The sequence below is a fragment of the Lissotriton helveticus genome, chromosome 9 (genome assembly GCF_964261635.1).
Source record: "Lissotriton helveticus chromosome 9, aLisHel1.1, whole genome shotgun sequence".
Taxonomy (NCBI): Eukaryota; Metazoa; Chordata; class Amphibia; order Caudata; family Salamandridae; genus Lissotriton; species Lissotriton helveticus.
The window spans coordinates 429,012,522-430,165,954 of record NC_136070.1 but is presented as its reverse complement, the minus strand read 5'-3'; the positions used below and the strand labels follow the sequence as shown (position 1 = coordinate 430,165,954).

At 46.1% G+C, this 1,153,433-nt stretch overlaps 1 protein-coding gene and 1 pseudogene across 1 annotated transcript; both read left to right on the top strand.

Moving 5' to 3' along the window:
* Positions 1 to 143,145: 143,145 nt before the first annotated feature.
* On the top strand, positions 143,146 to 143,260 carry LOC144783525 (U2 spliceosomal RNA; annotated as a pseudogene).
* A 130,195-nt stretch (positions 143,261 to 273,455) lies between these two features.
* Positions 273,456 to 983,103, top strand: CDC42BPB (CDC42 binding protein kinase beta). The gene is made up of 37 exons (XM_078660224.1): positions 273,456 to 273,981; positions 373,753 to 373,844; positions 444,070 to 444,153; positions 461,706 to 461,801; positions 465,589 to 465,737; positions 470,949 to 471,042; positions 472,809 to 473,009; positions 506,540 to 506,788; positions 520,798 to 520,877; positions 539,064 to 539,230; positions 539,318 to 539,437; positions 564,032 to 564,165; positions 571,531 to 571,773; positions 585,181 to 585,291; positions 592,740 to 592,984; positions 593,114 to 593,219; positions 615,406 to 615,530; positions 622,201 to 622,306; positions 649,848 to 649,996; positions 667,467 to 667,561; positions 667,647 to 667,726; positions 765,704 to 765,796; positions 773,680 to 773,757; positions 774,024 to 774,129; positions 775,269 to 775,405; positions 783,882 to 784,021; positions 818,381 to 818,462; positions 821,920 to 822,136; positions 838,242 to 838,304; positions 839,530 to 840,126; positions 851,693 to 851,790; positions 851,886 to 851,970; positions 895,092 to 895,212; positions 932,411 to 932,528; positions 977,183 to 977,312; positions 977,407 to 977,474; positions 981,182 to 983,103. The coding sequence occupies exons 1-37, from the start codon at positions 273,804 to 273,806 to the stop codon at positions 981,311 to 981,313; spliced, it is 5,169 nt and encodes a 1,722-aa protein (XP_078516350.1). The 5' UTR covers positions 273,456 to 273,803; the 3' UTR covers positions 981,314 to 983,103.
* Positions 983,104 to 1,153,433: the final 170,330 nt, after the last annotated feature.

Here is a 1,153,433-nt window from a genome sequence, read left to right as displayed (position 1 = left end):
CGCAACCTGGGCTTCATCCTGGACTTCTCCCTCTCCATGACCAGACAAGTCAACGCCGTCTCCTCGTCGTGCTTCAACATCCTGCGCATGCTACGTAAGATCTTCCGGTGGATCCCCACCGAGACCAGGAAGACGGTCACCCAGGCCCTTGTCACCAGCCGTCTTGACTACGGCAACTCCCTCTACGCCGGAACCGCCGCCAAACTCCAGAAGAGACTCCAGCGGATCCAGAACGCCTCAGCACGACTCATCCTGGACATCCCCCGTCGCAGCCACATCTCCGGACACCTGAGAGACCTGCACTGGCTCCCGGTCAACAAGAGAATCACCTTCCGTCTCCTCACCCACGCACACAAAGCCCTACACAACCAAGGCCCAGGATACCTCAACAGCCGCCTCAACTTCTACACTCCCAAACGCCAGCTTCGATCGACCGGCCACGCCCTCGCCACCGTCCCCCGCATCCGAAGAGCCACCACAGGGGGACGGTCCTTCTCCTACCTCGCCGCCAAAACATGGAACTCCCTCCCGACCCACCTCCGCCTGACCCAGGACCACCTCGCCTTCAGGAAACAACTCAAGACCTGGCTGTTCGAGCAGTAGCGGACCCCCCTCCCCTAGCGCCTTGAGACCCTCTGGGTGAGTAGTGCGCTATATAAATGCCCTGATTGATTGATTGATTGATTGAAAGTGGTCTCTCCGATGTATTTATCGAAGGATAAACTTCCGACAGAATTGTCATTTCTTCCTGATACTCTTTGGGCTACTGGTCCTAATGATGTGGGTCTTTTGGAAATACCGCCATATGTTGTGACATTGAAAGCCAATGTTAAAATGCCACGCATTCCCCAATATAAGATTTCTAGTGAAGGTGAAAAAGCTTTGCTAGCGATCATTTACGATTTGATTGAAAAAGATGTAATTGAAGAGACAAGAGGCAACGTTTGCAATAGTCCTGTTCTGCCTGTTCTGAAGCGTACTGACCCTTCTCAGCCACCTGTTTACAGGTTTGTGATTGATCTTAGAGAGGTGAATAAAATCGTTGTGCCACAATTTCCAGTTGTTCCTGATATAACTGCCCTATTGACTATGATTCCAGCTTCCGCTACCTGGTTCTTGGTGATTGACTTGAAGAATGCTTTCTTCAGCATACCGATAGCCGAGGAGAGCAGAGATATTTTTGGCTTCAGTTTAGGAGGACGAAGCTTCCGCTTCAAACGCGCTCCCCAGGGCTACTGTGAAAGCCCATCAATATATAGTCAGGCTTTAAAGACACAGCTTGATACGATTGTTTTACCTGACGGCGCTACCCTTAATTAGTACGTCGACGATTTGCTAATTGCTGCAGATACTGAGGAAATTTGTAAAGAAGCCACGTTGTCATTGTTGAGTCATTTGTCTAATTTACATCACAAAGTGTCTCTTTCCAAGTTGCAATATTGTCGACAAGAGGTGACCTACTTAGGTCATCTCTTATCGAAGGAGGGAAGGAAACTGACCCCAGAAAGAATTCAGGCAATAGCGAAATTGAGTGTACCAAGGACACAGAGAGAAGTGCGTGCTTTCTTGGGTATTACATCATATTGCAGACAGTGGATATCGAATTTTTCTTTATTGGCCAAACCTTTGGTGGCATTAACTTGTAAAGATACACCAAATCCCCTTCCATGGTCTGAAGAGTGTCAGAAAAGTTTTTCCAAATTGCGCAATGCATTATGTTCGGCTCCTGTGTTGGGTACCCCCGACTACAGTAAGCCCTTTACATTGTATGTCCATGAGAAAGAAGGTTGTGGATTATCAGTGTTGACACAGTTGTTCGGAAACAGGCAGCGTCCATGTGCGTATTTTTCGTCGACTTTAGACCCGGTAGCTAAAGCGTTGCCGAGTTGCTTAAGAGCCACATCGGCAGCAGCTGTTTCTATTCGGCAGTCTGCTGGTTTAGTGATGAATAATACATTGATTGTGATGGTTCCACATGCAGTGGACACTTTGTTAAACAGGACCAAGACACAGCACTTAACTAGTGCTCGATTGTCAGGTTACGAGTTAACACTGTCAGCGAGTCATGTACACATAAAGAGATGCAACACGTTGAATCCAGCTACGTTGTTGCCGATTGTAACAGAGTTAGATACTTCTGAACAGCATGATTGTTTTCTCAGAACAGAAGAAGAAACGAAAGGGAGAATAGATCTTAGTGACACTCCTCTTGCAAAGTGTGATGGTACCTTATGGGTGGATGGTTCATACTTCAAGCTTCCGAATGGAGATACGACTGCGGCATACGCTGTTACGACTTTGCATACGATTGTTGAAGCTGCACGTATCCCACATAATTCAGCTCAAGCAGCAGAGCTGATTGCACTTACGAGAGCGTGTGTGTTGTCAAAAGGAATGAAAGTGAACATATATACCGACAGCCAGTATGCATTTGGTGTGGCTCACAGTTTTGGACGATTGTGGAAAGAACGTGGGTTTCTGACTTCGCATGGAGCTAAGATACAGCATGATCAATTGGTGAATGAGCTTCTTGAGTCACTTACCTTGCCGTTGCAAGTTGCGATTGTAAAATGCAATGCACACAAGAAGGTGACTGATGATGTTGGTCGTGGAAATGCATTTGCTGACGAAGTCGCAAAAGAAACAGCGAGGGATGTGATGAGTCGAATGTATGTTGCAGGCCCTGCAAGATGGATTGGTGACGTTGGAATGTGTGAAGACACAATAGAGAGCGTGAAGTCTATTCAAGCTGAAGCCACAGAGAAAGAGTTGAGTGTGTGGAGAGAGAAGTAAGGGTAAATTGGATGCCAATGGTTGTTGGGTTGAATTGTCAGAGCATCAGAGATGGCTGTTACCCGATGCGTACATGCTTGCAGTGGTTATGATGGCCCATGGAATGGCTCATATCAGTGTGAAAGGGATTTGTAAGTTGTTGGCTCCAGTATGGCAAAATGCTGGAATTCCTAAGTGTGCAGAGAATGTGGTCAAGAATTGCATGGTGTATCTGAAATACAATCCTGGTAAGGGAACCCCAACTCCAGCTGGTCATTTTGCGCCTCCAACGTATCCGTTTGAGGTTTTGCAGCTAGATTTCATCCACATGGAAAGGTGCAACAATTTGAAATACGTACTCGTTGTTGTTTGTGCCTTTTCAAGATTGGTAGAAGCATACCCCCTGAAAGACAACACTGCCTTATCCACAGCTAAAGCCCTTGTGAAAGAGTTTTTCCCTAGATTTGGAATGCCGAGAATGGTCTGGAGTGACAATGGGAGTGAATTTGTGGGTCAAGTGATGAAGAAAGTATGCGAAGGGCTAGGCATCCAACAGAAATTCCACGCTGCAAATCACCCCCAATCAGCTGGACTAGTAGAATGCTACAATGGCACGTTAAAACTAAAATTGGCCAAAATTCAAGCGAGTTCTGGTCTTAAATGGCCTGACGCTCTGACTTTGGCACTCCTATCAACCAGAATGACTGTGCATTCGCGAGTGGGACTTAGTCCGTACGAAATTGTGTTCGGCCGTCCGGCCAACATATGGGGAGTGCCAAGGCCGACAAAATTCAGTGAGATCGAACACCCTGTACTGCTTGATTATTTGTACGAATTGACGGCTAAATTGCATGTTTTACACCAACAGGTTCACGATACTCTGCCTCAGGTCTCTGAAGCTCCAGGACACACTCTCGATCCTGGCTCGTGGGTCTTGGTGAAAAATTTCCAGCGGATGAAAAACGATCAGCCCCGTTGGACAGGCCCTCACCTAGTCCTTCTCTCAACAAGATCAGCTGTTCGAGTGGAAGGGAAGAAGCACTGGATCCACGGTGCACACTGCAAGAGGGTGCCTCTGCCTCTGCCGTACGACCGGTGGGTCCAGGAGTGTGTCGCTGACTGAGAGACTGAAACTGTGCCTCGATTTCTGCCTTTCAGTGATGCACGTGTAAAAGGAACAATTTCTGAAAAAGAAAGTGACAATCTCTTGCAAGAAGCTGTGCCGCCGTCAATCCGATTGAACACTACAGAGCCTGAACTCCTGTTTCAAGACCAAACAGTACCTGGGAAGAAACGTTATAATCTGAGGCCGAGAACTATGGACAAATACATTTTTTTTCTTTTCTTTGCTCAAATTTGAAAGTGCAGCTCTCTCATCTGAGAAACTTTTTATTTTTGTTTTTCGAACCACCATCCGGGTTCAGCTGTAGGGTCGCGGTTGCCCAAGTTTTTGGGGTGCAGCCGAAGACGTTAGGTGGACGGTTCTGGTTGGTCTAAGGGAGTTGCCCTGGACTGACAGAAGCATCCCTTAGCATAGAACACCCTACCATCGATCGCGAGCAGCATTTTAGAGAGGATGGAGTTTTTCGAGATGGAGAGACCTGCCAAACAAATGAACTTTAAGACTATAATTTGCAGAATGATGACTAAGAAACGTTTTTTGCTATTATGTATTTTCATGTTGTTCAGTGTAATTATGTTTTTTATAGGATATGTTTTATTCTCTTTTCGAGTGACATTTGCACCCACTTCATCGCCCATACCTCCTCCTTCTACTATTTCCTCACATTCTTTTCAACCTCTTCCTGAACATGAATCCGCTAGGAGATTAGAGTTTATTAATAACTCCTTCGTTCAGCTTTTGCACCAACACCAACTAGTAATGAACACGACTAATTGTTGGGTGTGTGGTCTTATGCCTCACACAACGGATAAAGGTATCCCTTATCTGGTTCTGCCTTTCAGCCATAATGGTTCTGTGTGGGCATACAGAACAATGTTCATCTACGCACATGAGACCTACCCCCTACGTTCTGTGACAGACAATCCTAAGAATAGTGCTCTAGTCAAGGGTATAGTAGATATGATTAAGGAAGATATCTCCTATGAGACTATCCCGAGAGATGAGACACTAGTATATATAGGATGGAACGTGACAGGATATGGAGTTATTCTGAATGAGAAACAGCAAGCTAAGAGATCTTCCCCGATTTGGATTGTGCCCCATCAGGGTCACTTATGTCTGCAAGGTATTGGCAAGAATCCCAGAGCTCAGTTAGGGAAGAGTATCTGTACTGAGACGTATGTTTTTGCGTCCCAGACTTCCCCTTCAATCCTAGCAGCTAGGGGTACCTATTTCATCTGCCATGATAGAGCCTATACATGGTTGCCCCCTGACTTTTCGGGCACATGTTTTGTTTCGTTCCTGTTGCCTCCCACCTACACAGCTGCGGCAGATTACCATAAGACAAGGATAGTTAGAGGTGTCTTCAGTAAAGAGGACACTGCAGAACAAGAATTTGGAGACTTCGTGAGAGGTTTTCTGCCGTTCTGGGAACCCATGGTTAACAGCAGGAACATAAGGCAATTGACGAGGGTGGTTGAGTCCACCGTAGTTGAAACTGCCGGTGCCCTTAGTAACTTGACTGCTGAGCTCCAGTCGGATCGTCTTATGACCCTTCAGAACAGGGTCGCGTTAGACGTCATCCTTGCAGACCGAGGTGGGGTATGTAGAGTGATCCAATCGAGTTGCTGTGTTTTCATTCCAGATAACGCTCCAACAGTGTACCAGGCCATCTCCAAACTGCATAAGATTTCTGAATCTATTCATGTAGACAAAGGAGATTGGTTGTTAATGGGATGGTTCTGGGAACTGGTATCCGGCTGGGGATGGAAAATTATGATGGTCATTGGGATGGTCTTAGCCATCCTTTTCCTGTTCTGTCTGTGCGTACAGTGTGCTCCTGCTATATGTGGCCTCTGTGCTACATCGTGTGTAAGGAAGCCTGTATCGAGGGACGAGCTAAGTAATAGGATGATGCTACAGCAACATCTCAATGACTTTACGAATATAGACCTGGACTCAGATTAGCATGAGTATAGGTTATTGCCTATGTAAGGGCAAAAGGAGGGTCTGTAGTACTTGAATTTCTGGACCCATGATATAAACATCATTATATCATGACGATTTTGATATCAGAAGACCGAGAATGGCTAGTACACTATGCACAAGCATTTTAGTCATATTCGAGTGACGATTGCACCTTGAAATCGCAGTTTTTGTCCTGAACCCTCGGGTTCCATTTTCTGTACGGCAGCCATTTTGTGAGTTGCCCTCACATAGGCCAGTGATTAAGGCCAAACACGATCCTGAAGGACCCGAACACCTTTCCTGACTTCTCTGCGACCTGGGCAAGCTGACTCCACTGCCCAAGGCCAAACCTGTTCGGTCAGTTCCTCTCCCAGTGGCCGAAAGAGATAGTATCAAGGCACAACATGCCATAAACCTTTCATCGCACACAAACCCCGTCTAATCTTGCACATACCTGTCCCTGTTTCCTACTTTATGACTTGCTTTACGAGGAGGAGGTGCCCGTTTTTATTGGGGGTCTGTCGATATCTGATGAAAATACTGGGCCTTGCCGGATAATTGATTGTGGGCTGGACAAACTGAAAGATGGGCTTGTCATCATGACACTGCTTTTCCTTTGTAGTGGAAATATGTGAATGGTCAACCGTAAACTAAAGAATGTTTGCCTGAAGCATAATATTTTGTATAAAAAGAGAAGGCTGGCTTTGTAAGGGGAGCAGTCTCCTGAGAATATACACCGTGTTGTACTTCTAGGATACCTGTTACTTGGTTGCAGCCAATAAATTCGATCTTTGACTTCACCTAGAAGACTCTGTGTTTCTGTAGTCTGAAACAGGAAGGACTCGAAGTCTTAGGGTGTTGTCCCTGGCACCGCTGGGTTACCGGTTCAGTACCGGTTCTGAAAAACCCAGTACTTCAAGTTGAACCCACACAGGAGATCGATGAGGAACAGATGAGGCACCGAAACCAGAAGCTTGCCTAAGGAAACAAGCATTTGCAATGCAATAGGACTATCATTAATGCGAGACCTATTGCATTGGAAACGGGACGGGAAGGCACGAACGGGAGGGGGTAACAGGGGCAGAGAAGTCACAGACTGCGGGAGAGGGCAGGGGGGACACAGGGAAGAAAATAGTGTTTCGAGTAAAGGGGCCAGTAGCCATGGAAGGATACACATGACTGACATGGCTGTCATGGGGAGGGACTAACAAGCTTAAAACCAATTGGAAGGCAGTATTTTTAACCTAAGCCAATGAAGAAGATGGGCCGGAGAGTGGGCGAAGCTTCCTCGAAGCTTCCACACTATAGTGTATACTGCATGTCTCGCAAAGCGATGGCAGCTCATTCGCACTGCAACGCTACGCGAGGCCTAAAAAGGAGTTAAAGTACAGGACAACACCCACTCAATGCGGGCCATGCAACTGCAGATGCAGAGGGGTAAAGAAGGCGAGAGGACAAAAGAGAGCGTAGAGGAACACATAGCTCAACTGATACAAAGACCACCGCTAATTCCATGCTAAAGCAGAACCCTAAGTAGAGGAAAGCTTAGGACGGCCGGACCAGGGACCACCTCCCCCAGTCGACAAAGAAGCTGTACCCCAGCAACAATGTGGGCACCCAGAGAACCATCAACAGGGCTTGAAAAAGAACAGGAGGCCACCATAAAACCACCCAAAAATGGGAAGAGTGGACCCCACAAAATGCAAATAACCCACCAATGGAGTAAAAGTGTGGAGAACACTATGGGGCCGGACCTGAAGTGCAGGCCCCGTAATGGGTATTTGAAGCCCTGGACAATAAATCAAAGGAACAGCCAGTGAGACAAAAGAACCGGGACAAGGAAAGAGGCAGCCATTAAATCAATAGAGGACTGGAATCCGCCAACTGGAAGAGAGAAAAAATCGATTGGAGAAACACCAACCAGAATGGCACATGAGGGAGAAACCAAAGGATCCCCACAAGGACCAGAACAGGACGGAACACACCCAATGCCAACCGGCACCTTGGAGGAATGATGGCAGTCTAATGAAACTGCATGAAGCAAGACCTACCAGCAGAGAGTCAATCCACAACAAAGAGAGAAAAACTACTGCAAAAGTCCTCAGCGGAAACCAAGTAAACCAGTATCAGTGAATTCGGCACACTCTCAACACAAGAGACAACAAAAGCCAAATGATGAGCAAAGAATCAGGCCCCAACAACCGATACTACAGAGAAAAGGTACAGAGTCCACGCGGGAAACAAAAACTGGAAATGAGGGCCAATAGCAACAACATATGCTAGCCCAAAAGAACCCCCCCCCCTTAATACCACATCCGCAGGCGGTAATCTGGAGCAGCCAAACAGGAAGCCTCAGGAACAAATCAGTACCACAGTATGACCAGTGAAACTTGAAACCTCAGTAATTTTGGTAAGCACAATGACCTGAAGAGCCGGACAAACAAACTATGCCAGAGAAAAATGTAAATAATTCCTAATGAGGTACACATATGCCAGATTTCAGGTATTTAACTTGTGCAAAGGTACGGGCCACAATGAAATTACTCAGTGGCATGTACCTGACACAATTTCATGTTTACAGTTGAAAATACCTCAGTTAACCCCTTCCGTGCCGACGGGAGCACTCCCTCCCTGGTGCTGCAAACGACCGTTGCCCGTCGCAGCCCCGTCCACCCTTTAGAACGCCCGCACCGCAGTGGAATTGCCGCCGCGGTTAAGGCATTAATAAGTGCCTGGAATTCACAGAATATTTTTGTCAGGTGTAAATGGTTTGACTAACACAAATTCTCTGCAACAAATGTGAGGAGAAATCTGCAGTCCTAAGGTCCCTGCAAGACATAGGAAGTGAGAACTGCAAAGCATTGTTAGTCTTGTACATTTGTCAACATCCACAAACATGTATATTTGTGGGCATTCACAAACTACAATCCAACCCCTTCCCACTCTGGAAATGTTGGGAAAGCTACTCCTTCCAATTCTTAGTGTAACACTCTTTCCAGGATAGGAAAGGGAATGAATCGCATCTAGATTTGCTGTGGGTGAGGGGGTTGCTTTTTCCCCACCAGGAAAAAGGTTTATTCCCTGCGGTGGAAAAAAAACAAAAAGAAAAACGGAGTTTCCACAGGGGGTTTCTTTCAACCTATGCTTAAATCTTTGGAGATTAGCAGCCTATGAGGGCATCACATGGTATTCCCAGTAGTACCCCTAGAAACCTGTACCCGGAACAATTCTCCAGGCATACTACTGGCAATGTTTGTGAATTCCTAAGAGTAGTAAATCTACACAACAACATAGATGTACCAAATACAGGTGCAGACTGACTACTTTTTTCATGGATAGAGACATTAGGTTCCAAGCACTTAACACCATGACAGGGAGAAGTATATAAAGATGTACCAATATGAGACATTGTTTCACTTACTAGACAGATAAAGAGGTAGAAGCTAGAGGAAGGAATGTCTGCCTATTACACTTTACACCTGCACGCAGGTGAAGCACCTCTTTGAAGAGATGAGCTGCTGTCAGGGCCGAATTGGCCATACCGGGCATCTGGCATTTCCCCGGGAGGCTGGAAGGATGGAGGCTGGTTTTACTGCAATTTCGAACCCCAGTAACAAAAGCAGATGGCAAGCATTTAGAGCCTCCCGTGTCAGGCAGTACTTCCCTAGGAGCTGGTCCGAGAAAATTGCCAGGGCTGCTTTGGATTCCCAGTCCGGCTCTGGCTGCTGTTGAATCAAAGCTGCTTCCCTTCAGTGCACCCATGTAGTGTCTATTTGAAGCACAGATGAGCTCCAGTCGAGCATCAGCACACACGAATATAGGTACACGGCGCGGTGTCTATTGAGAAGTAATGCCCCGGTTACTTACCGGTAATCTTCATTACTCCGAGTCCTAGTCTTCCTCGCCACAGTAATTACTAATGAGCATCCTGCTCCCACAGAAACTCCAAGAAAAAGATAACATACTAGTCTCCCTATCCCTCAAACATGGCCTTCAGTGGCAACCACCAATCACATAAAAGGATACATGATCCACATCACGACCTGTAAACCAAAGCCGTATACATGAAGCCACAACAAAGGGCCGGGAGGGAAGGGAAACTATACTGTGGCGAGGAAGACTAGGACTCGGAGTAATGAAGATTACCGGTAAGTAACCGGGGCATTACCTCCCCGTCCGTCTTCCTCGCCATAGTAATTACTAATGAGCAGATACCAAAGCAATATCAGCTTCATGGACAGAAAATACAGCCCACACACAGAAGGCAGCACAACAAAAAGCGGCAGTGACAACAAAGGAGAGACATACACCTCAAGAAACCACTGAACACAGAACCAAAGAGGCAATGGCAACAGAAGCAACAACCTCAAGCCGGTAATGAGAAAAGAAGGGATGAGGGGAAGACCAAGAGGCCGACCCGCAAAACACCCATGGAAACAACCGGAAAGGCGGTCCATGAAACCGCAACAAAACTAGTAGAACGCCCCTGAAACGAACGAGAGGGAACCACCGACTTAAACAGACACCAAAAGGAGAGTCACCCAAATCCACCGATTGAGAGCGGAAGAGACGGCAACAGACCCCGATGGAGCAGCCAAACCACAAACAAGAGGCCACCACTGAAAAAGCAGCCATGCGAGACAAAGAAAGACCAAGGCACGCCACCCAACCAAAAATGTGCAAAGGAGTCAGCAGGAAGCATCACCTCCACTGACTGACTAAAAAGAGCACAAGCAGGCACAAAAGAAGGAAGAGCACGCAAGGGCACCGAAACCTTCATAATGCCAAAAACAGCAAGTCCCCCACCCCAATTGACCAACGGGAACCCTGTGCAATGCACCCAACAGCAACGGAAGGTACCACCGGTAGGAGATAACACAGGACAAGGGCGTAGAAGTGCCAGAGATGCAAAAGACGAGCCATCAAAAGGCCCCCCAGACACAAAAGGGAGACCAAGAAAAGCACCAAAGGTAGCCCTCACGAACATTGAGGGGAGAAAGGGCCAAGCCCAACCAACACCTACCCTCAAAAAATATCCAGGACCCGAACAGGAGCCAAACCATAGTGCAGACCCAAAAAGCAAAGGAGACCCAATGCGGAGTGAAAGACAACAAGCAGAGGGGCGCCCGCAACTCCAAAAGAACAATCATGCAGGAACAGGGAACACTGCACAAGAGCCAATCCAGAAGGAACACGAACCGGAACACTGGAAGAGGAACCAGAGGGCCCAACAAATGGATATGAAAGGAATGGCAACTTCCAACCCGGACGCAACGCCGCCACCAACAACAGAGGAAACCACGGGGCGAAGCCAACCCGGAACCACCAGAGGCACCAAAGCCCCCCACAACGAACACTCTGCACAATCACCGGAATCAAGGGGACCAGAGGCAGGCATACAACAGGCCCGTCAGCCACCAGCAGGACAACGCAATCATCCCCCAAGCCCATGGAAAAGTCATAAATACGCAGAAACAACGTAATGTAGCATGGACCGAAGACGCAGACAAGATCACCATTGGACACCCAAATCACCACCTGGAATATCATCCAGAACAGAGAAAAAGATTCCAAGGAGGGAAAGAACCTGTACAGACAGCCTGTTATCACATTCCCCCGGCACGGGTGAGAAACCGTAGACAGGGAGGCCAACCATGACCCCATCCAGGAACTAACGGAGGCGACAGAGGAAACAGAGGGAACGAACATCGCATCCCCCCCCCAAGGAGAGAAGCAGAACACTACAACATGAGAGTCCGTCCGGACACCAACACGGTGAACCTCCATCAAGGCAGTAAACGCCAAGCGACCCAACCGAACAGCCTTCAGCTCCCCGCAAACGGAGAAACAAGAAAGCAGAGCCACCGACCACCAGCCTCGGAACCAAGAACCGTCCAGAGTAGCACCCCCCTGGGCAACAGACAGGCACACGCAGTGACCATCCAAGAGGGAACAAACAGAAACGGATGACATCCGAACAGATGACTGAAACCCAGCCACCAACCTAGAACCACCCCACGAGGGCAAGCACAGGAACACCCAAATCGAAATCCAGACCTTAGGGGTGCCAATGAGAAAAACAATATAACACACCATAAGAAACAAAGGGAGAGGAGCCCAAAGCACCACCAACAAGTAGGCGGACAGGAAATCCGGACCCCCAACCAAAGTCACACTGGAGAGCAAGTCCCGACAACAGGGACTGAAAACAGACGTCAGAGGCAATGACAGTGCAAGATGTCCAAACACCAAACCCAACAGTGCCCCAAGGGAGCCCAATGTACATCCGATCCATAGAAGGAACAAGGAAGCAAGAGAATCCGTGACCCATGAGGGCCAGGCAACGCAAACGGACATGGAGCATTGCCGGGTTTGAAAATCTGCCACTGTAGGACACTTTCACAGCATAGTACAAAGAGGAAAGGGGTCCCAGTGTTCAATAACAATAGATATGACAAAATTTAAATAATAGTAGAAATGCAGTTCATGGGTCTACAAAGTTTAATTCACAGAGTAGACGCATCAGGATAAAGTATCCAACAATTCTCAATTATAAAACAGTTGATCAGTGCCCAGGAGAGGGGGAGGTGATAAAGTGAGGTCGGTGCAGGTAGGGAAAAGTGAGCTAAAAACAGACAGTTGTCTGTATCATTAACACATAAATTGAAATGTAACAAAAGAATAAATCAACTGGATAATTTATAGTATCACATGTCCCAAATAGTTCATAAATGTCACAATTGCGGGCAAAGGGACTGGAATGTAGAGACCGGTTGTCGACGTTTCGACCCACTATGGAGCAGGAATTAGTGGGACCCTTGCGGCGAGGTCTTCATCAGGACGGGAGAGGGGCTATCAACCTATCTGAATGGCTCTCGTCGTCTTAATTGAGACTTCTGGAATTAATCCATGAAGGGGGTTGAAAGTTCAAATTGTAGGCTGCCAATCACGTGGGGGCAGGAATCGATAAGGGCCCTGGGACGTACGTTGCTGGAGACTGGGGTTCAAGGGATGGTTCGCGTTGTTCCCGTGGGGTTGCTAGACGTTGCAAGTAAATCTATGGACGCCAGCGTGTGGAGTGAATCCGTTACGCGTAGAAGTCTCAATTAAGACGACGAGCGCCATTTACCCATGAACTGCATTTCTACTATTATTTAAATTTTGTCATATCTATTGTTATTGAACACTGGGACCCCTTTCCTCTTTGTACTGTATATGACCCAGGTCCCAGTGACTTTTGGGTAAACCCCGCCTTGCATATCCCACTTTCACAGCATAAGCAGGATTCGAACCCTCGTCCTGTCAGAACCGTAACCACCACAGGGACAAGACTTACCACTGAGCTACAGCTCATGGTTCAGAGAAAAAAGAAGCAGACCCAACCAAACAACCAGGGAAGGAAGAGCACAATCCCCCTCCCACGAAAAAGCCCAACCAGAGGTGCCAGAACCACAGCAAAGACACGAGGGGAGGAACACAGACCAAAGGGCAAACCAATACGAGAGGTCAAAAGGACAGGGGCATGGAGAGAAGCATGCCGCCAACTGAAGGAATCCAGAAACCCAATAAATGAGCAGAGGCAGGAACACCTGCAAGGACACCAACCGGAAGTAGACGGGATCAAAACATCAAACCAACCAAGGCAGATCCACCACCGGACATAGGCCTCCGTGAGATATCCCATCAAGGGGAGAGAGCAGGAAAACAAGGAGAAAACCTGTCAACACCACCAGGAGAGCCCAGTGGACAGACACAGTCCGCATCCAGTCGACCACAAAGAGAGACAGCCGACCTCCCACAGGATCCACACCTGTAGCAACCCGCGGAAGCAGAAGAGGAGGAAGAAGTGGCAGGCAATGGGGACCGGCCAGAGGAAGAAGTACCCCGGCCACGCCCAAGACCACAAAAGTCAGAGGAGCCCGCCCACGACGAGCAGGAGCAAGTGCAGAATCACAGATCAGAACCACCAAGTGAGCACCAAAAGGCGAACACCAGAAAGAGAAAGGCACAGAACCAAAACTCGCAGCGCAGCAACGGCCCACCAAGACCAGAACCACAACATGCGTCAGCTCCCAGCACCCGGCATCACCAGGTGGCCGCCCAACCAGGCACCAACCCGGAGCAACCGGCAAACTCCAAGAACAAACAAGAACAGGCGTGTAACACGTCAGAATGGGCACAGGCCCAAGGAGGCAAAGGAAACGAAAGAAAGAAACTGCCCCATCATCCTATCAGGTAGAGAGTGGGAAAACGACCACGGCCATTCAACATAAGCAGGAAAACCAACGGGAAAATCCTGCAAGGGAGAAGGGTTCCTCAGAACCAGGGGAAAACATGGCTAACAACACCAATCCATGTAGCCTCCAACACCTTCAAAACAGATGAGGAGAGAGGCAACTTCACAGGCCCCTTATGACGAAATGAAATGCGAAAAGAAAGGAGAGACCACCACATCCACCACCGACTCGAAAAACAACAGTTTGGAATGAAAGTGCAGAAGAAAATCACCAAGACCAGCCCCCCCTCCACAAAACGACCCATAAGACTCACATCCCCGCCCCAACAAGGCAAGGGAGAAACCAGGGTCACAAACGGTCGTAACAGAGGGAAGACCCAGGCCACACCATCCAAAACGGCAGCCACCACCGCAGAATGAAACAGTAGCCAGATCAAGGAAAGCGAAGGGGCCGCGTCCAGAGACCCAGAAGACCCCAGAGCGGCAGCAGAATCCAACGCAGCACCTGCCACCCAAACAAAGCACACACCAAAAATGGCATGCAAAACACCCACGGTACTCAAGAGAGCTGAAAAGGCGCATCATAGCCTGCAAAATATGAAACAGGACCACATTACCATTGTATGCCCGTCTGTCTGTGCTATGGGCGTGCCGATGGTCGGCCTCCGGCATTTAGTAGGAGCAGAGTATGCAAAAAGAGTACAATCGCACAAAGCCAGGAGCCTGAACAGGGACTCGAACCCCGGGACCTCAGAGCAAAAGATGGATGCCCTACCGACCGAGCAAACCAGGGACTTCCACGAACCCCTGCAACTGTGACGCAACCAATGCACCCATCTGCATCTAGAGGGCACAAAGCCACGCCCCCTCCCAGTCGACAAACGCGATCCCAGAGCGAAGCTGCTGAAGGCCCCCCGAACCCGGTAAGGCGAGTCCGCTAATGCAGGACATACTGCAAGACAGCGCGAAAGGCAACCCGTATGCACGTAGCGCGAATAGATGCCGGGTTAATGCAGGGGGCCGAATCAATAAACACGCCTGAGCCGCTGAGCAGGGCTGAGTGTGAAGCTAGCAACCATTAGCAAAAACAAAGGAGAAGACGCCGAGTCCGCTAGAGCAGGACTCGGCACATACAGCAGCTGCAAATCAAAAGGAAAAGACACTGAGTCCGACAGAACAGGATGCGGAGGCAAAACCAAAATGGCACAAACACCCCCAAGACCCCACAAGGCAGCTAGAGCATGACAGGGGATAAAGGAAAAAGTGCCAACCAAGGGGGGAGAACAAACAGTACAACAATGAAACTCTACCCCCCCTCAGAACGGGGCACAGGAGTCCGATATAGCAGGATCGCCGCCCCCAACTTACCTGATCAACAGGAACATGAACAGCACTCGGAGCAGTGCAGAAACAAAAAAATAGGTTGTGATGTGGATCTTGTATCCTTTTATGTGATTGGTGGTTGCCACTGGGGGCCATGTTGGAGGGATAGGGAGACTAGTATGTTAACTTTTGCTTGGAGTTTCTGTGGGAGCAGGATGCTCATTAGTAATTACTGTGGCGAGGAAGACGGACGAGGAGGTAATGTCAGCCATAGTCCAACTAGAATTGTAATCTCTATGCAGAAAAATATCACACTCCGGGTCTCCTAGTTTTAGGTCTGGACAAGAAACAGCATTATCTTTTCTACCTGCCTCATGTTTCCAAAACAATCACAATAATAATAATAATTATACAAACATACATAGATACATACGGACATGGGTTTACGCTCCACCTTAACCCACTGATCTGTTCATGTCTCATTCACGTTATGCTTCCGCCCACCACAGCATACAGCAAGCATGGGACAATGGACCAGCTCACTTACATCACTGGTTGCTTTGTACTGCAAGTGAGGGCATTTTTATTGATCACAAACTTACATAGCCACCTGAAAAGGAGTTCTCTTATGTGTCAGGGCTTCGTTGCATGGATTGCTGGGACACTCATGTCTTTTATAGTTTTTTTATTTTGTTGCTATTTTTTACATACGTTTGTAAAATATATTTTTTTAAGTATTGCCATGGCAAACCTATTGACTTTGCCGATGCTTGCAGTTTCGATGTTATGGAGTGCAACAGTTTGCTTTGTTCAATGCAGATTTACAAGTTCTTTCCACTCACCCGGGATAGACTGCCATGTCGTTTTAACACTAAAAACATCAATTACAGCTGTCAGGTTCCCTTCCCCTTGGTAAGGGCGGATACAAGTATTTGTTGTCCAGGTGACCTGACCACGTGATTACAGGCCTGCATGCTTCAGGGGCTTTGCAAAGCACAGGAACATGTTGCTTCACAGTATGACGAAGCAAAGTCTGAAAACAGACACGAGTTCAACGTGTACAGACATTTCCTATTTATGAGATATTTGATGAATGCATGCCATTCCTGGCGAATGAGAAACTCAAACAATTAGCATTGCTGTAGGTAACTATAACTTGTGACTGTTTTAAGGAACATAAAACATCTCATCCCACGTGCCCTGGCAGAAAAATGTAAAGGAAGTAATGAAATGAATAATGTTGTATTTATGTATTCATGAATAACCATAGGATTTTGGAATAATAGCTACATTGCACCACTTTGTGCTTAATAGATTTGCTCTGGATCAAAATAAGAGCTGATCTGAGCAACTCCCATGTACACAGACCCTTTTTACTGTAGCCAAAATCTTTGAGAAAATCTGCAGATACCTGAAAAATCTGTGAAATGCTCATGTGCAAACGGAATTTACAAATATTTCCCCAAGTGCATCTTAAAGATGGGGTAATGCTCTCCATCCCTAAGGCTGAGGTCTGTAATAGCTGGAGAGTAGTGAACAGGGTGGAGCTGAAACTGGTGCTGTGCAGAAAATATTGTGGAGACTGGGACAATACAGCCGGAATCAGGTCAAGACACTGTCCAGCAAGTGTTTCCAATGTCCTCTGTGGGATGAGAATAACAACAATCCTGAGGTGGTGACAAAGCAGACTGTGTCTATAGATTGGAACACTGCGGCCATCTTAGGCTACACTAAGGAACTGGAGAGGCATCTCAATGGCTGGAGCTTGGGCTTCTTCTGATGAAATGTATGACACTGACCCCATAAACCTTCCTGACATGTGCCAAGCAGACTAGTTCGCGCAACACCGGCCACGCACTTGTAGGTCATGTACCTTGCCTTTTAATTTTTAATAGGGGCTTTTGGGGGTGGGGGCACTGCTTGAGTAGCTCTTCATACCTTCTTCCAATCGACATATTGCGGAGGCATTGCAGCTGTAGATATTCAATCATATCATGCGGCAGCACATCTACAGATCCTCAATGAATGGTGGTATGGCTTCAAGAATGACCCATCAAATAGAGTGGATCAGTGGGTTATGGGAGACCCTTCCTTATACACATTTCTTTACAACAGATCCAACCCAAATGATCTTCCACCTGCAACAAGGTTAGTGATCCTAGTCTGGCGACAATCTCTCCGCCGGATTGGTTGGTGGGGCCGCATCACTAGAGAAACCCTATTGTGGCAAAACCGACTGCTCCCCCAAGTGGCAGACCTTCGGGGATTCACACACTGGGACCTAATAGGGATCTGACTCTTAGTAGACATGATGAAGGGCCCTGTCCTCAATTCCTCTCAAGACCTCTGAACAGAATTCTTCATGCCTCACAATCAATTCTATAAGTATTTACAACTAAGACATGCTTTATACCCACACATTAGAGACTTAAACACTATTTGCAAATTTAGCCCACTAGAGGGTAAGCTCCTGATAGGTGACCTCGGAGAACACAAAATCACGAAAATCTACCAATCCTTGATCACGAACAACCCCAGTACTCTAGATACCCTGCGTCACCAAGAGGGGCTGCAATTTCGACCCGCCTACGGCTCATACAATTCAAGTATCTTCAAAGCGCGTACTACACCCGATACAGACTATGGAGGATAATGCTGATTAGATCCCCACAGTGCCTATGCTGCCAACACGACAAAGGTACATTCCTAAATACGATGTGGTCTTGCACAGCATTAGATCCCTTCTGGCACGGTATGATGAGTTGCCTGGCAGATGTATTGGCATGGGATCTCCCTAGATCCCCAAAACTCCTACTATTACACTGCACATAGGGAATAGGGTGAAACAGATATAAACGTCATCTTCTATTTCTTGGCTTCACACTAGCCAAGTGTGATATCACTAGACAATGGAAAGCAGACATTCCACCCCGCATAGGATCCTGGAAAAAGGGCATGGACTTCAATATGGGACTGGGACTCCCAGTTTTCACGGCACGTGGATGCCCTCAGAAACACACCAACATATGACAAAGATGGGCAGAGTTCAGAGGCTTGATACTGGAACCACACACTACAATGGGCCAACAACTAGAAAACGAGATAATATCATCTGGGCAAGATCATAATAATACTAGACAGGTACCAGGGCCTCTAATTAAGGGGGATATCAGGAACAGAGTATGGAGCTCAGAGTAGGGATGCACAATGTTTTATATAGTTTTTGTTACTTCACGTTTTCGGTTTTGTTTATGTTTTTCCATGCATACCACAGCCATAGCCGGTGGGCAAATAGGAATTATTGTTGTATCTTAAAATGGATATGTATGCATCAATTTGTCTGGATCCTTCCTGTATATATGGTACACCATTTTCAAAGAAATATGTTGTGAAAAAAAGGGGCTTGTTGCACATTTGAACTTTTTTTTAGATGGTCTACTGTCGTCTATTATTGTGTGTATTTTGTTTATTTTGATACAGATCTTATCCAAACTAACTGTGTCACCATATTGGGAAGCGTGAGAGTGCTTCTCTGCATCATCTCTTACACAATAAACATTTAAACCTTTGCGTTTTACGATGCAATTAAGTTACCACGCTGTTTCAAAATGACATTACTGACATTTTTTGCATAAGGCAAATATCTGTCAGTCTAAATAATAATTATGATAATAACAGTTATTACCAATATTCAAAAAAATATAGGGACCAAGCCTAGTTTTGAACCGGTCTTGACAAATGGTCACACAAGGTAAAGTTCATAAACCTGTTTTGTTTTTATCATTTAGAGAAGCACATAGTGAGCAGTTGTCATTCTTTTAAAGTGTGACTTGTCAGTAGGAGTTTGTAAAAACTTGTCAACACAGTCATGTCTCTGTTGATACTTTCATGCTTTGCATATCTGTATTTATATTTCTGTGCTGTTTTAAGACAATGTTCGATTATTTTGAGTAGGTTTGATTTACGTGATATCAGTCTTTTTACATTGATTCATTTGTGTTTACAAATGTATTACCTCGAGAATTATTTTTTAGTACTTCATATCCAGGCACCTGTGGGGTTAATGGGTGCCTATTTGTGTTCAATACTTTTGAGAAGGAAAGCACGGGCAAGGGCTGTGATTTGCCTGGAATTAAACGGTGTAGTCAAGTGAGGAGGCCAGAATTAAAATTCAGGCCTCCTTATTCCGAAATATTTTCATTCTCTATCGTTTGTTTTTTTCAGAACAAGATTTTATTGTGTTGTTGAAAAATTGCATGACAATCCCAGCGCCCCGGAAACCGGAGAAGCTGTGAACACTAGAGTAATAATCACATTTACGCAATTCAAACAACAGTTTAAGAGAAAAGAACTGTCCTACGCCCCCCCCCCCCCTCCCCACTCCCTCCCACTCCCCCTACCCGGAACCTCCCTCCCGCCCCCTGCACAGCGTCTAGGTAGTCTTACAAACAAAAAGCATGTCAGGAAACATTCAGTGTGTACTCCTCATCACCGGGGATCAGTGTCCAAATGACTTTCTTCAGGTTCATCATGTGCTGGCGGTTCCAGCCACAGGCCTCTATAGTCTGCCCATCTCTTCCAAATATTATAACGCTTCCGGGGACAGCCCCTGGCTTCAAAGATCGGGCGCTCCAGTCCCATATAAAAGTCTAGTCCCCTTTTCCACACTCTCACTAGGGGGGCCCTGGGGTCTTTCCAGGCTCGGGCCACGTCTCTCTTGGCCACAGTGAGGCCCAACAGCAGCAAATGTCGTTTATAGATATTTCCCCCCACTTGTTCCAGGACATGGAGAAGACCCAACTGCGGCGAGGGGGGGAGCTCCCAGCCCAACACCTCAGACAGGCAGTCCCACACCCCCGACCAAAACCTCCGCAGCCTGTCACACGACCATACTGTATGTATAAAAGTGCCCACCTCTCTGCCACATCTCAAACAATCAGGGGACGCAATCATGCCCGCCCTCCACAGTCGTTCCCTGGTATAGTAGGCTCTATGTAGATACCGCAATGGCCGCTCCTCTTGGAGCCTCAAGCGCTTCTCTCCAGTCTTTCTCCTCAAGTGCACCCAAATCACTCTCCCATTTAGTCCGCAGAACGTCTAGGGAAGACGAACAATGTGTAACTAGCATTTGGTAAATAGTAGATATCTTTTTACTTTCCAATTCCCCCATAAATACCTTAGCCTCCAGTGGGCTAAACTCGGGCAATGAGTCCAGGCCTTTCAGGGTGGGTGTGATAGCATGACGGAACTGCAAATATCTAAAGAACTGGGTCTGGGGCATGTCATACTCCTCCCGCAGCTCCTGGAACGACTTGAGGGTTGTGCCCCTGACAACGTGGCCCAAGGCTGATATGCCAATCACGTCCCAGCCACGGAACCCCTGTAGGGACGTCAACGCCGGCAGTAACCCATTTTGCCACAATGGGGATTCCCTCGTTAGCCTATTCCACCACCCCATGCGGCGGAGTGCTCCGCGCCATATATGAAACACTATTTGAGTGACCACTAAGAGCCTCTTTCTCTTAATAGCCGAGTAAAGTATAGTATGTAGCGTGTCAGGGTCCATCAGATACCTCTCCAGGGCATAGGTCGGATCGCCCCGATCCCCATACCACCATTCATTCAGTATCAATAGGTGAGAAGCTTGATAATAGGACAGAATGTCTGACGTTGCTAGACCGCCACAATACGTGAAGAGGAAACATGTGCGGAGTGCTACTCTCGCCACTCCCCCGGCCCAAAGAAATTGGCTGAGTGTCGAATTGACTTGCTTGAACCACTGCTGTGAAATAGGATACGGGTGATTTTGTAGTTAGTGTGAGAAGTTGGCCTGATATATAATGTTCACTATTCTAGTGAGCACTTTGTATCAGTCCAAACAACCCTTATTGATGATTGGTTGTAAGTCAACCTTATAGACCAGCTATCCTAGTAGCATGGATACGAGCAGTCTAAGGCTAAGACTCTAGAGGGCGTGTTAAGCCAGCTGTTTTACCATCACATTACCCCTTGAACACCAAGTGAAAGGACACCACACAAGTTGTTATGAAAATAAACGTATATTTATTTATAACAAGTCTACCCTGAACTCTTTATGAGTCAGGGAGCTAAGCACACAACAAAACTCTTACGAAAATACTTTAAGTCGCACAATTTACACAAATGCCCTAGGGGCACGAAAAACCATATACACAGTAAGTGGAATGCGAACTTGCTAGCAGGTAAGTAATACTTTTCTAGACTCAGGAATCGCTAGGCCTACAATTCTAAACACTGGGATTAGATGCAGGAGGCCTGTGGACGTTGTGTGCAGAGTGGGAACTCTCACGCGTAAGGCGGGAAAAAGTCTATGGAGGCTAGCAGTTGCAAAGTTACTGTTCTCGGGCGAACCCGACTAGGTGGGTCGAAAACGGGGGTGGATCTGAACACTTAGGGTGTTGGACCATGCTGAAGCACCGGAGTACTTGGTTTACCTAGCCCAGGGGGTGCAGCTGCATAGGGTTGAAGTTGCGTCGGAAACCCACGTTGAAGAACCAGGAGCCTGAAGAAAGAGTTGCTGGCAGGCGGCCAGTGAAGAGAGTTCGTGGAGATCCAAGCCTGGATCAGGAAAGAAGAAACCTGTAAGCAGAGGGGACCAAGTTCTGAATCACTAGCCAGTGATTTGAGTGGGCACCAGGATGGCACCGGACGAAGTCACCTCAGCCAGGTGAGTGGGCGCTGCTGGGCTCTGCAGTCTCTCGGACCAGGAGGCGTTGTCGGCGACCAGGATGGAGGTGCGAGCTGTCCCACGAAGGTTCTTGCTGTCGACGTCGCTGGACCCAGGATTGGGCAACAAGTCTTGGCAAATGCAAGGCCCACGCGGTGGACCTAAAATGGCGTCTTGAGTGGACCAGGAGGGTCCAGGGTGCTCCTCTTTTGGAGGGGAGCAAGGGCTAGTCTGGAGCAACCAGACCAGCAGTAGTTGTCGTCGTGGAGCGTCGTGAAGGGGTCACTAGCCAAACGGGCAAGCGACCTGGACAACGCGGTTGGCAGCAGAGAGCAGAAGGGCCCCACGCAGATCTCGTGGATGCAGGGGGGCTGCACTTCGGTGCTGGAGCTGCTCAGGGTTGGGGCTTCTCTTACCCCAAAGCACTCAGACAAGCGTTGTGCAGTTCTGAAGATGGCCGGTCCCTCGAGGTCTCGTCGCACCCACGGATCACAGCTGGGCTGATAATGTAGGTTGAGGTCAGAGGTGCCAGGGAAGCCGGTTCTCGTCGTGCTGGAGCAGTCTTGATCCGAAGGAGAGACTGGCAACAAACCGCGATACTTGGTTGGTGCCTGCTGCTGCAGGGTGACTACTCCTTAGTCACAAGGGAGAATCTTGGGAAGAAGTCTTGAGTTCCTTTCGTGGAAAGTAGTTTCAGGATTCAAAGATGATCTGATTTGGAAGGGGGCCAGTTCCTACCTTTATCCTGAGAAAAGGGGCTGGCACGCGACTAAGTCCTGCCCTATGGGTGGGACTAGGAGGGGGGTGGTTACACCCCTCTCCTTTGGCGGGCTTTCCCCAGGCCAGGGGCTGGAGTGCCCCTGGAACTGGTTTCAGCCGGCCTATGCACAGTGAGCACCGGGGTGCCACTTGCAGTCACCTTCCTCTAAAGCCCTGCCTACCTAGGATACACAAAATCCTGTCTGGGACGGTGCTGGCACCGCCCCTGGCAGGAAACCCTTTGTCCTTGCCTCCTGGGCTGGGAGGGCTCCCAGCAGCAGGAGGGCAGACTTGTGTCTCGGTGGCAGCATCCATTTTGTGGAGCTAAGGCTCTGTCTGACTTTAACCGGGGTTACAGGTTACATACATGTCGTGTCCCTCTAGAAGGGTGGAATGCTAAACCGGTCGCCAGAATTGGCAAGGGGTTAGTATTCCAATTCGTATGACACCTTACTCGACATGTTTTGATAAAGCGATAACAGAGTTGGCATATAACCGCGAGGATTATAATGCACTTAAGAGTATATGGTATGCGATATCATTGAAACGGCTAAGGGATGGGTCCCGAAAGCCGCAGACAGGCCCAGCTCATGCCAGAGCACTATCTCACACGATTCCAAGCACTCTGCCTTCAGGATTGTCAAGGCCTGCCGTAGGAGTGACTGATAGGAGATCTGTGTGCCCATTTAGGTTTAGATATAGGAATACTATATCTAAAGCAAAGGGTGATTACACCACCTTGCCCCAGCTGTCGTGCAGCCAGTTGTGTCAGATTTGGATGGCCAGCCAGGGGTGGCATAATACATGCTGCAGCCCCTGGTAGGCCCTGGGTACACCTATGCCCTGGGTACCTAAGGTACACTGTACAGGGACTGATAAGGTGACTCAGTATCCAATTAGATATGTACCTAAGGTACATGGAATCCATTTTACAGAGAGAGCAGTAGGCCTGGGGTCCTGAATAGCAGGGCCCCAGGTCAACTAAGTCAGAAAACCAGCAAAACACCAGTTGGGGGCAACCATAGTCAGGGATCTACCTTCCTACATAACCCCCCCCCCCAAACGAAAGGAGATAAGGCTATCCTTGACAGGTAAGCCTATATTGCCTAAGTGGCCATATAAGGAAGTACCAGCACTGGCATGGTTACCCCCTATGTCATGGTCCACTAAGCAATCCCTCACCCTAAGGGTATCTGAGGGTCTCCACCATAGGGAATCTCTACCTGTGGTGTGTTTTGGCAAAGTAAAAGGCTGGTGCTGAAATGGAGTACTGAAGTGAGGCTCCACTAATTTTGGGCTCAGCTTCCTCCAATCATTTTCCACCATAGAGGCCTTTCTTTCCAAGACTGAGTTGTTTTGAGCTCTCAGGGTCAACCTCTGGCTACCTACAGCTGGAGGTTGGGTCCCTCTGTTTGGCTTACTGGAGGGACAGGTCAAGTTTGGGGCCCTTAGGTCCCAGGTTTGGCTGTGCCCAACAGTGTCCATCTGTGGGAGGTCCCTAACTAAATTTAAGGGGGATCCCTCAGGAGTTGGTTTTATTTTCACTTGGCTAGGACTACTAGCTTCAGTGCCCTTAATCTGCTGATAGGGGGTTTCTTTTGGACAGGGGGCCCTTTGGGGTCCAACACTGGCCTCCCTGACCTCTACAGCCCTGGGCTGACTGAGGCAGGGTAGAGAGGGGCAGGTTACCTGCTCCAGACTGGGTCCCACCTTGGAAGGGTCCACTGACATCAGGGGCTCTGCCAGGCTAGGCCTGACTACCTCTGGGGCAGTTCCTTCACAAGGGGTCAGATCAGTTCCCTGAGGAGGCTGATGCTTTCCTAGAGTCTGGTGGAAGGGAGATTTCTCTTCCTCCTCAATGCTCTCTGTCTGAGTGGAGTGATCCATAGTTTCAGGCTTCACAACACTATCATCTGTCTGAGTTTGAGCTGTGGCCATCACAACTCTCCCAACCTTTTCAGGAGGGGGCTCAGTTTGGGTGTGGGCTGTGACCATCACAGCCTTGACAACCTGTTCTGGGAAGGAAGTTGTCTGAGATTGGGCTGTGACTGGCACAGCCCTCCTGACCTGTTCAGGGAGGACATCTTGGACTGGGGCTGTGGCTATCACTGCCCCACTAACCTTACCATGGATGTTTACCATTCTAGAATGGGTTTCTTGCTCTACTTCAGCCCAGGCTGAGAGCTCTAAATCATTCCCCAGTAGGCAATCTACAGGCAAGTTTGGTGACACTGCCACTCTCTTGTGGCCAGTGACACCTCCCCAGCTGAGATTGACCACTGCCATGGGATGATCTCTCTGTACTCCATCAATATTGGTCACCTGGTATGTGGCACCAGGTAAAAGTTGCCTTGAGGGGACTAGACTCTCAGTCACCATAGTGATGCTAGCCCCTGTATCTCTATAGGCCTCAACTTTTATACCATTGATGAGGGGCTCCTGTCTGTACTTGCCCAAAGTGTTGGGACAAGTTGTGAAGTTGGCAAACCCCATGCCAGTCTCACAGACAAGAGTATCTAAGTTGGGGGACCTGGTTAGGCCAGAGTCCCCAGGAACTCCCAAAGTAAATGCACCCAAATTCTTGGGGGCACTCCCACCACCTGGGGGATTACTACTAGTAGTAACAGGAGGCTTGGGAATGTTACTTGGGGGTATGTTCTCCTTATTGTTGTTCTTTGGGCAACTGCTGTCAGTTTTCAAATGGCCCACCTGCTTACAGGGATAACAATAAGGTTTCTTCTGGTTATTAGAAGGATTCTGGGACCCACCCCCCTCAGAGGATTTTTGGGGCCCTGATGTGGTTTGGTCTGGAGATTTATTCCCACCCTTCTCTTGAGGCTTGGTTGATTCCTTTTTCTGGTCACCACCTTGGTTCTTGGGCCTAATCCTGGTTCTGACCCATTTGTCTGCCCTCTTACCCAATTCTTGTGGAGAGGTCAGATCAGAGTCTACCAGGTGCTGGTGTAATAACTGGTTCTGACAATTATTTAAGACTTGCTCTCTCATAATAAGATTATATAATCCTGTGAAGTCAGTAACCTTGCTACCCAGTAGCCAGCCTTCCAAAGCCTTAGTGGCACAATCAACAAAGTCAGACCAGTCCTGAGACTGAGTTTTCTGGGTGTCTCTGAACAGCAACCTGTACTGCTCAGTGGTTAAGCCAAACCCATCAACCAGTGCATTTTTCAGGACCTGGTAATTGTTAGCATCCTCAACTCTAGTAGTGAGGAGCTTATCTCTACCTTTGCCATCAAAGGAGAGCCACAGTATAGCTGCCCACTGACTTTGGGGAATGCACTGCACAGTGCAGGCCCTCTCCAAAGCAGCCATCCATTTCTGGATGTCATCCCCTTGTTTAAAGGGGGGCACTATCTTTGTCAGGTGTTTAGTATCTAAACCCTTCTCTTTTTCTCTTGGGAGATTGCTGCCACCAGTGGGAACTGTCCCACTCATCTGCTGTTCTCTAGCAAAGGCAAGCTTTTCTTTGGCCAGGGCAAGTTCTTCCCTTTCAATCCTCAGTTTAGCTTGTCTCATCCTTGCTTCATGCTCTCTTCTCTGAGGGGAAGTCAATCTCCTCTGGGGAGAGTTCCTTCTCCTCTGAGAAGAGGCATTAGAGTGCAGAGATCTATTGGAGTCCCTAGAAAGAGATCTATCTCTCCTAACTCCAAGGTTAGGCCTACTTAGGGTCAGTACTGGGGGTCCCCCAGATCCTAGCCCAAGCAAGTCTATGTTGGCCCTAGTTAGCCTTCTGACTACCTCAAGACCTTTGTCTACCTCATCCCCAGAGAGTTCCTCAGGATCCTCCTCCCCAACTGCATTTACAGTGTTGTGGAGGTCTGGATCCCCAGTGGTACCCTCTAAGGCTGGCATATTCCCATCTAGCTGAGAAATCTTTCTCGCATCATATGTCTCTAAGAGACCTATCAGAAAGGGAATGGTGGGGTTAGACCCCTGTTTCAGTTTCCTGGAGGTACACACCTGTCTCATCTCCTGGAAACTGAGAGCTGCATATCTTGAAGTGACCTGTGGAGGGTCAACTGCCACAAGGGGAGTCTCAGTAGACTCTCCCTGGGTAGACATGCTTTTCTAGTGAGGTGTAAGTGGTGCACTTACCTACACTATATGTTTGCCTACTGATCCCTTGCTAGAGTTGTAGTTTAGGGTGTGCTAGGCCCTAGGAGCTACAACAGCTGGTTCAGTAGAACTCAGAGTATTCTAAGCTAAGTTATATGTACCTTAGTACTTATGTGATCTTTCACAAGATATTCTTAGGATATGTGTGGTAAAACAACAGCAAGTTTAATCCCAACCGCTGCTCACCAATGTGAGAAGTTGGCCTGATATATAATGTTCACTATTCTAGTGAGCACTTTGTATCAGTCCAAACAACCCTTATTGATGATTGGTTGTAAGTCAACCTTATAGACCAGCTATCCTAGTAGCATGGATACGAGCAGTCTAAGGCTAAGACTCTAGAGGGCGTGTTAAGCCAGCTGTTTTACCATCACATTACCCCTTGAACACCAAGTGAAAGGACACCACACAAGTTGTTATGAAAATAAACGTATATTTATTTATAACAAGTCTACCCTGAACTCTTTATGAGTCAGGGAGCTAAGCACACAACAAAACTCTTACGAAAATACTTTAAGTCGCACAATTTACACAAATGCCCTAGGGGCACGAAAAACCATATACACAGTAAGTGGAATGCGAACTTGCTAGCAGGTAAGTAATACTTTTCTAGACTCAGGAATCGCTAGGCCTACAATTCTAAACACTGGGATTAGATGCAGGAGGCCTGTGGACGTCGTGTGCAGAGTGGGAACTCTCACGCGTAAGGCGGGAAAAAGTCTATGGAGGCTAGCAGTTGCAAAGTTACTGTTCTCGGGCGAACCCGACTAGGTGCGTCGAAAACGGGGGTGGATCCGAACACTTAGGGTGTTGTACTATGCTGAAGCACCGGAGTACTTGGTTTACCTAGCCCAGGGGCTGCGGCTGCATAGGGTTGAAGTTGCGTCGGAAACCCACGTTGAAGAACCAGGAGCCTGAAGAAAGAGTTGCTGGCAGGCGGCCAGTGAAGAGAGTTCGTGGAGATCCAAGCCTGGATCAGGAAAGAAGAAACCTGTAAGCAGAGGGGACCAAGTTCTGAATCACTAGCCAGTGATTTGAGTGGGCACCAGGATGGCACCGGACGAAGTCACCTCAGCCAGGTGAGTGGGCGCTGCTGGGCTCTGCAGTCTCTCGGACCAGGAGGCGTTGTCGGCGACCAGGATGGAGGTGCGAGCTGTCCCACGAAGGTTCTTGCTGTCGACGTCGCTGGACCCAGGATTGGGCAACAAGTCTTGGCAAATGCAAGGCCCACGCGGTGGACCTAAAATGGCGTCTTGAGTGGACCAGGAGGGTCCAGGGTGCTCCTCTTTTGGAGGGGAGCAAGGGCTAGTCTGGAGCAACCAGACCAGCAGTAGTTGTCGTCGTGGAGCGTCGTGAAGGGGTCACTAGCCAAACGGGCAAGCGACCTGGACAACGCGGTTGGCAGCAGAGAGCAGAAGGGCCCCACGCAGATCTCGTGGATGCAGGGGGGCTGAACTTCGGTGCTGGAGCTGCTCAGGGTCGGGGCTTCTCTTACCCCAAAGCACTCAGTCGAGGGTCACTCGGGAGTCGTGCTGGACAAGCGTCGTGCAGTTCTGAAGATGGCCGGTCCCTCGAGGTCTCGTCGCACCCACGGATCACAGCTGGGCTGATGATGTAGGTTGAGGTCAGAGGTGCCAGGGAAGCCGGTTCTCGTCGTGCTGGAGCAGTCTTGATCCGAAGGAGAGACTGGCAACAAACCGCAATACTTGGTTGGTGCCTGCTGCTGCAGGGTGACTACTCCTTAGTCACAAGGGAGAATCTTGGGAAGAAGTCTTGAGTTCCTTTCGTGGAAAGTAGTTTCAGGATTCAAAGATATTCTGATTTGGAAGGGGGCCAGTTCCTACCTCTATCCTGAGAAAAGGGGCTGGCACGCGACTAAGTCCTGCCCTATGGGTGGGACTAGGAGGGGGGTGGTTACACCCCTCTCCTTTGGCAGGCTTTCCCCAGGCCAGGGGCTGGAGTGCCCCTGGAACTTGTTTCAGCCGGCCTATGCACAGTGAGCACCGGGGTGCCACTTGCAGTCACCTTCCTCTAAAGCCCTGCCTACCTAGGATACACAAAATCCTGTCTGGGACGGTGCTGGCACCGCCCCTGGCAGGAAACCCTTTGTCCTTGCCTCCTGGGCTGGGAGGACTCCCAGCAGCAGGAGGGCAGACTTGTGTCTCGGTGGCAGCATCCATTTTGTGGAGCTAAGGCTCTGTCTGACTTTAACCGGGGTTACAGGTTACATACATGTCGTGTCCCTCTAGAAGGGTGGAATGCTAACCCCGTCGCCAGAATTAGCGAGGGGTTAGTATTCCAATTCGTATGACACCTTACTCGACATGTTTTGATAAAGCGATACCAGAGTTGGCATATAACCGCGAGGATTATAATGCACTTAAGAGTATATGGTATGCGATATCATGGAAACGGCTAAGGGATGGGTCCCGAAAGCCGCAGACAGGCTCAGCTCATGCCAGAGCACTATCTCACACGATTCCAAGCACTCTGCCTTCAGGATTGTCAAGGCCTGCAGTAGGAGTGACTGATAGGAGATCTGTGTGCCCATTTAGGTTTAGATATAGGAATACTATATCTAAAGCAAAGGGTGATTACACCACCTTGCCCCAGCTGTCGTGCAGCCAGTTATGTCAGATTTGGATGGCCAGCCAGGGGTGGCATAATACATGCTGCAGCCCCTGGTAGGCCCTGGGTACACCTATGCCCTGGGTACCTAAGGTACACTGTACAGGGACTGATAAGGTGACTCAGTATCCAATTAGATATGTACCTAATGTACCTGGAATCCATTTTACAGAGAGAGCAGTAGGCCTGGGGTCCTGAATAGCAGGGCCCCAGGTCAACTAAGTCAGAAAATCAGCAAAACACCAGGCAAAAAGTTGGGGGCAACCATAGTCAGGAATCTACCTTCCTACAGTTAGTATATTCTCTATCATTTTTTGTCATTGCTTCCAAGAAGTGTGATCTGTTCCACAACAGTCAAGGAGGTGGCCACTTTGAACGAGTCTTACAGTAGATACCGCATTCCTGACATACATTTTGTGTGCCTAAATTTTATCTTAAGGTCTGCTGCAAGAATTCAAGCGTCAGGGCCCGTGCAAGGACTTCTTTTCCTCCCATTGCAAGGGTCATTCTGACACACAAATGGGTATTTGTGACAATTTCACAAATAAAAGGGAACTGGCAAGGGGCATCCTCCTCTAATATGGGTGTCAATAGGACCGCAGCTATATAGCACCGAAGCTTTGCCGAGGTCTCCAGTTTAGAGTGAGCAGATGTCTACTGCCACTGAAGCATTACTGATTCTGTCCAAGGATGCTTTACCATGCTGGAGACATACTGCCCAAAGGAGAGATGCACTAGTAATAGGCGGAAGAGGAGACACGAAGAGAGGAGGAGAAGAAGGCTAAACGTTGGGGAGTGGAGGATACGAGAGAAACTTGGGGAAGAGAAAGAGAGAGAGTGAATGGAGAAATGTCTAGTCAAAGAACAGCTACCGATGAGGAAGAATGGAACTCAAACTGTAGAGAGATGGGAGGAGAAGACTGTGAACACCAGACATTGTTCAGAATGAGCTTATGGCAAGACGTTGGAGGAAGGATAGAGGGTTAGAATAAGAAAGACACTAGACATGAGTAGAGAAGAGAGACACTGAAGGGAGGTGAAACAAAACCAAACAATATTACGATGTAGAAATGAGGTGGAGAAAAACATTAGGTAAAATAGCAAAAGAGACACTAGACAGGGGAAAACGTGAGAGAGGCGTGCGACGGAGAAATACACTGGGGAGCAGAGAAAGAGAGAGACGTTTTACGAGAGATGAGTGAGGTAGAAGGAGAAAGAAGCAAGAGGATTTGGAGCGAGAGGGAGCAAAAAATAACCAGGGATTTAGAAACATACTGGGAAGAGGAAAGTGAAAAGTTAAGAGACACTAGTGATAAGAGAAGGAGACAGGTCACCGTATTCAAGTGGAAAGAGATATTGCAGATAGGTAAACGTTAAGCACCAGATAGTGGAGGAGAATAGATAGACAGACAGTGGAGAGATAGAAGAAAAATCGTAATTGTATATAGCAGGAGAAAGAAAGATGCTAGAGGGAGGTGGTGGACAAAGAGACATCATAAAGCAAAAGAAAACTGGACAGCCTGTAGAGAGAGGAGACAGAATGAGTGAGACACTGAATATTAGAGAAAAAAATCAAAACACAGTAAAGAAATAGTGGGACAAGGAAGCACACAGATTGGAGAGAGTGAAAAAAGAGACAGAGAGTGGTGAACAAGAAAATTGTGTGAAAGCGAAAGAAAGCAATCGTTAGGAGACAATTGAGAGGAGAATGAAAAGGAGGACCAGAAGACAAGAATCCACCTGGAAGAAAAATGTGAAGAGAAAAAGAAAAAAGGAATGCTGAGAATAAAAGTCATGAAAAATGAAAAGGATCAAAAAGAGAAAATAGAAAGTCTATAGAGCACTGTTGAGAAAGAGAAGACAACTGAGAGAGAATGCAAAACAGATCAACAATACTGAATAAGAGACAGCAACAAGAAAATAGAGGTGAATGAGCACTGATGAGAAAATGAGAGACCATTCGGATAAAAGAGTTAGAACTAAGTAAAAAATAGATAAGACACAGAGAACTAGATGGAGCCTGCTGAAAAAAGTAGATGCAAAAAGATGAGGGCGCACTAAGGAGAAACACACACTACCCTGTGGGAAAAATGGGCACTGAGGAAATGATAGGAGATAATATTGAAGAAAAGTGAAGGAGCTTTAATAAACAACATCCCCAAATATAAGAAAGGGAGAACTTAAAATACACTACCGTGAGGTGTAAATAGGAACAGGGATGAAAATCAAAAGACAACGTTCAGGAGATAGTAAATGTACAGGTGCTAGAAAGCACAGAGAAAAAATGAGTAAGAGCACTTATGAAAAAGGTCGAGTGATCAGTGAGGATAACAAAGCGAAAAAGAGAGAGGGAGGAAGATATAATAAGAGCACGGAGGCATCAAGAGAGGGAGCGCAGAAAAGAAGATTCTCTTTCTTTTTATTTGTTAGTTAAGACCAAGTGATTGTTTTTAAAAATGGAAGTTGCTCATTTGATGCAGCCCTTTGCCTAGAAGGCACCTTATGGGTGGGGCAGTTAAATCTAACAGTGTATATGTTGGGTGGGCTTGCGTTTGGGTGATGTACTTGGAGACATGATTATAGGAGACCATTTTGAAGAATATGCCACTTTGGTGAGAGATGTTCTTCAGTATGTAAGTCAGGTTGGAATAGATCCATAATGAGTAGTATTAGAAGGGGAATGTGTGTCTCTGTGTGTGTGTGTGTGTGTGGGTGTGTGTGTGTGTGGGTATGTGTGTGTGTGTGTGTGTGTGTGAGCCCGCCCACGCATGTGCACATAACTAAGGAGGTCTCCTCAATTTGAGCACTATGTACAATCTTGAAACATTTTGGATTATTACAGATCTTAAACAAAAATAAAGGTGGAAGCTTATAAATTAAACAATATTACATGGAGCTGCACTTGTCTCAGTTTGTCAGAAAATGTCACTCAGAAATAATATGAGTGACATAAAAAATACAGAACAAATACAAAAAAATTACTTAACCATCAATCCCAAACGGAGTTCACACATTGTCCTCATTGTTGTTCATGTGTGATCTTCACAAGTTACAATTTTCCACTTAGACACATTACTAAAGCAGATATCATAATATAAACATGTTGTTGTAGAATAAAACCCCTATATGTAAAAGAGATGTGCTATCCCTGCAGTATAGTGAATATAGCACATGACCTCCCAATGAACACAGCTTGCTCCAAACATACATCATTGATATCGATAAAGAGTATACCTATAATTGTGGATTTTGATCCAATGTAAGTTTAGTTATTCATCCTTTGATTCCATTAATATGGTAGTTTGGGTAATCAGTCACATGTGAATGTCACTAAAACACAATGTACATATATACAACATTATTTTAACAATCCTTTTTATTAATTCCATTTCAAAAGCAGATAGTAATAATCTTGTTAGTTAAGTCAAATGGCATACAATAGTACCATTTCAGTTTCGTACAGTACAATAAAATAAACTACAAATCATATTACATATGAAATCTACAATCAAATTTCCAAATAAAAAAACTGGAGTCATATTGGTCAGTATTGTGTAAAAGCTGCATTAATTCTTCCTGAGAACAATCTAGTCACTGATCCAAGTAACAATGGAATCATCTATATCATTGTAAGTGATGTATCTCTAAACCAACACTTGGACAACTTTTTATTTGTAAGCATAATTTTGTGACTGGGTACATCTAACTAACTTATGTTCAAGCCAACTCCATCCCTACTCAATAAACATAATCTCATTATCCCACTGTACCACAGATGCCTAAATGCCTGCATCCTATGCTGGAGACTAAAACACCTAGCATTATAGTCATGGTAAGGTGTTATCAATCCAAGGGGATTTGCCAAACATTACCTAATTACCCAAATATCTTCATCCCATGATTCATAGTAAAACATGAGCGCCATTTTTAAAAGTAAAATATCAACTGTCTATCGGTACAGATTCCAAATTCAAAGGGAAAGCTTGAATTCCTATTGTGAAGAGAAATATCCAATGTAACAGTTGTCTTGTGTCACGTGGATGCAAAAGTAAAAAACATGAGTTCCATTTTTCAATAATTGCTCGCCCAATTATGACATTAATCTTACTTACAGAAAAGTGGTGCAAGGTATTGCAATGAGGTGTTCCTGCTGCCTTTGGATACATTGAATATTGTGACATAATACGAGGGAATTTGTTAAAGGATTTCAATTTGCTAAAATGTTACCATCAAACAATCATAAAAGAAACTACAAGTAGGCCCAAACATTTCTTCCAATTGTTTCCTTAATGGAGCATGCATGCCATACTGGAAGAGAAGTGTGGGTATACCTTGTTGTAAACAGTATTAACAAGTCAGTCATAAAGCTTTATTCGAGTTGCATACTCATAAAAGCACAACATACATTTTAAAACAACACAATTAATAATTAAATTACATTTGATCAAATACATTTTTATAAACCAGTTGTGCAAGCTTTAAACAATATTAAAATGACATACAATGAAACAGTTATCAAATCAAATTAGTGGAAAGGACTCTCCGCCTAATAGACCAGGCCCACCCCAGATATTTAGCTATACCCATAACAATAGGCTCCTCAGTGGTGGTACAGATAATTCTCTGTGCCTCAGCAGCACTATTTGTCCCGAGGTTCTTGCAAACTGGAACTAACCAAACCCTTCTTGGGGTGGCGTAGGCATTACAAGCAAATAAGAAGTGACCCACACTTTCATTGGCTGTACCACATGCTGGGCAGCACAGGGTATTCAAACTCTTCCACCTGCCTGTTAAGTATCTCAGGGGGAGGGAGCCAGATCTTAGCTGGAAAAACAACTTCCTGTCCGTGGGGACAGTAATACTGTCCCAGTACTGTTCTAGCACAGGACACATTTTGATTTCCAAAAAGCGACCACCCATCGAGTCAGATTTAGCCCCCCTCCATAGCCTACCATCTATCCACTCCCAATATAAGGTTTTAAGTGTATTTTTGCTTGGGAAAACTTCCCCCGCAGGGTTGTTCCATAGGTTGGAAAGACCCAGTTCGCCTAGCATGACCCTTAAGTTTTTCAGCCATAATATTTTATGGAAGGTGTCAAGTTTAATTATTGCTAGAAACCCGTCCGCATAGTGCCTAATCTCGGGAGTAGACCAGAGTCGTCTCCAATATAGGATGGGACGCAGTCGAGCTCGATCACTAGCAGTTCTTCTCCCAAGATCAAGACTAAGCGGGATTAATGGGGTACTCTGGGGAAGTCCCGTAATTCCCCTAAGAAACCTGTTCTCTACTATCTGTAGGGAGGTGAGCTTCTCAAAGCCCCACAGTTCTGCCCCATATAGGGCTGACCCTATTGCCTTAGCATCATATACAGCAAGGACAGGTTTTATGGGCTTTGTTTTTGATCTTTTATGCTCCACCCGTAGAGCCCCCGAAATTTGCAGGTGTTTCAAAACCGCTTTTTCTATATGGCGAGACCAGCCCTGGTTAGTTGCTATTTGTACTCCTAAATAGGTGAACTCCCTAACTATCTCAAGCTCGATGTTATTCATACGTATCCTGGGTCGAGGTTTACGTCCTCGAGAAAAGGCCATCAACTTGGTCTTGCCTACATTAACTTCAAGACCATGCTCCAGGCAGAACTCATCAAAGATATTTAAGGCACGCTGTAGCCCTGCGGGGGTCTTAGACATTATTAACGTGTCGTCAGCGAACATCAGGATCAGAACCCTGAGGCCCGCTAACGAAGGAGCATCCACGCTGGCATCCAGGATCCTGCCCACTATCCCATTAATATATAATGTAAAAAGCAAGGGTGCCATTGCACAATCTTGACGAACCCCTCGTTCTACCGGGAAGTCGATGGAAGATTGGCCGTCCAACCCCCACTGAACTTTAGCCAAATTGCTCTCATGTAACCTCATGATTAGGGTGAGCAATTCTGCTGGAATACCTATCTTGTTTAAAACTGACCAGAGCTTGTTTCTTGGAACTAAGTCAAATGCAGCCCGCAAGTCGACAAAAGCGACATACAGGCTGCCCCTGCCAAGAAGTACCGTACCCCACTGCAACATAGTGAAACGAAACACCTGGTCAACAGTGCTGGTGGCCCTCCGGAAGCCTGCCTGAAAAGGGGAAAGAGAATTAGTCTCATCCACCCAATCCATAAGTTTGTTTACCACCATCTTCCCTATCACTTTTTGGATAGTGGCAATCAAACTTATTGGCCTATAATTGGCCGGAAGGGATCGATCTCCTTTTTTATATATCTGTATAATAATGGCTCCCTTCCATTGGTCTGGGACTGGCGCGCCTTTTGCAATGGCGTTCCCCAACAGGAACACATACCTGACCCACCTATTTTTATCGTATTTAAAAACATCCGAGGGTATCCCATCTATACCCGGAGCCCTACCCCCTTGTGCAGAACATATTGCTAGTTCAACTTCTTTGGCGGAAAACAAATTGTCTCTAGGGAATACAGCTGGAATTACTTCCCCCGCCACCTTCTCCTTTGTCTCTGCATATTGGGGCCTAAAATAGTTCACCCAAGCAGACTCTGGAACATTATTATCAGGTTTGTTTGGGATGCCACCTCTGCCCCACTTCACTAGCTTCCAAAAAAGCCTAGAATCCTTGGCTCCAGAGGCCTCCTTTAGATCATCCCAATACTTCTCGTCCCATATTTTGTTTGCCAAGGAGATACTTGAGTTATATTGCTTCCTTGCTGCCCTAATTGCAGCCCTATCCTTATTTCTGATAGCATTACCCAGGGTTAATCTAGCCGCCCTACACTGTTGATTAAACCACCTAGCTGGTTTAGGGGGTGCTGTACGATTTCCCTTGCATGCTCTCATAAAATGAGGTCTTAAAAGAGCAAAGAGGTTGTTGTGGATATCAGTGATTGCCCTGGATCCTGGGACTATAGAACTTGCTAATTCCATGGCGGCAAGAGCATTATCCACCTCCGAACCAATATAGTCCATAGATACTGCATTCACCAAGACACATGGCCATTTTAATCTGCGCATATCGTTTGACATATCCGGGGGCAAACCATCACTTGCCTTCAGAGGGAAATGGGCAGACTTCCACCATGTGTGGGACACACAGAGGGGGTTGTGATCACTTTCTATCCTGCCCTTGATTTCCATATCACAAACCCCCTGCCAGAGGTTAAGACTACATATGACATAATCTATCCTACTTCTATTGTGACCATTATCAAATGTACACACTCCCTCCTTATCTCCCTTTGTTCTCCCATTAAGAGCCCTCATCCCATGTTCCAAACACATAGCATTTAGGAGAAGTATATCCTTTGTCCAGCGTTTGACGGGGGCTAGGTTCAAAGAAGGGACTCCCCAAAGGTTATCTTCCTCCTGCCCCAAGGGATCTTCAGTACTGTCTAGGGGTTCAAAGGTCCTATTTAAATCCCCAGCTATATTACTCGATTTCCAAGGGACTTGGTTTGCAAAAAGGTGGATAAGGCCTCTAGAGTGGAGGAGCTCCCGATGTTGGAGCCTCTAGCGTAGACGTTATACAAATCTATCACCCCCACTCTACAGAGGTAATTCGCAACATTAAGATGTCTCTACAACCCAAATCCCACATTTTCATCGTAATATCCAAGCTCTGCCTAATCCAAACTGTGAGGCCTCCCATGGGTCTACCACTGGGACCTCTACTTGCTGGAATTGAGAAGTTTAAGTAACCTGGAAGGTAGATAGGGTCACAAGCCCATGTCTCCTGGAAGAAACACAATTCATACCCATTGATAAAATCAATCCAAGGTTGTAATGTCGACTTGCTCCCCAATCCTGCAATGTTCCAAGATATAAAACTCCCCGCAACGGGTCCATCCCTGCATACTGTTCTTATAGAGGTGGATATAGGGGGGTTCACAGGGCCATCAGCACGCTCTCCCCAGTTTTGATCATTGCCCCAAATGTTTTGCTCCACACCTTGAGAGTCATTGATACTTAATGCAGGTAGTTCCCTACTCCCCAGTTTTTGCCCTAGCTCCCCAATAGGTGCCACCTTAAATTCAGTCTCATCACCAACATCCGCTACATGTAGCACAACATTAACATTTAATTCAGGTACATCCAAGTTCCAACATGGGTTCCGACAAAATGTACCTCCCCAACTATTCCAGTAATCAAACTTTGGTCAGCAACCCCAACCCAAACATTGCATACCTTCCAAAGGGTTATAATTTGGGCCATTGCTATGGGTTTGCCATTGCAATGGAGTAATAGATGGAGCAACCCCCACCAGCGAAAAGTTATTGGAGCAGCTTAAGTTCCTAGGCGCACCTACTTGGGCACAGATTTGCCTTGGATAAAAAAACGTAAGGTCCACGATGACAATTCCACCACTACTTGTTCCCCAGCCCTGTCTCGTTATCCAACCAGCCACCCTGGGGTCTTGAAAGTTAATAACAATACAATCCCCCCCCCAAATTCTTGGAAGTATAACCAATCCAGTCAGTCCTTCTTACCCCTATTATCAGCCCATCCACTTCCCCTGGTAGCGGTCTGTTTACCCTTAACCAGTGCATTACCTTGTTTTTGAGCTTCTGGAAGGTTTCCCTCTGTCCAATTAAAAGAGGTGGTACATTTGTAAGGACCGTGACGTAGGGATAAGAATCCGGGGTAAGATTCATAGGGGGTATCTTTTGAGGAGGCTTCGCTGGATGGGATAAAGGTTGTATAATAGCTGGGACAACGGGACGAGATATAGAGATATTTGATGTTGGCTGGGGGTTAGTGGGTGGAGCATTACTTAGCCTGGAATCGTTGTTAGCCACTGCTCCAGCATTATGGTGGGGTTTAGGAATGCTTGGTGGGGGCTGGAGATTATTAGGAACAGGAGTACTACCTTGCAAGCATTCTTTGTTTTTGCCCTTGGGCACCAGGTCTGGGACCTTGTTTGTTTTTTCCCCTGAACTAATGACCGGGCAGGATAAAACTGTAGGATTAGTCAATTGGCTTGGTCCCTTTTTCTGGGACTCATTTGTAGTTCTGGCTATAGGAGACTTTATCTTGACAATAGGCGAGTTTTTTTCCTTTCCAATATTTCCCTGACACTTGCTATTCTTGTTTAACCTAAATTGGGATTTGATTAGAGACTTTGTAGAGAAAAAATTGTCAAGGGTGGCCTGCTCTAAATGATCCAAACGACTAATTATCTTATTAACTTGGTCCTCTATAGGTGCCAAAAGGGACCTTAATAGTTTTTCCAGCTCAGGTATCAGTGGATGTATCGAGGGAGCGTTCACAACCAACCCCTTCCCCTGGGGGTCATTAGTGGTAAGGCTTGGACTCACTACAAGAACATTTCCCCCCTCTTTTAGTGGGTCACCACTTTCACTGGCCTCACTATTCTCCTTTCGTGTGGGCAGGGAATTTTTTGCGACTTTCCTAACTTTAGTTGGGGGTTTAGAGGAGTAACATTTCCTCGGAGCGGTACTCCTCTTTCTTTTCGCGCATGATTTTGGAATAAGCGCACTGGTGGGCACACTAGATTCAGCTATACAAATTGGGGAGTCAATAAGATTTACAGAAGGAGTGATGGACAGAGTGGAGATCTCTGATCCCAAATTCAAACTACCCTCGGTCTCCAAGATTAGCGGAGATACATTAAGTACTTCAGACACAACAGGCAGGGTTATGGACGACAAGGGGGTAACCAATGCCGGGAAGGCTTGCGGTAAGCGTTTATCCGCAGAATTCTTAAGGATCTCAATAGACAGCCTGCGCTCGGCACGTTTCTCTGCTAGAGAAATTTCCTTATCAATATCCTGAGTAACACGGTTAAAAAACTTATCTAATGGGCCAAGGATGGTTAATCCACCCTCAGCCTGGGAGGGGACCAGGCTTGTACTATTTTGTGTTAAGGACATTATTTACAACCCCCCAGAGCGTTACAATTAGTACTTTATCACAATAAATCAATAAAACACAGATTGAAAATAAATCGGTACAATCCCACAAATTAACGAAGATAATTACTTAGCCCTAAACGTCAATAGGGTGGCCCAGCCCGGCCTCCTCCGGCCCCTGACGGCCACAGACGGCCCGCCCTTTGCCCGGGCTTAGCCCCGGGCGCTCCGCGTGCTCCCGCGTTGCGGTAGGCGTTGCTAAAGTTATAGGGAGGGTTATTCGTTGGGGGCGGGGCTAGCAGGGAGAGCGGGCCAGGTGTACACAATTGGCCGGGCAGGGACTCCTGGTACTTGGAGTCCCTGCAGTCGCTCGTAGCCCTGCAGCTCTTGCCTTTCGCTCCCAAACAGCAACTCCCAGGACACAGACCAGTCTCTCCCAGCAGTCCTCACCCGCGAAGCGGGACCCGCGCAGCGGGTCCTGCGAGGAGTGGCGGTTTTCGAGCAGCAGCAAAGTCCCAGGGCAAAGAACCACAAACAGAGTCCTTGCTAAGTAAAAGGGCAGTCCAGGTATGCAGAGCAAACCAACATTGATCTCCATAACAGAAAGGGAAAAGAGGGATGTGATATACCATTGCTTAACTAATAATTATGTATTTAATGTTATGATTCAAGGCATACCCAAGAAAAGAGTACGGATCGATCTATTTAATCCTGACCTCTAATTTCTAAGGTGACCATCACCACAATATTAGGAAAAGTTGAAAGTCCACTGCAGCAAAAACCAATAGATCATGCATCCTAATTCTAAAATGGATTTTAATAATTAGAACATTTGAATGTTGGGAGCTCCATTGAAGACAATGGAGTAGCCCATGGCTTGTATAAGCCTTCTGCTCCAACAATGAAAAGTTTCTCCCTTTTTAACTTGGAACATTCTACCTTTAGTGGGTGGAATGTTCTAATAGCATTTCTGCATCAGTCTATACTGGTTGTTAAAGGCTCTCTCCTTCATTATAGGCCTTCACCTGCAGCTCTCGCCTGCAAGTATGGTTCAGGGCCTTTACCAACCAATACAGTCCTCAGCAGTGAGCAATAAGTCTATAATGTAACTTTGTGTCTGTACTGTGACCCCATGTGGTAGCATGCCGTTTACATATACAGCATGCTTTATTTTTTATAAGTTTATTGTCCCTGCCTCCTCCTCTCATATCTAATGAGACATTTTAATTGCCATTAAACCCGAGTGTTTTGTCATCCGAATGTACTTTAGTTCTGATTGGCTATGGGATATCTGGCATCTTCATTTTTTTCTATTGTTCTAATATGCACCTGTATTCTACATTTTAAGCTATGAGTGTTACTCCCAACATATATCCTGCCCAAGGCCAATCAATCGCACATATCACTAAAAAAGTCTTACAGCTTATAAACTCACAGATCTGAAATGTCCTAAATTCGTTATGTAAAAATTCAATTTTTTTAATAATCCCAAAGCATACATCTGATTCCTCCTATGTGTAAAAACCTGTTGGTTGTTTGCTCAACCAATCTGCGGCTTTTGGCCTAGACACAATGTAACTGACCATAGATGATTATGTATGGTTTTTGCACAGCCTTAAAATATAGTAGGTATACTGCTAATTTCAGTTTCAAGAGCTGGCATCTCAATTAATAATTGACAGTTTTTCCTGCATAGCTTGAAAATCTCGCCACTAAGCACCTTATTTTGTGTGGTTCAGACTAGCTTACTTTTTGCTACGTTACTAGACTTTTTGACGTGTAATATGATGGCTCTATCTAGCCTTTTCATTTTCGCTTTGGCTTTTTTCAAACATTAAGTACTGTACCCCATAGCTTAAAATTCATTTTGTGGGCATCTACAATCTGCAGAAAGGTGTTCTGATGTATACAGTTTTGTCCCACACAGAACATTTCACCAAATGAGATATTTTCAATATCAACTTTTGGATGAGTGTTTTTTATGTGTAAGATACTGTTACAAGAAGTTAGTTTTTGTAGCCGTCAGAATCGCTATAGATCATAATCAGGATACAATAACATTTTGGGATTTAAAATTGTAAGTTGAAAATGGTAGAGTACATAGAACTGTCTTCAAAAAGTAACTTAACACTGTGCTTTCTGCACTGGTATACTATGCCTCTTGCTGGGGTATATCACTCAGGGGTGTGGTAGTGTACTGGTCTGTGGAGAAGTGTGGCTCACTGGTTAGAGGAGGCAGACCTGGAAGCAGAGGTCAGCCTGGGACCAGGGTTCAATTCCCGGCTCGGCGGGGTCTTGAGTCCTAAAATGTCCATGGACTCGACAATTCTCGCTCCGGTGCCTACTCGATTCACGGGTTCACACTCTGCGACTCTGGGCAATAGCTTGCTTAATCTCCACAACGGCCCCTCGTGGCGGGATGCCTGGCTTTCACCTTGTGGATACCCTGCCGGGGTTATCTCACAGGGGAATACCAGGACGGGTTCCCTAAGCAAGCGCTTAGAAACCGCTTGGTGATTTGCGCTATATAAATTCCTGTACATTTACATTTACATTTTAGAGTAATGGTGCAGTGTGCCTTCAGGATATAGTTGAATGTGCTGTAGGTGGTGGTGCACTGTTCTGTACATGGTAGTGTCCTGTGTTTTATATGGCGGTGAACTATGCCATTGGTGGAGGTACACTACTGGGGCATTGTCCATAGCATATAGTGCTCCACTGTTTGGCACATCCCTCGTATGATGATTGAGGATTGTATGTGTGGGATGTTTCAAATTATTGTCAGTTCTCTTTTCTCTCTCTCATTCATGTTTTTAGGTTTGGCTGTGTAATATTTCTTGCATCATTCATGGCAAACGTATTTTCCACTTACTCTAAGGGGCTTTGGTGCATTGATATACAGACACACTAACTTATTTATTTATTTATTTTATTTATTGCATTTGTAGAGCGCACTGTCACCTGTCAGGCATCCTGGCGCTAAAAAGTGAATGAGCTGGCCTACCTCCTTCAGGACCTCAACAACCCCTTAGATGTTAGGGAATAGCCATATTTTTTACTTCCTTCTGAATGACAGGAGATCATTAGTTTGTCTCAGCTCACCCGGAAGAGTGTTCCAAAGTTTCGCCGCAGCGACCTCAAAAGATCTGCCACCAGCTCTGACTTTTTTTAATCTAGGGATTCTTACCAGATTTGCCCCAGAGGAAGGCAATGTACGGACAGGAGCATACCACTCAAACTTACGCTGCAAGGAAATAGGACCAATTCCATGCAAGGCTTTGAATACCAGACAGAGTGATTTAAACTGGATCTTTTGTTTCACAGGCAACCAGTATAACTCTTCCGGAACCAAAGAGGCAGAGGACCTACTGGACCAGCCTAATGCTAGTTTAGCTGCGGTTGACTGTAACCTCTGCATCCTGGCCAGCAGGAACCTTGGGGACTCAAGGAAGAGGGCGTTGCAATAGTCAACTCTGCTAAGTATCGTGCTCCGAACTATCAGGGAGCGCGCCAGAGGTGGCAACAGTGGAAGGATCTTTCGAAGGGATCGAATGATAGCCAAAAACACCCTACTACCTTCGTCACATGCGTCTCCAAGGAGAGTTCACGGTCAAATGTCACCCCTAAGTTACGGACTGAGTTCACCGGCTGAACCACGTTAGGGGGGTCAGAGGGCCTCAAATGTGCTGTAACCATTTACTCTACATTTTGTCTCCTTCTCTGTCTCTGTATTATTACTACATATAAGCTGAAATCCATGTTTACCAACAGAGCAGTGGTTTGGGTATATCATTCAAGGAAGGAGGCAGAATCATGTGGGAACTATCAATTTGAAACTGTGAAACCCTTATGTCACACTTTGCAAATATTTGCTCGTTTTTAATCTCTAAGTCCAGTTACATACAAATGTTTGCTCAATACTGCCAATGCTGCTGTTTGTTATGCAAACCTAAGACCACAACTCTACTTTGACTAGTACTTGTGTCAGCAGTATATTTATTTACTGTTATATTATTATTGATTTGATTTGAATGTACTTTATTCGATAAAAACATTTATCATAAAAGTCTGTACATCCCTATACAATCGAAATTAAAATTCCATCAATCCATTGTACATACAAGCACACATAGACCATTTAAAAAACAGATAAAAAATATATATATACAATAAAACACATAGAAAATCTCATAGAAAATCTTATATAAGTATAAAACCTTTCTCAGTCCACAGTCAGAACTTTTTAAGGGGGGGTCGCTTTTAACAGCCTTAATCAAGTCTGCCAAGCGCTACCCAGAAACTTTGCTACCCCGCATTCTACCATCAGGGATGACGTGTTGGTGGTCAAGACACGTAAAGCCATCTTATGGCACCTGAGGCCCAACTCCTTACAGATTGGTTTTAACCAAGTTTTCCTAGCGGCCTTGTAAGCAGGACATGCAAAGAGAAAATGGGCCACAGACTCATTAGGGGCAAAGCATCCAGGGCAAGAAGAGACGGGGGAGCCTGACTTTTTCCAACCGGCGGTGATTGCGTTCACCGGGAGGATCCCAACCCTCAGCTTTAAGTAGAGAGATCTGTCCCTGGGGTTTTGTATAAAATCCAGGAATGGTTCCAAACTCCTCACAGGCTTATGTGACAGAAATTTCTCAGTGAGGGTCCCCCATTTACAGTTACATAGCTCTTCCTGCTGTACCAAGTTCCAATATATCCTCTTTAATATTTGTTTCGAGGGAGGACATTGGCTACCCCAGGCTTCACCCAGCCCAAGTTTCACGACCAACTGCCTGAGATTACCCAACCACTTGATCTTATTTCCAGTGTTGAGTTTGATTAATTCATCAAGGACAGTTGCGTAGTTTGCCAATTCTGGTGTTCGTCTGAGGCGAGCCCAGAAGAGTAGCGGGCGCAGGCAGACTATGTCTTTTAATGCTCGCTTCCCCATATCATGAAGCAAAGGTTTTACAGGCGTAGAAACGGGGAGTGAAACCAAGTCTCTTAAAGATTTATTTTCAGATCTTACTAGATCGACAGTGTTCTCCGACCCCCATAGCTCTGATCCATAGATTGCCGATGACAGTGCCTTCCCTGCATACATCTCAAGGGCAGGGGCTATAGGTTTACTCATAGACTCTCTATGTACCCTTAAAATTGCACCTGATGCTCTCTTATGGTTTTAAAGCATTTTGGCCATATGATCTTTCCAGTTCATCCGGCTGTTCACCCTTACCCCCAAATAATCAAAAGAATCTACCATCTCCAATGGAGTGCCATTGAGGGAGATGTTGTTCCTAAACCTCTTTGAGGGTGACATGGCCATCAGCTTCGTTTTAGAGGTGTTAATAGTAAGGCCATTCTCATCGCAGAATGAGCTAAATCGATCTAACAACTTTTGGAGGCCTGCTGGGGTTTTAGATAACAGGAGGGTATCGTCAGCAAAGAGCAGGGTGGGCATTTTCTCCCCCGCCAGGACTGGGGCGTCGGCCGAGATCTCCCTCAGATGGTCCACTACCCCGTTTACAAATAGGGAGAACAAGGTCGGCGCCATCACACAGCCCTGGCGGACCCCCCTGCTCACAGCTACCCTCTCTGTCAGCTGCCCATTATCCCCCCATCTAATCCTAGCATAATTCCCCTCATGCAATTTCACAATGAACTCAAGAAAGGCAATGGGGAAGCCAAGTTTTTGCAATACCTGCCATAGTTAATGGCGTGGCACCAAGTCAAAGGCCATCTTGAGGTCTATGAATGCCAAGTACAGGCTACCTCTACCTATCGTAACGATCTTCCAATACACAGCAAAAACTCTGAATACTTGGTCCATTGTACCCACCTTTTTCCTAAAACCCGCTTGGAAGTGGGAGAGAATACTCTTTTCTTCTATCCATGACCCCACCCTGGCGATAATGACCCTGCCAACCACCTTTTGGATCACGTCAATCAAACTGATCGGCCTGTAGTTAGCAGGGTCATTTCTCTCCCCCTTTTTAAATACTGTCACAACCTCTGCTCCCTTCCACGAGTCCGGGACTGGGTAGCCCCTTGTAATTAAATTAATTATTCGGGAGATGAGGTTTGCCCAGGTTTTGGGGTCATATAAAAGCAGGTCCCCCGGGAGACCATCAGGGCCTGCTGCCTTACCCGGGGCTAAGTTCTTTATAGCCACCTGCACCTCGGTAGTGGTAAATGGTTCCTCAGGAGCCTGGAGTTCTGACCCGGGATCAACACGGCTAGTCATCAGGGGGCCTGGTTCAGCTCCACCACAAGACAAGTCATGAAAATGTAAAAACCATTGCTGTTCTGTTATATGGTCAGAAATTGGGTTATTTCCCCTTCTCTTGGCCTTATTAATTAAATCCCAAAATAACGTGGAATCTTTCTTCTGGGATGCACATTTGAGATCCTGCCCGTGTTGTACCTCCCAGTCACGTTTTGCAAGCACTATTGCCCTGGCATAGTCCTTTCTTGCTGATCTTACTAAGGATGGATCTTTTTTAAGCAGTGCTGAGGTTAGCATCTTCCTCTTACCCTTACACTGGTCCGTGTACCAAGGAAAACTTGTTTTTTTGTGGGCACTGTTTCTGTTTACCATTACCCTCCACATAGAAACACCGGCCCAATTTCTCAATTATGTTGTTATAATCTTTGACAAATGTGTGACCCACGGGACAATCAATTGCCCCCTCATGTTGTTTGAACACATCAATGTACAGTGTTATATGTTCACTAATCATATCCAGAGTTCCTGCCTGGCATTTCACCCTGTTCCACTTCAACCGCCGGTTACAATTCGAGAGCACAACCTCCTTAGATAATTTTAGGGGGCTTATACTTCTATTTACATTAGTTGTTCCCCAATTTAATCTCATACATAAGGGGTTGTGATCGCTGTCTTGAGACGGTATCACTTCCATATCTAGTAAATTGTCCCAAAGGCGGGTGTCTATTAAGATATAGTCTATAAGAGATGGGCTATTGAGCCTATTGAATGTGTTAGCCCCGTCTTGGTCAGAGGTTGTTCTTCCATTTACCGCTCTTAAATTATATTCTAAGGTTAGGGCGTTGATCTGGATTGCCCTAGGAGACCATTTTTTAATAGGTGCCAGCGTCAAGGTGGGTATGGACCATTTAGCATCTTCCTCTGCTGTTCCTAGGAAGTCTTCCCCGCTTAAAGGTTCGTAGGTACAATTTAGATCCCCAGCCACAATGAATTTAGAGAGTGGGGAGCTATTAGCTAATTCCGACTCAAGGGCTGCTATTGTAGAAGACATTTGGGCCCCCGGGGATCCTCTCCCGTAGATATTATACAATTCTACATTGTTTGACTTCTGGTTCCCCTTAAAAGTAAGATGTAAAATGTCCTCTGACATGGAATTATTATTTATAATTGCCCAATTTAATGCTGTCCTAACCCAGATGTGGAGCCCCCCTGATGGTCGACCTTTCCCGGAGCTTGTTGCGGGTGTGTAGAAAGTGGAATACCCAGATTTATATATTGGGTAGGTACTCCAAGTCTTCTGGAACATGCAGACATCAAACTTTTCAATGAAAACGTTCCATTCAGGTATGGATTCATTTTTTTGTAGTCCTGCTATGTTCCAGGAGAGTATCTGCAAATCCCTTGGTATTATTTCCGGGGCAACTAAATGGACAGACTCTCTCCCGATCTTCCCCTCCCCTCTACAATAATTTGGTTCTGCACTATCTATAGATGGCATGCTCTCTCCCTCTTCCCTTTCTTGTGCGATTTCATCCAGTCAATCAATACTATTAAGGTCAGATATACTTTGTTCCCTGTCTGTAGACCATAGAGGTAGGCGTCTGATTTGAATGTCAGAATGTTTGGGGGGTGCGGTACGATATTCCAGGGCCACTAGGTTCTCTGCCAGTTCCACGTTAGACAACTCTAGTTCGATACAATCTGTACGTGAACTGAATAGAGAAACCATTTTTACCCTTACCATGTCCTCCCTGATAATGGACCTACAGCCCCTCACATACCGTAGCCAGTGTATTGCTTTATTGGTGATAGTCTCACTACTTTCATAGTTAGATTTGTTATCTAATTTGGGGACCTTAGTCATATAGACTACTGTTGCAGGATTTCTTAGCGGGGACCTGTTTTTAATTGCTCCTTGTTGAGCTCGAGCCCCAATGGATGATTTTGGCGAGTGAGAATAGAAGAACCTGGTCCTTGACTCTTAGCTCCAGTGTCCTCATCATTCCCTCTAGAGCCTATGTTCCTCCTATTTGTATCTTGTTTAACGGGTGACAGGCGGGGACCCTTGGGCGCATTACTAACCACCCTCGATCCACCCACCCCTTTCGCTAATATGGGCGTTGGGCAGACCTTAGGCGCTATGCCTATTTTAGCAGTTGGTAGTGGAGGGGAGACTATGTTTGTGTTTGTACCTCGAATTTGGTCCTTTTTCCTCAATAATTCTGCCAACATCTCTTTTATCAACTCATTATCCCTACCAAGCATGTCAACTCTATGCAGTCTAAGCGAGTTATTGTTCTCACAGCTGATACACCTTCGGGGGGTATCATTATTATCTTCTGTGGCCCTACTTACACTTGCTGGGACCTCTAACAACTCCCCTGATAGTTTTTCTAGAGCGCAAATCTATTTGAGCAGGGAATACCATCCATGATGCTATCTTCGATAGGGGCTAAGTTGGTGGCGCCCACGACTGCTTTATCAGGTATTACATTTGGGGGAATATTCTCCACTAATCCCTCTGCCGGCAAATGTACCTCACAGACCGGAGGGGAAGTAATTTTGTTACTAAACATGGCGGGAATCACCCTTTTCCCAGCAAGCCTTAAAGCCTCATTGTTATCATTGGTGACCGGTGTGCCGCTTACGCTACTCCCTCCTAATACTTCAACACAATCTTCTACAATTGCTTCTATTCTCGTGAGCACACAGTTGTTTGCAGAATGCGCTTTTGTTTTTGCCTTTTTCCCTTTTTTTGGAACAGTTGGCACCCCTCCCTCCATTAACTTCCTTTTCCCCATAGTTAACTACACACGACTAGCGCTCAAGTTTTCCACTTCCCGGAAGTCCAGTTTAACTCAATGAACAGTACCTTGAGCCCCTTTAAGGTGGGGAATGAAATGTTGGGGGGGTGGTCCGGCCCGGCCTCCTCTGGCCTCCGAGGGCCACAGAGGGCCCACCCTTTGCCCGGCTTAGCCCGGCGCAATCCTGCATGCGATCCCGCAACGCGGGGGCTGACCTCCTTTTAATGCGCCTCCTGGCGTGGCAAATACCAGTGGCTGCGGCTTCCGGTGCGGGTCGTCTGGGAAATGTAGTTCCCTCTTGGCCCCCTCCTCACTGCGGCCGCTGGCGGGAAAAAGCGGCGGCGGGAGGGGGGCCGAAAGCTGCTGCAACTTTGGAAAGTGGTGGAAAGTGGCAGCAGGTAAGGTCCAGGCAAACAATGGTCCCCCCGCTCCACCGGGGCTGACCTCCTTTTAATACGCCTCCTGGTGCGGCAAATACCGGTGGCTGCGGCTTCCGGTGCGGGGCCTCTGGGAAATGTAAATATTATTATTTGACTTACATAGATGTGTCCTTATTTTTATTTATTTTTTTAAAATCTGTTTTTATTTGACATTACACAAAAGAAATACCTCCAAATACCATGTCGTCGTTCAATATGCGATACAAAATCATAAGAGTGGTCAATCCTGTCATTTACAATAAAACATCTTATCCTATAAAGGTAGAATAGAGCCAATATATCACATAAAATTAGACTACAATGTACACAAATCGCAGTCAATACTGTCATCTGCAGGGTAGATCCACATGCGTACTTCATAGGTCAGTACATACAGTTCTCAGCATAACAGATTATTATGAAACTTAAAAAACAATTCTACAATTCCCATTTACCACCCCCCTTGGTACATTCGCAGTTAGTCGGTAATACGTATATGTCGGCTTGATATGTGGATTAATATACTGTGGTTCGCAGTGTAACAACAACGTGTGTGTCTTCCTGCATGTAGTAGTGTGTGCACAGCCCCAGTCATCTCCGAATCGTATCCTTTCCATGCACGCGTCGCTGCACTGCTACAGAATGGGTTAATAAAATTAAATTACCAATCTGGCCGCAGAGGTCAGGGTCCTCTATAAGGAGGATCCATTATTTTCGAAGTCCAACAACAGCGCCTGCCATTCTAACGATATTGGCGTCTTCCTCAACCCTCTATATTCCTCACGCTGTAACTCAGCCCCTCAGCCTTCCCGCATGGCACCTCGCTATGCCAATCTTCGGAGTTTGGAGGTCTAGCGGACTTCCATCGTGCTGTCAACGTCCTCTTAGCAAGGAGCAGGGCCAAGCTAATAAATCTATAGGATGAGTGTTTTTTCCGCTCTTTAGTACCCAGGCCCAATAGGCAGTATTCTGGGGTATCATAGGGTCGGCGCGGTACTATTGCAGTCAACACTCTACGGATCATGCCCCAGTAGTACCCCAGTTTAGGACAGGACCACAGCATGTGGAGTAAGCCCGCGTCGGAATCGCAGCATCTCGGGCACGTATCTACAGCATCCGGGTACATGATATGTAGTCGGCGCGGGGTAAGATACGCCCTGTGAAGGATCATTAGCTGTATACATTTGAATTTGGGATTGCGTGAAACCTGTCTGGGATACTTCAAAATTCGGATCCATTCCGCGTCAGTGAAGTTCTTATTCATGTCCCCTTCCCATTTAGTGCGTTGGGGCTGTAAAGTAACTGCCCGTTCGGTTCGTATACCATGCGCAAGCCATTTTGTCAAGCGCCCGCCGTTACCCATTAAGTATTGAAGTGTGAGTAGTGAGTTCGTGGGGGGTTCAGTTCCAGTACATGTCCAAGTAGTGCGTATGTAATGCACAACATGGGTGTTGTGTATGAATCACTCATAAAATAGGATTAAAGATGAGTTTATTCGTAGAAAAGGAAGCACCACCAGCTACACATCCTGCGGCACCGGTCAGCATACAACAACTGACTCAACCGTATGTCTACAACTGAACGGCATGATAACAGATCGTGCCGTGGCATGAGACATACACATTTGAATGAATACAACAGTAGATTGCACGAGAAATAGCACGTGAGAGAGGCGCATGTGGACATAACACACCTTCCTCCTTTTTAAAACAAAACAAATAAAAGAGAATAAATTTTAAAAAAATTTTAAAAAACATCAAATACAATTTCATATTAAGTTTCTAATTTTCCTTTGACATAAACAATAAAATCAGACATCCACTTAGGCTTTCTTGTTGTTCTTTTCTGCAAGATGACATCATTGTTAATAGCAGGCTGAATATTTACATTTTGACAAGAATCACCCTCTACTCCTGGACTACAGACTACTGTGTCATCTTCATTTCGATTTGCATCACCATCTAAATCATCATCTAAATAAGAATAATCTGAATGGTTCAAGTTAAAAGTCTTGTTATAAACTGTTTTATCAGCTTTAAGAATAGCAATCCTGCTGAGATTCCATACTTTATTATCCGACAACCTTACTGAATTTTTTAAAACTTCTATGACCTCAAAAGGACCCATAAACAAACTTTCTCCCTTTTTAACCTTCCATGTTTTTTTTACTTTAACCATCATGCCAACTTCTACTTTCGGATCAACTTTAGAGCCAAATTTCCTATCAAAGTATTTCTTATTAATACTATGAGTATGAGCAAGATTTTCTTTAACTTTCTCCAAATCTACACTTGAAGAGGTAGATTTAACTAACCATGATGGATTCACCTTGGTTCTAGGAAGTCTTCCCCTCATGATTTCAAATGGAGAACATCCAGTCATGGAATTCACTGTGGTTCTATACATCCATACTTTTTTAAGAACTTCCAGTTCCCATTTCTTGCCTTCATTTCCAACTGATTGTATTGCACTCTTGAGAACTCTATTAAATCTCTCTATAACCCCATTTCCACTGGGATTATATAGAGAAGTAGTGGAATGTATTATACCCAATCTTGTAAAGTAATCTTTAGCCTTGTTAGAATTGAATTGTACCCCATTGTCAGTTATGAGTCTAATAGGTAAACCATTTTCAGTAAAAACTCTATCTAAGAAACACAATACAGAGTCAGTATCTATTTTCTCAACAATTTTGATGACAGGCCATTTTGAAAAAATATCAATAGCTGCAATGATATACTTTGAGTCACAACCAATGGGACCCATAATGTCCATAGCAATGGTCTCCCACGGATTGTCAGGAATAATGTGTTCACCCATATTGGGTTTAAGCGTAGTCAAAGACTTGTCAGAATTTGCACAAATAACACAATCCCTGACTATACGTTCAATAAACAAGTCTATGCCCGGCCACCAAAATAAATTCTTAACTTGCTGTTTTAGTCCTGACAATACCACTATGGCCCTCATGACCTTGTAAAACAATGGTCTTTCTCACACCATCTGGTGGAACAATACGTTCACCTCTCTTGACGATATTGTCATCACATGAAAGCTCAGATCTCACTTCCCAGAAACTCTTAAGTTCTGAACTGATATGCTTTCTATCAGGCCAAACACCAGTAATGCAACTGCAACTTTTCTCAAAATCTCATCTTCCTCAAATTTATTTCGCCATAGAGTTTGATCAATTGATATAGGGCCTTCATCATGAACCATGGCAACCTGAAAATCATCCCACTCATTATACAGATCTTCCTGAATGGGTAAAGGCATCCTTGACAAGAAATCTGCAGAAACATTGTCTTTCCCTGGTACATATTGTATATCATAATTAAAATCCTGTAAACGCATAGACATATGAGCAATGCGTTCAGAAGCTCTTAACATGCCCTCCGTAGTAAGTAAGCGTACTAAAGGTTTATGGTCACTTCTCAATAGACACTCCTTACCCCATACGAACACACTAAAGTGCTCTAGTGCCCACACACATGCTAAGGTTTCCCTCTCAATCGTGGAATACTTCTCTTCAGAAGGAGTGAGAGCTCTTGAAGCATGTGCAATAATGAGTTCTTTACCACTTTTTGTTCTTTGTGCAAGTACTGCACCTAGCCCTTTTGAGCTTGCATCTGTGGTGATGATATTTTGCAAAGAAGGATCAAAATAAGAAAGAGCAGTAGCAGAACATATTGCATCTTTCACATCATTAAATTCTTTTTCACACTCCTCTGACCACAAAAAAATAACCCTGTTCTTGATCAGCTGTCTAATGTTAAATGTTCTACAAGAAAAATTTGGTACATATTTAGCATAGAACTCAACTAACCCTAAAAATGACCTCACATCATCTTTGGACTGGGGATGTGGTGCAGATTTAATGGCTTCCAAAAGATCAGATTTAGGTTTAATTCCCTCTTTACACAATTCATGGCCTAAATAATTTACCGAATGAACACCAAACTTACATTTTTCATGCTTGATGGTAAGACCATGTTGATTAAGTGCATTCAAGACATTCTCTAAAGCAGAAATATGTTTTTCTCTGTTGTCACTGAATATTAAAATATCGTCCTGAAAACAAACAGCTTCTTTGCAATTCTCTAAAATGTCTTGTATTACTCTTTGAAAAATAGCAGCTGCCGACGCCAACCCAAAAGGCATCCTGTTAAATCTGAAGCACCCAAATGGGGTGATAAATGCAGTGAGATCTTTACTCTTTTCATGTAGTTCTATCTGGTGGTAGGCAGCTGACAAGTCTATGGTTGAAAAGAACTTTGACCCACCAACAGATGATAGCAATTCTGAAATACGAGGAAGAGGAAATTGATCTATAACAATATTATTATTTAGATGGCGAAGGTCAATGCAAAGTCTGACCTTGCGGTTGGCCCATCTAGCAACCACAACGGGAGAAACCCATTCTGATGACTCAATTCTTTCTATTATACCCTCTTTAACTAAAGCATCCAACTCATTTTTTACTTCCTCTCGAACAGCAAAAGGAATATTCCGTGCTTTGTGTACTTTAGGGCACGCATTTTCCTTCAAACGAATTTCATGTTTAAAACTAGTTAACTTCCCAATGTTTTTTTTTTTAAAACATTCAGAAATTTGTCTAACATCATTGCAGAAATACCATTTTGTTCATCTACCAACATTACAGGATTAGGACTGTTAGGGTTTAAGATAATATCAAGTTTTCCCTGATCAAACCAACTAGGAACTGAAGGACCTTTTTTTGAAATATAAAGCTTTGCAATACATTTTCTATTCTTGAACCTGAAAACTAACGTTCTGAATCCTAAGATCTCTATTCTCCCACGTGAATATCCTTCAGGATTAATATCAGCCTTTTCTAAATGGCTACCTAATCTATTCACAAACGATTTTTTCCATACAGATTCACTAATAATGGAATATGGTGAACCTGAGTCAGCATACATGTTAATTTTGACACCCCCAATGACCATATCACACACTGTTTTTTTCTTAATGGTAGCACTATCAATATTTAAAACCAATGTTTTAGATTCTTTAACATTCAAAACAAACGAACAATTATTTGAGTCATTTGAATAAGCATCATCCTCACTGTTATCACTTTGCTCAATACATTTCACTTTTTGGTTGGTATTACTCCTTTTGCATGCAGAGGTAAAATGCCCTAACAAACCACAATTAGAACATTTTTGTTTCAAACCAGGACAACTTTTGTTATTAGCTAAATGAGATTTGCTATTGCATCTATAACACTTCAGATTCCTTTTAACTTCTTCAGTATTACTTTTTGAGTTAAAGACTTGTTTTTTTAAAGAAATCCTTACTCTTATTGTCTGATTTTGAGTTAATCTTGGATACAATTTCTTTACTAATAGAAACATCTTTACCCTTGACTTGTTGTGCACTTCTACAAGAAAGTTCTGCCTTTCTCACAATAGCTATTACAACATCTAAATTCTCATCTCCATTTATCCAAAGTCTCTCCTGGATGGTTTCATTACTTGAATGCATAACTACCTGATCTCTAATTAGATCTTCTTGCAAATTACCAAATTTACAATCTAAAGCCAAAGTCTTAAGAGCAGACACAAAATTGTCTACTGATTCTTCACTCAGTTGTTTTCTTTGGAAAAATGTATACCTTGAAATACCTATGCATACTTTCGGAGAACAATATTTATCAAAGTCATGCAATGCTTTGTCAAACACATTTAAATCACCACTGGCTTGTGACACAAGCAACTGATTGAAAGCTTTCAAACCTTCAGGTCCCAAACAATGTAAAAAATTCCTTTTTTTTCTGGAGGTTTCATTTTGCCATTTGCATCCAAAGTCTCAATGTAATTTAAAAAATAAGCTTTCCACTCTATCCATGGCATGCAAGGAGAACTGCCTGCAGCCCAATAGTTTTGAGGTGGAGAAAGCGTGTAACCTTGTACACACATAATGGTAAATGAGAAAAAGAAATATAGCCTTATGAAAATAAAATGTATACACACCTTGTTCAGAAAGAAATTCTTTAGCCTTGTGTACACTTAAATTACTTAACTATAACTTGTAAAATATTTTAAATGCTCTAAATTTACTTTAAATAAATATTGAATGTGCTCAAAATATAGCTTCCAGTCGTTGTGTCAGAAAATTCAAACTGTATCTTGTCGATGAACAGATGAACTCTGGGTAATCTACTGACGAATGAAAATTGTTGAAACAAAAGTTCTTCAGTGCATGGCCAATCGGCGTCAATGGTTTTAGTCACTTCCTCGGTTTCTATGTCAACAAAATGAAGTCTCAATTGAATGCCCAATCAGCATAGGCAAGTTTAGTCACTTCGTCAGTTTCAATGATGAGTGCAGGGGAGTAGCGTCCATTCACGAAGACAATCTACAATCCTCACACATAAGCAAAGGCTCGAAGTGCACCAAGACTTCATAGGAAAAGAAACGCTGGTGAGATTTAGAATTTCTACAACCTCAAGTGTTGTTTTTCAAATAAAGTGATTAATTCAAGAGGTAATCTTTACGTAGAAATTTTTGAAGAGTTTAATAAGTAGGCTTTGAAGTATATCTTGCCTTGAGTTAACTCAGCGGAATCCCGTGTAAAATTTCCGAGTCCGTAGGTCCGCGAAATAAATTTTTCGACGCTCGTCAAAATTCGAGTTTTTTATAGCCAGCAAAGTGCTTCCTTTATATGATCCGTCCCTCGTCGCCAACTTGTTGTGTATGAATCACTCATAAAATAGGATTAAAGATGAGTTTATTCGTAGAAAAGGAAGCACCACCAGCTACACATCCTGCGGCACCAGTCAGCATACAACAACTGACTCAACCGTATGTCTACAACTGAACGGCACGATAACAGATCGTGCCGTGGCATGAGACATACACATTTGAATGAATACAACAGTAGATTGCACGAGAAATAGCACGTGAGAAAGGTGCGTGTGGACATAACACAGGGCGTGCAATAAAAATGAGACGCCCGTGATGTGATGTAACTCCGCAAAGTCGGTGTGGGACATCAGCTGCCCGCCAGTAAAGAAGTCTCCTATCGTTCCGATTCCAGTGTCGGCCCAATGCTGTAGTGTGTGAGTATTAAGGACCCCGGATCTAGTGGGTAGTCCTAGTAGGGGCAAGGTAGGCGCATACGGTGATATTCCGCCTGTGTACCTCGTGGCGCTACGCCAACAGGCAATTGCCAGTCGTAGCAGATGTGGCATAGAGCGGGGTAAAGTAGTGTTGGGCAGCAATAATCTATGTATTAGTCCCCTGTCCCTGTCAGTCGGAGTCATATCAATTTCATGCAGATTATGTCCTGCTAACCAGTAAGCCAGCCATTGCAGCTGGCAAGCATAGCCATAGGCTCGCATATCAGGGACTCCCATGCCTCCCTGAGCAGTAGGTAGTTGTAGTTTAGTTAAGCCTACACGACGTCTCCCCGTTCCCCAAATAAGTCCTATAAGAAGGGTGTTAAGAAGTTGATAGGTGCGTATCGGGACAAGGATAGGGAGGTTCGTAAGCGCGGCAGAACTACCATTTTGGTTATAGCTATCCTCCCCGCTGCAGATAACGGTAAAGAAGTCCAAAATTGGGCTTGTGCTCTAAGAGAATGTATAGCGCGGCCTAAGTTACCATCCAAAATATCTTTATCTGTCCGGTATACATTGATTCCTAAGTATTTAAATGTATCCGGGGCTATGCGGATCGTGTGGGGAGTAAAACAAAGTTGGTCACCTCCTGCGTTAGCATCGAAGGGATAGCCATATGACCTAAGAGCGTTTATGCCCAGTCCCGAAATCGCACGAAAGGAGTCGAATATGATCGGCAAAGGGTCAAGTGCAGCAGACATATCATTGATGTACAAGACAATGTCGTCTGCATATGCCGAGACAACGTGGCAGACACCATTGCGCATTATACCTCTCGGGGAGGCAGATAATCTGATTCTGTGCAGCAGGGGTTCCAGTGCTAGAATAAATAGCAGTGGAGATAACGGGCATCCCTGCCGCGTGCCTCGTGCTATACCGAACGGAGCGGATATGCAGGTTCCCGTACGTGCATGTGCCGTCGGGTCTGTATACAATAATTTCACCCACGTCAGATATGCTGAGGGCAGACCGAAGCGCGACAGAGCAGTGAACATATAGTCCCATCGCAGGGAATCAAAATCTTGTTTCAGATCTAATGAGATGCACCCTTCCTTGCTGCCCACAGCTTCTATATCCAGCATTATCTGGTATAATCGTCGAAGATTAAGTGCTGTGCTCCTACCGGGAACAAACCCGCATTGATCTGTGTTTATAAGTTGCGGTATATATTTGTTTAGGCGTGTAGCTAGTAATTTGCTAAGGATCTTATAGTCAGAATTTGGAAGTGACAGTGGCCTGTAATTATGCATGTGAGTGGCCTCCCTTTCTGGTTTCAGAAAAGAAACCACTAGTGCCTGTAGCGTCGAGTGCGGGCACGTGCATGTCTCCAGCGATTCCTGGAATATCGTCAATAAGCGTGGGGCTAAAATGTAAATATAAGCAGCATAAAACTCCGCGGGGAGTCCATCAGTTCCTGGGGCCTTGTTACGGGGTAATGCTTTTATAGCGCAGCGTATCACTGCTAACGTAATGGGACGGGCCAGATCTTCTTTCTGATCATGTGTTAACTGCGGTAGTGGGAGACCCTCAAAAAAGGTATCTAGTTGGCCGTCTGTCATCGGAGGAGGCGGTCTGTAGAGCTGGGTATAATAAGCCTGAAATGCCGCGTTAATAGCTATCTGAGTAACGGCCTCCCTTCCAGTGCAATCCTGTATAATCATTATGGGTATGGGAGTCGGGGTGTCTCAAACAATACGTGCAAGCAATGGCCCTGATCTGTCAGCTTGAGTGTGTTGCCTAGCCGTGTACAGTCGTAAGTCAATGACGCGGAGGTCTTGTAGGAGTTCCGCATAGCACATATTGGCCTCTTGTAATTGTGTAAGGCGGTCAACAGTGCCTGCCGCTTCACCTTCTAGTAGTGCGAGCATACCCTCTATTTCTTTTAGCTGATCCAATACTGATCGACGCGCCCCAACCTTGGTACCGATAGCCACACCCCTTATCGTAACCTTGAATGCATCCCATTCAATTTGGCGAGTACTGGCCGTGCCGACGTTGCGCTCAAAGTATGTGTCAATCGCTTTCAGAAGTGCTGATTTGAAGACAGGGTCTTCAAGTGCATCCGGTTGCAGCCGCCATGTTGGGATTGGGGTCGGGATTTTTCCCCATTGTAATGTCATCTCTTCAGGGTTATGGTCGGACAGAGTTTTCCCCATATGTGTCACGGTACGGACAGTGCACAGAAGTGTAGCAGAGCAGAGAATACGGTCAATTCTAGTGTGCAATTTGTGCGGAGGTGAATAATAAGTGTATTCTTTATGACTGTCATGATTGCCTTCACCTACGGAAGTCAGCCGATGAGTGCGTGATCCTGCTGTACCAATCTGCGCCGCTGAGACCACAACTACCAGCATGCCTAGAGCGGATTCAGTGCGGAACCGACACGCCTACTTAAGCAGGTAGCAGCGAGGACGCAGCATCGGATATTTTGAATCCCTGCCGACATCGCGCTACAGCCGTCGGACCCGTTTCTAAGGAATCCCATAGCCGGAGAAGACCGTAGGAAGCCGAGGACAGATAGAGCGGACGCTCTCTGACCCCAGTGTTGAACCGGCCTCAACAGTAGCGGAGACGCACACCACGGAGGTGTTTGCCGTGTCTCGGCTAAGGAAGCCCGAAAGAGCACGGTGAGTGCTTTGAGCCTCTACAGTACAAGGGGGATTGAACGGCGGTTCTCTGCCCCCACCGCAGACCCTTTCAGCCGCTGTAGCTGAGACGCACACCGCGGAGGTGTTTGCCGCGTCTCAGCGGACCAGGTGTGTTGCCGCTGAAGGAAACCGGGCACGAGGAGCGGCTGCTCTCTGCCCACACACTCTTCCTGGATATTAATACATTGTTTAGAGTCACTGTTACAGAGACGCACCCCACGGAGGTGGTTGCCACGTCTATGTTGGATGCTCACTGATCCAGTAATTAACACGGGGAGTTAGCTCATAGAGTGGTGCAGGTTGAGCGGCTGTTCCCTGCTCATGAACACGAACGGAAGGTAGAGTGCCCGGCTGGGCATTCCCTCGTTCAGTGCTTGCCTATGAGCCCCGCTGAGGATCTGGAGCTGCTTCCCAATTAGCACACCCCTCACAGCATTCGAGCGGCATTGTTGGCCGCTACTTAGCACAGTGCCCTCCGTTGGAGAACACCGGGACCGGTGTTCATGCGGAGGACGGTGAGATCCTCCAGGTGCTGTGATTGGGTATCGTTTATGTTTCATATTTTCATGTACAGTATGTGTTGCATACGTCTTGCTTTGTTCTTTACCTTTGCTCATTAAATCGGTGAAGTACTTCATCCTTGTCTTTTGTCCTACGTATATTCGTGCTTTCCCCGATCCCGGGAACATCAGGTCGTTACAATGACTCACATTCTTGCATCTCCACACGTCACATAACTCCCAGCCTTGCACCCAGTTCATCAGTGCTTTCGCCTGCTTCCTACTGTCTGTTGCATGAAGTGGGGGATGCGATCGGTCTAGAGATATGTCTAGAACTGTGTTACAGTCTCCCCCTAGTATCCAGTGGCATCCTGCCCAGTCCGCCAGAGCTACACTAAGGGTTTCTAAAAAGCGCGCTTGATCTACATTAGGGGCATAAACACATCCCAGCACCACTTGCTGACCATCCAGCAGCCCTCGTAACAATACATATCGGCCCTCCTGGTCTATGCGCTGCTCCAACAAGTTAAAGGGGACTGTGCTTCTCAGCCAGATCGCTGCGCCTCTGGAAATAACAGAATACGTGGTAGCGAACAGTTGGCCTTTCCATTTCTTGTGGAGTTTAGTCATTTCAGCTGCGTTAAGATGGGTCTCTTGCAGGTACGCGATGGAGACCCTGCGTCTATTCAATTGCGCTAATACTCAATGGCGCTTATGTATCGAACCCAGTACATACGGTATAAACATTATGCATCGACATCACCACAATATCTTCTTGCCCAGAACTTGTAGACATTCAAGCCATACCAGGAAATTTCACTATTAGACAATGCGTTGTGTACCATGAAAACTGCCCAATACCAGGTTCCCTCCCAAGAACTAGAAGGGACCAAACGTAATTCTCCAACCCAACAGGGGTCAGTCAAAATAAACACAGTTCTGCTGTCGCACATGGGGGTACACAAGTGCCTGCACCTATACAATAAAGTACATTGCTAAGACTAATTAGCAGAGGTGCCCGATATGCATAAAACATTCTGAGAGTCAAAGTGCCTCAACAATATCCATTATCAAGTGTCTCATGCTATATGTTACCACCTGGGTTCGTCCCGCAGCAATATTTAAAAGTCATTCGCCATCTGAGCAGTGATGGTCGGGAACAGTAGTTGGCTGGCATCCGATGTAGAATATGCAGTTCTAACACTGGGTACTTGGGACACATGGGTACAACTTCTTGCATCATGAGCCGCTAAGGCCGCCGCTGTGAGGAGTGCATTGTCTTGCTCAGATGTCCGTTGTTTCGACACCGATGCGTGTGCTGTCGCGTTGTCCCTCGATGGAAGATCCTATCCAGATTCAGCCGCTCCCTCCACCAGGACCGGCCGGTTCAAGCGCGGGGAAGTCGGCGGGTTCTGCGTCGCGGCAGGCGGGAGAGTTATCTCCGCCCATTCAGCTGCCTCTTCCGGAGAGTCAAAAAAGTAGGATTTCTGGTCGTAGATAATCTTCAGTCTCGCTGGGAATAGAAGAGCGTATTTTATGTTGCGGTCTCTAAGGTGGCGTTTAACCCCCATAAAAGTTGCTCTAGCTCGCTGGACTGTTGGGGTGAAGTCCGGATAAAGCGACACCGTCCTGTTGTCATAAAGCACTGGCGCTTTTTCTCTCGCGGCTGTAAGTATCGCATCACGATCCTTGTAATTAAGGAGCCGTGCGATCAGGGTGCGTGGGGGCGCACCTGGTCAGGCGGCCTGGAAGGCACACGGTGGGCTCTCTCCACACTGTGAGGGCTTCGGGGGTACCACATTTCGAAGCCAGTCTTCTACAAATTGCGTAGGGTTGGTCCCTTCACTGCGTTCCGGAATGCCCAGTATTCGAACATTCTTGCGCCGAAGCCTCCCTCCCGCATCATCTGCACTTTCCTGTAGCCCCTTGACCTGACGCATTAAGTCTTCCAAACGCTTGGAGTGCTCTGTATGTTGGGGGATTAAATCATCCAGCGCCATTTTATGTGCCGTTACCTTTTCCGCCAGATTGCTGTGGTCGGCCTTCAAAAGGCTCAGTCCCGTGGACATAGCATCCATGCGTGATTCTAGCGCTTCACGTGTGGCTCTAATTTCTTGCAAAATGAGATCCAATTTAGCATCTCTTGGGTCCAGTCCTGTGGGTGGGATGACATCACTGCCCGTGGATCCCAGTGGCTCCTCCGAGTCGGTGGACTGCGCATTAGTCCCTGGTGGGGCATCTGCCGGCTTGGCCTTCGGACGCCCCATGCCGCTCCGTAGGGTCACCCCACGTCGCTGCTCCAGTTCGCTCTGGTGTAGTGTCACCGTTGTGTCACGTTTCTTCCGTGTGTGCGCAGCCGGTGGGGTTAACCAGCCACAGCGGGTGGTGAGTCAACACCTAGCTCGCCGCTAGGGGTGGAAGGGAAGTGGTAGTCCTTGTCTGGGGTCGCGTTACCCCCCGGCGCTGCAGTCAGCCGCAAAGACCTGTAATACAGAGTTCTAGGGATGTAGCGAGTGTGGTCGTATGAACTCCCGTGACGATCAGGCGAATTCCGGCACCGCACAGCGTCAGGGGGTAGCAAGTTACGATCCCGGGCTCTGTTTGAAATCACGTGCTGTCCGGTGGCATCAAAGGTTCATCGCATCCCAAGACAGGCATACACTGCACATGCATCACACATGCTCTTGGCTGGTTGTTTCCATCGCCTGGTTCCCTCTGCATATTTCTAGATGGGGCAGTGCAATGTTCTCTGTACCGCCTATCCCCCGGGGGCAATCACCAGTAAGCCGGCCACACGTGCGGGTCAATGTTCGCTGCTGCAGTGCTCCAGTATGTGCGTGCACTTCCCAGCAGGGCTGCGGGGGTGCAGGGCGACCTCCCAGGGTGTTCTCGCTGTTGGTCACCGCCCCACAAGTCTCAGGAGGTTCGCCTGCAATGGCGCGTTACTCCATTCCTATCGCCGCAGGGCTCCGCGAGCTCCTCACCTCATTCCTCACGCTGCAAGGGCCTCGGTTCAGCGATACCACGTAGCAGACAAGCGGCGGTCTTCTGCGTCCGCCTCCAGTCGCGTCCTGCAATTACTTGACTTTCAGCGGTGTTAGGCTCCATACATTGTGGACCCGCCCATCGGTTCTCTCCCACACTCCAGTCTGCCGTCTCAGCCGGTAGTACAGGCCAGGCTGCGTGGTCGGGGATTCTTGCTTGCAAACGCGATGCAGCCGCTCCCGATGCCAGCGGTAGCGTAGAGGGGACCTCCACCAGGTTCGCACGTCGTTTGGGGGACACTAGGGCTCACAGCCCTGCAGGATAATTAGCAAAGTGTCCGGGCGGCAGACAGAGCTCTTTCAGTTCACGTCCGCCATGTTCGGCGTCAAGCCACGTCCCCCCCAGATGTGTCCTTAAAACTAGCTTTTTGTCCAGAATTATTACAGGTCCTGCCCAGGATTTGCCTCTTCCTAGGATATACCCAGAGCCCATGTCCTTGACTTTTCCCGATCTCAAGATCGCATGAGTCAAGGCTGCTGCTCCCCCACAACTCCCAGTAGTTCTGAGATAACTCTCGACAGATATGTCTGACTCAATTGCTTCATGTATCTCAGAAAGCAATATTTGCTGAGAGTATATTAATTTCACAAGTTTTCAGAGGATCTGAGTACTCAGTTCTCAAATATATTTCCAAGATTCAATATTCCTTTTTCTTGACACATTTTGCATTAGATTGTGTGTCCTTCTCTTAACGGAAGAATGTTTATATTGATGAACCCAATCTTAAATGCATTCAAATGGGTCATAACATGTTTGATTTTTCTCTGACATTTATGATGTCACTAGAATTTAACCATATTTTCAATTGCTCCTATTAAGATGACTCTCTGTGGATTATTAAAAGATTTCAACATCTTAATTTGAAGGCCCATCCAAAGAGGTTTTTATTCCCCTTCCCTGTGTAAAAGTGGGGTTGGCACAGAAAACCTGTACCATTTCACAAAATTTCTCTGCCATTTTAATGATCTTTGGGAGTAAACTATCAAGAAATCTCACTGGGAAGAGGATAGCATCTCTTCATAGTAGTATTTCACTCTGATATTGCCAAAATGTAAGTCCACCAATCGCTTATACCACCCATCCACCAATATTGGTGTAGTTTACAGAGCTAGGATAAACCTTAGCAAGGAGAGAGGTCAATATATTCTTGTACCCCTTGAGACAGTGACATGTTTAAGAGAAAAGACCCTTTAGTTTAACCCTTTTTTATCGGATTTTAACCCATTAACAACAAACCGCAACGCAGCCCTGTTATCAAGGGTTACAGTTGAGTGTTAATTCAATCAGTTGCCAGGGAATCATCCTCCAAGGAGTCTCCCCCTAGGCCCAGAACCTATTACATAATACTCCCAAGGCTTCAAGATCAACAGGTCATTTATGATCCAAGAGGGTGTGACGCATCTGCTTTCCTCTGTCACTGCCCACTCAAAGACATCTTGAACCCGTGTGACCGGTGTGCAAATTTCTATTTTTTGGGTCGAACAAGATTGCCCATCAGACAAAACAGAGTTGTGGGTGGGCATTAAATGCAGTGGACTGACTCAACCTATTTACAATACCCCCCCCCCCCTCAAAAAACTCACTCACTTGTGGACAGGTCCACGCCATGTGCATAAAATCTGCGTCCATCACCCCACAACGGGGACACACAGGAGAGCGCTTTGGATAAATTCTCGTAAAACCTACGGGTGTCATGTATGTACGGTGTAAAACCTTAAAATGAATACATTTGAACTGGGCAGTGTTGGACACAGACTTTACCAGCTCGCAGATCATAGCCCAGTCCATTTCTGAGGATGCAACCCCGGCATCATGTGTCCCAGACCTGCCCCACCATTCGCAGTCCTACAATTGTGTCTGTCTGTAGCGCCTTATAGATCAATGAGATAATAAGATGACTTTCAGTCCCTAGCATCAGCAGCGCTCCCAGTGTTGCCGACATCGGCTGTGCCGCAGGAAAAGACTCACATACAGTTCTGACTACGTCTGTTATGCCCTCATGTTATTAAAAGTGTCCTGGACCCAGCTGGAACTGAGTCCGCGCATCCTCAAAGGATATATAAATGCCATTAGGATATAGGTCGCCTGTCAGCTTGCAGCCTCCCACAAGCCAAGATTGAAACATCATAACCTCCTCCATCTGTCAAAACAGAGTCAACACCTACAGAGGCAGCTCCCTATGGAAGGGTGCCCTTCTGATCACCACTGTATCCAACCTCTGCCACACCGCCACAGTCTGATGCACCACATGAGGGGCAGGAGGGGACGCTGTAGATCCAGCCAACAACAAAACGGGGAGCTCTGAGTGGGAAGAAAAAGTTTCCCTCTATGCGGATGACATCCTGCTATATGTGTTGTGGTTTCCACCCCCAGACTGCTCCATCTATTTCACTTATTTGGTACCAACTGAGGGTACACGATTAATTGGGGAAAGTCTCTTCTCTATCGCCCGATGGGCCTAATGGTGGAAACGGTGGGCTTTAAGTATCGGGCCTGTACACTCGGTCAATCTTTATTCTGTGCTAAATCGATTTAGAGCAGCTTTGGAGATTGCTCCTTCTGTCACTCCTTGGAAGATTGGAAATGTACAAAATGATTGTTTTACTGAAATTCCTTTATGTGCTGCAAAACACTCTGGATCGGGTACTTCCAACAGGTAAATATGATGGCTCGACAGCTTCTGTGGGCTGGGGGACCAGCCAAAAGAGTGATGACCAAACTCACGAGAGGGTGGCATTATGGGGGCATCACCCTCCATGAACTGGAAAAGTACTATTGGGCATCACAACTGATACTGGTCAATGAATGGGTTTCTACCCCTCTAACGGAGCCCTCCATCAGGGCTGACAGCTAGGCTATGGGCCCCAGAGGTTTCCCTCGGGCACTATACTCAAAGATGAGTTACATGTCTCTCCCAACTCTAATAAGGGTTACAGCCTCAGTATGGTGGATGGCAAATAGAAACCTGGGATGGCAGAGTTGGCCCACGGTGATGACCCCTCTGTGGGATAGGCACATACTGGCAGAGGTGGGGAAATTCAAATGGTTTAAGGGATGAAACCTGATAGGCATCTTGACACTGGGAGATGTGTGGAAAGGGGAGGACTTGATCACCTGGGAAGTGTTGCAAACAGAATATGTGATGGCTCCCAAGGAAATTTTCAGATATCCTGAGCTTTGGTACATAAAGAGATGGTCCAACTGCTGGAGGAAGCCTCACCACTGGAAAACAGACAGAAAAGCTCCTCAGAAAAGCGATATCCCCGACTGACAGCAAATTAACGAATAATGCCCCTAATCCCTTGCTGCAGTTAAAAGAGGCCAGGAAGGCAGACACTGGAGAGCTAGAAGAGGTGAGATGGGAGGAGGCACTCCGATCACCCAGAGAAGTGGCAGTAAGAACCCGATTCAGGCTGAGGCAACTCTGTATACTTCATAGGTCCTATTACATGAGAAATCTCTTACACTTACAGATCACTGCACCTGGAGCTGTGGCGTGCCAGAGGGTTCCGGCATACATTATGGGATTGCCCACGAATAGAGGGCGTCTGGAGAGAAGTAGGGAAGGTCTTCAAGTGGGAGCTGGTCCATCAACTGAGGTCTCACAAAAAGGATACTTTTCAACATCTGGGGGGAGGAACATCCCAGAAAGTATACTAGATTACTAACCACCCTGGGATTTGCGGTGGCTAAGAAAAATGTTTTTCTTCAGTGGGGAGCGGCCGAGGAGTGGAAATCGGACATGGAATGGTAAGAGTAGCATCCCACTTGAGACAAAGATTGGGATTTATAGGTGCTTTGTGTATAGGAGGGAGCTATAGGGGTGGGAAGGGTCCATACATGATATGACAGTAAAGATTGGTGAAGTATTCTGCACAGTGTTGCCATGGTTGTTTTGTTTGTGTGTAAATAACAATTGTTTCAAAAGAAAAAACACCGGAAGCTCACTCCACTCCACCATGTCCACCTGGAGAGTATTTTCCCAGTAGGTGCCCTCCACCATCCATTTCGCCACGTGTTGCATGTGAGAGGCATAATAATAGTACTCCAGATTCGTGACCCCCAGTTCTCCATTCTCATATCCACTCATTGGTGTTTGACCAGCCCCCCTGATGCACTTCTTCGCCCAAATAAGGAAGGTGAGGAGTGTATTCAGCTGACGAAACACACCCAAACACAGCGGGCACGTGGAATACTGGATCACATATAGGCAACTGGGTAGAAATACTATCTTGGACTCCTCGAGTCTGCCAATAAGTGATAGCGGGAAGGTTCTCTTAAACGGCACTGAGGTCTGCAAGGAGTCTGTCACACATTCAATACTGTGCTACAAATGCTGTTTTTGTGTATGTACCACAATAAGTCCCTAGTAGCGAAAATGAACAATCTCCCTTTTCAGGCCCAGTTCCGGTAACCACTCTACGGCCCGTATTCCGGGCACCCTAGCAAACGCCACCAACGGGAATAATAATGACTTCCGCAGATTAATTTTAAGACCAGATACCGCTCCAAAATTCCTATAGCAGTTCTAATCATACCTCAAGGGACATCCTGGGGGCTCCGAGGTAAAACAATGCATCATCTGCATGTAGGAAGACGACATGTCTAGTGTGGCCTAACTCTATCCCCCATTCATGCAAGACCCAACACACTTGAGGGCATATTTACAGCAAAGTGGTGAAGCGTGTCGTTAAGTCAAAAAGGCTAACAACATGCTTTGTCACTTTAGAAACGTAGGGTTGCACCATATTTAGTAGAATATGGTGCAGCCCTGCGTTTCTCCCTGCGCTGGCACTAACGTTAGCTTCCTAGCGCCAATGCAGGCACCCTTGCACCCAGGGTGCAAGGGTGCATGTGTTGAGGGAAAGATTGTTTATGTGCAGGAAGGTGTCCCTTCTTTAAATGCCACAGAAAAGTTGCAAAACGGCATTTAAAAAAAAATTATTGCATATGTGCAGGAAGGGGGACCTTCCTGCACGTCAACAATCATAGGCAATTTGCTGTTTCTATGTGTGCTGCACAGGGCAGCACAGATGGAAACAGCAACAACGAGGAGAAATAAAGCATTTCTCCTTGTTTCGCATGTTTAAGACCAGGGTTTCCTTGGTCTTAATTTTGGCGCTGCCTCCTATTTACGCTTCCCTTGCAAATAGGAGGCAGCATCAAAATCAATCGGTGTTGTGGTGGAACCCCACAGCAACACTCATTCCCCTTTCACGCTAAATACAGGTGGCGTTATTTACTAAGCAGCGTTAAGCCACATTAAGTGGCTAAACGCTGCTTTGTAAATAAGGCGAGGCCCCTATCACCATCACAACATCACTGAAAGTAAAGTTGTGGTGACGATAGGGGCTTGTGAATATGCCCCTTGATTAGCTAACATTTCCACAGCTGTGGCAAACAGCAGGGGTGACAGAGGGTACCCCTGCTGTTTGCCACGTTCTATGTCCCACCGCTCCGGCCTGTACTGTCCCACTCTCACCAGACCAACCAGGCCGGTGTCCAGGCTCTAAACTGGGGCCCAATACCCATGACCTTCTTCACCTCTAGTAAGTATCCCCAGTCCACTGTTTCAAAGGACTTTTCGATGTCGATAAAGGCCAAGACCATTTTCTAAGGACTGTCTTCAACCTTATGGAGCCCATGTGTAAACTACAGCGAATTCATGGTTGAATAAAGCCAAACTGGTCAACATGAACCAGCCCACTCACTAATGGACACATGCGATTGGTCAAAAGCTTACATAAAACTTTTATGTCAGAGCTTATTATCATAAGAGGACGATACGAAGCAGGATCAGAGTCGACCTCCCCGCTTAGGCATCATGCGTATAAGTCCTTTGCACATGCTTAGCGAGAGCACCCCAATTCCTTAGCTTCCACAATAATACCTCTCACAAGTGCTGTGTCAGTACAGCTGTAAACCTCAGGTAAAATTTCACCGGGAATCCATCCTGTATTTGTATTGCCCGTTGCAGCTGCCTACGTACGCTGCAGGTCAAACCTAGGCACTGCCCTCTCATCACTGCCTTCATAGCATCCCCTTCTACAGCACAGGTGCCGGTCGAGCCCTAATTAGATTGCAAGTATTCAGTCATGGTGGTCAGTTAACATAGCCCTGCCCACAACAGCTGCCAGAATATCAACTGGGGACTGTCAGTTTTGCGATCCGCCCCCATCCTAGGCCAAGCCACAGAGCACCAGGGTGTGACCCGATAAGAAATGGGCTAAATGCATTATGGTTTACAGGGTGTCTAGGACTATCAAGTCGACTGAACGTGTGGTGTGTAGGCGAGTAGCAGGTGAAGGCGCATCCAGCAGCCCCACACTAGACATTACCTCTCGCAGTGAGGAGGTCATTAGCATTTTCATGTCCGGCCTGGGGGCCATCCTATCCCTCACCCCATTCAATACACAGTTAAAATCACCCAGCCAAAAGGACAGAACATCCACTTCTGAGCCAATCACATCTTGCAGCCCATAGACGAAGTTCGAATCATCAACATTAGGCGCATATAGGTTAAGCAAGGATATAGCCTTCCCATCAAGCTTGCCCGGCAGAAAGACATGCCATCCCTCCACATCAGCCTGCACGTATGGGGGCACAAAGGGGGTCCCTAAGGCCACCCACACCAGCACTCCCCTGGTGTAGCTTGAATAGGATGTGTGATATAGCTGCCCTTTCCACTTTCTGACCATTTTATCACACTCTTTATTAAGATGTGTCTCCTCGAGACAAGCAATGTAAACCCTATGGCACTTCATAAAGGATAATACCCTGTACAGTTTAACATAAGTGCCCAGTCCCTGGACATTCCAATTAAGTATTTTGAAATTACCCCCATGTAGGTCATGCATCCCTGATCAGTGAGGATACTGTTGTGACATGTTGACAATGCTGCAAGTAAAATTGAGTAAACAAATGCAAAACACGAAAACAATCCCTCCCGCTCCAGGACAAACATAGTGTAACCATCATGCTCTGTAAGTCCACCTGTGTCATGTGCCAAGACAACACAATAACCCAATCCTATCTAACTGGGATAGCAACCCCAACACTGTGCCCCTACCCCCCCTCACCACCCCAGAACCCGCCCAATCCATAGCCCAAGTGTCCAGCAGCCGCCCAGTATTTGTGCGTACCGCTGCACACGTGAGGTTTGTCTGAATACCAGTAATTCAATTATGTGTTGAGCCAAGTAATACAAAAATTAGAGATGCACCCTCAGTGTTCACTACTACCACTTAGAAGGGTTTATAAAATACACTTTTCCATTTTAGAAATATCTTAGGCATCCCATATGGACTCAGCCACTCCAATATGTAAGACCCTTCAACTAAATTAAACACCGTATCTGCATCCTGTGTGAGAAGGCTGTCATGCCAAGCGTCTACAATGCACCAGTCATCTCTTGTGGTTAGGTAAATATCTGACACCAATTAATTCCTGTGAATCAACGTTTTACTGATTGCCTATACCATATCAGCAAGAAAGGATTTTGATGCAATCTTAAGATCTGGATTCAGCAGTGAGACGGATCTGTAACTCAGACATTCTGTTATATCTTTACTTGGTTTTGATATCATGAGTAGTTCTGCTTGTGTCATCATCTCTGGTAGTAGGCCTACTTGTAAGAGTCCACCTTAATTGGTTGTAAAACACAGGAGCAAGCATGCCAGTAATCAGATATTTTCTATTTTTCATTCTTTGATAGCATTGTTGATAATTTCCTCTGTAATAGTTTGATGTGGTAAATACTTTCTTCTTGCCCAAAGAAATTGAAGTGATAAACCACCCAACTGAAAGAAATAAGTGTAAATGAAACTATAACATTTTTCGTTAGTTAGTGCTTATGGGATGAACCTCTAAGTTCTAGAATATCCTACCCTCTGAAGCTGCTAGGACCTTATGGCTTACCGTGCAGCCACTATTTCTAACTGACTGTAAAACAAAGCCTAATGTAAACAGTTAGATCATTACGAACATGTGAGGCGCTGGGCATAGACAGGGAAAGGAAAAGAGAACCAGGAAGGCTAGAAATTGGGAGAGACTAGAACCTCTAACTACTGCTTGGGTTGGAACTGTCAAGAACATGGCTTCACTTCCAGGTCATAAATGGTAAAGCATTTTTCGGCACACTACTGGCAGCCCTCATTGTCCGGTAATAATTCATAGTTGCATTAGTTCCCCAAGTATGTTTAGTTCAATCCCCTGACTTTTGAGCCCCATTGCCACGTTTATTTAGTAGGTTCCTCTGTGCCTTGTTCATGTCGTATGTTTGTCATTCTTAACTCCATCCTGCTGCAGTTTTGTGTCTTCTGATCTCTGAGTAGCCTAGGGATCAGCGCCTGTATCCTGGTTATCGCCAGATCTCCTGTTTGTACTTTCCATCCTAGGTTCCTGTAAGCAGCCTGGTTTTGTAGTTCTACTTTTGAGTGTTGCTTACAAATTGACCTCGCCATCTTTCTTCTATCCAATCAGAGATAGGTTTTAATGCACCTGCGCATTCATTCTCAAGCACATGCTATTTCATCCAAAGTTCTGATAGCATTGCTCTATGACAGCAAGCACTCCTTCGTCCTGTCTCTCCGCCTCATTTTCCAATTCTTTCTCTTGTGAGGTTCTTGAGCTATCAGTATCTTCAGAGAGATTCAGAGACTGCTAGGCCTCACAGTGGATCTATATCCTCGGCTGAAGCTTGAGACTGACTAACCCTTATTGTATTTAAATAAAAACTGTCCTTTTTGTAAGTCATATCTCTACTGTAACATTGATGTTTTTATGAATGACTACTATGCCGTGCTGTACCTAAGTCCCCAATCTACCATCATCTCACCAGTGGCCTTCACTGCTCAATCTAGTCATTGCTGTATAGTCACCAGCACCAAGAGAGTAATATTATCCAACTGAGGTGCAATATAATATAGGATCCTTGGGCACCAGTGGTAAGCAGCAGAGCACACCACAGATATTTCCCAGTCACTGCTCCTGGGCCCAAGAATAAGCGACACACAGAGTAAATCATTTGAACGTAACTGATTTATTTATGTTGCTTTAGATGTTTTGGAATTTAGTTGGCTTCCAGGAATGATTGTGCATACCTAAATATAAGTTGGTGGATGGTGGGAGGAATGGGTGTGTTAAAATGTACCCGTAGGAGACAAAAAAGGGTAATTAAAAGGTTATAGATAATGATTAAAAAGCAAGTAAGATATGAACGGCCCACACCGTACCATGCAGATAACATATGCTTGGTCTTATTCCACACAATCGTTGTCCATTCCTATATCACAGCTTTGAAGAAAAGAAGGAAACTATGTTAACAGTTTTTACTGGGACATATTTGGAAGTGTGCTTGAATGGAATGGTGGTTCATCAGAGTGGTGCTATCATGAACAAACCTCTAATTATGGGCATAATCCCATATCATGTTGTCATCCTTTTTCTGGAGAACATGTGTCTAATAGCCAGGTAATACAAGGTGAGAAGACTAGAGAGACTATACACATAGAGTGAGGGACACAAGAATTAACAATGATGCACTTACTACCTCAATTTAGAATGCAAGATTTGATGGAGCCTCATGCATGGGATTATCACACCCATGCTTCAATTTACATGTGACAAGTCTATTGTATGATTCCACAGTCTCTGGTCACCCTTAAGAGAAGAAAAAGTATTTTCCAATTTTTACTGGGAACATGTTACGTGTGTTGAGTGGTGCTATTTTGAACAAGGCTCCTGTTCAAAAGTCCACTATGAATACAATCACACATTTCCTTCCGCCATCTTTTCTACAGGTCCTTGCCACCTGTGTTGACACCCTGAAGGGCAAGTTGATCACCTACATTCACATAAGCTTAAGGGCAAAGTAACAAGAGTTACTTGCAGCATTCAACTCTCTGGCGATAACATCTGGAATTGGATGGAACCTCATGTGTCTGAAACCCTATACATGTTTTCCAAGTATTGAATGATGTTGGTTTGCACTTGCTGGGAAGTCTGTACTCTTAACAGAGACAGCATAAATGCCTAGAGATGAACAGGATTGGGTTGACCAAGTTTTCATTGGCTAGGGCTAAAGCAAACAAAATTCCATGCCCATTTTTTTTAATATAATGAAGAATGTGCAACATTTGCATCATAATTCACCATATGCAACTTAGTACGCACATTTCAACCATACAAATGTGTTCCCAATTCTAGCAAATTAGACGTTTCTAAGAATTCTGCGGATGAAATGCAATGCAGCTCCACCACTTAGCAAGCGCTAAATAGTCACTATTTTTCATATATTTTCCTTAATATATATTTTAGGAGCTTCATATATTGTGCTCTTATTTCATTATTTTTGATATACAATAACCGATGTGTTTATTTTGATTACTCAGCAAAACAATGCAACAATATGTATTACAATGATCATGTGTTTTGATAGCATGCTTCTAGTTCATATATTATTATATTAATTTGACTGGCTTATACTTAGTGAAAAGCATTGTAGCTTTATGCTTTAACATAAGTGTGCTTGCTTACCAGGTGGTTTTTTTTCTCATAGTAAACGCCATAGATGATAGAAACAAGTTGTTGACAGCCCTCTCCATCAAAGATATTGAAACTTCGAAGATGTTCCAGACAGTACAGCAAGGAGCTTCCCAAAAGAGTCAGACCAAGGCCATCAGTACCATTTGCAACATAACATTTCTACTGCAGAGACACCATATGGCCTCTTTCTTAGAGACAAGCTCACAGACTGGAAATATACATGAAGATCAGGTATGCAAGTGTGTTGACTTAATCGAAATACTGAACCATCAATATAGCAAAACATTTGTTGTGTAAAGATTAGGCATGTAGGGATCCCTAGAAAATGACTGCATTATGTGTCATTTGGTTTCATATTTACATTCTGTATTTTTGCATTCCCTATGCTTTCAATGATTCCTACGGACACACTCTTGCAATTGTTCTTTAAAAAAATGGCTTGAAAGAATGCCTTTAAAAATAACAATTTGAATTTATTTTGTGCAGGCACTTTTGAGGAAGAATGCCAAACACTCAAGTTGGCAAGTTAGTCCAACCTGCATTTGTCTGAGGACTAAGCGGAATCTACTAGTTAGTGTTCACACAGTGTTTGCGAAAATGGAACATAATTACACGTTTCACAGTATTCTCAAAGCGCCTGCTACTTCAAGAGTGTAGTCAGAGTTCAATCACACATTTTTTGCATTATTTGTGTGATGTCTTGACTTTTATAGTTTTTTTCTAATCCCGAATTGTAGGAAGGTAGGATCTGCTTTCATGGTCGCCCCGCCCCCTTTTTTGCTATTGTCATTATGTTTTACTGACTAGTCTGACTGGTATCCAGCTAATCAGGATCCCTGTCTCTGTGCTTCTCCCCTAAATTGGACATGGTAGGTACTTAGGTACACTATAGTTTGGCTACTGGTGTACCCTGATAAGTCCCTAGTATATGGGACTAAGGTACCCAGGGCATAGATACATCAGGGGTCTCCCAGGCGCTGAAGCATGTATTATTCCACCCATGAGAGACAACTAGAATTGTGACTATGGGCCTGCCATTGCAGCCAGTGTAAGCTGGTGCTAGCACGACTTGCAACAGATATAAGTTTCCTTACATCTGGGGTCACTACACTCAAAATCTATTTGTCACCACTTAGGCAGGCCTTTCAATCCTGAAGGCTGTGTGCTCGGTTCTAAGTCTGAGGGTGCCCCTGCAGGAGAAGGACACCCCTATAACCTTCGGAGTCCATTCTCCTGAGTTGTAAGTGCATCAGCCATTAAGATACCTAGAGTGGCCATGCGTCATTACGCGATGACCATCTCTAAACTGGCTGTAACGAACCCTGTTTGGCATCAAACATGTTGGAATTATACCCACACTCTTTAAACGGTGTGGGAGGTATGATTCCATGCACTGTAATGCTCCACCGGGAGGTCCTCAGTGCTCACGGTACCAGTCTTCTAGACCATGACAGCAAACTATGGCTGCTGCTGACCAGAGACATGATTCTGCCCTCCTGGTGCTGAGCAAAGTTCGAGCAGAGGAGGGCCATTCAGACTGCTTGAAGGGCACATTTGGTGCCCTCATTGCATACTCCAGTCCAAACAAGTTCTTGGAGCCGTTGGCTCCAACCTGGCAGCAAACTGGATAAAGGACATGGGAGTATCCTCCCCACTGTCCAGCCCTTCCTCTAGGAGAGACCCCTGATTCGTTTCAACCCTTTCCATGGGATACTTAAGGGTTTACCTGTGGGTGGGTCCCTAGATTCGTTGTTGGGCAAGATTCAGATCACATACCACTTCAACTTCGACCGTCTGGGCACTCTGGACCTCGCTTGAATTTGCGTTGGGAACCGAGACTGCAACTGGGAAGACTCCTGCTGCTCCTGGTTTCGTCGTCCTGAAAATCTGCTGCAACTTCTGTGCCTGTGTTCCATACAGGTTCTTCACAGGGCGTGTGGACATCCAAGATACCTGAAGGAATTTCATTTAGAGAGAGAGAGTCACTCCCCTGCATCTGCAGGCACCGCAATGCAGACCGGTCTGCTGATCCTGGGTTCCCTCGGACTCCAAAGGCTCAGCAGCACAGGTAGTGGTTCTGCATTTCCCTTGAGGCCTGCACTGTCATCTCACAGAGTTTGAGGACAGTATCCCTCGTCGTAACTGCTGGAACAGAACCCCTGTGTACCGCGTCGACTTGCCCTTGCCAAGGATTGTTGGCTATCTACTCCAGAGACCTCCGGGCTCCATGAAGCCCCAACCTCAAGCATTTCATGCAGCCAAGATGTTTGCCTGCATTGCATCCTTTGCACTGTGGGCCTTCATCCTTTGGTGAGTAGCTCGAGGTCCTCTTGCGACTCCTGTGCCTTCGGCCCATGGGCCCTCTCAAGGGTCTTCTTTGGCTCCAGTGGGATCCCATGCTTGCTCAGGCCTGCTCTTTTATATTTTTATTTTTTATTTTTATATATTTTATATTATTAAAATGTTACCTGTTTCTGGTGAGTCACTTGGACCTTGCTGGTCCTGACACTGCACCTGTTTCTTCGACTACGTTGAATACCGTTGCCAAGGCTTGTTGGTGCCCCTGCCGGACACTGACCCCCTTGGCTCTTGACATGTGACATGGGACAGCTTGTGTACACCTCCTGGGCCTCCTCTGCATAATCTGGTCCATACAGCTGCAACTTCAAGGGCACTGTCAAGTCTCCTGCATCTCCAACATCGTTGGGCATTCTTCTTCCGTGCCCCCTGGTCACTCCTGAGTGGCATAGACTCTGTCCCCTCTGCTAGTAGGTACCTCTCACCTTGAAACCACCTTTGGGGTCCACCGGACACTTTCACCTTCTTCACCAACTGCCTCCTTTCCGTAGTCCTCCATTGTGGTCTATGGCGGTTTCCGAAGTCACATCACACCTATGCACCCGGCTTCCCTGGTGTAGGGATCCCAGTTCCTGGGGTATCCATGGATGGGGTGACTCTCCAACCTTCCATCTTCCACAGGGTTACTTCGAGGTCCACTGGGAAGAGTCCTTCTTCTTTAAAATTGCAACCGTGATTTACTGATTGACTAACATTGAGCATGCAGTTGTGTCCCACTCTGCACACGACCTCCGTGGGGGTCCTAGATACTCACCTTGGGTGGTTCCTTGGGTCCCCAGCTCTTCTACGTCTTCTGGGTCCATTGTCTACAAATGGTTCGCATTCCACTATTTTAGTATATGGTTTAGTCTCCCCCTGTGTATTCTGTGCTATTTACGTATTCTATTGACAAAGTATTGTGTGTATTGGGTTGTATCTCCAGGTAGGAAATAATAAATTGTGTTAGTGAGTGTTAATAATAAATACCTATTTTTATAACTACACTGTGTGGTTCTTTTTCACTTAACCTATACCATAAGACTGGTAAAAAAAAAAGCTGTGTTACACTGTTTCTGGACTGAACCTGAAGGCTGCTCTCCACAGTTACCACTTGGTGAGCTTTCTAAGGTTGTCTAAGACCACTAAAATCACCATACGGGTTGTCTGGAATAGTGCAGGGTGCTACACTTACATACGTGAGCATCATATACTAAGCCAGCCTCTCACAGGCATATACAATAAATACATATTGCACTATATTCCTCCGCAGGACAATTTATTCTTGGAAACAATGGTCTAAAGAGGAGCCACCCAATATGAACACAGACTAAACCAGAGTCTGAGCTCCATGATGCCAGTATTAAAGCATAACTCTGATGTTCAGAATGAAAGAGAAGCATCTTATATTACAAGAATTTTGCACATGTAGGCTTGAGCTCTGCTAATCGCATCATTGCACAGCTTACACATAAGCAATTTTATTCTGCAAGATAGAGAAAAAATATACTAAAAGAATTGTGGGCATAATTCCATGCCAGGCAAAAATCGTTACTTGTTGGGGATTAATCATTTGGAATATCATCTACTAAATGGACATTGTTTTCTTTCTTAAGAAAGCTCAGTATGTTCTAAAACATCTGGATCAATTTTGCACCCGCTTTTGCCTGAAATGATGTAAAAGCTAGATAATAAGACCACATTATTAGGCACCAGACTTGCATGTGGTTACAATGAAATGCTGCATGATTTGCCTTTTCTTTCCACATAATATAGACAAAGCTGTGTATAACTAAGCCCTACAGTAGATCATGATTCCAATGACACTTGGCTACTACCAAGGCATGGAAGTAGTTTTAAATGTCTAGTCAAGAGGAGCAACTCTCTCCTTGTCATCTGCATACAGAACTCAAGCAAAAGAGAGAAGCAAGTGACTGGTATGTTGACTGAGGAGTTACTTACCAACGACAGCCTAACTTTGTGGAAGTAAGTTCATTAGGCGAGTCCAGAAACATATATCAAGCTGTGTGATCTGAATGCCAAATGAACCCCAAGATAGAGATTGTTGTGGCTCTGATGTTGATTAAACTAAGGAGGAACATGATGCTTCTGGGGCAGTATTATTGATGTGCGCATTGTTACGTGGTGGTCCAGTGCAACTTAATTTGGTGCACACTATGACAGTGCACCCATTTACACTAAATGTGCTGTTCCCGATGCAGCCGCAATCTTCATTCCGAACTGACCATTAGTGAAATGCGGACCAGCTGTTTGAAGACACCAGTCTGCCTTTCACTGCAAGCAGGGATCTTGGCCTCAGTGGGAATGGGTTGGTAGGGATCCCCCTGCATGTAGGTGCAGTGATAAATTACACCCACAGTGATGTCTGGGTTTCTGGGTTTGGATCACCTCTTCTTCCTCCAAAGAAGAGATGATGTGGGGCACTGAAAGTGTGCACAATCAGTGCACCTCATGACAGCTGGCATCTGTATCGTGGTGCCGGTCCAGGGGAAAAGAGGTCCAGCATCTGAATGGGGCCACAGTTCTTTTCCATCGTACCTACATTTGAAATATGGAACGGGCCCATGACAAAGGATTCATGCACTGTGCAGAAGCGCACTCTCCCATACAATTGAGGCGACGCCCCCCTGGTGATCGAGCTGGAGCACATTTTGCACCAGCTAGATCCATATTACAGAAGGGTTGCATAAGAACCTGCGGTCCCTTCTTTAATAACAAAGTGCCCAGGGACACTGGTAATTTTACCGAAATTATGTCTGAAAGAGTTCAAATCTCAAATGCCATCCTAGTACCCCAAGTGTTAGAAATGGGGGTCTCTAGTTGGCAAGGGTTTGCACCTTTGTCCAAATAGGGACCCTTCTTTCTAGTCAGGATAAGGGAGTTACACTCCTAAAATAACCCCTGCTCACCCCCTTGGTAGCTTGGCACGAGCAGTCAGGCTTATCTTAGAGGCAGTGTGTAAAGCATTTGCACATAACCAACAGTAATACAGTGTAAGCACTACAAAAGGACACCACACCAGTTTAGAAAAATATCCAATATTTTAATATACTTAAGACAAGACCAAAAATTATAAAAATCTCACAATACAGTACTTCAAAATCTTCACTTATCAAAATATGCTTTAAAAATGGTTCCTTGATGTCGATAGCTCCGTCCGGGGCTATTACGGCGTCGTGAGCAATCATATACAAACAGTTCTGGCTGACCACAGCGTCGCAGGCCAGCTATGGTGTCGGGACGACACGCAAACAGTACCTTTTAGAAATGCCGGGCATCTGCAGGCGTCGGTTCCAGAGGTCGGTGCAGGAGTCGTCGGGGCCCTCAAAGTCACACGTGTTGCAGGTCGATCTCTTCACTGATGACATCAGGAGCACTGGCGTCGGCAGGCGTCATGTGCTGCGGTGCGAAGTGCAGCGGTGCGTCGTGCGGTGCCCTCAGGTCGCGGTGCGAGCAGCGGGTCAGTGGCGACATCAGATGGCGCCGTCGGTGAGACCTGGGTCGCGGTGCGAGATGATGGTGTGCTCGTCATGGTGCTGGCAGGTCACGGTGCAAGCAGTGGTGGCGTCCTTGCTGAAGCGTTGTCGTCGGCTGACGAACTGGAGTCGATGGCGCCGTTGTTGGTAGGCCAAGGCTGCGGTGCGGGATGAGGGCGATGCATCATTTAACTTTACGAGCGGTGCCCTCGAACCACGGTGCAAGCAGCAGCGTCGATTTGGGCATGGAGTGGCATCGTCGGGTGCACCAGGGCATCGTCGTGAAGCGAGGCAGTGCGGAGTGTGGAGCCCACAGGTCGCGGGGCGAGCAACGGCTTGGTGGCAGCACCAACAAGCGTTGTCAGTGAGACCAGGGTTGCAGTGCGGTGGTGCCCTCTTCGGTGCCACGGTGTCGTTGTGAAGCGAAGCGGTGCAGAGTGCGTTGCCCACAGGTCACGGTGCGAGCAGCGGCTCGGTGGCGGCATCAGCAGGCATCGTCGGTGAGACCAGGGTCGCAGTGCGGCATTACAGCGGTGCCTTCAGGACATGGAGTCGTCAGCGGTGTCATAGACGTCATTGAGTTGCTTTTCTTCTGTTGCAGCACAAAACACACAGTCCCCAGTACTGAGGGCAGAAGAGCTTAAAGTCTTTGCTGTTCCTGAGACTTCTTGAACAAGGGACGAGCTCTACCTCAAACCCTTGGAGAAACTCACAACAGTAGATTGCAGAAAGTTCAGTCCTGTCCTTTCACTGCCCAAGACAAGAGCAGCCACTGCAGGCCAACACAGCAAAGCACACAGCAAAGTGATAGTCCCTCCTCACAGCTTCTCCAGTGCTTCTTCTTGTCAGTCTTCTTGATCCAGAAGAGTTCTGAAGTTCAGGGGTCTGGACCCCAATATTTATATCCCAAAATCCTTTAATCTCTTAGGCAGAGAGTGTCTGTGCCCAGCCGGAACTAGTTCTGCCTTCTCTGGTGTGATATCCTGACAGGAGGTGGAGACGGCATAGTCAGAGGCAGACCAGGCCCTTTGAGGTGCAAGGAAATCTCCTCCCCCTTCCCCCATTGCAGCCCAGGTCTAGTCAGCCCTTTCCTGACCCTACCTAGACTATCTGTAGCCACTCCTGCTCCCCAGCCTTCTGTCATCCAAAACTCAGACAGGCAATCCACATTACAGCAGAGGCACACAGGACGACTGAGCAAGAAAATACCTACTTTCTAAAAGTGGTATTTTCAAACACAGAATGTAAGAATCACCTTCACTAAAAGATGCATCTTTAGATTCTGAGTTCAGGCATACTAAACTTTATTTTCCCATCTAGTTCTCAGGGCCAGTTATGTTTATAGGATGTTATAAACAAACTTCCGACTCTGTCCTATGGGGACCACGTAGCCTTGCCATAGTGAAAAACTAAATGAGCTATAATTCACTATCAGGACATGCCACACACACCAGGGCATGTCCTACCTGTCACATACACTGCACCCTGCCCACAGGGGTACCTTGGGCCTACCTTAGGGGTGACTGACATGTAGAAAAGGGAAGGATTATGGCTTGGCAAGTGGGTGCACTCACCAAGTTGACATGGCAGTTACAAACTGCACGCAGACTCTACAATGGCAGGTCTGAGTTACCTTTTTAGGGCTACTCATGTGGGTGGCACAATCAGTGCTGCAGGTCCACTAGTAGCATTTGATGTACAGGCCCTGGGCACACTCAGTGCACTTTACTAGGGACTAACAAGTAAATAAAATACCCAATCCTGGAAACACCAATCCATAACACAATTTACCACAGGAGCACTTGCACTTTACCACTGATCAGCAGTGAGAAAAGTGCGCAGAAACACTATGCCAGCAAAAACAGAGTCAAAACCAGGAGGGCAGAAAGCAAAAACTCTGCGGAAACACGCCAAAAGATGCCAAGTCTAACACCCAAGTACAGCATCTATGAGACCTTCTGAATGTATCAGCTATGGACTAAAAATCAGCCAATGTAAACACCCAGAAGTCTTGCAATCGAAGCATGTACTCCTCTACACTTCCTATGCAAGCTGGATACAAACAAACCTTCTCACCTGAAACTGAGGACTTGAGAAGGAGTTTGAACTTTCTCTAAACCGCTTCAGTGCCCTTAGTGGAGCACATAAATAATTGTCTGCAATGCAGTGTGAGCTGTTCTCGTGCAGCTGTTTCCACACGTTGGCCTGCACTAATGTGTGTTGGAGATGGCGGGGATCATAGGGTGAAGGTAGGCGGTACTTGGGCCCATTATTGGAGGTGTGAGATGTTTGGGGGCTGGCAATGGGGGAGGTTGAGCTGTACCGTGACTCACAATATGAAATCTTACTTAGTAAGTGTATTAAATCTTCCAACTTGCTTAGAATTTAATCTTAATCCCCAAAGAACTCTAAACAGCCGATACATAAAAACAATTTTTCATTTGCATAAAAGCAAATATTGATTTGTGCTGGCATAAAAATGAGACTTCTGATAACCCTCAATGGGTACACATCGGTGAGCATTCTAGCAATGCTCAACATGCACATGCATGCTTTCAAGTGGAAGAGCTGACAAACTGTCAAAAAGGAGCATACAGGTTAGGGTCTACATACAACATCAGTTTGAAGATAGGTAGCTGTCAAGTTTTCCATCTTAGGGTTCCAAGTGAAATCATAAACAGCTGGGGCTTCATTCATCTTCTCTATGATGTCACTGGGAACCCGTCATTTGAAAACAACTCTGTTATTCACAGCTACACATATATGGGTCCTATTAGGTAAAAAAAAGTAGAGATTGGAATCCATTTTGCCTGTGTTGAGTGCTCCGTGGAGGAGAACTGGATTCCGTAGGAATGGATTCCACTATGTAAATGAACAATTTTTTGTTTCTTTTTTTCTCCTGGTGAAAAATCTTTTCCCTGTGGAGAAATTGCTTCCTCTACTCCCCCACCAAATTTGGCGGTGATCCAGTCCCCTTCCAACTCTGAAAATGATTTATATGGGGCGGCTCCTCCGCTATGGCGGAGCAGCATCGCCCCATTGCTTATAAGCAGTGAGAAACATAACATGACAATAACTTAGAGTTATTGTCATTTTATGTTTCCTGTCCTGCTGCTTTGCGGTGGGCGGGTGGGTGGGCTACCTGGTCTTCTCTCCGAGCAGGGCAGGGGAAGAGTGGTTTACCCACTCCGAAGTGCGCAATGACTGTTTGGTCGGCCCTCTTAAGTAGCCCACACCATTGAAGCGCACTTCCATGTTCTCCTTGCAGGCTGCATTACAGCCTGCATGGAGAACATGCCCACCCCTCCAGCCCCTGGCTGAGCGCCGTGTCACAGCGTTCAGACCAATCACAACGCTGCCATTGCCGCGTTGTGCTTGGCTAAGGGAAGGGAGCCTGGCTGCCTGCTTCCTGTTCCTGCTGGAGGCAGGGGAGCAGGAGCGGGAAAGACGCAGGACCCGCACTAGAGATACATTTTTTAAATGTATTTGATTAATTACGGCCCCCCTCACACCCCACGCGTCACCTGCGGCCCCCCATTTCCCCCACACGTCACCCGTGCCCCATAGTGCCTATCCCCCACCCGCGAGCCATGCCGGCCGTGACTGGGATTTATGCCACCATTTGGCGGCCATTAAAATCAGAATCCTTTGCAGGCTGGAAGGCCGTGTGTGAAAGCTCACAAACACATGTTTGTGGCATTCAAAAGATCCCAAGGCTAACCACATCATGGAACACACAGAAACGCTCTAAATAGCAACCCTCGTGTGGAATTTAAGGGTGTGGAGATTTATGCACTCATGGTGGTGATCTCCACCCATAAGAGCTTACATCTGCCATTAATTCCTTTGTGAATTCCTGACAGGTGAAAATAAGGGAAAATCCATCATAAACGTACATAAGTTGACAACCAAACTTTCCTTTGTGAATAAGCCCCTATATTCATACATTTTGAACACCTGCTTCTTAAAGTGAAACGTGTGTCCCCTGTGTAATGTTGAAGTAGTATGGAACAATTTCTGACACCATCACCAACCAGTGAGCAAAATTAATTGAGATGCAAAGCAAAACAATTCACTGTCACGTTACCTTCTTCATTTCCTGTTTCTCTGCAATGTATTTCAACCTATTGTGTCTACACGCAGGGTATGATGCTGTCTGGCCTCAGGCTGATCTTGAAATAAATGTTCATCTGCTGGGCGTGACCCGTTGGGCAGGTTTCAAGAACAAAGAGGGAGGGAGTGTCATATGTGTGCTGGGTAGACAGCATTCTGATAGACACATCAGTCGGCATATATTTGTAAAGATGGGGGGCCTTATTTATAAGGATTGCTATAGGGCAGCACCGCAAGTCTTTTTGCTGCATTGCCTTGCGCCAATGTGAAAGGGCAGAAATACACCGTATTTGTGAAATACGATGCATTCCTGCCCTTTCCCCTGCACTGTCTCACAATTTGCTCACTGGCGGCATTGTAGGCACCCTTGTACCATTGTGCTAGGATGCCTCCGTTGCAGGCAGGATTGTTTTGGTGCAGTAAGGGGCACCTTCCAGCACCAAAACAATCCAGAGAGGCGTTTTCCTCTTTCAATATGTTCTGTAAAGAGGAAAAAATGGGGAGAAATAAAAATATTTCTCCTTGTTACGCCAGCTCTGGGAGGCGTAAGGTTTTGCCACTGCCCTGGGTTTACATGATTAAGTACATTTGGGGCAGCAACAAAATCCATGGGTGTTGCAGGGGAAAACCCACTGCAGTGCCCAGGGCTGTATGGGCCCCTGGGCAAACCAGTGCACTGGGCCCTGCCTACACAACCACTCAGGAATAAAAATGTTTAACGGAAAATTTGTGTTAAATTCTGGTCTGCATGGGGCCCCTATGCTCGTGGTGCCCCTGGGCAACTGCCCAACGTGCCCAAGCGTTAAGACGGCACTGGTGCCAGTGCCCATGGAACGCCTCTTTGACACAGAGTAAGGTAAGGCAGCAACTTGCGCTGTTTTGTCTCACCCCAGTGCTTAATTTGAGCTCAGCACCAGTACTTAATCATCAACACCAGCGCTCATAGTGCGAACCTGAAGCTGGAGCGCTTTTCATGAGCACCAGTTAAGGAGATGTTCATTTTCTGTAAACACAGGGAGATTAAGGGATTTCCCCAGAATCACAGGATGTTGAGCCTACATTGAGACCTGAACGTGGTTCCCCAGCTCCAGAGTCGTTACCTCTAGCTGTTATGCCACATCCTCTCACTACTTGTCGGTTTCATGGTTAGTAGTTAGTTCTGTTATAGGTGGTGCTAATAGAAGCTGGTGCAATGCTACCTCCAGACTAGAGCCATAGCAGTTATTTTTCACAAATAAACCACTATCTTACTCCATATCTTTGAGGCCATGCAAAGCAGCGCAGAGTGGCTTTGCGTCGCCTCATAGATATGCTTGAGAGGCTTGCGTCGCCAGAGCGTCAAAAAAAGTGACGTTCTGGTGGCGCATGCCCCTCATAAATAAGCCCAGGGTCTGGTGACAGGACTGAACAACAAATGTTTTTAGACATCAACGTTTTCCCTAAACCTACTCTTTCCTCTATTGACTTCCACGCCAAACATATCAACATCTATTCTTTGTCCCGGTGAAGGAAGACTCAGCATCTACAAAAAGAGCCAGAGTGCCACAGTTTGCCACCGTACGGCCCACCGGAAGAGCGGAAGAGAGGAACGACGTATGCGCAGGAAGTGAATGAGGTGAGACGTCAGCCAGGCAGCACGTGGCGTGGCGGGAAGTATTCGAGAGGAGCTGTAGCACAGGCCACAGCGTCATCGCCCTGTCACCATTATTACATTGTTCAGGGCTGTCAGCTCTGTCAAAAAATAATGAGGGCGCGTGATATTAAAGGGCGCAGTGTTATATATTCACATACTTGTTTCTCCTTGTCCTCTCGTGCTTGCAGGCACGAGAGATCTTCAATGTTGATTCTAGAATTCTTATGTTCAGTCTTGAGGATTCCTTGAACGTCACTTTGGACGTTGGCTTCCTCAAGACTGGACGGCTCTGGTTGTGGGTGTTTTACTGATTACTTAATACTGGAATAAACACAGAACTGAACCTACGCGAGTCTCCATGAGCATTACTTTAACATATTTGGCGACGATCGGGATTTCTCCACACCCACCGCCAGTCAAGACTCACCAACTCGACCACTGCTCGTCTTCCTCCTCTTCAATTGAACCTGCCTCCAGTCCAGCCATATCACAGGTCGTATACTACTTTTGGACACTAGCTCGTCCATCACCCGGCTCCCGGCGCAGATTTCCTTCATTTCTGGCATCTTTCCCGGCGCTGCTTATCTTGTCAGTTGCTGCCTCGCGCTCAGTCACGCGCGCAACGCTCCAACTTCCTGCTCGCGCTGCTTCACGCGCACTACGCATTCACCAGCAGACAAGCCCACCGCCTTTAGAAAATCACGTTGTCGTTGTCCTGTCACCTTGACAACGACGCCGGCGGCCATTTTCAGCGACCTTCGTCCAGCATTCAGCGTTAAACACATTTTACCGCTGTCAATTTCAGTTGCAACTACAGCGATAGGCACGCTTCATTGCCTACCATATTTATTTATTTCATCATTTCTTCAAAATCATTTACAACACAGCGATAGGCACGCTTCACAGCCTATCGTCCTCTTTGACATTTCATTATTACAAGTCTTCTAGTAACTACAGCGATAGGCACGCTTTACTGCCTACCATGTTCATTTGACATTTCATTGTCATTACAAGTTTTGAAGTAAATACAACGATAGACACGCTTTACTGCCTATCATATTTACTTCACCTTATTACTTTACACTTAGAGCCTTTTCATTTACCATAGTAATAAGACATTATTCATTGTCCTTCACAAACATTTTACCATGGCTTCTTCTCAACAGTTTCAAACACCAGCTCCTTTCCTGCAAACTCCTGGAAAACCTACTCTTGCTTGGCGCAATTGGTTCAAAAGTTTTGAGAACTATTTAGTGGCCATTGATGCTACCAAATATGATCCTCCTCGCAAGGTCGCTATTCTTTATGGATGTTTGGGAGTTGCTGCTCAACAAGTTTTTGAAAACTTACCCCATATTTCTGCTCCCACTGGTGAAGCAGGTGATGGCTGGAATGCTTATGAAGAAGCCATTGCTCGTCTCAATAAACAATACGACGATGAACCTAGTATTGTTTTAGAACGTCATAATTTCTTCAAACGTAAACAAAGTGTTGACGAAAGTGTAGAAGACTATATCGCTCAACTCAGAATCTTAGCTTCTACCTGCGAATTTGGTGCTAGTACAGATATCTACATCAGAGATCAATTTATCTTGGCTTGTTACTCGAAGAAAGTCCAAGAGCGTTTGTTAAGCTGCAAAAATCCTCCTTTATCCGAGACAATTGATATCGCAAAAGGGATTGAACGTGCAACTTATTCATCTAAAATTCTACAAGAAAGTCTATCTCAACCCTCCGTCCATTTAGTTGATCAAGCTTCTGGTTTCACTTCCATTGACCTTGTCAACAATTCCTCAAGACAACCAAACAAGAGACCACTCATTTGCTACAGATGTGGATCCAGGAATCATCTTGGCAATTCTCCTACGTGTCCTGCTTCTGGCAAAAAATGCTCTTCCTGCAAGAAGATTGGACATTTTCCCTCTGTTTGCAGAGGTCGCAAAAGATTCACTAGAGTCAATAATATTGAGTTTCAAGAAAATGTAGAGTCTTGTTCTACCAGACTCAATGATGTTATGTTATCCATTGAATGTGATTCTATCGAGTTTACTAAAATTAAGAGTCCCTTGTGTAAATTGTTGATAGGCACAATTACAATCCAGGTCAAAGCTGATTCTGGGTCCCCTATCACCATTTTATCCGACCTTACGTTTTATGCTAATTGGAGTCATGTTGTTCTTTCAGAGTCAGACGTCAATCCCAAGGCCTTTGGCGAAAAGGACATCGATATGTTAGGTTTCTTTTATTCTGACATTGCTTGCCTAGGCAGATACACATTTACTAAAGTCTATGTTGCCCTTAAGGGCAGGGATATTGTAGGTTGGTTCGACTTAGCCAGAATGGGTTTGATTCTCAAACCTGGATCTGATCAACCCATCGCCCTAGGCGACATTCCTGATGACTATTATATTAGTCATGATTCTGGGACCTTCAATATTTCAGATCTTTCCTTTCCCATAGTCAAAATGGACACCTTATTGAGTTCTTTTCCGAACTTATTTAAAAATAAGGTTGGCACAGTGCTTGGCTTTAAACATGAAATTCGACTTAAACCCAATGCTCAGCCGGTTGTTCATAAAGTTCGTCCTCTTCCCTTGAGCGCTAGAGATGAACTTAAGGGTGTCCTGAAAAGTCTCTGCAACGAAGGAATCATTGCCCCTTGTGACTCGTCTGAATGGGTGTCCCCCATCGTTTTAGTTCGCAAAAAGTCCGGAGAGGTAAGATTGTGTGCTGATTTACGCTCACTAAATAACAACATCATAGTGGATTGCCACCCCCTTCCCAAAATTCATGACCTTTTGGCTAATTTGGGTGAAGCTAAATTTTTCTCCCTCCTTGACCTCAGGTCTGCTTATCACCAGATTCCCTTATCCCCCACATCTCAAGAGTTAACAACGTTCATCACGCCCTTTGGTGCCTACAAGTACCTCAGACTCCCCTTTGGGTTGGCTTCGGCTGCCAGTATTTTCCAAAAACTAATGGACAATCTGTTTCAAGACATCCCTGGTGTACAAGCATACCAGGGTGACATCTTGGTCTATGCCAACGACTCTTTACAGCATAATCACACTCTTAATACTGTCTTACAAGTTTTGGAAAACGTTGGCATGACTGTTAGACACGACAAGTGTAAATTTGGTGTTCAAGAGTTAGATTACTTGGGCCACTCTCTTTCTCCCAATGGCATTAAACCCAAGTTCTCTTTAATCAAAGCCATTCGAGATGCTAAACCCCCCAAGGATCGTGATGCACTTCGCTCCTTCCTGGGCTTATCTGAATACTACGCCAGGTTTGTTCATGGCTACGCTCAGATTGTTGAACCTTTAAGAGCACTCTTGAGAAAAGGTGTTAAATTCATTTGGTCTCAAGACTTGCAGAAAATTTTTGACCAAGTCAAGAAGATCATCGAAGATTCTCCTGCCTTAAATCCTTTTTGTGACGGCTCCAAGTGTTTTATTACTGTAGATGCCAGTCTTACTGGTTTGGGTGCCGTTTTAGGACAATGGGTCGAGGGCAAAGAACACACAGTTGCCTTTGCCTCCAGAACTCTCCTTCCGGCCGAAACCAGGTACAGTACAATTAAAAGAGAAGCTCTGGCTTGTGTTTGGGCAATTCAGAAGTTCAAATCTTACATTTGGGGTCGGGAATTCGAGATTTACACAGACCACAAACCCCTTATGCATATGTTGTCTGACAGTACCTCCAATAGAGCTTCTGCCAGACTTGTTCGTCTTCTCTCCAAACTCCATGAGTTTCATTTTGTCATCAAACACATTCCCGGGGGTAAGAATTTCAGGGCCGATTGCCTATCAAGAATGTCTTTAACTGATGATTCAATTGTTAATGATGATATTGAGTGCGTTGTTGCCACAGTTGATGCAGTTGCCGAATGTCAACCCATTTCTGTAACACAATGGAATATGGCTTATAAGAATGATCTTGTTCTTTCCAAGGTTAAAGATTTCATTGTCAACAAATGGCCCGAAACTAGAACCCTTTCCCCTGAACTAAGAGGTTTTGCAAATGTTGCAGACGAACTCTCCTTAGTTAATGATATGGTCATGCGCAATGATTTATTTGTTCCTCCTCAGTCTGTTCGTGATCATATCATTCGTTCTGCCCATCAAGGTCACCTTGGTATTGTTAAAACCTGTCAACGCATCAAACAATTCTACTGGTGGCCTTCCATGGACTCTCACATTAGGAAAATGATTGAAAATTGCACACAGTGCATTCTTTCTGATAAGCACTGGAAAACTCTTTCCACTCCTTTATGTCCCGTTCCTTTACCGGCTGGCCCATGGGACAAGGTAGCCTTGGACTTTTCTGGTCCATATGATGTTTTACCTTTTGAACACAAGTTTCTTATCCTTCTTGTTGATTATTACTCCAAATGGCTCTATTATTCCTTTTGTAATTCTGCTTCTACTGACAATGCCATTAAATTTTTGCAGTCTATTTTTGATGTCGAAGGCTTTCCCAAATCCATCGTTACTGATAATGGTACTCATTTTGTCTCACTAAAAATGTGCTCTTTCCTCAAGTGTCACGATATTTCTCACTTCAAAGTTGCCTTGTATTCACCATCCTCCAATGGTCTAGTAGAGAGATGTAATCGCATTATTAAGGAGGGTGTTCAGACTGCTTTGTCTTCTAGGCTTGACCCTTTGGCTTTCGTTCATGACAAAGTGTGGGCCTACAATACCTCTCCACATTCTACCACTGGTGTCTCACCCTTTAGCCTGCTTCGTAAAAGAGGATTTCATTCTGCTCTCAATCCTAGTTGGTTACATAAGGATTGTGGTTTGTCTAATTCTTCTTTTTCTGTTCAAGATCGTGTGAGTGCTAAACAATTGTCAATGAAATCACGTTTTGACGAAGGCAAACATTCTGTTGATCAACCTTTGCAGAAAGGTGATATTGTTCTTGTTAAAAATCCCAAGAAGGTTTCCAAAGGAAGGTCTAAATTTTCTTCCCCAAATTTGGTTACACAAGTTAGTAAAACCTCAGCCCTTCTTGATGACAGTGGGTGGTGGAACAAGCGAGCTCTTGTTAAGATTTCTCCACTTCAAGCCCGTGTCATCAGGGAACATGCCACTTCAGATTCCGAGCATTGTGATTGGTTTGATTTCCTTTATGATCAAACACCTTCATCCAATCCAATTGCTGAATCTTCCTCCAATCCAGTTATTGAAATCCCAGATGCCCTGCCTTCCACCTCTGCCTTACCACCGACTTCTGTTTCTGCAGAGTTACCCGCATCACATGATTTGATTTCACAGGGAACTTCTGAAGTGGCAACAAAAAGGGCTTTTCGTTTGAAACAGTTATCATGCAGATTGAGAGACTATGTCTTAGAATAATTCTGCTTTATTTTGTAATTGCTCATGTTTACTCTCATGTGTTTTCTTTGTTTCCCTTCGTAGTGGGGAAGATGTTATATATTCACATACTTGTTTCTCCTTGTCCTCTCGTGCTTGCAGGCACGAGAGATCTTCAATGTTGATTCTAGAATTCTTATGTTCAGTCTTGAGGATTCCTTGAACGTCACTTTGGACGTTGGCTTCCTCAAGACTGGACGGCTCTGGTTGTGGGTGTTTTACTGATTACTTAATACTGGAATAAACACAGAACTGAACCTACGCGAGTCTCCATGAGCATTACTTTAACACGCAGTCTGACGAAATTATTTCAACCTTTGAATCTCTGCGGGAATGTTTGTTTGGTTGTTGGACACGCAGTGATTGATGGCACCATTTAAATACCCTTTTATACAACTAATACAATAAAGAAAATTGAAGAGGTTTGTTCTTATTATGTAGTAGGTTATTCATTATATGAGAAAAAGAGGTACTGACTGACCTGGTTACAAGTGGCCCCTTCAACTGCAGTCCATGAGCGAACACTCAGGGCCGGCCCTAGGCATGTGCAAAGTGTGCACCTGCACAGGGCCGCCAAACCCCAGGGGCCGCCACGACGAGGATCGGATCGGAAGGATCTGATACATCGTGGCACTGGCGGCCCCCTGGTGGCAGGATTTGGCGGCCTCTGGCTCCGTGGGGCCCCTCCGCGGCCGTGGAGCAGCTAGAAAGGCCGAAAGTGTAAAGGGGGTTCATTTTTGTGCAAAACCTAGGGACACACACAGGCACTATGAGGAGAGACAAAGTGCCATGAAGTTCGGAACTGGGGAGGGGAGGCACGGCATGGGGAGGAGCTGCGTGTTACAACTTGGCCATGGCGCCGGAAGGGGGGAGTGGGGACGTAAGGTCACGTCCTGCTGCCAGGGTTTTGAGAGAACCAACTGGGAAGTAGAGGCTGGCTGCAGGGCCGGCCCTAGGCATGTGCAAAGTGTGCACCTGCACAGGGCCGCCAAACCCCAGGGGCCGCCACGACGAGGATCGGATCGGAAGGATCTGATACATCGTGGCACTGGCGGCCCCCTGGTGGCAGGATTTGGCGGCCTCTGGCTCCGTGGGGCCCCTCCGCGGCCGTGGAGCAGCTAGAAAGGCCGAAAGTGTAAAGGGGGTTCATTTTTGTGCAAAACCTAGGGACACACACAGGCACTATGAGGAGAGACAAAGTGCCATGAAGTTCGGAACTGGGGAGGGGAGGCACGGCATGGGGAGGAGCTGCATGTTACAACTTGGCCATGGCGCCGGAAGGGGGGAGTGGGGACGTAAGGTCACGTCCTGCTGCCAGGGTTTTGAGAGAACCAACTGGGAAGTAGAGGCTGGCTGCAGAGCTCGCTGGTTTGCAGGCAGCAGTGCCACCGGAATCATGGTGCTCGGCTGGCTGGCACTGTGGCAGCACTACAGATCGGATTGCACCTTCTACCGGGCCGCCTGTTGCAGTGAGGCTAAAATATCTATGGCTGCCCCCTGCCAGCCAGTAAATAATTATTTCCGAGCTGGAGGGCCGGTCGAGGGAGAGTGCTGGAGCCTGTGTCTGACTGTGACGAGAGTGGGACGAGGTACAGGCAGAGTGAGGCTGCTTCTCATCGCAGCTGTACAGGTCTCCGCAGTAATAATGGGCCCTATTTTCTGTCATGTATACAGAGGAGCATTAAAAAAATTGAGTAAAGTCGAGACAACAGTGACCCTCAGAGAAGCAAAGAGCAGGACCACTAATGTCAGTCGTGCACATTTGCAGCGCAACAATTAAAAGTGCGCAATAAGTCGTGACCAGTAAAAAAAAAGACCGGAGCAGGTGCCTTGCTCTGTGGAAGGAAGGTAGGCCCAAGAGAAGCGGCTAGTACAGAGTGTTGCTGGGATTTTTGGAGCAGCAACTTAGACTGCACAAGGTAAGGCTGAGTGAGAGCAGATTTTTCTTGACGGATATGGCCTCTATCGAGAACACATGACTCAAAATTAATGTTTTCATATCAAAACAAACAGTGCAGCCTGGTGCGAGAGGGGGAGAGGGATAATGACAGAGAGGAGAGGGCTAGAGATTGAGCGCGTGAGAGAGGAGAGGGATACAAAGAGACAGAGAGGGGAGAGGGATAAAAGGCTAGAGAGGATAGAGAGGAGAGGGCTAAAAGGATAGAGAGGAGAGGGATAGAGAGAGAGCATGCGAGGGGAGAGAGGGATAAAAAGAGACAGAGAGGGATAGGGAGCGAGCGCATGAGAGAGAGGAGAAGAATAAAAAGAGACAGAGGAGAGGGATAAAAAGAGACAGGAGAGGGATAAAAGGATAGAGAGAGAGAGTGTGCAAGAGGGGGGAGGGGTAAAGACAGAGAGGAGAGGGCTAGAGAGCAAGCGTGTGAGAGAGAAGAGGGATAAAAAGAGACAGAGAGGGGAGAGGGATAAAAGGATAGAGAGGAGAGAGAGAGCGTGCGAGAGGGGGAGAGGGATACAAAGAGACAGAGAGGAGAGGGATAAAAGGTTAGAGAGGAGAGGGATAGAGAGAGAGAGCGTGCGAGAGGGGGAGAGGGATACAAAGAGACAGAGAGGAGAGGGATAAAAGGTTAGAGAGGAGAGGGATAGAGAGAAAGAGCGTGCGAGAGGGGGAGAGGGATACAAAGAGACAGAGAGGAGAGTGATAAAAGGTTAGAGAGGAGAGGGATAGAGAGAGAGTGCGTGCGAGAGGGGGAGAGGGATAATAACAGAGGAGAGGGATAGAGAGCGAGCGCGTGAGAGAGAGGAGAGGGATAAAAAGAGACAGAGAGGGATAGGGAGCGAGCGCATGAGAGAGAGGAGAAGAATAAAAAGAGACAGAGAGGAGAGGGATAAAAAGAGACAGGAGAGGGATAAAAGGATAGAGAGAGAGTGTGCAAGAGGGGGGAGGGGTAAAGACAGAGAGGAGAGGGCTAGAGAGCAAGCGTGTGAGAGAGGAGAGGGATAAAAAGAGACAGAGAGGGGAGAGGGATAAAAGGATAGAGAGGAGAGAGAGAGAGCGTGCGAGAGGGGGAGAGGGATACAAAGAGACAGAGAGGAGAGGGATAAAAGGTTAGAGAGGAGAGGGATAGAGAGAGAGTGCGTGCGAGAGGGGGAGAGGGATACAAAGAGACAGAGAGGAGAGTGATAAAAGGTTAGAGAGGAGAGGGATAGAGAGAACGAGAGGGGGAGAGGGATACAAAGAGACAGAGAGGGATAGGGAGCGAGCGCATGAGAGAGAGGAGAAGAATAAAAAGAGACAGAGAGGAGAGGAATAAAAAGAGACAGGAGAGGGATAAAAGGATAGAGAGAGAGCGTGCAAGAGGGGGGAGGGGTAAAGACAGAGAGGAGAGGGCTAGAGAGCAAGCGTGTGAGAGAGGAGAGGGATAAAAGAGACAGAGAGGGGAGAGGGATAAAAGGATAGAGAGGAGAGAGAGAGAGCGTGCGAGAGGGGGAGAGGGATACAAAGAGACAGAGAGGAGAGGGATAAAAGGTTAGAGAGGAGAGGGATAGAGAGAGTGCGTGCGAGAGGGGGAGAGGGATAATAACAGAGGAGAGGGATAGAGAGCGAGCGCGTGAGAGAGAGGAGAGGGATAAAAAGAGACAGAGGGGAGAGGGATAAAAAGAGACAGGAGAGGGATAAAAGGATAGAGAGGAGAGGGATAGAGAGAGCGAAAGCGTTGTGGTCCCACACAGAGGAAAGCTTGCATTGTGAGATATAGTTGCCGTAGTAGTTTATTCAAAAGACTGATGTGTTTCGATTGGAACGCTCTTTGTGGTGTTATTTCTGATATTTACATGTGTTGATCATCTTCATTGCTTAATTTTGCACGCAAGAAAGTGTCCCTCATAGTCATTGAAATGTCACTCATAATTACACTGAAATTATGAAAATGTCACGCATGGAAATCTGAAACCTTGGCAGCTATAAGGACGAGATGGGTGAGTCTTCCCCCGCCCCATCTCCACTCACAGGGCTACCAGCAGCATGTGTGCTGACCTCATTGTACCCCCTGTAGTTGTAGATATGATTATTTTTTTAATGAACATGCCTATTTGTTTAGCAATAACCCCCTCCCATTGCAGGCTCAGGCCTCCTGCATTTTTGTGGGGGTCCGGTGCCCCTGTCATGGCCCTGGCACTGCAGCTGTCTGTGCGCCCAGTCCCTCATGTCGTGTGTCACAATGCCCTCCTCCTCCTAAATTGTATCGTTCTGAGACGAATTCGGAAGGGTAGGAGCAGCCGCAGGTACTGGTCATCTAACGACTTTTCTGGACGTATTATTAAAACACCTTCCTGAGCTCCGCCCCGTCCGGACCCCCTCTTCCGGGGCCACCACCTACGCTCCCTGCACAGGGCCACCATGAGCCTAGAGCCGGCCCTGGAACACTTCTTTGGGCCAGGCTCGCTTTCCTTTTGTACAATGTTCATTTCACACATTAGTTATCGGAAGAAACATAGTTTACACCCTTAATTCAATTTAGACAGATCAAACCTTTAAGAGGAGAGAAAGGCCTGTTATTTGCTAGGGTAGCAGGCTTTACTGTGATAAGCACAACAATCTGCATGCTATTCTCCAAATTCTAAGAATAGGAGATTATTGTCACACTCAGTTCATTCCTAAAACCTCAATGGTCAGATTTTATCAAGTACAATAACTCTTTGGTAATAAGATTAATAAGACTCACTGAGCACACAATAAGGTTGTGAAACCCAACGTGAGTCCCGGAGGGCTAAATTTCAGATTTATGGGATAGCCACATAAAATAAATTTACATACAATGATTTAAAATAAAACGTACTGTTGAAGAGATTAGTCCTTCCTGAACATATAGTACACACCGTGCTATAAAGGCATCTCAAGATTTACCTAGCAGCAGGGTTCACAGCGTAACAGAACAGTTTAGTGTAGTCTTGTCACAAGATGGGGCACTGTAAATTGATACTTGTATAGCGCACTACTCACCCGCAAGGGTCTCAAGGCGCTTGTACGAATACCGCTGTGGAACCCATCCTGGCCTTCCCTGTGAGGTGTCCACTCCTGGGCACCCCCAAGGTGGAGGCCAGGCATCCTTAGCGTTGTGGGGGCTGTTGTGGAGATTAAGCAAGCTATTGCCCAGAGTTGCAGAGTGGGACTCCATGATTGGAATAGGCACAGAGGCGAGATTATCAGGTCCGTGGAATTTTGAGCCCAAGACCCGCCGAGGCGGGGAATTGAACCCTGGTCCCGGGCTAAACCTCTGCATCAGGGTCTGCCGCTCTAACCATTGAGCTCAACACTGCTGAAGTGAAACATTTGTGAGTATGCGGTATTGCGTTCTGTGTTTTTCAAGATATTTGTCTTAGTATATAGTCCCATTTTAAACATATGGCTCCTTAATTAGAATTTGGCAGATGGAATACTCCATAAAAACCTGACAAATATCCTGCACTCTCATTACAAATGTTGGTAACTCTAATGCACTTGTTATGTAGAGGATGGGACATCCTCCAGCCACATTTGTGACAGAGTAACCATTCCCCAGAGTCTAAATAAGCCAAAAACCAAAGTATGAAAAGTAATTTAAAAGTATGCATATATATTTTCTAAATAATTTATTGGTAAATGTACATTTATCTTAAAGTTGGGATTATTTGCAGATTGAGTTCAACTGCGAAATATTAGCATTTAGAGGAACACCATTCCATCCTTAAGATCCTTCCCCACTCCCTATTTTCCTGGCCTTTTGTCCCCTTCCCCTCTTTAACACCTTTCCTGTCCTTCCAACATATAGCATTTGTAGATGACCTTATGATGGGGTTAATTGTTGTTCAAATAAAGAACATTGCATAATATATTTTGGGAAAAAAGGAATTTAAATGTCATATTTGATTCCTTGCATGTGATCAGTAAAATGAGATGATGCAAAGGACAGGTCAAAGGTAACCATAACCCACTTCATCACTGAGATGAATTTAATCTCAGAGGTTGCAGTTAGATATATTTAATCTGAGGCTGTAGTTAGATATATTTATTCTCAGAGGCTGTGTGTTCTCTATTTAAAATACATTGATCAGCTCTAAGCCCCATGCTCTTCCTGTTGCACAACCAATCTCTACAGCGGGTATTACACCCAGAGCTCATTCCATGAAATGAGCACAGTTTTATGCCAGATATCCTACCTTTATGCCAGTGGCCCTTCATTGCCACTGAAAACAGCGTAAACAATCGGATTGTGATGCAGCACATTTGAGCAGCGTTGAGACATTCTTTTTTTAATTTTCCTCTTATAGTAAAGCATTATGCACTGCTACAAAGCTACCTCAGAGTGCTTTAAGAACGGGGAGAAAAGATTATATAAATTGAGATAAAATTGATCACATGAAATTTAGTGTGCGCAAGCCAGTGGTTTGGCTACCATAGATGACGGTGAAGGCTTTGTAGCAGTACTCAATCTGTAAAGTGCCAGTGCCCTAGTCAAGAGGGCACTGCAGCTTGCACCATCCTTTGCCCCTGCCAGCTCTGCCAATGACAGTACCAACACAACTACTAACCGTCACACTTTTACAAGTCTGACAATTCATATTATTCCAGGCCCCGAAGCTATAAGAATGGATTGGGCAGAAGTTATCAGTCAATGTTAATGTATATTGAATTAATAAACAGCTGTTGCTGTGTTCATGCCTAAGTAAGGCAGACATTGCAAACAGTGGCAGACTGTCATAAGCGCCACTGCTGACAGTTAAGTGCGAGTGCCGAGCACCGTAAACCACCGGCTCCAATTAAGCACTGCTTTGTAGTGCAAGGCCAACTGAAGACCTTTGTATTCTTTGGAGCTAGGAAAAGACCTTACTGGCAGACGAAGAATTTAAAAATAGTCCAACTGAGCGGTAATGAGTACGAAGTATAAGGTGTTGTTGTAGGGAATATACAAGAGAAGAATGCCACTTTCCATCTGCCACAGATGGTGGGATGTACTCATGATGGCACGGTTTATATGGGGAGTGAAGGAGAGGTCAGTGTCAAATATCACACCAAAGTGTGGACCAAACTCTAAGTGTTCTAATGGTGTCAGGCTAAGACAAAGGACCAAGTGTAGGAATTCATGGGACCTCTAAGAAAGATCTCTGTTTTTTTGGACTTCTTTCAAACACTGACGGGTCTATTCATAGAAGCAGTTATGCTTATAGGTACTGCTAATACAAGAGTTCTCTTTTTATATTCTCTTACATTTCTGTGAATCGTCCCTGAAATGACCAAATCCCAGTTTGTAAGAATACAAAGAAAGCAGAATCCTTTCTATCTTTACTAATTGCATATGGATATTCCCAGATTATTTCTATTTTATTTCCATTTTAGATGTTTTGAAGGCAAATCACGAAGTCATGTAAGAGTACATATAAACAGACTAAGGAGTACTACCATACATATTCCAAAATACATTTGTAAATAGGCCACTGTGCTTAGCTTTGAACCCCAGATCTCACTTTTAACCTGATGTACATCTTGGTTTGTGAGCATAATGGTGCCATTCAATCTTCTGGACTTCTGAAATGTCAGCCAGAGGGGCATCTTACATATTAAAGAGATTGACGACAGGGCCACACCTTGCAGGATGCTACAGTTGATGAGTTTGACACTGAATTGTGGCTCTTGAATTTCCTTAAAATGAATGTTTTTACACATGTAAGAAGGGCACCTTGTCACCTCTGTGCTTTTCTCTATTTCTGGGAAGGATACACTGACTAGGTAAGCTATGTCTGTGGTAGGAAGTACAGGAAGCAGCCTCAGTAAGGGTAAGGAAATGGGAAATCCTCCATTGGTAGGTTTTTTATTAAATTCACAAGAAGTGAAAACAAGATTTCTGCAAGCCACCCACCTAGAGAGAGATGCAACAGGTGCCCCACAGTCTAAATGAAAGCAAATGAATCAGGCACCTGCAGGCCAATGGCCTACCCCCAATAGGGACCTGAGGGTAAGAGGCGGTCCTACTTGATACAAAGAGAAGGGCATCCGACTCCATATTCCCCCAGAGTGAACACCCTATATAATTGTTTTAGAGAACGTCCTCAAGTTAGATCAACCCAAAATGAGCCACATACTTCTTCAGTGAATCAAGTTTAGAGAATAAAGTTTCTTTTTTGCTAAAGAAAAATTCTGGTGATTAAGCAATTTACCTAACAAAATCGTCACCAAAAGAAGAGTCTCATGGGTTGGATCATTTTCAAAGACATCACAGGGAAACTGCATTATTTTTAATTTGAGAGATACAGGCTTAACTGGTGCTTTATAGAGAAGTCTCCATAATATATCTCCACCTGCAGTGGGTACTAGAGCTCAGCCCTTAGTTTTTTTCTATTAGCCAAGTTGTTTATGTCCCTAGCTGCTCAAGAAGGACAGATGCAGTTAGGCTTCAGGCTGGATGAAGTAATGCTTTAATGTCAACCAAACTACCCGTTTACGTCCAACAGACTTGAGACACTGTCATCACTGCGACACCAAGACTGACAGCCACAGCTGTAGTTGGAAGAAGAAGCTGTATTTACCCAAAAACTCCCAATGATATTGATACCTACCCAAGACATTACAAATTCTAGGGTTACACAGGCAGAGTCTTTAAGTATTATTTCATGGACCGTGTCAGGCCTGCATACCAAGTTTGATAATCCAGATTAGAAAGTGCTGGTAGAAGAACACACTGTAATTTGTTGCCCAGAGACCTGTCTCAAGGATCCACCCTATATCGATGGGTATGCTTCTTATTCAGTTCCAGCTGCCCCCTATAAAATCATACAGGGCAAAGGGAGGTATGACCACCTTTATCTCTGTATCACTGGAGGATATAAAAGCACAAGAATTTATCTCAACACACTATTATCATTTGTTGCTAATTATTCTTTCAAAGTCCTTTGATTTACTGCTGATTCATTTTTATTATAATACATTTGATCATTCAGTAGCCAAGGTGATAGATGGGCTGGAAACACAATGAAACATAACACGGTTATAGGAAAGAACTCCAAATTATCTGGGTGGGAGATCTTAATATATAAACATGTGAGCTTAATGCGTCAATGACATGTGGTATATGTGATGAAGCTGATCAGTCCCTGACACATTTTAAACATAGCCCCTTTGGGGACTCCTTAAATAGAATCGTTATAGGCAGATACTTCATATTTACATAGGAATATCATTCAACTAGGGTTTGCAAACTCCAAACTATGTGGGACCACATTCAAACTCGAAAATATATCATATATTATTTACCAAAGATCTCTTTTCCCTCTGTAAGGGTGCAACGTTCTGATTAGAGGTTTGAGTGACCATAACCGAATATAACTGTCCTTTGGTTTAATCCTGAGGAAACAGCCAGAGAAAAACACCAATATAAGGTCCAGTATAACAAAAAATAAGGGTATAAACATCAAAGGGTGGGCTATTGATAAGGAGGCCTTTTTGAGAGACCTCATGATAGACAAACAGGAACAAATCGAGGTAACCCTAAAAGAGGATGCCGATCCGGAGGATATTATACATACTTTTACCTCTTTATATAAATACATAGAAAGCAAACTAACAAAATTCCCTGGGAAAACAACTGAAGCTCCAAGATGGTTTATCAGAACCTGTTCTTCAGCCCATAGATCACTAAAGCATGGGCTATGCTTACGCCTGAGAGACAGAGAGGGAATAGCCAAAGCTAGGAAATCCTACAAAGATATCACAGCGAAGAGGTAACTGGAATTAAAAGAAAAGGCCTGGGAAGACCTAAAAGCTCCATGCATGGTGTGCATTCTTGCAGATTGTAAATTCCACACCATTGTTTGGGGATGAGCCAACTAGGTTAGAAACAATTGTACCAGCCACGAATTGGATAAACTATTTTTCCAAAATGTTTTGTCATGCTCCACTGACTCCCAACCCTGACTCGGTAGCCCCTTTTGATAAGAAAATAGCCTTGACTCTAAGCTATTCAATTGAGGTAGAACATGTTGTTTTAGCCATAGAGTGCAGTCCCGCTGTGAAAGCTCAAGGGCCTGACAAAGTACCAATGGACTTTTAGACAAAAAGATCCTAGAGGCAACAAGAACAACTTATAATTGAGTAAAGGCAAACTTACCAGGCATGAACAGATGAAATGAGAGGTTATCTTTATAAATCAGATCCTTTATTTCATGTTGTTTGAAGAATTGTCAATACAGCCAACGCGTTTCACCCGTATCCAGGCTTCTTCAGGGCGTCCAAGAAGTAAAACTCCTCGGCATCAGTGTTAGTTTTGGTTTCATAAACCATTAAAAATACCCAGAAGCTGTAAAACAAGAGTATTTTGTATACACACTAATGATGCAGAGCCATAATCAGCATCTTTAGAATAAAACCGTGCCTGGTTCCGGCATCAAGGCAGCGTGGGAGGCAATTTTGCCTTTACTCAATTATAAGTTGTTCTTGTTGCCTCTCAAATCTTTTTGTCTGTTGCTTAATTATTTGTGGTTCTAGCTGGTGGCGAACCACTTCTTGAGGTGGGCAACTGTGAACTTGAGAGAGTCTTTGAATATTATAGCTACACATGATTGTGCGATAATCGGGTCCCCTAGCCATTGGGGCGTAGGGGCGTAGCCCCACCAGCCACCAGACCCGCATCGCGGCCGCCGGCCGCAATCCTAGTGTCACTAAGTATCTTCTAAAATACAGCCGCCGGCGGGAATTGCGCAGGGGGGGTTGCCTGCTGCAGCTTGAGTGACAGTCCACACTCAGGCTGCAGCAGACCGTAGTGCGCAGTGACAGTCCCGCTGGGGAACTTACAGTGCGCATGCTTGGGAAAGTTGGCAACTTTCTCAAGCATGCGCACTGTAAGTTCCCCAGCGGGACCCAGGGGTGCTTGTTTGTTGCCACAGCCCGGGTTTCCAAAGGGCGACAGGGCGAGCAGCAAATGTGCCCTCCTAGCCAATCCTGGCACTGCATGCAGCGCCAGGATTGGCTGGTCCACCACGCAGCATCCATCATTGGATGCCGCGCGTGGTGGGGGTGGGAGTGGACAGAATGAAATTTAAAACCAAGTCACTCACTCGAGTAAACCTGTGATCCGCAGCCTCCCGTCTCGCACAGATCTCTGTAGCAGGCGCATAATATTGACCCACCGATGTAAGTTTCTCTATCTTTTGATTGTGTCATTTGTATCCTGTTTACATACAGCACCCTCCGTGTGGTTTTGTGTTAACTGTTAATCTGCTGAGTGTTTCTGTTAGATATTTTGAATAGGTTTGTGCTCTTTCGTCATGCCTCGTGGCGGCGGTGATCCTCGAGTGACCTCATGCATGTGCGCAGGGCTCCTCGCATTATTGCAGCCAAAACCAATGAACAGCTAGTAATAAAAGCAATGCCTTGTTTACAGCACAGACCATCAAAGCCCCCCCCCAAACCTCCCCGGGGGACTCCCCACTCCACTGATGCCAGCAATAAACAGATTTTATCATCGGCTCTCCCCCGTTTTGTGTTTGTGGCGGCAGCGCTTGACAATGCTGATCCCAGGCGCTATCAGGGCCACCGCACCACAACAGAGGCACTTGTTTGTGGTCGCTATGGGGGCGGGGGCGTAGGGTCAGCTGTCTGAGACGAATGGGAAATCGAAAAGGGGCGTCTCTGTTCCAGTCATGAGACCGGCCCTGAGGGGCTTCACCTTTAATGTCGTAGATCGCTGTCACTGGTACATTCACCCTCTGTGACCTCCGTCGAGAGCCAATATCATCCTTTTAGCCCAAGACGTCACTAATAAGAGGCCCCATTCGCATGGATCTTTAACTTGTACATGTGGGACGAGCTTTCTTATGAATAAGAGACGTCCATGAGTGTAAGCAGCCTTCCAGGCGCTGTGAGCTGAGAGTACTTGCCTTCTGCCCTGGAAGGGCATTTCTTTTAAGAGACATTCTGTGAGTGAGTGGACTTCAGTTGCTGCATTCTTACATTGAGGCCTTGCTCCTTGAAACAGGCCTCATCTCGTGAGCAGCATCTCTTATCAACAGGCAGCACATGCAGCATCTGCTAGTGCTAACTTCACGTTAATCTGAGTGTTCAGCTTGAGACAGCATTTTGTTTCTGCGCTCTAACAAGATGTGGATATTGGATCCATGGGAGATAGTGGTACCTGGTTCATTTTTAGGTCTGGACTTTGACAGAGCTGCTATCAATTACATTATTTATTACAATATACAGAGTGACCTTTTTAGGCCTGGGTTTTGACAGGCAACTATTAACCTGACCTTTTGCTTACTATACACAGAGTGGATATTGGTTCCGGCTGTTGCCATTCAGTCTGTAATATTCTGCTTTTTCAGATTATAGTAAGATTGTGCAGGACCTATGAATAATGCAAATTTAGTGTACTAATGGGATAAATAACACTAATTAGTCTCATTGCCATGCGTCTGGATAATAGATTATCAATCAGTTTGTGGGACAGGTGTCCTGCTGTTCGTGTTGGTCACTAGATATAGTTACTCCAAAATTCCTATGCTTTGCGATGACCACCAGCATCTCTCCCTTATCAACCCACCACTTAGTGATGCTCTATGGACAAACCCTCAAGATACATCTCTTTTGTAATCCCAGGGGTACTCTTTCCTTTAAGCTCCCTAAACTCTCAGTTGACATCAGGTATTCTTTCCCCCAAATACCCTTTTTTTGTTGTTGTGTTTTTTTACATCCCTTATTCCTTACTTCAATTCTACTGAGCTTTGTGACAATCTCATAAAATCTCGAGGACTCACTGCCATATGTCAGCACTCCTTTGTAAGCCGGTCTCCTCTACCCACAAATCAGTAAGCCCTCTCCACCCCAACTCACACACTGGTTTTCTGACAGTCACTCTTTTTATGAATTAGTGTTTTCTAGTCATGACTATGAAAGAGGGGCGAGGAAAAGAGGGGTAAGGAGTGGAGTTCGAATGGAAAGGGAGCAAAGACTGACCGATTACAGCTAACAATGCTTTTTAAGAGCCAGATAGCGAGCCTACACTTTGTCTGCAGGATGATTTCAACTACGCAATGTCGTGCTCACTGCACTGCGTCTGCCCTCAGCTGCAGCCCCAGCATGCACTGCTCCACTCGCTGCACTCTCTCACCCAGCATCTCATCACTACCTTTGCCCTAACATCGTCACACTGGATTTACCCATACACACTACCCTTGAACCCAAAACACCCTTGCTCCAACCTAATAGCATTGCGTCTTCACCAGTTCATTCACTTACCTATTTATCCATCAGCCCATCCATGCATTTACTCGCACAGTTATCTGTGCATCCATGGGCTATGTTGTCCATCCATGCACTGGATCACCCATCCCTTCGCTGCTCCTGCCCCTTCCATTGCCCCTTCCTACACTGACACCCTCGTAGTTCTAGCTTTAATACCTCACTCTTTTTTGCCACTATTGCCTTGCCCCTCACATTGCTGTTGCCTCTCGCATTGCCGTTGCCAGCTACACACTGCCCTTCTTTTTAGGCTTTGAAGCACTTGCCCATTCATCTAGCCTTCCATTATGCACTCTCACACCTATTCAATCATTCATTCAATCACTGAAACATTCTTGTATCCACACACTCCACTGCCATCTTAGGCACACAGTTAACGAAGAGGCACTTTCACTTCTAAGCCGGGTCTAATGGCGCTTTCGGGGTTTACGTTTACACTCTGACAGAGAAGAGTTGCATAGCTTTGCTTTGGAATGGGAATGTAAGGAATAGATGACAGGCACTGCTGGAAATGAACCCCTTCCAATGGTGGGAATGAATCCCTATCCACGGTGGAAATTGAGAAGGGGACATCCTCAAAATGTAATAGGAGCATAGGACAGGAGGTTTCTCCTTGTCAAAAAGAAAAGTATTTTAAAGTATAAATGTGTGTTTCTAAGCAGTTAGAGCTGCATAGTGAAAGGTACGCCTTGTAAATGTATACGTTTAAATGCTTATGCACGCGAGCACATCTGAAAAGCGGATGAAGGCTCGAAGATGGGGTTACAAGTACAAACCGAGTGGTATGCGCATGGGGGAGTATGACGCAGTGGTAGACGGTGCACAGGGCATGGGTGCCATAGAGTGCAGGAGGGCAGAGAGTCCATCATAGCTCAGTGAAAGTGGGAAACGTTGCAGAGTGGGCGTTTTGTTTTGTTCTGCTTTAGAATATGCTTTAGAACCTTGCATGGTCAGTCTGTGGTTATACTGAATAAGCAGCTACCTATGTTATGCCATCTATTAATGTAATAACTGCACTTTCACAATTGCTTTATTAACCTTCCTGCTTTCTCAAATTTGCTTGAAAATGCACGATTTTTCTTCTTTTTTTTCAAAATTTTCTTGGGGGGACTAACCCCCGCAAACCCCCCTTTTGGGGTTCGGGCTCGCTCGCTGCGCTCGCTCGCTAGGGTGCTGTATGCAAATCACTTTGCGCCTCACCACTTTCAAATGTCACCCACCGCCCCTGGATTTTACCAATGGACTTTTATAAGCATCTTCCACAATTCAGGGCCCCGATAATAACCAATGTCATAAGAAGTGGAATAGTGGGACCCCTAGTTAAGACCTGGCAGGAAGCCATAATTGTGCCGATTTTTAAAAAGGGGAATAAGAGCCAACCACATTGCTACCGCCCCATCTCCCTTCTTGACAGCACAGTGAAAATATTGGGAAGGTTCATTGTAGGAGGCTGTCTTATTATATGTTGCTCACTTATGTAAGAGTAGCACCCTGCACTAATCCAGACAGCCCTCATGGTGATTTTAGTGGTCTTAGGCAACCTTAGAAAGCTCTCTAAGTGGTAGCTGTGGAGAGCATCCTTCAGGCTTAGTCCAGAAAGAGTGTAAAGCAGCTTGTTTTACCAGAACATAATCTTATTGGCATAGGTTAAGTGAAAAAGAACCACACAGTGTATTTTAGTATTTTTTTAAAATATGTATTTATTATAAGACACTCACTAACACATACAAATATCTCCTACCCGGAGATATACACAATGCACACAATACTTTGCAAAGAAAACAGGCAAGTAACACAAATACACAGTGGTCGCCAGGGGGAGACCAAATAATATACTAAAATAGTGGGATGCGAACCATGACTCAAGTCAAGACTATACCCAGAAGATGAAGAAGTGCTGGGGACCCAAGGAACCACCCAGATAAGTAACCAGGACCCCCACGGAGGCTGTGTGCAGAGTGGGAACACACCCACGTTCTCAATGGGTAAGTTGCGGTTGCAGTTTTAAAGAAGAAGGACCCTTCCCAGTGGACCCTGAAGAAATCCCGAAGAAGACAGAAGGTTGGAGAGCCACCCCACCCAAGGATACCCTAGGAACTAGGACATCTATACCAGGGAAGCTAGCTGCATAGGTGATAAGTGGCGACGGAAACCGTTGGTCAATTCAATGGAGGACTTCGGGAAGATGCAGCTGGCAAACAAGGTGAAAGTGTCCAGTGAAACCCAAAGGTGGATTCAGGAGGAGTAGTACCTGCAGGCAGAGGGGAGAGAGTCTATACCACTCAGGAGTGACCAGGAGGCACGGAAGACGAATGTCCACCGATGTCGGATGGTGCAGGAGAGTTGATAGTGACCTTGGAGCTGCAGCTGTGTGGACCAGGCGATGCTGTGGAACACCAGGATGATTCAGAAAAGGGGGTGGTGATGAACAGAGTGTCTGAATTAAGCAGACCACTCTTACCCAGTCCAAAGATCAGGGCTTGATCCATCACAGTTATTTAGCTCACTGCCCCATCCCAGCTCAGAACCTGGCTATATGCAAATTAGTCTGTCCCTGGCCCAGTGCATCATGGGAACAGGGCAGACCAAACTACCAAGCCAATTCTTCACCAGAAAGGAGACAAGCTTCCGGGGACCGGTTTCTGCCATTTCAGGCGTCGTCGGCCCGGCTTGCTTGAGTCCTGATGGAGCAGTGAGCAAGGGACTCATGTCTGAGTATACCCTTCCACGCTTATGGTGGACAAAATGATTCAGAAAAGGAGCCATTCACAAACTGTCCCACACCGGATGTCGAGAGTTGAGGGGTCAGTGTCCGTCAGGAGCACCATCAAGCCTTGGCAACTGAAACCAGAGTGGCAAGCAAAAAAGGTACAGTATCAGGAGCAGCAAGGTCCAGGCAACTCACCACACGCAGGGAAGTCAGAGTAGGGTTCGAGCAATCAGGGGAGCCCATGGAAGTTGAAGTAGACCCTCAAGAGAACCCACATGCTGGAGGCACAGGAGTCACAAGAGGACCACGAGCAGCTCACCAAAGATGCAGGCCCACAGTGCAAGAGATGTGGTGAGAACAAATATCTTGCTCACTTAAGATGCTTGAGGTTGGGGCTACTTGGAGCCCAAAGGTCTTGGAGGGAGAGAGTCAACAAGCCTTGGCAACTGCAAGTCGATGCACTGCACGGGGATTTGGGTCCGGCGATTCCGACAAAGGATACTGGCCTTAAACTTGATGAGAGGGCAGGGTAGGCCTTGAGGGAGTTGTAGAACCACCACCTGTGTTGCTGCGCCTTTCGGAGTCCGTGAGTGCCCAGGAACAGCAGACCAGTCAGCTTTGCTGCGGTGCCTGCAGATGCATGGAAGTGAGTCCTTCACTTCAAGGGAGATTCATTCAGGTGTCTTGGATATCCACAGGCCTTAGAAGGATCCTGTATGGAGCACAGGCACAGACGTTGCAGCAGATAAGCAGGACGGCAAGACCAGGAACAGCAGGAGTCTTCCCAGTTGCAGTCTCGGTGCCCAGAGCAGAGTCCAGCGAAGTCCAGAGTGCCCAGATGGTCGAAGATGAAGTGGTGTCTTGATATGAATCTTGTCCCACGACAAATCTAGGGCCCCACCCACAGGTAAGCCCTTAAATATCCTAAAGAAAGGGTCCCTCCCAGAGGAGGGGCTGGACAGTGGGGAGGATGCTCCCATGTCCTTTGTCCAGTTTCATGCCAGAGAGGGAGCCAACGGCTCCCTGAACTGGGTTGAACTGGAGTATGCAAGGAGAGCACCATGTGTGCCCTTCAAGCACTCTCAGTGGCAATGGCAGGTGCCCCCACCCAGCCTCCAATACACTAAACCCTGTCTGGGAGGTGGTCACACCTCCCTCTGACAGGATATGTATTGTTCTGCCTGCCTCCTCAAACTTGGCTCAGGAGGGCAGAATTGTGTCTCTGGTCGGCAGCAGCTCTACCTTGCTGTCTGGATCTGGGAGACTGGTACCGGGAGCGCTGAGGGCCCCCTGGAGGAAATTTACAGTGTATGGAATCATACCTCCCACACCAGCTACGTTGTATGTGGGTGTATGGTTCCAACATGTTTGCTACCAAACATGACAGGGTTTGTTACAGCCAGTTTAGAGATGGTCATCGCGTAATGGCGCATGGCCACTCTATATATCGTAATGGCTGATGCATTTACAACCCTGGAGAATGGATTGCAAAGGTTGTAGGGGTATCCTGCTCATGCAGTGGTACCCTAATGCTTAGAACGGAGCACCCTGCATTCAGGATTGAAAGGCCTGACTGGTGACTTATAGTTTTTAAGGGCAGTGACCTCAGATATAGGGAAACCTATGTCTGTTGTAAGTGGTGCTAGCACCAGCTTACACAGGCTGTAATGGCAGGACTGTAGTCACAGTTTGAGTGATCTACCATGGGTGGCATAATACATGCCTCAACCCATGGGTGACTCCTGGTGTACCTATGCCCTGGGTACCTCAGTACCATATAATAGGGACTTACAAGGGTGCGCCAGCAGCCAATCTGGGATGTACCTAAGTAATCACCATATATAATTTATGGGAGAAAGCATGAAGACTGGGGTCCTGATTAGCAGGATCCCAGTCAGACTAGTCGGAAACCATAACAACACCAGGCAAAACGTGGGTGGACCATGCAGAAGGATCCTACCTTCCTACAGTCATCTTGACCAAACTGAAATTATGGGCTACAGAGGCCAAAGCACTGTCAGCCTTCCTGTTTGGGTTCCGTTCGGGGCTGGGAACGGTAAACAGACCCTTAACCTCTTCTTAATAATCCAAAAGTATACAAAGGTGTCGAAAGGCTGTGTCCATCTAGCCTTCATGGACTTAACATGTGCCTTTGGTACAGTGGGTCTCCCTAAATGATGGGCACTCATGTCAAAGATGGAGGTCGAAGGAGCTATTATTACACCACTCACCAGGCTTCATGACCAAACATGAGTAAGAGTGTGTTATAGCAGGAGTGGTGACCTAACTGTAGAATTCCCTTCAAATGTTGGGGTCAGATAGGGGTGCGTGATGGCACCATTCTTCTTCTTGCTTTTTATAAATGGGCTTGGTGAGTATTTGTGTAAGAAGAAAAAGGATACATCGAGGATAAATGCATGTCGAATACCATTCGTTCAATATGCAGATGACACTGTCCTCAAAATGAGAACAGCAAATGGACTCCAATCCCTTCTTGAAGCCTTTAATATATTTATGACCGATCTGGGGCTTAAAACTAATCACACTAAATCATTTGTTGTGAAATGTGGCCCCAAAAAAGCCAAAACAAGGACGTTTATGCTAGGAGGGGAAGAAATTAGGAAAAAAATCACTTTTCGTCCTTGGGCGTGCCCTTTGACACGGATCATAATTGGAGTTTTTTAATGAGTGTTAGGGCAATGTAATTTCAAAGGTCTATAGAAGCCGTTTTTAGATTTTCTAAAAGAATTGGGCACAAGCCAATTAGGGAATTGCTCTATGTGTTTAAAAGCAAATGTCTGTCTGTTGTTTCTTTTGGTGCCGGTGCCGGGGGATATATAAACTGTAAAACATTGCAAAAAATAGAAGTCTAATTTATCAGGAGATTTTTTGCAGTGCCGCAAAGCACCTCTGTATCTTTTTGTCATAAGGAAGTTGGGCTGGGTCATCTTGAAGGATACTTTAAACTGCAACCCTTGTTGTTGTGGGCTAGAATTTGGGAAAAGACAGAAGCCCAATACTGCAGAGATATACTGACACTTAGAGGTGGTTTGTCAAGAGATCCATGGGCCCTGGGTGAAGGTGGTGCTTGTCTCTTGGGAAGTTCAGTCTCAAACGTTTGTGATGTGGACAGCGCACTCCTACTCCTTGTCAATTGCATCCTGGAGAACCTCATTGTAGCCTGGATTCTGCTGATATCCTTAATAAAAGTTACAAGCTATAATACAGAAATTGTTCTCCAAGAGTAGGCTTGTTATCTTGGGTAAAAGGATCAGCAAATTCTGGGGTTTTGGGGGACCTCAGGGTTGTAATTAAAGTTGCTAGAAATGTCTGTCAGCTATTTAAATCTATCATCAAAGACTGCAGAACTGACCTGGTTGGCTTTAACAAGGTCTATTCGAATTTCTAGGTAGTTATGATGAGCAAGATGTCAACAGAGTCCTGGCATGGAGGCAAGCCGTATAATGTCACTTGAAATTCTGGGACCATGTGAAGTTGTTGGACCCTTTTTTCTTTTTTTTCTTTTATTTCTGATTTGCCACAAATAAAGTTCTTACAGAGCAGAACACTGGCCTCCAAATAAAACATCAGAAAAGACAGCTATGGCCCACTATATCTCATAATATCATAACAATATGTATATTAATGATAAACATATTGAACGATACTGTGACATTCACTTAAAGGAAGATTGGAAATATATAATCAATAAAAGAGAAAGGAAGAACCCAGGGGGATAAGGTGTTGTGAAGTTGCGGAGTGCATCTCATATAAACATGGACCCGAAGTTGCAATCAGACATAATCTTAGCCCCTCTAAGATTTTTCATGGCTGCTTCTCGCTTATGATGTGTCAAGAATTCTTTCAAACGGTTTGAAACCTTATCCAATTTCTAGACTTCATGCAGAGAGATAGTTGCATTCCTCCCCTACTTTAGGAACATTGAAGAGAGATGCCATCACTGTTCATGCCAAATGGTTAAGGTTTTCAGATGACTAGTTGTAAATGCAAAAGCAGTATATAATATATAGGAAGTACATTTAGAATATGTGTGCCTGCAGATGCATACACTGCTCAACCATAGGCCAGGTTATTGGTACATCAGTGTTTAAAAGAGGCAAATTTTTGTCTAAAAAATGCAGGCCACTCATTTAAGTGGATCACGACACCCGTCAGACTAACATCACCAATGACAACCCCAATATGAGTGTTCGACAGTGTGTGGATGGTAAGCACATCATTTTGGTACCAGGTACGAAGATATCATAGTCAAGGTATTGCATGTCATAAATACTGTCTCCTCAATATAATTTTGAAAAATGTTGCCCCACTGAACTAAATTGCAGAAAAGTAACACCCAATGAGACGAAAGGTTTGTAAACGATATTTAGGACACAATATTTTTGTCAGGTTATGTTTCTGATTACATGTTCTGACACGCAAATAATTACAGTGCCAACAATGACACTGACAGTGTCAAATAACCTTAGGGATTTCTTAACCGAGTGTGACATCTCGATATTTTACTATATTAATGTTTCCATAAATACTCAACACAGCAGAAAATATTGTTATTAATATATTCACAGTGGACATGGGTTACAAATCCAAGAATGATATAAAACTAATAATAGTAGTGATCTAGGGGTGATACGATCTGCTCAGGCCCATCTATGGGTAGTAAACCACAGATACCCTGAGTGAAAACTGGATTACCTTCGTGGGTCCCCCTGACCAAGGTGTGTGAAATCTCAAAAACCCTCATCCAGACCACGGCCTCTCCCTTTGCTGCTGCCTTTCAGTTGTCTCCCCAAAGAACGCATCTTACATTGGCACAATCTTGTTGTGCGGGTTCTCCTTGCACTACAGAATACAGTACATTATCATTATATTTTATTTCAATCCATGTGCAAAACATTCTGCAAATTGCAGGAGGTTTCAGACTTGACCTTAACAATGATCTAAACCTCCTGGATGTTCTTGAATTTTGACTTTTGCTAATCTCTAAATAGCTTTTTCTGCTGCCACGCCTCAGCTTTGGAATCCTCTGCCTGCTGAAACATGCACTCTTTTGGTTCTTTTCTTTAGGAAAGCACTGAAAACATACATACCTCTTCGGGGTGGCTCTCCCCTCCTTTGGTCCCTGATATTTTTACGTCCTGTGCTATCAAACATTTTTTAATTTATTTAGCAGCTGTCACATTTCGATCAGAAAAAATGTTATACAACTTGAAGACTTTAAATAGGTCATGAGGTGGGATGGTTAATATAGTTGAGACAAATAACAGTTGTATTAGTTATGCCTGTTGTTAGACTGTGATTGTAGAAGACACACACACATCACTAGGAACCACGACATCTAAAACTAAAGTACAAATCTACACTAATAGACTAAAATGAGTCAATCTTTGTCACAATCCAATATTATTGTAACTGTGGCAGACACGTCACTCTTTACAAATAATGAACATGAGTCAAAATGTTTTGCAGCATTCAGCATAACTTTGCATCGGGCATTAATCTTTCATCTTCTGCTTTTGCGCACTTCACTGTTTGCAATTGTTTTTGAAAACTGTTAGGAACCGCACCATTTGTGATCTGAAGAATCTAGGGTCTTTTACCTCCTGCTAATACTATCTGTACGTTGTCTTTTGATTAATTTGATTTTATGTTGTATTTGTATTGTATGCATATTATTTTTGTTGCACCCAGTTGATTTTCTTTTTGTTGGCTAAAATAATATGTCTTGAACTGTATTCTGGGTTCTGGCGGATAATGATGTAGATGTCATTGTGTGATGGTTTTCCTACTCAACTTGTGCATTCCCCACCCGCTGGCAATTTGCAGATCCACTGTTGCAAAAGGAAAGATTGTGTAGTGAAGAGCGCGCAGATCACCCGACTATAATTTTACCATACTCACCTGGGCCCATATACAATAAACATATAACTTAATCAGGTAACCTTCTGTCGTGGTTTCAGACGTTGCCTCTGGAGTATCACGGAGTTGAAGCTTGACCCACAACTTCTCCTCCCAGGTTCACCATATGCCAGGAATATTAATACACCTGGAAGCACATGATGATGCCCGAAAGGGGAAACAGGGGAACAAAACAAGGGAAGGTGGGGGAAAAATAGAGTTTCTTCTTCTCTGAAGATAAGATGGTGATGTTCCAGAGAACCGGAAGGTCTTGGTTAGTGGTCACTGCAATCAAAATATAAGAACGTAATCATATGGTGTTCTTTATGCTTGAAGGATAAGAAAAAACATGTTAAACTTCAGACTAAATACCTGTCTTTAATTGCATAGGGTCTGAGTATTTTCTTCGTGAAATAAAATGTATCTGGAACCATATATGGAATCCTTGTTCTATGTGTAAGGAATAGGAATTAGCTATAATGTGGTTAAAGAAGGGCTTATTCTTAAATCACTCAAAAACGGTCTTCTACCTGAATGCTTTACCAGGAACGGATACCATAACACACTCTGGAACCAACTCTGTGTTAATATATCCCAGCTCTGTAATATAAAGAACAAAGATTACCTCTAATGTGAAGAGAGGGGACGCTTGTATAACCTACTCCCACCTAAACGTTACCTGTAGATTTCAGCAGGGAATCCTAAAAGGGAACACAATGTTTGGGCTACTGCTAAATAATAATAAGTGGAGTAACAAGTATCGTTATTCTGAAGAAGAGTTACACAACGACTCTTCTATTATAATCTACAAAGACAATGACCATTTAAAACGACCTATTTCACAAGTCCACTATAGACCATGCTTATTAGTGAAAACAAAATACCACGGAGTGCACATCCGTGCAAAAACTCCGTCCTGAAATAGTCTTTAAACACTCAAGGGAAAATGAGAGGGAACTCTCTATGTGGGCAATGAGGAACCAAACAATACACTGTTCAAAGGTCAATAAAGAAACCGGAGGCAAGAAAATACGAGACAGAATTCTCACATCTGGGGAAAGAGGCGGCCACAATATTCAGAGCAAGTCACGTACCGTCGCCCGCCGAAATCCCGACGCACCCGCATAAACGCCACCACCGTGTCCCGGCCAAAACCAGCAATACCCCGGAAGCGGAAGAACGCGAAGCGGAAGAACGCGAAGCGGAAGAACGCAAAGCGTTCACGGAGCCGCGGGGAGGATCAAATGCGGCCAGGTGTGTCTATGCGCATGCGCCAACCTTTGCACATGCGCTTATTTCATTAGCTGCCATGTTGCCAACCACCTGGGGACTCATATCTTGCCAACCAACTCTGCAGGCACGACACCTTCACTCTACTACCAGATATTTTTCCCTACTAGGTCCTGTACCATTAACTTACCAACCCTTGTTGCCGGTACCTGTAAACCTACTGGATCAGGGAGTTAGTTTTATAATAGGCAGCGAAAATTAACATTGCACTCATATAATAACCACAGAATCGGGAACATTTTAATTCTTCATCTAAGTTTTCTTAAATGGTCATGATCCAAAGATAAAACACCAAAAGACTTTCAAATATAAAGATCAGAATCAAAATGTAACTATGCAAAAGATGTATTAAACTAATTTCAATCATTTAACAATAGGGTGGGTAAAAAAATGGAACATGAAATACTATCAAAATGTTTAGGCATTTAACAAAAGGGGAGGGTAAAAAAGGGAACATGTCAAACTTTAACAGTAGGAAGGATAAAGAGAACGAACATGATATGCAAATATGCAGCAATTAAACATGTAGCGAATAGGAAGGGTAAGAGAGAGAACAAATCAATGACGAACCCACATGGATTTTATATTTACCTAGATTGGTGTGAAGAACTAACCCTGGCCACAGGTCAGTTTGAAGGACAGAACCCCGAAAGTTGCAGTCGCCAGTAGGCTAGCAGGTGCGGATCAGAATCAGGACAGGTAAAGCCAAATTGAATCAGGACAGGACCACCAAAGGTTAGGACTGGCACCCGCAGTTAAGTTGCAATGCCTGCGCCACTCCCTCTCTGCAGCTAACAGCCAGAACCCAGATTGGGTTATCGATTTGCCCCGACAAAGTGCTTCGCCAGCACTTCAGCTCCCAGAACACCGATTGAGTTATCGAATCTTCTGACAGAGTGCTCCACAGCCCTTTGTTCTTGGTCACCTATTGAGTGCGTTGGGTCAGTGACAGGTCAGCTATTCGGACAAATCGGACAAATTAACTAGCTAAGCCTACCCTAGTTATACTATTTTCCAGGTCAGTGTACCACCCCCAATGTTGCAAGTGTAAGGATCCCCAATTTTGATGGGACAAGGAATGAGGAGAGGTCATCACACCATACCAAATTGAAACTTTCTGCATCTCATATTTAAATTTTCGTTCCCACCCATCAATTTTATTTTCACATGACATCTTTATTCCACGCAACAATGAATGTTCTATTATTTGTTACATTTTAGTTCATATTAGAATTCTGTTTCCTCCGTGGAGTTCAGGAGGTGAGGTTCTCAAGCGCACCTTGGTCAAGACTGTCCCTGGCACTCATTCAATGCCATGACTCGATGGATTTTAGACTCTGGTGCACAGGCTCAAAGGTTTCAATATGGAGTTTAGCGACAGGCGTCAGGCCCAAAATGTATTTACATGGAAGAATAGAAAAGAAACAGTTTATATACCACTTATCTCTACTCTATTCCCATTACTTTATATTTAACTATTGCGTTAAGGTTAAGCAGAACGAACAGCTTAGCAAAAGCAGCAGCGCATGCATGCTGTAACACAGATCAGCCATTTTAATTCTAGTGCGCAGAAGCGAAAGTTTCCCTGCAAAGCAAAGAGTACGTCATGTCACATGAGTATGACAGACGCATGCGCAGTAGAAAATCCCGCGTAGCAGCAGCCATTTTAATGCAAGCAGATTATAGTTAGTAAAAGCACATATGCAAGCTTCCCTCGGATGTTGTGTAATGCAATATTAGTAATACAAACATGTTGGTTAGTTTATCAAAGTTATGTCGAGAGGACTGAATACAAGCAAGTCGCGTTACGTGCAAATCCTTGCTCCATCAGTAGTATCTTTGGCCTTGCCTGGTATTGTTGGTTACTTGTGCAGAATAGAGATAAAGATAAAAGCTTTGTGGTAGTGTAGGCTGCAATTCATGTTTGAACATTCTGGGTCTGGGTCTTCTGTAAAGTAGGTGCAGTATTGTCAGTAAAATTTTGGGAGTTGCATTTCCTGTCACTCAGAGTCATGGTTGAAACTTCTTGCACGTGGCTTCTTCTTGGTATGTAAGAGAAGTCTTATACTTGTTTGTCAGATTTATCAAGGTTTCTATCAATTCTATCATCAATGATCCATAGCCTGTGGTTCCGGCCGATCCCAATGGGCGACACTGAGGAAATCCGGATAAAACCTGTCCGCAAAGATGAAAAACTGTAAGATGACTTGAGAGCGTGGGCAGCCATGCTATCTGACTTGAAAGAACCTCTTACACAGGTTTCCCCTTGGTAACCGATGGAGTGTGAGTGTGGCTGAATGATGAGTCCACTTAGATACTATATGTAAATGCCACTGACTGAATCGTCCTTGTGTAGATATGTGCATTCTATTCTCTGGGAACCTTTGTGCAAGAGCAGGGTGGGTGTGGGGACGTTCGGATCGTTCACTTGGTATTGCATATTTATTCATACTGCCTGTAAAACAACTTTGATGCACTGATGTTTGCATCCTATGAAACCTCAATGAAATAATGTTTTTAAACTGTGTTTCTGGCCTAGAGAAAGTGAAGAATGTCCTCTTTCACACACCAGGGAGGGCGCCTTCAGGTGCACTCTTAGTTTGCTCATAAAGGAAAAGGGTCTGGAGATGTGAGAGAAGAAAGACTGCTTGCTGGTGTTATCTTAACAACCAGATAAGCTATCTTCAGGTCTTTCAAACCTCTAATTCTTCACACCTTTCAGTGGTGGTATGTTACTGGATAAAGCAACATAATCTTGATTCTACAACATTTTTGTACGAACTAAAGTCTAAATTATAAAGATAAATAAACAAACATATACAGGAACAGAAAAAATATATAGTTCATTTATTTCTTATCACACTATATTTACACATGCAATAATTCAATATATATATATATATATAGATATATATATGCACTGACATCAATTTCATGCAAAATTCCAATCTAGGTATTGACACCACCCAGTGCAGTTTTTCAGAATTCAACTCCCACATTCCATGAGTACCTAAATGTTGTCTTGCTTATATATTTTATCACAGTCAGAAGATTACCCCAGAGTTGATAAGGTTTATATTTTACAACCAACAGGTGTATCGCCTGATCTAATCCTTCTTTAGGGCTCTCATAGGGTCAACCATACAGAAAGAGCTGTTAGCAAAATTTCATATCCAGTTATTCCAGGTGTATGTAGAATACGATACATATTCAAACACCAGATACATTCCAATTAGATGTTCACAGCCCTTTATATTAGCTCAAATAGAACTTTATTTTTCTTCAGGCAGGGATATCAACCCATATCCTCTTGTTATATCATTTCAAATTTTAAATACTTCAGATGTGACGAATCTTTTAATTGGTATATCTCTATTCCCATGTGGCAGAGCCTTATTTTTCTAAAAATGCAATCAGCAGCTGCCAAACAGAAGAAACCCTTGCTTGGTCCCCAATGTTTATATGTTTTATCACTAACCCATGTTACAGCACCTTATCCCTCTTCAAACACAATCAACAGCTGCCGAACAATTAGTTCTGTACTAATTGATACTTAGGATTTTTCTCTGGAGGTTTGGAGCAGCCAGCACTATGTATGTTACAAATGAATATGTAGAAAACCTACACACTAAGGAGCTGATTATGATGTTGGGTGGAAACTTTCTGCCCGACTCAGACTCGGGACCAACCGACTCGCGGTCAGCGGTTCCACCTGCCCAATTACGATGCGACCAAACAATGTTCAGTCGGATTCCCGTTGTTCCCTATGGGAACTTGTGTTCTGACTGACAAAAATTGGTGTGTGTATATAAACCCCTGCACCCTGTTTTGGACACCCCACGGTGTCTGCCACACGGTGCAGGGTTTTACAGTGGGGTCCCTTAGGTAACCCCTTGGCCCCCATCTGGAGGCTGCACGATGAAGAGGGCCCTGCTAGGGGCCCCAAAAGTCACTTTCTGGCAGCCCCTTTGTGTCGGACAGGCCGACTCAGAAAGTCTGTTGGAAATTGACATTGTAATCGCAAGGTTGGAAACGCTGTACATAGTGGAGTATGGTGTGGTTCCCACCGACACATAATCTCCAAGAGCCAGTCTGCACCAATTCAAAATTACTGTGTGGTTTACCCTCCGACCGGGAACATCGTAATCAGTCTGGTAGATTGTAAACCGATTGAGTCTGTCAGAAGTATTCCGACACGGTCAAGGAGATTCCGACTGTCGGGAGGAGGCTTACCGCCTGACATTGTAATTGGCCCCTAAGTCGCTTGTAGTCAAGCACATGCTGATATCTATGTGAATTTATTAGGCACATGAAAAAAATTATATACTCAAATAAAGTATTATACATTTATTCAAAAATATCTTGGCTGTTTCAAGATGCTTTGTAGTATAAAAAGGATGTTGGAGGAAATGAAACTACAACTTGATATGGTTCGTTTTTAGCTGTACTACATATGTCATTCTAAAACATATATTTTAATATTTTTGTCGATTCTGATTGTTTTTGAAATGCATATTGGCCATGAGAAAGCGACAGGATTGTCGTGAAACATGTGTTGTCCATTCAGTTGAGATATAATGACAAAATAAAGGAAGTAGCGTGTTGTACAATATGAAAAAACATTTGTGTTCATAGGCTTACCGTAATCACTGGCAGAATGCCTCCACCCATCATTATCGCAAATCTATTCTTGAAGCAAAAGACTGCCAAAGTAATGACTGATAATATCCAGGAGGTATGCGGTATTTCAGGGACACCTCCTTGTATCAGTGCTTTAGCTGTCAGAAATCACAGTAAATGTGCACAGGAAACAATGACCAGTAACCCAATTAACAGGCCATTGTTCCTCTTCACAGTATTACCAGGAGGTTTCAAAATTCAAATTCTTGATTGTGCATTTTATACAATACTAATTAACAAATCTCATTTGCATGGACCTATTCCAGAACATCTCAAATGAGGCCTAAGAGAACGTTCATTGAGAAGCAGACCCACTTAAAAGAGCAGATCCCTAAAGGTGAAACTTTGAACCTATGGTACAGGAAGAGAATAGTATGCAAGTGTGTATGGTTAATATGTGGTCAACCCTATGGATCAATTTGCAAGCCAAAGTAAAAAACATTTGATAAAATCGCATCAGGCAGGACAACAGCCTTAACTGAGAGATGATGTCTTGGTGCATGCAGAATTAAATTAAATTAAGTGTTGGAGCACTTAGACCTGGTGAAATGATTTCCCTAGTTCTGCGGTGCACTTGTTAAGCATAGAAACATGTTGGCCACAGCACTCAGAAGCCAACAATAATCAATTGTCCCTTTGCTTCCTGAAAGGAGCTCCAACATAATGTTGAGGGGAAAATTGTACTAGTTTCAGTGTCCGCATGGATAATCGAGCGCAAACAAGCCTGCTCAAAAACGTTGTTCTTAGGAATACCAGAGTCCGTGTAGTGTATGAGCTTAGGACTCATATTGTGATTTCTAGGGATTAGATTAAATTAAACCCGACTCACCCTCTTTGGAGACTGGTGAGCACATTTGTGAAGTATAGGGTCTGCTTCAAAAGGCTAGTGACAACTGTGGGGGCTCTATTGGCATACATAGCTTGAAGCAACATGTTATTGAACTACTTTATATCTGTTTTCCAGTTTAGGGTGTATTGTAGTGTACAACAAACACAGACGCCCCCTTTTCCTTCTCAAAGTCTGTTTTTCTGTTTCTTAATGTACATTGACATTTACCTGTTTTTCCATTTTTCTTATTTCGTCCATTTTTCTGTTAATAAACTATGCAAGTTATTTTACATTATAATGCATTTGAAAACAATTGAACATAAATATATATATATATATATATATATATTTTTTATGGCACGCAGGTTCCACCATCCGCCGCTCCACACGACCACGGGTGCCTCTCTCGCACGGTGGATGCGTTCGTATTTCAAAACGAAAAACCTCCAGTCCTGGGTTCAATATTGAATTTGCTGAGGTTTCACGGAGAATAAAATGTGTGAATGAACCTACGCGATATCTGACTTGGAGTGCTCTCATTTGTAACTAAACCCAGGACTGGAGGTTTTTCGTTTTGAAATATATATATATATATATATATATATATATATATATATATATATATTATTATTATTTTTTTAAGAATATTGTATCTTTTTTTAGTAAAATTAGGTGTCAGGGACCATAGTCTTCTCTGGTATCTCGTTTATTCTCATTCTCCCTGGTCCACTTTAGGTGTGCCCAATAAATCACTTCCCTTGCAGGATTTGGAGATAAACCAGAAAGAGAGAACATTGAAAAAATGCTGAGCACCAAACAACGGTGCTTGCATGTTGTTGCTCCGTTGATATTCTGTTGATGTCTGCACTTTGTATCTGCATAAGTGACGTGTTCTTTCACTCCATGCCCTATTTTGTAAATGACTTGGTCCTCCTACTCATCATTCCTGACAATGACATGTATATCCAGGAGTGGAGGCCTCCACGTTTTATCACCAGTAGAGAGAGACTATCAGCCTTGGCATTTTAACAAAAAAAAAGAAAAGAAGAAAAAAAAAGAAAGTCTGGAGCATGCCATTGCTCACACACCTAAATGAATAAATGTGTAGGAAGAGCCACCATACCGTGATCAGTCTTAACAGTGCTCTTTTTTGATAGTGGTGTATACTGCACAAGATTATGAGTAGTCAAAGAGTCTGCTTGAAAATATTTAAGCTAAATATTGGGAGACCCTGTGAGAATGCTCATACCCAACCTCAACTTTAATATTAATTTCTGGAGAAATCCTTCAGTAATTTGTCTCCAACGAGAGACTTCTCTCAAATAGTTCCAGACACATTTTGAGCTTGTCAGTGTGATGTAGTGACACGCATTTTGAAAAGTGGCTAATACCAAACAACCTCCCTGATACGGCAAATAAAGGAAATGAGAAAAAGGTGTCGCAAAAACAGTACATTGCGAATGAGTATTGATAGATCAGCCACTTCCCACACTGTCACCAAGAAGCCAGTTATCGAGGTATTTTCACCCAGAGGTTAGTTGTTCTCTCTTTTTTCCTATCCGCTGATATAATTAAAAAATAATATTGGTTAAGTATATTATATGTTCTATTTAGTTATATTTTTAGGCACTTCGTTTGCTGTCAAAAATAAAAACTAAATGTGTAAAGGATTCTATCAATGAGATGCTGCCGGTGCATCCTGAGACAGAAATAAAGTAGGTGATGATACATAGAAGGAGCTAGGATACAGAGTGACATGGTTTAGGGCCTGATTGAGGGAAGGAGTGTAATAGGGGACCCGTGAAGAAAGGGGGGATTCTCCATCCATGCCTCCAGTGATCAATCTGCCCTATTTTCAGTTGCCTCTGTGGTGGGCGTCCTGCATGCAGAAACACCTGTGTCTCTTATCATGTTCACTGTGATGTGATGGCAACACCATGAAAGACATTGGTGGCTGTCCTTTGTCAGGACCACCACTATATCTGACAGAGTTAGCCCTATGAAAGACCACAATGGAAAATGTGGCGGAAAGTCATGGAAAGGAGAATATTGTGTTTATAAAGTGCTGGGAAAACACCCCTTGAACAATTAGGGAGATAAAATATGTGGGTATTGGGAATGTACTCCCACTTTGAGGGTAAGTTCTAGTGCAAGCAATGGGGTGGAAATGCCCTTATCCAAAACCCCACAAAATCTACTCCCCAAAGAGGCTTGTCCCATGATGGATAAAGAGAGTTTGAGGTAGAACGCGTTGAGCTTTCGGTAAAAGTAAAGTTCCACAGACAAAACCCTAAATCTTCCTCTTTGCCTTTATGGTCTATGCCCTAGTCATTTCATTATACCAACTAGATAAAAACTGTCATGAACAATTTACACCAGAGTACATTACTGTTTATCTTATTATATTCTATCTGCTTGACTCTGGATGAATGTATTGTTATTTTTTTACTTGGGTGTGTACGGTCGGAGCCATGCACTGGCTGCTCCTAATTGCGTAATTTCTGACCAGCCTGGCAGGTTGTCATTCATAGTGGTCCCTTGAGAAATGCCTACAGTGATGTTTGCTAGCAAGCGTGCGTATGTGGTACCCATTAGAAACAGGGTTCAGCACCATGTTCTCCTCCATTCACCAAGGTAGAATACTCTACCTCTTGACAGTCCATAAAATAATTGGAGTTTGGTAGCAGATCATTGCAATTTTGGGTGCAATTCTTTTCCGCCCCCCCCCCCAATCCAAAAGAATGTGATCTGACCCTCCCAGGTTAATTCTGTGTAGTCTTTCGTTGCGCCAGCCCCTCACTTCCCCCAACAAATGAGATGTAAGTTGTTAGTGCATTGTGATCTATGAGGGGTTAGCATTGCCATACATATGGGGGGAGGGGGGTAAGTGTGTTGCCACCACTGAAGATAGTTATGGACCTTTTTTGCATTTTGCTACCTGTCTTCACTTTGGCCTCTGCCCGCCCTAATTCTCCCGCCCTGCAAGGGGCACTGATTGTGGTGTGTCCGGGACAAAATCCACAAATGCTACAGTGGAGCAGAGGGTAGATCTCCATGCTTATCTCACCAGTTTTTTTTTTTTAAACAAGCTTTATTCGTCAATTTGCACAATAGGTGCATGGCTCTGTACCCCAGAGACCACTTCAGTATCTCGTTACACAATTACAAGGCAGCAATTGACTTTTTGGGAAAAACAACACAACTAGCATATTTAACAATAAGCATAATTTAAGATAACATCCCCCCTTGCCCCAACTATATCCCCCTCCCCCACCCCCCGAGTTGCGCAACCACCACCGAGACCCACCCGCACCCACACGCACCCCAAACCCCCACCAGGCCCAAACACTCCGTCCCTACCCTCAGTCCACAGGGATATCATCCGTTTCAACCGGAGGCTCCAACCACATGCCCCTATAGTCAGTCCACTGCTTCCAAATTTTGTAGTGCTTACGCGGGCACCCCGGGCCTCAAAGATTGGCGGCTCTAACCCATTGCAGAAGTCAAGGCCGCTTTTCCATGCGGCCACCGAAGGTGCCCCCACATCCATCCACATCTTAGCAATATCACGTTTCGCCAGCGTGAGACCCAGCTGTAATAGGTGCCTTTTATAGAGAATTCCCCCAATCCCCTCCATCACATGTAACAGGGCAAGCTGTGGCGTACGTGGAAGTGACCATCCCAGAACCTCGGAGAGGCAGGCGAATATCCCACTCCAAAAGCGGTCCAGCGACAGGCATTGCCAGACTGTATGCAGAAATGTGCTCTCCGTCACACCACATTTGAGACACTCCGGGGAGGCAATCAGTCCCGCCCGCCACAGTCGTACCCGAGTAAAATAGACCCGGTGAAGGTACTTAAATTGGATAAGGCAGAGACGCATTGAAATGGCTGCCCCCCGAGGTGCAGCTAGGGCCTCCCTCCAGTCTTCCTCCCCCAATGCCCCCACATCCTCCTCCCACGCGCCCCGTAATTTCTCCAGTAGGTACGCGCTATGAGTGACCAGGGTTCGGTATATTCGCGATATCTTCTTGGTCTCCAGGTCGCCCATAAAGACTATCACCTCCAGTGGGCTAAACTCGGGGATAGAGTTGAGGCCCTCCAGGCTGGGAGTGAGCGCGTGCCTGAACTGGAGGTACCGGAAGAATTGCGATTGGGGCATTTGAAATTCCACTTGCAGATCTCGGAACGATTTGAGGGAGCCATCGCGCACAACATCGCCCAGGGTGGAGATGCCAATGGCGTCCCAACCCCGAAAGCCCTGAAGGGCAGCCAGGGCCGGCAGGCGCTCATTATGTTATCTCACCAGTTTGATAATGGTCCAGCAGGGCAGCCTGTGACCTTCAAGGAGCAGACCCTTGTGAAAGGGAAAGCCAAGGGAATGACAGGGATCTGCTTTCAATTGAGACAAAAATATGTGCCGTGCGCCCATCCCATGTATCCTGTATTTAGCTCAAGAAGATGAGCTGCAGCCCAAGCAATAATCTCTGATTGGCTGGAGTGAATTTGCCTGCACAAAGAGTATTGTACAATGGCTCCCATCACCATTGGCTCTCCGATACTGCAGATATTATGGGATGCCTCATCATCATGGATGTGGAACATGCGCACAGAACACTACACCTAATTTTGTCTGACTCACTCTATATTTCCAAGGACAGTTGAGTAACTTTGGGATATAAGCTAGCGCTTAAGAACAGAAAATTAGTTGACCTTTTACTTCAGTAAATCTCTGTGCACCAGCACAAGGGAATGGCTGGACCAGAAGTGGAGTGGATACTGTTGTCCTTGGTTCTCTATTGGAGAGGGATTCCTGCTCTACCAGTAGCACTCTCAGTATATCAGTTGCTGTTCCATTGGGCTCTCAAGCAACAGAGACTCAACAAGGCTATTCACAGCTTAATAAGTACTCTTTTAAGTTTTGTACATTATAACAATTCCTGAAGAGACTTGTTCTGATTTTATTATATATTTATTCGTATACATTAAGGCTGGAGACTGATATAATACTTGTGACATCCATTTTTTTATATAAGATTGATTGCTAAAGTAAATAAAACACGTAATTATTTTCAAAATTAAGACAAAACTTACTGGTCACTCAAATTTTGGTTTAGAAACTGCTCCAGACAATAGTGACTAGTAGGTTATGGCTACTTCTCAATACTGGAAAATCAAAGAATCATCATCACACATTCCATGCACTAGTTTCAAACCTCTTCGCGGTGGATGACGGGTACTCATTCAAAACGTATTCGCAGTCAGCCGGATAGACTATATCCTAATGTCAGAAACACACACCCACCTCATAGACCACACGGAGATAGGCCCCAGATCAGTATCAGACCACTCGCACATAAGCCTAACCCTATCAGGCAGGCACAACGAAAAGCCAACACGCAGATGGCGATTCGATGACAGTCTACTCCAACACGCCTCAGCAAAGGCTGAGATAGAGGAGGCAATAAAGGAATACCTGCTAATAAATGACACATCAGAGACAAACAGGGAAGTACTATAGGACGCCCTAAAAGCCACCATCAGGGGTACTGTAATGACCATTAAGGGCAGGATGAACAAAGGAAGGAACAGGAGAATTGATGATCTAGAGAAGGAGATTAAAGAGCTGGAGAACAGCCACATAGCCAGAATGGAAGATAACAACACACTCACGAACCTCACCAGACGGAAGTACGAACTTAACAGAATACTGAGTGAGAGAGCAGGGACCTGGATTAATAAATACAAATCCATCAACCTCTGTACTGCAAACAAAGCGGGCAAAAATCTAGCGTCCTACCTTAAGGGGAAACAGAAACAGCACACGATAGAAGCAATCAAAGATAGACACAGCAAGTCCCAGACTGCAAACAAGGACATCCTGGAGGTCTTCAGAGCCTTCTATGAGGAACTGTATACCAAAGATGACACACTCATGGAGGTTGGGGGAAAGGAGCTGCTAGGAAGCATAACCACACCTACACTATCAGACCGAGAACGCGACATCTTAGAGCAGCCCATAACGGAGGATGAGATAGAGAAAGCCACGGCAAACCTCAAAGACAATAAGGCACCGGGCCGGATGGTTTCACAGCGGCCTTCTACAAGCAGTACATGCCCACTCTAAAACAGACACTGAAACAAGTATTCACTGAATGCGTCCAGACTGGACGCATGACTCCCTCAATGGCTGAAGCAAACATAATTGTCATACCTAAAGACGGGAAGGACACAAATGAGGCGAAGAATTTTAGACCGATCTCCCTAATAAACGTAGACGGCAAGATCTACGCAAAGATACTAGCCAATAGACTCAATGCGTACCTACCCAAACTGATACAGAACTCTCAGGTGGGCTGCATCAAAAACCGTATGTCCCATGACAACACGAGACTACTATGCCACATAATCAACCACTCCTCCCGAAGCAGCAACGCAGCTGTCATGATAGCCCTGGACGCTGAGAAAGCTTTCGACAGGGTTTCATGGCCCTTTTTAGACCAATGCATGGGGAAATTCGGGTTAGGACCAAACTACAGAGGGATGGTGATGCTCTGTACAACAACCCCAAAGCGCGGGTTGTGGTCAACGGAGGCACATCAGACATACTACACCTAGGCAGGGGAACAAGACAAGGCTGCCCACTCTCAGCAGCTCTCTTCCTATTAGCCATAGAACCGCTCCTCACAATGATAAGAACAAAAGAAGAGATAGCAGGGATACCAATAGGAGGAGAAACATTCAAACTAGCGGCATACGCCGATGACGTACTAATAGTCACAGAAGATCCAGAAAGATCAATCAAGGCACTGACGGACACTATCGGAAAATACGCGCAGGTATCAGGGTACAAACTCAATACAGACAAATCAGAGTGCAAACCTTTAAACATCCACACGACAAGAACAGTATTAGGAACTTCTGGACTAACCTCGCAACAGAAGCCCATAAAATACTTAGGCATCCTCTTTGAGAGAGACCTAAGAACGACACTGGAACATAACGAACAAGCAACAATGCAGAAAATCAAGGATAAAGTAGAAGGGTGGTCTCCCAGATTCACAACATGGTGGGGAAGAGTATAAGCGATAAAAATGATGCTCACACCGATGGTCAACTACATGCTAACCATGCTCCCACTCACCAGCACAGAAGACTTCCACAAGAGACTGGACAAAATACTGAACAACTTCTTGTGGAGCGGGAAAAAACCCAGAATAAGCCTGCACAAGCTTAGACTCTCAAAAGACCAAGGGGAGCTAAACATAACTAATTTCAAACGATTCCAGGTAGCCTGCATAGCCAGACAGGGGCTACACTGGCTAGACCCAAGACAGGAATACACCCCAGCATGGCTCACACTCGAGCGAGGACTACTAAAAGGCATGAACCCCATCGCCCTCCTCACCGCCACCCGACACCCAGCAGCCAAGGACAATCCAGTCCTAAGGAACACGAAATTAGCTCTCCTAAGTGTTGACAAACTCCTGACAACAAGCATCAAGGGAGGCCAATTAGAATCCATCTGGCATAACTCCAAGTTGAGATACAGGGATAGGGTTCTAGACATGCACGAATGGTACAAACATGGCATCTCTACTGCCCATGACTTTCAAAAGCAAGGCGAGTACACAACATTTGACACCCTCAAGGAAGCCCACAACCTACAAAGCATAGAGCTCTACAACTTCCTGAAAATAAAAGTGGCAATCAGGAAGGCGAACCTTAACAACCGGACACCATCACTCATACAACTGGCAGCTAGTCTCAACACACTAGGACACCAAGTAGCACACCTCTACAAAACACTCCGCCCCAAAAAGACCAAACTCAATGATAATCTAACAGATTTCTGGGGGGGCGCTGCAGGAAAGGAACTTAGCGAGACCGAGAAAGCAGAACTATGGAGATCAACTTCTAGGAAAAAAATAACTGCAACGCTAAACCAGACCAAATACTGGCTAGTACACAAGGCGTACTGGACACCAGCCCGCCTCGCCTCCTTAGGGATCCGAGAGAGCGATGCATGCTGGAACTGTGACAGAGAGAAGGGAGACCTAGAACACCTGCTTCTCAGCTGCCCTAAGATCAGGGGATTCTGGGACAGAATTGGGACACTTATCAAAGAGATCACAGGAGTAGCCATACACATAGATTTCCCAAGTCTAGTCCTAGGTTTTACATCCCCGGCCATCACAACAAAAGAGGAACGCGACCTCATTGACCTACTGCTGACGGCTGCAGTCAAAATAGTCCTAAGTAACTGGAAGGACACCTCAAAGGCTGCGCCCCAGGCATGGCTAAACTGGGTCACGTTCCTAAGGGGGGCAGACAACATCACAGCGAAACACACGCCGAAAACTCATAGGCAGTCGAACATGTGGGAACCCCTTGACCTCTACCTATCCTCGCAGAAACCCCCATAGGCAGGATTCTCGACCACCGCAGAGGGTCACACCCTGTGGATCCACGCGCCAACAAAAGGAAACCAATACGCAAGGCTCCTCCACTTTTTCACTCTCGACTCCTATCATCCGCTATCCTCTCTTTCGTCCGGGGCGTAGGTCAAAGACACCAACCGAGCTTCGCGTAGGGGGTGGCAGAGATGATGACAAGCTGGACTTGGAAACTGGACTTTGAAAACTGACATTTGAACAAAGCCACGGAACGACGGTGGCGAACACCCCCCCTCCCCCTCCTTCCTACCTCTCCCCCTGGGCGTCTTTCTCTTTTTCTTTCTTTTGCCTTCTTTCTCCTCCCTTTTTCCTCCACTCATGTATATTCCGTGCTCCATGTAAATATATATATATTTTTTTTATATACAATAAAAAATTACAGAAATAAAAAAGTGGATATTAAAAACGTATTCGCAGTGCCTCATGCGCGCTCATTCCCATCAGCCACTGCGAAGAGGTTTTGAATGAGCGCATCAAGCACTGCGCAATCTTTGGCTCAGTGCGTCAGTTGAGGGCTACCACGGGTCTTGTTTATCCCCTATAAAAACAAGCATTTGCAATGCAATAGGTCTCGCATTAGGAAAGTTTGACCTATTGGTATTGATAATGACAAATTTTGTATTTATGTGTTGGTTTTGAAAATAACGAAATTAATAGCTTTGTCATTTACAATGCCAATAGTTTTAACTTTCGCAAATGTGACACCTATAGCATTTGTAATGCAATATGTGTTGTATTTATAAGACTTAGATGTATTGATATTACAAATAACAATGGCTTTTATTTATTTTTAATAATGAATACTTAAATAAAAGTTATTGTAATTTATAATGGCAATCGCTTAAACTTTTGTAAATAACTTTTGTGAAGATTATGTTCAGTGTATTTTATTGTGACGAAAATCCAAGAACAGAAGTGAAATATTTACATCTTTTTGTGACATTTGTAATAAAGCTTGAAACATTGAGAGAACATATTTGAATCAGTTATTGTTGAATGGTTGCACAGATTGATGCAGTGGTGGCGTTCAGTGATGCTGTGGTCGCGCATAATGATGTTGTGGTGCCCCTGAGTGATGCTGTGGTGATGCAATAGATAGAGTGAGTGCGGGAGATAGATAGATAGATAGATAGATAGACAGATAGATAGAGTGAGGGCGACAGAGAGAGGGCGATAGATAGATAGAGGTGTAGAGAGAGGGGTGTAGAGAGAGAGAGGGGTGTAGAGAGAGAGAGGGGTGTAGAGAGAGAGGGGTGTAGAGAGAGAGGGGTGTAGAGAGAGAGAGAGGGGTGTAGAGAGGGGGGTATAGAGAGGGGGGTGTAGAGAGAGAGGGGTGTAGAGAGAGAGGGGCATAAAGAGAGGGGTGTAGAGACAGCGGTGTAGAGAGAGAGGGGTGTAGAGAGAGGGGTGTAGAGAGGAGGGTGTTGAGAGAGGGGTGTAGAGAGAGAGGGGTGTAGAGAGAGAGGGGTGTAGAGAGAGAGGGGTGTAGAGAGAGAGAGGTGTAGAGAGAGAGGGGTGTAGAGAGAGAGGGGTGTAGAGAGAGGGGTGTAGAGAGAGTTTGTTTATCCTACTCTCAGCTCCTGTTCCTTCTGTTATCGAATTACAACAATCCATTACTCAGTGAAATGATTTGTTTATCAGACTGACCGTTTGCATGAAGTGTTTTAATGACTCTAAATTTCCGGTGTATGATATACGATTTCACACAATTGTTCTGCGTTACGCAATTCTACATTGTGCTAAGAAGTACTCAATTCATAAAAAAATATAGTCACATCTCGAATCTGCTACCATTAGATTAATAAAAGAAAAAAATATATATTTTTGTTGGATGATTACAATAATGTTTTGCTTAGACAACTCAGCGTTTGAAAAAGAGCATTGAATGTTGAATTAAAAAGTGCGTCAGTTGCTTGATATGCACCACTTTCAACATTTCATAGTCTTTTCGTGGCTGTGTGCATCTTAGACTTAAAACGTCTTTGCCCACACTGATTGAACTTCACAGCAAAACGCGCCATTAATAGTACACTCCCGAACACGGGTCATTTATCAATACATTCACGACCCTTAGGGCAACCCATGTCATCGGGGAAGTAAGTCCCTCTTTCCATTTCACATTATTTACTTCATCTTGCAGTCACTCAGATTGTTTACAATTTACAGATGTCTTGTTTCTGTAGATTTTTCATGCTACGCATGACTCTTCCACAGAGCATGCACTGAACGGAACCTCTAGAAGTCTAGATGATGTCAGGTCATGAGTGAGTGTTCATCAAAGGCCCCCATTAAGCAAGGCGTGTTTCATGAAGGGATGCAGATTGCATGCTCATGCAATTATTGGCCTCTCAGAGCGATGTTCGATTGTGTGACACAGCGCGAGTCTGTTGCACGTGTTAGTCTTTGTGTGTGTGCTAGGGCATAGTGAAGGGGTGACACAGGTAAGAGTCTGAAAAAGGTCCGAGTGACCAGACCGTGATGAAGAAGAGGGAGCTGATGTGTGAAATAAGCAGGGGCGCATTTCAGCAAAATATGGATGCAACAGAAAGAGAGAATGCATGGAAAGAAGGAAGAACTGGAGTGAATGTTTACTCCTAATCTGCCTCTGACTTCCACAGAACTGTAAAATTCAGTGCAACTGAAACATCTTCTATTCTTGTTATTCACAACGTTGTGACTGGTGCTACTCATTCTATGATACTGACAGTAAGCATTGGTAAAGTCAATAGATCTGGCTTGTGTTAGGTGCAGGCCATTGTTGTGCGATATATATCTGATGCACTTAAAGAAAGCTCCGGTACTAAATCATGATCACGGGGCGCTCTGTCTCAAGAACAGGATTTGGGCTCAAATTTTTAAAGCTTTTTGGAAAGTAATTCTCGCTATGCTTTTTTTTGCCATGCCCCCTTTGGACACCCAGCCCTCACCTTTTTGATCCCTCTTAAAGCACTGAGAATGGGGTGGGGGGGCAGAGATCACTTAAAATTCTAAAAATACGTCTGTGGAAGAAGCCTTTACTTGTACATTTCTGGCTGGGCTCTATGTTGAGCAGGGTGCATGCAGCTGGGGGGCAGCAATGGCAGTGACTGCACACTGCATCACCAGGTCTCTGCGAGGCATTATATTACGGTTGGTAACTTTAGAAAAACAAGGAGCACCCACGCCAGTCAGTTAGCTGTTTTTAGTTAATTATGGGGCAATTACTCTTCATTTCCAAGTTTCCTTCTACCACCAATATGACAGCATAGCCTGCTTGCACATGGAAAGGGTAGTCAACAGTAGAGACAGCGAGTGTGGTTGCAAAAGCCAATGAGAAACAGGACGGTGAAAAGATCCCCTACCTACACATTGTAAAAAAAGATCAGTATGTGGGTCTGTGTGATAAATATCTAGTGGGAAGAGTCCTGACATGGGGCAACTTCAGAGTTTTCAACTTGATCAGTGGTCTCTCATGTGATTGTGGGGAATACTGTTTTGATATTCATACCGTAAACACAAAACGAAATTTCCCTAAAAGGAAATAAAATAAAACTGATGATTTTAACGCCGCACCACTTCTCTGCTTGCGATAAAGGATTACTCAAGCGTGCCACACCACGTGTCATGCAAACATCATACTAGGGGCAAACTTAAGTAATTTCACACATTTTGTGTCAGACAAGTAGTGAACTATGAATAGGCATGGGAACGATTACTGCACCCTGATGCCAAATTTAGCGCTTTGCTGATAGTATTTTAGAAACAACCCCAGGCAAGAAGCAGGATATTTTGTCCAGTGAAGCAAACACAATGAAAAAAAAACGTTAAAATAGGTCCCAGCACAAGACAATACACCCTAGACCACACGACTCTCCAGTCTTCCCCCACCCCATCACTACATTTATTAATGCTGTGTCCCTCCTCCATAACTTGCCATCGACAAGGGTAAGAAAAGCTTTGTGCTGTCACATTATTTTGAATACATCAGTGGTCTCCCTACCCCCACCCCCACCCCCACACTTCTAGACCTTCGCGTAACACTGGGCAGCGCAGTTCCGATATATCAACAGTCGAAAACCGCACCAGTGAAACCCTGCATCGTACATTACTGCTGCATGACCACTAACCTCTCTGAATCCAAAGTGTGCCCTCTGTTAATACTCACAGACTGCACTAATCACACGCGCCTCTTCCTCGACACCCGAACACTGACCCGCGGATCTACGAGGGGCCCGTCATAGAAACACAAGCCTGTGCAGCCGCCACCACCGTGGGACGAGAGGAGCCCGAGAGACCCGGTGAGTGGGGTGGGGGGGGGTGTAGGTGCGTGCGTGTGTGTGTGTGTGCACGCGTGAGCCCGTGAGTGGTGTGGGGTGGGGGGTGCGTGCGTGTGTGTCTGTGCGTGTGCGACCCGGGGAGTGGGGTGGGGGGGCTGTGGGTGTGCGCGTGAGCCCGTGAGTGGGGTGGGTGCGTGTGTGTGTGTGTGTGTGTGTGCGCGCGCACGCGTGTGTGTGTGTAATCTGCTTCCTGGCAATGTGGGACAGGAGACGTGCGCGCTCACATGGGGAAATCTCCTGCACCTGCACATCCCCTGTCTCACATTCCCGGCAAGCCGACAGCAATAGGTCTTTCGCTTGACAGCGAGACCTAATAAAAAGCACCAATCACATTAGTTCACAACAGCTGAACAGAAGCGCACACGAGAGTGTGCACACGGCCAGCAGAAGCGGCAGTGAGGCAGCTTTTTACATAACTTGTTGATTTTAAATAATTCCATAACATGAGAGCCCACCGTGGTTAAATAAAAATCACCAATCACATTAGTTCACAACAGCTGAACAGAAGCGCACAGGAGAGTGTGCACAGGGTCAGCAGAAGCGGCAGTGAGGCGGCTTTTTACATAATTTGTTGATTTTAATTAATTCCATAACATGAGAGCTATCGTAGAAATTATATATTGTAAGCCGTTCTTTTAACCGTAATGGTGTCAGCGACAAGAAGGGTTACGAAGTTTGAGACGTGGTAATGCTTTGGAATTTAAAAGCAACCATAGTCCCAGTGAGGCGGCTTTTAACGTACCTTTGCGGCTTCTAACACCGTGGTTAAATAAAAATCACCAAGCATATTAATTAACAACATCTGAACTGAAGCGCACAGGAGAGTCTGCACACGGCCAGCAGAAGCGCGTGCCACTTGCCTAAAATAATTAGAGACGCGGAAGTCATTAGGCGCGATCACAACAACAGATCTGCAGCGCCCTGGAGAGTCAAGCGCGTGCAACTTGCCTAAAACAAATAAGAGGCACGGAAGTCATTAGGTGCGATCACAACAACAGATCTGCAGCGCAGATCTGCAGCGCCCTGGAGAGTCTGCACACGTGATGCAAGCCCGACTGCAGAAGCACGTCCTCGAGATGAAATCGCCGAGGTGAAGCGCGTAACCACCCCCTGTGCCCCATTCCCGGCAAACCCACAACAATAGGTCTTTCGCTGGAGCAGCGCTTGCGCTGCTAACACCAGCGAGACCTAAAAAGTAGGACTTCAAGTCTCAGAAAACAAAGAAAAAAAATCTTGACTGGAGCAATTAGTCGATCATGGCCTGAGATAGAGCTATGACGTGTTTGGCTGTCATATAATGCGGCATGGGTGTAGCGGGAGCTCAGCTTGTTGCATTCCTTGTAACACCTCAGCGCCAACAGGTGAAGTTTCCAGAAAATCGGCCTGACCCACCTCGGGCGGTTGAATATAACTAATTACCTAGGCGCGTGATTGAGGCCACGGATTGCAAAATATGTGGCCAATTAAAATGAATGATTAACATTTCGAAGCACTGAATTGCCACAGTGTCATGCGCTATCTTTAAGTCTGCGGATCTGTGACAAACACGGCTGAATCGTGAAAGGCAACGCCACACTCCTCCAAATTCCGCACATTTTCCAAGTGACTTATCAGCTTCTAAAAACCAGACTTTGTGTGGTACACATTGTATGTACTTTTGCAACGTATGATGACGCCCTAAGTTAATATTTTTCAACCCAAACCTTCTATCTACACTTTTTTTTTTATAACGGTGTCTGTCAGTTAGCTCTCTACTACACAAATATACGTGTTCCTTCTCGCCTTTCCTGGCATCGTCACCGCTCTCTCTCCACCTTTCCTTTCACGAGCAGTCGCGCCTTTTCTGTCTGTTCTTTTTCTGTGAGGGACCATTCAGGGCCGTTCACTGTTGATTCAGAGCACGGGATCTGTGAAGCCTGCAGCTAGGTGCATATACTGTCAGTTTCTGCCAGAAAGATTAATGGCAGATGCTTGTAAGAGAATTTTTTATGAGCAATATGTTTATTTAATTTATTTAGTGTGATGGTCTTAAATATCCACGAATGGGTTTATACTTATGCTAGTGGAAATAAATGTGACTCAATATCTCATGTTATTTAGGGAATTGTACTGATATAACCCCTTTCACGTACATTATGTTACGAGAGTGCAAAGGTCCTCGCAGATGGCATGTTAGGCTGACCTACCATCATGGAAGTCAGTTCACCAAAATGCCAAGGGTAGCAGAAGTGACATCACACAACTCACCTTTGACACATTGGCATCATAGGAAGTGACATCATATAATCTGTTGGACTGCATCCTCCCAGGAACTGATGTATTGTATATATGTAAAATATGTGTTTGTTGGAATATAGTGCCACAAAAACAAAACACAACAATGGGAATCCAAATTACGTGTGCAGCTAACTGTCATGATTTATGTATCACTCATGCAAAGAACTGAGGTGAGATTTTTAGTCAAACATATTATTTTCTGTGTGTTGACAATTAGGAAAACAGCAACATCTCCTTTAAAATATATATTTGATTGTACTTATTACTTTTTGTTATTCTGAAGTCTATACATTGCACATCTGTTTTTTTAGATAATTGTGTCAACACCCCAGATCACAGACGGAGCTGTCGAAAGTAAATAGTGCATATGGTAGCACTCATTACCTTCTGTTCTTGGCCTTGCATTTGCCAATCACCAGGGATTGGCAAAGGCAGTGCCAGGGGTTGCAAAGAGCAAGCCAGAGGTTGCAGCTGCGATCCCTGGTGACACGTAAATAATGTCTGTGCTTACCACAGGGATACACCTCTGCTCATAGTCTTGAGGTTTCACTGCACAAAATTAATATTTCTTGCTAAAACAAATACACATGAAAATACTCCATGGCACAAATTATATATGCAGATGCTCAAAGTATGATATTCTATTTACTAGTTTTGTTGAGGGAAGTGAGTGGCAACTTGACCCGCTCCAGACTTTGCCTCTCTCAGGAGCCACTACCTCTCCACACACCATGTTGGTAAAAAACAAAAAAAAGGAATATTACACTATGCAAATCCTCACATATGTTTATTTATATTATGTGTAAAAATAAATATGGGTCAACAACACATGTTATTTAGAGTAATAATAAGCCTGGGAATATGGATTTCACCTTCCCCGGAGGAATTTCAGCGCTTGAATATTTAGGCACAACTGGTAAGGCTACGCAAGGACATTGCCCATTGGCGTCAAATCCCCATCACGCTAATGGGTTGGGCAGTACTATTTAAAATGATGGCCCTACCGCTGTTGCTCTACGTGATTCGGAATACGTCATATAAGCTACCTGATGCCTTCTTCCGTACCATTGAGGGCGAGCAACGCAACCTGCTCTCGGGGGGGGGTCAATGTGGAGTGCGCTCCGCAAACTCTAGAGAGGGGTATACGAAGGGGGACTGGCCATGCCAGATAAGAGGTGCTACTACTTAGCATCCCAACATATGAGTATTAATGGCTGGGTCTTTGCACCACAATCTGAACCCGCATACAGAGTGGACCGCCTAGCCATGGGACAGACCGCCTAGCCGGCAGGGCTTTACATGACAAAAGGGAGGAAGCTGCTCCCGATGCACACTCAGATGGTGGTGAGGGCTTGGGACAATGCCACTAATGCACTGGGGTGGAAGGATAAGCTGACCCAACGGACCCCACTTTGGCATAGCGATGGACTACGAGAGGTGGGTCGATTGAGGGGATTCCGTTGCTGGAGTCATATTGGTATTGACCATCTTGGGGGTATATGGAAACGGGATCAAATGAGTTCCTTTAGAGACCTCCAAGGAGAGTATCAACTGGCCGATATGGAGCAGTACAGGTACGTTCAACAGAAGCACGCATTACGATGCCACATTAAAGACGGCAAAACTCTACCCATGTATGCCCCATTAGAACATTAGAAGATCGACTGGTGTTGAATCCCATTACAGATAAAGCAATCTCCCTTACATATAAAAAGTTAATGAATAATCTACCTGACCCCATCGGCCCACTACGGGTGACTTGGGAAACGGACATCGGTCTATTGGAGGACGATGACTGGCAAGAGGCAATTCAGAGTCCCAGAGAGATCGCTACAAGGGCCAGATTCAGATTAATTCAGTTACGCATCCTGCACAGGGCATACTATTCCTGCACACTTCTACATAGGATCGGGCGGGCAGACTCGGATACCTGCCTTAGAGGCTGTGGGTTGCCCGGTACCTTTTTCATATTTTGTGGGAGTGCCCAGTAATACAACGGTATTAGGGAAAGGTAGCCGGGATAATGTCGGGGTGGTGGGAACTCACATCCAAGTGGAGGCAAGCTGGTTTTTGCTGGGTATCACTGGAGAGGAAAGAAGGCCCCCGCACACCAATACGAGGCTATTGCTGGCTGCCGGCATCGCTAAACATAACATAGCGCATCTGTGGGGTGCATGGATACCTCCCAAAGTAACTGACTGGAAAACAGACTTGGATTGGTGTCACTTAGCGTAGCTGGTGGTATATGAGAGCAGGGGATGCCCCAAGAAGTGGAAAATGATATGGGGTCCCTGGGAGAAATACAGATCCTAGATTGAGATGTAGACAGGAAGGTATGAATCCGGGCATATACAGGGAAACACGTTCACTAGGTGGGACTCTGTGAAATCCTTGCTCCCCATTGTATTGACCTGCATATACTCCAGTTACGCTGACGTTAGTAGATTGCATGACGAATTGTACTGTACTATGTATCTACCTGGAACTGTTGTATTGTTCAAGAAAAAGATTTACAAATAAAAAATATATATAAAAAAAAGTAATAATAAGCACACAGTCTACAGTGAAACGGTCAAATTCCATATTATTACCACAGTAGTGTTGCCAACATGAGAAGAAAATGTTTACTATTGCACAGAATGGTTGGTACAATTATGTGGCAGAGGAATATAAATCCTCTACTAATAAATTGCCTTATTAAGTGGGATTTTATCTCAAGAATTGTATTTAACCATTTATGTTGGTTCTATTAAAATACCATTATCCATAACCACTGCATATTATAAATGTTTAGTTGGTGTAGTGCCTTGAGCGAGTAAGCTAGTACATCAATGGATGAGCAGGTAAGTGTATGGATGGTTGGATAGAGCTTTCACAAACTCAAATTATAGCATCACAGAGCTATAATGATAATAATATATACTTGTTAAATCTTGCCAGGAGTGTCCACAATATAAAAATAAATGATCACCTTATTTCAATTGGAAGCATTAACCACAGTCTCTCTGCTTCTTGCCATCTCACAATACAATATGTACAACAAAACAATACTTTTAGTTATTCCTCCCAACTTTCAATTAGACATATGCAAAGGAGAGGTTCTGGTAATTCTGGGAAATTATCCTTAGTTGAACCCTTTCAGATGTTTACACCTTCAGGGAGACTAGCTGGAGAGACCTAGGACAAGCTACTAGTGACTGCAACAGTACTGGGTTTATTTATTCCAAGCAAATTATGTCAGCCTGAGAGCGCGTGATAACCAGCCAAGAGCAAACTCTCTTCTGTAGGGACACAGCGCTACCAACGGCTGGTACACCTCACAGCCTTTCATGGTATTTGCTGTTTCTACTCGTATCTTGCTTGGTATATCATTGCAAGCACACAACCTTTATTAGGGAAATAAATACTTTTTCACCACCCCAGGAGCAATGAAAGAAACACACAAAACTGCCGTTTTCTCAGGAACAAATGAATTGTATTTGTCTGTATTCATGCATACTTACTGACCAGCAAGAACTAAGTCAGGGCACTCACTGGTGCTCTCAGCCTGTCTCTTCCCTGAGGGACCGGTTTCTGGGTCCTCTATACGCTTAGTAATGCCACCCTTGCAGAACTTAAAGGGACATGGTGCCAACTCTGGTCAACAGAGAGATGCAAGATCGGCACTGTGCCAATTTTAATACAGACATACAGTGTAAGCAGAAATGAACAATGTGATGAGCAAGCTAATATGGTAGTGAGAAAGTAAAGTGACCTCTAAGTTGGTTCTGAACAGCTGTTGAAGCGTGTCTAGGCACGGTCAGATGTGTATTAAGTGCATACATACATAGGGAGATATATATTTTTCCTCAACAACCTCCTTCGCAAAAAAGTTTCAAGCATTCAAGGTATTTTATAAATGTAGCCGTCACTTTCTGTTGGGGTGTGCAGTACATCTGGAAAATAAAATGGATTTAATGTAGGGTCTACTCCCCCCCCCCCCTGAGAACCTGCAGCTGGGGGTCTGAGAGAGAGGGGGGTGGCTAGTGGTGGATGGGATGGGCAGTGGCCTCCACAGGTCTTAGAGGACTTCTAGGAGGTGAGAGAGGCCAATAGAGAACACCTCTTTCTGAGGACAAGCTATTTATTCAGTGAGTGAGATAACTATCTTTCCTCATTTAGATTACATCAGTTCAGTTTCCCCATGCAGTGTTACTCTGTGTGAAGGGATACACAAAAAGCTGTCTTCTGAGACTGAAATTCTCTAGCTGCATTGTTTACCTTCTCACCATTCTGCATTACACTGCTCATGAGGCCTAGAGGAAAACAGTAGGCCCATTCCATACCCTAGGAAGCCAACTGGGTGTCAGTGTAGCAGGGTGTCTGTCAGTCTTTCCCTGTAGGACCGTAGTCATTTCTATGCTCTGACTTCCCACTAGAGGAGTCTATTTAATCTGTGTCCCTCCGCTCCCCTCACTACGTCAGCTGGTGGTTCACACCATAGTGTAGCACGCAACTGTACTTTGGCATTAAGTCAGTACACATCAAAGGGCTCTTTATGACAATTGTTACTTGTACACTAAAACCACGCAGGCCAAAGAGTCATACCACTCTTTTAAATACTTTTATTGACATTTCCCATAGGAAAAAAACAGCATAGTGACTTTATGAGCACATATTGACCTTCATCAGAGGCAAGTAACAAATAATTGTTTCTGAAAATGTGTTTTGCTGTAGTCTCTCCCCTCCTTATCAGCAATATAACTACATGAGCTCAGACCTCATTAGCTTCAGGAATTACCCTTTTTTACCATGAGTCATAACGAAGGCCAGGTTTAGTGCTGGTGGCACCCAGAGCGAGACCAATAGTGCCCCGTATCTCTCCATAGACCCTCTTTCGGATGCATTTTATTTCTTATATTCATACCAGTGTTCGTGTCGGAGCACTCACATCACACACACATTATATGGAGACAAAGAATCATAAATGTGCAAATAAGTCTATAGGAAATGTTACATAACACGACGAGGAATACAAGGTGTAGGAATCACTTGTCATCCGTACTAGTAAGCAGTATATTTTAAGAGTGTTTTTTTCTGGAAAAGCACAAACTCAGGACCTGATTGACAAAGGGTCTCTGCACTCATGGCGGAGGGTGCGCAGTAGTGGGGGAATCCCTGCACTCAGGGCAAAATCTCTGCATCTCATAGTGGGGATTCCGCCTGAATGCGTAGATTCCCCCACGATTGTAGGGCCTCTGCCATGAGTGTGGAGGCCTTTTCTGAATCAGACCGTTAGTATTTAAACCGTACCACAGTGGTTGGGGTTGGCATTACGAATAAGAATGCATTTCCACCCAAACAAACCCTTTTTAGCAACATATAATAAGGAAAGACTACGGTAAAAAACATAACTTTTGTACCAATACCATTGCAATTTACTCTTTGATGACAGTTCATAGATCGTTGTGCTATATTAGGATTGTCACTTATGAACTGCAAGTAACGAAACATGTATGTGACAAAAGCCGTAACCCACTGAGCTAACCACATAAAATACACTTTTGTGGGTTGCATAGTACACGTTTTTCGTAGCAGGCAGGCATCCGCAGAAATGTTTCCGTGGGGGGAAAAATTTTAACTTCATCACCATCCTCCGACATGATTGAGCACAAGTATTAAATACATTTAATAAAAATCTAATAAGACAAAGAGTTTAAATAAACAAAGAAACCCATAGGGGGAACAGAAAAATCTTGTGAGGCGCCACAGCAGATGACCTGGCAACTACAATAAAACAGAGGGAAAAACTAAAAATGGCCAGAAAAACAAAAAAATTCTATATCAGGTTGATGTGGTTCTTGAGCATGGGTACGAACAAACTTTCTCTCGGGGGGGGGGGGGCAAATATACAGTGTGGTTTGTGGGCGAGGGCCGCACCCGTGGGGCGGGGTCAGAGGGGGAGGGGGTTGGGGCTAGAGCAACAAAGAAACTATGACCATGAGGTTGAACACATGCCCCTGCAGCGGACGCCTTCATCCACTGAGCCACCAGACCCAGCATACACACATCTCTCTCTCTCTCTCTTCTCCCTCTCACTCTCCTCCCTCTCTCTCCTCCCTCTCTCTCCTCCCTCTCTCTCTCTCTCCTCCCTCTCTCTCTCCTCCCTCTCCCTCTCTCTATCTCTCTCTCTCCCTCTCTGTCTCCCTTCCTCTCTCTCTCTCTCTCTGTCTCCCTCCCTCTATCTATCTCTCTTCTCTCCCTCTCTCTGTCTCCCTCACCCTCCCTCTCTCTGTCTCCCTCTCTCTACCTATCTCTCTTCTCTCCCTCTATCTATCTCTGTCTCCCTCGCTCTATCCATCTCTCTTCTCTCCCTCTCTCTGTCTCCCTCCCCATCTCTGTCTCCCTCCCTCCCTCTATCTATCTCTCTTCTCTCCCTCTCTCTGTCGCCCTCCCCCTCTCTCTCTGTCTCCCTCCCTCTATCTTCCCCCCTCACTCTCTGTCTCCCTCTCTCTCTGTCTCCCTCTCCCTCTCTCTCTGTCTCTCTGTCTCTCTCTCTCTCTCTCTGTCTTCCTCCCTCTCCCTCCCTCTATCACCCTCTGTCTCCCTCCCTCTCTAATTATCCCTCTGTCTCCGTCTCCCTCTCTGTCTGTCTTAGTCCCTGCCTCTATCTGTCTGTCCCTGTCCCTGTCTCTGTCTGTCCCTGTTTCCCTCCCTCTATCTCCCTCTCAGTCTCTCTCTGCCTGTCTGCCCCTGTCTCTGCCTCCATCTCTCCCTGTCTGTCTCTATCTCTCTCTGTCTCCCTCCCTCCCTCTCCCTGTCTCCCTCCCTCTGTCTCCCTCTCTCTCTCTCTCCCTCTGTCTCACTCACTCTGTCCGTCTCCCTCTGTCTCCCTCTCTCTGTCTCCCTCTGCCTCCCTCCCTCTGTCTCTCTCCCTCTGTCTTCCTCCCTGTCTCCCTCTCTGTCTCCCTCTCTCTCCGTCTCCCTCTCTTTCCCTCTCTCTCTGTCTCCCTCTTTGTCTCCCTCTTTGTCTGTCTATATCTCCCTCCCTCTGTCTCCCTCCCTCTATCTCCCTCTCTCTGTCTCCCTCTCTCTCTGTCTCCCTCTCCCTCTCTCTCTGTCTCTCTCTGTCTCTCTGTCTCTCTCTCTCTCTCTCTCTCTCTCTGTCTTCCTCCCTCTCCCTCCCTCTTTCACCCTCTGTCTCCCTCCCTCTCCCTGTCTCCCTCCGTCTCCCTCTCTGTCTGTCTTAGTCCCTGCCTCTATCTGTCTGTCCCTGTCCCTGTCTCTGTCTGTCCCTGTCTGTTCCTGTTTCCCTCCCTCTGTCTCCCTCTCAGTCTCTGTCTGCCTGTCTGCCCCTGTCTCTGCCTCCATCTCTCTCTGTCTGTCTCTATCTCTGTCTCCGTCCCTCCCTCTCCCTGTCTCCCTCTCCCTGTCTCCCTCCCTCTGTCTCCCTCTCTCTCTCTCTCTCCCTCTGTCTCACTCACTCTGTCCGTCTCCCTCTGTCTCCCTCTCTCTGTCTCCCTCCCTCTCTCTCCCTCTGTCTGTCTCCCTCCCTCTGCCTCCCTCCCTCTGTCTCTCTCCCTCTGTCTTCCTCCCTGTCTCCCTCTCTGTCTCCCTCTCTCTCAGTCTCTCTCTCTTTCCCTCTCTCTCTGTCTCCGTCCCTCTATCTGTCTCTCTCCCTTTGTCTCCCTCTATCTGTCTCCCTGTCTGACTCCCTCTGTCGCCCCCCTCCCTTTGTCTGTCGCCCTCTGTCTCCCAGTAAATCAACTGCAGCTCTGAAGCCCAATCAATCATTACACAGAAGCCATTTATTTCAGGATCTATTAATAAAATATGATCCTAGTACATTAATAAATCACTGGATGCATTTTTCATAATCCTTCACCTATCAAAGTGTTTAGCGCCAGGATGCCTGCAATGGTGACAGTCGCGCTTTACAAGTTCTTAAAATAAATAAATGATGTTAAAGAAGAGCAGATCTGATCAACAAATTGGTCTTTTTAATTAGTGAAAACGGCCCCGAAAGAACAAAAGGAAGGTGACTTGGCAGGCTCCGGCCTGCTTCTGTGTAAGGATGCTGTGCGGTCTGTGCATGGCCCACACCCCGAACCCATGTGGATGCTGCCATTGCAGTGAAGAATGCCAGTGAATCTCCCCTCCCCCCACCCCTTGCTGCAGGCACGTAACATGGCCACTTCAAGACTCGTCTGCAGCGTTCCCTTGTTCTATCAGGTCTGCGTTTCTGCACACTGCATCCTGCCACAGCACCATGGACGTCATTTAGGGGTCACCAGGGGCCGCGGCTGCGACCCCTGGTTCGTGCTTTTCAACCCATAACTCTGCCTTTGCGACACCTGGCCCAACAGATCACAAAGAGTGAGGGAGGGAGACAGACAGACAGGGAGTCTTTAAAATACCATTACCTCCTCGTTAGTCTTCCTCGCCACATGACTTACATAGTGAGCTTCAGCTCCACACCAGAACCCTCCAAAGCAAAAAGTTAGCCTCCCATGCCTCCCATCCCCTCCCAAGATGGCCGAGCCATTACCACCTGACCTCTATAAGAGGCGGGCCGGCCCAACCCATCAGCCTGTTTTTTTTGTTCTGTGCGTCATTCCTCTCCAGATGCGTCTTCAGGTAAGTGGCTCCTGCTGTAGCTGGAGCATGGGTCCTTGGTTGGTGGTCCTGCGCTAGCGGACTCTGGGACTGTTTGGACCTCCCCCCTTCCTTCCCCCGGTCCTTTTTCTTTTTTGGGGCCCGGTTAGGCCCTGCTTTAGCGGGCCGTGGGTCAATAGGGGGGGCGGGCAGGGTCTGGGGCTCCTGTTTATGCGCCCCTTTTCTGCCCTCGCCTCGCACAGTGTCGGAGTTATTGCTCTGTCTCACGCCCATCCCTTCGCTCACATTAGTGTTTGGGACCTCCCGGGATGTTGTGGCCTACTGTGTCCGTGCTGCCGGAATCCTTTCCGGGTTTGGTCCTACTCTGTCTTTCGTCCCACAGGTTTATGTGTCTGCTCCGGTGTTTATGCGAATACGCCTGTGCTGTTTCCCAAGGGCTGGCACATTGGTTTTGCCGAGTGCAGTTACACGCCTTGATGGCAGGGATTTCTGTGGGTCCGGTTTGGGGAGCGTTAGTTTGTAAGTCTCACGGTCCTCCGTTACCGGGTTTCTGCTTGTGGTCTCCTTTTTTGATATGCGAGTTCCCCTCTCCCCTGCGCTTCGGCGGCACGTATGCTATTACTCCGCCGGCGGCTCTGCTACCCTGTTGTGATGGTGTTCCCGCTCTCACGGCCTTACCTTAAGCGGCCTGGGGTTTCCGCACGGCGGGTGTTGGCTGCCCCCGGCTCCGTTTCCAGGGGGCGGCTGGGCTCAGTTTCTTGCCCCGCCATTTTCAGGGGCGCGGCCGTTGCTCTCCGGGCTGTGTGTCGGTCCGGGGGCGGGGCCGGGCACCTCCGGCTTCCTTCGGGATTGGCGGAGTCGGCTGGGTTTCCTCCAGCTGGATTCGGCCGTTGCCTGGGCGGGACGTGGTCAGGTATGTTGTCCTGTATGGAGTTTTGCTCCTGTGGGCTCGCACGGCGTATTGCTGATTCTTGATGTGCATGATGCCTGTACTGTTTTTTATGTATTCGTGTATTGCGCTGAGTGCTTCTTGCTTCTCGGCCTTTTGGCGCCGGTCAAGTGTAGTCTCTGTTCTTGTCTGTTTAATCTCTGACACGTCCTCTATCTGAGGCCCGTTTGTTGGATTTATTGTACGGCGCTCTAATGCCCGTTTGGGGTTGGCTTCGCGCTTTTAGGTAATTCTGGGTGTTTTTTCCTCCATTCACGGGTTTTTGAGTCACCTGATGATTGCGGCCGTTGCCTGAGCGGGGATTCGGCGTTGGGTGTGGTCGCTTGTGTGCTATTTCGGTGTTTTGTTTGACTTTTCTTGCGTACTGTATTGTCATGTTGCTTGTGCCTGTCTTCCTTCTAGGGTCGATTCTTCGACTGCTATGTCATCTGATTTGCTGGAATGGCCTGCGGCGCTGTTTTGGGCTCGCTCTCTTGGAGTCTTGGGTTCTTGTCACCCTTCTGTCTGATATTTCCCTGTTTGGTGCCTGTGGCCATGCCACCCTGGAGGCCCCTTTTTTCTCGTCTGCTCTTGGTGCGAGTCTGGAGGCTCAGTGGACTGATGCTTCTACTTCTGGTGCCTGCTTTCGGCCTCATGGTTCTGGGTTCATTCCCGGCGGGTCCACTCAGCCTTTCTTCCGTTGAGGTAAGTACACTTTTATTCCATTAGTTTGGTTTACATTGTACGTCTGTTATTTCAGCGGCCAAGTTGCCCCGTTGCTGGGGTGATTGTGTGCTTTATGTGGTTGGGCCTGTTTGGTGCCTGGATGGTGTCTGCCTGGGTATGCCTGGTGCTGTACGCTACCATGGTGCTGTGGCTCAGTGGGGTGCCTTGGGCCTCTGGTGACATAGTCCGCCTGGTATGTGAAATAACAATCCCAGGCATATATTAAAGCAACAACCAATAGATAGAACAAAACAAACTAGTGCAGTTTCAAAACATGTACATTTTTAATTTGATTAAAAAAGATTAAATATAAAACAGTGCATTGATCAGGATTAATAAAAAGATCTATAATGATACATTTGTATTCATAAGAAATTTTAGTTAAAAAAGGAGATTAGGTGGCATCCGGTCGACGCGTTTCGGCATAAACTATGCCTTCATCGGGACTTAAACCATCCAATTTCTAAGTTTGTACCGAAGTACAAGGCCAGTGCTGTTCTCTAATTATTTAAACTGCAGGACGGCTGTATATAAACTGTATCCACGGATATAAGGCTGGGTGCTTTATTTAAAATATTCTTTTACTTATATTTAGTCGTCATTCAGGATTTCCTTAGCCTAAGTTTCTTGTTAGAATATGGGCAGGTCACAATATCCCTCAGAGGATTATTTTATGTCCTTCTACTGGGGTCTTTTTAAGTAATTGTAGGTCAAATGATGAGGCCCTCCGGTGCGTAGAAACAGGTCCTAAATATTTATAGGTGATGTTATTGCGTGGTGCCAATTCAATCGCGTGAGTTGAGTACGAAACTTATTAGGGGCAAGGTCATCCTGTGTTCTTTTATGTTCTGTTTTTATAAATGATGTAGGCTCCTAATTTAAAGAAAGCCGCTAGATGCTACGTCGTGCGTTATTGCATTTGTAATTCAGTCCCGAGTATACGGCCGAGACATCATGATATTCCGCTTTAATGGGTCTCGAAATGCACGTAACTCCTTAAGTTTGCACAGGGACGCCGACAATTCCGGATACACCGCCAATGCGTCAGGTCTTTCAAAAAGAACGACCTGCCCATATTTTAACAAGAAACTTAGGCTAAGGAAATCCTGAATGACGACTAAATATAAGTAAAAGAATATTTTAAATAAAGCACCCAGCCTTATATCCGTGGATACAGTTTATATACAGCCGTCCTGCAGTTTAAATAATTAGAGAACAGCACTGGCCTTGTACTTCGGTACAAACTTAGAAATTGGATGGTTTAAGTCCCGATGAAGGCATAGTTTATGCCGAAACGCGTCGACCGGATGCCACCTAATCTCCTTTTTTAACTAAAATTTCTTATGAATACAAATGTATCATTATAGATCTTTTTATTAATCCTGATCAATGCACTGTTTTATATTTAATCTTTTTTAATCAAATTAAAAATGTACATGTTTTGAAACTGCACTAGTTTGTTTTGTTCTATCTATTGGTTGTTGCTTTAATATATGCCTGGGATTGTTATTTCACATATATTGCTTACCCTGCCCCAGGATAACTATCCGTATCAGGGGGTCCTTGTTTGTTAACATAGACATAGTCCGCCTGGGCCATGGGTTTTACTCCCAGCGTGTCCACTCTGCCCTTCTTCCGTCTTAGGTTGATAGGGTGTGTGCCTTTGTGTGGGGTCGCATCTTTCATCTGTTGTTCTGTGCCTGGATGCCCGTAGTGGTGCACGTGCGCTTTACGCTTCCACGTCTGGCCATTTTTTTGTTTTTTTGTTCGTGTTTTCTGGGTTTGTTTCTGCTCCGGTGATTACGCTGTGCGCGTGTTGGCGCATGTGGCGTTGGGTTGCGGGGCCTTGGCTTCTTGTTGCTGTATTGTCCCTGGCTCCTTCCTCCCCTTTGGTTTTTTTTGGGCCTCCGGGACTCCTGTTCCCGCCGTTGTGCTGTCCTGTTCGGTTCCCTGGTGGGGGGTTCCGGGTGCTGTGGGCTGGCACGTGTCTGGTGCGGGCTGCGGTTGGCGCCTGTCCGCCCGTCTCTGGGCTGCTTCGGTGGTACTCCCTGGTCGGGCGACTCCTGCTCCCCTGTCCAGTTGGTTTTCTGCTGTCCCATGCTTCTCGCCTCCTGGGGTCTGAGTTTGTTGTGGTCCTTCTGTCGCCTCCCCTCTCATCCTGTGTGGCGCAGTTCCTTGGCTCCTGCCCTCTGCCTGCCTGCTCTGGTGGTCGGTTCTGGGACTCCCCTGCTCCTGTCCTTGGGACTGTGGCTCTTTGGTTGCCCTGCTTGGTCGGGCCGGGGATTCGGCGTCCCCTTCTGGTGGGGTGGTTTTTGGCAGTCACGCTGGGCCTTCTGTGTCATGCTGCCTTGGTGGGTCCTTCCCCGGGTCGTGTTTTGGTCTGGCCCTTCCTTGTTTTTTTTTTGCCCCCAACCCTTTCCGCTCTGTCTCCTGGGTGGGCTGGGTTCCTCCTTCCCGTGTGTTGGTGTTGCCTTCCTAAGGGTCTGTGCTGGGTCGATGGGTTTCCCTGTGGGCGTTTTTCCTGTCTGGCTTCTGTTTACCATTCCTTGACTTCTCTTGGGTATGTTTTTCCCCCTGCCTTGCTGGGACTTGTTGGTTGCCTCGTACTCCCGGGTGTGTGCGGGGTTCGCCCCTGTTGGCTTTTGGCGCATTGGTGGTGTCCCTGCCTGGGTCGTTTTTTTTTGGTTCCGGCCATTCTGGCCCTGTTTGCTCATGTTCTCATCCGCTCTCCTTCGGTGTTTATGGGTCGGGCCTCTTTGGTGCCTGGTTCGGGGGTCTCCTAGGTCCGTCTGGTCCTGTCTGCTTCCTTTGGGTCACCTGTTTTGGCTCTTTGGCCTTCACGTCCGGGCTCCCGGCTTTCCACTTCCTGGGGTCCCTTTTTCCTCCTGCGTTTCTGGGCTTGTTTGGCCTGGCCAGGATTTTTTTGCCCTGTTTGTGGTGCCCCCCTGGGTGCGTCTCCGTCGGCTTCGGCGGTGGTTGCCTTGGACCCTGTTGCTCTTGGTCCTTGTTTTGCCTCTTGGGGCGCGGGTTTTGTGTCCTGCCCCTGCTTTTCTCTTCCCTTGCTGGTTTTTGTTTCTGGCAATGCTGTGGGGTATCTTGGTGGGGCCCTGCGCTTCCGGTGTGGATTGTGTCCTCGTTTTTCTTTTTCCCCTGGTTTTGGGGTCCCGGGTCCTGTTGGCTCCGGTGGCTCCCTGGGTGTCTTGTCTTGGCTCGGACTCGTCTTCGCCCTGCCCTTCTGTTCTTCACGCCTTCGGTGTGTTGCTACCACGCTCTTATGCCAGTCGGTTCTTCTTTGTCTCGCTGGGCTGGGCCTGGTTGTGGGCTGGCTGTCTGTTTGGCCGCCTGGGTGCTCTCTTCGGCGGCTCGCACCCTTCTTGTGTTTCTTCCTGGGCCGGTTTGCTTGGTCCCTGTGCGGGGTGTTTCCGTACCTGGCCGGTTGGCTGTTTCTGCCTCTTCTCCTCCCTTCTGGCCGTGGGCGGGCCTGGGGGTTTCTCTCCTTTGCCCGGTTGGTTCTCCTCCGGGTCTCTTCGGTGTCGTTTCCGGCTCCTTCCTGGGTTTGTTTTCCCTGGTGCCTGCCTGGATTCTCTTCTTGGAGGCGCGGTCCCTTCCGGGGGTCCTTTGTGTGGCGGGGGTTTGTCCCCCCTTCTGTTTCTTTTTGGCACCCTTTTCCATTTTTCCGGCTCTTGCCTGTCTGTTGGATGGCTCTGGTGCCGCTTCCCAGTTTTTTCTGGTTCGGCTCTCCCGCGGGTTGTGGTCGCCCTTGCGGTGTTGCTGTGTTGGACGGCCTGTTTGTCTCTTTCTGCTAGTGATTTTTTTTGTTGGGTCGCTGTGGTGGGGATGCCCTCTGTTCGTTCGGTTCCTCTCTTTGGACCTTTGCTCCCCTCTCGCTTTGTGCTGCCTGTTGGGCTGCCCTGGTGTGTTGGTCGGGCCTGCACTTTTATGTTCTGGCCCTGGTTGCTGTTGCCCTTTTTTTGGCTCCGTGCGGTCCAGTCCCGTGCCTATCTCTGCCTTCCTTCGGTTGGGGCGGTTTTCCTGGCGGCACTTGGTGTCTCTGGGGTCCGGTTTGTTTTTCGGCCTTCCCGGTGTCTTCGGTCCTGGGTTGGTTCTCCTACTCGTGGTTGCCTCTCTCCTGGGTGGTCCTTCCACTCGTTCTGGTCTGTTGGGTTTGCCCTCTTTCATGGGCATCCCCTTCTGGTCTGTTGGTTACTTGTGAGTTTTCCATGAAGCCGCTTGGCTTTGGTATGTGCTCACTATGTAAGTCATGTGGCGAGGAAGACTAACGAGGAGGTAATGCCCCGGTTACTTACCGGTAATCTTCATTACTCCGAGTATAGTCTTCCTCGCCACATGAGTTCCCATCCCTCCCTCCCTGTCTGGCTATCGGCTTCATGTTTGTGCTTGGTTGTTTCAGGCTGATGGGTTGGGCCGGCCCGCCTCTTATTGAGGTCAGGTGGTAATGGGTCGGCCATCTTGGGAGGGGATGGGAGGCATGGGAGGCTAACTTTTTGCTTTGGAGGGTTCTGGTGTGGAGCTGAAGCTCACTATGTAAGTCATGTGGCGAGGAAGACTATACTCGGAGTAATGAAGATTACCGGTAAGTAACCGGGGCATTTACTTGTTAATGAGACTAGGTTGTGAATCGCCCGGGCCCCATAGAGCAGAGTGTCTGGCCCCACTGCCGATTGGTGTTTGCAGACACTATTTGATTTTTGTTTTTTAAAACACAGGTAGGATGTCGGCAAGGCACCTTAAAGGCAGACGGCCCATTGTCATTCTTTATGTGATGATCAGCAGCAGACAGAATGACAATGGGCCACGCCACAGCCTGCACGAGATTCGGGAGGGGCTGCTGCAGCCTCTAGAGTTCAGAGAGAAGTACGAGAGGCCCCAAGTGAGAGAACTTTTCAACGCCTGGGGCTTCTCGCACGGGAACAGCACAGGCTGCTGTAATTACCACATTGTCACTGGGCCAGCACTGGACAGACCGGCGATCCATGGGGGGGCAAGCGACCCCCCTCGCCTCCCCTGCGGACGCCCATACATTAACCCTCTGTGCTACCTTGTGATGAGTCAACACTGCCACTAAACAGAACTCCGCTCTCTCTCCAGCAGGAACATTAATCACCAGAGTTATCTTCACATTTTACTTCTGCTAAAAACTGCTGAACACACACGGAACTGTGCAGCAGGTGCTTATAAACATATAAGTTATTTCTACACACAGTGCCCCCCAAGGTCAGCGCCAGGTACGGCTGCACTGGTCGCACCACCCTAAAGCTGGCCCTGGTCATAAACGAAGACCCACAGTTCTCTTAGTGCATCACAATAAAGAGACAAACTACACAGAGGCAGACGATGGGTGCCACGCTAATGTTGGTACCCCATCTCTCTACAGCCATCGATTATAAGCCAGGCTAGAAGCATATGTTGGGCACCGGCGCAGACTGTGCATAAGGAAGCCACTTCCCCTCCCCAGCCCACACCCCACATTCTCCTTCTTGTAACCTTTGAGAGGCAAAGCAGAATAATAGAGTATCATGGGAAAACCCAGTGAAGTATCAAAGTGCTTTGATAGTGATTGCGTAACTGGGAAACCTTTACGATATGCATATGCATACTTGGAAAGGTGTGTATTTGTTAAGCAGGTGATATGGTTGAGTGAGTTAAGCACTCAAGGACCTAATCACAAAGATGAACATACAGGTGTATCTTTGTTCACATTTATATTTACCAATACACCTACTTTTTTGGCTATTTACTGATTTCTCAAGTGTAGAATTGTACCTAAGAGTAGACTTAGATGTCTCAACTCTGTGGTGGATCCTTCTACCACTGAATTTATAAGGGTAAAGTTACCACTGGTAACTTTTCATAAGTAAGTGGAGTTCTCAGCCACTAGGATGAAGAACTCACTATGGGGACGTTTATGAAAATATATTAAAGTTTATTAATATGCATATTGTTTTTAATATAGATTAAATATATAAATGTAAAATATATTTATTATGAATGAAATGTGTATTAAAAGAATAATTTACTTTAATTAATTCTTTAGTGAATACTAGGACAGTCCTATCTGTTTATGTGCAGAGACTCCACAGTCATCAATATACTACTTGTAGAATACTTTTGTGAAAAGCAAACAATCATAAACTTACACAAAAGTTTAGTTTAGTTTTGTGAATAAGGTCCCAGGAGTTGATACAATATATTCCCAATACAATAGTAAGTCCAGACTCCAGCAAGTTCATTGTGTAACAATATGATTCTCTCCCTTTCACTATACACAGAATTGAAGTACTAATGATGTGTACGGTATTACAATGTTACAGGCTATGGTGACTCTGGACCATGCTGGGATTCCAGCACTGACTCTGCTGAAGGTAAATAAGTTGGAAGGTAGGTCATTGTTAGTGCAGATCAATAGATATGTACGAAAGGGTACCCTTATCCCTGCCTTCATTATTCCTATAGGAAAGTGTTGCAGTACCTGTGAGTATCCATGTATTGTGCATGACATACTGCATGGCTGGGCTGGAATACATTTACTACTGGTCTGACACCTTTAGGGCTGTATCAAATTTAGAAGTAGAGTCTATGAACAGCAATGGGCCTGCTCTTTTTTGTGAGGGTTGGTGTTTGAAGGGCCTGTCCCTCCCTAAACCCTTACTTATATTCCCTAATCCCTCCCCTTTTGTGATAGGTGTTCCCCATTTTCCAGCCACTCTCCATTTTAATTCCAACATTTACTACTAAAACACAAACATACATGTGGCGATTTCAAGCAGTCAGGCGAGGAGCGCCTGGCAGGGTGACAGCTGTTTCCATTTTCTAGCTGCTACCCTCTGGAACTCTCTACCACTGCCTTTAAGACAGTGTGAAGACCTTCTTACCTTTAGACGCTCTCTCAAGACGTGGTTATTCAGACAGGCTTACCCATAGAGCAGTGTGTTGTGTGTCCTATAGAGCATTGTGGTGTGTTTTCCACCCCGGTAGCGCCATGAAGCCCACGGGCGTACGAGCGCTTAAGAAATAAATATTAACATAACATACATAGCTCTTCGCCACTGTGGCAGAGATATCTGCATAGAAAAGGTAGGAAAGTCAAAGGCAGAGAGGGCTCCAGCCGTAAGTTAGTGAATATCTTGTAGTATGTGAGCAGGACTACTGTAGTACTACTTCACATACTACAAAATGCAATTTGTATACATGCCCTTCAGGGTGCAATCTTCAGGTCATACATGTAAATCTCTGCAAGACTCACTCACTAGTTCCTTCTAATGAGATAAATATAATGTGTCCCCTTAACGTGTGAAAGAGTAGCATCTCTTAATTACAGTGCTATCAAACTTCAGTAGCAAGTGGTACATAAAACTCGGGTTACATTAGTGTGCACACAGGGTGTTTTCAGTATGGTCTGCCAGTGCTCATGTTTTCTTTTCTTGTTTGTTTTTAACCTTGAAAGGAGCACTGGAGCTGCTGACCAGAGCCAATATTTGGCAGCCTGGCATGGAAGTCGACACAGTTTAAAGAACAGGCAGTTTTTTTAATAGTTGGCAGAATGTGAACCCTACAAAGGAACAAGCATTTAATTACAGTCTGGAGACTCATTAGCTTCTCAGTACAAAACACCCCCACATTCTTATCTTAAGTGCCCACTGACAGCACATCCTGGCGCGAGATAAGATCACAGCTGAGTATTCTCAAGGAGTACCATTAAAATGGATACCTAGTATTCCCTGTTATTTGCAGTTCTTAAAAACGTGGTATGAATATGAAGCACTACATAAAAAGCAAGTTTGTAGGATGATGATGATGATGATGACGCGAGCATTCTAACATCCGTACTCATCGGGGCTGGAAAGCCACATCAAGGGGCCGATTATGATGGAGGATTTTCCGCATCCTCCGGGCCGGCGGTGGCTTTCGCCGGCCCGGAGGATGCGGAAAATCCTCTGCAGACCCACCATAGACCCACCGCCACATTAGGATGGCTGGTGGGTCCTGGTTTCCGTCCGCAGCTTTTCCGCCGCGGTTGGCTTACAACCACGGCGGAAAAGCTCTAATATGGTGACAGTGTCTCTCAGACACCGTCAACCATATTAGGATGGGCTGTGCAAAATGCTTTTCCGCGGCGGGTTTTCCGCCGTGGAAAAGCATGTGTAACTTCACTGCGGGGGCCCGTTGCGGGCCCCCTGGGTGAAGGGTGGGTGGGGGTGCACATGGGGGGTACCTATGGTACCCCCTGCATTTGTATGCAGAAATCGGCAGGCACCGCACGGTGCCTGCCGCTTTCTGCATACAAATGCAATGTATGCATTTTTACCATTGCAGCGGATGCAGCTTGAAGCTGCACCCGCCGCAATGGTAAAAATAGAGGATGTGACCGCCAGGGTGGCGGTCACATCCTAATTGCACAGGAGGGAACTCCGCAGGGCATGCGGAGGTTCCCTCCTACTCTATGGTGGCGGACGGACTCAGGCCCGTCCGCCATCATAATCGGCCCCAAGTGTGGTAAATCTTCACCGCTGCTTGCGTGTGGGTAACCAGGGACCCACTATATCTCTGAAGCATGCTTATATGCTGTGAGAAGATTTCAGTAGGTAGGAAGCACATATGAAAAAGCATTGGTAACAGCAAACAGTCTTGCCTTGAGATCTAGGGCCAGATGTATGACCGTTTTTTGCGTGCGCAAATGTGTTTTAGACCAGTTTGCGCGCGCATAAAACCTGTGGCCCATGTACTAAGCCTATTTTGTAAGTCGATAATTAAATAGCGACTTGCAAAATAGGGTTAGCGACTCGCTATTAGGAAGGAGCGTTCCAAGGGCATCCCTTCCTAATAGCCAGCCCAACACCTATGTTAGATTGTTTTGCCACTGCAATTGCGGTGGCAAAACACTCGCAGTTTACCACCCTCTTCAAGAGTGTGGTAAACCATTAGCAAACGGGAAGGGGTCCCCAGGGGACTCCTTCCCCTTTGTGAATGGGTGCCAAATATGTTTTACATCACAGGCGGTGGTCACAGGGACCACTACCTGCCCTTAAAAAATGAAACAAAAACGTTAAAAAAACTTTTTTTTAAGTAAAGACCATTTTCCTTTAAGGAAAACGGGCTGCATTCATAAAAAAACTCTTTTATTTAAAAACAGTCCCATACATGGAGGTCTAATGACCCCAACAGGCCACCATCCCTGGGAGTGCCAGCCATTCTCAATGGGGTCCCAAATTGGGACAGCCTCATTAATATGCATGAGGCATGCAATTTGCATCCCCATTGGGAATCGTAAATAATGTCTCAGACACTGTTGTACATTGGAAATTGTGACTTGCAAACTGCGACTCTCAATTTGGCACAATTTGCGAGTCACAATTTCCAATTTCCAACACATCTGGCTCTTAGAGTTTTAAAAAACAAAATGTTTACATGTTTATGCAAATATATGCACTAGACATTAAGAGCCAGATGTACAAAGTTGTTAGAAATTGGGTTTCTGGTTGGTTAGGGTATGCACCCAATCCAGGCAGAACCCACCACTCTAGTCAGGGTAAGGGAGTTACACACCCAATATAACCCCTGCTCACCCCCTTGTTAGCTTGGCCAGAGCAGTCAGGCTTATCCCAGAGGCAATGTCTAAAGCGTTTGCGGTGCACACTTATACCAATAACACAATATATACACCAAAAAAGAGACTCCACACAGAGGTATATGAAAATATAATGTACATTGTACATAAATCACAGACCAAAAGGACATAAACCATAAATACTGTGCATCCTATGCAATCCTGAATCAGTACGTATTTTCCTAATAAGGCAAGAAATTAAATGACATACATTATAGTATCTGGGCATGAAATGCAACAGATTATACAGCACAAACACATGAATCATCAATGCGGTGCATACTTATACAAATCCTGACAATACAAGAATCAGAACGACTTCCGTGATGACCTTAGTGCGGGTACGGCAAAGTAAATTGGGGGTAAAATATGTAAATCACCCTGAACACACAGGGCAGTGTGTACCTGGGCTCCTATTCAGTTCCATATGGTAATTTATTTAGCCCCCATAGAGCACAGAAGCAGCTGCAATCCTACTATAGAAAATACAGTAATCGAGACCTCTGTAATATTAAATCCAATGCCCCCAGGTGTATCCTGTGAGGTAAAAAAGGCACAAAACTCATGGGCTGCGTGGGGATTACTGCTGGAATGGGCATGGGAAACCTCTCTTGCCCTCTCCTAGATGCCAGCGTTTAGCATAATCATAGGCAGCTGCCCGTGTTTTCCCGCACAGTAGCTGATCGTATGGAACCCCTCGGGGAGTTCTCAATCCCAGTAGGGCTTCCAGATTCACAAGATTGTTGGCACAGCAGGGGCCTACATCGCTAACTCCGCGGTCAAGTTGGGCGGTGTGAGGCATCACGGAAGTGCTCTCTGTACCCAGGTGACAGTGTCCTGGCAGGGACCCTCCCAGTCAGGGAACTCTTCTGGACCCAATAGATGTTGGTGGCCCTGGAAGAGGCCCCCTGTTGCCGGCTCCTTTGTAAAGTACACCTGTGGGAAGGTAGCGGCGAGGTTTTACAGACAATGGCCACAGGTGTCTCCTCCCCCGAGGCTCAGGGGAAAACAGTGCTGGTGTGTCTCCTCTGGTGGTAAGGCCCCACCCACCATATGTTGCAAGCAGAGTTCCCCCGGGCCATGAAAGCCCACTCCTTGGGGTTTCTTTCACTGGTGCAGCGCCTCTCCCCCGCTGGAGAGTGTGGCGCTGATTCCAAAAAGCAAGCACACCCCACACGCTTTACTGCAAAACGAGCTCGAGCCAGGGGCTCAGGCAAACCAAACAAAGTGATCAACATGTGCTAATTTTCTGAATCAGGAGGCAGAGCAGTGCTTCACCATGCTGAAAGTAGAGGCAGGAGCATAAACAATGCCCCCTGGAGAAGACCTGGGTGCACGAGCAGGAGCAGGCAGCAGACCAGCTCATAAGGCCAATTTGCAAGGTGGCATTCCTTTCTCCAGCCCAATAGTCAGAAGGCAGCAGACCAACACAACAAAGCAAGCAGTCCCAATGGAGGTCCATCCTGGCAGCACAGCAGTCCCTTGGAGAAGTATGTAGAGCCAGCAGCATCTGGTTACAAGTCCCATGCAGTGCCTAAAACATGGGGTCAGAACCCCTGTATTTATACTCAACATGTCTTTGATGTGGAGGTAACTTCAAAATATATCTTGGAAGTGTACAACACTCCCTTTCAACCCAGCTCTGGCTCCAGATGTACAATAGGGGGCAAACGAGCCTATACAAATGCAATTGAGCCCCGCCTCCCTCTCTCCCAGTTCAGGAAGACCGGTATGCAGATGTAACCCTTTTACCCCCCAACCTCCATGTGTGATGGCAGTCTGAAAAGTAAGCAGAAATCCTAGCTGTCACTCTACCCTAGACATGGATTGGAGTCAGGTTGCAAAGCACAAGATTCATAAGCACAGTGAAATGCCCACTTTCTAAAAATGGTATTTCTCCAATAGTAATGAAAAATCCACCTACACCAGTAAGCAGGATTTATCACCACTATTCCAAACACACCAAACATGGCAACGATACTCCTTTCAGATCAGAAATTACCACTTACAAACATTTAAGAGGATTCCCAATGTTAGCCTATGGAAGGAGCAGACCTCACAGTAGTGAGAAACAAAGTCATGTAGTTTGTCATTACCAGGACATGCCACACAATGAAGGTACATGGCCCGCCTTTTACCTACACTGCACCCTGCCCATAGGGCTACCTAGGGCCTCCCTTAGGGGTGACCAATATGTAGTAAAAGGGGAGTTTCAGGCTTGGCAAGTAACTTTAAATGCCAAGTCAATGAGTCAGTAAACTGCACACGCAGGTCCAGCTGCGGCAGACCTCAGACAGGTTTGAAAGGCTACTTCTGTGGGTGGCGCAATCTGTGCTGCACGCCTAGTAGTAGCATTTAATTTACAGGCACTGGGTATATGGGATTACAAGTAAATTAAATATGCCAAACATGTGTAGACAAATCATAACAAGTTTAAAGGAGATGGCACATGCACTTTAGCACTGACTAGCAGTGGTAAAGTACCCATAGTCTAAAAAGCCAACAAAAAGAGGTCATAGAAAATACAGGCTGTAGGCAAAAAGTATGGGGATAACCCAACAACAAAAAGTGTTTTTGTGTTTGCAAACGGGCTTTTTTGAAATGTACAAAACCCTATTTGAGATCTGGTAACCTATTACAGAATTGCAAATTGGGTTTGCGATTTGGTTTTAGGAAGGGGCGTGTTTAGGACGTCCCTTCCTAATACCGAATGTGGAATGTGTGAATATTTTGCTACCAAAATGCGGTTGGAAAACTTTTGCATTTTACGGCCTACTTCAAGTAGGCTTTAATCCATTTGCAAATGGGAAGGAGTCCCTGAGGGACCCCTTGCCCTATGTGAATGTTTGTTAAAAAAAATTTTAAGAACCAGCAGGCCACCATTCCTGTGATTTTTGCGCTTCCCAATGTGTCTCAAACCAAGACCTACCTCATTGATATTCATGAGGTAGGTCTGTTTGCATCTCACTGGGAATCACAAAATGTGTAGGACACACATTTGTACATCACTGTTTGCGATTACCGAATAGCGAATCACAAAAATTTGCTATTCAGTAATCGCGAACACTTACCTTAGTACATCTGTCCCTTCCATTCTACATGAGTCTGCTGGCCTGGTGCATATCAGTTCAGGAGCAGTAATGGTTTATGGATCACTGCAATGACCTTTACTCCCAGCCAGCCTGCCAGGTGTGATGCCCAACCCTCTTTAACACTGAAATCACCAGGCAGGCTTCAGCATTCCTGGTTGTTGATTTCCCTGAAATGGTGCCAAAACCCTGCAGTTTAAATTGATAACGCTAGCAAGTACAGTACATGCACTCCCAAACTATTTGTGGCTGATGACTCACAGTGCATCCTTCCTGAAGTAACATGGCTTCACAAATCTCTGCAGTAAGTTTTTGTTCCTAAGTAGTCTCTTAGTCTGGGTGCCCACTGCACGCCTCCTTTGATGGCACTTGGGGCACCGTGGCTCCTTTGCGCCAGCTCTCTGTGCAGGTTATGAGACTGGACACCTGACACTTCCAACCTCCATATAAAAACTCATAGGGCCCGATTCACAGAACTACCTTAAGACAAAATCTTATACTTACTACTGTTGGCATTCACAGAATGCACTTACTACTTTTGGTATACACAGAATACACTTACTACTTTTGGTATTCACAGAATGAACTTACTACTTTTGGTATTCACAGAATGAACGTACTACTTTTGGTATTCACAGAATGGATTTACGACTACTAACTTTATATCCACACTCGGCTGAAGTTCCGCACCCGGAGCGGGAATTTCGTTTACGGGTCGGAATCTCCGCTTTAGGGCTGGAATTTCCGCTTCCGGGTCAGAACTCCTGATTTTCTGCCGGAATACCACCATTTTGGCCTGATGAACGTTTCAAGTGCCTACCATCCCCCACCACGTTCCAGCTTAAGTCAATTAACACTAACTGCAAGACCAGCACCACCAAACATATAAAAGACCGCACTATAAAGACACTATTGTGGCTCCCCCCACACTTACCTGTGGCTGCGCAGGTCAGCAAGCACAGGAATCAATCACCAGCACCCCCCCCCGTGCTCTTAAGGACGCGGCGGGCCAGCATAGGCTAAGCCTAGCTACTCCACTGGCCATCTGAATTTTAGTGTCAGATTTATTCCACCCCCAAAGTCACCTAGACCACAAGTCATCATTTTGTAATGGTCCTTCGACTGAACATTTCAGATATCTCCATTTAAAAGTGACTATATTAATGTGAATCATTTGCTCCCCGTTATAACACTTCCTTCTCTGATGCTCCACCATGCCAAGTTATAATTCTCCACAAATCTCCATGCCTGGTGGTCACCTTCTCTAGTAATATAGCAATCTATATTGAACCAGTTACAAAGGCTTCCACAGGCCCAAATGCCTGCCCAGGCTCCTATGGTCCAAAACACCTTTACTCACACCGCCACACAGTATCACCAATGCATTCTTCTCAGTATCAGGTCAGCAATAAACGATAACCTTGATGTCCTTGATCTTGTGGTTTGCTGCACTTTAAAGCTGCTATGTACCAATAAAACCTGTCTTACAGATGACAGCAATTTGGCATTAGCAGAAATACTCTTTTCTGCCAATAGGATTTCATGCAAAGATTGAAAAATGTTCAGGGGTGAAGGGTTTAGTTTAAAACACATTCATTTAAAATCTTTTTTTACTCCTACTTCATAATACATTGTTAGCTTCCAGAAAATACTACATTGCTATCATTGGAGGCAATGTTGTCTACGCTATTTTACTTCTGCAATGTCCTAAATAATATTCAACTTCTGGACAGGTAAGAACACATAATCTTGTTTGGGTGAAAGTCACAGAGGTTCCTTTCTGTTCCATTACAAATATTCAGGCCAAGATGTTAGAGCTGAGAAGTGAACAATTTCACTGGAGATAACACAGTTGTATGTCAGTTCCAAGCTAATTAAAACTAAGACTGGGAAACTGCCCATTTCCAGAAAGAAATGCTTACCCCTGTCTCAGTTACGAGCCAAGCCGTGCTACTAGTTAGAAAGCTAGTTGATAACCGACTGGCTTGCATTCTATGGTAATGTGTGAGAATCTGATCCTGCCAATTTTCTGTTACTTATAAATTGTTTCACATGATTCTGGGGGCTCCAATCAATTCAAAAAAGTTTGTCTGTGGACCACATAGATTTTACACAGTAAAATTGGGCAGGTCTCATTATATTGTGAAGCATTCACAAATATCGGTTCCACAATGTGTGTCTCGCTCTAAAACTTTGACTATGGTGTATGTGGCTTATGTATTTGTCTGATACTCACATACTGTGTGTTGTAGAGTCATACTTTGGCAAGTTTTACTTGTTATTCATATAATTCCAAATTAAAGGTTTGCTCACAGGCCAGGTTCATTTACTGATCGTGTGGCCAAAATATTGTGTCAAGAATATCGAGGACCGGAAGATCATGGAGATAAGTTTCTACAGGTAAGCACCGGATATTTGTGGGAGGAGAATCAGATGCATTTTTTAAGCTTAATATAGGCCCGGTTTCTTCAGCAGCGACACTGTGGGCACCCAGTAAGCCCTCGTTATATGGACATCTGAAGGGGTACGCCCGCCGAGGCCCAGCGTCTCCTGTGGGTGACCGAACTAGAATGGCACTTACTGCGCATGGAGACTGCTGTGCACAGCTGAGCATCCGATGATGTTCACCGCTCCCTAACCATAGCTCGCACAGAACTGCGACAGGCCTCTCTCGCAGAGGCCAGGCAGGCAGTGCTAGCTAGCCTCCACACGGAATGTATATGCATCTGGCTACAAATCGGGCAAACTACTGTGCTGGCGGGTGACCCGTGGCATCTCCAACAGGTGGTACCAGCGATTCAGGACTCTTCGGGGCACCTCCGGGAAGAATTGAGAGAGCACCATTTACAGTGAAATTTGTAGGGGTGCAGCATATGTACAAGTAGTTAGCACCCGCATATATAAAGGACTTTTAATCGTGTTTAGACGCAATGTATGACAAGTACTCAAGTAAATTGGTATCAGAATGTGCGGAATCAACGTTACAAGGTGCAAATTCATATTTGCTGCAATGTAGAGCTGCTTTGAAATGAAATGTACTTTTACTACTTAGAAGAGTGTTTAATTGATTTACTGATGTGCCTTCAGATTTATTAACTGAAATATGATCATGCTTTATGTACTCAATGATTAGTCGAATATAGAGAAAATGCATTTGTCGTTAAGGTTGAAGGCCTAAGTGAACGCAGAGAATTGCTCATTTAAACGTAAGGCCTAAAGTTTAGCTGAGGCCTAGTTATGGAAATGGCGCAGGCCTGTATGAAAATGTTTTGCTTAAACATATAAACGGTAGAAATGTTTATGAAAGAGGCTTTAGAAAATGTTGCAACATTATTAGAATGTGAGCCTATGTGCGTATATTCTTTTGCAGGTGCATCACCCAGTAGATTGTAGAGTAGAAGGGCCCATTGTGTATGAGAGTTAGAAATGCTAGACTCAGACATGGAGGAGTAAACCAGGAATTTGAAGATGCAACTGGAAGCGACAGAGAGTCTGAGACCCAAGGACGTTTAACGGACAAGGATGGAAGAAGGCCAACGTGGAAAACTCCATGTAATTGACACCTTGGAGAGGGCGTACCTAAAGGCGTGTCAGTTGCATTTTGGGGTTTCGTATTAGGGACAGCACCCCGAGGGTGGAGGCAGAGCAGATGGGCTGAGGAGTCAGAGAGAGTGGTTGGTCTTGGTAAATAGCCTAGCTATGACAGATTCTCTAGACTTGGAGAGAAGTGAGTGAACTTCTTTGAAGTCACCACAGCTGACACCTTTGGTTAGGTTGGGCTATTGTTGAGTAGGGATTTTACTTAGAGTAGTGTAGGGACAGATTAACCTGGATTTATGTCTTTTATTCCAATGAGTACCAGAACCCAGGTTATAGCTATTTTGTTTAGTCTGATGGTCCTGGAATTGATCCTGGTGTTGTTCATCAGTCGCCTGAGACTTTTCCGTAGGATTATGTTTGTATTAGTGCCTGTTTACCTTCTGAACCTCTTGCTGAGGTGTTTGTACCTGCAGTTATTTTTGGTTATGTAATAAACATTTCAAACTGAGTTGGGTCAGTGGTTCTTGGGGAAAGCAATTGGGATTTCTAAATCGTTTATTTGTTATGACAGATTGCCTAATTCACTCTATGGCAGGTAAAAAGGTCTAGTCGACCAGTGACGGGATTCTGGAGAATGATAAGCAGACTCTAGAGTTAAAATCCCGCCTTTCCAGTTGGTAGCAGAGTAGGATGGTTTACCTTCTAGAGTGAGGGTAATCCAGAAGTAGGTTGAGATTTCCCCGAGGCCCATAGAACCAAGGATGAGTGTCCAGAGAATTGCGGAAGGAGGACGGCGTTCCACGAAAACTGACGGAGAGTGACAGTGCGGCAGAAAGCAGCAGGTCGAATGAGAGTGAGTATGAAAAGGGTCATGCGTTGCTAGATTGCGGTGTTATGTTGTATTGTGTGTTGTATTGTCTTGCGGAGTTGAATGCCTGTAGTGTGAAAGAGGAACAGGTTGTGAGCGCGCGCAACCAGTGAAAATCTTGGGTTCAGGGAGAGTCCAAGTGGTCCGGGTGTATCGAACACCCATAGTAATTGTCGACCATTGTTAAGGGGGTTATGAGGTACCATTAATCGCCCGCAGGACCGAGATAGGGGGAACGAATGTGTGAGTGCGTGGGTAACAGACGCTGGTCGGAAGTTGCCGTGAGTTTGTAACCTATCAGTGAGGCGATTGTCCGGTCGTTCGCGGACAGACATTTGCCAGTTCGGGTGACAATTGGCCGTACAGTCAAAGAAGTGGTTGCTTGGTCGGAAGTAATCATTTTCAGTGTATGATCAGTGTATGATTGGGACGCATGCGAGACCGCGAGAAGACCGCGAGAAGTACGGAGAAGTACGGAGAAAGGAGGGGAACTGCTGCGAAACGGAGGCGAGTGACGTCAGAAAGAGCCGCGCTGGGATTGGTCGGTTGGTGTGGAGCCACGCTGAGATAGGGTGGTTAGCGAGAAGCCGCACTGAGATTGGTGGATTGTCATCAGGAAGTAAACAAGGGCTGTGGAACAAGGAAACGTTTTGGGTTTTCATCATGAAATGTTTTAAGGTGTTGCGGAAATGTTTTAAAGGCGAAAATAAGATAGAACCTCGGGGTGGGGAGGAGGCTCCACCCGAGGATACTCCAGCTCATTACATGGCTACGAATGTTGGGTTGCATACCATATTGTGGCTTGATACCTGGTGTAAGATGACAGATGGAAATGAAGAGTTAACTTTCCCGAAATACGGGACGTTTAGACTAGAAGTGTTGTATCAGCTGAAAGCGATTCTGGCTGCGTTGCGACCTTTGCCCAGACCAACACAATTTGAAGCGTTAAATGCATGGATCAGGGCAGCCCATGACAGGGGCAGAGATAGGCGACAAGAAAGAGTGAAACAATCAGTTAAGGCAGTCCAAGATGCGAGATGGGATGCCATGGAAAAGAGATGGAGGGTACAGACTATAGAAGGAGATAGATTGTACCCGTTGCTAGATGCACAGAGGCGAAATACAGAAGACGAGGATGAGGATAGCGAGACAGACGATGGCCTGATAGAGAGGATGTTGGCAGGAGACCACCTCCATACAATCCCGAGTTGGGGGGAACGCCAATGTCAGCCAAATGCGGGGAACTTTCAGATGGGGATGGCGGGGTCAAAATGGTGAGTGATAAGAGCACCTCAGAGGATATATTTTATCCAGTGAAGGGAGAAAAGGCACCTCCACCTTCCCCAGTGACGAGAGTAGTGGGGCGATTTACAGTACAGAAGGTTCGGGTGGAAGAGGGTGTCCACTCACAGAAATTGCCAGATGCGCTTACGGTACCTGTTACCATAGGTCCCATAGTATCAGTGTACAACCCAGAGCAGAAACAAGTCGAGAATCCGTTGCAAAGGGGGAGTGAGAGATGCACCAGTGAGGACAGGAGCAATGGGACAGAAGAAGGGTGGAAGCAATTGCCAACGCCAGTAGACAGAAGTACACCTTTGGTGGCATCAGCAGACTCCTCGGAAAAACAGACGGGTTGGAGGGGACCAATGGATCTAAGGGGACCAAGGCCGAGGTCGATGAGAGAATTAAGGCCGGACTTGAGAACGTGGGAAACGGTTGTGGACACTCAGAGTGATAGATCCAGGAATGTCTTCGGGTCTGACCACCAGGAGGATAGGATGGTGTCCCACTGTGCGCCTAGTGAAAGTAGGCAGGAGTGGGACAGGGAAGGGGTGGGGAATAGGGGGGCGTCCCATCACACCTCTAGCGATAGTAGACAGGAGTGGGTTCGAGAAGGCTGGGAGAACCGAAGGGTTCCCCCGAACACACCTGAGGAAAACAGACGAGAAATTCAGGAGAGTGGCGGGAGAGGCTCTAATGGAAATACTAGCCAAGGTACATTGAGGGCTGTGATAAAGGCAAGAAGAATAGATGTGCTGAGGCTGAAAACAGAAGTGGAGGAAATAGTGGAAGGTACATTGCCACTAGAGAGAATTGAACTATACGAACCAGATGAGTTACTGTTTGTAGCGAAGGATGTTACACGGAGAGCTAGGGCTGCTCATGAGAAGCTCTCGGAATTGGCAAATAAATACAGCGTAGATTTGACAAAAACAAAAGCTTTGCAGAGTGGCCACCGATTACAGTATTCAGATCAAGATCTAGAAGAAAAGAGGGTGATCGGATTAAAAACTCACATCAGGGAGCTGATTGTGGGAATACGAACGTGGTCCCCTCTGGAGAAATGGGAGGAAAGGTGGTCAAAGAGAAAGAGTGTTAGAAGGAGCGTTCTTGAGACATCTCCGGGAGGAGGTTTGATGCATGCAGAGGCATACCCCTTATGGGAGGTGGCTCATGGAGGCTATGTACACGTACCCTGGAGTAGAGGAGATCTGGCTGCCTTTACGAACACATTCCCAAAGTTGAGGGAGAGTCCAGTGGAATGGTACAAACAGGTGGAGAGGTTTGTTAAAATCTCAAAGGTGCTGTGGATTGATTTGAACGCACTGTTTGACATTGTGGTCCCAAGTGACTTGTGGATAGCGTGCAAGGTTAGTGTTGAATGGCCCACCGCGGAGCCAGAACGAGATTCTGCCACGAATGGGCCATCACCTAGGGTAATGGCAAAGTATGAGCAGGCGATCACATGGTTGAAGACTAAGGTACCACCACAGGACATAGACTGGGTGAAAATAGATCGAACTAGGCAGGAACCAAAAGAGACAGTGCATGAATACTACGAGAGGTTATTGCTGATCTTTAAGCAGTACAGTGGATTAGATGTGATGGACCCAAAGGATATGGGACAGTTCGTATCCAAATTTGTCCTAGGACTAAGGCCCGATATTTGCCTTATGATACAGCAACATCTGATCTGTTGGCAAAATAAACCCCTAGATGAGATTTTGAGGTATGCGAGGTACTGCAGTGACGAGATAGACTCGAAGACAAAGAAGCTTAAGGACAAACTGATGTTGGTACAGATGCAAGCGGGAGGACAGGGTCAGGCAGGCAATGGCACCATGGGAAGGAGATCAGGGGGCCAGAAGAGGGACGGAGAGGAAGGTCCAAGACCTAGGATAGATATAGAGGCCCTGAAAAAGACGACCAGGTGTCATCAATGTCACGAGGTGGGGCATTGGAGATGCGAGTGTCCCCATAACCCTGACAATCAGGTACAGGAGGAGGAGGAGGAGGAGGAAGTACAAGCCCCCCCGGTACGGAAGGTGACAGTGACCAAATCCCAGACAACGAAAGGGGGGACGTCAGCCCCTAGGGCTCCAGTTCCCCAGGCATCGAAGATTTCAACAGGTAGCAAGGTATATAAGCAGATGCCTTTCATAGTGGAAGGGGACGAGTGTTACCAATTTGATCCAGTGACAGGATGGTATGTGGATGGGGAGGAGGGCTGTACTCTAGGAGCTGTACTAGAGGTGGATCAGAGAGGACCTTTTGTAGAGGCAGATGTAGATGGTCATCCCACCACATTTCTGGTTGACACTGGTGCCTCTCGGTCCACTGTGCGGTCTGCGGTAGTCCCCAATTTACCCCTTTCAGGACAGACCATCCAAGTTGTAGGAGTTGCAAACAGAAGAATGACTAACCCTCTGACTGAGCCAGTCCCTGTTAAGATTGGAAGTTTTAGTGACTGACACCAGTTCGTGGTGTGTGATTCCAGTCCTGTGTGCCTGTTAGGAAGAGATCTTTTGTGCAAACTTAATTGCACCGTCTGTTGTACCACAAAGGGAGTGGAATTACAGACTAACGATGATGATGCTGATTTTAAGGTTGCAAATACGCATACGTGCATTGAATTGTACCCTGCTATAACTGTGGAGGAACTCCCTTGGGACTTGAGAGACTCGGTCTCCCCAGAAGTCTGGGACTTCACAGGAGAGGAGATTGGACTGATTAAGGGGGTAGAGCCAGTCAGAATTCAGGTGAGGCAGAATGTTGAATTCCCTCGAACTCCCCAGTACAAGCTGACCCCAGAAACACTTGAAGGTATAAAACCTGTGATTGAGTCTATGATCAGACAGGGAATTCTGAAGGAGGTTATGGGAAGTCCCTGTAACTCTCCGATAATGGGGTAGCAGAAACCAAGTGGGAAGTTCAGGATTGTGCAAGATTTAAGAAAAATTAACAACATAGTTGTTCCATGCTGTCCAGTGGTACCGAATCCATCAGTGATACTTTTTCAGATACCGTTCCAAGCCAAATGGTTTTCTGTGATTGATTTGTGTCAGGCTTTCTTTTTTATCCCATTGCACGAAGAAAGCCAATTTCTTTTCGCATTTAAAATAGAGAGTTGCGTTTTAACATGGTGTCGTATCCCACAAGGGTATACAGAGAGTCCATCGATCTTTAATCAATTGCTGAAAAGGAATCTTGAGAGTCTAGTACTGCCACAGAACTCCGTTCTTGTGCAGTACATAGACGACCTCCTTGTTGCGTCAGACACCGAAGATGCTTGTAGGATTGATACCATTGCCTTGTTGAACCATCTGGGGAAGAATGGACACAAGGTATCTCCCAGTAAATTACAGTACTGCCTGCAAGAAGTGCAGTATCTGGGTCACAGAATAGAGAAGGGAAAGAGAAAGGTGTCACCGGACAGGATTGAGACTATCATGAGAATGGGCGTACCCTCGACTCAAAGAGAGGTCAGGATGTTCTTAGGCATGGTTGGCTACTGCCGACAGTGGATTGTTAACTTTTCTCTGAAGGCGAAACCATTGCAGAAACTGACGCACAAGGACGTGAGTGATCCGGTACCATGGGACACAGATTGTATGATGGCTTTCCTCGAACTGCGAGAGGACCTGTGTCGCGCTCCAGCTCTGGGAATGCCCGATTACACCAAATAATTTGCATTGTTCTGCTGCGAGAGGGAGGGGTGTGCATTGGCAGTCTTAGTGCAAGATCATGGAGGAGTCCGTAGACCAGTTGCATACTTCTCGGCTACCTTAGACCCAGTAGCCGCAGCGTTGCCCGGATGTCTCAAATCCGTTGCTGCAACGGGTGTCAGCATTGAAAGGTGTGAAAGTATTGTGATGGGATATCCACTGACAGTGCATGTACCTCATTCTGTGGAATTGTTGATGACCAGGACCAAGACGCAGCACCTGACAAACAACAGGCTCACACGCTACGAGCAGGTTATACTTGCTGCGGAGAATGTGACTCTCAGGAGGTGCTCTGTCTTGAATCCTGCTACTTTGTTACCATTACCGAATGATATAGAAGATGATTGGGAAGACCATGATTGTCTTGATGTAACTGAACTGTGCACCAAACCTAGACCGGATATTGTTGATGTGCCATTAACAGACCCTGATGAAATTTATTTTGTGGATGGCTCATGTGTAAGAGACAATACTGGTCAGTTGAGAGCAGCCTTTGCTGTCTGCACTATTTCTGGAGTAATTGAAGCAGCCTGCCTGGAAGGAGTACACTCTGCTCAGGTGGCTGAGATAATTGCATTGACGCGCGCCTGCTTAGCAGCCAATGGCATTAAGATCACCATATTCACGGACAGCCAGTACGGATTTGGGGTGGTTCATGACTTTGGCCAGTTGTGGTCCCAGAGGGGTTACATGACATCATCGGGCTCCCCAATCAGAAATGGTGAATTTATCAGGTTATTGCTGGAGGCCTTGCAAAGACCTGCAGAAATAGCTGTGGTAAAATGCACAGCACACACAAAGGGAACGGATTTTGTAACACAAGGGAACCGTTATGCTGATGAAGTTGCACGCTATTGTGCAGAGCAGGGATATTCCTTTACGGAACAAACAATTGAGGGACCAAGGGAAAGAACCGAACTAAGCATGATGCTTGAGGTGGCAGACACATGGGAAGAGCTGAGAGACATGCAAGGACAGACATCTGATTATGAAAAAAGGGTGTGGGAATTGGCTGGTTGTGTCAAGGGAGATTTGGACATGTGGGTTTCAGCTGATGGAAGAGCTGTGTTACCGAATGAGTTAGTGAGTGCAATGGCACAACAGATACATGGTCCTGTGCATCTGGGAAGGGATGCGATGGTGCGTGTGTTCAGGCAAACGTGGTATAACCCAAAATTTAGACAGGCCGCAGAAGCAGTATGTCAGAGATGTGTAACCTGTCAACAGCTGAATGTTGGGAAAAGAACACCTGTTACCTTGAGTCACATTGGGAGGTCTGGCGGACCTTTCTATAGGATGCAGATAGATTTCATCGAGATGCCGAGGTGCAATCGCCTCAGGTACGTCTTGGTGATTGTGTGTGTGTTTTCTAGATGGGTTGAGGCATATCCCACTCGTAGGTGCGATACACTCACAGTAGCAAAACTGTTGTTGAGGGAGCTAGTGCCACGATTCGGGGTTCCGACCTCTTTGGAATCGGACAGTGGAAAACACTTTAATAGCGAAGTTGTGAAGATGCTTTGCTCTGCCCTGAACATTGACCAGAGACTACATTGTAGCTATCGACCAGAGGCTTTTGGCATAGTAGAGCAAATCAATGGGACCTTGAAGGCTCGAATGGCAAAAGTGTGCTCATCCACGTCCCTGAAGTGGCCCGATGCCTTGCCATTGGTACTAATGAGCATGCGTAGTACCCCAGACAGAAGGACAGGGCTCTCGCCCCATGAAGTGCTGATGGGGAGGGCTATGAGACTGCCATCTATTCCTACAACTGCCTTGATGAATATCACAGATGATGTGATTCTTGACTATTGCAGAGGACTTTCTGATGTCATGCGTTCTGTGTCTCTTCAGGTGCAGGCTGCTGAAATTCCGGCTTCTAGCGACCTTTGTCACGACCTGTGCCCTGGTGACTGGGTCTTGGTGCGGAAGCACGTCAGGAAGAGCTGCCTGGACGTACGTTGGAGGGGACCTTTCCAAGTGATCCTAGTCACTACTACTGCTGTGAAGTACGGTGGATTGCCAAATTGGATTCATGCTTCTCACACCCGACGAGTTCCAGCACCCAAGGAGAGAACAGCTCCTCTCGTAGATGAAAATAATAACGAAGAAGAAGATCCATTAGAGGGAGCGAGTCAAGCTGTGGGGGTGCCTGTTGAACTTAGGGACTCCCCTGATCAAGCAGGAAACGGCCAAGACGAAACTGACACAGAATCTGCCTCAGAGGGAGGAAGTGGCGAAGAAGGCGATCTGAGCGCAGAAGAGGTCGACAGTGGAGACGACCAGGGTGTGCGAAGGAGAACAAGAAGGGCAAGAAGTGCAGAGGATCATTGGGCCGAGAGACGGAGGCGAATGAATGTGAGATTGGCTTCCGAAACAGATCTTGCTCCTGTGTCCGAAGAATCGGATCCTGAAGAGGGAGAACAAGGAGCTGAACAAGGGGGTCGGAGAAGGTCCAGGAGGGTGAGAGTACCTTGCCAAAGATACGCCGCCCCAGAGTGGACCTACCCTTTTACCTATGCTAGGAGTACCAATGCCGGGAGTACTGAGGTCCGGGAGGGTGAGGTCAGTAGCAGTGACCAGTACGATCCCAAACGTTAAGCTGGAAGTGATACTGTTGGTTCCTGGACTTGAAATCGAAGGTAAACTGACACTCACCATTCCCAATCCCCCTCTCCTAAGCAAGATACGTGATTTACTCCTGGATAGACTGATTTTTCCTACGTTTGTTCCCGACATGCCAGTATATGATGAAGTCGTGCTCCGCATGGAACTTTTAGATTATGTGTTGCAAGCAATCGGATCGAGCATAATCATAGACTATTGAGAACTTTGAACTTTGATTTTGCCTTGAAAGACTTTGAAAAGACTTTGTAAATAACTGTTGAACTTAACCTAGAGCCGAGTGGAAGAAGAATCAATTTAGGGACTTCCCACAGAGGACGGAGAAGGGTTAAGGTTGTCTGTTGATGAAACAAAAGAAGAACTGAAACGGGACTTTCCGCTTTTCAAGGTGGTTCGAGAGACTCAAATAGCACAGAAAGAGACTTTTGGGTGCTTTCCGAGAACGAGCTACCTTGTACTGAGACCATGGCGTCTGGAAACCCGAATCTTAGAGCCAAGTGCATAGTAGGCACTCTTTTAGGAGGAGTAATACTCCTTATAGCTATAGTAGTTTTAGTTTCTTATTTTGCACCACACGAACAAGTAGAGAAGGCTGTGGGGACACCGACACCTGCCACCCCTAGCCAGAAAGAAGAGAGAGAGCGAAGAGAGAAAGCCATACTGGCTGCAGAAAGTCGTAGGCTACACACTGATCTGTCTAAAGGAAATTTTGGGCAAAATGCTTATGCAAAGCTGTTGTATGAATACATTGAGGCGATGGATGCAAAGGACTGTTATGTGTGCATGCAACTACCGGCTTCAGTAGATGAGGGTATTAGATACCATCACCTTCCATTGACATATGGAATATCCTGTAGTTTGCTGATTAGTATCCTTTATGGGCGAAATCACTTTGAATATTTCTTTTCGAATTATGATGCTGTGTTGCCAGAAGTCCCAAATTATAAGCATTTGAACAAGTGGGACTATTATAAGTCAGAGGACAGACTTGGATAATTTTTCATTCCCACTCGAGAGTTAGACACCCCGTATGCGCATCGACACAACTTGACATGTTTGTTATCAGATACAGAAAAGAAGTTCATTGAACAAGTAGAAGATAGGTACACGAAACAGAAAAAGTTGCGAGATTCAGGGCAAGGAAAGGTAGATTGGACCGAAGAAGAGAAGCAGCATAAGTCAAGAGGGAGTTATGGCCCAATAGCTCTGGATGAAGTACAGAAAGGGAAGTTGTGTCTGCACAGACCACAGACGTATTATGAAAATGTGTATGTGGGTCAGACTACGTGTGACCACACCTTCACATTAGAATACTACACAAAGGACTTCTTGAAGAGCGTGGTTTAGGTGATTCCTACTGTGTATTTTGTCTGCGGAAAGAATGCGTATGTGAGATTGCCAGAGAAGTGGTATGGAACGTGCTATCTAGCAATTATTTTTCCCAAGATTTACCATACTGAGGATTTCGAACTCTTAGAGGGAGGGTCTCAAAGGAGGGTAAAGCGAGGGGAAAGTGCTGGAGCAATTGTGGGAGATGTGTTTGGAGCAGCAATACCTATGTTGGGTGTCATTTTGAATGACATAAAGATACGGCGGCTGGCAACTGTTGTGGATGAATTGTCAATGAATACTGCCAAGTCATTGGTGTTGGTTGAGGGTGAGATGTTGTCGATCAGGACGATGGTTTTACAGAACCGTCTTGCCCTTGACGTCATCCTAGCAAAAGAGGGCGGGGTCTGTAAACGTTTGAAGGTCCAAGAATGTTGCACTTATATACCAGACAACTCTAAGGATCTGGAGAAATATATAAGCAACATTACTGCAATCCATTATGAAATTGAGGACTTGACGCAAGAGAATGCGTGGGAGACGGTTGGCAAAGGATTTGGGAAAGTTGGAAGTTGGTTTGCCAACTTGGGAAAGAGTTTTCTTGGATTTGTACTGAAGCCCCTTATCATAGCAGTGGCATGTGTGATTGGATTGTGGGGTTTGGTAAGATTGTACAAGTGGTACAGGTCCAATAGGTTGGCAAGATCAATGAGAGCGCAAGAGATGCGAATGGAAAGGCTGCAGGATAGTCAATATCGCAGTCTGAGAGCGTTGGAATCGTTCAAGCGAGGGAAGATGGCCACAAGCTCAGTTTAGTCGGATCCTACCCTAAGGAAGATGTGTGGGTGGTGATGACACGGGTCATCAAAGGGGGGAACTGAGAGAGTGCCATTTACAGTGAAATTTGTAGGGGTGCAGCATATGTACAAGTAGTTAGCACCCGCATATATAAAGGACTTTTAATCATGTTTAGACGCAATGTATGACAAGTACTCAAGTAAATTGGTATCAGAGAATGTGCGGAATCAACGTTACAAGGTGCAAATTCATATTTGCTGCAATGTAGAGCTGCTTTGAAATGAAATGTACTTTTACTACTTAGAAGAGTGTTTAATTGATTTACTGATGTGCCTTCAGATTTATTAACTGAAATATGATCATGCTTTATGGACTCAATGATTAGTCGAATATAGAGAAAATGCATTTGTCGTTAAGGTTGAAGGCCTAAGTGAACGCAGAGAATTGCTCATTTAAACGTAAGGCCTAAAGTTTAGCTGTGGCCTAGTTATGGAAATGGCGCAGGCCTGTATGAAAATGTTTTGCTTAAACATATAAACGGTAGAAATGTTTATGAAAGAGGCTTTAGAAAATGTTGCAACATTATTAGAATGTGAGCCTATGTGCGTATATTCTTTTGCAGGTGCATCACCCAGTAGATTGTAGAGTAGAAGGGCCCATTGTGTATGAGAGTTAGAAATGCTAGACTCAGACATGGAGGAGTAAACCAGGAATTTGAAGATGCAACTGGAAGCGACAGAGAGTCTGAGACCCAAGGACGTTTAACGGACAAGGATGGAAGAAGGCCAACGTGGAAAACTCCATGTAATTGACACCTTGGAGAGGGCGTACCTAAAGGCGTGTCAGTTGCATTTTGGGGTTTCGTATTAGGGACAGCACCCCGAGGGTGGAGGCAGAGCAGATGGGCTGAGGAGTCAGAGAGAGTGGTTGGTCTTGGTAAATAGCCTAGCTATGACATATTCTCTAGACTTGGAGAGAAGTGAGTGAACTTCTTTGAAGTCACCACAGCTGACACCTTGGGTTAGGTTGGGCTATTGTTGAGTAGGGATGTCACTTAGAGTAGTGTAGGGACAGATTAACCTGGATTTATGTCTTTTATTCCAATGAGTACCAGAACCCAGGTTATAGCTATTTTGTTTAGTCTGATGGTCCTGGAATTGATCCTGGTGTTGTTCATCAGTCGCCTGAGAGTTTTCCGTAGGATTATGTCTGTATTAGTGCCTGTTTACCTTCTGAACCTCTTGCTGAGGTGTTTGTACCTGCAGTTATTTTTGGTTATGTAATAAACTTTTCAAACTGAGTTGGGTCAGTGGTTCTTGGGGAAAGCAATTGGGATTTCTAAATCGTTTATTTGTTATGACAGATTGCCTAATTCACTCTATGGCAGGTAAAAAGGTCTAGTCGACCAGTGACGGGATTCTGGAGAATGATAAGCAGACTCTAGAGTTAAAATCCCGCCTTTCCAGTATCATCTGCCATAGCCCAGACCTTCTACCGAAGGTTGTATTTACGACACACGCCGCCACCCACAAAAGTAGCGAACCTGCTCCTGAGGGACATACCGCTGCAATACACCTTGGTTCGGGAACAGGATCAGGGCCTGCAGCTTGAGGAGGTGCAGGCTGCGATGGCAGCGCTGCAATCAGGAAAGACAGCCGGCCCTGGCAGGTATCCCGTTGAATACTATACAAACTTTTGAACTTCTACACAGCTGAGGTGCAGTGCGGTGCGGTGCGGGTCCTTTCCACCCGATCTAGACTGTGGCCACAATTGTAGTCTTACCTAAAGAGGGCCTTCCTCGTGATCAGTGTTCGACCTACCCCTGATCTCCCTCACTAATACTGATATGAGCATCTATGCGAACGTGTTGTCGATGTGGCTGGCACGTGCCATACCACATCTAATCCATCCAGACCAATGTGGATTCATACTGAGTCGGAGCATGCGCCGCTGTATCAGGGGGACACACGCCGCTCTTTCTTAGTTGTTCCCTGGCTCTTCTGTTAATTCCCTTTACCAAGGCTTTCGACACAGTATCTTGGGATTTTCTGGACGGGGTCTGTAGGAGAGTAGGGTCTGCTTGTAAATGTAAATGTATTTGAGCTTGTAAAGCGCACTGCTACCCGTCAGGGGTTTCCTGGCGCTGTATAACTCTGGGGAACCCGTCCTGGCTTTCCCTGTGGGATGGTCCCCGCTGGGAGTTCCCAAGGTGGAGCCAGGCATCCCCGGAATTGATGGGGCCGTTGTGGAGATTAGGCAAGCTAATGCCCAGAGTTGCCGAGTGGAACCCCTGATTAGAGTAAGCACCGAAGCGAGAATTATCGAGTCCGCTGACCCAAGTCCACGACCCTGCCGCGTCGGGAATTGAACCCTGGTCTCGGGCCGACTTCTGCTCCCGGGTCTGCCTCCTCTAACCAGTGAGCCACACCACTCCATGCTTCCTATGGTCACCCCCACTTTTTGCTTTGCTTTACTGGTTTTCAACTTAGATGTGGCTGTGGGCCTGCTAATCAGACCCACAGCCCAGATGCACTCTCTCTAAATTTACACCATGTACTCTAGGTACATACACAATTGAGAATTGGTTCACCTTGTCAGCCCCTGTAGAAGTGTACCCTAGGTACTCAGGGCATAGGTGTAACCAAGGCCTACTAGGGGCTGCAGCATGCATTATGCCACCCCTGGCTGGCCACTCAGACTGACACAACTGGCTGATCACTCAGCTGGGGCAAGGTCGTGTAATCACCCCTTGCTTAGGTATAGTATTCCTATATCTACCCTTATATGTAGACACACAGTAACCTATAAGTCACTCCTATGGCAGGCCTTAACAATCCTGGAGGCAGAGTGCTTAGTTATGTGTGAGATGGTGCTGTAGCATGAGCTGAGCCTGTCTGCAGCTTTCGGAACCATGTCCTTATAGCTGTTCTATGATATTGCCATACCATATACTCTTAAGTGCATTATGAACCTCGCGGTTAAATGCTAACTTTGGTTTGGCTTTATCCAAACATGTCGTGTAAGGTGTCATACGCTTTGGAATATTACCCCCTCGCCAATTCTGCCGACGGGGTAGCATTCCACCCTTCTAGAGGGAGAAGACATGTTGTTGCTGACTATCCCGGTTAAAGTTAACCAGAGCCCCAGCGTCACAAAATGGACGCTGCTGCCACAGACACAAGTCTGACCTCCTGCTGCTGAGAGTCCTTCCAGTCACGGAGGTTTGGACAATAGGTTTCCTGCCTGGAGAGGTGCGAGCACCACCCCAGACAGGACTTTGTGTATTGGGACAGGGAGGGCTGAATAGATTGAGACACTGCCTGGAGCACCCTAGGTGCTCCATGCATACCCCGGTTCAAACCGGTTGCTGGGGCACTCCAACCCCAGCTCTGGCGCGAAACTGGACAAAGGAAAGGGGGTGTAACCACCCCCCTTCCTGGTCCCACCCATAGGAGGTACCTAGAAAGTAATCCAGCCCCTTTTAGTTGTATAAAGGTAGGAGCTGAGTCCTGAGACTTTAGATTAATCCTGAATCGAAACTTGACATGAAACTCTGGACCTTCAACATTCTGCTGAAGCTGAAGACTGCAGAATCTCCCTTGTGGCCAAGGAGTGACCACCCTGGGCAACCAGGCACCATCCAGCAAATCAACGGCTTGCTTTGTCGACGTAACCGCCGGAACCCGAGCACAGAGCCTAACAAGACCCAGACTTCCAGACCTCTCTGAGACCTCTCTTCACGTCTGCAGCATAGCTGAGATCCGTGGAGGCGACGAGACATGTGGGACCGGACATCTTGAAAAGCCTGCAACTTGCTAACTGTGCAGCTCCTGAGGCATCCTCGAAGCTGTGCACTGGAGATTGAGAAACCCCGAACCCGAGCTCCACCTGCACCGAAGATCAGCCCTCCACACTCCACGAGTTCTGCGTGGGGCCCTTCTGCTTGTGTTCTGTTTGACGCATTGTCCGGTTGCTGGCCCGTTGGCTAGTAGCCTCTGTGACGACAATCCTTTTTATCCACATCACTGGTCTGGTTGCTCCAGACTGGCCCTTGCTTCCCTGCAAAGGTGAAGCACCTCAGACCTGCTGATCTGCACCAGAAGCCTTTGTTGTATCCTGCGTGGGCTGCCTTTGCCAAGGCTTGTTGACTCCAATCCGGAAGTTGACTCCTCCATCTGCGAGAACCTTCTTGGTACAGCTTGACTCCAGCACCTGGTCATCGTCGACGCCTCCTGGTCCACGTGGCTGCAAAGACAAGCTTCAAGACAGCACCTGATTGTTCCTCGACATCGTCTGGTTCCATCCTGGTTCCACCCGGTCACTGGCTAGTGACCCAGACTCTGTCCCCTCTGCTTTCAGGTCCTCTTCATCTTCGATCCACCCTTGGATCCACCCAGACATCTTCCTCCTGGTCGCCTGCAGCATCTTTCTTCAAGGCTCCATAGGATTCAACGGCGAAACCCGACACATCTTCACACCTATGCACCCGCCGTCCATGGGTGAGGTAACGCGAGTACTTCGGTGCTCCCAAGGGTATTGACTATCCAAGTGTCTAGGTTTTTAGTTGTTTCCTCCTAGCTAAACCGGAAGTGTCCTAAATCCTTTTAAATCTAACTTCTAAGTTCCCATTGACTTTGCATTGATTCACGCGTGTGTGTAAAGACACTGCACGCGCCGCCTGTGGGCCTCCTACTTCTAAACTAAGGTTCAGATAGTGTAGCCCCAGCGATTCCCTAGGCCCTAGGCCTTTCCTTTTCTCGTGACGTGGTACTTATACCACTTTCTTAATATATGGTTTGCTTCGCCCCTAGGGCCTAACCGTAAATTGTGCAACTTAAAGTATTCTGACTAAGTATCTTGTTATGTGCTTTGGCCTCTGATCTCATAAAGAGTTCAGAGGAGTGTGTTAGTAAATAAATACATATATATTTTATATATATCCTATGTGGTGTCCTTTCATTTGATGTTCAAGTGGTTACCTATGGTAAAACAGCTGGCTTTACACGCCCTCAAGAGTCTTTTAGCCTAAGACTGTTCTGTCCACGCTACCACTAGGATAGCTGGTCTATAAGGTTGACTTACAACCATCACCATAAGGGTTGTTTGGACTGGTGCAAGGTGTTCACTAGAATAGTGAACATCATATACCAGGCCAACTTCTCACAGGGTCCTCCAGCGGGTTGGACTGGAGGAGGTGTTCCGGCGCATGGTACATATTCTCTATAGCGCCCCACCAACTCGGGTCTGGTAAACTGAGTCCTTTCTCCCCTATTGCCTATTGAACGTGGCACACGCCAGGGTTGTCCACTTTCTCCACTGCTCTTCGCCCTAGCAATAAAAACCCTGGCACGGCTCATCCGCTGCGATGCACAGACCTGGGGCTGGCAGTGGGGGAGTGGATTCGAGGACTGCATTGCGTTATACGTGGATGACATTCTTTTATTTTTGCAAACTCCGCAACGCTCTGGTCCCCGTTACCTATCCCTCCTTCAGTTAAATGGCACTGCGTCAGGCCTCCTGATCACAGAGGGGAAATTTTGCCTGGCGGAGGTGAGGGGAGATGCTCAAGGGTGGGTTGGTGCCCCAATATCCCTATCCAGCACAACGTCTTTAAATAAAGACCTGGTGTGAGATCTTGATTTCCAGGGTCTAACCCAAATGTTCTAGTGTGACCTAAGCCACTTTGCGACTCCAATCAAATACAAATACTTTATTTTGGCATACAGGCTCTTCCCTGTGGGGCGTACTGCCCTCTTTAAGATGGTGCATTTGCCGCGATAGTTATATGTCCTAGGTAACTATCCCCACCACATCCGATGCAAATTATTTTACTCCATGAACACCAAGATCACTAACTTTGTGTGGGCGGGTGGTAGGCCTAGAGTGGCTTTTCAGACACTGTACAATTCTACCTTTGATGGCAGCCTGGGGCCATCGGACATATGCCTTTACTATCTCGCAGCCCACCTGGTACCGATTAATGAATGGTTCACGGGTGGATGGGATGACCTAACATACCGCTTGTAGATTTGTTCACTGAGCTTGGATGGCATGCCGACCTCCTGTATGGGGCACATCTGCCCACTACACTGCCCTCTTGTATGTGGGTATCCCCTACCTGCTTGAGGGCTGCTCTTCGGCTCATAGGCTGGACCCGTCGGTTCACCGACAGCTGACTCCATTGTGGCGGGGCTCCTGGCTGTGTCAGCTCTGAATCTTGGCGTGCTTCGCCCCATGGGGCTGGATTGGGATCGATTACCTGGGAGATGTCTTTAGAGGGGACTGCCTCAAGGCGTTTCACGATTTGAGGTCTCAGTACTCCCTCCGTAAATCTGTTTTTTTTTGTATCTTCAACCACGCCACGCTTTACAGGCCCATGCTCTCTGAGACGCGTCAATACCTGAATACAGTCCACTAGAGGGACGGACCTATCGGTTGCTGGGCATCCACCTCCAGATGGCCTTGAATGTGCTAAGCAGCAATGGGAGGCGTGGGATGGAGACGTGGATGTAGATGAATGGAGTGAGGCTTGCATGGTGCCCCGAGAGTTGGTGATTTCAGCACGACTGCGTATTTTTCAATTCAACCATCTGCATGCCACATACTTCAGCCCCAAGCATTTGCAATGCTTCTCACCTGACGCCCCTGACGCAGGCTTGCGGTGTGCACACCCGGCAGTTGACTTTCTCCATATGGCCTGGGACTGTCCAGCACTGAGGCCCTACTGGGAGGGAGTAGGTCAGGAGCCTTCTTTTGTCCTGGACTGCAAAGTGGAACTCACCCCTCGTAATGTGCTGCTGGGGCTGGTGGAGGACTTTGAGGGCCGGCAGGAAGAGCAGGTCTTTCTGGGGCGGCGTGCCTGGTCGCCATGAGGGACGTAGCCCATGACTGGAAGCAGCAAGCTGCTCCGACTAACAGGTGCTGGCGTAAGAGTGTGGACTGGTCTGCGCAGCAGGAAGAGCTGGTCTTTGTGGCTCGTGACTGTCCTCAGAAGCAGGGATGAATATGGGGGAAATGGTGCACCTATTATGGACTATCATTGTAACTCTATGCACTTTGGCTATACTGATGTCAGTTCCTGCAATGTCATTGCCTGGATGTAATTTCTATTTTTGGAAAATGATATGCTTTGTTGTAAAACTTTCAATAAAATTGGTTACCAAAAAAAGGTTTCGATAGGCAAGCAAAGTTATAGTATCCTTAACTCCACATATATGTATTTTGACTATATACATAAATATCTTCAGGTACGCAGATGTAGAATTAAGAATAGTAAATCTATACTTACCTATGTGCATTTACCTACTCGATATTTTGATCCTCGATATTTTTGACACAATACTCTGTCCACACAATATTTTTGTCCTCAATATTCTGTTAGCGATCCTTACATACATGTTACAGAATCCACTGCAAGAAAAAACTGGTGATTTTAGTTTGTTTCATAGTGTATAAAACTCTCTCAGATTTGCATACATATGACACAGTATGTCAATTGGTTGAGTAGGCTAAATATCCTTTACAGGGATTGTCGCCTTACAAGCAGTTAGCACCGGCTTATATAAATAAAGAACCAACATTTTCCGTAGGAAACATCAGGTTTCACATTGTTTTACATCTTATCTTCCTCTTTTTGTGTATGGCTACGTGTGAAACGAAACCCAAGTCTTTTTGCAAAGATCCATGCCGCTTACAAATGCAGGTGAAATACACATCATCACCTGCATTAAATGTAGTATGTACCAATTCATTCAATATCCTCCTTTGCCCTCGACCCATCGATTTAACTTCTGTGGTCCCCCAATTAATCATCACAGGATCCCGAGGACCCTCAATGAATCATTATTTGAATCTGGGAACCCTCACTGAGTCATTACTCAAACCAATTCACCAAAAATACAGAAACATGTAATTATCAAACAAATATACAAATGATTAAATATTTAATTTAATTCACAAATATAAAAAATCTAAATTTAAATAGGACGGTTGGAGCTTATCAAAATTAAATAGAGGCCACTAATTATCCATACTGTATTCTGTTTAATGCACTTGCACTGCTCCCACAAATCAATCTGAGGATAATTACTTAATTTTTAGCCTCCAATTTCAAATTCTTTCACCTTTACAGATTGTTTTAAAAAAAAATTATACATGTTGCTTATTTATTCATATACACTTTATTATTCTGTTGATATTATGTAATTTTATAAGCCGTGGTAGATCCCCTGCGTAGGCTTTGCGAACCCCCAGCAGTCCCTGGCCTACTGGTATAGACCACTTCCAGCACATCCTGTTTTGTTTCCTGTCCGCGGGACTATGATCAAGCATTCATCACACCCTCCCCTTGAACACATAGGAAAGTATATATCTAGAGATGCTCTCCCTGAGTTATTCGCTCATATGAAAGGCAATATGGGGATTCCATCAGAAGAAGTGGAGGGATCCTCTAAAGATACCGTATTAATCAGATTAAAAAATCACATAGAGTTGGTGTGCAAATACACCAATATAGAATGGCTGTTGTGTTGAACGAGTGCAACGATCTGGACTGGATCAATCTCCCTAGATTCATGCAAAATTATATACATTGGAGGATATGGAGTATAAGTTGCCTGACACAGTATATGTCAACTCAGTTGAGGCCAGTCTTGTGGGGGGATGCCATAAATGGCTCTAAAAACATTCTAAGTCAACCTGCGGATTAGAAAGTAGATTCTGCTTCAAAGAAGGTGTAGTCTGATTCTCATTTGGCCCTTCACACTGGGCTTTGGGGGGATTTTCTGGCCTGTCACTGATATTAGATTTTTTAAAGCCTTTCAACCCCCTGCAAGATGGAATCCAGTGGTCTCATTTGCAGGAGCAAATGAAAAAGCAATCTGCTTTCCAATTCAAGAATACATCTTTAGACAACTGTTCGGAAGGCAGCAGAATATTGAAGGAGTTTCTTAATATCTGGGAGAAGGTTTTCCCTCCAAGTAGCAAAATAAGCAGAAGCAGGACCCCTCAAACCAGATTCAGCGGTCCTGATAATGCCAAAAACTAGCAAGTAAACTGGCTCACGTTCGAGGTTGGTGGCAGGATCTATTACTTTCTTGACATATGGAAAAATTCACCACGCATATGTGGCTGTTGAACACCATTTTCAGGTGTTACAGGACAGAGTTCCTGGTACCTCCAACATCCTCAGGGATCAGTCATATGCCATTGCCAAAATCCACAGAGAAGCAGAAGGCCTTGATGGAGGGAATTCAGTCTTGTTCCAGAAAAAGGCGATTATTCCAGTGCCAAAGGAAGAAGAGGGTCAACGGGTCTATTTAATCATCTTTCTGGTGGCTAAGCTGAAAGAAGGATTCCAGTGATAAACCTCGAAACCTTGAACTGATTTGTAATGAAAATTCCTTTTAAAAGAGAGTCTGCAGAGAATCATTCCATTGGTGAAGAAGGATTTCCTGCTAGCAACGTTGGACTTAAGAAATGCACATCTGCATGTGCCTTTGTTGAAACCTCACCAGACCTTCCTGAGGTTTTGTGTTCAAGGCCAACACTAGCAGTGCAGAGTCCTTCAGTTTGGTCTACGATCCTCACCAAGGGTGTTCACCAAAGTAGTGGCTTCAATTGTAGCCTATCTTCTTCTTGAGAGAATCTCAATATTTTCCTATCTGGATGACTAGCTACTCCAAGCACCATCGGAACAAATAATACTTCGACATTTGATGGAGATCATAACTACTCTAAACCAGCATGGTTTCTTGCTCAATATACGAAAGTGTCAATTACATCCAACAAACAAACTTTTCTTCATAGGAGCAAGATTCAATACTCACCAAGTCAGAGTATTTCTCCCAGAGAAAAGGATTAATCACATTTAGAGTCTAATAACGCTTTTCTTATCTACAAAGGAAGCTACACTCTCCAAAGGGATGGAACTTTAAGATAACATGGCTGCCTCAGTGTTCACAGTTCCTTGGGCAACACTACACTTATGACCAGTGCTATAGCATCTCCTTAAGTTTGGTTTGAAGCCTTACAGGCAGGGAGTCTGGAGCAAAAAATTCCCTTCATATCAGACATCAGGAAGGAGCTTCACTGATGGTTAAACACAACCAACTTACCCAGAAGAGTCTTGATGCATCCGTAACCACCCCAGATTCTCACAACAGTCTCCAGTACTCTGGAATGGGGTGCTGCACTAGGGTCACTCTCAGTTTAAGCAAGGTGGATTTGTGCAGAAGCCTTAAGGTCCTCAAAGTGAAGAAAAATAACTGCAATGGAAAGATCTTGGTGGTTCCTCCACTATGGCAGAGGAGCATCACACCAACTTCCATCTGCAAAAAAATTTAAAATAAAACAATAATAGCCCTTTTTTATTATTATTGTTTTATTTTTTGCCCTGGAGCTGAGGCTTGGGGACGGGGCCAGTGGGATAATAGACTGGTGGAGGAGTGTTTTGCACTGCTATTCAGTGTGCATGATGGACTGGCTGACCAAAATGGTGTGCGCACTGAAGCTCTCTCCAACCCGAGCTGCTTTGCCTTAGACTGGGAGCAGGTACTGGCTCACAGGCTAATTAGGATTGCAAATTATCGGCGCGCAGGCTAATCCTGACGCTGCTTTCAGTAACATGAAAGCAGCGTCACTATTGGCTGCAGTAAAGAGGGGCGTTGTTTAAAAAAAAAACAAATGATGTGTTTCTGTCATCCGTCCATCCGTCCTGCCCTTCACTCTTTCCACACACTGGCCGCTACTGGAAAGATCCTTTTGTCATTTTGGAATTCAACTTCCCCTCTCCAATGTGTTAGTAAGGTCAGACAATAACGTGACTGTGGCCTATATCAACCACCAAGGTTGCATTCATTCTTACCCTGAACAGCATTGCATGTTCTCTAGCATCTTGGTCAGCGAAGCACCTTCTGTCCATTGCAGATTGAGTCAGAACTTTCCTTCATCAACAAACCTGATGTTGTCCAGAACAGCATTTCAAGAAATTTGCAGGATATTCTGGACCCTGTCTAAGGACCTGTTTGCTTCCTGTACAAAATATTTTTCACCAAAGATTCTGCTTGAGGCATCCAGAAGAAATGCTTGGGTAGCAGATGCACTTTCCCTAAAGTAGCCGAAGAACTTCTGTTTGCTTTTCCTCCTTTCTCATTGATTCAAAAATTATTGTGGAAGATTCAACAAGAAAAGGCTCAAATTGTAGTGGTTCTCCCACTTTGGCCCAGGAGAACATGGTTCCCTCTTTTCATGCAACTGGCCCTTCAACCTTCCTAGGTTCTTCCTCACTGGCTATCCCCTCTGTGGTCATGAAGCCCTCAACTTCCTCTACCTCTCACCCTATTGGTCTGAAGGTGGAAAGAATGTCTAGAGTGGCAAGGTCTACCATTCAAAATTATTGATCTGGTTCAAGGATCAAGAAGGTCCTCTACCCTGATATCATATTCTAAACATTGGAGAACATTTTATACTTGATGTTGATCTCACAATCTGAATTCTCTGTCATGTACTGTCTTGGACATTCTTCAATTGTTACTAGATGGGTTTGATATCATCTAATCTTTGGTAGCTCTTAAGCTCTAATGTCCTGCTATGAAGACTTTTCAGGGCATTGAGTCTCTCGCCAAGCGGGCAAAACCTCCTATTTGCAGAATTATTCTTACTTCTCTCGTCCCATCTCTTACCACCATGGGATCTTACTTTAGTTTTAAATCACACACAGAATGCTCCATTTGAACATTCAAACACAATGGATCTGAAGTTTCTCACTTATTGGTGTACACATTTTGTTGGCAGTTACTTCTGGTTCGAAGGAGGGGGAATTTTCTGCTTTGTTATGACGTCCTCCCTTTCTGGCATTTTTGGATATTGCTGGGGTCTTAAGGTTGCATCCTTCTTTTATACCTAAAGTCTCTTCCAAATTTCACTCTTCTCAAGAGTTAGTTCTTCTAGTATTCTATCCATCTCCTTCATCTGATGAAGAACAGATGTTTAGGCTTTTGGATGTTAAGAGATGTTTATGTTTAATGTTAACCAGCTGAATCAGACTCGCTAATTGTGACATTTGGGCTTGCTGGAAGAGGTCGGAAAGCATCCTAGGTGAGCCGTTGGATAAAGGAGATCATTTATTTGGCTTATACAAATTCAAACCAAGTGGCTCCTCAAAATGTCATGGGAAGGTCAACAAAAAGTGTTACTGCTTCTTGGACAGAACTCAAGGTGTGTCTCTGCATGAACACTGCAGGGCAGGAACCTGGGTGTCAGAGCACAAATCAATGAAACATTATAGACTACAAAATGTTCAGAACTTGTGAAGGAATTTGGTGCAGGGTATTGCAGTCAGAAGATTCTTGATTAATTTCTCATGCTATGTGCACATAAATCTCAGGGGTTTCCCAGATGAAGAAGAGAGATGGTCGCAATACTTGATTGTAGTCAATGTATTCCTTTTATTTCGACGCACTTTATTCTTTTAAAACATCACACAATTGCTTGCCGCCAACGCGTTTCATCACTCATGGTACTTCTTCAGGCCTTATCAGGGCAAGCGAGGGAACCAGATTGCTGTTTTCACACAGAGGGTTACAGATTTTGCCCACAACTAACTGACAATATCACTGGTTGCTATTTTATTACTTGGATAGGATCTTACTAGGAAGGATATAACACACACAGATACAACGGTGACAATGCTGGATTTTTTAAATAATCTGGTTACCCTGCTACCTTCGAACCCTAATTCATCGATGTTCATGAACTTTTTTTAACGTATATTTCTACACATTGAAAAATACAGACTACGTGAACTGTGTCATCAATACACGGTTTCATCATCGTTGCTGTTTTTAAATGTGATACGAACCTTCGTTAATGACATCCACAGATACAAACTCTGATGAAGCCCTGAAGAAGTCCCATGAGGGATGAAACGCATTGGCTGCAAGCAATTGTGTGATGCTTTAAAAGAATAAAGTGCCTCTGAATAAAAGGAATAAATTGACTAGAATCAAGTATTGCGACCATCTGTCTTCTGGGTAGCTATATTATTAACATATTGTGTTTTTGCTTAAATATGATGTACTAGGACATCTATACGTAACATTAACTGTTGTTCTCGGGTGCGGGTTCACTCTTTTTTGTTTGGACAGGGGTGGTTTATAATCACCTCTTTTGGGATGTATGTGGGTCACATTCTAGACCCAATGCACAGGGATTTAGTGTAGATTTGATAGGCTCGCACTAATAGCGACATTTGGTGCTGGATTCTTAAAGCTCTGACCCCTTTCAGTGTTTGTTTATTATACATCACTGGGGTATTTACATTGAACACTGTTCTGTATTTTAGTTTTTGGGAATTGTCAAAGGCGTTTAGGCTTTGGTGTACTTTATAGGTAAATGACTGGGTCGAGGACCAAGAGGATGTGGGGGTAATGTCCCAATTACTTACCAGCAATCTCCATTACTCATGGTCCCTTCCTCCTCTACCCAGTGATTACAAAGTGTTCAGGGACTTTGACAGTGCTTTGGATTACAGGATGTGTTGGGGTGGTCTCTGCTATTATAGCACCCTGCTGAGGGTTGGTGGGGTTTGTGAAGCATTTCCTGTTCCGTTTAACGTCTCAGGATTGGGTAACATTCTTCATAGGTAAAAGACAGGGCAGAGGAACAGAGTACTAAGAGTAATGAAGATTATCAGTAAGTAATCGAGGCATTACCATAAAGCCGGATCACAATATGAGCAAATGTATTTTTGTAATTGGGCCCCTATGGTGGAAATCACTATTCCGAGTAACTCTAAAATGTCATGTTGAAACTCTTGTAAGTCAAACTATTAATGTACTATGGAATGTAACATGTGTAGTGAATCTTTGAGTAAGCATCCAATACATCAAATGTTTTTAATCAGAAATTGTGTTGTGCTCTTTAACTGATCGTCCTTTAACAATCAATTATTTGTAAATTCATCCATGTAATCACACTTTCTTGTGAAAACCAGTAATCGATGGGCTAAAAGACTAATGCACCTTCTCGGTCAAAAGAAAAATACGTTGCTGTGCTCCATCTTGTTATTAAGTTGAGCTTCATTTAAAATCAATATGTGCATTTAACAGTTACCACAAAAGTGAAGAAATTGTATGCAAAGAATATGTTTATTAACAAACATAACTCTATTTCATCCCTATATCCTTGGCCAAGAATATAATTTGTGTTAATGATCTCACCTTGTGTCAGTGAAGTGCCGGAGGAAGAAGCCGGCAAAATTAGCAGTAGGGATTGGCCATCATGGAAGATCCAAAAGTGATTCTGGCCATGGCAGTCAAGCAACATTTAGAAGCATTGACAATGATGTGTGACTGATGGTGGGCTAGAGAATTGAGCCCATTGTGAGGTTTATTACAATAGGAGAAAACAGTGGTTCACCTAAGGAGCCAGGGATATGGGGAGGACAGAAGGAAGAGCAATTGTGAGTAAAGAAAGCACAGTAAATAAATCTGCACTAATCACACATAAAGAGATTTTTACTCTGGCAGAGATTTACAAAGGATAAGGATAAGGGGAGCATAGAAAAAGTTATGAACTTAAGAAAAAGACAAAAAATGGGGATAACTGGCAGTAACCAATCATGTCAAAACGAAGGACACATATTTCTAAGGTCTAACTTAATAAGAAAGTGATTTATTCACATTTCTCTCAAGAACAACCTTTTTATTATGTAGATTCTTTTTAAGCATTATTTTAATTTTTAACATAGTCAAAGGTCAGTCAGCACTCGAGATACAACATTTGCCTGAAAGCATTAACTGCAGGACATAGACATTTAACATCCCTTCATCACAACCCTTCTTTGCATGCAAAATTACACAGATTACTCCCGCAGGTTCCGCGGGTGGACATCATAGAGCCTTGCATGCCACCCTCTGCATTATCATTTTGTGTTGTGTAAACATTCATCATACTAGCCTGTGACTGTTGCCATCTATTTTATTTATTTATTGTGTTTTATCAAGTGCAAACATGACCATTACTGTATCAGGGCGCTGTACATTGCGAGAGCTGGAGAGGTTTGCAGTGAATTAAAACAGCTGACACAATCAGGTATTCTGTAAAACAAGTTTTCATTTCAAGGTATTAATACAATAGGATACAACATCAAATAAAGAACCCTGTACGTAGAGTTCACAACCCAAGGCGTAGAACAATAGGATACAGTATAAAATAGGGTGAACAGTTTCAAAATAGTTCTCTTAAGACACATGATTTTCAAGTAGTATGGCTTTAACTTCCTTCTGAGGTATTTGCTCTTGTTGTTTTCTTTCTTTATCTTTTGTGTCCTCATATAACATCAATAAAGGTACTGAGAGCTTGAATTTAACAGATTAAGCAGGCAATCCCACCATTGTTTTCCTCTACCATAGGGAGAAATCTGTAATTGCACTCTTATTCAGGCTCCACGACCAACTTGCTAAGTCTTTGTTCGAAGTGAAACCTTCACTCTTGCAACTTAGCTATTGATATTTTAAATCAAGGACCAATTTCTTTTTCAACCTCTTTAGACTTGTGCTTCCAACTCATTTCTCTTCCCAGTTATCCCAGATTTCCCAAGATCTAGCCTTTTTACTTTTCTTCAGTGAACTCTTACTTTCTAGAGACCTTATTCTTTGAATTGATGATACCAATCTAATCTAGTTGGGGATACAGGCAATATCCATGTAATGCAAATCTTCCTCCCTTCCAACGATAATAGGATAAACAAAAATGATTTTTGGTTACTGGATCATTTACTCCTCTCTTCTATCCCAAAAATAATCATTTGGAGGCTTACCTTGATATCCTGACTTATCACCTCTTTAATCAGCATACCCACTTCCAGCCAGAAAAGATCAATCAGAGAGCACCACCTAAACATATGGACATCATCCGCCCTTACTTCTCCATATTTCAGGCACCTCTTTGGTTTTTGAGTCCCAAATTTAGACGGCTTCCATGGTGTCCAATACGCTCTGTGCACTGTGAAGAGATGTTTGTTCTTGAGAGATTTAACAGTGGACCAAAATGTATTCATTGATACTTGCCATATTTCTTGTAAATTAGGGGTGACGAGATCCCTCTTTCAGATCTCCTCCAGATTTAAGAAGGGTTCTTCCCCTGCCTCGATAATTACCCAGTACCACTTTGCATTTTCCTTTTCTGGGAAGGTATTAGTTGATGTTCTTTTTCAAAGTTCCCTTTATGCTCTCCTGTTTTCTTTAAACTTTTCGCCCAACTCAGCAGTTGATAGTACTTAAATTTAGCAAGATGCCTGTCTGTGGCTCTTTCTAGTACCTCCCAGGCTACTAACCTGTCTCTTGCAAAAGTTGACCCCATTTATTTATTCCAGCTTGTTTTAATGAGATTACCATTTTGTCTGCAAGACTTGCAGGGGGTCCCTGGGATTTCCTATATTGGGGCAGAAGCACAGTAGTAGGGTATCGCCAGTAGACGTCTGATTTGGTACCATAGACTGCACGCATCCTTCAAAACCTTTAATCTCACTTTTTTGTAGTATCTGGGATGACCAAACTTATATAAGAACAAATTTGCCATAATGTACTCTTCCATTGTTAATACACTTAAAAAGGGAGTATAGTAAGCATTTTCCAGAAGTAAAATTCTAAATGTTTTGAATTGGAAGGCACGTCAATAAGCAGTCAGGTCAGTACTAGCAATTCCAGCATAGATCTTCAACTTACATAGCTTTTTCCAAGCTATCCTGACCCCTTTATTTGCACAGATAAAATTACTCAAAGTCCCTTGTAGTTTCTTAATTGCGCCCAAATCATACCTCAATGGAATTGTGTCAAAAATAAACGTAACTTTTGGTAGAACAGACCTATTCAATAGGTTGGATCTATCTAAAAAGGATAATGGAAGGCTATTCCAAGTTTTCAGAAGATCAGTTGGTTTCTTTTTGACCTTTACAAAATTTAGGTGAGCCAAAACATTAAGATTATGAATCACCTGTACCCCAAAATCTGATCTCTTTCTTCGCTAAAGGATTACAACATTTAACATTCCACTCCATTATTTCAGTTTTTTGCTGGTTAACTAAATAGCCTGAAACTATACCAGAATCTGCCAAAGTTTTAATGATCTCGGGATAAGAAGTCTTCATATCACTAGTAATAATCATCAAGTCGTACGCGTACAAACCCAGCTTTTTCTCCCAATGTTTATATTTGAAAAGGATTATAATAGGGTTTGCTCTAAATTTCTCTGCCAAGGGTTCAATATATATGGTTGAAAAGCAACGGGGAGAGCGGCCATCATTGATGAGTCCCTCGTTTGATTTGTATCTGGTCTGTGAGATTCCCATTTACTAAGACTCTTGCTCTTGGCTTTTTATATCACTGCTCTTATAAAGTTCTCCCCCAATTCATTTTTCCTTATTACCATTGCATGAAAGGCCAGCTAACCCGGTCGAAAGCCTTAGCAGCATCAAAAGTAAGGATCGTCAGGGGCATTTTATTAGTTGCTGCTAAATCATTTGTGCTAATGAGCTCTTGTGTTGGATTGTGCAATTGTCTCCCTATTATCAAAGCCTTTTAGTCTGGGTGGATTTAGTGATCCACCACCCTCTCTAAGCGTTTTGACAGTATCTGGGTATATATTTTGTAATCTGAGTTTAAAAAAGAAATTTGTCTGCCTGACTCCCATAATTTAGAATTTGTATTTGATTTTAAAAGAATGCTGATAGTTGCCTCTCCCCACGAACACGGCAACTTGTCACCTTATAAAAAGATGTCATGTATAAGTCCACTCAAGCATGGGGCCAGTTCTTCTTTAAGAGCTTAATATAGCTCATTTGGGAGGCCATCTGGGCCTGCTGCTTTTCCCTTTTTTAATCTTCCCATTCCAAGTTCCACTTCCTCTTGAGTAATCTTTGCACAAGGGAGGGTCTGAGATGTAAGATTTAAACAAGGGAAGTTTGTTCCCTCTAAATACTTTTATATTAGCTCATACCATCATTTCTCCATTCTATAGATCTTTAAAAAATGAAGCAAAAGCTTCCCTTATCGCTTTATCTTCTTTGTGAGAACAGCCTGTTCTAATGTCCAAGATTTCAGAAATTTGATTTCTATTCACTTCTGTTTTAATTTTCCACTGCAACTATTTCCCACAGCCCACCCCATATTCATAATGGGAAATTTAACTTGTCTCCCATTTCTTTTTAGTTTCTTCATCTAAAATACTTGATAATCTATGCTTTGCTTCTTGTTCTTGTTGAGAGTGGCAGGGATTTCCATATTTTTAGGGCAGATCCAGCAAAGGTGCATTTGTGAGTTTTCCTTTTTTTGAATATGGGTGGTTCTAGTATTAGCATTCTAGCACTTCTTGAGCCTCTTCTGCCTCATGATAGCTTGATCCTATTCACCATGTATTGCAGACCACAGTCGTGAAAATCTTTGTGTGTTATGCAATCCACCGTCAGTTGGATCCCAGCTTCAATTGGGAGCCAGTTGAGGGTTCTGAGTGATGGGGAGATGCAGTCACACTGACGTGTGCCTGTTAACCGTCTTACTGCTGCATTTATTGGTGTTTTCATGGGGGGCTAGGCTGGCTTTTGGTAGACCTAAGAGTGTGGCATTCCCGTAGTCTAGTCTTGAGAGAACTAGCGATTGAACCGCCATTTTGAGGTCACCTAGCGGTCTGAAGGTTTTTGTGTTCTTAGCAGGTGCAAATGTGGGTTCGTGCTTTTGGTTACAGCTTGGATGTGAGTTTGCATATTTAACTTAGAGTCTAGTGTGATGGCTTGTCACAGATGGTTGGGGTGCAGTTTTGCGATTTCAGGTTAAGAGACAAGAGTTGCAGTTGAGGGGATCTAAGGGGTGAGGAGAAGAGAATGAATTCGATTTTTATCGGGTTGAGTTTTAGATGGTTGCGTGCCAGCCATTCCTTAGTTTTCTTCAGGGTGTCATCCAGTCTCCTGATATCCTCATGAGAGGAGAGTTTGATGTGTAGCTGAGTATCATCAGCATACATGTGGTATGCGATTTCCGATTGTTTAAGGATTTCAGTGAGTTGTTCCATGTTTAGATAGAAGAGTGTTGATGAAATTGTAGGTCCTTGCAAAGTGACCCTGTCAATGTCTGCTACATCAGAGATGGTGGTACCGATTTTGACTCTCTGTTGTCAGTTCTCCCAGAAGGAGGTGAACCAGTTAAGGATAGCTCCCGAGAGGTGCATTAGGAATTCACGATTTGATTGTTGTATTTTCTAATGAGAGCCCTCATGCACTACCCCTGGCCCAGCCTACCTCTGCATTACACATTTTCTGCACTTCCTGTACATCATTTGAATCCAAGCCACTTGTGCTCGATATAGGGCAGTTTATCTCCTCAGGCGTCACTAGATCTCAGGAGTCTCAGGCCATTCTAGTCAGCTCTCCTCTGCGTACCCCTCCATCCTCACTTCCCTCATGCTCATCTCCTCGGCCAATTCCTATTCACATATATCTGGTCCATACTGAAAATGTAGGACTAGTGGCAGACATCCATCTAATAGCAATCCATCTCTTGGCCAATAATAGCCCCAGATGTGTAAATCTGTATTGTACATTCTCATCTTTACGACATGGGATTTCTCTGAAAAAACAATGTTGTATAGTGATGTCTAGCGTAATACCGGTCACACAAATCCAAATCGTGCATAAATCTTGCACCCTACACCATACACCTGGGACACTCGTCCGAGCCCGCCGAATAAATCTTACAGAACCGTGCAGGTGATAAATAAGTATGGTGTAACATGTAAAAGTAAGCAATGCCAGACATTTCCCGTACCAATATGCAGGCCTTGTCCTAGTCCCCATCAGATAATGGTACCTGGAGGTCCACTTCACATTTAGATCTTGCAGGCAATGTAGTTTGAACTCTCCATCTAGCACGTGGTTCCTTGGATGCAGTACGGAAGCATGTCCAAATATCTCTTGCTTTTTTTGTCGGTTTAGTGAACTGCAGGAATTGCCCCGACCCTACACGAAAAATGTCTTCAGCTTCTTCAAAGGTAAAACAGCTATTGCCTGAAGAGAGATCCCCCAATCTCTCACATCTTCCTTCTCTCCACCCAATCATCAACATAATCCCCATCCCAACCCCACTCCTCTTGCCTGCCCAGATCAAGGATGTGCCTGTGTATCTTGCATTGTAAGTTCTGGAGGACATACAAACAGTGTGGGAGGAATACCATTTTTGCCACTAAAATCCATCCTGCCCACTGAAAGGGGCAATTGATTCCAAAGCCCCACTGAAGGCTTCAAACGTATTAGCACTCTGTCCATGTTGTAGGCATATTATTTATCTGACCTGTGTGTCATTTGATGAGCAAATGATGATAAACAAAAATGCACAAAGCACAACAGATGTTCCAAAGAGTTTTCCAGCACTAAGACTAAGGAACAGGAAGTTAAACCTGAACAAAAAGCAAGGTTTTCAACTTTTTCTTAAATACCTGTTCAGAAACTTCAAGAATGAGGTCAAGAGGAAGACTATTCCAAGCAGTAGTACCCAGAAATGAAAGAGAGTGCCCACCTTTCTTAGAGCGATTTATCCTTGGCATCACTGCCAAGGCAAGTTCAGAGAAATGAAGTTCCCTCGTCGGAGAGTAAAAATGTACTCTAGTTTCAAGATACTGAGGGCCTATGAGAGGGCCTATGAGATGTAAGGCTAAATAGGTTAGAACAAGCACAGTGAACAGGATCTGTTCCTTGACTGGGAGTCAGTGGAGAGAATAGAGATATGGGGAGACCGTAGATTTCAAAGGGTAGTTGAGGAAAACACGCGCCACCACATTTTGTACTATTTGAAGCCTTTTAATTAGGTAGTTTGACATGGCTAAGTAGAGAACATTAGCATAATCCAGTCTATATACAATTTAGTACTAGTTAATCAATAGGGAGGGACTAGGGATTGGAAGGTCTGTTTTATTCCCCAGGGTAAGTAGGTTATTTATCAAAGAGGAAACAGACACTTGTAACACTCAGGCCATGGGTTATATAAGTTTAGAGTAACCTCAAGAACCCAATGCAAATGTGGTAGGTGCGGTATATTTGATTCGTCCGCCCCGCATATGGGTAGTTGGCCGTTATCATTGGTTACTCCAAGTTAGTGATGTTGCCAGCCTCAACCCGAGGCACCTCTGGCCTGTCGTGCAGTGTCCAGAGAAAGAAAAAAGGAGTGTGTCAAATTAGAATCTCAAAAAAAAAAGGAAAGAAGGTTTAAAAACTGAAAAATCACCTTGATTGATTTTATTTATTAATGTGATTTTCAGATTGTTAAAAATAATCTGATACTACTCAATTGATCGAGTTACTAGATCAAAGTAGTTAGAAACACTTATTACACAAACGTCGACATGTTTCTGCTCTGTCGGCCCACAGGGGTCTATAGAGCATTCGTCAGGACTCACAACAAAACAAAAATTGAACGAAAATTGTACGTATTACTCACACCTTTTGTGCTGTATTATGTTAATAACCTGTGAAATTTTCAAGGATATTGACTCCTCCGGTTTCTGAAAAGAAATAGCGAGAGGACAAGAGAAAAACACACTCGTTGCAAACATCCCATTTTAGGCTAATGCATTGGTTAGAATAATAATTATTATTCATTCATTCCAGAATATCAATACTGGGAAGGGGGGTACTACGTACCAGGGTAGAGTTTAACGCTATAGACATAGTTATGGAGACTATCATTGAAGGGGACTGTAAAACGCACACTAAGCGGGGGTAAGTATTTACTGTTACGCGCTGGCTTTTCTGGGTGCACGCGTAAACAAACCTCCGAAGGAAGGTAGGCGGGTTATTTAAAAACGCAGCGCGTTATCATACCTTGTGACCGGGAAGTACTCGCTTGCATCGGGGGGCCCTCCGGACACAGAGCTGTATTTAGAACGTATCGTGTTAGTAAATAATACGCATGATCGCCTTACCGGGATTCAGTTGTTAATGTAACGAAACTCCGCCATTACCCGCGTGTGCTTGCAAACTCGTCTAGTGCTGACTCTGCCCCCGGAAGTTCGTAACTCCGGCTGGGCTGGCGTTTTTAAAGGGGACAGACACTTGAGCTTACGTATTGTGCGTGTAGCAAAGTTCCGTGTTTTTTTTATGCAGAAAAACTTTATTAGTCCATGGCTGATTATATTCATGAGATAGACAGTTTCTTATGTTCTTTATATTTTGGGTCATTAAACAAATTGGTGCCACGGAATAGAATCATTCAGGCCATCTTCATAAGTTTTGAGTCGTTCCACCCACCTCTGTTCTTTCTCAAATAATGTTCTTTCACATCTTTGGGACTTGTCGGTTAGCATTTCGATTACTGTCCAGTGGATTTCATCGCAAGAATGACCTGCCTGCACGAAATGGGAACAAAGCTTGGTGGTATTCTTCTTTAATCTAATATTGCTCCGATGTTCGCCAATTCTTGTTTTTATTTTTCGACATGTCATTCCGATATAACGTTTGCCACAGGGGCAGCTCACTGTGTAGATGACATGGGTCGAATTACAATTCGTATGTTGGCGCTGCTGCCAGAGGAGGGTATCGGAAAGTTGTAGTGTTTTGGTTGCAGTTGTCGTTTGCATGCTACGCAAGACCCACAAGGGTAATGTCCAGTTACAGGTGTCATGGTTATATCTCTGGGGAGGACTGCTTTCAGTTTTTTTGGTGGTCGGGTATGTACCACGGCGTCCTTGATGTTTTTTGATCTTCTATTGGCGAACCTTGGTCTCGGCCAATCAAAATGGCCTGTATGGAGAATATGCCAGTTTTTATTTACTAATTTCTTTACTTCATAAGAAACCTGGCTGAACGTTGTGACACAGGTAGTTAGATCAGGTGTCTTTTCTTTTCGAAATGTTTGGAGGAGGCATTCTCTCGGTTGGTTGTTGGCTCTTTTTTTACAGAGTCTGATGGTTTTCTCTGTGTAGTCTCTCTGTCTCAGTCTGTCGCTCAATTCATTGGCTTGCAATCTATAATCAGAGTTGTTACTACAGTTCCTCTTTAAACGCAAAAATTGACTGTAGGGAAGATTGTCCCTCAATGGTTTAGGGTGAAAACTTTTATAGGACAAGATGCTGTTTTTGGCCGTTGGTTTCCTGAACGTTTTTGTGTGTAACTCATTGTCCTTTACAAATATGGTGATATCCAGGAAATCCAGGTTACAACTGGTGGCTGTATGAGTGAACTTTAGCCATGGGTCAAGGTTGTTGAGCCAGTTCATGAAACACTGTAGATCCATTTTGTTGTCCCAGATCATAATGATATCATCAATATATCTCTTCCAGTATAAAATACTGGAAGAGAAGATGTTGACACCAGTGGTTATGTGGAGTTCTTCAAAATGACTGACATAGAGCCCGGCCACAGAGGGAGCGAAGGCGCTCCCCATGGAAGTTCCATGGATTTGAAGATATAAGTCTTCCCCATAGGCAAAGAAATTCTCCTTCAGCGCTAGCTTACAACACTCTAGGATGAAGTGTCTTGGTGTTTTAAATTGCCAGTCTTTCGAAAATAATACGTCTTCCAAAACTTGCATGGTATCATTTTGAGGCAGACTTGTGAAAAGGGCTTCCACATCTAGGCCCACAAGTAGCATCGTTTGAGGATTGAAAGGTTTTTTGTCTATTTGTACCAAAAGATCACGTGTATCCTTTAAATATGCCGGTGTTTGTTGGACCAGTGGCTTCAGATATTCATCGGCAAATTTAGAAAGCGGTTCTAATATTGAACCGATGCCCGAAACTATGGGACGACCTGGTGGTGGGTTTCTGTTTTTATGCGTTTTCGGCAAGGAATAAAATTGGGGAGTGATAGGTTCTTTTGTCATCAGAAAATCTGCCTCCCTCGATGTTATCCAGCCTTTAGTCTCTGCTTCGTTTACCATAATCGAAATGGTATTCCTGAGTCTTTCAGTGGGGTCTGAGTCGATCTTTTGATAGAACCTTATATCTGATAGTAGAGCTAAGCACTGTTGATCATATCCTTCCTTGCTCAAGATAACAGTTCCACCCCCCTTATCCGCTGGCTTGATCACAATTTCATCATTGGTTTTTAACGCTTCTAGGGCCAAGCGTTCCTTTTTACTCAGATTTTGGTAAGGTTTCTTATTTTTCAATTTGTCTACTCCATTTAGCAGTGCCTGCTCGAAGGTCTGTAATTCTGGGTGTACCGTTGAGGCCGGCGGATTAAAGGTGGATTTATTCCTCAAAGTAGTATCACCTTGTTCTGTCGTCCCCATGTTGGTATTCTGATTGGAGAAGAAGGCCTTCAATTTTAGTGTCCTGCAAAATTCTGCTAGTTCGCTCTTTAATTTAAATGTGTCAAGGCGGGGGGTAGGAACAAATCCCAATCCTTTGTTGAGGATTTCGATCTGGTCATGTGGTAATTCAATACCTGAGAGGTTTACTACGAGAGATTGGTTCGGCTGGTGGAGGGGTTGGATGCTGCCATACTGCGTGTTTGCACATTCCTCTGCTGATCTTGCCATCTCAGTGATTTTTTCTTTCCTCTTGGCTGGTTTTGGCCTCTCGATAAAAAATGAGGTTCTTTTTGGGTAGTGTGCATGGTGTGCCCCATCTGTTGGTCTCCCAAATTTGGCAATTGTTGCATACCCGGATTATATGGATCCATCCAGCCTCCATATGGTGGAACGAATGGCTGGTAATATGGCATATTGTACCCGTGGAAGAATGGTCTCTGCCATCTATTTCCTCTCCTCGGGCGGTTCTGTCTATAATTACTCCTGCCTCTCCTGGAGAACTGTTCGTCCGTGCTGTTGAAAGAATTATTTGAGGAGTTGTTAGATTCGTTATCTGATCCTGTATCCTGTGGGGAGTATTCTTCCGCAGTATACGGGTGCATCTTTTCTTGGTTAAATTTTTTTAGGTCTTTACCAAGTTTGTTCAGCTTGCTTTGTGTTAGAAATTCCGGGTTTTCCTCCAATTCTTTATTGATCTCGTCCAACCTCTGTTTGTAAACTGCGGGATTGATACCTTTCTTTAGCTCCTTCTCACAATCTTCTATCTCTTTTAAGAGCCTATCTGATAGTCTTTTAGCGGTTTTAACAATGAGTACTAAATAATCAAGAGTACACTTCCACGATATCGAGGACCAATCCCGTCGAAAGGCTAGGTCACTCAGAAAAATGCGTGGGGCGTTGTTGACCCAGAGGCCTCTGGGGGCTGCTTTCACTCTCAGATATTCTGTCATAATGATACCGTGTATAGATGTTCTCATCTGTTCTCTTTTCTTCTCCGTCAATTTATCCCAATCATCTGCTTGCGCTAATGCTTCCGTAAGTTCAGTGTTCTGTAGGAGTGATTGTCCTGCCAAGATTTCCTCTATGTCATTCGCGTCAAAACTCAAACCCAGGTTCCCCTCCATTTTGAGTTTCTGGGTGATATATATATATATACAGGATGTATATATAATATTTAATCCCGCTGCTGCACGCAGCTTAAGTACTAGTTAATCAATAGGGAGGGACTAGGGATTGGAAGGTCTGTTTCATTCCCCAGGGTAAGTAGGTTATTTATCAAAGAGGAAACAGACACTTGTAACACTCAGGCCATGGGTTATATAAGTTTAGAGTAACCTCAAGAACCCAATGCAAATGTGGTAGGTGCGGTATATTTGATTCGTCCGCCCCGCATATGGGTAGTTGGCCGTTATCATTGGTTACTCCAAGTTAGTGATGTTGCCAGCCTCAACCCGAGGCACCTCTGGCCTGTCGTGCAGTGTCCAGAGAAAGAAAAAAGGAGTGTGTCAAATTAGAATCTCAAAAAAAAAAGGAAAGAAGGTTTAAAAACTGAAAAATCACCTTGATTGATTTTATTTATTAATGTGATTTTCAGATTGTTAAAAATAATCTGATACTACTCAATTGATCGAGTTACTAGATCAAAGTAGTTAGAAACACTTATTACACAAACGTCGACATGTTTCTGCTCTGTCGGCCCACAGGGGTCTATAGAGCATTCGTCAGGACTCACAACAAAACAAAAATTGAACGAAAATTGTACGTATTACTCACACCTTTTGTGCTGTATTATGTTAATAACCTGTGAAATTTTCAAGGATATTGACTCCTCCGGTTTCTGAAAAGAAATAGCGAGAGGACAAGAGAAAAACACACTCGTTGCAAACATCCCATTTTAGGCTAATGCATTGGGTAGAATAATAATTATTATTCATTCATTCCAGAATATCAATACTGGGAAGGGGGGTACTACGTACCAGGGTAGAGTTTAACGCTATAGACATAGTTATGGAGACTATCATTGAAGGGGACTGTAAAACGCACACTAAGCGGGGGTAAGTATTTACTGTTACGCGCTGGCTTTTCTGGGTGCACGCGTAAACAAACCTCCGAAGGAAGGTAGGCGGGTTATTTAAAAACGCAGCGCGTTATCATACCTTGTGACCGGGAAGTACTCGCTTGCATCGGGGGGCCCTCCGGACACAGAGCTGTATTTAGAACGTATCGTGTTAGTAAATAATACGCATGATCGCCTTACCGGGATTCAGTTGTTAATGTAACGAAACTCCGCCATTACCCGCGTGTGCTTGCAAACTCGTCTAGTGCTGACTCTGCCCCCGGAAGTTCGTAACTCCGGCTGGGCTGGCGTTTTTAAAGGGGACAGACACTTGAGCTTACGTATTGTGCGTGTAGCAAAGTTCCGTGTTTTTTTTATGCAGAAAAACTTTATTAGTCCATGGCTGATTATATTCATGAGATAGACAGTTTCTTATGTTCTTTATATTTTGGGTCATTAAACAAATTGGTGCCACGGAATAGAATCATTCAGGCCATCTTCATAAGTTTTGAGTCGTTCCACCCACCTCTGTTCTTTCTCAAATAATGTTCTTTCACATCTTTGGGACTTGTCGGTTAGCATTTCGATTACTGTTCATGAACTGGCTCAACAACCTTGACCCATGGCTAAAGTTCACTCATACAGCCACCAGTTGTAACCTGGTTTTCCTGGATATCACCATATTTGTAAAGGACAATGAGTTACACACAAAAACGTTCAGGAAACCAACGGCCAAAAACAGCATCTTGTCCTATAAAAGTTTTCACCCTAAACCATTGAGGGACAATCTTCCCTACAGTCAATTTTTGCGTTTAAAGAGGAACTGTAGTAACAACTCTGATTATAGATTGCAAGCCAATGAATTGAGCGACAGACTGAGACAGAGAGACTGGCACCAATTTGTTTAATGACCCAAAATATAAAGAACATAAGAAACTGTCTATCTCATGAATATAATCAGCCATGGACTAATAAAGTTTTTCTGCATAAAAAAAACACGGAACTTTGCTACACGCACAATACGTAAGCTCAAGTGTCTGTCCCCTTTAAAAACGCCAGCCCAGCCGGAGTTACGAACTTCCGGGGGCAGAGTCAGCACTAGACGAGTTTGCAAGCACACGCGGGTAATGGCGGAGTTTCGTTACATTAACAACTGAATCCCGGTAAGGCGATCATGCGTATTATTTACTAACACGATACGTTCTAAATACAGCTCTGTGTCCGGAGGGCCCCCCGATGCAAGCGAGTACTTCCCGGTCACAAGGTATGATAACGCGCTGCGTTTTTAAATAACCCGCCTACCTTCCTTCGGAGGTTTGTTTACGCGTGCACCCAGAAAAGCCAGCGCGTAACAGTAAATACTTACCCCCGCTTAGTGTGCGTTTTACAGTCCCCTTCAATGATAGTCTCCATAACTATGTCTATAGCGTTAAACTCTACCCTGGTACGTAGTACCCCCCTTCCCAGTATTGATATTCTGGAATGAATGAATAATAATTATTATTCTACCCAATGCATTAGCCTAAAATGGGATGTTTGCAACGAGTGTGTTTTTCTCTTGTCCTCTCGCTATTTCTTTTCAGAAACCGGAGGAGTCAATATCCTTGAAAATTTCACAGGTTATTAACATAATACAGCACAAAAGGTGTGAGTAATACGTACAATTTTCGTTCAATTTTTGTTTTGTTGTGAGTCCTGACGAATGCTCTATAGACCCCTGTGGGCCGACAGAGCAGAAACATGTCGACGTTTGTGTAATAAGTGTTTCTAACTACTTTGATCTAGTAACTCGATCAATTGAGTAGTATCAGATTATTTTTAACAATCTGAAAATCACATTAATAAATAAAATCAATCAAGGTGATTTTTCAGTTTTTAAACCTTCTTTCCTTTTTTTTTTGAGATTCTAATTTGACACACTCCTTTTTTCTTTCTCTGGACACTGCACGACAGGCCAGAGGTGCCTCGGGTTGAGGCTGGCAACATCACTAACTTGGAGTAACCAATGATAACGGCCAACTACCCATATGCGGGGCGGACGAATCAAATATACCGCACCTACCACATTTGCATTGGGTTCTTGAGGTTACTCTAAACTTATATAACCCATGGCCTGAGTGTTACAAGTGTCTGTTTCCTCTTTGATAAATAACCTACTTACCCTGGGGAATGAAACAGACCTTCCAATCCCTAGTCCCTCCCTATTGATTAACTAGTACTTAAGCTGCGTGCAGCAGCGGGATTAAATATTATATATACATCCTGTATATATATATATATCACCCAGAAACTCAAAATGGAGGGGAACCTGGGTTTGAGTTTTGACGCGAATGACATAGAGGAAATCTTGGCAGGACAATCACTCCTACAGAACACTGAACTTACGGAAGCATTAGCGCAAGCAGATGATTGGGATAAATTGACGGAGAAGAAAAGAGAACAGATGAGAACATCTATACACGGTATCATTATGACAGAATATCTGAGAGTGAAAGCAGCCCCCAGAGGCCTCTGGGTCAACAACGCCCCACGCATTTTTCTGAGTGACCTAGCCTTTCGACGGGATTGGTCCTCGATATCGTGGAAGTGTACTCTTGATTATTTAGTACTCATTGTTAAAACCGCTAAAAGACTATCAGATAGGCTCTTAAAAGAGATAGAAGATTGTGAGAAGGAGCTAAAGAAAGGTATCAATCCCGCAGTTTACAAACAGAGGTTGGACGAGATCAATAAAGAATTGGAGGAAAACCGGGAATTTCTAACACAAAGCAAGCTGAACAAACTTGGTAAAGACCTAAAAAAATTTAACCAAGAAAAGATGCACCCGTATACTGCGGAAGAATACTCCCCACAGGATACAGGATCAGATAACGAATCTAACAACTCCTCAAATAATTCTTTCAACAGCACGGACGAACAGTTCTCCAGGAGAGGCAGGAGTAATTATAGACAGAACCGCCCGAGGAGAGGAAATAGATGGCAGAGACCATTCTTCCACGGGTACAATATGCCATATTACCAGCCATTCGTTCCACCATATGGAGGCTGGATGGATCCATATAATCCGGGTATGCAACAATTGCCAAATTTGGGAGACCAACAGATGGGGCACACCATGCACACTACCCAAAAAGAACCTCATTTTTTATCGAGAGGCCAAAACCAGCCAAGAGGAAAGAAAAAATCACTGAGATGGCAAGATCAGCAGAGGAATGTGCAAAAACGCAGTATGGCAGCATCCAACCCCTCCACCAGCCGAACCAATCTCTCGTAGTAAACCTCTCAGGTATTGAATTAACACATGACCAGATCGAAATCCTCAACAAAGGATTGGGATTTGTTCCTACCCCCCGCCTTGACACATTTAAATTAAAGAGCGAACTAGCAGAATTTTGCAGGACACTAAAATTGAAGGCCTTCTTCTCCAATCAGAATACCAACATGGGGACGACAGAACAAGGTGATACTACTTTGAGGAATAAATCCACCTTTAATCCGCCGGCCTCAACGGTACACCCAGAATTACAGACCTTCGAGCAGGCACTGCTAAATGGAGTAGACAAATTGAAAAATAAGAAACCTTACCAAAATCTGAGTAAAAAGGAACGCTTGGCCCTAGAAGCGTTAAAAACCAATGATGAAATTGTGATCAAGCCAGCGGATAAGGGGGGTGGAACTGTTATCTTGAGCAAGGAAGGATATGATCAACAGTGCTTAGCTCTACTATCAGATATAAGGTTCTATCAAAAGATCGACTCAGACCCCACTGAAAGACTCAGGAATACCATTTCGATTATGGTAAACGAAGCAGAGACTAAAGGCTGGATAACATCGAGGGAGGCAGATTTTCTGATGACAAAAGAACCTATCACTCCCCAATTTTATTCCTTGCCGAAAACGCATAAAAACAGAAACCCACCACCAGGTCGTCCCATAGTTTCGGGCATCGGTTCAATATTAGAACCGCTTTCTAAATTTGCCGATGAATATCTGAAGCCACTGGTCCAACAAACACCGGCATATTTAAAGGATACACGTGATCTTTTGGTACAAATAGACAAAAAACCTTTCAATCCTCAAACGATGCTACTTGTGGGCCTAGATGTGGAAGCCCTTTTCACAAGTCTGCCTCAAAATGATACCATGCAAGTTTTGGAAGACGTATTATTTTCGAAAGACTGGCAATTTAAAACACCAAGACACTTCATCCTAGAGTGTTGTAAGCTAGCGCTGAAGGAGAATTTCTTTGCCTATGGGGAAGACTTATATCTTCAAATCCATGGAACTTCCATGGGGAGCGCCTTCGCTCCCTCTGTGGCCGGGCTCTATGTCAGTCATTTTGAAGAACTCCACATAACCACTGGTGTCAACATCTTCTCTTCCAGTATTTTATACTGGAAGAGATATATTGATGATATCATTATGATCTGGGACAACAAAATGGATCTACAGTGTTTCATGAACTGGCTCAACAACCTTGACCCATGGCTAAAGTTCACTCATACAGCCACCAGTTGTAACCTGGATTTCCTGGATATCACCATATTTGTAAAGGACAATGAGTTACACACAAAAACGTTCAGGAAACCAACGGCCAAAAACAGCATCTTGTCCTATAAAAGTTTTCACCCTAAACCATTGAGGGACAATCTTCCCTACAGTCAATTTTTGCGTTTAAAGAGGAACTGTAGTAACAACTCTGATTATAGATTGCAAGCCAATGAATTGAGCGACAGACTGAGACAGAGAGACTACACAGAGAAAACCATCAGACTCTGTAAAAAAAGAGCCAACAACCAACCGAGAGAATGCCTCCTCCAAACATTTCGAAAAGAAAAGACACCTGATCTAACTACCTGTGTCACAACGTTCAGCCAGGTTTCTTATGAAGTAAAGAAATTAGTAAATAAAAACTGGCATATTCTCCATACAGGCCATTTTGATTGGCCGAGACCAAGGTTCGCCAATAGAAGATCAAAAAACATCAAGGACGCCGTGGTACATACCCGACCACCAAAAAAACTGAAAGCAGTCCTCCCCAGAGATATAACCATGACACCTGTAACTGGACATTACCCTTGTGGGTCTTGCGTAGCATGCAAAACGACAACTGCAACCAAAACACTACAACTTTCCGATACCCTCCTCTGGCAGCAGCGCCAACATACGAATTGTAATTCGACCCATGTCATCTACACAGTGAGCTGCCCCTGTGGCAAACGTTATATCGGAATGACATGTCGAAAAATAAAAACAAGAATTGGCGAACATCGGAGCAATATTAGATTAAAGAAGAATACCACCAAGCTTTGTTCCCATTTCGTGCAGGCAGGTCATTCTTGCGATGAAATCCACTGGACAGTAATCGAAATGCTAACCGACAAGTCCCAAAGATGTGAAAGAACATTATTTGAGAAAGAACAGAGGTGGGTGGAACGACTCAAAACTTATGAAGATGGCCTGAATGATTCTATTCCGTGGCACCAATTTGTTTAATGACCCAAAATATAAAGAACATAAGAAACTGTCTATCTCATGAATATAATCAGCCATGGACTAATAAAGTTTTTCTGCATAAAAAAAAAACACGGAACTTTGCTACACGCACAATACGTAAGCTCAAGTGTCTGTCCCCTTTAAAAACGCCAGCCCAGCCGGAGTTACGAACTTCCGGGGGCAGAGTCAGCACTAGACGAGTTTGCAAGCACACGCGGGTAATGGCGGAGTTTCGTTACATTAACAACTGAATCCCGGTAAGGCGATCATGCGTATTATTTACTAACACGATACGTTCTAAATACAGCTCTGTGTCCGGAGGGCCCCCCGATGCAAGCGAGTACTTCCCGGTCACAAGGTATGATAACGCGCTGCGTTTTTAAATAACCCGCCTACCTTCCTTCGGAGGTTTGTTTACGCGTGCACCCAGAAAAGCCAGCGCGTAACAGTAAATACTTACCCCCGCTTAGTGTGCGTTTTACAGTCCCCTTCAATGATAGTCTCCATAACTATGTCTATAGCGTTAAACTCTACCCTGGTACGTAGTACCCCCCTTCCCAGTATTGATATTCTGGAATGAATGAATAATAATTATTATTCTACCCAATGCATTAGCCTAAAATGGGATGTTTGCAACGAGTGTGTTTTTCTCTTGTCCTCTCGCTATTTCTTTTCAGAAACCGGAGGAGTCAATATCCTTGAAAATTTCACAGGTTATTAACATAATACAGCACAAAAGGTGTGAGTAATACGTACAATTTTCGTTCAATTTTTGTTTTGTTGTGAGTCCTGACGAATGCTCTATAGACCCCTGTGGGCCGACAGAGCAGAAACATGTCGACGTTTGTGTAATAAGTGTTTCTAACTACTTTGATCTAGTAACTCGATCAATTGAGTAGTATCAGATTATTTTTAACAATCTGAAAATCACATTAATAAATAAAATCAATCAAGGTGATTTTTCAGTTTTTAAACCTTCTTTCCTTTTTTTTTTGAGATTCTAATTTGACACACTCCTTTTTTCTTTCTCTGGACACTGCACGACAGGCCAGAGGTGCCTCGGGTTGAGGCTGGCAACATCACTAACTTGGAGTAACCAATGATAACGGCCAACTACCCATATGCGGGGCGGACGAATCAAATATACCGCACCTACCACATTTGCATTGGGTTCTTGAGGTTACTCTAAACTTATATAACCCATGGCCTGAGTGTTACAAGTGTCTGTTTCCTCTTTGATAAATAACCTATATACAATTTAGGCCTGAACCACTATTTTCCTGTCCGGTAAGGAAAGGAAATGCAAAAAATAAATGTATACGTGGAGAATTCCATATCAAGTCCACACCAGCGCCAACACTTGAAGTTGAAAAGAGACCTGATGTTCAAACTTAGCCCCCAAATTTCTGTCCACTAAAGATTGAGAGGACAGAGGGGGAGCACTTTCAGGCCTGCATACAGATCAATCAAAAGGAAGGTCACGGTAAAAAAAAAAGGACCGCCATGTTGTCTGCATTGCACATGAGCTGATTCTGATGCATCCAGATAAAAGCTGCTCCCAGGCATGGTTTGATAAAATCTGGGTCGATTCCTTCGCCATTATTAAAGGAGAAGAGCAGCTGTGTGTCATGAGCGTATGAAACTATCTTTCCTCCGATTATTCTGCAAGATGTGCCCGAGGGGTTAAATAAATATTAAAAGTGTAGGACTCATAACAGAACCTTGTGGCGCCCCCACTGCTAAAGCCTTTGAACCTGATGAAAAAGGGGGTCCAGACCTCTTGGCATATATTCTCCAGAAAGGATTCTATTCATCTCAACACTAAGACATTTAATCCATGGCCTGTAAGTGGAGGATGAGCAGAGAGTGTGGCACTGTAATGACAGCTGCGAAAAGATCTAATAATATCCCTGACACCTTTATCTAGAGTACCTTTGATGTGTTCTGTCAAATCTATAAGAGCAGTTTCTGTTCTCAGATTAGAAGAGCAGTTGCGGGTCTCAGATTAGACCAAAACCCAGACTGACTGGAGAGGAGGAGTCCATCGGTCTCTAAATAATAAGAAAGCTATCGCTTCACAAATTTCTCCAAAATCTTCGAGAACATGGTTAGTAATGAAGTAGGTCATTAGTTAGCCAGCATGCTAGGATCAGTCAAGGGTATTTTCAAAAGAGAGTCATTTTGCCCACTTTCAAGCTAAAGGTATGACAGCAGTGAGAAGTGAATCAAGAAGTAACTTGATCACCACCGGGATGATCTCAGAAAATCAGTGGGGTACGGGTTGGAAGGAGAACCAGATTTAAGGCCACAGTAATCAGCTTTGGAGTCTTCCAGGGAAGTGGGAATGAATGTAGGCAAAAAACATTGCATTTCCTCTACCATCACAGCTGGAGGAGACATGGTCTCGCCATTCAGAGAGGCCGTGGCAAAATTGGATTGTAAATTAAGAAGCTTATCTTGAAAAAATGTAGCTAATTTCTCACACCATTTTAGAGAAGGAGCAAGTTTCTATCACAAGCATTGGGTGCTCTGTGGCCTCAATTCTCTCACCAAAATGCCTTGGTGACCTTAACTAAAGCATGATATTTCCTTAGAGTTGCCCGATAGGCAACTCATTATAGTACTTGCACCAGCGTCTTTCAGATCTTTTGCAGAGTTTTTTTATACTGTTAAGGCCACTGAGAGCCAGGGCGCTGAGAGTCTACTTCTGCATGATTTATGCACTGTAATTGGGGTCAGCTTATTCACAGCCTGGCAAAGCCAATTGTCTACAGTATTAACATCAGTCTCAGCATTTCCTGATAACACTGGAGTGGTGGTCGACAGTGCATTGAGGTACTCGCCAGGCTTGATCCTGCTATACAGCCTAAACGAGATCAGGGGCTCCCTTACATGTTCGTCAGTAGACATTAAAACAGACCATCTCAACTTAATTAAAAAATGGTCTGTCCACAATAAGGGAAGTGGGTCCATCATCTCCAAGCGGGCATTTGAATAAACTAGATCAATTGGATGTGCTGCTGTATCCCCACGTATCAGAATTTCTCTATTTCTGCCGTCAATTCCACATTCAGAAGGTTCTCTAGAGATCAGCCATTCAGCCCTACAAGTGGAAATAGCAGACACTTCTCCTGGCTGACACAGGGGCGTGTGGTGTGGGGTCTCCCCAAGCTCCAGGAGGCACCCTCAGCACAGCACTCGGGCTGCAGAGCTCCTGATTGACCCCCTCTAGTTTCCATACGCCAGTGGGCTGAAATGGAGAGAAGAGGTGCTACCAAAGCGGTGCAGTTCCACCAATAACCTTGACGCTGAGGTCAGTGGTTGTTGCAGAAATATGAGAGCGTTATCTGCTTATCACAAGACAACATTTCCTTTGATCATGACTCAGATACACCAATGTTCCTTTTGAAGCCCGAAGATTAGTTTTAAGGACTCCATTGCATGAGCAAATAGGAGAAGGGAGAGTGGGCAGCCCTGTTTCGTAGCCCCCTAGATAACCCACCCATCTGATATATAACCTCCAGACCTCACCTAGACTGTGAGACTGGAGTATAGCAAGGAAAGCCATCTGAAAAAATTAGGTCCAAATCCCATCCTCTTCAGCACCTGTCACATATACTCCAAATGCAAGGTTTTGATCACCTTTTTAATATTCAAGGCAATCAGCATCCCTTCTAACTACGTGCCCTGAACTGCGTGCATTACATCTGTAAGCCTCTGGATAGTTCTGAGGGAATTTCTCTCTGGAATGAAGCCACATTGTTGTTCGTGATCCAAAGAATTAACCACCCTTCCACAGTTTAGCAGCCAGTGCCTTTGATAGAACTTTGACATCTACGTTAATCATTGACGAGAGCCTTTAATACCTTAACTGTGTGAGATCTTTATCAGGTTTTGGTAGCATAACTATAAGCGTTTCTTGCATTTATTTGGACACGTTTCTCTTGGTTCTTGCCATCTGGAATACCTGTAACAATTGTCTGTGAGTGCCTTCTGTATACCTGATAAAATTCAGAAGGAAGCCTCCTTGTAGCTGGAGTTTTATCTTTGGGCATGTCCTTCATAGCCTCCAGGAGTTCCTCTCTAGTAAGCTCCCTTTCCAGGTTTTTCGTCTGTTCCCTGTGAAGCCTGAGGAGTTCGACCCAGTATAGAAATTCTTCCCTATCAATATCTAGATGACATTATGGTAGCTTGTATAAGTCAGAATGGTGAAGATATAACGCTTTATTTATTGAGGCTTGAGTTACCACCATCTTTATTATTATAAATTTAGGCTTTTGTTTCAGGAGCCAAGCCAAAAGGCTGCCTGACATGTCCCCTTCTTTGTGCAGTTTGTTTGATACTCCTTTAGGGTGAACCTATACAACCTATCCAACAATTCTCCTATTCTACATTTCATTTCTAGAGTTTTCTCATCCACAGTAACAGCCCCATGTAAGTGTATCAGTTTTGATTCTTGACTCTGTAAGTCCTTTTGTAGTTGGCGATTAATTTCATACACTATGCTAAGTCGTTCCCCTCTGAGGACTACCTTCAACCAGTGTAAGTAATCTTCCCTAGTTGACGTTAAATTCCAATTACCTTCAAAATCATCCTTCAGAACCTCACCTATTTCTGCCCTAAAACAGGCCACCCCAAAGGTTACATATGTCCCCAGTGTGCATGATTTGAGCATTCTATCCAATCTACTATATATGTTGTGCATGAGTGAGAAAAATGTAAACTCTTTACCAGTGGAGTAAATGATCTCCAGACATCAATGCAGTCCACCCGAGCCATCACCTCTTCCAACACTTCAACCATGCCATGTAATACTTGTAGAGGGTGGCCTGTCTAAGTCCTCATCAAGAATTAATTTTAATTGCCTGCCTACAGGAGAGGAATACCCATCTATGGTACGAAGACATCCAGTACCTTCCAGTAGAAGGCTCTATCACCATTGTCAACAGTGTTGGGGCCGTATATATTCAAAAGACACATTTCCACCCCATCCAGGCGCCCATATATCAAAATATATCTACCCTCTACATCACCATGTGGCTCTCTATTTTGAAACGGTGCCATGGGGGCCACCAAATGTGCACCCCTCTCACATACATGGAATAAGTGGAGTAGTACATTCGTCCTCTTCATTTTCTTTGTAACTTATCGACTTCTACATCAACTAAGAGAGTTTCCTGAAGCATTGCTTTACCCACCTTGTAACACCTGAGGTAAGTAATAAATAAATAATTACGCACTTGTATAGCGCACGACTACCCGGAGGCATTTTGGCGCTTGTACGAATACCGCTGAGGAACCCTTCCTGGCCTTTCCTTGTGAGGTGCCCACTCCTGGGCACCCCCAAGGTGGAGCCAGGCATTCTAGCATTGTTGGGGCCGTTGTGGAGATTAAGCAAGCTATTGCCCAGAGTTGCAGAGTGGGACTCATGATTAGAATAGGCACCGAGGCGAGAATTATCAGGTCTGAGGAAATTGAGCCCGAGACCCGCTGAGGCGGGAATTGAACCCTGGTCCCGGACCAGACTTCTGCATCAAAGTCTGCCACTCTAACCATTGAGCCACACTTCTCCCAAGTATGTACTCGTTACCACTTAGTGTAGTCATGCAAGCCCCTAATGTTCCAGGACATAACCATTACTTCCCCCTCCACGGTTGACTGCCATTAGGGATGATGTCCATGTTCCCTGAAGTAGGTTAACAACACAAACCTCCACTCCTAGTTTGTCTTGTGACACTCGTTCACAGTTGAAGCCCCAATGGCAGTGTCATATTGTGTTACAAGTTGCTTTTGCACTGATGCCCTGCCTTGCTTTTTAGAGTAACATTCAATGATCAACAAGAACTCCCATAACTCCCCAACAATTATGTAGGCTTAAAGACAGCAACCAAACACAATCAAAGAACTGACATTACACCAGACCTTGAAGTCCACTCTCAAGCTAGGAGAGACAGTGTCAATAGGAATACAGGCTGCATAAAAAAGAAATTAGTAAAGAAGATTATGGACATTAGATTTGTTAGCATGGATAAATATTAGGGTAATAATGACTGAAACAAATGGTAAGGGACATTTTGAAGATGAACCTTATTCCATATCTTGAGAGGCAGTATGTGAAAACCAGTCCGAGAAGCCTGCAAGAAGCTGAGAGAAGATGAGAAGGGACAATTAGAAATGAAAGATCAAAGCATAAGTCTACTTTCCATTTCTCAAATGTAACTATGTAAAGCAAAAACCATAAGGACGTAAGAAAGACAGTAGTCGAGGGGACTCAGGTTAAATCAGAGCGGTACAAAAGATATAACTAAAAGAGAGTAGGGAACTGCAGAACTCTTTTGACAAAGTAGATCAAACTTCTAGTGAATAAGCAGGAAAAAAAACATAAAAAAGAGAATAAATAGAATGGATGACAATACGGAAATCTCTGAGGGATTGATAAAAAAGGATTGCAGATTGTTCAATCTGGAAGTAATACTGAAATGGAGGATGAAAAAGAAAAAAACAAGGAAACCCAACCTGCTATCAGCATAAGCGCAACTCCTTAAAATAGGTGACTTAGGGCCTCATGTATCAAAGGGATTTAGCCGTTCTGTGTCTACGGGGAAATGTGTTAGTGGAGATTAATGGGAATTAAGAATGAAAATGTGCTAAGTGACAACAGAAACTAAAAGAAGCTAATTAGTTGATAGCATTTCTAAGCTAGAATCCTCAAAACCAAGAATGTGAAGTTTCTAAGTTCATTCACAGGCAGTGAGCAAGGAAACTGTGATGTGAATGTTCCAAACACTCAAGATACTTGGATAAGCCAGAACTTTCGGTTGCTGTCGTCATTGGCGCACCTCCAATCTCTTCGGCGGTGAGTTGACCCCGAGGATCTATGTGGATGCTCCAACAGTACTGAAAACCTCAATCAATGCTGAGACCGAGACACCAAGAAACCATCCAGCCCGCCTGCTGAAGATTATTTCAAGATGCCTATACCCTTAGGGAACTACAGTGCTCCACTTTGAAGAGAGTCTGGAGCTAGATTTACTGGTGGTTTGGGGGACATCTCATTGCCAAGGTTGGATATTCTGCAGGAAATTCTGGTGCATGTGGCATAAGCAGATCCTTTTCTAGTTGTGCTGAGCGGAGGACCAGAGGTTAGTGGGGGAATGTGCACCATCCCTTGTGACAGTGGGTACTCTATATGGTGCTCGATGGTAGCCAGGCACCCGAGATGTGATGTTAAGTGGCGAGAGGTAAGGTGAGGCTTGTTAGCTTAGCGTGGGTGATCTATGGATAAGGAGAATTCTAGTTTGGTAAGACTCATATAAAATGGAGCACCATCTCTGAAAGCTAAGCATCCTAACATGAACCAAAAAGCTTACAAGTCTGAACTGATTATTAAAGTCATAAAGAAGAAGCAGCAGAAGGTCTCTGAAAAAGTAGAGGGGTATATGAGAGTTCTGGACAAGTTACAGAACAGGGTCAGGGGGAAACAGGGGTAGTGTTCTCTTTATTGCACAATGTACAAAGGCAGCCAGAGGTACGGATTTTGTGTAATTCACTTCTTTGGTGGCAGACCGTTACATGAAGGCAGCGGTGAGGAAAATCATTAGAAATCTTGAAGGAGCACAGAGCCTGAAAGGTCAGTGGGAGAGGCCTGGAAAGCAACTAATCCACTACAAAACACAGGTATGGTAAGCCTGAGATTTGTAAAAGGATGAATCTTCATCGTGTGCAACATCCTGCCAAAGTGAATATCTACTACCATGACAAATCAAATGTGTTTTCCCAGGAAGATGCTACTAATATCTTGTTGAAGGAAGTGAAATAGAGTACAGAGCGCCTATATAATTATATATAAATTGTACCTATATACCTGAGATCCTTTAAACAGGGTTGGTTGTATAGGTGTTCGGGGCGTCTGACAGGAGTCAGAGAGGACTATTTCAACATAGGGGGATTTATGTGGTAAGCACTGTGTTATTGCTAATAGTTTTATCAGTATTGTACAGTGGCGTAAGTCTCCTGGCCGCCGTGCTTTCCTTGCCAGGCCAAAAGACAATAAACAGGATTGTGCAAAGGTAGTGTTTTTATCTGATTCTATTGTTAAATAATCATTGTTTTTATGAAATTTCATAAAGCTATGATTCGATTTAGAGAATAGGTCACATGTACAAAGAACTCAATTAGCAACTTACTAATTTAGAGAAATTGCAAATCGCATTTTAAAAAAATCGCTTATCAGAATGTACAATAGTAGTTGTGTGGAAAATAGCAAACCTGGCCTCAATTAGCGACAGTCGCATTTTGGCTTTGCCTGATGAAATCACAACCAGGAATTGATGTTCTCTAAGAAAGATTAGATTGTGATCACTGGAGACTAAGGGCAATACCACACACCCACACAACCACTCACATATCCATTCACAGATCAATACAAGTACTCACGCAACCATTCACTCATCCATAGAGTCACTCACATACCCACTAACTTTTTAAAATTCTAAATGTACGCTCTATGGCCCCTCTGTTCTCCTAAGCACAAAACTGTAACAACGCTCACTCCATGTAGAAAAATTCAAATGAAGATTAATTAGCCACGGGCAAGGGGCAAAGCACCATCAATTACAAATAACAACTTAAATATTAGCACATCATACGCAAAATGCATATGGTACAAATTTAAAAAGTGAATTAAACTCAATTTCCCAACAAACATCTATCTTCATATTCTCCTCTTTGTAGCCTTGTGCCAATGCCACTGTGTTTTAACATTAATTACTCATGGGTGCTCCCTCAAAAGCATACTACAATAGGCGTTATGAAATTTTTAGCTTCACACACACGTATGTTTAATGAATATGTATTTTTCCTGTTTGCTGAATAAATACTGAATGTCAGATGGTAGGCAGAGTGGCACATGTGTCCCAGCTATACAGCCAATCACGTGTGAGAATTTGGCAAGCCTATTTAATTTATTATGGCTCCACAACCATTGAGAACATGGAGGACCTGAATATTTATATATTGTATGCACGAATGGGTGCAAAAAATCTATGGTGAATCTTACATAAAGTATTTTGAACATTGGATACCTGTGCTTTTTGGACTATAGTGCTCAACACATTGTGAATAAGCCTTGAGGAAGCCCGCATAGGGCGAAACACACGTCGGCTGTGGAACATTGTGTTTTAAAAGAAATAAAATCTGAATGGTCTACGCCACGTGAATTTCTTGGATTGAAAAAAAGTTATCCTGCAAGAATATTGATTGGAGAAGAGTGCTGATTGCACAAAGGATAAAAGTTACTCATATGTGATGTGCTCTGCTGTTTTTTTGTTATAATGCAATTTTGTATTCAGTACTACTTATGCATTGCAAGGAAAGTACATATGAACATTTAGGCACATTAGCATAGCATCCAGGAAGGCACAAAAACACCAAGACAAAGCACTCTGTGTCCCCTCCCCCACCAGTTGCAGCTAATACACCTTCATAACTACCTGAGGCTAAGAGATGCAAAAAACATAAAACCTGCACATGGGTGGGGATATAAATACTTAGCAGAGTTTTACTCAAGCTGTGGTTTTAAATCAGCTTTGAGCTGCAAAATTAAAAGAGCTACTTAGTCTGTACTTTTCAAACACTTCGTCATCAGTTTGTTAGAATAGAGTATACACATCCTCTCCTGTCTACTCCTCATTCTCTGCAAACCAGCCAGTATATGCATTCCTCTCATCACATATAAAGCTGCCATTGTTGAAGCTGCTGATATATGCTGGGACTGTTTTTCACAGTTTGCGAATGGTTACCACCTGATTCGAGTTAGTGATAATTTGCATGTGCTTAATGCTCTTTTTGCAAGTAATCACAATTTGTGGCTGCCTATAATATACGGATTGCGATTTCTAATACCGATTACCTCTTTGCGGCTCGCTATTATGCGTCACTAAAATTATCAAATCGGTAAATATTTGCATTGCTAAAAAACTGTGCGAATGACTCGTCCATACCAAAATGCATTTTTTGCGTAGCAGCTTGAATGCAGGAGTCACAGCGGAGTTGTGGGATACAGGTGTGGGAGTAGCTGAGATGCTGAGTATAGCAGGGGTGAGAGTAGGAGGTAATAGGGATATGCCTTACTTACTGCAGAGAGGTGTGTGTGTGTGTATATAAATGAATGTTCATATGGTGTGCATACATGCATGTCTGTGTGTGAGAATATGTCTTTCTATCTAGGGTGGTATTGCCCCCTGTCAAACAGTTACCTTTCCTGGCAGCAATCATTGGCAACTGGAACTATCAGTGGCATTTGGTGGTGCCCCAGCATATAGAGTTCATCTCTTGTATCATGGTGGTCATTTCTTTATGATGGTGGCTCTTACATAATGGTGATTCATTTGGGCATCATTGGCAAAATATGGACAACCCCCTGGCATAATGTCTATCCTTTACATATTGTGGGCATTTTTGGTATTGCTGCCCTGGTAAAATGGTAGGATGTCCTAATGGTGGCCGTTCTTGGTATATTGTGGGCATCCTTGGCCAAATCCTGGCCACTCTTGGCATGGCAATAGCCACACCTAACATAAAAGTGATCATGTTTTGGGTATCTTTAAGCTAACTGCTTCCACCCTTAGGTAACGGTGGCCATCCCTGGCATAACGACGACCTTTATTGGCATTTCAGTATCTAGCCCTGGCTTGATTCTGACCCTTGCATATTGGTGACCTTCACTGATCTATTGTGGGCATCCTTGATAATATGGTGGTCACTCCAAGGAAGAGATGGTGATACCTGAGCATGTGGGCAGAATCTGTCCATCTGAGGCGCTTGTACGTGTGAGTACTAAATGAAACAAGCATTTGCAATGCAATAGGTCTCATATTAGTTCAATTTAGAGCTATTGGCTTTGCAAATGAAAATGTTTATTAGATTTTTGTCCAAATTATCCGTGCAGTAGCATAGCTACAAAAATGAATAATTTTTTTTTTTAAGTTGTGCATCCGCTGTTTTATTTTCTATGTATTTACTTTTGTAGCTATCGCGGCATGCAGCATTTTAGCTTAAGATGTTTAAAAGTAAAGCGCGGCATGCCGAAATTGCTATCAAAGTAAATAATTGGAAAAAGAAATGCGGTGTCTGCCTGCCTTTGTTTTTCTATTTATTGACTTTTGTAGCAACGGTGGCACGCCGTTCTTTAGCTTTAGATGTTTAAAGGTAAAGTGCGGTGTGCCGCTATTGCCACAAAAGTCAATAAAAAGACAAAAAGACTGGCGAAGCACCATGCTTTCTCTTCACCTATTGTGGGGGCAGTGCAGCCGCCGATATACAGACATACTATGCAGCCTCCCATTCACAAGTTCTCAACGATTGCTCGTATTGCTCGAGAAATGAACCAGCATATACTCTAGAGAGATGGCTACTAGGGGATCTGTCGCTTTACAAATATTTGTACAGCCTCGTTAATACCCGTGTGCCGTGTCCTCCCTCCAGCTAATAATGTGGTGCTGGCTGTATGGCGAAGCACCATGCTTTCTCTTCACCTGTTGTGGGGGCAGTGCAGCTGCCGATATACAGACATACTATGCGGCCTCCCATTCACAAGTTCTCAACGATTGCTCGTATTGCTCGAGAAATGAACCAGCATATACTCTAGAGAGATGGCTACTAGGGGATCTGTCGCTTTACAAATATTTGTAGAGCCTCGTTAATACCCGTGTCCTCCCTCCAGCTAATAATGTGGTGCTGGCTGTATGGCGAAGCACCATGCTTTCTCTTCACCTATTGTGGGGGCAGTGCAGCCGCCGATATACAGACATACTATGCGGCCTCCCATTCACAAGTTCTCAACGATTGCTCGTATTGCTCGAGAAATGAACCAGCATATACTCTAGAGAGATGGCTACTAGGGGATCTGTCGCTTTACAAATATTTGTACAGCCTCGTTAATACCCGTGTGCCGTGTCCTCCCTCCAGCTAATAATGTGGTGCTGGCTGTATGGCGAAGCACCATGCTTTCTCTTCACCTGTTGTGGGGGCAGTGCAGCTGCCGATATACAGACATACTATGCGGCCTCCCATTCACAAGTTCTCAACGATTGCTCGTATTGCTCGAGAAATGAACCAGCATATACTCTAGAGAGATGGCTACTAGGGGATCTGTCGCTTTACAAATATTTGTAGAGCCTCGTTAATACCCGTGTCCTCCCTCCAGCTAATAATGTGGTGCTGGCTGTATGGCGAAGCACCATGCTTTCTCTTCACCTGTTGTGGGGGCAGTGCAGCTGCCGATATACAGACATACTATGCAGCCTCCCATTTACAAGTTCTCAACGATTGCTCATATTGCTCGAGAAATGAACCAGCATATTCTCTAGAGAGATGGCTACTAGGGGATATTTTTACAGCCGCGTTAATACCCGTGTCCTCCCTCCGGCTAATAATGTGGTGCTGGCTGTATGGCGGCAGTCTCTTTGACGTATTGGCTGGCAGAATTAGCTCACACGTGAGGCCCGCTGTGGTGTAATCGTTTGCTTCCACACTTGCAACCTCTACATGGTTTCCAGGGATGGGACCGGATTGGGAACTCAACAATGGGGGGATGTTCTTCAGGGTCTCACTATTAAATCCTTTTCAGACCTACTGGAAGAGTATTGTATGCCGCGCACCCAATTTTGCAAATACTTACAATTTTGCCATGCACTCTCCCCATATTTGAAGCACCTTACAGTCCTTCCCGAATTTAGCCCATTAGAGGGGAGCCTCCTTATTGGGGACCTGGAGGACCATAACATTTCTAAGATATACCAAACACTGTTCACACACAGTGCGTCAACACTTGAACCCTTCGGGATGTAGGAGAGTAGGGTCTGCTTCCTATGGTCACCCCCACTTTTTGCTGTGATTCTCTGGTTTTTTCGACATTAATGTGGCTGTGGGCCTGCTAATCAGACCCACAGCCCAGCTGTTCTCTCTCTAAATTCATACCATGTAGTTTAGGTACATACCAGATTGGTTACTGGGTCACTCTTGTGAGCCCCTGTATAGTGTACCCTAGTTACCCAGGGCATGGGTGCACCCTAGGCCTACCAGGGGCTGCAGCATGTATTGTGCCACCCCTGGTTTGCCTTCCAAACTGACACCACAGGTCTGTTCACACAGTCTGGGTAAGATGTAAGGTAGATATAGTTTACCTATATCTACCTTATATATAGACACATATGCACCTATAAGCCACTCCTAAGGTAGGCCTCGACAATCTTGGAGGCAGAGTGCTTGGTTTTATGTGAGAGGGTGCCCAAGCATGAGCTGAGCCCCTCTGGAGCTTTCGGAACCATCTCCTTATAGCTGTTCTGTGATATAGCCATACCATATACTCTTAAGTGCATTATAATCCCCGCGGTTAATGCTAACTTTGGTTTGGCTTTATCAAAACATGTCGTGTAAGGTGTCAAACACTTTGGAATACTACCCCCTGCGCCAATTCTGGTGGTGGGGGTAGCATTCCACCCGTCTAGAGGGAAAATACATGTATGTTACTGCTTTACCCAGTTAAAGTTAAACAGAGCCTCAGCATCACAAGATGGATGCTGCTGCCACAGACACAAGTCTGACCACCTGGTGCTGGGGGAAACTCCAGCAAGGGCGGCCTGGACAATAGGTTTCCTGTCCAGGGAGGTGCCAGCACCTCCCCAGACAGGGGTTTTGTGTATTGGGGCAGGGAGGGCTGCATTCAGTGAATGCATCTAGACACTGCCTGGGGCACACAAGGTGCTCCATGCATAGCCCGGTTCAAACCAGTTGCTGGGGCACTCCAGTCCCAGCTCTGGTGCGAAACTGGACAAAGGGAAAGGGGTGTAACCACCCTCTTCGCTTGTCCACCCATAGGAGGGACCTAGGCAGGTAATCCAGCCCCCATCCTTAGTATAAGTATAGGAGATGTGTCCCAAGAACTTTAGATTATCCTGGAACGAAACTTTGATACAGTACTCTTGGACCTTCAACATTCTATTCTGACTAGAAGACGGAAAACATCTCCCATGTGGTCAAGGAGTGACCACCCTGTTCAAACAGGCACCAACAGCAACTTTGCCGGTCTGCAGTTTCAAGGCTCCCGCCGGAACCCGAAGACTCTGTGACTCAATAACTGGACTTCCAGACTTCTCTGACCCCGACCCACATCCACAGCAAAGCTGAGACCTGTGGCGGACACAAGAGACGTGGGACCGGACATCTTGGACATCCTGCATTTTGCTACCTGCACTCCTTTTCTGAAGCCTCAGTAAGTTGTGCATTTGGGCACAAGAAGCCCCAGCCCCGGGCATCATTTGACCTGAAGAAAAAACAGCAATGGACCGCACACCGCTAGCCCCTCCTCTGGGTCGCCCCTAAGCACTCTGGTATGTGCAGTGCCTGAAGTTCGAAGAATTACTGAAAGTTTGTAAGTGGTTCACCTTTGTAGGAGCAAGTAGATACTTGTTGTTCCCCCGATCTCTAGACCCGGGACATGGCCCGGGTTTCGGGATATCTTCCCTCATCAGTAGAGAAAGTCAATAGGGGTGGAAGAGAAGGCCGCCTCTTAACCGTCACGGGCCTCGTTGCCCAGCACGTAGGTGCGTCGTCCAGAAGCTCGTCAGCTTGGGAGGCTCAAGGGAGCCCTTATGTAGAAAAAACAGCAATGGACCGCTAGCCCCTCCTCCGGGTCGCCCCTAAGCACTCTGGTATGTGCAGTGCCTGAAGTTCGAAGAATTACTGAAAGTTTGTAAGTGGTTCACCTATGTAGGTGCAAGTAGATACTTGTTGTTCCCCCGATCTCTAGACCCGGGACATGGCCCGGGTTTCGGGATATCTTCCCTCATCAGTAGAGAAAGTCAATAGGGGTGGAAGAGCAGGCCACCTCATAAACGTCACGGGCCTCGTTGCCCAGCACGCAGGTGCGTCGTCCAGAAGCTCGTCAGCTTGGGAGGCTCAAGGGAGCCCTTATGTAGAAAAAACAACAATGGACCGCACACCGCTAGCCACTCCTCCGGGTCGCCCCTAAGCACTCTGGTATGTGCAGTGCCTGAAGTTCGAAGAATTACTGAAAGTTTGTAAGTGGTTCACCTATGTAGATGCAAGTAGATACTTGTTGTTCCCCCGATCTCTAGACACGGGACATGGCCCGGGTTTCGGGATATCTTCCCTCATCAGTAGAGAAAGTCAATAGGGGTGGAAGAGAAGGCCGCCTCATAACCGTCACGGGCCTCGTTGCCCAGCACGCAGGTACGTCGTCCAGAAGCTCGTCAGCTTGGGAGGCTGAAGGGAGCCCTTATACAGAAAAAACAGCAATGGACCGCACACCGCTAGCCCCTCCTCCGGGTCGCCCCTAAGCACTCTGGTATGTGCAGTGCCTGAAGTTCGAAGAATTACTGAAAGTTTGTAAGTGGTTCACCTATGTAGGTGCAAGTATATACTTGTTGTTCCCCCGATCTCTAGACCCGGGACATGGCCCGGGTTTCGGGATATCTTCCCTCATCAGTAGAGAAAGTCAATAGGGGTGGAAGAGAAGGCCGCCTCATAACCGTCACGGGCCTCGTTGCCCAGCACGCAGGTGCGTCGCCCAGAAGCTCGTCAGCTTGGGAGGCTCAAGGGAGCCCTTATGTAGAAAAAACAGCAATGGACTGCACACCGCTAGCCCCTCCTCCGGGTCGCCCCTAAGCACTCTGGTATGTGCAGTGCCTGAAGTTCGAAGAATTACTGAAAGTTTGTAAGTGGTTCACCTATGTAGGTGCAAGTAGATACTTGTTGTTCCCCCGATCTCTAGACCCGGGACATGGCCCGGGTTTCGGGATATCTTCCTTCATCAGTAGAGAAAGTCAATAGGGGTGGAAGAGAAGGCCGCCTCATAACCGTCACGGGCCTCGTTGCCCAGCACGCAGGTGCATCGTCCAGAAGCTCGTCAGCTTGGGAGGCTCAAGGGAGCCCTTATGTAGAAAAAACAGCAATGGACCGCACACTGCTAGCCCCTCCTCCGGGTCGCCCCTAAGCACTCTGGTATGTGCAGTGCCTGAAGTTCGAAGAATTACTGAAAGTTTGTAAGTGGTTCACCTATGTAGGTGCAAGTAGATACTTGTTGTTCCCCCGATCTCTAGACCCGGGACATGGCCCGCGTTTCGGGATATCTTCCCTCATCAGTAGATGAGGGAAGTTATCCCGAAACCCGAGCCATGTCTCGGGCGATAGCCAAAAACCCGGGACATGTATCGGGACTAGACATCATCAGTTCAACAAGTACCTACTTGCACCCACTGGGGTGAACCACTCAAGAACTCCATGTACCAGAGTCCCTAGGGGCGATCCGGAGGAGGGGCTAGCGGTGTGCGGTCCATTGCGATTGCTTCTACAAATTGGCTCCCTTGCGCTTTGAGCCGACGGGCTCCTGGACGACGCACCTGCGTGCCGGTTCTGGCATCAAGGCCTTTGACGGTTGTTTAGCGGCCTTCCCTTCCACCCCTAACTATTTTCTCTACTGATGAGGGAAGTTATCCCGAAACCCGAGCCATGTCTCGGGCGATATCCAAAAACCCGGGATATGTATCGGGTCTAGAGATCATCAGTTCAACAAGTACCTACTTTCACCCACTGGGGTGAACCACTCAAGAACTCCATGTACCAGAGTCCCTAGGGGCGATCCGGAGGAGGGGCTAGCGGTGTGCGGTCCATTGCGATTGCTTCTACAAATTGGCTCCCTTGAGCTTTGAGCCGACGGGCTCCTGGACGACGCACCTGCGTGCTGGTTCTGGCATCGAGGCCTTTGACGGTTGTTTGGCGGCCTTCTCTTCCACCCCTAACTATTTTCTCTACTGATGAGGGAAGTTATCCCGAAACCCGAGCCATGTCTCGGGCGATATCCAAAAACCCGGGACATGTATCGGGTCTAGAGATCATCAGTTCAACAAGTACCTACTTGCACCCACTGGGGTGAACCACTCAAGAACTCCATGTACCAGAGTCCCTAGGGGCGATCCGGAGGAGAGGCTAGCGGTGTGCGGTCCATTGCGATTACTTCTACAAATTGGCTCCCTTGAGCTTTGAGCCGACGGGCTCCTGGACGACGCACCTGCGTGCCGGTTCTGGCATCGAGGCCTTTGACGGTTGTTTGGCGGCCTTCTCTTCAACCCCTAACTATTTTCTCTACTGATGAGTGAAGTTATCCCGAAACCCGAGCCATGTCTCGGGCAATATCCAAAATCCCGGGACATGTATCGGGTCTAGAGATCATCAGTTCAACAAGTACCTACTTGCACCCACTGGGGTGAACCACTCAAGAACTCCATGTAACAGAGTCCCTAGGGGCGATACGGAGGAGGGGCTAGCGGTGTGCGGTCCATTGCGATTGCTTCTACAAATTGGCTCCCTTGAGCTTTGAGCCGACGGGCTCCTGGACGACGCACCTGCGTGCTGGTTCTGGCATCGAGGCCTTTGACGGTTGTTTGGCGGCCTTCTCTTCCACCCCTAACTATTTTCTCTACTGATGAGGGAAGTTATCCCGAAAGCCGAGCCATGTTTCGGGCGATATCCAAAAACCCGGTATATGTATCGGGTCTAGAGATCATCAGTTCAACAAGTACCTACTTGCACCCACTGGGGTGAACCACTCAAGAACTCCATGTACCAGAGTCCCTAGGGGCGTTCCGGAGGAGGGGCTAGCGGTGTGCGGTCCATTGCGATTGCTTCAACAAATTGGCTCCCTTGAGCTTTGAGCCGACGGGCTCCTGGACGACGCACCTGCGTGCCGGTTCTGGCATCGAGGCCTTTGACGGTTGTTTGGCGGCCTTCTCTTCCACCCCTAACTATTTTCTCTACTGATGAGGGAAGTTATCCCGAAACCCGAGCCATGTCTCGGGCGATATCCAAAAACCCGGGACATGTATCGGGTCTAGAGATCATCAGTTCAACAAGTACCTACTTGCACCCACTGGGGTGAACCACTCAAGAACTCCATGTACCAGAGTCCCTAGGGGCGTTCCGGAGGAGGGGCTAGCGGTGTGCGGTCCATTGCGATTGCTTCAACAAATTGGCTCCCTTGAGCTTTGAGCCGACGGGCTCCTGGACGACGCACCTGCGTGCCGGTTCTGGCATCGAGGCCTTTGACGGTTGTTTGGCGGCCTTCTCTTCCACCCCTAACTATTTTCTCTACTGATGAGGGAAGTTATCCCGAAACCCGAGCCATGTCTCGGGCGATATCCAAAAACCCGGGACATGTATCGGGTCTAGAGATCATCAGTTCAACAAGTACCTACTTGCACCCACTGGGGTGAACCACTCAAGAACTCCATGTACCAGAGTCCCTAGGGGCGATCCGGAGGAGGAGCTAGCGGTGTGCGGTCCATTGCGATTGCTTCTACAAATTGGCTCCCTTCAGCTTTGAGCCGACAAGCTCCTAGACGACGCACCTGCGTGCCGGTTCTGGCATCGAGGCCTTTGACGGTTGTTTGGCGGCCTTCTCTTCCACCCCTAACTATTTTCTCTACTGATGAGGGAAGTTATCCCGAAACCCGAGCCATGTCTCGGGCGATATCCGAAAACCCGGGACATGTATCGGGTCTAGAGATCATCAGTTCAACAAGTACCTACTTGCACCCACTGGGGTGAACCACTCAAGAACTCCATGTACCAGAGTCCCTGGGGCGATCCGGAGGAGGGGCTAGCGGTGTGCGGTCCATTGCGATTGCTTCTACAAATTGGCTCCCTTGAGCTTTGAGCCGACGGGCTCCTGGACGACGCACCTGCGTGCTGGTTCTGGCATCGAGGCCTTTGACGGTTGTTTGGCGGCCTTCTCTTCCACCCCTAACTATTTTCTCTACTGATGAGGGAAGTTATCCCGAAACCCGAGCCATGTCTCGGGCGATATCCAAAAACCCGGGACATGTATCGGGTCTAGAGATCATCAGTTCAACAAGTACCTACTTGCACCCACTGGGGTGAACCACTCAAGAACTCCATGTACCAGAGTCCCTAGGGGCGATCCGGAGGAGAGGCTAGCGGTGTGCGGTCCATTGCGATTACTTCTACAAATTGGCTCCCTTGAGCTTTGAGACGACGGGCTCATGGACGACGCACCTGCGTGCCGGTTCTGGCATCGAGGCCTTTGACGGTTGTTTGGCGGCCTTCTCTTCCAACCCTAACTATTTTCTCTACTGATGAGGGAAGTTTTCCCGAAACCCGAGCCATGTCTCAGGTGATATCCAAAAACCCGGGACATGTATCGGGTCTAGAGATCATCAGTTCAACAAGTACCTACTTGCACCCACTGGGGTGAACCACTCAAGAACTCCATGTACCAGAGTCCCTAGGGGCGATCCGGAGGAGGGGCTAGCTGTGTGCGGTCCATTGCGATTGCTTCTACAAATTGGCTCTCTTGAGCTTTGAGCCGACGGGCTCCTGGACGACGCACCTGCGGGCTTGTTCTGGCATCGAGGCCTTTGACGGTTGTTTGGCGGCCTTCCCTTCCACCCCTAACTATTTTTTCTACTGATGAGAGAAGTTATCCCGAAACCCGAGCCATATCTCGGGCGATATCCAAAAACCCGGGACATGTATCGGGTCTAGAGATCATCAGTTCAACAAGTACCTACGTGCACCCACTGGGGTGAACCACTCAAGAACTCTATGTACCAGAGTCCCTAGGGACAATCCGGAGGAGGGGCTAGCGGTGTGCGGTCCATTGCGATTGCTTCTACAAATTGGCTCCCTTGAGCTTTGAGCCGACGGGCTCCTGGACGACGCACCTGCGTGCCGGTTCTGGCATCGAGGCCTTTGACGGTTGTTTGGGGGCCTTCTCTTCCACCCCTAACTATTTTCTCTGTTGATGAGGGAAGTTATCCCGAAACCCGAGCCATGTCTCGGGCGATAACCAAAAACCCGGGACATGTATCGGGTCTAGAGATCATCAGTTCAACAAGTACCTACTTGCACCCACTGGGGTGAACCACTCAAGAACTCCATGTACCAGAGTCCCTAGGGGCAATCCAGAGGAGGGGCTAGCGGTGTGCGGTCCATTGCGATTACTTTGACAAATTGGCTCCCTTGAGCTTTGAGCCAACGGGCTCCTGGACAACGCACCTGCGTGCCGGTTCTGGCATCGTGGCCTTTGACGGTTGTTTGGCGGCCTTCTCTTCCACCCCTAACTATTTTCTCTACTGATGAGGGAAGTTCTCCCGAAACCCGAGCCATGTCTCGGGTGATATTCAAAAACCCGGGACATGTATCGGGTCTAGAGATCATCAGTTCAACAAGTACCTACTTGCACCCACTGGGGTGAACCACTCAAGAACTCCATGTACCAGAGTCCCTAGGGGCGATCCGGAGGAGGGGCTAGCGGTGTGCGGTCCATTGCGATTGCTTCTACAAATTGGCTCTCTTGAGCTTTGAGCCGACGGGCTCCTGGACGACGCACCTGCGTGCTGGTTCTGGCATCAAGGCCTTTGACGGTTGTTTGGCGGCCTTCTCTTCCACCCCTAACTATTTTCTCTACTGATGAGGGAAGTTTTCCCGAAACCCGAGCCATGTCTCGGGCGATATCCAAAAACCCGGGACATGTATCGGGTCTAGAGATCATCAGTTCAACAATTACCTACTTGCACCCACTTGGGTGAACCACTCAAGAACTCTATGTACCAGAGTCCCTAGGGACGATCCGGAGGAGGGGCTAGCGGTGTGCGGTCCATTGCGATTGCTTCTACAAATTGGCTCCCTTGAGCTTTGAGCCGACGGGCTCCTAGACGACGCACCTGCGTGCCGGTTCTGGCATCGAGGCCTTTGACGGTTGTTTGGGGGCCTTCTCTTCCACCCCTAACTATTTTCTCTACTGATGAGGGAAGTTATCCCGAAACCCGAGCCATGTCTCGGGCGATATCCAAAAACCCGGGACATGTATCGGGTCTATAGATCATCAGTTCAACAAGTACCTACTTGCACCCACTGGGGTGAACCACTCAAGAACTCCATGTACCAGAGTCCCTAGGGGCGATCCGGAGGAGGGGCTAGCGGTGTGCGGTCCATTGCGATTACTTCTACAAATTGGCTCCCTTGAGCTTTGAGCCAACGGGCTCCTGGACGACGCACCTGCGTTCCGGTTCTGGCATCGAGGCCTTTGACGGTTGTTTGGCGGCCTTCTCTTCCACCCCTAACTATTTTCTCTACTGATGAGGGAAGTTATCCCGAAACCCGAGCCATGTCTCGGGCGATATCCAAAAACCCGGGACATATATCGGGTCTAGAGATCATCAGTTCAACAAGTACCTCTTTGCACCCACTCGGGTGAACCACTCAAGAACTCCATGTACTAGAGTCCCTAGGGACGATCCGGAGGAGGGGCTAGCGGTGTGCGGTCCATTGCGATTGCTTCTACAAATTGGCTCCCTTGAGCTTTGAGCCGACGGGCTCCTGGACGACGCACCTGCGTGCTGGTTCTGGCATCGAGGCCTTTGACGGTTGTTTGGCGGCCTTCTCTTCCACCCCTAACTATTTTCTCTACTGATGAGTGAAGTTATCCCGAAACCCGAGCCATGTCTCGGGCGATATCCCAAAACCCGGGACATGTATCGGGTCTAGAGATCATCAGTTCAACAAGTACCTACTTGCACCCACTGGAGTGAACCACTCAAGAACTCCATGTACCAGAGTCCCTAGGGGCGATCTGGAGGAGGGGCTAGCGGTGTGCGGTCCTTTGCGATTGCTTCTACAAATTTGCTCCCTTGAGCTTTGAGCCGACGGGCTCCTGGACGACGCACCTGCGTGCCGGTTTTGGCATCGAGGCCTTTGACGGTTGTTTGGCGGCCTTCTCTTCCACCCCTAACTATTTTCTCTACTGATGAGGGAAGTTATCCCAAAACCCGAGCCATGTCTCGGGCGATATCCAAAAACCCGGGACATGTACTGGGTCTAGAGATCATCAGTTCAACAAGTACCTACTTGCACCCACTGGGGTGAACCACTCAAGAACTCCATGTACCAGAGTCCCTAGGGGCGATCCGGAGGAGGGGCTAGCGGTGTGCGGTCCATTGCGATTGCTTCTATCATTTGACCTGAAGCCCAGGCCCCCACACTCCGCTAGTGTCCCGTGGGCCCCGCTTTTACAATGGTGCTCGACGCGTCTTCCCGGCTCCTTGCCCGTTGGCTAGTGAGCCCCCTGAAATCGCCATCTTGAATCTAACTTGCGATCCTGGTTGCTCCAGGCTCACCCCAGTTTCCCTACAAAGGAGAAGCGCCACAGACCTTGCTGGTCTGCAACAGAGCCAATCTTGACATCCTGCGTGGGTTGCCAAGGCTTGTTGGGTCCAATCCGGATACTGACGCTGCAGTCATCTAGATCCATCGTGGGACAGCTCGAATCCAGCTCCTGGTCATCGTCAATACCTCCTGGACCTCGTGGCTGAAAAGACAAACTCACCTTCTTCACCTTAAAGCAAACACAGGGGCGGGTTCCCATTGACTTTCTATGGAGTTCGTAAAAGTTACAAAGTTAAAAGTTTAGGACACTTTCAGATGGACTAGGATTGAACCCTTTTAAACTAGGACACTTCGAGAGTCAAGACTCATGGGAGCACCGGAGTACTCGTGTTTCCTCTCCCAGGGAAGCCGGGTGCATAGGTGTTTTTCTTGTTGGGTTTCGTCGTCGTTTCCTATAGAGATCTACAAAGAAGTGCTGCAGGCGACCAGAGGAAAAGTGTCCGGGTGGATCCAAGGGTGGATCGGTGATGTGAAGAACCTGAAAGCAGAGGGGACAGAGTCTGGGTCACTAGCCAGTGACCAGGAAGTAACCAGGATGGAACCAGGCGATGTTAGGTTTAGACACTGCATGCGGCCCCCGTGGGTCTCCTACTTCCTAACCTTTGGTCGTTTAGTGTAGCCCCAGCGATTCTACAGGCCCTATGCCTGCTTTCTAACTCTCACGTTGTACTTATACCACTTTCTTAGTATATGGTTAGTAAGGCCCCTAGGGCATAACGTATACTGTGCAACTTATTGTGTATTAACTATGTGACTTGTATTGTATTTTTACCTCTGACCTCATAAAGAGTGCAGATGGGTTGCGTTTAGATTAAATACATATATATTTGATATATACCTTGTGTGGTGTCCTTTCATTTGGTATTCAAGGGATTATATATGGTAAAACAACTTGCTTAGCTCGCCTACTGAAGTCTTAGCCTGAAGACTGCTGGTTCATGCTACTACTAGGATAGCTTTCTATAAGGTTGACTTTACAACCATCATCAATAAGGGTCGATTAGACTGGTGCAAGGTGCCCACTAGAACTAGTGGACATCAAATGCCAGGCTAACTTTTCACATGGGAGACCTGGCAAACAGATATAGGTCCCATCAATAATGATGGCTGGAGGGTGGCCATCTCCTCGCGCCTGCACCTGATACAGCTTTACCTACACTGTGGGGAGGAGGAAGCCACTTTAATCCACATAGTGTGGGCATGTCCGGTCCTGGACAGGTCTTGGAGGAGCATTTACAGATGTTTGGCTGAGGTGCTGGGGGGGACAATACACAGTACACCACGGCTTGCGTTACTACACACCACAGAGGACATCGTGGACAACAGATACAAACGTCATCTACTGGTTTTGGGTCTGACATGGGCCAAACGAGCTATAACCCAATCTTGGAAAGCACATTCCCCTTCCCTGTTAGGGGTTTGGAAGAGAGGACTAGATTTTTGCATGGGGTTGGAAGAGCCAGTATTTAGGGCCCGGGGTGCCCACAAAAACACAAATGCATATGGCAACGCTGGGCAGACTTTAGGGGAACTGTCCTGATCCCACCGACCCCACAGCACACATTGTTGGACCCAGGGTTTCTGCCTCATGTATAGTGTAACATTTGCAGGCACTGCCATCGAGTTGATGAAGTGGATGATTGCCGGGACAGCATCCAGGGACACGGTCATATCTTAAAGATATTACCCTTTTTTCCCACTGCTATCGCAGCTAGTTTTATTTTCTTTCTTTTTCTTTGGTTTATGTTATTAAAGTACAAAAGAGCTATTCTCCATATGTATGCCAATATTATGTCCTGTCTGACATGTATAATAAAAGGCTCCTGGAGCATGGTTTTGGCAGTGAAAAATCAATCAAATATGTTTATTACAAAAAGCCATTTCTTTTTCTATAAATGAATATAATATAGTAACCTGAAATTAATAAAGATTATGGAATTGCAAAATATGTAGAAGAACTACAACATTACCAAATTCTTCAGGAAAGTGAGGACAAATTAAGTGAGAGAATAACAATGGAGGAAATCAAGAACACGGTCAGAAATCTACAAATCTAGCAAACAACAGAGCTCCTGGACAAACAGAGTTATAAATTAATTTAACAGATGCATATTAGATGGAAGTAAGGCATTTTACATTTACCCTGTGCTACGCAGTGCCCGATTCCTCCTGGTCTAGCACTTGGTATCCTGTTGTAAACTGTCCTGGCTGTTCAAGTCAGTAATCTTGGCATTATCCTTGATTAATATTTGTCTTTTAAAACTCAAATCTCCATCCTAGCTTCTTCTTATATATTCATTTTCCATGCCCTTCGTAAAATTACACATATGCTTATAATTTATTAGTATATAATAGAAGCCCCGGGCAAACGTATAGGTACTAGCACATATACCAATTCTCAAACATGTTAGGTTATGGTACAAAAATAAAATAAAGACAGAAAGTCAGTTGTGCTCACTGTTGAAAAGAGAAAAGCGATAAGTTAATAAAATCTAATGTAAAATATTTGGGAGCTTGGATCTCTTAAACTTGACACACATGTATGAAATGGACCATGAATGAACCAGGACAAACATAGGAAATGGAGGCTAGCTGATAACCAAGCAGCACTTGAAAATCTTCTCTGATTCAGGTTAGAGGAGAAGAGGAAACTGTTATAACCCCTAGCAGATGTTCCTCAAACAAGTATCATAAACACTAATTTAAACATGACCTTAAACACTAATTTAAACATGACCTTAGAAAGATATGCCTCGTGACTAGGCAGGTTGATATGAAATGGAGACTGGATTATTCCCCTGAACTATACACCCAGTACAGGGCCAAGCAAAGACACCACAACGTATGCTTGCACACATCCCAAACTAACTTCAGTTTACCTCCAATCCTTTCCATTACTAACTTATTCTGGGATATTTTGAAGACTGTTTAGCTATTTACCTTGCCTGACTATTGTGTCTCTACCATCTTCCCAACTCCTTTGCTGGCGTCATTCTTTTCCAACATGCTAACAATTTTAAGAAATATGTTGCTCTGTTACCTATCACATTATTGCTACCTTTCTGTCTAATTTACAATTGTTTCACTCCTTTTTCAGCTGAATCAGTGTTACTGCTTGTGCTATTTTAATGAAAGAGAAGTGCCTAATTTTATTTTTTCAAAATCAAATAAAAGTATTAAATGCAAACATGTAGTAATGATAATAGCATTACTTAACAATCTGATTGAAGCCTCGCATGAGGAAAAAAGCAATTACTGCTGTACAAAACGGCGGGGACTAGTATAAATTTCACAGAGCAGCTCAGAGCTCTGTTTCAGGCAGATATCATTCATAGTTGGGCACATCTACACAAATAAAATATTTCTATAAATATCAAACATGTTACCATTTTCCACAGTGTGGTCCAATGCCACTTACAGTGCACACCTCTCACAGTGCATCCATCTTCATTGGGTCCAAGCTGAATGCCCTGCTGCCACCCACTGTATGCCAAATATGAAAATAAGTTCAAATTAAAAAGAACCCTAATGTCCATGTTAACATGGGTAACAAGTATTTAACTTGGTACAAGTGTTCACAAGGAACTCGTTTTTTAAAACAAAATATAATAATACAGGAAATCCTGTATAGACTTAATCTTACGAAGAACAGTAAAATGTTTGCAGAGAAGAAAGTATGGTCTGATTTAATCTTAAAGAAAAAACAACAGTTTTCAAAATAAATTCTATTCAGCTGAATCTAAGTTTATTACTTCATAGATAAAAAATCCCGAGTCAAAAAATTCAACAGTCAGCTGAGTAGTGAAGAGATATTATGCAAGAACTCCAAGTGATAGGAACCAAATCCATAAAAAAAAAGTGACAATGTGAGTAAACATACATGGTATATTGGTTATTACTTTGAAAGACAGCTAAAATGCATCACATATATTTTAAACACAGCGGTGTAGGATTCGAGTGTTAAATCACACAGGTATATGGTCGGTCTTTATTGGTGTCAAGAGCATTTCGACCCTTTATCAGATATCAGGGTCTCATCAGGAGAGAGATGAACATGGGGAGTGGTGGTATGATTGAGGTGCTCTTGTGCATTCACTAAAGCCACTGGACGACCAATGCTTAAGTTATGGCGGGGGAACGTATCTCAACCTGCCGCGTTGGACCCCACTAGTATGGGGTTGGTGGGGGCCATGTTGGGCAGGTTCCTGATGGGAGAACGTCTGCAGGAATGTTGTGCCAGCCTTATGGGCTGACCCCCGTAAATAAGGGATGGATGAGGGCTTGTTAGGGCGGACTACTGATCAGAGAACGCTTGCGGGGTGAAATGCACAAGAGCACCTCAATCATACCACCATTCCCCAGGTTCATCTCTGTCCTGATGAGACCCTGAATTCTGATAAACGGTCAAAACGCCATTGACACCAATAAAGACAGACCTTATTCCTGTGTGAATTAACACGGGGTTCCTACTCGCTGTGTTTAAAATATGTGATGCATTTAGCTGTCTTTCAAAGTAATAACCAATATAAAGTGTATGTTTGTTCCAAATGACATACTAAAGTTCTCATAGAAAGAATCAACATATTAAAGGTACATCACAACTAGAGACATAACATATTACATTGCCACTTTTTCTTTCTTTTATGGTTTTGGTTCCTATCACTTGGGGTTCTTGCATAATATCTCTTCACTACTCACCTGACTGTTGAATTTTTTGACCCAGGATTTATTATCTATGAAATAATATACTTTGATTCGGCTGAATTTTATTTATTTTGAATACTGTTTTTTTTTCTTTAAGATTACATCGGAACAGAATTTCTACTCTGAAAAAATATGACTGTTCTTTGTAAGATTAAGTCTATCCAGGATTTCCTGTATTATCATATTTTGATTTGTTTTAGAAAATTATTTCCATGTGAACACTTGTCAAAAGATAAAAATAACAGATCTCAGCTTCAGTGTCACTGTCTGATTTAGGATACATGTGTACCATACAATGGAGGAATGGTATGTTATTAGCTACCTCGTTGTAAACTGTTACATTTAATTTGAATAGAAGAAATTGTTCAAAATCTTCTCTCACTGAAAAGGGATTTGAGAACCGATCAGATCAGTATCAAGGTTTTTCAAACTGTGGTTTGGGATCCTGCAGAAGAACACAATTGAACGTTTAGCTACATATAGAGACACTAATAAGTAATGGGGAGTTTGAGATTTTGCTCTCATAAAGTTAACTCAAAAATACATTGACCCAGTGCCAATTTTTCTTCATGAGCAGATAGTTTTTCCTTCTCATCTGGAAGATGTGTTACTATTTATGACTAACCCACTGCTATAATTGGAAGCTCATTTTGATGCTCAATATATCAAATTTCAATCAAAACGCAAACTATAGGGCTGTGGTGTTCAATGTTGGGTATCATGGGCTCGATCCATGCAAGAATGATTTACTAAACATACAATTAAAGTAAATAACAATTACATAGTCAGTGATTACCTTGCATAGATCCAACCCTTGGAGCCAACATTCAACACCCCGCTTGTAGGAGAATGAAGAGTAGAAATCCAAAACTGGTCTCGGACAATCCATTAGGTATAAGGGGTACCATTACGATGGCGGGTGGACAAAGTCCGCCCGCCACCGTAACGGTATGCGGGACCGTCTGCCAGAGGTGCGGCGGTCCCGCACTTGCAATTAGGATGCCACCGCCACTGTGGTGGTGGCACCCCCCCATTCCAAGCATTGTGGCGGCTGGTGCTCACAGCACCGCCCGCCACAATGCTGGGAATTCACGTTGTGCATTGGCATGCACAAGGTGACAAGCACCGTGCAGTGCCTGCCACCTTGCCCATGACAATATAGGGGGGTACCCCCGTGTGCTCCCCCAACCCCCTAACATCCTGGGGGCCCGCTATGGGCCCCCAACAGTGAAAATCGCATGCCTTGCCAAGGCGGCAAAGGCGCCATGGAAAGGCTGCTCTTCGCCGGCATCCTGATATGGTTGGCGGTGTCTTACAGACACCGTCACCATATTGTGGCAGTTTTCCACCCGGTCGATGTGTCAACTGGCGGAAAGGCGGCGGACGGTCTTCCCATCCGCCGCGGACCCCCCAGCCATCCTAATGTGGCGGGGTCAATCATGGAAGGATGGTGGGCAGATTGCCCCCGTGGGCCGGCGGTGGCTACCGCCGGCCCGGCGGGGGCGAGCCGCCCACCATCCCAATAGACCCCAAGGTTATTTGTGAGTTAAAATTAGAGTTGGGTAGCAGAAACCATACCAATACCAACTGAAAAGATGCGATCATCAGATTATGAAAAACTCAAATAAAAGCGGTTCAGAGATTAATTCAATACCATATTTAGCTCTGAAATTGTTTACTGGTGTGTAACTGGCGTGAAGAAGGTGAGCTGCTTCAGCATGAAGTTTATTACTGCATCAGTGCACTTTTGACAGTTACCACAAGTGCCCATAGAATTCATTTCTGTTGACACAGACTGCAAGTTAAATGATAAAAGAATGTGTTTTTTTTTTTATTAACTTTCCTGTTTGTTTATTTCTTCTCCTGTGGCAGTCTTTTGCCTCGAAATGATGAAATGACCTCAGGTTATTGGTACTTCTCCAAATAACTGCTGAAATATCCGGACTGGACATGACCAAACACATCAAAAACTCTGCAAAGACTGTCTTCCTCAACCTGATGCTTCTCAACAAAATTAAACCATTCATCCCTACCAAAGACCTCAAACAAGCCACCCAAGCACTGGCCACCCAGACTTGACTATGATAACGCAACCTTAACCGGCACTGCAAAAACCCACCAAGCTCCCCTCAAAACAACCAACAACGCAGCAGCCAGAATGGTCAACGAATCAGGAAATACAACCACATTTCTCCTGCACTAAGAGAACTAAAATGGCTCCCAGTCGATCATCGGGCGTACTTCGGAACGGTTGTCTCACGCACACAGCCCTACACACAGGGAAACCGGACTATCTGGCCGCCAAGCTCAAGAGGGCAGGTCAGACAAGGAACCTCAGGAGCTCCAACTCCCTCCTTCTCATCCCCATGAAAGCACACAAACAAAAAACTGCTGCTAGGTCATTCGCGGGAAACGCGCTCAAAATCTGGAACTCTATCCCAGCAGACATCAGAACTATCCCGTCTTTCACAAAATTCAAAATGCACCTAAAAGCCCTCCTCTTCAACCGCTCCAACCCGAATGGATAACTGCCGCTCTCACACCAAAGCCTATCTCCGTTGCTCTTTGACTTTGCACCAACTGATCCACCTCAGCCTGCATCTAGTCAACTGTGCATAAAAAAAATCGAGGTTTCCTCAGGACTCTTGGACTACCTCAATAAAGCATTCAACAAGGCTACCGCAGGACTCTGCTACTACCTCAAGAATCCTCACCACTCTTGGATTTCCGAACTTTACGTTTAATACTGCTCTACTAAGTAACTCTTATGAAACACTGTTGTAAAGAGCTCCGATACCCCCGGGTCAGGTCGGCGCAATATAAAACTCCTAAAATAAATAAAAAAATAAATAAATAAAAAATGTATATGCCACCCTGTCTTTGGTGGAAAAGGTATGGCCTTTTCACAGGTCAACCACGCCAGTTTATACAGAAATTGGAACTTGAAAGCTCATTTTGAAAAGCTATTGGTGCCAGATAAATCTCTAAAGTGAAAGCAAAATTTAAATGTCACACTTTTGCCCAGTTGTTTAATTGTTTGCGATTATTCTCTGATTTGAACACACCAAAAAACGAGAAACCCTGAACGGCTCAAGTGAGCTGTCCAGCTTTAAGTGCCTTGTTGGATTTACAAATTGAACCATGAATTTTGACACATAAAATCTGTAATGTAGCAATACTGGCATAGAGCTTTACTATTTTATAGATTTACCCTAGAATTCGTTTTCTGGAAGACCCTGCGCCCAAATGCTCAACTCCCCTGCCCACATTTAGGGCCAGATCACGAAACATTTTTAGCTGATGTCATTACATGTCCTTGGTGCTAAGTTATGGCAGTTCTTGGCGAAAACATCATTTACCATTGAATTATGTAAGCAAATTTCTGGAGATGGTAATGTGTAACAAGATTGTACGTATTTGGGGGATGGCATTTCGTTGTGGTGATGATGTGTTATGTTGCTTTTTGTAATTAATGACCCACCTCATAAATATGAATGTGATAGGTCGGATGCAACCCACTCTGAATCCACTTTTTGGCAACTGACTTAGTCTTACAAAGGTCGAATAGCAAAAAAACATTTTGCCCGCAAAAATACTGATCTCCCATTGTGACTGGTATCAGGGTTATTTTAAGGATTTTGGGGGCCCTGGGCCAAACGTATTTTGGAGGCCACTTTTTAGAATAGCTTTGAATTTATGATCCAATTTCAGCTCTTTCATGCCATCTTTGTCCGAGTCACTGGCACACTCGTCCAAATTCTAAATATGTTTACATCTAATTTTCAGGGATTGTGATATGTGTTTTCAAAACTGTAACACAGCAGCGGCTCAATAGTATTACTGCAAATAATCTCTGTGACACCCTCCAATTTCTCATATAGCATGTCCTGTTTTGATCTAAAAAAAAAAAAGAAACACAACGGGCCCGATTCACAAAGGTAAAATGAGAAGAAAGTCTAACTTTACAACTTTCGGTATTCACAAAGGGCATTTACTGCTCGTAAATGTCTTTTGTGAATACCGAAAGTCGTAAAGTTTAACTTTTGGAATTCACAAAGGGCATTTACGAGTAGTAAATGCCCTTTGTGAGCACCAAAAGTCATAAAGTTAGACTTTATTCTAAGTTTACCTATGTGAATCGGGCCCAACATTTGTCTGCAAAATGTCTGAAATAGACTCTAACACTTTACCCACATTAAAATAAATTAAAGGTAAACTGTATTTAAAACGGTCTGTTTAAGAATTATTTAAAGTCACCAGAACAGAGCTTGCACTATCAAGGGGCCGCCTGAAAGGCTGGGGCCCTGGGCCAGAGCCCTCTTTGCCCATGCTTTAAAACGTCTCTGACTGGTATTTGCGAGAAGAAAGAACATACAGCTGGCTCACGTGGTACGGCCCCTAGTCAGAACTCCATCAACAGCCTGTGGTTGGGATTTTGCTCTCGCTCAGAGCCTCCCTGTATACTTGGAACTCCCTGCCCACTGCAGGCCTGCAGACATCCTGCCAGGCCCTCCCATCCCAGGGGATGTTAAACGAACAGGACTCTGTGCTCCTAATAGCAGTAACTGTGACATCAAGGGGACTTAACATTTGGAATTCTTAGCGAACACTCCTGCTTCCCTGGGACTGATGCATCATCATTGTGCGTGCTTCCTCTTGCCTGATCCTTCATTAATTTTGTTTCCGCCAAATGACACAACCTTAGCTCTCTCATTTCCTCCATATGCCAGCTCCATTGTATTTCAAGCTCTATTCTTGCCTCTCTGGAGTCGAATATATTGCTCAATACCAACCCTTTTGCTCTGTGTTGAGTGCATTTTGTCTGGTTTAATTTAGTTCATGTAAATTGCTAAAACCTTGTCTCATTGAAGGATTAACATGTTATCCTAAAAACACCAACAATATTTCAGGTACATGCTTACCAAGTTGTTGGGCAGCTCTCAGATTGAAACGTAAAGTTCATAAGCAGGAAACAGAAAGGGAGGGGGGCAATCCATGTAGGGCAGATATCAATTCGCAGGACACAAACAAGAACTCATTCCAAATTTAGTAAACCATGGCATGAACAGTCTAAAGAGTGATACGTGAGTACCCTGCCTTGGAAGAGGGTATGAATCACATGGATCTCCAACATGTAAAGCAGTGCTTTAAATGGGCCGGTACTGTCCGGTACTAAGAGGCCCCCCCCCCATCTAGGGGAGGGGGGCCTTTAGTGGCATTTCGTGCGAGAGGCGGCAAAAAGAGAGGCTGGACCAGTGCACAGGGTAGTGGGAGGGGCCAACAGGAGATATGAGGAGGTAGGGTAGGCTATTAGTGCGTCACCTAGGTGTGCAGGCTGCCCCCCACCCCCAGGGAAAGGATAAGAGTCCTGAACACGAGGGAGAAGCCCTCTTTGTCCTCTTGCCTCGGGCGCCGCGGTTCGTAGCTAGAAGCAAGTTGTAAGTTGCGGCGGTCACCGGGGTGAGGGGGCCTCACAGCGTAGCAAAACGGATAAGGTTGGTGTTTAGGGCTGTTTGTCGGCGCTTTAGAAATTTACTGTGATAATGAGTCGGGGTTTTTTAAAGCACGAAGTGCGCGCGGGTTTTGAAGGCCGCACCCGGCGTAGCTCACAGGCAGGGTCGGATTGGGATCACAATTTGGCCCGGGCACTGACGAAAAAAGTGGCCCACATTTGCGGGGCGTGGCCCACATTCAAGGGGTGTGGCCCACATTCAAGGGGCATGGCCAACATTCAAGACACGTGGCCCACATTCAAGGGGCGTGCCCAACATTCAAGGGGCGTGCCCTTTCATGAAATACCATTTGGCTACTCTTTGAGGTCTAATTTGTAGAGATATATTTAGTAAATTAAGCATTTTAAAGCTTACAGAGCCAGTAACATTGGTAAAGACTAGGAGCACTGCAGTTCTGAAAACCGAATACTTACTTGCAGTCTTAACACCCTGCACAATGTCGTTAGATAGTCTTTCCCAACCAGCTATGTCCTAGACTCTAATCATCACATAAATCAGAAATCCACAACATAAGAAAACCAGACCTGAGTTCTATTCCTGAGCACCAATTACAGTACTCAAGATCCGATTTTTTATTTAACCCCTTCAGCGCTGATGACAAAGCCAGCTCGTCATGGGCGTTACCTGCGCTACGCGCATGACGAGCTGGCTTTGTCACGTAACGCGTTTTTTTTTAAATCCAGCGCGCAGCGGGAAAACCCGCTAGCGCGCATGCGGTTAAGGGCCTGGGTGATGAAGTGATCTGCCCAGAATCACAGGGTGCTGAGCAGACGCTGGGACTCAAACATGATTCCCCATCTCTGCAACTCTGGCATCAGGCCATATATGCCTATGCACACACAAGGAATGTAAGTGGGAGGATACTGTTCTTGCAAAGGACACAGGGCCAAGGTGACAATGGCCTAAAAGCTGAGCAACTAATAAAACAGCAAGGCCCCTTTCTGTTGCAAAATTATTCTAGCCCTCAAGCACAGGGGCACCTGAAAAGCAGCGAGGACCCTGCTATTACTAAACTACTCGGTCTTCCCCAGCCCTACACTGCCTCAGGGCAATGTCCTGGCAGGGTAGCACAAAAAAGCTGCTGGGTCATCCATGGTAGCCAGGGGGAGGCTGAGGTGAAAATGTGCGAGTTCCAAACAGCACCTGGCCCCCACAGTGAGACCCATTTTTCCTCTCTTCCTCACCCACTATGCCCTGCATGTGAAGGGCTGTGGGCGAGGTGTTAAAACAAACACTGTGTCTGGGCTGAGTGGGCCCCAGGGGGGCCGATGTGAAAATGGCTCAAAGGCCTAAGCAACACCTGGCCCCTAGGGAGGCCGATTCTGGCAGACAATCACCCCTCCCTAGCCCACGCTCTGCGTGATTGCTGTGCAGCATATATATTATGAGGAAGGGGTCCCAAAGGGATAGAGAACACAAAATGAAACTTGATAAAGACAATAATCACGTAGACATTAAATCAAACCGCATTGTTTTAATCACAATGGGGATGCGTATTCAATAACATCAGTAATCAGGTGTTAAGTGAAAAGGTGGAGCAATGCCCCGGGGGGGGGGGGGGGGGGGGGAGGAAGTGCGTGATATTGTGAGGATACCGTGATAAGGAAGGGTAACAGGTGACAGAATAATCAGTACTTCAAAACAACTGGTTATAATGGTTACATACTATGTACAAGACAGAAACAAGAGAACTTAAATTTTGAATCAAGACATATCATACTCCACACAGTACAATATATGAACGGTTGTGACGTGGAGTTGATGATTAAAAACAGATAGTTGTCGACGTTTCGACCCTCTCGAATAGGCAGGTATTATTATATCCTTGCGGCGGGGTCTTCTTCAGGACAGGGGAGTAGGGGCAGACCACCTAGTTAATATATACAAATACCGTTATTATTTTACGAATTATAGCTAAAGGGAATCAATTACCTTAATTAGATTAGGAAAGCACAAGGCCCAGAGTAAATGGAAAGGGAATACATGCACGATTATAGAAAGCCATTCTATCTGTTGATCACAATGTGACCTCCTGATTATGGGGTACCATTATTCGAATTTCACATCACCGTGATTGGTGGGATATAATTAAGAAAGAGAGCGAGGGAAGCTAGTGATCCGTCACCTGGTGGTGTGTAGTTAGCATGGAATTTCCGACATGGTATAAACTGGAATATCTGTCATTACCTTGCTGGAGTCGGTTCAGGGGTTGAAAAGGTAGAGGACATCCGGTCTGATGTTCCTGCGGAGGAATGAATATACAGGGTCCGACATGTTGCTATTTGACTAGCCGGAGACAGGATGTAAAATTATTGTGACATACAGGCGGAGAGCACTGAGGAACTTACCCCGTCAGGCTAATTAGTCCGCGAGCAATGTTCAGAGGCGGGTTCGATTTCTGGATAGATCGTCAAACTGATCTGTGCAGTAGGTAAAAGGAGAGTAATTATGAGGGGCGCTGCCTCTAACGCTGAAAAAATGAACATGTGAGCCCAGAATGGTCGCACGTCAAGCTTACCGGAGGCCGAATGAATCTGGCGTGGGATCCGCTCGAGTTCGCAATAGCGAGGCTCGGTTCCTGATTCATTATGTTGCCATGGTAGTGGAGTCACGTGGTGACCCGCGTCAGTGTAGAGCTAGACAAAAGACTATGTTACTGTTTGACGGTTGCTAAGAAACCACGCAGGTAAATTATAAAAGAAATTTAGTAGCTTCAAATTACGGGTAAGAATAATTGTAGGGGAAACGTTAGTTTGGAAGGTAAAACCGGACTGTCGGTGATTGCTAAAGTAACAGAGACGTTCCGTGAAACCTCACAAAGGGAATGATCAGATTTAGCATGACGGTGACCCGGGAAAGATCAACCCGTATAGGCCAATAATTACGGTGACAACACGGTTCAATAGCATACATATTACCACAGTTAATTACAAAACCAGTATGTATGACATGTCAAGTGCCAGGTGGGGTGGTTACAGGGGCACCGTATACCTTATTGGCGTACCTCTCACATGCGGGTAACATAACAATTGCTATAACTGATATATATGACCTGACAAGTGCCTGGTGAAGTAGTACGAGGGGGCACCCTATCAGTAACTGGCGTACCTCTCACATGAGGGTAAAGGCCAATTGTAAGGCGTAGTATCCCACATCGAACGCACAGAAAAACAAAAAACAGGCTGGAGTTCATGTCAATATGATTGCAGAATGGCGTACCTCTTACACAAGGGTAAAGGCCATGGCGTCACACATTGAATAGACTACATATTCAGGGCAAAGTGGCCAGCTGAGAAAAGGAGCTATCATGCTCATTGAGACCTTTTTCAATGGAGGTAAAGAAAAACATCCACTTTAGTTCACGGGTATTTAAGATACTTGAGATATTCCCACCACGGGGTCCCAGAACAGCTCTTTCTATCACTACCCATCTGAGACTATCTGGTGGATGTGAGGCCGTGGTGAAATGTTCGACCAAGGGGGCTCCCTGTACCCCACACCTAATTCTGCTCATGTGTTGGAGAATGCGCACCTTGATTTTCTGTTGCGTTTGGCCTATGTATATCTGTTGGCACGGGCACAGTATCGCATAGATAACGTTCGAAGAATTGCAGTTGGTGTGTGCTTTTAGCTGAATTTTCAATTGACAATATTGGAATTCCTTTCCTTGGATGGTGGTCTCACAGGCTTTGCAGTTACCACACTTAGAGTGGCCAGTCACCGGAGGCAGGTTCCACAGAGTAGTAATGGTGGAATCCTGTGGTGTCGGTAAGAGGGATCTTACCACGAAATCTTTAACACTTTTTGCTTTTCTGAAAGCGTGTAGGGGTGTAGCAGGTTGATTGATATCATCCGATATCAATTTCATGTGGCGATTTATGATCCGTTTGATTTGGTTGCTTCTGGTATTGAATGTGGTGACACAAACGATCCTTGTTTCCTGTTGGTTCTTATTGGTGTTCGGAGAAAGTAGTTCCTCGCGGGGATAAAACCAAGCTCTTTTTCTGGATTTCTTGACTAAACGTCTGGGGTACCCTCTCGCCAGCAGTCGATTGGTGAGCTCCTCAGATTCCGTGAAATAATGTTCTCGGTTTGAGCAATTTCTGCGGATTCGGAGAAATTGCCCAAAGGGCAAATTGTCCAGGAGGGCTCTAGGATGATGACTGTCGTAATATAGCAAGGAATTCCTCTCTGCTGGTTTTCGATAGAGTGTCGTCAGTAGGATTCCTGCATTCTCATAGATAGTGAGATCTAGGAAGTTTATCATGTGATTGTCGGATTGAATTGTAAACTTCAGAAAGTCCGATTGATGATTTAGCCAGGTGAAAAAGGACAGTAATTCGTCTGGATTCCCATTCCAAATGATGAGGATATCATCAATATATCTCATCCAGAGACCAAGTTGGTCTCTGAATGGATTTACTGGATTAAGTATGGTGTCCTCCTCAAATGCGGCCATATAGAGAATGGCTACATCTGGAGCAAAGGGAGCCCCCATTGCTACACCAGACGTTTGGATGTAGAACTTGTTCTTAAAAATGAAAAAGTTTTTAGTCATTGCAATCCGGAGTAAGGACACGATGAACTCCGTGGGTACTTGCACCGGTGCCGGGCGGCGTTGTAGACAGCGTGTTATTACATTCAAGGCTTCTTGTTGCGGGATAGATGTATAGAGCGACACCACGTCGCATGTCGCCAATCTTTGGAGCTCTGGGTCGAAGGGAGAATTCTCCACAATATTGATCGTGTGCATGGTGTCACGTAGATAGGTGGGAGTGGATTCGGCCAACGGTTTTAAAAAGAAATCGATATACTTGCCTAGGGGCTCGAGTATGGAGCCACATCCAGACACAATCGGTCTACCTGGTGGGTTATCCATACTTTTATGGATCTTGGGTATGGTGTAGATAGTAGCCAACCGAGGATGTTTTTGGTTAAAAAAATTTAATTCCGATTCAGAGAGGAAACCCAACTCCAGTCCGGCTGGAGTTATTTCCAGGATTTCAAGGGCAATCGCTTTGGATGGGTCAGCTCGCAATAGTTGATAGCTAACTCCGTCGTTCAATTGACGAAAGATTTCGGATTCATATGAGGAAACGTCTTGGACAACAATGGCTCCCCCTTTGTCCGCCGGTTTGATAACCACTTGGTCATTATGGGCAAGTGATTGCAAGGCCGCCTTTTCTCCCTTGCTCGTGTTGTACCGGATGAATGATTTGGTACCTAGAAGTTGTTGAACATCACGCCATACTACCTCCTCAAACGCCAGAATCTTATGTGACATAGTACTGTTGTAAGGAACAAAAGTGGATGGAGGTCTAAGGCCAGTTACCGACAATTGAGTTCTTGGTTCTGAGTTTCGAAAAAAGTACTTCAGCCTGATCTTCCGAAAGAACTGGTAAAGTTCTGCGCGGATAGTGAAGTTGTCAGGGTTGTTTGTAGGAACGTATGATAGCCCTTTGTCCAATACTTTGATTTCATTCTCGCTGAGAGTTTGTTTGGATATGTTGACAACAGGGCTACTGGGCAAAGGGGGTGCACCACCCAGTAGTTTCATTTCAAACTGTCTCTCAGAGCCATTTACCATCTGTATGTTTTGTTTCGAGTTACTCGTTCTCCGTGTTGCTCCGATTGGAACTGTACCTGTTTTTGTGGTTGACCACGACCTTCATCCCAATTGCTTGCATTTGGTTGAAATCCACGTTGGTTGACTCTGGGCCAGTTGTTGCCCCTGCCTCGTGGTGGTCGCCATGACCATTGGCGTTGGCCCAAAAAAAGGATTATATTGGTGTTGTTGTTGCTGGTGTCCGTAGTCGGGGCAGTTGAATTGGTTGCTAGTGCCAGGCTGTTCCTGTTCTCCTTCGGAGCTATAGGAGGAATCAGAGAATGTCTGGTAGTTCCGTCTACCTCTGTAGGACCCTCGCCCCCGATTAGTAAAGCGGCCCTGAATTGCTGTGCAGGGCAGGGGGTGAAGGAGGCCACAGGTGATAATCGCTGCGGCCGACCAGCGAAGCTGCTCTCCTTTTTGTCTGGCTCGGTGCCATCTGTGGGCCGTTTTTGTTCTCCCCTTTCCCAGTCCACAGAGAGCTGGGAAAGGGGAGAAAAAAAACGGCCCACAGAGGGCACTGTGATACCGGCCCTTCGGCCAATGCCCGAGTGCCCGCAGTGCCAATCCGCCCCTGCTCACAGGGTAGGAGCAGGCGGTATCTCTTTAGTGATCAGGGGTTCGAGGCCAGGATCTGACCGGCTTCAAGGAAACAGAAAGGGAGGCGAGGCAATCCATGTAGGGCAGATATCAAGTCGCAGGACACAAACAAGAACTCATTCCAATTTAGTAAACCATGGCCTGAACAGTCTAAAGAGCGATACGTGTGTACCCTGCCTTGGAAGAGGGTATGATTCACATGGATCTCCAACATGTAAAGCAGTGCTTTAATGGGCCGGTGCTGTCCGGTACTGAGTACCAGCACTTTTTTATTTTGCGAGGGAGAGTACTGGCACTTCTCAAGAGAAATGTAATACTTTTAATTGGAGAGTACCAACACTTCTCAGAAACAAGCTGGTACTCTAGTACAGAGTACGTGACTTGCACTTCTATTTTTCCATTTCAAGCACTGATGTAAAGTGACATGTCAATGCAGACCCAAAAAAAGAATTCCTGATAATGCTTTGCTGCTTTGGGGAGCATTCAGGAGTGCCATCCCCTCCACCCTGCACCAACTACCACTGACAGCAGCTCCTCAAGTCATATGTAACACATAGAAAACCTTCTCTTCTCACGCCGTCTCCTCGAAACACGCGACCAGGCAAACATCAGTACCACCAATCCACCAACACTCCACTCTGATTACAACAACATGGGTACTGCGACTATCCACCAGCCCAACACCACACAAAAACCACAGCCAATTACCAATTCAAAGTGTAATTGTTTTTCTGCAGTATACCTTAAAGCAACCTTCAATGCATCTACTTTTAATGACAACTTAAGAAACCTGATTCATGTAATAATCAATATGCATTATTCTAAACAATGTCAGTAAATATGACACACTTTGAATTAAATCCATTAGTTTATCAGGATTATGAAAGAGTAATGTGCAGTAAAGCTGTTCCTTCCGAGTCTCACAATTAGCAGCAGTAAATTTACAAAAGTATACACTAGTTATAGATAACTGATTATTACAAACCTACACAATAGTTATACTAGTACTGCATTCAATGGGATCTTGCACTGCAACCCTGGAAACGTTGTCGTCTTTTCTGGCGGTCCATATATTGTAATATGATATCAGAAGGACTAATTAAGCAAACGTTTCTTTTTAAGTTGGTTAAGCAACGTGGCCTTAACTGGACATGGTTGAGAGAGTTCTTTTGTGTGGCCTTGAGCTCTGGAGAAGCAGAGAGAAAGAGAGAGTGGCAGGACATGGGGAGAGAGCAGGAGGGAACAGGGAATGAAGAAAGATGGCAGGAGGGCATGAGTGGTAAACAAATGGTGGTGAAGAGGTGGGGCAGGGAGTGAAGGAGTCATACGGTTAGCAACGAGGAGTAAAAGTCAATGGCAGACAAGCTACACAGTGATGTGGGGACAGAGTGGTAAGTAAGGGAATGATGTTGGGGACCAGGGAGCAACTGGGAGTGAAGAGTGATACAAACAGGCAGGGGCACAAAGTTACACTGTGTGCAGGGTAGATGCAGGGAGATAAATTAATCCTCATGCACTGCAATACAAGTTGTTGAAAGATGGCGGAAGGACACAAAATAAATGGAAGCGTGAGGTAAGAGAAATAATCACCTTTGGGCTGATCTAAGATGTGATTGACAACGTTTCAAGCCACTGGATGGAAGAGCAGAGTATAATTAGCCAATGGTTGACAATGGTTGACGCGAAGCCCCGCTTCCACAAATAATGGATCTGTTGACAACAGACAGTTAAAGCTGCCTGTAGTAAAACCTAAAAACATACTAAATAGGGAAAAGGATGAAAGTAACATACTTCTTAAGCTTTACATTTGGTACAATGAAGAATGCACTACTCTTCACTCTGATGACATCTGCTGTAGCCACCAGGCCATGTCACTCTTTTCTCTCTTCCTGCTGGGAGTCCAGGCCGCCTCCTTGGTATTTTTCCAGTGGACACTGCACATTTCCTGTACAATACCGTTTAAAGTCTGCATACAGACAACTTTAGCTGCCTTCCAAAGCTCATGTCATTAGTAGCAAACCATACACGGAGAGATGCTTTAGGTCAACCAGTGGTGGCTGGTGACATTTGAAAGTGGTGAGCGTAAAAGTTTGGTATGACTTTTATGTAGTGAGCAACGCGGGCAAGCTAAATGGACAAACGTGGGGTGCCGGCTGCATCCTCCTCCAGAGAAAAAAATTGAAAAAAGATTGGCGAATGGTGCATTTTAAAGCAAATTAATTTAGTGATAAAGCAGGCCTTATAAAGCAGTGCGAATTGATAGTTTTCAAATATTAAACACATAAAAAACTGCCCTATATTTTACTGCATTAATATGTTCAACAGTTACTGTAATGTGCAAATTGTAGAACGCATCAACTTCAGGCATTTAAAGTGTGTGCTTGCCCAGTGTCTTGCATTGCATGCAGCATCAACTTTGGCAGAAAATGCTCTAACCAGGCTTCGGGAAGGACCCACAGCTGCTGATTGCAATCAGTCATATAGAAACATGTGAAAACAGGTCTTTAAGTTGGATGAAAAACAAGTTGACTCTCTTAAAAGGGAACACGTAAAATACATTTCTGTGATTCCCATAGAGTGCTACCAGACAGGTATTTTGGTTTCTCTCTGAAATGTAATTGCTTCCCGATATATTTCACAACAACTGACCTAAAACCTGTCAGTACGATTGGCTTTACCAATTATTGTAGGAAAGTGGCCATTTTTGCATTGTTGCCCCCCACTTTTTGCCTAATGTAGATGTACTGTGACTGAGTGTGCCCTGGGTTCCTGCCAGCCAGGTACCCAGGGCCTATGTTCTTTCCCCAAACTGTACTTTTGCAAAGCCCATTTGCTAACTCTCTGGCTACATGTAAATCCATTGTAAAAGGTACCACATGTGCCAAGGGCACTGTGACAAGGGAATGCCTCTAGGGGCTGGAGCACTTTTGGTACCATTCTTAGAGGCCATGTTCCTTTACACACACACACACTGCCATTGCAGGCTGCATGTTTTGGTGCAGGACAAAGTGAAGACTCGACATAGCACACCTCCCTGTGTGCAATGCCTACAATCCACTGCGCTAGCATAGGTAACCCACCCCTCTAGCTGGGTGCACTATCCCAGTGGTAAGGGTACAGGTGCATGAGCCCTGTATCCCTACAGTGTCTAAATCAATTCTTATGCATTGTAAGTGCAGTAATGCCTTAAAGATTATATGGTCTGGGAGTTTGTCATTACGAACTTCACAGACCTATAATGGCTTTACTGAAAACTGGAAAGTTTGGTATCAAACTTCTCAGCACGTTAAACCCACAGTGATGCGAGTGTGGGATTTAATGAAAATTCACACAGAGGGCTTCTTAGAGATGCCCCCTGAAAAACGACCTAACTCTTGTGTCCTGGCTAAGGGGCTGCTTGCTAGTGGCCACCACCAGACATGTTTCTGTACCCCTGGGTTGAGAGCCTGCCGCTCTCTGACGCCTGAAACAAAGCACATCCTGGGTCGAGGTGCTAAGCCACCTCTCCCAGAATGGACTGGGTCCACGAAGGGAAAGCTTCAAAGGCTTGCCACCTTTGTGAGCTATCACAGCCATTTGCTGCTCCCAGCAATTCACCTCCACGGGTTCTGACTCCCACTTTGGGTGGGAGAATCAGCTCGAAAACAAAGTTAGGAGGAAAAGTGTGCCCTCCTTTGCCAGCCTCACCCCTCATGTGGAGGAGGCGAGGTGAAGCACAACTCTTGAAGATGGGCGGACCCAACCAACCAGAGTGAGGCTTATGCCCCCTCTCACTGGAGGGTGGCATTATAGTAGGTGTACTCACCCTAAGCAAGGGACTCATTGGTCCCAACCTGCCCCTACCTGTAACGCCCCTAAATTTAGTATTTAGGGGCAACCCTGAACCATGACTCATCAGACAGAAAGAAACAAGAAGAAGAAGGGCCAAAGAGCCATGCTGAAGGAGAAGAGGACATCAACTGACTTAGCCCCAGACCACAGAGAAATCCTGTCCTGCAGTCAGCAACCTCCAAAAACCCAGAGGAACTACCCTGCATTCCCAAACCAGACTTTGTCTCCCGTGAGCACCAGATTTGCTCACCTACAGACTCTGGCTCCTGCCAAATCCAAGAGTCTGCACCACTTTGCCACTGCCGCCTACAGCCCGAGTTTAAGTGGCCCAATACCACAAGGAGGTCTCCCCGGAGATCCTGATCTGGGCTCCAACCCGAGTCTGCAGCCCTTATCTGGAGGTCCCCCCAATCGTGACTAAAAACCACACCCCAACCGTCTCTTTGATCGAAGTGGTCCAATTAGCCCAACCGGGACCGCCCGATCGACTCCGTCTGCGAGTCACAAGGTTTCAACTCCCAAAGACCCCACTCGCCGACCCGGTCACTGAGCGCCTTCTAGGAATCCCCAACCGAATCTACCGCTTGGACCAAGACCAAAGGTCTCCACTGAGAAACCCTGGGATTCCCGTTAACCGCATCCTACACCCGGCCACCTCTGTACCGCTGGCGATGTAGTGCTTGTGATGGCCATTGGGGCCTTCAGTGCTAACCCCAGAGCTTTTTGTTCCATCAACAAGGTGGCCCGCTCGTCCGCACTCCCCAACCCAACGACCGTGCTTAGCCCGTTGGCTAACATGTGGTCCCTGCACTCTGCACCAGGTCGCCTCTGTGTTGCATAAATACTCATCATGAAATAGTAAGACAGTTACCTTTGTTGTTTCATGGGTGGGGGAAATTCAAGACTATAAATGTACAATTGCTCTTTAATGAGGATGTTCGTCCTATTGCTCAAAGACACGGACAAATTGCATTTCATTTACTGGAAGATATTGAAAAAATAACTTGAATCCTTACTCAAACATCATCATCATTGAGCGTTCCACCAAGGGCTTCTCCTATAGTGATAGTACACAAGGAACAGTGAAGGACCTGTACGCATCTGCGTGGATATGCATCAAGTGAACAAAGCAATTGAAGAGAACAACATCCAGGTCCGCACATTGCTCACATGATAGCAAAGGTATTCTCTCACCTTGATTTGAATAAAGGATATTATCAGTTGGAACTCGAGAAGAATTGCAGGTACATTACAACCTTTTCTACACATACTGGTCTGCTCCATTATAAGAGACTAGGTTTTGGTGTGCCATCAGCGGTAGAGCTTTTTCCAGATGTCATTTTATGTATCAAACAGCCTGTCATGAATGGTTTCAATTATAGCGATGACGTATTGGTTTTCGGAACTACAAAGAAGGAACACAATAAAGCTCACACGCAAGTGTATCGTTTGAACTACAAAGAAGGAACACAATAAAGCTCACACGCAAGTGTATTGTTTGCTCACTGTTGCAGGTTTAACTTTGTATGCTGGGAAATATTAATTTAAGACAAAGTTAAAATACTTAGCCCATATCTTTTTTGATGGGAGAATGACACCCAATCCAGCTAAAGTGCAAGCGTTGTCAACTGCCAGTTCCCCACAATATGTTTCTATGTTATGTTCATTTCTTGGCACAGCCAGCAACTCTTCAAGATACATACACAACTTTGCCACTGTGAGTGATTTGTTAAGAGACTGGACGTGAGCAAAGATTCAAGAAAATCAAACAAGCTATTGAGAACGCTGTTAAAATGGCATGCTTTTGTTGCTCAAAGTAAAATTCCTTCAAAAACAGAAGACAAGAGGCGTTTGGCAAAACTGGAACAGTGTGTTAAATTAAACAGTGTGGCTGGGAGAACAGTTATAGGCATTAGGTCTGAGGACTGTCTCAATTTACATTTGTACAATAGGTAATGCAAAGTTTCCGAAGTACCATATATGATGAGGAATGTTAGTTGCTGTTTTTAATCATAAATGAATGGTTAATCGCTACTATAGGTGGGTCTCGATCTTGCATCGACACAGTGTGGCCAGTGGTGAACATGTCCAGATATCCGGCATGGAGAGTGCATAACCACTACGTTTGGTAGGTCCTGATTGGCTATGTGTTCCTAACTAGTGTGGCATCTGACTTTATGGTGTTTTTAGGAGCGTTTGTATTCCCACCAGCCCTGTGTGCTTTCTTGGTACAAACTCTCCAGACCATTGTAAGGTTGATGCGCCTATCTGTGGGACTGACCAAGAGTTTCCTTCCCACGTGTTTGCCTGCCAGCAACAGCACATCCCCCTACCTGAGACCTATCAATCAGGGCTTAGGTCTCAGAGCCTGTCTAACTACATATTTGTGAGTCAAGGTTGATGTAGAGTTCACCACGGGCGACTCTGTTAATAAAGACGCTATTGTAATTGTATTTATATAGCGCTTACTACTACTGACGAGGCTTCAAAGTGCTTTTTGGGGAGTAGCACGCTACTTCGGAATCCAAACGATTAATAGTGGATTAGTACAGGGAAATATGAGTTCATTTGAGCAGTGGAAATCTGAGCCTGTTATTTAGATTGAATAGGATAATGGAGGGATAGAAGAGAGAAGAGTCTAGAAAGTGTTATTTGGGAGATCATGGCAGTAAGATGACGTTTGGGATGAGTAAAAAGGAGATGTGGGAGGGAAGAGTCTCTAGAAAGGGATTAGGGAGACCATAATAGTAAAAGACGTTTGGATGAGTCAAAGGAGGGATACATGAGGGAAGAATTTAGAAAGGGTTTTAGAATGAGGTTTGGGGTGAGCCTGGAGGGATAGAGAAGGAAAGATTCTAGAAAGGGTTATTTTGGAGCTGATAGTAGTAGAATGAGGTTTGGGATGAGTCACAGTGGAGGTAGAGGATATACTGAGAGAGGTATAGGGTGGGACAGAGTAGTGCTTTTTTTTCCTTTTCATATGGGCACGCCTCGTGTATAGGCAAATGGGAAGCAGGGCACAAGCGCTGGTAACACCAGCATCAATTAGAGATGGAAATAGATTAGACACACAGACGCAACCACACCGCAGATCTGCAACATGCAGAAAATAAAACACAACTGCAGCACCAGTGTGACAAACATTTATTAGCACAGACTGCAAGGAAGATGCTGCATGCTGCAACAACTGCACCATAGTCACAGACAAACAGCACAACATACAATAACTAGCAAACATAACAAAATGGAGTATGACACATCCAACAAAAATATTCAGCAGCAGATGTTGCGTTATGCCTTTGTTGACTAACACAACAATGTGCTTTACAACTGAACGTATTAAATGGTTATTTATAGGTACAGTAAAGCAAGCAATCTGTGCATAATTATTGCTAATTTGAGCCATGTTTAAGAAAGGCTGCTGTAAATGAATCACATTTAAACTACGTTAATATTGGAGGAATAATTGATACAATTTAAAACTAATTGTTCCTCACCTCGATTGTTTTTTTATTTACTAACAGAGGAACTTTCAAAGCACATTTAACCAAAGACACCTTTCAAGTAGCATTAGTTTCTAATGCAGAATGGGGTTTGGGCCTGGTATTCAAATCAGATTTAAACTTTACACATACATGCACCTGTGCCAGGCTCGCACACAGGCAGCAATGCACATTGTTCTCCATATCTACAATAGTCTTCAGACCCTGACCTGCTACAGTCCTGGAAATGTGCCCAAACACAGGCATGCAGCAATCCACTGATTTATCCAACACACAATAATGAAACCATGCACGCAACTGTTTCGTTTTCATGGTGCACTATAAGGCACTCATTTTTTTGGCTTTTACAGCGTTGCAATAATGCACACTTTCTGTCTTTTTTTAACCACTTCTTTTTAACCCTAGGACTCTACTAATACATAACTCATACTGCAAGTGCCACCCTATCCAGAAGGGAGGCTGGCCACTGGAAAACCTGCAACATACACATTCCTGCAGCAGGGGCATTGAACAAGATGATATATCTATGATTGCAGCCTGTAATGCAGGTGTAAAACATACAGCTCAGCAGCAGGTGCATTAACCCATCGGGCTTTGTGAATGGTTTTAGGACTGGTGACCTGCAGCCTATACATTTATGCCTGCAGTCAGTATATCAACCACTGAACTATTTCACCAGGGTAAGTGTCGGAGTGTGGTAGATTTCATTTCCGTCAATGTATACATTGTGTGACATATTAACATTTTGAACCAAAGCTTCATACCGAGGTTGTCGTTGATGCTTGAACCATCGAGTTAGGCACACTAATTGCACAGCACAGTGGACAACCAAGTGCTTGAAGACATATTATGGCATATGCAAGCAGAAGTTTGTCCCAAATTGAACGTGCTTATTCACAACCTGAGAAAGAAAGTGTAGCAGTGGTGTGCGCTTGTGAACATTTCCACGTATTCTTTTATGGGAAGTCTTTCTGACAGATCATCAAGCATTGTTGACCATCTTTGTCAATCAAAGACAAAGGTGCCTCATTGCATCCAACGTTGGGGCCTATGATTTCAAGAATACAACTACACCATTTTGCGCAGTCCAAAAAAGATCAAAATCCTGCAGACTTCTTCTGACGAATACCTCTACAGTGCCATTGTGCACCTTCCAAGACGGCTGAAGCATACATAAAGTTCATTGTGAAATCGAGCACATCAGCTGCCATTTCTTTAGAACAAATTGTCACTGCCATAAATCAAGATATTGACATGCTAAAACTAAAAGACATTATTACAAATCAGTCTTTGTACCAGCACCCTCGACCTCTTACCAGTGACAGTGAATATCGGAAGTTTAAAAATGCCAAAGATGAACTGTCCATTACTCAGGGAAGCATTATCCTAAGAGGTTTGAGAATTGTTATTCCAGAGAGTCTGCATCAACAGGTAATTGAAGTGGCCCATGAAGGACATTGTGGAATCGTTTCAGCAAAACGATCTCTCCGAGACTGTGTCTGGTTTCCAAACCTTGATGAAAGAGTTCAAAGAGAATTGAAGGCCTGTAATGTATGCAACTGCCTTTCATTTAAAACCACTCAACACACCTTAAACATGTCAGCATTGCCAAAGCATGTATGGGAAGAATTGCTGTTGACTTCTTTGGTCCACTTCACAATGGGGTGATTGTTCATGAATACTCACACTTTCATTGATAGAAAATCTCTCATCTATCACTCAAGAAAAAGTTATCAAGATTATAAACTGCATCTTTGCATAATGGGGTGTTCCTGCGATCTTAAAATCTGATTACAGCCCACCTTTCAACAGTCAAAAATCCAGAGACTTCCTAAGTCACCTTAATGTGAAGCATCAGAAGAGCACACCTCTTTGGCCACAGGCCAATAGCCTTGTCAAACGTTTCATGAGTACTCTTAAGAAAGCTGTTCAGCGTACTGTACTGGAAAAGATTGACATTAAAACTGTCTTGAATTCTACACTTCAAGCTTACCGTTCGATCCCTCACTCGACCACCATTGATAGCCCTGCAACCTTGATGTTCAGGAGAGCCATGACAAACAAGTCACCTCAATCGACCACCTGAAGATCAAGTACTGAGAAAGTAATTCATGTAAAAGACTTGGATCATAAAAGGAAAATGAAGGCCTTAGCAGACAAGCGTGACATGCAAAAGACGTTCTTTTCACTAGAGGAGATAGTGTGCTTGTCCGTCAGGCTGGAAAACGAAAATCTGATGTTCCCTTCGGTGCTGAGTTCCTTTATGTTGTGATCAGCAAAGGACACACGCTGATTGCCCAATGTCCTTGGAACTCCATTACATGAGATTCCCCGCATTATCGACATGTGGCTCATTGATCGTCAGTGACTGATGCCACTGTAGAGACTGGGTCTGAAAAGGATAAGTGAAAACCCCCTTACTACTGTTATTTCTACATCGCCAACACAGATCATGGACACTTCTACTGCCTGTCCCCAGGATCCGAAGACATGGTTAGGATGTGTGATCAAAGCACCATGAAGACTCAGAGTTTTTAACGAGCTATGAATGTGTTTATATTTCTATAAAATTGTCATTTTTAATTTGACAAAGGGGGAGATGTAGTGCTGTGTGAGTTAGCAATGACAGAACCCTTGTGGCTCTGTAGAACTGTGACATAAGCGACAGAGCGTAGCAAAGTGGATGTAGGTTTAGAATGTGCTGTGATGTGCTTTGGTCTCATGCGTGGAGTGCGGAGCACTGTGCCTAGTGCGTTCCATGTTCCACTCATGAGTCCGGGATTCCAGAGTGGGTAGTTGATGAATAGCTGGCCAGGGATGAGCTGCTCAGCCTCCGCAGGCTACAACTACATAATAAAGTTTACTTACCTTACCACATTGTTTCCTGAGTGGTACATCTAGAGCTTCCAAGATTTTGGCGACGTGTTGGCGAGCATCCCCTGCGGTGGTAGTGGCTACGGACCCGACCCGACTTGACACAAATTTGACCTTCTAGAGGACTGACGATTCCCTCCGTATCGAGCTTGTTGCAGCGACGCACCCTCCCGATGTGAAGAGTCTCCATTGTTCATTTTCCTGCTTTCTTCCTAAAGGCTAAAAGGTACTTTTGGGCTGGCTCAGGGAGGCTCCAGTGAAGGATGGCGCTCGAGACTCTGCTCAGGTGCACTCAACTTCATAGAAGTGCTCAAGGTCTTTCGCTCGCCTTCCTTGCGTCACGGCTATCTCAATTAACCCTATCGCCCAACGAAATTACGTCTGTACGACGTACCAGCGCGTTCACAGAATAAGCTTCACCACCTTCAGAAGCACGTTCACACCTCGTTGGCGGCCATTTCAAGTTTTTTTTTTTTTTTAATCGTCAACTTCATCAGGTCGCATTGAACCAGCTTATTCAACCGTTCATAACGGATTTCACCCGACGGAGCGCACGTGGGTCACATCATTATTAAGGTATTGTTCATTCTTGTTTTCGGTCACTGTTTTAGATTTTGGCACTGCAATTCTTCGATGATACACACAGCCTTACCAGTGTATCACAATTGTCATCTGAGCTTCAGATTTCTTCGTTGATACACACACCTACAATTGTGTGTCACTTTACCATGCGCTCAGACCTGTGTGTCATATTACTACTGGTACTACAAAGATTTAATTTGATACTATCATTTGCTTCATCAAATCTTCTGCACCGGGGCAAAATATGTATATTTTTTATAGTGTCTTTAGAAACATTCACAATGCAATCGCAGGGTGCAATTATTTCTCCTCCAATCTTCTTAGCTTCTCCAGGACCATTTGCCATCGAGTGGGAAGATTGGCTACCCATTTTTGAGAACTATCTGGAAGCTTTAGATGGCTCCAAGTTCAGCGCATCAAGGAAAAGAGGGCTTCTACTTAACAACTTGGGCAAAGAAGGCCAACGGATTTTCAAATACTTACCCACTGCTACCTCATCCAATGGAAATGCCATTGAAGATGTCTACATTGAAGCTAAACAAAGCCTGAGTGTAGATTCGCTAAGGAGATTAACATCGTCATGAACGGGTACAAGTTTTATACACACCATCAAGATGAGAATTAATCTATTGATGACTTTGTATTGAAACTCAGAGAGCTGTCAGTGAAGTGTAAATTTTGTGCAATGACAGATGAATTAGTTTGTGACCAGCTTATTGTCCATTGCAAATGCAAAAAGACACAAGAACATCTATGGGCTGCACAAAATCCACCCTTAAAGCATGCTATTGAGATTGCCAAAGTAGTCGAACAATCCCAACACAGCATACATGAACTGGACAAGAAAAATGATGGCAGCAGTGTATCGATAGTATCTAAAGAAGAGCTTGATGTGGCTACTGTGTTTAGATCTGGTAGACCCCCCACAAAGAAGCAGACAACAGTTTAGGTCATGTTATAGTTGTGGGAGCTCTTTTCATAATGCAGATTTCCGCAAATGTTCATTCAGCAGTTTACAAAATGTGTAAAAAAAAGTGGGGGTAAAGGTCACTTTGCCAATATGTGTAGACAATCTTTCAGAAGAAGGGTGGCTATGGTAGAAGATGATTCCAGAGCTATGTCTCATAACTTTAACACGTCCTACACAGAAACCGAAGTCCCATCCCATACAGATAAAATTTTAAGTGTAGATGACCCCTTCGATGACACTGGCAGAAAAAATAGACCCAAGGCTAATTTCATGATTAATGGCAAATCTATACAGTTAATGGTAAACTCATGATCGAGGTACACCATCATTCCCAAATCAGTTTTTAACATGTCATGGAGTGACAGTATATTGATGCCCAAGGACATTAACCCGAGCGGTTATCAAGGTGAAACTATCAACCTTCTTGGATACATGAATTGCACCATAGAGTTTGGAGGCAGATCAGTTCAGGGCAAAGTGTACGTAGCTACTGAGGGTCCACCCATACTTGGATGGATGCATCAGTATGACTTGTGTATCAAAGTTGACCCCAGGGCACCCACCCAAGTGATGGTAATGGAAAGTCTATCTCTAGAGAAAATACTAGATGAGGCAAAGAATGTGTTCAGGGATGAATTGGGTTGCCTAAAAGGTTACATGCACAAACTAATACTTAAATCAGATGCCCTCCCATTTCAACACAAAGTGCGTAGGATACCCCTTGTAGCTAAAGCGGCTGTGAAAGAAATGGTAACTCCAGGTGTCATTGAACCAGTGGAGAGCTCCATGTGGGTTTCTCCGGTTGTGATTACAGAAAAATCGGATGGCAAATTTAGATTTTGCATTGACATTAGATCACTAAATCATAATGTGGTAGTAGATACCTACCTGTTACTAAATATTAATGAGTTGATTTTGGCTTTGAGTGGTGGCAAATTCTTCTCCAAACTTGATTTAAAGAACGCTTACTATCAAATCAAGCATGTGATTGTCACCACATGAGTATTGTGTTTTTAAATGTATCTACAACCAGGCAGCACGTTTGGCGGGCATGTTTATACCTTTTAGGTTACAACCATGCTCTGATCCTGGACATCTGCACGCCCCATTATGGAGCACACCAGCATGGAAGTACATGACAATGGGAACCTACCTACTCGATTAGAGAAAGGGGGTTGTTCTCTAACCATCTCTTTTTACTATTACAGATACACTACGTGACACAGTGATCGTAAGTATAAACCACGCATGCTTTATTAGTTGCAGCGTTTTCTTGGTTTAATATTTCATTTCCATATTTAGGTTGAATAGGAGTGGCAAACCCAGGGCTGGTCCCTGTGTGGTCCTGTTGAAGAGCTAGGGGTAGGCTCGAAACATGTTGATCTTACACTGAACTACTACCCATGACAGTTAGGTTTTTTACGTGTAACACCCCCTTTTAGATGTACCAACCTAGGAGCGATAATAAAGTATTTAAGCCCACTAGCAAGGTATTTTTAATCACTTTCACCCACTCCACCACACTCTGCACTACACAGTATTCCACTTTAAGTTCTCCTACGTATTTTCCGCAAGTCTTAGCATGCCCCAGTTTGTAGAGAACTGGGATGGCCCCAATGATGAAGCAAGTCATCGTGGGGAAACCCTGGTGAGTGAGGGTACTCAAGAAATATTTTTTTCTTTCCTGAAGGCTATCCCTGATCAAACTGATTGGGAGCCTCTTCCTTTGACTAGGTCCCTAAACCTGTGGTTTTCTTTGTCTGTATAATTAAGATGGGGGGACCTAGCCGAATACCCTCTAACTCCCTCCCCTTTTGAGTACTGTTCATAGCAGCTGTACTGCTGTGGGAGTTCTTTCCCTTACCTTGCACAACATTGTGGCTGACTTCTGACACACACACCATTCAAACAGGGATCATAACTGAGTCGCAGCCTTAACCAACAATGGCGAAGATAACAGGTCTAACTTTTTCGGACGAAGAGGTGGACAGGGTCATTGCTTCCATGTTACCACTAACTGGAGCACCAAATAAAGACAACAATGTTGGGACGAGTTAACTGAATTAAAACGCAACCAAATTAAAACCTTAGTCCACAGAATAATGATGGCGGAATACCTTCGGCCAACATTGCCCCAAGGGGTTTGATTGTGAGAAAAGAACCCTTCATATTCCAAAAAGACAAGACCTTCAAAAAAGATTGGTCTCTACTCTCTTGGCACTGTACCAGAGATTGGCTTGTGTTGATAATAAAAAACTGCAGCATGCCTCTCAGAGGCAATGAAAGAGGACATCCACACACTTGAGATTCGTCTAAAATCATATCAGAGTACTACTGAGCTGAAAAAAAGATTAGAAGAGTTGAACAAAACCATGACCGAATTTGAGATAGGGCTGAAAGATACAAAATATGTGAAACTTAGGAAAGATCAGAAGGTATTCACACATGAGAAAACATATCCCTATACTAAGGATGACTATGTACCCAGTGGAAGGAACCCTGGTTACCACACTGACAGCGACGGAACGGATTCTGGCTCGGATAGTTCAGATTCATCTACCAACTACACCCGCAACAGCAACCAAGAGATCACGGGGAGGGCACGGAAGGCACCATAGGGGACAGAATTTTAACTGGCCCGCATAACCAGGCCCCCAATGTTACGGACCACCGCCACCATTCTTCTACGGACCACCCCAGTTCCCCCAAGCATACCACCAACAACAATACCAACACTGGGACCAAGGCCAGGACCAACAGAGCCAGTCTTTTTTAGGACGGGGCAAAGAGATGCAGAGAGGAAGAAACAGAAGAGGACAACAAGTCCAGTGGGCACAACCTTTGGAGACATCGAGGAGCCACACACGGAGCATGAGCCCACCAGACAATCCCACAACAAGCAACATCCCAGTTTAGTTGTGAATCTATCTGAAGTCACACTATCACCTACCCAACTTGCAGTTCTTGAAAAAGGACTGGGTTTTGTACCCACTCCCTCAATAGACAGGTTCAAACTCTGCTGTGAACTCAAAGAGGTACAAAAGGGGGTGGTGATGGACGGGGCATCTGAACCAATCAAACACCCACACCCAGTCAAAAGATCTGGGTTTAATCCATCACCGTTCTTTAGCCCACTCTGCCACCCCAGTTCAGACATGGCCATATGCAGTCAGTCTGACCCTGTGCCTCATGGGAACAGTCCAGCCCGAACTGCCAAGCCATGCCTTCCCTGGCCCGGAAACAAGCTTCCGAGGACCGGTTTCTGGCATTACAGCCGTCTTCAGCCCGGCTTGCTTGAATCCAGTGGCAAAGTGAGCAAGGGACTCACGTCTGAGCATACCCTGCCACACCTATGGCGGCCAAAGCGGTACAAAAGGGGGTGGTGATGGACGGAGCATCTGAACCAATCAAACACCCACACCCAGTCAAAAGATCTGGGTTTAATCCATCACCGTTCTTTAGCCCACCCTGCCACCCCAGTTCAGACATGGCCATATGCAAATCAGTCTGACCTTGTGCCTCATTGGAACAGTCCAGCCCGAACTGCCAAGCCATGCCTTCCCTGGACCGGAAACAAGCTTCCGTGGAACGGTTTCTGGCATTACAGCCGTCTTCAGCCCGGCTTGCTTGAATCCAGTGGTAAAGTGAGCAAGGGACTCACGTCTGAGCATACCCTGCCACACTTATGGCAGACAAAGCGGTACAAAAGGGTTCATTAGAAAAATCAAACTCGAAGTTTTCTTCAAGGACAAACCTCCAACCGAAGAAAAGAGGAGTGACATAGGTTTGAGGAAGAAATCAAACTTCACACAACCTGCAACTAACCTACCTGTGGAACTATTAGCCTTTGAAAAGGCAGTGATGAAGGAGGTCACAGAGCTGAAACCTAGAACCATCAAAGTGTTCTACAACACAAGCAACAGGGAGCAGGAGGCAATACAACAACTGTCCAATGACAAATCAATCACTATTAAACCAGCAGACAAAGGGGAGCCATTGTACTACTGAACACTAGACAACCGGAACGAATGTCTCCGTTTACTGGCGGACGAAAGGAACTACATTAATATTAATGAAGCCCCACGGAACGATTACGTGTTGACATTGTAACTCTCATTGAGGAATCACTGACTAATGACTGGTTGAGCAAGAAAGAAGCCAATTTTTTGGAGAACACCAACCCAACCACCCCCTGTTTTTACACTATTCCGCAATTCCATAAATCCCTGGAGAAACCACCTGGAAGACCTATAGTGTCAGGAATAGGCACCATCTTAGAACCTCTGTCCAAGTTTGCGGACGCATTTCTACGTCCCATAATGCAAAAAACTGACACCTATTTACAGGACACGAAGCGGTTCTCTGCCTACTGAAGGATCTCCATTTCGACCTCATATCCAGCATACTCATTGGCTTGGATGTGGAGAGTCTCTATACCAGCCTCCCGCACAAAGAAACATTGGAGATTCTAGAAGAGGTCCTATTTGAGAACGACTGGACCTATCACACCCCTGGACACATAGTCCTAGAATGCTGCAGACTAGCACTAACTGAAAATGTCTTCAGGTTTGAAGACAATCTGTACCGCCAACAACATGGCACCAGTATGGGGAGCACTTTTGCGCCGTGCTTGGCCGGCCTCTACGTGCACCATCTGGAGCGGCACAAGATACTAAACAACGATAACACCCACTTACGTCATGTCCAATTGTGGAAAAGGTACATAGACAACATACTGTTAATCTGGGAGGGCACTGAGACAGAAGCCCATGAATTCATGAGATGGCTGAACCTACAGGACCGCTATTTAAAATGTACCTACACCATGAGCACATCACATCTAGAACTCCTTGATCTAAACATTCTGGCACGACAGGGTACTCTAGCCACCACTACACATTTCAAACCCTCTTCCAGAAACTGCCTTCTTATTTACTACAGTTTCCATCCCCGGTATCTGAAACAAAACCTCCCCTTCGGGCAATTCTTACGCCTCAGAAGGAACTGCACTGACAAACAGGACTACAATTCCCAGGCTGAAGATCTTAGTGAGAAACTGCTGAGGTGCAACTACCCTAAACACCTAGTGTCAAAAGCGAAAAAGAGGGCCTTTAACAATAACAGAGAAGCTTTGCTTGAGCCCAAAGTTAACAACAGCACTGAAATCAAGAGATCCATCTGCATTACCACATTTAAAGTGACGTCTGATAAAGTGACTAAAATAGTCAAGAAACATTGGCGCACACTTAATAGTGGAGGTCTGAACATACCTACACCCATGTTCAGTCCCAAAGGTGGCATGAACCTGAAAAACCACTTAGTGCACACACGACCCAAAACCACGAGGGAAGAAGAAGGCAGTGTTCGAAGGTTACATCCACTACCCACAGGACACTACCCTTGTAGTAACTGAAGTGTCTGCCACCTCACTTCAGCCACCAAGGCAGTGACTTTGTACAACAAAACCAATTGGGAATTGAGACAATTCTCTAATTGTAACACGACAGGGGTAGTGTGCCTAATTACATGCACATGCAATCTTCACTACGTGGGGATGAACACTAGGAAAGTCAGCACCCGCATAGTTGAACACAGAAGTAACATAAGCTGCAAGAGCACCACTACTAGAATGACTAAACACTTCCTCGAGAAACAACACACACCGAATGATTTGAGGTGGGTTGTACTAGAACATATCAGTAGCAAAGAGAACCTAGAAAAGAAGTTACATGAGAGAGAGCAACGATGGGTGTTTAAACGCTGTACTGACACCCAGGGCCTTAACAATGACATCCCCTGGGGCCAGTTTTGCTGAGTGATTACCTCCAGCCAGTCTCTACCTAACCTACCATGATGTATAAAGTGTAGACCCTCCATCCAAGACAAGCAAAACACACACCTCCATGACAGGTGTTGCCCTTCATCAAAGAGGGTTTTTCTAATGCCACCACACTCCAAACCAGCCGTGAGTAATATATCACATGTTAATGGCCATGAATTCCCTGACTTACCTACATGACCACGTGCATTCGTTCTCCTATCCACACTAGCCATGTGTGTATATATCACATGGTTAAAGGTCATGAATGACTTACTTACAGCGTTTTCTTGATTTAATATTTCATTTCCATATTTAGGCTGAATAGGAATGACAAACACAGGGCTCGTCCCTGTGTGGTCCTGTTGAAGAGCTAGGGGTAGGCTCGAAACATTTTGATCTTACACTGAACTCCTACCCATTACAGTTAGGTTTTTTCCGTGTAACACCCCATTTTAGATATACCAACCTAGGAGCGATAATAAAGTATTTAAGCCCCCTAGCAAGGTATTTTTATTCACTTTCACCCACTCCACCACACTCTGCACTACACATAGTCTTCCACTTTAAGTGCTCCTACGTATTTTCCGCAAGTCGTAGCACGCCTCAGTTCGTAGAAAACTGGGATGGCCCCAATGATGAATCATGTCACCGTGGGGAAACCCTTGTGAGTGAGGGGACTCAAGATTTTTTTTTTCTTTCCTGAAGGCTATCCCTGATCAAACTGATTGGGAGCCTCTTCCTTTGACTAGGTCCATAAAACCCGTGACCTTGGGTTTTCTTTGTCTGTATAATTAAGGAGGGCGGACCTAGCCGAATATCCTCTACCTCCCTCCCCTTTTTTGTACCATGAAAGAACTGTAGCATTTGCATCCAGAACTCGCACCAATTCGGAGAGAAACTATCTGTAATAGAACGGGAAACATTAGCTGCTGCCTGGGGCTGTGAATATTTTAGGACCTATCTGTGGGGCTCTCAGTTCACATTGAAATCTGACCACAAACCCATGATCAAGGTACTATTACCAGATGGGACCACCAAATGTTCAGCAAGACTAATCAGGCTAGCCTCCCGCCTACAGGATTACTGCTACAATGTTGAATATATCCATGGTTGGAGAAACATCCAAGCGGATTGTTTATCCAGACTTTCTCTTGATTGGGAAACTGTTGACAAGTCATCTGTTTTAAAGAAGGAGGCAGAAGGTGCTGTAGCTTCAATCCAAGATGTTTTGTGCTTATCTGAAGCACAAGCCATAACTGAAGCTGAATGGATTAAAGAAATGTCTTCAGACAATTCCATGTCTGAGCTCAAATGCCTAATTGTACTCGGTGGCAGAAGAGAAAGTTCAATTTCTCCACCTATCAGACCCTTTGTCAATATTTTAGATGAATTGTCTGTTTGTTTTGACTTAGTGATTATGAGAGGCGAGTTATTTGTGCCTCCTTTAGCGTTGAGAAGCAATCTTATTAGATTAGCCCATGATGGACATTTAGGCCAGACCAGAACCAAAAAGCGGTTGAGAGCGAACTGGTGGTGGCCTGGAATGGACTCAGATGTTGATGCATGGGTGGAGAAATGCGAAGTCTGTAAAAAAAGTGACAAATGGCTCAGAGTGGGTGTGCAAGCCTCCTTGGGGCATATAACAGATCCAGGTCAATCATGGCACACCATTTGTCTGGACTTTATAGGTCCCATGAATGATCTCAGGAGCGACTTTCGCTTTGCTTTGGTAGTGGTAGATGTTATTACTAAATGGTTGATAGTCAAGTTCTTGAAAGACATCACCTACTGCAACTACTGTGCAGGCAAACCGCCTTGTCAAAGGCACTATACAAATGGCAATGTTGTGTGGGGGTGAGGTTGACCTGTTGGTGTCTGAAATGCTTTGGGCTTAGCGCTCAAGCTTACATAGTGTTACCGGCAAGTCACCATTTGAAATGATGCGAGGCAGATTACCCAATACCAAACTTGCCCCCACTTGGATCGAAGACCTGATATCCAAGAACACCTCTTTCAAAACCCCTCATCAAGATGTGAGCGTGCGAAAGAAGTTAAGCAAACGCATTTGCTCTGGTGATTGGGTGAAAGTGCGCAGTGGGAGAACCGGTGTGCGTTTATCCAAATTTTTAGGACCTTTCAAGGTAATGGGTGCCCTACCCCCCCCCCCGGTGAAATTCTTGACAATTGCGATAAATTGAACTATAGACTCATAGCTCTATATCAGAAGGGCGATTCCAGTCGCAGTGTTGTTCTAAATTCTCATGATCTATCTCCCTGCAATGTTTTTCTATCCATGTCTGACAATGACTTGACAGGTCCCTCTCACTCAAGTCTCAGCACTCGCAGGGTTTCGCAAGGAAGTGGTGATGCCCCCACTCCCTCTGAAGCTGAACACACTGTCCCTGTTGAAGTGGAAATGAGCTAATAAACAACAAACTTAGGGGTCTATTTTAGAAATCCAATAGTGATTCTATATTTCTGTGCCCATGTCAATTGTACATCAGGACAAACATAATTGAACTAACAGACCATATCACCAAAAGTGAAGCACCAGTAAACGTAAGTCACCCCTAGTTAAGGATTCCCATCAAAAGTCTTGTATGAATCAATATTCTCATTTGGTAATCCTTATCGGGTATTGTATCTCTTGATCATTGAGACCAGCGTACCCTGATAGCCAGTTCGGGGTAGCGACCCACAATCACTCGGTACTACCACATGATGTTGATATGATGGGAAAGTGCAGTGCAAAAACGAATAAGTGGTGATTAAAAAAGGATAGGAACTTAACAAGAACCGATTTTAATAAGAGTTAGCCCCTTCCTCTTTAAAAACAAGAACAGTATAACATCATCATCGCAGTCCACACAAATAGCTGCGGGGAGACCAACATGTTTCAGCCACAACGGGATGGTTACCTGGGCTTTCGTCAGGGTCTCTGTTCTATATATATGCTACTGATTCTAAGTGAAAAGTGTGAAAAACTATACAAAAAACACACAAGTGAACATCAGTAAAGGATATAGTATTCCTTCATCTGTGTAAACTCCTCTCTTCGGTACCTGGTTGACTTAATACCAGAGTACCCGGGGAGTGGACCTCACCTCTTCCTGGACCTGGCTCAGGATATGTGAGACCCCGCTCTGTCCATCATTGTCTCCGACTGTTACTGAATCAGGTTCAAAGAAGTGGAAATGAGGCCTATTAGAGGTCGACACCCTCCGGGTTATCCTCATGATTACATTTGTGATTAATCTTCAATGTGTCTACTACAATACAATGTGTTTTCTGTTTAATTTTTACTGTAGTGATTAAGATGCAATATGTTTCTCCCATGCAGTTTTTTTAATTAATTTATGTTTGACCTAGCCATGCAATTTTGTTGTCTCTGCTAACTCCATTCTTGTCTTAAACTTTCTCTTTCCTTCTCTCTCTCTCCCTTTGCCTTCCTTCCTTCTTTTTCACCCTTTTAAGGAAAGGGGATGTGTTGTGATGTGCTTTGGTCTTATGCACCGGTTCCCCTCAAAACCCTCCTCCATTCAGCAGCTCGCTTCATTTCAGGGTCCAAACAAAGTGACCACATCACTCCTATCCTGTCTTCTCTCCGATGGCTTCCCATCGAGGCTAGAGCTATTTACAAAACGGCTTGCATCACCCACAAAGCCTTGTACTCTTCCTCCCCTGGCTATCTGGCGAATAAACTGAAATTGTCTGGAGGCTTGAGACCTTCTTGGAATTCGGAAAAGCTCCTGCTTGAGCCCCCCTCCTTCAAAAGGGAAAAATTGATGGCTCAATCATTCTCAGGTAATGCGGTGAGAATCTGGAACTCGCTTCCTCCTTTGCTCCGTGCCACCACCTCCATCCGGATCTTCAAAGTGGACCTCAAATCTCTTCTATTCCAAAGACACTTGCAGAACTAATTCCTTCATTCTCAGACCCCGCCAGGAAGTTTGTTAGTCATTATAAATGTGTTATATGTATTTATTTTTTGTACATTCCTTGCTTGCTGTGTTTGATATTGTGTTCCTTTTGCCTGCTGTGTTTGATTCTGTATCCTGCTATTTTTGTATGTTCTATTTGTAACATTTCTCTCATGTAACGTAACTGGTTCTATTGTACAGCGTTCTGACACCTTTGGGTAAAGTCTGCGCTTTATAAAAATGCATGAAAGAGGGAAGAGGTGTGGCGCCGCGGCCAGGGCGACTGACTCCGGAAGCTGGGGATCACGTTCGATCCCTGGCACCGGCGGCAGATTAGCCCAGCACCATGTGACTCTGGGCAATAGCTTGCTTAATCTTCCCGACGGCCCCCAGTGCCTAGAGACCCTAACGGGTGATTGTGCGCTTTACAAATGTGGATTATTATTATTATTATTATTATTATGAAATAAATAAATATTTTTTTTTAATATGCGTGGAGTGCGGATCACTGTGCCTGGTGTGTTCCATGTTCCACTCATGAGTCCGGGGTTCCAGAGTGGGCAGTGCTGGCAGGGATGAGCTGCTCAACCTCCGTAGGCTACAACTACATGATAAAGTTTACTTACCTTAAAACATTGTTTGCTGAGTGGTATATCTAGAGCTTCCAAGAGAATGTTATTTATTTTTATTTTAGAGGTTTTCTATAGCGCTGGCCAGACCCGAGGGTATCAGAGCGCTTTACAACATGATGTAGAGAAGACAAATACAGGATAGTGGCAAGGTAGACAGATACAAAAGTGTTCAAAAATTACAGTTCTGCTGAACGTCAGAGGTGCGTGGTTGAGGTAGAGAGGTTGAGGGATCCGAGGTGTAAGATAGAGGCAAAGGGGTCAAGAGGTAGTCTTAAAGCCTAAGCTTCTTGTGTGGCAGTCATTGCGGGTACCCAGGCTGGGGTGGACGTTACAGGACCAAACCGTGTGAAGAAATCGGATTCAGGTGCGAAGCAGCGTTGGGCAGTCGGTCGAGGTGCATTTATTGGCCCTTATGAGACACACGGGGTGGTGTGCAAGTAATTAAGTTGGACCACTCTGAGGAGGGCCAGGATGGTTATATGGGAAGCCGATGCGGGCATCCCTCCAGTCTACCTCTTCTAGGATTCTGTTGTAAACTTATTGTGTTACTTTCCTCATGTTTTCTCTATGATCCTTTATCCTCTATATGTCTTGCCTTCATTCTAGAATTAGTATGCTAGCTTGTAGTACTCTGGTTCTGCTGTGACAGTTGGCAGACTGGTCAGCAGGCGTTGGGTCTACATCCTGCTGTGCTCCTCAACAAATCTTCTATACTACTACATCTAGTCTGGAGATCTACTTATTACATTTTGGCGACTTGTGCCTGCTGCCCAGTGAGTGTTGGTGCTGTGCCTGTGATTCTCATGAAGACAGGGGTAGTGGTTATATGCTTACTTCTCAAGAAGAATGTATCTCATTTTTTACTCCCTCTGACAGGATTTGTGATGGTGGTGGTGATGTCTCGGATTCTGGTTTTCCTAGTTTTCGAAGCACCATCATTGATTCTTCTTCTGCTTGGGAGTCTGGCTGGACCCCACCCTCGGCTTTCGGGTGCAAGCGCGTAATGTAGCAGCCACCTGCTACGCCTTAATGAGGGTGATAAGGAAGATCCTCAAGCTCCTCCCATTCAAAGCCAGGCGCCTTCTGGTGCAGGCTTTGATTTTATCCCAGCTAGATTATGCAAATGCAATCTATTTGGGAGCTCCACAGGGAACAATCAAGATCCTGCAGACGGTTCAAAACTGTGCGGCTAGGCTGCTGCTGGACTTGCCCCGGAGGAGTTCAGCTAAACCTGCAGTACGTCAACTGCATTGGCTACCGGTGCAACAAAGGATATGGTTCAAGGCAATGACAATTGCACACAAAGCGATGATAGCATCTGGAGCTATCGTGTTGCAACCCCTGTTCCAATCCTATCAGACCCTGAGGACCTTAAGGTCCAGCACTAGGAATCTTCTTATGGTGCCTAAGATAAAAAGAACCCGTTCAGGTGGCAGACGATTCTCCCTACAAGCAGCCAAATTCTGGAACCAGCTCCCTGATTCCTTACGGCTGGAAGCCAACCATCTGAAGTTCAGAACACTGCTAAAAACATTTTTGTTTTCATGAGCCGCTGAGGATTGACTGCGTTTGTCTGAAGCGCTGGGATGCTTACGGGTAGCCATGCGCTATACAAATGTGTAGTCATTTATTCATTCATTCCCCTCAAGTACCCTCCTCTCATCCCAGTCCTAAAATTCCAAGGGTATCGTAAACCGCCTGTTTATCTAAATTATTATATTTGCAATTAATGTTTTAATATTTATCCTCTCTATGTCTTGCCTTCATTCTAGAATTAGTATGCTAGCTTGTAGGACTCTGGTTCTGCTGGGACAGTTGGCAGACTGGTCAGCAGGCGTTGGGTCGACATCCTGCTGTGCTCCTCAATAAATCTTCTATACTACTACATCTCGTCTGGAGATCTAGTTACTACAGATTCTATTACAGGACCGGAGGCTTCAGATTATGCTTCTCAATCTTTACTGCATAAAACACAGCAGCCAATGAAAATGTATATTTTCAGTAAACATTAACCACAAAACTTCATTACCCATGAACACCCATGAGTATAGGCACGCCCCCACAGTCCATAAGAACCCCTTGCGTGCTCCCATCATCCTCTTTCTTTGCTGCTCACAAGCCAGAGTTAAGTGCACCTTCCCTGTTCCCTCACTCTGCTTGTTGGTCTGGGGGTGCTGTGGGAGATTATTGTGTTGTTGATGTTTATTAAGGTTGTTTTGAGATTGCTGCGGCTCAGTCCGCGCCCTGATTGAGGACATTGGTGTTTATTCTGGTTTGGTACATTTTGGGCATTATTTCTGGTAATTGCTATCACGCGCGTAGGGTTCTCTCACCTCGCGGTACATGTGGGGCCGTCTCGACACTGGGGCAGCTTCCGCTGGGGAGCGCACGCGTTTTAGCGCGTTTATCACGGTCTTTGACCGGCGAGGGGCCGCCGCGTCTCCCAGAGGGGCCCGTTACCGGCAGCCTGAGGGCGCGCAGGAGCTCCCTCATACGCCCTGCGTTCAGGCCGGGTGGCTCACGGCCGACGCGCGCGCCCAAAAACGCTGACCATTTGGGCTTCTTTTTAGTAGGATTTGGTAGCGTTTTGGGCGGCGCGCCTCGGCACGTCTCCAAGGCTGACAGGAACGCGCGTTTTGCGCGTTTGCACACACCGGCTTGCCTCTCGTCAATCCCCCGCTTCTGGTGGTGTAAAAACGAGGTCCTGAGTGGGCACACGCTCGGTGTATTTTGGACCTGGGTCATTGGCCCTATTGATTACAGCGTTGCTGAGGGGGTTTGGGTACAGTTTGACTTCTATATTGCTTGTGTGCAGTGGGCTGACCCCCCCCACCACCCCTAGTTCTGCCAGGGTTATTCCCTTGTGACTAGCAGTGTGGCACCATGGAAAATTGGGCTAAGTACCCAGATGAAGAACAGGCAGAAGGGGAGGATACATCAGAAGGGCAGCAGGAGGCTGTCCTAGAAGATAATATTGTAGAAGCCCTGGATGCCTCGGTCCAGGCTTCCGTGAATAGAGCCATGGACACGAAGGTCCCTCAGACTGTGCAGCAGGCACTAGCAGTGGCCCTGCGCCCCATTAAAAAACAATTAGAGGGTTTTGCTAAGCGCCACGGCTACGGCAAACACAAGAAACAAAAGCGGCCTAAACCCTCTACCTCGACAGCAGTTTTGGATGACCGCCATCTCTGGCCTCACGCTCAGTCCATGGCTTCCTTGCAGGATCGGGACGCTCCTACTCAGCCACGATCTGGTGGCAAGGCGAAGAGTAAGCGCCAAATAGTAGTGGACACGGATTCCACCACCTCCTACACTGATTCTAGTACAGGCACTGATTCATCGGAGGAGCAGCCTCCGCCCCCTAAGGAGGCTAAGTTGGCTCCCGCGGCCGCGGGGGACAAGGCACCCAAGGCTTTTCATTTTGACCCTTCGGACATAATTCACCCTCGGTCTTCGGACTGGGCCCCGCCAGCGGAGGTTTCGGAGTATATTCATGATCACCTCCGGAAGAGTTTCACGAGAGAGGTACGCAACCGGCTGAGGTCGGAGTGCCCGCGTCCAGAGATACCGGACAATGTCGCAGACACTCCGGAGATTGACGCCAGTATTTTGACCTTTTTGAAAAAGTTTTCTAAAGACCCCAAAAGGGGGCTTGACAGGGCCTGGCGGGGCTGTAACGACAAGAAGCTTGATGTTATTGGCCCCCTGGCCAAGATCTTAGAAATGGCCCTTGCGGCCAAGGAAGGGGCAACACCGGTGGATCCGGACATCTTGGCTGAATGGACTCAGCGCGCGATTTGCTTTCTAGGCAACGCGAATTGCGCCGTCTCTTCGGAGAGGCGCAAGTCCTTGCTGCTTCGAATGGACAGTAATTTAACAGAACTTGCGGAGGCGGAACCAGGTCCCCTGGCTGGGGGCTGTCTCTTCGGGGACCGTTTCGTTAAAGATGTCACCAAGTATGTTGGTACCTTCACCGCGTTGGACAAGGCCCAGAGCGGTATCAAGCGAGCACTCACACAGGGTGTTTTCAACAGGGCCGGGCGAGGCGGGGGTCGCTCGTCAGGCCGAGGCTTCCAGAGAGGCTCCCAGAGAGGTGATTTTGGACGAGGCCGGGGCAAGTGGGATTCGACCCGCGGCGGCACCTTCTATCCTTCTCGGAAAGGCTTCAACAGAGGACGTTTCCAGTCGGGAAACAACAGGGCGAGTTTCAAGGCCCATCAAAGTTCCGGTGAGTGTCACGAACTTATCTCTTCTTCCTTTGGGGGGTCGCACGCAGCATTGTCTTCTGCACTGGCAGGCGTTGACACAGGATGCTTGGGTTTTACAGACGGTTCAAGGGTTCCGGCTGGAATTCTATTCTCATCCTGCGCAAGCGTTACCCCCGCCACCTCTCCGTTTTTCCCAACTAGATCACAATTTCATAGACGCAGAGGTGGCAGACTTACTGACGAAGGGAGCGATCGCTCAGTGTCAGCGAAGCCCTCGCGGCTTCTCCAGCAATGTCTTCATAGTTCAAAAGAAAGGAGGTGGCAACAGACTTGTGCTCAACCTCAAAGATTTCAATCAGTATCTGGTATACAACCATTTCAAAATGGAGGGTATTCACATGCTGGCAGACTTATTACAAGAAGGGGATTGGATGGTTCGATTGGACTTGAAAGATGCTTATCTTTCTATTCCAATTTTTCCGCCACATCGCAGGTTCCTGCAATTTCTTTGGAACGGCCGTTGGTACGAGTACTTGGCTCTTCCTTTCGGTCTCTCCTCGGCCCCCTGGTGTTTCACCAAAGTCATGAAACCAGTGGTGGCCTACCTCAGAGAAAGGGGAGTGCGTCTGATCATTTATCTGGACGACGTCCTGATAATGGCACAGGACAGGTCGGTCCTACTGCAACAGCTGACCATGACTACTTCACTGTTGCAGCGCCTAGGATTTGTGATCAATCTGAAGAAGTCCGTGATGATCCCTTCTCAGGTGATAGATTTTCTGGGATTCACGATCAACTCCCTCACGGCGCAACTGTGTCTTCCGCGGGCGAAGTTGAGGGAGCTGAAGAAAGAGATCGTAAAGTTACTAGACAGTCAACTGGTCACGCTCAGAACTCTGGCCAGGATTGTAGGGATCCTGGCGTCGTCAGTTCAGGCGATATTCCCAGGCCCTTTACATTACAGGGCCCTCCAACGCCTCAAGATCAGGCATCTTCAGAAAGGTCTCTCGTATACGGACTCGGTCCCGCTTACGGACGAGGTTCGGCACGAACTCCAGTGGTGGCTAGGCACAGTCGCTTTCGCTTTATAAATAAATAAAAAAAACAGACCAAAGCGGGCGAACCCATTAACACAGACCCACCCTTTTTTTAAATCACGTGATCTCCATACGAGATCAAAATGCGACGTCGAATGGGGCGTGCAAACATTTTCCTACGACAGCGGTGATTGAAAAAACGCCACAAGACAGAGCACCGGGAACGCGAGCCGTGTGCATCCACTAGGTAAGGACAGCCAGGGAATGGGTGTTCAGACTAAAATAAACGAAGCCTCCGTTACCGAGCGGAACTTTTAGTGAAACTTTTTTAATCTTTTTGCATGCAGCCACGCGTATTAAAGTACCCGGTTGCTGAACAAGAACTCCAATTAAAGAACGGGAGTGCCGTATTCCGGGTAAGATCAAATACCGGAAGCGGAATGGGTGTTTAGACTCGAATATGCTAAACTTTCCTTTCTAAATTTACTCCTTAGTAAAACTCTCATTATTTGTTTTTTGCATGCAGCCCCGTGCATTATTTTAACCAGCAGCAAGATAACAGTCCCATTTATGGATAGAAACCCAACATAATTCGGGTAAGATGAAACACGTAACTTTGACACTTGGGTGATAAGTTAAACTACGCCCTGGATTTAAGCTGACGCAATGCGCCTTTTTCCGTTTTTGCAGCAATGAACAGCACCTGAAAATTCTATAAGACCTATAACTCCAAATAAAGATCGCATTGAGCGACTGTTAAGGTATTCCCCTGTTTAAATCTTGCAGAGATTAGAACAATAATCGTTAACTATATAGGGAATCATAATATGGTGTATTTCTGTTATAAATGCAGGATTGTTTAAAGCCTCCTCCTGATGAAAAATATCCCCTTTTTTTGAAAAAGACGAGTGTCATGATAAAAAACATCGTTCAAAATATGAAGGTGAATATAATTCTAATCTAGCACATTAGGGGATAAGCGAATAAATGTAAGTTTATACCTAATTTAATATTGCTCTAACTCATAGGTGGGGCAGGAAAGAAAAGCCAGGTGACTGTGACGGGAGCAAAATTGAGGATCATCAAACATTGGGTGACCTCTTTACGAAAATAACAATCATTCCGGTTAGTGTATTATCGCTGCCAGTGAGTATGATTGAAGTATGAATGTGGTATTTCTTGTAATAGAACGTGGATAACATGAACCAAAAGGCAAAAAGTTTTTATAGAAAGCGAAAAAGAACAAAGGTCTCTTATGTTGTAATTAGGTTTGAAAATGGATGGACATATGGTTTTAGATGTAAAGATGTGTGTTCTAACTGGGAACGTTTATGTGTAGTTATCCTGCTCTGATGTGTAGCCATTCTGTTGTTGTTTTTTAAAAAAATTAGGACCCCGTGTGGTAGATGCTAATCTCGCAGGGTGAAAACGCAATGGAAGCAGTGTGCAAAAAGAGGATCTAGACACACAAATTGGTTGTCAACCCGACATGTTATTTTGTGTTTATGTTACTTTTAAAAAATTTTTCCTATGAACGTAACTGGGTGTATAACCAACTCTGTGTAAGAGATGCTTAGTATCTAGTATCTCGCATGGCAATTATGTAAAAAACAAGGCCTCAATATTACTGAGAAACCCACAGGGATTATGAACTGTTGTTGCTGTTGTTATCGCCCTTATCGTGATTTATAAAATGAGCATAAACTTTGTGTGTAACCAAAATAGCAATGTCAAAAATAGTAATAAGTGTAAAATAGAAGAGGGTACTAATAGCCATATTTTATGTTATTTACACATTAGGTTGTCTATCAATTTGTGGAGAAAACGTATACAAATCGTCCTGAGGAAGGAAGCCCTTATCAATTCTTAAGCTTCCGAAACGCGTCGACGCCAACTCCGAAGTCATATTCGGCTTGCCAACATTCTAACTGAACGAAAGGAATATTTTTCCTCGTAGTGTTGACAAAAGAGGGCCTGAAATGACGGACTAATGACAGATTCAAGTGTCTCTTTAGATTAATTTTCTCCACGTCCACATTAGGTGGCTTTTTAACTGTGTATTCAATTGTGTTTTTTAAGTGTTCTTTTATCTTTTGATTTATCGATTAGTGTTGTATATTTTAGAATAAAGTGTACATTTTTTACTATATTTTTTACTGTATTATATTAGGTGGTTTTCCTTCTGGTGAGTGCTTTCCCGTTCCATAAAAATGAATGGTGTGAATGGTGTTTGAGAAGTTGAGCCCTGATCTATGAGCAGGAAATAGTATATCCCACTGGGAAATCTTTTGTTTTACTTTTCATAGGCCACGTAGATGCCTGGAACGGCAGGGCGATCTTCGGGTCGCGCCCGGACGTGTTCATAGAGTCGGACGCCAGCAGATGGGGCTGGGGCGCGCGCTGTGGAGATGTTTCCACAGGCGGCAGATGGTCATCACAGGATCTGGAACTCCACATAAATTGCTTGGAGCTACTGGCGGGATCCTTTGCGGTCCGCACGTTATCCCCGAAGCAGACGTCCTGTTGCATCCTCCTGCGGATGGACAATGTGTCCGCAGTAAGGTATATCAACAAGTTGGGCGGCACGAGGTCGTCTCTTCTTGTACAAATAGCCAGGGAGTTCTGGCACTACTGTCTGCAGAACCAGATATCTGTCATAGCGGAATACATCCCGGGTCAGGCCAACCAAGTGGCGGACTGGCATTCCAGGCACTTGAGGGATTACAGCGACTGGAAGCTGCTTCCCCAGGTCTTTCTCTGGTTGCAGGCGATTTGGGGTCCTTTTCAGACGGACTTGTTCGCCTCCAGGTTGACTTATCAACTTCCCCGGTTCTTCAGTTGGAGACCGGATCCGATGGCAGCGGCAACGGATGCCTTTCTCCAGGATTGGTCAGAGGGGATCCAGTATGCCTTTCCCCCCTTTCTGTTGATCCCCAGAGTGATGACTCAGGTGATACGGCAAGGGGCGGAAATTGTCATGGTGACGCCGTGGTGGACATCACAGGCGTGGTTTCCCAAACTGTTGCAGTGGAGCTGCGACCGCCCCCGGCTACTGCCGGATTTGAAGTGGTTGTTGCAGGGCCCTCGTCAGGAACAGCACCCGTTGCTGTTGGAGGGCAGGCTATCCCTGATGGCATGGAGGCTTTCAGGGAGCAATGGCAAATGCCGGGAATTTCGGACAAGACTGCTGACTTTATCCAACAGGCTTGGGCACCTTCCACCAGGAAGCGATACTCCGCTGCCTGGAAGAACTGGGTGGATTGGTGCGTGGGACGACATCTGGATCCCGTGGGGGCAGAGTTACCCCAAATTTTGAACTTTCTATCTGAGAAAGAGGCTGGAGGCCTAGCGTATCGTTCTGTCAACAATTTTCGCTCGGCCATCTCGGCGGGCCATGCCCGGATGGATGGTAAGCCAGTGGGCATGCATCCGGTAGTTTGTAAGTTGTTGAAAGGCATCAGGGTAGCCAACCCTCCCAAACCCAAGTATACGGGTTTGTGGGATGTCTCAGTTGTAATTTCATTGTTCAACAGATGGCCGGTTAATTCTCTCCTGTCCAGGAAGCAATTATGGGCTAAACTGGCCATGCTGCTTTGTTTATCGTCTTGCAGAAGATCTTCGGATGTCAGAGCACTCGACGTAACAGGTAGAGTGTTTACCCCGGAAGGGGTTTCTTTTCATATTACAGGTCGTACTAAAACATTGTCTAGACATATCTCTTATAATGCTTTTTCTGAAAATGAAAAACTGTGTGTGGTCCAATGTTTAAAGACCTACGAGGAATGTACGAAGGCCTTGCGGCCGCAGGGCTGTTCTCAATTGTTGATTGCTATTCAAAAGCCCTTTAAACCAGTGGCGGCTGCCACTATTGCTAGATGGCTTCGGTTCATTATGAAGGAAGCTGGTGTTGATACAAGCATCTTTGGTGCTCATTCAGTTAGAGGCGCTATGGCGTCTAAATCATATGGTTTAGGATCCAGTATCCAAGATATCATGCGTTGTGCAGATTGGTCCTCTGATTCAACGTTTAAGACGTTTTATTATAAGCCGGTGGGAGATATTACTTCAGTGGTATTTAATCAGCGTTAAACTAGCATAATCTGAAGCCTCCGGTCCTGTAATAGAATCAAAAATTTGCTAGCATTCGCGACAAGAATTTTCAATTCTATTAAGGACACGGAGGCGAGGATTATCCCACCCGGCTTAATGTACTGTATGTATTAAGCTTCCCACCCTTTGATGCAAGGATTACGGTGGTGTTATTTCCTTTATTTCAGGATCTGATAAGAAGTCGGATTGATCGGCTCCGGAGGTCAGGATGTTCCGCCTGATGATGTTCTTCCACGTTGGAGGATTGTGACCGTTCAAGTTTTGTTGGACTTGTTTCGCCTCAAAGAAAGAGGACGATGGGAGCACGCAAGGGGTTCTTATGGACTGTGGGGGCGTGCCTATACTCATGGGTGTTCATGGGTAATGAAGTTTTGTGGTTAATGTTTACTGAAAATATACATTTTCATTGGCTGCTGTGTTTTATGCAGTAAAGATTGAGAAGCATAATCCTCGCCTCCGTGTCCTTAATAGAATTGAAAATTCTTGTCGCGAATGCTAGCAAATTTTTGATTCCCACCCAGGATTACATCATATTGTAAGAGATAAACGTCTTCCAATGCGTGGTTTACGAGAAAAAACACTCTCTGTTCTGTTTCATTAGAATCAATTCAATCTGTACTATGATCAGGCGCATTAATGCGGCCGCAGCGTTCCTTCTATCCTCTGAGCCACCGGCAACGGCGCTCATCCTTTCCCTGAAACTCTATGGCTGTTCTTTTTCCCTAGCCTTCGGCCCTTTTCCCTGGTGCTGCTCTACCCCATTCCCTCAACACTCTATGGTTCTGGACAGAGCGTTCCTTTCAGAGCTGCTGGTGACCGGAGACAGCGCTCCCCACCCCTGTCAATCAACGCGTGACGTCTGTGCGACGCTCTGTCTGCTTCCGGTCTGGGGCCGGTGGCGGGCGGGGCTACAGCTTCCCGGCTAGTGGTGCTGCTGGTGCACGGCTTTGGAGTGGTTGTGGGACAGTGAACCTGGGACAGGGAACCCAGGACTAGGACACAGGACTAGGAGTAGGGTCCAGGAGTCGCCGATGGATCCGCCGGGCCCCTTGACAAGGCTTATCTGTGGGAACGACAGAAGAACCTAAAGGAAGGCGGACCCCTCCCTACCTTCACCGGGCCCGGCACCATGGCGGCCCCCGTGCGGCTGCGGAGGCTTGAGCAGCTGCTGGTGGATGGGCCGCGGGGGAGCGAAAACTGCCTGAGTGTGGAGACCCTGCTTGACATCCTGCTATGCCTATATAGCGAGTGCAGCGGCAGCTCCGCCCTGCGTAGGGACAAGTATGTCAGCGAGTTCCTCGAATGGGGTAAGTAAATATGGTCGAGCGTCTCCTACATCATCAGCAACAACCCAGTCCAGAAGCCCTTCTTGTACCGAACCGAACATGTACTCTGCTGAGCTTTGGTGTAGTTCCTTTATGCACAAGTTCCGGGTACATGCCCCCTTCTGTGAAGGGATGATTGCTTCCTAGCCAAGTTAGCTAATTAAAAACCCCAATGCATGCAGAGTCTTGAGGACCAGCACTGGTCATGATGCAAAACACCTGATTGGGTTCACCCTTATTGTGGAACGGAAATCACTGCCGTTCCTTTGTAAATTAAAGGGCGATGGGGCCCTTCATGGATCCAGAGCAGCGTCCCCTTGACCACTCCCCCTCGTCACCCTAGAACACATAAGCAGAGCATCGGTGATAGCACAAACCCCAAATGTCCTTCCAAAGCTGTGAGTTATGGCCTAAGCATCGCACCACGCTCCTATGAGTAAATAATGCTTCTTTCCAGTGAGATGACAATGGTAGAGAAATAGTAAACTGCTGCAGAAACAAGTTCACTAACTTCCATTTTCTGATGCAGCACCTTCTCAAGAGCATGGCCCACAGTCACTCTCAGCACTTGTATTACTTTGTGTGCCTTTCTGGGCAATACAAGGTCCATCAACAACGTTGCCCGTATATATAGGTGTATACACAGGCAGCACATTCCTTCTCACCACATCTGCACCTAAGCGACTAAGCATATGGCCAACTCCACAGGCCATTGGCGCATTGGTAACATTATACCAAACCGGCACATGGGTGCTACTGCAAACTGAGACTGCTTTTAAAGGCACTCCCTGCAGCAATCAGTGGAACTGTATCAAATACCAGGTACTGTGCTCTTTTAACAGAAATATCAATTTGAAAGAGTTGCTAGGGGACAATTTATAAATATTGACCACATTGAGTTATTCGACTGGCCTCCCTGCCAGAAGCTTCAAATGTTGACGAGTTCAGTATTATATACTCTCAGTAGTTATCTTTCAACATTGCACAAGTGTCTAAAGCAGCTCCGTTTTTTGAGAATAAACAGTATCTATCTTTCTCGCCTAATCCCCCAAAACTGACACCTAACCCCATAGTTCGTACGTTATTAACTGCAGGTACACAACAGTCATTCGAGAACCATATTTGTGACTTATTGTACATTCAACAACACTCTGTGCCCAACAATAACAAAACACACCATTGTTCCAGTCTTCAACAAAAAAATATGCACACTCAAACACAAAGAGATGATGGACGGAGTGCTGAAACTTTTCAGACACTCACCCTCAGTCACTATTAGAGCTGGGTTGAATCCATCATTGTTCTTTAGCTCACTTCATCAACCCAGTTCAGACCCAGTTATATGCAAATCAGTCTTGACACTGTTCCTCATGGGAACAGTCTAGCCCGAACTGCCAAGCCAGGTCTTCTCTGGACCAGAAACAAGCATCCTGCGACCGGTTTCGGGGCAACACTCCTCATCAGCCAGGCTAGCTTGAATCCAGTGGCAAAGTGAGCAATGTGACCCACATCTCGGCATACCCTGCCAACTTAGGGTGAACAAAGTAAACACACTCAAACACTGCTTGCTATATGGTACAGTGTTACTATCATGAGCTATATGGTTGTCTAAATCAACTGCATTATCATTCTATACAACTAGACAAAGCGTAGAACTACTCAGACAAAACTAGCAGAAACATAAAACAACATCAGTACCACAAGACATCAACCTTGTTTGTATTGCATTGCACTGAGGAATACAAAAAGACAATGGGTGAACCTAGAATTGGTTATGAAGGATTTCGATATTTCCTTTTATGGATTAATTGGTATATAAACTGCTGCTGTTATATAGTTATGATTTGTTTGTTTATAATGAACTCTTAGCTTAAATGAAGTGCTTTTTTTGAAATTTTATAATAACAACTGCTTATGTATTTAATCTTATTTACTGTGGTAAAGACCAAGCATGCAATTTTAACATGCTTATGGTGTAATAATTGTGTGTATATTTTTCTGTGAACTTCATTGGAGATCCAAATCTCAATAAATAAATTAAATTGAGCGATGGGTGGAATCCTGGAATTGATCTCAGTTACTAGTGGTTAGTCTCTGCCACATTCCAGCCCATTGTTTTTTTTTTTTTTACTCACTGGGCCACTCGAACCACTTGCATGCGAATCATGCTTAGTTATGCTCCAATAAAAACAGTCCAGCCCGAACTATCAGGCCGGGCCCCCCTCTGAACTCTAGATAAGTAGGACCAAGGCTGATTTGCATGTTAAGGATTTTGTGTGGAGTAGCAAGGTGAGAAAAACAATAAGCGTCTGGAATACGGCCCAGACGAGTGGCTGAGATTAAATCAAGCATTCCACTCATAACCTTTTGCTTTTCCTCATACGTAGAATGCAGAACGCTGTAGCTTAGTAAAGGGCAACAAACCCTGTTCCAGAAAAGTAGGCAAAGTCCTGTTCGCACCCATAAACAAAAAACAAAGATCTTCCTAGATCGAACTCCCTTTACTTTCTCAATAATACACACATGTCAACGTATGTGTGTATTTTTTTAGTATTTCTAAATGGCAAATCTAGCTGGCTAGCATTAGAGCGCTGTGCAGTGTGCATGTTACTTTGGGGATACATTAGGGGAGGGACAGAGACAGGAGGTAGAGCTAGTGGATTCTGAAATGAAAATAAACACTGAACACATTTTCTACAAACCACACAACACTTCTGAAGAAAGGGCCTCAGATCACAAGACACTGCTGTACCATAACAGTGGCTCTATTCATTATACAAGTGACAATAACATACCATTGGTAGGGGTAGGAGAACACTACAGCATATAGACAATACATAAGCAAGCCTTTATATTTATATATGTGTGTGTATGTGTGTGTGTATATATATATATATATATATATATATATATATGATTTTATTGTAAAGTCTGCTATTTATGCTACTTATATGATTGTAAGTAATCACAATACATCTTTGATATATTGCATGTTGTGGTACAGTAGGAAGGAGAGAGATGTATTCATATTTGCAAAGGTTAGGCCAATGGGAAAGCGTTGGGTATGCTGGGTTGCAGCTCTCTGCCTTAGCATTTGGGTACAAGGCTGCCTTAAATTCTGTGAAGGTATTTTCCCTGCCCTATCCAAACTACCCGTGGCTCCCTGTTTGAGCCGGAAATAACTTTTAGGTTACCTGCCACGTTTTCATTTTTTTCTTCCAAGAGACCGGTCAGCCTACTTCTATGACAAGATCACAGGCGACACCTAACACCCCCTCTGATATTAGAACCTGCTCGTTACTCCCCAGTCCAAATGAATTGTTAGAGGGAATTGGCATGTTGTACGTGACTAGAAACCCTCGAAGAGTCTCAAGCCCCATGCCAGATGAGCCAGGATTTCCTGAGCTACCTCTTTCCTAAAGCTGTCGTCTTAGTTATCCCCATCGGTATTAAGTTCCCTTCTACCCACTTGGTATATGCCCTGACCTCGCGGTTTCTTGTAAAGCAGTGACATATACTGTTCTCCGCAGAGAAGTCACTGCCGCACCAATGTGTAATAACAAACCGTTTACCTCAGTCACTTTCTGGCTGCCACGCCTTGGTTTGGTTCGGTCTGCACGATGTAAATTGCTATTAACGCCTTCACTGCCAAGGCTTCTAGGCTTTCATATAGATATATCGTGACATGCATACATCTTATGGGCAGTGAGAAAACACAATTAAGACATCTTTCGGTGGCCACTTTCTGATTTTTTTTAAAGAGTTTAAATCCTGTTAACCTAACAGGAAACGTGGAAAGAAATTACTATTTGACTGTTGCTTGCAAGTAGTAGTTCCTTTGGTCTTAAAATGCATGGCTCTAATTTAATCGGTCGTAGTATATTGAATTATCGAAGACTGTACACAAACATATTTACGTTATAAAATAACAAAGTACGTTTTCATTTTTTGGCTTCTCTCTTCCTTGTTGTACATGTGTCCGTTTTCATTTGTAAGACGCACATTCTGATAGCCTCTGTAAACTTTCAACTTGTTTCAGGATTTCTATTTCCTGTTTTCATATTCCATGGAGCAGATTAGGAGGAACATGGCTCGAGAGTGCTGCTCCCTGGTGGCGTTAAGCATAAAAGAGATCCGTCAGTCCAAGGGCTTCGGTCGAAATGTCAGAACGGGAGATGCGCACGTTTGAGTTCCCTGCGCTGTCACTTGGGATCAGGAGGGGACCATGCATGTGTTTATGTGCAGAGCGATTTCCAACTGAGCCTCCCTGAGCCAGCTGCCACTAGAAATATATTCAGAGCAGGATGCCTTGTTGTTGTTTTCGAGTAATTGACGTAAATACAAATTGCCTTTTTTAAAGGATACCTAACCAGCATTCAGTATTTAAAATCATAATAATTGACCGCAAAGAAGCACTAGTCAGTCCTTTACGTATACCGTGACTTCTCTTCACTCACAGATTATGTACCATGCCTAGTTCAGCACTTCCAGGCTGAAGAGAATAGTTCAGTTTTAATATGGCGCTTAATTCTGGATTTCTTCCTGTTCTTGAGCTGTTTACAGTTTGACAAATATTAGAACTCGGACAAGAAGACGTGGTGAATTGCCAAAGATCAAACAATGTATTGTTGGAGCTGGGATTAGAACAGGTTTCTGGCTCCTAGATCGGAGGTCGCCAGTTTAGCCTTTAGACCAGGTCTCATTGTATGCATGCCTTCCCCTGCTCGCTAAGACCCTTATCTAAAGACCATTTTGCCTTGAATGCTTAGACCATTTGCTCCGTCTAACATTCGGTTAATACAATAAAAGACAGCAGCCCCAGGCCAGGACCCTCACCTAAGTGCTTGAAAATGACGAAAACTGAGTATGGAAAAAAAAACACTTGCACCACATCCCCCCACGATCACATCGGACAACTCGATTGGCTGCCAGAGTGGGCTTGAAGGGACACACTCACGTGGCTGCTCTTGACCAACACTCCAGATGCCTTTCAGAAAAATCCTGCCAGTCACCTCCATCTGTTTGTTTTTAAAAGGGACTATTGGCCGCTCAAAAGGAAAAGCGTGAGCTAACATTTGTGGGACCGGAACACTTTTTTTTTGTGGCGTAGTTTGACGTAAATATTTTCGGGTTCTGTACGCTCCCCAGTGCATTTTGAGGTAAATCTGGTTACTGCGACTGCCCGCGAGGTGATTCCCTTGTCCGATATTTCCCTCAGAATGTGCCTCGCTTTCCGTGTGAATGCTTTCCGTGCTGTTTGACGTTCCGGCTGCTCCCGGAAGCGGTCATTGTTTAGTTCGGGATAGTCATTTTCGACCCGTCCCTTGATGTGAGGCAAATGACAGCCGAGGGCTTCTCGACCCTCGAGACAGATGGGCCTGCTTCCTTTCTGCAGGGAGCACCACTTATTGTTGCACAGGATAACGCACTAAGAGGATTCACTTCCTGGAGCCTTCCCGGCATCAATAATACCATTCCTTCGGAATAATTAACTGTTAGGTTCCTTGTCGCCGAAAGGCTAGCACAGGGTGTTTCCCTGTATGTGTTCTTTAGCGCGACCCTACCGTCTCACCTTAAATATTATTATGTCCAATTAGGAATGGTGGAGGCAGAATGCCAGATTTGTGTTTGGGATGCCTGCCACACTTCATTTACATCCCAGTACCAAACAGGCTCGGCTCTGATCAGAGCACAAGGGAAGCTGCATTTGGTTGTTTTCCCCTGGAGAAGCACGAATACTTCAGTGCGTATACCCTACACCCGCTTAGTTGTTGGACATGACGTTTGCTGTGATGTTTAGATCTGCAGCAAGTGAAATGCAAATCCCCTCGCTCGTTTAGTTGTCGATACACTAAGCACCGACAGTAGTAATCTTTTTGGACACTGATTTCAACGTGATCCTGAGAACAGCTAAAAAATGCATCTTCAAAATGGAGTTTGAAATAAAAGTAGAGCCGGCTGCCGAAAAGTCAACAAACTAAATGTTATGTGGAGGTTAAATTGGGCACATGTGGTCTGGAACACAAGTTCTTATTCATTTGCTTATTTTATACCTATGACGCTCATTTTATCTTAATTTGTGTCCATCATCAATTTTAAGGTTAATTTCAAAGTACTATATTTATGTCTAACGAGGCGTTGTGGTTTATCTATATGGTTTTATGGACTTTGGCTCTAAATAAACTATCTTTGAATAGGTGGCCATGGCCGATGCAGCCCTGGCCATTGAATGGTGATGTGGGTTAGTATGTTAGGATTGTCAGAAACTTTGTAACAATTAAATGTTTAAGCTTCTCCCCCTTTGCTCATTTAATTAAAACAAATAGTTTGGTCAATCCAGAGATCTAAGTATCAGACCTTAGTTTAACTTGCTATGTTTGCATCTTAAAAATGCGTTACAGCGATTGCATAGTGTCCAACATTCCTGCAGTGCAATTGTAACTCATGCAAGAAATGTATTTTACGTGGCTTCACAAAGCGTGTATCCTTTTCCAGTAGCTAATGACGGGAATTCAAATCTGAAAGGAACTGTAATGTTTGTTACAGACTCCTTCCTTTGCCCTGCTGATGTGGCAATAGTCTTGCAGATTTGTTACATGTTGGATAACTGGTATTAAAAATGGAAAACATTTTCCCAGAAAAATAAAACTTTGAAATGGTACCACCAGTGCTTCGAGCCTTCTAGAAAGCACATAGCCACACACTTGTTTGCACACAGTCAATGGATGAATGTCTTCACTGCAGATTGTGTGAACAAGGGAAAGTACACCCGTTATAGAACATTGATGTTATTTCTGTGAATGTTGGACTTGACCACATACGAAGTGGTTATTGTGGGTGCTTGTTTTGAGGAAATTGCACTTGGGTTCCTCTTTTTTTATTTCGTGGTTAGTCTGTTTGGTTAATGCACTTCCTGAATTTTGCGAGATCTGAAAGTCATAAAAACATATATTGTGCTTCATTCTTACACTTATCACTTATTTAAAAGCATTTGCCACAACGCTATTTCTAAATACGTTACTAGAATGCAACTGAGTTACAAAGTTTGTTATTCTCCATGGCAACACTTTAGCATTACCTGGATAGAAGCACTTCAAATTGCCATAGTTACATCTTTTTTTTTAATTCAGAATTTTCACCGTCGGTTTACTGTGATAAAATAAATATCTGTTACTTTGCTTTGATGCCTGCACCCCACGCAAATAATTTCCTTGACTTAGCAGGAGGTCTGACTACTCAGAGTAGACTAGTGAAAAAAGCCATGAAAAAGTTCAAGACGCGCAATGCTGAAAAGCTGTTGCTATGCATTAGGCACAGTTTCACCATTAAAGTTTGATATTCTCCCAATGCGTGTTTCATATTACCAAATGCTGTCTCACTGGGGGTTGTCTGCATTTGCCTCCGATACATGCTTTTTTGCATACTTGGGTCTTTCCTATAGATTGGTTAATCTTTGTCTTTAAGTTTCTTTGCATGTGTACCTTATTCTACTTGTTCATCTGGGTGCTTGGTAAGGCTTCCAAAAACGGTGCCTTTTCATAAGGTCTGATTTACAGACCGCTTTTGTTTTTTCTCCTGCCTTTTGTGATCTGCAAAAAATCCTAAGTAACAAATACGTATATAGGTAAAGGGGCTTTGGGTCTGCCGTTTCTGCCCATTCGTCAGTTTAGCCTTATGTATTAGCATTTATATATTAGGAACATACCAAGGAAGCAACAGAGCTCAGTACATAAGGGGGATGGGTTGGCAGACAATCTACAAGATCGCGTGCATCAAGTGGGGGGAAGTCATTCATAGTTTGCTTTGGTTCAAACCAGAGGAGTATTAATATCTCACATTGCACTGTTTGGTGTACTACTTCTATTGGAGTGCACAAGGGACTATTTTACATCTGAAACGTACACTAAATCACCACGCTGAGTCACCACGCTATTTGTCACATTCAGTATATCTCCTATGTGCAATATATACATGAAATCAATTTTTTTGTTTCTTTTTTTCCTCGGCATTGGCAAAGCTGGTAGGCTGGCTTTAATGTACTGAACAACATTTGTGCATTTAATGCATGTAAACAGCATTTGTGAATGCTCTGTTTGTGTATTGGCATATTAAAGCCAGACCTGTTTCTTTGCCAGTGATTATTTTAAGTCCCATTTGTGTGATTGAATTACGTTTTTAGCTTACAGCAATTCAACACCAATAGTACATTTTTTGTATCATTAAGAATCAATTTTACTCATCATGTACAAACAAAATCTCAGTTTTAGATGCAGCAGCCTGACAGAAAGCCACCATATAGTTTTATTAAAATTGAAGAACAGAGGTATTTTTTTTTTCTCGTTTAACATGGTTATTGCCAGCTTATGGGCGGTATATTTTCGCAGGGGCGTGATCTTTGTTTTTTATGTGGCATTGGCTTGTAGTAAAAGTGTAAGCATTACACCAGCTTACCTAAGTGAAACCTCTTGGCTTCACAGTCCATGCAGCAAGGACAGGCGAGATCAAACAAGGCTATTAGCAAACACTGGTCAAACCCATCACAGTACAAGGCAATGTCCTATGCAACTTGCTAAACCTGCTACAGAGAGCAATGGCTTGTTGATGTGTTTTGGTATGGCTGAGTCCAGGAAGGTGAAGTGCAAGGTAGTTAGGCCTATTTCTGAATCTGTTCCTTTCCTGGGCCCATTTAGGCACTGGAGCTTGAAATTGATTTTAGCTGTCTGCATTCGCAGCTGGCTTTTAACACATGTTCGACTTGTTGACTTTCCATTTTGGTGTACATCCTGCTTTATACTGGTATATAGTTTGCTTTCTACTACTTCTAGTTTTTCCAGATCAGACGGATGAGGTAACGCGATCTGTTAAGGACTGCACAGTGCTTTATAGAGGAGGAGCTGTGATAATAATCCAGGTTTTTTGTTCTGATTTAATACTGTTATGGTTTTCATCTTTGGATATTTCACAGTGAGTGTTGCAAACACATTGGACAGTTTGTTTTTTGGAACCCATGTGTGGCAACCTCTGGAATCTGACATTTGTGATCATTTGAGCAATACGAATAAGAATTGGCGTTACATGAGCTCTGGTGCCATTGAGAGAGGCCTGCTTCCAGTTAAAGTCTGCTTCTTTGAACTATGAATGCATACCCGAAACCGTCACCGGTATAAGGAATGACCAATAGAAGTGATAAATTCCACATCAGATGTTCCAGCCTTGAAATCTTGAGTAGAGTTGTATCAAAGGGTTTCACCTCCAATTCAACAGCTCAGAATTCTATGTAAGGAGAGCAGGGTTGCAGCATACATTGTCATGGAGGAGTGCATTCCTTCTACATCTATCTGATTGTAGCAACTAATTCCCCCCCAGATTTGCTTGCCTTTCTACATCTGCTTGTAGCAATTACTATTTCCACCAGATTTGCTTGCCATTTTGTTGTACTGAAAGATTTGAAGCACAGTGCTTGAAGTGTCCATTTGGGTATGTGGGCATGTGTATTTTAGCTGGATCCCTGATAAAATTTACTCTGTATGGTGGTTGACTATTTTATTCTACTCTATTCTTGACTTTTCTAGAGTGCATTGCTACCCAGTGGCCCTTCCAGCTCTTATTATCCTGGTACTTATTTTTCAGCAGTGGTTTACAACCAATACTAGATGTGAGTGTGTGTGTGTGTTTTCTTTTAGTTAAAAAAAATCCACCTGCCAAGTGCACAAAATCCTTCACAATGAATCTCTTCAATACAGTGCTGTCCGTTGTGGTACTTAAACTCCAAGACTCAAATTCTTAAGACACTTCCATCTTTGGTTCAATCCATCTCAGAGCACACCTCCAAAATATGGACCATGGCTTCCTCTGGAGTTCCGCCTGGGTGCTGTGACCATTGCTTAAAAAAACACTAAAAGAACAAATGTCATCTGTGGCCCTCATTGTCTTAAGGCCCTTAAGCTGAAGGTGTTCTACCTAACCTCCCATCCTGTTTGCTCTTTCATAACATTTTGTCCCAGAACACCTCTCCATGCATTACTTCCCAAGGTAACAGATATTGTTTTGAAATGGATTTTAAGAATTTAATTCCTGATTATTGTGCCTGCCTACGATCCCTCCTTATCGTTAGTTGACATTGTGTTAACACTTTTTCCTTATTGGAAGTTCTACCACTTCTGCTTTAGTGCCTTTTTTAGGTCTCGACTATTCTATCCCACAGGGATAAATAGACGAGAGTATAGTAGTTGAAACAAACTCTTTGACCAAGCGGATTCCTCCCAATGCATGTGATTTATTTAAGCGTGACGCTTCGCCAGCGCGTGCTTGGCCTCACTCACACCCCATATGCTGGTTCCCTCCCACTCGCTTGCTCCCCTGCTCCCCACCCGCCTCGCCCACCAGCAGAGCTCCTTCCCTCTCACTCGTCACACCCCATATGCTGGTTCCCTCCCACTGGCTCGCTCACCTGCTCCCCCGCCCCCCCACCCCCAACCGCCTCGCACACCAGCAGAGCTCCCCTCCACCTGCTGCTTTTTATTACACTCTCACCCTGAACCTCTTTCCACAATCACGTAAATCAAGCACATCTCACAGGTTTCCCGATTCTGTGCACAAGCAGCTCATAAACTTTCGGTTTTCCGCCGGTCTGAATGCCTCCCACAGAAAGTATGCTGCAACGTGACTTAATTTCTGCATCACGTAAATCAAGCACATCTCACAGGTTTCCCAATTCTGTGCACAAGCAGCTCATAAACTTTCGTTTTTTTTCCATCTGAAATTATAGTCCTGTTAACCCGGTTTTACAATGAAGAGTTTTCGAGTCTCTGTAGGCGAAGGACACAGATTATCCTAAACTCAGGACCAACTCCATCAGTTAACAATTTCAATACTTCTAAAGCTAGTCCAAGAACTTTCTTAAAAACAGTAAAGTGTTATCTACTAACAGTAGAGTGACATGTATGTAAATTTAATCTCAAGGTATCCTATGTTAGCAAACCAAACGGACTGCTCACCATAAATGTATTTGGCAAACTGTGCAATGTGGGTTAAACATTTTTTTATCTGCTTTCAGTGCCACAGCATTACTCAATGCCACAGCATCACTCAGCACCACTCAATGCCACAGCACCACTCAGCGCCACAGCACCACTCAGCGCCACAGCACCACTCAGCGCCACAGCACCACTCAGCGCCACAGCACCACTCAACGCCGCAGCACCACTCAACGCCGCAGCACCACTCCACGCCGCAGCATTACTCCACGCCGCAGCATTACTCCACGCCGCAGCATTACTCCACGCCGCAGCATTACTCCACGCCGCAGCATTACTCCACGCCGCAGCATTACTCCACGCCGCAGCATTACTCCACGCCGCAGCATTACTCCACGCCGCAGCATTACTCCACGCCGCAGCATTACTCCACGCCGCAGCATTACTCCACGCCGCAGGATTACTCCACGCCGCAGCATTACTCCACGCCGCAGCACCACTCCACGCCGCAGCACCACTCCACGCCGCAGCACCACTCGACGCCGCAGCACCACTCGACGCCGCAGCACCACTCGACGCCGCAGCACCACCCGACGCCGCAGCATCACCCGACGCCGCAGCATCACCCGACGCCGCAGCATCACCCGACGCCGCAGCATCACCCGACGCCGCAGCACCACCCGACGCCACAGCACCACCCGACGCCACAGCACCACCCGACGCCACAGCACCACCCGACGCCACAGCACCACCCGACGCCACAGCACCACCCGACGCCACAGCACCACCCGACGCCACAGCACCACCCGACGCCACAGCATCACCCGACGCCACAGCATCACCCGACGCCACAGCATCACCCGACGCCACAGCATCACCCGACGCCACAGCATCACCCGACGCCACAGCATCACCCGACGCCACAGCATCACCCGACGCCACAGCATCACCCGACGCCACAGCATCACTCTGCACCACTGAAGGCCACAGCATCACTCTGCACCACTGAAGGCCACAGCATCACTCTGCACCACTGAAGGCCACAGCATCACTCTGCACCACTGAAGGCCACAGCATCACTCTGCACCACTGAAGGCCACAGCATCACTCGGCACCACTGAAGGCCACAGCATCACTCGGCACCACTGAAGGCCACTGCATCACTCGGCACCACTGAAGGCCACTGCATCACTCGGCACCACTGAAGGCCACTGCATCACTCGGCACCACTGAAGGCCACTGCATCACTCGGCATCACTGAAGGCCACTGCATCACTCGGCACCACTGAAGGCCACTGCATCACTCTGTGCAACCATTCAACAACAACTGGCTCTAATATGTTCTCTCAATGTTTCAAGCTTTATTACGAATGACACAAAAAGATGTTAATATTTTACTTCTGTTCTTGGATTTTAATCACAATAAAATACACTGAACATAATCTTCCCAAAAGTTATTTACTAAAGTTTAAGCTATTGCCATTATAAATTACAATAACTTTTATTTAAGTATTAATTATTAAAAAAAATAAAAGCCAGTTATTTGTAATATTAATACATCTAAGTCATGTAAGTAGAACACATATTGCATTACAAATGCTATAGTTGTCACGTTTGCGAAAGTTAAAACTATTGGCATTGTAAATGACGTTTTTAATTTTGCTATTTTCAAAACCAACACATAAATAAAAAATGTTTCATTTACAATACCAATAGCTCAAACTTTCCTAATGCGAGACCTATTGCATTGCAAATGCTTGTTTTTTTTGTTGCCCATTAGTGTATTGCTTTGCCCTGCTCAATTATGAATTTATTCACTGTAAAGTGCTCAAATGCTCTCCTGGACAAGGATCACACCAAACAAGACCATAACTAACCCCATATCTGTTATTGGATGCGTTATTTGTATTAGTGTCATCATTCACTCCTTCTTAGTATTACTCATTTGGAGACTTACTATAGGCTCTACAAATTAAAAACAAAAACGAAGCCAAACTGTGCCATGATGTGTACATTTCTAATTCTGGCAGTAGGTCTTTTGTTTCATAAATGCTCATTTTCTCGAGATGATTGCGAGGAGAGATGCATCATTATTTGCTCTTTCAGAAGTGGTCGAGGCAGTAAATGCCGAGCAGGAACAACTTATTTTACAAAATGAACAGAACATCTTTTAAAAATGAAGTGGAACGATTAGCTGTTGGTGAGATGGAATGTTTACACATTTGGGGACATTCTGATACATTTAAGCCTTGATAATGCATAGCAGAAGTAATGAAGGAATATTGTCATTCTTGATACCTTCTAAGATGGGGAATGTGGCAATACTATTGAAAGACTGGTTTCTTATTATAGAATAGTCGTGCTGCAGCATGCGAAGCAAAAGGATGTAAATATGAAAGTAATTTAAGCACATTGCTTTGGGCACAATCCATATAGATAGTCCAATGTGTGTACAGTTCTTGGAAGAACATAGAAAAGCTATTTTAACAAAGAAGGACAAGCACAAACACTGGCCACCAATCTGATCAAGAGATAAGACCCTTATAAAGCAAAGTTTAAACAGGTGTCAGCAATTTTCCTTAGGAAAATCCTATTCTGGGCCATTGATTGACTATGGAACTGCACGAAAGTATCACAAAATGAATTGGTAGGAAACTTGCTTGGGGGAGAAATGGTGGTGTGCCATTGGTACCTGTTAAGGCTGAAAGAATAGCTGTTCAGACTCTGTAGTAATAAATGATCTTTACAGTGCAAACTGTGAATGCTATGGCTTGTTTTTCTGCTGAAATATTTTTCTGGATAATAAATGTTTTTTCTGGATAATAAACATTTTTAAACATATATTGAATAGGTTAATGGAGCAGCCACACCACTGGGGAATTAGGGTTTTACTCTCTAAACAGTAGTACTGGTTGATCCAAATGCACCATTTTCTTCTGACTCTGCTGGCACTACAATGGCACAGTGTCCTGCTGCACGGGCAGAGGTAGAACGCTGAACTAATTTCCATAGGATACTCCTATGCAATGAGTGACACCCATCCCGGTAATCCGCTGACAGGCATTACTGCTACCTTTTGCCTAAAGAGTGATACTCTACTGCATTGAGCTTAATTTTTCCACTAGGCAACTATAAACCACACCATCTCAAAGTGGAAATCTTCTATACCAATGGTTTGTCAGGGGGTTTAACCGGTACCAAAACCCTTGGTTACTACGAAAATCTGAGATTCCATATAACTAAATATCTATCTGTAGGCTTTAATATAGAGTAGGTACATTTCTTGTAAAAATTAGGCCTGGGTGTAGTTCGTAGAGTTTTGCTACGCAGAACTCCCTTAAAGTTATGAAAAAACTTTGCGAAGTTACGAAAAATCTCCACGAAGTTCAGCGAGTGGCGGAGTACAGTGCGAACTTAAGTTTGTGCTATTCCTGCCTCTCTAGTAGAAATTCTACCCGAGCAGGAGCTCGCACTCACGAACCTACCATTCGCGAGCGGGCGAAAAACTCAGTTGCACATCACGAAGCGGAGTTTTCCGCGCTCCGCGAGCAGTGCGGAGTGCAGAAAAGTCAGCGAACGGGGCAAAGTTCACCGCCCATGCCTATTAAAAATATTTTTTTTACTTAAACATATGCTTGACTTGGCGACAAGAATGGTGAAGGGCTCACAGATCTCTGTGCCCTGAACAGTCTGGTGGCAGGTGGTATTGTATTCCCACACAAAAAGAATACATAAGGCCACATGGGTGTCACCAGACCATTTAACTGAGAATTAGATCGGCCATGTCTACATTGCCAAGAAGTTCCAGAGGTCCCTGCATGATGTGAGAGTGATGAGAGGAACGTACATGGTGTCAGAACACCTCCTTGTCGTGGCCAGGCTAAAGTTAAAGATGAAGAAGGCATGGATGGAACCAATAAACCAATGCCAGCGTTAGAACACCACCCTCTTCATAGATGCATAGAAATGGGGTGAATACTAAGTCACCCTAAGTAATGTTTCAGGTCCTCCTAGAGGACGACAGAGACCAAGTAGAAAGCCAGTGGGAGAAGATGAAAGAACAGTGTTGGGTTTAACAGATGCTTTCACAATAAATAAGCTAGAAGAACTGCTTTTGTCATAACTTCTTGTCATAAACAGACCAGATCTATGACTTCTGTCATAATATTTTACTGTACTCATATTAAGCCTATTTCATTGGCTTGTCTCCATAACCAACAAATTACTGTGTAAACTTTCCCACAAGGTGGCCCTCAAGCATGCAGCAAAAAAATTTGCAAATAGGTAGAAAATTATAGTTGGCAAAATACTATCTCTCCTAAGTGAGCCTAATAAAGATTATCATAGTGCATATCTCTTATTGCCACAGATTGGGTAGACCACCAAACTCTTCCCTACTACGGTAATCTGTGAGATTCCATGTAATAAAATAGCTGCCTATAGGCTTTAACACAGAGTAATAGCAATCCATCCTTTGAAGTCTGTTGCCTTTAACACATGCTTTTCACAATAATTCGGTGAGACCTACTGGCTTTGTCATAATGTTTCATAATAAACAGATTATCCCTATAGAATCTGACAAGACTGTTCCCAATGAACAAATAAGGCTGATACCTCTAACAATTTGCTTTACATTCAGTCAAGTGTACATCAACTGGCAATGCTGACAGTTCTACCACTGCAAATATGTGGAAAAGTACAGTTTACAAAACATTATACAACCTCTCTCAATAGGGCCTAACAAGAATCATCACAGCAAAAATTCCCAGAGTTTGGTTTGCCTAGTACGCTAATCTGTGAGATTAGGTGTAACAAAACACCAATCTATAGTTTGGAACCAACTTTTAACCCCTTAAGTGCTGCCGTCGGCCAACGGTCGTCACGGGCACTACCTCCCCAGTGCTGCGTGCGACCGCTGGACGTCCAGTTCAGCACCGGATAATGGACAGCGCAGCACTGGGGAGGTTTGTTTACTAGCTCCCAAGTGGTTAAAGGCTTCCTGAATTTAACAAATGCTCCTCACGATAAATAAGCTATGTTTTGCCTTAACGTTTCATAATAATAATAATAAGAGAAGACCTGTGGCATAGAATTTAACCTTTCACAACGCACCACACAAGCCTTAACCAACTCATGACTCCAGTTTTGAGTGTAAGCTTTTCCACAAGGCAATCATCAGGCACCCAGTCATGACATTAGAAAGGTATACAAAATTGTAGTTGGGCAAACAAAGAGCTCTTTCTTAACCACATCGATGCTCGATGAGTTCCAGCCCTGTGCTGGAATATGCAAAAACCCATTATACATGACGAGCTGGGCTCGTCATGAGCGTGTGAGCAGGCTACTGCATGACGAGCCCAGCTCGTCATGAGTGTGGAAGGGGTTAAGTAGGTCTTGCAATCAAATGTATACCCATGGTTAGTCAGAGTTGGTAACCAACACAAAATCTGTCCCTACTACTCTACGAATTTCTTGTAGTAAAATGTCTATTTGTGGGCTTCAATATAGAGTAATAATAATCCTTCTTAAAAACGAATTGACTTATGCTTTTCACAATAAATAAGTCAGACCTACTGCCATTATAATAACGTTTCATAATTAACAACACAGTCCTGCTGTATTGAGTATAAGCTTGTCCACATGGCAACAAGTGCAACTCAAGCACTCCTTTTTTTTTTTTTTTGTGGAACTACATAATTTTGGTCCAATCAAATCCTGTACTCAGGGTAACCAGCATGTGGATTGGGCCTAAGGCCCTCTTTCATTAGTACTCTGAAAACTCTTTTTTGGTTGGTCACATAAGGTCAACGATAGCTGGTCCGACGAGCAAGACCTAAAAATCCAAGCATGTTAGTGTAGTTTTGGGAATCCGATGCAGCTTTCAGACACACAACTGCGCCCTGTAGTCTAAAGTTAATGATGGAAGTGATGGTTACAGGGACTGGAAAAGAGCAATGTATTCTTCAGGACTACCCTCCTTTCATCAGTGCTGCTGTCAGAGAGAAACAAATACTATAAATGATCTACTTCTTTAAAACACTTTACCATCATTACAGGTCAGTGTATCTTCTTCTCCCAGACGGTCAAGGAAAACACACTGCTGCTGGCTCTTCCAGCTGGGTAAACACACAAAATAATCACTGATGCATGAAAGGGAAGCACTTTATTCAGGAAAGGACACCAATTCTGTCTAATCAAAAAGTGCTTTTGTCCACCAACATGTGGGCAGAGCCCATCTCTGTACCTCTTTTTTAGATTGATCACAGAAGGTTTGGCACCAGCTGCACTGTCGAGCCAGACCTAAAAAAGAAAATGTCCAAAAAGACTGTTAACGAGAATACTTGTTTGTCTAGATTTAACTTAAATCTGAGCATTTTGAGTTTCATTTATCTAATTTTTTACCAAATGACCTTTGAAGAAGTATTAGAAAGTTTGGACTGCATCACAAGAACCCCCTTTCCTTTGCAGGAAAAAATATTTTTATGAAAATACATTTTTTTGATAGTTTGGAATTCCTGGGAACGGGTTTTGATTCAAATGGCTGCCATTTGTAGGGTTCTGATCCATCTCGGGGCACAACAAAACAAAAATATCAAATGTCTTACATTAACTAATCATTTACGAAACAGGATGACAACGCAGAACTACAAATGGCCAAAACAATTCTGCACGACCACTGCACAGAAATAACTTAAGAAACCAGTGCTAGATGTTAAACAGAAAGTAGAAAGCACCAATAATTCCTAAGAATTATTTGTAATTTTAAGGACCTTTTATATACATCCTAGACACTTCTAACTTTGGCGTTGACTAAGTATGCCAAGGGGCTGGATATTTTTTAAATGCTAATAGTGACGAAGCAATATGATTCTGTTTGAAAGCTACTCTCGTCATTCGGGAGATAATCACACATCCCATTACTCCTTGGCAATCAGGCAGTTTCAGTTGACTAACGAAGAAGAAATCAAGGTAAAAGTAACCATTAAACTCTTTACAGTGCCATTAAACTATGTTTTCATTGCTGACTGTCATTGTTTAAAGATGCAGTTTTGCAATTCCTAGTGCACTTAAAAAGTAACAATGTTAGAACCCAAATGTTTAACCTATTGCCTGTTTTAAGCTCTAATAATAGCCAATTTACTGTAAAAGTATGCAGTTGCAGCTCTGCCAGCACATCTAGATAATAACCTATTAGATCTGTTGCTGCATGTTGAGCCTGTTTGTGGAATGTTAGCAGCCTTGGTTAACATAGCTGAGGATACAAGAATAGTAACAGGTGGGTGCAGAGTTGCAAGTAGGGAACCACTGGCTGTGTTAACACCGCCGCACGACCATGTTCTCATAGGGGTCAATGAGCTCAGCTGAAAGTTCTGTAGAGACAGCCCTTCATTTCTACTTTCTCTTAAGTTCTGACGTTATCCACTACCTTTTGATTTGAGTAAATGTACGTATATAAAAATATTCTTAACTATAGGGGCTTTCAGCAATTGGTCTGTTGTCTTTCCCATTTTTCAAACTCCCACTCCAGCATACACCAAGTAGCAGTGGGTCAGCTTCTCTTTCACTAGCAGCACATCTGCGATGTCCTTGACCTAGTCGCACTGCTTAAACTGAAACAACTAAGAGCAATCCAATCTAAATCCTGGTTCAATCCTGAACTCAATAATGAAAGAAGACAACTTAGACTAGCTGAAAGAACATGGACACAACACCCCTCTCCTTCTCATTTTGCCCTCAGATCCGTAAGATCAATATACAAGAAACACATTTTCATGGAAAAAGCATCTTTGTTTCGTTCCCAACTGGATCGTGCTAAAAATAGGCCCAGAGAACTCTTTAACATTGTCAGAAGACACACTTCATCTGCCCCTTCTGAAATGACGGCCTCTAATGAAATATGTGAGGAAATTGCCAACTTGTTCACGGAAAAAAATTGCAAAAATTGGCCTTACCTAGCCCCCAAATTTCTCTTGACATTCTCCCCCTTTTTCCACATCAACCCACCCTCCTAATCCTTTCCTTCACCATTCTACTCCAACTGGTTCTGGAGATATCCTTTCCAAAATACAATTGAAAAATAACGCCACCATGACTAATTTCAAACCCATGACTGAGCTTGAAGTCTTTAATATCATTGCGAAATTAAAGCCGACCTCGCACACCAAAGACCCAATCCTGACAAAACTAGTACACAACCATAACCACATTAATGCCCCATGTTGGACAAAAATTATTAACACCTCCTTTGTCTCTGGGTGTGTCCCTGACTCCCTTCAACTCTGGCAAATCACTCCCATTCTTAAAAACCTAAAGGCAGACCCTAATGATCCTAACAACCTCCGTCCCATCTCTAACCTCCCACTCCTAGCCAAAACCATGGAGAAATGTGTCTTACTTCAACTCGACAGCCACATAAGCAAATACAACTTACTTGACTCCTTTTAATCTAGTTTCAGGAAAGGCTGTAGTACCGAAACCGCTATGCTGAGCATTGCCGACAACATTCATAGTTCTCTAGAGAATGGAGAGGCTTTCCTTCTTATCCTCCTCGACCTTTCAGCAGCCTTCGATACAGTCAATCATTGTTTCTTACTGGAAACTCTCAAGTCTCGCTCTGGCCTCAATGGCACAGTCCTCAACTGGTTCACTTCCTACCTCCAACACCGTACTCAACAAATAAAAATCAACTCCTGCCTCTCCAATCTTACACCTGTCTCCCTGGGTGTCCCCCAGTGTTCAATTCTGTCCCCCTCTCTCTTCAACCTCTTCATGGAACTCCTTACTATCATTCTGAAACAAGCCGGACTCAATTATCACCTTTACCCTGATGACACCCAACTCTACTACAAAATCCAATCGCACTGTGATGTCCCTCATCTAAACAATACTCTGAGCAAGATTCAATCCTGGTTTTACTCCAACCATCTTAAATTGAACCCTAACAAAACGGAAATAATTTTATTCTCTCCTAAAAGCAACCATCTCCCTTTCCAAGGCTGGATCTCTGACCTGAACACCCTCCACTGTCCGCTCACTCTATCCAACTCAGCAAAATCCCTAGGTTTCATCCTGGACAAAAATATGGCACTGAAGGACCGTATCAATAACATTGCCAAAGTATCACTTTTCACTCTTAAACACCTAAAAAAAAAAGGATATCCTTCATCCCTCAGGACGACTTTAAAGGGGTCGTTTAATCACTTGTCCTCTCTAAACTTGATTACGGCAACACTATTCTCACTGGAGCCCCTAAAGTTTACCGGGCCCCCCTCAGAGCTGTGCACAACATGGCTGCCAGGCTTATAACCGACTGCAAATGGTTTGATCATATCACGCCAGCCTTCCAATTCCTTAAATGGCCCCCTTATGAAGGAAGATGCATGTACTAGACCGCCTGCATCACCCACAATGCTCTTCACTCTCAATTGCCGGTTTACATAACAAATAAATTCAAAAGAGTGGGCAGCGACAGACTGATGAGATGCTCCAGTGCTCTTCTCCTCGTACCCCCACTACTAAAAAAGAAATCTACCCAGACTCGCTCCTTCTCAGGAAATGCGCCTAGTATCGGGAATGCACCTCCGAGGGACCTTCGCTGCAACCCCTCCTACCTTGGCTTCAAGAGCGACCTAAAACAACAACTCCTCCATAAATACTGTAGTCCAAAGGCTAGCAGGATCTGAAAAAATTAAGATCTCCTGTATCGGTCATCTTTCTGCTAACCTTTCGTTTTCCCTGTGTTCTCCTTATTGTTTACCCCTACCGTTGCTCTCTTTGAGCTCTCATGTATTTTGTCCGCTCCAACTACATTGCTGTAAGTTTCTTTTGTGACCGTCCTGAGCTTCTCAGAAGCGGTCGCTCCCCTCGCTGCTCCCTGCTTCCACCTGGTATCGTAGCGCTCTGATTGCCACGCATTGGACGCATTGCTCGCACTGCTAGAATTTGTTTGTCATCGTAGCGCTTATTGCCAGACTTGCTCGCACTGCTGAATATTAAATGATCGTAGCGCTTCACCATTAGACCGTGCTTTGCTATTTACTGTGCCATTGTTATTTACTGTGCCACTTGCTTTGCCTGCTCTGATAATTGTTGCCTGACTGTGCTGCCCAGTTCATAGCGCTTAATTAACTAAGGTCGTGCCCCAATCTCGTACTGTTTCGCTTTTGGCTTGCTGCCATTTTGTTGTTTGTTGTTGTGCCTCCCAGCCCGGCTCTCCACCCTGCTCCCGCCTCCCAGCTGCTCCTCCCTCGCCCCATCCCTCTCCACTAACGACAGATGCTTTTGCGCGCAGCGGTCGCGCCCCATGAGCGCCGAAGGTGCGCCAAAGGTAAGCTCGTCTACGCCCGACCGCGCCCAGCGCCAGACCCCCTGGCCCCCACAAAATCCACTCCGCCCGCATAACATACGACGCCGCAACCCTCTCAGCCCTTAACCCCGGCCGCCCACCAAACTGCTACCAAGCCGCCCCAGGACACACCCATGGACCCTTCACCTGCCACTCCTGCAAACTCGACTGCATCAGGACCCACACCAAATACAAAGACTCCAATCAGAGCTCCGACACTAACCACCTAAAGTGCATCCTGCTCAACACCCGCTCGGTCCACAGACACGCCATTGAACTCTGGAACCTCCTCGATACTACATCGCCGGATGTCGCCTTCCTTACAGAAACCTGGATGAACGCCTCATCAGCACCCGACATCGCCACAGCCATCCCGGACGGCTACAAGATCATCCGCAAGGACCGCACCAACCAAACAGGAGGAGGCATCGCCAGCGTCCATAAGAACACCATCCGCATCACGTCCAGTTCCGACGACTACCTCGCTACCGCCGAACACCTACACTTCCAGATCCAAACCGACCCCAAGACCACACTCGGAGGCACCCTCATCTACAGACCACCAGGACCCCGCACACAATTCAGCGATGACATCACTGACTTCATCAGCCCACACGCCCTTCCCTCCGAGGACTACATTCTACTGGAAGACCTCAACTACCACCTGGAAAAGAAAAACGACTGAACACCACCACCCTTCTGGCCAACCTGGCCAACCTGGCCAACCTCGGACTCGAACAACTTGTCAACACCCCCACCCAATATGCCGTACACACGCTCGACCCAATCTTCACCTCCAGCAAGCACATCTCCTTCAATCACACCACAGCTCTCCACTGGACGGACCACAGCTGCGTTCACTTCAACTACAAAAAGACCACGACCCACAACCCCCCACAACCTATTCCCCGAAGAAACTGGAACAAAATTACTACCGACCAGCTCTTCACATCGCTTCACCAAAACCCTCCAGCCAAATCATCGGACCCAAACCAAGCAGCCACCAACCTCACACAATGGATCACCCACAGCGCCGACGAACTAGCACCCCTGAAAAACCATCAAATCAAGCAAGTTAACAAAAAAGCCCTCTGGTTCAACGATAACCTTAAGAAATCCAAGAAGTTATGTCGCACCCTCGAGAAAGCCCGGAGAAAAAACCCAACCACTGACAACCTGACCACCTTGAAGAACGCCACCCGCAAACACCACCAACTGATCCGACCTGCCAAGAAATCAGCATTCAAGGATCGACTTGACAAGAACGCCCACAACAGCAAGGAACTATTCAACATCGTCAAAGAATTTACCAACCCCACCGCCGGCACCAACGACATCACTCCCTCCCAAGACCTCTGCGACTCCCTAGCCTCTTTCTTCTACAACAAAATCGCCGACATACATAACAGCTTTGAACACCAGTCCGGAGATCAGTCCACTCCACCCACCTCGGAACCAAAACCCCCCTCTATCAACCTTTGCGCCTGGAACCCAATCACCACTGAAGACACCATCCGCCTGATGAACTCCATCCACTCAGGATCGCCAACCGACCCATGTCCCCACCACATCTTCAACAAAGCAGACTCCATCATCGCACCCCATCTCCGAGACGTCATCAACTGCTCCCTCAACTCCGCTACCTTCCCGGAAAGCTGGAAACATGCCGAACTCAGCGCCCTTCTGAAGAAACCCACAGCAGACCCCACTGAACTTAAGAACTACCGCCCCATATCGCTCCTCCCATTCCCTGCCAAAGTTATTGAGAAAGCCGTCAACAGTTAGCTCACCGCCTTCCTCGAATCTAACAAATCCCTCGACCCCTCACAGTCCGGCTTCCGAGCCAAACACAGCACCGAAACCGCCCTCATCGCAGCAACAGACGACATTCGAACTCTACTGGACAACGGAGAAACAGCTGCCCCCATCCTACTAGACCTCTCCGCTGCCTTCGACACAGTCTGTCATAGCACCCTCATACAACGCCTAAGCAACGTCGGAATACAAGGAAAAGCATTGGACTGGATCATCTCGTTCCTCGCTGGAAGAACCCAGAGAGTCCGCTTCCCCCCTTTCAGATCAGAGGCCACCGAAGTCATCTGCGGCGTACCACAAGGATCATCACTCAGTCCTACCCTCTTCAACGTATACATGAGTCCCCTCGCATCCATCGCACGCCAACACAACCTCAACATCATCTCCTACGCAGACGACACCCAGCTGATCCTCTCCCTCACCAAAGACCCAAACACCGCCAAAACCAACTTACACGAAGGAATGAAAGAAGTAGCCGAATGGATGAAGAACAGCCGTCTAAAACTGAACTCTGACAAAACGGAAGTCCTCATCTTAGGATCATCCCCCTCCGCCTGGGACGACTCATGGTGGCCACCGGCCCTGGGAACCGCACCCATACCTACGGACCACGCACGTAACCTGGGCTTCATCCTGGACTCCTCCCTCTCGATGACCAAACAAGTCAACGCCGTATCATCCTCATGCTTAAACATCCTACGCATGCTCAAAAAAATCTTCCGCTGGATCCCCACCGAAACAAGAAAGACGGTCACCCACGCACTGGTCACAAGCCGACTGGATTACGGAAACACCCTTTACGCCGGAACCACAGCCAAACTACAGAAAAAACTCCAACGCATCCAAAACGCCTCAGCTAGACTCATTCTGGACATCCCCTGTCAAGCTCACATTTCCGGTCACCTGAAAGACCTCCACTGGCTCCCCGTCAACAAGAGAATAACGTTCCGTCTCCTCACCCACGCACACAAAGCCCTCTACGACCTAGGACCCGAATGCCTCAACACGCGACTGTCCTTCTACACCCCCACCCGCCAACTACGATCAACCAATCAAGCCCTCGCCGCAATTCCGCGCATCCATAGATCCACCATGGGGGGAAGAACCTTCTCCTACTTAGCGGCCAAAACCTGGAATTCCCTCCCCACCCACCTCCGCCTTGTACAGAACCACCTCTCCTTCAGAAAGCAACTAAAAACTTGGATATTCGATAAATAAAGTACCCCCCCTCCCCCAAGCGCCTTGAGACCCTATGGGTGAGTAGTGCGCTATACAAATTTCTGAACTTGAACTTGAACTTTTGGCGTTCTCCCCTGTTTTTGGGTTTCGCCTACCGATGGCTGCGCTCTGCGCAGCTTTTCGGCGCAGGTGAAATCCTTTGTTGACAATAAGGACTTCGGGAACGTCCCCCGGCTCTCATTGGCTAGCTCCATAAATGGAGGCTAGCCATTGGGTGCCGGATCTGTCTGTCAAGGCCGGACCAGATTCGGGGGCGTTCCCGAGATTTTTTCCCTGGGCGGAGTTTCGTTTTTTCCCGTTCCCTCCCCTCACTGAAAGTGATTTCAGATGCGCTGTCCATTCCCGCCCCCCTCCGTGTGCCTCCCCGCCCCCCCTCGTTGTCCTGTGCACGTTTCCCGCCTACCTCCCGCCGTCCGTGTCCTCTTCCGCCGTTCGTGTCCTCTTCCGCCGTTCGTGTCCTCTCCCGCCCCCCTCCCGCCGTCCGTGTCCTCTCCCGCCCCCCTCCCGCCGTCCGTGTCCTCTCCCGCCCCCCTCCCGCCGTCCGTGTCCTCTCCCGCCCCCCTCCCGCCGTTCGTGTCCTCTCCCGCCCCCGCCCTCAGAGCTGGGAAGGAGCTGTTCATGGCGGCTGTGCTTTGGACAGAGCAGCAGTTTCCAGTGTTTTTATTCTCCCACTTGGATCAACGTTACCCAATTCTGGAGCGGCGTAAGGGGGTCCGATCTCCCCTGGACACTGACATAAGCTTATTGGGGTGCTCCTTCAGTGGGATTTGATGTCAAAATCGCGTTTTTTCGATGCTAGTTTCCGTGCTCTGTGAGAAGACACGACGGAGAAGGGGAGAGCTCGTTGTTTTTCCCAGCTCGGAAGCCATGGCGCACCTCCATTTTTGTGCGCTTCGATGAAGAGCCCTTTCCATCTCGGGAATTCCCTTTGTGTCCATTGTTCCTCGCCTGTGCCCTCTGTTCAGTATGTTACTCAGTTTTATTTTTCCAATCCTAAAAATACTTCAAAACATTTGAATTTAAACGTTTTAGTGGATTTTAAGGTTTTCCCTTCCGTTGTCAACAAAAGATCTTATTAACATCGGCCGCGCATTAATTTGGTACGTAACAGTTGAATTTGTTTCCATAAACGTTTCCTCCCCGTGTCCAAACGAAGTGTGTAACTCCCCATGCTGGGGAAAGAAAGCTCCCAAATACATTTTTGTTACCGTACAGTCAGCCGATCACTTGACAGAGCAGGCATTAGTATAGATGTCTCAGGCTATTAACAGCATTTCACAGCCAGATGTATTCAATCTGTTTCTACGAACCTTTGAAAGGCTAGGGCATTTGACAGTAAAGCTTTTTAGGCTGCGTGTAACTGAGCACAGCAACATTTGCACTTCGCCCAAGATTGTAAGAAAGTCGAATTGCCCAGTACAGGGAATGCAGGAGCTGGAAGAGAGAGACATAGCGAGAGAAAGGTAGGAGATGCAAAGTCAGGGAAAGGCATGGGGAATAAGACGGGGACAGACCTGGAAGTAGAAAGAAAGTCAGGAAAAGAGGGAGAGGCAGAAAAAGGCAAGCAAAAGAACCATATAGATTTGGAGACACGGAAATGTAGGTAGAGAAAAAGAAAAGGAAGACGGCTTAAAGAGACGGAAAAACAGACTGGGAGAAAGAAACGCATATAAAGGGAGAGAAGAGACACGGAACAGAGAAACGGAGAAAAATAGGGAGGAAGAGAGGCAGAATAAGAGGAGGGACGAAGGAGAAAGACGGAGAGGAAAACCAACAAGAAAAAGGCAAGTAAAGATGGAGACAACCGACAGCTGGGAGGGAGTTAGGAAGAGATAAAGACAGACAAAATCAGTATCGCTGCCTCTATCTCTGCCACTATATCTATTTGCCTGTTGCTTCGTCTGTCACTGCATCTGTATTTCTCTTCCTTGTATGTCTGTCTCGATTGACTTCTGTGTCCCTTACTTCCGCTGTCACCTTGTATTCTTTCTCAATACAAGCACCGAGTTTGGCTGACAATCTTTTGCTGGGACTAGTGTTTTCTGGGCTCAGCCGCCTGACCTGTATCTGCTGGGCTGAAGTGCGATCAGGCCCAGGGCACAATCTGATCTTAAATCTACGGAGATAGCAGTCTTGACCTTTACTATATCTTTAGTAGTCAGTGGGTTTCGGGCCTTTTGCGTGTTTTACAAATAAATAAAAAAATCTTTAACACTTGGGTAATTTAAATAAATAATTGCCGACTTTCTGGGGAAAGTCCGGGGGTGTTAAATTGATATGACCTTTTTCCTTTCGGACACCACGGCATTGCACCATTTGTGTTTTTAAGCTTTTACATTTACTTATTAAAATGAAACCTGGCACATGTATTATAACCAGAATGCGGTAGTGATATCCACACAGTTTCATCTGTAAACGCCACTCCGGTTGCACAGAGCTTATATCATCATTTACAACTAGCTGACATATTTGTTTTAGATAGTGTGGTTTTGCACAAAGAGTATCTGCTTCTCCCCAGTGGAGCTTTGTTTTTGCCAGAGCTTGTTGTACATTGGTGCCGTGGATTTGTATTTCATATTGGCTAATTGCTTGAAGTTTTCCACCCACACAGGCAAGGGAATCTGTGGGCTACGTAAATACTTATTTAAAATATTGAATATTGTAAAGCTATCAAGGGGATTATTTTTTTATCCCAATGAATTAAAAAGAAGTCGCGGAGGACCAGTTACTATTTGCAAAACATTTTGTCAATTTGTAGTAACGCCTCTGCAATGGTCCAGACTAGTTTTGCCCTTTTATTTTCTCTGGTGTGACACTTATTTTTGCGGATCTGGTAACATGCATCCTGTTGCATTTCACGCTACCTTGTTCTAAGCAAGTTAGCGTTAGCTGTGGATGATGTTTTTGATTTGTTGGCATTACATATTTAATCAATAAAGAATGCGAAAGTAAAACGGTCTAGAAACTAAAATGACCTTTTAACAGTCCTAAGTATGATATAGGATCATACTATATATTATCTAATGGGATGTCTGCATTTGGGCGTCTATTGGAATCAATTAATGTGTTTTTCATATTTGTGTAGAAAGTTAATCAACGAGCATCTGAAGTAATAACTTGTTTCTTTGTGTGCAGGCTGTGTACAGCTGCATAGCATAAATGATTCTCCGCGTTCCGGTTGTCTTACCTCTTAACATTCAGGTCAAGTCTTTTCCATCCTTTGGAATCCAGTTGTTGGGCTGCTGTTATGTATAGCTATGTAGAGGCCAACAAAGTAAGTGCACAACAAGTGACCCGTCGCAAAATGCGTTTCTTACCTCATTTTTGGGTTTCGCCTGCCGAAGGCTGCGCTCTGCGCAGCTTTTCGGCGCAGGTGAAATCCTTTATTTACAATAAGGACTTCGGGAACGTCCCCCGGCTCTCATTGGCTAGCTCCATAAATGGAGGCCGGACCAGATTCGGGGGCGTTCCCGAGATTTTTTCCCTGGGCGGAGTTTAGTTTTTTCCCGTTCCCTCCCCTTTCACTGAAAGTGATTTCAGATGCGCTGTCCATTCCCGCCCCCCTCCGTGTGCCTCCCCGCCCCCGCCCCACCCTCCCTGTCCTGTGCACGTTTCCCGCCTCCCTCCCGCCGTCCGTGTCGCCTCCCGCCGTTCGTGTCCTCTCCCGCCCCCCTCCCGCCGTCCGTGTCCTCTCCCGCCGTCCGTGTCCTCTTCCGCCGTTCGTGTCCTCTCCCGCCCCCCTCCCGCCGTTCGTGTCCTCTCCCGCCCCCCTCCCGCCGTCCGTGTCCTCTCCCGCCCCCTGTGTCCTCGTAGGTGCTTGTTTTTGTGTGTGTACAGCATTTGCCAATCCCTGACAACATGCTTTCACCCAATCCATGACTGCGCTGTTCCCCAGGGGCGGGTTAAAGAACTCCAGCGGCGGTGCCTAGAAGCTGTGGCTGTGCACGCGCAGTCGTCTGTCTCCCCGAGGGTTGCCGTGGACTTGGTGGGCAGCATTCTCGTGCAGGGCAGTACGCGAGAGTAGCGCAGTCATTCCCCTGGTTTGAGCTTCTAGCTGTTTACGGTCAGTTTCACCCCATCTTTTGCTACTATTGTCAGGCTGCCAGATTAGCAAAGCGGCGCTGGGATTTTCCTTCTGTCGTAGAGACCACGTGTTCCACTGCACACTGTGCTCTTTTGTTTTTCAATTTTCGCTAATGCGTGTGAAACCAGAAAATAGTACCAGTGGCATTTCTGTTCTTGGGTATTCGTGCGACGAGCATTTGACAAGATGGGGCTAATGAGGTGGTGGCGTTATGGTGATCCAATATATTTTGTTTGTTGTTTTATTTTGGAGTAGGTTTGCTGGTGAAGGTTGAGCCCGTCACCCCTTCCTCCTGTGCACTCCCTACCACCCCATGCATTATGCTTGCTCACAACCGTCACCTCTACCCCATGTAACGCCACGTCTGCCTCTGCAATCTGCTCTCATCATGCATCACCTCTGTTCCCACTGTGAAGCGCTCCGACGCCACTGGGCAAAGTCCGCGCTACACAAAAATGCATAAACAATTAATAAACAAATAAATATTTAGAAACCAGTGAAGTGTCTTTTCTACCTGGCGTTCCTGCACCTTAATCGGCAGTGAATGAGTCATAGTTACGCGTTGACATCACTCTCTTCTTCTAATGCTGTTACCAACTTGTATAAACAGCACCCAATGCATCCGCATGAATCTCTCGCATGTCCATCCCCATCGCAACCCAACCTGCCCGCCCCATAAAAGACCACCCCTCCCCTGTCCTTCCAGGCCATGTGCCCGCCTATCCCCTGCTTCGCGCCTGATCTCCTTGTCATCGCCCCCTCCCCTCCTATTGATGTTGTGCTGAGCTCCGCGGCGCCCCCACACCATCCTGCCGCGCGCCACTGTCCCGCAAGACACTGCCTCGTCCCTTCACTTTCCGAAACCTTTGTTACCTCTTAATTACGAGCCCCCCCTCCCGCATCGGGTCAAGTCCGGGAGTGGATCCACTCCATTGTCAACTACGCGATGCCCCCTTGCCCGAGTGTGGCACGAGACCTCTTGCCCTCAGACAGCACCGCAACTCAGGCCACAAGGCCTTGCATTTCCTCGCATTCCTCCCTCCCCACCCGCCCTTAGGTCGCCCAGCAGGCACCCCCCACCAGCCCATGCCTGACCCCACCGTCCTGCGCCAGCAAAACGAGGACCCCCAGCAGCCCCCTGTCCCCAGAGGCCTCTTGTGCCGTCCATGGTCAGCTAATATTGCGGGAAGTGACTAACAAACTTCTTTTCCCTTCCGCCATCTCCCTTCTCAGTGTTTGCTCGGCCACCGACTCTTTTAACATTTTACTTGCATCGCCCACTCTGCTCGTTTGTCAAGGGTAAACTATTTATGGGTTTACAAATTACGTAATTAAGTTACAAGATTATTACAATTACTCTTAACACAAAGCAGCAGCTACATAAAAGTCGTGTCCAGCAGCAGCACTAGCACCACCACCAGAGGCTTGGGGCTCGCCCGCCCTGCTCTGCTGGGCCCTGCTGCTGCTCTGCGCCCCGGAGAGCTCCGCGCTGGCAGACTTCTCAGGTAAGACCCTCTCTGCTTCCCGGCCTGCCCTCTCGCGGCCTGCCCTCTCGCGGCCTGCCCACTCGCGGCCTGCCCTCTCCCGGCCTGTCCCCTCCCTGTCCACTTCCAGCCTGCCCTCTCCCAGCCTGTCCCCTCCCTGTCCACTTCCAGCCTGCCCTCTCCCAGCCTGTCCCCTCAATGCCCTTTCCTAGCCTGTCCACTTCCAGCCTGCCCTCTCCCAGCCTGCCCTCTCCCAGCCTGTCCCCTCCCTGCCCTCTCCCAGCCTGTCCTCTCCCTGCCTGTTGTAGTGTCCCGGCGGCAGCAGGCAGGAGCGTGCACTGCGTCCCCGAAGTAACAGCCCTAAAGCAAGCAAGAAGTACGCCCCCCTCCCACCAATCCCTGTTAGGTAGTGGAAACTGTCCAAACTGGGGTGCAGACAGCCCCTCTCACCTTTCGGCTTGGTACCACTGCACCAGCCGCACTACTTCCCTACTGACCGTTCTCCACTTCAGCCCCGTCTAAATTACAATTCCTGCTTGTGACCCTTTTGCCTGCTTGTGCTTGTTTTCGTGACCCTGTTGCCTGCTTGTGCCTCCGTGTGCCCCTGTTGCCTGCTTGTGCCTCCGTGTGCCCCTGTTGCCTGCTTGTGCCTCAGTTTTCGTGCCCCTGTCGCCTGCTTGTGCCTCAGTTTTCGTGCCCCTGTCGCCTGCTTGTGCCTCAGTTTTCGTGCCCCTGTCGCCTGCTTGTGCCTCCGTGTGCCCCTGTTGCCTGCTTGTGCCATGTGGGTGTGTGTGGAGGGCTCTGTGTGGCTGTGTGTGTGTGGAGGGCTCTGTGTGGCTGTGTGTGTGGAGAGCTTTGTGTGGCTGTGTGTGTGGGGGGCTCTGTGTGGGTGTGTGTGTGTGGGGGGGCTCTGTGTGTGTCATTTGCGAGAGATAAAGCTAGTGGCATTGTAAATGACAATGCCATTTATTTATGTTAAAAAAACATAAATAAAAATAATGTCAAGAGCAATGCCAATAGCTCTAACTTTAACAAAGGCGAAACCATTGCATTGTAAATGCTTGTTGTTTATTTGTCTTGACCTCCCTTCAGTTAATCCGTCCCTCTTACCCCTACACACGTTTCCTTGTTCTATTTTATTGTGTGGTCCTAGTTTATACCTCCCTCTATCTTAATTAACTTTATATAACCTTCAAATCCTAAGATTTTTACCTTTCTCCTGATTCAATGGTGAGATTTGCATGTTTTTGATTGTATTTTGCATGTAACTATTGTTTCCATTGATATTTGCCTTGCTCCTGCAAAGTGCTCTGATACCTCTGGGTCTAACCAGTGGTATATAAAACCTTAAATAAAATTAAAATAAACAGTAGTTCCCTTCACTGCCAGTGACTATTATAGCGGTGTGTGCTTTTTGAGACCAAAATATATTTTTGCATATTTGTTTATTTTTTTATTTTTTTTTATGTTAGCGAGACCGTGGCACCATGCTAAAATGACAACGCTGGCAGTTAATGCGAGGCTGAATGGCTTTGCCAGTGCTTGTTTACATGCCTCCAGAGAATAAAGGAGAAACTTAGCTGTTCAAGTTTAACTTCGCTTACCTGTGATTAATTGTTTTATTAAGATGGTAGGGAAAATAATGGATGGCGAGACTGTTGGATTCAGTATGCTGATGATTTAGGACACTATGTAGAAGTTTGTTATGCTGAGTACTGGTTTAGGAAAAGTTATATCTGTTGTATTACATTTTTTACATATCCGTGCAAGGAAAACCAGTGCCCAGTGTTAAAGCTGAACTGTAAATGCAAAGTCCAAATATAAGCATATTCCAGGGATGGACATTCAATACCCTTGTACTTTACAAAATATTAAACCTAGATCATAGCCCTTAATATATATACAAAACTCTAAATGCTATGCAGTAGGCCATTGAGAAGAGACGAAAACATGATTGTCTCCCCTTGCTGGCCCGTACCATCTTCAAAACCAGTTGTATCATTTAGAAGCCATCAGCACCCCCACTTACTGTGCAATGAAGCTCACCATCTTTTGTGGAATACAGCACACCTGGACACCATCAGACTGCAGAATAAGAAGTGTAACAAACAAAATAGCTGGCTTTTGTTACATCTGTGTACCCAGGATCTGACACAACATCCCCATTTAAAAAAGGACCAGAGTGCATTTTTATATAGCACAAAAATTCGACCCGAAGGTATTGGAGCGCTTTACATGAGCACCAGTTGCGTTACAGACGGACACATTCATTTTGTTAGACATGGGGGGGATTAAGTGATTTGCCCAGAATCACAGGATGTTGAGCGTCCCTGCCGATACTTGAACCCAGTTCCCCAGCTTCGCGGTGACCACTTTAGCCGTTAGGCCACATCCTCTTCATCTATTTCATCTTCTATTGCTTTTTGACTTTGTACTTGTCTTTGACTATATACAGTACCACTGCTTTTTTGCTAGCTTTGAGCTATGAAATAAAGTGTGTGTATGTATATGTATATGTATATATAGATATATCTCTAATGTTATGGTCATTTGTAAACCACTCATTATTATGCCATTTACAGCTGGTATCATTTTGTAGTGCCTTTTGCAATACAAAGACTTTACCAGGATAACCAACTATTTGGTGTACCTGTGCTATGATGCTTGTCTGTTAAAGGTTCTGTGCAATGTGTAGTATTAGATGTTAGTGTGTGGTGTGCCATGTATGGATTTCTGTCCCAAGGGCAGTGGTAGCCAAGTATATGGCTGGTCTGTGCTGTGTTCTAAAGTGGTGCTCTGTTGGAAGATCTGTGTGTTGACAAATGTACCATAGAATTCAGATGTCGCCTATTTACCCTAGTTGGAACAAGGGCATTTTTTTAGCACATGCTGTGTTCTAAGCCATTCTTATGCTTGTGAAGTCTCCTAAAGTCTCCTGCCTTACCTTAGCAAAATGACCGAGAGACATGTGAACACTCACCTGTCCAAGTATATCGAGGCAGCGGAGGGTCTAGACTCTTCTCAATCTGGGTTTAGGCCCAATCACAGCACCGAATCTGCCCTCCTCTCAGTGACCGATAACATCAGGATGTCACTGGATGGAGGGGACTCTATGATTCTGGTGCTGTTAGATTTATCCGCTGCCTTCGACACGGTGTCACATGAGATACTGCTCGGTCGTTTGAGGGAGATGGGTATAGGAGGCGTAGCTCTGTCCTGGTTGGAGAGCTTTCTTTCGGGCCGCTTACAAGGAGTCAGATTGGGCTCCCATCATTCCATCTTTAGGGAGCTCACCAAGGGAGTGCCACAGGGCTCATGCCTAAGCCCTACACTCTTTAATGTGTATGTGGCCCCCTTGGCAGACATCGTAAGAGCACATGGGTTCACCCCAGTGTCGTATGCTGACGACACTCAGCTTTTGTTCCCCTTTCGGACCCTCACGCCCGCAATAGAAAAATCTTTTGCGGACGGGATGAGGGCAGTATCGGACTGGATGGCATTAAATCGCCTCCAGTGCAATGTAGGCAAGACGGAGGTCATGCTGTTCGGAGAGGCCACCCTCTTGTGGTCTCCAGAATGGTGGCCCCTGGATTTGGGACCAGTACCGAGTCCCAAACAGACCGTAAAAAATCTCGGTGTGCGGCTTGATAAGGCACTTTTGTTTAAAGAACACACAAATCAAGTAGCAGGATCTTGTTTCCGTGTCATCGGACTGCTTCGACGTGTCTTTCCTTTCCTATCATACATCGATAGGAAAACACTTGTCCAGACGTTGGTAATTAGTAGGCTAGATTACTGCAATGGCCTGTTCATTTCGGCCAATGAGAAACAACTGCAAAGACTACAAGTAGTCCAGAACACCGCAGCGAGACTTGTTCTCAATGCCCAGCCTAGGACAGCTTCACGTCCTCTCCTGGGCAAACTTCACTGGCTGCCGGTTAGGCAGCGTGTACAATTTAAAATCTGCTGCACAATACACAAATGTCTGTTTGGTACTGGACCTAAATACCTGAAAGAAAAATTCAACCCCTATAGTCCTGGACGCACTCTGCGCTCTAGCAGTCAGCAACTGCTCCAGGTCCCAAGGATTAAAAAAGCTAGACAGGGAGGTCGTGCCCTTTCCTACAAAGGCCCCACTCTATGGAATTCACTCCCCTCAACCTTGAAACTAAACACTAACTTTCAGTCTTTTAAAAAGACTTTAAAAACCTATCTATTTCCGGCCTGCTAAGATATCAACACACTGACTCCCTCACAGTTCATGATCATAATTAGGTTATCTTGGTAAGAGCATAAGCGCGGAGATACCCCTTCGGGGGTCGAATCCTGCGCTGTACAAGAAAATAAATAAATTAAATAAATAAAAATAAAGGTGGAAGGTCTCTGGTCATGAGAGCCCTATTCTGTCTTAGTTCAACCCCTAGCCTGTACTTGGGAGGGTGAGGATCAGACCACTTGGCAGTTTGCTACCTTTACAGAACAAGACTGGTCCCACCCGTTCCATATTACTATTCTACAGAGGCGGCTTCTCCATTTGAGCGAAGGAGTGTCGCCTCAGAAGCCCCAGAGCTGAAAAATAAAACGACAATAAAGTTTATTTACTAGTTTTTTACTTTTAAGCAACCTGTCCCAAACTGTCAGGATGGGGCGGGGCCAGTGCTGGCGAGTGGCAGCAGCATAGAGCTGTGGACTTTAAAATGCACATGTCTTTTTGGCCGGCTGTTTTGGGCCAGCCAGCCTGACATGCATTTTAAAGTTCTCTAACCTAGCTGTCTTAGACAGCTAGGTTAGAGAAAGCGCAGGTCTCCAGTGCTCTTAGGTGCGCTGGGAGAACCTGCTCCATCTAATCCTCTCGCTGCTTTCATGCTGTGAAAGCAGCAGCAGGATTGGGTAGTGCAGTTTCCTGCACCGGGAGATTCCTGGAAGACACCCAATGGAGGAGAACATTGTTGCTGCGGAGGTAAGTGAAAACATTTTTTTTTTTTAATGTGCCCACGACCCTCGGTACAAGCCAGCCGCCAGTCTCATCCTGTCCTCACCCCTCCATCAATGTTTCAACATTTACCACTGCTACGAACCATCTAAAGGCTGCAAGTTAATAACTGTGTAATATTTGTTGGTTTCTTTTCACTTTTTCTGCAAGATCTTCCTCTCAATGCCAGGCATTGTCAAACCGCATAACATGACTTGTTATATTCATTGTCTTTCTGTTGGATTTTCTTGTCAAGGCTTTAATTGTAGCAACCAAACAAACTTCTGTCACCAGCAGGAAAAGTTAATGTAGGATTAGTGCACCGCTTGCATCTGAAGACACACTTTCAGTTGGTGCATAGCATTAAACTAATTGTATCATATAGTCGAGTCATGTGTAGACTTCTACAAAAACTTTGTTTTCTGATGGTAACAAGTATTCCTAAAGTGTTATCCACAGGCTATACATATCACAGGTTGGGCGTCCAGGTAGACCATGTATAACTGATTTCCGTAATTGTTTGCGTGAAGATAACATGGAGGGAACTAGTGCATGGGTTTTCTTGAAATACATTTCCTTTAATATTTAACTAAAAATCGCAACACAGAACCTGCTTCTCATGTCCCCAGAGTGCATGATAAAGCAGAAGTAACTTCAATGTGTGTACATTGTTCTCTTACCACGTTCGAAGTTCTTTGTCTGACTCTGTTCCTGTTGACAGAGTGCTGCGTAGATCTATTAAAACTCACACATATCTAAATCTAATAGCCTTTTCACCCAACTTAAAATACTCCACTTCGAAGTGCTGCTTCTAAAAGAAGGTAACTTTAACAAAAACCTTTGCCACGGTCAGTAGCTTTAGATTTTGTATATCAAAACAGTTTTTCAGTGCACTAATGAGGCCTTAGTGATTGACTGATAGAAACTTTGCTGCTAAAGATAGAGTTCTTGGCATATTAGTGGTCTACATGTCACACTTGTGCAAGTCACCTGATAATGGTCCATATCGAACATTCTGCTGAAATCTATTGTTATAGATAAGCTCTCATCATTTATAGAGTAATATTAATGTGATTAAAAATAGGCTAGGAGGGTCACTTAAAAGCTAAGATTGGAGGTTTCCAGTACTGCTTAATGTGAATAAAAATAGTCTAGGCCGCTAGACCCTAAATGAGGATCACTCAAGAACTAAGAATTAAGGTTTTCAACAATACCCCAATATTTTTTTCTACTAGTATGTGAACTAGAGGTATGGTTGGCCTGCGATGTCTGGTGCTCTGGCCCTTAAACGGCAAGGGTCAGAGCAAAAGTAGCCCTTGACTTTCAATAGTGAAACGAACAAAAGAGGGCTCAAATGGAGCATTCTCCCAGGAGAATATGGCGAAAGAAGTTGATTGAAGGAAACGTGATCTGAAGTTGGGGGAAGAGAAATAAATCCAGGTAGGTGTACGGTGTCAAACTTGAACAAGATTCACACAGAGGGTGGCAAGAGAGGAAGATCGAAGGAAATACAATTTAATGTAATGAGAAGGAGGGTTAGGTGGTGGTGATGTCAGTATTGAAGAAGTAGAGATGGAGAGCCAGGTAGTAAAAAGGATACTGTTTGATAATGGAGAAAAGGGAGGAGGCAAACAAGAGCGAAAATGGGTAGCAATACACTATGTGGATGGCAGGAAAAAGGAGAAACAATAGAAGAAGTGAGGCGGGAAAGGGAGCAGTCACAGGACAAGACCAAAAGATGCAAAAGGAGGCTAGAGAGGTCCAGATGTGGATTCATGAGTAGAAGACTAGAGCAAGGAGAATGAGCAAAAGGTGGAGAAAGAGAGAGGGCTTATAATTAGGGAGAATAAAAGAGAGAAATCAGTAGAATAGCATCACCTTTCACTGCTTAAGAAAGGTAAGCCCTTCATCATGTAGGAAGCCCTTAGAACTACAAGGCCATTTCAAATTCTCTTTCCACGAGGGTGACAACACCCTACTAAGTAGCCTTTCTGATCTCTTTGGATAGCAAGCTACAGGCTAACACGAAGCTCAGTAACCTTAACTTTGACATACATTAGTCCGCTTTCCAAGACCGCTTCAAGAGCACCTGCATTACATACAATGCAAGGCAGTAACAACTAGTACAGCATCTCAGTTGGCGGAGGAGCTAATCAACTGAAGAGGAGAATGCAAATCAAGCAGTAATGACCTTGCTCTGCTCATGAATAAAATCAAAATAGAAACAGAAGAAAAGCTTACTAAACCTTAGAGGTAGAGAAATTAATAACTCCCTCAGTACTCCAGGTCTGCAAAACATCTGCACTATACATCATAAGATAGCTGTAGCCCCATCTTGTTAAAGAGCACCCATGAATATCATTTACACTTCCAGGTCGCATGGTCAGATAAAGTCCACTTGTACCCAGGTAGCCCCATTTTCATCAATTTACGCAGTCCTGAATTGTTTCAGATTATCTGATTATTGAACTTATCTCCAATGCTCATGAGCTGGTTCTGAACTGTATAAACCCATGCATAATTCTGTATCTAAACCTCCAAAATGTCTGGATTGTAGCAGCAACATCAGTTACAGTTTCATTCAGATGCTAGGAAGGTGAACCAGACAGACCTTCGTGAAACACTTACATCTTAGCAAAGTGCCATTCTCACGACTCAATAGAGGGAACATACCTCCCTTGAGCACCTCTTAATCACTCATCTGTCTCCATGTTACACTGACTCTCCACATATGGGCCCACATCACCCCTCACCTAAAGAAACTCCAGTGGCTCCCCGTCCACAAAAGCTGGCAAGTGAAGATTCTGACTTACGCCTACAAAGCCCTACACAACACGGAGACTGCATACATCAACCACCACCTGGGATACCACAAACCCTCTAGACTCGTGTGATCCGCCTTCCTTTCCTTAACTCACACCCTTCGCCTTAGCCACAGTGGGGGGCTCTCCTTCTGCCACCTCGCCGCAAAGACCTGGAACATCCTCCCCCTCTTATCTCCGGACTTCACCCTCTCTTAAGGAGTTCAGAAGGCAATTCAGCTGACACCCCGACCAGCTTGAACCTTTACGCCTGGATACCCTCATGGGTCATTAGCCGCAGTTTATAAATCCTTTTTAGGTCCCGCGTGCCGATGCAGCGTCATGCGCTTCTCGCGTAAGCGCGACCTATTGTGGCCGAGTAGCTTAGCAAAGTGGCACAGGAGAGGTGCACGAGCTTGTAAACACATTGGAGACAATGGCTGTGACCGCGTGCTTTTGGAGACATGGGCTGTGAACGTGCGCCTCTTCTCGCGCCTGGACCTGCTGCGGAACTTGCTGACGGCACTGGTGCGGCACGAGCGCATACAGACAACCTGGGCTCGCGCCGATGAGCTGCGCTTCTAAGCCGAGCGGGTGAGCACGGGACTGGGCCGACGGATGGAAGCTACAGGGTAGTTGGGGTGAAAGGGGGGGTGGTAAATGAGTGATCGGTAAAATGAGTTATTGATGCACAAGCGGGTACAGGGTATCGTCTACCGAGCTTGGAGCAGAAAGGCGGAGGCATTTGTAAAAGGCGTTTCAGCGTGATGCACGTGTTTCGGTAAGGTAGATGGTTTAAGAGTGGTTGTGGTGTCGGGGAGGGGCATCGGGGGCGAATTTCACACAAGTTCCTAAAAGTGAATCTTATTGTTATCGATGTGCCGCACAGTAAAGTGAAGACTAAACTTTTCGGTAAGGTAGGTGGTTTAAGAGTGGTTGTGGTGTCGGGGAGGGGCATGGGGGGCGAATTGCATACGAGTTCCTAAAAGTGAATCTTATTGTTATTGATGTGCCGCACAGTAAAGTGAAGACTAAACTTAAGCTCGGTAAAGCTTCATTGACAGGAGAATCAGTCCCTGCCAGATAGCGGCAGACCTCGCTAACGTATGGCCCGATTTAGGTCAAGGATTTTCTGTTGGAAAGTTCCTAAGCCACTGCTTCTGTTGAGAGGTATGTTATAGATTGTTTCTTGTGGCCTTGTTTATTTTTCGGACGTCACGGTGCAGGGCTGGCTTTCACGCTTGCGGTGCTTGGTGTAACAATCATTTTTTGGGTTCGCAACCCTCCCCTTTTTCTTCTTCTGGAAGTGCTGGTACTTTAACCATGCCTGCCCCGCACTGCTGGGTGGGCGCAATTTCTATATGTGCCCACTCCTCCATTCACCGCCTCTGTGCACTGTCACTGCCCACATGCAGCATGCTACTTTCTTCCCCAGGCTTCTAAATGTGTTTTTCATTTCTGCTGTCCTGCGCCCAACCTATCGTTAATGCACAGCAACATCTAACATTTTTTGTTGCGTTCGGGCACCACACGGCAGGCTGACCTGATTGGGCCAGGCGGACTGCAATGGGCAGCATAACCTTACTGCCCAAACAAGTGGAGCCCCGCAACACAGCACATTCAGGACATGCCAGCCCCACGGTGACAGAAGAGTATTTTTTTTGCCTGGCCGCAGTGCTGAGTTTCACCGGTGCCCACCCGATTGCAGCCGCCATTGGCACCCAATGCTCTAAGATCGGTGTGCAGCTCGTCAACGCCACAGTGGAATTGCTCGAGAATTTCATCAGTAAGATCCAGTGGGGCCTGGCTGCAACGACGCACAGCCTTCTGACAGCAGCCAAGGTTAGTGCCCTTGCATTTCTGGTGCTTGCTTACAGCAGTTTTAATATCTTAGAGTTTCTTGTTGCTTAAATAGGTGTAATTTCTATTATTTATATGTTTCTGTTGTCTATATTGGTTGATTTTGCTCGTAGGATAGTGTCACTCATAATCTTTCATGCGTGCCCATTTAATGTTGGTGCTATATAAAAATGCACACATTCTACTTGCCACAGCTTATGGGGCAGTGGTTGTGTACAACGGGACAGTGTACTTCAGCTGTATCCACACATATAAATTATAGGACATTTAAAGGAGCACTTGTTTAGTGACCTACCTAATCCAGTGAGATATTTCCCTGAGCAGTTCAAAGCCTCAGCAGACATCACAAAATACTTCTACTATGTCTGTTGTTGGTGGTTGTTAGAGGTTGCGGACTGGGGAAACAGGGCTGTGTGTTTTTCTCTGCACTGGAAGCCCCTTTATATCTAGTGCTTCACAGACCGTGCATATATGTGTGCATTAATTGCTTATCCTAAAAAATATTATTTATGTATGGACGACATATTTTCAAAAGGGATTTTTTTGCATTACATTTGTTTAAGGTGTTTCTAATACAACATATGTTTTTAAGTTTGAAAAGCAGAAGCATCAATTGCTGTTCAGAGATCGAGTATTTTTGGTATTTACGAGTTTGAGCTATTGGTATTGTAAATGCCAATGCGTTTTATTTGGGTTTTTTTTAAAACATGGATAAAAGGCATTGTCATTTACAATGCCAAAGTTTAAGCTATTGGTATTGTAAATGACAATGCCATTTATCTGTTTTCAAAACCAACACATGGATGAAGGGTTTGTCATTTACAATGCCAATGGCTCAAACTTTTGCAAATGCGAGACCTATTGCATTGCAAATGTTTGTTGATTGATTGATGCAAGTATTGACTGCGAAGAATGCCTAAAAAAGACTCAAAAGATGTAAGAATCTTCAAATTAACTTTTTATTCCTTCGGAAAACAATAATTTACGTTTTTTGTTTGCCTGTGCTTAAATTCACGCTTCTTTATTTGTAGAATAAAACAATGCATCTCATGGTGCACATCAAAACGTTTATATTTTCTACACGTTTTTAGGTCTCGCCTGTCGATGCGCATGCGCATCGAGCTTGCGAGCCTATTGCGGCTTAAACAACCTTTAACTAACAAGCAAGGAATCGTGGCGGTTCCTTGCAGTGCCCGTGACTTTTAAGCTCAATGCGCATGTGCATTGAGCTTAAAAGCGCGTGCACATCAGTTCCCTCAGCCGCACTCCAGGCCCCTGCTGTTTTCACACCCTCTCCCCGCTCCGCTCCGCCCCCTCCCCGCCGTGTCGCATTTCTCCTCCCCCTCCCCTTATCTGCCTTTCCCTCCGTCTTGTTTTTTTTTTTACCCGCTCCGCCCCCTCCCCTGCCCGCCACCCCCTGCAGCATCAAAGGCTTTCACGGCCGGCCAGCCGTGCTTTCAGTTTCACGGCCGGCCTGCCGTGTGAAGTGCTGCTGTGTCGCATTTCTCCTCCCCCCTCCCCACATCAATGCCCTCCGTCTTGTTTCTCTCTCTCTCTTCAGCTCGTCGTGAACTAGAGGGGGCCAAGAAAATGGGTTAATTTGCTTCCCGAAAACACAGTGCCTGTGAACCGCACTCTCAAAAATTCTTTCTGTTGAACTCTTTTTCAGTCTCTGTTTTCACCTTAACGTCCACAATGAGGCTCTCCTCCTTTCAACTAAAACGGGACTTTATCGGGAAAGGCATAATTGCCTTTCATTTAGGGGACACTACCGTGTTTCATCTTTTAGTGTAAGGTCATGTGCTGCTGTGTAATGTTTTCGCTGACTCACTTCAGGCGGCTTCTCCCTCTCTCCCGCCCCCTCCTGACCTTTGACCTGGTGTCTTAGTCATCACCTTGCTGCTTCTGTGGGGATGTTTTTTGTTCTTCATCAAGCCGCGGTAATTTACAGCTCTAGCAGGCCGGCTTTCAGTGCTGCTAAAGCTCTAATGCTGTCATCATGTTATTAGCGTTGGAGTGGTTGTGCTGACGAATTTGGCTAATGCTGAAAGAATATCACATCAGGAGGCTGGGGTTTAAAATAGAAAAGCCTGTTTTAGCCAATTCTTTGCGTCTGCATGCCCGCTTGCGTTTGTGAGCACACAAATAAGCCTTGGTATCGAGAGCTAATTTTAGAAGCAGTGGATAGCAGATGGTCGTCACTGCCTCAGAGCACCCTTTTAATACTCAACTTTAAGCATCTGGTTTAATATATGTCTTCATAGTAAAAGGTCATTACTTCAAGTAAAACATTCTCTTTCATGTCATTAGCGCATAACAATGGAGGACATCTCAAGGCCTAGAAATGTGCCCGCATCAAAGTCAGACTAAAGACAGTTCATAGGTACTGAAAACACATTTCAAAGCCTGCTTCCGACTTTTAACCTCTGGCAAACCCTTGGCTTAAACAACAGATATAATTTGTACACTATTCAAAATGCTGATTTCCACGCGCCCTGCAGCCTCTTAAGCAAATACAACACAATTAAACAATTGGACCAGCAGCCATGCGCAAAACCTTTTTTTTTTTATTTTTTTTTTTAAACAAGCCACAACGGGGCCTTAAGATGTCTCTCCCCCCCCTCTCTCTCCTCTCTCTCTCTCTCTCTCCCCCTCTCTCTCTCTCTCCCTCTCCCTCTCTCTCTCTCTCCTATCTCTCTCTCTCTCTCCTCTCTCTCTCTCTCCTATCTCTCTCTCTCTCTCCTCTCTCTCTCTCCTCTCTCCTCTCTCTCTCTCCCCTCTCTTTCTCTCTCCTCTCTCTCTCCTCTCTCCTCTCTCCTCTCTTTCTCTCTCCTCTCTCTCTCCCTCTCTCCCTCTCTCTCTCTCTCTCTCTCTCTCTCTCCTCCCTCTCTCTCTCTCTCTCCCTCTCTCTCTCTCTCTCTCTCTCCTCTCTCTCCTCTCTCTCTCTCTCCCTCTCTCTCTCTCTCTCTCTCCCCCCTCTTTCTCTCTCTCTCTCTCTCTCTCTCTCTCCCTCTCTCTCTCTCTCCCTCTCTCTCTCCTCTTTCCTCTCTCTCTCCTCTCTCTCTCCTCTCTCTCTCCTCTCTCTCTCCTCTCTCTCTCCCCCCTCTCTCTCTCTCTCTCTCCTCTCTTTCTCTCTCCTCTCTCTCTCGCTCTTTCTCCCTCTCTCTCTCTCTCCCTCTCTCTCTCTCCCTCTCTCTCTCTCTCTCTCCCTCCACCACCACATCCACCACCACATCCACAACATCACCACCACACCCACCATCACCACCACATCCACCATCACATCCACCACCACCACCACATCCACCATCATCTCCACCATCACCTCCACATCCACCACCACATCCACCATCATCTCCACCATCACCTCCACATCCACCATGACATCCACCGCCACATCCACCACCGCCACATCCACCACCACCACATCCACCACCTCCACAACCACCACCACCGCATCCACCACCACCGCATGCACCACCACCACCACCACCGCATGCACCACCACCACCACACCCACCACCACTACATCCACCACCACATCCACTACCACCACCACCGCATCCACCACCGCATCCACCACCGCATCCACCACCGCATCCACCACCGCATCCACCACCGCATCCACCACCGCATCCACCACCGCATCCACCACCGCATCCACCATCACATCCACCATCACATCCACCACCACATCCACCACCACATCCAACATCACCTCCACATCCACCATGAAATCCACCACCACATCCACCACCGCCACATCCACCACCGCCGCATCCACCACCACCACATCCACCACCACATCCACCACCACCACCACATCCACCACCACCACATCCACCACCACTTCACGCAACGCCACTCATCCATTTGCAAAACGAAAAATGTAAAACTCTTCTATTGCGAGACCTATTGGCTATGCCAATGCTTGTTCCATTTGAAACAAATGGATAATAGGATGGATGGGAAGAGCGCTCAATAAGGTACTAAGCCACTATGAACCTTACAATTCAAGCAATTGCTTCTCACAACAGTATGTGATATTATCCCTAAAGTAATGCAGTGCATCGCAGAGTGCACATACATCCATAGGGCACATGGATGTTTTTTCACTTTGAAGTAAACATATATATTTGTTGGCACTAACAATGCCGACATAAGCCTTTCTCTTCCCCTAGGCAGGCACAAAAACATTCCTGTGGCATTTCAGTTTTATTTATACACTTTAGTGTGGTTGAAGCTAATATTTATTATATACAGTCCGTTCTTTCCCAGAAGAAATGCGTATGCTTGAAAACTTGTAGATCTGCACACAACAGGATCATTGCACAATACTTAAAATCAACCTGGAGTGCAGCATGAGGGAAGGAAAAAGGCTTTGTGGCAATTCTTCTTTAAACTTTATTTAGCATTTTCACATATCTTGAACAATTCCATGAAACGTGTATTTATCAAGTCACATAGCAAACTGTAAGCGGAAATGAAGTTTTCTACAAGCAGTCATGATAGGGCAATAAAGAAAAATACAATAAAAAGTCTCACAACATGTCTCCGCCTTATCCTCCGGTGGAGCCGCGTGTCCATGTGTGCAACCGTTCCAACTAATATGCCAATCGTGTATCATCAGACACAGTCCGCATCCCAACATGTATATCTTTTATTTCAAAAGTGGGGGAAGGCAAAGATATCAATGGTGCTTACCCAATACCTGTAGGGACCTCGCCATGCTCCAGCTGTGTAGTGCTGCGTGGCAAGATGAAGTCTAAACGGTGCCCATATGTCTTTAGGTCTAGACGTGGGAGGGGTAGTGGTTGCATACCATTCACTGTGCATGGAGCAGGAGGCTAAACTATTCAGCCAGCGCTTCAATGATGGAGTGGCTTTCCCACCCCAATAAATGGCAACTTCTCTTTTCGCCAATAACAGGCTAATGGCGACAAATCTGCGGACCTTGGGAGGAAACTGCACTACGTATCCCAGCAGAGCTATTTCAGGTAGAGGGCCTATTGGGATCTTCACCATAGTGCTTATTATGTTGAGGACTTGTACCCAGAATACTTGTATATTTGGACAGGTCCATGCCAGATAGGCGAAATCTGCTTCATGGGAGTTGCATTTGGGGCTGTGATGGGACCTAGACGGATCGATTCTGTGTACTCTTACTGGGGTAATGTAGACACTACGTAAAAATGTAAAATGTATTAGTTTGTGACGACTGTTAATCGATACATTCTTGGTGGCTGCACAGCAATAAGACCATTGCTTATCTGTGATTTGGGTACCTAGGTCTGTTTCCCATGCCGTACAAATTCTATCATCATTCATTGGGATGATAGCTGCGCAGGTTTTATAAAGTTTGGAGATTAAGTGCATCCCTTTCTTGCGTTCTATTACCATAGTTAGTGGAGTGAATGACGGAGGTTCAAGCTATGGCACGCATCGCGGGTCGCATTCTTAGAAGAACAAATTTATCCATGAACGTAGGTTCGGGGAATCTGGACTCATCTGTAGGGTCAAATATATAGCCTTCAGGGAATAAGTCACCTAGCTTAGCGATATTGAACTCAGCACATGTACGTTGTACAAGAATTTCACTCGTGATAGGAAGACATTTTCTATTCAGGAGTGGAAGTGCGGAGGAATTAAGAATAGTGGTGCAGGTGGTATGCCACAGCTTTTCCCATGTCCAGCATGTTGTTGATACTGTTTGGATGTCCTTAGGGTCTCTGGGAAAACCTGTAGGTAGGATAGCTGCCAATGTGTCCGGGCACAGATAGGGAATTCTAGCATCCGGGTGGTACCACGACAGAGCAAAGCTGCACTGAGCCACCAAACAATATAACTGTAGGTCTGGGACTCCAAACCCCCCCAGGGTAACGTCATGATTTGCCATTTAACCCAGACTCCCTTGTGGCCCCAAACTAAACGGATCAATTGGGAGCGTATAGTCAGAAAAAAACTATTTGGCAGGGGAATCGGAATGTTGTGAAATAAATATAAAAACTTGGAAAGCCCGGCCATTTTAATAAGAGCTACTCTGCCTGCTAAAGACAATGGAAGTTTGAGCCACCTGTGTTTCTAGGGCGGAAGCGGCTTGCCCATAGTTCAGCCTAATGATGTGTTCAGTGCCCAAATGGATATGTATGCCCAAATATTTAACAGATTCCTTACACCATTCCAATGGAAATTCTAAGTCTCATCTAACTGTGCCTGCCGTGAGGGGGAAAATCACGGATTTGCGCCAATTGATGCACAGTCCGGAATATGTACCAAAACACAAGATTTCCCTAAGGAGCAGGTCTAGGTTAATCTGTGGTTCTCGGATGTATAGTATTGTGTCGTCCGCATATAATGAAACCAACAACGGGCCCGTTTTGAACTGTAGTGCCCTGTGCAGGTGTTTTTCTTGAAAATGGCGTATCGATGGGTCCATTGCTAGGATAAATAACAGGGGAGACAGCGGCAACCCTGTCTTGTTCCCCGTGAAAGGGTGAATGGAGTAGACAGTGAGCCGTTGAATCGCAGTCTGGCCTTCAGTTGGCTGTATAGTAGCGCCGTTGTGGCTACAAAGCCAGCCGGCATCCCCATACGCTGCATAATAGATATTATAAAAGGCCATTCTAAAGAGTCAAATGCTTTTTCGGTGTCTAATAGGACTGCCGCATCTGGGATCTCCGGGTTTATTCTGTGTAGTGTATTGAACAAGGTACGCAAGTTGAAGGCTGTCGAACGATGGGGCATAAAGCCAGATTGTGCCGGTGACATTATGAATTCCACCAGTAGGGAAAGGCTGGTGGAGAGAACTTTAGCCAGTATTTTGTAATCTAGATTTGGAGTGGGTCTTTCCCAGGTTTGGGGAGAAGGATGGCTTTGCGGCAATTAATTTTTCTCCTTGCCCCACGTCTGTAATATCAATACTTTCCCCAGGTGTTGTGAAAGCATCAGTTATTACGATAAAGCATTGCCAGTACCAAATGTACTTCTCATACATCAGCCCTGCATGCTTCCCTTGAACATGCAGAACATGCATAGCTTAGGCAGCAAGATTCATTCATGCTTTTTCTTTTACATGCGGGCACACTGCAGCCAGTGTCCCTACACACACTCACCCAAGACCTCTGTAGGTGTGTCAGACCACTTCGGGAGGCACAGGGTTGACAGGGCGTACTGAAAATCAACTAAGGTGGTTGAGGTTGTTTGCCACAGGTGTCCATGGGCCTGTCCTACTATGGGTCCGTAAACTGGGCCACATACAAGCCTTTCCACTCTTGACTGTCAGGGTATAGAGAGCAAGCCGTCACCGGTTTCTCATTGAGGTAGCATTGGGGCATGAGCTCAGAACTTAACAATTAACCAACAAACACAATAACTTCACTGTCAGACCCAGTACGTGTCTGATAAGAACATAAAGTACCTTTTAAACACAGAACAATACTAAATGCTAAACAATTCACCTTAGTATACAGGGCAGTTATCCTGGTGATAATTGTACCTTTATGGTGTTAGATCTGCTGAGTTCCCTCTTGTTAATTTTCACTCGCCCATAGTAGCTGGGGTAATAGTATGAATCCGATTTGTCTGCAGTCTGTTTTCCCCAAAAGTGAAATGCACAGTCTGGTCACGTTTCTTTAAGGTCCTTAACCCTGGTCGTTTAGTGGGCATGCAAGTCTTTCCATGGTCTTCTGGAAAGAATTCACCAGCCTCGCTAACCTCCACAGGCAGGCAGGCAGTCAGATACAGCCAATGTCTCCACCCATTTACCCACCAGACTGAGTCCCATGGTGCTGATGCCCAGTTTCTTGAGCGTAGGCACGGCCTCCGCTCCTACAGTTCTGTCTGATCTCAGGATTGGTGTTAGCCTTGACTGGGCTAATCAGTTTCAGGCAGTTAAACCCTTGTTTGGGGTGATGCACACATGAATGCTTGAAACGTTTCCCACCGGGAGCCAGTTATGAGAGACGAGGGGACCCTGTGCAGAACTGGTCACTCCTAGTTTGCTCTCATGCAGTCAACTTCGTTTGATGTCCCTTAGTCCTTGGGCTTGCTGCATTTCTCCTGCTGGACAATCTCCACCCTCAGGACCAGGCATATTTTTGCCTCTCTCATAAGGCAAGCAGCCCCTCTAGATCCTCCAGGAGAAAGGCTCTTGAAGAACTTGTAACTGGAGCAAAATGAGGTGATTTTGGTTCAACGGTACATTTTCTAGATGGGAGGTGAAATCGCTGTATCAAATGTCAACACCAATTTGTGGTGGTTCTCTTCAAGTGTCCTTCTCAGGCTGCTCTCCGGACGTAGACTATGTGTACAGTAGTGCTTCTCACAGCAGGTAGCACTGGGGCTGTCTCCAGTCTGAGGCACCCACAACACAGACTCTCTGAAGCAGTAATAGAGGATAGACATACGTGGAGGCCTTCCCTAGAAACTTCCTCACCTTGCAGAAAAGGTACTGCAGTTCACCCGCTCTTCCCTAACATTTACCAGAGGTAGGGCTCACTAAGAATTAATCTGCAGCACCTTGCAAACAAAAGAACTCTATGAATTTGTAAAGGTTACTGTCTCCATCCTCCTCACTTTAGTGTCTGATCTCCACCTTCGAGCCTAAAAAATGCAGGCAATATACTTGCAATGTCTGGGGACACTGTCCTCATGCTCTATTTTTTGCCGTGTAGGACAGGGATACCAATAATGAATCCCATTGGTTTCAAGACTCGCACACAGTGTTGATACTGCACACATGCTAATCAAACACCACACATTCACTCGATATAGACACAGAATTCTTGTGCAATACTTTATAACAAATTCAGAGGGCATTGTTCTGTTGTAGGGTTGCATGAATGCAATGCGCCTTACCACCTGTAAAGTCCCTTTTCTGGCACATAATAACAATTTATTGATTGGTTCAGTGACATCATTGTGCTGACATATAGTGCCTGCAGTAACATTCATATATTTCAAAGTGAATAGGACAACAGTGGACTGAACAATCTAGGATTTTTACTTTTGATGCTGGAAGTGTTTTTATTTTGCTTCTCTGCGAAGCGTGCCACTCCATATAATGTGACTTCTGTGAACTTGAAAGATTTCCTCTTTGTTGCTTTTGTATATAAAAATGAGTCCATAGCCTGTTGATTATTTTGAAAGGATTAATCTTGAATGTGTGCAGTCCGTACCTTACTTGATGATTTGCTGGGTGATGAAGCCATTCTGCTTAAAGATAAATGCATGGGAGGTCCCTCCCCCGCACCCACCCAACTATGTCACCGACCCCTGGGAAGCAGAATGATGCACAAAATGGCTAACGGCATGAGATGAGAGAGTAATACTTATCTGGGTGAAGCCAATTTCTACTCTACGTATAGTTTAAAGAATTGGTAACAGTGCACTTTGCAGACACCTGCACTGATAAGCCAGGCATAAAATGGATTTATGCAAAATATATGAGCCCTGTAGTGTACAGCAGAATGTCATGGTGATTGAGGTGGTGTTAAGGAGTTTATATACTTCTCGGACCTCTGCTTACAATTCTTAGGGAGGGGTAAATAACTTAATTTAGTGAGTTAACGGATTAGAACATGCACACCGATTAGAACATGCACACTGTGTCCTTGGTGAGTGGGCCATTGATGCAAACATAGACTGTGATTGATGACATAAAAATCGATCCTTGCTAAACCACAGAACGGTGATATTCTACCACAAAGATCCAAAAGAAATATCTTCCTTTTGCCTTCTTAAATGCTTTTTTCCACCATTGAGTGGCTCTTTTATTCTGTGACCTGTTCATTGGGGGCATCACAAAAAAGGCAAGTGTTCTTGAAAAAGGCCATTTAGCCAGAACTCCTCGATCAAAATGGGTTGTGTAAGGAAAATCTGGACACAGTCAAGTTATTTAGATTTTAGCATCTAATTTTCATTTTCATAATTCTTAAATATGGAGGTCTAAAGCTTCTGTGAGGATGCACATGGCCTCCCCTAACCTTTGGGACACATATTGTGGCTTTTAAAACACATCCCAGTTACTACTATTAATTTTACATTTTGGGCATGAAGATGTGGACTCAAGGAGACCATTTCATCAAATATTTTGTACAATTTGTCAAACTGCGGGAACAAACCATTTCCATTGCACTGTTTATAAGTTATAAAGCACATTGAATTCTGCCATCATATTCATAATTGTAGAAGGTATAGTTAAATCTAGTACATGTTATCTACTAGAGTTGATTGGGTGATAGTTAAAGGTGTATACCCTCGTAGTCACATAACACTTGATATTTAGGTTGCTTTCCTTTCCTTGATTATGTTGATATTTTGAGACCATCTGTCTGACTTTTAGACTTCTTGACATTAGCTTTTCTCAGACCTGTTCACACCAACATACTGCTTGACTTCAGTGTTGATCAAGATGTCATTAATGCACTGTATAAAACTTCATCGTTCTTTTTCAATACTTGCTGAATCAACACAAACATAACCATCCTCAAATGCTCAAAATCATCAAAAGTCATTAATGATTCTTTCTCCAGAGATGACGATAGAGCTGCACTCTCTGCAAGTATATGCCACCTTCTGTTTCTTCTCAGAAAAGCATAAGGCGAAATCCTGGGCATGCCAGATTGTGAATGACTGACTTCAGTTCTCGTAGATGGTCCCACAGCGGATAGAGAACTAAGCATGCCATACTAATTCCAAAGCTGTGCAGGGGCATGTACGTACTGCATCTTAGAATGAACACACATGCCGTGTGAGTGTAACTGGGATAATATTCTGAGTGGGGCAGGTCCAACAAGGCAAAGCAACGTTTTCCAGGAGGTAGGGGAGTGGCTACCTGCTGAAAAGTACTCAGTTTGAGCCCAAAAACACCGCAATGTGTAACTTACGTTACAGACGGCCGTTGCCACCTGCACACTGTAGTCCCCTCCATGCTTGATTTCAGGGATGTATCGGTTGTAGTGGAGGCACAAGGACTATAGAATTACAGAGGTGCATTAAGTATGCTTGCTGGTTTGCATCACTGTAACCCTTTCATAGGACATTCTCAGACAATGCCCTACCAATTTAGAGAGTTGGGTGCTTTATTCCTGCCTGGCAGCCAACCAACAGAGAAACATACCCATCCTGGACTGTACTAGTGAGGGCTCGAAGGATCCAACAAATGGTACTAGTCCTGCAGGACTAGTACCTTTAAAAAATGTCCTTGACCTAACTGCAACCTACTTGACCTCCGTCTCTGAAAGCGGAGCTAATGTGACAAGATAACAAGATTTAAAGGCATCTTTATTGCTTATTAACTTTGTGAGCGATAAAAATGCCTTTAAATCTTGTTATCTTGTCACATTTGCTCCGTTTTCAAAGACAGGACAAAAGTTGGTTTGTTTTCCTACTCACCAGAAAGGGCGAGTAGGACCTAAAAACAGCTCGACTATGCGAGCGGTCGAGTGGAATTTTCGAGCCCTGCTAATGTGAAGGGGCATTCCCCAGTTATGCCCTCGATACATACAGAAAACCTCATAAGAAAGGTCCTTCATTCCTACAGTGGTGCAGGTCACTAGGGCCAGAGCGGACATGCGAGTTCCTGCATAGACGGTATAACATAAGTTGAGTGAGACAGTTAATACCAGGAACCGCTAAATGCAATAAAGAGAGAGTTTATATGACAACCAAGTTATGTGTGCTGGTATTGAAGGATCTGAGAGAGGTGTTTGGAGGTTCCTGCCTGGTTCAAACCAAAACCATTTAGTAGTACAGAGAACATTGCATGTTGTATTCCATAGCACCTGGAGACATGAATATAGGAAGCACCCAGAGAGTCCCACAGACATACATTTCACATTCTTCAAAACACACCAGGTATGAGGAATCGACGGCTCCGAGTGCAAGCTCCAAACTTTAAAAAAACATTTGTAAGTCCACTGTAACTTCAAAACAAGAGGGAGACCATATTAAAAAAACAGCCATGTGTGATGCCTACCATCTGGGGACCATAGACTGCGCTTTTCTTAATCTAACTCCTTTTTAACGAGTGGATACTTTACCATCTGGAAACTGACTTCTTGGCCTGTCCACACCTACTCGCACTACTTTCAAGCATTGTGTAAGAGAGCAAGCTCCTCTCTAGTCTGTGCATTGCATGTAAAGGTCAGAGTGTAGATTAAGCTAAATCTGAGTTCAGCTTAAAAAGAACACATTTTACAAAAACAATGGATTGCTCTTGTACAGGCTTTATAAAAGGGATGGAGAGTGACCATGGTGGTTCTTGTACTACTTCCACTCAAAGGAGTTTTCTGGTTGAAACTAAACAGTCTCAAAATGGAGATCATATGTTTTTAAAGCACAGGCTTTAGTTGGCGGAACACCCTTTTTTCTGTTGCTCTTTTAATCCCACTATTGTTTCACCTTAGAGTTGGGAAATTGCGCTTTCAGTAGTTTTGGACAGTGGAGTTTGGCAGTGCTAGCTCATCATTTGTATTTTACCGAGATAACCACATAATTTATAAATAAACAAAATTGTCAGTGCTTTAAAAAAAAAATGTTTGTAGGTAACTCAATATCCAGTGTTGTGTTAAAAGTAGTGCTTTCCTTACCTTTGCGCCAAATCAGGAAAAAGTGAATATAGTGACAGGTATTCCAAAGAACTTTTGTAAAATCGTGTGTGCTGTATTGAAAGTTTAAACCCTTGATGAAAAAAGATGAGTAATTAAGGAAAAAAAATCTCAGTCCTTTTGGGTCATGCCTACCGTACAGCGCAAGATGTCTGTTGGTGAAAAGACCGATCGCGTGGATCAAAACCAACCCATTGCGTACGATAGGTTAGCTTTGTTGTTACCCTCATTTGCTTGCTTTTTATTCATCAGCTTGCATTGGCTTTACTCCCTCTTTTTGTGTTTGTCCCTTCCCGCGATTACTTCTTTATTTATGGTTAAACACTCCATGAGAGTGTTTGTGTTTTCCACCTGTCTCCCTCGTGTTCTGCTCTCTCCTGTCTGCTGTGCTTTATGTTCCTCTCTCTGGTTGCTTCTCCCTCACCACCACCGTGGTCCGATCGCACTCTTATTCATCTCTTTGCGTAGCTTTTGCACCTGTATGATTTCCCCCCAACAGCTCAATGTGCTTTTGTCTAGCCAGTTTGCTTCTCTTTCCCCTTGTGCTCCACGTTCCTCTCTTGCTTGTGTTGCTTCCCCTACCCTCCTTATTGCTTCCACACGCTCTTCTGTGTTGCTGTTGCCCTCCAAGGTTTCTTTGCCCCTGCTGCTTCCATTTCCACCCATGCCCCTATGTTGCTTTACCCCCATTACTTTTTTCACCACCTGCGTCCTTTGTGTTGCTCCCCCTACCCTTTCTTTTATTATTTATTTGCTGATCGGCAAGTAAAAAGACAGAAAACGACTGCATCATTTTGTAGGCGTACACCTACAGAATGATTTGGGTGAATAAGTCATAGCGCTTTATTTGTTTACTCTATAGCCATGGTGCACAGCATCAGAGTTGCTGTACAGTATCTCTCAAAACCATTGACGGCATCAGTGTCAAGTCAAGTCAAGTCATGGATATTTATATGGCGCGCAAATCACTTCCAGGAAGTCTCATGGCGCCTGCAGCAGACTCTGACATCAGAAAACGGCACTAATTTGCAAATAACCAGGTCTTTAGTCCTTTGCGAAAACGGCCATGATCAGGGGAGTTACGGAGATGGAGCGGAATTTTGTTCCATGAGGCTGGGGCCAAATACGAGAATGCTCGGCCACCATTCCTGGAAGTACGTACTCTCAGAGGTGTTAGTAAAAATTCGTTCTTGGACCTGAGATTTCTTGATGGCTGATACTATTTGAGTTTTTTGGACCAGTATTTTGGACCCCTTCCGTACAGTTGTCTATGCACCAGACATAGTGTTTTGAAAAGGATACGCTTTTTTGCTGGCAGCCAATGTAGGCTCTTTAAACAAGCAGCAGAAGGTGTTTTTCTCGGGAGGTTAAGAACCAGCCGGGCTGCTGTGTTCTGAAGAACCTGGAGCCTCTTCAGATGGTGTTCATTTATAGAAAGCAGGAGAGCATTCCCGTAATCCATTCTGCTTATTATTAGGCCCTGGACCAAAGGTTTGCGGGCCTGAATGGGAATCCACTTAAAGATTTTTCTCAGGCTCCACATTAGTACAGAGCAGGTGCCAACTATCCAGTTTATTTGGCTGTTCATGGACAGTTTGTTATCTAATAAGAAACCCAAATTGCGGGTGTGATCCTTTAGTACTGGGCATACGCCCAACTTAGTTGGCCACCAGTCATCTGTCCAATATTCAGCCGCTTTGCCGAAGATCATAATCTCTGACTTACTGCCATTTAGTTGAAGGTGATTGATGGTCATCCACTCTTCAACTTGTACCAGGCAGTTTTTGAAACGTTGTTTGGTTTCAGTATAGTCAGAGTCTAGTGTGACAAGAATCTGCGTATCATCGGCATACGATAGAACATCAAAGCCATGATCTCTGATAATATTGGCCAAAGGGGTCATATAGATATTAAAAAGTGTTGGGCTCAATATAGAGCCCTGAGGGACACCCATTTTGACAGGTCTTTCATGTGCACTATGTTCTCCGATTTGGACCGTCGTAGTGAGGTTGGACAGATAGCTAACAAACCAGTTCAGGGCATTTCCTCTGACACCAATCTCCCACAGCCGGTGAATTAGAATACGGTGGGAGATGGTGTCAAATGCTGCCGATAAATCCAGCAGCACGAGGATGGCTGATCGGCGCTTATCTAGCACCAGTCACAAAGGTTAAACCTATTGCCTTTGCCAATTATTGTTTTCCATTGCTGCCACTTTACCTGCTCTAGCTGATTGTGAGGCATTTATGCTCATGGCACTCTATATGCACCTTCAAAGCGTTTAAGAGGGGATGTGACTTAGCTATTTAAGCTAGACTCCTCCTTCACATCAGTTTCAAGGCTGATTTGCACATACTTCCTCAACTGGTGTCATGGCACAAACATGTTAAATATAATGAGGTGCAGTCAGTTCCTGGAGTTGAGAATTTATATCCATCACAGTTTGGTTGTCACATTACATTACCTGCTCCAGACTTCAATCCTCAATGTACCTTATGCAGGTGTACAGTTCAAGAGTAGGTTACAGACCATACAACTTAACACTGCTCAGAGAGTGGTGGACAGTTGATGTCACGGGGGCACCGGTAGGCATAATGATGTATGAGGAACTGGAGAATCCAAAATCCCTTTGGACTAAGTCCAACCCACGACCATCAACAGGCGAAGAAGCAGGACACTACTTCCATTATGTTGGATGCTTGGCCGGCGCTTGTGTCAGCAGGATGCGGCTGGGTTGGGCACTCCAGCATTCAGAATTCCCGATGTTGGATTATGGCATCTTCTTTTCATCTCTACTTGACAAATAGCCATATCCCCCCCCCCTTCTGAATTAATGGGATCAAGATCTTGTTTTGTATTTTTGGCTGTCCCTCATAGTACCAAGAAGGAGGAGAAACTGTCCCCAAAAAAACCCTTCCTATAGCTATTTTGTGGGAACAGAGGTGCTGGAGCATTGACCAAGCCATCTTTATGGGCATATTTGTCATAAAAAACGAATGCATGCATTAAGTACCCTTTAAAACAATAGGCATTAATAAGCCTAAAATTTAGTCTTAACCGCTATTATCAACAGGCTGGACTGCTTTGGATTCTTGCCCTTTTTGTCCTGTTGATGGTGTCACTGCAAACCATAATGCATTAACTATGTTTCATTTTTCCTTTTCCAAATGTGCATGTGAGAATTGGTTCTGGAAATGCACAATTTCAGTAGCAGTGGCTGCTTTGCCTTGCTGTATCTTCTGTCACTCACCTCCACTAATAAGTCTTGCTGTGCAAGTGAAGTTTTTTAGTTTCAGCTTTGAGACCCATGAACACCTTCTCAGATACAGTTGTAATCTGTGTTAAGGCATATCATTGGCCCCTAAAGAATCCCAGCGAGGTTTGTACATCTAATTGATTAGATCAATGCACTGCTTAGTTTAGTCGGATTTTGTGTTACTTACTGAACAAAGTGTTCCTTTCTGACCGCAATTCAGCATTTTTAACGGTTGTGGATCGCAATTTCCTTTTACATATAATTTGAATTGAACTGATTTTTAAATAAACAAGGTAACATGAGCCTTTTTGCAGTACTATTTCTCAATCTGCAAAATAGACTTTCCATTGATGAAACTTTGGTTCTCTCTCTGAGTCACCAGTCTTACCTCTTGTCAATCTGCACTTTAAAGCTGCAATGTCATTCATATCCTGGCTCTGTGCAGAAATAGTCTGTTCTCTTCTGCGCTCAGAAACGTGCATTTTTTTTTTTTTTTAGTATAATCACTCCACTTTTGTATTTTGATATTTCATAGTTCCTGTGGGTGTTGGATGAATGAATGAATGAATACGCATTTATATAGCGCATGGCTACCCAAGGGCATCCCAGCGCATTGGTGACACCTAATCATTCTTCACTGATCAAGGAAAGAGAAAGGTTTTCAGCAGTTTCCTGAAACGGAGATAGTTCGGTTCCAGACGAATAGAGTCTGGGAGCTGGTTCCAAAATTTTGCAGCATGAAGTGAAAAACGTCGGCCACCCATCCGTGCCCGTTTAATCCTAGGGACTGTAAGAAGTTTTTTATGGTTAGATCTAAGAGTCCGGGAGACCTGGTATAATTGCAGCATAGGCTGAATCAGAGCGGGTCCGTTGTCGGTAATGGACTTATGAACAGAGCAGTGCACATGGCCTTAAACCAGAACCTTTGCTGCACTGGCAGCCAGTGCAACTGACAAAGTGCTGACTTAGCAGAATTCCGCTTTGGTACATTCATTAGAAGTCGGGCGGCGAAGTTCTGAACAATCTGCAGGATTTTAATGGTTCCATGAGGTGCGCCCAGGTAAACCGCATTAGCGTAATCTAACCGCGATAAAATAAGGGCTTGAACCAACAGACGTCTAGCTTCAAAAAGAAGAAGAGGCAGAATCTTCTTTATCAATCTAATCAGGCCATAACAGGTAGCAGCAACTTTACGTGATTGTACTAAGAAGCTAAGATTAGGGTCCAGCCATACGCCTAGACTCTTAATTTGTTTCTTAGGTGAAGGGGGAGGGACAAGGCAGCTATGCCACCAGGGATCTAAATTAATGGGGGCCATATGTCCTAGCATTATCATTTCCGTCTTGGAGCCATTAAGTTTAAGAAAAGACGAATCCATCCACTCAGATACCTTGCTCAGACAGGATGTAAGATTCTTGTCGCAAGTATCATGTCGGCTGAGGGACACCACCAGCTGAGTGTCATCAGTGTAGGTGACCAATTGGACCCCCCAGGGAAGCACCACGTCCGCCAGGGACCTCATGTAGATGTTAAACATGGTAGGGCTTAATGAGGATCCCTGGGGTACGCCATACTGCAGAGGAATCTGTTTCGAAAGAACATCCTCTTCAAACACAATGAAGGATCTGTCAGAGAGAAAGGACTGCAGCCACTTAAGGGCAGTCCCTGCTACACATACGTCCCTCAGTCTTTGAATCATGATAGAATGATTTACCGTGTCGAAGGCTGTGCTGAGATCTAACAAAATATTAGCAGCACAGTCTCCGGTATCCACGATTTTCCTGGCTTGTTTGACTACGGCAAGAAGGGCGGTCTCCGTGCCCTGCTTGCTTCTGAAGCCCGTCTGGGTGGGGTGCAGGCCTTTGTTATTCTCCACAAACGCTGCTAATATGGAATTAACATGTTTTTCAGCAAGTTTGCTAACACCTGGCAGTAAAGAGATGGGGCGATAATTCGCCCAGTCCTCCGGGTCTAAATTGGGTTTTTTCAGTAGAGCTTTAACGCTTGCTTGTTTCCATAAAGGCGGGACCAGCCCGGTTACAAGGGGGGAATTAATTACATCCCGAATAACTGGGGAAACAGTCTCCGAGACGAATTTAAGAATGGGAGGGGGCGCGGCGTCGGCCGGGGATCCCAAGATTCCCCAGGAGTCGCTGCAAATTGGATAGGGCAAGCGGAGCAAAGTCCTCCAGCCTAACTTGTTGAACGGGTGGAGGAAATTGTACTTCAGGCTCAGTTTGCTGAAACAGCGAATAGATGTTAGAGACCTTAGTGGCGAAAAAATGTGCTAATTCATCACAGCGTTTTTGAGCATTCACCGGTTCAGTCAGAGGACCGGGGGGATTGATCAGGGATTTAAAAATTTAAAAAATTTCCATGGGAGAATTGGAGGCAGAGACAATCTTCTCCTGATAATAGCTGGCTTGTGCAACTTTTATTTTACTTTTATAGAGCCTATGTTCAGTTCTGTAATTGGACTTACTGGCCTCCATTTCCGTTCAGACTGCTTGCATGATTGTTTAAGCAGTCTTAATTCGAGGGAGTACCACACTTTTTCATTAACGCCAACTCGATGGCAGAATTCTTTCTTAGGGAGGGTGAGGTCCAAAGAGTACTCCAGCCAGCTATTAAAATACTCATTCGCCCTAAAGGATTAGAGCAGAATGCAGGGGTAGAGTCGTTAAGGTTAGTTGCCCATTTTTCCGCTGAGAGTTTAGACCATGTGCGACCTAATTTTTTAGTCCTTATAAAAGGTTGTGACCGATCTAGGGGGGTCCAAACAAAGGATAACAAGAAATGGTCCGACCAAGGTACAATAATGGTCTCAGCCAAAATAATGTTATCAAGATTAGTGAAAAAATGGTCGAGAATATGGCCTAATTTGTGGGTAGGGCCAGTAACGATTTGTTTCAATTGAAAAGCTTCAAGGCCTGCCATGAGATCGTGCGAAGGGGAGGTGTCCGGTTCGTCGAGGTGAATGTTGAAATCACCCAGAACAGAAAAATTGGAGGTGAGACTGGCACAATTTATGGCAATGTCTGGCAGATCATTGCAGAAATTGGCATGTGCTCCTGGTGGGCGATATAAAAGAATTCCTGAGAAAGTACAAGTAGGAGAGAAGCCAATAGCAAAGGAAACACTCTCACAATCTGATAGAAGACACCTAGTTGATCTACAACTATAAGTATTTTTGTATATAAAGGCAATCCCCCCACCCCGGCCACTGTCTTGATCTTGTCTGATAATAGCGTAGTTCGGTGGGAGGGCCCGGACCACATTAGCATCCGAGGCCGTATTTGTCCATGTTTCAGTAAGAAAAAGAGCGTCAGGACTCCTCTTCTAAAAGCAGGCATATTTCACTTGCATGATTGGGAAGGGAACGGCAATTAAGAGGTAACAAAGAAAAAGATTTTACTTTCCCAGCTTCTAAAGGGGGGAACTCTAAAGGCTTAAATTTAAAATTACAGAGAGGACAGTAGTTACGTTCCTTCTCATAAGACATTGTATGTGTACATATATTCGTCTTCTCACCTCTGATCCTCAAAAGCTGCTCCCTGTTGTAGTAGGAATTACCGGGGGGAGTTTGAACAGGGGTTCCGGCCCCTAGCCCCGTCCTGGCGCAGACGGGCTTGCCTTTGGCGCGTCTCTGGCCGCAGGCGGCGCGCGTCCGCTGCGCGGGAGGTGGGACCTACTGTTTAAATAGGCAGGGGTGACTAGAGCGCTAACCTCCCTGACTCCGCCCCTCGCCAGCCGGCAGAGCAGCAATGGAGCCGCCTGCACCCTCCACACAATCGGTACAAACCGCGGTGGACCGGGGTGCGCGGCGGAAACCGGAGAAGATTAGGCAGGTAAGAGAAAAGTGCAAGTGGTAATAATAAAAGCACAACGATAAAGTATTTTTAAAATAACCCCCAACTAAGCCAACCATAATAATGGCCTTGACTCCGTCAACCCATGGTGAAACCAGATAAGTCTTTTCTAGTTGCTGAAAAAGTGCTGTTATTTTGTCTTTAAAAGGTTTGTTTGCTGGCATTGTTTCGGGCTCACTGGGATCCTCAGAAAATGTATCAACGTTGATGAAATAGCCAGAAGCAGTTCTGTCAATTGTTGGTATTGCATCCGGACAGTTATTCGTAGTATTGTTATTTTTCACCAATTTAATAGTGGATAGCCATTCAGATCAACATTTTGATAATGTGCACAGTAATAACTGACATTTTAAAATGAAATGCAGTAGAGGGCATTTTAAGTCCTTTTCTGGAGAGCAAGATAATTATGAATTTTGAGCTGACATATTCATTGAGCACCTACTAAAGTGTTTAGTTTGGTTTGTAAATGCTATGTTTTTAGAATGGTAAGCTGTTACCTGATTTGTGTTTGACCATTAGTAACCCAGTGTGAGACAGAGCTGCGCAAAGAGCCCTGCCCGTCTGGCTAAAGCAGCAGTCGGATCTGTTGTAATCACTCTTTTGTCTTATTTTCTTCCCACTGCTTTTAAATGTACTTCTCCCGAGCAGTGTGAATTGATGTGTGTGATACAGTGATGTGGGTCCTGGCGATCTAATGCTTGACATGGGCCTTGGTGTTCCAATGCTGTTCATTAATGACAGCTACTCCTAGCAGGCCTGATTCTCGGGCAGCCCTGCAAAGGGTTGTAAATCTGATCATCGACCGCATCATTACCGGAATTTAAGTAGCTTAAGTGATGCAAGTTATTATTTTAATATTTTTTAATGTTTATAAAGATAAGGTATTTACTCTCGAGGTCAACGCAGGTTTGTTGTTGGATGTAACAAGACCATGAAATGAGCTAATATGTTCTGGTTAATGGAGCTATTTATTCTTGTGTTAGGTTATTGCTTTTTTAGGTTTCGACTTTTGGCGAGGGGCGAAGCCCCTCCCAGTCGAAATCTTTTGTTTTTAGTAGTGAGGTTAGGACAGCCTCTGTTTCCAATTGGCTAGCTCCATAAATGGAGGCTAGCCATTGGGAGACAGAGGCTGTCAATCGCGCTTTCTCACGAAAACGCGATTCGGGGGCGTTTCTGGTGCTTTTTTTAAGCCCCGCCCCTTTGTCCCGGGCCGCGCTGCGATTGGCTGCCGGCCCGGGACACCCCCGTGACGTCATTCCCGGGCCGCGCTGTGATTGGCTGCCGGCCCGGGACACCCCCGTGACGTCAGCCAATCACAGCGCGGCCCGGGACCTGACTTGTTCTTTTATTCCATCCTCTTTTCATTCTTCTCTTTCTACATTTTATTTCCTTACTTGGTCCCTTCTTTAATGACACCCCCACCAAGTCGCCACTTCCCTTCTTTCCCACAACTCTCCTGAGTCCTACATCCCATTTGACTCCCTCGGCGCTTCCTGCTTACACATAAGCTCGTGCACACATACAAAAATGCCACTCAGACCATTTACATGATCTTTCGTTCGTACAATACGCTTTCTTGACGTCTGCCCTTGGCACACAGACACGTCTGCGCTTCTTCCACTTCACACTCTCTGTCGCACCAGCACTTGTGCCCTCACACAGCTGGCGCCTCGCTCCCGAGCACCCACCCTGCCAGGGTCGGTGCTAACCCCACAGTGCCCACCAGTTCTGAAGCCCCCTCCACCCCCCTTTCCGGACTCCAGATGGTGCTGCCGGCTGCCTTGTATGAGGGCTGCACAGGACAGCCTGCAGCCCCGGGCTGCAGCTCCCTGCTCGCATTCGTGCGTCTTCCTATTAATGCACAGGCATGGGGGGGGGGGGGGGGCTTAACAAGCCCCGCCTGGGGCGGCACATCTGAAGGCCCCGTCCCCGTGGACGTCTCTTCCCACTAGGCGCAGGCCGCGTCATTTAAATACACATTTGATTCATCGCTCTCAGCCTTCATAGGGTAATAAAATGTGTCCACCCCTGCCTCTGCGCTCACCCCGGGTGCAGAAAGTCCCTCCGGTTATTCTACGTGTAGACTGCGAGAGAAAACGTGCGTTTCCTACCTTTCTATTGACGATAACACAATGATGGGAACCGTGAACTTGCAGAAAACAGAGCACGAGGCCAGAGTTCAGCCAGACGAGAAAAATAATTCACCGTCTGAACAGTACATGACATTGCCAGGTGTACAAATAAATGTCATACCCCATGGAAAATAAACGTGAAGCAAGTGTGCATATTTACGAGGGAGATTTCTGCGTTACAACCACAGTGCCCGCTGGGTTGAGCCACGTGTATTTTTTCGGTTTGGCCTAAATACCTACGTTTTCTACGAATACAGGTAACAAAAATAACATACACTAAACCATGTATTCTTTTATTACCATTGCTCTGAGTGGGACGGGCGAAGACCCATGGGAGGAGGCGCCTCGTGTGTATCATGACGCTTACCTCCGCCCTCACAGATACAATTGGTGATATTTTATCCCACGGCATGAATGCAACCCTTGTATGTGGCTGCTCCACAAAACCCACACAGGAAACGACAGCATGGCAAAAAAACATATTATGACTTTAACATGCCTTGAGACTACACGTGAAGCAATAAAAGCTGCAGATTTTCACGGTAGGCATTGTCAAATATATTTTGCTGATTCGACATAAGTCACGTAATATAGAAAAGAGAATATATAAGTATATACAATTCAACCCTGTCCTTAAAATTTCAGTTAATCTATAAACGCCACAAAATAAAGGAAAACATTTTAGAATGCGAATAATAGTAAAAATGTGAAAACATGTCGAGTACTACTGTGGTAACATCCCCTTTGCCTTTTGAACTGCAGCAATACACATGGGAATGTGTTGTCATTAGTGCGCCAACTCCAAATCATGTGTTTATTGATTCACAGTTCATGTGACTGGCATGGTGAATATATGTATTCACACACGCACGGGCACATCCCCGCAGATTAATGCCTGACGCACATTGTTTCACCCTATTTCATCTACCCTTTACTGACCCTTATACGCTCTAAAATATCCTACAGACACATTAATACATCATTCACTTCGAAACAAATATTAAAATCATCATTAAAATATTAAAATCATCATTAAAATATTAAAATCATCATTTAATGTGTTTTCTACTAATTTCATACACGTGTTTCTACCCTCATTCACTTCCTCAAACGTCATTCTTTTCTAAATGGACTCTTTAAACCCCCGCACCGCCTCACACACATCGATCGCAATCGGTATAACAAGCATTTACAATGCAACGGTTTCGCCTTTGGAAAAGTTTGAGCTATTGGCATTGTAAATGACAACATTTGTATTTATGTGTTGGTTTTGAAAACAGATAAATAAATGGCATTGTCATTTACATTGCAAATAGCTTTAACATTTCCAAAGGCGAAACCGTTGCATTGTAAATGCTTGTTTTCTCTTTATTGTTCAGTTCATAGCATACAAGAAGACACAGAAAAAAAGCAAAAACAAGAGCAAAGAACAAAAAGCAGGGCAAAGAAATAAATTAACATGATTTCACAGCGACATTTCCAAATGTTGCAACATAGATTGCCAGATCTTCAACCCTAGTTGCTTTTCCTTCAGAGATTTAATACGATACAAATTAAATTCCAAATGAAATACATTATAAAACTTAGCTCGCCACATTTCATAAGCTTGCGCCTCTGGTTTTAGCCGCAGCGTGGCAATGCATAGTCGGGCAACAGCCATTGCCATAAAAATAACGATAAGGATAACAAATCTCTATAGTTTCTGTGTCATTACACACCCCAAAAACAACTCACGATTTATAGAGCAATGCACCTTAGTTGTTTGAAGCAGAAATTGTTCAAGACTTTGCTTAAAAATTGTCTAAGCACGTTACAATCAAAAAATACATGTACAATATGTGCTTCCTCAGTTTGACACCTAAAACATTTTCCATCATGGACATCGCCCCACTTCATCATTTTGACTGGCGTATGATATAAATTAAACACAGTTTTATAGTGCTGGGTGTGTAAATTTGTAGTAAAAAACACTTTGACCGCCATATCGATCGAATCTTGCAAGAATAAACCAGAGTTGCCCAATCGAATCTGCCATTTCACATCTTGAGCTGCTATATCATCACTTTGCTTTGAAAGTAGTATTTCATACAAAATCCCAATCTTTGCCGCTTTGAACACCGCTTCAAGAAATTCATTACTTAGAATAGTCTGTGGTCTGCAATGTTTATATAAGAAATCACGTAACTGTAAGTATTTAAAGAAATCATTCTTAGATATTGTATATTTTCCCATTAATTCCGTAAAGGAAACAAATGCTCCATTTTTAAAAATATCCCCTAATCGATGAACCCCCTTAGGTCTCCATATTTTCATTTTGGCATCCCAAAATACCAACGGAAATATTTCCATAGAGTCAAGGGGAGTATAGAAATTGATCCGTTTTATCGACAAAATCTTGCACAACCATTTCCAGCCCTTATGAGCTGCGATCATAACTTTAAATCTTGTGCGTTTAATGTAACTGGGCTCATAAAATTTAAGCAAAGCTTCACACGTCTCATCTGATAGATGTTAGGCGATTCAAACTGCCCTATTTCCCCCCCTATTACCAAATACTTCATATTTTGCATAAGACATACTAAATAATAAAAGACAAAATTCGGGACCCCCCAGCCACCACGTGCCAATGGTAATATCATATATTTTGAAGCTCGGCGGGCTTTCTTCCACCCCCAGATGAACCTATCCGTAATAGATTGAAGCAGCATTAATTGTACCCGCGTCAGCTCAAGAGGCACCATCCGAAAGTAATAAAGCACTTTGGGGAGTATACACATCTTTAACACATTCCGACGTCCAACCATTGTTAAATGCAAGCATTCAACTTTTTCTAGCTGTCTTTTAACTGACCCTAATAGATCATCCCAGTTTACATCGATTATCTCCTGAAGTGACATCCTGATTTTAATCCCCAGGTATTTAGCCTCTGATGTTACTCGTGGCTCACCTGGGCACAACTCCGCAGTACAAAGAACCTGAGTTTTGGAAATGTTCAATTTGTATCCAGCAACCTGGCCAAACTCTTGAGTCAAACGTTCAATCTCTCTTAATGCTTGTACAGGGTCCGATGTCACAACCGCAATGTCATCAGCATAAGCAAGAACTCGTACCTCATACCCACCCACTAACATTGATTGTATAGAGTTAGTGGACTCCAATAGCTGCAATAATGGCTCGATATAAATAGCAAACAGCAAGGGGGAGCATGGGCATCCCTGCCGTGTACCCCTAGTAATATTAACAAAAGATGATTCATGCCCCATAGTACAAATCTTAGCCCGAGGGCGCCGATACATAGTTTGTAGTGCCTGCAAAAATTTGGGTCCAAACCCCATCTTATGCATGATAAACCATAAAAAGGCCATATAACATGATCAAAAGCTTTTTCAGCATCTAAAAAAATAATTCCAATATCCTTATGAAGTGCGGTTGAATAATCAATTAGCGATATGACCCTATGCAGATGATTAACTGTGCTTCTGCCTGGAAGGAACCCGTGCTGATGTCGAGATACAAGTGGCGGAAGAACTTGTACAAGCCGAGTTGCCAAAATTTTAGAGTATACTTTTGCTTCGGCATTAATTAATGATATGGGCCGATATGACCCCGGAGATAGAGGGGGCTTGTCTTTCTTTTTAAAAACCACTATATTTGCATCGTCCCAGGACTCCGGGGGGTTTCCACATTGAGCAGCTATAAAAGTAGAAAGCATATCCTCCTTTATATTAGAGAATAACAGCCGATAGACCTCCAAAGGGAGTCTATCCGGGCCAGCTGCTTTCCCCAATGCTAAATCTTTGAATGCTGTCTGTAGTTCTTGCAGGGAAATTGGGGTCTCCAATGCTTCCCTCTCAGAAGGCCTCAGCATAGAAAAATCTAAATCCCGGAGATATTGTGCAATTTGATCCTGAGCAACAGGATCTTGAGTGTATAGGTCTTTATAATACATATGAAAAACCTCCATGATACCATCCATAGTTTCAACCACATCCCCTCTATCATTCTCTAGAATTTCAATACGTTGAGACGCCTGTCTACCCCGCATTCTTTGTGCTAGACATCTCCCCGTTGTTTCCCTGTACTCCTATCTTTGAGCCTCATGTATTTTAAACTGAATGGCTATGTCCTGATTCCAGACCCCATTAATCCTAGCTTTACAGCAAGCAATCATGGTTTGTGCAACTTTACAATCTACATAGGAACGAATTGCAGAAACAAGTTCGCACTCTGCCAGTCTAAGTTCCTCGAGCAAGCCCGCTATCAAAGCTTTCTGCTTCTTTTGTTTGGCCCACCCGTAACTGCAAGATTCGCCCCTAAGACCAGCTTTGAAGGAGTCCCAGACCATTAATTGAATAGCAGTGCCTCTATTATATTCTAAAAACTGCTTGCCCCATAGCTTAATATAGCTTATATATTCCTCGTCACTGACACGCTTTTTACTAAATGTAAATACGTGCTCTTCCCGCAAAGTATTAAGGCAAGTCAAGTCCAAAACCACCGGACTGTGATCGGAAGTAATACAAGGTATTACTTGCATCCTTGCACCAACAGTTAAAAACCGGGGTAAAAAATATAATCTAGCCTAACAAACTTGTGAAGAAGAGAAAAAAGTATACCCTGGATTGCCAGGATTTAATGTCGGCCACCCGTCAACTAGCCCGTGTTGAAGTATCAACTGATGCGGGGCCCTAAATACCTTTGGTTTACGTCCTTTATAATCCTTAAAATGGACATCCCATGTTTGAGGGTCTCCATGTATGTTAAAGTCCCCAAGTAATACCAAAGGGGTTGCCCACTGAGCTAGTTCAACATTCAAGAGCTCCAACATTTCTGCCTCATCTAAATTAGAGCCATACACTGTGCATATTGTTATCTTGGTGGCCCCTACAGTACATTCCGTAATTGCCCACCGCCCAAGGTTATCAGCCCGCACCCTACCTGTTACTGTGCGGCTACCCATAATGGCCACACCTCTATTCATTGTAGATTGCCTAGATGCAGATAGCAAAGTAAATCCTAACTCTGATAATATCCTATTATTAGACCAGGGTATATGTGTTTCCTGTAGGCACAACACGTCAGGGTTGATTAAACGCAGCTCATTAATCACATGTTTCCTTTTCAAAATATTATTCAGCCCACAAACATTAAAGGAGCAAATACGAAGACTCCTAACAGACATTAAAACTTCTATATTGCTGGTCGTTAACATATAAACAAAAAGATAGATCTAGCCAAAGATGCCTAACACGGATGCTATGAACTGACTTTTGCCCTTTTCTCCCCTTGCCCAAACCCCCATCCTACCCAATAACCCACCAGCGCCCCTAAACCACCCCCACATCCCCGCACCATACCCCCCCACCCGCCCAATGTGAGCCCCCCCCCCCCTAACTAAGGCAATAGGGCTGAACGCCCTTGTGATGCTCGGTGAGTGGCTCTCTAAATACTCAGCCCATCCGCAATCTTAAAAAAAAAAAATGTTTTCTCCCCCCCTCCCCTCCCCCAAGCTTGTAAGAAACAAAAAGAAGATCAGCGTTTTAAATAATAATAATACTCAATCAAAATGTCTCTAATAGAATTAGCAGCATCCGGATTAGTTTACCAATCCATCAATCCAAGGTATGGAGATAGTCTTTTGCAGCAGCCTCAGATGTGAAAAAGCGAGTCTGTCCCTTATTAACAATTTTTAAGGTTGCTGGCTGCAGCAGGAAAACTTGCAGACCCTTTGCTTGAAAAGGAGCTATTAGCTGCCGTAACTTCCATTGCATTTCAACTGTGAAATAACAATAGTCCAGCCGAACAAAAAACTGAATACCTTTTCTAGTTCTCTTCCTATCAGGTCTGGCCATGTCATACAGTACCTGCCTTGCCAAAAAATTGTTCAAGGAAATCAATATAGCCCGTGGTTGCTGGGGCCCTACTTGTCCGCTTCTTACCGGTCGTTGCCGAAATGGGAACCGATGGGCCCTCTGGATCTCGCGGACCCAGTTCCATTCTTTTACTTCAGGAAGTGCTTCTCGAACAACTCCTCTACAAATTTACGTATATCCTGTCCCTCAAGGCCCTCTAGAAGTCCAAGGATGCGTAAATTATTGCAACGAAGATGATTTTCCAGGTCGACAATCTTGTCATGTACGTCGTCTTTATGTGCCTTAATTTCAGCTAAATCAGCCTTTTGAGTCACCATCTGGTCTTCTAATGACGATATCCGGGCCTCAGCCTCCACCATCCGATCGGTAAAGTCATTGCATGTTTTGGCCAAGCGTCGGCCGGTGTTTTGCAGTTTCCTACATGCAGTGTGTGTTGTTATGCTCCGCTCGAGCCTCCAACCTATAATCGGTAATAGATCTATAGATCTCCTCCAACGACACTTGACTAGATGTCTCCACTACTATGCCCCCACTAGCTTGGCCTGATAAGTCCAGTCTTTCCAGCGATTGTGTTCAATCGGAGAGATCCCAGTCTGTCATCTCGGCAGTGGCCGATCCCACATTGCCTATCCTGTCTTTCTTCCGAATAGTAGAGGCCTGACCAAAGGTACCCCCAGATGAACCGTTTTGTTGTTGGCTGCCTTCCAGCGTAGTAGGAGTATTGTCACCATATCCATCTTCTGGTAGCGAAGAATCGCCTTCTAATTCTGATCCTTGTGAATGCTCCGAAAGTGAGTGAAACTCGCCGTCCTTGCTGCTTAATGGCTCATTGGCTTCTTCTTCACTAGCTATGCCGTCACCTTCCTCCAATTCACCCACATTATTAGCCCCTACCACAGTCTGAGCCGGAGTTTGTAGCATATCAGAATGCAGTATAGATACATCTGAAGGTGTTTGAGATGGATGGTGCTGTTCCGTGATGTTTCTTGCACTTCTTTCCTTGCTTCCTGCCACAAGGGCATCAAAACTAGAAGTAGAAGTACAGGCTTTTTTCCTTACTGCAGGTGGAAACATTTGTGGTATCCTGGGAGCACCTATAGCTGCACTGCCAATATCTCTGCTGCCCGACATCTCTTTAGATCTTGCAGCGAGTGCGGCACGTGTACCCACTGCGCCTTCCCCAACATGTCTTGTTTTCCCACCGCGAGCCACCTTAGGCGCCATAGTATGGCCAATTGCGAAGAAAAGAAAAGGATTTTTTTTTAAATAATAGCGCACAATATAGTCCTATACTAGTAGTCTCCCGGTTTGATAAACCGCCACAATAATCTTCCACACTGATTCTCCCCGTCCAAGGTCAGCACTCCTCAATCGAGCTGCGCGCCTCCCAGCTCCAGCAGCCATACCTGAAAGTCAATGTCCAAAAATCAGCACTCCTCCATCAAGCCGCTGCGCCTCCCAGCTCCAACAGCCACACCTGAGAGCCACTACAAGAGCCGACCGTCGCCTGCGTCGAAACCAGCGTTCTCCCGAGCCGAGCCGAGCCCCACTGGTTCCACCTCGGTTCCTGAAACTGTTCACTGGCGAGTACACGCCGCCGCAGCACTCAGCCTCGGACCGGCTCACAACAGCAGTCCGTAACTCTGCCTCCAAACCCAAGGTGCCGCAGGCTCCGCTCCCGAAACAAACCACAGGTGAGCGAGTACCGCCGCGGTACCAGCAGGGAGAAACGGCAAGTGAGTGTAGCAAACGCAGCCAAGCAGGTACAGGGCTCTGGGTAAGGGGAGTCCGCGTCTGTTTGCAGGTGGGACAAGTATCGAACAAGGAGCTCCTCACACACACGTCCGCAGTGCGGACGCCATCTTGCCTCTCCTGGTGTTCCAATGCTGCTCATTAATGACAGCTACTCCTAGCAGGACTGATTCTCGGGCAGCCCGGCAAAGGGCTGTAAATCTGATCATCGACCGCATCATCACTGGAATTTAAGTAGCTTAAGTGATGCAAGTTTTTATTTTAATATTTTTTAATGTTTATAAAGATAAGGCATTTACTCTCGAGGTCAACCCAGGTTTGTTGTTGGATGTAACAAGACCATGAAATTAGCTAATATGTTATGGTTAATGGAGCTATTTATTCTTGTGTTAGGTTATTGCTTTCTTTGTTAAATATATTTTTTATTAAAGTGTTAAAGCAAGATTAAAAAATATAAACAATAGCAATATAACAACAATATTGAATAACAAAGTAATGGAATTGCTCAGAATATATAATGAAGTTACTTAACAGTATAAATATATAATAGCTATATTTTTTTATAAAAAAAGAAAAAGACAAGGAGAGAAACAGAAATGAAAGATCAAATAAAAAAACAGAAGATATAAAGATATAATAATAATAATGGTAATAGATTAAGAGCTAAGGTATAGGTGAGTGAGAAGAATGATGTGTAGTAAAAGGTAACCAGAATAAATCCGATTTAAATTTCTGAGATAATGAAGACACAGTAGCTATCCTATATTCATTTCAAATAAAGTGACTCCATGTTAATATGGACAATTTAGAAGTATCTTTCCAACAAGAAAGTATCACCTTAAAAGCAAGAGCAATAAATAGATATAATAACAGATGTTCAGTGAAGGCCATAGCGGCGACTCCCCGTCTGTCTTGCTTTTAGGAAACAATACTTGCATACAACAAGTGACCCTGGCTGACACACTTACGAGATAGCAATTCCTGGCATTGTTCCACAACAGCTGTGATCATTCAACATTATGTAGCTCCCATTGGAAAGCTGCCTAAAAATTGGAACTATCACTGCTGCCAGAGAACCTGGCAGGTGGCAGAATAAGTTGGTCGAAGAGCCATCACAGGCTTCGGGTAAATTAATACCCTAACAAAAAAGGGTACCGCTTAGTGCGCTGTTACATTGTGTACCACTAAGAAATACTTATTTTCCCCCACTCCAACATTTGTGTGTGTATGGTAAATCCCAGGTTGACTATGTATTCTTTATCCAACCTTTCATACAGGCCTGCTGGTATGTGCTTCAAGCAATACTGAAACTGGAAAATCGTCACTGGCAATGTAATGGTGCCATGTATTATTCATTCTATGGCTGGTTTCTCAGAAACAGTCAATGGTTATCTTTCCAGTTTTCTATGCTCAGCACAGTATAGTCTGCTCCCCTTTGTGCCTGAGAGATTTGTTTATCTGTAAGGTTAAATCCAGTAAAATATGACGTGGTCTTGATTAGACGCCAAGGCACCTAGCCTGAACGAAGATGTTGTAACGTCCAGCCTAGCAGCATTATAGAACGCAATTAACACTGTCCATGTTGCAACATGAGCAGGTCCTGTTCCATTATGTCTATGGCAGAGGGTACAATGCTGTCCAAAGAATAAATTCTGGATGACAGAGTTGTTAACCCATTATCAACTACAGAGAGAGCGTTCTCTAAATTAATACGATCAATTTCTCGTATTCGTTCTGCAGTTTCCATTTGCATTACTTTCCAAGCTTCATTATAAGCAGCATAAATACCGGCGTATATGAAACGTTTATGACGTGGTTTATGAGGCCCTAGTAAGAAGTCTCTCAAATCAACGCCATCTTTAAGTAAAGTTAGGTGTTGTTTAACCTCTGTAAGTGTAGATTTTTGTAGCCATTCGAGGCATAGTTTTCCTACACTGTATGTTGTTACTATCCCTGGATGTTGTCTCTGGGCATATCTTGGGTCTGGCCTAGTTACTATAAACCCTTGTGTCTTGTTCATGAATCTATCTTGACAGTTATTCGTGTCTGTGGGCCAGATCAACCATTTTTTCCAATCTGGATCAGTTCTGTTTTTAAGTAAAATAGTTTATACTTCGATCCCTCCCTCTGAAGTGTTTTTTACTATCAGCTGTAGGCACAGGTATAGACGGTTTGTATACATCTTTTATCTTGGCTAGTCCAAGACAGGATGATTGTTGAACAGTGTCATTTAAAAACATTATTTGTTCAGGAATAATACAGGCTCGGAATAAGGCTTCTATTCCCTGTACTTGCCAGTCTTTTGAACCCCAGACAGTTTTTGTTTCTATGTTGTCACTCCAAAAGTCAAAGCCTAATGAGGACAGCTGGGCATAAAAGGCTGCTGAATAAATTTGCTTTGTGTTGGTTAACATACTTTTTATTCCTGTCTTATTAACATTTTTAAAGTAAAATGTTTCCGGAGTTGTGGTATTGAACCCTGAGAAGTATGGACATTTTTCATAAAATGTTTTCGAGCAACCCTTAGGTGGCGTTGGACAATGTTCCCATTGATTAAAAGTATACATTTCTTGGGTTTGCAGATTTGTGCAAGTAATGATGACCATAGTGATTGTAACAATACATTTGTTCATAATCTGATGAACCTTCTAAATATTCATGGTTTGTAAATTTTGCAGATGTCTCTAAATCTGACATCACATTATTAACAGTCTCATAGTCCCAATCATCAGAAAATGTGCTGGGTGAAACAAAGTCACTCAGGGAAACCTTAAATTGGTGTGACATCTTCAACAGCTCGTCAGGACCACAAATATCATAATCAGTTCTGTCTCATGCTATACCACCAGGTATAGGAATGGCTGTGATGTTCACTGATGACAGGTCTCTTTGTTCACGATGAGATGATTTGTGTGGTGTCAGGAGCACGTTGATATTCTTACTTGCTGTTTCCGTTTTACTATGTTTTCCATCGATCAGCTTTCCCAAAGTTAAAACAAGAATGAGCCAAAGCAGGAGAAAAAGTACACTTAACACAATCCAAAATTCAACCCATGGTGAAAGAAGATAAGTCTTTTCTAGTTGCTGAAAAAGTGCTGTTATTTTTTGTCTTTAAAAGTTTTGTTTGCTGGCATTGATCGGGCTCACTGAGATCCTCAGAAAATGTATCAAAGTTGATGAAATAGCCAGAGGCAGTTTTGTCAATTGTTGGTATTGCCTCCGGATTACTTGAAATCGCTGGAGCTGCTTGGTCCCTTGTCATATTCGTATAGTCCGCGGCTATATCATTGTAGACAGGAGTGTCTTGACGAACTGTTATTTGGATTTCAAGAGGCACAAGTTCCACAAGTTTCAAGAGGCGCAAGTTCCATAGCTTTATTGCTTAGTCCTTCTTTTCTTACTGCAGATTCTTCAAAGGTGATGAGTCTCTCCGTTTGAACCTCTTGGATAGTAGCAAGATTTGGTCGTCTGCTACATCTTTGGAGTCCACTGGGCCTACTACTTATTATCGGCCACATGGTGTGGTTTTACCAGGTCAATTGATACGAACCTAGCACAGGTACTGTGTTTATGTATGAAGGCCCAAATTCCTTTTTATCCGCAAGTTTTTCTCTGACTAGATCCCCAATCTTTGGAATCCAGACAGGCCTTGCTGGGACAGGTGTTTTTTCTTCAGTGGTCGTTGGCTTCTGTAACGTGTTGCTTAGACTTCTTCTTGTTTCATTTAAGTCCTGTAAAACAGCCAAACGGTCTTTGATATCAAAGGGTTTTTGTTCTTCCACTGAAGTATGATGATCGAGGTCTTTGACAATCATTCTAGTACCAAAAAGGATTTCATATGGATTCATTCTCCCCAGGGAATTTCTTGGCAGATTGTTTAAACTACGTTGGACACTTATTAGATGTTTGACCCACCCGTCACCCGAGCCTAATACCCTAGCTGTGATAGATTGCTTTAGGTCACAGTTTTTTCTTTCCACAACCGAATTTCCCTCAGGATGGAATGGACTTGAGTACCGCAATGCAATGCCCAGATTGAAAGCTCGAGAGCTAAACGCAGGACCCTGATCAGAATGTAGCGTGCCGATTGTGTATGTGCCGATAAAGACTCGCAAATCTTTTATAACAGTTCGGGCGTCAGCCGAGCGCTGAGGCCACATCCAAATGAATCTGTCCTAATAGTAGTGGGACCGCATTCGTCCATGTCGACATCTTCGTGTAGATAGTCCAATGGTGTCTGTACTGGGCTGGCGACACTGTAGTCCGGTATCTGGTGGTTTTCCCTGCTGCGATCTCTGTTGCAGTCAGGGCAATTAATTGCAAATTCGTAAATGTGGGCATTCATTCCTGGCCACCAGTATGTCTCTTTAAATTCTAGTATAGATTTAGAGATCCCTTGATGTATCAGACCTTCTCTCATATGTGCTTCTTGAATTAAAGCACCTCTCTGCCTCCTGTTTGGAATTACCCTATCCCCCACTCCAGGGATTCGAGCAAAAGGAATGGAGTTTGCATCAATTATGTATGAATATTCGAGTGGATAGTTCAGAGGTAACGATGCACTGCTGCCTTTGCTTGTGGCATTGACAGCTAGCATAGTTTCACCGTCCATTTTTGGTTTTGAATGAGTGATTGCAGCTACAGAAGCCGTTTGCACAGCTGCCTTCGCGGCTTCATCAGCCAATGAATTCCCTTCAACGTGTACGCCATCACGCTGATGACTCAGTGTATGGATCACATGAGTATTTTGTAGTTCTTTCTGTAATTGAACTACTTGTTCCCAAAGCAACTTATGCTTGATTGTGCCACCTTTTGCATCTTTGAAAGCCTGTAGTTGAGCTCGCTGAGCTGTACAGTCTCCTAGAGATTGAGTTTTTGTGACCATAGGTTTGAATTTACCATCGCGCCAACGACCTTTAACAATCGCGCACGCAGCACTATAAGCTTGTTTACCCCCAATTGTGCGTTGTGCTGACCCGTCTGTATAAATTATACATTCATACTGTTCTAGAGGCAGAATCTCAGTGGGCAGAGGACATTCTTGTTCGTATTGTAGAAATTCTTGAGTTTTCAAGTAGGGGTCAAAAAAGTATTCAACGTCTGTTGCAGCAAGAGAGTTAACCCATTGTATCCATCTCGGATGTAAAGCCTTTGCATTAGGGATGCTTGCTTTTGTCACTGCCTCTAAGGCAGGTACAGGAGTAACGACCTTTATGCGTTCACCCTGTGCGAGAGCGCTATTTTGCTACTGCAGTTTGAACCGCTGTCAGAATTTTTAGGTCGAGCGACCTGTCTCAATGCGCATACGCATTGAGCGGAGCGAGAGATAAAGGGGCTTAAACAGAGCTTACCGAGATCGGGAGATTCCATGCAGTGCCCGTGAAAAGGAGCTCAATGCGCAAGCGCATTGACATAGAAAAGCTCGTGCACAGGAAAGAGCCATCTGCCGCCAGCAGCTTCACTTCAAAGGGATCATTTCGCACTCTCAGGCATTTCTCCTCCCTAATTTATTCACTGCCGACGGCCAGCCGTACTTTCACTTTGACGGCGCCAGGCCGTCTCTTGTTCTGGTTGAACACTTTTGGTAGCCATTATGATCACGTTTACACTATCGGCCACGCAGTGAAGGTTAATAATAGATCTCACATGGGTGCATGTCTCATTGCTATCAGCACTGCACTACTGCCTATACTCTGCATAATCCTTGTCTGTTATTGACTTGACAACACGACATTAGATCACACAGATTTGGTTCTGCTCACTGTTTTTAAATTTTTGTTATAGTCCGCATTAATACACGAGATATTGCACAGACCGCTTGGTTTGGGTGGAGCACGCCTAGAATTATTGTTCTATCAAAGATTGGTCACAATGTATCGAAGCAGACTTTCTTTGACTTAGCCTTTGACCTTTCTGCAGCCCATGGTGTTAAGACACGGTATTGATGAAATATTCATGTAGTTACCTGCAGTCATTTGTATTGGTGCTCAATGTGCTTTCAGTCTCGTGTATATATGGGGCATTATTGCTTATTAGGACACAGCTTTTTTTTTTTTTTTCCTTCCTCCCCTACATTTTGAAATATGTGGATTGTAGGTTACAACCATTCAGAACGTGCAACATTGCCAACATTTGCTTAAGTGCCCATATATTAGTGTAGCAACACACTTACAAGGGCCAAAAGGCGAGACCTATTGGCAATGCCAATGCTTGTTTATGTTGAAGTAAATTTCATTTCAGCTTGTGTGTACAAGTGTGATTTGTAATCAATTGGTACTTTTTCACCTTCATTAAAGGTTAAGTACGTGAATCCGCATCTTCCTGGGATTATTCTGATTACAAGGTTGCATATGTTTATGCTTGTCTGTAAATGTGTTGTTGCTAACATGTCTGTTTGCACTGAACGCAAAATTTCTGTGTGTTTTTGAGTCCAATTAGTTGTTTTGAAATCAGGTTTGATTAATTTGTTGAGAGGTTTAACCCTTTCTGAGTAATTTAGAGTGTAAGTTCTTCCGAAATTCAGGAAACCTAGAATTGACTACGTTTTTCAGCGTTTTTGGGGGTTGGAGCAGCGCACATTTTTCTAAAAAGTTTGCTGCCAGGCTTTTGCCATCACTTGAAAGCTCGTATCCTAAAAATAGGACGTTGATGTGGGCAATTCTTGATTTTTAAAATTGAATTTGTACCCTTCCGATGCGAACCAAGTATTATGGTGTTCACTCTGTTCAAGTGCCTGTCCAAGTCATCGTCTGGTAGATAGATGTCATCGACATAAGATAATGCCTCATCATCATTCGTTTGTAGTAACTCTGTTACTCTGGCTGAAAATAACCCTGGACTATTCTTGAATCCCTGGGGGGGACGACAGAAGTGATGCTGTGTCCCCATAATTGAGAAAGCGGTCCAGTACCTACTTTCAGTTGCGATATTTTGACAGAAGAAACCGTTGCAACAAGAGTTTAAATGTCTGTAGTCCAAAACTAGGCAATATGTATTGTCTGGTTTGGAGACAGGAAACAAAGGATTGTTCATGGACGAGGTGCATGTTTCAATCACCCCTTGGTATTCAAGTTGATCTAACTCCCTGACCTGTTTTTTAGCTTCTTGCTTAACTGGATACTGCCTCTGAGCAGTTGGTTGATTTTTTTAACTGGATTTTACGGTGAGGCGAATCCTCATCCCATCCTACATAATTTTTATATAATGCTGCAGCCTGGGCTACAGCCCATTTTCTAGCATAAGTATATTTTTGATGAATCGGAATATGATTGGAGAAGGCTGGCATAATGTCTTTTTCAGCTAGAAGAATGTCATAACCCTTAGAGAGCTTCTCCCAAAAGAGTGCTCTTATTTTCCTAGGTATGTCGCCCTCCATCCGGAGTGTTACTTCATATAACCTATGGGGTACACTAACCCTGGCATCGGTAGTTTCAACTTGAATATACTCATTCAAGTCCACTGTCTCCAGATGATCCTTCAGGATCTTGCGAACTATGGTAACTTCTGCTGCACTGTCCAGCATTTACTGGGCCCACTCCCCGTTCTTGAGTTGTATCCTCAAGATCCTCGGCATGTCTGATTCTCAGACCTGCTACCTTCTTCTTGGTGAATTGGGTTTTCTTATTTTTTGGAACGTGTTGATAGTCTTTGGACTTCACACGTTCTTCCTTGTGTTCTGAACGTCCTCTTCTTTCTGATTTCTGTGAGGAAGTCTGAAAGGTACGAGAGGAACATGTATCAGTATCTTGATATCTATCAGGTTTTCTCAAATAATTCCCATTCCTGAGGTTATATCTTTTTTCAGAGGGGTCCTTTTGAGGAGACCTACCTCTGGATTGAGAACGCTTCTCTTTAGGAAGTGTCTGTCTAGTATTTTCCCACTTCTTTTTAGGAGTAGTGAGAGTGTTTGTAATAAGAACCGTTTCAGTATTTTTTGTTAGTTGGAGCTTTACTGGGTTCCCACCCACACTACCTCTACCTAGTTCTTCATTGGATTCTTCATTGATTCTGGCCAGTTCATATGGTTGCTCAGTTACATCAAGTTCTTTTAATTTTTGGCGGATTGCCTCGGATTCTGCTTCACCTTTAAGATTAGCTAATATTATAGCTGAGACCTGTTTGAAATCTTTAAGTAATTTCATACCCAGATTTAAAGCAGGCTCTGGCCCGTACTCATTTTGAATCTGTTCCAGGACATCTGTTATTACCGCCATAGACGGAACACCATGAATTTTTTTGTAGATTGCAGCAAAGACTGTACCCCAAGTGTCGCAGTCCTCCAAATGTGGTGCTATCTCCATTGGTAAACCATCTGGAAATACTGCCTCTATTTGAGTAATCTTTTGAGCTAACCAGAAAGGAATTTGTTCCCGTTTTGCGTGCAATTTACCAATGACTGATTGTATAGTCTGTGGTGTAATTTTATTTGTGTTTCCCTGATGAGGGGTTTGCTGTAGAATCCTGATAGTCGTTTGGACTGTTAGAGTCCGCATGACATATTGAACCAATTTTTATTAGTTGAACTAATAGTTCTGGACCTGACTTTTCTTCAATGGCAGGATGTGGTGTATGGCTGGCTAGTACCGGCCATGTTGCTCCTGGTCTAACTAGTGGACCGAGCCTGGTAATGTGATTTTGATGTTGTAGGGTGCCTTTAAACCAGAGCACATGCTCTTGGTAAGTTAGTGGAATTTCAATGTCCTCAAAAGGAACATATTCCGTTGGAGCTTCCTCTACTTTGTAGAAGTGGAACACATGTGTTACTAGATTTGCTTCAGTGAAGACAATCCATGAATAGAATACCTCTGTCTGCCGATATTCATGTTCCTCTATGACAAAGATGACCCTACCACCTCTTGATGATAGGCCATTTGTTATAAGCTTTATAGTGATGGTTTTCCTTAAATTTTCCGGGATGATTATAGCATCCGGGTCATGTTGTTGGAAACCTGTAACGTCTAAACCCGGTTGGGCTGCAGTTCTTGCAGCTCCACCGTTCTCGGTGTCGCTATCTGACATTTTGTTGACTGAAACTTTGCAGAGCAAGTTTCAAGGAAACAAAGATAAGGTGCACAATATTTTGGAACACTGTATCCTTCAACGTTGAATCAAACCAAAAACGAATACATAGGATTTTCGTCCTACTCCTTTAACCCACTCCAGACGTCTATTGGAGTATACTCTAGTATCTAGCGTTAAATTAGTGCCTTACCAAACGTTGGGCCCCATTTAGTGTAGTTCCTATATTCCCAATAGGCTCTGCGCATTGGAATAATATATCCTATAGATGTGACGTAGGACTTGGGTCGACTAGGTCTCTATCGAATATATTAGACTTAATTGTGAGTGCCAGCTAGCTCAGAGGTCACTAGAAACTTTCTCGAATAAACAAGAAGGGATTAGTTTCTGACAACCGCATAAACATGACAACTTTGTTTTCCCAAGATAAAACTGATCTTCAGAGTCGTAGAAACAATAGATAGATATTTTACTCAGTCAATCAGGCATGCTTCGTTTCATCAGAGGTGCAGAGAAAAAGAGAGACTGGCGTTTTCAATAAAAATATTTATTGAGCAGTCTTCTTTCTCATGCAGAAGAAATTAACTACTACAATCGTAATACTAGCTGTAAAGTATAATGCATACAGCAAGAAGAGTCTTATACAATAATACTGTAAAAGCATGGTATGGTTTCTAAACCATAAAATACATACATAAATAACAAAGACTAAAAGTACTCAACTGGGGCTTCTAAAATACGCCTACCCCGATGTACCTAAGAAAGGCAGCCTCTCTGTCAGTGCGTCAGCTGGAGGGTCGGCTACCTTCGGCACTTGCTGTAGCGAGCTGCGTCAGGCAAGTAGATAGTCGAACTGCTCCAAACCACTGTGTGTTTGCTAGGGCAAGTGTAGACATATTTATACCTTGAAGGTGCCTGGATTGACGTACGCTTGGAAATAATAACGTCACCAAAGAACAGTAGTTCTTTGAAAACGCCATGATTTCTAGGACAAATCAATATTTGAGAAAGGGGATGTCCCTGACTGCTGAAGCCGAGTTTTCCAAGAAATCGTTGTGGCTTTTTGGAACTAGTGGAAGTAGCCATGCCGTATTTGGACTGCATAGGCTATGTCTAAATGTGGGTATGATTTCTATGCCTATATAAGGGTAATGTGAATTATACCTATATAAGGGCATGCATCTGTAAAATTACACTAGGGTCATAAAACGCTATACAACAAATGGACCTCCCTGCTTGCCTACCCAAAGGGAGTCTCCTGTAACTCCCAACTCAAATTTGTGCAATATATGATAATTGAAAGAGAATGTCTCACCCCACATCAGTTGCATACCATGTTCCCCGCAGTGACAGTGAACTGTCCAAGATGTCCAGAGCAAGGCGCTGACCTACGACACATGTTTTGGTTCTGCCCTGCTCTCTCCACATACTGGACACAGATTGCGGCCAACCTGCGGGAGGTGGTTGGGGGGGTGCACATGGCACACAGCAGAAAGTTGTCTTCTGGGCCTGTACCCTCGCTTAAAAGGCTACACGGTTCAAGCGAAATATGCCCACTTAACGCTCATACATGCGAAATACCTTATAACTAGACACTGGAAGTCAGCGGTCCCGCCGACTTTGCTTGCCTGGAGGAAGAAGATGGAGAGGTGGCGCACTGCACAGGAAGTTACACTGCGGACTGCTGAAAAAGCCCTTCACCATGACCTGGGACCTCCTCGTGGAGTCCTTCAAAGCACTAGAGACGGTTGTAACCTAATCAAACGTAAGCTAGCCACAGGGATATTCATCTGGGCCCCTGCACGGATCCTGGCCCCACACTTGGCCGAAGCACAGACGACTTTACACACTTTAGCGTAGATGGTTATGGAGGTGGTTGATCTCTCCTGCCCATCCCCCAGTTACACATTCTAGTGGCCTTACTCACTTACATTCAGTACTCTCACTTAGTACAGACTGGATAACTTGCCCTTTTACTCCTATTCTTTTTTTATTTTTCACTACATTGTGTGCACCTGTTGGTTGGAAGGGTGGGGGGCAGGTGTTTGAAATTCAATTACATAGTAAGTAACACTGTCTTTTTAATAATGTTTTGTTATTAGGAAACACAATGCTAGATCCTCAAAACTTTGCATGATATCTCAACTTAGAAACAAATAGAAATGTGCACATGTACTTTACAACAGAGCAACTTGCCATCTCATTACGGAATTTAAATGCACTGTACTCATTGCTTGATACGTACCTTCATCTACAAAAACCCAATAAAATGTGGTTCAATGTGATTCAACCCAGAAAATATCTTACTGCTCACCATTGACTGGGTGGTGGTCAAATAACTTTCAGTCCCTCCTTTAGAACAACATAAGACTACAGATGTAAAGGAAAAGCCTCTCCAAGAAGTTAGTTTTATCTTAATTCATAGCCACTCTTTAGGACTCACCTGCCTTGTATAGACTAGAAGTGTTTTATCATAAAAGCCTAACAGTTTACCTTGAAATTAAGCAGAGCCCAGCCACTTCTTCTTAATGAGTGGGTCGACTTCCTCCTTACAATCTAATGTCCTTTATTGCCCCAAATAAGAGTTTACAGTTGCTTGTACCTTCTTTATCTCACCTATGTCAAATGAAGCGTGATGGCTTCAAAATCAACCCATCTTTGGGAAAATTAACATTTTTATTAAGGTCTCTCTAGGAAGGTAAGTGGGAGGCCTCTTTTTAAGTAAAGGTTTTCCTTCTTCTAAGATCCTCTTTAGGTTCAATTGGGCCAATTTTCTTAGTTTAGGTACTACAGTTGTCCCTAAATATCCTATTTTCTCCATAGCAGTAGTAACTGTACTAGTAGTATTTAACACCCTCATCAGATTTATCATTATAGATAGAAAAATTGAAATAATCAGTAACTATTTCTTGTAGCTTAATAATGCTGGTCTACGGACTGTATATAAAGACTACGAGGCCATCAAATACAATGCTACCTTTCTCAGAAACCATTTATACTGAAACAGAGCTTTTGGTGTATAGCCAACATTATGCGCTGTGTGATCGATATAAAGATCAAACTGTGTGGGAGACCGAGGGCAGCCCTGTCTAGTTCCTTACTTGGTCTGAATCGCCTGGGTTAGTTCATTGTTGACTACTGTTTTGCCTGTAGGGCTTTAGTACCCCTTTGGGTTGCATGGATAAATCTTGCTCTGAGCCTAATCTTTTTCCAAATGTCACATAATTTCTTCCAATCAAAAGCTTTGACCAAGTTTACTCTATGGCAAATGGTAATTCGTTAACCTCAGCTATATAAATGGTAGCTTTTAAGACGTGTTAAATCTCCCGAATGCCTTTTTTCAGTAAATCCTTTCTAATCTTCATGAATTAGATGCAGAATTGGTGCCCTGCTCACGTGTTTATAAGTCTTAGACAAAAGTCCATCAGGGTCCACAGCTTTCCTGTATTTCTGATCCCTTACGATTTTTACCTTAAGGTCTTGCCTAGATGTTTCACTTCTCCTTGTTTTAAGAGGGTGCTGTTAAGTCCTGCCATCCATCTATCTATATTTTCAACCTCAGATTCCACTTTCTTTACACAAAGCCTGATGGTATTGCTTAATTCCTCCCTTATTTTAGTACTAGATATAACACCCTTTACTGTCTTCAGCCCTGATAGCGTTATTGTTATTGCGGCCTCTGTCTACCTTGGTTTTCCTTGTGAAGATTACTTCTGTTCTCTCACCATATTCAAAATTTTTAACCTACAAGCTGGCCAATTATTGCTAATGATGGCATTCAATACTGCCTGAAAGTCTGCTTTATCCCTATTACATTGTTTTATAAAGCTTTCTTTTTCTTTGGCATCACTTTCCAAGATAGTAGAATGAAGCGGTTTTGCTTTTCCTCCTATGAAGCACTCCCTTAAACACCCAGACACAGCTCGGTTAAGCCTGCTCTGCGTGCACTACATTGACTACCGGTTCAGGAGAGGATAGGATTCAAGGCCATGTGTATGGCCCATAAATCCATCACTAACAACGGTCCTGATATTTTGTGCCCACTCATCTGCCCATATCGACCCTCTAGAACCCTCAGGTCGAGTGAACTTAATCTTTTGACAGTCCCAAGGATCAAAAGATCCCGAATGGGGGGACGGCTGTTTTCCTTGCAAACTGCTAAATTCTGGAACAGTCTTCCTGAGAGCATCCGACTTCAACCGAATCATCTCATGTTTCGGAAACAATTAAAGACCTTCCTTTTCCGATGAGTGGTGGTGACATGCTCTGGGTCAAAGCGCTGGGATGCCTTAGGGTAGCCATGCGCTATACCAAGTGTAACATTCATTCATTCAGTCAACCCAAAAATGGCGTCCCATTCTGGCCCCTAAAATGACCCCTCATGTGAGACTCTAATTATTGTGACTCAAGTCATTATTTTGGTGTTTTTTGCTAGTCTAATATCTCAAAAACTACAGAATGAATAAAAAAATTCCTAGCGGTTGTAATTGAAAGTTTCAATTCTATTAAGCATAGAGACAAGGATTATGCTAGTTTAAAGCTTATCCACCTCCAGTGATGCAATGCTGGGGACTGGTTTAAAGTAAAACCTCTCAAAGATAGAATATAAAGACCAGTCTGCCTCATTGAGGATATCTTCCAGTCTTTCCTCCATAGAGTGCCCTTTCTGACAGTATGAGCACCAAATGACTTAATATCAGTTCCCTCTTCGTGCACAGTCCATTTCACCCATCGAGTGATGGTAAAAGAGGAAACCACCTAATGCAGTTTCTTGAGGGAAATCAGAAGTTGGCATTCACCATGGGCGCGAATATCCGCTGTCTTTGCCTCACAGCTTTTAATGCTTCATACCACACAACTTTGGGGAATCTGGACAGGAAGGATAAGAAACCACACACAATTACATTTTGTTCTTCTTGAAATGTGAAACGTAACCCTGTCCGGGATGAATATTCTACCCGTTATGTCCAGCGCTCTAACAACCGGAACGCATCTACATGAGAGCAAAGAAAGAAGGGTAGTCAATTTGGCTGATGTCTCTTTCCTTGAAAGGTACTTATTGGATTGCCAGAACAAGAAAAGGTTCAGAACCTTGTTGACATCCCACAGTGTCAAGTATCTAGGTCCTGGAGGAAGGAATAACCGAATTCCTCGCATACATTTCTGTACCAGAGGGTGTTGACCCCATTATGATCACCCACCTGAGAATGGCCTGCCGATATCGCTCACCTCCTTATCGGTCTCCTCCATATGCTGGTTTGGTATGCAAACGCCGGACGCGAGTGAGGCAGTACGCAGGATCAAGACCAGCAGCATATGGAGGAGACCAAAAAACAGCCCAATTGAGACACATAAGGAATGAAAGACGACGTACCATTCAGGACCAACAGGCCGAGACATAAGGTCACAAATTGAACAGGAAAGGCAAAGAACAGAGCTGAAGAACAAATGTAAACAGGATAAGACTGAAAGCTATTCGATATCCCCTACAACAAATGGAAGGAGGGATAGGTATATTGACCTACGTATAAAATTTACCGCCCTGATGAAGACCTTCATATGAGAATTTGAGGTCAAGCACAGAAGGTCGAAACACGGTATTTTCCTATAACCATTTTTGTTTGAAGATCAGAGGACACAAGGATTTAATTTACATCCTTCGAGTGGGGTACTTAGATTGAACCAATGCTCAAAAGACACAAAGAGACTTAAGATTGTCCCTGATCCTAAGTAGACCTCTAGCAAAACCGTAGCAGAGAACCTAACAAGGAAAGGCTCCTGCAACATTGAAAGTAGCTGTGGGACTGATTCTATTTCTATGTAAATATGTATTTAATGTTTGTGGTGTGAATAGGAATGTGTATTGTTTTTCCTTTTAATGTTTTGTACTGAATATGTATAAGTATTGCAATATTACGTCAGCCATGTGGGTAGTTGAATCTATGTTTGTTTTCAAAAGATGTTTGGTTGAAAGAATCTGAAGAACGAAAAACAAATGATATAAGAAAAGTCTTAAATGCCATTAGTAAATAAAGATAACTAATGTTGCTGAAGTACTAGTTTGATTTATGGTCTATGGGGTACCCTATGTTTATTCATGCATGTTCCAGTGTCCCCTTTGTTGTTTACTGAAGGCATCGGACATCGGGGAGCCCGCTACGGAGCAGCTGTGTTGGCCTTTCCCAAGAAATGGGCCGTAAAGAAAGGTTTGGCACCGCCAAGCAAGGTCTGCCGGGCCACTTTCAGCCTGCCGACCGTACTTTGAGTAACACGTCTCTAGACTGTAACACAAAGGGAGCTGGGGTGTGACATTTGCATCCTGATGGCCCGTCACAAGGCTGATTGGCCTTCCTCAGGTAAATTGGGAAGGAGGAGCTGACACTTGCACCTGAATAGGGCTGTGCCTGTCCCCACACAAATAGCTTCATACCCCCTTGTTGTGAGGCTGGAGCCAAGGCAGGGTCCTTTTGATCTTCAAAGGCCTCCTATAAGTCTCCCCCACTGCAAAGGCACATTTGAGTATAAGTACTGAACGTCTGGCGCACCAAATCAGAACTTGGCTGGAACCAAGGACATTCTGCCTGGAAGAAGAGCTGCTGTGCTACAGAACGGACAGCCACTTAGCTACCTGCTGTGCTTTGTTGGCCTGCTGCTTCTTGCCTGGGAGTGAGAATGACCGGACCTGTTCTCTACATCCTTGAACCAAAGTTTCTCCAAGGGCTTGTTTGCTTTCCTTCTGTTCTCTGAAGTCTCGGGCCCACAAAATACTTCTTGCAACTCTGCTGGTGCCTTCTGTGGGTCCTACCCTTGCCTGAGGTGGCCTTACCAGTCCTGGGCCTCAGAAGTGGGTTATGCAGCAGTGTTCTGCTAAAATCGACGCCGTGACCCCTTTGTGGCGATGGAAACCAATGTAGTGCCCTTCAACTCCGACTTAGTGCTGATTCGGCGACGACACTGGTTTCAGCTGTGAGGTTCGGCGACACAGCTGATTCAAAGTCGCCGCTGTGAGGCTCGACTACCATGCAGCTCTGATCCTTTGCCACTGACTGTGAGGCTTGACTTTGACTCGTCTACCCGACTGAGTGAATCGGAGCTGGCGCATCGAGTCTTCGGCACCAATGCGTGCTCCATCCAGTGGGACCTGCGTGGGTCCTGTAGTTGGCTTGCCCTCCACCACGGTTGGCCAGAACTTTGGCTTCACCCTGGTCTAGCACGACTTCAAGTGACTTTTTAGCACTATTGACTTCTAAGCACTGTTTTTGGATTTAATCTTTAAAATTTAATTTCTCAAGACCTTCTTATTGGATGTTTGTCGTATTGGTTTTGTTTTACTCAGATACATATTCTCTATTTGTCTAAACTGGAGTGGAGTCTTTTTGTGGTGTTTTCACTATGTTACTGTAATCTAAGTGTTGTAGAAATACTTTACAAATTGGTACCTTGTCACAGAGCAGTCAGGCTTAACTGAGTCCGAGGGTGAGCACGGGTTAATTTAGGTTTTGTATCTGACTTACCCGTACTAGGATTTTGGTCCTTACTTGGACAGGGTGCAAACTTCTTGCAACTTCTGACACAACATCGTATGGTTTTGAATCATTTTACTAATTAAGACAAGTAGAGACAGTGAAATGTGTAAAAACGACAGTAGAGAAATGAGGTTTAACATTTTTTGTGATAGAAGAAAAGTAGATAAAATAAGGCTTCAGCAACACCTGGAAGGATCAACTTTTAGAAATCTGTTTTCTGGGTTTACGTAGAGGGTGATCTAAAAGAAATACTAGTGATTGGGACAATTGAAATAAGAAACACCTAGTTAGTAAATGTGGAATAATGTGCTAAATCAGTGTTTTAAATTGTTTCTTCTGTCTATCAGTGTCTTAGTAATAAGTTCCCCATATGTGCTAGAAACTTTGATGGTGTCCATGCTTATTTTTAACAACATCCATGCTAGAACGCACCGCAGAGAGAAAAGGGAGTGCTTCTAATATTCATCTCGCACCATTTTATTGTGTAATTCAAGCTCCAGGTACATATTGAGGAAGGAGACGGTAGAATGCAATGTTTCAACCTCTTAAAACGCGTTATGGTAAAAGAATAAAAATGTAAGGCCCGAATTGTTTTATATGTCCCTTTATAAGCCTGACAGCCAAGGAGAGATATAATTAGACAAGAGTGGTTGCAATAAGGTCTAACTTCAGATTTATATAAATACACAACCCTACCAGAATGGGTGTTTATCGGTGCTACCACCCTGGAAATTCGAAATCTACTTTTAAATGCAGTATCATTTTGGTCGGGAAGCACTGTCTGTCGTTTACAAGTCCTAAGTAGCCCATGCATATTGAGAGAAATTAAGTACATCTCCCCCGGCCTGCTTTTAAAAGTAAGAGTATTGTATTGGCGTCTGCTCAAGTGCACAGGGGTCACTTCTTGGTGTACTTAATGGAAATCTTATATCTTTGTTCTTAGCAATAGCTTTGATCTGTGTTAAGCCTTTCACCTTACTAGCATAGTTTGCACTTGGATACATGTCTGTTTATTTTAACAAAAGTATATGAGAGCTGAATGTAAAATACAGGCCTCAGACCACAACCTGTAATTACAAAACGATGTGCATCTGAAGTAGTAGTCTGCCGGTTCATACACTGTTGATAGGTTTCTTGGATTCGTGACTTAGCTGTGTAATCCTATCTTACATAGTTTGTGTTGAAAAAGCCAAAAATTATTATTGTTACACACAATTAAATGCCTATTTTTTTACTCTTGTTATTTATTTTCAGCATGCAGTTTAGTAGTGCATTCTGTTGCCTTTATTTATTTAATGGCTGTAGGCAGCTGACTCTGTGCGTGGTATAACCACCTAGTGGTATACCATATACAGAGTCCAGAGAGTCCCCCAGACGTGTACAGGGCTAAATGCAAACCCAAAGTTCTTTATTTGTGGATGTGTGGGTGAGCAGCCTTAGGCCTAACACAGAGGAGTGTAAGATATTTGTTCTGTACACAATGATCAATGAATGACACACGACTCAGAAAGGAGATTCACACCAATTTCATAAAAATAAGCATTGCTCAAGATTTATTTTAAGACCAAGCTCTTTGCAAAAAGGTAACTTCGTTTTTAAATAGGAATTCTTTTCAAATTCAAATTTGGACACATTGCAATTTTCAGTCTTTGCAATTTTAACCTATGGAGGAAGACACTAATGCGATTTTACAGGTAGGTGAACAACTTACAGATTTGGTGTTGGGGTTGCAGGGTCAGCAGAGGACAATTTTTAGGTAAGCACAAGCACTGCACCACCGGCACTGGGGCCGCTGGATGCTGAGGTCAAAGTTAAAGATCAGCCCTTATGTTACCCGATGGAGACTAACACACTGCTTGCAGGTCAGTAAAGCGTGTGCAGGGCTCAAGCTTTGGAGGTTTAGGCAAGCACATGGGGGGGCACAAGGGAGCCCCAAACATACATCACCAACGGCACAGGGGGAGCCGGGTGCAGGATGCAAATACAATGTGGGGTGCCCAATGAACTGCAATGGAGAAACTCCGTTTGGAAAACAGGCTGCAGGCGACAAACTGGATGCTGCATGAAGGAAACCAGCAACAGCTTGGGTAAGTTGGGATGCTGTAGGTCATAGGGACACAGTTGGCCATGCTCCTCAAGGCCCAGGGACTTCGAGTGCAGGGGTGTCCTTTGACGTCGGGTTTCTCTTACTGGAGCCAATTGTGGTTGGGTGGAACCTTTGGATTCACACTGCAGGAATTGTTGTAGAGTCCAAGAGGGGTCATACAATGTTAGACTTGGAATCAGGATTGCTGGGAAACCTTTTCTAGATCAGTGGGCCAGCTGGACACAGACCAGAGGCGTTTGGTGCAGAGTGGTCCGGGATCGCGGATCCAGAGGGCACTAGAGTCCTTTGGTTTGGTTTCCTGTGGACAAAGCCTCTGTCCTCTGGAGTTCTGCTCTTCTTCAAAGGCAGGCGGTCCTCCATGGGTCTGTGGAGGTCGCTGGCTGCAGGACAGGAGTTGTTCTTTTTGCACGGTCTTTGAAACTGCGGACAGGCAGTAGGGCTGAGTCCTAGTCCGTGGGCGTTGACAGTGTTCTCTGCGTGCCGTCTTCTTCGTCCTTTTTCTTAGGTAGGCAGAAACTAGTTTCAGGGTCTGGGGTAGCCACCTAAATACTAGATTTAGGGGCATGTTAAGGGAGTGACAGGTAGGGGCAATGGGCACCTTACCTGGGGTGTTTACACCCTCAATTATTGCACCCTCCTGTGAAAGGGGGCATAGTCCTAGCCCTGATTGGAGGAGTCACCCCATCTTCAAGATGGCGGGGACTGAAAGAAGTTCTTCACCGTGCCTCCTTCACCTTAGGGGTGTGGTTGGCATAGGTGGGCACACCTCCTATTCTTCCTAATTTATCCCGCCGGTTATCCCGCCAAAAGTGGGGGTGGCATTACAAGGGTGGCAGGGCTTTGAAGCTTTCCTCTCGAGCACTGTGCCCATCTTGGGGGAAGAGGTGTGACACTTTGCCCAGGATGTGCTTTGTTTCTGGTTCCAGAATGTCTGGCCTCTCGACCAAGGGCTCCAGAAACACGTCTGGTGGTGGCAGGAAGCCTAAAGCCAGTCTTTGACAACACCAGGGTTACTATGTTTGCGGGAGGCACCTCTGTGGTGCCCTCTGGGTATGTTTCAATAAATCCCACTTTGTCATCAGTGTGGGTTTATTGAGGGGAGTAGTTTGGTACCAAACACTCCTGGATTCAGAGAAGCCATTATGGTGCTGGGGAACTTGAGTTGGTGAGTTTGTAGTCCATGTACTCTCTATGGCTTCCCTGGCACTTACAATATCTAAGAATGGACTTCAATATTGTAGGGGCATGTCTGCTCATGCAGATATATCCACACCTGTGATATAGTGCACCCTGCCTTAAGGCTGTAAGGCCTGCTACAGAGGTGACTTACCTACACTGTAGGCTGTGCTAGTTGTTATGGCACACAGTCAATGTGCCATGCCGACTTTGTTGTTTTGTCTGGACTAGGCCATGCATGATGCAGTGGAAGTCTGCATGGCCTCGATGAAGGGTCCCTAGGGGACCTTCTTCAGTCCCAATGCCCTAGGTACCCAGGTACAATTTAATATGTTCTTGCAGGGGGCCTGAAGGGCCAATTGTGGAACAGTCTTAGGGAAGAAGCACTGGCACAGGAGACCGGTAGGCAGGGAGCCTGTGCACCACTATCAAAACCACATAATTTTCCAGGAAAAAGTTGGGGTTAACCACGTCAAAAGAGGCAGGCACTTTCTCGCAATGGCCTTCAAAACTTTCACCTAAAAACAGATCAACTAAAAAAATTAAAAAGTGTAGTAAAAGCTTGCTTAAAGAGAAGAGTTCAAAAGGTAATGTGTTGACATTAAACTAGGTTCGAATAAATGTTTGGAGCAATTTTTCAGGACCTAAATTGTAGACATACATAAGTAGCCACATATTATAAATTGGGTAAGACCCATCTTTACATGGTTATAAATTTTGCTGGACAAATTTATATTAACAAGTAGAGTTATTTTTCTACTGTGTATATTTACTTCTTCCCTAGTTAAGTGGCAGTCTAACTTAAAATCTCATGGTTTCAGAGTGTCCACAGTTTGTGGTTTTATATGTCTCCTGGTGATACATGTATCTTTTTCTAAAGCTACCTCATGTATCAATATGAAATCTTCAAGGTAATTTCAGATTGCTTTCGCTTCCAGAAAGTTGCCTTTTGTGGGAGTCATAGCTAGATCTTGTTTGCAAAGAAGGAACAGCATTGCAATTGTTGCATCTTTTACTCCTGTTTTTCTCACACAGACATTTTCTCATTTCTCTCATACCTTTACATAATGGGCATATCAAGGTACTTTCAAAATATTTTATGTTTTCTGACCACTTAAATATTTAAACAGTTGTACTTCCCTTCCCCTATTTCTAATTGTGTGATCAACAAGATTTCAATAAATGCCTTTAACATCTCTCCAAATACAACACCACACCATTAAATTTCACTAAATATCTAACAGTCTTCAAATAAATGCTCCAAATTTTCCAGACAGTTACTGTCGCCTGTTCTTATATGTATTGGTCGGAAGATCTTTTTTAGAGTTACTAGCAGTTGGAATATTTCTTCAACTCTTGATGTGTATCGCGAAACAGTTCTTTAAACTTTCACTTTTGTAACCCTGAAACTGGTGTCACTAAGTATTTTATTCAATGCCTAGTCTGTGATTAATTATCTGTAGCTCTTACTTTTTGCGTTGCTACTGTTTTAGAAACATTGCCCCCCATCTCACCCCATTTTTTATAGTTGTGCCTGAATAATATTTTGTTTTAAATGACCAACACCGGTGCTCTGCTTTACAAATGTACTCTCACACAAGATGACTATGCGACAGGCATATCATTTAGATACATTGCCATCTTTTTAAGATGAATATGACGTTTGGACGTCTTTCATTCTCAAGGCTCTCAAGTACAGAAACAATGAATTGTCTTGATAATATATTTTAAAGGTTGTTTTTTATTTTGAGAGAGACTGAGCTAGCCACTGCTTGAGCCAGTACTGCCTCCATCTTGTAAATTTCCTTTGTTATACCTGTTCAGATAAGGAATCTTCTTATTCTGCTAATTCGAAGTGAAACATCCTTACTATAACTTTGCTAAAAAAAAAGTTATGTAACTCTCTTTATGCCACAAAAATAAATATCAGCTACATTGGAACCGTCTGTGCACAAGACTAATTTCAAGAAAATTGTAAACAGTGACTTCAGATTTTTCTTAAAATTGGCATTTTGTTCTTGCATGATATGCCACTACTTCAACCATTACGATTAGTAGTACTGGGTTTCCTGACACGGAGAATTACCATAGGGTATTTAGTCTGCATGAATCTAGATTTTAGCTGCATGCTAAAAGTGATTCAGAACTTTCGAATAGGGTTCCATAGTTTAGAGGAACTATAAGCATGTTGCCAGCTGTTACGGTCAGAGTTCATCCTTGCTTTCTGTTTGCGGTTAAGACCACAAGCTCCTCATACTGTTTTATGTGTGCAAACCACAAGGTAAACCCCAGACTACTCATATTATGCTCAATTTGGGACAGTGTTGAAATGCTTTTTTCGTGTAAGAAATTTCATTGGTAAGAGGGGTTCAAAAAGATTAACCCATCATAAGCCAATGAATAAGCAATATTTCTTTGATATAGTTCCATGCTTCACTCTTGAACACCGATATCATTTTGCAGAAAACTTTAATGTCGTTTTTAGAAAACGTCTCTAAATAGGCTGGCTAAATTCTCAAAATAACAGGATTATTGACAAAGTCATCCAATTGTACAACATCAGCATCCAAATTATACAAACTCCACTTGAATGATTCAAAAGTAAAACTAATTTGTTGGAGCGAATAAAAACTCATTGTTTTAGATTGAAGACGAGATTATCTGTTCTCTTTGACAGCATTCTTGCAATTTGACATTTCCAATTTTATTTAGTTATACATACAAATTGTGTTAATCTGTAAAAATAAATTACACTTTTTAAAATCAGAACTCCAAAAATGAATTCTATAATATTGGGAAAGTGGGGGCAGTACTCCTAAACAATCGTAAGACTGTTGTCTTTATAAAAAAAGAATTCATACTTGACATATTCATTGATGTTCAAGTACAGCCAGTGTGAAAAAGTGCAGCATTTGGCATAGCCTTTCTCTCATTCACCGGCATGTGATCACGTCACTTTGATAGTCCTTGAACATTCATGAATACGCCACAAAATTAGTGTGGGGCCGATAAATAAATCGAAGGAACAAGTGCAATGCAAAGGAGTTTCTTTTTTATATTTTTAAAATTAGTATGGAGGACTTGTTGCTTGAGTCCATAATGATGTTGTAATCGGGCGCAACTGAAATCCAATGCTTTTCCGTGCTATAGGACCATGAAAGGACTTTTTGTACATTCGTCCCCATCAACTCAAATCAGGATATATAAGCGGCTGTAGTAGAAGGCACTAGTAATGATTGCTATAGATAACGTAAAATTGGGATGAGGGTGCATTAACACCTAGTCCTGAAAAAGCAGCTGTCAGAGTACATACCATTACTGCGAAAGAAGTGTTGACTGCATTCTTTAAGACTACAAAGTACTTTCGAGTCCAAATCCACAAAATTGTTATTTCTTGATTGAACATAAACATCGCGATTGACTTAATGTTTGAGAAATAGTTTGTTTATTGATGTAATGGACTCCAAATTAATTGACAAATGTGTGTATTATCATAAATGAATCAAATAAAGTATGAAATATTTTTTATAAAGACAACAGTCTCATGGTTGTTTGAGTATTGCTCTCCACCAAAATTCAGTTATTGAGTTCTGTTCTGTAGAGGGTGTAAGATATGAAAAGACGGTAGGGGTTTAGCAGTCTATGGCCTAGATGTAGGTAAATGTGATTTACCGATTCATAAATACCGAATTTTACCGATTCGGTATTCATGAATCGGTAAATCAAATGTAGGTAGAAATTTGGTAAAAAATACCGAATCTGTATGATTTGGTATTTACCGATTCGGTAATTACCGAATCGGTATTTGCCATTGATTCCTATGGGCATCAATGGCAAATACCGATTCGGTAATTACCGAATCGGTAAAAATACAGAATTGCCAAGGGGGACAGGGTGTCACTTTGACACCCTGTTGCACCCCTGTTTCTGGCTTGTGTGCCATGTGACACACAGACATGCCCTTAGGGCATGTCTGTGTGCCACATGGCACAGGTGTACATGCACAGATGTGCATGTACACAGGAAATCGTTATTTACCATTGAATAGTATTCAATGGTAAATAACGATTCGGTAAGGGCCTGTGGCACTGATTACAGTGCCACCTACATATTGATTTACAGAATCGGTAAATTTACCGATTCAGTATTTTACAGACTCTGTATATTTACCGAATCGGTACATTTACTGATTCTGTAAATCAATGGCCCCATACATTACAAATCCCAAATACTGGTCGGTAACGGCCAAAATCGGCCGTTACCGACCGGTATTTGCCTTCCTACATCTGGCCGTATGTGCCTTTCAGGTCTGGTCACTCTTGATTTTCCCTCCTAGGCTTTTTCCAGTTTGCTGGTTTCCCAGTGTGAAGCGGCAGGTCACACTTCCTTATCTTCCTGATGCGTTACCATGCACCTTCTTTCCATTTTTTTCTGGTGAGACCTATCAGTGCTTAAGTCTCGTCTCCTTCTGGGTGCAGCGGTGTGCACCTGCTCCGGGACTGGCAAACAGGGCCTCTTCAGTTGCTGACTGTCTTTGTAATCCGGCCATTTGTAATCCGGCCATCGGCCATGGGTGTTGGGATCCGGTTTGGTGGTGATCAGGATAGTTGCTGCTGTTCTCCTCGTCTTCATTGGTGTTTTGTAGTGCCTGACTATGCATTGTGTATTGCTGCTTACAGGACTTTCGTTGAGCTTCTATACTGTGGTGTTCCATCTTTCGGGAACTTCTTCCATGGGCAGTAGGGAGCTGTGGTTGTGCCTTTTTTCTTTGGGTACATAGGACTTGTGCATTGAGTAGTCTCTGTCATCAGGTAGTGCGTTTTAATTTTGTAGTCTAATTTTATTGGTTTTAATGTAAACATGTACATCAAACATAATGCTACAAAATTACATTGCATCCATCCCGCTACAGACCCACTGCAACTCTGCGTTTAAAGCACGGTCAGCTCATCAGTCCCTAATATTTCCTACCATCTTGCCCATATTGTGTGGTATTTCTTTGAACATATTCAGCCTGTATATAATGGGCTCCTCTTGTTTAGCACACACGTCCATCGCCTTTTTACACTCAGCCAAAGTCTGTGGATCCAAGAAAGCCCATTTGCGTGCAATGTCTTGTTTGACCATCCCAACTAGCGCACAAACCACTCAGGTACCGCCCACATCTTCCAGTAGGCCAAGAAGGGCTGCCTTAGGCAACAACTAACTGGTCTTTCCAGTATTCGCCTTAGGGTATGCGAGATCTGTTGCCAGTATGTAGCTATACTTGGGCACTTTCACACCATGTGAAAGAAGTCTTCCTTGGACTGCCTGCAGTGGGCGTATGTGGAGTCGACACGCAATCGAATCTCTCTCGAGCAGCTGTGGTGTGTAGTAAGTCATGTGCAGATAGTGTAGCTAGATCAACTGAAGGCGCGCATATATAAGCGATCTCACAGGGAGCCTTGCAGGCCTCCCGCCAGTCCGTGTCCTCAAAGATACTCACCCACCTCTCCCATCTGTGACGAAGATTCCCAAGTGTGGGGGTAGGGAGTTTGCAATTGACAACCGGTACAACTGAGTTATGCCGCCTTGCCACAAGCGACCCATGAGGAGTTTGGCCTCCATCTGACTGAAATCTGGTAGATCCGTCAATTCTGTGGAGTGATTTGCTAGTGCGTGCGAAGTTTGAGATATTTGTGAAATTGCGTATGTGAGAGCTTAAATTGCATCTGTAGCTCTTGGAAGGACAACATCTGAGACCCTCTCCAGACATCTCCTAAGGTGGCAATCCCTATTTTATCCTATTTCCGGAATCCTACTAGCTGAATGATTTGGTGTAGCCAATGGACGCTCCATAGGGGATTCTGCGGAGTCAGTTTCTCGTCCCGCCCTGTGAATCTGTCGGCGGTTCGCCAAATGAGGATCACGATCCTTGTGATCTCTAGGGTATGAGACGGACTGGGCCGGCCATATAATGTGCCCATCAGACTATCTAGTCTTAAAAGGACCAACTCAAGCTGGTACGTCGGATCACTCCAGCCACATGCAACCAATTGTTTATAACCAGGAGTTAGTACAAGTTTAACATCAACTGACCCTATACCCCCATCATAGCACAACCATTTGCGTTTATCATGGGCATTGTGTGGCGTCTAATCTCCCCCCTCCCCCCCCCCCCCCCTCCCCCCCAGATGAAAGAGTGAAGCAGTGCTGACACGTACGTAAACCACCAATTTGGAATAGGGAGTGGGAGATTTTGCCGCACATACAGAAAGCATGGAAGGACCATCATGTGACCAGGGCCATCTTGCCCAGGACATTCTGTGTACGTTTAGACCAACTATGAATGTCTGCTTTAGCCTTATTCAGGAGGCGGTTGAGGTTAAAATTTCGGGTAAGCTCTGGTAGTATTGATATTTGCACCCCCAGATATTTCAAACTGAGATGTCGAATAGGGATTCCTGACTGTCACATAGCAGTATCATGATCTCCCTTCAGGGGAACCAGAAGAGATTTCTTTCAATTTACTCAGAGTCCTGAGGCCTCTTCATATGGCTTCAGGAGTTGTAAGATTCTAGGCCACAACTCCTGAGGATTGAGAGAGAAAGAGGAGTATGTATAGCGCGATCTTGTCCTCCAGTGATTTCTCTCCGTTCCAACCCCTCACTCGGGTGTCGCATCATACCAACTTGGCCAGTGGCTCAATGGCGAGGGCAAATAGAATGGGAGACAACGGGCAACCCTTCTTCATGCCACTTTGGATCGGGAGTGTGGTGGACAGTACCCCATTTACGAGGACCTAAGACGCAGATTCATGATACAGGAGCTTGACATAACCCAGATATCTGGGCTTAAACCTATATGTCGGAGGACCTGATCTAAGTATCCCAAATCAACCGTCTCAAAGGCCTTCTCGAAGTCCATAAGCAAGAGCTCCAAAGGGCCGGAGAGAGCCCTAACTCTGGCTATAGCAGCACACACAGGCCATACACAGTGCTAAGTTCTCCGATTGGGCACGGAGCCACATTGATCAGAGTGGGCAAGGGTGTCAAGGACTCGTTGTAGTCAACATGCTAAGAGTTTTGTGAAGATGTTTATGTCTGTGTTAATCAGTAATATGGGGCTATAGGCCGAGCTGTCATCTGCAGGGTGACCTTCCTTTGGGAGAACCACTAGGGTGTCCAAATCTAGATCAGGTGGAAAGGTGCACCCTTATCAACTGCCTCTGTGTACAATTTCAGCTGATGAGGAGCAAGGATGTCCCGATCTTCATATAATATTCAAGGGGAAGGCAGTCCAGGTCTGATGTTTCACCTCCATGAAGATCTTGGATTGCCTCTCCAATCTGATCTATTGTGAGGGGAACATCTAGGTCTTATCTAGTGGGTGTGTTAGTCGATGAGGAAAACATGCCTCCGTGTGGAGCAGGTGAGATTGTTCCTGGATCGGTCGTGGTTTATGAGTATATAATTAAATAATGGGCAAATCCCTCCGTAGTTTCCGTGAATGTGTGTACTTGCTCTCCCACATGGTCCTTAAGGTAGGGAATCAGTGTAGATCTCCTCCCTCGAGTGGTGGGCCTGTGCAGAAGCTTTCTACTTGATCCCAGTATTCATAAATGTGCCTAGTAGTTGCCCGCCAGTACGGGTGGGTCTCCTCTAGCTCAGTGTGTCGTAGGGAGGTTTAGTCGAATACAAGCTGTTGTCGGAGGGTCTCCAAGCTGTCAGACAATCTTTTTGTTTCTGGTTCCAGGATCTGGCACTCAAGTTCAGTCATTCTGCCATGTTTAGCTCTGTTCACCCACTTTCATTTCGCCTTAGCCACACCGCAAATCAGAGCTTTTTTTTACCGCCCATAATGTAGCAGCCCACATCGTTTGTGTCAAAATGGGACTGCAGCTCCGTGGCTAATCGGTCCGCGAATTGGTCATCCACCAGAAACCAGGCGTTAAGACGCCACATCAGTCGATGGTGGTGTAGAGCAGCCTCTATGTGCAATGAGACAGTAGAGTTGTCAGCAATACCTCTGGTAAAAGTATGCGCTGTTGTATGGTGCATGCCTGTAGCTGGCACAAGCTGGTTTTAGCATAGTCTGGGATGTGGGTGTACATTAGTGTATGTGGATGCCAAGTTCTCCAGGTGTCACAGAGCCCCAAGATGCCTTCCAGGTCTGAGAGCCTTAGACGACTTCAGGCGATGTATAGAAGGAGGACCCATGGCATCTCACTCTGGATGAAGCACAGCATTAACGTCTCCCCCCAGTATCGTAATTACCAGGTCCCAGCCCCACAATCACATTAGTTAATGCTTCCAGGGTTTGTGTTTGTAGCAGTAGTGGTATATAAACACAAAGGATGTTATATCGTTTTTCCTCCAGCAACCCTTCGATCACCACATAACGACCATGTGGGTATCGAATGGCACGTCGCCACCAGTGGGAAGTACTTATGTAAGAGGATGGCTTTCCCCCTGGTGAACTCAACCTATCCAGATCTGCTTAAAGGGGCACTGTGAATTCAATGGATTAGTTTCCTGTAGTAGCAAGGCTGCAGGTGTGTTCCTTTTAGCGAACTGTAGAATTGCTGTGCGCTTAATGTGATTTAGGAGACCGTTGACATTCCAAGATAAAATCTAGAAGTCAGGCCATATAGTAGATGGTTTGGTGAGTCTTGAGAGTGCCCCGAGGGGTGCTCCACATCCTGTAGTGTGGTGTGGTGGTGCAGAGTATGCACATTGGGATGCATTAAGAGACACCATATCTTAACCTACTGCTACAAGCATGAACCGTAAACGGTACCATCCTCCCACCCACAATTGCACCCCAAAAGTATGTCGCCCCGAAAAAATACCATTTCAATAAGATGCATTACATGGCATTAGGGGCGGACCTCCTCTTAATCTCGAGCTCTTGCCTACATGCACCATAGTACTTCAGTCCCAAACAGTTTGCATATGTGTGCCACCACCCCTCAGCAGAACAGATGACGTCTTTTGTGTGCCAGTGCGCCCTGTACCCAGGAGAACATCAGCCTCGACAATCTCCCCAGATGAGGTGTTGTGCACGTTTGATCCAGTAGGCGTTGCAAAGGGACATCTTGTAGAGAACTACAGGAGTATAACCCTTAAACCACGTTGAGATTAGGGTGGGTAAATGAGAATTAATAAACAATATCTCAACTGGTATTATTCTTAAAGACAATTAAAAGTGTATGCATCAAGCATTACGTAAACAGACACAAGGAGACTAGATAGGTAAAGTTTAGGAATGTGCTCGAGGCATCATATAATTAAAGTAGGCAATATAGACAGTTGTATCAGCACTGTATATAATCAATTGTAAAACAACCCGAATTGCACTTCGTACTCAAAGTGTGTATGTGACACAAAAAGTGGCGACGCACGTGACAATAGTGATCAGCAGGGATGGCGCAAGGTGACAAAGTGTTTGTGTATTTACAGTGTATTAAATAAACAATATGGCTCAAAACAATAGTTTGACATTTCTTTTTTCATTTGTCGGAGGAATTTAGTAGAGCCACATTATGGAGTGCACCTTCAATTGCGCTGAACGGTCGACGGCGTTCCGATCCTCTTTATTCAGGATCATCTTCAGGACCGGGTTGATAATAAGGACGGTGCTGTTTGCGGTGGAAACCGGAAAATAATTAGGCAACGGTGATTAATGGAACCCGTAGACCGAGTGAAGCGGTTATCGGCGGGGGCGGGGGCACCAAGCAGGTATAGGCTCCGGAGTTGGTAGCCTGGGGCTGAGTCAATCAGCGGTAGTAGAGGCATGCCGCCGGTCATGCCATTTGACACGTGTTTTTGTCACATGCATATAAAAAGTCATAAGATGTATGCAACAGCGGAATGAAGTGACTGCCAGCAGCAATAGCATCATAATACTTATTTTTTTTTTGTTGCCAATGCTCATAACATTGGGACAAAACGCATTTCCTTTTCTCAGGTGCTGGATAGCATTGCCAAAAGACAGTGGTAAATCCAGTAGGTCCCAAAGGCGATACCTATTCATCATACCATTTCTGGTTTGTATTCCTTATAAATTCTCTGTCCTATTATATGAGAAAGGTACTTATAGACAGAATGTGTGAGGAATGTGGCAGGTTAAATGTTAGGGAGATAAATATCATTTAAATTACATTTGGGCTCTAGAGTGTACTACTAGGCTTTAACAATCACTGGCTTCTCGAGGAAAAGAAAGTCGGAGAGCAGTAGGTGGACTTCGCTTTTTAGCCTGGTGCAGTTTTGTGGTGAGTAGTTTGTTTGCATCAGTCTGAAAGTCCACCAGCTCCCACTGAGCTTATTTAATATTCAATTTAGCCCTTTGAATCGGAGTTTCAGTAGGTCAATGTTCCTATCTGCACTCGTACTTCGTTACTTGTTTTAATTGGCTACTCGTAGGAGATGCTTAAATCTCCACCTTCACTAGCTATTTTATTAGGTTTCCTTCAGAATTCTATTTTTTGCTATTTAATAGATTGCCTTATGTCGTTATCAGAAGTATGCTTCCATCCCATGAAATAATGTATTTGGTCTTAAAACGTTGAATCGCATATGCTATTTTTTATTATTTTTAAGAATGCTAAATGAAGGTTCATATCATTTGCAGCTCAATATACAGAATCAGTTATGGCTTGAAGGAAACTATTTAAACCTCTCTTATAGAAAAGATTATGTTACTATATAAAAATGGTAACTAAAGAGCAATTAATGTGGAATACTTGTTAACTCATACCAGGTAGTGCATGAGGACGAATACATTTGTAGAATTGTTCCTTGTAGTTCTCTATAAGAATATAGTTAATTATTTGCTTGATTCTGTAATTAAGCTAATGGAAGTGCTTTATTACTTTTGCAGCCAAACCATTTACAAATGTGGTGAAGGAAATGCAACTTCATCGAGAGGATTTTGAAATCATTAAGGTTATCGGGCGTGGAGCATTTGGAGAGGTAAGATATTCTTTAGCCAGTCATTCACAGCCCTTTTGTAAACAAACATTGTTGCGTGTTATAAACTATAGTCTAAACTGTGTCTCAAATGCCATCCTGTACTGATATTTTGGAACAAATGTTTTGAGGGGAATCTGTCCCCTTAAACAATTTTTTTAAATCGTACAAGAGAGGCCATTTCCGGACCTTCAGCCTGAACATTTTAAAGCACTAGACACATATGTCAGAGCTGTTGCACAACCACACAGCCACTCCATATTACAGAAAGAACCTGAAGGCTTTCACTTCCACAGCCGTGAAGAGGCATTATCACATCATTTTTAGGTCGAGCTGGAGAAAGCAATGCGAAGCATTGCATCCAGCTCGACAACTTATGTCGCCCGTCTCCTGGGAATCCGAGACTGTGGTCGGGCATGCACGGCGATTGGTGTCTGTGGACGCGCACGTCCAGGCCGGCGCCGTGCACATCCCCTGCCTCAGATTCCCTGAAGTGCGCAAACACACACACACACATGCACACGCAGGCAGGCACACACACACGCAGGTGGGCACACACACACGCTCCCCCCTATGGGCTCACGCGCACACAGCCACGCACGCACCCCCCCAGACCCACATATACACACGCACACAGTCACACATATACATACACACACACAGCTACACCCATACACGCGCACCCCCCCCAGCCGCCACCCCCACTACAACTAAGCCCCACTTACCGCATCGGCGCAACTCCGGACTTCAGGCACCACCGCAGGGCTCTCCCTCGGGCATGGGAGCGCCGCGTCACACTGCTCCTCTCATAGTCAGCCACTCCGTGGGCGCGAGCTTCCAGCAGGAAAACGGAAGTCCCGCCCCACGGCAGTTTTCGGCACGCGCACGTCTTGTTTTTACTGCAGATTAAACAGATGGTGAGTCGCGCTCTCGCCTCCTTTCTAACATGGCTGGTCTCTGCTGACTCGGAACTACAAAATGACAACGCCAGGTTGTTATGGTATATCTTTAACGGCCATCATGCAGTGGTAAATCTTGAAGCCTGGACAGCGCTATCTCAAAGCGATCTAAAACTATATTGCAGGAAGGCATAGAATTGGTATACCTTTACAAAAGACGTCAAAAATATGACAACATGCAGCAATGAAGCATTTTTTCATACTTTAACTGGAACGTTTATAGAGATCAATATTGTGTTTTGTAAAAGAAACTGAATAAAAACGTACTTGCGGGTCTACCCGAAAAGCGCTTAATCCTTCAATTGCCGTCTACTGTCTTCGGCCACAAACAGCACTTTGAAGCAGTAATGTTGGAACTGTTAGTCCCTCTTCAGTGTCTGTCACCTCGGGCGCCTCGGACGAGCCCGACGACCATGGCTCACACTCCATTGCATCCCAGATACTCATCACAGGTATTAACCAGTAGAGTAACAAATAAACCCTATATAACTCCTTGTCTCATAAAATATAGTCCCGAGCAATTATTGGCTCTGAGATCCCCTAGACAACTGTCCTGCTGTCTTTTTGAGTTAGACAGGGAGAATGTTTGCCACAATTGTACTCTTGCTATAATCTCTGTTGGGACGAAAATTATAGAGGATAGAATCAATAAGAAACATCCTAATCTTGATTCAGGATTATTTACATTTCTTAGCCTGAATTGCCGTTTCCTACCAAAACATAAGACTGAGATATTTAACCTACTATTAGATGAGGCTCCTGACGCCTTGTTCATAACTGAAACTTGGCTTCAGCTCTGGACCTGATGTTGTCATGGCTCTCCCGGATTCATATGCGATTACACGACTTGACCGGAAAAATAAGTTAGGAGGAGGCATAGCAATTATTTAAAAAAAAATCTACAACTGTGATTTTAAAAAACTCCCATGCGCCGGATGTGAAGGTGCCATTTTTAAAATTATACTTGCCCCAAATTTCACTTTTTCAGGAGCACTTATTTATCGACCGCCAGGTGCGGCATCAAACTGGATGATCAATATGTCAGAACTTATGGGCCCCTTAGTAATGAAGGCTGCTAACTTCACAGTTATTGGAGATTTGAATTTACATCTGGACAAAGAGGACTGCACAAATGCCACCGAACTTATTGCTGATCTTGCGTCTCTTAACCTAACTTTGAAAAACTCTGGTCCTACACACATCGCTGGTCACTTATTGGATCCAATTTTCTCCAATATTACTGATATGGACACTTTTCCTGCCTTGCCCATTCCTTGGTCAGACCATTTTCCCATTAAATTCTCATTTCGAGTACAACTGTCAAATAAGGACATAACACCGGCTCCAACCCATGTTGTTAGAAAATGGAAAAAATTAGATATTAATATTCTGAATACTTTTTTGGAATACACCTCACCCTGCACTAAATCAAGGGTGCAAAATCTTTCGACATCTGTCCAAACATGGCTTATGACAGCCATCGACTCTTGTTTGCCCAAACCAAAGTTAAAAGGTCATAATCAACGCCCCCCTGCTCCATGGTTCAATGAATCTCTAAAGCAAGAAAAAACCACATGTAAAAATGCTGAACGTCAGTGGAGGAAGACTTACTCCCTGGAAGCTAAGAAGGAATATAAAATAAAAATAACACACTATCAAATGATGTTCTAGCAAAGCTAAAGCAGAATTTGTATGTACCAAAATCACAGAGGCTTTAAATCAATCTAAAACACTTTTTAAAATAGTGAAAGAGCTGGCTGGCTCTAATACTTCACAAACCCCACCTGACCTCAATAAAACACAGTGTGACCAACTAGCTACTTTCTTTGTAAACAAAGTGGATAAAATATATCAGAGCATCGAACAAGCACAAAATGAATATAATAAAGTTAATATGGATGTTCATAACTCCTTCCCTGACAGACCGAGCAATCAAACCGGTATACTAGGCTCTAATGCCTGTGACATTCATACTGCCTCACTTGAAAACTGGCTCAACATTGATTCTGTTATTGACCTACTTAATACGATCAAATCAGGCTCACCAAGAGAGCCGTTACCATGCTCTGTCCTAAAACAACTTAGTAGGAAAGCTATGTCTATTATCACCGACCTTTTAAATACATCCCTGCAGGAGGAACATGTGCCAGATGAATGGAAACATGCAATGATTCACCCACTGTTGAAGAAAGCTGATGCTGATCCAAATCTACCCTCAAACTTCCGGCCAATCTCTCTTCTCCCCATTTTTGCTAAGATCCTGGAGAAGCACGTTCACCGATCTCTCACGGATTTTATAACCATGCACGACCTGCTGCCCTTCCATCAGTCAGGCTTTCGCTCAGGCTTCTCTACTGAGACTACCCTGTTAGGTGTTACAGAGAATATCCGAGCTTTGATAGACAGAGGCGAAACGGTGGCACTTGTGCTTCTTGACCTCAGTGCCGCATTTGATACGGTGTCACATGCGGTACTAATACGGATACTCCAATCGATAGGCATTTGTGGCGCTGCCTTAAATTGGATTAAATCATTGTTAGAGCATAGAACTTTCCAAGTCTTCTCTCAATCTGCCTGTTCAGATATCCTGACTTTTAAACACGGAGTACCGCAAGGCTCAATTTTAAGCCCGCTACTTTTTAACTTGTATATGAGTCCGCTCGCAAAAGTAGTAGAAGAGACTGGATTGCTGATGTTCTCCTATGCTGACGATTCTCAGCTTCTCTTCTCTTTCTTCCGCGGGAAGCGATAATCCCTCCTCCTTAAAACTAGGGTTGAAATAGATTGCAGGGTGGATGCAAGAAAACGTCCTCAAATTAAACGGTGATGAAACCGAATTAATTGTCCTGGGAAAAAATAAAGAACTTTGGGGACCCCAACATTGGCCATCAGAAATGGGTACCCCCCCCCCGATTCCAACTACACAGGCTCGTAATCTAGGATTCATTGTCGATGACTCGTTGAATATGCACCAGCAAGCTGTGAAAACATCGGCCACTTGTTTCGCAATTCTAAAATGGCTACCAGAACACACCAAAAAAACGGTCATCAATGCCTTAATAACATCCAGGCTTGATTACGCCAATGTGTTATATCTGGGGGCCAAAACCGCAACAATCCGCAGACTGCAAACAGTGCAGAACGCAGCGGCGAGACTGTTATGGAAAATCCCCATTTTCTCATCCACCTCCAAATACATCCGAGAGCTGCATTGGTTGAGAATAGAGAACCGGATCAAATTTAAATCCCTCTGCTTCATGCACAAGATCTCCACTAAAAAAGCCCCATAGTACTTACAAAATCTAGTCCGCCCTTACCTCCCTTCTCGGGCTTTGAGATCGACAACAGCCCACAATTTTGTTATCCCTAAAATAAAACTATCACGCATGGGTGGAAAATCCTTTGCTTTCCTTGGTCCCTCACTGTGGAATACTATGCCACTAGCACTGCGCTCTGAGGCAAGCTATATAAGATTCAGGAAGGCCTTAAAAACTTGGCTATTCAACATCTAAATTGCCGGTCCTGTTATTTACTACTGAATCAAAGCGCCGGGAAACCCTTTGTTGGGTAGCTGTTGCGCTATATAAGCTAAATAAATAAAATAAATATGTCTGGCTGGCCCCCTGCTTCATGGTTCCCACGCTGCATTTCTATGGACACCAGTGTCTCGGTAGACGCAGTGACGTTGCCCCCAACTGAATTGTAAGCAATCTTCTCGAAATCGGAGCCGCAGTGCAGCGAGAGAAGGGTGCTACGCTGCAGAACCGTTGCGCAGACTGGCATCCCAGTCACCGCTTTCGTATGCGAGTTCTGTGCTCAACTCAGTTTGCAGATGCGCATCGTGTCCAATCAAGTTGAAATATGAATGGATTCCTGCTTCCCTGGCAGAGGATGGAAGCGACGAGACGGAGGCGCTTGCTGCGGGTCCCGAACTACCCTCCCCTGGTCCCGGAGCGGGGCAGATTTGTTGTCTGCGGGAGGAGGGAGGAGAACGCTGCTGTCGTGTTGCAGGGAACGCAAGTTTTAGCAAGAGGATCCAGAAGAGCATGGCACAGAAGAAGGTCAAGATACAGCTGGACAAGAGCGTGAGTGCACAGATTTACACTGCAGCTAAATGCGCAAAACCAGAGCGCTGCCACCAGACACTGACCGTGAACGTACTGGTTTTCTCCCAGCCACCCAACACACTTCACAAGTACTACCAATGTCCACTGCAGTTTAGCCTCCTTCTAAAGCCCATCCTACAAACGGTACTCCGACTACCCCAGCAACACCGAAACAGCTACTCCCGGCGTCACTTCCATTTATAATTCTGCAACCAAAAAGTGTTGTTCATCATACACTCTGTGCCCAAGTAACTAATACTTCCCGACTAACATACAAATGCTGGCAAACTGCATTGGTTTCTAACCCAAAGCCACCAAGTGCCGTCCACCGCACCAGCCTGTTCACAGTGCCTTTCATCCTGTTACTGACAATTTACAAGTGCCTAAGTCAGAAGCAACATATATTACCCCACCTAAAAACAAGCCTACATCTGCTAACACTCAACCCTGAACACGCCACAACTATCAAATACTTGCCCAGCCCACAACCAGCAGGTTTGGAGTGACAACAATTACAATCATCTGTGTTCCCCACCCGACAGCTGACGATCTTGCAAAAAGTAGGAAGTACTGCCCAATCGAAATCCGCCGTCAGTTCTTCAGACCATATCTGATCAACCTGCAAACGGCAAGTGCTGCACAACCTAAAACCATTACGTAAACACACTGCCCAAACAAAGAATATCCTACAAAACAAGTATTGGGTAACCTTCAGTCAATGCACAAACCGTAAATAGCTATTTGCCAACCTATTTTTCCTACTCATTTTCCTACCCAAACTCGGCACATCTGTTTTGCCTGTCACTCAGTGCCTATTCCAAATGTGTACTGATTAACCCACCCACTCACTACCAAGAACTGCCTAGCCCAGGGGCCAACATGGGCTGGTCGGTCACCACAGGCCTCAGAGGTTTATTTATTCGTGTGCAATAACCCTTTTATGCCTTGAAATATTTAAAAGGAAGGTGCTTTTGCCTTAAACTGTCAGTTAGCAATTTACATTATATACAAATGTTAACAAAAAGATGGTAATATTTCACTTCTGTTCTTGGATTTTCGTCACAATAAAATACACTGAACATAATCTTCACAAAAGTTATTTACAAATCTTTAAGCTATTGCCATTATAAATTACAATAACTTTTATTTAAGTATTAATTTTTGAAAAAAATTAAAAGCCATTGTTATTTGTAATATCAATACATATAAGTCACGTAAATACAACACATATTGCATTACAAAGGCTGTTGGTGTCACATTTGCGAAAGTTATAACTATTGGCATTGTAAACGACAACGCTATTAATTTCGCTATTTTCAAAACAAAACATAAATAAAAAATGTGTCAGTTACAATACCAATAGCTCAAACTTTCCTAATGCGAGACCTATTGCATTGCAAATGCTTGTTAAGTTCCATAATCTAACACCCCTCCCATCATTTTGTTTGTGGTCACCTGTACTACATAGGTACTCTATTCGTACGTTCTACATGCACCAAACCTTAAATCAAAAGAAAGCTAATGTGAATACCAAATGTCTTGAAAATATATATAATTTTAATCGTATATAAATTGTATACATAACACACTAAAATATCATATACATCTAATATGGAGGCACATACTCCACATAACAATACAAGAAAGGGAAGATTAATCTGTTTTTGAACCTATACGCTTCTACCACTCATATCACTGAGAAGCCATAAACTTGATTTCTATTATAAACAAGTTTCGTCCACCAAGGTACCCTCAGAACTGTACTAGAAACGACCTCCCAGGTGGCATAGCTTGACAGTTCTGTGGTGATGAGAATGGTATCAAACAAATTAAGTGTGCATCCTATATGTATTTTGAGTACCAACAAGTGTTTGTTTGTCTGGATATTTTAAAAATCTTATACTTTGCTGTGCTTAACAAGGATGAGTGGTTTGGGTTTGGATTTGCACTTTTCTCATTTGTTATACTGGAGCCCACTGAACGTAGCTAATGGACCATTGAACAACACTGATTATTAGCCAAGATTCCCTTTTGAAATGGCAGACTCTGTATTGTTTTGACAGTCTGGTGCAAAACCTGGTAATATAGTGAGCTGGCAGCATAGTCCTTTCCTGTGAGCTCATTGTTGGAATCACCTTTTCCCTTAATTTGTGCTCATTAGCTCAGATATTTAGTTTTGTGCCACACCTCTGATATAATTTGAATAGTTAGAAGATGCATATAATTACATATTGGTAGGATATGGGACAACCTCCTTATATTCATGCCCGTATTACGAGATGGTATGAACCCACATTGATCCTGGTGGACCAAATTAGTCATATGAGGGGCCAGTCTAGTAGCCAGGACTCTACATATTATTTTCGCATCCGAGTGGATCATCGTGAGTGGTCGATATGCTAAAGGGTCCTGTATATCCGCAATTCCCCCCCTCGGGCATGGCAATTTCCCCCTCATGCATTGAGGGAGGCAACTCCCCCAATTCAAAGACTTTTTCGTACACCTGCAAAAGAGGCTGTATCAACTGCTCTGAGAATGCCTGCAAAAAAGTCATAGGAAACCCATCTGCACCTGGGTCCTTGGATCCCGGAAGAGCCTCCTGCATTTCCTCGACCGTAATCTGGGCATCTAACTCCTCTGCGCTCTCCGGCGGGTGCTGCTGAAGAGCCAAGTCTCCGACAGCTGGGATGTACCGATCTGCTGTTACTTCAGATCTGCTGTTACTTCAGGGTCTGCAGTGTAGTCGCGCTGTAGGTGCTGTTGGAACACCTCTAGAACACCAGCTCTGGTATGAACAAGTCTCCCTCCCTGAGCAGTTAGGGCGGTTGTCATCGTGGGAGCCTGCTCCCTTCGTAAGATCCAGGCCAACAATCAACTCGATTTGTCTCCCTCTGCATGTAACCACTTGCGATAATGCGTCGGGGTATATCTGTCCAACCTGTCCCAAATATCAGTCAAACACTTGCGCTGATCTCGCTCCCTCTTACTCGTTTCCAGGTCTGCTGGTTTTTCCGCTTGTATTGCAGCCAAAGCCTTCTCCTCCCTATCGAGATCCCCAAGCAATTGTCTCCCTACCCCACTTACAAGCCCCATGCCCACTCCAGGAGTTACTTCTTTTAGGGCCTCCCACTCAGTGACCCTTCCAGGCTCTTACCACCCCACCCCCACCCCCACCCCCCACAGTTAAATTCTAGATAATCTGTAATTGATTGTGATAAAGTAGTCCTCCCCACTTGATCTTCCAAAAGATCAGGCGGCAACCTCCATCACCTGGGGCCCAGGATAGGAGTCCCCCACCTCACCGTGCATCGCACCGGCAAGTGCTGAGACAAGAAACGTGCCAAATGAGTTACCTCTGCCTCAAGGAATGCCGGCGCACCAGACACCAGCGCTCTATCTAATCTACTCTGAGTTCCATGCGTCAGGTATTGGCAAGTAAACAATGGAAGTGTGGGATGAGTCTCCGTCCATATATCATGAGCTCTCAAATCCTGCATGACTCTACTGAGCATTTGCGTCATTCTCAGTTTTGTGTCAACCTTCGGGGGGGGATTTATCAAGTGCCGGGTGCATCTACTTCATTGGTAAGTAATTCCCGTGCGACCTGGAAAAAATTGGGTCATTATATAAAGGGAATACGAGTTCAGTATGACAATATCCCTGCCATCCAGGGCTCCATGCAGCAATACGTATCTACAACTCACATTCGACTCACTGTATGTCACCGTGAACGGGATGCCTGGGGCCACCCAAACCATGGTACCCCTAGCGTAGGTAGAATAGGAAGAATACAACATCTGGCCTCGCCACTTCTTAACTACTCTAGTTGGTCCGCACTCGTCCAGGTGCGTCTCCTGGAGGCAAGCAAACGAGACCTGGTGACTTTTGAGGAAAGTGAACACCCTGTGTCTCTTAGTACAAGTGCCCAGTCCCCGCACATTCCAGGTCAGAAATGTATATTCAGTACCCATTATGTAGTGTACAAACTTCAGGCACCGGTGCGGAATCCTGCCCAACCCCGCTGCTACAGTGCACACCTTCAAAACAAACCAACTCAAAGAACCACCCCCCCTCCATCCCACCCACTCACCCACTGACATTTTACATACAACAAACTGGTCACAAATGTCACCCCTAATGACGTGCCAGACCACAAACATCACCTTATATAGCCCAATGGGAGAAATCCCTCTCTAAAGAAATCTGGAAGCATCGTCCTCCCATTACATTTTTTTCCCGTCTTTGACAAGCTTAATTATGCCGCATCCTATCAATGTTCGCAGCCAGCTAAAAAAATGCATTCTTATTAGAGCCCTACCCCCTGCGCCCACTGCAAGTTTCTGACCTTCCAATGCCCAAACTCTTTCCCGCCTGCATGCATTTAGTTATCAATACTATGTTTCTGGATTCAACCAAATCACTGCAGCCCCTACAGTCTCCTCCCTCCGCCCACCCTCTGCATCAACCTCCTGCTTAAATAGCAGCTACAGGACCACATCCACTGATGCATTCGGCCACTCTGACGTTACGCCATTGTCTTGAGCCACATTGTCTTCTTCTGCTTCCAGGGCGAGAGGGAGTCCTCACTCATGTGCAAAGCTTAGTCGCTTCCAACCCCGTTCCTATTGTCTGAGCCAGAATCCTTGGCAGATGATCTCTCCCCGCGCCCCGACATGTGACCCCGATAAAGGTCTGGCTCCCCATTTCTAGGTGCTTGTGCTTCGTTCTCGTGGTGGGAGTGCATCCACCCATATCCCCAACCCCTCCCAAGCTTCCTCTGGAGTCTCGAAAAAGTACGCCTTTCCCTGCATTAGGACCATAAGCTTTGCAGGCTATAGGAGCATGTACTGCAGGTGGAGGTCTCTCAATATCCTCTTCACCCCTATGAATGATTTATGCTGCTCCTGTACATGCCTGGTGTAGTCAGGGTAGATAGATATCTTGTTATTTTTGAAGCCGAGATCTTGCCGTTCTCTTGCGGCCCGTAGAATGCAGTCTTTATCCCTGTAATTCATATTTTTTGCAGTAAACTCAAGCGGAGGAGCCGCAGAGGGCAGAGGAGGCATCAGCGCCCTGTGAGCTCTTTCAATGACGAACACATTTGATAAGCCCACCGGGCACAGCTGAATCTTGATCCATCGCTCCAAAAACAGCTCTACTGACCTCCCCTCTGCCCTTTCAGGGAAGCAGAGAATGTGACTATTGCTACGCCTGGCCTGGCCCTCCGCGATCTCTGCCTGGCGCCCCAGGGCTTTCGTTGTGGAGGAAAGTTGTGACACTTGTTTCTTCAGGGCAACCACTTCTCCCTTGAGGCCCGATACATCTTCTTCTACTACTGTGACGTTGTCCGCCACCTTGCGAAGGTCAGCCCGCAGTAGATTAACATCAAGAGAGACTGTGTCAAACTGGGCCTCCAGTGCTTTTCGGGAACCCTGTATGATAGTCAACTGCTCCGCCTCCCCTCCTCCTTTCTCTTCATCGGTACCAGCAGTCTGGTGTGTTAATAGCTGCAGGGGATGCCGTGGCGTAATGTATTGCGTAATGGTGTTCGATGCCCCTGCTTGGGTTGCTTTATCCTTACCCATGGTAACGTGAGACCAAAGCCACCCGCGTGCAGATTATGGGCCCCACTCTCTCTGTCTCACTGGCACTTTAAAAAGGTCCTGTTTGTGTTTCAGGTGCCCTACTCACGCCTCTTCTCAGCGGACCCCTTCAATCCAGCTGGCCCAGGGTCCCCAGTCCCTCTCCAACTTTTTGATTGGGCTCACCTTTGGAACTCCTTCGGTTATGTCTCCCCCCCTGGGTCATCCTGGACCCAGAGGATGTCCAGCCTCGGCTCCCAGTGTGCCAAACCTCACCAGTATCCCTCCAGTGCCCCTGCTGGAGCTCCAGGCGAGACCTCTCCTGAGGCCCGCAGCGGACAGTCCCCCTGGCCGCCAAGCGGCCTGTACAGCTCTCCCGATCAAACTGGCAATATGGTGCTCGGTGTCGAGTTTCCAAACGAGCCCGATCCGGTACCAGTCACCTTCGCTCGCACACACTGAGCTCACCTCACCTCGCTGCTGCACTGTCCACCACGCTTCCGCAGGCTTGGCATCCATGGGGAATCAGCTGCGAGTCTCTCTAACTCCGTTTTGAAGAAACAGTTACATAAATGAAACAGATGACTCAATTGCAGACCTCATGCAGGATCCTCTCATATAGGTTCTAATACAACTCGTGGTATTGAGCATAGAATTATAAGCAGAATCACTCCTAAAGAAATAGTCATATCAGCAATGTTAAGAATGAAATAATAAACAAAACATTGCATGCCAATATTATGGTGTGAAACTTTATACGACACTTATGGTCAAAAGTCTGTAGCAGTTCCGTCTAACCAATGACTGCTGTGCTGGCCCTTGATGATTTAATTTAGGTGCTCTGTGGTACTTAGTACAAACAACAAAAAACTCCATGCCACCCATAGTGCCCGTCTCGGCGCTAGCTACATGAACAGAATCCCTAGTAGTCATCCACTGGTCTGAATCAAACAGCGATAGTAGACACGTGGTAATACAATCTGGTATAAAGCACCAGTGCCTCACAGTAACCCCGCCCATGGGACTAGACCAATCCGCAATAGTAAAAATGCAGTTAAACAATCTAGGATGTAGTGTATAGCCCCAAGGTAGCCAGAACATCAAAAGTTGGGAGGAGGCAGATCGCGCAGCACCCATATGGTCATGCAGACATATCTCTTCATGGAGGTGCTGCAACTAGGAATCTAATAATGGCACCCTTACACTGGCGTCCTTTTGGGTACATAGTCCAAACCTAACACAGGGGCTCCTGTGACTAGGACGATTGCCCGCCACCATCAGCCCACACCTGATTACCCAAACCCTCTTACCCTACACCCTACCCTGAGAGCCAAGCCTCCACCTCCCAGGGCGTTTTCCCTACTGGAAGAGATGCAGCAAAGTTCATGTTTCGCTGCAGGCTTGACACAACTGAATCGCTATGCAGAGGACTTTCCCCGACAGTGGCCTTAGATGTCACGCCTGACTGAGAAAGACTAGGTTCTCAGAGATGTTCAGGCTTCCCGTCATGGACATGCACTTAGCTGTCACCCATCTCTTCGGAGAAGTATGTAGCTTCAGCGTTCAAACGCCTTAAGGATACTCGTGCTATGGCTAGGACCTTATGCCTCTCTACGGCCCCACATCCACCCCAATCTGACTTTTGCTTCTTTCATGGCTGGGGAATGGACTTCCAGTTGCACCAATTCCAGCCCAGCCTCTGCGTGGCCAAGGGCGCAGTACCCACACACCTTGTGGGTCAGATGGCCAGAGATCTGGTCAGTCCGCCACTCCCTCTGCTGCAACAGCCTCCAAGCCCTCCTAATCTGCCACTTTGCCACCATGGGCACCTAGTTGGTGACCGGATTCGCTATCACCTGCCCCACTGGAAGTCTATAAGATCAGACATATGGGTTTTGCAGATTGTCCAAAGGGGTACTCCTCCCCTTGGAGAGCAGCTCTCCCCCATGCCACCATGTCATAACTGACTGACAGAGGATCATCTGTCCCTTCTCTGCAAAGAGGTTCGGATCTCTTGGCCATGGAGAGGATTATGGTGCCAGAAGTAGGCTGTGGTTGTTCGTCCTGCTACTGTCTGGTTGCCAAGAAAGACAAGGGCCTTCACCCTATCCTCGATCCCGAACACTAAACCTCTTCCTTAAAAAGGAGAAATTCATAATGCTCATGTTAGGTCAGGTCTTGTCTGCCCTGGACCCAGGAGACCGGATGGTAGCATTGGGCTTGCAGGAGACTTATTTTTGTACTCCTGTTCTGCCTGCCAACCAATGCTATCTGTGGTTTAAGGTAGCCCATGAGCAATTTCAGTTCACCATTCTTCTGGCCTTACCATCGCCCCTCGAGTGTTCACCAAGGTGATGGCGGTGACTCTCCTGTGGAGGTCAGGGGTGTCAGTCTTCTCCTACCTCGACGACTGGCTGCTGAAGGCGGGCTCGTCCCAGGATGTCATCGCCCACTTCCAGACTACTTCGAACCTCCTACACTCGCTGGGGTTCACTATCAATGTGCCAAAGCCATACCCGACTCCCTCTCAGACGTTCCCTTTCAGACGTTCCCTTTCAATGGAGCTGTTCTGGACACAGTGAAGGTTTTGGTTTATTCTCCGAGCAGCAAATCCAGGCTTTTCATGCAATGATAATAATATTTTAGCCTCTGTTCTGGGCTTTGGTGAGACTGACTCTAAGGCTGCTAGGACTCATGGCCTCCTGCATCCTACTAGTGATATGCCAGAGGGCATAAGCAGGCTCTGCAGTGAGACCTGAAGGCGCAGCATCAGGGGAATCTCACCGACCTGGTCTAGATATCAGAGGGAACTGTGAATGATCTGCAGTGGTGACACAATTGGGTCAAAGGCAGGCCCCTCTCCCAACCAGATCTCACAGTAGTGACAGATGCGTCACTCCAGTGATGGGGCGGCCATCTGGGAGAGGTGGGGTTCAGAGAACTCTGGTTTCCGGCGGAATCCAGACTCCACATCAACGTCTGAACTCCGGGCGATCAGACTGGCATTAAAAGCAGAAAGGCCAGCTGGTACACTCAAGAACTCAGAACAGCGAAACAAGACATCAAACAGTTGAAGAGGAGAAGACACACCAGCTAAGACACCTCCGACAGGGCAGCCTTCTAGACCTCCCTAAACCTCTACCACTACTGCTGAGGGCAACAAAAAAACAGCCTGTACTGCACGCTCCAAACCAGCGCCAACTACACCAAGGAACTTTTTAACAGTGTTAAGGAATTCTCCACCCGGGCTTCCAGAGAAAATTACACCATATCCTCACAGGAGCTGTGCGACAACCTCGCCCACTTCTTTCACAACAAGATCGCAACCGTATACAGAAACTTCTTACCCCAACCCATTTCTACGGACTTCCTCAACAACACCATATCCTCACAGGAGCTGTGCGACAACCTCGCCCACTTCTTTCACAACAAGATCGCAACCGTATACAGAAACTTCTTACCCCAACCCATTCCTACGGACTTCCTCAACATAAACGCCATCAACATAACCAACACGAACCCCACACTGACCACCTAGAACATCGCCTCCACCATGAAATCCATCCACTCTGAAGCTCCCAAAGACCCATGCTTGCACCACATATTCAACCTCGGAAATCATAAGATCAGCCAGGAAACCACCACCCAACTCAACACCTCTATCACCACCGTAACATTTTCTGATGCCTGGAAACACGACTAAATCAGACCACTACTCAAAAAACCCTCTGCCGACCCCAGTGAACTCAAAATCCTACGAGCAATCTCCTGGCTCCCATTCCCAGTGAAGGAATTGGAAAAGATCATCAACAATCAACTCATGACAAACCTAGAGCAGAAGCAGCAACTCAACGTCTTCCAATCGGCTTCCACAGCAATCACAGCCCCAAAACTACCCTGATCGCAGACACCAACGACCTACGAATCCTCCTCGACCGAAGAGAGTTAGCAGCTTTGATCCTCCTCAAACTCTTGGCGGCCTTCAACACCATATCCTACCACATGCTGATCAAAAGATTCCACCACATTGGCATTCAAGAAGACGAGCTCAGATGGATCACCTCTTTCCTCACTGCAAGAACCCAGAGGATTCACGGCACCTTTCACCTCTGAAACCAAAGAGATCACCTGCGGTGTACCCACGCTCTTAAACGCATATATGACCCTGCTGCCCAACATAGTCAGACCTCACGGTCGTAACATAATTTACTACACAGACGACACCGAACTCATCCTTTCACTCACAGACAACCCCACCACCACCCTGAACCTTCTTCCACAGATGCATGACAAAAGTTGCTTACTGGATGAAGAACAAATGCCTACAGATGAACACAGAAAAGACAGTAGTACTGATCTTCAGGAATAGCAGCAACACATGGAACAACTCCAGCTGGCCATCGGACCTAGAACCTACACCCACTCCCTCCAACCACTCCAGAAACCTTGGCATCATCATTGACAACAAGCTCACCATTAAATCATAGATCAACACCGTTTCCTCCGCCTGTGTCTTCACTCTGTGCATGCTACGTAAGATCTTCAAGTGGTTACCCCCTACACACGAGATGCACCGTGACACAAGCCCTCATCACCAGTGGACTGGACTACGGTAATGCCGCACACCTCCTACAGAGACTTCAGGCCATACAGAAAGCTGCAGCCAGACTCATCCTCCGCCTTCCCCAACGAACCCACATCACACCCCACCTCCGGCAACTCCACTGGCTCCCCGTACAGAAGAGATACCAATTCAAGCTGCTGACTCATGCACACAAGGCTCTACACAACCAAGGACCCGCACACGTTTGCCACCACCTGAACTTCCACCAACCGTCGAAGACTATGCTCCTCCTCCCTTTCACTTGCCCATACTCCCAACATCTACTGAAGCAGCAGTGGAGGACGCTCCTTCTCCCACATTAGAGCAAAGACATGGAACAGCCTCCCCAAGCACCTCCGGACCTTCACCTCACTTCCGGAAATACGAATGGGCCTCAAGACCTGACTGTTCTAATAAGCCTCCGGGACCTGCAAGCGCCTGGATACCCTATTGGGTGATTAGCCACGCTTTATTCTTATTATTTAATCAGGAGAATATGGCAAACTATTTATCAACTTAGTATTATGTGGAGAACTTGAACTCCATACAGCCTTTACACATCGTCATCTAGGATGAGAGCACAATATCATCATTTCACACTCCTATGAGCCAAACTTAGAGTCCATAACTCCGGAACTAATATAGTAAAATAAAAACGCAAAGAAAGCAGCCGAGAAAGGGGGGCGGTTGACGGCCTCAGTTTACACTGTACAATCACTGCATCTCCAATGTCCATCAGCCTACTCCATTGTCATCAGGTTTGCTCACAAGCGGGGGGTGGGAGGGGTTGGGGTATTGGCTGTCATCCTGCGCTCGCAGCCGCAGGTAGGTTTATAAATCCTGATTGATAAATTGATTGAAAGCCTTTTTACCCTCCATCAAGGGAAGGCTGGTGCAGATGTTCACAGATAACACCACAGTCATGTGGTACTGCAACAACAAACCGGGTGGGATAGGGTCGTAGACCCTTTGTCAAGAGGCTGTGTGTCTCTGAACATGGCTGGAACATCAGGGCATTTATTCAAAATCTGGCAGGTTCTCTGAACACCAGAGCGGATGAACTCAGCTGAAGATGCTTAGCTGATCATGAATGGTGTCTCCATCAGGATGTGGTGCAAAGTGTTTTTCAGCACGAGAACCCGCAATGTCAGCTGTTCTGCGCACTGGAGTTTCTAAAGTGGCACGCATTGTAAGAAACTTTTCATCTCGAGTGGAGCTCATTCCCCCTGTATGTCTTTACGCACATACCACTCCTACCCAGAGGTCTCAAGAAGATCAAGAACGAGCAAGCCCAAGTCATCTTTGTGGCTCCGGACTGGGCACGAAAAGTCTGGTATCCGGAGCTTCTTAGCATGGCTATCGATAGTCCAATCAGACTGCCCCTTCGGGAGGATCATCTGTCGCAGCAACCTGGTTCTCCACCCGTACATGTGCACTCACTGCCTTCTTGCATAGAGATTGAGCAGCGGCAGTTGAGCTTTTGACCTTCCTCCCAAAATCTGTAATGTCATCTTGCCTGAGTGTTGTCATTCTACCTTGACCGTACACAGGAGTTCTGGGTAAACGACAAACTCTTGTGGGGTATGTTGGTGCAAAGAAAGGTCATGCTGTGCATAAGCGTACCATCTCCAGATAGGTTGTGGGCTGTATCAAAATGTGCTACGCACTTGACAAGAAGCAACATCCTGAAGGTTTGCCGTCTCATTCCACTAGAGCTAAAGCGACCACCACTGTGTTAGCACGTAGAGTTCCAGTCCTGGATATCTGCAAAGCCGCAATGTGGGCTTCCCTGCACATGTTCACCAAACATTACTGTCTAGACCGTACTGTACGGATGGATGGGCATTTTGCCCGTTCGGTACTGACTGGCAGAAGTGGGACAGCAAATGCAAATTCAGCCTCCAGGAATTTTAGGCAGGGAAAATGTAATCTTCTAAAAGTTACTTTTCCTCAATATTTGTAAAAAAAATTACATTTCACCATTGAATGATTTTTATTAACTACTGAAAATAGTATTTTTCTAGCTCATCCCATTATCGAGGTACAGTATTCTGACTTTTAATCTATACTCTGGTTTTTGTGCGTGAGATAGCTGGGCCTACCACAGAGAAAAATAACTTTTGGTGCTGTGTACTGTAAAGATATGTTAACATTAAATTTCTACTTGTTCTACTTAATTAATATTTAAAAGGCAGGTTTTGACCTGAAAAAAAATGTTTTTTGTGACCGGTCGAATTGCAGATTTTACACTGATACGGTCAGGCTTCGGGGGTAGGCCTGAATCCATGTTTACACTATCACTGTAGTGGGTTGTACAATAGCAGCCACTAGTTACAATTACCTTCCAGGCCCTGGGTACCCTTTGTACTAGGTACCTATAGCTAAGTTAAATATATCAATTAGGAATATAGCAATTCAAACACGTGTAAATGGGGAGCACAGGCACTCACTACGGGTTAGCAGGGTAAAAAGCACACAGTTATACAAGCAAAGGGTCCAGCAACAGGTGAAAAATCTGGGGTGACCACTCAGAAAAGGCAGATTTACTACATTGGGTTATTGACATGGTTGGAACAGATTTGGGGTTGGTGGTAGGAGAGAATCAACATTAGTTTCAGTCTCGCAGCTGTTAGCATTGAACCTTTAGCCCTTAACTCTAACTTTGCAAACTCGCAGTGCTGTCTGTAGGCTTTAACCCTCTCCCGCACTCTAGGGAGGAATAGCCTTGAACAAAGTCTGGTGACATATTGACATCATCTGAAAACAAGGTAGTTAGGTAGTACAAAGTCTCTCTCTGCCTCATGACCTTGTTCTCTCTTTATTGAAAGCTATTCCTGTACGGCATGAGAGTTTGATGCAGATAAAAATGTATTTTGGAAATGTTCGACCTCTTTTTTTGTGTGACCAGCTTCTGGTATTTTATATATGCCTGAACTGTGCACCAAAGCATTTTTTCCTACAAAGCCTTTTGTGGATAAACATGAGACTTGCAGAAACTATGATAGAGTAGTTGTGTCACTCTCTAGCACTATGTTGCTCATCCTTTCATAAGCCTCTGCCATCATTGTGCAATTAAAGCAAATGCACAGCTTTCAAATTGCTAGAATCTGTTGTATTACTGTGTCTGCATTGTTCTTTCGACTGCCGATAACTGATGATTGTGGTCTTCAACATAGTGATATCATTTGTTAACACCAGATACACCTTCTAATTCCATCAGGGGCATTCTCACTGCCCTTTGTGAAGTCCATGTCTGAAGGCTACCAAGCTGCATGCATACCTATGCCACATATGTTCCCCGCCATTTGCTGCTCTGGAGACCGGTTCACTGTGGCGTTCCTCTGGCTGCAATGGGCAGGGCCTTCTGTTGACTCGTATGATCTCCGCTGTGACTAAAGACAAGTACTGTTGAGCAACACGGCAATACCACAACATATGATAAAGATATGCCCCGTTGAGTCTACATGCATGCCATGATGTACAGTATAAATGATACTCAATCTGTCAGGCATCACATATTTACCATGGGATATATTAAACAGAATCTTGGGATTGTGGGCGTGGGGTACTCAGTCAGCCTTTTCAACACCTGTTATATTCGAGCTGCCAGGTAATATCATTCCAAATGATTGCCACCCTCTAAGGGTCTGCAAGTGTAACTTAGTCAATGCCATCCTATATCTATTATTCCAGATCAAACCTATAATGAAATAATGCAGTTCCTCACAGAAGGGAGTGCAAATAGGATCTTTGCAAAATAATGCAAACGTGGCAGCACAAGCACCATTTTCACTGCAGGTTTCCTGCTGACACCTGTAATTACTTCCGAAAGGCTACAGAATTACAAATTGCACTTTCATGTTGCCTTCAGTTAAATAATCCTCCTGTGTGATATACTCTGATCCCTAGGTATTTAAATGTGGTGGGTACCCCTTGCAATTGGCTGTAGTAAATTTCTAAATTCCTCCCACCTACAGCCTTACTAGAAAAAAAACAGTTGAACAGTAGGCCTGAATAACTGCCAAAAGTGTCCACTTCTGTCTTATCAGTGTAGGAAAGTATTTAGCTGGTTAACCAATCTGTGAAAATACATTGTCTGCGTACAGGAAGTTTTTATTGTATTATACCTAGGTGGCTGCAATGACAAGCCAGCTGCTGTATGACCAAGGCAACCGATATTCGGGACAGAAGGCATCCCTGCCTGGTGTTACATCCTATAGTAAACTTAGGTCAGATAGGCTGCCCCATCTTAACTGCAAAGCCAGTTAGCTCGTCCCATTGCCATTAGGTGGTCTCCTGTTGGAAAGAGAAATCTACATTCCACTGCTGCAATATAACCGTACCTTGTGTCCCTCAGAGGGGTTCCTAATCCTTCTGTATCAAGAAATTATATTTAATTTGTTGGGACAACTGTGAAAACCATTGGAAAGTGTTGCAAGATAACTCCGTGTATTTCTCTTGCAACTTCTCACTGAAGGGATTGCCCTAGAAAGTTACTACCATTTAAAAAAGCAGTACCATCTTCTCTGACCATTAATTGCTTCACCAGACCCTCCAACCAGGTTCTTGTGGAACACTTCTATGATTATTGCCAATTCCGCTTATCAGCGACTCCTCACTCACCACTGCACAACAAGTCCTGTCCTTAGCTGCCACTGTTTACCATTGTATGTAGTCAGAACAAAAATAGGTTAATGCGATTTGAAGGGGCTCGGGGCAGGAAAAGACCACTCTGTCCACAAGCACAGTGCAAGCAAACCTTCACATCACGCTATCCAAAGAGGAGAGGCAGAAGGTGTGAAGGCAAACGTAGTTTTTTCAATAAGACCACCACCCCCCACCCAAATTCTGCTGCTCCAAAGATTCAACTGATCCAGCAGTTGAGAAGGCAGCAAAACAGGTCCCACAATATCCATATCCATACTAATATTATAAAGAGAGAGCCCAAAGCTTTTAGGCGGGTAATCTCAGTAACCACAGCACCAATCACAACACCCAATACAGCGTTGGAAAGGGCAGTTGCAGCAGAAGGACATAGGCTATGCAGACGGCCACCGTATACATTTAAAAGGTAAAAGAACCGTGGCAGCAAAGTAGTCCCTTGTGGGCGTGTCTGCGTTGTGCTGTGGGCGTGGTCTGGGGGCGTGACTAACGCGGGGGCGTGTGGTACGGCCATCATATCGTGGGCTGTGGGCGTGTGCTGGAGGCGTGACAAACGCTGGGGGCGTAACAAACGCTGGGGGCGTGTGTCCGCCCATGATGCCATGTGAGTCGTACATACAAGCGCCAATTACTTTGCTGCGCAGCATCAAGGGGCACGCTGGGGGCGTGACACGCTGGGGGCGTGACACGCTGGGGGCATGAGAAACGCTGGGGGCGTGAGAAACGCTGGGGGCGTGAGAAACGCTGGGGGTGTGTGTCTGGCCTTCATGCCATGTGAACGCAATTGCGCCGCATCAAGGGGCACGTGTGCGAAACGCTGGGGGCCTGTGCTACGTTCCGCCCTTCATGCCACGTGGGTCGTACATTAATCAGAAGATCGTCTGCTGTGGCCATGTGCTGGGGGCGTGACAAACGCGTTCAGCTGGAGGCGTGGTAAGTAACGTTACTGCAGCCTCTCCTGGGCGCTGTTACTGAACTCTGTTATGTTATGTTAAAAGTCTCTTCTATAGCGCACGGCTGCCCCAAGGGGCGTCCCGGCGCTTTTGCAAAGAGACATACAGGCTAAGAGACACCATGCAACAGCCCCGGAGGTCCCGACAGAGAAATTATACCGAAAAAAGCCAGGTCTTCAGCTCCTTTCTGAAGACGAGAAGGTTGTTGGGCTTTCTTAAAGAGACAGGTAGCTCATTCCAGCAGCGCGGGACCAAGTATCGAAAGGCACGCCCTCTGATCCGGGCTAATTTAATCGGAGGGACGACAGCTTTGGCCAAAAAAGCCGACCGAAGCGACCTCCTCGGGACATAAAAGGCCAGGCGCTTCTCCAAATACTTAGGGCCAATAGAATGGAGGGCCTTGAATGCCAAGGTCAACACCTTAAAGGTAATTCTTTTGGCAATGGGCAGCCAATGCAATCTCCTAAGGAGTTCAGAGGCTTTCGCCCTGCGTGGGAGACCAAAAATGGCTCTAGCAGCCGAGTTCTGCACAATCTGCAATCGGGCCAGCAGATATTTAGTCAGCCCGATATACAGGGCGTTCGCATAATCTAATCGCGAGCCAATCAGAGACTGCACAATGATTGTTTTATGCTGCAAAGAAAGCAAGGGGAGAAATTTCCGAAGCATTTTCAAAATGCCGAAGCATTTCCCCGATAGACCGATGATTTGAGGTCTGAAAGAAAGGCTGTCATCACATTGCACCCCAAGGTTTTTAACTTTCACAGAGGCCTCAGCAGGCGGAGACATGTCCTGGGGCCACCAGGTCTTCCAGTTAGGGTCCGGCGGACAGCCATAGAAGAGCAGCTCCGACTTGTCGGAGTTGCACTTCAGCCCGTGCCGCCGAAACCAATCGAAGATCGCACCCAGACACGCCCCGATCAAACCACCATCAAAAGCCTCTCCCTTTTTGGATGTAAAAAGGAGCTGGGTGTCATCAGCGTAGGATATGATCCGGGCACCGAAGGACTCCGCTACCGCCGCCAGAGGGACCATATAGATATTGAAAAGGGTGGGGCTCAGGACGGACCCCTGAGGAACCCCCACCTCGAGCGGCGGCATTTCCGCAGAGAACGGAGGTGCCCAGACCACTTGTCGACGGCCGGCCAGAAAGGACTTAAGCCAGTTCCACACCGTCCCACGAAACCCGAACTCCCAGAGTCTAGAAAGGAGAGCGGCATGGGGGACGGTGTCAAACGCCGCCGACAAGTCCAGCATAACCAGAATTGCCTTCCCCCCCAGATCAAGCGTCTCCCTGATGGCATCGATGATCTCGAGCAAAGCTGTCTCCGTGCTATAATTAGCACGGAAGCCCGATTGGGAATCATGTAGAATGTTATTGCTCTCTATATAGTTGGAAATAGAGAGCTGGACATGTTTCTCGATCCCCTTTGCCAGAGCAGGGAGAAGGGAGATAGGCCTGTAGTTAGCATGGACTAAAGGATCCAGAGTGGGCTTTTTGAGCAGTGGCAAGATCAGGGCATGCTTCCAGGCTGACGGAACTTCGCCCGTAGTCAAGGAAAGATTCAACAGCGGATTAAGCATACTGTTGATTGCAGGTGCTAATTTTCCTAGACATTTCGCCGGGCAAGGATCATGTGGGGAGCCAGACTGGAGCCGAGAAAGAAGGTCGAGGGAAGAAGCTACAGATAGGAGAGGAAAGTTAGCAAGAACTGTGCCTCTATCTGCAATTGACGAGCAAACGTTGGCCCGATGACTGGAAGAGGGACCGAGGCCGGCGTCAGAGAGAGATTCCTGAATGGACTTAATTTTGTTGATAAAAAAGTCCCACAGCTGACTGATCCAGACCTCAGAATGAGAATGCGATGGGAAGTTCGACGAAGGGGAAATGAACTCCTTTACAATCGTAAAGAGCTCTTTGCTCCTATTTTCCGCCTCGTCGATTTTACGCTCGAAGAAGACCTTTTTTCCCTCGAGAATGTGCTTCCGATAGCTCCTAACTACCTCCCGGTATTTAGATTTATCATCCGGGGCGTATTTACGCCTCCACATTCTCTCTGCTTTCTTGCATTCCTGGCGCATTTTTCCCATAGAAGGAGTAACCATGGGGCCGAGGAAAGTCTGGCCCCAGATTTAGCTGGTCTCCTCGGGGCCAGCTCCTCAAATCTAGCAACCAGCCACTTTTGGACGGAATCTAAATCTTCCTCCAAACTGCCCGAAAGCCGACATGGATGGCAACGCAAAGCATCGGCCAACATTTCCACCGAGACCTGATGGAAAGGTTGCCCCGACCATTTCGCCTCTTTCTGAACTCTGGAACCAATCAGGGTGGAAGACAGAATGCAAATATCGATCAACAAAATGATCAGTCCAGAGCACAGGACGCGGCATAGAAACATCTAACATTCTCGTCGAGAAAATCTGGTCAATGGTATGGCCCTTGTTATGCGTGGGGCTAGTAATGTAGGAAATCAGCCCCAGAGGAGCCACAATCTCCTGTAATTTAATGGAGTCAGGATCCGCAACAATATCCATGTGGACATTCAAATCCCCCAGCAGGATACAGTGCTCCGATCTAAGGCAAGGCACCAATAATGCCGCCTGTAGATCGTCCAAGAAAGAGCCAAAAGGCCCAGGAGCTCTATAGACAAGAATCCCCGTGCACGTTTGACTGGGGGAAAGCCTAAGGGTGAAACCTAAGGCTTCACAGCCTGTGATATTCTCAACGGCGAAGATGGAGCAGGGAACCTTCTTGTCCACGATCAGAGCCACACCCCCGCCTCTACCTCCCACTCTGTACTTCCTGAAGATATTATAATTGGAAGGAATGGCATTTGCCAGGTCAGGACCTGAGCAATCCCCTAGCCAGGTTTCCGTAAGGAACAGGCAAGTTGTTCCAGAGCCATACAGCAGATTCCAGATGTCAACAGCATGTCTGCCTAGGGATCTGGTGTTAAGAAGAGAGCATTGATAGCGCGCGGGAGGGGGCATCGTGGCAGAAGCCTTCAAAATAGAGGCACGCCAGCCACAAGCCACGCAGCCCTTCCTGAGAGAGCAGCCACAAGGCAGAACATAGTGGCAGTGGGAGGACTGTCTGCGCAACGCAAACAGCTCCGAAGATGAATAAATTAGCATGTATATAAATACGAGCCCCTCAGCCAAACGAACCAACACTAGCGAGGTCCTACCTTGTCCGCCTCCGAGACGCTGACGAGCGCAGACGGGCAGGACTCTGGCACGACTCAGGCGCAGGGAAGGCGCTTCCGCTGCGCGTCACCGCTGCGCGCTAGGAGGCGAGCTTTAAATAGCCAGCTCTCAGCGTGGCTGGTCGCAGGGACGCTCCAAGATGGCGTCCGCTACTCCCTGCCCTGCCCAACCCAAGATGTCGCTCCCCACCACAAACCTCCCCGGAACCGGGCCCGCAAAAACTGCAGTGATCTTACAACAATTTATGGTGCAGGTAAGGGACCGGAGCTTTTTTTTTTAAAAACAGGGAAAACGCTAAAAGAAATCAAATCAGATAGGAAAAAACAGACTGTTTTAAAAAGTTACAAAGCAGCGCTCTAGGCGCACGAGACAAACAGCGAGGGGCCGCTGCGACTCTCACCCGCAGGACTCCTTAGCCAGACTGCCCCCTCAGCAAGCTCGCCCTAAATAGCCAGCTCTCAGCATGGCTGGACGCAGGGACGCTCCAAGATGGCGTCCGCTACTCCCTGCCCTGCCCAACCCAAGATGTCGCTCCCCACCACAAACCTCCCCGGAACCGGACCCGCAAAAACTGCGGTGATCTTACAACAATTTATGGTGCAGGTAAGGGACCAGAGCGCGTTTTTTAAAAACAGGGAAAACGCTAAAAGAAATCAAATCAGATAGGAAAAAACGGACTGTTTTAAAAAGTTACAAAGCAGCGCTCTAGGCACACGAGACAAACAGCGAGGGGCCGCTGCGACTCTCACACGCAGGACTACTTAGCCAGACTGCCCCCTCAGCAAGCTCGCCCTAAATAGCCAGCTCTCAGCGTGGCTGGACGCAGGGACGCTCCAAGATGGCGTCCGCTACTCCCTGCCCTGCCCAACCCAAGATGTCGCTCCCCACCACAAACCTCCCTGGAACCGGACCCGCAAAAACTGCGGTGATCTTACAACAATTTATGGTGCAGGTAAGGGACCAGAGTGCGTTTTTTTTAAAAACAGGGAAAACGCTAAAAGAAATCAAATCAGATAGGAAAAAACGGACTGTTTTAAAAAGTTACAAAGCAGCGCTCTAGGCGCACGAGACAAACAGCGAGGGGCTGCTGCGACTCTCACCCGCAGGACTCCTTAGCCACTCTCTCATTTTCTTTTTTTTTTTTTTATATTTATTGAAAAGGATTTGCAAACATAGTTTCATCATTATTTCCTAGATATACTTCTGTGATATGTAACATATTCAAAATAAATATCTTGGATCACAACAACAACGTTATATAATCTCAACATAAAAAGGCCGAAAGAAAGCGAAAGATAGAAAAATAAAGATAATAAATCGGGAGAAAAACACAGGCTGTGACATTATAATGGTCTGATCCACGATCCATCTTTATCTATGTGATAGCTAGCTCTGTAGGAATTGGATCGGCAATCCATCTTTTAAGCGGAGCCCAGATTACATTACCCCTTTTTCGGGCAGCCCGACCTTTACATTTATACAGTTCCTTTTCCAGATGATATATAGCCAGTAAACGGCTGATCCAAGCTTGAAATCGGGGGGGGGGTTATACATCTTTCCAGTAGGTTGAAATTAAGTCTCATTACCGCAGTTGCGATAAAGATAAATTTGCTCGCCTGATAGCCACATTGTACATTTTCATCATATTCTAATAACATTAAAGTAGCAGAAATTTTAATAGGATGTTCTACAGCTGCTGTCAAAAAAGATTCCAGTTGTTTCATTACTATATTCAGTTGCCTGCTGCTATAGAACATGTGTATTGTATCTGCAGGTCCTTGCCTACATCTAGGGCACTTATTATCATCTCTTTTCCCCCAACGATGTAATTTTTCAGGGGTAAAATAAAGATCGTAAAGTGTGTAATAATGTTGAGCCTTTAAATTCGCCACTAGAAAAATCTCTTTGGATAGATCCAACGACCTACAGACATCTATATCCTGATTCCCAGTCTATACAGTGCCGAACAAAGATTGCCTTTTCTGCAGCTTCAACAAAAGTACTGCTTATCGGATAACTCGCTTTATAAATATAATCAGATCACAAGCTACTTGAATAAAATTATAAGAAAGGGACTAGTGCTTCATAAGATACCTTTAATTGAGATTATCTCTAATCCGTTGACAAGAATTAAACATATATATAAAGTCCTAATGAATATACTTCCAGACGATCTGATAGCGGTTGAGGCTAAATGGGCTATGAACTCTCTCATTCAAAGAAATTACACGCGCCTGCTACCATCAACCAGGGCTCTAGCCGTGCTCAGGCGGCGGTTCAGTACACCAATTTCCCGCGCCTGATAACATCAACCAGGGCTGCCGCTGGGCCTCAAGCGGGGAACATGCGCCTGCTAACATCAAACAGGCCTGCATCTGGGCCTCAAGCGGGGGAACACGCAAATGAGCGTGTTTGCGGGGACAATTACTGCAGCCTCTCCTACTCGCTGTCATTCAACTCTCTCATTAAACGGATTTACCCGCGGCTGATAACTCTCATTCAACGACATTACACGCGCCTGCTAACATCAACCAGGGCTGTAGCCGGGCTCAGGCTGCGGATCACTACACCAATTACACGCGCCTGCTAACATCAACCAGGGCTGCAGCTGGGCATTCTCCGTCACGATTCTAATAAAACAAAAAATGTTGTCTACCGCGAGATTTTAAAATAAATTGCCCTTGCCAAATACACACATTACACACATTCTATTTCATACCCGGACAACGGGTTGCTAGTAGCAAATAAAGTCTCAGAAATTCGATGCCACATTTAAGATTTCCCCTTCCTTCCACTTCTCACTCACACCACAAGTGAGAAGCACAGAACCCCTAAAGGTAGAGCAACAAACACGATTGCGTGGCAATGTCTGACTGCTTTCTGGAAGGACGCCTTCCTCCTCTAGGACAATGTAGTCATTGCCTAGAAGGCCAAATCTTTCCAGACGGAGCAGTGAGGCCCAAGTGAAGAACAGCAATTTACCATTAGCACATATTCTTAGTTTTGTTGGCAACATGTGTTTTAGCTGGAACAACAGAACCGCCTCCTTATTTCCAGGAACAAGTTCCTCTGTTGCTGCATAGTTAATGTGTCGGCGTAGAAAATGTATATTTTTAACAGCCTAGTGGGCAAAAAATCTGGATTTTATTAAAGACACGGAGACTAAGATTATGCAAATCTCCTTTATTGCTCAGCTCACAGCAGGAACAGTTGAAGAGATCTAGAACTTCAAAAACATTCCAACAGAGTATATAGTTCCTCCACACATCGTCTTCTCCCTTCTTTGTCCAGCGAACAAGATAATTTAAACTTTCTTTTTTCAAAATGTTAATGTAGTCATCCGTTAGTTCTTTGAAAATTGTAATGTGAAAGAGAAAAAACATCCACTTTAGTCGTTTACCCAGGGTGGGTACTTAGTGGAGGGATAATCTTTGCCTCCGTATCTTTAATAAAATCCAGATTTTCTGCCAACAACGCTGTGAAGAATCTACATTTTATGACATGACACTGAGGCTAACATTATGCAAGTTTAAAGTGTGTTCAACACATTATTATTAGCATTTGTTAAAGGTTTGAAATAACAGCTTTTGAAGATACTTTCATTGGACCAGTCCGCAGCTCGAAGGATGTCTTGTAGACCTCCACCCAAAATAAAAGCTTTTGAAGCTGATGCCCCTCTAAGGGAGTGTGCGACAAATATGGATATATCTATTCCTGCTTTTCTCATAACCTCTTTCACCCATCTTGCTAAGGTGATTGAGTTAACGGCTCTATGGGGAGTCCTATGGGATAGTTAATTACGTGTACTACACCCGCCGAAACGGTATTGTAGTTCCGTTGGAGACACCAGCAAACCCATTTCTGCCAAGCCAGTCTATATGCTTTTCTTTTGACAGGTGCCCATGACTCTAATATGAGTCTGAAAGCATTTGTTGAAAGTCCTGGCATCTGCCACTGTCTCCTGAAATCCTCCGGGCCATCAATTATAGAAAGCCCTATTGTACAAGGGGGTGGCATTCTCACTGAGGACCTGTAATTATTTCCTCAATTGTTGGTTTAAGGAATGGTAGGTCTATTCTCATCTCCATCAGGATTGGGAACCATGCCTGAGATCTCCAGAGGGGTGTTATTACTACTGTTACCACTCTGTTCCTGAGAACTTGTAATAGCCTCAGTAGCATGACAAATGGAGGGAAAGTATAAGGTGTTAGTCCTCGCCAATTCTGAAGAAAGGCATCCACCCCCAAGGCCTGAGGGTCTGGCCTCCAGCTGAAAAAGTTCGGTAATTGAGTGTTCAGCCTGTCTGCAAATAAATCTACCCCAAAGGGTCCCAATATCGATTGAATGGTCAAGAAGATTTCCGAATCTAGCCTCTAGTTGCTGGAATCTCTGAAATTCCTGGAAAACCAGTCTGCAACTCCATTGTTCAGACCGGTAGTATGTTCAGCAATCACAGAGATGCCCTTGTTGAGGCAGTAGGCCCAGAAGTTCTTGGCTAGGTCCGACAGTCCTTTGGAGTGGGGTCCCCCCATTCTGTTAACGTATCTGACTGCAGATACATTGTCCATGCAAAGTATGACTGAACATTTCATTAGGTCCCTGGTGAAGCTGCAAATTGCAAAGGAGCCTGCCAATAGTTCCAGGAAGTTGATATATAACTCCTTCTGTCCAATGACCCCCTGTTGATGAGTCGCCACATCTTGCACCCCATCCCTCTAAGCTCGCTTCTGACTCTATTATTATCTCTGGTTCATCCCCAAAAATGGCGCTGCCGGTCCAAGCCTCTGCATTCCCCAACCACCAGAGTAGTTCTTTCTTTGAGTCCAAGTCCAAGGATATTGTCTGGGAATAGGATTGATTCTATCTCAAAGCTTTGGCCTTGAGTCTCTGTAGGGCTCGGTAGTGCAGAGGACCTGGATATATAGCCTGGATCATTAAGGACAAGAGGCCCAGTATCCTTGCTAATGTTCGCAGGTGGAATCCCTTTCTCTTTTGGGTTTCCTTAACTCTTTCCGAACTTTTCTTAATTTTTCACCAGCTAGTTTTAACTCTGCTTGAACTGTATTTATGTTAAAACCCAGGAACTGAGTGTCTTGGCTTGGAGTTAATGATGATGTTTTTCATGTTTATGACAAATCCTAGATGTTCTAAGAGTTTTATTGTGAGATCTGTGTGTTGAGATACCATCTCTCTGGATTGAGCCATAATTAGAATGTTGTCAAAGTACAATATCAGTCTCATCCCTCTTGCTGTTAGCCAGCCGGCTACCGGTGTAGGACCTTGGTGAAACACCCGTGGGCTGATGAAAGACCGAAGGGGAGGCTGCAAAACTGCCAGAGTCTGCCTTCCCACATGAACTGGAGAAATTTCTGATGTGGGGGCCAGATAGGGGTAGTGAGGTGTGCATCTTTTAGGTCTTTTAGGTCTAGACAAGTTAACCAATCCCCTTTCCTCAATACATTCCTGAGAAGGTGGATTCCCTCCATTTTGAAGTGGTGGTAAACCACCCATTTGTTAAAATCGTTTACGTTTATAACCGGTCTCATCCCTTTGTCTTTCCTCTCCACTAGAAAAACATTGCTGACGAAGCCTAATATTTTTCCCTCTCGTATTGCCCCTTTGGTGTACACGTCTTTTACCTCCTTTGCCACTAGGGCTGAATCTTGTTGTGAGAAGGATATCTCTTGGGTTAATCTCTTTTGTATTAGTAAGTCTATGAACTCTATCTTGTACCCTTTGACTGTATCCAGGACCCAAGGATCCTGGCTCACCAGATTCCAGTTCCCACCGAATTGGGCTAGTCTTCCTCCCACCTTTATAGGGGTATCTGAAGGGTCTTTCATAAGCCTTACCTGCTGAAAAGCCTCTTTATCTCCTTTCACACCTAAAGCCTCTGGCATGGAATCTCTGCTTCTGAGAGAAGGATGAATGGCCCGTAAATCCTGCCTGAGAGGATCTTGCCCCTCGTCCCACGTCGGGTCTTGATGAGCTCTGGCAATGGCCTGGGAAATGACCCTGTGTTCTCCCAGCCCTGCCAAAACCCCTATTGTGGAAGACTCTCTTTATTTCCTTTTTTTGATTTCTGTATAGAGTTAAATACTCCCACATATTTAGCCATTTCTTTGATAAATTCCTCCACAAAGAAAAGTCTTTGAGAGGCTGCTCCCCCTTCCTTGTTAGCTAGGTCCACTACCTTGGGGTTGATCTTTAATATAACACTCTTTCTTCTTTCATTTTAGAGTACCCTGTTAAGGTCGCCAAGTAGGCAAATGGCCCTTTGCGCCCACTGACCCAGCTCTCTGGTGTCAATGGGGTATTCTCAAGGTAGGCTCTTTAGGCTAATTCAAAAAAATGTGTTAGGGGGCCCGTAATATCCAAGAGTCTATCTTGGCAAGACTTCAGGCCCTTGTCAAGACTTTTCCTCGGGTCTCTCCAGCTCTTCGAGATGAACGCCTCTACTTTGTTGTCTAGATCTGGGGTTGAGGCCACCTTGTTTGAGAGGGATGGTTGAGGGCACTCGGATGTGAGGCGAGACCTCACCTCCTTTGGGATTTCTTTACGGAGCCAGAAGGAAATGTATTTGCCTACATGCTGGGAAGGGAACCACTCGGGGGAGAGAGGGTGTTTGATGAGGAGGGGGTCAAACATGCACTCACCAAAGGGGTCTACAAGCCCCATTTTTGACCCGGAGGCCTTAGATGCCTCACCAGATGCATCCATGTTCCTTATCTCACCCTCTTCCTCAGAGTCAAACTCGGAAGAGTATGAGAGATTGATCTCCTCCTCTGGACCATCGTCACTATTGACGGGGATGGGTAGTCCCGGGCCTTTCTCTTGCCCATCTATTGTGTCCAAGGCACAGTCCTTGTCACCGCCACAGCGTGAAGTCAATGGGTTGGAAGTCTTGGATTTTTAAGCACATTTAGGAAGGTTATCAGCTGTAGGCTTCCTTTGGCTTTTAATGGTCTCTGTGGCCTCCTCGGAGGGTCCAGTAGCTGGCCAACCTTTTTTTGATAGGACCTCCAATTTTTTTTGTTAAGGTGTCATCAAGTGACCCTATTACCCTATCTAGGGCTTTATTAATAAGACCCTCCAATTTATCCTCCATGGGTTTTACTGTTTGTGGGACTATTTTTATGGTCTGCTGTGCTGGTTTTAATGTGATTTCTCTGATATTAAAACAAGCATTTCCTGCAGCAAGCTCAAATCTATGCAGTCTTCCATACCTTTTATACAGCGTGCCCATATAAGATAGAAACTGCCCCAATTTCCAAACATGTGTGACTGTTTTTTAGCTATATAATTTAATAATTTGGGCCACTTTTATTTTAGTGCCAAAACACCAAAAGAAAAATGCAAAGAACCAGACTAATTCTATAATTTGCTTCGAACATAATTAAGAAATAATTGAACAGCCAGTCCATCAGAAAGAGAGTGAAGGAGTTTATTTCTTTTTTAGCCTTTGCTTTTCAGTTGAGAAAGTTCTTAAGCACCCAGAGGTGGTTTAGTAGCTAAGCCTGTAATATGTGCCTAATGAAAAATCAGCAGCCAAAGTGGTCTTTGTCACCCAGAATTCATATTAAAGTATTTCAGTTGTGAAGGATGCACCTCAGATCATGGGGATGACATCCCCCGTCTGCTGATTTTGCTCAATGTCTGTTAGCATTGATAGATTAAACCCTAATTTCCCCTTCAACACCTTCTCCTGAAGAATATACTTTGATGGTGTAGTCGTTCACTTCTTCGTATCCTACCAGATCAATACATCTAAGCTTTTCTGAATATGATTCCCAGGTCTGACACCATCTCTGCATCATAATGTAACCATAGTAACGCATATAGGGGACTCGTGCTCACTCAACTGCAATCGCCATCCCTCAAATCCTCGCGGGACCCTGCCTTCATTAACCCGTGCCCTGCGGGCGTGGAGCACCAAACACCGGAGGAGCCTCCAGCGCCAATCCAAGGAATTACATCAGCAAATGACGCCGCTCACTCTGTCTGACTCAAGTGCTGCTAGCACCATTCATTTCGTAGCTTGACTCGAAGAAAATATGGCGTTTGTTCATTTCTTCTGAAAACTTGTACAACAAACTGAAAGAAAGATAATGAAAATTGTAAAAGGCATGACAGCCGCAATCTGGAATTCTACGAGCTGGCTATGGCTCGCAGGAGGGCAGTTAAAACCTAGCGGCCCTTATAGCAAAATTAAGCTAGCACGGCCGCTAAAGTCAGCGGACCGCGCTCCAAATTAATTAAATAAATTAACAAAGCGCGGCCACTAAAGTCAGTGGACTGCGCTCCAAACTAATCAAATTAATAAACCAAGCGCGGCCGCTAAAGTCAGCGGGCCAGCTCCAAATTTATTAAATAAATAAACGTGCTCTGAAAGTGGCCTGCGCGGCAAATGCGCTTCAAATTAATTAGATAAATAAGCAAGCGCGGTGAAAGTGTCCCGCACAGCAAATCAATTAAATAAACAAGCGTGGTCCTGCAAATAACAAAAAAAAGTGCTCACCGATCTATGGAGGCCATGGGTGTAACGCCGCTAGCAAACGATCCAGTCCGGGTGGGCGGGGCAAAAAGTGAACAGGGCGGTAACCAGGAGGGACTGAGAAGCCTCCTTTTCAATCAGAAGCCAGCCTTTACCATGGAGGATGACGCCACCCAATCAAAAAGATGGGCGGGGCCTCACGTCCCCTTAACAAACCGTATTGATTACAAAAAGCCCTCACAGAGCGAGGAGCACATGCGCGCTCCAGCGTTAGGTCTGCGAGACCTAAAAGACTGGGCCTAAAACATCCTAGTGGCTCCAGACTGGACTAGGAGAATGTGGCACCCGAAACATCTGGCCATGAGCATTTGTCCATTGACCTGGCTGCCTATTCGAGTGGACTTCCTGTTGGAGCAACAGAGCCTGGTCTTGCTTCCAAGCCTGCATATATTGCATCTCCATGCATAGAGTTTGAGCAGTGACATTTGATGGCTCCCTTCCGAGGTTGTTGGGGTCATCTTGGAAGCAAGGCGTCCAACATAGTATACACAGAATGTTGGGCGAAGCTTGTTGCCTGGGTTTCCAACCCCCCCCCCCCCGCAACATCCAACCCTGATTGCGCAAATGTCTGACAGCTTTTCGTTTTGTCTGCCTTTAGCCCAGCAAGACCTTGCTTTGACAACAGTCAAGGGTCATCTTTCCTTTCAGTCTTTTTGCATTTGCCAGATCAGTCATCACTTTTCAAATAACCTGGAGTGATGCATTTCAGGGGTGACCCACATGCTCCTGACAACACTTTTTGTGATGCCGCAGTAGGACCTTAATTTGGCTCTCATTTGCCTGATGTGCCTTCCCTTTGAATCAATAAATAGCTATCCTCTAAGCTTGTTGACCATTAAGACTATGTTCCTCATCGCCATTACATCTGCAAGGTGAATGAGTGAACTCCAGGCCCTGTCCGTCCAACAGACTTACACAGCATTCTTCTCATACAAATTGGTACTCTGGACGAAAGAGGTATTCCTGCTGAAGGTAATTACACTCTTCCCCATTGGGCAATCTGTTACATTGCCATCCTTTTCTACTCTACCTCAGCCCTCTAAGGAGTAGGTACCTGTCCACCATCTTGACCCTAAGAGGGCTCTCAGTTTTTTACATGGATTGGACCAGAGACTATTGTTTGGATGATCGACTGTTTGTGGGCTTCTCTGGTACAGAAAAGGGGAAAGTGGTGCAAAAGATAACCATCCCGATGGATTGTGGTATGTATTATGATCTGTTGTGGACTAGCCAGACACCAGCCATGGTAGGCTTGCACACTTATTCTGTCATAACGAAGGCTGCTGCCACTGCTCTGATGTACGGTATGCCAGTCTTGGATATCAGCCAGGCTTCTAAGTGGGCATCTCTTCACATGTTCACAAAGCACTACTGACTGGATAGTCAGGTCCAGGGGATGGGCATTTTGCACAATCTGAAATGTACGATTTCCTGGTCTGAGCCATTCCACAGACCCACTACCTGGGGAAGTATTGCTCTGGTACCTATTATACAGGTGAAGAATTTGCGGTTATAAGTTGCTCAACACCCCACCCTCCTTCCTGTTTTGTGGAATGGACTCTTACAGTCCATTAGTGAGATGACAATCTAAAGATCTGCTCACTGACTTATACGGATTTCCATGAATTCCACGTCTAACGATGCTGAAAAAGTTGAGAAAGAAGCTGACAGTGCACGGAGATGATACAGATATAGTGACCTAACATCACATCTGAGGCAATATGACCCGACGTGGAGCCACATGGTAAACCTACTGACGCATGAGTGAATTGCTCTCAAAATTATCCATATCCAATCTGGGGCAATTCACAAGATGAAGAATCTATGGTTAAATAGTCTCTAACAAAAAAGACATTAGCGATGGTAAGAAACTTATTATTCTCGTTTCATGTATGCTGTACAATGCCAAAGCTTACGAAGATTCACCAGCTGAGCTACTCTCCACTTAGTTTTGAGTGACTGTCTCGTTTCTAGGCCGTCGTTACAGGATCCATTAATTGGGAGGAGTGTGGGTAACCCTCTTTCTCCTACCTACCTCAAGCCCGTGAGGCTCGACCACTACGCACTGTAGCTGTGGGTGATACCCTCTAGTTTACTTCAAAATCCAAATCCACTAAACTTACATTCGTTTAATTTCTTCAATGTTTACAAAACTTAATTTCGACGCTCAAAGAATTTTTTTTCCATCTGCTTTCAATTTACTTCACAATTATTTTATCTTTCAACAAAGAAACGTGTTTGAACAAAATATTGTTACACAGATAAACAAAATAAATTCAAAAACATGAGTTTGCTTTAGCTGTCTTCTTTAGCTGTCCGTTGCAGGCTCAATGCATTTCGGGCCGAAAGCTGGCCCTTCATCAGGAGCCTTAAATCTAAAAAATGATGCATAAACAATTTTCAGAATATTTTCCAAAGATCACATTTTAAACAACACAGAGAGCATCTTGTCATAGGGAATAAAACAATGTTCAATGGTAATGTTGCTGTCACCTTTCTAGTTTGAGAATGTAAAAGACCTTTCACCACACCGTGTTGTGTGCAATAACTTAAAAACAACTCGCCTTCGAGGTAGGTAGGTTTAATTTTAGGCACAGTCCAGACAAACGTGCTACCACTACAACACACAAGGTTAAAATCATTCCTGATACAGCAGGCAAATTTAGCAACATAAAAATTGACTAAAAATATTTTGTTTAAATTGGTTAAGTAGGAGTGCTTCTCCACTCAATTCATTATAGTTTGTTTGTCTATTGAGAGAAAGCACCCGAACATGGCAATCGACGCAATCACAAGCATAACAGACAATAGGGCTAACATTTTAGCATATACAGATGAACAAGCTACAGATATTTACGCATTAATCCACGAAGTGAAGGCATCAAATGTACAAGAGAATACAGTTCTCCAGCAACTTAAACAACTTGAATTTTTGGTGAAGAGAGAATTAAGTCAATAATTACACGCCTCAACGCTAATACAGTACCACAGAGCAAATCAATTCCGCGTGGTCCGAGAATGTCTATTAAACCAATGTTATACAGGTTACATCTAAACAAGGATTTCATGGAAAAATGGTATTTCATATTGAATAAATGTTCTCTAGATCTCATTTTATTGTTGGTGGAAGAATTAGCAAAAGTTATACATGAACTTTCCAATGAGATTGATAAAATTGAGCAGAATTTGGAAGAACGAATGGACAAGGATGATTGGGAAAAATCACTTGAGGATATAAACACACGATTAGACAAATACACAAAAGAACTTCAAGAAGGCAAGCTTCGGAAATATAAAAGGGACATGCTGGATTATAAACTAAATGAAGTTTACACGTGGGCGGACGTATATGCCCAACGACGTGTCTATCCAAAGAAAAAATCCACCACAACAGCTTCAGAGGAGAGCAGTGTATCAGACACTGATATACGTTTGAGCAGACCATCAGTTCAAGTACAGATTACAGATAAATCATCATCCAAAGAAGTTGCCAATAAAAATGGAACAGATTCCGCTGGTTCAAAAGATTTTTTATCCAAGGTCACGGACTCAAGTCAACCACCAGGGCCTTCGAAAGCAGGAGGAAAACAAGGAGAAGTTGTGGAAAAAGCTCGCACAAGGAGCCAGAGACAAACTTAGTAATCAACATATCAAAAATAGAACTCACAACTAACCAACGGAGAGTGTTGAACAAAGGTCTAGGCTTTGTTCCCACGTATGATACGAATTTGCTAGAAAGTGAAATAGCACTGTTCAAATTCATGAGAGTGCTTAGACTGAAACTTTTTTTCAACAATGTTTTGCCAAATCCACCTGAAAGAGAACCTACAGAGTTCCTTGAATTCCGACCCAAATCGAAATTTCAAGCTCCTGTGTGCCACAAAGTCTTAGTCGCCTTTGAGAAATCAGTACAAAAGGATTTACAACATTTAAACATGCGAAAGTCTTTCTTTTCAAGAAAGGCAGACATTGAGTTTATTACAAGCTAATGACCAACTAGTGATACAAAAGACAGATAAAGGAGGTGCTATCGTTGTAATGGATGCATCTTTCTACAGAAATAAGGTGAATGAACATGTTACAGATGAGTCAACATATTTACATTTGGAAATGGATCCCACAAACGAACTGAGAGCAACCCTTAAGTTGATTCTTGATGACGCCCTTGATAAGGGTCTCATCTCAACCTCTACTAAACATTTTCTAACAGTTGATTTCCCCAGACGACCACGTCTCTACATGCTTCCTAAGATACATAAGCACGTTCAGAACCCGCCTATGAGACCTATAGTGACGGGCTGCGGCACCATTTTCGAACCTATGGGTAACTATATTGACAGCTTCCTTAAACCATTTGTTCAACAATGGCCATCATATGTGAAGGATACCACAGACTTTTTGATAAAAATTGCAGGAGTAACTCCAACACAGAACATGATTTTATGCACAGTATGTTAGAGCTTTGTATACTTCTATTCCACATCAAGCTGGCATCGAAGCTGTAGAATGGGCTTTGCTGCGCCAACCAAACATCAGAGCTGAGAAAGTGTTCATTTTGGAAATTCTTCATTTATGTTTATACCACAGTTATTTTGCATGGGAAGACCAATTTTATCTACAACAGAAGGGAACATCCATGGGATTCGCTGGGGCTCCAGCGTACGCCAATACCTATATGGCAAAATTTGAATCAGATTTCATCTACAATGATCAGGAACGGCAAGAACATACAGCGCTATACTGTTCATAGATGACATTTTTATATTGTGGACAGATAGTCGACACATGATGGAGAAAAAGCTTCGGCAATTAAACAGTTTTGATGAGAACATTCAATTTACACATACGATCAGTGATTCTAAAATAGCATTTTTGGATGTGGCTATATTTTTGGAAGATATGCACTGAAGTTTTCAGAAAAGAAACGGACGTTAACAATGCTTTACAGTTACAAAGTTTTCACCCTCAGAGCTTGAAAAATAATCTCCCTTTTTCACAGTTTATGAGACTCAAAAGAATCTGTTCTGAACCTAATGATCTCAAACAACATTTGGATTTCCAACATCAGAAATATAACGAAAGGGGGTACACTCAAGAACTATTGGATCAGGCAATAACACGCATCCTAGCTTTGGATCGCAACCATCTGTTAACGCAGAAACCTAAAAAGAAATCGGACAGGCACGTGTTTGTGTCAAAATTTTCCACCAGTTCACCAAAAATGAAGAACATAATAATTTGTCATTGGGACTTACTTGAGAATGAGCCCGATTTTCAGGGTATTTTTCGATTAAAACCATTGTTTGCTTTTACCAGATCCAAGAACCTGAAGGAAATTCTTAAATTCTCATCGAAACAGAAACAACACAATATGTATAGAGGAATGAAAAAATGCACCAACTGTGTGCACTGCAACAACATGATTGTTGGAGCAAATATTCACCATCCACATACCGGACAAGTCATCAAACTATACCATAATTCGGATTGCAATTCAAGGAATTTAATTTACTACATAAAATGTCCATGTGGTAAATTGTATGTGGGGAAGTCTGAACGGAAATTGAAAGTAAGAATTTCTGAACACAGAAGCACAATCAGGAATCAAAACATCAAGAGTAGCTTAGCCACACATTGGATGGAGGCGAGGCACAGCATAGCACAGCTGCAGTTTTCAGTGCTAGAGCAGGTAAAGAATTTTGAAGGTACGGATCTAACAAGATCCCTCCTTCAAAGAGAGACATACTGGATAAAGAGGTTAGAAACCCAGGATCCCAAGGGTCTAAATGAAAGAATTGATTATGCATGTTTTTTGTAATGAATTTGAATAACATTTCTCTGTGACTGTATATACGTGTTATGCCCTGTAAATTATGTCCGAGGTTCAAAGTTGCTCTGGTGTAATGTTTTTTAAAAAAAAGTTGCATACCTTTCATTAGTATTCTATCCTATTTTCATTTTTCATTTCATTTACATTCTGGCACTTGTTCTTCTTGAGTCGGTATAATTGGTCATGTTTTAGAGTTGACTTGGATGACACGTCGAGGTAACATGGATTGATAAAACCCTTTGAGCGATTCCCTAGTAGTCAGTATTTTTGAACATGCATCCCCTAGGGTGTCTGCATAGAGCGTGGTTGTATCGATTGCCACTCAGGTAGCAAGTGAGAAGCATTATTGTTCCACTCAAAGATGGCTCCCCGGTTTACGCGAGTAGTGTGAATCGTCGATGTCCATTAGTTGCTAAGACGTACATTTGGGAGGACGGGCGGGCGACCAGCATGGAAGCCGCTCATTAGTCGGAGAACAGTTTGGTCAGGTCGCGGTTAGGAGTTACCGAGGAGAATAGAATTCCAACGGATTTAGCAGGTAGATGCTGTTCGCTTTCGAGAATATAGATTTGGATGTTTAATCAACGGTATTAGAGTTCTCGAGTATAACACGTCTTGTTTATCCATAGACGAGCACGGGCGTTTCATGAATTGTAGACCATGTAACACCTGGTGAATTATGATCTCCTTGACACTGTCTCCATAGGGGAGGCAAGATGTTGTCATTTCGTATATATGCAGGTTCTCTTAGAACACATTTGTTTATATATCTTAGCGGTTTTCGTTTGTTTGTGCAGAAGGGAGGTAGTCCTCAAAGATCGTAGGACTTTGTGAGTTGTTTTTAAGTTATCGCACACAACACGGTGTGGTAAAGGGTCTTTTACATTCTCAAACTAGAAAGGTGACAGCAACATTACCATTGAACATTGTTTTATTCCCTATGACAAGATGCCCTCTATTTGTGTTGTTTAAAATGTGATCTTTGGAAAATATTCTTAAAATTGTTTATGCATCATTTTTTAGATTTAAGGCTCCTGATGAAGGGCCAGCTTTCGGCCCGAAATGCATTGAGCCTGCAACGGACAGCTAAAGAAGACAGCTAAAGCAAACTCATGTTTTTAAATTTATTTTGTTTATCTATGTAACGATATTTTGTTCAAACACGTTTCTTTGTTGAAAGATAAAATAATTGTGAAGTAAATTGAAAGCTGATGGAAAAAATTTTCTTTGAGCGTCGAAATTAAGTTTTGTAAACATTGAAGAAATTAAACGAATGTAAGTTTAGTGGATTTGAATTTTGAAGTAAACTAGAGGGTATCGCCCACAACTACAGTGCATAGTAGTCGAGCCTCACGGGCTCGAGGTAGGTAGGAGAAAGAGGGTTACCCACACTCCTCCCAATTAATGGATCCTGTAGCGACGGCCTAGAAACGAGACAGTCACTGAAAACTAAGGTGGAGAGTAGCTCAGCTGGTGAATCTTCGTAGCTTTGGCATTGTACAGCATACATGAAACGAGAATAATAAGTTACTTACCATCACTAATGTCTTTTTTGGTAGAGACTATTTACAAAAAGATTCTTCATCTTGTGAATTGCCCCAGATTGGATATGGATAATTTTGAGAGCAATTCACTCGTGCGTCAGTAGGTTTACCATGTGGCTCCAGTGACTAAGTTTAGTGGATTGAATTTTGAAGTAAACTAGAGGGTATCACCCACAGCTACAGTGCGTAGTGGTCGAGCCTCACGGGCTCGAGGTAGGTAGGTTTAATTTTAGGCACGATCCAGACAAACGTGCTACCACTACAGCACGCAAGGTTAACATCATTCCTGATACAGCAGGCAAATTTAGCAACATAAAAATTGACTAAAAAAATGTGTTTAAATTGGTTAAGTAGGATTGCTTATCCACTCAATTCATTATAACCCTCTTTCTCCCCAGTTATGAAAGCTTCTCTGGGACTGATTGCACCACTGTTACCATTGTCTTTTCTCAGAATAACATCAGCATCACAGTGCATAGCTGCAAGCATTTGTCGTATGTTAATTCCTTAATTCAAAGGTGTGACAATGTTACTTTCTGTGCTCTGGAAAGCTCTTCCACACTTACTATATTTAACTGACCAAATACCATGTTAAGGGCCAAATTAGCGACTAGAGTGCTTGGTGCACAAACCTTCCAAAGAATTTGATTGGTCCATTACCAAGATTTAAACATTACGCTACCAGGTTGTGATCCGATCACACCAACATTGAAAGCACTCCATTGGCTCTGTGTAGTGCAGAATCTTGGCTAAAGATGCAATGCATCACATAAGGCCTACGAAAACCAGGGCACATCATGTCTACAAAAGCTAGCTCCACCCCATTACTTCCATCTCCTCCTATGAACCTGCGATTAACATCCCTGCAGTTGATCCTCAAAAGTCCATTCTTCGCACTGAAACATGGCAGCTTTTACTTAGAAGTGCAAGTCTTACACTTTGAAATTTTATTTATTTATTTATTGCCATTTATAAAGCGCGACAAATACCCGCAGGCGTCTTGGCGCTAGTCAATTTGCATAGATTAGATCGGTGTTATTTGCTCTGACAAGTTACCTTCGTTTCATAGGGACTATTGGGAGAACAACCAAGTCTTAAGTCTCTTACGAAACTGGATGAGTGTAGCGCTTGATCTGATGTCTTGGGGCAGGGTATTCCAAAGTTTTAGAGCAGCGACCAAGAAGCGACGATCACCCCATGACACTGTTTTCGAGCGGGGAATCACTAGGTGGTTACGATTAGCGGACCGAAGGTGACGGGAAGGTTGATATGGGACCAGTTGGTCTGTTAAAAAATGCGGACCTTGCTTATTTAGTGCTTTGCAGACTATACATAGTGACTTAAACTTGATCCTATTGTGGATCGTCAGCCAGTGAAGTTGTTTGATAGTGTCTGAAATGGCCGCAAATCTAGGAATTCCCGAAAGCAGGCGTGCTGCCGCATTTTGTATCGACTGCAACTTTCTCGTAACCCTAACCTGCGTGTTTAAAAATAGGCCGTTGCAGTAATCCAGTAATCCAGTGATGACAGGACCAAGGAACTAACCAAGGTTTTTATGGCGACTGCTGGTAAAAACGGACTGATTTTTCTGATCATGCGTAATTTATGGTGGGCGGTGGCGGCCACTTTGTTTGCATGATCCATGAAATTTAGACCGTTATCAAAGGTGACTCCCAAATTTCTAACCTTGTTTACTGGCTTTGGAAGTACTCCAAATGTGGAAGGCCACCAATGAGATGACCAGTCTGGTGAAAGAGGTCCAAAAATAACTACCTCAGTTTTTTTTTCTGAGTTGAGTTTCAGGCAATTTGTAGCCATCCACTCTCCTATCTCCGTCATTCCATTTTGGAAGCGCTGGACGACTTCCCCTCCGTCACCCTTAATGGCCAATACCAATTGCGTGTCGTCCGCATATGAGGTTAGGCTCATCCCATGTGCTTTGATGACATTAGCAAGGTCCGACACATAGATATTAAATAGTGTCTGACTCAGGGATGAGCCTTGAGGTACCCCACATGGTAACGAGAGCTTAGCAGATTGGTAAGGTCCAAGGGTAACGGCCTGGGTTCTGTCTGTGAGAAACGAGGCGAGCAGGTCTCTTGCTGTAAGGCAGATGCCCATCTTTTCAACACGGTCGACCAAGATCTTGTGGTCGACCGTGTCGAAAGCGGCTGATAGATCCAACAGTACCAGAACTGCTGTCCCACCCTGGTCTCGAATTAATCTCACATCATCGGAGGCTTTAATTAAGGCAGTTTCGGTTCCATGATATTTCCGAAATCCGAACTGAGTGTCGTCAAGCAGTCGATGTGTCTCGATGTGCTCCGATATTTGTATGTTCATGGCCTTTTCAACCACTTTGGCTATGAAAGGAAGGCTGGCAATTGGCCGGTAGTTTTTTAGCTCAGTCTTATCAAGACAAGGTTTCTTTAGAAGAGGTTTGAGCAGTGTGGTTTTTAATGACTTAGGATATATCCCGGAGCTCAAGATGGAATTGCATACTTGTGTGAGGACCGGGATAATCGAGTCCTTCACAGGAGGAAGGACCGAGAAAGGGCAAGGGTCCAATGCTGACCCACTTTTAATAGTGGAGACGATATTTAGTGTGTGATCATTAATTAGTGGTGTAAAACTGAAAAAAGCTGTAGCTGGAAGTGTGTTGGAGAAGGAGGGATCTGCTAAGGTGGATTTCGAAGTCGATTTGGAAGTGAAGGCTTGGTAAATGTCGTCCACTTTAGTATTTATTTATTTATTTATTCAAAGTTTTATATAGCGCGAACATGATCCTTACAGATATCAGAGCGCTTCACAGATACAAGGGTAGGGGCAGCAGGACTGAACAGATAATGGGAGCAGTATAATAGTCACTAACATAATAGGATAACAGTAACATACAGAAAACATATCAATATAAAATCAGGTAACAAGTAATATAAGAACGCACAAGTCATTGATCCCATTACAGTAGGGTTCAGGTCAACCTTAGATGTGTGGATGGCTTATACTAATTTCTTAGGATAGAGAGAACACGGGGTGGGGGCATGGGGAGGGTTATTCAATAAGCTAAAGTGTATCATATATTGGTCGGTAGTACGAGAGTAGCGTAGTAGTGTCACATTCAGGTAAGAGTATAATGCCCGGAGACAAGGTGATCAATGATACAAAGCGATGCAGAGTCTCTGATCCAGCGTCTAAAAAGTTCAGGAGATCTTGGCCAGAAGGATGGTTTTCACCTCTTTCTTGAAGAGTGCAGTGGAGGTGATAAGCCTGGTTTCAGGAGGGAGCGCATTCCAGATCCTGGGTGCCATTCCTGAGAAGGAGCGCTTGTATGTTTTTTCTTTCCGGAATCTACGAGGTTTCAGGAGTAAATTTTTTGTACTTCTATTGGATCTCGAACCTCCTGATATAGACAACTTTTGAGCGAGGTAGTTGGGTGCCTTGTGGTGCACGGCCGAATGTGTCATGACTGCGATTTTTAGCTGTATTCTGGCTTCAAAAGGCAGCCATTTTAGAGACTTTAAGTCTGGGGATATATGCGAATGTTTTCTTGAGCCAGTGATGAGCCTCGCGGCAGCGTTCAGGGTGGCTCTTAGGGGTGCTGTTGTGGATAGCGGGAGTCCGCTGAGGGCCACAATTCCGTAGTCTATGCGAGGGATGACTAAAGCTTGTACAGCAGTTTGGAAGTCTTTGGCAGGGAGGAAGGGTTTAAGTTTCCTCAGTGTGTTGATTTGGAAGTTGGCTCCTTTTGTGGCTTTGCTAACGTGCTGTTGCATGTTGAGCTTGTCGTCAAGTGTGATGCCTAGGGATTTCGCAGAATCCACGATGGTAGGTTTGACATTGAGTGCTGTTAGGTTATTGAGCCAGGTTTGGATGGTGGAAATTTTCGCCGGAGGTGAGATGAGTAGGAACTCAGTTTTCAGAGCATTTAGTTTGAGGTGATTATCGGCCAACCAAGATTGAGTGTTACTGAGTGTGGAATTCAGAAGTTTGATATCTTCCGGGGATTGTAACTTTAGGTAAAGTTGTGTGTCATCGGCGTACATATGGAATTTGAACATTGGATGCTTGGAGTAAGGTGGCGAGCGGTTCCATGACGAGGTTGAACAGTGTGGGGGAGAGGGAGGAACCTTGTGGAACACCTAGATCTGCAGGCACAGGTGTAGATAGCACATTGTCGATCTTGAACTTCTGAGACCGGTTATGAAGGAAGGAAGAAAACCATTTGAGAACAGTTCCCGATAGACCCATTCTAGTGCTTAGCAGCTCCAGTAAGTTCTCATGTTTGACCGTGTCAAATGCTGAAGAGAGGTCAAGAAGGATGAGGAGGCAGGACTCATTGCGATCAAGGATTTGGAGGGCATCATCAATTATGTGTGTCATAGCTGTTTCCGTGCTATGTTTCGCTCGGAAGCCTGATTGATGATGGTTGAGGAGGTCAAATTGGTCAATGCGTTTTGTTACCGTAGTTGGAGTTGGACACATTTTTCCAGCAGTTTGGCCAGGGTGGGGATATTGGTGATAGGGCGGTAATTGTTAAGGTCAGACGGGTCAGCTGTAGGTTTCTTGAGTATAGGCGTGACTTGCCCCACCTTGAGGGAGTCCGGAATGAGACCTTGTTGAAGGGAGCTGTTGATGATTTGGGTCCAAAGTGGGAGGAGCAGGGGGATGAAGTCTTTTACAGCATTAGCAGGTAGGGGGTCTATGAGGTGGTTAGAGGTCTTCAAGGTGCATAGCAGTTTGTGTATTGCTTCTTCCGAGTAGGTGTCGAAGTGCAGTCATGATGCCTTGTTTTTAGGTTGAGTGTTAGACATTCTGGTGTGGTTGGGGAATCGGCTTACATCCATGATGAGGTCATTTCTTATGTTGTCGGTTTTTAGCTTAAAGAAAGCAGAGCAGGCTTCACAGTGTGGGGTGTCGCTTGTTGTGCTGTTTGATTGTAAGGGTTGTGTCTTTGTTTGAGTCTTGATTAGTTCGAACAGCTTTCTTGGCCTGTTTTTGCTTGGTCCAACTGGCGGCTAAAGAAGTCCGACTTTGCGCGCTTTATTTTCCTAAAGTAGGCATTTCTCTTGTTCTTAAGCGTTTTTAGATGCAGTGATGAGGGGTCAGATCTCCAGGTACGCTCTGCCATTCGCATAGTACGCCTGTCATCATTGAGTCTGCCGTCATACCAGGGGTTAGAAATTTTGGTCGAGACTCTCTTCAGTTGCAGTGGGGCGACTTCATTGACTATTGAATTCATAGAGTCAAGGTAGTGATCGGTCAGTAATTGAACATCCGAGGCACCTGAAGGAGACTGCCGATGTGGGGAGGCAGGGTGGTGGGGTTAAGATTCCTCATGTCCCTTTTCCAAGTTTTGGATCTGATGGGTTGAGCCGGGTAAGATTTAACTTTTTAGTTGATAAAGAAGGTGATAATGTGGTGGTCTGACCAGTCGCAGGGTTGGATCGCCTCCAGTTGGGTGGAGTCATCTTTGGCGATGATGAGATAGAGTATCGAGCCTTTGTTGTGTGTTGGTCTATCGCATATTTGGGTGAGGTCAAGCGCATTAAGGAAAGTTTTGAGACTATTCACCACTGTGTCTTTCTGATCGTTCCAGTGGAGATTAAAGTCACCTAGATAGACTTGGGTGGACTGCCGACCGGCATTGGATGTGATCGTGTCCATGAGTTGTTGGGTGAATATGAGGTTGTCACCAGGCGGGTGATAGAAGAGATGTAAAGCACAAACTTGTTTGCCCTCGCTGGTGATATCGAGGCAGAGGAGTTCACAGGAAGTAAGGGAGGGTGAGGTGGCTTTAGTAACGGAGAGATTGCTCCTGAAAATGCATGCAATTCCCCCGCCCGTCTTGCCAGGCCTGTCCAGTCTAATGATGTGATAATTGGGGGGGACTAGTATGTCCATTATCGGGGTAGAGGCTTCAGTAAGCCACGTTTCAGTCAGAATGGCTAGGTCTAGATCCCTTGCTGAGACGAGATCAGCGATGTCGGAGGAGTGTCTCTGAGCCGATCTGCAGTTGAGTAGGATGCATTTGAGTTTGGGAGTGAGAAGGGTGGTCGAGCCTTCTAGGGAGAGGGGGACTTTTCTGAGGTTGTTAGGGACGGAACCTCTGTTGCTAAGGGTTGGGAGCCTCAGAGGATTTGTGAGAATTGTGGGTATGGGGATATGTGTGTTGGATATGTGTTTTACCGGACCTGGGCCATAAGAGCGTCGGAGGGAGCATAGGTCGCGGTCCGACAGTGAGTTGAGGACACGACGGGGGCGGTGGGAGTTATTGCGAGCGGGGATAGTCGGCCAGCTCGGAAGTCGTTGGAGGCGAGGGTATGTAGGGAGGGTCCGTCGTTTGTAGGGTAGTTGGTTAGTGGGAGGTAGACTGGGCTGTGAGAATAGAAGGTCTTTGATTGCGTGGAGATCTTTTTTGACTTGTAGGAGATCCTCTTTGACTTGTTGGAGGGTGGATAAAGTAAAGTCTAGAGGTGGATTGGGGATGGGGTTGGTGGTGAGGGCCATTGGTGAGTGGCTGAGTAGTGAGCTGGAAAGCGAACAGGGTATCGAGGGGGGGGATATGCTAGCGTTGTTGGAAGGTTCTACGGCGATAATGAGTGGGATGGCATTCGATGTGTGGGCGGATTTGTGGGCGAGGGGTGTGGGTGAGGTAGGGGGAGGGTGGGAGGCATAGGTAGTGCCGTCGGTGGGAGACGGTGCCGGTGAGTTGAAGAGTGAGTGAAGGCCGGAGACAATGGGGGTGGCAGGAAAGTAGTGGGGGCTGAGAATGGGAGGGGAGAGAGGGGGGATGCTACGGTAGGGGAGGCGGTATGTTCTTTGGGACTGGTTGGGAGGGTGGGGGTGTCGTGAGTGAGGGTGGGGAGGGGGCTGGGGAGGGAGAGTGATCTGCCGCGGAGTGGAGGGAAGGGGGGGGAGATGAACTCCGGACTGTGGTGTGTTCAGAGGCGTTCATGGGGGGTGTAGCGTGGGGGGAAGGGGGCGTGGGGGTATCGAGGATGTGGGTGTATCGAGGATGTATGGGGGTGTGTGTACTCACGTGGGGACTGAGAGAGGGGGAGAACAAAGGGTGGAATTTGTCATTGTGCGTGCCGTTCTGGTGCTGATCTAGGTAGGAGGTGTTGTGGGTGGGCGTTATGTCAGGGGAGAGAGGGAGGGGAGAGGTATGAGTGGGGGTCAAAGGGGTAGTGTTAGAGGGGCGGCTAGTGTATGAGTGGGAGAGATTTGTGACTGCGCTTGGAGAGTGTGGGGCGTTAACAGGCGGAGGGCGATAGACTAGGGTGCTGGGGGTAGAGGTGAGGTGCGTGTGGATCCGACGCTGACCTATGTTAGTAGTGTTGTGGGTGAGGGCTGCGACGTCAGGGGTGATAGTGCTGGTGGAGTTCTGGGTGGAGGTCCGTAGCTTGGACAGGTGCTCTTTGAACTTGGGGAACAGGTTGTCTAGTAGTTCCAGGTTCTTGTCTGTGGATTGAATTAGGACAATCCCGTTATTGTAAATAGTAATGGTGGTTCTGCCAGGGAAGAGTTGGGAAGGTGTGATAGAGAGGGTTAAGCCATGAGCTGTTTTCCTTGTGGTGGAGACGGTGAGTAGGGTTAGGAACGCTTTTCTCCATTGGGCTCTGCGTGATGTGTGGAAGATGATATCAATGTTCAGGGCTCCATTGCCCGGTGAGAAGTAGGTGTCGGCAAAGGGTGTTTCAGGGTGCGACCTCAAGAAGTTATGTTTAAAGCGTTTAGCGGCTTTTTTGGTGAGAGTGGGAGGGTAGTTGATTCTATATGTGTGCTTACCGATGAGATCCATGTTAGGATGGCTGTAGCGTTGGGAGTGGGAGGAAAGACGACAATAAAGCTGTCGGCCGTAGGTTACAGGGCACAGGAGTGACACTAGTGAGTGGCCAAAAGTAGCCAAAAATAAAATATAAGGGTAGCAGTCGGTGCAATCTAGGAACAAACACTGTGTAGGAGCAGCTTACAATAGCTCACAATGTACAATATATGAGAGGTAGCAATCAGCTTACACCATGTACAATATATGAGAGGTAGCAACCAGTTAGGTGGAACCATATTGACACATCATAGTGTAGGAGGTAGCAACGGTGAATTCCAGGTGTAGAAAGTGGCTGGGTGCAGCTAACAATATTAACGAAATATATGAGGTAATAATCAGTGCATCATAGTGATAGCAGTGAGATGGAAGCAGCTTACCAGACTGAAACAGCCGAATGAGGTAGCGATCATTGAATAATATGGATAAAAGTGAGATGGGTGCAGCTTGCAACATCAACAGTATACAAATATGAATAAAATACTAGTGAATTACTGGAGCCACTATACGAGCAAACAGATGGCTGCAATAAACAAACAAATATGACATTAGTAAGCAGCCTGTAGAATATGAGGTAGCAATCAGTGCACTGTCGGTGAGGACGAGTGGAAATAGGTGTAAGTTACATACAGTGTAAAAGTACCAGTAGTAAAATAATAGTATAATACTGCAATAAAAGGCAAACACTTAATCGCATAATGATTTGAGTACAGGGCTATGTAGAGTCTGTGGTACCGATAGTCAAGAGTAATCCGAAAGACTAGTCCATGATGGCCACCAATAAGAGAGGGAAGTCTAAATATGGCCGCCAAGTAAAGGGATCATTAGTCCTCTTTTGGTTGTTACTGTTTTCAGAGCAGGGAAGAGCAGTTTCAGATTCTATTCGGCCGGCTCAGGATCTTGCATACCATGGGGAGTCTTATCTCAGTTTTTTGTTATCTTAAGAGGAGCTGCTGAGGGGCCTCGTGGGCTCAGGCGGTACAGGAGGGGATTAGGTGCTCAGTTTATGACCCCCGCCATTTTGAGCAACAGAGGTTTTTGTAAAACAACACGAGTGGGGCAAAATGTGCACCTTTTCCAGAAAAACGCGTGGGGCAAAGCAAATACCTTTTTTAGCTGACACTTCGGCAAAGACGATCTTCGCTAGCGTTTGCAGATCAGTCGGTCTGTCTGTTCATGGTACAGCTGGGGGTTGGAAACAAAGGGGGGAGGGGGGGCAACGACCATCCACCCCACAGCAAGACGCCAGCTTCCTCTGGTGTCCTGGTGTCCTGACGGTGGCTGCAGGCAGGGGACGAGCAGCCAGGCAAACAGCTCACCCGGCAGGGCAGGGAGATCACTCCCGTCGTGAGTCGGACACCGGGTCTACTACCACCCAGTCAGTCCGGCGTATGCGACGGTGCTTTCAGGCGAGGGACCCTCCAGTAGTCCGCTACAGCTCCCCTCGCCTGCAGTCTCAGAATGCACCCGTCGTCGTCCACAGTGGGCGTCAAAGCCGATGTTTGCAGATGACTGAGAGCTACATGGTGCAACGGGCCGTGATGTGCTAGCTCCCAGCGCACAGCTCCCAGCGCGAGCAGGACACCGGGGGTCCCGGCAGCAACCACCAGCGGGCAGCGCCACTCCGCGACGATGTGTCCGTCGCCCTCCAGGTGCTAGCAGTGGTCAGGTCCCGGTCCAATTCAGCGACGTCCAGCCACATGTACAACGGGCCGTGATGTATTAGCTCCCAGCGCACAGCTCCTAGCGCGAGCAGGACTCCGGGGGTCCCGGCAGCAACCACCGCGACGATGTGCCTGTCGCACTCCAGGCGCTATCAGTGGTCCAGGTCCCGGTCTAATTCAGCGACGTCCAGCAAGGTACACCAGTCGTCCAAAGCTGGCTCTAGACAGCAGGCATCCGCGTCAGGTTCCGCAAATTCGTCGTCAACGGGGAGCAGCCCAAAGTCTGAGGAGGAGGCGGGAGAAGCTCGGCTTCTCCTGCTGGTCTTGGTCTCCAGTCGGGTCGGGGATCCTCAGCAAGTTTCATCCGCAGGTAAGAAATCCAGTTACTTGTATTAAACCTGTTACTTGTAACTCCAGTTACTTTTGCGTCGCGTTGCTCAAATTTAAAAATTAGCCAGTGCATCGCACATCACTTGGGATGGAGGTGGAGTCAAATCAGGAATGTTACCTGAAAGGGATTTGGTGATTTCATATAGCTTTTTGCTGGAATTCTTTGCCTGCTCAATTTGATCTGAATAAAAGGACTTTTTAGCCTTTACAATCATGGTTTTGTAAACGGCCAGTGATTCTTTATAGCGGGTCCTACTTACTAGGTCATAAGTTTTCCTCCAATGCCTTTCACAGTTCCTGTTTTGTTGTTTTTGCTTTTTTAATTCATCCGTATACCACGGAGCAGTTGGAGTGGACCTATTATTAGATATGGACTTAGTAGGGACCAGAAGATTAATAGCATGGCCCAACCAGTCCTGGAATTGTTGTGTTGCCATAATTGAATCAGAGGAGATCAACGGGCGTGTATTATCAAGCTGTTTTCTTAAGTCTGGCTGTTTAATATTGTTCCATGCTTTAAAAGAGCCGAGGCCTGAGGAGATGGTTGCCTTGTTCAAGGGTGTATTTATTGTCATAGTGCAGAATACAGCATGGTGGTCTGTCTATGGCATCGGTAAAATATCCGATACCCGTAAACCCACGACATTAGAAAAAATGCCGTCTAAGGTGTGCCCCGCCAGATGCGTGGCCGAGACGACCAGTTGTTTAAGCCCCAGGGTTTCCATATCTGAGATAAGGGCCAAGGTGTCTTTATTGTTAATGTCTTCTAGGTGGAAGTTCATATCACCCAGAACCGTGATGGAGACCTCAGTGGCGAGTGATTCCAGTATTGTGCTTAGGCTAGCTAGAAAGCCTGTCTTAGCTCCTGGGGTTCGATATATGAGTACCCCCTTGAAATTATAGAGAGCACTGAGCTTAATTGCAAACAGCAGGGCTTCACATGAGGTGTCCGGAATATGTGAGGTTGTGACAACAAACCTATCCCTGGCAATGATAGCAATTCCACCACCTTTTTTCCTAATTCTGTCCTGTCTGTAAACTTTATAACCATTGGGTGTGGCGATCACTAAATCCGTCTCTGAGGAATCATCGGTCCAAGTCTCCGTAATAAAAAGGATGTCCAGATTAAAATCGGTTATAAGGTCTGCTATTTCCTGACTATGTTTACATAGGGATCGCGCGTTAATAAGAGCCATAGCTATAGGGGTATCTGTGCACTTCATGTGCAACTTGGAATGCGTTCTATCAAGGTTGGATAATATCCCGCTATGACCGTGTGAACAATCCCATGCAGCTTCCTTTGGGGTCATAGTTAAATCTAGTGGTGTACAGCCCGGAACTATGGGCGGTCGGAAATCCATCAGGGAGGAGCGGGAATAGACCAGACGGCGGTTGGCATAAATTGGGCTAGAGTTCATGGCCCTAGGCCCGGTCCCGGCGCGGACGGGCGCGGACGGGCGCAGACGGGCTTGCCTTTGGCGTGCCGCCGGCGCGCCCGCTGCGCCCGCCCGCTGCGCGGACGGGGAGGTCTGGTGATTTTATACATGATTGAGAGGGATGGAGGAGGGTGGGAGGGTTCGAACAACTACAGCGCCAACCTTCCCCTCAGCAAGATGGCGGCTGAGGAGGGTCGGGTGAGGTCCCAGCGCCTAGTCGCAGCTGCGCTATGGCTGGACAAGTCAGTGGGCAGCCTCGGAGCGAAGCAGATCTCGCGCCGAGGTAGGGACAACAATTTAAAATTGTACAGGCTAAAATATATACAGTTTCTAAAACACGTTAATATTAGTCAATAACGCGCCAACAATCCAATATGCGGTAGGGCAAAGAGTAGAGCAAGATTCCCCCGGCTTCCGCCTCAGGGGAGAAAATATGCGAAAATATGCGAAATACCATTAATCTTCATCTTGGAAGACAACAAAATTACTGATTTTTAATTTGAAAAACTCTTAAAGTGAAATATTCTTAAGTTCCTTCGTGAACATAATGTTGGCTCTTTCCAGTACACCCGCTACTTGTTTGTATTGTTGCATTTGTCATTCTAATTATGCCTGCGTCTGTGTCGGGATTCGAGAGGTTACACCAGCTGCTTTAAATGCACTGAATTAAAAAAATATATATATGCATTTTGCCCTCCAAGCAAGTGCTAAAATGTTTGTCACTTTTCATAAGATATTTTCTAAAACCTAATTTAAATAATTGTTCCGAATTCTAACAATTTTGATCTTAACCGTGTTAACTTTACGATGAATAATGAGGCTTTTCCAATAAATAGGCACTCGTAAGAAATGGTTCAGACCATTTTTTCATTAAATCTTTTTTTTACTAAAATGAGGAATCCATTCTAAATAGGCAGCATGTAATTAATACACATTACAATAACTTGACTTCTTTGCTATATTCTACTTTGAAACCATATTCGGTCTGTGTGTGTTGTCCTTTAAGTGAAGACTTAATCCCCCCCAAGTGCCGTTTTTTTCCCCATTTCATAGGTAAGAAAATATCAGTTTCTTCAACACTGTAATCGCAACTAATAAATTGCCATTAATTTAATTATTTGTTTTAAAAGCACAATTTTAATATATATTTTTTTTAAACTAGATGAATTAAACGTGTGGTCAGCATTTAGCATAATGGAAGAGTATACATTGAAATGCGCATTAATTGTACTGTTTACATGAGAAAGAAAAGTGCAGTGATGCCGGAAATATTTTTTGTCCTAAGTACAGATTTGAGTTAGTGCAAGAATGTTTTGATCATGTTACCAGCTGCCTGATAAAGGCAATGAACCCCATGCAATAAATGTGTGCACACACTTACGAAGGCGTGGTCTACCGCGAACAAACTGTGCAGATTACTTTTTTGTGACAGTTATGCACGCACTCTGACCCTTTCAAGTTGGAAGGTTTCTTTTCTTCCACCTTGTATAAACACTTTTTGTTATAATCTTTTTTTTAATCAGTTTTTGTTTTGTATCTAACTGGTTTATTGTAGCCTTATAGCCCGCTGTAGAAGGCTATACTGGCTATTAAAGGCCCTCTCCAGCGTTAAAGGCCCGAGCTGAAGGCGAAGGCCTTTAACAAGGGAGATGGACTTTAATAGCCGGTATAGCCCAGCTACGAAGGGCTGTAGGGCTATTCGAACATTCTGCCATTAGAGGGCAGAATGTTCTATCAAAAAAGAACAAAGCCTTATGGGAGCGTGAGGGGATAGGAATCCCCTCAGGCTCCCTGAAGCCTTTGTTCACAGCCAGAGCTGTGAACAAAGAAACATTGGAATGTTGGAGCCCCAGGCTTATACCAGCCATTATAAGCCCGGAGCACTCCATTGTTTTCAGTGGAGCTCCCAACATTCCAATGTTCTATTATAGCCTTATAGCCCGCCGTAGCGGGCTATACCGGCTATTAGAACATTGGAATGTTGGGAGCTCCATTACAGACAATGGAGTGCTCCCTGCTTCTACGGGCCGGTAAAGGCCCGCAGAGCAACATTCCAATGTTCTACAAAGGCTTCTCGAAGTTCGAGGGGATTTATATCCCCTCGAGCTTCGAGAACCCTTTGTTTAATTAGTTAGAACATTCTGCCCTCTAGTGGCAGAATGTTCTAATAGCCTTATAGCCCTTCGTAGCAGGGCTATACGGCTATTAAAGTCCCGCTGTTTCGTTAAAGTCCCTCGCCTCCAGCTCGGGCCTTTAACGATTCATCGGGCCTTTAAAAGCCGATATAGCCCGCTACGGCGGGCTATTAGGCTATATTAAACTTTAGAGGCAATGAAAGAAAGCCTACATGCTTTCATTGCCAAGTGTAATGGTATTCCGTTTACCCAAATCGGGATGATGGAAATTCAAGTGTTTCTTGCTGGTATTCGAACTTGTGACCAGCCGATCAACTCATGCTTAAAGAGAAGCGTTCAGCGCACTGTAGAAGCATAATGTGTAACCTCAAGGTATTTGCTTTTGCACGCATTAGGAAAGCAAGCATTGCTTTATTGCAAATGATGTAAATGTGATTGCTATTTGGTTTGAGAGCAAGACTTGAACAAAATGCGGAAGTGAAATAAACACATACCTACTGCCGAATAACAAAAAAAAAACCTAACAAGCTGACCTGCTGTGTACTTCAAGCAGAGTTCCACCCACCTCTGTGTGTAGGGGGATAGGAGAGATGGGTAGATTTACAGATAGATGATGAAGGGGTAGAGAAGAAGGGGGGTGGCTTCTATAGTTAGATAAATGACTAGCTAGTTAATACAGATAGATGAACGGACGGATAGCCTCAAGGAGGGAGGAGTGACTGAAGGACGGAATAAAGGTTATGAAGCGAGTGACAAAAGAGAGAGTGTGACTACGGAGGACTGAGAGAGAACAAATAGAGTGCTAGAGATAGTAGAGAGAAATCAAGAGACAGACACAGAATGAAAGAGGGTGCAAAGAAGAGAAAGACAGCCCTAAAGAAATATGGATGTAGATAGAGATAAAACGACAGAAAGAGATACAAGCCAGATACTTGGAGATAGTCAATGGAAAGCAAAGAGACAAGAGACACAGAACACACCAGTAAACCAAAATGTCATGCCTGGTGTGTAATGGAACTAAACTGGATGTAATTGATAACATAAGAGCGAGAATAGATTGATAAACAAAGCAAGAGAGATGAAGCAAAATAGAAAGAAAGATGGAGAGTGAGAGTCAGAATGAGAGAGTGAGAGTGTGTGTGTGGGAGAGAGAAGCGATGGATTGTTAGAGAGAATGAGCGAGAGGGGGGTGAATCAGAGAGAGATTGAGCTAAACAGAGCCAGAATGAGAGAGTGTGGCAAAAAGAGAGAGGGGTATAACGAGTATGTTGAGTTAGAGAGAGAAAAAGAGTGACATAGGAAGTAAGACAGATATAGGTATGAGCATACGTACACAGTTATCTCTACTTTAATCACACACTGGAACAGACCATTGAATGTTGGAATGTAAAATATTGCCCCGCTTTGGGGGTAACTCAAAATTTTGTTTGCTACAGGAATTTTTAATTATGAGAGAATGTTAATTTGCTTTGGAAAGTCATGCATTGTAGACTGCACTTAGCCCACATGAAATGACATGTGGGATACCTGCTTTGGCAGTTAATTGGATCTGGAATTTCTGAGTTTGAGTTGCATTGTCAATATTTATGTGTCACTTTCATAGTTATTTAGACTGTGTTTCTGTTTTATACTGTTTCTGCCAATATGTTACCTTGAGCCTCAATTTTGGTTAATTTTGAATGCAATGGCTCAGTTTATTTGGTGATTCCAATCATGGGTAAAACATGGGTAAAACATGGCTTGTTGAACATAGATGAGATGTACTTGCAAATTGATGGATTGCGTATTGCATTTTAGGTTTTCAATTTGACCAATCTTTTGACTTCTTACCAATGAAATATGAGTGTCTTCCTGGTCGAGGAGGACCACACTGCTTTTTATCTTATCTGTCTTGTATCAAGACCCTGATGGACTATGGGGTGAAAGGAAAGCTTGAATAAGCAGCTATCTATGTTATATGACATCTCTTTATTAATGCAATAACTGCACTTTCACAAGTGCGTTATTAACCTTCCTGCTTTCTCAAATTTGCTTGAAAATGCATAATTCGTCCACTTTTTAAAAAATGTTCTCGGGTGAGAACCCCCCGAACCCTCCTAAGGTTGTTCGGGCTCGCGCGCTCGCTGCGGTGCACTATGAGAATCATTTTACGCTCACCACTTTCAAATGTCACCAGCCGCCACTGATCTATTCTGCATTTCAAGTAAGCTAGTTAAACTAGCACTGCTGTTTATTTCGTGACTGCTCATGGCAGTGGACATCCGTGTGTTTCTTCAAGTGAGTGGGCCTATTAATGTATATGTGCATTGCACTTTTTGTGAACACTACTGGGTGTTTACTTTGTCAAAGTGCATTCTAGAGCAGTGCGGAAACTGGATAATCCATGCAAACTAGGAGTATGCGGAAATTTCCAATTGTAACATAATCCAAGATGTCTATGCTGCATTCAAACATGTGAATCGCTATCCCACACACTGTTTATCGTGTCCCTTTGTGGTTTCTAACAGTCATTACAATTGTTTTGCATATGTTAGGGCCTGATGTTACTCTGGCATATGTTATGTTGCAATGTTGTGCTTGAATGTGTTAAGGTCTGATGTTTTCTTGTTGTTCACTTTATTCTTTGGAAAAACTTTAAATCTTGTCATCACAAGTAAGGCCCCTGGCAGCCAGAACTAGAGGTTGCAAAAACTATCATTGACAAACAATCGGATCACTTGGAGCAGCTCACAGACGGAATGTATGGCAGCAAACAAAGGATTACATTGAAGTAAAATGGCTGAAGATCTTCATCCTCTTAAAAGAAAAGAATCCTTTTTGCCTCTGGAAGTATATAAACAGCCTCAGCAACTCTGTTCAGACTAAGGAGAATGGTGTAGTGGAAGGGGCTTGGATCATTTATGTTAAGCAGTTATACATAACTGATCAGGCTGCAAAAATAACAGTTCCTCCACACTACACCACCTCTGTCCTCCCTGTTCAACAAACTTCTTCCATGAAAGAGACTTCAGTAACAGGCACAATCAAGAAAATGAGAAATGATGGCGCTCCAGGACCAAACTGGATTTCTTCCTCCATTTTTAAATCTCCAGAAGACATCTGGGTCATGATTCTTACTCCACTCATTTACCATGCTTTTGCCACTGCAATGATTCCAATTTCATGGAGAGGTTCTATTCTCTTCCCAGTTCATAAAAATGGAGACCGTCTAAATCCTTCAAATTACTGTTTCATCACTCTCCTCGATCTGGAAGCAAAAGGCCATGTCTGCATCCTTTTGGAAGAGCTGGAGACTTGAGCCACAGAAAAAAAGAATCCTCCCTTTCTTTTAATCCGGATTCAGGCCTGAAAGCTCTACAATGGACAATTTTATAGTATTGGCGTACCTATCAGACCGAGCTGCATGGAGCAAGCAACCTCCACTGTTCTGATGTTTCATTGACTACAGCACTGCTTTCGATTGGGTGTACCAGGGTAGGTTGTAAGTAAAAGTAACTGCATGGGGGATTCCCCCCCCCCCCCCGCTTCTCAAGGCGATAATATCCTTACATCAGGGGACCTGGGTCTGGATAAAAACAAGCCCCACCACAGCAACCATCAAGGTGTCAACTAAAAACGGGCTTAAACTGGGCTGCATGCTGGCCCCTCTCCTTTTTGACCCATTTACTGCTGACTTCATTGGAAGGCGCTAGTTTTATCACACCAAGGCTGGGTCGAGTGCACCTTCCAATATTGCATGATGAAGATGGCATGGCAAACATGGACAATTCCAGAGTTGGCCTACAGAGCCCTCAGCGCTCTCCATCGCTACAATCAGGCGAACAGAAGTGATAAAACTTTATGAAACTTTATTTATTATTTAAAAAAAATAATTTTCAACCTTGTTTCCAGGGAGTAACGCTCATTTTAGAAATATCAAAGATAGTATTTTACATCTTTTTATACGTTTTTAATAATAACTGCTGTTTACTGTGCTTATGCGAAACCATAGTGCATGGTTGTTTACATGTATTGATTTTAAGTAATCGGACATAAATAAAATGATTGATTTGTTCATGAAATATAAAGCTCAGTATCATTTTCAGTGTTCCTGTTCACTTCGTTTTGTAATTATAACCTTTGTGTTTTGGGCCACGAGCGCTTCATCAGATACCTATAATTGTATTTTTGTAATCCAGTCTTTATAAAATAAAGTGAAAGGGCAAACACCATTGTAATAGTTGATCCTCCGAGTGACACTTTATCGCATGGCCTATTTGTCAAAGCATCATCCTTTATTTTATCTAGAGGGATTGATTTTAGCACCATGTATTCTTTAAAGCTATAGATCCATATAGGCTGTTTACTGACCACAAATGCTAATTACAATTTGAGACCAGTATTTTTGTGACCAGTAATTCATTTTCCAAACTGACTTACATATTAATTAAGTTTGGAAATTTCAGATTCGGAGAGGGTCGCAATTAGACTTTTTTAGTTTGCTATATTAATTTTGACCCAGGGGCTACTGCCTACTCCCCAACAAACTTTTATTTTGACATACATAAATGGGAAAGGGTCCCAACCTTCCCTTTTGCGAATGGACTACCACCTAAACTTGGGGGTCAATAACGGTTTAGTGGCTTACGACCGCTGTTTCACTCCTAAACAATAGATTCATATGAGCTGGAATCGCTGTTTGTAAGGGACACCTACAGCAATACCCTTATAAATAGAGATTTCTTTTCCATGTCTAAACCCATTTCAGTAGTCCGAAAAAAGTTACAGACTCCTTAAAAGAGTTTAGTACTTTGCCAACTTTAAATTGGAGTGTGCGCAAAAACAAAACTGCTTTGTACATCTGGGCCCATGGTATCTTTGTTGTTCTGCTTTTAATCCCAGGTGCAGGTCAATGCATTGATAAGCATTGAACCCTCTAAAATTTTAAACATTAAGTTAATGGCAAAAAGTACTGTCCATTTAATGTAGCTTGTTTCTTTCCATAAGTCGTCAACAAACTTTAAATCCAGTTCTTACTTAGAGAACCTGATAAACCTTCAGACGTTGACAATTGCATTAGGATAATCTTACCTCAATTTTGTTGTCCTGCATGTATTGCATACACTGCTTCTGTGCATGCTTCAAGGTCTCTTTTTTTAACCTATTTTATTTGTGCAGAAGTTGTGCATCTTTCGTTAAAGAAAAATAAGTGTTCTGTCAAAGTATGAGTCTTATGATCATAAATTGTAAATCTTTGGCACGAGAATGTCTCCTGCATGATGTGCCGTAATTTTCCCTTGCCCTGAGTGCCTGCCTAGGTGTATCTGGTATCCTGATTCTTAATGCTGGCCATAGCCTCACTCTAATCTAGTGTTTGTGCAGAGGTCTAGAGCCGTCCCTTGGCCGGAGTGAGGGCCCCCATCTGTCCTGTGAGCTAGAGGAGTGCACCAAACGTGTCATGTTGACCCAACAGTGGCCTCTGTCATGGATTTAGTACATGAAGTGATGGTGGAGGCCTACTGTGTTTTGTGAATGCATTGTTGTGACCAGACCTTTCTATATGTCTCTGGAGTGGAGGTGTATTTGGCCTTCTCAGATAAACTTCAGCTTCTATATATTAATCCTTCAAAAAGCTGTGATCCCAAGTGAATGTTAAAAGAACTATTGATGAGCAGAATGCAGAGCAATGTCATACATTCAGCCCAGTACAGAGATCTGGGCCTAAATCCATCATTGTTTTGCTCACCATTTGAATGTTGTGTCTGTGTACTGGTGTGGTACATTGTAGGAAAGTAGGATCTACTTCTATGGATACCCCCACTTTTTGCCTGGTGCCTAGCTATATTTTGACTAGTCTGACTGGGGTCCTGCTAATTAGGACCCCAGTCTGCTTTCTCTCTAAATTGTTGTGTTGAGTACTCAGGTACACTCCAGATTGGATACTAGGGTACCCTTGTCAGTCCCTAGTATATGGTACTAAGGTACCCATGGCATAGGTACCCCAGAGGTCTCCCATGGGCTGAAGCAAGCATTATGCCACCCATGGGAGACAATGCAAAATGGAACTACAGGCCTGCCATTGCAGCCTGTGTAAGTTGGTGCATGCACTACTTACTAAAGATATAGGTTTACAATATCTAAGGGTCACTGCACTTAAAACCCAAAGTCACCTCTACAGCAGGCCTTTGCAATCTTGAAGGCAGGGTACTTGATTCTAAGTGAGAGGGTGCCCATGCATGAGCAGGACACCCCTGTAGCTTCCAGAGTCCATTCTCCTGGGTTGTCAGTGAAGCAGCCGTATACTATATAGAGGGGCACTGTGTAATTACGCGATGACCATCGCGGATACGGCTGCAACGAATCCAGTCATGTTTGGTATCAGACATGTTGGAATCATACCTCCCACACCATAACCGATGTGGGAGGTATGATTCCAAGCACTGGAAGAGCCCTCTGCTAGGATCTCAGTGTTCCCGGTATCTGCCTCCTGGACCCAGACAGCACAAAATGGTTGCTGCCAACCAGAGACACATTTCTGCCCTCCCACTGCTGAGCCAAGTTTGAGCAGAGGAAGGTGGAACAATAGGCATCCTGTCACAGGGAGGTGTGACCACCTTCAAGACAGCATTTACTGTATTGGGACCGGGTGGGTGCTCTTGCCAGCCCCAGAAAGTCTGCATGAGGGGCACACTTGGTGCCCCCTGCATAGTCCAGTTCAAACCAGTTTTGGGAGCCGTTGCCTCCGGCTCTTCTACCGTCTGGGCACTCTGGACTTTGTTTGGGCCTGACTTCGTCTCCCTTCCAGTCTGCTGAATTGTCTGTGCCTGTGCATCATTCAGGAACCTTCCAAGGCCTGTGAAGCATCAAAGACACCTGAAGTAATCTCCCTTGGAGTGAAGGAGTCACTCCCCTGCGCTTGCAGGCACCGCAACTAAGTCTTCCGGTCTGCATATCCTGAGCTCCTCCGGACTCCGTGGGCTCTGCAACACAGGTGGTGGTTTTACACAGCTCCTGAGGCCTGCCCTGCCCTCTCACCAAGTTTGAGGCCAGTATCCCTTGTGGGGTTGCAATAACCAAACCTCTGTGCACCTTTCCCAACTTGCAGTTGCAAAGACTGCTGACTTCTTTGCAAGAAGATTTTCGTGCTCCAAGTAGCCCCAACCTCGAGCACCTCCAGTGACCAGAATCTTCAGCCACACTGCATCGTGGCCTGCATCTTTTAGTGAGCTGCTTGACGTCCTCTGGAGACTCCATTGCCTCCAGCCTGTGGGCCCACTTGAAAGTCACGCTTGTTTCTTTTGGGCTCCCCTGATTGCTGGGGGCCTGCCCTGACTCCCCTGCCTTTGGTGAGTCCCCTGGAACTTGCTGGTCCCAAGGTTGCTCCTTCTTTGATTCCTGCACGGCTTGCCTTTTCCAAGGCTTGTTGATGCATCCGCCGGACACTGACCCCTCAGCACTCGACATCCTTGGTGGGACATCTTGTATACGGCGCCTGGTACTCCGCTGCTTTGCTTGGTCCTCACAGCTGCAGAGTCAAGGTCATTGTCTTCTGTCCTGCAACACCAGACATCGAAGGACATTCGTTTTCCAAGTCTCCTGTTCACCCCTGAGTGACAGAGACTCTGTCCCCCTCTGCTTGCCAGGTACCTCTCATCAAGAATCCATCCTTGGATTCCACTGGACACTTTCCTGAAGTCCTCCATTGGGTTCGATGGCGGTTTCCGACACCACACGTATGCACCCGGCTTCCTTGGTGTAGGTAACAGGGGTACTAGGGTATTCATGGGTAGGGTGGCTCTCCAACCTTCTGTCTTCCACGGGGTTTCTTCAGGGTCCACTAGGAAGGGTCCTTAATCTTAAAAAATCCAACTGTGACTTGCACATAGTTTTACGGAACATGCAGTTGTGTTTCCACACTGCACACGCTCTCCGTGGGGTCACCATCTACTCACCTTGGGTGATTCCTTGGGGTCCCATCACTTCTATATCCTCTCAACACTTTCTTGACTCGAGTCGTGGTTCTTATACCACTTTCTTAGTATATGTTTTGGTCTCCCACTGGGGCCTCTCTGTATTTCGTCTTATTTACTGTGTTTCTTTGCTAATGTATTGTGTGCTTTGTGTTTATTTTGGTCTTGGAGATATTGGAACGTACTAGAGTACTATATAAAAAATACATATTTTTATAAATACTTAGTGTGGTTCTTTTTCACTTTATACTGTAAGATTGCATTCTGGTAAAACAAGCTGCTTTACACTCCTGAACTAAGCCTGAAGGCTGCTCTCCACAGCTACCACTTGGAGAGCTTTCTAAGTTTGTCTAAAGACCTCTTAAATTACCATAAGGGTTGTCTGGACTGGTGCAAGGTGCCCACTTACATAAGTGGACATCATATACCAGGCCAGCTTCTCACATACATGCATAGTGCGTATATGAGTGAACCATAGTAATTGGGGCGTGCGGGATTCATTTTGGATGCCTCAAGTCTGACTTATGGAAAAAATATGGAGGTGAGGTTGTTTTCGCAGAACGTGCATTGCTGCCTTGCCTGAAGCTTAAGGGAGGAAGCAAGGCTCCTTTTAAAAACTTATTTGTGTTTTGTTGAGGAAGCAGCTATTAAGTATTCCTGATTTTGTAACAAAATGGTTGTGGGTCCTTATAAAGTTCTGCACTGAGACTGGAGTTTGAAACTTTTAATAGTGGTTAGTCCACAGCAGTCTTGTTAATTCTTTTACTCATACATACATGACAATGTAGTCCTTTAAGGTCAATGTCGTCACTTAGGAATGCTTTGCTTACAGTCAAAACATATTCACCGGACTCTTGTGCTGATGTGAACCTCAAATATTAAGGTTCAAAATGTGTGGGCCGAATTTCCCAAGGACAAGAAATGGACATGTTGATGGACTATGACAAATAACGGAACTTTTACACGTCCATATCCTTGGTTTATGTATTCAAAGTGGTGTCCTTCAGTATTTTAAAATACAACCTTCATTTGAAATCTCAGCTAGGTGAGCGGAAAATACATGGAACTGATGGCGTTTGATCTGCAGCAATTGTACATAGTGTGCTTGTTGTTTCTTATTTTTATGTATAGCATTCTCTCACAGGGATGTTTTTTTTAAATCTCATAGTACTTTTTGCACATTGATTTTCATATAATATCACCTTTCTGAATAGGAAATCCAAACCACGTCAATTTAAATCTGATGTCATGTGCTCCATGTTAGATGTGATAAAATTGAGTCAAAATGTAATAAATTACTGTGATGATTAATACATCACATACGATTTGATAAAGATTGCTTGTGTATGATTATCTGCTTTAGCTAATGAATAGCAGAAGTGGCACTTTTTGTTGTTTATATGTATATATATATTTTGTAAACTCTTTATTTAAACTCCAAGCTTATTGTACAAAGTATTGAAATCATGCATACAACTTTGCTCTCCAGAGTTTAGTCAAGGCGATATAATTAGGATGCCGCTTTTACAGCTGGTATACATTCCATAAAAAGTCTGAGGGCAAAGCACAATGGACATAAAGAGGACAGCATCACCAATTTGTCTTTTGCCCTCACCTTCGTTCATGATCCCCTATATGCACACCATGCTCTCCACACTATTTCCCACTTTCTGGGACATCCCCAACTCTGGTACACCACTCTGTCTGCCCTTTGGCACCAGTCAAGATCCATTTCCCAGTCTTTATTGCGAGGGGGGGTGGTGGTCTTATCCCAACAGCAGGCTACATTACGCTTTGCCACTCCTGCTGCTAATACCAGCCAGATCCTCTGATGCCTCGGCCATGTGTCCGCTCCATTGAGGATCTAAGGGGACTGTCAACGACAAGACTCCGGACATTACCTCAGCTACACTCCTCCAGAAGAGCTGGATCTGTGCGCGCTTCCATAGTATGTGGATAAATGTGCTCTCTTGATCACATCATGAAGACCTGATGGTGTGTCAGCTTTACCTATTTTATGTAGCAGGGACCTTAATTACGAAGAGCTATGAAGAATCCGGAGTTCCACCAGGCTGAACCTAGCTCTAATTGCTATGTCACGTGGGCTCTGTATCGCCTCTGTCCAGTCGTAATCATCCAAGTCACCCAAGTCAGCTGTCCACGCTATCCTCAGGGATTCCAGCGGGTCAGGGGAGTTATTAAGGAGTTTTGTTAGATCATGGATATCACTTTTTCAGGTATGGGGTGAAGAAGCAGACGGTCCTCCAGAGGCGTTGCCTCCTGTAGTAATTCCCCCTCACTGATAAGGCATCGCGGCGCAGGTCCCAGTCGGAGGTATTTATAATACTCCGTCCCTGCCATGTGATATTTCTGGTGAAGGGTTTTGTAACTTATTATATCATGTCCCCGCCAAATGTCACCCAAGTATTCCAGTTCTAGATCATTGCCCATCCCGCAAAACCGTCCGTGCTTTCGACTTCATGGGGTCCTACAAGATAGCTGGCCGCGCAGCCCAGGTGGCCCTGAGCCTCCCTCCATTCTCTGACCACTGATTTAGTATGCGTCGGTAAGCCGTGTTCCCTTGTCTTACAATTAAGCGCCTCCTCATACCCTTCAGTACCCTTGACCTCTCGAACAACACTACAAAAATTATAGTGTTTAGTTCTAGAGTACATGTAAGTACTTTTATTCTTGAAAGTAACACACTGGGTTGAGCCATCATTTATTTACTTGATGCGTGTTAGATTGTTGAGCTTGAGCACCCTCACATTACCTCCCTGAGAAACTCCTACCACTGACAGTCAAGTGTTGGAGGGGTTGTACTTGGCCCAGTTTGCAGAGCCATAGTAAGACTGAACCTGGGACATCAGAAGCAAGCCACCTCAACTCCAGCGGTTGAGGCCTGTTAACTTCTACTTGCCCCTTCGCTCCCAAATGGAGTCTTGCAAGTTTCATAGTATTTTTCCCCATGTCAGTTGTGTGGCCATCACTACAAAAAAGCACCTGAAGTGGTTCTTGGGTTCATGTAAGTGAAGGATTTAGTTGACCATCTACTGTTTTGTTTAGACATTTTGTGTTTTTAAACTAAATTGTGGAAATGTCTGTGTGTTTATATACCTAATCATTAGCCAACATCGTTTTATGTCCTTGTAAGGTTATATTGGTTTCAGAGGCGGAGTCATTGTTAATAGTATTATTTAAGGAAGGCAAATATATTTCTGTCTGGTTGTAATTTAATAAAGAAAGAGAGGCACATTCTAGTTTTGTGTTGTTCTTTTGTTGTGTAACCTGAAATGCATCTAATATATCATTAACGCCTCATCAACTGAAAAGCAAAGCTATTTCATTCATAATATTCTGCTCTATAACAAGTAGTTTTTGTTGTTGTGGTTGAGTGTACTATTTATCTCCTCTTATATTTGAAAACTGTGCTGGTTCATGTTGTGCCTTGCCTCTTTAAGTGGAAAACCACTGATATTTTTTTATTTTCAGTTCACATGCTGTTTGGATATTCAAGAGTCCTTCTTAACTTTCTTTTAGTTTTCCAACATTGATTAGCTCACAAACACATTTTAAAAGGGAGACACAATTTGCAGTCTTCAATGAGTCCTGGTGAAATACCTTGTTTAAAAAAAAAAATACTAGCGAAGTACATTTTCTCTTTAGTTAACTTCAATGTCATTGTAGCAGTTGTGGTGCGACAGTCTGCCTCTTCTCTTTCTTTGTATTGTTTTGTTGTGATGGTTCCTTTATATATTATCTCTCAAAGTTTTTGTGTGTGTGTACGATTTAGAAGCAAAACAATTACTTGAGTGTAATGATTGATCACCTTTCTCTCTGTCAGGTTAAGATCATTTGTATTTGCTGCATTTCTGAGGCATAAAAGGTTAAAGGTACAGTACAGACAATATGCAAAAACAAATACATCTTGCTCTGACTTTAATACAATCCAGAGAATATCACAGTGTTACATTTTCCTTACTATTAGTAATTGTCAGCGAAAAGATGTGACCATACAACAAATATGGGGACTGCTGAGTTTCTGTAAGAATATAAGATAACATTGGTAAAATGTAAGATTTTTAAGAATAGGCAAAAAAACACTTCTCATAGGAACTTGAGAAATAGAACAAAACAACGTAATATGTAGAGTTGACTTAACTGACCTCCCATCGCAGGGACAGAGACTCAAATCAGAAAAAGTAAAGCGTTTGGCAAGTAACCTAACCAACAAAGGTAAGAGTTTAAAACGAAACCTAGTAAGAACAAAACGCTGCTGTCTGTTTAAAATAAGAGAAATATGTGGTTGAAGGCCATCCTTTTTACAGACCAAATTATGAGAGCACACAGTAGGTTTTTAAGAGTCAATCCCATCTCAAGACAGCTTGGTCTTACAATAAAATAGCTGTTTTAGATTTATTTTACCAATAGAAAGGCACGACTCAGATGTTCACTTAATGCATGAATGTTGTTTCCTCTCTTCCTTGAATTTCAAGCACATTTGTTTTCCCCTTTGCTATTTTCTTGGTCATTTATTATTTGTTTTACTCTGATAAGTTGTGCAAATGTAAGATCTTTAAATGTTGGCCAACAGAAGCTTGCATAATGCAATACATTTTTGTGATCTGTATCTTTGGCCTCCAGGTCTGTTTTGATCGTTCCATTTTCAAGAGAGATTTTCACATTTAAAAAGTTGATAGGTGAATTGTTAAAATTGTGTTCAAAATGGATTTTGGTATTAGCTTTTTTCAGGGTTTCAATTTGAGTAAATTGCTCTGTGGGCTCCTGCAATATATGAATATATTATAAATGCATCATAAAATTATCATGAAGTTATCTGTCAAGTGCTGAGCTGGAAATCTGTGAATCTACCTATGTAGATGTTGGCTTAGCAGGGTACTAACATCAACTCATTAAGGTACTGACGATGAACACATTGACTGACGAACCCATTGAAGTAATGTTTAACTGTAGAAAAATCTTGTCGTATCATATGAAAAAGATGTGGTATTGAGGAAAATGGTGTTTTGTTCAGTTACATTTTTATTATTTGATTCATAACCTTAAAAGAGGTCGACAAACCGATAAATATAAATCTGTTGTACATAGCACATAAAACCAATCCACACTTTAAAACAAATTTAAAAATACCTTTTTAAAAGATAAAAAGACTACAATAGTCCATTGCATGTGTGGGATCTTTAATGTATAGCAGAGAATCTTTAGCAGCAGAGTTTTTGTTAGAGGTGAACGTACAGACTAAAAATCTGTGATTGCCATTTTCAGCATAGGACAGCTAAAGCGTACTTTGGTCAAACTAATTTTGGATCCTTTTGTTCACAGTAGTGGACTTATGCATTGCTCTTACATAAGCCTGTCTGACTAGTAACTAATTTTGAAGGTCAACACCCTGTATTTAGAAGAAATAAAAACCTTTGAATCTTCTTTTTAGTCTGCCTTCACATATTGTTAGGACTTTTCCAAATTCCCGATTCCAATAAGTTGTCTATAGTGTAAGGTTCTATACAACAGCCATGATTTGTTTCAAAAATTGCCTTTGCAATCCTGGATTTTTACGTGTGAAAGGCACCGCCAACTTAAAACTTTATTCTCTATGATAGTCCGTTATCGAAGAGCTAACAGTAAATTTCCTGTGAATTTCAAGCCAGTGGAGGCAGCCAGCAGCAATTAAATCAGTAGGTCGAAGTGTTTTCCATAGCTTGACAATATCCCCACAGGATTATTGCACCTAGACCTTTACTATAAGTGCTGATTATTCCACATTGATTACCTCTACTGGAGTTAATTTATTAAAATTCCATAGCTTTTTTAGAATTTTGCCTTGATCTAGTTAATGGATGCGAGGTGAGATTGTTTTCACCCCTTCATAACAAGATTGTAGGAGTTTTTGCATTAAATACCTTCAAAAGATAAAAGAAATGCCTTTTGCCATATGAATGGCAAAGTGATTGTATACTATCAATAACAAAAGGGGGAGAGAGAGAAAATAAATCGAAATGGATTTGTTCTCCCTAAACATATGTAAATAAACAAACAGAATCCACTCCTCGGGTATGGGGCGTATCCTCCACAGTCGGGGAGCACCTTCCTTGTTTTTGGGTCCCCTCACACACCAACAGGCCCCTTGGTGTCATGCTTCATCATCGGGGTCATCGTACCCCTCTACTGGGTACGGCGTGCTGCGACCTACGGATACGCGGGATCACTTGCTAGACTATGTGTGGTGTGGATGGGGGATTTTTATGTGAGTGTGTGGTGGGGTTTAAATCTAGGTGAAGGTTAAAAAGGACCTGGCTCGTGGGGTGACTAAAAAATATTTAATAAGCCCCCGGGCTGGTGCTATTAAAATTTAAGTGTGGGAGGTTATTACGCAGACAATGTGCATTACCTCCTCTCGGTGTGCGTCGACATGTTTCGGTGTAAAGACACCTTCTTCAGGACGGGGTACACAAATCCCCACCTTACTCACGTTTCTCTAACTCGTATCAGAATCTCCAATAAAAAGGGAGAACTACAGTGCAGGTAAAACAATGTACCTAACAAAAAACGTCGCTTTTTGGTTAACTGTTTTGATGTGGTTGAAAAGCTTCATGAGCCAAACGTCCGGGTCTGGTATGCTATTTAGCACGATTTCTGCGAGGAAATTCCTCCCGATCGACCCAGACCTGGATAAACAATAGACTGCCCTATTGGCAAAACTGTATCTTATTAAGTAAATATCTACCTCTCCCCATCAAAGCTTTGAGAGGGATTATGGGGGTTCTGTTCAAGCCACCAGCGTTTCAATAAAATGATAGGCAAATTGAACTGTAATAAGCTTGGCTCAGGAAGAAATATCCTTTCTTAATTGCAAAGGGCTGAGCAATCCAACTTTAAGCAAATGCAGATTTGCACAAATTGTCTGGTATATACCCCCTAGTAAGACTACATAGTTGGAACACAAATATTTCTTACCACTGCCCTATATGTCACGAGCTTGAAACACAGACCCATGTGAAATGGGGCTATCTGAAGCTAAGGGAATTATGAGAAAAGGTTATCTTATTTATTCTGCCCTCCTTTGGAGTGCCTGTGCTCCCAAATGTACAATCTGTTCTTCTCAGCAGCTCAAGACATCTGAGACTAGGAACAAGAGGCACCAGAACCTGATGGTTTATATAGATATTATTAATCCACTCTGTGATCAAGAATGACTGGAAACAAGTGAACTCCCATATTTTCAAATGTGACTTACTAAGTTTTACAAAAGTTACATTAAATAAAATCTGTATGCAAAAAGAGGGGAGGTGGAAAGAAGTATATTAAGATTTGGAGATACTTTATGCACTTTACAAATATGACTAATTGATTTCCTTTAATAAGGAACAGTATGAATTGAATACATTTTGAAATGGTTATCTGTCTAATTTTATAGTGTGTGTTACATTTTTAATTGGAATTTAATTTTCAGGAAACCAAGAAAATACAAATTAAAAAAAGAGAGATCCCTCAGCTCTTAGTCCCCTCTTTCCTGTAACATTATTTTAATCCTGTTTGGTTGTTACTGGCCCTTGTGTTCAGTCATACAATTGTGCCACAATTTTGTTTCTAATAATTAATTTGATGGGCATATATGACGTATATTGCTTGTACCAATGTTTTCAAATTCCAGAAGTTTTTGATCAGTGTTACTGACACATTGTACTATAATATTTGCATTATTTTCTCCCAAAAACATTTATTCAGAGAGAGCTCCGTAATAAACGTGTCTATGACAATGTGAGCTTCATTTGCTTTAAAGGTAGCAGTTTGGCACTCAGCATTTCAATACCTCATAGGTCCGTGCACAATCACCTTTAAATCCAATTCAGTGTCTACTAATAGTAAAATATGATTTAAAAATGCACATTGTACGTCTGTTTTTCAAATAATACTTACCTGAGAATCCAGTAAGATGCCCCACACTCAGTTTTTGTGCCCCGCAAACTTAGCTGGCAGCACTTCCTAAAAGTGCCACAACTGCAAAAATGCTTTTTAAATTTTTATGCAATGCTCCTTTGTCTAGGAGCATGACACCTCTATGCTTTTAAGGAACATGTTTTTAACCTATTCTGTTAACAAACCTAAGTCTTGTGTAATGGTGATCTCGAGTAATTTATAATTGTAAACAATTTTTTATTGTTTTTATATCATTTGTATTTAGTTTGCTCTTTTATAGCCCTCTAGACCGAAATAAAGATATTGACTGACTGACTGACTTGATAAAAACATCTTTCTTTTAACTGATGGCAACCAGCTCGTAGATTGTGGAATGCTATTTTTGCCTTTTTTTTCTTTCTTTGGATAGCTGAATGAGAATCTGCAGTGGCCTTTTTCCTTAAAAAGCATTTCTAAACATGGAACACCCTTCAATATGTGGCCAGCATTCATTTCTTGCCACCCGGTATCTTTTGGCTTGTCTTTGTGTGATGTTATTTCAAATATTTCTGCAGCGTCCGGGGGTGGTGTTGGTAAACTTAGAACGCCCTTGGAAAGTAGTTCTCTGTATTCTTGTTATGTTGCACTCGTCGAATTCGCCCCTTCCTCTTGAGTGGCTTCTTTTCCAGCTTTGTAAACCAGACTTTTGCATTTAGTTTTTCACGCGAGTCCTGTAGTATCCGAATTGTTAATTTAATATGAAAAAGACCCCCACAATGATATGTTTATAACACGCCACAGTTCTCCAGTACAGTTTGTTACAGCTTTCAGTATGTAAAAAATACTAATTATAATTCTGTCCCAGCATATCATTTAATATTGTCCTTTTTAATCCAAACATTTGTTTTCTAGGTTGCTGTCGTTAAAATGAAAAAGACAGAGCGTATTTATGCTATGAAAATCCTCAACAAATGGGAAATGCTGAAAAGGGCAGAGGTAAGACATTTATTTCCCTACTCTTCATCATTCTAGCACTGGCCTTCTTTCGTCACATATTTAGTATTATTGTTGTCATTTCTTGTCAACTGCATTACTGAAACCACCTCTAATTGGCCATTTCAGATTTCCTTCTCCAGTGAATGCGAAACACTGAAGCACGCCTTCTTACCAACACAGTCACATCTCCTTTGAAATTCAGTCCTTTGACTGGCTCCTAAGTGTCCGAGAAATCCAGTTCGATACAGTGTGTAGCCTCTCGCGTCAGTCATTCTTATTTCCCGAGCTCCAAGTTAACACATTGTTTTCCCAGTTGCCCTGTAAGATCTATGGACACTAGACCCCTGAAGAAAATCTCTAAATAAGGCCATGAATGGCGGCCAATTGTCCTACTACCCTGCAGCCACAAGATGAAACTCTGTAACCAGACCAGTAACCATTTGCACTTTTTGAAAAAACCATCCGGTTCTGACTGGTGTGAAAGCCCACATTAATCTACCCAGTCATTACATATTGTAGCTGCCTTCCTAAGACAATCTTTTTACCATGCATGCAACATAGAAATACTGCAGGCATACGCACTGTTTCAATTAAATTTGGTAAGCCACTAGCTGTGCATGTGCATGACCTATGCTCCTTCATGAATACACTTAACAAATGCACAATTTCATGGCCTAGCTGTATTTACATGTGTATGTTTAAAATTAGACAATACATTCTCTCTCTGTGGTTCTAAAGTTTGAGAGGGGTATGGATTCTGGGGTGGGAATGGAGAAGTAACATGTTTTCTAAGCAATACACTACTACTACTCTATTTGTCATCCTCCAGAAAGTCCATGTGATAGTGGACTAGATCACTCATTTGAAAGATTCTCAGTAAAGAACCAGCAGGACTTTTATAGTTCTATGCCAACTTAAAGATTGAAATTGAATCTATACAAGTATATTTTTTCCCGTTCTTTATGTACAACAGGTATGATGGGATATTTTAAACCACAAGACAGGAAAGCACGCCCAGGCAGTTGTGATTGAGATAGCAGTATTGAGCTGGAGATGATGGGGTGAATTACAAGAGGAGAGGATAGAAGTGTTGATTGACTTAAGGTAGAGCAGCGTTCTAGAGGTAATATAAACTGGAACAGAGAAGAAGCGGGTGAGAACAGGAGATGTGCTGACATAGTGGGGTGGTACAAAAGGGGGTGGTGATGGACGGAGCATCTGAACCAATCAAACACTCACACCCAGTCAAAAGATCTGGGTTTAATCCGTCACCGTTCTTTAGCCCACTCTGCCACCCCAGTTCAGACATGGCCATATGCAAATCAGTCTGACCCTGTGCCTCATGGGAACAGTCCAGCCCGAACTGCCAAGCCATGCCTTCCCTGGACCGGAAACAAGCATCCGAGGACCGGTTTCTGGCAATGAGGAAGGAGTTGGAGTGAGGAGAGAGAGAGCAAGGAGACAGAGAAAAGAAGTAAGGAGAAGGAAAGCTAGATGGGAGAGAAAAAGCAAGAGAGTGCATATTTCAACTGAAAGGAGCCCAGAACACGATGTTGTAAGAGTTTACTGCAAGTACTTTTAAGATTGTGCACCTACCTTGAGCAAGGTGTTTTTGAGAGTAATGGCAAAGAAAGAGTAAATGTTCCATAGAGACCGCTTTTTTGTAAGATTTCTAACATCTGTCCAAGTTCATTCTGACTATTTTGGTCATTCATTAGAAATTAATAAATAAAGAACAGATTGTTTGGTTGAGCACCTTATAGAACATATGAATGCTGTAGACCGTACATGATGCTAGGAATTGCTATGAAATCGGGATTTGGGGGTAAAGTTCCACAGCATCCTCATTATGCTACTGTCTTACTCAGTTTGCACATTTTTCGTGGCGCATGTACTGCAGATGTGTTATGATTAGCCATTGACAAAGTTATGATTGTCTGTAAATTTCATATATGTGGTGGCTATGGTTTTGTAGTTTTGATGTTATCGGTTTTATTAGTTATAATGTCTGTGGAGTAAGGCAGAGAATGAATGAATGTAAAGGACAATCAATTTAGCAGTGTGGCAAGTCATCCTCTCTGCAACACATTGAGACAGGACGCATCTGTTAAATCTTTGAACCTTCCCTAAATTTGGTTTTCCTTAACAGATGAGTGGATTTGAATGATTTTATTTGAAAGGGTTTTCAGACCAAGTAGATGTCTGGAATGCCTTGATTTGTACGGTTATTGGTAATGTTTTAAAGGCACTTTCAGTTTTGTCATAGTTCAAAATGTAATCATGTGCAAGATCATATGAAGAAATGTTATCAAAGGCTTATTATGGTAGTGGTAGGAAGAGAAGGAGGATTTAATCTGCATCTTTAGGCCATTAGTGACTCTAAAATTCCTAATAGAATCCAGGGCCTACATTTACCCATGTTACTTCAGTTGCTAACAGGATGCTGTTTTTGAATAACTAGTGTGTTGATTAGGAAAGCTAGTCTTTGCGCTTTTCTTTTAGTTTAATTATTATTATGTTATATTATTATTAAGATGTTTATTATTATTCAATTGTTATGAAAAATTAGATTTGGAGATTCAACATTAATTAAAGAAATAAGACTGAATATTTTGTGGGCTAGGCAGGCCTTTATCCTATTTTAAGAATGTGACACATAGCTTCTGATAAGCTGCCTGTTTAGCTACTTATATTGGGAAATGAAAATTTAGAAGCATGGATCATAGAGTATATTCTGAAACGAAATGTGAGAACATTTATTTAAGTTAGCAAAGATGTTGGCCTGAGATGTTAGAGCAAAAGGGACAGCGACACCCATTTCTATTCTCTGAATAAGGTTACAGTAAGCCATCTTTGACCTGAGGTTCACTTTTGTGAAGTTCATTATAGGAATTCTCCAAAAGGTGTGTATTCTATCCCTTGAACTGTTGAACATCTATTTTAGTCCTAGTAGATGAGATATTGGATCCTTCCATTTTGGTTCTAAGATGATTTACAAGCACTGTTCAAGATTAGCATCTGATGCCTTGCTATAATTTAAGGAGACAAATGGTCAGCCATGATGGTGCATCTTCAGTTGAAGTTGCAATCCAACTTTAGGAGCTTATTGGCAATGATAATCAGAGTTTGACTCTGTATTTGTTTCCTGGAGTATTGAACTTGAAAAGCCATGTTTTTGCTGCTTTATCAGTGATCTACTTTTTGTGGATTACCAATACTTTCTCCTTACAGTGTAACCTTTTATGCATTCTAATCTCTAGAGATCTCTATGGATCGGGACATGTATTTTCATAGAATTCAACCTTGAACTGAAGAAATCTGTTGTGTATCACTTGCATCTGGTGCATTCTCTAATGTTTGTAGAGATTAATCTTTAGATCGAAGGTGATGGAAAGAGCAACTTGATTTGTGAATGTAATTGATTTAAGTTTATCTATGTAGTACATCTGGTCTGTAAACAACTATTTGCAATACACAATACACAAATGTAAAATCTCTCTGGGTGTAAATCAAACGTTAATTCCTGTACTACGGTATGTGTATTTTAAAGTATGAGTTTTCAGAAAAGCTTTTCTAACTCTTAGAGTGGATATAGAGTGCTTTGGATTTCTGTCATCCTCTGTTGTGTAGTAAGTCTTCAAGCATCATCGTTTTTGTAGATAACCCAATACTGCTGGGGCTTTTTGCAAGCTATTATTCGTGATTATTTGCAACTAACCATGTAGAATGGGCATCTGTAGCTTTGCAGACAAATGATAAATCTGCTTTACTTTTTCACGTGTGGAAGGGTATTATCTTTGTTAATTGCATGATACTTTTTATGTCTGGCTTGAAAGCGCAGCTGTCCCCAATCATAAGGTGATCAACCTAAAAAACAAAAACTCTTCAGGAGTCCTATAGAGATGTGGGTTGGCTCTACCCACACTTTGGTAGCCAGAAGTCATGTTGATTGTTTTCATTTTTTTTCAATTCAATTATTTATTGGTTTTGATATGAGGTTAACATTGTCATAACATTTACAAACCTTGCAGAAAGTATGCCATATATATTGATAAATAAAAAAATGTCAATGAAACATATAAAATCTCAATTACATCTCAAGATGTTTAAAAACGTCTTTAAAAAGCCCTAGATTTCATAACAATCTGCACAGGTCTGTGGAACTTAGATCATCCTTTCATTTGATATATGCCATAAATTCATTAAATACTTTTACCTAATACAACATAGATATGTACAGAAAACAATAGCAAGATTGATTTCCTGTTATTCTGCTTTTTTTGCCAAGGGTTCAGAGTCTCTCCGCCTTTGGAATTTCAGACCAAGATCCCTGATTTATTTCGAAGAGTTGTTGCCTCAGTTCTCAGATGAGGAAAAACAACAATTCACCTTTTCATCCACCTAATCTGAAAGTTGTACTTGCATAGAGGCCACCTTCAAACTCTTATGAACTTGTTTAAGTCTATTTATTGGACTGGGGTGCATTTAATAATTTCTATCTACACATCTTGCACTATTTATTTGCTATTTTAGAATAGCCTAGAAAGAACCATGATGATTTCTTTTATTTACTATTGGCTCTCACCTTGCCCCACCCCCTGTGGGCCCAGAAAGGGCACCTGCAGTCACTTCACATCCTTTGAAGAGAATGCTACAGTGTTTGCCCAGATGTTCTGGGGTGGCAGTTGTTGAACTGATGTTATGCTAACTATATCTTATCTGAATGTTCAGATCGGGATGGGATAAAGAATCCTGAACAATCTCTTGCCCACATCCTGTCTTGCGCAGAATATGTATTGTTGCCCATCAGATATGTTCAAATCGAAGTAGCACATATCTTCAGGGAGAAGATGCTGCATTTTGGTGTTCATCTAACCCCTGACGTTTGCAATAGCTCTTCCTGTTATTCAGGTTATCTGCAGCTACTTTGGCTCCACAATCATGGATTTGTTTGCCTACTAGAACATACCATGTTACCTCTATTTTGTTGTAGGTTCCACGGACCAATGACTTTGAGGACAGTTGCCCTCTTTTTTTTTTTTAAACAATTTTTATTGAATAAGAAAAATACCAGGTACAGTGCATTGGTTACATAGTGTATAAGTCCATTGTGAAAGCACGCACCATACAGCCAATAAAGTGCATCATTTGCATAGATCATCACCACATGTCCTGTCAAAAACGGGAGGACCATATACAACAATGGCAACAGCTTATGTACGGACATAATGTTGATCTCGGCAGGGGCCCTCCCCTTTTTACTGCAGACAATAGGGCAATCCCACCGATACTTCAGGGTGAGAGCGTGTCCTCAAAGCCGGAGACCGCCAAGATGAGGCGTCGATCTCGCTGCAGTTCAATGGTACGGGACAAACACAGGTCGCCTCTATATTTGTTCCATCTCCCCCACTTATGATCCCATTTTTTGGGGCAGCCTCTATGCTTGAAGACGTCTTTCTCAGCGATCATTGCACTGTCCATATCGATTGCCCAGTCCCTGAGGTATGGTGCCGTCTCCACCCCCCATTTCTGAGCTATGTTTCGGTTAGCAATGGACCACCCAGTGGAAGCCCATGTCTGTTCTGCCTGTGTGGGATCCGTGGCTGCGCATATGTTAAGGAGACAGAGGTGGGGGGTAGCCTTCAGAGACTTGCCACACGCCCTCTCCATCTGCTGTGTAATTTTCCCTCAGTATGATTGCATTTTGGGGCACTCCCACAATATATGAAGGAAAGTGGCAGGCAAGTTACAACGCTGAAGGCACAAAGGGTCAGACCGTCTGCCCATCTTGAACAGTGTGTGTGCATCAAAGTAAACCCGGTGTAGGATTTTCAGTTGTACCAGGCAAAGGTGCTGTGGAATGGCCACCTCTCCAGGGGATGCAAGGGTATCGCACCAGTCCTCACCGTCAAGGTCCTCCCGACAGCGCTTATGCAATCGGGATATGGGGTCAGGTTGGTTGTTGAGTAGTTTTTTGTAAGTGAGAGATATGGCTTTTACATGCATTGGGTCGAGTAACAGTCTATCCTCCAGCTGGGTGGATGCGGTTAGAGGGCCTTCTCTGGGTAAGGCAGCAGTAATAGCGTGGCTAATCTGTAGGTACCTGTAAGCCTCCGTTTGAGCTAGGTGATGTGAGAAGTTAGCCTGGTATATGATGTCCACTATTCTAGTGGGCACCTTGCACCAGTCTAATCGACCCTTATTGATGGTAGGTTATAAAGTCAACCTTATAGAAAGCTATCCTAGGGGTAGCTGTGCAGAGCAGCCTTCAGGCTAAGACTTGGAGACGAGTTAAGCAAGTTGTTTTACCATTTATAATCTCTTGAGTACCAAATGAAAGCACACCACACAAGGTATATATCAAATATATATGTATTTATTCTAAACACAACCCCTCTGCACTCTTTATGAGGTCAGAGGTAAAAGTACAATACAAGGAACTTAATTAGCATACGATAGGTTGCACAGTACACATTTTGCCCTAGGGGCCTCACAAACCATATACTAACGTAGTGGCATAAGAACCACATGAGGAATAGAAAGCAGGCCTAGGGCCGGTGGAATCGCTGGGGCTACTCAGGACAACCGATGGTCAGGATGTAGGAGGCCCACGGGAGACGCGTGCAGTGTCTAAATACAGCCACGGGTTACCATTGACTTTCTATGAAAAACGAACAAGTTACAATTTTAAAGATTAGGGTACAAGGAGGTGAACTGCGATGGAACCCTTTTAGACTAGGACACTTGGAGAGTCAATACCCACAGGAGCAGAGGAGTACTCGTGTTACCTCACCCAGGGAAGCCGGGTGCATAGGTGTCTTTTCGTGTCGGGTTTCGTCGTCGATTCCAATGGTGAGCTGCGAAGAAGTTCTCCAGGCGACCAGAGGAAAAGTGTCCTGGTGGATCGGAGATGTGAAGAACCTGAAAGCAGAGGAGACAGAGTCTGGGCCACTAGCCAGTGACCAGGGCGGCGATAGGAAGATGCCACCAGATGTCGGGTGATTTCAGGTGAAAAGGTGAAGAACGTCTCTTCAGCCACGAGGACCAGGAGGCGTCGATGACGACCAGGAGCTGGATTCGAGCTGTCCCACGAAGGATCTAGTTGACTGCGGTGTCTGTATCCGGATTGGAACCAACAAGCCTTGGCAAACGCAATCCACACAGGATGTTGAGATTGGCTTCGGTGCAGACCAGGATGATCTGTGGAACTTCTTCTTTGCAGGGAAGTTGAAGCAAGCCTGGAGCAACCAGGAAAGCAAAGTAGTTTCAAGATTGGTCTTCCGGGGGGCTCACTAGCCAACGGACTAGGACCCGCAAAGATTCGTTGAGCTGAAATGCACAAAGCAGGCCCCCGGGACACTCGTTGAGTGTAGGCCTCTGAGCTTCGGTTCAAAAGGTCCTCGGGGCTTGGGTTTCAAGCACCCTATGCACAACTTCGGGATACCTCGGGAAGTCGATGCAGGTAGCAAAATGCAGGCTGTCCAGGAGTTTCGGTCCCACGTCTCTCGTGTCCGCCACAGGCCTCAGCTTTGCTGGGAGCGAAGTTCGGGGTCAGAGATGTCTGGAAGTCCATGTCCTGTGTCGCAGATTCTTCGGGGTAGGGCGGGAGCCTCAAAAATGCAGACCGGCAAAGATGCTGTTGGTGCCTGTTTGAACAGGGTGGTCACTCCTTGACCACAAGGGAGATTTCTTCCGCCTTCCAGTCGAAATGGGATGTCGAAGGACTCTGATATATGTTAGAGTTTCATCCAGGGTAATCTAAAGTCCTAGGGACTGGGGTTCTATACTTATTGTAAGTTTAGGGGTTGGACTAACTCTCTACCTCCTATGGGTGGACCTGGGGTGGGGTGGTTACACCCCTTCCCCTTTGTCCAGTTTCGTGCTAGAGCTGGGGCTCAGTGCCCCAGCAACCGGTTTGAACTGGGAAACGCATGGAGCACCTTGTGTGCCCCAGGCAGTGTCTGGAAAGCATTCACTGAATGCAGCCCTCCCTGCCCCAATACACTAAGAGCCTGTGTGGGGAGGTGCCAGCACATCCCTGGACAGGAAACCTATTGTCCAGGCCTCCCCTGCTGGAGTTTCTTCCAGAAGCAGGAGGGCAGACTCGTGTCTGTGGCAGCAGCATCCATTTTGTGATGCTGAGGCTCTGTTTAACTTTTCTTCTCCCTCTAGAAGGGTGAAATGCTACCCCCACCACCAGAATTGGTGGTGGGGTAGTATTCCAAAGTGTTTGACACCTAACACAACATGTTTTGATAAAGCCTAACCAAAGTTAGCATTAACCGCGAGGGTGATAATGCACTTAAGAGTATATGGTATGGCTATATCATAGAACAGCTATAAGGAGATGGTTCCGAAAGCTGCAGAGGGGCTCAGCTCATGCTAGGGCGCCCTCTCACATAATACCAAGCACTCTGCCTCCAGGATTGTCAAGGCCTGCCATAGGAGTGACTTATAGGTTACTATGTGTCTATATATAAGGTAGATATAGATATACTATATCTAAGTAAGGTGTGATTACACCACCTCACCCAGGCTGTAAGTACAGACCTGTGGTGTCAGTTTGGAAGGCAAACCAGGGGTGGCATGCTGCAGCCCCTGGTAGGCCTAGGGTGCACCTATGCCCTGGATACCTATGGTACACTATACAGGGGCTCACAAGGGTGACCCAGTAACCAATCTGGTACGTACCTAAAGTACATTATATCCATTTAGAAAGAGAACAGCTGGGCTGTGGGCCTGATTAGCAGGTCCACAGCCACACTAAAGTCGAAAAACCAGAGAATCACAGCAAAAAGTGGGGGTAACCATAGGAAGCAGACCCTGCTCTCCTACAGGTGATATTTAGTCTGCATGTCTTCGAACGTTGCCAATCTACCTTTCACCCACGTCTCCTACTGATGAGATTCCTATCATGTCCCACTCATCAAATCCGGGGCACCTGTAAGCTGACCCAGCATGTCGGGCTCCCAAAGTGGAGTGGCCTTTGTGAGGGTGTTATTCCAACCCTATTTTTGTTGACCCTCTGCCAAATCACCACTGTGCGCGCCGTAGGACCTGTAAGGTGGAGTTTGCGTGGGTTTGTGTAAAGTGCTCGTTTGTACCCACCCCGTCCCAAGAGCCAACGATCGGTGCGTAAGTTAGGGTCATCATGCTCCCCATGTGCCCATTTATTGACCGCGATAAGTTGAGAAGCTTGATAATATAGCTTTATGTCTGGTAACGCTATGCCTCCATCGTACCAACCCATCGTCAGTTTATGAAGGGCGATGCGTGGGGCACGTCCCCATAACAGTTCTCGTACAATGGCCTCCAACCCGGTGACATAAGCCTCAGGGATTGCGTTGGGGGGAGTTCTGCAACGCATAGAGAGAGCGCCGCAAAGCCAGCATTTTAAAAAGGGCAGCCCGTCCCAGAAGGACTAAAGGAAGAGCCTGCCAGTGTTTAACGTCAGAGCGAAGACGGGTCAAGGGTTTGAGCAAATTGAACTCGTGGAACAAGACCGGGTCTGGGGTGATAAAAATACCCAGGTATTTAAAGCCCCTGCGAGGCCACCGGAATGTTATACCCCCTCGGATTAAGCGGAGGATCCCCCCACAGGACATACATCTGCGACTTGGCCCAGTTAATCGTGTATCCGGAGTGGGCTAAAAATATGCAAAAAATATTTAAGACTTGACTAAGGGATCGCTTGGGCGAGGCTAAGTACAGGAGGATGAAGCGTATAAGGAATACGATCTTCGTGGTCATCAGTCCATTTCAGCCCTCTGATCAACAGGTCCCCCCTGATCCAAACTGCCAATGGCTCGAGCACCAACGCAAACAGAAGAGGTAACAGGTGGCATCCCTGTCTGGTGCCCCGTCGGAGTGGAAACATGCCCAACATATGGTTATTGACAACCACTTGCGCTGCTGGCTGCGAGTAAAAAATCTGACCCGTTTGATGAACTTGGGACCTAACCCCATATGTGTCAGGACCGCAAATAGAAATTCCCACTCAATGGTGTTGAAGGCCATTGTTGCGTCAAGTGACAGAAGGATTGCATCCTCCTTTATAGTGTCTATTCTGCCCAGGACCCCTTTTCTTTTAGATGGCGTTGGTTCAAGGCTGTGTTGCGCCCTGGCATAAACCCGGATTGGTCAGGGTGCACCAGGTCAGTCAGCTATGGGAGAATCCTGTTGGCCAGTAGCTTTGCCAGAATTTTTGCCTCTGCAGTAGGTAGGGAGATAGGACGGTAAGACTTGCAGTCCGCTGCCGGCTTACCCAGTTTATGTATAACCACTCTCAATGCCAGCCGGACTTCAGGGGGTAAAACCCCAATATCAAAACTCTGTATACATGTGTAATAAATGGGGCGAGAGCTTGGATGCCAGCGATTTAATAAAATTAGATTGGAAGCCCATTAGGTCCCATAGCGTTGCCGGACCCCAGATCTTGGATGGCCTTCTGGATTTCCAAGTCAGTGATGTCGCCCTCAAGAGATTCCCTATCGTCTGTAGTGAGGCAGACAACCTTAATGGTCGAAAGAAGTTCCGGAGCCATGGCGGACTGGGAGTCATCGCCCGGTGTATACACCGACGAGAAATATGCAACTAATGTGTCAGTAATGTCCTGGGGGTCTGTGAGCAGTTCCCCTTCTGCTCTGTGAAGCGAGTGTACACACCTAGATGCCCCCTCCTTTCTCTCCAACCATGCCAACAGCATGCTCGTACGCTCACCATGTTCGTATATTTTATGTCGGGTAGCGGTATGTCGGGCAGTGGCCGCTGCGGTCAGAAGCTGCCGATAGTCAAGCCTCACCATATCTAGTGAGTGTTGCACCTCTGCGTTAGGAGCCGTCGCCAGGGCCTGTTCTTTTGTGAGGATCACCTCCTCCAGTTCAACCACACGTCTGTTAAGTTTTCTTCTGTGTCCCACCATGAGTGACAGCGCTCTACATTTTATAACTGTGCCCAAAGCCCCCCAAAGCACAGATGGTGACGAGACCGACCCCACATTTTCATTGAAATAATAATCAGTGTCCTTAAGGAGAGCCTCCTAGATGTGGGGCACTTTAAGTGCCCAGGGGTTTATTTTGCGGGTGGATCGGCACCTGGGTTGTCCCTTAGTTAATGTTGTGATAATCGGGGAATGATCTGAAATTCCACGGGCAAGACATTTGGAATCTACGAAGGACTGAGTGTCCTGAGCGAGCATGAAAACGTGATCGATACGTGACTGACTATTGTGAGCTGCCGAATGAAAAGTAAATTGTGTGGTAGCAGGGTTAAGCCAACGCCACACATCCACCAGGCCCAGTGCAGACACAAATCCTGATAACTGGGAGCCCCCCAGGGGGTCGGTCCTGGAAGGAAGGTGATCCCTTGAGCCATCCATTGCGAGGTTGAAGTCGGCCCCCAATACTAATAAACCAATTGGGAGGTCCAGCAGGAGCACCCCGATATCCCGCAAGACAGGACGCTGCAGTCCAGGGGGGGGGGGCATAAGATTAATTACCTGCCCCTCCCAAGTGCCAGAGAGCGCGAAGTATCTGCCCTGGTCGTCTATTCAAGTCCTATCTATAATGTATGGGCAACCTTTGCGTATGAGCACACCCATACTGCATGAGCCCGTGTAAAACCTGAGTGACCAGCCATATGGAAACCCCATCTGTTCATGGCCCGCATGTAATGCCAACCAAATGCGTCTTCTGGAGCAGGACTATATCCAGAGCATGACGCTTTATGTACTGTAGAACCACCTCTCATTTATCTTGTCTCCCAGGCCATTAACATTCCATGTAAGTATATTCAGCGCCAGGTGTGGTCACATAGGCGTTGTGGAAAAAGGACACTGTCATGTCAAAGCTGGGGGGATGGACTCAAAAAACAGACGTTGTAGCTTAGTGATGAGAGCGAAGTATGGTGAGTGCGAGTATAAAAAGACCATGCACAGGGGACCACCCGCCAGGGAATAGGCGTCATCCCAAGGAAGAAAGTCAGTCTCCCCATCAATGAGGATGGAAACCAGTGACATAAATGGTGTGCTGCTGTGAAGTTGCAATATGGTAAGAATCCAGTGTACTCAGCTGCACAAGGACAAGCAACAGACAAAAATACACAGTTACCAAAAACCAAGCTAGAAAAACACCCCTCAATCACCCCCCCCACCCTCCTTCCCCCCCAACATCCTTCCCCCACCCAGCCTCCCTGCATAACGGGTATACAACCTCCCGCCTCCCACAACTTGCAGAGTGCCTGTCGCCCACCCGTAACAGATTGGGGATCGTGAAACAACCCCACTCCCTTAAGCAACCGTGAATGACCACTACAGTCACCCCGGCCAACCAACAGCATAATAAATGATTTAAACAATCACGATAAACCTGCGGTGATGACTGGAAGACTGAATCGATCCTCCCTGAGCAAGGCTGCTGATAATAGAAGATCAATATGCGCGCCACATGTAACAAGTTAAAACAATATAACGGATATTACAAATAGGGGCAAACTGTGTCAATGTGGGAGACTCTCAGGGGGTCCTCCACCACCATCGATTGGCGTTAATACTTGCAGTTCCATACAGTTCACCCTTCCGGACTCCGAGTGATCGTGTCGTCCCCGTGTGGTGATACATGCTGAGGTCCTCGCCCACTAGGCCCTCCAGAATTGCCTGAGGACTTGTGGGAGCGCTTGCCAATGGTTCTCCAACCCTCGAGCCAGTCCCAAGCGTCCTCTGGCCTAGTAAAGAATCAAGTTGCGCCGTTGCTTCTGTACACGCAGGGTGAAATCAGGAAAGAATGTAACCTTGCTATTATCGATGACTATTGGTGGAGCCGCTTCCGTCGTCTGTAAAATGGCATCCCTGTCACGGATGTTAAACACCCTTGACAGAAGAGGCCGGGGAGGCACCACGGGTCTAGGTCTGCCACAGGGGACGCGATGTGCATGCTCGATGGAGAAGCACTTGGAGAGGCCACGTGGCTGAAGCTGTTTAAGAACCAATTCCTCTACGAATAGATCAGCCGCCTACCCCTACGTTCGCTCCAGAGCACCTAGGATGCGAACGTAATTTCTTCGCATACAGCCTTCATAGTCGTAAAGCTGCAAGGTTAGGGCTTCCTGTGCGGTTTGAAGTTCGGATACTTGCCGCTTGACAAGATACGGGTCAGTTTTCAGCTCATTAGTGGCATCTTCGACCGGGCCAACTCGGTCCGACATTTTCCTCATGTCCGCTCTGATGAGGGCCACCTTTGTGGGCACTGTGGCGATGCTGGATTCGAAGGAGGTACGAACGTTTGTGGTGGCTGATAGGATGTTCTGCAGCATGGGCTCCGTCTGCTCCCTTTGGGGTTGTTGGTTGAAATGATCTCCCTCCTGGCTCTTCTGCCAAGCAAATTTATCTAGCTTGGCCTGGACGGCGCTGCGACCTGACGCCATTATGGTGGGTGGGGCCCCAAGTCGGTAAAGGGGGGTGGGAGATGAGTCCCGACTGGCTACTCGCCGCCACCTGCCGTGGGTATCAACCAACACCGGCCTGTAGGGTTCCGCCGGCTAGGTGCTCCCCCCTCTACTTGAGAAAGTCCGGGCATAGGCCTATCCACTTCAGATCACAGTCAATAGCACAGAGGGGAGGGGGGAAGAGGGCGACCCACCTTGAAATGGTAATGCACTGACTGGGCGCCAAAGGAGCACCTGGCGAGCATCCCTCCCTCCTGGAGTCCAAGGAAACACTGGCCTAAGCCTCCCGGGATCAGCAACACAAGGCCACCTCCAGTCCCAACCGCAGGCACAAAGCAAGGAGCATAATTGTTCTAGGGCCCAGGCAAAAAGCAGCTGATACGAACTAACCGCCAGTCATGTGTTGACTCTACGCCCCAGAGAGACATCGCGATGCTGAGTCGGCAGGCACACCAGGCCCCGGGCCTCGCTTCCCCGCTGTCCGCGTCCGCTGGAACAGCAGTGATTTATGGCCCAACAATTGAATGATTGCCTGCCCGCGTAGGGGGCGAGTTGTGTGGTCCGCTGAGGGTCAGGGGCTTGAGCGGTGACAGTCTCGGTGCGATCGCGTGGCAGAGCAAGACCGGACCGTCAGGCAGCGACCCCAGGGCTTCCGCACCACGCTGCGACCCTGGCGTTGAGTTCTGCGCGCGCCCAGGACGGAGAAGGGCATGTGGCGTGCAGCAGGAGCCCCTGCGGCAGATCGGCATCTGACCCGCCATGCTGGAGCCTCGGACAGCAGCAAACTGGACACGGACGTCTGGGCCGAGGACACGAGGCAGCTAGAGACCAAAGCAGGTGATGGTGGCAGGGCCACACTGGTATTACATGGAATTTACGGGAGTGGCGCGACGGAGCTCGGCTACTGTGTGCCCATCTCCCGTGGCAGTTGGCCACGCCCCAAGTAGTACATGTTTTGATTAGGCAGGTGATGTGTGCTTCTCCAGAAAACAATACTATCCATCCATGAAGATGTGATTATTGTGTTTGTTTATCCAGCTGCCTGAGCTTAAGGTTTCAGGGGCATATGCATGTTATTTTAATACTGTTAAAGTACCTTAGATAATCAGATAATAAAGCCTTATAGCCAGCTGATGTGGGGTATAACAGTTGATAATGGTCCCTGAACCAGAGTGTGGCTAGGGCTGAGGAAGAGTGTCTTAAATAACCGGTAGTGTCCAAGACCTAAGGACTGTAAGCTAAGCCTATTAGAAAATTCCATCTACTGAGGGCAGAATGTTCTAAAATAAAAAGCAGTGACAAGCTTTCGAATGTTTGAGCAGTAGGCTTAGACCAGCCATTATTAGCCCTGAGCCACGCTGTCTTCACTGGAGCTCTCAACATTTCAGTGTTAGAATTTATTGTGTTTGTTTTTCTCATGTATTGCAGTTCCAACATCTTGCTCTTCTACTATTAACATTAGACTTCAGAGTACAGATTTATGTATGAGAGTAGTGTTGGATGCCCAAGGCCACACTGTTCTCAGTGTTTTTTAGTTCTGGCTTGACGGGAATCCTTAAATCGCAAATGTCTGGTATAATCATTATACAAGCCCTGCCGCTACTCATATGGACCTTTTCCCATCGACGTAGAGTGAAATCTAGAATCAATCCTTTACGTACATTTACTTAAACGATGGAGACCAATGGGGCTCCACAGGAACCGACTAAGAGAATTGTAGTAACTTTAATTTATTTAACAAGATTAGGTAAGCTAAGTTCATTTATTCATTACGTTTTTTAGATTTTTTCTTTTTTTATTCTTACTGCAGGAAAATGCAATAAAACATTAACATTAAATTGCAACCATAGTAGCATCACAGCACAATCCTGAATCCACTGAAGTACAATAAGTCCTGAAACTCTTACCCCTCCGACCCTACGGCAAGACAACAGATCACATAGTTAAATGTATTTAGATTTAAGCATTATTATTACAGGTTTAATTGGTCCATAAGCTAATATTTCAAGATAAGGTCAAATAGAACATTAAGAAGAACTATGGAAAGGATACAAAATATACAAAATGTGTGATTCATTAAGGAAACCCCTATTCTAAATTATGTGGGTATAGGTTAAGAATTGTCATTTGGTTAGGCAAGGTGTCCTTTTCAGAAAACCAAATAAAGGTCTTTGATGAGAGAATGTGAATGCTCAGACATTAAGCCTTTGCATTTGGGAAATGGAGATCAGAAGGAACACACACTATTATTATTCAACAAGGCACTAGTTGCATTATTTAATCTTGTTCTCACTCTCAGGAACCAATCCTATTACTTCAGACTCTGGGAGCAGGTAAACTCCCCTCTTTCTCCGGGCAGCATAATTGGTCCATGCATTGCTATTACCTTGTGATGTTACACTGGGCAGACTGTTGTGTGTAATCAGCTTTTTCCACGAGTTGCACTTCCATCCTGGCATCATCTTCTGATGAGTACCTCACCGTCAGTTGTGCAATGCATAACAACAAACTATTCACTGACTAGAAAGGCAACTTGGAAAACACAGAATCTGCAGTGGAAAAACACATAACGTGCCAACACATGGAAATGGAATGTGCAGGCCTCTTAGCCATACACATGGATATAAGACATTCAAAATGCACTAGAAATGCTGTTAACTTAAGTTACATAGCATGTTTGCTCTGTTGCAGCTCATAATGACTAAATGCTGTCACCTACTACAAATTACATGATTAATATGCACAAGTTATTTAGCACCGTAAATCACTCTTTCCTAGCAAATGCATTTAATTATGCAAAGATAAAATTACGTCCTTCAATCCCCCCCTCTGATGACTAGAAAGCCATCACATCAAACACAAATGAATCTCAGGAGTGTACTAGAGAGAGAAGGGTCCTGATTGGTTCAAGGATTTCTTTTGGTGTCTTTTACAAAAAGAGAGTTATGGGTTACAAAACTGAAATGGGCCTAGGCCATTTTTCTGTTTTGTATTGATTTAAGCATTTTTTTTTAATGTACCGGGGATTCCCATCTCAACGACAGGGCATGATTCAAGCATGTGAATCTATGAAAGCTTCCAATACTGGAGAACTACAGTTACAGGTAAGTAACTTGTTTTTCTTATTTCAGCTGCAAGAGACCCAGGGCCGAATGTGCACTTTACAAATACAAGGTACATTAAAGTATGTTATGTTCAGGAAGTAGAGAATGAGATAAACCTGGGCATTATATTTATATTAGGCAAATCAAAATTCCAAAATCTTTCAGAGGTTTATCCATCCGTTAATTGTGGATATTAAAAAGAATGGGTACTTTATCGTGAAAAACATGAGACGGTCATGACATTGGAGAATACAGGTAACAGGAAGTTTTGATGACTGGATGTAAAACTGACAGGCACTCTAGGTATGAATGCCTGCTTTGTGACTATGGAGTTGCTTCATTATCCTAAATATGAAGTTTTTTCCTTTAAGCATAGTGCATGAAAGTCTGCCAGATATTAAAGTGCAACCCCATATAATTAATTGCAGGTAGGGAGGGGACCCTAAAAGAAACACCAAGCTCCACTAGATCTTTCGTTGCTAGATCCCACTGCAGCATACACCCTTTGTAGGATATGTCTGACAGATTTCCAAGCATGTAAGTCCCTTGTGGATGGGGTTGGAATAATTCCACCTAAAGCCAACAACACTTTGTCCCTCGTGCAAATTAAGAAGTACATGCTAATGTTCAACGGACACGGAAGGACTGGAATTGAATTCATGCAAGATACTGAACTTGAACTCTACAGAAGGCGGAGGTGGCAAATGGCGGGTTTCTTGGGAGTATTTTTGTAGGTTATAACCATCACTCCCCCATTTTGTTGGCTGGCTATGTTGAAATCACAGAGTATCAGTAGGAGGTATTGAAGTCCAGAAGACTTTAAGAAACCAGGTTTGGTGCCCAGGGATAAATGGTGTACCTTATTCTGCTTTTCTAATGTGAGCCATGTACATGTAATAACAGGTCAAATATTGCAGTATTTGCTTGTTGAAAATCGGAAAAATTCGAGAATTAAGGAGGATGTTATAATGCATGATATAAGAGGTTTTCTTTCTGATATCTCAACAGACTGCTTGCTTTCGTGAAGAAAGAAACGTTTTGGTGAATGGAGATTGTCAATGGATTACTACGTTGCACTACGCCTTCCAAGATGAAAATTATTTGGTATGTTTGTTATGCATGCTTTTTATATTGATTTGTAATATTTTTCAGTGCAGGTGAATGGTCTGCATCTTAAACATTATCTGTTAACAAAGAGTGTGTGTAAACATCTATGTAAAACTTGGATCAATAATTATGGGTTGGCAAACCTTGTCAGACAGAAAACATCGGGTGTCACTACAAGGCCCCCATGGTGAGCGTTATACCCAGTATTTACTAACACTTTCAACAAAATAAACCTTGCCCTTTAATCTGTAGGAGTATAGTCTGTAAACAAAGATGTTAAGACACTCAGCTTGATAAAATGCAAGTCTGTAGCAACGTTCGAAATAGAAGAAATATTTTTCTCAAGAGGAGGAAGCAATACGTTGAAAACGATGAACACAGGCTTTTCAAAAATAGTTTCAAAGTCCATAGAAGTGAAGGTTTAACAAGATTCTATGATGAAAATCTGGTATTAAACTCAAAAGAATAATCCACAGATGAATGTAACTTACTTTCCAAGTGTGCAGTTTTTAGTTTTTTTACTAGAGGTTGGTGGCAAGAGGTGTGTGGCAAACAGTGCCTACTGTCTCATCTTTCTGCATGCTTCCTCTGCGCTACTCCAAGAATCTTCCCTCCCTATGGAACTTATTGTGAAGCCAAGTTCATTTGCTTTACTGCTTATACGCATACACTGAATAAGGAAGTTAGAACCTTATGTTGCACTGCCCTTTGACTCAATCCAGTTTCTGCTAGTCAGTTTGTGATTTTGGTTGATTAACGCTGTCAACACCAGAAGGAAAGGAATGTTCCCGCTAAGTAGAGAGCTGGTCGGCCTGGGAGTTTGCAGCTACCCAGAGGCTGTGCCATGATGATTGGGCTTGCTGTGCAGTAATCTTCCCTCAATGTTGGTGCAAATGAGAGGCTGCTGTTACATCCATCACATCACCTGATCTGTGAGACCATTGTGCGAGTACCATGACGTCTCACCTGCGACCAGAGCAAAAAGACAGACACACACTGAACAGATGGAGAGCAAGATCTTGAACTTTTCTGCTCAAACTAAAACCTGGGGTAAAAACTATGTTACTAATTTGCACACCTAGACCATTGTCTGCTAATAGCAAAATATCTTCATCGGGCCTGATTCTTACCTCTGCCTTAGAATATTGGGGAATTAAGCTATACGGGTCACCCTGGTTGTGAGAGAATACTGTAAGGGTCAGTCTAATGCTTATTGAGATAGCAACCAGAAATTGAAATCCAACCCAGTATTCGCCAGTCTAATTTAATTGTGCAGTATTTAGTTCTGCTGTGTTATTTAAGACCAGCACTGGGTTAGACATTGTTATTTTGTCTGTTGGTTGACTGTTTATTTCTGAGCACATGACCTCCATGGAAGCCTGTAACCTCTCACCCTCATTAACGTCTCGTCGGATGCTGAGCGCGGCGAATAATTAAAAAATAAATAAAAATATTTTTAAAACAACTTTCTTCTGCTAACCATCTGCTAAGATTACTATTTAATATTGTGTGGCTGCTCCAGGAAGAAGGCGCTGGCCGCCGAAACGCGCGTAGAGATCGAACTTTCATGCCACCCATCTTATATAATTTTTAATGTTCATAAAGTATTAATTTATGTTTGTCAATTGCACCCTATGGAATTTTTGTATTTGTATTGTTATTTTAATGTGATATAATGAACTCTCATTTTTTATTTGTGTTAATTATTTAATAAAAACATGTTTTTTAAGCAGCTGTAGTCCATTGCTACATATCTTTTGATCCTATAGAGATTTATTGTGTTCAATTGCCTAGGCTGTTACTTCTCAAATATATAGAGAGGAATGTAGACATTGTATCAGTACATAATCTATATCAATGTGTTTAATATCAGAATAGCCAGTACCCGTTACCCCCCCCTCCTTCCCAGCTAACACCCTCCCTAAACAAAACTAAATCCAAACAAAGAAAACTGTTGCCGCTATGGTGACAGTACACCCTACCAGATGCTTCGTATCGGGTGATTGTCAGGTCCGAGATCACAGACCCTCTTGTCAACATAACCACTTAACTCCCCTACATGCCCCCCTCCCTCCTCTGTGTCTGAATGTCTACTTATAATCTTGGTTTGATTCCTGTTTACGGATCCACAGCAGTCCTACTCATTGCTCATCAGGCTGTGTTAGTCACTACTCTATTCTCTATGGATTGTTCCCAGTACCGGAAATCGGGGGCAAAGGAGCTCCAGATGGTTGTATTTCCCTTATGTATTTGATCATTGCCTTTCAGGCCCATACATCATCCTCAATGTTCTCATTGTGTCGTATTTGTTTCAATCGAACTGCCTCTGCTGTTGTTCATTCATAAACATCCTTCACCCACATTACCACTCTTGGCCGGGCATAACTCATCCAGGATATGGCTAAACAGAGCTTTGCAAGTACCAACCCTAACATCACAAATTTCCTACTCAGGTTTTGGTGTTTAGGAGTAGGGAGTAATCCCAACAGGACCATACAGACCTCCCCAGGGATCACCCATCCCGTGGCTTCTTTTAGTTTTGCTAAGATTTCTGTCCAGTAGGGGACCAAAGTTGAGCAATCCCAGGTCATATTTCTAAAATCTACATCTCTTTCACCATAGCGGGGACATTGCCCTGACTGATCTGGGTATATTCTATTTAGCGTTTTGGGGGTAAGGTAGGTTTGATGCACAAAGCTGTATTGTATTAGTTTAAACTGAGTATTCGAGCTCACTCATTTAACCCCCTCATGTATTTTGATCCAATCTTTTTCTGTTAAAGGAGCTTCCACTTCTGTTGCCCACTTTGACTGAAAGGGGAGTACCCGGATCATCTTATCATTAAGGGTCATTAAGGGTCTTGGTGTTATCTCATTTCTATGTACCATGGTCCAAAAGCCCTTTGACTGTTTTGTGTTAGTCTCGTAGTTTGGGCTGGTTATGAGGGTATCCTGACAGTGGTTAGAAATTCTAGGACTGTCAGCCTCGAGCATGCCTGTGTGCGAATTGCCTTGTTCTGCTTGACTGAGCAAATGTCTGTGCTGGTCCAATATGTTCTGTCCAACTACTGTTGGTATTTCATTTGCAGTGTTTATTTGATCTCATTTTCTATTTTCTACAGGTTCCTTGTACCCCTTATTGCTTAGTTTTGTTGTGGTTGTACAGTATACAGGATCTCCTTGAGGGGGCTGGTGTTGTGACTTACAATCAGTATTTGTGAATATGCTGAGGTGAGGTCTGTGTGTTGTGCCTATAGCATTGTTGTTGGATAGGGTGTCCTTATCATGTTAATGATACTCTCACATATGTTGTGTGTATGTTTTTGTAAGCTTCTTTTAGAGGACTTTACGGATCACTTGGGTGCCCTGTGCTCTGATTTCCATTCATAAGCAACAGAGCTATTGTAATTCTAGTCTGCTTCTAGTAATCTCTTTTGTAGTCATTGGGATTCATATGTGATTGTGTCAAACCATATTTTCTCTATTACTGAATGGATCTACATAATCTAGTAAATGTTGGCGGTCCATAGTTTGTAAAGACAAATTAATGTTCTTAACATCTAATTTTATCATGTATTGCAATATGCTTGTATGGGTTTCTTCACTACTACACCCACATTCATTTTGCTGTCTTCGTTCAGGTGTAATAGTTTACTTAATGAAGAGTTCCTCGCGGTTAGCAATAATTTATATTTTTCTTTTGGAGTGCATTTACTTTTGTTAAAAAACAAAAATCCAACTATGTGTGTTTTTCGTAACTTTTTTTTTGTACCTTCTTTGAACAGTACTTAGTGATGGACTATTATGTAGGTGGTGATTTGTTGACACTACTGAGCAAGTTTGAAGACCGGCTTCCTGAAGACATGGCGCGGTTTTACCTTGCTGAAATGGTGCTCGCTATTCATTCCATTCATCAGCTGCATTACGTCCACAGGTAAAAATGATTTTCTTAGTTATTTACTCGTTTAATGTGCATTGCCCGAAAAAGTTGTATCTATAACATCAGTTTGTTACTCGACCCAAGACATACGTGTGATCATTTTAGTCATGTAAAATCTTAATGTTGCTTGTTTTTTTTACGTGCTAGTTATGTAATGTTGCAGAATTGGCAGAAACCCTCTTTGTCAGCTGCTGGCGACCTGATCCAGGTAGTTTTTTTCTGCTTACCAGAAGGAACTGTGCCCTTTAATTTTATTCTCTCTTAGACCGAAATGAACCACTAGCCCCCTCCCCTGCGATATTTTGACCCTTTTTTCCACTTGTGTTTCTCTGGTTGATGATATTCGTACCTAATATCAGCCTACTAAAAACCCCTGTTTTTTGGACCACCTTTCCGACCACTTGGAGAAATGTTAGTTGTATCAGGCGAATCACTTGGATAGCACAAGCAGACCCAGTTGTTTCATGGCAGTAAGATGCTTCAGCCAGACCTAGACGTGAAAGAAGACCAGATACATGAATGATCCAAAGGTTGACACAGCTAAAGCGAGAGATTATTCCAAAGCGGTAGGCTTGCACCAGTATCACTTGGCCTCTGCTCCATTGTCTGCTACATCAGGGGTCAAAAGATCTTCATGGTCGAGGAGTATACGGCTCAGTGAGCAATACAGAAGGTTCTGGAAACCACACAAAGCCAAAATGCAAAGTCAGCGAAGAAATTTCTGAATGGCTGTAACTGAGTTCTACTTGTTGGCCTCAAGAAATTATCAGCCCACCATATACCGAAGTAGTTGAGGATGATGGAGCTGAAACGCGGTGTAACAAATGTATAGTAAAGTGCCGTTTTAAAACCTGTCTTCTCTCAGGACATCTGCTGATGTGAGGCTGCATGGGATCAGACACCCTAATACTTCAATGTGAGACCCTGAACTGATAAGAGCAAACATAGACCACTAAGTACCTATTGACCAGCCTGCATTCAACTTAACCCGATGTTTAGTCTCGCCATCAGAACTAGGGACTGTAGTTGCACCATTTCTGAAACTCTTCCATTCGGACCATCTTGAGTTGCCTAATTTTAACACCTTCTCAGAGTTTTCTTTTTCAGCAATATTGCTTCTGCCTTCTTCCACAGAACAGTGAACATTTGATTGAAGATCATATTTGCATGACCCTTTCAGTGTGTGTACCCCAGTTACTGGAATGATTAGTGAAAAGCCTGACTCTGGGACATTAAGTTAATTACCTTTATCACCATTTGCGTCAGGAATTAAATGTGCTTTTCTACACTGCATGTTCGCTCAGTTGCTTCTGTTTCATCGTGCTTTAAACGGCAGCTGCGAGTATTTCTTAGTTTACCTGTCCACGCTGTAACGAGCCCGAGAGGAAGAAAGGCTCTTCCTGGGTGTATGACGTGAACCCTGGAGTTCACCGCTGATATCAAGAGAGACCACTCACCCAACTTCTTCGCCGCTTTGCGTGTTTTTTAAAAAAAAAAACCCTCTACACTTCTTCTTTAGAAGCGATTTTGCAGAAATCAGCATGAGTTGAAGTTTCCATCACCCTTCTGCTGACTCTTTCTATGCCGCTGCCTCTAAGTTCTCTCTAACGCACTCAAATTAGGGTGTTAGGCGAAAACCAACGTAGGGTGTAAATCACCTCCATTTCTTCCAGTGCCACTTGAACTTCTTTTTAAGGGCAATGTAGGCTTCCGCTTATTTGTTAGTTAAAAAGAATTGTAGAACAAACGGAAACGCTCACAACTTGAGACTCGGGTCGGTTTCTTTTCTGTTTTCGTGCCAGGACACCTTTTTTTCATGAAAACAACACCGTGTAGTCAAATTTCAATTAATATCCTAACTTTTCTTGGCAGCCAATATTGTCAACATTAACATAAAAGATGAACGTTTAATTATTAAGCTCACGCATTTCTTGCTACAATTAAAATAAATGCGTGAACAGAAACAAAGTTGTTGTGCAATGCTGAGTGAAAATCCTTGCTGTGTTATTAATATTAAGCAAATACTGTTTGCAGGCTCGCTTAGAAAACAACCTTCCTTCCTTTCGTACAGTGGGAGGAAATTAGTCAGGAAGACGAAGAACACTGTGTGCAGATTTTTTTCACAGCTTTTCAAAAGTATGTGCCAAAAAAGACTTTGGTAAACAGCGCGGCGGTGACGCAGCAGTCCTGTATAACAAGCTCCTTCTTGAAGCCGCGGCTTTGGGCTGCATACCAGGCGTCTCAGGGTAGAGGCAGACCTGTTTAACCGGTCATCCCCCAGGTGGACGCAGGCAGGCTCCTACTTAGCTCGTAATTCCGAAATGGTCCCTCCTCTAGCAGCGGTTATACACAGGACATATATTTTTAGAGTAGCCCGAGTGAGACCTGTTTGTAATGGCATTATGCCCACCACAGAAGTTTATCTGCAAGTTGTCAACTTCTCAAGCCTACTTTCAAGCCAGATCAAGTGCTGAAAACACGTTACCACCACCGTTTTTCTTCCTCATTTCGGACCGCCTGTTGAGACCCTCATCCTTTGCTTCCCTTTAAAGTTGAACCGAATTTCAAATGGGATTCCTGTCTAGCCTATCACATAATTTGGACAGAATTGGCGCTTTTCACTTAGCTAGGCGAGCTACTTGCTTTTCTTTATTTTGATCAGGTTTGTTTAGTTGATGGTCTTTCATAGTTGCTTTATTCTCTTTACAGTAGTTAAACCCTCAGTTAAGTGTAATATATTGTGCTACCACACATAATTTGTTTGAGGGACAGTCACCACACACAGTTCCATTTGTAGATTTGGTTTGTTGGTGTCGAGCCTCAGCAATGAGTCTGTAAACCCCACACTTCTATCTTCTCATCACATGTTATAGATTGGGGAATTTTTCAGCCTTTTAGGAGGAAGTGGCCGATAAATGTGGGCTTGTTTTAGATGAGCAGAGAGTGTATTACGTGCTTTTCCAGTCCAAACATAAAATTGTATTTCCCCTTTTATTCATGAATTTTGTCAGTGAGGTTAGAAACCTCGCTATCTGTGTCATTTGAAGGCCTGCTTAAAGTAAAAGGGAGGTGAAGGGTAACTTCTAATTAAACTATGGTCACTCAGCTGAGCTAGTAGAAATTGCAGCAGAAAACTCTGGTGTTTTGTACTTGGGTGCTCATTACTCCATTTTCACCAGTCGGATCTGAATTTGACTACATCTTCATAAGCTGTAAAGAATTGAAATTCTATGTTTGTACTCTAAAGGGAAGAGTCAATTCAACTCAGATTTCCCTCTATCTGTATGAAAGAAGTTGCATGTTCCTAAGCTATGAAAACCTTGTTCATTAGTGGTTCAAATCAGATTTTAACCACAGGGAACTTAGCAGAGTTGAAACTCTTGCTAGAAATGGCCAAAATTACATGGAGTTACAACCCTTTGTCCCTATATCTAATATTGGACTAGAAAGATAGTCACTGATATCCATGATTTGGGAAGACTTGCTAGTAAAACCTGGGCCAGGTTAAGTATTTACTGAATAAAAGACTGGCTGTTGTATGTGCAGATCTGAAAGAGACAGTTATAGATGCCTTACCTTAGAATTTCCTCCAGGCGTCAGACTGGATCCGGAGAATTTTTTCTCAGTAGTACCCCTGCACGTTAGTAGGTGGTGTCGGTCGTCTCTGTGTCTGTCGTCGTGGTCGCCGGGATGACGTTGCGGTGCCTACTTATTCGCCACCCCTGCGCGCTGACATCAGTTCTTTCTTTTCTGCGCCAGCCTGGCGCACATCCGGAGAGAGTGCTACCGCTTTAGTCACTTTTTGACCAGTGCACCCACTGGATAGGGGGCAGAGAAGGTGCCACTTGTGGAACATTTTCAGCATTTAAGACCATTTCTTTAACTATGTTTTTCTACAGAAAGCAAACGCTTTACTTTTTCTGTTGACCATTTGTGTGCCGTAAGTTAGACTACTGAATGGATTGATACATTTCAGCCAAGGTCATAAAAAATAGTAGGAAAATAATTGATGTATGATACAACATCTGGTCCTTGTGCTGCTAACTTAAATAATTAGTGGGAAAAATGCTTGTGTGCCTTACCCTGACCATCTCATTTTAAAAACGTGAGCAATAAAAAAAAAAAGCAAATTATGTAGATACGTTATTTACTGCTTCATTTCTTGGTCAAAAACGCAGAGCACAACAGTGCTGTTTTTATTCGTTATTGGCATATGACCTGATGCCGTAACCTTGTGTAACCAGCATGTGGACATACATGATCAGGATAGAATTCATCACATGGGATTTGGTTCCCCAAAGCAATATGAATGTGCTGTAACGTGGGGGTTCTTATTCTCTTGACTTCTGTGAACACCCACTAAACCATTACTGGAATCCTAAGACCCCCACCGAGTCATTATTGGAAGCTAGTGACCACCAGACTAAGCAATTTCCATGATTTGAATCTCAAAACAATGCACAAAAATACAAAAACAGATATACACCAAGCAAATGCTCATATGTTTAAATATTGTATTTAATACACAATCAAATATAGAAAGTTTTCACCTTTTCAATTTTACTTCATTTGTATATTCTTTATTAATATTTATGCATCAATTTTAATAATATTTAATTTTGTAACACAGATTTCTTGAGTAGGTCTCACAGAGGTCCTTGGATCACCGGTTAAGAACTCACTGCTAAAAGTACATTTGATAACGAACCAGCAAAGAGCACAGGCGTTAAAAGTAACTTTGAAGATGATTTAGCATACATCTGCCACCCCACCAACCCAAAGATTTATTTTATATTGTGTCATTTACTCACTACAAACACACCAACTTGATGTAAGCTTGCGCCTAGTTTCTCAAACTGTTCCTACATAGCTGTACATAGGAATGTTCACTTGAAACTGTAGTAAGCAGGTGTCACACTGCCACTAACTGTCCACCCTCCTTGACTGACTGCTTGCTGATAATTCACTTACTGCTTATCGATTTGAAACCCCTTAGTGCAGCTTAGCGTGTGAATGTCTTGAAAGAGAACAATAGCTCATAAAAGCGAGATGTAAAATAAAAATATATTTTCCTTTGCTGAATGCATTTTGCTGTTGATATAATGCACGTACGTTATTCTCTACTCATTACTTATTAATTGCTATTGACTCTTGTTAGTCTCAATACACTCAAGTCATAAAGGCGTATCATGTTTTTAACTACAGGGACATAAAACCTGATAATGTTCTCCTGGACATGAATGGCCACATTCGCCTGGCTGACTTTGGATCGTGCTTGAAGATGAATGATGATGGCACGGTATGTATGACTCATTTGTCTCTGAAGTCTTATAAATCTTTTGCATCCTGTGTGAGCTACTAAAAAACAATATGGCAGCAACGTGTAGGCCAAAACGCAAATGGTATTGTGATGCGTACAATCTCTACTTTCCCAGGTGAAAAGAGAGAATATCACAAAATTTAAATTCTATCTGTACGGTCACCAGTGCCCTTAAGTCTACCTCTATAATTTAAACCATGGACAACTAATTTATTAGATAGATAAGGATTTTTCTATTGATGTTTATTTATTTTTTAACAAACACTTCATTCAAATAAGTGTAAAGACAGAATAAAAGGGCATGCAGCCTTCTTGCTACATCAGCCTTGGTGCTGGACATTCCAACGCCTGCAGTGCACTATGAACACACTCCAGCAATAGCAGCCAGCAAAATGTCAGGGGCAGCTGCACAAAGAAACAGAGATATGGTGAGGCATTACCCTAAGAAGCATGGGTGTGGGGCCCACTCCACTTGAAGGAAAAAAAGCAGGGGCACGGGGGTGGCCCCAGTAAAAAGAGAAAAAAGCAGTCTGCCCTCAAAAATTAAAACAGATGAAGCTTCTCTTCCAATGGGGCTTCTGAAGAGCAGCAGCAAAAAAAAAAATTTATTTGGTAAATCGTGGAGGTAACCATCAGGAGAGATGGAAGAATATTCACGCGACAAACACCGACCAGTTGTGTGTGTCTGTGTGAGTCCTGCAGCAAAATGTATGCAAAACGAATACAAGTGTGTCTGAACCATAACGCGAAGATAAGTGAAAGCGGTCTATGTAAAATTACATGTTTTTTTATTTTTATAGAAGATAGGTCAGAAGAAAGATATAAGCCAAGGAGATGGGACTTGGGGCAGGCACAAAAATAATTCTTTGCATTATTCTCCATATGTCATTAAGCATGGACCACTAATGTTCATATTTACCTTAGTTTCATTTTCTCTATCCTTGTGTTCATTCCGATTCATCTGAATCAATGTTAAACCATTGGGATTACCTTCAATTTCCAAATCCTAAGAGCTCTTCTCGTCCACCATGATTTGTTATAACCAAGGCGTTCACTCCATGTTCAGACCCAAACTGATAGGTGTAGCATTCAAAATTGACATAGATGATCAAGGATATTCAGCTTTTTTCTTCTTCCAGACTAATCCATTCAAAAACATCTTTCCATAACGGCACCACCTTGCTATTTACTCTGTGGATAAGGAATCTCAGAGCTTTCCGGCTCCAGCAACATATATTAGAATCACTCCACAATAGTTTAGTCATTTGTATGGGTTGATGTCTAATTGCTAAAGAAAGAAATTATTAATGAAATATTGTTTCTGCTTGAGGGAGGATTGCAATGTTTTTTGTTTAATTTGCTTTTGCAGAGTTATGCATATTTTAAAACGTGGATCTGCTCTAAATTGTCTGCTCTTATCATATTGGTTTGACTAAGATTATTTGCATTTTTGTTCATTCAAAAACTCCTCCACTTCTTTGTTTAAATACTTTCTGATGTTACGTACCTGTAGCAGGATGCATCATCTTACTATTAAACTTGGAATTTAAAACCGTTTCAGGGTTTAACTCGTACATTTAGCAGCAATGAATCTTTGTATCGAATGCTAGGTTAATTTTAGTTGTGGTTTGTTTGCTTTTCCTCCTTTGATACACAGGTGTTTCCTGCAGTCCCATGTGCCAGATGGCGAGTGTCATTAGGAATGTGACATCTAAGCTCCATTTACGTTTTCTCTTCCTCTGTAGGTACAGTCCTCTGTGGCAGTTGGCACACCTGATTACATCTCACCTGAGATTTTGCAAGCTATGGAGGATGGGATGGGCAGGTATGGCCCAGAATGTGATTGGTGGTCACTGGGTGTCTGCATGTATGAGATGATGTACGGGGAAACACCATTCTATGCAGAGTCCCTAGTGGAAACCTATGGGAAAATCATGAACCATGAGGTAAGGCATACTTATTTATTTTTTTAACACAAAAAAGTATGCAGGTCAGTAATAATGAATAATAAGGTTCTCTCTCTAATCTTGTACAAAAATATGTTCTATGCTTAATTTTGAGGTAACAGGACGAACAATGTAACTGTTTTATATAAAGTTGGTGTATCAGGTGAAGCAATTCTTCTGGTTTTTGTGAGGGGTCTTCACGTGCCATATATGTTGGATTGGTTATGTGCAGAAGGAAGCTGCACACTATTTAAAACAATATGAAATCGGATACGTTACCCACGCCTTATAGAGTGCTTTATTTTCATATTATTGCCACAAAATCTCATTAAGCATGGAAAACATGAGATGCCTGCCCAAACCTGAGACACATTTCGGTCCAAGTTCACAATTCAATTGTACAAGATGCATATATAGTCCCACACATGGTGGGGTTGGAAAGAGCCCCCCAATACCTGCCACTCCCTGACCAAGTTCCCACCTCCTGGGCATTTTCATAGCTGTTGGATACTCACACATTTATCCAGTATTGGGGTATCTTTCATAGATTCACATGCTTGAATCATTTCCCGTCGTCGAAGTGGGAGTCCCATGGTAATATAAATAAAGCAGCAATTAAAGAACTTCCATAGGCTATCACGGAGGCAACCATGCGTTTAATAGCCTATCTACCTCCTTTTCTTAAAAGGACCAAACTTAAATACAACCAATCAGTAACCAGCACCCACTAGAACCTTCCCCAAGAGAGTCTGAGTCCCTCTGATTTTCACCGCAAGTCGTGAGTGAATGGAGACTCCCTGAGCTCTGCTCCGTTTTTCAACATTTCTCTCAGATAAGTCTCATTTTTCTTACTGGACAATGTCTGATAGTAAAGGACTATTTCGCCCATAAGGAGTGCATCTATTGCCTCTATCCTCATCATGAGGCAAAACAATGTAGAATTTGCTGCACCTTTTCATCTAAGACTCTTTGAGATAGAGAGGGCAGACTTTTGTTGTGGCTAAAGAAGACACAAGGAGCGTCTTCTGATGAGGAGAGCGACACTTCATCTAAATCCCATAAGAGGCGCAGATCGCTTGAGGAGGTCGAAACACCCTAAAACCTATCATCTGACCAAAGAAGCTCGAAAAAAGGAAATATAACCTAAAGTCTCCTCAGTGCTAGTCTTGCCACATCCTTCTTGCATTTCTAAGAGAAAATTGGAATCTTCAGGACATTCCTGGCATAAATCCAGCCACAGATCCTTGTCGCCGACAGTTTCACCGTCGATGCCTGTTTCTTCAGCAACTCAGACGGCGACTACTCTCTCATTGTTGAGACCATCGAATGCGCCTATGACATCAACAGCGAGCATCAACGCCCCAATATCGTCAACACTATCCTTATTGGCGACGAAGACCTCAGCAACGAGGTTGCCATTGTCTGCGACGACGACACCATCACCGGCGATAACGGTTCCACTGTTGACTACGGCTCCACCGCTGGCGACCACATCGTTGACGGCTTCGATGACTACATCAGCGATTTTGCCGTCCACAAGAAAATTAGGGTCGCCGACAGTCCCATCGTCGACGGCCCCGTCAACGTCTCTCCCATCGACAAAGTCACTACAAATGCAGTCCACACCATCCAGACTGTCCAGAACATCGCTATGGTCTGGATTTCAGTCGCCAGGCAGGATTTTGCATTTACTCCCAAGTCACCTTCTAGACACAGAGGCAGCGGATGATGATGGTCCCTTAGGGACTACTCATAGTCCTTCTGAACTTAATGTCGAGGGTCAAGAGGAGGATGAGGACTATTATGGCGAGGAGCAGTACTACCAACACTATCCAGTTCCTCCTACACAATATCAGCATTTTAGATATTATGTTGATCCACCAAGGTAAGAACCTGCTCAATTACCTTCTTCTTTAATAGAAGACTTACAGGCCATGCTCACAGACTACAGAAAAGGTTCCCGCCCAAATAGGAACACATTACTGAGCCGCCGCTTCCATCAGCACCATCTGTAGCACCACTTAAACCAATACTGCCTCCCCCCTACTACTCCTGGGATGACACCACGTCCGATCATCCCTGTTCCTCCTAGAGAGGATCCATTCTCTTCTGAAGGAGGGCCTGAAGAGGGAGAAATTCACAATCCTCCTCCACCCACCGATAAATGGGATAACTATATTATACCTACACCATCTCTTCCTCCTTGTCATCCTTCTGACTCTCCTCCAGAGGACATTGGGGGTTTTCATAATCTGATGGACAGGGCTACGTCCAGATTTCATCTGCCCACAATAGTCAAGCAATCAGATTGTTTCCTTTATGACTTTAAAGAACAATCAAGGAAACTAGTAAGATATATACCCATTATAGACCATATCTGGCAAGAAGGACTTAAAGTAATTAAATCACCGGCCACTGTAGTGCCGGTACTGCCAAGATTAGATAAAAAATACGGGGCACCCGAGGATTCCCCCGCATGCCTTACGGGCCATCCCAAACCGGACTCAGTGATTTCCCAAGCAGCTCAGAGAAGATCAAAAAATCCTTCAACCCCCATCAAGTCTCCTCCGGACAAGGAAGGATGCCGTTTGGATTCCATTGGGAGGAGATTCTCGTCTTTGTCCGCAATCTCTGCCAGGGCTTTTAATACACTAGCCCTTCAGGGCCTCTACTAGTGGCAAATGTGGTCCAATATCGGAGCCATGCTGGAGTTTATACCGGAGGAAAATAAACAAGAATTTCGTAAGGTCCTTGCTGAGGGAGAGCGCACAGCGGCCAAAATGGTAGACTATGCTATGGACATAGCCGAAACAGGTTTTCGACAACTAGCTGGTACGGCTGTTTTAAGACGCCAAGGATGACTTAGGGCAACACCCTTCCGTCCAGAAGGGCCATCAAAAATACTGGACATGGCGTACGATGGAGCAGGTGTATTTGGAAAACATATAGACAAAGCTCTACTAGACATCAAAACTTATACAGACACAGCCAAAGTATTAGTTACCTGTCCTCGTGTCGTCCCCCCCCCCCCCCCCCCTTCTCGAGTGTGGTTGGTTGCCCAACCTCCACCTTCTCTCCGAAAGGAACACCAGAGTCTTGGGATATGATAGGGATAAGCCTTTATTTTGGGCTATTCAGGGTCTTGTGCTCGGCCTTTCCAAGCCTCTTTGTGGTTAAGTCACAATGGGTTTTTGTAGAAGCAAAAGAAATGAAATAAAAGGTGGGGGGAAGTAAACCAGGGGGTTGTAGGATATAGCAGCACCGCTAGATAGGGAGTACTTCTTTATGTCCTTAGTCCAAGGGGAAAGGGTCCTCCTGATGGTTGGGTGGTCCATGTCTAGTCAGTTTCACAAGGGCGCCTGTCTCTTACAGGGGAACCGGAACTCAAAAAAAAGAAAATAAGCAAGAAAAATTGTCAGATTTCTAAACAACAAGGTATGTTAGAGTAAGGAATATTGTGCTGCCGCCACCAGTCCTTAACGGTGAGGTGCCTATGTGAGGGAAGGGTATTTTTGGTACCCTATTGCTTTGTGCCCCGTATTCCCTCCCACCAACCCTGTAAAAGATCTCGGCATTTGCCTGAACCCACGACCCTCCTGGGCCATGGGGAGGGGAGTCACAGCCTCCACCTCCCCTGCTGGAGTACCGGACTCGAGGGCGATGCTCCCAGAGCTGTTATCCTCGTCGTTCGTCTCCTCCGGTAGGGGCTGGTCTTCCCGATGTGCTCCTGCCTCTGTCCTAGTATTCTGGAACTCTGGACACTCCTTCTCGTGTTCTCCCTCCGTCTTGTCCTCCGGCTCTCCTTCTCCTCCTTCCTCGATGGCGAGAGTCTTCCACAGCAAGTCGGCGTTTATAGGCCCTCCTCTGAGAGAGTTCACTTCCGTCCCTGGGGCTTTGGTTTGAGCGTCTAGACCGCTCATTCTACTTCGGGTTTGGAGTCCGGCGGCTGCCATGTTGGAGGGAGGCGCACCGCCCAACCGGGATGGGACACCATCACATTACCCTACAGTATCATAAAGTGCCCTTTTTGGGTGCACGAGGACGTGGATTTTCAGGCTATACAGGTACTTTATAGTGCACCCAAAACTATCAATACTTTCAGCTACAATATCGTCAGGGTTGCCAGCAGCAATCCTATTGACAGCCAACAACATCTAGTTTCTCCAGGCAAGGCTCACGCAGGAAACCAGCATCACAAGCACGCGACTCGGGTCGCAAGCAGTGACCACATCAGGGTACCAGTTACTACTCCCTGCCCCCCCAACCGGTGCAAAAGTTTCCAGTCATATCCATCAATGGCACAATATTACAACGGACAGATGGGTCTTGGATCTCATATCTTATGGCCACGCTCTAGAATTCATCTAGCGCCCACCAAACACTCCACCCAGGGCATCGCACCCCTCTTGTCTTCACTTACTCAAACAAGAAGCGAAGTCTATGCTACTGAAAGGGGGAATAGAGAGGGCTCCAGTAGCACAAAGTAGAAAAGGCTTTTACTCCCGCTTCTTCCTGATACACAAGAAATCAGGAGAGTGGAGACCTATTTTAGACCTCAGACAGTTGAACAAATTCCTCAAAAATCAGACCTTCAGAATGGTTACACTCGCTGACATCCTTCGACGCCTCAACAGCTTGGACTACATGATATCGCTAGATTTAAAGAATGCTTATTTCCATGTTCCTATCCACTCCAAACACACAAAGTTACTCCAATTCACAGTGGCTTGTACCCACTATCAGTTCCGAGTCCTACCTTTCGGCCTCAAATCTGCTCCTGGATTTTCACCAAGTTTCTGGCCCCAGTAGCAGCCACCTTGCGGAACCAGGGTCACCAAGTATTTCCATATTTGGACAATTGGCTCATGAAAGCTCCATCGGCTCGTCTAGCGGCTGCAGCTACAAGAGATTGCATAGATCTGGTCGCAAATTAGGCCTTTCTATAAACCAACAAAAATCATCAGTTTTTCCAAGTCAGACAATGACGTTCCTAGGAGCCGACTTGGATACCACTCAGAACAAAGCTTTCCTTTCGCAAGAAAGGCATGAACGGTTGCAAACCTTGGCTTTCAGACTATCAAAAAGAAAGTGCACTTCTGTGAGGACATACAAATCTCTACTGGGCATTCTCTCCTCAGCAATCGACCTAGTTCCACTAGCTCGTCTTCACATGTAGGCTTTGCACGAGGAACCCCACTGTCCATGGATTCAAACTACGGGATACTTCGACGTCGTGATAACTCTCACTCCAGGCATGAGAGAGGCGTTCGAATGGTGGACCTTGAAGTCACACCTCTCACAGGGCCTCTCCTTTCTGCCTTTGATCTTGAAATTCATAGTCCGCACCGATGCATCCATGGAAGTTTGGGGAGGTCATCTTCAAGGCCTTCAGATTCAGGAAAAATGGTCCCCATCCCAGATGCACATCAACATGCTAGAACTGAAGGCATTTTTCTCTCCCTGCAAGCTTTCCTCCCTCGGATAAAAGGTTCATCGGTGTTGGTCCGTATGGACAGCACCACAAGCATGTTTTATATCAACAAACAAGGAGGAACCAAATCTCCGACTCTCTCTCAGGGTGCCCAGCAGCCCTGGAGCTGGCTTGAATTTCATGGGATATCCCTATAAACGGAACATGTTCCAAGGCTTCTGAATACTCTTGCAGACACCCTCAGCAGGACCAAAGACAACTGCCACGAGTGGCAGCTCGGCAGCTCGAACAAGACCAACTGGACAGGATTTTTTCACATTGGGGGAAACCAGTGCTGGGCCTTCTTGCGGCCCACTCTAACTGCCGATTCTTTGCAAGCAGATTCCCTCTCCCAAACTCTCGGCGGAATGCCTTTTCAATGCATTGGTCAGGACTATATGCTTGCGCCTTTCCTCCCATTCCACTGATGCCCACGGTCCTGACAAATATGAAAATGGAGCACTGCCGCCGCCTTCTGACAGCCCCCAGATGGCTCAGACAGCACTGGTTCACGGAGCTTCTCCTCCTCTCGGAAGCCCAGCCCATCTGTCTGCTACCGACACCAACCTTGTTGACCAGGAACCTAGGTCAGATGTGTCACCTGGAAACAACATCTCTTCCATTGCATGCGTGGCTCCTGAATTCTTTGAATTTAAGGGTTTGTCAATTGTGCACGAATGTGTAAAGACATTATCGCGAGATCTTGTGCAGACAGCACCAACAAGACATACAGACTGAAATGGATATGGTTCTGCCTTTGGTGTCTGCAAAGCAAAGTACGTCCGTACCTCTCTGCTCCAGAGCACATCCTACCGTACTTACTATCTTTGGATAAAACTGGGCTGGTATACTCTTAAATTAAGGTTCACCTTGCAGCTCTCTCTCCATATAGACGGGCCCCAAAAACGTCTATCTCTCTGCTCAAGACCGTGGCAGCACAAGGGCAGAGGTAGCACAATTCACTAGTTGCGGGAGGGGGCAGTGGCACGCGCATGTTCATGAAAGGCATATTTCGTACTTATCCAATTGTTCAAGCCCCACCCCCTAAGTTGCACTTAAAAGTAGTCCGATCACAATTGATGAAGCAACCCTTTGAGACATGGAAAGTAGCCCTCTTACTCACCCTAACATCAACTACAAGGGTTAGCGAAATACAAGCTTTCACCATAAAACATAATTTCCTTCGTTCAGGACGAATCCCAAATTTATCCCTATGGTTCCTTTGCAGTTCTACTTAAACAAACCTGTCATTCTCAGGACTTTCTTCCCAGATCCTTCTACACCTGCGGAACGAACTCTACACACACTAGACGTCAAAAGGTGTCTAACATTTTACCTGCAAAAGAATAAGTCTATCCGCAAGACAGATCAATTGTTTGTAGCATATGGACATGGTCGTCAGGGCACTGCGGTTTCTAAAGCTACCATCGCAAGATGGATAGAAGCCACAATTCAGTTTTGCCACGATAAGGCAGGCAAACCTTTGTCAAGAACAGTGAAAGCGCACTCCATAAGAGCAGTCTCTACATCGGCTGCCAAATTGCTGGCGTTCCACTGGAAAAAATCTGCAAAGGTGCAACGTAGAAAACGACGCAACCGTTCACGCAGCACTGCTGCCTTAAGTCGACACAGCGTGCTGATGCAGCCGTGAGACAGGCAGTCCTACGTCATTTATTTCATTAGGGTGAGCCTCTCTAATTACAGGATTTATTTTCTGTTGTCAGTATTGGTGTGCATTTAAAAATGTATCTTCATTGGTTATAAAAGTTGATATACTTGTTTAAGTTGATAATAGAGATGTTTATTTCAAATGTCAACGCCTTTATATGCATTTATTTTTACACCAACACTTTCACAAGACACTCCTTTTGCGAATACATTTTGAAATATTATTGGCACTACCCACCATCCACTTAGGGGTCTTTTCCTATTTTACATTACTTCTTGCTATTCTGATTCAAGCATGTGATTCTATGAAAGACACCCAATACTGGCTAAGAAATAAATTACTTCCCTGTAACTACAGTTATCCAGTATTGGTTTCTTTCAGAGATTCGCATGCAACCCACACACCTCGCCGGAGCGGCTCCCCTTACACTCAAGTATTACTATCCATTCTTGTGCTGGAAAATCTGAGGGGCTCAGCCTCTCTTGGGGAAGGTTCTATAGGGTGCTGGTTATTGATTGGTTGTATTTGTTTGGTCCTTTTTAGAAAAAGAGTTGGATAGCCTATCAAATGCATGGTTGCCTCCATGATAGCTTATGGGAGTTCTTTAATTACTGCTTTACTTATATCACCGTGAGACTACCCCTTTGAAAATGGGGAATGATTTAAGCATGTGAATCTATGAAAGATACCTGAATACTGGATAACTGCAGTTACAGGTAAGTAGCTTATTTCTTTCTCCTTGCTAGTGCTATTGACCAATGGCTAATGGCTACAGCCATTTCATTTGTAAAATAACTATTTTGTAATAAGCGCTCCACTGCTCGCCCCAACCTCTCCCTGCGTTAAGTAGTTGTTATTGTTGCAGCCATTTGCTTCTCGTGACGTCCAAGCCCGTCCCTCCAATCACGCTCCCGCCTCCCAGCTGAGCCTGCCTCCCACAGATAGATTAGGCCGACCCCTCCCCTCCGAGAGCTGTGACCGTCCTGACTCGTGCAGATCCGGTTGCTCCCCTCTGTCCTCCTGGGTATCGTAGCGCTACTCCTACGCTGCTTGTGCTCTTTGCATTCTTCCAGCTGTATTTCCATTGCGCCGCATTGTATTGTATTTTAAAAGTGCTCTGACCTCAGCGCTGCTTTGCTGCTTTAATCATTGCACTGTGCTCAATCTCATAGCGCCGCCTGATACTTTTAATGTGCTGTGCTCATAGCGCTACTTTGTCTCAGCCATTTCATTTGTAAAATAACTATTTTGTAATAAGCGCTCCACTGCTCGCCCCAACCTCTCCCTGCGTTAAGTAGTTGTTATTGTTGCAGCCATTTGCTTCTTGTGACGTCCAAGCCCGTCCCTCCAATCACGCTCCCGCCTCCCAGCTGAGCCTGCCTCGCCCCTCCCCTTCCACTATCCACTTATGACAGAAGCTTTTGCGCGCAGCGGTCACGCGCAGCGGTCGCGCCCCAGTTGCGCCGAAGGTGCGCCAAAGGTAAGCCCGTCTGCGCCTGTCCGCGCCTGGACCGCACCCAGCGCCCGTCCCCCTGCTCTATGCCGCTCCCAACCCCCCAGAGTAACTTATGATGCCGCTACTCTCCTCACCCTCAACCCCGGACGCACCCCACTTTGCTGCGCAGCAACCCCAGGACGTACCCACGGCCCATTCTCTTGCCTCTCCTGTAAGTTCAACTGCTTCAGGACCCTCACCAAACACACTTCCTCCACACTCAGCTCCGAACCCAACGACTTGAAATGCATCCTACTGAACACCCGCTCGGTCCACAGACATGCAACCGAACTCTGGGACCTAATCGATACCGCGTCACCTGACATCGCTTTCCTCACTGAAACATGGATGAATGCATCCTCTGCCCCTGACATCGCCATAGCCATACCGGACTCTTACAAGATCATTCGGAAAGACCGCACCGATCAAACTGGAGGAGGCATCGCCATCGTCCATAGAAACACCATCAAAATTACAACCAGCTCTGACGACAATCTTGCATCCGCCGAACACCTCCACTTTCAGATCCACACCGACCCCAGGACCACACTTCGAGGAACCCTCATTTACAGACCCCCAGGCTCCCGATCTCAATTCAGCGACGTCATCACTGACTTCGTCACCCCGCACGCCCTCGCCGCAGAGAACTACATTCTTCTAGGAGACCTCAACTACCACCTTGACAACATTCTCGACAACAACACCACCACCCTTCTGGACAACATGGCCAATCTCGGACTCAAACAACTTGTTAACGCCCCCACTCACACAGCCGGACACACGCTCGACCCTATTTTCACCTCCAGCAAACACATCTCCTTCGATCACACTACAGCTCTCCACTGGACGGATCACAGCTGTGTTCACTTCAGCTACAAAACAACCCTGACCCACAACCGTCCACAACCCATTCCCCGAAGAAAATGGAACAAAATCACCACCGACCAACTCCTCACATCACTCAGCCTAAATACTCCCACCCCTGCAACGGACCCAGACCAAGCGGCCACCAACCTCAGGCAGTGGATTACCCACAGTGCAGACGAACTAGCACCCCTGAAAAAACACCAGTTGAAATCATCCAGCAAGAAGGCTCCCTGGTTCAATGATGACCTTAAAAAATCCAAGAAGACATGCCGCACCCTGGAGAAGAATTGGAGAAAAGAACCAACCTCAGACAACATGACCTCCCTCAAGACAGCCACCCTCAAACACCACCAACTGATTCGATCCGCCAAGAAATCAGCATTTAAGGACCGTCTCGACAACAACTCTCATAACAGCAAGGAACTCTTCAATATCGTCAAAGAATTCACCAACCCTCCCGCAGCATCCAACGACATCACTAACTCCCAAGTCCTCTGCGATGCGTTATCCTCCTTCTTCTACAACAAAATTGCCGACATCCACAACAGCTTCAAGAATACTCCCAATAAACAACTCATCCCACCCCCTTCAGATCCCACCCTTCCAACTAACTACCTTAACTCTTGGAACCCAGTCACCATTGAAGACACCATTCGCCTCATGAACTCAATCCACTCTGGCTCACCTTCTGACCCCTGCCCCCACTACATCTTCAACAAAGCTGACTCCATCATCGCCCCCCATCTCCGCGACGTCATCAACTGCTCCTTCAACTCCGCCACCTTTCCAGAAATATGGAAACACGCCGAACTCAGCGCCCTTCTGAAAAAACCAACAGCAGACCCCTCAGAACTGAAAACTACCGACCCATTTCCCTCCTCCCCTTCCCGGCCAAAGTCATCGAGAAAGCCGTCAATAGCCAACTCGCAGCCTTCCTTGAATCCAACAACTCCCTGGATCCCTCACAGAACGGCTTTCGAGCCAAACACAGCACCGAAACCGCCCTCATTGCGGCGACCGACGACATCCGAGCACTCCTGGACAACGGTGAAACAGTGGCCCTCATTCTACTCGACCTCTCCGCCGCCTTCGACACTGTCTGTCATAACACCCTCATACAACGCCTCAACAACATCGGCATTCAAGGTAAAGCCTTGGACTGGATCATCTCGTTCCTAGCCGGGAGAACCCAGAGAGTCCGACTCCCCCCTTTCTACTCAGAGCCCACCGAAGTCATCTGCGGCGTACCTCAAGGCTCCTCACTCAGTCCCACCCTCTTCAACGTCTACATGAGTCCCCTCGCCTCAATCGCACGTCAACACAACCTCAACATCATCTCCTACGCCGACGACACCCAGCTAATCCTTTCCCTCACCAAAGACCCCAACACCGCCAAAAACAACCTCCACGAAGGTATGAAAGAAGTAGCCGAATGGATGAAACAGAGCCGCTTAAAACTCAACTCAGACAAAACGGAGGTGCTCATCCTAGGATCCTCCCCCTCAGCTTGGGACGACTCCTGGTGGCCTTCCGCTTTGGGATCAGCGCCCTCACCCACAGACCATGCACGTAACCTTGGCTTCATTCTAGACTCCTCTCTCTCAATGTCCAGACAAGTCAACGCCTTATCGTCCTCCTGCTTTAACGTCCTTCGCATTCTCAAAAAGATCTTCCGCTGGATCCCCCTCGAAACGAGAAAAACTGTCACCCATGCACTGGTCACGAGCCGACTGGACTATGGCAACACACTCTACGCCGGAATTACAACAAAATTGCAGAAAAAGCTCCAGCGCATCCAAAACGCATCAGCGAGACTCATATTAGACATCCCGCGCCAAGAGCACATCACCGGTCACTTAAAAAACCTCCACTGGCTTCCCGTCAACAAAAGAATTACTTTCCGCCTTCTTACCCACGCACACAAGGCCCTTTATAATCTAGGACCCGAATGCCTCAACACCCGACTGTCCTTCTACTATCCCACCCGCCAACTAAGATCATCCAATCAAGCCCTCGCCGCAGTCCCGCGCATCCGAAAAACCACCATGGGTGGCAGATCCTTCTCCTTCCTGGCTGCCAAGACCTGGAACTCACTCCCCACCCACCTCCGCCTTACTCAGAATCACACCTCCTTCAGAAAAGAACTGAAAACATGGATATTCGACAAACAATAAACCCCTCCCTCTAGCGCCTTGAGACCCTCTGGGTGAGTAGTGCGCTTTATAAATGCCTGAACTTGAACTTGAACTCTGCACTTTTCCATTTCTCCTGTTTTCTTTTTATTTTACAGGAATGCTCAGGTAGACTGTAATTCTCTACGCGATGTATATTCCTCCCTTGATTTTCTTCTTTCCTTTGTATTTCAGTTATGAAATGATTCTTGTTTGTGATGTTTATGTATTTTTCTGAAGTAACCAATAAAGATTTTTTTTTTTTTAAAGCATGCGGAACTTGACTTTACCCAGTTGTACAAATTTTGTGTGCAATGCCTCTATCATCCTTGCACAAAAACGGATACACATAGCCTGATACGGAGTTAAAATTTCAATCCCTTTACAAACTTATTTTTGTGCTTTCTAAGGTCTATTGTAAACACTGCATCCTACAGATTTCAGCAAGTCAAACCTGCCTAGATTTATCAGGGCAAATCAAGCGGAATAACTCAACAAGGTATTCTGTGATTCAAGAACCTATTCTTGTAATTCCACATTTCCAAGTGAAAACTCTGAATATGAGTTATTTACCACACCAGGTAAATACTGCACCCTAATTCTTTATTTATCATGTGGGGTAAATACCCCACCCTTCACCAAAGCATTCATGGGTATACTTGCAGGAAGTGAGTTTGGTTAGCTTATTTAAATGTAAAGCAGTATTATACACCATATTATGTAGAGCGGTACACATCAAAGAAGTAGTTGCCGTATTAAGCTACTTATGCAACTGTGACCGTGCCAACAGGACATGCACCATTTTTTCAAACTTTCAGCTGCACCCCTGAGAATATCACATTTGATTGATCCACAGATAAAGCCACAAGCAAAAGCTGTGAATGTGTATTTTTAATGAAGAACACCCACTTGAACGTGCTGCCAATTTAAAGAAAAAGCGTAATTAAAGTCATATTTCAAACAAATTGTCATGTTAAACGTCACATTGGCCGAAAACATACATCTCTGTACAATGTTCAGTAATAACAGCTGCAGTCACCCTGTTCGGATTTCTTCAGTGTTTATTTCTGGCACCCTAGAATCTTGAACAGAAACTATGGGTCCGCAGTTAGCAGAACTAACCATCATTAGACATAAGTGTTCCTTGTATTCGTAGTCCCTCATTATGTTGCTCCTGCTTCAGTATAGGTGAAATGTCGACTCTTAGTTTAGAAAAGAAGGTCCTATAGAAAGTGGACCAAAAAAGAAGACTGGAAAGTGGTACAAAGACACGTTTATTTAAAAAAAAAAAAAAATCGGAAAGATTCCAGAGCCACAGAGGCATGTAGTGTTGCTATATCGGCTTATCCTAAATTTGGGTGAACTGTATTACGTAATGACTTCACCTTTCTAAAAAATCTCTAACGTTCTGAAATAAGAACAGAAGTGCATATGTATCTTGGTAAGAAGTGTTCAGTGGATTGAGCATGTATGGATACTTGGTCATTGATAAATTATGAAATGTAGTAGTTTCAAGTAGGTTATGCATTTACAGAGCATGGCATTCTTTTAGAGAAGCATGGGGGTTAATTTCTAATGTTCATGAATAAATGAGCCCTTCAACTGAGTAATGTGCAAGTAATATAGTCATTTAGTCAAAAATCTTTATTTCGGTACTTTTGAACCATAAAAGATACATATAAACACATATAGTTTCCATATACAGATAGTGCAGCAATGCCATTACAAATATTTATAGGTGGGGAAATACAAGGGAACGGGCTTGTGTATGACCTATCTCCACTATAACTAAGAACATAAATATATATATATATATATAAATATATTAAAATAGGCATCGATATAAAAGTGCAGTTAACACTAATAAAAAAAACTATTTCATCATCCCTTTGTTAGTGCTTTCATTCCTTAGATATTTAAAAAAACAGTAATAGTAGTTTCTGATTTATATAATGCACAATCAAGAGTCCCTTATTACCATTAGTATCTACATACACGGGCTGATTTCATTGTCAGTCCTGCTTTGGCCCGTAAAAAACTTACAGCTAATAAAAATGTACTTACACTAAATACTATTATTTGAGCTGTGCCAGTCTTTAGTATTCTTTCTGCCTCTTTACAGGATCTAATTCCCATGTTTATACAATGGGTTTGACCCATTTCTTCCTGGGCTTGACATATGCAGGACAAAAGAATAGTACATGCAAATCATTTTCCGTAGCCTTTTCTAGGCATAGAGAACACAACTCATTGTCTGTTCCAGCATGGTTAATGGTCCATCATGATGTAGTTGCATTTATATACAATATACTATATCTAAACTTCATGTATAAGGTTTTTGCCAATTGAGGACACACCTCATCAAGAAAGGGCTCAAAATGTGCTACATCCTTAAACAAGAGGAACCTAGCTGTGAGCATTCCATTAGGTAGGCCATATAACACACTATTTTGAATTTGGGCCCAAAAGGTAGATTTTAGCAGTTTCTTTGAGGCTAGGGACAGTGAAGTTGGGTCATCCCAAAAAATGGGACAGGCCACAGTTCCGGAACCATGAAAAAACATGTCTAAGCCACAGAATACTTCTATTCGGATCTAACTTCATAATCGCCTCTAGGCCTGTCTTATAGTATAACAGATCTTAGGTTGACCAGAGTCTTACCCAAAATATAAGTGGTCTTAATGCATAGTGGTCAGTGCGTTTAACTTTCAAATCTAAGGTAATTTGAATTAAGGGTGCTCGTACGGGGAGACTTATAAGCATTCTATAGAATTTGTTTTCCCCCGCTTCAAAGTTTTTTTTGCAGTAAGGCCCCCATATTTCGGCCCTATACAGTGCAGCTGTTTGGGCTTTATATTTGAACACCTCCAGGGCTGGCGAGACCACTTTGGAAACACTGCTCCTATACTTTTTCATTATGGGCAGAGAGTTTTGGAGCAGCGCTATCTTGCTTTTTTCCATTTGCGACTTCCATGATAGCTTTGTGAAAAGAGATATACCCAAATAGCTAAAACTCTGCACATACTCCAACGTTTGACTATTTATTGCTATGTTTAAAAAAAAAAAGATTTATGAGGATTTATGGCCATATACTTCGTTTTACCAGTGTATATTTCAAGGCCTTTCGTTTTGCAATACGTATGAAAGGAGTCAATTAGGCATTGCAATCCTTTTGGTGTTTGTGATATTAATATGGTGTCAGCGAATAGAAGTGCTGGTACCCAATCTCCCCCTAAATTAGGTGCATCATTCTTGCAACCATTCAATAATTTCTAATGTTCATGAATAAATGAGCCCTACAACTGAGTAATGTGCAAGTAATATAGTCGTTTGAATAGCACAGAAAGAGGATACCCCAGTAGTAATTCTACTTGTGATGCACTGTAAGAAATTGGGTTATGTGCAAAGGATTTGAGTCCTTCACAAGTAATAGATCAACATGTTCTCTTTATTAAGAACCAACTACCCTATTATCTCACTACTAGATGTTCTGAGGTTAGCGAAGTAGCAGTCCAAGGCCTACTCAGGGGAGGTGATGTCTAGCAATTTCAATTCGCTGGCATGCAGCAACACTCTATAATTTATTTTCCAAAGAGTGCTTACATTTTTTTAATTAAAAAAGGCAAAAATATCATTCTTATACTCACACTTCGAAATATTACTCCTTAAATTACGAATATTTAAATCTGGGACATGGAAATACCTTTGGTGACACCCTCATATCATTATACACCCTTCGTGTGCCCTGAACCCCAGAACCTCAATACACCCCAAAACCAAAATCAGAAATACCTATGGGCTTTTTTAAGAGTCAACATATTAGTACTGATTTATCATTGAAAGCAGAGGAGTCAATTACCATAATCAGATGCATTAATCAATAATACAAGCATTGCAATGTTAATTAATATTATTTGTCAGCAAAGTATTTGAAATAAAACATTCCTATTCAAAACAACCAAAATGTGTGTTTGAGTCTTTCTTTTACACCTCTCAGGCCATATATTGCAGCCATTGGACCAGCCACTAGGAGTCCCCATACCCCAAACCAAGGAGTAAAAATTCCCCAGCTCCAAGAGTGTTTGAAAATGTGATACCCTTGACTGGCGCTCGAAATTCGGTGACCCCAGACATTAAATAAAACTACCCCATGGGACCACTGTTACTTCTGCAACCCCAAAATCATGTACAAAGTTTGTTGGTGGTGCCCTGCTAACCTGAGTCCACCACAATCATATGCAAATAAAACCCTTGTTTGGCAATATGGGGCGCTTCAGACTGTGAGCTGTGATAAAAAATAAAGCGACTTGCTCTGCTCTTTTTCTTTAAGTTGTTGTCTTGCACCACCAACCTTTCCTTTGTTCTGGGTGCCTTGGTCCTGCCCGGGGAATCCACAGTCACTGGGCTGGTTGGTCAACATGGGGAGCCCACTTCAGGGCTGCCCTTCCCTCTCCTTGGAGCACGAGCGTGCATGAGTGGGCTGAATACTCTGAACAGCGGGTGGGAGCAGGATTATGTATGTCTCCCGCCCGCGCTGACCGTGGATGGGGGACTCAGAGTGGGGCACCCTAAACTCGCCAACAGGGGTCCAGAGCCCCCATTATGAATTGTTCTGCTCTCTGCAATCTTTTTGTCTCGTTGCATTGAATCCATGGTATATCTTTGTGTTGGGCCATTGAGGATGGGGTACATATTTCTGAAGATTTTTATATAATCTTCAAAAATATGTATCCTGGGGTCTAGTTGGGCCGATTTTGTGATCTATGGTTTGTTTTGTTCATGTTGGCTAGGGCTAGCCACTAGGTGCATTATTAACAGATCTCCTGGCATCCGAAATACATACACTCTGCAGGGAGTTGGATTTACTGGCTCCATGCAACACATTTTTCATCTGCCTGGCTCCCGGCGCTCCTCATTTGCTTTTGAGGACACCTTGTGCAGCCCCTCTACTGCCAGCCAACCAAACACCCTCCTTTCTGCACTCCCCAGGCACCGGAATCTCCCGGCTGTCTTGAAGGGCACTCGGGAGGACATTGGAGTCCAGGTCGTACCCCAACAAGTCCTCATGGGGCGTAAGGCGGCCAGCACCAGTGCCCCTGGAGAGATCCTTCCTAGTCCTGGGTCAGCTGGAGTTAGTCAGTAGTCTACCATAGTCCATCTTTGCAGGGCATCAGGTGGCTTTTCTTTTCAGCTGGTCATTCTTCCACTGTTGTAACCTCCCAAGTCCCAGACCGTTCTCAACTGTCTCTCCCATGTGCAGGGGATCTTCAGTAGGGGTGGAATGTTCTACATGCCAAAAACCTGTGATCAATCCGAGGATTGCAGATCATCCCTGTTCCAACCCTCCTACTCAGCTTCCTTGGGCAGTCCAACATGGTGCCATCAAGTTGTCTCTGAAAAGAGCTCCACTAAGGGCCTCATTTCTACTCCTAGCTGACATCACTACCTTATCCCTTCTCGGCAAAACTTCAAAGACGAGCTCCTTGTGTGTTGGCTCCAGATGTCAGTACTTCCTACCTTGTTCAGAGGGTGAGGGCTGACCCAGCCCATCCCAGGTAAAGTGTGAGAATCTAATTATTATGATGCAGATTTTCCTCCCTACCTCTTCCTTCCCAGGAACTGAGTCAGTCACATCCCCTTACCCTTCTTTCTTCCCTCACCCTTCTGAGGAGGAGGAGGAGAGACTTTATCGCCTGGTCCCCAAGAGGTCAGGGAGCTTCTACTTGGACAGGACCAAGGACTTCAGGCTGGATGGTCAACTCTTCATAGGATATGTGGGCAAGATGAAGGGCAAGGCTGTCGGCAAAAAAACCCTGTCCAGGTAGATAATCCTGTGCATCAAGATCTGCTACACCTTAGCCAAGGAGGAGCCTCCTGAAGGTATTTTTTCTCATTCTTCCAGAGAGAAGTCTTCTTCTTCGGCTAGAGGGGTCTCTGTGGTTGACATCTACAAAGCAGCAACTTGGGCCTACCTCCACACTTTTGCAAAGCACTATTGCTTGGATTCGCAAGTGATGAAGGATGGCAATTTTGCTCGTTCTGTGTGGCTGGAGTTCTTTTTATATAGTCAGGCAGGCACCCTCTCCAAGAGTGGGACTGCTTGGGGATTCAATTCAAAAGGTGAGGAAACCACAGGCAGATGTATCCAGATGTATCCAGAAGAATAAGTTACTTTTTTGCATGGAAAACTTGATGGGTCTGGGAAGTACGGACTGTGTGGGACACCGTAGAACTCTATCCGAAGCCCCCTGAATGGTCTGCAAAAACCAAGTATCTGAGTTAACAGAGCGCAAAATATGAACGAAATCTGTCAGTCGACCCCCCTCCCCCTCCAAAACTCGCAGTGATGAAGAAGGAATAACACTCAACGGAATTAGGTGCAGAGTGCGATCCTTTACCTCTGCCTCTAATGTGCTGACCCTGGGTAGGGTAGAAGGTGGCGTAACAGCTGTTGTCCTGGTAGACACCGCGCTTGGAGCCTTGTAATCGTGCGTATTGTGGAGAGCAACGCCGGACGAGTGTCTCCTATCTATCCCGGCCCCTGGAAAACTGGAGTGGAAGATCCGCTTCATCGAAGACTGGGCCTTATCTAGGGACGTAAAAGTGTTCACAAAATCCCCCAATTCTTTTATGAAGGGCTCTCCGAAGAGGCCCCTCTAAGCAACTGCACCGGCGTCAGAAACCACCAAATCCCCAGCATGGGGTCGACTTTGATGAGAAAAGAACGTCAGCGGTTCGCCGACAAAGCACAGTTAGCGTTGCCATGAAATATAGTGGTGCGCAGAAAGTACATCTGGGGAGATGATGGCGCTTGAGGATTTGTCATCCTTGGCCATGTCAAAGTTTTTTTTCAAGGGGCCAAGAGCTTCCAGGAGTTTATCCTGGCAAGACCGCCAGGACCTATTAATCCCCTTCCTGGGGTCCTTGATAAACTTGGCAAGGAAGGTGACCATGGTGGGTATCAAGTTCTGGGGTCATAGACACCTTCACTGTGGTCGCAACCCCACCTCCATGGGGTGTCTCCTTGGGAACAGGTCAAATTGCTGTGTCTACAGCCAAAATAAATCCAAAATAAATCTCATTCTTTACACCATTTCTTGCTTGAACTTGTTTCTTTTATTTCTTTGTTTCGTGTGCTTTCCAATTGGAACTTCAAATCCCAACATGCATCACATCTGCATTATATGATGCGATTTCTTTTCATTTCTCCCCTCCCTATGCATTTCGGCAAGTTGCCTTCTTCAGGGGAAAGTCTAGAAAAAGTAAAAAATAACGTTCTTTTAATCAGGGGTTTTTCCACCAAATAAACTATAACCACCATCATATCACTTGTGGTTTCTTAAAATGTGTCTCTACGTTTGTGCTGACTGTCAGCAACGTGGTAGATTACCGTGTGTTCTACTCGTCATGCACAACAAATCATGCGCACCGATCTCGATATGGCTGTGTAATCTTTTAGCATAGCGTGAAAGGTGCTTCTACGTTTGTGCTCACTCTCAGCACAACGTGTCTCCTACAAAACGTGCTTTAGAAATCATGCGCACCGTTCTCAATATGGTAGTGTTATCTTAAGCATGCCTATTAAAAGCTATGCGTTCCGTTGAATGCTCAGTCCACGTAATTATCGCAAACCTTCGGGGTAGCTTACAGCGACATTGTTCACCCTCCCCCTCCGTGCTCTACTTTATACAAAGTGCCTTACCATGCATGAAGCAACAAACTGCTGCCCCAATCGCTTACCGGTTAATCGTGATAACGCGCTCCTCTTTTCTGAAGCTGCTGCATGAGTGAGTTAGTGCGCGTCTGCCTGTTAAGTGTGCGTTACGTGAGGCGTCTTGACGTGATGTTGTAAACCTAGGAAGTGGACTGATCGGCGTGTGTGATGCGCGCTGCTGTGTTGATTGATAACGTTTTCACTCCTATGAAGTGGTTGTATTTAGCGGTCTGCGGTGTAGGTAGACAACTATTTCATACCTTATAACAAAACCTTATTGACATGCTGTAATACCCTGTAACCTCAAAGACTTTTACATATATAGAGCAGCCCAGATCATCACATTGTATTATCCTGTACTCTCTTAAAATACCACATATCATAATACATTACACTTCCTGGGTAATTAGTGCTGATGTTCACCCTATTGCCTATGGCTAGCAGTCAGATAAGTATGTACTCAATACAATAGCCATATGCAAAAATATACACATATATGCCTTTAAAGTCTCTTTTCAGTTCTTTGGTAGTTCGCCTGATCCATGATATTTATCATCTTCTGATTTAGAGATAACATTGAAACTCTATTCTTTCGTTCATTCCATTTGGCTTAAGGGTATTCAAATGGTAAATCCATTCGTTTTCCCTTTGGTGTAAGGTGTTCTTATTGTTTCTGCCTTCCGCCTTTTCTACAATCTTCAGTATGCAGGCTTTCAACTGGCTAATATGGTGTTGTGCTATGACAAAATGGGTAGCTACCGTGGATTTAATTAGTTTAGTCCTTATGTTACTTTTATGTTCATTCAATCGGGTTTTCAGTTTCTGTTCCGATTGTCCAATGTAGTCTTTCCCACATGGGCATTTGAGCATGTATATAATATTGGAAGTATCACACAAAGCATTTACTTGTAATTTGATTTTATGCCCTTTCATGGGGTGAGTGGGTTGTATGTTTTTTCAACGAACTCCGTTGTAACGCATGCCTTTACCACGCATGTGTTACCACGGAATACTATTTACACGCCTATCTTTCTCCACGTATATTTGCGTGGTGACGTCATACATAAAAAAAAACGGCCGTTTTCTTCCTCTGCGATGCCGATTGCCTGACATCTCGTCTAAAGGTAAGTGTTTTTTTGGGGGGGGGGGAACCCCCCCTAGCCCCCCTTTTTTATATATAACCTTTACCACACATGCCTTTACTACGTACCTCGTAGTAAAAGTATGCGTGGTAAAGGCTGTCGTTGTAACCACGCATGCGTTGTAATGCATGCGTGGTTAAGGTTTTCGTTGAAACGGCCTCGTTGTAGTGGCCATTTCCCGGGTGAGTGATGAAAGCTCCTCGGATGATATTATTACAATTATTACAGTTCCAACATGGGGTAGTTCCGCTGTATGGTATTTTGTCGCTGTTCTTTGTGGAGTGCCCGATAATTTCGCCGATGTTTTTGCCTCTAGCGTATGCAAATATTGGTTCTTTCTCAAAGATATTTCTAAAATCCTGCTCCATTTTTAAAAGGACCCAATGTTTCTTCACTATTTTCTTTTAATGTTGGCTTATGGTTAAATGTTTGCATTCACATGTCATTCTATCTTCCATCATTTTAGGTTGTACTTTTAATAGTTCTGATCTGCTTTTATTTTACACTCGATTAGACGCTTGTGTTAAGAGCTCTTCCGGATATCCGCTTTGTCTGAATCTTTGTATCATATTTTTAGACTGTTCCACTTCCTTGAAGGGGTCCGAGACTATCCTTTTTATCCTCAGTAATTGAGAGTATGGTAGATGCTGCTCGAATGGTTGCGGATGGAAGCTGTCATACACTAAGGTGATATTCCTATCCGTGAGCGGGGAGTGATTCCTAGGAGCACGGCTTAACAGCATTAAGCTGTTTTAAATTTCCGTGGTGCACGATCCAACCATTTAGAGATTAGTCATAGACACCTTCCCAGAGAGAGAAGGACGGGGGCAATCCACACGAAGGCGGCTAGGAGCCTCCTCCTTCAGAGGTTTGCAGATGTTCGCCGCCACATATGAGGCAACCTTCTCAGATGGGATCCACTCCTCCGACCTGGAATGAATGATGTTATTGGGATCCAATAGATCAGACCCAGGGGTCAGTATAGAGGGTTAAGCGGGGGGAGGGAGGTAAGAAGGGAGCCATGGTCTCGATGGACTCTGGTTATCATCGGTAACCCCAGGTATCTGTGGGTCTGGAGAATTGGAAGGGGGAGCAGTTCTCGGTCCAGGTGATTCCCATGAGGTGGATGGGGGAGGGTGCAGATTTATAAGGGCATGCTTGAGCCGCTCAAGAGTCATGGTCCACCCCCTCTTGCTTGCGGCGCTTAGCTGGGACCTCATCCCCATCAGAAGGTTGGACAGGGACCTGGGTCCCAGTGGGTGGTGTGACCAAACTTGCTAACCTTGCGCATTCACACGCTAGCTGCTGGGAGAGCCTCTGCCCCGTAGGCTCCATGGCCTCCACTACTGCCCTATACATTGAGGCATCCACTGCCTCGTAAAAGTCATCATCAAAAGGCAGGTATTCAAGTGGATCCCCCGTGAGTCATCAAATGCCTCCATAGTGCTTGCAGTAGGGGACGTGTTGGCCAAACTACGCGCTAGATGAACTAGTCAAGAGACACTCCAATGGAGGGCCAGGCAGATACAATACTACTTTCAGAAGGGTTGGGAGACAACCAGGCAAAGTTTAGGTGGGCAATGCTTCACTGCTGTGAACAAGCCTTGGAGGTGGTGTCCCTCGTGTGTAGCGCGCTGCTTTTGAAAACCACTTTAGCCCTCACGGGCTGTCAGCACTATGGCAGGAGGCCGGTCCACCAGAGCAAAAGTGGGGGAATACTGACCCTTACGAGGTGTCACACGCACGCAAATACTCTTAAATATACTGACTTGAGACACAGGCGCTCAATGCACATCACGTGGGCTTCGAACCCCAGAATTGTTGGGGTGGCTCTCTCCAGGTTGTCAAGGCTCCAAACACAGCGCGTGAGCTCAACCCGATTGCTACGGGATAGAGACCTTGTGTCGTGGACAGAGATGTGCCTCACAGGCACGACCTAGCAGGCGGAGGATCACACACCGTAAATTAGCAGCGTAGAGAGCACAGAGTGGTCCTGTGGTGCGTTAACCTAAAAAAGAAACAACACAGTGCAGAGCAAACGTCAAAACAAGATAGCACAATAGCATTAATCACAATCATGCAAGGCAAAAACCGAAACGAGCGCAGAGGCAAGGAAAGGGCGCTTAACTTGGCTGTGAGCAGTGAAGAAAGAGGACTGTGGGACTCTGATGATGGACTACATGACAATATGCTGTTGCTTTGAACTGTTTGCCTATTAGCTTAAACTGTTGTGATCTTTACCCAATACCCACGGTCTCACGGAATAGAAGTGTTTTTTATATGTTCGCAGAAATTGGCTGCTGTTAATTTTAAAATGAAGAGCATGCATCATTTTTGCCTCCGGATTCTGACATAGAATTGTGCTTGTGGCTGTTGTTGGGGGTGGGAATGAGATTGTTTGCTTAGAGAAATGTGGACTTTGAGATGTGTATCTGGGTTTTTTGTCGTGAGTCATGGTGCTGTAACTTCTGTGTTGTCTGGTAATTTGTGTATAGTGTGAAGGCTGTCCTCACTACTAGCAGTGTGTGTATGGAGTGCCAAATTGTGGGCAAGGTGTAAAGATCAAAGGACATTAAAAGTATTCTTCAAATAGTTTTATTTTCTTGCGACATCCCCAGCTGAGCTCCCAGCTCAACCGCTTCTTCAGTTCCACTGTCACATTCTCTCAAGCCTGACATCATAACATTCCATCATGTCAGCTTAGCATGTCGCCACACATCTCCCCCTTACATCACCTTGAAAAGAAATGTTATACTAATAAAAGATATATATATATAGACAGCGCTTTTAGCCATAACCGAACACCTGCGTACCATCTTTGACTCTGGTCAAACGGCGACACTGATCCTGTTGGATCTGAGTGCCGCCTTTGACACGGTCTCGCATGGTGTTCTGCTCCATCGTCTGGAAGAAGCGGGTGTCACGGGCCTGGCCTTGGAGTGGCTCAGATCCTTTCGCACCGGAAGATCCTTTCGGGTTTCCACTCCCCCGTTTCTATCCCAGGAACGACCTATTGAACGGGGGTTCCTCAGGGCTCGGCGCTCAGCCCCACTTTGTTCAATCTTTATGTTCAGCCACTGGCTGCGGTCGCCAAGCAATGGGAACTCTCAATTGTCTCATATGCGGACGACACGCAGCTTGTGGTTGCCTTGGCGGATGATTCCACTCTGAGCACCCCCAGGTTTAAGAATGGTCTGAAGGCTGTGGCAAACTGGATGACCGCCAATTACTTGCAGTTAAATGCGAATAAGACAGAAGTTCTGCTAGTGGGTAAGAACGCCAATCTTTGGGGTGAACAGTGGTGGCTGAATACATTAGGTAAAATCCCGGATCCCAAGACAGAAGTAAAAAATTTTGGGGTGTGAATAGATTCCTCCCTTAGCTTCTGCACCCATACTAAAATAATGGCAGGGACGTGCTTTGGGCTTGTACGGGGTCTTAGACCCATTTTGAAATTCTTTGACCCTCCGACCCGCCAGCTAATAGTGCAATCTACTATCCTCTCCCGCCTGGATTATGCTAGCTCCTTGCTCCTGGGGGATAACCAAGCAGAGATTAGGAGGATGCAGCGTATAGAAAATGCGGCAGCTAGAACTCTGGTAGGACTTCCACGTTTCCATCCTATTGCTGACACGATTAGCAAACTTCATTGGCTCCCTGTGGCAGAGCGGATCCAATTTAAATTTCTTTGTCTTTCTTTAAAGATCCTAAAGCTCGTCACTCCACCGATGCTTTGTACGCTATTGACGCCGTATGTATCCCTGCGAGCACTGCGCTCCTTAGGTCAGCACTTGGTAGCGGTCCCACTAGTGAAACGTTCCCGGATGGGCGGCCGCTCGTTCCGCTATCTTGCTGCTAAACTGTGGAACTCTTTGCCGACCAAAATTCATGGCTTAGAGGATCTGCTGACTTTTAGAAAGGCCATTAAGAACTATCTTTTTCCTTTAAAGTAAGCCTCAGATAACTGTTATGTTGAGTTTTGTGGTGTTCCTGTTGGGGCAGCCTGCCCTTCTTGCTAGTGACAGCGCCGGGACGCCCCTTGGCTGGGGCAGCTGAGCGCTTTATAAAACCATATAACATAACATATTGGAAGAACTATACAATATAATAATGGAACAAAATATCATATTACCACAGTCAAGGCAAATTAACAAAAACAGAACAGTTTAACTCATACCAAAGATGATGATGATGAAATTTTAAAGGATCGAAAGTTACCTCATCTTTTACAAAAATCACCCATACTCCTAGTTGTTCCATTTTCCAGAACTACAACATTTCGTTTGACTTCTTTCACTTTGCAACAATCAGAATATTTACTTTCACCTTTATGGAGAAAACCCTTCTTTCTCACAACAATCTCCAGACACCAACCGAGATTGTTTCACCCCCATCCTCTTATTGTAGTATGAAACATTCTTACTGTGTGTCTTCATCACATTCTTCTTTATTTCTTCACGATCCACAACAATTTCCACATCATCTTTCAACCATACTGGACACTCCTTAGTATTTGGCACCCTGCCATTGAGGGAAACAAACGGTGAAACACCAGTTACCGAATGAGGAGTGATTCTATGTGACCACATCATTCTCCTTAACTCCTTTTTCCATGACAATTGGTTGGCCAATGACAATTGTATATTTTCCATAATCAAACGATTCACTCTTTCCACTAGACCATTGGCTTGTAGACGGAAAAACGCTACTCTTTCATGGACAATTCCTAACCCAGTCAAATAAGACTCCATTTCCTTGGACACAAACTGTACCCCATTATCAGAAACAATGGTCTTCGGTAAGCCCTTATCCATAAAAATCTCTTCCATGAAATCAATAACCACTGATGTATTCGCCTCTGGCACAGTTTTGATCACAAACCATTTGGAATGGTAATCCACTAACGCAATAATACATTTGTTGGCAGTTCGTAACTTACCCACAGGTCCCAAAAAAATCAATTGCTACCTTTTCCCAAGGTTCACCAGGAAAGCTTGACACTTCTAAGGGAGGTTGTCTAATCACTTTAGTTTCATCACTGTTAGCACACGCCACACAATTCTTCACTCTTTCCTCCACATCATGATCAACACCCGGCCACCAAAACACCTCTTACTCTTCTCTTCGTAGCACTACGTCCAAGATGACCTTCGTGAATGATATCAAGAATTCTAGATCGAATTCTAAAGGGAGGAACAAACTGACTTATCCTTCTCAAATTACCACCAACAATGCTTACCTCATCTTTAACTTTGAAATATTCACGCATAGCCACTCTCTGAGCATCCCTATCATCCCATCCATGCACAATCTTTACCTCAACTTCTTTCATAACATAGTCATCTTCTCTGGCAATGGTCCATTCATCAGGAACAATAGATAATTCCCCTTCAATTGACAATACTTCACTATAGCCAATCTCAGAAACAATTTCTTCCACGGGCATCCTAGATAAGTAATCGGCAACTATATTATTACTGCCTTTCACAAATTCAATCTCAAAGTTGTATTCCAACACACTTAATAACCACCTCGTAATATGAGGTGTAACATTTCCTTCCAAACCTAGTTTGTGATCGGTTCTTAACCTAAAAGGAATTCCCCACACATAAAACCTGAAATGGTTAATTCCCCAACAACAGGCTAATCCTCCCTTTCGATCACAGAATAGCTAGTTTCAGCAACCTGTAATCTCCTAGACGCGAATCCAATTAGATTTTCAATTCCTTCATGAACTTGAGTAAGGACAGCACCAATCCCAACATTACTAGCATCAGTGGTAATGTATGTTTTTCTTGTCGCATCAAAATGACCTACGGTCGGGGCACATATTATAGATTTTTTTATATTGGTAAAAGAACATTCACACTCTACTGTCCAATCATACTCTGCTCCTTTTTTCATCAATCGTCTCACAGGTTCAACAATTTCCGTAATTTTTTGTACATACTTTTTTTTTTTTTTTTTCAAAAAACCTTTATTGGAGCAAGCATAGAAAAGTACAAGAATGGGCCTACAACCGCACGGGCTGGCCGCTAATAACAAGGCACAATGCATGAAATAGAAATGTACACCCGTGGTCAGGTACAGCTCGAGCACAAAGCATTACTCTACATATATCACAGAGCAACTTGAATTTTTTATTTTACAAAAGAAAAACAAACTCTAAAAGGCAAATGCACGATAATTAAGGTCAGCCCAAAGAACGGAGGGGACGGTCCACGATCAGGAGAACACACCCAGAGCCCGGAGGCTCCAATCAAGTCGGGAGGGGGGGAGGGGAGCAGCGGGGAGAACCGGAAATATAGAAAAAAAAACCCCGTATGGGAAGGTTCCGGGAACGCACGTCTAGGGAGATAGGACAATCTCAGCAGTGCCTACAAGGGGAGGGGTGCAAATATCCCCACGATAATCATTCCACTGGCCCCAAACCTTCGTCCACGCCCTGGGTCTGCCCCTGGCCACATAAACCGTCTTCTCACGAAACATGGACCAGTCCATGTTGTCTTCCCACTTCGAGACCTCAGGGGGCCTGGAAGCGCCCCAGAGTTGCGCAACATCCCGCTTCGCAATCATGTATCCCAGGGTAGCCCATCTGGTCTGGGCCACAGAGTAGTCAGTGGGCTCCCACACATTCAACAGACATCGTCGTGACTCCGGCCGCAGGGCAACACCAGTCACAGCAGTCATCACCTCAAGCACAGCAGTCCAGTAAGCCGCTACAACCGGGCACTCCCAAAGGATATGTAAAAAGGTCGCACTCAAACCACAACCACGCTTACATAGCCCATCCGAAGAAAAGCCCATCGTCACCAGACGCGGACCCGTGACATAAACTCGATGAAGAATCTTAAGTTGAACCAAACGGAGACGGGCAGGAATGGCCACCTCCTTGGGAGAAGAGAGTGCCGACTGCCAATCCTCGTCGTCCAGTTCCAACCCATCGCCAACCCAAGCCTCCCGAAGTCGGACCAATAAGTCCGCCCGATTATTGATCAATTTCTTGTAAATCAGAGAAATAGTACTATCGGGAAGATGCCCATCAAGGACACAGTCCTCGAGGGGGGAAGATTCAGGCAGGGCCTCATCAGGAACCAAAACTGAGGCGAGGGCGTGCCGGACCTGCAGGTAGCGAAAAAATTCTCTACCACTCAAACCATATTCCGCCTGGAGGGCCTGGAACGACTTCACACAACCGTTCGAGCACACATCACCCACCTTACAAATCCCAATCATATCCCAGCGGTCGAAACCCTTGGTAGACCAAAGTCCGCCCAAACGTTCCGAGGCATAAAGCGGCGTCGCCAACGTCAAACGATCCTCCCACCCCAAACTCACATTCGCAGCTCGCCATACAGTTACTGCGATCTTGGATGGGCCCACAAGATGGCGCCCGGCCGATCGAGAATAAAGTGCTCTAGTAAAGTCCCCACCCGGGAGCTGGAATCTGTCCATCTCGAATGCAGGATTACGACCCGGGGAAAACATCACGTGATTAATGGCAGACAACTGGGAAGCCCAGTAATATCGCTTGATATCGGGGAGCGCCATGCCCCCGTCATACCAAGGGATGGTGAACTTTGCGAGCGCGATACGCGGACGCCCATCCCATATCAATTGCCGTTGAAGACTCTCAATCTCTTGAAAATAGGTCTTAGGAATAGCGTCATAGGAGTTTTGGAGCGCGTAAAGGAATCGCGGCAAGGACATCAGTTTAAACAGAGCCGCCCTGCCCAGAGGAGACAAAGGAAGCTTACGCCAACGGGCCACATCCAGGCGCAATCTAAGCAACGGTGGGAGGAGATTACGCTCAAAGCGGAGCGTCGGGTCCAACGTAATAAAAATCCCTAAATACTTGAAACCCGAGTGGACCACCTGAATAGGAAGTCTGCTCGGCAAGGGGGGCAAAACCCCCGAAAGAACATATACACAGGACTTGGTCCAGTTAATAACAAGGCCCGAATTGGCTCCAAAGGAAGCAAGAACGTCAAACAGAACAGACAGAGATTTACGCGGGGAGGTGAGATATAAAAGGATATCGTCCGCGTAAAGCGAAACGCGGTCCTCAAAGTCCGGAGACCAGCGGATCCCCTTGAGGGAAGGTTCCCACCGAAGCCAAGCAGCCAATGGTTCCATGGCGAGCGCAAACAGTAACGGAGACAAGGGGCATCCCTGACGGGTACCCCTACCAAGGGTGAAAGGAGCCGAGACCCTACCATTCACCACTACTTGCGCCAGAGACAGTAACTGGACCCAACCAATAAACTCAGGCCCAAAACCAAATTTCTCAAGAGCCGCCCAAAGATAAGGCCACTCCACCGTGTCGAAGGCCATGGAAGCATCCAACGATGCCAAAATGGCCGGCTCCGTCAGAAGCCCCGCCCCCGCGACCGCGCCGTGAAGACGACGCAGGTTCAGAGCCGTGTTGCGATGCGGGATAGATCCAGATTGATCCGGATGGACCAAGTCACTAATGACCGTCAAGAGACGGGATGCCAGGAGTTTCGCCTATACCTTGGGTTCAACATTTAGCAGGGATATGGGCCTATAGGAGGAACAAAGATCACGTGGTTTACCCTCCTTGGGGATGACAACTATTGTGGCCAGTCTCTGATCATAAGGGAGAATACCCCGTTCCCGGGACTCCAGAAACATGGCGCGAAGATACGGAGCCACCCTATCGGGACGCAACTTGTACAATTCGATTGGCAACCCGTTCGGGCCCAACGCTTTGCCCGAACGGAGGGAACGGATGGCAGTAGCTATCTCATCAACCGTAAAGGGGGAGTCCAACGCCACACGGTCTAAATCGGAAACAATGGGCAGGGCTATATCACGCAACAAAAGGCGAGAGTCAACCACATCCCTCACAGACACAGGGGTATACACCACACGGAAGTAATCGGCAAACCGGTCAACTATTCCAATCGGGTCCGTTACACTCACACCACTCGCAGACTGAATCACGGGTACCACACGATTAGCTCTCTCCTTCTTATCCAGCCATGCCAGCAATTTACCCGCTTTGTCACCCACATCATACAAACGACCCTGTTGCTCCCGAAACATCACTTTGGCGGCATCTGTGACCATGGACTTATAAGCAAATTGTTTCAGACCCAGGGCATGGAGCTTCTCAGGTGTGACACCAGATTCCAAACCCTCCTCCAATGCAGAAATCTCCCCCTCAAGATCAACCACCTCTCTATTTCTCGCTCTCTTAGCCTCAACAATAAGGGAGAGGGCCTGCCCACGAATCACGGTCTTAAAGGCCTCCCATAGGGACACAGCAGAGGAAACCGACCCCTCGTTATCCAGAAAATACGAGTCCAAGGACTTAAGCAAAAGGGTGCGGGTCTCGGGGGAGGTGAGGTACCACGGATTAATGGGGGCCACCCGGCCCACTGCCTCCACCCCAACCTCAAAACGAAGCCAGAGCGGAGAGTGGTCAGAGATACCCCTGGGCAGGTGCACAATCTCACGCACCGCTGGGGACTTAGCCGCAGGCATCAGGAAATAATCCAGCCGAGACAGACTCCCATGGGCCCCAGAGTGAAAGGTGTACTGAAGCTGCGTAGGATGCAAAAGCCTCCAGCAATCCACCAGGCCAAAGGTATCCAAAAATCCACCCAACCACTGCTGAGCCGCAGGGGTATCCCTAGGGGGGTGGCGATCGTGGAGACCGGAGACTACCGAATTAAAATCACCAGCCAGAAAGAGAGTACTATCAGGGAGGTCCAACAAGACACGGCCCAAATCTGAAAAGGTAGAAGTCTGCAAGCCGGGGGGCACATAAACAGTTAATAAGGAGAGGGCACGGCCTTCATATCGACCCACAAGAACAGCATACCGTCCCCGGTCATCCTGAATAACATCATCAATAGCCAGGGGGAGGGAAGCCCGGACAAGGATACCCACACCCCTGGAACCCGAGGTAAACCCCGAATGCGCTACGAGGCGATAGCCCCACCTATTCATTGCATGACAAACATTGCCCATCAAATGAGTCTCCTGCAGGAAAACAATGTCAGGAGATAAACGTCGTATACATTTCAACACCACACTTCGTTTGATACGATCTCCCAGACCATTAACGTTCCACGAAACAAATCTCAACCCGCTACCCCCCATCCCACCCGAAAAAGCCCAAACCCCCCACCAATGAGCATGACCATAAAAAGCAGTCCAGATACAGAATAAAGTCGCCTTGAACACAGAACACACAAACAACGAACTTCCCAACCACCCACCCCCCAGGTAACAAGAAAACACCCCCCACCCTGCACCCCTGCAAAAAGCTAAAAAGCCACCCCAACCTGCAGTGTGCCTGTCGCCCAAGAACCCCTATTCTACACAAAGACCCCGGAGGAGGAAAGGCTCTGTCCCACCCGCCCCCCGATCAAACCAATGACGAGAAAAAGATCATACATCAAAACACATGTGAGGTAGAGGAACATAGGCTTACATCCCTGGAGAAGTTATACAAAACAAGGCATCAGTCAAAGATGAAATGTTCAGCTCTCTACGCCACCCTCAGCACCGCCCGGGTGGGCTTCGGACTCAGTCTCAGGAGGTCGATGAGGCAGGGAGTCTAGCCAGTCATTCACAGCATCTGGCCGATCAAAGAAGAAAGTTCGATCATTATACTCCACCCGCAGCCTGGTCGGAAAGAGCATTGCGTAACGCATCCCCATGTCCCTAAGACGCTTCTTGGCACCACGAAATCCCATACGCTGCTTCTGGACCTGTTGGGAAAAGTCCGGATAAAAGTTCACCGTGGCATTCTCAAAGGCCACCGGGCCCTTCACCCGCGAGGCCTGCAGGATAGCGTCCCGATCTCTATAGTGGAAAAGCTTTGCAACAATAGGTCTCGGCGGGGCGCCTGGCTTGCCCTGGCCCCCCGGAACACGATGTGCGCGCTCCACTGCGAAACATTTACTAAGGCCAGACGGAGAAAGGTGATTCTGGATGAGGTCTTCAACCAGGAGATCAACCGAGTGGGGTTCTGGATTCTCCGGCACACCAACCACGCGAACATTACAGCGACGTGCCCTGTTCTCAAAATCCTCCAAGCGCCGGGTCATGAAATCGTTCACCCTACGGAGATTGCCAATCTCCGTCTGAATATCAGAGACGTCCGTCGTGAGGCTGGATGATTTGATATCCAACGACTTCACCTTTTCGTTCGTCTTGGAGAGATCGGCTCGAATCAAATTCACCTCAATTGCCACAGTGTCAAGTTTGTGGGCCAAGGTTTCGTACTGTTGGCCTATGGATTCCCTCATGCCAGAAATGGCGCCCATGATGTCCTGCAAGGAGGGCTCCGTCGACGCATCCACTACTTGGTCGGACGCAATGGGACCGGGCAGGGCAGCTCCGGGGGACCCTTTAGAGTGGGTATAACGATCCATAACATTAGATTGAACCGGACCCCCGCGCAGAGGTGTCTTCGTCTTGCGCGTCTCTCGGTCCCCTCTGCCCGCCATTTTGAAGATGCGTCACGAGTAAAGCCACCAGGGTCGACGGACCGGGCACCAGAAATGGAGGCCCCGGGACCAAAGGACTACAAGAGGGGTATCACCAGGATAGAGGCAGCCCACTCCAGGAACAGTGCAGCCAAGGGCCAGACAACCTACTCGTGTCCCGGCCACAGCTCTGGCCCGACCCTCTCACCAGTGTCCCAGTCTGAGGCAGAAACGAAACCGAAACTTAAGAAGGGGACCCACAAGACCAATCCCCCTGCCGTTGTTGTTCAACTCCAAGACGGCCACCGAACCTCACCCAGTCCCGGGCGCACTTCGAGGGTGGAGCCCAAAAGTTCAATCGAACATAATTCAGGCACCCGATGTCCAAATCAGTTTCTGAAAGGTCCAGGTAGATCAGCCCAACGTCCTCTATATGAATCCTCGCAAAAATCAGGATTAAAGCAGGATATTAAGCCGGGAGCGGCGGGGGTCCGGGGAGCGCTGTGCTCACGCGGCCATCTCGGATGCCCGCCAAGCTCCTCCTCCTTTTGTACATACTTAAAGCAGTATTCCGCTAACCCTAAGAATGATTTCAATTCATCCTTAGTCAGGTCTGCGTGCATTTTCAACAGCTGCCAAAATACTTTTTTTGGGGACTAATTCCCTTGGCATTAATAGTATGACCTAAATACGTAACTTCTTCTTTCTAATTCGGCACTTTTCTTTCTTCACAGTTAGACCATACTTTTCTAATCGCAACATCACTTCCTCAAACAATTTGTCATGACTGTGGTTACTATCTCCCACAATGAGCACATCATCTTGGAAACATAATACATGCTTCAAGTCTCCAAAAATGTTCTTTATCACCCTTTGAAAAACAGCTGAAGCTGATGCTAGTCTGAAAGGCATCCTTTTATAACGAAAAGCTCCTAATGGAGTCACAAAAGATGTTAGATGGCGAGACTCATTGTGTAGATTGACTTGATGATAAGCGGAGGAAATGTCCAGAACACTGAAGACAACTCCTTTACCCTCCATAGTTAGCATTTCAGAAATGTTTGGTAATGGTTGTCTATACACCCAAATTCACTTGTTCAAATCGTGCAAGTCAGTACATAACAGGATCTTCCCATCTCCTTTGGGTGCCACCACAATGGGAGCCAACCATTCTGAGGCTTCTATTGGTTCAATGATCTGTTGTTCAAGCAACATATCTAGTTCCTCCTTCAAAGCTTGTTTGATCATGTTTGGCATGTTTATCCAACCCTCGTCGCCAGTGTAGGGATCAAACGACATTAAAAGTATTCTTCAAATAATTTACAATTATTTTAAAATCATGAAGTAGCTCATTCTGTGGCTGTTTTTTCTTCAAATCACAGTCCTATTTTATACTGCTGATGTACAGTAAGGCTCTTGATGGGGATGAAGTGGTAGTAGGAAAGCCAATATTGGACACAATCTGCGTTTATAGATTTTACTTTGTCTACATTGTGTAATGGCCGCACTGAAATAATTCTTTAAACTTGTGTTTTAGGAGCGTTTTCAGTTCCCATCGCATGTGCCAGACCTATCTGAAACAGCAAAAGATCTCATCCAGCGACTGATTTGTGGAAGGGAGCGCCGCCTGGGACAAAATGGAATTGATGATTTCAAGGCGCATCCTTTTTTTGATGGAATAAACTGGGAAAATATTCGAAATCTTGAAGCACCTTACATCCCAGATGTCAGCAGTCCGTCAGATACCTCAAACTTTGATGTAGATGATGATGTACTAAGGAATCCTGTAAGCTGTATTTTATATCATTAGAAAAAGAATGTCAAGTTTTTGTTCAGAGCAAATGTTAGTTCTAGGATTTTTGTATCTGTTCAGATCATTTCACAGCCTCCTTTTTCTTTTTAAATGTCATTTACTTATCACCTATCTCTAAAAGTATTTGTGTTATATTGTACTAAATTGGACACATAGTTTTTTTTTGTTTTCAGACATTGTGAGTCAAGGTGTCCTTGGTATGCAGATCTTGTCCTTTTTTCAGGTGGAGAATTGGTAATGAACCATAGACCTCCAGAATATTTACTTCCATATGCCTTTGTGAGTGCTAAAGAGAAGTAACCAGCTTATGTGATGGGAAAGATGTACTGCATGTTCATGATTCTCCATTTGGCCTGAGCTGCTCATCCAGTGTTTTTACAAAGGCTATGACAGTAGAAGGAGAGGACTTCATAACTAGCTCTGTGTACATGTATTGTTTGTCACATTTGTCCCTCCTCGGATATATCCAGGTGTTCTTGCAGCTAGTGACATCTATTCTTGAACGAAAGCCATTTTGTAAGTTTGACAACATTGCATTCAAACCCTTACCAAACGTTGTTCATAGGGGCACTACACTGCTGGATCTGATGGTGGTAGAAGATCAAATATACTACAGGTTGTGATATGCTATTTCGATGATCTATTTCACTATCACCATGGTGGTTTCAGAGAGCTGGTAGTCGCATGGTCTCTTGTAACCAGGTGGTGCCCTACACTTAACTGAATTGTTCCAAGTTGTTATGGAAACTCTGCATAAGCGCCTCCTTTCTATTCTAATGCCTGAGGTTTCATAACTTCATATTTCTCAAGTATTAGTTGGAGGGATGTTTTGCACAGGTCCTCTGTCAAGGTTAAGCTATTAAGTTTCAAATTCCTGTTTCAATATATTATATACTAAGAATCCATACATTGGTTTAGCAGTTCTTCTATCTTTTTAATTTCTTTTTATTGGAATCAAAAGATCATAAGAAGTATAACACAAGATACACATCGCATTGGTTACTTATAGTATTGGTAACTTTCTTGTCAATGGGATACACCCCCCCATTCCTAAAGGCCCTCTCCATCCCTTCCTAGGAGGCAGACACCCCACTAGGGCCCAGCGTTGAGGAGTGGTGGAGTCTATATTCTACCACAGGAGTCGTTCCATCTCCCCCAGATTTTGGTCCATTTCTTTGGGCATCCCCTGCTTATATTGTTCTACTTCGATCTTATCATTCCAGAGTCTTATGATTCCTTTGATACTCAATTTTTCCATTTGCACCCTTTGAAAGGACATATGTTTCTGATTGAATTGCTTGAAGATTGGCTTATTTAATCCACATTAGGGGCATTACTTTCAGGTGAATTGTAAGGGTTGGTCAGTACTTTTTCAACTTTCTCTTTGGGCGTGACATGGTGAAATAGAGTATGCACAACCTCATTAATAATCATTCTTGTTTCTTGAATTTGAGTTCATCTTGATATTTGAAAATAACTTATTATTTTTATTTGTTCTCGCAATTTAGTTTTTGTCTTTGTAAATTATTTCTATCAAGACTTGACATTTTTCCATCCAATCAGTTTTTTGCATTGGTCAGAAGTTAAGGTTGTGTTGAGGAAACAAGATGTGAGATGGCAAATCTATAACAAACAATACTTGGTATATGTTACAGAGCCACATAAAACAGATCAACTGAAAGTTCTTAACAAACCACTCTCACTAGCTTCTACTAACCACAGTTCATTGTGGTCGGATTCTCAAGAAAAGTGAAGCTAATATAATGGCAACATTTGTGGAGCTCATTTTAATGGTAACACCATTCGAAAGAATGGCAACCAAGGTAACAGAAATTAAACATATGTCATGGCTATAGAATTTTTTTCTTTGCTCCTCTAATTCAATATACTGATACAATATCTAAATGTTTAAATCTTCTTTTGTCCAAAGGAGATGCTAGTCAAGATAAATAAGTACATTTAATACGTACCTTTCAAATGCATACATCTACTTGCAGATTCCTCATATTTTGAATATTCCCCAGGTATCAGGCTAGATCCGGCAATGTTTTAGAAGTACTCCTGTTTTCTGGTAATTGGATATTGCTCCCTGTTAATATTGTTCCGCTTTGGAAGTGACCTCTTTTACACTGACGTCAGTTACTTTAATTCTGTCCCTCCAGACTGATCCAGAGCTACCCTTGTCTCTGATCGAGATAATGCTCTCCAAAGTTGTTACTAAAATGAGACCAGTGTGTAAGGGATTAGTCATACCCTAAAACTAAAGGGTGTAAGCCTTGTAGAGACTGTCGCAAGCAAATATCTTTGAAAGATCCCTTCATTTTCATTTTTGGTTTGCAGTGACTTTGCCCAGATGTACGCAAATGCCATATGGGACAGCGAGACAAAGCTTTACACCACCAAACACTAAAAAACTCCACTCCGTGACCAGTGGAAGCCAAGTGGAACGTCCCCTTCCCGCTTCAGAAGTCATTCCCTGCGGCAGCTCTTTGTTATGCTAGCAGTCATTAGGTAAGTCATAAAAGAAGTATAGGAACTCCCAAGTGGGACTCTGTTTCTTGCCACCACTTCCGAACTCATGAGAAGTCACGAGAAAGTAAACGTGCCTCTTGGTCTCACTCCCAAACTCAGTCGCCTTCCAAGCCATTTCAGGCACTTGGCCTTAGCCAACCCAAATTTCTGAGGCCATCTGTAGCACTGCAGCACATAGAGCACTTTTGCGAAACAATGCTGCTGACAAAGCATTTCGCAAGATGATATTGGTCGAAGTCGCTGTTTGACAACCCATCAGACTTAGAAACGTCCCTTTGGCACCCGCACAGCTTCCTCCGGTGCACCTTCGGGCCCCAGTGAACTGCACCCAGCAGCCTTTTGGCTACCCATGAGGCTTTGACATCCCTCCTTAAGATCAAGGATGGGCTCAGGTAATCCACAACCTTTTTGGGATGGATACAGGCAACAACCAACTTGAAGATGGGGATGGACATGTTCCTCACTAAACTGATGATAACTGGTGTGAGGACCTTCTAGATGCCAGTGGTCTGAACACTTATCTAGAAGCTAGCTTGGTCTTAAACCCGGGGCCTGCCACTGAAGAAAGTGCCTCCTTTGATGTGGTGATGCAGAGGTCTCTGACCTCCAGCTACTCCACATTGAGGTGAAAATAAATGTTTTCAAGCAGTTCACACAACCTAGTTAGACCCGCTAAGAGCCCCTTTTGCTTTCTAAAGAAGCCTTGACAAATACACTGCTTTGGGCATGGGCAAAGCCATGTTCCAAGGCATCCAGTAAACAGACAGCTAGCTCGTTGCCATTGCCCTGCTCCTAGTGACCCAACACTCTTGATGCACCATGAAATACCAGAAAGTCTAGTGGATCAAGCATCCACCAGGAATATAAACCTGAATATTTTCCCCATTACTCAACTGGACCATGCAACTCCTCAAAACCTTTGGCAACTGCATGGTCTCATCTGCTATCCTTGGCCTACTCTCGGTCCGTGCCAGCTGCTTGTTTGTCTACTACTTCAACAGGCGTAAGGACTCTGCCCAATTGCTGCCTACTATTCCCGAAGGCTTACGCACTTCTCTCAGACCATCCAAGACCGCATGATACTGCAACATTTGTCATTAGATGTGAGCTGGTCACTATGTACTGCCTAGGCTGAGCAATAGGTCCCAGTATGGCACTTAGACGTGCCTGGGTGAGCTCTATGGGCTGCTCCAGTAGTGTATCCAATATTCTTTCATGGACATGGTGTTGGGACAGAATAGTTCTCTGCATGATTGAAAAAGTCTACCCCTGTCATGAGTGCCAAACTGTACTGTTACTGATGTTGTTTTGTCATAGGCAGACATGGATCATGCATGGGCACTATGACATAGGACTGTCTCATGGATTTCGTTCTTGTTGGACTCGGAGGGGCGCCCAAAGTGCTACCCTGATAGGAGTGCAAGGCTACTGACTTTACCAGGACTGGAACTGTGTGAGGGCAGTGGTGGTGGCATACCTAGTAGTGATCAGTAGTAGTGAACAGGACCTTTTTACCCAATGTCACTGGAGTGAGGCCTAAAAGCTCACTGCCTTTCTTTAAGTTCCACTGTGTGTGCGTAACTCACCCTTGGCCTGCATCAGGTAGATATGCGGTGCTGCAGGGATAGAGCAGTACAGTGTTGTATGTTTGGTTCTCCAGTATTGTATCTTTTATAGATTCACATGCTTGAATCTTCCCCGTCCGCATGGTGGGAGTCCCACGGTAACAGTAAAATAGCAGTATTAAAGCTTAACATTGAAAAGCCCATAAGAATTCATTAACTTCTGTAACCAATAACCATTATTAAAAAACATATCAACTCCAGCCAATCAGATCGTAGACCATAGAATCTCCTTCCCCTGCAGGTCCACCGTACCCTGAGATATGTAAGCACACGTTGTGTGATAGGGAGTCTCCCTGAGCTTTGCTCAGTCACAGTGTTTCTACTGTTGCCATTTTGAACTCCAGCTAAATAATTATCTCTGTGTTCATTTTTCATCTGAGGTACCAGTCAGGAGAGGGAGTACCCATTTTTTCTTCATTATGTCATACTCAAAAAAGTGTTGTTTAGCCCTGTAAGACTTGTGGAAAGTCCAGACTTTATTCTGAGAACCCACATAAAGAATGCCTCTACTGTCTTTACCCAGATCATAAGCCCAGAGAATGGAAGTACTGTCATACTTTTTCCTCAAAAACCCTTAAGGACCATGAGGGTAGGCTGCTTCTCTGGCTGCAGAGGAAGAAATCAGCAAAAGACTCTGATTCTGAGGCTGAGGAGAAGCCCCATACCTCCTCCAAGAAGCGAAAAGAAGAAGGGTATTCTTCATCTCTTAAGGACCCCAAAAAGTCCAGATCTCATAGTAAGGAGAGAGTTGAGGAGAAAGGAGGTAAAAAAGCCAGTCTAGTCCCTCCTCATCATGTCAGAGGTCGGGTTCTGCCCCTCTGTCGACGCCTCTATCTCATCCCAGGGATTCTTCAACTGACAGAAAACTCCAGTCGACTGCGCAGTCAACAAAGAAATCACTGTCTGCGACCTCCGGCTCTGCTCCTGTGGGCGTTCCGTCGACAGTTTTGTCAGCGACACCTACTGTGTCGACTGTCAAGACGATGACGGCGGCCGCGTTGATGACAGCGGTGATGGTATCTCCGTCATTGACCGCACTTAAGCCATCTCCATCGACTAGAGTTTCACTGTCGTCGGCTCAACAGGTTCGTCCACCACCGACCGCTATCCTCCCGTCGACGGTGGTGAAGATTGGTCTGCTATTGAAACCGGCACCTTCCCTGATGCATTATTTCTCAAAGGTTTCTCCTCTGCCTCCTGCACGTCTCCTAGATTTTCAGGAGTCTGAAGATGGTAGACCCTTCGGGTCTGCTTACAGTCCTTCACAACTCAGAATGAAGTGCGAGGACTCAAGAGGATGAAGAGATAATGGAGGATCCATCCACTTATCTGGAAAGAGACTATTCTTTTTCAGATAGGGAACGTCCCACTTCTCATTGTTTGGACACTTTCCAAGAACACTATCCATATCAAGAACCCTTCTTTAATGTCCCCATTTCATTGGTGTCTGACTTCCGGCTAATGCTCAATGACTACTATAAAAGATTTCCGGAAGCAAATTCTGCTCCTCCTCCACCTCCCGCTCAGGATGTCACCCCTGCAGCATTGCGGGTGCTACCTCCACTGCAGAAGAGCAGCACTGTACCAACTCCTGCTCACGTTCCTGTGCAAAGTCAAGTTGATGATGACCTGCAGTTGGAGGAAGGGGAATTGCGTTTGGGCCAGGATATCCATAACGAGTGGGATGACTATGCGATCCCCACTCCACCGTCTCCACCCTCAGCTGACTCTCCACCCGCAGATATCGGCTGGTTTCACGATCTGCTAGAGTGCGTCTCCAGGCGCTTCGACCTTCCCATGCCCATTAAACAGAATAAGTGTTTTTTTATATGATTTAGGTCTACTACATAACGTTCCTCTCGTTGCGTCTCCATTGTGGACTTCTTGTGGCAAGAAGGCTTGAAATTAATGAAAACACCAGCTTCTATTCCTGCTGTAGTACCGCAGTTGGACAAGAAGTACAAGGCCCCTGAAGACTCTCCCGCATGCCTGATCAGGCATTCCCGGCCTGGTTCGGTCATTATGCAGGCAGCTCAAAGGTAGTCAAAGAATACTTCCTCTCCGTGCTCTACTCCCCTTGACAAGGAAGGGCGCAGTTTGGATAACATCGGCAAAAGGTTCTCCGCTTTGTTAGCCACTGCTATCCGAGCCTCCAACGCCTTGGCTCTCCTTGGGAGGTATGACCGCCAGATGTGGTCCGACATCTCAGCTTTGCTGGAATTCCTTCCAGAAGACAAGAAGGAAGCATGTGAGGTGCTATCGGAGGGTAAAAAGGCTTCCTCGGAAATGATTGACATGGCCATGGACATTTCGTCAACTGCCTTCAGACATATGGCAGGAGCAGTGGTACTGAGACTGCAAGATTAGCTAAAGGCTACTGCCTTTCGACCAGATGTTCAGGCAAAAATTCTTGACATGCCTTTCGATAGTGAGTTGCTTTTTGGGAAACGTGGCTAAAGCTTTGCAATCAATCAAAAAGGATAGGGAGAAAGCTAATTCCTTGGGAAACCTTCAGCAAAAAGCTTTTCTTCTTTCTGAGGCAGAGGTCAATATCTCTCTCTGTCAGCTTCAACAGCGTTTCTAGCCTTATCACCAACAGGGTTTTCGTACACAGTACACTTCTCAGCCCTTTCAGCAAACCTCAACATTGACCTACTCTAGACCAGCAGCACGTCCACGCCAACCATCAGGAGGTAGGGCTCACGATTTTAACAAGAGACATTGAGGTTTCACTGTTCCGCAGTCCCTCTTCAATTTGGCTTAATATGCTCCAAATTCTTCAAAAAATGGAAACTTCTATCTTCCGGGAAGTGGGTGTTAGACGTATTTCTCCATGATCACACCCTGGAACTTGTTCGACAGCCTCCGAACATGCCTTCACAAAGGACTTCTCATTGCCATCTCCGTATTCTCAAGAAGGAGGTCCAGTTGCTCTTAATCAAGCAGGCAATCGAAGAAATGGCGCCCGATCAACACAATCGGGGGTTTTATTCCCACTTCTTTTTGATAAAAAGAAAGACGAGAAAATGGAGGCAGTTGATGGACTTAAGATCACTGAACAAGTTCATCAAATCCCAACCTTTCAGAATTTTATTGTTTCAGGAAATTCTGCTTCTAATGGATACAGGCGATTATTTGTCTTAACTGGATCTTCTGGACGCATATTTTCACGTTCCCATTCATGCAAAACATCGTCAATTTCTGAGGTTCAAGGTGACAGGGTGCAATACCAATTTCAAGTACTTCATTTCAGGCTGAAATCGGCTCTGAGAGTCTTCACCAAGTGCTTGGCTCAAATGCCGGCCTTTCTACGGCGAAACGGTCATCAAGTATTCCCTTATCTAGACGACTGGTTGGTCAAAGCCCCATCGCTTCAAGCCGCCAAGAGATCGGCGTACGCCTGTGTCCAACTCTTTCGCTCCCTCGGACTCAATCAACTGGGAGAAGTCCTCCCTGGATCCCTCCAGGTCAGTAGTGTTTCTAGGAGCAACTCTGGACACTACACTCTAGAAAGCTTTTCCCACAAAAGAAAGAATCCTACGACTGCAAAGGACAGTCAGGGGTCCATCCGCAAAAAGGTGCGTTTCAGTAAGGAAATAAAAAACAATGCTTGGGATGATGTCACCCTGTATCCCGCTGATTACATATTGCCGCTTAAGGATGAGGCCTCTCCAGGAGGAGCTTGACGCTCAATGGAGGCAATCTCAAGGATCATTCGAGGACGTTATATAAATCACTTCAAGGATGGCCTCAGCAATATCCTGGTTGACGGTCAAAGACAATCTTTCTCAAGGTCTCTCTTTCCTCATGAAGAAACCAAGGTTGGTCATGACATCGGATGCTTACCTGGACGGATGGGGGGGGCTCACCTGCAAGGATTACAGGTCCACGTAAAATGGTCTTTTCAGGAAGCTCAGTGTCACATACATTTCTTGGAACTCAAAGCGGGCTTTCTGGGTCTTCAAGCATTCTGCCAAAGATTAGGAGATCATCCATCCTGATCCGTACGGACAACACCACCACCATGTTTTATCTGTTAAAGCAGGAGGGACAAGATCTCAGACCCTCTCAATCCTGGCTCAACAGATCTGGGAATGGCTGATAGCCAACGGCATATCGATTCAGGTCCACATGTGCCAGGAGTTAAGAAGGATTTGGCGGATTCACTCAGCAGAGACACAAGGCAGTGTCACAAGTGGGAACTAGACAACAAGCAGTTGCAAAATGTTTTTCACTACTGGGGATTAACAACCCTAGATCTGTTCGCTACATCTCTCAACAAAAAGTGCCGATCCTTCGCCAGCAGGTTCCCTCAACTAGGTTCTCTGGGAAATGTCTTCCACTTCTCATGGGAGGGAGCGTTGGCCTACGCATTTCTTCGTTTCCTCTAATTCTCAAAGATCAAACGGAAACCTTGCCATGTCATTCTAATAGCCCCGGCGTTGGCGCGGCAATACTGATTCACAGAGCTGTTTCACCGATCATGCATGTTTCCAAGGCCTACATACTGGATCCTTCCCCAAAAAGGGGAGAGGGAGTGCTTTGGCAAGGGGTGCCATACCATACCTCAGCTGTGAGTGGCTCCCTTGGCGCAGTGGAGTCTCTCAGCGGGTTCGCTGAGACTCCAGAGTATAAATATTGGATCTTTCCCCAACAAGGGGAGAAGGAGTGCTTAGTCAAAGGGCACAAAGGACAGGAGGCTAGGCAGAGTAGCAGGCAAGGGGAGAGATTCAGGGGAGAGAGGATAGGAGCTAGGGAAGTAGACCAAGAGAGAAAGAGTACTAAATGGGAACATATTTAATTAATGAGTTATTATATAACGCTGGCTAGACCCAAAGGAATCGGAGTGCTTTACATGAGGAACAATAATGTTGCAATTAACATCAGTTAAAAGTTACATAAGTATCAAGAAAAGCATTTAAAGAACATAGGGGACAAGGTGAATGCAGCAAGGAAGGGTAAGGGGATAGGGTAAAGGGGTAGGAGGAAGATAAGACGTAGAAACAAGGGAAAAATCTGCCCAAGGTCCGGCTGGGTAGGTGACGGGAAGGGGGGTGGGGGGAGTCCACAACCCATCTCCTCTTTAGCTATCTAGTATCTCCACTGGGCATTAGCCAAATCGCTTGGTCTCCACAGTCTGGGGTAAGTTCCGCAGGTTCCAAGTCCTGATGTGTAAGCAGGTTAGGGGATAGGTTCAAGGTCTGGTCAATGTCCAATTGATGTCCCAGGGAAGTAGAACTACGTGGAGTGGACCACTATGGCAGCCATCTTGGGGTCTGGCAGGGGACTGTACTGTACACTGGTGGCCATCCTAAGGGAAGGCATCTGGCAATTAGAGTCAGTATCCAGGACAGCGGCCGCCAGAGTAATAGTCCCAGCCCTAGAAGAGACACATGGGAAGGGGTGCCCAGCCTACAGTAGCTCCTGTGATCCCAAAGATGCAGTGACAGGATCAAGAAGAATGTAAACCTTACAGGAGTATAACCCATATACCAATACAGAACTGGGTAGGTAAGGTGCAACAAAGAAACAATTTCCTGAGAGGTAAAGATATATAGACAATTAAACATGCATGCATACAGCATTACTTGTAAGGAAAGAAGGAGAACAGTCATTGGTATGCGAAGAGATAGTTAATCATCTTTATAGTATAACATTAATTTCATGGTCGGACTTATATACAGTTAGAGGCAGCACTGCATAAACTGAATTAAAGACAACCATATAAAACTCGGTGCACAAGGTGTTCAAAGTGAAGGTGGCGACGCAAGTGAAGAAGTGAACAGCACGGGCGGCGCACTGTGAGCAAAAGTGCAAATATTTTACCGTGAGTGGCTCAAGACAACATGTGACAGAGTGATATCACAGTAATCAGTGGATCTTTCAATTCAATGTTGAGCCACGGAGAAGGGGTGTGCCTATTGTTGGGCTGTTAGGTCGACGGCGTTTCGATCCTCGTTGATTAGGATCGTCATCAGGACCGGGTTGTCTGATTAGGGGCGTGCTGTAAGGGAAGGAGAATGGGCGGTTTAAAAGGGGGGTACGGAAGGTAGGGAAAAGGGGGGGGAAGAAGGGTAGTGGGGCCGGGGCGGGGGCTTATGGTGTGGTAGGCGGACGGGTCGCGCACGGAATCAATTTACCTTGATAGTAGTCCGGAAAACCAGAAGGAGGGTGGCTAGTTAGCAACCCATCCAGGTAATGTGGGGCCACCTACGAAGCATGGGGCCAGTCCAGTCACCGGGTGTCTTGGACCTGCTTGTGGGCACTGTGGAAAGAAGGTAGGAAGGACTAGTAAACATCTATATGGCATTACTGGTCTGTTGCACGGGAAGATGTACATGTTTATTTAGCGCCCGGCAGGGGTTAAGGGGCTTAGAACCTGCAGGGGCTCTGGTCCTAGACTATAAATTTGGAGTGGACTGTGAACGTGATTGCTAGGGAGCATAATCGTCACATACCTGCTGTCTGTCTGTGCCTGGGTAGGCCGTCTGTAATCTGGCCGGTGTTCAGCACGTAATCTGTGGGTGAGTTGAAGTATTGGTTAAGAATTCGTTCTTCGGTACGAGCGCGAAATTCAAATCACGCGATCCCAAAGGAGGGGCCCTGGCGAGGCGGGCATTTACCTGAACGATTTGGTCTGTCTCTGCAGGAATAAATCTCCGCGCGTGAGAGACGGAATCAAGTTTCAGCGTTTGAAAGCCAGTGGCCGCCGGGTGTGTGTATGTAATACTTCCGTGTAGGGCGGAGTCAGAGGGGAGGCACGGGATGTGGGCGTATCAGAAGGCGTGTCTGATACGCCCACACCCCATGCCTCCCCTCTGACTCCGCCCTTCACGGAAGTATTACATACACACACCCGGCGGCCACCGGCTTTCAAACGCTGAAACTTGATTCCGTCTCTCACGCGCGGAGATTTATTCCTGCAGAGACAGACCAAATCGTTCAGGTAAATGCCCGCCTCGCCAGGCCCCCTCCTTTGGGATCGCGTGATTTGAATTTCGCGCTCGTACCGAAGAACAAATTCTTAACCAATACTTCAACTCACCCACAGATTACGTGCTGAACACCGGCCAGATTACAGACGGCCTACCCAGGCACAGACAGACAGCAGGTATGTGACGATTATGCTCCCTAGCAATCACGTTCACAGTCCACTCCAAATTTATAGTCTAAGACCAGAGCCCCTGCAGGTTCTAAGCCCCTTAACCCCTGCCGGGCGCTAAATAAACATGTACATCTTCCCGTGCAGCAGACCAGTAATGCCATATAGATGTTTACTAGTCCTTCCTTCCTTCTTTCCACAGTGCCCACAAGCAGGTCCAAGACACCCGGTGACTGGACTGGCCCCATGCTTCGCAGGTGGCCCCACATTACCTGGATGGGTTGCTAACTAGCCACCCTCCTTCTGGTTTTCCGGACTACTATCAAGGTAAATTGATTCCGTGCGCGACCCGTCCGCCTACCACACCATAAGCCCCTGCCCCAGCCCCACTACCCTTCTCCCCCCCTTTTCCCTACCTTCCGTACCCCCCTTTTAAACCGCCCATTCTCCTTCCCTTACAGCACGCCCCTAATCAGACAACCCAGTCCTGATGACGATCCTAATCAACGAGGATCGAAACGCCGTCGACCTAACAGCCCAACAATAGGCGCACCCCTTCTCCGTGGCTCAACATTGAATTGAAAGATCCACTGATTACTGTGATATCGCTCTGTCACATGTTGTCTTGAGCCACTCACTGTAAAATATTTGCACTTTTGCTCACAGTGCGCCGCCCATGCTGTTCACTTCTTCACTTGCGTCGCCACCTTCACTTTGAACACCTTGTGCACCGAGTTTTATATGGTTGTCTTTCAGTTTCTGCAGTGCTGCCTCTAACTGTATATAAGTCCGACCATAAAATTAATGTTATACTATAAAGATGATTAACTGTCTCTTCGCATACCAATGACTGTTCTCCTTCTTTCCTTACAAGTAATGCTGTATGCATGCATGTTTAACCCCTTCCACGCTCATGACGAGCTGGGCTCGTCATGCAGTAGCCTCCTGCTACGCTGATGACGAGCCCAGCTCGTCATGAATAATGGTGTTCATGAAGTTCCAGCACAGGAGAAAAATCCCCATAGCGTTCAAGGTATTAATTGTCTATATATCTTTACCTCTCTGGACATTGTTTCTTTGTTGCACAGGATCAAGAAGAAGGCAGCTCACAATGCGGTAAGCCCTGTGTCGCAGCCAGTGTTCTTCTGACCTTTTATGTGTGTTTCCTGTAGGGCTACCAAATCATGCCTTTGGTGTAATAGGTATTACCACAATTTCTGATGTTTGGCTGGTGAGTTAAGCCCCTTGGTATTCTACGTGAGTAGGGTGATAACCGTAGCTACCTTCAACATGACAGTGTTTGCTGTTGTGCCAGAGGAGTACAACTCCTGCATCTAGACCCCTCCACCTCCCCTCATCTGGTCATCCTGCCATGCAGTCCCCTCTCTGCTGCCTATGTATACCTTTTATGGAAATATAGTGTCCATGTACCTAGAACCAAAATAACAAAGAACCCCTGAATCTGAACATTTAGGGTTAACATACCCCCATAAACATTTCTCACATTACGAAAACACATTGTTGTAAACATATTGGTCCAAAGCTGCATGTGTCGAATCAGACAGAATCTAAAGGAGCCACTGTCTGGTATCCAATATCAGAAATCGTCAAGGAACAGCCCTCCACCCTGCCCGTCACAGATCACCTGCATTGCTGTTGAGTGAATTATCACAGTTTGGACGCAAGTCGACTCGTTATCTCCATACTTTACTTTCCGGTCTCCCACCCGCACCTTGTCCAAGAATGGCTGCCAGGAGCACCGCTTTGGACTCTGTTCAGCAGTTCAACTCGCTGTTCAGGCAGCATAGAAACTTCTCTGTACCCCTGGCTTATTTCTTCTTTTGCTGCCTCAGGCAGTTCTGTGTCAGCCACCGCCATTTTCTGCTGTCCTCTCTCCTGAACCATTCGGGACACTCTTGGTGGGCCAGTCACTAGGGAGCGGCAGGCCCAACACCCCTGCCGCTTCCGCGGATGTAGTGACATGGTAGTTTTTATTCTGGAAGCAGAAGGCCACTCCAAAGGGGTAGGTCCAGCAATATTTTACATTGTCTCGCCTCAGCTTCTCTCAAACTGGTCGGAACTGTTGTTTGTATGCCAGCGTTGTGGGGGCTGCATCCTGCACCCACGAGCACACGAACCCCTGGAATGAGACTTCCTCTCTTGACCTTGCCGCTTGCAGGAACACCTCCTTCATCATCACCCCCCGGGCCAGGAATCTCTGCGAACAGGCCCATGATGAACCTAACAGTAATTGCGATGTTGTGCAACAGCGTAGATAACCGAAACTATTCGAGCCACAGATATGAACAGAGAAAACGATGTAGACCGCCTCACCCATTTGGCCTTGCACCATGAGAGAGAGAGAGAGAGACCTGCTTATTGTTTGTTTATTCTTAAAGTCTAATGATGGCCTCTGATATCTGCACATTGGATGGAAAGTACTGGGCTGCATGTAGCAGACGCATAGCGTAATTGAGAGTTTTAAAGTGATAAAAGTTGTCTAGAATCCATGCCTAGCATTGGGTCTTGTGAAAGAACGTGGCGATAAAGAAGGTACTGAAGTTGAAGAAATCTGTGTTAAAGGTAAGTGTTATTTTTTTTCTTCATCTAATGAGCATTTTGTGGTTGTTATGCTGGTGTCAAATGCTGCTAATGCACCCTTACTAATCCCCTAGCATGAATCATAAATGAGCCATAACATGGTTTTCATTTTCTTTCTGCAGGAAATGGTTCCTCCTGGTTCCCACACAGGCTTTTCTGGGTTACATTTACCATTTGTTGGCTTTACCTACACTACAGACAGGTATGCAGCAAGTCTGCTTTGTACACTAGCTGCCAACAGTGTTGGGAAAGTATAACTAATAATCTTTACAGCTCTCTCACAATCTTCTATCTCTAATTGACTATTTTGCTGATGTGGAAATCTAGTCTGCTGATTTGTTTAATATACCAAATATTTTTAAGTGAAACATCTGCTTTTCTATAAATTTTCAAGATAGGAATTCAGCTCTGTAACAGTAGGAGATAGTGCTTACTTCTAGCAAGATAAGTCTGACCACAAACTGAAAACAACTTCTTTGAAATATATTTTTTTCACCACTGGAGTGTTTTTCTGAACAGCTATGATGCAGGTCATATGTCAGATGAATGGCCAGGGATTTCTAATGTGTACACAGCAATAGGGTGTCATCAGTATCCCTTCTTTCACTGGTGTAACTATTAAATACCTCATCACCTCATTTGCCCTGTTTTCTGCCATCCAATGCTTACTTCACTCACTTTCTGTCCACTTATTCAAACATATTTTTCTTTTCTCAGAGTCCTCTAATTCATGTTGCACACCTCCCCTTCATCATCTTTCTTTCATGACCAGCTTGGCCTGGTGTTAACAGTTGTCCTACTTTTCCACTCATCCTATCAACTGTTTCATCCATTCTATGTCAGGCCGCTTCACCATTTATCCACCTTGCCATTATTCTGTCCTTTGAGTGCCTGTGTCCTAAATCACTTTCACTTCGTCCAACACTTTTCCACCTCATATATCAAGGCAGAGAACAGGTTCTATGGGGGAATCTCCAAGAAATAGAGAAGGCACTACCTACTCTCAAATAGCAATTCAATAAATCACACAACAAAAGGGTACACCGAAGAGTATATATTTAACAGCAGATAACCGCACAGAGGCTAATGTCATTTTAGTATGCTGCAGATCAAGATTACCAGTCCGCTTTGGGCCTAAACTTTTCACAAAAAAGATGTATGTTTGTTCTAGAAATTAAGAAAAACTGTGGGCTACAAAGCTTTTATATGTACTGATACTTCTGTTGTGTCGTAATTCATCACTGTAAAATTTCGGTTTCAGTTAAGGGTTTAAAAAGTTTTTAAAAATATCTGCCTTTTCACTGCAGAGGGATTTTCATAGTCTCTTAAAAGATTTGATTCTCTGATATCAAGGGGGTGGATTCTGAATGTCGTCTTCTTCTTCAAAGACTCAGTCCCCATACTGGTTCAAGTCTTACTTTCTAAGCATAGGAGGAACAAGGAAACACATCTCATAGTTAATGGCTAAGGTTCTTATTTAAACCCGGAGTAGGCAACAGTCTGCCTCCTTTTGGAGTGTCCCACTGAACTTTCAACTATCAAGCATGCCTTTCCCTCTTCACTTTATTCCCTGTGATGCAGTTTTTTCTATGTGCCTCTCTTATAGAGGCCCATACTCTTGAATAATCTATCATATTTGTTATGGTGTTTCTGCATCCTCAAAGAAAAGGAAAAAGCTGGGACTGTGCTGAACGTTTTTTGGTCGATTTATCACTATTTGAAATAGGTAGGAGGTACCCAGGAAGTGACAGGTGTAGCAAAGCTTACAAAGAAGTCATGAAATCAGTCCATTGTGTTACTGCAAGCACAGAAAATGAAGCAATTTATTGTGGAAATCTAAAGGGAGCTTCAGGAGCAGCTATAATTTAGTGCAAATTAAGCCGAAAGAAGGAGCAGTATTCTGCTGGCTTAAGGAGTGGTAGAGTAGATGAGGGGAACTATGGTCGCAGCGTTGAATTTAGAGCAATTCATAGGATATCAGGATGCAACCAGCAGACCCTACTGGAATAGAGAGATAAGCAGGAAGGAGATTGGTGCACATTCCAAAGAGCAAAACTGGGGCTACCACCTGCAGAGGGAAGAGTGTGTTTGAGAAGAAGAAACAGGTCGTTAGCCACAGCCTCCCTCCACCCCCATAGTAATGCTCTCATGAGCATGACTGCAACAGTACAAAGTATGACAAGGCTATGTAATCACATCAGCAATTGTTCCATGTAATATACTACTTAATTCACAATGTGACCCAGCAGAATGAAATGGAAAGGAATATTCGTGTATCTCCAGGCATTATCATTGTGTACAATTCTAACCAGTATTTTATTAAATTCATCTTTCTCTTACTAATCATAATCAGAGGGGTGTCAAAGCCATTGGAGGTATGTTATCCTTGTATACTAAACACGAATTGAAGCTGAAGGTCCTTAGGATTCCTTCGCTGTTGCACCCAACAGACAGTACTCTCTCCTGCTGATCTCCAGTGATTCCAATAGTCCATATGATAAACTCTCCAACAGTCACCTCCAATTAGTTATGTATTGTCTGATTCATTTAAAGAACATTTGTTATGCATATTAATTATTCTTAACATTAACAGTTATTATTGGATGTATGACGTTACTCCGCATACCGTTACAACTACCTACCATTACAACGCGACCATTACAACGCATACCATTACAACGCATAGCGCTTTGGGGTGCTGGATAGTGGTAAGTATAATTTACTATTCTAACTCCAGTCCCCGTGGACCCTAGGGAAGGTGTTGGATAGTAAATTATACCATTCCCTATCCTATAGCGCCCCCCAGCGCAATGCGTTGTAATGGTATGCGTTATAAAAGTCACGTTGTAATGGTAGTGCGGAGTAACGAATGCGTTGTAACAGGTGCATACCGTTATTATTAGTTGTAGTGTTACAGGCACTATGATTTGTAATGGTTAAGTTATTAATTATTTAGTTATTTTAGCTAGGGGAGAGCATTTGTAGCTTGTGCTTTTGATTTCTGTTTCTGTTTGTCTTGAGCTACTGAAAATACATTGTCATTTTAGTGGTCAGAAATGTGTCTCGTCTCTTTTTGTGCTTGCGGGGTTGGGGGTGCCGGGGACAGAAAATTCACCATTTCCATTAGTGTGTTGATGATCCATATTTTTTCTCTTTGCCTGCTTGAGTGTGGTTGTGATTTATCTGCAATTTAGTTTTCTGATGTCTCAATGACTTTTGTTAATACTTTTGATTTCAGGTATTAACGCACTTTGTTTTGGTCTTGTTTTTTGTCCTGATGACTTCTCCCTTGCAGCCAATTTTCCAGCCATGCAATGCTGATGATCAAACCTTTATAGCCAATATTATGCTTCAAATTGATGCATGCTTCAATGTGAAAAACTCATTTAGAAGCAATAACATAGGCCTGGTGCATAAGTCAACTTCAGGCGTTTTGTGTGTTGGCACCACTCACAGCAGTTTACAAATACAGGGTGGTCCTTTGACCTCATTCCTCCTTGATTTGGAAAGTGCTGTCAGAGTCCCAGCTGAACAAAGAAATAATTCTTCAGATTTTCTTTCCACATCGCTGTGTGCCATCGACTGGGGACAAACTCCTGATCATGGACTAGAAGCGCAATGTGCTTTTTCTTGTTTGATTGAAGGGTTTCAGTTATCAGACTAGCGTTTTAGTAACCTTTAGGGTAATTAAATCAGTAAGCCGGTGATATGGCTGAGAATGCCAGAAGCGCAAGATTTTACATCACCACTTGTTATCACTATGTATAACCCATCTTCCCGCCGGTGGAAAGGCGTCCTCCAAAAGGGCTTTAGCATCGTCTGTGGCTTTCTCCAGCCATATGACAGTGAGAATCATAGTCTGGGTGTCTGCTTGGGCTACCGCATATGCATTCTGCTCTCCCTACACTGTGACTTTCTTAAGGAGTGACATGGACTGGCAGTTCTCTGTAACTTTTCACCGAGGTCTAATCTGCCTGCTGTTGCCTTCTTGTTCATTCTCCAGTTCCTTTTTTGTTGTCAGTTCTGTGTAATGTACCTACAAGCTGAGCGTGGAAGCGTACTTAAGACAATCAAATAACCTTTAAGATTACTCTGTTGCTCCTAGTCCATAGGCAGTTTCCCGTTCTTGCCACCCTCCCTCCAATCCCTCAAACTTTGCTCATAAACACATTCAAATTGACTCCTCCTTACAAATTTGAGTACTGGACTGTCCCACTTCCATAACTGAAAAGAAATGAAACCGGTCTTACTCCCAACTAAAACAAATGCCTAGTAACGTTGGGTTAAATTGATGCACTAATTTCCTACATCAAACCTAATAAAAACCACTGAAGTGAGGGAAAATAGATCCAGGAAGATCCCCAGTATGCCAAAGATGCAGAGCTATAGGGACAGACTTGATACACATTGTCTGGTCCTGACTGGTGGTGGAAAAGTCCTGAGTGTCAGCTCATCCTGTAAGAGGAGAAATTGCCACACCGACAGTAAAACAATGCTTTCTTAGGGTAATTATGTGCCCTAAATAAGTAGGATGAAATATATTTTTTTGTGCCATAAGGGCCTACACTGATAAAAGGATACATAATGATCCCCCTGGTTGCAACCAGGTTGGCAGTCAGTCCAATTATAGGAGATGAACTTGATAGAATGGGTAGATTCGGAGCTGGTTTGGCTAAAACTGGCTAGAAAAGTAAAAAAAATGTACTTAGGACAAGACAGATTAGTCAGTGATATTTCAGAAAATTTCAGACCATTTGAACACCGAGCCTCCCTGTGGAAGAACACTGACATCACCATTGCTAAAAAGCAAATGTGCTACGAAGAGATAAACAAGAATTCAGTTTGGCTAAGAAGCATAAAAGTCCTGATTTGGGAGATACTCAGTGGTTGCTTTATAAAAGTGTTTAAGATTGGGGACTATGGTAACAAGCACCAGGAAATAAGGAGGTCAAGCCAGTGCATGAGTATTGAGTTAAAGTTGGTGAAACCACCTTTAGTTCGCATAAGCGCATGGGTGAGACATGACGAATGCGATTTACACATGCTTTCCCAGTACTGGCACTTAAAAGCTGCTGGGCTCGTACTTAGCTTTGACAAGCTCTCCACTGTGCTACTTCAAATTTCAGCGGAGTGCTTTCATTGTTAAGACCTAGGTATTCAGTAAATTGTGATTACATATTTTGTTTTTCTTCAGAATGATGCTTTTTTGTTTTCTAATCAAGGCAACAGCCCAATTGCTATTCAACAATGGCATCCCACTACAATTTCATTGTCTCATCCAAAATACGTTATGAATAAGGAGCCTGCATATGAATAGAGTATCTGAACTAACAGAAGGGGATTTAGAGTAATTGTGCTTGAAAAGAATCCAAGCTAACCTACTACTAGGATTCTCAGTTCCCAAGAAGCCAGTGTCGTATTCATTTTTTTTAGAAATTTTATTGCATTGGATAGCAAAAGAATTTCTCATAGATACTTCTTTATTTTTTTTTCTTCAAACGATTTTATTAGAAAGAAATTTCTTTTACATAGTCGATACAGAGAGAATGAAGGCAGTACTGGTCATGTTATAACGCCGTTGGGGTTACAGTTGGCGTACATTCACTTTCCTAAGAGGGGCAGACAACATAACACGAAAACAATCACCAAAATGCAGCGCAAAGGGCAAGATGTGGCACTCCTTGGACAAATACCTGGGCTCGCTCATAGATACTTCTAACTGCAGATTCCTCACCTATCGAATATTCCCTAGGCTCCATACTGGATCTGTAAGTTTTCACTGCAATGCTCCAGCGCACCATTGGGTGGATCTGTGCATTAGTTTTGTCCTTGTTAGTTACACCACAGAAGTGATGGTGCAGAGCCTCAGATAAGCGCCTTCACTGTGGATCCGCAGCATTTTCTTTCCTTTTTTACCAGTTGACTATTTTCTCCAAACTGAGCTCCAATGTGCAAGGGGATAATGTTCAACTGAAGGCTATTGGGTTCAAACCTTGCTGTGACTGTAAGAAACAGATGTCTGAAATGGACACACACAAGGTGTGCCTCTGGTGTTTGGGCTTGCAATACAACACAAAGTCATATGAAGAATGTGCTCTTGTGTACCTCAAGGCGATCCAGGACTGGAAAGTGAAGCTATAAATTGTCAAACATGGAAAAAAAAGCCAGTCTTCACATAAATCCTACTCCACAGCGAGGCCACTGACCCTTTCTGGCTTTCAGACCTCTCCTGTTGCAGGTCTTCTTTGCAGTCGAAGAAGAAGCATAAGACATTGAAGTGGTAACTGACCCCATCCCACTGCTCTCTGTCTAAAAGAGATTGCGAGGGAATCCAAGTGCCAGTTGATCTCACTCCTAATCCCAGATTGAGGAGTCGATTCTACATCTGTCCCAATATACCCAAATTCACTGGGCCATCGGCAACACCGCAGCAGGTTGATGCCTTTTAAGGAGGCCATGCTGCATAATTTCGTGACTCTTCTACCAGCCCCTGGTGCACCTTCATCCCATGTTTCCCCCTGGGCCTGCATGCGTGTTAGAGCCACGGGTTCACCCTCGAGGCGTCTGTGCCACTCCAACCCACTTTGGGTTTCCACCGATGCTGACTTCCTCTCCAGTTTCAAGACTTGCACTGAACCTTCATTCATTGATCTAGTACGGAACCTTGCTGGTGCTGGAGAGGGACCTGCTGCTGGTTCCGATGTCTAACCTAGTGTTAAATCCTTCTCGAGCCCCCCCCCCCCCCCCCTTTCCCACAGAGTATGTGCTCAGACTCCACTTCAGCACATCCAGGACCAATACAGTCTGACTCATAACACACTTGCTCTACTGTGGAGCAATCCTCAGAGGCTCCTTCATCTTTTTGGTTCTGCTTCTCACCAGAGTTTGCCACCACCTGGAAATAACAATGGTGATGATGGAGATTATTTCCCCCACAGTATGATAACTGTTTATACATTGACTTACAGGAGGCCAATGGGCTTGGTACTTCCTTTGCTACAGGGCTGGTTTCACCCTTTTAACTCCCAATGGAAGAGAGTACTTTTTTGCTGTGGTAAATAGAAGAGCAGCTGAGTCCTTGACCTACAACTGCCTTCTATTGAAGTCAAAACAAATGTCCTTACTGAAGTAAGTTTTGCACCTTGGGCCAACCTCATCTGAGCTTTTACTTTCCTTCAATGAAGCCCTAACTGACACCAATGTAGACACTTTGTTTAAATCCTACTTTTGCCTGCCAGTGAACAGACCGGTGGCCAGATGCCACAGATCAGTGCCTGGTGGCCTGGATTTGCTTACATAGCACCTTACTCCTGAGAGTTTGGTGTTTCAGGCTGTGACCAGTAAAATAAATCCAGTTACATTCACCATGATGCCTCCAGACAGGGAGTTCAAAAAGATAGTCATTTGGGCTTTCTTTAGTCCAGTCTAGCCCTGAGGCCAGTCTGTGCAGTCTATTAGGCAGTTATATACCCACCCTCTGGGACATGGCCAGCAATACTTTGCTGGCTGTCCTGGAGGAGTTTAGGGATTTCTTGTCTCCATCCATTCAAGATGGTCAGGATGCAGCCAAATCTGTGATTTGAAATATACAAAAAGTGATTGGTGAAATGCTTGAATTAATCTCAGTCACAGGTAATTTCTCTAGGCCGCATCCCAGTCTATTTTAATTTTGCTCATCATTCCATATCAGTTTAGACCATTTCAGATCAGTCTTGACCCTGCTCCAATAGAAATAGTTTAGCCTGAGCAGCCAGGTCAGGTTCTATTTCCCAGGTGGAAAGGAATGAGGCCATTCTTAATTAACAGTGGTTGAGATTAATTCAAGCATTCCACCCATCAGTTTTTTGTGTATACTTCAAATATGTGAGTCTGGCTGGACTGGATACTACTAATTGCTGGGGGCGAGCAGTAGGCACTAGCGTGGTACTCAGTCGCCATGCAATCCACTGGCTTTTCTGAAGCTGTGCTGGCATGCCTTTTTAAGGACCTGCCTTATTAGCAAAAAGCCTGAGTCTCCACCCTCAAGCGCTTTAAGAAGTGTAGAGCCACAGCACTTTCCTTGAGTGTTTCCATCCCAGCCAGATAGTTTTCTCATCATTTTCGACCCTTCCAAGGCTACATCAGAGAGTTGGCTTATAGACCGCGCAAGCCCCCTCACACCAGCATTCACCCTAGTTTTTCTGTGGCGCAAACATACATCATACAGGTCACGAGGGACTCAGTTCTCCTCAGTCTCCCTTCACTGCTGCATCAGATTCCAAGCCACTTTAGTTTGCCCTTAGTGGTGCACGAACAGTCTGTGGGAGGCAGGTTCAAACGTTTTCTCCAAGGCTTGCAAACCATCACATCCAACAGATCCGCCCTCCGGATCATCTAACAGGACTATGCTTTTCCGTTCCTCTTTGACCGGACACAGAGTGCCTGTTAGAGGCACACCTATCTATCTTATTTCAAGAACTGCAAGCTCTCCTGTCCAAGAAGGCCATATAGAGGGTTCCAAACTCTAAAATAGGGATGGGAAGTTACTCCTGCTAGTTTCTTGTGCGGAAGAAGAATGGAGGCCTTTGTCTTATTCTAAATCTTCGCTCTCTCAAACACGTTTCTGAGGCAGGACAAATTCCAAATGTTTATATTAGTCCAGGTTCTGTCTGCCCTGGATCCGGGTTACTTGATGGTAGCCTTTGAACTCCAGGACATTACTTTCATGTGTCCATCCTGCAGTCACACATGTTACCAGCGGTTCACGGTGAGCCAGGAGTATTTTCAGTTTGCCATTCTCCCCTTCGGCCTTATCAGCACTTCTCAAGTGTTCGTAAAAGTGATGTCAGTGGTTGGCACACATCTTTGGAGGTTGGATACCAAGTTGCCTATCCTGACAATCAGCCATAGACCACATACAGACGACTGTGAACTTCTTGACATTGTTGGGGTACTTCAATCAAAGATCCGAAGTCACACCTGACCTTTCATAGAGACTTCCTTTTATAGGAGCTTTCTTAGACACAGTGCAGTTCAGGGCCTTTCCTCAGCCACAATGTGTCTGGGACATTTAGCTATGACTGTAATGTTTCAGATCTTGGTGAGAGCAGCCTTTAAGCTTCTTGACCTTTTGACCTCTTAACCTCATGCACCCTGCTTGTACACTTAGCCAGGTGGCATATGCGACCTCTGCATCAGTCTGACTCCCTGTACACTGGCAAGGTTCCGATGTCCCAGCTGATCCTGATGCACCCCACGTTTCCCATGACATCGATAACCTTGCAACAGATTGAGGCTTTTGGAGAGGCCTTGCTACACTCTTCCTGCTCCCTTTGGTGCACATTTAGGCCCAAGGGTCTGCAAAGGCCTCTTGTTGGGTTACTGCGGGTGGATCCATCCTCGGTGTCATCTGTGCCTTCCGAACCAGTCTCTGTATTCACTTGTTTCAGTGCCAACTTCCACTCCAGCACCCAAACCAATGCCAATCCCTTTCACATAGATGCTCAGCCGGACTACAGGGGCACTGAAGGAGGGCTCTCTGTGCTAGTAGTCATCTCTGCCTCAACCAAGGTCACATCCCGAATCTGCCCCAACGCATCTGTCCCTGCACAACCTAATTCATATATAACAATGTCTCTACCATGGAGCCGTCCTCCAGCGCTCCAACAACTTTTCGATTCTTGCTTTAACCAAAGTCAAAACAACCCCTCTCCCCTGCAGATCTCTCACTGCCCTCCCACCACCCTGTTCTGTGGAATGCTATTTTTTCCAATCTAAAAAGGTCCAAGTTTAGGAATCTGCACATTGATTCTTGTTGGGTGCAGACAGAGTCAAGAAAGTAACTGAGGTTGGTACGCAGGTTTGGCACTTATGTCCATCTCTGTTCAACACTTCTGGGGCGGAACAAAGTGAACCTACTGGCACACGGGAGCAATGCCATTTTTAAATCTTCAAAATTTAATCTGACAATTTGGGATATTCTAAAGGTGAGGAAACTGTGGTTAGATAAGTGTATCCTCCAGAAAAGCCCACCTTGGACTCATCTCCTCTCCCAGGGACATATTAATGGTTGCTACTGTGCGTCCACATTGAGTAGGTGCCTAGGCATAGCTCCCCCCTTCACTTACCTGAGAGTGGTCCACTGACAAGTCTAGAAACGTCCGAACCCGTCCTTCGCACCTCGAAGCCCCGCCTTGCTCTTGCGGCTTTATCTCTCTGGTCTCTCTTCTCTGGGCCCTCCCTCTCACAATTTCTCCCTTCTCTGCTTTTCTCTCACTTTTTCTCCACTGCGCTCACGTGTGCTTTTTCTATTCTGTGCTACTTTCTCTCTCTGTGCTCACTTTTAGCTCTCCTTGGCGTTTGCGTCATTTCCACTCGATTCTGCCACTTTCCAGTCTTCATTCTCATACTCCTGCCATCACCCCTTCGCAAGAACTCTGCAGCTATCTCTCAAACTTCTTCCAACCCTAAAGACATAATCGACCTGCTATCCACCACGACAAATTAGGACAAACACCTAACTAACAGGTACCCACTCGCCAGCGAAGACACTGCTGCGATCATGAAGTCAATCCACTCGGGAGCCATTACGGGCCCATGCTTTTACTACTACCTGTACAACCTAGGAGGAATAATGTTCAGCTCTGTGCTGACATCCATCATCAACACCTCCATCAAAACCTCAACATTCCCAGAAGTCATCACCCTCCTTAAGAGAACATCAGTCGACCCAATGCGAGCTCCTCAACTACCGGCCCACCTCACTACTACCATTCCCAGCCAGAATCCCGTAGAAGAGGATCAAGAAGCAAATCTCCTGCCACCTACAATTTCACCAACTTCCAGACAGCACACAATCTGGCTTCCAGGACAACCCCAGCTTTGCGTCCACAGACCACATCCGGACCATCCTTGACAGCGGAGACATCACAGCACTCGTCCTGCTTGTCCGATCTGCGGTTCAACAGTCTGTCACCACACGCTTGTCTCAAGACTACATCACATGGGAGTACAAGAACCAGCACTAAAATGGATAACCTCATTTCGTACAGGCTGAACCCATAGAGTAAGGCGCAAATCACTCATTGGAGCCCAAGAAACTCATCTGCGGGGGACACTGTTTGCCTGTTTGCCTAACCTGGACGGCGCTGCCAATTGCTGGAGGCTCTTCTGTCCTTGACCAACGCCTCGCGGTACCCGCTCCGCGGGTCCCGCTTCGGATTCTCCCGTCTTGTGGACGCTGCTGTGGGGTTGTGGAAAGCGGCAGGGCTGCGAGCGCAAAACCCGGGACTCACACTCCCAGGAGTCCCGGTGTGTGAGAGGCCGAGTCACCTGGCCCCGCTCTCCCTGACCGCCCCGCCCCACCTCGAACGTCTCTGCCCATTGGCCCAAGGACCTATAGAATCAGCTGTCCCTCGCTGCGCGGGAGCGCGCGCGTGAGCGACCGGGGCTAAGACCGGGCAAAGAGCGGGCCGTTTGAGGCCGTTCGAGGACTGAGCGGCTGGACTGGCCTACTCTCTTTCGCCCGCTACTTTCTACCACAGAGGTCCGCAAAGTTCGATCCACGCCCTTCTTTTCTAATATATATTTTGTTGGTTGGCCTTGCCCCTTGCTTAAGATATGTGCACTAGAATTACCAGGAGTAAGGCCTCCCAAGGTGGTCACCCAATTAGTGGTCCAATGGATGACTTCATTACCCGCACTAACTTCGCCATCGACCAGGAAATATCCAAGCTTCAGACTCGGGTATCTCTCGAGTTGGCAGCAGCCAGAAGACTGTCTGAAGTCTTTGCAACTTCCAAAAAATCCTCCTTGGGCTCTATAGCTGTGGCGGTCACTCCAGAGCGTCCTCCCATCCCCCACTGTATAATTTCCCAGGCTGAGGTTCACCAGACTCCTCCCCAACTCATCCCTTCCCCACACCACACCTCACAACCCAATCTACCGGAAGTGAGCGCGCCCGTCACTTCTTGCGTCCAGAATGCCATTCCTACCCTTCCCCCCCCAGTGGTCTTTAATGCCCCTAGTGCCCCTAGTGCCACCCAATTAAACCGGAAGGCGCGCTCTCGTTCCGCCTATTCACGGAAGAAGGCAAAAATCGCGGTGCCACTACACTTGACACCGACGAATGGCCCAACACCCACCATCAAAGTTGTTCGGCCGTTTGGGGAGCAGCCACCACTGGAGGAATTTGGGTTGGGGACATCCATGGAGCAATCACCTGCTTTCACCCCAGTGACTGAGGGTCCACAGATAGATGGTTTGGGTAATAATGATAGGGAATTTATAGATCTGGTCTGGGAATCCCTTAAAAAGCTTCTTTCCCCCTTAGACCTCAGACTTTCACGAATCGAAAATAATTTACTTGAGATGGAAAAGAGCATTATTGCTCTGGCCACTCTCGGTTTGAGAAGTCTTGAGAATCAGGGCCTCCCTGTAGCTGATGCTACTTCTCCAGCTTCCTTAGCGCAAACACATCAAAGCCAGTCTACTATACCCACGATTGTACGCCCGGTTCCTAAACCGAGGACTGTGAAGGTGGATCAAATATCTACTGTCACAATCCCTAAGGCCCCGAAGCGGACCCCAACCCACCTACCTGTCAATCCTAAAGCTGGGCTAACTCCAAAACTCCAGCCTGACAAGGTAACTATACCACCTACCCGGGACTTCCAGGTTAAGAACAATTTTAGAGGGGGCTATATTGACCTTCCCCCGGAAGCAAATGACTTTGTAGTCGTGTTGATGGGGGTTCCACAGATCAGCAACGGCCAATATGAGGACCATTGGTCCTTGACAAATAAAATAATCCATTGGCTTAATGTCAATAGACCTATCCCCAATGGCCGTAGAAGTAAAGTGCTGATGGTGCGCAGAACTTCCTGGGTGGGCCCAACCAGGAAAACAAATGCGGGGGATTGTATAGTTGTAACTTTCGATGACCCGCAAACAGCACAGCACATATGCTCGTGGCCTTGTAGTGAAGGGTCCTCTGTCATTCCAAAACCCTTGTCCTTCTTTTATCCCCCACGACCGATCCGCAATCAGACGGACAATTGGTCATTACTCCATCACCAACCAAGGAGTAACCATTTTAACCATCAAGTGGATCCCCTTTCACATTGGAATGGTTTCCCAATCTCAAACAGATTCGGAGGTTTGGAGGAAGTAGATTGACTCCCTAGGCACTCAGGTTCCCACACAGCGGGCAATGTACCATCCTTCCCAGCCCATGGGCGTTCTGGGTCCCTTTGTGCAGGCATCGAACCCTCAGCAACTGCACATCCTTTTGGCCTAGTTCGAACACCACACAGCTCAATTTTTGAGGGGGGTTTGATGGCTAAGTGTAGTGCAGATCAAGTCGAGCTGACTGTATTGGGAGCCTTTAGTCCACAAGGTGGGAATGCCCAGTCGGAATCCTCGCATATCCCACCAAAGGCCCCTGTACAGGCCACACCTTCATCTGTAGGTAGTCAGTCTGAGGGAATCATGGCCCCTACAACCTCCTACAAAATTTCCCAAGATGAGCCCCTTGACAGGTTACCCCTAGCGGCTGTGCCTATTTCAACTGCATTTGCTTACTCCCCCAGTCAACTTACCACAACTGCACCTCCGTTAAAGATTGTAAGCTGGAATGTGGCAGGGCTAAATCGGAACTTTGATAATCCCGAATGGAATGTGTTCATAGAGCCATTTGACATTTGCATTTTGCAAGAAACCTGGACCTTGGACCCAAAGTATAGAGTAGGATTTACTACCTACTTTGTCCCAGCACTCCAACAAAGGGGTTCCAAGGGTCGTCCGTCTGGAGGCCTTTTAATATGGATTAGAATTGCTTTGGGTTTAAAAGTGAGCCATCGGTCCACTCATTCTCCTGACTTGCAGAGGATCTCAGTACATTGCAAGGGGGGTAAGATGTTAGAGGTCTTCAACCTATATCTGAGGGGCGTCAGGTGCGGGACATCAAGTCTACCTCAGACAGGTCTTAGCAACGACCTAGCTGCTTGCAAGATTGACTCTTATATTCTCCTTGCAGGCGACTTCAACTGTTGTTTCGAACCGCTGGCAAAGGAGGATATTTTGAATTCTTTCGAAGAAGATGCAAGAAGGGGTATCCCGACCTTGTCCCTGGACCCGATTCCCAAATGGACACAAAGTGCGTTAGATATCAATGCACTCTGTTTGGAGCATAACTTGAGATCAGTGAATGGCCGCTCAAAATCGGACCTTATGGGAGCTCACACTTACAATAGAATGGGTTATTCTTCCAGAATCGATTTTATCATTCTGAATTATAATCTGTGGCCATTCCACATGGATATGGAGGTTGTAGCATCCTGCGACAGCGACCACAACCCCCTTTGCTTAACCCTCTCTCCAAATTGGCAAAAGAAGAAGTACAAGCAAGCATCCATTTGGAAGTCGTCCCATGAAATTGTTCCGTCTAATTGTGGTAGGCGCTTGAAGTGGGCAAAAGTTAAAGCTGATGAGGCAAGGATGGCGCAAGCCGGGTCCATCTTGTCAGTGGTGGAGCCTCGGCTTGACGCTACAAGCCCAGCCAGTACAAAAGTCTTACCACTCTTTATAGAGACCATTGCATCACTGAGTAAATTGTTTACTATTCAATATACTAAACCCAGGGTGGGTTCCAAATGTGATTCCAATGCTAGAGACAATTGGTACTCTCCTAAATGTCGCATTGCCAAGGGGGAGCTTATTGCTGCAGTAAAGAGTAGGGACAAGGTCGCCATTAGTTCCGTGAGGAAATCTTACAAAAAAACAGTGGTTGAGGCAAAGGAGGCTCGTGATTACCATTTTTGGTGTGACCTAACTGAAGCTAGTACCTTGAAGGATTCCAAACGGTTTTGGGATCTCCTAAGAGCAAGGAACAAGCCCATTGACCAACAAATAACCTGCAATATTCCGGGTGATGCTTGGTTTGCCCACTTCTCCAAGCTTTATTCTGTTGCACTGGACTTGTCACCTCTATGCCCGGGATCTTTGGTCAATACAATAGCTAATTCTCTTCCTATAGACTTCCCTTTCACTAGTCAGGAAGTAGAAGGGGCTATTAGAGGCATTGTCCCCAACAAGGCTCCAGGCCCTGATGGTATCCCAGGGGACTTACTTAAATCCTACCCGGTAGTATGGAGCAGATTAATTGCTTTACTTTTAAATGAGGCTCTGCTAGGGGGATCCTTCCCTGACTCTTGGAGGGGTGCAGAAGTTATTTATTTTTAAGAAAGGCAGTAGGGACGGCCCAGCAAACTACCGCCCCATAAGCTTGCTGGACTCAACCCAGAAGGTTGCGGGGAAAGTTGTTCTGGGTAGGATCCTCCAATGGGTCGACGAGGAAAAGATCCTGTCTGATTTTCAGGCAGGTTTTAGAACAGGGACAGGCACCATTGAGCAAACATTCCGCCTTCTGATGTTATATTGGAAGGTGGTGGTGCTGGGAGGGGGTACGTTATATCTAGTCTTTATAGACTTGAGAACGGCCTTCGACCTAGTTCCACGGGAACTACTATGGAACGTCCTCGATGGTCTAGGTCTACCTAACTACCTGTTGTTCTTGCTTAAAAAATTTCATGAAGGTAATTTCGCCCAGATCAGGTGGGGTGTCCAGGGAGAAAAAACATCTCGCATCCCAGTAGACAGGGGCGTCCGCCAGGGGTGTGTGCTTGCCCCCACTCTGTTTTCTTTATATGTCAACGGAGTGGTGGAGCATCTGCTGCAACACCCTGCAGATGCGCCTACCCTGGCGGGCAGAAAGATCCCAACGCTCCTGTTTGCGGATGACACCCTCCTGATCTCGAAATCTCCAGCAGGCATCCAGAAATTGCTTTCTAGCTTTAAATCCTTCTGTGATAGCAGGGGTTTAGCTATAAATATAAGCAAGACCAAATTCCTTGTCCTTAATCCCCCCAAGAAATCCGTCGCCCCACCTGTTTTAGACTCCACCCCCCTGGAGAGAGTCAAAGAATTTGACTACTTGGGAATTCGCTTGTGTGACTCAATGAGTTGGAAGGCACACCACCAAAAGATGTTCCTGATGCACAAAAGGGTCACGGGTGTTTTGCTCAAGGAACAACGAGCCTCCTCATTGAAACCAATCGGGGCAGTGCTAGATATCTACAGAGCAAGGGTTGTAAGCGCAGCATTATATGGCGCTGAACTGTGGGGTACGCAGAGAGTCGACACGTTGGCAAAGATGGAAAACAACTTCCATAAAGATCTGATGAGGCTACCCCACAGCACTCCTACAATCCCCCTCTTGCTGGATGCAGGCACTCGCCCAATTTGCGAGCAAGCAAAACTGCGCCCTCTGCTTCTTTGGTCCCGGGTATGGAATGTCCCAGAATTGTGTAGTTACGCTGACGCCCTGAAAGATCTGTTGTCCCTCCCAGGTTGTAACAAGATACCCTGGTTTAGGGAGGTAAAACGATTGCTCTATGAGCTGGGATTGGGAGATGCTTGGGCCAATAAAACAGCACCCCCCAAGCTGCTTCTAAAGAATGCCTACTGGCTGTGGGTAAAAAATAACAGAATGCGTAACTCCAACCTTTGCAAATCTGCTGCCCAATTTTTATTAGTTAAAGATTTCCCCTCCAGGGAACCTTATTTGGACCTAATCCACAGTTCTGGAGACAGATCACTCTACTTCAAATTTAGGGTGGGTGTTCTCCCCTTAGGATTGTTTACTTCCTCTTGGAATCCTCCCTTTCAAACGGTCCCATTTTGTCCATTTTGTGACTTAAGGGTTGAGTCTGACGCCCACCTTCTGTTTGAGTGTAGTGCTTATGCAGCCCCTAGATTGAAATGGTTAAAGCCCTTGTGCAGAAGTCTGGGAACAAGATCACACTTAGAAGCACTACGTATATTGCGCTCTGATGCTCGCCCATTTTTTGCATGCTGCATGGCAAAATTTCTTGGCTGGGCATGGCGCATAAGATCTGCAAAAAAGCTACTGATTCAATAATGTCTTCCCTTCTGTGACCTGTTTTTAGATACTAGTGTAAACATTTGCAAGGATTGTTTAAATGTGTATTTATGTATTAATGTCTATTATGATTCCCTACGGTATTTTATATTATGCACCTTTGTAATGATTTTACTTTTTGTACTGCTTTTATGATATGTACCGTATCGAAATAAAGCTATACTACTACTACTACTACATCTGCGTGGTCCGACAATGATCATTACTCAGTTCAGCTTTCATCAATATATACATGAAACCGTTCGCAAACATCAGAACCCATGGTAACAACATGATCTCCTACGCTGACGACATACCCTTTCCTGGACGGACAACACCAGCGCAACCACCACCAAGAACAGCTTCTCTAAACTGCATGACGTAGCGGACTGGTTGAAAGAGGACTGCCTGAAGCTCAACATCGGCAAAACGGAATTGCTGATCTTCGGGAACAAGAGCTTACCCTAAGATTCCTCCTGGTGGCCCATGGAAGTAGAATCCACATCTATCCCATCTGATCACGCCAGAAACCTAGGACTCATTCTGGTCAACAAACTCACCATGGCATTGCAGATCCACGCCATCACCTCCTCATGTTTCCTCATCCTTTGAATGTTGCTTAAGCTCTTCAAGTGGCTCACCCAGACCACCATACGCACTGTCACACCAGCCCTCATTAGCACACTCAACTATGACAACTCACTCTACACTTGAATCTCAACCCACCTCATACACAGACTCCAGACCATTGAAAAGGCTGCCAGACTGCTCTTTGTCTTCTTCGCTGTCCCCACATCTCGCCTCATCTCGGGGAGATTCATTGGCTCCCCATCCAGAGACGCAGTCAGTTCAAGCTTCTCACCCACACATTTAATTAAGGCTTTTCACAACATAGGACCTGTCTACATTAACCACCTCCTTCTACAAACCCACCAGACAACTGTGCTCAGCATCACTCTTACTCGCTCCCACCTCTGTCCTCCACCAGAGCTGAACTGGAGGTTGTTAATTTTCATAAGTCGCTGCTAAGACCTTGAACGACCTACTCCAACACATCAGGGCTTCCTCTTTGCTTCTCGAATTCCACAAGAAACTGAAGAGCTGGCTTTTTAACTAACCCCGCGGTACATCAAAGGTTCATCCGGGTATAGGCTTGTCTTACTCACCTGCTCAGCGCCTGGATATCCTCGCGGGTGATAAGTGCATTAAACAAACTAACATAGTATAACAAAAGGCACTAATGAAGGTAAGTAACTTGTTCATTTAGAGGTTTCATGAGAAATCATTTCAGCGATCATAGCTTTTCTATTGACATCTTGACATTTAAGAGTTACTTAAACCATTATGCAGTCTGAGTCCCAAGTAAAGAATGTTACATGTTGTTGCAGTTTAGGTACAGTGCTTAGAAATATGTTATTTCTTATTTTCCAGCTGTTTTTCTGATCGAGGGTCTTTACGGACTGTAGCACATTCAAAAGTTGGAACCCAAAATGAGGATGTCCAGCGAGGGTTGGAAAATAGTCTGCAGATAGAGGCTTATGAGCGGAGGATTCGAAGACTTGAGCAAGAAAAACTCGAGTTGAACCGAAAACTTCAGGGTAAGATATAGCATATACTTTAGCATCTTTCACCATGCACCTGTTGTTTATATTGCCAAATGTCATTCTGTTTACATTTATCCCTAGAATCCACACAGACCGTTCAATCTCTTCACGGCACTCCTCGCTCAACAGGAACTCTGACCCGGGATAAAGAGATGAAAAAGTTAACTGAGGAAATAGAGCGATTGAAGAACAAAATATCAGGTATTTTCTCTTCTTTTCAGAAACCTCTCTATCTCAATTAGATGCCCTCAACAAGCACCTTGGAAAGAAAATCCTTTTGTTGATGTTGAAAGCATAGTCTTGGACCCGATTTACCTGAACATACAAGACTTTGCAAACCTTCTGTACCTGAGACTTCTGAAGAATCATTTTGCCTTTAGGAAGAGAATCAATTATGGATGTATGACGTTACAACGCATGCATTCACAACGCATGCCATTACAACGCACCTTTTACCCCGCAGGTGCCATTACAACGCATTCCATTACAACGCATGGCATTACAACGTAGGTGCTTTTACAACGCATGCCATTACAACTAAGTATAGGTAAGGTAAGTATTTAATTTTTTTTAATATAAATTAATTTATTTTAAATAATTATAACATTTATAAATAATTTTAAGGTTTTTTTTAATTATAATTTAATTTTTTTAATTAATTTTTAATGTATTATATTTATTTTGGAATAGTAATTTTTACCCCTACTCTATCCAACACTTACCCCCCCGGAGTTTGAATGCGTTGTAATGGTACTTCGTCGTAAAAGTTGCGTTGTAAAGGTCGTTCCCCATCAATTATTTCAGCTTGCCTATTAGGACAATGACCTTTCAACCTCTTCCAGCCATGGCCACGTTAGTGACAGATGCCTCCACCCTAGGGTAGGGGGACTCACCTGATGTAATTGGAGATCCGAGGTCTATGGTCTGCAGAAAAGGAATGTCTCCACATTAACCTGCTCAAACTGAGGGCGATTTTCCTAGTGATCAGGCATTTCTCCCTTTTCTTCACTTCTGTTCAGAGCAGATTTTGACAGACAGTACGACTTTGATGTGATGTGATGTGATGTGTCCACAAGCAGGACCAAACGAGGGCATCAGAGTGCTCTCCACAAGAGCCAAGTCCTCAAAGTCTTACTTAGCTTGGGGGCGTGCCAGTAGGTGACATCTGCAGCGCAGCCACTGGTTATACTTTTTCATCTTTACCACACACCGTTGTCTTGATTCAGAGGTGAGGAGGGATAGGCATTTCACCAGATCTATACTAAAGGCCTTAATGGTATAACTATCATTCTAGGCCTGGGTATTCCTTGGGAATCTATTTAGGAGGTGAGGAATCTGCAGGTAGAAGTATCTATCTGAAGAAAAAGTAACATCTATTTGATAACAGTATTTCTGGTGGATACTCGATCTCCTTGCATATTTCTCACTGATGCCTCCAATCTCCAAGCTTGATGGATCATTATCCACCAACATAATAACGTTCAAAGTTGTGCACAACATACTTGGTCTGATGTCAGTCTCATCCCATCACCGGCATGTCACTCCCGGAGTCAAGCATGGCTAACACCCTGCTTCTGTCAGGGGTAAGGCCATGGAGATATGGAGGAAGGTTTTCTGGACCAGTCTGGGTCCGGGGAACTCAAGAGGTGGGGAATCTGCAGGAAGAGTATCCACCAAAAATATTTTTACAGAAAGTAAGTAACATTTTCTTTGGGTTCAGTCCTGTGTTATGCCTGATTGTTCTGAGGCTTTTTGGTCTCCTGGCCTAGTATCTCCTCATGATCTATGCCTTTTGTCACATACTGGCTATGTAGTAGATCATCGGTCTTCAATGTGCTCCTCGCATGGGATGCCTCACGGAGAACACCTGTGGGTTCGACGAGGTGGCTTAGCACCTCCAGTGGTAGAAGAAGGATTCCAACCTTACTTGTGGTAGGCCTTTTTCCCTACCCCAGTTGGAGCTCTGAGTGGTTATAGATGCATTAACTCTTGGCTATGGGTGGTCCTTAGATGAAGCCACTGATTGCCACTGGAACAGATGGTGACAGACCTGACAGCACAAACTGGATAGTGACATTATCACTTAAAACAAATGGGGTTCAAATAAAAATAGTCCTGATGAAAGCACACAACCCTGTTGGGGTAGTGAAGGACTACAACATCTCAACACAGTATTAGAGTACCTGGGTCGTAACCCTCCCCTTACATTCCCCAACTAATTAGCACACATTTTAATCCTACCAGTGGCACCCAAAATAAAGGGAAATCGGGCCGACCACTAGGTATTTTTTATTTTAATATTTGTAATCTCGATTAGTATTAGAACAATATTTAAAGGTGTCCCTGAGATATGGTTGAGCCCACCCTGGAGATATGAAAGAAACAGGTTAGTATTAGATTCCTTACCTTAGAATATCCCCAGGCGTCAGTCTGGATCCGGAAACTTTTGCGTAGCAGTACCCCTGCGCGTCGGTAGGCGTCGTCTGCAGGCGTCCCCTGCGGCTCCGCGTCCGTCGTTGGCGTCGTGCGCCGTGATGACGTCGCTGGAGTATATAGACGCCGCCTCCGCGCGCTGACGTCAGTTCTTCTTTTTTCCGCGCCAGTTAGCGCAGATCCGAAGAGCAGTACTCCGGTCTTTGACCAAAGTTTTTCTGTGAATCCTTGATTCTTCGTACGGTGCCGGTAGGATGCCCGGTTTTAAGAACTGTGACGACTGTGACCGCACGATGTCAGTCACGGATCATCACCGACTCTGCCTCCGGTGCCTGGGCCCCGACCACGCCGTGGACGACTGTGTCGATTGCCGGGCCTTGACGACTAAAGCTAGACGGGAGCGGTCCCGCAAGCTACTCGAGCTCCGGGTGTCGGCCCCGCGTCGAGAGCGGTCCCGGTCCGGACGGAGTTCTAGGGAGCGATCGAGGGAGCGGTCGCGGAGCCGTCACGAGCGCTCCGGGAGTCATCACCATTCCTCTGGTTCCTCAGGTAGGAAGCACAAGAAGTCGGGGCGTCGTCATCGTACCCCCGACTCCCCCCCGACGCGGCCCGGGGGTTCGGGTGGCCCCACCCCCGCGGCTCCGCGTGAGTCGCCGACGCGGACTGCTCCATATCCTGCGGTCCCTGGGCAGGGCGCGTCGCCCGAGGAGATAGAGGCGTTCCTCATGGCCATGAGGGCACTGTCTCCTCCGGCGGGGCCTACGGCGCCTGCGGGCCCGGTGGTCCCGTCCGGGGGTCCTAGCGGTCGGGTGCTCCTGCCTCGACGCCGTCGGGTGCTCCGGCCCCGACGGCTCCGGCCCCGGCGCCGCAGGGACCTTCAGGGTCGACGCCGGCTGGTCAACCGGCCTCTCCGGCGCCGATTCCATCGGGGCAACCCACGGCGCCGCCCCCGCCCCCGCGCCGGGTCTCCGACGCCGGCTCCGGGCGGCACCGCCCCCATTCCCTCTCTGACTCCGGCCGCGGAGTCGAACCGGCGTCGCCCGATGCCGAGTCCGACGCCGATGGGGCCTGTTGACCCCGGGGAGCCGGTCTACATTGTTGACTCCGAATATGGTGAGGATGTAGATTGCGGAGAGGAGTGGGAGGGGTCTGAGGACCCTCTGACCCGCGAGTGTCAGTACGATGTGGACTGGACAGGTGACTTGGGTGACGCCAGTGGTCTGGATGACTCCCCCAACCCTGGCTTTGTCTCGCCTCCTACCGTGGCTACGGAGGAGGGGGCAGCTTACTCAGTGGTGTTGATGAGGGCTGCCAAGGCCTTACACCTTGAGCTCCCCGTCGCGGCCGTGAGGACTAACATCCTCACTGAGGTACTCAAACCGCAGTCATGCCCACAGGAGCCACTGCTGCCGTTCAATGAGGCCTTAACTGACGTTCTTTTGGGCACGTGGTCCAGGCCCGCTTCAGGTTCGCCTGTTGATAGGAACGTGGCCAGACGCCACCGTCCGTGTACGGATGACCCAAAGTTCTTGTCCACCCATCCCACCCCTGGGAGCCTGGTGATCCAGGCCTCGACTTCCCAGACCGCATTCCCGTCGGCCCCGCCCGACCGGGAATCTAAGAGGTACGACCAGTATGGTAAGAAGGTCTTTTCGTCCCTGAGTCTGGGACTGCGGTCTTGCAAGACCGCGTGCCTCTTAGGCCGCTACACCCACTCTCTGTGGGATACGGTCGCGGAACTGCTGCCTGAATGCCCGCAGGAGGTACGGGCTAAGCTCGGCAAGGCTATGATTGAAGGCCGAGATGCAGCAAGATACTCCACACGGTGTGGTCTTGATACGACCGACTCTCTGGGCAGGGCGATGTCCACGACGGTGGCGATTCGTTGCCACGCCTGGCTGAGATCCGCCAATTTCTCGGCAGATGTCCAGTCTGCATTGATGGACATGCCGTTTGATGGCAGTCGCCTGTTTGGCGACAAAGCGGACCACGCGCTGGAACGCTTCAAGGACTCCAGGGTCACAGCCAAGTCCTTGGGTCTCTCGACCCAGCGCCAGCAAACAGGTTCGTTTCGCTCCTTTCGTGGCCACGGAAGGGGCGGTCCCACACGTGCTGCCAGCCACGCGCCGCAACAGACTTCTCAACGCGGCGGCGGCCGTGGGAACCGCCGTGGTGGCGGTCGGGGACAGCGGCGAAGTCAGACCACACCTCCCCCCGCAGCATCCGCCTCTAAATCCTCCTAGTCCGTGCTTTCAGGCCCATGTGACGCCGGTGGGCGGCAGGGTTCGCCATCACCTCTCCCACTGGCGCACGATAACATCGGACAGGTGGGTGCTGCAGCTCGTCCGAAGGGGCTACTCCCTCCCCTTCGAGACCACTCCTCCAGCCATGCCACCGCAGAACCACCGTGTGTCGGGGGACCACTTGACACTTCTGCAGGAGTAAGTTACGGCCCTCTTGGCCAAGGGGTCCATCGAGCGCGTTCCTGGGCCAGAAGTAGGATGTGGTTGCTATTCCCACTACTTTCTGGTGCCCAAGAAGGACAAAGGGGGCCTACGTCCTATCTTGGATCTACGGAACGTCAACGGCTTCCTCCGGAAGGAGAAGTTCAAGATGTTGACTTTGGCTCAGGTCTTGGCTGCTCTAGACCCGCTAGACTGGATGGTAGCGTTGGACTTGCAGGATGCGTATTTTCACATCCCCGTCCTGCCGGCCCACCGGCGTTACCTGCGGTTCACGGTAGGCCACGAGCACTTTCAGTTTATCGCGCTCCCATTCGGCCTTACCAGCGCCCCACGGGTTTTCACAAAGGTGTTGGCGGTGGTCGCAGCCCATCTGCGCCGGTTGGGGGTCTCAGTCTTCCCCTACCTGGACGACTGGTTGTTGAAGGCGGGCTCGCCCCAGACAGTCGTCCACCACCTTCAGATGATGGCAGACCTCTTGCACGAGCTGGGGTTTTCCATCAATGTGCCGAAATCACACCTGTGTCCCTCTCAAAAGCTCCTTTTCATCGGAGCGGTTCTCGACTCGGCGCAGTTTCGGGTTTATCCTCCGGAACGGCGAGTCCGGGATATACAGGCTTTGATTCCCATCTTTCAGCCGTTGTCCCGGGTTTCGGTCAGGTTGACGCTGCGGCTGCTGGGGCTGATGGCTTCCTGCATCCTTCTGGTGCATCACGCCCGGTGGCGGATGCGGGCTCTGCAGTGGGACCTGAAGTTTCAGTGGGCCCAGCATCAGGGCAACTTGTCCGACCATGTCTTGATCTCGGAGGGCACTGCGAGACAACTGCAGTGGTGGCTTACGGACCGCGATTGGGTCAGAGGCAGATTCCTCTCCCTTTCCCAACCGGAGCACGTGGTTGTGACGGACGCGTCCCTCCAGGGCTGGGGAGGCCACTTGGGAGAGGCGGAGATCAGAGGCATCTGGTCTCCGGCGGAGTCCCGGCTCCATATAAACCTGTTGGAGCTGCGGGCGATCCGTCTAGCACTGAAGGCATACCTCCCTTTTGTCAACGGGAGTGTGGTGCAGGTGTTCACGGACAACACCACCGCCATGTGGTACTGCAACAAGCAGGGCGGGGTGGGGTCGTGGACCCTTTGCCAGGAGGCTCTGCGTCTCTGGCAATGGCTGGAACGTCAGAGCGTGACTCTGGCGGTTCAACACCTGGCAGGTTCTCTGAACGCCAGGGCGGACGAACTCTGCCGTCGGTGCTCGGTGGATCACGAATGGCGTCTGAACTCGGACGTGGCGCAAGGCCTCATTCTGAAATGGGGAGAGCCTTGGTTAGATCTATTCGCCACAGAAGAGAACGCGCAATGTCATCAGTTCTGCGCATTGGAGTTTCCAAGACGGCACTCGCACGGCGACGCCTTTCGGCGCGCGTGGAGTTGCGGTCTGTTGTACGCCTTTCCGCCTATACCACTTCTGCCCAGAGTGCTGAAGAAGATCAGGCGCGACCGGGCCCAAGTTATCCTTGTGGCTCCGGACTGGGCTCGAAGGTACTGGTATCCCGAGCTACTCAGCATGTCAGTCGGTCCCTCGATCCGCCTGCCCCTTCGGGAGGACCTTCTGTCGCAGCAGCAGGGGACGGTCCTCCACCCGAACCTGTCCAGTCTCCACCTCCATGCGTGGAGATTGAGCGGCGACAGTTGAGGCCATTTGACTTGCCTCCTGAAGTTTGTGATGTGATTCTGGCAGCCAGGCGTCCCTCCACAAAGTCGGTATACGCCTGCCGGTGGAACAGATTTGTGGCATGGTGCACAGCAAAGGCTGTGGACCCTCTTTCTGCCCCTCTCTCCGAGGTTCTCCTCTTTCTTCTCTCTCTTGCCCAGCAGGGCTCTGCTCTGGGCACTATCAAGGGCTACTGCCCTTTCGGCCTTTCTAAGGCTGCCTGATCAACCTTCTTTTGTTCAAGTCCCCTATTGTAACGAGATTCTTGAAAGGCATCACGCACATGTATCCACCTGTTCCGTTTGTGATGCCTCAGTGGGACTTGAACCTGGTTCTGACCTTCTTGATGTGTGCTCCCTTTGAGCCACTTCATTCCTGTCCTCTCCGTCTCCTGACTTTAAAGACGGCCTTCCTGGTTGCCATCACCTCTGCCAGGAGAGTGAGTGAGCTCCAGGCTCTTCCTGTCAAACCTCCTTTCATGTCCATTCATCCAGACAAGGTGGTTCTGAGAACTAGACCTTCTTTCCTGCCCAAAGTAGTCTCTGCTTTTCACATCGGGCAGTCCATCACCTTACCCTCCTTCTTCCCGCCTCCGCATCCTTCAAAGGATGAAGAGCGGCTCCATCGTCTGGACCCAAAACGTGCACTTTCATTTTATATGGATCGCACTCGCCAGTTCCGGGTGGATGACCAACTGTTTGTTGGCTACGTGGGTGCGAAGAAGGGAAGGGCGGTGCATAAGCGGACCATCTCTCGGTGGGTCGTCCTGTGCATCAAAGCGTGCTACTCTTTGGCTCGGAAGGAGCCTCCTGTTGGGCTGAGGGCCCATTCCACTCGGGCCACGGCGGCTACTACTGCCCTGGGCCGAGGAGTCCCCTTGCAGGACATTTGTCAGGCAGCTACGTGGGCCTCGCTGCACACGTTTGCAAGGCACTACTGCCTGGACAGTCAAGTCCGGAGGGATGGCTTCTTTGGCCGTTCTGTCCTCCAGGACTTTCTGGTGTAAGCTGTATTGGTTCGCAGACCCACCACCGGGGTTGGTATTGCTGGGGTATCTATTCTAAGGTAAGGAATCTAATACTAACCTATTTCTTTCAGATGAACAAGTTACTTACCTTCGGTAACAATATATCTGTAAGAAACAGTAGTTAGTATTAGATTCCTTACCGCCCCACCCATCCTCCCCGTTCTGCGAACTGATACATAGGGTTAAGGTCATCCCCTTCAGGGCCCTAGTTTCGCATGGCACCAGTGTTGGTTCTTACATGGCTCTGCGTGTTCTGGCGCGGAAAAGCTGTGTGCAAAGAACTGACGTCAGCGCGCGGAGGCGGCGTCTATATACTCCAGCGACGTCATCACGGAGCACGACGCCAACGACGGACGCGGAGCCGCAGGGGACGCCTGCAGACGACGCCTACCGACGCGCAGGGGTACTGCTACGCAAAAGTTTCCGGATCCAGACTGACGCCTGGGGATATTCTAAGGTAAGGAATCTAATACTAACTACTGTTTCTTACAGATATATCGTTACCGAAGGTAAGTAACTTGTTCTTTAGGGACTAGGGTGCGGCCTGATATTGAAGCATGACACCAATAGGAAGTGTGAGGGTCACAATACAAATATTGAAAATTATTTCGAGGACAGGAGGATAAAGCTATATTAAAGCATTATAGGAAGGAAGGTAGGATCAATTTTTGTTAAGTGAATTCACCGGTTGGACCCCAGAAAGTTTCACAACTTTTATATCGATTGGACCAAGGAGCACCAAGTGCAAGGCTTACGTTTTGTGGGTCCTGTGGTGCTAAGAAAGGAAAAGAAGTCCAGAAATGGACCTTATTCAGATGGATCATTCTTTACATTAAGATGTGCTACGCCTTGGCCATCTGCCAGGCTACTACATGGGTGTCCGTTCACACCTTCACCATGCATTAATTATCTACAGATAGAGTATTACCAAATGTAAATATCTTGTTAATCTGGCACTAAATGGCCCACCTAGGTGTTAAGGGTATGCTTTCATACAAGAGCACACCTTACACCGTAGGAGAGGGATTATCCAAGGCTATTGATAATTGCTTGTAAAGATCGTGAGCTGTTTTTGCATCTGTAAAACCAATTGGTATGCTTCAACACAAGCTTACTCTGTTTTGGCCTGATTCACCTCTTACCTGGAGGGTAGATGACATTCGAGTCATGAGTTAACTAATGGGGAGTGAGGACACTCCATTGCTTGCAGAGGCCTAGCAGAAACAGGGGCCACAACCTCAAAATGATGGCTTAGAGGGGTTGCAAAAGGCATTTTATTTAAGCCCAGCTCCACAGCACACATTACCTTTGGTTAGAGATACAATAAATGTACTGTCATGACGATTGAGACCCCACTTCCCACACATGGTAGGGGTGAAAGACCTCTTATGCAGACCAGAGTGCCGCACATAATTGATCCTAAAATGAGTAGGAATGAGCCTTTGAGAAGGCCTTGTTGTGGTGCCCAGCCTAACGTAAAAAACAGGGAGCAACTGAAAACGAGAACAGGCATGAAGGCACGTCCCCACAACTCAGGTTCAAGAGCCAAGCATAGACCTGGGCAGGAGTTTCAACCCATATCCTCTGTAGCACTCTGGATCTGGGCGCTGGGCATAATCATCTGCATTGACCAAATAAGCTTCCTATCTCAGGATTATAAAGTCTTGAAAATGCAAGTCATTTTGGTGGTGGACATTCTGAAGACTCTGTGATTCCTTGCCAATTTGACCAAACAGACTCGGAGCCCAGGAGGACCTTGAAGCTCATAATCTTCTGCATATATTTGGTGTATGCAATCATGTAACTTACATAGTCAAAATTGAGTTAATCAAGGAGCTAATGAAGGTTCTGAAAAGCAGAACTGATGGAATTGCTCATCTGGCTTAAATATTGGGCTTGATTGGACCTTTCACTCAATTGATTATTTCAGGACCACTACATTATCAGCCCATAAGAGTTTAAAAATGCAGCACATTCAAAAGGACTCGGCTCAGCAGAGATAGACCTGCCTTATGGAGGTCAATTGGTGTTTAAAACACATGAAGGCCTAAAATAGTCATGCTATTTTTGAGTGTGCCCCAGATATGTTATAGTTAAATGCTTGCAGGTTAGACTGGTGTGTCTCCTCTGGTAATGTGTCTACAGAAGACAGATAGTTCTAAGATGAATTCCTATTGCTTACCAAATATCTGGCATTTTTGGGGTCGTTTGCGGTGTGGTACTTCCCAAAATGTGGACAGAAGTTGCAATCTGTTGAGGTTGGTCCAGGTCTTAGCGATGAAATAACATCCAATTAAGCTGCACAGCAGCCAAGCATTTCATACATCTGGTTAACTATTTTAGCACTTATGTCTGTACAGGGAGACTTTGGTGGCCACACAGTAACTACTAGGCTAGTTTATTGCAATTTCTGAATGCAGCTTTTAGTTTCTGAGAGACTTCAGTGACTGAGTGAGTGATCATCCAAAAGGACCATTGTGCTGTGAAACCCTTTGCATTGATGCTGAATGTTTGGTTCTCCAGTATTAGGGTGTCTTTCATAGATTCACATGCTTGAATATCCCCCGTCGTCGGAGTGGGAGTCCCACGGTAAATAAAATCGCAATAATATAATATATATATATATATAACAACATAAAACCTGAAATATGTAATAGAAAAATGGCATAAAAAGCCTACACACATTTCTACATAGGAATACATGGAAAAGGAAAAAACCATTTGCAGCCTATCATTGTCATTATGTTGGTCCAAACCACAGCCAATCAGGCGCCAGCAACCCTCTAGAACCTTCTCCTCAGAGCTCAGCACCTCAGATTTTCTACCGCACTTCGCGTGAAGGGAGTCTCCCTGAGCTCTGCTCAGTTTTCTTCAATTTTTTTCAATTTTCTTCAATTTTTTTCTTCTTAATTTCACAATTTTGTAATGTCTTCTTACATGAAGTCTACGTTCAGACCCTGTGTCACTTGTAGGAAGCTGTGACCTTTTCCTGTGAACCCTCATGAAGAGTATATGGAAACACTCTGCTTGTCTCTGACATGGTAAGAGGAGAAGGGGTTGTTCTTGTGCTTAGACTGTACCCCCCTTCTGATGTGGGAGGAATTTTTTTGTTTGTCCTGCTCATTAAGGTTTTAAGTAATGCTTCTCCTCTACTTCACCAGCTGAAGTAACATCACAATTAAGGGGTCTCTGGCCTTCTTTGAGTCTGCCTCCCACATTTACGCCCAGTAGATTTACTCTCGGGCGTCTAGACTCACTCTGCGCACTTTTCTACGCCAGCTTGTCGACGATATGGTCTATGTACCCTCTGACGACAATCTTTGCCGTCACTGTTGCTCTGCAACGACTACGCCTCCAGCATGCGTCAACGACAGTGAGGACAGTGCCCTCTTGTCGACTACAGGCTCGTAGCAGTTGGCCTCGTCGACGGTAGGCTCGTCAACAATAGGCCCGTCGACGGTAGGCGCGTCGACGGTAGGCGCGTCGACGGTAGGCGCGTCGACGGTAGGCGCGTCGACGGTAGGCGCGTCGACGGTAGGCGCGTCGACGGTGGCCGCGTCGACGGTGGCCTCGTCGACGGTGGCCTCGTCGACGGTGGCCTCGTCGACGGTGGCCTCGTCGACGGTAGGCACGTCGACGGTAGGCACGTCGACGGTAGGCATGTCGACGGTAGGCACGTCGACGGTGAGCTCCGTAGACGGTGAGCTCCGTAGACGCTGAGCTCCGTAGACGCTGAGCTCCGTAGACGCTGAGCTCCGTAGACGCTGAGCTCCGTAGACGCTGAGCTCCGTAGACGCTGAGCTCCGTAGACGCTGAGCTCCGTAGACGCTGAGCTCTGTAGACGCTGAGCTCTGTAGACGCTGAGCTCTGTAGACGCTGAGCTCTGTAGACGGTGAGCTCTGTAGACGGTGAGCTCTGTAGACGCTGAGCTCTGTCAACATTCAGCTTCGACGCCAGTTGACTTCGTTGACGGATGACCCTGTCAACTGTTGGATTCATCGACGATTGAGCCCGTCGACAGTTGGTTTCATACACTGTTGACTTTTATGCACAATGTGTTTTGGGTAGACGATTTATCTCGTCGACTGCAGCTTTCTGCTACATCCACGTGATGGCGTGATGGCTTTTTACTCCTGCCTTTATATCTTCTTCTAAAAACTGGAGCTCTATTGCATTCACCTCTGGTGAATATTGGAGGTTTTCCCCTCCTCATGAAGAGAGCGGCAAATCATTTTTCCCTTTTCCCCTCGTCCTGGGGAAACCACAGAAACAAGTTCGTTCAGTTCCTCTAATAGACTTTATTTAGCAAGAAGGTGTTAGACTCTTGCAGAGGCCAAACTCTGTGCCGGCGGTTTGTTTTCCCACGCCTCGACAAGAAATGTGAAGCTCCCCACTATTCAGCCTACCCTGACTCAGTCATTACTCAGGCGGCACAGCGATTATCTTGCAAGCCAGTTGGGCAGGTATGCCGCCAGATGTGTTCTGACATGTTGGCGCCAGTAGCACTTATTCCAGAATCCTCCAAGCCTCACGCTTTGAAGATCCTGCAGGAGTGAGAGAGAAGTGCATCAGAAATGATACACTGTGAAGCGGACATTGCGTGTACAGGTTGTCCACAGCTCGCTATAGAGGCAGTCGAGGAAAGACAATTTTGCTTCAATGCTACGTCTTTCGCAAGGAGGTTCAGACTTCAATACTTCACTTGTTCTTTTGATTGAGGATCCCTTCTGGCCAGCATGTTGATGAGGCACTGCAGACCATCTTAAAGGACACAGATACTGCCCGCACCTTCAGGATATAGAATCGCAGCCTTTTCGTGGTGCCGAGGACGTAGCTCCACGTCCTTTGTTTCAAGGGAGTTCCATCCAGTATTGGCTCCTACAATCAGAACCAACTGCGTTACTCAAATCAAACGCAGTCGCATAGGCACAGTACCAACAGGTCCTACATAGACAATCATCGTACAGCCGAGGCAACTCTTCTAAGAAACCATGGATTACCGGGAACACACCTTTATTCCCTCCAAAAACGTCAGAGATCTAATATCTCACTTTACTCCAATTGGTCAAAGGTGACAGAGGACCGTTGGGTTTTTAAACGTCATGCCCAAGGGCACACTTTAAAATTTGTCAAATTTCCCTCTTTCTACACCTCCAAAGGGACCTCCTCCTTCTAATCTACGGGTGTCGTTTGCACAAGTGTCTATATGGATAAAAACAGGGACTGTCGGAGTGGTTCCGGATCTCCAACAGCGTTTGGGTTTACTCTCAGTTCCTCATCAACAAGCAAATGAGGAAAGTAGCGCATGATTTTAGTTCTTTGCGCAAACTTTACAAATGTTGTCCCTCAACAAAATCCTAAAGTTCTTATGCCAGAACGACTTTATAACTACTCTCCACCTCCAGGATGTCTATTTTCATGTGCCAATCCTTCCTAAGTTAGGAAGTGGCTACGCTTTACAATAGGTACAGAACTTATTCAATTGAAGTCCTACCTCTTGGATTTAGGTCCGTTTCACGTGTCTTTACGTACATCCTGGCACCAGTGGCAGCCTATCTACGTCTGCAAGGCATAAAAATGTATCATTGCTGAGACAACTGTATAATAAGAGCTCGCTCTTATTTACAAGCAGTCCAGCACACCCAGACTTGTCAGTCACTGTTTCAAAACCTGATTTTCAATAAATCATGACAAGTCCCAACTAGTACTAGCTCAGATATCAACGTTTCTCGGAGCATCAATCAATACAAACCTAGCAAAGGTGTTTGTCTCTCACGAACGACGGGCCTGCATCTCCCACTTGGTGGTTCTTCTACGTTGGTTGCAGGTCTCCAGTTCCTTTGAAGATCTCATTCAAATCAATCCTCGGATGCAAGAGGCCTTTTTGTTTGGTGGGTCAAAGAAAGAAATTTGTAGAAGAGGTGTGCGTTATTCCTTCAAGAAGCGCCACATTACACAATCACCACAGACGCATCCCTTCGAGGGTTGGGGAGCATATCTTCAAGGGCTGAAGGTCAGCAGGGAATGGAACCCTCAACAAAAGGCTTGGCACATCAATCGGCTAGAGCTAGGTGCCATCTTCTTAGCCCTCAAATCACTTAAGGCTACTCCAAGAGATCCTGTTCTTATAAAATCTCTGAGACTTAAATACAAGACAGTCCTGGCAGCTCGGAAAAAAGAAGTGAAAGCAGGCATTTGGGAATCTCTATGCGACCCTGCAATTCTGGGTAATAGTTCTAAGTTTTGGGCTATCATAAACAAGCCTATGTTTGATGACCCTAGTAATCCTACGCTTGGAACTAACATTCCCGAGGAAGAGTGGATATCACATTACAGCACAATCTTTAAAAGTGATGTACCACAAGCGGACTTTGTTTTTAAAACTTCTGATGAAGATTTGTTGTGTTTTACAGTGGGGGAAGTAGAAAAGGGGATTAAGGGTTTAACTAGTAACAAAGCACCTGGCCCTGATGGCATACCGCCCGATTTATTTAAATCAAATACTCTTCTATGGGCACCAGTTATCACCGCAGTCATAAACGCTGGAATCATGATTGGTTGCCCAAAATCTTGGGGGTCCTCGACTATAGTCCCAGTATTTAAGAAGGGCGATCGTGGCAGTGCAACATGCTACAGACCCATATCACTGATCAACTCAGTTGCAAAGGTGGTGGGGGGCGTCATTTTAAACAGACTGATAGCATGGGCCAATGAAAACAACATACTGTCACCAATACAATACGGGTTCAGACCAGGCCACTCTACGATATCTCAATGTCTGAACCTGTATCTAATAAATAGTAAATACACCATAGCAAGAAAAGGGACCATCCATATGGCCTTTATGGATTTATCGTCCGCCTTTGACTGTGTAGACAGAGGCAGGCTATGGGAGGTCCTGCAAAAAATGGGAGTGGAGCAAAACTTGGTCAATTTTCTTGCTGACCTCCACTCGGACACTAGAGCAAATGTCCGTTATACCCATGATATGAAGGTCACCAGGGATTTCAGGATAAACCGGGGCGTTAGACAGGGGTGCATCCTAGCCCCCTTTCTTTTTAACCTCTACATTAATGAACTGGAGGAGCACCTACTAACAACTGGTATAGACTATCCGTATATCGGAAAGAAGGGCGTGCCCGTCCTGCTATACGCGGACGACGCCGTCTTAATATCTAGAACGGCGATCGGTCTCCAAACCTTGTTACTCTTTCTACATATTCATGAACTCCCGAGGCCTGAGCATCAATAACTCGAAATCCTTTACAATGATGACAGGTTTAACTCCCAAAAAGACATACTCTCACTCTGTCAATGGCGATAAAATACCGACTACCAAGACTTTTTCGTATCTTGGTGTCCTTTTTGACCATAAATTAACCTGGGCACCAGCAATTCAAAAGAAAAAGGGTGAGGTAGTGCGTGCAAATGCAGCAATATTGGATTTTTCCAAAAAAATGGGCAATAGCCCGGTGGCTGCTGTTCTGAAGCTATATCAAGCCAAAAGTACTGCCATCGCATGCTATGGGAGTGAAATATGGGGGTCAGAATCCCTAGATGCCCTTGAAGTTACTGAGAACAACTTTTTAAAGCAGGTCTTAAGGCTGCCTAGGGGATCAGCAAACTTCTCTGTTCATGAGGAACTTGGTACTCCATATCTAAGTGACAAGCTAGCTGTGAATCCCCTGTTATGCTGGCTAAATAGCTGGCTTAACACAGACATACCCCTTACTAGGAACATCCTTCAAGAGGCATTAGAGTGGGATGGGAGACTTAAGATCCCGTGGTTAAAATATGTTAGAAGATGGCTTTTTGAACTAGGTCGACCGGATCTCTTCCTAGCCCCTGAGAAAATAAACAAATCTGATGTAACATTTGTAAAGAACACCTTTATGTTATCCAGGTATATGGCGAGGGAGGAGAGTGAGCACAAGAAAAGTAGTGTGAGACAGTATGTTTTAACAAAAACCTGTCCACACATGGAACCTTACCTGGCTTGGCCTCTGTCTGGATATGATCGCTTCTTTCTAACAAGGTTTCGATTTAACATGTTCCATTTGTTGCTAGCTGTACCAAGTGGGGCACATAGAGGACAAGTGTTGCCAGCTTGCGGCTGCGACAATAAGTCTCCGCAAGACCTGGCACACTTTTTATTTTTTTGTCAGTATTATACACTCCCTCGTATTTTGTTTTTAAAACCTTTACTTAAACAGTTGAACTTTGTACAATTCAGACCTGCACTTTATCACCTCCAATTGCTAAACAGTGAATGTACTATGTTTGTATGTAGCTTTTTAAAACTTGCAGTCAAACATAGAAAAAGCATGGATGGTTAAACAATTGTTGCTGCTGAATGTACCTATATTTCTACTGCATTTTTATCTCTTTTAACCACAATTCTGTTTTTATGATAGTGTTATGTCCGCTATGATACCACCTTTTTTATTCCTCTTTTCTACTGTGTGGATAAATGTTTATGCAATGTACTTTTATGATTGTTTTATGTAAACAATCGAATAAAGATATCTTACTTACTTACTTACTTACAGAACTTATTCAATTGAAGTCCTACCTCTTGGATTTAGGTCAGTTTCACGTGTCTTTACGTACATCCTGGCACCAGTGGCAGCCTATCTACGTCTGCAAGGCATAAAAATGTATCATTGCTGAGACAACTGTATAATAAGAGCTCACTCTTATTTACAAGCAGTCCAGCACACCCAGACTTGTCAGTCACTGTTTCAAAACCTGATTTTCAATAAATCATGACAAGTCCCAACTAGTACTAGCTCAGATATCAACGTTTCTCGGAGCATCAATCAATACAAACCTAGCAAAGGTGTTTGTCTCTCACGAACGACGGGCCTGCATCTCCCACTTGGTGGTTCTTCTACGTTGGTTGCAGGTCTCCAGTTCCTTCGAAGATCTCATTCAAATCAATCCTCGGATGCAAGAGGCCTTTTTGTTTGGTGGGTCCAAGAAAGAAATTTGTAGAAGGGGTGTGCGTTATTCCTTCAAGAAGCGCCACATTACACAATCACCACAGACGCATCCCTTCGAGGGTTGGGGAGCATATCTTAGAGGGCTGAAGGTCAGCAGGGAATGGAACCCTCAACAAAAGGCTTGGCACATCAATCGGCTAGAGCTAGGTGCCATCTTCTTAGCCCTCAAATCCTTTCGTGTTATCATTCAAGGGGCCACAGTATTGGTTTGCACAGACAATACTTCAAGTATACCTTACTCAAGCAAACAGGGGAGAACGAGGTTGGTTCTTCTATCTCAGAAAGAGATATGGGCTTGGGCAATATGGCACAGGATCAAACTCTTGGCTGTTCGTGTGCCGGGAGTTGCTAATGTGCTGGCGGACACCCTCAGCAGGTCAACAGGTGTCCAACCACGAATAGGAACTGCGTCAGCCAACGGCGGATCGAATCTGCCAGCAGTGGGATCATCCCGATCTGGACCTCTTTGCGGAAAAAAAAAAAAACAGCTAATGCCTGTTTCTTTGCAAGCTGGCATCCCCACAGGGACTCACAGGGGAAGGTGTTTTTCGATAAACTGGTCTCAAATATATGCTTACGCCTTTCCTCCGATACCGTTGGTTCCGAGAGTTCTCCGTAAGATGAAGAACAAGCCGTGTCGTTTGATTCTCATCGCCCACAGGTGGCCTCGCCAATACTGGTTCTCCGAACTTCTCCTCTCAGAGTACGATCCAATACAGTTTCGACCAATTCCAAATCTCCTCTCCCTTCAGAATGTTCAAATTTGCCATCCGATCCGGCTATTCTAAAATTAGCAGCTTGGCGCCTGAGCACCTTGAATTAGCTCATCTGACTATCTCGGCGGATTGTAAGGAGGTACTGGCTTACGCGAGAGCACCTACTAAAATAAAGACTTCAGTCTTTAAAAAAAAAATCAAAAAAAAAAATCTGCATTTGGTGTTAATCTGCTGGGGTTCACCCATTTCTTGCAACGCCGGACCAGATATGACCTTTTTTCTTGCACCTGGCAAGATCAGGCTTATCTCATGCAACGTTGAAGGTCTTTTTGGCAGCCATTTCAAGGTAACGTCAGGATGGGTCCATCTCTCTTTATTCTTCAAGAATGCAACAGTTCTTTAAGGGACTACTCAGAATGTTTCCTCCTGTACGTCGTCCGCCTCCATCATGGCATTTTAATGTAGTATTAGCGCAGCTCATGCGCCACCCATTTGAGCCAATTTTCAGGATGTTTTTCAAATTCCTAACATCCAACGTTTTTTCTCTTTGCTAGCATTAACTTCATCTAGAACAGTCTGTGATGTTCAAGCTCTCACTGTCAATTCACCTTTCTTACAATTCACGTGCCAATTCTGTGGTGCTACGTACAAACCCAAAGTTTATGCCTAAGGTCCCTTCGGATTTTCACCTGAATGAACCACTTATCTTAAAGAAGTTTTTTCTTAATCCGCAATCCCCTGCGGAGAGGGCATTACTTGCCCTTGACATCAGAAGTTGTTTTAAAATTCTATTTGCAAAGGACCTCTGTCATTCTCAAATCCGATCAACTGTTTATTGCCTATGGAAATATACGGCAAGGACAAGCAGTGTCTAAACACACCATAGCTAGATGGATTTATGCAGCTGCTGACATTTGCCATCTTCATAGCTTATGGACGTTTCCACTAGGGCGTCCGGTTCCCAAACCTACAATTGCTCGTGGGGTTTCCTCGGCCATTGCTTTCTGTCATCAACAGGCAGGCAAGCCTCTACAGTCTTCAGTGAGGATCCATTCTACCAGGGCGATGTCGTCTTCAACTGCCCTGTTTGCCAGTGTGCCGCTGCATCAGATCTGCAGAGCAGCCATGTGGTCAAGTAGTACAAAAGGGGGTGGTGATGGACAGAGCATCTGAACCAATCAAACACTCACACCCAGTCAAAAGATCTGGGTTTGATCCATCACCGTTCTTTAGCCCACTCTGCTACCCCAGTTCAGACATGGCTATATGCAAATCAGTCTGACCCTGTGCCTCATGGGAACAGTCCAGCCCGAACTGCCAAGCCATGCCTTCCCTGGACCGGAAACAAGCTTCCGACGACCGGTTTCTGGCATTCCAGCCGTCTTCAGCCCGGCTTGCTTGAATCCAGTGGCAAAGTGAGCAAGGGACTCGCGTCTGAGCATACCCTGCCACACTTATGGCGGCCAAAGCGGTACAAAAGGGGGTGATGATGGACGGAGCATCTGAACCAATCAAACACTCACACCCAGTCAAAAGATCTTGGTTTGATCCATTACCGTTCTTTAGCCCACTCTGCCACCCCAGTTCAGACATGGCTATATGCAAATCAGTCTGACCCTGTGCCTCATGGGAACAGTCCAGCCCGAACTGCCAAGCCATGCCTTCCCTGGACCGGAAACAAGCTTCCGAGGACCGGTTTCTGACATTACAGCCGTCTTTAGCCCGGCTTGCTTGAATCCAGTGGCAAAGTGAGCAAGGGACTCACGTCTGAGCATACCCTGCCACACTTATGGCGGCCAAAGCGGTACAAAAAGGGGGTGGTGATGGACGGAGCATCTGAACCAATCAAACACTCACACCCAGTCAAAAGATCTGGGTTTGATCCATCACCACCCCCTTTTGTACCGATGTGGTCAAGTAGGCACATGTTTACGAAACACTACTGCCTGGGTACCATTAACAAAGCAGACACTGCAGTGGGACAGGCTATGCTTCGCTATCTTTTTCAATAAGGTGAGCCTCTGTCTTCCCTCCTCCATTATGGTTTACCTTATTACTGTATGTCTTGCATGACTATAGACATATTTGGTTTTATAAGTCTATGCATGTGTATCATGCTGGGAAGTTTTCTTCGGATATTACTGCTTTCTATTCTGTATTCAAGCATGTGAATCTATGAAAGACACCCTAATACTGGAGAAGAACAATTGTTACTTACCTGTAAACAGGTGGTTCTCCAGTATTGGTGTCTTTCATAGATTCACATGCGACCCACCCTCCTCCCCTCAGAGGCTCTCTTCTCCTCATAGACTCTGTGGTCACTCTTGTGCTACGAAAATCTGAGGTGCCGAGCTCTGAGGAGAAGGTTCTAGAGAGTTGCTGGCGCCTGATTGGCTGTGGTTTGGACCAACATAATGACAATGATAGGCTGCAAATGGTTTTTTCCTTTTCCTTTTCCATGCATTCCTATGTAGAAATATGTGTAGGCTTTTTATGCCTTTTTTCTATTACATATTTCAGGTTTTATGTTGGTACATATATATATATATATATATATATATAATTGCTATTTTATTTACCCTGAGACTCCCAAGAACCACCTGTTTACAGGTAAGTAACAATTGTTCTTAGCGACCCTCTTTAGTTAAGGACTAGATACAGAAGTAGCTCTATTGGATGCCATCTTTCAGGATTGGAGTGGAGAGTTCAGACATGCATTCCTTGTATTTATTATAATACATAATTTAGCAGCACAAGTTGGATGCTGCTAGAACTAATACTGAGGGTAAACTAACCTGTTGATACAAGCTGATGTGGTCTGACTCCTGGCGTGCTGAATCTCTGGTACTTGCCAACAACCCGGGAAATAATACAGCAGGCTTCATTCCTCATGGAGCATCATGACAGCACCATCAAGTGGTCCATTTATGCTAGGAAAAAATGCCATATTTGGTGTGGAAAAGTATATCAATCCCCTATTATCAGCCATAAACTTTTTTATAAAATCGTTGAATATTTTCCAACAAGGGTATAGCATGCCGGACAGTCGGGTTTTTCTAATTTAACTGATTTAGCAGGTCATCCGCCTTTGGCAGGAATTCCAGTGGAGAGAATCTACTGGTGTCTAAACTGATCAGGAGTATTAGATTCTCAGTTTGCCAGAGGCAGATATCTCAAATAAAATTATCTTCCTGATTTTAAAATGGATCCCAACTTAAGATCTTTCAAGAAAGTTGTTGTCTGGGAGAGCTAGCTATGCTCCCTTACCTGATTTCTTGTGAGTAGTATGACACACATGTGCTTTGGACTTAGATGGTATAATGTTGACACTGCTAGGGGGTAATATGAAGAATTACTTAGTCCAATAAATATGGTTTCCTGTCTATTTTCTGAATTGCCATATGCTGTATGCAATGGTTTGCCTTTCGATTATAAGGTGACCATAGAGTGGAGATCTTGCTTTTAGGAATCCTGTTGTACCATTTCTGCAACTGCCTCTGGCTAGGTGGATCATACAGGAAGAAGGTATAGATATTACTAAATTTGGTGCACATTTGGTCAGAGGGGCCATGACATTGAAAGAGATTTAATGCTAGGTAGCATGCTGAAAGACATCAAAAAGTACGTCAATTTTTTCTCACATTTTACTTTTAAGAAGTTTATTTTTTATCAGTGACATATGCATCCTCTCTGGTGGTGAGCAAGCTTTGGTAAAGCACAAATCCACACTTTCATTCCTGCCACAGAATGTAAAATTTGCTAGTTGTCATGAAAAATGTTTACATTCCAAGAAGGAAAGTATTATCCCACCTGGTTGATGAACATTTACTTACACTGTGATAGTTGATTTTGGATCCAGTGATATATTATTGCTACATAGGAAGGTGTAACATTTCTGCTAATTGTCTTCTTCTAAACAATTAGCCCTACTGGGGATGTATACTCTCTCAATAGTGCTTCATAAAGCTTAGTTGATTGGAGAATACCCGCTAAGTTTTGGGACAATTTTTTTTGTGACATATACGCATAAACTAACCCTGAGCACTGCCAACCAATCAGGGATGAAGTTGGCTGCCATCCTGGCCAGGTTCCTCAGCCATCACACTGTTCCTCACACATTGGATCCTGCTTCTCGGCGAGTTGCTGACATTAGATTTCTCTCATCACTACCTGGCACAAGCCTACATCTTAATACTTTTGACTTCGAAATAATCCATATACCTGCTCGGGTTCCTAGAGCTTAATATGTGCGACTCATACGGTCAACTTTTCCTCCTTAATCATCTCCGATTGGCTGTGCTCAGAACAAGCTGATCACAGGAAGAATGGAAGATACCTAATCCTATTAATTGTTCCATCGATTCCACCATCCAATTCAATCTTAACACAACAATCCATTTCGAGCAACTCCTTCTTTGCCTGTTAAAGTAACCCTCGCCTAAAGAAACAGTTTTACATGCACAGTTCATTTGGAAACATCTGAGTGCTGTTATCAGATACGCATATTTGTGCTTTTTTCCATCACCGGGTAGTTATAAAGGTGACTTTTATATCTTACATATTACTTTGCAGACGCAGGCTCAAGCAAAGAATCCATATTCATGACTTTGGATACTCTAGGTATCATCACGCACAACATTAATACGTTTCCATCTCTGCCACCCTTCAACCACAAATTCTTCCAGACATGCATGCATGCTCAGGCTTTCAACCAGCTGCAGCCCATCCTAAGGGATGTAGGGGCCACCCCCACTCACTTTTTTCCAACATGAATAGTGCCTGTCAGGCTGAGCAAAGGTCAGTATAACAAACACTCTTCTTGTTTAGGTCACAGCTAGGAGTTAGACATGCGCAGGAGCTGAACTCTGACGAGCTGAAGATGTCACAGCTCCTGTAGGTGTGTTCTCTTCAGCCTGGGAAAGCAACTTGAGGCTTTCTCACTCTTGGAGCGTCACTAATTGACTCAGACTTGGGCACTTCAGTTTTAAGTCCTGAAGTGCCCAGGGCAGAGTGTCAATCAGTGACACCTCATCACAGAGTGGAGTGGGGTCAGCAACTCTCACTGATCCCATCCCCCTCTGTGACAAGATAGGGACTGCTGCCTTCCCCCATTGGTTGACCTACGGTCAAGGCAATGAGAGAAGTCAGCAGTCCCAACGTTCCTGGGACCTCCGAGACAGAGCTGCAGCAGGTAGGTGTGATTTATTATATATATATATATATATATATATATATATATATATATATATACACAGACAGAGCTGCAGCAGGTAGGTGTGATTTATATATATATATATATATATATATATATATATATATATATATATAATAAATCACATCACACCTACCTGCTGCAGCTCTGTCTCGGAGGTCCCAGGACATACATACATACATACATATATATATATATATATATACATACATATATATATATATATATATATATATGTATATATATATATATATACACACACATACACATACATACTGACCGCCTCTGGTAGCGGTTTCAACAGGCGCAGACCTCCTCTCCAATAGTCAATGTTTTTCGAGTTGAAAACAGCAAACAAGCCATCACACTAATTCAAGTGCCAGCAATCCATATTTATTTAGCAACAGTGCAAGAGCAAGTGTCCTCCCTGACGCGTTTCGCTCCGCGGACGGAGCTTGATATATATATAGATATATATATATATATTTGTTATATTTTGTGCGTGTATGTTTGAATATGTGCAAGTGTTGTGAAGGGATGTGTTTGGTACGCACCAGTGTGAAGGCATTGATGTGAGTGAGTGTGTGTCCTGTCCACCCCCCTCCCTGCTAAAATTATCAGCCACCACTGCTCTCAACTAGTTGGACAAATTATAAAAAGGGCTGCATGACTACTGTTAGTCGAAGAGCAGTGCCCAAATGTCAATGACAAAACAGTACATCTTGCAAGTGATTACTGAGACCCCTTGAGAACACTTACAGGGTTATTTTCTTTTTCAACCAAGGCATCTTGATCACCATCAATACCACTGGAATTGCCGTTGTTTCATTGCTCAACGAGTTGTTGATGTCCTCCATTTTATTTTTAAAGAACTTTACTGCCATGAATCATTTCCCCGTGTCTACAGGGAACCTTGTTTAGAACGTGTATATTATGTTCTTCAGTGTTTTTCTAACTCCATGAGTTTGTTGAATGGGCATTATAGCTGTGTATCCGAGCTGTGGAAGAGTGTTCAGTTTGTAGTTAATAGATGTTTTCTGGAACGCATTGCTTTCAAATTTTTCAAAACTTGTGATTGTACTGATTCATCTTCTCTGACAGTGGCACCAAATCAAAGTCTCTTTCCCTTTGAGGTTATTTTGATAATTATCCTAGACTAGTCTGTTGACACTGGATTTGTTAATTCCTACAGTGAATGCGAAGAAGAATAATGGCATCTAAAATGTCCTTTTTTGGGGTTCCAGTCATTATTTCGACTTCCAATCCAAAAAGCTTTATTCAACAGTTTGCGTCATAAAAGCAGATCACAATAAAACAGCATGTTTTTCGACATTAACATACTGTGAATTGATAGGATAAAATGTTAAAATTTCATACAGCAAACTGATCCAAGTTAAGACAGTATCAAATTTAAAAGGAGAGCATATCATATAGATATTAAAAACCATTGTGGGTAAGAATAGCAGGGGGACTTATTTCAAACTTCACCACAGATATGTGACCTTAATAATAATAATATCCACATTTGTAAAGCGCACAATCACCCGTTAGGGTCTCTAGGCGCTGGGGGCCGTCGGGAAGATTAAGCAAGCTATTGCCCAGAGTCACATGGTGCTGGGCTAATCTGCCGCCGGCGCCGGGGATCGAACCGTGATCCCCAGATTCCGGAGTCAGTTGCCCTGGCCGCGGCGCCACACCTCTTCCACTAGCCACCTTAACACTTAGTCAGATCAAATTTAATGGTTTTTCATGACATCTGTAGAACGGGATCGAACTATGCACATCCAACTAAAGAACATTATTTCAACTTAATACACTTTAGCTTGCTTTAACCTTGTTGCTGATCCAATTATCGTATGGCAGGTATATTTTTAGCATTAAATGTCCAGCTAGGATGAAGCATTGGATGCAATCTTACAGGTACGTTTTATTTCCCTTTGCTCTGTGTATTCCACAATTTTAATCCCTAAGCCAAAATACAGTTTCTCATTTGATTGTGAGTTTCATTATGTGGTAATATCATTTCATTGGTGTTATTCGCCACAGTGCATTGTCGACAAGCCATAGTGCACCAAAATGTTATGCTTTAATCATGTGCAGTGCCAATTCGGAAACTCCTTCCTTGTCTGTGTAATTTGACAATTAAGAAACCCATTGAGTTTTTTATGAAACCTCACTCAGCTTTTGACTTTACTGAAATGCAGAGCAAATAAACTGTCTTTGTTTTCTCTTTAGATTCAAATAGATTAGAACGACAACTTGAAGACACAGTTTCCCTTAGGCAACAATATGAGGATTCAAGCACTAAACTTAAAGGTCTTGAAAAGCATTGCAAAACTCTGAAACAAGAAAAAGATGATATTCATAAGGTATGTTAAACATACGACTGTGAGCTAATGTTGTTAAGTTGACTATCATTAGTGACTGTCGTCCTTTCATAGGTCAGGTAAAAACAAAATGTTTTGCTGTATGGTAATACTTGCAGTCTGATCTTTTCTGTATGGCATCTTAGTGTATGCCCTACAAGCACACAGACCCTTACTGGTAGAAATACTTTCTAACCAAAAGAGAAGATAGCGTAGCTGAAAGTAAAGGTACAGAGCCAGTCAGTCACATGCGCTTTGAAATTGTCTTTTCCAAACAATAGATGTCTTTTTCAGGCTAGTCATTTTCACAACCTAGTTGCCACCCTATAACTAGAGATTGCCCAAGAGCAAGTCTAATACAACACCAGGCATAAAACCTTTCATCTATACATAATAGTACAGCCTCCGATGGACCTGAGCATTATTCAGCATGAAGCTGTGTCCTTTCTTGGTGTGTTCGGTTACAGAGGGCCCAGCCTCCTGGACTGGTGGGAGCTGGGAATATGCAGCGACCCATTCATGTCTGGCTAGACCAACTCCCAAAGTGATTCTCTTCAAATAATAATCCACATTTGTAAAGCGCGATCAATAACCCGTAAGGGTCTCTAGGCGCTGGGGGCCGTCGGGAAGATTAAGCAAGCTATTGCCCAAAATCACATGGTGCTGGGCTAATCTGCCGCCAGAGCCGGGGATCGAACCGTAAGCCCCCAGGGCCAGGGATCGAACCGTGAGCCCCCAGGTTCTGGAGTCAGTCACCCTGGCCACTGCGCCACACCTTTTCCAAATGGATATTGTCTCTTACTACTTGTGCTTTCCCTGTTTCCAGTCAGTTGTAGGCGACACAGTGACAACTCATCCTTTCCTAGCACTGCCCATATTAACCTTCATCTTGTATTGATGACAAGTTGTGAAGTAGAAATGTTACTAAAACACTCAGACGTCAGGAGAATTAACCCATTTGTTAGGGGCTTACAGAAGCGGACTGTAAAGTAGAACTTCTCATCTGTCTCCGCAAATGGCTGGTTAGTTGAGATTAGACATGCATTTGCAAAGTGGAAATGATAGGACTGAGATCTGGTATCTCCATTAGTAAGGTGCCTCACACCTTTTTATTAAATTCGATGGGACAGTTAATTGATATGCTAAATTAATTTGAGGCATCACAAATAAATATTCAGAGAAAAACAACCTACTGGACTCAGCAGTGCAAGTTAAAACAGTCAACGCTCCGTCCATCATCACCTTTGGGTTTTCTTAGTTAAAACAGGTCAGCAGCTTTCCCTTTTTCCACCTAAAATAGTGCAGTACAAAACATTCTGCCTGTTCACAGAAACTTTAGCATTTTGCTTTGAAATGCAGAAAGTTCTTAGCACTGTTAAGCGGTCATTGGTTTGTCACTTTAGTAGGTCGTTTCTCTGAGCTTGATGATTTGAAGATATGGTTTGTAAGTAGCTGCCATTAACAGAGCACTGCTTTTTTTAATTGTTTTTGACTGGAGCTTATATCTGATAGTTTTCTAGACGCACATCCCTTACCTTGGAATTATCCCAGGCATCAGACTGGATCCGTAAATTGTTTGGGAGCAATACCTTTGTGCCCAACCTATATATGCATCACCCAGATGTCAGTTATTTTCTTTCCGTGCCAGTCAGCGCAGATCCGGTCTGAGCTACACCCAGTCATTTTTTGACTCTCCTTTTTGCACCTTTTCTCACAAAGTTGCTTTTACATCTTCTTCAGGTGTGGCAGGAATGTCCACTAGGAAAGCTAGCTTCAAGCCCTGCTGCACCTGTCATGGACAGATGTCGGTGACGGACCCGCTTCTTGTTTGCCCCTGCTGCCTGGAACACGACCACAATGCGAAGATCTGCATCGACTGCTGTGCCATGCACCCCAAAGCCCTAAAGGAGTGGTCCCTCAAGCTCCTTTCTGCTCGACCTGTGAAGTCCTTGATCCTGATCGAGAGGAAGGTCCCAGGATAGGTTGTGGGGCCATCGATCCTAGGCAGTAGAAGTCGTTCAGGTGTTCGTGTAAGTCCCACAGAAAGAAGAAAAGTAAGAAGTCGAAAAGGTCTTCAACATCATCCTGTCCGTCAAAGTCATCCGACGAGACCAGGGAAGATTGTCATTCAATGCCTGGCTGGTTCCAGTGTTGAGCCTGTGCTTGGGTTGTCATTCAGTGCCTGGCTCTGCGGTTGAGCCTGCGCTTGGAATGGCTCAATGCCTCCCTGAGTTTTCCAAGAGCCGGAGTGACCCCTGCCGAACACTGGAAATTTTATGAGTCCATGCACCTCATATTTGGTCATCCCATCCCCACTGGCATGCCTTCAGGTCTTGTAGATTCAGGGAGGCGGGGGGGGGGTTTGGCGTAGTGGTGGGAGACTTATTACCCACCAGCAAGTCTACCCTCTGCACCATTCTGGTCCCTTGGAACAACAAGTGGATCCGGACCGGTGTCAGTCATACTATCTGGCCTTCCCCAAAGCCGGTCCCGATAGCCCCGCTCCCGGCGCTGTCCCCATTCTCATTCCCAACTCCATCACAGAGCCAGAAGAGCGTCTCGCGACTCTGGTGCCGACTGGAGCTTTGCCCTCCAGACCGAAGCCTGAGCCCTATTCTTACAGACTAGGACTTGGGAAGGTATGGGGGGGCACTGGACCTTGAGGAATAGCAGTCCCTAGACCCCAGCATAATCTGGTGTGAGGAATTGGCGGGCACCAGTGAAGTGGACACCTCTCCAGATATTGGACAGAGATGATCTATACCACCTCTATGTACAAACAGCCATATTCAAACAGAAGACACGTGTTTCGCCCCTTGTGGCTATTGAGCCTGGGGCTTTCTCAAGGGTCATTAGTAAAAGTTATCATTGTTCTGATATCATCTTCTTGGTATATGCCTTGTCTAATTGTATCTAGTCCTAGGTCAAATCCCTGTCTATGGTCCGCCCAAGGGTTGTGGTATTGGCGTTGTGCTATGTCGCAAACACCTGTCAGCTGTTTATATATGGCTGTTTGTACATCAAGTGGTAGATTTGATCTCTGTCATAACATTAAACTACCTATCCAAAAATAAAGGAATACATGCAAAACAATTAAAAAAAATGCATCTTGGTTTATTTTGAAAGTGAGGACACTCCTAACACTTTTTCAATTACCTCTTCAATTCTTCTCCTTGGAAGTCAATACCATTATACACGTTTCCATCATTTTTGTTTCATCATATGGTTTTACACAGAAGTTCCATTCTTATATTTGTTACACATTATTGGTATATTGTAGGGAGCAGACACTTATGTCGCCCTCCGCGTCGCTAGGTAGCCTGGGTCCTTTTCAAGGCTTCAGGATTGGAGAAAGCGTGGATATTGTTAATTAATTATCTTTCCAGACCAGTTTGTCCACCATCAAGCGTGAATTTTGATGTCAAATCCCACTATACCTATGGCTATGTATATATGATTTCCATTGCCATTAGTATGTGGTATGCATTGTCCACATGCATATATCCAAGCACTTAATGTGCAGTAATCTCAAAATATTTTAATAGTTCGGAGAGTCGAAAATATCTCAAGTGATAAACGTTGTGTGAGGTTAGCGCACTCAAAGATTTATTTTCATTTTATATTTTCTTATTGATTGTATGCAACTCTTTTGCTTAGGAAGCTGTTTTCTATTATTAACATTTGTTTGGTATTAGTGTAGCCCCACAATTCAGCTCCATGTGTTGCAGCAGCAACTACTTTGTTCTTGGTGATCTTTAGTAATACACCCAACGATTAGCTACCAATTTTATCTGTAAGACGTAATGCAGCATTAGATGTTCGTTTGAGAGTAAGTGCATACCTGTCTAAATGATCATGCCAGTTCAGTTTGTGGTTGAAACATATGCCCAAATAGTCGAGCATTGGTACGCTCTCAAGCACGTGGCCACTTACCACTAGTGACTTCCTTAGAGGGGATGACCGTTTCAGGGCTATTATCTTCTATTTTGAGGAACTGGTTTGGAGATCTTTAACTTTACAATACTTTTCGAAGTTAGCTACAGCCTATGCATGGCATTTAGCGTCAGCAATAGAATCACTGTCATCAACAAAATAAAGGATTACTATCTTTTTATAGCATATTTTCGGGATGTCAGGACTCTTTCACCAAATAGATTCCTACGTCATTTAATAGGAGGCAAAATAAAAGTGAAACCAAGGCACACCCCTGAAGAACGCCTGCAGGAACTGAGGAGTCACTGCATTCCATAGATGCTTCAAATTAGAAGCATAAATTAGTATCCATATGTAGACTTTCGATTTGCTGTAGCTGTGGTTTTCTTGATTCGTAATTTCTGGAGAACTTGCCACACTTTGGTTTGATAACATTGAAAGCCGATTTCAGGTGTATGAAGAATAAATACACAGGTACTTTAAGTATTTTAGTATTTTTGATGCCAGTCATATGCAACCCTATAACCTAGTCATTTGTTCAAATTGCTTTCTGGAACCTGGCTTGGGCATCAACAGGAGTGAAGTTTTTATCAACTCATCCCTGTAAAGTACTTTAGTAGTATTCCACCAAACACTTTGCCCACGCCTTCAAGGAGGGGTATTGGCCTGTAGTTAGTTGGTGACATTCTACTACCATTATAATGAAAGGTTACTATGATTGCAGGTCATCAGGATGCTGGAATAGAGTTTGAGGACATCACGGAGTTGAAAACTTTTACCCGTTACTCTGTCCACAGCCTTAGGCCGGCACATAACATGTCTGCAGGTATTAAATCTGGCCTTGTGCTTTAAGCTTCGAGGATAATCTAGCTCTCTCTTCCAGAGCGAAGGAAAGTTGAGCATACTGTTCTCTTTCTTTTCTCAATGATATCCCTCCTACGTATCTGTGCAAGTGTCATTTCGCCTGCCATCTTTCCAGCACAACATTATTTCTGTAAATGCTCGACTCATACATAAGCGCTAATGTGATGATACTACTTATTAATTCCACCTCTGCTTACTTCTCTGATTCAATTTCCAGAATATTTTTCTACAGTCCCCATTCTGAGAAAATTGCAGATTTCGTTTTTTCTCTATGCAATTCTTATATAGCCAATTGCGGTCTCTTTCATCTATAGGTATATTAATTGTCTTGATTTTCGTACACACAAGTGACTTTTGTAAGCCTGCACTAAAAATGAAAATGTCATACAATTGTCTAACAGTGTGATGGCTATAAAATTCTTCTTAGTTGAAAACAAAGTATAAATGGTTCCCAATGGTACGACAGTAAGACACATCTCGTTCCCAAATGCAGTGCCATTTGGGAGAGGTATCCTAACTTGGCAGTGCATTTGGAAGAAAAACATATTGCAAATACAATGCAGTTAGAAAATGTATATGTACTTTGAAATAGTTTCTCCCAAGCTTTTTATTTTAATTCCAGCCTCTGCCACTAACATAAATAAGGAGTTATTGTTCGTAGTTAACAAGTTAGAGACTATTTTTCCAACCAGGTAACATTTATCAGGCTGAAAAAAGTGCACAATCTGTTGACGATTTTGTGTTAAGATTCCAGGTTGAGTTCCTCAAGCCTTGGACATCCCCCGGCATTATGTGGTTCAAGTCCTGAATGGCGGTAGATGCTCCTTGACTTCATTACTGACGCCCTATATTCGTGGCTTTCTGCAACAGCAAGTTCTTTCCATTATTGTTGGCCCACAATCACGAATGAGACCTCTGAACTAATGATGAATTCACTCAATTAGCTATTTTAATTATCAGAATTGTCACCTTTTTGTCCCAAATTTTGCTTGCCAGTGTCTGAAAAGAAATCTATTTTTCTGTTAGATACTAGCTTTTCATTTTCGATAACAAAGACCAATATCCCCAAATAAAAACTTGACATACATACATGAAACCATTTTCAAGAGCAAAGCTATAATTCCAGCTTATCGTCTTCAGTAAATCCAGGTTTGTCACTTAGGCAGGTTCTGTCTTTCATTACCATTTTTAATCAAGTACTGGGCATTTCCATCTCAATTAAGCCATGGATATCCAGAAATCTTGAATGCCCAAAATATGTCCTTAATGGGCCTTTGTTCTATCAGAATGGCAGGAATGCTTTCAGGAAAGTCCACAATTTAAGAATTGGCAACTGTTATGCTAGGGGTAGCCACACTACTGCAAAGACTGCCCTTAATCTGTCAGATATTGGCCACTGTTATGAAGGTGATGGGCAAAATGTCATTTGAGAGCACCGTTAGGATTGTATTATCTTCTAGGCCTGCCATGACTAGCTAAGCTTTTATTCACACAACTGACACCCATTATCCAAGGACGATTTGCCTAGAACTAGCCAGATGGTCTCCGTATGCCAGGACCACCATTGGCCAGCAGTATCAGTCTTTCTCTTTGGAAGAGAAGAAACACACCCTCACTCTCTTTCTCATAGGTGCACACACAGTTTTCTCACTGGAGAGGGGATGGGGGTAAGGATACTGAGCTGAATTTACAGACAGTGGAAGTTGATTGGTCGCCCTTAGCCCAAAAAAAACTTTAGCTGGGCCTGCCTCACAGTTGCTCCACAGAAGCACACTTGGCATGCACAATTTGGGTGCTATTACAGGAGCCCACGATTGTTAGCTCAGAGTGTGGCTGTGCACTTCTTTGCTGCTTCAGCCTCAGCAGTAGGTTTAGAACAGACCACTCTGCCAGTTGCTTCCTCCTCCCACCTCCTGTACTGGTACGGCTCCTTCCCTGTGGGTGCACTGTCTGTGTGGGCAATATGGACCTTCATTAATATTCTACCTGGGCTAGGGAGAATTGGTTTGTCCAAGTTGCGAAGAAATGCATTTGCTGCAACCTAGTGCTGGGATAACTTCAAACAGCAGTCAGAACAAAGTATGTTGATTAAGCATACCATAGGTTTGCATTTCACATATGTACAGATTAATCAATATTTTGCCTGAAAACAGTGCAGACAAGCCAGAAATATAGCAGACCTTTGTGAGAACCAACAGAAATGTAATTGAGACTTGGACACGTGACCCAAGTATGTAATTCTGGGCACATTACCTTCCCACCAACGTCTCCGTTTCACTCTCTCCATTCAAAATCTGGCAAAGCTTGCAACACGTAACTCTCCAGTATAATGTAGTGTACAAACACAGGGCCCCAATAAGTTAGCTTGAAGAAGCCTTCACAAAAATATGGTTGTGATTACTTTAGTGCAATTGTTTTTAAAAACGAGCAGACATCAAAGTAAATGGCATCAGAAGATTGGCATGCACAGAATTTCACTAAGATTGCGATATCATAGCAGCTGCAAATATGTATTTCATATGATGTTCAAATGGAGTAATACAATAATAATTTCCATCTCTTTACTTCTAGCAATTTAATGAAGCTCTGGACAGGTTAAAATCTCAGACCAAAGAATTGAAGGATGCTCATCAGCAACGAAAACTTGCAATGCAAGAGTTTTCTGAGCTGAATGAGAGGATGGCAGACCTGCGCTCTCAAAAGCAAAAGCTTTCTCGACAGCTTCGTGACAAAGAGGAAGAGGTGGAGGTTGCCATGCAAAAGGTTGACGGGATGCGACAGGAAATCCGCAGATCTGAGAAAGCCAGAAAAGAGGTAAAAATGTGGGCAAACGTAGTAGAGCTATGTTGATTATTATAGCAATTATTAATATTTGATTGCTCTTAAAGATTTTAATTTCCCTGATAAAATAACCTTTCAAATTTGAAAGCAATGCAAGGATAAATTTGTTAGCCACTTAAAGTGCAATTAGCTTACACCTTTTCTGTCTTTTATTATCACTGCCTCCTTATTGAGTGAGTGAAAAAGAGATTGGGGAATCCAATAGACCCTTGGAGCTGTTTATAGTTATTGAGTGAGGCTGTCCATGCTCTATAAAAGGATATAATTGCTTGACACTTTGGAAATGGAAAATTGCTTAGTCTGTTTTCCAACTACTGTTAATGTGACAAACCCTCACCTTCTCTATGTGTATAGGAGTCAAGGTTGCTTAGTTATTTTATTATCTAGACAACATGTTGCCCGTAGTACAGAACATGAGGTATGGAATCAGTTTAAACAGAACCCAATCATCCTTGACAAAGGACAGAGTTGAATGTACATTTATTATCTGTGTATCATCTTTAAGGTCAGCTATTTCTGGTAACCGGCAGGGACTATACTCAATTGGCTCTGGCTTCACAGTTCTTGGAGAAAATGAAAATGCAAGTGGAGCCCAAGTTATGTTTGTCGTTCATTCTATTGTGGTAGCAGGGCTGCTCTTCTACTTTCCCAGGGAGTGAGTCTCATAAGAGCTGAGTATTCGGCTTAGAAAGGGCGATAAGTCCCTACTAAGAGATCATGGTGGCAAATAAATTTACTATGGAGGAGGCAGTTTAGGTGACCTGGAACCCCGTGGAGACTGTGTCAAGAGATTTCTTCTGCACATTGTGAAAGTTCAGTAACCAACAACACTTGAGTTAAATAATTTGGCCCTGATTGACAATGGTAAATGTACACTTTTGTGTTAGTTTATAATTTTTTTTGATGTTCACAAACTCGGAGTTTAATTTGACTAATTGTAATTATGTGACTGCAAAGACTCTGCACATAAAAAGATTGGCCTGTCCTATCTTTTATGTGCAGAGTTCTCCATCCCGCCTGGTGAGTCTTACAATTGTATTATTACTATTAGTAAAATGAAACATGGAGTTTGTGAATACCAGAAAATAGTAAACTTTGCTCATGAGTATACATTAATCTTAGTGAATCGTGCCCTTTTTGTACTGAAATACTACTGGGAAGAATGGCAACAGAGCTGCTATGCAGCGACACCTGGGCTTAATCACCCTGGTTGGGCAGAGTCGAATCTTGAGCCACTGAGAACTCTTTATTGAAGATTAGACACTTTGAGAGAGAGCCCCGTAAGGGTAGTACTGGTCCGTCTCATACCCTGGATCAACAGCCAACCCAATGCTGCAGCTGTGCAGAATGCAGGTACAAACATTTGTGCCTGCCTTATTGTTCTGTAACCCTGATCGATAGCAAACAAGTTATGTGAAATAATTATAGTAAGGGTTTTGGGTATCTTTTATTACAAATATCTTAATAAGAGAATTATTGTCTTGTTCTCTGGGCTGACATCGTCAGTGATTCATAAGCCTTTGGGTTATTGTTTACTTTAATGCTAGTAGTGCCTATATTGTTGTAGACCTTGTGTCGGCTGAGTTGTGCTGTTGAGCATAACTATTTGTTTTGTTGAAACTTTTTATTTCATTAACGGGACATTGTTTTTGAAGAAGATTCCCTCAGTCTTAGCAATTCATAGGGTATTATTACTTGGAAAGTTTGTCTGGTGAATGTTCTGTAGCCCCGTTTCAAGGTCTTTGAGGATATCACTTTTATAGAGGCTTACTTTACGAGCCCCATGGAAAGGCGGCGCTTGAAGTAATTCGGTTTCTTGACCCTAGAGCACAAATTAATAATATACAAACATACACGGGACAAACCCCTAAGGGTCCAGCTGGAAGCACATTGGAGAGACCTAGCAAAAGAGCAATATTGCACTGTAATAACGGAACCGGGATGGCCTATTAGTATTTATGAGTCAATCTCTATGCAACAGTTATACACCAATTAGGACAAAATAGTATATTTACCAAAGTACTAGGAGCTCAAGATGATTACAAGGTGAGCAACAGACAATTGCTCTAAGTTAACATGCATAGGTTAGGCAGAAGTAGAAATTGCAGTGCAGGACTAGCAACACAAAATATCAAAGCTGTAGACTAAAAAGCAGCCTTACAAGCACAAGGAGTCTAATATCTGTAGCAAGGTGAAGCTGAAGAATGAACAGAGCAGGACGAGTGCAAGGAGGCAAGAAGGTGTAACAAGCATTGGCATAGCCAATAGGTCTCGCCTTTGGGACCTTATAAGTAAAAAGCGAGACCTATTGGCTATGCCAATGCTTGTTTGTTCCAGTGGTTACTGAAATGAGCCTGACGTTCTACTCGTCTGCAGTTTGCCCTGAGCTGGCGTGGGGAGAAGTCACGCCTGACCATGAAGCTTAATAAAGCCTTTTAATTACAAGCTTATTAGTCCCAGAGCTTCATATTACAACATAATTTTGGCGACGACTTGCCGGCTCAATGACAAAGTCGCAGCGTGAACTTCAAGATCCTGCGAAAGCAGTCAGGAGAACAAACCCATGAAGGAAGGTTGAGAGGAGCACTTGACACCCCCATGAGGATTGTAAAAGACAGTCTGTGCATTTGGTGTCAATGCGCAAATGCAACAGTAAATGAATGTGGAGCGTCGCTGAAAGAAAGAGGAACTAGCGTGATATGCTGTAAAGTGAAAGAGACACCATGTTTAAGTGTAGCAGGAGGATTGTTTTTTAATTGCGGAAAAAAGCAAACTTGTGAAAGCGATTAGTTGAGGCGAGCGCAAGACATCACATCTCTAAAAGTAAATTTTTGATATAAAGACCACTGTCACATTGACGCAGTTCGTGTTGCAGCGGAGGCACAGCGCAAAGTAATCAGATACAGTGGGGGAGAGATAAAACAAGAGCGGCCGGGAAACTGAAAGTACGGCCGGCCAGCCATGATTAATTAGGGGAGGAGAAGCCGCAGAGCGCACGCTAGGCGAAGCCCTTTGATGTGCTGTGCGGCCGTGAAAAAATGCAATTAGGAGGGAGGGAGGGAGGCTGATGCGCTTGCTTGTTTGGTCACGTGATTCACGTGAACTCAAAGAAAACCGCAGCAAAAAGCCCTTGGTTTGACGAGCTTTTTGAGCACTTGAATTCTCGCTCCGCTCAATGCGCTTGCGCGCATTGATAGGTCGCGAGACCTAAAAAGCAAGGGAAAGCAAAGTGGCATGGTAAAGCAGGAGGTAAAATACTCCATGATTAGCTCAGAGAGCATAGTAGTTGTAAAATTCATTATGCATGGACTCTAGTTTAAACAAGAAACTGCAAGAGGGATCAAAATAGAATGGGCGATTAAAGCAAGGGGCAAAAAATTAGACTGAGGATCAGTTAAAGTGACTACAGGTAGACACAGCAAATTAAGTTGCAAAGGAGGTTTTCTAGTGAACGTTTTCCAGTCTGTGCTTAGTCCGTGCATAGTGCCTCCCAGAGACCGAGAGCTAATGAACAGGTTGCACAGGCTGCAGACCAAGGATTGTTAACATGCCGACTTTGAGCATAGATAGTAATCCAATAATAAGAGTTAATGAATTTTTCTCAATTTGAGGTTACCTTTGATTGGCAGGGTTCCTTGTCAGCATGTATATCCAGGGCAATAATTACATTTCTTGTTTGTATTCAGGTTCATTTCTAACCTGGCCTCTTTTATTGGTAAGAAACCCTTTGGCCCCACTCGTTTTAAAATGTTTTTTTTCTTCAAGTCTATAGGAAGAAATATCTCCCAGTTTTAACTTATGTTTCGAGCGAATGGGGCTACAAAAAGGTGCCTAGCCTCCAATGAGCCTAGCCTCCAAGGAGGTAAAAAGAATATGCAGAAGGCTTTAGGCCTCCCGCCAAATTGCCCACGTTTTATATTGCATGAGGAGCTTGGCCTGGAGTAAGTTGAGGATCACTTTAATCTGCCCCATTTCTACTGTGGTGCTCCGTTTTGAGCAATCCTTAAGCCCTGCTTAATAGGGATATAATTGAGGACTGTTTATCTTGTAGCACGAGTCTCCAAATTCTGTATCTGGCTTATGCCAAACAGATGTGTTGTTCATTGGGTAGGCCAAATTGCTTCCTTAGGCCGAAAGGGCTGCGCAAGGATGACAGATCCCAGTTGAAACAACTGTTTCTTGAAATGAGGCGACGAGAAAGGGAAACAGGAGAATTAGCCAAGTCAAGAATAAGGACTACATTTTAATCCAACCCACCACCCTATGGCTAGAGCCTTATCTGGGGTTTGTAACATAGCACTTGGGGCAGAGGTCTCTTAAGTAGATACAGGATTGGGTATATTATATGGCAGCTATGCTTTCCCCTTGGGCAATATGAATCCTCTTGCATCCTTGTTAGCCCAAGCAATGAAAGGTCTCCACAGAGCTTGGTGCATTTCGTGTTTCTCTCTAGATTTTACTCATTTTTCACAAGATGCTTTCTAATTCCAGTTCTGAATGGTCAGGGCTAACCAAATGAAGACCTGCGCTACTGTACTTATAGACACTGAGCTCATCACTGATTTGTTTTAGCGTTGGCTCATTTTCTCAAATGCACTCTTCATGTCAAGAGTCATATGGCCTTTTGTTATTAGGATGTAAATAAGGCCAGGAATTTAACACATTGTTTTAATGATTTTCTAATTAAGTGTGATTTTATGTATTTGCTTTTATGATCTTATTTATTGTTCTAATAAAGCTGTTGGATGGATTGATGGTTGCACATGTATTTGTCTCTGTCTCGGACTCTGCCAAAGCACAGCATTTGCTTGATTTTCTGTACTCTTAGCACGCAATACTTGGGCATTATGTGCACACATCTAGCACACCAATTTGTCATTTGGAGCTGCATTCCTCCCTCAAATACGTTTATGCCTTCTTGATCCTGCTCATTGAATGAAAGCAGTGGATAAAAACCCCAGTGAGGATTTGAAGCTTCAGGGGTCAGAGGAAGCAATTGGCTTTCCAGAGATCTCTTCCATTTCAAGACTCTTGTACCATAGCATATCAAGCTCTGCTGAACCAAAAAGTGGTAACTGAGAAATACTGCTTTGATAATGTTTGGAAATTTATAGTTTTTAGCATCAACAACGAAAATAGTGGTGCAACATTGCTATGTATGTTTTTTTCCTCTGCACTGGAGGATGAGACCAACAGTTTACAATGTGGGATAGAGGTTCCTTGGTCACGAAGGGACTTACTGTATGTGGAACACATGATGGTGAAACTAACATAACTCTGCTTCAAGTTGAGATCTTGCAGAGGACCAATGTCAAGGAGGATCGTGACTGCTCGATAAATGTCTGTACTCTTAAGACACTGGTTAACGCTAGGTAAAAAGCCAGTCACAGTACCGGATGCTATACTGTTTCACTCCAGATATAGTTGTGTCATTATCTTTCATCCACATACAAAATTAGAGAAACAACCTTACAGGAGGTTGGATTAGTAGATGAGGAGGATCAGGCCAGTCCTAATGAACGGCCTTTGCCTGCATAGGGTCATTAGGAAGAGGGCAGAAACATGTTGGTCTTAGACTATGGGGTTTGCATTTGTAAAGGCCCCACAGTTCATTATTTAACAAATGCAGTACAGAGGTTAATGAATAAACAGTTTGCACCACACACCATCCTCACATATTTTTTATCTGAATAGGTCCGAAACACCTCACCATTTTGGCGGTTTACAAACTCTAGAAGCCCTCTTAAGAGCTCCAGTGCCTGCTGTGGTTAAATCTGTAGAACATCAGTGATGAAGGGTCCATTGCTGAAGCATGGCACTTGTGAAGAACAAGGGCCACACCTTTCTTTAGGTAATACCTCCAGGAAGGGAGTAATAAGTGCAGTAAAAGACTCACTCCTGCTTCACACCTCTTGATATAAGAAGACACGTTACATCTTGTTAGTGTGTCACTGTATCTATGTGATGGATGTTGTCCTTCAGATGATATACCTTTTGAATATCTCTAACCTCTCACTCCCCCATGTAGTGAGTATCAACTTGGTCTCTGATAGAGACTGCCTCTGCAGTGGTCCGTCACAGCCAATTTCATTCTGGCAGAAAATGTTCTGCATAGTTCTCCACCAGTCCTTGAAGGACTCAACCATACTTTCCCACTTTTCCTCAGTGGACTCCCTCTTTGAGTTCCAAGGGCTTATCAGATAACCTTTCATACTGCTTCCCTGCTCCTAGATACTACTCAGAATGTTATACCCCCCCTGTAGTGAGGCATCCAGTTGGTATATATCTGCACTAATTACCACTCCCAAACACCTTGTTTATGACTGTCTTGCTCTTATGTAGGCGGCTTTGCAAACTGCTTCAAATCACTTCTCATATAGGTGCTCCACTTTTCAAAAAATGTACGGCATTCATTGTATCATACTGATTATTCAAATTTGAGCTCTGCAAGTTCCTAAGTTCTTTGGTTGATAGTTAACATAATTACTGTAAGCTGACAAGCACAAACAACCGAACAGTTTGAGGTAATTTGCTAGTTGTTGCAAAGGAAGTATGATTGCTCTCTGCATAGCATTTGAACTATTTCCAGAATATGATGAAAATATTTATATCTTTTGTTTAGGAGGATCTTAGTCATTCAGTGGCCCGTATTTTTGACAGTGGCATATTGCCGTATGAAATCCATAGCTTAACTTTGAGCTTAACTTTGATCATTTCAGAAATGTAGGTGATTCCACAAGAGTAAATCTGAAAAAAACATGTAGTGATAGATTCCTTACCTTATAATTACCCCAGGCGTCTGACTGGATCCGGAAAGGTTTCGTCAGCAGTACCCCTGCATGTCAGAAGATGGAGGTGTGCAGCTCCACGTCCGTTATTGGAGGTGTGCTTGCCGAGATGTCGCGGCAGCTACTTAGATGCCACCCTAGCACACTGATGTCAGTTCTTTCTTTTTCCACACCAGCAAGCGTAGATCCGGAGAGAGCGGTACACCCAGTCACTTTTTGACTGAGTTTTTCGAGCCCCTTTTGTCTCTATTTTTCGAGTCGCTCGACTGCTGGTGCAGCTAGAGCAATACATGCGGGTGGTGCTTCCCCCGCGGCTCCGGCGGAGAAAACGCAGTCGCCGCTGGCTTACTTGCCCTTCCTGGGTCCGTCGGCGACTCTGGCCTAGCTGCAGGAATTTCTGTCAGCCATGGCTCGCCTCTTTGGGCCGTCGGGCCCCGCCGGTGTGCCTTAGGGCCTCGAGGGCCCGACTTGGGGTCCTAGCTCTTTACTGCTGGCAGCTCCGGCATCGCTGTCTGATCTGGCACCGCAGGACTCCATGGATCCGAGCTCGGATCTCGGTCGACACCGGTTGACCTTGTGACACCTCCACCGACCCCACCGGCACCACCTCCGACGTCGCCCCCGGTTTCAGACCCGATGTGGATGCAGCGCTGGACCGGCGTCGCTCTATGCCGATTCTGACGCCAATGGGGGATTTCTATCCCTATGGCTATCCTCCGTATTTTCGGCCAGTTCATCAGCCTTCGGGAGGAAAGGGAGGACTGGGAGTGGTCTGAGGACCCTCTCACAGCACGATGTGAGCTTGACCCGGACAGGACAGAGGAGCTGGGGGATGCCAGTGGTCTTGATACCTCTCCTGACCTTGGCATGCTAACACCTCCTACCCTGGCTACGGAGGAGGGTGCAAGTTATGCAGTGGTGTTGGGTAGGGCGGCCGAGGCTCTCCGCCTCGACCTCCCTACAGTGGCCGTCAGGACTAACCTCCTGGTAGAAGTGCTTCAGCTGGCAGCTACCTCTGTGGAGCCACTGCTGCCTTTTATTGAAGCACTTTCGGATGTTCTTTTGGACATCTGGTCCAGGCCCACCACTTGTGGATAGGAATGTGGCACAACGCCATCGCCCGGCCTCGGGCGACGCCCTTTTACTTTCCCAACATTCCACTCCTGAGAGCTTGGTTGTCCAAGCCTCTACGTCCCAGAGCTTATTCCCTACCGCACCTACAGACAGGAAATCCAAGAAACTGGAGCAGTTTGGTAGGAATATTTTTTTCTTCCGCCAGTTCAGGGCTGCGGTCGGTGAATACCGCATGCCTCTTGGGCAGTTATTCCCACTCTGTGTGGGATACTGTGGCGCGCGTGCTGCCTCAATGTCCGGATAAGGCCCGGACAGTGCTCTCTCAAGCTATTGCTGAAGGGAGGGATGCAGCTATGTTCACTATCTGTTGTGGCCATGATACTGCCGACTCGCTGGGCAGAACGATTTCCACGACAGTGGCGCTCTGTCGCCACGCCTGGCTGAGGACAACTGTTTTTTCTGGGGATGTTTAGAACACTCTGACAGACATGCCCTTAGATGGCATTCGCCTTTTTGGCAGCAAAGCAGATAGTGCGATGGAGCGCTTTAAGGACTCGCAGGCTACGGCCTAGTCCTTGGGCCTTACCGCCACGCGCTCTCCTCCGCCTTCTGCTTTTCGCTCCTTTCGTGGTCACGGAAGGGTCGCCCGACACTTTTGCTTCAGAGCCACAGGCCTGCGCAGCAACATTCTCAGCGCAGACGTGGGCCCTGCCGAGCCGGGTCAGGGGGCCAGCGGGCGGGTCAGTCCACCTCCACCTCCGCCACTACTGCCTCCAAACCTTCCTAGTCTGGTTTTTCAGGCCCATCAAACGCCAGTGGGTGGCAGGATTCGCCATCACTCCCCCATTCGCGCACCATCACTTCGGACAGGTGGGTTTTACAAATAGTCCGAAGGGACAACTCCCTCCCCTTCGAGACTACCCCTCCAGCCATGCCATCCCAGTACCACCGCATGTCGGGGAATCACTTGGCACTTCAACAGGAAGTCATGGCCCTCTTGGCCAAGGGGGCTATCGAGCTCGTTCTTGCGCCAGAAGTCGGACGTGGTTGTTACTCCCACTACTTTCTGGTGCCCAAGAAGGACAAGGACATGTGTCCTATCTTGGACCTCAGGGACGTCAATCACTTCATCCGAAAGGAGAAGTTCAAGATGTTAACTCTGGCTCAGGTCTTGTCTGCCCTCGACCCTGGAGACTGGATAGTAGCGTTGGACCTGCAGGACGCATATTTCCACATTCCCGGCACACCGGCGGTTAATGATAGGCCACAAGCACTTTCAGTTTACCGTGCTTCCCTTTGGCCTTACCAGCGCCCCTCGGGTGTTCACAAAAGTGATTGCAGTGGTCGCATCTCATCTGCACAGACCAGGGGTTCCAGTCTTCCCCTATCTCGACGACTGGCTGTTGAAGGCGGGCTCGCCCCGGACAGTCTCCCACCTTCAGACTACGGCCGACCTCCTGCATTTGCTGGGGTTCTCCATCAATGTGCCAAAGTCGCACCTAATTCCCTCTCAGAGCTCCTCTTCATCGGTGCAGTTCTGGACAGTTTCGTGTCTACCCTCACAAACAGCAAGTCCGGGACATTCGGGCTATGCTTCCAATTTTTCAGCCTTGTCCCGGGTTTCGGTCAGAATGACCCTGAAGCTGCTGGGCCTCATGGCCTCCTGCATCCTGCTGATCAATCATGCCAGGTGGCATATGCGGGCTCTGCAGTGGGACTTGAAGTTCCAGTGGGCGCAGCATCAGGGGAACCTGTCCGACAATGTCCAGATCTCAGAGGGCACTGCACGACAATTGCAGTAGTGGCTCACAAACCGGCATTGGGTCAATGGCAGATCCCTCTCCCTTCCCCAACCGGAGCACACAGTGTTGATGGATGCGTCCCTCCTGGGATGGGGTGGCCACATGGGAGAGGCGGAGATCAGAGACATAGGGTCTCCGGCAGAGTTCAGGCTCCATATCAACCTTCTGGAGCTCTGGGCGATCCGACTTGCACAAAGGCATTCCTTCCCTCTGTCAAGGGGAGAGTAGTGCAGGTGTTCACAGACAACACCACCACCATGTGTTACTGCAACAAACAGAGCGGGGTGGGGTTGTGGACGCTATGTCAGGAGGCTCTGCCCCTCTGGACATGGCTGGAACATCGGGGCATTTTCCTGGTGGTTCAACACCTGGCAGGTTCACTGAACGCCAGGGCGGACAAACTCAGCCGCAGGTGCATGATGGATCACAAATGGCATCTTCACTTGGAGGTTAGATCTATTCGCCACCGAAGAGAACGCGCAATGTCAGCAGTTCTGTGCTTTGGAATTTCCAAAAAACACAGTTGATGGACAGAATGTAGAACAATGTCATACATTCACCCCAGTACAAGGATCTGGGCCTAAATCCATCGTTTTTTTGCACTCCACACCACCCTGGGTTAGACACTGGCTATATGCAAATCAGCTCTGACCCTGTGCCTCATGGGTCCAGTCCGAACTACCAAGCCATGTCTTTCCCAGACCGGAATCAAGCATCCAAGGACCGGTTTCTGGCTATCAGCCTTCATCAGCCTGGATAGCTTGTTTCCGGTCCAGGGAAGACATGGCTTGGCAGTTCGGGCTGGACTGTTCCCATGAGGCACAGGGTCAGACTGATTTGCATATAGCCATGTCTGAACTGGGGTGGCAGAGTGGGCTAAAGAACGGTGATGTATTAAACCCAGATCTTTGGACTGGGTGTGAGTGTTTGATTGATTCAGATGCTCCGTCCATCACCACCCCCTTTTGTACCGCTTGGAATTTCCAAGGCGGCACTCGCTAGGTGACGTTTTTCGTCACTAGTGGAGTTGCGGCCTGTTGTACGCCTTTCCGCCTATACCACTTCTGCCCAGACTGCAGGAGAAGATCAGGCACAACCGGGCCCAAGTTATTCTTGTGGCTCCGGACTGGGCTGGAAGAGTTTGGTATCTCGAGCTACTCAGTATGACCATGGATCCCCCGATCTATCTGCCTCTTCGGGAGGATCTTCTGTTGCAGCAGCAGGGGACGTTCCTCCACCCCAAAACTGTCCAGTCTCCACCTCTTTGCGTGGAGATTGAGCAGCGGCAGCTGATTCCTTTTCACTTGCCTCCTGAAGTCTGTGATGTCATTCTGTCAGCCAGGCATCCCTCCACTAAGTTGGTATACGCCTGCAGGTGGAACAAGTTTGTGGCATGGTGCGCAGCAAAGGCTGTGGATCCCCTTTCTGTCCCTCTTTCTGAAGTCCTACTGTTCCTTCTTTCTTTGGCCCAGCAGGACTATGCTCTGGGCACTATCATGGGCTTCCTTGCTGCTATATCAGCCTTTCTTAGGCTTCCTGATCAGCCCTCTTTTCAAGGCCCCTGTTCTAGATAGATTTCTCAAAGGCATTACTCATCTTTTCCCTCCTATTCCCTTTGAAATACCATAGTGGGACTTGAACCCGGTCTCACATACTTAATGCGCGCCACCTTTGAGCCTCTTCGCAACCGTAGAGCCGGCTGAGAAGGACGCCGGAGGTACCGACGGAAAGAGCGGTGCCTCTTTCACCCTGAGCTGTTGCCAGGTGGGGCGAGGTGATTTCTCCATACCCTTGAGATTTGTCCAAGGGGCGGGAAGACTGTCAACTGTGCGATTCGAGTCACAGTGTATCCTTTTTGGTCATTTTTATTGTTTAAAATTCACTTGTCTGCAGTAGCAACTATTTTTATAGAGGTCCTGACGAAAGCACTGGGCGCATCTCTGCCCATTGAAGTGCTGAAACATGTTGACCAATATATATTAGAGGACGGATATTTGTTGAAACCGTCCATTCGCACTGTTTTTAAGATTTGTTCGTAATGGACAAAGAATAAAGTTTTGGTCTCATTATGCAACAATTTTAATATTCACATCACACCTTTGTAGCACTGCAAATTTTTCCTTCCCATACTCTCGACATATTAACATTTTGCTCACATCTGTTTGGTACAAGAATCTTAAAACATCCTTGGGCGCCTCCATCACTAGGGTGGAGTGGTAGCCCTGTTAAAGGAGACCCAGATGATGAAGCATGTCACCGGAACTGGTGAGTGATGGGAATCCGTATAAATTTTGTAATATTTTGGTTAGTTTTGGTAATAATCAGTCTGCCTTTGTCTTTGCTGGATTGAGACTCCGGGATATGTTTGTGTTGTAATTGATCAAAGATCAAAAAAAAGGGAGGACTCCTTTGGTATCCAATTAGGGACAAGGAGAAATATGAAAAAAAACTGAGGGGGGGTCCCTGTATTTTTCAAAATTTTTTTTGAAAGACCTATTGTATATGACCCCTCATAACTCAAGATCCTAATTCTAAAGCAACCACATAATCAGTAAATATACAAAATAGACATGAAATTAAAACCAATATTTTTTTTTACAATTTATTACATTGAATATATTGTTTGATATCAAAAATACAATGCCATACAGTAAAGATTTAAAAATGTGACAATCCACATGAAGAACAATAAAATGCACTTGTATTTTAGTGCATTTTATTGTTCTTCATGTGGATTGTCACATTTTTTAATTTTGATATCAACATAAGTTGTAAAAAATGTTTAATATTGGTTTTAATTTCATGTCTATTTTGTATATTTACTGATTATGTGGTTGCTTTAGAATTAGGATCTTGAGTTATGAGGGGTTATATACAATAGGTCTTTCAAAAAAAATTGAAAAATACAGGGACCCCCTTCAGTTTTTTTCGTAATTGATCAAAGAACAACATCTAAATATCTGTTCTCACTGCATGCTTCTGATTAGTTTATATGGGGGGAAAATGCAAAGTTCAAAGTAGCGGGAAGCGTTTTGGCTCAGATCTTTATTTTATTGTATTGATTTCATTCAAATCATTGGTACAGGAATCCCTGGGAGACTCTGATGCCTAATCAGGCAGTCCACGACTACTTACAAAATTAAATAACACGGATAATAAAGTGTATGTGAATAAAGAAAGAAAATGTCAATTTGAAGGCTAAAAAGTCAGTTAGTATCCTCAGGTTGATTCGTGGTAGTAGTGCATGTGCATCAAACAGGATACAGTATGGACAATGGGTGGCCTCAATTGAATATAGAAAAGCTCCAATCTTCCAATTAATATATATATTTTTTAAATAGTTGTGAAGTAAATAAAATATTTCTGCATTTGTGAATGCTGGTTTCTGTATGTTTGTCTATTGTTTTGTGGTTCGGATTCTCAACAAAAAAAATGCTTAGGCCGGGGTCCCTGTAGTCAGTAATGACTAAGTGAGGGACCTCGGATTCCAATCAAAATTCAGTGGGGGGTCCAGTGGTTCCAGTAGTGATTACTTGGGGTACCACATAAGTAAAAAGGTTAAGAACCACTAGTTTAAATTATATCCCTTGTCAAAAGAATTTGATAGCAAAAATAAAATATAAAGATTACTTAAGACAAGCAGCCTGAACATTCAGAATAAATACTTGTGAGTTTTTAAAGAAGTGAATTAGCTGATCAAATTTTTCTTTTCTCAGTTGGAGTCTCAACTTGAGGAGATCACAGGAGAGGCTTCAAAAGAACGCAAACTGCGAGAGCACAGTGAAAATTTCTCCAAGCAACTGGAAAGTGAGGTGGAATCACTCAAGGTTAGAAAGTATTTGTAATGTTTAAGAATATATATCTGGCTTGCAGAGTTACTGTATTTAATGAGTGATATGTAAAAGTCTTTAGAAATGAGATTTCTTTGTCAGTTATGTTAGAAGTGTTTCTATTCCAAAGTTATCTCTAAAGTATCTAACCCATGTGTTTTTCTAACAAGATAAGCATTCTGTTTTTTTATTATATTTGTTAATGATTTTCTGCACATCTCTACAAAATTAATGCAACAAACTGATAGCACCGTAAGACGTATTAAGCAAACTAAGAAAAAAAGAACAGAACGCGGCGAGCCCATGATTTAATTCTACTTCCTCTGCTAAGAACAAAAATATAAAATCATTAAAAAATCAAAGATCCACTCATGAGCCAGCTGCCCCATTCATATCAACCAAATCCCACATTTGCTGTAAATATTTTCTTTCAGGATTCCTCAGAGCGAGGGACAGCTCTTGCCCATAAATATCTATGAACTGCTTATACCAACTGTCGGCCAATGGGGGATTTGGTTCGAGCCAATACTGTGCTACAAGGATCTGAGAAGTTACAATCATGAAAAATGTAATACATTTCAATTCTGAGGGAACTACACCAGAGGTACCAAGAATAATCAACCGGGCACAGGGATAAATAGGACTTTGAATGACCCTGGAGATCTCCTCAAAAACCCTCTTCCAGTATTAAGACATCGTCATCAAGAACAGAAAATGTGCACTGTATATGCAGCTGACTCACCACGCCGAGAAACATTCAGAGCTTGTCCGACAACCCGAATTAAATAGTCCTTTTGGTGTATAGAAATATCTTGAAGAACATTAAAGTGATGAGCTTTCAGCCTACATATATTCACAAACCGGTTATCCAAATAGATAGTTACTGATCATATCAACATATATTTATGTAGACAATTTGCAAGACCATTTAGAGGCAAAATATAGAAATGATCTGGTTGATCCGTAATTAGTAACTTGCCAAATTTACCGATCCTCCCATACCGTGAGTACCAAAAAAAAGTTCAATGCAAGGTTAACTATTCAGCCTTCCTGGGTCCTTAACTCGATTATAGAAAACGTTTTTAATATGCAGACATTTAAAGTAAACTAGATCTATTTTCTGGTTACCTTTGGGGTGGGTTGGGGGGAGGGTAAAATCTAATAATGGTTTATTTTTTTAGAAGGAAGAAACCCCATCAAGCTTTGCCATGATACCGCGACTGACATCATTAACAGAATGGCCATGCATATGTAATCGGTACACAATAAAACTAACCCATATGGGTGTAATTATAAAGCCACACTGGGCGCGGAAGGAGGTTCGGCCCTGTAGTTATACACTTTTGCTCAAAGGCCAATGCATGTAACATATGTGATACAAAAGTCAACAAAACAAATACACATAAATAAGACTATTGCTCATTTGCCATGTTTCGGGACCCTTGGGGACGTGAGTACTGGGACTCCGGGCCCCATCTACACACATGACGCTTCTCTCTTACCACGGTTCCTGAGACCAGCAACTTGTGCAATAGTGTAATTTGTGTGTGTACATTTGTTTTTTGTCTTTTGTGTCACGTATGTTGCATGCATTGCACATTTGAGCAACAGTATATGTCTACAAAGCCAAACCTAATGATGTCAGCAGCGCTACCAAAGCACACCTTAGGCTTTCTTCCTTTTTAAAAAAAAAACTCTACGCATGGTTTGCAGTGATCACTTAGAATACTTCCTCGCGCACGATTTCACATACTTCCCTTACAGTATTGCCTAACGGCACAGTTTTCTCAAGCGGAGGGTCTGTGGGAAGTTCTAGTGTTGATTTGCAGCCGTATACATCGCTCTCTCCAGTGGTGGAACATAAAAAGTCTTACTGGAATGTCCTTTTCTAGACCCAGTTCCACAGGAGATCATCAGGACGTCGCCTCGCTCACCAGATCGCGAGCACACTTACAAGAGCATACATTATAGGGCTTGTAGACGCCCACACAGCAGTCTTCACATCAGCCACTTGGACTTGCTGGCTATTCAGTTTGCTCTCCACTCATTCACAAAAAAGTTGTGTTATTCCAGATGGACAACACCATGACCATGTTTTACCTACAAAAGTAATGGGACACACACTCCCCCCAGCTGTCTGCTTTATCCCAGATCATCAGGCGGTGGGCGATACATCACAAAGTGCATCTTGTCATCCAGTACATTTCAGGTCAGGACAACGACTTGGCAGACCTACTCACCAGGACGCATCAGACAAGTGCACAATTGGGAACTCCACCACCAGACTCTACTCCCTTAGTTCCAGTGGTGTTTTTGTTTTTTTACTGATAGATCTGTTTGCCACTGCCGAAAATTCAACATGCCCAATCGTTGCCGCCAGGCTACCACACCCACAGTCATGGCCAGTGCACTATGGATGAACTAGTCTGGGATATTTGCCAACGTTTTTCCACCTCTGCCGCTCCTACCATTTTTATTCCGCAAGCGGAGGCAGACATCCTTTACTCTCATCTTAGTAGCCTCAACCTGGGCATGCACAGTAATCCACTCTCTTAGAGCTCTCTCTAGTTCCCCATGAGAAGCTCCCTAACAAGCCGAACCTACGCATGCAAAACTGTGGCACTATCCTCAGCTACTCAGCCTGCCATTTGGCTCCTGAGGTCTTAGAGTTTGGTTATCTCAATCTGTTTGAGGAGTGTATGCCTACTCTTTGAGACGCAAGAAGGCCTACTATTAGGGCCGGTTATGCAGTCAAATGGAAACATTGTGTACACTATTGTCTTCCCAGACATATCAATCCACTTACACCTTCGGTACAAGACATTTTTACCTTCTCCACCTTCAACAATCAGGCCTCACCAACACTTCTACTAGATTATATGTAGGTGCTGTGGCTGCTTACCCTGAACATATGCAACACACTTCGCTCTTCGCCACTCATTAAGACTTTCAGGGAAGGGCTTAAAAGGGTTATCCCGCCCCGGATACCGTCTACTCCGGTATGAAATCTTAACATCGTTCTTAATATGCTCAAGAGATCTCCTTTTGAGCCACTTCACTCTTGCCCATTGCTATTTCTATTGTGGAAAGTAGCTGTACGAGGCATATGAGCTGCAGATTGCACACTGTGCATAGATCGCCACCTAGTGTTGGGCCCGGATGTTTGCAGTTTGTTTTTGTCCTGAAAAATTGTTGGAAGTCACAAGATAGGTGACTCCTCCTTTGGACCATATTGCACATAGGCATTGGCTCCATCCCCAGATTGTTTTTTCCGCCACCAGGCTCGGATGTGTTTCCAGCGCTCCAGTTTGGAATCGGTTTCCTTCGGTGCGCAATCGTCACCATTTCGACGGTATTGTTTCGATCACGTCCCCTATCGGCGCGGTCCTTCTCCACTTCGAAGTCTTTGATTCCGGTCGTCGACTAAGGCCTTCGGGCCTAACTAGGCCTCACTCTCTGGCTCATGGAAAGGACGCCATTCAAGAGGTGTCCTCAATGTGGATCGAAGTTTCCCCACACCGATCTACATGAGGTGTGCAACCTGTGTCTCTCACCGGAGCACGAGGCCAGGGAGTCTAAGGCCTATTCTAGACCTCAAACCTCTAAACATATACATACAGTCAGACCATTTTCACATGGTCACACTCCAGCAAGTCCTTCCTCTCATGTTACAAGACGACTTCCTGGCTACTCTAGACCTCAAGGACGCATACTTCCATATTCCCATTCACAAATCTCACAGGAAGTATCTAAGATTTGTGCTAGACGGACAGCACTATCAATTCAAAGTACTCCCATTCGGAGTGACAACAGCACCAAGAGTATTCACCAAGTGCCTAGCAGTAGTGGCAGCACACTTATGAAGACAGCACATCCACGTCTTCCCATACCTCGACGACTGGCTCATAAAGGCCAGCTCATACAATCAGTGTGTGCAGCACGCGCATGCCACTATTCAACTGCTGCACAACTTGGGGTTCACAATAAACCACACCAAGTCCCCTCTACAGCCATCCAAGATACAACAGTACCTCTGTGCCACAATAAATGTCTCCAAAGCTCTAGCTTATCCCACTCCAGTAAGGATAGCCAGCATGCAAGCTCCTCTCACAAAATTTCAACCACAATACTCCCTGCCAGCACGAGTGTTCATGCAGCTCATAGGGATGATGGCCTCTTGCATTTTTATAGTGCCCCATGCAAGACTACAAATGCGTCCCCTCCAAGAGTGCTTAGCATGTCAATGGAACCAGGCTCAAGGCCAATTAACAGACCTAGTGTTGGTAGACGGTCGAACTCATCGCTCTCTGCAGTGGTGGAACACCAAAAACCTTTCCAAAGGACGACCGTTCCTAGAGAAAGTTCCTCAGATAGTCTTGACAGCGGACACATCGCTCTTCGGCTGGGGAGCCCACCTACTGCAACACACCATACAAGGCAGGTGGACACCACAACAACAACTACTCCATATCAGTCACCTGGAGTTACTTGCCATGTTCTTAGCACTGAAAGCTTTTCAAGAACATGTTTCAAACAAAGCTTTGTTAGTCCACACAGACAACATGACAGCCATGTATTACATACAAAAGCAGGGCGGAACACACTCCCTGCAACTCTCTCAACTAGCACAGAACATTTGGCGGTGGGCTATACCTGTTACAGGGCTATACCTGTTAAGTCGTGACGGGCTTACTCGGGCAGCTGCGGAAACTTGTGCCTCTCCTCTCTTCTTCTGCATTACAAGCCATTGTCTCCACCACTGTCATCTCTCGGCTGGATTACGGCAATGCCCTCTATTTGGGCATCTCCCAGAAGCTCCTTAGGAGACTGCAAGTTGTGCAAAATGATGCGGCTAGGCTCATTTTTAGACTCCCCAGGAGAACGAGAGCCACTCCATTACTACACAAATTGCACTGGCTGCCTGTTGAACAGCGTGTGCAATTTAAAAGTCTTTGTATAGCCCATAAGGCTATTTATGGGACTGCACCTAAATATATAAAAGATAGAGTGAAAAAGTACGTGCCCGGTAGAGCCTTACGCTCTTCCGAGGCCGTTAGACTGGCCTCTCCTAGGTATAATCTTAAAACCAAAGGGGGAAGAGCGTTCTCAGCTCTCCTTCCACAGATCTGGAATGATCTGCCAGAGCATCTGCGAAAGGAATCGGCTCTGCTCTCCTTCAGAACGTTTTTAAAGACTCACCTGTTCAGAGAAACATTAGTATTGGCGTAGTGCCGCCCCGCTGCCTTTAAGCCCGGTGACGCTAGTGATCTGTGCCTTTTCTGGAAAGCGCTTAGAGACCAGTGGTGATTTGCGCTATATAAAAATAAAATAACATAACATTGTCATCTATAAAGAAGAACATTATACTGGCGACGAGCAGGTTCGTGTTGTGGGACTGCCTGGAGCACTGCCGATGTGAAGAAAAGACATTGTGGCAGATCAGAGATTTGGTTGATACGCACACCAAATTCTGCTTATGCAAAGAAGGGAGTCCCCATTGCTGTTTAGAGGGAGGACTGGATCATCGGTACCGGTTGTGAGTACCAGAAACATATTTACATTTTATGCAAGCGAGGCTTGGGAATTTGAAGGTGCGCGTGTTGACTCTCGAGCGCCTACCTCATATCTTTTTCTCCACTCGTTCATCCCTGCGAGCCCAACAAAGCCTCTGCGGTGTCAGCGCGAGTCTCCAGCATTGTGGTTCGTCACCCTTGCGCTCTTGAAAGCCAAAATAGTGAACGCTGAGCATGAAGGTGCGCATTTCCTCGCGCTATCTCCTGGAAACTGTTTTACTGCGCGCACCTCCACGCGCTTCTGACAGGAGGTGATTACCATGTGCATTCTTGCACGTCCAGTAACAGTGTGATTGGCCTGATGTGTCTCCTGAATGGCTAGGCATAAAACAACACCATTGGAGGTAAAGAAGTATCGGTCAGCTACATCTTTGCCCTCCCTGTGGAAAAATAATCTAACTGGAGCAAAAGAAAATTGACCAAGCGACATCACACCTGGGCGGTAATAAACTCATACACAAAGCTAAAACCGCAACCCTACTTAGTGGCGCACTTTCGACTATCATTAAAAAGAAGGTTTATGTTGTACAGATTAGGTGACCATATTTCGAAGGATTTGGTCCCTACATGGAAAAGCAAACAGCAAGTTGAAAATTGCCGTCTGTGCGTATGCTTGTTTCCTGTCCAGGGAAGACATGGCTTGGCAGTTCGGGCTGAACTGTTTCCATGGGGCACAGGGTCAGACTGATTTGCATATGGCCATGTCTGAACTGGGGTGGCGGAGTGAGCTAAAGAATGGTGATGGATTAAAACCAGATCAGTTGGCTGGGGGTGAGTGAGTGATTTGCTCAAACGCTCCGTCCATCATCCCCTTTTGTATTGCTTTGTTCGCCCTAAGTTGGCAGGGTATGCTCAGACGTGAGTCCCTTGCTCACTTTGTCACTGGATTCAAGATAGCCTGGCTGATGAGGGTTATGAACCCGAAACCGGTCCCAGGATGCTTGTTTCCGGTCCAGGGAAGACATGGCTTGGCAGTTCGGGCTGGACTGTTCCCATGAGGCACAGGGTCAGACTGATTTGCATATGGCCTTGTCTGAACTGGGGTGGCGGAGTGAGCTAAAGAATGGTGATGGATTAAACCCAGATCAGTTGACTGGGGGTGAGTGTTTGATTTGCTCAAACGCTCCGTCCATCATCCCTTTTTGTATCACATTCAGGAAACAAAATTTTTTCTTTTTTCATCACCACTCCATGAGAGTTCATGAGTTCTGTTGCACTCTCCCTCTTGTACTGCTCCCTCTCCTCCACCACCAATTACCACCTTACACCCTCCACCCTCTATGTTGCTCCCTCCTTCCACCTCATCCATTGTTTCCCCACCCTGATAGTTTGTGTTTTTGTACTCCTTCCCTGCGTCAAACTTTTTCACTGGTTCCCGGTTCACCCACTCCTCTGTGGGCACCAAATCCCTCCAATCACAGTTCTCTGCAGTATTTATATATATTTGTAAAGTAGCTGGGCAGCACATGGAGCTGTCATTTGCTTCTGCACTACTCCATTTTGAAAATGCACTTTCCCGTATTTAATAATTGTTTTAATGTACCTCTCAAAGTAGCACCCACCATCTTGGACCAGTAAATAATGAAGGGGGAAAAATGGCGGCTGCCTGATAATGCATGCATGCATGCATGCATGTGTCTTCACGCTGGACGGCATATCGCTTTTGTGTATACACGCCCACTTGAAAGTTAGTGGCTAATTTATTGGAAATATATTCGTTTATATTGTGATTTCTTGAAAACTGCACTTTGAGTTACAGGCTGCTATATTACTTTTTTGTTTTTAATTTAAAGTTATTCTTAATTAATTGAAAATTTCTTACAGGTAATTAAAATGATTCTCCATTTTATTTATTTTTAAATTTTGTTTTAGTTAAAGCAGGGCGGCCGATCTGCCGGAGCCACTTTGGAGCATCAGCAGGAGATTTCCAAGATTAAATCAGAACTGGACAAGAAGATACTATTTTATGAAGAGGAACTTGTAAGGCGAGAGGCATCGCATATCATAGAACTAAAACAAGTAAAAAAGGGCATACACGATGGGGAAAGCCAACATTTAGCACTCCAGAAAGAAATCATGATGCTCAGAGACAAATTGGAGAAGGCGAAGCGCGAGCGGTGAGTTAATGAACAGATTTAATATTTACGTTTTTTTTCCCAGTTAGACAGTTAAGCACTTTATTTTGCAGTAATGATATTAGCTAGGGTGGGTAAATCTTAATCGAGTTACTGTCTGTTTTTCTTCAGGCAAAGTGAGATGGAGGAAGCTGTTGGGACGATCAAGGAGAAATATGAACGAGAAAGAACAATGCTACATGAAGAAAACAAAAAGTTATCTTCAGAAACGGAAAGGGTAAACATTCAATTTTTTAGTATTTATAATACTGTAACCCTCACTTTTCTTTTTTCAAGTATTTTCAGTACGTTTTGCAGTCCTCCTTTCACTTTGCTATTGCGCTGGACAGTTAGAAAGGGTTATTTACTGTTTTGTTATCATATTCTCAGATGCAACACTTCCATTGGTCTTTTGCCATGCACAAAATAGTTTTTGGAAACTCAAACAATAATAGCAACTGATATCAGTTTGTTTACTTTGTGTTTCTATCTTCTTTGTGATTGACAGTCCAGTGACCTGCAAGCAAACAATTAACCGTTAACACTTTTTAGGTCTCGCCTTGGCAGCGCTTGCGCTGTCACTTCGAGATATACTGTATTCAGGATATGGGCATAAAGCTCCACCCACTTTCCACCCATCTTTTTAATTGGCTCCTGTCCCTGTCCTTTGTAAATGGTAGTTTTTCATTGGTCAATAGGCTTAGTACTCCCTCCTTAGTACCACCTTGTCTCTTCTTGTAACCTCCCATGAGGACACCCCCTGATACATGTGTTGTTACTCCTTAGGTTTTAATTACAGCCTCAGAGCACTATTGTCTTAAAGGGCTTCAGGCAGGACACACGCTTGTTCCTAAGCAAGGTTGGCAGAGTTTTTACTTTACTCACTAGCACATCTCACATTTATATGAGACCACCTATAAATTTCCCTTCATCAGCTCCATACAGAGTACAACCTAATCCGGAATTAATATAATAATTCTTTTGTCACATTTCAAAGCTACTAATTGTATATATGGGCATAGCTGTTTGAATGTACTTGTGGTACTGTCTTGCATGCAATGCATTATTGGTAGGGTGGATTTATCATATCTTCTGCAGGGTGTGGTGCAGTACCGTATTGACCAAAAGAGGTCCCATGGCACCTCTTTTCGCCACATATGGTACTGCACACTTCAACATGGCTACGTAAAAAACATTGGCATCTATAATGCCAATAACTCCAACCCCAACATATGCAAGGTCTCACATTTGTTAAAGTTAGAGCTGTTGGTGTTGAAAATTACAATGTTTTTTACTTTTGCCTTTTTATACCATTGGCAATAGTGTTATGCAAATATAAAAACTCCACTGCAAATAATTTTGTTTTTTAAAAACATTTAGTTTCAACGCCAACAGCTCTAACTTTAACAAATGCAAGACCTATTGCATTGCAAATGCTTGTTATACAAAATCACTGTTACAATTCCTCTGCCACCTAGTGGTGACACTAGGACTAGATTACCAAAGTATCTAAATTCAGAGATCTGCATCCAAATACATACCTGGCTTGTCATCCCTCTTTCCAGGTGTGTAATGTCACCAGTTTCCCTTTTTCTAACGAGTGTTTTTCATACTTCACAATTCTGTGCTGTACGGCTTCTGCGTTGCAATATCCTTGTTCTTCTTGTGCCAAACCAGGCATTCTATGCCACAATGCTTGGGAGTTCAAGTCATGTGCCCAATGCTCGTAGCAACTTTCAAGAAGCTGGCTTGTATAATTTTAAAAAGTGTTCTCTTTGGAACAACTATAGGGTGCATGCCTGCACGTTTATTGACCATAGAAATACAGTCTCTGAAGAGCCATCTAGGATGTCTGCATAGCAGATCCCCTACCACAGGACACAAACTATCCCAATGTTCACTGTCACCCCCCTAAACACATTCATTGGTCTGATCATAAAATGGTAGATTTCTCCTTGCTACATTTACCTAATCCCACAAATCACCCCGCCACGTAGTCCACTAAACGCAGACCATGGCATAAAGTCACCCCTGCCAGGTTCACACAAACCTGGAAACAGCCAATACTCTTAAACTCAGATAACATCGAGACTGCTCTCTCAAAGTTCAACTCCACACTGACGGTAGCCATTGACATCCTGGCTCCCCAGAAAAATGTAAAAAAATCTACCATTGCTAAAAGGGAAGCATGGTACACTGAGGCCCTTAAAATAGAAAAGCAGGGATGTAGAAAGTTGGAGAAACTTTGGAGGCGGACAGGCAATGGGAAAGATAAGAATCGATACGTGGAGGCTATGACCACTTACTATAAAAATATAAAAAAAGCAAGGAAAATAAGCCTCACCTCCCAAATTGCAGAGGCGGGCAACTCTACAAGAGAACTATTTAAAATCATACAGACCTTCACTAATCCTGTGATGTGTGAGAGCCCAGATACTTTCACTCAAGATCTTTGTAATGAAATATCTAAGTTCTTCGAGGATAAAATAGAAGGGATATACAAGAAAATTATCTCAGTCTCAGGTCCCTTGGATGTCGAGGTCCTTGAAATCTCCCCAATGGTGACTTCTGGGAAAACCCTTCATGTAATCCCTGATATAACCATCAAAGATCTGACTGCTCTTATCAATCAAATGAAGACCGGCTCTCCTACTGACCTGATACCTGCTAAATTAATCTCCCCTCTGAGCGAGATATTAGGACCCTCCATTCAGAAATTGCTGAACCTCTCCTTTGCCGAGGGACAACTCCCACAATCCTGGAAGGAAGCGGTAGTGAACCCTATACGCAAAAATTCCACCTTGCCCTGGTCAGAACTCTCCAACCTTCGCCCAATTTCTCTCCTCCCTTTCATCAGCAAACTGGCAGAGAAACACGTTAATTCCATCATCTCCAGCTTTATCGAGGCGACAGGGGGCCTGGACCATTCTCAATCTGGGTTCAGGCCCAACCACAGCACTGAATCAGCCCTTCTCTCTGTGACAGATAAGATCAAAATGTCACAGGATAGAGGTGGTTCCATGATTCTAGTGCTGTTGGACCTGTCCGCAGCCTTTGATACCGTGTCCCATAATATCCTTCTCAGCCGTTTGCAGGGAGTAGGAATTGGAGGCTTAGCCTTATCATGGTTGGAGAGCTTTCTCTCCAGGAGATCACAATCTATCAGCTTGGGCCCCTTTCGTTCCATCTCAAGGGTGCTCACGAAGGGGGTGCCACAGGGCTCATGCCTTAGCCCTACATTGTTTAATGTATATGTGGCCCCCCTTGCTGAGATTGTGCGGAAGTATGGGTTCATACTGGTCTCCTACGCTGATGACACCCAGCTCCTCTACCCTTTCAGCTCCCTTGGCCCTAAAGTCAAGGAGAACTTTGCTGAGGGTATGAGGGCAGTGTCACATTGGATGGCTGTGAATTGCCTCCAATGCAATGTGGGAAAAACAGAGGTTATGCTCTTTGGCAAGGCGAGTCTCCCCTGGTCCCTAGACTGGTGGCCATTAGATTTGGGCCCAGTACCCACATCCAAACCTCATGTTAAGAATCTAGGGGTGAAGTTGGACCAAAAACTGACCTTAAAGGAACACACCAATTATATCGCTGGGCTGTGTTTCCACACCATCGGCCTTCTCAGACGTGTCTTCCCGTATCTCCCTGCCACCTATAGGAAGACACTTGTACAGGCCTTGGTCACCAGCCGCCTGGACTACTGCAACGGCCTGCTGACATTAGCAAATGCAGATGCAGTAGGTAGTTTGCAGGTAGTCCAGAATACAGCGGCTAGATTGGTCATGAGTGTACCGGCCAGGACTCCCTCTAGGCCCTTGTTGGAAGAGCTACATTGGCTCCCCATACGGCAGCGCATCAACTTTAAGATATGCTGTACGGTCCACAAGTGCCTATACGGAGCAAGCCCTAAATACCTGTCACAATCTCTTGAGCTGTATCAGCCTAGCAGGTCTCTCCGGTCAAGTAATCAGGCTCTCCTCAAACCCCCTGCTACAAAGAAATCCAGACAAGGAGACCGTGCTTTCTCCTCGGTTGGACCTGCCTTATGGAACAAGCTCCCCACCGATGTAAGAATGACCACTAACCACCTGTCTTTTAGAAAGACACTAAAGACTCTTCTTTATCAAGAAGCATTCCTGTCCTCTTAACTGTCACACTACCTGATGATCCTATGGCTGGCAAAGCGCGGAGATACCCTTACGGGATTGATTCCAGCGCTATATAAGAAATTAAATAAATAAATAAATAAATAAATAAAGCATTGTTGATAAGGGGAGTCAAGATGCAAACATTGTTTCTTGGAAACCTAATTTGTTGCCTGATATGTCTTGAGTCAGTAAGGGAGCAAGACTCCTTATTCAAAAGTTTTGCTTTTTCGATTTGAACTAACTGGTCAGATTTATTGCATGTTGGTAACTTGTGGATTAGCGAATGCATTGAGTTACACACCCATCCTTGACACAATCTTTTTGGACCCTCCCCTGACGACTTTCTCATGACCATTCATCTTTTCAAAGTTCATTTAGAGGGGTTTGCTGCACTAGAGATGACCACACTTAATGGTGCTCTGTTAAAACTGTTGCTCTATCAGGTCAATACCAACTTTCAATCAACATATATTATTTGCAGTCAAACTTTCACTGTGGGAAGAACTAGGGTTTGTTCTCTCACTTGGAAACAAAGGCAAAATGTTCAGAGTCCTATTATAAAAAGATGACATGGATTTGGAGCTCTCTTGCTCTGACATGCTAACACCAATATCATCCTGTTAAGCAAAGAAGCAAGAATTTAACAGTTAATCCATTTTATTCCAGGAGATGTGTAGGTTTATGCGTAGTCTGAGCGAAGAAGCTGCAGATGTCCTCACACCTCATTCTTTCTTTTAATAGAACATGTTTGTGGTCTCTCAATGTGCAGACAGATATGCCTGTAGTCTTTAGACCTAAGGGACTGTGGCCCAAGAAAACGTCATTGACCTCTCTTTCATCAGAAAAAAACAGGTGTAACCACAACAAATCAACGAGCACCATTCAAGCGGTACCAGCTATGTCATAGTCTTCTTTTCTGGCTACAAAGTCTTTTTAAAACTGAAGCACTCCGCACCTGTCCATAGATTTTACCACCCTACTCTGTGACCTCTCAGTAGACTTACTCCACTCCAATGATAAAACTTTCCCTTCATTGTCAACAACTGGATGATTATTACCATTGACACCTGGGCCCTCTCTCAGAAAAAGGCTTACGGTGTTACTACCACTACTTTCTTGTAGGAAGAATAGTGGACCACCCCATCTGATCCACAATCTGCGACCTTGACCAGTTCCTCTGTTTGTAAACATTCAATATGTTTAATCTGGCTAAGTAGAAATTTGAGGTGACAACTGTCCATGTTCTTTGGGTAGGACAATCACTTCAATGTACCCATCCTGGAGGAACAAAGGAAGTACCTATATACAGTGTCTTAGACTAAGGGGCGAGAGGCTTTCAGAGGCAGCTACTGCCAAGGCAGGGATGTCCATAAGTTAAGGCACTCTTTATATGGCACAACCTACAGCAGGGGTAGTTTGATGGCTGGCTCCATTATAGTCCCCATAGCACAAAAAGAGCCAATACTCCAGCTGCCATGGAGCCATCACCTGACAGAGATAGTAAGAGACTGGATATGCTGGGACGCAAGATGGAAATGTCAGTAGCCACTCAATGGTGCATTGCTAACTTGAGCGTGCTTCTTAGTAGGTATGGACATCAACAGTGGGAGGAGCTGATGCAGCACCTCCCAGAGCAGTACAGAAAGAGGTCAAAGGCTGTGATTCATGCCTGAAGTCAGCATTAGGCATGGCTGACACAAGCAGCTGGCATCTGTGCTCTGGTACAACCCTAAGAAGGCCCGATTGGCTCAGGGGTTCCTGCATCAAGCAGGAAATGCAAGCGGCGGTGATAAACGCACCCCTCAAAGAGGAGAGTCTCTTTGGAAATGCAATGGCCCCATCACTGCAAAGGGGTGAGAGGAGGCACCCCAAGGGAGGAGGGAGGTCAGGGGGGAGGTTGTGGCTCCAGCAAACATGGAATTTGCCAGTGGATCATTCCCCCTCCCCCACAATATGCAACACCAGTAAGGGGCTGGCTCAGAGGATTCACACAGAAGTGGAAAGCAGTCCCCTTTGACAAGTAGATCAAAATATCATCCAACATAGCTATTGTATAGTACTATTACAAAAACACCTGATGATCAGGCCAAAGATCTGCAGCACAGAAGATCTATTGTGCTTGTGACAGAAGGTTACAGATCAGTTAAACAAGAAGGAAAAAAGATAGTGCCAATAAGAGAAAGAAGTGAGGGAGTGTACTCAGTTTACTTCCTGATACCAAACATGAACAAGATACTTATGCCCAGCCTAGATCAATGGGCACTAAGCAAGTTCATCGAGACACAAAAGCTTAAGATGACTTCACTACAGGAGGTCTTTCCAACTCTGTGAAAAAGGGACTGTATGGCAATAATAAACCTCCAAAACGCATACCTGGACGTCTCGATGAACAGTAGACCGAAGAAGTTTCTGAGGTTTATCATAGACGAGTTATACTACCAGTTCAGGATATTGCCCTTTGGTATAAAATCTGTGCCATGGGTTTTCATAAAACGCCATGCTCTGAACTGGGGTGGCAGAGTGGGCTAAAGAACGGTGATGTATTAAACACAGATCTTTTGACTGGGTGTGAGTGTTTGATTGATTCAGATGCTCCGTCCATCACCACAACCCCTTTTGTAATGCTCTAATGGTGGCACACCTGAGGAGACTGGAGATACATGTATGCTCATATTTGCAATTGGCTGGCAAGGAACAAACTCAATCCGATAGTACCAGGACAGTATAGACCTAGTGATAAAGACACTAAACTGGCTGGTGTTTTTATGTTTCTCAAAGAAATGCTAAATTCCATGGATACCAAAGCTTTCCCAGTGGCTAAGAGGATCTAGGCACTGACACAGCAAACTCAGCTTTATCAGAATGGTCAATTTGTGGCCACAGAAGAGGCTTCCAGCCTCATCTGTACCCTCCCAGCCACGATGACGCACAAGCTTCCCAACCTCTGCGTGGCCGAGGACGCAGTACTCACAGACCAGACACCTTAAATCAGGCAGCCAGAGGTCGGGCCAGTCCACCAGCAGCATCCAAACCCTTATAGTTTGCCCTCTTACCATTATGGGCACTCAGTCGGAGGCAGGATATGCCATCACCTGCCCCAATGGAGGTCTATAACATCAGACTAATGGGCTCTTGAAATTGTCCAAAGGGGCTACTCCTTCCCCTTCATCACTACCCCTCCACCTGCTTTCAAACAGCTGACAGAGGACAATTTTACCTTGCTCCGCCAATAAGTGGTGGCTCTCTTGGCCATACAAATGGTGCTTCTGCCCTGAAGTAGGTCATAGTTGCTTTTCCCGGTATTCTGGCACCAGGGTGCATAAACTCAGCTGAAGATGCCTAGTGGGCACGAGTGGCATCTGCTTCCGGAGGTGGTGCAGGTCTCTTTCAGCAATGGGGAGAGCATTGAGTAGATCGGTTTGCTACCACTCGAGAACACGCAGTGTCAGCTATTTTGCGCATTAAAGTTTCCAAGACGGCTATCACTTGGAGACGTTTTTTGTCTCAGGTGGAGCTCAGGCCTCCTGTACACCTTTCTGTCCATACCACTCCTTGCTCAGGGTTCTTAAGAAGATCAGGAACGAGCGGGCTGAAGTCATCCTTGTGTCCCCAAACTGGTCTGGAAGAGTTTGGTATCCCGAGCTGCTTGCCATGGCCATTGGTCCTCCTATTAGACTGCCCCTTCTGGAGGATCTTCGGTGGCAGTTTCATACAGTTTCCACTTTTCAGTAGCAACTGTTCGTTTTTTGGACAACATAACAATAAAAAAAAAGTGATCACATCACCCCTGACCTACGGGCTCTAAATTTGCTGCCATTTGAGGCCAGGGTGCATCTCAAAATTGCTTGTATGACTAAAACGTTGCACCACAACACCCCTTCCTACCTGTCCCAGAAACTGACCCTTTCGGTGGGAACATATGCTCCAGAAATACGAGCTTCTTACTGCTGAAGAAAACCTACTACCGCTTCTTCTCTAGAATGGACCCTAATATCTGTAACTCTCTCCCCACTGAGATCGGATGTAACCCATCCTTATCCTGCTTCAAGAAAGAAGTCAAAGTTTTCACTGGAGACTTGGCCACACCCCCACTCCCTGTTTGACCCCACCCCCTATTCAGTCCACTGCCTTCCGTCACTCCGTAACTTGTCTGAGTTTTGGACCTATGTCTTAGTTTACCTCCTTGTTATACTACGCATCGCTGCCTCGGGCAAAACTGTGCCTCTAGTCCTCCCACCCTGCATCCTCCCCACTTAACTAGCTCAGTACTTTTATGTACACTGTTAATTGCACTCTTTTTTGTTCTACTGTATACTTGTACGGCTATTTACACTCCTATGTAACACGGGTACCGCTGCTATTTGCTTATATATCCCATTATTCCTGGTGTACTATTTATTTTTATTCTTCTCTCTCGGTACCTCGTGTTACTGATATTGTTCCTACTTTGTAGAGCGCCAAGTTGCCTTGAACATTAGTGCTAAGTTTCAATGTGCCTTCACTACCTCGGGCGAATCTATGCATCTACTCCCCCTTCCCTGGCAACTCTCTCTAATATGTACCTCAGGATTTTTTGCGCTCATGAATCCTACGGTCTTTTGGACTCTTCTTTTATACAATTATTGCTGTGCATTTTTATTAGTGCTCTATATAACCACAGTACGTTCTGCAATTTTGTTCCATATCCCGCTGTATACAGTTTACTTTATTACCATTCCTATATGTATTTTTATGTACCCTTTATGTACCTCATGTTTATTATTGGTGTACTTATTGTAGCCATTACTATACTTATCTCTATGCACCCGTTACACACCTCATGTTATTATTGTTTGTGCTTACTCTGTAAAGCGTTCAGATTGTACTATATAAAATTCATACATAAATAAACAAATACATTATGACTATAATCTTCTCCTTCAACATAATCACCTGTCTGGTGAACTGACAATGCAGGCACTGCTACCTCTATTTCCCCTCTGGGGCACCCCTATGCTTCATAACATACCTCGCCATAGGCAGTCATTTCATGTGAGGTCTTTTGATTCGCTGATCAAAATAATTCTTATGTATTGCGCTTGATGCCGTCCTTGGTCAGGAAGCAGGGAAGGATGTTGCATTGGGGTGGGTTTATACCAGATTGGGAATTGTTGAGGTTATTGGAACATTCATTCAGCCAATGATTACTATCACAAATACAACATCCTTGGTCTGATGGGGGTGTGGGCAGGGGTGCCTCTCTACCCCGTCCTTACCTCACCTACCCTGTCCTCGTCTCCTGAAGTCTCCTCCTCTTGGGGTCTTGATGCTTTCACGGAAACCTCTGCCCTGTCCCTTATTGGTGATATTAAGCTGCTATAACTGTTAAACCATCAACGTGGTTTTAGTATCCGTTCTTTGCTTCTCTTGTTGTTTCCCCTGTTGTTGTTGAAACTCAAAGCAATGTTGAGCATTAGCCAATATCTTATCAAGTGGTTCCACTGACCACCCTGGAATAACTGTCTCGATGTGTTTCTTAACACCGGGAAGTAGTCCTTGTATAAATGCATTCACTAAGGCAGAAGTAGAACCAGGTTCATCTACATTCATCCTACTATGGGCCTTAAAAGCCTTCCTCATATTCTCAATGATTGCAATGAACAGATTCATCCTCTTTTTGAACTAGCTGAAATATTTTATTCCTATCAATACATTTACAAGGTACCAATTCTTTGAGACATTTTAGAACCCTTTGTGGCAGGTCCAAAGTGTCCTGGGAAAAGGGAACTATTGTCTTATCTTTTTGGCTCTTCCTTTGGCAACTGCGGCGTTTGATCAGTTTTAACCCAAGCCCACAGTTCTGAAGGTTTAATTATGGAATACATAGTATCGAGGTTTTTTCAAGTCCGATCGCCTAATTTCAGTACCTGTTCTACCTTCGAATACCATGTGTCAGAACTTTCTCGTAAATTTAGGGTATTCTTTAGTAAAAGTGTACAGGTCCATCTTGGTCCATTGTGTATAAACATAATGATACTGCTCAGTAGCTGTTCCAGCAGAATTCCCTCATAGTAAGAGCCTTACTAGGGTTAGTGTCAGGCTCTAGAAGTCCCATCCCCAGACCGTGAGTTTTCTTTAACTGTCTGACCTGAAACCATGGATGTCATTTAAGAGGTAGTAAGGGGTGTAGTGAACTCTCGTTTGCTCCCTGCTTCTCTAGGCACTTCCTTTATGACCCCTAGCCTCCGAGGAGGCAACGGTTGTGCCCCCTCTGAGTCCAGGGATTGCAAAGGATTTGCCAGTAGTGGCAGGAAGCAAGCGAAAGGTCAAAGCTGCGACCCCTGACTTCCTCCAAATGATGTCCATGGTATTTGAATTTACATCTTTAATTCGTTTTCCTTTTGTTGTTTTTTTACCTTACTTTATCTCTTGTTCCCATTTATCTTCCTGATCCCTCCATTCCCATATCTTTGGATACAGTTTATCTATCCAACTTCTAGCTACTTCCCTATCCCATTTACCCAGCTCCATACAGTCATTTGTTAATTCAGTGTCCCATGGTGCTACTAACTGCTCCTTATCACTACGGTGCCGCTGAGCGAAGAAAAGAGCATTGCTATGTGCTCAATATCCCAAATCTCTCATCTCATGCACCACCCCATCTAGTGCTCTTGTCTCCAATATAACTAGTACTGAGCCATCTCCACTTTGTAGCAAATGCTGGGCTAACTTCCTCCATCTCTGAATCTTTTGGTGTGTCACTCTTTGACCTCTACGGCTCTGCTTTTTCCTGATCCTACATTTACCGTACTTTGACAACATTCGCTCTCCCTTCATCACCAGCCTAAGTCTAACTGTAGGGAGGAAGCCTTCTAACCAAAGTCCCTCTTTTATTGGATCAGCCTCCTTCTCCTGTTGCGGTGCCGAACGTTGTGCCACAAAAGCCTTACTTTCTGCCAGTGTCTTCACCCCAGTATTCATTACTCTTCTGATTACTCTTGGCATGTCTAAATTCCTGTAACTCTTGTTTAAATGTATTACATACTATGTCCTTCATCTGTCCAAGGTCACACAGTGGTCCCCCATAGATGCTAACTCAGGAAACCAGTCTTTTTTTTGAGGTGCACTTTTTCGGGATTTGTAGGAGTCCACGCTGGCCTCTACACCTTGGTGCTGAGAACTGACTGGGGTGTCCCCTGTTCATCCCCATAATGGCCACCAATTGTTAAGACTGAATTGAAAAAAGTCTTCAAATAACTGAGGAGTGGGTCCTGGGAATCTCCAGTATCATTTATTCTGGTTCTGCTGCTGCAGTGGAGCATTCACCAGAGAGTCTGCTCCAGCTTACAAATTACTCCGCTTCTATACATTTGTAGTCACATAGGAAATAGTGAAAAACCATGATCTCAACAAAAGATTATCATAAAACACAAAGGTCCTTGAGAAATGCAGCTGTAGCAGGAAGATTTCAGACAGCTTGCCATTTATCATTAACAACAGTTGATTGGTTTCTTTAATTTCTCACAATGTATGGTTAGACTTAAACAAACCATTGCTCACTGACCTTGACAACTCAATGGGGTGTTTGTAGTATTTATATCTAATCTTATGAGAACATCTGTACAGCATCAGCTCTAAATATGTTCCCAGGCCCCGATGACAGTTTACAAGACCAGGTGAGGGTAAACATTCTTTCCAACGCCTGCGTTACAACAGGTTGTAATGTAATGCGTTGAAAAAGATTTTGCAGAGTAAAAAATGTGGGGTAATGGCACGCGTTGTTAATGCGTGCAGAGTAAAGAGGCATATTCTAAGTGAGAGATGAACGCCTTCCTTTAGTGCTTTTTGAACAGGAAGGAAAACATTCTGCAGTTGAAACCTTTCCTTAGACACATAATTCAACTTAACTTTTCACTAACCCAGCTGCACTCCGCTAAACTAGATAAACATGGTTATCCCAGAAATAAGTTTATGTAAAGGATAAAGAAAAGAGAAAAATGCAGTATTTAAAAGGACGGATCTCTCTTACACTCAATTTCATTGCGAATGTGTACAAAAAGACCTTGGCATGGTGTGTATATAGCCTTCCATGCACACCTTCACAAAATATTACTGCATGGATATCCAAGCTAACACGGAAGCGCAGGTGGGGCAAAAAGTACTGAGACATCTGTTTGCAAACACACACTCATTTCAACCCAGCCTCCCAGCGAGGAGAATACTGCTACAAAATCAGAGCATAAAATGTGAATCCCAAAAAGATTCAGTCTGCAAAACGAAATGATTGCTTGCCTGTAGGAGTAGTTATGCAGTTGGAGAAAATATCTGGATGTGCATTCAACCCTCCTGCCTCCCCAGAAAAGAGGTGAATTGCAACAAAGGGAGGTAGGAGTGTGCATAGAAGAGGAAGACATACTTGCCAGTTTTAGTCCAAGAGGGAAAAAGAAACTAAACATGGCGACCATTTTGGGGTGCGTCGGTACATAGCACCAAATGGTGGTCGACTTGTCGATGCCCATAACAAAAAATAAAAGAATAGGGGAAGTGACTAAAAAGGGAATTCTTAACCCAACACTAATGCAGCATAAGTGCATTAGTGGCTGCTGCAAGGAGAGAGAGAAATAATTAGCATCATTGGGATATACTGGGGTGAAAGGGCAATCACATTTCTGATCAGGAACACATCCTTCTTCTTTTCCAACCCACTGTCTTTATTTGTTGTGCTTGTGCACTCTTTCTCTCTCTCTTCCTTCAAGTGCTGGGATGGCCTGAATATGTGGGCTGCGGTCACCCGTGTTGAATTGAGATACACGACATGTCATCCCCCATCAGACCTGCCTCCAATCTCCTGAAGAGTCTGCCACTCCACTCTGGAGTAACTTACCAAGTCTTTGCTCAGCAAATCTCAAGAGAGACTCCTGAGTAAGAAAATGACATGAGCCCAAGCCTTTTCTTGTTGTAATCCTTACCTATGGAAGTCCTTCCTTCGGCCACAAACCTATGATTTGACCGATCGTTGTAAAGAATTCACAAATGTAAGAATCATAATTTGCGAAGTCATTTATGGTGCCTAATCTTAGCTCCTGCCCCTCCAGCTGAAAGAAAAGTGAAATAATTTCAAATTCCTTCCTATTTTTACAACGTAGAGCATTGCCCTGAAGCATAACCTAAGTAGGAGATGTGGGGCAGGAAACAGGACTGTGATGAGGAAGATTGTTGCTCATGAAAATGAAGATTACTGGTAATTATCAGGTCATTACTTCCTCTTCCTAGTCCTTAACGAGCAAGGCTATATATATTTGCTCATAAATTCCTGCATGGCATTAAGAATCATAAAAATGGTGAGCAAAATTGAGCAGAAACAGCAATTTTAATGAACAGATAACACAAGTTGACTGCACTGAAAACATGCGTAGGAAAATCAGCTGAGAAAGAGTCTCCCTCCTGGCACTTTAAAATGTGACATTAATGTCTGAGGAGAGGACCATGTGACTGCACAGCAAATATTTTCGAGGGAATCACCTTTGAAAGAGCCCAGGATGTTGAGATGCCTATGGTTCAACGACCCTGGACTACCCGCAAAAAAGGAATTCCTTTAGTATCCTGCTCCAATAGGAGAGCAACAAACAAAATTGCATTTTGCAAGGAAGCAGTACTCTCCAAATAAATGTACAAGGATTTAAAGTGAATCTAGCAAATTCAAGCGTTTCTCTCCGTACAAAGTTGTATTGGGGAGAAAGAAAGTACAACAATGTCTTAGAAACATTGGATAATTTAAGTAACTTTTAGTAGAAACACTGGTGAGGGTAGAATTGCCACCTTGTGTGCAAAACAATGTAGGAAAAAGTTTCTTATCATTATAAAGCACCCAGTTTACTGACTCTTCAACCCTAACTTTTTTGTTTTTTTTGTTTTTGCAGAGTTTTATATAGCGCGAACTTGACCCAAACCGAATCGGGTATCGGAGCGCTTTACATAGCACCAATTACGTTACATGAGGACACACATTCATTTTTGTTAGGCACAGGGAGATTAAGTGATTTGCCCAGAATCACAGGATGTTTGGCGTTGTTACCGATACTCGAACCCCGATCCTCAGGTCCGAGGTCGAGCGCCCTAGCCGTTAAAGTTACAGATTTCACAGGTTCAATTTGTGGCTTTTGTAGAGCTGGGAGCACCATCACCTGATCTCGTGGTATGCATGAATAACTTTTTGCTTCAAAAAATGTATTTTAATAAACCGAAGAGCAAGGTCAGAGATAGGGGAAAAACCGTGTCCCCTGAACACCGCAATCACTACCTTTTGCCTTCTCAAGGTAGAGACTACTGAGCTCATTAAAAAACCATCATGTAGAAAATCTAGAATTTCCATAGGGTTGCAGAAGGAAGGTTGAAGCCATTTGGCAGAATACCAGATACAAAAATTTGTCCACTGTCTATCCTAGACCTTCAGGGTCTCAGGTCCATGGGACTGCTGCTGATTTTCCAGCTATACGAGCAAAACAACCTTGAGCTGCTAAGTTCTTCCTCTCAACTTCTAGACCCCCATTCTCTGCTTGCTGAGAAATAAGACTGGAAGGATTAGGCTCTGAAGAAGAGATAGATGTAAGGGCACGCTCCATGGGTCTTGAACTACTAGATGAACAAAAAAACAGGGGTGCCTAGTTCAACACAGTACAGCACATGATTCCGTTAGCCTTCAATTGTTTATCAACGGTTTTGAAATCAACTAAGTGAGGGTAAGCATACAGGAGAAACTGCGGCCAGGCTCAAGAAGGGGCATCACCTACCCTTGCTGTCAGATACTGTCTGAGAACAACATACTTGAGAATAGCTTTGGATTCCAAAAGTTTGGTCCAAAGCTTTAGTTGGTCGTACCAGCCTTGGACAACCAAAACAACTCATAATTTCCTGAAATAAAATTGAGGATAGATACAGATGAAGAAGATTAGAGTGTGTCCACCAATATACGCCCTAGGCTAACCATGCCAAAGTAGGGGATCTCAGGCTACCCTGTTGGTTGGTATTGGATCAGGCTGCATGATTGTCTGCTGGAACAAAGATGACCTTGGACAATATTAATGTAAGCGTACTCCTTACAATTTAAGTACTTTCTCCTCTCCTCTGAATTGATTAGTTGTTCATAATCCTTACACAAACCTGGAGAATGTCTTCTGTTACTGTGATCACAGAAGTTGGAAGGGCAAGATGTATGCCTCTGTCCAGACTTCCGAGAAGAAGCTGCCATCTCTGATGCTGTCATATCTAAGCAGTGCATTTTAGTCTACAGATCTACAACTCAGCTATGACAGAAGGTGCTGGAAAAGGAGCTGAAAGTGGCTGGGAGACGAAAAAAGCATTTCCACCGATACTCACTTTGCAACATTAACCATTCTCTGGCTGTTTGCCAGATCCTTTACAAGCAGAGACTTCACATGAGTAGTTAGTTAGGTATTTTCTTCACTTCCCGGATCAATCCCAAAGGAAACCTTGATAAACTGTAGATCTGTACTAGGTGAAGATGAGATATTTTCCAGTAGATTATCCATCCCAATGACTGGACTATTCTGCGGACCTCTTGGACATCTTGAAGACTCTTTGACCAAGAGGAGTCATCTGATTAAGCAGTCGTCAAGATCCGGAAATATATTGATGCCACTGGAATGCAAAACTCTTATCTATCTGGGCTAAGATTTGACAAATAGCTGTAGTGCTGAGGACAGGCCAAACAATAGGGAGGAAAACTGGAAATGATGGTTCATTATAAAAAGTGCAGGAACCTGTCGGTTTTTGGATCTGTTAAAACATGTAAACATACACCCTATAAATGCAGTGCTGCCAGACGGTCTCCAGGATTGATCATTGGAAGAATGGATCGGACAGTTGTCATTTTGAAAGGAGGTATATAAATATTGATATCCTTTAGGTATACTACTGGACAAAATTCCACCATTTCCTTATGAATCTGAAACAAGATGAAATAACCCTTCCTAACAAACCTTCCAAAGCCCTGCTCTTAGTACTTGAACAACAGCCTCTGTAGATCTCAAATCCTTCAACCCTTGCGGAAGAACATTTTGGTGTAGAGGTAATTGAGGAACAGGACTTGTTGGAAAGCACTCTGGACGAGTGTAAAAACTGAATCCTGTGGCCGACGCAGTTGGCTCAAATGCAAGCATCTGCAATCATATTGTTTCAAGCTGAAAAAAGCTTTTCTGGTGGCTTCCCACTGGGCCTCATTCTGAATGCACAACTGATATATAGTCTAGATTTTGCGCTGGGGTTGGTGGGTCCGTAGAGGCTGAAGCCAGTCTCTTACTGCTAGAAAAACCCAATAACCATATTAGTCATCTCCCCTCAACCCCCCCCCCCCCCCCCCCAACCAGGCCCCCACCCCTCCCCCAGGTTTCAAACTCTCCCTCTAAAGTGCTGGTGGTTTTGGCCATGGTACATGGAGGTGGACCATGTAGCACTTCTGGATCTACTACCCTTTCTGAAAAGGGATTCTTGGGCTCATCAGCATACGAGCTTCTGCTGACCTCTTTACTATCACTTCCAGTGGGGGACAAGAGAGCAAGATGAGTAGACTCATTAGGAGAGATTTCTGAGAACTATCTCCACTAGTGTCTATGAGCAGGTACAAAGGATCCTAAAGTAGCTGCTGCAGCCAAAGGCAATCAATTATGCCAGATAGCTCTTGGTGTACCATAAACGAAGAGGTAAACATACAGCCTAGTCCATGTTGCATAGAAATTACCCAATGTTGAAAATCCCAGAGTTGCAGTTGAAGAAAATGGGTGGTGTTGGTGTTAAATTGAACTGAAAAAATGAGAGCGTAATAGAAATACCTAAATCAACCCCTTGGATATAGAGCCCTCTCACTTCTGGTTCTTTATCAGGATCATCAACGTCTGGTTCCATTGGTCATCTCTGGTGTTTGGGCGCAGGAGTACTCTCTTGATAGTATTGCTACATCAACTGCAGTGTTAATCATTTCTTCCAGCTTAGACATATAGGGAAAGTCAGAGGAATTGGCATCAGTGTTCCCCTCACCCTCCTGCAGGATCAGAGTGCTTGTGCGTGGTGCTGAATTTTCTGACTTCCATGACTGCTCTACAACTATCCTCGCACAATAGCTGGAAACTTCCTGGTGAGATTGCCTCTCTGACCATGAGAGTCTTGCGGCCTCTGTGATCATGCAAGAATACTGAAAAATAGGCAGAAGCTGGATAACAGGATCACTGGACCCCGCATACTCATTAATCCCCTGTTGTTCGGCATAGTAACCAGCATGGCATGTGCACAATAAATAAGGGAATTGGACTGCTGTAGTGATTGTGTGGTCTCTTATCAGCTGCTGTCTAAAGTATAGCTGCCCTAGCGAAGGATCAAAGCAAAAATTAAAAATACCTCTAAAGCTGATTTTTTTACTTTGGTATTCCAACCCAGAAGAAAAACGTAAATTTAACTCACCAGATGGTATGAAAACCTATCCAACTCAGTGCTTAATCTGCAAAACAATAAGTGCCAGGGACCTCATCCGTCAGCCACCGCAGTTTGCTCCACCTAGTGCCCCTGCCAGCACTGCTGATGTCGGTACCAAAAGAACTACTAACCATCCCACCCTTTCCTGCAAGTGTGACTATTCAGACTATTCCAGCTATTGGAATGGCCTGGGCAGCAGGTAGTAGTCATTTTTATGTATATTATATGAATAATAAACTGTTGCTGTACTCGTCTCTAAATAAGACTGACCGCCCAGCATGTGGCGATTAAGTGCTGGTCCCGAGCACCAGGAACCACTGGCTCAAATTAAGCACTAATCTAACTAGGACATAGAAAGAACACGTCGAGCGCCCCCTCCCCCCACCAAAGCCCACGTCGTAAAGGGCAAAGAATATTTGAAGCTCAGTCAAGTCCATTCTCTGAGCCTTGGTAAAGCTCTAAACACATAGCCCTGCCCCTTTACCTGCGACATTGAAACAGTAGTAAAGGCATACATGCCAACATTTCTGAAAAAGATATTAAAGAGCATTATTATGCAGTTAGATATGGGAAGGTTGTTCCAAAAGGGGAGAAGAGAAGTGAAAAGTGTATAGTTGAAAGGTCAAGAAATGAAAGCATTTCAAAGAAAGGGAAAGTTTCAATGATTTGACATGGAAACTGGTTATAGTATTAACACCAGTTAGTTGAGACCTGTCCACATAAACATCATTCTTCTATTTAAGACTGTAAAACGTTGCAGAGAAATGCATCATCTGTTTGAAGGGGAAGATGGTGGTGTCATATGGTACAGGTCTTAAGTAGGTTGTAAAAGTCTACGCTTCAACCCTTCTGGGGCGTGAGGGTAATTTAAAACCTCCACATGCAGGTCTTCCTCATGACAGGAAAGAAGGGGGCAACCTAATTCAGGTGCCTGCCGTTGTGAGGCCCTGCTGCCAGTTTCCACGTGTGCATAATCCCCATCCCAAACGTGGATGTGGTAGGCTCAGCTGATGAGTGTTAACCTTAAAAACAGTTGTGCCAGTGGAGGCACTCTCCGGATATGTATTCCGGTTTTGGTGAACAAATCACCTTGTCTGACCTTGTTGAAGTGCTCAGGACGACCCACTGTGTGTTCATCTGAGAGAGCACATGGAGATCGTCCTGAGCACTTCCACAAGGTGAGACACGGTGATTTGCTCTTGACACTCAAGAATTTGAGATTTAAAGGGATCCCATGCTGAATGGGCAGACTGCTTTTTCCCTGGGGGTTGTCTAATGGGGTGGGGGGGTGAGGGGCAGTGGTGGCTTTCACATATTCCTGACCTTGATTTTGAAATTCTAAATATTGGATTGCCTACCTCCAGAAGTGGCACCTGCTCCCACCAGATTGAGCCTGTCACAGTCATGGATTGTGTCAGTCATTACACCCTTCCTAAAAGGTCCTTACTAACCAATATCAACTGACTTAGAGACCAGTGTCGTCATCTACAGGCATCTTGGATCCAAGCGAAAATCTGCAAAACTCCCATTTGGCCCTCTGGGGACTACAGAAAAAATATTATTAATCCTTCCTCACGGTCCGTCACCATCTACGAGGTCATCAAACGGCAGGTGATATGTCTGATGCAACTGTTCGGTTCTCCAATGTGCTCTACAGTCTGTTTAGATTTGAACTTAAGTTTAGACCGACTGATGCACAACACCCATGAGCCCATGGTGTTTTGTAATTTGAACCTTTTCTGTTGAACGATTTCCTTCTGGATGCCAAAACGTCCGTCAAGTGTGTCAAGGAATTTCAAGCAGTATGTGCCTCTATGCTATGCTCAATCTACCATCAGTACAGAGTTGTGCTCTTGTATCATCCCACCTTTGTTCAGAATGAATTGAATGACCTTCATTTGAATAGGAATATTTTTCACCAAAAAGTTCCCAGTGCTCCACTCTCCCCCCTCATTACCTTTCTATCCTCTGTGCTGTTGAATCTTGATACCAATTGTGAATGGGTGAGCCAGTTGTGAAATTAAGTTGCCTTTATTGTGATTCCAGACACTTTCTTCCATTATTAACATCATTCCACCTCCCTCTGTGCTATCAGATCAAACATGCACCATTTGTGTGCTTTATTTAAATGACAGGAACTGGCAGTGGTGTGTATCGAACCCCAAGGACGGGACAACATACAAAACACAACCACGTCAGCTGAAGCTCTCGATTCCACAACCTCACTTAGTAACACTGGGGAAACAGTTGTGAAGGCAACGGGGGCGGAAGTGCCGGCGGGTGGCGTAAAGATGGGTGATCCCGCAGAGCAGGTTACCAATATATTGCCCCTTATAGTCCAACAAGCCACTAACTCAGTAGAGACAGAAAGGGCGGCTAAAGAACTAGAACATGGTGCAGGGAGAATCGAAGAATTCGAGAGCGATGACACCCTTCAAGTCATACTTCTCAATATGAGGAAAGAGATCAGAAGTGGATTCGAGGAGTCAAAAAAATGCTTCGAGGAATCGAGACAAACCCAGTCAGAGATCCGCACAATGTGTGAGAGTCTGGGGACTAAAGTAGACCGACATTCTCTGAGAACTGGTTGTCTAGAAGACTCCGTCGGCGAACTTAAAGCAAAGCTGGAAAATGCTGAAACTAAGATTCAGACTCTACGACGAGAGGGTGAGGCTGTTAAAGAAAGGGTTGAGTCTCTTGAACATTTTTCAAGAAGAAACAACTTGAGGCTGCTAAAAATCCCGGAGGGGAAAGAGGGGGGCGAGTTAAAAAAACTTTGTGGCAACCATACTTAAAGACTCCCTTAATCTGGAAGAATCTTTGTCTGAAATAGAATCCGATATTCAGAGGGTACATCGGGACCCCTTCCGTCTCAACCCAAACAGAGTCAAACCAAGAAAGATCCTGGTGAACTTTCTAACATACTCATTGAAAGAGAAGATACTGAACCTAGCATTGAAAGTCAAGACCTTGAAAGCCTCAGACTTCCCTTTCGAAGTCAGATCTGACCTATCCAAAACAACGTTAGATAGGCAATGGGAATTAGGCCAGCGGATGGAGAAGTTCAGGAGTTTGGGAGCCACTGTCCAGATGCGATTCCCCGCCTTTCTAAGGATAATGTATAACAACAAAATGTATAACATCAAGTCTCCTTTCGAAGCTGACGAGCTATTAACTACTATTAGTGTACACGCAAACCCCCCTGGTCACTCGTAAAAGCTAGCAAATAACAAAGGGGAAATATAGGAGCAATAAAAAAGAGAGAAAAAAAAAAGAATTAAGTTGCCTTTATTGTGATTCCAGACACTTTCTTCCATTATTATCATTCCACCTCCATCTGTGCTATCAGATCAAACATGCACCATTTGTGTGCTTTATTTAAATGACAGGAACTGGCAGTGGTGTGTATCGAAGACCAATTTCCACAACTGCATGAAAAACTTCGCTGATTGAATGAAGACAAACTGTCTGAAGCTTAGCCCGGACAAGACCGAAGTGCTGATCTTTGGCAACAACGCCTTGCCTTGGAACGACACCTGGTGGCCCGCCATACTCTGACCCATTCCAGACCACAGCTGCAAGCTCAGCATCATCCTGGATAGCGAGCTCACCATAAAGCAACAGATCAAAGCAGCCTCCTCCTCCTGCTTTCATACCCTCCACATGCTCCAAAGAATCTTCAAATGGCTCTCCATAGGCACGCGAAGAACCATCACTCAAACCCTAGTCACCAGTAGGCTGGGCTACTACAATACACTGTACACAGGAACCACCACTGAACTCATAAAGAGACTACAGAAGATACGGAAATCAGCAGCCAGACTCATCCTCGATATGCCCAAACAGACCCACATCACCCACACCTTGGGAACCTCCATTGGCTCCCCATCCAGAAAAGATGCCAATTCAAGATATTGACATGACTACAAAACCCTCCACGACATAGGACCAGAATACATCAACCACCGCCTGAACTTTCACCAACTGCCAGGAGACCTTTGCTCTGCCACCCTCGCCGGGACACCCTACTTTCGCCGAAGCCACAGTGGAAGCCTTTCCTTCTCCTCCCTCGGCACAAAGTCCTAGAACGGCCTTCCCTTCCATCTCTGGACATCAGTCGTTGGATGAATTCAGGAAGAGACTTGACCTGGCTTTTCGACTGAGCCCTGCTACCTAGCGCCTGGATACCCTCACAGCTGATTAGCTGTGCTTTACAAATTGATTGGAGTGTGTACCTTTTTTCTGGGCTAGGGAGCAGTGCTACATCCAACAGATGGCCTTCTATGTGGTACTGTGGCCACAAAGCATGATGAATCAGCTGTAAAAGCTTTGCCCACATTATTGGAGATCCTGTGTGGTAGTAAGTATAGTCACCATAAAGATAACTTGAACATCTTTTTAATTAATTGCCAACCTGCCCACCCCTCCCCTATGTTAAAGGTATCTGTGACCTCACAGGCTTACATAATATAACAGTGGGACTGAGTCGGGCCATAAACTGTCACTATTTCCCTTTGCCACCACAGCTATGGTTTTATGTTAATAAAACAGATTTGATTTATAGTAGTTTTTGGTTTTCAAAGTTTTCCTTTTGCATCATCTGGAAATATCCTAAAATTTATGGGCGTGCAGCAAAACTGTATCCGTGTATCATTGTGTGCTGCATAAATAATACGTTATAATTACTACTAAAGATAAGCATGACAGAGCAAAGCAATTAACAGCAAATAATATTATCTCACAATAAATTAATGCATTTGTAACTTTCATGCATATTTTATGAAACCTAATTCTATCTTTGCATTCCAGCTTTGTTCTTTTGTTGAGAAACTGACAGCACAAAACACGCAGCTTGAAGATGAACTACAAGACCTGGCAGCAAAGAAGGAATCTGTAGCTCACTGGGAAGCTCAGATTGCAGAAATTATTCAGTGGTATGATATGTTCAAATGTTCACAGTACTTTTGAAACTTTTAATAGACAGCAATTTTAAAATCTTTATTACTATCACCATAGTTCACTCTACTTTGCATATGTTAATACAAGGCGCAAATTAATAGCCTTAAGCATTTTAGCAAGTAATCCCAGATATTCCAATATGGAGAGTTGGAACACTTGTGGTTTGTCCAGAATCACACAGTCGTCAAGCAAGGAAGCTCGAATAAGACACCTATCTTTTTGTTTCACAGTCAGCAGCTGGTGAACCAAATTACATCACTTACATTGTGTTAAGATAGGTTCAGACTGTTCTGTGTGACATTATAATTTCCCTCCTGCAATGCTAAGCCTTTCTAGCCTTAAATGTTCACAAGTAATGCTCTCATTGTGTGGGCTGGAGCACTTTTAGACAGTTTTATGGAGAAATCTGTAAGTAATGAGGGAGTGTTACTGCTTGGGTTGCAGACTGATTCTTTAAGAAAGGCTCTTCATCGTTAGCCTGGGTAATGAACTGCTAGCTTCAAGGCGTACTTGAAAGTTTTCTGAACACTGACCGAGAAGACCACCTTTGACAATATCTGAATCATCTGGCAGAAACCAAGTGACTGTTTCTTCTGTTATGCTAGCCGCCTTTTGAATTGTTTAAATCTTCTCAAGCGCCCATCATCACAAGTGTCTAACTGTCTTTGTTTATATGTACATGAAATTTAAGGGCAGAGCAGTATGAGTGGATCGTACATGTGAAGTACTTCCACTTATATGACATTTGCAAATTTCTACATGAGTCAAGTGGTAATTCGTAGAGAGGAGTATGTGTTTGTCTGCCCGTCCACTAGTATTTCTGTATGTCTTAGATAGGTAACAAGTTTATCTGAAAGAGACACGTTAGTGATAGATTCCTTACCTTAGAATGTCCCCAGGCGTCAGACTGGATCCGGAAAGTTTTGCTTAGCAGTACCCCTGCGCGTCAATAGGTGGTGTCCTGCGGCTCCGCGTCCGTCACTGGCGTCGTCAGCGCCGAGACGACGTCATGGAGGGTACTTAGGAGCCACTCAAGCGCGCTGACGTCAGTTCTTTCTTTTTCTGCGCCGAAAGCGCAGATCCGGATTGAGCACGTACCTCAGTCATTTTTTGACTACTCTTTTGAGACTGTTGTCTCCTCCTCTTGTCTCCAGGTGCACGTACGGATGCCCGGAATTAAGTCTTGTGGGTCGTGCCGCCGTAACCTGTCATTGGCGGACTCCCACGATGTGTGCCTCTTCTGCCTGGAGACTGGTCATGACTCCCGGGACTGTCGAGCCATGACCCGAAGGCCTTGCGGGAGCGGCACCGGAAATTGCTGGAGGTCTGGCATTCCTCTCACCGCCGCTCCGGGTCTAGGGGCCGTTCACGAGACTGCTCGCAGGACCGGAGCGGTCGCTCCTCGTGCTCTAAGTCTTCACCTTCCGATTCCGGTAAGCGACGCCATAAAAAGAAGTCGAAGAAGAGTGTTTGCTCTCCGACATCGCCCCGTCGCTCCCCGGAGGCAGACGAGGGGGATAGGGGCTCCGCCCCTGTGGTTCCTCTGGAGCCGGGGAGTCCCGCGGCCTAACCGCTATACCCGGGTCCGTCGGCGACTCCCGAATAGATGCAAGAGTTTCTTGCTGCCATGGACCGCTCCTTCGGGCCCCGCGGTCCCATGTCCAGATCCTGTTGGCCTGGCGTCTCCGCCACCGGTGCCAGCCCAGGCGCCACAGGATTCTGCGCTGCTGGCTCTGGCCCCAGCGCCACAAGGAGTAGCGCCGCCGGCTCAGGCCCCGGCGCCGCCCCAGGCGCCGCACTGCGTGCAGTTTATCCCACCCCTGCCTCGGTTCCCGGACCATTTTGTTCCTGCCTGGGGTCCGTATTGAGATGCGGCTCCGGCTCGGCCCCGGCCGGCGCCGCTTGTCCCTTCTCCGGCTCCGGCCCTGCCGCCGCGACCGGCTCCCTCTACACTGGAGCCGGACGAGGACTGGGACGAGTCCGAGGACCCCCTTGCCCGCTGTGTGACTCTGAGCAAGATTGGGTGGACGAACTTGAAGATGCGGGTGAACTTGATGTGTCTTCTGACCCGGGGTTTGTCTCTCCTCCACCTACTATGGAGGGGAGGGTGCTTCCTACACCATGGTTCTGCGTTGGGCTGCGGAGACTCTCAACCTCGACCACCCTACGGTAGCCCTTAAAACCAACCTCTTAACTGAGGTGCTCCAGACAGCGTCTGCGTCGTCGGAGCCGCTGCTCCCTTTCAATGAGGCCCTCACCGAAGTCCTCTTGGGCACTTGATTGCGACTGGCCACGGCGGTGCCGGTGGATAAAATCGTCGCTAGGCGTCATCGCCTGGTGCTCCCGCCTTCTTCACCATTCACCCCACGCCTGAGAGCCTGGTCATTCAGGCCTTGACATCGCAGAGTACCATTCCCATGGCTCCACCGGATAAGCACTCTAAAAGGCTAGAACAATTTGGCAAGAGGTTGTTCTCAGCCAGCTTAGGGCTGGGGTCGGTTAACACTGCCTGCTAATTGGGCCGTTACTCCCACGCAGTGTGGGATTCTGTGGCTCAGGTCTTGCCTTGGTGTTCTGAGGTGGTCCAGGCTGTCCTTTCCCAAGCGATTGCGGAGGGTAAGGATGCGGCGAAGTTTGCCATCCGGTGTGGTTTGGACACCGCTGATTCGTTGGTCAGGGCAATTTCCACGACTGTGGTGTTGCGGCGCCACGCCTGGTTGCGTTCCACTGGGTTCTCGCCCGATGTCCAGGGCTCGCACATGGACATGCCCTTTGATGGCTCCCGCCTCTTTGGCGATAAGGCTGACAATGCCTTGGAGCGCTTTAAAGATTCTCGGGCCACGGCCAAGTCTTTGGGTCTTTCCACAAAGAATCCTGCCACGCCTGGGTTTCGTTCCTTTTGTGGCCAGGTCAGGGGCATCCAACCATGCTCCTCCAGCAAGCCTGTGCAGAACCAGCCTCAGCGCGGCCTTGGCTTCTGCAGGGGCGGGTCTGGTAACCAGCACGCGGGTCAGTCCACATCCAACCCAACTGCTTCTGCCTCTAAGCCTTCTTAATCCGAGCTTCACGGAGCACCCCACGCCGGTGGGTGGCAGGGTCCACCGCCACCTCCACCACTGGCGCAAAATTACATTGGACAAGTGGGTGCTGCAGATAATCTGGCAAGGTTACTCACTTCCCTTTCTGTCCTCCCATCCGGCCATGCCTCCTCGGTACCACCACATGTCGGGGGATCATTTGGCTCTTCTCCGTCAGGAAGTCACGGGCCTCCTGGCCAAGGGGGCCATCGAGTGCGTTCCCGGTCAGGAAGTAGGGAGTGGTTGTTATTCCCACTACTTTCTGGTCTCCAGGAAGGACAAGGGGGGGCCTGCGCCCCATCTTGGACTTCCGGGACGTTAATCGCTTCCTCCGGAAGGAGAAGTTCAAGATGCTGACTCTGGTGCTGGCTGCCCTGGAGACTGGATAGTAGCGTTGGACTTGCAGGACTTTGATTTTCATATCCCCATCCTGCCGGCCCACCGGCGCTACCTGCGGTTCACGGTAGGTCAGGAGCATTTTTAGTTTGCTGTGCTCCTCTTTGCCCTTACCAGTGCCTTTCGGGTGTTCACGAAGGTGATGGTGTTGGCCGCAGCTCATCTGCGCAAGTCAGGTGTTTCAGTCTTCCCCTACCGCGACGACTGGCTGTTGAAGGCGGGCTTTCCCCAGGCAGTCGTCACTCACCTCCAGACTATGGCGGACCTCTTGTATTTGCTGGGATTCTCCATCAATGTGCCCAAGTCGCACCTGAGTCCCTCTCAGAAGCTCCCCTTCATCAGAGCGGTTCTGGATTTGACGCTGTTTCGGGTTTATCCTCCCCAGCAGCGGTTCCTGGATATTCAGGCTATGATACCGCTTTTTCAGCCTCTAACCCGGGCTTCTGTCAGGCTGACCCTCCAGCTTCTGGGCCGGATGGCCTCCTGCATCCTGCTGGTGACACATGCCAGATGGCATATGCGGACTCTGCAGTGGGACCTGAAGTTCCAGTGGGGACAGCTGCACGACAGTGTGGCTCACGAATCGCGATTGGGTCAGTGGCAGATCCCTCTCCCTTCCCAAACCGGAGCACATAGTGGTGACGGATGCGTCCCTCAAGGGATGGGGAGGCCACGTGTGAGAGGGGGAGATCAGATGCCTCTGGTCTCCGGGGGAGTCCCGGCTCCATATCAACCTTCTGGAGCTGCGGGCGATCCGGCTTGCACTGAAGGCATTCCTTCCCTCTGTCCGGGGAAGTGTAGTGCAGGTGTTCACGGATAACACCACCGCCATGTGGTATTGCAACAAACAGGGCGGGGTGGGGTCGTAGACCCTATGTCAGGAGGCTCTGCGCCTCTGGACATGGCTGGAACATCAAGGCATTACCTTGGTGGTTCAACACCTGGCACGTTCTCTGAACGCCAGGGTGGACGAACTCAGCCGCCGGTGCATGGTGGATCACGAATGGCGTCTGAACTCGAACGTGGTGCATGGGCTCTTTCTGCAGTGGGGAGAGCCTTGGTTAGATCTATTCGAAGAGAATGCGCAATGTCATCAGTTCTGCGCGTTGGACTTTCCAAGGCGGCACTCGCTCGGTGGCGCATTTCGTCGCGAGTGGAGCTGCGGTCTATTGTACGCCTTTCCGCTTATACCACTTCTGTCCAGAGTGCTGAAGAAGATCAGGCGCGACCGGGCCCAAGTGATTCTTGTGGCTCCGGACTGGGCTTGAAGAGTATTGGTATCCCGAGCTACTCAGTATGAGCATCGATCCCCCGATCAGTCTGCCTCTTCAGGAGGATCTTCTGTCACAGCAGCAGGGGACGGTCCTCCACCCGAACCTGTCCAGCCTCCACCTCCATGCCTGGAGATTGAGTGGCGACAGTTGACACCTTTCGATTTTCCTCCCGAAGTCTGTGATGTCATTCTGGCAGCCAGTCGTCCCCCCACCAAAACGGTATACGCCTGCAGGTGGAACAGATTTGTGGTATGGTGCACAGCGAAGGCTGTGGATCCCCTTTCTTCCCCCTCTTTCTGAAGTTCTTCTGTTCCTTCTCTCTTTGACCCAGCAGGGCTCTGCTCTGGGCAGTATCAAAGGTTATCTTTCGGCCATCTCTGCCTTTCTACGGCTTCCAGATCAGCCTTCTCTTTTTAAGTCCCTGGTTGTTAACCGTTTTCTTAAAGGCATTACGCATACGTTTCCACCTGTACCCTTCATAATGCCTCAGTGGGACTTATATCTTGTCTTGACTTTTCTGATGTGTGCTCCCTTTGAGCCCCTTCATAACTGTCCCTTACGTCTTCTCACTCTAAAGACTGCTTTCCTGGTTGCTATCACCTCTGCCAGAAGAGTGAGTGAGCTCCAGGCCCTTTCTTCCAAACCTCCTTTCCATTCTGTCCACCCGGACAAGGTGGTTTAAAGGACCCATCCTTCTTTTCTGCCAAAGGTTGTCACTCCCTTCCACAACGGGCAGACCATCACTTTGCCCATCTTCTTTCCGCCTCCGCATCCTTCAAGGGAAGAGGAGAAGCTCCATCGTCTGGACCCGAAACGTGCGCTCGCATTCTATCTGCAGCATACACAGCAGTTCCGGGTGGATGATCAGCTATTTGTTGACTACGTGGGCGCCAAAAAAGCTCGGGCTGTGCACAAACGGACCATCTCCAGGTGGGTCGTTCTGTGCATCAAAGCATGTTACTCCTTGGCCAAGAAGGAGCTTCGTGTGGGGCTGAGTGCCCATATGACCAGGGCAACTGCAGCCACTACTGCCTTGGGACGTGGCGTTCCTTTGCAGGACATTTGCCAGGCAGCTATGTGGGCCTCGCTGCACACGTTTACCAAGCACTACTGCCTTGACAGTCAGGTCTGGATAGACGGCTTCTTTGGCCGTTCGGTGCTCCGTGACGTTCTGGTGTAATCTTGTTCGCAGACCCACCACCGGGGTTGATATTGCTGGGGTATCTATTCTAAGGTAAGGAATCTATCACAAACGTGTCTCTTTCAGATGCACAAGTTACTACTTGTGTAGCGATATATCTGTAAGAGACATTAGTTAGTGATAGATTCCTCACCGCCCCACCCATCCTTCTCGTTCTGCGACTGATTACTAGGGTTAAGGTCATCCCCTTTTAGGGCCCTAGTTTTATGCACCAATGGTCAGTATCTTGCATGGCTCTGCGTTTCGGCGTGGAAAATCGTGTACAGAACTGATGTCAGCGTGCATGGGTGGCGCCTAATTACGACGCCGGTGGCGGGCGCGGAGCCGCAGGACGCCACCTACTGACGCTCAGGGGTACTGCTAAGCAAAACGTTCCCGATCCAGTCTGATGCCTGGCGATATTTTAAGGTAAGGAATCCATCACTAACTAATGTCTGTTACAGATATATCGTTAAACAAGTAGTAACTTGTGCTTTAAATCAAGTAGTAATGTGCTAATGAATGTGAGTGTAAATTCAGCCTCTCTTCTAGCAGCCATTAATTTAGAAATGTAATCCTTTCTGTAGAGAAAGAATAATGCTTTTAAAGAGGTTCTTGAGAGTGCAGAAGGCCCCCCATGTAAACAAATGATGCAAACGTGTTTTAGGGACATGTGTTCCTCATTAAGTGGTGTAACTGTGGTTGTGTGTGCTTCCAGGGTAAGTGATGAAAAGGATGCCCGTGGATACCTTCAGGCTTTGGCCTCAAAGATGACCGAAGAACTTGAGTCTTTAAGAAGCAACAGCTTAGGATCAAGAACTCTAGTAAGTCATCACCTAAATTTTATTTAATTTGTCTTGCATGGCTCTTTATATGTGCAGCCACATTCATACGGATTTTTAAATATTATTTTTTCATACGCTGAAACACTTGTTTGAAACAACTGCTCCTGTTATTTCTTAGTGTTCAGTCAAATTTCATTGCATCTTGAATTTCACTTCAAACAGTGCAGTTGGTTTCCCTAGCCCAGATTGGACATTTTCTTATGGGTCATTTTATTAATGCGTGCTCCATTTTGGCCTTCATGGTAATGATAGAATAGGTAAAGTTTTAATCTGAACGAAACACGTTAGTTATAGATTCATTACCTTAGAATTTCTCTCAGGGGTCAGACTGGATCTGGAAAGTTATTTCGTCAGCAGTACGTTGGAAGGTGGCGGTCGGCTCTGCGTCCGTCGTTGGCATTGTGGTCGTAGGGATGACGTTGCGGTAGCTACTTAAAGCCACCCTCGCGCGCTAATGTCAGTTCTGTCTTTTTCCGCGCCAGCCAGCGCTGATCCGGAGAGAGCGGTACCTCCAGTCACTTTTTGACTGACTTTTTGTCGCCTTTTGTCGACTTCATTTTTGAGTCCAACGACTCCTGGTGCACGAGGGATGCCCGGCTTGAAGGCATGCAGTTCCTGTAACCGACTGATGTCGGTTACGGAACCACACCGCATGTGTCTCTCTTGCCTGGAGCACGACCACGACCCCAAGTGGTGCTCCAATTGCTGGTTGATGGCGCCGAAGACTTTGCGGGAGCGGTACCGAAAGCTACTTGAGTGCATGCAGTCGGCTCCGTGCCGTTCGAGGTCCTGGTCGCCAGGGAGGTCGAGGGACTGGTCGCGGAGCCATCACCACTCGCCAAGTCATTGAAGTCTTCGCACTCGGGGTCAGGTAAGTCGAAGCACAAAAAGAAGTCAAAGAAGCATCGTCGGCTGACGCAACAAGGGATGCGGGCGGTGCCTCTCCCGCGGCTCTGCGCGCGGAGCCCGATGAGCCGACTCCGGGCTTCCCTCTCTTCCCAGGACCGAGTGACTCCTGCCCAACTTCATAAGTTTTACGAGGCGATGCATGCCATCTTTGGGCGGCCTGAACCCGCCAGCGCGCCTTCGGGCCCTGCGGACTCGGTTGGGGGGCCTAGATCTTCTCTGTCTGCTCCGGCCCTGGCGCCGGTTGACCTTATTACATCTCCACCAGCGCCGCTTCTCCGGCACCGCAATAGCAACCAATGCCGGTCGTGTCCCCGGTCGGCGTCGACTCCGGCCTCCATCCCGATGTGGACCCGGTGCTGGACCACCGTCGCCCGATGCTGTATCAGGCCAGACAGGGGGTTTTGTGCCCCTGTTCATTACTGGGGTCCCTTTTCGGCCAGATTGGCAACCTGAGGGTGAGGAGGAGAACTGGGAGGGATCAGGTGACCCTTTAACTGATCAGATGGAATCTGAGCAGGACTGGAGAGAGGAATTGGGGGATGCCAGTGGTCTTGACACATCTCCTGACCTGAGCATGTTGTTTCCTCCTACCGTGGCTACAGAGGAGGGAGAGTCATACGCAGTGGTGTTGCCTAGGGCAGTCGAGGCCCTCCCCCTCGAGCTTTCTACGGTGGTGGTCAGGACTGAGCTCCTGACAGAGGTGCTTCAGCCGGCAGCGAGCTCTTCGGAGCCCCTGCTGCCGTTTAATGAGGCCCTTACAGAGCCACAGGCCGCAGCAAGTTACCCAACCTTCGCGCGCCCGGGAACGTGGGAACCAACTCTGTGGTTCAGGGAGCCAGCGGGTGGGCCAGTCCACCAACCCCCCCTTCCCCCCCCCTGCAGCAGCCTCCAAACCCTCCTAGTCTGACCTTTCAGGCCCATCAAATGCCAGTGAGCGGCAGGATTCGCCATCACCTCCCCCACTGGTCCACCATCACGTCGGATAGGTGGGTTTTGCAAATAGTCTGGAGGGGCTACTCCCTCCCCTTCGCGGCTACCCCTCCAGCCATACGACATCAAACCACCTCATGTCGGAGGATCACTTGGCACTTCTCCAACAGGAAGTTTTGGCTCTCTTGGCCAAGGGAGCCATCGAGCGCGTTCCTGCCCCAGAAGTAGGTAGTGGTTGCTATTACCAATACTTTCTGGTACCCAAGAAGGACAAGGACCTACGTCCTATGTTGGATCTCAGGAACGTCAACTGCTTCCTCCGGAAGGAGAAGTTCAAGATGTTGACGTTCACTCAGGTCTTATCTGCCCTCGACCCTGGAGACTGGACGGCAGCTCTGGACTTGCAGGATGCTTATTTTCACATCCGCGTCCTGCCGGCCCACCGGCGTTACCTGCGGTTCGCGATAGGCCACGAGCATTTTCAGTTTACCGTGCTCTCCTTTGGCCTTACCAGCGCCCCTCGGGTGTTCACAGAATTGATGGTTGTGGTCGCAGCTCATCTGCGCAGATCAGGGGTTCCAGTCTTCCCCTATCTCGATGACTGGCTGTTGAAGGCGGGCTTGCCCTAGGCTGTCGTCTCCCACCACCAGACTATGGCCGACCTCCTGCATTCGCTGGGTTTCTCCATCAACGTGTCGAAGTCACACCTGACCCCCTCTAAGAATCTCCTCTTCTTCGGAGCAGTTCTGGACACGGCACAGTTTCTGGGTTATCCTGCCGAACGGCGAGTCCAGGATATTTGGACTATGAGTTTGATCTTTCAGCCTCTATCCCGGGTTTCAGTCCGGATGACCTTGAGGCTGCTGGGGCTCATGGCCTCCTGCATCCTGCTGGTTGATCATGCCAGGTGGCATATGCGGGCTCTGCAGTGAGACCTGAAGTTCCAGTGGGCGCAGCATCAGGGGAATTTGTCCGACAGTTGCAGTGGTGGCTCACAAACCAGGATTGTTCAACGGGTCAATGGCAGATCCCTCTCCCTTCCCCAACCGGTGCACACGGTGGTGACGGACGCATCCCTTCTGGGATGGGACGGCCACATGGGAGAGGCCGAAATCAGAGGCCTCTGGTCTCCGGCAGAGTCTGGGCTCCACAGCAACCTTCTGGAGCTTTGGGCGATTCGTCTTGCACTCAAGGCATTCTTTCCCTCTGTCTATGGAAGAGTAGTGCAGGTGTTCCCGGACAGCACCACCGACATGTGGTACTGCAACAAACAGGGCGGGGTGGGGTCGTGGACCCTATTTTAGGAGGCCCTCTGCTTCTGGACATGGGTGGAACATCGGGGCATATCCCTGGTGGTTCAACACCTGGCAGGTTCCCTAAACGCCAGGGCGGATGAACTCATGATGGTTCACGAATGGCGTCTTCACTTGAAGGTGGTGCAAGGTCTCTTTCGACAGTGGGGAGAGCCTTGGTTAGATCTATTCGCCACCGAAGAGAACGCGCAATGACAGCAATTCTGCACATTGGAATTTCCTAGGCGACGCTTTTCGTCGCGAGTGGAGTTGCGGTCTTTTGTACGCCTTTCCGCCTATACCACTTCTGCCCAGAGTGCTGAAGAAGATCAGGCTCGACCGGGGCCAAGTCATTCTTGTGGCTCCGGATTGGGCACGAAGAGTCTGGTATCCCGAGCTGCTCCACTTGGCCATCGATCCGCCGATCAGACGACCTCTTCGAGAGGATCTTCGGTCGCAGCTTCAGGGGACGGTCCTCCATCGGAACCTGTGCAGCCTCAACCTCCTTGCGTGGAGATTGAGCGGCGGAAGTTGACATCTTTTGACCTGCCGCCTCGAAGTTTGCAATGTAATCTTGGCAGCCAGGCGTCCCTCCACTAAGACGGTATACGCCTGTCGGTGGATCAAGTTTGTGGCATGGTGCACAGCAAAGGCTGTGGATCCTCTTTCTGAAGTTCTCTTGTTCCTTCTTTCTTTATCCCAGCAGGGCACTGCTCTGGGCACTATCAAAGGCTATCCTTCGGCCATCTCTGCCTTCCTTACGCTTCCCGATCAGCCTTCTATTTTCAAGTCCCCGGTTGTTAATCGTTTCTTGAAAGGCAAAACTCATCTCTTTCCTCATACCCCCTTTGTCATGCCTCAGTGGGACTTGAATCTAGTCTTAACATTTGTAATGTACGTTCCCTTTGAGCCGCTTCACAACTATCCTTTGAGGCTTCTGACGCTTAAAACTGATTTCCTGGTGGCCATCATATCTGCCAGATGGGTGAGTGAGCTCCAGGCCCTTTCCTCCAAGCCTCCTTTCCTGTCTGTCCATCCGGACAAGGTGGTTCTCAGGACTTGTCCATCCTTCCTACCAAAGGTTGTCTCTGCCTTTCACATCTGGTATCATTTTGGCTACCTTCTTTCCGCCTCCGCATCCTTCGAAAGAGGAGGAGATGCTCCACCGTCCGGACCGAAAACGTGCGCTCTCCTTTTATCTGGACTGCAAAAATCAGTTTCGGTGCATGACCAGCTCTTTGTTGGCTATGTAGGCGCCAAAAAAGGTCAGGCCTTACACAAGTGGACTATCTCCAGATGGGTCGTTTTGTGATCAAAAACTGTTATTCTCTGGCAAAGAAAGAGCCTCTAGTGGGGCTGCGCGCCCATTCCACCAGGGCGAAGGCAGCAACTACTGCCTTCGAACGTGGAGTTCCTCTGAATGACATTTGTCAGGCAGATACGTGGGCTTAGTTGCATGCCTTTACCAGACACTACTGCCTTGACAATCAATTCGGAGAGACGGCTTCTTTGGCTGTTCTGTTCTCCAGGACTTTCTGGTGTGATCTTGGTTGCAGACCCACCTCCGGGGTTGGTATTGCTGGGGTATCTATTCTAAGGTAAGGAATCTATAACTAACATGTTTCTTTCAGATGAACAAGTTACTTACCTTCGGTAACGATATATCTGTAAGGAACATTAGGTTCGAGGCATGTGGGCTGCTGAATTCATATCTATAGCATAGATCGCCGCCTAGTGTTGGGTCCGGATGATTGCACATTGTTGTCCTGGAAGAGTCTTCGAAGTATCACGAGATAGGTGGCTCCTCCCCTGGACTACAGTGCGCATGGGCATTGACTCCATCCCCAGATTGTTTTTTTCCGCCATTGGGTTCGGATGTATATTCGACATCTCCAGTTCGGAATCGATATAGACTTTTCTTACGGCCCGAAGGCCTTATCTTAACCGTCGGTATTGTTTGCGTTCGGTCCCAACTCTGTTCCGGCTCGGTTCCCGAGTGGGATGTCCAGAGGAGTCGCGTGGCTCTTCGGTACTCTGGGCCCAGTCGACGCAGCAAGACTTACGACAACATCATGGAACGGAGTCCGTTGAAGAACTGTCCCGTGTGCGGATCAAAGTACCCGCACATCGACGTCCACCCTGTGTGCAACAAGTGCCTGTCGCCGGACCACGATGAAGCCAACTGTATGGCTTGTTCCAGGTTTCGATCGAAGAAGACGATTCGACTTCGGCGCGTGGCGCGCCAGGAGGCCCGGCCATCGGCCCCGGCACCGGTGGATATCTTTGACAGAGAAGAAGCAGACGAGCAAGGGGTTCATCTGCAAGTTTCCCCTCCAACGGAGGAGATCGACTACGGATACGACGCAGACGTCGAGGTGGTTGAGGCAACAGAAGTCGTCGACGAGGTAAGAGACAACAATGAGGCCTACGGGGCCACGGAAGATAGCTCGTGTGAAGAGCTAGGCCCCGAACTATCAATTACTGCGGCTCAGGTCGAGGGAACGCCACGCGGCCTTACCCAAGACCTTCCACCCAGATCCACGACCTCGCCTATGGGCCCGGCTACGGACACTTCTGCGGAGCCGACGTTGGTCAAAACAAAACCGAAACCTTCGGTGTCGACGAAAGCGAAAGTAATTGAGACGCCATCGAAACTGAAGACGTCTGCCACCCCGGCCGCCTCCTCGTCTTCGGACACGTCGGGGCAGCCGAAGCCGAAGAAGGCTGTTGATCCGGGGAAGTCGGCCAAGGGCGCCGAACCGAAGTCGGTCAAGGGCGCCGAGTCGAAGTCGGTCAAGGCCGTCGACCCAAAATCGGCTAAGGGCGTCGAACCGAAGACTGGGGCCCCGCACCCCGTAGTCAAGGCTGCCGGCACGAAGCCGCCGACGCAGAAGGCCGTCGGACCGGCAGGGGGACGCAGCGCGCAGAAACACGCTGATCCGGTCCCGGATACACATAAGGCATCGACGCAAGAGTCTTCACTCGCTGGTGGACCGAAGACGTCTGTCGGATCGACAAAACCGTCCGCTTCCTTTACGAAGCAGGTGTTGGATTCTCTTCAACGCATCAGGAACAAGGCTTCCGCGTCCGCACCGAAGGATGCTTCCGCCGCGAAGCCAGCTGCCACGACGCCAAAGTCTTCGGCGCCTCTCCTGTTTACGTTGCCGCCAAAGGTGGCACCGAAGGCCTTCGCTCCACGGTCGGTCACCGAAGCGCTTGGAAGCTTGAAACCTCGACAACTCTCGGTGGAGGAGCAGTCGGAACACTATATCGACGCCGACACCGGGAAACTCACCCTCTACAAGAGGAAGATCACGGCAACCCAGCCTTTGGAGTCCTACACGATTCCTTTGAAGCGCAAGAAGCCTGCTGCGGACTCCCCTGTTCTGGTGGAGCCTCTTGCTACACCCTCACCCACTTATTCGGATGTGGAGGGTGGGGATGGTGATGACGAGGAGTATGGCTTTCCTGCCAACACTGATCCTGAGGATCACAACGACTCAAGGACAGTTGCAGGTGACCCAGGGGATCAGCATACTGCCCAGGACCCTCAAGTGTACGCTGTCAAGACCTCTGCTACCGAGGATTCAGCTGCATTCAATGCTCTAATTGAGAGGGCGGCTAAAAACCACGACGTGGACCTCCACACTGACCCTATCGAAGTGGACTTCCTTTTTGATACCTTTTCCACTGCAGAAAAGACTGTCAAGACTCTCCCCATGCTGAAGGGGGTTCTCAAACATGCTGCAGACATTTTTAAGGAACCCACACGGGCCAGGGTGGTCAACCCTAGGATTGAAAAAAAATATAGGCCGGCGCCTGGCGACCCCACCTACATCAGAGGCCAGTTGCCATTGGACTCTCTGGTCGTTTCTAATGCCCGGAAGAGGGCGAACTCACAAACCACTGATGATGCTCCTCCCCCCGACAAGGAGTCTAAAGTGCTGGAGGCATCAGGGAAGAGGGTGGTGGCTCAAGCGGCCAATATCTGGCGTATCTCTAACACTCAGGCGCTACTAGCCAGATATGACAGGGCGCACTATGACACGCTAGAGACCCTGTTGCAACATCTTCCAGATCAGTATAAAGAGGCAGCTGAGATGCTTATTCAGGAAGGGAAGCTTATCTCCAACGCTTCCATTAAGTGTGCACTGGACGTGGCGGACACCGCGGCCAGAGCCATTAACACCAGTGTCATGTTGAGACGTCCGGCCTGGCTCAGGATCTCCGGTTTCAAGCCGGAGATACAAACTACCATCCTCAATCAGCCAGTGAACCCCGATAGGTTATTTGGTCCTGAGGTGGATACAACCTTGGAAAAGATAAAAAAAAGTATACCGAAACTGCTAAATCCATGGGGGCTCTCCAGTCCCAGCAGTTTCGGGGCAGCACTTTTCGTCGCTCAGGCAATAGAGGTGTTTCCAGAGGCCAGATGTCCCAGCAAACGCAATACAATAAAGGTGGGGCGCAGTCCTCTTACACCAAGCAAAGTAGAGGCGGCTATCGGGGCAACAGTGCCAAAGGCAGAGGCCGTGGAAATAACTCCTGTTCCTCTGCCACCACCAAGCTGTGACGCCCTGCCCCTGCCCCCGACCACACAACACCTGTCGGGGGGAGACTCCAGCAGTTCCTGCCAGTCTGGAAATCCATCACCACAGACAGGTGGGTCAGGAAACTTATCCAGTTCGGTTATTGTCTAGAGTTAACGTCCACTCCACCCAACATGCCACCAAAACACTGTCCTATGTCCACAGAGCATTTGCACTTATTGCAGCAGGTGGTGCTTGTCATGCTGCAAAAAGGGGCAATCGAGCTCGTGCCGGTGGAGGAAGAAGGCACAGGAGTGTATTCCCTGTACTTCTTAATCCCAAAGAAGGACGGGTCCCTCAGACCCATTCTGGACCTCAGACCCCTAAACCAGTATATTCTCTCAGAACACTTTCACATGCTGACGCTGCAGCAAGTTCTTCCGTTGCTCAACCAGGGAGACTTCCTCGCAACCTTGGATCTCAAGGATGCATACTTTCACATTCCACTACATCCATCACACAGAAAATAACTCAGATTCACAATTCAGGGTCGGCATTATCAGTTCAAGGTCCTTCCTTTCGGAGTGACCACTGCGCCCAGGGTGTTCACAAAATGCCTGGCGACAGTGGCTGCGCACCTCAGGAGGCAGAACGTTCACGTTTACCCTTATCTGGACGACTGGCTTGTCCAAGCGAAGTCGGCCCAGCTGTGCGCCGCCAACATGTCCCACACCATTCACCTTCTTCACAGTCTGGGATTCTCACTCAATTATCCCAAATCGCACCTTCAGCCAGCCCGTGCGCGGCAGTATCTGGGCGCGACGATAGATACTCTGGCGGCCACGGCTCAGCCGAATTCTGTGAGGATCAACAGCATTCGGTCGCTCATCCAAACGTTCAGACCGCAACACTCGCTTCCAGCAAGAGTGTTCATGCAGTTGATAGGCATGATGGCCTCCTGCATCTTCATAGTCCCGCACGCGAGGCTACATATGCGTCCGGTTCAAGAGTGCCTGGCTCGTCAGTGGAATCAGGCTCACGGACAGTTAAAGGACCTAGTGTTGATGACCGGTCGGGCATACAACTCTCTGCATTGGTGGAATCCACACAACCTTTGCAAGGGCCGACCGTTCCAGGAGCCTGTGCCACAACTTATCCTGACAACGGACGCATCTCTCCAGGGTTGGGGAGCTCATGTACTCCACTACACAGTGCAGGGACTATGGACTACGCAGCAAAAGAAGATGCACATCAACCACCTAGAGCTGATGGCAATCTTCATGGCAATGAAGGCATTCAAAGTACATCTGTGCAACAAAGTCGTGTTGATCCGGACGGACAACATGACGGCCATGTACTACATTCAGAAGCAGGGAGGTACGCACTCTCCACAGTTGTCTCATCTGGCTCAGAGCATGTTGAAGTGGGCCATTCAGAGGAACATCTTCCTCATGGCGGAACACCTCCCGGGCAAGGACAATCAGATGGCGGATCTGCTCAGCAGGTACAGCCACCAAATGCACGAGTGGGAGATACATCCATCAGTACTCCACCCGTACTTCCAGCAGTGGGGTCATCCACAGATAGACCTGTTTGCCACAAGGGAAAACGCAAAATGCCAACACTTTGCCGCCAGGTTCCCTCACCCACAGTCGCAGGGCAATGCGATATGGATGAACTGGTCAGGCAGATTTGCGTACGCTTTTCCCCCAGCACCTCTCATACCACTGGTGGCACGAAAGCTAAAGCAACACTCGACGACACTCATCCTTGTTGCTCCAACGTGGGCACGCCAACCATGGTACACCACGTTTCTAGAACTCTCCGTGGTACCGCATCAAAGGCTGCACCTCACGCCCAGACTTTTGACGCAGAGCCATGGCGACATTCAGCACCCAGACCCGCAACAGCTCAACCTGGCGATCTGGCTCCTGAAGTCTTAGAATTTGGCTACCTTAACTTGCCTCCCGACTGCATGGATATCATACGGGAGGCAAGAAAGCCCACCACCAGAGCTTGCTATGCAGCAAAATGGAAGCGGTTTGTCATTTACTGTACAGAACATAACATCAACCCGCTAGATGCATCCACTCACAACATCATCTGTTATTTGTTCCATCTTTACAAATGCAAGCTGGCATATGCTTCCATTTGGATACACTTATCCTCCATAGCAGCTTATCTCCAAAACAGGCAGCATCTCTCAGTTTTCAGAGTGCCTGCCATTAAAGCCTTCCTAGAAGGACTGAAACGGGTCATCCCTCCCAGGACCCCGCCAGCTCCTGTATGGAACCTTAATGTGGTCCTCACCAGGCTGATGGGCCCACCTTTTGAACCTCTGCATTCATGCGAGGTTCAGTTTTTAACATGGAAAGTGGCTTTTCTAATAGCCATTACGTCTCTGCGCCGTGTTAGTGAGCTCCAAGCGCTCACTGTTCAAGAGCCATTCATACAAATTCACTCAAACAGGGTGGTGCTGCGCACTAACCCTAAATTTCTTCCTAAGGTGGTTTCAGAGTTCCATGTCAATCAGACCATTGAACTGCCCGCGTTCTTTCAAAACCCAGAGACTGTAGCCGAAAGAATGCTCCACACTCTTGACGTCAAACGAGCTTTGATGTACTACATCGATAGGACCAAGAATTTTAGGAAGACACAGCAACTCTTTGTTGCCTTTTCAGTCCAGCACAAAGGCAACCCCATTTCCAAAGCAGGTATAGCCAGGTGGATCGTTAAGTGTATTCAAATTTGCTATCACAAGGCTAAGCGCACTTTAACGGTCCCCCCCATAGCCCACTCCACCCGCAAGTTGGGGGCCTCCATGGCTTTCCTTGGTAATATCCCTTTGGAAGACATTTGTAGAGCAGCCACATGTTCTACACCACACACATTTACTAAACACTACTGTGTAGATGTGCACTCCAAGCAGCAGGCAGCTGTGGGGCAGGCTGTTCTTAAGACACTTTTTCAAACGTCTGCAGCTGGCACAGGCGGCCGCCGCTAATGGAGGGACTGCTATATATTCTATGCTATAGATATGAATTCAGCAGCCCACATGCCTCGAACTGAATATGCTACTTACCAGTATGCATCTGTTCTTGGCATGTAGGGCTGCTGACATTCATATCGCCCGCCCTCCTCCCTGGCGCCTGTAGCGGCTGCAGATTTTACACTTATTCTTAGCATGGTCATCGCTCACACTGTTACACTCCATCTTCGCCACAATGGCTAAAAACAATCTGGGGATGGAGGCGATGCCCATGCGCACTGTAGTCCAGGGGAGGAGCCACCTATCTCGTGATACTTCGAAGACTCTTCCAGGACAACAATGTGCAATCATCCGGACCCAACACTAGGCGGCGATCTATGCTATAGATATGAATGTCAGCAGCCCTACATGCCAAGAACAGATGCATACTGGTAAGTAGCATATTCATTACAGATTCCTTACCGCCCCACCCATCCTCCCCGTTCTGCGAACTGATTTCTAGGGTTAAGGTTATCCTATCAGTTTTGTGCACCAGTGGTCAGTGTCTTGCATGGCTCTGCGTTTCTGGCGTGGAAAGTTGTGTACAGAACAGACAGCGTGCGAGGGCGTCGTCTAAGTAGCTACTGCGACGTCTTCCCGGCGACCGCAGAGCTGACCGACGCAACCTTCCGACGTGCAGAGGTACTGCTGACAAAACTTTTCGGATCCAGTCTGACGCCTGGGGGTAATTCTAAGGTATGGAATCTATTACTAACTAATTTTTCTTACAGATATATCGTTACCGAAGGTAAGTAACTTGTTCTTTAAATCCGGTATGTGGCTGGATGCACCCTTCTTATCTTTATTGTGTGTGTGGTCGTTTTAAATTATTGCCTTACTTTTGTTTCAAAACGATTTTTTACTTTGGTAAAAATTATATTGTAAATTGATTCCGGAGTCTTGTATTTGAATACTCTTTATTTTTGCTGACTTTCACATGACATAAATGTAAACAGTTACGTTGCTGTAAATTGTGACAGGTGGTGAACATGCAACAATTGAAATAACAGACACTGATCTTCTACTGTCATCCTGCAAAAGATCCATCCTAACACCCTGAATTGCCAGCAAGGTTCCAGTGCCCTTTAAGGAGTGAAATATTGCCATTGCCTCCCCATAAACGCTTGATTTACCCTTTTGAAGGCACTTTGCCCGATTACAGTCATCCAACACAATTCTAAAAGAGTTCCCTGACTGATTTTCCCTGCATCAGGTAGCATGCATACACCACAGAGAAAGGGCCAACTGGAGAGGGTAAAATTCAGAAACAAATTAAGTGCACAATCATTCCTCTATCTAAAACTATAATATGTGGAACATCCTTTGCTCACGGTGTCTCTAGCTTTTCAATGTCTTCCATTTCATTTTAATTCTGTTATTAGTATGGCATTGTATCAGACGCTTCTCTAGAAGGGTGGTGAGCTCAAGATGTTCAAATTCAGGGCAAGTGGACTCCAGAACAGTCTAGGATGCATGTCAACTTCCTGGAGCTTAGACCAATCTTGCTGGCTTGCCAAGATTTCTTGCCAAGATCCAAAGTTCTGTCTCGGACTCAAGCTATCTGGCAATGGGCACTGCGTCATCTATTGATCAAAAGAGCAGAGCATCTTCCAGAAGTGCATAATTCTCTAGCAGATTCCTTGAGCAGAACGACCCAGAATTGTCACGAATGGGAACTGAACCAACTCATTTCTGGACGCCATAATTCAATGATGGAGCAAGTCCAAACTGAATATTTTCACATCTCAGGGGAACAAGAAATGGTGGTTTTACGCCAGCAGGTACCCTCAAAAGGGGTCCTTGGGGAATGCCTTTTTGTTGCAATGGTCTGTAATTTATGCCTAGGCTTTTTCCTGATCCATCTTGTTCTCAGTCTTCTCAGGAAAATGAAACGAGAACCATGCAGGTTGATACTCATCGCTCCACGATGCCCATGCAACACTGGGCTACTGAGCTTTTCATGTTGTCAGAGGACATTCCCATTCAACTGAAGCCCCAACGGGACTTGATGTCGATGAACAACAAGCAGATCCTTCATCCGTACTAGATTTCTCTGCATTTATCAACCTGGCCTTTGTGACAAAGCCCTTGAATGGATCTACTCCTTTAACAGCGGCCGAATATAGAGTGTCAAACTTCCATCGTTAAAATCAAAACCCACATAGATCAGCTGCGGGGTGCCTCGGGTATACTCCCTGAGCTCCACCCTCTTCAACATCTACATGGCCCCGCTTGCAGCCATCGCCAGAAGCCAAAAACTGAACATCATCTCCTATGCGGACGACACCCAGCTGATTCTCTCCCTCACAGACAAACCCACAGCCGTCAAGAGCAACTTTCACAACGGGATGAAGGCAGTCACCAACTGGATGAAGGAATCCTGTTCAAGCTTAACTCAGACAAGACCGAAGTCCTCATCCTGGGCTCCTCTTCTTCCCACTGAGACCACTCTTGGTGGCCCGCAGCGCTCGGCATCCCCCCAGACCCACGGACCACACACAAAACCTCTGCATCATCCTAGACACCTCGCTGTCAATGAACTGCCAAATTTTCCTGGACTCGATGGGAATCCACTTGCAGATCTTACGAAGGAGGCGGAGTGTGTAAAAGCAAGCAAACTTTTCAGGGGCCACTGCCGGGATCCTGACGCCTAACGCGATGGTTCAGTTTAGCGCTTGTTAGCGGTTATCTGGCCAACAGCCACCTATTGCAGATGACCCCTTAACTTTCCTGCCACCGTATTATGCGCATTAAGAATTATATCAAGCCGTTTACTTTTATCGCCTCCGCGTTGTCTCTATCGCGTTAGGCATCCGCATCCCGACAGTGGCCCCTGAGGAAGGGACAGGAGGCCCCGAAATGCATTGGGCCGAAATCCACCAATCGCCGCAAACGCTGTTATTTTGTTAACAATGTGATTATATGTATGTTATATCTATAAACAACAAAGAGTGTATTCTGAGAGTCATGAAGTAATGACCCACTTTACTGTAGTAGACTCATAAGTATGTAAAGCTACAGTTGATGTTCTAAACAATGAAGTATCATTGAAAAACGTACGTTTATTTGTGGTTGCGTTATTTTGCATCTAGCAGTTAACACGTTTGTCAATAATCTGCACATTTAGTCAGAATTTTTTTTGTGCATAGCTGTGCGCTTGGTCATTTCTAGACAGTTTGTCTTGAATCACTTGCTTCTAATCATGTTAACCTAGGGATTGGCAGCCTTTTGACACCGAGCAGCACATAGCAGATAGATTCAGTTTGATTAAGTAGTGTGTTAATTTTGATTAACCCCTGTACAGACAGGTGTGCTAGTGACCAAAACCCGTTTTCTCAACACATCTCTGTGTGCCATGCCTACAACCCACTGCCCTGGCATACGTCAGTCACCCCTCCAGCTGGGTGCACTATACCAGTGGTGAGGGTACAGGTGCATGAGCCCCGTACCCCTACAGTGTCTAAGCCCATTCTTAGACATTGCAAGTGCAGTGCTGCCATTAAGAGTATATGGTGCTGGGAGTTTGTCATTACGAACTCCAAAACACCATAATGGCTACATTAAAAACTGAGAAGTTTGTTATCAAATTTCTCGGCACATTAAACCCACACTGATGCCAGTGTGGGATTTAATGAAAAATGCATACAGAGGGCATCTTAGAGATGCCCCCTGAAAACTAACCTACCACTAGTGTTCAGGCTGAGTGGCTGCTTTCAGCTGCCACCACCAGACATGTTTCTGGACCCCTGGGTTGAGAGCCTGCTGCTCTCTGGGGCCTGAAACGATGCACATCCTGGGACGAGGTGCCAAGCCTCCTCCCACAGGATGGGCAGGGTTCACGAAGGGGAAGCTTCAAAGGCTTGCCGCCTTTGTGAGCTTCCCTAGGTCACTTGCTGCTCTCGGCAACTGGTTCTGACCCCCACTTTGGGCGGGAGAACCAGCGGAAAAAACGAGTGAGAGGTGTGCCCACCTCTGCCACCTCCACCCCTCAGGTGGGGAAGGGGAGGTGAAGCACAACTCTGTCCCGCCATCTTCCGGATGGGTGGACTCAGCCAACCTGGGACAGGCTCATGCCCCCCTCCCACTAAAGGGTGGCATAATAGAGGGTGTACCCACCACAGAGAAGGGACCCATAGGTCCCTACCTTTTACCTACCTGTAACCCCCCTAAATCTAGTATATAGGGGCGCCCCTGAACCTTGCTACCTCCGACAAGAAGAAACTACAAGAAGAAGAAGAAGGACTGAACTGCCGGGCAGCAGCTAACAAGAGGAAGACGCCCATTGACTTGGCCGCAGCCCTACCGTTCTGTTTCCACCTCGAACCAGCTCCTGCGAAATCCCGTTGTGTCCTGCAGCAAGCAACCTCGAAAACCCCGGAGGACCTGTCTGCCTTCAACCCCAAAGACTTTGTCTTGTTCAGTGATGCCACCCCTGCCCCGTCCGGAAACCGCAAATCTGCACCACTCTGCTCCCACCATCCACGGGCTGAGCTCGAGTGGGCAAACACCATGAGGAGGTCCCCCCGGTGATCCTGACCTGAGATCCGGCGACCCCTGACCTGCCTTGTGCCTCCAAGGACGCCTGAAGGTCTCCCCAGCCGCGACCTGGAGCTGGTAAGAAGATCCGACCCCAAAAGGCACCCCTTCACCCGATGCCCCATAGCCTTGGGTGGCCAAACCAACAGTGCCTAACCAACCCCCAACTTCCCTCGAAGTGGTGGTCACACCCAGAAGACCTGCGACCCGAGCCTGCAGTGCCTTTGCAAACCGGTGTTTCCCCATAGCAAACAACAGGGCATCCAACGTTGAAACAGCACCTTGCACCCGGCCGCCCCAGTGCCGCTGAGGGTGAACCTTTGGTGCTACTTTGTTTACCCATTTGCCCTGAGCAAAATTCCAGGAGCTTTGCTCCCACAGCCAAGTGACCTGCTAGTCAGCAGCCACCAACCGGAGGCCCCCTATCCCCCGTTGGATAACATTGGGCCTCAGCGCTCTGCACCCGGCCGCCCTAGTGCCGCTGAGGGTGCAACAAGAGTGCATCGCTGACCCTGGGGGACCCCTGAGACTACCCACAGACCCACAACTCCCACTACCAAATACTTACCTTAAAACCGATAACACTATTTTCCTCCATAGTATAACAATGACTGTATTTCTTCTAAACGTTTCTAAGTGTGGAGTTTGAAAACCTAAAGAAATTCTTTAAAATTACACTGTTTAACCAAAACGATTTTACTTACCTTTTTACAGGAAATGTCCTGGAGTAGTATCTAGGTACACTGCTTTTTGTAAGATAATTAATCCAAAAAGTAACTTACCTGGTATTTTACTGAAAAGCCCATTCAAGTCTATGTACTGTATTTACAAAGTATAGCATTTGTCGGAAGCCATATTGTAAGTGAAAACAAAGTGCCTTTACTATTACAAATCCAAACTGTATTACTACTGTATATTTACTGCAAAGTACGTATCACTTACCTGTGCCAGGCTTGCTTGGTTCTAGGAAATAAAATAACTAAAGAATATTTTTATACAAAAACAATTGGTCTGAAGTTCAAGTCTTTGAGTGTGTGAATTCATTTGCTCACTGAGTGTGTACAACACATGCTTAACACTGTCCTCTGATACTGCCTTACTGCTCGACCACACTCCCACAAATAGAGAGTGCGGTGCTATCTAACTTTACCTCTGCCTACCTTTGGGGTTCCATTGTACTCTGTGCACACTATACCTCAGTTTGGTATAGTATATACAGAGCCAGCTTCCTACAGCGAAGATAAGAGCTATGCCTGCCATTAGTGGCATCATAGTTCGGATCTATTGAACATAAAATGTTACTATTCGTCAATGATATCTTATTAACTTTCACCTCTCCGCAAGCCCACCTTACAACTTTGCAGGAAGAGCTACAACTCTTCGAGGAGGTAGTGGGTCTGCGCATCAACTTGACCAAGTCTTTCTTACTCAATCTGAAACTATCTGACACAGACATGGAAACGCTGGTGGCCTCATCCCCTTCAAGTGGATGAAAAAAGAGCTTACATACCTAGACAACTGAAGGGTGACCTCAGAAGAAGGGCCCCCATGTATATGTCATGGCTAGGCAGAATGCATGCGATCAAGATGACGAATCTACCAATCTTTTCAAAGTCTTGCCATTGACATAGTGTATCTACCACTATCCATCTTTGCGCTTTATTTGGCAGAATAAACGAACCCGCTTACTCTTCAAATTTCTTAGGGTGCCAAAAGACAAAGGAAGCCTAGCATTCCCGGATTTTCATCTTTAATATAAAGCAGCCCAACTACAAGTAATTTCTGAATGGTCCCTGCACAAGTGGGACAAACATTGGCTCCATATGGATAGGGTAATAGTGGGAGAGTCATTTGGGATGTTCTATGGAAACCAAAAACAGACTGTCCCCAAACTGCCTACTTAAGCACCCCACAAGACATGGTACGAGGTGATTAAGTTAACAGTCTGGACGACTTTACCTTTCCTGTTTAGCCCGGTTCACTTCAACTTGGCATTCCCTCCGGCTGCTCAGCCTGGCCCATTAGATGCTGGAGGGAGGGGGGCTGCCTCACCATGTCTGACGTTTTCCATAACTGGGACATATTGACCTTTGAACACTGTCTACAGGACTTTCGCCTCCCAAGCTCTGAACACTTCCACTAATTACAGCTAAAACACTGGGTGCTGCAACCTGAGGTCCGGGAAGCGGCAACTAAAGAACTCACACCAATTGAAAGCTCCATGAGTAGCGCGGGCACCTGTAAGGTTTCAATTTTCTTTTTGTATTCCTTGGTGATTCACACACTGCATTCCCCACAGCTACATTATATTAGTTTCTGGGAATACACTCTGCGACAGGAAATCACTGACAGACAGTGGAAGACACTTTGAAATTACATATCACAACACAGCCACTCATTAGGCGTACAAGAGGCCCACTATAAGGTATTATATGACCGGTACTGGTCTCCCACTAAACTAAAAAAAAAATCTTTCCTAACGGCTTTGACCTCTGTTGGAGGGATTGTGGGTTGCTGGGTGACTTTCGCCATAACCCAACAATTCGACCCTTTTGGTCTGAAAATATTTGCTCAAATTAAAGAGATGTTGGGATACCCGATTCCAGACTCTCCTAAATTTGCACTCTTAGGCCTACGAGATAATTGTCTGAAATATCAAACTAAAAGTGATAAATTCATAATATGGCTCTGCTTAGGGGTGGCGAAGATAGCGAAAGGTACTGCGTAGTAGTAGGCCCCTGCCTTGACTCAATGGCACACAGGTTTTTGGTAAGGCGGGCACAATAGAAAGGATTAGACATTTTTAGAGATTACTTAAAGTTCTTTAAATATTCCTGGGGTCCCCTGGTTAGCTATCTTTCCGAAGGGCTTCCGCTGCAAGCCAGCCCCTCTTGTGTGTGAGCATTACACTTATTCCAGTTCTGAAAAGCAGCACTACTTTCATAGTAAGTACTTGTAAAAAGAGCGCTATCCCTTTGTCTTACCTGAGTATCCTTTTATCTTTATTTATGTTAATTTATTTTACTGTTTAAAGGGGTGTCGGGAGTGGAAAACAGGACAAGAGGAGGGTTACAGTTGTGGTACGGCTGCATGATGTCTGTTTGGTTTCTAGAAATATCAATATTCAAATGTGAAATCCAACATGTGAAAAACCTTACGGACTATGGAACGCTGTGTTTTGATATGGCTTATTGATATGAGGTCTCTTATTGTGTGCACTGTTATATCTTGCTTTATGAAAATCCAGTGAAAATTGCTAGACTGAAAAACTGTTTACAGCTCTTATAGAAAGTTCAGTTAAAGGTGTGGATATTCTTCAAAAGAACAAGCTCTACCTGAATTGTTTGGTGGCTAAGGAAAATCAGCTGGCTAAGGAAAATTAGCTGTCTACCACTCAGGTTGGTAGGCTTGGTATATAGAGATTAATTCCCCTAAACAAAGAAATCAATAGGTTAATCAGAAGGCATTCATTCCTCTGTTATTCTTTGGTAAGAGGAAAGCTGATTGCCCTTTTAAAACGGATTAGAGCAAGATTATAGGTAACCCTAAAACAGCAACAAAGTCACCAGAAATTGATTGCCTTGAGAGAGGCCAAGCCCACTGAAAAGATGCCCGAAAAGTTTGGGAGAATTTCTGAGACCCTACGTCATATACATCTAATTACCCCACATATTACAACACTCATGACATGTTCTAAAACATCATTGATAACATCACTTCAGTATTTGAAATTATATCATTGACGACAAGACTATGCATGGCTGGGGCACGAGTTTAAGTTGCCTTAGGGCACGAGTTTGTCACTAGATAGAATTATAGCTGGTGAATTTCAGTGGTTTTGTTTTAGTTTAAAACATTACATTGGTACTGAAATTCCCACCTATCTATATTGTCACTTTAACCTTTGGATTTTTTCACTGACTATTTATATATATATATATATATATATATATATATATATATATATATATATATATATATATATATATATATATATATCTTGTGTGTGTGTGTGTGTATGTATATATATATATATATAAGATATAGCAGACTACGTGACAATGACACTGTAGTTATCTGTAATTCGGATAAAGGTGGAAATGTTGTGATTTGGCCACTGCAACATTATCTGAAAGGGGCCATGTCACAACTAAATGATCGCAAGTGCTATAGATTGGGTAACAAGCCAGCAATACTGACAGCTCAAAACAAATTGTGCACAAGACTCTTGGCCTGGAAAAGCGCTGGCTTAATCAATCAGGACGAATACAAACTTTATACCGAAGTTCCATAAAGATATCAGAAATCCACCGGGAAGGCTAATAATATCGGCCAAAGAAAGTCTACTAGAAAATGTGTCTGTATATTTTAACTTCTTCCTACAAAGCCTTGTGAAAACCCTGCCATCCTATGTTCAGGACACTACGGATTTTTAAAAACAGATACACAATGTCCAGTGGCAAAATGATTATGTACTACTGACATTGGATATATCTAACCTGTACACGTCGATCCATCACAGGGATGGCTTAAGGGCGGTGGATTACTTTTTAGGCTCCAGATTGATCCAGTATTACCAACACAACAAAATGTTGATCAGTCTGATTCAGTTTTGCCTAGATAATTACTTTTTATTCAACCAGCAGATTTACCAGCAAGTGAGGGGCGTAGCTATGGGGGGCAAACTTTCCCCCAAACCACGCCTGCCTCCTCATGGGGTGGTGGGAGAAAGCTGTACTAAACACCAAATATGCAGATTTTGGAGCAGACCATGTGGTTAAATGGATTCGTTATATCGACGATTTATTTATTATTGGGCGGGGTACCAAGTAGAGTGCAGAGGAGTTTGTTAAACAAATAAATGATAATGATCTAAACCTGCAATATAAGTAAAGAGTCAATCTGTTTTTTAGGTGTAGAGGTGTATGTAGAGCAGGAACAGTTACACACCATACTGCATCAAAAACCTACTGAAGGTAACACGATGCGCCATTCAACCACCTTCCACCCCAGAAACACCATTTGTATCATCCCATACGGGGAGATGCTCAGTATCCGCCGCATCTGTAGCAATGAGAAAGACCTTTTAGAGGCACAACAAGCAAGTAAAATGTGCTTCCTAGAGAGAGGATATGCAGAGCTAACAGTGGACATTGCCATGCAAAAGACTAGGGAGTTGTCCCAACATGACTTACTGTTTAAACCATCTCACAGCAAGACAAAACTGCGTACAGAAACGGGATCACATACAAATAACAATGACCTTAGACTTATCTTAACGTACAACAAACAAAAAGATAGTCTTAGCAAGATCATAATGAGTAATTGACATTTGATACTCGGTGATCTTCAGATGCGGGACGCAATACCAGCAAAGCCCACTATCACCTACAGGAAGGCCCTTCCACTTGTGACTTAATAGTCAGTAGCAGTCCAGAAGTAAGAACAGGGTCCGGTTGGTTATCAGGGCGAAATGGATTTGTTAGATGCTCTTCTTGCAAGGCCTGTAACAATGGCATAAGTAAGACAACTTTCCAGACACCTTTTGGGGATAAACCTGATAACCTGCAAAACGGAGTTTGCCTTCTACATGCTGGATTGCTCTTGTGGACTGCATTATGTGGGCAGCACAAAACTGCAGGTCCACAAGAGGATTCTCCAGCACTTACGGGCCATTACTAATTCGGATGCAACGTATCCAGTGGCCCGCCACTTAAGGGAGGTACATGGCAATGACCTACAACAACTAAAATATTATGCTATAGATACAATTCCCCTGTTAAGGCGAGGCGGAGATAGAGTGGCCCACCTAAGGAAACTTGAAACCAAATATATCTTGGAGCTGGACAGTAAAAGCCCTCACGGGTTCAATAGTACAGAGGATCTGTACATGTGGTTATAATGAGGCATAAAGTGGGTAACCCGTATCCTACAAAAACAGCATTATGCTGTAATATCTCTGTGGTGAAAGACATGCATTTAGGCATGAAGTGTAAGATCTCACTGCTTCCAAAATTCCTGCTTTTCCTTTTTAAAATAAGTGCTCTACCTTAAGTAAGAGTTTTAGCACTAAGCATTTTTAAATTAGCACTGTCACTTTAAGAAGCGTAACCAAACTTTTCAAGTTTTAGGTAACACTTTTTGCACTGGGCGTACACTTGCGTCATTTTGCACGACCATTTTTTGCACTTTAATTGTCATGTAGCAGCAGAGCCTAAAGCCCATTGGGATATGATGTTTCCACAATACCGTTGCAACTAAAACTCTGTCTGCCTAAAAATTGGAATTTAACATGTATTGAAACAGAGAATAACAAGCCTGGGGTTTTACACAAGGCATCTCCAATTGGAGTAAATCAGTTTTCATTTATTGTATTTATACAAACAAGTTGGATACATAATTTTGCAAATTGGGTTTTTAAATTGGTAATCAAAACAGGTATACATATACATTACCAATTGGAGGAATTAAGGTTTTAAACATGTCGTGTATGTTCATGTTATTTATTGTATTTATACAATTTTATATATGCATATTTGCACCTTGGGACATGAAAACGTTATTTAAATGTTGCATTTAGTATCTGATAGGGACATCTAGCTGCAGATTCCTTAACTTAGAATATCCCCAGGCGTGAGACTGGATACAGATTTTTTTTTTGCAGCAGCAGAACCTCTGCGCGCCGGGGGACGGTGCCACACGACCCCGTCCTCACGTCGTCCACGAACAGGACGTCAGCAAGATCATACAAGTCCCTACCTGCGCACTGATGTCAGTATTCCTTCTTTTCCGCTTGCAACACGGATCCGGAATGAGCTCCTCTGGCCTGTTTTTAGGCCTTATTTTCGACTCTTCGCGTCTGGAACAGTGTGCGATGCCTTCGGGCTTTAAGTCCTGTAATTCCTGTTCGCGGCAAATGTCTGCCACGGACCGGCATCTTATTTGTATGTGGTGTCTGGGAGAGCACCATGACTCCATGGACTGTGAAGCCTGCCAATGTCTGAAACCGAAGTCTCGGCGGGGGCGCCGTATGAGGCTTCTCTCAGCGCGACTGTCCCGGTCGGAGTCGTCTCACCCTAGCCGCCCCCCCGCCTCTTCGTCGACTGCAGGTCCCTCTACTGTTCGGTTCTGCCGTCGATCGCCCTCTGGGGTCCCGGGACGTTGTTCTCCACTTGGTAAGTCAAGGCGATTTTCGCCTAGGTCTTTGCCCTCACCTTCTTCTGTTATCAGGGGCACTGGTCCCCGGAACTTTCTGGACGTGCGCTCCCGACGGTCGTCCCCCCTGTATCCGCCCTATCCGGGTGTGGGGGCGACTTGGGCATAAATGGAGGCCTATGCTACGGCTTTGCAGGCCTCCCTTGGGTCCTCTCCCGTTCCTGGGACGTCCTTGGGACCCCCGCTTCTTGTGGAGTCTCCGAAGGACTCGCCGGTGGGCTCGCCCCCGGCACCAATTGAGCCTTTGCCTCCCAGGAACGTCGGAGATGTGATGTCAGGGCGCGGCCCGGCTGGGTCCCCCTCTATGCTCCACATGGTGTCATTAGGGCGCGGCCCTTCTGGGTCTCCCTCTATGACCCACGGCGCCTCTGCCGCCCCGCGAGGCTCCCTGTGGCGCCGCAGGTGGTTGCCGGTGCTCATAGTCCTGACTTGAGCACACCCCAGCCTTCTGGGCAGGTGGCCGCCTGTCCGGAGCCTGTGTCGGCGCCGTCACGGTGCCGGAGGCTCGGCTCCGCCTCAGCTCCTTTCTCTGGAATCAGAGCCTCTACTGGATGAGTCGGAGCTTGCGCCAGGGCAGCGCCGGAAGATTATCTCGCCGGCCCCGCGCCCTCTCTTTTTTCAGAGGGGGAGCTTGTCATAGTTTTGGCGCTGGACGGCGCCGACTTGACTCCAGATGCTGCTGAGTCGGCGTCTGACGAGGCACAATCAGCTCACACGCGTCGTTTTGGTACTGTGTCGACGGCGGGTTCTGGACTCTTCTATAGAGGCCTCTGGAGAGAGTTCAGTGCCGCCCTCCTGCCCGGCGTCACCGGAGCTAGTGTTACCAGTGCCCCCCTTGGAATCTGTGGAGCCTCCTAAGGAGCTCCCAGATCTGGCAGGCTGTTCGCCTCCCCAGGAGCCCTGTCAGGATCTTCATTCTTCCATGGGGCTCCCTTCCGTTGGGCATTGGGCGCACCCTCAGTGTCTTGGAAGGGTCAGCTTACAACCGTCCCCCACTGATGAACTGTTGTACTACAAACTCTGAAGGTGCTCGCGTTGATCTCCTTCACCTCATCCGGGATGGCCGCGACCTTGCCGAATTCACAATCCTTTCAGCCTTCGATACTGCGTATTCTTTGGGCCGAGCCATGGCGAGTTCTGTTGCCTTAAGGCGTCACACTTGGTTGCGAGATAGCATCTTCCCTGAAAATATCCGGGAGTGACTGGTTGGCTTACCCTTTGATGGGGATTTGCTCTTTGATGCTCACGTCGAGTCGGAGGTTCACCGGCTCCTGGCGGGCTTTCGTCCTCCCACTTAATTCCTTTTAGGCTTGTCTTCTGTGGAACATTATCATTTCGCATCCCTTAGATGCGCTCTGTGTTTAACATGGGCGGTGAGCCTTAAGTCTTCTTTTTCTGTGGTCGAGGGGGCTTACCCTTTTATTAGCATCACTTGGATGCGTTTTGCTTTCAGCTGCCTGTTGGCCTTCTGTGGCCAAGTTCCACAGGTTGCTGTGCCCTCTGACTGTGGTATTCAGCCGGTGGCTCAGCTCAGTAATGTCATTACGACTCGGAACTCAGTTCACGGGCTTGGTTTGTTACTGCACTCTTTTGACCTGGCGTATTGCCCTAAGAGGTGTTCCCCGTTGTTTGGGGTATACATACTCCATGTGGGGTATGCTATTATATAGCCTTGCTTATCTCACATGGGCCTGGAGATCCTGTGGGTTCCATGCATCGCTTGGTGGTCCGTTGTACGGTGTTCTATGTTTTTCCCTGCTGCTATCTGCTTACGCCATGGTCATCTACCTCCTTTGAGGGTTTCATGGTCTCCTCTTCAAGAATGGCTCCTACCTGCCCTTACTGTTATAGGTATGGTCCGATATGTGCATGTTCATGCTCCTGGCTAGTTCTGTCTCTACATAATTGTATGTTTATACATTTATGTCTACATGCCGGTGGCCTTGGTATCTTCTTCCTACGTCGTCACCTCTTGTTGAGACTGCGAGGTCTGGACTAATATCTCCTTGCTTCCGCTTACTGGAGTGATTTCCTAAAGTGACATATGCTCCCTTTGTTGTGTTCGACGCTGTACGTGTCTTTTCTGGAGTGTTGGTCTTGGATTCTGAGACTCTTCCCACCATTCGTTAACTTGGTGTTTTTGGCCACTTCCTTCGGATGTGCCTTTCTTCCAAATTATTGCTTACTATTGTCAAAGGGAAGCCTGCGGGACAGCTCTTCTGATGGCAGTGGTGTTTGACTACTGCCTGTAAGTCTATATTGTGGGTTGCTTCTCACTTTGGCTTCGTACTGCCCAGTCGGGCACTCTTATGCTTCTTGTGTGAGCCACTTTAAGGACTCTATGGCCGTTTGTCTGCAGCATATTTCTTTCGGCTTCAGCTGGTTTCAAATTGACGCTAATTGCCCTTAATTACCACTTTTTGGGATTCGGTGTGCACTTGAGGTGTTTCTTGTCCCGCCGGCTAATTCCAACGCATTGCTCAGGTTCTAGCCTTGCCTTTGGGATCTTAACGCCGGCTCCTTCGGCTTCCTTCTATAGGCTAGTCTGTTAGGCTCTGGTTGCATCTCTTCAAGTTCTTTTCGAACTTGGGTTGGTGTACTCATCGTGCGTCATTATGCAGAGAGTGGTCTCTCGCTCGCTCGCTCTCTCACTCTCTCTCTCTCTCTCACTCCTCTCACTCTCTCGCTCCCTCTCTCGCTCCCTCTCTCGCTCCCTCTCTCGCTCACTCTCTCGCTCTCTCTCTCTCTCTCTCTCGCTCCCTCTCTCGCTCCCTCTTGCTCTCTCGCTCACTCTCTCTCTCCTGTCATTTTCATACGGGTATGCCATAGCGCTATTCTGGCCATTTTAGGATATCGGCTAGCCTGTTATTTCTGCTCTTTGAAGCTGCTCGGGCTGCTGTCGGGTTGTTCCGCCACAGCTTTCCCCCGTTTAGCCGTCACTCTATTGCCGGATTGGATGCTTGGCACTTTCTGTTGTTCTGTCGCAGACCCTCCTCCCCTTTGGGGTATGGCTGTGGTATCTATTCTAAGTTAAGGAATCTGCTGCTAGATGTCTCTATCAGATAGACGAGTTACTTACCTTCGGTAACGATGTATCTGGTAGAGATGTTGTCTAGTCTCAGATTCCTTAACGCCCACCCAGCCTCCCCGCTCTGCGAGGACTTTGCCTAGTGGTGTTCTCCACTGGCCTCTTCAGTTGCCATTGGGTTATCTCCTAGGGGGGGTTCAGATTGTTGCACTACCCTGAGTTTTGCCATATGCAGTTAACTTCTGCTGAGGGGCTTCTTTCCTGTTATATGGTGCCTTTGATTCACAAGGAGGTTCGTTTTCCTCTCCAGTTCCCTTCTCTTCCTTCCATCTTCTCTACTACCTCGGGGTCCTGGTCTCTTCATGGTCATCCTCTTTGAGGGTCGGCTGTGCTTTGTTTTAAACCTCTGCTTTTAGAGGGGAAAGGCCAGTCTTTTCATACTTTCCTACAGTGGACTCTTGTTCTTTCTGTGTTCTGTTCTGAGTGGACGGCACACTTCTACATGGCACTATCAGTTGAGATGTTCTTCACTCGTTGCAGTCGGGGAAGGGTCTTCGCTTAGCTTGCGGGTCTCTTTCTCATAGCTTCCACTTATATGTGGGCAGTGTCTAATTCTGTCTTTTACGTTGGCGTCTTCCACCATCCTCCTTCTTTATTCACGGATTTTCATCCCTCGCACACTGTTCCCATACTTTCCCAGTTTCTTTGTTGGTGGCCCCGCGGTGTGCAGTGGAAAAGTTTCTCCGAAGAAAACTGATGTCAGCTCGCTGTGAGTGACTTATATGACCTCGCTGACGTCACGTACGTGTACGATGGCAGTGCGGGGTGGTGTGGCGCCGTCCCCTGGTGCACAGAGGTGCTGCTGCTGCAAAAAAAAATCCGGATCCAGTCTCACGCCTGGGGATATTCTAAGTTCAGGAATCTGCGGCTAGACAACGTCTCTACCAGATACATTGTTACCGAAGGTAAGCAACTTGTACATTACTCTACGGCCAAATGCCTCGAAGCAACCTTGGAACATGACAGTCTGTTGTTGATAACGATTGCATGCACTGGCACTTTAAAAATGCGGAAGTGTTGTCACCGCGGCATGTGATCAAGGCCCACATGGGCCGAAACGCGTCATGGCGGCACAGCGCAAAAGAAATTCAAAATAAATAATTGCACCAAAGAAGAGTAATCCGTTCCTTTTTTCCGATTCGTGAAGCAGTGAATCGTCAAGGAAAAGTTATATATATATATATATATATATATATATATATATATATATATATATATATATATATATCTATATATATATATATCTAGATAGATAGTAGGGAACCCTGGATAGTTTCCAAATTTTCGGTGGAGAGCATCTTTGTTGTATGAAGCACTCTGCAACACCACCGACACTCAAAATCCGCTCTCTGCAAAAGTGTGTTTTTCCAGGAGAGTTTTTAAGCATTTGATTAGCACAATTGTATCCACACCAAGGTAGGAAATTAACAAAGCCTTTTTCCATTTTTGCAGCAGTTTTTTTAAGCATAGGATTAGCTAGCCCTATACAGACAGAGCTGGAAATGACAAAAGCCTTCTACCATTTTAGGCAGAGTATTACAGTGTTGGATTAGTAAAATACCATCCAAGCCAACTTGGAAAGAATAAAAGCAGCTTCTGACAAGTCTTGATAGATTTTGTCACAGAACCTTTGACATGGAATAAATGTACAGCTTGCATTAAAACTGCGAATAGGCAAGGCATTAATGCTATCTGCTATTAAACAAAATGTTTGTATAATTGTTATTTCATCTGATGAAAATTCATTAAGCATATTGAGTTAAAAAAATTCTCAGTGTTAGCCTTTGCATTAAATGGCTGGTATTGTGTTATACTAATATATTTTGTCGACTTAGATGAGATGACGGCAGCTCCTATCAATCAAACTTCTATTACAGGATAATTTTGTACTTTTATTTGAAAATTAATGTTTCAGCATGATTGAAATAATACTCAGATTGTGTTGCCACGTTAAATGTTTTGCCACCGTTAACTCCTCAAATTTTGTTGACAGGATCCTCTTTGGAAAGTGAGACGAAGTCAGAAGTTGGATATGTCAGCTAGGCTGGAGTTGCAGTCTGCACTTGAAGCAGAAATACGTGCCAAACAATCTATCCAGGAAGAGCTGCGAAGGGTTAAAGATGGAAATCTATTGTTTGAAAGGTAGGCAATTAATGCGAATGCATTTGTTTTCGTTTAGCTTAAAGTTCGATTTCCTTGTTTTAGGAGCTTTTGGAATCATTGTTGATTTTAACACATTTGCATTGGCATATTTTGTTTGGATGTTTATATGCTATCCTTCAGGAGACACATGTTGCCAGTTACAGCGTCCTCAAATGCATTATATATGAATGTGATTTGGGGAAAGCCCGGAGCATATGGACCACTGCTCCTGAGATAGTAAATGTAAGTTGGTTTAAAAATGTCATCCTTTTATTTTAGAAACTTATTACACAGAATTTGTAAAGTGTAATTTCACTAATCTAAATTTAGCATTTGTCTCCAAGGTCATTTTTGTTTTCTCTGGTTGATTTCCTATCATTTGTAGGGTTGTCTGCTATGATTAAGTAGAACATAGGATATACAAAAATCTTTCCAGACCCAACCACCTTGTGTTTGAATAATTTACAAGATGTGAATCTAGAACGATTTCAAACTGCAAACATTAATTTCAGGTAAATATTATTCTGATGCATAATTCAAAACTGCAGATTCTTCACCATGTTAATATACCCAGGCATCAGACTGGATGTGTAAAATGAAAAAAGCAGTGCTACTGCATTCTGGTAGGTGGTGTTGTCCTTCATAGTGTCGACTCTGTTCCAGTCTGGAAGTGACTAGTGGAGTTGCATATAAGCACCACCCAAGCGCATTGATGTCGGTTCCTTTCTTTCCGTGCCTTGAGATGTGAATCCAGACCTCAGCTCCTTTTTCACTCTGTTAAGAGTTTTCTCCAATTTTTCCACTGTATAGATGAGCATATCACCCCTAAAACTACAGAGCTTAAACCTTGTAGGAACTATCTCAAACAGATGTATGTGACTGATCCACACAAGGTGTGCCTCTGGTGCTTGGGTTAAATGCACGAGTCCAAGGCCTGCTACAACTACTCCCGGATTAATCCAAAGGCAATCTGAAGTGAAGCTCTATGCGGCAAAGCATTGCAAAACTCAATACAGGTCCCTTTCGAGGTCAAAGTAGAGAGTGCTGACCAACTCCCATACCTGAAGTCGTCCCTGCTGCAGTCACGATCAAAGTTTTCGAGGAAGAAACAGAAGAAATCCAAGCAGGACTTGGCCCCCTTCCTGACAGTCTTATTTTCCAAAGAAGGCGCAAAGGCATAAGCGTGCCTGGAGATCTTGCTCCCATTCCACTGAGGAGCCGATTCCATCCTTAGTTCTGATGCAGCACCCTGATTTCCCAGATCCACCAGTGATGTTTCAGCAGAGTAAAGCATTTCAGTAGTCCATGCTGCACACCTTTGGTGCTCTTCTGGCAACTTCTGTGCTCAAGGATCCTCAGGGGCCATCATTGGCACCGTCTGTGCCCCTTTAACCTCCTTTGCGTCCTATACTGGCATTGTTGCTGACTTTGGGTTTGTCTCTTGAATATTGACTCTGATTCCTCACACATCAGTGTAGGAGCCAAACCCCATTGTGTTCTCTTCAGAACAGCCAAGTTTGTCTTGAGCCTGACTGAAGCTACACCCAGATTTAGATGTGGCACAGCCAATACTAAATCCATTGGACTTGAGCACTATTCCACTGGAGCATAGCCGTGCGTCGTCACTACACCAAATTTTTTAATCATACTCTGCCCAAATTTGAGATTACCCCCTGGACCAACAGCAGAGCAAAGCATGCCTTATGCAACTATGATGAAAAGGGCTACTGAGGTCCTTGGCCTACCACGTCCCTACTAGGGAAGTAAAAACAATTGTGCTTACAGGGTTCCTTTAACCTTGCCTGGCACTGAATTAACATCGCCTGCTCTTCAAATAGGCCCTTACTGACACTCTACTGGGCACTTGGCCTAAACCATGCACTGGCCACCAAGTCAGCCTCGCCATAGACCAGGCCCAGGTGAACTGGGTTTCTTAACCCAACATCCAACTCCTGGGAGTTTGGTGGTGCAGGCATCCACCTGCAGAGTGAACCCTAATGAGTACCCTATCCTAACAGAGTCCAAACATGTAGAAATCTTTGGCAAAAAATTGTTTCCTCTGCCAGCCTTTCCTTGAGGTAGGTCAGTGCTAGTTGCATTCTGTGGCACTTTGTCGGTGAAATCTTGCCAGTGGTCCAGGAAGACATAAGAGCTTCTTTGGCCAAACCATTCAGCCAAGTCCCACTCCCACCTAGACACCACAGACTGTCTTTGAAGGGCATTGGGGACGAGCGTGGTCCTCCAGCCCATACATGGATGAGATGTACAAGTTTCTCCGGGGATATTCAGTGATCCTTATTTGACATGCTTTTGCAATGATCCTGCCTGTCTGGTGAAAGGTGGCTCTGCTGGAGCATTTCAAGGAAAGCCTGGCCACAATAGTCAACAGGCCTCACAGCCCTTTTGAGGTCAGGGACATAGGCCCAGCAGAACACGACTAGGTCATAATGAGCTCTGTTTGTCCCAATACTCCTCCCATCTGTCACCAGCCTCAAAACCTCCTTGGTGAACCCTTAGCGGCATACAGCAATCTGTTAAGAGGCAGGGCTAGTCACTTCCTGCAGGGGTGGTAAACTATTACACTTGAGAGTTGGATCCTTCAAGTTATCCAATAGAGCTGTGCCCTGACATTCCTGTTCGAGGCACTGCACCTGCACCTACATCATAGCACTTTTTGAAGGACCATCTGTCTGTTTTGCTTCAGGAGGTGCAAGCTCTTTGGAGACAGCGGACAGCCCTGCCGGGTACCACGCCCAAGCGTAAAAACGCAAGACACCTTCCCATTGACTACCAGCTGAGCCAGGGGCACCTCGTAAAGGAGTTTCACCCAGGCGATGAAGACCGGCCCAAACTCGAACTTCGAGAGGGCCGCCCAAAGGTAAGGCCACTCGATGGTGTTGAATGCCATGGTAGCGTCAAGGGAAGCCAAAATGGCCGGTTCAGTGAGCGTCTCAGCTCTCGCGAGAACACCATGTAGTCTGCGAAGATTCAGGGCGGTATTGCGATGCGGGATAAAACCGGACTGATCTGGATGGATCAAGTCCCCGACCACAGTGACCAAGCGATTCGCCAATAATTTAGCCAAGATTTTAGGTTCGGCATTGAGTAAAGAGATAGGTCTGTACGAAGTACAACGATCCCGTGGCTTACCCTCCTTATGGATAACTACAATGGTAGCGAGTCATTGGTCCGCGGGGAGGGAGCCTGACTCCAAGGCCTCGAGGAACATGTCCTTCAAATAGGGCGCCTTTTTGTCGGGTCTCAGCTTGTACAATTCAATAGGCAAACCATCGGGGCCCATCGCCTTACCGGATCGGAGGGAACGTATAGCAACAGCAACCTCATCAACCATGAGCGGAGCATCCATGAGGTCCCTGTCAGTGTCAGAAAGGCTAGGCAGAGCGATATCTCGCTGCAACAAACAAGAGTCCTTCTCATCCCTACCACAAACCGAGGTATACACAGTCCTAAAGTGGTCCACGAAACACTGAACGATCCCAACTGGATCCACAACACATTCTCCATCAGGCCGTTCAATCACGGGAACAACATGAGTCACTCTCTCTTTCTTGTCCAACCACGCTAGCAATTTACCCGCCTTGTCTCCCACATCATACAACCTGCCCTGCTGCTCCCTGTACATCATTCTCGCAGCATCAGTCACAAGAGCCCTGTAATCAGCTTGTTTCAAGGCAAGGGAATGCAACTTTGCACTGGAGACGCCTGTCTCAAGATCGTCTTCAAGCACAGTTATCTCAGACTCCAATCGCACAACCTCCATGTTGGAAGCCCTCTTGGCGGCGGCAATCAGGGAAAGGGACTGCCCACGCACAACAGTCTTGAAAGCCTCCCACAACGAAACAGCAGAAGAAACAGACCCCACATTTTCATCAAAATAATTGTCAATAGCTTTCACAAGTTCGGAGCGGGTTTTAGGGTTCCGGAAATACCAGGTGTTGATAGGGGCGACCCTACCCTCACTGCCCGCCCTGACCTCATAACGAAGCCACAAGGGGGAATGATCGGAAATACCCCTAGGGATATGACGAATCTCTCTGATGGAGGAGGACTGGACCGCTGGCATTAAGAAGTAATCCAGTCTTGAAAGACTACCATGTGCCCCAGAGTGGAAAGTGTACTGTAGTTGTGTGGGGTGCAGTAATCTCCAGCCGTCTACCAGCCCAAAGGTTTCAAGCAGATCATTCAGCCACATGTGGGCCCTGGGCAAATCCCTGGGAGGATGATGATCAGAAGTGCCAGAGACAACCGAATTAAAATCCCCACCCAGGATCAGAAGGCCCTCAGGAAGCTCCAAAATGACCCTGCTGAGATCAGCGTAAGTCGAGGTCTGTAGACCCGGGGGGACATACACAGAGAGTATGGATAATGTCTTCCCCTCCCATCTACCAGTGAGCGCCGCGTAGCGCCCCATGTCATCAATCCTCACGTCATCCACTTCGAGAGGGCGAGAGGACCGGATAAGAATACCAGCCCCCCTGGAACCAGAAGTAAACCCAGAGTGGGCCACCAGTCGGTATCCGCGCCTATTCAAGGCCTGACACGCATTACCTATTAAATGCGTCTCCTGCAGAAGGACTATATCGGGCGTATGACGCCTAAGGAAGCGCAACACGATCCCTCGCTTTGTCCTGTCACCCAGGCCATTGACATTCCAGGATAGCAGTCTCAACTCGCCACCCCCCATCCCCAAGAGATAGGCAAAGCAGAACCCACACATAACCCAACGATCAGAGACAAGGAAGAAAACAATACGATGCCTTGTGAATAAAAGAAAACAGATACACACCCCCCTACACCCCCCAACTTGATCCTGTTACAACACCCCCCACCCTGCACCCCTGCGTACGACTCATAAGCCACCCGGACTTGCAGTGTGCCTGTCGCCCCATTATCAAACTAAGCTACGCAAAGAACCCAGGAGGAGGAAGAGTCCCCAGTCACCCCCCGCCACCCCCAGGCCAATCTAGACTGAAAAACAGAAAGATCAAAGTCCAGACTCAGCTGAAGAGCGGCAAAAGTTCAGACGCCAGAATCCACGACACCGCTTTCACTCTGGCGCACCGCCGACGGCACCTCCGGGGTGCCCAGTACGTTCGTCTCTTCTAGGCAGGGAGTCAAGCCAGTCACTAACATTTTCAGGGCGATCAAAGAAAAATGTACGGTCCCCATATTCAATCCGAAGCCTGGTCGGGAACAACATGGCGTACTTGAGGCCCAAGTCCCGCAGTCGTCTCTTTACTCCCTGGAAACTCTGTCTTTGTCTCTGAACAAACGGTGAAAAGTCAGGATAAAAGGAAACGGAGGCATTTTCAAATTTCACTGGGCCCTTATCCCGTGAGGTTTGAAGAATAGCATCCCGATCTCTAAAGTGGAACAATCTGGCAATAATGGGCCTCGGAGGAGCGCCCAACTTCGCCTTCCTGCCTGGGACTCGATGAGCGCGTTCAATCGCAAAGAACTTGCTAAGTCCTGCGGGAGCAAGATAGTTCGTGACCAGATCCTCCACCAAAAGATCAACCTCTAGTATCTCGGGATTCTCCGGAACACCGATAAGGCGAATATTATTGCGGCGAGCCCTGTTTTCGTAATCCTCGAGACGACGAGCCATCAGGTCGTGGGATGAACGCAGAATACCAATCTCCGTCTGGGCCTCCGAGACATCCGTAATGAGACTAGAGGTCTTCAGATCCAATGACTGGACCCTCTCATTAGTCTTCGCCAGATCCGCTCTAATCAGCGTGATGTCAACGGCCACCGTTTCGATCTTAGAGGCAAGGGCCTCGTATTGCTGTCCCATGGAGGCCTGCATGTTGGTAATGGCGCCCATAACGTCTTGTAAGGATACGTCCGAAGGCGTTGAAGAGACAACCTTAGGATCATCTGAAGTGCGAGTAGAACCGCCAGGGGACCCCTTTAACTGCGAATAGTGATCCATAATGTTCGTCTGGGTGTGGCCCCCACGGTGAGGTGTTTTGATCTTACGCCTCTCGGGAGCTGGTCCGGTGGCCATATTAGAAAAGGGACCCCGGAGGGGTCCTCGCGACCTGGTGAAAATGGCCGGTCGTGAAGTGTCCAAACAGACGACAAAGCCAGATCAGACGTACAGCGGCACCTAAAAGCTGGAGTGTGGTCACTCAGTAGGGCAGCACAAACAGCAAAGAGACACCAGGCCAGCCAAAGTTAGATAAGGGCTGCGCTTCCATCAGTCCGAGCCGGGAGTAGGAAACAAAACCGAAAGTCAGGAGGAGGGTCAACTCAAGGGGACCCCTTCGGCCGCTGTTGTTCAACTACTCCACGGCCTGCCAGGAAACTGAGCCCCCGGTCTGCCTCGGGGCGGACCGCAAAAAGCAGCAACGATGTAAAAGTGGACCCCCAGCGTCCGAATTCAATTTTTCGAAGGACAAAATGATCAGCAAGGATACACGAACAAAAGCCCGTCGTTAAAATCAGGATGTAGGCAGGATATCCGTGAAGGGCGGCGCGGGTCCGGGGAGCTCTGTGCTCACGCGATCGTCTTGGATGCCCGCGAAGCTCCTCCTATGTCGACTTCTTTTTAGAGTCGTTTGACTCCGGGAGCACAGGGATGTCACAGCGGTGGACCGGCTTCAAGCCTTATGGCTCCTGCCACATGCTGATGTCGGTGACGGACCCACATCTAGTGTGCCTCTGGTGTCTGGAGCGTGAAGACCGCCCCAAAGTCGTGCTCCGACTGTCTGGCCATGACCCCGAAGTCTTTACGGGAGCAGTCCTGAAAGCTTCTGGAGGCCCAGCAGTTGGCTCCATGCAGCTCAAGGTCCCGGTCGAGAGGACGTTCACGAGACCAGCCGCAGAGCCATTACCACCACTCCTCGTCGAAGTCTTTCAGGTAAGTCGAAGCACAGAAAGAAGGCAAAGAAGCACCATAGCTCTTCGCCTTCTCCCTGCCTGTCGGCCGACGCGACACGGGATGCGGATGGTAGTTATCCTTGCCCCCTGTGGAGCCTGTTGGGTCAGCTCCGAGCCTCCCTCCCTTTCCGGGAGCCGGAGCAACTCCTGTCCAACTTTGTAGCTTTTACGAAGCCCTCCACTCCATCTTTGGGCAGCCGACTCTGCCGGCACGCCTTCGGATCCCGCGGACTCAGCTGAGGGTTCTAGGTCCTCGAAGCCGGTGGCTTTGGCCCCTGTGCCGCAGGGCCCCCAGGGATCCAGGCCTAGATTCCGATCGGTGCCAGTCGACCTTACGACACCTCCTCCGGCGTCGAATCCATTAACGAAACCTCTGCCCCTTCCTATGTTTGGTTGTGTCCCCACCGACGTCGACCCCATCCTCCCCCTCGACATGGACACAGAGCCGGATCGACGTCGGGTCCGGCGCCAACCGGTACTTTTGTGCCCTTGTTCTATCCAGGTGTTCCCTACCGCCCTGAGTGGCAACCAGAGGAGGTTGAGGAGGACTGGGAGGGGTTTGTGGACCCTCCGGCAGACCAGTTGGAAGAACCGGACTGGAGAGAGGAGTTTGGTGAGGTTAGTGGTCTGGAACCTTCTCCAGACCTTGGCATGCTTTCTCCCCCTACTGTGGCTACGGAGGAGGGTGCATCATACGCAGTGGTGTTGCGTAGGCCGGCTGATGCCTTAAAACTCAAGCTTCCTACGGTGGCGGAAAGGACTGACCGAGATGCTTCAACCGGCAGCAGCCTCTTCAGAGCTCCTGCTGCTGCTCAATGAGGCCCTCATAGACATGCTTCTGGGCATTTGGTCCAAGCCCAGCACAGAGGCACCTGTGGATAGGATGATTGCCCCAAGCCACTGCCCGGCCCCGGGCGACCCCATTTTCCTCTCCCAACACCCTACCCCTGAGAGCTTGTTGGTCCAAGCCTCTACTTCCAAGGGAACATTCCCTAGCGCTCCACCTGATAGGGAATGCAAGAAGCTAGATCACCTTGGGAAGAAGAAGTTTTCTTTCACCAGCTTAGGACTGCGGTAGGTGAACACCGCATGTCTCTTGGGAAGTTACACTCACTCTGAGTGGGATACGTTTACACAGGTGCTGCCACAGTGCCCAGAGGAGACCCGGGCCGTTCTCTCCTGTGCAGTTGCTGAGGGTAGAGAGGCAGTGAAGTTCTCCATACGATATGGGCTTGACATCGCCGACTCGCCTGCCAGGACGTTTTCAACGTCAGTAGCCCTGAGACACTATGCCTGGCTGAGGTCCACTGGCTTTTTGGGCGATGTCCAATTGACTCTTTTGGACATGCCCTTTGATGGCCGTCGCTTGTTTGGCGACAAAGTGGACAACGTGCTCAAGCACTTAAAGGATTGTAGGGCTACAGCCAGATCCTTGGGCTTTGCTACCCCCTCTCGCCCCGCGCAGTCTGCTTTTCGCCCCTTTCGTGACTACGGAAGGGGTGCCCCACCACGTTCCACCCAGAACCCCAGGCCTGCGCAAACTGTTCAGCCTCTGCGCGACCGGTGACGTGGGACTCAGTGTCGCTGGTCAGGGGTCTAGCGGGTGGGCCAGTCCACCAGTGCCCCCTCTGCAGCAGCCTCCAGGGCCACCAGTTGCCAGTGGGAGGCAGGATTCGCCATCACCTCCCCCACTGGCAGAACATCGCGTCAGACGGGAGGGTTATGCATATAGTCCAAAGGGGCTACTCCCTCCCCTTCGAGACTACTCCTCCATCCATGCCACCTACATTACATGGCATGTCGGAGGATCACTTGGCCCTTCTCCGCCAGGAAGTCACGACTCTCTTGGCCAAGGGAGCCATTGAGCGCATCCCTGTGCCAGAAGTAGGTCGTGGTTGCTACTTTCTGGTGCTCAAGAAGGACAGAGGCCTACGTCTTATCTTGGGTCTCAGGGAAGTCAACTGCTTCTTCCGGAAGGAGAAGTTCAAGATGTTGACATTGGCTCAGGTTCTGTCTGCCCTCGACCCTGGAGTTTGGATGGTAGCATTGGACTTGGAGGACTCCTATTTCCACATCCCCGTCCTGCCGGTACACAGGCATTACCTATGGTTCACGGTAGGCCACAAGCATTTTCAGTTTATTGTGCTCCCCTTTGGCCTTATCGGGTGTTCACCAAAGTGATGGCGGTGGGCGCAGCTCATCTGCGCAGATCAGGGGTTACAGTCTTCCCCCTATCTCGACGACTGGCTGTTAAAGGCGGGCTCGCCCCAGGCTGTCGTCTCCTACCTCCTTCATTTGCTGGGGTTTAATATCAACGTGTCAAAATCACACCTGATTCCCTCTCAGAAGCTCTTTTTCATCACAATGCAGTTTCTGGCTTATCCTCAGCGAGACATGGCTGGAACATCAGGGCATATCCTTGGTGGTTCAACACCTGGCCGGTTCACTGAACACCTGGGCGGACAAACTCAGCCGCAGGTGCATGATGGATCACAAATGGCGTCTTCACTTGGAGGTGAAGCAAGGTCTCTTCCAGCAGTGGGGAGAGCCTTGGTTAGATCTATTTGTCACTGAAGAGAACGGCCAATGTCAGCAGTTCTGCATGTTGGAATTTCGAAGGCAGCACTCGCTAGGTAACGCTTTTCGTCGCAAGTGGTGTTGCGGTCTTCTATATGCCTTTCCGCCTATACCCCTTCTGCTCATAGTGCTGAAGAAGACCAAGCACGACCGGGCCGAAGTCATTCGTGTGGCTCCGGACTGGGACCGAAGAGTTTGGTATTCCGGACCCTTGAACATAGCCATTGATCTGATAAGACTGCCTCTTCGGGAGGATCTTCTGTCGCAGAAGCAGGGGACGGTCCTCCACCCAAACCTGTTCAGCCTCCACCTCCTTGCTTGTAGATTGAGCGGCGGAAGTTGACCGCTTTCGACCTTCCTCCCAAAGTCTGTAACGTTATCTTGGCAGTCAGGCGTCCGTCCACCTAAACAGTATACGCCTGTACATGGAACAAATTTGCGGCATGGTGCACAGCAAAGGCTGTGGATCTCCTTTCTGCCCCTCTTTCAGAGGTTCTCGTCTTCTTCCCAAGGTGATACAGCTTCTTGGATTCCCTATCAGGTGGAGCGGTAGGGAATACACCCTTGGAAGTAGAGGCTTGGACCACCAAGCTCTCGGGGGTAGGGTGTTGGGAGAGGAAAATGGGGGTGCACCGGGCTGGGTGGTGGCTTGATGCAATCAACCTATCCACAGGTGCCACTGTGCTGTGCTTGGACCAAGAGCCCAGAAGGATGTCTGTGAAGGCCTCATTGAGCGGCAGCAGGGGCTCTGAAGAGGCTGCTGCCGGTTGAAGCATCTCAGTCTGGACGTTAGTCCTTACTGCCACTGTAGGAAGCTTGAGGTTTAAGACCTCAGCGAGGCCATGTCGAGAGGAAGGGATGGGGTCGACATCGATAGGGGACACAACTAAACGTCAGAAGGGGTGGAGGTTTCGTCAATGGATTCGACGCCGGAGGAGGTGTCGTAAGGTCGACCGGCACCGATCCTGATCAAGGCCTGGATCCCTGGGGGCCCTGCGGCACAGGGGCCAAAGCCACCGGCATCGAGGGCCTAGAACCCCCAGCCGAGTCCGGGGCTATCTTTCGGCCATTTAGGCCTTTATTCGTCTCCCAGATCAACCTTCTCTTTTCAAGTCCCTATTGTAAATCATTTCCTTAAGGGCCTTACTCATTTGTTGCCTCCTATTCCTTTCGTAATGCCCCAGTGGGACTTGAATCTTGTTCTGACTTACCTTAGGTGCGCTTCTTTTGAACCACTACATAACTGTCCTCTCAGGCTTTTGACACTCAAAACTGCATTTTTGGTTGCCATCACCTTTGCTCGCAGGGTGGGTGAGCTTCAGGCTCTTTCTTCGAAACCTCCTTTCCTGGATGTTCATCCAGACAAGGTTGTCCTTCGCACTAGGCCTTTCTTTCTTCCCAAAGTGGTTACCTCTTTCCACATAGGACAGACCGTCACTTTGCCCACCTTCTTTCCGTCCCCGCATCCTTCTAAAGAGGAGAGGCTTCACGGCCTGGATCCAAATCGTGCTTTTTCCTTTCATTTGGATCGTACAAGACCATTCCGGGTGGATGATCAACTCTTTGTTGGCTATGTGGGCGGCAAGAAAGGTCGTGCAGTGCAAAAACGATGGGTCGTCCTTTGCATTAAAATATGCTATTTCTTGGCGAAAAAGGAGCCTCCAGTAGGGCTGCGCGCCCATTCCACCAGGGCGACAGCAGCCACTACTGCTTTGGGAAGTGGAGTCCCCCTCATTGACATCTGCCAGGCAACCACCTGGGCATCCCTGCACACATTCACTAAACATAACTGCCTGGACAGCCTTGTCTGGAGAGACAGCTTCTTTGGCCGTTCAGTTCTCCAGGATTTTCTGGTGTGAACTTTGTTCGCAGACCCACCTCCAGGGTTGGTATTGCTAGGGTATCAATTCCAGATTCAGGAATCCATGACTTTTAGCCTCTTTCAGATGAACAAGTTACTTACCTTCGGTAATAATATAGCTGTAAGAGACATATATTAGTTGTGGATTCCTCACTGCCCCACCCATCCTCCCCGTTCTGCGAACTAACTTCTAGGGTAAGGGACTCCCTTTCAGGGCCCTTGTTTTGTGCACCAGTGGTCAGTGACTTGCATGGCTCTGCGCTTCTGGCGTGGAATGTCGTGTAAAGAACTGACGTCAGGGTGCAGGGGCGGCGTCTAAGTAGATACTGCGACGTCATTCCTGTGATCACGACGCCAATGACTAATGCGGAGTTGACTGACGCCACCTACTGACGCGCAGGGGTAATGCCGAAGAAAAATTCTCTGGATCCAGTCTGACTGCTGGGGGTAATTCTAAGGTGAGGAGTCCAAAACTGATATATTTCTCTTACAGGTGTATCGTTACCCAAGGTAAGTAACTTGTTCTTCATTCCCATATGTCTTTTTATTGTCAATCATTAAAAACAATATCATTCCTTCTGTGTGAACAGGCGAGATCTCCTGAACATCAATATTACAGGTCAACAGAGACTCTGAAATCTAAAAGCTACATCATCATTCATATTTACATACATACCAACATTCGTAACTCTTACACGGCCACAGCAAAGTCATAAAATGATTTTCATATAGCAATATTCATCTCATACTAGGTCTTGTGTAATTTAATTGTTCATATCATTTCTTTTCATATTAAGACAGTCTTCAATATTTCGACCACAATTTGAAAAATAGGAGAATTCTAACAACATCTGCAGGTCATTATTTTTCATTTTCCACAATAGCTGTGGCTTCGCATAATCCTCGCAACAACTGATTATTATTATTTTTTTTTTACCAATGCTGTGCCTTGTGTTTGATATCTTCTGAACGCGCGTTTCGACATGACATGCCTTGTTCAGGAATGCCACATCATCATCAAGACCCCAATCATTTTAAAACTGACCTGCAAGCATAAGCAAAGACCCTACTGATCTGTACATTCAATTATATATTGATATTCAGCCTACATAAAATTCTTAATAAAACGGGGACTAGCAACTACTGCATGCTCCCACACCATAGGGGTGAACACCAGCACCATATACTGAAACATCACCAGTGAAACCAAATACTACAAACACAAAATTGGCATATTAAGAACCCTTCACCAACAACCACACCCTGTGCAGTCTGAACATGCTTCTTAGTCAAGTATCCATAATCAGTGTGCACTCTTCATACTCTTTGATAGTCATGCCTTTATAAATCTTAGCATGCACCTACCCCCTTCGGCCATCATGGGGATGCACAAGCCACTACAGAGCTCTGAAACGAGATGTGCAAGTGGGGGGGAAGGGAGAACCCTTATCTGGAGTCCAGGGCCCTAAATTACCTCGTTGCCTTACATTGGAATGGGATACAGTCTAACAGCCTATGGGAAGTTGTCCCTATATTATACCAACACCCACAAAACGTTCAGGCTACAAAACCTGAAAGTATATGCAGTAGGAACAGACTCTCCGCCTTTATTTCTGTTCTTTTCAACAGAAAAGGGCGTCTACCAATGGCATGATGCTCTGTGAGGCTGAAAATTAACACAGCAGTTCAGAGGAGATTTGATCTCTAATGTACACCCTTAAAGGTAGGTGCCACCAGAGGAGGTGGCATTGCCATGGCCATAAAATCTTGCTATCCTTGTATCTGGAAACCTATGGATATAGCTGGCTGTGAGTCTGCTTTATTTGCTGTTACTATTAACGACCACTTCACATTGACTGGGTTGGTGATATACCGACCACTAGGCAGTGATGTTTCATTTAGGAAAGCGCTTCCTGAGCTTGTAAGCTCCATGGCACTTACCTCAGCTAATTTCAGCATTATCGGGGATTTAAATCTCCATTTTGATGCTTCTAACACCCCAGCGATAAGTAGTATCCTTGCTGACCTAGAGGCTCTTCAGCTACCGCAGCTGATCCCCCACCCTACTCATGTGGGTGGTCATATTTTGGACCCTCTGTTTACCAATCTGACTATGGTCAAAGTCAGTTTGCCTAGACCTATAGCTTGGAGTGACCACCATCTTATCGAGTTTCAGGCTATCACTAAGGACCCTATGTATAAAATGTCAGACAAAACTATTCTCAGACGTCCTTGGAAAAAACGTAAACTTGCGGAATTCCATCATTACCTGGAATCTTTTCCTCTGACCTCTCCTGATGATGTTGAATCTGGCTATACTCTTTTTTGTGATTGGATCACTAAAGCCCTTGATGCTTTGATTCCTGCGATGTGGAGTAAGAGCCGTCGACCAGGATCAAGTCCATGGTATAATGATTCCTTACGGCTTCTGAAAGCTACCTGCAGACAAGCAGAGAGAGCCTGGCGTAAGACCTATGAAGTGGGACTGAAAACCCTCTATCTTGCCAAAGTTAAATTCTATCATCGTGCCGTTTGCAGGGCTCATGCAGCATACTATTCTCAGGAATTCACTATTAGCACCAACCCTACTAAATTGATTTTTAAAGCCTTAAAAGATCTAACTGCTAATAGATCTGCAGTGCCTGAGGTTTGCTCACCATCTCATTGCGAGGTTCTGGCTGCTTTCTTTGTGGATAAAGTGTCTAAGATCTACCGTTCCTTCCCTAATACTATGCTGACAAGTAGGGAGCAGGGGTCTACTCCTTGTAACAGCTTGACTCTCTTGACACTCCCAGCTCTCTCGGAGATGGAGATGGAGAAACTGGCTGTTAAAGTGAAATCTGGATCCCCTGCGGACCCACTCAGGCCAGCTCAATTTAAGGATTCAGCGGCTTTTTGCTTGCCACCTATGCGCCACCATATCAATCTATCCCTCTCTTCGGGCATAGTCCCTTTGAGATGGAAGGAAGCGTATGTCACCCCCATCCTGAAAAAACCCTCACTGGACCCTCTAAAACTCGAGAACTACCGGCCTATCTCCCTTTTGCCATGGGCTGCGAAGGTGACAGAAGCCCATGTAAACGGCATTCTGTCCAACCATCTTCAATCTGCCAACATTCTAGATCCCTCGCAGAACGGCTTTCGTGCTGGACATAGCACTGAAACAGCCCTCCTCTCCGTGGTTGAACATCTACGCGCTGTGTTGGATGCGGGTCAAACGGCGGCTCTGGTATTATTAGATCTCAGTGCTGCCTTTGACACTGTCTCCCATGCAATTCTTTTGCAGCGGCTGGGAGAGGCGGGCGTTAAGGGTATGGCGTTGGAATGGTTTCGATCGTTTCTCTCCGATCATACCTTCCGGGTCTCCACGCCTCCCTTTGAGTCTAAACCCCATGACATTGAACAGGGAGTTCCGCAGGGATCGGCATTGAGCCCCACGCTCTTCAATCTTTATGTGCAGCCGCTGGCTGCTGTCGCCAATCGCTGGGACCTTACAATGGTGTCTTACGCTGACGACACGCAGGTTGCGGTTGCACTTAGTGGGGACGATGATACTGCAGCGACGAGGTTTCGTGAGGGTCTCAGTGCGGTGGCTGGATGGATGACGGCCAATTACCTGCAACTCAATGCCAAAAAGACCGAAGTATTGATTGTGGGCAAGCAGAGCAGTCTCTGGGGTGACAAATGGTGGCCAGTTGATCTTGGCCCCACCCCGACTCCCGTTGAGGACGTGAAAAACCTAGGTGTGTGGCTAGATTCTACGCTCAGTTTCTCCTGTCATACTAAGAAAACAGCTGCGACCTGTTTTGGCTATCTACGGGGGATTAGACCGGTGTTGAAATTCTTTGACGCCCCGACTCGCCAATTGATTATTCAGGCAGTCATATTGTCTAGGCTAGATAATGCGAGCTCGCTGTTGCTCGGGGCCAATCAGGCGGAAATCATGAGACTGCAGCGCGTTCAGAACGCTGCAGCTAGGGCTTTAGTTGGTCTCCCTAGATTTTGCTCGGCTAGAAGCACTATTATCAAGCTTCATTGGCTGCCTGTATCTCAGAGGATAGAATTCAAGACTCTTTGTCTGTTTTTTAAGATATTAAAACTTGCCTCTCCCCAGATACTGGAACACCTTATTCTTCCTTATACCCCTCCCCGCCTGTTGAGATCTTGCGGTCAAAATTTAGCCGTGGTTCCTCATTTCTTAAGGAGTAGGTCTGGCGGTCGCTCTTTCAGAGTGCTTGCCCCTAAACTTTGGAACTCTCTCCCTGCCCATTTGCGTGCTCTTGATGACCTTTTGACATTCAGGAAAGCCGTAAAAACTCATATTTTTCCAAATAGTTGTTAATCCTTCCAGTTGGTTCTCTTTTGCTCGGTGTGTGTTGTTTTTTTTTTTTTCAGGCGCAGTAGTAGTAGTTTTCCCGAGTGTCGCAGTAGCAGGAGGGGGCTCCCCTATATTACTTCTCACTTCCCCACCTTAAAGGGTATCTGCTGTGCAGCTGTTGGACCGCCGCATGTATTACTGCAATCCAGCTGTAATCACTAAATATGTTGCCCACACGGTCCATAGTCAAACTTTCTATGGAGAGTGCCTTTCTATTCCTTGAGAGGAAATGTATATCCTGTTTCGTGCTCCTGTGGACTCCCACGAAAAGTGGATAGAGACACAGTCCCCGTCTATCTCTGATGGTGTATCCAGTGCATTGAAATTGTATGGCCCCTTTCCTTGCTGGTAAATATATGTGAGCTTGCCGAGTATGTCGGGACACCGGACCGAGCAAAATGTCTATCTCTAATTATGCAGCTAATGCGGTAGCAATGCACAGTTGTCCATTGCACATTCTAACCTTAAAAAGTCTTTCAGTTGCGATAACATCTGCACAACAGGTAAGTGTGCTTCTTGGTCCAGTTTCCATGTGCTACCTTTTTTTCCAAACAAACTGGTGTTAAAGATTCGAGCGGCGTTTCTTATCAAAGGTGGTGATTAAGCTTCTTCTAAACACCTAACTGTAGCATTACCTACTCCAAAGAGCCAAACCATTCTTCTGTTTGGCAAAAACGTTCAGCAAAGCCCTCAAAAGGTTTATAATTCTTCTTTCATCAAGCTGCTGTGCATCTAAAGTTGTTGTTAGGCAAAGGATTGGAATTCCATATTTAGCAAACAAATGCTACTTGTGAAGAAAAGCAGGATGGAGCAATGGAAAACAGAGGCCCTCTGTTTGCATGGTATTAACCAAAGTAGTCATTTCTGTAAACAGCAGCTTTAAAAGGCCACCTGCGAATCCTATAAGACTTACTTCTCAGAGGAACATCTGTGTAAGTTCTTGTACTGGTGGGTATATGATAAAAGAGCACAGTCAGACTTGCTTTAGGTTCCACTGATACGGACTTCTAACCTGAAGCTCTGCTACTGGCAGGCATCTTGAATGAGCTACATTTTGTGCAGTTGCAGATACTTGGACCTGGGTTATTAAGCACAAAAGTGCTCATTTCATTCATCTTTGGTTTTCTGGAAGGCATGTCTCAACTAAGGACCCCCTGACACAGCAACCTGTAGGAGGCCCAAGGCGCCCAACATATCATGTATAGCAGGTGAAAAGCAGGCCTAAACACGGGTGCATATGATGTTTAATGTGGACCATATGTTCTTTATTCTCCTATTTGTATTGCTGTTTGAGTAGTCCTATCCTTGGACCCCTCTAACATTTCCTGAATATGGCCTGTCTTTGAGCTAATCTACTTAAGGTAAAAAAAGAATCCCTGTAGCAAATTGCAAGTGTGTTGTGGATGTTCTCCCAAGTCAGATTGTTTAAATACAGCACATATACATGTTTGTGCCCACTCCACCTCACTGGAGATTTCTTTCAGGATTTAGATTTTCTTATTTAAAAAAAAACTTTACATGGTCAACTATCACTTTTCTTCTGTCTGCATAGCGTAAAGATAGTTAAACTACAGAGTGATTTTGATGGAAGGTCACAATAGAATCACTTTTTCTGTCCATGTGCAAATTTGTATGAAGACAAAAAGCTTAACACATTTAAGTATTATTATAAGGAGGAAATATTAAAGCTAAGTAGCACTGAATTCCGTAATGTTCCTGCTTCTTCAACATATTGCATTTTTCAACAGCAAACTTAGGGAGTCTGAGTTTAGAAATCGGGAGTTGCTGGAAGAAATGGAGAGTCTGAAAAAGAAACTTGAAGAAAAGCGCAGACCAGATAGTGGTGAGCCCAAGAAATTAACTTATTTTTAAATGAGATGCTTAGTAGTTTGACATGGATTCATCTAACATTTTATTTTTCTTTTGAGGTGTGAAACTTCCCGATTTTCAGGATTCCATATTTGAGTATTTCAACACTTCTCCACTTCCTCATGACCTGACATTTAGAGTAAGTTTACTTTTCATGTGACTTAACATTATTGCTCCATAAAAACAAAGCTCATCCAGATCACGTACATTGCATTTTGATGCGATTTCCGAGGACCGGACTCTGCATATTTTACATATATTGTATTTGCATTCAGAAATTGCCATCCTACAACCTAATTAATATATTACTGCCACTGTGAGTTAAAGGTGTTTCATGAAATCTTCCTCTGATGCTTTTGTGATACAATTTATTTTATATTCTAAAGAGATTGGGTTTTTTTGGGTCGCAGTTTAATACATTAATAAAATAACAGCAGACAACCTGTTAGTGTGAATTTATGAAAAACCAGACTAATATAAGAATACTGTTGTGACTGGATCGATAAGCACTGCAACGTATGGCTTAACTGAGTCTGCTACATTGCTTCCAATGGGATATGAGCCACAATGCTTTTTTAGTGTTGATATTTTGCTCTTTTCACTCTATTTTATTTTTAACAGTTTCCACTGGCCTAGGTTTGTGAAACCTGTAATCGTTACACGTTTTGTCTCAAAACAAAATCAAGTTTGTTTTTGGTTTTTAAGTTTGTGAGAATCATATTAAAGATTGTCCTTTTATATTTTTGTTTCTGTATCAAGGGAGTTGGATTAATTTTTATACTGGAAATGCACAAATCTTAAAACCGATCACAAGCTAACATTATTTTACAACTTCTAGTACATTTTTATAACTAAACATGGTGCAGTTTTCTGGCTATACATTCTATAGTGTCAAGTTCGTAATTGAAATTCTTCTATATATGCCAAAGTCTGTTGATCCTTTTAGCCACATTCACCATGCACCAAGCATTCCAGCATTTCGCTTCTACACAATTGAAACACAAAGATTTTGAGTACGCCTGTTGTGGGTGGAGTTAATCTGACACCACTTTTTGCTAAAAATGAAGTCTTCATGCGAATGGTCAGCACCTGTACCAAAGGTTAGTCTGAACATCTTTAGTAATTGCAGGTCCATTAGTTGATTCATGCCCTTGAATATATTACACCACAATGTTTTCTGGTTCCTGCACATGATCCACATATACATTCGATAAGGACCAGCTACATAACATCTAACACAATCTCCCTTACCCTACTCCTTACTGTTACAATAGAGAACATACAGCTGTCCTACTGCTGAACCTAATATTTGGCTGCCACTGCAATAGTCCTGTCTAGTAAGTAAGCAAGTAAACACCAAGGGTGAAATATGCAACTAGCCCACCTTGTCTACTTTTGAGTCTACTAGGAATCATCTTCTTAAGGGAAAATAAGCATTAAAAAATGGTAGTATTGGTGAACCTATTAACTCTGATCGTAATCAGCATATGAGAAAAGTTGATGTGTTTGTGCAGGTTTTGAAATAGTATAAAACATGTCAAATTATTCATGGACTTTCTTTTGTAACAGTTGGCAGAAATAATGATTTGTTGGTATGTTTTCAGTACTCTTTTGGCTAACCTCTTCTGATGCACTATTACTGTTACATAGTATATGTTTGAAATACCATGGCATACTTATTTACAAATGTTCAGGTCCATTTGAGGTGGCCATTTAGTACATGGTGCTTCTTTTTAAACCAGTAATCTGTAGTCACAAAAAGATTTGTATTAATCAACATTGTTCTTGGATACATATTTCAATACATAGGCCTACAATAGTTCTATTTTAACAAACTGGGACTTGTAAATTATCATAAGCACAGTATTTATATCTCTGTTACATGACATAACACATTTTTGTTTGGTTATTGAATGTGGTAAAACAGCAGGTTGTCAGATTTGTAATTGCTGCTGAATGTTTTGCCTGATAAGAAAGTTCATACGATTCTTTTTTCATGGTCAGTGAATAGCTTATGTTAACAGCTTTTACATCTCAGAAAGAAGCAGCTACTAAATGTAAAATGTTACAATTCTTTATTGTAGCCTAATTTGTTATAATAATAATAATAATAATCGCTTTATTGCATGATTAATTAAAACCTTCGCAAACAAGTAAAACATGTATTCACAAAAAGCGGCTTCATTAGATAATGCTAAAAGAGATTGCAGATGTGCAGTGATTCTATAAAATTGCGGTGGAATAAAAACTAATAGGTGAGGCAGTTCATCAAAACGCCTATTCTCGTGGTTAGTTGTGCCCCGTGAAGAAATGTATATGACATTTTTTTAGTTCGATGAACTGGTAGCAGGCCCAGGATGACTGCTGACAACGTAGGGACTGTGACAGTAGGCAGAGATCCGGTCAAAGTCCTAATGGACGGTGTAGTTGTACTTGTCTCATAAACCAATTGGCGTGGCCTGAAGACCGGTATCTTGTGGTCCTTCTAGGCTTAACTTTGCGTTAGCTTCTCTCATAAACCGTACAAGGCTGCAAGCAAGGCGGATGTTGCTGCCCTCAAAACAGGCCTTTACCGCCTCCCTGCATGATTGAACCTGGCTTGCGATCAGGAGCGGCTTTAGAAACTGCCTTCTTTCCGCTCCCAAGCCGTTGCAGATGCATAGTAGGTGTATTACATCTTCATTTTGGTCTCCACACAATCTGCAGCAGTTTGAAATGGCTGTTCGTTTCCACGGAGGGAGGTGGCACTTTGCTGGTAGAATTCCCAGCCTCCGATGTAGGAACCTTTCTTTTGTAATTCTTGAAAAACCTGTTCCTAGATATGATTGGGGATTTGTCGACAAGTAACTCTGGATTACAAACCAGCCGTGGGCCCTCCTACTTAGGGCAGCTTTGTCTTCTGCAAGATATGCAATCTTTACTGATTTGTTTACCAGGTCCTTGAATTTTTTTTTGGGATGAGCAGGAATCCCATAGGTCCTGTAAAGCTAACAGCCTGATTGCTGATTGAAGGTAACTCATAGCTGGACTATCGTTTTTCCTTGTGAATTCCAACCACAGGTGTGAGTTCAATGGGCCCGGCTCTGCGCCCTTTATTTTAAATCAGCACTTGGCGTAGGCCCCTTTCCGTGAGATTTGCTGCTTTTGAAGTCCAAACTCTAGCCTTATTTGGGCCGGTGAGGTAAATTGCAGTAGATTGAATATTATTCTTAACGCCTTGGCGACCACTTTGTCCAAGGTAACCTTGTCTCTTCCTCTCATTGATTCACTTCCATAAGTGATCGAAGGTAGCAGTCGCGCTCGAAGCACTTCTAATAATGGGAGAAGACTAGGGCCGGTTATTTTTTGCTTGATGTTTTTAAATGCAACTGCCAGTGCGATCCCTCTGCCTTTGATGGTTGCATTCTGTTTGGTGAACGAGCCGTTTCTCTCAAATATAACTCCCAAATACTTGTACTCCTCTGTTGGCACCAGCGTCCGGTCCCCCATTGACCATCGCGGGTGGCGTTTGTTTATTCTTTGATTTAATACCATTACTTTGGATTTTTCCAGGTTTATGATCAGCCCGTTCTTATCGGCGAAGATACTTGTGGTGTTTATCAAATGCTGGAGGCCGATTGGAGTACGGCTGATTAGTAGCAGGTCATCTGCGTACAAGAGGTTCAATAGGGTTAGGCCCCCCAAGTTTGGGGCGTGATGGTTGCACTTGTCCAGCTCAGTGGAGAGGTCTGAGACAAAAAGGTTGAACAGGGTTGGGGCCAGGACACAGCCCTGCTTCAGCCCTTTGGTGGTTGGTATTCTCCAAGACAGGGTGTCTCCCGCTCCGACTTTAATCTGGACCCACGTTTTAGAGTGGAGCAGAATTAGCTGGTTTAGAAGGTTTGTGGGAATTCCCCACCTTGCAAGTTTGGCCCAGAGTGTCCCCTATCGACGCTGTCAAAAGCAGCTTTGTAATCAATAAAGCAGACGAATAGCGGCTTGTTGATGTTTTTGGAGGCGTCTATCAAGAAAGAAAGGGCGAGAATGTTTGTTGTGGTCCCCAGACCTTCCTGAAAGCCAGTTTGGTTAATGGGAATTAGGGCTTTTTCCTGAGCCCAGACTTTGTTATGTTCTGAAGAGTGCTCTGAAAATAAAACTAGCAGCCCTACCAAATTAGGGTAACTGCTTCAATTGCACGACTATTCAAGGTTGTGTATCTATTGTGTGATTATTTAGCAATATTTGCAAATCGTAATGTACAGTTGTTTATTTTCTATACAAGAGCACCTCAGGATTTGCAGCACACTTGCCAACTCTGCCAGAAATGATATTACTTTATTGTACTTACATTTTCATTGACCATCTTCCAACATCTGAGCAGATGTGGTTTTAGGTGGTGAAGAAAGGAGTTAACATGCTTGCTTGTTGAATGCCTTGTTAAAAAGTGTGGAGGGTAAACAGGGAAATTAAAATGGGTGTATCACTACTTAAATTGAGGACTTGTGAAGTTTCAAATAGTGAAGCTTAGTTTATAACCAAGATTACTAAATCCTGGACAGCATTGATTTATCTTGGACCTCGAAGGCCAGGGTGCTGTCTCTTAGTTTTTAATGAAGGACTTGGGTACGGGGGGAGGCCAAGGGGGAAGGGGCCACCAGTGGTCTCTCCAAGAAGGGGTTTCTTTTCCCAAAATAAGAACTTTTACAATTAAAATTTTACAATATACAACTTCAGTTTTATTCACATACAGGCGAAAGCAATAGGTATTCATCCATTCTGTGAACGCTAACAGTCATCTTTGGTCATTTGACCAGTCCAGCATTGGGTTATCTGTAAAAGAGCACACAAGCCAAGTATCATCAGTGTAGGATTTCGTTGCAATCCCTGTATATTTGATAACCTGTGCCAATGGTTGAATGTAATCAATTAAGAGTCGTGGGGGACACCATGGGGTTAGGTATGCGACTAAGAGCTGTGGGTGGGTGAAATGACTTGGAAGGAGCGTTCTGATAGAAAAGACGCAGACCAAGACAGTACCACCCAACCTATACCAATGCTTTGTAAGCGCAGCAAAATAGGAATTTGTGAGAAGCGGTATCAAATGCAGTGCTCAAATACAATAGGATCAGGGCTGAAAATCAACCTTTGTCCAGGGCACTGCGGAGTTGCTTGGTTACTGCAAGGAACGCAGATACCATGCTATGCCCTGTCCTGAAACCATTTCGCGAAGTATCCAAGATGTGATTGTCATCCAGCAATTTGGTCATAATCCCATTAACATGTCCCTGTTACCTTCGCAAGGAACAGGAGAAGAGAAATAGGCCAAAAAGTTTTAGTTTTGGAGGAATCCAAGGAAGGTTTCTTCAAGAGAGGGGTTACATTGATGCGTTTCCAAGGACCAGATGAGAGCTGATGACAGGGAGAGATTAATCGCTTCTAAGCAAAGTGGAAGTAGATGGCCATGGAATTTGAGGAACAGATCAGGTTTGAGCTGATTTGCAGGAGAGCCGGATTTTACTTGCATACAAAGGTGAGCAGCTCAGGAAAAAAACAGAAGGGGAAACAAATTGTGTACCGGCAAAAGGCTGCTAACAACTGGCAGTGCTGTGGCAACTGGCGTCACGTAGGAACATCAGAGAGGAAGTGCTGATAGAAGTCCTCTATTTTGCCAGTGAAGTATTCCTCTAACTTCTCGCAATGTGTATTAGAGTTATTGATGGTGTTGACAAATAGTAGGTTTAATAAGGCTATTCGTTAGGTTGAAAATGTCCCTGGCGGGAATCTTATAATTTTCATTTTGCTAGCCAAATAATCAACCTTCGCTTTTCGAATCAGCTAACAATAGGATTTAATAGCTGTTCTGTGTTGAATGTTTTGCAAAGAATTGTAGGCTTTCCTCCAGGAATGTTCTAGGAACTTGCAGTGCTTTTTTGCCACAGTAAGACTCAGTAAACCAGGTGGCCTTTTTCTTCCTTTTGACAGACTGTCTGATAGGAATGAAAGCATCGAAGGCTGAGGTAAACCAAGAATGCAGAGTTGTATTAGCTGCCACTGCGTTCGAGGCAGGCTGAGGCTAGTTAGCCTGAATGAAATCCCCAAATTTCTGGTGGTCAAGTTTATGCTGAGGGCATTTCATAATCTGGTCTGAGGTGATTGTCAGCGTTTGATAGGGCAGGCGGAGAGTCAGGGGGATCGTAAATGATTTGGTCCATAGCATAGGAAGAGGGGCTACGGCCCAGAGGTTAGGAACAAAACTGATCTAAGAGGTGACCAGCAGATGTGTTGCACCAGATACCAATTGAGTTAATTGCAAAGCCGTGAAATCATCTATAAAATTAGCCATTTCACATTCATGAGTAGCATCCAAGTTAAGATTAAAATCACCCAGAATGTTAAATTTGGCTGATTTAATAATCAGTGGGGCGATATAATTAGTCAGTGCCTCTCTAAAAGCTTTGGAGGGGCTGGGTGGACGATAGATGAGAAGCCCTCAGTGTGAAATTGCAATTCAGGGAAATTTTGAAGAAAGCGCTTTCGCAATCTGGGATGGTGCAGTGGTGAAGGCTGCATGCCTATTGATCTCGATAAATAGAGGCAATGCCACCCCCTCTCCTGCTAATCCTGTTAATGTTCTTCATATGATAGCGGGAGGGAGCTCGAAGGCAGGTTCTCCTAAAAGATTTCTGTAAGTAACAGGACATCAATGGCATTGTCTTGAAATAAGTCGAAGACCTCGGTATGGTGTTTAAAGCGAATTAGATGTTCATTGTATTTTGTTTTCTGTATCAGTGCAAGAGGCATCCAGGAATTATTTGTTGGAAAATGATGCGAGTACGTCTGGTTTACCTTTGTATGTTGCATGGGTGCCTACAATTACAGTGGCAGTCACAAGAAATTAGTAGTAGTATGTCCGCTTGCTTACATAGACCCTGTGTTAAAAAGACAACTTGATGAAGCAGATCTATCCATTATCACTAGAGACAGAAAGGTTATCACAAAATCCTAATTGGCTTGACCTCATCAGTGCTTAATTTGTAAAATAAAACAATAAGTGCCAGGGCTCTAGTTAGGAGGGCTCTTCAGCTTGCACCACCCATTGCCACTGTTGTGGTTGCCAATGACAGTACCTGGACAACTACTAATCAGCACACTGCTACAAGTGTGACAATTCAGCCTATTCCAGGACCCCAAAGCCATAAAAAAAAAACCTTGGGGGCAGGTATTAGTTGTTTTTAATGCATTTTGAATTAATAAACTAGTGCTGTTCCGCTCATCTCTAAATTATACAAACCTGCGCCACCATGTGGCAGCTTTCATAAGTTCCAGTTTCAACAATTAAGTGCTGGTGTGAAAAATTAAGTGCCGGTGCTGACAATTAAGTACCGGCACGGAGCACCGGAAACCACAGGCTAAAATTAAGCACTGGACCTCATCCATGTAAGTGGAGCTAGGGACACATAATATTGGGAAGAAAAGTTAGTAAAGTGGGTGTATTCACTGTTAGTGCTGCACACTCACCTGGTCCTTTCAGCCTGTGACAATTGTGACGTTAAGTAGAAGAGTAGGACCACTTTAATCAACTATGGAGAAATACAGAGAAAGCAGAAACAAACTTTTTAAAAACAAAAGATGAGTTGGTAAAACATATAGCTGTAATGGATGTAAAATCCATTTTAATTACGACAAGGCATACATGGCTCTGAATACCTAGATTACAGTTGGATCTGCTAGCACAGATTGTGAACATATCCTGTTTGGGGTCTGTGTTCATCACATTTTGAATTATTAAGCACTTGTCACCTAGAAACAGTTTGATTTGTGGTGTTCACCGGATAATCTAAAGTAATAAAATGGATACGAAAATTAAACAATAAAAGTGAAAATGGCAGTTTAGATTTAACGAGTCATTCAGAAGATACGTCATTCGAACAGTATCAGAAAAGATCATAAAAGTGCATAATACAACAGTAAACTTTAAGTTACTCCCAAGGACAACGTACAGTAACAATTCATCATTTCTTAAAAATACTTATTTAAAAAGAAGATACAAAGTTCATTCTGAGTTTAAATATACGTACACAGATGCCAGATTAAATATGAGCTAAAATACAATATATAATTAAAAATGTATAGGGAGTTAAAACAGTAAATACCAGAAACAGTTATAATCCCAGAGATGTTCTTGCTTTCATGCAGGCCCATAGGAATGAGCCTACTGAGAAGCAGACTAGATGGCCGGGGAGTGATTTTAAAAAGAACAGTGCAACCCTACATTGTTTAAAATTATGCCTCTTTAAGACCAGTGCAATATACTCTTTTCTTTCTCTGTGATAGTATCCACAGAAAAATAGTAGATTGGGATCAGTTTGGGCAGAATTCATATCACAGGAGCAGATGGTCAATTCTGAATGATTAAACCTTTTTGCTGGGAACCCTAACATCAGTGGTATCAAATTTAAGTGGAACTGCAATAGTATAAATTTGTGTTGAGGTATTGAGACCTCCTCTAGGTAAAAATATCCTCCTTCTAACATAGATGGAAATGTTTGATGGGCAAGGACTGACTTTTTCCCCATAATTCTTCTCCCTACTTGTGGATTGAGCCTTCAGCATAAATATATCCACCAGGCTTTGTCTTGACATCAGCCTACAGGCCATTGGGTCCTTAAATAGATCTTTCAGCCCCATCGCAGTCCATTCTAATTTGACATAGTTTAGCCATCTAATTTTTTGTAATTTTCTAATCTCAGGCAGTCTCTTATTATGTTTTGGGTTAAAGGCACTGTGTCCCTTCGCCTAATGGAAAGCCACAAAAGGATTGGGGCCAGTTTAATTACATCCATAATGTAGGTTAAGCCCAGCTCCAGATGTAATATATAGTTTGAGGTAGACTGCAGAAGAGAGGCCAGGGATAAAAAAAAAATATTCTCATTGGATTGTAACATGAGCCATACCCCAAACACCCGCCCCATAAGTAGCTGCGCACCTAGTTTTTGCGTGATAGATGTGTTTAATACTAGTTAAAGGTTTTGCACCCATCCTAGACATAAATGCTTTTAGCGCTGTTAGGCTCCACTCCATACCCATCGCCCTTCTATCAGCTAGCCGTGACCAGGGTTGTTTTTTGTCAAAAAGTACCTTTAGGTAGGGGAAAGACTCGACCACCTCAATGTTCCCTGTTTCCATATGACGATGAGGCGGCGGTTTCTCTCGGACGTCTCCCCCAGCTATAATTACGAATGATTTTGTCTGGTAAACCTTCAGGTCCAGAGAGTCCATGAAGGCAGCATAGGTGGTAATTAGACGTTGCAGCCATATCCCTGTTCTGTCAATAAGGACTGCATCATCTGCATAAGCCAGAATTGGGAGCTGGGTGGAATCAGACACAGGGAGATCAGTGGTTGCGCCCAGGAGGGCCTTCTCCACGCCGTTCGTTTAGATGGAAAAAAGGAACGCCGCGAGGACACAGCCCTGCCTTAATCCCCTTAAAATCTTGAATGGCGAGTACATTCTCCATTTTTCCCATATCTGACCGGAGCAGTCCGTGTATAGTTGCCAGATAAAAGCAATTATTGGGAAGTCGATCCCCATGTCTTCCATTATATACCAGAGCTTGGAGTGGGAAACGCAGTCGAAGGCTGCTGAGAGATCCATGAAGGCAAGATAGATTTTCCCACCCTTACCCCTGGTATATTTGTCCATAATCCGTGAAATGTTCATACACTGATCTACGGTACCTTTTCCCCTGTTGAAATCCGTACTGAGACTGGAGTAATATTTCCTTATCTACCTCCCAAGCCTCTAGCCTAGATAAGAGTAGTCGGGCCATGAGTTTCGCTGTTGTATCTAAAAGTGAAATTGGCCTGTAATTTCTTGGCCTTCCCTTGTCTCCTTTTTGTGGATTTGTACAATTACGCTCCTTTTCCATGAAGGAGGTAATGAGTCATTCAACTGATCACCTTTGGTTATGGTTCCCGGAAAGCTAAACATAGGGATACATTCAATATTAATCTATTCAGAGATGTGTCAGCAATACATCTCAGGCATACATAGAATGGGGCACCAGTGATAGGGAAATGCATGACTTCCCCCCTCTAGAAAGTTTGTTATGTACTTAATATTGGGCTAGGTAATTATTAAGTTTCAAGAGCAATTGGTAACAAGCGAAAGAAAAGGCCAGGCAGAATCTTATACATACTAAAAGATGCCACATTTGCTCATAAAATGCTGCTTAAAAAGGGAATATGCTTTATCTAATACAAACTATGTGTTCAAGGCAAATGAGCTGCAGATTGTACACTATGCATAGATCGCCATCTGGTGTTGGGATCGGATGCTTGCACTTTGTTATTGTCTTGGAAGAGTCTTTTGTAGTCACGAGATAGGTGACTCCTCCTTTGGACGATAGTGCGCATGGGCATCGACTCCATCGTTATATTGTTTTTTTCCGCCATTGGGTTCGGATGTAACTTTTACGCTCCGGTTCGGTACCGTATTTTCTAAACCTTTTCGACGTCTAAACTATCTATAACTCAGCGGTATTGTTTTCGATCGAGAAATCTTCGACGCGCATCTCAACTATTCGATTCCAGTCGTCGACACAGGCCGCTGGGCCTATCGACGCCGTTCGGGCCTACAGCTCATGGAAATGACTCCATTCTAAAAATGCCCCCAGTGTGGAGCAAAGTTCCCACACAGTGATCATCACAAGGTCTGTAACCTGTATCTCTCGCCAGAGCACGACGAGAACAATTGCCAGGCCTGCGCCTCTTTTCGATGCAAGAAAACCATCCGTGATCGCCGGACCCAACCACACATCATGGCGCAGCGAGTAGCTCCGGCACCAGTGAACATCTTCGACGAAGGCCCTGATGTCCCAGAGCAGGATTCTGAGGACCTCGAAATCGTGTCCGAAGCAGACTAATCAGTCCTGGTCAACGAGTGTGTACAACTGCCCCTACCCCAAATCCACCCGAAAAAAAGAAGGCCCTGGTCAAGACTTAGCCTGCTGGCCCCAGTCATGACCGAAAACAAGCTTCAGAAGCCCCGCCGTTGGGCCCGGCTACGAAGATAAAGGACAAGCCTTCCGGTAGCTCGGGACCAAGCAAACCGCATATTAGTATTCTGCAGGTGCCTTCGGCACCGAAGACGGGAGAGCAACCTACTCCCAAAAAGAAGTCGGCACCGACCACCTCAATGCCAAAAGAAAAAGCATCGGATCAGAAGCCAAAGCCTAAGGAACCGAAAAAGATTTCCGGTTCCATAGCCAAGCCAAAGGACTCCAAACCTCCTCCTAAGGCCTCGGAGCACAAATCCAAACCCTGCTCGGACCCGAGGAAGTCTGCACCGAAAGCGGTCACCGAACAGGAAGAACTTTTTTGACCGGATCCTGTTGATACCAAGCAGACAAAACTCCACATAGACCCCAAAACAGGACATGTCGTTACTGTTCCACACAACAACAGGAAGCTGGACACACCAAACACTCCTGCAGTGCCTGTCAAGAAAAAAGACTGCCACTTCACCTATAAGACCCTCTTCTTCTGTTCTTCCTCCTGGGCCTGTTCTTCCTCCTAGACCTGTCACTCCTCCACAGCCTCCGCAACTCCCACCTCATTCACCACCACTACCACAAGATAATGATGATAAGTTAGGAGGTGGGGGGGCCAACCATGACCTTTTCACTGACCCTAATGATGACATGGACACACCACAGGATGATTGGGACAACTATGATGACCCAATAGATCCCCCAGACCTCCCTGATCCCTAGCCATATCCAACAAAACCATCTCCCCCAGATGACAATATTGGCTTTGGTCAGCTTGTAAATAGAGCTGCTGTCTACCATGGTGTTCACATGCATTCAGACCCTGCAGACGAGGACTTCTTTCTAGACACCTTCGAACAGTTACAGAAAACTGTCCAAACCCTGCCAATGCTAAAAGGGGTCATTAAACATGCCCCGACATATTCAAAGACCCGGTGAGAGCTAGAATTCTCAATCCCAAGATTGACAAAAAATATATACTTGCCCCAGATGATCCCACCTACATCAAAGGACAGCTACCCTTAGACTCACTAGTGGTAACTAACACTAAGAAATGTGCCAACTCTCAAACCTCTGGTGATCCACCACCTCCAGATAAAGAATCTAATTAATCAGATGCCTCTGGCAGGAGAGTTGCTGCCCAGGCAGCTAATCATTGGCGCATAGCCAACACCCAAGCATTACTTGCTAGGTCAGATAGGGCTCACTATGACTGACTAGACACCCTATTACAACATTTACCTGATCAATACAAAACCCAGGCAAATGATTTAATTCAAGAGGGCAAATTAATAACCAACGCATCACTCAAGTGTGCCTTTGATGCAAGAGACCCAGCCTCTAGGCCCATTAACACTAGTGTGCTACTCAGACGACATGCCTGGTTACACATTTCAGGCTTTAAACAGGAGGTACAAACCACTATCCTCAACCAGCCGTTCAATCAGGATCAACTTTTTGGACCGGCTATATACACCACTCTAGAAAAGATGAAAAAGGGCACGGAGACTGCCAAATCCATGAGAGCATTACAGTCTTCATCCACACGTGGGTCCTTTCGTCGCTCCTTCAATAGAGGAGCATCTAAACACATTGGAACAGACACCGCCTCCTCTTCCTACAAAAACACCATGCAAACATCTCCCAACAGAGGAGATTTTAGAGGCAGATACAGGGGAAATAACAACAAAGGTAGAGGCCGAGGTAACAACAACACTTGCGCCTCCCCCACTAATAAACAATGACTTCCCTCCAGACCATTCCACTCGGTCGGGGGAAGACTCTCACAGTTCCTACCTGTCTTTGAATTCCATCACAACAGACAAGTGGGTAAGACAAATTATCCAGTATTGTTACTGCCTGGAACTTACTGCAAACCCGGCCACCATACCACCAAACAGGGTCCAATGTCCACGGAACACCTCACGCTCTTAAAACAAGAGGTTTTCTGCTTCAAAAGCACGCAATAGAACCAGTTCTCTTACAGCGAATAAACCCCTGTTACATGATGTTGTATTTCCTAATCCCCAAAAAGGACGGGACCCTAAGGCCAATACTCTACCTCAGACCCCTCAATCTCTATATGCAGTCAGATCATTTTCATATGATCACTCTCCAACAGGTCCTCCCACTGCTGCAACAAGGTGCATTCCTTGCCACACTAGATCTCAAGGATGTCTATTTCCACATACCCATGCACCCTGCTCACAGAAAGTATCTAAGGTTCATAGTGGACGGACTACACTATCAGTTCAAAGTCCTTCCATTCAGTGTGACAACCGCACCCAGAGTGTTCACAAAGTGCCTTGCAGTGGTAGCAGCACATTTAAGAAGACAACAGATCCATGTCTTTCCGTATCTCGACGACTGGCTAATAAAAGCCAAGTCTTTCAACCAGTGTGTTCATCACCCTCATCAAACCATGCAGCTGCTACACCACTTGGGATTCACAGTAAACTACCCCAAGTCAAATCTTCAGCCCTCCCACATACATCAGTATTTAGGGGCCACAATAGACACCTCCAGAACTCTGGCATATCCCAATCTAGCCAGGATAGCAAGTATGCAAGCCCTAATCACCAAATTTCAACCATAGCACTCCCTCCCAGCAAGGGTATTCATGCAACTCACAGGAATGCATCTTATAGTACCTCATGCAAGACTTCAGATGAGCCCCTTACAGGAATGCATAGCACGTCAGTGGAACCAGACTCGAGGACAACTTACAGATCTGGTGTTAGTGGACAGCCGCACGAATCCCTCTCTGCAGTGGTGGAACACACAAAACCTGTCCAAAGGCCGGCCATTCCTCTAGCAAATTCCACAGATACTGCTAACAGCAGACACATCACTCACCGGTTGGAGAGCCCATCTCCTAAACCATACAATTTAAGGCAAATGGAGCACTCAACAACAAGTGCTCCATATCAATCACCTAGAATTACTGGCAATACTTCTAGCATTAAAATCATTCCAAGTACATCTGCAGCACAAGACTGTCCTAGTCCGGACAGACAACATGACAGCCATGTATTATATACAGAAACAAGGAGGCACACATTCTTTGCAGCTGTCCCAGCTCGCACAAAACATTTGGAGTGGATCCATTCCACAAAACATATACCTGATGGCAGAATATCTTCCAGGAGTTCACAATCCGATTACGAATCTCCTAAGTCGGCAGACGCAGCAGATAAACGAATGGGAACTTCATCTTCAAGTTCTTCAACCAATTTTCCTAATGTGGGGTCAACCAGACATAGATCTGTTGGCCACACACGCAAATGAAAAATGCCCATCCTTCGCCGCCAGGTTCCCACACCCGTTGTCCTAAGGCCATGCAATATGGATGAACTGGTCAGGCAGATTTGTGTACGCTTTTCCGCCACTCCCACTGATTCCCCTAGTAGTACGCAAGCTCAGACAACAGTTTCTCAAAATTATCCTGGTGGCTCCCACATGGGCACGCCAACCGTGGTTCGCAACACTACTGGAACTCTCCGTAGTTCCACACCAAAAACTAGGCCTCTCCCCAACATTGCTAACACAGAACCATGGAGAGATACGGCACCCCCATCCAGGTCAACTGAATCTAGCGATCTGGCTCCTGAAGTCCTAAAGTTCGGTTATCTTAACCTTCCACCGGACTGTATGAACATTACTAAAGAAGCCAGACACCCTACTACTAGAGCTTGCTATGCAGCAAAATGGAAAAGATTTGTCATCTATTGCAATAACAATAATATTGATCCACTGGATGCTTCCATCCAGGACATCATTTGCTACTTACTACACTTGCAAAGATGTAATCTAGCATATTCACCCACACGATTACATCTAGCAGCACTTGCTGCTTATTTACAAAACAGACAACACTTGTTACTATTTAGAGTACCTGCAATTACAGCCTTTTTGGAGGGCCTTAAAAGAATAATTCCTCCCAGACTACCACCCTCTCCGGTGTGGAATTTAAACATTGTTCTTACCAGGCTCTTGGGTCCCCCATTTGAACCTCTACATAAATGCGAACTTCAGTTCCTCACATGGAAAGTAGCTTTCCTTGTCTCAATTACCTCTCTCAGAAGGGTAAGTGAGATCCTGGCTTTAACCATACAAGCACCATTCTTACAAATACATCGTAACAAAGTGGTTCTCAGAACAATTCCAAAATTCCTTCCCAAAGTCATCTCTGCTTTTCATCTTAACCAATCAGTTGAGTTACTGGTGTTTTTCTAAAACCCAGACTCTGTGGCAGAGAGAGCTCTTCACACACTAGACGTCAAAAGAGCACTACTTTATTGCATTGACCGGCCTAAACCCTTTCGAAAAACAAAACAACAGTTTGTAGCCTTCTCCCCACCTCATAAAGGTAACCCCATCTCCAAAGCTGGGATCGCCAGGTGGATAGTAAAATGCATTCAAATATGCTACCAAAAGGCTAAACGCACATTAAAAATTCTCCCTCTAGCTCATTCATCACGCAAACTAGAGGCTTCCATGGCATTCTTAGGGAACGTTCCCTTAGATGACATATGTAAAGCAGCAACATGGTCTTCACCACACCCCTTCATCAAACACTATTGTGTTGACTTGCAGGCTACACAACAAGGTTATGTGGGCCAGACTGTTCTTAAAACACTGTTTCAAACCACTGCAACAGATACAGGTGACCACCGCTAGGAGAGACACTGCTGTACAGTCTATGCATAGTGTACAATCTGCAGCTCATATGCCTCGAACGGAAAATGCTATTTACCAGTATGCATCTGTTCTTGACATGTGGAGCTGCAGCGTTGTACACGTCCACCCAGAACCTGTATCTGTTCCAGTATTATCTTAATTAGATACATTCACATGGACATCTCTTACTTCTTACTGACTTCATTATTTCCCATCATGGCGAAAAACAATCTAACGATGGAGTCGATGCCCATGCGCACTATCGTCCAAAGGAGGAGTCACCTATCTTGTGACTACAAAAGACTCTTCCAAGACAACAAGAAAGTGCAAGCATCCGAGCCTAACACTAGATTGTGATCTATGCATAGTGTACAACTCTGCAGCTCTACATGCCAAGAACAGATGCATACTGGTAAGTAGCATTTTCCTTTCCAAGAAGACGGTGGGAGAATGTAGTATTATGTAGTGTGGCTGATTAGGCTACACTGTGTGATACTGTCACAATACCCCAAAGATGGTCCTTGGATTCACAATAATAAATCCTTAGCTCAGTCCTGGTAATGTGGCAATGTGGTAATGTGGCAACGAGCAGGCAGGCTTTACTAGAGGAGCATTTGTTAACATTTCAGAGTACCAACATAGACTATCAGTAATTGACATGACTAAATAGAAATCCAACACCAATTTATATAAATGAAGCAGATTTATATATTAATTTAGACACCAAAACAAAGACAATCGGATGCATATAACTGGAGTTATGGATTATGGAAGCTAAATTAAATCAGTTCAAAGCAATACTGAAAAACTTTATCATTGCAGTTAATGGGGAAAAAGCACTAGTGACAGTTCACTCGCAGGCTGAGTTGTGTGGAACCCAATGAGGGTAAAGGTGATGCAAGTCCAAGGACCAAACCACAACAGTCACTTTGATGGCCACTAACAAGCCTTGAAAGCAATAAGGTCAGCTAAAGGATACTTCAACATCCAGAGGAAAGCGGTAGCCGCCTGAAACATGCTGGAGTTCAAGACTACGTTTCCCACCATGTACGGGACTAGTGCCACTAGTTCAAGTGAGCCTGGAGTTGTGTTTGGCTGGAGTTGTGTTTGGCTCTGGAAGGAGTCCCTCTGTCTTGGGGAACCGATCTTTGGTCTGGAACGAGTTGCAGTAAGGTGCCAGGGGCGAAGGATACCGCATATTTGCTATGTGCAGGTCCTGATGTTGCAGACACAGGTCTCTTCTTTTTCCATAGTCAGATCAGAACTGAGGTTCTAGTGTCAAAGGTGCTTCTTAAATCCTACATTTTGGGGTATTAGGGGTGTGGCAGTCATTGGTCTTCTAGGACCAGTGGCTAATCCGCCCCTGAGGTGACCATATCCCAGGGGGGGGGGGGGTCACCTTTTCTACCCAGAACCCTCTATTCTACCACTTTTAAGAATGGCAGAAGTTTGTTTCTCAGCTGTACAGACCAGATAGCCCACCCTAGGTCCTATGTGTGTGGCCAGCCTTCTGAGGGTGTACACCTGTTGACTACATAATTTTACCACCTGTCCGGTTGCAAATGTGCCTGAGAGCAGGGTGAGGGCGTTTGACTCGTTTGGGAGGCAGTCTGGATGCATCAGAGGTGGTGAATGCTTTGAAGTTCATCACCTTGAGCAAAACCTGGGGTGGGGGAGACCATACAAGAAGGGTACATTCCTACAGAGACTTTTCTAGGAAAGTGTCAATACAGAGGGAGATGTTTTTAAGAATTGTATTTGTATTACATTTCAAACAGATAGGATTAAAAATGGCAGATGAAGTGAAACTGCTTCTGTACGCAGAAATATTGAAATATTGCTCTTGTTTTTGAAACCACAAAACCCACTGCTTGGAGTGCTCTATATTGTGTCACAATTAAGCATGTTCTCTGGGTATTAAATTTACTAGTACAACTGTGAAGCATTACCACAGAATCCCCATACTACAGCCTCCCCTATAATCAACATACCCTTCAAATGGTCTCCACTTTTGAGGAAATACTTGGAATATACATTGGTAAATATATGAAAGGCATAGTTCATAAAAATGTAGTCACTCTAATAAATAACAGTCCCTTACTTTACCCGGTGGTCAGCCTTCATTTGCCAATCTGTGGTAGAGTACAGGCGATTAAGACGGTGATAGGACCCATATTAGACTATATCTTCAGAATGCTTCCTCTCCCCTTCCCCAGAACTACATTACAACCAGTTGATAATATGGTTAAAACTATGTATGGAGCTCACTGTGGCCTCATCTAAGGGTCTCAAAATAGCAAGCAGGAACTTCATCTGGTGGCTTCCATTTGCCTCCTATGGACTTATCCTATTATGTACATCATTCATCTCATCCAGCCAATTTGTTTCCACAATCATGGAGACACTGGCCTGGGTCTGATCAGAGAACTATATGATGGGCACTGAATCAGGCCGTGGCTTGCTATACAAAGATGTGGCAACTTTGAAAGACCACTTAAACCCACTGCTATTTGAGACAACATGAATATGGACTAAGGCTAACAAACAGCTAAAAATACTTTGGTTTCTTCATGCACAAGAACCCTTCTTGAAGAATGTGTTGTTGCAGATAGACCATGCAGAAAGATCACCACATGATGCATTGGCAGGCATGGTCAAATAGTGGGATCAGCTACAAAGGCCACATAATAACCTTGTAAGGATGTAATGTGGATGACAAACACCAGTAGAGAGATGTACTGCTAAATAACCGGCTAGGGCAATCTATCTCAAATCTGGGGAACCAGGTTTGAGTCACCATCCTGTGATTCTGGGCAAATCACTTCATCTCTCCATGCCTAACACAAAAAAATGTGTTTGTGTAATGCAACTGGTGCTCATTTAAAATGTTCTGATACCTTGGGGTCAAGTTTGCGCTATATAAAACTATGGAAAAATAAAAACTGTATTCAATTAAAGCTTTCTGTGCTCAAAATGTTCGACACCAATCATCTATACTAATATATTTACATAGATGGAGCCACTGCAAGGTTATTATTTCTGTCTTTTTAATGTTTCAATTGAGGAAGTTCATTCCAAATAAGTTCAGTATCACATGAGAGAAATTGCAAGAGGTAGCAAATACCCAACTGCATCTCATGGCGCCGCACTAGATTGTTTTCCCAGCGCTATATATTTTTTTTCTTTGCATCTTACACTGGAACGTGCAAAACGTGTTACAAGAAAAAATCAGTAGATACTGCTTTGTAGTGGTCAGAATGTGCATCCTGAGACAGTGGAGACAATGCCATCCTTCTTTTCATACTGACTGGTTGCAAGATATGGCAAAGGCATGAAAGATTAATTTACCTGCGTTCATATCAAACACAAAACTAAAAGTCTAAATGGGCTCAATAGAAGTCATCCACTACAAGTGCGGGTGCCTGAATTCTCTAATGTGAAAGTCATTCATTGCTTTCCTCTCAGAACGGCCACCAAATGAGTCTCCCACACTGGTGGTCCTAGTGCCAATACATTTACTGACAACTTCCATTCCCTCTTATATATTTTCTGCACCAGCCCTAGAGGTAATGGTGCCGAGCTTGAAGGAACTCTTTAGCTAATGGAGTTATCTGATTAATGTTTTTTTAACCTCACATTCAATTGGGCACCCAAGCTCTTTTACAGGCTTTTGAGTTCCTCAGGTTCAATATCAAGTCAATCTCCGCACTCAGTAGCATACAGAAGCCAACTTCAGTGTTGGGAAAGTCGCCTGGGAACTGGTACCCTGGTTCTACAAGAAATACAGCCAATATCATCCCAGCACGGAACCCGGCAAGCATGATGGCTTACATAATATTTAAAGTGGCGTAAAGAGCCTAATAACGACAAGAGACATCTTGGCTACTTCTGGGAATTTGATACCTGAGTGCTAGACAGCAGTAAGTCATGTGGACCTCTCTCACCCCCCCAGTCAGTCAGTCAGCTTTATTCGATTCGAGTGAATCATAAAAGTTCACAGAAGAAAAAGTACACATTCAAGATTAAACATTTCTACACCAAAAAATGTAAATATACAGGACAACTTGCGGCCTGATCACATAACCCCTGTAAATTACTTTTACATTGCTTAATGTTTCCTTATTATAAAAACAGTTTTGATAAAACTAAGCACAGAGCTACAGATGGAAACAGTTGATAATGACCATAAATAATTAAAAACCTCCTTATAGGAGCAGGGACGAATTGTATTTAAAATCGGTTTAAGGAAGGTCTTTATATAATGTGCAAAAGAGCATAATGTGCATTGTACTTTGTTGTGCTAAGTTATTACATGGACAGGGGGGTAGTCTCTGACACCACCCTGCCTGTTTCGGAAAGGCTACAAGAAAGTGCAGGGTGCCTAGGCGAAATTTGGTCATTAAAAAACGTGAATGAGCTAGCTGACTAAAAGACAAATAAAATTGTTGCCGAATTGGGGGGAAACAGACCAATCTTTCCGTGTCCCGGTGTGATATTCTCAATTCAGATCGATATGCATCTTTTATAACCATTTTCATGTTCGGTCGTATGGTCTCTGGCTGGTCATAATAGTTTTCTTGTCTAATCTTGTAAAAAGTTTGTTTGACATATCATAACCACGGGACTGCCATTGCATTATCTAGATTCATACAATCTCTTAAAATGCATCGTGAGAAGGACAGTTCTTCTATAATCCAAATTTTCCCCCATAAAATCAGGGAGGCCATGTGTATGTTGTCTAAAATATAGCCCATGCCTACCTCAGAATGGCAAAATGATGTAGGGGAACTATTAGGGATAAGTAAAAGTCTCATTAAAAATGTATTCTCTGATGTTTGAATTTGTAGACTCTTATGGTATCGCCATACTGCCATCCCATAAGTGGCCTGACACAAGACCTGTTTTTGGAACTCGTCCGCACCCTCTCTACTACGACTTGTATCCTGAATGTCTTCCTGAATGTATTATATTTGATTTCTTTTGCACTGCTTTCTACTTGTTGTGAGGCGCTCCGATACCTTCCGGTCAGGCAAGCGCTATATAAAACTTCATGAATAATTTTTTTTAAAAAATTGGATTTGTACAAAGTTATCAACTCGGCTACAGGCTTATGGCCAAGTTTAGCAACAAAACGAAACAGCCCCTCAGTGACTCTACTCATATGTTGTACCCTGGATACTATAAGTTGGTCCCAATTTAAGTTATAGTTGAAAACATTCCCCAAATAGGATTTTTTTCCCACTTTGTCCATAACTTTTCCTTTGACTGTATATTTTCGAGTTTTCGTTGATTTTGGCCCAGAGACCATAATAAAAGATTTCTTAAAATTCACCTATAAGTCTAATGACAACATATATTCAGTAAAAGCGTCAGTCACCCCTGAAGGCCATTGGCTGTGAGAGCCATCAGGACTGTGTCGTCAGCATAAGACAGCAGAGGTACCTGTTTGCCTTCTATTTTCGGAAAATCCAGGTGTTGTTTTAGCAGGACCTGTTCGAGACCAAGGGTGTATACCAAAAGCAGAAAAGGAGCCAATATGCAGCCTTGTCGTACTCCCTATGTTGATGCAATGGGATTGGTCTTTTCTCCCCCCGACCCATAACGGATAACTACAGAGGTGGAAGCATGTAGACTACGTAGGAGGGTAACAAGTGATTCTTCAAAGCCCAGGTCTTCCATTAGTGACCACAGATTACCCCGGCACACTCTTTCGAAGGCGCTGGATAAGTCCATGAAGGCCAAGTGGATCGATGCCCCCCTGACCTTCATGTGCTTACCCATGATCATGGACAGACTGAGGCACTGCTCAGTTGTTCCCATTAACTTTCTAAACCCGTATTGTGTATATGAAGTATTTACCCATGACTCTCAACGTGCAAGGTTTACCCTTCCCATCACCTTGCACGTAGCATCTATTAAAGAGATTGGCCTGTAGCATGATGGGTCATTTCTGTTTCCCTTTTTAAAAATATGCACCACCACTACTTTTTTCCAAGATGGTGGAATTTGGCCCACTATGACTTCTCTAAAGACGTTTAGTATCAAGGGGCCCATATGACTGGGTTTCTTTTAAAGAAATCCAAAGGTGCACCATCTGGCCCTGGAGCTTTGGAATCAATACCCTTCCTCAGGGCCTCCTCCACTTCACCTAAAGATAGGGATGCACTTAGCTGCTGAGCAGATTCAAGATTAAAACATATGTCTGTCTGATATTCTTGGGATATAATACCCTTTGGGTTAAAAATCTTAGAGAAATGAGACTCCCAGACTGTCCCCATTATATTAGTTTCTACACTCCTAGTCTCATTAGGGCTCGGACTCCTCCCCACTGTAAGTGGGGGAGGAGTTTCGAGATCCTAATGTTAGAAGAAAAAAAAGAAGTATCTCCTAGGGCCTTGGCGAGAGGAATTCCACACATTCCTTAGCGTTTTCTGTCATCTGGCCAGTGATTCGTCTTCCTTGTGTTTTCGTTTTAATAGGCTTGAAGTGATAGGGTAAATGTAGTTTTGTTCCGCCATTTTGGGCATATTTCGTTCGTGCTCGCGCAAAGAAGTACATAAATTATAATTAGGAGCTGTCAGGGTGCCTCCGTTAGTGAATCCAGATGGCTGGGCGCGTTCACAATTCTGCAGCGCTCAGCGCGCAGCTTCCTTGTTCTTGTTTGTAGTTCGCGATCACTTGGTTGCCGCTGAAGGCCCGGCAAGCACTCTCAGCCCCCTACCAATTTTTCTACCATCCTCTCCTCCAGGGCACACAAGTAAAGTATCTGGAAGATTGTTCCGGGCGGCCAGGGAGTGCACCGCCCCTCACAGCCACCGTGAGCGGGGCACGCACGGAGGGTGGCTTTGTAGAGGACATGATGGGGCATTCACTAGCAGTTACTAAAGTGAATCCTGTTGTCTGCCTTGCCTCTGCCAGTCTCTGATGGGACGTGCAGGGGAGGGGGGCTCGTGTTACAGTGGAGGAGGGAGGGGTGCTGCACACTCGTAGGAGCAACCGCGGAGAGCAGGAAAAAGCATGGGTGTTTTTTTTTTAAAGCGCTGAGATGAAATCCAAAGCACGGAAACCCGCCACAGCACCCGTGCAGCCTCACTCGACAGGCACCCATGGGCATGGCATGGCAGCAGCGAGGGGCGGGGCAAGACTACAGGCACATATAGTTTGTTGTTGCAGGAAAGTGTCCCTGTGGCTGACTTTGTGCTGTAGGGGCAGATGTGTGATGCAGGTGTTTCGGGAGCCTACTTTCCTGTATACACTCTGTAAACTTTTGTCACCATCGGAAAGTATCCTCACCCCGTGTCTTGCAGTTGCGCAGATCAGCTGGGGGTTTGTGCAATGCACACTTACACTCCTGCACACTTGGTGTCAATGGCCCCAACATCACTGCCTTTGTATATTTTCCTGAAAATAAGGACACGGCACACAGATGCCAGTGCCTCAGAGTAAGGCTGACACTCTGACACTTGGTATACTTAACACGGCTGGGAGGAGGGAGGGTCGCCCCAGAGGCGCGTGAGATTTGATCAGGTGATCTTAATGGCGGATGACAGTGCGTGTGTAATGCTCGTGAGCGTTCGAAGTTTGTGAGTGACTACTTAGTACTTAAGAACTTGGGGATGTATGTGTTTGAGCTAGGGAGTGAGGTTGATATACTGTATAACTATGTTTATGCAGTCCCCTGTGTCTGGAGAATCCTCGCTGGGAACTGGGTCAATTAAACCATACATTTATTGGCTCCTGTGCACACAAGTCATCGAGCCTTTTCCACCAGATCATCCCCGTTCTACGCGCCTTTTCTGATCCCTCACATTGTTGGGGGTGGGTGGGTAAGGGTTGTGCCAGTGACAGCAGAGTGGCGGTGCAGAGTGGCGGTGCGGTGGTGCAGAGTGGCAGTGCAGAGTGGCAGTGCAGAGTGGCGGTGCAGAGTGGCGGTGCAGAGTGGCGGTGCAGAGTGGCGGTGCAGAGTGGCGGTGCAGAGTGGCGGTGCGGTGGTGCAGAGTGGCGGTGCGGTGGTGCAGAGTGGCGGTGCAGAGTTCAGAGTGGTGGTGCAGAGTGGCGGTGCAGAGTGGCGGTGCAGAGTGGCGGTGCAGAGTGGCGGTGCAGAGTGGCGGTGCAGAGTGGCGGTGCAGAGTGGCGGTGCAGAGTGGCGGTGCAGAGTGGCGGTGCAGAGTGGCGGTGCAGAGTGGCGGTGCAGAGTGGCGGTGCAGAGTGCAGAGTGGCGGTGCAGGGTGCAGAGTGGCGGTGCAGAGTGGCGGTGCAGAGTGGCGGTGCAGAGTGGCGGTGCAGAGTGGCGGTGCAGAGTGGCGGTGCAGAGTGGCGGTGCAGAGTGGCGGTGCAGAGTGGCGGTGCAGAGTGGCGGTGCAGAGTGGCGGTGCAGAGTGGCGGTGCAGAGTGGCGGTGCAGAGTGGCGGTGCAGAGTGGCGGTGCAGAGTGCAGAGTGGCGGTGCAGAGTGGCAGTTCAGAGTGCAGAGTGGCGGTGCAGAGTGGCAGTTCAGAGTGCAGAGTGGCGGTGCAGAGTGGCAGTTCAGAGTGCAGAGTGGCGGTGCAGAGTGGCAGTTCAGAGTGCAGAGTGGCGGTGCAGAGTGCAGAGTGGCGGTGCAGAGTGGCGGTGCAGAGTGGCGGTGCAGAGTGGCGGTGCAGAGTGAAAGAGTGGCGGTGCAGAGTGGCGGTGCAGGGTGGCGGTGCAGAGTGGCGGTGCAGAGTGGCGGTGCAGAGTGGCGGTGCAGGGTGGCGGTGCAGGGTGGCGGTGCAGGGTGGCGGTGCAGGGTGGCGGTGCAGGGTGGCGGTGCAGGGTGGCGGTGCAGGGTGGCGGTGCAGGGTGGCGGTGCAGGGTGGCGGTGCAGAGTGGCGGTGCAGAGTGGCGGTGCAGAGTGGAAGAGCGGCGGTGCAGAGTGGCGGTGCAGGGTGGCGGTGCAGAGTGCAGAGTGGCGGTGCAGAGTGGCGGTGCAGAGTGGCGGTGCAGAGTGGCGGTGCAGAGTGGCGGTGCAGAGTGGCGGTGCAGAGTGGCGGTGCAGAGTGGCGGTGCAGAGTGGCGGTGCAGAGTGGCGGTGCAGAGTGGCGGTGCAGAGTGGCGGTGCAGTGGTTCAGAGTGGCGGTGCAGAGTGGCGGTGCAGTGGTTCAGAGTGGCGGTGCAGAGTGGCAGTTCAGAGTGCAGAGTGGCGGTGCAGAGTGGCAGTTCAGAGTGCAGAGTGGCGGTGCAGAGTGGCAGTTCAGAGTGCAGAGTGGCGGTGCAGAGTGGCGGTGCAGAGTGGAAGAGTGGCGGTGCAGAGTGGCGGTGCAGGGTGGCGGTGCAGAGTGGCGGTGCAGGGTGGCGGTGCAGAGTGGCGGTGCAGAGTGGCGGTGCAGAGTGGCGGTGCAGGGTGGCGGTGCAGAGTGGCGGTGCAGGGTGGCGGTGCAGGGTGGCGGTGCAGGGTGGCGGTGCAGGGTGGCGGTGCAGGGTGGCGGTGCAGGGTGGCGGTGCAGGGTGGCGGTGCAGGGTGGCGGTGCAGGGTGGCGGTGCAGGGTGGCGGTGCAGGGTGGCGGTGCAGAGTGGCGGTGCAGAGTGGCGGTGCAGAGTGGAAGAGCGGCGGTGCAGAGTGGCGGTGCAGGGTGGCGGTGCAGAGTGCAGAGTGGCGGTGCAGAGTGCAGAGTGGCGGTGCAGAGTGGCGGTGCAGAGTGGCGGTGCAGAGTGGCGGTGCAGAGTGGCGGTGCAGAGTGGCGGTGCAGAGTGGCGGTGCAGAGTGGCGGTGCAGTGGTTCAGAGTGGCGGTGCAGAGTGGCGGTGCAGTGGTTCAGAGTGGCGGTGCAGAGTGGCGGTGCAGTGGTTCAGAGTGGCGGTGCAGAGTGGCGGTGCAGAGTGGCGGTGCAGTGGTTCAGAGTGGCGGTGCAGAGTGGCGGTGCAGTGGTTCAGAGTGGCGGTGCAGAGTGGCGGTGCAGTGGTGCAGAGTGGCGGTGCAGAGTGGCGGTGCAGAGTGGCGGTGCAGAGTGGCGGTGCAGAGTGGCGGTGCAGAGTGGCGGTGCAGAGTGGCGGTGCAGGGTGGCGGTGCAGAGTGGCGGTGCAGAGTGGCGGTGCAGGGTGGCGGTGCAGAGTGGCGGTGCAGAGTGGCGGTGCAGAGTGGCGGTGCAGAGTGGCGGTGCAGAGTGGCGGTGCAGAGTGGCGGTGCAGAGTGGCGGTGCAGAGTGGCGGTGCAGAGTGGCGGTGCAGAGTGGAAGAGCGGCGGTGCAGAGTGGTGGTGCAGAGTGGTGGTGCAGAGTGGTGGTGCAGAGTGGTGGTGCAGAGTGGTGGTGCAGAGTGGTGGAGCAGAGTGGCGGTGCAGAGTGGCGGTGCAGAGTGGCGGTGCAGTGGTGCAGAGTGGCGGTGCAGAGTGGCGGTGCAGTGGTTCAGAGTGGCGGTGCAGAGTGGCGGTGCAGAGTGGCGGTGCAGAGTGGCGGTGCAGAGTGGCGGTGCAGAGTGGCGGTGCGGCGGTGCAGTGCGGCGGTGCAGAGTGGCGGTGCAGAGTGGCGGTGCAGAGTGCAGAGTGGCGGTGCAGAGTGGCAGTTCAGAGTGCAGAGTGGCGGTGCAGAGTGGCAGTTCAGAGTGCAGAGTGGCGGTGCAGAGTGGCAGTTCAGAGTGCAGAGTGGCGGTGCAGAGTGGCGGTGCAGAGTGGCAGTGCAGAGTGGCGGTGCAGAGTGGCAGTGAGTGCAGAGTGGCGGTGCAGAGTGGCGGTGCAGAGTGGCGGTGCAGAGTGGCGGTGCAGAGTGGCGGTGCAGAGTGGCGGTGCAGAGTGGCGGTGCAGAGTGGCGGTGCAGAGTGGCGGTGCAGAGTGGCGGTGCAGAGTGGCGGTGCAGAGTGGCGGTGCAGAGTGGCAGAGTGGCGGTGCAGAGTGGCAGAGTGGCGGTGCAGAGTGGCGGTGCAGAGTGGCAGAGTGGCGGTGCAGAGTGGCGGTGCAGAGTGGCAGTTCAGAGTGCAGAGTGGCGGTGCAGAGTGGCGGTGCAGTGGTGCAGAGTGGCGGTGCAGAGTGGCGGTGCAGAGGTTCAGAGTGGCGGTGCAGAGTGGCGGTGCAGAGTGGCGGTGCAGAGTGGCGGTGCAGAGTGGCGGTGCAGAGTGGCGGTGCAGAGTGGCGGTGCAGAGTGGCGGTGCAGAGTGGCGGTGCAGAGTGGCGGTGCAGAGTGGCGGTGCAGAGTGGCGGTGCAGAGTGGCGGTGCAGAGTGGCGGTGCAGAGTGGCGGTGCAGAGTGGCGGTGCAGAGTGGCGGTGCAGAGTGGCGGTGCAGAGTGGCGGTGCAGAGTGGCGGTGCAGAGTGGCGGTGCAGAGTGGCAGTTCAGAGTGCAGAGTGGCGGTGCAGAGTGGCGGTGCAGAGTGGCGGTGCGGTGGTGCAGAGTGGCAGTGCAGAGTGGCGGTGCGGTGGTGCAGAGTGGCAGTGCAGAGTGGCGGAGTGGCGGTGCAGAGTGGCGGTGCAGGGTGGCGGTGCAGGGTGGCGGTGCAGGGTGGCGGTGCAGGGTGGCGGTGCAGGGTGGCGGTGCAGGGTGGCGGTGCAGGGTGGCGGTGCAGAGTGGCGGTGCAGAGTGGCGGTGCAGAGTGGCGGTGCAGAGTGGCGGTGCAGAGTGGCGGTGCAGAGTGGCGGTGCAGAGTGGCGGTGCAGAGTGGCGGTGCAGAGTGGCGGTGCAGAGTGGAAGAGCGGCGGTGCAGAGTGGAAGAGCGGCGGTGCAGAGTGGTGGTGCAGAGTGGTGGTGCAGAGTGGTGGTGCAGAGTGGTGGTGCAGAGTGGTGGTGCAGAGTGGTGGAGCAGAGTGGCGGTGCAGAGTGGCGGTGCAGAGTGGCGGTGCAGTGGTGCAGAGTGGCGGTGCAGAGTGGCGGTGCAGTGGTGCAGAGTGGCGGTGCAGAGTGGCGGTGCAGAGTGGCGGTGCAGAGTGGCGGTGCAGAGTGGCGGTGCAGAGTGGCGGTGCGGCGGTGCAGTGCGGCGGTGCAGAGTGGCGGTGCAGAGTGGCGGTGCAGAGTGCAGAGTGGCGGTGCAGAGTGGCAGTTCAGAGTGCAGAGTGGCGGTGCAGAGTGGCAGTTCAGAGTGCAGAGTGGCGGTGCAGAGTGGCGGTGCAGAGTGGCGGTGCAGAGTGGCGGTGCAGAGTGGCGGTGCAGAGTGGCGGTGCAGAGTGGCAGTGAGTGCAGAGTGGCGGTGCAGAGTGGCGGTGCAGAGTGGCGGTGCAGAGTGGCGGTGCAGAGTGGCGGTGCAGAGTGGCGGTGCAGAGTGGCGGTGCAGAGTGGCGGTGCAGAGTGGCGGTGCAGAGTGGCGGTGCAGAGTGGCGGTGCAGAGTGGCGGTGCAGAGTGGCACAGTGGCGGTGCAGAGTGGCAGAGTGGCGGTGCAGAGTGGCGGTGCAGAGTGGCAGTTCAGAGTGCAGAGTGGCGGTGCAGAGTGGCGGTGCAGTGGTGCAGAGTGGCGGTGCAGAGTGGCGGTGCAGTGGTTCAGAGTGGCGGTGCAGAGTGGCGGTGCAGAGTGGCGGTGCAGAGTGGCGGTGCAGAGTGGCGGTGCAGAGTGGCGGTGCAGAGTGGCGGTGCAGAGTGGCGGTGCAGAGTGGCGGTGCAGAGTGGCGGTGCAGAGTGCAGAGTGGCGGTGCAGAGTGCAGAGTGGCGGTGCAGAGTGGCGGTGCAGAGTGGCGGTGCAGAGTGGCGGTGCAGAGTGGCGGTGCAGAGTGGCGGTGCAGAGTGGCGGTGCAGAGTGGCGGTGCAGAGTGGCGGTGCAGAGTGGCGGTGCAGAGTGGCGGTGCAGAGTGGCGGTGCAGAGTGGCGGTGCAGAGTGGCGGTGCAGAGTGGCGGTGCAGAGTGGCGGTGCAGAGTGGCGGTGCAGAGTGGCGGTGCAGAGTGGCGGTGCAGAGTGGCAGTTCAGAGTGCAGGTGCAGAGTGCAGAGTGGCGGTGCAGAGTGGCGGTGCGGTGGTGCAGAGTGGCAGTGCAGAGTGGCAGAGTGGCGGTGCAGAGTGGCGGTGCAGAGTGGCGGTGCAGAGTGGCGGTGCAGAGTGGCGGTGCAGAGTGGCGGTGCGGTGGTGCAGAGTGGCGGTGCAGAGTGGCGGTGCAGAGTGGCGGTGCAGAGTGGCGGTGCAGAGTGCAGAGTGGCGGTGCAGAGTGGCGGTGCAGAGTGCAGAGTGGCGGTGCAGAGTGGTGGTGCAGAGTGGCGGTGCGGTGTCGGTGCAGAGTGGCGGTGCAGAGTGGCGGTGCAGAGTGGCGGTGCAGAGTGGCGGTGCAGAGTGGCGGTGCAGAGTGGCGGTGCAGAGTGGCGGTGCATAAGAAGGACATCACAGGCAAGTGGTGCAATATTCGCACATTCACAAGGAGATCACTAGCAGTACAGTACACACCACATGAACACACTCCATAACACATAGCAACAATACATTGGCATTTACAATGCCATTAGCTCAAACTCAAATAAATCCGAGCCCGATTGCATTTCTAATGCTTGTTTTTAAAAAGTGGTCGGTTTATCACCTCCCAGAAGCTCCTGGAATCTCTTAGGGGACTTGCTTTTTATAAATCATCCCAAGCCTGGCGTCTCAGTTCATCCTTTCTACATTCTATTGTCTTCCTATATGATTGTCTGGCTTCTTTTATCAAAGCCCTATCACCTGGAACTATGCTTAGTGCTTTCTTTAGAGCTTTATTTGCCGCTGAGCACTCCGTGTTAAACCATTTGAGTTCGGGGCAGTTATGTTTTTTCACTGATCTAAACAGGTTGTTGGCAACGTCTTTGCACATGGTTTCAAAACTCTGTATAATGGATTCTGGGGGGGCTAAGTAAGTTAGGCAGGTCATGACTTGAGTTAGGTTTGTCCTACTGATGTTCTCTTCAAAATTGGCATGGTCAATCATACTCCACTTTAACCGTACCCCTTGTGTTGGACTTTGGCCCTTAGGGCAGGTTCACCCCGAGACTTTTTGCTTGAAATGGTGACCTGGAGATGGTGATTTTTGGATTCTGCGCACTTTCACTGTGTCCCAGTGGAAAGTGCGTGCGCACTCTGAGTGCATGTGCTGAGCTAGGCCTGCCCGCCCATAGGAATGCATGGGGAATGTATGTGTCCCGGGTAGTTCCTGATGCATGGGGTGTACAGGCTTGAGTCTGGTATGTGTGAACTCGTGTGAGTGAATGCTGCGCAACGGTGTATGCAGCATGTATGTGTCTAGTAGCGAAGCGCCATTTCTAGACATGGCTGTACGTGTGCTGTGAGGGTGCTGGCGTGTGATTGGCTGGAGCTGGCTGGCATGCCAGGCTCCAGGAAGTCTGGATGGGTCTGCCCGGTGGTGAGTGGGAGATTAGCATGAGTGATGTGTGGGAGGAGTGTACCTGTGTCCTGGATGGGCTGGGTTTTCCCCACACAATGCTGGCTCCGCCCCCCTGTGGTGTGTCTAATGACCCAAGCCCTGCCAGTGAATAGAGAGGGTGGTTGAGGTAAACAGAGTACTCAAGAACCAGCTGCGACTGGTTCCGCCCCCACTCTGCACCTTCAGACAAAGGAATGCACTGTATAAAAATGGGGCTGTGTCCCCACAGAAGTTGTTCTCTTCCAGGATCCTGAGGGGGCTGTTGCTGCTGCTGCTGGGCCAGAGGACCGCCACTTGGGGTGTCTCCCTGCCTGGAGACCCAGTGTGCTGGCTCTGGGCCCAGCCTTGCCCCCTGCCTGCCCTGAAGGACTTTTGCTGGACTCTGTTGTCCCTAGCGCTGGTGAGCGCTTCCTGATTTTCCTAGCGCCTGGGAGCGCTTTGTTTTGCTTATAGCGCTGAGCGCGCTTTATTGCGACCCCCTAGCGCTGAGAGCGCGCTCTATTTCCTGCAAGCGCCTCGGGGCGCTTTATGGTTCAGAGCCGGTGCCCACCCGGCATTTGCCCCGGTCGCTACTGCATTCGCGAGTGCCACCTCGCTTATTTGGGATTAATTTGTCCCCTGGCAGGTGCCCACCCTGCCCGGGACATTGCCCCTCGAGATTCACCGCCGCAGCCCGGGGTGTTTAAAAACGTTGCCGGGCCGCTGCCAAGTGCGACCCGGAAGTGCCCGCCTCCCTGCGAGGAGCCGCGCTGCAATTGGCTGCCCGGCCGGAAGCCAGGCAACCTGTGGGCGGGACTGCGGGACAACCGGAAGCGGACGGGAGGCCACCCCGCGCTCCGGCAAGAGAATTTGCCCGCAACCGGCACCTTCCACGGGGCTCCCAGGAGTGAGGGAGAGCCCCGTGGTGACCGGCCTGAAGGAGAGGGAGCCCCCGAGGAGCGGGAGCTCCCGTGCAGAGCCGCCCAAAGCCGAGGAGCAGCCCCTGTGAGGAGAGCCCCGGACCTCCGCAGCCAGACAGCCGGTGAGTGGAGCTGACCGGGAGGGGGTGTGAGGCCGAAGCCCCGGTGAGGGCGGCCAAAGTAGAGAAGGGAGGGGCGCCGGGACACGTTGTCGGTGTCCGCCCCCCCCCCCCCCCCCCCCCCCAAGGAGCGCGATCTCGTGCTCATTGTTGTGGAGCCTGGCGAAAGGCTCCAGGGGCATTTTCTGCGTCTCGAGTCCCCCAGAGGGGGGGACTCCAACCAAGGCGGCACACTTGTTAGGAGCCCAGGAGAGGCTCTGGGGGCATTTTAGGCACAGCGAGTCTCCCGAGCGGGGCTCCGACCTAGCGTGGGCCATTGTCCTCGAGTCCCCCAGAGGGGGGACTACCACAAAAAGGTGCCACAGTTGTGTTTGAGCCTGAGAGGCTCAGAGGGGACATTTTCTGGCTTTAAGAGCCCAGAGAGGCTCTGAGAGGGCCATTCGTTTTGTGAGCCCAGAGAGGCTCTGCAGTGCCACAGTGGTGGTTCTTGAGTCAGAGAGGCTCCAAAGTTGCCCTAACTTTCCCTGCACCAGTTGCCCAGCACTTTGTGGGCAACTGCTACGTTTAGGCCCTGACATTGGGACACAGGGACAGTCACAGGTGGTGACTTACGTGAGTTGGCGCAATTGTTCATTTTGCTTACACCTCTGAATGTATTGTGATGCATCATGTGTTTTCCTCTTTACACCTCTGAATGAATGTTATGCATTGCATCATGTGTTTTCCTCTTACACCCCTACAGGTATTGTAATACATAGGTGGTTGTTTTCTCCCTAGTACAGGTGGTGCTAGTGAGGTCCTGTTACCAGTGATTACTGGTTGTGTGCTATTTTGTGCTATAGTCTATGTACTAAGTGCTATTTCTGAAAGTGCTACTTCTGATTCCTGACAGTGGTCCAGGTGGCCCTGTCTTGTACATATCCCCTGTAAATTCTGCCCGTGCCTCTGGCACATTGTAAAGTGTGTGTTTTATCTAATGTGTTTTGGTGTAATACAAAGGCTATTTTTATATAACCTTGTGTGGAGTTTCCTTTGTGGTGGGCCTTTGGTTGTTGTTGCTGGGGTGCGTGCGCAAATACTTAGCCTACATCGCCTCCAAGTTTAGCCTTGCTGCTCGCGCCACGTTACCTAGAGGGTGAGTAGGGGTTATCTTGGCGTGTAACTCCCTTGCCCTGACTTGGGTGTGGTGGTCTCTGACTGACTTTGGCGAAAGCCCTGGCCAGCCAGGGATCCCATTTCCAACACCTTGATTACAATTGTATTTTATTGGGCATTCCACAACCCTCCCCTTCTGAGCCATAACTTTTAAAGAGGCTGTTAGGGGATTATGGTCACTAGCCGAGTTTGGTTCGACCATGAAGCTGTCTATAAGGTACGAATACCTACTAGTGATCAGCACAAAGTCAATTGTACTAGTCCCCCTCCCCCCCGAAATGTCAGAAGAGACACCTCCACGCTGTCAACCAAATTGTTAACCAGGCATATATCGTTTACTACGATAATTGAGTTTAATGCGTCACCCTGGGGAGTATGTTTAAAGTGGGCTAAAGGTTGTTCATAGAAATCTAAGAGCCCACATACTTTCTCACCACTGTGCTGACATAAGGTGCAATTAAAGTCTACGACCCAGATGATACATAACGGGGAGAATTTTAATGCTATTTTCTCAATTTCCTCTTTAAGTGAGTTTATGATCCCAGAGCTTTGGGGGACAAAAATATTATAGTACCAATTGACTAATAATAGGGTTACCTGGATCAGATTAAAACACACAATTAACTGATACCAAGGGGGGGTCAATTACTTTTTCTGTTACTAGCCCCTCGTACTGTAACGATATCATGGTTACCAATCCACCCTTTGCCCTCCCTGACGAGGAAGGTTCAGCAAAGACATTTAGGGAAGAATATCCATCTAAGTTAACGTCCTTTCTACTCCATGATTCCTGGGTGTAGATAATATCAAATGATTTTACATACCGAACCCATACCTATTCTGTTAACTTTGAGGTAATCCCTGCAATGTTCCAAGAGAGCAAACGAAGTAGGTGACTGTTTTGGTGAGGGTTTGGTTCTTGCATAGCGTTCCCCTCAGAAATACTGAAATTCTGATCCATAAAAAGGGCGATTGAACCCGGCCCTACCGTGCTCAGGCTCATACTGTGTAACTGAGGTAGAGAAGATATTTCATGCCCACCAACCGCCCTCAAGGGGGATTCCCAGTTGTAACAGGAATATTGATAAAAATTATTAGAAAAATCATGTGAATTCTCCTCCGGGCTACTCCCTTTAATGGATAGTCAATCTAATTCTGCTAGATCGCTTAGTGATGCAAATCGATTTCTATGAAACCAGGGCTGAAGGTGCTGATTTGTCATCGTGCATCTCACTTCTTCCATATCACAAGTTACAGGTTTGGGTGGTGGATAAAAGAAACCCAGCGGTACTAAATAGATTGTGTGCTTGTTCACCAATTCATTAGCTGTCATGTCTAATATCGATTTTACCAGGCCTGGGGATCTAAAGGTCAGCACAACACAATCCCTTGCCAGGTTCTTATTAGTTGCGCCCACCCACCCAATCCTGCTGGCCATCTTGAATTCTGCGTATAAGAGTCTGTTATCAAACCCTGTTTTCTTATTTACTAAGTGCAGTGCCTTAGTTCTCAGAAAAGACCAGTGTTCCCACTGGCCAGGCAGTAACGGGGGAACATTGGCTAACACAATAACATAGTGTGTAGTTTGTGGGGGAAGGTGCAATTTAATATCAGTTCCACTTATAATTAAATCATCTATCTGCCGACTCCCAAAAGTACTTTGGCTTTGCGGTCTATTAACTGGTTTTACATATGCCTGACCAGCCGACTCCAAGTTAGAGTCTATGGACCGTGCCTCTTTTCGGAGTGGTCCCTTACTCTGCAATACGGGCTCACTGTCATACAAGTGAGCTCTCCTTTGGTCTAACCCTTCCTGTAACACCACATTTGGTGGGGGAATCCAGGTCCGCGCATCCCCTCCAGCGGCCCCATCCATGTTCCTAATTAGGCCATGCATTCGATTACTTGGTAATGGGGGTACGCTATTGGTTTTCTCTTCTAAACAGTGTAACCTGTTCTCTATGTCAGTCAGTTTTTGTAAGATGGGATTGAGATGTGCTGATATTAAAGCTTCCAATTTGACCCAAAAGGTCCCCCCATCCCTTGTTGGCACAGTCAGTGTTGATACCTCCTCTACTTGAACTGTGCACAAGTTAACTTCTGGACTTGGGTCATTATCTACCTAGTCATGCTCTTCACTCAGCGATTTAGACGGGAAATGATTCTGTTTTGATGATTTAGTTGCTGCCTGTCTCTTTTTTTCTTTTGCTGTGGTACCACACTTCCTCCACCCTTATTCTTAAGCCTCTGGCCTCTCGTTACGACATTTGGCCTAGCCTCTTTAGTGTTCTGTACCGTGCCATTATTTGGCAGTGGGCTTAGTGAATGTGGCACACTGGTTTGAGGTTGAGGTTGAAGTTGATGGTCACCCAAGCTTCCCTGTGAACCTACGGTGCAGAGATTAGTGCAGGCTGATTGAGTATGGGGATCCAAAGACAGTCTGCGCTCTGTTAACTCCATTTCGTGGATCAGCGCAGATTCCGCCCTTAGTAAGAACGCATCCAGCGTACCTACAAACCCTTGTCCATTTTACTTTTGACATGATTTAATACCCTCCTTTCTTTATGCCATAACCAATAAGTAAAGTCAGTAGGGTCAATAATGTCAATAACGCCACGAGTTCAAAAGGTACCTTTTGAGTTTAAGCGCTTATCAAAGGTGACCTCCTATGTGGGATGTGGGAGATGAAAATAATGGCCCTGCACGGCCTCCTTTGGGCTCTGACAGGCCCGCCCTTTGGTCCGAGTTGCGTCCCGCGCCACGGTGGGAGAGGCAGCGCTTTATGCGCGATCACCACGCCTCCCTCTCACTCGCGGCAGCTGTGATGGCAAAGCTGCTATCTGAGAGTTGCAGTCCTCTCCCAGGGTGATGGCTGTGAGTCTGTGGTAAATATCACGTAACCCTCGGGGGCCACGCCCCACCAAAAGGTTCCTCCTGTCTCTGCTATCAGCAGCAAAGCATGCCTGCACAGATTAGGCTTGTTCTTTACTGCACTTTACTCAGCCTTATTCAGCGCCACCAGAGGAGCTCCCCCTTTTTTTTTTTTTTTTAATCATGCAACAGCCTCTTTTGACCTGTTTAAAACATTAGCCTCAATGCCCTCGGTAGCAGTACCAGCCGCCGAGTAGATGAAGAGATGAAGAGGCGGTGGGTTGAAAACCACACTTCCATTCCTCGAAACACCAGTACCACCATCTGTACAATGGCTGTCAGTTGGTCGCCTGTCTTGTTATACCAGGAGGTGCAGGTTTATTTGGCCAAAAAAGCCATTGAATGGGTTTCAAAACCAGAAGTGGGTTGTGGCTGTTGCTAACGCTACTGTCTGGTGCTGAAAAAGCAATGAAGCCTCCGCCCTGTCCTAGATCTTTGTCTTCTCAACCCCTTTCTAAGAATGGACAGGTTCAAGATGCTCACCTTTGTACCAGTCCTGACTGACTTGAAACTTGGAGACTCTATGATAGTGCTGTACCTGCAAAATGCTTATTTTCGTGTTCCCGTCCTGCAAGCCTATGGGTACTACTTGTGGTTCACAGTGGGCTGCGAGCACTTCCAGTTTTCTGTGCCCCTGTTTGGCCTCATCAGTGCTCCACAAAAGTGATGGGGGTGGTTTCTGCTCATCTTTTAGACTGGGATGCCAGTCTTCCCCCCTACCTTGATGATTGGCTGTCAAAAGCAGACTCTCCCCAAGCAGCCGTTACCCACCTCCAAACTACTGTGAACCTTCTTCATTTGTTGGGGTTCACTAGCAATGTACCAGAGTCACATTTCACTCCTTCCTAAATTCTCCCGTTCATCAGAGCCATTCTGGACTCAGTACAGTTTTGCTCCTACCCTCCAGTGTGGAGAGTCAAGGACATTCTAGCCATGATCACAATGTTTCAGCCCAAAGCTGGATTTCGGCCAGGCTACTTAGTCTGATGGCCTAATGCATCCTGCTGGTGAAACACTCCAGATGGCATATGCGGGCTCTGCAGTGGTATCTGAAGTCCCAGTGGGTGCAACATCAGGGGAATCTCTCCAACCAGGTCCAGATTTTGGAAGACATTCCAACAGATTTGCAGTGGTGGCTATTGAATCGCGATCTTATCAGCTGACGACCTCTCTCCCTTCCCCTATCAGAGTTTACAGTGGTGACTTATGCATCGCTTCTGCAGTAGAATGGACACCTGGGAGAGTTGTAGAGCACAAGTCTATGGTTTCCGGTGGAAACCTGCCTACACAAGAACTTGGAATTGCTGGCCATCTGATTGACCTTGAAAGCCGTCCTGCCATCCATCAGAGGGAGGCCAGTTCACCAATGCAATGTGGGACTGCGAACAAGCAGGGTAGGGGTCGGGTTGTGGACTTTGCCAGAATGCCCTGCACCTCTGGATGTAGCTGGAATGTCAGGACATCTTCCTTGTTGTACAGCTCCTAGCAGGATCTCAGAACACCTGGGCAGACTAACTCAGCCAAACAAATTACTTACCTACGCTAACGCCTTATGTGGTAGCGTCTCTAACCGCCGTTTCTTACTGATGCTCCCTTCCTCCTGGCTCTGCGAACTGTACTTCCTCATATGGAAGGCCCTCTTAGATCCAGCACACTGCTCACAGTCATTATGACGTGGCTCTGCATCCAGGGATGCGGCATTTGTCACAAAAGAAACTGATATCTGCACGCTAGGGTGGCGCCTATATGGGCACTGTGCATATCTGAAAGAGATACGTTAGTGATTGATTCCTTACCTTAGAATATCCCCAGGCGTCAGACTGGATCCGGAAAATTTTGCGTAGCAATACCCCTGCGCGCCGGCAGGCGTCGTCCGCGGCTCCGCGTCCGTCGTCGGCGTCGTTAGCGCCGGAATGACGTTGTCGGAGTACTTAGACGCCGCCCATGGGCGCTGACGTCATTTCTTCTTTTTTCCGTGCCAGCTAGCGCAGATCCGGAGAAGCTCTACCCCTTAGTCATTTTTTGACTAAACTTTTTTGATCTTTTGATCATCTCTCTACTCGAGTCTTCGTCTTCGACGGTGCCGGTAGGGATGCCCGGGTTTAAACCCTGCTCCAAGTGCGACCGACTGATGTCGGTTACCGACCCCCATCGCCGGTGCCTCATGTGTTTAGGCCTCGACCACGACGACCGCACCTGCTCCGACTGCCGGGCCCTGACGTATAAAGCTAGGCAGGAGCGGTCCCGCAAGCGACTCGAGCTCCGGCAGCCAGCCCCGCGCCGCTCCAGGTCCCGGTCCCACAGGAGGTCGAGTGACCGGTCGCGGGGTCGGAGTCCTCGCAGCTCCGGGAGTGGACATCGGTCGTCAGGATCCAAGTCCTCAGGTAAGAGGCATGAGAGGTCGGAGAGACGTCATCGTTCCTCCAACCCACCCCGACGCTCACACGATGCGGCCGGGGGTTCGGGTGACACCACCCACGCGGCTCCGACGGAGTCGCAGGCGTCGCCGCCTGCCCCACACCTTCGGGTCCCTGGGCATGGTGCGACGCCAGAGGAGGTCGAGCAGTGCCTCATGGCCATGAGGTCCCTCCCTTCTCAGCCGGGTCCCGTGGCGCCTCCGGGCCCTACGTCCCCGGCTGGAGGGCCTAGCGGGTCGGGTGCTTCGGCTCCGACACCGTCGGGTACTTCGGCCCCGGTGCCGCCGGCGACTTCGGTCCCGGCGCCGCAGGCCCTCACTGGATCCGCTTCCGGATCCGGGTCGTCGCCGGTCGACCTCACCGGTGCCGGCCCTGCGGGTGTCGCCCCCGATGCCCACTATGGACGCCGTCCCCAATCCTCCCTTCGGTCCGGATCTGGTGCCGCTGGGCGCCGCTCCCGACGGCCTTTGGAGGTTTCTATTTCCATGAACTGGCCCCGTCTGTTGACCCTGTTCTGCAGGAGATGGGTGACGAGGGTGATTGGGAGGGGTCTGTGAACCCTCTGGCACAAGAGTGCCAGTCTCAACAGGACTGGACATATGAGCTTGGGAAGGCCAGTGGAATTGACACTTCGCCAGACACTGAATTTGTCTCCCCTCCCACCGTGGCTACGGAGGAGGGGGCTACTTACAGTGTAGTGTTGACGAGGGCGGCCAAGGCCTTACACCTTGAGCTTCCCGTCGCGGCCGTGAGGACTAACCTCCTCATTGAGGTCCTTAAACAGCAGGCAAGCTCCACTGGGCCTCTGCTGCTGTTTAATGAGGCCTTGTGTGACGTTCTTGTGGGCACTTGGTCCAAGCCCGCCACAGGTCCGCCTGTGGATAGGAACGTGGTCAGACGCTACCGCCCAGCCCCGGGCGACCTTTGCTTTTTGTCCCCCCATCCCACCCCCGAGAGCCTGGTCATCCAGGCCTCCACTTCCCAGACCGCATTCCCGACGGCTCCGCCCGATCGGGAATCCAAGAGGTATGAACCATTCGGGAAGAAAGTGTTCTCGTCCCTGAGTTTGGGACTGCGGTCTGTCAATACCGCATGCCTCTTGGGCTGCACAACCCACACCCTGTTGGACACGGTCGCGGACGTGCTGCCACAATGTCCGGAGGAGGTCTGGGCTAAACTCGCCCAAGCCCTTGTGGAGGGCCGAGATGCAGCACGATATTCCATCCGGTGTGGGCTGGATACCACAGACTCACTGGGCAGGGCTATGGCAACGACGGTGGCGGTTCGACGCCACGCCTGGTTCAGGCCTGCCAACTTTTCAGCCGATGTCCAGGCCACTTTTCTGGACATGCCGTTCGATGGCCGTCGCCTCTTTGGCGACAAGGCAGACCATGCGCTTGAGCATTTTAAGGACTCCAGGGCTACGGCCAAGTCCTTGGGCCTCTCGGCCACATGCCAGCAATCGGGTGCCTTTTGCTCCCGGATAGTGGCCACGGAAGGGGCCACCCACACGTGCTGCCAGCCACGCACCGCAGAATGTTCAACAGCGTGGTGGCGGCCGTGGAAACCGTCGTGGCGGTGGTCGGGGACAACAGAGAGGCCAGTCCACACCTCCCCCCGCAGCACCTGCCTCAAAACCTTCCTAGTCCGTGTTTTCAGGCCCATGTAACGCCTGTGGGGGGCAGGGTTCGCCATCACCTCTTCCACTGGCGCACTGTCTCGTCGGACTGGTGGGTGCTGCAAATCGTCCGAAGGGGATACTCCCTCCCCTTCGAGGCGACCCCTCCAGCCATGCCACCGCAATTCCACAGCGTGTCGGGGGATCACTTGCAACTTCTGCTAGAGGAAGTCACGGCCCTCTTGGCCAAGGGGGGCATCGAGCGCGTTCCTGGGCCAGAAGTAGGGTGTGGTTGTTACTCCCACAACTTTCTGGTACCCAAGAAGGGCAAAGGGGGCCTACGCCCTATCTTGGACCTACGGAACGTCAACGGCTTCCTCCGGAAGGAGAAGTTCAAGATGCTGACTTTGGCTCAGGTCTTAGCTGCCCTGGACCCTGGAGACTGGATGGAAGCATTGGACTTGCAGGACGCTTATTTTCACATCCCCGTCCTGCCGGCCCACCGGCATGACCTGCGGTTCACGGTAGGCCACGAGCACTTTCATACTGTTGCCAAGAGAACCTGTCTTAGATTTAAGCTAACTTCAGCACACTGGCTAATAAATATGGTTATTCTTTAGCTATGCTTAGCTTAGCATACATCCTTGAAACTGTCACATCTCTTGTATAATATGTTTTAGGGTGCTGGTGACCCACTAGTTGTTGCTATAAAGGTATGCTGCCTTTGGATTTGTTATTCAAGGAGAGGCAGTCTGGAAAGGGCCTTAGCCCTTTTCCTATACCCTGTTCTATGCACCAAATAAATATACATTCTAAAGGTCTCCCTGTTACATACAGAGGAGTGGGTTCCGATGAATGCCCTAGCAGTTATAGTGCCACAATGGTGTTGCAGTTAACAAACAGCTTCTCCTGTTCACCTATGACAGCACGTGCTGTATGCTTTCATGGGTGGACGTTCAGTGTGAATGCCACTCTAGCAGATCAGTTCCAAAAGGGAGATGACCCAAAGAGCCCCATATTTGTTTGTTTCAAATTGCAAATCCTCTACCCCGAAAGTTGGTCAAATTCATGAATTGGCTTTAAAACCATTTTTACTAAGGCAATGTTTGAGATTTATATCTCCTCCAATGTGCTGGGGGATTTTGGTGCTCCTTGCTAATTTGTAATATAAGTAGTGGAAGACCATACAAACTAAAATATGTTGAGAGTACAACTTGTGTAATCAGTAAACGAATCCTGGAATATATTAGAGCAAATCGAGACAGAAGTGAACAAGTTCTAGGGGGACCGAAACGTGTTGGGTTTGTCTGCAAACTTTTGATAAATAAAATGAAGCAATTCTCAGTCGTGAGTTTGACTCATGTTGCAAGGAGTAACAGTTCACTAGTTATAGTTAGCAGTGCTAACTATAACTTGTGCCCTGCTATGCACGGTTTATGACTTAACATATGACATCACTCATGACATGTTCTATGACATCATTTTGACATAGATGATCTCTCACATGAATGTGCAAGTTTGACTGTTTACATAGTGACTAGTAATTACTGTTTTAGTTCTACGTGATTTTGTACAGTTTGGGTGCAGCTAATGTGTGCTCCTAATGCATCATAGCTGTGTAGAGGTGCTGAACATGTTATAAATGTTTGCATTCAAGAGTAACTCTGTGTACAAGCAACAGTTGGCTTGTATTAATTATGCTCCACACAACATTTTGATTGTGATGAAAAAGTTTTGAACCGGAGTAAAATTCTACATAGTAGGTACTAACTTTTGTAAACAGTCTTGAGTTATTAGAGAGAATTGTGTCCACATGATGATTTATACTTAACCTGGAAGAGTGTTTTCGCCAGGAACTAACCTATGTATGGGTGCTTGTTTTGCTTTAGAAGAAGGGCTATCTTAAAGAGACACGTTAGTGATAGATTCCTTACCTTAGAATATCCCCAGGCGTCAGACTGGATCTGGAAATTTTTGCATAGCAATAACCATGCGTATCGGTAGGCGGCTCCGCGTCCGTCGTCGGCGCCGTGATGACGTCGTCGGAGTACTTAGACGCCGCCTCCGCGCGCTGACGTCAGTTCTTTTTTCCTCGCCAGCAAGTGCAAATCCGGAAAAAGTTGTACCCTAGTCAATTTTTGACTAACTTTTTACGATCCTTTTTGATCTACTTTCGAAGTCTCTCGACTCCGACGGTGCCGGTATGGTTCAAGCCCTGCGCCGACTGCAACCGAATGATGTCTGTTACCGCCCCCCATCACCGGTGCCTGCACTGTCTAGGCCCGGACCACGACGACAAGTCCTGCTCTGACTGCCGGGCCCTGACGTCTAAAGCTAGACGGAAGCGGTCCTGTAAGCGACTCGAGCTTCGGCAGTCAGCCCCGCGCCGCTCGAGGTCCCGGTCCGGAAGGAGGTCGAGGGACCGGTCGCGGGGCCGGAGTCACCACAGTTCCGGGAGTCGTCATCGGTTTTCGGGCTCAAAGTCCTCAGGTAAGAGGCACAAGAAGTCGAAGAGGCACCATCGCTCTTCTGACTCCCCCCGACGCTCACGCGACGCGGCCGGGGGATTCAGGCAACACCGCCCACGCGGCTCCGCCAGAACAGCAGGTGTCGCGGCCTGCTCCATACCCGCCGGTCCCTGGGCAGAACGCGACGCGGGGTAAGATGGATGACTTCCTCATGGCCATGAGGTCGCTCGCTCCTCCGTCGGGTTCCGCTGCGCCTTCGGGCCAAGCGGTCCCAACTGGGTCCCCATGCGGGCCGGGTGCTAAGGCCCCGGCGTCGTCGGGTGCTTAGGCCCCGACGCCGACTTCGGTCCCAACGCCGCAGGGCCCCACTGGATCCAGATCCGGGTCGCCACCGATCGACCTCATGACCTCGCCGGCCCTAAGGGTGTCGCCCCCAGCGCCGTCCCAGGACGACACCATCCCTGGTCCTGCCCTCGATTCGGGTCCGACGTCGGAGCGGCGCCGCTCGGCGCGGCATTCGACGCCCATGGGAGATTTTTACTTCTACGACCCGGCCCCATCCTTTGAGCCTGAGTACCAGGCGATGGGTGACGAGGGGGATTGGGAGGGGTCTGAGGACCCTCTGGCACATGAGTGTCAGTCTTCTGCGGACTGGACAGGAGAGCTTGGGGAGGCCAGTGGTCTGGATGCTTCGCCCGACACTGGTTTTGTCTCCCCTCCTAGCGTGGCTACGGAGGAGGGGGCTGCCTATAGCGTGGTGCTGATGAGGGCGGGCAAGGCCTTGGCCCTTGAGCTCCCCGTCGCGGCCGTGAGGACTAACCTCCTCATTGAGGTCCTTAAACCGCAGGCAAGCTCGGCCGAGCCTCTGCTGCCGTTTAATGAGGCCTTATCAGACGTTCTTCTGGGCACTTGGTCCAAGCCCGCTACAGGTCAGCCTGTGGATAGGAACGTGGCCAGGCCCCACTGCCCGGCTCCGGGCGACCCTTGCTTTCTGTCTACCCACCCCCACCCCCGAGAGCCTGGTCATCCAGGCCTCTAATTCCCAGACCGCATTTCCGTCAGCTCCCCCCAACCGGGAATCCAAGAGGTGCGAGCAATACGGAAAGAAAGTATTCTCCTCCCTGAGTTTAGGATTGCGGTCAATCAACACCGCATGCCTCTTGGGCCGCTACACCCACTCTCTGTGGGGTACGGTTGCGGACGTGCTGCCAGAATGCCCGGTGGAGGTCCGGGCTAAACTCGGCCATGCCCTTGTGGAGGGTCGAGATGCGGCGCGTTATTCCATCCGGTGTGGCTGGAAACTACTGACTCGCTAGGCAGAGCGATGGCAACGACGGTGGCGATTCGTCGCCACGCCTGATTGAGATCTGCCAACTTCTTGGCTGATGTCCAAAACACGCTTATGGACATGCCGTTCGATGGCCGCCGCCTCTCCGGCGACAAAGCAGACCATGCGCTCGAGTGCTTCAAGGACTCCAGGGCTACGGCCAAGTCCTCGGCCCCGCGCCAGCAAACGGCTGCTTGTCGCCCCTTTCGTGGCCAAGGAAGGGGCGCCCTCACACGTTTTGCCAGCCACGGGCCGCAGACTACCATTCAGCGCGGTGGTGGACGTGGATATGGCCGTGATGGCAGTCGGGGACAACGGCTAGGCCAGTCCACAACAGCCCCTGCAGCATCCGCCTCAAAACCTTCGTAGTCCGAGTTTTCAGGCCCATGTGACGCCAGTGGGGGGCAGGGTCCGCCATCACCACCACCACTGGCGCACTGTCACATCGGACAGGTGGGTGCTGCAAATCGTCAGAAGGGGCTACTCCCTCCCCTTCAAGGCGTCCCCTCCAGCCATGCCACCTCAGTACCCCCGCGTGTCGGAGGATCACTTGAAACTTCTGCAAGAGGAAGTTACGGCCCTCTTGGCCAAGGGGGCCATCGAGCGCGTTCCTGGGCCAGAAGTACGGTGTGGTTGTTACTTCCACTACTTTCTGGTACCCGAGAAGGGCAAAGGGGGCCTACGCCCTATCTTGGACCTACGGAACATCAACGGCTTCCTCCGGAAGGAGAAGTTCAAGATGCTGACTTTGGCTCAGGTCTTAGCTGCCCTGGACCCAGGAGACTGGATGGTAGCGTTGGACTTGCAGGACGCCTATTTCCACATCCCCGTCCTGCCGGCCCACCGGCGTTACCTGCGGTTCATGTTAGGCCACAAGCACTTTCAGTTTACCGTGCTCCCCTTCGGCCTTACCAGCGCCCTACGGGTGTTCACGAAAGTGATGGCGGTGGTCGCAGCTCATCTGCGCAGGTTGGGGGTTTCAGTCTTCCCCTACCTCGACGACTGGTTGTTGATGGCGGGCTCGCTCCAGACTGTCGTCAGCCACCTCCAGACTACGGCTGACCTCCTGCACCTGCTGGGGTTCTCCATCAATGTGCCGAAGTCACACCTGTGTCCCTCTCGGAAGCTCCTCTTCATCGGAGCGGTTCTAGACTCGGCGCAGTTTCGGGTTTATCCTCCCGAACAGCGGGTTCGGGATATTCAGGCTCTGATTCCGATCTTTCAGCCTTTATCCCGAGTCTCGGGCAGGTTGAGGCTGTGGCTTCTGGGGCTGATGGCCTCCTGCATCCTACTGGTGCATCACGCCCGGTGGCGGATGCGGGCTCTGCAGTGGGACCTGAAGTTTCAGTGGGCTCAGCATCAGGGCAACTTGTCCGACCATGCCTTGATCTCGGAGGGCCCTGCAAGACAGTTGCAGTGGTGGCTCACGGACCGCGATTGGGTCAGCGGCAGATCCCTCTCCCTACTCCACCAGGAGCACATAGTTGTGACGGACGCGTCACTCCAGGGCTGGGGGGGCCACATGGGAGAGGCGAGATCAGAGGCCTCTGGTCTCCGGCGGAGTCCCGGCTCCACATCAACCTTCTGGAGCTGCGGGCGATCCGGCTTGCACTGAAGGCATTCCTCCCTTCTGTCCGAGGGAGTGTAGTGCAGGTGTTCACAGACAACACCACCGCCATGTGGTACTGCAACAAACAGGGCGGGGTGCGGTCGTGAACCCTATGCCAGGAGACTCTGCGCCTCTGGCAGTGGCTGGAACATCAGGGCGTGACCCGGGTGGTTCAACATCTGGCAGGTTCCCTGAACGCAAGGGCGGACGAACTCAGCCGTTGGTGCATGATGGATCACGAATGGCGTCTGAACTCGGATGTGGCGCAAGGCCTCTTTCAGCAGTGGGGAGAGCCTTGGTTAGATCTATTCGCCACAGAAGAGAATGTGCAATGTCATCAGTTCTGCGCGTTGGAATTTCCAAGGCGGCACTCGCTCGGAGACGCTTTTCGTCGCGAGTAGAGTTGTGGTCTATTGTACGCCTTTATGCCTATACCACTTCTGCCCAGAGTGCTGAAGAAGATCAGGCGCGACCGGGCCCAGGTTATCCTTGTGGCTCCGGACTGGGCACGAAGATATTGGTATCCAGAGCTACTCAGCGTGTCTGTCGATCCCCCGATTCGTCTGCCTCTTCGGGAGGACCTTCTGTTGCAGCAGCAGGGGACCGTCCTCCACCAGAACCTGTCTAGTCTCCACCTCCATGCTTGGAGATTGAGCGGCGACAGTTGAGGCCATTTGACTTGCCTCCTGAAGTTTGTAATGTGATTCTGGCAGCCAGGCGTCCCTCCACAAATTCGGTATAGGCCTGCAGGTGGAACAGATTTGTGGCATGGTGCACAGCAAAGGCTGTGGATCCACTCTCTGCCCCCCTTTCTGAGGTTCTCCTCTTCCTTCTTTCTCTTGCCCAGCAGGGCTCTGCTCTGGGCACTATCAAGGGATACCTTTCTGCCCTTTCCGCCTTCTTGAGGCTTCCTGATCAGCCTTCTTTGTTCCCGATTGTTAACAGATTCTTAAAGGGAAGCACTCATATGGTCCCCCCTGTTCCTTTCGTGTTGCCCCATTGGGACTTGAACCTGGTTCTAACTTACCTGATGTGCTCTCCTTTTGAGCCGCTTCATACCTGTCCTCTCCGTCTTCTTACACTTAAGACTGCTTTCCTGGTTGCCATCACCTGCCAGGAGAGTGAGTGAGCTCCAGGCTCTTTCCTCTAAACCTCCTTTCCTTTCGGTCCATCCGGACAAGGTTGTGTTGAGCACAAGACCCTCTTTCCTGCCCAAGGTAGTCACAGCCTTCCACATCGGGCAGCTCATCACCTTGCCCACCTTCTTTCCGCATCCGCATCCCTCGAAAGAGGAAGACAGGCTCCACCGTCTGGACCCAAAACGTGCTCTCTCATACTATCTGGATCGCACACGCTAGTTCCAGGTGGATGACCAACTCTTTGTAGGTTACGTGAGCGCTAAGAAGGGACGGGCGGTGCACAAACGGACCATCTCTCGGTGGATCGTGTTGTGCATCCAGGCGTGCTACTCTTTGGCTAAAAAGGAACCTCCTGTTGGGCTGAGGGCCCATTCCACTCGGGCCACGGCGACTACTACTGCCCTGGGCCGGGGAGTCCCCTTGCAGGACACATGTCAGGCAGCTACCTGGGCCTGGCTGCACACGTTCGCAAGACACTACTGCCTGGACAGCCAATTCCGGAGGGATGGCTTCTTTGGCCGTTCCGTCTTCCAGGACTTTCTGGTGTGATTATTGGTTCGCAGACCCACCACCGGGGTTGGTATTGCTGGGGTATCTATTCTAAGGTAAGGAATCTATAACTAACGTGTCTCTTTCAGATGCACAAGTTACTACTTGTGTAACGGTTTATCTGTAAGAGACATTAGTTAGTGATAGATTCCTTACCGACCCACCCATCCTCCCCGTTCTGCGAACTGATATCTAGGGTTAAGGTCATCCCCTTTCAGGGCCCTAGTTTCATGGCACCAGTGTTGGTTTTTATCATGGCTCTGCGTTTCTGGCGCGGAAAAGCTGTGTATAAGAACTGATGTCAGCGCGCGGAGGCGACGTCTAAGTACTCCGACGACGTCATCACGACGCCGACGACGGACGCGGAGCCGCAGACAACGCCTACCGACGCGCATGGGTACTGCTACGCAAAAATTTCTGGATCCAGTCTGACGCCTGGGGATATTCTAAGGTAAGGAATCAAACACTAACTAATGTCTCTTACAGATATATCGTTACACAAGTAGTAACTTGTGCATCTGTAACGTTTTCACCACAGTAGGAAGTGTGCAGGTAGTATGAAATAGCACCTTCAGATCTTGGTTAATTTTTTGCAAATAGGGTCTTTTATGACAACCGGGGTATAGAATGTATACTGTTCTTAGTAGATTCTTTTGAATACTCTGTGGTGTATTTCTCATGTGAGTTTAAACTGTTTGGAAACTGTGCTAAGAAGGAATATCTGCATAGAGTAAAAACTGTTCACAATACTCAGTTCTCTACTGAAATCAACTTCATTTCTTTATGTAGGTTTGGTGTGTGTCAGCAGTTTGATATAGATAAAAGTTGTCGGTAGTAGCGCACTTGTTTTGGAATTGGCGTTCACTATTTTGGATTTGTCTGAACAGTTGTATACAGATTTTACACCATACTCAATGAGGTTTCCCATATATCTGTGGTTGATCATGTGAACTATGCTACCTGTAAAGTGTATACTATAGGGCCAATGCTGCTGATGCTTGTTTTCAACACCTAAAGGAGTTGTTTTAGTTTGTGGTAATGATGCCTGATCATCTCTCAATGGTATTTTGTACTTATTTCAGGCCTGTAATGCCATAGTAATTTATAGAGCAGTAGGCGGGAAAATTAAACTTGGATGGTGTCAACAGTGATGTAATTGATGTCATCAGTGAAGTCAAATGATGTCATAGAACATATTACAACTGATGTCATGTGAGGTCATAAGCTGTGCATGGCGGAGGTGCACGTTATAGTTAATGCTGCAAACTATAAATGGTGAATTTCTGTGGATTTTTTCTCTTCAAACGTTAATTGCCGGTAGGTGCAATCGTTTGGTTCTGCATGCGTCATCTTTTTTTTTTTTTTGCAGAGTTTTATATAGCGCGAACTAGACCCGAACCGAATCAGGTATCAGAGCGCTTTACATAGGACCAGTTACGTTACATGAGGACAGACACACATTCATTTTAGGCACGGGGAGATTAAGTGATTTGCTCACAGGAGGTTTTTTTGGCGTCGTTACCGAGACTCGAACCCAGATCCCCAGGTCCGAGGTCGAGCGCCCTAGCCGTTAGGCCAACTCATCTGTCCCTTCAACTCATCTGTGCCAGAAGCAACATCTGTGGCACCTATAAAGGTGCCACCCATGCTCACTGACCTCAGTTCTTTTCTTTTCCCACCAGCGAGCGCTTATCCGGAGAAGAGCTACACCATCACTGTTTGACTGCAGTTTATTGACGTTTTATCAACTCTTTTGAGGTAGGGATGTCCTCCAGGAAAATCAGGTTCAAGCCATCAATGTCGGAGATGTATCCACATTTTGTATGCCTTTAGTATCTCAAGTGCGACAACTACCCAAAGTCGTGCTACGGCTGCTGGGCAATAAAACCAAAGGCCTTGCAGGAGTGGTTCCTCAAGTTCATGGCTGCCCCAGAGACTCTCGAGGTCCCGGGAGCAGTTGCGGAGTCCGAGGCCTTCGTCCCATTCCAAATCCTCGGGACACTTGGCTAAGCCCCGTCAAAAGGAGGAGAATTTGGAATGGACTTAGACTTCTCTTTGTCTATCGGCCGACGAGATAAGGGAGCATCGCCATTCAAGGCCTGGCTCTGCGGTTGAGCCTGCACCTTAGCCAACTCTGCGGCTCCCCTACTTTCCAGGGGCCGGAGAACCACCACCAAACTTAAGAGTTTTGTATGGTCATGTGCCTCATATTTGGCCGGCCCGACCCCACCAGCACGGCTTTGACCCGCGTGGGGTTGAAAGGGGCCGCATCGGGTTCCGTGCTGGCGGATCCGGTCTGGCTCCAGTTAGACCTTAAGGATCTGTACTTGTGTCCATACTGGCACTGGTCGTACCATCTTGTCCTTTCTGGACGCTAGTACCAGAGCCAGCACCTCCGGCGCACACTGGCAGCGCCATCCCCATTCTCATCTCTGATACATTGCTGGAGGGACAATCTCCGGCACAGACCGGAACCTTTCCTCCTAGATCGGAGCCTATTCCCTTGGGTTAGAACTCTGGGAGGAATGGGAGGGGTTGCTGGACCCTCAGGAATACCAGCCATGCAAAGAAGACCCTAACGTGGACTGGGGTGAAGAACTTGGTGAAGCCTATGGACTGGCTACTTTTCCAGATACTGGTATGCTTTCTCCCCCTACCGTGGCTACTGAGGAGAGAGCTTCTTATGCAGTGGTGGTGCGGAGGCCAGCTGAGGTCCTTGATCTTCATTTGTCCTCGTTGGCAGTCAAGACTTGCGTCTTGACAGGCACTGCAACCATCAGTGTTCCCCTTGGAACCTCTAGTCCTGTTGAATGATGCCCTCACGGATGTCCTTTTGGGTACTTGGTCCAAATCCACACAGGGGCACCTGTGAATAGGACGATCGCCCACGGGGACCCAAACTTCCTCACCCAGCACCCTACCCCAGAGAGCTTGGTGGTCCAGGCCTGGACATCCCAAGGTGTATTCCCTACTGATGCCCCGAATGGGAATCCACTAAGCTGGACTCTGGGGAAGAGGTTTTCTTCCACCAGCCCAGCATTGCGGTCCATGAACACTGCATTCCTTTTAATTCCATTATTCCCATGCTCTATGGGATACGGTTGCGCAGGTGCTGCCCACAGTCCTGTTGGAGGTCCGGGCCGTACACTCTGGCTGTTGCCGATGGGAGAGATGCAGCGATATTCTCTGTCTGCAGTGGACTTAATATGACCGACTCTCTTGGCAGAGCGGTTTCCTCAACGGTGGCCTTGAGGCGCCATACCTGGTGAGGACATCTGCTTTTTTGGGGGATGTGCAATCCTCTCTTATGAACTTGCTTTTTGATGGCACCCGTCTCTCACGAGACACGGCGGATTTGGCACTGGAGCACTTCAAGGACAGTTGGGCTATGGCCAAGTCCTTGGATCTTTCTATGGCCTCACATCTGCCTCACATCTTCTTGTGGTGTGATATTCCACAAAATCTTAATTCATCATAAATGTTGTGTGCACTAGCTCAAATCAACTGTCCAACCTTTAAAAGGCATATTTAAAGGTTGGACAGTTGTTTGAGCTAGTGCACACATCATGTATAATGAAGTAGGATTTTGACCAGACCGATGTGGAACATCACACCTCAAGAAGATACCGGTCATTTGTGAGAATTAGCCAGTCCTATAATGCCCTGAAGAAGCCCGAATTGTGGTCAAAACGTGTTTGCAGTGCAGAATTTTCCATGTCTTATGACAAAGAATGAATCAAAGAAGTACAAGACTATAAAAAGAACAAAGACCTTTCACATCGTACTTATGTTATTGATAGCAACACTGACTGTGTTTATTGTTGGAAAGCTTCTTGTTAATTTCCTTGCTACTTTTGTAAATATATAGACTAATGAAAGGTCAATGATGGTGGCTGGCCTTTAGAGGTGGGCCTTTATCAGAGATTAAGTAAGTGATCTAGTGTTTTATTACATTCAACACATGTAGTGGATTGTCAGAGTGTCCATTGCTGCCATTTCCTGTACAGTGCTCCCTTATGTCCTTACAAGCGCCCCTCGAGGGTCCACCAAGATGATGGTGGGGGTCGCAGCTCCTCTGTGGAGAACAGGGATGCCAGTCTTCCCCCTATCTCGACAACTGGCTGTTAGAGGCAGGTTCACCCCAGAGTGTCTCCTCCAACCTCCAGACTACGGCAGACCTTCTGCGGATCACAAATGACTTTTTCATCCAGAGGTGGTGAAAGGTCTCTTTCAACAGTGAGGTGAACCTTGGTTGGATCTGTTTGCCTCCGCAGAGAACGCACAGTGTCAGCAGTTTTGCGCTCCTTGCTTAGGGGTGCTTTTGTTCTCGAGAGGAGCACAAGCCTTCTCTACGCCTTTCCGCCCATACTGCTCTTGCCTAGAGTTCTCAAGAAATTGAAGAACGACTGGGCCCAATTCATTCTTGTGGCTCTGAATTGGACACAGAGAGTCTGGTATCCCTAGCTACTGAGCATGGCCTTCGATCAGGCTGCCAGTTCTGAAGGATCAACTGTCGCAGCAGCAGGGGAGGGTTCCCCACCAGAACCAATCCAGTCTCCGCCTTCTTGCATGGAGGTTGAGTGGCGACAGTTGACAGCTCTTGACCTTCCTCCCAAAGCCTGCAACATCATCTTAGCAGCCAGGCGTCCCTCCACCAAGACTCTATACACCTGCCATTAGAAAAAAATTGTGGCATGGTGTGCTGAAAATTCCATTGATCTCTTTTCTGCCCCTCTTTATGAGGTTTCTTTCTGTTTCTCTTGCCCATCTGGGCTCTGCGCTAGGCACTTTTCATCTTTCAGATTTTTTGTGGTTACCTGACCAACCCTCCCGGTACAAATCCCCCAATGTGCATAGGTTTCTGAAAGGTTTTGTTCGTTTTTTCCCTCCTTCGCCATTTATCATGGCTTAATGGGACCTTAATGTGGTTTTAAACTTCTTGACGTGTGATCCTTTTGAGCCAATCCATGACTGGCCCCTCAGACTTCTTACGATCGACACAGCCTTTGTTGTAGCTATTACATCTGCCAGACGAGTGCATGAGCTGCAGGTCTTTCATCCCAGCTGCCTTACCTCTCAATCTATCCTGACAAACTGGTTCTTCACACAAGAGCCTCCTTTCTTCTGAAAGTGATCACTCCTTTTCACGTAGGCCAATCCATCAAAGTGCCTACTACAGTGCCTACTTTTTACGCTCTTCCACATCCCTCTAAAGAAGAGGAGCAACTCCACTGTCTGGACCCAAAAAGAGCATTGTTCTACCTTAACCACACACTAGAGATCCAGGTGAATGACCAACTCTTCTTGGGGTATGTTGGTGTGAAGAAATGTCGAACTGTGCAGAAGCGGACCATCTCCAGATGGGTTGTGCTCTGCATTAAAATCTGCTACACATTGGCTAAGATACCACTTCCTGAAGGCTTGCGAGCTCATTTCACCAGAGCTAAAGATGCAACTGCATTAGCCCATGGAGTTCTGGTCCTGGAGATCATTCAGGCAGCAGTGTGGGCCTCCTTGCACATGTTCACTAAACATTACTTCCTGGACAGTCAGGTCCATTGGGATGTGCATTTTGCTTGTTTGGTCCTGCAGGACGTCAGTGTATGAAATTGGTCCGCAGACCCACCGCTGGGGATGGTATTGCCGGGATATCTATTCTAAGGTAAGGAATCTGCAGCTACAAGTCTCTCTCAACAAGTTACTTAGCTTCGGTAACGCCTTATCTGGTCAAGACTATATCTAGCTGCAGATTCCTTACTGACCCACCCATCCTCCCAGCTCTGTGAACAGATTTCTAGGGCCCGGGTTTCTGCCGTTCAGGGCTGTAGTTTTACAGACCAGTTGTTGGTGTTCTTCATGGGTCCGCACTTTTGGCGTGGAAAGTCATGAAAAGAAACTGACGTCAGTGCCCCTTGGTCGTACTTTTATAGGTGCCGCAGATATCACTGCTGACAACACATGGGGAGCCGAACAATGTCGTCTACCGGCATGCAGGGGGTACTGCTCACGAAAAATCTTCCAGATCCAGTCTGACAGCTGGGAATTTCTTAGGTAAGGAATCTGCGGATAGATCTAGTTTCTACCAAATGAGGCGTTACAGAAGGTAAGTTGTTCATGTTGACTTTACTACCAGTTTTGCTGAAAGTTTCTTTTTTGTAGCCTTAATTTCGTGCAATAGAAAATTACAATTAATTTTCCCTTTCACTTGATCCTCCATAGCCCCAGAAATTATAGTCTTGTGTCCCAATATTGTTTTGTATCCAGGCTGTTTTCTTGAGTACTTTACTCTTCTTTTTTTCCTATTTCATTGACTTTCCATTTCTCAACACTTTTTCTTTTTGAATAATGCCACAGTATGTGGTGGAATTACTTTTACTTTGAACATTTGCAATGTCTCATTTTTTAAAGGAAAAACAGTTAAAGCCTAACATGGTATAGCTTATACAGTTTTTGTTTATGCATTTTTAACGGACAGTAGCCTATTTCTTGAATTCGGTAAAGAATCGGTGCACTTCTATAGAGGACGCATGAAGGAGCTAACATTCTCCTGTAGTATTGTGACATTAATTTTTGGCACAGTGTTTTTTTAAAGGGAAATGAACCTTTTTGTATCAGACATTCTATGCCAATCAGATTTATTGTCGTAATAGGTTTATGGCCTAAACTGATTATTAAACATGTTCTTTATTTCAAATACTCACTATTTAATTCCCAACTGTATATGTTGGTTACCCCTAGGGTTTAAACATCTGTTTCACAAGTTAAGAATTATTTCAAAACTTCTTTAAAAACAATCCCTCGAAAGTATTGTATGCTACATGAAGTGATGCTTTTTTATTCTTCGTATCTGTTCCATAAAAGGATTCAGTTTCCTCCTCGTCTACATCCTCTCTACTAGCCTTTTGGGAAGAAGTAAGTTCTTGACGTCAGCTTTGCTCCCAATCCCTAAGCCTCATTTACTTACAATACTCCCACCTATTGTGGGGAACCCTGCTTTCTATTAACACCTCCCTTTTACCTTTGCATAGTTCACTATAATCACTCAGTATCTAGTTTAGTAAATGTTTTGTCTAGATCTTTGTGTGCATAGTACTCCTTCCAATTTACTAGTTGTCATTTACAGAAATGCATCTCGTAACCTAGTTATTACATATATATTTGAGGATTGTGCTCCCACTTCTGAGTGTGACATAGAAAATTACAGTACTAGACTATATCTAACCTGATCCACGCAGGGATTTGCTTAACATTTAAACCACTTACTCATTTGTCATTTAAATGCCCAGTGGTCATTCCGTTCATTAATTTTAGTTGTTTATATTATTTCCAGTGCTCTTCTGCTAGCAGGTTACCCTATTAACCTTGGTTTCCGAAAACATACCTACCTAATAGCTTCTGTTCTGACATTTTAAAATGCAGTCCACCTCACTGTACCGCTGATAGCAACTAGTCCGAGTAAGTTCAGTACTAGTACATCACTAGACCATCATGAATAGCTTGTTAAGATACATGTATTTCATTCATTGTATTGTATCTCATTGCAGCATTTCTATAGATCTTCCCTGCTGCTTGTCAAGGTCCAACGTCCAACAGCAAATAATATCAATGGTTGTGATTCTGAATTACATGTATTCAAGAAGGTGTTGGTAGTGGTCCCATCTATTAGTGGTTAGTATTGGTGTTGTGTGTTATGCTTGGAGAATGCACTTGAAACTTGATTCTTGTGAGCGTGCTATTTTGTGTTTGGTGGTAAATAAGGAAGTGAGAGAATAGGTTCAGAGGCAAACAACACAAACCTGCAAGTCTAAGGTTTTGATTGTACATGTTTAGTTCTTAGTCTGTGGATCGCTCGATGTGGGAAGTAGAGTGCTTTGAAGGGGTTTCTCCTGGGAATTGGTAACCATTGTGGTGATTTGAGGTCTTGTGTAGTATGATCCCAAGTGTTTAAGTAGAGGACTTGTCTAGCTTCAGTGTTCTATGTTCTTTGCCTGTTGCTAATTGAGTTTTGGTAAGTGCGATGTAGAGTCCATTTGCATAACCCAGTCTCGATATATCTGAAAGAGACACGTTAGTGATAGATTCCTTACCTTAGAATATCCCCAGGCATCAGACTGGATCCGGAAATGTTTTGCGTAGCAGTACCCTTGCGCGTCGTCTGCGGCTCCACGTCCGTCGTCGGCGTCGTGGGCCCCGTGATGACGTTGTCGGAGTACTTAGACGCCGCCTCCGGGTGCTGAGGTCAGTTCTTCTTTTTTCCGCGCCAGCAGCGCAGATCCGGAAAAAGTGGTACCTTAGTCATTTTTTGACTAAAACTTTTTACAATCCTTTTTGATCTTTTCTTCGACTCCGAACGGTGCCGGTAGGGATGCCAGGGTTTAAGCCTTGTGAGGATTGCGACCGACTGATGTCGGTCACGGACCCTCACCGTCAGTGTCTCCACTGTCTCGGCGTCGATCACGATGACAAGACCTGCTCCGACTGCCGGGCCCTGACCTCGAAAGCTAGGCGGGAGCGGTCTCGCAAGCGACTCGAGCTCCGGCAGTCGGCACCGCGCCGTGAGAGGTCCCAGTCCGGACGGAGGTCGAGGGACCGGTCGCGGGAGCGGAGCCACCATAGCTCCGGGAGTCAACATCACTCCTCAGGGTCGAAGTCGTCCGGTAAGCGCAAGAAGTTGAGGAGACGTCATCGCTCTTCCGACACCCCCCCCCCGACGCTCGCGCGACGCGGCCGGGGTTCGTGTGACACCGCCCACGCGGCTCCGTCGGAGTCGCGGGCGTCGCGTCCGGCCCCATACCCGCCGGAGATGATCGAGCGGTTCCTCATAGCCATGAGGTCCCTCACCCCTCCGATGGGCTCTGTGGCGCCTTCAGGCCCAGCGGACCCGTCTGGGGGCCCTAGCGGGTCGGGGGCTTCAGCCCTGACGCCGTCGGGTGCTTCGGCCCGACGCCGCCGGTGCCTTCGGGCCCGGCGCCGCAGGGCCCCACTGGATCCGGGTCGTCGCCGGTTGACCCGACGACCTCACCGGCGCCGGTCCCTCAGGTGTCACCTCCGGCGCCGTCTTCGGGCGGCGGCGTCCCCGATGCCTCCCTCGATCCGGTTCCGGCGCCGCTCTCGACGCCGTTTGGAGAGTTCATCTTCCATGAGCCGGCCCCATCATTTGACACCCCTGAGTACCAGGAGATGGGTGATGAGGAGTGTTGGGAGGGGTCTGAGGACCCTCTGACACAGGAGTGTCAGTCCCAGGAGGACTGGACAGGTGGACTTGGGGACGCCAGTGGTCTGGACACCTCGCCAGACACTGGTTTTGTCTCATCTCCTACTGTGGCTACGGAGGAGGGGGCAACCTACAGTGTGGTGCTGACGCGGGCGGCCAAGGACTAACCTCCTCACTGAGGTCCTTAAACCGCAGTCAAGCTCGGCTGAGCCTCTGCTGCCGTTTAATGAGGCCTTGACCGACATTCTTTTGGGCACTTGGTCCAGGCCCGCTACAGGTTCGCCTGTAGATAGGAACGTGGCCAGACGCCACCGCCCGGCCCCGGGCGACTCTTGTTTCCTGTCCACCCACCCCACCCCTGAGAGCCTGGTGATCCAGGCCTCCAATTCCCAGACCGCATTCCCATCGGCTCCGCCTGACAGGGAATCCAAGAGGTATGAGCAATACGGCAAAAAGGTATTCTCTTCCCTGAGTCTGGGACTGCGGTCTTCAAACACCGCATGCCTCTTGGGCCGCTACACCCACTCTCTGTAGGATACGGTCGCGGACGTGCTGCCAGAATGCCCGTTGGAGGTACGGGCTAAACTCTGCCAAGCCCTTGTGGAGGGCAGAGATGCAGCGCGGTATTCTATCCGGTGTGGGCTGGATACCACCGACTCACTGGGCAGAGCGATGGTAACGACGGTGGCGATTCGTCGCCAAACCTGGATGAGGTCAGCCAACTTCTCGGCTGATGTCCAGAATACACTCATGGACATGCCGTTTGATGGCCGTCACCTTTTTGGCGACAAGGCAGACCATGCGCTTGAGCGCTTTAAGGACTCCAGGGCTACGGCTAGGTCCTTGGGCCTTTCGGCCTTGCGCTCCTTTCATGGCCACGGAAGGGGCGCCCCCACACGTGCGGCCAGCCACGCCCCGCAGACTAACATCCAACGTGGTGGCGGCCGTGGAAACCGCCGTGGAGGCGGTCGTTGACAACGGCGAGGCCAGTCCACACCCTCCCCCGCAGCATCCGCCTCAAAACCCTCCTAGTCCGTGCTTTCAGGCCCATGTGACACCATTGGGGGGCAGTGTTTGCCATCACCTCCTCCACTGGCGCACTGTCACATCGGACAGGTGGGTGCTGCAAATCGTCCGAAGGGGCTACTCCCTCCCTTTCGAGGCGACTCCTCCAGCCATGCCACCGCAATACCACCGCGTATCGGGGAATTATTTGCGACTTCTGCAGGAGGAAGTTACGACCCTCTTGGCCAAGGGGGCCATCGAGCGTGTTCCTGGGCCAGAAGTAGGGTGTGGTTGTTACTCCCACTACTTTCTGGTACCCAAGAAGGGCAAAGGGGGCCTACGCCCTATCTTGGACCTACGGAACGTCAACGGCTTCCTCCGGAAGGAGAAGTTCAAAATGCTGACACTAGCTCAGGTCGTAGCTGCCCTGGACCCAGAAGACTGGATGGTAGCGTTGGACTTGCAGGACGCTTATTTCCACATCCCCGTCCTGCCGGCCCACCGGCGCTACCTGCGGTTCACGGTTGGCCACGAGCACTTTCAGTTTACCGTGCTCCCCTTCGGCCTTACCAGCGACCCACGGGTGTTCACAAAGGTGATGGCGGTGGTCGCAGCTCATCTGCACAGGTTAGGGGTTTGTCTTCCCCTACCTCGACGACTGGTTGTTGAAGGCGGGCTCGCCCCAGACAGTCGTCAGCCACCTCCAGACGACGGCAGACCTCCTGCACCAGCTGGGGTTCTCCATCAATGTGCCGAAGTCACACCTGTGCCCCTCTCAAAAGCTCCTCTTCATCGGAGCGGTTCTCTACTCGGCGCAGTTTCGGGTTTACCCTCCGGAACAGCGGGTTTGGGATATTCAGGCTCTGATTCCACTCTTTCAGCCTTTATCCTGGGCCTCGGTCAGGTTGACGCTGCGGCTTCTGGGGCTGATGGCCTCCTGCATCCTTCTGGTGCATCACGCCCGGCGGCGGATGCGGGGTCTGCAGTGGGACCTGAAGTTTCAGTGGGTCCAGCATCAGGGCAACCTCTCCGACCATGTCCTGATCTCGGGGGGCACTGCGAGACAGCTGCAGTGGTGGCTCACGGACCGCGATTGGGTCAGCGGCAGATCCCTCTCCCTTCCCCAACCGGAGCACGTAGTTGTGACTGACGCATCCCTCCAGGGCTGGGGAGACCACATGGGAGAGGCGGAGATCAGAGGCCTCTGGTCTCTGGCAGAGTCCCGGCTCCATATCAACCTTTTGGAGCTGCGGGCGATTCGTCTAGCACTGAAGGCATTCCTCCCCTCTGTCCGGGGGAGTGTAGTGCAGGTGTTCACGGACAACACCACCGCCATGTGGTACTGCAACAAACGGGGTGGGGTCGTGGACCCTTTGCCAGGAGGCTCTGCGCCTCTGGCAGTGGCTGGAACATCAGGGCGTGACCCTGGTGGTTCAACACCTGGCAGGTTCTCTGAACGCCATGGCGGACGAACTCAGCCGTCCGTGCATGATGGATCCCGAATGGCGTCTGAACTCGGACGTGGCGCAAGGCCTCTTTCAGCAGTGGGGAGAGCCTTGGTTAGATCTATTCGCCACCGAAGAGAACGCGCAATGTCATCAGTTTTGCGCGTTGGAATTTCCAAGGCGGCACTCGCTCGGCGACGCTTTTCGTCGCGAGTGAAGTTGCGGTCTATTGTACGCCTTTCCGCCTATACCACTTCTGCCCAGAGTGCTGAAGATCAAGCGCGACCGGGCCCAAGTCATCCTTGTGGCTCCGGACTGGGCACGAAGGTACTGGTATCCCGAGCTACTCAGTATGTCAGTCGATCCCCCGATTCGTCTGCCTCTTCGGGAGGACCTTATGTCGCAGCAGCAGGGGACGGTCCTCCACCCGAACCTGTCCAGTCTCCACCTACAAGCTTGGAGATTGAGCGGCGACAGTTGAGGCCATTTGACTTGCCTGCTGAAGTCTGTAATGTCATTCTGGCAGCCAGGCGTCCCTCCACAAAGTCGGTATACGCCTGCAGGTGGAACATATTTGTGGCATGGTGCACAGCAAAGGCTGTGGATCCACTCTCTGCACCCCTTTCTGAGGTTCTCCTCTTCCTTCTTTCTCTTGCCCAGCAGGGTACCTTTCTGCCCTTTCTGCCTTCTTAAGGCTACCTGATCAGCCTTCTTTGTTCAAGTCCCCAATTGTAAATAGGTTTTTGAAGGGCATCACACACATGTTCCCTCCTGTTCCTTTCGTGATGCCCCAGTGGGGACTTGAACCTTGTTCTTACATACCTGATGTGTGCTCCCTTCGAGCCGCTCCATAACTGTCCTCTCCGTCTTCTTACTCTGAAGACTGCTTTCCTGGTTGCCATCACCTCTGCCAGGAGAGTGAGTGAGCTCCAGGCTCTTTCTTCCACACCTCCTTTCCTCTCTGTCCATCCGGACAAGGTTGCGGACAAGACCCTCTTTCCTGCCCAAGGTTGTCACGGCCTTCCACATCGGGCAGTCCATTACCTTGCCCACCTTCTTTCCGCCTCCGCATCCCTCGAAAGAGGAAGAGAGGCTCCACCGTCTGGACCCAAAACGTGCGCTGTCTTACTATCTGGATCGCACACGCCAGTTCCGGGTGGATGACCAACTCTTTGTTGGTTACATGGGCGCTAAGAAGGGAAAGGCGGTGCACAAGCGGACCATCTCTTGGTGGATCATCTTGTGTATCCAGGCATGTTACTCCTTGGCTAAGAAGGAGCCCCCTGTTGGATTGAGGGTTTATTCCACTCGGGCCACAGCGACTACCACTGCCCTGGGCCGGGGAGTGCCCTTGCAGGACATTTGCCAGGCAGCTACGTGGGTCTCGCTGCACACGCTTGCAAGACACTATTGCCTGAACAGTCAAGTCCGGAGGGATGGCTTCTTTGGCCGTTCCGTCCTCCAGGACTTTCTGGTGTGATTATTGGTTCGCAGACCCACCAACGGGGTTGGTATTGCTGGGGTATCTATTCTAAGGTAAGGAATCTATCACTAATGTGTCTCTTTCAGATGCACAAGTTACTACTTGTGTAACGATATATCTGTAAGAGACATTAGTTAGTGATAGATTCCTTACCAACCCACCCATCCTCCCCGTTCTGCGAACCGATATCTAGGGTTACGGTCATCCCCTTCAGGGCCCTAGTTTCAATGGCACCAGTGTTGGGTTTTAACATGGCTCTGCGTTTCTGGCGCGGAAAAGCTGTGTCTAAGAGCTGACGTCAGCACGCGGAGGCGGCGTCTAAGTACTCCGACGACGGACGCGGAGCCGCAGACGACGCCTACCGACGCACAAGGGTACTGCTACGCAAAAAATTTCCGGATCCAGTCTGACGCCTGGGGATATTCTAAGGTAAGGAATCTATCACTAACTAATGTCTCTTACAGATATATCGTTACACAAGTATTAACTTGTGCAACAAGCAGCCCGTGTGAGACCCCTTCTTATTGGTAAATGCACGTAGGATGCTCATCATGTGTAAAATGTCTCTTGTGGAGTTGTTGACATGGGATTGAGAGATTGGTTGAAGGCCATTATAACTAAAAGCTTTTTCACACCAGTTGAAATAGTAGGTGGCTGTCCCATTTCTTGAGGCCAAGATAGCTTGAGGTTCTAGATTTGCCTTGCTTCTTTCCAGTCTAAATCCATTCCGCCTGTCTGACAATAGATTATTTTCGAAGAAAGTTGCTAACCGAATGATAAGTCTGTTATGTAAGTTTACATAAAAAGGACCATTGGCTATTAATTTGTATTCCTCAGCGTTGTGGTGGTTGAGTCCCTGTTTATTTAGAATAAATTGAACATGTAATGCTTTCAGCTTATTTTGTAGTTCACCTGTTGCTAAGAAGTTGGTCATCTCTCTCACCAACATGACAGAAGATAACACAAGTAAGATTATTTGATGTTAATGGTGCAAGGATCTAATGGAAAACTAGCCAAGTTTAAGGCTGTAATTAGGTTGAGGTTTCTTTTTGTTCTAGTAATTTAAAAGAGCAAAGGATGGGTTATGGAGCAGAGTTGACCCGATCTAAAGGGGAAAGTACAACGAGAAACCTTTTTGGTAAAGAAGGAAAGAAACATACAAGGTTAACTGCTTTCTTGACAAAGTGGTTTACTGGCATATCATGAAGGTCCAGAGAGTGAAATTTTATAAGCCAGTGGTAGAGTTGTTGAACTTCGTAATCATACTGAAAAGTTATTTTGTTAGGGAAGTAGCATCTGTGATGGGTTTACATAGTGTGACCTCTTGTTGATTTTTGGTGGAGGTTCTATAAATTATATATTCTTTTTGGGTCACTTTATATCATTGAGGTTGAATGATTTCTTCCACTATCTTTCAAGAAATCTTTTTTTTCTGTTTGCGGAACAGTGCTAGCTCCTCCTCCAGTCTTCTGAAGTTTGGTAATTGTCAGTAACGGCTCTGTGTAGTTTGAGACCTGAATCTTACTAAGCCAGGTTGCAGTGATAATAAGGAGGTCAAAATTGAAATCCGAAAAAAAGTAATTGTTATGATTTATATGTTTGCTTAGGATTCTCAGATTGGTCAGCAAACATATGTTGTAGAAGTCGATGATTATGCCTGATTAAGGTTAGTGACTGTTTGAAACTTGTCGAGAGTTGAGCGTCTTGCAAGGGAAACTATTGGCCACATTCCTGGCAAATTTTATGGGGCACTTTGTTTCAGGACATAAGCACTGTCTTAACAATTCTTCAGATTGGTAATGGTGGAGCGCTTAGATGAGGGGTGTTTCACCGTTATGTACTGGAGAAGCAGATATTTTGGATTTCAGTACCATATTTTGGGATTTGTTTTGTAGTTTATATTATGTTGCTACTCCTTTTGCAGTTCCATGTTTCAGAACAGGTTGTAGTTCATGATGCAGCTCATGTCTATAGCCAGCCTGTGTGGCAGGGAAGGCATAGAGCATGATCTGTCTTTCCCTAATTATCCAGCTTCATTAGGCCAGTTAGTGACTTTAAAGAGTTTGGGGAGAAGGGAAAGAAATTCTGTATTAGGAATTCTTTAGTGGGAGATTCCTGTATGGTGTACTAGCCAGGGTGATGGAACCTCAGGGGCCAGCAGTGCTGTCCTCTTTGATTTTGAAATACCTTTGATTCTGTTCGTTGCCCCTTTATGTTCCAAGTGCTTTACAGAATTAAGTTTGTCCCTCTCTTTCTCAGCTGTAGGCCTGCACTGCAAAATTCCCAATGGGCTCAAGTGCGGATGTACTGTGTGCTTTTTATACCATTTATGTAGAGAGAGGAATGCATCAGATATGCCCACTTTACCCTCAATCATTGGCGCTGGTTATATAGCTTCAAGTGGAGTGGTTCATGAATGATGCTCAACTCACAGGCTTTTGAAGACGAGAGGGGGCCGAAGGCAAGGCCGGACTGGCTATACCATACATCTGGTGCTTCCCAGGGAAGCTATTCACCAGTTTTCAGGCAACAATAAAAGTGTTGTTAACTCTGGTGATAAAGTTACCTGCTGTAGAGAGGTGGGAGTTTTGTGTAACAGCAATTTTGACTCCTCTAAGGTAGCACAGAGGGTTAATATGCCTGCTGCAAAGAACATACCATGCATATCAAAGAACAATATTATATGTGCATAGCTAAGTGGTTTACTGCTTTTGTCACAGAGATTCTTTTGATTTGAAAGAGACATGTTAATGATAGATTCCCTTACCTTAGAATATCCCCAGGCATCAGACTGGATCCGGAAAGTTTTGCTTAGCAGTACCCCTGTGCGTCAGTAGGCGGCGTCGTGCGGCTCCGCGTCCGTCGCTGGTGTCATATGCGCCGAGATGTCACGGAGACTACTTAGGTGCCACCCATGTGCGCTGATGTCAGTTCTTTCTTTTTCCGCGCTGAAAGCCCAGATCCGGATTGAGCACGTACCTCATTCATTTTATGACTACTGCTGGACTTGGCCCTTCTGGCAGGTTCACCCCTAAACTTTTTGCTTTTTAATTGTGACCTGGTGATAGTGATTTTTGGTTTCTGCGCACACTACCACTGTGTCCCAGGGTAAAGGTTGTGCGTGTGGTAAGGTTGGCCTGCCCTGCCATAGGAATGTATGGGGAATGTATGTGTCCATGTTAGTTCCTGATGTGTGGGGAGTGCAGGCTCGAGTTTGGTATGTGTGGACTCGTGTTATTAAATGCTGCGCGATGATGTGTGCGGCGTGAATGTGTCTAGTGCGGAGGTGCCACTTCTAGAAGTTGGCATGTCTGTGTAATTTATGTGCATTGGCTGTTTGGCTGGAGCTGGCTGGTGTGCCAGGCTCCATGAGTCAGGATTCGTCTGCCCCGGTGATGAATGGGAGATCTGCATGTTAATGTGAGGGAGTGGTACACCTGGGACCTGAAAAGGGCTGGGCTTTCCCCACACAATGCTGGCTCCGCCCTCTGTGGTGCGACTGATGACCCTAGCCTGACTAGAGAATGGGAAGAGTGGTTGAGCACAACAGAGTGCTCCAAAACCAGCTGTGACTGGTTTTCCCCCCACCCTGCAGACACAGACAAAGGAATTTGGTGTATAAAAAGGGGCTGTAACCCCTTAGAAAATGTTCTTCTCCTGATCCTAATCTGGGGGGGGCCTGCTGCTGCTGCTGGGCGCCAGGAGGACCGCCACTGGGGACTGCGTCCCTGCCTGGAGGGCCATGTGAGCTGGCCTCTGGGCCCAGCCTTTGTCCCCCTGACTTTCTGAAGGCTTCTTTGCCCTGGAACCCTTGTGCTGGGCCTTTAAACCTTCCAGGGTCTGGTTGCCCCTTTCAGCTCCCAGGGAGCACTGTACCTGCCCTCCGTGTGCATCCTTGGAGTGGGAATCCCCTGGTGAGGGATTCCCCAGTGAAGGTGGTTGTTGCGGCGTGGGTGCCCACCCCGCTTATTTGTCGACTTTTGGTGCCTTAACGGGTGCCCACCCCGTTTCTACTTTTATTGTGGGTTTCGAGGGTGCTCACCCCTCATTTTGTATTAAAATCGCCGCCGCCGGCCCGGAGATCGTCTAGGAGGCGCTGTGCCTGCCTCCCTACCAAGGGCCGCGCTGCCATTGGCAGCCCTCAGTGGCAGGAAGCCAGGCACGAGACGCCCGGACTTAGGCGGGACCAGCCGATTCTTCCTTCCGCTTCCCCTGGTCTGGGGAAGCCAAGCAGAGGACCGGAACAGCAGCCCAGGAGGCCCGAGACAGAAGACCGGCAGCATACCGGAGCCGGTGAGTGGGGCCCGGGGTTGTTTGTTGCAGAGGTTGGCATCGGGGTACATTGCCGGTACCCGCCCTCCCCACCCCCAGTGTGCTCTCTCCATGTGAGGGCATTGCTTATTTAGAGCCTGTCGAGGCTCTCCCAACGACCGGGGGCATTCTTTTTTCGAGCCTGAGAGGCTCAGGGGTCGTTTGTTGACTTCGAGTCCCCAGAGGGGGGGACTCCAACGACGGGGCACATTTTCTTTAGAGCCCCGAGGGCTCCACCCGGGCGTAGTTTGCTCTCGAGTCCCCCGTGAGAGACTCCAACGTTGTCAGGAGGCTCCAGTGGGCACATTATTGTTTGAGCCCGAGAGGCTCCACAGGGGCATTTGTCTTGAGCCAGAAAGACTCCACAGTCACGGGGGCATATTTGTTTAAAGGCCTCGAGGCTCCACGCACATTGGGGCATTTCTAAGGGCAGAGCGGCCCGATTGACAGCGGGCCGCTGCCCCAGTGCAGAGGAGACCTACAGCTTCCCAACACTTAGTGGGCAGCTGCTTCATTTAGGTCCCCCAAGAACCCTTGCGCAATCTTCTTTGACTGCCTGCGCAGCCTTCCCTGACATTGTGGACACAGGGCGTTTCAGCCCCTGAGAGGCCAGTTGGCCTGGGGACAGTTCTGGTGTTGTGCCCTTGCTAGGAGTACATGTTTGGCCTCAAGTGATCTTTGCGCAATTGTGATACCTACCTGCCTAATGTCATTGCTGCATCATGTGTAATGTTTAATACCTCTGAATGTATTGTGGTGCTTAGGAGGTTGTTTTTCCTAGTATAAGGTTATGCTAGTGAGTTTATAATTCCCTGCGTGATATTTTCCTAAGGTGGTTAGGGTAGCGTAGGTGGTACTTACCTCCTACCAGTGGTTACTGGTTGTGTGCTCTATTTTCTACTTTGTGCTACAGTTATGATTGTTCTATGTTCTAAGCGCTATTCCTACAAGTATTATTATTCCTACAAAGTGCTAATTCTAACAAGTATTCTAGTTCTAAAAGTGCTTATTCCTGACAGTGGTCCATGTGGCCCTGTCCTGTACATACATCCCCTGTAAATTCTGCCCGTGCCTGTTGGCACATTGTAAAGTGTGTGTTTTTATCTAATGTGTTTGCTATAATACAAAGGCTATTTTTATATATAACCTTGTGTGGAGTTTCCTTTGTGGTGGGCCTTGGGTGTTGTTGCTGGGTGCGTGCGCAAATACTTAACTTGCATTGCCTCCAGGATAAGCCTTACTGCTCGCATCACATTGCCTAGAGGGTGAGCAGGGGTTAACTTTGGCGTGTAACTCCCTTGCCCTGACTAGAGTGGTGGTTTCTGCCTGACTTTGGCGCAAGCCTCTGCCAACCGTAAATCCCATTTCTAACAAACTACTTTTTGAGAATTTTGTCTCCTGGTGCACGCAGGGATGCCCGACTTTAAGTCTTGTGTGTCGTACCGCTGTAACATGTCGGTGGCGGACCCCCACGATGTGTGCCTCTACTGCCTGGAGACCGACCATGATTCCCGGGACTGTCGAGACTGTCGAGCCATGGCTGGAAGGCCTTGCGGGTGCAGCTACGGAAGTTGCTGGAGGTCTGGCACTCCACTCACCGCTGCTCCGGGTCTAGGGGCCACTCGTGGGACCGGAGCCATCGCTCCTCAGGCTCTAAGTCTTCGCCTTCAGATTCCAGTAAGCGACGCCATAAAAAGAAGTCGAAGAAGCGTGTTCGCTCTCCGACGTCCCCCTGTCGCTCCTTGGAGACGGACAAGGGGGACAGAGGCTCCGCCCCTGCGGCTCCTCCAGAGCCTGGGAGTCCCGTGGCCTACCCTCCATACCCGGGTCCGTCAGCGACTCCCAGACAGATGCAAGAGTTTATTGCTGCCATAGACTGCCTTTTTAGGCCTCAGGCTCCTGCTGGCGCGCCTGCGGGTCCCGCGGTCCCATGTCCAGATCCTGTTGGCCCGGCGGCAGCGCCACAGGATCCAGTGCCGTTGGCTCAGGCCCCGGAGCCACAAGGTGCAGCGCTGCTGGCTCCGGCCCCCGCGCCGCCCTTGCCTCCGGCCCCAGTGCTGTTTATCCCACCCCTGCCCCGGTTCTCCGACCATTTCGTTCCAACCTGGGCTCCGCATTGCGATGCGGCTCTGGGTCGGCCCCGGTCTGCGCTGTTTTCTGTGCCGTTTTCTGCGCCGCTTGCACCCTCTCCGGCTCCAGCCCTGCCACTGCGGCCGGCTCACTCTACTCCGGAGCCAGACGAGGACTGGGACGGCTCCGAGGACCCCCTTGCACGGCAGTGTGACTCTGAGCAGGATTGGGTAGACAACCTTCAAGATGCGGGCGAACTTGATGTGTCTTCTGACCCGCGGTTTGCCTCGCCTCCGCCTACTATGAAGGAGGGCGCTTCCTATACTATGGTGCTGCGTCGGGCTGTGGAGGCACTCCATCTCGACCTGCCTACGGTGGCCCTGAAGACCAACCTCCTTACGGAGGTGCTCCAAATGGCTTCTACGTCATCGGAGCCGCTGCTCCCTTTCAATGAGGCCCTTACCGAAGTTCTCTTGGGCACTTGGTTGCGGCCGGCCTCGGGGGCACAGCTCGGGGTCGCCCGGCACCTGGTGATCCTGCCTTTTTGACCACTCGCCCCATGCTTGAGAGCCTGGTCATTCAGTCCTCGAAGTCGCAGAGTGCCTTTCCCACGGCTCTGCCGGATAAGGACTCTAAGAGGCTGGGCCAATTTGGTTGTTCTCCTCAGCCAGCTTGGGGTTGCGGTCGTTTAACACCACCTGTGTCTTGGGCCGTTACTTCCACGCGGTGTGGGATTCGGTAGCCGAGATCTTGCCTCAGTGTTCTGAGGAGGTCCAGGCTTTCCTTTCCCAAGCGATTGTGGAAGGCAAGGATGCGGGGAAGTTTGCCATCAGGTGTGGTCTGGACACAGCTGATTCATTGGGCATGGCAATTTCCACGAATGTGGCGTTGCGGCATCATGCCTGGTTGCGGTCTACCAGGTTCTCGCCCGATGTCCAGGGCTCGCTCATGGACATGCCCTTTGATGGCTCCCGCCTCTTTGACGATAAGGCGGGCCATGGCCAAGTCTTTGGGTCTTTCCAAAAAGAACCCTGCCACGCCTGGGTTTCGTTCCTTTCGTGGCCAGGGCAAAGGTGCCTAAGCACGCTCCTCCACGAAGCCTGTGCAGAACCAGCCTCAGCGTGGCCGCTGACGTGGATTCCGCAGGGGCAGGTCTGGTAACCAGCAAGCGGGTCAGTCCACCTCCACCCTGCTTCCGCCTCTAAGCCTTCTTAATCCGAGCTTCAGGGAGCACCCCACACCGGTGGGTGGCAGGGTCCATCACCACCTCCACCACTGGCGCGAAATTACATCGGACAAGTGGACGCTGCAGATAATCTGCCACGGTTACTCACTCCCGTTTCTGTCCTCCCCTCCATCCATGCCACCTCGGTACCACTGCGTGTCAGGAGATCATTTGGCTCTTTTTTGTCATGAAGTCACGGCCCTCCTGGCCAAGGGGGCCATCAGATGCGTTCCCGGTCAGGAAGTAGGGAGTGGTTGTTTTTCCCACTACTTTCTGGTTCCCAAGAAGAACCCATCTTGGACCTCTGGGACGTCAATCGCTTCCTCCGGAAGGAGAAGTTCAAGATGCTGACTCTGGCTCAGGTTCTGACTGTCCTAGACCCTGGAGACTGGATGGTGGCGTTGGAGTTTCAGGGCGCTTATTTTCACATTCCCGTCCTGCCGACGCTACCTGCGGTTCTCGGTAGGCCAGGAGCATTTTCAATTTGCTGTGCTCCCCTTCGGCCTTACCAGCGCCCCTCGGGTATTCACGAAAGTGATGGCGGTGGTCGCAGCTCATCTGCGCCGGTCCGGAGTGTCAGTCTTCCCCTACCTCGACGACTGGTTGTTGAAGGCGGGCTCGCCCCAGGCAGTGGTCACCCACCTCCAGACTACGGCACACCTCCTGCATTTGCTGGGGTTCTCCATCAATGTGCCAAAGTCGCACATGAGTCCCTCTCAGAAGCTCCCCTCCTTCGGAGCGGTTCTGGATTCCACGCTGTTTCGGGTTTATCCTCCCGAGCAGGGAGTCCGTGGTATTCAGGCTATGATTCCACTCTTTCAGCCTCTATCCTGGGTTTCACTCAGAATGACCCTCCGGCTTCTAGGCCTGATGACCTCCTGCATCCTGCTGGTGACTCATGCCAGATGGCATATGCGGGCTCTGCAGTGGGACCTGAAGTTCCAGTGGGCACAGCATCAGGGCAATCTGTCCGATCACGTCCAGATCTCGGAGGGCACTGCACGACAGTTGCAGTGGTGGCTCACGAATCGCGATTGGGTCAGTGGCAGATCCCTCTCCCTTCCCCAACTGGAGCAGACAGTGGTGACGGATGCGTCCCTCCTGGGATGAGAAGGCCACATGGGAGAGGCGGAAATCGGAGGCATTTGGTCTCCGGCACAGCCCCGGCACCATATCAACCTTCTGGAGCTGCGGGCGATCCGACTTGCACTGAAGGCATTCCTTCCCTCTGTCCGGGGGAAGTGTAGTGCAGGTGTTCACGGACAACACCACCGCCATGTGGTATTGCAACAAACAGGGCATGGTGGGGTCAGGTCATGGACCCTATGTCAGGAGGCTCTGCGCCTCTGGACATGGCTGGAAGGTCAAGGCATTACCTTGGTGGTTCAACACCTGGCAGGTCCTCTGAATGCCAGGGCGGACGACCTCAGCCACTGGTGCATGGTGGATCACGAATGGCGTCTGAACTCAGAAGTGGCACGAGGTCTCTTTCTGCAGTGGGGAGAGCCTTGGTTAGATCTATTCGCCACCGAAGAGAACGCGCAGTGTCATCAGTTCTGCGCGTTGGAATTTCCAAGGTGGGGCTCGCTCAGAGACGCTTTTCGTCGTGAGTCGAGCTGCGGTCCATTTTACGCCTTTCTGCCTATACCACTTCTGCACAGAGTGCTGAAGAAGATCAGGCGCGGCCGGGCCCATGTGATTCTTGTGGCTACGGACTTGGCTCGAAGAGTATGGTATACTGAGATACTCAGTATGAGCATCGATCCCCTGATCCGTCTGCCTCTTCGGGAGGATCTTCTGTCGTAGCAGCAGGGGACGGTCCTCCACTCGAACCTGTCCATCAACCTCCATGCGTGGAGATTGAGCGGTGACAGGTGACAGCTTTCGATCTTCCTCCCGAAGTCTGTGATGTCATTCTGGCAGCCAGGCGTCCCTCCACTAAAACGGTATATGCCTGGAGGTGGAACAAGTTTGTGGCATGGTGCACAGCAAAGTCTGTGGATCCCCTTTCTGCCCCTCTTTCCGAAGTTCTTCTGTTCCTTCTTTCATTGGCCCAGCAGGGCTCTGCTCTGGGCACTATCAAAGGTTGTCTTTTGGCCATCTCCGCCTTTCTACGTCTTCCAGATCAGCCTTCTCTCATTAAGTCCCCGGTTGTTAACCGTTTCCCACCTGTGCCCTTCATAATGCCTCAGTGGGACTTGAATCTTGTCTTGACTTTTCTGATGTGTACTCATTTTGAGCCCCTTCATAACTGTCCTTTACGGCTTCTCCCCTTGAAAACGGCTTTCCTGGTAGCTATCACCTCTGCCAGAAGAGTGAGTGAGCTCCAGGCTCTTTCTTCCCAACCTCCTTTCCTTTCTGTTCATCCGGACAAGGTGGTTCTGAGGACCCGTCCTTCTTTCTTGCCAAAGGTTATCATGCCCTTTCACATCGATAAGACCATCACTTTGCCCACCTTCTTTCCGCATCCTTCCAGGGAAGAGGAGAGGCTCCACCATCTGGTTTCAAAACGTGCGCTCGCATTCTATCTGCAGCGTACGCAGCAGTTCCGGGTGGGTGATCAGCTTTTTGTTGGCTACGTTTGCGCCAAAAAAGGTTGGGGTGTGCACGAACGGACCATCTCCCGGTGGGTCGTTCTGTGCATCAAAGCATGTTACTCCTTGGCCAAGAAGGAGACCCCTGTGGGACTGGGTGCCCATTCAACCAGTGCAACTGCAGCCACTATTGCCTTGGGGCGCGGCGTTCCCTTGCAGGACATTTGTCAGGCAGCTACGTGGGCCTCGCTGCGCACGTTTACCATGCACTATTGCCTTGACAGTCAGGTCTGGATAGACGGCTTCTTTGGCCGTTCGGTGCTCCGTGACATTCTGGTGTAATCTTGTTCGCAGACCCACCACCGGGGTTGGTATTGCTGGGGTATCTATTCTAAGGATAAGAATCTATCACTAACGTGTCTCTTTCAGATGCACAAGTTACTACTTGTGTAACGATATATCTGTAAGAGACATCAGTTAGTGATAGATTGCTTACCGCCCCGCCCATCCTCCCCGTTCTGCAAACTGATTACATGGGTTAAGGTCATCCCCTTTTAGGGCCCTAGTTTTATGCACCAATGGTCAGTTTCTTGCATGGCTCTGCGTTTTGGCGCGGAAAATCGTGTACAGAACTGACGTCAGCACGCATGGGTGGCGCCTCAGTAGTCTCTGTGACGTCATCTCAGCGCATACGACGCCAGGGACGGACGTGGAGCCGCAGGACACCACCTACTGACGTGCAGGGGTACTGCTAAGCAAAACGTTCCGGATCCAGTCTGACGCCTGGGAATATTCTAAGGTAAGGAATCTATTATTAACTAATGTCTTTTACAGATATATCGTTACACAAGTAGTAACGTGTGCTTACTGTGCAGTTCATAATTTACATTCGTGATCTAGCACAGTGAGGCATGAACTACCATCAAAGAGCTGCATACAAGCTGCATGGCACAGGTTCGAATCTTATGTTTATCCCTCGTCTTTCATTATCCTGATACTGCTAAAAAGTTTTGTTTGGGTAGATATACATTTTTATTATTAAAGTTTACCCTAACCACTGTGTTATGTTGTAAATCCTGAGTTTGTGCTTCTCCAGATCAAGCACTCCTAAAAAGTACCTACCAGTACTGATGGCATGTGAATCCTACACCTTGTAGTCCCCTTTGCCTTTTGTAACATTTTCAATACACTGATTTACACTTGTATGATTTATTTTCTCTGTGTGTGTGTGTGTGTGTGTGTGTGTGATGTGAAGTGCTTCAACTGCCTACGCTGGTATCAAAGGCACTACAATACAAATAAAATACATGTGAGAGAGGGGCCGTGGAGAGATCAGAGGCCCTGTTGAAAAGTGATAGTGAGGAAATCATTGAAGCGCCCCAATAAAAACTGTGGTATCCGATGCACAGTAGGGTCATTTGATATGCTTTAAAAGCTAATACAATTGAATATATAATGACAAATGTGTTGTAGAATGCACTATTTTTCTCCAAATGTTCTTCGAGGGCAAACCCATACAAAACCATTTGCCAGGGCTACTTTGGGGTCATAAACCACCCCTTGCCTAAGGCAGGGTTTCCTTCTACACAGGCTGCATTTTGGTATATGTTCAGTTGCAGAAACCGCCCTGTCTCAGCTTGTCATAGATGTTGAAGATTTATGGGGACACCGCGGGCCAGCGAGAAAATAGGCACAAGTCGGCTTATGTCCAGGTTGCCAGCATCCTTCTGCTTTGCCTGAAAGGCTCTCAATTATATATTGCCATGGACCACTTTAAATGCTTAGATGTCATAGCGTACCTAGATCAGAAGAAATGCTGGGACCTAAACATTGCATTGATTCAGCGTACAAAGATGGAGCTGGAGGGGTGGTCCTATCTCCCTATTTCTGTCAAGGCCCAGTCACCCTGTTGAAAATCATAACCCTTCTGCGAATTCTCCACTCTGTAAGTTTACCCCTATATTATTCACACCAAATGTTTACAGGACTACGATCCATGATTACAAATTTATAGACTGGTAATCGCCTTAGAATTTCCTTCTTTAAATGTCCCCAACCTCAGCTTCAAGAAGGGCTGGGCACCACATACATTCACTTGTATTATTTGGTGTCCCCGATAATTCCCATTAGGGAATGGCTATTTGATGACAGACTGGGCAGAAGTACCTGGAGTTAAGAGTATGGAGGAGGAGGAGGCTGCTTTAGCATGGGTGGGTTGGTGGAGAGGGGAGGATGAGAAGGTGTGGAGGAGGTTTTTTTTCACCCCAGGGGCTGGTTTGGTAGTTCAGGCATGCATCTTTGATAATGGGCATGGCTGAGTGGGGGGCAGTTTGGAAGTCACTGAATAGGTGTTTTTTGGTGTTTGTCATGAGAGAACAAGAGTAGAGGATAGTTGAAAGAGGGGTGTAGGAAGCGGGCAAGAAAAGAGAGTATGGTGTGCAGAGGTAGGTTGGTTTGAAGGGCCAAGAGTATATAGAGGGGCAAGGTAGGGGAGGTCATACAAGGTCAACACATTGCCCTTAGGAAAGTTTGCAGATGTAGAGATATGAGATTGGTAAGGGAGTGGAAGGGGGGATGGGATGGACTGGATAATGGCAGGCACGAGGACAAAGTTCATGAGCAATGGACAGCTGGGGTGAATAGAGATGGCTCAAAGGTGTTACCTGTAGCAAGCTCCCTTGCAAAAATAATGATACTTCATTTTAGCAATTATATTTTTCTGATCTTAACATAAAGGATTAGAAAGGCCTATCCAAGGATTTACCCAAGTGGCCTGGGCGTCACTGAGTCTTCTCCAGTAGTGTGGAGCATTTGTGACCTATCATTGCATCTTTTACATCATTTTCTTCCCCATAGTTTTCTTTACCAGCACACATTACCAGAATTGGTAGAAGAAAATGTGAATTTCCATAGATTACTATTTCGACCAATTAATATTTTCTAGATAGACAGTGGTCTTTGATTTGTATTCATTCATTTGTAAAACGGCATTACTGATAGTTAGCTGTGACATATCTGTACATTATAAAAATCCGCTAACATCAATATAGGTCCAAATTCCATTAGTCGCAAGTTCATCTAACCCTAAAATGGATACTATCAAATACTGAACTTCCCAAATGTGAATCAAGAAAATACAGTAGTTGCTTCTGTAAGACGCCACAGAGAGTAACAGAAAATCACAAGTTAATTGCACATAGTGTTCAAGAAAGAATGGAGGCAGCACCAAGTTCAAAGTCAATCAACGGAACCAAAGTTTGTTCAAAAATCTTTTTTTTTTTTGTATTTTCTTATTTCTCAAAGTGCACAAGACAGCCAACGCGTTTCGCTCCCCAACCACGGGAGCTTCGTCAGGGCAATTGTGATGGGCGATTAGTCTTACAGTAGTACAGTCAAGTTGAGTGAAGACGATCTGGCCAATGTAATGGAAACAGATACTAGTACAAGTATTCCAGGCCGGGAATAAAGATCTATCGCGAAGTGTGGAGGGCCGTCGGGTAGTTCACACAAATTTCATAAACCGATTGTTCCAAGGGTATGTAATAATATCCTAGGTACACTAGATGTAGAGCGACGTTTGTGCAGTCCTTGATAAGCTGCCAATACACGTGCTGCGAGAAAATATTCGACACCGACAGCCCGCAGCGGATTCACTCGAGTGAATCCGCCGCGGGCCGTCGGTGTCGAATTGACTTTGAACTTGGTGCTGCCTCCATTCTTTCTTGAAATCTTCTGTCTGGGATTCCAGTGGGACCGAACCACAGCAGGTCCTGGAGGTTTACAGCACAACTATATGTAATATTTCATGGGACTTTGGAAATTTGAGGTGCTTGTGAGTCGATCCGCTGTGGGACATTTTTCTTTTAATTGCACATAGTGAACTTAACATTCAAGCATACAAGTCATATGTGGAATTGCAGCTGAGACTTTGGAGCCTGATGTGTTCTGAGATGAAAATTGCAGATGTCACAACAAAGCATTTAATTGAGCATTGGTGTCTTTCAAAGTTGTTGATTATTGTTGTACCAATCACTATTAAAATAAAATACCTCTGTGTTCCCTTAGATACGTACTAAAATATGAAAGGGCTTTCATGAATTTGTTTCTTTCAACATAGTGTTTGTTTTTAGTTAGTAGAATTGTGCTCATAACCCAGTTATTTTTGTCTATATAGAATTTCACATTTTGTTCACGGTATGGGTTATTCAGACACTCACTCCATATTCTTTCCTTTGTATAGTTATTCTCTTATCTTGTATTACATGTTCAGGCAAGCTGCCTCTTACGCAAAGACTTTGTGTAGCTGACTGTTTCACCAACCATAATTCAAAATTATTTGTATAGACTTATGGAACCCATCAGTGTTCTATTAAGCATTTTATATTAAGCTATTTTTTTTATAGATTTTGCACAAGTAAGACAAATATCTGCTTACAAAAAAATGATAAACAGGAAAACAAAACAAAAAGCAGATGGTAACACTTCCGCAGCCTCAACCTCCTCTCTCACAGCCCACCCCCAAACTGGATCCTGTTCAGCCATACCATGAGTTGGGTGATCATGTGTCTTGGCTGATCAATTAAAACTCATTTCAGCCATTTCTGCCATCTAACTTTATTCCATTTTTATCCGTGAAGCTGCCAATCGCAGCATTCCGAGGCATCTAGGACATGTAAGTTCTTTGAAAACCTGGGCCAGAAAGGAGAGTTGTTAGCCCATTGCCTTTACTATGTGCTCTATTGTCAGTTCCTTTTTAAAAAAAATATCTTTATTGGCATATATATAGGAAACAGCTTGTAGCAGGGAAAATACAACAAAAGGTACCATCCGAGAGTGAGTACTCAAACATGGCTCATCTCATATAGAGGACAGTACCCTGCAAGCCGATCACACAATGAAAACAAAGAAATGCGGCATGTGTCACATTAAAGATCAACCCACGGTGACTTACTGCACTAAAGAAATGAAATGAAAGAAGGCTTTATAAAGCGCATGGCTGCCCGTGAGCGTTCCAGCGCTAGTGGATGAGCTGACGAAATGAAAATATGGTATTATGGAAAAAGCCAAGTCGTCAGAAGCTTACGGAAAGCTAGAAGGTTGGGTTCGGAGCGCGGAGTCAGGGGCAGAGAGTTCCACAGCTTGGGGGCATTGTAGGAAAAGAAGCGGCCCCCTGTGCGAGCCTTTCTAATCCTGGGGACGTGGGCAAGGTGTAAGTGTGCAGATCGGAGGTTCCGGGAGACTTCGTGTGGTCTGACAAGATTTTTTAGGATGTGGGGTCCCTTGCCATGAAGGATTTTATGGGTGGTACAAAGGGTTTTGAAGTGTACTCTCTCCTGGACGGGCAGCCAGTGGAGCGATCTTAAGGCAGGTTTTACGGAGCTCCTATTGTTAGTGCCTGTTAGGAGCCTGGCTGCTGAGTTTTGAACCACTTGCAATATGGCAATGACTTTCTTAGGGGCTCCAAGATACAAAGCATTGCCATAGTCTAGTCTGGAGAGTAGGAGGCTCTGAATTAGGAGCTTCCTGGAGTCTTGGGGGAGGAGGGGGAGGATCTTGCGGGTGCTCCGGAGGATGCCGTAGCAGGCCCCTGCTGTTTTCCTGGCTTGTGTATTGAACGTGAGATCCTGGTCCAGCCACATACCCAGGCTCTTAATTTGCTGTTTTGGGGCCGGGGCGGGTCCCATACAGGGTAGCCACAGAGACTTGGGTATAAAGTGGGATTGGTTGCCCAGTACCAAAATCTCAGTTTTTTCGCTGTTGAGTTTGAGGTGAGAGCAATCCATCCAGTGGGATATGTCTTGAAGGCAAGTGAAAAGGTTGTCAGGGGGGCGGTCCTGCTGGCTGAGAGAGACGGCAAGCTGGGTGTCGTCAGCATAGGTCACGAGTTTAACACCATGGGGAGTGACTATTTCCTCCAAGGGAGACAAATAAATGTTAAAGAGAGTGGGGCTCCAGGAGGAGCCCTGGGGAACCCCACAATGTACAGGAGTAACGTGGGATCTGAAAGTTCCCTCGAGAACTTGAAAGGATCTGTTGTGGAGGAAAGATTTCAGCCAAGAAAGTGCGAGCCCAGCGATTCCCAGTCCCCTGAGCCGGTGAATTAGAGTGAGATGGTTCACAGTATCAAAGGTTGCACTAAGATCCAAGAGGATCACTGCCACTAATCCTCCTGAGTAGAGGATCTTTCTCGCCTCTTCTACTACCGCGATCATCGCGGTTTCCGTGCCCTGGCCCGGGCGAAAGCCCGTCTGGGAGGAGTGTAAGAGTCCACTGGCCTCCAGTAGGGCTGAAAGCTGCTGGTTGACAAATTTTTCAGCAATCTTGCTGACTCCGGGCAGTAGTGAGATGGGCCGGAAGTTACTCAGCTCAGCGGGATTGAGGTGGGGTTTTTTAAGAAGAGCTTTAACGATGGCCCTTTTCCAACTAGGGGGACGATACCTTGTGATAATGAGGTGTTGATAAGTTTGGCCATTGGGGGAAGGATGGTGGGGGCAACTAGTTTTAAAATGTTAGGGGGGGGCTGGGTCAAGTGGGGTGGCGCTTTTTATAGAGAGAAGAATGGGGAGGAGGGTGTCCTCGGTAATAGGAGAGAATACGTTTAGGCAGGACTCACTTTGTAACTGGGTACTAAAGGAGGGTTCTGGGAGGCCTTCTACTTTAGGAGGGGGAAGGAGCTTGAGGATGTTTTGAATTTTATTATTGAAGTATTCCGCAAGCTCATTGCAGCGATCCCCGGATGGATCCTCGGGGGAAGGGGGGTCTGGCATTTTGAGTTTATTTATTATGCGGAACGTTTCCCTAGATGAGCTAGAGGAGGCTCTGATTTTTTTCCTCAAAAAAGGCAGCTTGTGTAGTTTTAAGGGCCTTTTTGTAGATTAGAATTGAGTGGCTGTATTCTTTCTTTTTTTGTGGGGAAAACTCTTTCCTCCATGCTTTTTCAGTTTTTTTACAGCATTTTTTTAAGAGACGGAATTCGTGGTTGAACCAAGGGGATTTGGACTTTCCACCGAAGAGGTGGGCAGGTTTCTTGGGCAGAATTATGTTGAGAGAGTCCTCAATCCAGGCGGAAAACTTAGTGTCTGAGACGTGGGTAAGGGGGTCGTTTGGTGGAGTCGTCTCCAATCGTCAATGGGTAGTTTCGAACAGCGTTGTTCAAAAGTGCTAGGGGCGGGTTTAGTGCGGTGAGATACCGGCATGTGCCAGCTAAAAGAAATTAAGGAGTGGTCTGACCAAGGTAAAGGGACGGGGTTTTTGGACTTTGAGATCAGCAAGTTTCGAGAATAGGGGGTCCAGGAGGTGGCCCTTAATGTGAGTAGGTTAACAGTTCAAGAGATATAGGTGGCATGTGGCAAGATCGAGTGCCAACTCGGATGCCACCTTGTCGCCAGAGTTATCAAAGTGGAGGTTTAAATCTCCTAGGATCGTGAAATTTGGAGAGGTGCTAGCCAGGGCGAGCGAGGATTCCAGGAGGGAACTACAGAATTGCCCCGGAGTCCCTGGAGGGCGGTAGATGAGAATCCCAGACAGAGATTTCAAGGAGGAGACTTGGATGAGAAAAAAAAAGTGTTTTCGCAGTCTAAGATAGGGGTGTCGATGAGGCGGCACGACAAATGGTCCTTATAAATTATTGCTATTCCTCCCCCCTTCCCTGATGGTCTGTCCAGGCGCTGGATCAGGTAGCCTGGGGAAGGGCTCGAACAATGTCAGGGTTGGAGTCAGGTGAGAGCCAAGTTTCAGTAAGAAACAGCCCCTCAAGGTTTTAGTGTTGGAGGAGCATATGAATTTCGAGGGCGTGTTTAGGCAGGGACCTGCAATTAAGCAGGGCCATGCTGAGTGGGGCAAGTGTAGGGGGGCAGGGATCATGCCTCGCAAGTTTGTAGGGGCAGTAGCGACAGTGGCTGGAGGAGACCACCAAAGAGATGGAGTGGGCACAGGAAGCTTGAGGGGTCTGTCTAAGTTGGAGGAGGTAGTCCCTCGAATAAAAAGGGGGTCTGGGGGTTGTGGGGGAAGTAATCCTGGGCCCTGGGCCTGTTCTGGCGGGGACGGGCGCAGACGGGCTTGCCTTTGGCTCGCCAGTGGCACGCCCGCTGCGCGACTTGTAGGGCATCTGACTTATAGTGAGTGGGGCTGGCCACTAGGCGTGTCTGATTGGCGGATGGGCCCGGAAGTAGTAAATCACTACCGGGGCCCGAAATCTCGTCCCGCGTCCCTCCACTCATGCCAAATAATTGGTGGTGGACCGGGGACCATGGAACAGGTAAGTAGAGTGCAAAATACAATTTGAAGCAGCTAGTTGCCTATTAGAAAATGAGAGCAAACTAACAACAACCTTTTGGCTAATGCCGCTCAGAGGCAGCAGGTCAGGGAGCGTCAGGGGATTAATCAGGAGCTCTTTGCCAACACTGTGTGTTGACATGTCTATGCGAGTGGGTGAGCTCGGGATGGGAGGAATGAAACAACTAAGATGTATCTCCACATGGACCCCTTCCGGGATCTACATGGTCAACAGCGCCACCCAGCTCCCACACGTTCGATGAGACCCATGGCACCCAAAGCCCTTGGAGCATCTCCCGGTGGTAGTACATAGAACTCAATCACCTAGTTAGGGGGGTCATGTAGTTTCTCAAATAATTTAAGAACATATGTTTCCCAAAGCGTGGCAAGATCATAATGTTGTCTTATCAGCCACCGTGAATTTCTGAAGATTCCTGCAGTCTTGTGTATTAGCAGCCAAACAAATTACTTATCTACAGTAACACACTTTCTCACGGAATTCTACCTAACTGCAGATTCCTCATCTCTAGAATATTCCCCAGGTACTAGACTGGGCCCAGAGGTTTTCTCAGCAAATGCCTTTAGCTGGCAAAGTGTAACATATAAGCGTGCTGACATCAGTTTCTTGCTTGACTCTTTCTGTGCCCTGGAGATGGAGAGTAAAACAATTTTCAGTACCAGTGTCCAGATCTCTCAATTGGGACATTTGGATGGTAAGAAGAGACCACTCCACAAAACAAGGATTTGGGGGGGGTGGTGAGGAAACTGCAGTTGCAATACACAACAGAAAGCATGCTACCTAAGGTAGGTACCTTGTTCTTCTGATGAATGCTGTAAACCCCAGAACCCTCACTGTGGGGAGCTGGCTCTGTATATACTATACCAAAGTAAGGTATAGTTGCACAGAATCCAGTGGATCCCCAAAAGCTAATACCTTACTCTCTATTTGTGGGAGTGTGGGCGAGCAGTAAGGCTTTATCAGAGGGTAGTGTTAAGCATTTATTGTACACACTCAGACAAGAAATGATGTCACACACTCAAAGACTGAACTCAGACCAATTGTTTGTATAAAAATATTTCTTTGGTTGTATTTTATTTTTAGAACTAAGCAGGACTTGGTACAGGTAAGTAAAGTTGTACTTTCACAGACAGGTTGATAAGACTATGCAAGCTGAATGAATTGGACGTTGTTACAGGTTGGTAATACTTTTCAAAACAGTTGGAATTACTTTGTGATTACTTTCAATTCCTTTGTAATTACTTTTCAAATGACTTTTTCTACACAGTGTGATATGCCTAGATATCACATTGGTACATTTCCTAGACAGAGGTAAGTAAAATACTTTTGCATTTAAAACACAATTGCGTAGGTTCCCATACAAATCCCACTCAACACAAATCCTTTTCAGAGGAAAATAGTCAATGCAATCCTATGGAGAAAAATTAGTTTATTCGTTAGCAGGTAAGCAATTAGGCTTTGGGGTTAAGTTCCTGGGTTTAGAACAAGGGGTACCCCAGGGTCAAGGATGCACCCAAAGAGCACCCTCAGCGGCACTAGGGCCATCTGGTGCAGAGTGCTGAGGCCCAATGTTAGCCTATGGGGCAGTTGGTTGGGGGCTGCTCTTGGGCTAACCACGGGGTTGAGGGAGCAAAGCTTCTATGGTTAAGCTCAATGCAAAGAGGGATCCAAGTTAGCACACAAGATGCACCCACAGCGGCACACAGGCGGCTGGGTGCTGGCGACTGGGTTGGCTTTGGGTGCCCTGTTGTTTTCAATGGGAGATCTCCGTTCGGAACAAACACTGCAGGGTCGGGCAAGGAGGCTTCCTGAGGCGACTAGCGGTTGGAGAGGTAAGTTGAGATTCTGGGGGTAGCCTGGAAATGGTCGGGCCACCCAAGGCCGTGGAATGTCTGGTGCAGGGGTTTCCTTACAAGCGCCAGTCGCGGTCGAGGGGACTTTACAGATACAGGCTGCAGGCATCCTCGGGAGGCTTGAGGGTAGGTCAGGGATCAACAGATCCCACGTCAGGATTGCAGGGGGGACCTCCTTGTGGTGTTTGGCCACTCGAACTCAGGATGTGGGCGTCTGGTGCAGAGTGGTGCAGACTCACGAATTTGGCAGGAGCCAGATTCTGGTTCTTGAGCAAGTCCGGTGTTCACAGGAGACTCTGTCTTTGTAGGGGATACAGGGCAGGTCCTCCGGGTTCTGGGTGGCTGCTGACTGCAGGACACGCCAGGATTACCCTGTAGCAGGTCAGGACAGGCAGGTAGGGCTGGGGCCTAGGCAGTTGGTGTCCTCCTCCTCCATTAGCTAAGCTCTTCGGTTGTTCTTCTTGCTTGTCTGAGGAGGCAAGATTCGGGGTTGCCCCATAGGACTAAATTTAGGGGTGTTTCAGGTATGTATCAATCAGGGGATCAATCAATCAGGGGATTTATAGAGAGCGCTATTCACCCGTGAGGGTCTCAAGGCGCGGGGGGAGTGGGGTAGAGCAGCTCTGGGTCCGTCGAAGAGCCAGCTCTTGAGGCTCTTCCTGAAGGTGTGCTGAGTAGGGGAGCGTCTGATGTTGACTGGGAGCTTGCTCCAATCCTTTGCTGTGATGTAGGAGAAGGCTCTTCCGCCTTCTCTGTGGATCCGTGGGGTCTTTGTCAGGGCGAGGTCGGTGGAGCGGAGGTTCCTTTTGGGTATGTGGAAGGATACTCTCTTGTTGAGGTATTTGGGTCCGATGTTGTGGAGTGATTTGAAGGCGTGGGTGAGTAGCTTGAAGGTTACACTCTCCTCGACGGGGAGCCAGTGGAGGTCTCGTGGGTGCTGGATCATGTGCTCGTGTCATGGGGTTCCGAGGACGAGTGGCTGCGGTGTTCTGGATGGTTTGGAGCTTGTCATAGCAGGGTTCTGTTGATCCCGGCGTAGAGGGCATTGCCGTAGTCCAGTCTGCTGGTTATGAGTGCGTGGGTGATGGTCTTTCTGCATTCAGGGCCGATCCACTTGAAGGTCCTGCGGAGGGTGTTGAAGCAGGTGGAGGCGATGGCGTTGATCTGGCGGGTCATAGAGAGAGAGAGGGGAGTCTAGGATGATGCAGAGGTTTCGGGTGTGGTCTGTAGGAGTGGGAGGGTTTCCGAGGACGGAAGGCCACCAGGTGTTGTCCCAGGCGTTGGAGGAGGGTCCTAGGATGAGGACCTCTGTCTTCTCTGAGTTGTACAGGTCGGGACAAATGGGTCCCTTCGTGGACCCTGCCCATCCTGAAGAGGAATCTTGGCACCTCTGCCCAGGATGTGCTTTGTTTTAGGACCCCGAGAGCAGGAGGCTCTCGACCCAGGAGTCCAGAAACATGTCTAGGGTGGTAGCTAGCGAGCAGCCACTCAGCCAGGACACTAGAGTTAGGTTGTTTTTCAGGTGGCATCTAAGATGCCCTCTGAGTGCATTTGGCATTACATCCCACACTGGCATCAGTGAGGGTTTTAATGGGCTAAGAACTTTAATAGCAAACTTCTCAGAATACAGTAAAGCCATTATGGGGCTGTGGAGTTCGTAATGACAATCTCTAAGACCATATACTCTTTATGGCTTTACTGCATGAATGGACTTGAACACTGTAGAGGTACAGGGCTCATGTACCTGTACCCTCACCTGCAGCATAGTGCACCCAGATAGAGGGGTGTCTTCCCTATACCATAGGTAGTGGGTTGTAGATATGGCACACAGGTGTGTGTGCCACGTCGTCACTTCACTTTTCACTGCACCAAAACACGCAGCATGTAAGGGCAGTGTTGTTGTGTTAAGGTACAGGGCCTCTAAGGGTGTCAAAATATGTGCTGCATAGAGGCCTTCCCTGATCTCAGTGACCTTGGTCCCCATGGTACTTTTTACAAGGGACTTACACGTGGCCACAAAGGTGCCAATTGAGGGTTTAAAGATCCAGTATCTGATAGAGACATCTAGCCGCAGATTCCTTAATTTAGAATATCCCAAGGTGTCAGACTGGATCCGGAAAACTTTTCTGCAGCAGCACCTCTGCTCGCCTAGGATGGCGCTGCCCTGACGTCAACCATGGAAGTGGAGTCAGCGAGCCAAAAATGCCCCTCCCAGGGCACTGACGTAAGTTTTCTTCTTGTGACTCTGATCCTGGAAAACCAGCATTTCCTTGGCCTGTTTTTCGGGCCTTCTCGACACCTTCGGCGTCATGGAACAGTGTGCAATGCCTTCGGGCTTTAAGGCATGCGAGACCTGTGCGCGTCAGATGTCTGAATGGACCCGCACGCCATGTGTATGTGGTGCCTAGGAGTGCACCACGACTCCAATGAGTGCGACGCCTGTCAACTAATGAGTCCTTGAGGGAGCGTCGTATGAAATTGCTGGCCGCACGGCTGTCCGGTCCTGCACCTTCGCGTCGCCGCTCTCCCTCTCGGGATCGAGCCCATTCCTGAGGTCGTTTCCGCAGACGTCGTTCAGAGGCGGGTAAGCACAAGCATAAGTTGTGGAGGTCTTCCTCCCATACGCGTGATGCTGGTGCCCAAACCTCTTGCTCCCTGCCAGGTACAGGCGTCCGGCAGTCGTCTTCTCCGTACCCTCCCTTTCCAGGAGTCGGAGCGACGCGGGCCCAAATGGAGACTTATTCCAAAGCACTCCACTCACCCCCTCTCCCTGGTGCGCCTTCGCGTCCCACAGAGGTGGAAGGCACTCATGTCCGGTTCTTTCCGGCTAAATTTGTCCTCTGTGCCGGCTATGTGCATCGGCTCCGGTTCCGGAGCCGATACAACGCCGACGGGACACGGCCCAGAAGGGCCTCCCAGTCGCCCGTCCAGCCCACCCCTTCAGTCACCGCATAGGCCCTGCGCGGACGTCGGATGCGGCGCCGGGCTCGACGCCCTGTCGACGTATTTCCTCCCCACATATTGCGGTGGGGTCGACATCGGACGTCGCCCAGGGCGAGACCCCTTTGGAGGTCATCGTCATGGAGACTACTCCAACTCGGCTTTCACGCCTCCTCTTTTACATGAGGTTGGTGTTCCTCCCGACTCCTCGAACGTCGATGCGACTCACACAACGGGTCGGTCGACGCTGGTGCCGGTGCCTACGCCTCCTCTTTTGCAAGAGGTTGACGTTCCTCTGGACTACCCAGATCTGAGGTCGTTTCAGTCCATGGTGCAGGTATCAAGTGTTGCGTGGCCTTCGGATCAGCCTCCGGCTCCTCCACTTTTGCTGTCTAGTGGACGGGTTAGACTCCAACCGTCTCCTACCGATGGTTTATTGTCACCTCCCCAGATCGCAACTGAGCCTAGTGCTCCCTATGCACGGGTAATTCACAGGGCGGCAGCTATTCTTCGATTTCAGCCCCTGTGGTTTCCCTGCCTTCTGATCCTTTGCTGGATCTTCTCCACATGGAGCCTATTGAGGTGAAGCCTTTGCTGCCCCTTGGGGCATCTTTGTTTGACATCATACTTGGCACATGGGCGAGGCCTTCCTCTGGTGACCCTGTTGATCGGGCCATTGCTCGTCAACACCGTCCTGCCCCGGATGATCCACTCTGCCTGTTCCTTCACCCTAGAGCTCAGGGCCTAGTTGGTCAGGCGACTTTTGACTTGCAGTCATCCTCTGCCTTGCCATTGGAGTCTAGGTGGTTGGGCATGTGTGGTCGCCAGCTTTTCGCCTCTGCCAGTGCAGGTATCCGCGCATTAAATACGGCTTGTATGTTCGCATGCGTCCTCTGCCCTTTGGGACCTGGTCAAGAGCCTTCTCCCTTCTATTCCAGGAGGGCCGCCGGCAGAATTACTTCGCCTTCTGCTTGATGGCAGGGGAATGGCGCAATTTTCCCTCCGATCTTCCCTTGACACAACTGACTCAGTGGACAGGGTCTTGCTCGGTCTGTGGCTGTGCGCTGCCATGCATGGCTGTGCGACAGTAGTTTCCCAGACAATGTTCGGGATGCTCGAAATCTGCCATTCAATGGCGTGGACCTTTTTGATGTCCATGCAGATTCACCGGTCTCCCGCCTCTTGTCTGGGCTACCGTTAATCTTGTAGCACGACTTCCTGCCTTGTGAAATGTTTTTCTTCTGCATAGGCAATGTTGCCTTGTTGGTTTGATTTCCCCCCCAATAAAACCTGAGTACTTGCTTAAGTGCCTGGACAGTGTAAGTGGTTGTTCAGTCTTTTCAGTACGCAAGGCTTGTTCTGTCATCCTTCCACTCCTCTGAATGTGTGTTTTGCCCAAGAGGACCCCCCTCGCAGGGGTTGAGACTTACCTATGTGGGGTATTTGCTGGCTATTGGGTGACTGCCTTAGCTTTGGTACGCTCCTATGGAGACTTCCTCACGGACATCCTTCTGGGGGCAGGCTGTCCTATTTTTCTGCTGCGATCCTCACATTGACATTGCTCTATTGCAATTCCGTTGCAATTGACTCCAGTTGTCTGTAGTGCTTCTAGGCCTAGGCATGGGTTCCTTGCCGTGCGGCCTCTACCCCGCCTGCCTTGACAAGGTTTTTCAGTTCTTTCAGCGTTGCAGTGATCCTCTTATCTATGATGGCTACTCTTCTTTTGACAGCCACTGTCTTTCGGGGCCCTTGTTCCCTTCAGTTCAGGCGCAGTTCTTTCATGGCTGACGCCCTGTCCTCGTTTTGCGCCAAGGTCAAAAGCCGCTGTGCGGCACTCTTATTACTATTGGCGCAAACTTGGGTGCACTCTGGTATGTCTGGTATCATATGGTGTTTGCGTTGTTGCTTCTATGGTCAGCCCTTACTGGGCTTGTCTTTCAAGGTAGTAGATTTACCATGTCCGTCTCTGCTGTACATTGTCTTATGGCCTCGTTTTCTGGCCACTTTCCCAAAATCAGTTTTTTTCACATTCCCTGCTGGCTTCTCACAGGTGTTTTCCATGCTTCTGCTTTGGGTTCATACTGTGACACTCTTGAGGGAAGTGTTCTCTTCAGGATACTCGCTTCTTGGGTCCCGGGACCTTTAGGTTGGTCCTGACTGTTTCCACTATCGTGCCTAGCTCCATCTCCTCCTCTGTCTTGCGGGGGACCGTTGCTCCTCCGGGTGAGGGGCGGATGTCGGTTACGGCCCTGGACATTGTCCTGTCCACTTCTGCTTCCACATGTCTGTTGGTATTTTTCACGCGCTCTAGTCTATTATTGTGTTACGCTTCATTTTTGAGAGTCTTTCTACTTATTCGATGTCTGCTGTGCTCTTACACAGTGGAATCTTGTAGGCAACGTTCCTTCATGCGGTGTCCGTGGTCCTTGACCTGGTGTGCTTGTGCTACGAGCTCTTATATAGGTGTCTGGCTTGCCTGGTATCCTTTTTGCCAGTTACCTTCTTGCTATTGCGTCTCTCTCATCTGGACTGCTCACGCTACCCTACAGGAGGGTCTTTGCTATACTTCGTGTGGTTCTAGCATCCCCATGGTCTGCTTATGTACCTTCTGGTCTTCCGCTTGACTATCGTTCTTCCTGTAAGTCCTGTTTTCGGCTCTTCTGCTGGTTGCCGTCGGCCCTTTCACATGTCTCTGACAGACCGACTATGTACTGGCGTGTCTTCTGTTTCTAGTACCACCGGCACTTTCTGGCCGTAGGTTGGCATCCTGCCAATGCTGTCGCAAGTATTTTAACTGATGCAGGTTTCAACAGTGCTTCTTTCTGCTGTTGTGCATACTTTACCGGGGTGCGCTAACTCTGTCATACCAGTTGCCATCTCTCTGGGTCTTACTTACGGTCTGCACGCCGGAACCTGTGGATCTATCAGACCCTAAGTTCAGTTCCACTTCTTGCAAAGTCATGCACTTTCCTTTTCACACCTACATATCTAGTATGCGTTTTCTTTCTCTCACCCTGTATACATACAAGGGTTTTCATGCTGTTCTTGGACGGCTTGTGGTGCCTTTGCCGTCCCATGTTTTCCGCTCTTTTATGAGCTTCATGGTCTGGTGTGGCTGCGCTGACTTGCGGTTCCCAACGTGTTTCTTCACCTTGTTGACGGCTACGTTCCCTCAGGAACTTCACTGGGTTCAGTTGCAGACCCACCTCCTCGCTGGGTATGGCTTTGGTATCTTTTCTAAGTTAGGGAATCTGCAGCTAGATGTCTCTATCAGATGAACGAGTTACTTACCTTCGGTAACGATGTATCTGGCAGAGACACAGTCTAGCCGCAGATTTCTTAATGCCCGCCCGTTCTCCCCATTCTACGAGGACCTTTTCAGGTTGGGTTTCCTATTCTCGCCTCCCGCCAGGTGGCATGACCTTTCTACAGGGTGGCATTTTCACTTCACTCCGACACAAAATGCTCATTATGTTTTCATTGCTCTACTCCGCCCTTTCACGTGATTTGGCGGTATGCTCATGTCATGTGTCCTTTCCAACCCTGTGCCTGGATTGTACGGTGTGGGATCTGTTCAGGTTTTTTCCCACCCCGCTCTCCCCTTCTCCGCCGCCTTGTTGTCTCTTACCACCCCTGCAATCCATTGGTTCAAGTCTAAGGGCTCTGCAACATTCTATCAGTCTTTTATTGGGGTTACGACGTCTTTCTGTTGACGTCTTATGGTGAAATTGTCCTTGAGCCTATGTTCTGGACTTGTCCTTCATGGATATACATTATAGTTTCAGGCTTTCTGTTGTCTGCCATGCTGTTTTTTCACATCTTCATCTACCTCCACAGGTGATTTGGCCTTCGTATTTGTGGGGTTGCTTCTCAGAGCTTTGCTCTGCTCTTTCCTTTTACTTTTCAGGATATAGTGCCTGGAACTGTCCTTTATGATTCTATTTTTCTTCATTTTTGCACACTGTTCCCATGTTTTCAAAGTTTTTGGTGGTGGCTCCGCGTTGTGGTGTGGAAACGTTTCTCTGACGAAAACTGACGTCCGCGCGCCGGGAGGGGCATATATGGCTCCGCTAACGTCACGTCCGTGGACGACGTCAGGGCGGAGCAGTGCAGCGCCGCCCCCGGTGCGCAGAGGTGCTGCTGTGGAAAAGTTTTCCTGCTCCAGTCTGATTCCTGGGGCTATTCTAAGTTAAGGAATCTGCAGTTAGACTGTGTCTCTACCAGATACATTGTTACCGAAGGTAAGTAACTCGTTCTTTAGGGAAAGAACACAGGTCCTGGATACCTGGTTAGCACCAACCCAGGGCACACTTGATCAAAGAGCGTCAACATCAGGCAATAAATGGGGGGCAACCATGCAAAAAGGGGCACATTCCTACACTCACCTTTAAAATAGATACTGAAGCAATACCTCCCAAAAGTGGAGGGTCCATGTAGCTTGCAGTCAGACCAAAAAGTCCTGGAGGACTGAGTGGGTCAAATGTCCTTTCCTTCAGACCTGGTTTTCATGGCAGTAATCTTTCCTTACGTTCAAACTGATGCTTATGTCGCAGTTTTGCAGAGGTCAAGGACAAGCACTTGGTGCACCAACACAATGGTAGCAACCTTTACTGTGGTGGAATGGGCTCTCTATCTTTCTGGAGGCTGCTTTTTTGCCACTGCGAAGCAAATCTTAATGGATTGGACTAGCCACTTTGACCTGGTCCTCTTCTGCATAGCCTTCACCCATTAGTACCCCACTAAAATCTGATTGTCCACCCAGTGTCCCTTTTGGTATGATCAATGTAAAAGCATGAACACATTTTGGAGAGTCAAGAGGGGCAAATAATGCTTGAAGAGTTGATTACTTTTTGTTTTTGCCACCCGAAGATATGGATGTCATCTTTCCTGCCTTGCGCTCTTCCATGAAGTCCGTTTAAGCCGAGCGTTGGGAAAAATTAGAGGCCTGGTGTGGACTCTGATAGACAGACCTTTCACAAGCTAAACTGTTGGGTATTTTTCTTTGGCTCAGCAATGCTCTGCAGTGGACAGTATTTAAGGTTATTTGTCACCCCTTTTGGCTTTTTCCGCTCCCCAGACCAACCACATTGTCTATACCACCTGTTGTGATGCAGCTTAATAAAAGGTTCACACACGATTCCTCCCAGACCATTAGTGATGCCAAAGTGAAACCTTTACATGGTTTTGACAATTTTCATTGGGAAGTCTTCTGAAATGATGCACAGCTGCTTGTGGCGTCTTCCGACCTCAAAGACTCTCTTCTTCACTGTCATCACTTCAGCTTGTTGCGTGAGTGAACTTCAGTCACTATCTGTGAAATCGCCCTACACCACTTTTTCCAGACAAAACTGGCACGGAGGTTCAAGGGCGGCCATCTTGCCAAATGTTGTGACATCATTCCACACTGCAAAAACAACAGTTGATCGACAGAATGCAGAACAATGGATGATTGGTGATTTGCTCAAAAGCTCCATCCATCATCCCCTTTTGTATTGCATCATTCCACACTGGGCAATCCATCAGATGGCTGAATTTCAAAATCTGAAACCAGATAACCTGGAATTAATACCGGCTTCCCTTCTTCTCCTCCGTGTGTGATCCTAGGCAACCATTTTATATATGACCCTCCTTTTACTTTATTTTCACATATGAGAACACTTTTAAATTCTTGAGTTCAGGATATTCGCTATATAAGCACCGCCTAAGGTTGATTTTATAGATTATAATGTTGCTCCATCTACTATAAGAATCTTGGTCATGTTTAGGGTTTACATGACTACTTTAGAGTTTACATGAAGAACCTGGGGGCTATTCACAAACTGCATGTTGTAGTACCAATATAGCAGTACAAACTAGTACTGGTAAATTTTTGCACTGGTACTTTATAACTATAGTTTATGAATATCACTTTGTAGTACTATTGTAATAATACAAAACAGCCCCCAGGGTCTTCAATTTGATGGACACATGTAATTTACACTTTTGAGTAAATTTGGGGATTGTGTGAATAGCCAAAAAAGTAGTAAACTTACTCAAAACCTTAAATTACAACAGAGTGTAAATCAGCTTTGTGAATCAGTCCCACATAGTGACTGCTTTGCCCAAAAAAATAGCAAATGTGCACCCATGGAAGGTTTTCTTGAAAGGGTGCTAATGAAATACTTTTTGGAATTCACAAATATTGGAATTAGCAGACTTGCCCAGCTGCACCAGTCTTGGGTTTCCAGGCATACTACTGGCAATCAAGCACCCAAAAGGTGATTGGATGAATACTTGCAAACAGTTTAACCAAGGGCAATTGCTTGGATCAGTATTCCACCCCATCGCTTTTCACCGATAGTACCATTCTAGACAGGAGCCCACCTAACACACATCAGTACTGTGTGTTGCTTATAAGAACAGGCAGTTGGTCATCTCAACCCACCACCCTGCAGCCCACTGGTTTTTTTAGTTGGAAATTTGAGATTCACCGCCCAGAATGTCACTGACTAAGCAATGCCCCTGAGTATTCCTTTCTCTATTTAAAACCATGAACTTCTTCCTTTACCATAATTCAGGACTTAAAAGTTCTTAATTAATTTAACAATGTTTATTTTGATCCTCTTAAATTACAATTTCCATTTTTTTTATACTGTAAACACCTGGGATTTTGGGAAGCTGCCCCTTGGGAAAGGGCTTGTGCTCCCCCTACCTCATACCAGCTCAGTCTATCTGTCCCCACCCCTGAGGGGGTTAGATATCCCACTAGGCACCAGGATCGATTTGTTTACATAATATGTGACAGTCTTTCTGACCCCTCTGGAGGCCAGATGCCGTGTCCCCCCCCCCCTCCCCCCCAGGGGGCAAAGGGCCCAGGACACACCAGGATGTTTTTTTTAAAATATCTAAGTGAGGGCTGCCCATGGCCTAGCCCCCACCCCAAAATGAAGAAAGGCAGTCTTTCTGCCCCGCTTGAGAGGGTGGGGGGGCGCAAATAGGGGTACCCCCATCTGTCCCTCGGGGGGGGGGGGGGGGGTGGATTGGGTGAGGTAAGGAAGCACACTAGACACCATGGTCAAGATTTGAAATAACTATATGTCTGGGGGCTGCCCACTATGGAGCAACTATGATGACTTTCTACCAGTTTTTCCACTGCTCTTTAATTGCACTTACACATTTATGTTGTTTGGACACATTTCTTTAAAAGCTTGATGACTGCAGATGATGAGAACAGGGCTACACTGGTGAGTACCTACCAGGTTTCCCATTGGTGGTTCGCCTGTGAGGGGTCATCTTGCTTGCTCACATTTTTTCACAAGACACATTATTGATTATTGTCCATTAATCACGACTGTCTTACAAGGGATGGAGGCTTTTTAAATTTGGCATGGTAACGGTGTACTCGCTACCCCATAGACTTTTAAGAAAGGGGAGATAGTTGTAAATGATTGCAATGTGTTGTACATCCGTTGAAGAAGTATAAAACACTGCCTAAGTGGACCAGGTCATTGTTGTTTGAATGATTAATAAAAGGGAGCCAAACTGCTGTCTACCCTGGTATTGAACCATGCCCCCTCACCAGAAGGAGCGATAGTGTCTTTCTGTCACCCTGGGTGCAGATAGGAAGTTTACGCCCATTAGAGAGATTGCCCCAAATATGCCCTCCTTGGGTTTTAGAAATTCCACCTGACATCAGGTTTATTGGCGGCAAAAGAAAGCGATGCAGGTGTTACCCCTGGGGGCCACAAAAATGGTGTGGATCTGGCCATCCTAGAATGCACCCCACCTACACCCCTAAAGCCTCAAAAGTGTTTGTGCTCCCCTGCAGTCTAAGAAATCCTAACTGAACGGCAAATGAGAATGCATTTGACTCCTTTGGGTGGTGGTTTTACATCTGGGCCAGGAGAGTGGGGCTAATTCCCAGTATCGTTTGAGCTTAGGTATGCTACCACCTGGGAAAACCTATCAGACCCAGACAGTTACGAAAACTAGGCACCCGGGGGAGTCCAGGATGGTGATCCCACAACATTTTCTTACCCACAATGCCTTGCGAACCACAAACTTCATCTAAAAATACATACTTTTATTACATGTCTGTGAGGAAAACTTTGGAATTTGCAGGGAGCCACACATTTCCTACCACCCAGCAGTCCTCCAAATCTTCTGATAACATTGGTACTTCACTTGTGTAGCCAAAATCACACAGTTTCCTTACAGTTCTGTGATTACAACTTCTGGAATCCACAAGAATCCTACCACCCACTGCTACCCCACATGTGCCGATAAAAAGGCTGCGTCACTTGTGTGGCTGAGACTAGTGTACTCAACAGGAACGATCAAACAGAGGTCATTTAGAGTCCTTCCTCATGGGCTTCCATTGACTTAGATTTGATCTGGTATTGTTGGAGGCACTTTTATCCAAAGCACTTTTTACCTGTACTTCCCAAAAAGCTCCAAACATTTTTAGCTATATTTTGCCTATTTTCTCGGTCCTCTCCAGGGGAATCCACAAGCCCTGGGTACTTTTAGAATCCCCAGGATGTTGGGAAAAGGGGACACAAATTTGGCTTGGATTCCTCAAGTGGAAATATGTTATGGAGCCCTAAGGGCTAACTACCACAAATGGCCAAAAAAGGGCTCAGCACGGAGGGTGCGGGGGTCCAGCAGTTAATGTGTTAAAAATAATGGGATGGTAAATATTTACATCTAATATATAGTTTCCTGAGCAAAATTGTGAGTATATGCTTGTCTATGATATTTAATTTCCGATAAAGGAAATCTACCTCCGACATACTTGCAGCACTACTAAAGGTTGTATTGCCATTATTGTCATTCCATGCCCTCGCAACCTTTTGAGTTTTTTCTTCAGTACGATTCCAGATTACAAACAAACAATGCATATAACACAACAGCATGACTACGTTTGGATTGAACTCCTCCAGTCTACCTCTGCTAGACACCTGCTGTCCCACTAGCTAAAAAATATATAGACATAGGGTGGTGCGTTGAGGGATGTGTGCTTGTTTGTTCGTAACCTGCACAGCCATACAGTGCAGTTTCTGTAAGGGTCTCCTGTCTCAAGTAGTGCTTCAAGGTTCGAGGCATGTAGGCTGCTAAATTCATATCTATTGCATAGATCGCCGCCTAGTGTTGGGTCCGGATGATTGCACATTGTTGTCCTGGAAGAGTCTTCGAAGTATCACGAGATAGGTGGCTCCTCCCCTGGACTACAGTGCGCATGGGCATCGACTCCATCCCCAGATTGTTTTTTTCCGCCATTGGGTTCGGATGTGATTTCGACGTCTCCTGTTCGGAATCGAAAAACTACTTCTTTAAGGCCAAAAGGCTTTCGTTACCTCGTCGGTATTGTTCGCGTTCGGTCTCGTGTTTCTTCCGACTCTAAGAGTCGGTCTTCTGCGGAGTCGAGTAACTCTTCGGACATCGAGGCCCTGTCGTCGCAGCAAGACCCCGACGATACTACGATGGAACGGATCCCGTTCAAGTACTGCCCTGTGTGTGGTTCAAAGTACCCACACATCGACGTGCATCCAGTTTGTAACAAATGCCTCTCGCCGGACCACAACGAGGCCAACTGTATGGCCTGTTCGAAGTTCCGGTCGAAGAAGACGCTCAAGCTTCGGCGCGCCTTGAGGCCCGGCGAGCGGCTCCAGCACCAGTCGACATCTTCAACGACCCCGAAGCAGAAGGCCCAAGCCATCATCTGCAGATTTCACCACCATCGACGGAGGTCGAGGCCGACTCCGGAGAACCCATCGAGGGCCAGGACCTAGAGGAAAACGTCGAGGAGGTAGGGGACGTCCAAGAAATTTATGGGGCCACGGAAGATAGCTTGGAGGAAGAGCTATGCCCCGACTGTAACATGACTCAGACTCGGGTCACGGGATCGCCACTCGGCCTTACCCACGACCCTACGCCGCGATCCACGGCCCCGCCTTCTGGCCCGGCTACGGACACGACAGCGGAGCCGCCATTGTGCGTATCGTAACCGAAACCTTCGGATTCGACAACAACAAAGATGGCCGCCGTACCATCGAAACTGAAGACGCCTGCGACGTCATCAACGCCGTCGACTTCAGTGGCTCCGAAGCCGAAGAAGGCTGTCGAGCCTGCTCCGCTACGCACGGTGGCCACGGAGCCAAGCTCGAAGAAGGTCGTCAAGCACGTGTCGAGCACGGTGGCTCAATCGAAGCCCAGGAACACTGTCGACCCACCAACAAATACAACTACGGCGCCAACAGGCAAATGCCCGGTTGAATCGCAGTCGACAAAGGGCCCTGACCTGACGTCCGGAGGCCCTGCCCAAAGACACAAGACTGCCGGTCCAAAGCCGACCGCCTCGGCGCCTACGGCTGGGAGGACCATTGGGGTCAAGGATGCGTCTGAGTCTCCGACACGCACGGACACCTCGTCGACGCTGGGGTCCTCACATGGTAACGGACAGAGGTCATCGGTCGGGTCGACTAAACCCTCCGCTTCATTCACTAAACAAGTCACCGACTCCCTCAAGAGAAATCGGGAGAAGAGTTTGCCATCGACAACTCACAAGCCGTCGGTTACTAAATTAGTAGAGGCACCGAGGAAGACTTCAACGCCGATCATCTACACTCTGCCGCCCAAGGTGGCACCAAAGGCTTTTACACCCCGATCGGTGCCAAAGAACACTAATGCTTCGGAACTATCGATGCAAAGTGAACGTTTGGGTCGACAACAAGCGTCAGAAGAGCAATCTGAGCAGTATATCGACGCCGACACGGGAAAATTGACGCTCTATAAGCGAAAAATTACTTCCCAGGCCTTGGAATCGTATGTGATGCCTTTGAAGAAGAAGAAACCGGCACAGGACTTTCCTGCCCTTGTTGAACCTCTTCATCCACAACCAAGGAGAAGCCCAACGCCTTCACCATATGCTTCAGGGGGAGATGAAGCTGACCAGGATGAACAGTACAACTTCCCAGATAACAATGACCCTGATGAGCAGCGGGACTCATGGGTGGACACTGGTGACCAGGGGGACCAACAAGTGGTACAGGACCCGCAGGTTTATGGTGTACGGACATCCCCAACTGAAGACTCAGCGGCATTTAATGCCTTAATTGAACGGGCGGCTGCTAATCATAAAGTGGACATGCATGCCGACCCTGTGGAAGAAGACTTTCTGTTTGACACTTTCTCTGCCGCAGAAAAGACTGTGAAAACACTTCCAATGCTAAAAGGGGTCCTAAAGCATGCCGCTGACATCTTCAAGGAACCCACTAGGGCACGGGTGGTCAACCCACGAATAGAAAAAAAATACAGACCGGCACCTGGGGGCCCAGCATACATACGGGGCCAGCTGCCTCTGGACTCTTTGGTGGTCGCCAATGCCCGCAAGAGGGCGAACTCACAGTCAACGGGTGAAGCTCCTCCCCCAGACAAAGAGTCAAAAGTGCTGGAGGCATCGGGGAAAAGGGTGGCTGCACAGGCAGCCAATATCTGGCGCATCTCGAACACACAGGCCCTCTTGGCACGATATGATAGGGCGCATTACGACACCCTAGAGCAGCTCCTACAACACCTTCCGGATGAGTTTAAGGAGGCAGCTGAGATGCTAATACAAGAGGGCAAGCTTATTTCAAACGCTGCAATCAAGTGTGCGCTTGACGTTGCAGATACAGCAGCTAGAGCGATTAACACTAGCGTGATGTTGAGGCGTCAAGCATGGCTTCGCATCTCAGGGTTCAAGCCTGACATACAAACAACAATACTCAACCAGCCCGTTAATCCCGACAGACTGTTTGGCCCAGACGTTGACACCACCCTCGAGAAAATCAAAAAAGACAATGAGACAGCTAAATCTATGGGGGCGCTTCAGTCTCAGCAATTCAGAGGGAGCACTTTTCGTCGCTCAGGTGCCCGTGGTGTTAACAGAGGACACTTGCCACAGCAGACGCAATTCACTAGAGGTGGTGCACAATCCTCGTACCCCAAGCAGGGTAGAGGGGGTTACAGAGGAAACAGTGCCAAGGGTAGAGGCAGGGGCAACAACAACTCCCGTTCCTCTGCCACCAACAAACAGTGACTCTCTGTTACTGCCCCCCGACCATCCAACACCTGTCGGGGGGAGACTCCAGCAGTTCCTGCCAGTCTGGACGACCATCACCACAGACAGGTGGGTGAGGAGACTTATCCAGTACGGTTATTGTTTGGAGTTGACGTCCACTCCACCCAACATACCCCCAAGACAACGTCCTATGTCAGCAGAGCACTTGCACTTATTGCAGCAAGAGGTTCTTGTGATGCTGCAAAAAGGCGCAATAGAGCTCGTACCAGTGGAGGAGGAAGGAACAGGGGTTTATTCCCTATACTTCCTCATCCCAAAAAAGGACGGATCCCTCAGACCCATTCTGGATCTACGCCCCCTCAACCTGTATATCCTCTCAGAACATTTTCATATGCTAACACTGCAGCAAATTCTCCCACTGTTGAACCAAGGGGACTTCCTAGCAACCTTGGACCTCAAGGATGCTTATTTTCACATACCACTCCACCCCTCCCACAGAAAGTACCTCAGGTTCACGATACAAAACAGGCATTATCAGTTCAAAGTCCTACCCTTCGGAGTGACCACTGCCCCCAGCGGCGCACCTCAGGAGACAGAACATACATGTCTACCCTTACCTAGACGACTGGCTCGTTCAAGCAAAGTCGGAACAGCAGTGCGCCGCGGACATGTCCCACACCATTCACCTCCTTCACAGTCTGGGGTTCTCGCTGAACTACCCCAAGTCGCACCTTCAGCCGGCCCATGTGCGGCAATATCTGGGCGCGACGATCAATACCCTCACTGCTATGGTGCAGCCAAACTCGGTGAGGATCGACAACATTCAGTCGCTCATCCGACGGTTCAGACCACAACACTCCCTACCGGCGAGAGTGTTCATGCAGTTGATAGGCATGATGGCCTCCTGCATCTCCATTGTCCCGCACGCACGGTTGCATATGCGTCCGCTCCAAGAATGCTTGGCGAATCAGTGGAAACAGGCTCAAGGACAACTGACAGACCTAGTGTTGGTGACCGGTCGGGCATACAACTCTCTGCATTGGTGGACTCCACACAACCTTTGCAAGGGCCGACCGTTCCAGGAGCCTGTGCCGCAAGTCATCATGACAACGGACGCCTCTCTCCAGGGATGGGGAGCTCATGTGCTCCACTACACGGTGCATGGACTATGGTCGACGCAGCAACAGAGGATGCACATCAACTACCTAGAGTTGCTGGCGATCTTCATGGTGCTCAAATCCTTCAAAGTACATCTGTGCAACAAAGTCGTGTTGATCCGGACGGACAACATGACAGCCATGTACTACATCCAGAAACAGGGAGGTACGCACTCTCCACAGCTGTCTCATCTGGCTCAGAGCATGTGGAAGTGGGCCATTTAGAGGAACATCTTCCTCATGGCGGAACACCTCCCGGGCAAGGACAATCAGATGGCGGATCTGCTCAGCAGGTACAGCCATCAAATGCACGAGTGGGAAATACATCCATCAGTACTCCGCCCGTACTTCCAGCAGTGGGGTCATCCAGAGATCGACCTGTTTGCCACAAGGGAAAACGCAAAATGCCAAAACTTTGCCGCCAGGTTCCCTCACCCACAGTCGCAGGGCAATGCGATATGGATGAACTGGTCAAGCAGATTTGCGTACGCTTTTCCCCCAGCACCTCTCATACCGCTGGTGGCAAGAAAGCTAAAGCAACACTCAATGACCCTCATCCTGGTTGCTCCAACGTGGGCACGCCAACCATGGTACACCACGTTTCTAGAACTTTCCGTGGTACCGCATCAAAAGCTGCATCTCACACCCAGGCTCTTGACGCAGAACCATGGCGACATTCAGCATCCGGATCCGCAACAGCTCAATCTGGCGATCTGGCTCCTGAGGTCTTAGAGTTTGGCTACCTCAACCTGCCTCCTGAATGCATGGACATTATAAGGGAGGCCAGGAAGCCCACTACAAGAGCTTGCTATGCTGCAAAGTGGAAGCGGTTTGTCATTTACTGTACAACACATCACATTAACCCGCTAGATGCATCCATTCCTAACATCATCTGCTATTTGTTACATCTTTACAAATGCAATCTAGCTTACGCTTCCATTCGGATACACTTATCCGCCATAGCGGCTTATCTCCAGAACAGGCAGCATCTCTCGGTTTTCAGGGTGCCTGCCATTAAAGCCTTCCTGGAGGGACTGAAGCGAGTCATTCCTCCCAGAACACCACCAGCTCCTGTGTGGAACCTCAATGTGGTTCTCACTAGACTGATGGGCCCACCTTTTGAGCCTCTACATTCCTGTGAGATTCAGTTCTTAACATGGAAAGTGGCTTTTCTCATTGCTATTACATCTCTCAGGATTGTTAGTGAGCTGCAGGCGCTCACAATTCAAGAGCCATTTATACAAATGTATTCAAACAGGGTGGTGCTCTGCACTAACCCTAAGTTCCTTCCAAAGGTGGTGTCACAGTTTCATGTCAATCAAACTATTGAACTGCCCGCATTCTTTCAGAACCCACAGACTGTAGCAGAAAGAATGCTCCATACATTAGACGTAAAAAGGGCATTGATGTACTACATTGACAGAACACAACAATTTAGAAAGACACAGCAACTTTTTGTTGCCTTCTCAGCCCAGCACAAAGGCAACCCTATTTCCAAAGCAGGAATAGCCAGGTGGATCGTTAAATGTATTCAGATCTGTTATCAAAAAGCTAAACGTACTTTAACGATCCCCCCAAGGGCACACTCCACACGCAAGTTGGGAGCCTCTATGGCTTTCCTAGGGAACATTCCTTTGGAGGACATTTGTAGAGCAGCCACATGGTCTACACCACACACGTTTACCAAGCATTACTGTGTAGATGTGCACTCAAAACAGCAAGCAGCTGTTGGACAGGCTGTTCTCAAAACTCTTTTTCAGACTTCTGCAGCTGGCACGGGCGGCCGCCGTTAATTGAGGGACTGCTATGTATTCTATGCAATAGATATGAATTTAGCAGCCCACATGCCTCGAACTGAATATGCTACTTACCAGTATGCATCTGTTCTTGGCATGTAGGGCTGCTAACATTCATATCGCCCGCCCTCCTCCCCGGTGCCCGTAGCAGCTGCAGACATTTTCATGCATTCAATCATTAGCATGGACATCATTTACACTATTTCACTCCATCTCTGCCACAATGGCTAAAAACAATCTGGGGATGGAGTCGATGCCCATGCGCACTGTAGTCCAGGGGAGGAGCCACCTATCTCGTGATACTTTGAAGACTCTTCCAGGACAACAATGTGCAATCATCCGGACCCAACACTAGGCGGCGATCTATGCAATAGATATGAATGTTAGCAGCCCTACATGCCAAGAACAGATGCATACTGGTAAGTAGCATATTCATTGTGCTCTATTTTAAGAGCAAGTTACTGCAATGAAGGTGGTCCATGACGCTTTTCTAGAAATTAATGTGTGCAGGATTAACTGCCCTTGTCTTTTTTCACCTCCTATAGACCAGTTCCATTAGTGAACAAGAAATTTCAGGTTCGAAGCCAGACTTCTCTTCATCTCTTTCAGTTTCCATAACTCCAGAACAGCAATCCGAGGTAAAGAAGGCAGCATCTTATTCATGTAACCTATTATTATTTATAAACATGTAACGCAAGTGCAAGATCTACTTATAGATGAGTACATGTATACATTTGTACTATTGTGAATATTATTGTTTTGTCATCTATAACACTAAAAACTTAAAGAAATTGAAGAAATGGTTCATGACATGGTACATACCTTTTGTCTTTAATCCAGCTTCCTCTGCATGTGGACTGTACGGTAAATCTGAAAGAAACAGGTTAGTGTTAGATTCTTTACCTTAGAATATCCCCAGGCGTCAGGCTGAATCGGAAAAGTTTTGGTCAGCAGTACCCTTGCGCGCGGTAGGCATTGTCTTCGGCTCCACGTCCGTCGACGGCGTTGTGATCGCCGGGATGACGTCGTCGGAGTACTTAGACACCGCCCTCGCGCGCTGACGTCAGTTCTTCTTTTTTCCGCGCCAGCTAGCGCAGATCCGGGAAGAGCAGTACTTTTAGTCTTTTTTGACTAACTTTTTGGTCTATTTTGGATCTCTTTTTCGAGTCGACTTCGACTCTTGGTGCCGTAGGGATACCTGGCTTCAAGCCGTGTTACGCCTGTCACCGCCTGATGTCGGTGACCGACCCCCACCGCCGGTGTCTCTACTACCTCGGGCCGACCGCGACGAGAAGTCGTGCCCCGACTGCCCAGCCTTGACCTCCAAGGCTAGGCGGGAGCAGTCCCGCAAGCTACTCAAGATCCGGCAGTCGGCTCCGCGCCGCTCGAGGTCCCGGTCGAGGAGGAAGCCAAGGGACCGGTCGCGGAGCCGCAGTCGTGGCTCGTCAAGTCATCACCATCACTCGTCAGGCTCCAAGTCCTCCTCCGGTAAGTCGAGGCATTCAAAGAAAAAGTCAAAGAGGGGTCATCGCTCTTCAGACGCCCCTCGCCGCTCATGCAACGTGGCTGAGGGTTCGGGCAACACTGCCGGCGCGGCTCCATCGGAGCCGCAGGCGCCGCTCCCAGGCCCATACCCTATGGTCCCTGGCCTGCGAGCGACACCGGAGGAGATTCGTGATTTCCTCAGAGCCATGAGGACTCACTTCCCTCCGTCGGGGCCTGCCGGCGCGCCTTCGGGCCCCGCAGACCCGACTTGGGGTCTTGGCGGGCCGGTGGCTCAGGCGCCGTCGGGTGCTTCGGCCCCGGCGCAGACGTAGTCTTCAGTCCCGACGCCGACGGCCCCCGTAGGATCCGTGCCTGGATCCCCGTCGACGCCAGTTGACCTTCCGACTCCTCTGCTGGCGCTGAACCCAATGGTGTCGCTTCCGGTGCCGTCCTCGACCCCAGTTTCAGTCCGGGTCCGGCGTCGGAATGGCGCCGTCTCCTGCGTCGATGGGTGAGGCCTTCACCTACGACCTGGCTCCGTCATTCCAGCCTGTTTACCAGGACACGGATGAAGGGGAGGACTGGGAGGGGTCTGAGGACCCTCTGGCACAGTAGTGCCAGTTTAGCCAGGACTGGGCAGATGAGCATGGGGAAGCCAGTGGTTTGGACACATCACCCGACTCTGGATTCATCTCTCCTCCCTCCTTGGCTACGGAGGAGGGTGCTACGTATGGTGTGGTATTGCGCAGGGCAGCCAAGGCCTTGGCTCTTGAGCTCCCTGCTGCGGCCGTGAGGACTAACCTCCTCACTGAGGTGCTTCAGCCGCCAGTAAGCTCCTCGGAGCCTCTACTGCCGTTCAATGAGGCCCTCACGGACGTTCTGATGGGCACCTGCTCCAAGCCCTCAACAGTGCCCCCATGGATCGGAATGTGGCCCGACGCCACCGCCCGGCTTCGGGTGACCCTAGCTTTCTGTCCGTGCACCCCACCCCCGAGAGCCTGGTGATCCAGGCATCTACGTCCCAGACCGCATACCCGACCGCTCCCCCGGATTGGGAGTCCAAAAGGTTTGATCAGTTTGGGAAGAAACTGTTCTCCTAATTGAGTTTGGGGTTGCGGTCTATCAACACCGCTTGCCTTTGGGGCCGTTATACCCACACTTTGTGGGATACGGTTGCGGACGTGCTGCCCCAGTTTCCGGAGGGGCGGGATGCGGTGCGTTACTCCATCAGGTGTGGACTGTATACTCGGGCGATGTCCAGGCCACGCTCATGGACATGCCCTTCGATGGCCGTCGCCTCTTTAGCGACAAAGCAGACAGTGCGCTTGAGCGTTTCAAGGACTCCAGGGCTACGGCCAAGTCCTTGGGCCTGTCTGGCCAGCGCCAGCAAACTTCTGTTTTTTGCCCCTTTCGTGGCCAAGGAAGGGGCACCCCCACACGTCCTGCCAGCCACAGGCCGCAGAACCAGCCTCAACGCTGACGTGATAACCGCTGTGGCGTTGCCGGGGGACAACGGCAAAGTCAGTCCACATCCGCTCCCGCAGCATCTGCCTCAAAGCCTTCCTAGTCCGAGATTTCTGGCCCATTCGATGCCAGTGGGGGTCAGGGTCCGCCATCACTTCCTCCACTGGCACTCCATCACGTCGGACAGGTGGGTGCTGCAAATCGTCCGAAGGGGCTACTCCCTCCCCTTCGAGGCGACCCCCTCCAGCCATGCCACTGCAGTACCACCGCATGTCGGGGGATCACTTGCGACTTCTGCAGGAGGAAGTTATGGCCCTCTTGGCCAAGGGGGCCATCGAGCGCGTTCCTGGGCCAGAAGTAGGATGTGGTTGCTACTCCCACTACTTTCTGGTACCCAAGAAGGGCAAAGGAGGCCTACGCCCTATCTTGGACCTCCGGAGTGTCAACGGCTTCCTCTCAAAGGAGAATTTCAAGATGCTGACTTTAGCTCTGGTCCTAACTGCCCTAGACCCTGGAGACTGGATGGTAGCGTTGGACTTGCAGGATGCATATTTCCACATCCCCGTCCTGCTGGCCCACCGGTGCTACCTGCAGTTCACGGTAGGCCACGAGCACTTTCAGTTTACCATGCTCCCCTTCGGCCTTACCAGCGCCCCTCGAGTGTTCACGAAAGTGATGGCGGTGGTCGCAGCTCATCCGCGCAGATCAGGGATTTCAGTCTTCCCCTATCTCGACGACTGGTTGTTGAAGGCGGGCTCGCCCCAAACAGTCGTCTCCCACCTCCAGACTACGGCCGACCTCCTGCACTCACTGGGGTTCTCCATCAACGTGCCGAAGTCGCACCTGTGCCCCTCTCAGAAGCTCCTTTTCATCGGAGTGGTTCTGGACTCTGCGCAGTTTTGGGTTTTTCCCCCGAACAGCGGGTTCGGGATATTCAGGCTCTGATTCTGATCTTTCAGCCTTTATCCCGAGTTCCGGTCAGGTTGACGCTGCGACTCCTGGGGCTGATGGCCTCCTGCATCCTTCTGGGGCTGATGGCTTCCTGCATCCTTCTGGTGCATCACGCCAGGTGGCAGATGGGGGCTCTGCAGTGGGACCTGAAGTTTCAGTGGGCACAGCATCAGGGCAACCTGTCCGACCATGTCCTGATCTCGGAGGGCACTGCGAATCAGTTGCCGTGGTGGCTCACGAACCGCGATTGGGTCAGATTGGAGGCCTCTGGTCTCCAGCTGAGTCTCGGCTCCATATCAACCTTCTGGAGCTGCGGGCGATCCGTCTTGCACTGAAGGCATTCCTTCCCTCTGTCCGGGGAAGTGTAGTGCAGGTGTTCACGGACAACACCACCACCATGTGGTACTGCAACAAACAAGGCCGGGTGGGGTCGTGGACCCTTTGTCAGGAGGCTCTGCGCCTTTGGACATGGCTGCAACACCAGGGCGTCACCCTGGTGCTTCAACACCTGGCAGGTTACCTGAACACCAGGGCGAACGAACTCAGCCGCCGGTGCATGATGGATCACGAATGGCGTCTCAACTCGGACATGGCACAAGGTCTCTTTCGGCGGTGGGGACAGCCTTGGTTAGATCTATTCGCCACCAAAGAGAAAGCGCAATGTCATCAGTTCTGCGCATTGGAATTTGGCACTCGCTCAGAGACGCTTTTCATCGCGAGTGGAGCTGCGGCCTGTTGTACTCCTTTCCGCCTATACCACTTCTGCCCAGAGTGCTGAAGAAGATCAGTCGAGACCTGGCCCAAGTCATCCTTGTGGCTCCGGACTGGGCACGAAGATACTGGTATCCCAAGCTACTCAGCATGTCAGTCGATCCCCCGATTCGTCTGCCTCTTCAGGAGGATCTTCTGTCGGAAAAGCCGGGGACGGTCCTCCACCCGAACCTGTCCAGTGTCCACCTACATGCGTGGAGATTGAGCGTCGACAGTTGAGGCCATTTGACTTGCCTCCTGAAGTCTGTGATGTGATTCTGGCAGCCAGGCGTCCCTCCACAAAATCGGTATACGCCTGCAGGTGGAACAAATTTGTGGCATGGTGCACAGCAAAGGCTGTGGATCCACTCTCTGCCCCCGTTTCAGAGGTTCTCCTCTTTCATCTTTCTCTTGCCCAGCAGGGCTCTGCTCTGGGCACTATCAAAGGCTACCTCTCGAAAATTTCAGCCTTCTTGAGTCTTCCTGATCAGCCTTCTCTTTTCAGGTCCCCTGTTGTAAATAGATGCTTGAAAGTTGAAAGGCATCACACACATGTTTCCTCATGTTCCTTTTGTGATGCCTCAGTGGGGCTTGCACCTTGTACTGATTTATCTGATGTGCGCTCCCTTTGAGACACTTCATAACTGTCTTCTACGTCTTCTAACTCCTAAAACTCCATTCCTGGTTGCCATCACCTCTGCCAGGAGAGTGAGTGAGCGAGCTCCAGCCTCTATCTTCTAAACCTCCTTTCTTCGCTATCCATCCGGACAAGGTTGTTCTGAGGACTCGTCCTTCTTTCCTGCCCAAGGTGGTTACAGCCTTTCATATCGGGCAGTCCATCACCTTGCCCACCTTCTTTCCACCTCCACCTCCCTCGAAAGAGGAAGAGAGGCTCCACCGTCTGGTCCCAAAACTTGTGCTCTCCTTCTATCTAGACCGCACACGCCAGTTCCGGGTGGACGACCAGCTTTTTGTTGGTTACGTGGGCGCTAAGAAGGGATTGGCGGTGCACAAGTGGACCATCTCTCGGTGGGTCGTTTTGTGCATCAAGGTTTGCTACTCCGTGGCGAAGAAGGAGCCTCCTGTGGGGCTGCACGCCCATTCCACTCGGGCCACGGCGGCTTCTACTGCCCTGGTCGGGGAGTCCCCTTGCAGGACATCTGTCAGGCAGCTACGTGAGCCTCGCTGCACACATTTGCTAAGCACTACTGCCTGGACAGCCAAGTCCAGAGAGATGGCTTTTTCGGCCCTTCTGTTTTCCAGGACTGTCTGGTGTCATCTTGGCTCGCAGACCCACCACCGGGGTTGGTATTGCTGGGGTATCTATTCTAAGGTAAGGAATCTAACACAAACTTGTTTCTTTCAGATGCACAAGTTACTTACCTTCGGTAATGATATATCTGTAAGAAACAGTAGTTAGTGTTAGACTCCTTACAGCCCCACCCAACCTCCCCGTTCTGCGAACCGATATCTAGGGTTAAGGTCATCCCTTTTCAGGGCCCTAGTTTCATGTCACCAGTGTCGGTCTCTTGCATGGCTCTGCGTCTAAGTACTCCGACATCATCCCGGCGATCACGACACCGACGACTGACGCGGAGACGCAGACGACGCCTACCGACGCGCAAGCGTACTGCTGACGAAAACTTTCCGGATCCAGCCTGACGCCTGGGGATATTCTAAGGTAAGGAATCTAACACTAACTACTGTTTCTTACAGATATATCGTTACAGAAGGTAAGTAACTTGTGCTTTAATTCACACGAACGATCATAAATTGTTTTTTCCAAAATATTGTTTGCTATATGCAGGTTTCGTTCTGCATGTCTTGTGTTTCTAAAATGGCATTTTACAGCGTAGGTTTCTGTCAAGTAAAACTATGCCTCCTTACAAATAGTTAGAAGCTTCCTGTGATGGGCTATGGATGGTGGTAACAACATAGGAAGATCTTTCTTACTTGTCAAATAGTGGGCCCCAATGCTGCTCCAAGTTAGAAAAGAGTTGAATACAGACCGCCTTAAAAAAACATTACACCACAAAAATTAACCATCCACAACCCAGGTTTCTCCTGGGTTGTGGATGACTTTGTTGACGTTATGCTTGCCTTTCAGCACGGACAGCATGCTGCTGCATTTTGGCTAGGTTTGTGCTATTAAAATACCATGTACATACATACATACATACATACAGAGACATAGGCAACTGCTTTCTCCCCTTTCTTTGTCACATTGACATTCTAGATTTAGCAGGGCAGTGTCAGGACTATTTCACTTGCCAAGTAACGTCTTTTAGTCTCACATGAAGAAGCAGGTGCACTTTGACATTGCTTTGGTAGCTAGATACATAGATGTCTTAGTTGAGAGAATAAAGTCCACGTTCAACTTTATCCACTTATCAAAATTCGCACTCTCCTGTAAGCAAGCTTTATTTAAACCCTTGTTACAAAAATAATGTGTGTTCTAAAGAAGACAAACCATATCCTACTCACGTTTTGCCACATATTGCTACCTAAACAACCCCAGTAACAAAGCAGCAATACTTTTTCTAGCTACATGCTAGTAAAAACCTTGTCTGACAATTCATTCAACTGACCTTGCAGATTATACCAAAGGATCAAACTTCCCTCCTCACTGAATGGTGCCTAGCCACATCTTAGTCCAATGCATAGCGACAATATGACCAGATCCACTTTCTCCTCAGTGAGTTGTCGCAAGTGGCACAGACTTGCTCAAAAGTGAGTGATCGCACTGCTTATTATGTTGCTGTAGATAGAACATTGAGGTGGCGGTAGGAGCCATGTTGTTGTATAGGGAGCGTCTATCAAGTTTGTGAAGATTTTCAGGTACATGCATCATTGTTGCCGTTTGCGATTCCTTAATTGCGAAAATTAAGGAATTGCAATTAAGGAATCGCAAACGGAAATGCATCAAAACACCGCAATTTTTTTAGCGATTCCTTATTTTTCCTTAATTGCGATTCACAAATTGCGAATCGCAATTAAGGAATCCCTTCCCATTGATTCCTATGGGCCAAAAGGCCCATAGGAATGAATGGGAAGACAATCTCAATTTACGATTCGCAATTTGCTAATCGCAAATTGAGATTGTGATTTCAAGGGTGCAGGGGTGTCCAAAGGACACCCTGTTGCACCCCTGAAATCAATCTATGCACATATGTTGTGCACACACATGCCCTAAGGGCATGTGTGTGCACAACATGACAGTTTGAAAAATGCACAAAATTGCATTTTTCCGTTTTTTCGCAAATTACCATGAGGTCCAACCTCATGGTAATTTTTTCCTCCTAATTGCGAATTCGCAATTTGTTTTAGGTGTCATGCATTGCATTTAAGGAATCGCTAATTGCGATTCCTTAAATGCAATCGCATTTTTAGAAATCGCTAAAAATAGCGATTTATTGAATTTTAGATTGATGCATCCCAAATAGTGATTTAGGAATCGCAAACGGCCGTTTTTTGAGATTCGCACCGTTTGCGATTCCTAAATCGCTTGATGCATGTGGCTGTAAGTCCTTTATTCCTACCTTCTATTTCCCTTCTTTTAGCTCTCCTGATATGTTCGGTATGCTTTGTCTTTCTTTCTTGTATGGGGTTACATACGAGAAAGGTACGATTTCATAGAAGACTTTTATGCCATCCGAAGTAAGTCCTATGAAGTGCTGTGTTGGGGGGGATTAATAACTTGTGGTTAGCTTGATGGTTCTGTGCATTGCTGATATGCTTGTCTATAAAATGCTGAACTCTGTTACTAATGTTTAGTGCATATGTAAACATTCAAATTATCAGTAACTGACTAATGTACATACTCTCTTGTGAGAAATTAGTGTTCTGATCTATCATTTATTTTACGATTCAGGATCCCATCAGGAACCAGCCACGGGTATCTACAGCTCCCTCCCCCACTCTTCCTTCTATTTCCCTCTCAGCTCCAAAGGTAACTTTTGTTCCCCTGCTCTTTCTTTGCATAGCTTTTAAAGTGTGGGTTTTCAAATAAGCATCTTTTGTCTTTCATCATCTGTTTAAGCAAATATTTGCTCGATGACCAATGTTGTCTGTAAAATCAGCAAATCTGTTGTATCTTGTGTGAGATTAATTTCATTGAAATTTACTAGAAAGATTAACATACAGTATCTCTTCTTGCGTGGGTGATAGGTCTCTGTGCACTCTGCTTTGTGCCTTACTCTTTTTTTCTTTTTACAGCCTAAAGCTCACAATCTGAGTATAAAGTCATTTACTAGTCCTACGCAATGTACTCACTGCACTTCGCTCATGGTGGGCTTGGTTCGACAAGGCTACGCCTGTGAAGGTGAGGCACAGCAGCACCAACTGTTTTCAGTTTTCTGTTGTTTAAACATTCTGAAGTTCAGTTGCTTTCTGGTCACTTTCGTAGCGACAGTGTGAAGCTGCAGGAATTATAAAAGGTTTACACACTTTCACTCCCTTTCAAATAAATTGAATGACTCAATACTGTTTTTCATAGTTTATTAAAACATTATTCCCATGTTGATATTTACATTTGATGGTGCATTTCTGAAATTGATTGGTCATTTCTGTTTTGTTACTCAAACTTGTGTTTTCCCCGGTGAACTCTGACAAAGCGGTGTTCCTCAGTGTTTCTAAATGTGCTCTTCATTGAAAAAGTGATTATTTGATTTCATGTCTGAATTCTACAAGTTTGAAAATCCAATCATTTTACCTTCATTTTGATATTTCCCACTTAACATCGTTTTTATATACAGCGTAGACTAGTTTGTTCAACATATTAAGCAATGTTGCTGAATCAGTTTTAAGTATTGTGTGTTATCCATTTGTATTGTCCTGAGATTCCCATTTCTGAGTAAAGATATCCTGAGACTTGATATGCCCAAAGTGAATAGAGACCAAACACAATATGAAGGTTTTCAGCCACTGCCTAGTATTCAGTTTAACACATCCTTTTTAGGTCTCTGCTACGGACAACTTCAGTTGTCTATCGGCACGACCTTCTGATTCTAGTGCACTACATGTATTTAGAGTGGGCTTTGGTTCTCTCCTTGCTCGTGAATGGTTGGCTTTGTTGTCACTCACTTCCTTGGTTCAGTGGCTTTCCTCACTGTTCTTGCCTTTGTGATACCTAGGAGCATTTTCATGCCCCTAGTGCTCTGCTTACACGAAGTACTGTCCCACTGCTTATGTCAAACCTTGTTTTACAGTGTCTTGGAGAGACTATTTTCTCCTCTACGTCTACTGCATATCTCTGTCTTCCATCTTGCTACTTCTGTTTTGCCCCGGGTTGCACTTTAGGCAGTTGGTTGTTTAAAACCTTTTCTTGACCATTTCAAGATGGCCCATCCACTTGTCACAGATGCGTGTTTGGTGTCTATGTTTGACTGCATCTTGGTTTATTTTAACAAATTACATTTAACAATGGCGGCCACTGATTAATTCATGTAATGTGTCTTGTAGTGTGTCCATTCGCCTGCCATGCTTTCTGCAAGGACAGTGCTCCTCAAGTGTGCCCTATTCCCCCGGAGCAAGCCAAAAGACCTCTTGGAGTTGATGTTCAAAGAGGAATTGGAACGGCCTACAAAGGCTTTGTGAAGGTAAGTCGCTGTTAATCTGGGAAAGCATAACTCCATATTGCTGACACTTAGGATATTTTTTCAAACATTTAATATTAACCTTTCACAATGAGCATGCAGTGAAGGTAAGTAACAGACATTTGATCCGTGCTTCTCATTCCATGAAGTGATACCAAAACCCACCGTTCACAGTGCATTGTATAATCACTAGCACTATGATTGCTTTAATAAGGTCACAGAAAACTGAAGCAATTTAGTGTCTTTTTATTCGAATCCAGGGTGGCCATTTGCTCCTTTTATTTGATGAAGGTTAGTATAAATCCCTTCCCTAAATCTTGGTTCTTTGCAAGCAGTTGACTTTCTAATTTTGTTCAGTCACGCATTTTTTAATTTTCTGATTTTGATTTCATTATTTTTGGTTGTTTTCTAGGACGGTTTTATATTGTTTCCCTCAGATGGGTGCATGATATGCTTGAGGTGTTCAGAGGCATACAGCCACTGTACTGTATCCTGTGACAGACAGCAGGCTCATCCATTTGTGTTAGCGAACAGTCGGTTGATAGAGACCTGAGTTTTTCCAAGCACTGCTTACAATGAAATAAAAGTCTTATCTCCCTATCACTTGAGAGGCAGGTACCAGTTCTTAATTATGAGGGGATTATGAATCAAAGCATGCAATCAATTTCTTGGTTAGTTCTTTCATTCTAAGCAGGTTATAATGTAAAAACTCAGATGGAATACAATAATTAAATGAAGTTTGAAAAGATATTAGTGCATCCCATATATTATTTGCAGGTAATTACCATGCCAAAAACTCTGTTGGTGTGACATGATTGTTACCTGTTTTCACCCTTCAAGTAACGTAAACTGAAAATGCCTCACTTATAAAGCACGCAGTACCTCAGAGAAGGGTTCACCTAATAGTTTAGAATGGATATGTTTTTAGAGCTGGTCTAAGTGACAGTAGCCAAATAGAATGGGAATTCCAAAGCTGGTCAGTAAGATAGCCAAAAGCTCTACTACCTGTGAAATTCAAAGAGAGGGATTTTCATAAGGCCAAATACACTGTTCTGCAAATATTTTACAGGAACATTGCAATGAATTTTATCTTCAAGGTACTCAGCGCTGAGAATTCCCTTATTTAGAGGGGGACTTTTTATATTGTGACCTTGTTGTATGGAAGATCTGAAAGAGACACGTTAGTGATAGATTCCTTACCTTAGAATATCCCCATGCGTCAGACTGGATCTGGAAAGGTTTCGCTAGCAGTACCTCTGCGCGTCAGTAGGTGGCGTCATGGGGCTCTGCGTCCGTCGCTGGTGTTGTAAGCGCCGAGATTACATCACGGAGACTACTCAAATGCCATCCATGCGCGCTGACGTCAGTTCTTTCTTTTTCCGCGCCAGTAAGCGCAGATCCGGTTAGAGCACGTACCTTAGTCACTTTTTTACTATCGTTTTGTGACTTTTTGTCTCCTGTAAGTCTGAGTATACTCTGGTGCACGTAGGGGTGCCTGGTTTTAAGTCTTGTGGGACCTGCCGTCGCAATATGTCGGTAGCGGACCCCTACGACGGCTGGCTCTACTGCCTGGAGACCAATCATGACTCCCGGTCCTGTTTGGATTGTCGGGCCATGGCCCCGAAGGCCTTGAGTGAGCGACGCTGAAAGCTTCTGAAGGTTCGATACTCGTCCCAGCGCCGATCACGTCCAGGGGCCGCTTCAGAGAACGCACGCGGGGCCCCCGTTATTGCTCCTCGGGCTCCAAGTCTTCACCCTCGGATTCGGGTAAGAGACAACACAAAAAGAAGTCGAAGAAGCGTTGTCGCTCTCTGACGTCCCCCCGTCGGTCCCCGGATGAGGGTGACAGGGGTTCTGCCCCTGCGGCTCCTTCGAAGCCCGGGAGTCCCGCGGCCTACCCACCTTATCAGGATCCGTCGGCGACTCTCGCACAGGTGCAAGAATTTCTTGCTACCATGGACTGCCTGTTTAGGCCTCGGGCTCCCGCCGGCTCGCTGTAGGGCTCGCGGTCCCGTGTCAGGATCCTGTCTGCACCGCCGGCGGATCCAGCTCCGGCGCCGCTGGATCCTGCGCCGCTGGCTCCGGTCACGGCGCCACAAGGTCCAACGCTGCTGGCTCTGGCCTCAGCGTCACCGTCGGCTCTGCCTTCGGCGCCGCAGTGGGTGCAATTTGTCCCATCCCTGCCCAGGTTCCAGGACAATTTTGTTCCTACCTGGGATCCTCATTGGGACACGGCAGCGGTTCGGCCCGGTCCACCGCTGCTCCCGGCGCCGTTTCTTCCTTCTCCGGCCCCTGCCGCCACGGTCTGTACCACAAGCGGCGGAGGTGAAGGGCCCTCTTGCTCATCAGTGGGACTCTGAGCAGGACTGGGCAGACGAATTAGAGGACGCCGGTGACCTTAATGTCTCCTCTGACCCGAGGTTTGCCTCTCCCCGACTACCGTGGAGGAGGGCGCTTCTTACACGATGGTGATCCGTCGGGCAGCTGAGGTCCTTAACCTTGATCTCCCTACAGTGGCCCTAAAAACTAAACTCCTCACTGAGGTGCTCCTGACGGCGTCCACTTTGTCGGAGCCCCTGCTGCCATTTAATGACGCCCTCACCGACGTCTTGTTGGGTACTTGGTCACGGCCGGCCACAGGGGCCCCTATGGATAAGAAAGTCGCCAGGTGTCATCGCCTGGCGCCTGGGGACCCTGCTTTTCTGACCACTCATCCTACGCCCGAGAGCCTGGTCAAACAAGCTTCGACGTCCCAGAGTGCCTTTCCCACGGCTCTGCCAGATAAGGACTCTAAGAAGATGCAGCAGTTCAGCAAGCAATTGTTCTCCTCGGTCAGCTTAGGGCTGCAGTCGGTGAACACCTCATGCCTCTTGGGCCGCTATTCCCACGCAGTGTGGGATACAGTTGCACAGGTGTTGCCTCAGTGTCCTGAGGAGATCCAAGCTGTGCTGTCCCAGGCTGTGGCCGAGGGTAAGGATGCAGCTAAGTTCGCCATTTGGTGTGGGCTGGACAGTGTGGACTCTTAAGGGAGAGCAATCTCCACAACAGTGGCCCTGTGTCGTCATGCTTGGCTGCGGTCCACCGGGTTTTCGGGAAATGTCCAGAGTTCCCTTATGGACATGCCCTTTGATGGTACTCGCCTCTTTGGCGATAAGGCGGACAGTGCGCTGGAGCATTTCAAGGACTCTCGGGCTACGGCCAAGTCCTTAGGTCTCTCCACCACACGCCCGGCCACGTCTGCCTTTCGTTCCTTTCGTGGCCACGGAAGGGACGCCCCTGCACGCTCGTTCAGCCAGAAGCCTGCGCCGACCCAAAATCAGTGCGGGCGTGGAGGTCCCGGTGGTGGCACAGGGGGACAGCGGCGGGTCAGTCAACCTCCGCTCCTGCAGCATCAGCCTCAAAGCCTTCCTAGTCCGAGCTTTTGGGTGCACCCCACGCCTGTAGGAGGCAGGATTCAACATCACCTCCCCCATTGGTGTTACGGCCCTCCTGGCCAAGGGGGCCATCGTGCGCTTTCCTGGGCCAGAAGTAAGAAGTGGTTGTTATTCCCACTACTTTCTGGTCCCCAAGAAGGACAAAGAGGGCCTGCGTCTCATTTTGGACCTCAGGAACGTCTTCCTCCGGAAGGAGAAGTTCAGGATGTTGACTCTGGCTCAGGTCTTGGCTGCCATCGACCCTGGAGACTGGATGGTAGCGTTGGATATGCAGGATGCATATTTTCACATCCCCATCCTGCCGGCCCACCAACGCTCCCTGTGGTTCACGGTAGGCCAGGACCATTTTCAGTTTTCCATGCTCCCCTTTGGCCTTACCAGCGCCCCTCGGGTGTTCACGAAGGTGATGGCAGTGGTTGCAGCTCATCTGCGCAGGTCACAGGTGTCAGTCTTCCCCTACCTCGACGACTGGTTTTTGAAAGTGGGCTCGCCCCAAACAGTCGTCAGCCACCTTCAGACTATGGCCGACCTCCTGCATCTGCTGGGGGCACCCGAGTCCCTCTCAGAAGCTCCCCTTCATCGGAGCGGTTCTGGATTCGACGCGGTTTCGGGTATATCCTCCTGAACCGTGAGTCTGGGATATTCAGGCTATGATTCCGATCTTTCAGCCTCTTTCCCGGGTTTCAGTCAGGCTGACCCTCCAGCTCCTGGGCCTGATGGCCTCCTGCATCCTGCGAGTGCAACATGCCAGATGGCATATGCGGGCTCTGCAGTGGGATCTTAAGTTTCAGTGGGCACAGCATCAGGACAACCTGTCCGATCACGTCCAGATCTCGGAGGGCACTGCACGTCAATTGCAGTGGTGGCTCACGAATCACGATTGGATCAGTGGCCGATCCCTCTCCCTTCCCCAACCGAAGCACACAGTGGTGACTGATGCGCCCCTCCTGGGATGGGGGGGCCACTTGGGAGAGGCGGAGATCAGACTCCTCTGCTCTCCGGCGGAGTCCCAGCTCCATATCAATGTTTTGGAGCTTCGTGTGATCCGGCTTGCACTGAAGGCATTCCTTCCCTCTGTCCGGGGGACTGTAGTGCAGGTATCCACGGAAAACACCACCGCCATGTGGTATTGCAACAAAAAGGGCGGGTGGGGTCGTGCACCCTATGTCAGGAAGCTCTGTGCCTCTGGACATGGCTGGAACATCAAGGCATTACCTTGGTGGTTCAACACCTGGCAGGTTCTCTGAACGCCAGAACGGACAAACTCAGCTGCCGGTGCTTGATGGATCACGAATGGCGTCTGAACTCCGATGTGGCGCAAGGTCTCTTTCAGCAGTGGGGAGAGCCTTGGTTAGATTCGCTACCCAAGAGAACGCGCAATGTCAGCAATTCTGCGTCTTGGAAATTCGTCGCGAATGGAGTTGCGGTCTGTTGTACGCCTTTCCACCTATACCACTTCTGCCCAGAGTGCTGAAGAAGATTCAGCGTGATGGGCCCAAGTCATTCTTATGGCTCCGGGTTGAGCACGAAGATACTGGTATCCCGAGCTACTCAACATGGCGATCGATCCCCGATCCGACTGCCTCTTCCGTAGGATCTTCTGTTGCAGCAGCAGGGGACGGTCCTCTACCCGCACCTGTCCAGCCTCTACCTCCATGCATGGGGATTGAGCGGCGACAGTTGACAGCTTTTGATCTTCCTCACGAAGTCTGTGATGTCATTCTGGCAGCCAGGCGGCCCTCCACTACAACGGTATACGCCTGCAGGTGGAACAAGTTTGTGGCATGGTGCACAGCAAAGGCTGTGGATCCCCTTTCTGCCCCTCTTTCCGAAGTCCTTCTGTTCTTTCTTTCTTTGGCCCAGCAGGGCTCTGCTCTGGGCACTATCAACGGTTATCTTTTGGCCATCTCCGCCTTTCTAGGGCTTCCAGATCAGCCTTCCCCTTTTAAGTCCCCAGTTGTTAACCGTTTTCTTATTGGCATTACGCACACGCTTCCTTCTGTGCCGTTCATCATGCCTCAATGGGATTTAAACCTTGTCTTGACATATCTGATGTGCGCTCCCTTCGAGACCCTTCATAACTGTCCTTTGCGTCTTCTTACTCTCAAGACGGCTTTCCTGGTAGCTATCACCTCTGCCAGAAGAGTGAGTGAGCTCCAGGCTCTTTCGTCTAAACCTCCATTCTGTTTATCCGGACAAGGTGGTTTTAAGGACCCGTCCTTCTTTTTTGCCAAAGATTGTCACGCCCTTCCACGTTGGGCAGACCATCACTTAGCCCACCTTCTTTCCGTCTCTTCATCCTTCAAAAGAGGAAGAGAGGCTCAACCGTCTGGACCCAAAGCGTGCGCTCTCTTTCTATCTGAAGCGCCCACAACAGTTCCGGGTGGATGATCAGCTTTTTGTTGGCTACGTGGGTGTTAAAAAATGTCGGGCCGTGCACAAACGGACCATCTCTCGGTGGGTCGTTTTCTGCATCAAAGCCTGTTACTCTTTGGCTAAGAAGGAGCCTCCTGGAGGGCTGCATGCCCATTCTACCAGGGCAACAGCAGCCACTACTGCCTTGAGACGCGGCGTTCCCTTGCAGGACATTTGTCAGGCAGATACGTGGGCCTTGCTGCACCCGTTTACCAAGCATTACTGCCTTGACAGTCCAGTCCGGAGAGACAGTTTCTTTGGCCTTTCTGTTCTCCGTGACTTTCTGGTGTCATTCTGTTCGCAGACCCAACTCCAGGGTTGGTATTGCTGGGGTATCTTTTCTAAGGTAAGGAATCTTATCACTAATGTGTCTCTTTCAGATGCACAAGTTACTACTTGTGTAGCGGTATATCTGTAAGGGACATTCGTTGGTGATAGATTCCTTACCGCCCCACGCATCCTCCCCGTTCTGCGAACTGATTTCTAGGGTTAAGGTCATCCCATTCAGGGCCCTAGTTTCATGGCACCAGGGTCAGTTTCTTGCATGGCTCTGCGTTCCTGGCGCTGAAAGTTGTGTACAGAACTGACGTCATTAGTCTCCTTGACGTCATCTCGGTGCTTACGACGCCAGCAACGGACGCAGAACCGTACAATGCCACCTACCTACCTACGCGCAGGGGTACTGCTGACGAAAAACTTTCCGGATCCAGTCTGACGCCTGGGGATATTCTAAGGTAAGGAATCTATCACGAACTAATGTCTCTTACAGATATATCGTTACACAAGTAGTAACTTGTGCATTAAGATCTACATTAAAGCTCAAGCCAGACTAGCTGAATGGATACTGTGATTTTTATTTTTTTTGTTTCAGGCAAGCGCAAAGCTCTATGCCTAATGCTGATCTGAGGAGATAACATTTGTTTTTATGTGTGTTTATCTAAAAGTAATTACCATGTTTACAGATTTGCTGTGTTTGGAAAAAATATATATTTTTTAAAAATACTTAGAAACTCTTCTGATACTGTTCGAGCAAGACCCCACTGAAGTGACTTTTTCCAGAGGTGGTGTGCTTTTCTTCAGACTTTTGACCAGACGACTCACAGCATTTGCCACTCTTTGCAGCCTACTGATCTTGTATCAAGATAGATCCTGTAAGAAATAACAGTGGTCTAGTCGTAATATGATTGTGCCACCCAGTGCTTAATTTGAAAAATGAGTGCCGATGCCCAATTTTCTGTTCAGCAGCCCATAGCCGGTGTGGCTAAATGTAATCCGGCTAAATACCAAGACGGTGTATTCTTGAATTCACCTCATGTTTCTTTAATCCGTTGCCAGACATTGCCTCCCCCTTTATCTCACTCTTGCAGGTTCCTGCTTCCACCCTTTAGGAGGGTTTCTCAGTCTTTCTCCTACTCCATCTTTCTGCTTAGTTTATTTTTCCCTCTCTTGGAATTACAAATCTCTACCCATGTGTAAACGGGGGGATTTAAAATGATTGCAACTATTGTACAGATAAGCTAGCATGAAAAAGCCCAAAAATGTAACTTTCTTGGTAGCCTAAACCGTATGCCCAAGGTTTTCTGGAATTGGGAACGAGTCCATGTTCAATGTCTTATTACACCAAATGATAATAAGGCCAGTGTTTAGGTTGTTGTACAGAAGGCTCGTGATTGCCATCTATTTGTCAATTCTTGGAAGGATTGATTAGAAGACTTGCCCCTATCTTTGCAGAATTTGATATTCATCTAAACATCTTTGGGGTAGGATTGAATGTGAACAGGGTGGCTGGAAAATATTCTAGTAGGGCAAGATAGATGTAAAAACAAAAAAAAGAATAGGCAACAGTATACAGATCCTTGAGGGACTGCAGTTGTATCAGCTATTCCTTTAGAAGTGTTCTGGCCCAGGAGAACTTTTTGTGTCAATTTTTCTAGTAAACGCTAAACCAGGTTAAGGTATTCTGATTGACAGACAGCACATTGAGTAACGTAATAGTACAATTTGATTCATAGGGTCAGCAACTGCTGAGAAGTCTCTCATAAGCAACAAATATCTGTACCTTATGCCGCCAGCCTTAGTCTTCCCAAAAGGCTACAGCTGCAATTTTAGATCCATGATTGGGTTTGAACTCTTACTGGATAAGAAGACGAGATTATGTTCAAAAAGGCTTATAGTTGTAAAGCCACTATTTCCTCAACAGTTTTGTCTGAGCAGATGATTGTGTGATGAGTCTAAAGTTGGATAGAATGGAGCGTCTAAATTGTATTTTATCAATAATGGTCCATGTACTTGTCCTAGTTTGAATGTTTCTGGGCTACATATGCCACTGTCTGACCTGTTCATCCGAGTTGCTTCTAAGCTGCTGCGAAATCTTTAATGTGCAGGCTGATGCAGGATCTTTTGGGAGATCCCAGATTGTCCTGAATCAATATAAGAGTGCAGTGCACAAGGAAAAAGACTGTGTCTGTCGCCGAAACAGAGGAGAAAGTTTTTTCATTGTTGTTAATTTTATTCAAATTAATCCATCATTTTTAGTCCTGTGCTGCTCATGTTTATCTGAATACTTTTCTAAAATAAAAGATTGTTTGATGTTCTTCTCTGTCTGTGTGGCTCCTCCACGATGTTTGCAGATTCCGAAGCCAACAGGAGTGAAGAAAGGCTGGCAGAGGGCATACGCCGTGGTCTGTGATTGTAAACTGTTCCTTTATGAAGTGCCTGAAGGAAAATCCAACCAACCTGGAGTAGTTGCAAGTCAAGTATTGGATCTCAGGTTTGTTATTACGAGGAGCTTAGTTTATAAATACCTTGTGTCATGATTGGCGTTCATAACATCACAAAATGATGTGGCCTAAGACATCTTACTTAAATTCACTAATGTACCATTACATATGAAATGGCAAGGATATACAAAGTTGAAGTGCTACTGATTGTTCTGACTGTCCTTGCTTCACTTTTATTCAGCAAAGATATCACATAAAACCTATTCAGTAAACAAAGCATGTTCTACCATTTACATGACCATTGTCACAGTATTATGTAGGCAAATCGCTGCACTGTTGAAACATCAAAGTTATCATTTTCAAATATTGAAATACTTAGCATTATGATGATATTTCTGAACACAGGCTGCCACATTCTAGGTATGTAATAATGTTTCTGATGGATACTTCTAACGCAGATTCCTGTCCTTGTTAACGTCCCCAGTCACCAGATTGGATCCAGAAACTCAAAAAGCAATGTTCCCCTGTGCTGGTAGGTGGCACTGTGCAACTCTGCACCGACTTTGTTCTACCCCGAAGGTTATGAACAAAGCTGCATATAAGCGCCACCCATGTGGTTTACATCAGTTTCTTTCTCCCTGCACCCTCAGATGCTGGTGTGGAGCTCCACTGTGTTTCTTCGTCTCTTGACAAGATAGTTATTTGACAATTTTATCTCCAAATCTACAAGTGTGCAAAGGAACATGTCACCTCTCAAAACGTCAGGGGTTAAACCTTGTAGGGACTGTTGCACACAAATGTCTGTGTTTGGGCTCAGAACATGACTCCAAGGCTTTCACCCAAATGAACCCGAAGGCCATCGCAGAACACAAGTTGAAGCTCTACGTAGCAAAACAATGCTCCTGATGTTGTTCCTGACACAGTCTAAAAGTTTCCAGGTATGTTGAGGTACATGAAAAAGCATTTGAATTCCAAGTGAGACTCACTCAATTGTTCGAGAAGGTGCAACAGCGTTGCTGTGCTACTCTGTCTCCTTCCCATTCCACTGAGGAGCCGATCCCAGACCTGGTCCCAATGCACTAAGACTTACTGGTTACCTTTAGGGAGGTCATGCTGCTCAGCTTCAGATTGCTTTCAGCTCCCTCCGCATTGGCAGATCTGTCCTCAACACCATCTCTGCCCCTCAAACCCACTGAAATTATACACTGACATTGGTGTCGACTTCAGTTCCAGCCCAAAATTTATATCAGTCCCTTCGATGTTGATTACCCTGCTGGAGGAGCTCCCACCTATCGTGGTGTCCTACTCCCAAGTCCAAATGTATGGAGATGTTTGGGAAAGTAATGTTTTCATCAGCCAGTCTTGCCTTGGGGTCGGTCAATGCCAGCTGCCTCATGGGGTCAATTACACCCATGCTCTCTGGGTCATAGTTGATGAGATCTTACCGGTGGCCCAGAATACTTACGGGCTTCCTTTTCCCAAACCATTGAAGATGGTCAGCGCACTTGGAAATATTTGTCATTTGATTAGGCATGGACCACACTGATTGTTTAGGACAGGTAGTTGGTACAAGTGTGGTGCTTCGGCACCACGTGTGTGTGTGTGGTCCAAGGCTTCTCTGGGGACATCCAGGCATCCCTAATTGACATTGCTTAATTGACATGGCTTGTGGTGAAATCTGCCTATTCGGCAAATTGCACACTCTGTGCTGAAGCATTTTTAGGTGAGCTGTGGCACGGGCCTTTGAGCACCAGTTCAGCAATCTCCCCCACAGTTTAATCTATTTTGAAGATATGCCAAAGCCTTAGCGCATCGACAGCACATTCTCTAACACCCGCACAGTAGGTCTCGAAGATCCTTTTAAGGTCGGTCCTGAACATACACCACTCAGACCATCAGTGGGAGCCCCCGTCTCAGCCCTCCACCCCTTTGGCAACGACGACAAAACCTGTTTAGACACCGTTAGTGGTACTTAACCTCCGTGTAGAAAGTAGGAACCGCCACGTCCTCCAGGATTTGCGGAACATCACTTCTAACAAATGCCTCCTTCTAGTCATCCAAAGAGGGCAATGCCCTGCAATTCCTTTTCAACCAGCCGCACCTACCACCTAATTCAGAGCAGCTTTCAGAGACCAATCATGCATTTGGCATCTGAAGGTATAGGGATTTTTATCCAAAGAAGCCATAGATAGGGTGCTAGCCTCAGAAGTGGGGGCTGGATTTTATTCGCACTACCTGCTTTTGCTGAAGAAGGACGGAGCCCTTTACCTGTTTTGGATCTTTGCCCTCTAATCGGCTTGCAGCTGAAGGACAAATTCCAGATTCTCACACTAGCCCAGGTTCTGTCTGCTCTGGATCCAGGGGCTGGATTGTGACATTGGACCTACAGGACACTTTTTTTCCTGTAACTGTCCGGCATGGTCTACCTGTAGATCACAATAGACCAGGAGCATTTTCAGTTTCTCATGCTCCCCTTTGGCCTCACCAGTGCCGCTCAGGTGTTCACAAATGCGTTGGCTATCGCTGCAGATCTTGGGAGGACGTGTATACTAGTCTTCCCCTACCTCGACAACTGGTTGTTGAAGGCGGGCTCGCCCCAGTCAGTTGTAAACCACCTCCAGACAGCGGTGAACTTTGTGACATCATTGGGGTTCACTATCAACATATCGAAGTCACACCTGACTCCTTTGTAGAGGCTCCTGTTTACTGGGGCTATTCAGGATGGTTTTGTGGCTTTCCCACAGAGCAGAGCGCCCATGCAAGGCATTTGTACTATGGTCCCAAAGTTTCAGCCTCTGTCCTGGTTCTCAGTGAGTATTGCTCTGAGGCTTCTTGACCTACTGGCCTGCTGCACTCTGATGGTTGATCATGCCAGATTGCATATGTGGGCTCTGCAGTGGAATCTGATATCACAGTGGCCTTAGCATTTAGGGAATCTGTCAGACTCCATACAGATTTTGGACAAGGCTGGAAAGGTGGTTAGTCAGCTGTAATTGGACCAGTGGAAGACCCCTCTCCCTACCACACTGAGAGCTGATTGTGGTGACATATGCATCACTGCTAGGTTGGTAAGTTCATCTGGGAGAGGGGGAGGTAAGAGGACTCTGCTCTGGTCCAGCGGAGACCCTCCCCCTTATGCATTTCCCCCCACTGGAGTTGCTGGCAATTCACTTGCCATTGAAAGCCTTCCTGTTGATTATCAAAGGGAGGATGGTGCTGATTTTACAGACATCACCACCACCACCATGTGGTACTGCTGCGCATGGTGGGGTGCAGGTCCTGGTACCTTCTGGAGGCTCTGTGCCTCTGGAACGGCTGAGTTGTCAGGACATCTGCCTGGTCGTGTACAACCTGGCAGGGTCTTTGCATGCCAGGACAGACAAATTCTGATGGCAACGCCTGCTGAATCTGAAATGGTTATTACACCACAATGTGGTACAGGGCATCTCCGGCAATGGGGAGAATCATGGCTTGATATATTTACCACTACCAAGAATGCACAATGTCAGCACTTTTGCATGTTGGATTTCCTAAGAAGGTGCTCTCTCTGAGACTCGTTCTGCCTAGAGTGGAGAACAGGACTCCTGAATGCCTTTCCCATCTCTGCCTATCCTACCCGAGGACGATTAGAAACAACCTGGCCCAAGTCATCTTAGTGGCTCTGGATTGGGCCAGGTAAGTGTGGTATCCTGAAATTCTGGGTTGCCCATCTGTCCTCTGATCAGGCTGCCACTTCACTAGGGCCTTCTTTCACCGCTGCAGGGCAGGGTTTTATACCCAGGTCTGCACAATCTGCACGTCCATGCGTGGAGATTAAGCGGCAGAAGTTAACTTCCTTTGATCTTGCTCCAAGGTCGATTATGTGTTCTTGGCTGCCAGGTGCCATTCCCCAAAATTGGTGCATGCTGAACGTCGAGATCAGTTTGTGGTTCGGTGTCACACAAGCAGATGTAGGTGTTGGAAGCTAAACTGTCAGATATGGTGGTGTTTGTTTTATCTTTGGCCAAGCAAGGAGTTGCAGTCGGCACTGTTAGTGGTTACTTGCCAGCCCTTTCAGCCTTTTTATGTTTTCCAGGCTAGCCATCCTTGTCATTTCACCAGTTCTGGTCAGATTTCTTAAAGGTTTGTAATATGTTTCCTCAAAATCTTTTTATAAGTCCACAGTGGGACTTAAATTTGGTTCTCGCTTTCTTCATGTGTACCCCTTTTAATCAATGCACATTTTGTTGATTACGCCATTTGACCTTGAAATCTGTCTTTCTTGTTGCGATAGCATCAGCTCGTCATGTGAGTGAGCTACAGGCCCTTTTCGTCCGACTGCCTTTTACCACCTTTTTTCTGGACAAACTAGTGTTGAGAACCTTAGCTGCATTCTTGCCAAAGGTAGTGAAACCATTTCATGTGAGACAAACTATCGCTTCTAATATTCTTTGCTCTGCTTCACCCCTCGAAAGAGGAGGAGAGACTTTATCTACTGGATCCCAAAAGAGCACCTTTTTAATATTGATTAACTATAGTGAAGGATCAGCTCTTTGTGAAATTCGCAGAAGCAAAGAAAGGACCATCTCAAAATGGATAGTCTTTTATATTACGATCTGCTATGCATGTGGCTAAGAAGCAGCCTCCAGAAGGTTTCACCATAGCCCAGGCTCCTACCACTGCATAGACGCTCTGAGTGCCTGTCCTGAATGACTATCAAGCAGCTACGTGGGCATCAATACACACATTCACAAAGGACTTTTAGCTTGACAGTCAGGTCAGTCTGGATGGGCATTTTGCCTCTTTTGTCATGCAGGACTTTTTGATCAGAGCCATTTCAGGTCCTCATGCCAGGACCCACTGTGACATTTCTCCTGTCTAGCTTGCAGTCCACTTCCATCTGCTTCCTGTCTACCTGTAGCCCTCTGCACCTCCTCTGCTTGTTTCATGCTCTATTTTGCCTTTTCTGCTCGTTTTCTGCTTTCTGTTTTGCCTTTTCTGCTCATTTTCTGCTCTGTTTTGCTTTTTTCTGCATGTTTTTGCCCTGTTTTGCTTGTTCTGTTCATTTCGTCCCTCCTCCCTCCACACAGTGCCCCGCTCTCCCCAAAGGGCCTACTTAATGGAGGCCGCATGGCGACCCCATTGAGCAGGACCTTCTGCCAGCTTCCTCTGAAAAAGTTCTCCTGTTAGGCTTTTATGCAGGTCACTACCCTCTTCTACCTGTCTACTTGATGCCCTTTGTTTGTGCCGCCTCTGCTTGTTCCTTGCTTTGTTTTGCCGCCTTCTGCTAGTATTTCTGCCCTGTTTGGCCTTTTCTACTCTTTTTGTGCCCACTGTTTTGCCACCTTCTGCTCGTTTTTCTGCCCTTTATTTTGCCTTTTCTGCTTGCTCGTATTTCTGCCCTTTGTATTGCCTTTTTCTGCTTCCTTCTTCCCGTCGTTTCCTCTAGATTTGGCTTTTTCCCTAGAGACACCTCGATCTCCGGCGCCCAGACACCCCCAGGGGTGACAGTGTCGCTCTCTACAAATGCGGATTGATTTCACAGAACCACCATATTGGGAAGTAACTGTTTGTTACGTTTGTTTCTTTCTGTAGCAATTTTTCTGGAAGATACTTTATCTAACCGCAGATTCCTCATCGCTCAGCCTCCTTCCTATTCTATCGTCTACAATTACACTCTGGGCCTTCCACTTTGCTTATGGGCCCCACATTTAGGGTGCAGATAAGCCTAAGAAATAAATTGATGTTAGTGTGCATGGGTGGCTCATGTATAGGCGACTCTGTTATTTCCGCGGCAAAACAATGTTTGTGTGTAGTTTTATCGAGCCACCTACTGGCATGTACGAGTACTGCATTTAAAGTTACCAGATCTAGTCCGGCGCCTGGAGATATATTCACAAGGTGAGGAACCTGTAGTTAGATAACTGCTAGAAAAAGCATTAACGAAGGTAAGTAACTTGCTCTGTTGTGATATATTTAAAGAACAGCAAAAGATATTATGCTGTATTGAAATAATTTGAGTGTGCATCTCAATGTGACCTTACTATTAGGACATTAAATATTTTTTTTTGGTTGCAGAATAATAACGTATTTTGGCACATAGGATATTTAGATTACATATATTAATATTTGCAAAGACATCTAGTAACACTTAATTGCACGGCCTTTCTCCTCTGCTGGTACCAGTTGCCAGGATGTCTAGTTATGGTGGTTTGAACTGCTGCCTTGCTTGCAGAGACATAGAGTAACTACGAGTAAGTGGTGCTGTGCCATTGCTTCTATAACTAAAACAACTGTTTGAACATATTGTAATGATCTATTTTACTGCAACTGTTTGTTTTAGTTAAGACACAAGTTTATTTATAACCACTTTACTATTAGGAGAACACCAGTTGATGCATTGTGTTGCAGCAGCTTCTTTTCTCTTTATTATCTTTTTTTTTTTTAACATCTTTTTATTACATAAACAGACTCCATACATTCGCACAGTAGTCCGCAGCAGTAGGATAGTGATACAGAAAGGACAGTGCTCCATAGTGTAACACATCAACAATTCAGCATGCATTGGTAAATCAAACCCCCATTCCACCCCCTCACCCCCCGCACTGGCAGTGGACCCGCCGGCCACCATCACTGTGGAACCACCATCGGCGGACATTTCGGCCACTTCCACCCCGCCCCCCTTCCTTCCGTCTCAGAATGTGGAGCATCAAGCAAACATTTTCTCGCAACTAATCAGACTCAGACATGTCCTGGGTATCCACCAACTCTCCTCTATATTGCCTCCACGTTGCCCACACCTTCTCCCACTTTTTAGGGCACCCTCTACTTTTATAAATGACTCTCTCGGCCCTCTGGCACCAATCCAGGTCCCTCTCCCAGTCTTCCACTGTTGGCACCACCTCACTCCCCCATAGTCTCGCTATGTTCCGTTTTGCAACCAGGCTAGCTAATGTCAACCAGATCTTGTCTCCTTCCGGCCATGTGATATCGCTCGTAACTCCCAAGATGTGCCATCGAGCTTCCAGGGGGACCTCCGACCCCACTACCTCCGCCATGATATCTGATAATCTGGACCAGTAGGCCCTGATCTTGGTGCAGTCCCATATATATGGAAAAACGTGCCCTCCTCCCCACAGCCCCTCAGGCAGAACTTCGAATCCACATAGCCTATTCTATACTGCGTCGTGCGTGGGGTGTATGAGCAATGTAGAATATGGAGCTGGATGAGTCGAAACCTAGCTCTAATTGCTACCTCGCGCTGGCCTTGTAGTGCCTCCCTCCAGTTGTCGTCATCATCCAATAACCCTACGTCTGATTCCCATTTCTCCCTCAGGGGACCCAGGGGATCAGTCACGTTGTTAATAAGCTTTTTGTATGTCAGGGAGATTGCCTTGTCTACCATTGGGTCCATTAACAGTCTATCTTCCAGTGGGGCATATTCCGGGAGTTGTTCCCCGGCCGGCAGATGTTCATGAATGGCGTGTCTGAGCTGCTGATAGTGTAAGAATTCACCGCTCCTCATTTGGAATTCCGCCTGTAGGGACGCGAAGTTCACCATATCCCCCCTCCTCCAGAGGCCCTCATGTCTATCAATGCCTATGAGGCTCCATGCACGGAGGTCCTTTAACTTTGCCACTGCTTGAAGCTAGTTCCCGGCCCACAATGGGGTCTGAGCTGTGAGTTTCGCCCCCAACCCCAACAACTTCATTGCACGTTTCCAAACCCCTACCACTGCAGCAGTTTGAGGTGGGAGAGACTGGTGGCCTCTACCCCGGATGTATGACGTTACAACGCATACTTTTACAACGCATACCGTTACAACGCATTTTTTACAACGCAAAAACTTTTACAACGCATACCATTACAACGCATGATTTTACAACGCAAGTACTTTTACAACGCATGCCATTACAACGTAAGTATTGGTAAGTATATAATATTTTTTTTTAAATTAATTGTAATTAATAAAATTTAATTTAATTTAATTTATTTAATTTAATTTTTTTTACCTTGTACCCCTGTCCCCCAAAAACCCAAATTAACCCAGAAACCTAAAAATACCCTGTACCCCAAAAACCCAAAACTGTCCCTAAACCCTAAAAATACCCCTGTACCCCATAAACCCAAAACTGTCCCTGAACCCTAAAAATACCCCTGTAACTGAAAACTGACCCTGAACCCTAAAAATATCCCTTTACCCAAAAACTGAAAATTTTCCCTGAACCCTAAAAATACCCCTTTACCCCTAAACTGAAAACTGACCCTGAACCCTAAAAATACCCCTTTACCCAAAAACTGAAAACTGACCCTGAACCCTAAAAATACCCCTGTACCCAAAAACTGAAAACTGACCCTGAACCCTATAAATACCCCTTTACCCAAAAACTGAAAACTGACCCTAAATCCTAAAAATATCCCTTTACCCGAAAACTGACCCTGAACCCTAAAAATACCCCTTTACCCAAAAACTGAAAACTGACCCTAAACCCTAAAAATACCCCTTTATCCAAAAACTGAAAACTGACCCTAAACCCTAAAAATACCCCTTTACCCAAAAACTGAAAACTGACCCTGAACCCTAAAAATACCCCTTTACCCATAAACTGAAAACTGACCCTAAACCCTTAAAATACCCCTTTACCCAAAAACTGAAAACGTAAAAAAAAAAAAACATATAAAATATTAAATATAATTATATACTTACCAATACTTACGTTGTAATGGCATGCGTTGTAAAAGTACTAGCGTTGTAAAAACATGCGTTGTAATGGTATGCGTTGTAAAAGTTTTTGCGTTGTAAAAAATGCGTTGTAATGGTAGTGCGTTGTAAAAATTGCGTTGTAAGTGATGTTTACCCTCTACCCCTGTTGTAGAGGGCTGCCAAATAGGTGCAAGTCCCGAGGACCATGCGGTCCACCAGATACGCCGGCTCCTCCAAAGGAGCAAACACACAGCCATTAACGTTGACCAGCTGTGTCGCCCAGTAATACAGCCGGACATCTGGGACTGCAAGCCCGCCTTCGTACATTCCCCTCTGTAATTTCCTCAGAGCGATCCTCAGGCAACCCCTACTCCACAGCAAAGAGCGCTGCTCCGACTCAATCGTTCGAAAGAATTGTTCCGGTACCATGAATGGTGTGCTCTGTAGCACATAGATGATTCATAAAGGGGGTGGTGATGGACAGAGTATCTGAATTAAGCAGAATACTCCTACCCAGTCAAAAGATCAGGGCTTGATCCATCACCGTTTTTTAGCTCACTGCACCATCCCAGCTCAGAACCTGGCTACATGCAAATTAGTCTGACCCTGGCCCAGTGCATCGTGGGAACAGGGCAGACCAAACTACCAAGCCAATTCTTTACTGGAAAGGAAACAAGCTTCCGGGGACCGGTTTCTGGCATTACAGCCGTCTTCGGCCCGGCTTGCTTGAATCCTGATGGTGCAGTGAGCAAGGGACTCACATCTGAGCATACCCTTCCACACTTGTGGTGGCCAAAACGATTCATAAAGGGGGTGGTGATGGACAGAGTATCTGAATTAAGCAGAATACTCCTACCCAGTCAAAAGATCAGGGCTTGATCCATCACCGTTTTTTAGCTCACTGCACCATCCCAGCTCAGAACCTGGCTACATGCAAATTAGTCTGACCCTGGCCCAGTGCATCGTGGGAACAGGGCAGACCAAACTACCAAGCCAATTCTTTACTGGAAAGGAAACAAGCTTCCGGGGACCGGTTTCTGGCATTACAGCCGTCTTCGGCCCGGCTTGCTTGAATCCTGATGGTGCAGTGAGCAAGGGACTCACATCTGAGCATACCCTTCCACACTTGTGGTGGCCAAAACGATTCATAAAGGGGGTGGTGATGGACAGAGTATCTGAATTAAGCAGAATACTCCTACCCAGTCAAAAGATCAGGGCTTGATCCATCACCGTTTTTTAGCTCACTGCACCATCCCAGCTCAGAACCTGGCTACATGCAAATTAGTCTGACCCTGGCCCAGTGCATCGTGGGAACAGGGCAGACCAAACTACCAAGCCAATTCTTTACTGGAAAGGAAACAAGCTTCCGGGGACCGGTTTCTGGCATTACAGCCGTCTTCGGCCCGGCTTGCTTGAATCCTGATGGTGCACATAGAGCAGACGGGGGAGAGCCATTATTTTAAATAGGACCGCTCGCCCCATTAGGGACAGAGGAAGAGTCCTCCAGTGCTTGACGTCGCCGCGTAGGTGCTCCAGCTGAGCCGTCACACTCAAACGCATGTAGTCCGACTCTGGCTTCGCTATCCAGATCCCCAGGTAGCGGAAGACCTCTTTCCACACCAATCCTCCGCACTCACTTGTGAGGCATGGCGTCGGGCCCGCTAAAACATGGCCCAGCGATTTATCCCAGTTGATGCGGTATCCTGAGAAGGTACCAAACCTATGGAGGATCTCCAGCAGTCTCTGAATGGAAGCCTCTGGTCGTTGAACGTACAGGAGGACATCATCGGTGTATAATGAAATATGCTCCTCCCAGCCTCCCCCCAGATCTATACCCCACACTCGGGAGTCCGCCCGCACCCACGTCGCCAAAGGTTCCAATGCCAACGCGAACAGGGTCGGAGAGAGCGGCAGCCCTGCCTTGTGCCCCTCCCTAGTCGAACCTCCCTAGACAATGCACCGTTAACCCTTACTCGCGCCAGCGGGTTGGAGTATAGCAGTTTCACCCATGCTCGAAATTTGTCTCCAAACCCCATCTTGGCCAAGACTGCATATATGTACTGCCATTCAATGCTGTCGAAGGCCATATGAGCGTCCAGCGAGAGCAGGGCCGCTGGTATGTCTGGCCGGGACGCTGTCATCTGTATCACTCCATACAGACGCCTCAGATTAAGCCGCGTGCTCCTGTGCGGCATAAAACCGGACTGGTCCGGGTGTATCAGAGATTGCACTACCGCTCCCAGTCTGGTGGCTAAAATCTTGCCCAGGACTTTCGTTTCGAAGTTTAGGAGTGACATTGGCCTGTAAGAACTGCACCTATCCTCCGGCTTACCGGATTTATGAATCACCACAATTGTGGCTGATCGAAGATCTTTCCCCAGCCGCCCTTCCTGTAGAGCCTCCTTGTACATTTCCAACATATGGGATGCGATTCTACTAGAGACACACCTAAACGCCTCTGCCGGAAAGCCATTGGGTCACGGCGCCTTTCCCGCCTGTAAGTCACCCATGGCATGTTCCATCTCCTACACTGTGATGTTGGAGTCTAGAATGTCCCTATCTGCTGGCTCCAACGTGGGTAGCCGTAGGGGGGGGTCAAGAAATCCTCGCATTCTCTTGCACTCTGCTGAGTTTGGGACCGATAGACTGATTAGTAATAACAGGCAAACTTTTCCGCTATGTCCACACTCGTGGTACGCATCGTCCCTGTCTGTGTTTGAATCCCAGGCACCCAATTACGATCCCTATCCCTCCTCTCCAGCCAGGCTATCATCTTGTTAGCCTTGTCACCCAGATCGTACACACGCCTCTGGGTAGCTAGTGCTCGTGACCTCGCCTGTTCACAAAGCACATCACTCATTTCTTTCTCCAGGAGGCGAAGTTTGTGTCGCCTATCCTGCTGTTGCTCTTGCGTTTCCTCTCTGTCTTTCTCTAATTCCTGAAACTCCAATTCAAGTCTGTCTATTTGGGCACTTATCTCCTTCCTCCGCTTACCCACCTCTGCTTGCACAAATCCCCTGACTACAGTCTTATATGCCTCCCACACTATGCTGCGCGATATAACTGAGGTGTCGTTGTCTGTAAAATATTGGTCTACGCGCTCCCTAAACTGTGTCTGAAACTCCTGATCTTTAAACAGGAAAGTGTCCAGCCTAAGGGGTGCACTCCAGTACCTCCCAGGGCCCCGCAACTGTACCTCCACTGGGGAATGGTCCGAGATACCCCGTGCCTTATGACATCCACTATGGAAGGAGTTCATGCTACCCGTTTGTGTGAATAGGTAATCCAGTCTGGACCCCGACCCGTGTGCAGAGGATATATGTGTGTATTGTCGGGTGTGGGGGTTATGGGCCCTCCAAAGGTCAACCAAGTCCAGTGCCTGTGCAAAATCCCAGAGGTGGCTCACCCTCCCTCTGGGGGTTGGGCCCGGTGACCTGTCAATGTCCCCTGCCACCACATCGTTCATATCGCCCCCTAGGAGTAGGACTCCAGTCGGCATGTCTAGTAGCAGTTTCCCTATGTGAGGCAGGGTGGTGCCATGCAACCTCGGGGGGACATAAAGTGAGCAAATATTTAGGGTTAACCCCTCCCACTGTCCCGTGTTAGCTGCGTACCTCCCCTGAGGATCCAACCACTGTCGCCCTATTACCAGCGGATGGGAATTTTTTATCAGGATCCCGGCGCCCCTCGAGCCAGTGGTGAAACCTGCGTGTGCCCTAAGTGTGTAGCCAAATCTGTTGAGTGGTTTATAGTGATTCCCTACCAGGTGCGTTTCTTGAAGCAAAACTATATCGGGGCCGTGCCTGTGTAAACATTGAAGGACCATGGTGCGTTTGATCTTGTCCCGCAAGCCGTTAAAATTCCAGGATAATACCGTGACTGTCTGTGTCTTCGCCATGTGCATCAGAAAAATAAATCAGTACATATTGTAGAGGGATAGGCAGAACTCTACTATGACCCACCACCCACCTGCCTACCAACCGTGCCTCTGGAGCCAATGAAACTTGGTGCAAAACCAACATTGCAATCATCAACCAACTTGCAACCGTCCTCCCCCACCCTGCTACCCAAACGGGCCCAGCATACCCCAACAAGCAGAGCGCCTGTCGCCCAATCAACGAAAAACTTAGGGGTAAAGTGGCAACCAAAAGGCCAGTCCAAGGGTGATGGCCGACCCCATTTCACAAACTCATGCCACCACTCCATGTCCAAGTGTCCGGATGAAGACCTAGCACTATATACCCCCCCACCCCCACCCCCAAAGACGCTCCCCTCCACAGTACTTTACCACATGTTCGCCAGGGGCAAGATGCTCTCCACCTCAGTTCTCGTTCACGGCAGAACATTAAAGCCCCAGCATAAAGCAGCAATCAGCCCCACATGGGAGTCCGCCAGGAGGGCCCACTGTCTGATGATATCCTTGCACCAAGCCTCTACCGTCTGAGTCAGCCCAAGTCCGGCGAGGCCGATAAGCTGCGTATCCCGCCTCTGTCCGGCGTCCGAGGAGCTCCCTGCCTCCGAGAGTCACCTCCCACGGAGATCAGCGATGATGTCGGGGACCGGGCCTCTGTATTCCGCTATCCTCCCTCCTGGCGTGAGCCATGCGAGGGCCGCTGCGTTTCTTCAATCCACGCCGTGGCCTCTTCCAGGGATGTAAAGAAGAAGGATTTGCCCTCAGCCAAGACCCTGAGGCGTGCTGGAAAGAACATCATGTACTTGAGGCCCAGTGCTCGTAGTTCCTTTTTGACGCCATCAAACGAGCGGCGCTCCTGCTGGACCATGTACGTAAAGTCAGGAAAGAATCTTATCACCGCATTGTCTATCCCGAGGTCACCATGTTGACGTGCCACCTGCAAAATGGCGTCCCGGTCACGGAAGTTGAGAAGGCCATTAAAAATTAAGGGTAAGGGGGGAATCAAGCCACCCCCCTTCCTGGCAGTTTACGGCCACGGGGATTGCCACTTCCCCGGGGCAAGACACATTTTGGAAAGGGGACAGGGGCTGCGCGGACCTCACTCCCAGGCTATTTTTGGCCACGGGGATCACCACCTCCATGGGGCCAGCTTTTTCAATTTTAAAGGAGGGGACCGCACGGCTACCCTCTGGACCTATTAATGGCCCTGAGCCCCTAAGGCCTCCTCCTTATGTCCCGAGTTGCCTACCCTGGATCCGGAAACTTTGGCATGAGTAGTACTCTGCATGTCGTTGAGTGGCTCAGTTCGGCTCCGGGTGACGACAGCGCAGCTTGCGTTAGTTATGCTGTTACGGTTACCTACATAGGGGCCACCTAGACGCACGGACAGTTTTTTTCGTTCCACACCAGTTAAATGCTGATCCAGTGAGGAGCTACCCTTTTGTCTTTTTGTGACAGACTTTTTTTTTTAGCATTTTGTCGAGAGAATTTTCTTTTTGCGTTGAGGGATGTCCTCTAGACATACAGGGTAAAAGTCGTGTGGTGCCTGTCACCACACCATGTTGGTAACCAAACTCTATTTTATTTGCTTGTGGTGTCTCGAGTGCTAAAGTCATCATCTGATTGCCGGGCCATGGTGCCGAAGGCCTTGTGGGACCGATCTTTGAAGCTCTTTGCAGCCTGGTAGTCTCCACCGCCGTGTGTGACTCCTTAGAGATCCCGTTCCGGGAAGAGAGGGTCGCAGGACCGCTTCAGGAGCCCCAAGGTCTTTTCTTTACGCTCAAGATCCTCGGGACTTCCTCTTCCTTGTGCTCTACATGCCACTGGAATCAAGCTAGCCTGGCTGGTGAGGGGTGAAACACCGAAACCTGTCCTAGGATGCTTGTTTCCAGTCCAGGGAGGACCTGGCCTGGCAGTTCGGGCTGGACTGTTCCCATGGGGAACAGGGTTAAAACTGATTTGCATATGGTTGGGTCTAAACTGAAATGGCATTGGGAGCAAACAAATATGGATTTAGGCCCAGATTTCTGTACTGGTGTGAATGAAATGAATGAATGAAATGAAATGAAATGTGCAGCATGACTCACCCCTCTTCATCTTGAGGATCACCGCACTTCATCTTGAGGATTGGAGGCCGCACGCTTTTTTTTTGTTGTGCACGGCTCACATAACTATAGTTTTGCACTATTCATGTTTCATATTTGCAGCGCTACACACCGCACATTATCTTGAACAATGGCGGCCGCACGCCTTTCTTTTGTAGTGTGCGGCTCGCCCAGCTCTATTTTTGCCCTATTCAATTTGAGGTACTGTTATGTCGCTGCTGCTCCGACAGCCCCCAATTTTGATTCAGGTGCAGTAATTTTTTATTTACAAGGAGCACTTCTATTTGCGGGAGTGCTGCCACACACCTTTTATCAGCATTGTGGCCGCCGTGCTTAATGCATTTTGTAAATAAGGTGGTCTCCCCATGCTGTCCCCCAATACCTCCTGCTCGTCCCTGCTTCTCCAACGACTGTAAATCTTTCTTTTAATCCTAATTATTTGCACTCTTAAACATATCCGCCATAATACCGGTCTTCTCTTTAAAAGCACTTACTACTCCGTTGCAGACCTTTTTCTCTTCAGAGTGCACACTCTATCCTGCACCTCCAGGCAAACAGAAATGTATGGGTGTATGTATGAATGTCTATGTGCCTGTGTGTACGCCAGATTGCGCATCCCTTGTCTAACAAGTCTGCCCTTGCCTCAAACCATCAGCTGCACACCCACCTAACCAGATGATCTTAATGCAGTGGAGAGCTCGTTTCAGTGACAGAACTCGGTCCCAACAGTTTGCAGACAGCCAGCCTGTTATGCCTTGGAAGTGACCACAGATGGCCTAGTTTCAAGGGGGCTACCATCTCAGTGAAGCAAATGCGGTTCAAACTTTAGCCTGACTGCTCCCATGTGTCAATAGACAAACTGATGTCTTCTCCATTTCCTCTCCCAGCAGCTGCATCAAGTAATTGCCATTCAAGCAGGAGGTGCTGGGAGTGGGAGTATTCCCCCACCCGGTTTGTTCACTTTCCCTCAGTGCACAAACACTTTCAGATCAAAAGTTGTTACAAAATTAAATGTTAGGATACCTAGCTGGTTTGCTAGGCACTTTTATTCCTGCACACAACATACATCAAGGGAACTTGGGATTTTTTTACTCACCCCATGCCATCCTGCCCAGCCCTTTACCCCTCCTACAACACTCCTTACCCACCCCTACTACCACTCCTTGAAGCGCAGAAGTGAATGTTTGTCAACCTTCCAAGTAGGTCATCAGCTTGAAAAGGATTTAAGTAGCTTGCCCAGCAGTGTAAAATGCTTGCAAACCACGTTCAGGACTGTGTCCCCCAGGCTGCACATCGGCTGTAAGGCAGTCCAGGGCAGCAGCTCTCTCGAGGATACAGGTGTCTTTAGCTTTTGTTGTTTGCATGCTTAACAGGGGGCTAACCACCTAGTCCTTGGAGGCACAATTTCTTTCCTGAAACATGTGTAGTTCTTTCCCACAAGCAGGTTTAGCAAGTGCAGACCAGCATTTGGCACAGCCTCTCTTTGTTTGGTCCAGGGAGTTGCTGGGCAGTCTGTCTTTTTTCCAGTTTAATAGTGATATGCGTACTGTGTTCCAGGGATGCCACTTTACTGCCAACTTCATGTTTGTGAGAGGAGAGGACTCACTATCAAATGGGGCAACAATACCCATGGAACATCCCGTCCCACTTTACATCAGTCCCTGGGGGTTTGGCAAGAAACAATGCCAGAGTACCCTTCTCTGCCTGAATCCAACATGACTCAATACCTCATCCCCCTGTGTGGGGCTTGAGGCGCACCCTTGAGGTGTACAGAGCATAATGAGTCACTCCTCCTTGACAATTTGTTGTGCAATGGGCTTCCCTGTACAGCCCAGTGCACGTTAGAATAAAAAAAAAAACAGCAGCAGCAATCTAAAACCTGGAGTGTCATGCAAAAAGGGGCACTTTCCTACATAACCTAAATGCACTTTACTGCTCGGGTTTTTGAGCCCATAGTTGCAATATTACCAGCAACATTTCTAGTCCCCGAATACAATGTGATGTCAGTTAAAGGACACTTGGCAGCTGTTAATGTCCACACAGTGGCAGCACCACCTAAATGTAGTCAAAAGAAAATGTGAGAAGCAGTGGCAGGCATGCTTAAAGCCTCTAGTTTTAGGTGCTTTAGAATTCAGTGCTACCAATTAATAAGCTGTGATTTAAAATATGAAAGGCTTCACAAGGTACTATGCTTTTGACAGGGTTAACCACCCTGCAATGTCATAGTAGTCACTAACACCCCCAACTGTGTCCAGGAATTTTTTATTAAATCATTTGAACATAGCACTTTAACTTTGTTAATCCATTATTCATTTTGTAAATTAGACAGAGTGCTGACAAAGTGAGAGAAGTAATGAGATGTGAGAGTGCAATACTCAGACTTTCTATGCTTACAACAGCCTAACATGAGTCCATTTGATACATTGCCAGTGGGAGGCCATTATATTCCCTGCATTACAACGCCTTTTAAATTAAACATGTACTTTTTAACAATCACTGCACAAACCTTTTTTGTAAGCTCTGGGAAAGCACAGTTTATGTCTATTTTGCGGGTTAAGCAGCTGAATAAACACTGATTTCAAAAGGTTTGGAAGCACCACTAAAATCCACACAAACAATAAACTGATAATTGGACAGCCTATGCATGTTTTACTGTGGTGGGACTACTCTGTATCTTTGAGACAGATAAGTCATGAAGGAAAAAAGGAAGTACCTACAGATGTTTGAGTCAACAGGGTGCCAGAGGACTGCATTCACTCCTGCTCATTGGACCAATTCCGATGAGGTGTGAGATGCTCTTGAGTGGACGTGCTAAGTCATACCTCCATTGGGGCAGCAAAGTTAGCAGCCAGAGAAAAGGCAGTGGCATACTGGTTCTTTCTGACCTCTTATACGAGTGATCGAGTTTGGATATTGTTTGCATGGTGAAACGTACACAGAAGTAACTGCAAGGATAGAAAATTACTCATAGAATAATTAATTTTGTTAATAAAAAGCCTCTGAGATTTTGACATAGCAATACATTGTTTGCAGCTTTTAGGAAGAATTTGTTAAGCTCCAGATCAAGTAAGCAAATCCAGCTTGTGAATAATTAAATAATCAGTATTACCTTTTAAAATGCACTTATGAATTATACAATTTAATTTTCAGTTGTCTTTTGGAGACCGGAAGTACTTTGGAAGGAGCCAACATATTGCAAATGAAACAAGATAGTACCACCAAATGGTTTGGAAGCCCTTCTAAATAAGTGATTTGAGTTGGGTGGCCTGATGAGCTTCCTTCCAATTAATAGAAAAGTATATATTTGTAACTACAGTTCACTTAGATGTCAATGTCTGGTCAAAATATCTGATAGAGCCTTCTACCTGTGGATTCCTTACTTTAGAATTATCCTCAAGTGTCAGACAAGATCTGGAAATGTTTTGTGAGCAGTACGGTACGGAGCGGGAGTCTGGTAACTGTGCAACGTCCGTTTGACTTTTGTTTTAGAATGGAGACGCACTAAGGACTCCATACCAAACACATCCTGGTTATCACACTTGGGTTCGAATGGAGTCACAGAGGACTATTTTGGTGAGCAATAAACAAGACATCTAGTGGTCGAGACGAGTTGTAGAAAGAAAGGGAAACTTAAAATTGATTGTAGCAATGGGACAAATCTTATTTACATAAAGATTTTAAATTTGAGGATTTGGTTGCTGCATAAGAGGTGTATTGACAGTTGTTTGAACATTTTTTGTGGCAGGAAAAATTGAAAGAATTATTCTTTTGAAAATGACGCTATTGTCTGAACCATGGAGTTGAGGACTTTGTTTCTTTCTGAATACCACGTTGAGCTGTGTATATGGGACAGTGCAATTTGGGTTACAATTTGGTCGAACTGCCTTGAAAGAGTCTTTTGGATAAGACAAAACTCGTTTCGGCTGATTGTTGTGAAAAGAAAAAGAAATTAATAAAACAACAGTGGAATTACTCTCTTTCATTAACTTTTTTTTGCACATTTACATTAAGAGAAGAGATACTTTCCAACTTTGAGTTGTTGTAATTCTTTGTATAATTGCATATACTGTCTTGATGCTATCCGAGGACCTAATGGTCTTTTCAGTGTACTTATGAGAGTGCTGTCATAAGGTTCTATTGTTTCATGGTTTGAGCATATGTTTTTTTCAAAGATATGCTAATATCAACTTCTGGTAGTAGGGTGTTTGAACTAATTTAGCACCTCAACTTTCAATAAGAATCTGATGCGTTACTTTTTGTATTAGATAGAGTATATAGGTGTTTTGAATGTGCGGTAATTTCCTTTTGTGGAATCACTACTGCCATTTAGTGAATTATTCCCTGCATGCTGGTAGTTGGTGTTGTTCGGCTCTGCGTGGCACCAGAAGTGACATGCGTGGTGCCTATATAGGCGCCACCCCAGCGCACTGGCCTCAATTCTTTCCTTTCCACCCCATTCAATGCAGATCTGAGAGGGCTAACCCCAGTCACTTTTGACTGCCTTTTTTCAACTTTTTGTTGTCGTGTTTTTTAGACTTGTCTCATTGTGTGGCAGGGATGTCTTCGAGGAAGACTGTATCCCATCATATGACACCTGCCACCGGCAAACGTCGGTGACAGACGTGCACTTCGTCTGTCTCTGGTGCCTTGAGCACAACCACAGTACCATGAGCTACATCGATTATCACGCCTTGTTCCCCAAGGTATTGAGGGAGAGATTCCTCAAGCTCCTTGCCACTTGGTGCCACAACAGTCTCGATCCCGATCAATTGGAATGTCCCACGTTCGGTCTCTCAGCCATCGATCTTCGAAGCTGTCAAAGTCGCAGCCATCCCACTCTGGTAAGTCCTACAAATTGAAGAACAAGAAGTCAAAGATCTTTGACTTCACGCCATCCATCAAAGTCATCCGACAAGATGAGGGAGCTTCATCACTCGAAGCCTAGCTCTGCTGTTGAGCCTTCTCCTGTGCAAGCTCCGCATACCCTAGAGTTTTCTGGAGTGGCCCTGCCCACATAAGCAATTCTGTGAGGCTATGTACCTCATATTTGGGCTGCCTGCTGGAGCTCCTTTGGGCCCTCTGGGTTTGGGAGATGTCTCTACTGGTTCCCCTGGCTGGTCTGCCCTCAGCACCATTTGGTCCCCTTAGATCCACAGATGAATCCAAGCCAGTGCCGGATGTGCCACCTCAACCTACCCAAACACTGGTTTCCCACTGTCGACGCTCGCCACACCAGCAGCACCCTCCTGCAGTGCCGTCCCCATTCTTATTCTCGACTCTGACACGGTCCCGAAGGGGCGTCTCCTGACACCGCATCTGGTGCAGACTGAAGCCATTCCCTCCAGCCGGAGCCTGAACCCTATTCCTATGGGTTGGGACTTGGTGAAAATTTTGAGGGGCCGCTGGAACCAGAAGAATACCAGCCCCTAATCTCCTAATGGTGAGGAGGCCGACCGAGTTCCTGGCCCTTCAGTTGTCCTCTGTGTCTGTCAAAACTAATGTCTTGATGAAGGTGCTCAACCGGGAGTTAAGACTTCAGACGCTCTTCTCCCATTTCATGAAGCCCTCCGTACATCCTGTTCAGGGCCTGGTCCAAGCCCTGCACAGTGGCTCTTGTGAACACAACAATTGCCTGCCACCATCGCCATGCCCCAGGGAATCCCTCTTTCCTCACCCAACTCCTTACCCTGGAGAGCTTGGTGGCCCAAGCCTCCACTTGCAAAGTAAATCCTAGCTCATTCCCCACTACCTCACTAGATTAGGAATCCAAAAGGATGGACACCTTGGGTAAGAAAATGTTTTTTTACTCCAGCCTGGCATTGCGGTCTGTGAACACCACATGCCTTTTGGGCTATTACTCCCATTCCCTTTGGAATTTGTTTGTGCAGGTGTTGCCTGTGTTCCCTGAGGAGGCCGGGGCAATTTTCTCCCAAGCTACGGCTGACACAGCTACGCTCACAATCCGATGTGGGCTGGACACGACCGACTCGCTAGGCAGAGCGGTTTCTCATTGGTGGCCTCACAGCGCCACAACTGGCTTTTCAGGGGATGTCCAAACTTCACTTATATACATGCCCTTTGATGGCTGCCGCATCAGTGGAGACAAGGTGGAGTCAGCGCTGGAGCGCTTAAAGAACAGCAGAGCTACTTCCACGTTATGGCCTTTCCATGGCCCAGTCCCCCTTTTGCGCCTTTTATGGCAACGGAAGGGGCTTCCAGTCGAGTCTCTGCCTGCTCAGCCCCCACGGTCGAAAACAAAAGGGGGTGGTGATGGACGGAGCATCTGAACCAATCAAACACTCACACCCAGTCAAAAGATCTGGGTTTGATCCATCACCATTCTTTAGCCCACTCTGCCACCCCAGTTCAGACCTTGCGTGGCTGAGAACGCGGCACCCCCAGACTGTATGCCCGGCAGCCTGAGGGCGGCCCAGTCCACAACCCCTCTGCAGCCACATTCTCCAAGCCTCTTTGGTTTACCCTCCCAGCATCATGGGCAACCGTTGGGCACAGGATATGTCATTACCTGCACCACTGGAGGTCAATATCATTAGACCGCTGGGTTCTCCATTGGCTAATCCCTCCCCTTTGTGACTACCCCTCCACCCATGCCATCCACTTACGACAGGCTGACAGAGAACCACCTCTTTTTACTCCTCAAGAAAGTGACAGCTCTCTTGGCCAAGAGAACCATAGAGAGGGTGCCAGCATCAGAAGTTGGTTGTGGTTGCTGTTCCTAATACCTTCTGGGGCCCTGGAAGGACAGAGACCGTCGTCCTATATTAGACCTGCGCCCTATCTATTTCTTCCTTTAAGGAGAAATTCAAAATGCTCACACTTTCACAAGTGCCCTGGACCTGGTAGACTGGATGGTAGTGTTGGACTTGCAGGATGCATGCATCCACATCCCCGCCCTACCAACCCACAGACATTGCCTGCAGTTCATTGTAGGTCACGAGCTTTCAGTTCACCACGGTCCCCTTTGACCTTACCAGAGCCCCTTGGGTTTTCACCAAGGTGATGGCCATGAAAGAAGCACATCTATGGAAATAAGGGGTGCCAGTCTTCCCCCTATCTCGAAGACTGGCTCGTCCCATGCAGGTGTATCCCACCTTCAGACTAGGGTGGACCTCCTGCATTCGCTGGGGTTCATTCATATTCATATTCAGATTCTATCGTGGGTTTCGGTGAGATGGACTCTTAGGTTGCTTGGCCGCATGGCCTCCTGTATCCTGCTTGATACATGCCCGCTGTCATATGTGGGCTCTGCAGTGGGACCTGTCAATCCAGTGGGCGCAGCATCAGGAGAATCTCTCTGACATTGTCTAGCTCTCAGGGCACTACAAAATATCTGCAGTGGTGATTAACGAACAACAGTTAGGTCAAAGACAGACCCCTCTCCTTTCCTCAACCAGACCTGACAGTTGTGACATGTGTGTCACTCCTGGACTGGTGTGGCCATGTGAAAGAAGTGGTGATCAGAGGCCTCTGGTGGAATTTGGACTCCACATCAACCTGTTGGAGCTCCGCACGATCAAACTTGCATTGAAAGCCCTCCTACCCTCCTTCAAAGGAAGACTAGTGCAGGTAATCACAGACATCACCGCCGTCATGTGGTACTGCAGCAAACAGGGCAGGTGGGGTCATGGACCATTTGTCAAGAGGCCCTGCGACTTTGGACATGGCTGGAACATCACGGCATTTCCCTTGTGGTTCAACACCTGACGGGCTCTCTAAACACTAGGGCGGACAAACTCAGGCGAAGATGCCTGGCCGATCATGAAGTGATGCATACCTCCATCTGGAGGTATGCAAGGTCTCTTCTAGCAGTGGGGAGAGCCTTGGTTAGGTCTGTTCGCCAACACAGAGAACACGCAATATCAGCACTTCTGCTCACTGGAGTCTCCAAGGCAGCTCTCGATCAGAGACACTTTTTGTCTCAAGTCAAGCTCTGGCCTCCTGTACGCCTTTCCGCCAATACCACATCTGCTCAGAATTCACATGAAGATCAGGAATGACTGGCCCAAGGCAACATTGTGGCCTGGGCCTGGAGCGTTTGGTATCCCGAGCTGTTGAGCATGACTATCGGTCCTCCAATTGCAGCAGCAGAGGAGGGTTCTCTAATCAAACCTGTCAACACTTCATATTCATGCGTGGACATTGAGCAGCAACAGTTGACTCCTTTCGACCTTGCTCCCGAAGTCTGTAATATCATCTTGGCAGCCAGGCATCCCTCCACCAAGAGGGAATACGCCTGTCATTAGGGCAAGTTTGGGGCATGATGTGTAACGAAACAGGTTGATACCCTTTCAGCCCCCTCCACCATTCCCCCGGTCCTTCTGTTTATTCTCTCTCTTTCCCAGCAAGGCTCTGCTTTGGGCACCTTAAAAGTCTATCTTTTTGCCATCTCTGCGGTTGCCTGATCAGCCATCCCTCTTCAATTCCCCTATTCTACATAGGTTTCTGAGAGGTCTCAAACATGTGTTCCCTCATTCACCCTTCATCATGCATCAGTGGGACTTAAATTTAGTTCTGATGTTCCTGATGTGCGTTCCTTTTCGAGCCGCTCCACAGCTGTTAACTCAGGCTACTATCAAGACTACCTTTCTAGTGTCAATAACATCTGGCCGGAGGATCAGTGAGCTCCAGGCTTTATCAGCTAAGCCTCCATACCGCAACATTTCCCAGATAAGCTGGTCCTTCGCACTAGAGGTACCTTCCTGCCGAAGGTGGTTACTCCCTTTCACGTAGGTCAGTCAGTCTGCCTTTCATGTTCCACCTCATCCCTCGAAAGAAGAGGAGAAACTCCACCAGCTGGACCCCAAAAAGAGCATTGTTGTGCTACCTTGAGCGCACAAAAGAGTTCCAGTTGGATGAACAAATGACCATCGCCCAATGGATCGTACTCTGTATCAAAATCAGCTATGCACTGACCAAAAAGCAACCCTCTAAGGGGTTGCGTGGTCATTCCACAACAGCCAAGGCTGCAACCATTGTGTTAGTATGCAGGTTTTCTGGTCCTGAACATCTGCCAGGCAGGAACATGGACATCTATGCACACGTTTACCAAACACTTCAGCCTAGACAGTCAGTTCCATAGGGATAGGCACTTTGCTGTTCAGTCCTGCAGGACTTTTTAGTGTGAAATTGTTTCGCAAACCCACCTGCTGGGAGGTAATGCTTGGGTATCTATTGTGAGGTAAGTAATCTACAGCTAGAAGTCTCTATCATGAATACGTTATGTACCAACGATAACGCCTTATCTTGGTAGAGACTCTACTCCGTACCGACCTACCCATGCCCCCCACTCTGCGAACAGAATTCTAGGGACAGTGCCTCCTTTCAGGACCCCAGTTTTCCACACCAGTGGTCAGTTTTGTTTGTGACTCCACGTGTGGAAAGTCATGAAAAGAGACTGACATCAGCGCTCTAGGGTTGCACCTATATAGGCACTGTGCACGTCACTCCTGCCGCAGACAATGCCAAACCACGCTTGTGAGAAAGTGGCTCTATATATACTGGACCAAAGTAAGGTACAGTGTGTACAGAGACCACAACTTCCAGAGGTATAACAGAGGTTAAAGTCAGGGCTGACCTTACTCTCCAAAGTGGTAGCTTGGTTGAGCAGTAAGGCAGTACCAGAGGACAGTGTAAAGCATTTGTTGTACACACTCAGTCAGCAAAAGGTGTCACACACTCAAGGACTGAACTCCAGGCCAATTGTTTTTATATCAAAATATATAGTTGTTTTTTTTTTTTTAGAACCAACAGGTATCAAAATATAATTTTCTCAATATGAGTGTTCTCAGATAATTGCTTTGCAGAAATGCAATGAACTTTGTAAACACAACAGGTACAGGGGTTGCAGTAGGCAACACAATTCTAAACACAAGTTAACATTGAGCTCAATGGGTTTTTCTACATAAATGCATTTGATTACTTTATAGATTACTTTTGTAACTCCAGGACTGGATCCTAGATTCAGTCCTGGGGTATTAGCTGAAAACAGTTTAGTAAAAACGTTTTGGTTATTGCAATGATTTTTAAAGAATATAAAGGTATTTTAAAAGTTGACACTTCGAAACTTTTCAATGAAAAACTAGCAATGTTATCCTATAAAAGGAAATTCAAGTCGCAGGTAAAGTAGATTCTCGTTACTTTTGTAATCCAGGACTGGACTCCTACATTCAGTACTGGGGTCTCTACCTAAGACAAGTAAGTATTTACGCTTTAGTAGTTGGTGCGATTTTTAAGGATTATTTGCAATTTTCAAAAGTAGACAGAAGAAATTTCAGAGAAAAGCAGTCAATGGTTTCCTATGGAAGAAAATTCAGGTTATGGGTAAGTACAGTTCTAATTACTTTTGCTGTTCAGTACTGGGCTGAAAGGTACAGTACTGGCTCCTTTCCTGACTCCAGGTGAGTAATTCGAGATTCGTTACTCGGCTGATTTTTTAGGAATATTTCAGAGTTTCAAAACTTCACACTTAGAAGATTTTTCGAGTCAAACCAGTCAATGTTATCCAATGGCAGGAAAGTGAGTCCAGGCTTTGCAGACTGCCGGGAGGTGCTAGTGAGCGATTCGGTGCAGGGAGAACGCCTCACCGCTACCGCTTCGGCCAGCTACGCCCCGCTTCACCTACCCCCCCCCCCCTGCTTGGTCTCTGTTTGACTGTGTGGGCCGTGCGGGTTGTGCGGACTGTGCGGGCTTGCAGGCTTTCCCGCGGCTCGGCGGGGGTGGTGGAGGCGGCAAGCCTGTGGGTGAACCTGTAGGCCCCCTCGCAGCTTTCCCCGCGGCTTGCTGTGGTTTACGCGGTCTTCGTGACTCGGCAGAGGGGGTGACGTTGGGCTTCTCCGCAGGTTCCTGGTGATCGAGGTTCCTGTGGCACGGTGGAGAACGCTGAGAACACTGGAGCCCACCGAGGCTGGGCGAAGGCGAAGGAACAACTTTGCTGGCTCTCACTGAAGCCCTTCCAACACCCTCACCCAGATTACTGGATTACTATTGGATTATTGACTGTTAAGCTGCCCTTGTTGTTCCACGCCAGCCCACGCTCGCCAGAACAGCCCACGGGGGGGCTGCAACATCGCCAAGCCGCAACTCCACGCTGTGTGAGACGCCCGGGACTCCGTTTCCTAGAGTCCCCGGGGGCGCTCACCAGCAGCGTCACCTATCCGCGCCAGGAGGCGCTACAAAATCTCTGCAGGGCTCCCACAGCGCGGGCCGCGCGCGGGCAAAACCCGGGCCAAAGGCGGGCCCGTCTGAGCCCGTCCGAGTCCAGACAAGGCCAGGCCGGGCTTACCCTCTGAGCAGGCTATTACTGCAGGTTAGTTAAGTTCTTGGATGTGTAACTGGCCCTACAGAAAGGCGCCATTAATCTGGGTGGTTGCTTTATCGAGATTGATTTACTGACTCCCCCTTGAAAAGCCGAAGCATAGAGAAAATGACTTCATGTGTTGGGAAAGGGAAAGCTGTACGGCCCTCAGGCAGTAAAGTGGGGTCTTTGGACCAGTTCCTCATCAGAGCTTCTTCTGTTCTCGCTCACGAGATAGAACTTACAGAGTGACGTGTATCCATGGGCATACAATCAGCTAAACGATCATCCTTGGGTGCCATTACCAATGCACGTTCGCCTGATTTTGTTAGGGTTACTGATGCCGATCCCCTTGTTAATGGAAGTGATCTTGGACTTTTACTAAGTAACCCGTTGGAAACATCAGGTGTACAGAGACAGGGAGCACAAAACATTTTACTACCAGTCGAATCGGTTTAGATGATTCATAGTACACCTCCCATACGCATTGCGACAAGATCGGCCCCTCATGGTAAAGCTATCCTTCAAGTTGGAACTCCTGATTTATCACTAAAAAGGAAGCGGTGGCGGGGGGGCACAGAGGGGGGGCGCAGAGACAAAAAACGGCTAAGATTAAATGGACTGATAAATAAGGAGGAACTGCATTAATACCACCCCTAGTAGCGGGGGACCAGCAGTCAAGTGTGCTAAGCTTATCTGGTGAATTAAATTTAAATCTGTTGGGTGATTCCTCTGTGAAACATAATGATGCTATGTGGTCCAGATTAGAACTCTTAATCACTACATCTTTGTCTCCACTTTTGCATAGGCTGTCTAAAGTAGAGGAAAGGTTAACTGTTTTTGAAATCAATGTTATGCAGAATTTTGGTAATTTGGGGCACTTACCGCAACCTAGTGAAAGTGTAAGGGCTAGCAGAACTGATGACCTTGGTAAGGTGATGTCTGGTAACACCTTTTCCTCTAATGCCTGTGTAGAAAGGCAAACTTCTTTAAAACCAGGTGCTTTGGGCAGAAATGTAAATGTGGGTGTAAATGATGTTGGTATACCTCATGTGTGCAACCTAGGGGTTAACCCTGATGGTTCTACTCAGACCAGTTCTGGTATCCAGGGAGGGAAAGCATGTGGATCTGGTGTAAAGCCTAAGAGTGATAAATTAACTAGTCTGTCGCTAGGGCCTCCGCGTCAAGAATTGCAACAGACGCCTAGGGGATTGGTGCGTGATTTAGTTATAGAGGGTTCACAGGTCTTACATCTCCCTCCCGTAGCTGCGCCATTGGTTGTGGTCCTCCATAACGTTCCAGTCTTATGGGAAGGCCAGAAAGAAAACACAGATCAACTGATGGCAAAAACCAGGCACTGGTTCTCCACTCGCCTGTAGGAAATTGGGGTGTGGGATCTGAATATCTGTATTCAGATGATTATGGCTAGGCGTTGTGCCGTTGATTGGACATTCCAGGAAAGAAGGAAATGGGGACTGTATAGTAGCAAATTTTAATAATGTGCTTGTGGTGGGATTCTTGCTGAAATGTCTAGGGAGTACAAATTCAGAGCTTAGCTTGAGTGATATTTGTCTCTTGCCATTGGGTTTTTTCTATAGACCCCATTTAATTCAGAATGGATGGCGGACAGCTAGGGCATTAAACAACTGAAGAGATATACAGGGATTCAGCCAGAGCTTCCCATTTCCACCTTTAACTCTAGCCAATAGATTTGCTCCATTATCAGAAATAGTTCATTGTGATTGACTATACCCTATAACTCCTAGTTTGCTGGAAAATCTAATTACACACTCTTATCTGCCCCCTGTGTCTAACCCGCCTGTTAAGACGGATCCATATGAGGATGTAGCGAGGACTACGAGTCCGGATAAAGAGGACAGTGAGGTTAGCATTATTGGACAAATGATAGGACCTAGTGCGGAAACAGATATTAACCGCCTGAGCCAATTACAGTTGGAATGCCTGAATATAATGACATGGAACGTAGCTGGGGTAAGGAACAAATTGCAGGACGCTAATTGGTTAAATAGTATTGAAAAATGTGATATGGTCTTAATACAGGAGACATGGCGTACTGAGGAGTTCTTTGTGAATGGGTTTAAGACTATTGTAACAAATGCTACCCCCTCTAAGTCCGGCAGGGATAGTGGTGGTTTAGCAGTACTTATTTCATTGTCTTCTAGATTGACTTTAAAAAACTTACAGAAAGGCGCCAAATTTCCAGTTTTTATATTTTTCAGTAGAAGGATTGCAGAATATTATAGTTATACATTTTTATAATAATATTTTTAACTCTTCGAGACACGAGGTCATTATAACTTTGGATAAAGAGTTGATGCATTTTATGAAGATTGTAGGTCAGGACTGCTTTGTGATATGGGCAGGAGATTTTAATATAGAACCTTGTAATCTCATGGCTGGTAGGCAATGCGGTTATGAGGAGGAATGAGGTAGCCCCTTTGCACATTTCCCTCATAATAACTATGCTGAAAATATAAATTTCCTCTTGTTCAAGTATAACTTAGAAATTACAGAAACATTTATAAAAGATAGTGGTCGTGAGAACAGAGGTAATGTTTATACCTTTGAAGGAGTAACATCATCCTCATGCATTGACCACTTCATTATTTCAACAAGTCTTAGACCCATTGTAACTGAATGTTTAGTCTCACCAAGCTTATTGAGTGACCATCATCCTGTGATAATAACTTTGAGGACTCCGATTAAAACACAGCCTCAACCAGATATCCACGAAGTGAATATAAAAACACAGGGGGAGAATGGGATTTCAATCAAATGGGCAGGTGTAGACCCAGAAGTCTTTACAAATAAAATCCTTTCGAAAATCAAGGATCAAATTAGTACCTGTCTAGATGATTCCACAAACAGTTTGGATATAGTAGAGGCCTTCCAAGGTATTTTGACTGTAATTTCAGAAAACTTGCAAAGGAGAATAGTAAGTCAACCACATCAGATTTGCCTAGGTGGTTTGACCGACAATGCTCTAAATTAAATAGAGAACTAAAGTCTGCATTAAAAACTACCCCGCGCAATAGGGACGAGACAACCACCCTACGGATATTATATAAAGAAGCCCTTGCCGAGAGGAAATCAGAGATTAGGGATATACCGTGGGAGAACTTGATGAAAGCTGCAGACCTTAAAGATTGTTTTATTTTGAAAAACTCTTGATCATCCTTTTTTTAAGGACACTCAATCTGTAAAGATTGACATGGTAGTGACCCCGACGGAATGGCTTGCACATTTCGAGGCAATTTTTAATGAAACCAATCAGGGTATTTTTATTTCTGGGGATAATAAAGTGATTAACTTAAAAAACACAAAAGTAAGGTGCATTACTCAAGATTAAATTAGTACAGCCCTTAAGAACAGTGCTAGTGGCAAGGTGGCAGGCCCCGAAGGGGGTCCCTATTGACGTCTTCAAATATAATATGGACCTTTGGATGCCAGTCTTGTATACATTTTTTAACGCAATAATTAACGGGGTGATTCCAGCCACATGGGCGGAAAGCTTAATAGTCCCCATCTTTAAAAAGGGGGGACAGAAGTAGTGCTAGTAGCTATCGCCCAATATCCTTGCTTGACTCGACATCGAAAGTGATGGGCCGAATATTGCTGGCCAGGTTAGAGCAATGGGTAACTGAAAATAATATTTTATCTGTAGCTCAGTATGGCTTCAGACGCGGTGTTGGGACAGTTGAGCAGTGTTTGAATCGCGAATTAATAATAGGCAAATATACTTTTGCAAAGGAGGGCTCCCTTCACCTGTGCTTTGTAGATTTGTCAAGTGCATTCGACTTGGTAAATCATTTAAAGCTATGGGAAACATTGAGAGGGATGGGTGCCCCGGAGGATATCGTTTGTTTTGTATCTCAAATTTATGCTCAACTATCAGGAAAGACACGCTATGGAACACGTGGGGAATGGACAAAGCACTTTAAAGTTACCCGTGGAATAAGACAGGGGTGTACTCTCGCCCCTCTTTTATTTTCACTTCATATAAATGGTGTTGACATCCTGCTACAGAATCTAGGGGTTGGTGTCCCAATGATTAGAAAACGGGCCACACCCCTATTACTGTATGCCGATGATGCTGTTCTAAATTTCTAGAACAGCAAACGGCTTACAGACCCTGGTGGATAATTTTAATAGTTTTATGACGGAAAAACACCTTAAAATTAACCTAAGTAAGACTCTGGTTATGTCCTGTGGTAAAAGAAACACTAAAACAAGATCTCATGCCATGAACGGGGCATTAATAGAGAAAACACTTACTTTTTCTTACTTAGGGGTTCTTTTTAATAGTAGGGGCACGTGGAATACACATGTAACACTATGCAAGCAGAAATTTGTGAAAATTGTGGAGGCTATTTTCAGGTTCTCTCAAAAAATAGGTAACAAACCACTTCGGGAGATTTTAAAATTGTATGGTGTAAAGTGTATCACAGGGACTTGCTATGGGGGGTCCTATGGGGCCAGACTGATACTATGCCTTTACAAGTCCTTGAAAATAACTTTTTAAGACGCTTGTTAGCCGTTCCTGTTGCTACTCCATCAACAATCTTGCATAGAGAAACTGGAACTCCGTATATACATGACTCAGTTAGCTTGGCCGCTTTAAATTTGTGGCATTGGGTTTGGACTAGGGAAGAAACTAATTTTACAAGGGATATTATTTTAGATTACCTATCCCAAGACCGATGTAAGAATATACCATGGTTAAGTTACATCACTGGTCTTTTAGAAGAATACAATCTAAGTGTGAATGATATTCGACCAGATGACGTAGGATACATTAGCAAGGTCGAATTAAAAAGGAGATTTCTAAGCGTGAGGGAAGCCCTAAGAGATGAGGCTACAAGTTCTAAGAAAACTGTTATATCCTATCTTGAGGGTCCCATCGTTACAGGCTTACAACCATACCTCGTATTTGTAACGAATGTACAACATAGATTCTACCTAACCAGACTGAGGTTGAGCACACTACACTATCTATTTGCCTTCCCTAAAAAGGGCAAGTGATGCTCTAAACATCAGAATATTCCGTGTGACGGTTGGTCCAAACTAAGTACCCTCCACTTTTTACTTTTTTGTAAATTTTATATGACTATTAGGAAAATATATCTCCGTCCAATTTTTAAATCTAGTTGCCTGTTTTCCTATAAAATCGCTTTTAATTATTTAAGGAATTTGGAAAAAATGACAGTCTGTAATGGAGTGATTTGTTACATACAGTTTGCAATGAAACTAAGGAATGATTTAGCTTACTTAGAAAAACTGAATTATGAATTAACATAAGCATATCTGTATTATGAATCTGTGTAATCCTGTCAAAATGATGTTTTTAGTATTATGTTTGGACAAAATTTAGATTATGCTTAAAAATGAACAATTGTGTTTTATTGTATGCTTTTATGGACATTTTGGATGATTTATCGGTTTCCAGGTGAGTACTCAACTGGTGAAGGTAAGGTTCACCATAGACTCAGGGGTCTCCCAGGGCCGGGAAGGTACAGTAGTTACACCCCGAGAGTAGGCCCAATGAAATCCAATGGGAGGGTAGGGGGCCTTCGGTTGGTGGCTGCAAGCAAGCAGGCCACGCGGCTGTGGGAGCTGAGTTCCTGGTCACTTACTCAGGGCAAGTGGGGAAGTAGAGTAGGGTAGTAGTTGGGCTTCCAGCGACACTCGGGCGGCAGGGTGCCGGGTGCTTTTGAGCCGTCGGCCGCTCAAGTAGACAATGGGAAAGTTGAAAAGGGAACAAAGGCTGCAGGCTCGGGGTCGGAGATTCTTCAGGTGCGACCACTACTTCGAGATGTAAGTTGGGTTCCTGGAGAAGAGGTAGGTACCCCAAAGGAAGGCACAGGGGACCATGGGGCGGCAGGGGCGCCGGGGGCAGGGGTGTCTTTTGGTGTCATGAAAGCTTACCCTCAGCTGGTCGCGGTTGGGGGGGTTCTGGGGCTGCAGGGGTCGTCTGGGTCGTCGAGGAGGGTCTTTGGGAACTGGACTTCGGGCACTGGACTTCGGGGCCCAGTCGCCGGGGGGACGTCCTCGTGGTCTTGGATCACTCGGGCACGGGCTGGGCTTGGCGCGTGCAGGGTGGGCTGGATTCGCGGTGCCTGGCTGGCACCAGGGGTATTGCTGTTGGAGCAGAGCCGCTGTTCAGGGGAGTTCCAGTCTGTTAGAGGGTCAAGGCAGGCAGGTCCTCTGGGTTGTCCAAGGTTGCTGTCAGCAGGAGTCGCCGGGATTAAGCAGGAGCAGGTTCCAGGATCGACAGGCCGGTAGGGCTAGGGCCAAGTCAGTTGGTGTCGTCCTGTTAGCAGCTGCACGGCGGGTCTTCTTCTTCTGATCTTTTTTCTTCTTTTCTTATCGGGATCTGAGGAAGGAAGGTTCAGGGTGCACCTAAATACTGAATTTAGGGGCGTTACAGGTAGGGCAAGGGCAGGGACCAATAGGTCCCTGTCCTGGGGTGGGTACACCCCCTAGCCTGCTCCTCTCCTGTGGGAGGGGGGCAGGAGCCTAACTGTGATTGGGCAGAGCTCCCCATCTTCAAGATGGCCAGAGCCCGGGGTCGTGCTTCACCTCGCCTCTCCTACCTGAGGAGTGGGGTTGGCACAGGCTGGCACACCCCCCTTCCTGACGTAGGGTTTCCCGCCAGTCTTCCCACCAATGTGGGGGTCAGAACTGGTGGGTGCCAGTTGCTGGGTACAGCAAGTGGTCTGGAGAAGCTCACAAGGGCGGCAGGCCTTTTAATCTCCCCCCTGCCCATCCTGGGGGAGGAGACCTAGCACCTCGCCCAGGATGTGCATTGTTGCAGGCCCAGGAGAGTGAGGGGCTCTCCACCCAGGGGTCCAGCAACATGTCTGCTGTGTGGCAGCCTAGGCAGCCTCTCAGACCAGACTTGGATTGTAGGTTAGGATTTCAGGGGGCTTCTCTAAGATGCCCTCTGATGCATTTTACATTAAATCCCACATTGGCATCAGTGTGGGTTTAATGTGCTAAGAAGTTTGATATCAAACTTGTCAGTCTTCAGTGGTGCCATTATGGTGCTGTGGAGTTCGTAATGACAACCTCCCAGCACCATATACTCTTAATGGCACTTACAGTGCCTAGGAATGGGCCTGGGTACTGTAGGGGCACAGGGCTCATGCACCTCTGCCCACACCACTGGCATAGGGCACCCAGCTAGAGGGGTGACTGAGGTATGCCAGTGCAGTGGGTCGTGTGGGCATGGCACACAGGGATGTGTGCCATGTCGACTCTTTGTTTAGTTCTGTACCTAGACAATCAGCCTGCAAAGGCAGTGTGTGGGTGTCAGGGTACAGGGCCCCCAAGGGTGGCACAATAAGTGCTGCAGCCCTCAGGGGTCTTATCTGGTCACCATGCCCTGGGTACCTTGGGTACCATTTACTAGGGGCTGATAGGTGGCCAGAGATTCCAATTGGGGTTTAGTTTCAACACAGTTTTAGGGAAGAAACACAGACCCTGGGTACCTGTTTGGCAGGAGCCCAGGGATAACTCAGTCAAAGCACATCAGTAGTTCAGCAACAAGTGGGGGCATACAAAGCAAGAAAGATGGCATTTTCTCACAACGCTATCTATTGGCATGCAGGGGTACTGCTCACGAAAAATTTCCGGATTCAGTCTGATGCCTGAAGATAATTGTAAGTTAAGGAATCTGTGGCTAGTTAGTGTCTCTACCAGATAAGGCATTACCAAAGGTAAGTAACTTGTTCATAAACAATAATTGATAGTAAAAATTACAATTGAAAGTAAATTTATGACCGGGCCACAAAACACTGGGGGCACTTCACCATCAAGAGTTAATTAATCAAGTAAAGCTTTTAATATACATTGTTCTGTCCTTATTATGATGTAGCAAACACAAGGAGATGATTTACGGAGCACTGAAACTTTTCAGACGCTTACCCCCAGTCACAGATCTGGGTTGAATTCATCATCGTTCTTTAGCTCACCTCACCACCCCAGTTCAGACAAGCTAAATGCAAATCCATCTTGACGGTCCCATGATGCTTGTTTCCGGTCCATTAAAGAGCTAAAGAACAATGATGGATTCAACTCAGATCTGTGACTGGGGGTGAGTGTCTGAAAAGTTTCAGCACTCCGACCATCATCTCCTTGTGTTTGTCTGATTATGAAGTGAGCAGCCTTTTAAAGTTTGATTACATAACTAAATTGTTTCATAATTGGACTAGAAGGCTGAGAGAGTTTTGTAGAAATACCACTCGTTAGTAACTTTCTTTTACCTGGTAGCAACAGAAAGCATTTAAAGATGGTACTTCGATCATATACATCTGGTGTCCTTTTTCTGTCTTTTACGCCATCTTTTTTTTTATTTTACTTTTTTTTAAACAGAGATGAAGATTTTTCTGTGAGCTCTGTACTCGCATCTGATGTAATACATGCTACACGCAAAGATGTTCCTTGTATATTTAAGGTAAGCGTTATTTTCTTCTTGAGTTGTAAATGAAAGTAGTGTTAAACAAAATGTTTTTTTCTTGGAATGTGTATCTTAATAGATTCATTGTACTTGAATATTCCACTATCCTTAACAAAACAGAAGTCACAGGAACAGGCTCAGTATTTCTATCAAAATCGGAGAAGTAGCACCTCATTGCTGACTACGTTCCCTTCTTACCTTACGTCTACATTTAGTTCTCTGGGAGAAGTCCTGGGTGTCTGGATAACATACCTTCTCTTCCATCTGAGAAATGTCTAGTAGTTGCTCCATAATATTGTAGAAAGAGTGTTAGGTCTTTAAAAATGTCCTATTCTGATAACCTTTTGTTCCATTCCTGCAATTTATTTATCAGGGCCTGCAATTTATTTATCAGGACCTTCACTTATTTTTGCAAGTGATAAGTGAGCCTTCTAACATACTCATAAAAACCTTGAAAAATCCCTTGGATTTGGTAAACCTTTTTCATTGTGATAAATATTCAGATTCCTCACCTTGGAATACTCACCAAGTGCCAAACTGGATCCAGAATCATTTCTTGAGCAATGATTTGGCGTACCACTAACATTGCAGCTGGTTGTGTACTAGCCCAGAATTTACTGAAACGCAAGTAAGTGCCACCTGCTGATGTCTTTTCCTTTCTTTTTTTGCACCTTCCGACATCGTTCCAGAGTATCGTTTCCAAATTTGTTGCTTTTCCTGTGTCTTATAAAACTCGAATCCAAGTGTGCTAGAGAACAGATGTCTCCTCGTAAAACTAAAGATTTAAAACCCATGCTGTGAATACATGAAACAAATGTTGGTAACTTAACCGCTTGAGGTGTATATCTAGGCTAAGGTCATTACTTGAAGTTGTACAATAAATGCACCCAAAAATTATCCAAGACCAAGTAATGAAGTCGTATGCTGGGCAATATAAGAAGTTGCAGCCATTGCATTAATCCTGTTCTCACTTGAAGACTTGGGTGTGGACCCATTCTCCCTTTTGCGGCCATTCCCGCGAGAAGCCTACATCCAAGTCGAGGGCCGCCGCTAAGTGCAAATCGAAATCCAAACACAAACAAGCGTTTTGGAACCCAAGCCCATCTCACCACTCTGCATCCAAAGAGAAGGGCTGAAGGCGTCACAATGTCAGTCGGTCTCCCTGTATGTCTTCGGGTGCGGAGCAGGTTTCCTAACTGATTCTGGTACGCCCCAAATTTCCCAGGTCCTTAGTACTGCTGCAGCAGACTGATTATTTTAAGGAGTTCATGTTGCAGAGTTTAGGTGCACTTCTGATTTCATCTGGCATGCCTGTCGGCCCTAGGTAACTGTAGTGGCCTCCAGTTGGGTTACTGCCAGTGAATCAGTTCATCTGACCTCACGACTAGCTCCAGGCACGGTACTGATTCTGCTAAAGCCATCCCCTCTGCCTCCAAGGCCTGCACTGGGCCTTTGCTCGACCATCCAGCAACACCAACGGTTTTATCCACTCAGTGGCTGTGGTAGGGGGCTTCCAATATTGCAATCAAGTTCAACCTACCCAGAAAACTCTACTGTTTTTTCGTGGCTATGGCCACTGTACCTCACAGACCACGTGAGCAGCAAGCAGTGTAGCCTCTACCTCTCCCTCAGCCTCAAAGTCTTTTAAGTGGGTGCTTTGAGGTACACAGCCAATATGAGGCAAGCACCGACATTTTCTTTTAAGGTCATCGCTTGAAATTAATCAATAGGAGAATCAGAGAGGTAGTGTACATGCTCCTTATGTTCACTTATGTCAGAGATGTGAATCCCATGTGGAATCAATTTTACCTCACATCAATACCTGACAACACCTTCTGCTGCCCCATAATGCTCGGGAGGTGAAGGGTTATGGTAGGATATCCCTACCTGCTTTCGTTCTTGGTCTTTTCTGTTTGTTGGTAGACCACACGGCCTAGCTAGCCTAGCCAAAATGTCTTGTCCTATAAAATACTTAGTGTAGTGCACACCTTCGCATAATGGACATCTTTGGCTCGAAGGAAAGCCTTTCAACCCACACTAGAAGCTCTGAATGCATCACCCAAATGTGCAATATCTATTCGGTTTTTGAGTGCTAGTCGGACACTGCTCCCTGATTCCCTGATACTGCTTTTGCATGTGAATCCTGCTGGCACAAAGTTTCGGACCAAAATTGGCATGGGACTCACTTTTGTTGCCACACCACCTGTGGTAATTGGTGGTATTAACAACTCCCTTTCCCCATTAGGAGGGGACAACTGTCAGTTCCGGCCTCAAGTTCCTGACTTTCTTTGTTGCAAGATACTTAATATGTTGTGGGTATAACTAAACATTTAATATAATCTTCCTCCACCACCATTTTTTGGTGGAACTTCAGGGGCTATTTTACAGGAAGTGCGTACTGTGCCTGTTTGCACCTCAACATACCTTTAATGATGTGCACCAGGTGCAAACAGGGACAATGCACCATATTATGATCAATGCACTTCCTCCTGCCATGGGGCAGCATATTAGTGAAAGATGGACCTGCTGATTGAAGGTGCTGGCCTTTCTTTTGCAGTGCAGGTGACACCTGCCTGCACTTCAAAGGGGAGCAGGGATCCCCGTACAGACTGGGGCACTGGCTAACTTCACCCTAAAGCAGAATGATATGTGGGGTGGTTCGAGGGTTGCCCTCAGGGCAGGAGGTGCACTGACAGAGGCAAAGTGTCCCCGTTGTTTGTATGGGGCCACAACCCCATGTAAATGAGAGCATGCCCCTTAAGATAGAGCAGTTATTATCGGTATCACTGAAAGAGGGGTTCGCACAATAGTCTGTGGCCCTGTTTATAATGCTACTGTGCCCCTGGGCCCAAAAATTGTCACATGTGCCAGTTGCGCCCCGGGGCACTGTATGTAATACAGCCCTACATTTCCAAGCAGAGGTCTGCCTACCCATTCAGATACATTTTGGGAGGTTGGGTGAGTTGAATATTATATTGAATACTAGCTACTTACCTCTGCTCTGACCTTAAGGTCATATAGTAATACATACAATTAACACCACAGTGTCTTGAAACCGAATAACTATGACGTGAGGCTTCTGTATAAAGATAAGGGTATACATTCAGCATCCTTCTACAATAGCTAATAGAACTGACAAGACTGTGAACAAGGAGATAAGGTCAACACGTCTATGTTCCACTCATTTTGTATTGCCTTATCTTTAACAGTCACAGAGTAGTAGTTTGCCAATTATTTTGAATTTCACAACCTTCGAAAAAATCTTTAGCTAACCTCTTCTTAACTACTTTGAAATATGTGTTTGTTACTCAAGGAAAGCACACTTTCCATAAGCCACTAGTCTGCTAAATTTCATGATTCAGGAGAAATTAAAACCTGCTTTAACAAGTTTTTTTCGTCTTGTGTTAGTGGTTCATCTTCATAATGTTCAATTATGTTTCTTCTGGCTTTTAAGGTCACCGCCTCTTTCTTAGATTTACCTTCCAAGACTTCATCACTACTGATCCTGACAGAGAATGAGAATGAAAAGAGGAAATGGGTTGGGATCTTGGAGGGGCTCCAGTCCATCTTGCACAAAAACAAGCTGCGAAATCAGGTGGTACATGTTCCACAAGAAGCCTATGACAGTACACTGCCTCTTATCAAAGCAAGTTTGACTGGCGCAATTGTAGGTATGTGTGTTTTCATTACAGTGTGCAATGTATAAAATGTGACAAAAGCACCTAGCTCTTATATTCATGGCGTTCTTAAGTGTAAGAGCTTGGTGCACTTAAATTAATATTGCGTAAATATCACTATATGATACTGCCCTTACAATAGATGGCATGGAGATTAATCAGCTCACCCAATATGCTTTCTGTGATTTCTCTGACAAACCCCTAAGCTGGTTCAATTATGTGCTTATTTCTTTGAGATATTATTTATTTTTGGAGATAGTTCTCTGGTCTGATATTTTTCGATGTTATCGTTCAGAACAGCTTATCTGATAGAGACTACTAGCCGTAGATTCCTTCATGTACAATTATCCCCAGGCGTGAGACTGGATCCGGAAAACTTTCTTTGCCACAGCATCTCTGGCTGTTCTTTATATTGGATTTATCTCGGAAGACTAATAAAAGGAATGTTTTATACTGAAGTTTTGTGGATTGCTCACCTTATCCTGGGGAACTTTGGAATGCCCTGCATTATCTACAGACTTTTGGAAATTGCTTATTGAATCATTACAAAAATTGGTCCTTATATATTGGGTTTTGTTTTGGACCTTTTACGTTCGCTATAGGTGTGCTGTACTAGCTGACTTTCGTGGCTATCTGTACGTGATGTTTAGGCGAGCACCATGACTCTACGGACTGCAACGCTTGTCAACACCTCAAACCGAAGTCCCAGTGGGAGCGCTGGATGAAATTGCTGTTGGCCCGCTTGTCCAGTTCGGTCTCGCCCCAGCGTCCATCCCCTACCTCGACAGCCAGGAGCTGCGGATTCCGACTGCGGCATCGCCCCTCGCCGCGGCCCCAAGGGCGTCACTCGCCAGCTGGTAGGTCCTGCAGTTTGTCTCCGAGGCCTTGTCCTCGTTCAACAGAGGGCGCGGGTTCCCCTCGAGACGTGCAGCCTCACCCGTCGCCACCCTACCCGCCGTTTCCTGGCGTCGGGGTGACTAGGGCCCAAATGAAAGCCTATGCTACGGCCATGCAGGCTTCTTTGGCCCCCTGTCCCTGAGACTTCCACGGATCCCTTGCCTTGTGTGGGGCCTTCCGCGGAGTCGCCGGCGGCTTCGAGCAGACGAGTTCGGCTTCAGGTTGTGGGGGTAGTGTCATCGAGGTGCGACCCTGCGGGGGACCCACAGCGCCCCTGCCTCGCCGCAAAGCCCCACAGGGCTCCCTGTGGTGTGGCAGGAGGTCGCCGGGACTTGCAGCTCGTCCCCGTGTCCCCCTCGGTCCTCTGGGCAGGCGGCTGCATTGCCAGAGGCTGGGACGACGCCTTTCCGGCACCAAAGGCTTTCCTCCCCGGCCCTGGCGGTGCCTCGGGTGGAAGCCGGCGCCTGGGACGTCTTCCGAGCCCCTCTTGGTCCTCTACGCAGGCGGCTGCCTCATGTGAGGTCGAGCCGGTGTCTTTTTGGCGCCGTTCCTTAGCCGACCCGGCTCTGACCCCGCCCCATTCTCCTAGGGAGCACGTGGTGGTGGTCGGCTCGGAACCCCCGATGGTCACTCCAGCGCCGATTGACGTCACGCTGGCGCCTGTGGCGGACTCCACGGCGCCGTGCCGGCATCGGGTCCTTGATTCGTTTCCAGAGGTTCCTTCCTCTCCGGAGGTTTGTCATCTCCTGGTCTCTTCTTCTCCGGAGACGGGACGCCGCGTCGTTGTTTTTTTCACCAGCGTCTTCCAGGGATGGCTTCTCGCCGTCCCCGTGGCCTCAACCCTAGGGCCCTCTCTCCCGCAGCTCGCTGTAGGTTGCTCTGCCGGCTTCTCCGCCTTCCCCGGAGGCCCCTCAGACCCCCCACTAATCCGCGGATCCTCCACTATTCAGGGGCAGGCAGTTTATTCCTCCAGCTGGCCTTGGGGACGGACGGCTAGTTTGCAGCCGTCACTCAGAGGAATTGCTTTCTCCCCCGCGACGCCCTACAGAGCCGAGTGTAGCCTTTATTTGGGCCATTTCCACGGCCGCTGGCATTTTGCGGATAGGTGACCCAGTCACCCCATTCCCTACGGATCATCTGTTGGAAGTTCTCCACCAGGACTCTACTGGACGACAGCTGCTTCTTCCATTCGAAGCTTCGCTCCACAATTCTCTTTTAGGGGCCTGGGGGCGTCCTGCCACGGGTGACCCAGTGCCTCAGCCGCTCCTATACCGCCACCGTCCTGTTCCGCACGATCCAGTCTGCCTTTCTTTCCACCTTTCTACCCAGGGCCCTCTTTTTCAGACTGCTTTTCCTTCCTTGCCTTCGGTGTTGTTTCCTCCGTCGCGGGAGGCCCGGTGGTTGGATTCATGGGGGCGTAACATCTTCGCTTCCTCCAGTGCTGCTTTGCGAGTGCTCAACACACTTTGTGTGTTGGCCAGGGCTACCTCTAGCCTGTGGGATTCTGTGGAGTCCCTTCTGTCTCGCGTCTCCCACGAGGGTGCCCGCGCTGATCTACGGCTTCGTGTTGGATGGTCCGGAGATGGCTGCGTTTATTCGCCGTGCGGCCTTTGATGTTGATGTTGCTGATGCTCTCCGCCGTGCTATGGCCAGCTCTGTGGCTCTCCTTTGCAATGCTTGTTTGCGGGAGGGCGTTTTTCCTGAGCATATAAGGGAGCGTCGGGTTGTTCTGCCTTTTAATGGGGTTCTGTTGTTTAGCACACATGCGGACTCTATGGTGCTTTATGAGAGGCGTTATCCCACCTTTTTTCTGGACTTTAGTGTTTCAGTTGGACCGTCTGTGTGGTTTTACGTGCCTTCGGGGTCCTTAGGTTGGCCCCTCTCTACTGTTGGCTGCTGGTACAGCCCCCCCTGACAATTGTGTATTTTTTGGCTGATTGATAAGCCGTCTGTGGTTCTACTGCAGGTCCTTTGTGTTTTTGTCCTCTGATTCAGGATTTTTTCTCTAATAGTGGTTCCCCTGTTTTCTTTGGGACGTGTCATACCCTAAGTGGGGTACTAGTAGCTATTGTATAGCTATGTCCTATGCTGGGAGGGTATGGACCTCCTTTTTTGAGTTCCTCGCCTTTCCTGGTGTCGCTGTATGCCGCTGGTGTGGTCTCTTGGTCTTTGTCTGGGCGCAGTTTACCCTGCTCCAGGTTCTGCCCGCCCTTCTTGTCGCCTTTACACATTCCTTGCTGGGGCTCTTTGTTTCTTCCTATTGAGGGGGTTCTCTTGCAGGCCCTCATCCCCTCTGGGTACAGCTAGGGTATCTATTCTACGTTAAGGGATCTGCGGCTAGTAGTCTCTATCAGATGTAAAAGTTAATTACCTTCGGTAACGGTGTATTTGGTAGAAACTATTCTAGCCGCAGATTCCTTCACGACCCGCCCTTCCTCCCCGTTCTGCGAGGACCTCCAGCTTGGTCTTCTGCACTCGCCTACTCTGGGTGGTTTTGTCTTCTGCGAGTGCCCTCTTTCACTTCCTCCCTAGCGGGATGCTTCGTTCTGTTTGCTTGATCCACTCCTTCCTTTCTGGTAACTGGTTGGTGGGTTCATGGGTACTTCTGCATTCCTGCACCCTGGTCTTCCAGTGTGGGGCCTACTTATGATCTTCTACCCTTTATCATTGCTTGCAAATTCTGACTTCTCTGCAGTCCTCTGGGATGGGGTCTCTTGGCTGTGCCTTAGCCCGTAGCTCCTTACAGGGGCTGCACCTCTCCTTGCTGGTGTTGTCTTGGGGTACTTTGTCTTTACTCTTCTGTTCTGGCCTTGTTGCCCTTCACTGTTAATAGACTGTGTTTTCAGGCTTCTTTCGTCTGCTGTGATATTTTTCACCTGCTTCTCTGCTTCCAGGGAGGATATTGTATTTGCTTGCAAGGTTGTTTCGCAGTGGCTGTGCTCTGCTCTTCCCTTCTTTGACTTTCAGTGCCACACTGCCTGGCACTTCCCCGAATTGCGCTGCTCCTCTCCATTCGCTTCTTTCCTTTCTGTTGATCTGATTTTTTCGGACACTGTTCCCCTATTCTCACAGTTTTTGCTTGTGATGACTCTGCGTTGTGGTGTGGAAAAGTTCTCCGAAGAAAACTGACGTTAACGCGCCGGGGTGGGGCTTAAGTGATCCTGCTGACATCATGCCCACGGACGACGTCAGGGCGGAGTCACGTGCTACTGCACCCCGGCGCGCAGAGATGCTGTGGCAAAGAAAATTTTCCCGATCCAGTCTCATGCCTGGGCATAATTCTATGTGAAGGAATCCGCGGCTAGAATCGTCTCTACCAGATACACCGTTACCGAAGGTAAGTAACTTTTACAATAGGTAGTATGGTTTAGTTTTGATGCATGCATAATAATGACATTAAAAATTTTAGTTTGGGGACAAATACAGCAACATTTACATTTGAGTGGTTAGGGGGTTTTGGCATTGCATTATAGCCTGCTGTAAATGGCCTTTCCATACCATTTATTATTGTCCCTGAGCCACTCAGTTTTCTTCAGTGGAGCTCTCAGAATTCCGGTATTCTAAATGAAGGTGTATCTAACAGAGTATGCCTTATGTAGAATGCACTTTATTGCTGAATGCCAAGCAGCAGTTTATTTTACAGTACTTCACCGTAAGAATGTTGTGTAATTCCCTCCCACACACAAACATTACATAAGTGAAACTGAAAAGTCTTCAGAAATGGAGTCCCCTCCCTCCCCTGATACCCGATAGCATTAGATGTGGGGATTGTGCCCCTTGCGAAGTGTCCCCCCACCCCCCATCCTTGTTCTTATGAATTAAGAATTACGATTGTAGTGATGTAACCCCAAAATCTACATGTTCTTTTGCACATGATTGTACTGTCTTTTGAGCTTGTTAAATAAAAAGTGTTTAAAAAAAAAAAAAGAAACGGAGTCCCTAATTATCCTTGCGCTATCTGCTTTTCCTGCCCGGTAAGAGATTAAGGCAGGTGTAATTTTGCATATCCCCTCTAAACCTATTGAAACCTATTGATGCTGTATTAGTTGCATACGACGGAAACTCCACTGTCCGTGGATTCATGAGATGAAGCATGGATATTAAGACGCCTTGCAATAAGGCAACCATGTTTGCTATACAAGCCTCTTTAATATTAAAACATGATGCATTATTGGTTTAATAGAGTAGGGCCAATGTGGTTCTAGGATTAACTCCCCAGTCAGAAGCAAGGAATGGATGTTCTAAAGGTATTTATTCATCTGGCGTTCACGAGTTACAGGCAAGTTTGGTTCTCGGGTGAATGTATCCACAGTTAAATACCCCCAAAAGTTCTTTAAAATATCACCATACAATACTGTTTCTGTCAACCGATTTGCAAGGGTGGGGAAAGAACAGTAGATCTCTGCCACCTCATTGTTGATCATTAAGGGTGGGGACGCCCCCAAAAATATTTATCTGTAAGAGACATGTTAGTGATAGATTCCTTACCTTAGAATATCCACAGGCATCAGACTGGATCCGGAAAGTTTTGCTAAGCTGCACCCCTGTGCGTCAGTAGGTGGCGTCCTGCGGCTCCGCTTCCGTCACGGGCGTCGTCAGCACCGAGATGACTTTACGGATGCGCGTTGACATCAGTTCTTTCTTTTTCCGCGCCAGAAAGCGCAGATGTATTGAGCACTTACCTTAGTCAATTTTTGACTACTCTTTGAGACTTTTGTCTCCCCCCTTTTTTCTCCTGGTGCACGTAGGGATGCCCGGCTTCAAGTCTTGCGGGTTGTGCCGCCGTAGCATGTCAGTGGCGGACCCCCACGAAGTGTGCCTCTACTACCTGGAGACCGACCACGACTCCCGGGACTGCAGAGACTGTCGTGCCATGGCCCCGAAGGCCTTGCGGGAGCGGCGCCGGAAATTGCTGGAGGTCCAGCATTCCTCTCACCGCTGCTCCGGGGCTAGGGGCTGTTCCCGGGACCGCTCACGGTACCGGAGCCGTCGCTCCGCGGGTTCCAAGTCTTCGGCTTCGGAATCCTGTAAGAGACGCTATAAAAAGAAGTCGAAGAAGCCGTCGGCGACCCCCGAACAGATTAAAGAGTTTCTTGCTGCCATGGACCGCCTTTTTGGCCCCGGGCTCCCGCCCGCACCCCTTCGGGCCCCACGGTCCTGTGTCCAGATCCTGCTGGCCTGGCGGCTCTGCCACCAGCTCCGGCGCCACAGGATCCTACGCCACTGGCTCCGGTGCCACAAGGTGCAGCGCACTGGGTGCCGTTTATCCCACACCTGCCCGCTTCCCAGACCATTTTTTTCTGGCCTGGGACCCAAATTGGGATACGGCCCCGGCCAGCACCGTTTTCGGCGCAGTTCCTGACGCCCTTCGTCCCTGCTCCGGCTCTGCGGCCGCGCCCCTCCACGCCAGAGGCGGACGACGACCGAGGACCCCCTTTCCCAGCAATGCGAGTCCGAGCAAGATTGGGTGGAAGACCTGGAAGACGTGGCCGAACTCGATGTCTCTTCTGACCCGGGGTTTGCCTCTCCCACGCCTGCTTTGGAGGAGAGTGCTTCCTACACCGTGGTGCTGCGTCGGGCTGCAGAGGCTCCTAATCTCGACCTCCATACAGTAGCCCTCAAGACTAACCTCCTAACAAAGGTGCTCCAGACGGCGTCTGTGTCGTCTGAGCCGTTGCTCCCGTTCAACGAGGCTGTTACCGAGGTCCTCTTGGGCACTTGGTTGCAGCCGGCCCGGGGGCGCCGGTGGATAAAAACGTTGCCAGGCGTCATCGCCTGACGCTGGTGATCCCGCCTTCCCGACCACTCACCATACACCTGAGAACCTGGTCATTCAGGCCTCGATGTCACAGAGTGCCTTTCCCACGGCTCCGCCAGATAAGGACTCTAAACGGCTGGACCAGTTTGGAAAGAGGTTGTTCTCCTCGGCCAGCTTAGGGCTGCGGTCGGTTAACACCGCCTGCTTGCTGGGCCGTTACCCCCACGCCGTGTGGGATTCTGTGGCTCAGATCTTGCCACAGTGTTCTGAGGAGGTCCAGGCTGTCCTTTCCCAAGCGATTACTAAAGGTAAGGATACAGAAAAGTTTGCCATCAGGTGTGGTTTGGACACTGCTGATTCGTTGGGCAAGGCAATTTCCATGACTGTGGCGTTGCGGCGCCACGCCTGGTTACGTTCCACTGGGTTCTTGCCCGCTGTCCAGGCTCGCTCATAGATATGCCCATTGATGGCTCCCGCCTAGTCATTGGTTCTTTCTTCAAAGAACCCTGCCACTCCTGGGTTTCGTTCCTTTCGCGGCCAGGGTAGGGGCACCCAAGCACGCTCCTCCAACAAGCCTATGCAAAACCAGCCTCAGCGAGGCCGCGACTGGGAACCAGTGTGCGGGTCAGTCCACCTCTACCCCCGCTGCTTCCGCCTCTAAGCCTTCCTAATCCGAGTTTCAGGGAGCACCCCACGCCGGTGGGTGGCAGGGTCCGTCACCACCTGCGCCACTGGCGAGACATTACATCGGACAAATGGGTGCTGCAGATAATCTGCCAGGGTTACTCCCTTCTCTTTCAGTCCTCCCCTCTAGCCGTGCCGCCGCTTGTCGGGGGATCATTTGGCTCTTCTCCGTCAGAAAGTCACGGCCCTCCTGGCCAGGGGGGCCATCGAAAGCGTCCCCGGTCCAGAAGTAGGGAGTGGTTGTTATTCCCACTACTTTCTGGTCCCCAAGAAGGACAAGGGGTGCCTGCACCCCATCTTGGACCTCCGGGACATCAGTCGCTTCCTCCGGAAGGAGAAGTTCAAGATGCTGACTCTGGCTCAGATCCTAGCTGCCCTGGATACTGGATGGTAGTGTTGGACTTGCAGGACGCTTATCACATTCCTGTCCTGCTGGCCCACTGGCGTTACCTGCGGTTCACAGTAGGCCAGGAGCATTTTCAGTTTGCCGTGCTCCCCTTCGGCCTTAACCAATGCACCTCGGGTGTTCACGAAGGTGATGGTCGCGGCTCATCTGCGCAGGTCGGGGGTGTCAGTCTTCCCCTACCTCGATGACTGGCTGTTAAAGGCGGGCTCGCCCCAGGTAGTCGTCAACCACCTCCAGACTACGACCGACCTCCTGCATTTGCTGGGGTTTTCCATCAACATGCCGAAGTCACACCTGAGTCCCTCTCAGAAGCTCCCCTTCATCGGAGCGGTTCTGGATTCGACGCTGTTTCGGGTTTATCCTCCCGAGCAGCGAATCTGGGATATTCAGGCTATGATTCCGATCTTTTGACCTCTATCCTGGGTTTCAGTCAGGATGATCCTACCGCTCCTGGGCCTGATGGCCTCCTGCATCCTGCTGGTGACACATGCCAGATGGCATATGCGGGCTTGCAGTGGGACCTGAAGTTCCAGTGGGCGCAGCATCAAGGCAACCTGTCCGATCATGTCCAGATCTCGGAGGGCACTGCTCAACAATTGCAGTGGTGGCTCACGAATCGAGATTGGTTCAGTGGCAGATCCCTCTCCCTACCCCAACCGGAGCATACAGTGGTGACGGACGCATCCCTCCTGGGATGGGGCGGGCACGTGAGAGAGGCGGAGATCAGAGGACTCTGGTCTCCGGCGAAGTCCAGGCTCCATATCAACCTTTTGGAGCTTCGGGCGATCCGACTTGCACTAAAAGCATTCCTTCCCTCTGTCCGGGGAAGTGTAGTGCAGGTGTTTAAGGACAACACCACCGCCATGTGGTATTGCAACAAACAGGGCAGGGTGGGATCCTGTCAGGAGCCTCTGCACCTCTGGACATGGCTGGAACGTCAAGGCATTACCTTGGTGGTTCAACACCTGGCGGGTTCTCTGACCGCCAGGGTGGACAAACTCAGCCGCCGGTGCATGATGGATCACGAATGGCGTCTGAACTCGGACGTGGTGCAAGGTCTGTTTCAGCAGTGGGGAGAGCCTTGGTTAGATCTATTCACCACCGAAGAGAACACGCAATGTCATCAGATCTGCGCGTTGGAATTTCCAAGGTGGCACCAGGTGATGCTTTTCGTCGCGAGTGGAGTTGCGGTCTGTTGTACGCCTTTCCGCCTTTACCACTTCTGCCCAGAGTGCTGAAGAAGATCAGGCGCGACCAGGCTCAAGTCATTCTTGTGGCTCTGGACTGGGCTCGAAGAGTTTGGTATCCCGAGCTACTCCGCATGAGAGCCGATCACCCGATCCATCTGCCTCTTCGGGAGGATCTTCTGTCGCAGCAACAGGGGCGGTCCTCCACCCGAATCTGTCCAGCCTCCACCTCCATGTGTGGAGATTGAGTGGCGACAGCTGACACCTTTCGATCTTCTTCGCGAAGTCTGTGATGTCATTCTGGCAGCCAGGCATCCCTCTACCAAAACGGTGTACACCTGCAGGTGGAACAGATATGTGGCATGGGGCACAGCAAAGGCTGTGGATCCCCTTTCTGCCCCTCTTTCTGAGGTCCTTCTATTCCTTCTATCTTTGGCCCAGCAGGGCTCTGTCAAAGGTTATCTTTCGGCCATCTCCGCCTTTCTACGGCTTCCAGATCAGCCTTCTCTTTTTAAGTCCCCGGTTGTTAAACGTTTCCTCAGAGGCATTACACACACGTTTCCTCCTGTGCCTTTCATAATGCCGCAGTGGGACTTGAATCTTGTTTTGACTTTTTTGATGTGTGCTACTTTTGAGCCTTTTCATAACTGTCCCTTACGTCTTGTTATTTTAAAGACGGCTTTCCTGGTGGCTATCACCTCTGCCAGAAGAGTGAGTGAGCTCCAGACTTTTTCTTCCAAACCTTTCTGTTCATCCGGACAAGGTGGTTCTGAGGACCCGTCCTTCTTTTCTGCCAAAGATTGTCACGCCCTTCCACATCAGGCAGACCATCACTTTGCCCACCTTCTTTCCACCTCCGCATCCTTCCAGGAAAGAGGAGAGGCTCCACTGTCTGCACCCAGTTCCGGGTGGATGATCAGCTCTTTGTTGGCTACGTGGGCGCCAAAAAAGGTCAGGCCGTGCACAAACGGATCATCTCTCGGTTGGTCGATTTGTGCATCAAAGCATGTAACTCCTTGGCTAAGAAGGAGACTCCTGTGGGGCTGCGTGCCAATTCCACCAGGGCAATGGCAGCCACTACTGATTTGGGACGCGGCGTTCCCTTGCAGGACATATGTCAGACAGCTACTTGGGCCTCGCTGCACACGTTTACCAAGAACTACTGCCTTGACCGTCAGGTCTGGAGAGACGGCTTCTTTAGCTGTTCTGTGCTCCATGACTTTCTGGTGTAATCATGTTCGCAGACCCACCTCCGGGGTCGGTATTGCTGGGGTATCTTTTCTAAGGTAAGGAATCTATCACTAACGTGTCTCTTTCAGATGCACAAGTTACTACTTGTGTAACGATATATCTGTAAGAGACATTAGTTAGTGATAGATTCCTTACCGCCCCACCCATCCTCCCCGTTCTGCGAACTGATTACTAGGGTTAAGGTCATTCCTTTCCGGGCCCTAGTTTTTTGCACCAAAGGTCAGTATCTTGCATGGCTCTGCGTTCCTGGTGCGGAAACTCGTGTACAGAACTGACGTCCGCGCGCATGGGTGGCGCCTAAGTACTCCCCGTGACGTTATCTCGGCGCTGACGACGCCAGTGACGGGTGCGGAGCCCCAGACGCCACCTACTAATACGCAGGGGTACTGCTAAGTAAAACTGACGCCTCGGATATTCTAAGGTAAGGAATCTATCACTAACTAATGTCTCTTACAGATATATCGTTATACAAGTAGTAACTTGTGCATTTGTAGCATGTGTTGGGCTTAGATACATATGCTTAGCATACTCCTGCCATCTAGTGTTGGGCTCGGACATTTGCAACTTGTTTTTCTTCTAAGAAGTTCTTCCAGACACAAAGTATAGTGAGTGATTTTCTCCTATAGTCTGTTGCTCATGTTCAGCGGCTCCTTTGTTAGATGGGTTTTTTCGCCATTGGATTAGGATGTCTTTCTCAGAGTTCCATGACCGAAGCTCGATTCCTGCTTTGAGGCCCTTCCAGCACCCCGTTCTTTTTCAAATGTCTGCTGGACCTCGCCAATCACCACACCAACTGGTGTTACTTTAGATATTCAATACATCCGCTGGGGCCCGGTTTCGACGCATCATTGTACTTCTAGACACCAACTCTAACAACAACAAACTCCATATACTAGACGGCGAAGAGGAATGGAAAAGACTCCCTTTAGCTTCTGTCATGCCAAATACTCCAAGCAGGACCAGCACAAGGTGTAGAATCTCTGTTTGTTAACAGAACACAATGGTTTGTTGTGTGAGGCATGTCTGGCTTTCCGCTTGAAGAAACTCTTCTGCAGCGAAGAGAATATTGTTGGGCCCATTCCGCCATTCAGACACAGCATAGCGAAGCTACACCTGATATTTTCAGGGTGCAATCGGCAGAGGTGTAACAAGACACAGAGAACACTGAGGCACAGGCAGTATCGATTGACGTCCCTACACTGGTGGCCAGCAGTGACAAGATCTCCTACCATGATCCTTCCATACAAGGGCATGTGAGAAAAACGAAGAAAGGCTGCCATTCCCTGGCAAAAACAGCTACGGTGGTTTCTGGAACCCAACTGCCCACGGGCCATGGTGGTCTTTGAAAACAGGGTCAGGAGCAGACTAGACTAGAGTCCCTTTGCTTTTAAAACACTTGACAACCGATGCCGAAAATACCTTCGACATCGAAACACACAGACAGAGTCAGAGCCCAAACAACTGCCTGTTCAACCAATTCTTGAGAAACTTCAAGATAAACTGGACAAAAGACAAACATTTTTTTTTATCAATCCGGACACTGGCAAAGCCGGGGCAAAGTTGTCCCAACTATTTCTGACACACTTCCAAAGAGGAAAACACATTTGAACAGGAAATCATGGGGCCAGATCCACCCAAGGCTCCGAAAAAGAAAGGCCAGGCAGTAGTCCTATTATTTTTCCTCCTAATCCCCCTCGTCCACCTCCCTATAAGCCTCTATCTCCTCCACCGCCAATAGTACAACCACTGGCAATATCACCAGTACGTAAGCAGTCAACAGAGCACCTACCATCAAAACAGCAGCATACATCAACCTTGCAGTCATCAACGGGTGATATTGATTCAATGGAGTCTTTACCATATGGCTCACTATATGTTCCAGATTCCCAAGAGGACCCAGACAATATACAGAGTCCTTGGGATCAATATGCTACAATTCTGATGGATGATACCAATCTGGACCTCTGCCCTCCAAAACCCTCATCACCTGATGATACCACATCATATCATGAACTAATCAGTAGGACAGCACACTACCACTAAGTGTATCTTCACACTATAGATGATGAGGATTTTTTTGTGTGGCGACACTAAATAGGTCACACAAAACAGTGCAATTCCTTCCTATTTTAAAAGGCATGTTTAAATCCACACAGGAAATCTTTAAGCAGATGGTGAAGTCCAGCATAAGTCCTAGGGTGGACAAAAAATACTAAGAGTGTCCATCAGCCCTGGCATATGTCAGTGGACAAGTACCCCCTGACTCATTAGTGGTACACACTGCTGGAAAAAGGGATCACTCACAGGGCACTGGGAATGCCACACCCACATATAAGTAAAGCAAAAAATATGATGCGTTGGGGAAACGTGTTGCTGCACAAGCAGCTAGTCGCCTACTTATCACCAATTCTGTGCGATTATATTCCTGTTATAACTGAGCCCAATAGGATGAGATGCAGGAGCTACTGCAGCACCTCTCGGAACAATATAGTCGGAAGGGGACTCCATTGGTAGGGGACGGTTGAATCATATCAAATACTATTATACAATGTGCGCTGGATTCTGCTAATACTAGTGCAAGGGAAATAAACACTAGTATCCTCATTACGCATCATTCATGGAATAGGGTCTCGGGCTTTAAGACCTATGTGCATCAACAACTCTTAAACCTACCCTTTGATGGACAAAATCTATTTGGGCCACAAGAGAATGACATGCTAAAAAAACAAAATAAAAAGTTACAGCTGAAGCCATGGATGCCCTACAAACCTTCCATCATAGAAGTTCCTTTTGCGAAGGGACAATATAGCGGGGCAGCCAGACCTGGCACATCAACTGATTCATGTAGTGCGCAAAAACAACAAGGCTCCTACCAGGCGCAATACTCCAGAGGAACCTACTCTAAGTCACGCTATAAAAACAATCGAGGAAGAAGTCGTGGGTCCACCACAAAATCCGCCACACCTACTAAACAGTGACCAGCTAAGCCTCCCCTCAGCATATAACACCTATGGAGGACGGCTACAGCTGTATCACCAGCATCGGACACAAATCACCACTGATGAGCGGTTTCTATCTATCAGCATAGATGGGTATTACCTAGAGCTTACAAATATACCACCCTCAATACCACCACGGACACAAAATATTTCCCCAGAACATCTTATACTCCTCCAAGAGAAGGTTCAAGATCTCCTTCAAAAAGGAGCTATAGAAATGGTCCCAAAGCAACAACAGGGACATGGAATATACTCATTATACTTCCTCATTCCCAAAAGGACGGGACGTTATTCTAGACCTCATCCCACTCAACAGTTGCATCTCCTCAGAACACTTTCACATTGTCACACTACAAGACATCATACCATTGCTACAGCAAGGAGATTTCATGACAGCATTAGACCTCAAAGATGCTTATTTCCATTTTCCCATACATCCAGCACACCGTCGCTATCTCACTTTTCCAATCAACAGACAGCACTACCAGTACAAGGTGTTACCATTCAGAGTAACATTGTTCCAAGAGTAGTATTCACTAAATGCCTCGCAATTTTAGCAGCTCAGCTCAGAAGGGGAGGGGGGCATACATGTTTTCCTCTAGCTAGACTATTGGCTCATCAAAAGTCCTACCGAACACTAATGTCTTCAGGACACGCAACAGGCAATCAGCCTTCTACACAAATTAGGATTTACACTCAACATAGCAAAGTCTCAGCCCCAACATTTACAAATACAAACATTCCTAGGTGCAGCATTAAACTCAGTAACAGCCAAAATCTATCACAGTCCTGGAAGGGCACAAAAGTTCCAGGTATCATTACCTCTGTTTCAACCACCACAGTGTCAAATCAATATAATAACAATCTTGAGCTTTCTAGGAATGATGGCCTCATGCATATCCATAGTACCAAATACTACATATGCGTCCTGTTCAATGCACTCTTCAATCTCAAAGATCTCATGAAAAGGGGCATCTGCAAGACCTAGTGTTGGTAGGACCAGCGACCCATCGCTCTTTGCAGTGGTGGAACAGCAGCAATCCATTGCAGTGTCTGCTCTTCAAAGCCTCAATTCCGCAAGTCACCATTACCACAGATGCATCCCTTCAGGGTTGGGGAGCACGTATGCAGTACCTCACAGTACATGGTCTAGAGTTGTACATTATTGTTGAAATAAACAAATCCAATAGTGCAAGACCTTATTGCTTATCTCTTCATCTGCAGTAAGCAGGATTTGCTTATACATCAATCAGATTATATTTAGCAGCTTTAGCTGCTTACATGCAAAATAGACAACACGTGCCACTTTTTAAAGTTCGAGTGATTAAAGCATTTATGGAAGGACTAAAAAGTCAGTCCACCTTCCACCCCACTGGCACCAGTCTTGAACCTTAATATTTTGTTCACTAGACTCATGGGACCACCCTTTAAGCCACTTCATTCTTGTGACCTTCGATTCCTCACATTGAAGGTGGCCTTCGTAGTAGCTAACACTTCTCTTCAAAGAATAAGTGAAATCCAAGCCCTTGCATTGGAAGAGCCGTTTTTCCAAATATTTCCATAAAAATGTGTACTTTGTACCAACCCTAAATTCCTACCAAACTTAGTGTCCACTTTTCATACAAACCAAACAATAGAGCTACCTGATCTGTTGCCTAAAACAGATTCAGTAGCAGAAAGAGCTTTACGCTCATTGGATGTTAAAAGGGCATTAATGTATTACATAGAGAGAACTAAATCTTTTCACAAAATGCAACAACTCTTTGTTGCAATTGCAAAGCCCACAGCAAGGTTTTCCAATATCCAAAGCGGGAATAGCCAGCTGAATAGTTAGATGTATTTAGACTTTCTCCCGAAAAGCACAAAGAGTACTAACTGTAGCTCCAAGAGCTCATTGCACACGTAAAGGAGGAGCCTCAATAAACGTTTTAGGAAACATCCCACTACCGGAAATTCGTAAAGCAGCTAAATGAAATAACCTACATACATTCATAAAACATTGTGTTGATGGCTTAGCTAATAAACAAGCTAGAGTGGGTCAAGCTGTCTTAAGAATACTTTTTCAAACACCTATGTCAACCACTAGATAACCATCGCTTCTAGGGAGCACTGCTTTATATTTCATGCAAAGCATATGTATTTACGGCCAATGCATGCTACGACTGGAATATGTGAATTACCCTGTAACATCTATTTGTTGTATGTAGTGCCATAGATTCATATGCATCCACGCTCCTCCCCGGCAGCTATTGGTTGACGTATGTTCTTACCTATTAACATTTTAGATTATGGTACCATTCACTTGCATTCTTATCTTTTTTGTCACTATATTGCTCCTATCCTAAAGCCTGATGAGCTAAAAACATTCTAACAAAGGATCTGATGAACATACGCAACGCAGACTATAGGAGGAGTCACTATATCTTGCGACCAGAAGAACTTCTTCTGAGCCCAACACTAGATGGCAGGAGTAGGTTAAGCATATGAATCTACAGCATTATATGCTACAAATTGATGCTTAGAGGGTAAGTAATATATTCCTTTCCTCACTAGGGTTGTGTGTAGACCATAATGTAAGCCCATCCAACGACCATCTATGTTTTTTTTTTTACTCATCAGCTCTCCTTTATCCACCACAGTAAAAGTAAAAACATATTAAATATCCTGAAACTCATGTCCTCCAGATAGATGGAACTATTGGTCTGATATGGCTCTCCTCCAAAGTGCAAAGAAATTATCAACAAGTTAGTCAAGTTATTTCCTGTACTGGAATGTCGCAGGGAAATGATGCATTTACATATGCCCTTTTCCCGAAGTGTGCTCTTGTAATCACATGCCCATTTCCTGAACGTTGTAATTTAAGCCTTGTCGTGTGTAATAAACAAATTAATGCCTTTGTTGTTCCTCTGTTATGTAGATCCCGATCGTATTGTAATTGGCACCGAAGAAGGGCTCTATGTCATAGAGTTGACAAGAGATGGTATGTTACTAGATGTCTCATGAAATCGTGGTTAGTTTGTTTATAAACCTCTAAACGAAAAGGAAACGGAGTATGTGGTGTATTAGAAAACAAAAAGCATTTATTCTAAAATGTTTTATAGTTTTTGACCTGCACAGGCATTTAGAATCATCTTAAACTTTGTTTCTTATTTACTAACAACCTCCTGTTCCATTTTAAACTAAATTAACATGTTCTCCATTGATTTCATGTTGAGTGTGTGTAGCTTTTATTGTTATTTGTATCTTTTCCTCAGATATCTTTTGGTGTTGCAGTGCAGGAGCATTCTGCGGAACCTTAATGAAAACTAAATGAGTCACAACGCATGCTTGTTAGTTACCAATATACTGGGATGCTTTTCAGTTGATGGTGCCAAAGTTCATAACATTTTTCACAGGTGGTGCAGCTCCACACTTTCAAGTGTGCCATTATTGCCACTGATAATGGTCTATTAAAAGACACTTGGTGTCAATACATTTTGATTAGGTTCACATGTGCTTATTTGAGCACTGCCATGAAGTGTTATGAGGTAATATAGGCTGCCTTTTGCTTCCTTCATTACAGCAGAGGCTTTCACGCATAACTTTGTAGAGTTGTTGGAGGTCCTGGAGCACTCCCATCTCTCATGCTTTTCATTTGGGGCATGATTGTAACTCAGGGACACTTGTTTTCCAGTCATTTGCTTCTAAGGGAATATCCTATGTAAATGAGTACCTCACTGGCAATCACTTATTTTACAAGCTCCTGTTGGGTAGCACTGTTATTGATGTAATGAGCTCCAGTCAGTAGCTTTTTTCCATGGCAGGACATTTAAGACTTTAAGCCTTTTGTTTTCAAAATCAAATTAAGTATCAGAAAATCACTTTATTTTAACTATAAGGTTCCTTGTTTGAATTGTATTATCCCATTCTTTCATTGACACAAAGGACTGGAAAATTCATATAACTTATTCCTTAAAATATTGAAGTTAAAAAAATCTGCCTTTTCAGTCCTATATTTGTTGAAAGATGAGATCAGAGTGAATTTGGTCATTGTGGTCCACCAACTCCTGACATTCATCTCGAAGTGCCTTTCACTTCCCTGTCTTCTCAGCGAAAGCAGATATTTGAATGTGTTTACCTTGTGAAATACATTGTCCATCATGCTTGGTAACTAGTGTTCTATCTGTGATTGTGTGTTCTGACTGGAATTGTTCTTTATGTTCCAGGAATTGTTCGAGCTGCTGACTGCAAGAAGGTGCACCAGATTGAGCTGTTTTCCAAAGAGAAAATAATTGTCCTTATTTGTGGCCGCAATCATCATGTTCACCTTTACCCCTGGTCTGCGCTGGATGGATCAGAAGGCAGTTTTGACATTAAACTACCAGAAACTAAAGGCTGCCAGTTCATTTCAACGTCATCAGAAAATAAAACCTCTCCCCCCTATTTGTTTGTGGCAGTAAAAAGGCAGGTTCTTTGTTATGAACTTTATAGAACTAAACCTTTCCACAAGAAAGTCAATGAAATGCAGGCACCAGGGAGTGTTCAGTGGATGGCCATGTTCAAGGACAAGCTCTGTGTTGGATACCAGTCTGGGTTCTCTCTCTTGTTCATCCACGGGGATGCCCAGTCAATAAATCTGGTAAATCCAAGTGATCCCTCACTTGCGTTCCTTTCCCAGCAGCCTTTTGATGCCCTGTGTGCCGTGGAGCTCAGTAATGAGGAATACCTGCTTTGCTTCAGCCATATGGGAGTGTACGTCGATTCACAAGGTCGAAGGTCACGCACGCAGGAGTTAATGTGGCCGGCAACACCTGTTGCTTGTAGTATGTATATGTTTTTCAGTAGTAGTTATATCATTTGCTGTTGTGATTATGCATTTTCAACAGGTCTGTATTGTCTGCACGTATTGTCATGATTGTGCTTTCACACACAAATATCTTTTGATAAGTAGCACTACCCTTTGAATTCATATTGCTTATAAATCTATTTTTTTTAACCCAGATAGTTAGCTTTTTTTCTGGTCAAGCTTTGGTGTGCTTGAAGAGCAGTCAGGGACGTAAAGTGGTCTTTCCTTTATATTTTCTTTTACATACTGCGTAACTGATTCGCAAGAGATCTTGGTACCTACACTCACTATCTGCATCTCTCAACATTGTCATCTCTGACTTTCCTGTTAACCTCCAGATACATGGGGACATGAATATAATTGAAAACATGTGTTTCATTCTATCTGACACACACTGTGTAATGATGCAATTTTCCTAGTGACAGATTTTATTGTGCTACATCAAGTGAAAATTTCATTCATGATGAAATCAGCAGCCTACACTGTCTGAAACAATGAAATTAGGTGTGTTTTTGGGGGGGGGCAATCTCTAAATTATATTGATACAGACATAGCAGAAATTGTTAGAAATGTATTGCAGCAAACTCTTTACCTCTTTGGGTTGTACCTTCTCTTGATCCGTATTGTTTTTAAATGTTTGTCACATTATGACCTCTCGGAACCCATTACACTGTCCCATGGCTGACCACCTTTCCGAGGTGAGTTAAATAATCTACAAACATGGAGAGTTAATTCCTGAAACTGAAAATATTTCTATAAAGTTGGATTTCATACATCTTACTGCTTTGCTAGAGATAAAGAGCAGAAATGAGTGTAGCAATATTTTTGTATATTACTTTAGTGCTCTGTCTTCTGCTTTTGCACTGTGCCCATATACCCTAATTCCCCTTAGTGATAACCTCATAAGAAAGTTGTAAATGTGTTCTACCAAAAATGTTGCTTATTTTACATTTTTCAATACCTAGTTTGTACTCGAGATATTGGACTGCTCTGGGCCTTGTTTTGAGCATTCAAAGGTAGTTAAAATAGTACATAATGCAACATTTAAAGTATCAGAAGCACTATCTGCCCTTTGTTAAGTATTTTATTTTATATGCTTATGTAATTCAAATTCTCTTCTCTATAAAAGTAGACTTTTCTTAAGTACAGCCGGCAAAGCAACTTGTGACCAGTTTCCCAAATTTGCTGTTTTCGTGACTGATTTCTTTAAACAGTGTCTTGGCTGTTGTGTAAAGAGCCATTTTGTCCATAAGTTGGACTGCAAAAAGCTTCAATTTTTGCCATGGTTGTATAGTGTCATTCTCCGTAACTATTGATATGCCTTTAAGTAATGTGTTGGTAACGATCAACTGATTTTTTAGGAACACAAAGATGTTTTGATGGATACTTAAACCTGCAGGTTCGAGGCATGTGGGCTGCTAAATTCATATCTAGTGCATAGATCGCCGCCTAGTGTTGGGTCCGGATGATTGCACATTGTTGTCCTGGAAGAGTCTTCGAAGTATCACGAGATAGGTGGCTCCTCCCCTGGACTACAGTGTGCATGGGCATCGACTCCATCCCCAGATTGTTTTTTTCCGCCATTGGGTTCGGATGTGATTTCGACGTCTCCGTGTCGGAATCGTAAAAATCTCTTCTTAAGGCCAAAAGGCCTTCGTTACCTGCGTCGGTATTGTTTGCGTGCGGTCTCGAGCATCATCCGGCTCTTTGAGTCGGGATTCTGCGGAGTCGAGTGACTCTTCCAACATCGAGGCCCTCTCGTCGCAGCAAGACCCCGACGAACTTCTCATGGAGCGGAGCCCGTTCAAGTTCTGCCCCGTCTGTGGATCCAAATATCCACATATCGACGTGCATCCAGTCTGTAATAAATGCCTCTCGCCGGACCACAACGAGGACAACTGCATGGCCTGCTCTAAGTTCAGGTCCAAGAAAACGCTCAAGCTTCGGCGCGCGGTGCGCCTTGAGGCACAGCGAGCGGCTCCGGCACCCGACGATATATTCGACAACCCCGCAGAAGAAGGCCAAAGCCATCATCTTCAGATTTCACCCCCGTCGACGGAGGTCCAGGCCGATCCAGAAGAACACGTCGAGGAACTGGGCCAAGACCTTGAATACGTCGAGGAGGTAGGGGACGACGAAGAAGTTTATGGGGCCGCGGAAGATAGCTCAGAGGAAGAGCTATGCCCCAAAAGTTACATGACTCAGGCTCGGGTCACGGGATCGCCACTCGGCCTTAACCACGACCCTGCACCGCTATCCCCGGCCCCGCCTTCTGGCCCGGCCACGGACACTCCAGCGGAGCCGCCATTGCGCGTATCGAAACCGAAACCTTCGGACTCGACTACACAAAAGAGGGCCGACGTCCCGCCAAAAACGAAACCGAAACCTTCGGAATCGACAACACCTAAAATGGCCGACGTCCCAACAAAAATTTCAAAGCCTGCTCCCTCATCGACTCCGTCGCCCTCCAGCCCTCCAAAGTCGAAGAAAACTGTCGAGTCGGCAGCGCAGCAGAAGGTGGCCAAGGAGCCGTCCTCTAAGAAGGTTGTCCATCACGTCTCGAGCACGGTCGCTCCGGCACGTTCCACTAAGGCTGTTGACGCGCCTTCGGACAAAGCTGCAGCGCCCACAAGTAAACGCACAGTCGAATCGAAGTCTACTAAGGGCCACGATCCGAAGGCCGGAGGCACAACGCATCGGCACACGGATGCCGGGTCTGCGGCAACAGCGTCAGCGCCTACGACGGAGCCAGGAGCCGTTGGAGCAGAAGATTCGTCGGCGGCACACTCGTCCACACCAAGCGCCTCCGACGCTACCGAACATCGGGCGTCGGGTACCAAACCCTCCGCCTCGTTCACAAAACAGGTCACCGACTCCCTCAAACGTATTCGGGAGAAGACTTTGACGTCAACGGCTCCTACGCCGTCGGCTCCGAAACCGGTGGACACACCTGCGAAGACTTCAACCAAGCTTCTCTACACTCTGCCACCTAAGGTGGCACCGAAGGCGTTTGCACCCAGATCGGTGCCGACGAATGCCTCAGAAGACCAATCTGAGCATTACATCGATGCCGAAACAGGGAAATTGACCCTCTATAAAAGAAAGATCACTTCCCAACCATTGGAATCCTATGTCATTCCACTAAAAAAGAAGAGGGCGGCACAGGACATTCCTGCCCTTGTTGAACCTATTCAGCCACCACCAAGGAGGAGTCCATCACCTTCCCCCAACCAGTCAGGGGGAGAGGATGATAACCAATATGACCAGTACAATTTCCCAGCTGCCAATGACCCTGATGGTCAACAGGACTCATATGACGACACTGGTGACCAAGGAGGACATCAGGTGGTACAGGACCCACAGGGTTTTGGTGCACGTACATCACCAACTGAGGATTCAGCAGCATTTAATGCTTTGATAGAGAGGGCAGCTGCAAATCATGATGTGGACATGCATGCTGACCCGGTGGAGGAAGATTTTTTGTTTGACACTTTCTCTGTCTCAGAAAGAACAGTTAAGACACTTCCTATGCTAAAAGGTGTCCTTAAGCATGCCCCAGAGATCTTTAAAGAACCTACCAGGGCGAGAGTGGTAAACCCGCGTATCGAAAAGAAATACAGGCCAGCACCTGGGGACCCTGCATATATTCGGGGACAGTTGCCTCTGGATTCGTTGGTGGTCGCCAATGCCCGCAAGAGGGCAAACTCCCAAACAACGGGTGAAGCTCCTCCCCCAGACAAGGAGTCGAAAGTGCTTGAGGCATCGGGCAAACGGGTGGCTGCGCAGGCTGCCAATATCTGGCGTATATCAAACACACAGGCACTATTGGCACGATACGATAGAGCGCATTACGACACCCTAGAACAGCTCCTTCAACACCTACCTGATGAGTTTAAGGAGGCAGCCGAAATGCTCATACAAGAGGGAAAGCTCATCTCAAACGCCGCAATAAAGTGTGCACTTGATGTGGCTGATACAGCGGCTAGGGCGATTAACACTAGCGTCATGTTAAGGCGACAGGCATGGCTTCGCATATCAGGATTTAAACCTGACATTCAAACAACCATACTCAACCAGCCCGTTAATCCTGACAGACTGTTTGGCCCAGATGTTGACACCACCCTCGAAAAAATTAAAAAGGACAATGAGACCGCTAAGTCCATGGGGGCGCTTCAGTCTCAACAATTCAGGGGGAGCACTTTTCGTCGCTCAGGAGCACGTGGTGTTACCAGAGGACACTTGGGTCAACAGACACAATTCACAAAAGGTGGTGCACAATCCTCGTACCCCAAGCAGGGTAGAGGGGGTTACAGGGGTAACAGTGCCAAGGGCAGAGGCAGAGGAAACAACAACTCCCGTTCCTCTGCCGCCAACAAACAGTGACTCTCTGTCACTGCCCCCCGACCATCCAACACCTGTCGGGGGGAGACTCCAGCAGTTCCTGCCAGTCTGGACATCCATCACCACAGACAGGTGGGTAAGACAGCTTAACCAGTACGGCTATTGTTTGGAGTTAACATCTACTCCACCCACCATTCCCCCAAGACAACGTCCTATGTCAGCAGAGCACTTGCACTTATTGCAGCAGGAAGTTGTGGTGATGCTGCAAAAAGGCGCAATCGAGCTCGTACCAGTGGAGGAGGAAGGCACAGGGGTCTATTCCCTGTACTTCCTTATCCCAAAAAAGGACGGATCCCTCAGACCCATTCTGGATCTACGCCCCCTCAACCTGTATATACTGTCAGAACACTTTCACATGCTTACACTGCAGCAGATTCTTCCCCTGCTAAACCAAGGGGACTTCCTAGCAACCTTGGACCTCAAGGATGCTTATTTCCACATACCACTCCACCCATCCCACAGAAAATACCTCAGGTTTACCATTCAAAACAGGCACTATCAGTTCAAGGTCCTACCCTTCGGAGTGACCACTGCCCCCAGAGTATTTACAAAGTGTCTGGCGACAGTTGCGGCGCACCTCAGGAGGCAGAACATACATGTCTACCCTTACCTGGACGACTGGCTCGTTCAAGCAAAGTCGGAACGGCAGTGCGCCGCGGACATGTCCCACACCATTCACCTCCTCCACAGTCTGGGGTTCTCGCTAAACTACCCAAAGTCGCACCTTCAACCAGCCCATGTGCGGCAGTATCTCGGTGCGACAATAAATACCCTGACTGCTATGGCTCAGCCAAACCCGGTCAGGATCGACAACATTCAGTCGCTGATCCAGAGGTTCAGACCACAACACTCCCTACCAGCGAGGGTGTTCATGCAGTTGATAGGCATGATGGCCTCCTGCATCTTCATAGTCCCGCACGCAAGGTTGCACATGCGTCCACTCCAAGAATGCTTAGCGAATCAGTGGACACAGGCTCAGGGACAACTGACAGACCTAGTGTTGGTGACCGGTCGGGCATACAACTCTCTGCATTGGTGGAATCCACACAACCTTTGCAAGGGACGACCGTTCCAAGAGCCTGTGCCACAGATTATCCTAACAGCGGACGCATCTCTCCAAGGGTGGGGAGCGCATGTGCTCCACTACACGGTGCAGGGACTGTGGTCCACCCAGCAACAGAAGTTGCACATCAACTACCTGGAATTGATGGCAATCTTCATGGCGCTCAAGTCCTTCAAAGTACATCTGTGCAACAAGGTCGTGTTGATCCGGACGGACAACATGACAGCCATGTACTACATCCAGAAGCAGGGAGGTACTCACTCGCCACAGCTGTCTCACCTGGCTCAGAGCATGTGGAAGTGGGCCATTCAGAGGAACATTTTCCTCATGGCAGAACACCTCCCGGGCAAGGACAATCAGATGGCGGATCTGCTCAGCAGATACAGCCATCAAATGCACGAGTGGGAGATACATCCATCAGTACTCCACCCGTACTTCCAGCAGTGGGGTAATCCAGAGATAGACCTGTTTGCCACACAGGAAAACGCAAAATGCCAAAGCTTTGCCGCCAGGTTCCCTCACCCGGAATCGCAAGGGAATGCGATATGGATGAACTGGTCAGGCAGATTTGCGTACGCTTTTCCCCCAGCGCCTCTCATTCCGCTGGTGGCAAGAAAGCTAAAGCAACACTCGATGACGCTCATCCTGGTTGCTCCAACGTGGGCACGCCAACCATGGTACACCACGTTTCTAGAACTTTCCGTGGTACCGCATCAAAGGCTGCATCTCTCCCCAAGCCTCTTGACGCAGAACCATGGCGACATTCAGCATCCAGATCCGCAACAGCTCGATCTGGCTCCTGAGGTCCTAGAGTTTGGCTACCTCAACCTGCCTCCAGAATGCATGGATATCATACGAAAGGCGAGAAAGCCCACTACCAGAGCTTGCTATGCAGCAAAATGGAAGCGGTTTGTCATTTACTGTACAGAACACGATATCAACCCGCTAGACGCATCCATTCCTAACATCATCTGCTATTTGTTACATCTTTACAAATGCAATCTAGCGTACGCTTCCATTCGGATACACTTATCCGCCATAGCGGCTTATCTCCAGAACAGGCAGCATCTCTCTGTTTTCAGGGTGCCTGCCATTAAAGCCTTCCTAGAGGGACTGAAACGAGTCATTCCTCCGAGAACACCACCAGCTCCAGTGTGGAACCTCAATGTGGTCCTCACTAGGCTGATGGGCCCACCTTTCGAGCCACTGCACTCCTGCGAGCTTCAGTTCCTCACATGGAAAGTGGCATTTCTCATTGCTATTACGTCGCTCAGACGTGTTAGTGAGCTGCAAGCGCTCACAGTCCAGGAGCCATTCATACAAATTCATTCAAACAGGGTAGTACTACGCACTAACCCCAAATTCCTTCCGAAGGTGGTGTCACAGTTTCATATCAACCAAACTATTGACCTGCCCGCATTCTTTCAAAACCCACAAACGGTAGCGGAAAGAATGCCTCATACATTGGACGTTAGGAGGGCGTTGATGTACTACATTGACAGAACACAACACTTTAGGAAAACACAACAACTTTTTGTTGCCTTCTCAGCACAGCACAAAGGCAACCCTATTTCCAAAGCAGGAATAGCCAGATGGATTGTTAAGTGCATTCAAATCTGTTATCAAAAAGCTAAACGTACTTTAACAATACCCCCAAGGGCGCACTCCACACGCAAGTTGGGGGCCTCCATGGCTTTCCTGGGCAACATTCCTTTGGAAGACATTTGTAGAGCAGCTACGTGGTCTACACCACACACATTTACCAAACATTACTGTGTCGATGTGCATTCCAAACAGCAAGCAGCTGTAGGACAGGCTGTTCTCAAAACACTCTTTCAAGCTTCTGCAGCTGGCACGGGCAACCGCCCTTAGTGGAGGGACTGCTATGTATTCTATGCACTAGATATGAATTTAGCAGCCCACATGCCTCGAACTGAATATGCTACTTACCAGTATGCATCTGTTCTTGGCATGTAGGGCTGCTAACATTCATATCGCCCGCCCTCCTCCCCGGTGCCCGTAGCAGCTGCAGATACTCTCTTGCATTCAATCATTAGCATGGACATCCTTTACACTATTTCACTCCATCTCTGCCACAATGGCTAAAAACAATCTGGGGATGGAGTCGATGCCCATGCGCATTGTAGTCCAGGGGAGGAGCCACCTATCTCGTGATACTTCAAAGACTCTTCCAGGACAACAATGTGCAATCATCCGGACCCAACACTAGGCGGCGATCTATGCACTAGATATAAATGTTAGCAGCCCTACATGCCAAGAACAGATGCATACTGGTAAGTAGCATATTCGATTCTTCACCTTAAGAATATCCCCTAGCGCCAGACTAGACTGAGAATTTTCTCAGAGATGCTTCCCCATGCCAGTAGGAGGTGTGAGAAGTTGGCCTGATATGCAGTGCTCACTATTCTAGTGATCACTATGTATCAGTCCAAACAACCCTTATTGATGATTGGTTGTAAGTCAACCTTATAGACCAGCTATCCTAGTAGCATGGATACGAGCAGTCTAAGGCTAAGACTCTAGAGGGCGTGTTAAGCCAGCTGTTTTACCATCACATTACCCCTTGAACACCAAGTGAAAGGACACCACACAAGTTGTTATCAAAAATAAAGTATATTTATTTATAACAGGACTACCCTGGCTCTTTATGAGACAGGGAGCTAAGCACACAACAAAACTCTTAAAGAATTACTGAAAGTCGCACAATTTACACAAATGCCCGAGGGGCACGAAAAACCATATACACAAGAAGTGGAATGCGAATACTTTTCTAGACTGTAGAAACGCTAGGCCTACAATGCTGAACCCTTGGATTAGAAGCAGGAGGCCTAGGGACGCCGTGTGCAGAGTGGGAACTCTCAAGCGTAATGGGGGAACAAGTCTATGGATACTAGTAATTGCAAAGTTACTGTTCTCGGGCGAACCCGACTAGGTGGGTCGAAAACAAGGGTGGATCCGAACACTCAGGGTGTTGGACTATGCTGGAGCACCGGAGTACTCAGTTTACCTAGCCCAGGGGCTGCGGCTGCATAGGGTTCAAGTTGCGTCGGAAACCCTCGTTGAAGATCCAGGAGCCTGAAGAAAGAAGTTGCTGGCAGGCGGCCAGTGAAAAAGTTCGAGGTGATCCAAGCCTGGATCAGGGAAAAAGAAAACCTGTAAGCAGAGGGGACCAAGTTCTGAATCACTAGCCAGTGATTTAGGTGGGCACCAGGATGGCACCGGACGAAGTCACCTCGACCAGGTGAGTGGGCGCTGCTGGGCTCTGCAGTCTCTCGGACCAGGAGGCGTTGTCGGCGACCAGGATGGAGGTGCGAGCTGTCCCACGAAGGTCTCTGCTGTCGACGTCGCTGGACCCAGGATTGGGGCAACAAGTCTTGGCAAATGCAAGCCCACGCGGTGGACTTAAAATGGAGTCTGGAGTGGACCAGGAGGGTCCAGGGTGCTCCTCTTTTGGAGGGAAGCAAGGGCTAGTCTGGAGCAACCAGACCAGCGGTGGTTGTCGTCGTGAAGCGTCGTAAGAGGGCCACTAGCCAACGGGCAAGTGACCTGGACAACGCGGTGAGCAGCAAAGAGCAGAAGGGCCCCACGCAGATCTCGTGGATGCAGGGGGGCTGAACTTCGGTGCTGGTGCTGCTCTGGGTCGGGGCTTCTCTTACCCCAAAGCACTCAGTCGAGGGTCACTCGGTGGTCGTGCTGGACAAGCGTCGTGCAGTTCTGAAGATGGCCGGTCCCTCGAGGTCTCGTCGCACCCACGGATCACAGCTGGGCTGATGATGTAGGTTGAGGTCAGAGATGCCAGGGAAGCCGGTTCTCGTCGTGCTGGAGCAGTCTTGATCCGGAGGAGAGACTGGCAACAAACCGCGATGCTTGGTTGGTGCCTGCTGCTGCAGGGTGACTACTCCTTAGTCACAAGGGAGAAATCTTGAGGAGAGTCTTGAGTTCTTCGTGTAGAAGGTCGGTTCAGGATTCAAAGATTGATCTCATTTGGAAGGGGGCCAGTTCCTACCTTTATCCTGCAAAAAGGGGCTGGCACGCGACTAAGTCCTGCCCTATGGGTGGGACTAGGAGGGGGGTGGTTACACCCCTCTCCTTTGGCGGGCTTTCCCCAGATCAGGGGCTGGAGTGCCCCTGGAACTGGTTCAAGCCGGCCTATGCACAGTGAGCACCGGGGTACCACTTGCAGTCACCTTCCTCTAAAGCCCTGCCTACCTAGGATACACAAAATCCTGTCTGGGACGGTGCTGGCACCGCCCCTGGCAGGAAACCCTTTGTCCTTGCCTCCTGTGCTGGGAGGACTCCCAGCAGCAGGAGGGCAGACTTGTGTCTCGGTGGCAGCATCCATCTTGTGGAGCTGAGGCTATGTCTGACTTTAACCGGGGTTACAGGTTACTTACCTGTCGTGTCCCTCTAGAAGGGTGGAATGCTAACCCCGTCGCCAGAATTGGCGAGGGGTTAGTATTCCAATTCGTATGACACCTTACTCGACATGTTTTGATAAAGCGATACCAGAGTTGGGTTATAACCGCGAGGATTATAATGCACTTAAGAGTATATGGTATGCGTTATCATGGAACAGCTATTAGGACTTGGTTCCGCAAGCTGCAAATGGGCTCAGCTCATGCCGGAGCACCATTTCACATTATTCCAAGCACTCTGCCTTCAGGATTGTTAAGGCCTGCCATAGGAGTGACTGATAGGAATATATGTGTCCATTTTAGGGTTAGATATAGGAATACTATATCTAAAGCAAAGGGTGATTACACCACCTTGCCCCAGCTGTCGTGCAGCCAGTTGTGTCAGATTTGGATGGCCAGCCAGGGGTGGCATAATACATGCTGCAGCCCCTGGTTGGCCCTGGGCACACCTATGCCCTGGGTACCTAAGGTACACTGTACAGGGACTGATAAGGTGACTCAGTATCCAATTAGATATGTACCTAAGGTACATGGAATCCATTTTACAGAGAGAGCAGTAGGCCTGGGGTCCTGAATAGCAGGGCCCCAGATCAACTAAGTCAGAAAACCAGCAAAACACCAGGCAAAAAGTTGGGGGCAACCATAGTCAGGGATCTACCTTCCTACAGGAGGCACCATCTGACTTTGTGCAGCTGTGAAACTGACAAATTGAAGCAACACATAAGGGCCAAACCCTGTATGCTGACGTCCGTTCCTTTCTTTCTCCTGCGACTTCAAAAATTGTCAAGACAGTGGGCACAGAGCGATGTGTACCTTAAAAACTACAGAATTCATGGGAATGAATGTCTAGTATCACTGGCTGCCTGGAGTAGCTTGTTCTAATTTAGGGGCTGACCCTGCAATACCCCAAAAGTAAACAAAAGCCTTCCTGATACACAATAATTTACCATTAATATGAACGTCTTCCATGTATCTGCAGCACCACCTTTCAGCATGCAGTGTTTATTGCTCCCAGTGCTTTGTGAAAATTGTGGATTCCCCATATAGAGGCAGTTGCTATGTAGAGAGTACTGTGTATGCTGTATATTAATTGTTTTAGCATAGACTATATGCTGAGCACCTGTACAAGATGGTGATGAACGAGTAGCATGTGATCTTATTGAATCACCTGAAGTTTATCAAATCCTTGGAGATGGTAACTCTATTACTACAACAACAGTAATTGTCTGAAAGTGGAACTTAGATGCTAGCACACATTGTTACAGGACAAGGTCAATGAAAGACATGTGCTTACCTATTAATCCAATCAGACTACCGATGCGCATGGCTGAATTTGATTCCAGGTTATGATTTGCTGCTGTTTACTGTTCATCTACGCTCCACAAATCGTACAGCTCAAACTACTTTCTTAAACAGAATTTTTACTAATATTTGCCCCTCCAATTGTCGAAAGATTCAAAGAATGGCTTATTAATATATTAACTTGCTGGGTTTAAAAACATAAACTACATTTGCTTCTAAAGTAATCAGGTATTTGATGACAGGCTTATCTAAACCAATCATTGATGAAATACTATACTTATTTGTTTGTGTTTTGAAGTTGCAATACAAATTTTGACCTAGTGTGATTTTGTTCATGTCAGGTTGCACTTCCTCTCATGTGACATTGTACACTGAGTATGGCATTGACGTCTTTGATGTTTACAGCATGGAATGGGTTCAGACCATTGGCCTCAGGCGGGTGAGTACCTCAAAAAATTTCTATATTGTATTGAATGATTACCTTTCAAATGTGCACAACACAAAACATCTTCTTGACCTCCTTGATCCTCACAGATTAAACCATTGAATGTGGAAGGCACACTAAACCTGCTAAATTCGGAACCACCGCGACTATTATATTTGAAGAACATGTTCTCAGGTTAGTGTGGTGTTCAAATATTTATTTGTGTCTGATGGATAGTAATCTTAGAAACAAATACTGAAAGGAATAACATTGACGCCTATTTTGCTTGAGAATAAAAGCTACCTATTGCCTTGAATACGTTGTTCCTGAAACATTTTGTAGAAAGGAGTATACATCACTGTTGTGAGTAATTTGATTGTAAGCGCAAATTCAGTCCACTTTCAGTGCTTTGTCAGGCACCAAAACCTAAAAGAAAGCTTGGCCTCATTGAGGGTTTAATTGTTTATAATGCTGCTAAATATGTGTGTGTATGTGTATATATGTATTTACACACACACACCCTCCCTCCCTCCAGCGCAGTGTTGATTGTGTAGTTATAGTTAGGATTGTTTTTCCATTTTTGTGTAGCTAAGAATTTCAACACCATTTGGCAAATCTCCACAACATTTTTCAAAATGTGCTACTTTTTGACTGGTTTGTGCAAGGAAGGTTTTGGGGTGGTCTGTCAAGAGGGGGCTGGGATAAAGGGTAGGGGGGGTCACAAAACATGTTTTCCCCTTTCATTTTTCTTTAGGAACTTTATATACAGCTACAGCCCAAACCGTTGAACGGATTTACACCAAATTTGACAGAAAGCTAGGTCTTGTCCTGAAGGAGGACTTTTTATGTTTTGGTATAAATCTATTCAGTAGTTTTGGAAAATTAATGTTTAAAAAATGTGTAGATATCACACCACGGAGGATCTGTGGGGCCGACGGGTCTCCTGCTGCGATTGGCTGCCACCACATTAACCAGCAAGTGGTAACAGCCATCTTAGAACTCAGGCCTCAGTCCTGAGTCTAAAGAAAAAAAGCAAAGCAAAAGACAGAGGGAGCAGAGTGGAGATACCCTGACCCCCCCTAGGCCTGCCGGTGGCCCAAAAAGTATTTTTCATAAAGATTTTGAAGGATCCGCAAATCTGAGGCAAAGAAAAAAAAAGTTCAGGCTCTTCGCTTGTTTTATCAACATCCCCCACATGTTTTTATTGAGGGGGGAGAGGGACACTTACGCTACCTCCTCGACCACTGAGAGACCCCAGGGACCCAAAACCCCAGGTAAAGAAGGGGTGGTCTGCCTCCTTCCCGAACCTAATTAGGCCCCGGTACTAATCCCTGGAGCCAAAATGTATTAGAAGGGGTGAGTCCATGTGGTCACCCTCCCTGAGCCTATAGAGGCTGAGTATTAAGATGACGCAAAAGGGGTCTGCCCCCCCCCCTCCTAGAACCCAATTGGGCCCCGGGGACCTTATCCTCGGGGCCCAAATGTAGAGGGGGCGCGTGTCCACACTTTCTGAGCCTTAAAAACGGCTTTGCGACCCCGTCTCCCAGGGTCATCCCACTGATTGAAAGGGCAGCTGGGCTGCATGGTCGCCCCTCCTTGAGTCTTTAAAGGCCCCGGGGTCTCCTGTCCTAAGGGCCAGCTCCGTGACTGTGTCCCAAGGAGCCCACCCCAGGACATAGTTGTTTCCGTGAGCTCACCAGCATGGGCAGGGAAAAAGATTTGCTCCTGCCGGGCAGGAGCATTTTTTAATCTCCTGCCAAACAGGAGCAATCAGGAAATCTGCTCCCAGCCGGCGGGAGGTTTAAAATGCTTCAGCTGGTTGGAAGCTGACTTCTGTTACCCAACCAACACTCATGCATGGGATAGGCTGCCTCTGCTAGATTAGCTAGGCGCTTTGGCTGACCCCCCACAGCATGGGTGTTGGCTGCCTGCTCGGAATTGGCCACAGGACTTGGCTAACCTCGCAGTGTATTGGTAAAGTGCCTGCTGGGGGTTTGGAAGCGGAGCCTGGCCACAAGCCAGGCCCTGTGGCCAATGTCCCGCCACTCATGGCAACTCCGGACAAAGCCCATAAGTGCACAGCCTTTGGCCATGTGTGGCTTGGGGATAGCTTTACGTATGGTAAAATATTACTTCAGGTGAGACGAACCCTAGAAATTCACTAAAAAAACAAAGGTTAAACTATCATTTGAGTTAGGTGAAATGTTTAGTAACAACAACATTTTCAAGTAAAAAAAAAAAACACAGCAATGCACCAACTTTATTTATAGTTGTCACAAGTAACTGTAACTTGTGCTGTAAGGTAACTGTTACTCGCACTCTCGCCCTCCACTGTTAATTGGCCTACATATTACATCACTCATGACATCTTATAAGTCATCATTGATAATATCACTGCAACATTTACAAGAACATTTTTGATGAGAAACCTGCATGGCAGGGATGCGAGTTATAGTTAACCTAGAGCACAAGTTATATTTACTTGAGATAACTCCAACTATAGTATAACTACTGAATTTCTGTAGTTCTTTGAGTGTAAAACCTTGTTGTTACTGAAAATGTCACCTATCTGTAATGTTACATTAACCTCCCCCTCACCCCCAACCCTCATAAGTATTTTTTTTTCTCATTGAAAAAAACAAAGGTTACAAGGATTTTATAGTTCGGTTCAGATTTTGCATGCACAAATCCATATAAATTCAGCAGTTCTAGTTAGTTATGTCAGGAAACTATAACTCGTGCCCTAAGTTAACTATACTCATGCCTGTAACCTTTGGTTTTTTTTTTTAAATTCTATTTACGGACTAGAATGCCGCTGTAACCTTTGTTTTTTTATCAGTGGAGTTCAATAAAGTTAAGGTCTATTTAATTGCCTTGAGGTAATCCAACCCGGCCGCTCACAGCTAAAAGGCCAAATCTCCAGGTACCCAGGAGGGGGTCTGCTGCGGGGTCTGGCATGCAGCCAGTCCCTGTGGCCAACATCCCACCCCCTCCCCTTGCAGGCACCCAATACCCGCCATGCATGACCTTTTGCTGTACTCAGCAGGGGTTAGCTGCAGGGCCCCCACATTCAGGCAGCCAGGTAGGGGGGGGCACGCAGCCCAACTCCCCAGGCAAATTACAGTCCCGGGGACCCCATTCCCCGGAGCCCATCCATATTGTAGATGGGGAGGAGGGGCATGTATCCCCTGTCCCGGACCGATTTCGGCCTCTGTAGCCCTAGCCCCATCCCCCAGGGCCCAGCCTTTTTCTAGATGCGAGGGTGAACACTCGGGTCCCTTCCTCAGGCCAATTTGGCCCCGGGGACCCTATCCCAGGGCACTGTACGTTTTTAAATTGGGAGGGGAGCTCGCAACCCCCTCCCTTGGCCAGTAGCCGCCCCGGGGACCTCATTCATCATGGTCTGGCCAATTAAAAAAAAGGGAGCAGGCCCCCCGCTCCTGGCCGGTTTTGTCCCCGGGGACGGGACCCCTCGGGGCCATTCATATAGTAAATGGGGAGGGGGCACGCAGCCCCCTCTCCGGGCTGATTCCGGCCCTTTGAGCCAAACCTTATTCTAAATGGGAGGAGCAGCATGCAGCCCCCTCCCAAGGCCAATTTGGCCCTGGGACCCCATCCCTTGAGGCCTGGCCAATTAACAATGGAGTGGGCCAACATACCCAGGCCAGTTTTGACCCCAGGAACCCCATTCCCCGGGGCCTAACCAGTCAATGGTGGGTGCTCTGGCCGCATCCAGGATATCCAGTGTCTGGTTCTTGGGGGGCTGTGGTGGGAGCTGCAATGCCCCAGCTAGCTTCCCAACTCCAGCGGGAGCTGGAGTTACTCCTGCATGTAGGGAGCAGCAAAGAATGCTCCTCCCTGCATGCAGGAGCAATTTTTTCATCTGTTTCTATGCCAGTTTCACAGCTGGCAGGGAAACAGATAAAAAGTCCGTTCCCAGTGGCCGGGAGCATTTTTAATGCTCCCACCCTCTAAAAATTGACTTTGTGTTTGCTCTCACTTGGCGAGAGCTTTAAAGCGAGAGCAAACACTGTATTTCCAGAGGGTAGGCACTCCGGGACGTAACAGGAGCCCGGCTTTGGTGGACGGGGGCCCTAGGGCCATTAATGGCTCAGAGACAGCGGCTTCATTTGCCCCTCACTTTAGATTGCACAGTTGGGCTCAGGGTTTGTATCCCTGGGCCGACGCGGCCCTGGGAGGGGGCCACATGGCCCTCATCCCCCATTTTGCACATAGCCAAGGGGGTGGAGAGGTCCACATCTCAAGATGTCTGCCAATACTTCTGGTTGAATGTTTATGATCCAATTGGATCTCCATATAGAATTCACATATATATATATATATATATATTATTATTATTTTTTTTTTTGCTTTTTTTTTTCCTTAAGAACTCTAAAACTTCTGGAAGGTTTTACACTAAATTACAAAGAGAAATCTTTGTGGGACAAGATCTAGCTTTCTGTCAAATTTGTTGTAATTCTGTTCAGCGGTTCGGGCTGTAGTCGTGTCTTAAATCCCTATGGAAAATTGCATGGGGAAAAAGGCATTTTGGGACTCGAATTTTCTCTGCCGACACTTGACGAATCACCCTGAAACTTTTCAAACATCAGCTGAAGTGAATTGGTGTTCTAATTTTGAAAACTTTGTGAAGATTCGTCACATTAAGCCAAAGTCATTGGCAAAAGAAAAATGCTTTGTCTAAGGAAACCAGATCCCAACTGTAACTGCTACTGGTGGCTGCCAGTAGGTGATATATGTACATACGTGTGTGAGTGTGTGTGTGTAATATATATATATATATATCTGATTGGGGCTAAGATAATGAAAGAGTGGATGGAATTTATAGCCATCAAGCTTTACTTCAATGGAAGAACTGCAGGCCTACAAAGAAGAACCATGTTAATTGACAAGAGGTCACTGGGAGGGCTACTGAGTCTTGTTTCACTTGAATCCTAGAGCTGTGGACTATCAGTAAGTGCCAGCCCTGTTTTAAGTGCTTTGTATATATGTATATATATATATATATATATAATGCTCCAACTCTTTCTCTTTCACAAAGAAATCTAGAATTGTGAAATGTAAGTGATTTACCATCATTTCACCCAAACAGTTTTTGTTTTTAAATCAAATTTGATTACTTGTTGTTCAAACAAAAAATTGAGCCGTGTATCGGCCATTATCCTTCCTTAGATGTTATACAGGTCTGTTTATCAAATCAAATCAACCAAAACATTTTCTACTCTATATACATTATCATTTTTCCATAATTCGTATCAAATTTCATTTTTTTCTTTATCATTTTTTAGTTCATCTTATCAAATTCCTGTTATTTTCACGGTTATGCGTTCACCAAGGCACATCTCATAACTTCAAATTAGATTTCAAAGTCACAAGTTGATCAAAACCAAAATTATAAAAGAAACATTATTTCATTCTAATTCACCTTGAAACACTTATCCTTCTATACATATATATACATACATACATATATATACAATTATGCAGATAATGGTACCATAAATGCATCCTTTGTATTTTCTTCATATGGTGTTACCATTCATTTATGTACCAATATGGACCATCAGGTCCTCACCACTGTTCATGCCCCAAGGTGTTTTGGTATGGAGGTCGATAATATACCTCGATTCTAGTCTTCGGAGTTTCTTAAGTCTATCCCCTCCTCTGATATTATCAGGGACTGAATCAAATCCATAGCACAGTAATTGGTTCCGATCGCTTTTATGATTTTCCGCAAAATGTCTTGCGACCGGATATGCTTGATCTGCCTTGTCTATTGCCCTCATGTGCTCTAATATCCGGATTTTAAAAGGATGCACCGTACTGCCTATATAGCGCAGCCCGCATGGGCAGACAAGACAGTACACCACGTACGGTGTACTACAGGTAATAAACCTGTTGATTTTCTTGACTGTGCCAGTGTCTTGGATAGTGTATGTAAGCGCTCTCTTGCTGTTACAACACACTTTACACTTGTGACAGGGGAAAAAACCTTTCATACTCTTCAGAGTGTTAGCCTTGGAAGGGGCTTTTTCTAAGTGGCTCCGTACCAATTGGTCTCGAATGGACCTAGCCTTTTTAAATGTGACTAAAGGATGATTAGGAATATCCTCACCTATAACACTATATATATATATATATATATATATATATATATATATATATATACGAGCAGCAAAACGAAAACGTTCCCAAAAAACGGGGGCAATCAACACGCCGCAATTGGAGACGTTAAAAACTACTGGTACAACCAGTCCAACTATAATAAACCTTGCAAATATTGACTTGACCAAAGCGGAGAAGCAACTATTGATGTTAGGACTTTCATTTTGTCTTGAGAGTTCTTTCAAATATGCCACAATATATACAAAAGCATACGCAAATTAAAACTTAAGAAGTACTTTGCACAACAAGATATGGGCCAGGAGACGGACAGTATCAAACACTATGATTTAACACCTCAACGGTCTCCCCCACTTAGCGTAAATACAAGGGATATGGTAGCCCTTCAAACCATGCAAGATTTGCTTGATGAAAATATGACGGCCACACAAATGGAAGAGCAAAATGCCTTATCACAAAATAAAAACGATTTGGCAAAGGAAACAACTTTGTTCAAACCCAAATCAAACTTCAATCCAATCATGCCTCGAGATGCAATTGAAATATTCCAAGAGCACATAGTGAGTGGCATCAAAAAATTGAACCATAGAGTCCAGAGGCTGGCAAGAACAAAGAAGAAAAACAAAATGGACATACAATACCACTCACTAATGAAAAAACTCAAATCCAATACAGATTTGGTAATTAGGAACTCTGACAAAGGAGGCAACTTAGTTTTGTGGAACAAAAAGGACTACATTACAGAAGCAATGAATCAGCTTCAGGACAGGCAATGCTATCTCATATGCGACACAGCAACCCTTAAGGCTACATACAATAATACCGGGTGAAACTGATAGCCTGGAAAAATGCTGGGCTACTATCTCAACAAGAATATTTCTACTTACGGAATGATCATCCAACAACACCAATGTTGTATTTTATTCCTAAAATACATAAAAAACCCATCAACCCACCCGGAAGACCGATCATCTCCGCAAGAAACAGCCTCCTTGAACATACTTCTGTTTTTGTAGACCACTTTCTCCAAGACTATGTACAAAATTTACCTTCATACATCCGAGATACTGGATACGTGGTATATGTGCTGGAGTGTCCGTGTGGCCTTAGATATGTGAGAAGCACTACCCTACAGTGCCACAAAAGGATACTACCGCACATAACGGCCATTAAAAACAAAGATCAGGCCTATCCAGTAGCATGTCACTCTGAGGACCTACACAAGGGAGACCCTAAGGATTTGACATACTTTATGATTGATTCTATAACTCCAAATAAACGTGGAGGTAATAGGGAAAAGGCCCTCAGAAAAATGGAAACCAGATATATTTTGGAAATGGACAGCAAACATCCAGGAGGTCTCAATGGGACAGAGGGACTTTATACTTGTCTCTAGTCCCTTGAGGAAAAAAGATTCTCTCATCTAATCTCAACTAAAACTGAGTCAATAACAGCAACAATAATAAAAATAGAATATCTATCAACACATATAGGTGAACTAACATGATGCCTCCCTATATGTCTTTCACAGTTAGATTGTAAATAGGTTTTAGCTTTTTCCACACAAGGTAGGCTTAATGATATACATTTTTCTAAATTTACTTTTTTTGCACTTGCACTTTTTCACAAAACAACGTAAAGGCTTGTCAGACATATTTTACCAAACTGGGATAACCACAGGTTCACAATATCTAAGGGTGGAAGATGAGGATCACTTAGCTTAACATCGATAGCGTAAATACATCAGTTGCAATTAAGCATTTAAGCAAAGATATCTACCCTGAAACAGGACAGTTCACAATTTGATTGTTAGCAGTTGGGTATTCATACCAGAATGCCTTCAAATCAGGTCTGTTTATCAAATCTGTCTGTTCACAACTGCAAAGCATAGCTATCAATAAGTGATTCATGTCCATCACTGAAATGTCCGGGTTGGTAAATGCAAAACACAGGCAAACTCTTGATGAAAGATGTTTAAAAAAACAAATTAGGTTTTTTAAACTAAATCTTTTAAATACTTAGTTATATATTTATATTTACATTTGTATTTATATATGTATATTTATTTATATATTTGTATATTTATTTATGAGAGTGTAAAAACAGAGAGGAATGCATTACCTATGTACAAGTAACTCATGCTGACTTGACTTTCCTTATGTTTTACCTTGCACATGTCACTTAAAGAAAAAGGTTAAAAAATGGCTTAAATGGCAAACCTAGAACTGTGTAACATGTCATGTGATCAAGGGTCTACGGACCCGAAACGCGTCATGGCTGAGGTTTGATTGAGCTGCAATAAACAACTCACTGCTCTGCACCAAATCGTGGTCCGGGTCCTGTCTTTTCTCCTGTGGAAATCTGCAGTTCGAGAGGAGTTGCTGTGATATATATATATATATATATATATATATCTGTGAATCCCTCACACAGCCTCGAGCATCATAGTGCTGTACACAGTTGGGATAGAGTTATACATTGAGGATTACACAATTGCTTTTACAGACTGCAGTGGAGAAGTAATACGACAGGATAGTAATCAACACTATCTGGGTCAGAGACAAAGAGCTACCATGCCATCCTGTAGGAGGAAAATTAGACATTAAAGGAATGGATAACAGTTTGAATTATAAGAGCAAAGGTGATCACAGCAAACAGTTTATCAAGCAATGCTGACATTTATTTCATTGGTTTTGTTGTGTAGTGGTTATTCATGCAGTGTGGCCTGAACCAAGACCATCAGTAATCTGTGTAGTTTTTGCATGTATGCCATTCTTTTCCTTTTCCATGGTACTCTTTAATACAGATTCAGTTGCTATTCAAAATCTGCATGTTGTGAAAAGTTGTGCCAATGATGCAGTGCACTAACATGAATAGAATTACAAAATATTAGAGGTTTATAGGAGGTGGACACCGTGGAGAACCTGGGTCTAAGGGGAGCAATCCAGTCTTCTCCAGTATTCTGAATATTTCTAACCTTATTTCTAACACCCTATCATCCTGAGTTTCATGCATGTTTGCCCAACTAGACCGAAGATATTGAAGAAAGAAAACATGTCTAAAACATGTCTTTCCTTTATAAACTCAGATCTAACTGTAACTGCATAGTGGTGACCAGCACTGTATAATACATTTGTGTATATCTATATATATATATATATATATATATATATATATATATATATATATATATATATATATATATATATATATATATATATATATATATATTCGGTATGTGTCGTCCTTAATTCAGCATGCCCAGCCAAAAAGTGAGGAAGAGACGAGACCCGTTCTTTGGTGTTTACTTATTTATTCTGCCCAACACCAGTCTGCCATGACGCGTTTCGGCTGCCAAGAGCCTTGATCACATGACACAGTCATGGTGGCTGGCCACCCGTTTTAAAGTGCAAAGTGCCTGCTGCGTGGTGAACATAGTAGAAATACTATATGCATAAATACATTTGTCCCTTAGATGTAAATTTAGCTTGCAGTAATAAAAGTACAATACATGATACATTGATCTTGACTGTATAAATACAATTGTGTCACTGTTTGTCACTGAAACCTTTGTTAACTGGTGTGTATGCACAAATTGAAATATGAGGAATAATGCGGCCATTCGGAATAAAATACATTAAAACACATAAATAAATAAAAATATATTAAAAATATATAAATATTCCTAATCCGTGCCCCAGTCACCTCAAAACAAGGCTTATTTTTGAATGCTCCAATTATAAAACATATCACATTGTTAACCGTATGCTAATGGAGCAACAGTAAGATCTGTGCAAAACACGCCAATTGGATATTGCATAGAAGTGGCTGTGAGCCATAACTGCAATACTGCCCATGTGGGCAATTCTAATACTTGTGCAAATTAGCAATAGGTTCAGTGCAAGTTAGCTAAATGTGCAACATCACGCAATGGTAAAATCAAAGTGCTACCAGTGATTAAAACAAAATTGTGCAAGATAGATAAAAAGAATAGATGAAATATCTCATGATTCAAAGATTGACGTGTGAAGGACAGGGGAAGTTCATAGTTTGAAAATATACATCTGAATAAAAATACAAGTTACAAGTACAGCTTCAGTGCACAATTGTCTTATTAACAGAGCGACCAGTCTATAGGTATGTGTGACAATCCTCACTGTTGTTGAGACCATTGGGTATCTTGCTGTCCAGCATAATAATATACCTGGGGCCAGATGTAGGTAGCCAAATACCGGTCGGTAACGGCCGATTTCGGCCGTTACCGACCGGTATTTGGCTTTTGAGATGTAGGGGGACAGAAACAGGCTCTTTCGGTATTTTTACCGAATCTGTAAATATACCGGTCTGTAAATTTACCGATCGGTATTTTTACAGATTCGGTAAAATTGAGATGTAGGTGGGACTCTTCTGAGTCCCACAAGCCTTACAGAATCGGTATTTTACCATCAAATTCAATTTGATGGTAAAATACCGATTCCGGTGTGCATGCACATGTGTGCATGCACACCTATGCCATATGACAGGCAGACCTGCCCTTAGGGCAGGTATGCCTGCCACATGGCACCCGAGCCTCTTTTGGGGGTGCCAGAGGGTGTCAAAGTGACACCCCCTGCACCCTTGTCAAATTCGGTATTTACCGATTCAGTAAATACCGAATCGGTAATGCCCATTCATTCCTATGGGCTTCAAAGCCCATAGGAATGAATGGGCATTACCGGTCGGTATTTACCGAATCGGTAAATACAGATTTTTACCGATTCGGTAAAAAAAACATCTGGATGGTCCTACATGTCCCCCCTTCATATTTACCGATTCTTAATTACCGAATCGGTAAAATTCGGTAATTAAGAATCGGTAAATAAATCCTACCTACATCTGGCCCCTAGTCTCTAATTTACGTAGTAGCCCTTCTCTGTCACCACCTCTTCTTTGGGGAGGGACGCTGTCAATAACAAAGTAGGATAGACCAGTTGGATTTTTGCTATGCATTTGTTCAAAGTGTCTGGCCACACGATACAAGGGGTCTGCATTGATGATGGCCCTCAAGTGCTGCAAGATTCTTTTGTGTACTTGAGGCCTAGTGCTCCCCACATACCTAAGCCCGCATGGGCATTCTAAAACATAAACCGCAAATTCTGATTTACAGTTCAGTTTCTCTCTTATTTTGATAGGATTGGGGGAGAATGGTATCATGTATTCTGATTTGCTGACACCATTTTTACAAGCTTTGCATGTGGCGCATTTCAAAAACCATCTACTGCCACCTAGCCACGAGCCCGTGACTAGTTCTGGGCTGCTGGAGACCAAACTGGTTTGCATTGATCTAGCTTTTCTGTATGTGATGTTGGGCGAGGTAGTCACTAAACTGCCTACAATAGGGTCACTCCTGATTAAAAACCAATTGTTTTTGACAATTTTCCGAATGGACTTGTGCTGGTTACTGTAGGTCATGATGAATCTAGTTTCATTGGATGCGTCGGACTTAGGGGCCCTGACACTCTCATCTGAGGAACCCAACAATTGGTGTCTTTCTTGCTTGTTGGCTCTCCTCATGGCATTGTCAATAGTTTGCATGTCATAACCCCTAGCGAGAAATCTGGTTCTACACTTGTTTTGCGCAATCAGGCAATCTGTGTCGTTGCTACATATTCTCCTGATGTGGAGCATCTCCTCATAGGGGATGCTCTTTATCAGGTGAACAGGGTGATGGCTATGGGCATGCAACACAGTGTTGCCGGCCGTCGGTTTTCTGTATAGCCTAGTTTGTAGCTTGCCTTTATCGATAAGATTTCTACGTCAAGAAAAACTATGGACATGTTGCTGAAAGTGCTGGTAAAATGTAAATTAACATTGTTGTCATTAAGTTGTTCAATAAAGGTAGTGACTTCATCTGTAGTACCATCCCATATAAAGAAGAGGTCGTCAATGTACTTCCACCAGCATTTGACCTTAGTATTCATGGTGGCAGAGTGGCAAGGCATGAGGACCTGCTCCTCCCAGTAGCCCATATGGAGACAGGCATAACTGGGCGAGAAGCAGGCCCCCATAGCCACCCCTCTAGTCTGCAGAAAAAGCTGGTTCGAGAATAGGAACACATTATTATTTAAGCAAGCCAAGATCATATCCACTATCATTTTGGAATGTTCTGCATATTCAGCAGGTCTCTTGCTGAGATAGTGCTGGATTGCCCTGATCCCATCCCTGTGATAAATACTTGTATACAAGGAGGTGACATCTAAGGACACCAGAAGAAAAGTTGACTGCCATTCAAAGTTGGAAAGTTTCTTCAATAGGTCTCCCGTATCAAGTATAAATGATGGTAGGTTCTTGACAAAGTCCTGCAAAAAAAAAGTCAATGTATTTGCTGACATTTTCCAGAAGGCTATTCCAGGCCGAAATTATTGGCCTTCCTGGTGGTTGGTGATAGTGTTTGTGAATTTTGGGGATGAAATATATTACAGGGGTCACAGGATGATCGTTTTTTAGGTATTTAAATTCATCGAGTGTAAGCAAGCCCTTGCTCCTCCAGGCCATCAATTTGGAGTAGTTTTCGTTTTTGGCTGCTAGCACTTCTTGTGCGTTGGTTCTCCTGTAACATTCCCTGTCGTTTAATTGTTTTAGAGCCTCTTCCAGGTACATTTTTCTGGGCCAGAGCACGACGTTTCCGCCCTTGTCCGACTGTCTAATTACCAGCTGTTTATGTCCTTTCAGTTTCTTTATTAGGTTGTGATATTGCATGTCACAATAGTTATATTTTATCTTTTTTACATTGGCATTGTTGATTTGTAACTTCTTCAGTTCAAATGAAACTCGATCATGAAAAATGTCTAAATTGTCCTTCAGCATCATAGGGCAAAATTTAGATCTTGGTTTGAATGATGTTATGCAAGGGGTGAGTGCCGGTTCTCCGCCTAAGGCCAGCTCAGATATTACCCCTTCTTCTTCCTGTAGTTCCAGTAGTTCTTGAGTGAGTGCTAATCCTGTTAGTGGCGGTTTGTTCAAAGGATTGGCGGATGTGATAAAGGGAGTCGTGGTAGTTGATCTACGTGTGCTGTGATATTTTTTCAATTTCAGCTTGCGTACATATTTGAATAGGTCAATTCGGGTACTGGCGTAATCAAAGTCACTTCTGGCACTGTAGGATAACCCCAGCGACAGGATGGTAGTTTCTTTCTGGGTTAGCACTACATCACTCAATTTGACCACTGTTTTGGCACCCTCTACTTTGGTGTTTGGTTGTGTTGCCATTTTGATCTTTGCCTCCTCTGTCTCCCTCCTGTGCTGCCGCCTTTTGTTGCATTTTCTCCTCTCTGCGCGTTTGCTGTTTGCTTGTTTGCGCTTGCTCCCTGCGTGCCAGAGCGGAGGGTTTGCTTTCGGTCTTGTTGAACCACAGCTAACTCCTGAGCAGGAGTGAACTTGCGAAACCCCGACCTTTTATTTCGTTTGGCTTCATTGTCCGACTCACTTTCCACTTGGGAACTATTTCCTGATACAGAAGAAGTCTCTAATACACTATTGCTGGTTGATTGAGTAGGCGTGCCAGTTGTAGCATTTCCATTGTCATCTTTTTGCTGGTGTTGTTTTAAATTGTCATACCTCCGGGCGAAGGTGAAGATCTGCCCGTGCTCGTAGTCGAGCCTGTCGCGTTGAAATTTATAGGCCTTACGCCGTTTGATTATTTCCTCTTCATGTTTCAATCGCGCCTCCATCTCAACGCGGTATTTGTCAATGGCGAGGGAACTGGGAATCTTGGCTATTTCGGCTTCCAATCTTTCTATTTCCGCCAGAAGTTTGGTTCTGTCGCTTTCCGCATATTGAATGAGTATCTGCATTTAGCGTTTGGAATAGTCCAAGTTGCATTGTGCCCAATCGATAAGCATTTGAGGGTCAGGGTCTTCGTAAGAGGGTGCTAACATTATTCTCAAGCCGCGAGGCACCCTCCCTACCTCCAGGTAACCGGACAGGGAGTTATTCTCCCACCACTTTGCCTGCTCACTTTTACAGCATTTCTCTAATGCCCTAAATAGTCCTTTGATGTTGTTACTCGGTTCTGGCACCGAGGCTGTAGTTGCACTTGAAACGGACCCCCAGCCGGGGAGTCCGTGAACATACCCCTAGAGGCCTCCATGGTGTGTAGATTTGGGTCATAAATTAAGACAGGGAAAGTCGATTGTTGTCCTACCCGACAATGCTGGGCAGTCGACCCCTGTTCCACTCCACACAGGATTTTCTCCGGGGCTCCGGCGATGCTGTAGGTACTCCCGTTGCAGTTCCAGCTCACTGTCAGCCTCCGCCGACCTCTGACCCGGAACCGCTCACGTTCTTCCCCACGACGTCACTGGAATCTCCGCCTCTCCTGGGGCTCCGTCGGCATCTCCTTCACGGAGTTGTAGTAGCGTTCCAGAACCTGGAACCGTAGCTTCAAGCCGAACTAGCCCAAACGTGGGGGGTCTCGTCGAGTCCAGGGAAGCAATCCTGGAGAGATTTTCGGTATGTATGTGTCGTCCTTAATTCAGCATGCCCAGCCAAAAAGTGAGGAAGAGACGAGACCCGTTCTTTGGTGTTTACTTATTTATTCTGCCCAACATCAGTCTGCCATGACGCGTTTCGGCTGCCAAGAGCCTTGATCACATGACACAGTCATATATATATATATATTCACTGAAAAAGGTTTCACACCAGTTATAGTTAGGAATTAGCATTTAAAAAACCTATTAAATTCACTGAAAAAACCATTGGTTTCACACCAGTTATAGTTAGCTGGAAATTTTACTGACATAAAACCATTGAAATTCCCATGTTATAGTTAGTTCATGTGACCTGAAAATAACACTTTTCATTGGTTCAGAACAGTTTTTTTTTTCCAAATGATGAAAGCCCCCACCTTTTTTTCCTCATTCTCACTTTGTACTTTGACTGAGGAAGACCTGTTTCTAGTAAGTGAGAAATGGCTACAGTAGCAGCAGCAGCAGGAGCATCTCAACCACCACCACCACAAGGACCACCACAACACCACAGTGGTGGTGGTGAAGAAGAGGAGGAGGAGGAGGAGGAGTAGGAGGAGGAGGAGAGGCAGTTCCTGCCTGAAGATAATCCCCCTATAAACCGAAGGAGCACATTGTGTGGGAGTTTTTTTTAAATCCCAAGGGGACTAAAGAAAGTCAATGCGCCAAAAGTGACATGTCTGATCTGTGGCACTGTACTTTCCAGGGGGAACCCTACAAAAAAGTATTCATTTGGCAACAATACCATGATTCGCCATATGCAACGCAGGCACCCCAACAACTATGCTGCGGCAGAGGTCTGAGAACTGACCAGAAACCCTCCCCAATCTTCTCCGAGCACCTCCAAAAGCAAACAACCCACTCCATCGGGTCCAGAGACAAGGGAGATGGTCCCAAATATCCAACCCCAGTTTGGAGATTTTAAAATAGTTTGTATATTTTGCGGGACTACAATTAGCTATGGAGAGCAAAGTATCAAATTGATCAACTGTGCTGGAGACAACCACAACTGTAGAAAGAAACCTTAATTTTTTCCTGATTTTTTTTGCTCCAGTTAAGCCGTTCACAATTCCCTGTTTTTTGTTTGTCCCCATAAAAATTACAAAAAAATATAAAATTGTTCATAAAAGCCAAAAAAAGTAAAAAATGTTCACAAAACCAATAAAAAAAATATAAAAGAATAAAAAAAACAGTTCTTTTTAGAACTACCTCCAATTTATAAAAAAATGCTACATTTTAAAAAAACTCATTATTTTTTCTCCAGGGTATGCTTCCCGGTACGCTCCCCTGTGCGCGTACCCCGTGAAAATCGAAAATAAAATAGGTTTTTTTTTTGCCCCGCGGGGCCCTTTTATGGCCCCCACATCAAACCTAGGGGGTCAGGGGGGTCTACCCTGCCCCCTTTTGGTCATTTCCCCCTTTGTTTTTGCCACCTCTTGTGTCTCGATCCTACCGAGACACAAGATGGCGGCCGCTCCGGACTGTTTGGAATGTTGACAGACACCCGAGAACCAATCAGCTTTCCGCTCGCGAACTCGCGTGGCGCGCTGGAGCGCTTCCCGGGGCGCGCATATATATATATTTCTTTTCTTTTAACCTAAATTACTCAAAATCCACTGGAGCACATATCTTGAGACATAGCAAAGGCACATCGGGCTACCAGTCCCTACAATTTTGCCAAGTTTGGTGGAAATCCATTCAGCCGTTCGGGCTAAAAGTGAGTCCAACCGCCCTATAGAAATTAACATGGGGAAAACACGTTTTGGGACCCCCCTTTTATCTCGGCCCCCGCTTGACGAATCCCCCCCAAACTTTCAGGGAAGGAGCGGAGCGGAGCTGGCCATTTTCTTGGAGAAATTCAGCCAATTCCGTCCATCAACGCCAAAGTTATTCCCAATAGAATGTTGCGGATTTCCTATGGAAACTAGGTCCTAACTATAACTACCTACTGGCAACCGCCAGTAGGTTATATATATATATATATATATATATATATATATATATATATATATATATATATATATATGTGTGTGTTTTATATATATATATATATATATATATATATATATATATATATGTGTGTGTGTTTTATATATATATATATATATATATATATATATAATATTATTTATTAATTTATTTTTTACTGGGGAAAAAAATGTTACAGGGACGTTAGTTAGGCTCAGATTTCACTCGAACAAAACCATTGAGATTCAGCAGTTATAGTTAGCTGAGTTAACTTTAACTTATGCCCCCAATGCACTGCCAATGACCTCACATATTACATGGTCAGTGACATCGGTGATGAAATCATTGATGACATCATCCAAAGTGTGTTTCGTAAACGTTTCTGAAAATGAAAGATATATACTAAGTACTGCACAAGTTAAATTACTATTCTTTTTGTACTGCTGATTGATACTGTTTTGAATATATGTCCTCTGAGTGGCACTGTGACTGTCTAACAGTGTAGAAATGGGTGTCTGAGTGGCTGCATGGTTGTGTGAGTGACTGTATCGGTGAATAAGTGGGTGTGTGAGTAGCTGTATGGGTGTGTGAGTGGCTGTATCAGTGACAGTGGTGGCTTTGTGGGTGAATGAATGTGAGTGTGAGAGGCTGTATGGGTGACTAGGTGGCTGTGTCGGTGAGTGACTGGATGTGTAAGTGGATGTATGGGTGAGTTGCTGTTTGGGTGGATGGGTAAATGGTTGGGTGTGTGAGTGGCTGTTTTGCATAGTAAGTATTTGTGAGTGGCTGTATAAATAAGTGAGTGGGTGCGTGAGTGATTGTATTGAGGCTGTATAAATAAGTGAGTGGGTGCGTGAGTGATTGTATTGATGTCTGAATGGGTATGTAAGTGGCTATGTGGATGAGTGAATGGATGTGTGAGTGGCTGTATGGATGAGTGAGGTGCTGTTTGAGTGGGTGTTTGAATGAGTTTGTTAGTGGATGTATGGGTGTGAGAGTGACTGTATGGGTCTGAGAGTGTGTGTGTGAGCAGTTTTGTGGGTGTGTGAGTATCTATAGGTCAGTGGATGGCTGTGTGAGTGGCTGTATTAGTGAGTGTGTGTCAGTCATGAGTCTGTGAATGAGTATGAGAGTGTATGAGCTGTTGTATGTGGGTGTGAATGGGTGTGTGATGTCATCAATGATGGCCTCAGTGTTGTCACTGACCACGTCGTGAGTGATGTATTATGTGAGGTCATAAGCAGTGCATTGCCGGGGCATAAATTATAGTTAGCTCAGGTAACTATAGATGCTGAATTTAAATAGATTTGTACAAGTAAAATCTGAGCCTAACCATATTATCCCTGTAAACTTAGTGTTTGAGGCATATGAGCTGCAGATTCTACACTTTGCATTAGATCGCCACCTGATGTTGGGTGTGGATGATTGCATGTTGTTGTCGTCTTGGAAGAAGTCTTTGTAGTCACGAAATAGGTAACTCCTCCCTTGGACGATAGTGCGCATGGGCATCGGCTCCATACTTAGATTGTTCTTTTCCACCACTGGTTCGGGTGAAACTTTTCCGCTACAGTTCGAAATCTACTTTTCGAGTACTTCGACGCATACAAATTCCTTCAAACTTCACCAAACAACTTTCGATACCAATAATCATCGACTAAACTTCGTCAGCTCGATTCCGGTCGTTGACGCTGTGAGGCCTACACCTCATGGAAAGGACGCTATTCAAAAGATGTCCCGAGTGTGGAGCAAAATTTCCACACAGTGACCATCACGAGGTCTGTAACCTGTGCTTATCGCCAGACCACGACGAATCCAGCTGCACAGCCTGTGCATACTTTCGATCGAAAAAGACCATTCGGGATCGGCGGGCCCTTCGTCGCGACATGCTTTGACGCAGGTCCATGTGTCCCGGAAGAAGTTTCCGATGATCTCCAGATCGTATCCGAGGCAGATGACTCCGATGACTCCATACCTTCGGGTCAACGTGTGAGAACCTCTGCCCCTACCCCAGCCCAAACACCAAAATCGAAGGAAAAAGTCAACAGAGTCCGCCTGCGGGGCCCAGTCAAGACCGAAAAAACACTTCGAAAGCCCCGCCATCGAGCCCGGCTCCGAAGAAAATAATGAAGCCTTCCAGTATCTCAATACCAAGCAAACCGCATGTGCCGATACCACCTGCTCCCTCGGCACCGAAGCAAAAAGAAGTCCCGGTTCCAAAAGACACTTCGAAACCGTCGACTCCGAGAGACAAAGCGACTCTGCAAAACAACGAAGCATGGTTCTGATGCCCCAAAACAGCTACCACTCCGAAGCCGATACCTTCGATGCCGAAACAAACAAAGCCTGCTTCCGATCCTTCCAAGTACACGAAACAGGTTTTGGGGGCAAAGGCAATACCTTCTTTGCCAAAATCTACGCCAAAGGACTCAACATCAGCTACTAAGAGCTTTTGCAACCAGATCCTTTACAAAAAATGATCTACATTGATCCACACCACACAAGAAGAGGAAGACAGATACAGCACCTACACCTCCAGGGCCTGTCAAGAAGAAGGACTCTGTCACATCTCCTATGCACCCTTCTTCTCCTGTATTTCCTTCTCCTGCTCTTCCTTTAAACATTTCACCTCAACATTCTCCTACTCATTCTCCATGTTGATGATGAGGAGTATAGCATGGGGGTAGGGAGAGACCCAGATGACCCTTTTCCCTACCCAACAGGTTCACCAGACTGGAAGTATCTAAACCCACAGGATGTACCAGATATTCCCGACCCACATATATATCCATCTAAACCTTCTCCTCCAGAAGACAATATTGGTTTTGGACACTTAATTAATAGGGCTGCCATCTATCACAATGTCACCATGCATTCAGATGAGGCAGAGGAAGATTTCTTACTAGACACTTTTGAACACTCCCAGAAATCTGTGCAAATACTGCCAATGATTAAAGGAGTCATTAAACATGCACCAAAAGTGTTTAAAGATCCTGTAAGAGCTAGAATCATAAACTCCAGGAAGAGAAAAAGTACGGAGCAGCTCCTGGGGATCCTGCCTACATTAAAGGACCGCTACTCTTAGACTCCCTAGTAGTTTCAAACGCTAGGAAAAGAGCAAATTCCCAAACATCAGGTGAAGCACCACCTCCTGATAAAGATCAGAGATCATAGATGCTCCAGGAAAAAGATTAGCTGCCCAAGCTAGCAATACATGGTGCATCGCTAACACACAGGCCCTCCTCACAAAATACGACAGGGCTCACTATGATCAGCTAGAGAAGCTCTTACAACACCTACCTGACCAATATAAGGCACAAGCAGATGACCTCATACAAGAGGGTAAGCTTATATCAAATGCCTCCATTAAATGTGCACTAGATGTAGCAGACACTGCATCCAGAGCAATAAACACCAGTGTTCTCCTTAGACGTCACAAGTGGCTACGCATTTCAGGATTTAAGCAATAGGTACAAACTACTATATTAAATCAACCATTCAACCAACAACGATTGTTTGGTCCAGAGATAGACACTGCACTTGAAAAAATGAAGAAAGACACTGACACAGCCAAGTCTATGGGAGCTCTGGAGTCCACCCAAGCAAGAGGCTCCTTTCGTTGCTCCTTCTACAGAGGAGGCTCCAAACAAGCTGGAGCAGACAATTCAGCTTCCTTTAAAACAAATAAACATCCTCTAATAAAGGATACTTTAGAGGGGGCTACTAAAGCAACAACAACAAGGGAAGAGGTCGAGGAAATAACAATAATCAAATCTCTCCCAACACAAAACGGTGACTTCCTTCTGCTCCCCCAAAAGCATTCCACTCCCGTAGGGGGCAGACTAACACAGTTCCTACCTGTCTGGAATTCTATCACAACATACAAGTGGGTAAGACAAATTATCCAGTATGGTTACTACCTAGAGCTTACAGCTACCCCTCCACATATACCACCCAGACAGCGACCAATGTCCACAGAACATCTAACGCTGCTCCAACATGAGGTTCTCTCATTGCTGCAAAAAGATGCTCTAGAGCTAGTTCCGTTAAAACATCAAGGAACAGGGATTTACTCACTCAATTTCCTAATACCCAAAAAGGAAGGAACACTAAGACCAATTCTAGACCTAAGGCCTCTCAATCTGTATATACGCTCAGATCATTTTCACATGATCACTTTACAACAAGTGCTCCCATTGTTGCAACAAGGCAATTTCCTAACCACACTAGACCTCAAGGACGCCTACTTCCACATTCTCATACATCCTTCTCACAGGAAGTATCTCAGATTTGTACTAGAAGGCCAACACTATCAGTTCAAAGTCCTTCCATTCGGGGTCACAACTGCACCACAAGTGTTTACAAAGTGCCTACCAGTAGTAGCAGCACATCTCAGAAGCTACACCAAGTCACATCTCCAGCCCTCTCATGTACATCAATACCTAGGAGCTACCACAAACACCAATACAGCACTATCTTATCCCAGTCCAGCCAGGATACAGAGCATTCAAGCCTTAGTTACAAGGTTTCAAAACCAACACTCTCTCCCAGCCAGAGTGTTCATGCAACTAATAGGCATGATGGCATCTTGCATTTTTATTGTACCATATGCAAGACTGCAAATGCGCCCATAGCAGGAATGTCTAGCACATCAGTGGAATCGGGCACAAGGACAACTAACAGACCTGGTGTTGGTGGACAGCCGCACACATCACTCTCTGCAGTGGTGGAACACCAAAAACTTGTCCAAAGGGCAGCCGTTCCTCGAGTCAGTTCCACAGATAGTACTGACAACAGACGCATCCCTGATTGATGGAGAGCACATCTGCTCCACCACACAACTCAGGGAAGATGGATCGCTCAACAAAAAGTGCTTCACATCAATCACCTAGAGTTGCTGGCAATTTTCCTGGCACTGAAGTCCTTCCAAGTGCACATACGGAACAAAGCTGTCTTAATCCAGACGGACAACATGACAGCCATGTACTACAAACAAAATCAAGGAGGGGCACACTCCTCATACAAAACATTTGGAGATGGGCCATTCCATAAAAGATATATCTGCTTGCAGAACACCTTCCAGAAGTTCACAATCAGATAGCCGATCTATTAAATCAACAGACACAACAGATTCACAAATGGGAACTACATCTGCAAGTTCTTCAACCATTCTTTCACAAGTGGGGTCATCCAGACATAGACCTGTTTGCCACACACGAAAACACAAAATGCCCAACCTTCGCCGCCATGGTTTCCACACCCGTTGTCCAAGGGCAATGCGATATGGATGAACTGGTCAGGTAGATTTGCGTACGCTTTTCCGCCAATCCCACTAATACCACTCGTGGTACGCAAGCTCAGACAACAGTTTCTCAAACTGATCCTGGTAGCTCCCACATTGGCACACCAACCGTGGTTCACCACACTGCTAGAACTCTCTCTAGTTCCACACCACAAACTGTCTCTGACACCATCCATGCTAACGCAGAACCATGGAGACATCAGGCATCCAGATTCAAGTCAACTGAATCTGGCAACCTGGCTCCTGAAGTCTTAGAGTTTGGTTACCTTAACCTGCCACCAGACTGTATGAATATCATTAAAGAAGCCAGAAGACCTACTACTAGAGCTTGCTATGCTGCTAAATGGAAAATATTTGCCATTTACTGCACTAATAATCAAATTGATCCTTTGGATGCTTCCATCCAAAATATTATCTGTTACGTTCTCCATTTACAGAGATGTAATCTGGCATATTCATCTATACGCTTACATCTTGCAACCATTGCGGTATACCTACAAAACATATGTTGTTGTTTAAAGCCCCGGCAATAAAAGCTTTTGTGGAAGGATTAAAAAGAATTATTGCTCCTAGGTTACCACCCTCTCCAGGGTGGAACCTAAACATTGTTCTTACCAGGCTCATGGAACCCCCTTTTGAACCTTTACACAAATGTGCTCTGCAATTTCTCACATGGAAAACAGCTTTTCTCATTGCTATTACCTCTCTTAGAAGAGTTGGTGAGATTCAAGCTTTCACTATACAAGAACCATTCTTACAATTACACTGTTAAATGTATACAAATATGCTATCACAAGGCAAAACGCACATTAACAGTTCCTCCTAGAGCGCACTCCACACGCAAACTAGGAGCCTCCATGGCTTTCTTAGGGAATATTCCCCTAGAAGACCTCTGCAAGGCTGCAACATGGTCTACAACACACACCTTCACTAAACACTATTGTGTTGATGTGCAAGCCAAGCAGCAAGCTGCAGTAGGCCAATCAGTCCTCAAAACTCTCTTTCAAACTACTGCAACGGATACAGATGACCACCGCTAGGGGAGACACTGCTGCACAATCGATGCAAAGTGTAGATCCTGCTGCTCCTATATGCTACTTACCAGTATGCATCTTTTCTTGGCATGTAGAGCTGCAGATTTCTACACGCCCTCCCGCCTCCCCGGGACCTGTATCTGTTCCAGTTTTATCTTAATTAGATATACACGCATGGACATCCTTTCTTTCTTTCTACTAACTCCATCATTTTCCATCATGGCGAAAAACAATCTAAGGATGGAGCCGATGCCTATGTGCACTTTCATCCAAGGGAGGAGTCACCTATCTCGTGACTGCAAAGACTTCTTCCGAGACGACAACAACATGCAATCATCTGAGCCCAACACCAGGTGGCGATCTAATGCAAAGTGTAGAAATCTACAGCTCTAGATGCCAAGAACAGATGCATACTGGTAAGTAGCATTTTCCTTTTTAAGTGATTTTCGAAGGTTTTCTAATTTAATTTCCTGACTGTAACCTTTGAGAGTGGGTTTGTGAGTGGCGGTATAGTTAGGTGAGTGGGTTTGTAAGTGACTCTATGGGTCTCTGACTGGGTGTGTGAGTGGGTTTGTGGATGTGTGAGTGTCTGTATGTGTACATGGCTGTGTACATGAGTTTGTGGATGTGTGAGTGTCTGTATGCGGACATGGCTGTGTACGTGGGTTTAGAAGTGCCTGTGTGGATCTGTGAGTGGGTGCCTGAGTGTCTTAGTGGGTCTGTGAGTGGGTGCATGAGTGACTGAGTGGGTTTGTGACTGGATGCATGCATGGGGTCTGTGAGTGGGTACATGGGTGTCCTTGAAGGTCTGTGAGTTGATAGATGAGTCTCTGATTGGGTGAGTGGGTGTTTAAATATCTGAGTGAGTCTCTAAGTGGGTTTGTGAGCGGTTGTGTGAGTTTGAGTGGATCTCTGAGTGGGTCTATGAATCTAATCTCTGAGTGAGTCAGAATGGGAACATGAGTGTCTGAGTGGTCTGTGAGCTTGCGAGAGTCTCTTTGTGTGTCTGTAAGTGGGTGCATAAGTGTCTTTGAAGGTCTGAGTTGATGGATGTCTCTTAGTGGGTGGGTAAATAAATGTCGGATTGTTAGTCTCTAAGTGAGTCAGTTAGTGGTTGTGTGAGTGGGTCAATGAGTCTCTGAGTGGGTTTGTAAATTGGGAACATGTTGTAGTGTAGTTCCTATTTCCCTAATAGGCTGTGCGCATTGGAATAATATACACTATAGTTTTGGCATAGGACTGACGTCAGCATGCCCCTATCGAGTACATTAAACTTAATTACTTTGTGTGCCAGCTAACTCAGAGGCCACTAGAAACTCCTTGACTAAACAAGAAGGGAGTAGTTTCTAGCAATCCAAAATATCACAACTTTGTTTCCCTTTAGAATCAGAACATGTCTCAGAATCGTGGAAACAAAAGATAACAGTTTCACTCAGTCAATCATGCATGCTTAGTTTTGTCAGAGTTACACAGAAATAGATAGACGGGCGTTTCAATAAAAGGATTTATTGAACAGTCTTGTTTCTCGTGTAAGTGATATGTGCTGTTACAATCAGAAGACAGTGTGCGAGATATACGTAGAGCGTAAGCAGTAAGAAGAAATAATACTGCAATAGCATTGTCTTTTAGCTATGACATATTCATATACATAAATAACACGGGCTAAAATGTGGATACTCGTCTGATGCTTCTAAATAGTTCTACCCCAGTGTACCTAACCTAAGTGTAGTACAAGGTAAGAAGTAGGTGCTGTATTCTATAGTATGGTAAGCTATAGTTTGGTATATGCCAAGAGTCCCTCTAGGTTCTAGTCGGCTTCATACCTTAGAATGAGAGAGGTTGGAATCTCTTTCCAGATCTCAAACTCGTAACACCCCACGAAGGGAGTCAGAACACTGGAAGCTGGATTCTCTGCGAGCAGGGATGACGGCGTCTGGTCAGTGCATCAGGAGGGGATACGATCTCTTCCAAACTTGCCGTGGCGAACCGTGCAGCCAAGTCGAGCTGTGCAGTGGTTTGCCATGGTAAGTGAAGGTATATTTATACCTGGAAGGTGCTTAGGAATGTTAGCATTGACGTAAAGTTGGGCCAAGGAAGACGTCATGAATGAACCCCCAAGGAATAGTAGTTCATGCATAATAGATGAGTTCTTGGAGAAATCCATAATCCTAGGCTAGGGAAAGTGCCAATGGATTAAGGGTCTGGTTTCTAAGAACTCTTTGTGACTTTGGGGTGGACGGATGTAGGTGACGATGCCATATTTGGAGAGCATAGCTAATGCCTAAATAAGGGCTGGGATCTTGTGCCTATATAAGGGCAATGCGAATTGTGCCTATATAAGGACATGTATAGGGAAATCCTATATATGGACATCTAAACCGAAACACAACACCCACTCCACTAACGAATGAACGATAGTACGAAATGCTAAACAATGAAATGCTAAACATTTAAAATTGAGTATCATATGTTGCTAAAAATATTAGTAAAAGCATACTAAAATAAGTCTTTTATCAAAAAACGTTTGCTAGTCATGAAATGCAAAGGTGCTGTACATATTAAAGCAGTGTTTCATTCTAAGCATGTTTACAGAAAATGCTAAATGAGTGAACATAAATATATGCGTATAATGAAATGATTCACATTATATAAGAATTTTTCAAAAGCCATTTCATGTCTTGTTACATAAATGAAATTGTGGTGAATAAAGGTGACAATGTGTCCCTGGAAGTGTTCAAAGAAGTCTGTTCTCAATGAATAGTTCTACTGTAAGCAGATTACTTTGCCATAAAAAGAAAAAGGTCAAATAAAAAAAAAATCAATTTTAGAAAAAGTTCCAAGGGTTGTCTTTGTTTTTGAAAATGAAGGCCAAATTCATAGCTGTCCCGTTACACTGTGAGCCGATTCAAAGTCAGTGTATGAGTCTGGTGAAAACATGAAATTCTGTACTTCTGTAGACAAAAGATTGTCTACCAATGTTGGTGACAGTTGGAATACCTTGTTTAGAAGATTAACCGCATATAGATGTGAAGCATCGCCAGTAGCAATGTTGGTATCCGATGTTACCTGTGTGCCCGTTTATCCTTCAACACCTCAGCAGTAGCATTTTGCCTCTGAGATCTCAACGAATGCCGTCATCAGGATTGGTAGCCTCTGGGGACAACACAGAGCATGGGCCGTTCTCAGGTCCAGCAGAGTATTGATATCCGTTGGCATGACTGATGGGGGCGTTAGACAGATGTCTAGCATGCATTCTTCACCACAAAGCAGGCAGCGTAGAACAGGTACATTGCAATCTTGCTAGATTGGTCTAAATGACAGAAACCATGTTGTATTTAATTCTCGTGGACAAGGTAAGCCCAAATGTTCTACTATGCGCTCACAACACTTCCTTTCCAGGAGAGTTTTCTCCAAGGTGCCGGAACTGACGCAGGTGGATTGGCTTGCCATAGAGTAGTAGTAGGAATAAAAACAGGATTCCTGTAACGAGTACTAGAATTAGCGGCAGACCACCAAACACCGAGTGCACAAAGTTTGGAATGATTCCGAGGACTGCTTAAAAAGTTGTTAGCGGTCCTGAACAGATGTTCTTAAATACATGCACAATACCGCTCGTATCAGAAATGGTTAAGATACGTCCCATCATTTCTGTGAAATGTATAGGGCAGTTTGTACTTAACAGAGCCTGTAGCTCAGCCGAAGTCCTTGCAATTTGTATAGAAGAGACGTTCAGTGAAGGCCATAAAGGCGACTTCCTGACAGCGTCTATTTGGGGGAACAAAACTTGCATACAGCAAGTGACCCTGGAGCTAACCTTTACCAGATATGGGATGCCTGGCAACATGCCACAGCAACTCTGATCATTCAACATGAGGTAACTCCCAATCGAAAGTTGGCCAAATATTGGATTAATCACAGCGGCTGGTGAGCCTTGCAGGTGGCAGGATAGGTTTGCCACAGAACCGCTACAAGCCCCGTGTAAACTACTATCCATACATATGAGAGAAACGCTCAGTGCATTTTTTACAGTGTGTACCACTAAGAAACACTTCACGCCCCCCACTCCAACATCTGTGTGTAAGGTAAATTTCAGGATGTTTCGATGTATTCTTTACTCAACCTTTCATAGTTGCCTGCTGGCATTTGTTTGAGGCAATACTGAAAATGGAAAGTTGTAACATGCAGAGTAAATGGCAATTTTTCCAGTTTTTCAATTCTCAACACTGTAAACTTTGCTCCCCTTTGTGCCAATTCGATCTGTTTATCAGTTAGATTGTATTCTGTAGACAGAGACGATGTGTTGGTGAAACGCCAAGGCACATAGCCTGCACGCAAGTTTTGTAGCGTCCAGCTTAATAGCATAATACAACGTAATTGAGACTGGCCTTGTCGCAGCATGACCAAATCTTGTTCCAGTATATCTATAGCAGACGATACAATGTTGCCCAGTGAATATATCCTGGATGACAGAGTCATTAACCCATTGTCGACCACAGCGAGAGATTTCTCTAAATTAATACGATCAACTTCCCGTATTCTTTCTGCGGCGTCTGCTTGGGTAACCTTCAGTATTTCATCATAAGCAGCATAGATGCCGGCATATATGAACCGTTTTGACGCAGTTTTCTTTTTCCTAGCAAGAAATCCCTACGGTCTGCTTCTTGTTTAAGTAAAGATAAGTGTTGTTTCATATCCTCTAGTGTAGATTTCTGCTGCCAATCAAGGCATAATTTTCCTACACTGTATGTTGTTACTACCCCTGGATGATGTCTTTGAACATAACGTGGGTCTGCCCTATTGATGGTAAAGCCCTGTATTCTATTCAGGAATCTTTGACAGATGTTTGTGTCTGTTGGCCAGAGCAACCATTTTTTCCATTTAGGATCTGATCTGTTGTTTTGTAAAATAGTATGTACGTCAACCTCCCCCTGTGTCGTGCTATTACTTGCAGGTGTAGGTATAGACAGTGTGTTTGTCTTTGATTTTGGCTAACCCAAGGCAAGACGTTTGTTGGACAGTGTCATTCAAAAACATTATTTGCTGTGGGATCATACAGGCTCTAAACAAAGCTTCTATCCCCTGCACTTGCCAATCTTTTGAACCCCTCACAGATTTTGTGTCAATTGTCTTTCCAAAAGTCGAAACCCTGTCTAGGCAGTTGGGCAATAAAGGCTGCAGAATAAATCTGTTTTGTATTGGTTAACATATTTTTCGTTCCTGTTTTGTTCACATTTTTAAAGTAAACCGTTTCTGGATTGGATGTATTGTACCCTTAAAAACCCATTTCTAGGTGTTGCAGATTTATGCAAGAAATGATGACCATAGTGGTTATAACAGTAAAACTGTTCATAGTCTGATGAACCCTCTAAGTTTTCATGGTTAGAGAATGCATCTGATTTTTCTAGATCAGACATCATGTTATTATCAGTCTCAAAGTCCCAGTCATCAGAATAGGTACTAGAGGTAATAAAGTCACTTAATGAAATTTTAAACAAGTGTGAAATCTTCAAAAGTTCCGACGGGCCAAATATATCATATTCCATTTTGTTCCAAACTATACCATCTTGTATAGGAATTGCTGTGATGTTCACTGCTGACAAGTCTCTTGTTTCACAATGTGATGATTTGTGTGGTTTCAAAAGTAAGTTCACATTTGTACTTTGTGTCCAATTGAATATATCTTCCATTTATCAGCATGCTAAGAGTCATTACTAAAGCTAGCCAAAGCAGAAAGAAAAATATTCCAGAAATAATCCATAGTTCAATCCATGCTGAAACCAGATAAGTCTTTTTCAGGAACTGAAAAAAGTCTTGTACTTGATCTTTGAAAGTTCTTTTTGCTGGCGTTGTTTCAGGTTCACTTGGATCCTCGGAAAACGTATCAAAGTTAATGAAATAGCCAGAGGCAGTTCTGTCAATGGTTGGAATTGCATCAGGATTAGTTGAAATCGCTGTAACCAGTTGATCACGTGTTACGTTGGCATAGACAGGTGTATCAGGAAAAACTGTTATTTGGGTTTCAAGAGGAATGATTTCCATAGCATTGTTGCTTAGTCCTTCATTTCTTACTGCTGAATTCTCAATGGTGAAGAGCCTTTCAGTTTGAACCTCTTGGAAAGTAGCTAGAGGAGTGCGTCTGCTACTTGATCGGTGTGAGAATGTGGCTCTATATATACTGGACAATAATGAAGTACAGTGTGTATAGAGTCCACAAACCCCCAAGGTATAACAGAGGGTAAAGTCAGGACTGACCTTACTCTCAAAAGTGGTAGCTTGGTCGAGCAGTAAGGCAGTACCAGAGGGCAGTGCAAAGCATTTGTTGTACACACTCAGTCAGCAAAGGATTTCACTTACTCAAAGACTGAACTCCAGGCCAATGGTTGTTATATACAACGATATAGTTGTTTTATTTTTAGAACCAACAGGCATAAAAATATACTTTGCTAGATATGAGAACTCATGTAATTACTTTGCAAGGAAGCAATGAAGTGAACACAATAGGTACAGGAGTTGCTGAAGGCAACTCAAGTCTAGAAACACTTTAGCATTGAGCTCAATGAATTGTTACCATAAAAGTACAGTTGATTACAGTACAGATTACTTTAGTAGTTCCAGAACTAGATCCTAGATTCAGTCCTGGGGTCTAAGCTGAAACCAAGTTAGCAAAAACGTTTTAGTTACTGTGGTAAATTTTCATGAATATAAAGCTGTTTTAAAAGTTCACACTCAGAATTTTTTTTATGACAATCTGGCAATGTTATTCAATGGGAGAAAATTCAGGTTGCAGGTAAAGTATGATTGTGTTACTTTTGTAATCCAGTACTGGGCTTCTAGGACCAGCACTGGGGTCTGAACTTAAAACAGGTAGGTAATTGCGTTTCAGTATTTCGTATGATTTTTAAAGAATATTTCAAGTTTTCAAAAGTAGGCACTTGGAAGAAATTTCATAGAAAAACAGACAATGGGTTCCTATGGAGAAAATACAGATTACTAGTAAACCCGGTAAGGATTACTTTTGCGGTTCAGTACTGGGTTTCAAGGTACAGTACTGGCTTCTCACCTGCTTGAAGGTGAGTACATTGGAATTCGGGCTTTGGCTGATTTTATATGAATATTTGCAGTTTTCTAAACTTCGCACTTAGATCATTTTCGAGTCAAAATGGGTCAATGTTATCCAATGGCAGGTAAGTGAGTTACCGGTTTCCAGGTGAGTACTTGGCTGGTGAAGTTATCATTCCGGGTGTAGACTCAGGGGTCCCCCAGGGTCAGGTAAGTATAGTCCGTTTCTGCCCCTGCAGCGCAGGGCCTGCCGGGTGCAGAGGTAGGTAGGCCCAATGATATCCAATGAGGGAAAGGGGGCCTTCGGTTGGAGGCTGTTGGCTAGCAGGCCACGTGGCTGTGGGAGCTGAGCTCCTGGTCACTTGCCCAGGGCAAGGGGGGAAGTAGGATAGGACAAAGGTGGCACAGCCAGCGGCACTCAGGCGGCTGGGTGCAGGGTGCTTTTGAGCCGCCCGGCGCTCAATGTTATCCAATGGAAAAGGTCAAAAAGGAACAAAGGCTGCAGGCTCGGGGACGGAGACTCTCCAGGGGCGACCAGCACTTCGAGAGGTAAGTTGGGATCTTGGAGCACAGGTAAGTACCCCAAAGGGAGGCACAGGGGGCTGTAGGGCACCGGGTGCAGGGGTGTCTTTGGGTGTTCAGAAAAGCTTACCCTCGGCTGGTCGCGGGTGTGGTGGCCCCTGGTTCTGAGTCTGCAGGCGTCGACTGGTTCGTCGAGGAGGGTCTTTGGCTACTGGACTTCGGGTCCCAGTCGCCGGGGGGACGTCCTCGTGGTCTTGGTTCGGTTGGGCCCGGCCCGGGCTCGGCGGGTGCAGAGTGGGCTGGTCCGGAGCTTCCTGGTTGGCACCAGGTGGGTTGTTTCAGCAGAGCCTCTGCTGATGGGAGTCCCAGTCTTTAAGAGGGTCAAGGCAGACAGGTCCTCTGGGTGTCCCAAGGTTGCTGTCCGCAGGAGTCGCCGGGATCAGGCAGGAGCAGGTTCCAGGATCGACAGGCCGGTAGGGCTGGGGCCATGTCAGTTGTTGTCGTGCTGTTGTTAGCAGCTGCACGGCGGGTCTTCTTCTTCTTCTTCTTGATCTTCTTTCTTCTTTTCGTATCAGGATCTAAGGAATGAAGGTTCAGGGAGCCCCTAAATACTGAATTCAGGGGCGTTACAGGTAGGGCAAGGACAGGGACCAATGGGTCCCTGTCCTGGGGTGAGTACTTCCCCTAATCTGCTCCTCTCCTGTGGGAGGGGGGGCATGAGCCTAGCTGGGATTGGGCAGGGCTCCCCATCTACAAGATGGCCGGAGCACAGGGTTGTGCTTCACCTCGTTTCCCCCACCTGAGGGGTGGGGTTGGCACAGGCTGGCACCCCCCCTTCCTTATGTAGTTTTTCCCGCCAGAGTGGGGGTTAGAACTGGTGGGGGCCAGTTGCTGGGTACAGCAAATGGTCAGTTGAAGCTCACAGAGGCGGCATGCCTTTGAAGCTTCCCCCTGCCCATCCTGGGGGAGGAGACCTAGCCTTCAGTGGAGCCATTATGGTGCTGTGGAGTTCGTAATGACAACCTCCCAGCACCATATACTCTTAATGGCATCACTGCACTTACAGTGCCCAGGAATGGCCCTGGGTACTGTAGGGGCACAGGGCTCATGCACCTGTGCCCACACCTCTGGCATAGGGCACCCAGCTAGAGGGGTGACTGAAGTATGCTAGGGCAGTGGGTTCTGTGGGTATGGCACACAGGGATGTGTGCCATGTCGACCCTTGGTTTAGTTCTGTACTTAGGCACTCAGCCTGCAAAGGCAGTGTGTGGGTGCCAGGGTACAGGGTCTCTGAGGGTGGCACAATAAGTGCTGCAGCCCTCAGGGGTCTTCTCTGGTCAGCATGACCTGGGTACCATTTACTAGGGGCTGACAGGTGGCCAGAGATGCCAATTGGGTTTTTAGTTTCAGCACAGTTTTAGGGAAGGAACACAGGCCCTGGGTACCTGGTTGGCAGGAACCCAGGGCACACTCAGTCAAAGCACATCAGCAGTTCAGCAACAAGTGGGGGCATACAAAGCAAGAAAGATGGCATTTTCTCACAGTCGGAGACCACAAGGCCTACTGCTTAGTATTGGCCACATAGTGTGATTTGATGAGGTCGATTGACACAAATCTTTTCTCCTTTTTTCCAGCAAAGGGCGGCAGAAGTACTGTCCTTGTTCAGTGGATGGCTAGGACATGTACTGGTTGTCTGTAAGAAGGCCCAAATTCCTTCTTGTCCGCAACCTTTTCTCTGACTAGATCCCCAAGCTTTGGGATCCAGACAGGCCTTGCTGGGACGGCTTGTTTTTCCCCAGTGGTGGTTGGCTTGAGTAACACGTTGTTTTGTTTCGATCTTAGTTCATTGAAATCCTGTAAAACAGCCAAACGATCTCTGATATCAAATGTTTTATTTTCCACCACTGTGCCTTTCCATTCGAGATCTGGAACCCACATTCTTGTCCCAAATAGGACCTCATATGGAGTGAACCCCCCCCCCCCCCCCCCCCCCCCCGAGAACTTCTTGGCAAAATTTTTAATGAACGTTGGACCCCATAAAGATGTTTGACCCACCCATCACCCAAACCTAATACCCTACCTGTTATAGACTGCTTTATGTCCCGGTTTTTCCTTTCCACAACGGAATTTGACCCTCAGGATGGAATGGAGAAAAGTACTGCAATGCTACGCCCTGACTGGCCATGGCTTCTTTGTAAACCCGAGAGCTAAACGCAGGGCCCTGGTCAGAATGTAGTGTGCCAATTGCGTATATGCTGATAAAGACTCACAAATCTTTTATAATAGTTTGAGTGTCAGCCGAGCGCTGAGGCCACATCCATAGGAACATTGAGCACGATTCCACTGCGACCATGATATATTTATAGTTCCCATCCCTTTGCAAGGGACTGCAGTGGTCCAGGTAAATACAAGCTAATGGTTTATCTGAAATTAACAGGGGCGTCTGCTCAGGATGTTTCACTGTGGAGACTTATATCTGTTGGCATATTTCACATTCCAAAACCAAGTTTTTGGTGTGTTTCCTAATGCCGGGCCACCAATATCTCTGTTTTAGTAACTATACTGTGGCAGAAACACCTGCATGGGCAGAGGCTATCCCTTCATGCGCTGCTAGGATTAGTCCTAATATTCGTTCCATGTTTGGAATTACCCTATCCCCCACTCCAGGGATTCGAGCAAACAGAACGTTGTTCGCATCAATTATATACGAGTATTTGAGTGGAAATTATTTAGGTAACGCCGCACCACTGCCTTAGCTTGAAGCATTGACAGCCAATAATATCTTACTGTCTATTCTCGTTTTTGAACGAGTGATCGCAGCTATGGAAGCTGTTTGCACAGCCCCCTTTGCGACTTCGTCAGCCAGTGAATTACCTGCAATTTGAACGTCATCACGTTGATGACTCAGAGTGTGTATCACGTGAGTGTTTTGTAGTATGTTTCGCAAATGAACTACCTGTTCCCAAAGAGTTTTATGCTGGATTGTGCCACCTTTTGCATCTTTGAAACTATTTTGAAGCCAATGCTGTAAATATTAATTATATGATTGAACACAGTAAAAAGAATACCACACTATAAGTGTGGGGAATTCGCGATCCCTATTTTCAAGTGCCAATTTGAATGCTTGTAGTTCAGCTCGCTGATCTGTACAATCTCCTAGAGATTGAGTTTTTGTGACCATTGGTCGGAATTTACCATCGTGCATGCGACCTTTAAAGAACGCGCACGCTGCACTGTAAGCTTGCTTACTTCCCGTATCGGGTTGTGCTGATCCGTCAGTATAAATTATAAATTCGTACTGATCAAGAGGGAGAATCTCAATAGGCAGAGGACATTCATGTTCATATTGCAGGAATGCTTGTGTTTTTAAATCAGGATAAAAAACATATTCAATATCTGTTGCAGAGAGAGAATTAACCTATTGTATCCATCTTGGATGTAAAGCGTTTGCATTTGGAATGCTCGCTTTTGTAACTGCCTCTAAGGCTGGTACTTGAGTCATGACAATAATGCGTTTCCCCTCAGCTATAGCTCTTTCTTTTACTACAGCGGTTTGAACTGCTTTCAGAATTTTTTCTGTCAAAGTGAATTGCATTTCCACTTGTGTATACAAATGTGATTTGTATGCAATTGGTACTTTTTCACCTTCTTTGAAAGTTAAGGTGGTGAATCCGCATTGACCCGAAATTATTCGGATCACGAAATTGCGTGTATTCACGCCTGTTTGTAAGTTGTTTGTTGCTAACATGTTAGCTTGGAGTGAACGCAATATTTCTGTGTGTTCTTGTGTCCAATTTTTGATTGAGAGATCAGGTTTGATTAATTCATAGAGAGGCTTAATCCTTTTGTGCGTAAATCAGAATACAAGTTCTTCCAAAATTTAGGAAACATAGAATCGACTACGTTTTTCAGCATTTTCGGAGGTTGGAGCAGCGCACTCTTTTCTAAAAGTAAGCTGCCTTTTTTTTTTACCTTCACTTGAAAGCTCATATCCTAAGAAAAGGAAATTGAGATGGGCAATTCTGGATTTTTTAAAGTTGAATTTATAGCCCTCAGAGGCAAAGCCCAGTATAATGGTATTCACCCTGTTCAAGTGCCTATCCAGATCATCGTATGTCAGATATTATCGACATATGACAATGCCTCGTCATCATAAATTTATAGTAACTCTGTTACTCTTGCTGCGAATAACCCCGGGCTGTTCTTGAACCCTTGAGGGAGTCGACAAATTTGACCCTGTGTTCCCATTATTGAGAAAGCTGTTAAGTACCTGCTTTCAGGTGCTATGTTTTGACAAAATAAACCATTTGAAATGTCTAATGTGGTTTTATCTTTTTTACGCACAATGTTATTCATTAATGCTGTACTATGTGCATTTTGCACTGCAAATGTTTTATAACAAGTTTTCAAGTGTGTGTAATCCAAAATTAGACGATGTGTTGTCTGGTTTGGCAACAGGAAACAAAGGATTGTTCATTGAGGAGGTGTATGTTTCAATCACCCCTTGGTATTCAAGTTGATCTAAGATCTCCCTGACCTGTTTTTTAGCTTCTTGCTTAATTGGGTACTGCCTTTGTGCAGTAGGTTGATTTTTTTAACTGTATTTTGTGATGAGGTGAGTCCTCATCCCATCCTACATGATTTTTTAGGTCACGCCTGAGCCAGCGCTTGCGCTGCTCTGCGAGACATTTAGGAGTAAGTTTTAAAAGTGCTACTACAGCTTGGTGTGGCATACAGTGTGCGGTTACGCACACAGGCATGAGCAGAGGCGCCATATGGCTTTCCTCTCGGTCGGCCAAGTGCGCGCACCTTGCTTCAATGCCCCTCCCCCACCACAGAGTGCATCTCGCAGCAGCGTGTCTTTTTTAACTTTGAGCTCTCGGGACTCACCCTCAAGTCACTCCTGAACAGCGATTGCCTCCTCCCTCATTGCTTCTATCGCTGCGTGCTTTGTAGTGCTTCTCTGGCAGCGCCTTCTTCATTTGTTGTTAACACTGAGCGCGGACGGCAGCAAAGCAGAAGTATTTTAACTCCCAATAGCAACACGTTCTGTTCTTGGTTATTGGCTGCTCTGAATCAAGCACCACATGATCTCGGTCGGTCAGGTGATTTCACAAGACCCAGCAACTCCAAGAAAGATAAGCATTTGATCAAGGCTGGTATTTGGGGTGCATCGGGCTGCGACATCCCTGCACTACACTACCATGAGCCCGGCGCTGGTCCTGTGGGCAGTGGGCTTGACGTGCTGCATGGGTGAGTTGTGTTTTTCAGTGCATTTCACAAGTTTTTCTAGGGTTTGTTTGTGTGAGGATCGGTGGCTCAGAATACCTGTGGCAGTACGAAAACCCAATGGAATGTCATTTTCTCTATTAGTGTGTCGCTAAAGTTAATACTGACTTTATTTAAATAAGTTTACTTTCTATTATTGTGCTTGACTGACAACTTCTGATGAGTTTCTCACAGACAACCTGCCACGAACGGAACAGACCATGCAATCGGTCCCCCACCCTTTTTTTTTTTTCTACACCAATCTCTATATATTTTTTTTCGTTTAATTTTTTTCCTTCCTATATCAGGACTTTCCTCCCCCTGGCGTCGCCCACCTTTTAGTATTTTATCTTTTTTAACATGCCATAAATTAAACCATCTTTGGCATAGCCAATAGGTCTCGCCTTTGGGACCTTCTAAATGATTAGCCATTCAGCACATTATCAGACTAACTAATGCGTCCCAAACCTAATAAATACTGTGTGTGCTGTGTAGATTGTCATTGCATTTATATAGCGCTTACTACCTCTGCAGGCACGTAAGATCTCATGCTGTTACAGACGGACAACCCCTGGACTAAACTGTAAAACCATGTGTATAACACATACTACTCCTATGTGGGATGCTAAAGCGTTTACTTGCATAGATAGCAAGCTGCATGTGTGTAAAGTGGCCTACATTAGCGCTCCACTTTGCGTATGCTTAAGTTCCAACAAAGCTTTGAAAGTTGACTCTCAGATTTTTAAACATTGGTATCAGTAAGAGATTGTGAAACTGTTATAAATATACTCCGATGAATAAAGCTAGCCCGCTGTCAGTTTATAATGCCTTTGTGTAATGAGCCCTGCAACGCCTAAATAAAACGAGCATTGGCATAGCCAATAGGTCTCGCCTTTGGGACCTTATAAGTGTTAAGCCATGTAACACTTGATGTTGTTGCACCAAGGATATTGTGCTGGATAACCAAACACTTATAAGGTCCCAAAAGCGAGGCCTATTGGCTATGCCAATGCTTGTTATATAATGCTGGGGCCTGAGCAACTGCCCAATTCTTGGCATAAGTATACTTTAAGTGAATTGAAATATGGTTGGAGAAGGCTGGCATAATGATGTCTTCGCCATGTGGGCACTCCCTGACACATTCTGGTGGTCAGTCCTGTTCTGCTGGAAGTATATTATAACCCCTTGGAAGTTTTTTCCAAAAAAATGCTTTCACTTTTCTTGGTATGTCTCCCTCCATTCGGAGTGTTATTTCATACAACTTTTGTGGAGAACTAGCTCTGGTGTCTACAGTCTCAACTGTGATGTACTCATTCAAGTCCACTATCTCCAGAAGTTCCTTCAAGTTCTGGCGCGCTATTGTTACTTCTGCTGCACTGTCCAGCAGTGCTGAGACCATTCTCTATTCTTGAGTACAGTTCTCAGAATTCTCGGTATGTCTGATCTTCAGACCTGCTACCTTCCTCTTGGTGAATTGAGGTTTTGATTTATTTTTTTTAACGTGTTTATCGTCTCTGGACTTCACACGTTCTTCTTTGTGATCTGACCGTTCTCTTCTTTCGGATGTCTGTGCCGATATCTGAAAGATACGTGAGGAACGTGTATCAGTATCCTGAGACCTGTCAGGTTTTTTTCTAATTATCCCTATTCCTGAGGTTATACCTCCTTTCAGAGTGCTCCTTTTGAGGAGACCCACCTCGGGATTGAGAACGTTTCTCTTTTGAATGTTGTTTGTTATTTTCCCACTTCTTTTTAGAAGATGTACGATTTTGTTTAATAGAGTCCTTCTCAGGACCTTCAGACAGTTGTGGTTTAACTGGTTTCCCACCCAAACTGGGTCTGCCTAATTCTTCGTAGGATTTTTCTATTATTTTGGGTAGTTCTTGTTGATGATCTGTTAAATCAAATTCCCTTAAGCGTTGGCGGATCGCCACTGATGCTGCCTCCCCTTTCATATTAGATAATATTATGGTTGAGACCTAGTCAAAGTTTTTCAGTGATTTCATACCTAAATTCAGAGACGCCTCTGCCCCGTATTCATTTTGAATTTGTTTCAGAACATCAGGTATTACCGCAATAGACGGGACACCATGTGTTTTAGTATGGATGGCAGCAAAGACTGTGCCCCAAGTGGTGCAGTCTTCCAGATGTGGTGTGATCCCCATTGGTAAACAGATTGTTAGAATTTTGTGTTTCTCATAAGGGCTAGTATTAGGAAATACTGCTTCGATTTGAGTAATTTTTTGAGCTATCCAGAATGGAATTTGTAAACGTTTTGTGGGCAGTTTACCCATGACTGCGTGTACGGTCTTGAGTAATTTTTCGTGTATTCCGCTGGTGAGGGGTTTGATTTGGAATGGTTAATGGTGGTTGGACTGTGAAAGTCCGCATGACATGTTGAACTAATTGTCTGTAAATTTGTATTAACTCTTTAAGTTGAGTAAGTAGCTCCTCGTTTCACATCTCTTCAGTGTCAGGATGAGGTGTGTAGTTGGCTAAAATTGTCCATGTTGCTCCTGGTCTACCTAGTGGACTGAGCCTGGTAATGAGATTGTAATGTTTTAGGGCGCCTTTAAACCAGAGATTATGCTCCTGGAATGTGAGTGGAATTTCAACATCCTCGAAAGGAATATATTTCTCAGGTGGGTTATCTTCTTTGTAGAAGTTAAACACTTTTGTTACTGGATTTGATTCTGGGAATACTATCCATGAATAGAATACCTCTGTCTGAAAAGATTCATGTGCCTCTATCACGAAAACTGCTCTACCATCTCTTGGTGTTAGGCCATGTTTTATAAGTTTTAGAGTGATGGCTCGCCTTAAATTTGGAGGAATGTTTATAACATCCTCTTCGTTTTCATTAAAACCGGTAGTATTTACAGTGAGATGTAATGTTTCGTCGACTGGAGCAGCCTCAGCCATATCCCTGAAATTAGACATTGTTTTTGAAAAATGTAGAACAAGTTTCAAGGAAACAAAGATAAGATGCACAATATTTTTGGAACACTGTATCCTTCAAAGTTGAACAAACCAAACCGCTAATGCATAGGATTTTCATCCTACTCAGCTATGGCGGATATTAACCCTACCCACTCCAGACGTCTTATGGAGTATTAAGAGTAGGGGTCTCAGCGAAAAGCACAACTGAGTTATTTCAGTATCTAGCGTTAAATTAGTGCCTTACCAAACCGTTGGGCGCCATGTAGTGTAGTTCCTATTTCCCTAATAGGCTCTGCACATTGTAATAATATACACTATAGAGAGGTCAGTATGCCCCTATCGAGTACATTAAACTTAATTACTTTGTGTTCCAGCTAACTCGGAGGCCACTGGAAACTCCTTGACTAAACAAGAAGGGAGTAGTTTCTAGCAATCGCAAAATATCACAACTTGGTTTCCCTTTAGAATCGGAAAATGTCTCAGAATCGTGGAAACAATAGATAACAGTTTCACTCAGTCAATTGTGCATGCTTAGTTTCGTCAGGGTTACACAGATATAGATACAGGCGTTTCAATAAAACGTTTTATTGAACAGTCTTATTTCTCGTGTAAGAGATATGAGCTGTTACAATCGCAAGACAGTATGCAAGATATAATACGTACAGCGTAAGCAGTAAGAAGAAATAATACTGCAATAGCATTCATTTAGCTATGACACATATTCATATACATAAATAACACAAGCTAAAATGTGGATACTCGTCTGATGCTTCTAAATAGTTCTACCCCAGTGTACCTAACCTAAGTGTAGTACAAGGTACGAAGTAGGTGCTGTATTCAATAGTATGGTAAGCTATAGTTTGGTATATGCCAAGAGTCCCTCTAGGTTCTAGTCAGCTCCATACCTTAGAATGAGAGAGGTTGGAATCTCTTTCCAGGTCTCAAACTCTAACACCCCGTGAAGGGAGTCAGAACACTAGAAGCTGGATTCTCTGCGAGCAGGGATGATAACCTCTGGTCAGTGTGTCAGGCGGGGATACGATCTCTTCCGAACTTGCCGTGGCGAGCCGTGCAGCCAAATCGAGCCGTGCAGTGGTTTGCCATGGTAAGGGAAGATACATTTATACCTGTAAGGTACTTAGGAATGTTAGCATTGACGTAAAGTCGGGCAGAGAAAGGTGTCATGAATGAACCCCTAAGGAATAGTAGTTCATGCATAATAGACGAGTTCTTGGAGCAATCTATAATCCTACGCTAGGGAAAGTCCCAATGGCTTAAGGGTCTGATTTCTAAGAACTCGTTGTGACGTTGGGGTGGACGGATGTAGGTGACCATGCCATATTTGGAGAGCATGGCTAATGCCTAAATAAGGGCTGGTATCTTGGGCCTATGTAAGGGCAATGCGAATTGTGCCTATATAAGGACATGTATCGGGAAATCCTATATACAGACATCTAAATCGAAACACAACAATGTGTCTGTGAGAGCGTGCGAGAGTCTGAGTGGATGAGTGAGTGTCTCTGAGTGGGTCTTGAGTGTGTGTTTGTGTGTTTCTCAGTGGGTCTGTGAATGAGTGTTTAAATGGATCTGAGAGTGGGTGCGTGAGTGTCTGAGTGTGTGTCAGTGGATGCGTAAGTCTCCGTGGATCTTAGTGATTGAGTGGGTGTGTGTGAGTCTGAGTGGGTCTGTCAGTGGGTGCGTGATGAAAATAACTAGAGGGTCGCACAGGAGCAGGTCCTTTGTCAAGCCTCCGCTGTGACGGTCCTCCTGATCAGCTTGCCTGCAGTACACTACCCTCTGTTACCTTTGTTTTGTGCCTCCTCTGCTCAATTTCTGCAAATGTTTCGACTCTGTTTTCTGCCTCTACGCTGCTCGCTCCAGCCCTCTAAGTTGCCTCCTTCTGATTGTTCTGCTCATTATTTTTCCTCTTTCTGCTCCCTCCTGACCTTTATTCTGCCTCTTGCTCCTCGTTTCTGACCTCTATTTTGACTCTTCCTGACCTTTATTTTGCCTCTTTCTGCCCTCTTCTGACCTTTATTCTGCCTCTTTATGCTAGATTCTCACCTTTATTCTGTCTCTTGCTGACCTCTATTTTGCATCTTCCTGCTCGTTTCTGAGCTTTATTTTGCTTCTTTATGCTCCATACTGACCCTTTTATTTACCTCTTTCTGACTCTTAATGCTAGTTTCTCACCTGTATTTTTCCTCTTGCTGCTCTTTGCTGACCTTTATTCTGCCTCGTTCTGCTAATTTTTTTCCCATTATTCTGCTTCTCTCTGCTAGCTTCTCACCTTTATCTTGCCTGTTTCTGCTCTTTGCTGAATTTTATTCTGCCTTTTTCTGTACCCTTCTGGCCTCTACTCTGTAGACTAATCTGAGGACCCACCCACAGGTAAGCCCTTTTAATACCCTAAGAATGGGGTATGGGGTGCCTCCCAGAGGAGGGGCTGGACCGAGGCCAGGGTACTCCCATGTCCTTTGACCACTTTCTCAGCAGAGCAGCAGCAAAGAGCTCCCTGAATTGGTTCAAACCGGAGTACGCAAGAAGGGCACTAAATCTGCCCTTCAAGCAATCTGGTGGATCTGGCAGGTACCCCCACCCCAGCCCAATACACTAATTCTTGTGTGGGAGGTGGTCACACCTCCCTGTGACAGGAAACCTATTGTTGTACCTTCCCCTGCTTAAGCTCAGCTCAGCAGCAGGGGGGCAGAGTCGTGTCTGTGGTCGGCAGCAGCACTAGTTTGCTAGCAGACCCTGAAAGGCTGTTACCAGGAGTACTGAGGCCTCCCGGAGGAGCCCCCAGTGCATGGAATCATACCTCCAACACCGGTAACTGTGTTGGGGTATGATTCCAAAATGTTTGATACCAAACATGCCCAGGTTCGGCACAGCCTCTATATAGTTAGCCATCCCGTAACACGGATGGCCACTATAGGTATCAAAATGGCTGACCGTACTTAAAAAGCCTGAAGAATTGCCGCTGGATTTGTAGAGGTGTCCTGCTTGTGCAGGGGTACCCTCTCACACAACCTACCACCCTGCCTTCAGGATTTAAAGGCCTGCCTTAGGGGTATTTTATAGGTTTTAAGTGTAGTAAATTCAGATACCAGGAAACTTATATCAGTCGTAAGTGGTGCTAGCACCATCTTACACAGGCTGCACTGGCAGGCCTGTAATCACAGTTTGAGTGGTCTCTTATGGGTGGCATAATGCATGCTGCAGCCCATGTACCTTGTGTACCTATGCCTTGGTACCATATACTAGGGACTTATAGGGGTACACCAGTAGCCAATTGTGGAGGTACAGAAGTACTTACCATGACAAATTTAGGGAGGAAGCACAGTGACTGGGATCCCGATTAGCAGGATCCCAGTCAGACTAGTAAAAAAAAATACTAATACCAGCACTAAGTGGGGGTAACCATGAAAGCAGATCCTACTTTCCTACATATGGGGGGAGGAGATCTTCTCCTGTACACACTTTCTTCGGATGCAGACGCTGGGGCAATTATACAGTCTGACTGAACCTAGTTGCCTAGTTAATGTGTTGTGCAGATGTTTCCTGTTAGTTGGACTTTGCTAGTCATTTGATTAAAGTGAGTAAATCCATAACGTTGTCATTGTTCAGGGCAGGTTAACATACTTTTAATGGTGGTTCTCCACATATGAAGTCTTCTTCAATCATCTTTTTTGGCCTCCCACTGTGCTGTAGAATTCGTTTTTCTAGGTCATTAGAGTGTAATGGCAAAAATGAAACAGTGCCTAAGTCAGGTACCTTAATGTGGGGCTTATGCCAGGTAATGTTGTGCGCATGATTGGTGCATCTTCAGTTTTACAAGGGTTTCTCTTTTTTTGGGAATTCTTAAAATTGGTGGATTTACTGCCTCAATTACGCTGCTACCTCCTAAAGTACCACCTGGAGCTGCACAAGATAGTGATTGCAACAGAGGAGAAGCTGTGTTTAATCCCTGGTGTGTTAATGTCTAGATGGGTGCTACTTGTTGTGCTCAGTAAGCTGTACGCTCCAAACCATTTATATTCTGACCCTCTAAATCTTAAGCACAGCTGCTGCATCCACCTCTGGAACCATAGGAGCTTCTAGGTACTGATGTAGTCATGCAGGTAGTGCCAATTGGGTTCTGGTAGCTCTTCACATTTCCTTGCTCTTGCACAGTGCTAACTGATGTGACTTAGGGGAAGGACTGGAAAAGCAGTAACCTAAGCCAATTTAGAATGCTAAGGCTGGCCCCAAATATTCTGCCACTATATGCAGCAAGTGTAAGCAACAGCTGGGAAAGGATTCTTGGGGGGTTCTCAGTATGCAGTGCCACATTAAGGATGTCTTGTTTGCTTCATCTAGAGCAGATAAAAGTGTGTGGGTGTATAAACACTGCCCGTCATACAGATAACTCAATTGTGTAACAGTTCCCTATCTATATTGTCTTTTCAGTAAGCAGAACAGTTTCAGTTTATACAATGTGTTTTAGAATAACTAATGTATCAAACGTCTAAACATCATGAAAATTCATAGCTCAAAGCCACCTTTGTTCAGTAACTGATATTTTTGAATGTTTTGTTATAGAAGGTGCTGTTCTTACTGTGCCAGAAACGTCAGATAACAGTAAAAAGCAAATGCTTCGAACCAGAAGTAAAAGGAGATTCATCTTTAAGGTGCCTGAGGAAGAGAGGTTACAACAGAGACGGTAAATATATTTTTTAAATGTATAATAGTGTTTTAAATCTCTACTACCTGTATCGCCTAAACTTTAGTCCAGCTTCTCATCATTAGTAACATGACCATCTGTTACACAGCACTATGAAATGTATATGCTAATATGAATTACTTTGCAAAATATTTGATTGACCTGCCAGTGGAATTTCCACTAAGCCATTGTTTGTCACATTTAACTCCAGATATTATTATGGGATCATAACATTTGAGAATATAAACTTTGACTACTTCACTTAAGTGCAGTTTTCAAAGTCTTTTTTAGTGAAGAATCTTAACCTCAAAGTTTTGTTAACTCTCTGCATAAGTAATCTAACTTGACATCTTGGTAAGTGTTGAGCGTAAACAGTATTATCATTAATGCACCTGGGTATTTCTATACCACTCTTCCCTTAACCCCCAGCCTCTTAACCCCAGTAAGCAGAGTACTTTATGCAATCTTAATATCCTGAGTCTGGAAGGAATATAATATTGTCTACACTGAATGGACCTCATCAACCAGGAATAGAGTGCGAACCTAGAAAATTGATATGATGAAAGGTTAATCCAGTTCATCACATTATTAGAAGGTTATCTTCAATAACAACAATTATGATGGATAAAGGTTCTTTATAAGGCTTAAGCAATAAGTATGCACTTGTTCCCTCACTTTAACAAGTTAACTTGCCTTCTGAATTAAAAAATAAAACGACAAATAAGATGTGAATGTTGATTTGCAAAATACTTAATCAGTATGAAAACACAAATGACCGAAAAACTCAAGTACAAGAAGAAAACAGTTAAGATAAAAGAATTCTAATGGCATAAAATCAACAAAGTAATGAGACTTGAGGGAACTAGGTTACAAATAGATGGGCAAATAAACTAAAATTAAAAGCCATATTAAATCAATAGGTTAAACGTATTATGTATTTAAAAGTCAGCCCAGATCCACACACTGCCATAATCATTCTTTATCTTCTGCCTCGCCATGTCTTATCCCTGGTCCAACTCCCATCTAGTAGCTTACTATGCATAGCTCCTATAGCTATTTTTAATACAAAACTTTGTGCTCCATCAACACGTTTGCATCCTCCCATCATATGCGGCACACATTCCTTCACCAGTTCCCCTGCTTGTAAAAAAAAAAAAAAGGCACCAATAGCTGCATGTTTTGTAGCTGGTGGCTGAGGTATTGATGTGTGAGTGTTTATTAGTGGTGAAGGGCCCACCGAATAAGAGTAGCAGCCCTTTCCCTATTTCATCATTTGGTTAGATTCCACAACAGCGTGAAAGGGTAGAGGTTGAAATGCAGCATCAGGCAGATTAAAAAAAAGGTTCCAGACTCATCACATTTTGACATGATGGCCCAAAGACAATAACGGAGCCAAGGCAATACCACAACAATGATCAAAAAGTACAGTGGAACTCGATATGCTCTGTGCCGGCTGCCAGTGATGTGTTGTAATTGGGCCTTCTACTATAATTATCGTAGTCACCCACCTTTTCCACCAGAGACAATTTCCACTGAATCCTCCATTCCTCATACATGAGAATGGACCAGGTCATTCTAAGGCATGATTCCTTACCTTAGAATATCCCCAGGCATCAGACTGGATCCGGAAAGTTTTTTCATCAGCAGTACCCCTGCGCGTTGGATAGCTGGCGTTGTGCGGCTCTGTGTTTCAGTTGCTGGTGTCGTAAACGTCGAGATGACGTCACGGAGACTACTTAGGCGCCACCCATGTGCGCTGACGCCTGTTCTTTCTTTTTCCGCGCCAGTAAGCGCAGATCCGGTTAGAGCATGTACCTTAGTCATTTTTTGACTACCTTTTTGAGACTTTTGTCCCCTGTAAGCCTACTCTGGTGCACGTAGGGATGCCTGGTTTTAAGTCTTGTGGGGCCTGCCATCGCAATCAGTCGGTGGCGGACCCCCACGACGTCTGTCTCTACTGCCTGGAGTGCGACCACGACTTTCGGTCCTGTATGGACTGTCTGGCCATGGCCCCGAAGGCCTTGAGGGAGCCGCGCCAGAAGCTGCTTGAGGTCCGGCACTCATCCCAGCGCCGTTCACGGTCCAGGAGGCCACTCCAGAGAACGCTCCCGGACCCACCATCATCGCTCCTCGGGCTCCAAGTCATCACCCTCAGTTTCGGGTAAGAGACGACACAAAAAGAAGTAGAAGAACCGACGGTCCCCAGATGCGGACAAGGGGGACAAGGGTTCTGCCCATGCGGCTCCTTCGGAGCCCGGGAGTCCCGCGGCCTACCCACCTTATATGTGTCCCTCGGCGATTCCCCCACAGGTACAAGAGTTTCTTGCTACCATGGACCTCCTGTTTAGGCCTGAGGCTCCCGCCGGCGCGCCCTTGAGCCCCGCGGTCCCATGTCAAGCCTTCGGTGGCTCCGACCCCGGCGCCGCAGTGTCCTGCACCGCTGGCTCCGGCCACGGCACCACAAGGTCCCCCGCTGCTGGCTCCAGCACCAGCGCACCCTCAGCTCTACCGAGCAGCGAGTCCGGGATATTCAGGCTATGATTCCGATCTTTCGGCCTCTATCCCGGGTTTCAGTCAGGATGACCCTCCGGCTCCTGGGACTGATGGCCTCCTGCTTCCTGCTAGTGCAACATGCAAGATGGCACATGCTGGCTCTGCAGTGGGATCTGAATGTTCCAGTGGGCGCAGCATCAGGACAACCTGTCCGATCACGTCCAGATCTTGGAGGGCACTGCACAACAACTGCAGTGGTGGCTCATGAATCGCGATTGGGTCAATGGCAGATCTCTCCCTTCCCCAACCGGAGCACACAGCGGTGATGGATGCGTCCCTCCTGGGATGGGGAGGCCACTTGGGAGAGGCAGAGGTCTCTGGTCTCCGGTGGAATCCCGTCTCCATATCTACCTTTTTGAAGCTTCGGGCGATCCGACTTGCACTGAAAGCATTCCTTCCCTCTGTTCGGGGGAGTGTGGTGCAGGAGTTCACGAACAACACCGCCGCCATGTGGTATTGCAACAAACAGGGTGAGGTTGTGGACCCTATGTCAGGAGGCTCTGCGCCTCTGGACATGGCTGGAACATCAAGGCATCGCTTTGGATGTTCAATACCTGGCAGGTTCTCTGAACGCCAGGGCGGACGAACTCCACTGCTGGTGCTTGATGGATCACAAATGGCGACTGAACTCGGAAGTGGCGCAAGGGCTCTTTCTGCAGTGGGGAGAGCCTTGGTTAGATCTATTTGTCACCGAAGAGACCGCGCAATGTCATCAGTTCTGCACGTTGGAATTTCCAAGGCGGCACTTGCTCGGTGGCGCTTTTCGTCACAAGTGGAGTTGCGGTCTGTTGTACGCCTTTCCACCTATACCACTTCTGCCCAGAGTGCTGAGGAAGATTCGGCGCGACCAGGCCCAAGTCATCCTTGTGGCTCCGGACTGGGCACGAAGATACTGGTATCCGGAGCTACTCACCATGGCGATCGATCCCCCAATTCGACTGCCTCTTCGGGAGGATCTTCTGTCACAGCAGCAGGGGATGGTCCTCCACCCGAACCGGTCCAGCCTCCACCTCCAAGCGCAGAGATTGAGCGGCGACAGTTGACAGCCTTCGATCTTCCTCCCGAAGTCTGTGATGTCATTCTGGCAGCCAGGCGTCCCTCCACTAAAACTGTATACGCCTGCAGGTGGAACAAGTTTGTGGCATGGTGCACAGGGAAGGCTGTGGGTCCCCTTTCTGCCCCTCATTCTGAGGTCCTTCTGTTCCTTCTTTCTTTGGCCCAGCAGGGCTCTGCTCTGGGCTCTGTCAAAGGTTATGTTTCGGCCATCTCCGCCTTTCTACGGCTTCCAGATCAGCCTTCTCTTTTTAAGCCCCCGATTGTTAACCGTTTCCTGAAAGGCATTACGCACACATTTCCTCACGAGCCGTTCATAATGCCTCAATGGGACCTAAACCTTGTCTTGACATATCTGATGTGCTCTCCCTTTGAGCCCTTTCATAACTGTCCTTTGCATCTTCTCACTCTCAAGACGCTTTCCTGGTAGCTAGCACCTCAGCCAGAAGAGTGAGTGAGCTCCAGGCTCTTTCTTCCAAACCTCCTTTCCTTTCTGTTCATCTGGACAAGGTGGTTTTAAGGGCCCGTCCTTTCCTGCCAAAGGTTGTCACGCCCTTCCACATCGGGCAGACCATCACTTTGCCCACCTTCTTTCCGCCTCCACATCCTTCAAAAGAGGAAGAGAGGCTCCACCTTCTGGACCCAAAATGTGCGCTCTTGTTCTATCTGAAGCGCACACAACAGTTCTGGGTTGATGACTAGCTCTTTGTTGGCTACGTGGGCACCAAAAAAGGTCAGGCCGTGCACAAACTTACCATCTCTCGGTGGGCCGTTCTTTGCATCAAGGCCTGTTACTCGTTGGCCAAGAAGGAGCCTCCTGTGGGGCTGCATGCCCATTCCACCAGGGCAACAGCAGCCACTTCTGCCTTGGGACGCGGCGTTCCCTTGCATGACATTTGTCAGGTAGCTACGTGGGCCTTGCTGCACACGTTTACCAAGCGTTACTGTCTTGACAGTCAAGTTTGGAGAGACGGCTTCTTTGGCCGTTCTGTTCTCCATAACTTTCTGGTGTAATCGTGTTCGTAGACCCACCACCAGGGTTGGTATTGCTGGTGTATCTATTCTAAGGTAAGTAATCTATCACGAACGTGTCTCTTTCAGATGCACAAGTTACTACTTGTGTAACGATATATCTGTAAGAGACATTAGTTACTGGTAGATTCCTTACCGCCCCACCCATCCTACCTATTCTGCAAGCTAATTTCTAGGGTTAAGGTCACCCCTTTCAGGGCCCTAGTTTCTTGGCACCGTTGGTCAATTTCTTGCATGGCTCTGCGTTCTTGGCGCGAAAAGTAATGTGCAGAACTGACGCCAGCGCGCATGGGTGGCGCCTAAGTAGTCTCCGTGATGTCATTTCTGAGCTTACGACGCCAGATGCGCAGGGGTACTGCTGATGAAAAATCGTTCCAGATCCAGTCTGACGCCTGGGGATATTCTAAGGTAAGGAATCTATCACTAACTGTCTCTTACATATATATCGTTACACAAGTAGTAACTTGTGCATCAGGCATACCCTTATGCACCTTCCACACCAAAACAATAATTAACCGCCTTTGTGGAAATTTAGAAATATCATTGTTTTGCTATTATTCATATTGCTTCAATTTTGGTTAAAATGTACTGAACGCTGCCGTTCCCCCACCCCCACTCCTGTCAGAGGAAAAAATCCTGATTCTTCCACAAAATCTCCTCATTTCTCAGCTGAAAGAACTGAGGCGTTTCCCTTCTCCTTGCTGAATTTCAAAGCTTGTTTTTTTGTGGAACTAGCTTACTCTCATTACAATCTTTCAGAAGCTAAAATAAAGTCTATTTGTATTTCTTTCTCATAGGAAGCAAATGATTGGGGTACTGTTATTTAGTTTTGGACCAGAGGTTACGTCTGCGCCTTTCTTCCATTGGTTTTATCGGATTCTTTATCTCCTACCTTGTAGTCCTGACATCTGATAGAGACGTCTAGCTGCTGATTCCTTACCTTTGAATTTCCCAGGCATCGGTCTGGATCCTGAAACTTTTACTTGAGCAGTACCCCTGCACGCTTCGTCTAGCTCCATTCGGCTGTGCGTGACGTCAACGTCATTAGCGTCGGTTATGACATTGCAGTCACCTATTTAGACGACACCCAGGTGCGTGAACGTCAGTACTTTTCTTTCTGTACCAGTTAATCGCCGTTCCGGAGAAATGCTTACCCCTCTGTCTCTTTCTGACCAGCTTTTTCGACTTTTTGCCGGGCAAAATTTTTTCTGTGTCAAGGGATATTTTCCAGAAAGACTGGGTTTAAACCGCGTGGCGCCGGTCACTGCGCCATGTCGGTAACCGATCCCCACGTCGTCTGTCTCTGATGTCTGGCGCACCACCATGACTCGTAGTCCTGTTCGGACTGTCAAGCTATGGCTCTGTAGGCCTTGCAGGAGCAAGCTTTGAAGCTCCTGGCAGTCAGCACCGGCCAGCGAGAATACGCCCGGTCCCGTTTGTAGAAGAGGACGCCAAAGGACCAGGAGCAGCTCTAAATCCCCTCCATCTCACTCTAGGTCTTCGGGACACTCGGGGAAGAGGCACCAGAAAGAGAAGTCTAGGCCAACTTCATCTTTGCCTCTGCTGTCGTCCATCAATGAATGAGGTAAGGAGCACCGGTTCTCCAGGCACTGTTCTGAAAAGCCAGAGCAAGGGTTGACTCCGTGCCTCCCCCCATTTCCGGAACGACCCCCTCTTAAATAAAAGAATTTTAAGAGGCCATGTGCTGTGTATTTGAGTGGGCAAACACCTCTGGTGAGCTTTCGGGCCCCGCGGGGTCCGAAGGAGCCTCATCGTATTCACCATAGTTGGCTCCGGCCACGATGCCGGTTGGACCTCATGGATCCGATCCAAGACAACACCTGTCGAGCCATTGTGACCTTACACAGCGTCGGACCCAAAGTTGGTGCCTTATTCCCGACGACAATGAGTCTGATCAGCTTCACTTGACGTCAAATCCGGCGACAGTAGAACCCAGAGGTTCTATGTTTTTTGCTGGACATTTTAAGGATATTTAAGGCACAGGAGAGGATTAGGAGGGGTCTATGGGCCCTCTGGAACACCAGGATGCATCTAATGAACATATGGACTGGTATGAGTGATTTGGGGAAGTCACTGGACTGGACACATCCCTAGATACTGGCATGCTCTCTCCGCTGACTGTGGATACACCTTCTCCCTTCCCCCAAACCATATCTCACAGTAGTGATAGATGCGTCACTTATGGGATGGTGCGGCCATCTGGGAGAGATGAAGATCAGGGGACACTGGTCTCAGGCAGAGTTGGGGCTTCACATCAATTTGTTGGAGCTGCGGGTGATCCGGTTGGCATTGAAAGCATTTCTTCCCTCTGTCAAGGGGAAGTTAGTGGAGGTCTTCATTGATAACACCACCGCCATATGGTACTGCAACAGTAGGGCGGGGTGGTGTCATGGATCCTTTGTCAAGAGGCCCTGCGTCTCTCGGCATGGCTTTAACAACAGGGGATAACATTGGTGGTTTAACACCTGCCAGGTTCTCTGAACGCCAGAGTGGGCAAACGAAGCCGTCGATGTCTAGCGGATCACAAATGGCGTTTCCAGTTGGAGGTGGTACTAGGTCTCTTTCAACAGTGGGGAGAGTATTGGTTAAATCCGTTTGCATCCGAAGAGAACGGGCAATGTCAGCTGTTTTGCACCCTGGAGTTTCCAAGGCGGCTATCGCTCGAGTGGAGTTCAGGCCTACTGTATACCTTTATGCTCATACCACTTCTGTCCAGGGTTCTCAAGAAGATCAAAAACGACCTAGGCCAAGTCATTCTTGTGGCTCCGGACTGAGCAAGGAGAGGGGTATCCAGAGCTTCTGAAAATGAGCACCGATCCTCCTATCAGCCTGCCACTTAGGGAGGATCTTCTGTTGCAGCAACATGTGAGGGTCCTCCACCAGAACGGGTCAACTCTCTGCCTTGGTACGTGTAGATTGAACAGCGGCAGTTGATCACTTTTGACCTTCCTCCTGAAGTATGTGAGGTTATTTTGGCGGCCAGGCAGCCCTCCACTAAGACGGTATACGCCTGTCGTTGGCAAAAGATTGTAAAATATTGTACAGGAAGGTCTGTTGACCCTCTGCCTGCTTCTCTTTCTACTATTATTCTTTTCATTCTTAAACTTGCCCAGCAGGGCTCTGCATTGGGTACTCTCCAGGGTTATCTCTCAGCTCTGTCCGCTTTGTTGCAGCTGCCAGACCAGTCCTCTTTGTTTAGGTCTCCTGTTGTAAATAGATTCTTAAAAGAACTTGTAGATATGTTTCCACCAACTCCCTTTGTCGTACCACAGCGGGACCTTAATGTGGTTCTCACTTTTCTTATGTGCACTCCTTTTGCGCCTTTGCCTAATTGTCCCCTCCGGCTGCTTACCATCATTTCTGGTGGCAATAACATCATCCCGAAGGGTAAGTGAGTCGCAGGTATGTCATCCAAGCCTCCCTATATGATGATCTTTGGAGATAAAGTGGTGCTTCGTTCTCGCCAAAGGTGGTGACCCCATTCCATGTGTTTCAGTCAAATATGCTGCCCACCTGTATTTGCACCCCGCATCCCTGTAAGGAAGAGGAGCGAGCGTCTCCACTGCCTGGACCCAAAAAAGAGCACTGCTGATCTATTTAGACCACACAAAACAGTTCCTGCTAGACGACCAACTCTTTGTGGGGTATGTGGAAGCTAAAAAAGGTTGGGCAGTGCAGAAACTGACATTTCTCGCTGGCTAAGAAGCATCCTCTAGAGGGCTTACGAGCTCACTCCACTAGGGAGAAGGCTTCGATCACGGCGTTTGCTCAAGGTGTCCCAGTCCTAGACATCTGCTAGGTAGCAACTTGGGCATCTTTGCACATGTTCGCCAAGCACTGTTGCCTGGACAGTCAGGCCCCGCATGGATGGACATTTTGCCTGTTCTGTCCTGCAGGACTTTTTGGTGTAAGAAATCTTTCCGTAGCCCACCACCAGGATTATATGGCTTGGGTTTCCGTTCAAAGGTAAGGAATCTGCAGCTGGAAGTCTCTCTGTCACATGATCAAGTTACTTACCTTCGGTAATGCATTATCTGGTAGGCAATATCTAGCTGCAAATTCCTTATAGACCCATCCATGCCTTCCTGATTTATTAGGGCTAAGGTTGTTCCCTTTTTCAGGGCCATAGCTTTGGCACACACTCAAGTCCGTCACTTCATGGCTCGGCGCTTCTGGCGTGGAAAAGTACTGACGTCCACATGATTGGGTGGTGCCTATATAGGTGACTGCGGCGTCATAACCGACTCTGACGACATCACGGATAGCCAAATGGAGCCACCTGATGGAGCGCAGGGGTACTGCTCATGCAAAAGTTGCTGGATCCAACCTGACGCCTGGGAAATTCAAAGGTAAGATATCTGCAGCTAGATATTGTCTCTACGAGGTAATGTGTTAACGAAGGTAAGTAGCTTGTTCATTAAGCTTGATTCTTTGCATTGCAGCCACAGATCAATTCGGACATTGCTGCACCACCATGCAAGTGCTGCTTCTGTGATCACTTATCACAGTTGATAACGCAATTTGCTGTCCGTATTTTGCTTATAATTTTTATTAATTTGCTAACCTCATCTTCTCTCATAAATCAATTTCTTTTAAAAGAAAAAAGCAAGTATTAGGGTATTGTCACCCTGCTGTGTGCATGTGATGTATGGACTCTTTACATGGCTTAAGATCTTATGCAGTAAGCACAACAATTAGCCCTAAAGACATTAGGGCAAATAAGGCAAAACTTTCATGCCACTTCCCTAGCAGAAGAAACACCTACATTTAGGTGTCCCTCTTGTGTTCAGCCAATTCCACTTAGCAACTATTACCTGGTAAAGAACAAGCTCCATTGTCGTTGTGAAAAATGAAATCTAAGAAATACAAGTGGGGGGGATTACTCCTCAAAATAAGGCGTGTAAGACTTCTAATTTATATTATGTTTGCTTTATTCCAAATGGCAAATATGGTGACAAACAATTGCTTTACTAGATGCAAGGCGGTTCTGCACAGTTTTTAAAAGATTAAATGGACTATTTCAGGCTGATCTTGTGCACAAACCTGGTCACTGTGATTGTGGCGCTTATAGGCATGGTTTTACCTGTCTTATCTGAATGAGGTTGACTAGTTTTCTCAGTGGTGTTGAAGCAAATTCAGTGGACGTGCCATTTGATAGAGAAACACTTTTCTAGATACTAAGTTGAGAATTGATCAGCAAGGTTTAAGTAGAGAAAAGTTATGGCTCAAACCTTAGCGTTGACTTCTTATTTAGAGGTCCGGACAGAAAAATAAAATGAACCCTAGCAAAAATGTTCAAACTAGCTCCACCCTTCAGGTACCCTTGACTGTAATGAGGGCATGGTTGCAACAATGGTTGGGTTATGAGAGGCCTTAGAGCAGACCTTAACCATCAGACCAGGAGGGAAAATGTTAAAGTGTAAGAATGACCACCATGCTCATTTACAAATGTGAAAATAAGGAAAAGATCTTTTAAACTGCATCTTGTTTTTATTCAGACTTGGGTTCGCTTTGACTCAGAAAGCTAAGCCCCAGGAACCATTTCATATCAGTTCATTATTTCTGCTATGTTGATGCAGGTTCTTTGGAAAACTTTTGGTGTTTTTACACGATACAATTTTCTTTATGAAGTTTTCTCTTATCAACCGTTGGCGATGTCAGTTCCTTTCTTTCCAGGTCTTTCAACATGGATCCGGTGCTCCACCCCAAATTCTATCTGTTTTCCAACGACTTCTAAGAACAGATTCCTGTGTGCTTGGGAACAAAGTCCCTACCCAGGACAACAGGTTTCAAATCATGCTGTTTCCGCAGAAAGCACTTCTCTGTCCTAAACCTGTCTGAGTTGTGTCTCCGGTGTTTGGGCCACATCTTGAACTCATGCGACAGATGTGCTCTCATGAACTTGAAAGCGATTTGGGACCAGGAGGTGTAGCAGCTGTGTAATACCGAACACTAGAACTTGTTGCAACCTTTGCTTAAGTCCCGCTCAAGTCCAGGATGTGGACTCGGTCCTGCTACTGAGGCCTTTCCCGTGAAAGTTCAGCATCGTGTTCAATGTCCTCCGGTAAACAAAATCAAAGTAAAAGCACCAACATTACAAAGGTAAGTGGGACTCAACCCCATCCCGCCTTTCTAAATCTAAACGGAAGATGTGAGACCATCATGTTATGATGTGAGTCGTTCACCTTTGAGCTATCCAGTCTCTGAGCTGATTCCTCAGATGATCCCAGTGCGCCTCTAGTTTCTGGGGGCCATGGCAACACCATAGCAGACTGAAGCCTTCAAGGAGGACATGCTGTCGATTTTTGATATAGTTCTGGTTCCTTCTGGCATGCCTTTGGGCCCCAAGGGCCTCTAGTCAGGTCACCACTGGGAGATTAGTCTTCTGCACTGTCTGACACCTAGGGACCAGCTTCAGGCCCATACCAACTCTGGTTCAGGCTTCTACTCCTGCTCAAAGATCTGTCCTGGTCCCTTCCATGTCAACGCTACTGGCACCTGAAGATGATCCGTTATAGATACCACTTTCAGACATAGTACTTACTTCGGCTCAATGTCTACAGATTAAGAAAGAGCAACCGGTTGTCATGCACCCGGACACGGAACCCGTGACTCAACCAGGGCGCACATAGCAGCAGAGGCTCAATTATCTTTTTGGCTCTGATTCAGAACAAGATACAGCCCAGGATGTAGACTGTGACGGTGGTGATGAGAATGGTTTCCTCCCCCATCGATACCCAGATGATTCTTTTTACATTAATTTGCTAGACGCCATTGGCCTTGACATCTCTCTTGAGGTATCTCTCTTGACTTGCCACTTGGGCTACTAATAGAAGAAAGCGCCTCCTTTGCAGTGGTGACCACTACTAATGTCCTCACAGAGATGGTGAAGCCTGGGCCAGCCATTTCTGAGCCCGTGCTCCATTTTAATGAGGCCCTCACCGATATCTTAAAGGCCACTTGGTCAAAGCTGTGTTTCTGTCCTCCAGTAAAAAGACAGGTCGCCAGGCTTAATATGCCGGCTACTGGCTATCCTGAGTTTCATATCAATCATCCTACTTAAGAGAGCCTTGTGGTTCAGGCCTCAACTGGTAAAGTAAATACTAATTCATTAAGATCACTTCATACAGAGAATCCAAGTGGATTGAGACTTTTGGCAAGTGCATGTTTTCCTCCGCCAATCTGGTACTACAGTTGGTTAATTCGGTTTGCTTACTGGTTTGTTATAAACATGCCGTTTGGGTTCCGATCAGTGAGATGTGCCCTGCATTCCCAGAAGACCATACGCCTTCTTTGTCTGAAACGATTCATGTTGGAAGAGACATGGCCAGATATGTTATCCGTGCTGGTCTACATACTACTGATTGCCTGGGAAGGGCAGTTGGTACCAGTGTTGTACATCGTCAACATGTGTGGATACACGCTACATGATTTTCCTGCAGTGTACAGGACTCCCTCATCCATATGCCTTTCGATGTGTCATGCCTTTATGGTGAGAATGCAGACTCTGCGCAGGAGTGCCTACAGAAAGTAGAGCCATTGAACGCTACTTGAGTCTGTTGAGATCTGCCAAGCAGTTTCCAAACCAATTCAGAAAGTTCTGTTGCTATTCCAGATGGCTGGAGTTTAGGTAGGCAAAGACTGCCTTTCCAACCGGTACAGCAATCAACAAAGTCCTTTCAAGGCCATGGACATGGATCTGGCAGACATCACAAGAGCCAACAGGGCTGTCAGTCCTTCCATTCCTGTTCCTCTGCTGACCACTTTAGTTTGCAATTATGCTATTAGTTGCATCTTCCCACACAGAAGGGGACAGGATTTATTATTTTGTTCCAGGGTGGTGATCCATTATGTCTGACAGATGGAACTTACAAATCGTTCAGCATGACTACGCCCTGCCTTTTTTTCTTGCCTTGCTAAATATTGCCCAACATCACAAAACGTTTCAGAATATCACCTGTGCATTCTTCTGCAGGAGGTGCAAGTGTTACTCTCCACGAGAGCTATTTGAGAGGGTACCAGTCTCTGAAAGAGAAGAGGGTTGTTACCCTCGCTATTTTCTTATGCCAAAGGATGGATGTCTCAGGCCTATATGGACCTTCAGACTCTTAATTACCTCCTGCAGAAGGACAAATTCAACATGTTCTGCTGGCCAGATCCTATCTGCTCTGATACTGGTTGATTGGATGATGTCCTTGGCACATCAGGACGTATATTCTCATATACTCATTTTGCAGACCCACAGACATCTGTTAAAGGTAGCCCAGGATCATTTTCAGTTTGTCATGCTCCCCTTCAGCCTCTTGGGTGATGATTGCTGCCCATCTTTAGATGTCGGGCTGTCTGCCTCACCAGTTGCCCCTCAGTTGATGGCGGGGGTCGCTGCCCACCTTTCGGGAATGGCAATTTTACACTACTTTGATGACTCGGTGTTGCAGGCGGCCTCGCCACATTCTGTCATAGACCACCTTCAAACAACAGCTAACCTACTAATATTGTTGGGGGTTCACAATCAACGAGCCAAGGCCACACTTGGTTCTTTCACAGAAGCTTCTGCTCCCAGTTTCTCTGAACTTTAAAAACAGATTTCATCCTTAAGATTATGTCAGCTTATCACATGAGTACATTTCAGCTACTGTCAGAGCATCCACCCTACATCACTTTTTTCCTACACATGTTGGGACTTAAAACTGGAGTGGTATTTTTGCCAAAAGTTATGACTCCTTTCCACATGGGGCAATCCACCCCACCCATCGAAAGAGGAGAGGCTCCATTGGCTGGATCTAAAAGGGTTTTGAGCTTTAGCATTGATTTTACTATGTGGCTGTTTAGCTTTTTATGGGGTTCTCCTGGACCAAGAAAGGCCCGACTGTGCAGAAGAGGACACTTCTAAGGTGGCTAGACTTCTGCATCAAGATCTGCTATGCACTGGCCAGGAATCAGCACCTAGAAGTCTGAAAGCCCGTTCTACCAGGGTTAAGGCTCCTATCACTGCTTTGGCTCGTGGTGTGCCTGTCCTTGACATCTGCCAGGCTGTGACATAGGCGACAGTGCACACTTTCATAAAGTACTACTGCCTTGACAGCTAGGTCTTGCAGGAGGGGTCCTTTGCCTGCTCTGTTCTGCAGGACTTTTTGATCTGAGTCCACTCCACAGACACTCCACATGGGGACATACTGCTTTGGTATTGATTCTAAGGTGAAGAAATTGTGGTTAGAAGTATCCATCAGAAGAACAAGTTACTTACCTTTGGTAACGCTCTTTCTGGTTAATACCCGGCCTCCCATCTCCCGGTTCTGTGGATTGGCCTCTTTTTAGCATCTAAGAAGGTCTAAAGTTAATATTCAGCACACTGGTCCCAACAGTTGTTTATGCTCTGTGTCTGAGCGTGTGGAAAGTAGAAAACCTAAAATGGCCATCAGCAAGCAGGGTTGACTCCTATGTGCAGCTCTTCTCCGTCACTTTTGATGCGGTACTGAGCCAATGTAGAGCCTCATGGTGGCACTTAAAAGCATTGGGAAACACTGCTGCTGAAAAGTTTTCAAGCTCTAGTCTGATGCCTGGGAAGCATTCTAAGATGAGGAATATGTGGTTAGGTAGTGTATCCACTAGAAAGAACATTCCCAAATGTAAGTAACTTCACCTGGATCAGAAGGCGCAACTAGAAGATTGTTTTTTTTAGTTTTTTTTTTAGACTTATAGCCTTAGTCAGCCAAATGGGTATTTGTCCCTATAGTTTAAAACCTCTGGATCAGGATAATATATTGTTGGATAGGGCTGCCACTGTACCTGTTTCCACCAGGATTGAGATGAAATTAAATAGAGAGGTTCCAAAATGAAAACTTTTTTCCTATGAAGAGCGGGGGTTGGGGTTTGGTTGTTGACAACTAACTCACTAGTGGTTGCTGCGCATACCATAAAGTTCGATTGTAATAGGGATGCTACCACCCTTCTTATGAAGAGCCTCTTGCTATGATGCTATGTGGAAGAAGCTGTCTGATGCTGGTCTGAACTTACTTGGAGACGATAGTGCAGGGGTCTTCAAACGGGGGCACGCCTGCTAGGGGGTGCGCCAGGCTCTGGGCAAGAAGAGCATTTATTATGCCCGTAGGGAACAGAGACAACCATCATGCTCAAAACACTGATAGAACACTGAGTGGCAGTAATTAACTCTGTAATGGCCATCCTAATGTCGGTATTTGCAGCATGAATCTTTTCTGGATCTGGTTGCTGTGCGTTATGCTGCCATCTAATCGGTGGGTCTGGAATTATACACTTTTTTGAAGTCTTTATATTTTTTGTTGTTGGGCGTTGACTGATCCCCCATTTGGTGCTTCCTGTGATGTAGTACACCCTCCCCAGAAGCTCCCACTCTTGAGAGCCATCTTCAGATTCTTTTTACCCGCCGTTGGGTCTGGATGCCCACTTGAAGGCTCTCCACAGGCACACTATGCCATGTAGGGACAGAAACCAACCCCATTCCTGAAAGACCTGAGATTGCGAGTGACAAGGTAGAAACCCCCGCCTGAGGCGCAGAAGGGGAAACATGCAACACTGACCTGCGAATCGTCAAAGTCTAGGCACAAGCGACCAACAAGGACAAGAGGCTACAGGTAGCACCGAAAAAATTGCCTGAACCTTAAAAATCTGACTCAGTGGCGTAGAAGGGAGCCTCGCCTTCAAAACAATTGCAGACTGAAGGCAGGCCCCAGAATCTCTCAGATCCCTCAAAAGAGACACTGCAGGTGGAAAGTCTTCTGAGTAGAGGCACATGTCAAAAGTTGGACACGGTTGAAACGATTTGTCGTCGAAGCAAGAAAGATCTCTGGGCGACGCAAGAAGCTTGACAAACGATAGATTGTCGGGGATTCTTGGACGTTGAAACCAGAGATCAATGTTGACCCTCGATCTGGAAGAACGCTCGGTGGCGATTGAGAGAAAAAAGAGGCGCCTCAAGGCCGAAGTGGCCTCCTTAATCCAGAAAAGGGACTTCAACGCATCCTTAAAGCAATTTCAAATTCCACAGAAAACGTCAACGCTGAAAGACCAGGTCTAGAAATACGTCGAAGACATCGGACCTCCCATGACACCTGAACCTCAGAACTAGGAAGAAGAGACTACCTATGAGGATGAAGAGGAACAGGAAGGACTAGGTAAATTTCAGGAATCCGAAGACTCTGAATACACAGAATCTGACATGAGGTGCAGATGGACTCTCCTGAGGAAGGGGCAGACTGTAATCCTTCAAAGCTTTCGCCTCCAGATGATATTGAGATGTACAATCTGGGCATCAAAAAGGTTGCAGAGATGTATGGAACGCAGTTTAAGGAGGAAAAGTCGCAGTCATGTTCCGTGCTGAAAACTCTGATTCCATCCCAAGCCAGTAATCAATTCCTTCCAATGCTGCCTAGCGTGCTAGACCAAGCAAGGGAGGCATTAAAGGAACCTTCCACATCTGGGCCACCTGCTGATAAGGACTGTAAAAAGATGGACCTCATGGGCAGAAAATTTTAACAAAGCGCAGCCAATGGCGCATTGCAAATTCAAACGCCCTCCAAAACATACATGCCTGCCAGCACTGGGAGGAAATAGTGAAGTTCCCTGAACCACATGCCAGAGCAATAACAAAAGAGAGCTGCACACCTGGCAGAAGAGGGAAAAAATATTGCTAACACCTGCCAAAAATCAGCATTGAATGCAGCAGACACAGCAAGCCGCCAAATAATGACAGGCATCACACTACGCTGTCATTCTTGGCTGAGGATTTCCGGGTTCAAGCCGGAGGTGCAAGCAAAAATAAAAAATACACTGTTCAACTGAGAACAGTTATTCGGAAACACTGTCTGCAACACTTTTAATCGATTGAAAAAGGACAATGAAACTGCTAAATCCATGGTGGCGTTGCAGTTTAAAGGAACCTTATGAAGAGAGATTGTGTCAGCACGCAGGATTACTGGAAACGCCAGCTTCGCAGGCTCATCACACCAAGGTTTCCAAGGAAGGAGCCAAGTTGTGGCACCACATGAGCACTGGCAGTACTAACAGCAAGAGTGCCAATCTTTTCAAGGAAAAACACAGGGAAGGGGACAGCCTCACAGGGGAGGTACAACCCCACCTAACAAGTGACTTGTCAAAGAGACACAGCCTCTTGCACTCCACATCGGTGGGAGGCAGAATAAAAAACTCCTTGAGGAAGATAACATTAGACAAATGGATATTAAACATCATAGAGTTTGGAAACCTCATAGAATTGGACAAGATAACTCCAATAAGGGGAGTTTGCTGGAAAAAAGAGCAATAGAAAAGGTGCCCAGAGCAGAGATCAAGAAAGTAAATTACTTAACATATTTCCTTATCCCAAAGATAGACTAGTATCTATGCCCAGATTCATAAACATATAGATACAAAGATTCAAAATGACAGCCTTACAGGACGTCATCTCAGAACTGCAAATATGGGATTACATGGTAACTATAGATCTAAAAGATGCATACTTACACATCCCAATAAATGATAAACACAAAAAATACTGGAGATTTGAGGTGTACAAAACTCACTACTGTTTCAGACTGCTAGCCTTCGAAGTAGAAGTGGCAGCACACTTAGGAAAACAAGGCACACATGTCTATCCTTTCCTGGATGACTGGTTAGTAAGAGCAAACTCCCACAGCAAATGCAAGGAGCATATACAGTAGGTAATGAGGACACTATTCACACTGGGTTGCTCTATAAACATATAGAACATAGAGAAGTCATCAACAACACCAGAACAAGAAACATTGTTTCTAGGACCAAGAATCAGTTCAATCCTAGGGAATGTGTATCCCAGCGAGAAGAGAATACAGTCACTATTGCAGAAAATTCACTTTTACCAGCAAGGACAAGCTCTGACAGTGAGGACTGTGGGGAAATTGTTAGGGAAGTTGGCTTCATGCATTCTTTGGATTCCATATGCAAGGCTACACATGAGATCTATTCATGAATCTCTACATAATCAATGTTCACAAGCAACAGGGAGTTGGAAAGATCTAGTGGTTGTTACACAACAGCTACAGAAGGAGATGGCCTTGTGGAACAGATACCATGTAATGCAAGGAATGAAATTTGCAGAACCTACTCCAACAGTACCCATTACAACAGATGCCTCTCATATGAGCTGGGGAGCTCACATGGGCTTATGTAAAGTCTGAGGAGTCTGGAAGGAACAAGATGCAGTACAGCATATCAATATCTTGGAACTTAATACGGTGTTCCTTGCCTTCAAACCCTTTCAGAAAGAGATATTAGGAAGTACAATATTGATTCAAACAGACCATACAACAACAATGCTTTATATCAACAAACAAGGGGAGACTCAATTATTTGCCCTATCAAAGCTAACCCAAGAAATCTGGAAGTGGGCGATGCAGAGACAAATGGAGATAACAGCAGTTCATCTACCAGCGAAGGACAGTGTAGAAGTGGACAGACTGAGCAGACTAGCATCATGCTCTCACAAATGAGAATTCAATCAAGGGATACTCAAAAAGATCTTTTCAAGTTGGGGAACACCAAAGAGAGATCTATTTCAACCCCAAGGATCACAAAATGCCAAACCTTTGATTCCAGGCAACCATCCCACCAATCCCTAGGAAATGCTCTGTCGATAGACTGGTCAGGGATATTTGCATACGCTTTTCCCCACGATACCACTGTTGCACAGAGTGGTCAACGAATGCAAGTTAGGCAAAATGACTCCAATACTAATTGCCCCTCAGTGGGCGCAGGCCAACATGGTTTTTCCGACTTAATAGAAATAGAACAAGGGAACATTCTGAAACCACCAGCACAACAATACCTTTCGTAAATGGAAGATGAAAGCATGCTACACACAGAACCAGAGTCTTTAAGCCTAGCAACCTGACTCCTGAGGATTTAGAATTTGGATATCTAAAGCTGTCGGAGAACATAATAGCTGCTCTTAGAGAAGCAAGAAAGCCAAAAACAAGGAAGTGCTGTGTCGGTAAATAGAAAAGATACTTTTTATGGTGCCTTAAAAAGGGTTTATTGAGGACGAACACTAAGGATTCAATGGTGCTAAAATACCCAACACACCTACTAGACTGCAAATTAACATATGCATCTTGAAAATTACAATTAGCTGCAATTCTAGTCTACACAAGAGGTTACATAGGAAGACGTTTTTTCACAGCTCCGGAGATAAAGTGGTTCTTATTTTCATTTAATTTCAAGATTCTTATAAAGTGCATGACTACCCAAACACAGGCTTCCCAACGCTAACAGGTAACCTTAAAGATGAGGGCCGAAATAACTTCATGAGAAAAGATAAGTTTCAGTTGTTTCCTGAGGATAAGCAGGTTATCATAAGACCTTAAATTTAACTGGAGTGAATTCCAGAGCTTGGGAGCCAAGTAAGCAAAGGAACGTTGAAATGATCAAACCACGCAGGTAAAGTGAACAGGAACTGGTTTAATCGTAATTGCGGGTCTCCAGCAACCACATGTCCCAACAAAGGCAGGCAGGAACAGCAACTGCCTTTACAAATTCAAAACGGAACAAACGTTTGTTCCAGAGAGCGTGCCTTAGCGCGAGGTCGAAAAGGATCCATCTCTCGTCAAGAGACGGAAGGAACACTACGCACCCCCTCCCCCAATGAACCACAAATAACAGCAAAAGTAGAACACCTCTGAGTAATTGGAAAAGAAAGAGAAAATAAAGAGATACAAAATGATGCCGAAAATGATAAAGCAATCTAGCCAGACAACTTTAAAACATAACAAAATCACTAAATGTTTGCGGTAAAGCAATATCCGTTCAGGGATAGAAACATCCTTCAAAGAGAGCATCTCTTTTGTTTGCTGATCCACAATATTGGAATCCCCAACAGAACTTTCTAAATCCAAAGAAACAAAATGATCCGCAAAAGATCAGTCTCAGGAATTACTTGTTTTCTAGGTACGATATCTTGCTTAGAAAGAACCTCATTAGTAAATAAGGGAAAATTCGCCAAATCATCTGTAAAAGAATAAAATTGTGAGGAACACCGAAGATGCAAGTTTTGAGGATTAACCTTATCCACATTTTTTCTGAACCTTAGCCAGCCTATTTAGACTCCACCAAGACCCATTGTTAAGTTTGGCAGAGGTTTTACCTTTAACAACAACTCTAAAGATCTTCTCAGAAAATTTTGAATTACCTTTTTTGACATGAAAAAGGTCATTTAATTTTGACATAATCACCAACCAACAAGATCCTGGTATTTCCCTCAGATAAACATTTTAGAACTTGAAAACTAGGGTCACACAAGAAAGTTTGATCAACAGATACTTGCACCTTTTCTTTGGAATTCTGTCGATCTTGGACATTCTGCCGAGCCTTAAGATAAATCTCTTTCAAATCAACCACCGGAGCACTTTCCTTCATCCAAGAGGGTGTAAAGCTCAACCAAGGAGCCCTACCTTTAAGCATCATAAAATGAGAGAACCCAGTAATAGTATGAGGAGATGTATGATATGCCCATATTTTCTTGCAACAAATTTTTTAACACCAACTTTGTTGGCACGAGCAGATTGAATAGAATCAACGATGACTATTAAATCCTCCCACTTGATCATTCTGTTGATCATTCGTGTGTGGTGAGTATAAGGCAGTTTTAAGGTGTTTATATTTCTGACAAGCAAGAAACTTCCAAAGTCATTAGAGGTAAATTGCACTCCAGTGTCAGAAACAATGCAATCAGGAAGTCCCTCTCTATGAAAACACTCTCCTAAAAATTCTGTAACAACTTTAGAGGTAGGTTGGGAAATCCATTTATACTCCACCCACTTTGAAAAATAATCAATAAGTACAACCACATACAACTTGCAAGAAGAGATGTTATCATATGGTCCAAGGAGGTCTAGAGCTAATTGTTGCCAAGATCTTTCAGGCTAGTAGGAATATTTTATATCAATCTTGGAGGTGATAAGGGATTTGTCAGAATTGGCACACAACAGACTTGATTTAACAAAAGAAGAAACTTGATAATCTAAGTAAGGCCACCAAAAATGCCCTCTAACCCTTCTTTTAGTGCATGTTTCTCCCAGATGACCTTCATGAGACAGTTTTAAGATTGATTCTCTGAGACCTCTGGGTAGCACAAGACAACTATATTTGGCAACAACCTCAACGGTAATGGCATCCTTGACCTTCCAGGAAACTTGCAATTCTGCTGAAAGCATTTTCTCCCTAGGCCAGCCTTTATTTACAAACTCCACAACTTGGGACAAATCTTTATCCTGATGAGTAGCTTCTAACTAAGCTGTTTTGGAAATATTACCAGACCACTCCCCCAAAACATTCTCCACAGTAGCTACAACACACTACTCAACCAACTCAGTATCACTGAGAGGCTGGGTTCAGTCAATCTGGATAAGCAGTCAGCCACAACATTATACACACCAGGAATATATTTTGGCCTTGGAATTGTATTCATACATTTTAGATACAATTCTCACCAAACAAGCTGAAGCTTTACCAGTGCCATTACTATTCAATAAAGACAAAAGAGGTTTGTGGTCAGTCTTAATGATAAAACTTTTACCCCTCAGATAAGTTTTAAAATGTTCAGTACCCCAGGCACATTCTAAAGCCTCACGCTCAATGGCTGAATATCTTCTTTCAGCTAAAGAAAGAGGTCTAGAGGCAAACGCCACAGTTTTTACCATATTGTTGGATTTCTGGCTTAACATGGCACCCAAACCCTCTAAAGTAGCATCCACACTCACTATACACTGTTCCCTAAAATTGAAGGGAGCCTAGGAAGAAGCATTGACAATGGAGGCCTTAATCCTTTCAAAAGATAACTACTGAAAGATCACCCTTCTTAAGCAGCAACCTGTGGGGTGAAGCAACAAATCTGGAATAGCACTCACAAAGACCTAAAAATGATCTCAATTTCTTCTTTGTCCTCTGGAGCAGGCATAGACTCAATTGTCTCCTTTAATTTGCGTTTAGGAGAAATACCTTTGGCAGAAATAGAATGACCCAAATACTCAACTTCTTGGGTGAGAAATTTACACTTTTCCAGCTAGAGAGTCATCCCCTTGTCCTGTAACACTTGAAAAAACTTAGACAATCTGGCATTGCGAGACTCCTCATTTTCAGCAAAAATCAGGATGTCATCCTGAAATGCAACCACACCTTCCATTTCACCAAAAAGAGAAAACATGAGTTTTTGGAAAACGGAAGCTGCGGATGCAAGTTCAAAAGGCATGCAAATGCATCTAAAGGCCCCATCAGGAGTGATAAACGTAGCCAGTTGGCTCCACCAATCTGGGCAAGTAACTCCTGAATCATGGGAAGAGGATGACAATCAACCATAATCTGTCTGTTGAGGGATCTCAAGTCCACACACAGCCTCAAGAGGCAGGAACAGCAACGGCCGTTACAGATATAAAACAAAACAAATGTTCGTTCCCGAGAGCGTGCCTTAGCACGAGGTGGAAAAGAACCCATTTCGCGCCAAGAGACAGAAGGAACACTGCAAACGTCCTCCGCTTCTGGCTCTTTTTATTCTTGGTATAGTCAAGAGAGATTGCTTGTTTGATCATAACTCCTGTAAGTTCTGGTGAGGAACAAGGAATTGCTTCAAGACATGTGGCCTCTGAACATGTCTTACTTTATGGACTAGACAAAGAGACTTCAACTTAATTCTCTTCCTTATAAGCAACTAATGAAGGCTTACCAGTGGTGGTCGTGTAGAATGAGATTAGGGATATTCAGCAGGACTCCGGCTGTGGCATTTTGAATTGCCTGTAGTTTTCTTGTGACAGAGGGGCTCCCAAGATAGTATTATTGTAATCCAAACTTGACATAAGGAGTCCTTGGATGACAATTCTGCGAATTTCAATTGGGAGCCATTTATTAGTCTTCCTAAGGGCTAGTAAAAGTCCAAAGCATGATCCAGCCAATTTCTTGGCTTGTGCTGCCATGGTAAGGTTCTCTTCTTTTAGGGTGGGACGATCACCCAAACCTTAAGGCCATAAGAAATAACTCCAGAAGGTGGGAATATTTCCCACCAGCATAACCTTTGCCATTTAGTGTCAGATTGCTGCTCCATGCATTCCATCAACTTGGTCTCTGTTTGTCTAATATAGGAAGAGAGTGAGACGACGATCTGTGTGTCGTCAGCATATGAGACCACCACAAAGCCTGCTCTACAGATGATACCAGCTAAAGAATGCATATATACATTGAAAAGAGTAGGGCTTAAAGACGAGCCCTGGGGAACTCCACACTTGAGCTGATGTACTTTTGACCGACAAAAATCCCTCCTGGACTTTAAAGCTTCTATTTTCCAAAAAGGAGACCAGCCAGCTCAATGCTTTAGCCTTGATTCTGAACATCTCCAGCCTACTTTGCAGAATCAGATTGGAGACATTGTCAAAGGCCTTAGAAGGAACAAAGAAAATTGCACCACAAGAAAAGTACCTGCATCCATATGGAAATTAAATGTGGTACTCACTCAATTAATGAAGGCATCCTTTGAGCCTTTACACAATGCGTCATTAAAGAAGCTCACCCTAAAGACAGCATTTCTGGTGGCCATAACATCTCTTCGCAGGATGAGTGAATTACAAGCACTCACAATATACAGGTTGACAAGGAGAAATTGTCATGAGAACAGATGCACAATTTTTACATAAGGCAGTGTCAAACTTCCACATAAATCAAATAATACAAATGACGTTTTGCAGAGGTTAGGCGGGAAACCGATGGAACACCTGTTGTGTCGCGCGAGGGTCACAGGACGGCATTGAAGTTGTGCCCAACAACAAGGCCATGGTGGCAGGAGGAATGTATGTACACAGGAGAGTGAGGGGGTATCCTTCAAACGTACCCGTAAGGGCCACGTAGCAGCCTTGTGTGTCTGTTTCGGCCTGCGCCAGGGTGAAGGGAAGCCCTTTCCGAATTAGTATGCCCCCTCCCCCCCCCGGGGAGCCCGTGTGAAACCAGAGTGCCAGACCTTGTCAAACCTATACCAGGCGAGGAAGTTACATTGTGTACCGGTAGAGCATTAACATTCCAGGAGAGGATGTGGAGGGCCCTATGGAATGTGGACGCCATCTTGGTGGGTAGTGTGTGGAAAAGGGGATGCAAACGCAAGTAGGCACGGGTCCCAAGGGAAACGACGTTCCAGGGCCTCTGGGCAGAGGGCGTGCGATCTGGTGAGTCTCTTGTCGTCATCAAAGGCATGCGTGTGTGTAGCTACCAATAAAAAACGGGAATAACGGCCCATAGGCGGCTAAAAACAACAAACATTTGAGAAACAACGGTCCTATAGTCATTTTTAACACTAATCCTTTGAGTTCCAGAGTGGCGTACTACTCGCCAGAAAAGCGATTCAAAACCCATCGGGGTAACAGGTGCTATATAAATGCAAATCTTTCTTCCCCTTCTATCCCTCCGCTATCCTTCTCACTCCAAATAACTGACTAATATCCACCACTCAAAATACTTTCATATTTCACCATACTAATTCACCACTACTCCTTTATGGGTTTGCGGAGTAGCGTGCCTCTCACCCAAAAAAAAGCGCTTCAACACTCCATCAAATGTAACAAGCGCTATATAAATACAAACCTTTTTTCCTCTTCTATCCTTCCGAATCCAAATAATTGACTAACCTATCCACCACTTAAAATTACTTTCATGTTTCACTATACTAATTCAACTCTAATCCTCTATGGGTCTGAGTAGCGTGCTACTCGCCGAAAAAGCGCTTCGATACCTCAATTACCATACATACAATACAATGATCTTCTGCAAGGAGTGAGCTGGACGCGCAAGCAAGATTTTTAATTTACCTTTCAATGGATCATCTTTTTTTGGCTTTCATGTGGACAAAAAGATCAAAAGATGAAGAACGAAATTAAAAACAGTTCATTTAGTGGGTCTGTATAGCAAAGAAAACAACCAGTTTTGTCTCTTTTTCGTTGGAGTGAAATAAAGTGACTAGTCCACCATGGACATCTGCTCGAGGACAGTCAATGCTTTCTCAATTTTTGTTTGATAGAGATGTCAGTGACAGATGGATTGGTCCTGCACCTATCCTTCCTGGTATAAAGCCAGAGAACCTCAAGCAGTAACTCCCTTCAGCACCACATCATCAACCCCTCATAGGTAGAAGTCAATGTCCCGAAGCCAAGGATATTACATCAGATGCGTGGGTACTGGAGATTGTCGTTTTTAATACAGTGTCGAGTTCAACTAAATTCGATCACTCAGACGAGGACATTTTCCACACCGCTCATGTTCGACTATAAAAAAGGCTTGAATCAGGCTGCTTAAAGGAGTAATAGAGGTGAAAGATGGAGCAAGGTTATTTACTTGTTCTTATGCTATATATGGGCCAAAAATTGCATGTGTTGGATCTTGCAGATTAAACAGGTATATTGACAAAGAAAAAGTCTAAATGGTGACCATGCAGTCAATAACCTATTTATCAACAAAGGAATTTCTCTGTTGACCTTAAAAACTGCTATTTTGTTGAATCAGTGCATCCGACTCACCCTTGTGCTCATCAAATGCCTGGCCATGGCTGCAGCCTATCTCAGATGCAATGATTGTCTTACCTATGCAGCTGACTGTTTGATGAACGATATCTAAAATATAAAAGTGTGGTTAATTATTCAGACAACTTCAGACCTCTTCCACTGACAGTGTCTCTTTGTGGCTTTGATCCTTTTTGCACAGCTAATGAACTTGTTCCATTGTTCAGAGAGATGCCATTGTTTTCAGAAAATTATTTAATTAGAGATCCTTTGCTTTAGGAGCTGCCTTAAGTGACCTGAAGCATCTTTTCTAGGCCTCATGTTGTCTTGCTGATTCCTCACAGTCACCTCTGAATGAGACCATTGCAGTAGTGCCTTCAATCACAGCAGGCTCATCCAAGTCTCTCAGTCACTAATGTTGTGGTTAGGGTAGACACATTATTGCAAGCTCTCCTTCTGGAGCCTCCAGGTCCCCAGAAAGAAGAGGTGAAGAAGTATGGGTAAGGCACATATTTGTACAATCTTCCTGCTCAATATGGATTTTTTTTGGGGGTGGGGGGATCTTTCTATTGCAATTAGAAACACTTGACAGCAGTATTCAGCACATTGGGCAACACATCTCAGAATATATGGCATTACAAACGTCAGGACATTCATTTTGCATTCTCATTCAACTTCTTTCTCTCCCTATTCTTAGGACTCTGTGGCATAACTATCTCACTTTCACACTTAATGCTCCTCCATCTGGGAAAACCTATTCACAGGTTAACAGAGCATTCCCCTACTCTTGTTACAGTGCCCCCAAATCTTCGTCCATTTATGTGGGCAACCTCTACCCTCATACACCACCCTCTCCGCCTGCATGCACCAATCCATATTGGTTTTCCAATCACTCAGTGCGGGTCCCGAGGGCACCCTCCATCTTCTTGCTATGTTATGCTTAGCCACACACCATGAGGCCTAGTGTGACCAACAATCGCTCCCCTGCTATTAAGTCAGTTGTTTCCCAAATGTTCAGTAGACACCATTGAGACGAAGCTTCTACATTTTTCCCACCTAGAGTCATCATACAGGATATGACCGCACTCCAGTAGTCTTGAATCACCGAGCAATTCCACCATATTTGTAAAACGTGCACACATGGCTGAAACCCCTGGAACATTGCGGTGTCTAGTCTGCCCATCATAACCAATGTTATGCATGCATAGTATGTCCTATGTAATATTTTCAGCTTCACTAGCCTGAAACAGAACCTTATAGCCACTTCCCTGTGAGACGCCTGCACCTCTAGCCACTCTTCGTCACCCAATTGCCCCAGGTCTTCCATCCATTTATCCTATAGTTTCTCTAAAATGTCAGATGAGTTGTATAATATCTTGCAATACGTTAGGGATATGGCCTTCCTCTGTTGGTAGTCATCTAAAAAGCTATCTTCCAGCGGGGAGGAGTCTGGAAGATCTGTCTTTCCTGGGCAATGTTGTTTTCCTCATCAAAAGTCTTTCTACTACATTAATGTGTTACAATTGAGAACAATAGTGTTAGTTCTCCAAGTATTCCCCTGGCTCTTGTTGGTAGCAAGGGATTGAATGGGGCATTCTTTAACTGTAGGACAACACATCCTACATAATTTATCACATGAAGCAAGGGAAAGATTTGCACTGCTATGTAGTACACTGGATTTTTTACACCATGGAGAACCAGCAAAAGGCCTGTTCACCACTATAAAAACAGAAATGTAAATCCTAGGCATCTAGGTATTGAAATGTAACATCCCCAGGGAATGCCCTGGCAGTAACCTTGTAAATTAATCCATCCATCCTTTTTTTGTATACTTTAGTGTGTCGCCCTAAGTGGGACGGGTATGCCCAGATGTGGATCCCGTGCACACTGTGTCACTGGAACTAAGCTTTACCTAGCTGATGAGCCCTAATTATGGGGGAAATGCTCCTGAGTTTCTTGTGTTCTGGTTCAGGAAGGACCTGACTATGCTGTTCGGTCAAGACTGATTTGCATATGGCTGGGACCAAACTGAGGTAGCATGGTTTGCAAAATATCGATGGTTTGGGATGCAGCCTAGAGTAATTACCAGTGGCTGAGATTAATTCAAGCATTCAATTATAAAAAAATGTTGTATGCTTTCTAAAAGTGTCAGTTTTAGAAAGTAACTTAAAATCTGAATCTACCATTAAAGAGAACTTTAAATTACAATTCATTTGAGTGGAAACAGCATTAGCCTTACAACAGTGAAAAATGACTGTCAAGACATTTGAACCTTAAGTACACATATCCTAATTTTTGAATACCATGGCCCCTGCACCATGAGCCTTTAGGGCTAACCCTAGAGGTGACTATACATTTGCAAGGTTGAAAAGGCAGTTTAAAACTGCACTACAGGCTTCAGTGACAGGCTTTAGAAATGTTTTAAAAGGCTACTTTAGAGCGTGGCCCAGTGAGTGTTGTACCCCACTAGTAACATTTAATTTACAGGCAGTAGGTAAATGTGGTACTATTTAATATAGACTTACAAGTAAATTAAAAGCACTAATTCGGTGTAGGCCAATTTGACCTTGTTTTCAAGGGAGAGCAGTAACACTTATGCAACTGATTAGCAGTAGAGTCCTGAAAAGCAACAAAAAACGATTTAGAAAAGGAAGCCAAACATCTGGAGGAAGGAAGGAAAAAGGACCAACACTCATTATTGTTTCGATTAATGCAAAGACCACCACTCGCATAGATCAGTCATTCCTTAGCACATCTGTTAGGCTAGATCATTGTGACCTCTCTTCCTCAGGGGTACAGACACTACTTTGGAATCTATACAGCAATTAGGAATTTGGGAAGATAACCTGCTGTAGAAGAGAAAGTTACTTACCTTTTAAAATACTTCTCTAGGCAGGGTATCCACCCTAGATTGATAACCAAGCTTCACCTTCTCCCTGGATTGGTTGTTGGTTTTAACTCTATGTGAGCCGAAGTATGCTGCGCCTTTCCTTTGGGAGCTGCAGTTTAACCTGTTTCTCTGTATTTTGAGGGTGGACCAAAATTACTTCCGAAACTCTGCTTAACCACCGAGTATTACTCCCCTGAAAAGTATTTATGGTGCCTGCATCCCCCCCTTTCCGAAACACAAGGTTACTGGTACGATCTATGCCCCCTTTGCGATTGACGAACCAAAACTTATGATGACAGCAAGTCATGGAGAAGTCTGAGCACAGGGGATATTCAGCTGCTCTTTGCTGTGGCAGTTTTGCAGCTCTAAGGGAGTTGAGCGCTTTTGCAGTGCTGACCCTCCCAGATATGGTTAAGTGATCCCCTGCCCCTTGGGGCATGGACTGAAAATCGAGCGCTAAAGCGGGACTTTGCAGAGGGTAGGGTCGGACCTCCCCATGAAATACAAGCAGTGGTGCCTGGACCTCACAAAGATCAAGCTGAAGAGCTTGAAGAGTGGTGCCTGTTGGACCACTGAGTGCAGAAGAGGGACAAGGGACCACTTGGAGTGGGCGGGGAAATTTTGGCAGAAGGTCTAACCTGTAGATGCAGCCTGGTCCTTGTAACACCCTGGATACTTTGCTGCTGCTAGAACAGATAGTTGAGGTGGCCCTGACTAGGATCTACAGGCTAAGGCTATTGGGGCATGGAGATGTACACATACCAAGTGGTGTTAGTAGAATACCAATTATTCATATTAAGGAACATCCTCAAATAAATTTCTAGAAGACAACTGGTCTTGACTGTAGCCTATCAAGGTGTTGCTACATTGTGCAAGTTGAATGGTGATCAAGCGGAAGACCACATCTATGCCTGGTCTATTGAGCTCCGAGGAGGTCTGACTATCGAAAGAGGGATCTCACCATCTTGGGAGTGGGTTGAATGGTGCATCCTAGGATAGCCAGATGCCGCACTCCATAGGAAGTTATCACCAGGTGGTAGGGAACCTGGTAGCCCAATGGCTACCAACCACATCCTGCCCTGAAAGGCATTTTCCGAGCAAAAGACGGGCAGATTGCTCTGCTGCACCGAAGAACCAGCACCGTTGAAGACTGCACCTGGTTGCTATTGAAGAGAGGGACTGTGCCTGCCATGTCCTGCTCAAGGGGAAGCTGTCTCCAGAGCCCGGGCAAGCCAAGAGAAATCAAGGGCCAGCCGACTGGCCTCTTGTTCGCAGCACAGGGACACAACAACTGAAGAAGTCTGTTGGGTCTAATTGATAGCCTAAAGTCTTAATGTAGCTACCACCACCTCTGCTGTGCAGCACCAAGGGCCAAGGTCCTGCACACAGAATTGCAACCAAGCTCCCTGATCCTGGGAGTGTCAGAGAGTTGCTGGAACCCTCCGAAGGCGAGTTATCGCAGTCTGAACCACTGAGAAAGACTTCAGTGTCACTATTCCTGCATCTAAATCTGTACGGTAAACATTGCCTATAAATGGGGGCTGTGCTACAAATTGTGACAAACCCGGATTGAACCAGGTGTATTAGATCCTGTAACTGGGATAATAATATAGTGATCCGTATTTTGCTGAGGATTTCATAATCCACGTTTAAGATTGAGAGCAGTCTAAAGGAGAAAGTCAGGTCCTCCTCTTTACTGCTCCTCAGGAGTGGGCAAGCAGAGTCTCTAGCAAGGAGGGAGGAGGGGCACCCATATCCTTCGTAGTATTCTAGATTTTGGTTAGTCTGGGAGCTAAGACGTCTGCATATACGGAATAGAATTCAATTGGTAAGCAGTCAGCCTATGGTACTTTCCCCAGGGCCAAAGACTTGATGGGCCCCTCTGACCTGCATCTGAATGTCTCTGCCCAAAATGGTGGCAATCTCCTGTCCCACTCTGCGAGTCCAGGCATTTAGAACATAGGAATGCAAAGCTTTGGGATCACGACTTGGTGGGGCTATGTAAAGGTGGGTATTAGTGTCTGCCTGATGTATACCCTAAGTCCCCCAGATTTAACCAACAATATCTGTGTTTGGGATCTAGAGGCGTTAGCGAGCAGGCGACTGGTCTTGGCCTCCTCGCTTTGTGCTTTGGTTATGTACTGGCGATAATCATACCCCTTAATCTCTCCAGTATCTCGAGCAACTTCTCCCTTGCACTTGGTATCTGTTGATGTGCAGCGGAGTCATGAGGCCTTGCACTGTCTAGCGTGTTGAGCAGTTTTTCCTGCTGGGTAATCTTCTACATCTGTTGCGTGTGGATCTTTGTCGACACTGTCATGCATGGTCTCTGGTCTACCACCTTGAATTCCCCCCACTCAGACAGGGCAGAGGAAGCAGAACCTTCATTCTCCAAAAGATAATCACAAATAGCAGTTGCTACAGAAGATCGAGCCTTTATCCGTATTTAATTTCTACGATGGGATCGGTGGTCTGGGGGGATTCAGTGCAGGGTCAATAAAAATGGATTGTGGTCTGAATGTGTTCTAGCAAGGTACTGGGAGTTGGGCATTCTGCTGCATATTAAGCCATTACAAAGTAATGAGTCCAACCATACAAAAAGGTCATGCTTTCCTGAGAAATAAAAATGTTCCCCTACCTGGAGGTAATGCTCTCTCCTGACATCCACAAATCCCTGCACCCGTTTCCACCTCAGGAAAGATTTAGCTGCAGCATGAGTCTGGGAAGGAGACAGCTGCAAGTGGGATCTATCGAGGGTCGTGTCAGCTTTACAGGTAAAGTTCCCCCACCCAGCCTCAAGCATCAAAGGGTGTGGAGAGATTTAAAAACCATGACTTAAGTAAATTTTGTTTATCTGTGTTTGGTGCATAGAGACTCAGTCGAGCAGTATCCTTGCTGACCATTCAGCCCGGGCCTCTGGCAGAACAGCAAGGTACCCGATTCATCTCATGTGCAAATGCCGGAACAAATAGAAGAAGAAGAACAACAACCTGAAAAGTAAAGCAAGTTGATGGACATAGAGGTCACAATCAAATGAGTTTTTTTCAAAGTTTTATATAGCGCACACTTGACCCAAAGGTATTGAGTGCTTTACATGAGCACCAGTTACGTTACACAAGGACACATTAATTTTTGTTAGGCACAGGGAGCTTAAGTGATTTGCCCAGAATCACAGGATGTTGAGCATCCTTGCCGAGACTCGAACCCAGATTAAGATCGATCGCCCTAGCCCGTGAGGCCACATCCTCTCCCCTGAGTTTATGTTCCTCGTGTGACTTTAGGTAGAAGCATTCTGACATTGGATCCAGTGGCACTTCCAATGACCGAGTTAGACTTGTCCTGTAAGCTAGCCATTCCTCCAAGACTACCTACAGAATGTGCAAATGTTGCAGCCATCACCACAGCTCCAACTCTGCCCCTCTGCTGTGTAAGGCATGACCCCTCATGTCTTCCCCGGCGGGAGCTTCTGCGCCTACGGGGCCCTCCAGAGTCATAGGTATCCAGCCACTGCCATGCAGCATCCAGGATGGTGAAAGAAGTGGGCTTTCCATCAAGCTGAAACCTTTAAATTAGCTGGGAAGAGTAAGGCATATTTAATGCCCAATTCTCTTAGTCTCTATTTTAGTGGTCTAGAAAGTTACCCTTTGACACTGCACAGCAGCAGTGAAGTTTCAGGAACATAGATAAATGTGCATTGGCCACTGCGAAGGTTCCAGCACTCTGCGCCAGTTGAAGTATAAAGTTGCAATTCCGATAATGTAGTAGGCGTACCACCATAGGAATGTGGAGGTGTCCATGGCGCGGGGGTTTGGCGGCACTCTCTCAAGAGTGTAATGTTTACACAGGCCCTCAGGATCAACTACTCCCTGCTGTCAGTCCTCCAGAAAGCTGGTAATGGATCCCTCAATGCGCTAAGGTAGGCCATCCACTCTTTCCTTGTTCCACCTAGTCCTACCCTCCTGATCTTCAGTCCAGTACTCCAATATTTTGACCCTGCCACCCAGAGTGCCCAGCTCATCCATATGAGATTTGGATGAGCTGCCCAGCACCGTAAGGTCTGCCTGAACCAGGCAGAGTTGATCAGCCATTTTCCAGTGTTCGCTATGGAGGAAGTCTATTTTGCTTTTGAGGGCATCTCTGGTAGAACCAATGGCAGCACGTATAGTGTCAACTTGGCTTCAGATGGGGGAGCCGCGAGCGGGTGTATTGATAGCAGCATCCTCATTATGGTGTTGAGACCTCCCCAAGCTGAGATCAAGGAGAAGGAGTTGTTGGAATGAAGCCTACAGGCTGTTGTGAGAGCACTACCCACAGCGATGGCTAGAGCAGTGTACAGAGCCCTTTACCAGATGGGCAGCCATGGCAGGTGTATTATGATCAGTCTGCCCCCTATTAACTGCTAAATCAGGTGGAGGCCACTCTCACCCAGACCACGCTCCATCCGCAGGGCAGAAGTGTGGTTAGCTACTATCGGAGGACCCGCATGTTCCCGGGGAGAGGTGTTTGTAAGTCAGTAGTCTCCCACAGAGCAGTCAGTTTGCAGCAGGATGGGGATACTACAGGTTACCCGGTGCTTGCCCGGCAAGCTCCTCTTCAAACGTTGTGACAGAGACGAAGAAAAGTTTGTCCTCTGCTGGTAACAAGGAGCAGTGGCAGTCGGGGGAGTTCCAGGCCGGTCACTGGTGTGCTGTGGCTTATCAACCACATGGCGGGGAAAGGGCACTTGTCCACATGCGCCAAAGGCAGTTATGGGCGGTCATCAGGTGGGTCAACCCCTCCAGGGGCCATCAAAGCCCACTCCTGTGAGCCGTCTCCACTGGCCCAGCCAGTCCTCCAGCCACCATCTTAGGCTGCACTCAGCAGCACGGACATTAGTACTGACTGATATTGGGATAGATCCAGCCAGGCCTCAAAACAGTGCCATGGGATGCTAGGGTGGTAGCGCCGATACCCTCAAGTGCAGGAAGGTTGTCTGGGCAACAGGATGCCTGTCGTTGCCCGGGCCCTGGAAGAGCGCTCTGTCAGAGCGAGTTGTACAGCATGGCGGCTAGCCTCGCCCCCTTGCATTCTCTGAAAGTAGGTATCCGATTCTCATTAATTTTCTGTTTTTCTTGCTTAGCTTATAGATCAATACATTTGTATTTGATATCCTGCCTTTCAGACTCCCTTAATTTATAACTATTGCATAGTGTTAACTGACAAAGGTGAAATAGTAGCATATTGTTTAATTCCAGTTGTAGGTAGCATGGTAAGTAGGGAAAAAAGTGTTTAGGACCTATATCGTTGGGTCTAAGGTGGAGTATGGTTCACATGGGTGTGATTCACTATTTTAGATTCAGCTTACTTTTCATCCACATAACTGACGTCTAGGAAACTTTGTACCCAGCCTACCCCTCTTCACGGTGGTGCTGGGTTGTTTCTGTGGAAGCAGAGCGTCAGCTGAGCACTTTGCAGTCCCCCACCCTACCTTCCCCAATTATACACGGTGGCTTACGAAGAGCCACTCCTGAGATAAAATGAGCTGCTTGAGAGCATTTTACAGCTCCCTACACCCATATCCACAAACACACACACTTCCCCATCCTACGACAGAGACGCTCCTGTGGAAACAGAATGCCCTGCAAGCACTGTACAGCCTCACTCCCATGCCTTACCCATTACTTTCTTCTAATTGCCAACACTGGGCCCTTCCCGTGCAGATAGTACCCATGGAGTCCTTTAACTCGTCCCCATATTTCAGTTTTAATGCTGTGTAAATCCAGTGAAAGTAGAGTACAAGTCGAATGTGCGCTTCCAGCACCAGGAACTGAGCCCTGCATAACAAAGCCCCTTCACTTCGCTCCATATTCTGCTGGTGGACGTTGATCGGAGGAGGGGAGGCTCTTCTTTTACTATAGGAATGCAGCTATGTATATCGGCACAAATGTTCTCATTTTCACACACACACCCCAAGACCTCAAGTTGTCCTTACTGTATATCTATCACCTCTCTCTTTTACACACACACACACACACACCACACACACCCTACTACCCTCTCATATCCCTGTCATCTCTGCATTCACCAGTTTGTATTTTGTTATCATTTTACCTCACAGACACATGCACACACCCACAGTTCACCGCCTCTCCCTGTAGTTTCTCCTCTTTCACCCTGTTTATTTCGCTGTTTTATTCTCTTCCTCAAACACACCCACATGCACACCACTTTTTATACTGCTCCTTCCTCCTAGTAAAACAATCATTGGGAATGCCAATAGGTCTGGCTTAAAGGAATGCTACATGGTAACGTGAAACATTACAAGTAAAAAGCACAGGAATGGATATGTATTTATGTGGAAGCCAAAAACTGTAGAGTAATATTGTTGTAGGTTAAAAGGTCTGGTGACAGTTACACTATCAAGTCAAATCTAAAAATCCATCTACATTAATGACTGCCCTCCTTCCATCTGTGCTACTGCCAGACCAAAAGAACATAAATGATGTTGTTTTCTAAGACACTTTAACAGCATTGCAGTGTTGTGTGTGCGCTACTAAAAGGTTAAGCTCAGGCAGCTGGATAAGCAGACAAAATGATCACAGCTGTTTAGAGGGCAAGCATTTTTTTTTGTGGCAGCAAATAACCTCTGCGTAATCAAGCATGCACTCCTGGCTCCCAACATTTGTGGTGAGCGAAAACCCCTCACCTTGTGATTCTCACATAATTGTCTGGCAACAGTTGTCCTCTCAAGTCAGACCATAATGAAGTGGGCCACAGGTGTCTTCCCTATGGTGACAGGTCCTTAGAGGCAAGAGGAAATCAGATTAGGTCACAGCCGTTTAGAACCAAAATCTATTAACTTTGCATTTCTGGTTTCCTATTGTTATAAATAACAATAAGAAATGTGCAACAAAAAAAAAGGTTTCTCTTTATTATGAGCATTGTCGTTTTAAAGGTCGAATTAGATCAAAAGTGCATTTTTTTAACGTAAACATGAGCTCTCCGACAAGGAGTGTCTTTTTTGGTGTTACTCTGCCGAAAAGGGAGGACTGAGACATAGGCCCATTAAATGTGAGAGGTTGACCAGATGAAGGCAAACCTCCATCTGTCTTTAGCAGTAAGAACTCTGCACATCTTAAAGGAAAGCCCTAATATGGATGTTATTTGAACACCAGCCAGAAAAAGCATGGAGAGAATTGCTTGTTATCCTTTGCAATAGAAGCATCCAGTCAGATGGAATTGCCACTCATCTATCTCAGTGGGCAGTGGTCACGCATGATGATCCACTAGACCTAAAGAAGCAAACAGCGTAGATACCCAAGTAAATATAAACACACAACTGAAGCGTCTATCAGAAACAGCTAGGAAGCAATCCAATTTTTAGAACCACAGCAATCCACAACTCTAGAAAGACAGGCAGCAGTTACGGCCCAAGTGCAAGTTAAATATTAATAGCACTGTCGTTTGAATGCAGAACCTTTCAAGCAGTCCAGAACCAAAAACATTGCAGCCCTTAATTAAACGTAGCTTAGATAGCATGCCAGCAGTCAGGACCAAAAGTTTATTTACAGGTATTTTGTCAACCCAGCAGCAAGGTATCGGTTAAAAGTGCTGAAATGTAAGACATTCCTGACTATTAACGATCCTCTCCATGGCCCTGAAACCATGAGCCTGAATCGATTTCTGCATCCAATCATTCATGTATGCTGTCATGATTTTGTCTGTTCTGACACTTAGGGGCTATATGTATCAAAATCCTCATTTGCGATTCTCAAATAGCGATTTTTTGCGATTCGCTATTTGAGAATCGCAAAATGCTATGTATGTAAGATTTGCAATACATTTTGCGAAGCCTACATATTCCTTAATTGCAAATCTCAAATTGCGATTCGCAATTAAGAATACCTACCCATTCATTCCTATGGGCCTAGAGGCCCATAGGAATGAATGGAAAGACATTCTCAATTTGCGATTAGCAATTAGAGAATAGCAAATTGAGAATGCAATTTCAAGGGTGCAAGGGTGTCAAAAGGAGACACCCTGTTGCACCCCTGAAATAAGCATGGGTGCACATGTGGCGCACATACATGCCCTAAGGGCATGTATGTGCTTCACATTGCACTTTGAAAAATGCAAAAAAGTGAATTTTTCAAAGAAATCACAAATTACCACCAACTTGAAGTTGGAGGTAATTTGCGATTCCTTAAGGCCAAATTGCACTTTTTTGGTGCTTCTTACATTGCATTTAAGGAATCGCAAAATTTGTGATTCCTTAAATGCAATCGCAAAATAAGGAATCCCAAATTTTGTGATTCCTTATTTTGCATGCAGATTTGCCTCATACATACCACTAAACAAAATTGCTATCGCAAACGCCGAAGTTATGGAAATTTCGGTATTTCCGATCGCAATTTTGCTTGATACATATGGCCCTTAGTGTCACCAGCCTGGGTGATTTTCTTTTCCCCAGAAACAACACAGAAAGCCGCCACTGGTGTGGCTGCTGCTTATAGCGAAGGCAACTGCTAAGGGATGCCTTGTGAGATACACACTTATGTCTCTGTTGCACTGAGGCATACCCAAGATTTTTAAAGCAGGGTTCTGATGTGAAATTCCTATTTTTGAGAAACCATCCTTTAAGTGAGGGCTCTGTTCCCCACCAAACCCTGAATATGTTAATATTGATGGGGTATTGTTCAAGTAATATCTAGGTTCCAGAATTACGGTGCTAGCCCACATGTTAAACCCAAAGACTATGGCTTAGATTTCAAATATACCGTTTGGAAGACTCACTCATTAGAGGCTCGGACATCACACTGAAGAGCTATGCTTCAAGTTAAACAGGTTTTGCAAAAGTTAACCTTTTACAATTGTTATGTTTCAGATTTCATGAATGTTGTATATGGTATATGTAGATCTCACTCAATAGAGATATCCTTCAAGTGACAGAGTTTAGACTTTTCCTTTAGATATCAAGCCTATTTGCCAAAAGTGAGTTTCTCCATCCCGTGTGAGAAAATGATAAACTCTATAATCTCATATTGATGAAAATATTTTACAAACATAAGTGTTGGAGTATGACTGTATTTGATTTAGCTTCAAATATGTTTAGCACAATATGTTCCTTTCATTTCAGAGAGATGCTTAGAGACCCAGAGAAACGATCGAAAATGATATCCAACCCAATAAATTTCAACCATGTTGCCCACATGGGACCTGGGGATGGAATGCAAGTTCTCATGGATCTACCACTGGTAAAACATGTTTAAAATATGCATTTTGTGATGATGTGTATTGAATACTTACAATAAATCTTCGCTGTAAGGCCTGTGATGTAAATACTAAATGGGTATTATGAGAATATTTAGGGAAATGTGTTACAGTGGAACACTGCTAACCTGAGCAAGCTGAAAGTTGCCTTTTTTATTTATTTTAAATTAGTGTAAATATTTAAGAAGATGTATGTAAATATAAAATCACAACCATAAAGTGGTGATCTTCTAAGTAATCTGTTTCTTCTTCCTTTTCTTGTTTGTTTTGTTAAAATAACAGAATGAATTTCCTCCCCCCTCATCCTCTCGACACTCTGCTCTGATATCACCTCCAGCAAACTTTGAGCACGTCTATCACATGAGCTCTATTTCTGCTGAAATCTTTCTACAGAATGACAATTCCTCACTGCAAGAATACCCTCTGCTTTCTTCCTCTTCCTGTCCCTCCTCCACTTCTTTAGCAAGGGTAGGCGTAGCTATAAACATCTGATTTGGAATGGTGTGCTGTGCCATTTTGCCAGTGCTGAAGAAAAACGGATTGAAAATACTAATATTTAAGCAGTCACTATTTTGGGTGCGTTTGGTTATAGACTTTTTGAGATTGCTGAGCTGCTGATGCTATGCATGCATGAGTCTAAATATGTTTGACCTATTGTTTGCATTCACCTGAAGCTTTTATGCAAATTCTAAGGTTCTTTCAGAACTTCACATATTTGTTTCAATATTTAAATCAAAGCTATTTATAAAATAGAATGGAATTTGAGATGTGTGATTAGGGCCTTTACTAGATACGGTCTAACTATTTTCTCCATGGATTCATTCCTACGTTCACATATTTTTCGTGCCATACATATTCATAGTGGGCCCAGCCATATCTTAATTTAAGTCTTTTTTATCTTGGAAAAAAAGGACCTGAAACCCCTTTTATAGGCTGTTCCCCAATATAAATGGTCATATAATGGAAGATATGTAACATGATTAGAACATTGCAGTGTCCTTATTGTTCTGGCAACCTTTCTCCTTGTTGCAATGGTTAAGAAGAACAAATTGATTGCATATTGAGACCAAGGTGTAAGAAGTTAATAGTTAGTTGACAACTTGTCGAAAGAGCTGGGCTTTGAGTCATTTGTTGAGGTGAAGGATATTCTGGCATTATTACAAATTCAGGATCAGTTACTTGCAAAGTATGGTGCATGTCCTACCAGTTAGTATCTGTGTTTTTTTTACAATTTGTCTGTACTACTTTTGGGTTAGGGAAGACATATGTAAGAGGCTTGTACAAGATTTCATATACTTGGACTTTTCTTTCTGAAGTAGCAGTTTAGGAGTTAGGATATCAATGTTTTGTAAATGGCATCTGGGTGAGACAGAGTGCATTGAACTATGTCACCGTTTCATGGAACCCAGGACAGAGTCTTGATTGATGTGTTTGAATCACCTAAAGAACAGAGAACCAAATGTAGGGGGTTGGTTACATTTTTAAAGAAAGAATGTTACTCTACTCCAGAAGTGGGAAGTCGTATTTCATGATAAACAATACCTCTAGTGAAATTCCAAAGCGTGGATGATCTCCTTCATATTTTATATATTTCACAAACTGTGATTTTGTCCTTTTGGACAACAAACTGGGACTAAGAATAGATCTTGTTCAAAGGTGACTGCTAAGAAGCAGAATGGGATCTGTGCAGTAGTGGAAGTGTATGAAAGTGCTGCTTCTGCTTAACCCCTTAACTGCTGGGCTTTTTCTCACCCGATCTGATCCCCTTTTTGGCTATTTGGGGTAGTTCACTCTTAGGCCTCCATAACTTTTTGTCCACATAAGGGTATCCACTCCAAAACATCCCGGGGATTATAAAGGTACCCAGGGTTTGTGGATTCCCCTTGAGGGGGCCAAGAAAATTAGCAAAATATAGCTACATTTTGAGGGTTTTTGGGGGGAAAATAGGAACAACGTTCTCTAGATAAGTGTCTGGTTCTTTTCCTAAATAGGACATCAACAAACAGTTTGCTGTCCTAAATTCACCATCTTGTCAGCTTTCAGGAACATGCAGAGCTGAATAAAAAAAAAGTATGCTTTTACCACAGTTGTGGCATTTTTCTGTGCTTTCGACCTACTTCCAGTTTGTGATGGAAAGCAGTGTGAAACTCATGGGTGATCTAGAAAAGCTATAGATTTCTAAAACGTAGACAACATTCCAAATTCAGCAAGGGTTCATATGCGTAGATCCCTCATGGTTTTCTTAAAGAAACTAACTGTTGAATTAAATATTGAAAATAAGTAGGAAAAAAACACCATTTGTGACAACGCTTTCTTCTGTGACTTTTTGTCACGATGATCGATTTACAAAAGCAATATACCATTACGTCCACTATACCCATCTGGTTGTGGGTAAATATAGGAATTGTAGGTACTCCAAGAACCCGAGGTACCCAGAGCCAACAACTGGGCTGCCCTGTACAATGTTTTTGATTGTGTACCAAGTATAGATCAATTCATACTGTTAAATATGTAGGGTGAAAAATGGGTAGCAAGGAAACCAATGTATGTCTGAAATGGACTCAATATATGGAGTTTAGGAACAGTGGTTATGTGTACGTTTTCTCAATGTGTGGGTACCTGTACTAGCATGTGAGGGTATGTTTCAAAATGTCTTCTTTCTTACACACTGACCTATATTTGGAAGGTAAAAATGCAGCGAAATCAAATGGGTAATCACAAATGTTCTACTATTCTGTGTTCCCACATGTCTTTCTATAAAATTGGTACCTCATTTGTTTGGGTAGGCCTAGTGCCCGAGACAGGAAACACTGCAAAACGCAACATTTACGCATCACATTTTCCTGCTGAAACCTCCCTTTGTCCCCTGTGGGTAGCTGTGGATTTTGGGTCTAGCTCAGGCGACATCTAAGGAAATCTAGCAAACTTCTGCATTTTTGGAAACTAGACACCTAGGGGAATTCTGGGTGTGGTAACTTGCGTGGCCCTCCCTGCATGTTTTTACCCCACATCCCTTGCAAACCGCAAAATTAAAATTAAAAAACCCATTTTCTTCACATTTCTGTGATGGAAAGTGCTGGAATCTGCAGGGGGCCACAAACTTCCCTCCACGCATCTTTCCTCCCGGACTTGTGATCAAATGCTACCTCACCTGTGTGGCTACCCACACGTAGTGCCCATGACAGAAAAGGACCCAAAACGCAACATTTGTAATGAGCACACATAATTTTTTTGTAATGTGGCTAGCTGTGGATTTTGGGCTCTAGCTCAGCTGACAACTCGGGAAACCTAGCAAACCTTCACATTTGTGAAAACTAGACTACCAGGAGTGCGTGACTTGCATGTCTCTCGCCAGGTAATTTTACCCAGAAATCTACTCAAACCTCACATTCAATTATAAGCACACATTTTCCATTTATTTCTGTGAGGAAAACGTATGGAAACTGCGAGGAACCTCAATTTCCCTACCACCCAGCATTCCCCAAGCCCCCCCGCAAAAATACTACCTCACTTGTGTGGTTCGGCCTAATGCTCGTAATAGCAAAGGGCCCCCAATGCAACATAGACACATCATATTTTTCACTAAAACACACCCTTCTCTGTGCCAAAATGTAAATGTAGGGCCATCCACAAACATTGGGTTCAATTTGTATGTGGAGACACATGGAAACGCTGGTGGGTTGTCGATTTGTGGATCTCAAAAGATTTCATACATTTGCAACACAAAATTTAAATAAATGAATAGGTAATCTTAGCCAAGTACGCACTTTCAAATTTTGTAGGGCATTATGGGAAAGTGAGCAGAATCAATGTTACACCACGCTGGACACCATCAGGTGTTAAGTTTGCCAAAAATAAATAAAAAATAAGAGTTTTTGACAGAGTAGTGAGTGAGAACGTGCATATGTCCTGTCCACCATTATGTGTAGTGCTGGGACTGTAATGTACTTGTCATACAGTAAACTGAACATCTCCTATGTTCTGACTGAGGATAAGCATGGCATGCAGGACACATATGTCACTCATACGTATAGCGATGGGTCCAGAGTTCCCTGTAATGTATTGTTTGTGATGCACTGTATCGCCCAGGAGGGTATCCTGTCACCAACCCAGAAGCAGGCAGGCTGATCATGGAGTGTTCAGCTTTGTCCAGAATGCAATACGTGTAGAAATGGCCACACTTTTAGGGGCAGGTCATTCTGCTCTTTCAGAGCAAATTAGGATAAGTCATTTCTCTCTCTTCTAATGCTTCTTATGCATGTGATGTGTGTGAGTATGAGTCCTGCTGAGTGAAGATGTCTGGAAGGATAGTGAAAAGGAGACTGTTTTGAGGTATGCTGGGCCAGTGGTGTGTAAGGCTTTGCAGTGAAGGTGTTTGATGCGCCAGCGGTATGCGTGGAGTCATCTGTTTAGTTGAGTGAGAGAGTAATTCAATATCTGGGTAAGTGCAGCACCACTGGGGTTGAGTGCGTTGGTGAAGATGAAGTGATAGCATGTGTATTTGTACTATCCTTGGCTATCTGCCTTCTACCTATGCAATATCATTATGAAAGGACACCTAACCTAAGCTTTTCCTATCTGTAAAAGACTATTAGTTATGGATTCCTTACCTTAGAATTACCCCCAGGCGTCAGACTAGATCCGGAGAAGACGTTGGATTATCTACTGAGACTCCGCCCCTGCGCGCTGACATCAGTTCTTTCTTTTTCCGCGCCAGCCAGCGCAGATCCGGAGATAGTGGTATCCTAGTCACTTTTTGACTAACTGTTTTTCCAACTTTTTGTCGACTTCTTTTTGAGTTGTTTGACTCCTGGTGCATAGGGATGTTACATTGGTGGACCGGCTTCAAGCCTTGTGGCTCCTGCCACAAGCTGATATCGGTGACGGACCCACATCTAGTGTGTCTCTGGCGTGTGACCAAGTCTTGCTCCAACTGTCAGGCCACGGCCCAAAGACTTAATGGGAGCGGTCCCGAAAGCTTCTGGAGGCCCAGCAGTCGATTCCGCGCCACTCGAAAGGGAGGTCGCAGAGGCATCACAACCACTCCTCGCCGAAGTCTTCGGGTACGTCGAAGCACAAGAAGAAGCACGTCACCCTTCGCCTTTTCCCTGTCCGTCGGCCGACGAGATGCGGAATGCAGACGGTCGTCATCCTTTGGCTCCATCCGCGGAGCCTGCTGGGTCAGCCCTGAGTTCTCTCTCCCCCCCCCCCCACTTCCGGGAGCTGGAGCGACCCCTGCCCAACTTTGTGCATTTTATGAAGCTCTCCACTCCATCTTTGGGCAGCCCAACTTCTCTGGTCCGCCATCGGGCCCCGCGAACTCAGTTGCGGGTTCTAGGCCTTTGTCGACGGCGACTCCGTGCCTGGCTCCGGATCAGCGCTGGCCTACCTGACGACAACACCACTGCCTCTGATGCCGGTGGGCTCCCCAGCCGGCGTCGACCCTGGTCTCCTCCTCAGCCTAAATACGGAGCCAGACCAGCGTCAACCCACACCAGTACCAGCGTCGATCGGCAATTTTGTGCCAATTTTCTATCCTGGCGTTCCCTATCACCCTGAGTGGCAGCCAGAAGATGGTGAGGAGGACTGGGAGGGGTCTGTTGACCCTCTTGCAGACCAACTTGAAGAACCGGACTGGAGAGAGGAATTGGTTGATGCCAGTAGTCTGGATACCTCCCCAGACCTTGCCATGTGCTCTCCCTCTACTGTGGCTATGAATGAGTGAGCCTCCTAAGCTATGGTGTTATGTAGGGCCGCTGAGGCCTTGGACCTTGAGCTTCCTACAGTGGTAGTCAGAACTAACTTCTTGACTGAGGTGCTTCAGCCAGCAGCGGCCTCTTCGAAGCCCCTGCTGCCAGTCAATGAGGCCCTCACGGACAGCCTTCTGGGCACTTGTTCCAAGCCCAGCACAGGGGCTCCTGTGGATAGGATCATTGCCTGACACCCCTGCCTGGCTCCGGGCGACCCCATTTCCCTCTCCCAACATCCTACCCCTGAGAGCTTGGTAGTCCAAGCCGCTACTTCCAAAGGCTCCTTCCCTACTGCTTCCCCAGATAGGGATTTCAAGAAGCTGGAACACCTTGGGAAGATGAGGTTTTCTTCGGCAGGCTTAGGACTATGGTCAGTAAACACTGCATGTCTCTTGGGCCGTTACATCCAGTCTGTGTGGGATACGGTTAAGCAAGTGCTGCCACAGTGCCCCGAGGAGACCCGGTCCACACACTCCTGTGCGGTTGCCGAAAGGAGAGATGTAGCAAAGTTCGCCATTCGCTGTGGGCTGGACACCGCCGACTCGCTAGGCAGTACTATTTCAACATCGGTTGCCCTGAGACGCTACACCTGGCTGAGATCCACTGGCTTCTCGGGTAATGTCCAATCTACACTTTTGGACATGCCCTTTGATGCTCTTGTTTGGCGACAAGGCAAGACCAGACACTTGAGTGCTTCAAGTATTCTAGGGCTACGGCCAGGTCCTTGGGCCTCGTGACTACATCTCACCCCATGCAGTCTGCCTTTAAGCCCCTTTCGTTGCTACGGAAGGGGTGCCCCGACATGTTCCTCCCAGAGCCACAAGCCGATGGAAGCTGCCCAACCTCTGCGCAGCCGGGGACGTGGGACCCAGCGCTGTGGGTCTGGCGGCCAGCAGGCGAGCCAGTCCACCAGTGCCCCCTCTGCAGCAGCCTCCAAATCCTCCTAGTCTGACCTTTCAGGGACACCAGTGGCCAGTGGGCGGCAGGATCCGCCATCACTTTTCCTGCTGGCAAACCATCAGGTAAGACAGGTGGGTTTTGCAGTTATTTCGAAGGGGCTACTCCCTCCTCTTCAAGACTACCCCTCAATCCATGCCACCACAATTCCATTGCATGTCGGAGGATTACTTGGACCTTCTCCGCCAGGAAGTTACGACTCTCTTGGCCAAGGGAGCCATTGAGCGAGTTCCTGCCCCAGAAGTAGGTTGTGGTTGTTATTACCACTACTTTCAGGTGCCCATGAAAGACAAAGACCTGCGTCCTATCTTCGATCACAGGAACGTCAACCGCTTTCTCCGGAAGGAGAAGTTCAAAATGTTGACACTAGCTCAAGTCCTGTTTGCCTTCTGGCCATGGTGACTGGTTGGTAGCATTGGACTTGCAGGACACTTACTTTCACTTACTTGTCTTGCCGGCCCACCGGCGTTACCTGCAGTTCATGGTAGGCCACGAGCACTTACAGTTTACCCTGCTTCCCTTTGGCCTTACCAGCGCCCCTCGGGTGTTCACGAAAGTGATGGCAGTGGTGGCAGCTCATCTACACAGATCAGGGGTTCCAGTCTTCCCCTATCTCGACGACTGGCTGTTGAAGGTGGGCTCACCCTAGGCAGTCTTCTCCCACCTCCAGACTATGGCGGACCTCCTGCACTTGCTGAGGTTCACTATAAACGTGCCGAAGTCACAGCTGATTCCCTCTCAGAAGCTCCTTTTCATCGAAGGAGTGCTGGACACAACGCAGTTTAGGGCATATCCTCCCGAGCAGCAAGTCCGGATTATTCAGGCTATGGTTCTGATCTTTCAGCCTCTATCCCGGATTTCGGTGAGAATGACCCTGAAGTTGCTGGGCCTCATGGCCTCCTGCATCCTACTAGTAGATCATGCTAGGTGGCATATGTGGGCTCTGCAGTGGAACCTGAAGTTCCAGTGGGCGTAGCATATGGGGAATCTGTCCGATTGCGTTCAGATCTTGGAGGGCACTGCACGATAATTGCAGTGGTGGCTAGCGAACCAGGATTGGGTCAACAGCAGATCCCTCTCCCTTCCCCAACCAGAGTTTACAGAAGTGGCGGATACATCACTTCTGGGATGGGGCGGCCACATGGGAGATGCGGAGATCAGAGCCTCTGGTCTCTGGTGGAGTCCGGGCTCCACATCAACCTTCTAGAGCTTTGGGCAATCCGTCTTGCACTAAAAGCTTTCCTTTCCTCAGGAAGAGTAGTGCAGGTATTCACGGACAACACAACCACCATGTGGTACTGAAACAAACAGGGCAAGGTGGGGTTATGGACCCTATGTAAAGAGGCTCTCCGTTTCTGGATATGGCCTAGAATATCAGGGCATAAGCCTGGTGGTTCAACACCTGGCAGGTTCTCTGAACGCCCGGGCAGACAAACTCAGCAGCAGGTGCATGATGCATCATAAATGGCGTCTTCATTCTGAGGTGGCGCAAGGTCTCTTTCAGGAGTGGGGAGAGCCTTGGTTAGATCTATTCGCCACCGAAGAGAACGCACAATGTCATTAATTCTGCGCGTTGGAATTTCCAAGGCGGCACTCGCTAAGCGACGCTTTTCGTCGCGAGTGGAGTTGCGGTCTTCTATACGCATTTTGGCTATACCACTTCTGCCCAAAGTGCTGAAGAAGATCAAGCACGACCAGACACAGGTCATTCTTGTGGCTCTGGATTGGGCACAAAGAGTCTGGTGTCCCGAGTTGTTACATATGCCATCGATCCTCCAATCAGACTGCCTCTTCAGGAGGATCTTCTGGCGCAGCAGCCGGGTATGGTCCTCCACCCGAACCTGGCCAGATTTTTTTTTTTAAACTGTTTTTATTCAAGATTGTATACAACATGCAGGTCTCTGTAACCCAGAGCTAGTTGAGATGATTTCAAATCACTTTATGATATAACTAGCAGCCCGTCCCGACGTTGCCCGGGTATGAAATAGAATTGTGTAATGTGTGTATTTGGCAAGGGCAATTTATTTTGAAATCTCACGGTAGACAACATTTTTTGTTTCATTAGAATCGGGACGGAGAAGGCCCAGCTGCAGCCCTGGTTGATGTTAGCAGGTGCGTGTAATTGGTGTAGTGATTCTCAGCCTGAGCCGGGCTACAGCCCTGGTTGATGGTAGCAGGCGCGTGTAATTTCGTTGAATGAGAGAGTTATCAGCCGCGTGTAAATCCGTTTAATGAGAGAGTTGAGTGACAGCGAGTAGGAGAGACTGCAGTAATTGTCCCCGCAGACACGCTCATTTGCGTGTTCCCCCGCTTGAGGCCCAGATGCAGGCCTGTTTGATGTTAGCAGGCGCGTGTTCCCCCGCTTGCGGCCCAGCTGCAGCCCTGGTTGATGTTTTCAGACGGGTGTAATTAGTGTACTGATCCACCGCCTGAGCCCAGCTAGAGCCCTGGTTGATGGTAGCAGGCGCGTGTAATTTCGTTGAATGAGAGAGTTCAGTAACAGCGCGCAGGAGAGGCTGCAGTAACGTTACTTACCACGCCTCCAGCTGAATGCGTTTGTCACGCCCCCCAGCACACGGCCACAGCAGACGATCTTCTGATTAATGTACGACCCACATGGCATGAAGGGAACACCGTAGCACACGCCCCCAGCGTTTCTCACGCCCCCAGTGTGTCACGGCCCCAGCGTGCCCCTTGATGCTGCGCAGCAACGTAATTGACGCTTGTATGTACGACTCACATGGCATGAAGGATGGACACACGCCCCCAGCGTTTGTCACGCCCCCAGCATTTGTCACGCCCCCAGCACACGCCCACAGCCCACGATATGATGGCCGTACCACACGCCCCCAGCGTTAGTCACGCCTCCAGCCCACGCCCACAGCACAAGGTAGACACGCCCACAAGGGACTACTTTGCTGGCACGGTTCTTTTACCTTTTAAATGTATATGGTGGCCGTCTGCATAGCCTATGTCCTTCTGCTGCAACTGCCCTTTCCAACGTTGTATTGGGTGTTGTGATTGGTGCTGTGGTTACTGAGATTACCCGCCTCAAAGGTTTGGGCTCTCTCTTTATAATATTAGTATGGATATAGTATAGTATAGTATGGATTTTTTGCAATTTTTTTATAATTTTTTTTTTATCCGTCTGCATAGCCTATGTCCTTCTGCTGCAACTGCCATTTCCAACGCTGTATTGGGTGTTGCGATTGGTGCTGTGGTTACTGAGATTACCCGCCTCAAAGGTTTGGGCTCTCTCTTTATAATATTAGTATGGATTTATACACTCTGCCCCTCACTCTCATATCACATTGGAGTAGAAAACACCTCACGCTCCTCTCCTGCGGGATAGTTGTAGCCCACACAGTTAGCCTTGCGGCTACTGTGTGCAAGAGGGAACCCAATGATGAAGCATGTCACCTGCGTGGTGAGTGAGGGTTCTCGTCTTTAAAAGCCAATGCTTTTTTACAATACATATTTTTTCTACACACATGGAGTTCTATACCATTCGGTTATCCTTTGTGAGATGATGTTATCTTGGCAGCCAGGCGTCCCTCCAGTATGACGGTATACACCTGTAGATGGAACAAATTTGTGGCATGGTGCGCAGCAATGGCTGTGGATCCCCTTTCTTCCTCTCTTTCTGAGGTCCTCTTGTTCCTTCTTTCTTTGGCCCAGCAGGGCTCTGCTCTCGACACTCTAAAGGGCTACCGCTCAGCCGTTTCAGCCTTTCTTAGGCTTCCTGATCAGCCTTCTCTTTACAAGTTCCCTATTGTAAATCGCTTCCTTAAGGGCATTACTCATCTTTTTCCTCCTATTCTCTTCGTAATGCCACAGTGGGACTTGAACTTGGTTCTAACCTGTCTTATGGACGCTCCCTTTGAGCCACTACATAACTGTCCTCTCCGACTTCTGACTTTAAAGACTGCCTTTCTGGTTGCCATCACCTCTGCTCGCAGGGTGAGTGAGCTCCAGGCTCTTTCTTCAAAACCTCCTTTTCTGGCTGTTCATCCGGAAATGAGCGCTTTCTTTTTATTTGGATCGCACAAGCAATTCCGACCAGCTCTTTGTTGGCTATGCGGGTGCCAAAAGAGGTTGGGCGGTGCACAAACGGACCATCTCTAGGTGGGTCATTTTGTGCATCAAAGCTTGCTTTTCTTTGGTAAGGAAGGAGCCTCCAGTGGGACTGCGCGCCCGTTCCACCGGGGCGATGGCAGCTTCCACAGGTACCACTGCTTTGGGACGTGGAGTCCCCCTCAATGACATCTGTCAGGCAGCTACATGGGCATCTCTGTACACGTTCACAAAACACTACTGCCTGGACCGCCAAGTCTGAAGAGAGACCGCTTCTTTGGCCGTCTGTTCTGCAGGATTTTCTGGTGTGAACTTGGTTCGCAGACCCACTTCCGGGGTTGGTATTGCGGGGGTATCTATTCTAAGGTAAGGAATCTATAACTAATTGTCTCTTTCAGATGAATAAGTTGCTTACCTTCAGTAACAATATATCTGTAAGAGACATAATTAGTTATAGATTCCTTACCGGCCCACCCATCCTCCCCGTTCTGCGAACTGACTCCTAGGGGAAGGGAATCCCTTTAAGGAATCCCTGGTCAGTGTCTTGCATGACTGTGTGCTTCTGGCGTGGAAGGTCGTGTAGAGAACAGATGTCCGCGCACGAGGGCAGTGTCTAAGTATATTCCGCAACGTCATTCTGGTGACCACAATGCCAATGACTAACGCAGAGTCGACCAACACCACCTATCAACGCGCAGGGCATCTGCTGACGAAAACATTCTCCAGATCCAGTCTGACACCTGGGGGTAATTCTGAGGTAAGGAATCTTTAACTAATCTATGTCTCTTACAGATATATTGTTACTGAAGGTAAGTAACTTGTTCCTCTGTTGCCTTGTGACTCAAACTAAGCCATACAAACATAAGTCACATCACTATAACATCTTGCCTGACAAATGGGTGACAATTTTTCTACCCTTTATCTCCCTGGTGATTCCACTGATCTTGGGTGTAGTAATAATCTTGATATCTCTATAACTTTGACTTCTTACGCTCCTGTCGCCTTTAGCCTTGACAACACAAACAGAGCTATTGACTCCATATATTCTGCTAAGGCACCCAGCCCAGACACAATCCCTGGAGACTTATATAAATCAGAGCCCTCGATCTGGTCAGTTTATTTAACTTTACTATCAATAGCAGTAGCAGCTGGGGGCAAGGTGCTGACTTGGCTTGGGGCAGAAATAGTAACAATCTACAAAAAGGGGAAAAGCAAGTAATCCCTCAAATTACAGGCCGATAAACCTTATTGACATTGCCAAAAAAAGTTTGCAAAACAAATCTTGGATAAACTCCTTGACTGGGCTGATGCAAATGACATGTTGTCTTCCCTTCAGGCTGGTTTTAGAGTGAAGGTTAGTACAATCGATTAGATTTTTAGGTTTACAATTTTATACTGGAAATATGTGTTCGAGGCATATGAGCTGCAGATTACACACTGTGCATAGATGGCCACCTAGTGTTGGGCCCGGATATTTGCAGTTTATTTTGTTGTAGAAAAGTCTTTGGAAGTCACGGGATAGGTGACTCCTCCTTTGGATGATACTGCGCATGGGCATCGGCTCTATCCCCAGATTGTTTTTTTACGCCACCGGGCTCGGATGTGTTTCCAGCGCTCCTTGTTGGAACCGATTTCCTTCGGCAGGCAATCCTCACCAACTTACAGAAAACTAGTTTTGAACGCTTTCCCAGTTGACGCTACTCTTCAACACTGAAGATTTCGATTCCGGTCATCGTCGACGGCCTTGGCCTTCGGGCCTAACTAGTCCTCGATACCAGCTCATGGAAAGGACGCCATTTAAAAAGTACCCTCAATGTGGGTCGAAGTTTCCCCACACCAACCTTCATTAAGTGTGTAACCTTTGCCTCTCCCCGGAGCACGAGGCCAGAGACTGTTCCGCTTGTGCCTCTTTCCGCTCCAAAAAGACTATCCGGGACCGAAGAGCTAGGAGAACAATGGCTCGATCTTCAGCTCTGATTCCGGACGACATCTTTGACGAATGCGTCGACGTCCCAGAACAACACGACGTCGACAGCAACTCCGAGGCAGAAGATTCAGAGGTCGAGGACATCACTCCAGCACAGCGGGTCGTAAGTAAGACCGTCGACCCCGACCCTTCCTCGACACACCCAAAGAAGGCCCCTGTCACACCCTCGGGCTCGGGTGCACAACGACACACTGCTTCTACTGCCCCACCTTCGGGCCCGGCTAAGAAGCTAACTAAGCCTTCGGGCGGCTCGGGCTCGAGTCGGCCTTCCCACGGTGCCGGCACCGAAAAAGATAACGTCATCGGCCACGCCGACATCCAAACCACTGGCGCCGAAGCATACCACTACTCCTTCAGCACCGAAACCCAGGTCGGAACCAAGCAAACCCGCTTCGGATTCGAAAAGACCACCGGAACCGAAAAAAACCATCGGATCCAAAAAATCTTCGGAGCCGGAAAAATCTTCGGAGCCGAAAAAGACCCCTGCTTCTCCGGTTAAAGACATTGCCAAAAAAACAAAAGAAAACGCTTTGGTGCCGAAACCTTCCTCCGCACCAAAAGATCGGCCTCCTGCAGAGGACTTATTGCAGCCAGACCCTGCACAAAAGACTTTAGCTAAAGACCCAATCACTGGGCAGCTGACTTTAGCTTCCAGAAAGCGACCACTGGATACACCAGCGCCAGCTCCTCATTCAAAGAAGAAAGACATGTCTACCTTCCCCTTCTCCTCCACCTATACCATCACCACCTGCTCCCTTACCACAACATTCCCCTACATCCACTATCATACCAGACGATGACAATAGGGATGATAGCTCTGATGACAGAGGTGCTAACATAGATGATCCATCTATTCCTCCAGGCTCACCTGACCCGTGGGACGATTATAACACCCCAGTCGTCCCAAATGTCACTCAAGATGACATATACCCCTCAAGGCCTTCCCCCACCAAAAGAAACTATGGGTTTTAATCCGTTACTACACAGAGCCGCGCAATATCATGGGGTAGATATGCACACAGACCCTGTAGACAAAGACTTTTTAATGGATGCCTTTAACAATGCACAAAGGTTCTCATCCATTTTACCAATGCTTAAAGGAGTGATTAAGCATGCTCCTGAAGTCTTCAAAGACCCAGTCAGAACTCGGGTCATTAACCCTCGAATACAGAAAAAATATAAAGCTGCCCCTTCAGACCCAGCATATATGAAAGGTCCAGTACCACTAGACTCACTTGTAGTTTCCAATGCACGCAAGAGAGCAAACTCACAAACATCAGGTGAAGCTCCCCCATCAGATAAAGTCTAAGCTACTTGACGCATCAGGGAAAAGAACTGCGTCTCAAGCAGCAAACATGTGGCGGATTGCCAATACACAAGCATTATTGGCCAGATACGGCAAGGCACATTATGACGAATTAGAATCACTAATGCGGCACCTCCCTGTTAAGTACAAAGATAGAGCAAATGAGCTGATCCAAGAAGGGAAAAATATTACAAACACCTCTATCCGGTGTGCACTTGATGCAGCAGACACTGCCTCCCGGGCAGTTAACACCAGTGTTTTATTGCGTAAACATGCCTGGCTATGCACATCAGGGTTCAAACCTGAAGTCTAAACTGCGTTTCTTAATCAACCCTTCGATGAGCAACACTTATTCGGACCCAATATAGATGTATCACTTGAAAAAATGAAAAAGGATACAGATACAGCCAAATCCATGGGAGCCCTGCAGTCGCAGGCTCCCAGACGTTCATTTCACCGCTCATCTTATCGAGGCGCCACCAGGGGATACTCTTCGGACACACCTTCTACCTCATACAAAGCCCCTACACAATCCACCTATAGTAAGGGCTACCAAAGGGGAGGTTACAGGGGTAACAATAACAAAGGCAGAGGTAAAAATAACAACACCCGCTCTGCCTCTACCCCTGCCCAATGACTCCCCTTCCCCCGTCCCATTCGACTCCTGTCGTGGGAAGACTACAACAATACCTGCCAGCTTGGGAAAACATCACATCAGACAGGTGGGTGCTTCAAATAATTCAATCAGTTTACTGTCTAGAACTAACATCCCCCCCCCCCTCCGCAAACATACCACCCAAGCAGCATCCAATGTCACAAGAACATTTAACACGCACTGACAGGAAGTAATATCCCTCCTGCAGAAAAACGCAATAGAAATAGTCCCAAAGCACTAGCAAAACAAAGGAGTATACTCACTATATTTTCTAATCCCAAAGAAAGACGGATCTCTAAGACCTCTCCTAGACCTCAGACCTCTAAACATTTACATACAGTCGGATCATTTTCATATGGCCACACTCGAACAAGTCCTTCCACTCCTGTTACAAAACTACTTCCTTGTCACGCTAGATCTCAAGGACGCCTACTTCCCCATTCTTATTCACATAGCGCACAGAATATATCTCAGATTTGTGCTAGACGGGCAGCACTACCAGTTCAAAGTGCTTGCATTCGGGGTAACAACAGCGCCAAGGGTGTTTATCAAATGCCTAGCAGTAGTAGCGGCACACTTAAAAAACAGATTCACGTCTTCCCATACCTAGACGACTGTCTCATAAAAGCCAGCTCATACAGCCAGTGTGTACAAGACACTCACACTACTATTCAACTGCTTCACGACTTGGAATTCACAGTAAATCACACCAAGACACATCTGCAACCTTCACACATACAACAATATCTTGGCGCTACAATAAACACCCAACTGACACTAGCCTATCCCTCTCCAGCCAGGATAACAAGTGTACAAACTCTCCTAACAATATTCAAGCTGCAACACTCGCTCCCAGCTCGAGTGTTCATGCAGCTCATAGGAATGATGGCATCTTGCATATTTATAGTACCTCACGCAAGACTGCAAATGTGTCCACTTCAAGAGTGCCTAGCACGCTAATGGAACCAGGCTCTGGGTCAATTAACAGACTTAGTGTTGGTAGACAGTCGGACTCATCGCTCTCTGCAATGGTGAAGCACCATAAACCTTTCAAAGGGCCGACCGTTCCTAGAGCCAGTTCCTCAGATAATCTTGACAGCAGACTCATCGCTCTCCGGCTGGTGAGCTCACCTACTGCATCACACTATGCAAGGCAGGTGGACACCGCAACAAAAGTTACTCCACATCAACCACTTGGAGTTATTAGCTGTTTTCTAGCCCTAAAAGCATTCCAAAAACAAGTATCAGGCAAAGCTGTCTTAGTCCACACAGACAATATGACAGCCATGTACTACATAAACAAACAAGGGGGAACACACTCTCTGCAGCTCTCTCAGTTAGCGCAGCAGATATGGAGATGGGTTATACCACTAAAAATGTTCCTCTTAGCCCAACATGTTCCAGGAGTACAGAACACCATGGCAGATCTGCTAAGTCGACAGACACAGCAGATCCACGAGTGGGAACTTCATCCACAAGTTCTTCACCCGTTCTTTCAAATGTGGGGACAACCTCAGATAGACCTCTTCGCAACCCACGAAAACGCAAAATGCCCAAACTTCGCCGCCAGATATCCACACCTGCTGTCCAAGGGTAATGCGATATGGATGAACTGGTCCGGAAAATTTCGTACGCTTTTCCTCCTCTCCCACTACTTCCGTTAGTGGTATGCAAGCTGCAGCAACATTCCTTAACACTCATTCTAGTTGCCCCAACTTGTGCCAGACAACCGTGGTACACCACGCTGCTGCAACTATCTGTGGTACCACACCAAAAACTAAGCCTATCTCCACGCCTCTTAACCCAGAACCATGGAGAGATCAGACACCCAGACCCAGCTCAGCTCAGCCTAGCGATCTGGCTCCTGAAATCATAGAGTTTGGTTACCTCAACCTTCCTCCAGAATGCATGAACGTTATTAAAGAAGCCAGACGTCCCACGACTAGAGCATGTTACGCAGCTAAGTGGAAACGATTTGTAATATACTGCCAAAACAACCACATAAATCCTTTAGATGATTCAACACATCATAGGATACCTATTACACCTTCAAAAGTGTAATTTAGCTTACACGTCTATCAGACTACACCTTGCTGCCGTTGCAGCATATTTATAAAATAGACAACACCTATCTCTGTTTAGAGTACCTGCTATAAAAGCTTTCATGGAAGGACTCAAGAGAATAATCCCTCCCAGAATGCCACCTTCACCAATATGGAACTTAAATGTTGTTCTTACACGGTTAATGGGACCTCCCTTTGAACCGTTACACAAATGTGAATTGCAATTCTTAACTTGGAAAGTATCTTTCCTAGAAGCTATTACTTCTCTCAGAAGTCAGTGAACTACAAGCATTCACCATTCAAGAAACCTTTTTGCAAATGCATCATAACAAAGTGGTTCTACGTACTAATCCTAAATTTCTTCCAAAAGTAATTTTACCTTTCCATCTAAATCAGTCTGTTGAACTGCCCGTATTCTTCGCGCAGCCACAAACAGTCCCAGAAAGGGCTCTACACACCTTAGACGTCAAAAGAGCATTACTGTACTACATCGAAAGGACACAACCTTTTCGTAAAACTAAACAACGTTGTGTCCTTTTCACCACCACATAAAGGCAACCCCATTTCAAAATCGGGGATAGTGAGGTGAATTGTTAAATGTATACAAATATCTTACCAAAAAGCCAAACGTACTTTAACAATTCCTCCAAAAGCCCATTCTACAAGGAAAATAGGGGCTTCAATGGCATTCTCAGGGAACATTCCCCTAGATTATATATGCAAAGCAGCTACATGGCCTACACTGCACACATTCACAAAACATTATTGTGTAGATGTGCAAACTAAGCAACAAGCCACTGTGGGCCTGCTGTACTAAAAACTCTGTTTCAAACAACTGCAACAGATACTGGTGGTCACCACTAGGTGTGGGTACTGCTATACAATCTATGCACAGTGTGTAATCTGCAGCTCATATGCCTCGAACGGAAAATGCCAAGCTCTACATGCCAAGAACAGATGCATACTGGTAAGTAGCATTTTCCTTTAATACAAAACCAAAAACTCTACGTGGCTTTTATTGATTTAAGAGCCACGTTAGATCTTGTCCCACGCCCAAATCTATGGTGAGTTCCGCTGAAAAAGGGGGGTCCAAGGCAACCTTGTACATCTAATTAACAAATTACATGAGAATAATTATGCTCAAGTTCGCTGGAGTCCAAATGGAAAGTTAATGGACCGCATTCCCATTGAGAGAGGAGTATGGCAGGGTTGCGTTCTTGCACCCTCCTTGTTCTCCTTATATATTAATGATGTAGAAGTCTTGGAGCAAAAGCAGAAATGATTCCCCGGCCTTGAACAACAGGAAGATACCAATTCTTCTGTTTGTCAAAGACACCCATGGGCCTCCAAATTTTAATTGATATGTTTTTTTATTTCTGTAACACCAGGGGTTTAGAGCTCTTCGTGACTAAAACGAAGTACATGGTTTTTGAGAAGACGAAAAGGAAGTGCCATAATGTCCATGTGGGTAGTGAAGTTCTTCAAAGAGTACACATTTTCGATTATCTGGGCGGTTAAGCTTATGGATAACTATAGGTGGACAAGTCAAAAGAGCATGAGCACCTTACCAATAGAGCACATATCTAAGCCATTATAAGGTTTTATAATCAAACGTCATCATGTGTAATTTCACCTGCACTGAAAATCTATTGTGCTACTGCACAGGGTGCGGCGCTGAAATCTGGTGCCATGTGGACCCTCACTTGGTGACAGGATCGGTCAACAATTCCACTAGGAAATTGCTTTGTCTTCCACTGTCAGAGCACACCAACTAAGGTCAGGTTTCCACAGGAGCAGAAGCTGAATCCCAACTCCCTCCTGCAGGTGAGCGTACAAAATGTTATGACAATTTGCACAACTCTACCACAAGGGGGAAAGGGGGAATGGGAAGACAAAGAGAGACCACCTCCAGAACCAGTAATCAGCTGCTACCTCTCTGTGACTTGAGTTTTAGGACTATTCCCTCATGTCAGGAAGAAAAAAAAGGCAGGACTTGTACACAAACATTAATTAGTCTGTCACAAGTGAGAGCTCAACTACTTAATGGCATTTGCTAATCTCACACTTGAACATGTATCTTCTTACTGTTTAACACACACCTGGATTATACAGAGCCTTGCCCCTCTCCGTAGAATAAAGTCAACTCATATATATATATATATATATATATATATATATATATATATATATATATAATATTTATTTCTTCTATCTTCTTACTCTGTCACTTGGTATTTTGAATTGGAGAATCTGAGAGAGAAGACATTAAAACGCTAAAAGATAATGTACCATACTTAAACTAAAGAATACGAGAAATAACGAGTATTTAGATTCTAAAGGCTCATTAAATATTGAGTGTCGTTCAAATGCGATGAGGAAGAAAAATTCCTTACTGTCTGGTAGAGAGACTCTAACTTAATACCTTCTCCACACTGAATCCTTATGCCTGTAAGCCGACTGGGGAAAAATTTGCCAGGTGGAACACTAGTCTCCAAGAAGGGGTAAAAAGACCCCCGCCTCGGTGTACACCGCTCCGACAATTGGCGGAGTCGCTGAAATCTTGAGGTACGGCGGAGGAGAAACTCCTCAGGACAGGCGGGAAATCCAGACGCTGCTCTCCGGTCATTTCTTTCAGTTGAAGTGCGCAGCTGCTCGAGCACGCGCACAGTCAGAAACACTGTAGTGCAAGGACCAAAAGACAACTAGAATGTTAAAGGTGAACTTTAAGGTGGCTGCCATCTTGGGAAGTCGAAAAACCAGTGCTGGCAAGTTCGAACAATATTCTCTGCAGAAACAACTTGGAATGAAAATGCTGCTGGTACCAGCGAGGATAAAGTGCTAAATGGATCTTTTTCCTTTTAGGTGAGCAGTTTAGTATGCAAGTGATAGTGTTCCTGACAGTACCCCCTCTTAAAGTATGCCCTCCCTCAAAAGGTTGGTTGGGGTATGCTGTGTGAAATTGATTAACCAGTCTAGGAGTATGCACATTGTGAGATGGTTCCCAAGATCTTTCCTCAAGCTCGAACCCCTTCCATTCTATGAGGTAGAATAGTTTACCGTTCCTGAACCTTGAATCTAGGAATCTGCTCACTTCATATTCAAGGTGTAAGGTAATGATGATGGGATCTGGAGGGGTTGAATACCTAACGTTAGGAGTACTCTTTTTTTTAAAGTAATGAAACATGTAAAACAGGATGGACTTTCATTTGCGGGGGCAAGGAGAGTTTTACTGTCACAGGGTTCACAATTTTCTGGAAACGAAAAGGTCCCAAAATTCTAGGTTGAAACTTTGTTTCCTTTTAGATGGAGGTGTTGAGTCGACAACCAGACCAAATCTCCCATGAAATGATCTGGATTATTTCTTCTTCTCTTGTCAGTCTACCTTTTGTAAGAGAGCTTGGCCTTATTTAAGTGCTCTCTCGCAGAGTGATCATTTTCTTGGATTCTCTTACTAAATTCCTCAACCGCAGGGAAAGAACCATCTGATTTGCCAAAAATGACATATGGGTGTCTATCTGTGTGCAGATAGAAAGGGGAGTAACCAGTGGACAAATGAACAGCATTATTGTAGGCGAATTCTGCCGTCCAAATACATTCTGACCACTCCATCTTGATCTAGGAGGTACAGAAGGTAAAGACCCAAATACTGTTTAATCTCCTGGTTTACCCTTTCCATCTGACCATCCGTTTCAGGGTGATAGCTGGTTGAGTATCTTGAATCGACTCCCAACTGTTGCATAAAAGACCTCCAAAATTTATAAACAAATTGGGCCCCAGGATCAGAGATTACAACCACTGAGATACCATGTGCCCTGACTATGTGTTGAGAAAAGAGTTGTGCAAGTTGAGATGCCCCAGGAATTCTTTTAAGTGGAATAAAGTGGCTCATCTTTGAGAAGGTGTCTACAAACACTAAAATGGGGTTATAATCTTAACTCTGAGGCAGGTCTACTATTAGATCCATGTTTATGGTGTGCCACGGGTAAGGGGCAGTGGGGAGGGGGAAGAGCTTTCCCTCTAATGCATTTATCACATGTTAAAACATATTGTGTCATTTGTGGGATAATGGCAGGCCACCAAAATGGTCTCTAAACGTGCTCCATGGTCTTATAAACACCTTTGTGCCCAGCCAAATGGCCATCGTGGCAAGCTTGAAGGGCATCTTCTTGTAGCTTGTGAGTAGGCAAACATAAGGCATCATTCACTTGGTATTTTGAATTGGAGAGTTCGGGAGAGAAGACACTACAACGATAAAAGATAATGTCTCTTAAACTAAAGAATACAAGAAATAAGTATTTAGATTCTAAAGGCTCATTAAACATTGAGTGTCTTTCGAATGCAATGAGGAAGAAAAATTCCTTACTGTTCGATAGAGAGAGACTTTACCTTAATACCTTCTCCACATGGAATCCTTATTACTGTAAGCTGACTCTGGTGTGCACTCTGCTCCGACAATGGGCAGAGTCGCTGAAATCTTGAGGAACTGCGGACGAGAATCTCCTCAGTACAGGCGTGAAATCCAGACGCTGCTCTCTGGTCATTTGTTTCAGTTGAAGTGCGCGGCTTCTAGAGCACGCGTGCCGGAAGAAACACTATAGCGTGAGGGCCAAAAGAGAACTAGAATGTTAAAGGTGAACTTTAAGGCGGTTGCCATCTTGGGAGATCAAAAAACCAGTGCTTGCAAGTTCGAACAATATTCTCTGCAGAAACAACTTGTAATGAAATATCTGCTGGTACCAGCGAGGGTAAAGTACAAAAAGGATCTTTTTCCTTTTAGGTGAGCAGTTTAATATGCAAGCGATAGTCCTGACATCCACCTAGCTCACCCCTCTGTATTTTGATTTGGGCTTGAAAAGAGTTGCTGATTTGGCGGTCTTAAAAGTTTAACCTACTGAGTCCGCCTCTGGGCCACACCCGATTTTTACAAGCAATATGGATTAAGAAAACAAAAATTTTAAAAGTCTACTGACCAACCTTGTGCTGGCTGAATAGGTATTTTAGCTATCTTGCCATTTGCACATTACTATAGGTTGTCCTATGCACAGCCACATTTTGGACTTATTGCACATTTTTTTATACTGCTCCTGTGGGAATGCTGTTTTAAGCTGTAGTATGATGTTGTCTGGATGTTCTTATTTTAAGAGAGTGATGATGTATTCCTACTTGCACTGGGTGCTGTTTATTCTGCCCCTGCCCCGGTTCTCGGACCATTTCATTCCAGCCTCGGATTCGCATTGGAATGCGGCTCCGGCTTGGCCCTCTCCAACTCCGGCCTTGCTGCCGCGACCGGCTCCTTCTACTCCGGAGCCGGACGAGGACTGGGACGGCTCCGAGGAACCCCTGGCGCGGCAATGTGACTCTGAGCAGGTTTGGGTAGATGACCTTCAAGATGTGGGCGAACTTGATGTGTCTTCTCACCCGGAGTTTGCCTTACCTCCACCTACTATGAAGGCGGGCGCTTCCGACGCTATGGTGCTGCGTCGGGCTGCGGAGGCACTCCATCTCAACCTCCCTACGGTGGCCCTTAAGACCAACCTCCTTACGGAGGGGCTCCAGACGGCGTCTACGTCGTCAGAGCGGCTGCTCCCTTTCAATGAGGCCCTTCCCGAAGTCCTCTTGGGTACTTGGTTGCGGCCGGCGTCGGTAACACCGGTAACATCGGTGGATAAGAACGTCGCTAAGCGTCATCGCCCGACGCCTGGTGATCCTGCCTTCTTGACCATTCACCCTACGCCTGAGAGTCTGGTCATTCAGGCCTCAACGTCGCAGAGTGCCTTTCCCACGGCTCTGCCGGATAAGGACTCTAAGCGAATGGACCAGTATGGCAAGAGGTTGTTCTCCTCAGCCAGTTTGGGGTTGCTGTCGGTTCACACCGCCTGCTTATTGGGCCGTTTCTCTCATGCGGGGTGGGATAGGGTGGCCGAGGTCTTACCTCAGTGTTCTGAGGAGGTACAGGCTTTCCTTTCGCAAGCAATTGCGGAAGGCAAGGATGCAGCGAAGTTTGCCTTCAGGTGTGGTCTGGACACAGCTGATTCCTTGGGCAGGGTGGTTTCCACAACGGTGCTGTTGCGGCACCATGCCTGGTTGCGGTCTACCGGGTTTTCGCCTGATGTCCAGAGCTTGCTGACAATGCCCTGTAGCGCCTTAAAGACTTGCGGGCCACGGCCAATTCTTTGGGTCTTTCCGCAAATAACTCTGCCACGCCTGAGGTATGTTCCTTTTGTGGCCAGGGCAAGAGCACCCAAGCACGCTCCTCCACATAACCTGTGCAGTCCCAGCCTCAGTGCGGCCGCGGACGTGGCTTCCGCAGGGGCGGGTCTGGTAACCAGCGGGCGGGTCAGTCCACATCCACCCCCGCTTCTTCCACCTCTAAGCCTTCCTAATCCGAGCTTCAGGAAGCACCCCACGCCGGTGGGTGGCAGGGTCCGCCACCACTTCCACCACTGGCGCAAAATTTAATCGGACAAGTGGGTGCTGCAGATAATCTGCCACGGTTACTCGCTCCCCTTTCTGTACTCCCCTCCAGCCATGCCACCTCGGTACCACCGCATGTCGGGGGATCATTTGGCTCTTCTCCGTCAGGAAGTCACAGCCCTCCTGGCCAAGGGGGCCATCGAGTGCGTTCCCGATCAGGAAATAGGAAGTGGTTGCTATTCCCACTACTTTCTGGTCCCCAAGAAGGACAAGGGGGGGCTTGCTCCACATCTTGGACTTCCGGGACGTCAATCGCTTCCTTCACAAGGAGAAGCTAAAGATGCTCACTCTGTCTCAGGTCCTGGTTGCCCTGGACCCTGGAGACTGGATGGTAGCGTTGGACTTGCAGGACACACATTTTCATATCCCCGTCCTACCGGCCCACCGACGTTACCTACGGTTCACAATAGGCCAAGAGCATTTTCAATTTGCAGTGCTCCCCTTTGACCTTACCAGTGCCCCTCATGGTTCACAAAGGTGATGGCGGTGGTCGCAGCTCATCTGCGATGGCTAGGGGTGTCAGTCTTCCCCTAACTCGTCGACTGGCTGTTGAAGGCGGGCCACCTCCAGACTACGGCCGACCTCTTGCATTCGCTGGGGCTCTCCATCAACGTGCCGAAGTCGCACCTGAGTCCCTCTTAAAAGCTCCCCTTCATCGGAGCAGTTCTGGATTCGACGGATGGTTTATCCTCCCGAGCAGCGAGTCCGGGATATTCAGGCTACGATTTTGCTCTTTCAGCCTCTATCCCGGGTTTCAGTCAGGATGACCCGCCAGCTTCTGGACCTGATGGCCTCCTTTATCCTGCTGGTGACACATGCCAGGTGGCATATGCGGGCTCTGCAGTGGGACATGAAGTTCCAGTGGGCACAACATCAGAGCAACCTGTCCGATCACGTTCAGATCTCGGAGGGCGCTGCACGACAGTTGCAGTGGTGGCTCACGAATCGCGATTGCATCAGTGGCAGATCCCTCTCCCTTCCCCAACAAGAGGATACAGTGGTGACGAATGTGTTCCTCCAGGGATGGGGAGACCACATGGGAGAGGCGTAGATCAGAGACCTCTGGTCTCCGGTGGGGCCCCAGCTCCATATCAACCTTCTGGAGCTGCGGGCGATCCGGCTTGCACTGAAGGCATTCCTTCACTCTGTCCGGGGAAATGTAGAGCAGGTGTTCACGGACAACACCACCGCCATGTGGTATTGCAACAAACAGGACGGGGTGGGGTACTGGACCCTATGTCAGGAGGCACTGCGCCTCTGGACATGGCTGGAACGTCAAGGCATTACCTTGGTGGTTCAACACTTGGCAGGTTCTCTGAATGCCAGGGCGGACAACCTCAGCTGCCGGCGCATGGTGGACCGCGAATGGCGTCTGAACTCTGATGTGGTGCAAGGTCTCTTTCTGCAGTGGGGAGAGCCTCTGCAGGAGCAGCAGCAAGGGAAGGTTCTCCACCCAAACCTGTCCAGCCTCCACCTCCATGCATGGAGATTGAGCGGCAAGAGTTGACACCTTTCTATCGTCCTCTGTGATGTCATTCTAGCAGGCAGGCGTCCCTCCACCAAAATGGTTTACGCCTGCAGGTGGAACAGATTTGTGGCATGGTGCACAGCAAAGGTTCTGGATCCCTTTCTGCCCCTCTTTCTGAGGTTCTTCTGTTTCTTCTATCTGACCCAGCAGGGCTCTGCTCTGGGCACTATCAAAGGTTATCTTTCTGCCATCTCTGCCTTTCTGAGGCTTCCTGATCAGCCTTCTCTTTTTAAGTCTCCGGTTGTTAACCGTTTCCTCAAAGGCATTACACACACGTTTCCTCCAGTGCCTTTCATAATGCCTCAGTGGGACTTAAACCTTGTCTTGACTTTTCTGATGTGTGCTCCTTTTGAGCCCCTTCATAGCTGTCCTTTACGCCTTCTCACCTTGAAAACGGCTTTCCTGGTAGCTATCACCTCTGCCAGAAGGGTGAGTGAGCTCCAGGCCCTTTTTTCCAAACCTCCTTTCCTTTCTGTTCACCCGGACAAGGTGGTTTTGAGGACCCGTCCTTCTTTTCTGCCAAAGGTTGTAACGCCCTTCCACATCGGGCAGACCATCACTTTGCCCATCTTCTTTCCGCATCCTTCCAGGAAAGAGTGCGCTCGCATTCTATCTGCAGCGTATACAACAGTTCCGTGTAGACGATCAGCTCTTTGTTGGCTATGTGGGTGCCAAAAAAGGTCGGGCTGTGCACAAACGGACCATCTCCCAGTGGGTCGTTCTGTGCATCAAAGCATGTTACTCCTTGGCCAAGAAGGAGCCTCCTGTGGGGCTGCGTGCCCATTCGACCAGGGCAACTGCAGCCACTACTGCCTTGAGACGTGGCGTTACCTTGCAGGACATTTGTCAGGCAGCTATGTGGGCCTCGCTGCACACGTTTACCAAGCACTACTGCCTTGACAGTCAGGTCCGGCGAGACAGCTTCTTTGGCCGGTCTGTGCTCCGTGACTTTCTAGTGTAATCCTGTTCGCAGACCCACCACCGGGGTTGGTGTTGCTGGGGTATCTATTCTAAGGTAAGGAATCTATCACTAACGTGTCTCATTCAGATGCACAAGTAACTACTTGTGTGACGATATATCTGTAAGAGACATTAGTTAGTGATGGATTCCTTACCGCCCCACCCATCTTCCCCGTTCTACAAACTGATTACTAGGGTTAAGGTCATCCCCCTTTTCGGGCCCTAGTTTTATACACCAAGAGTTAGTGTCTTGCATGGCTCTGCTTTTCGGCGCCGAAAGTAGTGTACAGAACTGACGTCAGCGCGCATGGTGGCGCCTAAGTAGTCTCTGTGATGTCATCCTGGCGCTTACGACGGCAGTGACGGGCATGAAGCCGCACGACGCCACCTACTGGCGCGCAGGAGTACTGCGAAAACTTTCCGGATCCAGCCTGGCGCCTGGGGATATTCTAAGGTAAGGAATCTATCACTAGCTAATGTCTCTTACAGATATTTCGTTACACAAGTAGTAACTTGTGCAACTGGCAGAACCTAAACCTCACAGTGCTGCTGATTTAGTCACTGCGAATCCTAAAGAAGTGCATGAAGAAAAGAGGCTGTACAACTTCATGAATACCCTGGAGCTGTTGGAATTCTGGAGGGCAACACATCCCAATGCACAACAATACTCATGTGAACTCATTCTCCAGACATGCCTACCTTTTAGTACCTCTTACAGGGGTAAATACAAGGAGACACACTTTCTACATCTGTTATTTCAGCTCCAAGATACCCCCTTAGGGGTGAACGAGCGCTTTACAAATACACACGTTATGTTTATCCGGTGTGGCTGTGAATAATGGCTGACTGGAAATCCTGGCACTTCACCACTCCAGAGGAGGCCTGGAATTGGTTAGAGGGATGGAGAGTGGTGAAGCAGAAGGCACCAAAAGGTAAAGATCAGCAAAGACCCCCGGGCTCGGGGAGAGCGACAGAGAAGAAAGAGCTAGACCAGAGGCTTTGGGTGATACACAATGACTTGAAGAACCAGGCTCCACATGCTGAGAAGACAAGAACTAGGGCCACAGGTGGACAGACCCTGCAGCAGTAACTCTGCCTTGATTGCTGTGGTGAGAGAGACCCCGGGGTGGGAGCGTAGAAGAACCAAGCTGGGTGATGGGGGCAGGGGTTGAGATCCATAATTTTTGACATTATGCAAAGAAACAGTATCAATAGGTCAAGATGGGCTGAATGCACTGTTGAGACAGGGGATGTTGGGCGACTACAGCTTACCCTAGCATGAAGCAAGTATATGTGGGGGAACAGGTGCTCTGCAAGTTGGGGTGGCGGGTGGTTCTAGGCTTGCCAGGCAGGGTAGGGGGCACATGCTCTAAGGATTGAAACCAGCCACGTTGGGCGAGGTTATGTTGTAAATGTTGGTTACAGGCTCCAACACTTCAGACGCAGACCTACAGGTGTGCATAACACGAGTCAAGATAGAGCACAGAGTTATGAGTGGGCGAACTCATAGGACAACAGGCTAAGCGAGTCGATAGACCCCAGCAAATAACACGAACACTAATACATAATGACACTGAAAATCTTGACACAGAATTTCAATGGAATGGGTAGGAAGGTAAAACGTATGCTGGCACTACAATATCTGAGTTAACACACTCCAGACGTAGTTTTGATTCAAGAGACCCATTGGAAAGGTAGTTACTGCAAAGCCTTGAACAGGTATAGATACAAACTCCAGGAGCATGCAGGTTATTCATCAGGTTCTAGGGGAGCTGGGATTCTAATCAGGAGTCCGTGCCATTTATAGTGAGTAGATGCTGGCACAACAAGTTGGGAAGATATGCAGCGCTGACTGGCACATGGGAGGGTGAAACACTTAATTTATGCTCAGTGTATTTTCCTCCAAAGCTACATAGCGACACCCTCCCAGCATTGGGTAATGCCATACTCGAAATACCCCTAGGCACGCTCATTCTTGGGGGCGACATGAACGCAGTCATGGACCTGCATCTGGATAGGCTGAAGGGCCATGGCGACAACTGGTAAATAAGCACTAGAGTGCTTTATAGCTGCAATGGGTATGGTAGATTTGTGGCCCGCCCACAACCCGGCGAGTCGACAATATACATATACCTCAGCCGCACACAAGAGGCGTTCCTGACTCAAATATATATTTACATTCAGAATACAGGCAGGGCAATTTCGAGGGGGCCATACACTGAGCACGAGGTATCTCGGATCACTCCCCGGTGGAAGTGCAGCTACAGGGACCAGCCAATAGCGCCATACTACCCACCCCCAAGACTAGACCCATGGCACTTTAGGAATAAACGATTTGTGCAAAAGGTACAGGCTTGCACTACACAATACTTCCAAGATAATATGGGCTCAGTGGAGTCAGTCTCCACTCTGTGGGAGACATAAAACCGTGATTAGAGGGTACGCCCAGGCTCACTGTTATTGACCTACAATCAGGAAAAGCAGCCGGCCCTAATGGGCTACCAGTGGAACTGTACAAGAGTGTAGCCAGCACAATTGCCCCCATTTATTAAATAGGTATCAAGAGTCTAGGGAAATGGGAGAGCTTCCCCTTGACCAGCTCACAGCCACAATAGTGGTGATCCCCAAAAAAGGTAAATGCTGGTTGAGTGTGGGTCATATAGGCCAATATAATTTTAGATACAGAGGCAACCGTGCAGGCAAAGGCACTAGCAAGCAAACTGTGGACCAGTCGTGGGTTGATGTCCTACAGGGGCACGCGGCAAAACATTTGGAGACTATATGCGGTGCTGGGTTGGACAAGAACGACACACATTGAAAGGGCAGTGCTCCTCTCCCTGGATGCTCAAATGACATTCAACAGTATTGTATGGCAGTTCATATTTGCAACTCTGGGTAGACTGAGCTTCGGGCCCAGCTTTTGCACATGGGTAAAGCTTCTGTACCAAGACCCACAGGCTAGAGTGAGGGTAAACAGATAAGTATCCAGCTCCTTCCCACTCAGAAGGGGCACGAGGCAGGGTTGCCTGCTCTCGCCAATGATCCTTACCCTGGCACTAGAGCCCCTGGCAGCCTGAGTCCGCAACGATCCAATCATATCGGACGTGCAGGGAGGAGGCAACTGGGAGGACAGAATATCCCTGTATGCGGATGATATACTCCTATATCTGGTTAAACCATACAAGTCAGTACACAGGGTATTCCATATATTCCATCCATTTGGTAGTTAATATGGGTACACAAACTGGGACAAGTCCCTTATCTTCCCCTTAGTAGGAGATATTACGCGTAGACTGACGGACACAACACCATTAGAAGTTAAAACCGAGTTCATCATACTTGGGTATTCATATATCCATGACAGAGGAGGGCTTTCTATCAGATAATTTTTATTCCAAAATACAGCGACGTGGAACACTGGAGTAAACCGATGGGAAAGGCTGTGATCTTTAAAATAATCTTGCTACCTAGACTACTAAATGTCCTACAAAACACCCCATCCAAAATACCAAAGACAGTGTTCCAGGACATCAATAGCGAACTGTGATAACTCCTATGGGATGGGGATGGCTCCAGAATAGCTCTTTGTAAACTCCAGCAGGGAATATATGAAGGAGTGCTCGCAGTTCTGGATATTCGGAAATAAAACTGGGCCTCTCCACTGACATTAGTAAACAATTGGGCATTCACCGACCGCAGTGATCCATCCTTTAGAGCAGACCATTGGGCTATGGGAGATAGGGGATACCTTGCAGCATTATATCGTAGAAATAGGGAAAAACAGCTCCCTCCACACACGCAAACAGTAGTGCGAGCTTGGTGGGAAACGTCAAAACAAATAGGCATGGAAGGGAAATTGACGGGGAGAACTCCGTTGGGGGACCGTGACCCACTAAAGAAAGTGGGGGTTATACTACTTTGTAACATGTAAGTGAAAAGATGTTGTGAGCGATTGTTAAATAAAAAGAATATTTAAAAAAAAGATGGCACAAGCCTTTGCAATGCACTTAGAGCAATTATACCGATCCAGTCTCTGGTGCTCCACTGAGGTGGGGAAATTTGCAGGAGTTATCCTGACCCCACCTATCTAGAGACCATACTGTTCTACAAGACCAGAAACAAGAGATGAAGGAGGTTGTAGAAGCTATTAACTTAACAGCGGGAGAACCCCTGGGTCTAATGCACTACCACCATTCTTTAAATGCCTGAGTGGAAAGCTGGGTGATCCATTGACACACATGTAGTATGAGTCCCAGGCGAAGGGAGGCCTCCTGCGGGACCTCAGAACTGCAAGCATAGTACTCTTTCATAAAAAGGGATAAACCTCTGGAAGAGAGTGCCTTGTACAGACCTATGGCTAGTCACTTCTACAAAGTGATTGATAAATTAATAGCTATGGATCTGTCAGGTTTTATGCCTCACAGATCCAGTTGTTACAACCTCAGCTGCCTTCATAGCGCTCTGGCACGGTTGGATAACATACAAGAACTGGCAGAGAAAAGAGGTGCCCACTGTTCCCCTTACAGTTCACACTTGCAGCAAAGCCATTGGCATACAAGTTGAGTTGCAGCTCTCTAATCCATGGCCTCAGGTGGGGCCACTGGGGTAGGGTATAATATTCTTGTAAGCAGACAGTCTGCTCCTCTACTTGTTAGACCGTGAATGCTGTATTCCCAGAATACTTGAAATGCTACACACATTTGGGGAGCATGCAGGTGTGTATATTAACTGGCACAAATCTGTGGAGTTCCTGCTCACCTCCTGGCAACCTCTGGCAGAATGGGCTTGTCGGTTGCAATGGGCACAAGAAGGGTTCAGGTACCCGGGTATATTCATTACAAAAGACCCTAATGCCTTTATGCGTCACTATCTAAGGAGAATATTATACGATTACAAGGCGGACATCAAACATTGGCGAAATCTTCTGATTGTGTTAATTGGCAGGGCTAGGCTGCACTATATAAAACAATTGCTCTAATTAAACTTTAATATGTATTGCAGAATGTGTCCTGTGGGATACCTGGAAGTGTTTTTCTAAAAGTATAGTGTAATGAGGTCCCTTTTGTGGGGTGGAGTCGGGGCCTCTAGGACAGCATTGGCCACAATGATAAGAAGCCCATTTTAGGGAGGTATTGCCCTGTCTGGTTTGAAACTATGTTACTGGGTGTCCCCCACCTATTGATTGTGAATTACTGGCCTTTTTTTTTTTTTTTGATAACACATTTTATTGTCAGACTGCACATATGATGCAGGGCCCTGTACCCCAGGGACATCTGTAGGTTAAAAACATTACAGTATCTGAAAGGCAGTCGACATTTTTGGTTGCAAGCACAAACCGGCTAGTGTATAACCAAGCAATACGTAATAAACCTATCCCTAACCCCTCCCCACAGCCCCAGCCCCCCCCACCTCCCCTCCACCCCAACTTCGCCCAAAATCCATCAAGTTCTACCCACACGCAACGGTTGGAACAGATGAAAAACATAATAGCTGTATATGCACACCTGCCTCCCAGGCCCCTACGCCCCTCACTCCAGTACCACCCGCCCCTATCATCCCACCCCAGGAAGATCCTCTGGCTCCACAGGGGGTTCAAGGCACAAACCCCTATAGTCTGCCCAGCGCTTCCAGATTTTATAATGTTTCCGCGGGCACCCCCTGGCCACAAAGATCGGCTGCTCCAACCCCATACAAAAATCGAACCCCCTTTTCCAGACGGCTACTGACGGGGCCCGTGAATCTTTCCACCCTTTAGTAATGTCTCTCTTGGCCAATGTGAGGCCAAGTAGCATCAGGTGCCTTTTGTACAGATTGCCCCCCACCCCTTCCATTACGTGTAGCAGGACAAACTGTGGCGTATGTGGGAGCAACCATCCCAATACCTCGGCTAAACAGGCCAGGACCCCCCTCCAGAACCGATCTAGGGATCCACAACAAAAGACTGTATGTAAAAACGTCCCGTCCTCCCTGTTGCAGCGGAGGCACTCCGGTGAGGCGATCAGTCCCGCCCGCCAAAGCCGAACCCTGGTCAAGTATACTCTGTGTAAGTATTTAAATTGGATGAGACGGAGACGCATTGCTATGGCCGCACCCCTGGGGGCGGCCAGAGCCTCTCCAGTCTTTCTCCTCCAATTTGCCCACATCCCCCTCCCATATCTGCCGGAGCCTCTGCAGTGTGGGGGAGCAATGCATGACCAGTGACTGATAAATGCAGGATATCTTCTTCGTCTCCCATGAACACTTTCGCTTCCAACTGGCTAAACTCGAGGAGGGACTCCAAACCTTCCAGACTGGGGGACAGTGCATGCCGGAATTGGAGGTATCTGAAGAACTGGGAACGAGGATTGGTAGTAGGAAAGGATGTCCGAGGTCGCCAGCCCTCCACAATACTTGGAGAGGAAGCATGTGCATAATGCCACACGCACCGCTCCGCCCCTCCACAGAAACTGCCCTAGGACGGAGTTCACCAGCTGGAACCATCCGGGTGGTATTGGTTACGGGTTGTTTTGCAGCTGATATAACAGACGGGAGAGTGCCAGCATTTTAAAAATTGACTATCTTCCATAGATAGTAAGCGGCATATGTGACCAGGTCTTTAGATCTGCCCGAACTCGCTCCCACACCGGCACCAGGTTCCGCTCCCAGGAGACGGCCAGGACCTCCGACAGAAAACCCCCCAGATACTTGAGATACTTGAGAACCCCCCACCGCTGCTTGAAGTGAAGATACCCAATTACCCACTCGTGTCTGCTCCCCCAGCACCCATAACGTGGTCTTGCGAGGGTTCATGTAGAGCCCCGATGACTCCCCGAAGATCTGCATTATCCGCAGGAGACGCGGCCCGACCTATTGAGGTCCGTAAGAAAAAAGAGGACATCATCTGCATTTGTTGGACGGCCCCTGCGACCACTCAAACCCGCTCAACTGTGCATACATGTGCACCCACGCCGCCAATGGCACCATAGGCAAGGCAAATAGGTAGGGCAAGAGGGGCATCCCTGCCGGGTGCCATGCCGAATGGGAAAACTGGATGAAATCGCTCCCGCCACTCGAACCTGAGGCCGCCAAATCAGTGTAGATAAGATGCAGATCGCACAAGAATCGAGGCCCAAGGTTAAGCCGAGGCAGTAGCGCAAACAGATAGACCCAGCTCAGCGAGTCAAAGGCCCTGTCTATGTCGGCAAGAAGAAGTGCGGCCTGTTTCCCAGTACGCCGGACCGCCACATGCGCCCGTCGAATATTGTGCCTAGTGGCCCTTTGGGGCATACAGCCAGCCTGATCCGGGTGTACAAGCGCTGAGATATGAGGGAGAGGCCGGTTGGCCAACCCCTTGGCCAAGACTTTGGCTTCAACATTCAAGAGTGATATCGGGCGGTAGGAGGCATGGTGTTCTGGGGGTCGGCCCGGCTTGTGAAATACCACTACCTCTGCATGTCTCCAGTCCGGGGGTAGTCTGCCCTGTTCCCTGGCCGCCTCCAACGCCGCCCGATAGTGAGGGGCTAACTGTAAATGATATTTCTTGAAGACCTCAGGGGGGAATCCATTTGGATCGGGGGCTTTCCCTGAGTTGAGCTCGCCCAGGGCCGTGCCCAGTTCCTCATCCATCAGGGGGAGCGCCAACCGATCCCGCACCTCATCTGACACAGCTTTAGGAGGCAAATCTGCTATAAACTTGTCCACCATATATTCCGGTAGCCACTCCGTCGGAGCATATAAGGCAGCATGGTACGCAGCGAAGCTCTCCGCCAACTCCCCCGGATCCGTAAGTGGGGCACCCGCATCCTCAAGTATCCCTGGTAAAGTCTGCTCTTGGAAGGCCCCTTGACAGAGCCGATGCAGCATTTTGCCAGACTTATCCCCCAACTGACATATTCTACTGCGCGTTGCGAGCCAGATCTGTCGTGCCTCATCTAGTAGGAGGGCCGCGTAAGACTGTTGCACTAGGATTAGCTGACCCACCTCCTGACCCTCACCCGCCACGCGTCCCTGGCGCTCCAGCTCCTCAATATCTGCCTCGGCGCGTACTAGGTCCACCCGACGCTTCTTTCGGGCCGCCGCACACCAAGCAATATCTACCCCCGTAGTGTGGGTTTTAGTGCTTCCCATAGCATCCCGGCACTAGAGACGGAGCCCACATTCCTGACCAAGTAATCAGCCGTTGCCTACCTCATATGCCTCCTGTAGTCTTCCTGTTGCAGGTGCCACACTGAGAGGGGCCAACGAAATGGCTGTCTCCCTCTGCCTGTCCTTAGTGATATCCAGAACATCATTCCAGTCTCCTCCCACTGCCGATAGCGCGTCAGGGATATCTGCCCAGATCGCAAACAGTTTCTCGACTAGCGACCACTGCAAGGGGGGGCGGAGCGAAGGCGCAGCCCAACACCAGAGGGTCCTCCCCTACCATACCTTTAATAAACAGATATCGCCCCTGTGTGTCGGTCCATTGATTTGAATGGATGTAGGGAATTCTACGATGCACTAGAATGACCACACCCCTGGAACCCCTCGCAAAGCCCACGTGAAAGACTTTTTGAAAGCCATAGCGCTGCAAGCACAGGGCCTTAGTTCCTAATAGGTGGGTTTCTTGTAACAAAAGTATGTCAGCCCCAGCTCTTTTCGCTTGGCGTAACACCACTTCCCTCTTAATTTTATCTAAACCTGCACGCACATTCCAGCTGAGAATACGGAGGTTACCGTGGGACCCTGAGACATTATCCGTGCGGTTCGCCATCAGGAAACGGCCAAGGTCACCACACGAGCACCGGCCACTTCGGGCGTGCACAGAACAACTGTAGGGAACGTCTCGGGGTTGTACGACTCATGCCCAACAAACCCCCCCCCACCCCCAACAACTGATCCCCCCCCCCATGCCATACCTCAAATCGTTGAAGTACCTGCCTCGTGGCAAGGTTGGCCCCCGACCCCAACACGGTGCCCAAGAACTCCCATGCCAATGGATCCCCACCCCACAGCCCATAACTCCCAGGACCACCCACCAAACACAAGTATCAGACTGAAGGGGAATAAGCCCATAATGCAACTCCCTCCATCCAAAGACAGCAGACATAGATGTAAGCACCCTAGGAGGAACCACCAGATATCATTCTAATATCAGGAAATAAAAGTCAAGGGTTTACTGTTTCTTGCCCAGGAGCCGGGGTCCCCCGGGCCGAGGCCTCGCAGGATGCAGAGCGCATTCGGGATCGCCATTCCCCCCGTCGTCGTCCCCCCCCCCCCTCCGGGCGCGATCCTCAGGAGGATTTTGATTGTGCCTCACTCATAGAGGAATCCGAGACCCGCCCTGGCGGTGTGTGCACTCGCACCTTTATTGTCTCATCAGTCCACTTGAAGACTTCCTCCGGAGTATCAAAGAAATAGGTGCGTGATTGGAACACCACCCGCAGGCGGGCCGGAAACAGCAAGGCATAAGGGAGCTTGAGGTCCCTGAGACGGGCTTTAGCGGCCATGAACGACTGACGCTGCTGCCATGAACGACTGCCGCTAGGCGTGTTTAATCCGGGAAAATCAAAATGCGTCGGTTCTCATATAGCAGGGGTTCCATGGCTCTGGCCTGTTTCCGTATTGCATCGCGGTCACGGTTTTGCAATCACCGGCTGCGGACGGGCGCCTAGCGGAGGCTTCTGAATAAGAGTTCTGTGGGCCCGCTCTATCACGAAACACCGGGACATAGCGTCAGGGGGAGCCAGCTTTCCAGCCACTGAGTTAAGAAGCTGTCCATATTGCCTTTCTCGCAGCCCTACGGAAAACCGACAAAGCGCAGGTTGTTCCGCCGCTCCCTCCCCTCCGCATCCTCGGCCCGTAGCACCAGGCCCTTCTGAGTACTTTCCATACTGGCCACCTGGCGCTTCAGGGCCGCGACGCGTCCTCAACCCCCGAGATCAGGGTCTCGGCCTCCGTAATGCAGGATACGGCATTCCGTAGGTCCTGACGCAGTAGCATGACATCTGAGCCCACTGCGCCAATCTTGGCGTCCAACATGTCCCGGGACTGAGTGATTGCCGCCTTCAATACCGCATTGTCCGGCCCGGGCTCCTGCTGCCCCCCAGCTGCTCCTGTCCCACTGCCAGGACCGGTGGTCATTTATCAATGGGCCCATGTTTCGTGGCTCCACTATTGCCCTTGTCCCTCGTCATGCCCACCTGTAGCAGGCCACCTACCGACGTGGCTCAAGTCCGGCACACTGTCCCCACCGGATCTCACGCAGTGCAAACACCCCCAAGTCCAACTCTGGCCGCTCTCCACTGGAAGGCACCCTCGAACCAGGACCCGCAATCCACCTGTCATATGCCAGCACCCCCGATAGTCCTGCCAGGCACACCCCGCTCCATGCGCCTGTCTCTCTGCTAGGATTGGGCTGCAGGACACCGCACCAGCCCCTCCACCACTCAATTCACCTGTGCGCCCCGATCCAGCCGGCCCAGGGCTTCCTCCAGGCCAACGCCACCAGCAAGGCTGCCTCGTGGCCCCACCAAGCCCCACCATCCTGAAGCCACCTGGCCGGGTGGGCACCCCGTAGGCCCAGCCAACAAGAGAGGCCGTCACCAAGGGTGTCACCCCCGGCACCGTCCTCGGGCGGCGGCATCCCCGATCCCCGCCCCGGATCCGGCATCGGACCGGCGCCATCTTCGACGCCGATAGGTGAGCCCTTCACCGACGATCCGGCTCCATCATTTCTTCCTGACTTTCAGGAGATGGAGGACGAGGGGGATTGGGAGGGGTCTGAGGACCCTCTGGCACTGCAGTGCCAGTTGAGTCAGGACTGGGCGGACGAACTTGGGGAGGCCAGCGGTCTGGACACCTCGCCCGACACTGGTTTTGGCTCTCCTCCTTCCGTGGCTACGGAGGAGGGGGCTGCATACAGCGTGGTGTTGACTCGGGCAGCCAAGGCCTTGGCTCTTGAGCTCCCGGTTGCGGCCGTGAGGACTAACCTCCTCACTGAGGTCCTCAAACCGCAGGCAAGATCCTCGGAGCTTCTCCTGCCGTTCAACGAGGCCCTCACTGACGTTCTGTTGGGCACCTGGTCCAAGCCCTCCACAGGCCTCCCTGTGGATCGGAACGTGGCCCGACGCCACCGCCCGGCTCGGGGCGACCCCAGTTTCCTGTCCGCTCACCCCCACCCCTGAGAGCCTGGTGATCCAGGCCTCAACTTTCCAGACCGCATTCCCGACCGCCCCTCCGGATCGGGAATCCAAAAGGTACGACCAGTTTGGTAAGAAGCTGTTCTCCTCACTGAGTTTGGGGTTGAGGTCTGTCAACACCGCCTGCCTTTTGGGCCGTTACTCCCACTCTTGTTGGGATACGGTTGTGGAAGTGCTGCCGCAGTGCCCGGTGGAGGTCCAGGCATAGCTAACTCGCGGAGGGAAGGGACGCATCACGATATTCCATTCGGTGTGGGCTGGATACCACGGACTCGCTAGGCAGGACGATTGCAACGACGGTGGCAATTCGCCGCCACGCCTGGCTGAGGTCCACCAACTTTTCAGGCGATGTCCAACCATCCCTTATGGACATGCTCTTTGATGGCCGTCGCCTTTTTGGCGACAAGGCGGACAGCGCGTGGGAACGTTTTAAGGACTCCAGGGCTACGGCCAAGTCCTTGGGCCTCGGCCAACGCCAGCAGGCTTCCGCCTTTCGTGGCCAAGGAAGGGGCGCCCCCTCACGTCCGGCCGCAGAACCCATCTCAACGGTGCCGGGTGACACAGGCAAGGCCAGTCAACAACCGCCCCCTGAGCATCTGCCTCAAAATCCTCCTAGTCTGAGTTTCAGGCCCATTCAACGCCAGTGGGGGGCAGGGTTCGCCATCACCTCCTCCACTGGCGCTCCATCAGATCGGACAGGTGGGTGCCGCAAAACGTCCGAAGGGGCTACTCCCTCCCCTTCGAGGCGACCCCCTCCAACCATGCCACCGCAGTACCACCGCATGTCGGGGGATTACTTGCAACTTCTGCAGGAGGAAGTTATGGCCCTCTTGGCCAAGGGGGCCGTGGAACGCGTTCCTGGGCCAGAAGTAGGACGTGGGTGCTATTCCCACTACTTTCTGGTACCCAAGAAGGGCAAAGGGGACCTACGCCCTATCTTAGATCTAAGGAGCGTCAACGGCTTCCTCCGGAAGGAGAAGTTCAAGATGCTGACTTTGGCTCAGGACCTAGCTGCCATATAAGACTGGATGGTAGCGTTGGACTTGCAGGATGCATATTTCCACATCCCCATCCTGCAGGCCCACCGGCGTTAACTGCAGTTCACGGTAGGCCACGAGCACTTTCAGTTTACTGTGCTCCCCTTCGGCCTTACCAGCGCCCCACGGGTGTTCACGAAAGTGATGGCGGTGGTCGCAGCTCATCTGCGCAGATTAGGGGTTTCAGTCTTCCCCTATCTCGACGACTGGTTGTTGAAGGCGGGCTCGCCCCAAGCAGTCCTCTCCTACCTCCAGACTACGGCCGACCTCCTGCACTCGCTGGGGTTCTCCATCAACGTGCCGAAGTCACACCTGTGCCCCTCGCAGAAGCTCCTTTTCATCGGAGCGGTTCTGGACTCAGCACAGTTTCGGGTTTTTCCCCCCGAACAGTGGGTTCGGGATTTTCAGGCTCTGATTCCGGTCTTTCAGCCTTTATCCGAGTCTGAGTCTCGGTCAGGTTGACGCTGCGGCTCCTGGGGTTGATGTCCTCCTGCATCCTTCTGGTGCATCACGCTCGGTGGTGGATGAGGGCTCTGCAGTGGGACCTGAAGTTTAAGTGGGCACAGCATCAGGGCAACCTGTCCGATTGCGTCCGGATCGCGGAGGGCACTGCGAAACAGTTGCAGTGGTGGCTCACGGACCGCGATTGGGTCAGCGGCAGATCTCTCTCCCTTCCCCAACCGGAGCTCGTAGTAGTGACAGATGCGTCCCTCCTGGGATGGGGAGGCCACGTTGTAGAGAGGGAGATCAGAGGCCTGTGGTCTCCGGCGGAGTCCCGGCTCCACATCAACCTTCTGGAGCTGCGGGCGATCCAACATGCACTGAAAGCATTCCTTCCCTCTGTCCGGGGAAGTGTAGTGCAGTTGTTCACGGACAACACCACCGCCATGTGGTACTGCAACAAACAGGGCGGGGTGGTGTCGTGGACCCTTTGTCAAGAGGCTCTGTGCCTCTGGACATGGCTGGAACACCAGTTCATCACTGGGGCATGATGGATCACGAATGGTGTCTGAACTCGGATGTGGCGCAAGGTCTCTTTCAGCAGTGGGGAGAGCCTTGGTTAGATTTATTCGCCACCTAAGAGAACGCGCAATGTCATCAGTTCTGCGCGTTGGAATTTCCAAGGTAACACTCGCTCAGCGACGCTTTTCGTCACGAGTGGAGCTGCGGTCTGTTCGCCTTTTCGCCTATACCTCTTCTGGTCAGGCGAGACCGGGCCCAATTCATCCTTGTGGCTCCGGACTGGGCACGAAGATACTGGAATCCCAAGCTACTCAGCATGTCAGTCGATCCCCCGATTCGTCTGCCTCTTCAGGAGGACCTTCTGTCGCAGCAGCAGGGGACGGTCCTCCACCCGAACTTGTCCTCCATGCGTGGAGATTGAGCTGCGGCAGTTGAGGCCATTTGACATGCCTCCTGAAGTCTGTGATGTGATTCTGGCAGCTAGGCGTCCCTCCACAAAATCGGTATACGCCAGCAGGTGGAACAAATTTGTGGCATGGTGCACAGCAAAGACTGTGGATCCTCTCTCGGCCCCCCTTTCAGAGGTTCTCCTCTTCCTTCTTTCTGTTGCACATCAGGGCTCGGCTCTGGGCACTCTTAAGGGCTACCTCACTGCCATTTCTGCCTTCTTGAGGCTTCCTAATCAGCCCTCTCTTTTCAAGTCCCAGGTTGTAAATAGATTCTTGAAGGGCATCACGCACATGTTTCCTCCCGTTCCTTTCGTGATGCCTCAGTGGGACTTGAACCTTGTTCTAACCTATCTGATGTGCACTCCTTTCGAGCCACTTCACAATTGCCCTCTTCGTCTTCTGACTCTCAAGACGGCATTCCTGGTTGCCACCACCTCTGCCAGGAGAATGAGTGAGCTCCAGGCTCTATCTTCTAAGCCTCCTTTCCTATCTGTCCATCCGGACAAGGTTGTTTTAAGAATGCGTCCTTCTTTCCTGCCCAAGGTGGTTACGGCCTTTCACATCGGGCAGTCCATCACCTTGCCCACCTTTTTTCCGCATCCCTCGAAAGAGGAAGAGAGGCTCCACCGTCTGGACTCAAAACATGTGCTCTCTTTCTACCTTGATCGCACACGCCAGTTCCGGTTGGATGACCAGCTCTTTGTTGGTTACGTGGGCGCAAAGAAGGGATGGGCGGTGCAGAAACGGACCATCTCTCGGTGGGTTGTGTTGTGTATCAAGGTCTGTTACTCCTTGGCTAAAAAGGAGCCCCCTGTTGGGCAGAGGGCCCATTCCACTCTGGCCACGGCGGCTACTACTGCCCTAGGTCGAGGAGTCTCTTTCTAGGACATCTGTCAGGCAGCTACGTGAGCCTCGCTGCACACGTTTGCTAGACACTACTGCCTGGACAGCCAAGTCCGGGGAGATGGCCTTTTCGGCCGTTCCGTTCCGTAAGAAAAAGTAGTTAGTGTTAGATTCCTTACCGCCCCACCCATCCTCTCCGTTCTGCGGACCGATATCTAGGGTTAAGGTATTTCCCTTTAAGGGCCCTAGTTTTATGGCACCAGTGTCGGTCCTTGGCATGGCTCTGCGTTCCTGGCGCGGAAAGCTATGTACAAGAACTGACAGCGCGCGAGGGCGGCGTCTAAGTACTCTGACAACGTCATCCCGGCGACCACGACGCCGATGACGGACGCGGAGCCGCAGATGACGCCTACCGACGTGCAGGGGTACTGCTATGCAAAATTTTCCGGATCCAGTCTGACACCTGGGGATATTCTAAGGTAAGGAATCTAACAGTAACTACTGTTTCCTACAGATATATCGTTAGCGAAGGTAAGTAACTTTTGCTGCTCAGCCAAGGCGATGCATTGGTTCTGAGATGCAACGTGACTGCAGTGCGGGATCCTGATGCATCGATGGTACATCAAGTCACACGTAAGCTCCCATTGTATGTGGATGTCTAGGGGAAATACACAAAACCCTGCTGTCACCCACCCCAGACATGATCAGATACAGGCTGCAAGTACCAAATGGTAAAGTAAGAAAATGTCAACTTAAAAGCGCCATTTTCAGAATTGAGATTCTAGAGACACCAGACTAGAAGGGTTAATCTCTTCCCAATTGAGAATTATACTTCTAAAATGTAATAAGGTAATTGTAGAATTTAAAAGATGCAGGCTCACATCAAAGTAGGTTTGAAGGTAGGTTTATTCTCCATGGAAGTTCCCAGTGGCTCTAGCTTCCTGGTTGTCTTGTGTTCCAGAAATTGATTAGTTAGTGGTCCCCACTTTGTACTGTTTAGTTCCTCAGCCACCACCCACTCCCAATACATTTTTTTGACAATTTGTATGTGCGGTGGTGATTGGGAAACCCAAAATTCTGTCATTCCTAGACTCATCACTAGCTGTTTTAATTTATTGAGCCACTTTATTTTTTTGTACCCATTCAAATTGATCAATTCATCCAACACCAAGGCATATTTAGCCAATTCTGGTGTCCTTCTTAGGCTCACCCAGAACAGCAAGGGGCGGAGGCGTACTATATCCACAATTGATCTCTTGCCCAAATCGTTATAAAGGGGTTTTAGGGGGGTTGAATAGGGGAGCGATAGTAGGTCTCTCACAAACTTGTTCTCAGCTCTTACCAAATCCATTGTATTCTCACCTCCCCACAGTTCAGAACCATAAACCGCCGCAGCTAGCGCCTTTCCCTACTAATGGATAGGCGCTAATTCCTCAGAATTACTCCAGAAACCCTTTTAAGATTCAGGAGCATGTTTGCTAAATGGGAATCCCATTTCATACTATTACATAGCCTGACTCCCAGATAGTCAAATTCTTCGACCACCTCTAAAGCAGCCCCATTTAGGGTAAGATGGACATATGTATTAAAAGGGACGTGTTGGGCCTGGTAAAAGGTTTGTTTTGCCAGGTCGAAATGGCAGTGTAAACTGCATACATAGGCTCTGCAGTAGCAGGCTTGAAACATAGAGGTCTACCGCTGTGGGTGGCACAATAAGTGCTGCAGGCCCACTAGTAGCATTTAATGTACAGGCCCTGGACACATGTAGTGCACTTTACTGTGGACTTATAACTAAATTAAATATGCTAATTGGGGTTGAGCCAGTATTACCCTGTTTAGGGGAGGAAACACAAGCACTTCAGCCCTGGCTAGCAGTCCTAATACCAGCAAAACAAGGTCAGAAATGTGGTGGAGAAAGGCAAAATGTTGGGGGGGGGGGGCGTCCTAAGGCAGTCAGGTCCTGGCACGTGGGTTCTCTCAGAAAATTGTCAAAATTTGAGCCCAAGGCAGGTGGAGTCTAGTAAAATTGTCTGAGAACGTCCTGGAATGATGGGAAGGTGTTTGTTTGCTTGATCTTGTATATGGACAATGATACATAGTTTGACGCAAGGGAGGGAGGTGTGTTTTAATGAAATAATTTAATAGATATTGATTGTGGTCATTGGTGATCGCGCCTGTAATTGCTGCAACAGGAAACTCCTGATGTACTTAGCACTATGAATCATGCACTCAGACAATGCCAATGAGTGTTGGTTTGTTCGTTATCTTTTCTTTTAGTTTTTATCATTGAAAACTCAATAAAAACATGGTTAAAGCTGAGATATGTTAGCCTTGAATGAAGAATGAAGTTCAAAGCACATTCACCTCATTGTCTGAAGTTTGGGTATTTACAATCCAGTTAATATGCTGTTAGGCAGACAGTGCTGCATTGCAATGCTGGTTTGTTAAAACTGATCAAGGCAAGGAGTAATGTTACCAGTTACTGCCAACCTGATGATGTACACTGTTTCATGCATGTGAAGCTATGAAAGATATCAGTGCGACAAGACTTACAGGTTTGTACCATCATCTTCCCAACATAAGGTCTAAGAAGGATCCTCTGCAGATCTCATGCATAAGTATCTCTCATAGACTAAGATGCAATCCTCCACCCTACCAATATTATTAACTACAAAGCGTACACAGTTGTACTTGGAAATCTGATCTATGGTGGCCTGTATTATAATGCCAGCATGTTACTACTCCCTACTGCTATTTGTAAATTCACAAGAATCACTCCGACTAGCTACAGGAAGTGATCCAAGCATGTATGTATATGAAAGATTCCTATGGCTCAAGAGTGTAGTTACAGGTTTGTACGTTTTCTTTCCTATGATCAGGTCCCAGAAGCAATCCTACTTAGCACATGTGCCCATCCAACTCTTTTAATTCCTCTCATCTTTACACATAGGCATACCGTATAGAAATCATTCTCTAAATTATATGTAATTTCCCCCAAAATAAAGTGGCACAACACAAATGTGCTACTTGTATGCCTCAGCTGGATTTAAAGTATTTTTTATTTACGAAATTGTGTAAGATTTTCTTTATTTATCATACACTTATGCTAAAGGAGAAATTGCAGGGCTATATGCAAAATGTTTCCTAAACATAACTTTGACACCGGATGTATTTCAGTTGTTTCAGATATGAGAAACACTCCGAATTGTAAAGCCTTTGTAATTATGGCTGGCGGATTGTTTCATAACTTGTATTGGTCTGTGTTCCACATTAATAGAGAAACTGAAATTGAAAACAGAAGTGGCAATTTTGGGTGGATGCCGTAATGGTTGTCTTGCTTACATGTCTGCCTGTTTTTCCTGCATTCTGGGAAAGTCTTATCACATTCTAAACACTGCTTTCTTGTTACAAATTCTAAAACTATTACCAGGTTGAACATACTGTGTAGCAGCAACTCATTGCTCAATAAATTGTTTTCCTGTGCTGCCTCGTCTCCTATTGAGATTTTTGTCCTTCTGTTCCAAAGGTGGGATTCCGTAGTGAGAACCTCTTGGGAAAGGACGAAGAACATGCTACCAGCCTAATAATGTTAGTCTCCATGAATTCAGTTCATGGATGCACACATACATCTCCATTTGCTAGGTTCATACCTCACATGTCCAGCTGTTCTTCTCATTATAATTTTATTACCTTAAACTGAGGTGTGGCTGATCCTATAGGCATGGCTTAACAGCATGTGCTTGTCAGGCAGAGATCTCTGACTAACATGGCGATTCTTCAAATAAGAAATAACATGTTCAAGGTTTGAATCCATGGAGAAGTATAATTGATAGAAAGTACTGATGCTGCTACTTGGGCAATGTGCTCAAAAAGAGTGAAGTGTGCTTGTTCAGCATCACCGCATTAAGTGAACTTTGTTTCATCATCTTCAGCTGTAATCTGCATTTCTAAGTTACATCGACATTAATTTTGTTAAATTCATGCTTGATCAGTAAACGTTGCAATCTGGTTTTGTCTAAAAGTAAATAAATCAATAAATGACATCATACATAACATAGGAAGCTGAGCTCTGTGCTGTCACATTTAATTAGAAAAATATATATATAACAAATATGTCTTAGGGTAAATCTAGTTTTCAGCAAACATTTATACAATGATCACAAACCCCCATATCCGCATACTTTTCATATTTGATTTTGAAAGCTTACTATGATCAGATAGGAGAAATCTTTACAGGTTCTCAAACATCGATATAAGTTGCTTGCAGATGAATGCATGACAATTTTATCTCTGGAAGCCTTGCTTCCTTACGCGCATTTTGGGAATCTTCAGTGTTATATTTTAAAATGAGTACTTGGTTTTATTTTCATGATTTATTTTGTTTTTGATTATGACTGGGAAGTAAAAAGTGTGGTTTGGTTTTGCTGTTTCAGAGTGTCTTACCTCCTTCCCAAGATGAAAACTCCAGAGAAAAGACACGTCCTCCGTCTACCAGCATCTCAAGGCAGCAGCAGCAACTGCAACAACAGAGAAGTAAAACATACATATCATGGCCTTCCTCAGGTTAGAAAACTGCATCAAAACAGTGTTGAACTTTGGAGATTGTAGTCTGCCATCCTTTTCATTTACTATAGTGAAATATGATCTTCTGCCTTAGGTGGTGACTTGGGAGTAGTTATGCCTTTGCGAAGTATGTCCGATCATGACCAGGAATTTGAAAAAGAGGTAATGTAGAATTTACTGTATCTCTTAAACAACTAAACTAATCTGCTACTTCAAACATTGGTGTAATTTACGCTAAAATATTAGTGAGCTCTCCTCTGCTTCAAATGTGTCCATCTAATCTAGTTTCTAGATTTGTCACTGTTGCTATGTTGTAGAGTCCTCATCTTTTTTGATGAGTTACATGTTCACTGTTACCCCACTTTTTTCCTTTCTTACAACCATGACTTGTATTTGTTCAGTTTATTCCTAAAATGCTTTATTTTTTTTTATTTGACTTGCTTTTAAGTTTTGTACAAAATAGCAAAACAGAATCAGCTGTGCAGGTTTTCAAATTGCCTCTTGACAGAGCTGAGCCCGATTCCAAAGTCCCGGGTGCATGTCTGCTCCTGTAGACGACTCTTAGGTTTTACATAGGTTTCTGTCTTTATAGGGATTTTCAAAAAAATCCAGAAGTATTTCAGGAGTCTGACAGCTAAAGGTGTCCTGCAGTGCTCAGAGACTTTTTGATGCAGAGTTTACAACTGGTACTAATTTCTGCACGAGACAATGAGGTGGAAATGCACATAAGCAGATCTAATCTTGCTCTCTCTCTAAAGGGGTAAATAGTTTTCCTATATAAAAACCTTTTTCCAATACTACTTTTAAATATAAATAAATGGGTGTGTTTGCTACGTTTCTCATTCTGGAAAGGCAGTGTTCTTATGCATGTCACATGAGGAAGTTTCAGTACATATCCAGTATGGGAAACTGCCTGTAAGATATACTTACATACCCTAAAATGTACAAGTTTGTGGGTGCTCATCTACTTCTTAAGGTTCTTTCACCCAACTACCCTCCCCCCTAACATAATCTCATCAATAACCTTATGAATGAAGCAGTTCTGGCACAGTTGGTGATTCTCCATATCTGTAAGCAGAAAGAATAAATCAATAAATTCCACCAATCTAATTATGTGAATCAGGATGTGGAATGTAAATTCACGTTGTGCCTTTTTGTGGATACAAGTTTCACATAGATAAGCAAACACATTGGTAACTTGAGTCTCTTCTGTTTTTTGCTATGGGTAGGCTAGAAACTCAGCCCCCTACATTGGATTGGTGGTTATTCTATGTGATAACAGACACATCCCTTTATTGGAAACATTCTCTACTCTAGCCTGTCTTCTGATTATCTCTGTATATTCTCACAAACCAAAGCTATGTGTATATTAAATGCTGAGCTATTTCAGCATTGCTCTTCCCAGATGTGTACAGCTATGGGAGTGTGTTGAAGAAATAGCAACCTGCTTAGAGGGGTAAAGGGGGTAAACATAATGTTGGCCCACAACTATCTATACATGCACTATCCTTCCTTTGCAATTGTCAGATGCTAGCCTGCACTGGGTCTGTGGTCTACCAGAACTGAGGAAAAAGCAGGTATGACTCTTGGAAACAAAATTAAACCAAAGGGGGAAGGGTGGGACTTAAAGCGAGAAACAGTAGCATTTCCATTGGACTGGATCATCATTTATACCAAGGTCTGCTCATGATGAATGCTTCTTAAGAAAAGGTTGAAAAACAATTTAAGAGGTTGGTATAATTTTGTGTGATAGACATGATTCTCTGCCAAAGAAAATCTGCCTACTCCAAGATCTTTCCCTTAGTCAGACTTGCAGGATGGTCTTCCGAAAGGCCTTACACTCTAAATAAGATAGCTAATATTTGTCACTAGAAACAAATTCCATTGCTGCTTGTGGAATGGAGCCAAGATTGGGATATACTGGTGCGGCTGATCATTGGTTCAGCAAGGATAGTAAACATAAGGCTGGGAATAATAATCAAAGTAAATTATGTTGGTTCTTTCTATGGCATATTTCACTCAAGCCAGAACTAATTAGAAAGAAGCAAGACAGATTTAGCCTACCTTAGTGGGCTATTAAAAAGCCCTATTATGTGCCCAAGCTGAAGGCTGGGGCCAGTAACAAGGGATCAGTACTTAGGTGGCCCGAACATTCCCCAATATGAAGGCAGAATTATGCAATTTAAAGTAGCCTGCAAGAAGATACTGTTTTAAATTCCTCCTGCTCTAAGGCATCTTGCCCTTCCTTTCTATCACCTCTGTGCTATGCATGTCACTTGCTGCGGTGGCCACTCAAGGCTCTAGTGGTAACTAACTTTAATGGGTGGGAGGTATAGAACAAGGATAGGAAGATCTCCACAGCCCAGCCTTTCCATTAGCTCTGGTTAATGTTTGTGTAGGCAGCAGGAGTGTCGTAGGTGTGAAGGCTTCATTCTCCTCCTTCCTTGAGCTTGGACTGCTACTGCTTGACGGGCGGTTGGGACCATGGGAGAAGGAGGGGAGAAGACTGCTGTTTTCCCCTGATCCCTTGAGCTTCACTCTTTCTCAAACCTTGCACAATCCTAGACATCGTGATTAGAGACAGGAGAGATTGAGGGGCTGAGCATGTGGATTAAGCCAGTGCTATGTAGAGGTGAGGGGTCCTGAACTGCTGGTTGTAGCCTACTCCCATTGTTTATCATGGAGTTCTCAATGTTCCAGTAGTCTAAAAAGAAGCACTGCACTAAATTAAAGACCTGAATGGTCTCCCCAACCCTACAAGGAGTCTCCTTGAAATGCTGTGCCTTGAGAAAAAAAGGGGAGAGAGGTGCCATAGCTTACTAATCCTTCCTCTCTTATATAGTATTCACAAAAATTAGTGAGCACAAGACAATAATAATAGATGAGGTGTAGTCCTACTTGGACAATGGAGAATCCCCTGGTTTGGAAAGACAGCCCTCACCCAGTTTGTTTCAAGCTTCATCATTGGGTTTTTTCTCACACCCAAAGCACCAAGCAGTGTTTGAGTGGGCTCAGACATTAAGTGAGAGCACAGGATATTTATACATATGGATCAGAAAAGTAGATACACCAATTAGGTAAAACTTCCTAGGGCTCAAGCCCCACATCCACTTCATCCAGTGCTACCCTGACAGGGTTAAAAGAAGAAGAAAAGTTGTGATGGTAATAGAATGTTATCACACTACCATCCTCATATTAAAAATGTCAACATGTTTTGGCTTATTCCTTGTACCCAAACAGATCAGCTGTCATCATCAGGACATAGAGAGCCATACATTTCTGTCATATCCTTAAAGTCAAACAGTAAGATATGTGGGCAAACAACAAAACACAATAGTAACGAAAAAATATTATTAGGTGTTTAATGATTTGTCCCTGGTATTTTTCTGTGCAATACAGGTACAGTCTTATCCCGGGGAAAGGGAGGGAGCAACTCTGTGTAGTCATACATTCGTCAAGGGAAGACCACCACCAGCCGTGGCAGTGTCAGGGCTGTTCTTCTTTACTGAGGATCTCTTTCATCAAAGTAGAACTACACCACTTTTATTATTTATTTTTCCTCACTAATTGTTGCATATTTTATATGACACTAATGCACACATTAAACATGTTGTACCATTGACTCGATTTCCATTACCTGTTGTGAAAGGTCAGAAGAAAGGGGTGCAGGGTGACCTGCATACTAAGAATTGCCTTGCTGGTCCATTATGATGTTCAGGTTTATGTGTGCACACATACTGGTGTGGTTGTACATAATTAGCCTAGAAATGGTGGCATGAATAGAATGTCATACCAGGCTATCCGATTGTGTAGATCTGGATGTGCATATGTTTCTCTGAATCTTACATTGTATTTCTTTTGTCAAACAGCCTGATTCCGATTCCACAAAACACTCCACTCCCTCCAACAGCTCAAACCCAAGTGGCCCTCCCAGCCCAAATTCTCCTCATAGGAATCAACTGACACTGGATGGACTGGACCAGTCAACTTGCGATGCATAGCACTTCATTCGTGTCAAGGATTGGGATGATGAGGGTGTTTTACAAGTGCAAGAGAGTTTTATTTTGGACTATTGTGCCAAGAATTATGCTGTTCTCTGGTATTGCACATGGAATATGCTGAATTCTGATTCCACTTACTAAAGATTAAAATGACAAGATCATGCTCTTCACCCACCCATAAAGCTTTCTTATGCAAAGCTGTTCTTTGTTCCCAGTTGTGATTCTAGGACCAATCTTTAATGCTCCAGAGGGACATGTTTTATGTTTTTCAAATCTACAGACATCGGAAGAAACTTTACTCTTTATGGTGCTAATGAAGCTAAAAGAAAAGCTGTTCATTACTTATATTAATGCTACCTAGCACCTAAGAAACATTTTTCATAGCGTACACGATGTAATGTCGTTTTGGCAAGGAATCCTTTTGGGCTGAATTTGGACCACTGATTGGGAAATACAAGTTGATCAAAATAGATTTGGAGATAAAAAAAAAATTCCTTTTCCTGTGACTATATCCTACATCTTTAGAAGAGTGATTGGAAGCTGTGAAATGCTGCCTGCATCTACATCATCGCGAAATGATTTTGAAAGAGTTTCTAGTTGGAGGCCTTTTCTCATTTAGCCGTTAAATATTCAGGACATACTCGTGTCTTATAGCAATGCTTAGTCTTGTGAGTGAGTGTGTGTATAAATGTTCATGAATCATTCTGCCCTTACGCTGCTAAAGAATATTTTGAAATCCTTAATGATCATGACCATTAGTTTGGGTTGATAGAAGGTCTGTAAATATGCCATTTGAAAGAGATCATCATAGCCTTTTCTCTGTTGCTGCAGAATAGCATCTCTTGTTTGTCAGTGTTAAGACGCGCTACATGTTTAGTTAGGAGTTAGACATGTAGAACCTAGACAAACATTGTCTGTCTAATTTATGGGTCTTCTACCACACTACAGCATTTGTCTGATTAGTAACCAAAGTGGAACATGAAGAACATACAAACAAGGGTGCTGCTTTTTTCCGTCATTGTATCTACACCTGCATGAAGACACCATGATTAAGTGCGTAGTGATCATGTAGAGTAAAAAAATGCACAACATACTTGTATATTTTTCCGTCACGCAGGGACATGCCTCTGTGTATATTTAATCCCATGCTTCCATGTATTATACGTTTAATAATCCACGATCTGTGCCCATATTTCATTAAAGGTTTGTAATTATTTACATGGCTGGCATATCCAGTTTTTCATTGTCACACTAGTGTGCCTTCTGTGCCAATTTTATGACAATTTGGTGTCATTTATTTAAAATTTGGTTTAATGGGCTATTAATGAGATACCAATAGTTAATGTTCTTTTCTGAAACACTGTATAGGACTTGCACTTATTTTTAATTTTTAAAAGAGTTCTAGTCAGCATTTAATCTGGTTCCATTAAGTGTTTGACAGTATGTGCTCTTTATTTCTGAGATTATCGTTGAAGGGGCTCACTTGGAGCTGGACACTACTGCATTTGGGTTTTTTCTGATTTTTACTTTTTTAATGTAAGTCAGAGTCTTTTTAATTATTGAATTGTGAGAACATGTTGAGCAATTGACCTGTTTAATAAAGCAGAAGAGGGAGGTTTTAAATTCAGTGTCTTTCTTGACATATTAAAACATTTGAAATTAATGTTTTGTTTCTCGTGGGAAATTGTTCTTATTTTGAAAAAGCTATTCACATGTTCCATCAATTACAAGACTGTTGTATCCTTTGTACAGAATGATTTTGTTTATTTTTCATTAAATGACACCTCATACCTTTGTATGCCATTGCATTAACTTACCTTATGATTGCTTACCTACACACATTTTAATGTAGCTTCATTATTTAAATTGCATCTAGGATCGCACTTAATTTTATTCAGTGTTCTACTACTTGGATCACAATTGATTCTACTCAGTGTGTTCTCTGGTGAACCAGCAGCATCTTTTGTTGGGAAGCCATGGTACACAATGCAGCCAGTTTACTGTAGTAGTTGAGAATGGCCACCAGCCCACCGACGGAAGGGCTTCCAGGAAGAAACAAGGTTTACAACCATATTTCATGAGGATTATTCAGCTCCGGAATCATTGAATTAATGGGAGAAATTGAGCAGTGTGAATAGCCTTTAACTTCTTACAAATTACATTTGTTCAACCAATTGAAAAAAAATGTAAAAGAAAATCAGAGATTGTAAAAAACTGGTGTGGAAATGGATAACATATGACTGTTTAAATGGAAGAGATTAGGTGTGTATGTGTTTCGGAGAGATGCTTCTAACTTCAGATTCCTCGCCATATGAATACCACCCTCGCACCAGACTGGGTCCAGAGTTTTTTATCAGTAATACCCTCAGCCAATCGTTGGCGTTGTGCGGCTGCACATCGGGCCCGTTCCAGAATGGATGTTGGGGCTGCAACATAACTGCCACCTTTGTGAATCAAATTCAGTACCTTTCTTTTTGCACCACTGACGCAGATCCGAATCTCACGCCCTCAATTTCTGTCACTTGTAAAAAAGATTTCAATATTTTTCCAGTGTACAAGGGACACGTCTCATCCTAAAATGACAGGTTTCAAACTCTGTAAGGATTGCTGCAAACAGATGTCGGTGATGGACCCAAGTGAGGTCTCTCTCTTGTGTCTAGGCTTACCACATGATTTGAAGTAGTGTGCCAAATGCATTTGGAAGAATCCTAACGCCGTCCAGGACTTCAAGGCCAAACTCAGTGAGTACCATTGAAAGGCCCAATCCATCGAAGTAGATGACCTGGGCACGCTCTTTGTCTCAACATTGTTCCAAAGAGAGAACATCCCACTCCAAATCATCATTTACTTCCAAGAAGAAAAAACACAACGTCCAAACATAGCTCCACTTCTTCCCTCCACTCTCATCAGGAGATGTTATATGGACGTAAGGGTCCCTCCAGATCTTTGTTGCCCACTGCCAAACCAACACCCTCACCAAGTCAGCCCGAGTTCCTGTATACATCGATGACACTGCAGCAGATTCAAGCCTTCACAGAGGCTATATTGCAGATTTTTGTATCTTTCCTGAGCCCTCTGGCACAACTTTGGCACGCATGAATCTGAGGAGCCCTTCATTCAGGTCACTGCCGGCTGATTCATCCCAGAACTACTTGCATCTCTTGACTCCACTCCAGGATCTGCCCCGCCTCCAGGGTCAAAGCTGGCAGCAGCAAGGCCAGATAGAAAGCTCATAGTCCTTTGGGATTCTGAATCAAATCTTCTGCGGCCTCGTTTGAAGTCAAGCCCAGCACGATCTCTTACACAACCTTATTCTTACTCTGGCCCACTCCTGCTGCCACATAGAGTTTCAGATTCAGAGCCACACAAAGATGGCAGTGACAAAATGTAAGTGTATAATGATGAGATTCCTTTTCTGGACCTCCTGGAGGACAATGCCCTAGATCCCTCCTGATACTGGCCTCAGTTCTCCTCCTGGCCCCTCTACGGAAGAATCTGCCCCATTGCTTCTAGTAACCAGAAGGGCAACAGAGGTTCTTGACCTCCAGCTTTGGGTTCTCCAGAACCAAGTTTGGTAGAACAGTGCAGAAACTGATCATTTCCAGATGGATTATCCTGCTCATTTTACCAGAGCTAAGGCTGCTACTACTGAGCTAGTGCTGGGGAGTGCCAGTGTTGGATATCCCAGGCTATCCCAGGCTACTATATGGGCGTAATTTTACAAGTTTACAAGGTACTACTTCTCAGAGAGTCAGGTCAAGCAGAAGGGGCATTTTACCTGTTTAGTCCTGCAGGATCTTCTGGTCTGAGCCCTTTACCAGACCCACCACTTGGGGAGGTTCTGCCTTGGTATCTATTCTACATGTGAGGGATCTGAGTTTAGAAGTATCCATAGGAATAGCAAAAGTACTTACCTTTGATATTGCTTTTTTCTGGTGGATACTCTAACTGCAGATTCCTGACCTACCCACCCATCTCTCCATTCTTGGGGAATGTACTGTTTTGATCAATATTTTTATAAGATTCTATTTACATATCTGCACACTATCACAATTGATATTAAAGGCTCAGCATCCGAAGGCACGGCTAGATCTCATGAATAAACTGTTATTGACTCACAGAGGTAGTATTTATACTGTGGCACCGATATCATTTCCACATCGTATTCCTTCAGGCCCTGAATGGAGCATGCTGTGACACATAAGATGACATTGGGGAGGGACAGGGGTAATGTGGAGTCTGGGAGGCCATGTAGCAGGGCAATACCACCATCCAGGTGCCAGAGCGTTGAGTACCTCAACAGTAGTTATTAAGTTACTTTCTGAAGAAATGGTTGGCAATCTGTTCCTTGGTGATGAGGTTGATGCCCAAAGTGCACCCACCCACTGGCATGGATTTGAGTTAGCGTTTGGAGCCTTAAAGATTCAAGTATGTCTTTGGGTCCCAAGGATCGGCAGGCCCCTTCAGTCGTGTCACCATCAGTTGGGCCTTTCCTAGCTTTGACGACCCTATGGAATCTGTTCTGAGACCAGTACCAACCCTGGTACAGATGCCTACTCTTGTACCAAGCCGCCACTTGTCAACACCACAGAAGAAGATCCAAATCTGATCCAATGTGTGACCCTCAAAGCAACTCCAGCCCAGTCACAACCAATGTTGTGCTACTAAATTACTAAAACCCAACCGTTTGTCATAAAGCCTGTTTCGGCACCAATGCTTTTATCAGGGCAGTGGCGCCAGAAAGGCTCCATTCTCTTTTTGGCTCAGATTCTGAACAAGTTACACCATCAGAGGGATATGATGATGACATTGAGGATGGTGATCTTCCCCCTCATAATGATGAGTTTCTTTGCCAGTTTACGAAGACAGTGAGCTTAAAACCTCCCTTAATACGGGATTGGACTCCAACACTTGGGCCATCTACTGAAGAGAGTGTCATTTGCGGTTGTGGTCCAACACGTATCTAAGTTCCTGGATTTACAGTTACCCTCTGTTAAGCGAAAACTAATGTTCTCACAGAAATTCTATACCCAGGGCCTGCCACGTCTGAGCCCTTTTTTCCTCCCCACATCAACTAGGCTCTCACAGATACTTTGTGCTCTTGATCAAAGCCATGTTGCTGGCCGCCATTGAATAGGCAGGGGCCAGACGTCACAGGCAGATACCTTGTGACCCTGATTTCTCGCTAAGCATCCTACTCCCGAAAGCTTAGTGATGCAGGGATCCACCAATAAGGGTGACCGCAATTCTTTCTCCAGATATCCAGTGTCAGAGAATTTAGGCTTTTGGGAACCAAAAGTTCTCTTCCAGGGTATCCTCTTCAATAGTCATAAGCATTGAATTTTCCCGCCTGACCGAAGACAGCGAGTATGAGCATACCAGCTGAATTTGGCCCCAGACCATGCAGTGCCTTAAACGACACAAAGGTATTTAAAATGAGTCCTCTGCAAGACTGGGAGCCAATGAATCTCCGCAAGGGCCTAAGAAGCAGAGGATAATCAAGCGAAAGATCTGAGCAAAAATCTACTTGAGCGAAAATATCCTCCGAGCGGGATCTAACTCGCTGAAAAGAGAGCCCTCAACAACAACAGGGAGGCTCTATTAGAAAACAATACATGATCCAAAGAAGATACAATGACATGCATCACTACCTTCACACCCTTAGGACGATCATATTGAAACATTGGAATATCTTGAGCACAGGTCATTTGAAACTTGAACGCCCATGCTTTGCCTTCAGAAGGACATCGAATTTAAAAGAGCAACTGGTACACACAAGACCTCGAACAAAGGTACCCAGATTACAAATAACACTTTAGAACCTTCTTCCAGTTAGCGGACACTACCCCTGCAGGAGTTGTACCGCTTGTAATTCTACTGAACACTCAAAAACAGAACAGCTAGGATCTTTCTCCTTGACACAGAAACAGCACACCATCTGAAACACCCGAAAATGCATTTACCTGATTACCTGTCCCTGCCCAATGTTTTATATAAGTATGACTACTAGACCTATAAAGATAAGAATAGGGGAACATAAGAGTACCATAAGATGTGGACGCAATGCCACAAAGATGAGCAACCATTTCTATGATCTGAAAAACTCCATTAATCATCTGAAGTGGACAATCCTTCAATCAAACACATCATTGACACCAGCCACACTATTTAGGCGAGAACACTGTTGGGTGTTCTGCTCACATACCAACCGGCATGGACTGAATGATGACATCCCTTGGATCGAATTGGGGGCCGACACCCCTGGGCAACCGAACATGGAAACCACTCCGGCCTATTCTTCAATATAGATGTCACTACTGACCACCATCTCATGTACGCTATTGATCGTTCAAGTTAAGACAATCTGCGACAATCACAACACCACTGTAAAGAATAGCCATAGTTACAGATTTAGGGCAGTTGTCGGGCTTACAAGACTAGTTCATACCTTATTACACAAAACTAGCTACTTATCAATAAGTATCATTCTGATGTATTAGGTGACCGTACTGCCTCTGTTTTTTTTTTGCTGTTGCTGCCTTGCCCTAACTTAGGCTTGTTTGTTTCCTTCCTGTTGTTGTGCTCGTTCCCTCATCCCGCCGCTGCGTCCCTGCGGACCCGCCCCCATTGGCTCTCCCCCCTCCCAGCTGCTCCTCCCTCCCCCCTCCCCTTCTTATGGCGGTCGCGCCGAAGGCGCGCCAAAGGCAAGCCTGTCTGTGCCCGTCCGCGCCTGGACCGCGCCAGAACCCCTGGACCCCGAAGCCGCCACACCGGACTGCACTACGATTCCAGCACCCTCCACGCACTCAACCCCGGACGAGATCACTCCTGCTACGAGCCACCCCGAATCGCACCCAAGGGCCCTTCACCTGCCGGAACTGCAGCTTGCTTCACCAGCATCCGACCCGCCAAACCATCCACTAGAGAACCCAACCACCTCCGATGCATCCTCCTCAACACCCGCTCCGCCCGTAAGCACGCCATCGAACTCTGGGACCTCCTAGACTCAACCACCCCTGACGTTGCCTTCATGACGGAGACCTGGCTGAACACAACCTCGGCTCCAGACATCGCCATAGCCATCCCAGAAGGCTACAAGATCTCCCGCAGAGACCACACCAACGGAGTGGGAGGTGGAATCGCCATCGTCCACAAGAACACCCTCCGAGTCTCGACCAACACCAACGACACCCTCACCACCACCGAGCCAAATCACTTCCAGATCCACACCGACCCCAACACCACCCTCAGAGGAACACTTGTCTACATACCACCTGGACCCCGACCATAGTTCAGCGACACCATTGCCGACCTCATCAGCACCCACGCCCTCACCTCCACGGACTACAAACTCCTAGGGACCTGAACTTTCATCTCGAGAACCACAACGATGCCAACACCACCGTCCTGACCGCCAACCTCGCCAACCTCAGACTCAAACAGCTCGTGACGACACCCACCCACGCTGCTGGACACACACCGGACCCCATCTTCTCCGCAAGTCCCCACGTCTCTTTCAACCACACCACCGCACCCCACTGACAGACCACAGATGCGTCCACTTCACCTTCAGGAAACACACCACGCACCACCGCACCCAACAGATGCCACACCGCTGCTGGGGCAAGATCACCGAGGACCAACTGACCACCACCCTCGCCCTGGAACCACCCGCCGACCCCATCAACCTCAAACAGTGGATCAACGACTGCGCCAACACCCTCGCCCCACTCAAGACCTCGGCCACCAATCACACCAACAAGAAAGCCGCATGGTTCACCGAAGACCTCCGGACCTCCAAGTGCACCTGTCAGAAGCTGGAGAAGAGCTGGCTCCGCGACCGAACACCAGACAGCTACACAGCCCACCAGAACGCCACCTGCAGACACCACCAACTCCTTAAAGAACCGCCTATACAGCAACGCACACAACAGCAAAGAGCTCTTCAACATCGTGAAAGAACTCTCCAACCCAAGCTCCAACACCGACATTCCACCATCACAAGACCTGTGAGACTCACTGACCACCTTCTTTCACTGCAAGATCACCGACATCCACGACAGCTTCAACACTGCCACCCCCACATCCACCGCCGAGACCACCACCCCGGTGACCACCACCCGCAACTGTCGCCTGACCGCCTGGTCCAACGTCAGCAACGAAGACACCATCAAGACCATGAACTCCATCCACTCCGGATCCCCATCTGACCCATGCCCTCACCACGTGTTCAACAAAGCCAGCACAGCCATCGCACCCCATCTCCGAAAAACAATCAACATTTCCTTCGAGACAGCAACCTTCCCAGAGAGCTGGAAGCACGCTGAGATCAACGCCCTACTGAAGAAACCCAAGGCGGACTTCAAGGACCTCAAGAACTTTCGGCCCATCTCCCTGCTCCAGTTTCCGGCGAAAGTCACGGAGAATATCGTCAACAGACCGCTGACCCGCTGGACCCATCCCAGTCCGGTTTCCGCAGCAACCACAGCACCGAGACCGCCCTCATCGCCGCCACCGACGACATCAGGATCCTTATGGACAAAGGAGAAACAGTCGCCCCCATCCTTCTGGACCTATCAGCAGCCTTCGTCACGGTCTGCCACCGCACCCTAACAACACGCCTCCATGACGCCGGAATCCAAGAGAAGGCCCTGGCTTGGACCACATCCTTCCTCTCCGGCAGAACCCAGAGCGTCCGCCTCCCACCCTTCCGCTCCAAGACCACCAAGATCATCCCTCAGCCCGACGCTGTTCAATATCTACATGGCACCACTCGCCCATGTCGCCCGACAGCATAGCCTCAACATCATCTCCTACGCCGACGACACCCAGCTGATCATCTCCCTCACCGAGGACCCCCACACCGCCAAAGCCAACCTCCACAGAGGAATGAAGGCCGTCGCCGAATGGATGAAGCCCAGCAGGCTGAAGATGAATTCAGACAAGACGAAGGTCCTCATCCTCGGTCCCATCCCCTCAGCCTGGGACGACTCCTGGTGGCCAACATCGCTAGGAACAGCCTCAGAACCCACCGACCACGCACGCAATTTGGGGGTCATCCTCGACTCCTCCCTCTCCATGACCAAGCAGGTCAACGCCATCTCCACTTTCTGTTTCAACACCCTCCGAATGCTCCGCAGGATCTTCAAATGGATTCCCTCCGACACGAGAAAAAACGTCACCCAGGCCCTCGTCACCAGCAGACTCGACTACGGGAACGCCCTTTACGCAGGAACAACAACCAAGCTCCTAAGATGGCTACAACGCATCCAGAACACCTCGGCACGACTGATCCTAGACGCCCCCCGACGCAGCCACATCACACCCCTCAGAGGCCTGCATTGGTTCCCCGTCAACAAGAGGATCACCTTCAAACTCCTCATCCACGCACACAAAGCCCTACACAGTGCCGGACCAGCATACCTCAACGGCCGACTCAGCTTCTACACCCCCACCCGCAGCCTCCGCTCCGCCAACCTCGCCCTCGCCACAGTTCCACACATCCGGAAAACCACCGCCAGCGGCAGATCCTTCTCCCACCTCGCCGCCAAGACCTGGAACCCTCTCTGTACCGGCCTACGACAGACCCAGGACCCGCTGGCCTTCAGAAGACTTCTCAAGACCTGGCTTTTCGATCAGTAGCCCCCTCCTCCCCCCCGCACCTTGAGACCCGCACGGTTATGTAGCACGCTTTACAAGTGTTTGATTGATTGATTAATGATGGTCCTTAAAAAGCTGCTCTGACATGAGTATTGTGACAGACACCCCGTACACCCAAGTGCTTTAACCGTTACCCCATTTACTGATGACACATCTTCTCCTTTGCACTTCTACACTATTTCACGTGGGCCGCCAGACATACGTGAAGAGGGATCTGATAGATATTCACTATCTTTCCTCTTCAACACTATCTTAAGATGGCTGCCAGAAGTGCCCAATAATGTTCTGCCACATCCCCACTACATTTGACCTCAACAGCACTTTAAGATGGCCCCCAGTAACGCACGAGAATACTTGAGTCAGATATCAAATGTATGCACTTTAATACGACTTCAAGATGGCCGCCAGACATGTGCGATGATGTACTTCCGGGTTCATGTGGATTCCGGTTTAAGCCCGCCAGGTGTAATCCCGTAAAGCAGGAACACACCGGTCCCGCATCCTCATTCAGAGGAAGCGGAGGACGAGGGTAGGTGCGACGACCAGATCACACTCAGAAACCGTGAGTACTAAAATACCGGTCGCTGAACCTGCTGACGCTGTTATAGCATATGTGATCCTGCGGTTTGGATCCTCCTTGTTTATCTTACCTACTTACTTCCTATTTAGCACGACTGAGCGGGGCACCTCTGCCACACCCTAGGGAGTAGTTTTCTCTCCAGTTGGAGGTAAGATTGTGTGCCGGAACGACCCAAGGCCAGAACACCAAGAAAGCTCCCCGCCCCAGTCCAGCACATGCGTGGGGAGCGTTCTGGCCAAGGAGCAGGAGCGCAGCCGACCGGAGTTCCGGTGCGGGCGCGCGCAGAAATGCTAACTTCAAGCCATTCGCATAAATAAAAAAACATAACAGACCAAAAAGCAATTAAAACTCACAGCACCGCATACACAGCCCGCCCAATTCGGAACCGGCAACAGGAGACACGGAGCATCAGCGTTCAGATCACCGTCGGACAGCAATAAAAAAACAGGCATGGCGGTGGGTGGGAGGGGCTTATGTGACCTTTGCATTTCAAATTTAAAGCGTTTTGAGTGGCTGGTTGGAGGCAGGAGTGCTTTCAAAACGCTTTCACAAAGGTAACCTCTCCATGAGGGAATGCTCATCCTGCCTATATAGCTCCTTTGAATGCCTGTCAGTCAACATCAAATCATGCACAAACAGATCTCTACTCTGCCATCTCCGGTATCACCCACCAGGCAACTCCAACAAATTCGGAGTGCACCTCTCTGACCTGATCACCCAATGCGCACTCAGCAACGCCAGCAGCATAATTCTCGGCGACCTCAACATAAGATGGAATGAATCAAACAATCCGCTCATTCAATCTCTTAACAGCCTCCTTCTAGAAAATAATTTGCCCCAACATTGCTCAGAAGAAGCACACCACAGAGGAGCAATCCTTGGCGCAATCATTTCTGAAAAAACACAATCACTATGGACTATATCATTCCCGTGGACTGGTCAGATCACCACATCCTTTTCAACCAACCGGTCCTAACTCTACCCCCTAAACAGGCCCCCCCCCAAATGGGTCAGGAACACTGCTCAAGTCCCTCGGGCTAACCTAGAAGAAGGGCTAAACTCGCTCCTCCCTAGCTCGACGGAGCATCTCTTAACCACCGAACTCACCTCTCTCTACCACTCCAACATGACGCGCACCCTGGACCACCTGGCTCCCTTGAAACTGTAAAAACCCAGGAGCACCCTCTCCAGGTCATGGTTCACCACCGACAATGAAGAAAGAAGACGTCTTAGAACCTTAGAAAGAATCTGGAGGAACAATCCCTCCACCCTCCACCGTGATCAACTTAAGGCAGCACGCAGAAATTACAATATGCATATTAAGAACAAAAAGACAACTTTCTTATGCTCCGCTTTAGACAACGCAAAAAAATGCCGCAAAGAACTCTTTAATATCATGTGGAGCCAAACATCCAAACCGACGACATCCGAGATAGTGACATCCAAAGAACAATGCGACAACATCGCCATCTTTTTCAACGAAAAAAATCGCCACGATTGATCTCTCTCTCAGCACAAATTCCTCCCCTCCCACTGAGACCAAGACACCGGCACCTAAGGACAGCGCCCCCTTGAATCCGCCTAAACACTGGTCCTCCTTCACCCCCATCCAAGAAACAGAGATACTCAATCTAATCGCCAACGCTAAACCCTCATCCCACTCCCTAGATCAGCTTCCCACGAGCCTGTTTAAAGACCTAAAACTCATCTTAGCCGCAATATGGTGCAAGATCATTAATAGCTCACTGAGCTCGGGAACCATACCAGGCTTCCTCAAAATAAACCAAGTCACGCCGCTACTAAAAAAAAAACAGGACTAGACACTGAGGATATGAACAACTTCAGACCCGTATCGAACCTTCCTCTTTTATCCAAAATACTAGAAAGATGTGTACTTCCACAACTAACCCAACACCTGGAGAACATCAAGCTCCTAGACCCACACCAATCGGGATTCAGAAAGGGTTGCAGCACCGAAACCGCAATCCTAAATGTCATAGACGATCTACATAAGTCACTTGACTCAGACCAATGCTGCCTTCTCATTCTCCTAGACTTATCGGCCACTTTCGATACAGTTGATCACACCCTGCTCCTCAAAGTCCTCCAAGAAAGAGCAGGCATTGAAATGACAGTCCTCCACTGGTTCTCTTCCTTTCTCCTCAACCGCTCGCAAAGAATAACAATTTAAAACTTTGAATCCGATCCCCTGCCTGTCAACAGAGGTGTTTCACAAGGGTCCAGTACTCTCCCCTAACTTTTCAACATCTACATGGAACCCCTCACCACACTACTCAGGTATTCTAACATCCCCTTCCACCTATATGCGGATGATACACAGCTTTATCTGGAAACCACCTCCATTGATGACATACACAGACTAAATGGCACGCTAAAAGACGTTCAACATTGGCTCACAACAAACCACTTAAAACTTAATCGAGAGAAAACAGAAGTACTCCTCATCTCCAACAGAGACAAACACCTCCAAATCGAAGAATGGCTCAAAGCCAGTGACGCCCTCAATGGCACCCTCACGCCAACGGACTCGGTGACATCTCTAGGTATCACCCTAGACCCCAAATTAGACATGTAAAAATACATCACAAGATCCGCCAAAAGTGCTTTTCTCAATCTGAAACTTCTATACAAAATAAAACCCTTCCTGCCCCCGAAATTTTAGGCCACCCAAGCATTGGTGCTTTCCAGAATTGATTATGGAATCGCAGCCCTGACCGAGACAGCAGAATCTCACCTAGGTCCCCTGAAAACTACCTTCAATGCCGCAGCAAGAATGGAACTAATAAATTCGAGCACATCTCTCCCGCACTCAAGGAACTCAATTGGCTCCCAATTGAATTGCGAGCCAGCTTCAGAACGGCCTGCCTCACGCATAAAGCCCTTCACACAGGCAAACCAAATTACCTGGCTGCCAAACTCAAAAGGGCCAGTCAGTCCAGGAATCTCAGGAGTTCCAACACGCTACTACTCATCCCACTGAAAACTCGGAAACACAAAACCGCAACTAAATCTTTTGCGGGAAATGCACCTAAGATCTGGAACTCCACTCCCCTCCCACACACATCAGAACGACCACCTCTTTCCCGAAATTCAAGATCCTACTCAAAGCCCTCTTCCGAGAGCGCTTTCGAACGTACCGATCAGAACACAAGATACACTTTTAATAGTTCTACACCCAACCAAAACTGCGCTGTGTTCTAAAACACTCGTCTCAGAACTAAAAATACGCCGGGATCACCCGTCATACCTCTTCTTAATCGTGAGACACCCCCGTCGCTATCAACACATTAACTCCTGGATATGAAACCTCGCAGTTCCAACCATAGTGTTCGACCACAAGATCTTTATTGTATACATGTCTATAATGCTCATAATTGTGCAAGTTGCGGACTCTGTGTATGCCGATAATGCTCATAATTGTACATGCTGTGAAGTGCTCTGATACACTCGGGTCTAGCTAGCGCTATACAAACCCTCTAAATAAATACTCTGTTAGGACTGGGACGAGGAGGACCCATGAGGGGGTAATGGAAACACAACCATGCTCCTGTTTTTAATACTGTGACCATTTTTAACACTGTGACCACTTATGAGATAGCAGCACGCATTTTGGTGTTCTCTCTTGTGCTACACTGGCAATCTACACTTTTTACACAGTGGCATCGCATTTATGAAAACTTGTGCCGCTTACACAATGAAATTTCCTTTTCGTATACTGCATGTCATGTATTATTGTGATCTACTGCAATTTTGTTGTACGGGGTACCATCCACGGATTCCTTAGGCTGGGAACTTTGCTGAAAGAAATTGTAAATGCAAGCTATTCTCATAGTTTGGCTCTTCACCCTTCCTTTTTAGGTCTCGCCAATGCAGCGCGCATGCATTGAATAGGAAAAAAGACCTTTAGCAATCGATTCTGTTTTTCAATCAAACAAGTGCATGCATTGCATTGCTTTGAATGCAACCCGTGCACGTTTGGCGATTCCCTTGCGGGGGCATGCTTTAACATATGGTTCCTGCTCGCACTCCACAAGGAAAACAGCCGGAGGCCCCTCCTCTCTCCCGTCCCCCTGCTGCCTCCCCCTCTCCCATCTCGTTTTTTTTTTTTACTTTCAGCGCGAGGTGAGCGCTGGTTTTAATATAGCAATTAACGTTCTCTTCTATCTTTTGCTTAACGTCTATGCTACCATTTCTCGGCAGGCTCTTTGTCCCGTTGCCTTATCTTCTACTGATTGGATTCCTTGCTTGCTGTGCGACTTTTGCAGGTATGAATCCTACTAGTCCTACAACTCTAGGTCTTCACTGAATGACCGTGATCTTTACAGATTCGGCTACGATTACGGTGAGGCACAACATGACGGCGACAGTGCCTATGAAGTTCGCTATGACAGCTCCTGCGGGAACCGCAGGGACCAGTTCCAGACCAGAGCACGCAGCAACTTAGGCCAGCGGGGTCAGAGCTGGGGCAGAGACAGGCGAAAAAACAGACCCATGCCATTCAGGGGCACAACGCGTTGGCTGGGCTAAGGTCTCTACTGCAGCTCAATTAAATAGAGGTAATCATGTGTTTTCAACAGCTTTAAAATAAACAAGCAAAGGTTGGTACGTAATCTCTTGCCACTTTTAATCGAGGAATATTGCACCATATGTTGAGATTTGCTTACGCTACCTTGCTTGAATATAGTTCTTAGTTGAGGGCATTGCCCTCATTGGTTCACTATTCAATATTGCCAGTGATCTAGTGCTAGTCTGCATAACTCCATGAAAATAACCCCACCTTCCTTGGTAATTGTAGCTCTTTTTTTTTTATAGCCAATTTTGTGACTGATTAATAGTCTGTTTATTGGTGGGTTCCTTTCTTTTGTGTGGCGCGTTCAGAGGCGGGCCCAGGGCATTGCGAATTTTTTATTTTTACTGTATATTGAAGAATTGTTTATTTAAAATCGCTGCAATTAGGAAAACACTTTATAATAGATAGATTAAAAAAAGTGAACCATTGATATAAAAGTATTTCAAATTTTCATTGGAACGGGAAATCCCAGGTTAAGTTTACATGATTTTCCCAACAACTTGCTTTATCTAAAGGGTGCAGTCCCATTAAAAACCAGCATTGGCATAGCCCATAGTTCTCGCCTTTGGGACCTTATAATTGTTTAGCCATGCAACACTTGATGTTGTTGCACAAAGGATATTGTGCTGGATAACTAAACACTTATAAGGTCCCAAAAGTGAGACCTAATGGCTATGCCAATGCTTGTTTATGTTGTGTGTCTTGTAAATGTCTTTACATGTCTGGACCCCACTCAAGTACCAGACAAACATTTCAGTCCACATTAATGGACATTCTGGTCAATAAGACGCTCCTTTGCCAACATGATAATTCTATTTACAACAAGGGGTGGTGATGGACAGAGTCTCTGAATTAAGCAGAATACTCTCACCCAGTCAAGAGATCAGGGCTGGATCCAACACCGTTTTTTAGCTCATTGCACCATCCCAGTTTCAGAACCTGGCTGTATGCAAATTAGTCTGTCCCTGGCCCAGTGCATCATGGGAACAGGGCAGACCAGACTACAAAAGCCAATTCTTACACTGGGAAGGAAACAAGCTTCCGGGGACCACTTTCTGGCATTTCAGCCGTCTTCGGCCCGGCTTGCTTGAATCCTGATGGTGCAATGAGCAAGGGACTCACATCTGAGTATACCCTTCCACGCTTAGGGTGGACAAAAATATTTACAACAAGGGGTGGTGATGGACAGAGTCTCTGAATTAAGCAGAATACTCTCACCCAGTCAAGAGATCAGGGCTAGATCCCCGGTAGCTTGTCTCCTTTCTGGTGAAGAATTGGCTTGGTGGTTTGGTCTGCCCTGTTCCCATGATGCACTGGGCCAGGGACAGACTAATTTGCATATAGCCAGGTTCTGAGCTGGGATGGGGCAGTGAGCTAAATAACGGTGATGGATCAAGCCCTGTTCTTTGGACTGGGTAAGAGTGGTCTGCTTAATTCAGACACTCTGTTCATCACCACCCCCTTTTCTGAATCGTTTTTGGCCACTATAGGTGTGGCAGGGTATACTCAGACATGAGTCCCTTGCTCACTGCTCCATCAGGATTCAAGCAAGCCGGGCCGACGAGGCTGAAATGCCAGAAACCGGTCCCCGGTAGCTTGTCTCCTTTCTGGTGAAGAATTGGCTTGGTAGTTTGGTCTGCCCTGTTCCCATGATGCACTGGGCCAGGGACAGACTAATTTGCATATAGCCAGGTTCTGAGCTGGGATGGGGCAGTGAGCTAAATAACGGTGATGGATCAAGCCCTGATCTTTGGACTGGGTAAGAGTGGTCTGCTTAATTCAGACACTCTGTTCATCACCACCCCCTTTTCTGAATCGTTTTTGGCCACTATAGGTGTGGCAGGGTATACTCAGACATGAGTCCCTTGCTCACTGCTCCATCAGGATTCAAGCAAGCCGGGCCGACGAGGCTGAAATGCCAGAAACCGGTCCCCGGTAGCTTGTCTCCTTTCTGGTGAAGAATTGGCTTGGTAGTTTGGTCTGCCCTGTTCCCATGATGCACTGGGCCAGGGACAGACTAATTTGCATATAGCCAGGTTCTGAGCTGGGATGGGGCAGTGAGCTAAATAACGGTGATGGATCAAGCCCTGATCTTTGGACTGGGTAAGAGTGGTCTGCTTAATTCAGACACTCTGTTCATCACCACCCCCTTTTCTGAAACATGATAATTCTGGCTCCTTTTTCCTCTTCTGACAGGTTCGAAAGCCACCATCAAAAAGTAGATACCACTCAAAGGGCACCACTTTTGATACATTTGGAGGGGAGGAAGATTGACTCACTATTCCTGTCCTGATGAAGCGCCACAGATCCTCCTGACCACTTGGGGCGTGAAACATATTGACTGACTAGAGTTTGACCCGAAAGAGGAAACTCACATCAGACTACCAGGGTACTTTATGACCCCATTGGTAGCATTTACATATAAAGGTTTTTAATCTGACTAAGGCGGTCCAGTTATTAAAAGTAGTTGGTGGCCTCCCTGACCAGTTTTAACCCTTATCATCACACATGAGATACCACTCCACCTAGACTCTACCTTGAATTCATCATACTGCATACTAATAAAAGATCTCTGCCCGTTGGGCATTGCAGCGCCGGCCCAACGAGGAGCAATAGCCCTATGATGAACCATGATATCCCTTTGGGATGTGTGAGGGCAACATGAAACAGCCCTGTTGACTGCCACTATAAATTCAAATTCAAAGATGCTTTATTCGGTTTGTAAAGAAATACAACCATATAGCAACATACATTTAAAAGAAATTTGACACAATACTAAATTAGGCTATCCAAAAGAAATAAAATAAAAATAAAAATAAAAAAAAATACAATCTTACATAATAGCGCTCATGATAAGACATTTTAGCAGTATCAATAGAGCATAGTCATTGGGTCGTTCAATTATTGGCGTAAGATTTTGGCAATCCTACGACCGTTAATTATGTACAAATATGCAATTTAAAGTGCTAAATATTGTCTCTAGATTTAGTAAATGTGCAAATTGGCAATTCTAAAGTGCATATGCGAATAGCAGCACATAGTCTAACCATTAACTAAAACAATGATAAAATACATGTGATAAGCCAACCCTATGAAAAATATAATAGTAGCAGCAATTAGTCCAACAAACATATGTGTGCAAAATACAAATACGTGATACAGCAGCATCAATTTTAAAGTGCATGGTACATGTAGCAGCTAAAGGAACTCATATAATAATTGATTTTCTTGCAGAGATACATTTTAAAATATAAGTAGCCACATAAAAGCATACATCTGGGGACTCTAGGTTAAACACTAGTGTCATTGCTGTTTGTAGATGATGCATATTGTATTTTAAAAAGATGGGTTTCAAGACTGCCACTATACATATGCCCTAGTCCTGCCACCATGCATTTGCACAATCGGTCGATATCTCCTCTTTCTCTCTAGAAACAGAAGCCCTCATTTTTGTTTGTGATCCTCATCAATAGTCATAAGCATTGAATTTTCCCGCCTAAGTGCAGAGACCCCGGAGTACATATTTAAATATAATATTATATATATATCTATATATATATAATCTAAAAATTAATACATTTAAAAATTGTCATTTACAAAACCTTCGAAATTCACTGAAGAAACCAAAGGTTTCAAGCCTGATATAGTTAGGTACTTAGCATTTAAAAAACCTTTGAAATTCACTGGAAAAAACATAGGTTTCAGGCCTGATATAGTTAGGAATTAGCATTTAACACCTTGGCTGCTAAGGCAATTCCCGCTGGGTGCTGATATTTTTATTTCCCATTGTTCATGACAAGGTCAGCTCGTCATTAGCACAGCTCCAGTGTACTGCATGACGAGCTGACCTTGTCATGAGCATGGAAGAGGTTAAAAAACCTTAGAAATTCACTGAAAAAACTGTAGGTTTTAGGGGTGTTATAGTTAGCTGGACATTTCACTCGTACAAAACCATTGAAGTTCCTCCGAGATAGTTAGTTGTACTAACTATATCTCACGCTCCCGCAATCCACTGCTGATGATGTCACATATTACATAATTCATGACATGGTCAGTGACATCACTGATGGCTTCTCAAATGACATCACTGATGACATCACCCAGTGAATGTTCTTTGCTTCGTTATTTAAATATGTATTATATATATATATAGCAATTTGCATTGAAGAATGAGTGGATATATAAATAAATATCTGGATGGAGGATTTAGTAGCAGTGTGATTGACTGTTTACTTGACTAATTTAAAGTGTCTCTCTAAATATATTGGATAGTGACTAAACTGTGTGAACATCTGTATCACTGTCAGTTGTTGTAAAAACTACTTCTCCAGTTGGTTACTAGCTATTTGAAAGTCTATATTAGTTATTGATTAGTTAATTGAGTATTTGTATGGGAGAGTGAATGTGTATGTGGATCGGTGGGAGGTGTGTGACTGCCCAAAGATGTGTGAATAGTTGATTTAGTAGGTATATGACGTTAAGACTACATGTTATAACAGTTGTTTGGGTGACTGAATATCTTTATGGGTGTGGTGATGAGCAAATATCTCCCTTAATGGTACATGTCCAACAAAGTAGAAAAATAAAAGGCAATGTATGTGTCAGTTGTTGTTTATAAATAAGTATACATAAGACTCCGTGATTGTATGCGTGACTGTATACTTGTAATAGTGATTTTATAACACACTAAGTATAATTAACTATCTATATGAATAGATAAAGTGGTGTTTGTATATGTGTATAGCTAAGTAAATGTAAGTATGATCCATTGTTTGCATAAGTGAATAGGATGACTTTATAAGTGAATAGGATGTGTGCTGGTGTGTAATGTCGACATAGGTGTATAAGTATATTTGATAGTGTTCTATTGATCATTGACTGCATGTATGAGTGCATCTGTAGATAAGTGATTAGATGTGTGTATAGATCTAGGAATCACTGAGTGGGTTTTTAGAAACTTGTATTGGTGTGTCAATGGATTCAAATATGGTACTCTGTATTTTACAGTGAGTGATGAAGTTATACTGGTGTATGATGAGGTGTATCGTCACGTGGATGATGTCATCAGTGATGTCACTGACCATGTTATGAATGATGTAATATGTGACATCATCAGCAGTGGATTGCGGGCGCGCAAGATATAGTTAGTACAACTAACTATATCAGCTGGACATTTCACTCGTACAAAACCATTGAAATTCCTCAAACTGTAACACCCCCTAAAACCTACAGTTTTTTCAGTGAATTTCTAAGGTTTTTTAAATGCTAATTCCTAACTATATCAGGCCTGAAACCTATGGTTTATTCAGTGAAATTCAAAGGTTTTTTAAATGCTAATTCCAAACTATATCAGGCCTGAAACCTTTGTTTTTTTCAGTGAATTTCGAAGGTTTTGTAAATGACAATTTTTAAATGTATTAATCGTTATATTTTTTTTATACGGATTTACTACTTTTTTTTAACTATTTATTTTTAGATATTTTTTTTAAAATTACATTGTAATTACTGTGATGTATTCCTATAGGTTCTGAATCGATCCCCCTATTCCTGACCCTATTCTGGTTAGCAGACTAACAAGTTAACTAGTAATCAGCCCATGAGGCAGAAAATCCCCATGATGCAGATACCGTTATCTGACGCAGTCACACTACGGCACAGGAACGTGTTATCTGATTAGGTCATAACGCTTGCGATCTAATTAGACAAGCGATATTCCTCCAGCCCCTGATAAGGCATACGGAGTTCTCATAACAAATCAAACCTATGACAACCTGGGCAAAACCCTGCGGCCATTGTTTTGATTTCACCGAGAACTTCAGTAAAAGAATGTGCTAACGAGCAAGTCGTATGACATCCTTATTGACGTATCTATGTCCATCCTTACGTCAATCTCGGCACCTTAAAGGTATAAATATTACCGATCTTGCCCTATGCAAACACACGCGTGGTGACGAGACGGAGCAGCCATACTTGCCGAAGCGAAGAGCAGAGCAGACCCCGCTGGCGCAGCCCCGCCTTCCTGACGCGCTGAGAGACGCGCTGCTTTCTCCTGCCGAGAAATCCAGCACCGGCGCTTCTGGGTAGCCCTCGCAGGCCGCCTGGAATATCGAGACCAGAGAGAGAGATACCATCCCTCATTCATCCTAACTTCCAGGTACAGAACTGAGTAACCCCTCACAGAGAATTCTTTAGTTATTCACTTGGCAAAAACAAACTTAACTTAACTTAAACTGTAACTTTCTATTCCCGCCCACGTATTAGGCTTAGGTCAGGTACACGGGGTAGGCGTATTTAGAAACACCAGTTGAGTACGTTTAGTCAAATGTATATGTGTATGTAATATATTTTATTCATTTTAAAACATCTTATGGCTTAGAAACCATATCAATGTTTTTACAGTATTACTTTATACTATTGCTTTTAATGTATGCACTTTACTTAACTATAAGTATCGCAACAATATCGATCCATTTCTCTTGTACGAGAAAAGAGACTGATCAATAAATGACACCTTTTTATTGAACACGCCCGTCTCTTCCTTTTCTCTACATTCTGATGAGACTAAGAATGCACGTACTGACTGAGTAAAATAAATTGCCTTTTGTTCACACGACTCTCGAGATATACTCTTGATTAGGGGAGAGCAAAGTTGTCATGTTCTATGGTTGTCAGAAACTAAATCCCTTCTTGTCTAATCAGGGAAGTTAAGTCCTCCTTGAACATTCGAGAAAGTTTCTAGTGAACTCTGAGCTAAGCTGGCAAACCCAAAACTTTAAGTCTAGTATCGACAGTAGTAGACCTAGTTAACGTCTGGTCTAGGCCTTTACTGCTGTAGGTATTATTCCAATGCGCAGAGCCTATTGGGATGATAGGAGCTACACTACATGGCGCCCAACGCGTTTGGAAAGGGCGATACAACTAACGTAAGACATTTAGAGTAACTCAGTCGTGCTTTCTCACTCAGACCCCTTTTCCCAAATACTCCAAAGACGTCTGGAGTGGGTGAAAGGTTATATCCGCCAGACCTCGCAGGAGGGAACTCCTATGTATGGTTCTTGGTATAGTCAACGTTGAAGGATTAACAGTTCCAAAATATTGTGCATCTAACCTTTGTTTCCATAAGAAACCTGATCTGCAAACAAACAAAATAACCTTTTGGTCAGTAAAATGTCGGACAATGAGGATGAAAGAGAGGCAGTTAGATTAGCAACTGAACTCGCAGCAGCTGATGCTACCATGCAGGCAGCAGACGAAGATATAATACTCATCCCGGTCATCAAAAGGAGATCTATAACTCTAAAACTTATAGAAAATGGACTGACACCTAGAGGTGGCACAGTCATATTCATAATTGAGGCACACGAATATCGGCAGACAGAGGTATACTATTCATGGATACATTTTCCAGCAGCAAATGCTGTAACAAAGTACTTCCACTATTACAAAATAGAGGTACCTCCTAATGAGTACACTCCTTTCGAGGAGGTGGAAGTACCACTCAAATTTCAAGAGCATTTGCTCTTATTTGATGGCGCCCTAAAACATAATAATCACATCACCAGGCTCGGTCCTTTAGGTAGACCAGGAGCAACGTGGCCGGTCCTAGCCGGATACACACCACACCCAGACATCGAAGGGATGTCTGCAGCAGAGCTGTTAACACAGCTAAAACAATTAATAAAAATTCATAGACAATTAGTCCAATATGTGATGCGGACTTCAACAATTCAGCCAGCGATTAAACTTCCACAGCTGACCCCTCACCAGGGGAACACAAATAAAATTACACCACAGAACATCCAATCCTGCCTAGGTAAAGTACCGGCTAAACGGGAACAAATACCATTCTGGTTGGCACAGAAAATCACCCAAATAGAGGCGGTGTTTCCTGACACCACCCCGTTAGAAAAACACAGGATTCTGACTATCTGTCTTCCAATGGGAATCGCACCACACATAGAGGACTGTGACACTTGGGGTACAGTCTTTGCTTCCATCTACACAAAAACGCACGGTGTTCCATCCATTTCGGTAATACCAGATGTGCTAAAACAAATTCAAGACGAATATGGTCCAGAACCCGCTTTAACTCTTGGTATGAAATTACTGAAAGACTTCAAGCAGGTCTCGGCTATATTATTAGCCAACATAAAAGGTGAAGCAGCAAACGTGGCGATCCGCCAGAGGTTAAAAGAGACAGATATAGCAGACCAACCAGCTGAAATTGCCAGAATCATTGAAAAATCCTATGAGGAACTAGGTAGAGATAGTTTAGGTGGAATACCAGTGAAACGACAACTAATTGAAAGTCCTGAAAAAATATTTTTTAATAATAAATCTACATCACCAAAAAAGAACTGGGATGGAAACAAACAATCCAATCCTAAAGAAAAGAAATTCCAGTCCAGAGGAAGGTCTCCTAGGCGAAGAGAAAAATCTCCGAACCAAAGACACAGGTCACCCCAGAGTGACCCCTCTGGGAATAGATATAACCTTAGAAATAGGGATAATATAAAAAAGCCTGATAGATATCAAGACATTGATACTCGTCCCTCTCAATCTTTTCAGACTTCCTCGCAGAAATCGGAAAGAAGAGGACGATCAGAACAAAGAGAAGAGCACGCCAAGTCCAAAGACAAGGAACCTGCTCAGCTAAAAAAGAAATTACAATTTCCCAAAAAGAAGGTAGCCAGTATCAAGGTAGTTAACAATGCCGAGAATACTGAGGACACAACTGAAAAACGGAGAGTGGGCTCAGACAATGCTAGACAGTGCAGCAGAAGTGAGCATAGCTCGCAAAGTCCTTATGAATCATCTGGAGACAGTGGACACGAATGAATATCTTCAAGTGGAAACTGCGGACACCAGAGTTAGCAAACCTCACAAAATATACGAAATAACATTGCGTATAGAGGGGGATAAGACTAGAAAAATAAGGGGACTATTTTGGGATAATCTCTCCAAGGGCTATGACATCCTTCTAGCTGAAAAGGACTGGCCACCAGAGTTTGTCAGGGAGTGCCCTCATGGCGAAGAAATAATTATGCCTGCCTTCTCAAATCAAATTCCAATTCATAAAAAATACACACTTGCCAGAAAATGGGCAGTGGCTCTAGCTCCTGCTTTATATAAAAATCACGTGGGATGGGATGAGGACTCTCCTCCTCACAAAATCCAGTTAAAATCACAACCAACTGCACAAAGGCAGTACCCAATTAAGCAAGAAGCTAAAAAACAGGTAAATGAAATACTAGATCAGCTAGAATACCAGGGGGTGATTGAAACTTGCACCTCACAAATGAACAACCCTTTGTTTCCGGTCTCCAAACCAGACAATTCATATCGTCTAGTTTTGGATTACCGACACCTTAACACATGTTGCAAAACTTTTGCAGTGCAAAACTCACACAGTGCTGCACTAATGAATAACATAGTGCGCAAAAAATACAAAACAACCTTAGACATCTCTAATGGATTCTTTTGTCAAAACATAGCACCAGAGAGCAGATATTTAACTGCGTTCTCAATAAATGGCACTCAAAAACAATTCTGTCGGTTAGCCCAGGGGTACAAGAACAGCCCGGGGGTATTCTCAGCGAGAGTAACCGAATTACTACAACTATATGATGATGAAGCATTATCTTATGTCGATGACATTTACTTAACAGATGATGACTTGGAGACTCACTTGAAAAGAGTGAACACCATAATACTTGGGTTCGCAGCAGAGGGTTACAAATTCAACTTTAAAAAATCCAGAATTGCCCATCTGACAGTCCTATTCTTAGGATATGAGTTATCAAGTGAAGGCAAAAGCCTGGCTGACAATTTCCTAGAGAAATGTGCCGTACTCCAAGCACCAAGAACACTAAAAAACGTAGTCAATTCTAGGCTTCCTAAATTTCGGAAGAACATACATTGCAAATTACGCAGAAAGGGTCAAACCCCTTTATGATCTGATAAAACCAGATTTTAAAAGATCCAATTGGACTCAAATACACACAGAAATTTTGAGATCCCTACAAACAGACATGCTAATTAAAACAAAATTAGAAACACGTGATAACACACGCAATCTTGTGATTCGAGTCATCCCAGGGAGATGCGGATTCACATACCTGACCTCTAATGAGGGAGAAAATGTACCAATTGCATTCAAATCACACTTGTACACTAAGGCTGAAATGAAATTTAGCCCAACGGAAAAAATTCTCTTGCTGCAACAGACGTGGCGTACGAATTTGATACTTACTTAAAAACACAAGAATTTCTCCAATATGAATTTGAATGTCCTCCGCCGACCGAAATTCTGCCTCTAGACCACTACGGCTGTATAATATATACAGACGGATCAGCACAACCCGCAGTAGGGGGTAAGCAAGCTTACAGTGCTGCGTGCGCGATCGTTAAAGGTCGCTGGCACGAAGGAAAATTTAAACCAGCAATCACTAAAACACAATCTTTAGGAGATTGTACAGCTCAGCGAGCTGAACTACTGGCGTTCAAGATGGCGCTTGAAAATACCGATCGAGAATTCCCCACACTCATAGTGTGCGATTCGTATTATTGCGTTCAGTCTTACAATGAATACTTGCAGATCTGGCTTCAGAATGGTTTCAAGGATGCGAAAGGTGGCACAATCAAGCATAAAATGCTCTGGGAACAAGTAGTTATTTTACAAAAAGAACTACCAAAGACTCACGTGATCCATACGCTGAGTCATCAACGTGATGGCGTTCACGTTGCAGGGAATTCATTGGCTGATGAGGCCGCGAAGGCAGCTGTGCAAACGGCTTCCGTAGCTGCCATCACCCGGTCAAAAACAAAAATAGACAGCGAAATATTACAAGCTGTCAGCGCTTCAGAAAAGGATTCGATAGAAACACTCCCGAAAGGCTTTCCAGTAAAATACTCATACATAACTGATGCAAACAATGTTCCTTTTGCTCGAATCCCTGGAGTGGGGGATAGGGCAATTCCAAACATGGAACATAGGTTAGGACTAATAATAGCGGCACACGAAGGGCTTGCTTCTATCCATGCTGGCGTCTCAGCCACACTATCATTATTAAAACAGAGATACTGGTGGCCACAAATGAGAAGACAAACAAGGAACTATGTTCTAGAATGTGAGATATGTCAAAAAATGAAAGTATCAACTGTGAGACGTCCAGCTCAGACGCCCCTTCTAATCTCGGATAAACCATTAGCCTGTGTTTACCTAGACCACTGTGGTCCCTTACAAAGGGATGGTAACTATAAATATATCCTGGTCGCAGTGGATTCATGCACGAGATTCATATGGATGTGGCCCCAGCGAACGGCTGACGCCAGAACTGTTATAAAAGATTTGCGAGTCTTTATCGGCACATACGCAATTGGCATGCTGCATTCAGACCACGGTCCTGCTTTTAGCTCTCGGGCTTATAAGGAGGCCATGGTCAGCATGGGCGTGCAATTGCGGTACTCTTGTCCATTTCACCCTGAGGGGAACGGAATTGTTGAAAGAAAAAACCGTGACATAAAGCAATCTATAACGGCGAAGGTATTAGGTTCGGGAGCTGGGTGGGTCAAACATCTAATAAGTGTCCAACGTAGTCTCAATAACTTGCCAAGAAATTCTCTGAAGGGATTCAGTGCGTACGAATTATTATTTGGAACTAGGATGATGATCTCTGACATTGATAGTCAGACTTCAGTGGTGAAAGAAAAAAGCTTTGATATCAAAGACCGTTTGGCTATTTTGCAGGACTTAAACAAAACAAGAAAAGACCTGAGCAACATAAAGTTGAAACAACAGCCAACAACCACTGAAGAACCACCACCTGTCCCAGCAAGACCTGTCTGGATTCCAAAAGTCGGGGATCTAGTCAGGGAGAAGATCGCGGTAAAGAAGGAATTTGGGCCTTCTTACAGAAAAGCAGTTCCTGTCTTGTCTGTCAACGGGACAAGATCAGTTGTACTACCGCCACTTGCTGGTAAAAAGGAGAACCGAGTTGTATCCATCGACCTGGTAAAACCACAATCATGTGGCCGATAACAAACAGTAGGCCAAGTGGACTCCCAATAAGTAGCCGAACACCAAGGTTTGCTACCAGTACAGAGGTCCTAACGAAGAGGCTCATCACATTCGAAACGCCTACAGAAGAACAACAAGGACTATGCAACAATGCAATAGAACTCAGACCTCTGAAAACCCAAATAAAAACATTTAGCAGAGACACACCAATCTACAATGAAGTACCAAGTGAAAATGCAAGAAACAGAAATCCTGAACCAATTGGAACAATTGACAGAACTGCATCCGGCTACTTCATAAACTTCGATGATTCCTCTGAAGGCTTCAGTGAATCAAAGACACAGCCATCATCAAAAACCTTTAAAGATAAAGCTAAGGAACTTTTGAAACCACTGAAAGAAACATATCTGATTTCTCCATGGATTGAATTTTGGGTGGGTTTTGGTGCATTTATCCTCATACTTTGGCTCATCATGGTACTTACTTTGGGACGCTTCATTGAGGGAAAATATGCTAAAATGGACACAGCAAGTCAGAAAATCAACTTGATCCTCAAACCACACACGTCGAGAAGAGAGAACTTTCTTCAGCCAACTTCACAGCCAATCCTATACCGGGTGGGGTAGCCTGGGACAACACTGACTATGAAATTTATGGTCCGGTCGAAATCCTGAAATATCCACACCAAATTAAGATCTCATTGAGTGACTTTGTAAAACCAAACTCATTTGCTGATGATTGGGACTTCGAAAGCATTAATAATATGATGTCTGACTTAGTAATGTCTGCTATATTTACCAAACATGATTATTTGCAGGGTTCTACAAATTATGATAGTATGTATTGCTATAACCACTATGGTAACCATTTTCTAAATAAATCTGCACAACCAAGAAATGTTTTAAATTATAATCAATGGGAACATTGTGCAACACCTCCAAAAGGGAGCTCAAGAACCGTTTACGACAAATATTCATACTTTTCAGGTTTTAACATAAGTAATGCTGAAACATTTTATTTTAAATTGTTAAATAAGACAGGGATGAAGACCATGATAACCAACACAAAATTGATTTATTCAGACTCATTTTTTGAACAAATGAATACTTTTGGATTTGATTATTGGGACAAAAATGTTGAATTGAAAAGTGTTTGGGGTACAAAAGATTGGCAAGTACAGGGTATAGAAGCTTTGTTTAGAGCCTGCATGATCCCAGAACAAATGATATTTTTAAATGACACTGTTCAACAAACCACCTGTCTTGGCCTAGCCAAAATCAAAGATTTAAATAAACCGTCTATTCCAAAGCCAACAATGTTTAGCAACACTTCTACAGATGAAGAGATAGACGTAAACCATATATTAAATCAAAACAGAACACATCCTGATTGGAAACAGTGGTTGATCTGGCCCACAGATACAAATAACTGTCAAGACAGATTCCTGAATAAAACACAGGGGTTCAAAATGACCAGGCCAGACCCTAGATATCCTCAAAGACATCACCCAGGGATAATAACCACCTACAGTGTGGGCAAATTATGCCTTCAGTGGCTACAAACTTCCACACTGGCAGAAATTAAGCAACACCTAACTTTACTTACTGATGGTGCTGACTTGCGTGATTTCACTTTGGGACCACGCAAACAGCGTCAAAAGCGTTTCATAGCAGCCTCTGTATATGCAGCATACAATGAGGCCTGCAAGGTTACTCAAATTGAAACAGCAGAGAGAATACGGGAAATTGACCGTATTAATTTGGAAAAATCACTTTCTGTAGTGGACAATGGGTTAATGACTCTGTCCTCCAGAATTTTTTCTTTGAATAGCATTGTGTCTTCAGCAATCGACATATTATCGCAGGACTTACTGTTATTACAACACGGTCAGTCTCAATTGCGTTCTATTGTACAGCTTGGCTGGACGTTACAAAATCTGCGTTCAGGCTATGTGCCTTGGCGTTTAATCAACACAACGTCACTATTCCAAATCTTTAACCTTACTGATAGACAAATCAGTATGGCACAAAAGGGTGCTGATTATACAATCCTGAGCATTGAGAAACTCGAAAGATTACCAGTGACAATGTCAGAACGACCTGTCAGTGAATGGATAATACATGGGATAATAAATATTCCTATCTCAACCTTCAGGTTTCAATACTGCCAAAAATATATACAGGCTGGCATGTACGAGAAATTGGGAAAGGGGTACATTAAAACAACTTGGAACCTGCCCTATTCACATGCATGTGTCAGTAATAAAGGACAGAAAGTGTTTCTTAGTGGCAACAATTGTGCGATGTCACTGAGTGGCACACTTCTGTGTAACGGAATTAGTTTGCATGGAGCCTGTGAAGGGAATTCATACAACATTTCATGTCACCAGCAAGGCGCACCTGCAACAGAAATAGAACCATTCTTTCAAAGACTCTATAATGGGAGTTACATTCTAATTGTAGACCGCAGATGTTGTAGTCTTATGCCTGGGACTCCTTATCTAGTAACTACGACTGCGAAGGTCAAGTGCTGTGGACGCTCATTGTTCCCCAGCTCCTTCCCAGACAGGGAGGCAAGGGCATGGCCCGATTTGAAAATTACTTCTATTCGAATAGATACTTTAAGCAGAATGAAAACAGTGCTTCTTCAGACGCCTACCAGGCTCTCGTCATCAAAAGAAACGTATGATCTACAAGTCGCAAGGACGACTGCAGAGATGCATACATTATTATCAACTAATTCCCCCGTACATTTCGCGGAAATCCTGAATGAAATCTTAAATATTTCTGATACCAATGGGGTCTCAAAGGTATTTAAGACAGTATTTTCGATGGCATTAACACCATTCAAAGCCATACTGGGTATTTTTCCAGATTTCGTCCATTCGATTTTTGGCGGACTTCCCCTGATCTTGGGACTAATTGCAGGAATCCTATTCTTGGTCCTTATTTTTCGTTATGGCAACCCATGTCACAGACAAAACTCTTGCGACAAGGGAAGAAACAATCCTAGCCATTGGATACCGGGACCGGATATCAAAAATCCTGGGACTCTCCCGGCTTAGAGACCTGAACATGACTTGGTTTCTATCATTTCGACCAATGTGGCAAAGATGTGTTTTACCTGTATTGAGGTGTCTGCTATGCGGAGAAGAATGCGTGTTAGACACCTGTCTGACGCTACAATCGGATGCGCCGATGGATGCAGAAACATTGTTGAGCCCGATCAAGGTTCATGCTTTGTGCTGCCCTCAAAGACTACCAATCCTGATGACGGCATTCGTGGAAGCTTTACCACTACGATTGATGGGTAGTGAAGTTCAAGATGAAAGCAGCATCGAACAGGTACGACCTTCTGTCAGTAATGCGAATCAGAATGTCAATGGAGACAATCATGCGCATGAATGCATGATTACACCTATTTCCGAGTTAGTGGAACTTTCCCAGGAAGCTGTTGACAGTTTTTTCGAAAGCCTAAATGATATGATGTTCTCTCCAGAGCAGAAATAGAGACTTTTGAGCAAGCTTGCACACGGCGTTCCCTGAATTCGGCCTTCAACTTTAAAAATAAAGTCACATAAACAATTTTACCTCCAGTTCACGGACAGCAAGTTTTTCAACAGCCCCAAAATATTTTTTCAAATTTTTCGGGACACTATCTTCTGCTTAAAGTAAGAACTATTCTTAGAGAACTAAGGTTTCTAAATTTTAGATAGCTTATAGACATTAGCTGCCCGCTGGTATGTTCATAAATATTTTATTCTGTGATGGAATGGTCTCGAACTTTTTTTCTGTATTTAAGAGCCATTTCATGTGTAATTCTCATATACCAAATAAGCAATAATGTATACAAATGCGATTACTTTGGCATTATTCTACAGCTTGAGTGCATACAATACATATGTCTGCAATTTTTCCGTATATTTGAAAAATTTCAAAATGCATTTATGTATTTTGGGGTGGTAAGGTATACACTATACTCTATAGTATGTTGTACTATGTTATACTATGCATAGATTAGTAAATATGACCATAGTTAGCGTGGAGTGGGTGTGATGTATTCCTATAGGTTCTGAATCGATCCCCCTATTCCTGACCCTATTCTGGTTAGCAGACTAAGAAGTTAACTAGTAATCAGCCCATGAGGCAGAAAATTCCCATGATGCAGATACCGTTATCTGACGCAGTCACACTACGGCACAGGAACGTGTTATCTGATTAGGTCATAACGCTTGCGATCTAATTAGACAAGCGATATTCCTCCAGCCCCTGATAAGGCATACGGAGTTCTCATAATAAATCAAACCTATGACAACCTGGGCAAAACCCTGCGGCCATTGTTTTGATTTCACCGAGAACTTCAGTAAAAGAATGTGCTAACGAGCAAGTCGTATGACATCCTTATTGACGTATCTATGTCCATCCTTACGTCAATCTCGGCACCTTAAAGGTATAAATATTACCGATCTTGCCCTATGCAAACACACGCGTGGTGACGAGACGGAGCAGCCATACTTGCCGAAGCGAAGAGCAGAGCAGACCCCGTTGGCGCAGCCCCGCCTTCCTGACGCGCTGAGAGACGCGCTGCTTTCTCCTGCCGAGAAATCCAGCACCGGCGCTTCTGGGTAGCCCTCGCAGGCCGCCTGGAATATCGAGACCAGAGAGAGAGATACCATCCCTCATTCATCCTAACTTCCAGGTACAGAACTGAGTAACCCCTCACAGAGAATTCTTTAGTTATTCACTTGGAAAAAACAAAATTAACTTAAACTGTAACTTTCTATTCCCGCCCACGTATTAGACTTAGGTCAGGTACACGGGGTAGGCGTATTTAGAAACACCAGTTGAGTACGTTTAGTCAAATGTATATGTGTATGTAATATATTTTATTCATTTTAAAACATCTTATGGCTTAGAAACCATATCAATGTTTTTACAGTATTACTTTATACTATTGCTTTTAATGTATGCACTTTACTTAACTATAAGTATCGCAACAATATCGATCCATTTCTCTTGTACGAGAAAAGAGACTGATCAATAAATGACACCTTTTTATTGAACACGCCCGTCTCTTCCTTTTCTCTACATTCTGATGAGACTAAGAATGCACGTACTGACTGAGTAAAATAAATTGCCTTTTGTTCACACGACTCTCGAGATATACTCTTGATTAGGGGAGAGCAAAGTTGTCATGTTCTATGGTTGTCAGAAACTAAATCCCTTCTTGTCTAATCAGGGAAGTTAAGTCCTCCTTGAACATTCGAGAAAGTTTCTAGTGAACTCTGAGCTAAGCTGGCAAACCCAAAACTTTAAGTCTAGTATCGACAGTAGTAGACCTAGTTAACGTCTGGTCTAGGCCTTTACTGCTGTAGGTATTATTCCAATGCGCAGAGCCTATTGGGATGATAGGAGCTACACTACATTACATTATACATTACATTACAAAATATACTTTCTCAGAATGAATTACTTTAGTTTAAATACTTTGCAAATAGGCAATAGACTTTTAAGTACAGTAGTTACAGGTGTTGCAATGGGCAACACAATTTCAAACACAATGCAACATTGACCTCAATGTGTTTTTCTAGTTAAAGCAATTACTTACTTTATGGATTACTTTTCTAACCACAGGACTAGATCCTAGATTCAGTCCTTGGACATCTCCTGTAAACGGTTGAGTAAAAGTGTTTTAGTTACAGTAGTGATTTTTAAGGAATATTATTGTATTTTAAAAAGTTGAAACTTAGAAATGTTTTCACATAGAATCACCAATGTTATCCTATGGGAGGAAATTCACTTGGCAGGTAAGTAGTGTTATCATTACTTTTTCTTACTCAGTGGTGGATCCTGGTTCCAGCACTGGTGCATCTCCTGTAAACAGTTGAAAGAATGTGTTTAAGTCATACAGGCGATTTTTTAGGAATATTTTTAGTTTGTGAAAATAGACACTAACTTTTCTGGTGAAAACCAGACAATGGATTCCTATGGAAGGAAATTCAAGTTACTGGTAAGTATGGTTAGAATTACTTTTCAGGATCAGTAGTGGGCTCAAAGATGCAGCACTGAGGTCTCTCCTGATAACAGTTGAGTAAATCGGAATTCGTAGTTCGGCTGATTTTAGAGGAATATTTGTACGTTTCAAAAATAGACACTTTGAAACTTTTGTGGTGAAAACCACACAATAGATTCCTATGGAAGGAAATACAAGTTACTGGTAAGTACGCTTAGATTTACTTTTCAGGGTCCGTACTGGGCTCAAAGATGCAGCACTGACATCTCTCGTGATAACAGGTGAGTAAATCGGAATTCGTAGTTCCGCTGATTTTAGAGGAATATTGTACTCAATTGTGAAGGAAGGGGGCGGGGCCTGAGGTGACATGTGTGCAAACACGCCCTGTGGCGCGTTTTAGATTGGGGAATTAATTCCTCTTAAATCCTGAGGTCCCCTGTGAGCCAACTAGCCCAGATGGTACCTCCAGTATGCGCCAGGGAGCTGTGTTGCAGAGAGGTGTTCAGAGGGCACGCCCCCTTTTTACAATACTCTGCAGCGCAGCTCCGTGGCGTTTAATGGAGGTACCTGTTGGACTAGTTGGCCCCTAGGGGACCTCTGGATTGAAGAGGAATTAATTCCCCAACTTAAAACGCGCCACAGGGCATGTTTGCACACATATCACCTCAAGCCCTGCCCCCTACCTTCACTGTGCAAACGCGCCCGTAGCGCGTTCTAAGTTGGGGGCTTAAGTCCCCTTGCATACTGGGGGTCCCTGGAGGCCAACTAGCCCACCAGGAACCTCCAGTATGCGCCAGGGGGCTGCGTTGCAGAGAGGTGTAAAAAGGGGTGTGGCCTCATTACACCTCTCTGCAACGCAGCCCCCTGGCGCTTTTGCAGAGGGGGAACTAATTCCCCTTGCATACTGGGGGTCCCTGGGGGCCAACTAGCCCACCAGGAACCTCCAGTATGCACCAGGGGGCTACGTTGCACAGAGGTGTAATGAGGCCCGCCCCTTTTTACACCTCTGCAAGGCAGCCCCCTGGAGCGTTTGCAGAGGGGGAACTAATATCCCTTGCATACTGGGGTCTCTGCATACTGGGGGTCCCTGGGGGCCAACTAGCCCACCAGAAACCTCCAGTGTGCACCAGGGGGCTGCATTGCAGAGAGGTGTAATGAGGGCACGCCCCTTTTTACACGTCTCTGCCACGCAGCTCCCTGGCGCGTTTGCAGAGGGGGAGCTAATTACCCTTACATACTGGGGGGACCCTGGGGGGCAACTAGCCCACCAGGAACCTCCAATATGTGCCAGGGGGCTGTGTTGCAGAGAGGTGTAATGAGGCCCGTGCTTTTTTACTGCTCTCTGCAACGCAGCCCCCTGGTGCGTTTGCACAGGGAGAACTAATTCCCCTTGCATACTAGTGGTACCTGGGAGCCAACTAGCCCAGCAGGAACCTCCAGTATGCGCCAGGGCGCCTGCGTTGCAGAGAGGTGTTATGAGGCCACGCCCCTTTTTACACCTCTCTGCAACGCAGCCCCCTGGCGCGTTTACAGAGGAGGAACTAATTCCCCTTGCATATTGGGGGTCCCTGGGGGCCAACTAGCCCACCAGGACCCTCCAGTATGCGTCAGGGAGCTTCATTGCAGAGAGTTGTAATGAGGCCACGCCCCTTTTTACAACACTCTTCAAAGCAGCTCCGAGGCGCTTACTGGAGGTACCTGGTGAGCTAGTTGGCCCCCAGGGACCCCCAGTATTCAAGGGAAATTACTTCCCCTCTGCAAACGCGCCAGGGGGCTCGTTTGCAGAGTGGTGCAGGGAGGGGGCAGGGCTTGAGGTGACGGATTGCACCACTCTGCAAACGCGCCCCCTGGCACGTTTGCAGAGGGTAAACTAATTCCCCTTGAATACTGGGGGTCCCTGGAGGCCCGCTAGCCCACCAGAAACCTCAAGTATGTGCCAGGGGGCTGCGTTGCAGAGAGGTGTAAATAGGGGCGTGGCCTCTTTACACATCTCTGCAAGGCAGCCCCCTGGTTGGTAAGGTAAGACACTTTCGCATTAAAAACAGTTGCTTAGGTACCATAGAAACACAACTCTACACTTTGAACTTTTTCAGAGGAAAAACAGTCAGTGCAATCCTATGGAGGAAAATGTGGTTATCGGTTTGCAGGTAAGCAAGCAATCTTTGGGATGGAGTTTCTGGGTCCATTGCTCAGTTTCTGTTTCCCCTGAGCAATGGACTTGCTCAAGAAACAGACTCTGGCTCCGGCCGAATCTGTGAGTCTGCACCACTCTGCACCCGAAGTTCATGGGCCGAGTTCAAGTGGCCCAGCACCACGAGGAGCTCCCCCCCAGAAACGTGACTTGGGATCTAGTGATCCTGACCTACCTCATGCCTCCCGACGATGCCTGCAGTCTCTATCTGGAGGATCCCCCGACCACGACAGGATCTCGTAAGGAAACCCGATGCCTAAAGACACCCATGCACCCAACGCCACACGGCATTGGGTGGCCCATCCAACGGTGTCTAGGCAATCCCCTGCATCCCAACTTACCTCTCCAAATGGTGGTCACCTTCAGAACGTCCCCCTGTCCAAATCTGCAGTGTTTGTTCCGACGGGAGATCTTCCATTGAAACCAACAGGGCACCCAACACCAAATCAGCACCTTGCCGTCCCTGTGAGTGCACCTTGTGTGCTAACTCAGATCCCCCTTTGCCCTAAGCTTAACCATAGGACCTTTGCTTGCTCAACCCTGTGGCTTGCCGAGTGAAACCACCAACCAACAGCCCCCACGGCTAACACTGGGCTTCAGCACTCTGCATCTGGCCGCCCTAGAGCCGCTAAGGGTGCTCTTTAGAGTGCATCCTTGGCCCTGGGGGAACCCTTGTTCTAAGTCTTTGCAGGGAAGGCAGGCCAGATCCTCCATGTTCTGGGGGCCTGCTGGCTGCAGGACACGCTGGGATTCCGCTGGAGCAGGTAGAGGTCTGGACAGGCTGGTAGGGCTGGGGCCAAAGCAGTTCTGCCCCCTAAATACTGTATTTAGAGGGCGTTTTAGGGGTCTCGATGCAGTAGCCAATGGGCTACTGACCTTAGGGTGACTACACCCTTGGTGTGCTCACCCCATGTGGGGAAATGGGCACAATCCGTTATCCTGATTGGAGAGTGCCTGCCATCTTGCGCTGAAGAGTGGGCTTCACCATGCCTCCCCCACCTGAGGGTTGGGGTTGTCAGAGGTGGGCACACCTTCTGGGCTACTCTATATTTTCCCGCCTGTCTCCCCGCCAAAAAGGGGGTGAGACAGGAAGGGGGCCTGCTCCGAATAGCAGGAGAGGCTGGGGGTCTGGTTGCAAAGGCAGCAAGGCCTTTGAAGCTCCTCTGCCACAGAGGGCTCTTCCTGGCTTTGGGTAGGTGTGAACAGCTCTGCCAAGGAAAGGCTTTATTTCTAGGCCCAGGGAGTGAAGGCTCCCACCCCAGGAGTCCAGAAACATGTCTCGTGGTGGCAGGCTGGTGTTTACCAGTCGGGGAACCCACCAGAGGCTGGTCATTTTTCAGGGAAATCTCTAAGATGCCCTCTAAGTGCATTGTATAATAAAGCCCACACTGGCATCAGTGAGGGTTAATTATGCTGAGAAGTTTGGTACCAAACTTCCCAGAATTCAGTAAAGCGATTATGGTGCTGTGGAGTTCGAGGTGACAAACTCCCAGACCATATACTCTTTATGGCTTTACTGCGCTTACAATGCCTAAGAATGGATTTACAAACACAACAGTGATGGAATGTGGATCAATGTCACACATTCAACCCAGTCCAAAGATCTGGGCCCAAATCCATCGTTTTTCCACTCCACACCACCCTGGGTTAGACAATGGCGATATGCAAATCAGCGCTGACCCTGTGCCCCATGGGAACAGTCCAGTCCGAACTACAAAAGCCATGTCCTTCCCAGAACGGAATCAAGCATCCGAGGACCGGCCCGGTTTCGAGGTAACACCTCTCATCAGCCCGGCTAGCTTGACTCCAGTGGTGTGGAGTGCCTGGGACTCACGTCTGAGCATCCCCAGTACACTTAGAGCGGTAATTGCAAACACAACAGTGATGGACAGAATGTGGATCAATGTCACACATTCAACCCAGTCCAAAGATCTGGGCCCAAATCCATCGTTTTTCCACTCCACACCACCCTGGGTTAGACAATGGCGATATGCAAATCAGCGCTGACCCTGTGCCCCATGGGAACAGTCCAGTCCGAACTACAAAAGCCATGTCCTTCCCAGAACGGAATCAAGCATCCGAGGACCGGCCCGGTTTCGAGGTAACACCTCTCATCAGCCCGGCTAGCTTGACTCCAGTGGTGTGGAGTGCCTGGGACTCACGTCTGAGCATCCCCAGTACACTTAGAGCGCTAATTGCAAACACAACAGTGATGGACAGAATGTGGATCAATGTCACACATTCAACCCAGTCCAAAGATCTGGGCCCAAATCCATCGTTTTTCCACTCCACACCACCCTGGGTTAGACAATGGCGATATGCAAATCAGCGCTGACCCTGTGCCCCATGGGAACAGTCCAGTCTGAACTACAAAAGCCATGTCCTTCCCAGAACGGAATCAAGCATCCGAGGACCGGCCCGGTTTCGAGGTAACACCTCTCATCAGCCCGGCTAGCTTGACTTCAGTGGTGTGGAGTGCCTGGGACTCACGTCTGAGCATCCCCAGTACACTTAGAGCGGTAATTGCAAACACAACAGTGATGGACAGAATGTGGATCAATGTCACACATTCAACCCAGTCCAAAGATCTGGGCCCAAATCCATCGTTTTTCCACTCCACACCACCCTGGGTTAGACAATGGCGATATGCAAATCAGCGCTGACCCTGTGCCCCATGGAAACAGTCCAGTCCGAACTACAAAAGCCATGTCCTTCCCAGAACGGAATCAAGCATCCGAGGACCGGCCCGGTTTCGAGGTAACACCTCTCATCAGCCCGGCTAGCTTGACTCCAGTGGTGTGGAGTGCCTGGGACTCACGTCTGAGCATCCCCAGTACACTTAGAGCGGTAATTGCAAACACAACAGTGATGGACAGAATGTGGATCAATGTCACACATTCAACCCAGTCCAAAGATCTGGGCCCAAATCCATCGTTTTTCCACTCCACACCACCCTGGGTTAGACAATGGCGATATGCAAATCAGCGCTGACCCTGTGCCCCATGGGAACAGTCCAGTCCGAACTACAAAAGCCATGTCCTTCCCAGAACGGAATCAAGCATCCGAGGACCGGCCCGGTTTCGAGGTAACACCTCTCATCAGCCCGGCTAGCTTGACTCCAGTGGTGTGGAGTGCCTGGGACTCACGTCTGAGCATCCCCAGTACACTTAGAGCGGTAATTGCAAACACAACAGTGATGGACAGAATGTGGATCAATGTCACACATTCAACCCAGTCCAAAGATCTGGGCCCAAATCCATCGTTTTTCCACTCCACACCACCCTGGGTTAGACAATGGCGATATGGAAATCAGCGCTGACCCTGTGCCCCATGGGAACAGTCCAGTCCGAACTACAAAAGCCATGTCCTTCCCAGAACGGAATCAAGCATCCGAGGACCGGCCCGGTTTCGAGGTAACACCTCATCAGCCCGGCTAGCTTGACTCCAGTGGTGTGGAGTGCCTGGGACTCACGTCTGAGCATCCCCAGTACACTTAGAGCGGTAATTGCAAACACAACAGTGATGGACAGAATGTGGATCAATGTCACACATTCAACCCAGTCCAAAGATCTGGGCCCAAATCCATCGTTTTTTCACTCCACACCACCCTGGGTTAGACAATGGCGATATGCAAATCAGCGCTGACCCTGTGCCCCATGGGAACAGTCCAGTCCGAACTACAAAAGCCATGTCCTTCCCAGAACGGAATCAAGCATCCGAGGACCGGACCGGTTTCGAGGTAACACCTCTCATCAGCCCGGCTAGCTTGACTCCAGTGGTGTGGAGTGCCTGGGACTCAAGTCTGAGCATCCCCAGTACACTTAGAGCGGTAATTGCAAACACAACAGTGATGGACAGAATGTGGATCAATGTCACACATTCAACCCAGTCCAAAGATCTGGGCCCAAATCCATCGTTTTTCCACTCCACACCACCCTGGGTTAGACAATGGCGATATGCAAATCAGCGCTGACCCTGTGCCCCATGGGAACAGTCCAGTCCGAACTACAAAAGCCATGTCCTTCCCAGAACGGAATCAAGCATCCGAGGACCGGCCCGGTTTCGAGGTAACACCTCTCATCAGCCCGGCTAGCTTGACTCCAGTGGTGTGGAGTGCCTGGGACTCACGTCTGAGCATCCCCAGTACACTTAGAGCGGTAATTGCAAACACAACAGTGATGGACAGAATGTGGATCAATGTCACACATTCAACCCAGTCAAAAGATCTGGGCCCAAATCCATCGTTTTTCCACTCCACACCACCCTGGGTTAGACAATGGCGATATGCAAATCAGCGCTGACCCTGTGCCCCATGGGAACAGTCCAGTCCGAACTACAAAAGCCATGTCCTTCCCAGAACGGAATCAAGCATCCGAGGACCGGCCCGGTTTCGAGGTAACACCTCTCATCAGCCCGGCTAGCTTGACTCCAGTGGTGTGGAGTGCCTGGGACTCACGTCTGAGCATCCCCAGTACACTTAGAGCGGTAATTGCAAACACAACAGTGATGAACAGAATGTGGATCAATGTCACACATTCAACCCAGTCCAAAGATCTGGGCCCAAATCCATCGTTTTTCCACTCCACACCACCCTGGGTTAGACAATGGCGATATGGAAATCAGCGCTGACCCTGTGCCCCATGGGAACAGTCCAGTCCGAACTACAAAAGCCATGTCCTTCCCAGAACGGAATCAAGCATCCGAGGACCGGCCCGGTTTCGAGGTAACACCTCATCAGCCCGGCTAGCTTGACTCCAGTGGTGTGGAGTGCCTGGGACTCACGTCTGAGCATCCCCAGTACACTTAGAGCGGTAATTGCAAACACAACAGTGATGGACAGAATGTGGATCAATGTCACACATTCAATCCAGTCCAAAGATCTGGGCCCAAATCCATCGTTTTTTCACTCCACACCACCCTGGGTTAGACAATGGCGATATGCAAATCAGCACTGACCCTGTGCCCCATGGGAACAGTCCAGTCCGAACTACAAAAGCCATGTCCTTCCCAGAATGGAATCAAGCATCCGAGGACCGGACCGGTTTCGAGGTAACACCTCTCATCAGCCCGGCTAGCTTGACTCCAGTGGTGTGGAGTGCCTGGGACTCAAGTCTGAGCATCCCCAGTACACTTAGAGCGGTAATTGCAAACACAACAGTGATGGACAGAATGTGGATCAATGTCACACATTCAACCCAGTCCAAAGATCTGGGCCCAAATCCATCGTTTTTCCACTCCACACCACCCTGGGTTAGACAATGGCGATATGCAAATCAGCGCTGACCCTGTGCCCCATGGGAACAGTCCAGTCCGAACTACAAAAGCCATGTCCTTCCCAGAACGGAATCAAGCATCCGAGGACCGGCCCGGTTTCGAGGTAACACCTCTCATCAGCCCGGCTAGCTTGACTCCAGTGGTGTGGAGTGCCTGGGACTCACGTCTGAGCATCCCCAGTACACTTAGAGCGGTAATTGCAAACACAACAGTGATGGACAGAATGTGGATCAATGTCACACATTCAACCCAGTCCAAAGATCTGGGCCCAAATCCATTGTTTTTCCACTCCACACCACCCTGGGTTAGACAATGGCGATATGCAAATCAGCGCTGACCCTGTGCCCCATGGGAACAGTCCAGTCCGAACTACAAAAGCCATGTCCTTCCCAGAACGGAATCAAGCATCCGAGGACCGGCCCGGTTTCCAGGCTGATGAAGGCTGATAGCCAGAAACCGGTCCTTGGATGCTTGATTCCGGCCTGGGAAAGACATGGCTTGGTAGTTCGGACTGGACTGTTCCCATGAGGCACAGGGTCAGAGCTGATTTGTATATAGCCAGCGTCTAACCCAGGGTGGTGTGGAGTGCAAAAAAACGATGGTTTTAGGCCCAGATCCTTGTACTGGGGTGAATGTATGACATTGTTCTACATTCTGTCCATCAACTGTGTTTTTTGCAATTTTCACCCCGAGTGGGCTGGGTATGCTCAGACGTGAGTCCCAGGCTCTCCACACCACTGGAGTCAAGCTATCCAGGCTGATGAAGGCTGATAGCCAGAAACCGGTCCTTGGATGCTTGATTCCGGTCTGGGAAAGACATGGCTTGGTAGTTCGGACTGGACTGTTCCCATGAGGCACAGTGTGGAAAATTGAATTTTGCCTTGTCATATGTGCCTACGTGTTCCCCATCCTATGTTATATGTGCATGATCGATATGCATGTATCCCCCTATGATCGATTAAAGACGCAATTATAGTTGTGTCCAACTCTAGTATGTCAGTATCCAGTTCTCGTGAAAGCAACGAGTATTAGGCCTATGTTGCCATATTTTCCAGTGTGCACGTTAATTCACCGCATTGTCCCCGTTTCTAGGCCTCAAAAGGGCCCGGACATCAGATTCAAGCTCCAGTCTTCTGAACCCACTCCGAGGAGCGATGCAGCCCCCACCTGCATCCCTGACCCTTCACTTACTTCCTGCCGCGCAGCGCGGTGCCCGGCCTGGCTCTGCCTGCCTGTCTGCCAAGAGTATGTTATGCTTCTAGTTATCAGTCCAGCTTTCCTTCTTCGCATTCCTAAGCTACTGAACCGCATAAACAGTTTCAGCTATAGTCTAGTCTTTCTGTCTCCATGCAAGAGAAATACTGTATTAATATTCATAGAAGATTCATAGCACACGCAATATATGTAGAATATATGCATGCACCAGCCTTAGTGTCAAGTAGCCTTTGCCCTGATAACTTTTAGATTCTATCAACATGTACTCCAAACACCAGATACCAGATATGCTATAGGTACATGTCGTCCTGACACCGCAGACTTTAGTCTCCTCTTCTAGTGTAGAAGTCATAGCCCCCAGTTCTCCCCGGTAACACGTCATTGCCCGTTTGCGCGCACCACTAGGTTAAAGGTCCCAGCTGCTCAGGTAGCCCCCTCCATGTTTCCGCCCCATTCATGACACTTCTGTGACGTTTCTCATCACATGTCTACGTGCACGCCCTGTGCACGCCTTCTTTTCACGCCCATGTGTTCTTATCTTACGCTTGTCACTAGTTACGCCTACTGTATGTAATGTAATTGAAATGTCTTACTATATATATGTTGAATTGTGATGAAAACGTGTGCAGCTGCCTCTCCATTTTATTTCAGGCTGTCCCGATCCAGTCCCTTCCCTTTTGCCTGAATAAAGCCCTTTCGACTCGGACACATCGGATCCTGCCTCTTATTTATTGAGCTATCTGTTATTGTTAATATATTCAAAAATAGTACCGGTATTTAATTATTTATTTACCACATAATGGCGCCCGAACAGGTACGAGCCCCTTCCTCACGCGCTGGCGATGCAACGCAGGCCCCCTGACCCTCTGCAGCCGTGACGGAACAATACCGTGCACGTGCAGATATTTCTGCTTCAAGTCTCCCTCAGGCCCACGGAGGAGACGGAGACTGCGGTCCGACATCCAGACGAAGCGGTGTGGAATGCGGTTCGTCCCGACCAGAGCCCAAGCCGAGAGTGCAAGGTCCGAGGTATCCGGAGGCCCACCTGTTTCCGAAGTTCGTAGTCCGACGTCGTAGCAGTCCAGTCCAGTCCGAGGCCTTCCAGTTTCTGCTTCCCGGTGAGTACCGTTGCGGGGGAAGTATCTAGACAGGATCGTTAGTTTGTTCCTGGTCCGTTGGGTTTGGGTACGCAGATCCAGTCCGAAGTATTCACCTAGGTGGATACGGTATGACGTGTCTCTTTATGGGACCGGTATGTTCTGTACTGTTTTAGCAGTGCATCCAGTAATTCTAGTAAGTCCGTTCTCGAGAAATCGAAGTGTTGTGTTTTCAGTGTATCAGGTAGTATTCTGTTCGAACTGTTATTTATGTATTTCTATGTTGTGGTATGAGTGATTTGTTTGCCATTTTATTACTGTGATTATTGTATATTGTGTTCGCAAGTAAAATCCCGAAAATGCCTCTGTTCTCGAAATTACGTCAGATAAGAACCAGAAAAGGGTTACTCGAAGAAGCAGTTCCTGTCCCCCCTAGGGACAGTCCTGGACATTTTATGTATCACAAGCATGGCTTAGATGCCATATTGTATCTAGACTTATGGGCTGACTATACTAAAGATCTTGAAGAGAAATACAGATGGCCTGTATCAGGTACATGGGATGCCGAGTGCATCATGCGAGTAGAAGAAGCATTATGGAAAAAGAAAGCCAGACAGTCCCAGAAAGATGCCATCGAGTTATGGCACAAAGAATCTCATAAACGAACCGAAAAAGAATTCAGAAAAACAGAATTAAGTAGGGAATCCTCAGAGAAAGCCCAAGAAAGGGAATTAATTGAAGAAGGTGAACGAGTTAGAGCAGAACAGTCAGACAGACAGAGAAATGCCCTTATTAAAGGTATGTATCCTCTCCTTGCCGAGGGCTTGCCAAGGGCAACCCCGGAAGCACCCTGTAATTTACCGCCACCATTGGTCCCGATAAAGCTACGTCATAAACCGACCGCAGCTGAAATTTTTCTCTCGTCCTACTTGGACGACACAGTCCCAGAATATGCAAATCCTATTCCGCCTGCTCACCCACAGCCTCCCGTTAATAATGTAATTCCTGTTCCTCCAGCCACTGGTCCCGTGGGTCAAGTTAATGTTACAGTACCCCCGGACCAGTCCACAGTAAATGTACCCGCTTTGCCAGTTACCTTACCAGCACGTACAGTATTCACCGACGATTCTAGTTTAGGAGCAGCGGGGGGAAGTGCTCCCAGCACCCCGCCCCAAGCAAGACGACTGACGCTGCATGACATAGCGTTACAGCGTACGCCAAAAGTGGCTACATACACAGATCTCAAGCGACTTCTTACTGACTGTATATATGATCCAGTCCCAGGCGAAGATCACATGATCTTATATTCAGTACGTTTAAGACGGGTTGCCAGCTTTTTGATCACCCTGCCCGACATGAAGGAACATCTAAACAGAATATATCGTTTTATCCGTACAGGAGAGAATCCAGGAAGTATTCACGAAGCTATGTCACAGAGGAAAGCCGAGGTTCAACTTATGATTTTAAAGTTCTTGATTAACTGTTTAATAAGAGAGCAAGATTATCCAGATAAAGATCAAGACGAAATGAAAGCCCTGACCAGGTGGAGTGACAATATAGCCGAGGGAAAACACAAGACACAAGGTAGTGTAGAGAGTATGTACAAGAAAATTCGTAAGGAAATAATACGTATTCACCAGAAGGAGGAAGAAAAACGAGCAACCGAGAAAGAGAATGACTCTTCTAGTGAAGAGGTAGACAGCGAGAATCCCTCCAGAATAGCGTATGTAGGTAGAACTAGATTTTCCGACCGACATCCACGCCTAGATTACAAGAAGGTTTTTCCTCCTCCAGCACCAGAACAGTGTTCTCTTGAGCAAGTATTCCAGGTCACCGATCAAATTCTGAAATCACGAATAGGTTATAGTGAGCTTAGTACAATGCATGAACAAGAACTAGCCCGATCAGCAGTCCGATGGACTAGTGATTCTACCACGTTTCCAGATGAAATAGTGGCCCAGACATTTCTGAAACTGCCCCCAGCCGAGCAGCGACTGGTGGGTATGTATATGATCCAACACCTCATTACACTGTATGAGGAACAGCATTCTGATCCAGGTCCTCTACATGATGTATTAAACGAGTTACTCCAAAACAGATGGAAAGGTCTAGGTACCGATTTAATTAGTGTGAATATTAGAACAGCGCCACAAATACCGAATGTTCCTGAATCCACATTATGTTTCCGTCTCACCCCCAGAAAGAAAATCATTTTACATAGACAGACAGAATCCGTTACGAGAAGTGCATCCAGTTAAGGGAGAAGATGGTAGTCTAGAACGAGTGTTTGTTTACACCCCTATCACGAAAATAGAACTCTTGGAAATGAAAAAGTTAATTCCCTGTCACGATAAAGATCCAGCAGGGTTTCACCGTGAATTAAAGGACATGCTCCGTATGGGAGAATATACGTATCCTGATATCATTAAAATGTTAAAGGTTCTGTTGCCTGCGGGCATATATGAAAAACTCAAAGAGAAAGAATGGGAGGTGGGAGAGAAAAAGATAGATTGGACAGCATTAGAAACTGAAGATAATACACGAGTACCAGGTACCGGTCTTGGGGATAAAGCTAAAGCTTTGCCCGAATGGTTAATACAAGTTTTGCCAAGATTATTAGCCACGAAAAAGGAAGATTGGGATGCCATCTCAGCCTGTAAACAGAAACAAGATGAAGATACTAGTGATTTCTATTCTAGATTTGAGAAATGTTTCATTATTAATAGTGGTCTGAAAACAAGTAGTGAGTCGTATCCCCATCTTTTTGTTACCAAACTAGTCGAGAATTCAAGTCCACAAGTTAAAAATCGAGTACTGAAAGTCGAAAGTACCTGGCAAGCTAATACTCCGTCACAGATGCTCCAGATGCTCCAGTATCACCAGAACAAAATCAGGGAAGAGCAGGAACACGAAAGGAGACGTATGAAAGACACGAAAATGAAAGTACTAGTTGCACAGTCTGTTCCACAAGACAGTCAGAAGAGGGGTCCGAACCAAGCCAGTCATCCTGCAGCTCCCGTTAAAGGGACATGCAATTACTGTAAACAGCCAGGTCATTATATAAACGAATGTGCAGTTTTGAAACACAACATAGCTACTGGTAAGACAAAAGAAAGACCACGTCCGCCTAGACAAGAGCAAGTTTCACAGAATTCTCAGCCACCACAGAATGCACAACAGACAGTCACAGCACCGCAGCCTATCGCTGCCACGCAACACGTTACACAGCAGATGTACCAGTACGCACAGTCAGAGTATCCAGATTATCAGCCATATTCATGAAACAGCCTAGAGAGGGAGGTAGGCTTGCCTCTCATCGAGATTCCTGTAGATCAAGAGGGTCCCTATGTACACAGTTAAGTATTAGGGAAAGACAGAAAGTTTCTGATTGATACAGGGGCAAGTAGGACTACCATCAGTCATGACGAGGTTCCAGGGGCTCCACTCTCAGGCTCTAGAAATGTTTCCCTTGGATTTTCAGGAAAGCCTATTGTTAATGAAATATCGAAACTAGTTACTCTAGAAGTTGGTCCATTGTCCCGAACTACAGATTTGTTACTAACGAAATCTTGTCCAGAAAATTTATTAGGCATTAAAACTCTGAAAGAATTAGGGGCAGTAATATGCTGCTCCCCAGAAGGGGTACGATTGTTTCTGCGTGATTTTAAAGGTCATTATGTATTACGTGATTTTGATCCAAGATTATTGAATGTACCACAGCATTTATGGGCGCAAGGTCCAACTGATGTAGGTTGTATGCACATCACACCCCATCGTGTCACTCTGAAGCAAGGTGTTGTATTACCACGAATCCGACAGTACAAATTGCCACCCGAGGCTGTAGCAGCCTTATCCAAAATTATTGACGAACTTATTGTTCAAGGAGTGGTTGTAGAAACTGACTCCAATGTATGTAATTCTCCTATCATTCCGATTCTGAAACGTACTGATCCAAGTGCACCTCCAGTTTATCGATTAGTGATTGACCTTCGAGAACTTAATAAATGTATCATACCCCAGTACCCAGTGGTCCCAGATATTTCTTCCCTATTGACAGCCATTGATTCTGAAGCCACATTCTTTACAGTTATCGATCTCAAGAACGCATTCTTTAGTGTCCCCATTCATCCAGACAGCCAGTTCCTTTTCGGATTCTGTTTAAATGGAAGAAGCTATAAATTCACACGAGCACCTCAAGGTTTCACAGAAAGTCCTAGCATTTACAGTCAAGCACTTAAGAGACAACTAGACAATATTCACATGCCAACTGACACTGCCCTGCTCCAGTATGTCGATGATCTATTGATCACAGCCCGTTCTGAACGTGACTGCGAACGTGCGTCACTTACAGTCCTGTATTTCCTGGCCGAGATGGGGCACAAGGTGTCCCCTTCCAAATTGCAATTCTGTGTCCAGCAAGTGGTCTACTTAGGATACTTACTGTCCAAGAGGGGTAGGCAGTTGACACCAGACCGTATCCAGTTAATAGCACATCTTCCACAGCCCAAGACACAGAAGGAGGTACAAGCTTTTATCGGCCTCATTTCTTACTGCAGACAATGGATTCCTCAGTACGCATTTCTAGCCAAGCCATTGATACAGTTAACGACACAGGAGGCAGCCGTATCGACTGTCCTCCCTTGGACCCAGGAACATACACTTGTTTTCAATGAGTTAAAGAAAGCTTTATGCCAAGCACCTGTTCTAGCAACACCGAACTACAGTAAGCCTTTCACACTTTTTGTTACTGAACGTGATGGTACTGCATTATCTGTTCTCACACAAGATCAAGCAGGACAATACAAGCCCTGTGCTTATTTTTCTAGCACATTAGATCCGGTGGCCCAGGCTCTGCCTGCGTGCCTCAAGTCAGTTGCAGCCACAGCTCTAGCTATCAGACAAAGTGATTCCATAGTGTTAGGACACTCCCTGACAGTACAAGTTCCACACTCCGTGGAAGTTCTTTTAAACTGAACACAGACTCAGCAATTGACAATTGCACGTTTAACAGGTTATGAACTGACACTGTTTCAGCCACACATAGAGATCAGACGCTGCAACATTTTAAATCCAGCTACACTGTTACCGTCAGTTACCACAAATCCTGCCACACATGACTGTGTGGAAGTTGTTAACACCATGACAAAGCCAAGACAAGACTTGACAGACATTGCATTACCTGATCCCGACCTGACATTTTATGTGGATGGTTCATGTATGAGAACAAGTACAGGAGAACTAGTAGCCGCGTATGCAGTGACTACTGAAACCGAAGTTATAGAAACACATCGTATTGACACCCTGTCTGCTCAAGCAGCAGAGCTTGTCGCTCTGACCCAAGCCTGCATACGTGCCAAGAACCTGAAAGTTAACATATACACAGATTCACGTTATGCATTCGGAGTCGTACACGATTTTGGAGTGCTCTGGCAAGAAAGAGGTTTTATGACTTCTCATGGAACCAAGATTCAGCATGGCCCCCTCATTCAAGCTCTGTTAGATGCAATACATTTACCGACAGCTATCGCCATCATGAAGTGCAAGGCACATACGAAAGCCACTGATATCATTTCCCAGGGTAACGATCTAGCAGATCGAACAGCCAAGCTCACAGCTCAGACTACAGACATTCCAGGTCAGACTACTTGTATGACAGTTAAGGACCCTACACAAGATGTAATAGATATACAGTTACATGCTACTCCCGATGAAATAAAGAAATGGTCCGAACAAGGAGGGGTCCAGATAAATCAAGGATGGTTGACGAAGGGAAAAGCCACATGGTTTCTCCCCGACTCTATGGTTCAAGTCATTATTAACACCGCACATAGTCCAGCACATTTAGGAGAAAAAGCCATGTTAGACAGTATCCAGAACCTCTGGTTCAACAAGCATTTACGAGCAGCAGCCAAACAGAAAGTGCGTACCTGCATGATATGTTGTCAGTTCAATCCAGGTAAAAGTGTACCGGTGGAACAAGGTGGATTTCATCCTCCTGACCACCCTTTTGAAGTCCTCCAGATGGATTATATTCAGATGGAGCGATGTCGAGGTTTTAAGTATGTCCTCGTAGTTGTATGCGCTTTGTCCAGGTGGACAGAAGCATATCCAGTTCCAGATTACACAGCTGCGACCACTGCCAGGCAGTTGGTTCGTGAGTATTTTCCCCGCTATGGATTACCTAGGGTCGTGTATTCAGATAACGGCCAGCCATTCTCATCCGAGCTCATGAAACAAGTATCCCTTCTGTTAGGGTACCAGTGGAAGTTCCATTGTGTACGACATCCTGAAGCAGCCGGTCTCGTAGAGAGACATAACCAGACCCTGAAAATCCGAATCGCTAAAGTATGCGCAGAGAAAGGCGTAGATTGGATGGTAGCACTGCCAGTCGCCCTTTTTTATATGAGAATGGTTGCTCATTCCCGTTCAGGTCTATCTCCGTATGAGGTAGTGTTTGGTCGTCCCCCAAATATGTGGGGTACACCTAGACCACGTACAATTACAGATGTTGACAGTAATATGCTGACAGATTACCTTGCCTCCTTGATGTCTGCACTACAATCTTGTCGTTCACAGGTTGCCGCTGCATTTCCAGACAACACCGAAGTAAAACCGCACGAGGTCGTTCCAGGTGACTTCGTCCTCGTGAGAAATTTTGATCGTTCAAGTCCGCTGGAGCCCCGCTGGAAGGAGCCCCACCTTGTTCTCCTCACAACCCGGACAGCAGTGAAAGTAGAAAACAGAAAAGGATGGCTGCACTCCAGCCATGTAAAGAAGTTTCATGGACTCAAACCAAAGACTTTTCTTAAAGACTGCCCCGTTCTCAAGGACTGCCCAGACACTGAATCTAAACTTCCCCTGTTAGAGAAAACTCCGCAGCAGGAGTATAAACAGAAATTGAGGTCTAGTAAGTCAGCCAGTTTAATTGTCTAAGTCCCTCTCGGGTGAAACGGTTAGACAGGTTCCGGACATGTATGAGATAGACCCACACAGTGAGCGGTTTAGTCAAAACTCTAAGAGATGTATCATTACTCTGTTCTTTCTATTATTCCTGAGTCTTATGGTTACATGCATAAGTTATGCTTTACATTTATGTTTTCCTATTTCACATGTACATATGTTTTCTAATGTTACAGTAGAGCACACATTTAGTGACCTGCCTCCTCACGAGTTATCCTATCGTCTTGCTATGCGTAATAATACTTTTATCCGAATGCTGCATTATTCACACCAGAATCCAGGCACCTGGACATGGTCCGGTTGGCTCTGGAGTATCATATCTGCCTGGGGATGGAAAGTATTGTCATTCCTAGGTATAGCAGTAATGGTCATATTCAGTTGCTGCCTCTGTTTACAATGTGGCCCTGCGATTTGCGGCTTGTGTGCTACCTCTTGTATTCCTAGTCCTAAGTCCCGTTCCAAGACAATTCGAGACGAGCAAATGATGCTATACGAACAGATAGATGGTATCATGAATATTGATGTTTCCTGATGGAAACGTAGGGCACAAGGAGGGAATGTGGAAAATTGAATTTTGCCTTGTCATATGTGCCTATGTGTTCCCCATCCTATGTTATATGTGCATGATCGATATGCATGTATCCCCCTATGATCGATTAAAGACGCAATTATAGTTGTGTCCAACTCTAGTATGTCAGTATCCAGTTCTCGTGAAAGCAACGAGTATTAGGCCTATGTTGCCATATTTTCCAGTGTGCACGTTAATTCACCGCATTGTCCCCGTTTCTAGGCCTCAAAAGGGCCCGGACATCAGATTCAAGCTCCAGTCTTCTGAACCCACTCCGAGGAGCGATGCAGCCCCCACCTGCATCCCTGACCCTTCACTTACTTCCTGCCGCGCAGCGCGGTGCCCGGCCTGGCTCTGCCTGCCTGTCTGCCAAGAGTATGTTATGCTTCTAGTTATCAGTCCAGCTTTCCTTCTTCGCATTCCTAAGCTTCTGAACCGCATAAACAGTTTCAGCTATAGTCTAGTCTTTCTGTCTCCATGCAAGAGAAATACTGTATTAATATTCATAGAAGATTCATAGCACACGCAATATATGTAGAATATATGCATGCACCAGCCTTAGTGTCAAGTAGCCTTTGCCCTGATAACTTTTAGATTCTATCAACATGTACTCCAAACACCAGATACCAGATATGCTATAGGTACATGTCGTCCTGACACCGCAGACTTTAGTCTCCTCTTCTAGTGTAGAAGTCATAGCCCCCAGTTCTCCCCGGTAACACGTCATTGCCCGTTTGCGCGCACCACTAGGTTAAAGGTCCCAGCTGCTCAGGTAGCCCCCTCCATATTTCCGCCCCATTCATGACACTTCTGTGACGTTTCTCATCACATGTCTACGTGCACGCCCTGTGCACGCCTTCTTTTCACGCCCATGTGTTCTTATCTTACGCTTGTCACTAGTTACGCCTACTGTATGTAATGTAATTGAAATGTCTTACTATATATATGTTGAATTGTGATGAAAACGTGTGCAGCTGCCTCTCCATTTTATTTCAGGCTGTCCCGATCCAGTCCCTTCCCTTTTGCCTGAATAAAGCCCTTTCGACTCGGACACATCGGATCCTGCCTCTTATTTATTGAGCTATCTGTTATTGTTAATATATTCAAAACTAGTACCGGTATTTAATTATTTATTTACCACAACAGGGTCAGAGCTGATTTGCATATAGCCAGCGTCTAACCCAGGGTGGTGTGGAGTGCAAAAAAACGATGGATTTAGGCCCAGATCCTTGTACTGGGGTGAATGTATGACATTGTTCTACATTCTGTCCATCAACTGTGTTTTTTGCAATTTTCACCCCGAGTGGGCTGGGTATGCTCAGACGTGAGTCCCAGGCTCTCCACACCACTGGAGTCAAGCTATCCAGGCTGATGAAGGCTGATAGCCAGAAACCGGTCCTTGGATGCTTGATTCCGGTCTGGGAAAGACATGGCTTGGTAGTTCGGACTGGACTGTTCCCATGAGGCACAGGGTCAGAGCTGATTTGCATATAGCCAGCGTCTAACCCAGGGTGGTGTGGAGTGCAAAAAAACGATGGATTTAGGCCCAGATCCTTGTACTGGGGTGAATGTATGACATTGTTCTACATTCTGTCCATCAACTGTGTTTTTTGCAATTTTCACCCCGAATGGGCTGGGTATGCTCAGACGTGAGTCCCAGGCTCTCCACACCACTGGAGTCAAGCTATCCAGGCTGATGAAGGCTGATAGCCAGAAACCGGTCCTTGGATGCTTGATTCCGGTCTGGGAAAGACATGGCTTGGTAGTTCGGACTGGACTGTTCCCATGAGGCACAGGGTCAGAGCTGATTTGCATATAGCCAGCGTCTAACCCAGGGTGGTGTGGAGTGCAAAAAAACGATGGATTTAGGCCCAGATCCTTGTACTGGGGTGAATGTATGACATTGTTCTACATTCTGTCCATCAACTGTGTTTTTTGCAATTTTCACCCCGAGTTGGCTGGGTATGCTCAGACGTGAGTCCCAGGCTCTCCACACCACTGGAGTCAAGCTATCCAGGCTGATGAAGGCTGATAGCCAGAAACCGGTCCTTGGATGCTTGATTCCGGTCTGGGAAAGACATGCCTTGGTAGTTCGGACTGGACTGTTCCCATGAGGCACAGGGTCAGAGCTGATTTGCATATAGCCAGCGTCTAACCCAGGGTGGTGTGGAGTGCAAAAAAACGATGGATTTAGGCCCAGATCCTTGTACTGGGGTGAATGTATGACATTGTTCTACATTCTGTCCATCAACTGTGTTTTTTGCAATTTTCACCCCGAGTGGGCTGGGTAGGCTCAGACGTGAGTCCCAGGCTCTCCACACCACTGGAGTCAAGCTATCCAGGCTGATGAAGGCTGATAGCCAGAAACCGGTCCTTGGATGCTTGATTCCGGTCTGGGAAAGACATGGCTTGGTAGTTCGGACTGGACTGTTCCCATGAGGCACAGGGTCAGAGCTGATTTGCATATAGCCAGCGTCTAACCCAGGGTGGTGTGGAGTGCAAAAAAAACGATGGATTTAGGCCCAGATCCTTGTACTGGGGTGAATGTATGACATTGTTCTACATTCTGTCCATCAACTGTGTTTTTTGCAATTTAAGAATGGATTTAGACACTGTGGGGGTACAGTGCTCATGCTACTGTACCCTCACCAGTGGTACAGTGCACCCAGCTAGAGGGGTAACTTACCTATACCATGGGCAGTGAGTTGCAGGCATGGCAGACAGGTATGTGTTGCATGTCGACTCTTTTCTCTGCACCAAAACGAGCAGCCTGCAATGGCAGCATGTGTTTGTTAAGGTACAGGGCCTCTAAGGATGGCACATTCGGTGCTGCAGCCCTTAGAGGCCTTCTCTTGTCAAAGTGCCCTTGATAAGCATGCTTCCTTTTACAAGGGACTTGCATGTGACCAGAGAGGTGCCAATTGTGAGTACAAATGTACAGGTTTGGGAAAGTACACAGGCCATGAAAACCTGATTGGCAGGGTCCCAGGGCACATCAAATCAAAGTGCATCAGAAATCTGGCAAAAAGTGTGGGGGGGTTACTGCTACAGAAACCCACTTTCCTACAGTCATGGTCGGGGGAACAATGTGTGATAGTGGGACGTGTATGTATATAGGCCTAACTGGATATTCTTCAAGGCAGTGGTGATGCCGATGGTATTTCACATAGTGACATACTCCCTTATTTAACTTCTTTTTTTATTTTCCCACCCTTATCGCTGTCACAACCCCCACGCATCCCTCCATCTCGTGTCTTACATACTGTAGTGTGTCAATTATTCTGGCACTCATGAAAGATCGTAAAGTGGAGCCTGGAAGCAAATTTCAGAGAGATCTAATTTGCACACCTGGAGCAAGAGAGGTCTGTGAGGGAAGACTTGCTGTGTATATGGGCCACATACACTACCCATGAACCAAACCTAGCACAGTGCCTTGGTGTGGCCTATCATGCTTTCCTGCAGGTTGACTTGCTAAATACTTGCCCCTACTATGTAATTAAGTAGCTTTTAGAGCAGTGCAATGCGATCTGTCGCTCTTCAAAACAATAAATGTCTACTCTGTGTTGTAAGGGACTCTGGGAGGTAGTTGGCAGGGATGGGAGACCTTAAAGTGCCATCCCTCAAGCCCCCAGTCTTTACTCGTTGTGTTACCCCCTGTACTGAAAGGGGTATCAGCTGACAACAAGCACACCATGAATCAAAACATAAATAGACTTGTATGAAAACAAACATCTCCTCCTCGAAATTCTGGTACCTGAAAAATAAAATCGTTGGGGAACAAAATACTTTTGCACCAAAGTTAGTATTAAAGTACAAATATATATAAATATTTGCACTTCCCTTCGTCCATCGTTTGTGAACTTTATACAAACTACAAATTGTAAGAGGATCCATACCTATTTTATTCATATATATATTCACTGAAAAAACCATAGGTTATACACCATATATAGTTAGGAATTAGCATTTAAAAAACCTTATTTTACTCACACAAAACCATTGAAATTCCATATATAGTTAGTTGCACTAACTATATATCGCGCACCCGCAATCCACTGCTGATCATGTCACATATTACATCATTCATGACATGGTCAGTGACATCACTGATGACATCACTGATGACATCTCAAATGACATCACTGATGAGATCACTGATGACATCATCCAGTGACTGTGTGTTTCTGTAAAGTTTAAATATGTTTTACATATTGAAGAATGAGTAGATGTATAAGTGTCTGGACGAAGGATTTAGTAGGTGCATGACTGAATGTATGAGTGAGTGATTAAATGTGTCTCACTGAGTGCATGGGTTAGTGAGTAAACTGTCTTAATTTGTGCATCATTATGTCTGTTGTTCTGTAAACTGCTGCATGTGTTGATCAGTAGCTATATGATTAACTATATGGGTTATTGATTGATTGTCCAAGTATTTGTATAGGAGACTGAGTGTGTGTGTGGCTGGCTGGGAGGTGTGTGACTCTGTGCAGATCAATGTGTACTTGTATCAATGATTGTATAAGAAAGTAAGTATGTGTTAGTATATGTTTGAAAATGTAAGGTGCTCTATGTTTAACTGTATAGACAAGAAAATGGAAGTGTGATTGATTCTTTACAGGACTGACTAGGTGTGTGAGTAACTCCATGGATGAGTGGCAGAGTGTAAGTGTCTGTATAGGTGTATGAGTGCATATGATAGTGTTGTAAAGATGAGTGATTGTATGTATGAATGATTGTATGGGTGAATGAGTGAATGTGTGTGTAGACGTAGGAATCAGTGAGTACATATGTAGTAACTAGTATTGGTGTGTCAATGGTTTCAAAAATTATACTCTGTATTTAACACTGGGTGAAACAGAGGTTATATTAAAACGTGAGGAGATGCATTGTATTGTCACATGAATGATATCATCAGTGATGTGGTCATTGATGTCAAATGAGATGTCATCAGTGATCTCATCAGTGATGTCATTTGAGATGTCATCAGTGATGTCATCAGTGATGTCACTGACCATGTCATGAATGATGTAATATGTGACATGATCAGCAGTGGATTGCGGGTGCGCGATATATAGTTAGTGCAACTAACTATATATGGAATTTCAATGGTTTTGTGTGAGTAAAATAAGGTTTTTTAAATGCTAATTCCTAACTATATATGGTGTATAACCTATGGTTTTTTCAGTGAATTTTCAAGGTTTTGTAAATGCTAATTCCTAACTATATATGGTCTATAACCTATGGTTTTTTCAGTGAATTTCAATGGTTTTTTAATAGCAAATATCATAAGCTGTCGAATGTCAAGTACGTGGTAAGTGAAAACATTTTCGTGTTTATGCACACTGATCTGCTTTGAATGGTGCCCCCCCCCCCTCATTTCTATTAGGAGTACTCTCTCTTTGCAGATAGTGAAAGGTAGTTAACGCAGGCCTTTGCCCCCGTTGTAATCCGTCGTGCCTGCTTCTCTCTCCATTTGATTGATTGTTATCCAAGTATTTACTGTTTTAGAATTAGTTCTCTTTGGTTCATTCTCTATTTACAAACAAACACAGAGTCGCAATACTCTGTTTAGTCTTTGCAGATAACGAAAAATCGTGTAAAAAAAAAGAAAAGGAATCGAGCAAAATCAGTAGGCCACTAATGGGATCTCTTTTTGACCTCGCTAAAATAGAAACATTAGGAACAACCCCTCATGACAAATACAAAACTAGTGAGATGAACTGAACTCCACACAATGATGGCTGCAAAACAGCTCGGCTCCGCCACCCACCCCGCCCAAAATAACGATAAAGAGCGGCTGCCATGATTGGTTGCGGAATGGCCACAACGGAGCTACGAAATGGTGCTGCTCTCATGCTAACCCCAGCTTCGGTCTGAAACATCCAGAAACACTGTAGACTACCAATTCGATCAGTTCCGGTAGCGCCCCAATGTAACCCGGTAGAGAAGAACTAGCCCTCCCCTCTTTGACTGATGGTTCTTGTTGCTTGTCCTTTCTGTTGTCATTTAACAGAACTATTTAGCCTGCTGAAAGGGGTTGTGTTTCGACCGCTGGTTGGTGGAGACATTTTGACTATATTCTAGACCTGCGTTGTCGCGTAATGCGTCATATGACGCGCCGCGTTAGCGCATCCGGAAGTCATCCGGGGCGCGCAGCGTGTAACGTAAGCATAACAAGTCATGTGACTTGTTAATAAAACTTTTCATTGGTTCATTTTACTTTTCTTATTCTAATGATGAAAGCCTTGGTCATATCACCTAAAAATTACGCTTTTAATTACTTCCGAACATTATTTTCTCTTAAATATATGTTATAATGTTCCAGGCTAATGTACTTTCCCGGAAATTTTACAACTGTCCTGCAAGTAAAATATATTCTTTTTTCGAGAAAAAGAGCGTTTCTTCGTTCTATGACGGAGCCGTTGAGCAAAACAGGGTCGACCTGCTGTCTTAGTCGCCGATACGCCTGAATATGAGATTCTTATCGATCACTTTATGTTGCAGGAATAGAAAACACAACAGCCCTTGACCATTTATCTTTACTGCGTTCCTTCGTATTATACCTTTTACCCTTCATGTAATTGGTCTGCTTTATTTCACTTGCCTTTTAATGATTCTAAAACAGTGACTATTATTAAAAACTTTACCAATGTATACACTACTACCATGTTTTCTTTTAAAAACCTTTATTGTGAAAATTTCATTATACAAATACGAGCCTATAACCACGTGGGCCTGCCACAGAGCAAACTGTAATCGTATATGATGAATAGACATTTACACTGTAGAGGAACGTAACGGGCGGGCCATTAGGTTGCAAAAACTAAGGTGTCTAACAGTTACGGAATCGGTGGACGTACATTTTATAATTAAAATACAACAGGGCCAGTTACAATAAAATTATCTAGATATACATTTGCGGGCAAGTACCATGGGTGACGTTAATTCGAATTTTCAACAGTACAGTAATCAATAACACATCAGAACTTAATATCAATAGGGATGTCGAAATATTCAATCAATTCTCGTCCCCGCCCGCCATGTGCTTCAAAACTGCATACGTATCTCGTGATTTCAAGGTTCTGCAACCAGTACACAACAAGGAGTTACGAGTCCCATTTATTCCGGCGCCATTTTGGGCGAGGACGGGCAGGTCCAGGATATAGTCAAAATGTCTCTACCAACCATCGACTATGATGATGTTCATATGCTGTATTTATTAGAGTAACACTCATCTGCCCACATGAAATTAATTTACCACAATCTAAACATGTCATTTTAATCTTTCCAAAGTTCTTCTAAATATTTGGGACCGTTTCCCTTGCCTCTGAAGCTCTCAGTGCCACTTCTTTGATGAATGTACTAGCAGGTCAGGGGTTCTCCTCCAAATCTCTCTTTTATGCAGCACTATAATTAATTGGTGCCACCTCTCCATATGACGATGCATGGTATAGTTACCACAACTATATATTTTTTCGGTTCCTCTGGAGAGTTCATCGTGGCAGATGAAGCGTGTAACATACCGGGCATTTACCTTTTTTTGCATGTACAGGAAAGGGAAAAAAATCGAGCGTTCGAGTTCTTAGGTGTCCCAGGGCCATTTTAGTGGACCAGGCCCAAATCCAAAGAACAGCTATCTCACAGGCTAATGGGGCGACCCACGCCGAGTTTCAGCATTGTAGGATGACCACACAAGTACAGCAACTTGCTAGACATCACCTCGGTGCCATCCGGATCTCGGCGCCCCACTGCAGATGAAGTGCCTCTCAACTATGAAACCACCACGGTGACATCCGGATCTTGGCGCGTTGTGCTGCCTTCGGCCTATTCGCACATCGGTCCGCTACTGACGCCATCTCACAGGCTAATGGGGTGACCCACGCCGAGTTTCAGCATTGTAGGATGACCACAACAACTTGCTAGACATCACCTCGGTGCCATCCGAATCTTGGCATCTCAACGCCTAGTGGTATCTTCCATACAGAAAATATTGTTACGCTGCCTTTGGCCCCATTCGCACATCAGTCCGCAACTTAGACATCACCTCGATGCCATCCGGATCTTGGCATCTCAGCGCCTTGTGGTGTCAGTCAGAAAATATTGTTGCGCTGCCTTTGGCCCCATTCGCACATCAGTCCGCTACTGACACCATCTCACAGGCCAATAGGGCGCCCCACGCCGACTTTTACCATTGTACGATGGCCACACCAGTGGCACAACTTCCTAGACATCACCTCGGTGCCATCCGAATCTTGGCATCTCAACGCCTAGTGGTATCTTCCATACAGAAAATCTTGTTACGCTACCTTTGGCCCCATTCGCACATCGGTCCGCAACTTAGACATCACCTCGGTGCCATCCGGATCTTGGCATCTCAGCGCCTTGTGGTGTATTCTCTTCAGAAAATATTGTTGAGCTGCCTTTGGCCCCATTCGCACATCCGTCCGCAACTTACACATCACCTCGGTGCCATCCGGATCTTGGCATCTCAGCGCCTTGTGGTGTCTTCTACTCCGAAAATATAGTAGAAAATATTGTTGCGCTTCCTTTGGCCCCATTCACACATCAGTCCGCTACTGACACCATCTCACAGGCCAACGGGGCGCCCCACGCCGACTTTCAGCATTGTAGGATGGCCACACCAGTGCGGCAACTTACTAGACACCACCTCGGTGCCATCCGGATCTTGGCGCGTTGTGCTGCCTTCGGCCTATTCGCACATCGGTCCGCTACTGACGCAAACTCACAGGCCAACGGGGCGCCCCACGCCGACTTTCAGCATTGTTGGATGGCCACACCAGTGCGACAACTTACTAGACACCACCTCGGTGCCATCCGGATCTTGGCGCGTTGTGCTGCCTTCGGCCTATTCGCACATCGGTCCGCTACTGACGCAAACTCACAGGCCAACGGGGCGCCCCACGCCGACTTTCAGCATTGTAGGATGGCCACACCAGTGCTGCAACTTGCTGGACACCACCTCGGTGCCATCCAGATCTTGGCGCGTTGTGTTGCCTTCGGCCTATTTGCACATCGGTCCGCTACTGACGCCGCCTCACGTGCCAACGTATTTTCTCCTAATTTTACACCCTATGCCGCATAACAGGTCATGTGACTTGTTTATAAAACTTTTCATTGGTTCATTTTACTTTTGGTTTCCTAATGATGGAAGGCTTGATCATGTGACCTAAAAACAACACTTTTCATAGGATGAAAACTTTTTTTTTTCCCCAAACGATGAAAGCCCCACCTTGTTTCTGGATGTTTCAGACTGAAGCTGGCGTCAGCATGAAAGCACCACCATCTCGTAGCTCAGTCGTGGTCATTCCGCGAGCAATCATGGCAGCCGCTCCCCACCAGAAGCCTGCAGGAGTCGGAGCCCCCAAAACTTTTGATGAATTCTCAAGGCGGAGGGGACGCTTTCGAGAATGAGGTCCAAGACCTAGCAGACAAGCGTCCGATTTCCAAGGTGTCCCAGGGCCATTTCAGTGGACCAGGCCCAAAAAGGAAACAGCCTGCCGCCATTTTGAGAGTCCTGTGACAGCCGCCTATCGCTGCACCGCAAGAGTGGGCGCAACTCAGCTGAATTGCGGCTTTTGACACAGTGGACCAAAAACGGACGGAATGGCAACTGAAACGGTAAAGGGGCGCCCCACTACAACAGATGACACTCCACCTGGAGAGGCCCGTTCACGCCGCCTCCCCCGGGGCGCTCCACGCCGTTATTCGGAGCAGCATTGTAGGATACCAAAACCAGTGCGGCAACTTACTGGACATCACCTTGGTGCCATCGTTCTGCTGCCTTGGAACTATTCGCGCAACAGTTTGCTACTGATGACCCACCCCCCGCGACGCCCCATGCCGTTATTTGCTGGGTGGCAACTTACTAGACATCACTTTCGTGTCATCTAGATTTCAACGCGTTCTGCTGCCTTGGAACTATTCGCACAACAGTTTGCTACTGATGACCCACCCCCCGCGACGCCCCACGCCGGAAATCTGGACGTTGTGCTGCGTTGGGACTATTCGCACAGCCGACCGCTACTTCGTTGTTTTTCCCTAAAAATGTTTATATGTTATTACTATTTTTGTTTTCTTGTATATATTTATAAATTATTAAAGTTTTATAATCTTACTACTTTGTCGGAGTGCTATATATTTTTAATGTGACACATAATTGTAAAAACTTTGATGTACAAACAGTCATCCCTGGAATCTTCCGCTTCAGGCTCGGTCCCCTCCCCAATCACAATACAGGATGGTTTTCAGATAATAGCAACGCTTCTGCTGTGACGAATCTCATCGAGTGTGGGCCTTGATCTACTATAACTCCTTTGAAGAGGGGTGATTCTTTACAGCTGTGGCCATAAACTACATCTGCAGGGCTAGCTGATACCCTAGGACCAGCCTGGACAATCGGACACAGAGGAAAAGGAGTGTCAGAGGGTGCGGTAGTGAATAGGGCGAAAGGGAGGTGTCGGGCGGGCACAGGGTGTGATTCTCAGGGAACAGCAGCGCAGATGGGGGAGGTTTATTACCCATGCATAAGACAGAGAGCGGGGGTGACCACTGCCTGGGGGAGATGTTTGCGAGGGTGGGGAGCCATGCTAAGGATCGACAGCGTGCACAGAGTGGGTCTGGTCAAGGCATCTAAAATGGCTGCCGTGCACGACAAAAGTGTGGCATTTGAAAAAAGACAAGATGGCGCAGACAATGTTTTTCAACACTTCCTGATTTCCTTCGAATCGAACGTTAACAGACGTTGGGGCATATTACCAAAGTTAAGCGATATTTATCCCTAACGATGCTTAGCAACGATTTTTTTACCGTCAGAAATTATCGCAGATAAACCTTGCTATTATCAAGGTTTATCGGAAATACGATAAAAAACGACCGCAATGCATTAATATCGCTGAAAACTCAGCGATATTCATGCATTACCGAGCTAATGCTCTTAGCCATGTTATCCACCTCCCATTGGATAACATGGCTAAGAACTGCTCAGGGCAGGTGGTAGCTTTTAGAGATATTCGCCCTTATCTCGAATATTTCCAAAAGTTGATAATAGGAGATAGCGATGTTAGCGACTGTTTCCAGTCGCTAACATCTTGGCATGCCCACTTTGCATGTCATTAGTGATAAATATCACTCACATGCAAAGTGGGGCCCAAGATGGTCGCTATCTTCTACTAGCCGTCGCTAACTGGTGTTAGCAACAGCTAGGTAATACACATATAATTTTATCTCCGCGAAGCGGAGCGCTGTTACAGATATATATCTTGTTTCTGAACGTTAATTTCTCAAAATGCACTGAAGCACATATATTGAGACCTAGCAAAGGCACATCGGGCTACCAGTCCCTACAATTTTGCCAAGTTTCGTGCAAATCCATTCAGCTGTTCGATCCTACCGAGAGACAAGATGGCGGCCGCTACGGACTGTTTGGAATGTTTACAGACACCGGAGAGCCAATCAGCTTCGCTTCGCAAAGCTCCGTAACGCGAAAAGTACGCGAAGCGGTGCGCTGTTACAGATATATACCTTTTTTTGAACGTTAATTTCTCAAAATCCACTGGAGCACATATATTGAGATCTAGCAAAGGCACATCGGGCTACCAGTCCCTACAATTTTGCCAAGTTTCGTGCAAATCCATTCACCTGTTCGATTATTATTATTTTTATTTTTTTTTGCCCCGCGGGGCCCTTTTAAAACCTCCACATCAAACCTAGGGGGTGAGCGACAATGTACTATGCCCCCTTATGGTCATTTGCCCCTTCGCTTCGGCCTCCTCTTGTCTCTCGATCCTACCGAGAGACAAGATGGCGGCCGCTACGGACTGTTTGGAATGTTGACAGACGCCGGAGAACCAATCAGCTTCGCTTCACAAAGCTCCGTTGCGCGAAAAGTCCGCGAACCAGTGCGCTGCCCGGTCCGCTGTTACAGATATATATCTTTTTTTAAACGTTAATTTCTCAAAATCCACTGGAGCACATATATTGAGACCTACAAAAGGCACATCGGGCTACCAGTCCCTACAATTTTGCCAAGTTTCGTGCAAATCCATTCAGCCGTTCGGGCTAAAAGTGAGGCCAACCGCCCTATGGAAAACTCAATGTTAAAAACACGTTTTGGGACCCCCCTTTTTTCTCGGCCCCCCCTTGACGAACCCCCCCCAAATTTTCAAGGGCTGCTCAGAAACAAAATGTGCCATTTTCCTGAAAATTTCAGCCAATTCCGTCCACAAACGCCAAAGTTATTAGACATAGAATTTTCAAAAAACCCATAGAGAAAAAATCCTAACTATATATACCTACTGGCGACCGCCAGTAGGTAATATATATATATATATATATATATATATATATATATATATATATATATATATATATATATATATATATATTGTGGTTTCTTCATCCCTATCCCTATCCCTTTTCCACTACGAAGAATAAATGCTGACACCGACAACACTATCCTGCATGTTTCTATTCTGTTCATAATCACAGGAAACTATTGCATTATGCGGTTTTGTACTTGGCTCAATGCCCAGAGTCCGTAGCCAGCTAGGAGCGTATATAACAAGCATTTACAATGCAATAGGTCTCGCAGCATTAAAGTTTGAGTTACTGGCATTGTAAATGACAATGCTTTGCATTAATTAATTATTTTTTTTGCAATTGGTATATAAACATTGTTTGTGAATGGTTAGCTGATGTGGTGGTGTCCCCGAGTGATGTGATGGGATCCCTGAGGGAAGTGGTGGTGTCCCCGAGTGACGTGGTGGTGTCCCCGAGTGAAGTGGTGGTACGCCTGAGTGACGTGGTGGTACGCCTGAGTGGTGTCTCTGAGTGATGCGGTGGTGTCCCTGAGTGATGCGGTGGTGTTCCTGAGTGATGTGGTGTGTGAGGGTGAGAGGCTTGTGAGGGTGAGGGGTGTGAGGCTATAAGGGCGAGTGAGGGTGTGTGAGCTGCAGACTCAAAGGCTTTTCTTTTTATTCTTTAAGCATGCTGCACAGCATCTGGGGTCGCAGAGGCGAGACCTATTGGCTTTGCCAATGAGGGTTGTCATCATGATATTGCTGCAGCTCTAAGCAAAACTACAGAGTTAATACCCAGGTATTAACGACAAGATAGTAATGTGGGGCGTTCAAAGCATGTATTCCTTTCACAAGCAACGACTTCCAAGGCAGGGCCACGATTGGGCCAACAGGAGATCTCTGCAAAGGCACAGGTTTTCAGTGCATGATCGCCGGTGTTAACAAAACAAAGAAAACAAATCCCCCAGCAGATGCAGGCTGCCCGGAATAAAGAGCATGCATAGGCATTTCAGTGCCTCCGTCTGATTTTACGAGCCAATTGCGAATTTTATGTCTTTTTGGCACTAGTAATTAGAGTGTGGAACAGACGGCATAGCTGAAAGTGATGTGGCCACAAAAATTACCTACGTTGGGAAATTGAGGGGGACGCTTGCTGGGGAGAGGGTTTTGCCCCATGGAAATGCGCTGACTGGGAGGAAACATGCATTGTGTCAGGGGCACCGGCGCTGTGTAAAGGAAGCAGCTGCTGAGCAACAACAGCGTCAGCGACTCCATGATGCCAACCTCACTGCAGTGGAAAAATGGCTGTGGCGGACACTGTCAGAAAAACAAGCAAGTAAGCGGGAGTGCGGTATTTCGAGAAACAATCATTTAACACTCTGCCTTTCTAACAAGCCTTGGGTGGGGTGTGTACATATACTGTTCAGCTTCGTACTCCGCCCTCCTTTTTGTACGAGTGAAAGTTAGAAACAGCATCCGCAGAGGGCTATGTGTTTCTCCCCTTCCACCACCTACATTTATTTTATCATGCCAACTTAGCGCGAGCCTTCCCCTGGTGTCTGTATCACAGCAGTGGAAATTTCCACAGTGCTGATAACTTGCGGCGGCGGGCGGGAGGGCTGCACTGGATGAGGAAGCGGAGATGCCACCGCATAGCTGGACTGGTGCTCGCTTCTGAAAAAGTGCACCACTGTTTCATACCTGCAAACACAGAACCAGCGGAAATTCGATAATTGGGCACCCTCACATAAAGCTAACACGTGTCACCTTTTCATACCTGCAAACTCACGGAACCAGCGTAATCGGCACCCTCGCATAAAGCTAACGTGTCACCTTTTAATATCAGCAAACACACAGAACCAGCGGAAATTCGTTAATTCTGCACCCTCACATAAAGCTTGCACACTGAGGGGAAGCAAAAGACGTGGATGCGATGCTTAGAAACACCAGTAACAGAAGGCTCATTTCAACGACGTTTAGATTTTACAGTAAATGGGTACAAAAAGAAACAAGGAGATCCGAGAACCTTCCTCGACCAAAATATATTAACAGCGTGCATCTCCCTTTCCTGCGCGACAAACAGGACGGATAACAACGGGGGGCAGGAACGTTATCTGCACATTGCATGTCAGAAGCCATAAATAACACTGCTGCAGACTCCCCCTGCATTCCAAAGCCAGTCACGGGACCTCTTGCCGAGGCGCGCGGCGCGATCCGATTCTTTCAGCATTGCTAAAAACAGCAGAAGTTCACGCGCGCAACGTTATCCTATGGAAAAGTGCTGCGCGTGGCCGGCTCTTGTCTCCACTTTCCTCTCGTTGTCGGCTGAGCCGACAGCTATAGTTCTCTGGCGAGAACGCGCTTCGAGCGTTTCTAGCCGAGACCTAAAAATGGAGAATGAAAACGAAAACACTTGCAGAAAACTCTGATGAAAAAAGTTCATTAGAGTGTATAGCATTGACTACTGGTACTACAGAGAAAATTAAATAACATGTTTAAACAGATAAAAGGTATATACCACAATAGAGTGATCAATAGGTACTTCACAATACACAGTAATGAATAAGGGGCATCACTATATACAATGCTGAAAACCATAACTGTGATCAAAGTCCTCAGAGATCAAAGGGGACTCCATATGCTCAACGATCAAAGTAACTCAGCAAAACACTGCCACCTGGGGGTAATAATGGAACTCGTGATATAGAGTAATCAAAAGAACATTCACCGAAAATGAGAGCTCAAAGTGTACTCACACGTAGCCGCTATACTGCAATCAATATAGCTGTCACCCTGAGCACAGGTTTGTGCTGGTCCTCCAGCCAAAGTTTATCCAAATTAATATTCAAAAGACCTAAATTAATCCATAAGTGTCTTTATTGCACTTCTCAATAGTTCATTCCCAAATGATAACAATCCCAATTTATGACTTCCAATGGATTTCGGCAGGGTCTCCCGCCTTCATCAGGGAAATAATTCTGAAAGTCCAAAAAACTTACAATCCGTTTCAAAGCCTACTTAAATCAGGTAAACTAGTTAAACAAGTAAAAAACATAATTAGATGAACCTTGCAATCAATATAAACATGTTGCATGAATATTCCTGTACATATTTCTAGTGGTCAGTTAATGTCCATTACTTAGTTTCGAGTCATTCCGTTTTTTGGCATCTAATGTGTTACGCGCATTATCAACAATGTTTGGCTTCTAAACCACTACCACTCCTGGCGCTAGTAATGTTACCACTGCGGCTTCCTACATCGTGTCTTTAAACACACAGAAATTCAATAATGCAAAGCCCCACCTCTTAAGGCTACTGGTTGCACTGCCGATAGACCTGTTATTTCTATGCATCTAACAGTGCATGCTGTTTTAAAAAACAACCCTTACCTCGACGTGTTTCTAACAAGTAACACACGGTAGTATGGGGCGTGTATGGGACATACTGGCTTCTTCCGTGTTTCTATGGTCGCGCTGTGTCGCGCATGCGTTAATATCATCCTTCGTGCTAGACGCCAACCGGAGTCTGCCAGGACCCGCTATTTAGCAGTGAGCTGTGTTCGCGACCGGGAAACAGCCGCAACATAACCACACAGTAGCAGGAACCCACATTGAAGACAGCCACTTGGACGTTGATTATTCACTTTGTTTAATGGAAAACATGCTGGCAGCATAGCTTAGCAAACAATTACTTCAATAAAATAAAACGCCAGACGCGTTTCGAAAGCCCCATGCTCTCTTCTTCAGTGGCGTAGTTGTAGTTGAAAGACAGCGCTCGATAGTTATCACCTGCCCTGGGGGGGCGTGGCCAACAGCGCGGCCTCCTGGATAATGTAGTCCCAAGTGGGTGCGCTTGTCTTTCAAAAGTAGAACTGGATAATTCCCAAGTGGGTAGAAGTCTCAAAAATGCCAGCCAGCTGCCCTGCTTTCTTGTGTCCATCAATCAATCAATCAATCAAGGCATTTATATAGCGCACTACTCACCCAGAGGGTCTCAAGGCGCTAGGGGAGGGGGGTCCGCTACTGCTCGAACAGCCAGGTCTTGAGCTGCTTCCTGAAGGCGAGGTGGTCCAGGGTCAGGCGGAGGTGGGTCGGGAGGGAGTTCCATGTCTTGGCGGCGAGGTAGGAGAAGGACCGACCCCCTGTGGTGGCTCTTCGGATTCGGGGGACGGCGGCGAGGGCGTGGGCGGTCGATCGAAGCTGGCGTTTGGGAGCGTAGAAGTTGAGGCGGCTGTTGAGGTATCCTGGTCCTTGGTTGTGTAGGGCTTTGTGAGCGTGGGTGAGGAGGCGGAAGGTGATTCTCTTGTTGATCGGGAGCCAGTGCAGGTCTCTCAGGTGTTCGGAGATGTGGCTGCGACGGGGGATGTCCAGGATGAGTCGTGCTGAGGCGTTCTGGATCCGCTGAAGTCTCTTCTGGAGTTTGGCGGTGGTTCCTGCGTAGAGGGAGTTGCCGTAGTCCAGACGGCTGGTGACGAGGGCCTGGGTGACCGTCTTCCTGGTCTCGGTGGGGATCCACCGGAATATCTTGCGTAGCATGCGCAGGATGCTGAAGCATGACGCGGAGACGGTGTTGACTTGTCTGGTCATGGAGAGGGAGGAGTCCAGGATGAAGCCTAGGTTGCGTGGGTGGTCTGTTGGTTTGGGTGCGCTGCCTAGGGCGGGGGGCCACCAGGAGTCGTCCCAGGCGGAGGGTGAGGATCCCAGGATGAGGACTTCCGTCTTGTCCGAGTTCAGTTTCAGGCGACTGTTCTTCATCCATTCGGCTACCACTTTCATCCCTTCGTGGAGGTTGGCTCTGGCGGGGTCGTTGGTGAGGGAGAGGATCAGCTGGGTGTCGTCGGCGTAGGAGATGATGTTGAGGTTGTGCTGGCGTGCGATGTCTGCGAGGGGGCTCATGTACAACTACTCCAACTGGTCCGTCATCCGACTCACGAGGGAGGCCATATCCTCGATCCGGTTTTTACAAATTTGCAACTGGCCGAGGTTTCACCCCCTAGACCCATGGGATGGAGTGATCATTACCTCATTGAGCTTTCTGTCACAATGGTGACACAATCTACTGGGAAGCCTGATAAACGGATTGATTACTGCAACGGATTAATGGCTGGAGTGAAAAAGTCCACCCTTAAGAAGCTGCAGACTATACAACATGCAGCTGCGAGACTGGTCTTACAACTCCCCAGAAGGTCATCAGCTTCAGCAGCATTGAGGGCTTTGCACTGGCTACCATTGCATAAAAGAATTCTTTTTAAATTGCTTCTCACCGTTTTCAAATCCATGCAAAACACAGGTCCCCACTACCTTACAAATCGCTTTATGCGTTATAATCCTCGGCGATGTTTGAGATCATCTGGGACTAACCTCATCATGATTCCCAGATTTAAATACAAAACCAAGGGTGGGAAAACTTTCACTGTCTTGGCAGCCAAGGCATGGAATAACCTACCAGTCAACCTTAGACTGACTGAAAAGGAGGGTCTTTTTAGAAAACTCCTTAAGACATGGGTGTACAAGCAATCAGATACCTCCGTACTGGCAGCCATTTAGTTTCATTGTTTCATCTACTTCATTTTTCATCTACCTACTGTTCGCAAGCTCAGCGCCAAGATGCTCCCCTGGGAGCGAATGTTCGCGCTTTATAAAACCCCATAAATATCAAATAAAACATCTTTCAGGCGGCCCTGGAAAAAGCTCAAACTGGAGGATTTCCATCGTCTTTTGATCACTACACCTCTGGCTCTCACGAATGACGTTGTAACCGGGTATACCATCTTTTGCCCCTGGATTGTTAAAGTCCTTGACGTATTAATCCCAGCCGGTTGGAGCAGGAATCGACATTCTCAGCCTAATCCCTGGTACACGGAGGCACTCAGGTGTATCAAAGCCACCTGCCGACAAGCCGAAAGAGCATTGAGGAAGAATTATGATAAAGACCTGAAAGTATGCTACTTGGCCAAAGTAAAGAAATATCATAGGGCTGTTTGCCGGGCCCGAGCTGACTACTATGCACGGGAATTTCAGGCGAGCTCTAACCTGTCCAAACTGGTTTTTAAAGTTTTGAAGGAGCTCACAGCGAACAGACTTCCTATTACGGAGAACTGCTCCCTTGCTCACTGTGACTCGTTAGCCAGCTTCTTTGTGGAAAAAGTAAATGCCATCTATCGCTCTTTTCCCAAAGCTGACCCTGGCAGTACGATTTCGACATTGCGTACCTCGCAGTGCTTGGCATTTCTCCCTACACCATCGGAGCAGGAGTTTAATCTCCTAGCAGCCAGGGTCAAGTCTGGTTCACCAGATGACCCTTTGAGACCTGCCCAGTTTATGGACTCGGCGTCCTTTTGCCTTCCTCCCATCCGCCATTTAGTGGAACAATCCCTTTCCACCGGCTTAGTTCCTCCTAGTTGGAAGGCTGCCTGCGTCATGCCCATCCTAAAGAAGCCTGGATTGGATCCGTTGAAGCCGGAGAGTTATCGACCTATCTCCCTTCTTCCCTGGGTGGCAAAGATTACAGAGTCCCATGTTAATAATATCTTAACAAACCATCTGGAATCTGTACATCTATTAGATCCTACACAGAATGGCTTTAGATCTGGACATAGTACAGAGACGGCACTTTTATTCATGGTCGAACATCTCCGCTCTGTACTAGATGCAGGTCAAACGGCGGCACTGGTCCTTTTGGACCTTAGTGCCGCCTTTGACACTGTATCTCATACCATTCTTATTCGAAGGCTTGGTGAGGCGGGCATCTCAGGCTTGGTTCCAATCGTTCCTTTCGGAGCGATCTTTTCAGGTTGTAGTGCCACCGTTCAGATCCAAGTCCCATGCCATCACTCAAGGAGTTCCACAGGGCTCGGCATTGAGCCCCACTCTCTTCAACCTCTACGTTCAACCTTTGGCGGAGGTTGCGAAGAGTTGGGGTCTCACTATGGTATCTTATGCCGATGATACCCAGTTGGCGGTGGCTCTTAACGGGGACTCTGACCAACTGGCGTCGAGCTTTGCGGATGGTTTGAGGGCTGTTGCTAGTTGGTTTACTTCCAACTGTTTACAACTTAACGCCCTCAAAACTGAGGTGATGGTGCTAGGGAAACATCCTGATTGGTGGGGTGCCAGCTGGTGGCCTAAGGAGCTGGTACCTCCCCCTAAACCGGTCTCTGAACTCAGAAATCTTGGCGTCTGGTTAGACTCCAAACTAACTTTCTCGGTCCATACTAAGAAGGTGGCATCCACATGCTTTGGCATCTTGCGTGGTCTGAGGCCTATCCTCAGATTTTTTGATTCCCCCACCCGCCAGATGTAATCCAAGCCAGCGTTCTATCAAGGCTCGATTACGCGAGCTCACTGCTCTTGGGTGCCAACCAGGCGGAAGTATCGCGACTTCAACGGGTGCAGAACGCGGCAGCTAGAGCCCTGGTGGGCCTGCCGCGCTTCTGCTCAGCCCGTAGTACAATTTACAATCTGCACTGGCTGCCAGTAATCAGGCGCATAGAGTTCAAGGCCCTCTGTTTTGCCTTCAAAATTCTCAAATCTGACACCCCTATCATCCTTCAGCACCTTCTGTCTTTGTATACTCCATCATGCAGTCTTCGTTCTGCTGGCCAAAATCTGGCAATTGTCCCCCGATTCCAGAGATGTAGATTGGGTGGCCGATCGTTTATGGTCTTGGCCTCCAAGCTATGGAACGCACTTCCTGCCTACATTCGCACCCTGGATGATCTTTTTGCTTTTAGGAAAGCTGTCAAAACTCATTTCTTTCCTCTGCCTTATTAATCACTCCTAATTTCTTTCTGTGTTATTAGTTATGTTGCCTTCTCCAGTTATAGCGCCGGGACGCCCCTTAGCTGGGGCAGCTGTGCGCTCAAAAATCCAAATAACATAACATAACATAACATGTAGACGTTGAAGAGGGTTGGACTGAGCGAGGAGCCTTGAGGAACGCCGCAGATGACTTCGGTGGCTTCAGATCTGAACGGGGGGAGGCAAACTGTGTGGTTATGTTGCGGCTGTTTCCCGGTCGCGAAGACAGCTCACTGCTAAACAGCGGGTCCTGGCAGACTCCGGTTGGCGTCTAGCACGAAGGATGGTCGTGGAGCTGGCGTCTTTGCAGGGTGACGCGCGCTCCTTTCATGATGGACACAAGAAAGCAGGGCAGCTGGCTGGCATTTTTGAGACTTCTACCCACTTGGGAATTATCCAGTTCTACTTTTGAAAGACAAGCGCACCCACTTGGGACTACATTATCCAGGAGGCCGCGCTGTTGGCCACGCCCCCCCAGGGCAGGTGATAACTATCGAGCGCTGTGTTTCAACTACAACTACGCCACTCAAGAAAAGAGCATGGGGCTTTCGAAACGCGTCTGGCGTTTTATTTTATTGAAGTAACTGTTTGCTAAGCTATGCTGCCAGCATGTTTTCCATTAAACAAAGTGAATAATCAACGTCCAAGTGGCTGTCTTCAATGTGGGTTCCTGCTACTGTGTGGTTATGTTGCGGCTGTTTCCCGGTCGCGAAGACAGCTCACTGCTAAACAGCGCGTCCTGGCAGACTCCGGTTGGCGTCTAGCACGAAGGATGGTCGTGGAGCTGGCGTCTTTGCAGGGTGACGCGCGCTCCTTTCATGATGGGCACAAGAAAGCAGGGCAGCTGGCTGGCATTTTTGAGACTTCTACCCACTTGGGAATTATCCAGTTCTACTTTTGAAAGACAAGCACACCCACTTGGGACTACATTATCCAGGAGGCCGCGCTGTTGGCCGCGCTGTTGGCCACGCCCCCCCAGGGCAGGTGATACCTATCGAGCGCTGTCTTTCAACTACAACTACGCCACTGAAGAAGAGAGCATGGGGCTTCCGAAACGCGTCTGGCGTTTTATTTTATTGAAGTAACTGTTTGCTAAGCTCTGCTGCCAGCATGTTTTCCATTAAACAAAGTGAATAATCAACGTCCAAGTGGCTGTCTTCAATGTGGGTTCCTGCTACTGTGTGGTTATGTTGCGGCTGTTTCCCGGTCGCGAAGACTGCTCACTGCTAAACAGCGGGTCCTGGCAGACTCCGGTTGGCGTCTAGCACGAAGGATGGTCGTGGAGCTGGCGTCTTTGCAGGGTGACGCGCGCTCCTTTCATGGTGACCTAGCTTTAGGACACCCCTGCGCCGCATGGCCACCAGCTGCTGCGTGTGCCCCCCGCCTGCCTCACTGTCCCTGCCTGCCGTCGGGCGACCACGCCCCCTGCTGCCGAGCGGCGTGGTCTCCTGCGGTCGGGGCATCTGCTACTGTTAATGTGATCGCTGTTCTGTTGCCTTCAGGCTTTTGTGCCCCGTGATTCTCCTGCTGTGTGCCCCTTTGTTTTACTGTTTTACTGTATTTGCTCGTGTACTTTCTCCCCTCTGCTGCCCCGGTAACCTCCCGCCCCGCTCCCCGCCTCCGTTGGTTTGCCACGCCCCCTTTTCTTTCTGTACCCTCCCCGCTCCCACCTCCCAGCTGCTCCTCCCTCCTTCGCACTTGGCCATAAATGGCGACCGTGCGACGCAGGTGAGTGTGACCTAGCTTTAGGACACCCCGCGCCGCACGGCCACCAGCTGCTGCGTGTGCCCCCCGCCTGCCTCACTGTCCCTGCCTGCCGCCGGCCGACCACGCCCCCTGCTGCCGAGCGGCGTGGTCTCCTGCGGTCGGGGCATCTGCTACTGTTAATGTGATCGCTGTTCTGTTGCCTTCAGGCTTTCGTGCCCCGTGATTCTCCTGCTGTGTGCCCCTTTGTTTTACTGTTTTACTGTATTTGCTCGTGTACTTTCTCCCCTCTGCTGCCCCGGTAACCTCCCGCCCCGCTCCCCGCTTCCCGCCTCCGTTGGTTTGCCACGCCCCCTTTCTGTACCCTCCCCGCTCCCGCCTCCCAGCTGCTCCTCCCTCCCTCGCACTTCGCCATAAATGGCGACCGTGCGAACGCGCAGCGGGAGCGCCGATTGTGCGCCGAAGGCGCGCCAAAGGTAAGCCCGTCTGCGCCCGTCCGCGCCTGGACCGCGCCCAGTGCCAGAACCCCTGGCCCTCGCAGACCCCAGCCCACCCGCCGGACGTACGACGCCGCCACCCTCAACGCACTCAACACCGGCCGACTCCCGGAATGCTACCACGCCACCCCGAGACGCACCCACGGACCCTTCAGCTGCCGCTCCTGCGAGTTCACCTGCATCCGGTCCTGCACTACACCCGCACCCGCCAAGACCAAGACGAGCAACAACAACAGCCACCTGAAGTGCATCCTGCTCAACACCCGCTCCGTCCACAGACACCCCGTAGAGCTCTGGAACCTGCTCGATACCACTTCACCAGACGTCGCCTTCCTCACGGAAACCTGGATGAACGCCTCTTCAGCGCCCGACATAGTCATCGCCATCCCAGACGGCTACAAGATCATCCGAAGGGACCGCATCAACCAGACCGGAGGAGGCATCACCATCATCCACAGAAACACCATCCGCATCACGACCAACGCCGACGACACCCTGACAACCGCCGAACACCTTCACTTCCAGGTCCACATCAACCCCAAGACCACCCTCAGAGGCACCCTCATCTACAGACCCCCGGGACAACGCACACAATTCAGCGAAGACATCGCCGACTTCATCAGCCCGCACGCTCTCCTCTCCGCTGACTACATACTCCTCGGGGACCTCAACTTCCACCTGGAGAACAACAACGACCGCAACACCACCACCCTGCTGGACAACCTCGCCAACCTCGGACTCAAGCAGCTGGTGACCACCCCCACCCACTACGCCGGACACACACTCGACCCCGTGTTCTCATCCAGCAAGGACATCGCCTTCAGCCACGCCACCAGACTCCACTGGACGGACCACAGCTGCGTCCACTTCAGCTTCAGAAGGACCACGACCCACCACCACCAACAACAGGTTGCACGCAGAAGCTGGAACAAGATCACAGCCGACCAGCTCGCGACTTCCCTGAGCAAGAACCCACCCACCAGCGCAACGAACCCCAGCCAAGCGGCCACCAACCTCACGAAGTGGATCAGCGACTGCGCTGACGACCTCGCCCCCCTGAGGACCCCGCCTAGCAGACCCGGCAGCAAGAAAGCCCCATGGTTCACCGAAGAACTCAAGAGCTCCAAGAAGAACTGCCGAGCCCTCGAGAGAACCTGGCGCAGAGACCCTACACCGGACAACATGACGGCCCTCAAGCTCGCCACCCGAAAACACCACCAACTCATCCACGCAACCAAAAAAACTGCATTCAAGGAACGACTGGACAACAACGCACACAACAGCAAGGAACTCTTCAACATCGTTAAAGAGCTCTCCAACCCTAACGCCGGAAACAACGACATCACCCCTTCGCAAGACCTCTGCAACTCCCTCGCCTCCTACTTCCACAACAAGATCACGGACATACACAACAGCTTCAGCACTCAACCGACGCACGTCACGACCGAACCAGCGCCCCCCACCACCACCCTCCGCGCCTGGACCCAGATCAGCACCGAAGACACCGTCCGCACAATGAACTCCATCCACTCCGGATCCCCGACCGACCCATGCCCTCACCACGTCTTCAACAAGGCCGATGCTGTCATCGCACCCTACCTGCGGGACATCAACAACACCTCCTTCGACACCGCTACCTTCCCGGAGAGCTGGAAGCACGCCGAACTCAGCGCTCTCCTGAAGAAACCATCAGCCGACCCCACCGACCTCAAGAACTACCGCCCCATCTCGCTGCTCCCGTTCCCTGCAAAAGTCATCGAGAAGACCATCAACAAGCAGCTGGCCGCCTTCCTCGAGACGAACGGATCCCTAGACCTCTTGCAGTCTGGCTTCCGGGCCAACCACAGCACCGAGACCGCCCTGATCGCAGCCACCGATGACATCCGAGCCTTGCTTGACAACAGAGAAACAGCAGCCCTCATCCTCCTAGACTTCTCCGCGGCCTTCGACACGGTCTGCCACCGCACACTAGTGCAGCGACTTCACAACGTCGGTATCCAGGAGAAGGCTCTGGAGTGGATCATCTCCTTCCTCGCCGGAAGGACACAGAGAGTTTGCCTCCCCCCGTTCAGATCTGAAGCCACCGAAGTCATCTGCGGCGTTCCTCAAGGCTCCTCGCTCAGTCCAACCCTCTTCAACGTCTACATGAGCCCCCTCGCAGACATCGCACGCCAGCACAACCTCAACATCATCTCCTACGCCGACGACACCCAGCTGATCCTCTCCCTCACCAACGACCCCGCCACCGCCAGAGCCAACCTCCACGAAGGGATGAAAGAGGTAGCCGAATGGATGAAGAACAGTCGCCTGAAACTGAACTCGGACAAGACGGAAGTCCTCATCCTGGGATCCTCACCCTCCGCCTGGGACGACTCCTGGTGGCCCCCCGCCCTAGGCAGCGCACCCAAACCAACAGACCACCCACGCAACCTAGGCTTCATCCTGGACTCCTCCCTCTCCATGACCAGACAAGTCAACGCCGTCTCCGCGTCATGCTTCAACATCCTGCGCATGCTACGCAAGATATTCCGGTGGATCCCCACCGAGACCAGGAAGACGGTCACACAGGCCCTCGTCACCAGCCGTCTGGACTACGGCAACTCCCTCTACGCAGGAACCACCGCCAAACTCCAGAAGAGACTTCAGCGGATCCAGAACGCCTCAGCACGACTCATCCTGGACATCCCCCGTCGCAGCCACATCTCCGAACACCTGAGAGACCGGCACTGGCTCCCGGTCAACAAGAGAATCACCCTCCGCCTCCTCACCCACGCTCACAAAGCCCTACACAACCAAGGACCAGGATACCTCAACAGTCGCCTCAACTTCTACGCTCCCAAACGCCAGCTTCGATCGAGCGCCCACGCCCTCGCCGCCGTCCCCGAATCCGAAGAGCCACCACAGGGGGTCGGTCCTTCTCCTACCTCGCCGCCAAGACATGGAACTCCCTCCCGACCCACCTCCGCCTGACCCTGGACCACCTCGCCTTCAGGAAGCAGCTCAAGACCTGGCTGTTCGAGCAGTAGCGGACCCCCCTCCCCTAGCGCCTTGAGACCCTCTGGGTGAGTAGTGCGCTATATAAATGCCTTGATTGATTGATTGATTGATGGACACAAGAAAGCAGGGCAGCTGGCTGGCATTTTTGAGACTTCTACCCACTTGGGAATTATCCAGTTCTACTTTTGAAAGACAAGCGCACCCACTTGGGACTACATTATCCAGGAGGCCGCGCTGTTGGCCACGCCCCCCCCAGGGCAGGTGATAACTATCGAGCGCTGTCTTTCAACTACAACTACGCCACTGAAGAAGAGAGCATGGGGCTTTCGAAACGCGTCTGGCGTTTTATTTTATTGAAGTAACTGTTTGCTAAGCTATGCTGCCAGCATGTTTTCCATTAAACAAAGTGAATAATCAACGTCCAAGTGGCTGTCTTCAATGTGGGTTCCTGCTACTGTGTGGTTATGTTGCGGCTGTTTCCCGGTCGCGAAGACAGCTCACTGCTAAACAGCGGGTCCTGGCAGACTCCGGTTGGCGTCTAGCACGAAGGATGGTCGTGGAGCTGGCGTCTTTGCAGGGTGACGCGCGCTCCTTTCATGATGGACACAAGAAAGCAGGGCAGCTGGCTGGCATGTTTGAGACTTCTACCCACTTGGGAATTATCCAGTTCTACTTTTGAAAGACAAGCGCACCCACTTGGGACTACATTATCCAGGAGGCCGCGCTGTTGGCCACGCCCCCCCAGGGCAGGTGATAACTATCGAGCGCTGTCTTTCAACTACAACTACGCCACTCAAGAAGAGAGCATGGGGCTTTCGAAACGCGTCTGGCGTTTTATTTTATTGAAGTAACTGTTTGCTAAGCTATGCTGCCAGCATGTTTTCCATTGATCAAAGTGAATAATCAACGTCCAAGTGGCTGTCTTCAATGTGGGTTCCTGCTACTGTGTGGTTATGTTGCGGCTGTTTCCCGGTTGCGAAGACAGCTCACTGCTAAACAGCGGGTCCTGGCAGACTCCGGTTGGCGTCTAGCACGAAGGATGGTCGTGGAGCTGGCGTCTTTGCAGGGTGACGCGCGCTCCTTTCATGATGGACACAAGAAAGCAGGGCAGCTGGCTGGCATTTTTGAGACTTCTACCCACTTGGGAATTATCCAGTTCTACTTTTGAAAGACAAGCGCACCCACTTGGGACTACATTATCCAGGAGGCCGCGCTGTTGGCCACGCCCCCCCAGGGCAGGTGATACCTATCGAGCGCTGTCTTTCAACTACAACTACGCCACTGAAGAAGAGAGCATGGGGCTTTCAAAACGCGTCTGGCGTTTTATTTTATTGAAGTAACTGTTTGCTAAGCTATGCTGCCAGCATGTTTTCCATTAAACAAAGTGAATAATCAACGTCCAAGTGGCTGTCTTCAATGTGGGTTCCTGCTACTGTGTGGTTATGTTGCGGCTGTTTCCCGGTCGCGAAGACAGCTCACTGCTAAACAGCGGGTCCTGGCAGACTCCAGTTGGCGTCTAGCACGAAGGATGGTCGTGGAGCTGGCGTCTTTGCAGGGTGACGCGCGCTCCTTTCATGATGGACACAAGAAAGCAGGACAGCTGGCTGGCATTTTTAGGACTTCTACCCACTTGGGAATTATCCAGTTCTACTTTTGAAAGACAAGCGCACCCACTTGGGACTACATTATCCAGGAGGCCGCGCTGTTGGCCACGCCCCCCCAGGGCAGGTGATAACTATCGAGCGCTGTCTTTCAACTACAACTACGCCACTGAAGAAGAGAGCATGGGGCTTTCGAAACGCCTCTGGCGTTTTATTTTATTGAAGTAACTGTTTGCTAAGCTATGCTGCCAGCATGTTTTCCATTAAACAAAGTGAATAATCAACTTCCAAGTGGCTGTCTTCAATGTGGGTTCCTGCTACTGTGTGGTTATGTTGCGGCTGTTTCCCGGTCGCGAAGACAGCTCACTGCTAAACAGCAGGTCCTGGCAGACTCCGGTTGGCGTCTAGCACGAAGGATGGTCGTGGAGCTGGCGTCTTTGCAGGGTGACGCGCGCTCCTTTCATGATGGACACAAGAAAGCAGGGCAGCTGGCTGGCATTTTTGAGACTTCTACCCACTTGGGAATTATCCAGTTCTACTTTTGAAAGACAAGTGCACCCACTTGGGACTACATTATCCAGGAGGCCGCGCTGTTGGCCACGCCCCCCCAGGGCAGGTGATAACTATCGAGCGCTGTCTTTCAACTACAACTACGCCACTGAAGAAGAGAGCATGGGGCTTTCGAAACGCGTCTGGCGTTTTATTTTATTGAAGTAACTGTTTGCTAAGCTATGCTGCCAGCATGTTTTCCATTAAACTAAGTGAATAATCAACGTCCAAGTGGCTGTCTTCAATGTGGGTTCCTGCTACTGTGTGGATATATATATATATATATATATATATATATATATATATATATATATATATATATATATATATATATATATATATTTTTTTTTTAACTGGCACAGGAAGAAAAAAGTGAACAGGATTATATTTTGAATGTTGATCTGGTTTAACTGACGAACTCAGCAGAAAATGCTCTAAAGTGGACAGGTAAACGGCTCTTTGTTTCGGAGGCTGGGGTGCAGGGCATGGGTTTGCCACGTGAATATACTAGTCAGAAGGGTGTCTTTGCTGCCGCCGGGCGCCAGGAGATCTATCTGCCACGGCTGCTGTTCAGCCTGAACACGGAGCAGAAAAACCTAAGGAGGGAGCGGGGTGGACTCCTCCTGGGAACAGGCGACCGCTCCCTCCATCCGCGGCGCAGCGTGAGGAGGTGCTCTCGGGGCGCCCTCCTTCCCCGTCTTCCGCTGGCACCCCTACCCCGGCTCTCACCTGCCTCTTTCATGTCATTTGGGATCGACGGGCCGAGGGGGAGGACGGAGGGAGCAGCTGTAAACTCACAGTGCTTGGGAACCAAGTGCCTGAACTCAGCCCCCTCCGAGGAGGGCATGGTCTGCTCCAGTCTGAGGCCACGCGCCCGCCCACAGGATTAACCCTTGCTGTGTCAGACGCAATCAGGGATGCCCATTGAGAACAAGTAACGAGCAGTGGGGACGTGGGGCTCCCATGCCCGAGGGAGAGCCCCCGCGGTGGCGGCTGAAGCCCAGAGTGGCGGTAAGTGGGCCTTAGTTGTAGGAGGAGGGAGGGGGCTCGGTGCACTCGTGTGTGTGTGTGTGCGCGCCTGTGTGTCCGACGGGGGGGGGTGTATCTGTATGTATGTGTGCGTGCGTGCGTGCGTGCATGGGCGCTCGTATGTGTGTCTCTGTGTGTGTGCATGCGTGTGTGTTGGAGCCTCCCAGGAGACAGGAGATGGCTACAGCGAGCGCGTTCGCGCGCGTGTGGCCCGCTTCGATCGCCGTGCGCGGGGCCAGGTCCTGTCTCCTGGAAAGCTGCGTCCGTAACAATAGGTCTCTGGCGAGACCGCGCTTTCGCGTGGTTAACGCCACGAGACCTAAAAAGGCAGCCCAAAAGAGGAATTCTCCAACATATCTTAATATGAAAACCCTTGCTGGACAGAATTAATTCCGGAAACAGGTTCAGGAACCGTTGTCAAGTCAATTCCTGACTTTTCCAATTAAAACAAGCATTTGCAATGCAATAGGTCTCTCATTTAAGCATGTGTGAGCTATTGACATTGTAAATGTCATTGCCTTTTATTTACATAGATAAAAGGCATTGTCATTTACAATGCTAATAGCTTAAACTCTTGCAAATGAGACTCATATTGCATTGCAAATACTTGTTATTTATTTGCGATGGAGCCTCTTGGTTTTTGTCGGCATTTTCAGATGGATTCACACTGCGCAATTAAAATCCTAGGAAATTTAGTTGTTTCATATCTGTAACCACCTCTTTGTGCACGCGCTTTGGCAATCGCTTACACGTAGTTGAGAAGACCACCATTACGACACACTCATTGTTTGCTGGCTAAGCCTTCTCTGCTCATCAAACTCTTCACAAAAAAATAATTACGATTGTCTGGCACTGAGGGTCAGGGAGCCACGGAGGCAGGTGGTACCAGTGCATTTAACACTCTTTTGTGAACGTAGCCGAAATCTTTCCCATTGAAGTGGAAAACTGCGCACACGACTTTTTAAATGAGCTGCTCCGTTACAAGCACTATTTTGGTTATTTTGGTTATACTTGAACAAAAAGCATAGGCTTTTTCCCTATTGGGACCCACTGAGAGGCAGCAACGTGGATCATGGGGAAGAAAAGAAACACATGGGGGAGAAGAGAAACACATGGGCGGGAGAGAGAAGCATGGAGCGGGCAGAAGGGTCCTGGGGGAGAAGTACACGAGGGAGAGAGCTAGAACCAGAACGCTGCCTCCCTCGTGGTGTTATGGGGCGAGAGGATGGGGCTAGTGTGTTTATGTATGAGGGTGACCCTTTACCAACTCACAAACATGCTTCCCCCAGCATCACCCGCAGATTTCTCAACCACTCCACACAATTTTGGCCCTCTTACCCCGGTTCCGATGGAACTCATGTTCGTGGTGAATCTGCACTTTCCGGACACAGGCGATCCCGCACGCCGACAGAGTAATAACGTGCTGACTCATTGGCTGGGTATACACCTATCAGTACGCGTGATGCCAAGAACAGGTGACCTCTTGCCAGAAGAAAGCAGGGATTCCGGGAGTGATGGCGTTCCCGGGAGAGAGCAGGCAAGGCACAACGGTGTGAGACATCACGTAGCAGCGCAGCAAGAAAAGAGCCAGGTGAGTGGGTTGTGAGTGGGGAGTGGGGGGTGCGCGCGTGTGTGGGTCTAGCTGTGTGTGTGCGCGCGTGTAGCTGTGTGCGTGTGTATGTATATGTGTGACTGTGTTTCTGTTATCTGTGCGTGTGTGTGCTGATGCATTGTGCCTGCGAGGGTGTATGTATGTATGTATGTATGTGTGTGCGTGTGCGTGCGATTTCGAATGCCTGACTTGCTCTGAATGTAGGACAGGGGATGTGGACGGCGCCGGGCTGGGCGTGCGCGCCCACGAGGTCAAATCGCCAAGGAAAAGCACGTGCACATCCCCTGTCCTACATTCCCGGCAAACCCACAACAATAGGTCTTTCGCTGGACTCAGCGCTTCGCGCTGATAACACCAGCGAGACCTAAAAATGAGCAGGAGTGGTAGGTGTTTCGGGAGATGTTATTTCTTGTATTTGTGACCGAAATATAAATATATTACCATTAAGTTATTGAATGTATTTCCTAAATGTCTGTATTTAGGCTATGACCTGTTTAAGGTTATGCTGTAATTTGTCTGAACCCCAAGTGTACATTTTGCTAGTATTAAAATAGTGCCTTTCAAGGGTTGCATTATATGTATCATGCACATTGTGGTCTCCCTGGCTAAACCCAAACAATATGCCTGATCTACTATTGTATTGTTCATAGAGGCCATAGAAAAGACGAGTCCTCTGCCACGCAATCATATGCAATTCAACTGATGTTATGAACCTCTGCTTGGGGCCCAGTCGGGTATCTCAACTTGTGGGCCTGTTAGCTTGTCTAACAACATTGTAGGCGCAATTGCATCCGTGCTTGTGAGCAAATGTATTGGACTTGTATTTTTGAGTTCATTCAGGGCCCGTTTATTGTCCGTATCCTCTTCCAGAGTTTTCAATTAACCATACTTATGTGTACGCCATTGTCGCCCTTTAGCAACCATTTCTAAGATGAGCCTATTAAGTGTAGATAGAGGATATGTGTCATCTAATCTTTGAGGCCAGGAAATCTATCTGTCACTCAAGAAGGAACCTCTACCCCTTCCTGCAAACACTGGTGAATAACATTGTGTAGAGCTTGATATGTGTTTATCAAGTCCCCTTTAGTAGTCTGAAACACGTTACCCAGTGTATCTTATGCATTAAAAACTGGAAATCAGATGTGGACATCTCTTTATGCATTAATTGAAAAGCTACTGTTCCTATATTCAAATCAGGCGCCCTTGTATGTGTGTGAATATTCCACTCCACCAATTTGTATCCCTTCTTGTCTCCCGAGTTCTGTACACTTAAAATTGGGAGAGAAGAACAGATCAGTATCACTAATTCCTCCCCTCTGCCTGTGTTCACCATTTGGTTCGATATTTCAGTTCAGTGTGACTCAATTGCTCATTCGCCAGCCTAAGTGTCAAAATCTGTCCTGCAGCAGCTAGGTGTGTAGTTTCAGTGAATGAGGCAGAGCATCGAAGATCTCTGCCTGCGAAGGTAGCAATCGGTATATTTCTACCTTCCATAACAATCCCTAGCACTAGCACCTGTCCTTCGTCCCGTGACAGTGCACATTCCACAGGAAAAATTCTTCTCTTCAACAGCTGTGTGGGTACCTGGATCCTACCAAGTCAGGTCCTGCGCCCAGAAGGACTCTCATTACCATAACCAAATGTTCTTTCCTCCTAGAACCAATACCTGTCACAAATATGACAACAGCACCATATCATATCCGTCAGTCGATGGGCATGACATTTCAAACGTAAGGCCAAATTTACGGCCATAAAGAAAATAGCGACCTGTGTCTCTGCCAAGTACAAAACCGTGCTGTTGTTCGTTAACGATCCCCGGGAGGATCAAAGCCAATCTGTTTGCCAACACTTTGGCGAATACTTTCGCATCCGATTTAATTAAAGAAATAGGCCTATACGACCCACATTCCTCCGCTGGTTTATCTTTTTTTAGAAAAAAGATTATTTTCGTTATATTCCATGAATTTGGGGCCTTCCCAGTCAACCCGATATGCTGTGTTACAAGAAGAAATAGAGGGATTATTTCCTCAATGCAGATTTTGTATACTTCCAACGGGATTGAGTCCTCCCCTGAAGCTTTCCCTGCTGGCAGAGACATAATAGCATGTCTCAGTTCTATCTCAGTGATATCATCCGAAAGAGTTTCCAAGCCTGGAAAATTAAATTTTTCTTTAAAGTTGCTTTTCTAAATATTTTAATATATTAGATATGGAGGGTTGATTCTCCGGAGTATAAAGGGTGCTATAATAATCTCTAAATTGGGACAAGATCTGCACTGGTTGATTAAACAGAATTTGATTTGGGCCTTTTATACATTTAATATGGGTCTGGGCTCTGTCATCTGCCACTTTATACGCCAATAGCTTTCCTATCTTGTCCCCTCCTTCATAAAACTGGGTTTTAGTCTTAAGCATTTTGGCACAGTTTTTTTTCCATTAACAACTCACATCAACACAGCTATTACAGCCTTTGACATTGCCGAAACTGAAAACTCCCCACTCGGTATGATTTTATTAGACGCTGAAAAGGCTTTTGACCGAGTGGGGTGGGATTATCTGTGGTCAGTTTTGTCTTTTATCGGTCTAAGGGGCAATATGGTAAGCTGGATTCGGGCCCTATATGACCAACCTATGGCTAAAATCAGTTACGCAGGTCTACTATCCTCTGCTTTTTCCATAGCACGGGGCACTCGCCAGGGGTGCCCGTTATCACCTTTGCTTTTCTCAATCTGTATGGAACCATTTCTATCTGCACTCCTGGCTCAGCCCAAAATAATCCCATTTAGTTTTGGACCTCACAGTTTGAAAATAACCGCTTACGCGGATGATATTGCAATCTATTCATCAAATGTCATAACAGCATTAGAGGGTATTATGGTCGAAACAGAAAAATTTGGCAATGTTTCTGGCTATAAATTAAATGCGAATAAAACTCAGCTAGTGGTCAACTACAAACTACCGGGGGCAATTTTGGGGGTTTGTAGGGCTGCTAACTATCTGGGGGTAAAAATCTCATCCAAGATTAATGACATAATTCCCATTAACTATGATGTGCTGGTTAAATCTACTAAACAGCTTCTTAAAAAATGGCATAAAATACCATTAAACATCATAAGCAGAATAAACTTAATCAAAATGAAAATTCTGCCGAAATTTCTTTATCTTTTCCGCTCTATCCCTTTGGCACTTAACAATATTTTTTTCAAAAAGTTAGACGGAATTTTCAGTAGCTTTATTTGGAGTTATAAAAAAGCTCGAAAAAGCTTATCTTCATTAAAGGGATCAATTGATATGGGTGGTCTTTGCTTCCCCGACTTTAAACTTTATTTTTGGGCAACTTTTATGGGCCGCCTTCGTTCCTTACTTAACCCTGAGCTTAAAACTTACTTTTTTCATACCATAATGCTGAATCTGGAAGCAAGAATGTTTCTCCTTAGACTGAATGACCCAAATTTTTACAAAAGAGTCAAATTCAAGACAGCTCGTGATACTGCTAAAATCTGGTTTGGTATGATGCATTTTTGTAAGACCTCTTTCTTTCACTCAAAATTGAGGCTCTGGGATAACCCAGGACTTCCGGGGATATTTAACGATAGTAGGGCTAGTGTTTGGGCAACCTATGGTATTCTAACCTTAGGGGACATGTATGGGGCTTATGGCTTTCTAGATTTTGAGACTTTAAAACGTTTGTACCATCTTACGGATTCTATGAGGTTCAAATATATTCAGGTACATGATTATCTGATACGTCGGATGAAAATATTAACTGTCTCAGAATCTGATATTTGGGACTGCCTTTATTCAACTAAAACTAAATCACTAACAAGCACTGGCTATAACTGTTTAACTTCTTATATAAAACAAGATTGCTCCAAATTAGCGGAGAAGTGGAGCTCTAAACTCGGATTGATGATCTATTCGGATCAGATCTCTCACTCTCTTTCTAAAATCAACAGTTTGGTTCAGTCAGCCAGCCTTCGATTGCAACAGTTTAAAACATCTTGTTTATTGTATCATACCCCGGAAGTAATTCTTAAATGGTCTTCAAACCCATTATATACGGATCGTACTAAACGCCCCAAATGTGACGTAGTTGGTGCTAATATAGTACACATGTTATTTTCTTGTCCGCAACTGAAAGATTTTTGGCTTAACTTGGATAAAGCTTTGAAACTTAAATTAATAAAACCACCAGTATTATCAGCTTCAAGTGTACTTTTAGATATACACAGTACTACGCTACCTCAAAATGCTTTAATTACTATTTTATTATCCTGTGCTAAACTTACTATAGCTCGGGCATGGATTTCGTCACAGCCACCGCAGATTATGCAATGGTGGTCTTTGGTTAATGAAATCCACAATATGGAAGTTGGATTAGCCCGTATCAGGGGTACCAGGGCTATGATGAAGTATCAGAAAATTTGGGGAAACTTTCTTTAATAAATTATTATTATTATTATTATATATATTTTTTTTTGTGGGGAATGTATTTCTTCTTATATTCAATGAAATAATCTACACATTTTTCAGCTTTTTGTATCATATGCCTTTCTGTATAAGTTTTATGTATAAATTTGGATGGTATACTGCTTTTTTCTTTTTTTTGAGCTTCACTATGTGCTGTTAATAAAAAAATTACAAAAAAAAAGAAAGAAAATAGCGACCTAGTAGGCAATGGAATTTCTTGTTAGGCCAGGTGACTACTGTTCAAGTCACTTTTGTCCCAGTGGACTTCCCATGACGTGGTGTGTCAGCAGCTGACCCTATAGCAGCTACAAACTTTGAGACATACTTCAGTACAGTGACACAAAAGGAAGTCGGTAGACTAACTCTACCGCCCAGGAGAACAAATACATTCAGTGTCACACCCTATACTCCATCAACCAGCTGCGTCTGTTAATTAAAGCACAGAGCGATGCACAAGGCAAAATGGCTGTTCAGTTGCTACAAGTTCACCGTAGAGCATTCACAAGTGAGAATGGTATAGAAAAGAGGCTAAATGTCCATGTAACCGATGTCCTTTTACAGCCAGAAGGGAGGAGACAGTAGAGTAGCAGTGAGGATGGTGCTTGCGCTCTTTTCTCCCCCCCCCCCAAAGGGCCGGGCATAGCTGAGTGCAAATCAAGCCCACTGATTCCACTGTGGGAGTATCATCCAGAGGTTTAGTGCAATAGTGGTGAACTCTGCATATAATCCAGTCATTCACATTGAATACACCAATGCAGGGATACTTTCCCTGCACAGCTGCACTTTGTCCTACCTTATGAAGCAGGGTCTAGTTTTACCATATAGTGCCCCAGGCCCATTCTGTCCACATCTGAAGCATGAGAGTCTCAACTGTCCCCGCCAGCCCATAGACAGGGCTGTGCTAAAATTGTCTACACTGTCTTGAGTGTCTACAGAGGCAGTAGGCCTCACACCCTCCTGTAACCTCAGATCTATCCTATGAAGGCCAATAACCTCAGGTCACTGTCTTTCTGATGAACAAGTCTCCGAGCCCCTGTCCTCTACGTGTACATCTTTCTGAACATCAAGAAGATGTAGCAATACCAGGATGCATCTGTCATCTAGAAGACAAGATGGGCTAAGAGTAGTAGTGGGGGTCAACTGGGAATTTCTGCAGCTTTGGAAACTAAAATAGCGACAGGGCTTAAAATAAACCATAGCCTTATAAGGAGCTTCCACCTTAAAGCTTCCAAGAGGTGACGTAAAGTGTTTTTGATAAGAAGTTCAGACTTTTGTTATGTTCTGCGGTCAAGCACCTGCCAAAATTAGATCTTGCAGTCAACAGTCCGCATTTCAAATGTATAAATGATCTACTTATCTGCCCATTCGTTGACCACCTCGTGCAGTGTTTCTTTTCTCACGACGATGGTGCTCCAGGTTAACCGTTTTATTTAGCATTTTGATTGAGGTTATAATGCTTCATTGTGCTTTGATATTCATTTTTTCTCTCTCTTTTATTTTGGATTGCCGTGATTTTAACTTTACTAGATAGCATGTTTTTGCTCATGATCTGCGATGTGTCTTTGACACTTGTAACTTACCAGATTGCATAGTGTTATTTTTGATTAATTATAACCAGGTCCTGTGCACACGTATATGAAGTGTAGGTTCTAGTGTAAAAAAACATTCATCACAGTGCTTTTTGTTATGCAATCACGAAGGTCGACATCAGGAATATCTTTCAGGAAGATAATTTTATATCAAGTATTTTTGGTCAATACAGAAGAAAAACCAGCCGACACGTGTTTCGTCACGAAAAGTAAACTCTTGAGTCTTCAGGGCTGTAGGGAGAAGTAATCATAGGTGCGGGAATCGCAGTACCGGTGATATTTCCGACCGGGTCCTCGGATGGGTCCGTGAGTTATGGGACACGGGTGAAACCGGAAGAAAGGTTGGCAAGTATCGCCAATTCTCAGCTGTATTAGGTGAAAGAGCGCACGAGCGGACTAAAAGGTCCGCGTAACAGGGCGACCTCTGTTTCCAGGTCCGTCGTGCGAGCGGAGTAGAGCTCATGTAACACGAAGTAGAGCTAATGAAAGGGAAGGCAAGGGTCGCCCTTCCCCAGTGTTTCAAAAGTAGGCACTACCCAGAACTGGAGACTGCTTTTCGCCCGATCACCTGGGAACTGAGGTCTCCCGACCGCACGTACTTATCTGTCCTTTGTGTTGGTGTTTTCAGCCTACTTTTGAAACACCGCATGATAAAGTCACGCAGAGTCGAATGAAGCAACCCAACAGCACGTGCATGGGGTATTTCTCAACAAAAGTTTCCGGATCCAGCCTGACGCCTGGGAAATCAAAGGTAAGGATTCTGCTGCTAGATAGTCTGTACCAGATAATGCATTACCGAAAGTAAGTAACTTGTTCAATAGAAAGGTCAAAAGATTTGCTAGCCAGTCCGTCATTGTATACTAGCATAGCATTGTAACATTTTAAAATAACATTGCATCCATACAGTGGATATTCAGTCATTTTATATGTAGGAGCAAGATTATAGTAATGTCCTAAAATACAAGGAATCTGAAATCACCACACTACAAACAAGAGCAGCACATCAGAAATAATACTGCATCAATAATAAACACAGATAATATCACCCCCCCCCCCTGTTGTGGCCAGGTAGACACCTTATCACAGCTGGAGACCACCGCGGCTTCCAGCAGGAGGCAGCGTACCACTACAACCCCAGAAATCAAGAAGGAAGACCTCCTGCAACAACCCCCTAGTGGTGTCCTTCTGGCCCACACTTACTGGCCCATCTCTGGACTCGAACCGCTGGGTTCGGCCCCTGGGTGGAGAGTTTCCATTGCACAGGGCTGCAGACATTTGCCCTCTCTAGTCTACCACAAAAGAGTCACCGCAGGCAAGCAAGGAGGTGGAAGGACGACCTCTCCGATGCAGGCTATTACCTCGGACAAGTGTTGCAGATAGTCCAGTGGGTTTAAACCACACTGCCATTCCCTCAAAACTCAGAATGGCTGATGGAGGACCATCTGTCCCTTTTGCAGCAGAAAGTGTGGGCTCCTGCTACTTTCTAGTACCCAAAAAAGGATAGAGGCGTCCACCCTATTTTAGACCTTCACCATCTCAATGCCTTCCTCCAGAGAGAAAAATTAAAGATGCTCCCCTTTACCCTCGACCATGGAGACTGGATGGTAGTGCTGGACCTACAGGACACTTTTTTCGCATACTCGTTCTGCAGGCCCAACTGCAGTACCCTGCAGTTCACCATGGCTCAGGAGCATTTGCAGTTTGCTGTGCTCACCTTTGGCTCACCAGAACCCCTAAAGTGATGGCTATGGTCGCAGCTGCCCTTCAGAGGTCGGGAGTTCCAGTCTTCCTTTCCATTGGTGACTTGTTGCTGAAGGCAGGCTCGCCCCAGCCAGTCCGCTCCCTGTCCAGACTATTGTGAACCTACTAACATTGTTGGAGTTGACCATAAACGTGCCGAAGACGCACCTGGCTCCTTCACAAATGCTCCCTTTCATCAGATCCATTCTGGACATTGCGCATTCTGTAGTAGGGGATCTCTGTGTATAGTCATAATCTAGTGAATAGTCCCGCCCATGTGCGTGGACCCCGGAGCAATCAAAAATAATCTCTTACAGTGTCGAAAAATGCAGAACTGCACAGACACTTAAGAGAGAATTTAAAGACAGATAATGCAGCCTAAAAGGCTACACTGTCCAGTACTTCAACTAGAAATTCCACCACAAAAATCCACAAAACAGCAAAGCCTGTACAGATTTCCCTTGCTTTAACAGCAAAAGCTCTCAGGAATGATAGAGAGAAGAACCTGGACAGACAAGCCCCATAGGCTGCCATTATGTGGCTCAGAACAGGATACTGTGCCTTTAAGAGAACTTTCCAGAACTTCACAGTATCCCAGAATGCCCTGCAGGTCCCAGTTACTTTCAGTTCTTTTTTCCGGCTCCTGCAAGCAGGACCCTGGAGCATTGAGCTCTCCCTTTTCAAGGGTTTATTGGTGTTTTTTCACTGAAAAATCGATTTGAGTACTTTCTAAGTACTTTTAGGCTTTTCTTCTTGGTTGTTTGCACTCTTTTGATGTCAAATATGCCTGCATTATTTGACAAATGCCCGGAGTGCTCCAGGAAGAAGGCAAAGTCAGACCCTCATGGGGTGTGTATCCTCTGCCTGCCCTCTTCCCATATTCCAGAGGAGTGTGAGATCTGTCAAGGCTTCTCTGGCAGGACCCTGAAGGACAGAATGAAGATCCGACTTCAGGGCCTCGCGGAAAGGAGGCTGAAGGCACAAGGTGGGTCTGGAGGGGCTTCGTCTGCCCATGCTGAGGCCTCTGGGGGGCTCCCCAGGGGCTGGAAGTCCAGCAAACGGCCACATTCTCCGTCTGGGCCAGTTGCGCTGACCACGACGTCGAGAGGGAGGTCCACGGCCAGCTCCCAGTCTCCCCAGGGCTCTGGGTCGAGAAAACGTCGCCCGTCGACGTCGAGGGACTTACACAGGCCGCCGTCGAACCCAGGGACGATTTCCTCGTCGTCGTCTTCGGCGTCGACGTCGAGTGATCGGCGTCGATGGGCCCGGCGTCGACGCTCGCCTTGGAGGCGACACCGCCGATCGCCGTCGACGGACAGGACGTCGTCGTCGTCGAGGGGATCCTCGTCGTCGAGGCCGCCGTCGAAACGGAAGAGGTCACCGTCGAGGCAGAAGAGATCTCAGGCGAGGAAGAAGTCGCCGTCGAGGCGGTCGAGGTTGCCGTCAAGGCGGACAAGGTCGCCGTCGGGGCGTTCGAAGAGGTCGCCGTCGAGGCGGTCGAGGTCGCCGTCGAGGCACAAGAGATCGCCTTCGAGACATAAAGGATCGTCGTCGAGATGGTCGGGCTCGACGTCGAGGCATGGAGGCCGTTCGACGCCGAAGCATAGAAGACGGTCGACACCGAAGGGGCGCTCGACGTCGAGGGAACAACGTTCGACGCCTGGTCACCGTTCTTCAGCGTCGAGGGGTCGTGCTGACAGGCCTAGGACTGTGGGGGGCTCCCCTCAGTCCGGACAGGATGGCGGGTCACCGGGATCGGTGTACTCGGCGGTGTATACCCCGAAGAAGGCACCAACCCCTCCTCCGTTGCCTCCTCTGCCTCCACTTCCAACAGGACCCAGGACCCCTGTGCCAGTCAAGCCGCCACCGGTTCCACCGCGGTCGGTCTCGTTGCCCAGGCTTCCGACCCCTCCCAAGAAGACTCCTAAGTCTAAGGAACCGCCCAAACCCAGGACGTCCGCCCCGGGGAGACCGGCGGACCGTCCCAGACCTAGGCGGTCCAGGTCGCGCTCCAGACGGAGAGACAGATCGAGGAGCAGACACAGGTCTTCCACCAGATCTAGACATCGCCACAGGAGGCATAGGTCCAGGTCCCGTACGACATCATCTAGGACCCGTTCCTATTCGCCTACTCTATCGGATTCTCCGGAGACTAGGGTGTCCCCGGTCGACGACATTCCAGGAGGTGCTCCTGAGGGGGGCTGTGAAGTTGGGTATCACGGTGACGGCTCCTACACCTACGACGTCTGTGATATTTGAGACGCTTCACAAGAAGCACCTGTCTCGCCCTCTTCTGCCATTGGTCCCAGGACTGGTCGAACCGGCGGAAGTGCTGTTCCTTACACCGGCGGTGGTGAAGGCTGCTCCCTCACGACTCCTGAAAAAGTACCGAGCTCCTGACTCAGACCCGGCCTTCCTACGTGTGGACCCGGTGCCCGACTCGGTGATAGTGACGGCGGCCAGGAAGTTGCATTCTACCTCCCCGTCCTCCACAGTGCCACCGGATAAAGAGAGCCGCTGGATTGATTCGGCTGGTAGGAAAGCCTGTGGGACTTCTTCCACCACTATGAAAGCCTCCAGCGATTCGGCTTTGCTGGGGCGGTACAACCGTGCGCTATGGGACTCCGTGGAACAGTTTGCGGACCTTGTACCACGCGACAGGAAGGAGGATTTCCTGGAAATTGTCTCGGAAGGGATGCTGGTTTCCAACCAGGCCATCAGTGCCGCTGCGGACATAGCGCTGTTGGCCGCGCATGGCTACTGTCACGGGGCCAACATGCTTGGCTCAGGCTTACGTCACTCAAGCCTGAGGCGCAACAGCGGGTGGCCAATCTGCCGTTTTCCGGTGAAACACTCTTCGGGAAACATGCCGACGACGAAATGGCCCGGATGAAGGCCGAGGCTGAAACCCTGACGGCTGTGGGTCTGGAGAAACCCAAGGACAAGAAGCCTTACCGCCCGTTCCAACTGCGGTTCGGCTCGCAGGGGAAAGGAAGAGGACAGTCTTCTGGTCAACAGCAGCAGCACCAACAGCAGCAGTTCCGAAGACCCTTCCAAAAACGTCAGAGGGGTAGAGGTGGACAGCAGTCCTCTACCGCGTCCAAAGGCCCGGCCGGGTCTCGCCCCTGAGCGGTTACTTCCCCTTCGTCCGTTACCCGCTCCGGTGGGGGGAAGCGTTCAATTTTTTCTGGCAGAGTGGAGAAAAATGACTCAGGACAAGTGGGTGCTGAATATTGTTTGCACTGGATACAGTCTTCGGTTCATCGGCCCTCCTCCATCGATTCCTCCGGTCAGCGCGCAGTTCCAGCTGCGCGAGCTCCAGGCGGAGGCCGACATCCTGTTAAGGAAAAGGGCGATAGAGGACGTACCTCTGTCTCAAAGAGGAAGAGGTCTGTACTCCCGGTTCTTTCTGGTTCGCAAGAAGGACAAGAACGAGTTCAGGCCCATTCTGGACTTGCGACAGGCAAACAAGTGGATTCGCAGAGAAAGGTTTCGCATGCTGTCGTTGCAGCAGATTTATCCTCAGCTGCAACAGGGGGACTGGCTTTGCGCCATAGACCTACAGGATGCATACTTCCATGTGCCCATTACACACAAACACAGGAAGTTTCTGCGATTTCAAGTCGGCGCCAATCACTATCAGTACACGGTACTTCCGTTCGGGCTGAAGTCTGCGCCCAGGACGTTCTCGAAGTGCATGGCAGTGGTAGCGGCACACCTGAGGAAGAACAAGGTGTTTGTCTACCCGTACCTGGACGATTGGTTGATCAAGGGCTCCTCCTTCTCGGAAGCTCAAGCACACTTCCAGAAGACGTGCGTTCTGTTGAACAAGCTGGGGTTGCACATCAACATGTCCAAGTCTGTCCCGACTCCGGTCCAGTGCATCCAGTACTTGGGAGCCTCCATCGATACGCTGTCAGCAAGCGTGTCTCCGTCGGAGGGGCGACGATTATCACTCCTTCAGAAGGCTCAGGCTCTCATGGCCACTCCATCTACGACAGTAAGGACGGTGTCTTCTCTACTGGGATCGATGGCCTCTTGTATCTTCCTGACGCCACATGCGCGGCTGCACATGAGACTGCTGCAGGAGTGCTTAGAAGATCAGTGGGACCAGAGGAGAGGATCTTGGGACGACAAGATACGACTGTCTCTACATGCTCTACAGTCTCTGAAGTGGTGGTGTTCAGCGGAGAATCTCCTCAGAGGGGTTCCGTTCCACAAGGACATTCCCACACAGACTATCGTGACGGATGCTTCTCTCCAGGGATGGGGAGCGCACTCCGGAGACTTACAGATTCAAGGGACGTGGTCCCCGACGGAGTCCATGTACCACATCAATTTCCTGGAACTCAGAGCTGTTCACTTAGCGCTGAAGGCCTTTCACCTGTCCTTCCGGACCAACTCTCTGCTTGTACAGACGGACAATGCGACTACGATGTATTACCTCAACAAGCAGGGTGGCTCGAGATCCCGCACTCTGTCGCAGGAGGCGCAGGCGATCTGGCACTGGCTTCTGGCCCGAGGACTGTCGATAACGGCCACTCATCTGCCAGGTGTGCAGAATGTTCAGGCAGACGAGCTGAGCAGACTGATTCAGGAAAACCACGAATGGGTCATAAACGACGAAGTACTAGGAGAAGTCTTCGCAAGGTGGGGAACTCCAGACGTAGATCTGTTCGCCACCGCCGAAAACAGCAAATGCCGAGACTTCGCCTCCAGGTACTACCAGCCAGGGACGCTGGGGAACGCGTTATGGATCGACTGGTCGAACAGCTTTCTGTACGCTTTTCCACCCATTCCCCTGATCCCGACGGTTCTCATCAAGCTGTCTCAATCCAGGGCGAGGATGATTCTGATTGCCCCGGAATGGCCCAGACAGTGGTGGTTCACGGACCTGCTTCACCGGTCTCTCCTTCCTCACATGAAGCTGCCGTGCAGGCCGGACCTTCTCACGAAGTTCGGGGGCGAATGGTGCACCCCAACCTCTCGTCTTTGAGTTTGGCGGCATGGCTCCTGAAATAGTGCAATATGGCCATCTGAATCTCCCAGAGGATTGTATGGACATACTGAAGGAGGCTAAGCGACCTTCCACTAGGACTTCTTATGCTTACAAGTGGAAGAGGTTTTGCATCTGGTGCAAGTCTAAGAACTATGACCCTACGACATGCAAGGAGGATGTCATCCTTCCATATCTGCTACATCTGGCGCAGTCTGGCCGTCCATTCCATTAAGGTTCATCTCGCTGCGCTGACTGCCTACAGGAAATGCCCTTCACAGACTTCCTTCTTCCAGATCCCTGTGATCAAAGATTTTTTGGAAGGCTTGAAGAAAGTATTCCCTCCTGTCAGGCTTCCTTCGCCTTCATGGGACTTGAATGTGGTGCTGTCCAGGTTGATGAAGGAGCCTTTTGAACCTATTCATAAGGCTTCGTTGCAGCACCTGTCCTGGAAGGCGGCGTTTCTCGTGGCCATTACATCGGCCCGCAGGGTGAGTGAAATTCAGGCGTTGTGTTGCCAAGAACCTTATACTGTGTTTCATTCTGCCAAGGTTGTTATGCGTACTCACCCTAAGTTTCTTCCCAAGGTTATTTCTGATTTTCATATCGACCAGACTATAACTTTACCTACGTTCTTTCAGAATCCTTCATCTCCAGCAGAAAGGTCTCTTCATTCCCTGGATGTTAGGAGGGTGCTGAAATTTTATCTGGATAAGACCAAAGATATTCGTAGGTCAGACCAATTGTTCATCAACTATGGATCAGTCAGGACGGGTCTTGCTACCTCTAAACAGTCCATCTCTAGGTGGATTGTGTCCTGCATACAATTGTGTTACCAAAAAGCTAATAAGACCTTAGGAGTCAAACCTAAGGCTCATTCCACCAGGGGTAAAGCTGCCACGACAGCTTTGCTTCGTAACGTGCCTATTACTGAAATCTGCAAGGCAGCCACTTGGAAGTCAGTTCATACCTTTGCTAAGCATTACTGCCTGGACTCTGATGCCAGGGCAGACGCTCAGGTTGGGCAGGCTTCGCTGCGAAATCTGTTCGCACAATAGTGGTGTTATTTCTCGTTTCTCCACCGCCGCTTTGGTGTGGGGATGGGCTTGCCATTCTATTCACTAGATTATGACTATACACAGAGATCCCCTGCTACAGAAGGAGTAGTTTCTGTCCTGTAACTCCAGTTCTGTAGTAGGGGTATCTCTGTTATAGTCATAAGCGCCCGCCCTCCTCCCCGGTGGAGAGAGAGAGAGAGATATTCATGTACGGAATGCTACAGGTCTGGCGTGTTACGCCTTCAAAAAGAACTGAAAGTAACTGGGACCTGCAGGGCATTCTGGGATACTGTGAAGTTCTGGAAAGTTCTCTTAAAGGCACAGTATCCTGTTCTGAGCCACATAATGGCAGCCTATGGGGCTTGTCTGTCCAGGTTCTTCTCTCTATCATTCCTGAGAGCTTTTGCTGTTAAAGCAAGGGAAATCTGTACAGGCTTTGCTGTTTTGTGGATTTTTGTGGTGGAATTTCTAGTTGAAGTACTGGACAGTGTAGCCTTTTAGGCTGCATTATCTGTCTTTAAATTCTCTCTTAAGTGTCTGTGCAGTTCTGCATTTTTCGACACTGTAAGAGATTATTTTTTATTGCTCCGGGGTCCACGCACATGGGCGGGACTATTCACTAGATTATGACTATAACAGAGATACCCCTACTACAGAACTGGAGTTACAGGACAGAAACTACTCCTTCCCGCACCTACCCCCACGGAGCTGAGAATTCAGGACATTCAGGCTATGATCTCAATGTTTCAGCCTTGGTCTTGGCTCAGCAGCGGGATCTGCAGTCCCAGTGGGTCCAACATCAGGGCAATCTCATTGATCAAGTTCAGATTTCAGAGGAGACTGTGAAAGATCTGCAGTGATGGCTACTTGACCACAATTGGGTCGGCAGCAGGCCCTTCTCCCTACCTCACCCAGAGCTGACATATGACTGATGCGTCACTTCTGGGGTCAGGCTGCCACTTGGGAGAGGTGGAGATCAGAGGGCTCTTGTGTCTGGCAGAGGCTCTTCCCCACATCAACATGTTGGAACTGCGAGCTATATACTTGATTTTGAAAGCCTTCTAGCCATCCATCAAAATGAGGTTAGTTCTGGTGTTCGCAAACAACACCACTGCCATGTGGTACTGCAACAAGCAGGGCGAGGTGAGGTTGTGGACGCTGTGAGAAGTTGGCCGGGTATATGATGTTTACTATTCTAGTGATCACCTTGCACCAGTCCAAACAACCCTTATGGTAATGGTTGTAAGTCAGCCTTATAGACCAGCTATCCTAGTGGTAGCGTGTACAGAACAGTCTTAGGCTAAAAGACTAGAGGGCGTGTAAGGCCAGCAGTTTTACCCTATGTAACCCCTTGAATATCAAATGAAAGGACACCACGCAGGATATATACATAAAATATATATGTATTTATTTCCAACACACTCCTCTGAACTCTTTATGAGGTCAGAGGCCAAAGCACATAACAAGACACTTAGTTATTATACGTTAAGTTGCACAATTTACGGTTAAGCCCTAGGGGCGAAGCAAACCATATATTAAGAAAGTGGTATACGTACCACGTCACGAGAAAAGGAAAGGCCTAGGGCCTCGGGAATCGCTGGGGCTACACTGTCTTAACAATAGTTTAGAAGTAGGAGGCCCACAGGCGGCGCGTGCAGTGTCTTTACACACACGCGGGATTCAATGCAAAGTCAATGGGAAGTTAGAAGTTAGATTTAGAAGGATTTAGGACACTTCCGGTTTAGCTAGGAGGAAACAACTAGAGACTTAGACACTTGGAAAGTCAATACCCTTGGGAGCACCAAAGTACTAGCGTTACCTCACCCACAGGCGGCGGGTGCATAGGTGTGAAGATGTGTCAGGTTTCGTCGTTGGATCCTATGGAGACCTGGAGAAAGATGCTGCAGGTGACCAGGAGGAAGATGTCCGGGTGGATCCAAGGGTGGATCTGGGATGAAGAGGACCTGAAAGCAGAGGGGACAGAGTCTGGGTCACTAGCCAGTGACCGGGTGGAACCAGGAAGGAACCAGACGACGTCGAGGAACAATCAGGTGCTGTCTTGAAGCTTGTCTTGGCAGCCACGTGGACCAGGAGGCGTTGACGACGACCAGGTGCTGGAGACGGACTGTCCCACGAAGGATCTCGCAGATGGAGGGGTCGACTTCCGGATTGGAGTCAACAAGCCTTGGCAAAGGCAGCCCACGCAGGATACAACAAAGGCTTCTGGTGCAGACCAGCAAGGTCTGAGGTGCTTCACCTTTGTAGGGAAGCAAGGGCCGGTCTGGAGCAGCCAGACCAGCAATGTGGTTCAAAAGGATTGTCGTCACAGAGGCTACTAGCCAACGGGCCAGCAACTGGACAACGCGTCGAGCAGAACAAAACCAGAAGGGCCCCATGCAGAACTCGTGGAGTGTGGGGGGCTGATCTTCATTGCAGATGGAGCTCGGGATCGGGGTTTCTCAATCCCCAGTGCACAGCTTCGAGGGTACCTCAGGAGCTGCACAGGTAGCAAGTTGCAGGCTTTCCAAGATGTCCGGTCCCACGTGTCTCGTTGCCTCCACGGATCCCAGCTATGCTGCAGTCGTGAAGAGAGGGTCATGCATGGAGCACCTACGGTGCTCCAGGCAGTGTCTCATTCTATTCAGCCCTCCCTGTCCCAATACACAAAGTCCTGTCTGGGGTGGTGCTCGCACCTCCCCAGGCAGGAAACCTATTGTACAAACCTCCGTGACTGGAAGGACTCCCAGCAGCAGGAGGTCAGACTTGTGTCGGTGGCAGCAGCGTCCATTTTGTGACGCTGGGGCGCTGGTTAACTTTAACCGGGATAGTCAGCAACAACATGTCTTCTCCCTCTAGAAGGGTGGAATGCTACCCCCATCGCCAGAACTGGCGAGGGGGTAGTATTCCAAAGTGTATGACACCTTACACGACATGTTTTGATAAAGCCAAACCAGAGTTAGCATTTAACCGCGAGGTTCATAATGCACTTATGGTATGGCAATATCATAGAACGGCTATAAGGACATGGTTCCGAAAGCTGCAGACAGGCTCAGCTCATGCTAGAGCACCATCTCACACATAACCAAGCACTCTTCCTCCAGGATTGTTAAGACCTGCCATAGGAGTGACTTATAGGTTACTATGTGTCTATATATAAGTAGGTATAGGAATACCATACCTAAGCAAGGGGTGATTACACGACCTTGCCCCAGCTGAGTGATCAGCCAGTTGTGTCTATTTGAGTGGCCAGCCAGGGGTGGCATAATACATGCTGCAGCCTCTGGTAGGCCTTGGTTACACCTATGCCCTGAGTACCTAGGGTACACTTCTACAGGGGCTGACAAGGTGAACCAATTCCCAATTGTGTATGTACCTAGAGTACATGGTGTAAATTTAGAGAGAGTGTATCTGGGCTGTGGTTCTGATTAGCAGGCCCACAGCCACATCTAAGTCGAAAACCAGTAAAGCAAAGCAAAAAGTGGGGGTGACCATAGGAAGCAGACCCTACTCTCCTACAGACGCTGTGCCAATAGGCTGTGCGTGTCTGGATGTGACTGGACGGGGGGATTTTCCTAGTGGTGCAGCACTTGGAGGGATCTGTGAATGCCTGGGCAAACAAACTCAGCTGTCAACGCCTTTCTGATTACGAATGGCAGTTACATATAGAGGCGTAAGGTCTCTTCCTTAAATAGGGAGAGCCTTGGCTCGATCTGTTTGGCACCACCAAGATCACGCAATGTCAGCCAGTACTTCTGTGTATTGGAGTTTACAAATCCGGTATCGCTAGGAGACACATTCTGCTTAGTGTGTTACTCTCCTGGTCGCTGGGCACCCCCCGGCGTGGTTTGTGGTTCTTCGGGGCTCCACTGGCGCCTGCACAGACCTGACTCCTCCCGGCCGCGAGGCCGACAAGATGGCGGCCCCCTGCTAATCGCTGATGCGGCCTGGCTCTCCGTACTGTGGCGGGCTTTCCCTGGCGGCCCTGTGACCTCTCTGGCCCCGACGGGCGGGGCACACCTCCCCAGCCTCCGCCTGACACGCTATACTGCTCGGGGCCGCCGCGCCTTCCTCCTGGTTTGGGGGCGCCTCGCGGGCCCCGGGGCTGGGCGGCATACGTGGGCCCTGCGGGGGTACGCCCGAGCGCCTGCATCTGCGGGCGAACCCCCCCCCTGAAGTGCTCGGCTATTTGGCCCCTGCCGCGGACCCATCCGGTCCTGTCCTGGTGGCTGACTGGTGGCTGGGGCTGCGGCGGGCCTGCCGCTCGAGAGGAGGGGCCCACCGGTGACTCAGGACCCTCCCCGCCCTACCGGGAGCCGGACTTGAGGCCTGTGCACGGCGCTGTTGGTGGTGGCAATCCCGGACCATCCTCCACGTCGCGCCTGCGGGCCGGATGGGCTGCGCGGATCGCCTCAGGGCCGTGGCTGCACCCTGAGGACATCCCGCCTGGACCCCGTTCTGGGATCTGCAGCTGCCCGGGGCCGAGGCGGCGAAGAGGGCGCCCCTGCGGTCTCGAGCCTCCACGCGGGACCAGGGCGCTGACGCCGGGAGGCTTGGGGGCCCAAACAGACTGCTTTCATCGGTGCCCACCTCCTGGGGCCGCCCTGCCTGACCCCCATACGTCCTGTGTGCTTCCAGCAGACCTGCCCTGCTGACCTGCCAGGGACCGCATCTTGGGACCCCTGCCAAGGACCTGGAGTGACTGGAGCTAAGGTGAGGAGGGGGTGGGGAGGAGGGTGGTGCCCCCCAAGGGTCTCGCCCGCGGACTGCTGGCCAGGCTGGGAGAACGTGCGCCCCTGCACCCCCCACGCAGCGCTAGACCCTCTCGCCTATACACGGGTTGCCCCTCCGTCTCCTGGAGGACTGGACCAGACCCCCCTGCCCGGGGGTGCCGGACTGCCTTCCGCGGTGCACTGGCTGCCGCCTGCCTCCCGGACCTGCGCCATGGTACCCGCGCAGTAGCCTACCCACTGCTGCCACCTGTCACGGGATTGGGACCCCGGAAGTGGATCTCTGACCATTGCACCATTGCCGCTCGTCATCTGGGGCTTGGGCGGCGTGGAGGACCAGTGGGGGACACCGGGACCCGGGGGCCGTGCTGCCGGAACTCTGATCTGTCCCGCTGCCCCCGAGCTGGGCCTGCTGCCGTTTGGACGCACCGATTGGGGCGCACGCCTGGGGGTCCTCCTCCAACTTCGCTCCCTGTGCCGGGGCTGCGGTGGTTCCCCTTCATCTCACCCTCTGTGATCTTGCGCCTCTCCGCCCACGTTGAGGGGAGTCCTGGAGGTCTGCGTATGACGGCTGGTCCCGCCTTCGCTGCCGTGGGCTCCGGATACCCGGGTCCACTGCGGGATAGAGTGGCTTCACGCGTCGGCCTGAGCACCGTGACAATCCTTCCAGACCCTTAACCGCCCGGTGCAGCCATGGTCAGGAGAAAGACTGCGCAGACCCCTGTCCCCTCGTCTCAGCTGCGCATGGACCAATTCACCAGGGCGGAACATGCCTCCGATGCCGGGCTGCCGCCTCCCCCCGGGGCGGAGGGAGGGGACTTGTCTAAAATCCTTCAGGCGATCAGCGCCTCCCAAGCATCAGTTGAGACTAAAATCGGGGAAGTAACAGTGGATGTGGCTCTCATTCGACAAGACCTTCGAAACGCCACGGTGCGTATTACTGAAGCAGAGTCCCGTATCTCAACGGTGGAGGACGACCTGACCTCCCTCAAGACTCAAGTGGCCTGTCTTCAGACGCTGACGTCGGATCTCCACCATAGGGCAGAAGACGCCGAAAACCGGGCCCGCAGGAACAACCTACGCCTCCTGGGCTTTCCGGAGGGGGTGAAGAGGGGCCCCGTGGCCGACTTCCTGGAAACCTGGATCCGATCCTGGATGCCCGCGGAAAAACTCACCCCCTTGTTCGCCATAGAGAGAGCCCACAGATCCCTGGCGCCCAAGCCACCTCCTGGAGGCCCGGCCCGACCCTTCATCCTCCGCATCTTCAACTTCCGCGACCGCGACGCCATCTTGGGAGCGGACAGAGACTTGGGGCCCCCTGCTCTTCCAGAACTCTAAAATAATGATATTCCCAGATTACTCCAGGGAGGTCCAGTCTCAGAGGAGGTCCTATGACTAAGTCAAGCAAAAACTCAGAGCGCTGGGTCTGCGGTATGGCCTCCTGTTCCCGGCCCACCTTAAGGTCCTATTCCAGGACAAGTCCTTCTTCTTTGACACTCCGCGGGCCGCCTGGACCTGGCTCAAGGAGGAGCGTCCCCTTCTGCCTGGCCGGGGCCGTCCCCAGCCCGAGGGCCCAACATCTGCCCTACCCACGAGAGACCCAAGCCACGGCGGCGACGGACCGGCTCCCGCAGGTGAGGTCGCCAGCATCTCGCTCACCAGGGGGGGAGGTGCGGCGGTCACCCCCGCCTCTGGACCGGGGGGTCCCTCCAACGGCAGTGTCTCCATCCCTGGCTATCATCGACGGGCCCTTGGACTCGGGCACGAGCCTACGCAAGTCCAGATCAGACTCTGATTTGTCTGGCAGCCCTGTGATCCGGGACTCCCCGCAAGATGCATTGGCCTGAGCTGAGCCGCATGATGTCTGCCGGTGGCGGCCACCCCGCTTGGCCGGGCTGCCCTTGAATGGCCTCCCGGGCCTTATCCGACGCCCGGAGGGCGGACTGCCTGGAGGGAACTCCCTCCGGGAACTGGACTACAAACTGCTTGTGTCTTCCTTCCCTTCTATGCTCTATTCTCAACTATCTCTCCCTTCTGATACTACATCCTTCTGTCCCTTGTGCACCTGCTGCAACTCTCTGTAATACGATTTCCTTGAACCTTCACTATTCATGGCTGTTGGCGTTCATCCGGCAATACGGTGGAGGATCCTCTTTTGTTTGACTCTAACCTAGTGCTACTGCTCCCAACTAACCGTTTAAGTTTAGTGCCTATCCCCTAGCGGGGGCTATATATATTTTTTTGGGTGTTTATACTTTAGGGCGACAGATGCTTCCTGTTTTGAAGTGTAGGATGGGGGGAGTTGGGGGGTACCAGGGTGGGGGGGGAACCATTGTCTCCCCTGTGTTTTCTGTTCCGAGCTGCCTACGGGCCGATTTTAGGTTTCGCATTGGTCGGCCGCTCCTCGACCTCAGTTGTTGCTGCTTGTGGGCAGCTGGTTCCAGCTCCTCCTACTGCTGTCCGGTGGTGGGTACATCCTTGTCTGGCACACACCTTCTGTCCTCTGCTGTTTTTGGCTACCTTGGGTGCCTGCGGGCTCCTCTGGGAGCGTGCCGCGGGCTGCCGCTCCCCCCCCTGCCCCTCACTTGGACCCTGGGCATCTGGGCCCTGCTGGTCCGTCTCGAACACTTCCTTTTGCTCTGGAGCGGTGTGACGGGTCCTCCCCACGAGACACGCCCCCTGTTGTCCCCATGGTCTCCCATGTACCCCCATCCCCCAATGGCGCACACTCTGATTAAACCCCTTCATGTTCTCTCCTGGTACGTCAATGGTCTCCTTGACCGTATAAAGTGCGCTGCGGTCCTTCAAGCGGCACATCGCCACACGGCGGACATGCTCCTTCTCCAGGAGACCCACCTTTTAGATACACAATGCAACTTACAGGGCCGATACAGGTTTGCGATGGTCTAGCACTCTGGGTTCCAACGACGCGGGGTGGCGATTCTGCTTCGGAAGGGTCTCCCCTTCACCCTTGTTCAAGCTCACACTGACCCGCAGGGACGATACGTGGCAATCTCGGGTATGGTGGAGGGTTGCCCCTTAAACTTCCTAAACCTCTACGTCCCGCCCGCTCTTCTGTCCCCGACGTTTCGATGCCTCACACAGGTCGTCACCACCTTCCCACTCGGCCTCACAATCGTTGGCGGCGACTTCATCGCAGTGATGCACCCGGGGCAAGACACGACCGGTCCCCCTTCAGCGTCCCGCACCTCCTCTGCAGCGGCCCTGTTGAGCTGGGCCTCGGCCTTGGGACTCTGCGATATTTGGTGGGTCTGGAACCCTCGTGCGGCACAATACACTCATACCTCGGCCTTTCATCATACCCACTCCCGCATCGATCTCCTCCTGCTCCCGGCCACGGACTGCCACTTGGTCTCCGGAGCGACTATCTTGCCGAGGGGACTGTCCGATCATTCCCCCGTCTCCCTCCGTGTTGGCTCCACTCCGGGGGACCGCGTGCGGTATGGCGCTTTAATGCATGGTTCCTACAGGATCCGGCGCTGGTAGACGAGCTAGGGCAGGAACTGACCCACTACTTCACTGCCAATGAGGGTTCGGTTCCTTCGCCGGGGACCCTCTGGGAGGCTGGTAAAGCGGTGATTCATGGGGTGGCGAGGGGGCTTGGCCACGCCAATCGTGCAGACCGGCTAGCCCGGCTCGCGGAGTTGGAGTCCCAGGCTGCCCGGTTAGAGGCTGAACAGTTCGCAGTCGGTCGTGAGGACCCCACCCGACAATTGGCGATGGTCCGGGAGGAGCTCCGCCAGGTCTCTTTTGATGCGGCGCAGCAGCTGTGGCGGTCGTCGGTGGCGCGGATCTACGGCTGGGAGGACAAGAACGGTAAACTCCTCCATAATTTGGTCGCCTACCCTTGGATCCACCGCGTTATTCCGGAGGTCCGCGCACCGAATGGAACCCTCCAGGTGACCTCCGAGGCCATAGCCGGAGCCTTCGCCGACTTCTATACTCGCCTCTATGCGGCGCGCACGCCCGACGCGCTTCTGACTACCCTCCTAAGCAGGGCTGGCGCTCGTCTGCCCTCCCTGGCCCCAGAGGATGCGGAGGCTCTAAAGAAGCCCTTCACCCAGGACGAAGTCCTGGAGGCCATCCCCCTTATGAGCCGTGGCAAGACACCCGGGCCGGACGGGTTCCCACAGGAGTTCAATGCGGCTTTCCGGAACACTCTGGCCCCCCAGCTGCTGAGTCTCTTCCAGCACGTGATAGAGAAGGGCTCCTTCCCCCCAGAATCGGACTTAGCCACGATTGTGGTCATCCCCAAGACCCATCCGCCCTCTGTGAACTGTGCGGACTTCCGCCCCATCTCCCTCATCAACACCAAGATCAAACTCTTCGCTACGATGCTAGCCCAAAGGCTAAAACCCTTTTTGCAGGATCTGGTCCTCCCGGACCAGTGTGGTTTTATGCCGGCCAGAGGTACCCGCCACTTTATCCGCCGCCTCCATCTGGCCCTAGCCCATCGCTCCCACTTATCCCCATATCTGGCCCTCCTCTTTATCGACTTGGAGAAAGCCTTCGATACGGTGGGCTGGGCGTATCTGCAAGATGTGTTGGAGGAGATGGGCTTTGGCCCACGGTTCCGCCGGTATGTAGGTATTCTCTACGCGAGCCCCAGGGCCCGGGTGTGGATCAATGGGTCGCTTTCGGAAGCCTTCCCGATATGCAGAGGCACGCGCCAGGGGTGTCCCCTTTCTCCACTCCTGTTCGCGCTAGCGATGGAGCCCCTGGCGACGCTCATCCGGCATGACAGCCTCGTTCAGGGGTGGGCCTGGAATGAGAGTCACATAGACAAAATAGCCCTGTACGCCGATGACGTGCTCCTGTATTTGGCGGACCCGGCCACCTCGGGCCCTAAATGTCTGCAAATCCTTCTCGACTTCGAGAAAGTCTCTGGCCTCCGACTTAACGCGGCCAAGTCCACCCTGGTCCCGCTGCACCCCTCCCGGGAATGCTTTGACTGGCAGTCATCCATTCCCCTCAGACGCCACTCGGTTAAATACCTGGGGATATGGGTGTCCCTGTTGCCGGAATTGGAGTGGGCTCTAAACATCACGCCCCTGGTCACCCGAATGCGATCGGACCTGAAGAAGTGGCAATCCCTCCCCCTCAATCCCCTGGGGCGGAGTGCACTGTTTAAAACGATAGTCCTCCCCTGCTTCCTCTACACTCTACAATATATTTCCATCCCCCTTTCCAGTGCTTGGTTCCGAGAGCTCAACGGGACCCTATCCAGGTTCCTCTGGGGTGGCGGACGACCGCGGATTTCACTCGCACACAGCCACATCCCCCCCTTTGATGGGGGCCTAGGGGTGACTCACCTTTACCTCTACTACCTCGCCACCAAACTGATCGTCATCCACGACTGGTATGCGGGCGGCTGGTCCGACCCAGCGTACCGGGTGGAACTGGAAGAGACGGACTTCCCACAGCTTCAAGCGCTCCTCTATGGCTGCCCAGTCCCACAAACCATGGCCCCAATTACAAAGACAGTCTTGATGGCTTGGCGCGCCGCCCTACGACACATGGGATGGGACCGCAAACTTACCCGACAGACGCCACTCTGGCACGGCAATTGGCTCCGAGAGGTTGCGTCCCTGGGCAGATTCCGGCGTTGGGACCTCATCGGGGTGTCGGTGCTTGGGGATGTTTGCGTGGGAGACCACATTCGAACCTTTGCTGACCTACAACAGTGCCACGCCCTTCCCCATACCCAACACTTCAGGTATTTACAACTGCGCCACGCCATTCATGTACATCTCCCTGCGCCCACCACCCTTCCAGAGTTTATCCCACTAGAAGCCCAAGTGATGATGGGGGATCTGGGGAAGGGCGGAGTATCCCGAATTTACCAGACCCTAGTAAATAATAGCCCCTCGTCCCTTGACCAGCTACGTACCCGGTGGGAGTGATGGGTGGGACCACTGGAGGAGGCCGACTGGAGAAATACCTTGATGGCCTCGCGCACTCTGACCACATCATCCAAGCTGCGGCTGGTGCAGACATACTTTCTACACACGTCCTACCTCACCCCAGAGAGGCTCTTCCGAGCCTGCTTGCGACCCTCCCCGGACTGCCCAAGATGTGGGCATTCTCCGGCCGACTTCTACCACATGGTGTGGATGTGCCCGGGGCTTGTGAGGTTTTGGAGGGGAGTGGACGGGAGCTTTCACAGGCTCTGGGCTGGGAGGTCCCTCATGACCCACTGCGACTGCTGCTGGGGATCTTTGATGGCCTAGATGGCTCCCGATCAGATAGACGCCTGTTGGGGACGGCGGTGGCCGTGGCCAAGCGAGACATAGCCCGAAACTGGTTACGGCCTGTTGCACCCACGGTAGGGGGATGGAGGAGAGGGGTGGACTGGTGCGGGCCCAGGAAGAGGCCCTATTCGAATCCCGGGGCTCTCCTGACCTGTTCTCTAAAATATGGGGGAAATGGTTTAACATGCTCCCGCCGTGACCCCGAATGTATACACTGTCCTCCAATGGTGGTTATTGTTACGCAAATTGTGATGTCGGATTGGACTGGATTAACCCTACCCATATGTACTGCTGCATTTCAATCCTTGTACCTGTTGATTAAGGAGCTGCTGCCAATGAATTTTATATGTTGGTTTAAAATGCTGAATAAAGTTGATTATCAAAAAAACAAAAATGTCTGGAACTATCGGGCCCAAGTCATCCCAGTGTCTCTGAATTGGGTACACATAGTATGGTTTCCCAAACTCTTGGGTATGTGCATCTCTCCTTCGATCAGGCTGCCCTTTGGGAGGATCTCCTGCCACAGCTGCAGGGCATGGTCCTCAACCTGAACTGGCTCACCCTCCACGTTCATGATTGGAGATTGAGCAAATGCAGTTGAGTGATTATATTTATATATATATATATATATATATATATATATATATATATATATATATATATGTATATATATGTATATATATATATATATATATATATATGTATATATATATGGATTTTTATTAGTATTTGTAAATTACAAAATGAGCAAGCAGTCTAAAATTGCGCTAACACATGCAGATCAATATCGTAACAGTTACCTATACGATTCACGTGTTCCTTACCTTTAGGGGGTCTCTCCACCAAGAACAACAACTCTTTCCTCTCCCTCTTTGTAGGCTGCATGGGTCCCAAAAACAAGTATCCAGCGAACAGGGCCTCCCTCTGCAATCCTCAACTTGAATTTCTCTTTATTGGACCCAACCCCTGCAGATCCTGCTACATTTATGACCAATGTATATGGTCGTTCCAGACTGAGGCAACAGTCTGGCTCCTCCATCCTCTAATGAAGGTGCCTTCAGTTCTTTCCAAACCTTGTTGATATTCCACTTAGCTATGATGAGGCCAAGCCATAGGAGGGCTCTTTCGTACCTACTGAATTCAATGTCCTCTGTGATGTCTAGTGATGTGTAGCAGGGCAAATATGGGGTCCCCTGGGGAGGCTCGAACTCAACACCACCTCTAGGCAGGCAGGCACACCCTCCCAGAAAGGCCCTAGCTTTTCAAAACTCCAAACTATGTGTAAAAAGTCTACCTTTTGTGTGGTACACCATAGGCAAAGCCTTGACACCCACCATCCTCTACAACTTCTCCCTCGTAAGATAGGCCTGGTGGATACTTCAGTTGGATAGCACCGAATTGAGAAGCAATAGCAGCCTTCCTAGGGGATACCAGAGCTTCCCGAATGTCATCTTCAGTAAGTGTATCTAGGTCTTGAACCCATGTTTCATGTAGGTGATCAAAAGAGTACAGTGTGTTGACCACATTTGTGTTTTCTGTGATCTTCCAGTAATACTTTGCATTCTAGTGGACTGTATTCTAGGATATCATCTAGGTCGAAAGTGTTAGGGGCTATCGCGTATCTGATCTGCAAGTAGCAATAGAATTGGCTATGTTGGAGGTTGTACTCCTGTAACTCTGAAAAGTATTTTAGTGTGTTTGTGTGCATAATTTAGAAATGCTGAAAAGGTCCTATCATTCAAAGCCCGGTAACCACCAGTCCACAGAGCCGGCTTGTGTATCAGGTATCGGCACTAACCAAGAGCCCTGAGTGTGTCACCCCTGACCTTAAGCACCACCGTGTGGCTGGAGAAGCATTTGTGCCCTGCATCCCCCACTCCTGGGCTGCATAGCCCAGATCCCCAAACCACAGTTTTTAAGTATCAGCAAGCATGAGGCCCTGTGATATCAAATAGTATCAGGTAATGCTATGCATCCATTGAAGGCAGATTTGAAATATTTAGTCAATGTGATCCTAGGGTGTTGATGACTCCAAAGCAAACCTGGCAATAGTACATTAAGATGTCCAAAGAAGGCTGTGCATATGGGGTATGGAAAGTTCTGGAGTTGGTAGAGTAAGCGTGGTAGTGCTACCATCTTAAAAGTAGTCAACCTGCACAGAAAGGAAAGGGAGAGTGTGGCCCAAAAGTCAGTCTTTATTAGCCTGTACAACTATGGTTGCAGGTTCTGATCCCTGGTACACTTCACAGTTTGCTTGCCCAGGACATGGGAGAAAGTAGGAACTAATAGGGTGTACAGACTATTCTCCTGCATTTACCTGAAGCCTAGGAAAACTTCTGAATGCCCAAAGAATTTGTAGAGCTTGTGGAGCGGACCACTGTGGCGCGTCCAAAAAGATAAGGACGTAATCATCATATAGAGGGATTCTGTCCTCCAACCCAGGTACCCATTTGAATCTTCTCACTTGTCCGTCCATCGTCAGCCATTCCATGAGTGGTTCAGTGGTGATTGCAAAATATAGGAGCAACAACGGGCATCCCTGACATGTTCCCCGCTCCACTGGGAAGGATTCAGACGCACCGTCCTCCACTCAGACCCTTGCTTACAGGGCAATGTACAACAGTTTCACATAGCTAATATACCAGGACCCAAAATTCATGCTGGCTAGTAAGGAGAACAGATACTCTCAGCCCACCGAGTCAAAAGCCTTATGGAAATTAACGATAAACAATGCCTATTTACTGGGCAATCTTTCTGACAGGGCCACTGCATTTTGGACTTTACGAACAATTTGACACGCTAGGGAATAAAGCCCAATTGGTCAGGGTGGATCAATGTGCCCACCATTTTTGACAAGCAGTTCACTAGGGCCTTAGCCCAGATCTTCACCTCAGTGTTAAGAAGGGAATTAGGCCAGTTTAAATCACATTGAGTGGAGGGTTGTCTAAGTCTCAGAATGAACACAATTCCTGCCAACCTGATGTCCGGTGGGGGTAATCCTGCCTCGTGGAAGACAGCCAGCATTGGAGTCCCCAAGCAGAAATTTGTTTGGCTCAGGGGTTTACCGGATTGAAACTGGGCCAGAACCTCACCCAGTTCCTCCACCGTGGCATTGGCACAACAAGGAATCTCCCCAGTTTCCAGTTTGTCTGTGGGAGGGAAGAATGGCCATAAAGGAAGTATGTTCGACCAGCTTAGGAGCGTTTGACTGGGCATGCAGGTTTGCATAGAAGACAATCTTGGTTTGGCATCCTCACAGTGAGGCTTCTGCTACTGAGATTCTTCCCTCAGTGACCCTATCCACAGTTTTCCACAGGTCATGGTGGAGCAGTGACCGGTCCAGACTGAGTTTTACAAATGTTTGCTTCCAATATAGATCTCATGTTTTGGATGTCCTGCAGGACCGATGAAGTAGGTTCAGCCGCTGGGCCTTCAGGCACCGGTGAAGCCCAGGAGGGATGCCTCTGGGGAGCCAAGTCCTTCTTACTTAATCTATCAATCTTTCCCTGTGAGGACTGGATTGGTTGGTTGTCTTTCCCCATGGTATTTGCCAAACCAGGGGTGTGGGGTCTCAAAGGGAAATGAAGAGGCAGCAGTATAGGTGACCCTTGGATGCAGGGCAAGAAGTGAGGAGCCACTCTGTGGTGTAGGAAGAGCAATTCTGGATTGCCATCCTAGAAGGGGAGGACCACCAAGTTAGTTGCTACTGGACTGCCAAATGCCCCCAGGAAGTGTCCAAAGCAGGCATTCCCACTCCACCCGATCCATCATTTCAAATCAGTATCTGCTACAGGATCAGTGTGAGGTGAGACCCCAGGGCCAAAAAGGCTCAGACCACTCACATTCCGTTACTTCCCTTGGGTGCAAGAGCTGTGACCCTTTTGGATCTTCTTAGATCAGTGATCCGGGGCCTTGTCTCTACCCTGTGTTGTGACCCGCACAGGATCCACGGTCTAGACGTACAAGAAGGCGCACACCTCCATCAATGGAGACCATAGAACCGCTGACTCGACCACCATCCTTCTTCCCGCGGCCTAGTCTGGCTGCTTAACAAGCAGGCCCACAAGCAGCAAAATAAGAGCCACCGCCAGAGAGCCACACCCGGCCCTAACACTGCAGCCTGTTCATTTTTAATTATGGCGGCACCTCTCTATCTTGGAGCAGTGCGTCTTTTTTGTGGAGCCCTATTCCAGGCAGCACTTTGGGTCTCAGGCCATCAAGGCTGGGTCTGGGCCCCCTCGCCCATCTGGCCCTGCTGGGGACCACGAGCCAGACCCTATGTAACCCCTTACCATGCAGAGCTGCCAAATTCACTGTTCTCTCTGTGTCCCTGTTCAAATGTCTGCCCCCCCCTCCGGATGTATATCTGCAAGGGGCACCATAGCCTGCGAGTGCTCAACACCTTGCCTCCATGCAGCACTCTAGGAGCCTCATGGTGACCACCTGATGTGGAGCAGACAGCCACTGAATCACTGTCGCGAGGGGGCTCCCATTCTTCTCTCTCCGGGTGCTCAGGTGATCAGGGGCCAGTGGACCAGGAGGAACATCGCCTGTCCCCGCCCTTTGGGTGCAGTCAGTGCTCCTTGTTTGCGTGATTCGCCTCCAGCCACTCTTCACCACTATTCCATAGGCTGCCAACTGGGCCAAAGCACAAAAAATACTTTTGTTGTCTGTCCAGGGCACTAGCACTGACAATGAGGGTGTTTCGATGGATGTGTGTATTTGAGGCGTCTTCCAGCTGATTATATTGGATAACAGCAGGATAGACGAAGAAGCTCAACACAGTGTGGCCGTCATCTTCAGTGGCTAAACCATATCCCCTCAGTTGATCTCTTTTGACCTCCCTCCCGAGGTTGTGGGTGTTACTTTGGCAGCCTGACATCCCTTAACCACATCACTATATGCCCGCTTTTGGAACGACTTATGACTTTGTGCCCTACTAAACAAGTTGACCCAATTCATGGCAAGTTGCGTGATGTTTTGCTGTTTGTGATGTCCCTAGTCCAGCAAAACCTTGCTTTGGGCACAGTTAAAGGGATACCTGTCAGGTATTTCAGCCTTTTTTACATTTGCCGGACCAGACTTAGTTGTTTAAAATCACTTGTTGTGATGTATTTTCGCAATAGTGTATAGCACCTGTTTCCCCCTCATCTATGCCCCAGTGAGACTAAAACTTAGTATTTACTTTTCTCATGTGCTCTTCCTTTGAAACTGCACAACTGTCCCCTCCGGTTGCTTACCCTCAAGAGAGTCTTTCTGGTGGCCATAACTTTGGCACTGAGGATGAGTGATCCGCAGGCCCTCTCTTTTAACCCTCCTTATATCAGTTTCTACCCAGGCAAGCTGGTTCTTAGGACGTGTGCCTCCTTTTTGCCAAAGGTGGTGACTCCTTTAAATGTCTGGCAAACCATCACTCTTCTGATATTTTTTGAGCTGCCTCACCCCTGTAAGGATGAGGAAAGGTTACATCTGCTGGATCAAAAAAAGACTCTCAGCTTTTACATCGATCATACCAGAGAACATAGAGTAGACAATCAGCTCTTCATTGGATTCACTATGGCAAAGAAGGGCAAGGCAGTGTAGAAGAGAATCATCTCTCTGGATCATCTTTTACATGAAGATCTACTATGGAAGCAACCTCCCAAACTTTTAAGGGGTCATTCCCTCAGAGCAAACGCTGCAACAACTGTGTTAACTTGTAGAGTGGCTGTCCTGGACATTTGCCAGGTGGCTACATGGGCCTCCCTCCACACATTCACAAAGCTCTACTGTTTGGACAGCCAGGTCTGTTGAGACAAGCACTTTGCCTTCTTGGCCCTGCAGGACTTTATGGTTTGAGACAATTTTCCAACCCACCACCTGGGTGGCATTGGTCTGGTATTTATTCAGAAGCTGAGGACTCTGCAGTTAGAATTCTCTATCAGAAGAACAAGGCACTTACCTTCAGTACACTGTTTCTGGTGGCAGCTGTAACTGCAAATTCCTCACCCATCCTCCCCGTTCTGTAAACTGGACTCCTTTGCACCTAAAAAGGTTCAATTTAGATTTCTGCATACCTTTTACATCAAATCCAATTTGTGCTCTGAGTCCATAGGTGTGGACGAGTCAAAAAGCAACTAATTTCAGCGTACACGTGTGGCGGCCCTATAGGCCCGTGCATGTCTTTTTCAGCACAGAACAACATTGATGATGGCCGCTAGCACGCAGCGGTACAGCTTAAGATTTCCAATCCAGTCTAAGCCTGGGGGAATATTTCATGCACAATCACCTTTTTGTGGGGTTCTCTGGGAAAAAGAAGGGTAAGGCTGCGCAGAATAGGACTCTTTTGAGGTGGATAGTTCTCTGCATTAATCTGTGTTATGCTGGGACCAGAAAGCAGCCTCCAAATTGAAAGCCCATTCTACCAGCTGTAAAGCTGCAACACTGCATTGGTGCAAAAAGAACAAATGATACACGGAATGCTGAACAAATCAAACATTAAACCCCAGTAACAGATCTGGGGTTAGTCCATTGTTTTTATGTTCACCACACCATCCCAGTCTGGACCCAGCCATTATGCTAATCAGTCTTGACCCTGCTTCCCATGGGAACAGTCCAGCAGAAACTGCCAGGCAAGGTGCTCCCTTTACCAGAAAGAACCATCCTGGGACTAGTTTCGGGGCAATCACCCCTCATCAGCCAGGCTAGCTTGAATCCAGTGGCACAGTGAGCATGGGACCCATGTCTGGGCATACCCTTCCCACTTAGGGCGACAATAGCAAAAAGAGAAAATGATGGACGGAATGCAGTACAAATCAAACATTCACCCCTAGTCTCAGATCTGGGGTTAATACATAATTTTTTTGCCCTAACAATGCTACCCCAGTTTGGACACAGCCATATGCAAATCAGTCTTGACCCTGCTCCCCACGGGAACAGTCCAGCCCAGACTGCCAGGTCAGCTCCTCCCTGGAACAGAAACAAGCATGCCTTTTGATGGTCAACATCTGTTCAGCACTCATGCCGATTCTGCTTAATGCCATTTTCAGGACAGTCCGGGTGGAGCAGTCTCTTAATCCCTCTTTTGCTGTACCGTCTGCTCCTCTTCTTCCTCCTGTACTGAGCTTGGGAGGTGGATGGTCTCAATAATTTCTTTCATATATCAGCTGTTCTAGGGCAGTGCCATTGGCTTTTTTCTTTCAGACCCCACCTATGTGTGAGGCCCTGTGAGGTGCTCTTGCCTCCTGCAGGTATTGTTATTACTTCTTACACTGTCAATGACAGTTTATGGTTCCAGTTATTTGGGAACCATGTTGTTTTATGACCCTATTGAGCTTCAACGCCTGTTGAAGCAAGGTGTTCTTTTGCTTTTCTACACAGGTTGTGATTGGGGTATGTTGCTTGTATGGTGTGGATGCACTGCTGCCTTGTACCCTGTCCTGCTGGGTAATTCGTCTATATGCCTTACAGACATTCCTACTTTTGTTTTTGGCACACTAGTACCCCTTATAGGGGACTTCAAATTGGGTGCTTTGGTAATATGGTGCAAAGGGTTTCTTCTTGCTCTCCCCTGTGTTGTTGGGTGTATTCTCCTCACTAGCTAGGGGTTTCTCTTAAACTCTATCTGGTGTATTGTATTGTATTGTATTGTAAGGGGTGCTTATAGAGCGCACTGACACCATGGGTTTCCTGGCGCTGGGGGGGACATGGAGAGTACAGAAAGACTAGACAGATTGGGGGAAGAGCCAAGTTTTCAGAAGTTTACGAAAGAGAATCAAAGAATTAGCAACTTTAAGAGTGGGGGGAAAAGAATTCCAAAGCTTGGGGGCCAGGTAAGCAAATCTCCGGCCTCCAGATCTACAGCGTTTATAAGAAGGGACAGTGAGAAGGTGAAGGTGGGAAGATCTCAGATTCCGGGACGGGCAATAAGGTATAATCAGGGATTTCACAAACGCGGGACAAAGCCCGGATCGCGATTTAAAGACAAGACAGCCGATCTTGAAGGCAGACCTGGCAGAAACGGGGAGCCAATGAAGTTTGACAAGAAGGGGCCTGGCAGATTGCCACTTCGGGATCCCCAGGGCCAGTCTCGCCGCTTGATTTTGTACCACTTGCAGTCTCGCCACCGATGTTTTAGGCAGACTGTGGTAGATTGCATTAGAGAAATCTAAGCGGGAGAGGACCAGGGCCATGATGACCTGTAGGAGGGCATCAGGGGTGAAAAGAGATGCCACTTTCCTGATCCTGCGTAGCTGGTAGATGCAGGACGAGACCACCGTCCCCACCTGTGGCCCAAGGGATAGACCGAAGTCAATGGTGACCCCTAAGCTCTTCACCGAGGCCACAGGAGTGGGAGAAGGACCAAGTTCCGCCGGCCAAAATTGTGGCCCCCAGGAAGTGGCGCTCCTGCCGGGGAGGAGGAGCTCCGTCTTCCCGGGGTTCAACTTCAGCTGGTTGTGGCCCATCCACTGGAGAATGTGGGACATGACTGCCTGGAAATTGGGGATAGCAGAAGGGGAGTTGAGAGGAAAGATGAGTTGCAGGTCGTCCGCGTAGTTAAACACGGTAACGTCCCACTGCCTCAGAGAAAAGAGAAGGGGGCGAAGATAGAGATTGAAAAGGAGAGGGGAAAGCGAAGAACCCTGGGGGACCCCACAGGGCGAGCACTCCCTGGGGGCCCTAAAAGTGCCAAGGCTAAGGGTCTGAGACCTGCCGGTCAAGAAAGATTTGACCCAGGCCAGCGCCAGGCCCTGGATGCCAGCCTGCTCGACACGGTGGAGAAGAATGTTATGGTCCACCGTGTCGAAGGCGGCGGACAGATCTAATAGTACCAGGGCCTGGGGGATACCCTTATCCACTCCGTCTCTCAAGGCATCCAGCACCGCCAAGATCACAGTCTCGGTCGAGTGGCCGGGCCTGAAGCCAGCCTGGTTGGCCACGAGGAAGTTGGAACTCTCGATAAACTGTGAGAGACAGGTGGTAACGTGGGCCTCCAGGATTTTAGAAAAGAAGGGTAAGAGAGAGATGGGACGGTAATTTGCTGGAACGGCGGGATCCGCCCCTGGCTTCTTCAAGAGAGGCACTAGAACGGCTTCCTTGAAGGGGCCAGGTACCGTACCAGAAGAAAGAGAAGAATTCAGCAGAGGGAGGATGCAGTCGGGTAGAGAGTGGCAGATAGCCCGGAGGATGGACGGGGGACAACAATCGTCAGGAGATCCGGACTTAACGCGAGTGGCAAGAGTAGCCAAAGAGGTAGAGTCTAAAGAAGGGAATTGTGTAAAAGAAACGAGGTTGTGAGGGGGGGAGACAGAACCAGCGCCAGGAAGGGTAGCTGGGATGGTGTCCTTAATCAATACGATTTTTTCCAAAAAATAGGTGCTGAGGGCATTACATGCTTCCTGTGTGGCAACCTGGGTGGGAAGCGTCCTGGAGTCTGAGGTAAATTCATTAAGAATTTTAAAAATTTCTTTAGACTGACACGGGGCAGATAAAATTTTTCCAGATGCATAGGTTTTTTTTGCGGTGCGGATGGCAAGTTTATACCTGTTCCGGGCAGCCACATAGGCGTCTCTACTTGAGGGGTGGTAATTTCTCCTCCACTTGCGCTCAAGTTGACGGAGTTCCAAGTGGAGAGATTTGAGGTGAGGAGTAAACCATTTGTGGGAATTACTGTGCCTGGATTGGGGAAACTTGATTAAGGGGGCAAAAATGTCGCTGGCTGTCGTGAGCCAGTCGGCTACCGACCCGCAGAGCTTATCGACATTGTTGTCGTCGGGCAGCACAGGGTGAGTGTGAGATAGGTGGGCCACAAGTTTGGGAGGGTCCACAGCCTTCCACTTACGAGCCATTCCACCCTCCCGCTGGGGGACCCTGATCTGGCCGGCCACCGATATGGTGGTATCGATCATAGAGTGATCTGACCACACGCAGGGTGTAATTAACGGGGGAGAGGACTTGACCCCATGGATCCAAATGTGGTCGAGGATATGGCCGCCCTCATGGGTGGCAGACCTGACCAGTTGGGTGAAATCCAGGCTCGAAAGACCCTCGAACAGTTCGAGAGCATGCGAGCCGGCATCCTCATGCTGGAACCAATAATTAAAATCACCAATGATGACAGTGCGGGGGGAGGAGGTAGTGATGTTGGTAAGTTGGTCAATGAAAGCTGAGGGAAACGACGGCATAGGGTGGGGCGGGCGATAGAGTACCACGAGGGTGACTGCTCCTGCCTCCGTCCCGAGGCTGAGGACCAGAATGTCTACTTCCGGCAGGGTCATGATCGCAGAGGTGATGATCTTCAAGTCCTTGCGTATGACCGCCGCCACCCCTCCCCCTACCCGACCTCCTGAGCGGTTAGTATTTAACAGGAAGTAGTCTGGGGGGAGTGCAGCTAGGATGTCGGGAAGTGAGTCCTCAGTGAGCCAGGTCTCAGATAACAATAGGGCATCGGGACTCTCGGTGAGAAGTAGGTGCAAGATGTCAGCTTGGTGCTTAACCATAGATCGGGTATTCAAATAAAGGACCCGTACCCGTGACTCAGGGGGAGCAGGGGCCGCAGGTACTGGTATGGACCCGAGACAGGGAGATAAGGTGCTGGCGAGACCAAGAGATGTAATGTGGGTCCAAGTATCGGGAAGGAGCGGGCTGGCGGAGGCGTGTAAGCGCCTCAATGCAGCGGGGGAGTAAGTAATAACAGTAGCGGCGGACCTGGCCCCTGGGCACGGCCGGCCGCAGATGGGCGCAGACGGGCAGGACTCTGGCACGACTCCGGCGCGCCTCCGTCGCGCCCGCTGCGCTCGTCCGCTGCGCTGCCTCATAGTGTCCATTTAAATAGGGGCGGAGCTGCGGGGGAGTGGCAGGTCGATGCTGAAAAATACTGCCCAAGCCAAAATGGCGCCCGTTACCACTGGGAGCCCCCGAGAGTGCAATCAGCCCCAGTCAGCGACTCACCCCTGCAAACAGAATAAGGTGAGAACCTGCATAAATTTAAAAACAATTAATAACAATGCAGTTTAAAGTGCAGATTTCAAATTTTCACTAAGAAGTCGCCAGCGCTCGTAATCAGCGTGGCGAGAAGCAGGGGGAAGCAATGGACTCTCCAAGTGTTACCAGACGACCCACTGCCACCGGGTCACTGGACAAACACGGAGAGAACAGAAAACGCGCTCCTAAATAGGGGCGGAGCTGCGGGGGAGTGGCAGGTCGATGCTGAAAAATACTGCCCAAGCCAAAATGGCGCCCGTTACCACTGGGAGCCCCCGAGAGTGCAATCAGCCCCAGTCAGCGACTCACCCCTGCAAACAGAATAAGGTGAGAACCTGCATAAATTTAAAAACAATTAATAACAATGCAGTTTAAAGTGCAGATTTAAAATTTTCACTAAGAAGTCGCCAGCGCTCGTAATCAGCGTGGCGAGAAGCAGGAGGAAGCAATGGACTCTCCAAGTGTTACCAGACGACCCACTGCCACCGGGTCACTGGACAAACACGGAGAGAACAGAAAACGCGCTCCTAAATAGGGGCGGAGCTGCGGGGGAGTGGCAGGTCGATGCTGCAAAATACTGCCCAAGCCAAAATGGCGCCCGTTACCACTGGGAGCCCCCGAGAGTGCAATCAGCGACTCACCCCTGCAAACAGAATAAGGTGAGAACCTGCATAAATTTAAAAACAATTAATAACAATGCAGTTTAAAGTGCAGATTTCAAATTTTCACTAAGAAGTCGCCAGCGCTCGTAATCAGCGTGGCGAGAAGCAGGGGGAAGCAATGGACTCTCCAAGTCAGACCCTCCAGGATATCGCGATTTCGCGATTTCGCGGTTTGCCGCGAAAACGGCACTTCTGTAAAAATGCCGCGATTTTTACCAAAGTGCCCGCGAAATCGGCACTTTGGGCAAAATCGCGCGGCATTTTTACAAAAGCCGCTATATCCTGGGGGGTCTGAAATACATCCAAGTTTGTAGATTCCATTTGGTGTGCAGCGTCCATCTTGTTGCGCAATGTCTCGCTCACCAGGACCACTGCTATATTACAGTCTTAGTACCTACATTTTCTACACAACTAATACAAACTAAGGCCTTCAGCAGTTCTTTTTCACGGGCATTCAAATTTACACTGAGCTACAATACAGCATGCGACCTTCAATTTCTGCCCTTCACGCTTAGGCGAACTGTTCTGACAGTCATCCAGCAACATTAGCCTCGTTTATCACGAGCCTTCCTCAACATCTTTAATAACCATGCTGACTTTTTCCCAGCTGGGTCTACTCTGTTTTAGGGCTTATTTTGTTTTGTAATTTAACTCTATTTTCTTCTTATCATTCCGTTACCGTTCTACTTTCTGACAACCGGCCCGTTTTTTATGTGTCGAGTCCTAGATATGTTGTGACGCACACGCTTCATCATCCCCCCTCCTCCGATGCTGCATCTTGTCTCCCAGTTCCTAGGGATTGCCGAGAGGCCAGAAGGCACTTCGCAGCAGGTGCCGCGCCCAGAGAAAGCCCTTTCAACAAAGTCAATGACGTTAAAAGCAGGAAGTGCGGATGCAGGATGGGTGGATGGGTGGATGCATGCATGAATGAATGATGTATGGATGCAGGATGGGTGGGTGGATGGATGGGTGGATGCATGAATGAATGATGTATGGATGCTGGGTGGGTGGATGGGTGGATGCATGAATGAATTATGTATGGATGCAGGATGGGTGGGTGGATGGATGGGTGGATGCATGAATGATGTATGGATGGATGCATGATGGGTGGATGCATGATGGATGGATGGGTGGATACATGAATGAATGATGTATGGATGCTGGGTGGGTGGGTGGATGGATGAGTGGATGCATGAATGAATGATGTATGGATGCAGGATGGGTGGGTGGATGGATGGATGGATGCATGAATGATGTATGGATGGATGCATGCATGATGGGTGGATGCATGATGGGTGGATGGATGCATGAATGAATGATGTATGGATGAAGGATGGGTGGATGGATGGGTGGATGCATGAATGATGGATGGATGGATGGATGCATGCATGATGGGTGGATGTATGATGGGTGGATGCGTGAATGAATGATGTATGGATGCAGGATGGGTGGGTGGATGGATGGGTGGATGCATGAATGATGTATGGATGGATGCAAGGTGGTTCGGGCTCGCTCGCTGCGGTGCAATATGCAAATTAGTTTACGCCACACCACTTTCAAATGTCACCAGCCGCCCCTGCGTGTTGGTTCTATAAAGTAACACTGGAAAATGTTTTTTCTACCAAATAGAGCAGTTTTCCGCAGTAAAGAACGCAATGCTATCTGAAACAATAATGCCTAGAAAGTAAGGAGGGGCAACATCGAGACCACGTGCCACCTGTCGCCTATTCTAACTTCCATCAGCTGGAGACTGCTGTCCCGCAGACTTGCACCTCCCTCAGGGACTGCACTTCTGGGCATCGTGGGAGACGGGTGGGGACTGAAGGGGGAGGGATTGATCCACACATGACGGCCAGACACACACGTAGCCTCTCGTTTCGTGAATGGCGAGCTATCTTTAGCCTCCGACCCGAGTGATGTAATTTAATGGTCATGGAAACGCTAGCGGCAGCCAGACATGAAACCTACCGTAGCTATGAGCCTTCACCCACCGCACCACATTGTAAATAAACCAAATAAACATAGCTTCATGTTGTTAAATAACTAAAAAAACTAAGATATCTGTGTTTGTTTTAGGAAAAATGGCCACATAAAATGCCGCAAAATTGCCGCTAAATTTCCATATTTGTGCCGCTAAATTTCCATTTTTGTGCCGCTAAATTTGCTAATCCATGCCGCTATATCCTGGGGGGTCTGCCAAGTGTTACCAGACGACCCACTGCCACCGGGTCACTGGAGAAACACGGAGAGAACAGAAAACGCGCTCCTAAATAGGGGCGGAGCTGCGGGGGAGTGGCAGGTCGATGCTGAAAAATACTGCCCAAGCCAAAATGGCGCCCGTTACCACTGGGAGCCCCCGAAAGTGCAATCAGCCCCAGTCAGCGACTCACCCCTGCAAACAGAATAAGGTGAGAACCTGCATAAATTTAAAAACAATTAATAACAATGCAGTTTAAAGTGCAGATTTCAAATTTTCACTAAGAAGTCGCCAGCGCTCGTAATCAGCGTGGCGAGAAGCAGGAGGAAGCAATGGACTCTCCAAGTGTTACCAGACGACCCACTGCCACCGGGTCACTGGACAAACACGGAGAGAACAGAAAACGTGCTCCTAAATAGGGGCGGAGCTGCGGGGGAGTGGCAGGTCATTGCTGAAAAATACTGCCCAAGCCAAAATGGCGCCCGTTACCACTGGGAGCCCCCGAGAGTGCAATCAGCCCCAGTCAGCGACTCACCCCTGCAAACAGAATAAGGTGAGAACCTGCATAAATTTAAAAACAATTAATAACAATGCAGTTTAAAGTGCAGATTTCAAATTTTCACTAAGAAGTCGCCAGCGCTCGTAATCAGCGTGGCGAGAAGCAGGGGGAAGCAATGGACTCTCCAAGTGTTACCAGACGACCCACTGCCACCGGGTCACTGGAGAAACACGGAGAGAACAGAAAACGCGCTCCTAAATAGGGGCGGAGCTGCGGGGGAGTGGCAGGTCGATGCTGAAAAATACTGCCCAAGCCAAAATGGCGCCCGTTACCACTGGGAGCCCCCGAAAGTGCAATCAGCCCCAGTCAGCGACTCACCCCTGCAAACAGAATAAGGTGAGAACCTGCATAAATTTAAAAACAATTAATAACAATGCAGTTTAAAGTGCAGATTTCAAATTTTCACTAAGAAGTCGCCAGCGCTCGTAATCAGCGTGGCGAGAAGCAGGGGGAAGCAATGGACTCTCCAAGTGTTACCAGACGACCCACTGCCACCGGGTCACTGGACAAACACGGAGAGAACAGAAAACGCGCTCCTAAATAGGGGCGGAGCTGCGGGGGAGTGGCAGGTCGATGCTGAAAAATACTGCCCAAGCCAAAATGGCGCCCGTTACCACTGGGAGCCCCCGAGAGTGCAATCAGCCCCAGTCAGCGACTCACCCCTGCAAACAGAATAAGGTGAGAACCTGCATAAATTTAAAAACAATTAATAACAATGCAGTTTAAAGTGCAGATTTCAAATTTTCACTAAGAAGTCGCCAGCGCTCGTAATCAGCGTGGCGAGAAGCAGGGGGAAGCAATGGACTCTCCAAGTGTTACCAGACGACCCACTGCCACCGGGTCACTGGACAAACACGGAGAGAACAGAAAACGCGCTCCTAAATAGGGGCGGAGCTGCGGGGGAGTGGCAGGTCGATGCTGAAAAATACTGCCCAAGCCAAAATGGCGCCCGTTACCACTGGGAGCCCCCGAGAGTGCAATCAGCCCCAGTCAGCGACTCACCCCTGCAAACAGAATAAGGTGAGAACCTGCCCTTTCTTTCCTAGAAGACACAAGGAAAGGGTATAATTCTTCGACTAGGATACATTGTCTGATTCTGGCCTAGGCGGTTTCCCTTCTTTAGTCTCTTTTAGGCATTTGCACTCCTTATGCTAGCTCATGCTAGCTCATGCTATGCACGGACAAGAAGTACTCTTACCATTTCTATTACTCTCAAGGTCCTTGTGGCTGTACCTTGTCCGTATGATGGCAGTGGTGAACTACTCTGCAGTCTCTTTCTCTTCTATGCCACTGCCTGGACTGTTTTTAATCTGCTTCTGCCATGCATAAAGCTGTTGTTGCTTTTTCACGTTTGGGAAATGTTTTGTCCTTTTTTGGAAACATCTCCATGACATTTCCGATACCAGTCCCACAATGTAGTTACTGATCTGGTTGTTCTTCAGATGTTGCCTTCTATCCTTCTTAGGGTTTTATGGCTGTTTTTTTTCTTAGGTTTCCTCTCGAACATGTGTTCCTTGACCACCCTCTCTTGGATTGGTTTGTAGGGAGGTTTGATGATCCTTTGGATTATTTCCAGAGAGTATCCTTAATTTTTTGCGAGCGCAGCTAAGGGTCCAACCCCTTGGGGGTTTGTTCTCCCTTGCACTAATGAGTATGGAAAATGATGATCTTGGGTGACGCCAGGATCCTCCCTCATGATGTCTTGGAAATTGTTGACTGGGTACGGGTCGTCCCTTGGAAATTGGAGGTCTCTTATTTTGTTTGTGGAATTACTCTCTCTCTCTCCTTTCTCTGCCTTTGGAAGAGGTAAGGTCATTTCTCTTCCATGGTCGTAGTATTCTAAAGGTTTCTTACTATGTTTTGATTATTTCTTCCGGCCATTTTATAGGTCCTGTCATCTAATGAGGCATTTCTTATATGGTCTCCACGCTTGTTACGCTGTATGCACTGCCACTCCATCTGTTGTTTCAGTTATTTATGCTGATCCTTGGTTTTGGATCTCCAATGGTGGCGTTTGGTCTCCCTCAAATATTTACTCTGGCTTTATCCGCTGCTTCAGCCAGGTCTCTTTTACTGTCTGATATTCTTCTTTAAGATGGGAAGTAGTTATCTGAATGGACCTTCCCTGTGTTGGACTTTGTTCAACTTGACCTTTTTAGAGTCCCACATAGTGGTCTTCGTTTCTCTATATTTTTCTGGTGTGTGTGATGTCTTCCACTCCCTCCATTCTTTTATATGGTACCACGTAGCTGTTGCCAGCGTGCCGTGGTCACCTCTTCGGTCCATGACTGATGTTGTGAATGTTTATATGTACTCTTCTTGGGCATATTTTAATTATACAGTGTATGTTTGTGTGTGTGTCTCTCTCTCTCTCTCTCTATATATATATATATATATATATATATATTATATATATATATTACCTACTGGCGGTCGCCAGTAGGTAGTTATAGTTAGGACCTGGTTTCCATAGGAAATCCACAACATTCTATTTGGAATAACTTTGGCGCCGGTGGTCGAATCTTCGCGAAATTCTCCAAGAAGATGGCCTGCTCCGCTCCGCTCCTTCCCTAAAGTTTGGGGTTGATTCGTCAAGTGGGGGCGAGAAAAAAGGGGGTCCCAAAACTTGTTTTCCCCATGCAATTTTCCATAGGACCTTTAGCCAGGGCTACAACCCGAACAGCTGAAGGGAATTACACCAAATTTGGCAAAAAAGTAGAGTTCGGTTCGCAGATTACCCTTTTTGTTAAATGGTGTAAATCCGTTCAGTAGTTCCTGAGAAAATCAAAAGTAAAATCATAGATATATCTTGAGGAGCTTACTGTACGCGTACGTTAAGCGTACAGTAAAGCGTACCATTACGAGCACGAGCTGCATACTCATTGGCTGTCAACTGTCTGTCAACACTCCAAACCAGGAAGTGTTAGCAGCCATCTTGTGCCTCGGTAGAACCGAGGCACAGAAAGCAGTAAAAGAAAGGTGAAAAACACGCAAAGTGGGCAGGTTAGAAACACCCTGACCCCCTAGGCTTGCTCAGGGGGTCCCACAAGGACCCCCAAGGCCCAAAATTATTTTTTTTAAAGACAAATCGCGTGGTACGCGTAGGTACGCGTACCGCGTGGGGAGAAAAAAATCCGGTCTGCTTTTTTTGAAATTAGAGAGAGCAGGTTAACCTGCTCTCTCTTTCAAGTAGGAAAGCAGATTGCTTTTCGTCAGAGAGAGCAGCATGTAAGCTGCTCTCTCTGATGAAAAGCAATGCCGAATCCCGAAGGACGCGGGAAGCCGGCAGGGACTGTGGGGGCTTTGGGGCTCCCCCCACGGTCCCCAACATTATATTTGAGCCCCGGGGGATGGGGGAATTATACAAAATTAGGAATACCGGCTATTTTTTTTTTACGGTAGATTTACCGTACGCGTACCATGCTCGTACGGACGACGTACAGTGCGAAGTCTGTAAGTCATCCAGTAAGCGTACCTAAGCAAGAAAAAAACAATTAAACAAATATATTTTACAGATATCTATCAAGTTTGTGTTTAGATGTTGGGTGGCTCTAAAAAGAGCCCTTGTGTTTATTGGGTGATTTTAGTACTTACAAGTAAGTACTAATGCAGAGTCTAAAGTTCAAGAGGAAGACTCTGTTCCCCTCATCTGTAAAATGTACACCATCTCTCCTATAGATGCCATCCATATTGAAGCGCAGATTGTTATGGTAAATGGACCCCATTCTATAGTCTCGGAGAAATGCAGAAACAGATGTATTAACATGTTTCCTAGCTTTGTCAATCTGTGGACAAAATTGATTGGACCACTTCCAATTCTACCTTTGTCATATATTAGAATAGACAAAGGTAGTTTGGGGGAAAAGTGACATCAGTTCAGTAAAGGTGTCCTTCATAAACATGTCCAGACCTACCCCAGTCAAAGTGCCCAGGTCATTGCCACCACAGTGCACAATTATGAGGTCAGGGTGTTGGAGATGCAAAAAGGATTTCACCGATGGCATCAATTGGTGCCACTTTAACCCTCTCTGTCCAATCCATTTAATGTCTACATTTGGTAAACCTAGGTCTTTGTGAATTCCTTTCTGCTCTGTGTACCTTTGGCTCCAGAAAATATAGCTGTGTCCCACAATCCACACTGTAAGCATCTTGAAGACAGGTCTGGATGCACTCAGATGGTCTATGTAAATGAAATGGCAGTTTGAAAACTAAGATTTTTCTAAAATTGTGGATTAGATGCAGTTTTGAAAAAAGAAAAGAAATGATTGGTTGTTTGAGAACATTCTACACTGAAAACTAGGGTTCATGTTTCTGGTTTTTAAAAGCCTGTTATTTATTGGTTAAGAAAAAGTGATAGAAAAGAACATTACTGAAAATAAGCTGGTATATTGAGAAATCAAGCACACTTGCTGTTTTGATTTGCTACAATGTATGATGAACTTTTCACCTGTGTGCTCAGTTAGGTGTTCTCTGAAGTGTTTCTATGGTAATTGGCAGAGTGTGGAATGGGGGAAGGGTTGAAAGTTTTGTCAGTTGGAAAGGGTTCAAAAGTTCAAGTAATAGAAAAGTGTCTTTCATTTTGATTTAATGTGGGAATAAATGTGATTTGTTTTTTATTTGTATATGTGTGTAGATTGAGTGTGTAGATTGACAGGAAATGTTTGCTGTTTTCTATAGGACTTCCTGACCCCCTAGGGTTGCTTAGGGGGTTTTACAATGATCCCCAATGTCCAATTTTTGGGGTTTTTTGTTGCTTAGGTACGTTTACGGGACGACTTACAGACTTCGCACGGTACGTCGTACGTACGTGCATGGTACGCGCACGGTAAATCCACCGTGAAAAAAAAATAGCCTGTATGACAATTTTTTTATAATCCCAGGGGACCCCATCCCTCGGGGTAAAGTAATTATAATAGCGGAGCCCCGGGGACCGCCACCCGGGGCTTTTTAAAAAATAAGTTTTTTAAATTGTAAAGATATGTGTGGGGAGGCTCAAGCCCCCCACACGCCCCGGGGACCGCTACCTCCCCGGGGCTCTAATATTTAAAATAGGGGGGTCTGTGACGGATCCCCCAGCCCCGGGGACCACCACCCCCGGGGCTTTACAATCCTTGGGAGGGGGGCCGCACGGCCCCCATCCTGGAGCCCTCGATGGCCCTGGGGACCGCCACCCCCCAGGGCTGGCTCCTGCAGTGTCCCGGGGTGCCTACCCCCGGGACACTGCTGTTTGCTATGGTAGGGCGGGAGCCTCACGGCTCCCACCCTACCACAGCAAACTGCTTTCCTATTTGAAAGAAAGAGCAGGTTTCTTTCAAGTAGGAAAGCAGATTGCTTTTCGTCAGAGAGAGCAGCATGTAAGCTGCTCTCTCTGACGAAAAGCAATGCCGGCTCCCGAAGCACGCGGGAAGCCGGATGGGACCTTAGGGACTTTGGGGCTCCCCCCACGGTCCCCAACGTTATATTTGAGCCCCGGGGGATGGGTCCCCGGGATTATAAAAAATTAGTAACACCGGCTATTTTTTTTTTTTACGGTAGATTTACCGTACGTGTACCATGCTCGTACGGACGACGTACGGTGCAAAGTCTGTAAGTCGTCCCGTAAGTGTACCTGAGCAAGAAAAAAACAATTAAAAAAATATATTTTACAGATATCTATCAAGTTCATGTGTTTAGCTGTTGGGTGGCTCTAATGAAACCTTTTCTCTTTCTTAGTACTTATAAGCAAGTACTTATGTATAGTCTAAAGTTATTGAGGAGCAGTGTTTTATAGTGTGCTGGACTTTTGACCTCTGTTGACAGTTGACTTTTGCATGAACTGTTGGGGGTAGGTTGGACAGTTATGTCAGTTGGAAAGGTTTGAAATGTTGAACCAATAGAAATGTGTGTTTGTTTTTGAATTGTTGTGTGGAGGAATTTGATTTGTTATTAATGTGTATATAGGTGTAAATTGAGAGGGAAAATGTGTCATTTGTTGGTTCTGCTGCAAGCACTGAAGCAGACAGATTCTGTGTAAGACTATCTGCTGTGTGAGTGGCATTCTTCGTAATCTACCAATCAGTTTGAAAGGTGAGTTGATGACTTGTAAGGGGCTGTATGTGTTGCCTATTTTTAGTAAGAGTAATGTGTTTATCCTTTTAAAGTTTGTAGAATCATATTCTGAGTTTGTCTGCATTTGGATAACTATTGTGTTAAAATCATTTGGTAAGTTAATGTGTTTGGTTAGTGACCTTTGTGCAATAAAGTGCAGTACTAAAAAATTTAGAATGTGTGCAGTCACTTTTTTAGTTGTAGAGTAGTTAATAGTGTTGCTTCTTTAGAATTAGGCTTGTGTTCTAAATCTACAATTTTGTAGTCAGTATACATAGACTGCTGCATACACTCTTGGGCAGATTTAGAAGCCTCTTGGGCCTCTTTCTTGTTCTGTTGTGTCATTTTTGGATGTAATGTTGGCAAAAAATAATGCAGAAAATTGGAAATGTATTTGCAAAATGAGTCAGGGTTGTACACTGAAATGTACTAGTTATATACATGGAATGTGTTCAGTCACTTAAACGTTTTAGTGTGGTAAATGAGTTTTGGTAAAATGTATGGTTTTAACTTTTTTGTCTAGAATCACACTGAGCGTCTGTGTACATTAAGGAATTATAATTGTCTCTTTTTCCATAATCTCCCCTGTCTCTCCTCACAGTCTACCTCTCGCTGCTTGTACTGTCCCCTTTCTTGTGATATTTGCCCTCTTTCCTTATTTTCACTTATCTTTCCTCATAGTGCTGCTTGTTCTCATAGTCCCTCCTGTCCTCTTAGTTCTCCTCTGTCCTCATTGTGTCCTCTGACTCCTATTTGTTCCCCTTCTTTTTATACTCCCTCCTCTGACCTCTTAATCCTCACTCTCTCATCATAACTCCCTCTTAACAATTCCCCAGTCAGTATACATGTACTGCTGCATACACTCTTGGGCAGATTTACAAGCCCTTTGGGCCTCTTTCTTGTTGTATTGTGTCTCATTTTTGGATGTAATGTTGGCAAAAAAATAATGCAGGAAATTGGAAATGTGTTTGTAAAATGAGTCAGGATTGTCCACGGAAATGTAGTGGTTATCTACATAGAATGTGTTCAGTCACTTAAACGTTTGTGTAGTAAATGAGTTTTGGTAAAATGTATGGTTTTACATTTTTTGTCTAGAATCACACTGAGCGTCTGTGTAAATTAAGGAATTATTTTTGCACCTTTTTCCATAATCTCCCCTGTCTCTCCTCATAGTCTACCTCTCTGTGCTTATACTGTCCCCTCTCTTCTAATATGTCTCCTCATTCCTTATTCTCACTTGTCTTTCTTCATAGTGCTGCTTGTTCTCATAGTCCCTCCTGTCCTCTTAGTCCCACTCTGTCCTCATTGTCTCCTCTATCTCCTAATACTCCTCTTTCTTTTTATACTCCCTCCTCTGACCTCTTAATCCTCACTCTCTCATCATACCTCCCTCTTAACAATTCCCCAGTCAGTATACATGGACGGCTGCATACACTCTTGGGCAGATTTACAAGCCCCTTGGGCCTCTTTCTTGTTGTATTGTGTCTCATTTTTGGATGTAATGTTGGCAAAAAAATAATGCAGGAAATTGGAAATGTGTTTGCAAAATGAGTCAGGATTGTCCACTGAAATGTAGTGGTTATATACATAGAATGTGTTCAGTCACTTAAACATTTTAGTGTGGTAAATGAGTTTTGGTAAAATGTATGGTTTTACATTTTTTGTCTAGAATCACACTGAGCGTCTGTGTAAATTAAGGAATTATTTGTGTACCTTTTTCCATAATCTCCCCTGTCTGTCCTCACAGTCTACCTCTCTCTGAATATACTGTCCCCTGTCTTGAGATATTTGCCCTATTTCCTTATTTTCCCTTGTCTTTCCTCATAGTGCTGCTTGTTTTTCATAGTCCCTCCTGTCTTCTTAGTCCTGCTCTGTCCTCATTGTCTCCTGTGTGTCCTAATACTCCTCCTTCTTTTTATACTTCCTCCTCTGACCTCTTAATTTTTCCTCTCTCAGCATACCTCCCTCTTAACAATTCCCCAGTCAGCATACACTCTTGGGCAGATTTACAAGCCCCTTTGGCCTCTTTCTTGTTGTATTGTGTCTCATTTTTGGATGTAATGTTGGCAAAAAAATAATGCAGGAAATTGGAAATGTGTTTGTAACATGAGTCAGGATTGTCCACTGAAATGTAGCGGTTATATACATAGAATGTGTTCAGTCACTTAAATGTTTTAGTGTGGTAAATGAGTTTTGGTAAAATGTATGGTTTTATATTTTTGGTCTAGAATCACACTGAGCGTCTGTGTAAATTAAGGAATTATACTTGTCTCTTTTTCCATAATCTCCCCAGCCTCTCCTCACAGCCTACCTCTCGCTGCTTGTATTGTCCCCTCTCTTGTGATATTTGCCCTCTTTCCTTATTTTCAGTTGTCTTTCCTCATAGTGCTGCTTGTTCTCATAGTCCCTCCTGTCCTCTTAGTTCTCCTCTGTCCTCATTGTGTCCTCTGACTACTATTTGTTCCCCTTCTTTTTATACTCCCTCCTCTGACCTCTTAATCCTCACTCTCTCATCATAACTCCCTCTTAACAATTCCCCAGTCAGTATACATGTACTGCTGCATACACTCTTGGGCAGATTTACAAGCCCTTTGGGCCTCTTTCTTGTTGTATTGTGTCTCATTTTTGGATGTAATGTTGGCAAAAAAATAATGCAGGAAATTGGAAATGTGTTTGTAAAATGAGTCAGGATTATCCACTGAAATGTAGTGGTTATATACATAGAATGTGTTCAGTCACTTAAACGTTTTAGTGTGGTAAATGAGTTTTGGTAAAATGTATGGTTTTACATTTTTCGTCTAGAATCACACTGAGCGTCTGTGTAAATAAGGACTTATTTGTGCACCTTTTCCATAATCTCCCCTGTCTCTCCTCATAGTCTACTTCTCTGTGCTTATACTGTCGCCTCTATTGTCATATTCCTCCTCTTTCCTTATTCTCACTTGTCTTTCTTCATAATGCTACTTGTTCTCACAGTCCCTCCTGTCCTCTTAGTCCCCCTCTGTCCTCATTGTCTCCTTTGTCTCCTAATACTCCTCCTTCTTTTTATACTCCTCCTTCTCTTTATACTCCCTCCTCTGACCTCTTAATCTTCACTGTCTCATCATACCTCCCTCTTAACAATCCCCGAGTCAGTATACATAGACTGCTGCATACACTGTTGGGCAGATTTATAAGTCCCTTTGGGCCTCTTTCTTGTTGTATTGTGTCTCATTTTCCTCTCTCCTTATACTTCTCTTTTCTCTTCCTTTTTGCCTTTCTTTTTGCATAGTTCCCCTACTCTTAATAATCTCTCTCTTGTTATACATTCAGTCTTATCTTATATTTCTGTTTTCTCCACATTTTTGTCTCTCTCTCTCTCTCTTTATATTCCTTATTTTTTTCTCATATATATTTTGTTTCCTTATATCCCCCTTTTCTACTTATTCTTGCTCTTCTTTGCACATACTTCACATTCTTTTCTTTTACTTTCTCTACTCATACTGTTTTCTTTCTGCTCTCACTTTTCTTCTGTTTCCTTATACTCCCGATTCTGTCCTGATATTCTACACTTTTCTTATTTTATATTCCTCTCATCATTCTCACCCCTGTCCTTATACTACCTCCTGTTTTGATATTTTCTCTCTTTTCTCTTACTTCTCCCTGTCGCCTCATACTATTCCCTTTTTCTTATATTCCCTTTTTTCCTATACTCCTTCTGTTTGTGTTCGTCTTCTCCTGTCTCTCTTCATATTTTTTTCTGTTTTCATTTTGTGTTGGCTCTCTTTATACTTCCCGTGTCTGTTCATATTATATATAATAATATATTATAAAATAATAGTGTATTTCATATATTTATTTTTCTAAAGTGATATATATTTTTTATAATAGATTCTTTTGATCAACACTGAAAATAAATCATCTTGCCTACTAAAACTGAGAAGAGGAAAGAATGAAAGAAAGCAGTTTATTTAAAGAGAAGTCATCTACAAGATTTACCTGAAGAACAACGTGTTAATAAAAAGAAAAAAAAAGTCCTGGCAGGAATACTAAGACTTTTCTGTGAAAATTGTTAAATACTAAGAGTAGTGTGCACAAAGAGAAAAATTGTATTATTTCATCTGCAACTAAGAGGAAAGAGAAGAACCATGGAAAATCATCTTCTGAAAAAAACATGTTTAGCAAAAGGAGGAAAAACCAATATAAGGAAATAAGGAAGAAGATTTTCTATAATAGAGAATTATGTAATTTGACTAAGGTAGTAAAGAATTGTAAAAGAAAATCAGCATTTTATAAGAAAAAGAAATGTATTGAAAAAGTAGTTGAGAAAGCTTTTGATTTGAAAAAAAAACTCTTTGTTTTAGTAATCAATAGAAATCGAACACTCGATAAGCCAATCCATTTAATGAAGGCCAAAAGTAAGTGGAAAAAAATAATTAACAGAAGTAATTTTTCTGAGGTTTTTTTGGGTGAATGGAAACATAGTTCAAGTTCTGAGACTTTTTTTAATGAAGAGAGTTATTTTCAGAGTAATGATTTGTTGCATGCAGTTGACACTACTGGTCGTGCTTATGAGGTTAAAAATGGTTGTCCTATTGATGAAGAGAAAATTGTTCCTAGAAATGCAGAAGAGGTGTTAGCTGATGAAGTGTTAGGGAGACGTCCTAAAGCTCCAGTGTACACTTGGAATTGCAGTAGTATTTGTAGTGTACGGCAGGAATCTATTGATTTTTTTACGCAATTTCTTACGTAACTATACTAAGAAAAGTGTTAAACAGAAGATTAAGATGTTGCAAGGATTAGACCCTTGCAGAGTGAGAGAAAATACTGGTTTGCAAGGTCATTCTCTGGCTTGTCTTTCTAAAAAAGTATGTAGAAGTGTTTTTCACCATTTCAGAATGTTAACAGTTCATCATACTCAGATGAGGAAACTAGTCAGAACATTGTATTACGCAAAAAGTCCAGCACTAATGTTAAAAAAATTAAACAGTGCTCCTTTGCGTGGATCTGTATCAGATATAACAAAGGTTTGTGATGAAATTCAGCTTAGTTACTTTAGTCGTCAGGAAGACAGTGCAGAAACTGAGACATTAATAGAAGAAAATGTGGAAGAAAAAGTACAACAGTGTATTTTGAGCAAGAAATTACAAAGTTTGAGGTGGTTTCAGGTGAAAGGCCAAATTATTCTTGTATCTGTTGTCGACGAACTCATTATAAAAATCAGACCAGGACTGTTGATTTGTATTTAAAAAGTGAAATGGAAAATAATAATGAGTGGAAGGATTTTGCAACTTATTTGTTGGTAGAGAATTGTTTTGATTTGGGTACTGATCAGCGTATTTGTAAATATTGTTATAACAAATTAGATGAGAACAAAATGCCTGCTAGAGCTGTGCATAATAATCTTGAGTTGGTAAGTATTCCTTCTGAACTGATGGATTTAAATACTTATGAGTCTATTCTGATTCAATGTGTGCATCCATTTCAGGCTATTGTTCGTATGAAGCCTAAGACAGGGAAATTGCCTCCTTCAGATTTACAGAGAGGATTAAAGGGAAGAGTTGTATATTTGCCTCTAGATTTAAAGAAAAATATTGAAACAATTGGTGTAGAAAATGTTGAAGATGAACCTCTGGTTATTCTTGTTAATGGCGTTCCTACAAAGAGTAAAAAAATCTGGCAAGAATTAGTGGTTGTTAGGAAAGTGAAAATGGCAACGTTGTATCTGGTGAAAAATAATCAGTACTATAAAAATGTGTATGTGAGAGAAGAAGAAATAAATGTAGAAGAAGATAGTGATTCGCAAAGTGGACAAATTGAAAAAGTGGATGTGTCCAGAACTGAAGAAATATATGAACATTACAGTGTTCATCCACTTCATTCTAAAGAAGAGATGGGGAATACTATTGAGTTATTCCAAATGAAAGAAGCAAAGGGAAGTCCCATTAGTGTATGGGAAAAAAGCTTGGAAGCTCGTTGTTTCCCTCAGTTGTTCCCACAGGAAAAGGAGGACGATATGATGAACGACCTGTGCAGATTCCTGCATCTGAATACCGGACATCAAGATTGTATTCTGAAGATCCAAGATTTCGACAATGTATTCAGTATTTGTTTCTTCTTTTGTTTGAGAGTGATTTGTCTGGACTTTCTTATGCTGTAAATCATATATTGAAAACAGGTGTACATCTTCAAAATGTTTCGGCAAAGGAATTTATGGATAAAGTACATCAGAAAGATAATGTTTTGGAATCTCAGCTAATTAATCTCATGGCATGTCAGCGTGGTACCAATGAGTACCTGTACCGTCGTCATGGAGAACTTAAATGTATGCTAAGGAACTTAGGAACTCCTACATGGTTCCTTACTCTAAGCTGTGCTGAATAAGCTTGGGATGATTTACTTCAATTTCTTCGAGAGGCAAATCCAAGTATACTAAATATTGAATACAAGACACCTGGAGAATTGTGCTCTTTGGATCCAGTTAATGTATGCAGATATTTCAATCATAGATTTGAAGCTATGATGTCTTTTATCACCAATAAATAAAATCCTCCTCTTGGAGAGGTTCTGGACTTCTTTTGGAGAAAGGAGTATCAAGCAAGAGGTGCTCCTCACATACATATGCTATTATGGATCAAAGATGCTCCCAAATTTGGAACAGACTGAGATGATACTGTGTTATCTTATATTACAGATCCACATTTGGACCAACCCAATAAGGAAAAATCACCTGAAAATGTATGTGCGGTACATTGATGATCTATTCTTCCTTTGGAAGGACACGAAAGAAAATTTGGAACAAGCTCTTTTGAATTTAAATTCAGTCAATCAACGAATTCAATTTACCTGGACAATAGATTCCCAAACTATTACATTTTTAGACACCCTCATCACTATACAGGACAATCAAATCCCTACTGATATCTTTCGAAAACCTACAGGCCTCAATAATCTTCTGCACTATACCAGTTTTCACCAATCATCCTTAAAAAGACATTTGCCCAAGTCACAGTTACTTCGAGTGAAACGTATCACATCTGACCCCGATGTAGCAAAAACAAGAATGGAAGAAATGCTGGATCGATTCAGAGAAAGAGGTTATCCAGAACAAATATTACACACAGCGAAAAATCAGGTACAAGATATTCAACGGATGAACTTGTTAAAACAATTTAAAACCAAAGCCACAGAGGACCGGATGGTCGTTGTGTCAAAATACTCCAGTGTGAGTTCTTTGTACAAAAATATCATTTTAAAACATTGGCCAATGTTACAAGTCAAACCTGATTTTCAAGACATGTTCAAATCCAGACCCTTGTTTGCATACACGAGAGGAAAAAATTTAGGAGAAATTTTAAAACATTCCAAACCCAATCAAGAGATTCCACGAGGGACAAAACCTTGCAATAATTGTAACAATTGTCACAACATCATACCAGGAACGAAAGTTACCCATCCCATGAAAGGATACGACATACCATTGAGGGTCACGGCCACTTGTCAATCAATCAATCAGTGACACTTATAGAGCGCGCTACATACCCATAGGGTCTCAAGGCGCTGGGGGGGGGGGGGGGGGGGTGCTGCTACTGCTCGAACAGCCAGGTCTTCAGCTTCTTCCTGAAGGAGAGGTGGTCTTGGGTCAGGCGCAGGTCGGGAGGGAGGGAGTTCCAGGTCTTGGCGGCCAGGTAGGAGAAGGACCTTCCTCCTGTAGTCGCTCTTCGGATGCGGGGGACAGCGGCGAGGGCGTGGTTGGCTGATCGGAGGTGGCGTTTGGGAGCGTAGAAGTTGACTCGGCTGTTGAGGTAGCTCGGGCCTTGGTCGTGTAGGGCTTTGTGTGCGTGGGTGAGGAGGCGGAAGGTGACACTAACAATCTCATATACTTACTCAAATGCCCTTGTGGCATGGTTTACATTGGGAAGACTGAACGTAAACTCAAAACTCGTCTCAATGAGCACAAATCTAACATCAGGACTAAGAATTCCAAATCATCTGTAGCAAGCCACTTCATGGAAAAGAACCATAACATTTCTCAACTCAAGTTCATGGTATTGGAAACAAGTGAAAAAATAGAAGGAAGAGACAATAACAGAACATTGTTACAGCGTGAAAATTACTGGATCTACAGATTGAATTCGATTAAACCGAATGGACTCAATGAAAGAATTGAATTTGCATGTTACTTATGAGTTAACTCACTTTTTGTGGGAACTCTGTTCTGATTTTCCTTTAGGCCGACTAATATGAATATCACTTGTAGTAATTTGTATTTAATTACCTTTTTTCCAACAGGATTATGTGTAACTTTTATTTTGATTTATTCATCATTGTTATTGTTTATATCTTGATTATTCCCGTGAGGCATCAACCTAGCGTTCATTCATTTACGGCAGTCCCATTTTTATTTCTATGTTCACTAACCCACGTGACTATACCACTTCCTGGTTCCCCGTTCACAAAAACAATGTTTTTCCCGAGGGTTCAGCTTTCCACGAGCAGGAAACTCTATGCCACCATGCTTACGAGCATTGAATGAACAAGTAAGCAATTCCAGAAGACCGGTTGACACGCTTGGTCATACGAACTGTTCGTAATTTGTTTAGTCACATGAGCGCGTTCGCGCGTATTCTTTACCATGGTATCGTTCACTTATGCTGAATGAGGTTTTTCACTTACTGTTCCTTTCAATCGCACGTCATAGTTCATTCCTTATTTTTACTTGTGATCAGACGCCGTATATTCTGTTTGACCATGTGAGCTCACGTTCTGTTTCAAACTTTATTAACCACAGCTCGTTTTCTATTCACATCAATTGTATAAATGTCACAATGATGATAATCAACCGTGTTACTCACATTTAATTTAGGTCAGTTTGTTAGCCTTACCTTTTTTTTTAAAAATGCCATCATTATTTTATTGTTATCATTTATACATACATATGTGTGACATGTGTGATACCGTATTGAGAATATTATATGTTGTTTTGTTTAGATGCTCCCCGACGAAGGGCAATGCCCGAAATGCATTGGAGCGGAGTCAATCATATATGAATTGAAATGGAATATATGTTTGTAACTGGAAACTTTATTGACTTTTGAAAACCATTTGCTTTATTCAAACAAAAGAAGAAAATAAATGCTTTGAAACTATTTTCGTTTCTTGAATAACAGGAGAATTTCACCTAACACACTGGAGTGCCCTAAGGGATGTTGTCAGTTCTCAACTGATCACACTTTCAGGTCATTTTAATTCACTCGCCCCAGGGTGGAGGGCGATACCATAGGAGCACCCATCTGAATGAATAGATTGGAATATTGAACGTTACCAAAACATAGGTGTGCACGAGCCAAAAATTATCTTGTTATTTTTCCATTTTCTATCCTACCCGGTGACCCGTGGCACCCTAATAACACTGAAGTAATAATGGAATACGAGGATATAGCACGTACTACAGAAGCCAGAGCAGAAACCTTTGCATTTGCTCAAGAAGAAGCTAGTAGGATTTATGCTTTAATTCAAGACGACATATCAAAAACACCAACTGCCAGGAATAAGGAACAGACTATAAAACAACTATTATACTTATCCAAGCGAAGGATAAATCAAAAGTTACATGCGAACACTTTGGTTAAATACCATAAATCCCAGCGCATTCCCCGAGGTCTGCGAATTGCACTCAAGCCCTCTTTATGCAAGAACTCAAAATCATTCCAAGACTGCTGGTACGCTATACTGAACAAATGCAGTTTGGACTTCATTTTATTAATTATCGAGGGATTGTCAAGCATACTGAGTGAATTGGAAAAGGAAATATCGGAAACTACAGAAGAACTGAATAAAAATATGACAGCAGAAGAATTAGCTACATTTATAGAGGATATGAAATCCCAATTAGAAAAACACACGAATGAGATCAATGAGCGTAAAATCAAAAAATTTCGACGCGACACCCTGGATTATAAATTGGGTGAAGTATACACCTGGGCGCAGGTGTATGCCCAAAAAAGAAGAAACAGCCCGTATACGCAAAATACAGAGACATCTTCTTCTGATAGTGATACCAACCGATCAAGGAGACCAGGGCCACAATTGACTCAAAGAACACTAGATTCACGACCAGGTGATAGAAATGCAGAAACCTCAAGTACATCAACAAGTTCATTGAACACGGATTTTTTAGAAGTGGTCGTAGAACCAGACGACCCAGGAGGAGCAAAGCAAAAAGGTGCACCACAAACAAGGAGTACTACCCAGCCGAAGAAAGACAACAAGAAAAAACTAAATGCAACTTAGTCATAAATATCTCTAGTCAAACCATGACTGAACATGAAACAAAATTACTGCAAAAAGGGACATCATTTATACCAACTACGAAATCAGACTTGTTGGAACTTGAGATAAGTACATTCAAACTAACTAGAAAATTAAGGTTACGACATTTTTTCACTAAAATTTCACCCCCTCAAGGGGAAAAGAACCAGACCCACTGATGGGTTTTAAAATGTCCAGTTCTTTCCAAGCGCCAGTAAGCCACAAAAGCATAGACCTTTTCGAACAGTTGGTCAGAAAAGACATACAATCCATCAATTTAAAAAAAAAGTCCATACAAAAATATGACACAAAAGGATCCAGACAGATTGCAACAAATAGCCAACAACAAAGACATAGTTTGCATTAAAGCGGATAAGGGGGGTGCCCTTGTTGTCATGAATTCTGATATGTATCAACAAAAACTCAGTGAACATTTATCCGATGAACATACTTACATGCGATTACCAGGGAACCCAACCACACAATATGCTACCATCTTGAAAGAAATAGTGGATAAGGCGTTAACTCTTGGAATAATAAATCTGAGAACTAGAAATTTCCTAATCAAGACCAATCCAAGAAGTCCGACTATATATGCAGCTCCTAAGATACACAAAAACCTGATGGACCCACCGATTCGACCGATTGTATCCACCTGTGGCAGTATTCACCAACCGATAGGCCAATTCTTGGACCGCCATCTTCAATCAATGGTACAATCACTTACTAGCTACATCCGAGACACCACTAATTTCTTATGTAGACTGCAGGAAATCAAAATAGAAGACAATGAACAACTATGGTTATGCACAGCAGACGTATCATCGTTATACACCTCAATTCCACACAAGGAAGGCATAGAAGCCATTGAACAAGCCATCCTGAAATTGAAAGTGGAAGAATCAATGAAAGTGTTTCTGATGGAATTAACCATGTTTACGTTGTACCATAGTTACTTCAAACATGAGAACGACTGGTTCTTGCAACTCGTGGGCACCAGTATGGGAAACAGCGCAGCTCCAATATATGCCAATACCTTCATGGGGGAGTTTGAATAGACCCACATTTGGACCAACCCAATATGGAAAAATCACCTGAAAATGTATGTGCGGTACATTGATGATCTATTCTTCCTTTGGAAGGACACGAAAGAAAATTTGGAACAAGCTCTTTTGAATTTAAATTCAGTCAATCAACGAATTCAATTTACCTGGACAATAGATTCCCAAACTATTACATTTTTAAACACCCTCATCACTATACAAGACAATCAAATCACTACTGATATCTTTCGAAAACCTACAGACCTCAATAATCTTCTGCACTATAACAGTTTTCACCAATCATCCTTAAAAAGACATTTGCCCAAGTCACAGTTACTTCGAGTGAAACGGATCACATCTGACCCCGATGTAGCAAAAACAAGAATGGAAGAAATGCTGGATCGATTCAGAGAAAGAGGTTATCCAGAACAAATATTACACACAGCGAAAAATCAGGTACAAGATATTCAACGGATGAACTTGTTAAAACAATTTAAAACCAAAGCCACAGTGACCGGATGGTCATTGTGTCAAAATACTCCAGTGTGAGTTCTTTGTACAAAAATATCATTTTAAAACATTGGCCAATGTTACTAGTCGAACCTGATTTTCAAGACATGTTCAAATCCAGACCCTTGTTTGCATACACCAGAGGAAAAAATGTAGGAGAAATTTTAAAACATTCCAAACCCAATCAAGAGATTCCACGAGGGACAAAACCTTGCAATAATTGTAACAATTGTCACAACATCATTCCAGGAACGAAAGTTACCCATCCCATGAAAGGATACGACATACCATTAAGGGTCACAGCCACTTGTGACACTAACAATCTAATATACTTACTCAAATGCCCTTGTGGCATGGTTTACATTGGGAAGACTGAACGTAAACTCAAAACTCGTCTCAATGAGCACAAATCTAACATCAGGACTAAGAATTCCAAATCATCTGTAGCAAGTTACTTCATGGAAAAGAACCATAACATTTCTCAACTCAAGTTCATGGTATTGGAAACAATTGAAAAAATAGAAGGAAGAGACAATAACAGAACATTGTTACAGCGTGAAAATTACTGGATCTACAGATTGAATTCGATTAAACCGAATGGACTCAATGAAAGAATTGAATTTGCATGTTACTTATGAGTTAACTCACTTTTTGTGAGAACTCTGTTCTGATTTTCCTTTAGGCCGACTAATCTGAATATCACTTGTAGTAATTTGTATTTAATTAGCTTTTTTCCAACAGGATTATGTGTAACTTTTATTTTGATTTATTCATCATTGTTATTGTTTATATCTTCATTATTCCCGTGAGGCATCAACCTAGCGTTCATTCATTTACGGCAGTCCCATTTCTATTTCTATGTTCACTAACCCACGTGACTATACCACTTCCTGGTTCCCCGTTCACAAAAACAATGTTTTTCCCGAGGGTTCAGCTTCCCGCAAGCAGGAGACTCTATGCCACCATGCTTACGAGCATTGAATGAACAAGTAAGCAATTCCAGAAGACCGGTTGATACGCTTGGTCATACGAACTGTTCGTAATTTGTTTAGTCACATGAGCGCGTTCGCGCTTATTCTTTACCATGGTATCGTTCACTTATGCTGAATGAGGTTTTTCACTTACTGCTCCTTTCAATCGCACGTCATAGTTCATTCCTTATTTTTACCTGTGATCATACGCCGTATATTCTGTTTGACCATGTGAGCTTACGGTTTGTTTCAAACTTTATTAATCACAGCTCGTTTTCAATTCACATCAATTGTATAAATGTCACAAAGATGATAATCAACCGTGTTACTCACATTTAATTTAGGTCAGTTTGTTAGCCTTACCTTTTTTAAAAAAATGCCTTCATTATTTTATTGTTATCATTTATACATACATATGTGTGATACCGTATTGAGAATATTATATGTCATTTTGTTTAGATGCTCCCCGACGAAGGGCAATGCCCGAAATGCATCGGAGCGGAGTCAATCATATATGAATTGAAATGGAACATATGTTTGTAACTGGAAACTTTATTGACTTTTGAAAACCATTTGCTTTATTCAAACAAAAGAAGAAAATAAATGTTTTTTAACTATTTTCGTTTCTTGAATAACAGAGGAGGATTTCACCTAACACACTGGAGTGCCCTAAGGGATGTTGTCAGTTCTCGTATCGATCGTATTTCTCAACAGTTTGGAAAAGGGCCTCAACGAGGAATGCCCGTGGGCCAATGCATTACTGTAAATCCTCTCTTCGCCTTGTGCTGTGCAGTATTCTGCTGACAAGGTCCTTGTTGGAATCGGAGTACCCTAATATGGTCTATCATTCTCTTGCAGGAACCTAGTAATAAATAGCTCTCGCTGAGGTCCCCCTGCCCATTGACAGACTCCTCGCACTATTTTTCACCAATAAACCCTGTATGTGATCTATTTGGAAGCAACTTTTACCCCAAATTCATTCTACGTTCTCAAAGCTTCTCGCTTGAATTTCCTTCTATTTTTGTAATTTTTTAATCCCCCCGATCTTTTGCAGTGCCCCATCACCTTTCTGTGCCCCCCTTCATGCCATATGAGGTCGTTCTATTCCGAAACCCGGCCCTTTTAGCCATTCTAAGATGGCCGCCACAGTTCCCTTCCTCTACGGGGCCATCTCTAACCGTCATTCATTTCTATGCCCCCTTGTGAGGTCGCGCGCCCTCGCAGCTGACTGCAATTATACAGTTTAACCCACTATATATAGAGACGCCCTGAGGAGTGTGGCCCTGCTCCGAGACCAGCCGTCCCAACTTCTGTGGAGTCCGCCGACCGGGACACCCGACCTGATGCGACTTCAGGTAAGTTGACTGCCCTTAGTCCGCTATGCCCCCTCGCACTCGTCTGCCAGAATCATAGACCTTACTACTCAGGCTTTCTCCCTAAAATCTCTTAGTGACCCTCACTTCTTATCTTTCCAGTGTCTCCGCTGATCCCTGCAGCCATGAGAATGCCTGGACGGACTTCATTTGTCTAAACAGCTGAGGGACCTCATCCCCATCGTTGACCCCCCCTGGGTAAGATGTCCAGCCTGCGCCCTCCTCCCACGCAGCCCCACCTACGGCGCTAGTGCACCCATGCTGTGAAATTCCATCCTTAAACCAGCACCTTCTTTTGTGCATATATTTCCTATACAGGTTTTTTATCTATCCCTGTACCGGTCGGCGGCGCGCTTCCTCCTCCCTGAGAACCCACCGAGGAGAGTATCCCCTGCCACGACAGGTAACTGTGCCCGCGTGCCTTTCCATCTAGCATGATTGATTAAATCCAGCGCTCCATGCTCTTTTCAACTGGCATCGCGCATTTTTCTGAGCATGCACTGTCCTTTAACAGGGTCTCTGCGCATCCCACTCGCCCCAGAACTCCATCAGTCTTGCCCCGCTGGAGCACATTCCCGGGGATAGACTTCTAGAGAATCCACCGAGGAGAGAATCCCCCGCCATCGCAGGTAATTGCGCCTGTGTGCGTCTCTATCGTGCGCGATTGTTTAAACTTAGCGCTCCATGCTCCTATCATCGGCACTGTACACTTTTATGAGCATGCTCTGTTCTTTAACAGGGTTTCCGCGCCTGCCTCTTGCTCTAGAACGCCATCTGCCTCACCTTACCCCAGCCAGGTAAACACCTCTAAACCCTTACATTCTTTATTTTCAGCACTTACATTAAATTAATGTGCAGCCCCCAGTTAGATCCCTCATCCTGGTTATTTTTGCCCACTAGCAGTCCTAGTAAAGCATAGCCTTTAAACTGTAATTTCATTGTTCCCTCTCTATGGAAAATAATACTTCTATGATGCTATGAATGTGTTCTGCAAGTCTAGTCCCGACCGCCCACAAACTGGATGTCCACAATCTGAATGTAGATGTGAGCCTATTTTTAGTTTACACCTAAACCCTCGCAAAAATGTACATACACCTAACCACTGTTTTTAATGTTTACTTCACAGAAATCTTACCTGTTTGTGGTTCCCCTTCCGCCCTTCCACTGTGCCCTGATGAAGGTGTAGTCCCGGACGGGACCATACACCGAAACGCGCGTAGGCGCTCTTTCCTATTTAGGAACCTTCAGAACCTACCTGGACCTCGAACCATCGGTCCCCATGTTATTTACAACCATCATCGCTTGGTGCTGTTTGACCTGAGAATGAATGCTGTATGAATGTTGATGATTTGTTAGAGCGGAATTTGAACCACTATTTATTTACTTTTATTATTGTGTTTATTTATTACGGTGTAGGTTAATCCACGAAACATATTTATGTATTAGCAATAAAAGCAGTCCCTTAAATAAATTCATTCCTGAAAAATAAATTTTGATACAAAACGAATAAACTTGTCTGTATGGTGTAATTTGCTTGGGCTTAGGTGTCTTTGTATTAATACTTTTGGACCTCTCCTAGGCCTTTCTGTTCAAATCCTTAGGGCAGGTACCCGTTCTGCTTTTGATGTTTCTTTCCCCGTCTACCTGCCTTAGATCGATGTGGGGTCCCCCTCTGTATTGAAGTTTCTTCGCAGCCTGGTGCTGCGGGGGTTAGTGCACCTGATTCTTCCTCCTGGACTCCAGTATTGTACGTGGTCCCCGACTAGACCTGTTTGAACCCCTGAATCTTCTGGTTGATTGTTGTAATTTTCCGCCATCGCCTCTTGACGCCCTGTCCTTTTCCTATTCCTTTTTTTTTTCCCCCCCTTCTTCTCCTTATCTTTTCCCCGAGTCGTACCCCGGAGCTGATTATATTTTTTCCCCCTTGTGAGATCACAGCATGGAGAGCATTAAAACCTTCGGCTTCTCCGATGATGACTACGCCAAGATGGTTGGCGCTTCATCTAGCGACAATTCCGCCTTTCTTCCCCCTAAAGGATTACAGGGCGAATGGTCCAAACTTCTCAATCTGCGCAAAAAATCAAAGCGCACAGAATCACATGCCAAGTTCATCCTTGACTATCTGAAGGCGGGAACCATACCGATAGGCCTTAGAGTTAGAAACATCCCGGGCCTCTTCATAGAGATTAGACAGTTCCTGGAGAAATGGGCTCTCATCTCCAACAGATGCTCCAGGGACTGGATGATGCTCATAATCGAGACGGCCCGCCAGATCCTAGATATGCTCGCTAAAGAAATTGAGACGCTTGAAGAAAAACTAAAATCAGAAGATTCCCTAGACCTTGCTAAAAAGAAACTCGATGAGATTGAGGCGGAATTAGACTCCTTCTCCGAGTACTTACTTAAGAGGAAAACGGAAAAGTTTCGCAAGGATATCCGCCTCTTCACGCAAGAGAAGGCATATCCCTACCTTGCTAGCAATTTTTATAGTGCCTCCAACAGTGTAGACCAACAGAGCGGCCACCAAAACTGGGGTAATCGACGCGTAACCACCTTTTCAGACACCACTGATTCCGGCGGCGAAGATAACCACAACACTAACTTTGATGCCCATTATGACAGTAATTACCCCCCTCCGGGTAGACCGGACAACACTGACAGACCCTTTCGATCTAATCGTTTTTTAGGGAACCGCCGGGGGAATTACAAACCAAGGAATCGGAACCCGCACAGTGGCAACTACCATCAGGGTCCTCCCCAACCATATGTCCAGACCCGACACCAGCAATACTGGACAAGGTAAGACCAATCCCGGTCTTTAACCTGTCCACCAATGATATGACCCCGGACACGGTGGGCCTGTTATCGAGGGGTCTATCCTTTGTGCCCACCACACGGTTTAATAAATTTGAGTTTCTGATTGATCTTCATGCTTTCTTCAGAAAAATACGCCTCAAGAAATTCTTCCTGACTCATCCCTCCCCGAAGGAAAATGAAAACAAGTCGGGCCTCAAACTGTGGAAAAGTAAATTTTGCCATGTTCTGTGTCCCTACGTGTCATCCATCATATGTTATGTGTGCATGACCAATATGCATATGTTATTCCCCATGTCCGATTAATGACGCAATTATAGTTGTGTCCACCTCTAGTATGCCAGTTTCCAGTTCTCGTGAATACTACGAATATCAGGCCTATGTAAAGCTACGTTGCCACGTTCCCCAGTGTGCACGTTATTTCATTATAAAGTCCCCGTTTCTAGGCCTCAACAGGGCCCGGACACTAGATTCAGCTCCTGTCTCCTGAAGCCTCGCTAAGGAGCGATACAGCCCCACCTGTATCCTCGACCTTTCACTCACTTCCTGCCTCGCAGTGCCCGGTGCAGCCTGGCTCTGCCTCTGAGTCTGCCAAGAGTATGTTATGATTCCAGCTATCAGTTTAGTCCTCCTTCTCTGCATTCCTAAAGCTACTGAACTGCATCAATAGTTTCCGTCATTGTCTAGCCTTCACGTCTCCATGTTAGAGAAATACTGTATTTACTGGTCATTTAATATTCTTCATCACGCACTACATGTAGAATAATGCATGGTCCAGTCTTAGAGTCAAGTTAGCTTTTCCCCTCATGACTTCTAGTTTATATCAACATGTTCCCTAAACATCAGATACTAGATAGGGTTTAGGTACATGTCGCTCCGACCCTCCAGACTTTAGTCTCTGCTCCTAGCACAGAGTTCATAGCCCCCAGCTTCTCCTAGTGATACGTCATTGCCAGTTTACGCGCACCACCAGGTTAGAGGTCCCGGCTCCTTAGGTAGCCCCCTCCAATGTTTCCGCCCCATTCATGACATATTCTGTTACGTTTGCATCACATGTCTATGTATACGCCCAGTTACACCTACTTTTACTGTTATCTTTCGCGACTGCTACGCGTCACACCTTCTGCTCCACCCACTGCTACGCCTATTGCAATGTAATGCTATGTGTTCGCGCTATGTATATATGCCCGTGTATTGTTATTAAAAGTTAGCGCGCTCATCCCAGACCCAGCCCCGGCAGCTGCCGGGCCACTCTAGCCCTGCCATTCTGTTCCTATGCAGGTTGTCCTGATCCTGTCCTTATGCTGTAATAAACCTGCAGAAACTCCTACTACCTCGAATCTTGACTCTTATTTATTGAGCTATCTGTTATGATATATGTCTAGTCAAAAATAGGGTATTATTTATTTATTTACCACATAATGGCGCCCGAATAGGGACTTGCCCTTTCCCCACGCGTCGGTGAAGCCACGCCGACCCCCTGACCCTCTGCAGTCGTGACGGAACCATACTGGCCAAGTGCAGATATTTCTGCTTCAAGTATCCCTCAGGCCCACGGAGGAGACGGAGGAGGCGGTCCAGCATCCAAACGAGACGGTGGAGGAACGCGGCGAGTCCCGACCAGAGCCCAAGCCGAGAGTCCAAGGTCCGAGGTATCCGGAGGCCCACCCGTAACTGAAGTCCGAAGTCCGAAGTTCGTCGCCATCAGTCCAGTCCAGTCCGAGGCTTTCCGTTCCGTGCTGCCCGGTGAGTACCATTGCTGGGGTAGTATCTAGACAGGACCAATCTAAATTGACTCCTGGTCCGTGGGTTGGTGGTACCCAGACTCACAAACGAAGTGTTCACCTAGGTGGATACGGGTCTTGATGCGTCCCTTTATGGGACCGGTATGTTCCGTACTGTTACAGCAGTGCATCCAGTAACTCTAGTCTGTTCCGTTCTCGAGAAAATTCTTGTATTTCTGTTCTCAGTATTCCAGGTAATATTCTGTTCGAACTGTTATGTTATGATATTGTTTAATGTATTTTCAATGTCGTGGTATGCCTGAATTGTTTTCCCAATTGTTATTGTTCTTTGTGTATTGTATTGTGTTCCGATTCAAGTTTACAATGCCGCTCTTTTCCAAGTTACGTCAGTTAAAAACTAGAAAGGGTTTATTAGAAGAAGCAGTGCCTGTTCCGCCGAGGGACAGTCCAGGTCATTTTATGTATCAGAAACATGGCATAAGTGCCATATTGTATCTAGATTTATGGGTAGAGTATACCAAACAGTTAGAAGAAAAGTATAGATGGCCTGTATCGGGTACATGGGATGCCGAATGTATCATGCGAGTAGAAGAAGCATTATGGAAAAAGAAAGCCAGACAGTCACAGAAAGATGCCATCGAGTTATGGCGTAAAGAAGCGCATCGAAGAACCGAAAAGGAAGTCAGAAAGTCAGAGTTAAGTAGAGAATCCCAAGAACGAGCCCAAGAAAGAGAATTATTCGAGATAGGTGAACAAGTCAAAGCCGAACAGTCAGACAGACAGAGGCATGCCCTTATTAAGGGTATGTATCCTCTTCTTGCCGAGGGCTCGCCAAAAGCGACCCCGGAGGCATCCAGTAATTTCCCGCCACCATTAGTTCCGACCAAGCTACGTCACAAACAGACCGCAGCTGATATTTTTATTTCGTCCTATTTGGACGACACAGTCCCAGAATATGCAAATCCTGTTCGCGCTCCGCCAGTCCCTGTAAATCAGGCACTTCCCGCTCTTCCAGACACCGGAGTACCTGCTACGGTACCCCCGGTCCAGTCAGCATTTCAACTTCCCGCTCCGCCACGAAGAATGTCCGTCGATGATTCTAGTTTAGGGGCCGCAGGAGGAGGTCCTCCTCAAACCCCGCCGCCACACAAGCGTTTAACGTTAGCCGAATTACATGCACAAGCGTCACAGCGTACGCCTAGACATCAGACTGTAGCAGAAATAAGAAAATCCCTTGCCGAATGTGTCTATGATCCAGTCCCAGGCGAGGATAATATGGTTTTATATTCGTTCCGCGTAAGAAAGGTGGCCGAGTATCTAGTCACCTTACCGAATATGAAAGAAGATCTAGACAGAATATATCGTTTCATCCGTACAGGGGATGATCCAGAAAGTATTGGCGAGGCCATGTCTCAAAGGAAAGCCGAGATCCAGCTCATGATATTAAAGTTTCTGATTAATTGTCTAATAAGAGAACAAGATTACCCGTCTAAAGATTCTGCCGAAATGAGAATCCTGACAAGGTGGAGTGATAATATAGCCGAGGGTAAGCACAAGACCGTCGGTGCCATGGAAAGTATGTACAAGAAAATCCGTAAAGAAATAATAAAGATACACGAACAGCGTAAAGCAGCACAAGTAAGCGAGAAAGAAAGTACCTCTGATCCTGAAGAGGAAGACGACGAGAATACCGCCAGAATAGCGTATGTAGGAAAATCTAGATTTCCAGATCGCCATTTACGTCTAGAACCCAAGTCTATTTTCCATCATTCAGTACCAGAACAAGGTTCTCTAGAACAAGTATTTCAAGCTACCGATCACATTCTGAGATCACGAATCGGTTACAGTGAATTAAGTACTATGCATGAACAAGAACTAGTTCGATCAGCAGTCCGATGGATTACTGATTCTACCACTTTTCCAGACGAAATAGTGGCACAAATGTTTCTGAAATTGCCCCCAGCCGAGCAGCGACTGGTGGGTATGTATATGATCCAGCACCTCATTACTCTGTATGAGGGTCAGCACTCTGATCCAGGTCCGTTACATGATATCCTGAACGAGTTACTCCAGTACAAATGGAGAGGTCTAGGTACCGATTTAATTAGTGTCATTCTAGAACAGCGTCACAAATATAGAACGTTCTTGAACCCGCATTTTGTTCATGTCTCACCCCCAGAAAGTAAACCGTTTTACATAGACAGACAGAATCCGTTACGAGAAGTCCACCCAGTCAAAGGAACGGGTGGCGAAATGCAGCGAGTGTTTGTATACACTCCAATCACAAAGACGGAACTCCTTGAAATGAAGAAATTAATTCCCTGTCATGACAAAGATCCAGCAGGGTTCCATAGAGAATTAAAAGACATGCTCCGTATGGGAGAATACACTTACCCAGATATCATTAAAATGTTAAAGGTCCTGTTGCCCGCAGGGGTGTATGAAAAGCTAAAGGAAAAAGAATGGGAGGTGGGAGAGAAAAAGATAGATTGGGCAGTTTTAGAAGCTGAAGACAAGGCACGAGTACCAGGTACCGGCCTTGGAGATAAATGTAAAGAATTACCAGAATTATTAATTCAAGTTTTACCCAGATTATTAACAACGTGAAAAGAAGACTGGGATGCAATCTCAGCCTGTAAACAGAAGCAAGATGAAGATATTAGTGATTTTTATTCTAGGTTTGAAAAATGTTTCAGTATTAACAGTGGCCTCAAGACAAGTAGTGAGTCATACCCTCACCTTTTCGTTACTAAATTAGTCGAGAATTCAAGTCCACAAATTAAAAATCGAGTTTTGAAAGTCGAAAGCACCTGGCAAGCAAATACTCCGTCCCAGATGCTCCAGATGCTTCAGTATCACCAGAATAGAATCAGGGAAGAGCAAGAACACGAAAGAAAACGTATGAAAGATACGAAAATGAAAGTGCTAGTTGCACAATCTGTTCCTCAAGACAGTCAGAAGAGGGGTCCGAATCAAGCCAGTCATCCTGCAGCTCCCGTTAAAGGGAACTGCAATTATTGTAAACAGCCAGGTCATTTTATAAATGAGTGTGCAGTTCTGAAACACAACATAGCTACTGGTAAGACTAAAGAAAGACCACGTCCGCCTAGACAAGAACAAGTTTCACAGATTCCTCAGCCACAGAATGCACAACAGACAGTTACAGTACCGCAGCCTATTGCTGCAACACAGCATGTTACATCGCAGATGTACCAGTATGCGCAGTGTGAGTATCCAGAGTATCAGCAGTATTCATGAAACAGCCTAGAGAGGGAGGTAGGCTTGCCTCTCATCGAGATACCTGTAGATCAAGAAGGTCCCTATGTTCACAGTCAAGTATTAGGGAAAGACAGAAAGTTTCTGATTGATACAGGGGCAAGTAGGACCACAATTAGTCATGCCGAAGTTCCAGGGGCTCCGCTCTCAGGCTCAAGAAATGTTTCCCTTGGATTTTCAGGAAAACCTATCGTTAACGAGATATCTAAGCCAGTCACTCTAGAAGTAGGTCCATTGTCCCGCACTACTGATCTGTTACTTACTAAGTCATGTCCAGAGAATCTATTAGGCATTAAGACACTGAAAGAGTTGGGTGCAGTCATATGCTGTTCCCCAGAGGGAATACGACTGTTCCTACGTGACTTTAAGGGTCACTATGTATTACGAGATTTTGATTCAAGACTGTCTAATGTTCCGCAGCATTTATGGGCGCAAGGTCCAACTGATGTAGGTTACATGCAAATCACACCCTATTGTGTGACCCTGAAACCAGGTGTAGTGTTACCACGAATCAGGCAGTATAGATTGCCACCCGAGGCTGTAGCAGCCTTATCCAAAATTATAGACGAGCTCATCGCTCAAGGAGTAGTTGTAGAAACTGACTCCAATGTATGTAATTCTCCGATCATTCCAGTCATGAAACGTACTGATCCAAATGCACCCCCAGTATATCGATTAGTGATTGATTTACGAGAGCTTAATAAATGTATTATTCCGCAGTACCCAGTTGTCCCAGACATCTCTTCCCTATTGACAGCCATTGATTCCGAAGCCACGTTCTTTACTGTCATAGACCTCAAGAACGCATTTTTTAGTGTTCCTATTCATCCAGACAGCCAGTTTCTTTTCGGATTTTGTTTAAATGGAAGGAGCTATATGTTCACACGAGCTCCTCAAGGTTTCACAGAAAGCCCTAGTATTTACAGTCAAGCACTTAAGAGACAACTAGACAACATTCACATGCCAACTGACACTGCCCTGCTCCAGTATGTCGATGATCTACTGATCACAGCCCGTTCTGAACGTGACTGCGAGCAAGCGTCACTTACAGTTCTGTATTTCCTAGCCGAGATGGGGCACAAGGTGTCACCTTCGAAGCTTCAATTCTGTGTCCAGCAAGTGGTATACTTAGGACACTTACTGTCCAAGAGGGGTAGGCAGTTGACACCAGACCGTATCCAGTTGGTAGCGAGTCTTCCCCAGCCCAGAACCCAGAAGGAGGTACGTGCCTTTATCGGCCTTACTTCTTATTGTAGACAATGGATTCCCCAGTATGCATTTCTAGCCAAGCCACTGATACAGTTAACGACACAGGAGGCAGCCGTATCGACTGTCCTCCCTTGGACATCTGAACATACACTTAGTTTCAATGAGTTAAAGACAGCTTTATGCCAAGCTCCAGTTCTAGCTACACCGAACTACAGTAAGCCTTTTACACTTTTCGTCACAGAACGTGAAGGTACAGCATTATCTGTTCTCACACAAGATCAAGCAGGTCAATACAAGCCCTGTGCTTATTTTTCGAGCACATTAGATCCAGTCGCCCAGGCGTTGCCTGCGTGCCTCAAGTCAGTTGCAGCCACAGCACTAGCTATCAGACAAAGTGATTCCATAGTTTTAGGACATTCCCTGACAGTACAAGTTCCACACTCCGTAGAAGTTCTTTTAAACCGAACACAAACACAGCACTTGACAATTGCACGTTTAACAGGTTATGAATTGACACTGTTTCAGCCACACATAGAAATTAGACGCTGCAACGTCCTGAATCCTGCTACACTGTTACCATCAGTTAATTCAAATCCTGACCCACATGACTGCGTGGAAGTAGTTAACATTACGACAAAGCCAAGACAAGACCTGACAGATATTCCGTTACTAGATCCTGACCTGACACTTTATGTGGATGGTTCATGTATGAGAACTAGTACAGGAGAACTAGTCGCCGCATATGCAGTGACTACTGACACTGAAGTTATTAAAACACACCGTATTGATACCCTGTCCGCTCAAGCAGCAGAGCTAGTTGCTCTGACACAAGCCTGTATACACGCCAAGAACCTGAAAGTCAATGTTTACACAGATTCACGTTACGCATTTGGAGTTGTACACGACTTCGGAGTGCTCTGGCAGGAGAGAGGTTTCATGACTTCTCATGGAACCAAGATTCAGCATGGTCTCCTTATTCAAGCTCTGTTAGATGCCATACATTTACCGACATCTATAGCTATCATGAAGTGTAAAGCACATACGAAAGTTACTGACATTATTTCTCAAGGTAATGATCTAGCAGATCGTACAGCCAAGCTTACAGCACAGACTCCAGACATTCCAGTTAACATGACACATACTCCAGATCCGACTACATGTATGACAGTTAAGGACCCTACACAAGATGTCATAGATATCCAGTTACATGCTACTCCCGAAGAAATCAAGAAATGGTCCGAACAAGGAGGGGTCCAGACAGATCAAGGATGGTTAACAAAGGGTAGAGCCACATGGTTTCTCCCCGACTCTATGGTTCAAGTCATCATTAATACCGCACATAGTCCAGCACATTTAGGAGAAAAAGCTATGTTAGACAGTATCCAGAACATTTGGTTCAACAAGCATTTACGAGCTGCAGCCAAGCAGAAAGTCCGTACCTGTATGATATGTTGTCAGTTTAATCCAGGTAAAAGTGTCCCGGTGGAACAAGGTGGTTTCCAGCCCCCTGACCACCCTTTTGAAGTCCTCCAGATGGATTATATTCAGATGGAGCGATGTCGAGGTTTCAAGTATGTCCTTGTAGTTGTATGCGCTTTGTCCAGGTGGACAGAAGCATATCCAGTCCCAGATTACACAGCCGCGACCACTGCCAAGCAGTTGGTTCGTGAATTCTTCCCTAGATATGGACTCCCTAGAGTCGTATATTCTGATAACGGTCAGCCATTCTCATCTGAACTCATGAAGCACGTTTCCCTTTTGTTAGGGTACCAGTGGAAGTTCCATTGTGTACGCCATCCCGAAGCAGCCGGTCTAGTCGAGAGACATAATCAAACTCTGAAAATCCGTATCGCCAAAGTTTGTAAAGATAAGGGTGTGGACTGGCTAGTAGCTCTGCCAGTCGCTTTATTTTATATGCGCATGGTCGCCCATTCCAGATCAGGTCTGTCCCCGTATGAGGTCGTATTCGGCCGCCCCCCTAATATGTGGGGTACTCCTAGACCCCGAAGTATTACCGATGTTTCATGTAATATGCTGACAGATTACCTAGCTTCCTTGATGTCTGCCCTCAACTCATGTCGTTCACAGGTTGCCGCCACATTTCCAGACAATACCGAGGTGGCACCGCATGAAATCGTTCCAGGTTCGCTGGTGATGATCCGAAACTTTGACAGATCAAGTCCGCTGGAACCTCGTTGGAAGGAGCCCCGTCAGGTCCTCCTCACCACCCGTACAGCCGTGAAGTTGGAAGGCCGGAAAGGATGGATACATCTTTCTCATGTAAAACTTTTCAATGGATTAAAACCCGTTTCTAAAAACATTTCCAAGGATTCCCAGGATTTTAAGGACTGCCGAAATATTGTTCCTAAGGACTGTCCCGCAAAAGACATTGACACAACCCCTTCCCTGTTAGAGAAAACTCCGCAGCAGGAGTATAAGCAAAAGTTAAGGTCTAGTAAATTAAGTCAGTCAGTTTGATTGTATAAGTCCTCCCCTAGGTGAAACGGTTAGATTGTTTCTGACATGTATAAAATAGACCCCCATAGTGAGAGAGTCAGTCAAAGTTCAATTCAATGTATCATTTTTCTAAGCTTCATATTATTCATCAGCATTATGATTTCCTGCACTAGTTACGCATTTTTCCTGTATTTTTCAGTTTCTCATGTAAATAAGTCTGCTAATGTTACAGTAGAGCATACGTTTAGTGATCTGCCTCCTCACGAATATGCTTACCGCCTCGCTATGCGTAATAATTCATTTATCCGTATGTTACATTACTCACACCAGACCAGCAATGCCACTAATTGTTGGGTGTGTGGTCGACTCCCCCCTTTCCAGACCCCGAAGGGAGTTCTGCCACTCTTTCCTTATCCTTTCTCACATAATGGTTCGTGTGGAGCATGGTCCACGTTAACGTCCTCCTCAACAGATATGTCTTTTCTTAACAGTACATGTTTCCCAGACAAGCAAGGTTTCCCCCACAGAACAGGTTTAGATCTAGAAAATGAAGTGTATAATTTAGGTAATTATTCGTCGAATTTTATGGTCCTGAATGTTCAGTCTGATACTACTCCAGACTCACCTGCTATTTCAGTACTACCAGTCAAAGGCGAATTATGTGTCCGTAGTCATGGTTCCGTACATGTAGGACATAGTGATTGTACTACTATTATCCAGTATAGTGACAGTGGGAAATCTATTTTTAAAGCTTCACGTCATTCTTATTTTGTTTGTGGTCAAACCGCATATATTCATCTGCCCCTCGATTGGGAGGGAACCTGTTACATTGCCTTCCTACTGCCACCAGTTTTTCTAGCCCCACCTGACTATCATAGAAACACACATCTAGTACATACTAGACACAAGAGAAACCTCCCGATTGTCGATTATACTGAAACTGCCGCAGAGCAATTCATTGATATAGATAAAGGTGTGTTCCCTTATTTAGGTACAGTTGTAAATAGTAAGCTAATCCGTAGGTTAACAAGAACCCTTGAAGCAGTAGTAGATGAGACTGCCTCCGCTCTAGGTAACTTAACCGAAAAACAATTCTTTATGAGAATTGTTGTGCTCCAGAATCGTCTCGTCCTTGACGTCATACTGGCCGATAGGGGCGGGGCCTGTAGAGTTCTCGGATCTAGTTGCTGCATTTTCATTCCTAATAACGCGCCGTCTGTTTATTCAGCTATAACCAGACTTCATAAAATTGCCCATCTGTTACACCAAAATCCAGGCACCTGGACATGGTCCGGTTGGTTCTGGAATATAATTTCCGCCTGGGGATGGAAAGTCCTGTCCTTTCTAGGTATTGCAGTAGCGATCATATTCAGCTGCTGCCTCTGTATACAATGTGGCCCTGCGATTTGCGGCATTTGTGCTACCTCTTGTATTCCTAGTCCCAAGCCCCGTTCTAAATCCCGTTCCAAGACAATTCGAGACGAGCAAATGATACTATATGAAATGATAGATGGTATCATGAATATTGATGTTTCCTGATGGAAACGTAGTGACAAGGAGGGAATGTGGAAAAGTAAATTTTGCCATGTTCTGTGTCCCTACGTGTCATCCATCATATGTTATGTGTGCATGACCAATATGCATATGTTATTCCCCATGTCCGATTAATGACGCAATTATAGTTGTGTCCACCTCTAGTATGCCAGTTTCCAGTTCTCGTGAATACTACGAATATCAGGCCTATGTAAAGATACGTTGCCACGTTCCCCAGTGTGCACGTTATTTCATTATAAAGTCCCCGTTTCTAGGCCTCAACAGGGCCCGGACACTAGATTCAGCTCCTGTCTCCTGAAGCCTCGCTAAGGAGCGATACAGCCCCACCTGTATCCTCGACCTTTCACTCACTTCCTGCCTCGCAGTGCCCGGTGCAGCCTGGCTCTGCCTCTTAGTCTGCCAAGAGTATGTTATGATTCCAGCTATCAGTTTAGTCCTCCTTCTCTGCATTCCTAAAGCTACTGAACTGCATCAATAGTTTCCGTCATTGTCTAGCCTTCACGTCTCCATGTTAGAGAAATACTGTATTTACTGGTCATTTAATATTCTTCATCACGCACTACATGTAGAATAATGCATGGTCCAGTCTTAGAGTCAAGTTAGCTTTTCCCCTCATGACTTCTAGTTTATATCAACATGTTCCCTAAACATCAGATACTAGATAGGGTTTAGGTACATGTCGCTCCGACCCTCCAGACTTTAGTCTCTGCTCCTAGCACAGAGTTCATAGCCCCCAGCTTCTCCTAGTGATACGTCATTGCCAGTTTACGCGCACCACCAGGTTAGAGGTCCCGGCTCCTTAGGTAGCCCCCTCCAATGTTTCCGCCCCATTCATGACATATTCTGTTACGTTTGCATCACATGTCTATGTATACGCCCAGTTACACCTACTTTTACTGTTATCTTTCGCGACTGCTACGCGTCACACCTTCTGCTCCACCCACTGCTACGCCTACTGCAATGTAATGCTATGTGTTCGCGCTATGTATATATGCCCGTGTATTGTTATTAAAAGTTAGCGCGCTCATCCCAGACCCAGCCCCGGCAGCTGCCGGGCCACTCTAGCCCTGCCATTCTGTTCCTATGCAGGTTGTCCTGATCCTGTCCTTATGCTGTAATAAACCTGCAGAAACTCCTACTACCTCGAATCTTGACTCTTATTTATTGAGCTATCTGTTATGATATATGTCTAGTCAAAAATAGGGTATTATTTATTTATTTACCACAAAACCCCCGTCTAATTTTACCCCCAACCTGGAGGACATAGGCCATGAGGTCGGGACCTTCGAAAAAACAGTCATCCTCAAAATCAATAGGATGTTTAAATCTATACCCAAGGGATCCCGTAACCTCACTAATACTGAGGAAGAAACTCTCAAGTCCTTGAAAATTAATGACACCCTCACTATAAAACCATGTGACAAGGGTGGGGTATCGTCATCTTCGACACCCCCACATACATTGAAAAAATGAACACCCTCTTGTCTGCCACTGAATACTATAGAAAAATTACTAGGAACCCGGAACCTGCCCTTAAGCGTCGTATTTTACAGATAATTGAGAGAGGAGCCCATAATGGTCACATTTGTGATAAGGAAGCTGAATTCCTTACTCCCACATTCACCAGAATGCCGATCATTTATGGGGTCCCGAAGACCCATAAGAATCCACTCGACCCCCCTCTCAGGCCTATAGTATCCATGATTGGATCCGCCTTAGAGCCATTATCCAAATACATTGATCGATTCCTCCAGCCCCTAGTGGGAACCCTGGAATCCTACATCAAGGACACAGGCCACTTTATTTCCAAGGTGGAAGGAATTACCTATCAGCACAACCGGCAACTCCTGGTCACCCTGGATGTGGAGTCTCTTTACTCCAACATCCCCCAGACCGGAGCACTGTCCGTTGTACAGAATATCCTAACATCTAACCCCCAAATTGAGAATGCCAGCTTCATCATGGAATGCTTAAAAACAGTTTTAAAGGAGAATTACTTTGAGTTCAACAACAATTTTTACCACCAAATAGGTGGAGTCAGCATGGGAGCTGCGTGTGCACCCAGCATTGCCTGCCTGTACATGGGAGAATTTGAACGAACCCATATATACAACGAGATGGCCCCATTTTTCGAAAATGTGCGCGCCTGGTCTCGTTTCATTGACGACGTGTTTTTTATCTGGGAGGGGGATGATACCACCCTGATTGAATTCATTGCGTGGCTCAATCTTGCTGACCCTAACCTTAGGTTCACCAGCCATTTCAGCCAAGATAAAATTGAATTCTTGGACCTATGGGTCGGACATCATAATCAGGTCATCACGGTATCCCTATTCATCAAACCCACTGCCCGTAACACCATCCTTCAATACGGCAGTTACCATCCCCGCTGTCAACGTGATAACATTCCGTTCAGTCAATTTCTCCGAATTAGAAGGAATTGCACAGACATTAGGGACTTCCTAATTGAAGGGGATATGCTTAAGGAGAAGTTACTACTACGGGGCTACCCTTACCGGCTGGTCAAGGAGAGCTTCAAACGGGCCAGATACTACAACCGTGATTCCATGTTCGAACCTAGGAACCCCACCCCTAAGGAATCGATTGTTTGCATCACGCGACACTCCACGGCAAACAACCAACTCAGACAGGCCATTAACTCCAGTTGGTTTCTTTTGAATTTAAATCAGGACCAAGATGTTCTACCCAAACCGATCTTTGCATTCAAACGCAACAAAAATCTTAGAAACCATTTAGTAAGAGGCAAAATGCGTGATCCGAAACCATTGATCCAAAGGTCCATTGTTGGTCCTGACCCTATCACTGGCAACCACAAATGTGGCAGATGCCAAGCATGTCCAAACGCCATAGGAGGAAATGTGATCCCCACGCCCACCCGCAGTATAAATCTCTCCACCATGACCAATTGTCGGACGACCAATTGTGTCTATATTATCCTATGCCCGTGTGAAATGCCATATGTTGGCGAAACGAGCAGGGAGATAAGATTCCGCATCGGGGAGCATAAATCAAACATACGTATCGGCAAAAGGGGAGCTCCCCTTGTCGAACACTGGATGTCCCTCGAACACTCTGAAACAGACCTCAGGTGGTCTATATTGGAAAAGATGCAAACTCCGGCAGGCACTGACCCCACACTGTGGAGAAAAAAACGAGAGGTCTTCTGGATCGTATTTCTCAACAGTTTGGAAAAGGGCCTCAACGAGGAATGCCCGTGGGCCAATGCATTACTGTAAATCCTCTCTTCGCCTTGTGCTGTGCAGTATTCTGCTGACAAGGTCCTTGTTGGAATCGGAGTCCCCTAATATGGTCTATCATTCTCTTGCAGGAACCTAGTAATAAATAGCTCTCGCTGAGGTCCCCCTGCCCATTGACAGACTCCTCGCACTATTTTTCACCAATAAACCCTGTATGTGATCTATTTGGAAGCAACTTTTACCCCAAATTCATTCTACGTTCTCAAAGCTTCTCGCTTGAATTTCCTTCTATTTTTGTAATTTTTTAATCCCCCCGATCTTTTGCAGTGCCCCATCACCTTTCTGTGCCCCCCTTCATGCCATATGAGGTCGTTCTATTCCGAAACCCGGCCCTTTTAGCCATTCTAAGATGGCCGCCACAGTTCCCTTCCTCTACGGGGCCATCTCTAACCGTCATTCATTTCTATGCCCCCTTGTGAGGTCGCGCGCCCTCGCAGCTGACTGCAATTATACAGTTTAACCCACTATATATAGAGACGCCCTGAGGAGTGTGGCCCTGCTCCGAGACCAGCCGTCCCAACTTCTGTGGAGTCCGCCGACCGGGACACCCGACCTGATGCGACTTCAGGTAAGTTGACTGCCCTTAGTCCGCTATGCCCCCTCGCACTCGTCTGCCAGAATCATAGACCTTACTACTCAGGCTTTCTCCCTAAAATCTCTTAGTGACCCTCACTTCTTATCTTTCCAGTGTCTCCGCTGATCCCTGCAGCCATGAGAATGCCTGGACGGACTTCATTTGTCTAAACAGCTGAGGGACCTCATCCCCATCGTTGACCCCCCCTGGGTAAGATGTCTAGCCTGCGCCCTCCTCCCACGCAGCCCCACCTACGGCGCTAGTGCACCCATGCTGTGAAATTCCATCCTTAAACCAGCACCTTCTTTTGTGCATATATTTCCTATACAGGTTTTTTATCTATCCCTGTACCGGTCGGCGGCGCGCTTCCTCCTCCCTGAGAACCCACCGAGGAGAGTATCCCCTGCCACGACAGGTAACTGTGCCCGCGTGCCTTTCCATCTAGCATGATTGATTAAATCCAGCGCTCCATGCTCTTTTCAACTGGCATCGCGCATTTTTCTGAGCATGCACTGTCCTTTAACAGGGTCTCTGCGCATCCCACTCGCCCCAGAACTCCATCAGTCTTGCCCCGCTGGAGCACATTCCCGGGGATAGACTTCTAGAGAATCCACCGAGGAGAGAATCCCCCGCCATCGCAGGTAATTGCGCCTGTGTGCGTCTCTATCGTGCGCGATTGTTTAAACTTAGCGCTCCATGCTCCTATCATCGGCACTGTACACTTTTATGAGCATGCTCTGTTCTTTAACAGGGTTTCCGCGCCTGCCTCTTGCTCTAGAACGCCATCTGCCTCACCTTACCCCAGCCAGGTAAACACCTCTAAACCCTTACATTCTTTATTTTCAGCACTTACATTAAATTAATGTGCAGCCCCCAGTTAGATCCCTCATCCTGGTTATTTTTGCCCACTAGCAGTCCTAGTAAAGCATAGCCTTTAAACTGTAATTTCATTGTTCCCTCTCTATGGAAAATAATACTTCTATGATGCTATGAATGTGTTCTGCAAGTCTAGTCCCGACCGCCCACAAACTGGATGTCCACAATCTGAATGTAGATGTGAGCCTATTTTTAGTTTACACCTAAACCCTCGCAAAAATGTACATACACCTAACCACTGTTTTTAATGTTTACTTCACAGAAATCTTACCTGTTTGTGGTTCCCCTTCCGCCCTTCCACTGTGCCCTGATGAAGGTGTAGTCCCGGACGGGACCATACACCGAAACGCGCGTAGGCGCTCTTTCCTATTTAGGAACCTTCAGAACCTACCTGGACCTCGAACCATCGGTCCCCATGTTATTTACAACCATCATCGCTTGGTGCTGTTTGACCTGAGAATGAATGCTGTATGAATGTTGATGATTTGTTAGAGCGGAATTTGAACCACTATTTATTTACTTTTATTATTGTGTTTATTTATTACGGTGTAGGTTAATCCACGAAACATATTTATGTATTAGCAATAAAAGCAGTCCCTTAAATAAATTCATTCCTGAAAAATAAATTTTGATACAAAACGAATAAACTTGTCTGTATGGTGTAATTTGCTTGGGCTTAGGTGTCTTTGTATTAATACTTTTGGACCTCTCCTAGGCCTTTCTGTTCAAATCCTTAGGGCAGGTACCCGTTCTGCTTTTGATGTCAGTTCTCAACTGATCACACTTTCAGGTTATCTTATATTGAAGAATATGCTACATGTGAAGTACCCAAAAGTACACAAGATAAGAACTTAAGACAACACGTTTTACGATTCCAAAGCCATCGTTGTAGGAAATACTGTCGTCGAAAGTACAAATCTAAGGACAAATTCTACACCAAATGCCGTTTTGCATTTCCACGTCCTGTAATATCGAAAGGAAGAGTGAACAGTTTCATGTCATCTTTGCGACATACTATCACAAGAAAGTCTCCAAAAAATACCTACAACTTAAGAAGAAATGAAGAGTCAAAATACATAAATGACTATAACCCAGTCATTTTGTCCATGTGGAATGCTAATATGGATATTCAATATGTTGCGGACAATTTCATTGCTGTTGCTCGATATGTAACATCGTACATAAAAAAGCAGAAAAGACGGAATTGAAGGAAATGTGGGAAGAGATTTCCCACGAGAAGAGTCTAAGTAAGAAATTATATATTTACAGTTTGAAGATGTTATCTCATCGAGAAATTGGAGCATATGAATGCTCGGATCGCTTATCATCTGCAAGTCTATACTCCAAATCTAGAAGAATCATATGGGTGAGTCTAGGTCTTGCTGCAACACGAAACCGAGCACTTAAGTCTGTACAAGAAATTGAATATTTAGCTGAAAAAGAGCCAGAAAGTACAGATATTGTGAAAACAAATATGTTGGATACAAATTATCCAAATAGAAGTCATCATCTTGAGAATGTTGGTCTCTATGAAGTTCTGCAAAACTACATTTTTAAACGGAATATTACAGAAAACATCAATAATGGTATATATGCTGTGGTTGGTTCTGAAGGATGTTTGGTGAAACAAAGAAAAGGACATTTGATTAATCACCGTAAACTGAGTAGCGAAACACCAGACAAAAGGGAATTTTACTATTTAGCTCTTTTTCAACTTTTCAAGCCATGGCGTTCAGAATTGGAATTACTTGGAGATTTCGAGAGCTATGAAGATTCCTTCAATGCAAGTAAAGATACTATAGAATGTCCTGCTTTTGCTATTTATGTGAAAATGTTGAATAACGAAATTGAGCAAGAAGCTACAATTGCAGCTGAGATTGCTAGAGACAGTTCTCAAGACAGTCAAACTTCTGCTCCATTAGGTCAGGATCCATTAGGAGAACCAATTATTCAAAATGAAGCAGCAACTGCTATGGAAGAAGTGGAAACAGCAATGTATCAAGATCAAGAATATGTAACAAACTTACAAAACTTGGAAGAACAACTAATGTTGAGCAGAAAGAAATATATGAGCAAGTTAGAGAACAAATTAACCATGGATTACTTCATGAGAAGAAAGAATGCTCTTGCTCATCATTTGAACCTATCCGAATGTACGTGAGTGGACAAGCTGGAACAGGGAAAAGTTTTTTAATTAAAGTAATCACAACTTTTCTACAGAAAACAACTGAGTCGCATTTGTCTTGTGTTGTCACTGCTCCAACTGGATTAGCAGCCCACAATATTAAAGGAATTACTTTACATTGTTTATTAATGCTACCAGTAGAGCATGAAAACAAAGTGAAGTACCACAAGCTATCTGGAGAAGCTTGTTGTGATATTTCAAGAGTCTTGAGGAAAATGAAACTTCTGATTATTGATGCGGTAAGCATGGTATCAAACCTAATGCTTGCCTTTGTGCATTTAAGAATGCAGCAAATTCTTAAAACAGAGTATAACGTATTATTTGGAGGAAAACACGTCATAGTTTTTGGAGATCTACTACAACTTACTCCTGTAAAAGGACAACCACTGTTTAAAACACTGGCACATGAAGATACCAGAAAGTCTTTGGGGAGTATTGGAAATGTTAACATTTGGTCATTTTTTCAATATAAGGAACTTATTACAAATATGCGTCAGGCAAATTATGCAGATTATGGAAATATTCTTCAAGATATAAGAGTTGGAAAAGTGACAGATCAAGGCAAACAAGTTTTACAGAGACGATTACTTCCCAATTTGTTTAAAAATGAAAATATTGTTCCTGAGAAAGTATATAGGAGAATTGCAGAAAACTAATCTGTAATCTGCTTAATGCCAACACTGCGTGAATGTTCTATATTCAATGAAGAAATGTTAAAGTTGGAAAATGAAGAATTTATAAAATTGGAAGCAATTGATAAAATAGAACATGAAGGAATCACCATTATTTTGACTGAAAAGTTGAAGAGGAAATTGGATTCTTTAGCGAAATCAATAGGTAAAACTGCTGGTTTAGAAAAGAATTTGTATGTATGTGTAAACTGTAGGTTAATTTTACGTCGTGATTTGCATGTGGAAAAAGGTTTAGAAAATGGAGCAATGGGTAAAATTGTTGAATTTGTTAATTATGTAAATAGAGATTGGATTGAAGTTTTGCAAATCAAATTTGATGAAATTGCTGAAGTACAACAATTTAGTCGTTCAACTTGGTTTTTGCTTGTAAACGATTTGTATGTACGCAGAAAACAGTTTCCTATTTGTTTGGCATATGCGGTGACTATTCATAAATCTCAAGGTTTAAGTGTAGATAATGCTTTAGTGAATATTGGAAGTACTGTGTTTAAAGAGGGTGTGGCATATGTTGCTTTGTCTCAAGTGAGAACTTTATCTGGATTGTACTTGATTGACTTTGATGAGACAAAGGTTAGTGCAGATGCAAATTGTGTGAAAGAGTATAATAGGTTAAGAAAAAAATATGCACCCTATTTAGGTCAATATCCAGTATTTGAAAAGCGTAAGGGAGGTAGAAAAAGAAGATTTGAGAATAGCTGTAGTGAAACTGTAGAGAAAGGAAAGAAACAAGATGAAGTTGCACCTGCAAGTAAAAAGAAAAAGGACAGTGTTGAAGAGAATGTTGGTTATCGGTTTGAAAATAGTTGTGGTGTCAACTGCTATGCTAATGTAGTTGTAAATGTTGTTTTTTTTCTTGAAAGTTTGCAACAGCAAATTGTTGAAAATCGGGACAAAAGATTCTGTTCATTGTTGTCTTCTGTTTATGAGAAATGTAGCAGTGATAAAAGTAAAATACTAAGTGTTTCTGATATTCGAAATGTTTTGGACATATGTTCTGGTTCTAATCAATTTAAGCAGAATATTCAGCAAGATTGTCAGGAATTTGTAATGTTTATGCTTGGTGTATTTGAAGATGAAGGTATAGATATTGAACATCCTTTTGGCCTTTCTTATAAATGGCGATATGACTGTGAAAACTGTCTGTTTACATGTACCACTAACATAGACACTGCAAGATTCATATATTTGACTTTACCAGACTGTGAATCAGTGTCTTTTAACAATCTAGTTAGAGGAGCAAGTCAAAACATGGAGTGTAGCCAATGTAAATCAGAAAAGTCATCAACATTACTTATACAAAGATATGGACAGTATGTAATTTTAATGCTGCAGAGCTGATGGAAGAAAATTGGAAAATTTAATTAAAAATGTTGTAGCTACTCAAGTATCAATATCAGGAAGAACTTTTGTAGCTGTTGCAATTATTTTTCATGATGGACCTTCTACAACATCTGGATATTACACTGTTTATTTAAAATGTCTAAAAGGTTGGCTACATTGTAATGATAGTCAAATAGTTTTTAAGCAACGTTGGCCTAAAGAGTTACCAAATTCTTACCTAATATTTTTAAAGCCAAAATCTTAAGAACAACATTTGGCCTTTCAGGATTACTGTTGTTAAGGTAGATTAGTTTGGTGTTGTAGAGTATTTTGTAAGTGATGGTGAGGAGCTTGAAGGTGATTCTCTTGTTGATGTTGAGGCAGTGTAGGAGTATCAGGTCATGAGTGATGTAGCTGCAGCAGGGGACATTGAAGATCAGTCAGGTGGAGGTGTTTTGGATTTGTTGTAGGTGTTTGGCTGGAATTTTTCTATAGAGTGTGTTGCCATAGTGTAGTCTGCTGCTAATGAGGGCCTGTGTTACTGTTCTTCTTTTTTTGGTTAGGATCTACTCGTATATGTTGCGGAGGATGTGGTGGGTGTTATAGAAGTATGAGGAAATGCTGTAGACTTGTTTACACATGTAGAGGGAGGAGTTGAGGATGAATCGCAGGTTGTGTACATGGTCAGTATGTGTTGGTACTGTTTACAGTGTAGTTCGCGAGCAGGAGTCATTTGAAGCTGAGGGGGTGGGTCTGAGGATGAGTACCTTCATGTTGTGCGAGTTCAGGTTTAGAGAAATGCTCCTTATCCACTTGGTGACATCCTTAATTACGTCGTGGATATTGTTTTTTGTGGTATGTGGCTCCTTGGTGAGAAAGAGGATGACCTCTGTGTCGTCGGTGTAGGAGATGATGTTGAGGTTGTGATGGCAGGTCACTTGTGTGAGGGTGGCCATGGAGATGTTGAATAGCGTCAGGCTGAGGGATGAGCACTGGGGGACGGTGCAAATGATGTCAGTGGTTTTGGATCAGAAAGCTGGGAGACAGATGCTCAGAGTTACTATTGAACAACTTTTAAACTAAGAATTTCACACATACTATTTGTCCATGGGGAAAGTATGTGAAACCATTAAGGACTTTTTGTTGTAAATTTTGTAAGCATATATTTGTAAGTAACATTATTTATAATGGAAGAAAATTATTGATAGTGTTTTGTTATTTTAAGATTGTTTGACATACCTCATAGTGGTCTTAGAAAAAAACATTTAACATATGTTTTATTTCTATTGTTTAGATTATTGAGATTGTTTTTTTTTTTTTTAAGATAATCTTCTTGATTGTCTTTTTTTTGCCCGCTGTTATGTGATGAGTACTATTGAACTCACTGTTTCTAGTGAAATTCAATATATTCTGAGAACAGCAACAAAGGCAAATGAAATGCTTTACAAATTATTTTGTGTTGTAAAAGATGAATTGTAACCATGTTTTTTGTCTTCTACAGATGCAAATTTTATAATAATTTTTTTTAATGTATTATTTTGAAGGTAAGTATAAGTAACTGTTAAAAATGAGATGTACTTCTACAGAGCTGGAGTAAGAGAATGTGGATGAACTACATAAGTATGTAAAGATGGTTTGTATCTTTTAAACATATTTGAAGAAAATAAGAAAAATATATACTGAGTGTACCTGTATTCTTTGCATTTTACTACAACACATCTACTACTTTGGAACTGGTAAAGTGAATAGATATAATGTACTTTTTTTTAGTACTGCATTTTATTATAATAGCCTTAGTTTTTTCCTATAGTGATAAGGAGTGACTGGTTTGAAAATGTAAGAACATTTTATAACAAAAAATTCATATAAGCAATTTTATTAATATGGTCTTATAAAGTAGTTGAGAATGGTATTTGTAAAATATTTTTTAAAGGGAAAAATAGTTGATAAAGCTAGTTTTGTATTAAGTAATAGGAAAAACGATAAAATAAAGTGTTTATGTTTTTCTACAAGGAACAACAACCTTTAAAAAAATCACTATGGAAGAAGAGCAGAACTATATAGAAGAAAGTGTTGAAATTTCTAACACTTTCATAGAGGAGTTAAATGTACCTTTTATTGATTGTGAAAATGAAGATGGAAATATTGCTGTAGATATAAGCTGTGATTTCTTCGATGAAACAATGGATGAGGATTTTATTGAAGCATTAGAGGACATTGAGTTACATGAAATGACTTTTGAAATTTATAATGAAGAAAATGAAATTTCAGATGAAATCATGTTGGAAGCTCTATTAAATTATGAAATGTTACAGGAATACATTTATGATTTCAATAAAAAATGGTTTGAGAGACTTTTCTTGCAGAACTGTAATCATTCAGGTAGTATCCAAGTACTCATGGTGCAAAGTGGGCTGATAAGCGTGGCTCAAATCCACCCGAGTGACTTACCGCACTCACCTATAATTACCCAATAATAAGTCAGCCGGACAGTGGAGAAGAATAAACAAGCAATTTTATTAGGCCACAGACTCCCATAGGAGAGGGCCCTGTCCGACCTCACCCCTAAGAGTGCGCCGAGAGGACTGACTCATATCGTCACAGTAACACATTATAATACGAAAAGCAGAGCAAAACACGCCCATAGTGGAAAAGTACTGGACCCCGGAGAGGGTGAACAATGGCCTCATACAAGAGGCATCTGCACCTGTAATAGCAACATTTCTGTTATCTCGTCCCAAGGACGCAGAGCCAGGCCATAGCATCTCCAGCACATGAGAACAGTGTGATAAGGGGTTTCGCTAACAGTTTCCGCTACAGTAAGCCAAGAAGCAAATACCGCTGACATATGGAATATTCCTATTCCTACGGGAGGGGGGATGAGCAAGTGCAACTCGCACGCAGGGAGAAATGCTTCAAAATGGTGGCACACAGGCTAAGCTAAGAAAACTGAAATAATGTCACACGCATAAATGAATAACTAATAAAAGAATATAAACGTAAATGCATAAATGAATATATCATTAGTTAGACACATTCTGCTAACTCATAAGCGTAATGTATGCAGTGGGCGGGACATGGAAAACTGAAACCTATCAGACCCTCCTTTTAGCAGACTGCGGCTAACTTTATTAACCAAAAGGAGAGCGTTTACATCATATTCTAAGGGCCAAGACACTATACTAATCAAAAATATCATCATCAATAAGCGTTAACCAGTGAACGTCATGAAGTTCAACAGCATTGGAAACAGGATATTGTCTTGTTGGCCTTCTGGAAACTCGTATATTGCTGGCACACATAGAGCAACAAGGGGGAAGGCAATAAACACAGAGGCAGCAAGTCAGTAATACACCTACAATCCCTACGACACCCATCAAAAGTTTCCAACCCCAGGAAGAGAAAATGCCCCACAACCATGTCTGTAGTGACCAGGTGCCAGTGTCCTGATGGAGTTCAGTCGCCAATCTATGGAGTTTCTGGACAGCTAAATTAACTGTTGGGGCGGAGTCAGGGATGTACACACAACAAGACGTCCCGATGACGCGACAGGCCCCACCCCTATCTGCAAGGATGACGTCAAGCACCATCCTGTTCTGGATCGTAAATAATCTCATAGCCTGCATCTCAAGGGACATATTGGCTGCAATATCAGCCTCCGTATTCACCACCTTCTCCATCACCCTCGAGAGACGTCCGATGGCTCTACTGTTAAAGATAGGACCCCAGAAAGGTAATAAGCCCTTAGAAAAATCTGTGAATTGCTGCCCAGAGGTGTCAGTCTGATCGACATCCTCAACCTGGAGGTCCCTCCTTTTACGCTGTCCTTGCATAACGGCAAACCTCCGGTGAGTTTTATGATAATCTGAAGGCGCCACATATACAGGTGGGAGCAAATATGCTAAGTAACAGGTCCCACCCCAACCCTCAGGTAACCATAAATACCCATTACCCCCACATACAAAATAGATTTTCGGAGGAGTAACTAGTGAAGGACTAAGGGGCAGGCGAATTGAGGCAGTCACATTGCAGAAGCTGTCACCCACTTTAACAGGACCTCTTCCCTGAATACAAAAATAAGGTGAAGGCCCAACAGTCGCTAGGGGTATCAGAGAATGACCACTACTGTTTGCCGCAGGAGGGTGTCTATAGGCTAAGGAAGAGTTCAATTGCAGAAAACTTTCCCTCACTTTGTCAGTGTCATTGGGCGTCACAAATCGTTCTATCTTCTTCGAGCAAGTTTCTAAGAATGTTTGATCAAAACGTCCGTCAGTAAACAACCGTCCAAGGGATGAAGGGGGCAGAGGGCATACTCGCATTGTCAACATTGACCCAGTACCAGGTAGTCGGGGAGTCAGGAAATCAGGCTGTTGAAAGAATTTCACCATACCAATCAAAGTGTACCAGCCCACGCAGCTATTCACAGGTGTCAAGGGAAGTGCCAGTAACCTGTCCTTCTTATATGCAGCGGAAGGAAGCAACCCACAGACCCAGCAATCTGTCACATTATATACAGCATGGGCATGATGTAAAGTCTTAATGAAAACATTATCACGATAGCCCTTCCTCATGCATTGTTCACCATAATCAACAGTAATCATGTTATGTTCTGGCAAGGGAGAAGGAGTGTGGACAAGCTTGTGGACAGGGTAAGCTTCATCTAGGAAGAACAGTATTCCAAGAATTATCAAAAATATAATGATGAATACTACAATAACCACTATTTTTCCTTTCCGAGGCAGGGCATGCCATGGTGAATCTGGTTCTGATCTGCGAGGAGCAGCAAAAGGCTGCTCCTCCTCTGGAATAGGACGACCAAAAGGGTACATTTCACCTAATAAAAAAAAGGTCAAAAAATAAACTAAGGGGCACTCTAAAAGTTCCAGACACTCCAAAACCGGCCGGAGGGGTTCTTCATGTTGGGAAGTCCTGTGAGTCACTTCTGACGTTTCCTCTTAAGCTGCAAACTCCCAACTCCCTCAAGGATCAATTAACACAATCAGGATTTTCAACACTGACTGAATCAACTTTTCCCAAAGGGAAAGGGGAAGTGGACAGAGAAACTAACAACATATAAAGAGTCTTTGGCTTCTACTGTTGTTTCTCTTGATAGTGTTCCAGGCCGTTGACCTTTTCTTTAGAAAGCGTTTCAGGTTTTCACACAGTTCTGTAGTTAAAGTTTTACAATATTAAATTCTTCTAAAACAACAACTCTAACTCAGAAATTGTTTACAACACACCATTTACTGACCATGAGTTTAAGTGGCCCTTGTTCCCACTCAATTGGTTTCAGAATTGCTCAGCCTCAATCTCTAGACTCCTTTGAAATGAAAGTTATGAATCCGAATTGACTTCTCCAAAATTAGCGTTAGTTGTTAATTAGGTTAGTGAACAACTTAACTGATTTTGTTCATGCAAGAGACATACCTGAAGACTTCAGCAATTCATCAGTTAAAAGGAAAATCTGCAGAAGGATGATAGGAAAAGAATACAACAACCTACTCCTAAACAACAGATGATATAGAAGAGTTCACCAGCAAGTCGCTAATAATATTTACTCCTCTACCAGAGTCTTTACATTTACTTATTTCCATACAAGTTCAGACTCTACGGTTTTACAAATGTTCTTTGCCTAGGCTTGTTTTCTGAATTGGAATCTGGTCTCTTGTCTTAAAAGTTCCTTGAAGACTCCAAACAGACCCTTTAGTTTATTCCTCTAGATTTTCCTCTTGGTTTTACCAAGGTTTGTTTTTGCTGACTGCTACAAGAACCTCTTAACGTAAATACTATGAAGATCTTCTAATTCAGTTCTTTTAAGTCTTATTTGGGAAGCGCTAGACGCTTCAGTTCTTAATTACTGGAAAACAATAAATCTTACTGTCCTTTTAGCTTGACTCGTAGACAGGAGACTTGAACACCTTCAAGCGCAAAGGAAAATGAAAGTCGATATCTCAGCAGGGCTCGTGGAGAAGGACGCGGAGCTTCAGGCTCGGCGAGGCCCCACGTGATCAGGAAGCTGTCAACGCGGTAACTCGGCAAAGGACTGGGAAATTAATGGGTTTACATCGGAGATCTCAGGAAAGGGCTCCGGAAGGGAAAATCGATCGTCTTCACGATCCAACAACACAAAATCAGAAGCGCTCGTCAGGGCAACAACATCAGACGAAGCGCCGGCCGTTAGGAGGGAAGTCTATTTATAGACTAAACACTGTCACGAGAACAGAGCGAGCTCACTCACCAATCAGATGACAGATTCAAGAGCCAGCGCGAGCCTCTCTCTATTAAGAGCGCACAATCTTACAGTTAGACCTCAAGGCCTAAATACCTTGCCTTAAAACTCAACAAGCATTGACTAATGCAAATTTCCTAAACTGCTTTTACAAGGACTAAAAATAAAAGTTCATACACAAAACTTTTCCTATGCTTAAAAATAATAAATAATCGAACCAATAACTTAAATAGATCATGGACAGAACGTTATTCACACTGTATTAAGTGAATTAAGTAAGACGACCAGTAGCACCCCTAACAGTTCCTCCCCCCAAAGGTCGTCTTACAGGTCGAGGTTTATCAGGATGTAAAGCATGAAAAGACCTAACAAGTCTAGGAGCATGAACATTCTTTTCGGGTTCCCAAGATCGCTCAGAAGGATCATAACCCTTCCAATCAACCAAATAAAACAAGGTACCCCGAATCCTTTTAGAATCTAAAATAGATTTAACCTCATACTCAACATGATCACCAATTACCACTGGCGGAGGTGGATTATCAGGTCGAGTAGAAGGTTCAAAAGGTTTCAAAAGGGAAACATGAAAAACAGGGTGAATAGCATATTCTTCAGGCAAAACTAATTTTACAGACACAGGATTCAGAATTTTCTTAATTTAAAAAGGCCCAATATACCTAGGTTTCAACTTTCTAGGACCCTCTAACTGAATGTTTCTAGTAGATAACCAAACTAACTGACCTTCCTCATACAAAGGAGAAGGTTTTCGATGAGAATCGGCAGTCCTTTTCATAGTCAACTTACTTTTAACCCATTGCTTTCTATCCTTTTCCTGAATATCCATCAGATGTGTCAACCTATCAGTAACTGCAGGCATGGACAGTTGTTTGTCAGGTAAGAGTATAGGGATAGATCTTGGATGTTGACCAGTGAGAAAATAAAAAGGAGAACAACCCAAAGCCGAATGAGTGGTGTTATTATAAGAAAATTCCGCCCAAGGCAAAACTTCATCCCAAGGACTAGAAGAAGTTGTTAACAAACATCTTAAACCTTGTTCCACATGCTGATTAACTCTTTCAGTTTGTCCATCAGTCTGTGGATGAAAAGAAGAGGACAGAGCTAACTCAATTCCTAACTGTTTACTGAGTTGTGACCAGAATTTTGAAATGAATTGAGGACCTCTATCTGAAATAATCTTCGAGGGAAGACCATGAAGTTTTACAATATAAGATAAAAACACAGTACTAAATTCTGCTGCAGATTGAATCTTGTGTAAAGGAATAAAATGTCCCATTTTAGATAACAAATCCACCACTACAAGGACCATAGTATAACCATTAGATTTAGGGAGATCGGTAATAAAATCTAGACTGATTGTGTGCCAAGGTTGAGGAGGTATTGTCATCGGACGAAGTAAACCCATAGGAGCTACATGTAAGGCCTTTTGACGTGAGCAAACTGGACAAGCTTTCACAAATTGCTGAATTATAGGAATCATTTTTTCCCACCAGAAATGACGCTGACATAAATCCAAGGTTTTGTTAATACCCGGATGTGCAGCAATTGCCAAATCATGATTCCATTGCATAACCAAATCCTGTAAATCTTTTGTGGGAATAAACAATTTATTGTTGTGAAAGAAAAGACCATCTCTAATAGAATTACCCTTCCTAGATAACCATTCATGAAAATTAAAAGTTTTTAATTCTTTCTTAACAGAATCTAAGAAACTTTCAGAATGGATCTCAGCAGCTATTTTTTCTAAGGGCAGAATACTTGGTGGTTCTTTAACAGAATTTAAATCTTTCTCACAAACTAATCGTGAAAGTGTGTCTGATAACAACTGCTTATTTCCAGGCCGATACATAATTAAGAAATCAAATTCACTACAAAATTGTAACCATCTCATCTGTCTGGGAGTAAAAGCCTTAACAGTGGAATAAAATTGCAAATTTTTATGGTCAGAATATACGGTGATAGTATGTTTAGCCCCCAAGAGATGATGTCTCCACTCCTGAAACACATCTTTAATAGCTAACAGTTCACGTTCTGCAATTCTATAATTCTGCTCAGCCAAAAGTAACTTCCTAGAGAAGAAAGCAATGGGATGTAGATGACCAGTATTTGAATCCTTTTGAAGCAACACACCACCAATGGCTGTCTGCGAAGCATCCGCTTCCACAAAAAATGGCCTATCAGGATCAGGATGAACCAAGATAGGAGCAGAAGTAAAAGCCCTTTTCAACAATGAAAAAGCTTGATCAGCTTCCTCAGTCCAAGAGAAAGCTTTCCCTTTTTTCAATAACTGGGTAATGGGAGTAACAATTTCTGAAAATTTAGAAATGAATCGCCTATAAAAATTAGCAAATCCAAGAATTCTCTGCGTGTCTTTAATTGAAACAGGAATTGGCCAGGCTAAAATTGCTTCAACTTTCTTAGGATCCATATGGATCCCCTCAGGTGACAAGCAATAGCCAAGAAATTCCACCTGAGAGGCATTAAAGACACATTTTTCCAATTTGGCATACAATGAATGATCCCTCAGTCTCTGTAGTACTGACTGAACATGTTGCACATGCTCTTCCAAATTCTTAGAATAAATTAAGATGTCGTCAATATAAACGATGCAACAGACATCCAAAAGATCGTGCAAGACCTCATTGATAAAATATTGAAAAGCCGCCGGAGCGTTGCAAAGACCAAACGGCATAACTGTATACTCAAAAAGACCGAATTTCGTACGAAAAGCGGTCTTCCACTCATCACCTTCTTTGACTCTAATCAAATGATATGGTCCTCTAAGATCCAGTTTGGTATAAATACTAGAGCCTTTAATTTGATTAAGAAGCACAGGAATCAAAGGTAATGGATACCTATTTGTAATGGTCGCTTTATTGACCGCTCTATAATCAATACAAGCCCTCAAATCCCCAGACTTCTTCGCAACGAAGAAAAGAGGAGACGAGACTGGAGAAGTAGAATGACGGATAAAACCCAATTCCAAAAGTTCATCCAGATACTTTCTTAAATAATCATTTTCAGGTTCAGTTAAGGCGTAAATTCTACTACAAGGTAGAATAGCACCAGGAACTAAGTCAATCCTGCAATCAAAAATTCTGTGCGGTGGTAATTTAGTTGCTTCAACAGGATCAAAAACCTTAGAAAAATTCCTATACTCAACTGGAAGCCTATCAATTTCAGAATTTAAAGTAGCACAAAAAAGAGGCATCACCGGATCTCTGGTTTCTTGATAACAATGCAACTTACAAAAAGAAGACTCTAAGGTAACAGTTCTCTTAATCTAGTCAATTTTTGGATTATGTCATTCTAACCAAGGAATGCCCAAGATCACTCCAAAGGTTGGTGCATCAATAAGATCAAAGACCACCTTTTCAGTATGTCCATTATCTGCCACTAAAGTCAATGGTTCCGTGTTAAATCGAATCATTCCAGAAGACAAAACCGAACCATCAACAGCCCTCACAGACTCCGGTTCCTCCTTGGCAACAAATTTTAGATTCAATTTATGGGCAAATTCAATATCGAAAAAATTTCCTGTAGCCCCAGAGTCCAAAAGTACAGGAATACTATGTCTTTGAAGAGTAGTTAAAATAAAGACCATCCGAATAGTAAAATGTTTAGGAATATGTGTAGTTACATTGTTGACAAATTGGGAGATCTTAGAAAAAGATTTACTCGAGGAAACGATCTCAGCTTTCCTCGAGAATTCTAGTTTTCCGACGGATTTGTCGAAGGAGCTTCGATAGCTAAGACTTTCTTTTTTGCAGGTTTAACAGTACAATCCTTAGCAAAGTGCCCAGGCTTGCCACAGTACAAACATAAATTGCCCTTACGTCTCCGTTTTTTTTCTTCAGGGGTTAAAGGACCTTTAAAACCACCCGACAAAACAGGTTCAACAAAAGTATTCTTAACTTCTGACTCTTTTTTTCTCAACTCTAAATTGTGAACTTCTAAAATCACTCCTTGTTTTTTCATTTTTACGTTCACCTAATCTGTGATCAAGTTTAACCACTAAATCCTGAAATTCCTTAAAATCGCCAGGCAAATTAACTATGTGTGCAAGGGAATCTTTCAAATCATCTTTAAGACCTCTATAAAACAAAGAAATTATCTTCT

What these genes read in the sequence shown, in the direction of transcription:
- CDC42BPB (XM_078660224.1), top strand. Translation starts at nt 273,804, where the DNA reads ATGGCGGCCCCCGTGCGGCTGCGGAGGCTTGAGCAGCTGCTGGTGGAT. An exon ending in AGACCATTGGCCTCAGGCGG is followed by an intron (nt 851,791 to 851,885) that starts GTGAGTACCTCA and finishes TGATCCTCACAG; the next exon opens with ATTAAACCATTGAATGTGGA. An exon ending in TTCTCATGGATCTACCACTG is followed by an intron (nt 932,529 to 977,182) that starts GTAAAACATGTT and finishes TTGCTGTTTCAG; the next exon opens with AGTGTCTTACCTCCTTCCCA.